The sequence below is a fragment of the Gobio gobio genome (genome assembly GCF_949357685.1).
Source record: "Gobio gobio genome assembly, chromosome: 10".
Taxonomy (NCBI): Eukaryota; Metazoa; Chordata; class Actinopteri; order Cypriniformes; family Gobionidae; genus Gobio; species Gobio gobio.
Window position 1 is genome coordinate 37,266,140 of NC_137116.1, and position 842,500 is coordinate 38,108,639.

General features: G+C 38.3%; 13 protein-coding genes and 1 long non-coding RNA gene across 20 annotated transcripts in view; 2 read left to right on the forward strand and 12 right to left on the reverse strand.

The window, feature by feature from the left end:
• Positions 1–10,533: 10,533 nt before the first annotated feature.
• atoh1a (atonal bHLH transcription factor 1a) lies at positions 10,534–11,412 on the reverse strand (the record flags this gene model as incomplete). The annotated part of the gene is made up of 1 exon (XM_079827224.1): positions 10,534–11,412. The coding sequence occupies one exon, from the start codon at positions 11,410–11,412 to the stop codon at positions 10,534–10,536; it is 879 nt and encodes a 292-aa protein (XP_079683350.1).
• A 5,295-nt stretch (positions 11,413–16,707) lies between these two features.
• grid2 (glutamate receptor, ionotropic, delta 2) lies at positions 16,708–540,983 on the reverse strand (the record flags this gene model as incomplete). The annotated part of the gene is made up of 16 exons (XM_079827346.1): positions 16,708–17,136; positions 25,981–26,221; positions 45,401–45,567; positions 76,405–76,600; positions 82,298–82,436; positions 121,102–121,414; positions 133,426–133,623; positions 146,391–146,492; positions 187,810–187,929; positions 191,707–191,868; positions 201,367–201,540; positions 204,842–204,895; positions 245,608–245,813; positions 260,105–260,389; positions 482,262–482,417; positions 540,896–540,983. The coding sequence occupies 16 exons, from the start codon at positions 540,981–540,983 to the stop codon at positions 16,708–16,710; spliced, it is 3,030 nt and encodes a 1,009-aa protein (XP_079683472.1).
• LOC307132649 lies at positions 169,458–170,934 on the forward strand. Its single transcript, XR_013817316.1, has 3 exons — positions 169,458–169,578; positions 169,693–169,752; positions 170,824–170,934. It is a non-coding gene; the product is annotated as an uncharacterized lncRNA (long non-coding RNA).
• Positions 540,984–556,760: 15,777 nt separating the features above from the next.
• On the reverse strand, positions 556,761–656,287 carry ccser1 (coiled-coil serine-rich protein 1). 4 transcript variants are annotated; one of them, XM_079827221.1, is made up of 12 exons: positions 656,097–656,287; positions 651,477–652,646; positions 646,968–647,152; positions 634,591–634,681; positions 633,983–634,051; positions 633,739–633,853; positions 617,109–617,250; positions 608,974–609,051; positions 602,141–602,224; positions 598,394–598,471; positions 584,900–584,935; positions 556,761–560,312 (listed from the first exon to the last, which is right to left on the reverse strand). In XM_079827221.1, the coding sequence occupies exons 2-11, from the start codon at positions 652,618–652,620 to the stop codon at positions 584,933–584,935; spliced, it is 1,989 nt and encodes a 662-aa protein (XP_079683347.1). In that variant the 5' UTR covers positions 652,621–652,646; positions 656,097–656,287; the 3' UTR covers positions 556,761–560,312; positions 584,900–584,932. The 4 variants fall into 4 exon arrangements, with proteins under 4 accessions (XP_079683347.1, XP_079683348.1, XP_079683345.1 ...); XM_079827222.1 differs by lacking the exon at positions 633,983–634,051 and having other exon boundaries at positions 656,097–656,282; XM_079827219.1 differs by lacking the exon at positions 584,900–584,935 and having other exon boundaries at positions 656,097–656,282.
• A 9,571-nt stretch (positions 656,288–665,858) lies between these two features.
• Positions 665,859–670,872, reverse strand: ocstamp (osteoclast stimulatory transmembrane protein). Its single transcript, XM_079826629.1, has 3 exons — positions 670,641–670,872; positions 668,983–669,982; positions 665,859–666,413 (listed from the first exon to the last, which is right to left on the reverse strand). Exons 1-3 carry the CDS (start codon positions 670,682–670,684, stop codon positions 666,033–666,035), a joined length of 1,425 nt encoding a protein of 474 aa, XP_079682755.1. The 5' UTR covers positions 670,685–670,872; the 3' UTR covers positions 665,859–666,032.
• A 317-nt stretch (positions 670,873–671,189) lies between these two features.
• On the reverse strand, positions 671,190–691,353 carry slc13a3 (solute carrier family 13 member 3). Of its 2 annotated transcripts, none has more exons than XM_079826628.1 (13): positions 691,133–691,353; positions 687,363–687,628; positions 685,891–686,054; positions 685,476–685,539; positions 683,324–683,503; positions 679,406–679,531; positions 678,715–678,807; positions 678,511–678,615; positions 676,806–676,903; positions 675,151–675,263; positions 674,767–674,928; positions 673,610–673,747; positions 671,190–673,523 (listed from the first exon to the last, which is right to left on the reverse strand). In XM_079826628.1, exons 1-13 carry the CDS (start codon positions 691,238–691,240, stop codon positions 673,347–673,349), a joined length of 1,794 nt encoding a protein of 597 aa, XP_079682754.1. In that variant the 5' UTR covers positions 691,241–691,353; the 3' UTR covers positions 671,190–673,346. The 2 variants fall into 2 exon arrangements, with proteins under 2 accessions (XP_079682754.1, XP_079682753.1); XM_079826627.1 differs by having other exon boundaries at positions 671,193–673,523; positions 685,476–685,551; positions 691,133–691,283.
• Positions 691,354–703,312: 11,959 nt separating this feature from the next.
• On the forward strand, positions 703,313–704,481 carry mc3r (melanocortin 3 receptor; the record flags this gene model as incomplete). Its single annotated transcript, XM_079826637.1, has 1 exon — positions 703,313–704,481. The coding sequence occupies exon 1, from the start codon at positions 703,498–703,500 to the stop codon at positions 704,479–704,481; it is 984 nt and encodes a 327-aa protein (XP_079682763.1). The 5' UTR covers positions 703,313–703,497.
• Positions 704,482–715,203: 10,722 nt separating this feature from the next.
• On the reverse strand, positions 715,204–734,195 carry LOC307133142 (uncharacterized protein). Of its 2 annotated transcripts, XM_079827972.1 has the most exons (9): positions 734,106–734,195; positions 733,778–733,887; positions 733,461–733,686; positions 726,961–726,986; positions 717,981–718,122; positions 717,603–717,733; positions 716,860–717,079; positions 716,391–716,572; positions 715,204–716,159 (listed from the first exon to the last, which is right to left on the reverse strand). In XM_079827972.1, the coding sequence occupies exons 5-9, from the start codon at positions 718,003–718,005 to the stop codon at positions 716,109–716,111; spliced, it is 609 nt and encodes a 202-aa protein (XP_079684098.1). In that variant the 5' UTR covers positions 718,006–718,122; positions 726,961–726,986; positions 733,461–733,686; positions 733,778–733,887; positions 734,106–734,195; the 3' UTR covers positions 715,204–716,108. The 2 variants fall into 2 exon arrangements, 1 of the variants encoding a protein (XP_079684098.1); XR_013817369.1 differs by lacking the exons at positions 715,204–716,159; positions 716,391–716,572; positions 716,860–717,079; positions 717,603–717,733; positions 717,981–718,122 and adding an exon at positions 724,619–725,108 and having other exon boundaries at positions 725,404–726,986; positions 734,106–734,189.
• A 16-nt stretch (positions 734,196–734,211) lies between these two features.
• Positions 734,212–742,189, reverse strand: LOC307133143 (uncharacterized protein). The gene is made up of 5 exons (XM_079827973.1): positions 742,039–742,189; positions 737,995–738,146; positions 736,836–737,025; positions 736,573–736,733; positions 734,212–735,257 (listed from the first exon to the last, which is right to left on the reverse strand). The coding sequence occupies exons 1-5, from the start codon at positions 742,058–742,060 to the stop codon at positions 735,168–735,170; spliced, it is 615 nt and encodes a 204-aa protein (XP_079684099.1). The 5' UTR covers positions 742,061–742,189; the 3' UTR covers positions 734,212–735,167.
• Positions 742,190–757,602: 15,413 nt separating this feature from the next.
• tcf15 (transcription factor 15) lies at positions 757,603–759,431 on the reverse strand. Its single transcript, XM_079828265.1, has 2 exons — positions 758,724–759,431; positions 757,603–757,953 (listed from the first exon to the last, which is right to left on the reverse strand). Exons 1-2 carry the CDS (start codon positions 759,204–759,206, stop codon positions 757,888–757,890), a joined length of 549 nt encoding a protein of 182 aa, XP_079684391.1. The 5' UTR covers positions 759,207–759,431; the 3' UTR covers positions 757,603–757,887.
• Positions 759,432–773,420: 13,989 nt separating this feature from the next.
• Positions 773,421–775,394, reverse strand: srxn1 (sulfiredoxin 1 homolog). The gene is made up of 2 exons (XM_079826575.1): positions 775,133–775,394; positions 773,421–775,030 (listed from the first exon to the last, which is right to left on the reverse strand). Exons 1-2 carry the CDS (start codon positions 775,361–775,363, stop codon positions 774,821–774,823), a joined length of 441 nt encoding a protein of 146 aa, XP_079682701.1. The 5' UTR covers positions 775,364–775,394; the 3' UTR covers positions 773,421–774,820.
• Positions 775,395–792,094: 16,700 nt separating this feature from the next.
• On the reverse strand, positions 792,095–798,159 carry scrt2 (scratch family zinc finger 2). The gene is made up of 2 exons (XM_079826415.1): positions 797,426–798,159; positions 792,095–794,208 (listed from the first exon to the last, which is right to left on the reverse strand). Exons 1-2 carry the CDS (start codon positions 797,574–797,576, stop codon positions 793,424–793,426), a joined length of 936 nt encoding a protein of 311 aa, XP_079682541.1. The 5' UTR covers positions 797,577–798,159; the 3' UTR covers positions 792,095–793,423.
• Positions 798,160–819,544: 21,385 nt separating this feature from the next.
• Positions 819,545–827,333, reverse strand: slc52a3-1 (solute carrier family 52 member 3-1). The gene is made up of 4 exons (XM_079826559.1): positions 827,184–827,333; positions 823,877–825,057; positions 821,451–821,574; positions 819,545–820,919 (listed from the first exon to the last, which is right to left on the reverse strand). The coding sequence occupies exons 2-4, from the start codon at positions 824,890–824,892 to the stop codon at positions 820,707–820,709; spliced, it is 1,353 nt and encodes a 450-aa protein (XP_079682685.1). The 5' UTR covers positions 824,893–825,057; positions 827,184–827,333; the 3' UTR covers positions 819,545–820,706.
• A 4,023-nt stretch (positions 827,334–831,356) lies between these two features.
• The window catches only part of peds1 (plasmanylethanolamine desaturase 1), a 12,085-nt gene continuing 941 nt past the window's right edge, over positions 831,357–842,500 (reverse strand). The window contains exons 2-6 of one of the 2 annotated variants that reach the window (XM_079826780.1): positions 837,966–838,085; positions 837,619–837,710; positions 836,998–837,142; positions 836,696–836,908; positions 831,357–834,311 (exon numbers count right to left, since the gene is read on the reverse strand). In XM_079826780.1, the coding sequence (XP_079682906.1) occupies positions 834,190–834,311; positions 836,696–836,908; positions 836,998–837,142; positions 837,619–837,710; positions 837,966–838,085 (692 nt within the window). In that variant the 3' untranslated portion in view covers positions 831,357–834,189. Of the gene's footprint in view, positions 834,312–835,712; positions 836,909–836,997; positions 837,143–837,618; positions 837,711–837,965; positions 838,086–842,500 lie in introns of those variants that run through there. The other variant, XM_079826779.1, reaches the window with a different exon arrangement.

Consider the following 842,500-nt stretch of genomic DNA (forward strand, 5'->3'; position numbering starts at 1 on the left):
AGTCAAAGCATTCGCCACTAGTTTTAAAGAAAGAATTGCCCCTCGTGTTCTGAGGTGTGACTGGAAAATGGCCTCCAGCACTGCGAGAGCCAATTTTTTTACCTCAACCATTTACTACCACAGCCTCTCGTTCATCGGAAGGGGAACGGCACGCTGGACGTAACCCAACCCACGAGGAAGTCGACAAAAAGGATAAATGCCCCTACAGTTTAGGTGTTTCCTATACATATGCACACACATCCATATCCTCACAATGAATGTAACTGATGCTCAAAGGGCATTGAACGTCAATATCATTGGCCTCACCATTGTGTACCTTTGAATGGGACGGTTACCCAAGAAGCCTCATGTTGGTGTAGGTCCGTCCACTTTGAACATTTTGCAGACACAAAAGGGCAGCCACAGGAGAAACAAAGATGTGAAGACTCACCACTGCCCTTTCAGTTTCTTTTTACGGCATGCTGAAAGACATTGAGAGGAGGTAGACAAGGTTAGCTAACAAATGGCTAATCCATAGTTTTTTTTCTGCAGATTATTTGTAATTAAAATGATAAAGCATCAAAGGGATAGTTCACCCAAAAATAAAAATGCTGTCATCATTTGTTCACCCTCAAGTTGTTCCAAACTTGTATGAATTTCTTTGTTCTGCTGAACACAGAAGAAAATATTTGGAAGAATATGGGGAGCTAAACAGTTGATGGACCCCTTTGACTTCCATAGTAGGGGAAAACAATACTATGGAAGTCAATGGGGTCCATCAACTGTTAGGTTACTGACATTCTTCAAAATATCTTCTTTTGTGTTCAGCAGAACAAAGAAATTCATGCAAGTTTGGAAAAACTTGAGTGTGAGTAAATGATGAGGGGGAACCATTCCTTTAAATATGTTTCAAAAATCAATATTCCAGGTTCAATAAAAGTTAGATCAATCAACAGCACTTGTGACAATGTTGATTACCACAAAAATTCATTTTTAGATAACCATACTTAAAACTTTATAAAGTAAAGTTTCGGCCGATCGCCTTCCGTATTCAATTTATTGAAAAAGTGTTGAAAGTGCTTCTGCCGTTCAAAAGGCTGGCTGGCGTATTCAATAGTTTTCAATGGAAGCGCCACGTTTTTAGAACGCCGTGAGCGTAACGAGGCGCTGAGCAAGTATTTCACGCTCAAACGCTAAGCGTTCAGCGTTTTTTACTGGTCGCCGAGAGTTGAAGAATGTTCAACTTTGAGTATAACGCAACGCTCATCACTGTCACTTTTCACCAAGCCGTCCAATCAGAGTGGAGGAGGGGCGGGACAAATAGAACACCGACCAACCGCCAAATTCTTCTTGTACTGTACAACGTCAACAGATGACAACAAGCAGTATAATAATGGAACAAAATAGTTAAAAACAAGAGCCAGAGCAATTACTTTACATTGTATCAGCATTTTTATATAGAATCAATACAATGTGAAATGAGATACTAGTAACACTTACGCGGATATGCCGTATCATAACAAACAAAGAGTCTCAGCTGAAAAAAACGCTGCGCTGCCAAAACGCTCTCAAGCGCCCACAGGGAGATGTTTTCAGCAGAGCGCCTAGCGTTTTCAGCCGGCTAAAAACGCTTTGGTGGACGCACGGCCTTACACTTCCAGGCTCGTCAGACGTTGCGTACGCATCTTGAAGTGCGAAGGACTTTCAACACTTTTCCACGGAAGGCGATCGGCTGGAACTTTACTTTATAAAGTTTTAAATATGCATATTTTTCTTACACAAACGCATCGATTCACTTCAGAAGGCCTTTATTAACACCCCAGAGCCATGTGGAGCACGTTATTTGACGGACAGATGCATCTTTTATGGACTTCAAAAACAGAGCAACAGTCACTGCCATTGTAAAGCTTGGATTAGCCAGGACTTTTTAAATATAACTCCGATTTTATTCGTCTGAAAGAAGAATGTCATATACACCTAAGATGACTTAAGGGTGAGTAAATCATGGGCGAACTATCCCTTTAATTAATATTACTCAGTACTTAAATATATAATTACACTGTAACAATGACACCTTAAAATAAAGTGTAACTGTACTTTCTTAGGTCAGTACAGTACACAGTAAGTACACATACTGCAAAGTAAGTGCAACCCACTGTTTTATACACAATGTTTCAATAGTATAGATACAAAACATAAACAATAAGTGTGTTAACATAATTTTAGTGCAAAAAAAGATGCTGTGTAAAAATTATATCCAATTTCACAACTTTGTTGCCTTAAAATGGCCATAAAGATGAAAACAACTACAGCTTTAAGGGTTAGTCCACCCAAAAAATTACTTACCCTCATGTCATTTGACACCCGTAAGACCTCCGTTCATCTTTAGAACACAAATGAAGATATTTTAGTTGAAATCCAATGGCTCAGAAAGGCCTCCATTGACACAATGCACTGTACACTCTCAAGACCCATAAAAGGTACTAAAGACATTGTTACAAAGTCCATCTCACTACAGTGGTTCTAAAATAACTTTATGAAGTGACGAGAATAGTTTTTGTGTGCAAAAAAACCTAAATAAAGACTTATATAGTGATGACCGATTTCAAAACACAACATCATGAAGCTTAGAAGATTTATGAATCAGTGAGTCGATTCAGCGGTTTGATACACAACCCGAATCATGATTCGACTCGCTGATTCATAATGCTTCGAAGCTTCATGATGCAGTGTTTTGAAATCAGTCATCACTATATAAGTTGTCATTTAGGTTTTTTTTTGTGTACAAAAACTATTCTCGTCGCTTCATAAAGTTATTGTACAACCCCAAATCAGAAAAAGTTGGGACAGTATGGAAAACGCAAATAAAAAAAAGAAAGAAGTGATTTCTAAATTTACTTTGACTTGTATTTCATTGCAGACAATATGAACAAAAAATATTTCATGTTTTGTCTGGTCAACTTCATGTCATTTGTAAATATGCATCCTTTCCTGTCATTCAGACCTGCAACACATTTCAAAAAAAGTTGGGACAGTAAAGCATTTACCACTTTGTAATGCTGCCATTCCTTTTCACAACACATAAAAGACGTTTAGGGACTGAAGACACCAAGTGATGAAGTGTTTCAGGTGTAATTTTGTCCCATTCTTCCTGCAAACAAGTCTTGAGGTGGGCAACAGTACGGGGTCTTCGTTGTCGCATTTTGCGCTTCAAAATGCGCCACACATTCTCTATTGAAGACAGGTCGGGACTGCAGGCAGGCCAGTCAAGTACCCGTACCCTCTTCCTCCGCAGCCAGGACTTTGTAATGTGTGCAGAATGTGGTTTTGCATTGTCTGGTTGAAATATGCATGGACGTCCCTGGAAAAGATGTCTTCTTGAAGGCAGCATATTATGCTCCGAAATCTCTATGTACTTTTCAGCATTAATGGTGCCTTCACAGAAGTGCAAGTTACCTTTGCCAAGGGCACTGACACAACCCCATACCATGACAGACCCTGGCTTTTGGACTTGTTGCTGGTAACAGTCTGGATGATCCTTTTCTTCTTTGGTCCGGAGCACACAGCGTCCATTCCTCCCAAAAAATACCTGAAATACTGATTCATCTGACCACAGTACACGTTTCCACTGTGTGATGGTCCATCCCAGATGCCTCCGAGCCCAGAGAAGTCGACGGCGCTTCTGGACACTGTTAACATAGGGCTTCCTTTTGGCACAGGACAGTTTTAACTAGCATTTGTGAATGTAACTACGTATTGTGGTGTCTTGACAAAGGTTTGCCAAAGTAGTCCTGAGCCCATGTGGTGATATCGCTTATAGATGAATGACGATTCTTGATGCAGTGCTGCCTGAGGGATCGGAGATCACGGTTATTCAGCTTAGGCGTGCGCCCTTGTCCTTTACGCACTGAAATTCCTCCAGATTCCTTGAATCTTTTAATTATATTATGCACTGTTGAATGTGAGATATCCAAATCTCTTCCTATCTTTCTTTGAGGAACATTGTTTTTAAACATTTCAATAATTTTCTCACGTATTAGCAAACTGAACGTTGGCAAACTGGCGATCCTTGGCCCATCTTTGCTCCTAAAGGATTAGACCTTTCTGCTGCTTTTGTACCAAATCATAATTACAATCACCTGTTGACATCACCTGTTTCAAATCACATCATTATTTAACCCTTTTACCTCATTACTAGCCCTAAATTGCTCCTGTCCAAACTTTTTTTGAAATGTGTTGCAGGTCTGAATGACAGGAAAGGATGCATATTTACAAATGACATGAAAGTTAATATAGAAATCACTTCTTTTTTTTTTATTTGCGTTTTCCATACTGTCCCAACTTTTTCTGATTTGGGGTTGTAGAACCACTGTAGTGAGATGGACTTTGTAATGACGTCTTTAGTACCTTTTATGGGTCTTGAGAGTGTACAGTGCATTGTGCCAATGGAGGCCTTTCTGAGCCATCGGATTTCAACTAAAATATCTTCATTTGTGTTCTGAAGATGAACGGAGGTCTTACGGGTGTCGAACGTCATGAGGGTAAGTAATTAATGACATAATTTTAATTTTTGGGTGAACTAACCCTTTAAATAATTTAACAAATTTTAACAGAATAATTAATCAGGGTGATTTTATAAAATTATATGCGTCCCATTTTTTAATGGGCCGCATTCACTTCCATTGTAAGTGCTTCACCTTAACTTTAAGTCTATTATCAACATTATGCAGCAAATGCTGTTGATTGAGTTTAACCTGGAATATTCCGTTAAGTGCATTAATATCTGTTGTTCAGCATACTTCTATCAATGTTCCCAAAAACTTTTTCCAAACTGTGTGAGCAGTTAGTACTTTTGCAAGTTAAGAGCATTCATGAATAACATTATCTATGATTCCACAAGAATAATCCTGGCTATCTAGGTTACATTGATACGCATCATCAGAGACTGCAGACTAGTGTTCACAGGAAGCCTATGCATTATTCATACCTCTTATTCAGCGGCTCATGTGACGTTTTCTATTATTTTCTCCCCTTGCTTAGATAACAATCTTTTTTAAAAAGGCCACAAAGCTTTTTTAACCATGTAGTTGTGGTACATGCACAGGTGTATGTGTATCTGTCAACAAAGGCCTCTAATACATTACTTGACATTAATATTTTATAGAGTTGCTTCCATAAGCTGACATCCAAATGCTAACAGTTACCTGGCACAAGTCGGTCAGATCAGTGCTTAGTCGAGAATGATTCTCTCTCTGCACTATAACATGTTAGTCAATGTTTTCTCCATTTCTCATTCACGTTCTGCACTTGCATCAAAAGTTGTCTTTTTCCTCTCTTTTGAATGCCTTGTTCACCTCACCCCCACATGCCCTCTTCTCTCTTTTTCTGTCTTGCTCTATGGTTGTTGCTACAGTCTCGAAGCAGATGGAGAGTACGGCCCAGTTTTAGCTTTTGTTCCAATGTCCCCAGAGAGTCCGAGCCCTTTCCTTGGCTCCTCCTACTCCTCTTATCTCCAATGAACTTTAGGAGCCCGCACTTCAAGTTGAATAATACGCATAGGAATGAGCATGTTCTCTGCTTCCAGTTTACATTGTTGTACTCACTTTTTATCACTCTAACTTACCTGTTCAGTGTGCATGCCTGGTGTTCTGAAATATGTAAGTACGTCTAGCCCTGAATAGATTGGAGGTTGATCTTCATGGGGGAGGTTCCTTATAACCTGCCCATCATTTAGAAGAATGGTTGAGGAACTAGGAGAGTAAAAGCAAACAATTCCCCAGCACCTCACACACAAACACACTAGGGAAAATACGTTAGAGTACATAAAGCTGAAAAAGTCACTTCACTATAATCCTCCTACATTTTTTCTCATTGCCAAACAAAAACAGTCAAATGTGTAGTATGTGTTTAGAGCCTATAGTGTGAAGTTGAGAAAGATCCAGCCTTTTCTGTTTACATAACATATTAACGTATAAAATAAGAAACATTATGTTGCCATAGTTACCATAACTTTCTTAGAATCCCCATAGCATAGATATGTACGTATACATATCTATGCCCCATAGCACATAGCCTATATGTTGTAGGTTACTATGAAGGTTTAAAGGAAGTTGAAAAGCAACACGACAGAACCATTGTGCACGAGCCTCAGAATCTATGCGCCCGCGCATTGCTTAAGAAAAGGAGGGGGTATTTGTTTATGTTTTTCCTTCAACGCTCTACCTCAATATTTAATGAGATGTGAAACCTCAACTCAGGCAGTCTCCCAGCTGTTGTCAGGAATACTCCATGAGTAAAACGAAAAAAGACGTTGGTGTCACCGATGCGGTGATATAGGGCACGCGAGGGTCAACTGACAGTTATACAGTAAGTATCCACGAAAAATGTAATGATAATTTCAAATGAGAAATAAGTTTAAAAAAAACAACAACTCTCCTTTCGTCTCTGTAGCACAACAGTGTTTTCCCTTTTATCTATTATTTCTGAATTAAAACAAGCTAAAGTTTTAGACCATGCTTGGCACCATAACATTACTGCATAATAATCAGCTTTCTCTTTTAAACCACAAAAGGGTTTTGATTGCTGATGATAGGCTAATTCGAATCAGTATATAGGCCTATAAAAAACAACATTAAAACATTTAACTTAGGCTATTGTCTATCACAGTCTTCTAGTTGAGAAAGAAATGATCCAGAAGTAGCCTAACACGCGGATATATAGGTAGTAGGCTATATATATATATATATATATATATATATATATATATATATATATATATATATATATATATATATATATATATATATATATATATATATATATATATATATATATATATATATATATATGCATATATATATATATATAGGCCTGCACAGTAACGGAATAAAATAGTTTTATAGATTTTAATGAGATAACATGGTTTTCCGCACAACGCAAGTCGCACATAAATCTACGTCATTAATTTCCACCAAAGAGGGGAAAACAATAATGAGAGCACTGGACCATAGTTTTTCAGAAACAGAAATTAAATCAGTGGATTTTGATCGTTGTAACGTAAAAACAAGAAAAGAAGAAAAAAAAAAAAAAAAACTTGTGGTAGGCCTACAAGTGTAAAATTGCCTTGGAGGTCTGGTATAAGGTAACTTGAGCCAAATTTGATAACCAACTAACTGGCCTATATATTGGAGATATATAAATTAGATAGAATATTGATAGTGCTCTCTTCCTCATTTTCCAGTGGCTCGTTTAAATCTTCTCTAATTGTCTGCGGCATAGCAGTCATATTTAATGTTGCATGCAAGTGCACAGTGCACCTGTCAAGTTTCTTAAAGGAGCACAACTTGACAATTAAAACTAACAACATAACTGCAGAGCCCTTTAAAAGCAGAAATGTTTTATAGGCTAACTCTTAAGCGTATCGACAAAATTAGTCTACTAAGAACATTTTCCATGTTAGCATTTTCCAAGTTTGTTTGTGTTGAGGAGACAAACTGGACATCGGCGAAAGCTTTGGCATTAGTTCAGCACGACTGACAGGTCCTGTAACGACCTACTTAAATAGGCTACTTAACTTGTATAATATATCTAAGTGATATTTTAAGAAACAGACAGTCCCCGTCGTCTATAGGCTACCACGTTATGTAAGGCGAGGAATACAAACATGTAAACAGCCAATTTTATGCTTAGGATAATAACACGCACCTAAATGCAGGTGATCAACTTTTCACCTATTGGTAAGCGTCAGCTAGGCTTCTCCTAATTTACAGGTGCGTGGTCTCGAAATTTGAGCGCGTCTGTCGTTTAAGGGACGCATGTAACAGGGCGGCACAGATGGTCGCGCGGTTCACTAGAAGATAAAGGTATTATGGATAAGGTTGTGAATAATTTAGCGTTCTGAGCGTGTGCATGATATTCCCTATTATTCTCGATGTTAATCTGGATAGGGATCGCAGACACACGGCTCAAGTTATTGGTTAAACGCAGGGGTGGAGACATAAAAAAGCAGGTACACAGCGCCCACTTTCATTAATAATTCCTGAGCAATTCCAGTGAAGTCTTTCAAGGGAACCGACAAAAAAAAAAAAAGTTTTGGAAAATTACTTATCCCTTCTATTCCTATAGGAACTCTGTCTCTGTCAATAGCGTAGGCTATATATAGGCCTAGCTAATTGACAATGTGCGTGAAATAATGTTGAAAGAATAAACAAACATAATGTGGCATAATAAATGAGCTTTTGTAATAATAGCTTAATTAACTTATAGTATAAATTAGGTTTTAAAATGATAACGCTCTTTGGGGGGAGAAGTTATGAAAAAGAAAAGTTGTTCATATAAATAATGTGGAAAAGGGCGTTTTTGTTAGCACATTTTAGAGGTCTGTAGCAATTTTTGTTTTATTTAAGAACAACAACAACAACAACAACAACAACAAAAGAAGGATACTTTTAAGTCCCTATTTAGTTTTAAGATAATTAGGAGTTCGCGTGTTTGTGTGTGTAGCCTACGTCAGCATGTGTACTTTGGTGCGTGCTGGCGGGCGTGTGAGCGCGTGTGTGGCAGACTCACCGAGCGAGTGTATAGTCTCTCGAGTCAGGTCCTATGGGACTCCACTCATTGCGCTCACCAGCTGACAGCGCGTGCTTCCAGGAGGACACCCAACACCACTTGCCACGGGTCGGCCAGCAGTTTTGTAAAAAATAATAAATGCTTCAATTACAGTTAAAACACTTTCCTTGATAAACATGAGGTTACTCATAGATAAGAAGACTATTAAACACCCTTTCATACGCAAAATCAAATTATTAATGATGTTTGTCATTGCTCGAGGGTAGAGAAGCTGACAGTTGGCACAGGGGCAGTTGGCAACATACCAGCACAACCGCATTAAGAAACCCTTAACGTTTATGCTATACGTCTTTAGAGAAGTGCTTCCACACTCTGACCAAATAGAAAGAAAATAGAAATTAGAATAGAAATTCAAATTGTTGGTAGTTTTAGAGTGACAGCACAAAAGCAGCTCATGTGACTAAAAAAGTTAGGCTTTTTCATGAGAGCAGGTTGTTCATGCTTGCATTTCCCCTAATAATTGTACGTTTTGTACGAATTAAATCATACTAATTTAAGAAATCGCTTTTTCTCATAAGTTCGGGTTGGCTGTCAGTAAACAGACTGAAACGCACACAATAGTAAGGTTATTCATGTAAACATTTTGTTTGTCATATTTTGAGTAAAATTCCAAAAGAAAAAGATTTTAAAAATCAGAATGCTATCTGACATTACGAGTTAAATGCATTATCAGTTAAATTCGTTTTTTCTTTATAGGTGTCACTCCAGTGAGTTCTAGAAATGGTAATGATTTCGTGCAAATAACACTTTATTCCAATTATAACAAAAATGGTTTCACAGCCTGATGCAATAGAACCTTTTTAAGTTCCATTAACAACTTTATTCTCTATGCGATAGAAAAATCATGTTGCGCTTAAAAGAACACAGAAACCAATGCACTGATCTGATAAACATGTCAATTAAAGAACTTTCTCTAGAGAAACAAATAACCAACTTGAGAAAGAGCGTAATATTTCTTGATAAGAAAAGGGTTCTTTCATGAAGATGCAAAGCTGCAAAGAACCACTGAACTTGCCAAAATATATAGGCTACACTTAAAATAAAGGTTTATTTTTATCACCATGTTTTGATAGTTGTAATGATTAAATGTTATCATGTCAATCATCACTTCCAACTATTCCAAACCTCAGTGCTAAACTTAATCAACATTAAATTAGACAAAGCTGTGACCTTTTGTTGTAACATCAATGGAATGGAAATTATTTAAACAATAAGATTTTGTTGAGGCATAATTAAAAACTGCTATAACGAATATAACACAGATATAAATATTAGAGATCACTCAAAGAGACATGAGACATAATCATGTTAATTTTGCCTTTTTATTTCTAGAATAAAACAAAACGAGTAGCAAAATTCCAGTGTAAAGCAAAAATTGACAAGGCAAACGAAAATAAATAGCTTACTTCAGCTACAGAAGCAGAACACAACTTTGCATTGAAAACAAATATTAAAAATGAACGGATGTACAAAATCTAATGGCTATATTAAATATATTCATCAAATTGGCATTACTTCTACATAAACACAACATTTCTTGTTCCATGACAAAAGAATGTTTCTCAAGCCTATGGCCCGTTTTTAAAGTGCACGTAAACTTTAGAAGTTGCAATTTCTTACAGGGTTCAAACTCAATCGTATCTATGAAATAGGCCCATGACAATCACGTCTGAATAAACAGTGTCAAAACTTTCACGGAAGACAGTTTTTATGCATGACATTCGAGCCCATGGCACTGCTGCACGCGGCAGTTCACATGGCGTAGGGGTCTGGTCAATGTCACGAGAAGGCAACTAAATCTATTGGCGTCAGACACAACAACATCATTGTCAAAAGATCATACAACAAATGGATAAATAAAGCAACCCATTACAAAGCCCAGATATGCGATTGACACGATTGATGGACAGTCCAGGAGTGTGTTTTCTAAAAAGCGCGGTGCTTGGGCAGTTTCAGTTCCGAGAGCTCGTCCTCGCTCTGCAACTCCAAGTGCGCTTCGTCAGAGTCACTGAAGTGCGAGTGAGGGGAGAACTCTCCGTCGCTCCGGTTCGACCGAGGCGAGTCCTTGCTGGCCTCCGAACCGGACTTGCTCGTTCCGGAGGGCGACTGGAGCTCTTGCTCCATGAAAGAGGCAAATGTTCCATCATCGTACTGGTACGGGTAACCCGCGCCCGTGCCTCTCCGACAGACGCTCGGCGATCCTCTGGGAGACCGGTCCTCCTCGAACACCTTGGCAGGCAGCAAGTCGCAGTTTGGCTGGTCGGCTTTAGCACCGGGGCCCTGAAGCAGGTCGGACAGGGCGTTGATGTAGATTTGGGCCATCTGTAGGGTTTCGTATTTGGAGAGCTTCTTGTCGTCGTCGAAGGCTGGGATGACACTGCGCAGCTCATCAAACGCGTGGTTCAATCCGTGCATCCTTCGCCTCTCCCGGGCATTGGCAGCCATTCGCCTCTGTTTCTGCACGCCGTTGGTCGTTTTGCTGGATGGGGCCCGCTGTCTGCCCTCGTCTGCCCCCACAACTCCTTTAAGCCGGCAGAGCTCGCGTACTTTGACAGGACTCTTGCTGCTCTTCCTGAAGTTGGAAGCAGAGGACACGCCTTCCGCGCTCGAGCCGGGCGAGTGCAGCAGGTATTCGGCGTGTGCCGCGCAGGTGCCAGCCTGCACGGGAGCCAGCCAGGCGCGTGGGTCACTGCTGGCCATGAGTGCCAAAGCTGGTGGGTACTCGCGCTGCTCCCCCCGCGCCAAGCTCGGATGCTGGACGTCGAGTTCAACCACCTCCCTTGTGTCCGTGCTCATTCCATCCATTCTGTTGTTTTGTGCTTTTTGGAGGAAAGCGGGCGGCTATGGATATGGGAACGGGATTTTTGCCGTGGAGGATCTCTCTTCTTACACCTGTTGTGAAGAGGATTTCTTTACTGATGTCTCAGGGCGACTCGTCGGTTTTAAAAGCGGCACGCGCCGGGGAGCCCCCCTTCTCAAGCTGGTCGCGTGGCGCTTTGACCAATAAGAGCACGCGGGGCAGGCGCGTGTAGACGACCAATGAGAAGTCGTAGTAAACCCGAGAGAGGTTATTATGGCCAAACTTTCTTTCTTTTTTCTTTTTTTAATAATGTCGCGCTTCAAGCCTGTTTAACTACAGAATTATTATCACAATGGATCGTCCCACAGGACGTACTAAGTAGCCTAAGAAACTTATAGGGACTGAATAAAGTTATGTGGCGAGCCTCCTCACACGCTATGTTTAGGAAATTAGATAGTAGGCCTTTAATAAAAACAAAACAACAAGAAAAAAGTGGTTTCGGCAGTCTGAAATTCTGAAGAGAAAGCGTTCATTAAATGGTCGTGAAATTGGTCAACTGAATTTATGGCCCGTCTTCTTAAGCCTTCTGTAGCTTTCAATAAGAAAACAAACAAACAAAAAAATCTCGATGACCTACATTGCTTTGACATAGGCATTTGTCTGTCTGTCTGTCATGCATTGTCGCATGGAATTAAAGATACACGCATCATTTTTGAATCTTTTTGTCAACGAAATGTAACAGAGAAAGTAATTTAAGTAGAGAAATTAATTTACAAATGTTTTTCTAATTTCTTTAATAATTTCTAAGGAATAGTTTAGCGTAGGCTATAATCGATAATCATTAGGCCTATATAAAAGTAATAAATAATAAGTATGCCTACTAGCTAGCCTATATCGAAAAAAAATATATAATAATAATAACTGCGCAACATTAGCATTAGGCCTAATTAATTTGCAATAATTCGTTCTTCTATTGGTGCACAGTTAAACATTCAAACAATGAGTGTTATACCAGATTGAGTTTCTTTTCCTTTTTGAACAAGTTCAAAACCTTTTGATCCGATTTAAGGAACGCCCTTTCAGCAAAAGAGCTTCCCAAAGATCGGAAACTTGATCTGGAGGCGCGACAGTACTGTCACGAGCTTTAGAAAGAGAGCAAACGCAGAAGGGGCAGTAAGATAATAATAATATCTCATAATTATTAGGAAAATAATTATGTAATTTTCGTCGGATTATTGATGACAGACACATTAATTATTGTAGGCTAGGCTACTTGCCAACAAAAGCCAATAATACAATAATTAAATTATGACTATATAAATATCGAGAAATTAAAAAAAGCATTAGCCTAATAGGAGTGAAACCATGCAGTTAACGTGCATTGTTAAACTTTGTGACATAGGCCTATAGGCTACAGCTGCATTCCCTGGTTAGTCACCGAAACAAGTATGTAACGCAGTGATGCACAGGACCTTAATTCCTGTTTTCTGGCATTAAAAACTTCACATTCATCTTTTTACATTTATTCATGAATTCATAGAGTGCAGAGGCTTGCGGACTGGCGCCTGAGCTCGCCCCAACTGGAGCCTCATCCAGGCGGCTTGTGTGTCTTGGAATAGGTCCTAAAGCAAACAACAGGTTGGGATTGCTGCCGTCGATTATTAAAGTGTCCCAGGGACAATAGCGACTCAATGTTCCATTCGACACGCCTGAAGAACTCTTTGGAAAAAGGGCACAAAATGTGTCTCGATGGGGGCTTCCACCGCGATCGAGTCTGCGTGCTGCTTTCTTCATTCCTGTCTCCCGGGAAACCCAGAGATATCGCGTGCTTGATAAAAGTCGATAAAAGACATCAAAGGGTTCCAACACGTATAATAATAATTAATAATAATAATAATTATTATAAAATAAATTTTAGCCACAGCTACTAAAGTAATTGTTTAAAACATGCAACAAATAAAATATTTATTTACATGTAACAAATAATGTTACTTAGATAAAATGTAATCATTTGGATTAAATTCAGACTTAAGGGACTGTCATTGTTCAGTAGGCCTAATTAATCCCCCTGTTGCAACATTTCAAAGTGAGATACTGTATCCAAAAGCGTTTAATTTGATGTCTTTTCTATGCATGAATCCCGAAACAAATAAGAATTCTGATTTTCTAAATATCAGAACAGGTGCACTGCACACTTTATGCATCTCTTTTATACTGTGGTAAATCAAATCTACTGAAAAGGCCTCAAAGGCGACATCTAGTGGACATACAATGCACTTACCATAGATCGGGTGGTCATTTTTGAGATGGGATTTCACCTCAATTATCAAAATACAAACAGCCGTTTTATTACAGTTCGTCACACAAAAACACATTCGACATCTTGAATTTGAGTGAAAGTTTAATGTAATTTCTAATTTGATTAACCACAAATGATTCTCTTTTAGGCATACTCTTAAACATATAGGTTATAAATGGGCGTTAAAAGAACAATTTCTGGTTCCCCAAAGAAACTTTCAGTTATTCCAAAAGAACCTTTTGTGTAATGGAAATATTCCATGGATGTTAAAGGTTCTTCATTGAACTATTAATGCCAATCAAAATGCTTTATTTTTAAGAGTGTAGCCTACATGCAGCAGAAAATGTCTTCCATGAAAAATGGAACTGCGCATAACTCAGCTACAGATCTCAACTACATGTCAGCCTTCACAGGTGCTATGTGCTGTAAGTGTAAAACTTTTTTTTTTTATCATAATAAGATGATGCTATAGCCTTGAAACCAATGTCTAAACAACATACAAATAAATCACATGGCCTACTATATCTGGAACATGACAGGTTCAGGGTCAGACTTGTGGCGACAGACTCTTCAAGCACTAGAGCATGACTTGAAATGCTGTTGTGCCTTTCACTTTGACCTGCAGTGCATGAATCTGGTTCAAAAGCCAAATGTGGCTAACCTTTGACCACAACTTTCATTGTGTTCAAAGCACTTCACCTCATGTTCACGAGCGGAGGTGGAAGGGAAAAAGCAGAACAGCGTTAGTCTTCACATGATGATACAGACAACACAACAAAAACCACTGTAGAAAACATGTTTATTAGACAAATTATACACAGAAAGCTTTGCCACTTGTAACAGAGGCCTCAGTTTGTTCCATTTGAATAATATGCAACACATACAACAAAATAGGCCTATATTAAATACTGTACATTATAATCAGTTGAAAATGATGTAATCCTGTACAATTCTATGTATGAAATTAAAAATGTTACAGGCATAGCAGGTTTTGCATGCTTCTTTTACGGGAAAAAAAACCTTGCCTCCTTTTTGACTGATTCGGAAATCAAAATGAAATGAAGTCGAATGAGAATGTCTTACCGTCCGTGGAGAACTCCTTGTAATGTGACAGTGGCTAACTGAGCTTTACAGACTCAGATATTATACTCTATATCTTCTTTAAATCCAACAAAAAAAATTATCTGCATGTAAAATATACACTTTAATGTCTCTTCATTTACTCTAAATAAAAATCTTTAAACTGATACTAAATAAAATTGCTCCTATAGTCTTTCATTAATCATATCTTAAGAAAAGTACATCTAGAACGCTTGCGTCAAAACACTGTTGCTGTTCTCTACACACAACATTTGCGAATTAGTCAGAGGATAACAAACTGAAAGCTCATTCTAAACAACTAACATTAGTAAATATTAATACAGTTTATGTTAGTGAAAAGGATCGGTTTGTTTTTTGTCCTCAAAATGTGTCTTTTTTTAAAACTCTTACCACACCTCAATGGCCTTGTTTAAACAATTAGCACTTTAAAAAAAAAAAAAAAAAAGTTAGATAAATATTACCCCTTAACATTTACGGAATGAAATAGAAAGATATTTCAAATAACCCCTCAAAAGTCGCCACCGTATCAGCGTCTTCAAATGGCGTAGTAATAGGTTGAGGACCGACACTTGAGAAGTAAAAAAAGCCCCGTCTCCTAAGGCTCGTGTTAAGAATTCCTCTTAAAAACTCTCTCGCTCTTTGATTTCCAAAATCTATGACGCACAGCCGCGAGATTGTGGCATATACAATGAAGCTATTCTACAGAATGTTTTTTGCCAAATCCTGGAGTACGGCTACAGAAGTGAATACAAACTGTTGATGGTCTAATGGTGCAAATCAATGAAATATGATGGCACTGAAGCAATCTCAAAACTAATCATTTAAAAAAAAAAAAAAAAAAGAGAGAAAACTAAAACTACAGACAGCTCTGAACATTTATTTTGTTGTTAAAACTCTCTGACCAGACACATTCCACGCATTAAAGGGGCTATATGCAACTTTTTCCCCAAAATAAACGTAACAATAGCCTTTTTATTTTACCATTTATGACTCAAACATCTCCTGATGAGCATACTGACACCTTGTCCGCTCACAGTGGGTGCACCTATAAGCCTGTATCCTATTTTTCCTATTTTCTGGCGGGTCGTCTTTTCCCGCGCTGTCTGCGGATGTGACGTCACCACCGCTGCGAGAGCGAGCAGAAAATGAGAGCAGTTCTGTTTTTTGGCCACAGGTGTCAGTCGCGAGTTTAAATTTCAGAAAAACGCATATAGCCCCTTTAAAGATTTGTTATACTTAAAGTCAGTAAGAGACATTTAGTAGCATTTGTTTCATCCCTCCCTACGGTATAATAACGTTTATTATTTTTTTTGATTTAAAGTTCGATTGAGTCTTTTCCACAGAGTGTCCGTTTAAAGACTCAAAAGTAGATCTCAACTTCAGGGAGAAGGCAGAGAGGATGAGAGGTCCTTAGAAACACAGTCACTCACTGTGAGGCTTCCGAGAAAAGCAGGTTATTTTCTCTCAGTTTAGCAGCGTCTTGTCGGATGCTTCAGCTAGAGGGAGCACTGAACCTTAACACAGCGCTGAGATGAAGCACAATTCAGTCGATGAGTTGACAAGATTCTTCTAAACTGAGTTATTGCAGATCTGGGAAACACTTGGCAGAGTCTTTTTTTCCAAAAAACCAAAAATAACAAACCCATCTTTGCAACATTTGATAGTCTTTTTTTATCGAATGTGTCAAACAAAAGGCAAATTCATTTAGTTCACAGAGAAAATCTCCCGACAAACCACAATGACAATAATGATCATTTTATTCCATCCTCGTCCTGTCGACGAGTTCGGTCGGGACAAGCAAGCTCCATTGCGAAGAGAAAACGACAACCGAAAAGGAACATTTGTATTTACATATATCTCTTTTTTGTTTCCAACTCGCAGGCCAAGTAACCCCTGCAGTCTATATGGAGGTGCCCCTGTCCGGGTCGTTGCCGTAGCTAAAGTTGGGGGCCGGGGTGGGCTGATACGGGATGCTGGACATTGTCTTGACGGGGCTGCGAAAGAAGCCGCCGTTGGGGGCTCGCTGCCGGAAGGGCCCCCCAGTCCGGTGGTCCTGCACGGCCCCAAAGGCGAAGCCGGCTGCCGCTTTGGCCGACAGGCTGCGGCTGAGAGTCTGGATCTGCTCGGGGATGAAGGTTGTGGTGGTGATGTGCGTGTTGCGGAAGTCGCTGATCTGCTCCAGGGCCTGCCGGGCGGCCGGGAGGGAGTCCATGTCCAGGGGCGTCAGGTCGATGGAGGAGGTGGAGAACTGTTTGTGGGGGCTCTCGTCATCCGTGCACAAGCTGTTAACCCGGTGATGAAGGTGCTCCAGGTCGATCTCCTTATCGTCCTAGAGGAGGGGAAAACGGGAGGAGGAAAGTGGAGTGGGGAAAATAAGGAAGGAGAGAAGAACAGGAGGAGGAGCGAAGGTTGTTACAGGATCAGAGGAGAAAAGAGGTGTAAAGTGAAGAGAAGGGGTGTGTAATCATAAGAGCAGATACAGAGCGGGATGGTTTAGTGAAGCGGCACGGGGTGGTTAACAGGGAAACAGATGGGTGGTGAAGGAGGCAACGAAAAGGAGGGATTTGGTGAGCAAATAAGATGGGAAGGAAGTGTTCGGATGCAGTTGGGAATGGAGGGTGAGAAAAAGATCGTTTGGAAGAGGGTTGAGGGTGGGTATTGATGAAAAATTAGCAGCCCCAATGAGGTTTTAGTGTTTGCATGGTTAGCAAGACAGAGAAAGAGGGGGGAAGGTACAAAAAGGGAAACATACTGAGCTATGGTAATGAAAACACAGTCCTAACTAGTACTCTCCTTGGACTATCAACAACATTAATGTGGCGTGACACATGGATCTTTGTATATGTAGATACAGTCTACTAAACCTTTCCACTTTCAAGCCATCTGAAACCACAGTTGTGACAAAACTGTAGCTTATCTAGAATACAATACGTTTAACTGACATAACTACTTTAAAATATGTGGATTGCTTAAAACAAACAAAAAAACTCACGAGGTGACGTGGGTTGGCATTGTGGCTGCCGGGAGCTCAGAGGTAAAATGGCCTCTGGTTTGGACCAGCATAAAGCACTTTGTTGATTCCAGCCACCAGCGGCAGGCAGCGTGGCCCTGAGTAAAGAGGGGCGGTGGGGAAACCTGGTCGGGCTGAGGGGGGGGCGGGAGGTCAAGGGGGCAGTTCGTAGGTACCTGTCCTACCACCACGGTGGAGGAAGGCGGTATAATAGGGGTGTCAGAGTGAAGGGAAGAGGGATTGTGGGAAGGCTGTTACATGACATCTGTGGTGTTTTGTGGACCTAAACAGGGACCTTGTGCTTCTCAAAATACTTTGGTGTGTTTTTAAGATAATAAATACCACTCACACTTTTCTTTTTGGGGCATGGTGAGATTGCATTATGAGTCTAAACCTATGCATTTTATTTTAAGATTATGCAAATTGGTATCTTTAGGGATACAACAGCTTGTCACTGCAGTCACTAAAGGGACAACTTGGTATTTTATCCCTAAAAGGTGCAGTTTAGTACCTTAGCTTAGAGTATAAGGCCAATCTATAGCCTATAAAATGTCAGCTGGTGCACTTTCTTCCCCATCACATATTTTAGTATTCATCATAAATTAGGTATCATTTGAAAGCTTAAACAATTAAAATTCATCCGGGGAAACCCGTTTTGAAATTGGATTACATTACCACTACACTGTAAACAAATTCAGGTCTCCAATTGAACATTTTCTAGTGACCGATCACATCTAAATTTTTCAGTTGGCCAAATTGAATTTCTGTGAATTGATGGAATTTAATTCAATTAAAATTCAAGAAATTCAATTTGGCCTACTAAAAAATGTAGATGTGATCGGTCACTAGAAAATTTTCAATTGGAGACCTGATTATTATTATTTTTTTTACAGTGTACTACTGTTAACTTTCATAGGTAAATAAACTATTGCCCAAGTGACAAGCTGTCATACCCCTATAGGTTTTGCAATTTTTTTCTGAGAGTGCAGATATTGATGTAACACTAGTGTGCAATCTTTAAACCAGTGGTTCTTAACTATTATAATAGAGCGACAGCAGCTAGTCGGCATCTGTCCAAGTATACATGACACAATGTGTAATCTAATCTCAATCTGAAGGATTAATTACACATGCACGTCATCTTTGTCTCTCGGAGCATGCATGTGCACAATGCAAAGGCAAATAGTTATCTATAACATGTAGCCGAGCTACAATCACATTATCTAGGTCTGCTGGTCCGACTTCACAAAAGCCTGACTAGTAAAGTGTTTACAGTACATTTAAAAAGACAAATTTTGCTCTAATCTGACTGAAATCAAACTTTTACAGTACAAATTTAAACAGGATGTTCATTTTGAACATCCTTTAAAATAACAAAAGTGCTTGTTTTTTAATTTTTTTTTAAATTAACAGAAACTAGGTGTCAATACATTAATTATTTATGATGAAGTTTTTGTCGTAGTTAATGCATTAATATATATGGTTCACAGCAACCAATTAATGCATCAACTACAACAAAATCTTTATTTATGAATATGATAAATTTCATGAAAAAATATACATTTTTATTATTCTTTTTCATTATTATTATTTATTAATTATAAAGATTAAATTATTAATCAAGAGTTTAAAACACAATATTACATGCTTATTATTACAATATTATATGCTATTTGGAAGTTTGCTGAGGCCCCCTAGTGGGCCCCATGCCGCCTGATTAAGAACCACTGCTTAAAAACATTCTACTTGATGCAATGCAACTATTACATTATATTATATTATTATATTATATTAATATTTTTTTTCTGCTTCGGGACCCCTGATTGAGAACAACTGCTTTAAACAACATTCTACGTGTTGCAATAATTGTATTGGGAATAAATACTGAATTAGGCACTTGGTCTCCATGTGTAGCCCCAATCTAAATATTGTACACGTTTTGCAAATGCCAGCTTACTGGGCTGTGTCCCTCCAAAGCTACACAGCTCAAATAAGTTCCTGTCATGTTTGCACCGCAACCGTTTTTGTATTCTTTTAGCCAATTTTGTCTAGTCTCTACATTGGCACTAATGGATTGATCTCTGCGGTATTGAAAATAGCCTGTATTATTGCATTTCGGGAAATAAATGGTAATGACCTTCCTTGTAGCACCCGAGTGGATTCTCTCTCAGCAGCAAATGTGCGATTGCTGAAGCCTGTACAAAACGTATCTTTGCGCATTTCATAACCTACGTGGGCTCGAGGCTTGGAGAAGTGTGGAAAGAGTGTAGCTCAGTGCTGGCAGAAGACAGTTCGCGACGGGATGGCGAACGTGTGCCTCAGCTTGGAGTCGAGGGGTGTGGCGCAGCATGCAGGTGACAAATGATTGGAGGAAGGCCTGAGCGTGAGCATGATGTCAGTCTGCGGCTCATGACACGGCTCGTCTTGCCTCACAGACGGTCCGTCTGCTTGTGTCTGTGTGCGTGTGTGAGAGCGCGTGTGAAAGGACAGAGGTATGACCGGACAGATGAAGCAGGCAGATGAGAGGATGGGGAAGAGGTTGTTTTTCAGAGAGGTGGGGGAATGAGTAGAAAAAGACAACAAACAAACAGTCAGCACACAGACGTTGCTTTTTTTTCTCTTTTTTTATGTCCAAGGAGCCAGATACCTGGAAGTGTGAGATGGTAAAAATGGCATTTTGCATTTCTCTCCCACGCCCGCTTTAACCCCTCAACACAGAGTACTTATCTATAAAACAAAATCAACAAAATAAAAGTTGTTTCAGGCTTTGACAACAGAATAACATGATTTTTTGGGTCTTTTCTGACAAATAATCAGACATTTTCAGAGTAATGACCGACACATAGTGCTGTTTGGCGTTCGGCGGCCTCTGTTAATTATGCGGCCACATGAGGTCTGGCTTTCAAATGCCCACTACTACTATAGCCACTGCGAATATAATAGGAATAAAAGATGGCAAAATATATTTTTTCCTTTTTTCCTTTCTTCTAAGACTGAAAAACAGTTGGTTATTTGAATGCAGACCTCATACTGTGGCCTAGAAATGTAGAGGCACCGCAGGACTCCAGACAGCCACAATATCAATGACACAGCAGACATCTGAGGTGAAGAACTTTTCATCATTTGGTTTTTCAGGAATGATTAGGACACAAAGCTTTGTATGCGAGATGGCTTATTCACAAAGCAAAACCTCCAGTTCTCTGGACCGCCTGCTCGTCCTCTCTGGATTGGCAGGTGGTGCGCTATAAAAACATTTGATTTGGGTGGCAAACCGTAATTCATCACTACGAGGTGGAACTCGTTTTGACGACTTGTCATATCGAATCATTTCAGACCAATTGCGACACCACAGAAGGAGCCGTGACGGCGAGATCACAGAGAAACAGAGAGAGGAAACAGGGACAAACTAACACCATGGCATATGCAACGTGTGTGTTTGCGTGTGTATGCACGTGTGTGTGTGTGTGTGTCAGACACAGACACAAAGCCACTCAATTGTTCTAAAGTGCAATGAACTCAGTGCAAGCCAGCCAGGTGTCAAGAAATATCACAAAGTAAAGAGGAAGCAGTTAGGAAGAATTACAGATGTACCAAGACACTGGGACACACAAAACAGAAAGTTGCATCATGCTGAAAGATGGAAGAATGGTTTTTAGGATGTGCAAAAATGACATTTTGGAAAGACAAAATGACAATAAATACTGCAAAAATCTTATTCAGTATTTTTGCCTTGTTCTAAAATTATCCAAATATCCTTAAAGCTACACTGTGTAACTTTTTTAGTTTATTCTTAGCTAAAAACACTTAGTTCTTTCAAAAATATATGTGCTCATTAATGTATATTTACTTCTTTCAAGTAATAAAGTATTCTCGTAAGTTTATAATATGCCATTGAAAATACATACAGGTAAGGGGTTCGAATGCGGGTCGCCATGCTGCCCCTCCATCTTGAAAGTACATTAGCCAAAAAGGGACATACCCGTAAATTCAAGCTTCGCCTTTCGCGTTTTAACACTCGATGGCACCGTGTCGAATGTGGACGAGGTCGAACTGGAAGCCATGTTAATCTTGGACTAAATCGGCCACAGTAGGAGTTAAAACGAAATCGGAATTGAGAGGAACAGAAACTAAAATTCACAGGATGGTCATATACATTTTCACCACTAGATGGGGGAAAATATCACAGTGTAGCTTTAAAACAAGATAATTTTTAAAGATTTAAGAGTAAAAAAAAATAGATAAAAGTTATTTTTATTACCACAAATAGTTTTTATTTTGTTATAATTCTCTCTAAATTTAGTTAAAGTTATGTATAAAACATAAAATTTCTCTGAAAGCATAAATAATTTTACTGGAAAACGAGTCAAAAATACAGTAATTTTGCAGTAAAGGAATGTAAATTAAACTCAGCTATAAACTAAAGAGCTATAATTGTAGGACTAAAAACATCTGTGACATGAGTGTGATATGTGCTCATTTTTAGCGCTCGTCTTGTCTTGGCCGCTTTTGGCATTAACACTTCTCGCTCACTGAACCATGTGTGTTAAGATGTGTGCTTATCAGCATGTCTGTGTGAATATTTGTGCAAAGCTCTGCCAAGCTTCTACTCTGATGGAACCGTCTGGAAGAGTGCTTCGAGGAATGAGCCCAACTCAGCATGATCCAACCACTGGGGCAGAAAGGAGCGGGGTTCAAGTGTGACTGCCAAAGCGTTCCACCCTATTTGAAAAATCATCTTCAACTACACCACTACATCAGCTAGAATTAATGACTTAGCATGCTTATATACAGCAGAAGGTCCAATGTTAACATTCTGGCCAATGGTAGGTGAATTTATCAGATAAAATGAGATATATATATATTTGTAATATTACTGCATATTTGTGACAAAGTCCAATGTATTGTTCAGCATCATACAAAAATAAAATTATATAATATATAGTACCGTTCAAACATTTGAGGTCAGTAAGATTTTTTTTTGAAAGAAATGAATACCTAGCTAAGACGCATGAAATTGTTCAAAAGTGACTCAAGACATTTATTATGTAACAAAAGATTTCTATTTCAAATGAATTCTGGAAGAAAAAAAAAGTATTACGGTTTCCAGAAAAGTATTAAGCAGAACAACAGTTTTTAATATTGATCATAATAAGAAATGTTTGTTTAGCTCCAAATCAGCATATTAGAATGATTTCTGAAGGATCATGTGACACTGAAGACTGGAGTAATGATGCTGAAAATTCAGCTTTGCCATCACAGGAATAGATTACATTTTTCGAATATATTCAAATAGGAAAGTTATTAAAAATGTTATACAATATTACTGTTTTTACTGTGATGAAACATGCAGCATTGGTGAGCATGAGAGACTTCTTTCAAAAACATTTGAAAAATCTTACGACCCCAAACTCTGTATATTATTTAATAAGAGGAAGAACACTTATAAATTTTAAGGCATCTTAAAATTTTCATGTGCGAAAAGACAGATGATTTCTTTAGTAGGCAGTTTGCCTTTGCTTTAAATTCCTCACATAGTGAGGTCAGGCTATTGTTATTACAATCCCATTAAAAGCATGTAATGTCACAGTTCCCAAAAAAGATCCCGGCCATTTTAATGCATTGTTAATTTGGACCTTGCTTATAAACAAGTTCAAATGAGCCATTCAACTTATCATGACTTAAGTCTGCTATTTGTGGCATGCTAACAGGTTGAAAAAGCTAATCTGCCCTTTCTGTAAGGAACAGATGCACTACACTCATTTTCTACATATAAATGTCTGAACATTTATGGTGACCGGTGAAGTGGACGACGGCCTTCAGAGGAGCAGGGATGAAGGAGAGCCGCTCTCTCTGTGGGGTCATGAGCGGCCTGCTGCTGCCCCGACAGATAAAAGCTGCTTCATGGCGGGAGGACAGAAGACGAGAAAAAGCCCCTGACCGCTGATCAAAAGCACTAGTTTGCTTTTCAGGTGGAACGCTGGAGATGAAATGCTGTGTTTTTTGGCCCGTGAAGAGTCTGATGACTCAGACCGGAGGGGTGTGAGGAGAGGTCAGGTGTGTATGTTGGGAGGTGGGTGATGGGACTCGATAGGAGTAATGCGGGAGATGGGGATGTAATATCAGGAAAGGAAACACCCACAATATGACAGCTGCAGAAGATAACAAGGAGCTATAAACTCATCAAATCAAAGAAATGCGTCAAGAGCAACATCACAAAGGTTCATTCACAGCCATACGAATGTGCTGTCACTGCTACGTCTGTGTTTCATGTGAAATGCAAGCAATGGGCTCATTTGTTAATATTAACTGGATTCCAAGAACAATAGGCAAACAGTTGTAAGAACAAGAAAACAATATGTGCAAACACATTCATCTAAAGCGATCTTCACGAAATGAAACATGGGATATTAAAGAAAAATTAGAGCCTTGTCTTAAAGTAATTATCTAGATATATGCAGCTTTTATCAGCACATATATTTTCTAGCACCTGTTTACTTATTTTTTCTCAACAGAGCTTTATTACAGTTAATGAGCTTGGCAGGCAACTGAACAACATTGTGTTCTTTTTGGAGAGGTGCGCTATCCAAAAAAAATTATAATTCTTGTAATGCTGACTATTTCTCATTTTAAGCTCTTGTCTTTTTTGTTAATATTACTAATATCCTTCAATGGCTGGGCGGTATGATGGCATACGACTGGTAGAGATTCTGCTTCACTGTTTTTTCCATAGCAGATCAGTCCACAGGATTTATGCTATTTACAGTTGAACAAACAAAATGCAGAGTGCGACGTGTCCCAAACAAGTCTAGAAGGACAGTGTGATATTAAGGGGTGTATATTGGGTACAATGTGAAACAGAGTTTAAAATTGGTTATGGTTGCTGAGCAACATTGCAACTATTTCAGATTAATTTGAGGTCACAGAGTGTATAATGGCTTAACAACTTAAAATGTGACAATTATCTTATTAATTTGCGACCTTTAAGTTGCAAACAAAAGAAAAAATAAGCAAATGAAATGAAGTACCTTTCATTTGTGAAGCATAAAATCCACTGCATTATCCAAAAATCGGTATAACCACATGGTTATTTAATATATATATTTTAATTAAAATTTATATTAATATTCTATATTAATTAAATTTAAACAATTGAATTTTCATTAATAGGTCTATTTCGTATAACTTTTCATCGAATTTTCATTAATAGGTCTATTTCGTATAACTTTCCATCGAATTAAATATCTGGTAAAATATGATATAAACTCATACCGTCATAAGACTTTCGTACCGCCCAGTTTTACATTCTTTCAGTTTTTGCTGTCTTGCATTAAAGGGTTAGTTCACCCTAAAATGAAAATATGAAGTTCTTATTTACTCATCCTGGTGTTATTCCGACCACAAAAGGAGAATTTAAAAAAATGTCCCGCTCGCGCTCATCCATATAATGGCAGTGAATAGCGACCATATTTAGCATCAATATTTTTTAAAAAGATTTTAAAGTATCACAGAATGAACCCATGTGACATGTGTTGTATATATTCCAAGTCTTCTGAGGGTATACGATAGGGTTTGGTGAAAAACAAATCAAAAATCAAAATGTATTATTTAATGTGAAATCCTGAGCTTGGCCGTTGGTCTTCTGTGCATTCAATGCGACTATGTTAGCGCTGCAGTTCACTCCTACTCACCCAGAAAGTTGAGAAATCAAGATTAATAAAAACACAAAAAGAAATACAATCCATGTACTTTCTTCTCTCATGTGAATATATTTGCTGTTATCGCATTCACATCTGTCAACTCATTCCGGCTGTCAACAACAGAAATGTTCAACTGAGTGAAGAAAGTACATCGATACTTTTTGGGGATTTCTAGGTGTTGTATTTCATGTCACGATTTTTTTGGCCGAGTCGGGTCAAGCACAGAAGACTGGCATACTGAATTAGAACAACACCAGGGTGGGTAAATGATGACTTCATTTGGATTTTTGGATAAACTACCCTTTTAAGGGGAAATTTAGGAGCGATGTTGCTGAACTTGAAGTTCTGTAACTATTAGATCCCATTTGGTCATAGTTATTGCATTTAAACATGTTTCACACTCTTCTGTTTATGATAAAAGTTAAGGATCAACCTCATCCCTACATTCAACCCTTATGACTCTTACCTCCTTCGATGGCACTCTGGACCCTTTCCTTCGCGTCCACCAGGTTTCCACCGTGGCAATAAGGCAGGAGAGCACCACGCCGGCTGCTAGTACAAAGAAGACCCCAGCAAAGCTGTGGATGTCCAAGGCGCTGCCATTCTTCCGAGTGCCCACTGGAGAGTACAGGTCACACGGACTGTCCCGCGGCCACCACTTCAGCTTCAAGATGTCCATGTCCCCATTCTGCTGAAGCTCCAAGATCCTGGACACAGCAAGAAAACAGACACACATATGGAGGCACTTTTCAGATTACTTCAAACTATGTCTGTTACAACATTTATCCTGGAATAAATGGCATGAAGAATCCATACCATCACATATTAGGCTAAAATGTATTTGAAGAGGATTTTGGCTGGAAGTGTGATGGTGTGGATGTCTAATATTGAGTGTGATGGACAATTAGACTAGCAAGTTACCTAGCAGTTAATTAACTTTGAACGTATGAAAAGTTTTGTTTCTGAATTATAATTTATAAATCCCTCAGTCAATGACTTATATATTGTTCTTATTTGTAATCACGAAATTAATCATGGTTAATTAATTTAATATATCAAAACTCCCAGTTTCAGTTAATAAAAATAAGCAACTTTGTCAGAATGACATCAGAAATACCGAAAATATAAAAAATATTGAAAATATTGTATACGGTCTTGGACAACAGGGGACCTACAGGCCAAGAAGGTTGAGAACCACTGATATATATATGTATGTATGCATGTATGTATGTATGTATGTATGTATGTATGTATGTATGTATGTATGTATATATGAAATTATATTTTAATTCCAAATGCTTGATGACAGTAGTATTAAGGATAGTAATTTATTAAAAACAAAAAACTTTGACAATGCATATTTTAATATAAACATTGGCTGAAAATATGATTTTCTTGAATATGTGCAAAGCTGAATTTGAACTTATAGAGTTTGAAGTTAAAAAGTCTGGAGTGACAAGCTCAAAATATCATAATTCAGGCAATTTCTGCACTTTTTAAAAGAGGAAAAAGTAAGAGACGCCATAAAATCCCCTATAATCAATCATCTAAAAGTAGTGTATTTTTATTCAAAATTACAGGATACAAAAGAATTATCCATTTGTTTAGAAATAACTTCACTGCTTCAAGTCGGCTAAAGTAAGACAAATATGAAGCCTTTTTAGATAACTGAAGTGCTACACTCCATGCCTGGACATTTACTACTGGCCTAAATATACGGACGATTATGCACAATTTTATTGTGCGTCGCATTACAGAAATGGACTGTGTTATGGATTGAAATTTAATGTCAGATTGCTTCATTCCTACACATTAATTGAGCCACTGAGATCTGTGTAACGCACTATAAATAACTCGGAATGGTCCCAGTCTGTTCGATGGCATCTGTTGCTGCAGTGATTCACTTTTTTTCCGCAACACCAGGGGGCAGTGTCTCCTCAGCAATAATTGCTGGCTAAAGCATCTTTCTCACCATAAAGAATGAGCGTGTTCTGATGTAGTGATGGCAGTTTGTACTAATGCCAGTCCAGCGGCTGCAAATGAATGATAATGAATACAGGACACAAAGGTTTAGGTGAATTTGCCTCATTGATTGGCTGATCTGTATTGCGTGTCGGTCTCTCTCTAGCCTGATTGTCTGCAGTCAGGAGTCAGTGCACATTTAGCCTCAGAGGAGGAGACCAGCGAGCTTCCCATATTCACATCCAAACTGCAGCTGCTGCAAACACTTATCCAAACAGCCACACACGCAATGAAAATGTTCAGTATTCACAGTAACACACAATGCTGTCTAAAATCCCGTTCAACATTTATTCAAAAAGCTACCCCTTCATTTTTTATATCCATATCCCTGCTGTCTCATAACAATATAATACAGGAGTAAGAAAATGTCCTATTGCACACAACAGATGGAAAATGACCCATCCACATTGCGCTATGGACACAGCTAACAGGACTCACAACAAGGTGGGCCCATGTTGAAAGATTTGCTTTATAGATCACTTTTTAAACGTGCCAACAACATTTAGCTATGCAACACCGCCCACATATGTTGCATCAGAGGATTCGGAGTGTGAAAGCAGAGACCAGAAACCACAATGAGGACAATTCAAGAGAACAGCACAACATACCTGGGGAGCTGTGATCCAGTGCCATTACAATGCCAAGTACTGTGAGTGAGTAAGCAAAGATGTAATCAATGTCCCACTGATGGAATTGTTGAATGTGAAGGAATTAGTTCACTCAAAATAAAAAATTAACATTGTTATTATACTCTCCCTCAAGTCATAGTTCTATAAAAAAGCACTATGACTAATGCAGTATAAGGTCTTGAGAAGCCATAAACATGTCTTTGTGTTGCCAATATTCACAAAAAAACATGTTTTGCAAATACTTGGGCTGTCAAACGATTAGTCGCATCCACAATAAAAGTTTGTTTACATAATATATGAGTGCACTGTGTATAATTATTATGTATATTTGGTAACACTTTACAATAAGGTTGTATTAGTTAACATTTGTTAATGCTTTAGTTATCATGAACAACACCTCTGTTCAGCATTAGTTAATCTTTCTTAACGTTAGTTAATAAAAATCCAGCTGTTCCTGTTAGTTCACAGTGCATTAACTAATGTTAACAAGATTTTAATAATGCATTAGTAAATGTTGAAATTACCATTAACAAAGATAAATAAATGCTTTATAAGTGCAGTTCAATATTAGTTCATGTTAACTAATGTAGTATAGGTGTAGTACTAATATATATATTTGTATAATTTATATTATATAAAAATATGAATATTTTACATATAAATATGTAATAAAAATATATATAAAAACTTAAATATATACATGCATGCATGTGTGTGTATTTATATATACATAATAATTATACCCAGGACACACACACACTTTTATTTTGGATGCGATTAATCATTTGACTGCACTAAAATGTATAATTTAACATACAACCCCAAATCAGAAAAAGTTGGGACAGTATGGAAAATGCAAAAAAAAAAAAAAAGAAGTGATTTCTAAATTTACTTTGACTTGTATTTCATTGCAGACAATATGAACACAAAATATTTCATGTTTTGTCTGGTCAACTTCATGTCATTTGTAAATATGCATCCTTTCCTGACATTCAGACCTGCAACACATTTAAAAAAAAGTTGGGACAGTAAAGCATTTACCACTTTGTAATGTTGCCATTCCTTTTCACAACACTTAAAAGACGTTTAGGGACTGAAGACACCAAGTGATGAAGTGTTTCAGGTGTAATTTTGTCCCATTCTTCCTGCAAACAAGTCTTAAGGTGGGCAACAGTACGGGGTCTTCGTTGTCGCATTTTGCGCTTCAAAATGCGCCACACATTCTCTATTGGAGACAGGTCGGGACGGCAGGCAGGCCAGTCAAGTACCCATACCCTCTTCCTCCGCAGCCAGGACTTTGTAATGTGTGCAGAATGTGGTTTTGCATTGTCTTGTTGAAATATGCATGGACGTCCCTGGAAAAGATGTCTTCTTGAAGGCAGCATATTATACTCCAAAATCACTATGTACTTTTCAGCATTAATGGTGCCTTCACAGAAGTGCAAGCTACCTTTGCCAAGGGCACTGACACAACCCCATACCATGACAGACCCTGGCTTTTGGACTTGTTGCTGGTAACAGTCTGGATGATCCTTTTCTTCTTTGGTCCGGAGCACACGGCGTCCATTCCTCCCAAAAAATACCTGAAATACTGATTCATCTGACCACAGTACACGTTTTCACTGTGTGATGGTCCATCCCAGATGCCTCCGAGCCCAGAGAAGTTGACGGCTTCTGGACACTGTTAACATAGGGCTTCCTTTTGGCACAGTACAGTTTTAACTGGCATTTGTGGATGTAACTACATATTGTGGTACTTGACAAAGGTTTGCCAAAGTAGTCCTGAGCCCATGTGGTGATATCGCTTATAGATGAATGACGATTCTTGATGCAGTGCCGCCTGAGATCACGGTTGTTCAGCTTAGGCTTGCGCCCTTGCCCTTTACGCACTGAAATTCCTCCAGATTCCTTGAATCTTTTAATTATGCTATGCACTGTTGAATGTGAAATATCCAAATCTCTTCCTATCTTTCTTTGAGGAACATTGTTTTTAAACATTTCAAAAATTTCAAAATATTTGTTGGCAAACTGGCAATCCTCGGCCAATCTTTGCTCCTAAAGGATTAGACCTTTCTTGGATGTTGCTTTTGTACCAAATCATAATTACAATCACCTGTTGACATCACCTGTTTCAAATCACATCATTATTTAACCATTTTACCTCATTACTAGCCCTAAATTAGTCCTGTCCCAACTTTTTTTGAAATGTGTTGCAGGTTTGAATGACAGGAAAGGATGCATATTTACAAATGATATGAAGTTGACCAGACAAAACATGAAATATTTTGTGTTCATATTGTCTGCAATGAAATACAAGTCAAAGTAAATTTAGAAATCACTTCTTTTTTTATTTTATTTGCGTTTTCCATACTGTCCCAACTTTTTCTGATTTGGGGTTGTACATTATGAATGAACCTCAAGGAACATTAAAAGATAAAAAAAAGTATATCATGACTGCTTTAATGTAATAGGAAGGATGCAGAATGCAAGTGTATTTTAGTATTATTTAAATAATATTATCAGTATTTATTAATATTTTTAATTATCTTTTATTTAATATTATTTTTTAAGTTTTTGTAACTTTACTTAAACTTGCCAAAGTCAATTTTTTTTTGTCTACAGTTGATTTTATTTTAGCATTTTTTTCAATTACCCAAAATTATTTTTAAGAGCTTTAGTTAACAATAACACCAAACTGTTTTCGAGCGAGGTTAGATAAATGATCCCCCATCGCGGTGGCAGATGCTGTGTGTACATTTAGCTATTTTAACATTGGTGCATATTCCAATTTATGTTTTCATTTTCCATGGTATTAAACTACCATGATGAATGAGTTCTGAGATGAGATGGCTTGGTCTTCGGTAACACAGCTATTCCTTTAAGACCTCATTCCCACTGGAGGTCAGCACAGAACAATTCCTATCACAGGCATATGGAACGGCCTACCCTTGAAAAATTAGTCTGTGACATTTATGAGCGTTGCCATGATGGATGTGTCAACACTTGGTGGGTCAACATGCTGTGCGCTGCTTTAGGGCTGAGATAATAGGTTACATCCGGCCACACTGGTGGGATGGCGAGGAGGCGGCAAGCATGAATTTGAAAGAATGCCTTGTGTAACTATTCTTAAGGGTCTATTCTATTCTATTTTATTCTATTCTATTCTAGCGTCACTTTTCAACCGAAGTCTACAACAAGTATCAACCTTCAAGGACTTGTTAGAAAGACCATTTCTGACCTTGTGGTTTCCCAGCAGCTGGTACTGGGAAAATTAACAGACTCGCTGCCTAATGAATTAACACCCTGGCGTTTTTAACAAATGAGGAGTGGTGTGAGCCACATGAATTAACACCAGGCACTTTTCCTGTGAGAATCAACTGTCCAGTTTTGCCCTTGAGGAAACACCACATGTTTGTCTTCAGAAGTCTCAGAAGAGACATGACAGTAGACATCTCAGAGGGGACCAGATTTTACCTTGTTTGTTGAGAAGACACTGATGGCCATATGCTGAAAGTCTTTTTTTAGCCTGCTCACTTTTACTAAACTTCTCTAAAAAAGTTTTGGAGACTTGGATTTATTTTCCTCAAACACATTAACTGTCCTTTTTTATTCTTTAAAGAAAAACTCATGGAAATAAATCACTTGATGAGCATGGGATTCTTTCTCACATTGACATGTTACCTATTGAATCAGGATGTTTGGGCATAGCCAGAAAAATTGCATTGAAACAATATTCCCTTTGAAAAGCATTTTACAAATACATTTGAATTACTAATAAATACCCATGCATTAGCATAGAGGTAATCTATATGCTATGTAGAAGTTAACAAACATATGCTTTTAAATTTTATGAGGACTTCAAAAATGTGCTTTTTTTACTGCTAAAAATGGACTCAAACTTGCTGCTTTCCCTTCAGGCACTTACAGAGAAACAGCGGCTTCATAACAGCAGACATTTTATTTGTTTTTTATTCCCTCCCCTCCCAAAATGGAGTGATAAATGGAGAGAAAGGTGAGTGAGGACGAAGAGAGGGAGATAAGCGGTGTGCGTGAGGAACAAGTTGTGCTCGATTGAAAGACCAGGGCAAAACACAAGCAACAAATTCAGCCACTCCGCTCTGTTTTGTCTTTGAATTGCACACAGTCAAGGGAGTTCAGCTGGCTGTGTCCATGTTCAATATCGGGGGCTAAACACAAACATTTGGCCCTGTTAACAGCACAAGTCCAGATCAACCTGATTCTCCATGACAACTGGGTGATCTGGTAACTGCAACCAGCTTTCATTTAAGACCCCAGTTTGACACTGAGCTCGAATCTCGGTCTTTCAGTGCACCTGGTTGCGGTAGCACTTCAAACTCATTTTTCTGTTCTTTGGGGATAATGCGGGTGGGGATTTGCGGTTCTCTCCTCAGGTCTGTCTGTCATGTAGTCTCCTCACTTGCCTCTCGGGCCCTGTGCGCTGAATCGAGTGTGGACTGCTGGAGCTGTTGCTATGGCAACCAGCTGCGGCAGAAATGATCACGTTATTAGATGTCTCTGTCTGCGGGGAGACAAAATACTTGATAAGAGCTGGGAAAACACGATGAGAAAAGGAAAGAAAAGACAAAGGCAAGCAGTTTTTTTGCCTCGGAAATACAGATGGAATTTCTTCTCAGCTTATCAATATGAATCAGAACATCTGAAGGATGTTAGACATCTCAAAAGATTGTGAAAGACACTTATATCAGTATAATAGCCACTATGATAGCCATATATTTCAATCTCTCTATACAGACCCCATCTATACAAATGAAATATTCTGTAATATTTCCAGGTCACCAATTGATCTTGTGAGCTCTTTTGTATAGCTGGTCAGATGTTCTTGCAGAAAGAATATTCTGGGTTCAGTACAAGTTAAACTCAGATGAACTACCACAACAATTCAATTACACTTTTCCTTTATTTTCTTTAAAATAATGCAGCAAAAATCTTGGTTACAATAATAGTACAGCCATAAGACATAACAATATGCACCCACTCCTGTGCCTCATATTCATGTGCTTTGTATAGTCACGGAAACAGTAGGTTTCAGCATTTGAGGGGAAAAACTTAACAATTGGAGTAAAGAAGACACCATTTCATTCTTACCTTTATAGCCCGAAAAGTCCATTAAAAATAAACTTGACAGTACAGTCAGCAAAATATAATATGAGAATGCGAAATGCTAGGACAGGGATAATCTCAGCCTTAGATATCACACCCATGCACCGCTGGCTGAACGTCGGATGTATCGGATGGAACGTCATTATCTGATTGGTTGAATTCTACAGGATGTCCAGGTCTGCCTGGAAACAAAGATGTTGTGATGGCAAACCCCCTCATGGAAAAATAACGTTGTTGTGTTTACAACTGTGACAATGAGCGCTTATCAGGATCAACAAAACGCTGGATTTTCAAAAGTATGTGAAGTATGTAAAGTTCACTGCATAGACTAATGTACTATAAAACATCCATGAACTTTACACACAGTCTGTTATTGTAAGGAATCGATGATACATTTTTCAAATAATTATTAAATAGCAAGTGGAAACTATGCAAAAGCGGCAGCCCTTCTGGCGTACTCAGTGTCTGAATTCACTCACTAGTTTTCATTCATTTACATTTATTCATTTAGCAGACGCTTTTATCCAAAGCGACTAACAACTGAGGAATACAGGAAGCATTCCAGGCGAAAAATCACAAAAAGTGCTTGAAAGCTTTGGACATTGCATAGAGTAGCATAAGCTAGAATAGGGAGGGAGTAGAGGAAAAAAAATATATATTTTTAAGATGGGGTTAAGTGCTCATGGAAGAGATGAATTTTCAGCTGTCTTTTGAATGTTGTCAGCAATTCTGCATTCCGGATGAAGGCAGAGAGATCGTTCCACCAGCAAGGAACAGTGAACGAAAATGTTCTGGAAAATGATTTCATGCCTCACTGTGATGGTGAGAGATGCCTCTCCTTAGCTGAGCAAAGGCTTCTGGTGGGGGTGTAGACTCGTAGGAGCCAGTGGCAGTATGCGGATGCTGAGCCTGTGGTAGATCTGTAAGCAAGCATCAACGCCTTGAACTTGATGCGAGCAGCGAGTGGTAGCCAGTGCAGAGAGATGAAGAGAGGTGTGACATGGGCCCTTTTGGGCTCATTGAAGACAAGACGTGCCGCTGAGTTCTGGATCATTTGAAGCATCTTGATCCCACACGATGGAAGTCCAGCCAGAAGGCACATTGCAGTAGTGAAGCCTAGAAATGACCAGGGCCTGGACAAGAAGCTGTGTTGCATGCTCTGTTGGTAATGGTCTGATCTTCCTGATGTTGTGCAGCGAAAACCTGCATGCAAGTCTTTGAAATGTGGTCTTTGAAGGACAGCTGGTCATCAAAGGATACTCCAAGATTTCTGACCGACCTTGAAGGGGTAATTCAAGGATGAACCAAGCTGGATGGTGAAATCATGTTGTAGAGTCGGATTGGCAGGGAAGACGAGAAGCTCCGTCTTTGCCAGGTTGAGCTGCAGGTGATGTTCTTTCATCCATGCCGAGATGTCCGCCAGACAGCTAGAGATTCATGCAGCTACTGTGGGATCATCTGGTTGAAATGAAAGGTGTGTGTCATCAGCATAGCAATGGTATGAGAAGCCATGTGCCTGTATGATGGGTCCCAGTGATGTAGTGTAAATGGAGAAGAGGAGAGAGCCCTGAGGAACCCCCGTGGTCAGTAGATATGCTTTGGATACCTCCCCTCTCCAGGCAACCTTGAAAGACCTACCTGTGAGATAGGACTCAAACCAGTGGAGTGGAATTCCTGTGATGCCCAGTGATGAGAGGGTGGACAGAAGAATTTGATGATTCACAGTGTCAAAGGTAGCAGATAGATCGAGGAGGATGAGGACCGATGATTTGGAATCAGCTTTCGCAATCCGCAGGGCTTCAGTGACCAACAGTAATGCAGTCTCTGTTGAGTGGCCCCTTTTGAAAACTGATTGGTTGACGTCTAGCTGGTTATACTGTGAGAGGAATGATGAAACCTGGTTGAAAACAACTTGTTCAAGAGTTTTCGCTATGAATGGTAGGAGAGAAACAGGTCTGTAGCTATCTACAAGTGATGTGTTTAACATGGGTTTTTTAAGAAGTGGGGTTACCCGAGCCTGCTTGAATGTGGTAGGGAAAATGTCAGTGCGGAGAGACGTGTTGATGATGTGTGTGAATGCTGGTAGGAGTGTAGGAGAGATGGCTTGTAGGAGGTGTGAGGGGATGGGATCTAGAGGGCCGGTGGTAGGATGGCTGGAGAGAAGTTTAGATACTTCTGCCTCAGTGAGTGTAGAGAAGGAGGAGAGAAGATTTCCGGCTGTGGATGTGGCTGATCTAAAATCCTGGTGTGTGGAGGAGTAGTGCGTGCTGGCCATTAACTCCTTCAAGTGAAATTGAGCATCAGCGTCAGTTCTGGCAGGCCAAGTAGTCAAGACGCTGCTAACGCTATTGGTAACAACACTGTCTCATCAGCTGATTTGCATCAGCTGTTTCAACTCCCCTCGTTACTAATGGCTACGCTAAAAGCAGGGCGCCTATTTAAAGCAGATCAAGTTCGCTCTTACTACTAGCTGCTCGCTGCTTTGCAACCCGCCACCTCCCCACCTCCTCCTGTCGTGTATAACGTGGCATTTGTTTATGTCATCGTTGCTGCTCTGTTCATAGGGGGAATAGTTAAGCTCTCCCAGTCCTAAACTGGTAAGCGTTCCCTGATGCTGCTGCTGTCCTCTGACTCTCTGCTATTTCATGGTGCTCATGAAAGGTCAGAGGACTCCCTGAACAGAGCCATACCGCCAAAAACAAATTTAATTCAGAATTCATCAACTGATTGCAATTCAATAAAAATTTCTAAATCATTTTTATTGTCATGTGTGTTCTTGACTTAATGGACCTGACAGAACTATATTAGTGGAGTAATATAGGGAATATTGAACGAGTGTATAGGTGGCGATTTCACAGCATAGGACAGGGGTGTTCAAACTCGGCCACTGTCCTGCAGAGTTTAGCTTCAACTTGGCTCACATCTGCATGGATGTTTCAAGGGCTGTAAAATTGCCCCCCACATTACCCCTACATAGGGCACTATTTGCGGGGACAGCCTTTTGTAGTGGGGTCCGAAACCATAGTGGACATTATTGAGTGCATTCATTCAATTCCATAATGTAATTGATGTACACTGAACAGCTAGAGAATACCCATAATGCACTGTGAGGGTCGTGCCAAATTAATTCCTGTGTCTCACCAGAAGATGGCGCCCACAGCTGAATCATCCATCAATTTGTTTTTCAAACTGCTGGTCCAACGTGGGTACAGAATAATACCATGCAGGTATAAATTAATTTTAATTTTATAATTAAATTGTTTAATTAAGGTTTATCCATGATGGTTTCCATGACAGAGTTCAAGATACATTGTTTCATTTCTACTGGAGCTGCCAGTTTGCTAAGTTTCAAATGATTATTTAACGGCAAGCACAATATGCAAAAGCGGCAGCCATTCCGGTGCATTCAGTGTCCGATTTTACTCACTCTTTTTTCATTCACTCCTTCAAGTAGAATATATTAGTGTATTAATAGGGAATAGTGAATGAGTGTATAGGGGACGATTTCTAACACATCTTATGCCTAGTAAGACCTTGATTAGCTGATTCAGGTGTGTCTAATTGGGGATGATGCTAAAGTCTTCAGGACATTGGCCCTCCAGAAGCAGGATTGGACACCCCTGAGCTAAAGCCTGAGAATGAGGGTTAACTATTTCAATGTATCAAAGTTGTATCAAAATACTAAGGCAGTACTTCTATAAAATGATAAGCTTCACATTGCTTCTAAATCCGCCAAATACCAGCCCCATTCACTTCCATTGTAAACATCTCATTTTAACCTCTTTTTTCCTTTAAAAAAAAGAAAAAGAAAACGAGGGGCGAGTTGAAATTATTTTTGTGGCAATCAACAATTATGCCACAAACACTGTCAATTGAGCATAACTGGTATAGAACCAAGAATATTCCTTTAAGCTTAGATAATTAGGATAATTAGGGTTTTTAAAGAGTATAGGATATGGGTTATTTAATTCTCCTGGCTCTGTTTATGTTGAATCGCTCATGAGTGTAACATGTAAAGTTGTAGCAATCCAGAAGATCAAGCAGGGAGATGACTAAACTGACTTTTAATGAACAGAGGGAAACCAAGCACTACACACTCTAACACTACATTAAATACACAAGGGAAGCTAATCAACAAATCAGGAAACAGGTGTAAACTAATTTAGAAACCATGGAAACTAGTGGCAGGAAAATGAGAACAAAGAAAACAGGAACTTGTACTAAACCAAATAAAACACAAATAAAACCAACATACAGGTGCTGGTCGTATAATTAGAATATCATCAAAAAGTTGATTTATTTCACTAATTCCATTCAAAAAGTGAAACTTTTACATTATATTCATTCATTACACACAGACTGATATATTTCAAATGTGTGCAGGTGCCAAGTCCAGTTGGAAAATGAAATCTGCATCTCCATAAAGTTGGTCAACAGCAGCAGGAAGCATGAAGTGCTCTAAAACCTCCCGGTATACGACTGCGTTGACCTTGGACCTAAAAAAAAACAGTGGACCAACACCAGCAGATGACATGGCACCCCAAACCATCACTGACTGTAGAAACTTTACACTGGACCTCAAGCAACGTGGATTGTGTGCCTCTCCTCTCTTCCTCCAGACTCTGGGATCCTGATTTCCAAAGGAAATGCAAAATGTACTTTCATCAGAGAACATAACTTAGGACCACTCTGCAGCAGTCCATTCCTTTTTGTCTTTAGCCCAGGCGAGACGCTTCTGATACTGTCTGTTGTTCAAGAGTGGCTTGACACAAGGAATGAGACAGCTGAAACCCATCTACGTCTGTGCGTAGTGGTTCTTGAAGCACTGACTCCAGCTGCAGTCCACTCTTTGTGAATCGCCCCAACATTTTTGAATGGGTTTTGTTTCACAATCCTCTCCAGGGTGCAGTTATCCCTATTGCTTGTACACTTTTTTTCTACCACATCTTTTCCTTCCCTACGCCTCTCTATTAATGTGCTTGGGCACAGAGCTCTGTAAACAGCCAGCCTCTTTTGCAATGACCTTTTGTGTCTTGCCCTCCTTGTGCAAGGTGTCAATGGTCATCTTTTGGACAACTGTCAAGTCAGCAGTCTTCCCCATGATTGTGTAGCCTACAGAACTAGACTGAGATACCATTTAAAGGCATTTGCAGGTGTTTTGAGTTAATTAGCTGATTAGAGTGTGGCACCAGGTGTCTTCAATATTGAACCTTTTCATAATATTCAAATTTTCTGAGATACTGAATTTGGGATTTTCCTTAGTTGTCAGTTATAGTCATCAAAATTAAAAGAAATAAACATTTGAAATATATCAGTCTGTGTGTAATGAATGAATATAATATACAAGTTTCCCTTTTGAATGGAATTAGTGAAATAAATCAACTTTTTGATAATATTCTAATTATATGACCAGCACCTGTACATGTGACAATGAGGTAGAAATCTGCAGTGTTAACACTGTACACATTTACCAAGCTCAGTGTTTTCAATGGCAGAAGTGTAGTGCAGCTCTGTTCTAACAATTTATATCAGCTGGACAATGAGTCCAAAATGTCATGTGTTCCCAGCACCATTTGCTAAGGGACTGACTTTGTGTAAACAGGCGACATGTGGCCATAACCAGGCAGACATGGGTATCTGCCCTGAGGAGTATAAGCAAGCTCACATCTGTCCTAGAAATTGACTGGCACTGTGGGCTGCAAAATGTCAGGTATAAGTGGCGATCGCTCTAGAGTGTGCCATTTTAATAGGGTAATTGGTCTTCACTCTTGTCTTCACTCCTCTAATAACCCTGCTGATGAAAACAACAAGATGCAACTAGATTTTTACAGTTTATGAAGGAAATGCGAGTGGTGGTTGCCTGCACAAAATGCACAGCCATGATGCTAGGGTGCAGGGCACTGATGCCAGGCTGTTGCTAAGATATTCTGGGACTAGTTGCATAAACATAGCCGCTAAAATAAGACTATGGGTACTTCTCAATTCTTATTTGTGCCTCCTCGTTTCTTTTCCTCGCCTCCTTTCCACGCGTCTCAGCTCCACCCCTTCAGGATGCGAGGGAAGGATGCAAGGAAAAGACGCGAGGACGGAAGAATTGAATCAAGTGAAATGATATATCCTCCCTCCCTTTAGCGTCACTTCAAAGCGTCGTCAATTAATGACGACTCTACCCCGCAGGATTTAGCTTTCACATTGGATTCTTGAACAATAGAGAACTATTTAAATTGTAATAGTTTCAACCTCCACAAAATACCACATTTTTAATACCACAATCCATATTTTTAACTACACGCGACGCCGCGACATGCGATAAAAGGTATCTTTTCCATGTTCATTAGAGTTTTTGTCCTAACCAGCCGGGACGGCGACACGCGATGAATCCATTTTAGAAACGTTTTTTATTTGTCTACGACATCGCGGCTGGAATAACAACACAAAACATGGCAATGATAATCTCAGGTAATGTTTATGTGCTTTATTTAATGTTAAAAAGTGTGTAATGTGACTTTGAATGTCATTTAGTACTCCCAGCTTTGTTAGTCGTACTAAAAGCAACAAAGGATAATTCACCTCAGATCTTGAAATTAAACAAATTGAAACAAGAATGTTCAAACTGTGAACAAACAAGTATATCCTATGACAAAGATTGTTTTAGCAACTCGGTTTGTATTTTAGTAATGTTTATATGGTGTAATATTTGTGAATTTGATTATGTACTTATCCATTTCCTTGCGAGTGCCGTCAAGATTAATCTCTGGTGCTGTGCACTTGCCGCGAGAGCCCGCCCACACGCCATTGATTTGTTGCATCTCGCAGTCGCGTCACGTCTGATGTGGGCAGACATGTTGCTTGTCGCTGGAATCTTATCGTGTCGCGTGTAGTTAGGACACGGTGTTACCAGTTATTATTAACAATGAATTATTCAGTTAACTGCTTTTTTGTTGATGTATAGTATTACAGTTTGATTTATTTCCTTTAATTTTCTTGTGCTTTGATATAATTCTGCAACTGTCCTACAGTTGTTGTTATTTGACATACATTTGTGTATTGTACATTTAAACATAATAATATAATTAATAAACTGTGGCAAGATGACGTGAAGGGGGAGGAGAATTAATACGTGCGTCACGTTTAGTCAATAAAACACTTCCGCAAAGGATACACCTGTGTATCCTCGCTCATGACTCCTCAGAAAGCCTCCTCACTCCTCGATCCTCGCGGTGCAATTAGAGTTGAGATGTCCTACAAGATGGCTGAGCTCGGTCGGTTTCTGGTTCATTGGATGGAGGACGGAGGAGCGAGGAAACGAGGAGGGATATTGAGATTGAGAAGCACCCTGTCTTAAGAACTAGTACGACCAACTAGCAGTTAATTAGACTAATCTAAAGACTAACTTGTAAGCAGTTTATGCAACCGGCCACTCAACGTTAGTACGTTGCTATGTCATTGCACATTGCAAACTGGCCAAAATCAAAACAGCCTCTCTCTCTCTTTGATATTCTGGTTCTCAGAAATGGTTCAGGTTTATTTAATAATATAAACTGTCAAATCATGTGTAAACATGCCTAGGCCTACTTATTTCACTACCAAATGGGCTCATAAACAAAATATACTATAATTTAAAGCTCAATAGCATTTTGCAAACATTGAACATCCAAGGTAAAGCCAAATTTATGCCAGTATTGGATGGAGCACAAAGACACACTTGTACCCTGTTTCACAAGTATATGTTTCGATAACATGCCATCTGTTTAACCATCTAAAGATACAATCACATACAACCTGAAAGACTCACAATGCCAAGCACCTAAAATACCTCTCTCTGTTGCTCTTTATTTCACACTCTTTACCTCTCTTTCTTTCACATGCCTCCAGTGTGAACCAGCACACCAATCAATAATGTGTAATTTAGATCTCAACCTTAGAAATAATGATTTTGAAATTGCCTATATGCTAGATTATAAACCACATGTACTCAATAAGAAATAAACCCCCTGATATTTTCAGATTGGTAGCAGACTACATCAATCTAGACACTTACACACCTGAGAATACTTACACACAGAAAATAGCAGCGACTGGTGCTTTTCAAGCAAATATCTCTAAATAAATTACTTAAAAAGAAAGAAACAAGGTCAGAAATGTGTTTCAACATTTTTTTACAAATACAATTATGCAAAACAAAAACAAAAAACAAACAAACAAAAAAACATGAACGCTGAACTAAATGTGTTAATAGCCTACTTCAGCCGTATAAGCACTAAGCTTACCCCAAATTACATGATTTGAAATATTAGGGCTGCACGATATTGGAAAAATGACTGACTATGTTTACATGTGCACCAATAATGTGATTATTATGAGCAACTCTTCACTCCAGTTTACAAGCAAATTTTCATTATTCTGATTATTCGCTAATAAGTACCACACTAATAGGCATACAGTATACCATTGTTTTAACTACTCACATCAAATTCAAAATATATTTTTATGGATGTACTGGATATTATTCGGCGCACTGAAGAACATCGCAATTCCGGGTTTGCCTGCTTTCGTCATGTTCATCGTGCCTGGATGAAGATACAGAACAGAGACTGCGCAGCAAGTTTAACGATTGGAGAAGAGAAAACTTCAGAATAAAGTCACGGAGTTCATTCATGAAGTTATGTGAACAACACACGGCATCTGTGTAGAACCGAGCACATGCGCACTTTGGTCAGAGCAGTAATAATGCGATTAATGTGTTTACATGCCTGTGTATTTGGATTAAAATCGCTGTATGCCACATAGTTTAATGTGATTATGGTTACTACGATTATGAGCTTAATCGCATTAGTTTGATAGAAGTATTGAGTTTACATGAGGTAAAGTTAAATCGTAATATTGCCAAAATCACATTATGAGGGAGCATGTAAACGTATTAATTGTGATATTTTAGTTTTTCATCAATATATTGCGAAATGTTCACTAGAATGATTTATTTATTTTTTGAATGTGAACTGTCCATTTAGAGCTAAAGGATTTGGGAAAAACTTTCCACCTTTCAGTAACCATGACGTGAACAGGTATGAGGACTCCTCATTTTAAAACATCACTGCACACCACCTATATATACATGTCAGTGGTGTGCAGTAGTGTTTTAAAATGAGGAGGCTAAGTCCTCACATTTATATTCATTCTCAATTATCCCCCATCAAACCTGCCGCACACTTTAGAGGTCTGTTAAAAGTCAATGGGCTCAGAGGAGGCACGAGAGACGTGGACTCCCACTGTAACTTTACCTGTGGGTGTTGCTGTTGGACAGTGTTATTTTATATTTTATATAATATTATTTTATATAAATGTTATTTTCAAACATTAAACCAACAAGCTTTTATTTCTCTTTTCTTTTTAAGTTCTCCAGTTTTCAATGTGAAGCACCACACTGATACACAGTATATGAGCGTATATGAACCGAGCTGCTATGAGATGCTGAACACTGTATCATGAGCACTAAACCATATTGCGATATTGATTTTATTTTGATATTTCGTGCAGCCCTAATACAAATTGTACTTAATCCAATACTCTCAGACTTCCACTGAATCACAGCAAAAGGCCGAACCCAAAATACTGTGTTTGCCTCATGGTTAGTTAAATAATTTAGTCAATTAATTTTGCTGAATTAATTAATAACTTGCTAAAATATTGAAACTGGTTATACTTTATTTCGAGAGTCCACTTTAGACATTCCACTAACTATAAGTAACTCTGTAACTACATGTCAACTAACCCTCATTAGAGAATTAGTAGACTGTTAGGTTAGGGTTAGTAGAATAAATTGACATGTACTTGCAAAGTATACAGATTATTTGTATAAAGATATTTAACATATTGTAACAGTTTTTATTACATTTCAGGTGAATCTGTGCTTCCTGTTCACTTTCCAGACAAAAACGCATGCATTTAGTCCCATGGCAACAGATGGAAGATGGTGATTTGTGGCTTGGAACGGTAAGAGCTCCAAGCACTGTGCCTATAGAACAATGTAAGTGATAATTGGTGCACTTTCACTATGCATAATCTTTTTGGTACCTTACTTATAATTTTAGAGTTAAGTCAAGTTTTCCACTCTTTCTCTTCTCTCTGTGGGGCACTTTACTCATGCACTATGGCAGCTGTGTTCAGCTACTGCACTTGCATGTTCTCTCTTTAGACTCCCGGTGAGTAAACGCAGAGCATGTATCGACTTTTACGTCAACAATGGGGCCATCACTCAATGCTATCATATTTTTCTCAGTCTGTCACTATACTGGTATTTCAATATAGCAATTTCACTCAAAGTGACCGATTTAACACCACGTGGATCTCTATTCAGCTCCCCGTATTGAAGCAGCGGAGCAGAAAAACATGTTCCTGCCATTAAGAACGTATATGTTGATACGTTTGATCTTCATTGGTGCTGTATCTACTGCGTAGAAGCACTTCCTCTTAGGTGAGGCAAGAGAGTTAATCTTTTCACTTGAAGAATTGAGCTCTACGACTGGCTAAATCTGAAAGTCTTTTGTAAAACTCTCTCATATAATTTTGCTGTGAAATTTCCTCGCCATTGTTTCAGGAACCACAGGAAAACTTAAAATGGCTCTATTAAAATTAGAGTGGATGGTTGTCCAAGACCACAACAATGAAAAATGAAATACGCATGTCAATGAATAGCCTGTTAAACACACATTGTGAGGCCAATTTTCCAGCATCAGAGAAGAGAGAGCAGTGATGTTTTATATTTATAATAATAATAATAATATTTCAATAATAACAAATCTCAGAATAGTTTTAGCATGTTATTGAATATGGCAATGTTAATGTATTTGGTCTTGGCAGAGTAGGGGTATGTTTACACCACAAAATGAAAATGACTATAAAAGCTGTATTATGCGTGCCAGACCAGTAGTTGGTGATGTAACTTTGTCAAGAAACGCCCGTGAACACGTAATACGCATGTGTGAACATGTAATACGCATGTGTAACGGAGGCCAGCTAGTAGTCGCTGTGTGAGTAAACCTCACTCATTACACATGCACATGACGTCGCCGTTTTCAAAAATGCATGTTTTTGTTCTTTACATGGAGACAAGGCATAATTTTAAAAACCTTGCACTTTTTAAATGAACGGCCAAAACGCATAAAAAGTTTCCCGTTTTCAGTTGAAAACAGTGTTGTAAGATAGGATGATGCATAAATAGACACTTAAATCCTGTAGCAGATCTAGGCAGGTGGAGCTGGGGGAGGTGGAGGGTTTCAGAGGAACTCTGATAGCATGCTTCAGGACTAGCTTACAGCAAACACTGAACCAGACAATTTAAATGTTGAGCAAGCAATCTCATTGGCTGCAAGATCAGCAGAGGCCAATCAGCCTGTGCCAACACTTTGTGTAATGATTTTATTGCTGGCAGATTGCATGTAAAGGACCAATCTGTCTGTGCCCTCTATAGTTTAATGACAACTGCAGAAAACTGCAGATGGTTGTAACACTTTTTGCATAGACATTTGTTTTTTGAGCTGATAGTTAGTTATTTTAAAATCTCCAACTATCCCTAAAGGAAATACTGTACATGGGTTAACAATTACAAAAATCTTACAGTGTTGCATGGCAGTCACTCTCACACATTCCTATTTTGTTCTTTCTTGTTCAGACATATTTCTAGTTTTGTTTTTACATTTATGTGAACGTTTTATAAATCAAATATGAGAATGAGATCTGTGATTTAATATCTATCACCCTGACCAAATTCTACCTCATAAAATTTTTTGTACTGTAATTTTTACTCAGAGACTTGCAACTTGTACTGTTACTGAGGGTGGCACTCGTGTATAATAGTGATTTCATCCCTGGACCTACTTTCTAAGTGGTTAAACTGACTGTGTTACAACTCAGGCTGTGTTACAACCATTCCTGCTCTCCATTCTTTGAGAAATTGATTTTAAATCACAAACTCAGACTTTAAATGCCAAATTTAAATTGAATTTCCTTTAAACAAATCACTTCTTGTATAACAGCAGGGCTCCAGAGACGTAACAGCTACATATGGATAATAAGAATCTTATCATACAGTACCTCTGAGAGAAAACGTCCCTGTAGGGACTGCCATGCTGCATCGCGATGCCGTAGCCCCTGTCAGCCACATTGTTGCTCACGGTGTAGAGCGAGCAGTCCTCATCATTAATGGCCACATACTCCAGGACAGCTGCATCCCACACAAATGCAAAACGTCCGTACTTCACCTAAGAGGGTGAGAAAAAAGACACACATATGTACACAAAAGAATAGGAGAGTTAAGAGAGACGCAATGGAAATCACGTTCAAAGAAAAACAGAGAGGCACATGAGGACGAATTCAAAACCAAATCAGGTGGGAACCGACTATCCATAAATAACGCAACCAGGTGCTGAACATTGATCAAAAGTGGCTAGTCCACATAAAGCACCATTGCTGAAAAACAATCAAGCCTTAATTAAATCCCAGCAGGACCTCGCTACTCTTTTACCATTAATTGTTTATTAAGTAAGAGGTTTTACATCTTCAGTTTCAGGGTTTTACATCTTCAGTATGCAGGGTCGCTATTTCTAAATTTTACTTCTACCAAAACAAGTTCAGCAGAAAAGAAACCCTAACGCTCAAAATAATTAATTGGTTTGAGTAGAGCCAACTCAAATTAAAGAAATTAGTTCAATCAAATGAACTTTTATGAGTATTTAGAACTTTCTTTTTCTTTTGAGTTCACAAAACTGACACAGTTAAAGTTTACAGTTTAAGTGATCTGAATTGTTTCATTGTTTTGAGTTTTATGAACTTGTTTATTTTCATTTAGACAAACTTAAATTTAACTGAAACTGGGATGGGATTTCTATTTCCCAGCATGCTTTGCCATGACACTAAAAAGGGAGAGTAAATGCTAAAATTAAGTGTTATATGTTGTATTGTGCAAGATTAATGTTGAGGTGGAGATTTAGTATTGTTTAATGTTTTGTTATGCTAGTCAGCGTAGTTTCTGTTACATTGGGTATTTTGGGGTTACCTTTATGGGACTAAAAATATTTAAGTTGATAATTTTATTTTAAATGCATGTATGAATTAGCTTACTCACATATTTGAAGTTAAGAGCAATTCAAATGTATGAGTACAAAATAAAAATCTGCAATTCTGCTTACTTAAACGTTACATTTCTTAACTTGAAAAATTTGATACAACCGAGTTTTGTTCCGGTTTACAGTGTAATATAGATCTCTAAATACAATCTCTGCTCTTTGAGTAAAAATACACTGTTCAAAGTTAATCTTCAGCTCTACGAAAGTATTACATTCAAAAAAAGGCCTGTTTATTCAACAGACAAAAGAGGTATTCATTTTCGATACTGAAGATGCTATCCTTGAACAAGTCAAGAGAAAGATGGCCTCTATCCTCTGAGAGAACATTTCAAGGTTACGGAAGTCTTGCGAAAAAAAAAAAAAAAAAAAAAAAAAAAAAATCAATGTGCTTTTAATGAAAACCAGAGAGCTTTCTTTTTCAATTCCAGTCTATCTGCAGTTCAACATCCAAGGATATATTTTGAAGCGACCTCATGCTAAGATACGGTTAACTGATGATGTAAAATATGTACACACATTTGCATGTTTTTTTTTTAGTGCTAGACAAGGCTGACTTTTTAGGCAGAAACATTTTAATAGCCTTCTGATGATTTTTTCAGGCATTTCAAAACAGCCTGCAACAGGACAGAGCTAGATCAGAGAGACTGCCTTCAGAGAAAATCGTTATTAAATGAGAAAACATCTTATTTACCCCAAACGGCTTACCAGACGTAGCGTGTAACTACAGGTCAGTCTGCTAAGAACTAAAATGGGCTGCAAGTGGCTCCTGGCTTCAGAAAACACTGAGAATATTCTCACATCGAGAGCTTATTTAGATAAGAGCAGTAGTCATTTCACTGCAACGAATGCAGATGCAACTTCTCTGCTTACAGATATGAAGCTACTCCACAGGCTTCAACTGATAACTCTCCCCCTCATTCGGAGTCCCTTCAAAAGTGTTCAATATGCTTGGGTGCTTGTTTAAAAGATTGCATAGAGCTTTAGAAATGGGCCTATTGCAATTGTATTAGAAATATTCATTATATACGTATTAAGACATTTATTTTGCTTGGTTACAGAAATAAGCTGGGCGATATGGCAAAAAAAATTATCACAATAAAATGTTCATATCAGTCAACATTGATAATTGATACGATAAACGTTGAATCATTATTTCTTTCAAGTTTAAAGAAGATTTTTGCTCCTGAGTGAAATTTGTAGAAACCAGACCGCTAGTTGTGGTTTTGTCACCAACATGACAAACACCTGCAAAAACAGGTACACAAATTAATATTGCATGTTTTGTCTCTTAGAAATTCATATTTGACAGTAGCTTGAGTTGAGTGAAAGTAGCAGTAGCTTGAGTAGGGATGCAGATGTAAATGTATGTTCATTGACAAAAACAGTAACATCTGTAAAAACTGTAACAACATTTTTATAGGGTAAAATTTGGTCTTCCATGGTATTTGGATCATGTTAACCACAGATAACACTAGCTCACATGACCACAGAGGAGTGAAGGAGTAGGGGTGCTAAGGGTGCTGCAGCAACCCCTGGCATGGAGCCCAAGAAAAAAGGGAGATCTTTACAGTGTTGCCAGACTGGGCGGGTTTGAATTTGATTGTTCGGGTAAAAAATGGTTTGGGCGGGTAGACAAAGTTTGAGCTGGTTTTGAACATCTACATTTTATTTGGTTAACAAACAAAAACCATGTGTGCATCTAATCAGTCATCACGACGTTACTAAACACACAGGCCGAGCGCAGAGTCGGCTGGTGTTGGTGTTGGCGTCATTCAGCCAATCACAAGCGACAGCAGACATACCCGATGATTCGCGAGTGATGGGTTTTTAGTGCAATAAGGGATCAGATTTTGAACTTGTATATTCAAGTGATTGCTATGCCAAAGTGGCCTAAATAGCTACATTAAAGAGCGGGAGAATGAGCCAACTCTCAAAACATGGATTACACCTGTGTAATTTTAATATGATATGGTATACCTCCTAAATAAAAGATATTTGGATATTCCTCTAACTTAAAATGAATGCTTAGTTTGTGGTTCATTATTATTTTTTAATGAAAACACAAAAACAGTAAAACAAAGAAAAGTAAAACTCACTTATTATTAAATGAAGAAATACTATTTTTTATTAATAAATGCTCTCTTGCACTTTTGCCTCTGCCATCGTCTTGTCAGTCAGTGCGCTTCACTCTCGTCACATGACTCGTGCGGTTCTGCACTGCTTAAAAAGCTAAACAACGGTGTGGGCGGTGGGCAAGTAATCTGTGTATGGCTGAACACCACGTAACTCCAAGCAAATAAAATTGTATTTAATAACATGAAAATAAGTATAAAAAAATTGGTTAAATATCGTACTGACTTGTACAAGTTGACTGATAATAATATTTTTTTAATACAAATGTGTGTACTCCGCATCCCTGTAGGAGCATATATTCATCTTACACACACACAAACCTCACAAAAGATCTCACCACAACATAAGAACATTAAATTGAGAAGCAGAATAGAGATTGTTTTGTAATACCGGAGGCCTTTTCTATTGATTCTAATTCAATTGAACTCAGGCAGCAGAGAAAAAATGGCCTGTGGTACAATTGCAGGTGATAAAATTGCCAAAGCCGCATTATAATGGGCATGTGACAGAGACAAGGCCTGCAAACAACGAAGAAATATACCACAGGCTGGAAGTGGCAAAAAAGGTGAGAGAAAGAGAAACTTTTTGACCTGGAGCACATTACAGAGAGAAAAGTGAAGCATGTCCTACAGCCCTCCAGCAATGGCAATCATAGGGGCTGTGATTTTAATTGTGCCAAGGTAATTATTTCAAGCCATTTTCCCTAAAGGAAACAATGCTCAGTGAATCCTAATCAGTACATTGTTTTTAAAGGAGGCATCAAGCACATGCCCTCATTAGATTTATATTCACCAATACATATTCAACGTTTTCTCCTAACAACAGGGCACTGAGTTAAAGTAAATGCACACATTGGATGCGACTGTACTGGAAATGTTGTGTTCGCAACACGCTCATGGTTTCAAAGGCTTGGGAAAATGACAACACTCTAAAAAAACAGCAGGATTCCTCTGATATTTGGTGAGAAGTCAGCCCAATAATATGAAACGAATCAAAGCTTTTATGAAATCAATAACTTCCAAAAGGACACAGCTGCATAATTTTCAAAAGGTGCAGAGGTTGTTTTTACTTTCTTTTTTTAAAAACCTAGTTCATTCAAAGTTACCCAAGTGAATTATGTATAAAGGCCACACCTTTATTACGGACACATATTTAATTTGGAAAGAACAGCCCAGAGAAATATTATATAAATCTTCCTCAGAACAGCAGTAAATGAAAGTGCTTAAAAGGATATATAGATATTGCTTCAACATTATCTAAGCCACAACATATATTTTCCCAAAAAGAAGCATCATTTGACTTCTTTCGCCCACATTTGTTAAGGTGTAAAAGCATAGTAGGCGTAATTTCCATGAGTTTGCCTGCTGGTCATCATATGCTGGGTTTTCAGCCACATATTTTAGTGCAAATTTTGAGATATGATATTAAAATAATTCTGGCTAGAAACAGCAAGATGAGAATAAAATTCTCAAATGTGCATAGAAAAAGAGCTGTGCATAAGATGTGCATAAACTATGAGCCACATGCACATCAAAAAAAGTAATGTGACTGAAAAAAATACATTGCTCAAACATAAAACATCTTCTGGCGATAGCTAACAGACACAAAGTCATTTATTACATCACTAAAAGAACCATAATGGATTCCTTGGAGGCTAAACCTTTTTCATTTTGCGCAAATTTCCCCAAAAGTGACGATCATGTTTTCTTGAACACATGGGATAGAAATGCTGCCTTTCACAAATAGTTTATGCGAAATTCATAATTAAATTCACAACTTGGATGGAAACATAGCTAAAGATTGAAGTCATTGGAGGGTTTAATGCTAACAGTTTTCATTTGTAGCATTCATCCGACTGGTTTTGAGTTGCAGGGCATAATATATTGGATTTATTTTACTCTACATGAAAAGTACCTGGTCAAGTTTCTATTCGGAACCTTAAATCAACCTTAAAAGTCTCAGAAAAGTCTAATTTTTCCTTAGATTAAAAAAATCTCTTTTTTAGGTTCCAACTCTAAAAGAACAAAAGCACAAGACGCTTCAGAAACCATGCTGCAGAGAACCCGAGGAAGTGTGGAGAGAGGCCTGCTTCATTTGATGAAGGAGGACATTCCTGCTGAGTGATCTTCTCCCAGGACAGCATTACTGAGAGCCAATCAGCTTTGTCCTCGGCTGTCCTGCTGAGACTTCTTCAAAAGGCCTGGGCTCAAGGTCCCAGAGGCCATTGTGCCAGCCGCAAGATTTTGTACATGGAACAGACTGACCTCTATTAAGGTCGGCTTCGTTCTGTTTCGAGAATTGGTCCCCAGCGACAAAGTGGGCTCACTTTCATTTCTATCCAAAGCACTTTATAATTTAACCCATGATTGCACCTTTACCGAAACGGCTCCATATCCAAGCAAATCTAAAATAAAATCCAAATGCCGAGTGTTTGTATAATTACTACTTGTCTCAACTGATGTTGCTTGTATAAAAGGTTAAAAAAAAAAAAAAAAAAAAAAAAAAACTGAGCTGAACTCCTTATGACAAGCAAAACTCAAGAGAAAAAAAGAGAAAATTATACATTACATTTTTCCTTCATTTAGGAATGCAAAGTTGGGGTCTACTTTAACAATGTGCTGCTTAAAAGAATAGTTCATAGTTAAAATATATATACCCCGTGAAGTGACTAACACCGATTCCCTTTCAGTCGGTCACTACGACGTACGTCGGTATTACCGACGAATTGGGATCACTTTAGAGAGCCCCTATCAGCTTCGAGATTTAGAGAACAGGCCAATGGGCCATTGGCGTGCGAGATTTGCATCTCGCGCTCCGCCCCGCGCCGCGGGTATAAACAGGAAGCGAGAGCATCGCACTGACGTCATTCACTTCGGAGCCGAACGGCGTTGATGAAGCAAGCCTGCTTTTCTAAAAGAAAGCCTATCTGCAAGAGAGATGCTCCAGAGAACGAGAAGGACGCTCTGTGTTGGCGAAAAGGCACAATCAGTGCGACCGCATGTTCACCGCTGCATCAGCATAACAAACTGCTGTTCTCACAGCAACTGTCGGTCTGGTGAGGGCGTTTGTTTCAGTGAGTGCACCACAGGACTGCACTTACCACCTGTGTGTTGCCACGGTCTTCCCCTGGGTGCTTCAGCACTGTTTAAAGAGCGTTTCCTCACAAAAGAGCAACACGGGTGTGACACTGCGTCTTTTTCAAGACGTCATTCCACTCGTGCGTTTCTGGATGCGGTTGTTTCCTGTCCTGACGGCCACGATCCCTCTCGCATAAACATGTTGAGACTGTGTTCGTGGGTGATCCGTGTTCTCTCAGGGGAACGGGATCACGTCGACGCGCTGGTCATCTCGCCTTCCGCGTGAGGGTTTGAGTGTTCAGCGCGCCGTGTGCCGTCTAGCTGCCGAGTGACAGCGCGGGTTGCCACGGCAGCTCAGCGCGCGTCACTCGCCGGCTACGCATTTTGAGACTGTGTTTGTGGGTGGTCTGTGCTCTCTAATGAGAGCATAGCCACGTCGGCGCGCTGTTCGTCTTGCCTTTTTCATAAGGGCTTGAGTGTTCAGCGCGCCGTGTGCCGTCTCACGGCCACGCCCACTGTCTCACATGTCTGCTGGTAGCTTACAGATGGGATTGCTGGTCCTAAAAAATAAATAAATAAATAAATAATAAAAAAGGACCTAGCGTTTCGTTTGGGGCTCTAGCAGAGGACAGATGTCAATCGCTGCATCGGAGAGAGGGCTGTTATGTGTTGAAAATGAAGATGATGCTGAGATTCCCACTATAATAGTGGGCGCTCGTGCTGAATCCTATTCATACTCGACAGCCATGCTTTCTCGGATGGCTGAGGCATAGTGTAACGCATAAATCGCCTTGCCTGCCCCTTGCCTTTCCCGGATGTGCGTTGGAAGGCTTTTGCATTATGGAACTATTGGTGCCAATATATGGAACACCAATAGGGTCATAATCTGTATAAAGTTTTCCTCTCTCACTACCCTCATCGGTGGGGTGGCAGTGCCACTGGCAGGCCACCTCCGCCCTGCTTAGGGCATGAGGGTAGTTCTCAGCCGAGGTTGAGCTGCGCACAGCGCTGGCCCTCGGCTAGACGATGTCCAGAAACACCATTGACCCGGATTTGGTTCGGGACTGTTCTTCCCCCGGAGGAGGTCCAGGTAAAAACCATTAGTAATTCTGTTCCGCCACTGGGGTTAAAAACAGCCAGTGGTACCCAAAAATACATATATATATATATAAAAAAAAAAAAAAAAAAAAAAAAAGAGAAGAACAGTTCCAATATCTCTAGGTCTCGGGAGTTCAGGAATGGCAGCGTGTGACGCTACAAGCCTCGCCGCCCTCATTCCCCTCCCCACAAGAGGGCGAGAATGGCAGTGTGTGACGCTACAAGCCTCGCCACTCTCATTCCCCTCTTCTCAGCGGTGTGTGGACGACAGTGCGCGACGCTATGCCTCGCCGCTCTTGTTCCCCGCTGAGGAAGGAGGTGAGGCAAACCTGTGCAACGCCACAAAGCCTTGCCACGCTCAGCCCCTCCATTTGGAGAGCGCGCTGGCCGGTGTACAATGCTCCCATGCCTTGTCAGCCTCTGGTGCCTCTCCAAATCACCAGCAGGGGGTGCCGGCTGTGGGAACGCACTCAAGCGGCCTTCCCACACTCGCACACCCCCTCAGCGGATGCAGGTCGTGTGTCAGACCCAGACCCCTACACGGACCACTCCCATGTCGTCCTGGGGTCCCTGCATTCCGCCTCGCTGCCCTGCTGCGGGTACGTCTGTGGTACCGATGACCGTGCTTGTTCGGTCTGGGGGCCTGGCTAGCGCTCCCCGGCCCGTCTCGCTGGGTCATCTGTACCATCAGACTCGGCTTGCGATTCAGTTCGCCCAGCGTCCACCCAAGTTCGGGGGCATTCACTTCACGTCTATTGTGTGGGTGGATGCCCCCGTGCTTCAGGCGGAGATCGCTGTCCTACTGGCGAAGGACGCGATAAAGCCGGTCCCTCCAGCCGATATGAAGTCCGGGTTCTACAGCCCGTACTTCATTGTACCCAAGAAAGGCGGCGGGTTACGGCCAATCTTGGACCTGCCTTACTTGAACCGTTCCCTCCACAGGATGCCGTTCAGAATGTTAACGCAGAAACGCATCTTCAGGTGCGTCCGTCCCCAGGATTGGTTTGCAGCGATCGACCTGAAGGACGCGTACTTTCATGTCTCGATTCTCCCTCGACACAGACCGTTTCTACGCTTTGCTTTCGACGGACGGGCATGTCAGTACAAAGTCCTGCCCTTCGAGCTGTCCCGAGCTGAGGCTATTGCTCCCATGAGAGAGCGTGGTGTTCGTCTTCTTAACTATCTCGACGACTGGCTGATTCTTGCCCAGTCGCGGGAACAGTTGTGCGAACACGGGGACATGGTGCTTCGGTCGCCATGACAGCGCGCCTCACCGAGGAGCGTGTCCAGTCGGTGTTGAGCTGCTTGAATACGTTCAAACGCAGTACAGCGGTTCCACTGAAATAATTTCAGAGGCTCCTGGGGCATATGGCAGCAGCAGCCGCAGTAACGCCGCTAGGGCTGCTCCATATGAGACCGCTTCAACACTGGCTACACGACCGAGTCCCGAGATGGGCGTGGCACAGCGGGTCCCTCCGTGTCCAAGTGACGCCGAGATGCCGCCAAACCTTCAGCCCGTGGTCGGACCCTTCATTTCTACGGGCAGGAGTGCCTCTAGAACAAGTGTCCAGGCATTCTGTTGTCTCCACGGATGCCTCATCCACGGGCTGGGGTGCCACGTACAACGGGCTTGCAGTATCGGGTCTGTGGACGGGGCCCCAACTGCAATGGCATATCAATTGCCTGGAGTTGCTGGCGGTTCGTCTTGCTCTCAGCCACCTCAAAGGGTCGCTCAAAGACAAGCACGTTCTGATCCGGACGGACAGCACTGCGGCCGTTGCGTACATCATCAAACAGGGTGGTCTACGCTCCCGCCGCATGTCCCAACTCGCCCGCCATCTCCTTCTGTGGAGTCCGAAGCATCTGAGGTCCCTTCGTGCCATCCACATTCCGGGCCCGCTCAATCATGCGGCCGACGAGCTGTCACGGTTGCCCGTGCGGCCCGGGGAGTGGAGACTCCACCCCCAGGTGGTCCAGCTGATTTGGAGTCGCTTGGGGCCGCACGGATCGATCTGTTTGCCGCCCCGACACGACCCACTGCCAGTGGTACTATTCCCTGCCCGGGGGAACCCTCGGCACAGATGCCCTGGCACACAGCTGGCCCCGGGGCCTATGCAAATATGCGTTCCCCCCCAGTGAGCCTTCTTGCACAGACACGGTGCAAGGTCAGGGAGGACGAGGAGCAGCTCCTCTTGGTAGCTCCGTACTGGCCCAACAGGACTTGGTTCCTGGAACTAGTTCTCCTCGCGACAGCACGTCCATGGCCCATTCCTCTGAGGAAGGACCTCCTGACTCAGAGACGCAGCACCCTGTGGCACCCGCGTCCGGACCTCTGGAAACTCCATGTCTGGTCCCTGGACGGGATGCGGAGGTTCTAGGTGACCTACCACAAGCGGTAGTTGACACCATCACTTCCGCCAGAGCCCCCTCTACGAGACGGCTATATGCGTTGAAGTGGAACCTGCTCGTCGACTGGTGCTCTTCTCACCGAGAAGACCCCCGAAAGTGTTCGGTCAGATCTGTGCTCTCTTTTCTTCAAGACGGTTTGGAGCGAAAGCTGTCTCCCTCCACCCTCAAGGTGTATGTTGCCGCTATAGCACAATCATGACCTGGTTAATAGTTAATTCATTAGGCAAGCACGATCTGATCGTCAGGTTCCTGGGGGGGCGAGGAGATTAAATCCGCCTCGTCCTCCCTTTATACCCTCTTGGGACTTGACTCTGGTGCTGACGCACTTCAGAGGGCGCCCTTTGAGCCTTAACAGTCAGCGGAGCTTAAGATCTTGTCTCTAAAGACAATACTCCTGATTGCATTGGCCTCAGTTAAGAGGGTAGGGGACCTGCAGGCATTTTCGGTCAACTAATCGTGCCTGGGATTCGGGCCAGGTGACTCTCAGGTAACCCTGAGACCCCGGCCTGGATATGTGCCAAGGTTCCCACTACTTCCTTCCGGGACCAAGTGGTGAGCCTGCAAGCGCTGCCTTCGGAGGAGGCAGACCCAGCCCTGGCTTTTCTCTGTCCAGTTCCCGCCTGCGCGTCTATGTTGACAGAACGCAAAGCTTAGGACCTCAGAGCAGCTCTTCATCTGTTACGGAGGACAGCAGAAGGGAAAGGCTGTCTCCAAGCTGAGGATGGCCCACTGGATAGTGGACGCCATCGTCTTGGCTTATGAAGCCCAAGACGTGCCCTGCCCGCTCGGGTTAAGAGCCCACTCCACTAGGGGTGTTGCTTCTTCTTGGGCGCTGGCTCGTGGCGCCTCGCTGACAGATATTTGTAGAGCTGCGGGCTGGGCGACACCTAACACGTTCGCTAGGTTTTATAGCCTATGTGTAGAACCGGTGGCTTCTCGTGTGCTCGCTTCCCATAGTCAGCAGCTGAAGTGCCCGTTCTAAGTGTCGGCTTGCTGCGCCATTCCCTTCCCCATGGAACGGATACGTGCGCTTATTTTCTCCAGTCAAGTTCCCCAGGATTGGCGAACCCTGTTGAGTCCTCCGCACCCCTCGGCAGTCGGATGTGGCGGAGCGTCTGACGCCAGGTCTGGCACTTGTATGCATTGGTGGAACTTGTGTCGGACTGGGGTCCGTATGTCGTGACCCCTACGGCGATCCCATACGTGTATTCTCACCGGTACAGCTCCCTGCGGTGAGCTTGTGTCTTTCCCTTGGCAGAGTTCCTCTGCCGTCTCAGTTCGGTGTCGTCCCCCGCCTGTATAGGCCGGGGCCACCTCTGGGACTTCCGTATGTTGTGCTGCCCACGGCCAGCCCATACGTGTTCTCTCCACACGGTAACTCCCTCCGGGCATGATGTGGCTCCCGCAGCGTCCTTCGGGCACGCTTTCCCAGCGTTATCCAATAAGTCTGCTGAATGGGTCTTGCGGAACAGCAGTGTGACTCTCCCTGCGTGAATTTCCCCGCCCGCATCAGAACGGGGTCTGAGGGGCTCTCGCTGGGCGCTGGAAGTGGTAGTAACTGTGGCGTTTTCCATAGGGATCCCAATTCGTCGGTAATACCGACGTACGTCGTAGTGACCGACTGAAAGGGAACGTCTCGGTTACGTATGGTAACCCTCGTTCCCTGAAGGAGGGAACGGAGACGTACGTCCCGTCGCCACAGTTCCTTACCATCACTGAATGGCCGAGTCACTAGTTCGGCTCCTCAGTGAAAAACATCAGTGCGATGCTCTCGCTTCCTGTTTATACCCGCGGCGCGGGGCGGAGCGCGAGATGCAAATCTCGCACGCCAATGGCCCATTGGCCTGTTCTCTAAATCTCGAAGCTGATAGGGGCTCTCTAAAGTGATCCCAATTCGTCGGTAATACCGACGTATGTCTCCGTTCCCTCCTTCAGGGAACGAGGGTTACCATACGTAACCGAGACGTTATCTCCATCACGGCACCTGCTAGTGGGTGGGATATATTAGGCAGCAAGTGAACATTTTGTCCTCAAAGTTGATGTGTTAAAAGCAGGAAAAATGGACAAGTGTAAGGATTTGAGCGAGTTTTACAGGGACCAAATTGTGATGGCTAGATGACTGGGTCAGAACATCTCCAAAACTGCAGCTCTTGCGGGGTGTTCCTGGTCTGCAGTGGTCAGTATCTATCAAAAGTGGTCCAAGGAAGTAACAGTGGTGAATCGGCAACAGGGTCATGGGCAGCCAAGGCTCATTGATGCACGTGGGGATCGAAGGCTGGCCCATGTGGTCCGATCAGACAGATGAGCTACTGTAGCTCAAATTGCTCAAGAAGTTAATACTGGTTCTGATAGAAAAGTATCAGAATACACAGTGCATCGCAGTTTGTTGCGTATGGGGCTGCATAGCCGTAGACCTGTCAGGGTGCCCATGCTGACCCCTGTCCACCGCCAAAAGCAGCAACAGTGGGCAGGTGAGCATCAGAACTGGACCACGGAGCAATAGAAGAAGACGGCCTGGTCTGATGAATCACGTAGATGGCCAGGCGTGTGTGCGTCGCTTACCTGGGGAACACATGGCACCAGGATGCACTATGGGAAGAAGCCAAGCCGGTGGAGGCAGTGTGATGCTTTGGGCAATGTTCTGCTGGGAAACCTTGGGTCCTGCCATCCATGTGGATGTTACTTTGACACGTACCACCTACCTAAGCATTGTTGCAGACCATGTACACCCTTTTTAATGGAAACGGTATTCCCTGGTGGCTGTGGCCTCTTTCAGCAGGATAATGCGCCCTGCCACAGAGCAAAAATGGTTCAGGAATGGTTTGAGGAGGACAACAACGAGTTTGAAGTGTTGACTTGGCCTCCAAATTCCCCTGATCTCAATCCAATCGAGCATCTGTGGGATGTGCTGAACAAACACGTCCGATCTATGAAGGCCCCACCTTGCAACTTACAGGACTTAAAGGATTTGCTGCTAAAATCTTGGTGCCAGATACCATAGCACACCTTCAGGGGTCTAGTGGAGTCCATGCCTTGACGGGTCAGGGCTGTTTTGGCAGCAAAAGGAGGACCAACACAATATTAGGATCGGTGTATATATATTGTCATGGTTGTTCTGTTAGTGTCATTATTCTGGGACTTTTTAGTTTGTATTCATTAGTTCATGTGTTCCTTTGTTCAGTTTTTCCCACTTTGCCTTGGTTACCATGGTTACAAGTATGATTAGTTCTTTGCTTCAGCTGTGTGTCATTAATTACCTAATTTTCTTTACCATTTAAGTTCTTGTGTTTTAGTGTTAAGTTGTCCAGTCTTGTTTAAGTTATGCGTGTAGGTTATGTTTTCTTTTTCTCTGTTTACCTGTCCTCATCTTATTAAAGACTATTTACATTTATCTTCATCTTCGTGTGTTTGCCACAACCCCATGCTAACAGATATATACACACACATTAGTGCTGTCAATCACTTAAAAAAATTTACTAATTAATTACACATTTTTCTACATTACACAAACTATTAGTCTAAATTCAGTTGCTATTTATTTTAAGATATAATAAACACTCAAATAACACATTGTATACAAACATGTAAACTTTACATAAGGCAGTTTTTGCATTAACTTCTAAATCTAATTATACAATTATGTTTTAACTCCAATTCGTTGTTGAAATATAATCATTTATTCACAGTGGCTGTCATTTTCATGACTGATTTATTTAAACATACATTAAATAATCAAGACATCACTAACAGGTTAAGTAGAATATAATGAATATATAGGCTAATATAAAATATAGTGCAATTCACACACTAAAAATCCCACACTGCACCTTTAAAGAGCGTCAAAATGGCATTTAACGTTTGAATTTAGTGATAAAATGGAATGAATGTGTGGAAACTCGGATTTGAAGTATGTTCCGTGCGTAAAACAAGCCTACTGTTAACTGTCAAAGATTGCATTCAGTACACATGTGCACTGTACCGGAAGTCCTGTACCGAAACTGTTCGGTACTAATACATGTACCGTTACACCCCTAATATACGAACCAATATATAGCTATTGGAAACTATCCCTTTGAAACTTTCAATGGATGGATATTATGGAAATTCTTTACATGCATGCATCTTTTTTTGTGCAAAATACCTAATGGAAACTATCCCTTTAAGACAAAATAAATGTTTTTCAAAATCTGAAAAATATACAGTCTTTTGGCAATTTTTGTGGATATCATTAATTAGCCATTTTTAGAGAGGTACAGTTGAGCAACGGTCTTTATAAGCTTTCACGCAGGGTACGCTGAAATCACACATCCAGGTGGCCTGTGCTCGAATCTGTACTCGATGGAGACAACATGGAGAGACACCAATATGAGACAACTTCCTCTCCCATGTTTCCTCTCCTCTCTAATTGGCTTTGAGCTGTCATTAGTACTCTCTATCCTACAGAAAATGAAGGAAAAGCAATTAATAGTCCATCACAGACCATATGCAAAAGGACGTACCTCTTTCCCAAAGACAGGATCTATAAGGGAGTGAGGAATAATTAGGCACAGATGTTTGAGAAACAGTCCAGGACAGCTCACTGAGCTAGAACTGAAATACGGTTGCTAATGGGATATGGCATGAATCTTAATTTTTTTCACTCCTCTTTTTCAATCTGTTGTTTTGCAATATTACAAATATTACTCCTTACAGACTGTTCATATGTGAAGAATAATGGAGGAAAATTCTCAATATCTAAAAAAAAAAATACAGTTTACAGTTGAGTCTCTGTAGCATGAAGAGTTACCTCTTTGAAAACCAAAACAAGCTTGTACGATCACCCGTCTTACATACCACTTATTATTTCTTAAAGGGATAGTTCACCCAAAAATAAAACTTCCAGCATCATTTACTCAACCCAATGTATGGACAAAAAACGTCATATCATCTTCTGTGTTCTCCAGAAGAAAGAAACAACACGAGTGTAAGTGTTTGTCAGATGAACTATCCCTTTTAAAAACTATGATATAATGGATAATTCCAAAAACTACAAAGTACAATTCAATAAATATAATAGCTTCTCATAATTCCTTATCCAACATGAAAAAAAAAAAAAATCATTATGTCAAAGTCACTGTTGTAACATTTTGCAGTCATACTTGTCAATTTTCCATAAGGCTCCAACATGAAAATGGCAAACAGCAGTGCGTTCAGCAGGGAGTGAACATTTGAGGGAGAATATGACATGCAGGCTATTGATTGCTAAAACGGATGAATTATGCCTCTGACATTTAGAGGGAATGGTGAACCACAAAAAAAAGTGTAATTCTCGTTTTCTGTTTTCATTTCTTAAAAGAAAAGCATCAACTCATGTAGAAAATTTCTGCCTATTTTGGAAAAATAATAATAAAAAGATGCATGAATGCCTACAGGTGCTGGTCATATAATTAGAATATCATCAAAAAGTTGATTTATTTCACTAATTCCATTCAAAAAGTGAAACTTGTATATTATATTCATTCATTACACACAGACTGATATATTTCAAATGTTTATTTCTTTTTCTTTCTTTGATGATTATAACTGACAAATAAGGAAAATCCCAAATTCAGTATCTCAGAAAATTAGAATATTGTGAAAAGGTTCAATATTGAAGACACCTGGTGCCACACTAACTCAAAACACATGCAAATGCCTTTAAATGGTATCTCAGTCTAGTTCTGTAGGCTACACAATCATGGGGAAGACTGCTGACTTGACAGTTGTTCAAAAGACGACCATTGACACCTCGCACAAGGAGGGCAAGATACAAAAGGTCATTGCAAAAGAGAGCTCAGAGATCACAGAGCTCTGTGTCCAAGCACATTAATAGAGAGGCGAAGGAAAAGATGTGGTAGAAAAAAAGTGTACAAGCAATAGGGATAACTGCACCCTGGAGAGGATCCACTACGCACAGACGTATGCAAGACATGGGTTTCAGCTGTCGCATTCCTTGTGTCAAGCCACTCTTGAACAACAGACAGCGTCAGAAGCATCTCGCTGGGCTAAAGACAAAAAGGACTGGACTGCTGCTGAGTGGTCCAAAGTTATGTTCTCTGATGAAAGTAAATTTTGCATTTCCTTTGGAAATCAGGGTCCCAGAGTCTGGAGGAAGAGAGGAGAGGCACACAATCCACGTTGCTTGAGGTCCAGTGTAAAGTTTCCACTGTCAGTGATGGTTTGGGGTGCCATGTCATCTGCTGGTGTTGGTACACTGTGTTTTCTGAGGTCCAAGGTCAACGCAGCCGTATACCAGGAAGTTTTAGAGCACTTCATGCTTCCTGCTGCTGACCAACTTTATGGAGAAGCAGATTTCATTTTCCAACAGGACTTGGCACCTGCACACATTGCCAAAGCAACCAGTACCTGGTTTAAGGACCATGGCTTAATTGGCCAGCAAACTCGCCTGACCTTAACCCCATAGAAAATCTATGGGCTATTGTGAAGAGGAAGATGCGATTATGCCAGACCCAGCAATGCAGAAGAGCTGAAGGCCACTATCAGAGCAACCTGGGTTCTCATAACACATGAGCAGTGCCACAGACTGATCGACTCCATGCCACGCCGCATTGCTGCAGTAATTCAGGCAAAAGGAGCCCCAACTAAGTATTGAGTGCTGTACATGCTCATACTTTTCATGTTCATACTTTTCAGTAAGCCAAGATTTCTAAAAATCCTTTCTTTGTATTGGTCTTAAGTAATATTCTAATTTTCTGAGATACTGAATTTGGGATTTTACTTATTTGTCAGTTATAATCATCAAAATTAAAATAAATAAACATTTGAAATATATCAGTCTGTGTGTAATGAATGAATATAATATACACGTTTCACTTTATGAATGGAATTAGTGAAATAAATCAACTTTTTGATGATATTCTAATTATATGACCAGCACCTGTATATCATTTCGTTCCTGAATTAATCAGTTTTTAAACAAATAGTTTGAGTGAATAAGTCAATGACTCATTCATAAAGAACATAACTTGTTTCATTGCTGAATTGTCACCACCTACTCAGGTTACAATATAATCTGTAGAAAGAAACGCTAAAAATATCCTCACCACTAAGGGTGTGTTCACACTTGGCATGTTTGGTTCAATTAAAACGAACTGTGGTGCGATTGCTCTGTTAGTGTGGTTCATTTGAATAAGTGTGAATGCTGGTGTGCACCAAACAAGCGTATACTGAGACAGCTGAAAACATGGGTTTCGGTCCGCTTCCAAACAAACCCTGGTGTGGTTCGAATTATATATGAATGCAACACGGACCAAAGACATGTTAACGAACCAAAAACAGGAAAATGCGACCCTAAAAAAGGACAGAATGCTCACGCATACCTGTTTTTTCACTTCATAGTCGTAATGTTGCCTTCACAGTTTGGTACAGGCATCAGGATCTCCAGGATCTTCGCTTGTGTGTGTGACGGAGGAATTCTTGCCACTGTTTTGACTACTTTATACATTTTATAAACTCTTCACAAGTTCTCAGCTGGTCAAAATACCATCATATTTAGCCCAGCACACAGAATTGTTTTGGATGTTCCGTCACAAAATAGACAATATGTTATAAAAGCCAACAAATCAGGTTGTGAACGTATCCCTTTGCCTTTAGGTCCGGAATCTTTAGGTTCTGTGATAAAAATGCCAATCTGAGCGCTAAGTGGACCAGGACTAAATGTTTTTTTTTTTTTTTTTTATGGCGGAACCGAACCACAAGTGTGAACACACCTTAAAATACTGAGTGATAGTTTGTGAAAGTCCCATTTCTTTTGAATTTTCAGCATTGTTTGAACACTGTTTGACCAAACAGATTCAAGGACAAGGACAAAGCTTCCACCTCTCCAAGTGCTATGAATGTTTGCACATACAAAGCTAAAATACAATGGTTAATTTAACACTGAATTTGAGGCTATGTATAAGCTGAACTGTTCTTTTGATCATTTACTCAAACACACCAGGGTTAGACATAGCCTTCAAAAGAAAAGAGAAGAGGGTCTGTGCATATCCTTTTGAGCTTCCCACACAAAGGGCGAAAGATAAAGCAGCTAAGACAGCCATGAGACGGAAAGTTTAGCCTCAGAGAATATAGAGATTGATTGCAAAGAAAGTCATCTAACCTCTGCAACAACACTTCTCTTCCACTTGAAAAACAAATATTTAACAGATTATTTTAGCGATAAGGAAGGGACTTTTACACCCTTATGTCAGTTCAAACCCATAAGACTGGTTAAATTTTGAAACACAAATTAAGATATTTTCAATGAAATATAAGAGGTTTCTGTCCCTCCATTGAAAGTCTATAACCAAAACTTAGATGATCCAAAAAGGTCATAAAGGCCTCAGAAAATTAATCTTTATGAATTAAAGTTTAATCCAATTCTTGTGAAGAGATACAATTGCTTTATATGGGTTTGGAACGACATGAGTGTGAGTAACTGATGACAGAATTTAAATTTTTGGGTTATCTATCCCTTTAACTCCTTTCAAAAAACAGTCAAAGACAAGTGGGAGAAGGTCAGGTCACCCACCACTTCGTCACACACCGAATCACAGTCTCTACCAAGCCTTGGAACACAATTTTTTTGGTGTGATATTGAAATAGTCTAGAAAGTAATGGTTCTTCTGTTTTCCCTCAGATTCTCTCAATCTATTTGTGATGACAGCATGGATCAGTGGATGCATCTTGTCCATGGAGCAGGAAAATACAGGCTTCACTAAATCCTTGCAGAGATGGAAAGAAAAAGCTGTCAAAGTCCCTAGGACACAGACATCCTGACATTCTTAGCACTCACGGATATGAGTGCACACATGCACGTCTTTGAACGCATGCATGCTCACACACCCTGCTGTATAATCAGAGTGCTCCCCATCGCTCATGTGGCTGTCATTCGTAGTGCTCCATCTCTGGTCATCCTCACAGTTGCGACATACACACTTCATGAAGCCCCCTGTCCTCTGCATCAGGAGCGGCTGTGATGTGACATTTTATGCTTTTTACTCATGCTGAGATGACAAAGATATAGAGTTCCAGCAAGCCTGTCCTTTCACAACTGACAGCACACTTTCTTCTGACTTCAGAATAATTTAAGGTCGCACACTCTGGCTCCGTTCCAAAACCTAGCGAGCTTCCTCCGGGCAGTTTCTTAAGGCGTAACAGGCACACTCCAGATGGCTGATAGCATGTCGCTAAGCTAAAGGTCAATTAGCAAAATTTTTGAGGCAAAAATGTTTCATTGTACATTGTCAAAATTGTACCGATGCATGAAGCACAGCTCACAAAGAAGTCACTTTCAAGGTCAACCTGGTGAATCCATGACAAGCTATTCACGACAAGGACATTAACTATAACAATATCAAGTTTTAGTAAGTGGTCTAATTCTAAAGCGTCACAGCTATAACTAAACGAATCGGAGGAATGATAAAAACATTGGTAGCCAATCAGAATCCACCTGGATTTATAAGCTGGGGCATTTTAAGTGGCAGACGACATAACTGCAGTGTACTTATAATAATCATATATTGATGTGTAGATTAGTGTTGACAACTTGACTCTTTTGCTGTTTTCTTAGTAAGATGCTGTCAGAGCTCCTGAGATTTTCAAAGAAATTCCTCCTGTGTGAGGCATCTGATCTTATAAAAACTTAATTAAACTCTAAATCGAAAAAAATCATGAAGTGCATAAGTGTGCTGTGCAGATAAGCCAAGTCATGAATTTTGGATTTGGAAAAATGAAATCTGACCGGCATTTACAATGTCAGAAAAAAGCAATAATGTGTGTAACACACCAGCATTCACAATATGAGACAGTGGGAAAAGGTTTCACAGTGTCATTTGTGATTTGCTACTGTCATTTTTTCATAACTGCTAATACACACATGAATGCTCATGTTTTTTAGGTAATAACAAAAGGTTTATTCATGTGCATGGGATTCTGGGTGAGGCCCAGGTAGTATTTCTATGACTGGCCGTGTTCATTTTCACAAATATGTGCTGGAAAGAAAGAAATATTTAGGACCACTACCCCTTTTCTACCTCTCCTTCCTCGACCTGTGATGTATTATTTTCTTTGCTTTCCAAAAGTCCATTAAGGCCTGGCGGTGGGCCATCTTGTCTCCCGCAGACAAAGATAAAGATGTGGTGGAGGGATGCAGGGACAAACAGAATGAGAATGAGTAGGGCATCGCTGGAGTTTACCTCAAGAAAATACACGCACACACTCACCTCTTGCTCTGCAAACACACAGTCGCCACAAAATGTATTCGGCTGCTGACACTGCCGCCCCGTCCTTTTAATTCATTTACAATTCAATAATTGAACTTTGTCTCCTAAAAACAAACTGAAAAGAATGGTGGGTGGAGGGGCCATTCTCCTTCTCACGTCTCCGCAGGAATACAGAAGTGAAATTTAATGATCCAATTTGGGTCATCTTGCTGGCAGACCGGAGGGTTGTTGAGCTGGAGATTAAACTCATCCTTTAAAGGCTGTTTGTCTTTTGCTTTTTCTCACACTGATGTTTCTCCCTGCAAATTTATGCCCTCTGCATTAGTAATGCTCCCCCCATTTTTTTCCCCACGTGGAAGTGCTGCTGTGTGGGCTTTTCATTTCCCTGGTAATATAGCACATTTGTCATTAAGATTCACCGGAGTGACTCGTTAAGAATCTGATTGAGAATGTTTATCTGCATGAAGGAGAAACATCGCTCAGAGAACTGGCAATGTGAGCTGCAGAATTTACTTTTAAGTCAGCCGCTTCTACTTTAAAAAAGGAATTTCAGCCTTCGCAACAATTTAACCCTGTCATAATCCTTTTTTAAGTGTCACACCAGAAATAAGCCTCAGATAAAACACTGCCTTCCAAGTCCTCCTGGGAAGTTGCTACTAACAGGTTCGTAGTTCTGATGTGCGTAGAAAGTGATTTTGGATGTAATAAATGTTGTTGGGCAATGTATTTCTTTCTCACAAAAAGTAGTGTACGTTTTTGACTGTACTAAAACATCAAAAAATACCATATGTTATGCAGATAAATATGCAGATATTTAGAAAAGTTCACATACTCGTTTCTCCAAAAAACAATGCTACAGACAGTTATTTTACTTTGAAATATGCGTTCCGTGTCTGTTTTTGTTGTGGTCTGTGCGATAACGCACGTTGCCAATTCACCCACTAGTATTTCGACACCACAAGTTGCCAGTCGGCAGAAAACACAGCGTATTGCAGTCATGAAGTCACTTTATGGGGCGGCAGTGGCTCAGTGGTTCATGTAGGTTGTCTACAAACCGGAAGGTTGGTGGTTCAATCCACGGTTCCACCTGACCAAGTGTCGAGGTGTCCATGAGCAAGACACCTAACCTAATCTAAGCTGCTCCCGACGAGCTGGATGGTGCCTTGCATAGCTGACACTGCCATCGGTGTATGAATGTGAGGCAAGATGTAAAGCGCTTTGGATGGCCATGGGTCAGTTGAAAGCACTATATAAATGCAGTCCATTTACCATAACAACTGGGTCAGAGAGCGCAGATTCTACACGACCTAAAAAGCCTCTGCATTCATCTAAAAATCTCTATGAACATTAAAACGCAGATAAAACAACTCATAACCGCATACACACTGTGTGATTTATAATAGTCCTTCACGATTGTTCCTTGTCAGACTGTACGAACATGATCCCTGCTGTAAGCCATGTCACACTGTAAAGGTGATGATACATGGGGCAACTTTTTTGAGCAATGTTGCTGGGCAATGTTACAAAGCAATGTTGCTTGGCCCCTTTCCCATTGGGAATAGCCAACAAATTTCTATCTGGATACTTTAGATCGGTCATTGGTCCTGTGTCTTACCTGGTTGACAGGTGACAGCAACATTGCCTAGTAACATTGCTCAAAAAGTTGCCCTGTGTATCATCACCATAAGATCTAAGTTGTCATTCATGTCAGACTGTACGATAGTCAAGGTGCACTAAAAATGGACGCACGCAAGAACACTCGTCCAGGGTTTTAAAAATCAATCAATCACGCATTCGGTGACTGTGAGCTACATGCAGGGTTGAAATGGTGGCTACAAAGAAATCTCTAGCGCTCTCTATTTCGGTCATAGTTTGTCTTGAAAAAACGAAGATAATTTGATGGTCGTCGTAGGAGAAGTCACACTGCAGGACTGTGTGCCAAATCTTCTGACACTGCCAGAATTTCGTCTGAGGTCAAATTTGATCGCAGCGGTCATTAATCGGCTGTCGGTGAACATGTCAAACTAATGATCAAAGACTTCAGATTTTAGCCTAGGATCAGAGGAATCTTTTAGGATTTTCAAAATTTGTCTCAGATGGACAAATCGTGGCCAAAATCTAAAAAACTTTAACCCTCTGGAGTCTGAGCTAAGACTCCTCAACTTCCATTGTCAATTGCGCTCGTTCCTGTTGCCTGTCCTCAAACTGGAAACCTGCATGAGCGTCCAGTCTGAGCAGGAGGGGGCGGGACAAACAATATTTTGAATTTGGACTGCAGTACCCATTTCAACCACTAGCTGTCAATTTTACATACAGCCCCTTTAAGGCCCTGATATACTCACGACGAAGTTCTTATTCGTTCTTCGCTTAGGGGTAAAACGAAGTTCAAAAAACGTGACCTGCAATACACTGTTAGCAAACATCCAATGCCACCCACTCTGTTGAGAGTGAAGTTTAGAAGTTCAGAATATGTAAATATCTGCTGCACGCTTTCCTCTTAATAACAACATAAACACACAACAAAATTGTGAAAACTGTAAGCATTTTACTAAAGCATAATAAAAGTATCTGATCATAGCAATGTGGATGTTTGCACAAGCTCTGCAATTTGGCACTCTAGTAAAGTCACGTTTATTTATATAGGACTTAAAATCAAACGCTTAAAATCAAGCAGCTTTACCGTATTAAACATGAAAAACAGTGTGATGTAGCGTTCACACCGGACGCGAATGACGCAAATAATTTGCGCTATTCGCGTGAAGTTGGACGCTTGAACATTATGAGTTTACTCGCTTCATTCGCGCGTGACATTCACTTCACAACAGACGCGAATTCGCGTCATGGCAGGGGCTTCTGCCAGCCGGCTCGCCTCGTTGAGAAATGGCTGACATGGACTGTGTTTACACTTTTTTGTTAAAATCTACTGTTAATGTGTGACAAAACGTAGTTTTAAGACTTTTTCAGGCGATAATGTAGTTGTTTAAAGCTCAAATCTATGGTTTATTTATAAAAAGAGTGCCTATTTGAACATTTTATATGCCGTTTTCGGAGTTGTGAGCTCCAGTGGATCAGCGGCGCTCCACGCTCGTTAACCCCGGTGAGAGTAGCCTTTCCTTGGCTAGTCCTTCTGCTGTCTGCCGCTGGCTTTGATGTCTCTGTGGTGTGTCTCGAGCTATAATTCGTCTTGTGTATATGTAACGGGCAATCTTTGGTCTCATGGATCTATAATTTGTTCCCTGGCAAATCGTTTAGACTGAGGGCAAAGTGAAGTTCCATTACTTTTTTATTTTTAGGCTATAACTTTACGTTACCGTTGTAGCCGACTAGCACTGACTTTGAATGTGTGACTGAATTGTTTGCTTTATTTCATGTATAGCTTATTATACCTTTTACTTATACTTTTGTATTAATGATCATACATAAACTTGCATTTAACAAAAAGAGACTGGGTTGTGTTTCATGTCATTTAATGTTATCACAATGATAATCATATTGTCTGAACCAGATATTAATATACAGATTTTGTCCTCATTGTTGTCACTACTAGAGCAAGCTCCTGATTGGTAAACACGGCACGAATATCCGGCAAAGTTCAGATTTTTCAACTCGGGCGATACCCGTCGCCTCATTCGCGTGAATCGCACCGCAGAATGTCTATTTGTGTCTTTGCATTGACTTAACATGTAAATCAATCGCGTCATTCGCGTCCGGTGTGAACGCACCATTAGTGTCTCATTTCATCAGAAGTACAACTTCATTTTCTACTATAAAAGCAGCTCTCCAGCGTGTTTTTGTTTTCACTCGACAGACTGAACAGGCCAAGTAAACAGGAAAAGATTTCCATGTGAAAGAAGGCAGAGCCTCAGAGCACACCCACCTATTACGTAAAAGCCACGGACTGTAGTACAAATGTGTTTACCAGACGTAGCAAACTTTTTTCCGGAAAGTTTGCTTTGGAAAACGGTTTCGAACTCCCAAAACGACCTCGAAACGAACTTCATTTAGGCTTGATTTTGTAAGAAATGACATCACATCAGTTCATTCTTCAATTTCGCTTGAAGTATATCGGGGCCTTTATATGCTTTGTGGTCAAATATGGATGCAAAAACCCCTCAGTTTCTATCAAGGTTCCAAACAATCTGATCAGAAACCAGCTGATAATCACTTCCATTGCTTCGATACGCTGCCTCGAAACTTGCCAATCACACTGTAATGATACAGAAGATGTGCGCATATATGGAGGGGTGCGGTTAAAATGAAAAGCTCAGCAGCGGTGTCTCAGTCACCACAGAGCTAGAGTAAAATAATAATGCGGTTAGGTGAGGTGTGTAATTCAAAGCACTTTAATGAATAACTTGCAACACGGAACATGTAGGGACATGCAAAAGCACTTGACTGCATGACATCACTGTATGCCCATAAGGTTCCAGTTTTATTACTGCTAACAGATTCTCTATTTAGCAAGTTTTCCTCGCAGGATGGGAGTCAAGAGAGACTGATATAGGAAGTGAGCAGTAAAAAGAGTTTCGTAAAAAATATATACTCTCCATGCAGTCAGATGTCCTGCCAAGTAGATTCAGCACTCTGAGCTTAGCATTTCCCGAAGTTCAGACAGATAATGGGGCCTAATTTCCTTTTAGATCAACCCTCCTCAACTTATTTTAATTTCTGTTTTGCTCAATAAATTGCTGTATATGAATACAGGTGCATTTAATGGCATATACATATCAGACCCATCAAATACAGCTTCACAATTAGTGCCACTTTCTATCTCTCTCTTTTTGTTGCAATCCTCTTATCTTATCTGAACACGTATCCTCTCTCTCTGGGTCTTTCTCTGGTCCACCCCTTCTCTTGAAGCTCTAACACCAGCTCATTTCATCAGATGCCTATAGCAACAATGCTCCACTAAATCTATCAGGAGGAAGAAGATAAGTCTCGGCTAATTCCAGTTAAAGCAGCATTTCCATTCTACCTCTCCTCCTCTTTTATTTGCATCTTACCTGTGATGTCCAGTCTCAATTATCTTCCCCTTCCACATTTCCTACACACACTCTCTCTCTCTTCTCCTTTTGGCGTACAAAGTTCTTTTATTTTGCTCTTTTTATTTTTTTTCCTGCTCTCTCTCTCTCTCTCTCTCTCTCTCTCTCTATGAGTGTTGTGAGTGGAGTAGGGTTGATGCAGTATAAGGACTAATATAAAGAATATTTAATTTATTTATATATTTAATTTAAGTGTGAAAGTCTATGATAGCTAGGCATTCCATTTCTGAGGAATTCTGCAGAATTGTCTTATGGAGTTCTGTGTGGGCCTGAATATAACCTTTTTTGCCCTACAAAACAACAAATTAATGATAAACACAGCAAGTGTTCTGGGACTGACCTGTTCACAGGCTGTAAAAATACACAGATTGTGCATGCAATTAACTCTTTCCCGCCATTGGCGGAATTTTCCGGCTTTCTGTGTTACGCTGTTATATGGTAGGGGGCGCTATGATGTTCTGAAAGAGTACAGAATCTCCTGATCAAAAGACATGTGAAGAAGAAGCAGAAACAAGCAAAAGCATATGTAAGCAGATGCATATCTAAAATAATGCGATCACCAACATTAAACAACATATAAATCAAAAAGGACTAATGTTACTGAATTAAATGCCAGCTCATGACGAGGTATAGAATTGTGTAAGCTTTGGGGGTGTTAATGGACTCGATCCACTCCACCTATTATTGGATCATCGTTGTGAATCCTATCTGGATGTAGTATTTGATAAAAGCATGACTCTCTCAGCTTTTTGCTCAAAATGTTGATTTTTTTAATGAAACACTCACAGAATGCATTAAGCTAGAATAAAGCAGTTTTTTCAGATATTCATACAACAAAATATTCTGGGGGACATGAAAATTTTGTGAAATGGATCAAAAATGCTTGACAAAAGCATTTGTGTCATTTTAAAAAGACAAATTGTTTTAGTCCAAATGAAACACCTGATAGTTGGAAACAGTTGTTGAGCTGGAAACACTACAAAACGCACAGAGATTCGGTGGCCTTTTTAATCACTGTTAATTAATTTGCATTAATTTAATGCAACCACTGTATGTAATGTATAATGTAATCACTGTCAGTTTGAACAAATAACCCCCTTTAACAAATAACCACTAAACATTCTCCACAGTACTGTCTCTTGGATTCAAATCAGAGTTTAATGCCGCTATTAAAACACTCTGTTTCTTATAAAGATGAGATTAACACAAAGTAATTCACACCTCTATTAACAAAGGTCTAAATATCTGCAAATCAACAACAGCAATTTCTCGTGATAAGTGGTGAGCAGGTGCACACGATGAGCGTTGTGACTCTAAACACTGTTCTACGCAAACACAGCGGCTCTCTTTGATCTTCGTGGAAATTTCTCAAACGCACCAAGCAGGTGTTAAAGAGTTTTAATCTTTCCCAAAGAGCATGCCTCCTCATGCGTTCACGTTGCCTCAGCTGGTGATGACTCAAATCTCATCATTACGCTTTCTAAACAATCACCGTCCGACTTCCCACATACACTGCACTGTTTTGTGCTGTTCGGTGTGACAACGCGCTAATGAGCAAGCTGAGAATGAAATGATAAATAAGTGTTTGTGTAATGAGAAGAGCGCAGCTCTTTGTATTGGGTGTTTGTGTGAATCTGGGGAATGAAGAATGAACGAAGGAAAGATCATTAGATGCCCTCTATAATGAGAATTCACTTGAATATTTTGTCATCAATGACTCACACTCTGATCGTTTCAAATCCATATGGCTTTCTTTATTCTGTGGAAAAACAAGTTGTGGTTGCTGTTTTCCATTCAATTATTTTACAATGAAAAGAAACCAAAGCTTTAAAACTTCAAAAAGGACACAAAATCATCATAAAAGCGCCATAAAAGGGGTCCTCATGCTAAATATTTAAAATCATCTGAAGCTATACGATCTGAATGATTCGTTCATGAATCACTGGGCAGTTCAACTCACTGATTCAATAATAAACTACAATAGTAGTGAATAGTTAAACATACTATAAACCTTCACGTGGATTCAGAATATATAAGCCATATGAAAAAAACCCCCAACCTTTTATTCAGCAAGGATGCACTATATTTTTCAAAAGTGACAGTAAAGATATTTATAATGTTAAATAAAATAAAAAAAGCTATTTGAAAATAAATGCTGAAGAATAAAATTACATTTTAAAATGTATTTAAATAAAACAAACTGCTATTTTAAATTGTAATATTTCACAATTATACACAATTATATTTTGAGTTTTTTTAAATAAAAAGCTTACCAACCCCAAACTTTTGAATGGCATTATATTGAGCCATATGTGAGATTTTAAGACACTTTTATGGTTATTTTGTGTCCTTTTTAGCACTTCAAATCTTCAGTAGCAATTCATTGTCAATGCATAGAAAAGTCATACAGGCTTGGAACGGTGAAAGAACTTTCACTTTTGGGCAAACTCCTTCTTACATCTGTCTTTCTTCCCATCTACCTCCATCTTCCTCCCACCTCCCTCTGTGCTTGAGTCTTCTTCTCTCTTTCAGGCGATGGCCATGCTGGCCATATAAGCCTTAGATAATGAAGTCTGTGTATGGTGAAATATGATTGAAATCCTTTTAGTGCTGGCTTATATCGACTGTCTTGTTTGCAGTCAAAGGCACCTCTCTCTCTCTCTCTCTCTCTCTCTCTCTCTCTCTCTCTCTCTCTCTCTCTCTCGCCTTCTCGACACCCCCTCCCGCTCCCCTCTTTCCATCATGTTTTGATGTCAACTAATGGTCTATGTACAAAATTCTCCTCCAGTGGGTACTGAGCTAGACATAATGGGGATATCTCATCTTATGACCTGAAAAATGTCTTCCTAGGACGCAGACCTTCTCATGTCCTTCTCCGAGTGCTACAGTTTCCAGGCCAAAGCCAATTTGATTTCCTAGTCATGGACAGGAAAACACAGACCATTGTTGTAATATGAAGTAGTTTAAGATTAATTTAAAGGGATAGTTCACCCAAAAATGAAAATTATCCCATAATTTACTCACCCTCAAGCCATCCTAGGTGAATATGACATTCTTCTTTCAGACGAATACAATCGGAATTATATTAAAAATGTCCTGGCTCTTCCAAGCTTTATAAAGCTTTCCAAAATTTAAAGACCAAAAAAGTGTACCCATCCATTAGAAAAGTAATCCATACGGCTTCGGGCGGTTAATAAAGGCCTTCTGAAGCGAATTTATGTTTTTTTGTAAGAAAAATATCCATATTTAACACGTTATAAAGTAAAATATCTAGCTTACGGCAGACCGCCTTCCATATTCAACTTACGAAGAAAGTCTAATGCCTCTCGCAGTTCAAAACGCTTACGCTACGTCCGACGTCATCGTCGCGCCAGTTACGCTTTTTTTGGTACGATGAATATGGAAGGCGGTCCGTGTATTACTTTTATAATGGATGGATGCACTTTTTTGGGCTTCAAATTTTGGGCTGCCATTCACTGCCATTATAATGCTTGGTGAAGCCATGACATATTTTAATATAACTCCGGTTGTATTTGTCAGAAAGAAGAATGTCATATGCACCTAGGAAGGCTTGAGGGTGAGTAAACCATAGGGTAATTTTCATTTTTGGGTGACCTATCCCTTTAAGGATGCAATGTCTCTGGAAAATATTCTGAAAGTTTACAACCATATTCTTTTTTATAGCAGTTTTGTAGTTCAGTCAAATTTGCTAATATTGAACAAATTAAAACAATAAATGAAAAGTGAACAATTAGCATAAGAGCCATTTTTAAGTTATAACTTGATAAAAGTTACAGTAGTCACTCAATATAAAAAGATAATTGTTACCATGACAGATTTTGAGTCATAGCAACTACATATTCTAAGTTTAGTCAAGTAATTTACTTAAAACAATTAAGCAAACAAATTCAATTAAAAAAAACATGCAAACTGTGGCCTTCGTTTTTTCATTTTTAGTTCCAGGGACACCTAATTTTTTACACTTTATAAAACCTATGAAAATTCATGAAACACATTCATCTTGAGTGTAAGTATTAATGTTTTGCAATGTGGGCGAAAATGTGCCATAAAAATAGAAATCTTGTATGCTCCGCTCATGAATTATGAAAGCATCTTCCTTAGCACAGAAATGAAATTCCCAGTCTGCTCCTATTATTGAAAAATGAGACAAACAGGGCCTTTCAGCATTAGCACATGACTAGCTCAGAGAAGAGATGAATACAATTGAGAATAAACATTGTAAATATTTGCTGGGGAAATCAGAGCAGATGTTTGTCCAGTGTACAGACACTCCTTTATTATCAATCTCACAAGCTGCGACAAGTCCTGCTGTTACACAACGAATTCTACGGCTGTTCTTTGAATCTTTAAAGGGATAGTTCACCCCCCCAAAAAATGAAAATTCATCATCAATTACTCTGTGTCACATTGTTCCAAACATTTATTTTATTTTATCTTTAATTTTAGCTATTTTTCTACATGTTATTTACTGTTCCCCACAAAAAAAGTTCTTATATGGTTCTAGAAGACAAATAAATATGGGCTACTTTTTTTGGAGCTTGACAGCCCCTGTTCCTCATTCACTTTATGCAGAAGCTCTGACATTTTGCTAAATTTCTTTGTTGTTTCATGGAAGAAAGTCAATAACTAAATGATGACAACTTTAATTTTTGTCTGAAAATTCTATCAAGAACATTTGCTTGTGCCTGTGAAAAGTCTGCGAGGCTATTTATGAAATAAATGAGAAGAGGAAATGTCAGAGAGGCAGAGAGAATTCTGTTACCAAGAATCCGCCACGTTTCCTTTAGAAATGGAAAATAAATATTTTGTCCTTTGTTGAGTATTCTTAAACCCTTTATTGTCGCAGAGTACAATATGTGCCTCTATTTGTCGAAAGCCAGTTCATGATTTATATTAAGATCACTGTTTTTGCACATCAAAATAGTATGTGCCAAAAAGTCAACATTGTCTCAGTTGGGAATAGTTGTTTTAAGGCAATTTTGCATACTTGTACACCTACACACTATTTTAAATGCTGTTGGAGCATTAATATTATTGCGTTGATGACAATTGACAGATTACCCAATGTATTTACAAATTAACGGCAGTTCAACATTAGCATTTCAAATTTAAAATGCAAAATGTATTTCTCTGTCTGCACAGTATGTCCAGAATTGTCGGTTTTAACAATTATACATTTCCGTGCATCATTGCTTGCAAAAATTTAAGTATACTTGGGGAAAAAAATGAAATCACGTTGGCTTGTTTATTAGTTGTTGTATGGCAACAATGATCTAAACGGCATCATATGTAAAGCTGAAGCACTTTTTGATTAAATGGTCGAAATGTAAATCATGTCATGGCCATAAATAATGAGAGAAACTCCAGAAGCAGGTCACTAGGGGGCGCTCTGAAGCCTACACGCTACTGAGGGAGACAGGCAGGCGAAACAGAAGAGGCAAAGGAAAGAGAGGCTGAAGGAGGGTGATGCCTCTGGCAAGACTGACAGAGGTGTCACCTTGTCATACAATATTTAACCGAACACCTGTGAGATGATATCGTATTAACAAAACACTCTAGTCAGCCATTTACTCTTTAGTATTCTCTCAAGATCTGAAGGCGGCGCAGCTTCTCTGCCTTCATATTCACTTGCCCACCAGCCTTTTTAATTGCAGTGCTCGAGCTCGTTTAAAATTCCAAATGAAAACACGCTTGGAAGAGAGGAATAAAAAAAAAAAATTTGCGGGTTAACAAATAAGGCATTAACCCGCACCTAATTAGTATGGGAATTCAGTAGGGGAATTCTCAGAGTTAAATCACTCATAACTCAAGCACCATTAAGTCACATTAGCGCATTTTTGCTTTGATATCTCTATTCAGAGAACATTAGCGCTATCTTCACAAACCGTTGCTTAGTTAAGCACTGTAATTAGATAAACGGTGGCGGTAGTCACAGCGCCCGGAGCGTCCTACCTTCCGAATGCCTTCTTTTGATTCCTCCACGTTGTTTTCAGCTCCTCCTGTCCGGTTGATCATCCTCCACATCTGTGAGTACATCGGGTCCCTCTCGAAAGGGTTCATGCCTTTACTGCGGACCTGGTCGTAGACGGAGGAGTCCAGAACCGTGCCGTATGGCAAGTCTGTCTGCTTAGCCAAGTCCTGCAGTGACCTGTAGGGGAACAATAAACATTTTCAAATCAAAACTATTTAGAAACAACATTATTAGGTTGATGCCTGGGGGCATGATAATTTAACGATTAAAACATTATTTGCTAAATCTACAAAGTGAATGCATGAATACCCACACGTTTGAGCTTAATTGTGCCAATGTAAGTGAGTATAAATCTATCCAGCAGCTCCGCTGCACAGACGCTCACCCACTTATGTTATGTCGAATACTGTTTATTCAGCAATGTGTGTTAATATCTTACATCTAATTAAAAGTTAGCCAACCAAGGGACATTAATTCCCTGCAGTAATATTTATATTAAGCAAATAATTGGAAAACACAATAAAGATGAAGCCTTCTCAGTTTCCCAGCATCAAAATAGTGCAGCTCATCAAAGCGTTTCAAAAGTCTCACTTCATTTAGAAAACTGATAAGGATACAAATGAGTGCTTTTGCATTGTATCAATATTCAACACGATCAACTATATAATACTGTTTCTATACATTCGAGCAGTTCGTCACTGACAGCTGGGCCCATGGGTTGGTGTCGTTGAGATTCACACAGATAGTCAGACTGACCTCTAATTTATCAAATATTATTACATCAGACAGCTGTCATCGTCTTCTAGTACTTAACTCTGCTAGCACCCTTTGAAGCTTTAATGAACTTGCCTACAAACGTTAATCTTTTATTGCTCCCAATTAATCTCGGCACTTAATCCCCGCCCCTCCCTAAGAATTATAGTTATGTATTGGGTGTCATTTGCATGGAGAATAGCCATAAAAATGACCGTGAGTCTGCAGTACTATAAAACACCACCGCGGGCTACTGAACAATGCAGGTCCGGTCTGTGACATTACACTTTCAATGCGAATGCAAGTCCTTTATCTCTGTGGTCTATTCTGTGGGTCACTTAGTAAAACAGCACTAAAAGCAGTTTTCGCCCATGTGTTGATGTATTTCTTATTAAAACCTTCTTATTAAAGCTTATGCAATTCTTATGCTTCTTGTGCAATGCTTACAGTCATTTGTTAAATAATTTACATGTATTTATAATATAATATATACACTATGGTTCAAAGTTTCGTCCGGGGTCTTAGAACACTAAAACTTTTATTAAGCAAGGATGTATTAAATTGATCAAAAGTGAAGTATTGATCAAAAGTAAAGACAATGTTACAAACATTTCAAATGAATGATTTTCTTTTTAACTTCATCAAAAACTGTTTTTAACATTTACAATAATAAGAAATGTTTAATGAGCACATTTACATAGTTTAACAGCATATTAGAATGATTTCTAAAGGATCATTTGACACTGAAGACTGGAGAAATTATGCTGGGAATTCAACCATCACAGGAATGAATTACATTTTAAAATATATTAAAATAGAAAACAGTTATTTTAAATTGTAATTATATTACACAATATTAATGTTTTACTGTATTTTGAGCTGTATTTTAATGCAGCTTTGGTGAGCATAAAATACTTCTTTCAAAAGCATAAAAAAAGCTTACATACCCCAAACTTTTTAATAGCTATCATATTTGTTAAAACTTTAGTTTAGGGTCCAATTCTCACTATTAACTAGTTGCTTATTAGCATGCATATTACTAGTATATTGGCTGTTATTTGTACTTATAAAACACATATTACTGCCTTATTCAACATCCCTTAATCCTACCCAATTGCTACCCAATACATTCTCATTCTAGAGAGTATCGGATTAGAGAAAATTCATAATTATTTTAGGGTTATTTTCTTGAAAGAGAACATTTTGGCAAATTTTGAAAGCATCCATCAACTTTTAGGAGTACACTAGCATACAGAATACCTCAAAGCTTAATATCATGCACTAAAAGTCTTTCAGTGTTGAACGAGTAGACTGAATGTGGTTTAGCAGATCTACAATATTTATAGATTCAGTTTGACTGTATTTTAATCTATCTCTTTAATTTTTAATACTAGTGAAACATTTGCAAAGCAGCAATGTGTTCTTGTTACTGCAAATGTCAATTAGCCTTAAGAATAGCAATCTATCTGTGTATACGCTTTTTCACACCCTTTATAGGTGACCATCTGGCGGCATTCAAATGCATAGCTGATCTCTTTGCTTTGCCCAGGAAAACTGTCATCTGTGGCACCAAGTGACTGTGACTAGCCAGACCGCAGGCAAACTGTGAGTGCAGAAAAAAAAAACAAATCTCGAGAAGCCTGTAGCCTGGCCCTCCTTCACCTTCACAGATGGACGAATCTCACAGCCATGTTTAAAAAACCGACACATACGGAGCCGCATTGTACAATCTGTTTCCTAAACCATTTTTATATTTCACAATATGCATGAATATTCAAATGCACTTCCTTACAAGGGCACATTGTATGCAGATTTAAACATTAAGGCTGCAGTAGAGTCTTTATTACTTTTCTCTGTTAAAAAAGCAAATTGAATGGCATTTTCATGCTGTTTTGTGATAAAAGTGAACATCAGTGATGGGTTTCGTTTTTTGCTAAGCTGTATTACATCCAGAAAATCAGTGGCACAGTCTTGCAAATCACTCAAAACAATAGCAATCAGCACAAACAAGACACAACTGAAGTGTTTTCCACACTCACAAGATAATAAATCCTCTCTCTAAACATCTACAGCTGAATCTGAGCCATCACAGCATGTACATAATGCAAGACAAAAATAAAAAATATTACACTTCCACGGTTAAATTTTACTCTGCAGGCAATGATTTGCGCTTTTGATACGTACCTCAGAATTCAGCCTTGCCGCAAAAGTTTCACATAAACGCACTCAATATCAAATAAGTACAAAAGTGTTCGTCTGAATTCCTTGAGGAACAGCCTGATGAATGAAACGAGTGAATGTATAGATTTTGTGTTAACTGGTTAAGAGCTATGTGGGGTAAGTGAGAGTTGTCGATAAGTTGATGTTGCTCTGATTTAATTAACACTGGGTTAGGATCAGTAAAGTCGATAAAAAGAGACTGATGAACTCTTTTTGTCCCGTATCCATCGGGCTTAAAATTCTCACAGCAACAGAAGAATATGATACTAAACAGACTGTAGCGACTTTAAATCTATTAGGTAATGAAACTCCTCTCAAGACAAAACTATCTAATTGTGAACTCCCCCCACCACCTAGTTGGTCTCATAAATCTTTCAGCTCTTCCTGACTGAATTGTGTATTTTAAATACAACAGACCCCTGGGTGCGGAGTTTAGGCTGTAATTATTTCTGTAATGACCCTGCCATCGTCTACACATTAAAAGATAATACATTTAAATTTATGGAAATCCTAATTAGGTGCATAGAGCTAGAATCAAGCGATCTAAGCACAGGCTCATTAATGATAATCGAATGCAAAGAAAAATAAACAAACTGTGATCTTGAAAAAATAAATACTAAATACTATCATTTTCCCTAGTAACACCCCCTCCCCAAATCGCCTACATGGATATTTGACGAGGATTGTTACAAGCGCAATTAACTCTATCACTGCTAGTCATCGCTGAATTTGATTAACCGCATGTGAGTTCAACTATATGACTGCTGGGAACCGGTGAATCTGATTAGTCTGATAAGTGCATTTGATTAGTGACATCTCATAGTGGGCGGAGTCAGGACAGTGACTTGCAATGGAGTTGTGCGTTTCATTTGCACTGTTCAAGTGCACTAAACCAAAATCTGGTATTAACTGTTTTGCAAAGTTTAAACAAGGTAAAAAATGTAAATATATATTTACATTAAATATATATATAAAATAATGGAGAGTCCTCATAAGCCACATATACAAGCATGTGTGTGTGTGGGTGTAGAAGATCTCCTGCAGGCATGCAAACTCCTTGTATTAATTTCCTGTGGCACAAATTAGATCTATCATTCCAGTGAGAATGACGTCAGACATCTTTGCACCGGTAATTCATTCTGCCTGATTGAGAGCAAAGAGACAGACAGAAAACGGGTCCTTCTTATGTTTTAAGGTGATTTTTGAAGTGTTTATAATGAGTAAATTGAATTTATGACGGAACATTTCAAACATTCTCCAAATTGTGGCTGCCGCTCATCCTGTTATGAAAATTATGGCCTTCTGTTATTAGCATTCAAGAGTCAAAGAATATGACATTTCTATGAACAGTAGTTAAAAAAACAAACAAGCAAAACAAACAAAAATGTGAAGGGCTTATATGGAATTTGTGATTAGTCTTGTCAAGCATTAAAAAAACCCAACAAATTAAGAATGTTATAAAGGAATCGAATGACTTTGTTATTTAAATGGCAGTACACTATTAGTTTGAGGTGGTGCAATGGTACTGATCAGAATGAATTTTCTGTATATTCTATCCCCCTATACTAACCCTATCCCTAAACCTACCCATCAAAGAACACTTTCAGCATTTGTTGAAAAAAGAGAGAGAAAAAAAACACTGTTTAGTATGTTTTTTTGGTTTACGAGGACACAGGAAGTGATACCTATGTCATTATACACATTTATGCCCTCTATAAATATAAAGCTATATATATAAAGCTATAAATACTAAAACATGACCCTATAATAACCCACACTTTAACCTTAACTCTAACAGAAAATTTGTTGCATTTTTATGATTTAAATTTTTTTTGCCTATTTATTTGGTCAGTTTTGCTGTTTTGTCAGGTTTAGCTCCGTTCTGAGCACGCTCACTCACACGCACACGCACACGCGCACGCACACACACACACACACACACACACACACACACACACACACACACACACACACACACACACACACACACACACACACACACACACACACACACACACACACACACACACACACACACACACACACACACACACACACACACACACACACACACACACACACACACACACACACGCACACACACACACACACACACACACACACACACACACAGGGGTGTTTTTGTGAAATGTGAGGACATTCCATAGGCGTAATGGTTTTTATACCATACAAACCGTATTTTCTATCCCCCTACACTGCCCCTGCCCCTAAACCTAACCCTCACAGGAGACTGTGCAGTTCACTTTCTGTGAAAAAAAACTCATTCTGTGTGAAATATAAGCATTTTGAAAAGTGAGGACATGGGGAACGTCCTCATATTTCACCCTCTTTTTGTAATACCTATGTCATACCCATGTCATTATACACATTTGTGTCCTGATATTTCACAAAAACATGCCCACACACACACACACACACACACACACACACACACACACACACACACACACACACACACACACACACACACACACACACACACACACACACACACACACACACACACACACACACAGAAGTCTGAGCACCATGAAACCGTGTTGAGGTCCATTTACACACAGCTTGGAATTGTGTGTTTATGTGACTATATTAGACACAATCTGATTTGTTCTTTTCGAGTTTATTTTTGTGTAGCTTATGAATAGGACAGATGTTTTCACTTGAAGAATGCTGTCAATTAAAACCGTTCCTATCCAAATCTAATCAACGCTCCCTCCCATTATTGTCTTTGTAAGTAATGCTTAAACTACACAGAACATTCAAGTCAGACAGAAGTCTGAAAGCTGCAACTTGTTTGTTGTTTTGTTATTGTGAGGGTGATTATTACAGTGTTTGATGCTAGCTGCAAGAGTGACACTTCGTATAAATGCGTGTACTCACTGAATGGAGTTCTCGATGCGGGAGATGGTGAGGAAGGCAGCCAGATTTGCTGTGTAGGAGGAGATGACTATCAGAGCAAAAAGCCACCAAACCCCCATCATCATCCTTGTAGCCAAAGTCGTGTAGGGCACCTCACCACCTGTAGAGGGAACGGGAGAAAAGAGCAAACAGAAAAGGCTGATGACTGTGCTGTCTCTGAAACTAGACGCGTAAGCTTTTAAAATGACTATCTTTTTTAGAAAAGATCAATCTGGCACCAAAATCTCGCTTAGTTCATCACATGATGGATTAACAGAGTCAGTCAGGCATATTTTACTCTTCAGAAATGACACAACCTTTGTTATGCTTTCTAATTTTGTTGGTATTAGGCTTAAATTAGATCTGTGTCTCTGTTTGTTAAACAGTGATTCTTCATTTTATTTACTGACTTTAATGCTTCCAAAGCTGAGACCTCTGGTTCAAACCAAAGAATTGTGTGTGTAAATAGTTGTTTCTTGTTTAAAAGATGCATCTAAAAAAATAAAAAATAAATAAACACTTGTTCAAGTTAAGCTTAAAACTTAATTTTAAGACATATTCTCTAATTATACATGTCTGGATATTTAATAAGATAATATATTCAATATTATCCCCTTTTGACCTGTGGACCAATAAACACCAACATGAAACATAAAATTCATCATATTTTAATCATACTTATGAACCATACTTTAAATATATACAGTATGTGAACTAATCTTGGAGATTTTGAAGGGAAACCACATACTGTAACAATGAGCAATGCAGTAATAATGTAGAAAAAAAGGTAAGATGATAGGATGGAGTCTTCAAAAACTTATTTGATTCTTTTTGTTGGTTGCAGTGGTTGTATCTGAGTATGTGTATATATGTCTGAGTGTATTTGCTGGTTTTGATAAATATATGACCGTGTGCATATCGCATCAAGCCATAAGAGTGTGTGTGTGTGTGTGTGTGTTGCCGTGTATTCACTCATTTCACATTCACTGTTGCTGTTTTTCACTTAAACTAATGAAAAACTAAAATGACAGTGTATGGTCACAACATTGAAGACATCAAAACATATTAATACTATTAATAATTAATAAACTTTAATGTTCATAATAATGCCCATCGCTCTGTATTTTATCTTTGAAAACGCTTGCACACATTTCACAACCTATCACACTAATTAATGAGGTTCTTGCTGATATTTTTTAAACACCTAGGGCCCTATTTTAACGATCTGAAACGCAAGTGTCAAAGCGCGAAGCGCAAGTAACTTTGTGGGCGGGTCTCGGCGCTGTTGCTATTTTCCCGGCGGGATAAATGGCTCTTGCGCCCGGCGCAAATCTAAAATGGGTTGGTCTGAAGTAGCTTCATTATTCATAGGTGTGGTTTGGGCGTAACGTGAATAAATCAATCAGAGCGTCATCCAACATTCCCTTTAAAAGCAGGTGCGCAAGTTCCATTATGGATTGCTATTATTATGGCGTATTTACCAGGCGCACGCCAGGAGCGGTTCACAGCCGAGGAGACTGATGTGCTTGTAAGTGCAGTGAAAGACAGAGAAGTTGTGTTGTATGGGGATGGGAGAAACCCACCCAAAATAGCGTCGGTTAAACAGGCGTGGGAGGAAATAGCCACAATTGTTTCATAAGCTGGCATCCGCAGGACGTCGCACCAGTGCCGCAAGCACTACAATGAGATTATTAGTTATGGGTCATATTTTCATTGTGTTTGGTTTATCAGGGACCAACCAAGCAGTATTATAAAAACTCATATTATAAAAACATGACATTTTATTGGCTGAAAAAAAAAAAAAAAAAGTTTAATATATTGTGTAAATATATTTAATCTTATTTGTAGAAGTAGACTTCTACATTGTTATTTAGGTGTATGTTTAGATATATATTTATATGTCATTGCTTTTACTGTAAACCCTAACGCTCAAAATAATTAACTGGTTTGAGTAGGGCAAACTCAAAGTAAACAAATTAGATCAATCAAATTAACTTATATGAGTATTTAGGACTGTCTTTTTTTTTTAGTTCACGAAACTGACCCATTTTATATAATCCAAATTGTTTTGAGTTCTATGAACTTGTTTCTTTTAATTTAGACAGACTTAAAAAATCTCCCAGCATGCTAAAATGAAGAGTTATTTAATGTTTTTTTGTGTGCAAGATTAATGTTAATTGGGAGATTTAGTAGTGTTTAATGCTTTGCTATGCTAATTTAGAAGAGTTTGTGTACATGTTTTTTTGACAAGTGGAGCATGAGCTTGTTTTGAGAACAGGTATATGAAAAATGTTTGAAAATTGCGTACTCTTTCAGCAATTGCTATGCTACGTTATCAAAGCATTGTGTTGCCATCATTGTGTAGCATTTGCTGAATTAGCTAGTTATAGCTAGCTAAATTTCCACCACTAAAAATATTTCAATTCAGATTACAAAATAATTTTAAGTTAAATCTATGAATGAGGAAATGTTTAAGTTAAGAACAAATAATATGTAAGCTAAGCTCAAATTTATGAGGCAGTTTTACAGTATTTATTTATATGAGAATGTTATGACCTGCCCCAATGTCATGTTTGCCCCAACTCATTTGTAATGTAAAATGTGTTTCTTATATTCTTGTATATGATTTGAATAAAGGGGCTTCATCTTTTGTAGTGCTGTACTCTGACAGACTGGAATTCGGTGTGTGTGTGCAAGATTCAAACAACTGACTTTACTGATGAAAAAAAAACAAACTCACTTTCAGACAGACAAAAAAGGCCATCAATTGTAATGTCAAATCTACATTTCCCCAGTCACCACAGTCACAGCAAAAACAAGTCTGTTTATTCTGCATTTCAGATCCCTGCTAATTCAACAGCCACAGATGACAGCGGTTCCTCTAGAAGTACCGCACACCACAATAATGATGGATCTGCACAATCCAAGGCTCGCAGCTACAGTGAAAACCGTTAAAAATTAGTCCCATCTATCCTCGTGGCTTCCCGTATTATTCCAGCCTTATGTGGTAAGTGCCAAGCATTTCAGCACTCAATAAGGTATCTGACAACTCTATTTCTGTAGGGGGTCCGCTGAGATGAGCTGTCTTATTAAAGAAAGTTTTTAGATGACTCACATACATATGTCCCGCAGGCTGTGTACTCTCTGCTCCACACAAACTTTGTGCAATTTTTATTTCAGCAAACAAGTCCATGAAAGAAAAGTTGGCCCACACATTTTCTTATAATCATCTTCCTTAGGTTATCAGACTTTAAGGTTAGGGAGTGTCCTATTTAAATGACACTACTTCCTTCATCTGCAATGTAATCCTCTGAGATTTTGGACCTCAGTTTAAGCAAATGTCAGAGAATATTCAAAAAGCACCTTCAGCTGACTGAATTGCTGGCAGAAATTAGCTAAGAATGAATTAGCGCAGACTATTGTTTATTTGCTAAAGGAATTATGCAAATGACGTAAAACACAAACACTCCAAAACCATACATACATACATACATACATACATATATACATATACATACATATATATATATATATATATATATATATATATATATATATATATATATACACACTTTTTTTTATTTAACTTTTACATTCCTAAATCTGTGCATATTTAAATTCAACATTGTCCAAGCGTACAAAAATGTATATGTTAACCACAGTATGAATACCTATGAATAATATTAGTGAAATACAATTTACTTATCAGCCCTTTCAAATAACTCTCGTGGCAAAAATAAACAAAAAGAAAAAATAATTACAGGTGACAAGAGTTTACCATTTTTCAGTTTTTACATAAGAAGTAAATGCATCCTTCAGGCAGAAGATTATTTTTTTTAACAATAATAAAACTTTCCGTTTTCTGTTCGGTTTCTAAATGAAACAAGGCTGAAATTTCAACTAATTATCTTTATACCCAAGAACATATGTGAAATGAAAAATAATCACACCAACAAAACCAACATCTGTAAGAGTTCTCGGTGAGAACATTTGTTCAAAATCGAGGCAATCGACTAAAAAGCTAATTTCCATATTCAACAGTGCTTCAAAAAGAGGAGGATAGTTTTGTACACAAAGAAATTGGATGGTAGTATAATTAAATATAAATTGTAGTGAAGACAGAAGGTATGACAACCTCCGATCCTCTCATCCTTTGTAGCCTACAGTACTTCTGACATCCTGAAGCAAATACAAGAAGCAGGATAAATGACAGAAAACTATTTTTACACTACAGTTTTGGGGGTGAAAAAAAACCCAGAGTGCTCAAGACTAATGCAGAAACTCTGGCCTGGAGCCTGCTAAAGCAAATGAATGTGAAAAATAATGAGTCTGAGACTGAACTTAGACTGACTTAGACTGAAGGAGGCCAGATGAATTTGAAGTTTGGAGTCACCGCTTAGGGAAATACTACTGTAATGATAAATATAAAAATAAGGATCTAAGGTTATAAGTCCAATCTCACACTTGCATGGATATGTGAGCAATGTTAAGCTGCAGAAAGGGAAATGCAAAAGTGTCAAAATACAGTGCTGTTAAGGATTAATCAGAATGTTCTATGCTAAAATAATTCTATGAGCTGAAGCAAGCTGGGAAAGTCGACTACCACCAACCTCCTGAAAGATTATGAGCTGGTGTGTGGAGATACAACTACAAAAAAAATGTGTTTCTGTGCACAATGCAGAATATGAGAGGTTGAGTATAAGACTATTTTATATGCAATACACACACACACACACACACACAATATATTCATATATACAAAATAGATTCTCTTTCTTGGATTCTGAGGGCTGCACAATTATGAAAAAAACAGAAAACAAACGTATGCCGTATTCTCTGTCCATATCGAAAACAGGCTGAAAACTAAAACTAATAAATAAATAAATAAATAAAACTAATAGATTACACACCAAAATCAATGATATATGGCATAATCACTGAGGCTGTTGATGCAAGTTCACACAGAAAATTCTGTCATTAATTGCTCACCCTCATGTCATTACAAACCCGTAAGACCTTTGTTCATCTTCGGAACACAAATGAAGATATTTTTGATGAAATCCGAGAGCTTTCTGACCCCACATAGACTGCAACTTAATCACCACTTTTAAGGCAACAACATCGTTAAAATAGTCGTTAATGTTATGAAGCGATGAGAATACTTTTTGTGCGCAAAAAACAAAACAAAAAAAACAACTTTATTCAACAATTTCTTCTCTACCATGTCAGTCTCTGAGGTTGATCACATGAGCACCACGATGCATGTGTGTGATGCTGACGCAGGAGCCAGCCAATAATGAGACAGCATTCTGAAGAGGAAGAAATTGTTGAACAAAGTCGTTATTTTTGCGAATTTTTTTGCGCACAGAAAGTATTCTTGTCACCTCACATTAAGGTTGAACCATTGGAGTCACATAGACTATTTAATGATGTCTTTACTACCTTTCTGGGCCTTGAAAGTTGCAATGATGTTGTTGCCGATGGACGGTTGAGAGAGCTCTCGGATTTCATCAAAATATCTTAATTTGTGTTCCAAAGATGAACGAAGGTCTTACAGGTTTGGAACGATATGAGGGTGAGTAATTAATGACAGAAATTTTAATTTGGGCAATTTATGTAGTAGAAATGTGAAATAATTTTTGAAGTTGGTGTCTCCTAGACTGAGAAAAGCCAGAAAATTTATTTTTGGGTCATATGGATGAAAGACAACAACTCCCAGAATGCACTTGCTTCGCTGCCCTACGAGGCCAGGCCACTCCCAAGCCACGCTTACCGGTTACATCTCTTGCCCACCGCGGCACCACCCCACCGTCGTTTTCATTTTTTTGGTAATAAAATCATTTAGTTATGTTAGAGAACAGACACTGCAATTAAAAACTGAACGTGTCTGCTCAATACAGCACGAGCCGAATGAGTGTTGCAGCACAAATGCAGCAGGAGTCAGATTTCATTCATCAGAGAGTGAGGAGCTGACAGCCCAGATGATCGCGGAAGATTTGGTTTCAAAGCGAAATGCGCCTATTTAAGTGAGTTTGTCATGTACCGTTTTGTTGTGTTGTTGGCGCTAATTTTAAACGGAAACTAAAATGAGCATGGATGACCGGCATTCATTCACGGCCGTATTGTCAGTTATTCATGGCCTCACAGTGCGTGTCCAGTCTGGCGCGTTTTCAGTTTATGCCTATGGAATATTAACTTTCATAGGAATGAGTTGAGAACACTCGCTTTGCTCTCCACTGCTCCGTTATGAATGTCTTACATTCTGTGAGTGAGATCCCACCCCTGTGGGCGGGTTGAAAACATACGGAACTAGCTACTACTACAGGCTGTTGTCTCTAGCCTCTGGCCAAAAAAGCCTCCGATGACGCAAAATGAAGATATTTGCGTCATCTGAGGCTTTTTTCCAGACTTAAAATGCATAAATCTCTTGTCTCAGGGGAATATGGGGGGGGGGAGAGCACGATCATTCGAATATACTCAAATATAAATCGCCGAAGTAACCCTTTAAGTAAACAGTTAAGGTCAAAGGGGTTTGGCTGACAACAGTTTGGGAATCCCTGGCATTGGCCATGTTGATGAAAAATGTTGCCCCTCACCCAGAGCTCAGTCCTGGTAATGATCTGTGATAAAAAGTGACTGGCAGTAAGCAGAACATTGATAGGAGGTATGGCTGCTATTATCAGATATGACGCGCAGTGAGTATAGAATCGTGGCATGTGAGTGCTTTAGCGCGTGCTGATTGCAGTGCCATTCTCTGTGGCTGCAGGATGTTGATCTTTAGAAAATGTGCAGGACGGTAATGTAGCTTTTATCAGCACACCCAGCAACTGGGGTTCAAAGCCGCCCTGCCACGCACATCAAATCAGCAAGCCTCATTTCCAGCAGGTTTCTCACTGCTTGCTTTTTGATTCAGCAGCAGGCCAGGGGCTACACACTCCTCGCAACCCCTCGCTGTGAGCTAGCACATGCTGAGAGACAGAAACAGAGAGAATGCGTGTATGAGGGAGACAAAAGCTTTTAAATCGGTGTTTCTCGTTTGTGTCTGAGATGTTTGTGCATGAAAGAAAGGAATACTTTCACTGTTCTCATGTTATGTTCAAGAAATTACAGCACAATGTTATTCAATAGCTATTTGCAAGAAAAAGTTATGCTCAAGGTAGATGGTCAAAGTGTCGAATCACTTTTGTGTTTGCTTGGACTCCAATTCCCAGTAGCTGGATCTGAGCAACCAGGACTCTCCGAATTAAGTGGATTCCCAAGTGGTACAAGCTGCCATGAAACAGTGAAGAGCCCTTCATGGCTGTTAGGAGCCTTGTAAATATAGCCGAGGATGAGTGCATACACATCTCGTCAACACACTTTACTAGAGAGGCTGAAGAAGGGCAAGAATGTCAGAAGGTTTCTTTCCAAACATCTTGACTGATGGGATAAGAAACACTTGCCTGCTGGCTATTACACCTTAACACTAAATGATAATATCAAGAAATTAATATTAAATCACTGCATGGATTAATTACGCATTAATTATTCCATGTAAAAAAAGCACCCAGACTGATTAAAGAACTGATTGTAAAAGTATTAAAAATAATTTTCAGTCATCAAAATAAGATTCATGTAAACTAATGTAGTTAACTTACTGTATGTTAACAAAAGAAAGTGTTTAAGGAAAAAAAATGTTTTTGGTAACACTTTAGTTTAGGGTCTCACTATTAACTAGTTGCATATTAACATGCATATTAATAGGATATTAGCTGTTTATTAGTACTTGTAAATGTCACATGTCTGTCCTGTCTCGTGTAGCACATGTGGTGTTTTGTTATTTTTGGGCCATGTGCGCTGTCTTTGTCTGGATCCCACCCCTCTTGTTATCTAATTATTGGTTAAATTACCCCACCTGTTCCCTCCTGATTATTTACCCTTTATAAGTCTCCTCGTGTTGCAGTCTGATGACGGATTGTTGTCTTTCGTCTCCTTTTTCCCCGTGTTCCTGGCTGTTATTTTCCAAGTTGTTTTTTGTTATTTCAAGTTAGATTTTCCCCCCTCGTGGGTTTTTGTTTTGTAATTATGTTTATTTGTCTAATAAATCATCCTTCACTGCATCTGAGTCCTCATTCCAGTTTTTCCTTGGTTTAACGTAACAGTAAAGCGCATATTAATGCATTATTCTGCATAAACATATTCTACATCCCTTAATCCTACCCAATACCTAAACTTAACTACCTTACTACTATTAATAAGCAGTAATTAGGAGTTTAGTGAGACAAAAGTAATAGTTAATAGTTAAACTAAAGTGTGACCAAATGTGAGGAAAGATTTATTTTGTTGTTGATAAGATGTACATCTCCAGTCATTTCATGGTTCATACACAACAACAACAACAAATAGTTCAAAGACAACTTTTCTTTGGTCTGAAATAAAATAGGCTGAAATAAGGTTGTTAATTTTTCTGTTTTGATAACTCTGGCTTTTTCAGAGCCAACTGAAAATTTACCTCTCCAATTCGTCGTTTCTCAGCAGTTAAAGCAACTTCAAATAAGCCCTTTGAAACCACTGGTGCTGAACATTCAAAGGTTTATACATTGCTACCTTGTAAAGCCTTAAATCTCTGCAGCACCTTGAGAGCTGGAGATTGTAGCTTCTGATGAGTGCTGTTAGTTTTATTTATTTATTTCCATTCTTTCCAAAAGCACTCTGGCGATAAATAACTTAAGGAAAAACATGTTAGTCGTTTCGCTGGAACGCGGCTCCGTGCAGAATGTCACGTTTATTTCTCTTTCACTACAGCAGGCCTGCCAGGTTTGGGGGTGCGTATATATATATATATGTGTGTGTGTGTACAGTATATGACTGCTATTTATTTAAGCCATCAACTATCCCATTATGAGGCTCGCAGGCAAATATTGCCATCAATTTGCATACAGTTTAACGCTCTGAAGTGCGCCCCCGATTGCTGAACCGCTATCGCAGCAAGCAGCCACTCTGGAACTTTCAACGCTGTAAATCATCAAAATAAAAGTAAATAAACCACGAGGTGCACCTCAGAACACATCTCTTTAGTCACAGCTTGCGAGATAGCAAAGCTAGCATGCTGGGTTCAGACATATGGTGCAAGAAACATACGCACAGGGGCAGAACATAAAAGAGCAAAGAGGGAGCGAAGCACTTAGGCAGACAAGTACGCCCACCAATGTGACAAAATTGAACTTGCCAACTTTAAAGTATTTTATTAATTAAATGAAAGGGGTAGTTTACATGAAATTGTCATTAATTACTCACCCTGATGTCGTTCGAAACCCGCAAGACTTTCATTCATCTTCAAAACTTAAATTAAGATATTTTTAATGATATCTGAGAGATTTCGGTCCTTCCATTGACAGTCCACGCAACTACCACTTAAAAAGAGAAATCATAAAAAGTCAAAATTTTCAGAAGAGACTGGATCGCTTTATATGATGACGTATAACATATAAACGCTGATCAGCGAACATAAACAGAAGCTCAACCGTACTTACTTGATGCAAGAGAACAAATCTCATTGGTTCTTGTGAAAGCTTTACCATACTCTGATGTTTGCATTGATGAAAGTTTATGTGAATAAAAGCCTATATTCAATCTGTTTTTAAATAAAGTGATCATGTCTCTTCATACAATTTGGACTAAACATTCATATGGATTAGTTTTACAATCTCTTTATGAACCGTCAAAGTGGTAGTTGCATGGACTGTCAATGAAGGGACAGAAATCTCTCAGATTTAATTAAAAATATCTTCATTTGTGTTTCAAAGATGAAAGAAAGTCTTATGGGTTTGTAACGACGTGAGGTGAGTAAATGACAACATAATTTTTGGGTAAACTAACCCTTTAAAGGGGAAAACCAAGTTTTTCCAAGTAGGTAGGAAAACTTCAACACCCATAATGCACTGGGCATATTGTCGTCCAAGGCCATTCCCACCAGACTGCTATGGATATACTTACCACAGTCAAATACCGCCTTGCTTTAGTAGGAAATACTTCCTAGCAAACTTCTAGTATGTCCTGGGGTGCAAGAATTCAAAGAGTAAACAGAATTTAGCGGGAGTGAGTAACTTCCGGTTTTCAGTGAAGGATCCAGAGCATTGTAGGCAGTGACTAAAGGCTGCAAAGAATCGTAAATACAGAGAGAATGCCACAGTGGAACATTAAAAATTCTAAATGGATGACCACAAACACAGTGTTTTATATCAAATGAAGCAAAATGCTGTCACCTACAGACACGATTTCCATAGTGTTCCATTTTTACCATAATGCTGTTTAAAGAGTATACAAAGTACGATACAATTTTCTGTTAATAACCCTCTGTCAATCCGACAGTCCGTGGGAGGGGATGCAAAAATGTCGAAGTATAATCCGTAGTTTTCACAGAGCTGTCAAAATGCGTCATTTGGCGGACATTTGCTGACAAATAAACGTGAATATCTTGGTCTGGTAACAGAGAATGAGTAAACATTGTTCATTTACATATCCTACCAACATTGTAACAATACAAAGTGGGTTGAAAATCAGCACAGTTACGCTTTAAGAATTCTCTCAAAAATTTTTTTTTTTTACCCCATTCCCCTTTTTTGACTGAAAAAACAAAAACACAATCTAAATGTAGGGTAAAGCCTAAATATAAAATAAATAAATAAATAATGTACAACATATCAATTATATTTTGAGAAATGTTTTCACTGGAAAAAAAATACTGTTTAAGAAAGGATTACTCTATAGTAGATGTCCATATGAATTAAGACCACTCCGCATCTGTGATACAATACACAACACTAAACAAGTTTTCCAATTCAATATACATGTGCATTACTGTAGCTTACTGAGTGATAACATCTGATGCTTCATTTTTTTCTTTTATATGAATAAATGGCTTTGTGCTAAGTGAAGCATGAGGAACCCTGAAAGGACAGAGGTGTTCAAGATGCATGTCAGAATGAGAGAAAGTGCTTTAGAAATGCTGTTGTCTGATAAATGTGTCAGAGGAGCCAAACTGCTGCACATAAACTGCTTTCCGTGTTCCCCCATCCATCTCAAGAAGTGGCCCAGTAAAATGTATCTTGTCATATGTTATATCTGCCTGTCGCATTATGAAAAACAAAAATATTTACAAAAAAAAAAAAACTCTCTCAACTATCATATCTACTTTTATATCTACTTTCCCTAGATCATGTAAAATTCTGATAACATCAAGCGAGCAAGCTTTTTGCTTGTTTTCGAAAGGGTATGACCTTCAACTTTGCTTCAAGTTAAATGCTGCCCTGAGGTCATATATGTACGCACACAGATGTACACACACACACACACACACACACACACACACACACACACACACACACACACACACACACACACACACACACACACACACACACACACACACACACACACACACACACACACACACACACACACACACACACACACACACACACACACACACACACACACACACGTGATCATGAAATATGCATGAACACCCACAAATTTTGTGAATTTGCATGTGTTGCAAAGAGGTATTGTAATTATGCTGGTACCATATGGAATGCAAAAGGCAGCATGTGACAAGTTCAGCAAACAAACTTGGCCCAAAGATGTTGCCAGTTTTTTTCTCTCTCCATTGTTTTGAACAGAACTGCGCAAACCGAAAGCATATTAGTTTAGTTTTTTTTTTAATGAGCTAAATCGTTGTTTTACCAGCCGAGTATGCCAAAAACTAGGGCTGAATCCGAAATCGCCCCCCTTAAACCCTCAATCACTATTCCCTATGTTAGCCCACTAATAGAGTTCACTTGAAGGAGTGAATGAAAACGAGTGAGCGAATGCGGACCGCAGTTGAGTGTACATTGGCTGTACACTCGTTATAGCGGTGCAATGTGGGATTGAATGAGTGCGTTCGATAACGTCCACTATGGTTTCAGACACCACTACTAATGGCTGTCCCCTCAAATAATTCCCTATTTCAGATTTCAGATAAATATTATGCTGAAGTGCATTAAATTTACACGCCTCAATAAATCATCCGGGATATTGGAAGATATTGAAATGAGCCAGACACATAGTGTTCTTCTTACATGCAGACACACACAAAATAATAAAATCACCTCCCTTCCTCTTTATGTTATGTCTTTAAAGTTATGTGGTATAATGGAATATGAAGCTTAAAAGCATGACACTGCCGCAGCCTGGAACTATGCTAATAAAACATCCCACAGAGACACCAGTCCATAAATTGACAACTTGAATCCACTGCACATATTCGAGTAATCCATATGTAATCCCTATACGAGCGCTCATAATGTGATTTAATTCCATTAGATATTGTAGGAGTGTATCATGACGTACTTCACACAGTAGAACGTGGGTTGTTTGCCTTCTGTTGCCCCCATGATAGATAAAACGAACAGCAAGTGTCCAAACATAACCTTTATACAGTACGTGATTTGGTTCCTTTAAGAGTTTGCATAATTACTGAGTCATCAGTGTGTGGCTACATGTGCTGTTACAGACCTTTTTTCATTTGTAATGAGCTTAGACTATAATTAAATATGTTCTAGGCTGTCATTTTAATATGATGAGATGACAAGTCCAAATCTGACCTTATTCAAGTAAAAATCTCTTTACGACTGGTTAGGTTACAGCATTTACATCTAGACATGGCTGTTTACTAAACACATAGCAGACCTGCTAACCCATGCAAGCTGTCAGGAGTGATATAGTCATCTAGCTCAGTTACAATTGTAGACGAGCGCCTCATGAATTTCATATTTAAGCATATTAAACAGTGGTTTCTAATTCTGTACCAAAGACATTTATGTCAAGGAACATCATTATTATTAATGCGCCTCAGAATATGTAGAACATGCCCACATTATTCACTAACTTGTGCAGTTAAGTAAGGTGCATGTGTTTTCATTAAAAACATGGCATGAGCTGAGAGTGTGATCTGTTCACATTATTCTTATGCAAAAAAAATTTAAACCATAAACATTGGGATGGGACCCCTCTAGAACACCACTTCATGCATGTTTTACTGATTGGATCTGATTTGTTCCATTTACACTTGGTCTCTGCAAAACGACTATAAATCCGATCTTTAATTCCCACGCTATATGCAAATTTAACAGAGTTTGCGTCAACGAAAGCAACAGATATGCACTGCATTTTATTTATCATCAGCTAATGTCAAGATCAAAGACCGCATTAGGAGTACTGGTAAGATCACTAAGTCTCACTACTTTTAATGAAGATGATTGTGTGAGGATGATAAATATTTCATATTTAACATATCATATTCCTGTTGCTTAGATATCAAAGCTAAAAGAACAAATGCATACAAATCACATTTAAATGGTAGCTCTCATGTGCTGAAAAAAATAAGACAAACGATCAAGAGATGTGTTTTGTTTCCAAATGAAGTCATATTTATCACATTAAATAAAATATGGTACTGCGCATTTATATGTGCATGCGATATCAGAATTTCTGTCTTTGCTTTGAATTATGCGATTGTGAAAATAAAGGGATGCTGCGATTTAAAGGGATATGCACTTGACAGAAGTGGATATTGAAATGCATGGAAAATAAGTGAGCTTTCACAGAGAGAGAGATCTCTTTCAATCCGAGTTGAGGGTGCTCAGGAAAAAAGATGAAATACATTATGCATGTCTACAACACACCAGATAATCTAGTGTGATACAATGCCCATTTCTGACGTGACGATGTGAGATGTGTCATCTGGAGCTTTGTCTTAAAAAAAGCACGGTTGAGAGCTTTGAGTTTGGATTACATTACGGACAAATGCTCTCACTCTTGCTTTTCCTCAACAGTCATTACGATTCTTTGCAAAGGAAGTAGAGGACTTCAGTTTACTCAGAAACTGCATACAAATATCTGAAATTTTGAGGGGAAAAAAACACTAATTTACTTTTACATTTTGATGACTTCAGTGAAATGAAAAAACCTTTTAGGGAAAGAATTACTGATTCAGCAGATACTCTACTTCCACTGGTTTGTTTCTCATTTTCAGAATCAATAAACTTGATATAATTTGAGACAAGAAAAATTACTTTATTTTCCCTCTTGAGGAGAACCACTGGTTATTGTGCTTAATACAGTTGGGAGAGGTGTTAATGTATGCCGAAAAGGCCACAAAACCCATCAGCCGGGCTGTTTGTTTATTTTCTTTATCATTTCTGTTTTTAAGGGCATTTTCTCTACAACCGTCCACAGGGACCTATATACAATCCCAGTGTTAATTCTATCCCATGCTGTGATTTAGTATATATGCTCTAAATAAACACATTTTGGGATTTTGGGCTTGCCTATGCCCCTCTCACCAGCCTTTGCTGTCATTGCACAATTCTATGCTTGAATGTATCTTTGGCAAATGAAGCGGTTCTTTTCCCCAGCTCGAAACGGCATAAAAAACGACCACCTGTCAATGTCACATAAAAAACCTGGTGCAAGAGTAGGACATAAATATAAACTAGGTATAAACTAGGAATAACTCTGCAAAGTTGCTTTAAAACTGCTCTTTTATTATATATTCTTTTCCATGCTAAAATACGTCCTCCTACCGGAGTCCAATGTGCAAAGACATTAAGTAAGCCATTAGTAGGTTGATTTCTCTGAAAAGTGTAAACACAGCGGCTCTGCGGTGATTTCAATGAGCATTTCGATCAGCTCTGGCAGCAACGTGGGAAAACAGGAGGCAGTAGACATGCAGTCCACTAGAAAAGGAAATCCGATGCCAATAGAAGCTGATAGTCTCATGCATTGCTGTCATGCTGGATTTCACAGTTTCTCATGCAGCATAAGCAATCTTTTACATATATAACAAGCTGACCAATACGTTTTAAAAGCTTTGGTGTGATAAAATACTTTCTCTTGTTCTAGCTAAATGTGCAAAGGCAACTATAAGTAGGGCAGGACTATGGGCCCTATTTGATCTATTTAAGCGCATGGTCTAAAGCGCAAGGGCGTGTGTCCGAATTCACTTTGCTAGTTTAACAACGGGAAAAACGCTCGGTCCGCCCGGCACATGGCCTAAAAGGGTTTTCCATATTCTCTTAATGAGTCATGTGTGTGCTTTGGGCGTCTCATCTCCCATTCCCGTTAAAAGCCAGTTGCGCTTGCACCATGGCGGATTCGCTATTTACATGGCGGAATTTGTGAGCGGAAAGTCTGATTGGTTCTCCAGAGAGGAAACGGATTTGCTCGTCCAATGACGCCTACTTGCTTGTCATTACCGCAAATAGGTAGGCTAATTCTGATCCATGCATTGACTATCCATTATGATGTAAAACTCCATCCATTAGCCCAAAAACCGAAAACTAATGACGTGGTCAAAAGGAATTCTGCGTGTAAGCCTTTTCAGCCTTTCGGTGAAGTTCTTTTAATTTATTGATATCTCATTTTAAATCTGACTCCATTAATAATTTTATCTGACTCCAATTCTAAGTGACTCCATAAAGTGTGCTACATTTAGAGTTTATCAGCTGATTTTACGATTAGTCGCGATTTAATTTAGATCGTTGATTTTCTTTATATCTTCCTAGTTTTTATATTCGTTCATCGAGAGACCCTAAATCGCACAGAGACATGACGCGTCCGGTTCGCGCGCTCACGGACACAAAACGGTTACTTCTGTGATTAGTCAGAGGATGTAGGGTGAATATTTTACCTTTAAGTGGTTGCACATGCTCACTCAACAAAAAGTGTAATTTTAGTAATATCTACGGACTACAACTTGCTAACCCAGCGATAGTCAGAAATCGGAATATCGCGCACGCTGCGCTCCATGCTTCAGTCGTGGCGTCATCGGTGTGATCTATCATAACCCTAGATTTTGCGGTAATAAAGGACTCTACATCGATCCATACTAGAATAACGATTTCGGAACCATACAAGAGAAATCAAGGTTAACATTTATTTGGCCAGACAGGAAAAGTAAATACGTAAGCAAGAATCCATGGTACACAACTGATCAGCATAAAAACATAAAACACAATTGCAAAGCAATATGAAAATAATTTAAAGGAGTCATCATGTCTGGCACATCTACATGCAGTTTGCACGGGGGGTCTGATTGCAGAATATTCCCCCAGAGAGTTAGAACATCCAGCCTTAAATACTCCAACTAGAACAAAAGGGCTGTAAATATTTGCATCACCCCCACCTGGTTTTGGGGGAGTGGATCAGATATCTTTGAAGAGACTACTCAAAGGAGAACTGAATTCTCATTAGTTTTCCAATCTTTCTAATACTACCAGTGACTGCAGTGAAACTGAGACCATTTTACCATTCGCACTGAGACCTTTAAAAAGACATCAAACATGAAAAGGATAAAACAATAAATTTACAAATAACATCATCACTGATATATCTGCATTTGGTGACTTGAAACCAGGACAAGGAGAGGGCAAAATGGGGAGGGGGGAGAAATGTTTGTCAGGGTGTTGTCACAGTTTCTGTGAGATCTTTTCCTCAAGATTAGTGACTTTTATTGTTCAATTACTGAGGTGTGTAGCTCAGCTTTTGTCTTAGCACCAAAACCGACTCTTACAGACGGCCCCTGGCCAATTGGGACAAATTCAGATTAGTTCCCAAGGGGACATACTTGGACATTCCTTGTTTCCATATTTTGGATGTAATTTCCGAAGTTTTCATGGTGCTGATCCTGGAGTTAACAGCACAAATCAATGGGTGCCGGATTCAAGCAGTCACCTGAAATAACAACATTAAGACAGGCTGAACATGAAGATGAAAACACTGCTGAAATACACCTCAGTGGCACAGTCCCTTTAGGTGTAGGCGTACTGTGCTGATTGGATGCTGAAGCAATTAGGCAGGATATCTGTTATCCCGTTGGTCAGGTTTGTTTCCACCTGCCTATGATTGTGATGATTTTCAGTCTGTAGAATGACTTGTTGTCCCAAGTCAGTTGTGTTAGCCAGCATGAGCAGAAAGTGTCAGTGGAAAGTGTCTTTACACTTTGAGGAAACATCTGTGTCCTCCCCAGGATTCTTATCAATAGCTGACCCTTAGAGAAATCCTCGGTCACCTTCAAGCAGAAGGTTTGGTTTGCCGGGCAGGTCAGATCTCCATGGGTGAAGGAATCATTTCACTGATGATGCTCCATCGTGTGCGAGACACCTGAACAAATTCTGAATAACCATGCAATAATTGAACACCGATGACTTTGTGGTTATTGTGAGATGGAAAAAGAGAGTTGTTGGATAATCACAAGAACATCAAAATAACAACACATGATAAACTCCTGTCAGAAGTGCGAGTGGTAAAAACGGTCTCATTTCTCAGTGTCATATATTTAGTGAGCAAGTCTCATTTGATCGCCAGATTCTTCAATACCACTAGAGATATTGAAGTGGAATTTAAACATGGTCTGGATGAATTGAAGGAAGGGTATCAAAACCATCAATAGAACAGTAGGTTTACCAGCAGTATGCATAATTAAAATATATCACATAATTAAACATGGAAATACACAATTGAATAATTGCCATTATAAAATTGTTTGTATCAGTTGTTTTGAATGCAAATCATTATTGAATTCTTATGTTTCAATCAAATTACTTAGAGAATGAGATTTACAGAAAAAGAGATTTAAAATCTTTAGTTAAACTTTGGCACTCATCTTCTGCGCATTTGATGTACAGGCGGAGTCACACTCAATGATGCAGGTCTGACTGAGAATTGTTTACTTAATTTATGGAAATGCCTGCATCCCAGATCTAAGTCTTTAGATATATTTTATTGTCATTAGTCATATGTTGTAAACCAGGGGCCCTTCCAGTTTTCAACAATGCTAAGGACTGGACATATTAAACATTTTGTCCATCAGTTTACTGATCAATTAATTGTCCATTAATTAATGTGTGACAAAGCCATGCACATGTTTTATGCATCTTGCAGTGTTTACATACAGGAAGTTGACATGGCTGTAAGCCGTAAAATTATTCAAACCAAATAAAAGGTCATTATGAAAATAAAATTGTTCAAACCAAATAAAAAGGGAATTATGAAAAATAATTCATTTTGTCCTGTATGTATGAAGATTAATAGTGTATGATAAATTTGCATTATGTGTATGATTTTGGCCTGGATAGTCCCATGATCTATGCCAGGAAAAATGTGTTGTGCGGTGATAGAATTAAGGATGTGTGTTGTGTATGGATGTGTATAGGAGATGGGTGGTGTCTATCCTACCATAATCTGTGTTGTATAATTTTATTCCAGTTTTTATACTGGGAAGCCATTTAACTATGTGTGCTGTGAGGTGTGAATGGCTTCATGAAGTCTCTTCCCTCCCATCTCCTAGATGTTAAGTTGTGTGTGTGTCTTGACTTCAGACCCAGTGGAATCTGGATCTGAAGGGTGGCAGCCATTCACCTGAAAGGAAAACAAGCACAGAGCGAAATACAGTTTATCTTGAACCTTTACACAAATTTACTTAAGATAGATGAGGCTATCTTATTTTTCTTTCCTGGTCTTTAGCCAGATAGATTGTTGTAGATGGCTTTAACCTGTTACGGTTTTATGCCATTAGGAGAAAATTTGTTGTAGTTTACAAATACATGTATCATAATCATGATCATGTTTCTGTAAAGAAAAAGGTTAGATAAACTGATTTATAATGGTCAGATCTGACTGTGTGTAAATGCAGTCAGACCAGTTGCACCTTAAGTTGCTGTTGCAGTTGTGTTTACACAATCTGCTGGATTGTGATTTTATCACACCCAGGTCCCCTGGGGCAATCTCTTTAAATGATGCTGTTTATACAAGTCAGATCTGTTGTTTAGAGCATCCGGTCACCAGGTGTTTATGGTGTCATTTGAACTCTTGACCCTTTGGATCTCTGTGATGTGTGACCCCTGTAGAGTGAATGCCTCAAGTTAACATAACACACAACTTTACATTCCCAGTAAAATGACTTCCCCAATCAGGTTCCATGTAATCTGCTGCTCCCAGAGAGGAATTTTCTAACACTTGCGAGTTTCTTTGCAATGGAAAACTTGTACCTCCCCTTTCTCATTGGGTTGAGATCAATGAAATGTAAATTTTTAGGCCTTGCCTGAATTCAACTTATTCAAGTTACCACAATCAGGTTACTCATTTAACTGGGCATTGTAATTTTTCTCATTTAAATTATTGCACAAATAGAGGGTACAGAAGTTCTTTCTCTTTAGGTTTTCCTCTTCAGTTTCTTCCTTCACAATTCTTTCCTTAACCATTTATATTCTCCTTCCCATCATTTCAACACTAATAATGCTCTTGCTTCTCTACTTGCACATCCCATCTTTCTACATTCTAATCCTTCTCATACTTTCCCAACCTTCTTTCCTCTTCTAAATAATGCTGAATTTATCCTGAGATTAAAACCATTTCTGGCATTTATAATATAATTTACATTATAATCATAATATAATCATATTATATTAAAATAGTATGCATTAAATAATCATTTTATTTGCTGGTCTCAAGAGGAGTCATTTGCTGAGTCATTTGTCCAGAATAATCTGTTATCATCTCACTGATCTTTAGATTGGCCCTGCAGCTGCTGCTGTGCTGGCCTGATCATTGGGTGCACAGCAATAAGACCAAACTGGACGCCAGTTATAAACTTAGTTGCTGTGAACGCTCAATAAACTGCAAACACTGAGAGCATAGACCAAATAATTGCTCAATTCAAAGATTTTTGTGACCACACAATATAGAATTGGGCACAATTTTCTTGTTTTGGGCTGAGAAGTTATCAATTGCATTCTTTGGGGAATCTATTTGCATATGAAAAGGAAGGTTTGACAAACACAGGTCTGATGGAGAAAGCCAAAGATTATCTTTGGTCTGTTAATTTTCTCAGTCTCTTCTGAGACATTAATAAACACACAAAAGTGCAGTGATTGCAAAGTCTGAAGTAAGACCATAGTAAAACGCTATATTTTATAAGACATTTATAATTGTGACATCAGTCCTGAACCAGTTTTGTCCACCTTCACATTTTACACACAAAGGATTCCAGTGAGATCGTTTCAATGTTATTTTAGCTCATCGACTCACAAGATTTCATTCACAAGTTAACGTGACCATTTGTTCTTTTTCTTTGTCGCGTTGTTGGCAGCAAAGCAAATTAACAAATGTAACTGGACATTTTCCTCAGAATTCAAGGTTTTAATTTACAGAGCTCTCTTGAGTACAGAAATAAAATTTCCTCTCTTGCTGCGTGTGCAAACAAGGAGAATTTTAAAGCAAGGGATATCATTTCTACTCTACGCTGTTGCTTTCATGTCCCTGATAAGCAATATGGTTGTCTTCTTTTCACGCCCCATCAGATTTATACAGTATTCAGTACTTTACACTCCCAACATTTATAAAAGGCAAATAAGAATGGACTTACCATAACAGCTGAAGAAAGAGAAGAAGATCAAACCTCTCGCTTGTGGCATCCCAATATTTAGCTGAAAAAACACTCGCCGCCACCGGGAGATCACGTCGAGGTCACCAACTGTAAAACTCCATCCATTAGCCCAAAAACCGAAAACTAATGACGTGGTCAAAAGGAATTCTGCGTGTAAGCCTTTTCAGCCTTTCGGTGAAGTTCTTTTAATTTATTGATATCTCATTTTAAATCTGACTCCATTAATAATTTTATCTGACTCCAATTCTAAGTGACTCCATAAAGTGTGCTACATTTAGAGTTTATCAGCTGATTTTACGATTAGTCGCGATTTAATTTAGATCGTTGATTTTCTTTATATCTTCCTAGTTTTTATATTCGTTCATCGAGAGACCCTAAATCGCACAGAGACATGACGCGTCCGGTTCGCGCGCTCACGGACACAAAACGGTTACTTCTGTGATTAGTCAGAGGATGTAGGGTGAATATTTTACCTTTAAGTGGTTGCACATGCTCACTCAACAAAAAGTGTAATTTTAGTAATATCTACGGACTACAACTTGCTAACCCAGCGATAGTCAGAAATCGGAATATCGCGCACGCTGCGCTCCATGCTTCAGTCGTGGCGTCATCGGTGTGATCTATCATAACCCTAGATTTTGCGGTAATAAAGGACTCTACATCGATCCATACTAGAATAACGATTTCGGAACCATACAAGAGAAATCAAGGTTAACATTTATTTGGCCAGACAGGAAAAGTAAATACGTAAGCAAGAATCCATGGTACACAACTGATCAGCATAAAAACATAAAACACAATTGCAAAGCAATATGAAAATAATTTAAAGGAGTCATCATGTCTGGCACATCTACATGCAGTTTGCACGGGGGGTCTGATTGCAGAATATTCCCCCAGAGAGTTAGAACATCCAGCCTTAAATACTCCAACTAGAACAAAAGGGCTGTAAATATTTGCATCACCCCCACCTGGTTTTGGGGGAGTGGATCAGATATCTTTGAAGAGACTACTCAAAGGAGAACTGAATTCTCATTAGTTTTCCAATCTTTCTAATACTACCAGTGACTGCAGTGAAACTGAGACCATTTTACCATTCGCACTGAGACCTTTAAAAAGACATCAAACATGAAAAGGATAAAACAATAAATTTACAAATAACATCATCACTGATATATCTGCATTTGGTGACTTGAAACCAGGACAAGGAGAGGGCAAAATGGGGAGGGGGGAGAAATGTTTGTCAGGGTGTTGTCACAGTTTCTGTGAGATCTTTTCCTCAAGATTAGTGACTTTTATTGTTCAATTACTGAGGTGTGTAGCTCAGCTTTTGTCTTAGCACCAAAACCGACTCTTACAATGACATGTAGGCATTTTTATATTTATGTACACAATAATAATCTTTCATTTTTAAAAATGTTTGTGTGCTGCTGCGTGTCCCTGTGTGTGTAATAAGCAAAATGCACATATTACTCACATGCTTTTAAAATAATTAAAAAAATATTTCACCTGCCTCAAAATAGCAACACGCCAACAATGCACCTGAACATCTCGTTTTCAGACCAGCACGCCCATGGGCACAAATGCATTTGCTATTTAAACAAGGTGGCGGAGGACATGTAAATGATAGTCAGGCTGAAACTAGCAAAAAACACTTGTGTCGCATCATTGGACCCCACTAACTTTACCTGTATGCCAAAAAAAGTTTTTAAATGGGTGTACCTACAATGGTACATAAAACACTGCAATAAAAACCTGCTAGAAGTTAGCTTCAACTGACTGACCCATAAAAGATAAAAGATTTGTACTGGGTGCATTTTAGGCCATTATTTGAGATTTAGAGGCCTTAAAGTATCTGTTGAAGAGAATAAAATATTCCAGCAATATTTTGCAAATCAGCGTCTTTAAGTTCAAGGGGTTTGCGCTGTCAGTCAGTGCGCAGTTAATATTTAATCCCCTCATTGTCACTGTCAATTTTTCTCATTTGATTTAATCAGCAACTGGTGGACAGGGGATGCAAGGGCCTTATGAATTAATTCCAAAAGGGTTTTCATTTAGAGTGTCTGATTATTTCATCATGATGAGTCATTTGTGTCATTCATGTTCTGGTTGGGCAGAATGAATTATGAACTCAAAAGGCCAAGGTTACAGCAAATACGCCCAGCTCCTCATGCAAGTGCCAGGCCTGGGAAAAACTGTGTGAAGTGTAGCGTGAATGAAACAAAAGCTCCTGTCCTCCCTCGGTGGAGGTGGGCTTACAATCTTTTCAGAAGGAGGCGCAGAGGCAGCGATGAGTTTGTCTGACTCTGCACTCCCCCATCTGAGTGAATGCTGGTATAATTGCAGAGATGATTGACAGATAAATTATCTATCAAGAAAGGCCAGCTGTCACTGACCATTTTCAATCTTCCTGGATGGTGTTTGGATCTAATTCACTTAGTCACACAGTGCTGATGTGACAGAATTCATCAAGAGCCAGTTTTTGCCAATGGCGTACACTTTCAACTAAAATAAAGTACAGTGAATAATTCATGGTTTGTGACAGTAACACTTACCCACAGTACACTTACACATCTGAGGTCTGAACTTTCAAAGAGTCAGGCAGATTAAATATTTGGCATACACATTTATACACTATGGAACTATAAACTATGGAAACTTGTTTCTGCCACAATATAAAATATTTTTTTAAAGGTAATTGCGACCGACTTTTTCTTCTCCGAATTGCATGATATAAAGTTAGAATTGTGAGATCTAAACTCACAATTCTCAGAAAAAAGTCAGCCTTTATTTCCCTTCAGAATTGGAATTAATGATTGGTAATTGCAAGGTTATATCGCACAATTCAGAGAAAATAATTAAAGTTAATTGCAAGTTATAGTCAGAATTGCGAGACAAAGTCAGAATTGCGTGATATAAAGTCAGAATTGCGAGATATAAGCACGCATGACTTTAGATCACACAATTCTGACTTTATATCACGCAATTCTGACATTATATCACGCAATTCTGACTTTATATCACACAATTCTGACTTTAGATCTCGCAATTCTGATGTTATATCACACAATCATGATGTTATATCATGTGAGTTTATATCAGAATTGTGAGATGTAAACTCCCTTTTATGCGTAAAAACAAAACAAAAAAACAAGCTTCCATAATAACCAGATGAACTATATGCATGTTTGGGGTCTGTAACATTTTATTTTTAAAGAAATTAACACTTTTATTCAGCAAAGGCTGCATTAAATTTATCCCAAGTGACAGCGAAGACCTTTATAACATCACAAAAAACGGAAACAAACGCTGTTATATTGAACTTTCAATTCATCAAAGAATCCTGACAAAAAAGTAGGCCTATAATTGTTTCCACAAAAAGCTCAGCTGTTTTCAACATTAACAATGATAAGAAATGTTTCTTCAGCACCAAATCAGCATATTAGATTTATTTATGAAGGATCATGTGACACTGAAGACTGGAAATTCAGCTGTGCCATCAGAATAACCTTGGTGAGCATAAGAGACTTCTTTCATATCTTACCAATCCCAAACTTCTGACCGGTGGTGTGTGTGTAACATGACTTAAGAGTTTTCACTAATTCAGACAAAATTTAACCTCAAAAGACCTCTGCTAACATTACAGAACTTGCAGCACTGACTAACTATGCTGCATTTTGCACACTGCCTCACACAAGCATGTGGGGATGGCACATACTGCCTGCTCCTCAAAGACATGCAGTTCGATTTCAGATTGGAGTCAGGTAAGTCTAGTAAATTGACTAGGTGGGTGTTACCCACTAGCATAATATAATGTAAAGTGACTCCTGACTGTATTATTGTGTCTATGCCCTAGTCTATGTAGCCTTATATGGAGCATGGCTTGTTACTAAATGCAAGGGCATAGAGCAAACATGGCACAAGTGTAATGGATATTTCAAACTGCAGTAAAAATAAATCAATGTTACAGAGCTTTATGTAGATATCAGCATACTTTAAGAAAAATCAATTATATTAAAGGGAGAGGTTACCCTAAAGAGAGCCTGGGTTTCAAATATTACATTAAGGAGAACTGCATAATTGTACATATAGTATGGCAAATTAAATTAAGATTGCGTGGACCTCTTAGTATTCATGTTAAACGCTCTGAGGCAGGCTGGATAAAATGCAGAACACATGAACAGGCTGGATTTACAATGGTACACTGGTTTAAAAAAAAAGTTGACAATTTAGTTGATGGGTTTTCATGTGCAAAATAACAACAACAATAACAATACTAACAAATTTACTTATTTACTCTTAGGGGACTGAAGAATATTAGGGGAATGTTCTTCAAAACATTGGATGTCTATTCTGGGAACACTTTGAGAACTGAACACTAACATTCACACTGGGAACCAAAAAATGTTAGCAGTGTAGGCTTTTTAAAGCCAGAAAACAAAAAGATTTGAACCTACAACATTATATTCATGTTTGTTTGGATAAGATATAATATGAAGCGCTCAGATGCAATAACCTCTAGGTCCCTCTAACATTCTTTTAAATTAGCTTTTTTTTTCTTCTATGTTTAGGTTCAGTAATTTCACTTTTATGGCAATGAAAAGGTTATTGGTCAGTTATAGAAATGCCTTACTTTCAAAAATGTCACTTTGCTCAATTCATTGGTATTTAACAAATGTCACTGTCCCCCTCTTTGGACAAAAAGACATAGTCCGTTTCTGATAGAGTTTTACAGCAGCATAAGGAACACTGTGTTTACTTGCTACTCACGAAATCCTGTTATTGCCACTGTAATGATGGTCAAAGCATGATAAAAACTTGCAGCTCTGCAACTGAAAGCTGGCTCATACGCACACTGGCATTCATCTTGAAATCAAATGATTATATTTGCGTCTTCTGATTGGTATCTGTTGATTTAGAGGCTTTTGCTGGCAAAGGTAAGTGGCGTTTAGCAGTTTCTGCCAACGAACTGGTATTTCTCAATGGGCTGACACTGGAATTTAGTGGATTTGAAGCACACCACAGAACTATGAGACTACATGAATCGCCATGATGTTCATACAACAAAACAAGTGTTCTTGTCGTCTGTCGTCATCTTGTCTTAACAGCGCTCCTACTACACAACACAGATAGGCTGCCCAAACTATAAGACCTTTGGCCAAGTGGCAACCCTGACCAACAACGGAAAAACATTTTCTCACACAAATTGACACAAGACATGCTCCCTTTTCAAGTCATATGTGCAGAAAAAAGATGAGACAAAAAATGAAAATTGGGCAGAAATACATAAAGCAAAAAAGTATGGTAAATAAAATATGTGTTAAAGTAGCCCAATTCCGTGGGGAAAAGAACATGGCAACACTGATGGTGCATGAAATCATTAGAGCAGTTTCCCATGTTGTTTCATCGCTCACACTACAAGATCACCTGGCAATAATATCAAACAGGTTTGAAAATATCGTAGCGTCTGTGACTACTAGAGACAGGCTCGGATCACGTCGATGACATGCTCATATTTGACGAGCATCAGCGACCGCAACAAGCATCGATTTGGCTGCGATCCAGGGGTTTTGTCGCAGACCTTGGAAATCTGTCTGCAACAGTAAAATCCAGCCTAAAGTCATGTAGTGAGAGCATTTTAGGAGAACTTTCTCCAAACCTGAAAGGAACATTACATTTGCGTAAAGAAAAGAGAGAACTTAAGAATTTTGATTTTGGGAACGTTCTGAGAACCAAACACGAACATTCCCAGAACATTCTGGGAAACAAAATATTGCTAACTGAGCAGGCCAGAACACAACAAAACTGAGTTTTGAACCTAAAACAATGGTGAAATGGTAGTGACAATTCCACCTGACAACTAATTATGCCCCCTTGCTTCTGTTTGCCATCTTTTGTGAAGTGCCACCCACAGTCTGATTATGTGAAACAAATAAGATGTCAACTCTGAGATCGGCTTATGGTCATACAGTGTGACGGGTGGAGTCGACCCTCCCCATCACACTCCTCTAGTTTAGGTCAGCGGGGAGGCGGGGCAGGCTGAGCATGTCAGTAATAATTATGACTCCACGCAGCCGAGGGCCTCGGCACCTCTCTGGCTGTCTAAACGGGCCAGACTAATGAAAGGAGAAAAGTGAGGTGAGGCTGGAAATGAGTAATCTTTCGCATGGGCTGTGTGGGGCTCCCTGGGAGAGGGGAGAGTGAGTGAGGATGAGTCTTTGCATCCCTCAAATAGATTCACTCAACTGCTCTCCACATTTCATCTTTGTTCTCACCGCTGTATTCTCTCATAACTGTGTAACAGTATCCACTTGAAATAGATCTGCCCCAATTATACAAGAAACAGCCTTGACAAGAGACTCTACTGGGAGCAAAGAGAACCACGGGTTTGTGTGTGTGGTGTTACTGTATATGCAACGAGCTTGTTTCCAAACCAATGCTGAGTAGAAATGAACAAAAAGTAGCCATGCTTACTTTAATCAGTATTAATCAGTTCAGCTGTTTTCAAAGTAATGTAGCTTTTCCAGTAACAAGCAGTGCGGTGTGGCATGACCATTTTAATCTGAACTCATAATATTCAAACAAAGACAACTTGACATTCCTTGCTCTCTCATATGTATCGTTGTAAAGTCTGATTCATTCCAGTGAATCAATTTGTTTGGATGGTTCAAATAAAAATTGATTAAAAAAAATTCAAGTCCCTCTACCACATTTTATAGACTCATTTATATGATAGTGTTTTCCACACGGATGACAGTCCGGGCATTCTGTGGATTCTTCAGTGACTCTTTCTGCAGGTTACATCATTATACCAGTAGGGGCAAAGTGACGGTCTTTGAGTAAGTCAATGAATCATTAGCTCAACCGATTCTTTTAAATACACTATCTATTCATTCAAGAAAACCACTATTGCATGCTGCTCGGAGACTATTTCTATTTCAAATAAACGCTGCTCTTTTGAACTTTCAGAGAACCCTGCAAAAATAATCATAATAGTATCTATAAAAAAATACTAAGCAAAGCAACTGTTTTCAACATTGATAATAAGAATGATTGTCTATATCAGAGAGTGTGCGTGCGTGCAAACTGTTTGTGTGAAAGCATATTTATACTTATAGCATGTCGAGCTGTGTACTGTGGGAGTACTGCTGTGAGGTGGCTTACATCTCAGTTCCCAGTGGCGATTCACAGCAAGGTCTGAAATTATACACTAATCTCCCTTAAACATTCATGATGAATCATATAGTGCTGAGTTATATTCCAATATTGCATGCATTACATATCCTCTCTATGCACAGTAGGGTTGGAGGATGATGAAATCAGTTCCATGTGCAGGAAAGAGGAAGGCCAGCGGAGGCAATGGGTTGCTTAAAGGGTTAGTTCACCCAAAAATGAAAATTCTGTCAGTAATTACTCACCCTCATGTTGTTCCAACCATGTAAGACCTTCGTTCATCTTCGGAACATAATTTAGTATATTTTTGATGAAATCTGAGAGCTGTCTCACTCCTCCATAGGCTTTCAGAGGGACTGAAACTTGATGGCCCAGAATAGTAAGTAAAAACGTCATTTAAGGAGTCCAAATGACTACAGTGGCTCTGTATTAAGTCTATCATGCGACGAAAATACTTTTTGAGCGGAAAAACAACAAAAATAACGACTATCACACTAATATTGTTGTTCAATTTGAGCCTCTGACGAGAGTTCGCGGGAGTGCCACGACGCATGCGCGAGAACTGAGATTACGGCGTTCTTCTTCTACTACTACTTGACTGGCTGCTCACTCTTTCGGAGTAGGGTTAATCTCAGTTCTCGCGCATGCGTCGTGGCACTCCCGCGGACTCTCGTCAGAGGCTCAAATTGAACAACAATAATAGTGTGATAAAGTCGTTATTTTTGTTGTTTTTCCGCTCAAAAAGTATTTTCGTCGCATGATAGACTTAATACAGAGCCACTGTAGTCATTTGGACTCCTTAAATGAAGTTTTTACTTACTATTCTGGGCCATCAAGTTTCAGTCCCTCTGAAAGCCTATGGAGGAGTGAGACAGCTCTCAGATTTCATCAAAAATATACTTAATTATGTTCCGAAGATGAACGAAGGTCTTACATGGTTGGAACAACATGAGGGTGAGTAATTACTGACAGAATTTTCATTTTTGGGTGAACTAACCCTTTAATAACCGGGTTCTCCAAAATATAAGTTTCAACCAAATATATTAGATATAACAAATATAATAAATATTTTAACGTATTATAATAAGGACTAGTTTATAACACTTTAGAATACTGTTCTGTCATTAATGAATAACTACAACAGAAGTAATGAGTAACACAATATTAACGTTTCTCTAATTAATGAATTAGTAAGTAATATTGCTCAGTTTAATGTGGTTGTCTATTATCTAATCAGTAACTACTATTTTTTCATACCTCCCAGAGGACTATTAAGAAGTACTATAAACAGGTTCATAATTAATATGAATAATGCATAATGTATAATTAATTCTAAAGAGAAAACAATAGTTAGTAATGACACAAGTGTTACCAAATCCATTGGAAGGAATTACTATCCAAAACCTTACAAAAACCACAAGCTTACAATGACTTCGGTCATTAGGGAGTTATCATGCTTTCCACTTTAGAATACTGATCCAAACAGTAATTAGTAGTTCCTTCTGAAAGATGTAGAAACACATGCGACATTACTATCAAATACTTAAAAACCTCAAAAGCTTACATTTCTTTCATTACTAGAGAGTTATCAGGTTTTTTCACTTTAGAATACTGATTCAAATAATTTGGTAATACTTGAGTCATTACTAGTGGGTTACCATCTTCACTTTAGAATTAATTATACATTATGTATTATTCATATTAATTATGAACCTGCATATAGTAGTTCTTAGTAGTCCTCTGGGAGGTATGAAAAAATAGTAGTCATTGATTAGATAATAGAATGAACTACATTCGACTATGGACTATTACTTACTAATTCATTAATCAGTTAGTAGTTACTAGATTGTCAATATTGTGTTACTCATTTGTTCCTGTGCAGAACCGTATTCTAAAGTGTTACTTTGTATGTTACTAAACACGTCACTATAGGCTACGCTTAAAATGCAACATCCCATTTTAAACAATACTCAACAGGGTGTCCTTGGCCTTAAATGTCAAAGAACCCTGGCCTTTAAAAAAATAATTTCCCTCTGAAACCTTTCAAAGCTTGCAGGCCCTCTAGGGTGATATTTGCGACAAGATTTGACGCAGTTCCCTCAAAGAACATCATCTCGGTTTGTCTAATTTTTGGCCGGAGGGTCATCTGGGGCTTTCTGTCCATGTCTTTGAGCGGCCGTCAGTGAGCTCAAACTCTGGGAAGGCAAAGACCCGCAAGCCACCAAGGGTGTTTGTGTGCTGGTTTGCCCGTGGTTGTACAGATTAAAGCAAATGGTAGTCAGAGCAAATCCTGTGCCATGCTGAGGAACCCAGTGCTGGGTCTCTGTGTGTCAGCGATAAGGTAAAGGACATGTGGTATGAGGAAAAAAGAATGAAAAAAAGAAAAAAAAAATAGCTCGTTCTGTTCTCCTCTCTAAGTGTCAGACAAAAACAGGGTTCTTCAAAGCCATTATAATGTCTCTCTTCAGACTGACGCATGATGCGGCTGAAAAAAGAGAGTGAAATCTACAACATTCGAGAATGCACTTTTCATATTTCAGATTTGATGTCGGAGCGAGGGGGAGCTCAGTCAGAATGAAGATGAAAGGAATAAGAGAGAAGAGCCGAGATGAAAGCGCTGATAGGGGCCTGCGGCCCTCATATTCATTGTGACACCACACATTTTAGTGTGTGTATGCATGTAAGGGTTGGTTTGAGGAGTGGGGGTCGAGTTAAACAGATGTGTGAACACAACCTGGGGGCAACAGAAGAGAATGCTGCACATATTAAAGGTAAGATAGGCAATTTCGGAGTGGCTAGCAATAGCAAGATAGCTTTGAAAGCAAAAGATCCCCCCCTCCCTTCATAGCGTTCTTTTCAAAGCCACGCCTCCTCCAAAAGACATGACGAGAGACGAAGTTTAAATTAATAATGAAAGTAAACAACTTACAGATCTCTTACTTGTACCACGTGACTGCTGCAGATTCAACATTGATAGTGTTGACAGAAATCAAGCGTATAGCGTCAGTTCTGGCAGGTCACATTATTCAAGCTCGCATCAGCTGACTATCAGCTGATCACGTCTACCTATAGGAATACGACGTCTATCACAGCATACATATGTAAGCTCCTTCAGTACTATCAGCAGCTATCGCGTTTCTCCAGAGCTCATTTACCCTCCTCCATACCCAGCTCCTCTTGTCCAGTCAGGACTTGGTATTCTGATTCCCCTTGAATCAGACTAAATTCCCGATTTATTTTGTACATTTAAAAATCAACATTAATCATATCTGCAATAAATTATGCTGGTTCTGTTTACCCCAAGGGGGGTTATTGCTGCTCTCCCTGCTCTTATCCATGCTAGGCTGCATGGATGCGCAGGGAGTTCTTGCCCAGAATAGAACCATCCCGCCAATCCAAACTGTATGCTAACTGTCAATCATCTTTGACGATAGTGGTCCTGACAGAAATGCATAAATACGAGTCTGAGGACAGTTTGGTGCACAATGAACAGCTCTGGGTAGAAATTTCGTAATTACGGTTATGACATGGTGTGAATGCAGCATAAGCTCGTTGTTTTGGTTCAGGAGGAACTGTAAAAAGTGTTGTTTGTTTGTGGCACTCAGTGACTCTGCATAGCCTTACGGAACGCGCTGATGGCATGCAATGTCTGTGCGAGTAGGGTGCGTGGAGGTATGAAAGTTGACAGGCAGGTAGGACATCGTATCATTGCATTCGGAACAAATACAATGGTGTTTAACAAATTTTTTGGTCCTGAGACTTCCACAGAAGATATTAGCACGTTGTAATATTTAAATCACTTCTACTGTTATTGATTGCTATCAGGATGAGAATTGAGTTTCAACCAATATGACAAAAAAAGTAAAACAAATTGCCTCCCTACCTTTAACTGAATGTCTATGTGTCTGACAACCTACAGTTTGAATTGAATTATGCATCTGTGTGCAACAGAAACTCATCTAAACGTAAGACAATCAAAAGGTAGGGTTACTGAATCTGTCATTTCTCCCTCTTTCTATTTTTTCCACCTTCCTGTAGAATATTTTACCTCAATCTCTTCAGATGCCATATCACTCTGAATTAGAGACCTGCTCGGGACAGATTTTTCAGTCCCGTTCCCCACAGGATTCTGTCCCGCTGCCGCAAAAACATGTTACCTTCTCCCGCCCGCATCATTCATGTTTTGTCCCGCTCCTGCCCACAAAAGCCTGCATAAAAGTATAAATAGTTTTTTTTCTGTTCGTCCATGAAACAGTTTCAAGTAATTTAATATAAAAGCAAGCGCGTGCATGGTTTGGCGAGGCAGAATGCACACAAAGTGAGCTCCCTTAATAATTCCTAAAAAGCTATCATCTCAGTTCATTGCGATCTCACAAAGCTATGTTATCAATGAAGCTTACTGCACAATGAATCTTCCATAATGTCTACACTTTCTTTGTTATAATCTGAGGATTTGCCAGCATGCAGAATTCAGCACTGAACAAAAACTCAGATGTTTTGAGCGGTGAGTGGATTCTATCTTAAATGCATCTTATTGACTATTGTGTTCTAGAAATCAACACATATGGCCGTGATTGGCTACATTGCCCAATGCAGCAAAAACATGTTATAAATAGAAAGTCTACCTATGCTCGCCTGTAAATCGTTTTTGTTGTTCTTGTTGCTTTTGTGCAACAGATGAATAACAATTTATTTGTTTTTAGATGTTTTATTTTTAGATATCTATTTAGATATTCTATTTCGCATGAGTCCCACGAATAGTTTTATTCTCCCGCAACCCGCATACACACGAGTACCTTGCCGCCCGCGCCAGAACCCGCACTCGGCCATCAAATCTAGTCCCGCCCGAACTTGATTGCGTTGGGTCCCACGGTAGTCCCGCAGGAGTGCAGGTCTCTACTCTGAATTAACCAATCTCAGTGATGACTTATGAACCGCAAGACACAGAAAACACACTTGAGATCTACTATCAAACATAACCATGACTTTCCTATTTCAGTGGATACAAAGAATGTATGTGAAAGAAAAAACATTTTCCAAAGAAAATGTGAGTGCCTAAACACAAGTATGCCATAGAAACCAAATCAAAATCAAATGCAAATGCAAATCAAATAGCAGTGTTGCTGTTGCCCTCCTGAAGCCATCCATGTATAATATATATGAATTTAATATAAAAAAAAAACATACTAATTACAGTACTTGCATTTTGCAAAGTTAAACATCTGTATGGTGTGGCAGTGTCTATAGTGAAACAGTACAAAAGTGTTATTTATGAAAGCGCTTATCAGGATTACTGGCCATTATAATGGGAAAAATGTGAATTACAGTGCTTGCTACAGTACATGCAAGAAAGGTTATGGAGCGATCAGCGGGTGGCTTCAAAGATCTTATAGCACAAATGCTTTTTCTCAGTTAATTAAAGTGGTTCCTTTAGTAAGCTTGAGACATCAGGGAGCCTGGCATTAATTACGAATCTACACGTTTTACTTACAAATGCACACAGATAAAGAAACATTTCCACAAATTCTTCTGGGGTTTGAAAGATGTGAAAAAAAGCTCCTTTAATTCAAAATCATTCAAAACCAACTGGGGCTTAGTTTACTCAGCATGTGTTATCTGTGTCATGAGCTTTACAAATTTAAAGACTGAAAAAAATGAAATACTGTTAACTTAACTCAGCTGGTTTTGCTTCAGGTTCTTAAAAAAAAAAGAAAAAAAAAAGATCAATACAAATTAAGCTCAATCAACAAAATGATGTTGATTACTACAAAAAATTATTTTTATTCATCCATAGTTTTCTTTATAAGCAGAAAAAAAGGTTACGGTATTTATTATCATTCTTACTATTTAAAGGGGTGGTAAACCACTATTTCACTATTCTAACTTTAGCTAGCGTGTAATGTTGCTGCTTGAGCATAAACAACATCTGCAAAGTTACAACGTTCAAAGTTTAAAGCAAAGGGAGATATTTGCTTTTAAAGAAATCAATTTCTAAGGACTACAGCAAACAGCCGGTAGGCGACTACAGACATTCCTCCAAGGTTGCTGACATCACCAGCCCCAATATTTACATAAACCCCTCCTACGAGAATAAGGGGGGCGAGGCCATTTTGTATCGCTGCGTTGTTGTGGTTAGTAGGCTGGAGTGTTGTTGCCGCAATGCCGACGACAAGCTGTTATTTTCATCCGGATTGCAGGTCCACTTTGTTCAGCCTTCCTAGGGACAGGGGTGTGTTGCAGTGCGTTTAACATACAACATGTTATATGCATGTGTGTATGAGACAGAGGGGAACAGGTCGCATTTGCAGCAGATATATGCTGCCCATCATTAATCAAAGCACTCGACAGACAGGGGTCGGAGGAGAAGACCGGAAAATGTGACATAATGGACAATATTCGTCAGTATTTGCAATACACGAGCCAGTGCCACTGCGCGAGACAAACGCTGCCAGTGTGAATGCACAACGGGCGCGCGCGGCTCCCGCTGCACATTTCACGGAGGAAAGCTTCCACAATCTTCGCGAGTTCAATGAAGGATTCGCACAACGGCTTGTCCTGAAAGATGGATTTAAAAACAGAAGCTGTTTACGGGCCACAACCTGTAAGAATGATTTATTTTTCATCGATGTGTTTTCCTGTAATAGTTCGTATTGTTAATTGTACGTTGTAGCAAGTAAGTACACACATGACAACGCTGTTCTGCAAACCAGTCTGTTAAATGCTCATTCATACTTAACGTTATCCGACGAACACCTAACGTTACAAACACTAACGTTAAAATCTCAACAGCAAACTTGGCATTAGTGTAAATTATTCTTTGATTAGAGCTTTTATGTATTGTTTATCTACAGGCATGCTAAACATGGTTCTGTGTTTGATTTGGCTACTAGTAAAGCCAATGTTTAGTGTTAGTTTTGGGTTAATAGTTCTTGCGACAGATATTTGGCTATAATCGTTCTAAAAATACAAAAGTAACAGTGCCATTCAGTAACGATCACTATAGATCTGCAGTCTTTACTCTTGAGGACTGAACAGGTTCTGCTCGATCATCTTCACTAAAATGTTCTGGGTCTGATTCGGGCTCAAATTGGTATGGTTTTATTGACGGCATTGTTTCTAATCCTACCCAAAGCACAGTCTACCTGTAAAGGTAGGGGGCGTGACGTTTCCGACAAACGTGCACTAGGCGGTTAGCGAATCACAACACACTGGGCCAGCTAACCAATCTGAGCCCATTGCGTATTTTTGAGGGACTGGCTTCATACAACCCGGAAACCATCAGACCGTTTTTACAAGGAGGGACAGAGCAGTGTAGAATAAAGGTCAAATATATGAAAAATAATGATTTTTAAAAAAAACGAAGCATGAACACGTTACAGTGCACCCCACAAACACAATCAAGTCTTCGAAAGAATGTGTTTTACCACCCCTTTAATTATTTAAGTGAAAGAATAATTAATTTGAGGTGTGAAGTTGTTTAAATTTTTTATGTTTTTAGGCTTTACACATTGTCATATGTGTAACACATTTTACATGTTGTGGCTATACTTTTGAAAACAGTAAGTATTTTAACATGTACTGCAATCAGTTACCATGAACTGCAAAGGTCCAACAATATGCAAAAATACTGATATGAAACAACACATGTAGTTCACAACATTTAATTGATCTCTGTATAAGATACAGGAGCAAAGAAAGGAATGTGAAAATTACATTTGTTTAAGGGGGATATATGAAACAAAAAGTCAAGAAGCATCAGAGGAGAGAGGCAGAGGTCTTTGTGAGGCAGATGAAAGTGACTCATCAAAGAGACTGACTCTAGCTATGCCATTCCAGCTACGTCCCTCCTCGCCCCACTCTTGTTTTAGAGATCGGGTGTATTTGTACAACCAGCTCTCCACAAAACATCAAACAGGACTGCAAGACAAAAGGATGATAGTGATGTTTTAAGTGGTTGGGGGAATGCATGTAAGCACACAGCGCAATCGTGTGTATGCGTTTCCGTCTTTGTTTGCTTCTGGTGCCGTAGCCTATTCCACAGTATGTAATCAGCTCCATTTAAACAATTTCATCCTAAAAAAACACGGAACTCGGTTCACTGGTCTGATGAAAGCACATTAATAAACTGAATTCTCACCATAATGAGCGTGTTTCAAAAAGAAGCATAGATTGCAATTAGAAAAGAAATGGACCCAGATACAAGGGAGCAATTAGGCTGTCTTATTATAATCATCATCATTTTAACCTGCTCATGTAAATTCACTGATTTTTGGTTAAGTGCAATTCATGATAAATGTCAACCTTTCCATGGGATAATGAAGTGTTTACCCAAGGAACGCAACCTCATTTAGGTCTCAATTTTAACGTATTAATGCTTTCTAATATAATTTTTAAACAAAATTGTATTGTTTATCCACCGCACGAGGTACGCACTTTCGATCTTTCGAAGTGAGCATTTGTAGCCTGCATTATTGTGTTTCTGTGCGTGACGGTCGCTCCATGTGAAGTGAATTCGCCCACACTGTAAAACATTTTTTTGGGGAAAAATAGTGAAAATTGATCATTACATATTGGCCCAATAAATTACTTCCAAATAATTATCCCCGTGCAAAAAGATGCATTGTACTAATTATAGCTTAAGGTCTTCACTCAAAATTAAAATTGTATATTCACCGAACATATTTAATTGTGCTCAGTCAATCTATGAAGTCGAAGTGAAAAATCCTACGTCCTACGTCCAAAAAACGGTATACGCATGCGCAAAATGCGCTTGAAGAAAACCGTTCATGTGGAGATTTCAAATGTGGAGCGCGGGAGTGGCAGATATTCATCTCACAAAGACGTTGGTGAGTATTTAGCACTGAAATTATTCTCCAGAGTTTTGCTTTATGACCCGGTATGAAGTTAAAAAGACATTTAGAATCACGAGTTCATGCATTCATTGGTTTCATGCATGTGTTCTCGTTTACCTCGTTTACTCTAATGGTAGCCAATAGTTTTATTTTCCTCATGTCTTATATGTCTAAAACAATAGGTAATAAGTAAATTAAGTAATTTGTGTGATATGTGTCCCATGCGACCCGGAGCCGTTAGATTGCATTTGGAGTCGGCCTCTTTCAGGGCTTGAGTTATTGCCTTTTATTATCAAACACGTCAAGCTCGTGATTTTCTTATTCATCCATTCATTCGTCTCATCCTCATTATATAATGAAGTAACTTCTGTTCTGTCATTTGCCAGATGTGATGCAGGGGAACTATGTCATTAATGTTAGTTTTTATTTTTATTTGCAGGTTTTTATCCTATGCAGTGCTGCGTTTTCTTCACCACATTAAGACATCCTGTTATGCAGAAGTCTTATTGAATGTATTCAGAGTTTTTCCTTTATGAAAATAAGGTATTTTCACCAAATATCCTGTGTTGGAATTTACTTGTTAATAAAGTAATGTGATAAAATGTCAACCCTGTTGTCTGTGTTCTGTATTTTGCTTAATATATTTAGGCCATGTTTTTAGTCATTTTTGTCTCTTGGGCAGTGAGAAAAACAATTGTGACTACAATTTAAAACATTTAATTGGACCTTGGATCTCACAGTTTCACTGTAAAACATTTATCCAATAAAAATTCTTCTAGTGACCGATCACATCTAAATTTTTTAGTTGGCCAAATTGAATTTCTGTGAATTAAATTTTATCAATTCAAAAATTTAGATGTGATTGGTCACTAGAAAATTTTAAATTGGAGAGGCCTGACATTTTTTACAGTGTTGGTAAATTACATTTTTCCATTGGCTCAACATATTATTTCTAATTGAGCCCATGTTAACAGACTGTTGCCACAATGGATAAAATTTGATTCACAGAAATTCAATTTGGCCAATTGAAAAATTTTGATGTGATCGCTCACTAGAAAATTTTGAATTGGAGAGGCCTTACATTTTTTACAGTGCACCTGCAGAAACTAAAATCGCCGCCTATTACTGGAGATGTGACAAACTTTAAATCCTTGATTTTAAAATGTGCTGCGCTATACTCAGTTGACAACTATGTCATATTAATGTATTTTACACAGTGCTGTATGTAAAAATAAGTGCTACCTTGTCTGTATTTGAAATAATTACCAGTGCGCACACACTTACCAGAGTGCCCTGTTAGCCTACAGTTTACTTCCTTTTTATTCATATATTTTTAAACACTTATTTTATTTGTGAAAAAATACTGTAATATGATTGCAGAATCAAGAAGTTGCCATCTAAAGTATAAGCAAGTTTATTTTCATGTTTCTAATTTATTAAATATGAATTAAAATACATATAAATGATCTATAATATATATCGGTTTTATATCGGCCATTGGTCACCCTGCTCTGTAAGATATCGGCATTGGCCATTTTAAAAAACAATATCGGTCAACCACTAAAAGTTTCGTTCATACTCCAAATTAATTTCCCTAAAATGGGAAAGGAACAGATCTACAGTGAGATCTGCAGGGGTTTAGAAAAGGGCATACAAATGGTTTGTTATAATTAGTACTTTCTCTCAGAAGCTACATTTCACATTGTGACTGCAAATGTCACAGCCATAAAACTGGAATTGGCCTTCACAAGCCTTCTGTAGCAAAACATGCCAAAATATTGCTGGTAATGAATGATATCAATTGATGTTCACTCAGCATGTTGAGGATACAAAACCCTCATAGTGACTGATGCAGGTTTCCTCTTTCCCTCCTCCTCTTACACACTAAATGTTTTTTACTCATTCTCTTCTTTGTTTTGCTTGTTTGCCTTTTGTGAAGATTACCCCTCCTTTTTCCTGCTCATAGATTTAGATTTTTCCCATCTTTTTTCCAAAAAACAGCTTTTGGACCTTTAAGAATTTGAAGGAAAACCAGAAAGTGCAGATATGATTTGCATATAATTTTTCACTTTCCTCTGACTCTCTCTATATTTGTCATTTTCTCCCTTTGTCACATATAATCTTTGGAGCACAAAACACACATCTAGCATTACACACAGACACACTTGAAACAGAAAGTGAGCACTTAAAATTATCTTTCTGCCCTGCTGTTCTCGATATCTCTACTTTTTTCTCGCTCTTGAATCTCCTTTCTTCTTCCAGCACAAAGCATAACACACGCTCACGCACATACTCACCCTGCTGAACGAAGGAGCCGTAGACAAACCACATGGAGTTGTAGAGGGTTGTGGAGGAGACCGAGCCCATCGGCAGTCTGGGAGGGTTCAACCAGTTGAGAAGATACACCAGAGTGCCCACCAGCAGCACCGTGCCGGCTATACATGCCCACAGAGACAGGTCGAAAGGGGCCAGGCATGCAAACATATCCACTGTCCTCTCTGCCTTCCTCAACAACACACCGACGGAGTAGTCCATGTAGCGTGTGGTGAAGTCAACCACGCTCTCCCGCTCAGGGGTGATGGTCAAGGCTGACAGACCAACATCTGCTCTCTGCCCAACAAAAAGACACAGAAAACCGGCATATTTACAACCAGATTATGCAAAGAACAAATTAATTTGTGTATCACACTTTTAAGACAAAATATTGGACATTCACAGAAAACACACATTAACAATCAAGTTCAAGCTCAATTTTATTTGTATTAGGGATGGCGAAAACTAAACATTTTCTTGACCGACCACCGAGCCTCATTAGCCGGTTGAAACCGGTTAACCGATTAGTTTAAAATATGCGGCGCTATTTGAAATAACAGCTGCGAGCCGCACCTGCAATTTCGCAACTCTGTCGCATCTCTCTGCCGCTCTGCCTCCCGCTCTCACACACACACTGTCCCGCAAACGCGGCGCCGAGGAGCTTGTTTGTAATCGGAGGACAAATGGCTCCTTAGTTTCGAAATGGTTTGGGTACAAGGTGATCGCGTTGAAAATAAAGGCATTTGTCTAGCGTTAGAAGCTCATTTGAAACATTGCCGCAGCTCATTTAAAGGTCCCATGGCATGGCATTTTTCAATTATTTTATAATGTTTCCTGAGGTGTACTTATATTGTTAGTCTGATTTTTACATCTTAAAATCTCATAATTTAGTTTTTCAATACTGATGTTTGTATTGGAGAGTGGAGAGGGCGTGGTTTAACGAGGTCTACGAGGCACGAGCAGGCACAAGCTGCTGCCAGAGGGATGGACCGGAGTTCACTTCACATCAGTTCTGTCAGTCTCAGTTCAGTGAACTGTTGTAGTTACAGCATATACTTCAGGTTATTAGTCATTTCTAGTCGGAGGGACTGTCACTCATGTCAGAAAGTTAGTAACTTTAGTAAATTATGGATCAGCGCTGACTGGAGACGCGAACCATTTAGAACGATTCAGTCCGATTTGGTGAACTGATTCGGTTCACTAAAAAGAACTGGTTCAAAAGAAAGATCGTTCGCGAACCAGACATCACTAATGTACCAGAGACGGAGCTCAGTGATTGCTAACAAAGTTATTTATAGTAACTACTGAGTTATGAGAGCGCTGTCTGTCAGCGCGAGTTTATTGTGTTTGTATCTGAGAGTTCTGAATAAACACGAGTCCCAGTCACACCGAGTCCGTCTTCATCATTATTACCAACTTTGTAACACATGCAAAGTACCATTACAGCTGTCGAGATGAACGAGTTACGAGTAAGTGTTGATAATAGCATTATTTTTAGATATGTTCCTATCATATGAAAAGCGTCAGTAACGCGAATTGAGTACACAGCGCAAACAAAGACACAACAGCAGTAATCAAATGTAATCCAGTTTATTGTGGGGAAAGCTGCCTAGCCCGGATATGCTCACGCTTACCCCCCTTCTGCTTAATCTCACGCCGCGTAAGGCGCCTCCGCTGTGGGCCAGATGCAGTACTGGGGGTCGGTGATGTTGAAGGCCGACCGGCCAGTGCAGCCCGAGCTTAGGCGTGTGTGAGGTTTATCTCTAAAGATGTTACTCTGCTGATGTTGAGCAGAAACTCACGACTGTATGCACATTTTAGAACAGATAGACGCGACGAGGACGTACAAAAACACTGACTCACAAGATAGAAAACACGAAAACACCGTTCTGTCTAGAGAGAGAGAAGCCGCTGAGTGTGCACGAATAATAAATAATTAGCTACACATCAGAAATCACTGATCACAGATCAGAAGGAACTGAAAAAAGACTTCTGTTTTCATTTGAACATCCAAACACTGAGAAACTGCCAGCGTTCACTCGTTCACAAGCCTTGATCTCTCGAGCGCTTGCATGGGCGTGCCAGATTCTCTGGGTGGAGGAAAGGGAGGTAACCGTTCCTGCTTGGACGTCAAACCAGGAGACTTCAGGATTGGCTAGTCTGGCCTGTCATTTTCTCAAAGGCAGAGAAAGACAGCCAGAACTCGGGTTTACACCGATCAACATTTCTATCCACTTGGGGACAAAGTTCAGGCTAGGGGAACTCATATTAATGTTGAAATACCTCATAAAATGAAAATTTCATGCCATGGGACCTTTAAAATGACAGCTCCGAAGAGACGCCGCTTTAGTCTGAGGTAGTGCTAACAATAATAAAAAAACATGATGATCAACACCTTATGTGTTACCACTGAAATGTAGATGTAATATATTTCCAAATGTAAGCCCATCTTATGCGGAATGTTGTCTAATAGACTGCAACACGATAAAACCAATGGATAAAACAGGCACCTTCAGAATGCGTAAAAGACGCACCGGCCAAGGCAGGTCTAACTCACTGTGTGCCTTCTAATTAAGCACTGTATCACACAAGTTGCAACTTACATGTGTGTCGTTCTTTTTGGTGAAATGGTCCCACACACTACTTTTCTTTGCACACTTCATACTGTCGTCTGCCCTGGCTCTAACCGCAAACCTTGTGAGCGCGCAAACCCAAACGCTGTGACCTCGCGCCAAATTTTTTTGTTGGTTTATTAAGTACAACCAGTTATGAAAGATTGAGTGTGAGGGATTTGTTCACTTCACACAAAAAGATTTTGGAATGAGATGGCTAACTGTAGTGGCGTTTAGTCCACTGTCTATAATAGCCTAATTTAGAGATCACTTTCTTTTTTTTTAACCGACAACCGACAACTTTGATCGGTTAACGTTGATACGGTCAACCATCGGTCAAACGGTCATCGGTTAACATCCCTCATTTGTATAGCACATTTCCAACAGCCCCCAGGCTGACCAAAGTGCTTTACAGAAGAGCAAGAATATCACACATACATATAAATAAACCAGATAAAAATATAAAACCACCTATATAAATGTTTAACATATCACGGTAATCAGTACACTAAGGAAAATAAAAAAGTTTTTAGCAGGGACTTAAAAATAGACAAGGAAGGGGCCAGCCTAATCTCTAAAGGCAGGGTATTCCAAAGTCGTGGCCCTGCCACCGCAAATGCACGCTCACCTCTACGCTTTAGTCTAACGCGTGGAACGACCAACAAAGCCTGATCACAAGAACGGAGGCTTCTGGGTGGAGTATAGGAGTGAAGGAGTTCAGATAAATAGACAGGAGCTTTGTTATGTAGGGATTTATAAACGAAGAGGAGAATTTTAAAGTCTATTCTCTGACAAATCGGCAACCAGTGAAGGGATCTAAGAATCGGAGTGATGTGTTCATGTTTACGACACTTTAAAAGAAGTCTGGCAGCAGCATTTTGAACAAGCTGAAGTCGCGCAATTTGAGATTTAGATATACCGCAATATAAGGAATTACAGTAATCTAGACGCGACGTAACAAACGCATGAACAGCCATTTCGAGAGTTTTTGGGGAGAGAACGTTTTTAATTTTTGACAGTAGACGAAGCTGATAAAAACTGGATCCAACAACAGAGGAGATATGTCTGTCAAATTTTAAAAGCTGGTCAAAAATAATACCTAGGTTCTTCACCCGTGTCGATCGAAAAGCGGATAAACTTTCTAGCTCAGGGCTTATACACATTTTGGGCTAGCCATAATTGAACCTCCTCTAAACATTAACAATCATATATTAATATGATTAAACAATTTTAAATTCCTTTTAAAGTTTTAAACATTTGGTAACACTTTACAGTAAGGCTTTTGTTACCATTGGTTAAAAGCACAAAATGCATGATTTTTTTATTAAAATATCCAAAAAACAATGAAACAATGTTAAATATTTTGTTGACTTGTGTACTTACATTATCCCACATGTTTAAATGTTTAAATCCAGAGAAATAAGCACTTTTAACCAGGACACGGACCGTGTCCGTGCGTCACCTATCAATGACATCATACCTGCATTACTCTTGATTTCTGGTTTTATTTTGTAGAAACCATCAAAGCCGCTTTAATATATTATGTGTTTTATTAGACAGGTGAGCAACTGTTTGGATGCATTAATCGACAGAAAACAAATTATTGTTATATAGCTCCACACATTTTGTCTTATTAAAGACTGGGGGGTAGCCTGACTCTGCCCTCCTACATTCTTCCGCTCAATTTTCATTTTCTTTCTGTACTCCGTCTGGGATTGCAGTATATTCTCTGGTTTTCTCCGGTCAAATTTTAACCGGTCCAATCAGCGAACAGAGGGGGTGGCTGAGGACGATGACGTTGATATTGTGCGCTAGTTTGATGACATACGTCACGACCAAATGTTAGCGATGGGTTATGGCAGATCCAGAGTGGCTCTGGGCAGATCCAATAGTTTTAAACTTCAACGGAGTACCCGCCTTCAAGGAAGTTAACGCTTGTCAATGGAGAGTGGCCAGACTCTCTGCACAAATGAAATGTACGAGCTAGGGGAGGGGGTCATTAATTGAGAAATCAAATTTTCCTTGAGCTTTTGACATTTAAGAAGTCATCATAAAATAAGAATATCCTGTTATTTTTAGGACTGAAAACTTCCTTGTTAGTCCAAAAACAGCTTTTATTGAAACCAAGCCCAGAGAACGACTCATTATGGAATGTGCCTATTAGATAGGTGAAAGACTGCCTCTGCAGGAGATCAACGCACACTTCTACATTGTTACCACTGTAGCCCCGCCCACCGATTCCCACATGACAAATAGTAGGTTAATATAACATACCTGACGCTAACACTGGATCGAGCAACTAAGCAATAAAAATGCCTCTGTAAGTCGGAAAATAAAGTGGCTGCATAAATGTTCCTTCTGACTCTGGATTTGCAGAGAGACTTTGTTGCTATGCTTTGTTACAGTGCGAGTTTATCAGTGACTGAGTTCTGAGAGACTTGAGAGCATAAAGTGACATTTTCATGTCATGGGACCTTTAAAAGCTCTTGATTCTAGTAATGTAGTTCTTGTAGCATTTGTTTCAATAAGGATATAATTACAGGTGAGACCATTGATGGCTCCTCATTACAGTGCTCAGGACAATGTTAACTTTTTCTCTATTAATCTATATTATTTGTTATGAAAAATACAGCTACAAAATGCCAAAGTTGTAACGGTTGTAACAGTTTGGGCCCCTGAAATACTTTAACAAATGTATTGCTCATTGTTTGTTATTGTTAGTTAATGTTAGTTAATGCAATAGCTAATAAGAGCTTATTGTAAAGTGATACCAAATATGTTTAGATTTTAATCAAAATATATATATAAAAAAAAAACATTATTTATTCAAATGAATATATGAAAAAAAAAACAGTTGTTGTGATGCAACAAGTTTGAATGTGAAATAACTTATTAAATATTATATTATACATGTATCCTTCTGTCTGATGTCAGAAAGTCTGAAAGATGTTTTCGCAGCTTAGTTTAATATATCTCCCTAGGAAGAACATTTTGAGATGTGAAAGCTACAGTTTTAATAGTACATAGTACTAACACTTTTATCAAATAATCAAGGAAAATTTAATTCCTTATGATATGAACACTTTAATATTGCCTCTGATTTAAACTTCAGTGGCAACAATTGTGTTAGTTTGATTCACTAAATCAGTTAAAACTTCCTTAACACTGATATTCAACGAGGTCTCTTTTTTAAAATAAAATGGTTCAGTAATATATGTGTATATGTATATGTATGAATATATATATATATATATATATATATATATATATATATATATATATATATATATATGTATGAATATATATATATATATATATATATATATGTATGAATATATATATATATATATATATACAGGTATATATATATATACACAGGTATATATATATGTATATATATATATATATATATATATATATATATATATATATATATATATATATATATATATATATATATATATATATATATATATATATATATATACATATACATATATATATATATATATATACCTGTATATATATATATATATATATATATATATATATATATATATATATATATATATATATATATATATATATATATATATATATATATATATATATATATATATATATATATATATATATATATGTTTTTTAATTATTATAATCACATAATTAGGTCACAATTGTTATCATAATATATTACACTTTTTTATTATATTATATGAATTATTTTGTCATTTTTAATTGGTACATACAGCTCCTGCAGCTTAAACAGATAATGCTTGCAACATGAAGGCCATGAGTTAAATTGCTGGGTTCAGGGAATGGATGAACTGAAAAAAATGTAAACCTTGAAAGCAACGCAAGTTGCTTTGGATAAAAGCATCTTCCAAATGCATAAACATACACTATATTGCCAAAAGTTTTGAGACGCCTGCCTTTACAGGCACATTAACTTTCATGACATCCCATTCTTAATCTGTAGGGTTTAATATGGAGTTGGCCCACCCTTTGCAGCTATAACAGCTTGAACTCTTCTGGGAAGGTTTTCCACAAGGTTTAGGAGTGTGTTTATGGGAATATTGACCATTCTTCTAGAAGTGCATTTGTGAGTTCAGGCACTGATGTTGGACGAGAAGGCCTGGCTCGCAGTCTCCACTCTAATTCATCTCAAAGGTGTTCTATCGGGTTGAGGTCAGGACTGTGCAGGCCAGTCAAGTTCCTCCACACCAAACTCGCTCATCCATGTCTTTATTGACATTGCTTTGAGCACTGGTGCACAGTCATCCCCAAACTGTTCCCACAAAGTTGGGAGCATAAAATTGTCCAAAATGACTTGGTATGCTGAAGCATTAAGAGTTCCTTTCACTGGAACTAAGGGGCCAAGCCCAACCCCTGAAAAACAACCCCACACCATAATCCCTCCTCCACCAAACTCTACTCTTGACACAATGAAATCAGGGAAGTATCATTCTCTTGGCAAACACCAAAAACACATACTCGTCAATCAGATTGCCAGACAGAGAAGCGTGATTCGTCACTCCAGAGAACATGTCTCCACTGCGCTAGAGTCCAGTGGTGGTGTGCTTTACACCACTGCACCCGATGCTTGGAAACCCATTTCATGAAGCTTCTATGCACTGTTCTTGAGCTAATCTGAAGGCCACATGACGTTTGGAGGTCTGTAGCTATTGACGGTACCGCGCTTGAATTCACTGAGCTCCTGAGAGCGACCCATTCTTTCACAAATGTTTGTAGAAGCAGTCTGTAACTGCTAGGTGCTTGATTTTATACACCAGTGGCCATGGAAGTGATTGGAACACCTGAATTCAATGATTTGGAGGGGTGTCCCAATACTTTTGGCAATATAGTGTATATGTATAAAGCAGAATGAAAAAAAATATTATTTCTTGTGTTTGTATGGTGAAAAACAATATGAAAATCATCCACCTTCAATATACTTGGACACAAAGATCCGTGTACCTGCTGCGATTTTTAAAAATGTTGCGCTGTAAGCGCAGGACTCACGTGAACAAGCTTGATACGCCTGCTGTGTCTCTTCCATTGAAAATAAATTGTGAGCTTGCAGTTGCCCCGTACTGTGTTGCAGTACAGAATTGACTAATCAGACAAAAGGGGTGTTTCAGGGCAGCCCACACATGCAAAAGAAATATTAAAGCGTAATCTCATTTTTCATTTTTTTTCCGTTTCTTAAATGTTTTTCCATTTCCGTTTCTCCATTTCATTTCTTTTTCAGTAGAACATAAAATGACCAGAAGGTACACAGACCTACAGGCATAATGAAAAATCTATTTCCATTTACTATCCTATATAAACATCAGCTTAATGACAGACGATAATTCCCATTATTTTGAATCAGTAAATGTGCAAATACACAGCACTTCTCATTGTCACCTATCACAATATAAATAAATAAAAAAATATACACATCTTAGTCTAGTCTAGTGAATCATGAGGTAACACTGTCTGCTGCCAAAACTAAAAGGCTTTTAAATGCTAAACATCAAATTTGTGTTTTTTTTTTGTGGCAGTTTTGGACTAGGTGTGCACAGCAACCCTGAGATTAGATGAGACCTTTGCAGCCTTAGAGAGTTCCTGTCAAGAGACATTACCATCGGCAGAACAAAGGCATGTCATTATCATAGGGCGAGAGCCAGAGACACCTGTCTGACTCCCATTAACCTGCCTGGCCACCTTCAGAGATCAGGGACCCCACAGGACCTCTCTGTTTGAGCAGGGTTAGAGAAGCATCCGGCGCCCGGATCACTTCTCAAATGTTAATCCACACAACAAGTGCTCCTCTGATTGTCTCGACCTAGAAACTTGGTAGTACCAGACTGCCTGCTTTATAACAAGAGCCTGACAAACGACACATTCACAATAGAGAATACCTAAAATGAGGAGAATAGATGCAGCATTAGTATGCTAAAGACACACCTATAGAAAGCAAATTAAATAACTTTTTGATGAATTATGGACAAAATGTAAGGGTCATATAAAGAATTTAAATTTCTATGAATTTTTAAGATGAGAGGTTGATGTAAGATTAAACTTTCTGTTACCTCAAAACTCAATAAAGAGAATTTATTGCATTGAGTTTAGTTCTTTTTCTTTCAGTTTAGTAATTCAACAGCCAACAATACAAGATACATGTTTTAAACTTCAATTAGAGGTGCTGAATGAAACAACAAGGTTACGGTTTTGTAAGGAGTCATAATTTGAATCACACAAGAATTAAACAAAATAAAAATAGACAAAAAGTGCAATAAACCACCCACTTACCTGTCATCCCTATTTTTGAGCATATGGAAATTGACATGCTTAAATTTAAATGATTGTAATTTCAGAACACAGTCCTAGTTATAGTTTCTTTTAAAATAATACACTTGTAAAAGCAGGCAGAAATATAACTGAAAAAAAGAAGATACACTGCACTTTACAGCACAGTGGTTAATGCTGCAAGTAAAGAGGTTCTAAAAAAGCTATTTCTGAATTGTACAACAACATCATGTCTGCCATGAAGAGTCGTTAACTTATGATTTCACTCATTTTTTCCAAAGCATAGTTTAAGTGGCGAATGCTAATGGCAAAACTAATACCTACGGTAACTGCACTGTCATGCATAAATAACGCGTTATGGTGATGTATTATAATCACTTCATGATGCAGGCATTGTTTAAATTAGTCCAACACTATTAAATACATATGAAAAGCAGCCTCCTGCAGTCACTTACTTATGACTCTAGCTTTCAGCCAGGAGCAGATATCATCAGGTGGCATCCAACTTTCTTCAGATGTTGTAGACCCTAAACCACAACATCCTCTAGTTGGTGGGTCGCCAGTCACTGCCCATCTTCTCCTGGCTTCCAGCTCAACTCCTCCCGCCTATTACAAAGCCAACAAGATGCTCTTTCTGCAACCCCTCCAACCTGCGTGCAGCTGTTTTCATCTCCCTTCCTGTTATTCCCAAAGCTTTGAGCATCTTCCAAACAGATTGGAAACCCCTGCAACCAACCTCAATTGGAAATAGACAGGCTTCCCACCCTTTATCCCTGCATTACTGGACCAGGTCCTGGTACTTGGTGGCTTTTCTCTCTGAGGTCTCCTCACATCCATCTTCCCATGGGACTGTCAGCTCAATCATTATGATCCTTCTTCCCCCCTCAGACCAGATGACCACATCTGCCCTTAGGGATGATTGAACAACCTGGGGAAAACATAGTTTCCGTCCCAGGTCCAGTCTATTTTCCCATGATTGTGCTTCCAGCAGGACGCTCTTCTTGGTCTTTTTGGAGGAGTGTGGCTTCTCTCCCTCCCTGATAAACTGGATAGATGACACTGGGCTCTTATAGGACTGACACTTTTTCCGTCTCTCCTGTTCCAAGATGTCAGTCAGTGCTCGGAGGACATTATCATGAACCATCTGTATCTTCCCTGGCAGTATTATGTCCTGCCAGTATTTGTGCCTCTCCCTCCACACAACTTACACACTGCGTCCTCCTTCATTCCCCACCTGTACACATTTGTGGGGATATGAAGGGTATCATAGACTGATCGGAGCAGAAAAGAAATGTGAAAGGGCTCCAGTCTCCAAAGTTCAGGCCATGTGATTTTTCACGTTGGCAAGTCCCACTTTGTCCAGGCTCCATGTACTCCCAGTTCCACAGCCCTAGCCCTTTGCAATTCCTCCTCCAGGTGACGAACCTCGGCCTGGATCATTTCTCTCCTCTGCGTTAGGTTGCTGGAAATGGGTAGTCTTTGTCAAGTCCTTGTCTCCCCATGCACTGGCTCCCAATGATGTCCTTCAACTTCAGCCTGCTCTCTGCCTGTGCCACTGTTACATCAGCTGCCCATTTGCATCCTGATCTTGTGGTGACACCTGCGCCTATGATCTTCTCATTGCTGGAATCTCTGTACAACATCACAGCCCTGCACTTTGCTGCTTTGAACTCTTCAACCAATGACGATAGGGGTAACAGTAACTGTCCAGACATGATGTATAGCCCTATTGATGTAAAACTTGGAGGAATTCCGAGCCACCTGCGAAGGTGTTTATTTTTTTGCCTCTCAAGTCCTTCCACTAATGTCATGGGCACTTCATAAATTGTCAGTAGCCACATAAGTCTTGGTAGCAGACCATACTGGAAGAGCCAGGCCTTGAACTTGCCTGGTAAGTCTGAACGCTCGTTTTCTTCTGCTTTTCTCTGTCCTGAATACGTTGCTTCTGTTATTAAGAGAGGCATCATATCACTTCCCTAAGCTTTTTACTGGGAATTCCTCAATTGATGGTATAACCCCCCCCCCCCAACGTGAACTTGAACCCCCCTAAACATAACATGTTGCCAACTATTACGTTTTTTTTTCTCAGTTGATGTCATTTTTTCCGTCTGTTATCGTAAACATATTGTAATCTAAAGTATCTAAATTATACTCGAGAACTCATGCCATCCCTATTATTTATTTGAAATACAATGTTTTTGTTACAATGTAAAGTCTTCACTGTCACTTCAGTCATCAATTTAATGCATTATTCCTGAATAATATTAATCATTAGAAAAAAAAAAAATTCTTCAACAAAAAAAAATTACTGCCCCCAAACTTTTGAACGACAGTGTAAAGTGATGGCTGTTTCCCTGTAATGCCTTGGCCTGTTGTATCATGTCAAAAGCCTTTTTTACATGATTTGAACACAAAAAGAAAACGAAATATCAAAGAACTCTTTTGCTGAAATACTGAATTGCAACCAAACATCAAAGATCTGGTGTATCATGAAAGCACACAGATGTGAAGTTGCTGGAAAACAATGTGTCAACAGAGACCGTAACAATGCGATTAGAGCTCCTTAATATTTTCCTTGCGTTTTGGTCTATCTCTCTGGAAATGAAGATAAGCGGCAGTACACTGTGGCTTATGTTTCCGTTTCCCTGATGGTACAGTGGTGAGGAATATTCTCAGCACAGGAAGCAGTAGGGATGGAGGTGTGTCGCAGAACTGAAAAAGCTGTGGAATGGAAAGCAGCGGGGAGTTTGGAGTAATGGCCCTGAAAATGTGTATCTGACCTCTTACTGCTGTGAGATTTGCCTTTTGTTTATCTGCCAGCGGACAACATTTCAGTATGAGGTTTTTCCCTCATTCACATGTAAGAAATCTGCGCTCTTCTTTATCAAAGCAGTGCAGACTGTTTGGGAATACTAGGAAAATTGAAAAACCCAAGACAGTTTGAGAAAGCCAAAGGAAAGCACATAAATCTGTGGCATTCAGCCAGACTGTATTATGTTAGTCAAATCAAAGGCAGTGCTGACCGCGCTAAAATAATTCTGCATCATTAATAAAATGGTTTGAAATGGTCCTTTGAGCTCTAAATATATTAACACTTGAAATATTGTCTTTTGTATATAATATGTGTAGACTAAAAAGTCTACTAATTTACTACTACTAAATAGACTGTATAAGCTAGATTTTTTGCACTTGTTACTCAATTATGGATGAGTCTAAAATAGCTTGTTATTATAAGGAGTGTCCACATAGTGTTGGCCATGTAACACATTAAAGTTGGGCAGCATTTATAAATGAATTTCAAACATGTCAGTCATATAGTAGACAAGCAGACAGACATATAGATAGATACATAGTAGACAGACCGACAGATTTTGCACAATATAGATTAGTATTAAGTCTTACCTTAAAAACCAGTTCTCCAATAAGACCATTCCAGGTCCCATCAGGCTGCTGGCTGCCATATTTGTGATCAGGGGCCACGTAGATCTCATATTTGAAACCAAGGTAGTTTGCCAGAGCGTCCAGTACATCGATTGAGAACCCCTGGTACTTCTTAGGTTTCCCAAGCACATTTTCTGAGACCATCACAAATGGTTCTTCCTGGAATGAGCAATAGCACAGAAATCATTATTTCAGCGTATAAAGGGACTAAATCATCTAGCTAAAAGCAACAAAAACAGTCGCAGAGGGTTAAAACGAACACACAAATAGTTCGACGGCAATGCCTACAGACATTGAGGTAAGTGAGGGCACCGGTTTTACAGTCAACAGGGTATCATAAATAGTCTACTGAGAACACAGCTTGACGTTCATGATTCTGAGGGTGGCAGATCCATTCCTGGAGCTGACACAAGTGTTTACCTGAAGCAGACGCATAAGCTCCTACAGCGGCTTAGCTAATGCTCATAATTTGATTTTATTTTCTGCAGGAGGCAATGTCAGTTGGCTTTAACCTCCCCTTATGAGCTGTGGCATAATTCAGAGAAAAAAAAGTCAAGAAGGAATTAGTGCCATGTCATATCCAATCAAGAGTAATGTGAAGAAAGTACACTTTAAGTACTATACGCTTTGTTTTTAAGGTAGTTGAGTGAATCTTTTCTGAGAATATTGGAGATGCTGACAGGTGCTTATTGGTTTGACAATCTGGTCTCGCCTCACAAAGGCTACAGGTTTAAACTTCAGCCAGAGCAGAACTGAAAGGAACCATGGGAAAGGATATAGAGAATATCACACAGTAGGTCTTTATTTTAGTTTGGCCATACATATATATACTGTATATTTCTGCAAGTTTTATGAAGGAAAATTTAAGACAATTAAAGAAAATGTAAGGAATAAATTGAAGGGAACATACCACGCCAATATGTTCTCTAAATGTAATTTTCTAGGAAGCACAAAATGAGTTGGATTAGCAACACTTTAAAAAAATACTAATTCCAACAGATATCCATTACTTTTTAATTAATTTCACAAAAAAATAGCTTAAAGTTTGAACAGCTCTGCTCCCAAAAACTATAATATGGAAATAACTTTTACTGAACCTTCTGATCACACTACAAAAAAGTAAGTTTCCAGCCTGAGCTGCAGGGCGAAATCAAATCGCTGGCAGATCAGGCTGGGTTTACCCAGTCTAGTTTTACTCCGTTTTAATGGTTAAATTAAACTGTATTAGTCAAAAAGCATGTCTAATTAATTGAAATCATGAAACATTTACAATTTAACAGCAATTTATTAAAAGTTTAACAAAAATAAATAAATAGGGCCCTATGATATGTTTTAAAATGTCATGTTTTGGTGAACAATTTATTCACATGAGGGTGAGTAAATGATGACAATTTTCATTTTTGGGTGAACTATCCCTTTAAGTGTACTGACCCTTTCGATTTATTCATCCAAAAGTTGACAAATTCTGTGACATTCTGCATTATACAGTAAATTCTGTGAGTCCATACATGTTTTCCACATCACAGAAATCATAGGGCCCTAATTTAATGCCATGATATTGAATTTAAAACTTTACCCTAAACCCTGTATATATATGAGTGTGAATGGTTTTGAAATGTGAACTATGCATGTGAACACATTTCAAATCAGTTCTAAATTTATTTGAAAGAAAATGTAGGCAATATACTCTGAGATGTACAGCACATTTATACTTTTCTTAAATACTTATATCTTAATAATTCTCTGATTCATTTCAAAGTGGAAATGTTGCAATTTTCAAAGCAAGTATAAGGTCAATTCTGAATTTAGTCTACTGTAAGCTGATCATGTCTCACTGTCACACCAGGACAAGATCAGCCTTAACAGTACTTCCTCAATAGACACCTGGTAATTTAATAGTATTCCGTCACAATGTAATCATACAATGAGTAATGAAAGTTTCTCCAGAGATTTGCATAGTTTATATTTCAAATCAGCTCTGAATTTCTTGAAATGAAAATGTAGGCAGTATAATCTGAAATAATAATAATAATAAAAAAGTCATATTCAATAGAAAAGGGGCTTTAAACCCGTTCTATCTCATTGCTAAGTAAAGATTCACATTTATCAAAACATTTCTTAACTTGATGGTGCTTGTCAGTCATACATTATTCATAGTGGGTTCTGACTGACTCATAAGATCCCTAATGCTCAATTAGGGATTTAAGGTTTTACTGTGCTCACATCAAAGAAATTAAGTCTTTACGAGAAGGATTTTAAATTAAAAATATATACCCGGATTCACACTCATCATACAAGCATTAGCTCTGCCTATGGCTGAGGAAACCATTCTTCTGAAGCAGCGAGACCGGACGCCATTTGAATTGATTAGTCGTTCTCTACTGATAAAGACAAGTCTCCAAGGACCTCCAAAACCAGCTTGGCAGACTATTGTGGAGGTGGATATGATGCGATTTGGATTTAGTCTGAGCTTGGGGCCTACTGGTGTTTCATAAAAGGTCTACAAACATTGTCATACACTGCCAAACTGGCTCTGGAGAGTTTCTGAAGGTCACACAGAGAAAATGCTATTTTTTTTATAAGGAGGAAGTTTAGAGAGCGACTCTAATGTGAGCAGTAAAAATTTCCTCAGTAATGCTGACAGCTTGCATCGAATTGTTAAAAAGTCTCAAGAACAAGCAAGTTCCCACAATTATAGAAACATGGCAGAGATACATTTGCAGTATACATTTCACAACCCTATCAGTTGAACTGACTCGAAGAAGGGGTAACATAAGTTTTTATGGTAGGGTAGAATGAGTCTATGTTGAGGGATTTTCTGAAAAAAGGAAGCTCTTAAAATGACTCTTCAATACTAACTTGAGGGCCACAAAAATAGGTTCTGAAGAGTAATACGAGAAATTCAAAACTCAAAATTGCAAAGGTGGGAAGTCTTCTCTCTCTCCAGGGCCGGATTAGAATATCACTGTGGGTACAGATGGTTCATCTAGACCTCTTGATCAAAACCAAAAAGACCAAAGTCTTTTCTTATGTTTCTTAACATACACAGTGTGAAAACACAATGAATAACAATCATTAATTCAATATTATTCCAGATGCAAAATTTCACTCTCATATTCACTTTTGAACAGCCACAAAGAATCAGCCTATTCTGGATTGTACATTCCAAACAGAACCAGAAGATGGTGAAGATGGTAAATGCTCCTTTTTTCTATAAAACTACTGTTCATGAAGTCACACGTTTTGTGTGAGGAACAGACTAAAATGTACCGTAGGTCCTTTTTTGCTGGAAAACCTCCCTCCCTTCAGTGAATAAAGGCTTATATTTCAGTCTAAAAAAACTAATTTGATAATAATAATAATAGCAGACCGGGTTGGAACAGAAATGGAGGAAAAGCTAAATTTTTAATCCCTTTCCCTTTAACTCTTTCTCCGCCAGCGTTTTTGAAAAAAGTTGCCAGCCACTGCCAGCATTTTCGATCATTTTCACAACATTTTCATGGCCCCCAGGATATCTGAACATGCAATATATCAAAAGTTTTGCTTTAAAAAAATAATAATAAATAATAATAAATACAATTATTCTAGCTAAATAAATTATTTTTTTATCAACACTTGAATGTGGATAAGTTTCATTAAAAAAGCTACATTTTTATCTAAAGTAAGAAAATATATATTTTTTATCAAAGACTGCATCCAGATCGGATTCACAACGATGATCAAAACATATGCTGCGTCACAATTCGTCTACCTATACTACGTCCTAAAAGTATGTACTCTTTTTGTGAAGAAAAAATACATACTTTAAAGTATGCACTTAATCACAGGATGAGACCGAAAGGGAGAGCTGGATGAAGAGCGCCAGAACCGGCAAGGGTTTAAACGCACAACCACCTGACAAATATTCTGGCTGAAACTCTTCTGGCTGAAACTCTCTGTGCCTTTATTGTTATTTTTATTTCTTATCCATTCCAATTTTATTCTTATGTATTTGTTTCCTTTTCATGTAAAGCACTTTGAATTACCATTGTGTATGAAATGTGCTATATAAATAAACTTGCTTTGCCTAAGTGTGTAGCAAAAGAGTAGACAAGCTTTGGGACATACTATCACATCATAAAATTGCGTCTTTAAAGGGATCCCATGGTGTCAAGACTTGTATGGCTTAATATTACATAAATTATGTCTCTTACTGAAATTTGTAGTAGAAAACCCATGAAAGATCCACGTTATTTAAAAAATCCATTATATATTTGGACAATGGGCACCGCCATTTTGTTTGAGTTCTAGGTTGATGACGTAGAATGGTTGCACTCGGCAATCAACTGGCGCTACCTGTAGCTATTTTTACCACAACACACCTCCAATTTTTTTTCAGAGTTAAACAAAACCAATCAATTGCTTTGTAATTGCATTTAACACACACGTGCACACAAACACTCTCTCTCTCTCTCTCTCTCTCTCTCTCTCTCTCTCTCTCTCTCTCACACACACACACACAGACAGACAGACAGACACACCAATAGATCGGCGCGCTCACACACACACATCCATGCACTGTGCGTGCACACACGCTCAATCAGCTGTAATGTTATACATGAGGTTGACTTGCCTAGTTTGTCACCTGGTTCCGATTCGGCAGGCCAGCACTCTCCCTGGCTGAATCCGAAATCGCCCCCTATACCCTCAAATAGGGCACTATTGAGGGGACAGCCATTTGTAGTGGTGTCCAAAACCATAGTGGACGTTATGAGTGCACTCATTCAATCCCACATTGAACCGCAAAAATGAGTGTACAGCTGATGTACACTGTAGCGTCTGTAGGAATTGTGGGCGCAGACACATAGTTTAATGAATCTTCCAAATGATTTGATCAGAAATGACCACTTTACAAAGCCCAATTCAGCTCCAGACCCCAGGAAATCGACCATCTATCACCAGAGAGACGGAGGCTCCATTCTGCCCGGAGCTACTACTTTAATATAATAATTACTTGATTGCCTATGAACTTTTGACCAAAACTTAGACAAAGAGGACAAAAGACTCGGTGTGATTACAAGACAAAGAAACAAACCAGATCTCTGTCTTTTCAATGAGCGGTAAATGAACTCCACGTGACAGTTAAAACTCCTAGCAAACTCACAGAAACTGTTACATATGAAGTGCATCAAATCACTGATTATTGGACTTGCATTCAAATAGCCTTCGACATAGCTTGTTAGTGTGTCTACAACTGATACACGTGACTATTATGCATGTATATCACTCCCAATTCATGCAATTATGTAACTATTGAATGAGTGGATGAAAAGGCACCGTGTTTGATATCTTTTTGTTCGTATGGGTATAATCCAACAGATGAGCTGAACGAAATCTTTATAGAATTGATCATGTCCTTATAGTAAGAAATTAGGTCTAAATTTACTCTCTGCTTAAGAGCAGGATAACCATAGATAACCCAATTGTATGGGAGGGGTGGAGACACAGTCACCCCTGAACCCTAATTGGCCAGAACCCATCCAGGGGATGGGCAAATATTTGAGTTTTAACCTCAGAACACGGACGAAGAGAGCCAGTTCGCAGTTGTTCAGTTGGGTTGAGTCCTAGCAGTTGACCAGAGTTGAGTTCTGAACGGAGAGCTCCCAGGAGACGATCTGACGATTGTGGCAGACCAAGATCAGAGAAAATGGGTTAAACAACGATTTCATTCAGGCCATCTGCTCTTCTCTCACTTTCCTTTCTTTTACTTAAAGTTTATTTTCTTTACAGTCTAGTGTTTCACTATTGTTCGGATATTAATATCCGCTGCAGAGTTGATATTTACGGCCCGTTCAAATGAACGCTGGAAGAGTCATTTGCTCGGCTGTAAAATAGACTCTCAAAATTCCTTATGAATTCATTAATTCATTCATTTGAGCTAAATAGACCTGTTTCCCTTTAACAGAGTCCCCTTTAAGTTTTTACATATCGGTGGACGAATAAGTTAAGGTGTAAACATTAATTCTGAATTATTTATAAATTATAATGTAATTCGAGTCTCTTTCCTTTTAATTCAATTCCCCGTTGAGTTATTATTTTATCTGACTCATAGTCACTACACACACAACATCTGTCCCAATTCACTCACTCATTTTTATTCACTCATCAAGTGAACTGAATTAGTGGATAACGTAGGGAATAGTGAATGAGGTTTTAGGGGGCGATTTCAGATTCAGCCCCTGTCGTGGAGACTGACGAGGGCAGCCCATTACACATCTCGATTGAGAACAGAGCAGTCTGTCAGATGTGTGTGTGTGTGTGTGTGTGTGTGTGTGTGTGTCATAGACCGCAAAAAAAGGTGTGTGTGTGTGTGTGTGTTTGTGGGCGCGTGCGATCTTGATTGAGACCCTGTCAGATGTATGTGTGTGTGTGAGCGTGCACACACGCGCCGATTTGTTGGTGTGTATGTGAGTGTGAGAGTGTTTCTGTGCACGTGTATTTGAGTGTATTTTAAATGCAGTTACAAAGCAATTGATTGGTTTTGTTTAACTCTGAAACATTTTTCAAGTTGTGTTGTGGTAAAAATAGCTACGGGTAGCACTAGTTGATTGCAGAGTGCAACCATTCTATGTCATCAACCTAGAACGTAAACAAAATGGCGCTGCCCATTGTCCAAATATATAATGGATTTTTTAAATAACGTTGATCTTTTATGGGTTTTCAACTACATATTTCAGTAAGAGACATAATTTATGTTATATTAAGCCATACAAGTCTCAACACCATGGGATCCCTTTAACAGTTGCTCTCTGTCGCATCCTGACACGCATCCTGTCACCGTAAACTGGCCTGTCAATCATCTTGTCACAGTTGAAATCCTCCACATTTCATTTCATTTCCTACTGTATTGGAGAGAAAAACACGTTGATCTGCAGTCACGGTCTTTCATGCGGAGAACTCTCCTCATATTAATGCATGATGATGCATTTAAAAGGTAATGGCCAAACGGATCTTTATAAAAGTCCACTTTGTAATTGCAGATGAAATATAACATGGATAACATAAAATATATATATTTTTTTTTATCAGGTTAAACTTTGATTATTAGTCACTCAACCCTTTATCTAAACCTCTCACCATTGGTCCTGCATATTCGCCATATTTTGTTTTAATTTTACTTGTGTTTGTACTTCTGAACCAAATCCTTCTCCAAAGCACAATGGGTTGTGTGCAATATTAGCCTTTATAGTGTGCACGGATACACACTTTGAAAATCTACTGGAAATAGTAGAACATCTGGGGACTTTTGACATACTCTTTTCAACATACTATGCTTTGGGACAATAGACCGTAAAAAAATATGGACGACGCGACTTCATTCTCTTCCGCTGAAGTAATTGAAGCCTCCGGAGGTCCGAATATGGCTCTGACATCTTGCGCAGTTTTGGGACAGAGTCTGCGCAGTAGTGGTCTCGGGACCGGAATCTGCGCGTAGATAGCAGGAAGTAGAGGTGCGATATCAAAAGCCCGCCCACACTCTTGCAGATGCAGAACAATTCATTATGTTTGTGTGAAATAAACAGTTATGGGAATGTAGAAACTAAAGCTAAAGCTCCAATTTCCTCCCAGAAAAAAGTCTGTTAGTGCCTCAGTGACAACTTCACTCAGAGAAGCCGTCAATCTCAGCTGTCAATCATGACGTCCCTCATTTTTATAGCATCAAATAACTAACTAAAACTAAACTGAAACTTAACAATGACAGAAACCAACTTTGGGAAAACATTTTTTGAAGTGTAATTTGATTGTTTAGTTTGTCTCGCATCCATTAGAAAACACGAAGGGTTATGACCTATACTGGGACCAACCACCTGGGGGTGATCGAGGGGCGGAGGTTTCAGTTTCTGAGAGGAGTGCTACAGGCTTGGTTGGGACACACTTATTCTAATCTCACATACTAGTATGGACATTGGGACGCAGGGATAGATGAAGCAGGTTGCACAGTCCTATAGCTCATCCTTGGTTGACATTTAATTTATACGCATTTGATTTATATGCTGTTTAATGTTGATGATCGTGTTATTTTACATATGCATCTGTTTATATATATTCTAACGCTTGTTTCTGCTTTTTCACCTGTGTTTTGATCTGGAGGCGGGGAAAGATCATCAAGTCTAAATAGTTGAATCCATAGTTTACTGTAAATCACAAACCAGAAGATTTTTCACTAAAGTTCATAGAAATCACACTAGCATAATATCCAATCACTTGACCACTAAGTTGTTCCTCCTGGCTTTTTTATATGAAAGTCAGCAAAATAATATTGATAAAACATACATTTATAAAGAAACAAATTAGATTCCCTTGTTCATCTGGACTAACAGATTTCTAAACTTTTGCTGAACACAATCTTGCAAAGTCGTAAGTTGTTGAAAGGAGCTCCATTTAGCAAGGAGCTTTCACAGGCCTGAATGGCTGTATTCAACACAAGGCCGATGACCAACCATCATGTGAAAAGCAAACTTCTTCCTCCAGAGTCTTCAGCAGCTCTGCGATTCCTATACCACGGTAGCGTCTAATTCCAATACCATAGCGATTTCAATACCACGGTGGCACCAGAGGCCCAGTGAAAATAATAGCCTGCTGTTTATTTTTCATATTCTCTTAAACAAATCCCTATTGATGTCTGAAGTGTTTCTGGGAATATGTCAGGCAGATTTATCATGGAAGGAGCGTTATTGACTGCATGCAGCCTGCACATTAAGCCAGCGCTTTCTAATCCTCACCAGACCACCCTCGCTCAATAAGCTATTAGAGGAAGTGAGGATATGCATGCCAACTCGCACTATAGCCAAGAGGTGCCATCTATCAGACCGCCCTCTGAGGGGCTTGTGCAAGACCCCTGCCAGATTCTCCCAGACCAATCGGTCATCAGCACCATCTGAAGAATATCTGTAGCACTTAGACTAGGGGTAAAAGCACAGCGACAATGACCCTTTTAACAGGATTCTTCCAGTATCGTTTTTTATCTACATTGAGATGTAGCCCTGCTCTTATTGAGCCGGCCTAGAAGGGGTACGGCTCCCCACACGTGTTCAACCCATGTCGCATTGATTCCCTCCCTCATTATACGGCCATTCCTTCCACCCAACTACACATGCAGTGGTTCAAATTCACACCGATCTTGTGGACAATCTCTACTATAGAAATCGATAGAAGACATGGAGCAAAGGTGAGACATGTCACTAACATTAGCATCATCCTGTGTTGTTCAAGTGTTATTGCTGCGGGCATGCATGTGGGTCGATGATGTGACAATCTATTTTTTTTTTCAGTTCTACATTAAAAACACAATCAGGGATGTCAGGGCGGTGCAACCAGTGCGACCGATGCTTGAGGGGGACCCATGGCGAACAGACCAAGGGCACCATGGAGCATTTCCAATAGGGTCGCTAACAAGGATGACTTCTAAAGAATCATATGACAATGACAATTGGAGTAACGGCTTATTCAGCTTTGCCATTACAGGAATACATTAAATTAAATATATTCAAATAAAAAAACATTTCATTAAAAAATGCAGCCTTGGTGAGAATAAGAGACTTCTTTCGAAAACATAAAAAATGTGTATGTATACAGTATATTTACATGAATAATTCATTAATATTTCACATGATTTTATATTAAAAATGCATATATATATATATATATATATATATATATATATATATATATATATATATATATATATATATATATATATATATATATATATATATATATATATATATATATATTACTTGATTTTTAATTTATATGAATACACTATACAGTATGACTTCAGTCTTCGTCCATCTTCTACAGACGTTCTGAAGATTCTCTCATGCATGCAGCTATGATCCACTGGTGAGTGAATAAAAAAACCTGTGTCATGGTGCATCGAGACGGCAAGGTTTCATGACAGCTGTGTGTGTGTTCTCAGTCAGTTTCTGTGTTTGGAACAGCACCAGCGTTTCTCAGACTGGTGAAGAGCTGTCAGAGCTGGCACGTCACGTATCCTGACACGCCTGCCACTGGGGCAGCTGGGAGCAGTGGGGAGTTTAAGTTGCAAGGAGCCAGTGGGCCGCTACCAGTTAGCAGTAAGACCGAAGGGAGCGCTCCATCAGCAACCAGCAGGGAGCATGCGCCTCCCTCATCCACCTGAAGGTTTACTTTACAAATGACAACATATCCCATGGTTCCAAGCTCCCTGCTTCCCTAACCATATGTTTCACCACAAGGGTCTATGGAACTACTCTGGAACACTTTGCTTTTTCTTCATTTTTGGAGGAATGATTCATCCTGATTTTAATACAATGTTTGAACTAGAAATTGCTATTCTGCATGCAAAGACATTGTGTAAAAAGATCTTTAAATATTTTAAGGCAGTGAAGTCAAGGACAAGGCAATGTAGTCAAATAATTAATTAGTCTTTTTTCATTCATTCATTCTAAGCCATTTATTTATTGTAACATTTTAGTTGATAACAATGTGGAAAATAACAAACGTGTTACAGACCAAACTCTACACTTAAAAGTTTAGTCATCAATTACTCACCCGCATGTCGTTCCAAACCTGTAAGACTTATTCATCTTCGGATCACAAATGAAGATATTATAAAAGCCTAAATTAAATCTGTTCGTTCTGTTCGCTATTACAATTAAATAATACTTAAATCGATATGTCATCCTCAATAAACCCGTCTCCGGCGTGTTGCCTCCGATCATTCGAATATTGCACTTTAATAATTATTTAATCAACATCATCCTCAATAAACCCGTCTCCAGCATGTTGCCCCCGGTCCCTCGAATATTCTGATCTATTATGACCTCTGAGCTGTAAAGCTGCCAGAATAATAATAATAATAATAATAATACGCTGTTTGTTAATTGGCCAGAGGAGAACTGGCACCCCGACTGAGCCTGGTTTCTCCCAAGGTTTATTTTTCTCCATTAGGTCACCTAATGGGGTTTTGGTTTCCTTGCCACTGTTGCCTCTGGCTTGGCGTGCTCAGTTGGGGACACTAAATTTTTCAACTAAACATCGAAATAAATCGAAATAATAAACTAAATTAACCATTTAAACTAAATTACTGATCGAATTATTGATCTAAAGCCCACACTGTCACTGTATGATAATTGAAATGAACTGATGACATCAGCGTTTTTTTCCAGAATGGCTATACAGCTGAATAAAATTATGCTGCATTATTTTCCTGTTTAACACTGTAAAGCTGCTTTGAAACAATCTACATTGTTAAAAGCGCTATATAAATAAAGTTGACTTGACTTCGTCAGAAAATTGGGACTAAACCGCTCAATTCATATGGATTAGTTTTACGATCTCTTTATAAACTTTTCGAAGATTCAAAGTGGTAGTTGCGTAGACTGTCAGTGGAGGGACAGAAATCTCTCAGATTTCATTAAAAATATCTTCATTTGTGTTCTGAAGATACATAATTACATAATTTTCCATTTTGAGCAAATTAACAATTTTAAAATTCTCATGCTAAACATGGCCAAAATTTCAAAAAAAGAGCCACATGACAGTTTTTCTGTGCCAAATACACTCCTGTCATTTTGTTTTTAGTCCACGAAATCAACAATGTCACTAAAACAGTGTGTTTTTGGTTGTGAGGGAAAGATAACCTTGTTCAGCTTCCCAAATAACCCAGCGTTATGGAAACAGTGGATGCAGTTTCTTTTTACGGAGCAGCAACAGAGTTCTGAAATGTGTGTTTGTTTGTTCCCGGTCATGAATCAAACGTTTGTGTTTTGTTAGCAATCGGTGTGTAAGTGCATATAATTTAAACAACAAGAACATATATAGTGAATTGAAAGTTATCCAGGGATAATGCCATGACGTATTGTGTGTGTGTCTCTCTTTAGCCCCGCCCCGAAATAATCGGTCCAGCGTATCTGTCTTTTATAAATATGATAAAACTAAAGACTCTTCTGAGATATGAAGGATGCAATACTACTCTATAGGTACTCAAGATTAACATGAGATTGGCCGAAACTGTGTGTGTTATGTAAGTTTAAATATTTGATCTAATTTGATTATACGGCCACTGACCAATAAGACCAGTTTTACAGAGGTCTGCAGATTCCTTCTGGACCACACAATCTTTCAGCTCTCAAATTAAACTGTGAGACCATCTTATTGTCCACCAGTGTCCACAGTTTGTCAATATGTGCATTCAGTTCTGGCCTCATAGGCCACAAGGGGGAGTGCCTTAACATGACAGCCTCCGCTTACTGCTTATTGTTAGCGATTGTGGATGCAAGTTATTCACAGAGCATTCTGTCAGGGCGAGAAATCACTGAAGAAAGGAAAAAGAGGAGTAAAGAGAGAGAGATAGATAGAGAGAGAGAGAGAGAGAGAGAGAGAGAGAGAGAGAGAGAGAGAGAGAGAGAGAGAGAGAGAGAGAGAGAGAGAGAGAGAGAGAGAGAGAGAGAGAGAAAAGAGAGTAGCAGCATCACCGCTTTCTTCTCTGACTGACTTCAAAGCAGGGATATGAACAATTTAAACCTCTGAATCTTTAAAGAACTCCAGGGATTCACTCAAATCGGTGCTGGAGGGAAGATAGCAAAACTCAAATCTCAATATAACCCAGCTCTCCTGGTCTACGTTCATCGCACCCCGAAATTCACTCATGATGAACTTAGAGACCGGTGACTTGATGTGAACAGACCTCTGGAGCTCACTGGAATGAATATGGATTACTCTGGGGTTGCTTCAACCTTATGAGGTCCATTTATATTAGAGGTAAAAGGAGAGACCATCGCTGAGCAACAGTAAATATTAGAACACTGACATCTTGTAAAACTTTGTAGTTATGAAGACTATTGTAGCTGTAAGATGACGTATAAAGCCCTTGATTTGACTGGTAATGCTGTAACGGTACCTACCAGTACAGTGACAACCCGCAGGACGACCCCACGCATGTTGTTTTCCAGCTTTCGATCTGTCAGTGTCCCGTTTAATCCGTGGATTGGGTCCCAAGTGGCAAGCTAAAAAAAATGCAGAAAGTTCACTGTAAGTTCAAGACATGCACAGAAAGAAGTATTGATTACACTAACAGCCTATAGATTTTTACAGTAATGTAAATTAGTTCATTTCAGAACACAAGCAGGGAGTTTCTTTCTTCTTTCTTTTCCTTTTTCGCTTTCATCTACTCATAAGAAACAAACATCATAAATGAGAACTTGTTAATACATCACTTGCTTCTCTTAGAGATCAATAAAGAGATCAATAGAAGATTGAATGGACATTACTTGGACTTGCTCCCCATATGCTTCTCCTGAAAAATGTACCCATTATCTCCCATGTATCTCCTATAGAATTTCATAAGAGACCTAAACAATGTCTCAAACTGTGCTCAGTTCTGTAAAGAGAAAGTTTCAATATTAAATACTTTCTTATAGCCTATTTCTGGAATCAGTAATATTTTTTGTTTGTTTTAGTTTTGAAAAGAAATTAACACTTTTATTTAGCACATTTAATTGCTCAAAAGTGACAGTAAAGACAATTATATTACACACACAAAAGAAATGCTGTTCTTTTCAATTTATTAAAAAATCCTGAAAAAAATGTATCACATATTCATAAAAGTATTAAGTAAAACCAGTTTGAACATTGATAATAAGTTTCTTAAGCACCAAAACAGCCTATTAGAATGATCACATAAAGTCTGGAGTAATGATGCTGAAAATTCAGCTTTGCCATTACAGGAATAAATTACATTGTATAATATGTGACCGGTGCAGGCAAAATGAGTCGCAATGAGCTAATTTTCAAAAATGAGTTCTCGATTAAAAAACCTTGAAAATGATGTAGGATTTGTTTGAATCGGAAATTGATATAGTCGACATAGTCAGCAAATTTTGAAAAGTTTTCTGAAGGTTCCAAAACAAATAACCTAGCAACCAAACCTTAACATCCCTGGTAATAATACCAAATTTGGCACACACAAAGTCAAAACTAAATATCTATAGGAAAAATATATATTAAACTTTTTTTCTCCATGATACCACAATTGTTTGATTAACATTAATGAAATAGACAGCCTAGATATTAACCCTTAATCGTCCCTTGGGGTCCAGCTGACCCCACTGGACTTTTCCTCCATTTTTTAAAAGTGTTCCCTTCATCTCAGGGCCATGAGACTCGGTGACTTTTCCTAAATAATCTATCTAAACATGCACAAAAAATCTGGGCTTGATTTGGTTGTTCTAAAGGTGTGTAAAAAAAATTTACCGTTTAAGTCCCTCGGGGTCAGATTGACCCCACATTGAAAATGAATGGGAAAGTGTAAAAAATCAATTTTTTTCACTTTTTTTGTCAATTTTTTTTTACTAAATCCAGTATAAATCTGAAAGATTTTCATACATAAATGAAGTACTAATACTAGAGCACAAATGCAATATGGAACAAGCATGTTCACTCACACGCACACACACACAAACACAAACACAGGTGTCTGGAGCATTTTTTTGGATTTTTGCAATGAATGGGAAAATGTAAAAAATGCTTTTTTTCACTTTGTTTGTAAAAAAAAAAAAACTAAATCCAGTATAAATCTGAAAATGTCTACATTTATATCAAGATCTGGTCCTAGAGCATAAACACAAAGTAGAACAAACATTCTGTCTCATACACACACGCACACACACACACAAACACACACATGTGTGTGACTGCAACAGAGAGCATTTTTATAGAAACTGGCAAATAAAATCAACAAAACTGGCATAAATCTGAAAAAATTCCATACATAAATGAAGGACAAATACTAGAGCACAAATGCAACATGGAACAATCATGAGAAAGAGAGGGAAAAGGGCAAATAAAAGAAAGATGAAAGGCAGCTTAACTTTTGCATAACTTCCCTATGGACCTCTATTGGATAATGTGGTCATTGCACTCTCTTTCTCTTTAACTATTATTCCTAAAGTTTTTCCACAAACCTACAGATGGCGGTATTCTATCCCTAACACATAGAGCAATGTCCAAAAACTATTTATATTTATTTAAGATCATCATTCAAGTGATTTTTTCATTAAAAAATTATTTTTAATGAGCCAATTTATGACATAGTTAATTATTTGTGCAGTAAATAGGTAAAAAACTACCAAATACCCACAAAAACACAGCATAAATGTATAGTTGAGAAGTAAATAAAAAAAATGATATATAGTTTTCCATGTAAAAAAATTATATTTGCTTATGCTATCGCTCTGTAAAAGTTTGGGTCTATCTGACCCCAAGGGACTCAAACGTAAACCCTACTTGAGGGGCGATTAAGGGTTAAGACCTACTGTACCACACTGATCTAATAATGTTACACATCAGATGTTTTTTGCCTACAGCTAAACAAACGTTCACTTAAGACATAACGGATAATGTGTGCGTGAATACTCGCCAAGACAGATATTTTGAAATACTACAATTCTGTATATGTGTATATCAGTATTGTGCGTTGTGAGAGGCGTCTTTGTGCGCACGCATCGGACTTGTCAGTCAGTAAGATCGTTTTTCATAGACAAAGGAAAGGTACTCCTTCCAGAAAACTTACAAATAAAGATACTTTTAGATTTTTAATTGTTATCTGTATACATCTGAGCAATTAAATATTCATTTGGGTATTACTAAATTGATCCTTGGTGTATCAAAAAAGGGGTTTCACCGTCTTGCATTAAAAAAAGAAATTTGATTTTAACAGATTTTTCCTTTCATGAGGCAAAGATCTCTGATGTGTTTGGTTGGTGGTGCCTGACAGCTGGTTAAAGGGATAGTTCACCCAAAAATGAAAAATCTGTCGCCATTTAGTCACGCTCAAGTTGTCCCAAACCTGTATAAATTTCCATGTTCTTCTGAACACAAAGGAAGATATTTCATTATATGAATAACAGTTGAAAGATCACACCTGATTCTAATATAGAAACAAGAAATATACTTTATTCTTATGAAAATACCTAGAGAAACTAGAGATAAACACAGAGAAACTAGAGAAACACAGATAAACCATATACTGTCTTCATGTTTCATCAGTCAAAACGTCTGTATTTGCGTCTTATTTTGCAAGGGCGCCCTCCGGCTTTAAGTATTAAAGAAACAGACATTACATGTGTGTACTCACTAGGGATGCCACAATTCTCAATATAATATTGAACCGTTCGGTACGGCATTCACGGTTCAATACGCGCTTGTGAATTGCGGTTTTCTCGGTTTTGCATTTAATTAATTATATTTCTACAAATTCTATAATTTGCCTCCTCCATCCCAATATACTGAATAACGCGACATACATTCACATCACACGTTAGTGGTGGAGTTATACTCACGGAACACTATAGTAATTCACAATCACGAAAGTTCTCAAATTATTTGCATGTGTTTTAAAGCCTTGCCGGCTCATTCGCGTGTGCGGTTTTAATATGCGCTTTTCAGAACTCGCGCACTAAAAGCCTGTCAGACACGTGATTACAGGACTAAATAGACGTTTTACTGCACTAATACTGTCAAATACACACAAGGTTAACATAAACACAGTCGGTTATGTCTAAAGTGAAAGTAAAATCGCTGTGTGTCTGTATATTAGATGCGCAGGTCTTAAACTGACAACAGCGCAGTAGTGAACATGCGATCCTTAAAAGGGACAGTTATTCACCCTTAAAATTATGTCATTATTTACTCACTCTAATATTGTTTCAAACCTGTATTCATTTCTCGATGACAGAATTTTCATTTTTGAACGAACTATCCCTTTAATGTTAATACAACAACAAAAGACAAAGAGAAAATCACTCACTGCTCTTGACTGAAAACTAATACAGCAAAGAATCAATGCATATTTTATAGTGAAGTCTATGTAGCATTTTATTTTTACATTTATTCATTCAATTTCATACTTTAATGCTGCTGTACAGCTCTGAGCTGCCAGTGTAAATCTTTATTTTTATATATATTTATTTTATATTATACAATACACTAGGAATACAAGGGTTTTTTTAAAAGTAAAGTTTTAAGTTTAAGGTTTTTCAATTATTTTAAGTAAAATAAAGAAAGAGTATTGCAATAAAAAATAGTCTTTTTTCTCCTTAACCTCTTGCTGTTCCTGTCGCCTAAGAATAGAATAACAAAAATGTGACAAGCCATCAGAACCGAACCGAACCGAACCGAACCGAAAACCGTGGTTAAAAACCGATGTATGTATTGAACCGTGGACTAACTGTATTGTTGCATCCCTAGTACTCACTAATGCTCACAACACCTTATTTTGGGTAAAAATAGAAATAAATAATACTTCTCTCAAAAGAAATCGCTTCTCGAGATCCCTGCCTTTATTAGAGAGAAGAATATGTTCAGCCCCCTCCCTCCGAAGCTCAAAAAATGGTATTCGGACCAGACCTAAAGATTTCTTTACAAAAATAAAGAAATTACAATCACAGATTTGTATCATTATAATTTAATATTTTATAATAATATTTTTTATATATATTTCTAATGATTTATAAGAAAATTAAGAGGTATTTTCAAGTGCTCAACCAAAATGTATGGATGTTTTTTGGATTGTGATTTGTGATATTGGGCTATTTAAACAAAACTGACTTAATGTTCAGCAAGAGCTGTTATGTTCTTCAAACATTTCTGGTTTGAAGGTTTGTATTTTGTGTGCCTTGTATGCAACACTGATGTCCTTTGCCAGTCACATGTCTGTTTAAGTGATGAACTGCACTACTTGTGGTTTTCAGAGATGGTAACACGTTGGACGTTTTATACTTGTGCTACAACTGTCTGGCCAGTGCTACAACACTTTCAACTTCTGTAGCACCAGTGCTATGTGCAAAAAAAAGTAATTCAGCCCTGCCCTTAGAACACAATTCACTCTGGATTCAATGCAAATATATAACCGTTTACTCATCCAATTGCATTTGAATTAAACAAGACAAGCCACCCCGAATGGAATACGGTTAGTGAGTCAATAGATTAATCCATTGGCCTTTCCATGTGGTGTTATTGTTAATATGTATTGTGAAAAGCCACAACACCTTATGGTCTAACAATGCTTGGCTTTTGCAACACAGCTCATGCTGTCCAACACACACACACACACACACACACACACACACACACACACACACACACACGCACGCACGCACACACACCCCACCAACCTATGGTTCAGGCTATTTTTAAACCACAGTAAATTACAATCAGAATATGACTCCCCAAATTTGCTGAATACCTCATATTTTAATGTTAAGTAAACATAAGTTAGTCCCGATTAAGTAGAACATTGTGAAAATCAATTACTAATACAATGCAACAGGAACACGCACAAACAAGCGACAAAAAAAACAAGCTTTCACATAGAAACACAGCAAGGAGCAAACAATCATGATTTAGACGAGTAATTTAGGGCTATGCTCTAATACCCAAGCACAAATCTGTTCACCAAACTCTAATTACACTTAGCTAATGTGTGCCGCATAAACAAACAATTCGTTGCCCTACTGTGCTCATTTTTCCTCTCGAGTTGGATAACAACAGAAAACAAGTATTGATTTATTTGCCCAATAAAACAACAGCATAGAGACAAAAGCAATACTTCCTAAAGTACGTTGAGCTACCTGTGAAAAAAATCCTCTCTATAGAAATCAAAAAATTCCAGATCCCCTGAAAGACAGTGTTGGGAAAAGATATTCCTGCTCAAACAAAACATGGTATGAAAGGGATCGGAGGGCAGGAATGTAAAAGACTTTGATGCTTTTGACATTAACAAAGAAAGTACTCATATGACAGAATACAAACTGCACCAAATATACAGTATATGTGGAATAATAAACTGGCATATTTGCTTCTATGTCTGGCTTTGTACCAGTACAAATGTCACGCTTTGTCCGTGCTATACAAATGTCAACCTTTATGCATTCATAAACATTGCACCAAAACAACCTTGCTAAAAAAAAAAAAACACAATGGATCTGAGAGGTAATGCAGATCACCTTCATACACGAGAGGTTTGAAACACGTCAACTCGACATAACACTGCTCACTATGAGTCGTATTATCGTGGGCTCTGGCTAGTTATTAGCATAATATTTAGACTGGGATTAGACAGGGTACACGCCATCCCATGGAGGCTAGGATGACAGAGCCTTTACGTAACTATCCACTTCAGAGGCGCTGGGGGCTTTTTTTTTTTTACAATGGGCAGCCATTTTAAGTTCATTCTTATCAAATCTGTCTGAAGCACCAGCCTACTAACTATAATTATGTAATCAAATCATCATGAAATATTAATGGCTGGAAGGGGTACAAGCGTGTGAATGTGTGTGTATTTTCTTTGATAAGAATTGATATTGTTGAATATCAAGCTGCATCAAAGATCTGGCAAAAAGCTGTGTAGAAAACGGTTTGTGTGCTAACCATTGAGACTGTTTATTCATTCTTATCATAGGTACTCTGCCCTTAGTGGCTTATCCTCAATTTAGCCAGGTAGTCAAGGGGCTGGGCAATCCAGAATATAAACATGGAAATTCAATACACCCAGATCCAAATGCACTGTTCTAAAACCTAGTGAGAAGTCTATATAGAGAGCTGACATCTAAAACCTACAGATCCTACACTATATACTGTAGAGAACACAGATGACTCGACAATTGATACAATATTTACTGTATATTACAGTCATGTCTTAACTCTTTCCCCGCCAAACATGGAATTTTCCGTTATTTGTGAGAAAACGCTTCCCCGAAAAAACACAGAATTTTCCAGGTTGTCCGTGTTTTCACTATTATACGATAGGGGGTGCTATTACGCATCTTCTGAATGAGTACAGATTCTCCTAATCAAAACACAGGCGAAGATGATGCAAAAAAAAAACAAGCGATCGTATGCAAGCATTTGCATATGTAAAATAACGTGATCATCAACATTAAACATCATACAAATCAAAACTGCCTAATGTTACTGAATGAAATGTCGACCCAGACCGAGCTATTGGACTGTGCAAGCATTAGGGTGTTGATGGACTTGATCTAGTCCATCTGTTTTTGATTATCATTCTGAATCTGATCTGGATGTAGTCTTTGACAAAAAACGTGATTTTCTCAGCTTTTTGTAAAAAAAAAAAAAAAATGATATTTAAGTGATGCATGAAGCTGTTTAAAAGGATTTGCTCTTTCTTTTGATATATTGCATGCTCAGATATTCATACAACAAAATATTCTATGGGCTATTACATTTTTGTGAAAATTATGAAAAAACTCTGCCGGTGGCTGGCAACTTTTTTTTTTTAAACGCTGGCGGGGAAAGAGTTAACATATATATACAGTATACACTCACCTAAAGGATTATTAGGAACACCATACTAATACTGTGTTTGACCCACTTTTGCCTTCAGAACTGCCTTAATTCTACGTGGCATTGATTCAACAAGGTGCTGAAAGCATTCTTTAGAAATGTTGGCCCATATTGATTGGATAGCATCTTGCAGTTGATGGAGATTTGTGGGATGCACATCCAGGGCACGAAGCTCCCGTTCCACCACATCCCAAAGATGCTCTATTGGGTTGAGATCTGGTGACTGTGGGGGCCATTTTAGTACAGTGAACTCATTGTCATGTTCAAGAAACCAATTTGAAATGATTCAAGCTTTGACATGGTGCATTATCCTGCTGGAAGTAGCCATCAGAAGATGGGTACATGGTGGTCATAAAGGGATGGACATGGTCAGAAACAATGCTCAGCTGGGCCGTGGCATTTAAACGATGCCCAATTGGCACTAAGGAGCCTAAAGTGTGCCAAGAAAACATTCCCCACACCATTACACCACCACCACCAGCCTGCACAGTGGTAACAAGGCATGATGAATCAATGTTCTCATTCTGTTTACGCCAAATTCTGACTCTACCATCTGAATGTCTCAACAGAAATCGAGACTCATCAGACCAGGCAACATTTTTCCAGTCTTCAACTGTCCAATTTTGGTGAGCTTGTGCAAATTGTAGTGGAGATGAGTGGTACCCGGTGGGGTCTTCTGCTGTTGTAGCCAATCCGCCTCAAGGTTGTGCGTGTTGTGGCTTCACAAATGCTTTGCTGCCTACCTCGGTTGTAACGAGTGGTTATTTCAGTCAAAGTTGCTCTTCTATCAGCTTGAACCAGTCGGCCCATTCTCCTCTGACCTCTAGCATCAACAAGGCATTTTCGCCCACAGGACTGCCGCATACTGGATGTTTTTCCCTTTTCACACCATTCTTTGTAAACCCTAGAAATGGTTGTGCGTGAAAATCCCAGTAACTGAGCAGATTGTGAAATACTCAGACCGGCCCGTCTGGCACCAACAACCAAACCACGCTCAAAATTGCTTAAATCACCTTTCTTTCCCATTCTGACATTCAGTTTGGAGCTCAGGAGATTGTCTTGACCAGGACCACACCCCTAAATGCATTGAAGCAACTGCCATGTGATTGGTTGATTAGATCATTGCATTAATGAGAAATTGAACAGGTGTTCCTAATAATCCTATAGGTAAGTGTATATAGAGATTTTGGACCATCGTCTCTATCATGGTTATGCTCATGTGACGTTGCTGTGCTGCGCGATCACGAAAGTTTATCATTTGCATGCATTTTTAAGCAATGCGGTTTAAAAACAGCTGGCTTAAAACCGTTAAAGAGCAATTATCAGCGAAAGAGAACTCATTTCACTATATGAGCGTGCTCTTTGAGTGACTGTTTCTCAGCGCTGTTTGAGAGAGATGCGTGACATGAAGCCGCTGCACATTGAGCACATGAGAACCAAACTGAGTGCTTTTTGTGAACGTAAACAGTTAAGAGAGAAAACAAACAAGTATATTGGATCCGTGCAGTCTGTCTTAAAGTGACAGCATCAAAATGTACCAGCTTAAAGCTGCAGTCTGTAAGTTTTGCCTCTGTTTGAAAACTGCAATTGCAGTTATTTGCGAAGTTATCATCTTGGAGTATTATTAACCTAAATAAGAATTTTCACCGGAAAAAGTCATCTGAACAAGTAAGTAACATGCCTGCCACTTTTGAGAACAAAACATTACAATAAATCACGTTACCAACGGTGATTAAATCTAACGTTCGCTCATATCACATCAAACAGTGCAAATTGTTATTATTGTTACATTTTGTTTTCAAATTGTTAATGTTAACAGCATTAGCATTGCGTGACTAGGTGTATTTAGTGTGTTTTAGCGTTAGATGTAGATTTCAATTTCCGTACAGTCTATTCTTTTGCTTTTGACTACGGGTGACCCAAAGACATGCTTAAATTATCCCGTGGAAATCCACCATACCACTCTAATTATAACACATTATTACAAGCTTACCGTTGTGAATGGGGCTAAGGTAAGGAGTGAGTTTTGAATACTGGCTTGTTGTGTACTTGCTCAATTTGATTTTGGATCATTTTTAACCAAAAAAAGTTACGGACTGTAGCGTTAAATAACTACAACTTTTTAAAATACAATATCTTAGGAGGAGCGTTATGATGTTGATTTGAAAGGCTGTTTATACAGACATAGCTCAGCAACAGAGGTTTGCAACAGAGCTAGTGTTTTGTTTTCAAGCTAGCTGAGCAGACAGACACTTTGCTTTCAACAGGTGGTAAATATTAATGTGAACTTCTAACACAATTCAAACAGATCTGTGCACGTAATTGAAGGTGAGTAAGGACACGCCTGACTCATGGTCATAAATTCAAGCTGAAGCCTTAGATACATTGATTCACTGGATTTCTATGTAGCTATAACATGACACTCTTGATCAAACAGAATGGCCGTTCATCATCATAGTCTGGTGAAAATAAAAAGGAGAAAGAATGTTGGTCCTGTCTCTTTAACTCTGATGCATTTATAAAACAGCATAATTCAATAGACAATCAACCTTCAATTTCAGCCATTTATTATCAGCACATTTCCTGCAGGAGCAGGTGGAACGTTTTTATGATGTATGATTGATTGATTCACAAAGCTCCATTAATTAAAACGAATGTTTTTGTGGTTAAGGACACTGCTATGCTTTTAAGTGCATCCGCATTGATCTCAAGGAATAGACTTTTGAAGAGGGGCCTTGGAAAGCAGATCCAAAGCAAATGTGAGTCTAAAATCGGTAATTATGGTTTGATTGCGAAACAATGTAATATAAAACCCAGAGACTGTCCATGGAAGCCGTATCTGCAATATCCGATAAAGGTCTTCTTGAGCACGTCTACATAAACTCATAACAGCTATATTTACAGCAAGCGAGGCATGCTAAATGCCTATGAGAAATTTCAAGCCTTGTCTAATCAATAAAATATTATCCACCGTGGGAATACATGTAGCCATATTGCTGAATCGCTGCTGCTGAATGCGTCAGCCTGAATCGACACATCCATCGACCTTTGGACTCGTCGCTCATCATGTTGACTTCTGGGAATGGTGAGAAACACAACAGGCCGACCTGGCGATGTTCAAATCAGAGCATTCTAGGAGGTAGATGACTGTTTACCAATCCTGTTTTAAAGTAGTTTTTTATACATTTTACCCAAAAACATAAATTCTGTGAAAATGTACTAACCCTCATGTTGTTATAAACCTGTGTGACTTGCTTTGTGAAATACAAAAGAAGGAATTGAAAGAATATGAGGGTTAGTAAGTGATGAATAGCATGAAATAGGCACATTATGCTGCCAAATAAAAGCAAGATACCCCAAATATAAAAATTAAATATGACTAGAAATAAACAAAAAAATATAAACCTCTCTATTTTTACTTTTATGATTGCAAATTAAAAACTTACACTAGCATTCAAAAGTTTGGGGTCTTTTTTAACCTCTTAAACTCTGCAGACCTCAGGGTCCGGAATGACATCATCAAGTATATACTTTAAATGTTAAATGTCTGTGGAGGAGCTCTGACCTCATTTGTGGTACCATTTGAAAGCTTAGTGTCTACTTTCTGCATCACTTTGGCATTTGTTTTACACAAAGTAACTTATTTACACTAAACTACTCTGGTACCATTTCCACCTGGATTTGGCCTACCCAAATTGAAAAGCTTCCCATATCCACATACAGTGGTGATTTTACAGGAAATACATGGTACACATAAAACACTGCTAAAAGTGATAAACATGTAAGTATATGTTGTCTGAGTTGTAATAAACCCCCCCAAAAAAGAGGTGCTTTTTGATTTTTTGTGATTTTTGAAAGTGTATAACTCATGCCCTGTGTGCTCTAGCACCCTGTTTTGGCTGTTTCCATTAGATTGCAGCAAATTCTGGAAAAAAAATTATTTTGTCTGTATCATGTATGCAAGATTTATTCAAAAGGACCTTTTTTTGTGTAATTCCCCCAACCCCCCTGGGAGTGGTGAGAATCACAACAGGCCGACATGGTGTCATTCAAATAAAAGTATTCTAGAAGGAACCATTGTCCTAATCGCTGAAGCAGAACAATCATTCTTTGGTGGTTTAGTGTATAGTTTCAACAGTTTCAGCAGAGGTATTTCCGAGGCCATGGCGTGACAAGTACCACCTCTGTCATCTAAAATTTGTTTTGCCTGCTGAATCTCAAATCAGAAGCAGAATGTTTGTCATCCTCTAACAGTTGGGGCGAGCTGCCTCGTCCCGAAAGACAGTACTGTAAATTTCAGGTCTGAAAAAAGAGAAGCAGAAAAGGGGGCGAGAGAGAGGTCTGCCTCTTATCTACAGAGGGACAGATAAGAGCTCATTTCTCACAGCGGAATCGAAACAAGCGGGCCTCTCCGGGCTCTCTGGCAAGAGAATGACACCATTAGCATTCCATAATGCCTCACTGTATTCTGCACATTCACATTTTGTGTGCGGGCGTAACGCTGTCTGCTCTCGCCGTTTCTGCACTTTACGCATGGATCAGTTCATCTTCATAACATGCGAATGCCGCCACTCTGCCGCAGAGCTGGAGTTAGCAGATAGTTTCAAAGGTGATGCGTGGATATGAGCGACCTCATGGCTGGTAATGCCAGGGTTTTGATAACCTCTCAGGATGATGATGTGACAGGATTGCTGTAGTGCAAGGTAGAGGAATGTCAAAGCAAAGATCATCACAAGCAAGGTGACTCGATAAGCTTGCCATTAACCACCTTCTCCAGTCTTAAAGCGGTGTCTTATAGCAAATATTTTAGTATATTTTAGTCCATATTTTACTAGTGACATACATTATTTGTTTTTTAAAAAGCTCTTAAAGGGAAAGTTTGAAAATGATGTCATCATTTAAAGGAAGTCACACAAGTTTGGAAAACATGAGGATGAGTAATTGATGAAAATTATCAAAATCAAAATACCCTAATACAATGTAAAAAAAATATAATATCATAATATATGCAAATTGTTTTTATTATTGAAACTTAAAAACCTACAGTTAAAACAAAAATTGGGGTCAGTATAGCTTGTTTGCAGTCACGTGGTTCTGATGACACGCGAAATTCAGGTGGAGGGCAGGAAGTGAAAAACAGAATGGACGAGATGGAGTAAAGTCCGTACTGTGCTGGTTAAAACAGAAAATCACAACATATGTTGGACATGATCCTTATGTTATCAAAAGGAGCATTTTTCTACCGTATTTGAAGACTTGCCTGCCATCTAGACGGTAGATATAGAGAATGTGAAGCTGCCGTCACGCCGTGTAGAGTTCTGCTCTGGTTTGTTTATATCGCGCTGCATTTCTGTTAATGAGTTTATGGTAGTATTTAGATTTTCTGTCGTAATTGTCAAAAAATTCACCATTGTAGGTCATTCATGCTGCATCGAGAATTGCCATAGTAACTTATGTCGTTCGTGTATTACACTTTTACGCCTTTTCTATGTGTAAAACCACAGGTTGAGGTGGTGATGGTAAGGCGCCGGATAGCAAATCTAGTAATAATGTCACTGATTAAACCTACTGCCTATCATCCAATAAGGGATAAGGGAAAGTGAATATTTACAATGACAACAATAAGCTTCAGTTACATTTACACCTTTCCAACAAAGATATAGATTGATTTCTATCAGCTTGTTGAACACATTTTTATTTTGACACATTTCTTATGATGGCTGAAGCAGCAGCGCGTGACAGTGTTTTCACGGTAACTAGATATGAACCGAATTATTCAAAACTTCAGTGAAAACATCAAATGAACATGCAATGAAATAAATATCTTCTCTTCCCTGCAAACGATACCAAGAAAAATATGAATATTTAACAAAGTCAGAAACAAAGTTAAGCCAATATCCGTATTAAGGTCAGTATCAGCAGACGCAAAACGCCATTAAAGGCGACAACTTTTAAGTTAAAAAGTGATAGAAGTTACGTAAATGATAAAGGCTCTTCGTGGTTTCTCGGTTTGATCGATTTGAGATGCAAAACATAAGCATTTTGAGTTTGTGTTAGCGATTACTATAGTGATTCCTATGTGGAAAATAGCTTCCTGCCCTCCATCTGCATTTCACGCCACAGCAGTGACGTCACGTGCAAACAACCTATTCTTTCTTTGAAAGGTTTTAATAATTTATTTAGCAATGAAGCATTACATTGATCGAAAGAGAAAATAAAAGACATTTATAATGTTACAATTGATTTCTATTTTAAATAAATGCTTTTCTTCTGACCTTTCTATTCATCGAGGAATCATAGTTTGAAAAAAAAATATAAAGCATAAAAATAACAAGCAGCACGACTGTTTTCAACGTTGACAATTGTAAGAAATGATTTCTGAAGGATCGTGTGACTGGAGTAATGGCTGCTGAAAATACAGCTTTGCCTTCAAAGGAATAAGTTACATTTAAAAATGTATTAAAATAGAAAACCATTATTTTAAATTGTAATAACATTTCACTTACAAAATAAATACAGCCTGGGTGAGCTTAACAGACGTTTCCAAAACATTATAAGATTTTACCGAGCTCAAAATTTTTTTTGTAAATATAAATATCTGTATTTCTGATACATATAAAATACGTTACTAAAATACATGTATATATTTTGTAGTGGGGCCAATAAAAATACTGACAGTGCAAGTACACAATCTGAACAACCAGTCTTATAGGGCTAGTAAGAAAAAAAGGCCTTTTTGAGGCCTGTTTTCACTTAAATACACAGCATCCAAGCAATTAGCATACTGTCAATGCTGACCTGCACTTCTATTGAGTTCTCCACCTCACTGAATCCATATTCACAGAATTAGCAAATGTGTCTAGCAATTAATTTTAGCAGTTATGCCCTTCCTCGCTCCACTAGGACCTTATGGGATGTATCACTATACTAACATATTGTAGACAGGGTCATATCAATAGAGCCCTGCCTGAGGCAATTTGTAAACAGTACCTCAAGTAGTTTGTGGTTCAATCGACAGAAACGAAATGCTGATGATGCAAAGCAGCACCTGTCATGCAAAGGGCCAAGGCATGACTGCCCCTACAGGCTTATTTAACCACAAAAACAACATCATCACGATAGTTGCCTTAAGTCAAAGTCATCCCGAGTCATCATCATGCATATTTCAAAAACACCTCAATGGCTGACGCGTGGCTTTGCCGTCAAATATAGATGAGTGGACTTTAATTTTGCAGCAAACATACACTTATGTTCAAAGTCCTCTAAGAGTCAAAAGAGGCGATATTATAGTAACATGCCATCCTCAACAAACACTGACATATAAATGTACCATCTGAGGCTTACCAAGGATTCCTATTTTTTCTTATAATAAGAAATTTGCTGAAAAAAGCAGTTGAAAGTGGGAGGACATTTCTTTTTTTGCTGAATATCGCTACTTATATTATAATATTATAACATTTCTTTAAAATGTTCTTATACATTATAAATTATATTCATAGATTGAATATTTTACAACACCAAACTAATGTATTAAGAACAAAATTACAACAACAACAAAAAAATCCCAAGAAATTTGCTGGGGAAAAAATTCAGTTAAAAGTGGGAAGATGTTTTTTGAGAGGGGCAATACCGTGACCACCTTTGACAGCATCAGCCAATCAAAACACTGGATCTGAAAGGTGCCAATTTGCAATTCCTTCCTACTCAGGAGAGATTAAAAGGTTATCTCTGAGACAGAGAGTTGTTCTAGTTCTAGTTTTCTGTATTGTTCCAGGATTCTGGTTCCAGGGTTCCAGTGTCTGGGTTGTTCCAGCTTCAGTTCCTAGTTCCAGTCCCAAGAGTTTCCAGTTTGAAGATGCACTAAGCTGAAGGAACAAGCTGTTTCTCTCTCCCTCTTGAAAGAGAGAAACAAAGAAGTTTTGCAAGATGTGAATTTGGGGAGTTTGGAAATGGCAACAGGATTCAAGATCTTCTGCACTAACTTCTCCTCCAGATCTGCGTGTTCCAGATTGCTCGGAACTCCTGTACGGACTTCAGAATCTTCTTATCAGAGATCCTCCAGATCTGCTTGTTCCAGACTGCCCGGATTTGCACTGACTTCAGATTCTAAAGATCCTTTCGTCTGCACAGACGTTAGAACCTTCAACTTCAAGGCTCCTCATCTGTGAGTTCCAGAATAAGGACCTTCTCTGTTTTCCAGGAGTTCAACTTTCAAGTACTTCCTGTTCAAGGCTGTGAAACGGAATCCAACTCCTTTCATCCCACTGCAACCCGGCCCAGCTCAGCAAGTGGAAGACTTTGCCGCTCTGACTCGTAAACGTAAATATCACTTCACCAAACCTCTTTCTAGAGACCTTGGCATTAGTGTATATTGTCAGTATATGACAATCTAATTTGCATTAGATTTTGCATAGCTGATGTAGGTTGATAACAAATAATCTCTCGATTTATTTGTTGAATTCAGAATAAGGTTTACCTTATTACTGTTTATCTTTCCATAAGATAACTTGTAACTGCCATAGTAACATCCAACTCAGTCACTTGCATTCATCAATCCCTTTGCACTTTATCCATTCAGTAGTTGTTAGTTACTCTCGTCTATCCTTTTGTTAATAAAATCATTTTATTACACTAGTGTCTTCCTTGTGTTGATAATGCAGTAACAGGCTCTACAAGTTACGATATCTCACAAATCCTTCAGATTGGTCAGATGACAAACTTCCTACAATTTATCATTCTAATTCAGTCAACGATCTTTCATGATTGTTATTTATTTTCAAGGTGAAATTCCTTGGCTGGTGCCCCATAACATAGATAGGAGTCATCTAACACTCTCACACTCACCTTAGACGACGTGTGACCCAAAAACTCAATATTAATATTAATACTAAATATTAACATTTAAGACCACAAATCACTATGTGTGTGTGTGTGTGTGTGTGTGTGTGTGTGTGTGTGTGTGTGTGTGTGTGTGTGTGTGTGTGTGTGTGTGTGTGTGTGTGTGTGTGTGTGTATGTGTGTGTTAGGCTAAAGCAGATGCACTCTAGCTCTGACACAGCTGACATCTGAACTACCAGGTCTGTTGGTTCCTTTCAATTGTATTCAATTGATTTTACTCACGAACACACATCAATGTCTGATAATGAAGCTGTCTTATAAGAGAAAAAGTTTCTGCTAAGGCATACTCCCTTCAGGGTTTCCAGTCTATTCTGTTTTGTTAAGAAAAACCACACTGAGATGTACCACAACCGCCCCAATGGAAATAAAGTACAAGACACGTACAAATGTTCAATAAAGTAACATTTTCTCTCTGTATGTGTTAAACTAAAGCAGAATTAAGGCTGGGAGACTGCAAGGTTGTGACACAGCACACTGGGGATTGCTGAAAGGAGTGAGGAGCTCCAGGCTGTACATCAAAGATCAGTCTGTACTCTTAGCTGGGCAGATCCTTTGTGAATGGAATAAAATCACACCTAAATGGATCGAAACCATTGAGCTCAGTCCCTCTGTACACACTTGCACATATTCTGCACCCTTATGTAGAACAACAATACAATGCAAAAAGTGTTCCCCAGTAAAAATATTTAAAGACCATTAAAATAAGATACTTGAGAAGCAAAATTGTGTAAGATAATATCAATTGATATTATAGCTCTAGTTGGAAACAATTTGTGTATTACTAGGTCACCATACAGGTCTCCTGAACAACTCCCCTCTGTAAATTTTCTGATTTATTTACCAACAACTCATATGAATACCTCCCACTTTAAATTACAACAAATCATTTCCTGTGGGAAAGCAGAAATCTAAATCTAAATGTGTGTGTATAATTTGGGTAAAACAAATGATTATATCTGTCTGTAGCAGCACAGACGAACAGACTTCCTTTTGTTAATTGAAGTAGGGTATGGTTATGTCAGAGTTTATTCTGCTTTACCTGAGATAAGTATAATTAATCCATAAAGAGTAAACGTAAACTCACAATTGACAGTTATTGATGCATGCAAAAACATTTGTCAAATAATTACAAAGTGAAAAAAGTTAATGAAAATATGTTAATGATTAAAAGAGTTTTGTAAACATAATTATCAATGAAATATTCATTTGAACTAATGATTGGATAAACAATAATGAATTTGACTGTAACGCTGGACTAATGCCAATCTATTTAAAATGTAATCTTCAGACAGAGCACAGGGCTTCATAGAGGTGAATGTGTGCTATTTTAATAAAGCTTTGTGAACATAGTCAATTAGTTTATTAAAAAAAAGATTAAAAACCATTATAAATTGAGATTGAAAAAATGTGAGTATAACCGCAGCAAAGTAAAATATTCATCACTTAAAACTATTCACTGTGTTCACTGATTCATTTTTAAACTTCCCAGAAAGACAATGTTTGAGCTTACAGCAAGCATTACCACTATTCATAAAAATAATCTGGGGGGGGGGGGGGGTTATTATTATTATTATTTATATAGAATAAAGGTTCACTGCCTTGCTGTTTGTAATAGGTCAGATCCAAATCATGTTGTATAATGTTTATGAGATTCAAAAAACTGTAACTTTACTTTATTTGTACTATTTAATAATAATAATAATAATAATAATAATAATAAAAAAAGCTAAATTTGTATTATTAAAATAAATGAGTGTATTATTTAACATTTTGGTTTATTTGAATGTTTTTGCCTGAAGCAAGTAATGAATGTTTGATGCAGAAAAATAAAGATATCAAAAAAGTAATACCAATTAATAATTTAGAAAAATCGTATTCAAAAACAAAATTAATTAATTATGGTTATAAAAGATTATAAAGAGATTCTGCCTGTTCACACACATTTGCGTTTGTACTGAAAAAAAGTGCATCCATATGATGTTTAAATCAGTAACGATCTGAAATGACACTTAATGGAGTGTACTTCCTTCCTTACTAGCGCGTTAAAATTAGAGCTCGGTACAGACTATCATCCCCTTCAGCAATATCTAGGGCAACTGTGAAATACTTCCTCCTCATCCTATTAAGACATTGACAGAGTGTGGACTGACTCAACCTTCTCCAAAAACATGCCTCCCAGGGAGAGTGAGGGAGCGAGCGAGTGAGACCAACAAGAAGAGGAGGAGACAGAAATGACTGCGAATGCCTCGCTCCTTTATATTTAAAGCAGTTCTCCTTTATATTTAAAGCAGTTTTGAAGTTGATGCAGCCCTTAAGTCTTGCTCCAAAACAGAATTATGAGCCGGGAAAGTCCAAAAGACTTGCGGGATCCTGACCCCGGATCCCAGGAGGCTCTCTTTATCTGCTGCATGATACCGGAGGCAGTGGGCTTATAGGGACACACTGATTCAGTCACGAGGAAACATTCTGTATATGGGATTAGCCCACATCATAAAGCCTGTATGATGTAGCTCTCACTTCCTGCCAGCAGATAATGATGTGGCCCTGTTGAATATTTTAGGGCTGTGGTTTGCTAAGTGCTTTTTCTCAGGGGAACTCTGTCGTGCACTTTTGCTGTCTAACTGTGGCGTCCTGCTCCATCTCTCCCTGGAGGGAGCACCTGGAAAGAACACTGACCCTGATGCCAAGATGCACTTTAATTACCCTTACTGCACGGATGGACATGAGAGGGTCAGTAATGGTACAACATATGATTGTGAACGTTTTCTCTTTTTTTCTTATTCCTCTCATGAATAACCGATCACAAGTACGTTGAGTATTGAGAATGTAATGATTAAAGATGTATGTGGTTTGAAGGGATAGTTCAGCAAAATCTCTTCCAAAGACTTTTATGGTGAATTTCCTTCCTTTTTTTAAGATTTACAGGCCCAGTTCTTATAGACTCGTTGTATTCGGGGGGGTTTTGTAAAACATACAAAATCTCTGATGTTTCCAGCACCTCGTTGAATCTATGCCACAAAGCCAGTTTTGAAGGCAAAAGGAGGTCAAACCGGCTACTAGCAAAGCAGGGGTGCAACCATCATTTCAGAAGTGAGGGGGGCAGAAATGTCAGGTGTTATACCAGTTTTTATCTGACCTTTGTCTAACTGAAATCAAATACACTGCTGAACAATAACCACTAATATATTTTCCCTCCCCCTTTTATGACAATTTTATGATTGGTTTTTATATACTAAAACACCTACATTAAGTCCTCATGTATTTTATACAATGTAAAAAAAGGTTTTGTTATGCTCACCAAGGCTGCATTTATTTAATCAAAAATGCAGTAAAAACAGTAAAACAGTGGACTATTGTTACAATTTAAAATAGCTGTTTTTTTATGTGAATATATAGTAAAATGTAATGTATTCCTGTGATCAAAGCTGAATTTTCAGCATCATTACTCCAGTCTTCAGTGTCACATGATCCTTCAGAAATCATTCTAATATGCTGATTTGCATTTGAGGAATTAATACTTTTAGATGTATTCATCAAGCATGCATTAAACTGGTCAAAAGTGATAGTGAAGACATTTATGATATTGCAAAAGATGTATATGTAATACATGTTTTAATCAAAGTAATAAATGCAAATAAATGCAAGTGGGTACAGCTGCGGCCAGAGATCTCCGAAATGGGGCGGGAACTCCAAACATGGACAGAACCTCCAAAAGGGGACCACGCTCAAAGACTTTCGCCATTAGCTTTGGCTTTCACTGCATGAAAACACTGAAATCCGGCACTATCCGGGCATGGTATACTCCTGTGTAATTTGATGTTTACCGGATGTATGTGGGAAAAAGCGGATCAGACTAACACGGAACAGTATATTTCCAGAAAAACCCGGAAACCTCACGTATGCGGACGTATACAGGAATCCGTGAAATTTCACGGACATATACAGCTGAAACACTGCTGGGTGTGCTAGGACTGAAGACTGTTAGGTGTGAAGAAGACCTTTCATATGTTAATGACTGACACTTGTGCTGGCTGTTCTCAGAGGGAGGACTTCAGGATTGAGAATTATCTCTGGTCTACTGTAGGCTACAGCAAACAAGCTTTTTGCACAGAAAAAAGAATTCTTAAGGCCCTGAAACACTAAACTGAACTAGCAATGACTAAAGCCGACTGTGGGGTTGGTTCACGTTGCCTGGGTCTGGGTCAAACCATCAGAATGGTGTGTCAGGGCCTTAAAACCACTGCATGAAAAGAGTCTCTTAATCAAATATTTTTTATAAAAACAGTACAAAATAAAAACCCTGTCTGAACATATACGTTCACAAAAAAATCTGAATATGTAATGAAATAAACAAAGAAATGTAATGGAATTAACAAAGGATAATTAACCAAACATTTTAGACTATCCCCAAACAATTTTTGCAAAGTTTTACAAATTGTAGGCAATAATAGAATTAAATAAAGAGGAGATGAAATGTGGAAAATGAAAAAGTTTGTTTTAAAAACACCAAAAACTGATATGCTCAAAATAAAAATATGGAATAAAAAAGAGCAGGGATTCACTTGCTCAAGAAACACAGAAACACAAGCAGATCTTTCAGCTCTGCAACTGTTCACAAAAAGTGTCACTCCAAGATTCTTAACTTTAACACGCTGCAAAAGAGGGGCGTTTTGAGGTTTGAAATCCACCACTCACAATAGATGTAGGTGCAACCAATAAGGTTACCAATAAAAATAAGGCAACCAATAAAAATAATCCTAATTTTACAGAAAAAAACTTCAGTTTATTTACAGTATTTTCTTGTAATTTTGAATTATGTTTAAAACGATGTAAAATTACAAACAATATCTAAATAAACAACTTGACTGTTATTTTAAGGATTATATCATTAATGACAAACTACAGTAATTCTCATTTTTTTATACAGGAACATAACTGTATTATTTTTCTGTTTTCATAAATAACAAATTCATGCAAAATTACAAACAATATCTGTAAATTAACAACTGTAATACAATATTTAGCTCATTATATTAAAGATTTATGTTTATGTCCATACTAACAATTTAACATTATTCTTTGTCATTTTGAAGTAAATCTTATTAGTTTTATATTTACACTGTAAAAATAAAAACCTAAAAAAACAGCAGCTACAGCTGCAAAACAAAAAACGTAAAATTAAAGTCAAATATCTTAAGTCAAATAAAGTTAAAAAACTTCACAGAAATTTACATTAAACGTTTTAGAGAAAACACTATTAGTTTACAGATTTTTCCTTATTTAAATTAAGATATTTTAATTTAATTTTCTGTTTTACAGTGAAGGTGTATTTTTACATTCAATTCTGGATACAAATATAACAAAATATATAGCAAACTAAATATCAAAAAATAATTGTTTTTAAAGAGTACAAATCTGCACTGCTCTCCAGGTTGAAACTTCTGCCCACACCACAAAACACCATTTGACCAATTAATTAAATATAACAGCAAATAAAAATAAATATACACATTTTCTAACTGTTGTTTAAAACAAGTTTTTTCTATATTTGCAAGGCTATTTGCTGTCTTTCCGTGTTCTTTTGAGCGTGATTGGTCAATCTGAACGTCATCCAGAAATCTGGCCAATGACAGTGCGCGCCTTCAGTTTGAATTATACACCCGTTGCCGTTGTCGTTGGAGTTGATCGTGGCTCGCGGGGACGCGACGCGATCGCGGCTTCTAATCTTCACGTCGGTCTATTAATGGCATTGCATGGACCATTTAAACCTGTTAAAATCTTATTTTGGACGAATTTTGATGGTGGGATGTCGACTGAGAACGAAAAAACATGAATACGAACAGACTAAGTTTCCAATGGCGGACAGCAGACGGCAGAAGGTAACGTAAATCCCTTTATATTGTTTCTACTGCTCATCAAGGTATAACGTTAGTGCATTAAAGTCATATGCTAATCGTGATTAACTTACATATTCTGTTTCTGTGTTTTTGTTGTTGTAATATTGTTAAGCTAGGGCTGGGTGTTATGGCGATCTGATGATACTGACTATTGTTAGCGATTTTGCTGTAAACGTTAACATTACCTTTTTATATTGCGGAATGGGAATATAGCGTATATAACGCAGCACTGACTGTACTAAAACTTTTTGACATTTTGACAAGGAAACATGCATGAATGTAGATTGTAGAATAATGAACGGGACATGCATGTGTTTAAATAAGCCTCTCTCAGACAGCATGCGATCCCGAAATCAATTATCTTTCTGTAAAATGCACACAGTTATCTCAGTAAGCCTGTCATGTGAGGTATTCACTTGATTTAAACAGTCAGTTATGTCTTAAGTAAAGTCAAACAGTTCAAGTTAACGTGGGGAAACCCGGATGTGTGTCATTCTGTGCATCCATTCTTAAAGGGGCTGCAGCTTTGTCATCATTTTAATAAAACAAAAGAATAGAGAAGACCTTCTGCTTCTTTAAGAATCAAGTGATATTAATTAATTGAATATCATACAGTGAAGACTTTTAAAGCAGTATTATTCTGTAGCATTTTAATAAAATATCCATCAAAATAAATATATTGTGATATCGTTATTGTAAAATATAATTTCTCATGTATGTATAATTATATGGTCATAATGCCCATCCCTACTGTCAGCTAGTTTTAAGATCAAGCTTGTCATAAAATGTAACAGAGTTTTGGAATGAGTAATCCGAAAACACTGTCATGTACACTTGTTCAACAGAGAGGACAGGAAACCACCATACTTGGACTCTGAAAAATTATAGGCAAACCAGGATTTTGGATCTACTGTGAAGTTTTTGTATGGGCCTGGTGAGTATGTTTTGCAAGTCCTTGTCCGTAAGTTGATAATTAATATTAATGTTTTATCAAACAAATTAATATTCATTTGTGTGTGTGCATGTTTCTTCCCCCCTCATGATCCAGAAGTTTTGGATCCATGATCCTGAAGAACTTTTACAGATGTTGACCCTGAATGTGTAAAAGGTAATCTTAAAAATTATTTTAATGTTCTCTGTTTTTTTCTGTAATGTAGACGCATGCATTTTCTGTGAAGTTGCTTTGAAACAATATCAGGGTTTTTCCTACATTGAACATTTTTTGCCGGCCGCCAAAACAAATTTTTGCGCCAAAGCCTTATTTGATCAGTTATTGTGATTTATGAGTGATGTAGAACAGATGACTGCTGCGCTTGCGTTAACTGAGTGACAGAGAGAACGATCAGAGCTCCTACCCCGCTCGCACACTCTCTGTCTTCAAAATAAGCATTCTTAGCTTTCTAATGTTTCACATATTACGTTAATCAAAATCAAAAGGTCGGAAGACCGAATCCATGTTGCACGTGGCGCTATCAGACGTCTTCCTTTAATTACCGCTGGGTGTGAAATGCGCTCAAAAAACATTGACTGATTCTCTGACCAGCTGCATAAAGCATACTTTAAATAAACAGGAAACAAATCCTATCCGGTTATGTAGTGTTTTCTGTGTGTTGACAAATCTTTCGCGATGTTCTAAAGACGGGATTCACACACAACGCGTCTGCTAATGTCCGATTCGCCACCTAATGACTCCTTTGAACTGAATCATTTTAACGACTGGTTCCCAGAACAAAGTTGTTGTTAGCTAGCTGATTGTATATGGCAGAAAATTAGGCTATTTGTTCATTTTTTTAATATTGATATGATTACCAAAACAAACAATTATCAGTAAATAGTGTAAAAATGAGGAAAAAAAACAAACATCAAGGTATCAAAATAAGATAAGCAAAAGTTACAAACTTTCTTTGAATTTATTTCAAATTTATTGTCAGTTTTGCGCTTGCAGATCAAGTGGGTAGGGTATTTTTTTTTTTACCGTGTGTGTGTGTGTGTGTGTGTGTGTGTGTGTGTGTGTATGTATGGATGACCATGTCTGTCAGCCACCACCGAAGACCATTTTTGACCCAGGAAAAACCCTGAATATGTATTGTGAAAAGCGCTATACAAATACATTTTAATTGAATTGTTTTACTTACTTTTATTGGCATTAACTATATATTATTAATGTATTATTTGGCAGGTCGCAAGATGTATTTTATTTTGTGAGACTTTGCTGAGGAAGTATTCTTTGGCTCAGTCTGAAAAGGCCCAGAAAAGAAACACTATGAAGAACATCACACAGAACCGTCAGAGAAAGAGACGGGTAAGTTAAGAAACCGGTTAAGCTTTTTCCCTCCAGAATGTTACTATACTCCTCTCTGAGTTTTAGTGGTTAATTTACTGTCATGTTTTGCAGTTGCTGGAGACCAGGTCCAGGGTTGCAGAAACCAAGACATAACCTGTGGAAGACCGCAACTATAGACCTGATGAAGATGAAGATGATGCTGTTGTTGATGGAAGGCCAGTGTGGATGGTTTGGCTAGCTCAAACAACATTGTGTTAGAGTTGGTCACAATTATTTTATAATTATAATTTTAATATTCAATTGTTCCATTTTATATTTTCTTTATTTTTATGTTTATATACTTATACTTTTATTGGTTCCCATATATAGAACATTTACATATATTTTATATGCACTTTTTAATTTATAGATTTCTTTGTCTCGTTTTATATTGTATACTTTGTATGTTTGTTCCTTTTTAGATGTCCATGTTGCTTTTGATCTCCATGTTTTGTATTGTTGTTCCTCTTACGTCGCCTTCCTTTAGAAACATTTTGTTCACTTATCTTTTCCCCCATTCATTTGAATGTATGTTTATAATGCTCTTTGTTCTTTTTATTTGGTTATATTGTTTACTTGGAATATTTATGTGTATTTTATATACACTTTTTTTTGTCTTATAAATTTATTGTTCTCATTTTATATTGTTTAATTTGTATATTTATTCTTTTCCTTTTTATGTTCACTGTGTATTTTATTCCTTTACATCTGTCTTTTAAATGCATTTTGTTAATTTTTTTTCCCTTTTTGTTTCTTTACCAATTCAATTTAACGTATATTTATGTTCTTTGGACTGTTTATATTTTTACATTTGTTCCTTTACATTTTCATCCCTTTTAAATACATTTAGTTCACTTGTTTTTGTTTCACCATTGTTTTAATGTTCGTTTATAATGCTGTTAAGAATGTTTTTTTTTTTTTTTTTTAATACCTTTTTAATAAATATTTCAGACTTTCTCAAATTGTTTTGTGTGTATTTTTCTTTTGGGAGGGAGAGGGGATTATTTTTTATATATGTATATTATATATTAATTAGCAAAATCTGCATAGCTGGCCTATAACCAATCAAGTCCCTATGCTACAAAACCTAGCCCACCCTTAGCCTTAGAAGTAACCAATAAAGTCACTTGACTGGGTTTTCAATGCGTCCTGTCCTCCAATAGCAGTCTGGGTTTTGGGAGTGGTTTTAAAAAAAACAACCAATCCAGTTTGAGATGAAGGACCAATAGGGGATGGAAGGCAAAGCTGTTTAGAGGTGTGAAAATGTCTCCTGGGAAAAACTTGATGGGATTATTTGCCATGGCAACAAATGGCTGTAGCATGGGAGTATACGGCCACAACATACATCCGATTTGGTACCATTTCGGATGAATACGGACATATACGGATCCATGGAATTTGACCTATCCGGCCAGTATACTCCTGGATTCTTCCGAATTTCAGCAGTGTATACAGGAGTATACTGGTCCGGATACACCTTTTTTCATGCAGTGTTTAGCCAATTGTCATTGACTTACATTTAAAAATAAACGTTTTAGATTCTCTGATCTAATAAAAAGTTATAAAATATGCTATAAAAATAAATATGTCTATATAAATAAGTATGTTCTGTGAGAGAGGAGCCCAGAGCTTGTGGCCAGTGGAGTTAGGACCGGAGTTTGAACCTCCGGTCAACGATATAAGTGGGAATACCTAACAAGCTCTCCCACATAACGTCCCAGCGTGGCTTTTACTGTATCGCTTTGTTCTAAGCGACGGCGGAGAGTAGGAGGGGGCAGTGACGCTTGGTGCAACTAAAAATGTCCCATTGTCCAGTGAGTTCCAGTTGGGGAGTTACGGACAGGCCGGCACTTATGAACTTATTGGATCCACTTTATATTAGGTGGCCTTAACTACTATGTACTAATATTTAAATTAATAATTTGATACAATGCACTTATTGTGTACATACGTGTTTTTACATTGTACTTACATTTTTAAAAATACCTGCATGTAATTACATCTGTAATTAATTTCTGTAATTACATTTTTAATTACACTGTTGACACTTTCCTTACACCTAACCCTACCTTTAAACTTACCCATACCACCACCCATGTCCCTTACTTTACCCGTATCCCACCTCAATATCAGCAACAGTGTTTTACAATACAATATAAACACAATTACAGTACATTATACTTATTTTTTATTTAAGTACATAGTAGTTAAGGCCACCTATATAAAGTGGTACCAACTTATTAACTGCTTATCTCCCGAACTGCCATTTTCTTTAGCACGCTATTCAACACAAATCTTGCCCTGCAGTCCATTTTTTGATTGAGATGACCAATGAAATGTTTTGAATTGTCTGCAGGGCAGAGTTTGCGCTGAACTGGTTGAAAAAACAAACAAACAAACAAAACAAAAAATTCACACATGCGTGTCATGTGTCTGTCTGTTAATGGGAGGGGGCCATGCCCTATTTTGGAGTTCCCACCCCCATTTGGAGAATTCCCACACCCCATCCAGTCTGCAGCTATACCCTTCTCAAATTTACTGTTTTTACTGTATCATTTATTTAATTGGTGAGCATAAGAGACTTTGTTCAAAAAAATTAAAAAGACTACCAATTAGCACTGCATTATTCATATAATTTTTGGTCAATAAATATCTTAAGATGGCTTGAAAAACGCACATAACTGATTGGATCGAACTGTTGTATAAACACAATATCACACTTGTAGCCTATGGCACTCGGCCTAGAGCGATATCGCATGGCTACTTGTGTCATATTGCTTGTGTGTATATATATATATACATACATACATATATATGTATATATATCTACAGACATATATATATATATATATATATATATATATATATATATATATATATATATATATATATATATATATATATATATATATATATATATATATGTCTGTAGATATATATACATATATATGTATGTATGTATGCGTGTATGTGTATGTATGTATGTATGTGTGTGTGTGTGTGTGTGTGTGTGTGTGTGTGTGTGTGTGTGTGTGTGTGTGTGTGTGTGTGTGTGTGTGTGTGTGTGTGTGTGTGTGTGTGTGTGTGTGTATGTATGTATGTATGTATGTATGTATGTATGTATGTATGTATGTATGTATGTATGTATGTATGTATGTATGTATGTATGTATATATATATATATATATATATATATATATATATATATATATATATATATATATATATATATATTTCCAAATTCAGTATCTCAGAAAATTAGAATATTACTTAAGACCAATACAAAGAAAGGATTTTTAGAAATCTTGGCTTACTGAAAAGTATGAACATGAAAAGTATGAGCATGTCCAGCACTCAATTATGAGCATGTCCAGCACTCCTTTTGCCTGAATTACTGCAGCAATGCGGCGTGGCATGGAGTCGATCAGTCTGTGGCACTGCTCATGTGTTATGAGAGCCCAGGTTGCTCTGATAGTGGCCTTCAGCTCTTCTGCATTGTTGGGTCTGGCATAATCGCATCTTCCTCTTCACAATACCCCATAGATTTTCTATGGGGTTAAGGTCAGGCGAGTTTGCTGGCCAATTAAGAACAGGGATACCATGGTCCTTAAACCAGGTACTGGTTGCTTTGGCACTGTGTGTAGGTGCCAAGTCCTATTGGAAAATGAAATCTGCATCTCCATAAAGTTGGTCAGCAGCAGGAAGCATGAAGTGCTCTAAAACTTCCTGGTATACGGCTGCGTTGACCTTGAACCTCAGAAAACACAGTGGACCAACACCAGCAGATGGCATGGCACCCCAAACTATCACTGACTGTGGAAACTTTAAACTGGACCTCAAGCAACGTGGATTGTGTGCCTCTCCTTTCTTCCTCCAGACTCTGGGACCCTGATTTCCAGAGGAAATGCTAAATTTACTTTCATCAGAGCACATAACTTTGGACCACTCAGCAGCAGTCCTGTCATTTTTGTCTTCTGACGCTGTCTGTTGTTCAAGAGTGGCTTGACACAAGGAATGCGACAGCTGAAACCAATGTCTTGCATACGTCGGTACGTAGTGGTTCTTGAAGCACTGACTCCAGCTGCAGTCCACTCTTTGTGAATCTCCCCCACATTTTTGAATGGGTTTTGTTTCACAATCCTCTCCAGGGTGTGGTTATCCCTATTGCTTGTACACTTTTTTCTACCACATCTTTTCCTTCCCTTCGCCTCTCTATTAATGTGCTTGGACACTGAGCTCTGTGAAAAGCCAGGCTCTTTTGCAATGACCTTTTGTGTCTTGCCCTCATTGTGCAAAGTGTCAATGGTAGTCTTTTGGACAACTATCAAGTCAGCAGTCTTCCCCATGATTGTGCAGCCTTCATAACTAGACTGAGAGACCATTTAAAGGCATTTGCAGGTGTTTTGAGTTAATTGGCTGATTAGAGTGTGGCACCAGGTGTCTTCAATATTGAACCTTTTCACAATATTCTAATTTTCTGAGATACTGAATTTGGGATTTTCCTTTGTTGTCAGTTATAATAATCAAAATTAAAAGAAATAAACATTTTAAATATATCAGTCTGTGTGTAATGAATTAATATAATATACAAGTTTCCCTTTTTGAATAGAATTAGTGAAATAAATCAACTTTTTGATGATATTCTAATTATATGACCAGCACCTGTATATATATACACGTGTGTGTGTGTGTGTGTGTGTGTGTGTGTGTGTGTGTGTGTGTGTGCATCAATGGCAGAAGCTGCGTTTGTATGAAACAAGAAAGAGCGAGTCTACGATACCGGATGACTATTAAATAACTGCATACAAAATATTGTTTTGAGTTTTAATATTGTATTAGCTCACCAAACGCAGAACTTACATAAGGAAAAAAACTTTCCTAGCAAGCGTAAAGCGCCAACTTCAGTCACAGTTACCTGGATGAGCCTGTGTTATCAGTTTTTACCGGTTGTTATCGGGGGATAACATGCCACCGGATGGTACGATTGACCAATCAGAATCAAGTATTCCACAGAGGGGAACATCCTGCTGTAGTAGCTGCTGCTGCTCCTGTTCAATTTCAGCCTCCGGATCAGATTCTGGATCATATACGTGTGGTTGCATCTGATTGATAGTCATGGTTTATTTAGGATAACGTTTTCTTTTTCACGTTTAAGGATGTCAGAGCTTTCAGACGCTCTCAACGCAATAGCTGTGCATGCTCGTGGCTGTTTAGCTGTTTAGATAGACCATACTAATTTTTTTTTTACTTTGTCCATGTTTAGCATGGGAATCTAAGTTTTTAACAGTGTAAAAAAAACCTCAGTATGCATGAAACAGCATTTCACCCCCCCTTTAAGGACGCATGATTCCTGCCTTTTTGTCCTGCACAGACAATAGCCTTGGAAATTACATTGAAGAATGGGGAAGCGAACAGTTTCTCAGTTATGAATCTTTCTGACATATGAGACCTTTCACGTCTGAGTTTCAAAGTCGGCATTGAATCAACAGTATTCTTAGCTTTTTTTGATGAAAACACTTGTCGCTTTCACACCTTTGCTTGACCTTTAGAAAAGTAGACACAGCACTTGTGGCACACACTAGCTTTTTTCTGACGGCTTCATCAGCACCTGGTAATTACCAGCAGGCAGCAGAGGAGCCTGCAGTGATCAAAGCCTCAGACACAGAAGAAAGGGGAGAAAAAAGGAGAGCGAGCGAGAGAAAAAGAGTGAGAGAAACAACTGGCAAGTCCAGGCGCTGAGGTATGGAGATGTGAGAACACTATGGACTGGTTGTGTTAATCCGGCTGGAGCAGGAACATGGGAATGCGCTGATCCGCAGAGGCATGGAGAGTCTAAACGGCACTGTCTGCAGTAATCCTCTGGTTTACATGCTGTAATTCTACTAGAAGACTGGAGGAGGGCACACTGGGGGTTTGACCTAGAACCTGCGACCACAGCCTTCAATACACCCTCACTAATATGCATATCTACATTTTTAATTGCATTATGTGAGAGATGCAACATTACTGTAACAATCAGACTAATGAAGATCTTTTAACATGAAATCCACATGCTGGTGCTTAAGAAGCATTTTTTGTTATTATCAAAGTTCAAAACAGTTGTGTTGCCTATGGCCCTAATTACAGTCATGATTATATAGAGCCATATCGCACTGATAATTCGGAAAGAAAACAGAATGGAAGCCTACATGTTACTATAGCAATGAATGAAACATTAATTGCATGGAAAGGGGCAATTAAATGCCACACAGGGTGTGTTTTCTAATTCCATTGCGCTACTTTTATATCGTTTTTTTAAATGTAAACATCACCCTAGAACGTTAGACTTTTGCACTCGCATCTCTTCCATACTTTTGCAGAGTATCGTGCATGGCGCTGCTTTATAAACGCGGCACTCAAGTTAAAAGAACTTGTGTCTAGAACTGCATCTAGACCTGCAAAAACGCATTCCTGTATGAATGGCCCTAAACTGATTAAAAGATAGTAAACAGCACATTTTTATTTCAGTGCTGTTATTTAAACAGTCAGTTTGCCTCGTACATTCAGTTTACAGCATCAACAGCAAGCCAAAGAGGGCAAGGTTTCAACTGAACTATGCATTTGCATTTTAAACACTTAGCTACATTATGTTCTAACTCTCTCCAGGCAATAAATGCACATTCTTAAATGAGCAACTTTTTTATAGCTAATTTCAACTTGCAATGAATCAAAAATCAAATCAAATCAGAGCTGTATCTAAATATCCGCAATTGCCTTAATAGCACGCAAATATTTCAGCCCGTTTTCGCTCGTGTGACTGCAGCCTCAGCTATTCTGCTACAGACTGAAGAGCGTCACTTTCAGTTAATAAAGGAAACAATACTGCAAATGTCTGGTGTTATTTGTGTGATTGTTTGGGGCTTTCTACAGCCCTTCAACAAAACTTGCAACACAGCCCACCTCAGATTGTTCTAATCAATGCACAAATCGTAAAAACAAATAAACACTATCAGTTCCTAAATTCTGATTGGGTGGGCAAGGCAGACGTTTTGGTGGGCTCAGCCCACCCCTGCCCATGCCAAGAACCGGCCCCAGTGATATTGCTCATATATACACACGAGTGTTTCTATCATCCCTCTGTAGATCAAAAAATGATGTTTATCCCTGTATTTTCTATCAAAGTCTCTTGTTCTTGGAAAAACAGCATCATAAATAAATAACTATCACAGGGGTTCTCTGTACTTCGTAAATCCTTTTCAAAATCACCCCAAATGGATGTTTTGCTCAGTACAGGTTTAAGATGTTTCCCTGTGCCACAACAGATATTTGTTTCAGTGAAGTCGAGGCAGTGACAGGAAGCTCTGCTTTGAGGACTACACTTCTCTATACTGAGGGACATTCATCCTGTGGGAGAGCAAGAGATGTTTATCTCTACAACTATTCACAGCGTGCATCCACAATACAAACACTAAATACACAGCCATAAATAAATAATAAACTAAGAGGAATTTATCCTTTAAACACTGCAGAAGAATATGCAAAGAGTATGAGATCACATTACAGAGAAACGTGTTTTCAGAGAAGACAGCGCAATCACAGTCTGGAGAAATGTGTTATGGAAAACTTGCTCATTTGGATTTCCGTGCACATCTAAGTTACATTTTGTACTTTATGTATTTGAAAATTATGCAAAATATAAATGTTGAAAACATTAGTTCGTATTGTGGTGGTATTCGCAAAAAAGAACCACGAAGCCTTACGATGCGGACACATTCGCTACATTTTTTGTAAATGTATCCCGCATGGATTCAAATTTAAATTACTTTTTTCATCAGCAGGAATTTTCCCAACAACCGTAAATGTGACAACTCCCTTAGATACAAGAACAATCCATTAAATAACATTCAAAAATGGGTAAAAGACATTTTTCTGATGTAAGTAAACCATTAGATGCAATAACCGAAAGCTTCACAAAAGAAGATTATGCTGGCAGCGCAAGTAAAAGTGTCTTTTTTTTCCCTTTTTCTTTTCACCTCAAAATAGATTTAAACTTACATTGTATTCGTATCATAACACACTCAGTAATACAACTATGGGGACTGTGATCTAAAAGTTCAAAAACTCTTCAAGCCAAATTCTACATCTGGGCAAGAGAAACTATTTTAATAGAATAAGTACATATTCGCCTTTGGACAAAAAGTAATAGATCTCTGTACAAGTCTACAGTGGAAGTGAAGACTGGTGTCTTCACTTAAATAAATATGGGACTTCCGCGAACAAAAGCACTGCTATGCCCAGCTCTTTTCCCATATCTATTCAATCACTTCATCCTTTAACAATATGATAATACAATCCATGTCACACATGCGGAGGAAAATATATTTTCTACTCTTGGAAAATTGAAGAGGGGCTGAGGTTGAAAAGAGAAAACCAGGGCATTTAACACATTGGCAATCTACAGGGAGATGTCTAGACAAAATGTGCCAAAAAAAAAGCATTACTCTAAAGCAGCACAAATCAATGATAGCCTTGCTTGTTCGCTCTCTCTCTACCTCCAGTTCTACGGGCCGAGACAGCTCCTCTCAAAGAACATCTGAATCTACCTAATGGAATGGAAAATTGGGGGAAATGGGGAGTCAGACCTGAAGGGATTTCTTTCCCCACTGTACAGTTTTCACATATTTAACACAGGCGCTTCTACAACTGTTCCTTTCGCGTCGACGAACACATTAATGCACATCACCCAGTCGAAAAAGGTGCCAGGGTCATTTCCGAATATTAATATAACACACTCAAAGTCATGCTGTACAACTCGGGCCCTACCCTGAGGGCTGCCTTTACCTAGTCACATAACAGATCGTTCTCAACAGTGAGCTAAAAAGCATCTGAAGTGAACTCTAAGTATGTGAATGCGTGCGCTTCTAGCTACGCAAGCTCGGTTTTATGACTGTGAAATGTGTCAATCCACAATTTATACGCAAGTATGTGTTGCTGTCTTCATCTATGGTTTGTTTTCTCTTTCAGGGAATGAAGGAAAATAATCATATTAAATGAAAAAACTGATTTAGATCAGGGGTCCTGAAGGACCCCGAGCACTGCACATTTAGTATGCCTCCTTCTTCTAACACAACTGATTCTGCAAGACAAGAAATGGGTGTGTTGAATAAGGGAGACAGTATTTTTTATACAGTATATATATTTTTATCAAATAAATGCAGCCTTGGTGAGAGCTTCTTTCAAAAATATTAACAAAAATCTTACTGACCCCAGACTTCTAGTAACGTATGTTTCTATGCTAATGATGTTGGAAACCACATATGTAAGCTTTAACTACCTTGGTGCTTGCTGATGGTCATACATAGTTGATGAGTGGCTGATGCTGATGGGATTTTAAGCTGGCTAGTAATAGACTTTCCTACCTCTTTAATCCCAGTGACGTCTATTTAGCCTCTGCTTTTTTTCTGCACATTTTCCCACCTCTTCCGGCTCAGTGGACTCTCACATTAGCGCAAACGGCGTCGCATATTCCCTACTGACTGCCCGACCTGTGCTCTAATATGTTTTTTAAAAACAAAAGAATATTTTGTATCCCATCAGGGATGATTAGCCAAAATGGCTAATCGAGCAATTACGCCACAGAAGCTTTTAGATGTTTTGATAGATAGAGAGGTGAGCCGAATGTAGCCAATGGATTTAATGATGTGGAAAACTAATTCTTGCATGGTGGTAAAACTTGTTATGACAGATTGCTTTGAACCATTATAATGGAGATCTAGAGAACATCTACAGTGGTGGCCAAAACTATTAGAACTGAAGGCTAAGATTGTATTATTTAATATAATTTTCTGTATTATTATTTACACATTTTCATTATCATTTGTATTATCATTATTATTTAGTCTGAGCACAGGAGTGTGAGAGACATGGAGAGGAGATCATTTTGAACACAGGAATATGTGGCATAAGTTTTCCAATTATGCACATGTGACTGGAATTCTCTGTAAGGAAGAATTGTGTAGCTTGATGTGGTTTTCCTACTAATGTATATGACAAGTCACAAGTTCTCTTTAAGACATCTATTTTGAACAACGAACAACAAGTTTCTCTATGCATATGTTCAAGGGTATATTGTGCCGCGTGAAAGCACAAGGTATAGCATTAACAACTTGTTTTTCTGGTAATGTAAGCAACCTGTTTACTGTTTAAGCAACCTATAAAATCCAAACTGGGTGTCCAGGAAGACAGAGAAAGCCGGAATGAAGACCATCTCTCCAGAAAATTGTCTCTCTCTCCTATGTCTGATATAAAATAATAAAAGATAAAATCTCTTGGCAAAATAACTGGTGTCCAGTCCTGTGAATTAAACTACCACGGGGTAAAAACTTAATTTTTAAGTCTACAGAACGCCTGAAAGATCTAAAAAATAATGACCTTTTTTGCCTCAAAAAATGTTGATGTAACGTTTCATAATGTTCATGAAATATGCAGTTGGTTGCTCTGAGCACAACAAATATCAGATGAAGTGAGTCATACTGTTTTTATCCACTTTAATATTTGTTATGTCCACCTTTTGCAGAAATTACAGCAGCACATCTCTCTGGCATAGTGTCTATATATTTCATGATAATTTCAACACTAATGTTATCCCATGCCTTCTGTAACTGAAGCCAAAGGCTTTCCTTTGAATGTACAATAGATCTGTTCAATTTATTTTCCAACTCGCCCCAATGTGCTCGATGGAGTTGAGGTCCGTACTTTGAGGGGGCCAGTCTATCATTTTCAATGTTCCAGCAGATTCCTATCTCTAGATATTTCATTAGTTTTATGGGTATTGTAATGGCCAAATCAACAAAAACAACTGAAACCTCTTAAATATGCCAAGTGTTCAAATCATTTTGGCCACCACTGTACATATTGGTGTATACATTGTAGGGCTAAAATAATTGTGAGAACATATTGAACATATTATATTCAAAATCTAATTTTAGAATTTTGAAGAATAATTTAATTTGTATAAATCAACAGCATTTTCACTATCCGCCATGTGAATCTCTGAAAAGAAGACTCTGTCACTGGAAGGATATAAAACAGGATGTTGAAATAAAGACATCACTCATTACCCTGGAGTCACCTTCATACCAATTACCCCGGCAACAAGTCTACGTTAGGAACAAAAGCCATTAAAAGCCTGTTCTAAAGGGACTGGTAATGTTCTGGACAACTGACCATATGAAAAGAAAGCAAGGGTTGTGACACTGTAAAACTCTGGAATAAAAAACTACAAAGTTATTTCAGAAGGACGCTCAAGTGTGTTTGCTGAGATTTTCAGCAGGCTGGAAGAGCATCCCCCTCACAGGAGGTAGCTGAGATAACTACTGCTAATGTGTTAGCAGGAGGTCACATTAAGCAGGTTTTGTTTTTTGGTCAATTTCAACAAGTAAGCACATATTGAGTGTGTCTGGAAACACACCAGTTAATTGGAGAGATGTTTAAAACACAAGTGGCTTAAACATATGTATAGTACAGTACTTGTGAAGAACTGGCCTTCTGTTTATCTATACTATTTGTTTGAAATAAATATTATCAAGCCAGTGTAAACACAGATTGTTCACTGCAGAAGAAATGCACAAGAGTCTTTATAAAGAGGGACTAACATGGCACAGATCAGTTCTTAAAAAGTACATTAAATATTTTAACATTTTTAAAACAAGATAACTTTACTTAAGCTAAATTGAGTTTTTCAGAGTTCATACATTTTGAATTAGGCTATTCCAGTGGTGTAGTCGGGGCCATACACACGTACATGCCGTATACTTACTTTTTGCCCAGGGCTGTATGCGTATTAGGACTTCTAAGGATTGATATTTGAGTATACCAACTTGTTTTGTTGCTTCGAAAGTCCATAATCTACGGTCATGTTAGCTTCCCCTTTAACTGTGTGTCCAATGCTGTTGCATAAACTCGTGATTCTTTGTTGTAATTGGTGGATCAGCACGTCTTTCATTCATCCTTTTCCCGCCAATCATCAACGGTGCGTGTTCGCGCTGCAGCAAGAGAACACCGCTCAATGCTGCTCTGTGTTTTGAATGGTGTATTGAGCGCCGTTCTCTCACTGCAGCGGACACAGCGTAAGAAATAATGGTGGTGTGTGAATTAGGCTATTAATTAATTATATGCATCATGCGTTCGGAGCTTTTATAAGTGCTAAATTCCCATACAAACTGCAAAGGCCGATTATCAGCGCAACATGACTGAAGCCCAGTTTATTTAACTGTGCATGAGTGTCGCGCAAATCCCCGTACTCTGTGCACATTCATCATTGCGTTCCTAAAGTGTGATACGATTTCCACGGGCCATTCCTATCGTGACCGATGATAACGTGCAACCCACTTAAATTCTTTTGAGAATTTACCACTTTAAAACGCTATGGAGAAAGTCAAAGTCAAACATGATCAAGAACAGCCACATGAACTAAAAAGACATTATCTTGCACCATTTGCATTTACATTTCTGTCATGAAGAGGCAAAAACAACACAAAAAGTGCCTGAAATACAAAGTTTTGGTGGGAAGATCATTCCACCAGCAAGGAAAGGTGAATGAAAATGTTCTGGAAAGGGATTTCATCTGTGATGGTACCACGAGCCGTCGCTCCTCAGCTGAGCGAAGGCTTCTGGTGGGTGTGTAGACTCGTAGGAGCGAGTCGAAGTATGCTGGTGCTGAGTTTGTGATGGATCTGTAAGCAAGCGTCAATGCCTTGAACTTAATGCAAGCAGCGAGTGGTAGCCAGTGCAGAGAGATGAAGAGAGGTGAGACATGGGCCCTTTTGGGCTCATTGAAGACAAGATGTGCCGCTGAGTTCTGGATCATTTGAAGCGTCTTGATCGCACACGATGGAAGTCCAGCCAGAAGCGCATTGCAGTAGTCAAGCCTAGAAATGACCAGGGCCTGGACGAGAAGCTGTGTTGCATGTTTTGTTAGGAATGGTCTGATCTTTCTGATGTTGTGCAGCGCAAACCAGCATGCAAGTCTTTGAAATGTGGTCTTTGAAGGACAGCTGCTCACCAAAGGTTACGCCAAGATTTCTGACTGACCTTAAAGGGGAAAATCAAGGATGAACCTAGCTGGATGGTGAAGTCGTGCTGTAGAGTCGGATTGGCAGGGAAGAAGAGAACCTCCGTCTTTGCCAGGTTGAGCTGCAGGTGATGTTTTTTCATCCACGTCAAGATGTCCACCAGACAGCTAGAGATTCATGCAGCTACTGTGGGATCATCTGGTTGAATTGAAAGGTAGAGCTGTGTGTCATCAGCATAGAAGTGGTATGAGAAGCAATGTGCCTGTATGATGGGTCCCAGTGATGCAGTGTAAATGGAGAAGAGGAGAGGTCCAAGTACTGAGCCCTGAGGAACCCCTGTGGTCAGTAGATGTGCTTTGGATACCTCCCCTCTCCAGGCAAACTTGAAAGACATACCTGTGAGAAAGGACTCAAACCAGTGGAGCGGAATCCCTGTGATGCCCAGTGATGAGAGGGTGGAAAGGAGAATCTGGTGATTCACCATGTCAAAGGCAGCTGATTGATCGAGGAGGACGAGGACTGATGATTTGGAATCAGCTTTCGCCATCCACAGCTCTTCATGACTGACAGTAATGCAGTCAACATTTGTTAGAAAGCTTTTTTAACTTCGTGACCCCCTTACTAGAATTTCAGGATGGGTGCTACTGGGTAATAGTACACCACTTCTTTTTTTAGGACTACACCACTGGGTTATTCTTCTCAGACTAGTCAGCGTTTTTTAGTTTTGTTGATTTAATATATATATATATATATATATATATATATATATATATATATATATATATATATATATATATATATATATATATATATATATATATATATATATATATATATATATATATATATATATATATATATATATATATATATATATATATATATATATATATATATATATATATATATATATATATATATATATATATACACATATATATATACACATATATATATACACATATATATATATATATATATATATATATATATATATATATATATATACACACATATTAGTGCTGGGAATCGATAAAATAAAATGTACTAATTAAATCGCATTGTTTTCTGTAATTAATCACGATTCATTTTTAATATTTTTATATTGTAATAATTTGAGTTACCCTCCAAATTAATGTAGAAACAATTTAAAGACAGCATATTTTAAATATGTGTTGTAATGGCATATTTTTATGAATGAAGGCCAGTATCACTGATACCAATGTCTCTATGAAAAATCAATGACATTACATTACAGTATAACTGAAAGCTACCAATTTCAACATTTATTAGGCTTTAAAAAAACAACTTTTAATTTAAGTGAACTTAAAAGAATCTTTAAATAAACCCATTATAATAAATGTTATATTTACCTGTGGCCTTCCCTGTTAGACATATACAGAAATGTAATAGTTATCAAACACCGTTCTTAACTGCATAAAAAATAAATTAAATATAGATGATTAATCATATTTTCTCTGTTACCTTAGTTCTTTGATGAACATTAATAACGGACATCATCAGTGCTGCTGTCACTTTAAGATCGGCCGCTGCCAAACATGACGCGGATCTGACGCGCTGTCACGCGCATCTCATTTTCTCACGTTCATTTAAGACTCCTAATATGAGAATACTCAACAAAACTGGCATTTTGGCAACATTCTCTGTGTTGCTGTTATTGTTTATTGAAGAGCGAAAGAGAACTCGATGTGTGCACAAGACTGGCGCAAGCAAGATCAGTTAGGGATCTGATTGAGACACAGCCACACAGACAGGAACCTGACATACAGCGCGCTCTCTTCTGTCTTGTCGCGCTTAGATGGTTTAAAAGCATTTATATGAATAAGAGCGTGATCATATAATGTAACGCTAGGCAAAAATTTATATAAAAACGAACGCTGCGTTAATTGCGTTCATTTTTAATACGTTAAAATAAAAAAAATGAATCGCCCGCGTTAACGTGTTAATTTGCCCAGCACTAATATATATATATAAATATATATATATATATATATATACGGTATAAATATAACAGACAGAGACGGATGGATGGATACTTATATTTATCATTCTTCATGTGCTTTTCCCTGCAGTAGTGTGCATAACCTAGTATAAAAAGCATTGCTTCTGAAGCAATTATCCACTCTGATAAAAGAAACTTGCTTAATGTAATTACTCATTTCATCTTTTGGAAGTGCAGCACAGATCTTGTTTGTGTCAGAGACCATTATCTTTAATGAAATCTGACAATTTAATTTGTGCTTGATGGCAGTAAGGCTGCAGTGAGGTTCCAGTGGTTAAGAGGAAGTGGCATCATTAAAGGACTCTAGCCTGTTGTCTGATGGTTGTCTGTGGACTTTGGCACACTGGAGTCCTCAAGGACAATCACCGACCCTCTGATTAACATCTCACTCTATCAGATCCAAGTCACTTCAGACACACGATCTACACTATGACAACAAGTTTTGCTGTCTTATCTATATAAATATGTACTGCACGTTAAAAACTTGTGATTTCAAAAGCATCAACTGGAAAGAGACAAATACATCAGCCAACAACATTCACTTACTGTAGTTTAAACCAAAATAAAACCAAAAAGGGTCCAAAATAAAACAGTGCTACACAAAAATGGATAAACTGAGAAAATATTTCAATGTAAATATTTATTACTAGTCATAAGACTGTATTTTGGTGCTTTTTTTTGTTCCATTTGAAACACTCAGCTATTCTTCCCTTGCCATATGCAAACATACAAACTTCTGATGAGAAATGTTCCACTTCATCAGAAGAGGCTCGAGTTGGAAGTTGTCTTTAGTAGATGGTGTGCACATCACCTATTATGGCATGGGTTAAGATCATTCAATTAATTTTATAATAACGTGTAAAGTGAATAAATAATAAAGTGACTGACTAATGTGCAAAAAAACCCCCAAAAAACATTATTTACTAACCAAACATGCAATTTTTTTTTTAGATTGCTACTTTTGGGCCTTGTTTACACCAATTGCAGTGGCCATGTTCATACTGGTTGCTGTTCTGATGCTCTTGCAAATTATAAATGCACTCTAAAACAATAGTGCACCAGAAAGTGGCTTTCAATTAAATTTGTTTTTCATTTACTCCATAATAATAAATAACAACATTTTAGAAAAGAAAGCGAAATCTCAGATGTTTGCACCCTAAATACTAAAAAGTGCTTATTTGCCACAGAGTGCTTTTGTGTAACCATGAGGAATGTATAAATGACTTGCTGATCAGCAACTGACACAAATCAATTATTTCATTTATTCCAGCTAAATAAACAAGTCCAACTTATTTCTCCAGACAGGAGGAGATTGGGGTATCCCCATCCGGGAGCGTAGCCTGATCTGCACATTATTCAGCTCTAAAGCTGCCGTTCTGTCATGAGCAATTGATCTACATTCCGTGGGGAAGACAGAGACAGATTAGGACCAATATTTGAATGAGCAAATACACATAAATATGACTAAAGTAATTAACGACAAACGAATGGAAAGAACAGATTAATTATCTTGCGGATCACTGGGGGACGACTCTTATGTTACTGCTGCTTAACTACCTCCTCATTCCACCAAAGCCGAAATGAACAGACGAGCAAACAACAGAAAAACTGATAAACAAAGTGTGCTGATGCACTGCTCCTCTCTGAGGGAGGCTGATGGAATTCATTAGGCTTCTGTGATTATCAATTAAAATCCAAAAGCTCTTCGAATTAAGACAATTGTGTTTCTGGAAGCGATATTGTGGGTCTGAGCGTGATGTCTCTTACCCGGCTGACTCCACGGCCGCGGTCCTCTCCGTAGTTGGTGCCCAGGATCTCAAAGTGGATGTTGGGGTTGCTGCCATTGTCATTAAACTCCAGCAAGCTGGTCAGACCACTTACACCTCCCTGTAAAAAAACAAAAAACAAAGTGATATATTATATAAATGCTTCAGTTTGACATGGCTTTGTCATCTAATGAAAAGTGGATAAAATGTCTTGTAAAATGCTATCACAAGCGCTGTGCATAATTTCCACACCACTACTGGTACTACAAAGAACTATAGAAATACCATCAGCCAGGAACTGCCGCTCCATAGCCGCACCATTGGTTGAGTCAATGTTGTCGTGTCTGACCCAATTAGACCCCTCAAAGACCACCATGGAGGTCTTTAATACATGGAGAATGTATTTATGCTTTGTTTTATTTAAAACATTGCTGAACTTCCAATAATAACTACTCAAAAGTGTTTTCATGAAATAAATTAACACTACTAGTATTCATGTAGGATGCATTAAATTGATTAAAAGTGATAATAAAAACATTTATAATGTTATAAAATATTCCTAAAATGCATTTTTCAGTTTCCACAAAACAAACAAAAAAATATTAAGCTTTCAACATTGATAATAATAGGATTTTTTCCTAAAGGATTAGTTCACCCCAAAATTAAAATTTCCTGATAATTTACTTACCCCAATGCCATCCAAGATGTTCATGACTTTCTTTCTTCAGTCAAAAAGAAATTAAGTATTTTGAAGAAAACGTTCCAGGGTTGTTCATCATATAATGCTTTTCAATTGCAACCAAAATGCTGAAGGTCCAAACCAATGCAGTTTCAAAGCACTTCGATGGGCTCCAGAAGCACTGCGTGATCCCAGATGAGGAATAGGCTCTTATCTAGCGAAACTTTTAAAAAAATGAATATAATTTTTAACCTAAATTGTTCATCTTGTGCAGCTCTGCCCTTTACCACAGCTCTGCCCTTTACCAAAAACACAATTTTCAACTTCAAAATTAGGGATATATTGTTGTTTTACCTTTTTTTTGGTAAAGGGCGTTTGTATTAGTCTTCACACGAGCGCTTTGTAAACACGGGGGCGGTACTTCTGTCTACGTCTAGCGTGACCGTTTCGACATGATTACGTCATCCTTAGCGCCTCACAGAGCTTTACAAGATGAACAATTTAGGTTAAAAAGTATATTCATTTAAAAAAAAAATTTAAATGACCGATCGTTTCGCTAGATAAGACCCTATTCCTCATCTGGGATCACGCAGTGCCTCTGGAGCCCATCATAGTGCTTTGAAACTGCATTGATTTGGACTTCAGCATTTTGGTTGCCATTGAAAAGCATTATATGATGAACAACCCTGAAAAGCATTATATGATGAACAACCCTGAACGTTTTCTTCAAAATACTTAATTTCTTTTCGACTGAAGAAAGAAAGACATGAACATCTTGGATGGCATTGGGGTGAGTAAATTATCAGGAAATGTTCATTTTGGGGTGAACTAATCCTTTAAGCACCAAAGCAGCATATTAGAATGATTTATGAAGAATCAATTGAAACTAAAGACTTGAGTAATGGCTACAGAAAATTCAATTTGAAAATATTTTTAAAAAGGAAACTGTTGCAATACTTTTGAAACTGCATTTGAATAATATTTCACAATATTTGCTTTTTCTCTGTATTTTTCAAAAATTAATATTCAAATAAATAAATACATATTTTTTTATATAAATAAGGTTAATGTTAATCTTGAGTGAATTTGTATACTTCATCTTTAAGTCATCATCATTATATAAACACATCATTAGCACATTTTGTCATAAATGGCAAAATAATCTCTTAAATGGCTGAGAGAATGACAGTAGTATCACAATGTAAGTCCAATTTGATGCGTGATATTTGCTGATCATGCAATTTCCTCCCGTTTAAACCATCTCTGAATAAAAATGGAAAAAGGGCCATTCATTTGAACTCCACAGCAACATTCCAGCAAAAATCCTCAGCCCTTCCTAAACTGCATCCACAACATATCCTGCCCAGCGAAAACCCACATGAACAGACAGATAATAGTTGTAAATTCACTCTACCAATACCAGTGCTGACAGAAAGAATTAGACAGCCAATTAAAAAAGCTGATGAGCGCTTTCCAAATGAGTTCACCAACTGCTGCTTTGTAAAGCAGATACACACAAACTTCCCCTAATTAAGCTGTAAAGCAATGTTCCAGTCCAAACAGTCTCCCAGGAATTGAATACAAGGCCATTATGCAGCTGATGTACAGTAAAATAAGTGTGTAATACTCCGTACCATTTCAATATATATATATATATATATATATATATTTATTTATATATGTTGGAAATTAGGTCATTAAAATCTAGGCAGATTTGAAGACGGCACCAGCCAGTGCGTTTTAGCGGTCACCCAGTCTGAATAAATCACCCTATCTGCTTTAATACGACTGTCAAACAAGCAGTGGTGTGAGGTGAGAGCTGGTCGAGAGGTGATATCTCTACTGTGGTATGGCAGGGAGGATCAGATACATGTGGATACAGGAGGAACAGTACATCCCTCAGGGGGTAAAGCCGTTCCCCACCAAGCACGGTGTTAAACCAGCACTCAGTCACTATCCCTGTAACGTAGACTGTCATCTCACCCAAGGCAGTTTGCCATTTCTGTAGCCCTGCAGAAGGCAGGGAGGAGAGTTTCACTGTATCACAACATTCACCCCTCTCCCCAATCGGAACAAAGACAGAGACTCATTACGGTCCTCAAAACCAAATAGTCTTTGGTTTCCAATGCAAATGCATCCAAGGTCAAACTCCCACTCGATCACATCTCTTTAATCAAAGCAGGGCTCACAGTAGGACCTTTTCTGTTGGCCTGGTCAGGTTTTACTTTGTACTGCCAGCATTTTCACAGGTCTTTTGAGTTTTAACAATGCATTCATGTGCTTGAATGCCATACCATTAAATGTTAAAAAGATAGTTCACACAAAAATTCACGTCATTCCAAATGACATGACATGCTTTCTTCTGTGGGACACAAGGTGATGCATTTTAAAGAATATTCTCGGAACTCAATGGGTCTCATTCACTAAGCATGCGTCCACACAAATTTGTACTCCAAATTCACTAACATCAGAACGAGGTTAAAAACAAATTCATGTGCATACGATTTTTTTTTTAATCAGGCGGAGATTTTTTGTGAGAAAATTAATAGTTTAGCAATTATTAGTGAATGAGACCCAATGAAACTGATTGGGAGTGGGACTGTAAAGCTATAAAATGACATATCGTGTAAGGCCAATCTAATAAATGTGTGTGACAAACAGACCAAAATTTAAGTTATTCACTAAAAATCTTGACATGCCCTTGATCTGGCTGGAGTACATGAGAGAAGTGGTGATATTTGATCCATCAACGAATCATTCTTTTGAGTTAAATCTAAAAAATTGATTGATCCACTTCATCAAAATGGCTGAATGATTAATTAAAAAGCGAAAGGATGTTCATGCTGTGCCACCAAAAAAAGAAGGTTAAACGGGTTGGGAATATGGACATTTAAAGGGAATGTAAGGATTTTTTTTCTTGTTACAAACATAAAGCTATAAATTCACTGTATTGCAATTTATGTTCAGTAATACTACAACTAATAATAATATTGTAATAATTTTAATAAATAATTATTTTAAAAGTCTCATGCTTTCAAGACTATGAATAAAAATTTATCAAAATCTAATCTATGTTGGCTATCTGGATAACTCCACCTTGGTGATATATGTAAAACAGAATTTACAACAGATATATATTTAGTACATCACAGAACCAAAAGTTTAAGTCTGCAATACCAGCAGGTCATCTTTATCGGTAAGCCCTTTAGAGTACTGTACCTTCTTCACAGTATCCAGCATAGACTTGCCACCCTGCCAGGGTTTGGTGCCCTTGCGGATGCACGAAAGACTCGCCATGCTGTGCCATTTCCTGTCCTCCAGCTTCCTGTGGAAGGTGTTGGCCAGCAGCAGCACTGTGTCGTAGATGTAGCGGTTGGTGATCTGACAAGATGACAAAAAAACAGCAGGGAAACAAAGAAGAACAACAAAAAAAAGAGAGAGAAAGAAAAAGACAACGTGAGCACAGAGAGCCAGAGACACCAGATTAATATTCTCTTACAAGAAAAAGATTTATGTCTGAGTGGATACAGCTGGGATGAAAGGTCTCTACAGTGGAAATGACAACAGGCTGCTCGCATTGAATGAGCCCTGGAAGACAGTGGAGTTTAATAAGCAATAGAAAAGACACACTTAACACCTGCTAACTGTAGCATTATTTCTGTCCGTACATATAGGCTTCAGTGTTCATGAATGACAATAAATGTAAAGGTACAATGGAACCAAGTAAAACAAAAGATGGGGAGTGCAATGTTTTAATATGAACTGACCGTTTTGTCCCAAGCTGTTTGTTCCAAGTTGGACCAAAAATGTACTTGTGTCATAATATTATATATATATATATATATATATATATATATATATATATATATATATATATATATATATATATATATATATATATATATATATATATATATATATATATATATATATATATATATATATATATATATATATATATATATATATATATATAATTAGTGCTGGAAATCATCAAAAAAAATTAACTAATTAATCAAATTTTTTCTGTAATTAATCGCGATTTTTTTAATAAGTTTTTAATATTTTAAGTTTTTAATATTTTGATATTGTAATAATTTCAGTTACTCTCCAAATTAATGTAGAAACAATTTAAAGACAGTATATTTTAAATATGTGTTGTAATGGCATCTTTTTATGAATGAAGGCCAGTATCACTGATACTAATGTCTCTATGAAACATCAATGACGTTACATTACAGTATAACTGAAAGCTCCCAATTTCAACATTTATTAGGCTTTAAAAAACAACAACTTTTAATTTAAATGAACTTAAAACAATCTTTACATAAACCCATTATAATAAAAGTTTTTTTTACCTGTGGCCTTCCCTGTTAGACATATACAGAAAAGTAATAGTTATCAAAAACCTTTCTCAACTGCATAAATAACATATGAAATATAGATTAATCATCATTAAAGCTACAATTTTCTCTGTTCCTGTTGTTCTTTGATGTACATTAATAACAGGCATCATCAGTGCTCCTGTCACTTTAAGAACGGCCGCTGGCGGATCTGACGCGCTGTCCCGTGCATCTCATTTCCTCACAACTCTTTAAGTTCATTTAAGACGTTATTTAACACATTTTAGACTCCTAATAGACTCCTTGAGAATACTCAAAATTCTCTGTGTTGTTGTTATTGTTTGTTCAAGAGCAAAAGAGAACTCGATGTGAGCAGGAGACTGATGCGAGTCTGTCTGTGCGTCGAGTGTGTGTGTGTGTGTGTTAAGAGTGTCCCTCGATTAGCTAAATAACCCAAAGTCACTTCACAAAGTAGCACAATAGTACAATCAATAGACAAACATAGCAACAGTCAGCCTGCTTATTATTACAAATAAACAAGCAGAAGGAGACAACAAAAAACTACAGATAATTTACATAAGAAGTTATAGAGTCAAAGAGAACATTAAATACAATAAAGTAATCATATAACATAAAAATGAGAAAGTGAGAGATCACTTAACGGCAGAGAATTAGAGAGTAAGATAATTATTTACTGAGCATAGAGAAAAGATGAGTTTTAAGTTGGGATTTAAAGGTCTGGAGAGTCGGGGTGGCACGAAGATTAGGGGGCAGCTTAGTCCATAGCTTAGGGCCTATAACACCAAAAGCCCTACCACCCACAGTAGAGAGATACTTGGGTATGACAAGCAAATTATCATTGCTAGATCTGAGGGTCCGGGCAGGGACATATGGTTGCACTAACTCAGCAAGGTATTGGGGTGCGGGGCCATGACTGGCTTTATAAACTAAAACTAACAGTTTAAACTGGATACGACTGGCCACAGGAAGCCAGTGATGTTGGTAAAGGATGGGAGTGATATGTGCAGATTTTTTATTAAATGTAAGGGCTCGAGCAGCAGAGTTTTGCACCATTTGAAGACGATATAGCTTCGGTAGGTAAGCCGCTATATAAGGCATTACAGTAGTCCAATCTGGAGGTTATAAAAGCGTGGATAACAGTTTCAGCATCTCCGAAGTTAAGGTAGCGGAACAATCTGACCAATATGTGAGTCAAAACATAATGTGGAGTCGATCAATACTCCCAGTTTTTGAAGGCCTAATCTGGACACCATCAATATCAACGAAAATGTAATGTCGGGGTATGTCATGTTTTAGGGCAAATCAACAGGATTTCAGTTTTATCAGTATTAAGTTGTAAGAAGTTATCAGTCATCCAGGTTTTAAGTTCCTGCAGGCAAGAGTTAACAGAAGCAGGTAGACAAGTGGAGTTGGGTTTAACCATGAAATAAGTTTGAATATCATTAGCGTAACTATGAAAGTTGAGACCATGCCGTCTGATTATCTGACCTAGTGGCAACACATAAATGAGAAATAAAAGAGGACCAAGTAGAGAACCTTGAGGTACACCATGAGAGATAGTAACGGTATGGGATCGATCCTTACCTATCCTAACAAATTGCTGTATATCTGATACATATGAAGTAAACCACTGAAGAGCAGTACCAGTGATGCCTAATGCAGATAGTCAAGAAAGAAGCGTAGAGTGGCACACAGTGTCAAATGTTGCACTGAGATCGAGAAGAACCAGGATACTGTGTGCACCAGAATCAGAAACCAGAAGGAAATAATTTAGCACTTTTAAAAATGCTGTTTCTGTGCTGTGATAGGGACGAAAACCAGATTGAAGTGGTTTAATAAGATTATTTTTCTCTAGATGTGACTGCAGTTGTGCTACAACTACCTTCTCGAGTAATTTGGCAACGAACGGGAGTTTGATATTGGTCTATAATTGTTCTGGATAGTGTTATCAAGGCCAGACTTCTTTAGTATTGGAGTGACAGCTGCTACTTTTAGATCATGCGGAACATAACCAGTGGCAAGAGATCTATTTATAATATGAGTAATGGGTTGAATAAGTAAAGGCAGAAGGGTTTTTAGAAGGTATGTTGGAATAGGATCAAGAGTGCAGGTGGTGGAATTAGATTTGACAATCAGTTGTTCAACCACAGATAAGTAGTAGTCAAGGAGTAGTCAAACAATCCTAATGGATGTAGCCGACCTTTCTCCCCTTTCTCTCGTCTTCGCTTCTTGTCTACTCACCGTCCTATCATAACAAAAAGGCAAAAATAAAAATATTATTTATATAATACTTTTATATAATTATATAATATATATAATATAATTAATATATATAATTCCGTATTACACAAGACAATTGGCAACTTCTCTCTTACAAACTTTAACACAACACCGTGTGGTGTCGGCACAAATTAGGGAGTTAATTCCACTCTGATCGATTGCATGGCTCTGATCTAGCCATTGTGTTGTCTCCATTTTAATGAGAAGGTAATAAATAGAGTGAAACGGTCATTAGGTTTCCAGTGTTGTTTATTAACCTGCACTGCACTGCATACTTGACACCGTATCGAGTGTCTGAGTAATTCCAAACCATGATGAAAAATAGCGGAGAAAAACCTCTCACCATCAGCTTTGCTTTGCCATAATTCTAAAGAATGCAATCCGTCAGGTAAGATATTCACATACTCGCTTTGAAAAAATAAGTTCACCAGTAATCAGAGAAGCACAAAGAAAAGGCTATTCTAATTATGTTGGGAGTCACGCTCTGTTGGCTCCATCAACAGGCATTTGCAGGTATGCTCCACTGTGAGGCTGTAATGGCTTTGAGAGCCAACAAACTAACTGCCAATTACGAAGTATATTTGTACATCGGCTTCAAAGCAGACTGGAGAATAAAACGACGGTGTTGACAGGGATGCTCTCATCTAATGTTTCTCAAGCACACAGCGGAGTTAAGACAAGATCATTCTCCATTTTTCAGAATCACTAGTGGTGCTTGTATTTACACTTCCTGACTCCCACAAACATGGCGAATGGGCGAATAAAAGGACCAATGACCTAAAGAAGCAGACTTGACAGGGAATCCACAAGACTACCAAGGAACAGCATATTATTTGTTGAGCATTGTGGCTCTTCCCTGTTAACTGTATTTTTTTCAGCTCCAAGAGAAAAAGCACAAAGGGCTTCCTTATTGATTTATGTTTCATGTTTTGGACACAAAGTGAAATGGCATAAGATGCTGCAGTTTTTGGGTGGGATGTTTTCTGGGAAGGCCATTTCATGATATAGCATTTGCAGAAGGAGTTGAAATCACTGGAGCAACAAAGCTGCCATTGCCAAGGGGGTAAACAGACAAAGACAGGGTTAAATTCAGGAGGGAGAAGATCGGCTGACCAGGGAAATCTATTAAGTCTTTTTGAAGTGCAGGAGTTAGTGGGTCTCTCCAGGGAAGGGGATTGGTGGTTTAAAGGGAATGGGAGGTACAAAGGGGTTTCAAAGGGAAGGTGGGATATATGTCAAGAAAGAGGGATGTGATACACTTCAGAGAAGGGCAAAATTGGGCTCTTCCGGGTTGGACTCCTGACCACTGAGCAGAACTGAATTCTTAATGTCAAACAAGACCTGCTTATACAGTAGGCATTCAACAGTACACAGAGAAGAATCCCTGTCCCCCCCATATCAAACATTCTGAATAAGTGCTGAATTATATTATATCTCAACATATTTCTGCCTTTTGATTAGTGATCGACCGATACACGGCTGCTGCGTTCACCGATAGTTTTTTCCCCGTATTATTTATAGACAGGCGTCCACAGGCAGCTGGAGATGCTGCAGTTCATGTGCAGACCATGCACTGCCCCTCCCCCACTAGCAGAGTGCTGGAATCTGCTCTTCAATACAACGGCAAGTTTTAAACTTTCAAAGCATATTTTAACTGTTTGACTTAGCTGAAATATTGCCATACTGGAAACTAGTGTTGTCAAAAAATATCGATATTTCGATATGTAGGCTATCGATACTGAAATATCGATTCCAGAAAAACCTGATTCCAATAGGCCTACTCCTTTATGCAGTATCAATACACTCATACCAGCTGCGCTTTCTTGCTCTCCTGTCTGACAGCGATACGTAAAGCCTCCTCTCATTCACTCCAGTTAGATAGTGCTTATGTCACAGGGTCTGAATTTCGGGGTTGCGCATAATTCCGAAGACTTTGTGCTCACATCCGACGCGCACACACATAATAAAGCCGCCGCTGGAAATACAAGCGCCACATTTAGCTGTTTTTCGCTGCTTATTTATGGTCAAATACACTCAAAAATAATGTCACAATGGTTGAGTATTAATGAAGAATGTGTAACAGGAACAGTATTTTGGATCAATGTGTGCGTCAGGTCTTAAAGGGACAGGCAGCCTAATAAACGTGCCGCTCTCTATTACCCATTTTCCACCAAGGCAGTGCTGGTGCTAGTTCGGAGCCAGAGCCTAGTTTCAAATTGGTTATTTGTGTTTCCACACCCAAAGCACCAGCTCCGAGCCAGGAAAAGTGGTTCTTAAGTAGCACCAAAACATTGCTAGGCTAGAAGTAAGAACCGATTACGTCAGGCGCTGTGGACGGGGTCAACAAGACGAACACAAACTTGAGATCCGCCATTTTTGAAATAGCAGCTAATGGAGCTAACAGCTGCTGCTCGTTTTTAATCTCTGTCTATACAAATTACGGCGAACTGCATGAATGCGTTGGATTCGCTGTGTTTTCGTTGTGTTTTGATGCCGATGTAGGATTGTAAAACCATGTGAATCAATAGTAACACAACGTTTGCATTGTTGATGGAAGGCTTGTTCGCAGCGGTGCTGTGCAGACCGATCGGCGTATGACAATGAGTCCAGCGAGAGCATATGACTCCTTATGCTTTTGATTCACTCATGCGTTTTTCTTATATCATACGAGGACCGGTCTGCGCAGCGCCGATGCATCTCGAACAAGCCTGGTTTGTTTGTGTTTCCTGCTGCCTCGCTAGCGTTGCGGAGAAAGATGAGACGTATACAGTGACGTAAGACCTGGCTCTGTTGTGGCTCTCAGCATGTGGAAAAGCAAACGGTTCTTAGAAAGCTCCTCAGTCTAACCAACTATGAACTGGGACTAGCACTGGCTCTGAACTAGCACCCGGTTCATTCTGGTGGAAAAGGGGTATATGTTGTTAATGTAACTCAAATAACAAAAGACAAGGAGAAAATCACTTACTGCTCTTGACTGATTAACTTATTAATTAATCTGCATTTAATTTTTACAATGAAGATTATCCAATGCTATTTTAAATTTGATTACTTTGTTTCTTTATTCAGTTTCTAACCTCAATACCTGAAAAAATAAAAGCAGTCTATTGCTAGACATTTGTTTATTTGTTCTTATTTTATTACAGTTTACTTTTTAAATTCAATTTATCATTTGAAATCAGTATAGCACAGTCAGTGTGCACTTTATTATGCTGCTTGCTTGTTGCTACTGTGTGCAATAGAGAAATTTTATTTATGCTTAAATATTTATTTTCAGTATTTTCAGCACTGAACTCTTTTGTTTTTACTTGTTCTACCTCACCTTTTTTTACTATTTGTAAACAATTTATAAAAATAGTTTCTTTTTAGTTAAATAAATGTTCCTTTTTTAAATTGAGACTTGTAACATTTGTTATCATCATGATCATGGTGTCATTTTTATGATGTAAATTGAGGGAGCAAAAGCAGTATCGGCTCCAAATATCGGCTCAATTAAATCGGCAGCCTGTATCGGTCATTGGCTGAGGCTGATGAAAAAAAAAATCGGTATCGGCACTAAAAAAAATCCATATCGGCCGATCCCTATTTTTGATGAAATTCAATAAATATAGCTGCCCCAAAATGTATGTGGACACTAAGAATTAGGGGTGCTCCGATCGATCGGCAACCGATCTCGACCGGTCGATAATCGCTTTTGGATGATTGATCGGCGGTCTCCAAATAGGCCGATCTCATGAACCGATCACATGCTGACGACACATAAAACCCGCACCTGCCGTGAGAGCTAGGGCATGATATGCAGCGACACCGTCTCATTCTCTTTCCAGCGCGGGTAAAATAATTATAATGCTGAAGGTGAGGTACAATTCATATTTCTATATTAAATAACTTACGCAGTCATTTGAAAACGTTCTGTGGGACGTAACTTAAGTTTGCACAATCGAGGCAGTGTCGCATCGTCACTAAAGTTTATCATTTGCATTTATTTTTAAGTCTTGCCAGTGTTCAAACCGCACTCGCGCGCACGGTCTGGAGAGACACACACACACACACACACACAGGCCATCTCACAAAAAGCTTGTGAGTACAAATTGCGCTGAAATGGTCAGATACACACAAATGTATGTACTAAATGACCATCTTGATGAGTATGCATGTAAACCCCGTCGTGACTACACTGCATGTAACCGTATCCGTGTTCGCTCTTAAAGTGACAGCTGTCGAATAAACTGCTGCTGTCTCTGAGTTTCTCTTTGTTTTGTGTTGTTTGATGAATCTTTATGACACTCACTGCTCTTGAATGACTAACTTTTGCAACCTTAAGTGTAAGGATTAATCTAATTTAATTTATTCAGGGAAGACCAATATTAATTTACATTTGATTTCTTATTAAATGTCTTTAGTATTTCTTACCTCAATACTCATGTTAGACCTACCTGAAAAATTGTTTTTAAAAACAAAAATGCACTGCATGATCAAATATTTAGGTAAGATAATTATATACATTTATTATATACATTTATTTGGGAAAGATGGCCTACAGTAGCCTTAAGTCATCTCATTTTCTAAAATAAACACTTGGTGGTTCTTCAAGATCTTGACTAATTTAGAGTTAGTTTCATTTCTACAAATGGTGCAAACTCTGCAAGATTGTAGATAAAATATTGCCATTCCCCTGCCATTCTGTGATCGGCAGTGATCGGCAATCGGCAGATCATGATCTTGGTGATCGGTAATCGGTGATCGGCCCCAAAAATGCTGATCGGAGCATCTCTACTAAGAATCAAACAAACAAACAAACAAACAAATAAATAAATAAATACACCAAACTATCCTTTTCAAATGACCAGGTTCAAAATAATAACTTTTCTTCACTTACAAAGAAAAGTGAAATTTATTTTAAGTCTAGTATAATTTGTTTCCAATTTGGCTTGTCACTTGGATTCATAATTTTATGAAATATCAATAATTATATGTTTTTTTCCTGTAAAAATGATTAACAAATACAATTTAAACCAAACAGCCATTGTAGCCAAGATTGTTTTATACTAAAAATAGTAAAAAATACTGTAAAACATTATACAGACTATTTAATCATTTTCAATGAATGTACACCAATATACAAAGCAATATGATGACCTCTAATATATATATATAACTTACGAGAAACAGAGAGAAATGTTGACACATCCTCTCCAGCAACTTGAATGTTCCCCGTTGCCATGGCAACTCTCAACGGCCACCAGGACTTATACAGTTTTAAGCTATTTATTGTTTGTTGTAAAGTATAAGAATCATCTCAGAAAAATTCATTATTCTGTCAGGCGCAGTTGAAGCCTAGGACAAACACTGTCAAGATATGGTGGAGCCAGGCTATGTCTGTGTCATTATTCCAACATTATGTTCATAACTTGTTACGAAATAAAAAAAAATATAAAGAAAAATTAACTTTCCTCTCTTGTCAACATTAGCCTGGTGTGAGCGTGGCGCACGCTCTTCAGTTGTGGAGGCGTGTGCGCTGTATATCACATCACAGAAAGACGTAAACTCAAAGTAATCGGATCAGGTTGTTTACATGGTGGAATTTTTCGTTTGATCGGTTCATGAAAAGGTTTATCCCACCCCCCTTAAACCGATGACAATTTCATTCGGTTTGGGCATTTTTATTCCGATTGAGGTGTTTATATGGGGCATTTTCCTTCAGATTGGACTTTTAAACCGATTTCAGTGCTCCATGTAAACGCACCTAGTGTGATACATCATGAATATCTTAAATATTGCCTGGCTTTGCTGAAAATATTTCTCATATATTTTTGCCTTGTTGATACCAACACACACCCACGCAACTATGATCAAATAATGAGTAGGGGCTTTGAAAATGTGTATTGATATACTGTGCAATGTTTACCAGTATTTAATGTGGCTCAATACACATCACATCTGTTAATTTCTGTTGTCATTTGTGTAAATTTACATGCATTAAATGCATTCAGTTGGATAAATAGTAGAAAACAGGAATGGCACCCACAGGCACAATGAAAAGAACTAAAAACCCAGCAAAACAAGATTGCTAATTTTCACACTGTCATTTTCTAGTTTTCTAAGGAAGTTAGCTCAAAGGCTAATGATGACAGTTAATGGACACAATCAAAAAAGGAAATGAAGGCATTCAAGGCAAATAAATTATGATTAACTTGAATGAATATGAAAAATGTGAGTATGGGGGAATGAATCGCACCTCTAACATCTGTGCCTTTGGGTCTTTGGGGTCGCAGAGGGACGTGTTGATGCGGTGGTTGTGCCTGACGCAGCGTTGGCTGGTGTTCTGTGAGAAAGGAAAGGTCTGTCTCACCAGGGTCAGGCGACCTATAGACTTCATCACCAACTCCTGCACATCCATGTCTGAAATCTCCTACAGAACGTGAGAGGGAAAAAAATTATGTCAAAAGAAAAGAGATTTTCCATGTGCAGTGTAAATAGGCTACAAAGATAAAAAGTATCTTGCTGAGAAGAGCTTCTGTTTCACTATTGAATGGAAAATAAAGAGCAGAAGTAGGTCCTGGGAGGAAAATATTACAATCACGATTTTCACTTCAGTAAATAACAAACTTGTTTTAGAGAAAGAAAAAGGGGTAGAGATTAAATATGAAACAACAATGTAGCAACCAAAACATTACAACCAGTTCTCTTAAACTTTATTGTCTTACTGTACAGGTAACTGTAGATATCCTCAATGTTATTATAACAGATAATATTTAATTTATTTAAATTATTAAGCCCCAATATCATTGCATATCCTTTGCTTTGTAATAACTTTTACAGCTACATTTGGATTATTAGACAATGTCGACATAAAGTGAACCTGCAGAGTTTTGCGTTCAAAGGCATGTAAAGGTAACCACTGGCACGGTGAAGAAATGTGCTCACGCTCATGACTGCTACTGAACATCAACACTGGTCTTGTGTTGGAAAATTACAAAAATGCTATATAGGGGGGATTTTAACTGCATGTCAAAAGGTTAGCTGCCTTGGGAAAGACTCCATTAACAATTAATGATATGTTTACTAATAAGAAAATAATAATAAACAGCTTAACGACAAAGTATACAATGGATTAACTTTCTTGAATTTTATATCTCAAAATATTAAAAATTAACTCTACCAAACAGGGTCCGAGAATAATCCTGCTATCAGGGGCAAAATTCCACCAAAAGCAAGAAAAATGACACCCATATTAAAATTGTGAATGTAATGATCTAGTAGTGGGTTTAACATATATTAGATTATACAGTACTTTTTTTCCAATTAATTAGAGCAGAGTGTTTGCTCAGATTCTGAATCAATTTCAATGAAATGACTGAAATTAAGTTAAATTGACAACACTGTTTTTATATGGTTAAAAAAAAGCCCAAACCAAGAGGAAAATTAGTTTCAGTTAAACAAATCTTGCCCCTTCATTAAAAACGTTAATTCCTGACACTGGTACTGACACACAAACTAAACTTTCTTCACACATGGTTAAGTTGTCCTCTCTCATCAAGTCAAGGTCACATTCTCCGGTCCCCAGTTAGCTAAAAAGTGGGTCCAATTTAAATACAAGAAACATAACTACATAAAAATCATCATTAGTATTACAATTATTCTCATGAATGGGTATTCAGGGTGCTGCCAAAAGCCAGAAAGACTTGACCGTGTGCGCTGGCGTGTCCTTGCGCAGCCTTGGGAGGAATGATTGCTAATTTTAGCCCGAAGCCATCTTTTCCACAGACGGGCAGAGTGAAGTGAGCGAGCTGGGAATGATGAGATGAGAATGGACAGGGAACGTCCCCCAGTGAAGGTAGACTTCAGAGCGGCCAAGCTGTTCCCTCTGACAGCCTTCACTTTTGAGTTTCATTCTCACCTGCAAAGCTGTGATTGCTGGTGACTGGCTCTCATGAAGTACGTCATTAAATCTGAACTTGTGGCATACCGGCGAGGAACTTACTTGGAATGTCGAAGCCGTTCAGCCTTCAATAAGATTAAAATGAATGTTGTCTACAATGCAACCTGTTATCTGAAAGGTAATTTTAAGGTTTCTGATCGGACAAATCAAAATCTCGCCTGAAGCACAGTTGAGCGCTGTCAAGCGATGTTCGTGCTGCTGTTAATTAATGTCGTAAGAATGACGGCAGATAATGTAGGAGGCATCACGGGAGGGCATGTGAGGCCTTTACAGTCTGCTGCCCAACTTTCAAGAGCACAAGGACATCACGCTTTTGCAGACCTGAAAATACCGACACTGAGTGGCTTATTCTACCCCCGGATGACAAACGCAAAGGCCCTTGATGCTTAATTAGGAGCGCTAAATTAGAATGACACAAATATGAGCCTACAGGGTTATGGCCCAATTTTAGGGTTCAGGTTTTGGCAGCTGCTTGTTTTGTCCCCTATGAGCGCTGTCAAGTAAGGCCAACCATGAGCAATGCATGTCCATACAGTGACATGTCAAGGTAACATCATGTGCCTTTGTGTTTTATTTACGAGGACATAACATTTTCCTCAGATGTACTAAACTCTCCACCTGTCTAAGCTGGTGAGCTCTAGTAAGTTGACAGCATTAAAAGGTTATCCAAAAGGTTACTGTAACAAGGCTGAAATATTCTATCAAATGTATATGATCAGAAGAAAAAGAGTTACACTTTGACCAGCTGAAAGATCATTTGATCTTGTACTAATTTTCTTAAAGGGGCCAAATCTGACTTTTACGGTGTCATTTATTTTTTTAATCTTTCATGCCCATCTCTCTGTCTCTTGGAATGAAATTAGTCGTTTTCTTTTCCTTTTTTTTGGCTGTGCCTTTAAGACTAAAGTAACAGCTGTCAAAGCCCTGTTTGCATGTTAAATTAGACACAGTGCTCTTCTGCGTTGACTGTCGGGTCCAGTATAGCTGGGATTTCTCCATACTGAAACAGCTGCTTTGCATTGCGGACCTTGAAAACATATCTAAAAAAAAAAATTAAGCCACATTTTCCTAACTTCGTTAAAATGTGTAGAGCGGCTGGTGCTAACCCTAACCCTAACATCCAGGAACAACCACTGTTTGGTAGACTTTCCTTTATTTTACACTATTTCTTCTGGTCTCAGGAATAACAGAATCAATACAAATGTGTCCTTACTACCACAACATTACTGGTTGAGATTAGTTTCTGAACAATCTAGCCGGCTTCAAATTGTTATAATTCAGAACAAGGTGTTTTTGGCCTGGGGAGTGAATTTGTCTTAGTACTGTTTCATAGTGCACTGAAGTCTATTATTTAAAAAGACCAATAAAAAAACTGATTTATATGGCCTTTTTAAATAAAACCAGAGAGATTAATAGAGGTTACCATAGAGAGTGACTTTTAAGTTATTGAAATAGCTATAATTCAGGCAGATGAGCTAAAGGTCTGTATATTCATTGTCTTCTCCTTGTCACAGGATCATTTTGGGAAAAAATGCTTTATTCGTTGAGGAAAGCGCTGAATTATTTTGGAGCACTACTAACTGCTTGCCAAATCTAATTTAAATCATTGAGCTGTAATTTGTCCTTATCTGGCCACCTTCATCAGGCTCCGAATGCGCCCTTGTCCGCCTCTCACTTAGACAAATCGGTATGTAAAGATGTAAATATATTCAAATGTGCTTACGAAAAGGAATGAACTGGATTTATCACAAAATTGTTAGGAGGAACCCACCTCATTTATGATGATCCAGTGACAGTCGAAAGCCACGAGATTGGTTTCCACCACCTAGAGAGAAAGAAAGAAAGAAACATGTAGCCAATTAGAAACTGAATTATTTGGAAGGGAGTGATCTGTCCCCTCCAATCATGTGATTCATTTCTTATAAAAAGCATTGACAGCTACAGTGTTTCTGTTGAAATTTTAATGATTCCTCTTCAAAGGTTTAATAGTGGAAAGATAAAGGTTCATGAAATTAATAAACAGAATAAAATTGACACAGTACTACAGCCTGTAAATATATCATTTTTAGGTCAAACTTTAGATTAGGGTCCAATTCTCACTATTAATGGACAACTTTTTCCTCTATAAACGCCTAATGACTACTTATTAATAGTTAGTAGGTAGTTATGTTTAGGTATTGGGTAGGATTAGGAATGTAGAATAAGGTCATGCAGAATACGGCATTAATATGTGCTTTATAAATACTAATCAACAGCCAATATCCTAGAAATATGCATGCATGCATGCTAATAAGCAACTATTTAATAGTGAGAATTGGACCCTAAACTAAAGTGTTGCCCAGTGTTATATTCTCTCTCTGCAGCTATATGTATCTTAAACTTCACAACAACGAGGTACCCTTCACCAATGTTTCTCCTGCCCACTGTACCAGCACCGCATTTCATTAACCATAATTGTTTAGGTGACTAAATGTGGATGTCATAAAACATTTTGGTCATAAACAAAAGGAACAGCTGGAGACTCTGACAACTGGAGCAGCGCTAATAGTGTTTTAATCTTCCACAAACACCTAATAAAACTTTATAATTACAAAAGAGACAAGAGGCATAACACATTTTCATCAATTGTAACAAGATGGCTGTACTTGACAGACAGAGCTCTGTGGGATTTATGCTTCATCATTGATCGTTAGAAAGGAGAGACTGGGGAGTGTTGGAACACATTTGGCTTGTAACTCAGGGTTTTTAAACCATGTGACTCAAACTGATATAAAATTCCCATATTTATCAGCAACAAATTAATTCAGAATGAAACTGTTTATCACTAAACCATGTTAATTAGTGTCAAGTGCAACAAAGGTGGGTGGTAACACTTATAAAAAAATCATGCCATTCCTCGCCACCACACTTCACCCTACTTAATTTCATTAACATTTTCATAAAAAAAATAAAAAAATAAAAAATAAAATATATATATATATATATATACAGATTTTAATTAAAAAACACAATAACTGGAAACACAAATAGATAAATATATGTTTTATGCAAAGTTTATGCAAAGACTTTTTTAAAGCTTCAGACAAAAAAAAGCTAATTTCTAGTTGATTAAACGGAAAGTACAACACCCCCAGTCTTATTAATACACTTACATTAGACACTAATACTAAGTGTCATGTGTAATCATTATTCATTAGCTCAGTAAGTGATGTTTAAATTACCTATGAAAATGCTAAGATCAGCCTAATATGTTAACAAGAAGCCTTCATCGAGAAAACAGTACATCACCACTTATTGACATGGCCCAATCATTTTGATGTCTATGGAGGCCCTAAAGGGAAAAAATTTAAGAAAGGAGGAAAACATTTTTTTTTCAAATCTTTTGCGTTCCTTTTTGCAAAACTTGTGCGTTCCCTCTTAAAGATATTTGCGTTCCCCCGTAAAGATATTTATGTTCCCTCGTAAAGATATTTGTGTTCCTTTGCAAAGATATTTGCTTTCCCCGTAAAGATATTTGCGTTCCCACGTAAAGATATTTGCGTTCCCTCGCAAAGAATTGCGCTCTCTCGCAAAAACTGCTGTGAGTTCAGAGTGTAAACACTTCCTGTTTGATGTCCCGCTGGCAGGGTTTCAAACAGCTCAGTACATTAACAATGGAGCGGTTCATAGAGTTTTATTTTGAACTTGGACTTAAGTTTAAAGGTCCCACGGCATGGATTTTTAAATTATTTTATAATGTTTCCTGAGGTGTACTTATATTGTTAGTATCAAAAAATGTCATAATTTAGAAATAAAAAGCATTTTTTCTATACTGATATTAGCCCTCTGGCTTGAATGCTCTGTTTCAAGGGGCGTGTCTGGTGTGAGACTTCAGTGAAAACGCCCACTGTTGTGACTGGCTGACACCTTTGCATTTGAAATGAGAATTAGATTATGTGGTGGAGGGGACGTGGTTTAGCGAGGCACCGTCTGACTCTGCAAGCACTGCCAGTCCAGAGAGAGACAGACTGGGCACACAAGATAGCTGAGAAAGTTTTATTGTACTGAGTTGTTGAGAGCGCTGAGAGAGCGAGTTTATTTTGTTTGTATCTGAGAATTCTCAGATTCTCTGAGAGTCCCAGTCACGCGACCCTGTCTTCTTCCTCCTTATTCTACAAACTTTGTAACATGTGGAACCTAGGGCTGCTCGATTATGGAAAAAATCATAATCACGATTATTTTGGTCAATATTGAAATCACGATTATGTAACACGATTATTTCACATGACTTTGGGAATGTGTTGCATTTGTTAAAAAAGACACCTTTCAACAATTCAATTGAAATTGTAACATTTGTTGTAATTTTTGAACTATTAAAATAAATAATATAACATATATTCAAATCAAAGTATAAAAGTATTCAAGTAAAAATGATAACCACAAATAAATAAGATCAACAATATGGTTCGGCTAGATATGGTTTTCAGGTTTTTCAGGTACATCTAACATTAGTTTTCAGGTACAGAAATGTATCAAATGTAAAATAACATTATATATTTGAGTGCATAAATTAAAGATTAATCCTATTAAACTTACAAAAGCTATTCAATCAAGAGCAGTGTGATGTCCTTGTCTTTTGTTGTTTGACATTAAACAGACAGCAGTAAAGGCTACTGCCCCTTTAAGACCTAACGCTCGGAGATTATATATATATATATATATATATATATATATATATATATATATATATATATATATATATATATATATATATATATATATATATATATTGTCTTTCTCGACTGTAAAAAGTTTACTTCAGGCATATACAGACTATGTCTGCTAGAATACTAATCAAGATGGACGTTGACATACGTTTTGTGTGAGTTTGTCCGTTCAAGAGCAAGACTGTTAGACGTGTGCCCGCTCTCGGATGAGTGCACAGAGACACATTTTCTCACAGCGCGCGCAACTTCTCATTCGCGTCTTCTGGCACAACACCCGGGTGATGACGGCGAAAAATGGTCATATTCAAACATACGGCAGCACTCGCATGCATTGAACAACGTTTACAAAGAGAGAATTATTTGAAAAATATGAAGGAAAAAAAGGACGCTTACACAGCACCCCTGATCTCGTCAGTTTTTGTTTCTTTATTAGATTGTCATAGGTCACTCTGTGTTTAATTTTCAAGTGGTTAAACAAATTCGTGGTGTTCCCTTGCGTTGCAGCCACTACCATGTAGCAAATCTTACACGTAGCATGTTTCTGCTCCTCGTCTGATTCCTTGAAGCCAAACTGTTCCCAGACAACGGAGTTGGTTTTGCCTTTTTTGCTCACCAAACACTGCTGTAACTGCCCTCCTTCTGCCATCTTTACTCGCGCCGAGTTTTTAAATTCCAGCGGATGATATGAACACGAGTCACGAGACTCACGACCTGAGAGAGATTTGTGGCTTCAGGAGGGCCGGATGTGCGCGTTTCATTCAGAACGCAAGACAAAATAAGAGTGTTCTTGCAAAACTGAACATGGCAAAATAATCGTTTTTTCTCGATTGTACTATTTTGGTGATCGTTGGGAGCCGAAATCGAAATCGAAATTCAATTAATTGCACAGCCCTAGTGGAACCCCTCTCGAATACTTTAACTATGTTTTTTTACCATCACAGCCGTCGAGATGTACGAATCATGAAAGTGTTGATTATATTAGCATTATATTTCGATATTTCCACATTAAAGGCTTGAGCATTGAATACACAGGCAGTCTGTTGATCACGTGCATGCAGTGATCTCGTCATTGCAGTGCTATTTCTCTCAAAAAATGCTTTGACCACAACTAACAGCAAACAAGACATCGACATGAATACAGTAAGCGCTTTGTTGTGCAGCATAACAGCGTCATTCATTATAACGGCAGTTTGGGCAAGTGTGCAGATACACTCTTCAGCGTTACTACAATGTCATTACCTTCAATGTTACACACTGTAGTGTCTCCAAATTCAGTTTACACTTCAATGGTCTCCCACTGGTCATACCACAACACTTAGTTTGATAAAATGTGCTTTTGCATAATTTTTATGATTTTTCTTTTTATTAGGCCTATGAAAAATATACAACTAACTTCACTGTAATGCACTGTAGCCTACTGTCATCAAATTCATTCCACACATCACTGCTCTCCTGCAATTGATGTTTAAACTGGATTAGGTTAGCCTGGTTAAAACCAGACCATTCTCAGTAGTGACTGAGTTATGGTCTGGCAAAGCTTCATAGACAAATCATTTCCAAAGGGGCGTCACCAATGGGCGTCGCTCAAATGTCTCTGGGCGCAATTGGATAGACCTAAAACCAATCAGAGCGATGAGGGAGACGACGTATGCAGAGCGACGGAGAAACATCTGAGACTCTGGCCATTTCTCAATATGCGTTCTTGTCTGTACCACTGTCTATGGTCTGTGCTTGTGTTCTCAAATAGGAAATGTCCCCGGTTTACATTTCAGAAAACTGGTCACCTTACCTAAACCACATATTAATGTTTAATTATTTTTAAAATGTAAACGAAAAGAGGCAGGGTGTTTTATACTTCGTTTTATTATAAATATATAAGATAATGAATGTAGGCCTAACTACGCGTTGCCTGAACCACATGTGTGTGGCTAATATGTGTAAGTTTTTGTTTAGTTTTTTTATGAAATGAGGCAGTGGTGTTTTATGACATATTTTGATTGATCACTGTATTATCAATGATTATCACTGTAATACAATGAGATATGACATAAAACAAAATCCAGTCTCTTTTTGTTAAATGTTAGTTTAATGCGTGATCAATATCCATTTTAAAAGTATAAGTAAAGGGTTTAAGAAGCTATACAATACATAAAGCAATTCAGTCAAAGAAAGTCAGCGCTAGGAGACTACAATGATAAAGTTTAATAGCTTACAAATATAAAGTTATGAAACTTCACTTTGCCCTCAGACAAAATGATCTGTCAGGGAACAAATTATAGATTAATGAGAGCAAAGATCAGCCATTAGATCTACACAAGACGAATCATATCTTCACATCAGAGCCAGCGGCAGATGGCAGAAGGACTGGCCGAGGAAAGGCGCCTCTCGGTGGGGTTTATGAGCAATTGAGCGCCGCTGGTTCACTGGAGCTCACAACTCCAAAAACGGCAGATCAAATTTTCAAAAAGGCGCTCTCTTTATAAATAAACCACAGATTTGAGCTTTAAAAACAACTACATTCTCGCCTGAAAAGGACTTAAAACTATATTTTGTGAAACATTAACACTACCAGAGGGCTCTCGCTAAGACAAGCAAGCTGGTAACTTATTTCAGACTTTTGCCGAATCCAATCGGTAAGACAACGATAACATCTTTTTTTAGATATGAAGGCTTCTAGTGTTGTTCTTTGCTCTGGTTTTAACGGAAAAGGAAAGTTTAAATCGCTTAAAACAGCCGCGATAGCTGATAGTGATGTTCCACTGCTGCATCCATCTTTAGTTTGTAGTCAGTGTACAGAATCTGCTTCACTGTCGCTGCGCTGTCGTCATCGTGTAAAGCCCGCCTCAACGTTTCTGATTGGTGCCTCGATTTCTGGGGTTTAGAAATGGGTTTGAATGGGCTCTTTGCCAGACTACTTGCAGAGCAAATCTAAATTTGCCGGAAGTTGTCTGGGTTTTCCCAGGCTAGGATTAGGTGGCACTACAGTGTATAATATTGAAGTTGACTATTTGTGTAGTAACGCTTTTCGGGTTTTGCACTTTGCAGACGGTCCCTTCGGACTTGTCTCTCAGCTGTCTGCTCATAGAGATCTATTCATATTATAAGGCTCGTTTTGAGGAAAATTAGGTTGTAGCTCGTTGTCTACGTTAAAGATGTATCATTTGTGTTTTAACAACATTTAACTCACACAATTTATGCCAACTATACTGAACTCCTTGTACTAAGCAATGACCATATTTATTTATACTTTAGTCCAAGTTCAAAATAAAACTATACGAACAGCTCCATTGTTAACGTACTGAGCTGTTTGAAACACTGCCAACTGGACATTAAACAGGAAGTGTAGCCAACTTACAGCCGGTTTTGCGAGAGAACGTAATTCTTTGTGACGGAACGTAAATGTTTTTAGAGGGAAAGCAAATATCTTTGCGAGGGAACGCGAAAGTTTTGAGAGGGAAGGCAAAGTTTCTCGGGAAACGCAAAAGTTTTGCGAGGGAACGCAAAAGATTTGAAAAAGATTTTTTCCTCCCATCCTAAATTTTACCACCACCATGTCCCTTTAGGGGCTCCGTAGATGTCTGAGGCTTTGTGAGGTCATTATAGTGGCTCATAAAAAGCGTATGAGACTGTGTATATACAGTGAAATGTTTGACTCTGAGGCAGATGGTTCAGCTTAATTAAAGCATTTGGCTTAACTTCTACTAGACCAAGATAAGACCTAAGGCCTGTCCTAATGTTTTTTTTTTTTTTTTTGAATATGCAATTAAAGTTGATGGTGAGAGTTGTGCCATACATTTCCAAGGAGGAAGGTATTGATTCTGGCAGCAAGCTGAGAGTTTGCACAGACGAGATTGAGATGCTCACACAGAAATCTAGGAAAATCCTCAAGCAAAAGATCTGTCCAAGTTAAACAGAGTCGTCCCCTGGGCAGAATCAGGCTCAGGAAATTAGCAAATAGACCTACATCTCTGAGGTCCCTAAAGTGATAGTTCACTGGCCCAAAGTTCAGTCTTTATTCAAACCAAATATGGCAGCATAAGACTATTGATGTCACAGACTTAACGAAATAAAATGAGAACCAATGGTGTTTGGTGTCAGTGGGATCAAATTATGTTTTGTGCCTATAAAACTTCTACAGCTTTAAATGAGCAGATTATCACTGAATAACAACTTACATTTCCATCTGTTTCTCAAGGTGCGTGACTTTGTTCTGTGAAAATTTCTTGGGCGGAATCCAGTCACTTCAATAGTAAGCCAAGTGTTTAGGAATTGTGCGTGAGGGTGAAAAAGTTCCCCATGCAGATTTCACTTATTGTATGTTCAATTTGGTCACCCAAATTTACCGTATTGACCAGCAGAAAGCTGCTTGGCTTAAAAGTTCATTCATATATACTTCATATATCGCTACACTTTATACATTGATACACTATTGACAATAAAGGACCGATAATGGTCCTTTTTGCCACAGAAATTTTACTAATGTGACCGTACCTTCACACAAAGCTGTCGTATGGCTTCAGAAGACTTGGAATATAGCACTTATATGATAATTATTTTTAAAGTTTGGCAGACACTTTCACAGAAACGATAAATGATAAAATAAGAACAAAACTGGGGCTGTGCGATTAATTGTATTTCAATATTCATTTTGCCTTCCAACAATTATGAAAACAAGATAATCGAGGTAAAACAATCCGTGTATCATTCGTTCAGTCGATTTTTTATTTAATATTGAACGTTTTTGACTGAACTATCCTAAGAACCACAGAGGAGGATAATCAATCATAGCATGTCAATGATCAAAACTTGAACTTGCAAAATTACAGTCTGAATATAAATATCTGGGAATGTGGTCTGACTTGCTGTCGAGCTGCAACAACAGCCTTGAATGACAGTGGGTTGAAGTAAAGCCTTGCACCTGCGAGATAAAATCCCGTAATCACTTGGTGACTCCCACTCTTTGGCTTTGCTGTCACCTGTAAATCTACCCTGAGAATTACGGGGAGGCCATTCGGTTTCACATCCAGATTGTGGTCCCTGAGTTCCTCAAACAAAGAGATGTCACCTCAGGACTCCACCTGTACTAATGTGAAAACCCACTGAACAATTAGCAGCTACTGTTAACCTCAATCACACGTCTCTTTAATTTCCTTCCTATTATTCATTTTCCTTGCTTTCGAATGAGACTGAGTGGTTGAGGCCTTCCTTTAACAATTCACACATTAGAAGAAAAAGAAAAAAACATCTCTTCAAGGAGAAACATTCCAGCTCTATCCACTTTCAAATACAAGCAGTTGTTTAAATTATACAGTGAAAGCAATGTCCTTCAACCAGGTGCTTTCACAGAATGATGATTATTGTTATTATCTCATATTTTCTACCTGCCTGAGCTCTGGAAGTGGAAGGTGAGATTGTGTGTATTCATTGAAGAGAGCCAGAGGGAGAGATGGCCAGAATTAGACATGAACTTTGACATCTACGAAACGCACAGAGATGCCTCTGCACCACCTCTTTTTACAAAGCTGATCCAAATAAGAACGTAAAACTTTGCCAAGAAGTTTAAGTTTCTATGTTGAGACATAGTTTAATATTTCATAGTTCATCTTGTGAATGTATTTGCTGGTGAAATGGATCAAGTGAACAGTCAGAACTGTTCCAAATGTAAACGTTATAGGATGAAAATGACCTCTAATATGATGCTCTTATATGAAGCCATTTCCTGTATGGAACAAATTATGCTTAAAACAATTTATAGTTTGAATATGCCTTAGGAAAATAAAATTTAATTCAAGGTTAGACTACCATTCAAAGAAGGGTCATGTGACACTGAAGACTGGAGTAATGGCTGCTGAAAATTCAGCTTTACCATCACTGGAATAAATTACATTGTAAAACATAATAGAAAACAGTTCTTATAATTATAATATTATTTCACAATTTTGCTGTTTTAGTGCATTTTTGCAACCTTGATGAGTAAAAGGAGACTTCTTTCAAAAACATTAATCTTACCGAACTTAACGCTTTTGAAGGGTATTCTCAAAAAACTGCGTGTTTTCTGCGTGAGTTGTGATTTCCTACACAATTTTGCTTCTTAAACTAATTTATAATTTAGGTTAAGAATATTTCATAGTTTTTTTACTGAGCAACAAGACACAAATAAAAAAAAAATCCCCATTTAAATTACCATTTTAAACTTCCTCATTGTAGTGACCGTAAACAAATATTTTATTTCTGTGCATTTATTATTTAGCATACTATTTTTGATAATGAGATTACAGTAAAAAAGTCATTTTTGCTCCTGGCAAAGTTGACAACACAAAATATCATAGAAAAACAGTCTGTGCCACTAACCACGAATGCCATATGTGACAGGAAAAAAAAAACTCTGGTAGTTTTCTGTGCTGATTAATTTCTCAAATGGCACATTATTCTTCAGAGTGAATTCCAGCATGTTATGTATTTAGCTCACACTTGCTCGAGCATGAGCGCTTTAAATACATCAAAACTGTTATGTGTCACAATTGCCATTTTGCTTTAATGTCAGCCAGCCTCGCTGTGAGCTGCGGCTTTAGTCATGTATAATTCATCCACTGTGTGGAGTCTGTCAGGAGGGTGGCCCATCTCACTGCTGTAGTGTGACTTTCCACAGCACACACTGCCACTGACACACACTTATCATGCCATCATCTCTGAGGGTGCAGCACAGTGTCTCCTGGAACAGAGGTTCGGATGATGAATGCACACAGCAACACACAAATAGACACATACAGAAACACTCAAACTTGTTTTCGCTTCATAATTATGCCACTTGTGTCTCTGATAACACAGGGACAGTTTAATTGAATGCGGGTCTGCTGTGAAATCATAATCATATAATCATGGGAAAAATTTCAAATAATAAAAAACGAAATACAAAGCAAACCAAGCTTTCAACGGCTAGTCATGACAAGAGGTTTCAAAACTCACTCTGTGGAATCTCATTGGACATCTTCAGGATCACATTAAAGTCCTATTATAGTCAACACAAAATCAAAATGGACTGTGTTTACTTTCTTAATGCACATCAAGGCCTTAATGTGAACTATATCCCAGCAGCCACCGGACGTCAATATGACGTCAGATTGACATTGGACCCCAACGTCGGACAGACGTTGCATTTTGGTTGAAAATTTAAATCGGGTTGACGTCAGAACACAACATCAGATTGACGTTGGGTTCTGACGTCAACCCGATTTTCATTTTCAACCAAAATGCAACGTCCGTCCAACGTAGGATGTTGACGTCAATCTGACGTTGGGTTCTGACGTCAATCTAACGTTGGGTTCTGACGTCAACCCGATTTTCATTTTCAACCAAAATGCAACGTCCGTCCAACGTAGGATGTTGACGTCAATCTGACGTTGGGTTCTGACGTCAATCTAACGTTGGGTTCTGACGTCAACCCGATTTTCATTTTCAACCAAAATGCAACGTCCGTCCAACATTGGATGTTGACGTCAATCTGACGTTGGATTCTGACGTCAATCTAACGTTGGATTCTGACGTCAATCTAACGTTGGGTTCTGACGTCAACCCGATTTTCATTTTCAACCAAAATGCAACGTCCGTCCAACGTTGGATGTTGACGTCAATCTGACGTTGGATTCTGACATCAATCTAACGTTGGGTTCTGATGTCAAACTGACGTTGGGTCCTGATGTCAACCCGATTTTCATTTTCAACCAAATTGCAACGTCCGTCCAACGTTGGATGTTGACGTCAATCTGACGTCAATCTGACGTTGGGTTCTGACGTCAAACTGACGTTGGATTCTGACGTCAACCCGATTTTAATTTTCAACCAAATTGCAACGTCCGTCCAACGTTGGATGTTGATATCAATCTGACGTTGGGTTCTGATGTCAATCTAACGTTGGGTTCTGACGTCAATCTGATGTTGGGTTCTGACGTCAACCCGATTTTCATTTTAAACCAAATTGCAACGTCCGTCCAACGTTGGATGTTGACGTCAATCTGACGTCAATCTGACGTTGGGTTCTGACGTCAATCTGACGTTGGATTCTGACGTCAACCCGATTTTAATTTTCAACCAAATTGCAACGTCCGTCCAACGTTGGATGTTGATATCAATCTGACGTTGGGTTCTGATGTCAATCTAACGTTGGGTTCTGACGTCAATCTGATGTTGGGTTCTGACGTCAACCCGATTTTCATTTTAAACCAAATTGCAACGTCCGTCCAACGTTGGATGTTGACGTCAATCTGACGTTGGGTTCTGATGTCAATCTTATGTTGGGTTCTGACGTCAACCCGATTTTCATTTTCAACCAAAATGCAACGTACGTCCAACATTGGAGGTTGACGTCAATCTGACATTGGGTTCTAAACTCAACACCAGATTGACATCAACCTCCAACGTGGGACAGACGTTGCATTACATTCATATTGAAACTGTCCATTATCTCATTTGTCATCAGCCTGTGGATATAAAAAGAAAATAATTTAAATGTCCAAATAATTAATAATACGTAACACTGGTTGTTATAGTTTTTGTCAGGTTAATCATATCTAATGCAGATGTCACACTGGTTCTACTCTGGTGCTAGATGGAAGGTCATGGGCTCACCCAGATTGCCAGGTTTTTATCTTCTGGCAACACAAGTGATAACATGCAATTCCAAAATCTAAAACCTAAAAATCTCTAAACATTTACTTAGGTCTGTTGTGAATATGTACACAAAAAAGAGAAGAAACAACAAACAACTGACTGAGCAATTATTAGATGGAACCAAAAGCAATGGTTTAGGATATTTATGCAGTGATATACAATTTAATGCAGACTATGCAGTAATATTTTACATTTGATTACTATTCATGTACCTGAAAATCAAGTTTAGATCTATATTAGCCTACATCATTTATATGTTTGTTCTGCTGTATTGATTTGTGCTGTTGCTCGTAATTGGATTATTTGTTCTTATTTTATTACTGATTGTCTTTAACAATATTTCAAATATATATTAGTTAGGCTAGTAGTGTTTGGAGTCATAACCTTATTTATTAAGGTTACATGGATCAAAAACAACAAAAACAATACTGGGCTTATTTTATTTTATTTATTACTTTTTTCTGTGGTGGGGCCAGTGAAAATTTTGGCAGGGCAAGTAGAAAAAAATCCTTATATAAAAAATGAGTCCTTATAAAAAAACAAACAAAAAAAACAACAACGGACATGTGAGCTCCATGTAGAATGGAAAAGGTGACAATACTAAACAGACAAAAATTTGTTTTTTTTTCTTCTTAAAAACAGCACAATCCGGAGAAACAACTCAAGCAAAGCCTCCTTGGATGTGTTGTAAAAAGTTGTGTGATGAATAAATGTTGTTTTATATTAATTTACCAAATGTGCACTCTTGTCATTTCAGCTCACTGTAGAAATGCACCAAAACAAACATCCGCCAAACATCCGCGTGCCGCGTCTGACAACACCACGTATCCGTAACACGCCCGCTCTTCGACACTAGTAGTTTCGGGAGGTCTACTCTACAAATGTGTTAAAACCAACAAAATATCAGCGTCTAATGATGTTAGAGTTTCCTGTTTCATGTTAGAGTTTCACAACCTAAAACTAATAAAATATCAACGTCTAATGATGTTAGAATCTGACATCAATATGATGTTCGCTTGAGACGTTGGTTCAACGTTAGATTTTGGTTAGTTAATACCACAACCTAAAACCAACAAAGGATCAACGTCTAATGATGTTAGAAACTGAAGTCAATATGATGTTGGGTTACTTTACAACACAACCTAAAAACAACTAAATATCAACATCAGCTGACGTTGGTAATGGACGTCAAATTAACGTTGGCATTAGACGTTGAGCTGACATTGAATTTTGGTCACCTGACGTCGCAACCAAAATGTAACCAAATATCAACGTCTTATGACGTTGTGTGCCTGCTGGGTACATTGGTGCATGCTATTATAAAGACAAAAATGATTTTCAGAATATGTAACTTGCTCTTCTTCTTCAAAATAAAGTTAACCAATAGCCAAATAGACACATGTTGCAGAACAATAACTTGCATTGCAATAAAATAAATAAATAAATATATTATATATATATATATATATGTTTGCTAATGCAAGAATTCACACTGCATATTTTCATATCAGGATAATTTTTTCAAATACTAAACATGGAGCACAGCATGTTCCTATAAGGAAACAGGTCAGAAGCCTCTAGTTTCTGAGGACAATAGCTTTATCCTTCTCACACCCCCCTTTAGCTTAATTACCCTGAACTGCTTGTATAATTTGGTCCTGATCTCACCGTAAACATGCTTCTGATTTACTGTGGCTATAAACTAGGGCTCTGGCCTCAAGGACAAGCTAGAGCAAACACGACAAACTTCAGGGTGTCATGACAAAAAGCAACTATCAGAGCTATTGATCACTTGTGTTTTAATAGATTATATGTATAATCAAGCTTCTGCACTCTTGACAGATCAGCTGAAACAGCAAGCCTGTCTTTGCTGAGTCTTGCTTAGCTGAAGTGACAGGATTTCCCATGTCTCTTTGCTCAACCAGTTATCTTTGCAGCTCCTAACATAAAATAATTATAATGTAGTCAAATAATTGCCTCGCAGGCTCATGTGTTGACAGCAGAGGCAAGAAGCTGTAACGGGCAACATGGAAGTAATTTCTCTCCATTACCATGTTTGATCCACACTGAGCAACGTGTGAAACAAGTGCAAAGGCAGTAGATAAATATAATCTATATTATTATAATGTTTCATTTTATTTTTACCCTGCACACCCACATGGAATTTACAAAAAGGTCAGAGCTGGTTACATTTTATATAAAAAAAATTATTATACCAAAATAATTAATTAAAAAAAGAATAGTACCAAACAAGTTTTGTGTCATGTCATATATATATTAGGGCTCAAAAGATTCCCTGAGTAACTCGAATTCAAAAAATCATTGAGGCAAAAATCTGATTTTGCATTCCCATATTATATTCAAAATGCAAATACAAATATATAAATAATAAAAAAATCGTAAATAAAAACATAAAAATCAATTTGAAATTACTTTAAAAATTACTTAAAAAAGGTAAACAAAGTACAACCTAAAACTAAACCTAAAACGTTTAAAGTATACTTAGATATATAAATATAAATAAATACAAAACACAACAAATGTACTTAAATTCACAGTAAAACCTAAGCCACACAACAGGCCTAATTTAACACTAAATAACAGTTACAGTACTAATAATAGCAAAGTATTCTGTATTCTTGGTATCCTACAAACCAGCTTCAAGGTTCAGCATTATTTTGCAGAAATGTGACCATATTATCTGGCTAAATATTTTAAGACGTGCCGTGCTTCTCACATGACACACACACATAGCCACATTAGCGCTGTATCACAGATGTAGGCTATCGGTTTTATTTTGTTTTTTCTTTTGTATGAAAAATAAACACAAACTTGTTAACTATGTCATGAACTGTCTGATATTCTGATTTTCAAATATGTGTAAGTGAATGTGTATTAGTTGATCTATAATGCGCAAAGTACGCCGCCATTTTAGTTTGCCCCTCAGAGAATCGTATCTGTCGGATTTACATCACGTAAATTCATCCTCGTCTCACGAAATACATGAAAGTAAGTGACCGGTGAACTGGGAGAAGAATAGAGGTAACTGTATAATGTGTATTTGATGTAAATAAGACACATAGTCAAATTATAACTGTCTGAAAGGATTGTTATTGCCGCTTCCATAGACATCAGTGTAGAGTAGACATAGACATCAGTCATCATGTGCATTTAAATGTCTGAAACTTAAAATAAACATTATGTGTTTGAAACACTGAATAATTGTGATATGTGATATGTGATGAGCGCTGAGCGTGTCTGTCTCTGGCTCAGCGCCAGCCAAAGCGCGAAAGCACGTTTGAACTTAAATGGCACTGAAATGAGGCACTGAAATCTTCGGTCCGGTTATATACCGGTTATATTGGCACCGGGTTTCGGTACCCAACCCTACTTGGAAGGCTTTGCGGCTTTTGTAAGAAGCAAAAAATATTGGACCGGAAGGTAACTTGGAACAAGAAACAAGAGTAGAGATGGGCATACTAGACATGCGTGGATCAGCTCTTAAGTCACCGAATCCGCTGTCAAAAACAAACCATCCACCCGCACATGATTTTCTCTGATTTAGATATCCGCACCCGATCGTCACATAATTTCAATTATATACAAATACTTCAGTGTTAAGCTCGATGCTATCATAAAATATTAGCTACACTGAAGTAGGTTGCTTTAAAATATCTTCTTTGGCGAAATTACATTTTTTAAATAACCTAAACCAGGGTCGACAACCTATACAGCACATGGAGGAGTAATTGCTGGAACGTGAGCAAAAGCGAAAGATGTGTTTGTATTTCATTCAGATAAAGTACATCGCACATACAGATCTACATGTTGAGCTAATCATTCATCATAGTAACACAGCTTGTTTTATTAAGTTAGGAGTTTATTAAGTTAAGTTTAATCATAAATGTGATTAAAGTGTGAGATTTAAATTATGCAAATCAATAAAAGCACGCACCTCTGAAAGCAGGAGCACCACGCACCTCGCACAACAGTTACAGCTTGTTCTACTATTTGTTGCACTTAGCTTTGAGAACATTTTGTGTATTCCGGAGATATCATGTATATATAAAGTCCCATTAAATATTTCACATACACATCACACTGACGGTGATGCATGTGCAAACTCCATTCATGCTGGTTGCTTCATGTGTTTCGAGTTGCTCGTATCTCTTAAAGGTGGGGTAAGTGTTATTTCAAAACTGCTTTAGAAATGTGACTCGGGCCGAGTATCATAAACTGATAGCCAATCAGCAGTAAGGGGCGTGTCTACTAATGACGGGGAGAAGAGATCGCTCAGTGCACGTCATTATTCAAAAGTTACGACACAGGACAGATATTAGCTGAGCGATGACAGAAAGAGAGATGGCAGATAAAAAACAAATGTGGAAGATGTCTGTGGAACAAAAGAAGGCTTACGATCAGGCAAGAAGTCTTAGCTTTCCAGCACGGGAGTAGGAGTGAAGGCCGAGGTTGCTTTATTTCTTCTCGATAGGCGAGTAACATTGGTTCCCTTTCGAGGGAACTCGCACTGCATCGGGACGACGCTTTGGGGATGCTCCCTTAGCATCAGCGAATCTGAAACCAGAATGCCAACTAGGCCAATCCGATTGGCGTGCGTGATGACGTCATTGTGACGGCATACCCGGAAGTATAAAAGGGGAGCTGGAACGTAATGGCGGCAGTTATTGCTCTTCAGCAAGCGCTATCTGTCAAACTGTCTGTCTATTTACTGTTGTATGTCAGTGAAAGTGTGTGATTGAAATGAAGTGTGAAAAAGTGAGAGAGTTCAAGCAGTGTGTGCATCCTTGCCCTCGCTACATGTCGGGCTCGGATACACACCTGCTGTGTGTGCACTGCCTGGGCGTTCAGCATGCTCGAGCGGCTCTCGAGGGAGCCGCTTGTGAGCATTATGAAAGCTGACGCTCAGAGTGCTCCGCTCTCGGCGTGAGCCCCGTGGATCGGTCCCGCATCCGCCGAGGCGGTGCGGCGAGGCTGGTCATGGGGCTCACGGAGGGACTGTCAGCGGGACTGGGACTGCTGAGGCATTTTCCCAGTCTTTATCTGACAGTTCAGATGTTCTCCTTCCCCGTGTGGAAGCCCGCGCTGCGGCTTCTTCCCCCGGGGCGGAGGACGCGATGTGTGAGAGGTCTGATTCTGAGGAATTAGACGTACTCAGCATCGAGGCAGTCAAAGTCATAAGCACTTCTTAAATATGCAAGATTCCATCCACGCGATTGCGGGAAAAAAAAAAGGAAAAAAAGGCAGCGCGCAGGTTATGGGTCTGCAATTAATGTGAACACACGCGATCGGTGTGCATGAGATACTGGTTGGCTTAACGGACGAGTCCGTATAGTAAAATAAATCAGTATTTGTCTGATATGGCTGCATTTAAGTCTGAGGATTTAAATGAGATATTATCTGACTCTGAGGAGTTAGATATTCAGTCATTTCAGACCATGTTTCACTGTATTGTGTGACACTGTTTGGCTTTTTTCTCGAGGGATGAAAGCCAATTGTATTATGACGGCTTGAACCACGTTGCTGAGGCAACGCGGGGTCTATGAGTCCGTATAAATACAAATAAAACAGTGTCGTCTGATTAATTACGGCTACATTTAATTCTAAGGAATTAAAATTAAATATAATCTAACTTTGAGGAGTTAGATATTCAGCCTATCATTCAGACTATGTTTCACCTTATTGTGGCTGCATTTAATTCTGAGGAATTAAATTAAAATATTATCTGACTTTGAGGAGTTAGATATATTTTTTATTCAGCCTATTATTCAGATCAGGTTGCACGGGTTTGGTGATTATGATGGCATTTAATTCCGAGGAATTGAGTGTCATGTTATCCGACTTTGATAAGTTGGATACTTTAATTCTGTCACCCAAGCGTGTTTAACTTGTGAACTGGATATTCATCTAAGATGGAGCCCTCCTGAAGTTGATGTCGTTCTCGCCGCCTTGTGGCCTGCGGGACACATCAGTTTCAGGCAATAGCTAATCGCAGTGTCCGCTCTAGGGTTGTGGCCCTGTTGAGCTGCTCCCTTAGATGAGGCCCCCTGCTGGCCAGCCCCCTCTCCCGGGTAGGAGCGATCGAGGTCGCCTCCCCTGTGGAGTTTTCGGGAATCGATGCTGTGTTCCCGCCGTCTAGTACGCTTCGGGCCACATCGTTTCCCCGTGCACGCGTGCTGCACCAGCCGCCTCTAGCAAGACTTGCGGTGGTCCAGCAAACGCGTACGCACACCGAAAATCTTCCTCGATTTCGCCCTGCCGGTAAGCCGCTTCAGGGGGTCGGGGAGGAGGCTCGGTTGACACCCGAGACCGGCCTCGAGAGGCTGGTTCCCTTAGCAGATTATCTCGGCGCATGGTTATGCCTCCGAATATATCAGCTTGGGGCCTGCGACTGTAGGAAGGGGCATACAGACTGCAGTCCGGTTACCTTCCCCTGAAGTTCAGTGGGGTGGTCTGGACGGCAGTGGTCCCTGGGCAAGGTTCGGGTAATGGAACAGGAAGTTCACTCCCTGTTGGTAAGGAGGCCACAGAATGTGCTCCTCCGCCAGACAGGGAGTCCGGGTTCTACAGCCAGTACTTCATAGTTCCTAAGAGGGATGGCGAGTTGCATCCAACTTTAGACCGGAGGTACTTGAATCGTTCTCTGAGGAGATTCAGATTCAAGATGCTTAGCATTTCCTCCATTGTGATTCAGATCCAGTCTGAGGACTGGTCTGTCACGATGGGTCTGAAGAGGACGCATACTTCCCTGTATCCATCCTTCTGTGTCACAGGAAGTTCCTGAGGTTCGCTTTTTGGGGCAAAGCGTACCAATATCGGGTTCTTCCAGGCGGCCTGGTCTCTAAAATGAAGCTAGGCCACAGCATCACTGTGAAGCAGTTTAAGGCTGCTGGGGCTCATTGCGGCTGCGTCCAACAGAATATCTCTTGGCCTGCTGCATGAGACCCTTACAGTGGTAGCTGGGAATCAAGGGGTTTTCCTCGGGGGGGAAAACCATTCTGTATGATCAGGGTAACGCGCAGATGCCTTCGTTCCCTAGTCATATGGAAGAAACCTTGGTTTCTGTCCCAGGGGCCAGTGTTGGGAGCGTTCTGTTGCCGGTAATCCGTTTCAACAGGCGCCTCCCTCACTGGCTGGGACGTGGTTATGGGAAGTAAACCAGGTGGCTTTCCTTGAGGGGAAATCCATTCTGTATGATCAGGGTAACGCGCAGATGCCTTCGTTCCCTAGTCATATGGAAGAAACCTTGGTTTCTGTCCCAAGGGCCAGTGTTGGGAGCGTTCTGTTGCCGGGAATCCGTTTCAACAGATGCCTCCCTCACTGGCTGTGACGTGGTCATGGCGGCCGCTTTGCGAGAGGTCTGTGGGAGACCAGGCATTTCTCCTGGCACATCTACTGCCTGGAAATGCTGGCGGTCTACAAAGCTCTGAGGAGCTTTTTCCCGGACCTCCGCGGCCACCATGTACTGATACGGAGGTAAACCAGGTGGCTTTCCTTGAGGGGAAATCCATTCTGTATGATCAGGGTAACGCGCAGTGGCCTTCGTTCCCTAGTCATATGGAAGAAACCTTGGTTTCTGTCCCAAGGGCCAGTGTTGGGAGCGTCCTGTTGCCGGAAATCCGTTTCAACAGACGCCTCCCTCACTGGTTGGGGCACGGCAGGGGGGTTTGAGGTTGCGCCCTCTTTGCAGACTGGCGCATCACATCCTCCTGTGGTCCCAAGGGAAACTGTTGTCCATCAGGGCAATGTATGTCCCGGGGGTCCAAAATCAGGGAGCAGACATCCTGTCGAGGCAGGGGCTGAGGCCCGGGGAGTGGCGACTCCACCCAGAGGTGGTGGAGGCCATATGCAAGAGGTTCGGCCCAGTGGAAGTGGATCTGTTTGTGTCTCGAGAGACGTCCCACTGTCCACTGTGGTTTTCCCTCACGCATCCAGCTCCGCTGGGGCTGGATGCCATGGTGCAGACGTGGCCGAGGCTGCGTCTGTACGCATTTCCCCCGATTGCTCTGCTCCCGGGAGTCCTGGAAAGGGTCCGTCGACAGGGGGTCAGTCTACTTCTGGTAGCACCCCGTTGGCCGACTCGAGTTTGGTTCTCGGATATCATAGCTCTGCTAGCAGGTCAGCCGTGGGAGATTCCTCTGAGGAGGGATCTCCTATCTCAGACGGCGGGTACGATATTTTACCCCCGCCCGGAGATTTGGAACCTGTGGGTCTGGCCCCTGAGGGGACCAGGTTCATAGAGGCTGGCCTATCGGCAGACGTGATAGAGACCTTACTCAGCTCCAGGGCTCCGTCTACGAGGAGACTGTACAGCTTCAAGTGGAATGTATTTTCCACTTGGTGCAGAGAACGTGAGGTGGACCCAGTTAACTGCCCAGTGGCTTCAGTGCTGGAGTTCCTCCAAGATCGTTTCTCTGCAGGGCTTACCCCGTCCACACTCAAGGTGTACGTGGCTGCCATTGCGGCTTTCCACACTCCTTTGGGTGATGGGCCTCTGGGTAGGCACCAGCTGGTTGTACAATTCCTCCGTGGGGCTCGGAGGATGAGGCCTGCGGCTCGGTCCAGAGTTCCAACCTGGGACCTGGCAGTGGTTCTCGAAGGATTGGCTGAGGCCCCCTTCGAACCATTGGAGTCGGCTGGACCAAAGGATCTGACCCTTAAGGTGGCTTTTCTCCTTGCCATTACCTCTCTCAGGAGAGTGGGAGATCTCCAGGCCTTGGCGGTAACGCCGACCTGCCTGGAGTTTGCCCCGGGAGGAGTAAAAGCCATCTTACACCCTAGGCCGGGCTACGTGCCTAAGGTGCCATCAAGGGTGGTCAGGTCATTGGTCCTGCAGGCATTTCATCCTCCGCCTCATGTGACGGCGGAAGAGGGGAGACTTCACCTACTCTGCCCGGTTAGGGCGCTCAGAGTTTATTTGGCGAAGTCTGCACAGTGGAGGAGATCACAACAACTGTTGGTGTGTTTTGGCTCACCTAAGAAGGGATTGCCTGCGTCTACTCAGACAATCAGTAATTGGATTGTCCAGGCGATTACCATGGCCTATCAGGTGCGCAGTTTGCCTTCACCTGTGGCCGTGAGGGCTCATTCCACCAGAGGCATGGCCTCTTCGGTGGCCCTTCTTTCTGGGGTCCCCTTGCAGGATATCTGCGAGGCGGCCGGGTGGGCTACCCCACACACTTTTATCAGGTTTTATAGCCTGGATCTCCCTACGACGCCTGGTGCTAGGGTGCTCCAGTCCTAGCTGTGCCCGGTTTCCGGCTTCACACTAGGGCAGGCGCTACCCTTCGGTGTGGCCTAGTGGGTACTCGTTCCCCAAAGCGTCGTCCCGATGCAGTGCGAGTTCCCTCGAAAGGGAACTGCTCGGGTTATGTATATAACCCTTGTTCCCTGAGAAGGGGAACGAGCACTGCATCCCGACGCCACACCTCGGCGCGCCTGGAGCGCATGCTTCAGAGCAATTACTACCGCCATTACGTTCCAGCTCCCCTTTTATACTTCCGGGTATGCCGTCACAATGACGTCATCACGCACGCCAATCGGATTGGCCTAGTTGGCATTCTGGTTTCAGATTCGCTGATGCTAAGGGAGCATCCCCAAAGCGTCGTCCCGATGCAGTGCTCGTTCCCCTTCTCAGGGAACAAGGGTTATATACATAACCCGAGCAGTTTTGTTTTGTTTCACAGAACTAATATATGCTGGCTTTTGCTTGAATATGCTCGTGTGTCATGTTCGCTTGTTTGTCCATTTGCGATCGTATTGTTGTTCACTTCAGCTATAACAATTACCCATTCATTTCTACACTGTCTAAGCCTGGAGCGTCCAAACCTCCTTGCTGTCTGTTTCAAGCATCAGCTCCCAAAATGTATCCGACAAGTAAGATAATATACTCCTAATGTGTGTTTGTTTCCTCTTTTCGTGATCGATATCTCTCTAATCTTGTCATAATTGTAATATGTTCGTTAGTTGGAATGTCGTGCTCTTGCTATCTAGTTGTTAATGAGAACTGTTTGTGTTTTTGGCATGACTTTTTCATTGAACATTCGACCTGGATTACCATAGTAACACAGAGATTCTGCCATAGTCGTTGCCCCGGTTACGTATGTGTGGGGCGGAGCTATCAAAATAGGGGTGCGTTTGTTTTGGTGATTTGAAATATCAACATCGGTTACAAGAAAGCACTTACCCCACCTTTAAGCTGACGCGCGAACTGCCGCAAATGAAACTTAAATGTTCAGTGTCACATCCTGAAGAAATCCTATGCTAAATTATATTACCATTGCTGATGCCGCTCTCTCTCGCATTGCGGTCGTTGATCTTGAAATTAGCTGAAAACGAAAGTTAAAGAATGACACATTAATTGCGTTTTACTGTGAAATTAGAGTTTCGCTTCTTTATTAAAATCAACACATTAATGATTTATCTCTCACCCACCTGACCCGCGGATATAACTGCAATCTGCGCATACTCCGAGTCCTTACACAAAAATTGTCTTTCTGCAACATGACTAAATTAAGCCTCAATGATTTTTTGAATTTGAGTTCCTCAAGAAATCGTTTCAGTCCTACATTTATTACATTATTTTTATTTTAACATGGCACAAGATGCTGTTGTAACAAAAAAACGTTGTTGACTTACAAGTAACCTTTTCTGTTCCTCTACACTATGGTCCTGGGCCCTGATAGAGGTGCTAAGGTTGTAATTTCAATCTTGGTGGGAAGAGAACAAACAGAGGAAGTTTAGTGAAATATCTAAACATTGTCTAAACTCCCTCTATCAGCACCCTTGTCAGTATTGTGCTAATAATCCAGTACTTCAAGTTTTATGAGCCTGAATGTTGTTGCTATCATGGATGTTAGTTCTCAAAGAACAGGCATTTATGAGGAAAAAAAATAAAAATCTGCAACGCTGCAATATGTGTGGAAATGTTCAAAACCCCATCCATTCAAGGCTCGGTTTCTCATTAGGTGCTCAAAAGTGGTTGACTCTCAGCTATCCCACATCCCAAGATGCCAACACGTTTTCAACTCCATAAAATCAGATGCTGGTTCAGTCTCATTATTCCCTGTGTAACATCTAAGCACACTTGCACCGCTCAAAAAACAGCGCTTCGAATAATCAAGAGCTCCCTTTATAAGTGCAATAGTTCAGTCCGATCCCTGCGGGCTCACACCAGAGCACTTGCTGCCAGCATGTCGTCTCTCTCCTCCCGACAAAACCGCATTAATCTAACATCCAGCAATCTGCCACAAGAGGGAGGTCCCCAGATATCATCTAACACTCCAACAAAGTGCTATTTGCACCTGACCGATGGTGACAGAAGCAAAGTATGATGGGTGGTGACAATGCAATCGTGACCTGGTGTGTGACCCCTGCATGAGTCTTTGTGCAGTGGGTAATGGGACCACGAGCCGGAAGAGGATTATGGGAGTAATCCAGCCACTGTAAGCTTATCAGCACATGCCATGTTTGTGTCACTATTCATCAAATTCCTCTTTGGTAGACTTGCAGCATTAATAGCTAAATAAATGAAAATACATGGCATTGAAATAAGAAGGTCCCAAGGCAACAGGCACAAAACTACAAGTAAATCCAATGCAAATTCCAAAACGAGGCAGGACATTTTTCGGTTTGAAGGAGCACAGGCTCTCCGTCTGTGAAGTGAAATTTGCTGATGGCAGTAATAATCGTTAGAATTCCATTAATCCATAACATCCCTGTGAATCAATAACAATCAATGGCATACTAGATGCTGTTGCCCATGCAAAAATAAATATGTACACAAATAAATGTAAATACATCTTTCGTCATTCTGTCGAAAAAAGGTCTGCAGCGGTTTCATCTAAGTCAAAGGAAAATTTATGAATTTACAATGCACTTCTCCTTTCGCCACTGCAGACGTCTTAGTAGCGAGCTTCCCATTTAAGTAAAGTGCATGAATTAAGGAGAAATACTAGTGCGAGTAATTTCATTCTTCATCCTTCATTCCACTTTAATCGAAAAAGCCAGCACTAGCTGTGTTATCTATTTTCCAAAGACTGCTTTATGGCAGCCTGTTTGCCCATTCAACAGGACTCCCAGGGTGATATATTGTTTCCACAGACCCATGTTAAAACGGCTGAGCTCTTTGCGACTGAAATTAAACACAATGTAGAGATAATTTGATAGAGATGAGAAAATGGCCAGTGTGGCGTAATTGGCCATGTAATGTACAGGAGCGGCTCGGAGGATGTGGTGAGCGACAGCAGTGCAACAGTTGTAAATAATCCATCATGCGAGCTGAAATGCTCGCCAGCTGACAGCCGTGGCCATCCACCCTGGTAAAAAAGCTGACACGTCAATCAGTGCCTCCCTCCACCCCATCTCCAAGAATCATCTCCGCTCGTAACGTCCCGATCAGCCACCACCGTGGCCCGGTGACCACGTGAGGATGGCCCTTGCGCTATAAATACAAGCCTTTGCTCACACAGTACTGGAAGGTTTACTGATGTTTCAGCATTATGCAAAGGAAGTCCTTTTTCTGCAACAACAACAACGTTTTGAGTTAAATAATCATAGGCTATGATAGACATTTATCACATGATGATGATGAAAATTTTAGTACTCGTTGATTGCTCTTTCAAGGCTTAGGAGATTTAATGGAGTTCTAAATTATGTTTCAATTAGGCTAAAGTGTGCCATTTTTCTCAAAGTTGAAAAAAAATCTTTCTCCTCTCCTCTACTACTACTATAGGGTGATTTCACTGCAACGTGTGCACACTATACTATCAAACATTGCTCTTTTTGAGCATCCAGACCAGTAAAATCAACTTTGTTTTGGATGTTTCTCCTACAATTCATTAGGAAATACAAAAGCCAATTGTTGATATATGAATATAAAGCCTTTAAATGACTGAAGAAAAGTTCATATTAAAATGGAATGAAGAATCGCAAATAACAGGAAGAAGAATTTACTGAATTCCAATAGAGTGCTGCTGGAATGAGTCCTAAAACCAAGAAATTAGATAGCATGTTTGCACATCCGGTTTCATCAAACTGAACCCATACTAGGGTTTTTTTTAATGGGTTTTTGGTTAAATGCCTGAAATAAGGTCTGGTTTTCACACTTAATTCCTATATTCCTCGTTTTTTTCCTCCTTTTGTTGTTAAGATTTTTAAGCTTGTGTTTTGAAAAAGGCGGTTTCTAACAAGTGGCTAAAATGTTTGGAGAGGTTGTCAGAGATATTAAAATCTAAAAATCCTATCGGCTTTTTGTCGAGGGAACCAGGGTGGCCTAGCCTGGATGTAAGGGTGTGCGATACTGACAAAAAAAGGATATCTCGATACTTTCTGGGATTTTCTCGATAACGATAATTAGACAATATTTTGCTGAGTGTGTTATTGTGCTGTATCTTGGCAGCTTTAGGACTGCCATGGTTGGCTGACTCCAAAACTTTTTGATATTATTCATATTCTGTGTGGTGGTTTAATTTTGTAATGCATTGAAGATAATCAAGATATGCGTTGCCTGTAGGGCTGGACCAGAATATTCGAATATTAGTTCAATGGGTTGGTATTCGATTTTCAAATATGTGATTGGAATATTCGTTGTTGTTTTTTTCCACGGACACCTGGCATCCCGCTCGAAAAGGCTCTCATTTGCGCTTGCATATGTTTACACTATAAAATCAATATAAAACTTTTTTTTTTCAATTATCTTATTGCCAAGCCATTTTTAATAGCCTCGTTATACTTAATAAATATATTTGCTTCTTCTTAGTGTTCCCTGCAGCAGAGAGCACAACTGCATGAGCTTATATGGCAGAAGCCATGTATGAGCTTGCATTTTGGGTTAAACTGCGTTCGTTTGACATTGTGGAAAATAGAATAATAGAATCAAAATGTATTATCCTTTTTACACGTGAGGGATGAGAGGGTGAAAACATGTTCCCTCACCGTTTCCCTCATTGTTGTGCTTGTGCACGGAGCGGCTGAACGCATGCAGCCGTGCGCAGTTTACTTTCGGTTTGCCAATTCAGGGGCGGCTTGCTTGAATTGTGGGTTCATTAGCTATTATTATTAATGAAAAACATAGCAACAAAACAGTACAATGACAAACTCCCTTAAATAGGCGCTTTTACATCGCTTTGAAACCAAATATTCCGTGATCATCTTGTAATTCAGCTCCTCGCTCTCGTGAAGAATATGATCTGACTGCTGCTGCTGATGTGCTGAGACTCCCGTTAGTTTGGCTCAAGTGGCACGTTCAGTTTTTAAATTGTAGTTAGTCTTAGAACCCTGCACGGGCCTCAAATCTAGGCCCTAGCCCGGCCGTGGACAGCTTACCAAAACTATCGGCCCGAGTCCCGATTTTATTATTTTTTATACCTATTAGGTCTACACATCGTTGCAGCCATTAAAATAGTTCAGTTTTGTTTTTAATGTCAAAGTAGTTATATTTCGTTTCGTTTCTTTATTAAGTTAATTTAAAAAAATGTTTAAAGCATTTTTTTGTTTGTTAAATTAAAGTTTTTTTTAAAAGTAACGACCAAGCGGCCAGCGGCCGACAGTGAGTTAACCGCATGTTTGATCAATTTAGCCTCTCAAATCAACACTGGACTTGTCTTACTTATAATACAATCGTCTCGGTTACGTATGTAACCCTCGTTCCCTGAAGGAGGGAACGGAGACGTACGTCGGAACTGACCGACGAATTGGGATCTGATCTCAGAGACCAATCTACTTCGAGTGTATTAAAAACGAGCCAATGGAGATTGGCATGCGATCCACGCATTCCACGCACCGCCCCGCAGCGCGGGTATAAATAAGGAAGTGGAATGCTTGATCATTGCCTTTTTCTGCTGAGGAGCCGAACTAGTGACTCGGCCCCCTAGCGGAAGCACAGCACCTGGCGACGGGACGTACGTCTCCGTTCCCTCCTTCAGGGAACGAGGGTTACATACGTAACCGAGACGTTCCCTTTCAGTCGGTCACGTTCGACGTACGTCGGAACTGACCGACGAATTGGGATCCCTACCAAAACGCCAGGGCGCTGGCCCTTCCAGCGTCCTGCTTGAGCGCACTGGACCGTCTTAGATGGTACGGAAGTCAGGGCTCCAAGCAGGGAGGTCAGTCACTGCTGTTTCTGCAAGACCCACTCAGTGTGACTATTGGATAACGCTGGGAAAGCGTGCCCGTCTCGGGAGATGGTACGCTGCGGAGCCACGTCCTTCGTAGAAGGCTAGGTGGCAGAATACACATAAGGACTAACCTGGCAGGGTAGTGCAACATATGGCAGTCTCTGGGGTGGTTCCAGCCTGGTCCCAGGGGGGAAAGAACACGCCCAGAGACGACAGAGCGGGCTCTGTCAAGGGAAAGACACGGGCTAGCCGAGTAGGGCAGCTGGTACCGTGGAAGAATACACATATGGGGTAGCCGTGAGGGGACCGCTACATATGGAACCCAGCCTACACACACGTTTCACAAGCATACGGGTGCAGGCCTGGCGTCAGACGGCCGCAACGTCTGGCACCGCAGGGGTGACGGAGGAGCTCGACAGGGTTAGCCGTTTCCGGGGAACACAACTGGAGAAAATAGACGCACGTATCCGGCCCAGAGGGCGGGAGTGGCGTTGCAAGCCGACACTTAGAACGGGCACTTAGCGCTACTGGCCACTGGGGGCGAGGATGCGGGAAGATACCGGCTCTACACGGAGGCTATAGAATCTAGCGAACGTGTTAGGTGTCGCCCAGCCCGCAGCTCTACATATATCTGTCAGCGAGGCGCCTTGAGCCAGCGCCCAGGAAGAAGCAACACTCCTTGTTGAGTGTGCTCGCAACCCGAACGGGCAAGGCACGTCTTGGGACTGGTAAGCCAAGACGATAGCATCCACTATCCAGTGGGCTAACCTCTGCTTGGAGACAGCCTTTCCCTTCTGCTGGCCTCCGTAACAGACAAAGAGTTGCTCTGAGGTCCGAAAGCTTTGAGTCCGGTCGACGTAAGCGCGAAGAGCGCGGACGGGACATAAAGCCTGGGCTGGGTCTGCCTCCTCCGAGGGCAGCGCTTGCAGGTTCACTACCTGGTCCCGGAAGGGAGTGGTAGGAACCTTGGGCACGTATCCAGGCCGGGGTCTCAGGACAACGTGAGAGTTGGCCAGCCCGAATTCTAGGCACGATTCGTTGACCGAAAGTGCATGCAGGTCCCCTACCCTCTTGATGGAGGCCAATGCCGTCAGAAGCACTGTCTTCATTGACAGGATTTTAAGCTCCACAGACTGCAAAGGCTCAAAGGGAGGGCTCTGAAGTGCTCTGAGCACTAGAGCTAAGTCCCAAGAGGGTAACGAGTTTGGACGAGGAGGATTTAGCCTCCTCGCACCTCTGAGGAACCTGACGATTAAGTCGTGCTTTCCTATGTACTTACCTTCGACTGCGTCGTGATACGCCGCTATTGCTGCGACGTACACTTTGAGGGTGGAGGGAGACAGCCTTCGCTCCAGCCCATCTTGCAGGAAAGAAAGCACGACACTAACCGAACACCTTCGGGGGTCTTCCCGGTGGGAAGAGCACCATTCAACGAACAGGTTCCACTTCAAAGCGTAGAGGCGCCTCGTAGAGGGGGCTCTAGCAGAAGAGATGGTGTCCACCACTGCCTGTGGTAGACCACCTAGAACCTCCGCGTCCCGTCCAGGGACCAGACATGGAGTTTCCAGAGGTCTGGACGCGGGTGCCATAGAGTGCCCCGTCCCTGAGAAAGAAGGTCCCTCCTCAGGGGGATCGGCCAAGGAGGGGCTGTCGCGAGGAGAGTTAGTTCTGGGAACCAGGTCCGGTTGGGCCAGTAGGGCGCAACTAACAAGACCTGCTCCTCGTCCTCCCTGACCTTGCACAGGGTCTGTGCAAGAAGGCTCACTGGGGGAAACGCATATTTGCGCAGGTCCCGGGGCCAGCTGTGCGCCAGTGCATCCGTGCCGAGGGTGCCCCCGGTCAGGGAATAGTACCACTGGCAATGGGTCGAGTCCGGAGAGGCAAACAGGTCTACCTGTGCGGCTCCGAAGAGGTCCCATATCAGCTGGACCGCCTGGGGATGGAGTCGCCACTCCCCCGGAGGTGTCGACTGGCGAGAGAGCTCGTCGGCTGTCTGGTTCAGCGCACCTGGGATGTGAATGGCACGAAGCGACCTCAGATGCTTCTGACTCCAAAGGAGGAGGTGGCGGGCGAGTTGGAACATGCAACGGGAGCGTAGACCACCCTGACGGTTGATGTACGCAACGGCCGCAGTGCTGTCCGTACGGACCAGTACATGCTTGCCACGTAGCGGCCCCTTGAGGCGGCGCAGTGCCAAGTGTACCGCTAACAACTCGAGGCAATTGATATGCCAATGCAATTGAGGTCCCGTCCACAGACCTGAAACTGCATGCCCGTTGTACGTGGCCCCCCAGCCCGTGGAGGAGGCATCCGTGAAGAGCACAGCATGCCTGGACACTTGTTCTAAGGGCACTCCGGCCCGGAGAAACGAAGCGTCGGACCATGGGCTGAAAGTTTGGCGGCAGTAAGGAGTCACTGGGACCCGGTACTGGCCGCTCTGCCACGCCCACCTCGGGACTCGGCCATGGAGCCAGTGTTGAAGCGGTCTCATATGAAGCAATCCGAGCGGCGTTACCGCGGCTGCAGATGCCATATGCCCCAGGAGCCTCTGAAAAAATTTCAGTGGGACCGCCGTCCTGTTCTTGAACGAATTCAAGCAGTTCAACACCGACCGGACCCGCTTTTCCGTGAGGCGCGCAGTCTGGCTGACCGAATCCAGCTCCATACCGAGATAAGAGATCCTCTGCGTGGGACAGAGTTTGCTCTTCTCTCGGTTGACCCGAAGGCCCAACAGGCTGAGGTGACTGAGCACCATGTCCCTGTGTTCGCACAACTGCTCCCGAGACTGGGCGAGTATGAGCCAGTCGTCGAGATAGTTGAGGATACGAACGCCGCGTTCTCTGAGCGGAACAATGGCTGCCTCTGCGACTTTCGTGAAGACGCGAGGCGACAGGGACAGCCTGAAGGGCAGGACTTTGTACTGATATGCCTTCCCCTCGAACGCAAAACGTAGGAACGTCTGTGTCGAGGAAGGATAGAGACATGAAAGTACGCATCCTTCAGGTCGATCGCTGCGAACCAATCTTGGGGACGGATGCATTCGAAGATGCGTTTCTGCGTTAGCATCCGGAACGGGAGCTTGTGCAGGGCCCGATTCAGGATACGCAGGTCCAAGATTGGCCGTAACCCACCCCCTTTCTTGGGTACAATGAAGTAGGGGCTATAGAACCCCGCCTTCATATCGGCTGGAGGAACCGGCTCGACCGCGTCCTTCGCCAGTAGGACATCGATCTCTGACCGCAAGACCTGAGCATCGCTGCTTCGCACGGAGGTGAAGAGGATGCCCTTGTACTTGTGAGGCCGGTGAGCGAACTGAATCGCGTAGCCGAGTCTGTTGGTACGGATGAGCCAGCGAGACGGCCTGGGGGCCGAAGCCCAGAGACCGCACAAGCGGGACCAACGGCACCACAGACGTACCCGGGGTGGGGCAGCGAGGCGGAATAGACAGACCCGACTCGGGAGGCCCGGAGGCGGCCCTGAGTGTTGTCTGAGTATTCCAGGGTGGGGCAGAGTGTGGGTGAGAAGGCCCGGGGGCGTTCTCGGTGCCCACACTGCTGCCCCCTGGCGAAGGGAGGGGAGGAAAGAAGTGACAAGGCCCGGGGGCGTCGCACACTGCCAACCTGGCCCTCTTGGGGCCCAGGGAGAGAGGAAACTGCTCTGAAAATGTGGGTACCGCTGGACTCCGGAGAGCCAGCGGCAGAGTATTGACACCAGTCAGGGCCCCCGGTCCTCCTCCGGGGGGTTGAGGGAGGGGTGCGGACACCAACTCCCTCGGAGCAGCTCCTGTTCTCCCTGGGCTGCCCATCTCAGGGCCGCTTGCCCTTACGCTTGCTTGTAGACTAGCAAGCCCTGAGTGGGTTGGGCGCCTCCCTTACGTCCGACACCCTGCCTCCCAGATGGAGGCTGCTGCCTGGGTTTCGCAGGGGCAGAGGTGGACGCAGGGGGGGCACCCTCGGCGACAAGCAGGCAGAGGTGCTGCGAATTAGGATTTTTTTTTTTTTTTTTTAAACCACCTCTGTCTGCTTCTAGGCCATCGAGAACTGCTGGGCAAAGTACTCGACGGCGTCGCCGAAGAGGCCAGCCTGACAGACAGGGGCGTTAAGGAACCGAACTTAGTCGGACTCGCGCATATCTGCCAGGTTTAGCCCCAGGTTCCTGGACCACTAGTGTGGACATCGCCTGACCCAGGGAGCGTGCAGTGACTTCCGTCGCCCAGAGAGCGAGGTCCACCACCGCACGCAGTTCCTGCATAACCCCTGGGTCGGGACTACCCTCGTACATGCAGGACAGAGGGTAGTGAGAGAGGGAAAAATGTATACAGATTTTGGCCCTTTTGGTGTTCCATATTTTGACACCAAATAGTTCCATACTGCTCATTTTTCCAATGCCCATCCGGGAAAAAAGGCACGGGGGTAGGCAAGGCGATTTAAGCGTTGCACTACGCCTCAGCCACCCGGGAAAGCATGGCTGCCAACTCTGAATCTGATTCAGCAAAAGCACACACCATTATAGTGGGAAACTCAGCATCATCATTTCCAGTGCATAACAGCCCTCTCTCCGATGCAGCAATTGACATCTGTCCTCTGCCAGAGCCACAAATGAAACATTAGGTCTCCTTGTTTTAAAAGGACCAGCAATCCCATCTGTAAGCTACCAGCAGGCATGTGAAACAGTGAACGTGGCCGTCAAACTCGACGGCACACGGTGCGCTGAACGCTCAAGCCCTATGAAAAGGCAAGACGAACACCGCACCGACGTGGTCATGTTCTCATGAGAGAACATGAACCACCCACGAACAAAGTCTCGGCATGCTCATGATGCGATAGAGGAGTGGGGGCCCGAAGAGATGTACCCGGCGGGGATGCCCCACTGTAATCCTCAGGTCCACCAAAGCTTATTAACTAAAGTAGTCCTTTTCTGATGCACCAGAAAAGAAACTAGATCAGGGAATAAGGAAAGGGACTCAAACCCATTTGAGGTTTCATAGTCTGGACCGCGCATCTAGAGAGTGCCGAGTGACGCGCTGGGTTGCCGTGGCAACCCCCGCTGTCAGCCGGCGCTCGACGGCACACGGCGCGCTGAACGCTCAAGCCCTTACGAGAAAGGTGAGACGAACAACGCGCCGACGTGACCATGCTCTCCTGAGAGAGCATGGATCACCCACGAACGCAATCACACATGTTTATATGTGAGAGAGATCGTGGCCGTCAAATGAGGACAGGAAACAACCGCATCCAGAAACACACGGTTTGAATGACATCTTGAAAAAGACGCAGGGTCAAACCGTGTTGCTCTTTTAGAAAAGGAAAACCGCTCTTTCAGTGCTGAAGCACTCAGGGAGATGACCGCGGCTCACGCAGTTCAGATAGTGCAAGCCTGCGTGAGCACTCAGAAATGGAAACGCCCAGCCAACCAACAAAACCAGCTCTTTATCTCCTCTGAAGCGGCCACCCGCTGAAAAGCGCCGTCACACCCGCACTGGAACAGCAATCCTTCTCACGAGACTCGAATAACACTCTTCGTAGACACAGCAATGACGCTGTTCGGCTCCGAAAAAAAAGGCAATGATCAAGCATTCCACTTCCTTATTTATACCCGCGCTGCGGGGCGGTGCGTGGAATGCGTGGATCGCATGCCAATCTCCATTGGCTCGTTTTTAATACACTCGAAGTAGATTGGTCTCTGAGATCAGATCCCAATTCGTCGGTCAGTTCCGACGTACGTCGAACGTGACCGACTGAAAGGGAACCATAGATATAAAACACTTCAAAGATTACAATTTTAGTTTAAACGTTTAGCCTATCACCACCAACACAGTAAAAAGGCATTGTTGACAAGATGAGGCAGGCTGATAAGCTGCTCGCAATGGCGCAAACGAAACAAAGTGAAGTGACGTGTTTTTTTTTATTTATTTTTTTATTTTATTTTAGTGCCATATAGAACCTTTTTTTGTAAACATTCCTCCCTATTACACACTGTTGCAGCCATTCAAATGGTTCAGTTTTGTTTTTAATGTCAAAGTAGTTATATTTCATTCCGTTTCTTTATTAAGTTAATTTAGAAAAATGTTTAAAGAATTTTTTTGTTTGTTAAATTAAAGTTTTTAATTGAATTTGCCGACCAAGCGGCCGACAGTGAGTTAACAACACATGTTTGATCAATTTATCTTCTTCAATCAACACTTGACTTGTCTTGCTTATAATAAAATCCATAGATATAAAACACTTCAAGCATCACAATGTTGGTTTAAACGTTTAGCCTACACTATCAATTTTTAGAACCATTTTTTGTGCCATATAGAACCTTTTTTTTTTTGGAGTGTTCAAAAATAAATAAATAAAAAACAGGCAGGTTGTCTTAACTTCCACCTCTCCGCAAAATTAATATAAATCCGATCTTCAATTCTTGCGCTAGCCTGTGTACATTTAACGGAGTTCACGTCAACGCAATATCAGAACGAGTGACCTAAGCACTGTAAGAGCATTTAGTCTCATTGGTTTTAATGAAGATGATTGTGTTTTTGAGCATCTAAGACATTCGGCAGTTTGCGTGTTGGCTTGCTTTACTCATTCGCGGCGATACTCTAAACACTGTGCGAGCCGTCTTGACAGTCGTGGTGTCATGGTCTCATGTTGTTTCCACCAGCGCAGCACACCTCATTGTTTCTTTTATTTAATTAATGTCTAAAATATGAAATTAAGGAAAAAGCCTGCATTTGAGGTATGACGTGAAAATTGGCCCAAAGCACGGCCCCAGGCGCAGAAATGCAGGGGTCTAGTTAGTCTGTTCTATAAATGAACAGAATTCTTTTTACTAGCTACTATAACATATCAAAACTGGGACGTAACAGATCTGTGTGTTCTGTATCACTAGTTCATTGCCCGTTCGCAGAGCATATAAGCCTGCCCGCGTGAGGCGCGCCGCTTCTCCAGATTCCAGCCTTTATTAGAGAGAAGGATATGTTCAGCTCCTTCCCTCCAAAGCTTCGAATATTCGATGTTATTTACTACCAAAGCTTCGAAGCTCAAAAAATGGTATTCCCACCAGCCCTAGTTGCCTGAACCACATTTGTGTGGCTATTAATATGTTTAAGTTTTTTAATGAAAAAAAAAAGAGCCAGAGACTGGTGTTTTAAGACACATTTCGTTTTATTGTAGCCTAAAATAAAGCTACATATAGAGAGTGAGAGCGAGCTGAGTGACGCTATCAAGAACTCCGTGAATGACAGCTCTTCTGTAAATGTGCGCTCTGTGAGGCTAAGTGTGCGTCTCAATCGATCAGCTCCCTAGTTTAGTAGTTAGGGCACTGATCAGGCATTGATCAGTCTATGATTGAGACGCACGCATGCCATGAATGAATGACAGTTCGTCCGTTAAAGGGTCACTTCAGTGATTTAGCATTAGGCTTTGTATCAGTAGAAACCCGGTATATTCAAATTATGGTACTTTCCCCCCTCATATCCCCCTGAGACGAGAGAATTAGGCATTTTATTTCTGGAAAAATTCCTCCGATGACGCAAATATCGTCATTTTGCATCATCGGAGGATTTTTTGGCCAGAGGCTAAAACTACAGCAACTAGATGGAGCTGTTCCACGTTATCAACCCGCCCATAGGAAAGTAAGACACAGACGGCCGCACGGACAATCATAATAACGGAGCGTGGTGCAGAGTAAAGTGAGTGTTTCAACTTTTCAATTAATTCCTGAGATAGTTTAGCTTCCATATGCGATCTGAAAACGTGCCAGACTGGAGCTTAACGTTACATCAGTTCTGCTCTTCGTGATAAAGGAAATCTGACACTGCTGCATCTGTGACGTGACTTTCGTTCGGCTCACTCACACTTTATTGAAAAGACACGTTCAGTTTTTAATTGTAGTGTTTATTCTCTAACTAAACGAAAAGATTGTATTACTATGAAGGTCAAAGCGACGGTGTACGGAGTGGCCTCGTAGGACAGCGAAGCAAGTGCATTCTGGGAGTTGTTGTCTTCCATCCACATGAGACAAAAATACATTTTCTGTCTTTTCTCAGTCTAGAAGGCACCAAATTCAAAAATAATTCCACATTTCTACTGCATAAATGACCCAGTTTAAATAAAAAGCTTAATGCTAAATCACTGAAGTTACTGAAGCAGACGAGGCGCGCGCGCTGTCAGCGGAGCGATGGCTCGCGCTGCCTGCGGAACCAGACAAAAGTAAGCATTATGCACGCTCAATGCGGCCGTGCACACTTTACTTTCTGTTTTGAATTTGCGCCAGTTCGGTGGCGGGTTACTTGAATAAAGCTTTGTGCACGCTCTGTGCGGCCGTGCACATTTTACTTTCGGTTTTGAATTAGCGCCAATTTGGTGGCGGGTTGCTTGAATTGTCATCTCAGTCAGCTCCTGTCACTCTCGTGATGAATGAAATCTGTTGAATGACTCCTGCCGAGACTCACGGTGGGTCACAAGCCTAATATAGAGTAAATCACGCAGTGAAAGTGTGGACTGTAAATGCGCATCCGCACTAGTCTAATCTAGACTTCATGAGGTAGTGTATACATGCACTCTCTGGGTGTGTGTGAGGGATATATCGATAATGTCAGATCGCACATCGTTAAAACACCAATTACGATATATATCGTAGACGATATATATCGCACACTCCTACCTGGATACCAGCTGAATTTAGCCCCGCCCACAACATTTGAGTTCGGGAAATTCGGTCTGGACCAATCAAATTGTCAGGGCGGGCTTTATACGATGATGGACAGATGATAAACTATAACGTAAGCATAGACGTCACCAAAGAGCAATTGGGTTGAATTCGTTCTAATCCTAAACGGAGAACTTGTTCGTATATGCATTCACCTTTACTATTTCTCTCAAAAATGATGATCGTGTTGGTAAATAATCTGTGTATCCTTATATTATTTTTACAACACCGGCAAAGATCGTTTACACTCATCTTCTTCTTCTACTTCTTCCGGCATGCGTGCAGTTGAGTTCTGTTGACAACTATGCGTCGCTCCGTTACTCTGATTGGATGTACGTCTATCCAATTGACCTATCGGTAAACCCCGACCCTCGAACGCAGATGAGCCAATGGCAGTTGAGTATCAGTTGCGCTGGGACCGGAACTCGAACATCTTTAGGTTTCAGCGCCATTGAGATGCATTGGAAAATCCGAAGCTCTCAGTGGTTTGATGGTGTTTATGCTACAAAAATGGCAAAATTATGTTCCTGGGGTACTGCAACACTGATTCCAGGTATCCTGAGAGGATTTTCTGGTGGTCACACTCTCATTAAGTTACGATTAAGTTAGTGATTCCCTGTTAACATAATAACTAACTGTTCTCATGTCATGTAACGTTAACAGTGTAGGTCAAAAACACATAAACGAAGGTCTGCATTTCAGTAACTCTTCATATTAAACTGGTTAAATGTACATTAATTTAATCTTACCCTGTGGTACATGAACAGTGTTGATGTACATTGTAGCGATCGTGACGACCGTAACACGAGGCTTCTCCCGTTTGCATTGTGATCTGTAAATCCTAGCTTCCAAATTAATCTCCCACATTTATTTTAAAATCTTTTATATATTTAAGTCCCACTTGAATGCTCCTCGACTAGAGGTGGTCCTTCTGTGCCACAGAATTTTTGTATATATTTTTTATATGTCTGTGAGTTTAGATATGTTTAAAAGTCTACATTATCTGTCTTACTAAGGAGGACTCCTATTTTGATGGGTATTATAGTCTACGGGTGGTGAAAGGGAGAGCTCGCACTCGCAGTTTCTCTGAGTTGTTTTCAGATACAAAGTTTACAGTTTATTAGCACCCCTGAAAAGGCATACGGTCTGTATATGTTTGTTTACTGTTAGTAGTTGTATGAGTGTTTTTGTATAATTTGCTGTGTATGTTAATGATAATGCAACGGAGAGAGAGAGTTTGTGAATGAGACGTTAATGCAAACTTCTGCTTTGTTTGTGTAACTCTTACGGTGATTTTTTTTTTTTTTGAGTGAAAAACGATGTAATAAACTTCTAAACCATCAGTAAAGTTTGGCCATCATTCAGACAGGGTCCGCTACATTCTGTGTCCAAAAACAACTTGGGATAAGGTGTTTACACTGACAGCTGTCATTGTAAGACTGTTAGCAACACCGTTTGTTTGTCCGAGTTAGCAACAGTATCTAAGGGGGGCGGGGCTTACCGATAGGTCAATTGAGGGCTTTCCTGGTTCGGTTGAAATACGCCCCATAATCACAGCCCAATGGAGCAGTATCAGACTCATATTCTGACTAGAATTGAGTATGAAAATGTCAGGCTAAGGATGGCCTACAAAAATATATCATTCTCAATTCAAGTCTGCATGGCACACAACCCTGATTACTTACTGAGAACGAGAAAAAAACTTCAAAATTATCAACAACTAAGACATTAAAGAGATGTTCCTGTCCTATGGGGATTCTCATAATTATATTGTCACATATGAATTTATGGATTTAGAAAACCATGCTGTCATACGCATTAAATCTTCGTTAATTTCTATGGCAAAAGGTCAGCACTGCTCATTACGATTCATCACAAAGGCTCTTTGTACCTGGTAAGACTCCCCTTGTCTGTCACCACAGCACAGGCATCAATGATGTCAGGTCGGCTATAAAACATACAATGAATCTGAGCAGTCATCATCTCCTGTCCTCCATTTTAAATAATGTATTTGAAAAGGGCTCTCCGTTTCCTGCTGCTGTGGAAAGGATTTGTCTGAGCAGCAGAAAAGTTTCTCATACGTCAATCAGCATAAGAGCTCAGCGGAGTGTCTACATCCAAATTGTCACCTTGAATGAACACCTCAAATATAAACTCTCATGTAAATGAAAAAAGAAGCTTGCCGACTCTATCAGGAGGCATTTTAATGACATAACTTTATCATAAGCGACTCTGTTGAAGAGGAAGCAATCATTGCCTCTTGTCTGTTTAACCTTCAAAGATATGAACGTCACCCTTTTAGTCATGTGTTATCTTGCGTTTCTGTAATGTCTTTCTTCATTTTGTGACTTTTTTCTGGTGCGGCTCATGCAGATGCTCCAGTTTCCCATTTGTCGGTGTTTACCTCTTATCCAATCAGAGCTCTTAAGGTCACAGCAAGTGCCGACGGAGTTCACCCGCTGTGTTTGTCTGCCTCTGTGAGCGTGACCTTGGGTGGTGGTTAGAGAGACTTTTCTAAACACGCCTGCATGTGTGTTTGCATGTGCCCATGCATGTGTGTGTGTGTGTGTGTGTGTGTGTGTGTGTGTGTGTGTGAGAGGACAGGGCCATCACTCACCACTGTAACCTTGAGCCGAAGTGACCACAGACGTTAACGAGTTACTGAGGCCTGTGAATCATGCATAGACCAAGGGGGTGATGGGAAACAGCAGCTGCCTCGTCCTGACAGCTTCGAATATAAATAAATGAATAAATATTTTGCTGTAGTAGCGAAAGGAAGGATTCTGGAACTAATGTGCTGATTTTTGTCAGAGCTACACGGCACAACAGGACTGCAATATTCATTTATAAAAAAATGAAATGATCTGGCAAAGCTGGTTATGCTGAAATCTTGCACACGTCAGACTAGTGTCTGTATGCAAGACCATTTTATGGAGGCTGATTATGACCATATATGCAAATGACGATGAAGTAGCATTTCTTTGCTATGGAATTGACAGTAAGATTTTGAAAAACTGCATTATCAAACTTGACTTAAAGAGGGTTTTACCATGAAATATAAAAGAAATGATGAAATGGATAGACAAGACAATCATGTTTCATCAAAACAGTATACCTTAATTGTCTATTGGAGTGGACAGTTTCCTTCCGTACTCTGACAGCTTGTCAGCACAAGTGTGATGGACATCTGTCTCTGACTGTTCACCATACACATATCACACAGACAGGCGGCTGGTCGAGCCATGTCCTCACCTCTCGCCTAACTGACATCCTCCATCATGTCTTCTGTCTGTCCACCGTGAGGCTGATCTCTTCCTGTTAAATGCCTGGCCTGGGACCCTTCACCCAAGAAACACCATTTGCAATCTGACTTCTTCACTTCGCTCCCAGACTTCCTCTGACAGGCAGTACACACGCTATTGGACACATTTGAGCCTTCTCTTGGTCAGCGTTGGACAGGATCCAGAAATTATTTACAAGCAAGTTAAGAGTGGCATTGCCAAATTGTTGAATATTTGCAATGTTGAAGGTATAGGCAGACACTTGCAAAAGTACATTATTACCAGTACAATTATTACCCAATGTCAAATAAACAATCGTTTTTTCCCCACCAAAATGCAAATAGAGCTCATAATGCTCTCATAGAGTGTCTGGGCAGGACCCAAAATTGCATGTTTAGAGTCTCTTGTTCAATGAACATCAATCTTGGCAAATGTATCTGCCACGGACTATTTAATGGGGCTCTGTGGGCAGCACACAGAATTCATCCAGTGCAAAGATTCACACAAATTAAAATCTCTGCGTGTAAAAGACTTCTGCAATAAGAATAGGAGGGCATCATTTATTTCAATAATGTGACTTATCAAACTACAGTTTTCACTAAAGACTTACACAAAGACAACATTTTTGAGAAACTTCTGAGGGTTGTTTCAAATGAACTGTGTGGCAGAGCACATTCCCGCTGCTCCGCAACTATCGCAATTCTTTATTTTGTCATTATTAAAAACCAGCCCTAGTAAAATATGTTCACAATTGACCATAAAACACCTGAGAAGCAGCTGCATGCTGAAACATGACTTCTAATAGGAGCAATTTGTCTCTAACTATACACAGAATGTCTCTTGAACAATGAACTGGCATTTAAATCAGCTTTATAGGGCAGACAAAAGGCTTAGATAAGCCAGATACGCTGCCTTTATGTGACAGTTCCTGAACAAAACAGAACACTGCAGCCTCAGTTTCAAGACCTGGTAATGAACGCTCACAACAGATGTTTAATAGTCTTCCCTGCTGTGGTGCTTGAAGACCTGAACACACTCACCGTATGCAATCAAAGCCCAAATTAAATACTGACAATGGTAAACTACATTTAACAGTAACGTAAAAAAAAAAATCAAAAAACATACTTTTTTTCAATATATTATAAGCATATGCAATAAGGTGCATACCAATGTATTCCTGCAAAATACTTTGTCCCATCAAGGTAGCCAAGCGCACTCTGTGAGAATAACGTTTTTCCAGTCCAATCCAAAAGCAAAAACAATAAGCCGTTTTAAATTTCCTGCGATGATTCCCTGGCTGAAGTGCGTATCTTTAAGACTCTGATCAACTTATCATCCCCAGACCCAAGAGTCATTACATCTGCCTGCAGTCTCAACCACTACTGATGGTTCCTGTCCTATTCCACGTTCAACCAAAATTGGATTTTGATTGCTTTTCACAGGATATTTTTAATTAAAGGCGAATGAGAATAGCATGTGAGATTAAGCAATACTTCATGGTTTAATTCCCAGAGAGAGTTATCAGAGAGAGAGCAAAGCCATTTAATGGCTTCCTTACAAATATTGCCAATTTAAACAAGTGACATTTTTCAATCAGAATGAATTACTATGACCCATAGGAAGAAATGGACTCATAAAATGGAAAACGATAAAGCTTTGCATAATAGTAAAAAATAAAATAAATGTGCCACAGTGAATATACTAACACATACTGTATTTTATCTGCCGTAAAAGCACTGAAAATATTCTATTTTCTATGACATCATATCCTGCCTGGAGCTGTGAGCCTCACAGATCAACATAATGTGAACTAGTTAAATTCCAGTTGGACTGAAAGATTAAAGGTCTTGCGTTAAATGCCCGCTGGCTGGATTTTAGGGCCACTACTTGCATCTGTGCAGTGCAAAGAAATCTATTAGTGTAAAGGGAACCATTTGTATGAAATATAAGTGTGAACATTTTTGGTGCTGGTGTGCGATATGTATTCATACTTGACTTACGTGTGTGCGTGTGAATGTGTGTGTGTGTGTGTGTGAGTGAGTGTGAATGTACCTCAGTAATGAAGGCCTTGGCAGTGGCGGGGCTCATGAACAGCACAGCACGCCTCAGTGTGTCCCTGTAGCGATGCAGCTCTTCCACCCTCATGGTGCGGAACATTCCAGTGATCATCATGTTAATATTGGATTCCACCTTCTGTAGAGACACATCCATCCCCTGCTGAGACGTCTGGTCCAGGAAGTTCTCTATGCCCCGGATATCTAAACAACAACAGACAATATCATTCAAACTACATACATTTTCTATGAGTCCCTGATGCAGTCTGTTTCAGAGCCAGTCTGCATTCAAACAAATATGTGCTTCCTTAAAGGTGCAGGAAGACATGTTGTAATTGTTTTGGATTTATACTCACACCTAGAAAATGTTTTAGTTACTGATGCAATTATAGAAATGCAATCAATCATCTGCAGTTCACGCAATGTAGCGACTGAGACACATTTAACAAATATGTTTGAAATGCTTTTTGCTTAGTAACAGACCTTCCCACAACACAACAGAGAAAGGCCTCTGTTACCCGAGTTACCATCAGATAAGACTCGGCTTACGACCAAAAGGGAATTTGCAGAGAGCTGAGACTCTCAAAGTCTTACTGAAAAGGACAAATAAACCATCTTCAACTCATATAGCCTATAACCACTTGAGAAATATATAAACATATATCCATCTCATGATTTGTTTTAATAGGGTTTGGTCTATGTGTTAATTCAATCTCCGTTGGATTTATGTTTCAGAATTGCATACTATGGTTAACGAAAATCATGTGTATGGCATGTTTGGTGTCTACGAAGTTGAAATGTAAAGCTTGGAATGATTGTGTATATGATATGTCGATCCTTGTGCAACATATGCCAGCAGGCCCAACTCACGGGGTGTGCAACTTCCTCAACCTCGATGGAGTCAAAGCATCCATGCAAGTTCACCGTCGTTCCTTCGCTCAACACGGAAGGAAACGTTCGCAACTGCAAAACCATCGGATGGAACCATCAAGACTTTCTCCTGCGACCGTATATCTGGACGCCTTCCCGGGCAAATGCGAGTAATGTACTCAGAAATACAAGTCGCTGTGTAGTTAGTAAAACTGTAAACTCCTTTGCCCGGTTCTTCTAAACACCTTAACTTTACCTCTTGCCATGTATGTTTTGTGTATGTATGTTTTATGTCTGTTTAATCTTGTCTGTGATTTAGTTATTAAAGTTTGTGCACAATAGGGCTGTCAACGAATAATCTAAATTCGAATACATATTCAGCGTGGCTGTCTGCTTTGCGAGTGGGCGCGCTAGCGCGCCTGAAGCCTTGTGTACTTTGGCCTGTCTCCGCAGCATGAGCCTCCGCTGACTGCACGCGCTCCTCCCCAAACGGACGAGGTGTTTATATTTGACGCGCTCGCCGTTGTGCTTTTCTTTGAAACGACAGATGGCGACTCGGAGTAATTGTTCTATAAACTATCAGGAAAAAGCGTCGAGAATAAGTGGGCTAATGTACACAGGTGACGATATTTATTTTAGTAGCCTATACTTCACCGAAAACCACACTACAAAAGAATCATGTAAAACGGATCAAAATAAACCTTGATATTACTTGTGACATGAGAACAAAATGTTTGTAGAAATGTAACGTTAACTTATACAACTCAATATCTAAATGTTTCCTAATTTCACTAAACACTTTAGTGAGTTTTCAATTAGTTTCGTGAACTTTTCTTTATTAAACAGGCTTTTTTATGCTTTTGTAGGCTCGTTTAGTAAATATAAGCAACTAATTTGTATGTGCAAACTGGACCACCCTTACTTTGCATCGCCCGCCACAACCTGCTTGTCTGCAAAACGACAAGAGGCCATAACGGAGAAATTAATTTTGTTCATTTGTAAGGACATGAGAGCGATCAGTGTCGTGGATGGGGCAGGCTTCATGGAGTTCTGTCAAGCAATGGAACCGAGGTACTGACTGAATAGATATTGCATGAATGAAGGATAAATGCACTGCTTCCACTGGTTTGATTATTTACCGTTTCATGTCAAGGAAAAGTTCCATGTTTACCACAGCACAGCTCGCTCGGAGCGTTCAATAATATGCTGTAAAACTTATATTAATATTTGTTTCAATCACTGAATGAAGTCTGCTATATTTGGGACAAGAGTCGCGACCTTAAATTGCCTGCACAAAACTCTTGATCAGCTCTCAAAATGTGTGTGTTCATTTAAACCGTTATGCGCAGAGAGCGTGAGGGCGAGAGAGAGTGAGGTCTGTGGTCTTTGCCATTAGTTGATTTACTTGTTTTTGTGTAGGTAATACGTTGTCAAATATGTTTAAACTTAAATAGACTACCTATATAAGTAGTTATGTCTCTTTGTATTCATTTGTCCTGTTATTGACGTAATGCGTGTCATTGATAAAATGCGCAACCAGATGTTCGAATAGTTCGAATATTCGTGCTTTTTTTAGAGGGAATATTCGAACGTCATTTTTGAGCAATTTTGACAGCCCTAGTGCAAAATATATGTTTGGTTCTGACTCCCCGCTGCAAACAAATTGTCCCTTAAATGATTGATCTTGTTATGCGTTCTAGGCGCCAATGTAAATACAAAGGAAGAATAATTTTTCTGTGGCCATAAGAATTAATTAATAACCAATACTGAACATTCATAGGATGCAGTGTTTCCCACACATAGACTAATTTGTGGTGGTGCGCCACAGAATCAACACCTGCCGGCACATATTCATTAACTTTTTTTAAATGTCACGCCAAACTGCCAAACCTGCTTTTGATATGAAAGTCTAATCTTTTAAAATTGAATACGAAATTCAAACAATAAATCGCGTTTTGGCACTAATGCGGCATAACATTTAAAGCTAGAGGCGTTGAAAAACAGAGTTGCGACATGCTCTCATCTCCCGGCGGCGTGCGCGGTCACGTAGTTCATGGAGCTTCTAAACAAACCAGCGCTCTGTCAAATGCATATTGGCTTAAGCGGATACACAACAGTTTTACTATACAGGTATTTGCAGCAATTTGTTATTACGTCAACCATATTTACAGGATCATTTTATTATGTTTTTATACCATTTACACCATTTATATTGTATTTAGCCCTCATTACTTACTAATTGTTCACACTCATACTCATTGATGTGACCATACATCTTAACTATTTTTCAATTAAATAAATGTTCTATATTTTAGTTAAATAATATTTATTGAATATTTTGAGGATATCTTTTGGTACTAAATAGGCCTACTATTTGTCCAATAATTATGGTCCATTAATGACCACTTAAAATATTGTTTTATTATTTATAATTACAATTAGTGTATTAATCAATGTTAAAATAGAGAATTCCAATGCAAAGAGGCAAATTAGAGTCATTTTGTGGCTGGAAAAATAATAATTTTCATTTGTAAAGCCATGGTTTACCTACTCCTTGTATGGCGCGTTAATACACATGTATCTAGTTTGGTTGCTCAAAAAAGTATTGAAGATCATAATTTCTTACTTATTTTTAGGTTTTGCTTTTGAATAAATATTTAGACATGATCAAACACTAGATTTCTTTAAATGTGAAATTTTAAAAAGTTAATAACTTATATCCTAATATTTTTAATGATACTTATATAAGCACACACACAAGTGAATATTAATGAATGCAATCTAATATAATTTAACCCAAGAAAAGTTTATAATAGTGCTAAAAAGACAAACTTATTTTTCCTTTTATGTACAGTAGGATATCGAAATCGATTGAAATCGATATTTGTGCCAATCCTGCTCCATGTGAACATTTTTGGCTACTAATACTAGAGTTGACTGAAGATAACTTTCTATTCAACAAATCTTTATATTAATTGGCTTTCTATTAATGCAAGCTTACATTATTGTCAGTTTAGTGATAGTGATACATTTACAGCAAAACAAAAGAAAACATCTATGCTTTCATGTCCGAAAACATAATTTTTGTCTTATATTTCATAATAAAAATCAGACAAGCTCAGTACCGTCTCGTTTCCATCAGTTTATTTTAGTGAATTTAAATGTGTGCAAAGGATTGTGGGTGATTTACGAAGAAGAAGAGAGAAACGAAGGCTACCTTTCAAGGATCCTTGAAATTGAGATGGCCTTCAGCGACTTTTGATGACATGGCAGCCGAGATATTCAGCCTTCCATTTGAGAAACACCTAATGACTTCTGAAGGATCATGACACTAAGAAATAATTGACATTTTAAATATATTAAAATATAAAACAGTTATTTTAAATTGTAATAATATTTCACAATATTACTGTTTTAGTGTATTTTTGCAACCTTGATAAATAAATGCAGCCTTAGTGAGCAAAATATACATCTCTCAAAGACAATTTACTAATTGTATTTACTAATTTAATTACTGAATGCAAATGTGAGAAACATAAAACATGTCCCCATTTACGTAGCATAATTCGTTTAATGTATATTAAAATGTAAAATAAAAAAGTGCCAATCAATAAAAAGTGATTTTATTTATTTATCACAAAAATGCAAATACATAACCTCTGTAGTGAACAAATTTTGTTAGGATATAGTAATGTAGGTTATTAACTATTTCTCCTTCAGCTCAACTGAACGTGAGGAGAAACGCTGAATGGACACAGACGGAGCGCTCATTCAAACAGAGAGTGGTACTTGCCAGAGGTCATGACACAATAAACAATGATCAAGCTAACTGATATTTAGTAAAATGATATGTTTGACACTTGTTATACATGTTCCATAATTGTTGTTATTATGAAAAAAAAAGTTATCATTTGAAGGTCTATTAAATTGTTGTCTTAAAAAATATGGCTTTCAAATATTATTGCTACCTAAACAATATTTCCCTATATTTCCCTTTAGAAATCACAAAATCTCTTTATTTATTAAAAAATATCAGAATTGATATCAGTGATATAGTCCTTGGTATCAGACTCAAAATAAACTCCCTAACCCCTAGCGATATCAACCATTTTGTTTTCACCTTCTACATTACTGTGATGACCGTGTACTAGCACAGGAATGCATTAGCATGTGTGCTAACAGAGCTCAGGAGTGGGTGGCAGCAGAAACCTGTGTAGAACATTTATCACTGCGGTGTGGCGAGGCAGAAGTGCTGTCTCAGGGCTGTGCTAAATAAAAGATGTATTTCACAGAGGAAGAGTTGCTGCACACTCATGCCTCTGCGCAGGCGGCCTTTCCCTACATCAAACCATTTCCACCGGAGCGGGGAGGCGTTGAGAACGCAGGATCAAAGCGTCCCTGAAAGATGGGACTGAGGCTAGGGAACCGGGAGGAATTAAGGTGGGGGGTTTTGAAGGTGATACTCTCTGTGTGACAGAGATTTGAGAAAAAAAGAAAGAAAAAAACATTCTGGAAAAGCATCACATGAAAGAGTCTTTACTGTAGGTAGCCCTTCAGTCACAAGGCGCTAAAAGAAGACTTAATTTCATGCTTAAGTTTTAGATACGTAACTGCATTTGCATGCCACAGCCATATCACCCTGTATCCCAAGCCTGGTTGCCCACTCAAGCTAAGCAGGTTTGAGCCTCCTCAGTACCTGGATGGGAGACCTCCTGGGAAAACTAGGTTGCTGCTGGAAGAGGCGTTAGTGAGGCAAGCAGGAGATGCTCACCCTGTGGTCTGTGAGGGTCCTAACACCCCAGTATAGTGATGGGGACACTATACTGTAACAAGCAAACCGAGGTCCTGACTCTCTGTGGTCATTAAAAATTCCATAGCACTTCTCATAAAAGAGTAGGGGTGTAACCCCGGTGTCATGGCCAAATTCCCTCCATTGGCTCTTATCAACCATGGCATCCAAATAATCCTCATCCACTCAATTGGCTCTATCACTCTCTCTCCTCTCCACCTATACTGCGCCGTTGTAATGTGGCTGTGTGCACATTATCCAAGTGGATGCTGCACATGGTGGGGGTTGAGGAGACCCCCTGATATGATTATAAAGCACTTTGGGTGAGCAGTAGTACATATTAAAGAACTATATAAATGTTTGCATTCATTCATTCATTCATTCATTCAACTGAAACATAAAAAGAAAACCTTGAAATGACTGGAAAATTTATTTTAAGCTAATGGCATTGCCTAGTCCAAGTTAGTCATTAGCCATAATAGACAATATTACAACAACAAGAAACAGATACCAGCTGGTCAATAAGGTGGTCAAGCATATTTTTGCAACATGGTCACAGGTCAATAACCAGCTTGGATCAGCTAACTAGCTAGAAAACAACTAAAATGTTAGCTATCAGCTTAACTTAAACTGGATTTTCCAGAAGGGTATTGACTCCTATTTCCCCAAGTAAGTCTCTAAAAACAAAATGACATATTTGTTGATTTAACGGTCACACCGTGCTCTAACTACACGCAATGCGACGCTACAACACGCGATAAAAAGCATCTTTTCCATGTTACTGTGCATTCACACCGCCGCCGACGAGAGCGTCATACTTCGCTCTGGCCGCCCCGCCAATGACACTGTAGAAAGACTCGTGGACACGCTGACGCTTTGACGTAGATCGAATGCTTGGTCTTTTTTAAACTTTATTTAAAGGGGCCAAAGCAAACAATCATATTGATTGGCATTTGTGCAGACTGACCACAAGTAGGGTATAACCGTATAAGTTAACCTCATGAAATCATTTAAATGTGAAAGTAAAAAAAAAAAAAAAATAGATAGATGGAAAGAACTTGACAATTATAGTTACATGTCTGCTAACGAAATAAACCAATTAAAAGCCATTTGTGTGGTGTGGCTTTTGTGCTCATGGTTAATTGGTAGTATAATTTCAACATGCAGTTTAACATTAACATTAATTTGTGTGCAGCCTACATTACAATAACTGTCCTGGTTGAAGTGCAGAATTAATGCAATTGGTCAAATCGATGTTGTTTTGAGCAAATTAATTGCATTCCTGCTGTAAAACAAGCGTTCTAGAGCAAAAATGTTGCCTATAAATAGTGTTGCGCGCCTTCTTATCAAACCCGCCACAGCAATGATCAACCTCTCCTCCATTTTACTTGGGAACTAATGTGGTTGGAACCAAAGTTTACAGCACTGCGCTCTCTGGAATCCTCTCAAGCTGAGTACTTCTACATTCCGATCGGTTGCCGCCGAACTGCGTCATAGCTCATTACCATAGAGCAGCCCAGACAAAACGTTGCAAAACATTTTTTAAACGGAAACGGTGCTGCGTTGAACACCCTGTTCTGATGACGCAAGAGTTGCAACTATGGCAGCTGAGAAGGCCATTCTTTGTGTTCTTTTCAAATAATTTTCGGATGAAATCAATATAAATCCGTGTTTAATACTACAAAATATGCTCAATGTTACAGTCACTGCCCTTGCCGTCCAGAATAAAAGAGAACATTCCAATCGAGTCAAGGGATTTGTGGAAATTTGTGGTCCCTAATTATTGTGATCCAACATTTGCCTCGCATTTACATCCGAAATACAACCACCCACCGCTCACCCCTCTCTTTCGAAGCACATAGAGAAGCCGACACAGGACAAAGATGTCATCGTCTGAGACAGCAGAGAGTATCTAGCGCTCTGTAGAGCAGCTTGTCCGTTTAGGGCTACTGTAGAATCATGGCGGCGCAAAATGGTGACTTCACTGTTATGTAGATAGAAATGGCTCATTCTAAGGTATTAAAAACATAACGGTTCATTATGTAAGGTCTTTATATACCACTGAAAACAAAATTATGTATATTGTATTGCATTTCTGTCAATAGATCCTCAAAAATACTACACACTGCACCTTTAAATTTATACTAAATATATCACCTAATTTACATAACTGAAAACATAAAACAGTCTCTATACTATGTATTATTATTTCCTCAGCTTGGACATTAAAAACAGCAATGTACAATGCTACTCGTTGGACAAAACACCTTGTTACTAGAAAAGCTATTGAAAAACACTATTAAGAAAATAACTGAACTGCTGTCACACAGCTGAAAAATGTGGTCAAGTTAACTATTCCTCAACACTGCTGTAAAGTTCTCTTTTGAAGTACCATTTAAAAAATAGATCCATTGTTTTTAACTTTTAAAACACCAGAAAACCTGAATCGAGTCGTTTGGCTCTTGGCTTAATTAGCAGGGTCATTGCCGCCTGCACCTCCACTGAAACACTGTCACCCAATGCAGCTAAAAAGGGAAGACGAGGACAACATCCACAGCATTCCGGAGGAGGGTCAAAAGCACCAGTGCCTCCATCTGTGCACTGGATCCAATTTAAAGCAAATCTACGGCTGCAGTTCTGCTGGAAATCTCTTATTGGGTTCCCCTGCTTGTGCGGAGGGCAGGGCTCCAGCAGATAGCAGCTTGTGTTTATAGTGGAGGACACATAGGGGGACGCGATACAGTCCCTGTGCTAGAGTGGCATCTGGGTAGGAGCTGTTTACGAATACGTTGCACAGCTACGTTATTGCAGGACGGGGTTGTGGAAGGCAATGGTCTGTTAATGTACACTGCTTGTTATTTCTCACTTACAACTCTATGAAGTCGGGACATTACAGAGTCCTCATTCAAAGATAAGGAGCCTGCTTGGATTTATTAGTTCTGTCTTAACAGGAGAGGTTATATCGAAGGAGATTAATACAAACAGACACAGAGCACGGCGGTAACAAGCAATTGAGACCATTTTCATCTGTCAAAAAATACACATGTAATTATAATCAGCATTAGTGTCTCCATTATTATTACATACTCTGCCCTCACTTCCCCTGTCAGAGAATCCCAGCTGTAACTCTGAGCATCACATTACTGAGCTAAACTTCACACAAAACACTCTGATTAATAGCTCTGAATCACCTTGTTTTGAAAATGACATAACTAAACTTAATTCATATGGTAGATGCTTTTATCTAACTTGCAATGCATTCAAGGTTCCCTGGGAACTGAACCCATGCTAACCAGTCAAACCTTGAAAGTCGAACTGGAAGATTGTTCTGGGTTTCATTCTGCTTTCTAAAGACTGGTTAGTCAGAAATAATGAAATTAATAATGATTATTGTACTGAAAAGCCTAGTTTTTAACAGTGAAAAATAACATGTTTGTGTAAATCTGCATATACCCTGGTTTAAAAGGTTGTGGTTGGTAAGGGTTTTTTTTTTTTTTTGTAAAATGTAATTTATTTCTGTGATGGCAAAGCTGTATTTTCAGCAGTCATTACTCTAGTCTCCAGTGTCACATGATCCTTATAAAATCCTTATAAATTATAAATTTGCTGATTTAGACTCAAATATGCTGACGATTCTTTTTATCATTAATGTGGAAAACAGTAGTGCTGATTAATATTTTGTGGAAACCACAATATATATATTTTTGACTTTTGTAGCATTAGTCTTTACTGCCACATTTTATCAATGTAATGCATCCTTGCTGAATAAAGGAATAAAAAATCCCACACTTTTAAACGGTAGGCTAGTGTAATTTTGTAAGAGGAATATTTAAGTATTTGTCTGTCCTTCCTTGCAAAATAAAAATGTTCAAAAAAATATATGAGCATGTTACAAATTGCTTTAAAATGAACTGAAAAAAAGTGTATTCATTTAACAGTATTAAGAAGATTTTCCAAGAAGATTCGTTTTTGGCTTTGGCTTTGGCTTTGACATAAATACAAATATTAAATATTTTTGCACAATGTATGTTGTCTTTATAATAAACCTAAATGTCTATCGTGCACAGCATTAATGATTCTAATACATACATGGATGGATGAAAACAAAACAAAAAACAATGATCAAAGCATTATACTGTATTTAATCCAAAGTTAATACAAAGTTTCTGTTTTTAAAAAATCCCAAACTACTCCTATAAAGTCTTCAGTTTACTTCTACCTCCATCTGTCTAAAAGAGAAATCAATGGTGCTGGGCTTGATTAGCGTACATCCACCCCTGCCTGAGACTTAAGTCACTCAAAAGCTTGACATGAGTCAATACATGCCAGTTTCCGGTCCAGTCTACTGATTACTGATTAGAGGGAACTGGAACTATTTTTGGCTGATGGGAGTTCTTTGAATCAAATTCCAGAGCTAGATAGATGCTCTGAGTGACACAGTCATATGTGCCCTGGTAGGAACTGTGAGCAGAATCCAAAGGACCGGATCTGAGGCCCGCAGCTGAGCACTGATTGAGTGAGCTCTCACGCTGTGAAACTCCCACTAGCTGCATCCTCTCTACTGTGTTTAATGTTTCCACTAGGCTTTACGGAACTAGCGAGCGACAATGGGGGCTAAAAACAAATCTTCATGTCACAGTTCATCTTGCTAAGAGAGAAACAGACAGACCGAGTCAGAGAGATAGAGGATTGTCCCTGATGAAAAGACCAGCTTAGACCAACACGAATTTCTATGCTGGTCCAAGAAGGATGTACTGTTTATTTTGAGAACTATATTCAGGAACATGTGACGACCTGTACCACAAGGAAAAGAGAAATTGTACAATTAAATATATACTCATTCCTGACCCGCCCAACAATACAGAGGACGACTGGTTATCACGAGAGGATAATAGGGTCATTGGCCTAGATCGTTATTAATTATCTCCTCAAAAGAGGGACTCAATTTCCTTTATCTTTTTCATCCACTTGTCTGTTAACCATGAAATCATCTCATTTGGACTTGCTGCACATTAAATTAACCTTATCCTGGTCAGGCAAAGCCCCGGACAGGTTATTCTAATATTATAAGTGCTACGCCACGGCTATTCAAACTGAATTTATGGAAGGTGGTAATCGTATTAGAGGTCACTGACTTCACCTTAAGCAGTGAGACAACACATTATGTTGAACACATGTCTCTATTACCAAAGGAATTAGAAATTGGCTTTTAGAAACTGTGCACGTCAGGAGACTGTACACATCATATATATGAATCATTTACATTTTCTTCAAGCTTAATCACTACTTTGTATCTTAGCAATTAACAACGGCTTCTCTTTTCTCTCCATACATTTACTTGTCTTCAGCTGTGCACCTACAGATAAGCCAACAAGGGGACCAACATCACTCTGTAGATAAATGTAATTTCAGGTGAAATAGAAGTATCCATTTTGAAACAGTATAATACCTACACTCTAAAAAAAAAAAGGTTCTATATGGCACCAAAAATGGTTCTTGGCTCGTAATCATAGGGGAACCTTTTTTAGTGCTATATAGCACCAATTTTGGTGCTTCAGTGGTTCTTCAGAGGTTCTTCACCGGTTCTTTGACTAAGGTGCTATATAGCACCTCTGAAGAACCGCTGAAGAACCACTGAAGCACCAAAATTGGTGCTATATAGCACTAAAAAAGGTTCCCCTATGATTACAAGAACCATTTTTGGTGCCATATAGAATCTTTTTTTTTTAGAGTGTACTATGTCATGTGTGATTGCATTTTTCTGCTATCCATAATTATGTGAAATCTCAATTGGACTCATTTCAATTTGTATTTTCTACATTCAAGAATTTGCATACATTATATAGTTTATTTTGTTACATATCTAAACATTTAAATTTTGGGGTGAGTATGTTTTGTTTGTTTGTAAAAGAAAATTATGTTCACCAAGTATGGATTTATCTGATCAAAACCACAGTAAAAACAGTAACATAGTAAAATATTATGACAATTTAAAATAAAATGTTATTTATTCCTGTGATGGCAAAGCATAATTTCTAGCAGCCAATACTTCAGTCTTCAATATCACATAATTCTTCAAAATAAATGTTAATATGCTGATTTGATATTCAAGATACACTTATTATTATCACTGAAAATAATTGTTCCATTTAATTTTGTGTTTTTTTTTCAGGATTCTATCAGAGACAGGTAAAAAGAACAGCATTTATTTGAGCATTAAAATGTATTTAGAATAATTGGTAACACTTTACAATAAGGTTTGTTAGTTAACATTAGTTAACAACATTAGTTAACATGAACTAATAATGAACTGTACTTATAAAGCATTTCTTTATCTTTGTTAATCTTAATTTCGACATTTGCTAATGCATCATTAAAATCTTGCTAACATTAGTTAATGCACTGAACTAACATGAACAAACCATGAACATATGTATTTTTATTAACTTACGTTAACAAAGATTAACTAATGCTGAACAGAGGTGTTGTGCATGGTTAGTTCATGTTAACTAATACATGAACTAATGTTAACTAATACAACCTTATTGTAAAGTGTTACAGAATAATAAATAAAAAAAATCATGATGACCCTAAACATTTGAATGGTAGTATATTATATATTTAGCAATAAAAAAGTCCCTCCATTTAATTGTCAATGAAATCGTTATTTGTGAAGCTGCAGTCAAAATCCACTTAGCTAAAAAAAACCTCTTCAATTGATTTCAAAAACCCTTTTAAGAAGTCGCCTATAACAACTTCATTTATGGCAAAGTATACTTAACATAGAGGGAAACTTCAGACTACAAACACAAATTGATTTTTCAATTTTTTGAGGCTTCTGCCAGTACCACTAATCCTAAAAAAAAAAATAGGGGACACCAAGGAGGCAAAATCAATTTATCAATGAACTCTCTATTGTAAAAGTCATCTTAAAAAGCCAAAGCAATTTGGGAACACTTTGTTCTCTCTGAAAGATCTCTTGCTCAGAGGCCAGCTAATCAAATGTCCGAGGAGTCTATCTTCAGAGCCACTGGTCAAGCTCTCCGCACACTTAAGGCAGGAGGAGGGGAGTGGATCTCTAAGGCTTCATTACTATATAGCTGCCCAAGGCACATGGGCCTTTGGACATGGCTGAAATCATATCCGTTTGTCTTCGGGGACAGGTACTTATTCATTCACACCTTAACCTGCTGCAGCAGAGCATGCCCTCCAGAGAGACCATCAACCATGGAGTTTTTTTTCACACACAACTACACTCTATTTCTCCATCTTATATCTCGCTCTCTCTCTTTAACCCGCTCACACAAATGCTCTATTCCAAACATATTGAGCTGCCTACTAAAATATGCTGCCTGCTAAAATACTTTGTTTTAGCCGTGCATGTATCATTCATAAAGATGTCAATCCCAGAATTCATTATGAAAATCACAGGTAAAAAATGTGCAGGTTTATTAGGCTGCTGTCACTTTAAAACCTCATGCACGGGTATATCCAATATACTTACACATCCGAATGTGTCCCAACTGTTTACATTCACTTAAGACATAACTGACTGTGCTTATGTAAACCTTGTGTATTTGACAGTTTAACTGCAATAAGACATGAAAGACATCCTAGTTCAGTACTTTCGTTGTGTTACCGCCTGCTTTCTGTGCCTATACTTCGGGTGTGTATGCGCATAAAAGCGTATGTCAGCATGCAAGTAAAATCATTTAAAAGGCATGCAAAGAATAAACTTTTGTGATGAAGAAGAACAGATGAAAGTAAGACACTACCCGCACCCGAAAAAAGTGAGCTCGCCAGTGTGGGGATTTTTTTGTATTCCGTAAAAACACAATGTTAGACATCCCAGACTATAGGAAGTGCAACAACAAGTTTTTTTTTTTTATATGAAATTTTGATATTGTGACAGCCCAAGCAACATGCTAACATCAATCTTCATTAGAATCAATCAGTGAGTCACCCATTCAAAGCATCTGTGTATGATTCAGAGTTGTAGAGCATCCTAAATCAGTCAATTTGTATTATCTTACATTTTTCTTTTATTTTCCATTATACTCTTTTCACACATTTAGTGTTTTTCTCTTTTCTATCACTTTTCTTACACCAACATAGACCCCAAATGGTTAGAACCTTTTTTTTTTCATTGTATGACCACTTAAATGCAAAAAATACAATTCTTAATATATCATTATTCTTTCTTATTGGTAGAATACTGTAGTTGTGACTAAAACATCCATCTTAAAGCATGCTTTGTTTTACCTCCCATCAATCTTTCCCTGGCTGACGTGGGTAATTAGCTTTATGATTGTGGAAAATATCCGGTGCCTCGATCAATGAAAATGGCTCTAATCTGGTGGCTGGGTAACTGCCTGACTAACCGCGGGCAAATTCTCACACTCATCTACTCTGTTCCTGTCAAAACCTACCATATCACGAAACATGTTTGACATTAACCAGTTTGCTCGGCCAGTAAAATGCATTGCAAGACAGAGAGAAATGCAAGGAAATGCAATGGTAAAGGCTCAAGGGAAGATGTATGTAAAAAAAAAAAAAAAAAAGAATAACAGCTTGAGGCCTTTTGGACTGAAAGGCCTGTGGGCAACGGCCCAGTCAGCTCTGTGGTTAATCCTTTTCCCTCATGCTCTTTTCTCTTAAACATAAATAGGCAAAATTCTTTAAAACACATGAGCGATGGAGGTAATAATGCTGTAAATTTCCTCTCTGTGGTGGTAATAAGGGAGTGTTAATGTGGGGTCACTGATTGGACACACTCTGAGGAAGCTCCTAACGGAAGCCCCTTTACTACTGCCATCAGTAAAGTAAAACTACTCACCATAGTCAGTGTCATAGAAGATAATGAACTTCTGCCAGGTGTACTCCATCACCACATGGAAGATGACGTCATTTAGGTAGACGGGAGGTCGCACGAAGAGAGTGTAGTCATCTGACTGCGCACGACTGGTGGGCCGGCAGCTAGAGCGAGGTGTGCCTGCGGGCGCCCTCTGGATGAAGAGGTGAGGGATGTGCATGGCATCAGCTAAAGACTGCAGCGACCCCGCTGACATACAGCCGATAGAGCTGACCAGAGCTAGGATACCTCTGTTCATCAACTCACAAGCTGTGGGCGACAGAAAGAGAGAGAAGTTTTATAATGACTGACTTAATCGTCCATTCATTTGATTCGGCTTGTCATATCTTCAGTGCAAACATAATAAGTGACACTCTAAATGACAAAAACATTTGACAGTACAAATATTTTGTTTAACAGTCTCTGACAAATAATATGAAATGGTAAGGTATGTGAGAAACTTCTGTCTGTACACAACAAGAAGATAACTATAACTACATTAGCATCCGCACTAATGAACGATAACATTCTGTTAATTATCTGTTAGACACCGCACAGTCTCTGCCGCTTTAAATGCTTGAGCTCTTTAAAGTCGGGTGGATTCTAATTGGCAATGTTTTTAACATTCATCAGATGGGGGAAAAAAATCATTCTGAAAGCAATTTCAACAGTATTGTTCGTCTGTGTCATAGTTGTCGTGTGAACTTCCCTATTCTTTCTTATATAATTAGAATGATTATTAAAACTTCATAGTTATAGTTATCTATGTTGTTATTGCCCATGGTGTGAATGGCCCTTAGCTGTTTTCCCAGGCTGGTCAGATTGGACTGTTAGTTGGTTTTCAGTTGGTCATGCTGAGAGACCAGCTCCCTGCCAGCAAAATTGTCAGCATTTTAGGGTACGTCTCAGTATTTTTTGTCCATACAATGGAAGTCAATGGTAACTAAAGATAACCATAAAGATTTTTTTGCGTGAGCTATCCAATTAAGAGCAGCTTGACCAGTCTGACTCTGAGAGACCATATTAAACCAATTAAGAGCAGCAAAGCAGCTTAGGCTAGTACAAACAGGTTTCTACAAGAGGTAGATTAAATAAAGGAGATTAAATAAAAGATGCAACTTTTCTGAAAGGTTTTAATCGTTCAACAGCTAAAGCACAAAACACCGTTAGCACCCTAATTAAGCTACCAGCACTAAAACTAAATAAATAAATAATAATTAAAAAAAACATAAATGTAGATAGGTTGTATTTTAATCGACTATTGTGACCTATCTATAAATAAGGTAAGAACATAGCTCTCTAGTTCTAAAAGTATTCTACAACAAGCAAGTTCCCTTTTGTTCAGTCAACTAACCATGTGTCTTGCCATCTTGAAGAAATGTATATTTTATGGCTCAATCCCTGAGCGTAATCATAGGCTGGCAGTCAAAGGTGGTGGTGATCAATATGTTTTTACCAATGGCTTTAATTACAACTGTGCAAATATGATTATTTCCTCTCCACTTAGAGCTTCATTAACAATTCAGCACTTTTAGAGACTCCCATCTGAATACTGTCAGACAAAAAACATTTAGGACTCTATCACACAGGCTATGGGATGTTTATGGAAAAACATACGAGGAACTCAGCGTTCTTCAGTATAAATGCATAGTTATGAAATTTTCAGTTGATAAACATTCCATTCATAAGCACTGACTCACAGGGTTTGCATAAACAGATGCTCATCAGCATTGATGCTGCTTTAAGAGCTCTGATTGGTTCCTTCGTTTTTGTTCGCTAAATAAATGCCTTAGCGCTTGAGTGTTTTGACTGAGTTGCTGCAAAGATATATCTAATTACATCTCACAACCTACTGGAGAACATTTTATAATGAAGCATAAGTCTTTTCCCAAAGAACTGAAAGTCCCTCCTACGAATAAACTCAACCTTTTTGCCCTTGTTCAGTTTGTGGCTCCCGGATGTGCAGTAAAGCTGATGTCAGACATGAACATTCATCTCACTTGACTTATTTTATTTAGCGTAACTGAAGTTGGGGAAGGTAAAATGCAATATGTTGAAGTGGGCCATGGAGCAGTGTAATTTGCCAACCCTGGCAAAAAAAAAAAAAAAAAAAAATGGAAGTGTCAACCAGGGCCAGAACGAAAAGAAGGGAAGGCACAAACAATAGTGCTGAAAAAGCAAACTGCAAGATAAAATGGACAACCCAGGCTCATTGGAAAAATGTGCCTCAACCTTAGAGCTGCATGATTCTGGACACATTGGATTTTGAAATATACATTTTTTTATTTCTTTTTATTTAAAGGAACTGTTGTGAACTGAGAAATATTTTTTTTTCTTCAGTTTTTGACATAAGAGGTCGTCATATAAGATTCAGAACAGAAAACTTGTTAATCTAAAAAACGTTTTTATTGTAACCAAGCCCAGAGAACGACTCGTTGTGGAATGTGCCTATCTGAAAGACCACCTCTGTAGAAGAAAATCTATGCCTACTTCTCCATTGTAACATTGGCCCCGCCCACTGGCGTGTTAGTGAGATGACAAGGAGAGAAGAGTAGGATCACGCGACTAAAAACAACATTACCTTCCATACTATCCTAATCCTAATTTTATTTTCAACAATGGGAATGTCTCAGTTGAGCATTATTTATTTGTACTTGGTACATTTCACTGTGGATTCTTTGGTAAATCAGTCAAAATTACGGCTTTGCAAACAGACGTTTACGATATGGACTCGACAGTATTGCCATAACATGTAACTTACTGTTAATTCTAATGCCTGATCTGTGACCAGTGATTTCTGATATGTAATGATTAATTTACAGTCAGATGTTCTTTGCCTGTGTGTCAGTAAATCAAACCAGTGACTAAACAGTCAACTTTACATTTTTTCTCTTAGTAGGATTTGTAAAGCCATGTTAGCACCGAGATGTCAATATCACAATCCATAAAATATAAAATTATATAAAACATTTCAACTTGACATAAGATAGATCTAAAATACATTCAGGTGACATTCCAAAATATTCCACTTAAACATGTTTCTGAATAAAACCGTTTTCTAGCAATATCCTAAAAATACAGTCCAACAGAATATGATTAACTGTCAAAGGAACTTGACACGAGAGACATAAAGGAGGAACTTCGCCCATCAATAGAAACCCATGTGTGAGTCTTGAGTGACCCAGTCAGTACCTAGTGAAGACGACTTGGTCATGTCTTGATTTGAAGTTATGGAAGACACTTCTTTTTATTGTTAGTTATGATTAAAGCATTCGTCGTGTGCAGATATCGAGTTGCGAGTGCTGAGGAACACGAATCACGACACTCAAAGACTGGTAGAAGCAAACTAAACTGGCATGGTTGATTCAGCAAATGCATTTCTATCCAAGCTTTTGTTTACACTATCGGTTGGGTAGCAGACTATAATTTTGCTGAAATGTTGCCACTGGCACGTTTTTCTAATGAGCCTGGGTTGGAAATGGAGGCCATGTGCAAACTACGCCGTTTTATTTTACTGTGTTGAGTTTTGTTGTAAACAGACACAAGGGATTTAGTTTTCTGATCATAATATGGGACTCATTCAGCATGTTGAGTTGAAGAGGTTTTTGAAGCTTTGATGATGGGCAACTTTGGTATCAAAGCAGAGTAGGGATGGGCGATATGGACTTAAAAATGTATCCCGATATTTTCTAGTATTTATTGCGATAACGATATCAATGACGATAAATGTAATATCATTCCCCATGTTTTATTTATATATATATATATATATATATATATATATATATATATATATATATATATATATATATATATATATATATATATATATATATAAATAAATAATATAATATTTTTTTTTATGTCAAATTCCACACCAGCCTTTTCAGAAATGGAAAAGTTGCAGATATAATTGTCTTCTGTAAAAGTGCAGGAAATGTTTAAATAGTGCAACTGTGCTAAAAAACGTCACACAATACAAACAAAAATAATTTTTAAATCAATGAAAAGTTTTACATGTAAACCGATTCTGTATTTATTCATACATGGTGCAAACAGTGGTAAAAATAGCAGAAACAGCAAAAGTAATAATCCCAAAAATGTCTTCAGATTACAAAAAAGTTGAAAATAATGATTTAATGATAGAACTTCAGTAATTTGAGTTGATAACATAATACCACGAATTATTCTACTAATAAAAATAAACTGCACTAAGGAATAATGAGCTTCTGGGTTCATGAATATTAATCACGTTGTCAGCGTTCATTCCAACTGATTGGCTGAAATCAAAACAGGCACAGTAATAGATGCACGCCAGCCAATGAGATTCCCGTTTGTGCATTCCTTTCTTCCTGTTCACGAAAGGCTGAATAATTCCAAATAAACGCCATTACTTTACAGGAAAATGCAACAAAGGATATTGTTTACATGTAGCACGTCAATTCTGTTTGGTATAAGACTCTCTCGCTCTCTCTTTGAGTGTGTGTGAAACACTGAGCGCTCTCAGTCGCGCGCCTCACACTAGTGTTTAATGTGCGTCATATACACTGCGCATTCATTGAGATTAACTGAAATAGTGTGCTTTACCGATCGATTGAGAAAGAGCAAATCTCTTAAGCGCTCAGTCCAAGTGCTCAGCGAGTGAAAATACATCTGTATGGTTCAGATTGCCCTCAGGTAGCCCCTCGTTTAGCTATGAACTCTTCCGCAGCTTCCACCATAGTTGTTTTCGTTCTGCACGTGAGATGCGGATTCAGTGCCGCAGCTCCTATCAAGCACTGCGCGTAGAGCACCAAGTGCTGCGTGGGGCACCACAAGAAATTCTCTCTCCAACCCCCGTTCAGCTATACAGAGTGACGAACGCAGCCACCGCGGCCATCATAAAGTAATAACGTTTAGGGCATCAAGAGACGGCCAGCGGTGGCACGGTGCGGATGGGTCGCACCATCAACTAGGCTTTATCGTTATTATCGCGGGAAGGCAAATTCTTATCGTAGGGAGAATTTTTACCGGTATATCGCAAACGATAAGATATCGCCCATCCCTAAAGCAGAGGTGGCGAACTCTGGTCCTGGAGAGCCACAGTCCTGCAGAGTTTTTCTTCAACCCTAATAAAACACACATGAACAAGTTAATTAAGGTCTGAAGGGTTACTAGGAAGCTATAGGCAGGTGAGTTTTATCAGGGTTGGAGCTGAACTCTGCAGGACTGAGGCTCTCCAGGACCGGAGTTAGCCACCCCTGTATCAAAGCAATCTTTGTGTAAATGTTGAATATTTAAAAGCATTTTATTTATTTATATATATATATATATATATATATATATATATATATATATATATATATATATATATAAAGCTACTTTACTAACGGAATATTCCACCCCAAAAAACACGTCTTCCTTCTGCTGAACACAAAAGAAGATATTTTGAAGAATATTGATAGCCAAACTGTTTCAGCTCCCACTGACCTCCATTGTATTTTATGTCAATACAATTGAAGTCAATGGAAACCAAAACTATTTGATTACCAATATTCCTCGAAATATCTTCATTTGTGTTCCACAGAAGCCAGTCAGTCATACAGGTTTTGAACAATATGAGGGTGAATAAATGTTGGCAAAATTTTCAAAACTACACTGTAAAAAAATGTTTTTTTAAAAACACAAACATCACTGTTTGAGTGACAGAAAAAAGGTGTTTATGAGAAAGAAAGAAAGAAAGAAAGAAAGAAAGAAAGAAAGAAAGAAAGAAAGAAAGAAAGAAAGAAAGAAAGAACGAACAAACAAACGAACGAACGAACGAAAGAAAGAACGAAAGAAAGAAAGGTTTTCCTTGAACAGCTTCAACTACTAAAGCACTTACTGGGTTCATTCTCAGCAGTCTTCAACAATAACAGCTTAAGGCAGTTTAAAGTCATTTAATTGAAACATGCTTTTAAAACAGTTAATTTAAACTGCAAGAAAAAAAGGAACTGCCAATCCTAAAAATAAACCATAATGAAACCTTGACATTTGATCCCAAAAAAATGGTGGAATTATGATTAACTTAACGCATGCAACTTAATTGATTAAATGCACATGTTTTAAGCTGAATAAGCCAAGCTCCAGTTAATAAGATCTTGTTTAATGAGGTAGAGCGTTTTGTGCTGCCCCCCGTTATGGATTGGACTGACTGAAAATGGAAAGGCAGGCTAATCCTTACGTATTAAAGCACTTCTGTGAATTAGTACTATGATCTGTCAGTGATCCACATTCCTCTTAGATATTGCTAACTATGTTAGTGAAAGACAGCATTGATCAGTCATTACAAATGAAGTCTTATAATTTAGCCATTTGTTTGATTACATATGATCCCAAGTCTTACCATGGCTCATTAAGTATTGAATATTAAACCATCGCCTGAAGTTACAAACACAAACACTCATATTTGTAGGCTAGTAGTTCACACCAGGGACTGCATAATGCCATGGCACTTTCAAAGAATGATGTTACAAAGAAATAAAATAATGGCTTATTCTTACTTTGAAAGTAAACAGTGATATTCCATATAAGGGCAATGACTCATTCGCTCAGTAGTAGCATAAGGAAGCCTGATTCATAGCGTGACCAGACTTTTTTTTTTTCAGTACAGTCCCGTATTTCAGCTCTATTTTTAGTTTTAATTATGAAAACAAAAACATGCTTTGTCCCGTATTTCATCTTTCTTAAAATGTCTTTTATACTGAGCGATAGAGCGAGTCTTCTGTCATGCGAGAATAGCCTAGTCAGTAGCTAATCATGTCACAGTATATTTTGAAGAACAAAATTACCATCCAATCACAATTCTCTATCGAGAGTGAAGACGGGATAAAGTCAGTGTCAGTGATAGAGAGCACGGAGGAGATCAAGTCCGACACGAAGATGTCAAAAAGAAGCGTGTGTGTACATTTAAAGAGGATCTTCAAAAAGAGTTTACATGATTAATTATTAAAAAGGGAGTCACTGTCTGAGCCAAGTAAATTAAGACGTGACATTTGTAAAGCTCGCTTTTCCATTGCTCATGGAGGCAGCGCTGACATTACACCACATATGCACACAAAAAAGGAAATGGACGCTGTACCAAGTGTCATCAAATTTTTTGTGAAGCAAAAAAAAAGTTGCGAATCTGAGTGCATGCAAGGGAAAGACTTTTTTGGTCAGCTGTTTTCTGCTCGCACCAAATCTGAGGCTTTTATAACGCACACACACACACATAGATAGATAGATTCATTTCAGAGAATTGCTCATCTAGTATGTTGGATTGGTTGAAAAAACTATTTTATTTTTATATTAAAAGAGTAAAAAGAATGTCCTTGAGTGCTATTTGTCACTGTGTTTTTGATTATGACTCAATTAGGGCATTTACTGTTAACTAGTGTAATTTAGCTTAAATAATTCCTGTTCAATGTTACTTCCCAACCTAATTGTGATTGTGTTTATTATAAATGTGTGACACTGTTCATTAGCAGAATTTAATTTAAAATACAAAGCAGTCTCTGGTATTACCTACATTGCAATTCTGCACCAACTGTACCCTGCACAGACAACTGATGCACAAACATGACAGTTTGCCTTTAACGGCCACAAAAACTATTTCATATTTGTGTCTCTAATCAAATCATCTCTGATACTCTTACACACCAACATTTTCCTATTTACATGTTGTGCTGTGTATAGTTACATCATGTACTAAGACCGATGGAAAATGAAAAGTTGCGGTTTTCTAGACCGATATGGCTAGGAACTATTCTCTCATTCCTGCGTTATATTCAAGTAACTTTGTGCCATACCATGGGTGCAGAGGCACAATGATTTTACACAGCGCCTGAAAATAGTCCCCAGCACGCTCTCTGTGCAAGCAGGTTGTCACGTTGGTTATGTTGACAGAAGTTAGCCTATTTTCAGGTGTTGTGTAATATCATTGCGGCTCTGCACCCATGATACGGCACAAAGTTCCTTGATTATTACGCAGGAATGAGAGAAGTTCCTAGCCATATCGATCAAACAATTTCTAATGAACATAGACTGGATCCATTTAACATTCAGCAGGCCAACATAAATACAACAGAACAAAGATGAGATAAAGGTACAACATGTCATGTACATCTACTGTACAACATTAATATCTTTCTGTCACAATTACTTTGTTAAACTAACTTTTATTTTGACGGGTTGCCATGAAGATCTTCGAGTTTCTGTGTGTGTGTTTATGATATGTCAAAAGATTTTGTCGAATGAAACGGTAAAATGCTCATGAAGTGACTGGAGATGAGGTTCATGCATTCATGTCCTCATATATTGAGGCGGCAGAGGCTGAAAAACACTGCAAATTTCAGTGTGTGTGTGTGTGTGTGTGTGTGTGACAGGCACGTGCACAGGTAGGGCTCAACCTGTGCAGAGCACATGCCCTTTTTGCCCTTACACTCCGAAGTGCCCTTTTTTTTGGTGGTAGTGTTTTTTGTTCCTGCTTCAATAAATCAATAGTTTTGGTAAGTGCATTTGAGTTTGACTTTTGTAAAATGTTAATAATATATTGATAAGTAATACAACCACATTTCATTTGTTTTTGCCACCGAAAAATCATAAATAAGCAAAGGTGCGCCCATAGACCGCCAAGAGCGCCCGCGCTGTTTCCTACTGGAACTTACACAAAGTGACTGAGTGATCCTCGTCATCTAGGTCAAATATATTTCGTAGAAATTTGTTCTTGGATTTATGATTGCTAATACAATTAATTTGTTAACATGTAATAATATCATGGTCGCATGTTTAATTCATTTACGTTGTTGATATATGCACATATTCTCTAATTTTTGAATCTCTATACTCTCTCGTTTTCACATGTGTAGTAAAAGATGGTTACAGTAATGTTGTCGTTACATTAAGTGCAAATAGGCCGTCTTTTTCACAGAAGGTCTGGTTGGGTCAGTCAGAATTGCAGAAGACACCATGTAAATAATATCCGTGATAGTGCAGGGGTAAAGCGCATGGCTTGAAGTTTTGACGCAAATTGATCACGGTTCGAATCCGCGTTTTGCCGAACTTGCTCTACTTCATTTTCCCATCACACAGAAATTCAAAAAGGCATTTTTCCCCCCAATAAATCAATAATTAAAATCTTTAAAAAATGTAAATAAAGCATGTCATGTGTGTTTGATAATAAAGTGTTAAGGCCTTTGCACACTGAGTCCGAAATTCCCATGCGAAATTTTCGCACGTCAAAAAATAAATTCGACCTCACGTTATGTCAATCACGCTTGCACACTGCCTCCGAAACTTTCGTCCGTCAAAAAATAAATTCGACCTCACGTTATGTCAATCACGCTTGCACACTGCCTCCGAAACTTTCGTCCGTCAAAAAAAAAAATCGGAACAGGTTCGATTTTCTGCGTTTTTCGCATCCGTTTTCCCATCTACAGTGCTGATGCCCAACCTAAAACTGCTGGCAATGCTGGTGAATGAATCGCCAGTGCTCCTCAGATACCTACAATTAAATATACAAATATTATTGTATCAAAAATACTACAATATCACAGCTATAATTATAGCACACCAACTCCCTGTAAACCGCGCGCGCGCGTGTGTGTGTGTGTGTGCGCACGGATCCTAGACATACTGCCAGTCTCTGTTCAGGATTGGTAATTGGTGGTCTTCTTTTTAAAATGTGGCTCCAGTATCGCTAGCAAAGCATCAAACGGAGCCACTGACATCCAACTTTGAATCGGTCTGGATAATCCGCAGCTCCTTGATAAGCAGGTGGAAGACGGCATTTTGTGTTGTTTTGCGTTTTTTTCTGTAACGCATTCATTAATACGCATCGGACTCCGTGTGCAAGGTCTCTGTGCGTGACAAATTTTTCGGATCACGAATACGAAAAAACGCATGCGAAAATTTCGGACTCAGTGTGCAAAGGCCTTTAGGGGCGGCTGAACAGAGGGGGTGCCCTTTTTCAGTTTCAGCACATGCCCCTCAAAAGGTCTGTGCGCGGCCCTGGTGTGTGAGGTAAAAGAAACCGCACGTCTGCACCATTCATTCACACAGAGACACACAGTAACATACAGGACTCATATTTAATTAGTCTTTTTGCTATTCACAGACACTAGTATATATCGCGATTTGATTTAAGTGTACTGACCCTTGTTTTATTTATTCATGAAAACTTTGACAAATTCCTTGACATTCCGCGTTATACAATAAATTCCGTTTTTATGACTGGATTCCGTCTGTGTTTTCCGCATCGTGGAAATTAATCCTTATGAAAGTTATTCAGTCAAGAGTAGTTAGCAATTTTTTTTTTTTTGGTCTTTTGTTGTTTGATTAACATTCAAACGCAGACAGCAGCGCAGCAGGAATATTACATTATAATCTTGGATTTTGCAACATACATTATAAGTAGTTAATTAATAAACCATCGGTTTGTTATATCAGCCTTTTTCATGCTATAGCCGATATGCCGATGGTTGTAAATGTATAAAAAATTGGCCGATAAATCGGTGCATCTCTAATCCCATCCCCTCACACCTTCTACAAGCCATCTTCCCTACACTTTTACCAGAACTCACAATGAACACATCTTTCTGCACTAGCATTTTCCCTACCGCATTCAAGCAGGCACGGGTAACGCCACTGCTTAAAAAACCCACATTGAACACGCCACACGTTACAGACCTGTCTCTCTCCTACCATTCATAGCGAATACACTTGAATAAGTTGTTTTCAACCAGGTATCATCTTTCCTCTCCAGCTGGACGTCAACCAATCTCGCTTCAAGCACTGCAGAGATTGCATTACTGTCGGTCACTGAAGCCCTACAAATAACAAAAGCTGATTCCCAAACCATCAGTTCTCATTCTCCTGGATATATCTGCTGCCTTTGACACTGTGAATCATCAGATCTACCCTCTCATCACTGGGCATCACAGGAACTCCACTTCACTGGTTTGAAACCTATCTCACAGGTAGGTCTTTCAAGGTTGCCTGGAGAGGGGAGGTATCCAAAGCACATCTACAGAACACTGGGGTTCCTCAGGGTTCAGTTCTTGGACCCCTCCTCTTCTCCATATACACTAAATCACTGGGACCCATCATACAGGCACATGGTTTTTCCTATCATTGTAATGCACACAGCTCTACCATTCATTTCAACCAGATGATCCCACAGTAGCAGCACAAATCTCTAGCTGTCTGGCGGACATCTCAGCAAGGATGAAAGAACTGAGCTTCAAAGACCACATTGCAAAGACAGCTACACAACACCAGGAAGATCAGGCCTTTCCTAACTGAGCATGCAACACAACTTCTGGTCATTTCTAGGCTTGATTACTGCAGTGCTCTTCTGGCTGGGCTTCCATCATGTGCAATCAAACGTCTACAAATGATTCCGAACGCAACAGCACGCCTTGTCTTCAATGAGCGCAAAAGTGCCCACGTCACACCTCTCTTCATCTCTCTGCACTGGCTACCACTCGCTGTTTGGATCAAGTTCAAGACATTGACGCTACTTCCACTTCTACATCCCAACCAGAAGCCTACGATTGGTAAATGAGCGATGGCTCGTGGTAACATCACAGAGAGGCATACAATCTCTCTAGAACAGTTTTGTTCACTGTTCCTTGCTGATGGAACGATCTCCCCACCTTCATCCAGAATGCAGAATCCCTGACAACATTCAAAAGACAGCTGAAAACTCATCTCTTCCGTGGATAGTTCACCCAAAAATGAAAATTCTGTCATCATTTACTCACCCTCAAGTTGTTCCAAACCTGTATGAATTTCTTTGTTCTGCTGAACACAAAGGAAAATATCTTCTTTTGTGTTCAGCAGAACAAAGAAATTGATCCAGGTTTGGAACAACTTGAGGGTGAGTAAATTATGACAGAATTTTCATTTTTGGGTGAACTATCCCTTTAACCTCATTTTTATAAGGAAATCTCTTTCCTTATTCTAGCTTATGCTACTCTAAGCAATGTCTGAAACTTTGTACTTTGAGCACTTGTGTTTATTTGCCTCTTCACGATGAATCGCTCTCTGTATTCCTCATTTGTAATTATGCAAATATATATAAGTAATGATGCTGAAAATTTAGCTTTGTCATTGAGGAATATAAATTACATTTTTAAATATATTAAAATAGAAAAGTTTTTTTTTATCTAATAATATTTTACAATATAACTTATTACTATACAATATTTTTAATGTATTTTGGATCAAATAAATGCAGCCTTGGGGAGCATAAAAGACTTATTTTAAAAACATGAACTCATACCGACCCCTAACTTTTGAACTGTAATGTATGTCCGAAAATCCTTTTATTTGTTATTGTTTGCTGATATAACATTTATTTTTGCCCTATACCAATGATCAAATCCATGCCAACACTTGTAAGAACTCATTCATTGTTCAAACCATTAAAATAACTTATGATTCATTTGAGAATTCCGACAACAGCACTGCATCCAAATCTTTCTTTCTGGACCTGACATTTAGTCCCAAGTTCTCAACACCATAGGGATGTGCAAGTCTCAGCAAGTCCCGACTACGACACACAAACCCCAGCTGAGCGACAGTGTCGAGAGTACAGAGTGGTTCTTTAGAAAGGACCCACTGACTCCTCACAGATCAACATGAGCGAAAACTAATGTACATCTCAGCTGCTGCTGTCATAGTCACACTCCTTTTTTCTCCCAACATGCTCACCTCCTCCCTCGCCCATACCTGTGGGTGTATTTGTTCACTTCTAGTTTGAATAAATAGACCTTTTTGGATTGATGAATACATGCAAAAGCAGGAGATTAAGCTAAAGACAAAGAAACCCAGGGGGGGAAAAAATCAACACTCAAGTATTGAGTGATCTGGTTTAGCGCTTAGCTTGTGGCCTCTCACACCGGTCTATTTCAGGAGTCCTTAACGTTTCCCATCACCACTTAGACACACACACACAAACACAAAGCCCCCTCTCTCCCCTGAAAATCTAACACTGTTGAGCACTCCAGATAAATTTGTCCCAGGAGAGCACTGGCTTTTCTTTTTATAGTGGAGGCTTTTGCTGCTGTCATTTTTATGAGGAAGATTCACAACTCATCCTTCCACCTCCCCCCCTCTAGGCCTTGCCACTGAAAGGTGTTTCATTCTTATCATCGGAAAGAATTGGGCACAGTGCTGGATTAGAGCAAAAAAGATATTAGATATCTTTAGATTGGTCTTCAGCTCATATTGTAATCTTTTCAATTGCTTCTTTGGGAATTAGATACTTATCAGTTGTTTAATTAGAGATAGAAGTGCTGGACATTGTTCTCTAATTACCCAGAGAGCGTGAAACCATTCTGGAAGGAATTGAACATTTGTTGCCGATATCTCCCTCCTAGTGTAATATTGAGTAATATTTTAAATATTGCAGCATGTTCTCTTAAAGCGAACATGGAATCAAAATCAAAATGTTTTGGTCTTGTGAGTGACTAACTGGCGCATGTTACGTTAAAGTTGTGATGAAATGGAAGGAGCAACAGATCTTTTCTTCTGTATTGAGCCATAAAGCCAAGTGAAATGGATTATTGAAAAATAAATAAAGACAAAACATAGGGCGGAGACTTGGTTGTAACCATCGGTTGATAAAGGGAGATCAGCAGAATGCGAGCTTGCAGTCGACAATAAAACAGGGGCAGGTTTAAAGTGACCATGAAATCAAAATTGACAATTCTTTCTTTTATTTTTTTCTTAATGGAATATTGCCGTATTTACAATACATTATTTATCCACGCATCACTGGGTTTTTTTGTTAGTTAATGTGCCTTTAAACAAAGTCTTTATACAAAATGATTTCCTCTCCCTCTCAAAAGATTGCATAATGTTTACAAGACTACACTTTAATTAATAGAATTTCTGTAATTGTTTAACCATTGTTTATCATATAATATTTAGTATTTTCTTTGGGACACAAAAGGCATTTTCTCAGTTTAGTCCTATACTGTGACTGACAATAGAACCATAAAATACACCAAAAACACAACATAAATTCACAAAAGTAATCAATTGTATTTGTGCGCTGTCTTTTGAATCCATAAGTTCACGAGGAACAGACCCAAATTCAAGACTTCATTCTGCGATCTTCATCTCCATTCTCAGCAGTGACGGCAAGCGTCAAATCCTGATCTCATTACAATTTAAAAAATTGCTGCCCCAAGCTTTACAAATTGTTTTACGGCAGTGATATCAAACACTCACTGGCTCTCACCTGTAAAAATGTATTTGATATATATCACTGATTCGAGAGACTCGTCCTTCATTCATTCATTTCAAACGATTGCTAATGAATTCATATTCACATTGAAATATTTCTAATAGACTCTTTTATAACATTTTAGACATTTATAAATACACTCATTTTTAACATTAAAGGCACAATATGTAAAATTGTTGGATTCAAATAGCCAAAAACCACTAGAACAAGGTTAGATAGTTTGTTGACTTGTGTACTTAACATTATCCCAAATGTTTCCAAGAATGTTTAAATACAGAGAAATAATCAATTTTAACCAGGACACGGGCCGTGTCCGTGCGTCGCCTATCAATGACATCATACCTGCGTTACCCTCGATTTCCGGTTTTATTGTGTAGAATCCATGGAAACACCAAATACTCTTTAATACTGCATATTGTGTGTTTTATTAGCTAGGTGAGCAACTGTTTGGATACATTCGTCGATAGAAACTAATGATTGTTATATAGCTCTACACAGTTAGTCTTATTGTTTAAATCTTGTTTTCCCGTGAGTACGATGTTTTACCATGCCTAATAGGGATGTGACGGTGAGGAAATTTTCCCACCGGTTAATCGACGTGTGACAACACTGGTAATACCGGTATCACCCACTCGGCTTTTAAATCACTAATTCTATCTAAGCAAAAGTGGCATGCACACGACCGCTCGGGCTTTCATAACGCAACTGACAACTGAACTGGCGCACACACCGTGAATGACAGCTCGTCTGTAAATGTGCGCTCTGTGAGGCCATGAATTAATAACAGCTCGTCCGTAAATATGTGCTCTGTGCGGCCATGCACATTTTACTTTCGGTTTTGAATTAGCGCCAATTCGGCTGCAGATTGCTTGAATTGTGGGTTCATTAGCCTACTATTTTTAATGAAAAGCACAACAACAAAACAAAATGACAAACTCCCTTAAAGGGTAACTTCAGTGATTTAGCATTAGGCTTTGTATCAGTAGAAACCCGGTAGTATATTCAAATTATCGTACTTTCCCCCCTCATATCCCCCTGAGACAAGAGAATTATGCATTTTATTTCTGGAAAAATTCCTCCGATGACGCAAATATCATCATTTTGCGTCATCGGAGGATTTTTTGGCCAGAGGCTAAAGACTACAGCCACTAGATGGAGCTGTTCCGCATGTTATCAACCCGCCCATAGGGGAGAGATCTCTCGCACATTAGAATGTAAGACACAGACAGCCGCACGGACAATCATAATAACGGAGCGTGGTGCAGAGTAAAGTGAGTGTTTCAACTTTTCAATGAATTCCTGTGATAGTTTAGCTTCCATATGCGATCTGAAAATGTGCCAGACTGGCGCTTAACGTTACCTCAATTCTTCGTGAGGAATGAAATCTGACACTGCTGCGTCTGTGTCGTGACTTTCGTTCGGCTCACTCACACTTTATTGAAAAGACACGTTCAGTTTTTAATTGTAGTGTTTATTCTCTAACTGAACGAAATGATTGTATTACTATGAAGATCAAAACGACGCTGTACGGAGTGGCCTCGTAGGGCAACGAAGCAAGTGCATTCTGGGAGTTGTTGTCTTTCATCCACATGAGACAAAAATAAAATTTCTGTCTTTTCTCAGTCTAGAAGGCACCAAATTCAAAAATAATTTCACATTTCTACTGCATAAATGACCCAGTTTAAAAAGACAAAGCTTAATGCTAAATCACTGAAGTTACCCTTTAAATAGGCGCTTTTTCGTTTCGCTTGTGTCTGTAAATTACTCAAATAAATTACACATTATTTTGTTTAGTTGTCTAATGTTTTGCTTTCAGAATCGTAGAGATCCGTGATCTCCATTAAAAAACACAACCAGATTCATAAATTAAGCTTAAAAGAATATATAATATCTGGAATATATATTATACCTCCGATTAGCACTATTTCTAATATTAAATTGTAAAATCTTAGACTATTGTATAACGTCTAGGTCTAGCATGAAGTCTTTATTTATAACAAATATTTGGGACAATTATAATGCAGGGTTTATTTTGAAGACATGGCGTTTCTCATTCGGTGTGCAAATTTCTGCAAAACACTTTTGGTATTTTTTCTCTCTCTGGCTCTCCCTAAATGTCGTTTATGACTCTTGTTTTCGTTGTGTGGACGTGAACCGACCATCTTTCCTCTACTTGTTTTCAGAATGAAATGATGTATGATGAAATACATAAGAGTTATGACGGCTCCGTATGCTTTCGGATGTTCTCGCGGTAACGTTCGATCGGTCTGCAGCGCCTTCAAGTCGAACATATAAAAAAGCTGTCACCTGACAATAGACGTTACATTTTACCTCATGAAAGTAATTCCATGTCAGTAGTTCATTAATTAAGAGGAGAGAGGACCATATCTCTAAAATTATGAATATATTTAATAAGCAGTATCACACAAAAAAAGAGTGCTGTTTACAATCAGGCCGCAGCATGTGATCAAAAACGAGTTGATAAACAGCTCTACTGTTTTTGTGACATTACTTTTAAACATAATTTCAATAAAAAAATAACTTAATATTGAGTAACTTACATTTTTGACAAGTTAGCTACTTTGGTTTTGCTCCTCCGAGTCAGACGAAAATAGTTCCAAACAAAGCTATAGAGTGTCTCAGAGCACATGTTTCATTCCTGAATGAATCAGTGTTTTGAACGAATCAGTTGAGCAAATGATTCGATGCATCACTCATTAAAACAGACACTTGCCGCCACCTTCTGGTGGAACTATGTAACCTGCAGAAACAGTCACTGAAATGTATTTATTATATTATATTAATTATATTATATTATATTATATTATATTATATTATATTATATTATATTATATTATATTATATTATATTATATTATATTATATTATATTATATTATATTATATTATATTATATTATATTATATTAATTATATTATATTATATTATATTATATTATATTATATTATATTATATTATATTATATTATATTATATTATAAATAATTTAGGAGTAAAATAGCATTGGATATTCCCTTAGAGGATTCTTATAACCTTAAAAATCTATTTTAAGTAGTAGTCGGTATCAGTTATCAGTAGATATAGTAGCCTAGGTAAATTAAGGTCAGTTTCTTTTTAACAGGTTGTATCACAACCATATTTTTACATTCAAAGAAAACAGAAACGAATGCCAATAACCATCTCTGATATTAACTCAGCACGCTTCCTGCGTGGCAGATGTTTTCAGTGTGCTCCGCAGGAGCTGTTTAGAAATGTGCTACGCATTAAGGGAAAACGAGTCAAACAGTCCCAGGTGGGAGAGTCTCCAAATGTCAAGATGTAAGTGTTTGATGAAGGGACGGCCTTGACAGGATCTGTTTCAGTATGCCTGTTTGTGTAATGAAGACGCATGCGCAGGTAAGCATGCCAGCTGGCTGCATACGAGAGGACTGAATACGGTGCTGCAGGCACACCTGGTGCTGTACTTTAAAAAGATAGGTATAAGAAGAACACCCACAGCTAAAGAAAAAGTCAAGGAGAGATGGAGTGAGAAAAGAGCTGGGGGAAACTACTCTGAACTCCCAAATCCCTGCAGTTAAACCGAGTGGGTTCCTATTTTGTTACCTATTATGGTGTTTGTGTGTGTTCGCCCTGCTGAAATTAACAGCATGAGCTAGTGTAGGCTGGTCTAGTTGGTGTTTAGCTGGTTTACCAGCTGGTCTGCCAGTTTGACACGATGACAAGTTGCTAAAACCTCATAAAAAAGTATGAATTTTGCTCTCATCTCAATTAGGAAGGGAATGAAAAGTCGACTACTTTCTATCATGAACAACGTTTTTCATGGATTTTATTTTCATTCAATTTTTCTTTTATTCTAGGTAAAAGGATAGTAGAAGCTTTCAAGTATAAAATATATTTCATAAATTTGGTCCAATCAAGATCAGATCAGTTTTATTTGTGACTGGTTATGTGAATCAAAAGATTCATTGAAAAGATTTGATGCAAAATTCATGAATCTAACATTTCTGCTTTTTCCAGGAACTCTTTATTATACTGAAGAGAGCAGTTTTATAATTTATTCCTAATCCTAACAACAGTTTAAAATAATGGTCAGACTCTTCGTTGGTACAGCATCACATAAAAAAAAAGGCAATTAAATCTCATCACTCTGTATAAATAACCCCTCCTGTTCGAGCCGCCCGCTCCAAGTGGGACTCAAACCCAGGTCCGCCGACATGAGAGTCGGACACTCTAACAAGAAGGCTAAAGGCTGCAACCTCTAGTGTCAGTCACTAGAGCGTCTCTTGAGATCAGAGGAGTGAGGTTTACTCGCACAGCGACAACTAGCTGGCCTCCGTTACATTACACTGAAAGTCACATTGAATCTGTGTTTTTAAAGGATTTGGTTAATTGACTGATTCAATGACTCATTCATAAAGACAGCAGCTGCATTCAAAATTGCATACTTCCCTAATATATAGGTGAAAAACAGTATGTGACAAGGGTAGTATGTCCAAATTCACTGTACTAATAAAAGAGTAGGGAAAAAAGTACCCAGATGACTTACTACTACTAATTCTGAAGTGTTTATACGATGGACACTTTACTATCCCATGAGGCCACAGGAGAGGATTTGAGAACGGCAGTGAAGTGACGCAACTGGCACTGGTATGTCACATGATAATGACAACTTAGCAAATACATCTGGATGACATTCATACTAGTACACAAATTCATACTATATAGAGCGTATTTTTTAGCAGTTGTGAAGAAATTACTTTTTCAAAATAAGTACTTACTAAGAAAGCATGCAATTTCAGACACAGCCACTTGTTTCTTTCCTGAATGAATCAATAGCCACTTTTCCACCATCGGGCTGAACAGCAGTTTCAGTGTTTCCACTTGAGCCTGAGATGGCACGGCACGATTACAAACCGTTGTCGCCCGAAATTGTCAGCATGGCCGGCTAACCGTACCGAACCGTGATGGTAGAATGCGTGTAGTGACATCGCAACTCAGGATTGGTCACTTGTCTGTTGCCTCGCTACCAGTTTCTCTGTATTTGGGTGACGTAAACAGAAATTAATAATACAATTCAAATAAATATTTGATCATCCTCAAGAACACGGAATGGAGCGGTTAACCCTTAAATGCATACCTTGGGTCTTTAGCGACCCGGGACATCATTCACTTCCCTCCTGCTCATTCATTTTTTAAAGTTAGACATCAACCTTCTTAGTATTCCTAGATCAATTCATTATAAACAATATAAAAAGAAAAAAGGTGTGAAAGAGTGTACCATGTACGTATATTTTCTTCTGCACATCAACGCAATCTTTAACTGAATGCAATCAAATATTACCATCACTGTCACTGTGGATCAGGTGAAGAAGCTGTCAGCGATCAAAATATTGATTTTGAAGATGTTGAAAATAATAGTTTTTAGAATATGTTTGAGATTGCGGATGGGCTCATATTTGCCATCTCAAACATTCTCAAAACTCTCATTTGCTGAATGTACTGGGAACTGAGCTCTGACGAGGAGAGTGATGATGGTACAAAACATCTGCTCAAACTGAACCCTTCCAAGCTCCAAAAGGTAACAAAATATGCTTTATTTTATTCTTCTGTAATTGTTCACTATTATCAGGAGAGTTTTATATTATCGCAACAGGTAGAGATCCATCCATGTTATATATAGATCCGGGTCGCTAAAGACCGGAATATGTAAGAAGGATTCGCAAAACAATCATGCATTTAAAGGTTAAGCAAAGGGTTTGGCCCAGCTAATGTTTTGATAGAATCAGTTTAATAAATGATTAAATGACCTACTCGCAAACACATGAATCAATAGGTGTGTTCGACTTGAAGTGGCGCTGCGCAAGACCAATCCGTGTAGGACATCAAAGTACTGTGAGAGCAATTCGAAAACATACAAAGCCGTCTGCTCTGATATTTGTGCTCTCTAGTTGCTCTATCATACATAGATCGGTCTGCGCAGCGCCACTTTAAGTCAAACACGCCTAATGCTTATAAATGAACCGATTGAGCAAATGATTCAATGAATCACTCAGACACTTGCAGACACTTGCCACCGCCTAGTAACCTGCAGAAAACTCAATGAAAACTCCTCTGAAACCAGCAAATGAGATTGGGCTTGTTTAGGCTTTTTTCCTTTTCTTTTTTCCAGCAGGGTGAGCATGTACCTGTGTGTTCTCCAGTATCACTGACCATATCTGCAAAGTTTCCCCCCTAATTGAAGCACTGAAGGAGTCATTCATTACAAGTGATTCTCCACATACTAACACGGATGGAATCAACCTGTGACTCATTAGAAATCTCCTCGGCATCCATCCTCCCTCTCCTCCTTCTCTTTCATCTAATTCTATTCATCTTCTTTAGCTCTCACTCTCTCTCTCTCTCTATCTCCAGCAACTCTCTACACTTACCTGCGTCCTCTTATCTCCTCTAAGGGCTGGTCTCTGAACAAAGCCCCTCTGCGGTGATTGAAGGAGAGATATAAAACAAAGAAAGGGAAGAAATGTGGGATTTCTAAATTAAAGCAAAGCACCAGATGTCACAGATCTGGTCCCTAACATCTTTATGTGAAGAAAATATGCAAATCCCTCCTCCTTTGAGATTTATCAAATAGGCAGTTGACATGATGCAATTTTACTGTGTGTTCAAAGAAAAAAGGCCATCATTTTCTCAGGTTTTTATCATCAGGTTTTTATGGGCAGCATAGATAAATTATATTTTCCAGTTGGGTCTTAATTCCTAGAATAAAATTTCTAAGGGGCTGTTCTCGGGTCACTGGATAAAGCTTAGTCCCGCATATTAATTATTTCATGAAATATTGTGTCTTTTTTTTTTTTTGTGAATCCTATACCGGAGCTAAAATTAAAAAGGTCCCACTAATCTTAGACATGTCCAAAGATCAGATGTTGTGGGTTTACTTCAAAATGTAGTATTTAAAAGAACACTGAGCCTTCATGGATTTCAGCTAAGCAAAATCAGAATTTTGAAATTTAGCCAAGAAAATAGAGTTAAGAGAGATGATTATCCATAAGAAGTGAGACCAAAGATCAGAATGCAGGGATTAAAGATACATGGGTAGTAGCATCTCTATAATAAATTACAGATATAATCTTTCAGGTGAGTCCAAAATAGTTTTTAAAACAACTATTATTGATATATAAATGTAATTTGCTGTCATTTGGGTTTAATTTTTAATAAATTAAATATTTAAAAATAAATTATTAAATTATTAACTTTTCATGAAAAAATACAGTCATGGGGCCTAGAATTCCTAGAATAATTATTAAAATTGTAATTTTTTTTGGGTAAACTGCTTCTTTGTACATTTTCTTCAATGTGACAATTAAAAAAGAGTGGTTTTCAGCATAACATTAGATTTCATCATTTTGTAGATGCAGCATATGGCAACAATATGTTTCTTAATCATTCAATAGCTTGAAACATCCCACACATGCTGTATTACATCTAAAACTTTTTTCTATTTATTCATAATCATAATGCACGCTTTTCTTATGACCTCATAGTAATTGAGGGCACTGCAGATTATTAAAATGAAAATGAGTAACAAGTATTTAAGTGTGTAACCAACAAAGAGCCTGACCAGCCATTTTAAACAGCTGTTAAGAAAAAGTATATTTTGAATCAAAGTATATTTTTGTTCAAAAACTTCTCTTTTCAGTAGATGTCTAATTTACAGTTTCCTGGAAAAAGAAGAAATGTCAGATTCATAAATGAATAATTTTTTTGCATCTGATCTTTTCACATAACACGCTCTTAAAAAAAAGTTCAATGGGTTCTTGACTCAACTTTAAAAAAGAGAAATGTCTTAAATGATTGCATAATACTTTAATGTTTAACAGGTTATTTCAATTTTATCTAGTGATGAAGTATGTTTATAAGCTGTTTAATTCATAAAATTGAATAAAACATTTCTAAATGAAGTGCCTGACAAAACCCTATACAGAACATTTTCTTCACAATTCAAACTGATCTAATCTTGATTGGACCATGTTTAGGATTTTTATATTTTTTATGATGCTTTTGTACAGGGCTGGACATGGTGTTTTGGGTACACTAACACACCAACTATAAGAACCGAACCCCCCTTTTTTTAAGAGTTTACCCCAAATAAATATGTACGGAACACATTTGTAAATAAACTGTAAATCTTAATGTAATGTAATTAGTATAGCCATCACATTATGATACATTAAATAATCACACAAAACATGTTGGACTCTAAAACTGCAAGAAAATCAAAGATCAAAAATCTGAAGTTGTGTTCCAAATTTTAGGTTGATATCTCAAAAAATGAGCTTTCAGTGAGATTTTGTTTGGGCCCAGTACCAAACTTTTTCACTAGATAACTTCCAAGCTCCATTACTAACCATATAAGGGTGCCCCCCATTTATGGATTGAGTGATCTGAACCATATATTTCCATATTTTTCATAACATTTATGAAGTAGACATCCTATTCAGAAGTATTAATATATAAAATATATATTATGAATTCAAAATCTAATAAACACATAAAAAGAACATGAATGTGCGTTATAGCTCGCCGCCACATCACAAATGCATGGAGAATCTATAATTTTTTCTTTATATTTAAAACATTTTCAGACCTTTTTTTCTAATAAATGTAATGGATGTTAATCTTTTGAACTCTTGGCATGAAAACAAACCAATCTTTTTACCAATCTTTCATGATTTTTTCTGTACATCACTATTTCAAAATAAAGGTCTGAACATGCCTTATGAGTATGAAAATATTCTTGTTGCAAATTGATAAATTACTACTCCTCAGTAATATATTTTGAAAAACACAAATATGACAAAATATGACAACTATAGATTGTAAGCTTTCAAATGATATATAGTTTGTCAAGATTAGTTTAGGTTAAGTATAGGATATTAATGTTTTAAAATTGTAATGGCTGTGGGCCCACCGGTGGGCCGTTGACAATTAACAGGTTAACACAATAGAGAAAAATCTACTGAAAAACAATTGTTCATGATAGAAAGTAGTCGATTCCTCATTCGGCCTGATGGTGTTGAAATACTTACCCCTCCTGAATGAGATGAGAGTAAACTCTTTTATTTTTTTGACTGAGATCATGTAGTGTTTCATCATACTTTGCTTATAGGTATTCAATACCAACACTGATGTCGAAGAGTCAGTGTGGGAGGATAATTTATGGGGCCAAAAGACTTTGACTTTACCAGAATGAGGTTACAAGAAGTGCACCTTTGCTGGAGAAGAGAGAAAAGAGATGCTTTGAACAGATTTGGCTGAAGGCTAAATTCATATACAGGAAAAAAAGAAACCTCTCTTCAAACAAAGCAGTGGTTCCAAGGGACATATTTGCTCACTGATTTTAAGCATAGAAAGGGCAGAGCGTGTGTGTGTGTGTGTGTGTGTGTGTGTTTAATCAAAAACCGCAGGTGTGAGTGTGTGTATGTGTGTGTAGGGACATCTTTTGTCATAAATATGGATGTGGTGTTGTGTCTTCTCTCTGGCAGCATGCCTGCCTGCAGCTCAGTGCTGATTCGTCTGAAACCTCAACAGCATGTCCATCGCCGGCATAAAACAGGAGGTGACATCACCACTCTGTCCACCACAGCACGCATCAAAGCACCATCTGATCTAAGTCTATTAGTCCATTACCCTCACACATGGGTCTCAACCCCACAAGGTGAGAGCTACTCGCTGCAAGCAGCTCTAAAGCTATCTCTCTGCACTCCTAAATATAGGAGTAAATAAAGGAGAGAGTGTTGTAGCAAAAGAACATACATTTTGTCAAATGAGGTACATGGTCTTTACACAAAATAGATAATTACATTTTGTCTCACAATGTAACAAAACATGATATAATATGATTATATTACAACACAATGAAATAATAATATAATACTAACAAATAATTATATACTATACAATCATATGTCATAATGTTATGAATAACACCGATTATCTCTTCATCACGGCACCTGTTAGTAGATGGGATATATTAGGCAGCAAGTGAACATTTTGTCCTCAAAGTTGATGTTTTAGAAGCAGGAAAAATCGTCAAGTGTAAGGATTTGAGCGAGTTTGACAAGGACCAAATCGTGACGGCTAGACGACTGGGTCAGAGCATCTACAAAACTGCAGCTCTTGTGGGGTGTTCCAGGTCTGCAGTGGTCAGTATCTATCAAAAGTGGTCCAAAGAAGGAACAGTGGTGAACCGGCGACAGGGTCATGGGCCGCCAATGCTCATTGATGCATAGGGAGCGAAGTCTGACCCGTGTGTTCCCGATTAAACAGACAAGCTGTAAAACAGACAGTAGCTCAAATTGCTCAAGAAGTTAAAGCTGGTTCTAGTAGAAAGGTGTCAAAATACACAGTGCATCACAGTTTGTTGCGGGGCTGCATAGCCGCAGACCTGTCAGGGTCCTCATGCTGACCCCTGTCCACTGCCGAAAGCGCCAACCGTGCTGGACCACAGAGCAATGGAAGAAGGTGGCCGAGTCTGATGAATCACATTTTCTTTTACATCACGTGGATGGCCGGGTGCGTGTGCGTCGCTTACCTGGCACACATGACACCAGGATGCACTATGGGAAGAAGGCAAGACGGTGGAGGCAGTGTGATGCTTTGGGCAATGTTCTGCTGGGAAACCTTGGGTGCTGCCATCCATGTGGATGTTACTTTGACACGTACCACCTACCTAAGCATTATTGCAGACCATGTACACCCTTTCATGAAAAGATGGTATTCCCTGGTGGCTGTGGCTCTTTCAGCAGGATAATGCGCCCTGCCACAAAGCAAAAATGGTTCAGGAATGGTTTGAGGAGCACAACAATGAGTTTGAGGTGTTGACTTGGCCTCCAAATTCCCCAGATCTCAATCCAATCGAGCATCTGTGGGATGTGCTAAACAAACAACTCCGATCCATGGAGGCCCCACCTCGCAACTTACAGGATTTGAAGGATCTGCTGCTAACATCTTGGTGCCAAATACCACAGCACACCTTCAGGGGTCTAGTGGAGTCCATGCTTACGGGTCAGGGCTGTTTTGGCAGCAAAAGGGGGACCAACACATAATGTTATGCCTGATCGGTGTACATACATACTATATAATATTAAAATTCAAATACAAATATACAATATATACTATATAATACAATATATATTTGTGCATGAATGGGTTTTCTTAATCACTCTTTATGGCAACAACTGGCTGTTTTTATGAGTGAGGTTTTGAGTCATTAATAAGTGATTCGTTCAAGTGATTCATTCAGGAATTCAGTCACTGATTCATTCACTCAAACAAATAATTCACTGATTCCCTCAACTAAACTCCAATAATGTGTCTGGCTTGAATATGCGTCGATTAATTTTGCTTTGGCTTTGTTTGCAATTATTTTTGTTGGTAGGACAAAAATAGACAAAGTAAATGGCAATGTAGTGTCTAAAATTTAGGTTTTTCTCAATATTAATTTTTTGTTTACAGAACTATTGTTTTATAAAAGTAATATCTTCTGTTTATATGATATACAGAACAACAGCACTATTGCTCATGGGATATAATATATACAGTTGTTTATTAATAATTGCTATTATAACAGTATGATAGTAAATATAGTGTTTGCATTTTTTGGTTTATTTTTGTATTTTTTAACTTTTGTTTTAACTGAGATATTGAGAGCGGAGACAGGAAACAATGGAGTAAAGAGTCTCTGTTTAGAAAATGTCACACCTGCATTCGAACAGCAGGTCTTCCGCGCAAAAACACCAATATATGCTGTATCCTCCAGGCCACTTCTCTGAAATCTAAATAGCATTTTTCCATAATTTTGTCTGGTTCCACCAGGCTATTGAGGTGCAAATAGCCATGCTGTGTGGCCAGTGCTATTTACACCCAGTGCAAATAATCACTTCGCATTTTCCCCATATACTGGCCGAGAGCTTATTTGACATCGCAAAGGTGCATGTGAGCTGAGAGTGCAGCTCTGCAGCCAGACTCAGTTGGAAAGATGTGAATGTGTGTGTGTAAATACTGCGAGTGTTTGTGTGTGTGTGTGCATGTGTTTGAAGGACAAATCAAAAAATGAGAATGCTTGAAAGGAGGATGTGACTGAAAAAAGAGAGGAATGAGCAGAAGGAAAGGAGAAAGGTGAAGAAAGAAATGCTGATAGATGATTGAAAAAGAGAGCGATTGCTCCACGGCGTGTCTATGACAGATGGTCGGACGCTGAGGAATGAAAGTAAAGGAAGTGGTTGGGAATGATGTGTCCTCTCATCGTTTCAAGTTTAAAGCAACTATCAAAACTCTATTTCATCTTTTGGAGAAAGCAACCATTGTCCTGTTTACTCCCTAATAAACACAGCAGCGCTGTGATCATGCACTATCAAACCATGTTTCCATTACATTCACTGTAGTTACTATGATCACTGGAACAGGGTAACTGTGAGGTCGGGGTGTTGTGAGGACAGTGGCACTCTCATTTTCTGCTTTGGCTCACTCTCTCTCTCTATTTCTCAGAATGCAATGTTCTTTGGAGGAGAATGAGCTGCAGCTTATTGTGCACCTCAATGCCGCTGAGCATTCAGCTCACTCCTCCAACACATCGGAGTGTTCTTGAGACACACAAGGAGCATGTGTGCAGATGTGACACTGTTTCTGGGTTGTGTGTGAGTAGGACCAAAAGGAAGATAATCCTGAGTGTTTGCATCAGAGGAAAGAGAGACAGTCTAAGATATTTCCAAAGAGGTCAACAGGTCATAGTGGGCTGAATGAGAACTCAAACATCCAACCAAAAACTCAGAGCCTTGACCCATGGGCTTTCTGCTGTCATCAGCTCTTCTCTTCCATTCATCAAACTGTCTGTTTTTTTTCTCTCATAACCTCCTAACTTCCCATGATTTTCCTCTCAAATTCAACAGTGTTACTGTTTTTTACACTCAGCCCACAGACCACCCTAAATGGCTTCAATCTGATTGCTTCGCTTCCAGAAGTAGTGTGCAGTTGTTGCTTTAAAAATGTATTTCTACCTGATTCTACCTATAAATTCTAATTTTGTTGTTGGAACCTAATTCAATCAGGTTTATAACATAAAACAAGGGAATGCTGTTTTAACTTAATTGAGTTAAGTTCAAAAGTTTCTTTGTGAACCCTCCATTATACGCTGTGCCTCATTTGCAAAACAAAATGCTCCGAACAAACAAATCATTCTCAGACGCGATCCGGGAAGCCATTAAAATAAACCAACCACTTGTTTCTGATGCTGGGATCCTTCTGAAGTCTGTACAGGGAGGCAAACGAGTTGCTTAAACTAAACGCATCAAAGCAAACGTTCTTTCACTCTTCCATTTGTCGTCATACTCAAGTGCATCTGTATCCGCTTGTTAAGTCGTGACGTACAGAACAGCGTTTCTGGGTTCAAGCCACAACTCGTTTCACCTGAGAATGCAATCGACGGCTGTTTATGAGCGATATTTATTCATATTAAACATCAAACATTTTAAAAAGTTAAACATTTTAAATACTTACAGTCTACATAACAGTCTCTGTGCTCACAGCGTCACAGACATTAATATTTTAAAGATTTATAAAAGATGAATCACTGTCTGGCCATCTGGAATTTAGGTATGGAGATAAAGATTATGAATATATATTTTTTTAAAATGTGTATTACACCACATTGTGTGTGTATATTAGCACTGTTGGTTGTTTTTCTTGTGGTATGAGATGGGACCAGGAAGCGTTGCTGCGTGACGTCAGACTTAACAACCGGATACTGTAGTGAAGACAGCATCAGTGATAATAATGGGTTCTATTTGATTTTGAAGTGACACTCTCATCCAGTGTAGGCAAATATAAGCCGTTAAGCAACTATTCGTCGATGTCTTGCTCTGGGGGCAATCATATGCAAATGGCGTCTGTTGCCGTGCTGTATTAACTTAATTAAGTTACATTGACCCAATATATAATTCCCAATAAAGCTCAGGATGCTCACATTCGACACATGCACACCACGACTGCACCAGACATATAGAGGGCAGTATAGTCACGACTCGTGTCTGCTACAGGACATCTGCTCTGAAGGACAAAGAAAAAGAAAAGGTTTGTGTTTATCTGCTTCTTGCTGATCGGCGAATTTTGCTTCCATGAGAATTGTGATTTGAGGTTGTTAAATGTGACATTTATAAGGATTTATATTTGCAATATATGCTTCTTTTGAACTTTCTATTCATCAAGAAATCCTGATAAAGGAAGTGTATTACCGTTTTCAGGGATGTAGTGGTGGCTAAACGCACGTAAACGCCGTTTGCGCACCTCCCAAAATTCGGAAATTGCATTTACCCACCTCCAAAGTGCGTTTATCCACCGCTAAATTGAGTTTATCCACCTCTAAATAGCCTACAGTTCCTAAGCCATTTTAAATTAAGCTTATGTCGTTTTAGTTTCATATTGTTCATTTTCATTGGTTGTTTGTTGTACGGTTAGACGAAGTCTTTCATATTGCGCTGCAACTGTCAGTGTGAGTAGTGGGAAGTTCGGATCATTTTACTGACTCGGATCTTTGAGTCTCGTTCAGCAAAATGAACTAATCTTTTCTCTTTCCGTCTCTATGGGACTGACAGGAAGAACAAAAGACTCGGATCTCACCTGTCGATTCAGAATCAGAACCCATATGTTGCGTAATGTGCATGCGCGGTCAACACAAAATGAACGAATCACTCTCTGAGACAACTCGGTAGTCCCGAGTCATATTAAAGATTCGTTCAAAATGTACGAATCATTCATGAACGACACGCAACCAAGATTCAAACATGGATATCCGGCAATTTTTTAAGCGCCGTCAAGACAGCAGCCCTCCTCCTAATGCCAGCAAACGGGCTCGGCTACAAGCCCAAAGTGAGTGAGCTCGGAAAACAGTAACGTTACTAAACTTTATGTTTTTAGGGTTAATTTGGTTCACGGTTAGATTCATGCCACTGACTCAACAAGTCACCTCTTCTTTTTCCCATTAGCCAATGTAGGCCTACAAGTAAAATTCAGGATACATTATTATCAGATCAATAACTGGATGTAATCATATGCATTCTCTGGTATTTAAACCACTGAAAGTTTGTGACAACAAGCTCCCTTTGCTAGTCAGCTAGCTAGTTATTGTTATCGCTACAGCCGTTCGAGGGTACGGTAAACGTTTCTATGGTAATAACAGCGAGTTGGACCAATCAGGCGTCGCTGTTAAGCTTAGGACTGTGGGTAGTGTAGTTTTTCTTACAGACCTCTAGCTACAGAAGCAGAAACTTTCGTTTCACAACTCGTGGTCAGTCTACCTCAGATGTTTTAGACATTATGGCTGATAATCTAAATCCTTATGGAGAAAAATCAATGGGAGTTTTACTTCCTGTTTGCGTCTGTAGATTTCTCATAAATTCATCAAAATTTTTCATTCTAAATGCAATCGCAAGCGATCGCTGTCTGCACCCTGTCATCATCAACACAAAGCTCTCACTCTTCTTCACCAAATTCATCCTTCTGTCGTTAATCTGCACCTGCCTCATTAGCAGTTGGCAAAAACTGTAATCGACAACTATTTTGATAATTGATTAGTCGGCTTGAGTAATTTTTTAAGACAAAGGTAAAATTATTTGATTCCAGCTTGTTTAATGTGAATATGTTCTAGTGTGTTCTCTCATATGTGACAGTAAACTGAGTTATGGACAAAACGAGACATTTGAGGACGTCATCCTGGGCTTTTGGCAAACACTGATCCACATTTTTCGGACATATTATAGACCAAACAACTAATCGATTACTTGAGAAAATATTCAACAGACAACTATGAAAATAATCCCAAATCTAATCATTATGAACAAGTGCATTGCATTGGAACCCCTGGATATAAGCCTCCCCTCTCTATCTCTTAAATATTTTTGTTCTCTCTGAGAACAATAGCTATCATCAGGATACACTATACACCGGTAGGCAGTGGCCCACCTTACCGTGACCACGATGCGGTCACCCAGAATTTATAGTTTACCCACCTCTTTTTTTACCACTACACCTCTGACCGTTTTGGAAAAAATATTAAGCAGCACAACTGTTTTCAACAACAATAATAATAATAATAAAAAATGTTTCTTGAGCAGCAAAGCATATTAGAATGATTCATGAAGGATCATGTGACACTGATATCTGGAGTAATGATGCTGAAAATTTAGCTTTGCCATCACAGGATTAAATTACATTTTAAAATAAATTAATAAATAGATATTTTGTATAATTGTAATAATATTTAATAATATTACTGTTTTACTGTATTCTTGAACAAGACTTAAAAAAAACCCTATAACAATCTTACCAACCCCACATTTTTGAACCATTGTGTGTATTTTAAACAAAAACAAATTGTATCTATTACTCTGAATTTCTTTTTAAGATTTTTTCTTTATATTTGAGCATGATGAGCATTTTCTTTAGCCCTGAAGTCTTTCATTCTCTTCCTGAAAAGAGCTTTTTATAACTCATGTGTGATACCTAAATTTAGGAGAGCCTCAAGGGACAACTCAATAGAAACTGATACATCTCAATATTCAGTATGTTTTCAGACCACCACTAAAATAAAACACTGGCATATCTTCAGTAGATTAGAAATGTGAAAGTTCCTACCAACTGACAAAATCATCCACCCCTAGTTATTAAATCAAAAGCAGCAATAATTGTGTTGTTCAGTCACCAAACATGTCAGTCACATGATCTCCTCATGTTAACTGAGCAGTTCTTGCACAGAATAAGCTGCAACGTGGACTTGTTGCAATGTTGTTAGTCAAAAGTGTGGCTAAGCAAGACTAATGCTCTCCCAACTCCAGGAAACACACATAGGCATTCATAAGCAACCAATATAATATTTAGAGAAATAGATTATCTTATTGGCTGTATCCTACCGAATGGGGAATCATACACACAGTATAAGATGTCCTGAAGGCCATGTGTTGAGCTGTAATGCACACCTCTTCCTCGCACACGCACTTAAGCACGTGGACACACACAAACACACACGCTTCAATACATGCTCATGCGTGCACGAAAATATTGCCCTCGGGAAGGCACTGACATCACTAGCCACTGGGGTTGAGAATAAACACAAGCACAATGTGAAAATTGGGATTTGAAATGAAAAAATAATGGCAAAGGAACAACAAAATTGACAGCCAGTGTTCATCATGCTTTCATCAAGCGACATCAGCTATAAGATATAAAATCATAGAAAGCCTCATAGTGAAATATTTAGTCACAATTTTTTTAAATTGTCATGACTTGGATTTTGTGTTATTATCTAAATACGTTCCTTGAGGTTCAAGTTTTTGCACAATATATATATATATATATATATATATATATATATATATATATATATATATATATATATATATGTGTGTGTGTGTGTGTGTGTGTGTGTGTGTGTGTGTGTGTGTGTGTGTGTGTGTGTGTGTGTGTGTGTGTGTGTGTGTGGTTTTTTTTTTGGTGTTAACTGTCATTTTACAGGAGATGCATCTGCTGTCAGTTGGCTGCTTCATTTTTCAACAAAAGTTGCTTTATGAAATTTCACAGTGCCTCGTTTGGGATCCTTCTGAAGATCCTAACCCTAACCCATACAAGATGCTTGAACTGGACACGTCAAAACAAACGTTCTTTCACTCTTCCATTTGTCCTGTTGTCGTCAGACTCAAGACTCACTTTGATAGAAAGTGAATATCCCAATAGGGCACTGACATCCCAGGAGTGAACTCGGAACCTGAATTTGCACAGTATTGAGCTTGAACTGAAGCTGCGGTATCAAGACCCTGCCCACACTGCAGAATCGGTTAGTTTTAAAGTTCCAATCTCCTTCCGAAAAGCCTCAGTGTTTACTTTGCACAGAGAAGTTGTCAATCTCAGCTGTCAATCATGACATCCCACCCCTGTTTTTATAGCATCAAATAATAACTTAAACCAAACTTATCTAAAAAACAAACATTTTAATTACATCAGCGGGATGAAAACTACCTAAAATGACAGTAACGTAGTACTAACGACTAACGTAGTAATTTAATATTTGTTTAGTTCTCACCAAAGCGCTCTCTATTTTGCTGTAGATCATTAAACGGTTACACTGCCTAAGAATTAGTTTCGTGAGGTGCACAAACGCTGCCTTACAAGCCATTGTCTGATAAGGCAGCGAGGCAACGAGTCAGCTGTCTAGGTTTTCGGATGCAGCCTTGATTTGTCGATGACTTGCTCTGGAGGCAATCATTTGCAAATATATTTTCCCTTGTGACGTCAAAGATTTGCAATTTCAAAGCAAGGTGTTTTCTGAGATTTATTGAGGAAATGCTTTGTTTATTACAAGGAGGACGTTTTAAGCTATGTAACTTTGGATGGATAGCCTAGAAATCTAGACGCACCCTAACGGCAGAAAATGTATTTTGCCGCGAGTGTAGTCTAGCAACTCTCAGTTGTAATGATCTAATCACGGTGCACAGCCGAGACACCTGTTATCAGAGAATATTTTAAAGTAAAAATAATTACTTTAAATATTTATAATTTTTGCATTTTTCTTCAATTCAATATATTTGTTACATGTGTAGTAATTTTTAGCTTCTTTGTGTTTCCCCTGTGACCTAGTTTTGCTTTGTTCTGATTAGTTCATTATTCCCACCTGTTGTCTTGTTAATTATCCAGTCCCAGGCTGAATCCGAAATCACTCCCTAAACTCTCATTCACTGTTCCCTACGTTAGTCCACTAATATAGATCACTTGAAGGAGTGAATGAAAACGAGTGAGTGAATTCGGACAGCTGTTGTGTGTGCATACACTGTTATCCCTGAAATTGTTTTAATTCAAATTATTTAGGTACAATAAACATAAACTCCAACAGATTTGTTCAATTACTCCATGTTTTTCGTTTGTTGTACGATTTGCATGATTTTTTTCATTCTATTTAATTGTTTAAATTAAATGTACTTAACAGAGCCTATTTTAGTCGGTTGTCAATGCAACGCAATATAAGGAAGATGCTGATTGGCTCTTTGAACTGAAGTCAGGCTGCAGCTGTGCGCATTTTTATCAACGTTTGCTGGTGAGTATAGGCCTTGTAACTTTACATTTTGGTCTCAAACAGCTAATACATTAATAATCCCTAATAAATTAGATGTATAACAGTTAGCCAGTAAAACAAAATGTAAGTTTAGGCTGTGTTTACACTCAAAAAAATATTTTACGATACTGTTGACTTTATTTAAACAATTTATTTTGTTTTAGGTTTTCATTTTGAAATAACTAAATAAATCAACTGAAGATAAAATAAGACATTAAATCTCTGAAGATGTCAGCAGAGGAGGATTAAACAACTCCACAAACAGCATTACCAGTTTCATGCATTACTAATCAAATTGACTTTATTTTTGTTTCACCATGATGGAGATAAGTGTTTGTTTTAGTTGGACTCTTGACCCTTGGCTCGATAACATTAGTTTTTTTTCTTCTTTGGCTGCTTTAACTGTGTGTTTAAAAAATACAGTTTAGTTAGGCCAAGACCTTGCCAAAGAGAAAATGTGATATGGTGACTTTGGCTTATTGATGATGATGTCATCATCATGTAGTGGCTGAATCACTAATCTCATTCAGACTCAAATGTTCTGGTTATAGAGGTAATGTGTTATCAATTTTGTATTTACATGATGTTATTTATGTTATTCTACAGCATGTGATCCAGCACGTTATGGTAATTGAATCATATTCAAGATTTTAAAATCATGTAGTGCTCAAAAGGTTTAAATCTACGGCAATACTTATACACATGCAGACATCAAGAATCAACGTATTAATCTCAACAATGGTGACAATGAAAAGCTTCATGCTGCAGTGCATGCTGGGTCCCACCAATCAAAACTCCCCCATGCATTGCGGCATGAATAAATTATGCATCTGAATTGTGACTAATTCTCTTTTATTCTTACAATTTGCTTTTCCTTGCCATAACAAATGGGCTTTATGAACACACAATTAAAGCAGTCAGCAAAAAATCTAAGTTAAAGAGTCAAGGGCCAAGAGCCCAACTAAAACTAACACTTATCTCCATCATGGTGACCTAAAATTTCAATACCACTGAATTAAAAACTGTTAGTTCAATTAACTAAAAGTTTTTAATTAAATGCTGTTGAAATCTTAAGTACATTAAACTGGAAATGTGTTGTTTTTTCAACAAGACAAAATTAACTTTTTTAGGGCAACGAGTTTCCATAAATTTTTTAGGTTCAATCAACCTGTATAGGCTTACAGAGTAGGCTGTACTCTCGTTATTGCAGTGAAATTGAATGAGTGCACTCAATAACGTCCACTATGGTTTAGGACACCACTACAAATGGCTGCCCCCTCAAATAATGGCCTATTTGAGGGTATAGGGGGCGATTTCGGATTTAGCCCCAGTGTTTAAATACCCTTGGTTTCCTTCTAGTCACTGTCGGTTGTCTTGTGTTCATGGATGTTTGGTTGCTTTCTATGTGTTCCCTAAGAAGAATTCTATTAAACTGTGTTCCTGTGTAGCCTATATTCATCATGTAAGTCTTTTACTACAACCAGACAATATTTTAATATAATTTATTAATATAAAAAATAAAGTATCTTCCAGATCATATTTTAATATTTTGTTTATACAATCACAGTAATAAAAGCCAATAAGACAAAAACACTTTTTGGAAGATGGATTCATGATGTACTTGCTCATTATATAACTTTTGTAAATTTTGAACAAAAAAGTTATAGTGTACATTTAAATCATAACTGTGAGCTATACCCATTGTGAGATATAAAGTCTCTTTGAGAGACAAGGTCAAAATCCTGAGATTTAAAGTCACATTGTGAAATACAGTAGTCATTTCTTTTTTACTTTGAACTGAAAACAGTCATCCATATTTATTTATTTGAAGCCGCATTCAACCCTTATGGCATTCTGCATGACATTCTAACTAACTGTACCTGTTCCAGCATTGATTTGCACTATAGTTCACGCTACAGATGTTTTACCCTCATTTCACCACAGAATGTCAAAGATGCATCAATAGTTCAGCCTTAACAACTCAATTCAGAGAGTTTTATTCAGAGAAACACCTGTGTGTGGAAAACACTGTCTACACTGGAACAGTATTTTCCCCTCTCCGTTCCACCACTTTAAGGTTGTTAAAGGTGGGTTTGGCACATCTCCTGTAGTCGGATCGATGCGTTAGATTGCTTTGTCTTCTTTTTTTCCAAACCGCAGGCACTGATTCAGGTACAGTGAGCAGAGATTGTTTCCTATTGCCATTTATTGCTGCTCACTAATTGTTTCAGCCATAGGTAATTACCTACAAAAAACAACACTGCATTCCAGACAATTCCTTTCATTATGAATGAGAATCGGGCCCAGAATCCTCTGCGCTCAATTGTCTTTTCTCTCTTTTACTACACATTTCTCTTAAAGAAAGTTTTAGTTTTAATGATCTTTTCTGCTTCTCCTTTGAGCTATTTGATCGCGCCTTGTGATCATGAAGTGTCTAAGGATGGCGCAGACAGGGTTAACTAACTCCCAGTTGAGGATGGGAAGGGTTATCCAGCTCGAGACTGACAACTAATCTGAGTTTCAGAAAAACACTCAAGCCTCAAACCTCAAGCAACACCGTACATTCTAATCATAACACACACATCCAGCACTGTCTCAATAAACCGCTAAATCGATGTGAAGAGTGAACAAGAGATGCAATGTGTGAGTAATGCTGTCAGAATAAAAAATACAGGCCTCTTCTATTTGGATATACTTGGATTCCAACCCCTAAATAACAAGTATTACCACCATAAACCAACAGAAAATTTCGATGTGCACAGAAAAACTCTCTGAACAGATGAATATTTGCACAAGCCACCTTCATATACAACTCTGTTCAAACACTCAATATCGTTGGAGCAGCAAAAAGACTAACAAGGCAGTGTGAAGTCTGTTTCTTAAAAATAAGCCTCTCTATAAAAGCACAAAATGGTCCCTTAACCATACTTAGAGTTAACATGACATCAAAATTGGCTCTATTAGTTGTTCCTGGACAGGTGCGTTTAAATCGCCATGAACGGAGAAAGATGCTTCAGCAGCCAAACCACCCTTTCTTTCTTTTGCAGAACACAAAATTACACCTTAAAAAAATGTTGTACTCCACAGAAAAAGAAAGTCCTTCAGGTTTGGAACAACATGAGTGTGCGTAAATTATGACATAATTTCCATTTGTGGGTGAACTTTCCTTTAATTTTATTTCAAATTTCTGTACTATACATTTTAGACCTTCTTTACTAAAATATATTTGGTAAGACTGGATATTAGAAGCTTAATGTTTCTATTACCTTTAGAAAAGGCCATGGATGGCCTTCCAGGCACTATAAAAGTCCTACATGGTATAATAGAAGATAAAAGTCCACATTGTTTAATCTCTATCCCATATTCCTCCTCACAACCACCATATCATCCCCCTAAAGCTCCTCTAATCTCCCGCAGGGGCTGATCAGGGACAGGTCTTTACCCCACAACATTTCTTAACCTATCAAGTGCACATGAAAGATGTTCTTAATGATTATGTAAGACAGAAATAATCAGTTTTTGTGAGTGTGGGATGTATCTGGCTGGTTTTAGACTCTGTGAGTCATAATGATGGATTCCAGCGGATTCCTACACTGCTGTTATGTGCTGTTGATTGCATTATTATCTAAGGTTATTTTTATCATTTTATTTGAATGCAGAGAAGAAAGAAAAATGAAACATTGGCAGTATGATGTAATCAGATATGATACAAAACAATACATAGGGGACTGAGTCAGGGGGGAGGGGGGATTTGAAAATTCCAGTTCAAAATGTATGTTTCGTTCTTTTATTCACATAATTCCCTCAAAACACAATTAAAATTTCATACATAAATATAGTAGGATTTTCTGCGTCTATGATTAAAAAATCTGTCCCCCGAGTGACTCTCAGCCATTTTCACATACAGTATCTAGTATCGTATAGATTGTAATGTTTTTATTTATTTATATAAAATGATCAAATTTTCTGCAGATAATATTTTAATATTTAGTTAATACAATGAAAGCCAAAAAAATGTGTCTTTACACTATTAAAATACATAAGTGCCTTCATATTTTAAAATATGAGATTAGGGATATGGCTAGGTTATAATGATAGTAACGGTGACCAGATATTACATAATGTAAGGGATTAAAGTCTTGACTTGTGCCTCATTCATATAACACGAGCAGAACAAATTTGGATTTAAATCATTTGTGAAAGCCTTCTTTTGTAAATTGTCACATTGAATTGAATGAGTCAATTTATGTAAGAATGGTATTTTGATTTGCACAGAAATTCATTCTGCTCATGTAGCATGAACGAAGTGAATTGGTCTCTTAATTCTTCAAACCTGCAGATATATTTAGAATTGCTATGGTGGTCTGCATGAACCAGTCACCCAAAATATGCACAAAACTTGCTGGAGGACATGCATTAACACAACAAAGAGAGCTCAGACCCTGAAGAAACATGCCACTTAGCCCTTTCTCACACTTCCTACTTCGGGGACAGCCCTCTCAATGTCCGCCGTGTCCTGTCCGGAACCTGGACAGATGCTATGTTTAATGCCTTAATTCTGTCCGCTGTCAGCAATCCAATCTCTCTGATACTTCAACACAGATTCCAATTTAAAAAGAGCCTCTGATCCAATTTGGAGACTGGCAGCTTCCCAGTGCTCATGCTTGGAGAGCCGTTTGTACGAGCTAGGCTTCCGCTAAGGGCTCCCGGGCACACGAGTGCTAGTATTTAATTAAGTAGCAATTAGGAAGAAAAAGAGACTACAGTGCTCCGATTTACGTTCATAGCAGAAGAGTACAGCTCAAGACCAAACACACACACACACACACACACACATATATACATATATATATATATGTATAAGTCTCTGCAGTTTCTAATGTTTTCTCTTCATTATTCGGCCCTGGTTGCCTTCTTTCCTCCAAGCTCCCTAAAGATGTCCATGTCAGCCAAGCCAGCGTGCAGCCAAACGAGAAAAGAAAGAAAAACACTTAAGGCAAAAAATTACACATCTGTGTTAACTGCAAGATGAAGCAGAGGGTATTTCTTGGAAGGCGAAGGATCATTATCGTAGTACAATTTAAGCATTTAGGAACATAAAATGCATGCTTTCTCACAACCCAAACGGGAGAAAAACAAGAGACAACGTGATTTTAATGGGAAAAGACTGAATTATTGATGACAAAATGGGTGTCCCACTGTTACCAAAATGGAATCTCCACCATGACAAAAAGCAGAACAACAACGCAATCAGAGCAGACAGCAAAACAAAGCCCGGACACATTAATGTGGATTTATACGCACAGCCTCGTGCATTATGTTAAACTGACATGGAATGAGACTACAGTAGCTTCGGTGATGGGTTGTAATCAAGAATGGAAAAACTGTCAGTGTTGCTCATTTCTGGCACCGCCAGGCAAAATTTCAGCCAGTATAATCGTCCGTATCTGTCCCGGCTTCTCTGCGTCAGCTGGGGCGGTTTGGGCTGCTCTCAGAGGCGCTTACATTATTGCTAAAATGAAGAGCAGATCGCTCCCTCACGATATTCTGATGAAACTCGCTGCTAGACCCGATTTACATGCTTGTCTGAAGGAGCGAGACGGCGAGAGAGTGAGACTTCTTTTCTTCTAGAAATAATTTAACTCAACAGCAACACTAAAAGGATCCTAGCCAAGAAAATAGACATCAGACATCAGCTACGGCTTATACTCGGACAACAGCATGCAAATTTTTTTCATAGAGATAGAGAAGCGGATGTTGATTTTGCCTTTTGCTTTTATCAATAATGAAATGTCCAGGACTATATGACAGAACCTCAGGGCAGCGCCGGGGACATTGTGGTCACAGGGAATGTGTCTTTTTCCACATCATAAAGAATGTCACCCTCTGCACTCTGTGATGACAAATGGCAACCTGATTCTGTGCTTGCAATCGCTGTTCACCCTTTTTGCCTTTTCATTGACGGCCGCCTCTCGTCCTGCCTGCCTGCTAAAGCATTAGAAGCGACTTTGTAGATCAAAAAGAGCGTCCAAACAAATAGGCGGTAAAAGGAGAGGGGAAAATTCAAGGAATTTACACTGGAGAGAGAAATGATGAGAGCATGAGGGAGGGAGGGGGGCAGGGAGAAAGAGAGAGAGAGAGAGACTGCCATGGTTGCCATGGAAATGTTAATTCAATTCCAAGGCTAGAGGTTGGGAAAAAAGACAACTCCTTATCACTTTGACTTCTGTTTCTGACAGCCACGAACCAAATGGCTTGCTTGCTTGATGCTGTTGTGCTGATGGCACTCACGTATAAAGGTTCCTGACTCTGACGGTCCCTCACTTTACTTGTTCTCGTTAAATTAAGAATCCTTCGTGATATTTGCTCATAGAAGAACAGTCCTTGCTGTGCAGACAGGAAACATTTTGAGGTGCCCTCAATGGTTCATTAAATAGGCTGATAAAGTTTTAAGAGAAGAAAATACACTTACAAAATAATTCTTAACATTATTGATTTGGAGAAGAGCATGCAGGGTGCGAATTGGACCAAATGACCTTTGGAGGCTCAGCTTGCGGATTTTAATTTGCTGTTATTCATTTAAAGAAGATATGCTTTAATAAACAGTACATTTTAGCAGAGAGCTTTGATACTTATTTTCGGTTCAACAGCAATCAGTTCAAGAGGGTAAACTTCAATTATGCAATGCATGTATTCATTGGAGAGTTTACAACTTCCTTTAAATAATGAAAAATATCTCATGTCCATGTTTTTTTTTTCTCTATTTGTGACAAAAAGCTGCACAAAAAGTATTTTAAATACTTTTAAAATAGCAGCTTGCGCCAGCACAAATCATCTTTTGGTGTTAAAAAACTATTGTCAAGATTTACTAAAGACATGCAGTCTGACCTAATTGCATGTGCATTGAGTTTCCCTTTCAGATGTAAAATGTATGGGAGGAGAGTATTTAAATGAATAATGCAATTTACAAAGCGATTTACAATTGTCCGATTTACAAAAGATTGAGCTATAGTCAATTTACGGGGAAAAAAACATGTCTTAAGGCTTGTCCACACCGGGACGCTTATCGCGCACACACTTATCGCAGACATTTAACGCCTCATTACTAAACAAAGGGCACTAATGTGAGTGTGCACACCGACGCGCAAAACAGCAGGTGTATTTAAAAAAAAAAAGCCTCTGTCCGTTTTTTTGGTTTGACGCGTCACGTTAAAAACTGGCTGACCAATGAGATTGGCGCTTTTGTTCACATGCCTGGAGCTGCTGAAGTTATATATTTATTATTACCATAAAGTTGTAAATACGTCATAAAATATGACGTAGAGCCGGCGTTCTAACACATGACCCGGAAGCGAGGAACTTTGTTTACAAGCAGAAGAAGACGCGCCGTATCTAAGCTGTTGAATTCTACATTGATTGTGCTTTAGGTCTTGGCGTAGTGCTCTAAATGGTGCTAAAGTGTGCATTTCCAGAATGCCAAACGCCGGCTCTACGTCATTTTCTCACACATGCGTCGTGGTTCTTCGTGAGTTCACGTCAGAGGCCCAGGCGGAAGACAAGAACTTGTTGAATAAATTGATTTTGATTTTTGTTATTTTGATTTTTTTTTTGCGCACAAAAACTATTCTCGCCGCTTCATAAAATTATTGTATAACCGCTGTAGTGAGATGGACTTTTTAACAATGTCTTTAGTACCTTTTATGGGTCTTGAGAGAGGAAATGTCATTGCCACCAATGGAGGCCTTTCTGAGCCATTAAAAATATCTTAATTTGTGTTCCGAAGATGAACAAATGTCTTACGGATGTCGAACGACATGAAAGTAAGTAATTAATGACAGAATTTTCATTTTTGGGTGAACTAACCCTTTAATATTTTTGTGGAAAACATACTTTTTTTCAGGATTCTAGTGGCCGTAATAGGATGGCCATTACCTCAGGCATAACTGTAAACCTCAGAAAAATGCAGGTAAAACTCAAATCCTTCACTCTAATTCTCCTATTCTCTCTCTTATTCTTGCACTGTTATTCAATTCCTATATTCTTTCTGATGGATCTTTTCACCAAGCCAATGGTAATACGAAGAATGAGTCTCTCCTGTCTTTTCATCTGGAACAAAAAACCATCTGTTCTCTGTGGAGGCAAATATTAAGACAAGGAAAATGAGAAATAATAGACATCAGAGACAGAGAGGAGAGAAAAACAGGAGTAAATGGGATGTAATGAGTGAAGCAGAAAGAGGGTTGTTGAGAGACCTGTGGAGAAAAAGAAAAAAATGTTTATGGTGACACTTCTTTCTATGCATCTCTTGCTATGAATGTGAGCGTTTTTTGTTGCCTTTGAAGTGACTAGAACTTGTGGACAGACAGTTATTGATGAGACAGACCATTGGCCTATTGTAATGTGCTGGAGAAAGCAGGCGAAGGCGAGGATCTAAATGCAGGGTTTTTAATAAAATAACACATTGAACAAAATAACTCCAGGAATAAAGAAACAAAGGAACAAAGGCCACTAGGACACATGAACTAGAAGCAACCATTACATGTACAACAACCCACAAACACCAGTAAGACACAAGCACTATATATACAAAGGGAAGACTAGCTTAACAAGATAACACGAGGGATTGACTAAATTGGAAACACCTGGGAGAACTAATCAACTTGAAAAACTACAAAGAACAACAAAACATGACACAAGACAGGAAATACTTCAATAAAAGTCCAAGGACAGACACAGGGCACATGTGACACCTAATATAACTTGATCTAGCACAACATAAAAGGTCAGGTGAGGGTTTATCTAAGGTCACACACATGTCCAAACATTGAATCATGTGAGTCATTCAAAGATTCTTTTGTGATATTGCTTTTATATGAAAAAGCATATTCAGTAAACAGGAAGTTAACATTGAATAACTTGCGATTTAGATGCAATATTGGCAGTTACTTTGTTTATTGTTGCTCTTTCAACGAAAATAGTTTTCAACAAATCAGTAGAGTGAATGATTCAAAGACTTATAAAGACAGCCATATTGGTTTCTGAATGAATTTATGTGTTTGAATGAATCAGTTGAATGAATGACTCGATTCACTCATGAAGTCACTTGAACCACTTGAATGATTCAAAGACTCACTCACTCACAAGACAACAATGTGTTTAGTTTATGAATGTATCAGTTTGTATCAGTAACTAACAAGTTAAATTAATAATTTAATGGCTCAATCTCTATTTCTGGTAAAAAAAAATAAAAAATAATAATAATAGTGGTAGTATGCAGTTCCGAATTCATTGAATCACTTACTAATTCATGAATTAAATCAGTGTTTTCAACAAAGCAGTTGAATGAATGATTCAATGACTCACTCATAAAGACACTGGAGTCATTTCACTCAGAAAGAAAAATCCATAATAGAATATAATAATATAAATCACTAAAACACAAACAAGTGAAATTATGCCAAGTGATGTTGGATTGTATATCACTGCTCTTGGAACTAATCAGATTAGATGAAAACATAATGACCAACTGATGAATGAGCAGGAAGGATCATTTCCCCATCTAATCATTAATCTCAAGATCAGACAGATCCCACCTTCCACTGGCCATTTCTAACAGCAAAGCAGAACATAAATTGGCCTAGCAAAATTACTTCTCCCAGCCGAACACATGCTGCCATCAACAGATGCCCTCCAGGCTGTTTAGCGAGGTGTGCTGAAATTCGCTATTACAATGAAGCATTGACCTTGATCCTTTTATTCAACTTGATGAAAATCAAAGTCCTCTCCCAGCGGTTGAAGAACAGAGGAGAGCCAGGCAGGTGTGGGCGAATGTATCAGATTAGGTGGGAGCTTTAGAAAGGGTGCTAGCTTTCTATTAGCCTTTACTGTGTGTGTGTGTGTGTCAATGTGTGTTTTTAAAACCTGTACTCACAAACTAAAGTACTAATGAAAGCAAATGAGTAATGATGACTGTAAATATCTAGGGAAAGTCGAAAGATGTGTTACAGGAGGACCACTAACACACACAGTGCCCAAATTGTGCCGGGCCGGGTTTTAATCCAGGATTAATTACAGTCCTCAAAGGCTTCAGATCGATAAAGGGTACGTGAGGGAAGCAAGGGCTTGGGAATGTTTCTTGTCGTGGAAAAGACCTAATTTGTCAAATGAAATCACACAGCTTTCTCAACCTGCTAAACCAGCTCCACAGCCAAAATCCTCCTCTGCTGGTTTAGCAGCTCTCTTTTCCATATCATGTCCAATTTGTTTGATCCATGTAAATTTCCCGCAAACTACATTTGACACTTGCTTTTCAAGCCAGAAGTTGGTGAAAAAGGGCAAAGGAGATGGTTATGTAAGCAGGTTTTTACATACATACGCGAGCAACGATATCTCGCACCGCAGCTGTGCGCCGTCACATCGGCAAACCTGTGGCAGAGCGATTTACCAATGGTGCTTTCTCCGCCCGCCAGGAGGAAATATTTATTTTTTCTTATTTCTATCTGCAAGATGATCGATCAAAGCTGCTTGTTTGAAGATAAGGCTAGTGATGGCAAATCCGCTTGAGTAATTGTGCAGTTAAAGATTGCCACAGCGCAACCTCTCCATCACTCTCCACAATCAAGCTGATAAATCCTTCTGTACCCCCCCCCCCTCCCCATACCCCCCATCCGCCCGCATCTGACTGCGCACCCATACTTCATTTTGGCTGAGGGGATGTGATGTGGAAAACTCCGGAACCGAACCCCGCCTGCATAGGGAGGGAGCGGCCTTCTACTGCACAATTTCATATGCTTCTGCTCTGTTTATCACAGGACATCATTACTTTCTAACAACGGAAACGTCACGCAGAGGGAATAAAACAGGAGAAAGAAAATTACTCTGCACGTTTTTTCTGTTCTTTTTTCCATCCACTTTACAAGTGACCCTTCTTGGCACTGTCTTTTCCCCCCGCTAGTTTCATATGATGTGCAATTCTTTTTTTCTCTCGTTTTCTCTCTATTTTTCCTTGTCAAGCAGCAGTGCTGCAGTGTTAAAGCAGTACATCATCAACAGGTCTCTCTAAATACGTAAAGCAAAAACTGAAAATATAACACAAATGGCTACTGAGCATAATGAGAGTCTAATTTTGTATCCCAAGTAAATGAGAAAAACAGCACTAGTCCAGCACTCTTCCAGTCTGTTTCTTATTATGGCCCTAGCTCAGTGAATACAGTACACTTTAATGCATTAGTGGTACACAGATACCATGTTTGTTGTTGTTGTTGTTGTTGTTGTTGTTGTTGTTGTGAGATTACTTATATCTATTACTAATACTATCTATTATCTAATAAAATTAACTTAGATTAAAGTGCTTGTGCAACCGATTTCGCTCGAACTGATGGCTGCCGGCAAAGTAAAAAATGTAAAAATGATTACATAAAAATACGATTATAAGATAAAAGTCAAAATTATGAGATACAATGAGATACAAAATTATGACAAAAAAAGTCGAAATGATAGTCAAATTCCTTTTAAAGTCTTTTTGTCATAATTTATTTCTCATAATTTCAACTTTTAATGACTCTTCTCAAAAATTTTATTTTGTTGTCTCATAATTTTGACTTTTTATCTCATCATTTCAACACTTTTTCATAATTATGACCTTTTCTTGGTCTAAGCATTTTCTTGGCACAAGAGGCTGCACATTTCTGCCCCATTAGAATTCGATGGTCCACTTCAGACATACTAACTATAAGTAACTTTGCAACTACATGTTAACTACTAGCCATTAGTCTGTCTGCTTAATATCTACTAATACTTTATTTTGATGGTTCCCCAACAGACATTCTACTGACTATAGGTTACTTTGTAACTACATGTCAGTGTAGCAAGTAGTCCAATGGGAATTCGAAAGTTTATTCATGACAACATGAAATAAGAAACATGAAGGATGAAGGAATGGCTTGTGGTGATTTTTACACTGATATGTACATTTGTAGTGAAAATATGAATGAGACAATGCTTGGGGCGATGTGGCGGCATACAGTATATATTTCAACTTCTTTACTTCCAACACATTACATTAAAGAAAAATGAGCTGTACAGCAATGGCAGAAAAAAATGAAAAGAAATCTACTGAACAATTCTCAGATTCTATGTATCAAAGAGATGTTTGACAGGTTTAGTAAAATGAATGCTTGATTCTGTAACTGAGAAAAAATAAAGTATAATTACACAAGCAATTTTGCTAATGTGACTTTTTACGCCTATAATTAGGTTTGTCCTTGAGTCTTGTCAAAACTTTCATGAAACTCAGCATTCAACGCTTAAAATATGAGATTTACATGGCAGGTGCAAGGGATTTGTTTTATTCTGAGATTAGTAATGGACAGAGTGTGTCGGAGGCTAATGAGTTCTGATGATGCACACTCATTCTAAGTTTATCCTCATTATTGAAAATGAGAGCTTTATATAGTATATATATATAGCTGCCTCTAGCCGTTTAGAAAATGCTATAATTAAGGCCTTCGACAGCTGTTTTATCATATTCCATTATTACCCTGGCATTGGACACTGACAGAGGTGTACAACTGGGAATGCTACACAGGACTAACGTTTCATCTTTTGTTCTGCTCCTTCATATACTGTACATACAACGGGTCTCATTCCCCTTAAGAATGCACACAAATTCAAGCATAAAATCTGTGTGGAATGGTAATCAATTGGATTAATGTTATGTTATAATTTTAGTTCTAATGTTCAAATGGCAGGTCAACAGCTTTACTAGTTTTGCCGTCATTATCGAGGCAAGATTATCTAGTCAAGATTATCTAGTCACTATCGGAAACACAGATTTTCATTTTTTCTTGTGTGTTACATATTTTATTGTCAGCGTTGCAAGCAGCCTAGTAAAACGTGTGACACTATGACTTATCCTGGACTAAGATGGAATGAATATAATACAACTTTGTTGGGATAGATTAAATGTGTTCAAATTGTTTGATATCTTATCCAGAGTTCTGTAGGTTGCGAGGTGGAGCCACCTTGGATCAAACTGGTTGGTCTAGCACATCCCATTATGCATAATTAGATTGATATCTGGGGAACTTGGAGGCAGGAGCAAAACCTTGAACCCTTCATCATGTTCCTCAGACAATTCCTGGACAATGTGTGTGGCAGGGTGCATATCATACTGAAAGAGGCCACTTCCACCAGGGAACACCATTGTCAAGAAGGGGTGTACCTGGTCTGCAACAATGTTTAGTCAAATTTATGTCCACATGAATGGCCGGACACAAGTTTTCCCAGCAGAACCCTACATACTATGTGCTACTCATTTTCATAAATTTATAGTGCATTAGCCGCTACTTATAACATGCTGGAACGGTCAGTTGAACAACAAGATCGCGGCACATCTCAATTCTCACAAAGATGCGTCTCGCATCTTTCCAGGTTCGTTCTTTTGTCACCTGGCAAGACCGGTCTCCACGAGAACGCAAGTACGTTCTCTGGATTCTTGGAAATAAGAAACAGCCATAGATTAGGGTGACCACCTGTCCCACATTTTGTGGCACAGTCCTGGAGTTGGGAGCTTTGTCCTGTATCCCACAAGACGTAAACAGAGTCACACATTTCAATGATGTCTGTATTATTGTATTTCTTCCCTGAAATGACAATAACACAATAGGAAATATAATCCTAAAACATGTAATTGCAGTTTAAAAATCCATTTGCACAGCCTCCATGTTGTAACTAGAGCAGGGAAAATAACCAATGCCTTTAGATTTTCAGCTGATGACGACTGCGTGGACGAAGCAAAGGAACCAATGTGTACCTCATCAAAACTCAAGCCAGGACTGTTTCTAGACACATACTCCATATCGTACAGGTTTAATCCTGATTAAACCTGCCGGATCCAACAAAAACATACAGGTTCAAGATGCACTGAATCTAATGCCCTGTCCACACGGAGACGTGTTTAGCTGTATACGTAAAAATTTTGTATCGTTTCAGCGTTTCGTCCAGACGGATCTGCCGTTTTAGGAGCCTGAAACTGGTATTTTTTTAAACCGGGTCCCAGAGTGGATAAATCTGAAACCGACACCCTTGCGTTTCGTGTGTACAGCCAATCCATATATTGTCATCACACCACATCCCGCACGGTAAAGACTAGAAGGGATACAGCTACGGCCACTGGGCATGCGCACATCAATAGTGCGTCATTTAATTACTGTATTTGCATTATTGTAAAATTTAGGGTAGCACAATCTGGTAAGTAGCAAATGTATTTATTGTTATTTTATTGTGAGATTTTGCCTCACTTCCGACCGTTGCTGTACCCCTTCTAGCCACAACTCTTCTTCTCCATTTTTTGTGTATTTCTGTGGCAGAATTACAGCGCCACATACTGGTCTGGCATGTATATTACATAGTTTTGAGTCGGTTTCAGTGGTTTTGTGTGTACGCAGATATTTCTTGAGACGAGGGGAAAAAAGATTGGATAGGGAAAGCTTTGGCTTTGTGTGGATGTGGCCTAATAAAGGGAAATAAAGTGGCTACTTAAGGACATTTATTTTAGTATTAAATATGATTTATACCTATACCAGCCTGTTATTCAGTTCATTATAGTAGACTGAATAGGTCCGGTAGAGTAAATTACATTGTAGCTATCACTCAAACCTGGGCAAATTGAGTGTCAGTCACAGATCCGGTCACAATTAACAATTCGCTTACTGACAATTTAAAATCATCCAACGTGATGGCAAATAGGCATTCTAGCTAATGTAAATCAATATTTACATAGTGTAATAGTAGTAGCTACATTTATGTCTCACACACGTGTCCCTGTAGTGTACCTTTGCAGAAAAAGGTAATGATGATCAAGTTTCAGCTGGTTTTGAGAATGCATACTTGACTTGGCCTTAAATATCTCGGTCGAGAACTTGGGGACACATTTGACAAATGGCTGTACAGGAGCGGTTGAGCAGAAAGTCCTTGCAGGCATATGGTTTGGGCGTGTATTATTGTACTAAGTACCTGTGGGCATGTGCGCCCTCATTTAGAATAATCTGGATTCATTAGAATGAAGGTGGGACATTTGTATTAGATGCATTTCTGTGCAGAAAAATACACAACATGTATGCCATTATTAATGAACGAGACCAAATTCATTAATATCTGAGCAAAATGTCCTGTCCAGTGGTTTGTGCTGGGGTTTTTCAATAGCACTATCCCCTCATCTCTCATCCCACTCTAGTCCTAGGAGGTGATTTCAACTGCAAACATATCCAAGAGAGCATTTCCAGCAGTCAGGACCTGATACATTTGTTTTTGTCCCCTCTCTCAAAATACCTTTGTTTGACTTCAATGTCACACTCATCAGATCTGCAGACCTTGAATTTAGCTTCTCTCCTCTTCTTTATATAGAGATTTTTTCCCGTCAGACAAAAACAGGGTGCAATACTTCACTGGTGTTTTTTTAATTTTTTTAAATGTATCATCACTGAATTGTTGGATACAGCCCACAAGAATGGGTCCTTTTTCTGAGAAGGGGAAAGATGATGAGGCTCTGTACTTTCGCTATGCCTCAGAATTACCACTTTTCACATTCCTATATTTCCAAGGTGTTCTCTTAGCCTTGTCCTTTCAAAAAGGACAATCAAGAGATTTTAAACAAATAAATAGACTAAATAGCCATGACCCACTTTACAAAGTCATCACAAAAACGAGGACCTTCAGATTGCTTAACAAGACACTGAGTTAACTGGATTATCCAACTTCTGCATACCGTATTGTTATGGTATAGTTTTATTCCACATTATTTTTGTTATACATTTTTTTAATTTTATGTAGTCGAAGTTTTGGGTCAGGAAGATTTTGAACAAAACAATTAAGCAGCACTGTTTTCAACATTGATAATAATCAGAAATGTTTCTTAAGCACCATATTAGAACATATTAGAATGATTTCTGAAGGATCATGTGACACTGAAGACTGGAGTAATGATGCTGAAAATTCAGATTTACCATAACAGGAATAAATTACATCGTAAAATATAATAAAAAAGAAATCATTTTATGTATTTGTAATAACAAAAATATTTCACAATATTACTCGGTGAGCAGAAGAGACATTAAAAATTCTTAGTGTATAATAAGAGGAGCATTACTAAATGCATCCATTTTAAAGGACTGCTGATAAAAGTATATTAAATTACATATTAATATATGCCAAACTGTCTACTATTGTGGTATAATCTATCTCAGATAGCCCCTGAACAACACACGAACAATGCAAACTGTGATTGATCACTTTACATGCCATTCAGACGGCTCTTCCTGGGTGGTTCCCGACCAGAATAATCTACAACATGGATTAGTCAAAGGTCTAGCTACTTTTATGCTCCACAGGGACCATTTTCTACTTCAAGTAGCCTTAGCTTCTATCCTCGATCGATTATGGCACAGCTGCAGATACCTGGCTGGCCTTCAATAATAATGCTTGATGTACACACACAAAAAGTGAAGAAACGGGTCCTCTCATGCTGGGCCTATTCACTTTAAATGCATTTAACAGTTCCAACAAGACAGGAGTCGATTCTCTGCTCAATATAATCTCCATCCAAACCAGTTTAAACTGAACTCAAAGCTGTTTTAAGGCAGTTCCTCCTTTCAACAGCAGACAAAAACGTTCTCCATGGCTGAAAATGGCTGGCGGAGGGCGGTACACAGATGGGTCTAATGCCATTAGAAAGATGTTGAAAGTTGGCAGAAACGGCTATGGAATGAGATGTAGCGAGCGAACGGTGGAATGAATCCACTAAACTCTTCATCTCCGTCCGTCTCCATTCCTCAGTGATTTATATTCATCCCTCAGATCATCTGCAACCGCTGCCACGCTCAACGCGCCCACAAAAGGAATAATGTGATATTTTTAATGGACTTCCAAGACGAATGTGAGAGTGATGGTACGGATACAACAGAAGCGTTGCTGTTTTTTTTTGTTTTTTTTTGCATGAATGTTTTATGGTTATTTAAACAAGTCAATTTCATGCAAATGTGACCACTGCTTGCCATGGCAGAATTTACAAACAGCAGGCGGTAGAAGGGCCACACAAATACAGTGAAGCGCTATAGTGCTGATTATTACAGTTGCAAATGCCTCTACATTACGAACTGCACTGCACTTGCATGTGACACGTTCACCTCGCAATCTGGCTGCACTACAGTGTTTCTTTTTCAAAGAGCTTCATTTTATACTTCTCAATCATTTCTGTTCAACCTCTCAAAAAAGGATTCTCTCTAAACAAAATTGCTGTTTTTCTTGGCCGTCCTCAAAGCAATCTGAAGTACACTTTGTCCCCACACACAGAAACACAATTTTGCACACCCCCTTTGTCTCTCGTTCTCTTTTGTGTGGATTACGGAGTGGAGGTGGTCAGAGCAAGAGGAATTTCATTAAATTATTATCATTTTCACATACACAACATAATGACATAATTAACCCTTTAATGAGCCTCTTGGCCATTTGGTTGAGCATATGTCATGATATCTTGTTGGTTGTTTTTTTTGGTTGTTGTTGCACTTTTTGTTTTTTTGCAACATCACTAAAGCATCTCTACCACTTGTGTGCCATACGTTAAAGTGTACATAACACACAGGGTTTCTGCCAATCTCATGTTGATCTTGAGTATACCTATAGAGTAGTATTGCATCCAGGGCTCTGAACCGGTTCAAGGAACGAAAACCAGACGAACGAACGAAATTTTAAGAGGAACAAAAACGAAAACGAAATCAAAATCAATTTGAATCGTTCTGAACAGAAACGTTAATTTGAAATGACCATTAACCGGTTAATAACGTTATTTTATCGTTCTCTTTAATATTTTAATTTGGCAGTGACCAATAATGAATAGAGTAGGCTAGTAGCTACAGCATGTGACGTTGACGGATCAAGCGTGAGTGAAATGCCCGCGCACCAGTCATCTATGAATCTACCGCGCAAGTCAGTGTAGTACATTTCTTTCCCCACTGAGGTCTACAATGAAAGCGCAGGTATTGGAGGACATTCTTTTCGTATGTTTAAATAAGCAGTACGGACTTTAAGCGCAAATAGTCTGATTTAGGCTAGTTTGTGGATTTCGTTTAAGCCTATCCAAGTAGGTTACTAGCATCTATCAAACATTTTTCCTATAGTCTTTCAGATTGCCAATACAGGACAGGTCAATGTTTTCTATATAGACGGTTGATGCTTCGTATTAAATGGTATGTTACATTGCATTAAATTATCAAGCTTTATCTGAATTTGATTATGTGATGCAAGGACGTGTTGTGCAGTGTTTGCTTTGAAATTACCAGTTGACGGTGCATTAAAAGAGCAATGGTTATCCAGTTTATTTATTCTTTATTCATGCAATTTTTAAAACAAGTCGTGTTGAAAAAAAAGTTATGTACAAAGAATTTTATCACTCTTCTGAAAAGAATTAAAACAGGTCAATATTTGTCCCGCTGTTTATGCTTTGTAATTAATGCATGTATTTCTGTTGTGGTTTTAAAAATGTTATGAATTAAAATATTCAAGTTTAATTATCATGCGTTATATTATTATTGAGTGAAAATAAGTCTTTATTTATACATATTTGTTTAATATAGGCTAAATTAAAATAACATTATTAACCGTTATTTTTTCAAATCAAACCGTTTTCGGAACAGTAATGTTTAATGAGGAACGCAAAAACGGAAACGTTAAAATATCGATTCTGCTTGGAGTGAACCGATTTATATATTTTTCCGTTTTTAAGCCCTGATTGCATCCTTCATATCTTTAGTTTTACCATATTTATGAAAGACAGATCCGCTGTACAGATTCTTTCCGAAAACACCTGAGCTCGTGCAGGCGTGCAGTGGGCGGAGCTAAAGAGTCATGAGCACGCACACACAAACATACACACACGGTACTTGATCATCGCATTATCCCTGGATTACTTTCGATTCACTATACATTAGTGTTGTTTACATTATATGCACTTATGCGCCGATTGCTAACAAAACACAGACATTTGATGCAGTTTCACTCACTGCCTGCCGTTTCGACTCATGACTGGGAACAAACACAGATTTCAGAACTCCGTTGCTGCTCCGGAAAAACGAACTGCATCCACTGTTTCCTTAACGCTGGGTTATTTGGGAAGCTGAAAAAGGTTAGCTTTCCCTCACAACCAAAAACACACTTCATTAGTGACATTGTTGATTTTGTGGTCTAAAAACAAAATGACAGCGCTGTCGACGGCTTCTGTAACCCGAATGACGCTCATTGATGGGTGAGCACTTGCTCTCGCTCTGGTTGATGTGATCACCTGCTCATCCGGCAGAAGTGCCCATACAAGCAATTCCGACCTTGATGACGTCATAAAGGGCATTTAAAATGCCTAAAAAAATGTGTCTGATATAAGAGAAATATCACAAGGCCAAGTCCTGACTGAACAAGAGGAGGAGATGGGGATGGAGGAGGGTAATTATCTCCTGAGCAATGCGATAAAGCTGCTTATAATACTGATGGAACTGCAAATAATTCATATTCGTCTCAAATGACTTTCAAACAGCAGTTATGCCGAAAGTCTTCAAAATTCACCAACACACTCTCCCCTTTTCTACTGCTGTCACCCACCCTTCTAAAGCCCTTAAATCCAAACTACATGTATTTTGCCCTTATCATTGTTTTTTTTTATTATTCTACAAAAATCAAATGGAGGATTTCAGTGTCATAATCAACCAGGCACATTCTGTTTTATGGGCTACTAAGGAGAGAGAAGATGCAGTAGACAAATCTGAGATGGGTGGCATATTTATGGTGCCAGAGGTGAAAGATTACAGGTCTAAGGCCTTTGCAATCCGATTTCCTGAACCATTAAATGGCAGTGTACCAGTCAGGACCCTGAGCCAGAAGAACAGATGAGGATGGGGAGAGATTTAAAGATATTGAAGGATGAAATGAAAGATGGATGGAGGTGAAATGAGTTCAGTCCTCCACTGACCCAACCGCATTCCTATATACATTTGCATAAACTATAGGACAATTATTGCCTATTTGATCCGTCTAAATCAGATAATCTGCTGGTGTCAGTTTTTTTTTTCATATGCCAGATTTACAACATCTTTAGGATTTTTCTATCTGTCAGTCATGTGGTAAAAATATCATACATGACCAAGAAAAACTAAAAAATATTCATAGATATTAAAGCTACTTCACTGACAAGAAAATAATAATAATTTGTTATAAATCAAATTGGAATTATCACTCTACAAATAGTTTTGTCTCTCCTTATAGCAATGTCTAATAATAAACCTAAGACATTACATTCTCTATGATTGTTTATCTATGTGCAGCCAGGAACTGGGCAAAAGCCCTGTAAAATTAAAGGGGCAAATTTTCTATAGAATATCATTTAGAAAATATATCTGACATAGTAGACCTATGTGTCTCTATAGGTTGTGCCAACAGCAAAAAAAACAATCGGTGGCTAAATCAGGCAGAAGTTAGCAAAATATTGCTTACAGCACCTTTAATATCCATAATGGCACAGCAAACATGTTTAGATGTGACAGAAATGAAAATTTGTCATATTACATGATAGTTTTTTTTTCAATCCCTTGAGGGAACTCATGTTATATATCACTAGTACTAGTGATACATTAGCTTTGCTGATGCTTAACATGAAAACATCACAGAAATGAACATCACAATTTGAACCTTAAAGGGACAGTTCACACAAAAATCTAAATTCTGTCATTATTTACTTTTACACTATTTTCACAGTAAAAGTCCAAAATAACAGTGACTGAACAACACTGACTACCATTGTATGAACAATAAATAAATACATAAATAAAAAATAAACATTGCTGTTTTCCACAGCAGAAAGTCATACATTAGTTTGGAATGACATGAAGGTCAATAAAGATGAAACAGAAGTGTTCATTTAACTTGATAGTAGACTGTCACTTTATTCTTATATTGGCATGTAAGAATTTTTGATTAAGAGGAGAGAGCAACCGTATTCCAGAATTGGATATTCATAATAGACCCTTTCTTGCCTTGTGCGCCTCAGTTCTACGTGCCAGAAACAAAATGCTCCTTAATTGCATCAAAAACTTTAAAAAGTTTATAAACACTTGATATGCTGTAATGAACAACAGCATGTGAATGCAAATGTCTTTTGTTCACATTTTATGTCTTGTCTTAATAGTCACAGTCACATCCACCAGCTGGAGTGCCCATGACCGCCACCAGAGGGCATTCCTTCCGTCTCATCATGAACTAAATTTCCCAGTATCCATTGCCAGGAAAAATCATGTAATGATTACTTCCACCTGTGTGTTATTATCTTGTTTACTCTTGCCTATTTAAAGGATTAGATCACTTGAAAATGAAAATGTCCTGATATTTTACTCACCCCCATCTCATCCAAGATGTTCATGTCTTTCTTTCTTCAGTCGAAAAGAAAATACGTTTTTTGAGGAAAACATTTCCAGGATTTTTCTCCACATTATAGACTTCCATTGCAACCGAAATGTTGAAGGTCCAAATCAATGCAGGGTTAAAACGAGGAAGACGAGGAATAGGGTCTTATCTAGCGAAACGATTGGTCATTTTCAAAATGTTTTTTAAATTAATATACTTTTGAACCTAAAATGCTCATCTTGCTCTGCGCTCACCAGTGATTGTGCAATCACGTCGAAAACGTCAAAACTAGACGTAGGTGGAAGAGGCGCCCCAAGCAAACGTGCGAGGACTAATACAAACGCCCTTTACCAAAAAACACTCCATCTTCAACTTTAAAATCATCCGACATCGTTGTTTTACCTTTTTTTGCTACAGGGCATTTGTATTAGTCTTCACATGAGCACTTAGTAAACACGGGGGTGGTGCTTCTGCCTACGTCTAGTGCAGTGGTTCTCAAAGTGCGGTACGAGTACCACTAGTGCACAAACTGCCTCTAGTGGTACTCAGAGGAATCACTAAATAAATTTATGTTAAAACACATACATTTTAATTTAATGTAAAGTTGTTGTTTTTTTACATTTAAGTACAGTACAGTTTTAATTTAACTTTACAACTCATTTTAATTTAATCATTATAATAATAATTTGTTACATTTATATAGCGCTTTTTTTAGGCACTCAAAGCGCTTTACATAGAAGGGGGGAATCTCCTCAACCACCACCAATGTGCAGCATCCACCTGGATGATGCGACGGCAGCCATATTGCTCCAGTACGCCCACCACACACCAGCTGATTGGTGGAGAGGAGACAGAGTGATGATACCAATCGTGTATATATATATGGGGATGATTAGGAGGCCATGATGGACAGGGGCCAATGGGCAAATTTGGCCAGGATGCCGGGGTTACACCCCTACTCTTTATCGATGGGCATTTTTGGGATTTTTAATGACCACAGAGAGTCAGGACCTCGGTTTAACGTCTCATCCGAAGGACGGTGCTTGTTACAGTATAGTGTCCCCATCACTACTCTGGGGTGTTAGGACCCACACAGACCACAGGGTGAGCTCCCCCTGCTGGCCTCACTAACACCTCTACCAGCAGCAACCTAGTTTTCCCAGTTGGTCTCCCATCCAGGTACTAACCAGGCTCAGCCCTGCTTAGCTTCTGTGGGAAACCAGTCTTGGGCTACAGGGTGATATGGCTGCTTTATTTACTTGTATGTAAGCACGATGCAGTGTTAATGTACAAACTGTGTATTTACACTGTTAAAGTGGCTGACAACAATACATATTCCTATTAGGAATAAACTGCCTCGTTTTTTAACTGTGCAGAGGGGTTACTGAATAGTTAGGCCTACTATGCTACTGTATTTTAAAGTTGGTCATTATGGTGGTACTTGGAGAGCCAAATATTTTCTGAGGTGGTACTTGGTATAAAAAGTTTGAGAACCATGGTCTAGTGAGAAGATTTTGATGTGATTGCGCAATCACTGGCTCAATGGTTTATATATATATTTTAAAATAATTTATTTATTTATCTACATTGTAAAAAAGTCAGTAAAAATAGGGCACAATGTACTGTATAAATATGAAGGAATTTTGCTTATTGTTTTTTTACAGGTGTTTTACCTGTACTTTGAATTACACATTGCATTAGTTTGTGTTTTAAGGGTTAACAGACATTTCCGTAAAATTACTGGATAATGTCCTGCAGAAAATTACAAGTACATTTTCCATTTTTATTTTTTACAGTGTAGTGGTGTTACATGTCGGTCTGTTTCTGTTGTGTTCCTTTTCATGCATCACATGTTCCTTTGTTCAGATTCCCGCCTCTTGTCTGTCTCCCCGTTTAAGATCATTATTAGTTAATCTATGTCAGCTGTGTTTAGTTATCATCTTCTGTGTCACCTGTGCCCCTCGTTAGTCAGTCATCAGGGTTTGTATTTAGTTCCCTCTTGTTCACCCTTGCTTTGTTCGGTCTACGTTATATTAGTGCTGTTTGGTGTTCTGTTCTGTTCAACGTTTATTTGAATAAAGCCTGTCTTTGTGAAAGTCCCGAATCTCCTCTTCTAAGCTGCACCATACACCCGTAACAAGTGGCACCAAATGGAACCATAAATATTGTTTCCAATTCCTTTTTGTCAAAAAAGTGTTAATGTGTAAATAAAAAAAATAAAAATAAAATTATGACAGAATATGAATTTTGTGACAACTACTCCTTTAAAAAAATAAAATAAAAAATCACTTCACCTTCAAGGATCCAAGCACAAAGGTTGCATCTTCAAATCTTAGAATGCTCTTACCATTGTGCCCTCCAGTAAAGCACTTAATTCCAGGTTGCTCAAGGGGAACTGTCCTTTTAGAAAAATGTACCTTAAGAAGCTTCAGCTACAAGATAAACAACAAACCCCTCAGACGCTTGAGAAAACAACCAGTTCAGCCTAAGTGAACTTCTCTGAACAAAATGTACATTTGAAACGGCTCTCTCTGGAATATCAAGACTAATTCCCATGTGAAATGTCCAGGAATGTAATTGATAATTCATCTGTTGTTGAATGCCGACTAGTGTCACTGTAAAGTGTTTGCAGGGCTATCGAAGCATTCTTAATGGAATCCAGCCATATAAATCTCTCTGTTTCAGGATGCATCACTCAGAGACGCTGTCAGCAAGACTCTCACAGGCCTCCCACAGTGGGGTTTGAGATTTATTCCCATATTGCGCTCGATCAGTCAAGCCAAATCAAATAGGTTCTATTTGCACTCAGGCACGTCAGGCCGCTTATTGTGCTTTATGGAAATTGCAGGTGCTAAAGCGCGCTGGTGATTACTACCTAAAACAATAAGTTTTATAGCTGGATTGGGAGCTAGAAAGATACATTCCCATTTTTCCTGTCTCATGCACACTGTCAATACAGAACTGGAAAAGGAAAAGACTGTTTCAATGAGACTCGCACCTTTAGCGACCATTACTGTGAACAGTGATTTCTTCTTTATTGGATCATCTGTTGGCAAATACTGATCACCTCCCTGTAGGTAATTACATGGTACCATCTCTCATTTGTCTGTGAACAGTAATTTCCATAAATTAGTCCTGTGACTTCATGAATTTATTTGATTACATATTCTGTCTCTGTTCCTGGCGGTCCATGAATTTGGAAGTCTAATTAAAAAGGTTTTTAGCATAAATATAGTCACATATCGTATCACGATCGCAAAGTTTACACCTGGTATTAACATCAATGTCGGGTAAGGCGAGCATGTGGTCAATGCTAAATCCAAGTGTAAATTGTCCGAAAACGTGAAACCCTATCATTTTCATAAGAACCGCCAATTCACCTGTCAATCAACCACCCTGCCAAAATGATAGGCATGTTCGACTTTGTTGCGCAGCCTGATCACGCCGGTTAGAAATGGTCCGACTGGAGACGGTGCCAATGCCATATCACTATGACCATAATATGCCATTAAAGTACAGTGAGAGCAATTTGAGAGCAGTCAGCTGGCACTGTTTCGCCAGAACGGATGCACAAGCTCTGATGACGACACAGCTGTTTCACGATTATCTGTTCAACAGATGACAATGAACACGTGTGTTTCGTGTTTATTGCCTGTATGTATGTAGGTGTGTTAAGCAGTACATAAAGTGTTGAATGAAGTGTTTTTGTTGCTATATGAAAACGTCTGAAACGTGTAAATGTTTACAAATATTCTTATATTTCTTAGTACTACCTGTGGGGGAATTGCGAAGTAAGTAGCTGTAATACAATTCAACAGTACTTGAAATCTCACAAATAGCACTAAATGGCTAACCATCGCCTGTGCATATAGAGGATCATTAACCTTGAGAAAGTGAATAAAAGCTTTAATTTAAAGGAACTGTATGTAAGAAATGTATCTCAATTAATCATAAAATGGCCCTGATATGTCACTAGACATTAAGAAATAATGTTAATTTCAAATACTTATATCACTGACAACAGTTGTCCGGCCAGGATATTCTCATTTTAAAAGTGAAGTTGCAGCCCTCAACTGATGTTGATGTTGACATGTTGACATCTACCAATCACGAAGTCAGTAGTGTTTCGGCATCGGGGTTTGCCAGCTCTAGTTACCACAGCTGCAGCTATAAACTTTTTGGATAAAAAATGTCTAACTTTACGAAACCTAAAAGACCTCATTATGAATCAGAAAAACGTTGTGACAATGTCCGAAATAAAACAAGTATTTGTATAGGAGATGCCTTTGAAAGATGGAGACGGCTGAAAACGGAGAAGTATTTGAAGACAGACGCCAACGTTGCTAATTTCCTCCTGGACAGCTAAGGTTCATCTGGCTAACTATGTTTTTGAAATGGACATTTCAAATATTCATGACAGTCGAACAAAGTTATGCATGTTCGTGCAAAGTAACGTTAGGTTAGCGCATATGGAGGAGGTGGGTCATTGAATTGTCATTATGCTGAGACGCTGAGGAAAACAACATTAGCACGCCCATTATGGCAATGTGTAAACGTATTTGAGACAGTAGCCTAACGTTACCTCTGTAAAAATTATTCATTATTCGTTCTTCGCATATATAGTGGACAACACATGCTGCAAGTTGACCTGTATGACACATAGTGACTTAGGCTTGTGCTTGTAACTTACTTACGGTAATGACAGATACCTACCGTTACAAGTTAGACTAACAGCTAACTAACTGTTCTAACAATGTACTGTCACATACGAGCGTTCATATTTACGATTATATTTGGCTAATCGCCATTAGTACATTTTTGCAATACATAATTACTTCACAAAACATCTCTCATGAAGCATAAACATAATTAACAGAAGAAAAAAATCTGGCTGTGTAGGACTCATCACTTGCCATTGGAAGCTCCTTGTAGCACCCTACGTTCCTGCTGGATCCTGCAGCCCAGAGCCATATAATAATATAATATAATAATTTTCAACGGCTCTCCTGCAGCCTATATCTGGCAACCTCGAGTCAGGGGGGAGGGAGAGAGGGGATACACCGCTCTACACTAATTTGAAAGTGACTGCAGTACCAGTTTTGCCCACAATCCTACATACAGTTCCTTTAACTTCTTTTGTGCAAGTGTCATGCAGGGTTTTGAGGTTGGGTTCTCTACAAGTAAAATTTAACACAGCCACATAAAAAACAGTTGAAGACAAGTATTTAAGGCATTTACTCCAAATCTATCTATCTATCTATCTATCTATCTATCTATCTATCTATCTATCTATCTATCTATCTATCTATCTATCTATCTATCTATCTATCTATCTATCTATCTATCTATCTATCTATCTATCTATCTATCTATCTATCTATCTATCTATCTATCTATCTATCATCTATCTATCTATCTATCTATCTATCTATCTATCTATCTATCTATCTATCTATCTATCTATCTATCTATCTATCTATCTATCTATCTATCTTCACTATTTTTTTTTAGTTTTTCTCAGTCGCTTTGGTACATTTCTCCAATCATCCTCAACATTTGCAAAACAATAAGTGCATTTCTCAAAACAATTTGTACAAACAGCAAAACACCATGGATTACCTGCCAAAGCCTGTCTCCTGCTCAAAATCCTTAGTTTTTTCCATTGTGTACGGATAAGACAGTCAAATTGCTCAGTCATGTTGTCAATATAACAGTGTACTCTGGAGGAATGTTCTGATGTAAACTATGGCGAAAGTTTTGATGACAATTATTGTAAATTGTAGGTTACACCTTAGTGTATGTGGGAGTTTGATTGCAAGAGACTGGACAAGATTCACATTTACGCTTTTACTGTTTGTACTGTAATTTGTTGACAGACCATGTCATTGTGATACAGAAAGGAAAAGACAGCACTGCATAGCATAGCACAAATAAAAAAATAAAAAAATAAAAAGTAGAAATGTGAACATAGGACAATCTCCTTAGGGAAAACTGTACATGCAGTGCTGTAGGAATTACAGTGCAGTCTTGCTACACCTCCTGACGTTCCTGTCTGTTGGGCCACAAATTCTCATCCACATCACAACCGATATCTTTAGAAAAAAAGTCTACTGGAAATGTATAGAAATATGCTTGACATATTATGACAATTTGTTCAACCATTTTGCATGTAAAGACTTATGCTATGAACTAATGCCTAAATGTTGTGGGGTGTGAGACTATTCAACAGAGACCCATTATAATACATTTTGATCAACATGACATAAGCGACTGATATTGTAGGAAAACGCAGAGAATTGTATATAATCATTTGCATGAATGTACCAAAGCATTTGTAACTTGTTCAAAGAAATGAGAAACTGATTTTTTAATGTGCACAAGTGACACGATGGTGTGAAGATTGAACAGGTAGTTTTGAGAATTTCAAGTCTGATCTGAGAAATGTACCAAAGCGACTGAGAAAAACTGTAAACTAAACAATATATATTTTTTTTTCTGCACTGGGGTCTTCAATCTTCAGCAAGTTGCTGATGTGTGAGGCTTTCAAAACAAGAGAGGAAGGAAAAGGATCCGAGAGTGAAAGCTTCAGTTAGGACCTGGTCACGGGGCCCCGTTTCTGTCCCTCCAGAGAGAGCCAGGGAGCAGAGGAGCAGAAAATCGATGGCTAAAAGACATCCATGTTTGACTGAATCCAGCTTGCCTGTTCCTCTCACGCCGGGGGGTCTCTGCTTCATCGTGTTGTAGTTATCACGGTTTGCAAGATTTAAAAAAAGGACATCGATAAGATCTTCTCACGGTCGAATGAATGGCGGCGGCATGGATGCTGAGTCCGGAGATTATCAGAATGTCCCTGTTGAGCGTGCAAACCTACAGCCCCGATGGATCCTGCCTCTGTTTACACCTTGGAGAGTCATTATATAAAACCTCAATATAGTTGCCGTAAAAAACATGCTTGGTGTGGAAAGCAGCTCAGACTTTAGAGGTACTGTAAAGGGAACAGTATCTCAGCGTGGAGGAAGATCCCTTGGAAGGCATCCAAAGACACTGCATCAGAGAGATAAAGCAGACAGAAGTCTGCTGTGGTTGATAGGGTAATGAACACAGCCTTATTCAAGGAAGGGCTTGAAATTGAGGTGAGCTTTCAGACACCTTGACAGCAAAAAGCATGTTGTTAATTGTGGATTTCGAGCAGCCTGGATCCAGTTCCTCTGAGGGTTTCTGCGCGGAACAAAGGGCAAATACTGATCTGACGCGCTGCTGCACCGCACAAACATCAAAATTCACTTTGTGTCACACCTACCAAGGCGAGTGAATTGAGAAAATTATAAAAACTATAAAACTCTGTATTATTAATAATACAAATTAAAGGGGGGTTAACACACACAGTTTCAAGTTAATCTTGAGTACCTATAGAGTAGTATTGCATCCTTCATATGTCAGAAGAGTCTTTAGTTTTATCATATTTATAAAAAAACAGATACGCTGTACCGATTTTTTCCGAACAGTCGAACACATGGAGGAGTGCAGTGGGCAGAGCTAAAGAGAGCACACACATGCACAATACATTCATGGCATTATCCCTCCCCAGATAGCTTTCTATTCAATATACGTTTGTGTTATTTACATTATACGCACTTACGCACCGACTGCCATCAAAACAGACATTTGATGCAGTTTCACTCACCGGTTTCGACTCATGACCGGGAACAAACAAAAACACTTGCAGAACGCCGTTGTTGCTCCAGAAAAACAAACTGCATCCACTGTTCCTTTAAAGGAACACTTCACTATTTTGGAAAATAGGCTCATTTTCCAACTCCCCTTGAATTAAACAGTTGAGTTTTACCGTTTTCGAATCCATTCAGCCGATATCCGGGTCTGGCGGTAGCCCTTTTAGCATAGCTTAGCATAGATCATTGAATCTGATTAGACCGTTAGCATCTCACTCAAAAAATGACCATAGAGTTTCAATTTTTTTCCTATTCAAAACTTGACACTTCTGTAGTTACATCATTTACTAAGACCGACGGAAAATGAATGCAGCAGGCGCAATGATATTACACAGAGCCTGAAAATAGTCCTCAGCATTTTTTTGAGCAAGATGTTAACGGTCTAATAAGATTCAATGATCTATGCTAAGCTATGCTAAAAGTGTTATCACTAGACCTGGAGATCGGTGGAATGTATTCGAAAACGGTAAAACTCAACTGTTTAACTCTAAGGGAGTTGGAAAATGAGCCTATTTTCAAAAATAGTGGAGTGTTCCTTTAACACTGGGTTATTTGGGAAGCTGAACAATGTTATCTTTCCCTCACATCCATAAACACACTTCTTTAGTGACATTGTTGATTTCTAAAACAAAATGCCAGTCAACGGTTTCCGTAACCTGAATGAAGCTTGTTGATGGACACGCTCCGCATGCGCTAATCCAGGAGAAGTGCCCATACAAGCAATTCCGCCTATTAAGACCACACAAAGGCCATTCCGAAACGTATTAGAATCCGGAAGGAGTGTGTTTGTTACAGAAATACTCTGCCATACATCCAACTCAAATTTTGACCATGTTTAGCATGAGAATCCAACTCTTTAACAGTCTGAATGCATTACATTTGAATAGCATTAGAATAGCACCCCCCTTTAAACATTTTGTAAATGTTTTTCAATTTTCACAATTCAAATTGAAATAAATATACAGAAGTTTGTACATATGGAATTATTTCGCTGTTTTTCCTTGCCACCTGAAATTTATTTTGTTATTTTGTTCATCATATTTTCATTTTGGTTGCTTAATGCATGCAATATTCTATCTTTACTATTGCTATTATAATTTGATTGTGCATATTTTAATAAAGTGTTTTATTTGCCAAAACTACTTTTTACTTTTTGGCAATTGGCAAATGTTCATTTTGGTCCTTCTTTTTGGCTCATTTCTCCTTCTCCCTTACTCTCTCTGATCCATCCATCCACGCATCCATCCTGAATTTTCTTTTAGATCATAGATCATGAATGCAAGTCTATTTAGAGGCACATGTGACCAGCCAAATTAAAATTGTGTAAGGTGGGGAACTCTGCTCATTTAATAATTAATTAGTGACATAATCACAATGAGGAATTGTCCGAAGTTTGCTAACACCAAATTCTGTAACCAGGCCAATTAGGGCACATGCCAAAGCCTGCCATATTAGTTCCTCGCTCAAAGTCACAGGAAGTACATTTGCATCTGTTTAAGGCAATCAATATGCAGGGTCAGGATAATGTGAAATGCAAGGCTAATGTAAAGCAAGCCAATACACACTGCAGATGATAGCCATGACCCTAATGGATTTCATCTCCACACTGCTTGTTGTAATCACTTAAACAAACAACATCTGTAATTACTGTCTGATCTTATTTGAACATGAGCTAAATTACTCTTCAATTACAAATTCGATGAGCTCCTTGTGTCATTTGGGAGCAGTACCTCAGTTTGTTGGCCTAATCTCCACGGTTGGCGTTTTCGGAGGAAGGCAGATTTGTAAAAGGTTCAACAAATGTCAAGATAGATATTTATCAAGAGAAGAGGATTGAAAGGTACCGCAGCACATATTAAAGCGGGAATAAACCATCAGCTCCCTTCCTGAAATGAGGATGGAAATAAACAGCCATCGATCATAACATTCGCTTCATTTCAAACCCTGCCAACAGGTGCCCCAGAGGGGGAACTCTTTGCTTATTATGAGGATGTGTCAGACCAGATCGTCCAACGGGACTCAGTTATATCAGGTGATGTGGCAGACAGAAACGCACCATCTTACCGCTTTGCATGGAACACGTCTCTCAATAAACTCAAGAGCTTTCCATTTGTTTAGAACAGCGATTCTAATGCGGCATTGCTAATTATATTGTTGACTCAATCTTTAGGGTAATTTGATAAAGAAAACAAGAATAACAACATAAAAAGGTATGGAAATAAATATCAATTTAGTCGACATTAAGCAGTATGACTGGGGGAAATGATTTAGGAAACAGGAAATGGATCAATGCCATATAAAAGTGTCTTGTCAAGAAAAGGTCAAATTATCTGACATTTTAAGACTTATTGACCATGACAAAAAATCATGAAGGTCTGCAGGGTCCTCTCTATGATATAATTTCATGTTTTATGAGGGTTTTTTTTTCTTCTGCTTGAAATTACTTTGATTTTGCAGACAAATGTTTTCCGATATTAATAAGCACTGGTTTGTTAAAAAATAAATACTGATGAAAATATGGCAAACTAATATGTTTTTTTCCAGAATTTACATTTTTAAGAAATTGCATATACAACGATCAGTGAAGTGAATAACACTGAAGTGAATAACACTGATTATCTCTTCATCAGGGCACCTGTTAGTGTGTGGGATATATTAGGGAGCAAGTGGACATTTTGTCCTCAAATTTAGTGTTAGAAGCAGGAAAAATGGGTTTCCTGCTTCTAAATGAGTTTAACAAGGGCCAAATCGACTGGGTCAGAGCGTCTCCAAAACTGCAGCTGGGTTTTCCCGGTCTGCAGAGGTCAGTATCAATCAAAATGGTCAAAAGTGGGTCGCTTACCTGGGGAACACATGGTACCAGGATGCACTATGGGAAGAAGGCAAGCCAGCGGAGGCAATGTAATGATTTGGGCAATGTTACTTTGACACGTACCACCTACCTAAGCATTGTTGAGGACCATGTACACCTTTTCATAGAAACGGTATACCCTGGTGGCTGTGGCCTCTTTCAGCAGGATAATTAACAGGACATACAGGATTTAAATCATCTGCTGCTAACATCTTGGTGCCAGATACCACATTCAGGGGTCAAGTGGAGTTCATGCCTCGACGGGTCAGGGCTGTTTTGGCAGCAAAAGGGGGACCAACACAATATTAGGTCATAATGTTATGCCTGATCGGTGTATATATATTAAGCATTTGGATGTGTCTAATTGCACATTAGAAAGGACAATAACCATTTAACAAACAGTTAAATTAGCAACATTCAATAAAACACTGCACATTACAGTACATTCCATTGAAAAGGCCAAAACTCAGTTTTAGCACAGATTAATCATGTAAAACCAACTCTGCAAACATGCAATGTAAAGATTAGAGAGATTTTCACAGATTAAACAGCGCAAAACAAACTGAAAACAGATGGTGAAGGCGGGAAGTTCGGCAGGGTGCTCCGCATTACAGTGTGAAAAATCCTGTTGTTCAGAATCACGTTTACAAACATTTAACAGACGCCAACAGAGAATAAGCACCATAAAACTCAAGGTATCCGCACACAATGATGAACTCAGTTGCCAGTTCACATTCACGAGGCAAAGCTCGCTGGAATAATGCAGTTAGTCGTGTGGTGGCAGGAAAATGGAGGATTTTTTCAACAGCTGGCAATGCTGGTGGACCAGGTGTTTTCAGCTAGTTCGAATTTGCTCAGACATACTTCCATGGCCAAGAGGCTTGCTACCTGCAGGTGACTAATTAAATACATAGCCAACAGTGTAGACAAGGCCAGCACATTTGGAAGGTGTCTGGGAAATTGGAGGTGGGATGCCCATGATCAGACAAAACATCTGACACATGCTATAGAAATCTGGAGAAGAATATATAACCACGTGGTTCTCCATTGTTTTTCTCTACCTCTACAGTCACTGTGAGAATAACTGCACCCCTGAGTCAGATACATATCAGTGTTATTGATTAATCATTATCTTTCTATTACAGCAATTTGATCCATATTAGACGGTCAAGATCACCTTCTAATTGGGTTTAATTTATTCTGACCTTTGCCGAACAATAATTAAATGCCTAAACATATCCATTACCTTAATGTGCCTGGGATTTTAATGATTTGCTATGAGATAATATCAGTGGTGGGTTGATAGTCTGGTCATTTATTTTGGTGACAAGTTGGAAAATCAATTTGTAAACAGGAAATAGATGAACAATTCCATATTTAATTATTGGTAATTTATATAGAGTACACATCCTGTTTCTTTCATCAAATGGATGAATTACATTTGGTAAAATATAGACATTTGCTACATACACTATATGACATGATAGATCGCTTTCTAAGTAGGATCAAATGGTCCTGATTAGATTATTCACCAGAGAAAGGGGAGAAATGATCTGTGAGGGTATTTTTGCATGTAAGTCATAATTATCTTCATCAATATAATTACTCTATGCTTTCTCGACATTGGTGGCCTGCTGTACCCCAGCATTACATCTACTCTCTCCAAGCTGGGCAGAAAATAGCCGTGTGGGCAGAAAAAGTATTGTTAAAAGAGATAACAAAGGATGTGTACAGAAAGGGACTATTCTTTCCACAGTGCTAATACAGCACTGGCTGAGGGAGAGGATGGTGGTACCCTTGTGTATTGTTGGACAAAAGCAAATGATATGGGGACGAGTGACTTTCATGGGTTTTCCATCAATAACTGGGATTGAGATGCAGCAGAGGTGAGCGAGGTAAAGTGTGAGGAAAACACAAAACAGGAAATATTGACACCTGAACGGATAACAGCAATGGTCAGATAATAGCAATACCGCTGTTTGACTTGGTAACACAATGGTCACACAGTTGTCTTGAACTCCTCTTCTAACATGCTAAAAAAATATTTTGTGAATGCTTTATCTGCTGACAATAAGAAGCTATAAAATATCTGGAGGACCTCCTTAAGTAAGGGATTTTAAACCCATCTTTCTCTCATGGAACCACACATTTTTTGCAATTATGAAAAACAAAGGGCCAGATGTTCTAAACAGAGCAAATTATCGTGCCCCGCAATCTAATAAAAGCGCAGATGGGAGTGGAAAGTTGTGCGGGTGATCTGTCGATAATGTGCAAATACCATTATTTGTCATGTCAAATTTGAAATTTCATGTCAGGCACTAAATTGGTTAAGACATGCTTTTTTGGGGGGCGGTATAATGGCACAAATCTTTGTAACTCCCATTGCATGATTCAAAATGAAAATTACCCCATGATTTGCTCACCCTCAAGCCATCCTAGATGTGTATATGACTTTCTTCTTTCAGACGAATACAATCGGAGATATATTAAAAAATTTCCTGGCTCTTCCGAGCTTTGTAATGGCAGTGAATGGAGGACGGAATTTTGAAGCCCAAAAAAGTGCATCCATCCAGCAAACATGTACTCCACAATACAGATGGCCATACGCATCAATTTACAGCGAAAGTTTTAAATATGGATATTTTTCTTAGTCAAACGCATCGCTTTGCTTCTGAAGGCCTTTATTAACATTTTGACCACTGATAGGTGAAGTGAATAACATTGATTATCCCTTCATTACGGCAACTGTTAGTAGATGGGATATATTAGGCAGCAAGTGAACATTTTGTCCCCAAAGTTGATGTGTTAGAAGCAGGAAAAATGGGCAAGGGCCAAATCGTGACGGCTAGACGACTGGGTCAGAGCATCTCCAAAACTGCAGCTCTTGTGGGGTGTTCCCGGCCTGCAGTGGTCAGTCTCTATCAAAAGTGGTCCAAGGAAGGAACAGTGGTGAACCGGCAACAGGGTCATGGGTGGCCAAGTCTCATTGATGCACATGGGGAGCGGAGGCTGGCCCATGTGGTCCGATCAAATAGACAAACTACTGTAGCTCAAATTGATCAAGAAGTTAATGCTAGTTCTGATAGAAAGGTGTCAGAATACACAGTGCACCGCAGTTTGTTGCGTATGTGGCTGCATAGCCGCAGACCTGTCAGGGTGCCCATGCTGACCCCTGTCCACCACCGAAAGTTCCAACATGGGCACCTGAGCATCAGAACTGGACCACGGAGCAATGGAAGAAGACAGCCTGTTCTTATAAATAAAATGGCATCAAGTGGATGGCTGGGTGCGTGTGCTTCGCTTACCTGGGGCACACATGACACCAGGATGCACTATGGGAAGAAGGCAAGCCGACGGAGGCAGTGTGATGCTTTGGGCAATGTTCTGCTGGGAAACCTTGGGTCCTGCAATCCAGGTGGATGGTATATTGACACGTACCACCTACCTAAGCATTGTTGCAGACCATGTACACTTTTTCACGGAAATGGTATTCCCTGGTGGCTGTGGCCTCTTTCAGCAGGATTTTTGGGTGAACTAAATACTCTTCGCCAATAAATGTAGTTGTTTGACAGGGAAACTGCATATGCAATAAGGTCAGTCGCACAAATAACTGTGTCCACGCCTTTTCATCGCTAATTTATCACTGTGGGTGTGTTGTAAATCCTGACAGTAGTTTTTTGAACACCAAAAGAGGGTTTCTTAAATGTGAGCTAAAGTTAAATTGACCCTTTGGTGTGTGGGAATTAAAGACACTTAATGAAGCAATACAAAAACTCGAAAGTGTTGAATATTCAAAATGTTTGACTCTTAATGGGTTTGTCCTGTACATGCAGAAATATGAGTTCTGTCAGTAAAAAGAGTGAAATGCTGCAGCTATTATTGTTATTATAAAATCTGTCATTACGGGCTTTTTGAATGGTCCATAGAACAGATTCTCTTTTGTACTTGTTTCATAAAACAAAGATTTGGTATTGCGATAATAACTTACTTATGGCAGGTTGAGTTTAATATTCAAATTCTTGTAAATGTTTATTTGAAGAAGCACCAGGCCATGACTGCTCACAAGCAATGAATTTCAATGTGTGTGTATGTGTGCATCTCTATATGAAACATGCAGGCACTTTTTCTCCTTCCTCCTGTGCTCTAGGATTCATAAATCAGTGCAGTGACATGAAACTGCACTTTTATTTTTCTTCTTACTGCTGTCATCATTACCATTCTAAGCTAAGGCACACTGCTCCCACTCCTACATCGTTTATCACCCGTCTGCTTTTCTCTCTATTGCTTTTTGTCTCTTTCTATCTCCTCTTCTGTCTCCTTTTCCTTGCACAGGAAGTTGCCACACTAAAAATGTGCCTATGAAAAGCCTTAACTGTTTTAGTAGCATTAAATATATCTTTAAAGGAACTCCAGCCTCATGTTTTTTTTTTGTTTTTTTTTTCAAACCTGTACGCATTTCTTTCTGGAAAATTGAAGGGAAATTCTGAAGAGTTGGTTGCTCTTTTCCATGCAATTACTATACAATGAAGGATGACTGAATCGTTCAAGCTTGAACGAATTCCTCAAACTGCACACAAAAGCTCCAAAAAATATCATTGTCCGTATGTCTTGCGAGCTATAATACAAGTCTTTCAATATCTTGGCATAATAAAAAGACTCATTAATTTCTCCTCAGCGCATTCATGAGAGAAGTAGTCATGTCTGATTTATAAAGGAATTGTTCTTTTGATTTGGATCTTTTTAATTAATTGGTTGATTCAGTTCACACAACCACTCTGAACGATTCGAATCAGACTGATCTGAAATATCATGAAGATTTGGAAGATGAGTCATATGGACCACTTTTCTGATTGCATTTTTATATAATTTTATTTTACGTTATATGAGTCGTTTTTGTTTTGTTTTTTTGAAGCTCGAAAGCTTCATTCCCCATTTATTACATTTCTATGGAAAGTCATATGCTTTTGAAACGACATGAACGTGAGTAAAAATTCTCCTTTGGTTTAACTCTCCCTTTAACCACCCACTTTATCTTTCCACAGTGAAATCTATGTTCACTTAAAAAGAACACTTTATAAGTAACAGCAATTCAAATCTGTAAAGCCATATATTGGAGTGCCATGAAAACATCTGCATCCATTTTAAGCTGCAGTAGATCAGAAAATAATAGTCTTTAATAGTAGTACACAGTCGATAATAGTAGGCAAGATGTGACTTTGCGTTGATAGTACACTCAAAGAGTTCATCCTCTTACTCATAATTACACAACTAATAGCAGACCAGAATCTTTGCAGCATCTTCTAAGCTTTCACGAGGCCTTTCATCCACAAGAGACGTTAAGTTGAGGAAGTCCTGCTTTAGGTATGACTCATTCCAGCTCCAAAGCAATGGCTCCTTTAATCTACAAGATCTGACTACCGGTTTTGTAGCGTCGTAGATGCCAGGCCCAAGACTTGGAATAACACAATAATCATTCCTCTGAGAATTCGCCAGCTAGCCCACCACCTCAGTCGTTAATTACTTAATTAAACTAATGAGTTGGCGAGAAGCGCAAGAGCTTCAAAACAGAGTGCCATTCTCGACACAGTGAGTCGACGTCTCCTTACTATTCCTAATCTCTGTGGACCATCCAATCATTAGAACAACAAAAAAGAACGGGACTCATCAGTAAGACGCCTCGTGCTCTGAATGATCTTGCGTTTGCCAAAACAAAAAGAGAGACGAGAAATTATTTGTGCTGAAAATTGTTGAATTCATTTATTATTACATGTCTTTTGTGAGGCAGGCATTTCTCTTTGGGTTCAATTTATTCTTACTGTGACTAATCCCCAGTTGTTGTCTTGCCGGAAAAGGATCTAAGCTTTACTCCGACATCATAGACACAAAGGGAATACATGTTCAATGACAGCTGCCTTCTGATGTGAACGTCTACATTTATGGAATTATGCTCTTGAAGACGGATTCGGATGCTGTCTTACAAAGGAAAACTAGATTGCTACATATAGTGGACTCTGTACTCTGCCACTCCATAAATAAACATAACGTACAGTAATTAGCCGGTAAATAACACAGGTACTATCAAGCGACTTTGATGTCTACCTAAAGCTGCAACAGTGTGGAATACCGTCAAAATATTATACAGAGGATTAAGTACAAGGTAGCATTTTGAGACTACAAAGAAAACACTATTATTTGTCAAACAGCGGGTTTACACAAATACCATACACCAGGGCAGAATAAAGCTTTAGAAAGCTAAGTGCTATCAGATGGAGCCTGCGGTTTCTCTAGATATCTCAAGCTATGGCCACGAAAAGGGCATTTTTAAAAAAAAGTTTACATTAAAAAAGAAAAGTTCATCATTATTTACTTAACTTCAGGTCATTTCAAACCCCCTTTCTTTCTTCTGTGGAACTGTCTGAGATGTCTGAGCTGCTCTTTTCATGAAAGGAAAGCATATTTAGCTGCCAAACCAGCATTATAAATATAGTCCAAACAACTTATGCACTATAATTGTTTTCTACTTTAATATATTTTAAAATACAATTTATTCCTGTGATGGCAAAGCTGATTTTTCAGCATCCCTTATTCCAGATTTGAATTTGGATTTGAATTTGGAATCTATCAGCAAACATTTGACCGTGACGTGGAGGGAAGCGATTCTGCAGCAAAAATTCCAAAATGGAGCTCAATTCTTTCTTTTTGGATCACAGGAAAGATGTTTTCCTGGCAAACATGCCCCTAAGCGTCTTTACACTGACGAATTACAGCAGCTCTGTCATGACAATCAGCGCATGTCTTAGTTTTTGTCCGCTGTCTGTGAACCCACAAACAACATTTGCATGTTATCACATCTGTCTCCCGTAACTGTGAATCACTGTAAAGATGTTTACACCTCATTTGTATCGCACACAAAGCAAATGATACGCAGTGTAAATTGAACGAGGACGTCCGATTGTACGGAGGTGAAAGAGCAGCATGGAAAAGATATTGCAAATGATTTGCATATTAACCAGACTGATCCAAAACCTGAATTCAACTCACTGACTCAATGATTCAGTCATGATTTGGAAGACTTTTCTGATGGAAGACTCTTTTATTTTATTTTATTTTATTTTATTTTATTTTATTTTATTTTATTTTATTTTATTTTATTTTATTTTATTTTATTTTATTTTATTTTATTATTTATTTATTTATTTATTTATTTATTTATTTATTTATTTATTTATTTTTTAATTTTTTTTTTATTTATTTTTTTTTTTTTTTATTTTATTTTATTTTATTTTATTTTATTTTATTTTATTTTATTTTATTTTATTTTATTTTATTTTATTTTATTTTATTTTATTTTATTTTATTTTATTTTATTTTATTTTATTTTATTTTATTTTATTTTATTTTATTTATTTATTTTATTTATAAAAAAAAAATTGATGTCAGAATTATATTTTTTGTGGGCACAATTCCTTTTAGGATTCCTCCCTCAGTTTTGTCTATACTTTTATTTTTGATTAGTTTGTCTGATGCCAGCGTTGTGCAACGTAAAACATGTCTCACAGAAGGCACGCAAGCAGAATAAAACAACATCTCACTCTCATCCCAGTTTCCGCCCCCTGGCCTAGCAGTCCATGTCATTAATAATGGGAATGATTATACATCTCCCGGGGGTCTTAGCCCACACACACACGCACACGTATGCAGACGCGCAAGGACCCCCCTGCGGGCTCTTTAACGAGCACCTCACTCTCTGCCTCATCACCCCACCATTAGTCGGCCCCTGGCCAACATGCAAAGCAGGATTACAAAAAAATAAAAGAAAGGAATGAAAGCGAACATTTCTGAGCTCAAAAAAAAGGAACCTTCACATTTTCTCTCTATTTATAGATGTTATATTCCAAACTGCCAGAGTCTCTGGCGAACAAACAAGCGAACCAACTAACAAATACATTGAAAGAGTCTAGATGTCACAGTCGGTTGAGAGCCTTCCGCCTGTAAGGCTCATCTAGATCACAAAATAAGTCTTACATTGTGACACGCTGTTAATGAGATGAGGTCAAAGTAAATGACTGGCTCATTTTGTAAGCTATTCAACTACAAAATCATTTATTCCATCCGGCAGAAAGTTAATCTGATTTCCATCTGGAAAGATGGAATGAATGTATTTTTAATGGAATTTTAAGCATGACCCTCGATCTTTCAACTACTGTACTGTTAACAAAAGGAAGAAAAAAAAGTTATCCATGATAATCAACAGTCATATTTAAATGTTATCAGTATCAGCCTGTTAAGTTTACACTGAGATCTAACACCAATATAGTTATCAGTTTTAACCCCCCCGAGTCGGCGGTCGCGCCGGCGCGATCGGCTCTCTTTTTTTCTTATCAGTGCCAAAGAGACTCAAATAACTATATCGTTTTTTATCATTCATGCAAGTGTTATACATCATTTTAATCTGTTAAATTTCTATTTTTTTGTGCACAGTCACAATAAAAACAAATTGTTGTGCTTTTTGCAAAATAAGGGAAACAAACATGATTCGCGATCTTCAGCCTCTCTCTCAATGATGTCTAATCTGATTCTCTTCAGAAAATGACCTCTAGCTTAGTGAGAACTTGACACATAAACATGAGATATATGTCTAAAGAAACGTTGAAATGTCAGGTTTTAAATAATGTAAATAAAAAAACGAAAACAAATATTCTGTGTTTATGTAATCTGTGTGAAAAGTGGGAGATTTCAGTCAACTCATTACTGCCTCATTACCCGCTAATGCGGCCACGCCCATGGACCACGCGCTCATTCAGATTCAAATACAGGCAATCCATGCGTCAACGCCCACACACACATCAACTCATGCAAACAACTAGTGAAGGGTCAGATATATCGCTTTTGCTCATAAGCTCATAAATTACTCAAAGTTACTTTGAGTAATAATCCTGGACTAATTCTCCACATGGAAAGCTGATTCAGAGTTCATTGTAAGGTAGGCTACGTTTAAAAGGCTCATAGCATCTGTGAATATTAAATGCAAAAAGACTGTTTAAATATAAATCCTGATGTAGAAGTCAATATAACAGACAATAGCCTTAGCGCTGCATTGCACGCGTCTCTATAAAGAATTATGGTATCAACATTAGTGCATCCCTATAAAAAATTAAAAAACCCCAGACCATAACAATTTTCCTTGACAGTCACAGACAACCTTAGATACAGATGAACTGAAACAAGATACATAAATCGATACATGAAACCAGCTTTACAGCTGGTTTCAGACCACAGAGGTTTTAGGCCGATTTATCCCTGATTTACCCCTTCAGACAATTTAATAAATGTTTTGATAAGCCAGAGTTAGCCCAGCAGGCAAATTTTGATCCTTGCCAGAAAAAAAATCTAGTCCAGGACCTTGATTGGATACGATATTTCGGCATAGATTATCTGGTAATGCGAGGTGTTTACAGAACAAATCTTAAACCTCTCGATCTGCTTGCACACCAGGGCCACCACGATAATATCAAACCAAATCCTGGAAACTGAAGCCGACGCGTCTCGATCGCCCCCAGGTGACTGGAAGCAATATAGGTCATAAAGCCCGCCCCCTCCATGAAATAGAATGGGACATAGACAAACAAAACAATCAAATTACACTTTCCAAAGATGGTTTCTGTCCTTTTAGACTGTTTTTAACATGCTGATGTTAGTTCAAATGTTCGTTCTTTAATTAAATACATTTTTTTTTTTTTTGGTATAAAACGTTATGATTGACAGCTGAAATTGACAGGCCTTCTCTGAGCCAGGTCATCACTGAGACACTAACGGACATTTTTCGGTATCTTCTGGAGGAGATTGGAGCTTTAATCTTTAATGAAAAACTTTAATCTCTACATTTCCATAACTGTTTGTTTCACAAATGGTGGGAGTGTGGGCGAGACCTTGATATCACGGCTCCACTTCGCTCTTACTACTGCGCAGACTCGAGACTCAAGATGTCAGCGCCATATTTGAACACTGGCGGCTTCACTTACGTCAACGGAAGAGTGAAGGCTCATCGTCCATCTTTTTTTTACAGTCTATGTATCAAACATGTTTGATATTTAGGATTTTAAATCAGGATGATTATGACGTCAGCACTTTCATAATAGCCAATGAGAGTCTAAGGAGACGGAGGTGAAATAGCAACCACGAAACAAGCTGCTGTACAGCGGAGATGAAGGAATGGCTTGTGAACGTGTGGCAACAACACGAATGCCTGTAGCTATAACATGTCTTCGAAAACGTACTACAGACAAAAAGAAGAGCTGGGGAGAAATTGCCTCTTTTTTTGCTAGCGCAACTTGTTGCCAAGCAACGGTAAACATTTTAGCCCTTGAGAAGACAATAGTGTCATTAATCAGCTCAATTGAGGTCAATGACAAGAGTCAATGTGGCCAAGTTCATCAATTATGATTTCAAAAGCTGCTTTGCAGAAGACAATGGGGTAATTATCCAGCTTAATTCAGTTCAAGTTTTTGTGTTTTACGATAATGTCAGATCAGTAATATTGTCTGAATATTATATTATTTTCAAAAGTGATATGAAGCAAATCACAGACATCACTTACAATCCATGCAGCCTTCTTTTTTTCAGTGGTTTATCTGTGGCAAATTCTGTCTGGGGAAATCTTTTGCAAAACTACAGTAAATGTAATGTTATGGTACCATGTCAAGCCAAAAAAAGTTAAATGAAGGTTGTTTAATAGATGTATTAAAACTGTCAATCACCCAGAGACGCAAAATGGGGGTATGCAACATGTGCACTATAGAGTGGTGTTTTTTGGTTTGCTTATCCCCTAAAAACATGGGCTCTTGTGCACATCTTATTGACAAGAATGCAGGCAGATGTTTATTTACTTAAAAAGGTCTATTAAAATTATGTATTTATTAAAAATATATATTTTGACTGATAATTATTACATTTATGAGGCAAACATGATAATTTACAGGATACGATATTACCCAATAATATACTGTATATTATTTTACATTTGGACCATAAAAATGAGGAATTGGTATTTGGATGCCATAACCTCATGACCCACAGCAGAATCAGTAAAATAGCTTTGGCACACACACCAAATAAAAACTGGTAGAAAACAGCCAGACACTAAACAAAACTAGAGCAGAGGAGGAATAGAACTCAGCAGTGCTTTACATTTCATCTCACTTTTGCCCCTCCATCTTCCTGACCCGAGGCATTGTTGAAAATCACACTTGAAAACGCTGCAGGCTTTTACACCCCTGCACCCGGAGCCACCAGAGAGATTCAGAGAAGGGGGCGGTTGGTGAATGCGGCTATAATACCGAGGGAGACCCACTAATGCATCATATAAATAATATGAATAATGAAATATGATAAAAGCCACAGTCATGCGGGCGGTACAGCGGTAGTCTCTCAGTGCCTGCTGCATATTTATTCCGTCCTCATCCTGAGCGCGTGCACAGCGCCCAAGGACTAAAAAGATGTTTCATTTGGATGAACGTTCATCATCTAACACTCACTTTCTGTCTCTGCAGACAGCCATGAGGGTGTGGTTTTTCCAGAGGAAATGGAAAAAAAGGGAAAGGAAAAAGAAAAAATTAGTGTCTATTTGTTCCTTTCTTTAACACCACGACTATGACCCATGATGGATTACGCTTAGCTATTTTCCGTCTGCTTCGGTGGGTAGCTTCTGTACTTAAGCACAGTACATTTTAAATCAACCTAATTACCGTGTACAATATGGAGATTTTATTGCACTTTCAACCATTAAATCATATTTCACAAAGCATAAAACAGTTGGGTGGGCAGAGTGCTGGAGTCACCATTTAATGCGCCTGGAAATAACAGTGTGCCTTTGCCTCAGGCAATAAACCCTTGTGCAAAACCCCCTGGGGGTTCATTGCTTATATATATATATATAGAGAGAGAGTTGTACCACATGGGGCTATTCTCAACCTGCATCCATTTGTACTCTGTGGACACAGGTAGCAAATGCCTAAAATACCCAAACCACACCTGCTGAATATATAGGATCACATTCCAGGCATGGATTGCCTTGAAAATAGATCCTATCAGAATATGTTTTGCGCTATAATAGTGTATACATGCTCGAAGATGTTGGCCAGTTTAACTCTTGTTTCCACCATCTGTTACAATCTGAACTCAACAACTGCATCAGAAAAGCTACATCCACTCCAGTTTGCCTAACCGTAAGTGCTTCCAGCTGGTTTCATCTCATCATCTGGGAAGACAAGGTCCTATATTACTAATACGTCTTATGTGCTATATAAGAAATGTGTAATTGGTGCAATAGAGGGGTAATATCCAAAGAATAGAGGATAGACATACTGTATAGCCACAGACATTCCTTGAAGAGATAGGAGCTTTATTTTGTATTCTTCAAACAGAAAAGCAGAATGTCTGAAGAATCATTACACAGCTCTCACAGACAGTATATACAAAATACATACAAAAACATCATAAAAGTACATAATAGCACTTTATCAAACTGTTTTTTTATGGCAATGTTCTTTAAATATGATGATAGCCTTGTGTGGGATCTGAATACAATGTGACATTTGGCTCATTTAATTTTCAGAATTAAAGGGGCTATATGCAACTTTTTCCCCAAAATAAACGTAACAATAGCCTTTTTATTTTACCATTTATGACTCAAACATCTCCTGATGAGCATACTGACACCTTGTCCGCTCACAGTGGGTGCACCTATAAGCCTGTATCCTATTTTTCCTATTTTCTGGTGGGTCGTCTTTTCCCGCGCTGTCTGCGGATGTGACGTCACCACCACTGCGAGAGCGAGCAGAAAATGAGAGCAGTTCTGTTTTTTGGCCACAGGTGTCAGTCGCGAGTTTAAATTTCAGAAAAATGCATATAGCCCCTTTAAATGATTCACTGTTATACTGACAATGGACTAAAGCCAAATCAAATTATTATAATTTTATGCAGAAAATATCTACTTAAGTCGACAGTGATCCTTTCCCTCACTAATTTACAAAAATGTTTAAGAAATAACAATACAAACAAAAAATAACTACATGTACAGTACATGTACAGTATATTAAATAGGTTTTTATTTCCAACTGAAAAAACTAGGGTTGTCAACAGTTGTCTGACTAGAAAAATATTAAAACATACAGTGGCCGAGAGAGCTCAATGGACTGCAACTGAAGAAAACACATGCAAATAGAAAAAAAAAAAACACCAGCAAATAAAGAAAACATCTTCATCAGTTTGGCAACACATGTGCTGCAAAAGTTCACAACACAACCAAATACAGAAACTCCCTGCAAATACTCACAACACAACCAAATACAGAAACGCCCTGCAAATACTCACAACACAACCAAATACAGAAACGTCTGCAAAAGTTCACAACACAACCAAATACAGAAACTCCATGCAAATACTCACAAAACAACCAAATACAGAAACGTCTGCAAAAGTTCACAACACAACCAAATACAGAAACTCCATGCAAATACTCACAACACAACCAAATACAGAAACGTCTGCAAATACTCACAACACAACCAAATACAGAAACGTCTGCAAAAGTTCACAACACAACCAAATACATAAACTCCATGCAAATACTCACAACACAACCAAATACAGAAACGCGCTGCAAATACTCACAACACAACCAAATACAGAAATGTCTGCAAATACTCACAACACAACCAAATACAGAAATGCCCTGCAAATACTCACAACACAACCAAATACGGAAACGTCTGCAAAAGTTCACAACACAACCAAATACAGAAACGTCTGCAAAAGTTCACAACACAAACAAATACAGAAACTCCCTGCAAATACTCACAACACAACGAAATACAGAAACGCGCTGCAAATACTCACAACACAACCAAATACAGAAACGTCTGCAAATACTCACAACACAACCAAATACAGAAATACCCTGCTAATACTCACAACACAATCAAATACAGAAACTCCCTGCAAATACTCACAACACAATCAAATACAGAAACGCGCTGCAAAAACTCACAACCCAACCAAATACAGAAACGCGCTGCAAATACTCACAACACAAGCAAATACAGAAACGTCTGCAAATACTCCCAACACAACCAAATACAGAAATGCCCTGCTAATACTTTCAAAACAATCAAATACAGAAACTCTCTGCAAATACTCACAACACAACCAAATACAGAAAAGTGCTGCAAATACTCCCAACACAATCACTATACATTTGCAAATACTCACAACACACTATGCACATACTATACAAGTACCATGCAAATACTCACAACACACTCACAACACAAGTTTCTTAATTTGCTGGTGTTTTTTCTATTTGAATGTGTTTTCCTTCAGTTGCAGAGCATTGAGCTCTCTCGGATATCTGTGGTTTCAAAATTACATTACATGAGACATGAACTTCAGCAAAAACAAATTCAGTAATATATTTTATTTCTCACTTACATATTATGTTTCTTATTCATGATTTCAGATGTCTTCAAAAAAAATAATAGTGCGAGTTGTACTAGACTACTTTTAAAGTCCCCATGAAATCAAGTTTTTTGGATTTTAGTATGAATATGTTAGTCTTACTGTTATCTATAAGCTAGTATGCTCCAAAACAATGACAAAATCCAATTTAGAAGATATAACCATACAAAACGTCTCGGTTACGTATGTAACCCTCGTTCCCTGAAGGAGGGAATGGAGACGTACGTCGGAACTGACCGACGAATTGGGATCTGTTTCCAATTCGTCGGTCAGTTCCGACGTACGTCGAACGTGACCGACTGAAAGGGAACGTCTCGGTTACGTATGTAACCCTCGTTCCCTGAAGGAGGGAACGGAGACGTACGTCGGAACTGACCGACGAATTGGAAACAGATCCCAATTCGTCGGTCAGTTCCGATGTACGTCGAACGTGACCGACTGAAAGGGAACTCACAGTCTCTACTTCCTCCAATATGGATCAATGATTTTTCAATGACATCACTCTGCACTTTAGCTTCTCATCAGATTTTCTGTTCAATCAAATACTCTAAAGAATCTGAAGCCCCACCCCCTACATTATAAATAGATGCTGAAGCTGTGGCTAAAATCGCTCATTTGTTCACACATGGTGCATAGTGCACTATATAGGGGATAGGGGAAGATTCAGACTCAACGGCTCTGGCCGAGCTGTGATTTTAAATCACAGCTTTTCGATATGTCCCGTCCTGTCTTCCTGTTTCAGTGGAAATTACGCCAACACATTGAATAATGCTGCATGTGTAAAGGCACTTCAGTGGACCTTTAAGGTTGTTGTTTTTTTTGCTCCTTTGGAGTTTGACTGCTTCGACAGAAAAATAAATAACAGTATACAGGTTTGGACTGACATCAGGGTGAGTACATTTCCTTTTTGAGTGAATTATGCCTTTAAAAATCAAACTTCAGATAAATGACAGCAAGCATCACATCAGTTATGAAATAACATCTGTGAAGGCGCAAGGAGACGCTCACAAGCTGGGTAGGAGACAAGACTCCCCATAAGAAGAACATCCCACTGACTCCCAAGAAACAATGGACAGATGTACATTGACAGAGACTGGCACTCCTATATCAGTCACTGTCAAACTACAGACCACCTAGAACACACAACGTAGATTGACAATCGCCCTCAGGAGACTAAGTGTGCATATTCCTGCATGGTTACCCAAGAGCATGATGGGAAATGCCAGCCTTGGTGTTTAGTATGCATATGATGTGTGAGTGGTCACATGCCAGTAGAGGGCTGTATGTCTCCTGTTACAGTACATTGAGTCCAGACTGACTTACTTTGAACAGCTCTCCTCCAATGGGAAAAGAGCCACAGGTCATGGCTCTACTATGTGCATGCACAGAGAATAGAAATTGCAGTCTGCAATCTGTCTTGAAATACTACAGAGCGAACGCTGCGAGGTTGAATGTGTGGAAAGTGTTAAAAAGAAAAGGCTACCCATATGTTGCAGGTGCAGATGTGAGTGCCTTCTTCTGTTCGATACTTGTAATTTGCAGGTGTGCGTTTGTAGAGTTGCGTGGGCCCTTGTGGATGAAGATGAGCAACGTGTGCACATGTTGATCTGACAGTAGTATGGTTGTGATAGCATGTGTTTGTGAGGGGCAGAGCAAACCGTCTTCCCCACCAGCTCCTCTCCTCTGAGTTCCCAGCTCTTCCATTATCAAATGCAGAAGAAAATTGTCTTATTAATTATTTCATGGTCAATTAATTATTTATGTAAGCTCTTTTAAAAGCTGGAGGAACTGCAGAAACGGCTGTTGATATTGAGCCGGGTAAAAGTACAGTGGGGAGTACAGAAAATAAATAAATAAGTGAAAACAAAAAAACGAAGGTCGAGATTGACACCAATACTGAGGCCTTCAGGAAGCCAGCACTTACTAAAACTGAGGCAGACTGCTCCATACACACTCCCTCACACACATTTTGAACTCGTACTTGGAAACGAGGGAGACCTTGAACAGTCTGTGAATGAAAGTCATTTCAAAGCCTCAATAATGTAAATTAACACGGATATTGGTAACTTGTTAAAGCATACATACATTTTTTACTCGTCCAATATTTCCCAACCTTTTCTTGTCACCAGTTACCGCTCTTTGCCTTTGTTTTGGAATGCTCAAATTGAGTTAGGGTACTCTGCTATTGTTTACTCTGCTATTGGTACTCGGCTTGGAGTTACGATATTCTCCCTTTGTTTTACTGTCCATTAAAGTTTGCTGCATTTAAATTGTCATCTGTCACTGAAGCACTTCTGACACACACGATACCTGAATAAAAGTGTAGGTAAAACAAATAGTTGAGTGGTTGTTTTTACTAATAGCATTTGCTCTTGAAGTAAAATGATGGTTGAGATGTTTTGAAACGCAGACATCAAGGACAAGGTAAGAAATTGTGTAACAAAAAATGCATTAGACTAACAAATTAGATAGATCGCAATCTACTTCATTTAACTATAGCTAGCAGCCTATATAGCATAAATAGGCTAGTCAGCTATCCAATGAATAGGATACAAACTGCTCCATTTAAAAAAAACTATTGTAAATCATCCAAAATAAATGGCATGATCTCAATATTTTATACAGGTGTTACTATAATGATTTTGAAAATGGTGATCAGCAAACAAATATTGATTTTTGTGTTGTGACACTTTTTGCAGACAATACAAAGGTACAGTCACTTCAAAGTAGGTGTCAAAAGCCAATTTTGAGCATCTTTTTGAGCAATTTTGTAGATCATTTTCATTACTACAACATCTAATTGCCAAATTTCCAGTGTCCTACCTATAATTCACTTGGCTGGACAACTAAAAATCTTTAAAGTAATTTTCCTCAGTTCCACACTCCTTTCCACAGTTCCTCAGTTCCACAGTTGCCTTTGTAGGGCAGCATGTGTCATTTAAAATAGATATTAAAATATTATATTTAATACATATAAATATTAATGTAATAATATAAATATTATAAATATTAGTTAATTATTAAAAAAAAAGTATTCATATATACAAATATGCACACTTTCTAGTTATTCATGTACTAGAAACGTTGGAGTTAGTCAGATTTACACAAAAAAAAGATTCCTGAACCAATCCATAAAAATATTATGCAGCATGTCACGGTTATGGAATCTTTTTTTGATATTCTGTTTTGTTTCCTTTAATTCCTGTTTTCGTGCTCTGTTTAGTTTTGGTTTCCTTGGTTACTGATTATGTCCATGTTTGTATCTGTGGTTACTTATATGTTTTGCACCTGTCTGTCATTATGTTCGTTATGTTATGATTTATACTTCCCTACTATGTTCAGTTCTGTTGTTGGTTCCCTTTTATCAGTTAAGTAGTTAGTGTTTGTTTGATAAAATAAAGACTGTGCAATTGTATCTCCATTTTTGTGCATTTTGTGCATTTGCACACACATTACACAGCACAACAGTTTTCAACATTTATAAAAATAAGAAATGTTTCTTGAGCACCAAATCAGCATATTAGAATGATTTATGAAGGATCATGCGACACTGAAGACTGGAGTAATGATGCTGAAAATTTAGCTTTGATATCACATAGTAAATTACATTTTAAAATATATTAAAATCATTATTTTAATATCCAATGCCCTGTTTTTACTGTATTTTTTGATAATAAATGCAGTATTGGTGAGCATTTTCAAAAAGGTTTGAACATTTCCATTATTGAAAAAAAAAATCAGTAATGTAAAATTTACATTTGTTCTGTCAAATAGGTTAAACAACTAGGCAAGAGGTGGCAAACTCTGGTCTGGACTATGAACTCAGCAGTGCTGAAATGTCTCGCAACATCATAACGACAACAGACGGCTTAACAAGCACAGTCACAATGTTGCGAACAGAATGATGGAGTGCCATTTTTACACTGTAGGGCTTTTCATCTTTTTTGCTCAAATCAACACTCATCACCAGCAACAAAGTCCAAACAGGAGGTCTCTCAGTGTGCTCTCACCTCATGTCCTATCTTCTCACCTACCGCTTCATCTCTACTTCCTGCCTGTTGTCAATGATGATTTATCAAGCAAGTGGAGGGCTATTATGGTCTGGCCCCCGTGGGCCCCCTCCTCTCTGTGCACATCACTGCTAAATGGCAGACTCCAGCCCACCGCCCACATTGATTGGTCCTGACAGATGCTGAGGGATCTTTGCCAGCCCCTGCCCCTCCAAGTCCCTGGGCAGGTGTGTGGCATTGTCTGTCATTTTCTCTAGTTCTCATTCCCTGTCTATGGCCAGGGGCGTGAGTAGACTCTGCCAACATTAAAGTCCATAGGCCATTTTAGACATCAGAAATGTCTCAACTGTGGTGGTTCAACTGAAACCTTTTTATTTGTTTGTTTGAGCTTCCTGGCCAGATCGACATTGCAACACTGACTCAATTAATGTTGTGAGTTTCGGGTGGGGCTACATTTTGTCTAACCAGTAGAAGTTGGAGGAAGTAAGGAATCCGTTTGAAAACAGCCATTTTTGCCGTAGAAATGACATGCTTCACCTTTAACATTTTGCATGTTTTTGCTTATTCTTCTGATAGAAAATGTAAACAGATAAACAATTACACAAAATACTCATATTTGCATTAATGTTGTCAAAGCTCACATGTCTCTCACATCTTTCTATTAATCATACTGTAGCTAGTATTCTTGTCAATTTTCAGACAAACTGCACGTGTCCAAATTCATAACTAAGAGGGATTGTTTTATTCTGTTTTCCAATGTTTTATATTTAACTAGTTTCCTTTATTTGATCTAATTAAAATGTCTGAGGTGCAGAAATAGGACAAAATTACAAGAATCCTAAAACGCAGAAGATATGAGGGTGTAAAAACACATGCTGTATAGTTAGGGCCCTATAATATTATTTATAATGTTATGTAGAAAATGCACACTGAATTGCAGAATACAGTCATTAGAACAGAATGTACTGTATAACACATAATGCTTGTTATCACTGTACAAGGGCATGAAACTATACTCTATTTGAAGTAAGATAACAAGGAACTGCTGTATCCAGGTCAGGTAAGAAATATTCAGAAAGGCACCAGATCAGAACAGTATGACCTTGACATCAGTCCCACCCTAATCTTCATGCAGAATGCTAAATATTAGAGGGGAAAAGGCAGATGAATCAACGTGCCTCTCAGATCCAACACAGAATATTTGCACTGATTGCAGAGAAGTATGTGGAATTCATTTAAATATGGAAAGATGTGTTAAATGCTAGCTGCAAGCAATATTAATTCAGCTAACATTTTTTTTATATTATTAAATGCTATATTTATCGAGACATTTAAAACTATTAATTATAAATGTATTATATATGAGCACATATATGAATATATAATATATATATATATATATATATATATATATATATATATATATATATATATATATATATATATATATATATATATATATATATATACACACCGATCAGGCATAACATTATGACCACCGACAGGGGAAGTGTATAACACTGATTATCTCTTCATCACGGCACCTGTTAGTGGGTGGGATATATTAGGAGGCAAGTGAACATTTTGTGCTCAAATTTAATGTGTTAGAAGCAGGAAAAATGGGCAAGTGTAAGGATTTGAGCAAGTTTGACAAGGGCGCAAATTGTGACGGCTAGACGATTGGGTCAGGGCATTTGTGTGCGCCGTCGCTTCCCCGGGGCACACATGACACCAGGATGCACTATGGGAAGAAGGCAAGCCGACGGAGGCAGTGTGATGCTTTGGGCAATGTTCTTCTGGGAAACCTTGGGTCCTGCCATCCATGTGGATGTTGCTTTGACACGTACCCCCTACCTAAGCATTGTTGCAGACAATGTACACCCTTTTTAATGGAAACGGTATTCCCTGGTGGCTGTGGCCTCTTTCAGCAGGATAATGCGCCCTGCCACAAAGCAAAAATGGTTCAGGAATGGTTTGAGGAGCACGAGTTTGAGGTGTTGACTTGGCCTCCAAATTCCCCAGATCTCAATCCAATCGAGCATCTGTGGGATCTGTGGCAAACAAGTCCGATTCATGGAGGCCCCACCTCGCAACTACAGGACTAAAAGGATCTGATGCTAACATCTTGGTGCCAGATACCACAACACACCTTCAGGGGTCTATTGGAGTGGAGTCCATGCCTCGAAGGGTCAGGGCAGTTTTGGCAGGAAAAGGGGGACAAACACAATATTAGGATTGTTATGCCTGATCAGTATATATATATACTGCCCTACAAAGGCTAAGTGCAGTAACTACGCAAACACTGAAACTGAGAAAAATGGCTTTAAAGTTTTTACACCAGCCAGTCAAACATGTTGTGGGTAGATTAGTGGTAATGGATTCATGTATTGCCTTCTTAGGAAGAAATGTTTTATAGATAAAAACCATGACCACCGATGTGATCTTTGACCTCCAAAATGCAGATACTGCACTCTGCCTTTGAATGACCTTAAACAACTTAAACACTATTGCAAAGGCAAAGTGCAGTATCTACAAACTAAATGTGTTCATCCAACTTTTTTTCATGCTTCTTAATACATGTTTATAGTAATAATAAACTTTATATAATACAGAATTTTCATTTTCGGTTGAACTATCGCTTTAATATGGCCATACATAATTTCCTAGAATTAGAGGTTAGAGAGTAAGTTAACTTACGTATGCTTCTTCTCCCTTTAGCCTAACTTCTAAGCTTTACTCAAACATGTACATTTCCTGTTTATGCTATCTACACCCTTAAAGCTATAATTAATCATTAAAATATAATTATTATGTATTCTTAGCTAGCCTATCTGTGAAATCCAAAAAACTGATTGGCACTTTTTTTGTTTTGTTTATTAAGTAGCCTACGAAATTAGTGCGTGAAAATAGAGTACTTTCAGTACATTATGCAAGTGTACTTTTTCACCTAGTGTGCTTGCTGTCGCCCGGCTGGCGTCGCTAACTTTTAGAGTAACTTTGTCTAACTAGATAACTTTACCAGACCCAGCTAACTTTTGAAGAAGTAACCCCTGTCAATACAATTGGATTAGCTGCCTGAAACGGAGAGATGTCCGAATCAACAAACACCAACGTGATTCAATGGGATTATCATTACGTTGTCAGAGGATATTGCCTTTAATAGAGCAGCACAGGTAAATCAAAATTTGCTAGCGGCTGGCTAGTCAATGTTAACTGATTATAAAGCTGTTAGTTGCCTTACTATGAGTTTATATTTTGCTATCTTTCTTACCAGTCTTTGAATATTTGCGTTTTAACGCGAGTTCAACCATCATTTGGCTGCGGGATTGTGCCATGGTTGGCTTGTTGTTTCTGTGTGTTACGATCGGGGCAAACCGCATACAATCCCCATCGTGACGAGGCTGAAACCGCAGTATCTGCGGTGTCAAAAGCGGGGAAACAAAGCTAGAACACAGTAACATCACTTACTGCGGTTTGCCTTGGTATTGGCTTGGATTTTGTAGTTACTGCAATTTTGACACGCTCGTTTCTCTAAAACTGGACAAAATTGAACCAGCAAACTTTGTCACAAGACAGAACAGATGTCACAAAGCCCATTTCAAGTCTTAACTCAATTTTGACCAAATTTGTAGTTACTGCGCTTTGCCTTTGGACGGCAGTATAGATATATATATATGCAGGGTTTTCTGTGAAACTCCACAGACAAAAATTCCAAGGAGGCCGACCCATAAGTGCAGGTTATAGAGCAAAATATCCATCCTCTCCACTTCATCTTGCATCATTGCTGCTTGAAGGGCAAATACAATTCCTTTGCTCATCTTGTCAAAGTACAGGGAGTGAAGTCCTCTCTATTCATGTCAGCGGACACAAGAGATCTGAATTTGAATGTGCACATCAAACATGCCCAGGAGAGCCATACAGTGCCCCCTCATTTCAGCTTCGCTCATGCAAAATCCGTAAGTAGACAGATCAGTCTTTATCCCCTGTAGAGCCAAGGATGAGTCTCCTAAAAAGGCCACCATGAGCAGTGTGTAAGGTCTGTTTATGTAGAGCATGTGCTAAAGGTATATATATATATTTATACAACAGTTCTTTCTGGTTCTCAAATCTGATTTGCTGAGAGCCTTATCCAGCTGTGCGATATTCTGCCAGTATCAGCACTGGTACCATATCACTCTGCAAATACTACTGTTATTCTGTCACGGAATTTAGTTATAGGCAAGAATGAAGTTATTTAGACCTCAAATATGTGACTCATTTAAACACATTTAAACATAGCGCCTGTTTTATAATTTGTTTAAACGCTTTTGCAGATGCAAGCTCCAGGCCGTCAGCGGCCATTCAGTGCTCATGTACCTGCAGAGAACAGCTTCATCTCAGCCAGTCCTTCAGGAATTTGCCGCTGACTTATATGTAGATAATGGTTAAATATGAGATATCATTCATTTGGGGTATATCAAATGGCCAATCTTTCGTCTTTTGGTAACACTTTATTTTGTGGTCCAATTCGCACTATTTACTAGTTGCTTATTAGCATGAATATTACAAGGAAATTGGCTTTTTATTATCACTTATAAAGCACATATTAATGCCTTATTCTGCATGACCTTATTCTACATTCCTAATCCAATTTATTATCTAAACATAACAACTACGTTACTAACAATTAATAAGCAGTAATTAGGAGTTTATTGAGGCAAAAGTCATAGTTAATAGTTAGTTAATAGTGATAATTGGACCCTTATCTAAAGTGTTACTGGTCTTTTTAATCTATTACTTGTTCCGGAGAAAATTTATTTGGTTAAGGGCATATTTTCAAACTATTTTTACTTTTAAATCTGTAGGCTACTATAAAGCTACTTTTGTACTTTTCACTGAACTGTTTGCTTGCGTTTATTTCCTATTGTACAAACTTCTTATAATTTTATAATGGCTAATATTGTTTATTTAAATATTATTATAGTAATATTTTAGATAATTAACATGCCGTATTTGGTATTGAAAAAGGGTCCATTTGTGATTGTAATTTCAACTTCTGAACCAGCTCAAAACCTCTAAAACCAGCCAACAGACCAGTCTGTCTAGTCCAGCTCTTGCCCAACTAAGATTAGTTGCCCAACTATTTAGCAGGATTGAAAAGCAGAAAAGGAAAGGTTTTTTTTTAACTTGCAATTCATAATGTGCACTGGTGAATCATGCATAATAAGACCAGGACTGCACAGTAAGAAAGTAAAGAGGGCCAATTTAGACGTCACGTTGACTCTAAATAAACTGGAGCTTTATCTAACTATCATAACAACACAGCAAACCTCCCTCTCACTGCCCTTTCTTCTTACTTCAAAGCTAGTTCACATGACTGCTGCTGTTTGGTGTGCAGCGCACATCTCTGGTCTGTCTTTAAAATGATCGCATTAGCCAGTTCACCACGCAATTGTCAGCCATGTGCCTCAGTGATACAGGACACAAAAAGCTCTGCTCATGTTCCCGTTCCAGACATTTCATGTTTGCTCCACTGCCTTTCATCTCTTTCACATGTAGAACTACTTTCCACTAAGTCTGACGCTGGTCCAGGGGTGTCTTCCTGGAAAATGCCAGGCGAGGATGAGCTCGAACCACAGGAGGGTGAGCCAGGCTAAATGTGGAGTGGCAGAGAGCCCTCTCCTCAGCTTAGATAGCTTGCTCCATTAACATCACATGAGAGAACTGGAAAGGCCCCTCGTGCTTACTGTCTCTTGCCACGGACCAAGGAAAGCTCTCAGAAATGTGTTGCCAGGAAACCACATCTTACAGACTGCATGGCACCCAGCTGGGGGAATGGGCACACGTAGCTGAAACACATCTGGATGCACCTGACAGGCAGCGGCAGAGCTGGGGACAGCTAGTCTGCGCCTGTTGGGAGGTAGTGTGTTATGTTGTTTTCGCAAACAGATGAACCATGCATGGGTGAGCGAAGGCACCAACACGGGTACAACATGAATAAAGTGAAAATAAAGAAAAAAGGCAATTTTTGTCATTATATTCTCTCTCTCTCCTGTTTTTTTTTCCTCCTCTGTATATTTTCTGATATTCTTCACGTCAATCTCTTGGACTTACATGTACTTACAGTGTACTTACCTAAGAAAGTAATATAAGGAAACCACATTGGTTAAGGTTAGGTTCAGCGGTAGGTTCAGGGTAAGACCCAGTTATTACCAAGTTATTGAGATTACTATAATAAGTACATAATGAATATGGTGAACAGGACTGAAAAATAAAGTGCAACCAAATAAAGTGCTGCTGAAAACCCTTCTATCATGACCATGTTTTCAATTCCTGAATTAAAAAATAAATACATCGATTTTTTGTTGTTGTTGGTTAGTTCAGGTTGTAAAAAGTCATGTGGTGCAACTCCCCAGAATATGTAATGATATTAATTAATAGTTCATGATATGTGATCATTTTATTTATTGTGATCCCCATTCAACTTGGGTGTATATTCCAACTATTGCAAGGCTTCGGAAGCCATTGGATAGCTTTGTGATAACCAGTCCAACATTATTTATAAATTCATATAATGTTCACCGTTGCTGCAACGGTTCAAATCAAATATGGTGCCCATGGCGTAGTTTGAATGTCAGCAACATCAAAAGTCATTGGTGAGTCACTCAGTCAGTTCATCAGACAAATATTGCTTCTGGAGACTTGGGATTTAATTCACAAGTCATATGGACAATGTTCATGGTGGTTTTATAATTATTTTGAACTGTTGTTATATAGAAAATATCTATGTGGATATCCTAAAGGTCCCATGGCATGAAATTTTCATTTTATGATTTTTTTAACATTAATATGAGTTCCCCTAGCCTGTATATGGTCCCTAAGTGGCTAGAAATTTTGATAGGTGTAAACCGAGTTCTGGGTGTCCTGCTCTGCCTTTGAGAAAATGAGAGCTCAGACGAGCCGATCTGGAATCTTCCCTGTATACCGTCATATGGGGAACGGTTACCTCCCCTTCCTCTGCTTTGCCCGCCCAGAGAATTTGGAGAAAATGGATTCCGTTTATCAGTCGCGATGTCAGCACAAGCTTTACAAACGGACTTTTACCATATGGATTCGACAGCACCACCACAAACAGTGAGTAACAGTGTTCATTAATGCCTGATCTGTGATCAGTGATTTCTGATGTGTAGCTAATCATTCAAGTTCACACAGACTTTCTTTCTAAATCGTTTAATACTGTCAGTCCCGCCACTGGCCGTCTTGATGCCCTAAGCGTAATGCATCAGTGAATCAAGCCAGTGACTAAAATGATAAACTTCACATGGTTTCTGTTAGTAGCATGAAACAAATCCGTTATTTAAATGATTACAGAGAGCGATCAAAGAACACTCTCTTTATAATGTTCAGAGCTGTCAATCACACGTCGTGAGTGTATCTGCACACTTGCCCAAACTGCCGTTATAATGAATGACGTTGTTATGCTGCACAGCAAAGCGCTTACTGTATTCATGGCAATGTCGTGTTTGCTGCTAGTTGTGGTCAAAGCATTTTGTGAGAGAAATAGCACTGCAATGACGAGATCACTGCATTCACACGATCAACAGACTGTCTGTGTACTCAATGCTCAAGCCTTTCATGTGATGGGAAAAGATCGAAAAATAATGCTATAATCAACACTTTGACGATTCCTTCATCTCGACGGCTGTGATGGTAAAAAAAAAAAACGTAGTAAAAGTATTCGAGAGGGGTTCCACATGTTACAAAGTTCGTAGAATAAGGAGGAAGAAGACAGGGTCGCGTGACTTGGGCTCGTGTTTATTAAGAATTCTCAGATACAAACAAAATAAACTCGCGCTCACAGCGCTCTCAACAACTCGGTACAATAAAACTTTCTCAGCTATCTTGTGTGCCCAGTCCGTCTCTCTCTGGACTGGCAGTGCTTGCAGAGTCAGACGGTGCCTCGCTAAACCACGCCCCCTCCACCACATAATCTAATACTCATTTAAAATGCAAAGATGTCAGCCAATCACAACAGTGGGCATTTTCACTGAAGTCTCACACCAGACACGCCCCTTGAAACAGAGCATTCAAGCCAGAGGGCGAAAATCAGTATAGAAAAAATGCTTTTTATTTTTAAATTATATATATTATAATAAGTACACCTCAGGAAACATTATAAAATAACAAAAAAAATCCATGCCATGGGACCTTTAAAATGGTCCAAACAAAAAATAAATAACACTATAGATTTGTGAAGAACTATTATCGTTCTTCACTTCATGTAGCATTGCTAGCAATGTGTTACTCTAGTTTACAGTCTCCGCTGAGAACACAAACACTTTAAAAATATCCTGATTGACAGCTATCAAGAGCTCAACAGAGCAATCCCCCTGTACCGTCGCTATGCTCTATAGGCATGTAGCTTTTAACAGTTCTAAGAGAGGTGGACTTCATGTTGGTCAGAGAATAACAGAAATTAACACGCTGAAATCCCATTTGGTGCAGGAAATGAAAAGAGCTATACTCTAATGTCTCACTTACTCACTATCTGCCTTTCAAAGTCTTTCTCTCTCCATGTCCTTGGCTGTGAGTTCTGTTAGTGGGGTGGGATTTCAACTTGAGACTATGCTCTTGATTAGTAACATCATTCTTGGCTCTCAAAACTTCATAAGCATTTCATCACAGAGGAGTCTGGGGGAAAAAAGGTTTGTTAAGGGAAACAAATGGCGGTGTGTATTCAAAGTGTGCATTGTTCATTCAGGCAACAAAAAAAGGGACATGCTATGCTAGCCATCCTTCAGAATGCAGCATTAGGTTTATGGATCCAACTGGGAGGAGCTGCTAAACAATTAGCATTGTTGCCGCTAGCAAGAGCTGGTGCCATGAGGCACACACCAGTCAGTGATTATGCAGATCACACGAAAAAAAAAACACAATATTGTTAGTCACTTAAAGCTGTAGGCTACTCTTACAAGGACACCCGAATGTAGGAATAGAGATATTTTTGTCTGACACTAAACAGCTTTTAGCATTGAGAATTTTACATGTCCAGGTGTAATGTCATGAAACGTGTTCAGGGAAGCTCCACAGTTTGTGTGTGTGTTTGTGTGTGTGTGTGTGTGTGTGTGTGTGTGTGTGTGTGTGTGTGTGTGTGTGTGTGTGTGTGTGTGTGTGTGTGTCACACCAATGAAGAAGAGGTATTAATAGAGATACTAAGATGCATATTGAGCTGCCTCAACTGCAAATATGTAAGTGATACAACCACCAGCACTTATTGATATAAAACTGGAAAGTATTTTTTTACTCCCAACTCTCTGCTGATGAGTTCTGATCTTCTCATCCGGCTGATGACTCGCTCTCCACACCATCCTGTACTTATCCATCTGTTTATACTTCATGACTTCATCCCTGCATTCTACCAGACACCACAGCAGAACGCTCCGCTGAACCCGGCAGGAGTTTTTTCCACTTCTACTCACATTTGGTGGAAGCTATAATATGTAGCAACAGCAAGTTAACCTTGTGAGTGTTTATAAAGAGCTGCTCCTGCAGTGCCAATGGTCAAAATAACAGTAACCCATAAAGTTCCCCAGCGATTTCATTGACATAAATGAAATGTGCAAATCGTATAACTGCTCAGGGGTGGAAAGAGTACTAATGAAATATACTCTTGTAAAAGTACCATTGCTTTCCAAAAACGAATTGAGTCAGAGTAAAAGAGTAGTTTATATATGAGTAGTTAGTACTGAGCTGTGGATTCTACCGCCTTACATACTGTACATATGTAATTCACATTCTCTTTTCCTGTTTTTCAGAAAGAATTAAGAATATCTATATCCTCCAACAGTTTTAATTTTGTCAGACAACTTCCAAAATTAAAGGAAAAATGAAATGCTGAAAAGCATGTAACGACCACAAATGAAGGGAAAATAGCAGAGTAAAAGTAATCACTTAAAATGTACTCGAGTACAATTTCTGATAAAAATGACTTAATTACAGTAATGTATTTGTAATTTGTTACTTCCCACCCCTGTAAATTCTGCACGTCTTGGCGAGCTGACAAGGCGAATTTGGGCGTCCAGAATGAATCAGCAGTCTGGAGCTCACCAACAAGCCAACATTTTTGTCCTCCAGCATAGAAAAGTATCTGCTTAAACATCATTCAGTATCAGGGCCGTAACCACCATTGACATTGAGGGGGACAAGCCTCAATTTAATTTAATAATTAAATTCCTTTAAATAAACCAATAAGACCAAATGCAAAAACACAAAACAAAAACATGGTTACGGCCTTGTACAGAATGTTGCTTTTATATGAAACACAGATTTCATCTGAACTAGGTGTGGGATGAGCAGCAAGTAAGTAAATTGCTCTCTTACCTGTTTTCAGAAGTTGGCAGCACAGCAACAACCCGAGAAAGCAAGAGAGAGAGAGAGACAAAGAAACAGAGAAAGAAACAGTTAGGATATAAACTTAAAAAATCCACAACAATCCATCAGAAAAAAGCACAAGTTATTCTACAAAGTAGATGCCACGGAATTCTCATGTGGTAATTTGAGCAAATATGCACATTTTAATGAAAACAAAATCTATAAAATAAAAGCTTTTTTGTCTTCATTCTTTCTTTTTAACTAAAAAAAATTGAAGCCAAGATTGGGTTACCATTGTATTTTTCCTCTTATATAGGAATAACTTACTCCATTAACAACAACAATAATAATGTTGTCATCCCTTCAAAAAGTGAACTTCAAGGACCTTATGTATTGATATGTCAGTTCTATCAACCCTATTACCTTCTAATTAATATGTTTGGTGTCTGTAGTATTTTTGAAGATGTTTTTGAAAGAACTGTATTTATTTAAATGTATTCATGTGATGGCAAAGCTGAATTTCCAGCAGCCATTTCTCCAGTCTTCAGTGTCACATGATCCTTCAGAAATCCTTCTAATATACTGAATTGGTGCTCAAGAAACATTTCTTATTATTATCAATGTTGAAAAGAAAATTCAAAAGAATAGCATTTCTTTTAAATAGACATGTCATTTTTGGAGCCCGATCACACGAAAATGCGTATAAATAATACGAGTGTGCAATGTCGTGGAATGTATACTTCAAATGAGTATTGGCATGCATATGGTACGCAGTTTTTCGCGTGCATATGATACGCACTTTATGGCGTATTGACCCCCCACCCCCATCCTACCCAAGATCGTGTCATATACACGCTATTTTGGCATATACATTCCACGACATGCATTCTCATGTGATCGTGTTGCATTTTGGATCAATTAATTCAACCTTTATGGGTTTCCATGTTTTACGAGGACGTTCCACGGACATGATTGTTATACCAACTGTATATTCCATCCCCTAACCCAGCACAATTACAAAGCATGTTATTGAAAGTCCTTCAGTTAAAAAAAGTGTTTTCTTCAAAGAAAGCGTACATTGATTGACTACGTAAAAGGGAAGTGTGTCTTTGCAGGCGTTTTGAAAGAATCAAAAGAATTGCAGTCCGTCTTTGATCAGATTCAAAAACAGCTTAAACTAGGTGGTTTTAGCTGGTCCAACCTGGTCTCCTTACCAAGGTCAGTCAGCTGGTTCCTCAGTCAGACCAGATGAAAAGGTTTAGTATGGTTTCGGGTGTTGTTAAGTCGGGAGTTCATATGAATGTTTTTAAAGCACCTTGTTTGTGCATGATGTGCTTCAGAATGCACCTATTATTGAAATACTGATTTAAAGAAAATGCCACAGTCTGATGATTTTCCCATTTGGAGGAGCGAATAAAACCTAGATTATTTCCATAATTTGCAATATCCAAAAGAATGCTGCATGAAATTAATTTCTGTGCAGATTTCTCCTACAGCAGAGGAAAGAGACATATAAACTTTAGTTCCCTTTGATATACAGGAAAGCTGCTTCGTTTAATCTGTGGGTTAATGCTGTACAATATTCTATAAAGTCAAAAACAGCACCACGGCTGTGTTAAAATAATTCTTTAAAGATCTTCTATAAAATTGTGTGCTCAAATAGCAGACAGTCAGGTATTTTCCTTGTTTGGATGGGGAAAAAAAGACCCAAATCTCATTTTTGCTGCAGTGCAACATGCAATTTTCGTGGAAGGATATACGCATGTTAGAATCATTGACATTTATTTAATTATGCTGGGTAATTGAAAGCTGAATCCCATGCAAATAAGTAAAGTGCTAACCAATCAGTACATGCTCAGATTGTGAATGCCTCAAAAGTGAGGAGCCATTCGAATTGTCTCGTCTCCAAATAGGACAATCTGAAGTTCATTAGTCTCAAAGAAACAAGCAATTGTTAATCTTAATCTTCTTTTCAGAGCATAAATGCCAATATTGTAGCTACTGCCACAGCAACAAAACAGCACTTTATTTTTTATTTTTTGCAGTATTTTGTCTGTAAGCAGAGCTTTTAGAAATTGTCAGAAGAATCATATATTTGTCAAACCGCATTTGACACACTGTCTCTCACCTCCATTAAAAAAAGATGGCAATATCAACCAGCTATCTTTGAGTGTGTGAGATAAGCTTTGAGGAATCAATATCCTTGGGGGTAATTGCAGTGACCCCAGATCTTACTATGTTAAATGACAGACGCAATGAAACGTTCAGTGAGAGAGAGAGAAAAAAGGAACGATAGACAACCCTATTTCGAATGGGAGTTTCAAGCATGCAAGTGATCAACAATGCTTTATGTTACACAATATGCACTTATTCCAGTTTTAGAGGGTGGGAAAAGGATGAGGTCATGAATATTAATTAGTTATGAATATTAAAAGTACCAAGAAGGTATAGGCAGTACCATGTAGTCATGTTAGATGAATAAATATCCTTGAGCCACTATCAAGAAAGTGTTTGCTCAGATTTATTTTTACATTAATTTTTAATATTATACATTTTTTTATATGAATTATTGGCTCCTGAAAACCAAGCTTTGCCATCACAGGGCTAAATTATATTTTAAAATATATTAAAACATAAATCAGTTACATGGGTGAGCATGCTTCAGATTAATTTTCATATTTGAAAAATCTTACTTACCCCAAACTTTTAAAAGGTAATGTATAAAATAATTTCTTGATCTGTTAATAGCACATCATTTTGCTATTTCTCAACAAAAATGTAAGTTAGATCTCCTGATACCAATGATTAATGTAGCTTTTGTACTTTTGTGCTCAGTTCACAATTCAAACAGGCATTTTTTTGGACTCCTTGATTATACCAAGCGGCAACCTCCCGCAGTTTCTCTTGAAGCCAATACGGAAGTGACAAATGGCCAACTTTACAGCAGATTAAAACATGTTTACAGCGTGGTACAAATTGTGGTTTTGGTCTATACGGCTAATTTTGCCCGTCATGACAACTGTGAGGGGGTGAATTTTTTTATAACTCATTCGTTTACATTATATAAAGCATTCAAGTTCTGCATAATTAAGGGCGTGACCACTTTGAACGACAGGTGGATAGCCATTTATCTGCTGTCTGTTAGTCCTTGCGTCACTTCAGCTCTGCCCACGTCCCGCCTTTTTGCCCATTTTCTGTTATCCGGGAGTGACGCGCGATGACGCGCTGCCAAGATGGCAACGGCCATCTCGTCCATACAAAACTGCTCATCAGAATCCTATGGGTGACGTCACGGACACTACGTCCATATTTTTTTACAGTCTATGGATTATACATGCCAGGACACATAAACTCAAATATAAAGTCAATGTTGATCGCTGAACTATTCACTTTTAAATGCTTAAATGCTTATGATCCATCCCGGCATAAAGGGACTGCAAGAAAAAGAACACGAAAAAAAAGTTACAGATGTATAAGTTGAATCAAACAGTATTTGACCATACATTTTTCTATCTTGCAAATGCATACAGATGGTAATATAGATGAAGGAAAACTGTCAAGAGTTTTCAGATTGTGTGGCTGTACGGTAAGATTGTGAATAATATGATCTAGTTAGATAAACAGTAGGTCTTCAGTCAGACATTGACATATTGTTTCACATTTGTTCAGTGTAAGGCAATCATTGTGAAGTTAATGCATTTGAATGACAATGATTAATACAGCTAAAGGGTTAACCTACCATGTGCCACTCAAATAATAAAAAGAGGCTGTGGTGTAATCAATCTTCAAACTGTCACTCAGATAATAGTGGATGGCTTCCAGCCAAATGCCAGTAAAACTGAGGTACGTGTATTTTGTTCCTGGCAAAGCGAAATATTTAATTGACAGGGTAAATGTTGCCTGTAACCATGAAAAAACAAAACTGAATAACACTCAGAAGAGGTTATCAAAAACAAGTGCTGGGTTGAATTAATAAACCATGATGAAAGGTAAAATTCACTTAAAAATCATTTGTAATGTTTAAAAAAAGGAGGAGGAAGAGGAGAAGAAGTCTCTTTGTTAAAAGTTTATTGCAGGTCTTTGGCTTTTAGTCTTTTTTTTTGTGTGTGTCTGAATTGCTACATTTTAATGTTTACATGGCCCCATTATTATGTTTTTCTTTGTTCCTTTAATGAATTGGTCTAAAAGTCACACCATGAAATCGTTGAGCAAACTCAAAACAAAGAAGTCATTTGTTGAATGCAATCAGAGCTTCTTTCCTCTTGCTTAGCTTAATCAGACATAAAGGTGAAGGATGTCATTTGTATTTTAATATATTTTATTCTGTCCATGCTTAAAGCAATTGAAACATTTTTCTTTTAACATCCCGATCAGCCAGACACAGTAACATTTGCTCAACCAACATTGTACTGTTTGTCTGACCAATGGAAGACATGGGGAGTATTCTGGAAACATGTCTGGATACATTGGAATCATTATTTTTGCATAATTCTGCCAGATAAACAGAAATTACTTGATATTATGGTGCTCAAGGGAAGTGGTACTGAGCTCTTGACGCGCATCCTCGCACTCTTTCTTTCTCTCTATCAAACCACTCCTCACATTCTGCTAAATTGCAGTTGACGGAATCTAGACATGTTCCTCCAAAGCACAGCAATGTGGTAAATGTTTAATTAAGCCTATAAGGTCAGGGTTTGCAAGCTGTTAGTAAATCTGGCCCAGAGTGTTCAGAATAAGTACATGATTTCCACACCTCTAGTGGCAGCAAATGGAACTGCAAGAATAATAATGCTTACCAAACAACCCCCAAAAATGTGTCCACCTATCCATGCTTAGCAAACAGGTAGTCACACTTCAATATCATGCTATTGGTTAAGCCAGAATTTGACTTGTGTTACCAATCAGCATTGTTCAGCATGACAGGGTGCTAAAATACTACAGCTGAGATTAATGGGAATGCTATTTGGAGGTAGTACTGTACACTAGATACATATTAACATTTAACATACAATTATCTGTGCCTGATTCAGTGGGCAAGTGCAGACGTTTGGGTGGGCATAGAACAGGCCAAGGTTAATATGAATTGTAATATTACTATTTGTACTCTATTTCTAAATACAGCCCTGGTGAGCATAAAATGCTTGTTTCAAAAACATAACAGTAGTGTACGTTTACACTTCTCTTGGGAAGTCAGCCTAAAATGTTTTCCTTACAGTTCTCTCTCAATATAAAAGTTATTTTGTATTGAAAAAGTGACACACTTTACCTTTAAATTACTACTTTTATGATGATCAGATATTGGAAATGCCACACAAGGAATATCTTATCTGCTGTCAATAGTGGGACCGCAAGTTGGCAACCATGTACTTGTATATAAATCTTCATAATTAGAGCTAAATGAGAATCAGAGCAAAGCTCGGTAACACAGCCGGGTTCTAATTCTGCATGCACAAGCAAAACAAATTGCATCTACACGCATTCAACGCCCTCCTTCAATCAAAATTATATCTCTCCACGGCTTTGCTAAGGGAGACATTGACTAGAACAAGGTGCGTGAGGGTGGGATGCTATTGGTAATATTTGAGTCAGGGTCTATTTATGCTGTTGTTTTGTTTATCCATTTAATTAAGTAATTATCCCATTTTTGATTATTGGAGAAAGGTAAAGTGAAGCACTCCATTAGCAACCCTCCGGAATGTGTCTTCTGTTGTAGCTCATGAGGTCGGCTCACCTTTAGACCCCGCAGCATTTCCCACCATCCCAATAGTGTGCAAGCAGCGTCTCCCCATTCGTAACGCTCATTAGGCCAATCCAAACAGCCTTAAGCTGGAACGAAAGCGTTTGGAGTCTAGGCCATTACTCTGTTCACTGTCAGCCTCTCTCAAGGGTTCATTACAGGAAGTACAAATGCCTTTTGTGGCGCTAATAAACACCATTGATCTTCGAGGTTTCAGCATAAGGCGCTGACATACAAACAAAAAAAATCACTTAATGGGACTTCTTAGAGAACATTCTTATGTGTGCTGGGTCAAAATGCAGCTCACAGCATAATTTCTTCTCTTTAAATTTGAAGTCATTTTGTTTGAATGGAAGGAATGACTTAGTATTTACATACAATGAGGTTTAAACGTCTACATTCACACTCAAAATATGGAATTCAAAACCTAATTTAACTTTTGAATAGGATTTTTAAAAAATGTTGTAAATAATATGCCTATTCTGCACTCTTTCTAGGTCACTAATCAAATAAGCAAATACTATGTGTTATCGACTGTAAAAAAGGTTAGATTTTCAGTTCATCTTTTCAATTCTTGTGCTCATATTAAAAATTTGTATCTATTAAAATTTTTTAAAAGTCACACATCCCTGTATATGTGCATTTGTTTAAAAAAATAATGCCTGTGTGGTTAAAGGTGGTTATAATAGCACTTTCATTCACTCCCCTTGTATCTGCTTGTGTTGCAACTGCATTAATACCATGGTACCAGCACCACGCTAAGGCTTTTACAGCCCTTAAGCCAAAGATATAGGGCTATAAGTTGACAGAGAGCACATCAAAGAAAATTACCCACACTCTCTCTCCCTCTCTGTTTGTACATTTAGTGGCTGGTACGCATTGGCGAATCCATTTTTAGTCGACATTCATGACCTGTCTCTTCATAATGTCTTTTCTCACACAGTCCTGTCGTAAAGTCATCAGCAAGCTATAAAGTATGGACACTGAGTAAATAGGAAACTCATGCATGGCAGGGAAGCGACAGAATCCCAGTCCAAGAATAATGAATTAAAATTAGAATTAGAATGGTGAAATGCATTTCAATGATATTGACAAAAGCATTAAATTCAGGAATTCACTTTTAAGTAATAATATAACCACAACTAGACATAAAGTTAACGCTGAAAATTGGTGTGAAGAAGAATATTGCTCATGTAAGGGATAATCCACGGCTGTGCCGATTTTAATGCATGGTTTCGAGACAAAGAACTACCCGACGAGAAGCGGACTACATTCAAATCGTTTAGGGCACAGCTAGTCATAGATTATTCCGCTTATACCATGGTCATTTGCCAGCATTGACAACTTTGACAGCTGTTATTGATGTTTGCAGCGCAATATTTGAGCGGAAGGGTAAAAATGATAGTTATTTTCATCAGTTACGGCTCATTAGATCTAGCATTCTGTCCACTTTAAATCAGACACTGAGATAAAGATTACATTTATTTCAAATGAATGAATTATCGCATTTAAAGAGAGAGAGATGAGAGATGCATGAGTGAATTACCTGACTCTTTTCAGCATCTCTCTCTATCAACAACAAAGCTGTGAGTTGAATTACTTCAAAACCAGCGATGTTACCCCCTTGTTGCTGAGGAATATAATGTAGCGATTCAGTAGCAAAGCTATTTTATTTATAAAAGTCGCAGGGCAATGTTGATAACAAGTTTCTGTGTGCGCAGTGTGATCTCCGAGTGACGCATGCGTGTGTGTGCTTCAATGAAAACGGTGATTAATCTGACTTGGAACTACCATTAAACGGTTTTATTGCACTTAATAAATATGCCATGTGATGCATGAAAAGACGTTAAATGCTGCGTAAAGGTCACCAGTGTGAAACTATAAGCTTATTCATAATTAACAGTGCTAAGCACATTAAAGTCCAATTAATCTATTAGGGTCAGATTTACTAAACAGGGTAAATTAGCGTGGGCACAATTCCAAAAAAGTGCTGAAGGTAGTGGAAAGTTCTGCACATGATCTACTGAAAACATGCAAATAAAAGATCACAGACACAGCCGTATCACCAAGAGCAGCAGTAAATCTGGCCCTTTGTTGTTAAATTGATTTATTTTTTTATTTTTTTTATCATGATAATTTTCTGCTCATTTTAACTCCCATCCATTAATAAATAAAAAAATACTTCTACTGATTTTTTATATAATGCTGTACTTTATGCTGCTTACAATTTTTCAATATAAACTTTTAAACGTTTTTTAAATTATTGTTCCACTATTTTAGATCACGAGATGAACTATTTCTTATGGCACACCTTAGGATGGTTGACAGGGTTAGCGGAAGAGCACTTTCCCACAGGTGCATCTTTGTCGTATGTACGGTCCTTACAATAGCAAAAGGAAAAACAGTCTCTGTTATCATTCCGTCTTCCCATGGGAACTCCTGTACAACCTTAATAGCCAAGAAAACTATTGTTTTCAGCCACAATAAATGCTACATAAAACGATTTTCAAGGCTGGATGCGTTTGTCATTTTCAAAACAATGTTATCTGATCAAAAATATGTGGCCTCACTCCGATAAAAAAGCAAAGGGAAGAAACCAACCCAGAGATAAAGGAAATTGTTTTGAGCTTTGGTTTTTCTCCAGGCCTTCAGCTAACCGATTGGGTGTGGTGAAGAGTTGTGGCAGTGCCAGGTCTCTTTGAGATGACCTGCGCTAAACGCATGCTTAATGTGGAGGTGGATGCTTCTGGCAAATCATCAGATAGAAACTGCCAAAACAGACTAAGACTTAGAGTCCAGACATAGGGGTGGGGTGGGGCGACAGACTCTCATTTGGTCCTGTTTCAGTGGTGATATTATCCATGTGTCAAAGCAGATCTGTGGGTATTAGGAGAGCTGAGATGTGATGAGGGATAGATAATCCTTTCAGTGGTAAGGGAGAACTCTGGCCCAGATTTCACACAATAGCTTCCCCCCACTGGAATTATTTTGAGCAGAGAACAAATTCCATCATGCTGGGGAAAAACTATGTTATTGTAGTGTCACATCGATTTATTCCCAATACGAAATGCCCATTAAACACATTTGATGTCTTAAGACTCCAAAAGGCACCATTAAATTCACTCGAGAAGCTTCTAATCAGTCACAGCCTGTTTATAAACCACTGTAGGCTGTGAGGGTGTTTGACTTTTAAAAGAAAATTACACACAATGTGCTGTTATTATGTAGTGGGAGTAAAAGTTACACAATTATTTTAACTGTGTTTAGCACCTGCTACAATGATGCCCTAAGGGATAAATATAAAACTTCCTGGGCCACACATATATTGCTATGTTCAGCACTGGATATTGAACCTTGGAAGTTAATTTCACCATGAAAATATGTAGCCAGAGGCAGAAACTTTGAAAAGTGCTGTTTGGAGTCTTATGTTTCACTGAAAATATAACAGGAGATCAGTCAGTGTTTTTGAACATAGGTTCCACCAACATCCCTCAAACTTTCCATCTTCTGCCAAACACTATTCAACGAAATCACATTTGACATCTCAGTCCAAATGATTTGCACAGTCAGTCCAAATTCTATTTATGGACATCGCCATGGCCCTATATTTTAATATTCATGAGGGGCTGTCTTCACAAAAGGCAGTCACTCATATCTTGACTTAATTTTCAAAATGTTGAAGTAACCAAATAAGCATTTGACCAATCATCAAATAAGCAGTCGAATTCCCATGTTCTTCTTATGAAATATTTATATTTAAAGTGAATTATATATAATATTTTATGTATAATGTTACAAAAGATTTCTATTTAAAATAAATGCTGTTCTATTTGAAATCCAAAAACAAATATATCATGGTTTCCGTAAAAAATATTAAGCTGCAAAACTGTTTTCAACACTGATAATAATAATACATGTTCCTTGAGCACCAAATCATGTGACACTGAAGACTGGAGTAATGATGCTTTACCATCACATGGATGCTTAAGACTTTAAAATATATCAAAACAGAAAACGGTTAACAATAATTCCCAACATTACAGTTTTTACTGCTTTTTACTGCTTTTCGATTAAAAAAATGCAGCCTTGGTGAGCATAAGACTTCTTTACCAACCCCAAAGTTTCAAACAAACTTTTGCGTACATACACGCACATCCAAAAATCTATAAGTTTACCAGTTTATAGACTTCAAAATCAAAAATTGAGATCAGCATGAAGAATAACAGGGTGTGCTATATTTGCCACCTAACAGAAAAGACTGTAAAAATATGACATTCAAAAAGAATAACTTGTGTATGGAGCCTCTGGGAGCAGAAAGTACAGCATATTTTTAGGAGACATAATAAAACTATTCTAAGGGTTATCATTGTTTTGTAGCTGAACAATATTTACAGGAAAAATGATGAGAGAGAATATCTTGCGTATTTTTCTTTGTTGGAAGTTCACAATGCACACCCAGAGCACTGCGTACATAAAAACCACCAGGAAAGCAGAAAGCAGTGTGCTTCTGAGTAAACAAATATACTATATTTACACATTTGAAACAGTTTCCACCCACCATACACAAGACAAACACAAATAAACACTCATTATGTATAATTATCTTGTATATAAGAAAAGTCCCCAGGCGAAAGATGACCAATCGTGGCGATTTCTGTGACTGTGGCTGCTAAACGGTGGTCCTACGTCGTACAGGTAGAGAGGATTAAAGACTGCCGTTGTAATGATCTTGTGACCAAAGAAGATAGCCAGTGATAATTGACATAAATTTAGCATGATCATCTCACAGTGTGTTTGCTGCTACAACCTACGTCTACTGACTAGTCAATAAAACTGCAACATGAAATGACGCATTGATCAAAGCAACATGGCACTATAACTACTTACCTCAAGCTCCATTTGCAAAATTGTCATGCCAAGTTGACCCCTTTTCCCTACCCATAACCACATCCATATTCTCTTTCGCTTCCTCCTCTTTTTTCAACGCACATTAAAAAACACAATTGCCAAAGTGCGATTCATCTTGCTGTTTACCACTGTAGTACAGACTGTGCGATTTTGCACATTACAAATGTAGCAGGCATTAAAAAGATAACCCCTCATGAACTGTAACAGGGCTGAACAACATCCACATTTCAAATGTGGCCGTGTCTGTGGTTGTCTATGCAAGTAATATCAAACAATATCAAAATATATAACTTTTGATGTTGACATGAAGTTCAGTCTACTTTTCAACAAAAATATTTCCAAATGAAGCCATAGCAAAATCTACCCAAAATCAACACACACTAGCACCATTGCAGTCCTGAATTTTGAATGAATCTATTTAGTGAGAGATTCAATGATTCACTCACTCTTTCTGAATAATTATGTTTTTTAATCATATCCTGAGCCGATTTGTTGAATGACTCACTCATAAAGGCAGTCACTTGTTACCACGTACTTGTAGAACGGCTCGGGTTATGTATATAACCCTTGTTCCCTGAGAAAGGGAACGAGCACTGCATCGGAAGTCGAATTTGGGGACACTCCCTAAGCAACAGCGCGTCTGAAGTATGAATGAAATCAGGCCAATCCTGATTGGTGTTGCGTCATGACGTAACTATGACGGCGTACCCGGAAGGTACATAAGGGGAGCCTGGGCATAGTAATGGCAGTTATCACGATGAAGCATGCGCTCCAGGCGTGCCGAGGTGTGGCGACGGGATGCAGTGCTCGTTCCCTTTGTCAGGGAACAAGGGTTATATACATAACCCGAGCCGTTCCCTTTCGAGGGAACTCGCACTGCATCGGAACGACGAATTTGGGGAACGAGTACCCACTAGGCCACACCGAGGATAGCTCCAGTCCTAGTGTGAAGCCGGAGACCGGGCACAGCTAGGACTGGAGCACCCTAGCACCAGGCGTCGCAGGGAGGTGCAAGCTATAGACAGCTGTACAGATCTCCTGTGCAGACTTCACAAAATATACATTATAAGAGCTCTGACCGGCAGAGCAGGTGAAGCCTCCCTTCTTCCGCCGTCACGTGAGGCGGAGGATGAAATGCCTGAAGAACCAAAGGCCTGACCATGCTTGATGGCACCTTGGGCACATAACCGGCCCTAGGGTGTAAGATGGCCTTCACTTCGCCAGGGGCAAACTCCAGGCAAGTCGGCGTAAGCGCCAAGGCCTGAAGGTCCCCCACTCTCCTCAGAGAAGTGATGGCTAAGAGAAAGGCCATCTTAAGGGTCAAGCTCTTTGGGTCTGCTGACTCTAGTGGCTCGAAGGGGGCCTCAGCCAATCCCTCGAGAACCACTGCCAGGTCCCAGGTTGGGACTCTGGAACGAGCCGCCGGCCTCATCCTCCGAGCCCCACGGAGGAACCGTACAACCAACTGGTGCCTACCCAAAGGCCCATCACCCAACGGTGTGTGGAAAGCCCCAATGGCAGCCACGTACACCTTGAGTGTGGACGGGGTAAGCCCTGCAGAGAAATGATCTTGGAGGAACTCCAGCACTGAAGCCACTGGGCAGTTAACTGGGTCCACCTCACGCTCTCTACACCAAGTGGAAGATACATTCCACTTGAGGCTGTACAGTCTCCTTGTAGACGGAGCCCTGGAACTGAGCATGGTCTCAACCACATCCGCCGGCAGGCCAGCCTTTAGGTATCTGGCCCCCTCAGGGGCCAGACCCAAAGGTTCCATATCTCTGGCCGGGGGTGAAATATTGTGCCCCCTGCTTGAGACAGGAGATCCCTCCTCAGAGGAATCTCCCACGGCTGACCCGCTAGCAGAGCTATGATGTCTGAGAACCAAACTCGAGTCGGCCAACGTGGCGCCACCAGAAGCAGACTGGCGCCTTGTCGACGGACCCGCTCCAGGACTCCCGGGAGCAGAGCGATCGGGGGAAAAGCGTGCAGACGCAGCCTCGGCCACGTCTGCACCATGGCATCCAGCCCCAGTGGGGCCGGATGCGTGAGAGAAAACCACAGTGGACAGTGGGTCGTCTCTCGAGATGCGAATAAATCCACTTCCACTGGGCCGAACCTCTTGCACATGGCCTCCACCACCTCAGGGTGGAGTCGCCACTCCCCGGGCCTCAGCCCCTACCTCGACAGGATGTCTGCTCCCTGATTTTGGACCCCCGGGACATACATTGCCCTGATGGACAACAGTTTCCCTTGGGACCACAGGAGGATGTGATGCGCCAGTCTGCATAGAGGGCGCAACCTCAACCCCCCTGATGCCGTGCCCCAACCAGTGAGGGAAGGCCACTGCGCGTTACCCTGATCATACAGAATGGATTTCCCCTCAATGAAAGCCACCTGGTTTACTTCCGTATTAGGGCATGGTTGCCGCGGAGGTCCGGGAAAAAGCTCCTCAGAGCCTTGTAGGCCGCCAGCATTTCCAGGCAAAAGATGTGCCAGGAAAAATGCCGGGTCTCCCACAGACCTCTCGCAAGGCGGCCGCCATGACCACGTCCCAGCCAGTGAGGGAGGCGTCTGTTGAAACGGATTCCCGGCAACAGGACGCTCCCAACACTGGCCCCTGGGACAGAAACCAAGGCTACTTCCATATGAATAGGGAACGAAGGCACTGCGCGTTACCCTGATCATACAGAATGGATTTCCCCTTAAGGAAAGCCACCTGGTTTACTTCTGTATCAGGACATGGTGGCCGCAGAGGTCCGGGAAAAAGCTCCTCAGAGCTTTGTAGACCACCAGCATTTCCAGGCAGTAGATGTGCCAGGAGAAATGCCGGGTCTCCCACATACCTCTCGCAAGCGGCTGCCATGACCACGTCCCAGCCAGTGAGGGAGGCGTCTGTTGAAACGGAATCCCGGCAACAGGACGCTCCTAACACTGGCCCTTGGGACAGAAACCAAGGTTCTTCCATATGACTAGGGAACGAAGGCATCTGCACGTTACCCTGATCATACAGAATGGTTTTCCCCTCGAGGAAAACCCCTTGATTCCCAGCCATCACTGTAAGGATCTCATGCAGCAGGCCAAGAGATATTCTGTTGGACACAGCCGCAATGAGCCCCAGCAGTCCTTAAACTGCTTCACAGTGATGCTGTGGCCTAGCTTCCTTCTAGAGACCACCGCCCGTATGGACTCGATACGTGCGGGAGACAATTGTGCCCCCAACGTAGAGAATCCCATACGACTCCCAGGAACACAGTTCTCTGAGAAGGCGTCAACACACTTCTGCGTGTAGAGTCTCAAAGGGCTAGGCCGCCTGGAAAAACCCGATATTGGTACGCTTTGCCCCCACAAAGCGAACCTCAGGAACTTCCTGTGACACAGAAGGATGGATACAGGGAAGTATGCGTCCTCTTCAGACCCATCGTGACAGACCAGTCCTCAGACTGGATCTGAATCACAATGGAGGAATTGCTAAGCATCTTGAATCTGAATCTCCTCAGAGAACGATTCAAGTACCTCAGGTCTAAAGTTGGACGCAACTCGCCATCCCTCTTAGGAACTATGAAGTACCGGCTGTAGAATCCGGACTTCCTGTTTGCCAGAGGGACCCGTTCTATGGCCTCCTTGGCTAACAGGGCTGTACTTCCTGTTCCATAACCCGAACCTGCCCTGGGCCGACCACAGTCCGGACCACCCCGTTGAACTTCGGGGGAGGAGAACCGAACTGAAGCCTGTAACCCAGCTCTACAGTCTGCAGGACCCACGTAGACACACTCGGAAGGCATGACCATGCGCCGAGATAATCAACTAAGGGATCCAGCCTCTTGAGGCTGGCCTCGGGTGAAAACCGAAACTCATTCCCGACCCCCTGAAGCGGCTAACCGGCAGGGAGCAGTCGAGAACGTTTTTCGGTTGGCGCACACGTTCGCTGCCCAGTCGCAAGTCCTACTGGAGGCGACGACGGCGCGCGTGCGCGGGAAATCAGTGAGGCCCGAAGCGTCTTTGACGGCGGGAACACAGCACTGATTTCCCGAGAGCTCCTGGGGGAAAACGACCTCGGTCGCTCCTACCCGGGAGAGGGGGCTGGCCAGCAGGGGCCGCATCTAAGGGAGCAGCTCGACAGGGCCGCAACACTAGGGCGGACACTGCGATTAGCCCTTGCCTAAACCTGATGTGTCCCGCAGGCCACAAGGCGGCGAGAACGACATCACTTCAGGAGGGCTCCATCTTAGATGAATATCCAGTTCACAAGTTAAACACGCTTGGGTGACAGAATTAAAGTATCCAATTTATCAAAGTCGGATAACACGACACTCAATTCCTCGGAATTAAATGCCATCATAATCACCAACCCCGTGCCAACTGATCTGAATGACAGGCTGAATAAAAATACATCTAACTCCTCAAAGTCAGATAATATTTTAATTTAATTCCTCAGAATTAAATGCAGCCACAATAAGGTGAAACAAAGTCTGAATGATAGGCTGAATATCTAACTCCTCAAAGTCAGATTATATTTTATTTAATTCCTCAGAATTAAATGTGGCCGTAATCATCAGACGAACTGTTTATTTGTATTTATATGGACTCATAAACCCCGCGTTGCCTCAGCAACGTGGTTCAAGCCATCATAATACAATTGGCTTTCATCCCTCGAGAAAAAAGCCAAACAGTTTCAAACAATACGGTGAAACATGGTCTGAATGACAGGCTGAATATCTAACTCCTCAGAGTCAGCTATATTTCATTTAAATCCTCAGATTTAAATGCAGCCATCATCAGACGATACTGTTTTATTGAACTATTCGGACTCGTAACCCACACGTTGCCTCAGCAACGTGGCTCAAGCCGTTAAGCCAACCAGTATCTCATGCACACCGATCGCGTGTGTTCACTTTAATTGTATATATAAGGAGTGCTTATGACTTTGACTGCCTCGATGCTGAGCACGTCTAATTCCTCAGAATCAGACCGCTGAAGCATCGGGTCCTCCACCCCGGGGGAAGAAGCCGCAGCGCGGGCTTCCACACGGGGAAGGAGAACATCTGAACTGTCAGACAAAGACTGGGAAGATGCCTCAGCAGTCCCAAGTCCCGCTGACAGTCCATCCGTAAGCCCCATGACCGGCCTCGCCGCACCGCCTCGGCGGATGCGGGACCGATCCACAGGGCTCACGAGGCTGGCCGGTCTCACTGAACACGGCCAGCCGAGAGCGGAGCAGCCTGAGTGTCAGCTTTCATATAATGCTCGTAAGCGGCTCCCTCGAGAGCCGCCCGAGTATGCTGAACACCCAGACACTGCACACACAGCAGGTGTGCATCCGAGCCCGAATGTAACGGGGACACGGATGCACGCACTGCTTAAACTCTCTCACTTTCCAGTCGCCATTTCACACACACTTTGACTTTTTGACAAACAACAATAAATAGACAGACAGATTTCACACAGAGCGCTATGCTGAAGAGCGATAACTGCCATTACTATGCCCAGGCTCCCCTTATGTACCTTCCGGGTACGCCGTCATAGTTACGTCATGACGCAACACCAATCAGGATTGGCCTGATTTCATTCATACTTCAGACGCGCTGTTGCTTAGGGAGTGTCCCCAAAAACGTCGTTCCGATGCAGTGCGAGTTCCCTCGAAAGGGAACTAACACTAATACACAAATTGGCAGTCTGTAGTGCACTCTTGGAACAATGCTTTACCAATCAGATTAGACAAACTATGTATACAATATGTATATGTATATACACTATATTGCCAAAAGTATTGGGACACCCCTCCAAATCATTGAATTTAGATGTTCCAATCACTTCCATAGCCAAGGGTGTATAAAATCAAGCACCTAGGCATACAGACTGCTTCTACAAACATTTGTGAAAGAATGGGTCGCTCTCAGGAGCTCAGTGAATTCAAGCGTGGTACTGTGATAGGTTGCCACCTGTGCAATAAGTCCATTTGGGACATTTCCTCACTACTAAATATTCAATGGTCAACTGTTAGTGGTTTTATAACAAAGTGGAAGCAATTGAGAACAACAGCAACTCAGCCACGAAGTGGTAAAATCAGTTTTATCATTATAAAACATATTATGCAATACAATGATGATTGAGAAATGTACAAATAAACATTCCTCAATCACAATTCCCTACGTTAGTCCACTAATGGCGTGGCCCAAAAAAAAAAGAGCGGGGTCAGTGCATGCTGAGGCACATAGTGCGCAGAAGTCACCAACTTTCTGCATTTAATAGCTACAGACCTCCAAACCTCGTGTGGACTTCAGATTAGCTCCTGAACAGTGCGTAAAGAGCTTGGCGAGCAGCTGCATCCAAGCCTTACATCACCAAGTCCAGTGCAAAGTGTCTGATGCAGTGGTGTAAAATGCCACCACTGGACTCTAGAGCAGTGGAGACGTGTTGTCTGGAGTGACGAATCACACTTCTCTGTCTGGCAATCTGATGGACGAGTCTGGATTTGGCAGTTGTCAGGAGAACGGTACTTGTCTGACTGCATTGTGCTAAGTGTAAAGTTTGGTGGAGGGGGGATTCTGGTGTGGGGGTTGTTTTTCAGGAGTTGGGCTTGGCCCCTTAGTTCCAGTGAACTTTGTGGAAACAGTTTGGCGATGGGCCCTTCCTGTTCCAACATGACTGTGCACTAGTGCACAAAGCAAGGTCAATAAAGACATGGATGAGCGAGTTTGGTGTGGAGGAACTTGACTGGCCTGCACAGAGTCCTGACCTCAAACCGATAGAACACCTTTGGGATGAATTAGAGCGGAGACTGCAAGCCAAGGCTTCTCGTCCAACATCAGTGCATGACCTCACAAATGAGCTTCTAGAAGATTAGTCAAAAATTCCCATAAACACACTCCTAAACCTTGTGGAAAGCATTCCCAGAAGAGTTGAAGCTGCAAAGGGTGGGCCAACTCCATATTAAACCCTACGGGTGAAGAATGGGATGTCATTAAAGTTCATGTGCATGTCAAGGCAGACTTTTGCCAATATAGTGTATATGCATATGATTAAGCACCAAGAATATCAAGAATAGCACTTCATCTTACATACTGATTAAAAAAGCGCAAATGAATAGTCAAAATGTGTCACACAATCAAAGTAATTCAACACTTCATACAAGTGACTGCCACTGTACATCTAAAGGTGTTACTGCACCAAGGTGTTATGCTGTTCAGAGGGCTTTGGTTGCCACAGTGTCCTTGCACAGAATCAATTTCTCTGTAATGGCTTATAAGAGAGGTCAGGAATGGTCTGCTGGTTGAAGCATGTTTTACTGGGTGTGATATCACAGCATTTAGATTCATTTGTGACCCGAGCTGGCAAAATGAGTCAGAATGCGTATGGGCTAATTACCAGCTACAGGCAAAATAAAGAAAAAAAAGAGTAGATTTTGAACGAATTAGAGGTTTTCACAAAATGTGTTCATTAAGCCCTCGTCTAGCGATCCCAATACTCCAAACAGCAATCAAGAATCTAAAAGTATCTTTACTTGTAGATTTTCTGAGAGGAGTACCTTCCTTTTGTCTCTCTGATCATACTTGCGCTGACTGACAGATCCGAAGCGCGCGACTTATGTCTTAAGTGAACGTATGGTTAACTGTAGGCGAAAAACATCTGATGAGTAACATTATTAGATCAGTGTGGTACCGCAGGTCTTAATATATAGATAGTCTGTTTCATTAATGTTAATCAAACAAATGTGGTATGAAAAAAAAAAAATAATAATAATATAATATAATATATAAATAATATATAAATAATAATATAATAATAATAATAATAAAAAAATATATAAGGGATTTTATATATATATATAGATATTTGATTTTGCCTTGGTGTGTGCCAATGTTTGTGTTATTTCCAGGGATTTTAAGGTATGGTTGCTAGGTGATTTTGTTTTGGGAACCTTCAGAAAACTCAATTTTTCTTAAAACTGACTTCTCTGACTATATCGACTTCAAACAGGAGTAGCTCAATCTGATTCCAACAAATCATATATCATTTTGAAGGTTTTTTTATTAGAGAACGTGAAAATAACAATAACTTGAAAATGTGCTCATTGCTACTCATTTTGCCAGCATGGGTCACATTTTTTGTTAGCCTGGATGCCAGACGAACTTAGCCCACCCACAACATTTTAACTCGGGCAGTTCGGTCTGGACTTGATCCATAGAGAAGGAATTATGCCCGAACAGAAACTGTTCGGACCAATGAAATTGTCAGGACGGGCTTTAGACGATGATGGACAGGTGATAAACAGTAACATAATCATCCACGTTCTCCGGAAAAAAATGGCATTTGGGGGGTAAAATATGTGTCATTTTGGCAGGGATGCCTGCTAAAATTTGCATTCTTGGGTCTGTATATCACATAATTGGGGTCGCTTCGACCCGCGGACTTGGCAACACAGTGCAGTTGAGTTCTGTTGACACTTGACAACTAACGTTATGCGTCGCTCCATTGCTCTGATTGGTTGTAGGTCTATCCAATTGAGGTCTTTCCTGGTTCGGTTGAAACACGCCCCATAATCACAGTTCAACGGAGCAGTATCAGACTCAAATTCTGACTAGAATTGAGTATGACGACGTCAGGCTCATTTTTTGTGCCCTAGTTTTAAAAATTAAGACACATTATAGAAAGTCTCAATCTTAAAATATAGCTTGAAATAGCCGGAGAGTACAACTCTAATGAAGAAAATAAATAAATAAATAACCCGAGGTTGTAGCCTAAAGCTTTCAGCAGCAATGTGGATAGATGTTCAGTAATTGACAGACACGGTGAGCTGTAAATTCAAACAAGAAAGCCAATAAAAAGCATCAGAATAGCATCACTTTACTAATCAAAAACAGGCAAGGCAACACATTTATATTCTTCAATATACCCTATCTTTGTACAGAAAATATTCAAATGTAACCCCCATTGTAATCCTTATAATAAACATATTCATAAGTAACTGTAACTGAATTACACATTTTTTTCTCAGTACCTACAGTTACATTTATTTTGTAATTAAATTCCGTAATTCCGTTACATGTAACTAGTTACTCCCCAACACTGGTTACAGAGAGGCTCAACACAATTAAAACACATAAGTGCATTACAGAAGTCCAAACTTTTCCATTGCCTTGAAAAGCTTTTAAAAGCACAAACATTTTGTATTTTTTTTTATTTTTTTTATGTATATATATGTATAAAACATTTCTAATAAATAAAGATATATATATAAAATGCATGTGCTTTAGTCATTTGGTAAATGTCATCTAAAAGTGCCATTTTCACACCTGTATTTGTCAAATTTTGTGTCAGACAAAATGCATCGACCAATCACAAAATCAATACTCGTAGACGTGCCTCTCCACAGACGTCAAGATCCTAGCAACAGGCAGTCCTTGCTTTAAACAAAAGACACTCTATTTCTTTCTTGACTGGCCAAATCATAAAACATGGCAGTGTGAAAACCTGGAGGTCTTGAGTAGGAAACAAGGTCTTATGTATATAGACAGTGCCAGATGAAGTTGTTTACCGGCTCTGTACTGATATGTTCGTTCTGATGAATGTTTCTCAACCTCAAATCTCTACGTGCCCATGCAATTTAAAAAGGTTAAAAAAAAGCACAAAAAAAATAAACAACAACACACATCTGTGTCTTTAGCCAAGCTTGGCAAGTTGATCCCCATGGTAACATCACATCTGCAGGCAAGGAAGCTTTCCATTGAGACAGCTCATCAGTAATGTTATTCACACAGTATTAAACCATCAGTAGTGGTTTCAATCCTTCTGACCAGGCGGGTCTCAAACAGCGTGTGTTTGGTGAGAAATAAATCATGTTTTCCTCATAAACAGACCACGCTGAGGTATAGCGGTGTACAAATATTGAGATGAGACACGGCCAGGGGCATCAACGCTGGTTCAATCTGGTCGACCAATAAAAACGGTATATTCCCACACCTTCCCAACAATTATTTTTCATTGCTAGTTTCTATATCTTTGTGATGGCTGCCTTCATGCCAGCTGATGACAACTTCTAGCATTTGTGCTGTGACACATATGCAAGCTGTCTTTGTGTTGTTTTCTGCACGAAGTGTCTACAAGGCAATTGGCCCCTTGACAGCAGACTGGGAAGCTGAGAAGAAATGTTGAGCGTACAGTTTTAAAACGAATGAGTAATGCTCTATGTGGACGTACGTTGCTTCGTGCTTTAGTAGTGCGGTTGCTGCCAGGACATAGAGGCACTTTATTTTGCTCATTTTGTAATAATGACACATAACATTTGAATGTGAGGTTTAAATACATTTTATACGCATTTCAAGGATTTGCACATGCCTGGTCTACAATTAAAGTTAAAGTCGGCAAGAAACAGAAGTTGTGAGTGAAATGGCTTCTCATACAAGAAAAAATTTAGGCCAGGACTTGATTTTGTCCATCGGGAATTGATTGGATTGTTTGATCGTGGTCTGCTATTGCTGTGATCGCATGTGAGTCAAGGTGCGAATTCCCAACGCTATCTCACAACCAATTTGTACGTATTTTACGGCCTCACTTGTACGAATTTGTACGATTTGTTGAAACCCTTTAGGGGCGGTTAGGGGGAGGAATTGGGAAATTCGTAAAATACGTACGATTTAGCAAAAATCGTACAATGCCGTACAAGTGAGGTCTTACAAATTTGTACGAATTAGCCACCTCGTAAAATACGTACAAATTGCCGTGAGATTGGGTTGGAATTACACAATGACCTTCAGAGGGGGTCAAATAGTTTTAGGTGAAAAATTGAGAATCACATTTTTTTGTTTTTGAACAGACAAAATTAATTTTAATAGAGCTTCTAAAAAAGTATTAATTGCTGCAGCCTATTTACAAATGTTTAAACTATTTAATAATAATAATAATTAATACTAATAATAATAAACTTTATTTTATATGGTGCCTTTAAATGCCATTTCTTTCATTTGAATTATTTAAAAAATTGTTTTTGAATCAATGGTTCATAAATACTTCAATTGTGTAATCCTGGATGAATCGTTTTTGAATGAATCTCTTGAATGAATGATTCCATATGCATGTTTTAATACTTGTCGCCAATACTTGTGGCGTAACAATGATTCAATCTTTATTTGAAGTGTCAAGTTACTTCCAAAAAGTTATTTGCTCTATAGCTTCATACCTAAACATGACAACTGCTCTCTCTCTCTCTCTCTCTCTCTCTCTCTCTCTCTCTCTCTCTCTCTCTCTCTCGCAGGGTACGATTTTGTCAAAGGTTTAATAGACATAGGTGAATCATTGTCATTTAGGAATAAGATCACATGTATGTTTGAATCGAGATTTGTGATTTTTCAACGACTAATTGTGCAGCTCTAATATAGGCCTACACATGCATAATATTATAGTAATGAACGCAACTTTCACACACAATTGACAGATCAACTGCACACTCCTATTTCAGTGTTAAATTGGGGAAATTTTCAGCAAACAGTTTGCTAGTTCATTTTAACAGCATTAAAGATGGCAAATCTATATTGATCAAAACTAGTTGTTGCATAAAGCATAATATGTTGTTTTGCTTGTGAATATTTAGTGAAGTTGCTTCAAACAAAACTCTCTCAAATATTTGATGGGTCCCCTGACAAATCCGGTGATTATTTCATCCTAAAAAGAGCTCATTGTTTCAACCCAGTACTCTGTAAACAAAACTTTGTTACCAGACGGATTAAAAAAAAAGCCACCCAAAAGCCAGCCAATCAGATTAGAGCTTGGCAGTTCAAGCGAGTGCTTTCTAGTTTTTGTGAAATATGCATTAGGCAGTCAGTGAACAGACTGCGGGAGTGCTGTCTGAGGCTGAAACTAGGATTTACATAGGCCGATTGGGCCTTTAGAACGAGCCATAATCGAGTATATCCCTAAGAGACACAGAACCAAAATAGATCAGATCGAGCTGGAGTGAGTGATTCTATCTTTGGCTCACAGCTTGATGTGAGGTCAGTCTGTTTGGCCAGAATGACCACAGTGCGAGAGTCACAATGATATAAAGAGGTAGTGGGAGAACTTCGCTGGCTCGCAAATTACTCCGACAAACTCTCTGGAGAGAGCCAGCAGTCTCTTACCCATCACCTGTCCAAACAAAGTTGCACAGAGAGCTCGCATCCTTCATTCTAGCGGATTTCTGTGGGGAGGAACTGATGGAACGATAGCAGAAAGAGGGGAATAAAGAAAATATCCTTTCAAAATGCTGAAAGCTTTATAGCATTGTGATGTCCCTCGGCACAAATGGTTTACACAGCTTTCGGTGAGGGGATTACCTATCACCTCATGCTTATCTGTACCTTCCTTGCAGTAAAGTTAATCCTTCAAAATCTATATGCTCAACCCATAACCAGCAATTACAGTCGGCTGAGATAAACTTCAGAGGTGTTTTCAACATCATATAAAATAGTGAGTTAAATACGTCCAAAATAGCTTGACGGTATTATACTGTAACAGAAGGGGGATGGGGAGAGTGTTAGGCCTTACATCTTGAGGAAAAAAGCTGCATAGCAATGGCTTTGTGTTTTTAAACAGAAGAGAGAGCTCTGTAAGCAGACAGGTCCCCATTGCAGCAAGATTTCAGCAGACTCCTCTGGCTGTTTTATTTATTGGATTTTATTTCTTGTCTGGCTGTTTGTGCCACTATTTGTTTTCCACGTCAAATTCGGCTAAGATATTCACAAAGATGCGCCCAGCGCAAACGCACAACAAGCACACACTGACTTATGGGCACTACATCACACGTAATGTAATTTTCTTTCAGTAATCCATAGCTATGTGCCTACAAAATCATATTTCTAAACAACCGCATCTGATTCCCGGCCGATGACCTCACTTCCTGGCAGGCAGCGAACCTCGAGCCCATCAGGTCGCATTAAAGAAGAAGAAGTCTTTTGATCTCTGGCAAAAATGGCATTCTGGCTTGGGCACTAAGTGAGACGGAGGAGGAAATCGAGGCAGAATACTCATTTCGAGCTTTCTTTTTAATTAGAGACTGACATTGCTGTTTATTAGCTACACAGTACATTACACCCATGGCAATGCATTACTCTCCCGTTGCATGTTGCAGGATGTTCAGCGTGCCGTCTTGAATGATGCTGTTCCATTAAGAGCATATATCCGCAGAGTAATGTCTTAAGAGGCCGTGCTCCATTCTTCATTTATGCATCCTCAGGCCAGCCTTCACCCAGGCCATCTCTGGCGAGGAAGACGATAAAGAAGGTCGTGCGAGGCAATCGCAGGTCTGATGTTTAACAGGATGAATGCTACAAAATAATCCATTATTCATGGGGTAAGACTGAAATGAATATTGCATAAGTGGGGCTTGAAAAAATAAAGTGAGAGACATGACGGTCTGTCTTAAACATGAATAGTGAATCAGGATGCGTGCCTCGAAGACTGAGAGTGACGGTGCCTGGAGGACAGTGAAAAAATGTTGAGGAACTTTATTATAAACATTAAGCATGTGCATGTAGAATGTAGTCATCAAGTAAATTATACATATATTCACAACCGTTCAAAAGATTTTTTATTGTTGTTGAAATAAGCATAATGGTAAACAAGACTGCATTTATTTGATAAAAAATACAGCATAAACAGTAATATTGTGACATATTATTTTGAAATATTTTACAATTTATAGTAAGTGTTTCCTATTTTAATATTTTTATTATATTATTTGATTTTTTAGCATTATTATTGCAGTCTTCAGTGTCACATGATCCTCCAGAAATCATTTTAATGTAATGATTTGCTGCTCAAGAAACATTTTTTTAAATTATTATTATTGAAAATATGTTGAAAACAGTTGTGCTGCTTAATATTTTTTTGTGAAAACTGTGATGCATTTGTTTAGGATTTTAAATATTTAGTAACCCTATTTTAACAATTTAATGCATCTTTGCTGAATAAAAGTATTGATTTCTTTTACTGACCACAAACTTTTCAACAGTATAGTGTACAATATATACAGCATATAGACCTACCACATGCTTACAAAAATATAACCCCACATCTATTACTGTGTCTGTAAACAAAGACGAACTATCATCCCCCACTATTGTACATAGAAAACAACTTTGAGAAATGTCACAAGCTATACGCTACCTCTGAGACGATGTGATTAGTTTTCTACCGCTCTCCTTTCTCACCTGAGAGAGTAACATCTAGTCTCTTTTGTAAGAGTGAATACTGAAATGGGTAATTACATGAGCTAGTAAACAAATACATGAGCAGTCTTTGTGCTAAAGAACCAGTATAATGGTTTTTATAAAAATACAGCTTTCAAAAAGAAAAAGGTAGAGTGGGAGACATAGACTGAGGGATGAAAAACATGCATTAACAGAAACGGAACAAATAGGCTACTTTAATGAAGACATGACACAGAGATGTTCTGACCCAAACAGAAATCTGATTTAAATTCACGTCACACTTAAAGACCAAAATGGCTCAAAGTTTAAGCTGAAGATGCTGTCTAGCAGCCAGCAGTAATTAGAAAAGCTGTTAGGAGGTGAACCGTGCTATTTTATAAACTGTCCTAATAATATAACAGATTTCCCAGTTTCCCGCTGAGAGTCTGAATGATACAAGGACCAGATTTAGAACAGGTGAGATGATCTGCAAGTATCTTTTACAAGTTACATGAAGTGCTGCAGTAGGTGGAGAATGACACATGAAGAGCTGTTGTGCTAATAGGATTGGAGTATGATGTAAGGGAAAAATAAATAAAATAAATATTATTTTAATAAATAATAATGTATTTTGTATTTTTCAATATGTTGAAAATAAAATAAATACTTTCTTTATTTCTTTTTATGTTCTTAAAATGTACTGGATGGATGGATGGATGGATGGATGGATGTATGGATGGATGGATGGATGGATGGATGGATGGATGGATGGATGGATGGATGGATGGATGGATAGATAGTGTGAAGAGCAGGACGAGCGAGAGCCGTGAGAAAACGACGTGGGAAGATGTTTTAGGTTGGGTGGGCTATGTTGTTGTTGTTGTTTTTTTTGGGGGGGGGGCATATTTGAATAAGAAACAATATTGAGTCTATAAAATACGAAGCACAACAAGCATATCGGTGAGAACACTTGTTTAAACAACACCGAGATTTGACTTTTTCTTTCAATTGGAACGCAATGGACTACTATGGCCTACAATAAACGTTTAAATAAAAGGGTTATTTAGCTGTTTACACTGTCATATAGCCTACAGTAAAAGAGCCTGCACAGCGACAGGAAATAAAAAATTAACGCAAAAAAAAACTGCCTACCTTACCAGAGCATGCGAGCGAAGCGGAGCTCCATCATGAACAGCTCACCAGTAAAACAACGTTCGCTCAAATCCCACTCAGACACACAATTTCTCTGTACTGTAGCCTACTAAACTTGTTGTAGCCATTAAAACACGTATTTCGTTTCATATGTTTAAATATTATAATGTATTTTTTAAATTTCTCATTTAAGACATGGGGGTTATAAATGATTTTGACTGCGTCATTAAGTTTTGTTTTGTTGAAAGCCTTTCTTTAAAGTGAATTTCGTTTTTTTATAAATTGTATCTTAATTTTAATCAATGTTTTATCAACCAATTACCTGGATTTAATAAATAATAAGCAAATATAGCAGACAATGACATGGAGACGCCAGCGCCACGTGAACAACGGCTTAAATGCGTGAACAACGGCTAAACTAGAAAAAAAAACTTTAGTTGGGGCAGCCCTACTTATTTCAGATCGGCCTATATTAGAACCAGCCAGTCACAAAAGGTGTTCTGGGTTGAGCGCACGCCGCTTATGAACGGAATCTTCAGAAGAAAGGCGCTCTCCACTCTGGAGGAGTGCCTATTACCACTCTACTATTCTTTCTACACACACCGCAACGGTCACAGTATGACCTTGTGTATGTTTTAAGAACATAATTCAACATATAAATAATACTTTTTAAAGGGCCACTTAAAGTGTTTATTACAAATAAGTTACTAAATGCTAAAAATGAAGAAATGTAAATGAACACAAATTTGCAATGCATTTGCAATCCTGTGAAACCAGGGGGTACTTCCCACGCCCCTGGCGGAAGAGCTCGGACACATAAAAGGAGGAGCGACGAGAGAGGACCAGGCCTGGACTTTACGTTGTTTTGTTATTTTGTTATGTGTGTACGCGGCAGTCGTCTGTGAGAGGCTAGATAAATAGATAGGTCTGTGATAGACAGACAGATAGACAGACAGATGATAGATAGATAGATAGATAGATAGATAGATAGATAGATAGATAGATAGATAGATAGATAGATAGATAGATAGATAGATAGATAGATAGATAGATAGATAGATAGATAGATAGATAGATAGATAGATAGATAGATAGATAGATAGATAGATAGATAGATAGATAGATAGATAGATAGATGATGGATGGATGGATGGATGGATGGATGGATGGATGGATGGATGGATGGATGGATGGATGGATGGATGGATGGATGGATGGATGGATGGATGGATGGATGGATGGATGGATGGATGGATGGATAGATAGATAGATAGATAGATAGATAGATAGATAGATAGATAGATAGATAGATAGATAGATAGATAGATAGATAGATAGATAGATAGATAGATAGATAGATAGATAGATAGATAGATAGTCATGACAGACCAATTTTCTAGCATTTAAGAAGACAGCCAGAAACCTGATGACTCAAAGCTCATGGTTTAATTCATGGTTTAAACTTCTTTGAAATCCATGCTATTGACAAATTTAGCAGCCCATGACTTATGCTCATGGATAAGTATTGGCAAGTAAATTTAATGGTCAATAGCTACAGCAAGTATCAGAGCCAAATCTTTCAATTCCAAACCATGCCTGAAGTTCCTTAAATATACAAACCATGAACTTAATTTGATATGAGACAGTTTCATATGTCTGTCTAATCTATCTATCTTTACATATTTCTTTAAAATAAAAGTTGTCTACCAGCAAACCCTTCTATAGCTGCCAAGAACCATCACAGTTATATCTATAGTGACTCACCAGCTAGGCAGACGCATCTGTGGTGAATAACAAGAAAATGCTGAATAATGAAGCAGACAGGGAAGGAGTTTGAGGTTTAGGTCTGGAACACAAAGTTGCCTGAAGTTACAAGGGTAAAGACAACTTCAGGATGCTAGGATGGCTTACGGGACCAGACCATGATGGATGAGTCTCATGAAAAAATAAAGTCAGAGGGACAACAACACATATCCTCAATGCTTCACATATGCATATACAGACAGGCAGCTACAGGATTCTCATCCATGGTGTGCAAACAACAACAAAACAGCTATCTGTTTACAGTACATTTAGCCACCTGAATTAAAACCTTATCCCATTTTGACTGGGCAAAAAGGAATACATATGGAGAGAGAGTTTTATTATTACCTCACTAGGGGGTGTATTTACAAAACATTTTATTTTACCACTGAGGCCTAGTCAACACGTACATCTGTATTTTTATAACCAGAGTTTTTCCTCCTCCGTTTTAAAAAACAATCGCGTCCACACAAGCACGGTTTAAAAAAAATCTCTGTCCACATGAAAACGCAAAACCGCGCTATGATTGGCTGCCTGATTTCCACGTGGGTCCCATCCATGGCACCGATGCATTGAGGGAGGCCATGGGCTCAGTGAAACCCTTCTGCAAGTTTACTTTGCAGTTCACACTGCAGGGCTTAATGCTCAATTCCGATTTTTTGAAAAAATTTGATTTTTTTGCAAGGCCGTTCACATTTCCAATTAAATGCGACCTTTTGTGATCTCCTGTGTGAACGTGAAATGATCCAGAAGTGACCCGCATGCGCAGAAGAGTACTCAACGGTCAACGACGTCACTTGTTTCGCCATTCGCTGGAAATGTTTTCAAAAACCGCCCGGTTCCGATAAGAGCCCTCGAGTTTGGCCTGAATAGAGCTGTCCCCCCAAATATTAATTAACTCCGAAATATCGCTTCCCTTCCACTGACTGGTCTCAGCATCATCCGCCCTTACCCTTAATTACTTACCCTCATGTCGTTCGACACCCGTAAGACCTCCGTTCATCTTCAGAACACAAATTAAAGCGTTATGAATCAGTGAGTCGAATCATGATTCGGATCGCGTGTCAAACAGCCAAACTGCTGAAATTTGGCGATCCAAACTGCTGAATCGACTCACTGATTCAGTACGTTTCGAAGCTTCATGATGCCGTTTTTTGAAATCGTCATCACTATATAAGTCGTTATTTAGGTTTTTTTTGCGCACAAAAACTATTCTCGTCACTCCATAAAGTTATTGTAGAACCACTGTAGTGAGATGGACTTTGTAATGACGTCTTTATACCTTTTATGGGTCTTGAGAGTGTACAGTGCATTGTGCCAATGGAGGCCTTTCAGAGCCATCAGATTTCAACTAAAATATCTTCATTTGTGTTCCGAAGATGAATGGAGGTCTTACGGGTGTCGAACGACATGAGGGTAAGTAATTAATAACAGAATTTTCATTTTTGGGTGAACTAACCCTTTAAGGCCTGTACACACCGGGATGAATATCGCGCGTGCTTATCCGCAGCGTTTTTCGTGACGTTTTTCATCGATTTTCACTGGCGATGCGCCGAGTGAACGTGCATATTCAGTAGATGCCGCTCCCGGTACACAAGATGGTGCTGCGTCACTTTACGCTTCTGACACTCGCTTGTCACACAAAAGAAGAAGAGAGACAGTATTTATGTGCTTGCCAAAACCACAGATATATTATGTCTATGGCCAAACCATTCACACACTTTTTGCTAACTGGCAGGCAGCATTATCAGCTCATTTTCTTCTTTGTCTACTTACTACTTCTTCGTCATATCAATGTGTGCTCGGCAAGACCGTTTTGTGCTTGAGCGCCACCAAGTCGTGTTTTACTGTCACTTCAGCAGCTTCAGTCCAGGCACGTGAACAAAAGCGCTGATCTCATTGATCAGCCAGTTTTTAACGCGCCACGTCAAAATAAAAAAAATTAGGTGTTTTTTTTAAAAATTAGGTTTTTACGCCTGGTGTTTTATGCGTCGGTGTGCACACTCACATTGGCGCCCATTGTTTAGTCACGAGGCGTTAAATGTCGGCGATAAACGCACGCGAAAATCGTCCCGGTGTGAACAGGCCTTTAAGCTAAGAGTAAGGACAGATTTGACCTTGTTGCTATGGATGATGTCATCATGCTTAAACTATGCCCACATGGATTGGCTGATAGGGGAGGGGTCTCTCTCAGTTATTTAATTATAGAAATATTTAATGTTGCCAACGTTTTTAAAATAAGAATGTTGCCCTATTCAAATAAAGATTTTTATATATTTTTAATATAGGCTAAGTGTCACTAATTAAACTAGCATATGTTCAACTAATTGTCAGCATCTTACATGTCTGCATCTCGAGAGATTGCAGAATTCAAGCAAAAATTATGTTTTATAAACAAAGTTTGAGGAGCATGTTCAGACTGTCTATCAAAAGCGCGAGAGGAGGTATATACAGCCGAGAGCCAACTCACCCCTAGTTACCTCGACAGTTTTCTGCATCCCTTCCACCACCCCGACTCTTCACTCTCAGTCGGCGATACGAGCCCTCAATCCCCTCTGACTCTTTTAAATAATTTGTAAGTGTGAACTCGTGAAAACAACTGCCATGCACAGGTAATCGGACATTGTTTATTTATTTATTAAATATTCCTTTTATCATGATATCATGATTAAAATCAAAATATGTATTGCATGTATGAAGAAAAGGTTCAGTACCCATCATCTCCTCAATGGTGTACAGTGTCTTTTAGCAGATTGCTGAGGCGGATTGCGGCAAAATCCATTGGATTGTTTGTGATTTGGTCTTAGTGTCTTAGGAATCATTATGACTATTAACGTTTCACAGATTTAGGAGCTAGTTTTAGTGCTAAAATGCTTTGTGAAATACTCTTAGAGTCCTAAAATTAAGACTGACACGCCCATTATTTTTAAGAGTTTCTCCTAAATCCGCAAGTTAGGAGCTACTTTTAGCCTTAAGATGTTTTGTGAATACGGCCCCAGCTCTTTAAATCAATTACAGTTTCTTGAATCTTGCAGACTGACAGGCACCTATACTGGCCGGAAAAGGTACTGTTCAACAGCAGGCTATATATAAAGTTTTTACCTTTTGATTTTGTGTTGCATTGCTGCTTTTAAATTGTTTTTCTACATTAACTAGGCTGTCGTCTGTGGCCATTGCACCGTGTTTTCAGCCCCACTTTATTTTAAAAACACGAGATGCAGTGCAATGTAGTTTTGAAATGCACTTTTAAAAGTTGAACTTTTTTGAACTTTGTCAAAAAAGTTCAACTTTTAAAAGCGCATTTCAAAACTACACTGCACTGCATCTTGTATTTTTTTGGAGCATAAGCGTTCTGTGTGAACTGCATTCATTCAGCTCACTGCCTTTCCTTCTGTTTGAATACCTGACCTGAAAACTCTAAATCTACCACAGCCAGCGCAGTGCCTACTACTTTCACGAAACATTAATTCTCATCGAATCGCATTGCAAGGGAAAAGTCACCCACAGTTTTAAACAAAATAATCAACATACATTACAAGATTATGGACATTCAAGATTTATAAACGATGTTACACAATACTTATTGAAATGCTGATAAAGTCAGGGAACGCAGTGTATACTTTGCATACAAGCAGGGGCGCCACTACATACAGACACACAGGGTCTGCGTGAACACATCGCTCACCCTTCTATTGACTGTTTATGTTGTTGCAGGGTACATTATTGATTCGTCTAATCAGACTTAAATGAACAATTATTACACTGAGCTCTAGACAACAAGTAAATGTCACGGTCTGAAGCATGCAGTTCCGTATTAATGATTGCATTTATTTATGGCACTACCTAGAGGGCATACCATAAACACTTGGCCTTTCCCTATCGTTTCTTTCCTTGTTAGGTAGGCTATACTGTCTAACTCAACTGAGGCGTCTATTTTCTATAACACCCCATACCGGTGAGCCACTCTCTGTAGGAGATCATCATGCTGACAGTGACTTAATTACCTATTAATTTTCCATGTACACAATTATTAATTTATATCTTAACTGAACCCCTGGTACCAGCCAACAATAAACAGCTAGTGCATGAGGGGGTGGAGGGGGGCATTTTCAGTGATGTTGAAACCTAAAAATAAGTTTTTTTTTTTTTTGTTGCAACCCACAGGACATTTCTATTTCAGTATCACGGAGAGCTTCAATTTCCAATCAGGCCTCAGCAGACCAAGTTGGGGAAGATTGAGTGTGAATGGGCCTTGTTTTTCCTGTTTCACTGCATTACAGTTACACAGCAAAGCACACATAACCTGACATATAAACCTCTATGGGGAACCAAGCTGGAATCGGCTGAGAAGAACTGCCATGAGACAGAAACAGATAGTAAAGGATATGTAATTCACAACACTGTTGAGCCAAGGGGTTTGTATATGGTCGGAGGATGTCATTATGATGTGGGGAGATACTAAGTCATATGTGTGGGAAGAATATAGTATCTTGTTACACAGCAGTCTGGAATTCTTGATTCTGATTGGTCAATCACAGCATTCGCTGCATGGTCAGTGTAAGTACAGGCAATCATAATCCTGATGCAAAGTGTCAAATTAAATTTTTTTATTTAACGTGCAGTTTGTAATATTTATGAGGATATATTGAAAGAAATGCAATATAATATACATATCTATATTTTCAGTGGTGTATAAAAACCTTACATAATGAACTGTTATGTTTTTATTACCTTAGAATTAGGCATTTCGATCTACAAACAACGCAGGTCCCCTTACAGTGAAGTCACCATTTTGCCCCACCATGTTTCTACAGTAGCCCTAAACGGACAAACTTCTCTACAGAGCGCTAACTACTCTCTGCTGTCTCAGACGATGACATCTTTGTCCTGTGTCGGCCACCGTTGCTTTGAATGGGAGGGGTGAGCGGTGGACGGTTGAAATTCGCAACCTCACCACTAGATGCCGCTAAAATGTACACAGTGCACCTTTAAAAATATTTAAATAGTCCATTACAATGTACACAACAATCGAATTAGCAACAAGACTATAATGAAATTAGAGTAATTAAAAAAAATGTAGGGGCTCTGAGGTAATTTTCACGACAATGGATAACAGATGAAAAGTGGCATAAACTATTGATTCAAAGATGTTATATATAAAGAAACAGCTCAGGTTACTTGACTGTAACCCTGATAAAGCGGAACGAGATGCTGCGCTAGTGCTAAAAGCTAGCGCAGCATTGAGTGAAGCTTTTGAAAGGGAACAACACATTTCATGTTTTTTTTTTAAATATGCATACATAAGCATATACATTTAGAGCATTGGGAAACTGACTTAATGTCATTCGCAGTGTTTCATTGCAGTGGATGGGCACTACGTGTTCTTTTGGAGCATTTTGCTTGTTTCGATTATCCAAGAAAGGTCTAATCCTTTAGAAGCAAAGATGGGCAGAGGATCGCCAGTTTGCCAACAAATACGTGAGAAAATTATTGAAATGTTTAAAAACAATGTTCCTCAAAGAAAGATAGGAAGAGATTTGGATATTTCACATTCAACAGTGCATAACATAATTAAAAGATTCAAGGAATCTGGAGGAATTTCAGTGCGTAAAGGACAAGGGCGCAAGCCTAAGCTGAACAACCGTGATCTCCGATCCCTTAGGCGGCACTGCATCAAGAATCGTCATTCATCTATAAGCGATATCACCACATGGGCTCAGGACTACTTTGGCAAACCTTTTTCAAGTACCACAATACGTAGTTACATCCAAAAAGGCCAGTTAAAACTGTACTGTGCCAAAAGGAAGCCCTATGTTAACAGTGTCCAGAAGTGCCGTCAACTTCTCTGGGCTCGGAGGCATCTGGGATGGACCATCACACAGTGGAAACGTGTACTGTGGTCAGATGAATCAGTATTTGAGGTATTTTTTGGGAGGAATGGACGCTGTGTGATCCGGACCAAAGAAGAAAAGGATCATCCAGACTGTTACCAGCAACAAGTCCAAAAGCCAGGGTCTGTCATGGTATGGGGTTGTGTCAGTGCCCTTGGCAAAGGTAACTTGCACTTCTGTGAAGGCACCATTAATGCCGAAAAGTACATAGAGATTTTGGAGCATAATATGCTGCCTTCAAGAAGACATCTTTTCCAGGGACGTCCATGCATATTTCAACAAGACAATGCAAAACCACATTCTGCACACATTACAAAGTCCTGGCTGCGGAGGAAGAGGGTACTTGACTGGCCTGCCTGCAGTCCCGACCTGTCTCCAATAGAGAATGTGTGGTGCATTTTGAAGCGCAAAATGCGACAACGAAGACCCCATACTGTTACCCACCTTAAGACTTGTTTGCAGGAAGAATGGGAAAAATATTACACCTGAAACACTTCATCACTTGGTGTCTTCAGTCCCTAAACATATTTTAAGTGTTGTGAAAAGGAATGGCAGCATTACAAAGTGGTAAATGCTTTACTGTCCCAACTTTTTTTGAAATATGTTGCAGGTCTGAATGACAGGAAAGGATGCATATTTACAAATGACATGAAGTTGACCAGACAAAACATGAAATATTTTTTGTTCATATTGTCTGCAATGAAATACAAGTCAAAGTAAATTTAGAAATCACTTCTTTTTTTTTTTATTTGCGTTTTCCATACTGTCCCAACCTTTTCTGATTTGGGGTTGTAGTTTTTCACCAGGCATTTCACTGTTAAACATGATTATTTAAAAAAAATAATAATAATAATAAAGTAAAGTGGACTGAGGGAAAAAAATAAAATAAAGCATTTACTTTCAATTAACCTCGTAGCTCACAGCTGGTCTGTCTTTAAATGTTTATAAAAATAAATTCCCCTATGGAGAAAATGAAAGGGGTTTTAAATTCCGGAACCGACTGCTGCACACTATTACGAAACCACTGAATGGAATGATTGACCAAGAAACCGGTTTCCTACATAGCTGTGCTCGTCTCTTCGTGGTCTCAGGTGAGGTAATAAAATAAGTGAGCAAAATAAACCCCTTCAGTCCCTTAAGTACTTAATCTCTTACATAAAGATAGAATATATAGAAAAGGTCAAAAACTATAAAATGCAATCATATGAATATAAATATATTAAAATTAAATTCACTGTATCAATGGACCTTCAGTATCTGATAAATCTCTTCCATTGTACCGCAGTAAGGGTAATTTAAATACTTTTATACACATCTAATGATCTGTTTCCCTGCTGATATTGGTCTGGGAACATTTCGGTATTGTGAATATTTCACTTAATGGGGTAATTTTTCTCTGTTGCTAATGTTCATATTCATGTATATTATCATGTACTGTAGCTATTAGCCTGTATGAGTAATGCTGACCCCCTTTTGCACAGGAGCAGAAGCCCATTAATTGCACATAAATGTCTGGCAACACATGCGATGCTCCAGTCACTGCAGTGCCTGCCAATGAAAAACAGTAGTACAGTCTCAGAGAGGTTATTAAAGCCATTTGTAATTCATGCCATCAGAGAAAAGGATATTGAAAAGATCTTTGTAACTATTTTTCATGCCCAAGGAGAATAAAAAGAACACTCATTCATGGTTTACATCTGTGGATGACATTATGGACAGTTGGCTTGATATAAAAAAGTAATTTTTCACCATTAAAGTAATCCTTATGATTGTGACATCTTGCATATGACGGCGTTAATTAAATGCATTATGCTAATTACTTTACAAGACATCTCAAATTAGGACGAGAGTATTATGAAGCATGGCTCCGGATAAAATCCTAATCTGCTGCAAATCTAATCTCAAAATAACTGCTGTTTAATTATCCTGGTTAAGGAAGGCAAAATTAGCACTGTAGCAACCGAACACCAGCAATCTGCTGCTGTTGTAAGTTGAGTCATCTGTGTGTAGGCGACCGCTACATGTAGGTGGTCCCTTTGAAGTTAAGTTACCCTGAGACAATATGAAGCGCCCATGGATTCCTCAATGAAAAGTTCAATAGACAGTAAGTGCAATCCATCACCATTAGAAGCTTCACAGAAAGGCTCAGGGCAAAGTGGTTGCATTATTGTTTTCTAAGCAGCCATCATTCCTGAAGCCCAGTGTGCTCTGACAAACACTACTATCCATTAGAGGTACCAGCCTTTTCTTGGGATTCAACTCCTTAGGAGACTTCATGCGTCTAATTGTGGCTGGTGAAGCCAGGCTGTACTGGACTGAACTTGTCATTTGAGCCGAACAAGAAACGTAACCAAGCACAACTTTTTGTTCAACTTGGAAACTTGAAATAAGACTCAGGCCATTTGTGGAGGATTCTTCAGCTATGGACACCAATCTTGTTAGTTTGTTTAAATGTCTACAATGAATCAAAGACATGAATAATATAATAAATAGTGTGTCAGTTTTTCTTAAAGGTGCGGTATGTAAGATTGACAGCTAGTAGTCGAAATAGGTACTGCAGTCCAAATTCAAAATATTGGAAATCTTTGTTTCCCCCGCCCCTGCCCCCTCCTCTTCAAACTCGACGCTCATGCAGGTTGCCAGCTTGAGGACACGCAACATAGATTTTTAGATGGATGCTGAGGCTTTTTAGGTCGGGAATCTGCGATCTCTGACCCAGTTTGTTTGATGGCTTCCATGGATGTTGCAATAAGCAGTATAAACTGGCAACCTGGGGTGGCAAAATACTATTGGGTAAACTGGCAGCATGCGGTTTCGCACAGACCAAAACAAAACCAGACAATCCGACATGGAACACTAGGGGTGTAATTCGTACCGAACCATTTCGGTACAGGGCTTCCGGTTCGGTGCACGCGTGTACCGAGCGGTTTAAGAATGCAATCTTTAACAGTTAACAGTAGGCTTGTTATAAGCGTGGAACACACTTCAATCCTAGTTCCCAATTTCTCACACGAACATATTAAGTATTCAGTCCATTTTATCACGAAATTCAAACGATAAACGCTGTTTTGACGCTCTTTAATGTGGCGTGACAGATCAATGGCAGAGGTGGAAAGTAACAAATTACATTTACTTGCGTTACTGTGATTGAGTAGTTTTTCTGCGTACTTCTACTTTTTTAAGTAGATTTAAAAATCTGTAATTTTACTTTTACTTAAGTATGTTTTGTTTTTAGTATTGTACTTCGTTACATTTTAAACCACATCCGTTACTGAGTAAAAATAAATAATACAGGGGGGGGACGCGATCCGGAAACGACTGCATTGAATTGAAGGCGGGAGAACGAACGCAAAAATCACAAAAAGATGGAGACAGACGGACAAGACAGACATCAGACCCAGCTGAAAGTGAAGCGCCGTCGTGAACCCCTGGATAGTATGGAAAAACTTTGGATATAGACAAAATATAGCCGGGTGTTGTCCTGGAGGATATCAAATTAGCAAAAAAATGTTGATGCAAAGGAGGAAACACATAGAACATGTTCGGGAACACCGTCCCTCAGTGTGTTTTCTGTGATGCAGAGGGAATCCCGGAATTACCTACCTACAGTATAACGCAGATGTCACGTAAAACACGCAAACTGATGGATGAATGAATACATCGACAGTAGAGCTGTACAATAAATCAAATTGCGACATGATCTGTGAATATTAAAGCTAAAAAAACACTGCTATACTATATGATCTGCTTGTTCTGTCTCTGTGTGAATGAGCAGCGCCGTTTAGTCTACTAGCCTACATACTTAAGTAGCCTACGTGATGCTAGTGGTGTTTAACGTCTAAAAAAACATATTTGGGCATGAACATACAGTATGAACATTTCAAGAGCTGATCTGAGACACCCTAATGAACATTTTCATAATTTTATTTGATTAAAAGCCATTATCAAATACACTCTGAAACAGATCTTCCCTGAAAAGGTCCTCACTAAAACCCGTCAAAATAAACGGTTTAACTAGATGAAATTGTGACAGAAATATATTACTATTGTAGGCCTATAGAATACTTGTCAAAATAATAATAATAATAATAATAATAATAAAAACAATAATAATATTACATAATTTAAACATGATTTAAGAATATATTTTTAAATCCATGGTTTAATTTAGTAAAACAGCAGCACTCTGCCCCAAAAAATGAAAGGATAAGTATTTGATTACCACCGTTTTGGTAATGTATTTGTATTAAATCATAAAAAGAAAAATTTCTTAGGACTCTATTATTCTTAAAGTTGTTAATCTAATTCATAATAATTTATTTAGTTCACTAGACATGTTTTATTGAAATTTTAATTTAAAAAAATGGTTTCAAGTTTGTTATAATAAAGCATTTGTTCATTAGTTTTCATTAATTTAATGCCATTTTAACTGGTGATAAAAATAACCATAATTTAATAATACAGTTTATTTATTAAATAATTAATACCGTGATGCTGTGAAACTGATGTTTTCATATTGTGAAAATATCATTCTATTACAACCCAACACGAGAGAGTCCCCCAGCCCGCTGTTAAAAAAGTAACTCAGTAACTTTTACTCTGAGTACATTTTAAATGAACTACTTTTTACTTTTACTTGAGTACATTTTTAGACAAGTACTTTTACTTCTACTTAAGTAAAATTTCATTGAAGTAATAGTACTTTTACTTGAGTAGAATATTTTGTTACTCTTTCCACCTCTGATCAATGGATAGGCGCGTCAGTTCAAGCGACCGCGCGACGGACACGTGCGCGTGAACGCGATCATATGTGAGCGCGATCGATCATCTCTTCCTGAAGAATAAACATGAATGAACATCTGAAGGTATGTTGAGGATACATTACAATTTACTGTCACGTATCATATGTGGTGTAATCGCTCAATCAGTGTTTCAACGGTGGAAAGACCTCAATATAACTGCTTGTAAACAATGTCATGTAGCATCACATTTACCTCAGGCAGTCATTCAGTGTCCACAGAATTTTATTCACTAGAGAAATCAACTCTTTCACTAAACATATGCACTATATTAGCCTATATATTCATTATATTCTACTTAACCTGTTAGGGATGTCTTGATTTCATGTATGTTTAATAAACCTGTCTTGAAAATGACAAACACTGTGTAGCCGAAAAATGATTATATTTCAACAACGAATTGGAGAAAAAACTATTTTATAATTAGATTTAGAAGTTATTGCAAAAACTGCCGTATGTGAGGTTTACATGTTTGCATACTATGTTATTTGAGTGTTGATGATTATACCTAAAAATAAATATCAACTGAATTTAGGCTTATAGTTTGTGCTCTGTTGTTAACCTTCAATATTAATGTGCAAGTAAGGCCTCCCTATATATTTTACAGCAATATCTTCAATTAACTTTTAGTTATAATTTAATTCATTTAAGGACAGACACTTTTTTTTTTTTTACAAAACAGTAAACCAATTCTGTAAAACTGCTGTACCAAACCGTGACTTCAAAACCGAAGTATGTACCAAACCGTCAGTTTTGTGTACCATTACACATACAGAACACATTTCAAAGTATTAATAACTGGCTGTTGCATTGTTTTTTCTGAGAAACAAGTAGGTGGATTTAGCATGTTTCCTAAATATCTGCAATGGATGGAATTTTTATGCTATAGTAAAGCGAAAAACTTACATACAGCACCTTTAAAGTCAACATTTCAATCACAAAACACACTTTCTTTGTCCATACAATAAAAGTGGACCAGTGTTGTAATTTTTAACTAAAGCACAAACTAAAACTATTCTTAACTGAAAATAAATTCTTAATTGAAATAAAGCTGAAATAAAATCTAAAGCAAAGATGATAAAACGTTAAAAAAATAACTTGCATAAAATAAGTTGAGGTATTAAAATGAAAATAAATAAATAAATGCTAAAAATATTTTTTTTCATTTATTTTATTTAATTTTATTTTATGACAAAAGCAACTAAAATGTTATATTAAAATGAAAAATTTAAATATAAAAATAACAGTTAATTAAAAAAATGCATAAATACTATAATAGTATAAAAATAATACTAAAAATGACACTAAAAACATATTCCGCTGACTTTCATTGCATGGACAAATATATTATTTCCTTCAAAATATCCTATTTTGTGTTCCACAGAAGAAAGAAAATCAGGGTTTGGAACGAGATAAGGTTGAGTAAATGCTAGGAGAATTTTCATTTTTCGGAGGAACTATCCCTTTAACATTTGCACAAACAACCTCATATGGCCTTGCAACACTCTCAAACAAAACTTTCACTTTTTATATAAAGGATATAAACACTCCTAGAGCTAAAGAACTATGAAGAATTACTTGGCACTGTGGGGTTCACTTTGACTGCTAAAATTATCCCCTAATTTGAATAATCTGTCTGTATCTTTCTTATAGATTTATGATGTTGTCTTTTTTGCCGTCTTGACAAAGAATGTTCTTCAAATAAAAGCAACAAACATTTTCAGAATATCTAAAAAAGGACCATGGATCATGTGAGCATGATCGTAGTGAAAATAGAGCTAAAATCTGTCATTGTCGACGTGTTGACCTTACCTGAGAAAAACGTGTTGAGAAATAAAGAATAAATGTTAAACGTAACCAGCCAAATGAGATGGTAGGTGATAAAACAAGAGTGGGGGGTAATAAGAATAAAACAAATCCAGGAAGAAATGATGAGTCGAGGATTACGGGGAGAATAAAGAAAAGAAGCCAGCAATGAGGGAACGCAGGGCCATTCAGTTGTCAGCCAGGATTGTGGAGCATTTGATGGAGAATCTGCATTGTGCATTAATGGATCTCTGTGGAGCCATGGAACAAAAATACCCCTCAGAAAACAGACAGAGGAAATGAAAAAGTCTAATTTGCCATTGAAATGAAGAGCGAGGAGGTTCAGCTCCTGTCTTACCTTTGAATATTAGCAATCACATTTCAAACCAATGCTTTTAGCACCCAATGTGTGCTGGATGAGTAATGCAAAACCTCTATAAATATTTGCTACATTGCGAGCATTTCCAAATGAATAAATGCATTTCCCCTAAAACTGATGGTTTTAAAATGGATGCAAATCCTCCTTCATACTTGTAGAATAATTCCATCCCTTTCTTTTTCACAGCTGTTGTTTTCTCACATTCGGTCGCTTCAAAAACTCAAATCTGCATTTAGTTGCCATATTTTCTTCAAGCAATTATTTTGTGTATTGCTTGTAAATATTAGTACACACTTGAGTATGCGAAACCCTGATGACCTATTGTATCTCTTTGATTTGCTCGATGTTGATCTTGCAGCATTTTAATTGCTTTTCATATTTACTATTTTCATTCAATTAAATGCCTTTATCAGATATATCCTGTACAAAAGCTAATTTTTTCCTGTCATCTAATATCGCAGCTAGTGCACTGCTTTCACTCTGCTTTCACTCTGCTATGGAAACCAGAATGTATTTGAATTCTGTGCATTAGTATTTCTGACGCGCTCATTTTCTTGTTCTTTTTTTCATGTCATATCGTGACCATCAGAAATAGCCCTCTCATTTTATGCCTTATTGGTTTAACATTTCAGAGTGCAATGAGGCATTCACAGTAGCTGGAAGGGAACTGGTGACCTGGTAAAGACATGCTTTCATAAGCCAATCAGTCACTCGGACGAGGCCCTAAACCTATGAACCCACAGGAGTACCACAGCACTAGCGTAACGGGGCCCTGTGGGGCTAGAGCTAATATCTGGCTGCCTAGCAGACCTTTCCACATTGGGCCCTCATTTGCCTTGCACCCCCTCTTACCGCCTACTGCTAAACATAAACAATCCCGGAGAAACTCTGCAAATTATTCCTCACAATGCCTCTGTGCGTACTATGATTTCGGTGCTCGCTTGCGCACCACTGATTCATCTGCATAAGCAATATTATAACCCTCCTGCTCCCTTTATTTTCTGCTTTCATTTAGAGGGCATGCGAAGTGATTCATGCCATTGCAGGCTGCTTCCGTATTTTTGCTCTTACTGTTCAGATCACTGGAGACTCCAGAGACTACACAGGCAATTCCTCCTCCTAAAGAGAATTTATGAGTTTAGAAAAGACAGTCGCTATCCTGCTGACCATATAACCTTTCAGAAGACAAAACACACAAACAAAATAGTCTTTAATGACTGATTTACTATAAGTGATAAATCCTCTTAAGATGATGTTGAGTGTGCATAAGGGATGTGGCCTCAGGTATGTTCATTAGATGTGATTAGGGTTGAGATTCGAGAGCAAGTTCCAGAAAAAGACTCCTATGAGCTGGTTCTTCTTAGTGCTAAAAACATACAGCAGAACTAATGAAGTATGATTCTCGACTACAGAGCTAATAGTTTTTAATGAGCTAATTAGTTTTAGTAAAGCAAAACCAGCACAACTTTTGGAGTCCAGTTCCCAAGCTAATAGACTCTTATGAGCCGGTTCTTTTTAGTGAATCAAAACCATACAAAACACGAGCCAGTTCTTTTTAGTGAATCAGAACGCTACAGGACAACTGTTGGAGTCAGTTAAATACCAAAAAATATGGATGACTGGTAATGACTGGTAATTGTAGTAATTGAAGCCTCCGGAGGTCCGAATATGGCGCTGACATCTTGCGCAGATTTGGGACAGAGTCTGCGCAGTAGTGACCTCGGGACCGGGATCTGCGCGGAAGTAGAGGTACGATATCAAAAGCCCGCCCACACTCTTGCATATACAGAACAATTAATTATGTCGGTGTGAAATAAACAGTTATGGAAATGTAGAAATTAAAGCTCCAATCTTCTCCCAAAAATCTAGAAAAAAGTCAGTTAGTGCCTCAGTGACAACTTCACTTAGAGAAGCCGTCAATCTCAATCATGACGTCACACGTCCCGTTTTTATAGCATTGAATAACTAACTAAAACTAAACTTATTTAAAAAACGAACACTTGAAATGAAATCATCGTGATAAAAACTGCCTACAATGACAGAAACCAACTTTGGGGAAAAATTATTTGAAGTGTAATTAGATTGTTTAGTTTGTCTTGCATCCATAAGAAAACACGGAGGGGCGGGGGACATGACCTATACTGGGACCAACCACCTGGGGGCGATCGAGGCACGGAGGCTTCAGTTTCTGAGAGGAGTGCTACATGCTTGGTTGGAGTCCAATTCCCAAGCTAATAGACTCTTATGAGCCAGTTCTTTTTAGTGAATCAGAACCCTACAGGACAACTGTTGGAGTCCAATTCCAAAGCTAATAGACTCTTATGAGCCAGTTCTTTTTAGTGAATCGAAACCATACAGCACAACTTTTGGAGTCCAATTCCCATGCTAATTGACTCTTATGAGCCGGTTCTTTTTAGTGAATCAAAACCATACAGCACAACTGTTGTAGTCCAATCCCCATGCTAATAGACTCTTAAGAGCCGGTTCTTTTTAGTGAATCAAAACCATACAGCACAACTGTTGTAGTCCAATTCTCAAGCTAATAGACTCTTATGAGCTGTTTCTTTTAGTGCATCAAAACCCTACAGCACAACTGTTGGAGTCCAATTCCCATGCTAAAAGACTCTCATGAGCCGGTTCTTTTTAGTGAATCAAAACCATACAGCACATCTGCTGTAGTCCAATTCACGCTAATAGACTCTTAAGAGCCGGTTCTTTTTAGTGAATCAAAACCATACAGCACAACTGTTGTAGTCCAATTCCCATGCTAATAGACTCTTATGAGCCGGTTCTTTTTAGTGAATCAAAACCATACAGCACAACTGTTGTAGTCCAATTCTCAAGCTAATAGACTCTTATGAGCTGGTTCTTTTAGTGCATCAAAACCCTACAGCACAACTGTTGCAGTCCAATTCCCATGCTAAAAAACGCTCATGAGCCGGTTCTTTTTAGTCAATCAAAACCATACAGCACATCTGTTGTAGTCCAATTCATGCTAATAGACTCTTAAGAGCCGGTTCTTTTTAGTAAATCAAAACCATACAGCACAACTGTTGGAGTCCAATTCCCATGCTAAAAGACTCTTAAGAGCTGGTTCTTTTAGTGAATCAAAACTATACAGAACAACTTTTGGAGTCCAGTTCCCAAGCTAATAGACTATTATTTTTATTTTTTATTTATTGTTTTAATCAGGGACAATACACATTAATAATACATAAAAATATGTAAAATGCACCAGATTTAGCCAACACTGACTGATTTTCATCCGTAGCCATATTTTGTGTTCTTTGGTTTACATTTATTATTGAAATGATTATCTTTTGTCAACAGAATTGCATTTCTTTTCCATAATATTTCGTATTCAAAAGAATCATTAATAGAGCTGTAAAGAGACCCGGAATCATTAAATTCTTTATAATTCCCAACTGATAGGTTTGTCAGTCAGGTTTACGTTGAACAATGGCGATAAGTCAGAAAGGTTCAATTTGGGTGTCTTGAATTCTTTATTGACCACAGACATAACACCCTTAAATGGCACAACAAGCCTTAAGAGGATTTATCTCTGAAATCAGTCATTAAAGAGCCCATATCTAATAGCCCCTCAAAAGTTGACATAAGGATGGAAGGATTAGGCCATCAGCAGCTGTTGTGTGTATGTAGCTTCAGCCAACACTTCGCATTGACTTTATATGTGTCATTTAAATGTCAGGAGATAAAGCAGGAATTTAGGAAGTCAATAAAGGTTAATTAACAGTGAGAGAGAAATACATGTCGAAGGTTCATAATAAAAGGGCAGGTGAAGGTTTGGCCTTCATATGAAAATATCCATGTCATAACAGAATCTGCAGACGTTTTTTTTGCAATTTCTTCACTGATTTGAAGAGAAAGCCTGTGAAATTCTGTGGAATGGATTTAAAAATGGTCAAATGTGTTAAACAGAGATGAGATTACTACGCTCTCTGATAGCTGAAAGCCTCATCAAAGCATCAACTATTTAAAAAAAATCTACAGTCAAGAGGCGGGGGACATGTAGAATTGTGTGAATACTGGATATTCTAATTCTACAGAATTCTGTAGAGATTTATGTTCTGTGAGCACAGATTCCATGTGGGCCTAATAACTGGCAGTGCGTTGTTAAAAAAAAAATGTGCCACTTGATAAAAATGACGAATTAATGAGCAAATGCAAAATATCTGACCAGCTCCAAATTATACAACAATCCAATAATAGTAATAATAATAATAATAATAATAATAATATATATATATATATATATATATATATATATATATATATATATATATATATATATATATATATATATATATATATATATATATATATATATATATATATATATATATATATATATATATATATATATCAAATGCGAGCTTCAAATGTGAGTCTGTGAGCTTCAAGGTCACAGCACAAATGAATAACTGTTGAAGAATGTTATGCTTTCAATCAATGGAATAATCTTACAATAAGGATGACTTAAAACCCTCACCATGTCCCTTCCACCCATCTTGCCTTACCGACTTGATTGCATTATTCCGAACATTTCACATCACACAGAGGTATGGATTCACAGTGGGATCTTAACTCTGTACCACAGGAAGCAGGTGTCCATCCGTCTCACTGAATAGCACTATGATAGAGATTGACATGAGCACTACAGCAGGGGTGAGATTTTGATTTGGCATTATTTTTAGTCACCTAATGTTACCATATCAAATACAATTAGAATACTATTAGATTAGAATACTATTGGAAATTAGTGTTGTCTAATTTCTTTGCTAAATTGTACTTTTTGTTTACTGTAAGATAACAGATCTGCCACTAGAGCTGGCGAGGCCTCAAAAGACACATTACACCGTGTCTACACCGAATCACATCACGCCTCGACAGCTAGAAGCTGTCTACACTGGACAAACTCGACAAAGCCACCGTTGAAAATCCATTTGTCCTTCCTATGAGTGCTTGGAGTATGTCATAAATAGAATGAGACATCAGTTTACTATTGGGAATTTGATGTGTTGTGTCGCGTCAAACTGCGCCGCTTCTGGTGTAGAAAACATCACTAATTATAATGGGTTCTATTGTCTTTTGTCACATTACACCGCTCGCGTCCAGTGTAGACACGGTGTAACTATTCAAAAGCTTGGTCCGATTTTTTAAATTATTTTATTTAATTGTATTATTTTGAAAGAAGTTCATTTTACTTATTTTTACATATATTTTTCCTTTTTAATTACTTGAATTCAGTAAGAACACATTTATGGAAGCTTGTTTCTGCCACGGAATAAAACAATTTAAAGGATAATTGTTACTTTTTAAAGTCAGAATTGCGAGATATAAACTTGCAATTGCGAGTTATAAAGTTAGAATTGTGTGATATAAAGTCAGAATTGCGCGATATATAGTCAGAATATCTCGCAATTCTGACTTTATATCTCGCAAATTCTGACTTTATATCTTGCAATTCCAACTTTATATATCGCAATTCTGACTTTATATCACGCAAATACTGACTTTATATCTCGCAATTCTTTATTTCACGCATATTCGGACTTTATATCTCACATTGTGATATATCTTTATATCCCTTGCAATTGTGAGATAAAAAGTCGCAATTACCTTTTTAATTTTTTAATCCGTGGCTTCCATTGACATTAACTAAATGCTGTTTTTAAATTTCAGGTTTCATTAAGTTTTAGTTAACATGAACTAAGAATGTACAACTTGTTTAGCATTTGTTAATAGTTAATGTTAATTAACTAACCTTTAACATTAGCTGAATTAACATGAACAAACAATGAACTCATTTTTTCAACATTGGTAATAACAAATAAATATGTATTGAGCACCAAAACAGATTATAATGATTTCTGTAAGATCATGTGACGCTGAAGACTAATCTTAGAATAATCTTACAGACACCAAACTTTTGAATGGTAGTGTATGTTCCCTGGGGCCTTGAGGGACTTCGGTTCATGGTTAGTGTGAAAAATTATCAGTCTACACATGGCCATTTTTAATCAATTCAGAACATGAGAGCATGTGCTTGCTAATAAAAAGATGTAGTCATGTGATATCCCCGTCATGTGGAGTGTTTTAGAGTTTTGCTTCAGTAAAGCATTTGCAGTTCTGTCCAGTTACTAAGATCTTCTCCATGTGTTACAGCCTCATTAGGAGGACTGTGGTGGAGTACAGGTTTGAAAATGCCTTTCATGTCACTATGGGAAAAGACGCAAAAAGTTGAAGTTAATTGGATGCTATTTGGGTGCTGAAGCAGGTAACTATGGTGTTCTATGAAAGTGAGATCTGAAAGTGTTCTGTGTATAATGAGCCAAAAGGATGTATCGGCAAACAGCAAAAAATCCAGAAAAATAAAACAAAACAAAACAAAAAAAGAGTACTGCAAAAAACATGGCAAACATCTAACCATGACAGTGCAACATCCTGCCACTGCAAACCATTATTAATATTCATTCACGGTTTGAGTCGTAGTCAGACTATGAGGAAACCAACCCTGCTACATTTGTCCTTGAGCACAGACATGTGCTCAAATGCAGAGCAGAAATAAATAAATAATAGAAAAGCAGACTATAGAGACTTTAACAAAAGCAGACAAGTGACCCTAGGCCTACATTGAATCTGAACCTGAGGTTTGTAGACTTCTATCTCAGGTCCAGTGTTTTTCATTTGGCATGATATGAATGTATTTTGCCATGCATTGAAGGTAGGGGAGAGCGGGGAACAACCTAATACTTTTTGACTTTGTTTGTGTAAATCCACTTGGGGTTCAGAGTATTTTTTTTTTTTTTTACACCTTAACATATTACACATGTTACACATTACACATTCATTTCTCACATGTCTAGTACAATTATGTGGGGTTTTTTTTCCATTTATACAGTGTATACTTTTTTCTAGATTTTCTTGATTTACCTCGCAAGAATGGAAGTGAAATGTGACAACATGCCCCATAGGTGGACAATGTGCCCTGTAAGGCACATGACCAAATGAGAGCTCAAAATCTTATCTAATCTAATTAAAAAAATATACAAACTACAATATTTTGTCAATAAAATACAATTAACTTTTTCAAATGAAATAATGCCATTTTTTAATCATTAAAAATAATTGACAACAAACACTGCAAAACACAGCTATACAGCATAGTTAAAACATAAAAATAATTAATAACTTCTGAACATCGACTCATTTTAAATAAACACAAAAAACAGATATGAAAAATAAATGTTCAGTGATATCTTCCAAATAATTTTTTAATATCATTTTTTCCCCCTCAAAATAACGTTGATATGGCAACTAGTAAATACACAAAGTTTTGTCATCCTAGCGTGTGTGGAAAGTTTTAAACCATGTGTGTTACATCTAACTTGCGCCCCGCTCTCCCCTATATGAAAAAAGAAAAAGAAAATGTCCCTGGACATATGCCAATCCTTGGGTTGTCTGACCCAAATCTTAAAATGATTCATATTCCTCAGGAGAATCTTCCCACCATGTTAACATGGGCGTTTCATCACTATGCAATAGTTACCACCCTGTATGTGCGAGGCTGCACGCTCCATTGCACGCTTGCGATTGGATTAAGTATGCACACTGCGTCTCCAGAAAGAGGACAAGGATCAATACCCCTGCTATCTTTCCTCTCTCTATTTCCTACGACCCGCCGTTCCCTCCCTTTAAACACACCTGAATCACGCCTCATGGCACGGAGCTGTCATATCAAGAAAGCTTTGTTCATGTTAAAAGCATGGCGATGTGTTCAAAAGCATGGAACTGATAAAACAGGGTCTGATTGTTGGTTCCAGTTGACTTTTAGCGCAGGCTGCCATAATAGTAGATGACTCATCGCAGTTTCCGTACCCTGATAATCATGGGTAGCCCATTAGAGCAGACAAGATGAGAGCAGCCTCCGGACTGAGAAAACATCATTAGTGCTCAGCAGCATCACACAGATGTGCTGGCCCACTGATCTCCTTGACTGGATCCTCTGATAGCTCAACTCTTTTTGCCCTTTAATGTTTCCAAGGGTCGCAAGGTTGCCCACAATAAGCTCACAGGAGAATAACGATATGTATTTTTCTCTGCACGCTAATGTCTTTATTAGAAATACCTCATTGGCCTGTTTATTGGCTTGTTTAGGGTTAGGGATGGATGCGATGGTCAAAGACAAGATGTAAGTTTTAGCTCAAAATACCCAACAGATCATTGTTTTATATAATGTTAAAATGGACACTTTGGGGTGAGGGAAAACATGCAGTTTTTGTGTTTGGCCCTTTAAATGCAAATGAGCTGCTGCTCCCAACCCCCTTTCAAGAAGAGAGTGGAGCTTCAAGAGCTAATGTCGGCAACAAAACAGGACAATCTCACATACTAAAATGTCAGAAACTGTCAGTAGCGGTGTTCAGCCTTTCATGTTCAAAACTGAGTCGGACAATGGAGCCAGAGAATATATGCTGCATGGAGATAGAACAGGTATAGTTTAGTTTAATTATGGTTATAACTTATGTTGTCATCTTGCTTTTATCCAAGCATGAATAATGCGCAAAACTTTACTGAGTTTTATGAAGTTTATTGTACATCACACAAAAGATGAAGCGTCCGTTTTCTCTCCAGAAAATCACTGTAAGAGCTCAATACACAGTACAAGAAGTGTGCATTAAAGTCTTATCCCTAAACTCTCTCTCCCCTTGTATTATTATCATCAACATACACAGCAAATTACTCAAAAACGATCGTTACAACTAACAGCAAACAAATATATACAGACCTTATACCTTTTCGGGGGGTGCTTAATAAACTGGTAAACTTTTTATCCGTAAAACAACTCAGATGAACTGTAATAAAGTGTGTGCTCTCCCTTTCATTACTGCCATGACCAGTTACTCTCCGGAGACTATAAGCTGGATCACGAACAGTTGGTACTGATCAATCCTTGAGTAACTACTTTTTTAGCAAAACCTTTTTTTTTTTATAGTCCCTTTGTATTGTCTGGAGTAAAATGATTCATGCAGGCAAAAACAAAGCTAGGTATATGGGTGCATTCCCTTCCAAAATAAAACATGTTATGTTCACTCTTATATCCAACAACTAAACATTTGAGTTGCGTACGAGACATTCTTGTTGCTACAGCTGCAGGCCTGGAGAAAATGGCGGACAGTGTACAACTCGCTCAGGGTGAGGTCTATGCTTATACAGCAGAGTCTGTCAAAGGTGTTCTAATTCAAATATATATATCTACGTAGAAACCGACTGCAAATTGAAGCAGCTTGCTGGATGACAGTTTCAGATTCAGAATGAATGAATGAATGAATGAATGAATGAATGAATGAATGAATGAATGAATGAATGAATGAATGAATGAATGAATATGCACCATATTTAATATATAATGGTTTCATTATTCACTCTTAAAGAAAATGAAATCATGAGATTAATCTCCAATATCAGCCAATAACCACACTCTAAAAAAAAAGGTTCTATATGGCACCAAAAAGGGTTCTTCGTCGTAATCATAGAGGAACCACTTTTGGTGCAATATAGCACCATATCTTAACATGTTTTGTATATGGTAGGGGTGCTATATAGCACCTTAGTCAAAGAACCGGTGAAGAACCTCTGAAGAACCGCTGAAGCACCAAAAGGTGCTATATAGCACTTAAAAAGGTTCCCCTATGATTACGAGCCAAGAACCATTTTTGGTGCCAAATAGAACCTTTTATTTTAAAGAGTGCAATATGGTACCATACACAGTGCATCCCAACATGTTTTGTTCCATTCAATGTTTTTGAATTCAAGATTACAACCTATGTGAACGCCCCCCAAGAAACGTTTGTATGGTGGTCATGATCCAAACACATCTTCCTTCATACATACTAGTTGATTATGCAAATGTATAGTCCCTTCTGACTGACAGACTAACTGACTTATCCGCACACACCCCTCATCTCCTCTTTTCCCACCTCCATTAAATGTTTGTAAATATTCCCTGATCTGCCTGAGACTCGTTGTATAAGAGCAGATAGTTACTCATTAATGTGGGGCAGATTGGCTTTTTTGAGTTTGGAAGGAGGAGATCAAAAGATCCTTTGAAAACGAGACAGCACTTTAAAAAAAGCGAAGAAAAAGGCGGCTACGCAGCCGTCTACCTTTGTGTTATTAAAGCTGATAATGAAATGACACGGCATTGTGGCTCCAGAGCAGAGGCATTTAAAGAGCACTGCTACTTGACATGCTGTAGCACCCTTATTTGGGCTTAAAAAAGGCGGTAATGATTGACGCGCGAGAGGAGGGGTTGATCGCAGTGCTAGAACAGCTCCCTTTCACAGACAGATAATTAGGATTTAGACTCCGTCAGGCCTCTGCCATGGATGATAATGGCTTGAACTGTGCAGAGCCATGAATGTTTGCCACATTCATCACTGCTGCCTCGCAGTTGCCAGATCAGCCTGATATATTAAACAGTGACACCTATAGACTCAGATAAAGAACTGCACGACTGAAAAATAATGGGTATACAGGGTTTCCTCGGCACAGACAGCCGAAAAGCCCTTAACATATGGGCTCCCCCGGCTTATATGGGCTGATAACCTTCGTCCACCGCCAAGCATTGCGGTTGGGGTGCAGTTGAGGTGTTTTTACGATGACTGTGGGTGTTTTTTAATGAGTTGCTCTCAGCTGTCGGTCCCTTAAATGCAGTATATGTAGCATCTGACGCTTGAGCACAGCCATGTCCGCAGACGGCATTAGGAGGAGAGCTATTTGAAGCGCGGCCAGAAATCACAGGCATCCATGTGCACAAAGCATTTTCGAGAGAGTCCCAGGACAATTGCAGTTGCTTCAGCTGCCTGTATTTGAGAGCAGGCCAAGTCAGAGGAATTGTGTCTGTGTGTTAAGACAACGTAAAGGCTTTAAAAAAGTCAGCTCTTTTGTTCGAGACATCATTTTCTGCATTACATACGCTTAATCTTAAATGGTCAGTGCGTATGAAGATTATTCATTCTGTCGGTCACAGGGAATCCTTTTTGTTGGTGAGTTGTGGAATATACAACTGAAAGACAAACTTTCAGTTTTTCATGAAACTACTGTACAAGTTTAAATGCTAGAGAGACAAAAAGGCTTTTTTTTTCTTTGTAAGGGATAAGAAAAACAAATAAAGTATGAATAAAAGAAGGTTTTACATGGAACTTTGCACGTATAATTGTTTGCAGTCAATGGAGGCCTACACATTCAATCAACCTGCTCCTTATCTGCCCACAAGCAACACATACATTTGAACCTCTGCAAAAGAGTGATACCATTATGCTGAACTTCTGCGTGCTAAACACCTCGCTTTGCTGGCTATAGTGGGATCATTTTTGGTTGTGTACTTCCCCTAAAGAAGAAATGATAGATTACTATTGAAATAGCTGAGAAAATTTGAGGATGTGGTGGAAGAAACATTGAACATAATTTACATTACATTTGCATTAATGCATTTGGTAGACGCTTTTATCCAAAGCGACTTAGGGCCCGTCCACACGGAGACGCGTTTCACTGTATACGTATACATTTTTTATCGTATTGGCGTTTCGTCCACACGGATCCGGCGTTTTGGGAGACTGAAACCGCTATTTTTTGAAACCGGGTCCTAAAGTGGATAAATCTGAAAACGACACCTTTGCGGTTTCGTGAATACGGCCAATCCGTATATTTTGTGAAACGATGATGTCATCACACCACGTCCTGCGCAGGGAAGACTTGAAAGAATACAACTACGGGCACTGGGCATGCGCACATCAATACTGCGTTGTTTAATTACTGTATTTGCATTATTGTAAGGGTATGTTTAGGGTTGGGATAGGTGTATGTGTTAATAAAACACATCTGGTAAGAAGCAAATTTATTTATTGTTATTTTATTGTGAGATTTTACCTCACCTCCGACTGTTGCCGTACCCCTTCTAGCCACAACTCTTCTTCTCCGTTTTTAGTGTATTTCTGTGGCAGAATTACAGTGCCACATACTGGCCTGGCATGTATACTACATCGTTTTGAGCCGTTTTCATGCTCTCGTGTGTACGCTGATATTTCTTGAAACGAGAAAAAAAACAAGATCGGATAGGGAAAGTTCTGGCTTCGTGTGGACATGGCCTTACAGTGCCCTTATTACAGGGACAATCCCCTTGGAGCAACATGCCTTGCTCAAGGACACACTGGTGGTGACTGCTGGGATTGAACCAGCAACTTTCTGCATATCAGTTCCATGGTTTAACCCACTGGACCACCATCTTACTTTATTGTCTTGCTGTAAGCTCAGGAGACTTCATTGAGATTCTCAAATATTTCTTGTTTTAGTATTAACAGTGTTTCAGATATTTCTCCTAAAATTCCTAAGGAGAAATAAAAGTAGAGACAGGTGAGACGAGAAATACACTATATTGCCAAAAGTTTAGTTTTTTTTCCCCACCAAACTTGACACTTTTTTCCCCCTCCAATGCAGTCAGGCAAGTACCGTTCTCCTGGCAACCATTAAACCCAGACCCTTCCATCGGATTGCCAGACAGAGAAGAATGATTCATCACTCCAGGGAACATGTCTCCAGTGCTCTAGAGTCCAGTGGTGGCGTGCTACACCACTGCTTCCGACGCTTTGCATTGCACTTGGTGATGTAAGGCTTGGATGCAGCTGCTTGGCCATGGAAACCCATTCCATGAAGCTCTCTATGCACTGTTCTTGCACTAATCTGAAGGCCACACAACGTTTGGAGGTCAGTAGCTATTGACTCAGAAAGTTGGCTCCTTCTGCGCACTGTGCGCCTCAGCATGCACTGACCCCGCTCTGTGATTTTACGTGGCCTGCCACTTTATGGCTGAGTTGCTGTTGTTCCCAATTGTTTCCACTTTGTTATAATACCACTAACAGTTGACTGTGGAATATTTAGTGAGGAAATTTCACCAATGGACTTATTGCACAGCTGGCAACTTATCACGTTACCATGCTTAAATTCACTGAGCTCCTAAGAACGACCCATTCTTTCACAAATGATTGTAGAAGCAGTCTGTATGCCTAGGTGCTTGATTTTATACACCTGTGTCCATGGAAGGGATTGGAACACCTGAATTCAATGATTTTGATGGGTGTCCCAATACTTTTGACAATATAGTGTATTTGACAGAAACCTAATCAAAACAAACATAGAACATTTCTTTATTGTCTTGATGTAATCTCTTTCAAAACTCTATTATAAGAATATTTTATTAAGCTCAGAATACTAAAGGGTGATTTATATGTCTGATTTAGGTATCAACTGTCTTCATTTTTTAGATGTCCTCAATTTTATTTCAGGAGAAAAATGTAAATATTTATTTATTTTTTTCAGTTTTGCAAATACTATCATTTATTGCATTTATATAATACTGAAACTATCATTTATTAAATTTATATATTTATTAAACTATGCTTTCTTTGCTGAAATGAATGAATTTATTATATAGAAATATATTATATAGGCACAATGAATACTTATTATAAAGAAATGTTTGAGTTCATATTGGGATCTCTTCTAAACTTTATAGGAGACAAATGTGAGAGCTTCAGAGTCTCTAGCGAAGGAGCCAAATCCGAACACAGTGTGTCATGTAGAGATCTCTGATTTTTCTTTCCTCCGAGTAGCATCCATGAGATTAATCATATTGATTTTATCCTATTTAACTGCAACAAATAAAAGCTACAATACAATACGATATGATACGCTTTGCTACAATATAATATAATATAATATAATATAATATAATATAATATAATATAATATAATATAATATAATATAATTAATATAATATAATATAACATAATATAATATAATATAATATAATATAATATAATATAATATAATATAATTAATATAATATAATATAATATAATTATAATATAATATAATATAATATAATATAATATAATATAATATAATATAATATAATATAATATAATATAATATAATATAATATAATATAATATAATATATTTGGGTTTTGAAAGGCATTATTCTCAGTGAAAAGTGCAATACAAATAAAGTTAAATTGAATTTATAAAAGTTTCTCAGGTTTATCAAACATTATATTACTACAACAGAGAATAGCATAACTCGATAAAGCTCAATAAAAAGTAAAGATTTTCTAGATAGTATATAAAAAAAGTTGCTTTGGCTTTGGAATGATAATCTAAAATTCAATTATATTCTGAAACTTGTTTTGTCTGATACAGTCTAACAGACTGTGTACATGAAAATATAGAGTTGCCTTGATATATTTCAGGAAGGGGGTACCATCATATTGGGGGGTCCTTGGTATCGAAACATTTGAAAACCCCTGATAGAGTACAAAACATACACACATATTCATTTCAGAAACTATAACAACTATATCTAAAATAGACAGCTGCATGTTAAGCCTAGCAGGTAAACCATGTATGCCCTCATGACCACACAATGAGATTCAAAATTAATCACATTCAAAGCTCACACAATATTCTATCTTTAACTTAGCACACACTATATTCCACATATTAACGATGTTAACGCTCACCCTCTGGCATATTTTCAGCTCCTGGATGAATTCCTTCGCTTGCTTTACTGAGCTCTCTGCACAGGCTTACAGCTGTTGCCACTCACCTCTGGCACATGGATATTTATAATCACAAACCTTCGTAATGAAATCAAATGGACACATGGCCTAGTTCTTACAGCTCAAGCACATCATCCTTCATGACTTTCGGAACAGATGACTGCTATAGCTGCCAAGATCTGCAGGCCCTGACATATCTCTGAGGATTATGGAAATTCTCTGTACAAACATTGCGTTTGACACCACATGTCTTTCGATTCACGAAACACTTACTGTTTCATTGAAGAATCAATGAGAGTTGTGTATCTAAAGTCCCTTCTAAGTTAGAAGAGCGCAGGCTAGCGTTAGGTAGACAAAGTGGTCTTGACACTGGTTACACTCTAAGCGCTAACCTTTTAGGCTGCGAAGCCTGAGGCGATAAGCCGTCCGTAACATCTGGATGTGAGGGGTATTGCACCTTTGGAGACCCCTGGAGCGGTTGAACCAATCTTTCTATTCTGAATTCAAACATTTCTTGAAGAGCCAAGATGCTTAGTTCAGACCACTGAGCATTGCATGAGTGCTTGCTGGGGATGCTAGTCCATAAATCATAAATGAAGACTCAGCATTAGCTTCCTCCAAAAATAGATGGATTCCTCCAAAAACAGACACACCTTTCTCGCCCACAGCGAAAGGAAGGCGCTAACCTAGAAGACCTGTATTACAACGGGCCTGTCTCTGTTGACAGCTGGCTATAATGTTTATATTTAGAGCTGCACCGCGGGCTCACGTTTAGACTCTGAATGCATGTCAGATGCGATGAGAAAGTTGAGCTATGATTCCTGGTGATTGATTCATTCTTATCCATGCCCCACATAGACAGGTGATGGTGTGTGTGGGTGCGCAGGGGCATCCCTTGAGAAAAAGGAAGTACACTCTTGCATACTTTTAAGTACTTACTACAGAAATAATACACTTTAAACAAATAGTACTGTAAACTGAATGTAATGCTTTTGAACACTGAAATGCATGTTAGTTGCAAATAAATTAAAATATTATATTATAGTTGAAATTTAAATGAAATGCAATTAGTTGAAAAGAAAGAGTGCATTTTCGAGTGCATTTTTGACCCACTTGAGCAGGATTTAAGTGCATCTTAATGTGTAATTTCATTATTACTTCAATTGTCTTTTAAATAAAGTTAAAGTAAACTGCTAAATGTTCTGACAAGCACTTATGGTAAACTAAAATATACTTTAATGCATTTTTTATTTAAACTTGAATTTCATTTAAGTTGCAATTTAGTACATATTATGTAATATTGAATAACACACTACAGTTAAAATTATAATCAAGTACTTGACATGTTCTTTAGTGTGTTAGTCAGCACATAAAAAAGTAAACTTAATTAAAGCGTGATTAAAGATTATTAAAACATAATGATTTAAAATGCACTTTAAGGTAAAACCTTTAGGTCACACTTTAGTTTAGGGTCCAATTCTCACTATTAACTAACTATTAACTATGCCTTTTGCCTAAATAAACCCCTAATTACTGCTTATTAATAGTTAGTTAGTTGTAGTTGTTAAGGTATTGGGTAGGATTAGAGATGTAGAATAAGTTCATGCAGAATAATGCATTAATATGTGTATATATATATATATACTTGTTAAGATTTTGCATTCAATTCCACAAGGGATTTCCAACCATCTAGCGTTGCAGTAGGTGCTGGTGCTGGTTATACATGTATAAATAAATCAGACCAATTAGCAGGCTTAATGTGCGTGAGGCTTTGCAGAGGGGTTAAAAAGTAAGATTAGGCAGGAATTATATCTATTCCAGAGCCCCTTGTTGCGTTGCCACGTGTGGTCATGGCCATCAGCTGATGCTATTTTTCAACAAGATGACATGATGTATTAATCTTTAAGCGGATATAAAGGTGTTATGTTGGTGTGAACCACAGCAGGGTGCCAGACGTGGAAAGTGTTGCTAAGCTGACATGATTTCCTAACAAATCTTTGGCCGCACAGAGTGTACAATAATGTAAATGACATGAAATAAGATCTATGGCGTATGCGGCGCAGGGAGCCCATTAGTCTCCAGTTAACTGTAGAAGTAATGTTGTTCAACACTGCTACATTGAAAGAACGAGCAGCACTTTAATGCAACTGCTGCCATTGTTAGTCTTTGCACTGTCAGTTCGGGTTTACATATCATCAAACTAAAGCGACTGACTATGCGCAAGGGTGCCGAAATCGTGGTCAGGCCCTAACCTAAGGCGGTACTCAATGTCAGAACACTTACCTGAGGAATAAAGTGAGTTGGACTTGTCCCACTGGTTCCTGGTTTTGCCATCGCTGCAGCAAAATAAATAGCATTCAGTGCTGGAGAGGTGTGAGCTCTCAACCCAGCAGGCTCAAGAGATCAGCAGAGATCCGCAGATGTGATACTCTATCATTACTCCACAGAGTATCTTCTGCCTCACAGACAAGATTTTTGAGACTTGGCATCCTTGTGTGTGGGCTGACAACACATGGAGCTCCAGGAACACTGGAACAATCTTTCCATACAGATACAAGTATTACGTTAGGCTTCCTCCTTGAAGGTTTTGTAACTGTGTGTTTTACAGCTATGGACACTTTTGGCCTGGTGGAATCTTTTCAGTAAAATTATTTGCATATTTGATTCACTGTCATTTAGATTTTCATAGTTTTTAGTCGTTTTAAACTAGAGCTGTAAATCGATAAAAAAAAATTATCACACATTTTTCTGTAATTAATCACGATTAATCGCACCTAACATTAAAGTTTTTAATATATATTATTAATAATTTCACAAAACAACATAAAGACCGTATATTTTAAAGATGTAATCTAACGGGTGGGAAATATACAGAAATTGAATAAAGTTATGAAACACTTCACAGTCTTCACTGCATAAATTATAAACTAAATTAATCCTTATTAAACTACAAAAGTTCAGTCAAGAGCAGTGAGGGATTTTCTCTTTGTCTTTTGTTTATTGATTAACATTAATGACAGACATCACAGCAGCGAGTTTATTAGGCTGTTGTCACTTTAAGACCTGCCGCTCTTGACGCGGATCTGACATCCAATGTCTTCACAACGCTTTATGGTCATTTAAGGCTTTATTTAACTAATTTAAGACTCATAAAGCGGACATTTTGGCATACTTTTGTGTGTTTTTGTCCGTTCAAACGCGAAAGAGAACTCAATGCGGCCGTGGGCTGTCTGATTCAAGCGACATTCTGTGCGCATGAGTCCTGTGTGTCTTGCCCAGAAAGCGTGCCATTACAGATTTAAGTTCTTATTTTTGTCTTATCATGCATGATCATATACTGTAGCGCAGCCAAAGGATGACAGAAACAATTATTGCGTTAAATATTTGTAACGCGTAAAACTGGAGAATTTTTTTTTGCATGTGTTAATGTGCTGAGCCTTATTTTAAACATAATATTTATCATTTTTAACATAAAATTTGTATGAAAGACTTTCATACTTTAAGATTGAACGTTTAAGTTTGGGACAGAGGTATTTTAAAATATAAATATAAAATTCATTTGAAAATTTGCAAAAAATTGTTTCCAATACCATTCAAAAATCACATCCTTGTGACACATTTAAAAAATATATATATATATGTTCACTCTAATAAAAATGAACCCCAGGGACATAAACCGTCAAAAGTGGAAGAAACACCCAACTGACCTTTTTTTTTTTTTTTTTTTTAATAGGCTTTTAAATGTGTGAAATTGACTTTTCCCCCCCACCTGCTGCCTCAGGATAGTCACTAGTGAAACTAGCTAATTTTCCTGTGGCTCAGGTGATTGGCTCAAAATGGAAATGGGAATAGATAACAGATCATTTGGGCGAACAGATAGCTTTCAGGTATCATAGACCTCCTTGGTTAAAAGTAAGCATTTGAATCATGTCGGAATGGTGTATAATAAAACACGTGCCTTGAACTTCGTTTTGAAGAACATAAGCCGACAGAAAGGAGAACCAGCAGCTGTGGCACTGGGCCCCCAGAGCTGGTGGCTCCTTTTAATGGACATTAATTGTCCCTGCCTGCCAAGGGAGAGGGCAGTCTGGGCGAGACCCATCACACGGTTGTACTAATGAGGACAAGGAGTAAATCACAGCTATTGTCCTTACAGGGGTGCCCTCCCTCTTTTCATATTTCTCTCACATAGGCCTCACTCCTTTTCACACAGACCTGAAGGGCCACACACACAGATACCATCAAGATAATTAATATGTTTATTAATTATTGTCGCCGACAATATAAACGCCACTTCTGACAAGCTGTTTAAAGGTCGCTCTGTGTGTGCGTGTGTGTGTTTCTGTGTGAAAGAAAGGACGAGGGGCAGCGATAAAGAGAAAAGGGTCTCGTCTGTTAATGAGGAGAAAGTGAATCAGTGTCCAGGTGCAATGTTTGTCTAGCCCCATTTCTCTTTTATGGCTTTTATTACACACATTGTCTTCTTCAGTCACACAACAGCTCCTTTGATCACATGATTGTATTTTTTTCCTTTTGGAGAAAGATTTGAAGCTTTGTTTTGTTGAATTATGAGCCAGCTTTATACCTTTTGAAAGGATTATCCAGATTTCTCAGGTCAAGGATTAGTATTTCAGCAAACTGCTCTAAAAATAATTCTCTGTCTGCAAACAGTACTTGACATTGACAACTAACTAACAGAAACAAACAAGAGCTAGTTGTTTTAATTGGTTTGCCGGTAACCATTGAATTTCAATGTAAATAGTACGCTTTTAAATGTAAATACATATATAAAAAATCGTATTAATACACACACACACACACACACACACACACACAATATTACAAAGCTGAAATTCAGCTTTAAATCTTTCCCCAAAAAGGAAGGAGCTGATTCGAGAACACAATGTGTGTAATGAAATCCAAATATATATGTACATATATTTATTTCTTTTATAATTTTTATATTCAAATTCAAATGTAAACATTTAATTTTTATATAAATATAAAGTAAATAAATATAAAAATATGTATATTTTATATACAAATAAATAACAATACTTCTCTGGGGGCCTTTGCACAACCTGACCTTTAATTTACCCACCTATGGACATGTTATTTTGGCCCTTTTATATGTATTAAGCCTCTGGGGCATGACACCATGTTTCCAGCTGTGATGAGTGGACAAAGCACAGCTGGGAATGTCTAATGCAGACTCTTTACCCACCAAGGAACCTAGAGGAGAGACGGACCACACACCGGAAAAGTTTGGGACAGCCTCCTGGCTGCCGTGAGTAAATCATGACAGGTTCACATCTAAACACCAGGACACCATGTGAATCACTACCCACACAACCTGTCCTCTATAGGCAAATGCACACAGGAAACAACCCCTCCGGTAGGGTAAATGAAAGAGTAAGGTGAATAATTGGACAGACTGTCCTAAACAAGTCCAAATGATCATAACCAGATCATGATTTGTTATTGGTACAGCAAGTACCCCTAAATAAGTTGTCTTAGCCAATGGAAGGGCTTTGGGGATTCAAGGTGATATGATGTGTGCCAGCAATTAATTGCAGATCCACCAAAGTATATAAAAAATAATGCCTATACTCTCTGTTCACTATTATTCCGGTGTTTGAATCCAGACTGATGCCTTATTTTTTCCAGCTATGTGGGTCATCACTTTTGTGTGCTTGCTTTTTCTGTTTTGGCCAAATACTAAATAATTTAGTCGAGCAGAGGAGACATTACAATAGTTATCTGATACCTGATCTAAGTATTCCCCTCTGGTAAAGTATATGAAGATGAGTCAGCTTTTTCCTGACAGGTAATTAAGTTCTCTTATCTCAGAAACTAGAACAAATTCCCCACAATAAATCCAAAGGCTCTTTAAATTTCACATTAAGTCAAACTCTCATTTTCACTTTATGGTCTAAAATATAATCTTTTCTTTTTTTTACCTCACTGTACTAGATGTTTTGTCAAGGCCTAATGTGTAGGGCTAAATCATCTCAAACTGATTTTAATAACGCACACAGTCTATGTTCACATAGCAACAGACTATGGTTGTCAGTCCTGATTTAAAGTGCTAAATACTGTGCACATCTAAACTGCAACAGCAAAAGAATAATATATTACTCAAGTTGCACATAAAAATGCTTCTAATGAGCTGGTTCTTTTAGTGAATCAAACCCTGCAGCACCAACAGTGCAGTCCAAATTACCAACAAATGACTCATGAACTGTACTAATGAGTCCGAAACCAATGATTGAAACCAAAATACTGCTTTGAATCGGCCTATCTATCCCTGAAATATATATCACTTACTGACCTGCAACTTAGAAATATCTCGACATACATATCAAGGATAGGGTTATTATGAACAATCCAGTTCCTAAATTCCTTAATTTTCTACCCTCCTTTTTAATATTAAACATATATAATCAACGTTATTAGATCAGTCAGACATAATATAATGTAGTTCAGTTGACGTTATAATATTTTAACACAATAAATGGAAAAAATCTTTCAAAATGAACAGAAACCTTCATCTGTCAGTGTTAAATACTGAGGGAGTTGACCAAAACTGACGGAATTGACACAAAGTGAGGACACAACTTTGATAACCATTTTTTTAATGGAAAATATTATTCAAGATTTAATTTTTGTATTGTTTAAAATATTTCAGATCTCTGCCTTTTAATTCAAATGTATATTTTTGAATTCATTGCATTTTAAACACTTTGTTTGGTAGTTTTACATTGTGAACTCATGTTGAAGATATGTATTTTCCAAGTATATATTTAAAATAATATGAAAAAATTATTTAAACATAAAAGCAATGTCCCGAGTATCCAGATTTTTTTTAGATGAAGTATTTTATTAAGAGGGCTTTTGTGTGTAGGACATGTTTTGTCCCTTGTCTCAGGAATCATGAAGGGCTGGAGAAGGGAATGACCAGGGTGATGCTGGCAGGACAGGAGCGGACTCAATTGCAGACTCATGAGCTAGGGCGGGCTCGTGACTGAACTTTGGGGCTGGAGTGGGCCTTGTGACTAAGCTCTGGGGCTTGAGAGGACTCTGGAGTGGGCTCATGGGCTAGAGTGGATGTGGGTGTAGCCACACATGACACACATAGCAGCAGCAATGTGTAGAAAAAGGACCACCTCTTTGATCACACCCTAACTGACAGGAAGAGCTGGCTCTAGAATTTCACTCTCTAGAATGGACTCTGGAATTTTGCTCTCTGGAACTGGCTCAGGAATTTCACTCCCTGGAATGGACTCTGGAATTTCTCTCTCTGGACCTGGCTCAGGAATTTCACACTCAAACACATCTTTAATAATCAATACAATAGACAGGAGAATAACTAGGAGAAAACACAGCCACTTTACTATAAACGTTAAACAGACTCAGACTCTGACAATATGTTTATATATATATAGTACATACATACATAAATATTGTACATACATGCTTGTGTATCATACATATTGTATTATCGACAAAAGGAAGACAGGGAAGGGTTTTTTGGTCCTTGTGTGACCCAAATGCAGCACACTAGACTCAGTTAAAAATAAATAAGCATTCAAGCCACTGTCAAAATAATTTGACGGATGAACTCATGTCTTGAAAGAGTCCTTTATGAAATTACGTAGTGTCAATTGTGATAAGACTTTCCAGTGTTATGGAAGTTGCCAACTTTATTTACAGCTACATTATACTGCTATATGTGGTAAATTCCCCCCAGAGATTTTTAAGGTAACAAGGGTACTCTGCTTTTTAAGCAATCTCCATTGGAGCTATGCTTGGGCATCATATGGCGTTGTGTTTTTTCTGCATGACTAAGCCCATCAGTGACTAAACCAGCTGCTGTTTGACGGGAGTTCTCTGGAGCTGAGCTGCTCTACTCTGGCCTCAGTCCTGACCAACCGTATAGCTACCTGTCAACACACACAGACAGACATGTGTGCACACACAAGTGCTCAGACACTCAGAACTTGTCACACATGAAGTGATCCACTTCACCTGCAATACAATTTCAACTCTTGAACTCGCACACCGGTTACATACACAAACAGTACACATGCTTGTTTTTGTATCACAATGAAAACTTTGCACTGAGGACTTCCACTGCATCCTATTTGTAGATTTATCAGTCTGAATAAGATGTCTTAAATATCTAAAGTGTGTATTGTGTGTGTTCGTGATATACTTATGCTCATCAAGGCTGCATTTATTTGATCAAAAATACATTTAAAAATACATTTTTATTTATTTATATTTGAATACATTTTAAAATATAATTTATTCCTGTGATGGTAAATCTGAATTTTCAGCATCATTACTCCAGTCTTCAGTGTCACATGATCCTTCAGAAATCATTATAATATGCTGATTTGGTGCTCAAGAAGCATTTCTTATTATTATCAATGTTGAATTGATGTTGCTGCTTAATATTTTGGTAGAAATGTAATACATTTTTTTCAGGATGCTTTGATGAACAATAAAGTAAATAAACACACGTCTTTACTGTCATGTTTGATTAATTTATTGCATCCTTTGTGAATTTTTTTTATGGTTTTCAAATACATGAATGAAATAAATGCATTTTATTATAATGCTAGTTTTTAATTATTTACTGTATATATTTTCCCCAAAAATATTAGGTCCAGAGCACAGATCTGTATAGATGGTTCACTACATTTTGAGCCTCTTAACTTTTTCCCCGCATTTTTTTTTTTAAGTTGCCAGCCACCGCCAGGGTTTTTGATCATTTTCATAAAAATGTAATAACCCATATAATATTTCAACCCATTCTTACTCCAAAGGCGTCAAAATCCGAAGCATGGTCAAGTGCCTTCCGCATCACATCGAAGATGCTAAAGTCACCCCTAGGTGTCACTATATTGACGCGCTGGCTGCTCCATTCATGTCAGTTGTTTACCCAATGCGTCAGATCAAGACCCATGTTATTCTTTGCATTTGTAAAAGCAGACATGATTTTATTCATATTTTATTCATATTTAAAGGTTACTTTTATATTTTGGAGCAGCTAACCCAACTCCTACACTAAACCTACCCACTCCTAAACAATATAAAACACATAACTGGCAAATACAAATACAGTCACGTCTATTTATTGCAAAAACTGACCAAAAACAGTATAAAAGTATTAACTCATGTTGCATTCCAAGTCTTCTGAAGTCACACGATGTCTTTATGTAAAGAACAGAGTTGATCTTAATGTTTTAATCGCTGAGATGATGATCCCGCCACTCCGTTAACGCACTCAAATTATTCAAATAGCGCATTCAAATAATACACACGACTCTTTAGCATGACGCATTTGGTCATAAGACACACGAGAACCAATGACATTTTACAATCAAAGTTGACGTAATGACGCAATTGGTCACGAGACATATGAGAGCCAAAGCAATTTCACTATGAAAACTGACGTAACGGGCGGCAATATTTGAAATTTAGTGAGTTCGTGATCTTCTGCGGATGGAGAAGCTGATCGCTTTTGGGGATTCCTTCACACAAATCAATAGCTTGGCTTCGGAATATTGGTGCTTTTTTTAAAAATTGTGCATGCAGTCGACTCTGCCTATTATATCTGCGTTTTATATACACCACACAGATGGGTAGGTTTAGGGATGGAATGGGGTTGGGTTACATGTTGAAACGTGTCTAGATAGCGTAAATAAAATTATGCTGGATGATTAAATCGAGAATCACAGTCCAACATGTCATAATGCCAAAATCATAACCCAATATATGATCATCATGACGATAACATTCCCATGCCCAACGCGTGTCTAAATATGTCTAGATAGCGTCTGTGTATGACGCCAAAGGCTTCTGATTGAAAAGAATGGAGCACTCAGCGTGTCGATATAGTGACGCCTAGGGGTACCTTTGGCATTTTTGGCATCTTTATTGTGACGCGGAAAGCACTTGACCATGCTTCGGACTTTGACGCCTTGGGAGTGAGAACGGGTTGAATATTTTGTTGCATGAATTACTGAGCATGCAATATATCGAAAGAAAGAGCAAACCCTCTGCTTTTAAACATTTTATTCTAGCTTCATGCAGTCCTTTTTTATCAACACATAAATATGGGTAAGTTTCATAAAAAAGCAACATTTTAAACAAAATGCTGAGAAAATCAAGTTTTTGTCAAAGACTACAACCAGATCAGATTCAGAGTGATGATCAAACACAGATGGACTAGATCGAGTTCATAAACACCCCTAATGCTTGCACAGTCCTATAGCTCGTTCTGGGTCAACATTTCATTCAGTAACATTAGTCTAGTTTTGATTTATATGATATTTAATGTTAATGATCACGTTATTTTACATATGCATCTGCTTACATTCGATCGCTTGTTTTTTTGCATCTTCTTCGTCTGTGTTTTGATCAGGAGATTCTGTACTCATTCAGAAGATGCGTAATAGTGCCCCTAGTGTCTAACAGTGAAAACACGGAAAATTCTGTGTTTGGCTGGGAAACGTTTTCTCACAAATAACGGAAAATTCTGTGTGTAGCAGAGAAAGAGTTAAGTATAGACACACAAGTGCTCACAAACTGTTGTGTTCTGACAATGTCAAGTTAATGGAATGGAAGTGAAGTGTAAACAAGATGGATAAAATTTGTTACTCCTGTCTTTGTTTTTTATTCTAACTCCTGACACACACACACACACACACACACACACACAACACACACACACACACACACACACACACACACACACACACACACACACACACACACACACACACACACACACACACACACACACACACACACACACACACACACACACACACACACACACACACACACACACACACACACACACACACACACACACACAGCAGTATGCAAGAATGCATTCACACAAACCTTGACCTTTAACAGGCCAAAGCCAACAGCATTATAGGCCTGTTGACTGAGCCCTGTAAATACAAAGCATTTATATATGTCAAAAGTCAATCTCTGCTTAATTAAATTTATTGCAAGGTCAATTTCTTGGCAGAGTTAACAGTTCTTACTGTACTGTGAAATAGCAGGGAGGGGGATTTATGACAACAATTTACTGTCTGCGTAATTTGCATAGAATTCCATTTCCTGATCTGCACAGAATGCTAATGTCAAGCCGTTTCTCTTACTTACTAGAAGCTTTCGCAGTTGAGCGAGGCTGTACGGGGTCGGTTCAAGGCATGATCAGTATTCATGCAGACCTCTGGGTTATGATGTGCTCCTGCTCAACAGCAATAGCGGGAGAAAGGAAGGAGGAAACTCTACCTTTGTGATGCTAATAGAAAGAAGATTACAGAGGCGATGACCAAAGTTCACTGGTAAGAATGAAAGCATTTCACTCAGGGTCAAGAGAGCAGGACAGACAGAAAGGAAGGCGAATATAGCAAAGGGAAGACTGACCTGGCGAAGCTGTAAGGTCATGAAAGTCTTTCTGGTTTACATATACTAATGACTTGTTATGCTAGTCTATTCAGCAGAGGTGTTTCGGGATTCTAAAAAGTATTTTTCAGCAGCGAATTATCGTGAATTATGTTATACACACCCACATGTTAGATATGATGAAAAGCAGGAGGACAGCCGGATCACATAAATGCCAGGACAAAATCAAAACAGACTGATCTTTAGAATCTGTAATTTGCTCAGCTAAACACGGATATTAAAGACCGCTTTAAGTGGGTGCCAGATAGCTGTGGTATTCTCCTGTGGTATGCTCAAAAAATAGCAATAACAGCAAAATGTGTACATATAGATTACATTTGAGGTACATCTCCCATGACACTTTCCACTCTGCCTCCCACTCGCCGCTTTCAGAGAGGAGATGCTCGCCATGTGATTTTCACATGTCCCAGCCAACAAAGTTTAATCAGTCAACACCAGGGCATGAGCCTCAATCATGTCTTGTTTATAATAAACTAGCTGCAGCCCCTGGGGACTGTAAAAAAATAACTTATTTTGATGTTATGACCTTGTAGCAAGCCAGTGGCCAGATGTTAAGAAAAGCAACATGGATGTGAAATATCTCGTATTCCAGCATTATGAGAATTAATTTTCAAACGGTAAATCATCTACACTACTTCAAAAACATGGCAGTTTTAATAATTGTCAGATACAGCACATGTGCAAGACATCCGCACAAAACACAATGTTTCTATCAATAAAGCATGTTTTAATGGGATGTTAAATAAGTCTCTGATGCCCCCAGATTGTGTATGTGAAGTTCTAGCTTAAAATACCCCACATATCATGTTTTATAGCCTGTTAAAATTGCCACTTTTCTGTGGGGGGAGCAAAAACACACAGTTTTTGTGTATGTCACTTTAAATGCAAATGAGCTGGTGCCCCCTGCCTGTTCTTTCAAGAAGAGGTCAGAGCTTTAATAGCTTGTGCAACAACAAAATAACATGTCAGAAACTAACGGTGTTCAGTTTGAACAGGACTCAGACAATAATGCCTACAGAGCCAGAGAATATATGCTGCATGGAGATAGAACAGGTAGTTTAGTTTAATTCCGTTTTAAATTATGTTGCCATCTTGCTTTTATTCACTATTAGTACAAGCATGTTGTAGCGGAACCTGTCCGAATAATGGCCAAAACTTTACTGACGAAAAGTTTATTGTTCATCACAAAAGATGTAGCGTCTGTATTCACTCCAGAAAATCACTGTAAGGGCTGAATAAAACACATTACAAGAAGTGTGCATTAAAGTCTTATCCATTATTCTTATCCTTACAGCAGCCATATCACCCTGTAGCCCAATACTGGTTTCCCACTGAAGCTAAGCAGGGCTGAGCCTACTCAGTACCTGGATGGGAGACCGACTGGGAAATCTAGGTTGCTGCTGGTGGAGGTGTTAGTGAGGCCAGCAGGGGGTGCTCATCTTGTGGTCTGTGTGGGTCCTAACACCCCAGTACTATACTGTAATATACTTTCATAGTAAACTGGCTTGGTAGCTCATCTACCAGAAGCAAAGTGATGTATATTTGCAGGAATGTCGCCACAGGCACATTTAACCATTGAGCCTTGGTTGTCTAGATATTCATGCTCATATCATGAGTTAATATACTGAAAATAGAATATTTATTGATTTTTCCAGGTGTTTTGTCATTTTTCCTTTGCCTTATCCAAACATCTCAAATGTTCTTGGAAACGTTTTTTTCCCCCTGTGTCCTCAATATCACTTTCCATACTTTTTATTTTTGCAATATTCCTTGAATATTAATCTTTGTAATATTCCATGTTAACTAACTCTCATTCCCTCGCTGTGCAGTAGTTAAAGGTGCACTATGTACAAAACAAAGGCGTAGCTTGATGACGCCAAGTTTGAGCGCAGAATCTTGGGACATGTGGTGTTCACCTCACAGCAGGACCCGGGCAGAAAATCATGTTCATGGATACGATTATTAACGTTACTGTAGTGTGAAGCAGAGCAGGACCGAGTGTTGTGGGAGCTGAGCAAGGCCGCTGGAGCGATTGTTAAGATGAATGCAACACACGCCTCGCGAGCAGCGAGACTTTTATTATACCACAGTCACCGGTGCCATTTCCGCTTTTCCGGCCATGAGTATGAGGTAACTCAGCTCTGTTTATCATATTAGATACATTTAAGTGTGTTGAAAATTATATTATGACGTTTCTCTGTGCGTTCGCTCGGCGACATCTGGGATATTGTAAGTACTCAACTGAACAAAATATATAACACCGGCCTAGTGGTTTTTGGATTATTTTACTGCAAAAATGTTACATATTGCAGCTTTAACTTTAGATCTTTATTTACATCCTGTTAGATTCCATCCTGTTAATTTACTTACCATTGTATAAATAATCAATTTATAATTAATAAAGTGTCTGAGCTTCAGTCTGGTAAACCTTTTTATAGAAAGCCTTTCTTGAATTACCACACAAGCGTATTTATTTTTTAAAGCTACAGCGCTCAGAAGGTACTGCCTGACAGGAATGACCCAGTCCCGCTTTAAAAGCACGATTCAATCAACTTTAGAGATTAAATAATAAACACTTTTGCAATTAATAATTCAATGTGCTTTAACAAAAAAAAAAAAAAAAACACGAGAAAAAAAATATGAGTAGAAACGCACAGACTACTTATGATTCTGCATCACGATTTCAACACAATTTTTTCTTCTTCTTAAATCTACATATTACAGCCATACACCTACAGGGCTCATCATCTCCAATGACAAATTTGAGACACTGACAAAAAATTGGCGATTTGGGGAAGCTGAGCATTCAGACATATCTAATGCTTGGCATGAGAAATCCATTTAGGAAACATGAATAAGAAAATGTCTGCTATGGAATTTGAGGCCACTCTTTAGAATATAACCTGACAAGAGAGAAATGATGCTTTCTGAGTCAGACATTAAAAGGCTGTGCTGGGAATTTCAACCCCGCTTGGTGACCACCTATGACTGCGCATTAGGATAATGTAGCTACAGGGAGAATGTCCCATCTTTACCTCTATGCCCCAATAGAAAGGATTGTGACTCAGCGGTTAATAAAAGGCTGGTGACATTTATTAGAGAAAGTTATTTCAAAGCATATAATCTTGAGTGACATGTAGATGACACGCATACCAACATAGCAAGTATGCTGCCGGATATGTAAACAACCCAAATTTGCAGTCTCCCAAAGTCTTGTGGTGTCATCTCAACATCCCTGCAACTCAATGACCAGAAAAATATACCCAATATATTCAGTCAGAGCCCGTTCAGAGCAATAAACGAAAAAATCCATCATTTACCAAATAAAAAAGAAACACTGACAGATCATCCAAGATGCTTTAAAAAAAATCAAGCATTTGGTCTGTTGCTTTTGCCTACTTTAGAAACATTCCCAACAGTAAAGGATTCTAATAAGAATTAGAAGTGAAGAAAAGGGGAGAAAATAAAGTTTTAAAACGCCACCTTGGAAATAGAGAGAGATATGAGTTTATAAAGGATTTGGGAAGAGAAAAGAGAAATTTTAAGTGTAGTCCACTGGAATAATTCATGAGATATTGTTCAATAAATCGGGTGACCAGATCGCATGACTGCAGCAGCTGTTGCCTTTTCCACATTGCCAGAACAGAATAAAAAGAAAAAAAGGCAAGAATATGCAACACAGCGCTTGGTGAGAGTAAAACAGTCCTGCCCACAGAAGTTCATGTGATATCAATGTCACATTCAAAATACCAAGTGTTACAATAACTTACTGGAGCATAAAAGCAGAAATTTCTCCAATGTCTATGCAAACTAGTGCACCTTTGTTTTACATATTAAATATTTAAATATATAAATATAAGATTTTTATTTTATTTTTATCCCCATTAAGTAAATCACCACTTTATAACCTCTCTCTTGATGGTGCACTTTTTAAATCAATTTTTTTTTTAATATAATATAATATAATATAATATAATTAATATAATATAATATAATATAATATAATATAATATAATATAATATAATATAATATAATATAATATAATATAATATAATATAATATAATATAATTAATAATATAATATAACATAATATAATATGACATAATATAATATGACATAATATAATATAATATAATTATAATTTGATGAATTAAAAAAAAAGTTATTACTAGGTGTAAAAGAGGCCTGTGCGTCACCTGAATAGACTAAAAGTGGTTCAAAATGTATATGAGTTATTCAGGGATGATGTTCTTCTCAGTCTTTATTAAAAGGGAGAAGAACTAATTCAGTAGAGATTTAGCGATTTATCACATCCTGTCAGAACAGATCCTATTAAAACTGCAGTTTATATTCATACAATACAAATGTCACTACAAACCAATCTGTGTAATCGCATATGTGCTAAAAGATTTGTCTATAAGTAATCCTGTGTTATGTCAATAAAGCCACTGTATCTGTCAATGCCATCTATCTCTACCAGATGAATGACAACTGTGTCTCATCCAGCAAGCCCTCAAATTAGAGCACTTTCAAGGATGTGAAGGGGTCTTGTGTGTGATTGATGTCTTTAATTATCTTGTGATGTAAAAGTGAGAAGATTACACTCACATTTCAGCTCCTTAAGCGTTGCCTCTGTCACACTGACATAACTTCCAGCACTGCATTGAACTCATAATAAACGGTGTATTCGGACCCAACATATGTAGAGATCTACGCATGAGAGGATAGTACGCATTGCTAAAGTTAGTTAGTTAGCTAGAACTGCCGCAGCTAAGAAAGCCTGTGCTAATGTCCCATGCTGAGAAACAAGATGGCAATTAGTGTCCCGTGGAAGCTGGCGGCATCAACACAAGCATTAAATACTATAGTCTCACCATATATTTACCTATTGTGACAGTTGTAATTATATTATGCTAGCTGCAATGGGACATTTATTCTGTAGAGTTTGTCTTTGGAGTCAAACCGTTCATTATGATCAGACAGCTCTGTGAATCATTCGTTGAGTTTCCCATTTGTCATTCCTAAAGGCCTGAGTTTGAACCCCTGCAAGAACAAAACTAGGGGAAAGTATTAAATAGCCTCAACTACAGTACAGTAGGGAACAGTTTGACCATTCAGCTGGGAAATTTTAGCTTCAAAGCTCCGGGTTTTAACAAATAGCATTAACTAATAAAGCTGAAATGGCATCTTTACAATGTCATATACAGGGGTTATAAAGGCTTGCCATGCAGTCCCAAGCCAATAAATCTATAGGATATGTGACCATAAAGAGCTTGCTGCACTATTCTCAGAGACATTAGTATTTCTAGAAACCAGCTGAACATGGTTAAAAAATAAAAGCTATATTTACTTTGTGAGTAATGAAAGCTTAAATGCTTGTTTAAAAATGCCATTTTATGATGTGCAATACACAGTGATTTGAGGAATTCAACTAATAATGAATTTGAATTTGAATTGCTGTACTAATCCATACAGTTTTATAGCACAAATACAAAACGTAGCTGACACAGCTGATTGATATGTTCATTTGTATGCAAATATATGAAATCAATATGGGTTGGACATTGAAACTGAAACACTGGCCAATATAGTGTTGGTGGTATATGTGCGGCCTGGTGGCCAATCTTCACTGATTTTACATTCCATCAGTAAGAGCAGAGTATGAAGGTTTCCACCAAAACTGTTCGTCTGGAGCTCCACAGAGTCAATATTCATGGTCGGGCTGCTATAACCAAAGCTTTGATCACTCATGCCAATGCCAAATGTTGGTTTCATTGGTGCCAACAGTGCAAATATTGGGCTGTGGACAATTTGAAACATGTATTGTTCTCTGATGAGTCCACCTTCACTGTCTTTCCCACTTCTATGAGAGTTACAGTGTAGAGACGTCCCAAAGAGGCTTAACACCAGAACTGAAGCACAGGGTTGGATCAGTGATGCTTTGTCCTGCAATATCATGGCATTCCCTACTGTGCTTGATAGGCCAAGGACTACCTAAACATTCTGGAGGACCATGTGCACCTAATGACTCAAACATTGTACCCTGAAGGTGGGGTCGTGTATCAGCATGTAAATGCAACAATACACACCACAAGACTTGGACTGCACAGTCACCAGATCTAAATATTTTTCAAATACCATGAATAACTTATTTTTATTTTATATTAAAACATCCATCATTCACATATGTGGGCATTGGGCCGTATGACATTTCTTCATATGTGCATAATTTAAAATCATATGGATTATGTATGCTTTTGTACACAGGGCCAATTTGAGGGTGACTGGCTGAATGTTTATTTATGGCCTGTAAAAATCAATGGTTGCATGCAAACATTGGCTTGCTAGACAAGTACAAATTGATCTTCATTTATCAAAAAGTGTTTTTATGTCTAAACATTGGTGTATAAATTGACAGCTCCTCTTTGCACAGCTGAACCTGAGCGATTTATCAACCTCATGCATCTGTTTGCACCATGAGAGTAGCTTCACATCTGGACATGGGGACGGGGTTGGGGGGCAGCTTTCTATAGTAAACCTACATATTCACACTCTATATAACTGTAAAAATGCAGATTCATCACATGACAACTTCTCAGGCAAATGAGATTGGGGAGACGTTAGTAAATTTTAATGGATGTATTAATTTACTTACAAAATAATAAAACAATTGACAAAAAAAAAACACCAACATTAAATGCATATTCACTTTTGATTTGAAAATATAATGTATTTGTAAAACTAGTAGCATCTTTCAGTTGCTAGAGGGGGGTAGGGGGCTACACCTATGGTTTGCACGCAGTGTTGTGGTGTGATTAACTAAAAGTGACGTTGAAAATTTCACAACATTTTTTAAATAAGAGTGACAAAAGCTCAACTGTTTTCAGAGCCCCTAAAGCAGGAGTGTCCAATCCTGCTCTTCAGGCCATTGTCCCAAAGAGTGGCAGTGGCGCTCTAGGACCAAGTTTGGACACCCCTGCCCTAAAGCGACATGGTGAGTGTATATATATATATATATATATATATATATATATATATATATATATATATATATATATATATATATATATATATATATATATATATATATATATATATATATATATAAAGGATGGGAGGTTTGCATTTGTTCACAAAAGTTTTTCTCCTAAGAATGCAATATTTCTGCGTGAAATCACAAATGTTTTGCAAAAGCATTGCATTTGTTTCATGTCCCCCTTCTAAAAAAGGAGCAGTATATCACTAAAAATATTTAATTGCTTTTTTTTTGGGGGGGGGGGGGGGGGGGTCATATTGTATTGTGCAAATAGCTTTACAACTGAGTGATCAAAGGAAATATGAAACACTTCTATGAAGTTATCATTGAAAAAAAGGGCTCTAGTGAATCAGTTCGAAAAGAAGCAATTCATGTACGAGTCTCTGCACGGACATCCTTGTACAGTTTTTCGCATTTTTTTATTTTAAATTTGATAAATTTTAATTTTTACCAACAGACTGTGGTTTGGCACATATATTTATTTGTATAAATGTATCTGTCCAAATTGAGTCGATACTGTATCATTTTCTCTGATTAAAACACAGATTAAAAAGTCTGAAAGTTACGCATTTTCAAAGATATGGCCACCTTAAAGAGTTTTCATTTCATCAACTTTTTCAAACAACTTTTTGGGTGAATTTAGAGCTTGATATTGTATAAACTATAAGTATATTGTATAAAAAATAAGACTGCATATACAAAAAAATATAAAATACTGTAATAAATATAAAACACACAAACATAAAAAAGATAATAATGCAAGGGAATTACAAAATTATAGAGGATCCTCATGCTGTATAACAAAAATAAAAACATTTCTATTTTTGAGTGACTTGTGTGCTATTAATGTTGAGGGCCGTTAATGTTGACTGATGGGAAACATTTACAAAACTATGACACAGCAAAATAATTGAGGCCGCATTTGTCACTATCTTTGATTAATGATTGCCATTTTATGTAGATAATCTTCAATTTGCATTGCCCCAATGTGCACCAAAACAGCCAGTTCTGAATAAAACATGTTCAATTTACAAGCTCCAGAAATCTGAATGAATATTAAACAGCACCTCCATCTTCATGAGCCATTATGCATCTGAAAAATATAGATTCCTATTCTTAAAAGAAGAAGGTGATGTCACAACCCTCTGCCCTCTGCTACCCCCCACACGCCGACAGATCCAACACATCTAAACAGGCAAACACGGATGCTAAATTGAGTCATTGATTAAAGCAGTCATCGGCTTTGGCCTGAGTCACCAACACTAATGTCACGTTGTCACATGGATGTGAATAAACTATTGTTATGATGATTCACGAGTAGCTGCGCTACAGTTGAGCCTTCAGGGCAGAGTACAGTAAAGTTCACTGTAATATACAAATTGCTATACGGCTTATATTTAGACTGATGATTATTTACATGTTACAACATAATGCAGATATTTGAGTGACCCAGTGTCACAGTTATGTTCCGTTTGTTTTAGTTTTCATGGACTATCAGTTGTTTTCATTGGACTTCCTTTGTTCTATTTTCCCGCCACAATCTGTCACTATGGACACTGATCACATTCATCACAGTTGTTTTTTAGTCATTTTAGTAAATCATCTGCGTATTTAAGTTCTTGCTTGTTTTCTGTTCAGTTGTCAGGTATTATGTGCTATGTGCACACTGTTTTGCACGTTGGCTAATTCTTTATATATAAAACTTGTATTTACCTTATCCTTATCTTCATCTTCCTCGGACCCCAGCGTTACAGAATACCAGACACAGAAATGAAAAGACTGGATATCGCATCCATCAACGTTGCCCCCCGATGAGGGGCAAAAAACTACTAGTAAATGGAGGAACTGTATTCTTGTTTCAGGATGGCAGAGACCTGGAGCCATACGTGGAGGAGTATCCATACCTGGATATCTGCCATCATGCCACCTGCAATGACGTCTGTCTGATGGAGGGATTCCAGTGTGGTCTGGACAAGGTCCTCCGCTTCGTCATGCCCCGCGACGATCCCAGCTGGATGCTGGAAGGCTACATAAACTTCGCGCTGTGGACGTATGGACAACAACTTCATCCAGCCACACCTCACAGACATCTCGCAGTCCGACCCAGAGCACAGCCCACCAACAACCTGCACCACGTAGACGACAACTCCTGAGCCCCCTGCAGACGGAGAGCTTCCGCCCACCGCTGGTACGGAGCCTGTGACGACAGCGCCCACTAAAGCCTTGGAGCCGAAGTTCCCATGTGAGTCTGACCAGGGGTGTGAGCCAACAACAGACATCCGGGAGGGAATTTTGGTGAAGTTGGACACTAGTGAGGACTGGCTTATTCATTGGGACACTGTATTACTGCCTCCCACCCTGTTTTGTGAGTTTTCCGCATCACTGGACTTAACAAGCATAGAGACTGATTCATCCTTTATAATCTGTGAACTGTTATCTGTGATCCCTCTCCCATCTACATGATTTAATACCGCCAGTCCTCCAGCCCTGCCTCAGCTGTCTTCGTGCTGCCCTGTGGCTTCTCTTGTGTTTCCCTACAGTGCGGATGAGCCTCAGGACCAGCACTCACCAACCTTGCCTAGTCGAGTGGATCCGTTGGCTCTGCCTCCGGCCTTTGATCCTCTCGCTTCACCTCAGCACTGCGACCTGTCGGCTACACTGTGGCTCCTCCCACCTTCGGCACCACCAGAATCCCTTGACCTTGCGGCTTCACCGGGTTCCCTCATCCCTCCGGCTCCGACTTGGTCAGTCGTCACCCCTGCGCCACGGACTTACGATCCTCCCGCTGTGCTTCGGATCTCCACCCCTAGAGCTGCAGTGGGATCCTTCTTCCTCTCAGACTCACCTTGGTCTTCAGTCACACTGGCTCATGTCACATGTCTTCCTTTTTCCTTTCTGCAACAATCTGTCACCATGGACACTGATCACATTCATCACAGCTGTTCGTCATTTTAGTTAATCATCGGCGTATTTAAGTTCCTGCTTGTTCTGTTTCTGTTCAGTTATCTGGTATTGTCTGTGCTATGTGCACAGTTTCGCACGTTGACTAATTCTTTATAAATAAAACTTGTATTTACCTTATCCTTATCCTCGTCTACATCTTCCTCGGACCCCAGCGTTACACCCAGAGATTTATGCCATATATATTTATTAATTTCAGAAACCTTGCACTTGAAACCCCTTGAAATGTTTCATTTATAAAAATTCACCTTCGCTAACAGGAAAACTAGCAACATTTACTGTCGACTCAATGTATAATGATAAATGTAACCAGATTGCATGATGTTATGGTAAAATAATTTAATGCAATTAAATTACAATGTTCCTCTCTACAGTAATATAGAAAAAATAATGGGAAATGGAAAATAATGCTCAAGATGCCCTCACATGTAATAGAAATAAGTTATTGATAATTGCTCAATTGTTTTACTCAATGGTACGGAGCCCTTGAATTGGACATGGTAATGGAAAGAAAATATGAGATGGGAGGAAAAAATATATTTCAATGCTATCCCAAGAATTTGCGTTCGCTTGCAAAGAACCCGAAAGGTTTGCGGTGGAAGACAAGGTTTTTGCGAGCAAATGCAAAGTTTCTCAGGGGAAAGCAAAACTTTTGCTAGAGAAAGCAAAAGCATTGAAATGTATATTTTTCTATTGCCATGTCCCTTTAGGAGCTCCCTACAATGGACATTACTCAATAGACATTAAATAGAAACCTTTCTTTAAGACGGTTTAAAAGTGTTTGAAAACCATAAACCCAAATGAATACACAGAGAACTTCACTGATGTGTTAAATTATATTTTTCCTTTTCTTTATCTAGAACAATCTTTTATGTAACTGACCCATGTATGAGCTGCTGGCAGGGGACTCATATTCAATTCTGACCTGGGTCATGTCCTGAGTCCATTGTTCCTCTCTCACCCCTACTTTTCTTTCTACACCATACAGTACTTTGACTATAATAAAGGCAAAAAGTAAAAAAGGGCAAAAAACCTGCTACACAGGAACTTGTTTAGCATCATAATAGGGTTTAAGTGCAGGCTGCAGAATAAAAATGAGCATGCACAAGTTCCCATTGGAAGGCTTTATCACACTTTGAAAATCTTTATGTTGATTTATCTGCAAGTGCTGAGACTGGGAGACAGAGAGTCTGACACCCTGCCTTCAGCCAAAAAACCGGGGAGCGCATGAGGGTGCCTGCTAATGAAGAAATTACCTCTGGGATACACTCAGGTCAGCACTGCACAATCACAGGCAGCTCCGGCAATAATAATCACTCAGTAAAAGCAATGGCTCTCTTGCAACGTGCCATTTGCCTTCCCGACAATTATTTGGATTAATATATTAGCCGCACCGTTGTGTAGAAACTCGCCGCTGCTTTAACAACCCTAACAGAGTATCTCCACAAATCACCTGAATAACAAAAGATCCCTTCCACAGATCTGCACTATTAACAGCTTTAATCTTAACCAGTCAGCTGAATTAGCTGAGCAAAGCCACAGCCTGTCAGGTTAGTGCTAGCTTTATAAATGCTGGTTCAAATGCTGGAGCTGACTCCTGTGCAAAGTTCAATGAGGAGATGTTGACTGTGCCAGAATATGGCTATAGGCAAGTCACCCTGTCTCTTGGGATCTCTTCTTTCGAAAAAGCTTGAATAAACAAGCGCCACAAAGCAGAAAAGTACAAACAGCAATAAGGAAAAAGTAGTAAGTGGTGGAAAAATGCTGATATAGACTTTGGGAGAGGAGAAAGAGAAACGTCAGACTCTGATGGGGAAGTGGAAAACTTTTACGTGCATAGGCAGCTGGAGTTGCTTTTTTACTCTTTTGACTGACAAAGTCAATTTCGGTTCTGCTGTTCATTTCTGGAGTTTGGAGATGTTCTTCATGATAGTCTGACAAATTGACCTTTCCCCATCACAACAGCTATGGCCTTCTTCACTCACAACTCTGAAACCATAAATCATACAAGAAGAGCAGAGAGGGGCAGTTTTGGATATGTTTGCCTTACTGAGATTGGGACGAAAAAATCCCACTGAGGGTTTAGCAAATAGTGTTATTTTTGTACTTATTTTGGTTGCATCATTTGTTAATGGATAGATTAAACCTCTTTTACAGTGGACAAAATTGCAGTAAATAAGTAAGAACTGTTACAACATAATCTTGAAGGGATAGTTAATCCCCCCCAAAAAAAGAAATTATGTAAGTATTTACGTTTTATACATATATGACTGTCTTCTGCAAAACACAGAAAATATTTGAAGGAATGTTTTTTTTGTCTATAAACTGGTGTTTTAAACCCCACTGACTTTAACTGTATGGTCAAAAACAGTTGAAACACCCTTTCATTTGACTTATATAATGTCAACAGTAATATATATATATATAAAAATATCACTGCTTATATACACAGAAAATATAATAAATAATCATAAAAAAATATGCATATAATATTTAAATGTGTAAATTATAAACTTTCAGGAACTGTATCTAAAATGTATCAGGACAATAAAAATATTAAAATAAAATAATGTATACTGTCAAACCAAATATAATTTTTTTTACTAGTGGGTGCAGGACATTCATTTAAGTAAGTGGTGATAGGTGATAGTTCATTTAAGTAAGTGAGGATAGCAAAATAAAGTGAACAGTGACATAATATACCCAAAAATTCTTCATACAGTGGACTACCAGAAAAAATTATAAAAATTTGGGACCAAAATTATTCTTGACACTTTGACCTCTGACCATGTTTTGCTTAAGTGTTTTTTTATTATTATTATTATTGCTAATGCAACCTTTTACACCACAGACTGAACAAAATGAAGCATTGCTTGGTAATTGGTTGACCTAAATTGGTATTATCTAATTGTGTACATAAATTTAACTGCTGAATGGTTGATGTAATCAATTACATACTTTTCTATCAAAGTTATCTGACACTATCAAGATGAATTTGTTCTGAACTCTGGGTTCTTGTTATATTTTATTACCATTTTCTAAACTATAGCGAATAAACTGTGATGTGAGAAAATGTTGAAGGTGTCAATACATTTTGGTTTGACTGTGTGTGTATATATATATATATATATATATATATATATATATATATATATATAACCACTAACATTGGTGTAAGTTTTTTCAAATCTATGGTCTCAAATATTTAGTAGAGCTTATAACTTATCACTACACTTTCCTGTCTATACTCAATTTTTCAATATATATTTACATATAAAAAAATACATTTCAGTAATATGAGTGGTTATAACTTATGCAATAGTAGCTCCAACCAGCACTCTTATAGCAATCATGCCGAAGAGCCCAGTCCCTTCAACATTCTTTTCTAGTATAATATCAGCTCATTTGGTTTCTCTTTCATGACCTTCACCGGGCGAATCTCTTGACCCAGCTGAGGGAGCACACCAGCAGGCCTTTTCACTTCCCTTTAGTTAGAACTTCAAACTTAGAGAATGCAAGCACCTGGAATGTGAGTCTGTGTTTGCAGTGGAAAGGGAGAGTCAAGCGCTGGGAGGGGTAGGCGGCGTATTATCCCATGAGAGCTTACACGGTATCTTTTATTCAGCGAAAGTGAGTGAACACGGCTCACTCCATTCACCAGAAAGCAACACAGAGGAAAGGCTCAATTCAGCAGGGATTCCTCCCTATAGGTCCATAACCCCACAACAAAAACGCACCATTGTGGAGCCACGCCGGCGGACTGGCCCTAATATGAGGGAGGTTAAAGTAGTGATTAGTTGATGCTGTGGCTCTGAGGGCCTAATGAGCTGTTGGACTCTAAATGGATCGTACACTTGAAGCAAATCAATATCTCTTCCACCAGACAAGCCGAGGAAGGGGTTTCCTCAGGGAAGCTGAGGTGGCTATGTTTACCACATACAATTCAAAATCATTGCTATCAGCTCGGTTACATGGATCACAAAAACGTCATCCACGATTGCCACACGTGCAGATCAATATCATAGAATAACATTCAAATCAGCAGGAATTTCTGCTCATTGAAATGGCGGAGAGCCAGCCAGCTTGTCTCCAAGCTGGCTATTTTCGTTTGTTTGTTGTATTTCCCAAAGCTGCTTGGACAGGAAATTGAATAGGGGAGAGGGGAGGAAACAAAGTAGAATGGATGTTCTTGTTGGCGGCAGTGACCCTACCGCACAGTAACACGTTCATGCGGCTGTCATTGGCAAGCGCTTTTCTTTTCTCTCAATTTTTATTTTCCGGCTAATCTGCTAAGTATCTGTGACTCGCTCACTCAAAACATTTATTAGGGCATTGAAAGCGCCTTGCTGACAGAAAATCTGCTCTCCTGTCTTTTGGGGTTAAATGACGGATGAAAAGGGATTTCTATGTCTGAATTTTGGCTCAGAGGAACGATTTGTTTCAGAGACAAAATTTGTTTCATTGTCCATTGGTGATCTAAGCATGTTTCTTTTTAGGCTTAGTTTTTTTTAGGTATTGCTTTTTGTTTTTTTAGTTGTTTGTGTCATGTCATTGGTTGAGCAAGGAAGTAGAGACAGAGTCCTAAAGCAGACCTCCTTTTGAGACCTCTTTTTGACCTCTTCCTTGAAAGCAGGTCTGAAATCTTCCCTAAAACCTACAGAGACTTCCTTTAAAGTTCCCCTATTATTCTTTTTTGAATATTACCATGTATTAGGCATTATTAAACGAGTAAACAAGTCGTCAGAAATTCCAATCTCACTTCCATGACCTGCATACGTAACATGGTAACACATTTGCATAATGCCCACCTATGGTCTTCATTGGCTACCCGTAAACAACTTCTACTCTGACCCGCCCTCAAACACTGCAGCTGGTTCGTGTTGTGTACATGCCGAGAAGACACTGTTTTCTGCTCTGCAAAAGCAAATTCTCTTTGTAAACACAAAATGTGAAAAGTCAGTGGTTAAATTCACCACAGCGATACAACAGGAGATTGTCTGTTGATCTTACTACTTGGAGTATTGAAAAAGGATGGAGCAAGGATTCGTTTTACAAACGTTTATGTGACATCAGTCATTCACGTTAGTTCTGGGCTAACGTATGCGCTGTTATTGATACAGTTCCCACATGTTCACCTCAATAAATTATAACACACATTGTTGGTGGACATACAGTTGTTAATGCTGATGGTGAGGAATGGTACACAACGTCTCATAATGTACCTCAAAATGAGGAGTGTATCACTGAGAAATGTCCTGCTCAATTTATTTTTGCGATGAAGGTTCAGGTTGAATAACTAGTTCTTCCAATATTTAATCATTGAACTCGCGCATGGATTGATATGGTAAAACCTACACCATCAGTACTGTCTTTACAGTGTGTACAATCGTTGAGCTTTAGGAAGCCTCTGAAGCTTTTGTTTCCGACACGCACTGTATGCGGTAGACCAATCACAACAGACTAGGCCATCTGACCAATCAGAGCAGAGTAGGCTTGCGCGAAGTAGGGAGAGAATGAATCTTTGGACGATTTGTTTGAGAATCATTGAAAAGTTTAGTGATGTGCAATGTATATTATGAGAAAATGAAAGCGTTTTTTAAACTTTGATGCATGTACACCTGTAGAAGACATCCAAAACAAAATTAGGAACCTTTAAAATAGCATAATAGGGGCACTTTAAATATGAAAATGCTTCAGATCATTCCAAAACAATGCTAGAAGGACTTATAATCAAACATCATTCAACTGCATAATCCTAAATCATGTCTGCAACCTATAGACCTACATGTTGACTATTATGCTTTGATCACACATAATTCATGCAATTGTTAATAAATATAGAAAACTTTATTGGAAGTGTATCGCATTCACTGTTGGTGTAAATGATTAGGCCTACTCATTTCTCAAATGATGATATGAATCAAATATGTGTAAAATGTATTTTATTCTCATTATAGAAATCATGTCTAAATTATACCCTGCAAGAGCAGTAAAGTTAGGGACCATGTGACTAATAAGATAACATGTTGATTTAGGTGAGGGGAGGAGAATATGGTTGCACCTTTTCTGAGGGATCATGTGACGCTGAAGACTGGAGAAATGGAGAATACTGCTTTGCCATCACAATTTTAAATTGTAATAATATATCAGACTATAACTGTTTTACTGTATCTTTAATCAAATAAATGCAATGTTGGTGAGCACAAGAGAAATCATAAAAAAATATTACTGACCTTTACTGAACACCAGTATTTAATGACAGCACCTACTTACAAATGAACAGAATAAATAATTTAAATAAATAATTGTTTCATTAATTCATACACTGTTAATTATCATTTTATAGTGCCTTGCCATTTAAAAAAAAAAATATATATATATATATATATATATATATATATATATATATATATATATATATATATATATAAAATAATATATATATTAAGTAATGAATTTATGCCAAATGCATACATGTAAAATCTTCATCTGATCATGATGATCGGGTCACTGCCCCCTTAAAACAAACAAAGACTGCATCTCTGATCTGCTTTGCTCTGATGTGCACGTTTTGTCTTCTGTGTGATGTTTTAATCAGTCATCCGTATATAATAGCTGACTTGTCTGGTTAATGCAAACAATGAGTCTATGTCAGGGAATGATCCAGCAAAACGTGCCACCACATATAAGGACAGGCCAATCCATCAAATTCCTTCCCAGCATGCATCTGTACATCTCTTTAAAATGCATAAGGTAGCTTCGGTGGAACTCAGTATAATGTATATAAAAAAACATATGATGTGAAGCTCAGGCAAAGTAGAAAAATCAACTGTTTGTTTCAACAAACTGGATCTATTTGTGATGGTTCGTACCTGAGAAGGATAGTGAAGTGAACTGGACAAGGATTACAAGAGTTGGAGGCTGTAGATCCGTAATCACCTCCATGAAAAAGCCTTTCTCTAAAGAAAAACTTCATTCCTCTGTCTTCCTCCCATGAATCATTTCAGCCCAATGTCAATGTCAGTTTGTCGAACGCTTTGAAACACAGAACATGACTTTTCTTACACAGAGCTCAAAGTAAACCCTGGTTGCAGGACTGGTCTTCTGGAATACAAATTTCAGATGTCTGTTTGCAGAGAAGTGGAAATGTCCACAGTTCTTTCAGCTCTCCTGAGAATCTTATTATGAGTCACAAATCATAGAGAATGCCGTACAGCAAACAAAATCTGAAAATACTGACAAAATACTGTTTCTTGGAGAAAGAATGCGACTCTACTGATATAAAACTAGCCAAACATGGTAAAAACACAAAGGCATTTAGTTGTGAATGTCATGTGACTAATCACTCTGAAGTCCAAAAATTACTATTCTGAGATGGCAGCACACTGGACAAACATTCATACTTTTAAAAATATGTCAAATATGAACATAAGCAATGTCCATTTGGGAAAAAATATTAAATTAAACTATTTCTGTATATTTGGCTAGAATAAATGGCTACGTTTTAATGGTCTTCAGAATGGTTTTCAGAACAAGATGGTGTAGTTCCAACATCTACCAGCTAACTGGGCTATGCTTATTAGCCAAACCTTGATCCCTTTATTCTTCCTAAGCGCATTACCCAATTTTGAACATTACACTATCAATGAAATCTTATTTAAAAAGTACTCAAGCTTTATTCACTGCTTCTGCTGTCATTCTTTGGTACAAAAGACAGCCATCTAGTGAGTCTTACTATCGGCTTAAGTGTTTCATTTTGTAATTCCAGTAGAAACTTCAGGTATTTCTTGTCCTCTTACACTAATTACTACAATAAAAGAGTCATGGACAGTTTGGCACAGTAAATCTATGGAAATGTGCCATGTATAATTGTTGAAAAAATTGCTGTTAGAAAAATGTGACTTTTAGAATAATGTTAGTCATTACTGAAAAAAGGTTGCTTTGTCTTGAGACATAAAATGTAAGAAAACAATAAAACACCAGAGAAAATAACAGTTTCAGTCAGTGCATGTACTGAATTAGACATTGTATTGTTAAATTTTGTTCCCACCTTCATTATATTTGTCCTGCGCCTTTTCATGCTGCTGAAAAGACAGTAATTACTAAATAATAACAGAATCTAAATACATACTGTGTAGCTGGAATTGTTTTCTTACTTTGCACAACACTGTATAATCATCAGAAGGTAATTTCAAAGTCAACAACAGAAAAACAGTGTTGAACAGGACCCATCACAACACTATGAAATATAAATGTACAAAATCAATTCAATATTGTTGTTAATGATTATAGATGTCGAGTTTGACATGTTAAAGTCATGTTTCAGATGATTCCCCATATGGTGAGCATGTGGGCAGAAATTTAAGCATGAATCTGATTCTCTAACACTACACAATATTACATAAATACAGTGCCCTCAACTAATATTGGCACCCTTGGTAAATATAAGCAATGGTGGCTGTAAAAATAAATCTGCATATATATATATATATATATATATATATATATATATATATATATATATATATATATATATATATATATATATATATATATATATATATATATATATATATATATATATATATATATATATATATATATATATATATATGTGGGGGGGAAATCTCATTATGAAATAAATGTTTTTCTCTAGTTCACGATGACCACAATTATTGGCACCCAAATATTGCAACGCCCTTTTCCCAAGATAACAGCTCTGAGTCTTCTTCTATAACGCCTGAAGAATTTGAAGAACACCTGACAAGAGATTAGAGACCATTGCTTCATACAGAAGCTTCAGATTCACATCTCCATGTTGGTGCTTCTCTTCAGTTCACCCCACTCATTTTCTATAGGGTTCAGGTCAGGGAACTGGGATGGTCATGGCGGAAGTTTCATTTTGTGCTCAGTGACACATTTTTGTGTTGATTTTGGTGTGTGTTTTGGATCATTGTCCTGATGGAAGATCCAACCATGGCCCATTAAATATTTATAGCAGAAGAAGTCTGGTTTTGATTTTTTATCTGTTTATTTTATCTGGTATTTGCTAGAATCCATGATACCACGTATCTGAACAAAATGCCCAGGACCTCCAGTAAAAAAATAGGCCCACAACATTAAAAATTCGGCAGTAGCCTATATTTAACCGTGGGCATTGGGTAGGGGAGAGCGGGGCACAACCTAACGCTTTTTGACTTTCTCAGTTTGTGTAAATCCACTTGGGGTTGAGAGTATTTATTTTTTCCCACATTAATTGTACACACGTCTAGTACAATTATGTATTTTTTTTTCATTAATACATACTTTGATTTACCCCGAAAGAATGGAAGTGAAATGTGACAACATGCCCCATAGGTGGGGTACATTGTAACATGTGGTGGGGCACAATGTAACATGACCAAATAACAGCTTAAAATGTTACCTGATATATTCAAAAAAATATACAAGACAAACTAAAATATTTTGTCAACAAAATACAATTATTAACTTTTTTAAATAAAATAATGGCATTTTTTAATAATTAAAAATATTCACATTTTTGAGTTTGACTACAAACACATCGCTAAATACAGCTATACAGCATAGTTCAAAACATAATAATAATTAATCATTTCTGAACATTAATTCTCTGTCATTATTCACCCTTTTCTCATGGTTTGGCAAAAGAATTCATAAAAGTATAGAATATAATAGCACATTTCTAATAGGGGCTCATTGTAACGCAGTGTTACAACGCACCCCATCTGCGCAACTGGGATTTAAATCACGGCTCGTATCTTCTGCTGGTTAGATCAGCATTAAAGAACAATCTCAACTGTTAAATAACAAATATAAGATTAAAATAATATCAGATTTGTCTTATTTTAAATAAACACAAAAAACAGAGATGAAAACTAAACTTAAGTAAGAAATTTACTTTTGCTATGGTTAAATACATGTTTAGAAATATCTTCCAGAGATTTTTTAATTTTGAAAATTAAATAATGTTGATATGGCATCTTGTAAATACAGTAAGTTTCGTCATTCTGGCATGTGTGAAAAGGGTTAAAACATGTGTGTTACAACTAACCCCGCGTTAGGTGGTGGCCCTCACTCCCCTACTTTTTTTTAATCCCTGTTTGTACCAAACCCATCTGGTGGGTTTGCTTCCAAAAAGTTATTTTTATAAGTTTCATCTGACCATAGAACCAGGTCCCTTTTGAAGTTCCAGTCGTGTCTGACAACTGAATCTGCAGGAGTTCGCTTTTTGATGAGCGAGGAGGATTTTTCTTGAAATTCTCCCAAACAACTTGTGGTGATGTAGGTGCTATTTGATCATTTTTTCAGGCTTTCTGAACCCAAGACTCAACTAATCTCTGCTATTTACCAGCTGTGATCATTGGAATGTCTTTTGTCACTCAACCTCTCCTCTTCAACGTGCATTAGGATGATACAGACACGTCCTCTTCCAGGCAGATTCGTAACATTTTTAGTTGATTGGAACTTCTAAATTATTGCCCTGGTGGTGGAAATGGGGATTTCCAAGGCTTTAGCTCTTTTCTTACAGCCACTTTCTATTTTGTGAAGCTCAACAATCTTTTGCTGCCCAACAGAACTATATTCTTTGGTTTGACTCAATGTATACGTTTATATACATTTATGCAATTAGCAGACGCTTTTATCCAAAGCGACTTACAGGAGTACAAGAAGCGATCCGTCATGAAGAGGCAATCGAAACATAAAAAGTGCCAGAAGTACTAAGTTTTGGACATTACCCAGAGGAACACACGCTAGGGCAGGGAAAGAGAAGAGGAAAAGGAGTTTTTTTTCTTTTTTCAAGATGAGGTTAAGTGCTCACGGAAGAGGTGAGTTATTGGTGAGTCATTGTGGTGAATGATTAAGGGAATTTGATTCCCTTTGATTTGATTGGAGAAGAGGTGAGTCATTGTGATGAATGATTAAGGGAATTTGATATTTGTGTTTCTTCATATTTATACTCCCCCTTATCAATTGTTTTACTTCAATAAAAGGGATTTTTTTTAATGAAAGATCAAAGGGTGAACAATGAAATTGATCTGAATCTTAAACCTATTGAGAAGTGTTTTTTTTTTTTGCATTAGGTCAAGCTGAGAAAATAGTAATTTTAGCTCTTATTTATCTCTGGCCTTACATCGACTATATTAATTTCACAGCATGATTTCCATCCGACTGAGGAATCACTGCCTCATTGGATTTTACAACTTCATAAAAATTACACAGCTATTTCTTTTATAAAATTTACTAACCCCCGTAACTCTAAATGGCACTTTGTTCGCTCAACTGTGCTGGGTCGCCTGCTGATCCAGAAGCCAAACGATCTTCAATTCTTTAATTTCTCAGTTGGGTATGGGCAAAGTTAGAATGAAAGAAGGATGATGGAATTGAATCAAAGAGAGAGCTTGAGTTTGAGGGGGAGAGCGAGACGAGAGACGAGAGTCGAGAGACGAGAGATGTCATGTCAGTCAGAAACGCCTCCACACTTCTCTATTACACACTGGAAGGGGTCACTACAAATCAATAGCACACAAAAGAAAGGCAAATTATAAATGATATGATCACATAACACAGAGGACTTCTTTTATTGATTTTACCTCAAGTAAACCTTGTAAATCTACTTTAGCTGCACCAATGGCATAGGAAATTGTACAGGAATTGTACAGGCCCTTTTCCATAACAATTGACTTAAATTGGTCTTAATTCTTACACAAACCTATTGTATTGCTTCAAAATACAGAATATAGTGCGCAATTCATGTGGACCATTTTTATGCTGTTTTGAGTTTTTGACTTTTATAATGAAAGCCTTTTATAAAGAAAGATTAATTGCATGGAAAAGAACGATTTTTCTTTTGTGCATGGTAAAAAAATCTTGTATGAATTCGGAACGATATTGGGGTGAGTATGAAGTGAGCGTTTTTGGACGAAATATTCCCTTTAAGCAGTCCCCAGGTTCCCAGCTCAGTAAAAGGTCTCCTGTGTGAAACCAGAAAGCTTTAAAGCTTTCTGGTTTAAATGATGAATATGAAATGCCCCCAAAAAACCACCTTTCATCGGGAACATAATCAAATCTGCATATGCCTGCAGTATGTCTCAGTGACCTTACAAATATTCACTGACAGCCAATCATTATCTAACAATTCATCATAGCTTAAAAATACACACACATATATATATATATATATATATATATATATATATATATATATATATATATATATATATATATATATATATATAAGCCCCTAGTTACCTTGGATACCACATCATTTAAGGCCAGTGAGAAGAAATTACAGAAGATTGACAAAAGTAAAGAAAAGCAAGCATACTGACCACCACTGTGAGAATGTCAGAAATTTGAGCAGAAATCCAGGTAGGTTTAACGGTAAGACGTCTGGCTCAAGAAGCAATTCTTGTCCTTGACTTTGGCTGACTCTCACTGTATGAATTAGTTTGGCCATTCGCCTCAGAAAAGAACGTGTACTTGATCCTTAGGCACATAAAAACATGAGACAAATTTATATGCTGCAGTCCACATATGCTGTACTTGGAAAGTGCATTGCTTTACAACACTATATAATATATATAAAATGATTCAGTAACAAATTATATTAGAAAAAAATAATCCGTTCTTTATATAAAAGGAGTGGCTATGCAGAAACATCTATAAACATATTCAAAGACTCGTTAAAAATGTCATAAAAACAAAATGAATCATAGGGAGGAAAGGAGCTGGTGTTATTAATGTACCTATAGGCTTCCCCACTGGTGTTCTAAATGTTCTTAAACGCTGAGATTCTGGGAGAAAAGCCAGCGAAGCTAGTCTGATACTATGACAAAGGATTCACACAGGAAAACTTGTGCGGACAACGGTATCCTGAACTGTAAGCCCTCAAAGGCACAATGATACATATGACCTGGCCATGGACAATTACTTTGGATCCCTGGAGACGTTTTCCATCTGTGTGTCTGCAATTTACAGCTATAGATCTGTAGCACAATGAAAAGAGTATTACACACACCTAAAGGATTATTAGGAACACCATACTAATACTGTGTTTGACCCCCTTTCGCCTTCAGAACTGCCTTAATTCTACGTGGCATTGATTCAACAAGGTGCTGAAAGCATTCTTTAGAAATGTTGGCCCATATTGATAGGATAGCATCTTGCAGTTGATGGAGATTTGTGGGATGCACATCCAGGGCACGAAGCTCCCGTTCCACCACATCCCAAAGATGCTCTATTGGGTTGAGATCTGGTGACTGTGGAGGCCATTTTAGTACAGTGAACTCATTGTCATGTTCAAGAAACCAATTTGAAATGATTCGAGCTTTGTGACATGGTGCATTATCCTGCTGGAAGTAGCCATCAGATGATGGGTACATGGTGGTCATAAAGGGAAGGACATGATCAGAAACACTGCTCAGGTAGGCCGTGGCATTTAAACGAATCCCAATTGGCACTAAGGGGCCTAAAGTGTGCCAAGAAAACATCCCCCACACCATTACACCACCACCACCAGCCTGCACAGTGGTAACAAGGCATGATGGATCCATGTTCTCATTCTGTTTACGCCAAATTCTGACTCTACCCTCTGAATGTCTCAACAGAAATCGAGACTCATCAGACCAGGCACATTTTTCAACTGTCCAATTATGGTGAGCTCGTGCAAATTGTAGCCTCTTTTTCCTATTTGTAGTGGAGATGAGTGGTACCCGGTGGGGTCTTCTGCTGTTGAAGCCCATCCGCCTCAAGGTTGTGCGTGTTCTGGCTTCACAAATGCTTTGCTGCATCCCTCGGTTGTAACGAGTGATTATTTCAGTCAAAGTTGCTCTTCTATCAGCTTGTAATAGTTTAATCAGTCGGCACATTCTCCTCTGACCTCTAGCATCAACAAGGCATTTTCGCCCACAGGACTGCCGCATACTGGATGTTTTTCCCTTTTCACACCATTCTTTGTAAACCCAAGAAATGGTTGTGCGCGAAAATCCCAGTAACTGAGCAGAAATACTCAGACCGGCCCGTCTGGCACCAACAACCATGCCATGCTCCAAATTGCTTAAATCACCTTTCTTTCCCATTCTGACATTCAGTTTGGAGTTCAGGAGATTGTCTTGACCAGGACCACACCCCTAAATGCATTGAAGCAACCTCCATGTGATGTGTTGATTAGATAATTGCATTAATGAGAAATTGAACAGGTGTTCCTAATAATCCTTTAGGTGAGTGTATGTGTAGAATGTGGCACCATTACATTAATTAGTCCAGGTTGATTTTAATTTACAGATATACTATTATTCAATGCTAAAGCATGTATAAAATGTAACATGTAGTAGTATATTACAGAAACTCATTAACCTAGAATAATAAATGCTGCAAAACTATTGTTAGTTCATGATACCCTTAAAGATAATGAGTTGAAATTTATTGTAAAGTCAACGAGAATACATTGGAAAACTAGCTAATATAGACAGCAGATCATTTGGTAACATAACCTTCATGTTCTATTTGAAATTTCAGAGACCGCATGAATATATCAATACAGCAAAAAAAAAAACTTAACATTGACATATCAGGTTGATACTTCATGACATTTCCTTATGGGAACTGATAATAAACAAAATATCATTCCATAAAATTTCACCACATATATGTGATGAGTCAGAAACTCGCTTCAATGGAAATCACTTCAATAATGTCTGTTACTGGCTTTGATTAGGTGAGGAAGTTATTTAAAAAAAAAAAAAAAAAATTAACAGAAAGCTAAATGCTGTATTTTTTGTCTATTATTTTTTATCTACTATTTTTATTTATTCTCTGGGACCCAAAGTATAAAAATACATAAGTCAATATGAATAGAACATAAGGGTTAAAAGTCAGCTCTGTATTTCTCTGATGAAATACACTTACACATCTACTTGTAGAATTTATACTACAGCCATAAACATTCCTTTTCTTAAAATAAAAAAGACTTTTATTCTCTCTCTCTCTCTCTCTCTCTCTCTCTCTCTCTCTCTCTCTCTCTCTCTCTCTCTCTCTCTCTCTCTAGCTCTCTCTCATATTTGGCACATTATTATGTGGGAGAGAAAATTTTGCTTAAATTCCTCCATTTATATAACATTAAAAATCATATGTGTGGGTTACAAAAGTAAATTTGCTATAAACACACACACACACTGTCAGTATTCGGAAGTCTACTACACAGACTTAAGTGACCGGTCACTTGAGAACACATCTAGTGAAGAGTCCAATCCAATAAAAGAACTAAGTATTACAGTCCCTATCCTCCCCACCCAGCCCTCGAGCGTATCCACGCCGGAAGGAGAAATCAAATAAAGGAATTTGTGTCAGAGCGAGTGGACTTTAAAGCTGCCAAACAATCATTTGCAGTCGCCTTGGCAGACAGCAGGCCAATATACTGAGCTCATATGCTGGCTGTCTCTCTCCAACCCATGGCTGTGTTCCGCTATTGAGATGCATGGCTGCCTGACTTAATAGCCTACATAAGCACTGATGCCTCCATGCCTGCTGGACGTTTACTGAGATGCAGGTCTGACAGTGCGGGCCTGTTCATCATTCTGACACTTCATAAACACAATGTTGCCTTTAATTGACAAACGAATGGATTCTGGGTGTGTCAGCCGTCGGACTGCTCCGATAGAAGGGGGTGAGACGCGCGGGAATCGTGTGGATGTTTGTGCATGTTGCCAAAGCAATTTAGGACAAACAACCAAAGCCATCATTCATTTAAGGGTCATTTATGGATACTTCCCTTTAGATAATGAATTAGCCTCATTCTTTCATAGTGAGTACTGCCCATCACAGGAGCCATCATGAACCTACCACTGCATTATGACTTTTTATTAAAATAACAGTTTTCTAATTTAATACATTTTAAAATATAATGTCTTCCAGTGATGTCAAAGCTGAATTTTTAGCATCATTACTCCAGTCTTAAGTGTCACATTTCCTTCAGAAATCATTCTAACATGCTGGTTTTGTTTTCTAACATCTCTTCTCATTATCAATGCTTACAACAATTGTGATGCTCAATGTTTTTGTGGAAAACCATGATACATTTTTAATACATTCTTGATTAATAGAAAGTTTAAAAAAGTAAAATATCTTTACTTCCTTTGATCATCTTTGCTGAATAAAATTGTTAATTTATTTAAAAAAATAAAATACTCAAAATTTTTGAACTGCAGCATATATTTTATATTTGTACTTTTAATTTGTATTTTTCTAAGACCTTGTGATGGCTCTACACACCTGGGAAATGTAATTACTGGAGGGAAAAAAAGAAAAGAATACACTTTAGTAAATGAATAGAAAAGGTCAAAACAAGTGCAGTCATTTTTGGTCCGCTTATTTTTCAAAATGCTTCCCAAAGTGATTTCTGTCTCTTCCTTTCTGTTTTTGAGTGAAAGGAGAGAAGAAGCAGGAATAAAAGACACGATGAATGGTGTGAGTCATGAGGCATTTGTTCTTGGTTTCCCTTTTGCTCAACTCCTATCTGACTGCATGGAGCTGAGCCACCGTGACAAAGGCCCGCTGAATGCAGAGACTGAGAGAGGAAGCTAGGGCACAGTGGATGAAACAGGCTTGTATTGCTGGGCCTGAATGAGTCTGCATGTCTCTGCTGGACGCTGCTCTACAGGATCTGTTCCCTTGGAAACCTGTGTGTCACAATCATTGGCTGGAGTGAGGGCTGAAGAGCACCACAATGCTCTCGTCTCCATGCCCAAGAGGGTTGCTAGATTAAGTCACCTATGACATTATCATCACGCTTTATCAGGCGCTAAGGCCCCAGAGCTAGTAAAGCCATCCTACAAATGTGCAACATGAATTCACCGAATGTAGTAAATAACCCTGTTAATGAAAATCTACACTGAATATATTCATTGATCAGTATTAGCATCTCTATGACTGTTACCTGATTGATAGAAAGACAGAGAGAGAGAGAGAGAGAGAGAGAGAGAGAGAGAGAGAGATGCTTTAGAAAAGAGAAGAGAGAAAGAGCAAAGAAGCCCCAGTGAAAAGAAGAGCCAGAGAATAACAGAGCAGAGCCAAAGAGCAGGCCCCAAGAAAAGAGAGAGCATAATAGACCCAGAGCAACAGTTGCAATATTATTTTATCCCTTCCTTGACCATGTGACCAAAACCCAAATGTGAGACGTTTAAACTGACCAATCGGATCATTTCAACTTCCCCCACAGTGCTAAAGGTGTGACAAACATTTTGGCCTACAGGCCTTGAGGACTATCAACACCTCTGTCTTTAGAAATGGCCTTAGTGGTAAGAAAGATGGGAGTTGAAACAGTAAAGCAAATGTCTTTGTTCATTTTCAAATATCTTTGATTATTTTCAATCCTACAGGTCCTACTGTGAAGCTTTGGGGGTGTTGATGGACTCTATCTACTCCATCTGTGTTTTGATCATCGTTCTGAATCCGATCTGGATGTAGCCTTTGACAAAAACATGATTTTGTTGCTCAAAATGTAGCTTTTTTTTATGAAACTTACCCACATTCAAATATTGCTAAAAAGAAAAATGCACAAAGCTAGAATAAAACAGGGTTTTGTTTAGTTTTTCTCAGTCACTTTGGTACATTTCTCAGATCAGAATTGAAATTCTCAAAACTACCTGTTCAATCTTCACATCATCGTGTCACTTGTGCATATCAAAAAATCAGTTTCTAATTTCTTTGAACAAGTTGCAGATGCTTTGGTACATCCATGCAAATGATTATGTACAATTCTCTGCTGTTTCCTACATTATCAGTTGCTTATGTCATGTTGATCAAAATGTATTATAATGGGTCTCTGTTGAATAGTCTCACACCCCACAACATTTAGGCATTAGTTCATAGCATAAGTCTTTACATGCAAAATGGATGAACAAGTTGTCATAATATGTCTAGCATATATCTATACATTTCCATTAGATGTTCACATTTCTACTTTAGTTTTTTTTCTTCTTTGTTCTATGCAGTGCTGTCTTTTCCTTTCTGCATCGCAATGGCATGGTCTGCCAACAAATTACAGTACAAACAGTAAAAGTGTAAATGTGAATCTTGTCCACTTGCAATCAAACTCCCACATATACTAAGGTGAAACCTTACAATTTACAATAATTGTCATCAAAACTTTCGCCATAGTTTACATCAGAACTTCCCTCCAGAGTACACTGTTATATTGACAACATGACTAAGCAATTTGACTCTCTTATCTGTACACAATGACACAAGGACTTTTCATTCTGATGGCACTGACATGTTCATTGACACAGATATTTACTTTTGAGAGGTGAACTAAGGATTTTGAGCATGAGACAGGCTTTTGCAGGTAATCCATGGTGTTTTGCTATTGTACGAATTGTTTTGAGAAATGCACTTATTGTTTTCCAAATGTCAAGGATGATTCGAGAAATGTACCAAAGCGACTGAGAAAAGCTGTAAAAACAGAGGGTCTGTTGTTGCTTTTGATATATTGCATGAGATATTCATACAACAAAATATTCTGGGGGCCATTAATTTTTTTTTTTTAAATGATCAAAAATGTTGGTCGTTTTATTTTTTTTACACTGGCAGGGAAAGAGTTAAAGACACTGTGCTTGTCACTTTTCTGTGAATAATATACAAAAAGGGCCCTTAATAAAAAAAATAATTAAAAAAAAAGATTTAAAAAAATGGTCAGTGAAAGGATGTGCTTAAAGGTCCTGTTCTTCGTGATCCCATTTTTCAAACTTTAGTTAGTATAATGTTGGTGTTAGAGCATAAATAATACCTGTACAATTATAAAGCTCAAAGTTCAATGCCAAGCGAGATATTTTATTTAACAGAAGTTCCCTTTCAAAGCCTACAGCGAACGGCCGGTTTGGACTACATCCCTGTACTCCCTGCTTTAATGACCTCAGTATAACAGTTTGTCTACTAACCTCCGCCCACAAGAATACGCAAAAAAGGGGCCGTTGTCTTGTTGCTCTCCCACTTGGAGAAGAGGAAGTGTTGCGTTCGTAGAGTGTGTTTGTCGCCATGTATTTGAGCGCATGCATCTCCCCGTTATGGTAAGAGGCGTGACCTTTCCGGGCAACGTGCGCTAAGCTGCTGTCGAATCACAACACGGGAACCACTGGCACAATCAGAACTCTTTACGTATTTCTAAAGGAGGGACTTCATAGAACAGGGAAATCCTCAAGCCGTTTTTAGGACAGTGAAAACAGCGGTATACAGATAAGTAAATTGTGTGAAAAATACTGTGTTTTTTTACACGCGAAACATGAACACATGTTATATTGCACACTGTAAACACAATCAAAGCTTAAAAAAAACAGGAAAAACGGGACCTTTAAGCCAGGGGTGTCCTGGAGGATTGTCCTGCAGAGTTTAGCTCAAACTTCCCTCAACACACCTGCCTGGAAGTTTCTAGTGTCCTTAGTAAGACCTTGATTAGCTGGTTCAGTTGTGTTTAAGACAGACAGACAGACAGACAGACAGACAGACAGACAGACAGACAGACAGACAGACAGACAGACAGACAGACAGACAGACAGACAGACAGACAGACAGACAGACAGACAGACAGACAGACAGACAGACAGACAGACAGACAGACAGACAGACAGACAGATAGATAGATAGATAGATAGATAGATAGATAGATAGATAGATAGATAGATAGATAGATAGATAGATAGATAGATAGATAGATAGATAGATAGATAGATAGATAGATAGATAGATAGATAGATAGATAGATAGATAGATAGATAGATAGATAAACATGCATGAAAAATGTGGGACAGAGATACATTTGAAGTTTTTGGTATAATTTAAATAAATAAATAAGAACTGATTATACTATTTTAAAATGATAACAATATTAACATTCTGTCTACTAACCTCCGCCCATTCTGTCTACTAACCTCCCCCTGCGATATCAGCTAGTTCTCGGAAGCAAAATTAGGGCATTTGTGCCCGTTTCCCCCCTACCCCCTGCTTCATGCATACACTGTACTGAAACCCTTCACAGAAACTCACCTTCAGAGGCTGATCTGCATATATTCTGAGGGCCCTTAGAGTGTAGCTCAGGGCTTTGCTCTCTACAAATGTGCCGGAGGCTCTGGTTCGGTGCGTAGCTAATGGTCAGTGAGCCTCACTGCTTTCTTTAACTGCACTAAATGAGATCAAATGTTTTGTTTCTCTGAAAGGCATAATCCAAGACTGCGCCAGTGACTCCAACTAATTAAGCCTCTGTTTAAAAAGGGAATTAAACACAGGAGGAATATGCAAATGGAGGTGGGGGGAGGAATGACAAATCAACCCGCAGGGACTCCAGATGCCAGCCGTTCCTTGAAATACGATGATCAATATTCAGATTCATATCCAAAAATCTTTACAAACCAAATCCAGTGGGTGAAGCGCCTTGTAGCCATCGATTTGGGAATTACTTAATAGCTGTCATAAGTCTGCAAGATCTCATGTGGGAGACCACACAGCCATCCCGCATGCACATCTATCAACCAAAATGAAAAAAGGCAGCTAATTGAGCTAAACAACAAAGCAGCGTGACCCATGACGGATGAGGAGAGACAGAAAAGAAGATAATACCTACGGACCTCCTCATTGACTGAATTTATATTGTACTGTTTAGTTTATAAAGCTGCTCCTTTGGGAAGAAAAAAAAGTCTTTTCTGAGGCCACTTTATCCTTATTGGCAATCAATGTAAATGTGTCATCCACGATAAATGCTTTTGTTATCTCCCCAATGGTTGATAGCAACTCAGAAAAAACTCTATTTAATATCTAATGATCGTTTATATATGTATAGAGCGGTTGGATGAGAGAGACCACCAACTATAATGATACGCATGTCACAAATAAGCCTAGGGCCAGATGGGTTGTGCAGCAATTCACTCCTCAGAGAGACCAAACACAGAGCATGAGTGGAAATTTATTTGGGTTATTGACATTTTTAATTTGTCAGGTACTGCAACTGCAGTTCTACTGCCAGACCACAAGTAAGGCAACATATCGTGTTTTAGGATGGGTATTACTCACACTGTTTTGGTTTTAGATCATAAAATGCAACACAACATTACAGTATGTCATCTGATCCTACCATTTAGACAGGAGGGCAGCAGGTGAATCATCATGCTCTAAACAGGAAGGAAAGCTATGCTATTTGTTTCCCTCCTCCTCATTGTTTTTCTGCTCTTTACTACAGGTGAAGGTTAACATGTTTCGCTGGGAGAGTTTTTAGAGGACATTCGGGTCTAGTGAAACTTTGTATTCTTGGTTCACTTCCTTGTCTAATTTTGCTCTAGGCAGTGAGCGATCCAATTCAACGAGCCATAATGGAAAACAAACAAGCTACATAAATTTATAAAATTCTTAAAAAAACATCTTGTCAAAGCTCATCTCCCTCCTGTGACTCAGATATGAAATCCCATCATTTCTGCATCCTAAAAGTCCTTCAGGCACATAATTCTCCTTTAAGTGCACAATATGTTCAAAACTCTATGCAAGATCTCACACAGTATCACACTGCAAGATGTCACAATTGTGTTATTTCCGTCTGTCCAAATGTCAACCAATCAACATTATTCACTTTTTAAAAATGTCAAGATTGTGTTATCATTTGTATCCCAACCATATAAAAAATACATTGAAATATTTGATCATTTAGAATAATTTGTTATTATTTAAGCAAAAGGGGTGTCCCTCTTTCACAAACTAGATAGATTCTTGCAAATAATGATATTCTTCAAGTGTTTGATTTTGAATTGGAGATGTTTGAGGATTCTTGCATAAATACAGGATATGTAAGACTGTTTTTGGCAACTGTTTGATAAGAAATGAGAGAGAGGCTGTTCTAATACAAGTGTGGCATCCCAACCTCATAAACTTTAATTTGATATTGACTGTATGAATGAATTTTTGTGAGAAATATTAACTTCTCTTTTGGATAAAGGACGTCTTAGAAAATGCTTCACAAGTCTTTTAAAAGGGTTATAACACACACAGTTTCCGCCAATCTTATGTTAAACTTGAGTACCAATAGAATGGTATTGCATCATTCATATCTCCAAAGAGTCTTTAATTTGATCAGATTAATAAAAATATCACTGAACCGATTCTTTCCAAAAACAGCCGAGCTCATGGAGGCGTGCAGTGGGTGGGGCTAAAGAGTCACAAGCACACGCACACACACAATAGAGTACATCAATGCATAATTCCTGGATAACTTTCGATTCACTATACTTCTGTCTTGTTTACATTATGCACTTACATGCCAGTTGCCAACAAAACACTGACATTTGATGCAGTTTTACTTACAGCCTGCGGTTTCGACTCATGACTGGGATATTATATTGCTCGAACCGCTCCATCTTTTAGTTTCAAACGATCTGCAAATCCAGCATCAAACTGGGCCTTGTTTATAAAACATTCATCACCGAAACGCCAGGAACAAACAAACACACTTGCACAACTCCTTTGCTACTCTGGAAAAACAAACTGCATCCACTGTTCCCTTAATGCTGAATTCTTTGGGAAGCTGAACAAGGTTATCTTTCCCTCACAACCAAAAACACAGTTCTTTGGTGACATTGTTGATTTCGTGGTCTAAAAACAAAATGACAGCGCTGCCGATGGCTTCTGTAATCCGAATGAAGCTAATTGATGGGTGCACTCTTGCTCTCGCTCTGATAGATGTGTGCACACACTCATCCCAATTTCACCCTCTATGATGTCATACAGGGCCATACTTGCATACTCAAGAAAAAAAAACTTTCCAAAATGTATACCAATCCTGGAGGAGTGTATTTGGCACAGAAAAACTCAGTCAAACGTCCAACTTCTGTTTTTTTATTTATTTACATTTTGGCCATGTTTAGCAGGATAATCCAACTCTTTAACAGTGTAAATAAGTCAGAATACATGAAATAGCATTAGAGTAAAAAATTGAAATATGAAAAACATATGTTTTTTTAAGTAAAAAATTCAAATATGATAAAAATATGTTTGTTTTTTTAAAGTAAAAAATAACTATTTCTTTGTCTCACTGAAATATGTGTTTGTGATTGGTGAAAATGATACTAAACTCCTGTGTGGTGGCTCTTGCATCCATCCATCCATTGGCTAGAGCTCAGGGCAGGTAACTGTAACCATAAATCTTACATCACCATTGTGTCCTTGAGCAAAGCACTTAATCACAGGTTGTTCAATGTGTTGTTTTTTTTGTGTGTGTTTTTTTTTTTTGGATAAAAGCATCTACTGAATGACTACTTACTTGCTAAGAGATTTTTTCTCATTACTCGGAACAGATTTGGTATAACACCAAAATACAGGGTTATGGCTGGCTGCTTTTCTAAAGAACACAGCTAAATGTCTAATAAAAGTTTTTAACAATAATGAAGTGGTTGATCTCAACCATTTTTCATTTGATTTGACTTAGTGGGCTGTATGTATTATTAATGTGCTAGACACAGAGGAATAATGTATAAAGACTCAAAAGTAATGAGAATATTCAAGGTGCTTTGGCAAATATAGTGCAAATCTTTTGACATTCAAGCAGTGGATCAAGCAATTTTTAGCTTTTAATAACCTGAGCGACCAGTCCCACTGTGAATAATAAAGTGGAAGATGTTGTGCTGCATTAATCTATGGGTTATGACCTTAAAATGTGAATGATGCTTTGCACTCTTACAATACATCTGGATATTTTCTATTGGCAGCGGCTATTTACACCAAGTGTTAATAGCAACTAGATTCTATTTACACTAAGTGAAAATAACATATTTTCTTAGCGATAGATGATATTTACACTAAGTGCAAAAAGCTGTAGATGCTATTTACTAAGTGAAATATTCTATTTACACCATATAAAAGTAGTAGTTCTTTGCAATATGTGTAAATAGTAATTACATGTAATTTATACTTTATATTGACAGATACATACTATACTATTTGCACCTCAGTATTGTTATACATTAACAGGATGCAATAATAACATGGAGTGTAAATATTATATTTATTAAAATTATTAAATGGATGCCGCCTTAATGGGACAATAAAGTCCCATTCCCTACCCAATAAATGCTTTTATTATTATTAAACATTTCATTAGGCACTTTATTTCCACATTTAGAACATTTTCTTAATTTTTATTGAAAGTAAATGCATTTCTGGTGTGATTTGTGATGAGAAAAGAGATAAGAAAAAAACTCTGCAAAAGGCGGATTCGAACCCATGTCAATCGTGTCAAAATCAAGATCCATTAGCCACACTTTACTGATTGCACACCGAAGACATTGAAAGCCAAGCGCTTTTTTAAATCTTGTTTGGCCCAACTAGGCATTGTTAGGCGGAGCTAGTGCGAATAGCACATGCCAACAAGGCACGCTATTTGCACTTGGTGTAAATAGACACTCCGTCTTCTCTATTTGTCTACTACAGTGTGTACAGCATATGATCTTTCCTCCCTCATCAACATGCATCCAAGCACCTATTACACACAGACACACACACAATCTAACAACCACTTGACATCATTCACCACAGGGGTGCCAGGAATGAGACAGGAACACCCTCTCCTCTTTCTGACTGGGTGACAGACAAGGCAGCATTGGGTGAAGGCTAATTGATGAAGATCTGCAGCTATTCTAGTGCAAATGTAAATAATTAGAGCCAAAAAGGTAGCAGGGTTGATGGAAGACGCCTGTTCATGTCAAACTAATTTCACACTGCTGATTGATTTAACCCTGGTCAAGCAGAGGCTTGTTTCCTATTGCAGTCTGGGAGTGTTTGAAAGCAATATGGGGGGTGAATGGGGATGAATATTTTTTGTATCTCTTGGCTCACCTCTCCATCCTATGGTGTCTCTACTGTCCCTGGGGCTGAGACAGTGACTATGGGGAAAGCAGGTGCATCTCCATCTGCTGAGGAGCCACAGAATCACATTTTGTCATGAATTCATCCTACCAGAGCTCCATCTGGTGAGATCTCTAGCTTTTTATCTTTCATTTCAACCCTAGGAGTTCCGACCAGGTGCATTTGCCTACCCGTCTACATTGCCCTGGCAACAATACGCCGAACAGTGTTGCCTAGTTGTCAAACTCTAGAGAACAATTTCAGTAATTAATTAGCACAAAGTTCATTAGCATACATCTCTTTAATACTGATATAATTGCATCTGTTTTAGACTCTCTGGTAATTGCAAACCATTTATTAGATACAAATTAATACTAAATGTGCACCATCAACAAGTGGCGGTAATGTGTGAAGTCAGTGACAGACAATCTGTGGACAACTGTCTATAAGACCAGTTTTTCCCCGACCGAATACACAAACCAAATTCTATTCTATTCTATTCTATTCTATTCTATTCTATTCTATTCTATTCTATTCTATTCTATTCTTTTCTATTCTATTCTATTCTATTCCATTCTAGTCTATTTAGGGCTGTCACACATGCTATTAATTTTTCATTCATTAATTCAGTTAAACTTGTTAAAAATATTTAAAGGTTTAGTTCCCCCAAAAATGAAATGTCTTCATGTCGGTCCAAACCTGTAAGACCTTTGTTCATCTTCGGAACACAAATTAAGATATTTTTGATGAATTCGGAGAGGTTTCTGAACCACCCATAGGCAGCAGCGTCCTTGCAACTTTCAAGGCTCAGAAATGTAGTAAAGACATCATTATAATAGTCCATGTGACTACAGTGGTTCAACCTTAATGTTATAAAGTGACAAGAGTACTTTTTTTGTGCAAAAACTTTAGAATAAAAATAAAAAACTTTATTCTAAAATTTCTTCTCGTCTGTGTCATTCTCCTACGCTGTTGATGTAGTAAGTACAGTGCAGCGCTTCTGAGTTGTCAGAATGTCAGAATGGCGGCTTACCATTGGCCGACGCTGTTATAATTATTATTTATAATTTGTTACATTTATATAGCGCATTTCTGGGTACTCAAAGCGCTTTACATATAGAAGGGGGGAATCTCCTCAAACACCACCAATGTGCAGCATCCACCTGGATGATGTGACGGCAGCCATATTGCGCCAGAACATCCACCACACACCAGCTTATTGGTGGAGAGGAGACAGAGTAATGAAGCCAATCAGTATTTGCGATTACTAGGAGGCCATGATGGACAGAGGCCAATGTGAAAATTTGGCCAGGATGCCAGGATTACACCCAAGTCGTTATTTTTCGTAGTTTTTTAGCCCACAAAAAGTATTCTCGCCGTTTCAGAAAAATTAACATTGAACCAACTGGTCCTATTGCAGAAACAGCACTATTTTATGAATTTTAAAAGAGTGGGTGCAAATTAACATATCAAACAATGTAAGACACAACAAAGTAGCAAAACACCACCATATTTTTTTCTATTTTTGAGGGGGTTTTTTCTTGTCCAATTTCCACAGAAGTACAAGGGACACAGGAAATGATTGGAAAGAAAGGACTAAAATCAGGGCAAAACACAGGCCAGAATCTCCCAGATAAGCTCTACAACTCAAAGAGCATGTGCACTAACCGGTACACCACAGCTTTTTCAGCTTTTTTTGTCCTGAGAACACAACATTAATCCCACAGCGACAATACTCACTTCCAGAAAAGCTAAGACCGAATAAGGCCTTTAAAAGCCTAATCTTTTTGGAACCATTAGTAATGTTGAACTTCTGCTGATGAGCCATTTGAGCATTCCCAGAATTTATTACGGTCGCTAACAGGTCCCATGAGAAAAGTGCACAGCACAGTTTTCTTATAGAATATGTCTTCAACCTCTTAAAAGCTATACGCTGCACATATTGCCTTTCCTCGGATAACCTCCGCTTCAGTTTTCTGCTTTGAGGTTAAGACCAAACGGCCATTAGCAGCTACTGATGTTGTCAGCATGTGTTGGATGCTTGATGACTCAGGGGTGGTTGATAATGAGCTCAATTGTGGTGTTTTCGCCTCAGGTGGGGCAAAGGTGAGAAAAGTGACGGTTATGCTAATTCAACAGCCATGATCCCGAGTCTAGTATTCAGTTAGGATTAAGGGGCCATGCCCCCTCAGGGACTTCTATCTCCACCTCTGATTGCAAAACTGATGGGATTGTCAGTGTGTGCCCAGACAGAGACAAGATGGAGTATCTGGGTCAAGGATGGGCATGGGTGGAAATCAACATCCTCAGAACGACTACACCAAGATCAGTAGAGCATGCTCCGTTCAGTCAGTTTGACAGAAATCATGTTGATCTCAAGTGTCGTTAGGGACCTCGCTTAAATAAATGGAGTCAATAGTCATTCTGGAGGCAGCAAAATCAATATGCTCAATACCGGCATGGAGGGATGTGCACCAACTGTGCCTTCAACATTAATCTGCCATCTGAAGCATACAAAGCATCACTGCAAAGTGATTTAAAGGAGACAAAGATTGAAAACAACTATATAGAACGTTTAATCCACACTTTTTTCACTTCATCTCCTATTAAGTCCAGCTTAAAGCACATAAAGCGCACACCTGCATGCCTCGCTAGTAATTAAGGCTAGCATACTTGCTGTTACACTTCTTGAGTCACATTCATTTCAACTAACAATATCCTATTGGCTTAATTTTCTGGCTTAGCAGAAGTAGCATGGTTTTAATTACCAAATAAAGGTCACACTTATTACCGCAGTGTTGAGTGCATCTCTAGAATATTGTTTATATAGTGTTCCCAGTGGGAGCTGAAGGTCAGGTGTCTGCCTTCCAGTCAGGATGTCACCCAGCTCACATCGACCTACTACTGCTGCTACTATTACTTGTGCAACGCCATCAGATCTGCCCGAGGAGGGAAATACTCTGGCATCCCATTTTTGCTAACATTTGCTTATTTCTACTTGAAATTGTTGCTACATGAAGTTGACCACCCAAGGCATGATGCGGCATAGTTTCTTAAAGTCGGCATGAAATGAAAATGCAACCCATCTATTTTCTGATTTAATATGATAGATCTTATTTTGAACAATTCATCAAGGTATTTGTTTTATTTGTAAAAAAAGACCTAAATTATTAAATAAAATGTGATCATTTGATCTTTCAGTTCAAATTACAGACTTCTCTCCGGTAATGTATGCAGGACTTCTACAATCATCAAACTACTTAAACCACTGCAAGTTTGCGGCACCTGCCTCTATTTTGAAGTGCAAATTCCACATTTCAAAATCCAGTCAATAAGCGATGCATAGAACCATAGTCCCCACTCTACATGTTTTCTTATAAAATAATAAGTTACACTCGAACACAAAAAAAAAAGAAAAGATCTGTCGCTACTTCTGTTTCATCACGACTTCAACAGTTCCATTTATTCCATTAAGGAATACATATTTGCAGACTTGCTTCTGGTGGCATAAATGTAATCCCATAATTGTCCCTAACAACAATACAAATCAAAATAAATGAATTACTGACAAAACTCATAGGGCCTTATCATAACCCTAGTGTAATGCGACGGCGCGCAAGTGTTTTTTGCTAGGTTCAGCCCGACACAGTTATAATTTTCACGTCCAACGTCAAGTTGTTTAAATAGTAAATGCACTCACGCCCATCTGTTCGCCCATGGGCGTGCTGGTCTGAAAACGACTGCACCACTGGCCAACAAAAACCTGGTCTAAAGTCAACAGTATTTTGTGTTATTTAAAGGGCTCGTGTACACAATGCATGTACACTCTGCTTCTTACACACACAGGGACGCACAGCAGCACACAAACATTTTTAAATATTAAAAATATAAGGATTCCTCTCTGGAGAAGCGCACAGTGTTTCCACTCGCCAATTCCGCCATGTAAACAGCGAATCCACCATGGTGCAAGCGCAACTGGCTTTTAAAGGAAATAGGACATGAGACTCTGATTGGTTTATTGCACGATATGCCCAAAACACATGCGCAATGCGCTTCAGATCATGTGTTCAGATCGTTAAAATAGGGCCAATAATGTGCAAGTCTTACAGTTATTTGCTAGGTGTGTTTGATCCACTCATCGTCTCAAGAATCTGACTGCACTTGTTGTGTTGTATTCCTATAAGTTTGATTCACCAAAAAGAATTGGTTCATAAGAATCATTCTTCAGTTAATCACACTACACTGGACTGTATTTGATTCACTACAAAGAACCAAATCGTTAGAATCATTTGTTTGTGAATCGGACTGCATTGGTCGAGCTGTATGTGTTTGATTCACTAAAAAAAGTCATATAAGTCCTTCATTATGGAATCAGACTGGCACTGTATTGTTTTGGGAATCATATTTCACTGGTTGCTCTGTCTGTTTCATGCCATCGTTTCAGTATTGGTGTTGCAGCGACACTGAGAAGTACTGCGTGAAACTCTGTCAGAGTATTTTAGGATTGTGTTCCATTCGCGTCAGTGCATGCGAGGGTTTCTTTGATGAATCTGATGCACATTCTCTTTCAATTATAAATATGAATGCAGAACTGTATTGCTTTTGTCATAGAGGTTGTAGTTGTTTTACAGGACCCATCAGATTCCTTTTTTTAGATAAAAGGCATATATACACAGACTCCCATTTTGAGGAGGACCAGGCGGGCACTTATATTAGCCAAAACTCTAAAAGAAGACAGACATTTTAGAATAATTTTGTTCTTTAATGCACTTTATAGGCTGCATTTGTGCCGTGCCTGAGAGAGAAAAAGAGAGGAAACCCTTTCATTACAATGTAGAGTAGCAAATCCGAGGTGAGCAGGACTCCATCAGCAAGATGTGGAAAAAAGAGCATGGAGAGAGAAGACAGAGAGGGAGATATGGGGAGATTGATGAGAGCGTGGCATTGGTACGTAATGCAATCAGAAACAGTTCTTTTATAACCTCTCGTCACTTACATTTCATCAAACTCCTTTCTTTTATTTTATTTTGCTTTTATTACTTGTCTGCAGAGACTGTTTTCGCCCTCTCTACGGATGGATGTAATATTTATACCTGTCACACACACAAGGGCCAGAAAAATGAGAATATCTCCCCAGCAGAAGGGACGCAATGGGGCTACAATGGTTGGTGGCTGCTGTCAGCAAAACCTCAGCGCAATGTGATTCCTGACCCTCTCTAAATCTCCTCATATCTTCAAACCGGCACAAGAATGAATGCTGGCAGATAGCAATCTCATTACTGACCTCTGTGCAGTGTGGAAAAGCACACACACACAAAGTCTGGTTTTCATGCTTAATAGCCCTCCATGAAAACACACACACGCACATTCACCCACACACAATCGCCACATGCAGAAATCGATTAGCTCGCAGGAAGTCTGCCCACGTAATCACTGCAAACCACGCCAAAGTCAGCGCCTAGCGACAGCGACACAATGATGATGACATTGCCATGGCAACATCCTCCTCAGGTCTCCTGCAGCAGTGGAGTGAGAGCTTTGAATGCCCTGGACAGTATTTTTAAGTGATGGAGACCTTTTGGAAAACAAAGTATCAGCTGGGTCACACTCTACTTCCTGCTGCTCTGCCAAGTCGAATGGAAGACTGACAGATAACTCTCCAAAAAATTCAGTCTAACAAAATGCAATTAGAGCAATATTTCTGGTTCAATACAAATTTAATCAACAGCATTTGTGGCATAATGTTGATTACTCCACAAATTCCTTTAATTAAAAAGGAAAATGGGAAGTAAATGGGGTACATTTCTGGAAGGTTTAAAGGCAGAATATTTATGTTGTTTTATCATGAAAAGAAAGCTGTAAAATTAGATCTAAAGGTTAAAAATCACAACATAGGCTCATTGGGAAAACGTACCTTAAACACATGTTTTTTCCAAAACTCCAAAAGCATACATATACATACAGTTCATTGCAACTTTTCACACAAATTATGATAACAGGAGTAGATTATCGATTAATAAAGATGTTATGACCTCAAAACACTTTTATAATAGTGGGTGATTTGTAAACTATTACATGTTGATGTTTCACCAAATGTGTTTTTATGTCACGTTTGCTTTTGCTAACACTAGCATTTAGGTTTAGGGTAGGGTTTAGTCTATGGTTTTATTTAATGGACATTTCAATTCCCAGTAAGGACAATAAACAAACGTTGCCAGATTCACATTCATCTGTTAAATAAAACCAAACATGCTTTTAGCACCACTCACAGACATTTCACTTTGAAAGTACCACAAAATTAGCAAAAGTAATGTAATATAGGGACTATGGATTGGTAAATTAGCAATATTGGCTTGTTTACATTTTGTATTTTATACTAATGTTCATTAACATGCATTGTCCTTATCAAATAAATAAACAACTTAATATAATTTTTCAGAAATGTCATCACAGGCACTTTCTTTTCCTAATGTGCCTCTGTTGTAAAATTATGTTAAACGGGTCCTTGATTATGATTTCACATTTTTAGCTTTAGTTAGAGTGAAATTTTCTTGCCTGAGTATAAACAACATCTGCATAAACAAGTTACGACGCTCAAAGTTCAATGCAAAGGGAGATATTTTCTTATACAGTAATCGCTTTTTAAGGACTACAACAAACAGCTTGGACTACAACAAGCTTCTTTTTCCTGGGTTTGTGACATCACAAACCCTAAAATATACCCTGCCCCGGGAACACACAACAAAGAAGAAGAGGAAGAGTTGTTGTAGCAGAGCACATTTAGGAGTCTGCTCAAGCTGTCGCATCCATCTTTTCACCTGTTCTATTTTCATGCAGCATATAATCTCTGGCTCTGAAGGCATCTTACAACAGTTCCCAAACGAGCGATTTATAGATTATCATGACAAAATATGCTAATTGATGACTTGAAGATAGTAAGCCCCATATCAGCTACATAAATTCATCAAATAACCATTCAGAAATACCCTGTTGCATTCTACATGTTGTCACTTCTTCTTGAGTCTCTCCATCATTGTCAGACTCCGGTTTGAACATAAAAGGCTGAACAGTTTCTGACATTTTCAATGCGTGAGCTACTCGGAGCTGCTAAGACGAGCTCTTGAAGCTCCGCCCTCTTCTAGAAATTCTCATTTGCATTTAAAGGGACAGCCTGAAAAAGTGGCAATTTTAAGTGGGGTATTTTGAGCTTAAACTTCACATAAACACTCTGGGGACATCATAGGCTTATTTTACACCTTGTAAAAAGGGGCATAATAGGACCCCTTTAACATATTGTTTACATCTTTGTTTGCTGAAACAGTCGGGATATTACTGATTACATACTGACCCAATTGTAAGCGCAACACTGCACTCCAGATTTTTGCTTTTTTTAAAAAGAAAAAGTAGGAACATGTAAATTTTTTGAGTAATAATAATGATGTCATAAATGCAACTGATTGAGTTTACCTCATATTGGACCTGGAATATATCACACATACATTTCTCTGAATCAACATTTTATCCATCTTGACAAAATACCGCGCAAGATGTCATCTGTTTTCTTTTTCACGCCGTGCTCCGTCACAGGCACTTCATAGTGCCACTATCCCCACTACTGGCTGTCACATGGAGAGAAGTTAATTCAATTAAGTGATGTGAAAGAGTTTTTTTATGGTTCAAGCCCAGGGAGCTGTTTATCGCATCTAACAAAAGCCAAGGAAGCCTCAGGACTGCATCTCCTATAATATATAAAAAAAAAACATCCTGACATTAAAACTCAACAAAGCAATCATCTCTCTCCAGAGACACTCTCCTGAGAAGCAGAGAGCCAGTAACATGGGCCCTGGCATTTAGAGTCCTCCACCACTGCTGTGGCGTGAGCAGTGCTGGAGCATTTTTAATTAAATAAACTCAGGCTGGGTTGATATGCTGCGTTTTGAAAAGTCACCTCATTAGTTTCAGCAGGAAGAGGCAGGATTGAGGTAGAGCCTGATTATAAACACTTTACGCAGCCTGGAATCAATTGAGATAAGATGGAAGAGCAGACGGTAGCAGTTAGGAGTATTTTTAATGGTTGCTATACCTGTGTTCATTCCCTATTCACATGTGAAGGCTATGAGTGCTAAATATAGAGTCAATTTTGAGTAGTAAGAGAACTGACGTGTTTCTAGGAATGAACAGTGCCTGACGTGGATGGTGCCAGAAGGTTTCGAGGGAAGAGAGAAATGGTCAGAGGTCACTGGCTTTGTGTCATAGTAGAATGATATGCCAAAAGGAAGCGTAATAAAAAAAAAATACACACATGCAGTCATGGAACCAGGTCATCAAGTGACAGGCCAAAGGAATGAATGGCATTACTTCAGCACATTTCTGAGTCAAATATTGGATTACAGAGCACCTGAAGCCCCAATGCAAATTAAAATGTTATGTCAAATTGTTTGAATACAGTTTCAGTACTGATCTTCATGTGGTGAGTTCATAAACTGTGACAAACGCCGGTTAACTTTTGTGTATACAGCCATAATACAAACCTTATGTCCTAAACTGTGGTAAAAACTGCCTTTTGCAGAGTTTTTTTAGGATGGTACATGTGGCCAGGGGCGATTCTAGGATTTTAGCCTTAGGGGCTTGAGCCCCTTACAAGACTTTTGAGTCGCATTGGTCAAGAACTACAGGATGTTTCTAGCCTTCAGTGTGAGAAACTGTGGGTTCAACTATATATATATATTTTTTAAATACATTGTTAATGGATGTATTCAAGTGGAATGGAGAGCTGGCTGCCGATGAGTGATGGATAAGGGCAGGGTTTGTCCCGCCTCTGCTCCCCTAGACAACATTGCTGCCCTTGGTCTGCCACTGAGAGGTGGATAATACAAAATATAATTATCTTAACAACTTTACAATGACTGTTAGGGGAAGGATTCAGAGTGATAAAATCCCAGAAGCTGTTTTTTTCTTTAAACATGGGTTGAGAGATTGCATAGTCACAGATAGACCATTGAGAATAACCTACTGTGTGACACTACACTCCATTTTCTAGCATCATCACATACTGGATTCACAAAATCAAACAAAGAAAATGAATACCTCAGGCTGTACACACAGTATAAATGCTATTTCTCATAAAAGGACATTTCAATAATGTCCTTAACCTCATCATTTAATGCCTCAGCCCCCTATCTAACCTCCAATTTCACATCTCTTAACCTTCAACTGTGAGCTAAGAGCTTATCAGAGGACAGTGACATAAGTTGCCTTCACTGCCATTAAGCAATGATGAATATTAAAGTTCACGATCTGAGGTTCAGCATCCTACATAGCCTTTAAATATCGGTGGGGTGTAATAGATGTGTGTTAATTTATGTTCTCTAAAAGGAAACATTTCTGTTAAACAATATTAACATTAGAGATGCACCGATTGATCGGCCAGGGATCGGAATTGGCCGATTTTTTGCATGATCGGCCCTGATCGGTGATCGGCCGATCAATTTCACGTGTCTCCGATTTTGAGCCGATCTGTCTAAATGCGGCTGTGAACGCGAGCGTGGCTGCGACGTTGACGTCATAGTCAAGCTTGCGCTCACAGCCGCATGCAAACATGTTGTTGGCATGGAAGTTTTTACTGTGAGTGAAGAAGACACTAATTATGCCATTTGTAAAACTTGTAAGGTTAAAATGAACCGTGGGGGAACCACCAGGAAAGCGCACAACACGACAAACCTAATTAGACACTTAAAACTCCATCACCCCGCGGAACATGCCCAGTTTGAAGAAGGTAGTAAAGGTAAAATGGAAATTATGGACTTCATGGCACTGGATGACCAGCCGAACGCATAAACCGTCACTTCATGAGAATTTGCTGTTTCATTTGCCGTCATATCATGAACATCATATCACAGACACTCAAAGGTCTTCACGGCAACCCGTCAAAATAAAAGTTTGGTTTAAAAAAAAAATTATTGGCAGAATATATTGGGCTACTGTTGTAGCCTACAGTAGATTTAGCGCCGTCTCTATGTAATAATACGTCTCTACTAATAAAAATAATTATGCCTAGATGGTTGATTATTTTTCACTTGATCTTTTTTTATAAACAATGTTTACTTTTAAACAGCATACAGCCTTTAAATGTTTATGTATTATTTACTTATAATGAATATCATCATAAATAATAAACTTAATACATTTAATAAAAAAAATTTAAATGGTTAAAGAAAAAGAAAAAGAAAAAATATATATATATAAAAACATTTAGCTGTAGTACCGAAATTGGTACAGAGTACCGTAAAATTGTATTGTATTTGTACCGACTACTGGAATTTTGTTACCGTGACATCCCTAGCTGGCAACATTTATTACCCAATTACTGAACTATTATTTGGAGGAGTATTGTACACTTCAGGTTTGTTCATTCATAGGATCTTTTGACTTTTGTAAGACAAGTAAAAAAGAGAAAAAGGTCAATTTTTAATGTATCGTTTCATAAAGCAACTGATTTTCAGTTATTTGTTATTTCTACTTCTTTCCAGGCACAGAACAATTATTTTTTGAGAGTTGTTTAAGTGAGCGAAGATCCTGTTGTAATGTTTAATAATTTATTTTATAATACAAATAAAATTTAGCTTTGAAGAAAAAGTGGATTTTTGTTTGTATATGATGTCAATTATAGTTCTTAGAAAGAAAATCGGAATCTGCAAAAATCGGTATCGGCCGATCTCATTAACAAAAAAAATTCGGAAATCGGAATCGGCCAGGAAAATTGCAATCGGTGCATCTCTAATTAACATCATACTAGGTTTTATTCAGTGGCCTCAAAAAATATGTGGACACTTGCAATGCTTATAAAAATGTCTAAAAGGATAACACAAGGGGCCCTATTTTAACGATCTGAAACGCAAGTGTCAAAGCGCAAAGCGCAAGTAACTTTGTGGGCGGGTCTCGGCGCTGTTGCTATTTTCCCGGCGGGATAAATGGCTCTTGCGCCCGGCGCAAATCTAAAATGGGTTGGTCTGAAGTAGCTTCATTATTCATAGGTGTGGTTTGGGCGTAACGTGAATAAACCAATCAGAGCGTCATCCAACATTCCCTTTAAAAGCAGGTGCGCAAGTTCCATTATGGATTGCTATTATTATGGCGTATTTACCAGGCGCACGCCAGGAGCGGTTCACAGCCGAGGAGACTGATGTTCTTGTAAGAGCAGTGAAAGACAGAGAAGTTGTGTTGTATGGGGATGGGAGAAACCCACCCAAAATAGCGTCGGTTAAACAGGCGTGGGAGGAAATAGCCACAATTGTTTCATCAGCTGGCATCCCCAGGACGTCGCACCAGTGCCGCAAGCGCTACAATGACATCAGAAGACAGGGAAAGTCCAAGCTTGCCAGCATCAATCGGGCACGCCGTGTAACGGGAGGTGGATCTGCCTCTACTCAGGACCTGACGCCAGCAGAGGACATCGCTGCGTCCACCCTCACCGATTTTTTTTCCTGGTTCTTGACGGACAAACCAATTTTTTAGATGTCCTTATATACATATATGTCTTGCCAGAAGTTGCCACTATTGGGCAAACAGGTCTCCTTAATTATTAGACTACAATTAGCCTGAATAATTTGTAAGCTAGATTTATGCCTATTTTTTCACATCTTCGTGGCACACCACAATGATTTCCGTCATCTCATGTGTTAATATTTTTTAGTGTAACAATTTATGATTTGCAAAAATAACTGTTGCATCTGTGTAGATTACATGAGCAAAGTGTATGCGCGTTGTGCACGCTATACATTATGGTCAAGCATGCGCCCTTAAAATAGCATAATGAACAACGCGCAACGCGCCACTGACTTTAGACTAGGTTTTTTCTGGTCAGTGGCGCAATTGTTTAATGGAACAGCAAAATAGCACCAGTGATTGTTTGCGCCGGAACACGCCTCCTTTTTTGCGCTGAACCGCCCAGGTAGCGCAAGTTCATTCACTAGTTTAGCGACGTGCTTCTGTGGAGGGAAAAGCGGGCTTTGCGCGGGTACAAAATAGGAATGACACATGCGTCGGTGTACAAAGTCAATTGCGCTGTGTGCAAGATAGGGCCCAAGATCTATTCAAGCAAACATTTTAAATGCTAAAAAAATTATCAAAATCGAAAAGATTATGTCGTCCAATAATAATTATAATGATAATTAGTATTATCGCACAGTCACAGATAGACAGTCAAGAATCACCAACCTAGCATTACCATTTCCTTAAACATAGCTGATTATCTGACGGACATGTCCTTATTCACAATCAGATCTCCTTTAATTATTTCCTGCAGCTTGAAGACTTCTGGCTAATGCTTTTACCTTGAGGCCTGGTGGGCAGTAATTATAAATATAAAGACTGAAACTATGCAGAATTCATTCTCTGATTAATTATTGAGGTCCTGATTTATACCACCTCTGTCTGAGAAGATCACTAACTCAGTCAGCTGACTGACAGCCTATCCCAGATGCCAACAGCTGGGGATTCTAATCACTGGCAGAGTGATGAACGACACTTGTGTGTTGGCAAACAGGGCTTTACAGCTGCCAATTGAGGGGGGGGGGGGGGACGTGAAGATTACATGAGGGACGGTGTAGGGATAAGAGTGTGTCTGTCTCCTGGATCTACACTGAATAGCTGTTGCTAACAACACATGGTTTCAAATTTCTGCACAAAACCCAGATCATCCCAGGATCATCCACTGACATCCAACTGCTCAAATAAGACTTAAATCTAGGGCCTTTTAAAAAAAGAGCTGTAAATTCTTGAGTATGCTGCTTGCTGTGCATGGTTGTGAGAGGATCAAGGCCTACAGAACCTTTGCAAACATTCTTTCCTTGTCTGAGGAACTCTTGACAGTGGAGATCAATAGAAAAACAGTAAAGTAAACGAGCTAAGGTCAGCCATGACTCCTGAAGACAATGTTTGACCTCCAGAGGTGGATAAATCAATGGATGATTCATTGAGTGATGCTTAACCTTATAACAATGCGGTACAATCGGATGAGAACTTTGTGGTGGAGGAACATTTGGCCAGTTCAGTAGAATGGTTAACATCTGGTTAGTTTGGATAACCCAGGGGTTTTCAAACTGGTACCACAGGGGACCACAAGAAAGTATATATATATATATATATATATATATATATATATATATATATATATATATATATATATATATATATATATATATATATATATATATATATATATATATATATATATATATATATATATATATATTACATTTATGTATATTATATTTACAGAATGTGATAACATAACTTTGTTTCATTCTGCTTTGTAATGACTGCCTACATTTGGAAATCATGAGAAATCATTTATTGTGGAATATGTTACACAAATACATTTAAATTTAATTGAAAATCCAAGTTTATACATCAAAAATTACTGCAATACAATATAATAAAGATATTCTGCAAATAAGTTTATATTAAGTAAATAGTTTACAAGGCAAGTATACGGTATGGGGGGGTGTAGTATAGTTTAGAGTCACATTTACAATAATATCTTTCTCAAACGGATTGTTTCATGTTCATGTTTCATGTTCTTATTTTGGCATGTTCACTGTCATGTTTCCTGGTTTGTCATGTGATTTCCATGCCCTCATGTGATCATGTCATGTGCTTCCCCAGTCTCTTGTGTTCTATGTTCTCATTGGTTCATTGTTTTGTTCATTGTTCATTTGTTTAGTCATTAGTCCTGGTGTATTTAAGGTGTGTTTGTGTAACCCGCTGTTTGGTGAGTGTTAAGTCAAGTCCAGGTTTATGTTCATGTTGATTTCATGTTTCAAGTTTAGTTCAGGTCAAGTTTTTTTCATGTTTGTATTTAAATAAACTGCACTTGGGTTCATCTACACTTGCCTCCAGTGGATCATATCATTACAAAATATAAGTAATGTAGTATATTTCTGTGGACAATCAGTCGGTTGTGTTGCCACCTTAATAGGTCAGCATTTCTTAGCAATCACTCCTTTTTACTAAAAGATACTCAACAAGTCCCTTTGCAAAGGAATATGAATGTGTGCCTGAAATCCAAGACATGAGCAGTGATGGTGGACAGACGCATGACTTGCACTAATGAATCAATACTACCTTTCATAAGCCCCAGGTCATTATAATTCTCAGAGTCATTCAAATCACTATGAAGGGAACTGCAGGCTTATTTGTATTCCGTTTCTGTGCTGGAGGGGGAAGGAAGGCCAGTCGGCAGTTTGCGCAATCAGGCTCCCAGCAGAGTGGAGGCGGTCTGGTCAGGAGAACCTAATTCTCTCTCACACAACGGCTCAGGGGGATCAGGCATGAGAAGTGTCATTACGGTGACAGGATCCAATGGAATGATTTGAAAAGAGTGCGATTGAGGTTGAGAAGGAAATCTGTGAAATAAATGAGAGTTATTATTTCTGCTGTAGCTGTGTATGGAGAGAAAGACAGAGCGGGGGAAAAAAGAGATGGAAGGAGGCAGGCTGCTTAGTGAGAGCAAGAGGCAACCGCTTTAGCCCCAGGGTGATTGGACCTCTCTTTTCAGACAACTGAAAGCTGTGTCTATGCTTTAGACAATCACAGCATGGGAGAGTTAGCTCTCACACACACACGCATAGAGATTCAAGTCAGGATGATGTCAACAGCATGAATAACATTACTGCTCGAAATGTGCTATAAAATCACGTCTCACAGAAATATTGAATGCACTTTCTGCCATGTCGTTTGTTGTATTGAATTAGTTATTGTATTAGTTATTGCTGAGAACTCCATGTGGAGTCTATGAAATCATTATATTGGAAAGAAACTTTCACTTTATTATATTCCGCCAAATGCTTTTCTCTCCACTTTTTTTTCTCTTTGACATTTTTTTTTCTTCTGTGAAAAACAAAAGAAGATATTCTGAAGAACTGTTTTTGTCCATACAATGACACTCATTCAGTTCTAAAAGTGCTAAATATCTTCTTTTGTGTTCCACAGAAGAATGTCATGCAGGTTTGGAACAGCACGATTGTGGCTAAATTATTACAGAATTTTCATTTTTGGGTGAACTGTCCCTTTAAACCCTAGTATATGCACATTTATTGGCTTGGTCTTAAAGTATAATATCTTCAAATATATTTTGAGTTTGTTCATCTGAATGTCCTTTTTTATCCCCCAATTAAATCCAAAAACCAATTAACTTGCATAACACTGGTGTCTGAGACCATCAAGTGCTTGACTCCTCTTACAATAATCTGTGTTATAATCATTTCCACCATTCGAGCCAAATTCACACTCACGGCTCAGACGGACGACTCTCAGCTGGAGTAGGAAGCCGGTTACCCCTCCTGCGATGTCCAATAGAGACATTCCGCCAGCTGCTGTTTTCCTATTTTCCGAAATGTCCGTCCATCCTTCACTGGAAACTTTGAAAGTGCCAGTTTCCCCATTGAAGAAGTGCCAAACTTCACATTTGGAAGGCCAAGTTCCTCTGAGATGTCACCAAAACACAGCGGCTGGGTTTTACCCAGCTGTCAGCTGTAGAATGCCATCATATCATCGCTTTATTACAAATGTCAGACTCACTGCTGGAAACACCCCCCATTGATTAGAGGCTGGATAATTGGATTGTGGCTCTACCTCAGAAACACTGGCTAGGGGCAATTAGAGGGTGAAGACCATGAAAGGCAATATGAGGATGTGCATATAGTAGAAGAACCGGACGAGAGGAACAAGAATAAAAAGTGTGGACATGTCCTTGAAGAAAGCTCTGGTTGAGAACACTTCATTCTAATGTAAATAAATAGCATATCATTATAAAATACATCTTTGAATATAATATCATTATATAAAAAGGTAAGAAGTTGTAAAACTATATATCTAATGTTTCTGCTGACATGAGTGCAATAATAATCTGGCCTATGTTTAAGTCACCTAGAATCATTGTATAGCATTTGGAGGTGGTATTCATTTCAGTTTCAGTTGTCTGGCATGCGGTAATAACTTAAGATGCTTGAGGCTTTCTGTGAGAAACCTGCCAAAGCCCGATTCCCTCTCTTTGAGGTATTAGTAGTCTTTTAAAACTAGATGCTTTTTTTGCAAAAGTCATTTGAAATAGCCGAAGGCAAAGTTTAACAGCTGTTACTCCCATAAGTGTTATCGACTTACTTGATTTATGGGTTAAGTGATTAAAAAAAGCTAGACTGTTCTTAAATATCAACATATTTGAAGCATAGAGTCAGCCTGAAAGTACGCTTACCTTGCTATTATGTCATCAATAATGAAAAGCCTCAATTTAACAGAGATTGTAATAAATCTATGAAATTAATAATTGATAGGCTGTTCTTGAAATGTGACTCAGTTTAAGGAGCCAATGAAAACAAAAACAGTGATGATGGGGCAGACAAGCCTGTATCCTCAGGAACAACTTTATCAACCTCTAAAAAAACGTATAATAACCTTTTCACCTTTTCAGATTGTTAAATTCCAATATAAATGTCCATTTTTCCTATTCTGCTTCAAAACTGTCCTCAAGAAAAGTTTGAAGTGATGCAATAATCATACATTTTCAAAAGCAAAATGCCTGAAATGCATTATTATTAATCATTACAATCAGTCCCTTTATCTTTCTCTTGGGAGTATATATTACTATGTATAAACTGACCCTACATTATAGGTGTCATTGTCACCATTGTTCATAAAGAAGTAAAACCTCCCACAATGCACCACATTTCATCACAGTGTCAAACGCTTGACAAACTGCATATGTGCTATAATAAATGTCAAGCAGAAATATTTAAAAGAAACACCAGTTTTATCACAAAGTACCAGACTGCATTTTAACAGCAATGTCATGATGCCAGGAAGCTTCAGTACATAGTTCTGGCAAAAAACATTATATGGGGGTCTTCTAACTGACACATTGCAATGTTTCTCTGAAAAGTGTTTTCACAAATCCAGTGTCCATAGTGATAAGCTGTTTTAAGCTCATGGTACTAGCACATACATCAAAGACTTCTGGGGACACTGTATAAAAAATAAAATAATAAAATCAGGCAGTGCTGTAAGAGAAAACTTGTATTAAAGATATATTTTTGTGAAAACAAATCTTATGCAACGCTTCTTCTAAGGAAAATTCATAAAAAAAATAAAAAAAAACATTAAGTCTTTGCTATGGCATATTAAACAAATTATGAATCAATGATGTAAACAAATATTTAAGACTGGGGAGGACCAAAGGTAAAAGTTTAAGAATATTTCACTAAAACACAGTGTTGAGTAAGCTAATCTAAAAAAGTAATTAATTACTATCAACTACTAACATTTTCAACAGAGTAATAAGATTACTGCATGAATTAATCTCTCTAAAATGTATTGCATTACGTATTACTAATTACTTTCTAAACCCCATATCAACCTCAACCAGTTGAACAATGCAAGGATTGACATGAAACTGCTCTTTTAATTAATTCAAATAAATAATATAAAATTGCAAAAATCATTCTTGAACTGACCAAAGTATTTAAATGGAGAAGATTACATTAAAAACGCTACATTTTGATGTTAAATACACTATTGTTATGGAATTGCTCTATAGTCTATACATTATTTAATGCAATTACACCATAAGTAGCCATAATTAAATTACAGAAAAATTAAGATGAATCCCTTACTTAGTAATGAATGAATTACACCAGTAATGGGTAACTTCAGTCCTGGAGGGTTTAGCTCCAACCCTGATAAAATCTCAACTGCCCATAGCCTTCTACTAATCCTGAAGACATTGATTAGCTTGTTCAGGTGTGTTTTATTAGGGTTGGAGCTAAACTCAGCAGGACAGCGGCCCTCCAGGACCGAAGCAGCCCATCCCTAAGTTCTACCCAACATTGCTGAAAAACCCATACTGATCGACTACTAAATGTGGACGTTTCTGTTTCAATGTCTATAATGGTTACAGCCCTGGTTTGTGTGTGTTCTTCACAATAAGAGGACCTGGTGTTCACAATGCATATTAGCAGTGATTTATGTTGATTAGCCTTCAAAATAAATAAATAAAAATAAATCTATACTGCATTGAGCACATGGCTTTCCTTCTCAGAATCCAAATGTATGTGAATGGCCTGTCAATTCACCAGTCATCCTTCAGTGCTTATGACCTTTCATTCAGACACACACCCCGGTGAGCCAGATGATGCTTCAAGAAAAGGACAAAACAAGATACATCTATGTAAGAGCATACTGTAATTACTGATGTAGGTTCAAAGAGAATCTGTCAGTCTTATTTGGCAGATCAGACAAGCCTCTGTTGGTTAAGAAACCTGCTGAACCCAGGAAACAAGACAAACAAAGCACTTTATGCGCACACATACACGCATACATACAAATGCAAACAGACATTGTAAGCAGTTAAGATTCTGAAGATTAGAAGACAAATTTCTCACTCTGCTACACAGGTTAAAAAACGCTGAGAAAATCACGGTTTTGTCAAATACTATGTCTGGATGGGATTTATCCAGATGGAGTAGATCAAGTCCATCAACACCCCCAAAACTTGCACAGTCCTCATCCTGGGCTGACATTTCAAACAGTAATGTAAGGCAACTTTGATTTATAAGCTGTTTAATTTGAAGTTCATGTTATTTTATATATGCATCTGCTTACATATGTCATTGCTAGTTTCTGCTTCTTCTTTTCCTATGTTTTGATCAGGAGTTTTAGTACTCTTTCAGAAGATGCATAATAGCGCCCCCTACCGTATAACAGTGAAAACACAGGAAGACGGAAAATTCCAACACCAACAATGACCAACAGTAGATCGATTTGGTGACCACAAACTGTCTAACCAACTTTTGCCCCGCCATTGATGGAATTTTCCGTCATTTATTCTTTGCCATTCTATATAGAATTCTATGGTTCTTGACTCTTATATATATATAAAAAAAAAAGTTTCTAAATAAGAAGAAACGTCTTAAATGATTGCATAATACTTCGTAACATGCATGGTAAATGCTGATCTCCATTCATGTGAAATCTTGGGATTCTGCCTCATTTACATTTAATAAAAAAAGAGCTATGGGAAACAGATACAATATGAGACTGATCTATTAATTAGAGTATCTATTAAATCTGTCAAATCTTGTGCTTATTCTACGACAAAAGCTGTTTTTTATCTGTTGGCCTGTTGAAAAGTTCCAAGCTAGAACAGATTGTACATGAGAGACAAGCTTTTCTGGATGCGTTTCATCTAATCACTTCGAAGGAAGTAGAGTTTGAGGAGATAAACAGATGTTTAAACAAATGAGGTATACATAACTAGGTCCAGAATCATACATCCATAAGAAGCAGAATAATCTGCGCTCATGCTGAACCATAACACATGTGCACCTGTAATTAGACTCCCTCACTGAGAATCTTCAAACAAACAAAAGAAAGGATGGCAAAGCATACAAACCGAGCAGAGGAGTGCTGTATGTGAGCGAGAAGACCCATCAAAAGCAGAGGGTGTAGTTAGCTAATGCATGCCTCTCCATTAGAAAACAGGGCTCAACTACAACATGTCCCACTCTACCCTTCACCTCTAAGACTCCATGTGGCTAAAAGGATGGCAGCGCCGCTGAATTCATCCACACTCAGATGAAAAGGAGAACAATAGGCTGAGATGCTTGCCAATCGGCGTAACAGTAACACAGACAATTAACTGAGAAGAACGAGAGTCAGAAAAATGTCAGCCATGTTTACATTAACATATCTTAACAAAGTTAACAGAGGATGTTACCTACTGAGTCAAACAGCCATGTTATTTTGTTATTCTGGGTTGTTTTTATGTACTATTTTGTATGCATTCAAATCAAAGCCACGTATGATACAGATACTTTGCCTAATGAAAAAAAAAAATTAATCCAGAATAAAGCTGACAAAATGTAGTAGATAACATAAATCACAATACATGAAAATGTACTCTAAACAGTAGCGCGGCATTTTAGCTCATATACAGTACATCTAATTCACTAACCACCTGCAGTCCAACTTAACTAGCCTCTATTTATAATGCTATTGTCATTCCTCTCCAGCCAGTGCTATTTGCTTAGTGCGATTATTGTTGCGCAATTACCGCCCATGCTAAACAGACAGTAAATAGACTTTTATTGAAAAGAGAGGTGTTTGTGCACATTTTCTGTTAATTGTGGCAGCAGTAATTCATCAAAATGATGATCAAATAATAGAGAAGAACATCATGACTGAATCTATATCCCTGCACGGTGTAGTCAAGTACATTTTAATGATCCTATTTAGATCCTACACAACTTGGCACTTAGAAGCAACTCGTAAGTTGGAAAATTGTTTAAACAATTAGTATGAGCACTAATTTTGGTAACGCTTTCGATTACAGCCCGGAAAGTACTGCGTAAGTAAAACGAATTTACACCGTAACTTTCGGTAAGTATAGTGTATATATAAAGTACGTGTAGGTATAAGGGAACAATATGTAATATATGGGGAATAAAGGGGTAAATATTAGGAAAATTTACAAATGAATTATACTGTAAGTATTTTTTAATTAAGGGGTAATTATCTGTGTAGTTACAGTATGAATCTGCAGGCATTAAATTAAAGTGGTGCTTGTTCCACTCTTGTTTCATGTAGTTACAGGGTAAGTACAATAAAAACACGTACACAATCTGATATCACTCGCAAACCTTTATTTGAAAAACAACTTTCATAACTTTTATGACACTTCTTATTTGTTTCTCTTGCTTGGCTTCATCCTCTTCTTTTTTCTCTTCTTTTTCGTTCTTGCCACAGATGAATCTTAAGAAGGAATCCTATGTCTATGGCTATTCTGTATTATGTATTAAAAGAAAATACAGTACACCCAGAAATGTTCTCACCATTTACTCGTCTTTTACCCTCATGCCATCCGAGATGTATACGACTTTCTTTCTTCAGATGAACACAGAAAAATAAATAATCTCTGCTAATGAAAACTCATTTGGGTTCCTAAAAATGTAAGCATCAAACAGCACACACAGCAATAAATACAGTAATCCATAAGATCCCAATGGATGAATCAATATCTTCGTGAAACGATCGTAACGATAAGTGTTTGTAAGAAAAATACCAATATTTAAAAAATGTTAAACTGTCATCTGTCCGTGCAAGAGAGGGTTAAGTTCATGCTTGATGTAACTTCAGATGACACTCGCGCGAGAACTGGCGTGCGTCTCTGTCTTCCTGTCTTGTTTGTTTCTCATTGCAATTATCATATATTATGTTATTGTTTGTATACTGTTGTGAGCAATAATTAAAAAAAAATTAATAAAATACCAAATGATGGCATCAGAGTTTCTCGGCATGCTCACGTCACGCTTCAAGTTACGTCAAGCGTGAACTTGAACTTGACATAGGATTCCTTCAATGCGAAAAGATTTGTAAATAATGAGAGCATTTCTGGGTGTACTTTTTCTTTTAATAAATATTAATACAAAATAGCAAAAGACATGGCAATCCTTCAGTGGAAATAATGAAAAACAAGAAGAGGAACAAGAGGAGGAGAAGCCAAGCCAGAGAAGCAAAAAAGGGACAAAACTTGCTTTTTTCTGTCAGGACGTTAGTATTTGAAATAAAACGTTTATTTAAAAAAAATAATAAATGAATTAGATGTTTCATAAATCTGTCGGAAAGAAATCTTTCAGAGTGATATCAGATTGTGTACGTGTTTTTATTATATTTACCCTGTAACTACATGAAACAAGAGGGGAACAAACATTCATACTTACCCTGTAACTACACGGATAATTACCCCTTGATTAAAAACACTTAAAGTATAAATAATTTGTTACATTTTCCTGGTAGTTACCCCTTTATTCCCCAAATATTACATATTGTTCCCTTATACCTACACATACATACTTTATCATTACACTATAATTACAAAAAGCTACGCTGTAAATTTGCAGTACTTTCCGGACTGTAATCTAAAGCGATACCCAAATTTTGTAGCCTTTTGCACTATTATCTATCCTTCAGAGAATCTTGTGCCCAAAAAAATGGAGACAGTGCATGTAAATAAACAACATACTAACATAATCCCTACTTAATTCCCCCCTGTGTAATGTATTACATTGTCTGAGTTTAGTTATTGGTCTGTTTGAAACTATTCAGATCAATCCAATATTCAAAATACCTTGGAACAAAGAACACGCATATAAAACGTTCTATTAGGAGAGAGTGAGAAACAGTGGAAGATGACAAAGTTAGATTAAATGCTAGTTAACTGAACTCTGCAATTGTATAGAACACAGTGAACTTGCTGATGCACGAATGGCAACATTCCAAGGGCCTTGTACCTGTCCTTTTTTCTCGAAAGATAACAGAAAATGGCCCTGCTCCAAGAACTAACAGCACTAATTTAAAGGAACCACAGCATCATGGTATTATTAGATCATTCCACTGATCTTAAATCAAATATTAGAGGCTGAGATAATGCTGGCCTTTGAATGCAATGAAAGTGTTGGATTCAGACAATTGCATAACATCAGGCCGAGTGAGCATATAAAGAGGAGGACTGAGGCAAGACTTTATTCTAATGATTAAAAGAGGCACATAATTTAGCCATACTTACCCTTTAAGTCAAGGAATTTTAAGTTAAATTCATGAACTGGGGACCTGACTACAAATAAAGGCTTCATAGGTTCAGCCAAGTTATTTACATCATAATACATATATTTTTAACAGCAAGTAAACAAATGCAGGCTATTCATGTTTTTTGTCTTATGCAAACATTATTTGACTCTCTGGAGGTAGTGGCTCAGAGCAGAATGGTGTCCGACTTAATGAACGTCATGAACAATGTCTCCCACCCTCTCCAAGGCATGTTTGCTGAAATGAAGAGTGCATTCAGCAACAGAGTGATCCATCCACGGTGTAAGAGAGGGTGCCACTGAAGGTCATTCCTGCCTACTGCCATAAGACTCTATGATTCTTCCGCTGTGTGCATGAAACATTGACTTGTTTTGACTCCTCTGCCTACAACTGTTTATTTCAACAAACTGCTTTACATTTGCTCTGTTTACAACATTTATTACCCTCCAGTTCATGTGCATGGTGTAGTTTTGTATAAGTTACACTGCAATACATCAATCCACCAATTTATCTATCCTATAGGTCTTACTAACATAAAGTACATAGCTACCTACTCACCCACTGATCTATCGTACCTCTCTACCATCCACTGCTTTATCTAACCTATCTAGATACCCAGCCACCAACCTATCTGCTCACGACATACTGATCGAACTAACCTACAGTACATTTCTACTCACCCACTGATTTATCTAACCTATCTATCCATCTACCAATTTATTGAACATATCTAGATAGCCACCCACCAATCTATATAACCTACTTACCCACGACCCACCAATCTATCTAACTTACATTACATATCTATCTGCTCACCCATTTAACCTATCTACCCATCCACTAATTTATCTAACTTATCAAGATACCAACCACCAATCTTTCTAACCTATCTAGATACCACCCCACCAATCTATCTAACCTATCTAGATGACAATCTATCTAACATATCTAGATACCAACCCACCAATCTTTCTAACCTATCTAGATACCAATCTACCAATCTATCTAACCTATCTAGATACCAACACACTAGTCTATCTAACCTATCTAGATACCAACACACCAGTCTAACTAACCTATCTAGATACCAACCTATAAATCTATCTAACCTATCTAGATACCAACCTACCAATCTATCTAACCTATCTAGATACCAACACACCAGTCTATCTAACCTATCTAGATACCAACACACCAGTCTATCTAACCTATCTAGATACCAACCTACCAATCTATCTGACCTATCTAGATACCAACACACCAATCTATCTAACTTATCTAGATACCAACCTACCAATCTATCTAACCTATCTAGATACCAACACACCAGTCTATCTAACCTATCTAGATACCAACACACCAATCTATCTAACCTATCTAAATACCAACACACCAATCTATCTAACCTATCTAGATACCAACACACCAATCTATCTAACCTATCTAGATACCAGCACACCAGTCTATCTAACCTATCTAAATACCAACACACCAATCTATCTAACATATCTAGATACCAACCTACCAATCTATCTAACCTATCTAGATACCAACACACCAGTCTATCTAACCTATCTAGAACCAATCTATCTAACCTATTTAGATACCAACACACCAATCTATCTAACATATCTAGATACCAACCTACCAATCTATCTAACCTATCTAGATACCAACACACCAGTCTATCTAACCTATCTAGAACCAATCTATCTAACCTATTTAGATACCAACACACCTAATCTATCTAACCTATCTAGATACCAACCAACCAATCTATCTAACCTATCTAGTCACCAACCTACAAATCTATCTAACCTATCTAGACACCAACCTACCAATCTATCTAACCTATCTAGATACCAACACATCAATCTATCTAACCTATCTAGATACCAACACACCAATCTATCTAACCTATCTAGATACCAACACACCAGTCTATCTAACATATCTAGATACCAACACACCAATCTATCTAACCTATTTAGATACCAACACACCAATCTATCTAACATATCTAGATACCAACCTACCAATCTATCTAACCTATCTAGATACCAACACACCAGTCTATCTAACCTATCTAGAACCAATCTATCTAACCTATTTAGATACCAACACACCAATCTATCTAACCTATCTAGATACCAACCTACCAATCTATCTGACCTATCTAGATACCAACACACCAATCTATCTAACTTATCTAGATACCAACCTACCAATCTATCTAACCTATCTAGATACCAACACACCAGTCTATCTAACCTATCTATATACCAACCTACCAATCTATCTAACCTTTAGATACCAACACACCAGTCTATCTAACCTATCTAGATACCAACACACCAATCTATCTAACCTATCTAGATACCAACACACCAGTCTATCTAACCTATCTAGATACCAGCACACCAGTCTATCTAACCTATCTAAATACCAACACACCAATCTATCTAACATATCTAGATACCAACCTACCAATCTATCTAACCTATCTAGAACCAATCTATCTAACCTATTTAGATACCAACACACCAATCTATCTAACATATCTAGATACCAACCTACCAATCTATCTAACCTATCTAGATACCAACACACCAGTCTATCTAACCTATCTAGAACCAATCTATCTAACCTATTTAGATCCCAACACACCAATCTATCTAACATATCTAGATACCAACCTACCAATCTATCTAACCTATCTAGATACCAACACACCAGTCTATCTAACCTATCTAGAACCAATCTATCTAACATATCTAGATACCAACCAACCAATCTATCTAACCTATCTAGACACCAACCTACAAATCTATCTAACCTATCTAGACACCAACCTACCAATCTATCTAACCTATCTAGATACCAACACATCAGTCTATCTAACCTATCTAGATACCAACACACCAGTCTATCTAACCTATCTAGATACCAACACACCAGTCTATCTAACCTATCTAGATACCAACACACCAATCTATCTAACCTATCTAAATACCAACACACCAATCTATCTAACTTACCTAGATACCAACCTACCAATCTATCTAACCTATCTAGATACCAACACACCAGTCTATCTAACCTATCGAGATACCAACCTCCCAATCTATCTAACCTATCTAGATACCAACACACCAATCTATCTAACCTACAGTATCTAGATACCAACCAACCAATCTATCTAACCAATCTAGATACCAACACACACGTCTATCTAACCTATCTAGATACCAACCTACCAATCTATCTAAACTATCTAGATACCAACACACCAGTCTATCTAACCTATCTAGATACCAACGCACCAGTTTATCTACTTACCTACCTACATCCATATATCTGTCCATCTATCCAGCCACTCACTTTTGAATTAAGGATGCACATATTGGATTATCTGCATTTGTGGAATTGCTTTTCATTGCAATTCCATAGAGGCTCACATTAAAGGGGATAAGTCCAGAAATGTTCACAAGTATGTACTCAAGAGAGATTTAAATAATCAGATGACGTACCTTCCTGCACTGCCTGGAAAGGGTTGTTTCCATCTACAAACTCCACGGACACAGTGATCTTCTCTGTCTCCAGGATCTCATTGTTGAGGTTGAGATCTGCCACCGCCATGCGGAACACCTCATCATCCTTTTTGGCAGACTCATCAAAAATGGCCCCTAAAACAAGACAATGTATTAAGATTTTTCAAATTGTTGACAACTGGACACAGAAATAGACACTAGAAATTAATAGAATCCAAATTGCTCCATAATATTTTATCCCATTCCTGACAAATACAAACTCTCATGTGAGAGACACTCTAAAGGTGTTATAGTAATATTTGACATAACAGTAATCTCTAACAGCAAATGTATCGAGTTAATTAGCTGAGGTAATAACATAATGCAAACAACAGGATACATAAAGAAATGTGTTATCAAAATGTCTTTGAAACAAAAAATCATAAATGACTATGTGCATACTGTACAAAAAGTTAGAAAACAGCCAAGCACAGCACAAACATCATCATTATATACAACATAAAATGATTTCTGGACAGCAGCACTGTTCCAAATGCCAAATGCTTTATTATTGTTACTCTGCTGGCTTAATTAGCGCCTTAGTTTATTAATTTAATAAATTAATCCTAGATGAGGTAAAGGAAAATATACCAGCTCTTAAATAAAAAAGTATTTGTAGACTGCACATTTTTTTGCTCTTCAGACAAAGTCTTCAAACATGCATATAAATAAACACGCAATGATCTCTACATATGTGCACGTCAGGTTTCTAAAAGTGCAGGCAGCGTGAAAATGTTTCTCTAAGCAATTTCATCTACACTTGTTGGTCTCTACAGGTCCGGCTGCAATGGAAAACAGTATTTCAGGGCCTAAAATTGAATCTTGTATATCTTTGTACAAGGAAATTGAATCTTGTCGACCTGTATACATGAGAGCTACGTCAAAAAATTGTCAACCCTCTGCGGTACGTAGGAAGTAAGCTGAAGCAGAATATTTTCAAATTGGTGCTCTTTCAATGAGTGGCACACAGGAGACAGACAATGTGCCCATATCACATTAGAGGCTGTGGTCAGTTGTGAACAGGCCAAGTCAAGACACTACCTGCAGGGCACTGTGAAAACTGTCAAGCCTTTAACAAGACACATCTCAGAAGAAAAAAAAACTCACTTTGTCCTCTGCAAAGCATCATAATGGGTCTTTTATCTGAGGACAGAATAGAGTTGCCATAGAAACAAAACTCAAGGTGGAAGCTTCTTTAAGGCTGCATATCTCATCGATCACAATGGGGAATGCTGTAAAAACCATATGGTTATGGAAAAACCATATCATTCAGAATTCTATTAGGTTGGACAGGGAATCGGTTGTAACTCAGTTTCTTAATCAGTATTTTTTTTTGTCTTGTTTTCAAGTAATAACACTAAAACATTTTTAAAAGTCTGGTATCGTATCTAAGTCATAATTTTGGTATCGTGACAATACTTTAAAACAAATGTAGTGAGTTTTATGGAGGGAAAAACGTTTTGCAATTCAAAAACAAGCCTTTATATGCACTTGTTTTTCAAGTAATTTTACCTTTTAAGGATGTTTACATATTTGAATTGAAAACAAGAAAAAAACACATTTTGCATGTCAAAAACAAGTGGCTTGCTACCTTGTTTCATTATGTAAAAAAAAAAAAAAAAAAGAGATACGGCTCAGGGTGCTCAATTCTTTTTTTTTAAATGTTTAAAGGACACAGATGCTTGTTCAAACTGCGGCAAAGACTTCCTCAAGTACTTAGGTAGTGTGACTGAGAACAAAACATAATTCCACAATAAACCGCTCAAGAGCCTGTGGCAAGTCCTCATAAGCAACACTGGCCAGATTAATATCCTGCAGTCACTCTCAAGAGGAATAAAGGAACAGGAATCAAATTCTTGCCTGTCTTAATCAGTCCCACTCACTATCCCATGGGGGCTTCTCTTCTTCGGATGAGCGAGAGAGTGTAAGTGTGCACGAGTACGAGATGGCAGTTTCGAATCCTGATTTACAAGCTGCTGGCTCTAAACAGGCAGAGAGGCTGCAGCTCTTGGGCAATTGAGTTGCGAGGCAAAAGACAAATTCATCAAATAAATCAAAGAGCAAAGAAATAGCACTCAACTGGACATACCAAGGGCAATTGGATTCAGTCATTGAGTTCTGTGTCACTTTAAAGGGGTCCTATTATGCCCTTTTACGAAGTCTTGATTTTGTTTTTGGGCTGTACTAGAATGCTTTCATGCTTGATTGTTCGAAAAACATAATTTTTCACATACAGCTCCTCTCTCCCCAGTCGTTTTCGATGAAGCCCCTCCATCCGAAATACGAAATGTGCTGTGATTGGTTAGCTGGCCCAGTGTGTTGTGATTGGCAATGCTTATAGCGTGTTTGGGAAATGTCCCGCCCCTTCATAACCACAAGCTCTACTCAGAAGTAAATATTAACAATGGCATCAATTTCAAACCAATTCAAGCCCGAATCAGACTGACAATGTTAGCGAACAAGAGGATCGTGCAGAACAGATTTTATTTTGATTGTCCTTTAACATATTCTATCAACTATAGGTAACGTTGCACCAACAGTACATGTCGACTAATTCTCATTAGAGTGTTAGTAGAGTATTAGTAGACTGGTAGGGTTAGGGTTAGAATATGTTGACATATAGTTGCAAAGTTACTTATAGTCAGTAGAATGTCTGTTGGCCGACCATCACAATAAAGAGTAAGCAGATATTAAGCAGACAGTCTACTAATACTCTAATGAGAGTTAGTTTACATGTAGGTGCAAAGTTACTTATAGTCAACAGAATGTTCAATGGGCACCATCACAGTAAAGTGTTGCCCAGATTTCAGACTTTGCACACACCTATTTCACAGGGCGTTTCAGAGCTGTGTGTTATACTTGTAATTTTCTTATAGATATGATGTTATCCACCATTTAATCATATTTGTTGGAAAACTATGGTAATACAAACAGTAATCGATAACAAAATCATTAATACTTTTCCTAACAGTCTTACAAAAGCAATAGCTTACAAAAGCTACAGTAAACCTTACATTAATACTTTAATGTTAGTTATAGCAGGCAAGCGGATACAAAGCTTTGCCCTTCGTTTACATCATAGCTATCATAGCAACTACATAAAACATATTTTGGAACTGTTAATAGAGAACACAACTACAAATAATAAGTCATACTTACAAGTTGTGATCCATAAACAACATATTGCCCCGGCTTTGGAAACGGTTACGTCTTAGCCTGCATTGTATTCTTGTTCTCCAAGTTCATCAGCCTTCGGACAAACACTTTTAATCTTCTCTAATGCAGCTCAACCAGGCCTCGACAACTTTTTTTGTGTATTCTGTGGGCAGGGACTATTTAAATGAGAAACATTATCACTTCATAAGTTCCAGAAAAATCGTGTTGTAATCCAAACGAGCTGTTCGTTGTAGTTCTTGAAAAGTGGACTCTGTTAAATAAAACATCTCCCTTTAGAGTGGACTTTGAGCTTTGTAACCTTGCAGATCTTTTTTTTATACTCAAACAGCAATACTACACACTAACAAAGGTTGAAAAATTGAAAAAGTATAATAGGACCCCTTTAACAACAACGGATCACAATAACATGGACGTGTCCAGATGGGTGGTCCTACCCAGGTGCTCCAACATTTATTAACTCTGTCCCAAGAGACAAGACCTTTAATAAAATCTGTTAAACCATCTTGTATTAAATTGGAAGCAGCATAAAGAAATGCCAGCTAATTAAGTGATCTTTACTCAGCTTTGGCTATCCAAAATAAAATATAAGAACACAAACCGATTACCCAACAAATAGCTGTCCCTGGTGCAACTTGTTGCCATCGACGCAAATTATATATATAGTTAGCTGCTAGTAACCAACTTTGGTTTGATAACATTATTATTGAAGCTAATTAATACCAGCCACCTCCATGCTATAGATTGATTAGCCTACAAATAGGGATTTATTTTACCTGGTGTGATACAATCAGCTTATTGTAATAACTAACGTAAACTGACCTTAATGTTGCTATCCGTCAGGGGAACATTGTATAATTAGCTCCAAGGAAGTAAGCCATTTCCTATGAATGTGCAAGACTCACAATAACTAGAGGAATAAGATTGCAGTAAACGGTAAAACTATTTGAGCTATTAAAAACCAATGTGTTTATGATTACGATAATAAATAAATATCAGTGTGTAACATCAAGCAACATAACAGATTATTTTTGTACAGCTAACTGGAAGCTGCTGACACTAGAAGCCTTTCACATTTAAAGTAAAAATGGCTGTGTTCGCTCTTGAGTTAAACATAAGGTGGATATTATCTGTGTAAATTATCTGCATGTTGGGTGTAAGAAAAGCACATTATTAAGTATGATTTTTGGCATCTCTGGCATCCCTGTTCAAGTAATTGATCAATAGTAATTTGTTTCTTTAATTAATAATTTTCAATTAAGGGCACAGGACAATGACAATACAAAAAGTCTTTGAGAATCAATTGAAGTTGTAAAAAAAGATTATGAACATGGAACAATGTCACAATAACTCTGTGTCACGCTGATGACAATAACACACTGATCTTCTCAAACAATGTCAAACTCATTGGAGGAAGAGCTTGGATAATTGGCCTTAAGCGGGTATTACAATGTGTTCTCTCTCAGTGAACTGCCATGACCTAAGGAAAACGAATGACGACTTCTTCCCTCCTACACTTCAGTCAAAGCAGCTAGAGGCTCTATATTGGTGCACACTGTCAAGCCTGTCACTCTTAGACAGTTTGAGAGGACAGCAGCTGGGTGAAAAGTCTCTGTGGTTCACAATTTCAAACCCTAGTAAGTAGGGTGGCAGTGTAATGGAGCTAAGACACATGTTGCATTTGCAGGCAAATTGCTATTTGGAAACTCTCTTTGGTCTGTCCTGGGAGGTCTATAATACCTGGAGAGAGCTAAGCGTTTGCATTCATCTCAAATGCACTGCTTGCATAGCTTGGGACCCCCTGGAAGTATGCAATTTGACCTTTTTCTCATGGGCACTGAATCCCAAACCCTAGTGACTATCCTTAGGTGTGATGTCAAAAGCAGCCAACTGGGAAAAGTACATTTCAGAATACTAAAACATCTACTCGAACAAAATAACGATACTTATGTTCAACAGAGTATGATCAGAGGGGATGAAATATACTGACCAGCCAAAGCTTGACCTCTTGGGTCAATCAGATCAATAATATTCAGTACGGCAGTTAGTATAAAGTACACAAGGATAAAGTACTTGCAACCCCAATCCCCTTGTGGCCATTGGTGATGATGAAGGCAACTCAGTCATTGGCGTGGCCTGATGATGATGATGTATTAGTTAGCGATGCCATGAGGATTTCTGCATCTTAGGCGCAGATTTACGGTCACAGGGGTGCGCCTCTAAAAAGGACGGCCGGTTTGCGGTGACACCTCTGAGACAAGGCGGATTAATGAGCTTTGCAGACCACTGAGTGCAGTAATGGCTTGATATAATATGTGATATAAAAACAGCAACACCGAGCACTGTTTATCATACTGGCAGTGGCCCGCCATGCACTGTCAGCCATTAATAACTCTCAATTTTTGCTTTGCAGTCGTGCGGACCTCTTGTCGTCTGCCAGCATGCAAACAAACGGTGCTGTTCTGGCTTTTGTTTGAGAATGTATGGTGGTCTACCCTCAAGCTTGTGCCTGCATTTACTGGGCCGTGGGTGAAATTTAATTAAACTGTCATGAACGACTGGCAACCCACTGTGGTTATTTGCAGTTGTTTTTAACAAAGCTCATCATGATAATATTAAAACAATGATGACACCCCAGCTGGAAAGACCTGCATAAACATGCTGTGGTTTGGACGCTGATGCCCAGCATGGGACGTCGGTGTGTTGGTGTCTCGACCGCGTTGCTTAAATAGCTTAACCAGAGAGACTGTGTCAAGGCATAAAGTACATGTTCTAAGTTAGAAAAAGATTTTTACAGACTTTTATGAGGCCATTTTCTTAATTTATTTGTCATGTAGGTTTAAGGTCTCAGAAATATGTTTGATTACACAATGGCCATAACAATTTGCAATTTGCTTTGCAAAAAAAAGAAATAAAAAAAAAGAAGAAGAAGCATTGATCAGATCGGAGCTTGACAATGTCTTGCCAGTTCTTTAGTGTGAGAAGCTCATTTGTTACTGCCAAGCCTGAGTGATAACGTTCCTTTAGGGCAAATCAGCCAAATCAGTCCATTCTGCAGCTATATTTGCAACGCCCCTGGGACATGTTATCTCCTTTTAACTTGAACGGGGAAAGACTGAAATCTCTGCAGCAAAACTGCACTTCAATAATAGATTTTAAATCAGGAATAAAATCTGAAAATGGTATCATATAGCCTACTGTATTGTGCTTCTTAAACTTAAATTGTGCCAAAAAGAAATGGGAAAAATGCAAGTTTTAAGCTTTTTTTTTTTTTTTTTTTACATTTTCCAGAAAAAATATCTGAAATCCCACAAACAACATTTATTTCAAAAGCAACGCTACATAAAATATTATGACTTATTGTATCTAGAATATAAGCATATTTTGTATTTTTTCACTTGTTCTAACTTAGAAGTCCTGCCACCTGTTTCACAGACAAGGCTTAAGCTAGTCCTGGACTAAAATGTATGTTTGAACAGTTTTAACTGAAAAGCAAATTGCTCTGACATATGTGACCCTGGACCACAAACCAGTCACAAGTCGCATGGGTATATTTGTGGCAATAGCCAACAATACATTGTATGTGTCAAAATTATAGATTTTTCTTTTATGCCAAAAATCCTTAGGATATATCATATTCCAATCATACAGTGGGCCTACAGCTGCCATCTGGCTCATCTCTTACTCTTACCGTCTCAAAAGTGTTTAAACCCCACCTAAAACCATCAAAGCTAACCAGATTACCTTAGACTGGTCTAATCTATTTTAATGAATTTGAGTACCCTCAATGCTCAATAAAACAAAAACCCCTCCTGAATATAAACATCTTTAACTAGTCTAAGGAAATTTGGTGGTCTAAAATGGTCAACCAGTTTATTAAGCTGGTTTCAACCTTGACAACCATGGTATATACTGTATATTTATATAATTTAGCTGGAATCGCACTAAAAACTGTAAGCAGGTGGACCAGCTTTCAAATGTGTATTCTAAAGTAAAAAAACTATAACAAAATACCAATTGCATGAAAATCCTCTTGTGCCATATGAAAGTAGAAATCAAGGAGTTTCCATGCAAAAGAAGTGGATGTGGGTTAACTGAGTGTAATGTAAGTACAAACAAGACTAGAGTCACTGTTCATTTGTGTTTGTTAGAGTCTTACAATCCAGCTGTTACAAAATAAGTGGTGGTTAAAACTGTTACACCAGGGCCCATTCTCATTTAGGCGAGTACATGACGGCCATATTAAAGGACTTTGGCAGAAAAAAAAACACCAGTGAAAGCTTTCCCTATTGACGGCTTGACACGACCTGTGTGTGCGATAAGACACCTGCTGCGCATTATCCTTTTTGAGAGTGATTTAACAAATATTCCCAAAGATGCCATTTCTTCTGCAAAAGACACTGCATGCTTCCCTCCCTCTGGCTTCGACGCACTTTCATTATTACAACGTAAATTAATTTCCCTTCATCATTAATGCATTGAGCTGCCAGCTTCCCCTGCCCCTCAAAAGCAATTTCCATCCTGCATTGCTGTCCTTCACCTTTTCCTTTTGCACACATCTTTGCTTCTGACATTTAATCAAACCTGGCTTAAATGGGGCTGCTGAGTCCTCAGACAGATGGGCACGTGAAGGCATGACTCCTGTTAGAGAAGGACCCTTTGACATCATTAAGAGTGTGACAGTCCAACAATGAGTCACGCTGTCCACCAGACGGAAAGGCGCAGAAGAAATGAGAGGAGAAGCTGCGGAAAGTGGGGCAAGCCAAGAGTTATTTTCACCTCGGCGTACGGCTTGACAATTGTTTCTCCAGCTCCTTGCCGTTTGTGTTTCCCGATGCGAGAACCTGGGCTCACATAAAAAAAGTCCCGAGGGGCTGGAAAGCTCCCTCACCTGAATCAGGAAAGCGAGTTTACGGCTCTGAGAACCGAGACCTAATACTATCTATAAGTCAATAACCACCAGTGCTTTTACATGCCTTCCCTAAGGAAATTGGTGTCAGACAGGCTTTAAGGCACCGTAATGCATGCCTAATGATCTAGAACAAATTCAAGAGAGCTTTAGACAACCAACCAAATGTTTAATGACTATAATCCCTATTTCTCAGCTGAAATGCAGTTATAAGTTGAAAATAAACTGTACATTTAAATTTAATTTAGGCTACTTAACCACTTCATCAGATACAGATTGTGGATTTACATCTAGTTTGTGTATTCACATACTGAATCTAGTGTAGCTTTTCCTATTTTACAATGAAAACTGATCTTGAATCTTTGCTGGGATGCTGATTCCACATTAATTAAAATGTACATATTTGGCCCATAAGTCAATATTCAGTATGCAATGTGACAAGGCTAAATTCAGTGACATATTGACGCTTTTCTTTTCACCTAGTTCACCCAAAAATGAAAATTCTGCCATCATTTACTCACCCTCAAGTTGTTTCAAACCTGTGTACATTTCTTTGTTCTGTTGAACAAAAAGAAAGATATTTGGAATAAAGTTTGTAACCCAGCCTCTTTGGGGCACCATTGACTTCCAAATACTATGGAAGTCAATGGTGCCCCAGAACTGTTCAGTTTCCCACATTCAGAACAGAACATAGAAATGTATACAGGTTTGGAACAACATAAGGGTAAGTAAATGATGATTTTGGGTGAACTATCCCTTTAAATGAAAAGGATGCCATGCTTCATTAACCCATCCATATCTATATCTTAGTTCCCATAAAGGAATTTGAAGTGCTGTTTGTCGGTCATATTCAACGGTGCGTTTAATATAACATTGAGTATTCATACACAGTATAATGGGCTATAAAAATGCTAAATGTGAACATCTTTACCATACCATTCTTTTTTTTATGGACACTTTAACATGACATATGCGACAATGCAGATAAATGAGCCAGATTGAGTCACAGTGCACCTTCTGCCCATTTCTAGGAGGCCTTTCTTGGCCATTTTCAAGTAGGGGTGGGAGAAAAGGTTGATGCATCGATGTATCGCGATACGTTATCCAATGATTCAGAATCGATTCTCAAACATTCAGAATCGATTCTGTCTTCAATTCAAACGGCCACTTAAGATAAGATAAAATGGACAAACTACGACCTGCACAGGGGCGTCGCACATGTGGGGACACTTTTCCCGGTGAGAGGGTTCAATACCCGCGCATTTATGCAGTTTTTCCGCAGTTTTGCACAAATGCCTTACAGCAGTCGCTCCTCGTTTCTCTGGCCGCTCTGTGTCTGTGCTCGCTGCGGCTGCCTCCCCATTTCAGAAATGTATTTTGCTTATTAAATGCAGAGTTTTTAATTTCAAAAGCATTTCTAAATTAAGTTCATATTTCCAACAAACGAAATTCTGAGCCAAAAGAACGAAGTGGTGCTCAAGTAGGCTATGAGGCACTTTCCTTGCCATTAATGCTTAATAGCACTCCTATGTCTCCGATGCGGTGGCCGGGACATAAACCTACCAACATCCATGGCATGACTTATCCATGGAATGACTTATCGAATATTGCTGAACTACTGCACAATGTTTCAAACGAATGGAAAATTCTGAACAAAGACTTTGTTTTGGTGAGTGATTCGTTAAATGTCTCTTACATGACTATTGCAGCTCGGCAAGTTCTCTCATGTGAGATGTTATGCGCACACACTGAATTTGGCTTCTCATCGAGCGCTAAAGTTGTTTTTCTTCTGCATTAGCCTATGTTTTTAAGATTTTTTTGTGGCTCTAAAGCAAAAAAAAAAAGTTTACTTTGGTTAAAGACATTTTTTGTTAAAATGTTTTAAAGAAACTGAAAAATTGCCACACTTGTAAATTGAGAACTGTTTATTCTTAATGATTGGTATTTGCACAGCAGGATAATTAGTTACCAAAAAAATATGTTAAGAATTGTTTTGGGAATCGGATCGTTACTCCCAGAATCAGAATCGGATCGATTCGTTAAGTGCCTTAAGATTCACACCCCTATTTTCAAGGTTGCGTTAAATATCACTACAGGGGTTTGATATATATATATCAAACCCCTATATATATATATATATATATATATATATATATATATATATATATATATATATATATATATATATATATATATATATATATATATATATATATATATATATATATATATATATATATATATATATATATATAGCCTATATAGAAACAAACCCGCTACTGTTCCATAATCTGCGCCAGTAAATAAATTACAGTAAAGATATTTATAGTGCTACAAAAAAATCTCTTTGAAATAAATGTGACCTGTGCTGGCAAAATGAGTCGCAATGGGCAGGTTTTCAAAAATGAGTTATTATTTTTAACATTCTCTATTAAAAAAAACTTCAAAATGCTGTATGATTTGTTGGAATCAGACAAAACTAAAAAAAAATAGCTCCACCTGTTTGAAGTCAATATAGTCAGCCAAGTCAATGTTGAGAAAATTCATTTTCTGAAGGTTCCAAAACAAAATCACCTAGCAACCAAACCTTAAAATCCCTGTTAATGACACCAAATTTGGCACACATATTTATAGTACAAAAAATATATATTCAACTTTTTGTCCACAACTGTTTGATTACCATTAATAGTAATAAAAATAACATTTAATAACATATTAAGACCTAATGTTTGAACTTTCTATTCATCAAAGGAATGCTGAAAAATTGTATCAGGTTTCTGCAAAAACATTAAGCTATTTTCAACATTGATAATAATGAGAAATGTTTCTTGAGGAGCAAATCGGCATATTAGAATGATTTCTATTAGAAGTTTCCTGTGACACTGAAGAGTAAAGATGCTGAAATTCAGCTTTGTCATCACATAAATTAATTACATTTTAAAGTATATTAAAATAGAAAACAGTTGTTTTAAATTGTAATAATTGTGGAATATCATAGGCAGGAAAGGATATACTATACGTATGCTACCTTAAGCCAGATGAAGCTATTTTAGTACACAGGCTATGGCGAATTTGGATGCACATTTTTCCTCTCCTACTTCTAAGAAGGCACTGATTTTCAGCATTCAGACACAGCCAGTTAGTGAGCCAAATGCACAGGTGGTCTCTGTAATGAGGTAGAAATGCTGATTTTAAACTGTGGCGCTAAGTACTGATTCCCTCAAGGGAATCCCAACAAGAGCCCTGAATCCCATCACTGAAAAGGCCAATCTATTATGATATATAATGTGTATGTGGGTGAAAAATGTGTGTGTCTACTGCAGGTCTGTGTGAAAATCAACTAAAATTACAGGTCAGAAGACTCTGACATCCTGTGTAAACCAAGACAACTCTCTCAGTGATTTTTAAAACGGAGCTGCTAAGCACAAGCTTTCGCCGTTGAAAGTGCATTTGGCTTGTTGTGGCATTTTTAAGCAGATAGCCACACTCACTGAATCTTAGGCAGATGATGATAAACAAGGATTGTGACACTTTAAGTAGGTTTCTGCGCCCAGTTAGGCATCTTTAACAGTTCTAAAGGCTATTTTGAATAAGGCAGCACCACAAACTGGCAATATTCCCTTATTTATAATGCAAATCCATCTCAGCTGAGAGGTAAATTATCTAGAAGCGTTCGCCTGCTTGACACTGATGTAATTCGGGGGGAAATTCTGCATGATAAGGCACAGACTTGCCCCACTCTTTCTGAGGTGTCAAAGATTGGAGGGCGACGAGGAAGAGAGAGAGAGCGAGAGAAAGAGAGAGAGCGATGGGATGGATTAATTTAAAAGTAGGTTGGTCAGCTCTTGACAAGCTTGGCTGAAGATATGCAAGATCTAACACAATGCACCCAGGCCCATCATCCATCATCACTGAGCACATCAGGCATGAGCAGAAATGAAGCAGGGAATGGGTTCAAACTTAAAAGCTCCACCGACAGCATCCAACCCACCCATGGGGGCTTCTCTCTCTCTCCCTCAGACCATGACCTCAGTGATCAAGGGCCATATCTACTGAGGGTCCATTTAAAGCATGGAATCTTTATAATGGAGCAAAGTATTCAAAAGCCGTCTGACCTTCCCCTGGTGACCTACGCACAAGTATGTGTTTTACGAAGCAAGGCGCTACTTGTAAGCGTAGCCGTGCTTGTCTGCTGCTTCATTTAAAACACAGAGAGTCAGCACAAACGTAACAAACCCACGTCTGTTGTTTTATTCATCACTGCAGTAGAAGTGGGTGGCCTGGAGGACAAGAGAGTGGGGGAGCAGAGGAGATGAAAAAGGCAAGTTCTCCCAGCAAGCAGGCTATACACAGCCCAGACTTCTCCACTCATCCACAGTCTAACAGCTTTGCAGCTCCGCATTTAATATTCAGAGCGATCCGCTGGAATTGAGGTCAAATTTATAGTGGACAATCATGGGGGAGGTGTAAAACCACAATTTCGAGACAAATCCTTACACATAATAGTAATTGCAAGATGTATTAAAAATTTCACAATGCAAAAATTATATTTATTATATTATATTATATATAATCTTATATTGTTTTAATCACAATATTGTTAATTTATACTTAAAATATGTACAAATATCGAAGAAATATATTGCAATAAGTAATATACAAATATATATTTAATTTGCCAAGTAAGAAAGATAAAAAAATATGCTACTTGTGCTCAAAGTTGGATTTATTTGCTCAAAAATACAGTAAAAACTGCAATATTGTTCAATATATTAAAGGGGTCATGAAATGAGAAATTAACTTTCCCTTGAGCTTTTGATATATAAAAGGTCATGGTAATATAAGAATATCCTGTAAATTTCAGAGCTGAAAACTTCCTTGTTAGTCAAAGAAAAGCTTTTATTGACACCTGGCCCAACAAACCCTCGATCTCAGAATGTGCCAGGCTATGATGTCAGAGTGTAGTGAAACACCGCGTCAACAGAAGAAGAACAACGCCTAATTCTGTAGCCTCGCCCACCGACTCGTGCCACTGACATGGCATATGCCTACATAGAGCTAAACCGCATCGAATTTCTAAGCAGTAAACATAGCTTAATTCGGAATATGGGCATCTTTGATGAATAAAGAGTTTAGAAGAACAGCATTTATTTGAAAAATGAATCTTTTGTAACATTATACATGTCTTTACTGTCACTTTTGAACTATGTATTGCATCCTTGCTGAATAAAAAGTATTCAAAAATGTACTGTCCTCAAAATTTTGAATGGCAATGTTAGACTTGCTATGATATCATAATCAAACCAATATATTGGACATATAGGGTGAATAGCCTACACCAGGGGTGTCCTGCAGAGTTTAGCTCTAACTTGCCTCAAAACACCTGCCTGGAAGTTTCTAATAGTAAAACCTTGATTAGCTGGTTCAGGTGTGTTTAATTGGGGTTGGAGCTAAACTTTGCAGGACAGTGGCCCTCCAGGAGCAAGGTTGGACACCCCTTGCCTACACAATATCATAAGTAGTTTCCTTTCAATCTTTGAATTAATAAAATTGTATTTATTTTAAACAAAAATTAAAATTAAACTGAGAAAATATCACACTTTTGTGACACTTTTGGGGGGAATCGAGCATTCTTTGCAATATTTTTCTTGGAAATGTATATTGTTTTAATGACGTTTAAACACATTTTTACTGAAAAACGCAAAAACACTGATGGAGAATGTTTTTTTAAAAAAGATGATTGAGACTCTCCACCCTCTCAAATCACTACTAAATGGACACGACACCCATCTACAGCATTTGCTGACACACTGAAGAAGCCTATTCTGAAAGAAGAGCACTTCATTTGACAATTTATTTAACAGAAAGCTAAATCAAATCAACAGCTCTTAGTCACATCTAAAGTGGGAATGATTTCACGTTTACCCAATTGAGGGTGTGATCTCAGTTTCCTCAGCTTTCCTCAACAAAACATCCTTGGAAAAAATAAACGGTTCACCCTATTTCAGATTGCATATTTCACAAGCAATCATCATGTATTAGTGGTTCAAATTGCATGTGAAATTGTAATCTGGAACGTTAATGACTTGTTCGTCCACAGATTTTTCCTAAATTAAGCTATTTTTTGACCTATATATCTCAGCTAAATTATGACGTGAATGAGGTAAACAGGGTTTGGAGGGGGTTTTAGGGCTCAGGGGGTGTCAAATCCTAAGAGATTCTGCATGCATTTGGTTCCTGCGGTTAGCCCAAATCAAAATTAAATTATAGCCACGGAAATGATATTTGGAAATTTACTAAGTTCTACCGGTTATCTATTTCCATCAAGATAACAAAGAACAATACAATGTCTCAATACTGGCATTTATAAAGCATACAATGAATTTGCTACAACCATTGGATAAGGATCTTCTGATAAACATGTCTGCACCTAAATTAATTACTCGCCTTATTATGAGAAACAAAATCAAGGGGGAAAAATCAAACATTTAATTAAAGGACCAAAAAAAGTGCAGTATTTTTGTTCAGCCTAATGTATTTTGTATAGGTCAGCATACTCTTTAAATGTCCTTTTCCCCATCTGTTTAAAGGTTCATTTACATACTTTTCTTTTATCCATGAGAAATTGTATTCGTGCCTGTGCAGCCAGCAACAATATTCTTGCTAAACACACAGGCAAAATTCAAGTCACACTGAACATATACTATCTTGTTAACAATGAACGTAAACATTCAGGTGAAGTTGCTTTAGCAGCCAGCCAAGAGCTGGAAAAAAATGATGAAAGGGACGGAGAGCTTAGCATAACAAAAGTCAAGCATTTACATAAGCACACGGTGCATCTGTACGGGGCTATTTTCTGTGTAAACAAGGAACAAAAACATCAGTGTGATGAGGAATGACATTGTCGGCTTGAAGAAAAAAAGATGGATCCCTGCCAATGAAACTGTAGTTTTGAGTGAGTCATGCTGAAAGAATAATTCTTGGACTGATATGCCGACAACAAAGAAGTTTGGAAACTTCTGGACAACATTTTGATCTGGAAAATGCTACTGTATAAGCATTTAAAGTGACAGAATTTGTCAAATCTATGTCCTTTATAATATGTACTTTTTATTTACATACATTTACATTTACTCAAAATGCAACTAATAAATATTTCTGTGCTTACAGACTCCGTGATGTTGTACTTATAGTTCATTCTTTCAGTCCACATTCGATCCACAATCTAACTAACAAATTATCAGTGTATAATCAGTGCAAAGTTACAAGTGTCAAATTTGTTTATTGTTTAATCCAGTCTCAAATTCACCTTCCTGCTGCTAACTTTCTGATTGGGCGGTGCATGTGACAACAGATGATGCTGAGAAAATCTCTTGTGTATGCACTGGATGCCTTCCGAGCAAAACTTGTGCAAACGTATGCATGCTGGTTTTCCCTTTGAAGAATATGTAATCCTTGAATGATTAAAATATACGGTTGTGAGCTTCAATAACAAAGACGTTAATGGGGGGAGAGGCTTTTGTAAGAGGAGGGATAAGCATGCTCTCATCTTGAGTACTGATGTATCCATACAGTGTGTTGTACTATTGTACCGTTTTCCCCGAGCTGTCAGGAAACCTCAATCCAGGCTTTTCTGCGAGGTCCCACAGTTTTCCAATGCTGCTATATTTATTTTTAAAAAAAGTAATTGTTTGTTGTTTTTCTTTGGCACACCACCCAATGTGAAATTAGTTTATTAATTAATCTGCATGGCACAATGAAAGACAAAATAAACAAAACATCCATGAACAACATCGATCCACAGAATTAAAACTAAAAGCTACAGTAAGCTACATTACGAGCTACTAACAAAAACTGTTTGTGAATGTATACACAATTAGGCATAACATTATGACCAGGTGAAGTGAATATAACACTGATTATCTCTTCATCAGGCACCTGTTAGTCTGTGGGATTTATTAGGCAGCAAGTGAACATTTTGTCCTCAAACTGGGCAAGCGTAAGGATTTGAGCGAGTTTGACAAGGGCCAAATTGTGATGGCTAGACGACTGGGTCAGAGCATCTCCAAAACTGCAGCTCTTGTGGTGTGTTCCCGGTCTGCAGTGGTCAGTATCTAACAACCACAAAGAACCACAAGGAAGGAACCGTGGTGAACCGGCGACAGGGTCATGGGCGGCCAAGGCTCATTGATGCACAAGGGTGAGCGAAGGCGTGTGGTCTGATCAAAGAGATGAGAAACTGTAGCTCAAATTGCTCAAGAAGTTAATGCTGTTTCTGATAGAAAGGTGTCAGAATACACAGTGCATCGCAGTTTGTTGCATATGGGGCTGCATATTGTTACTGAATAATTTGTATCTGCTGTCGTCTATTTGCATGTTTGCATGACAAATAATTAACTGCACTTGAAGCTTTCGTAAAATGTAAAAATGAAACATCCAAAACTGTATATAGTCCCATAACGAAGAGAAATTCTGGAGGGAGCGTAGGACTGTGTGGCATGAGGACATAATGACGAGTGCCATTAATCGATCTATGTTCTATAATAGCATGTAAAACTGGAACATGACCTGAATATTCTAAAAGCAACTCATGTAAACACCTTAATCAGAATATCGTCTTAATCAGATTAAGGTCAATAATTAGATTACTGCTGTCCATGTAAACGTACTGTTTTTACCTGTAAGATACCATTCACACCATAAAAGAATGGCATCTACACTAATGTTAGTCTCTCTGTTTATCCCGAGGTTTACTGTAGTCAGCCGGATCCGGGCCGTTTCCAGATCACATGGTGGACCTGCGCTAGACACGACTAACACAGCCCTGAAGTGTCTGCAGAGACCATGTCAACTAGACTCTCCTCTGTGACGACCTCATCGACACAACATCTTCAACAAACCCGTCTCCTGCATGATGACTCCGATCTTCAATCAGATGGAACTGGACAAATATTCTGAAAGTTCCGATCTAATATGACTTCTGACCTGTAAGGTGGCCTGAATCATAATCATACACTGTTTGTTTGTTGGCCAGAGGAGAACTGGCACCCCGACTGAGCCTGGTTTCTCCCAAGGCTCTCCATTCTCCATTCTGTCACCTGATGGAGTTTGGTTCCTTGCCACCATCGCCTCTGTTGCCATTGGCTTTTTGTTTGCTTAGTTGGGGACACTAAATATTCAACTATATTACTGATCTGCCTGCATTGACTATATGATAATTTAACTGACATCACTGTTTTCTCCAGAGAGGCTGTACAGCCGAATCAAATTCTGCTGCATTATTTTCCTGTTAACACTCTGAAGCTGCTTTGAAACAATCGGCATTGTAAAAAGCGCTATATAAAATATAAAGGTGACTTGACTTGACTTGACACAAATCAGTACCAAAGTACTCTGTTATGTCAATCATTTGACTGTCCAAACTTTTTTTACTTCTGAGTGCCAGGACTAAGGGGATGGACCACACAAAACATGGTTTTGCTCTTAAAAACACAAAATGAATGAAAAAGAACTTGAGTGGCACAACTGTCCACCATCTGTCTAGCTCATGTTTACATACTCAGAGCTTTATGATTGTCCCAAAGCAGACTTCTTACAATCCTATTCTTTGTTCACACATAGCATCATACCTGTTATTTACTGGTTATGTTACAAGTTTTCATACCAAATAATTGCCAGTACTTATTTACTGGTATTTTTGAAAAAGCCCTGTTTGAAAAAGTCCATGTGTGAAAGGGGCTATTGATAGACAAATTACGCTCCTCATGTATAGCAAACCAGACAATAGGTTATTGACTTGTTAGTTTGTTTCCTCACTCTTTTTTTTAGACTGAACAAGATCAGATGTGAAAAAGTGTCCACAAGAGAAAAATTACAGCACCAGAAGCATAAAAAACAAAACAAAAAACACACACATTGCAGTTTAAGGCTTCAAGTGTCAGATACTGAACATACAGAAAAAGCTTAAAGCTCTGACTTTGCCCAAGGCACCTGAGGCTGTTTGTGCTGAAGTGAGCTATCAGGGCAGAGTTCATCCTTCCACGGAAATGCCTGAAAGCCGTGTGCCAGAAGTGTTCGATAATGAACACATTGCGGGTTGTAGCACCATGTTTTAGTCTCTAGTCTCTCTATTTCAGTCTCCGCCAAATGTCAGTCAGGCTGCTCGCAGATGGGGTTATTTCTTGATGTGCACCTAAGAATAAACAAATAAAAGTGCGATAATCAAATCGCCGAGCTTCCACCCACATTTAAACACTCTTTTCCGACTTTCAAAAACAAGTTGACGTGTTTTGCTGCGAAGCACATATCTGTGGCGCAATACATCCGTGATATATGGGAAATGTCATGTTGTTCTGAAAACACGAGGGAGGATAAAAGGAAGTCTGAGAGTTTTGTGCTCCTCGAAAAGCAGAACCCTCCGGAGCAGGTTCGCTCTCGACTCAGGTGGGAGTGAATTGCCAAACCTCGGAATAAAGGCTCTATCTGCCATTGACAGGCGTGATAGAATACTGCTGAGTGTCTCACCTCCAAATGGTTGTCGGCTCACGCCTTTTATCCGATACTGTTAGCATGGTGAGATTTACACATACTGTGCAGCACTCCTCAAAGATTCTCTATGAAACAAATGGAGCCAGATTGCCCTTGGTCTCCCAGCCTTCCACTTTGAGGTCTCCCATTTCGCTTTAATCATAGCCAGCTCGAGATCAAATGGTGCACATGGATAGCAACAACTAAGTCGCACTGTAAAGCACTGGCAGAGCGTCAGGACCAGACATGATCCTCATTAGAGTAACTAATACTCAGAATTTATTCCTATTTCCCTCCATGGCCCTGATTTGCACTGAGCAAACATTCATAAGCCTGGCAAACAGCACATGTGATTATAGCATGTGTAATGTCAGACTCGAAAAATGGGCATGCTAGTGCTTATGCTTATGCTTATGCATTCATCACTACTACAAGGAATCACACATGCTTTGGCCCGGAGGAGAAAACTCAGAGGGAGAGACATGGAGAAGAATCTTGCAACTTAATATTCCGTGTGAGAAATGCACACATTGCGCCCACAGAGGATTTTTACAACCAAGCCTACTTTCCCGCATCCTAAACAGTGCTAAGGATCTGTTAATGCATCTATCAACATAATATGAGGTTAATGAGGTTTCTGTATCACAAAGACATTATAAATATCTGCCTCATCATTCAAAGGAAGCCAGCGTGGAGAGTTGCATTCTGATTTCCACACAAGCCTATGTGCGCTAGCGACTTTAAATTCGGTTGTGCCGGATGCCCAGGGGACCTGAAGTCTTTGGAGAAGTGAGCGAGATCCTGCAGTGTTAAAATGTAACGATATAAAGAAGCCGATTCATTTCATTCCATCATGCTATAGAGACTGTGACCCAGTTTTGGAAATTTAAATGGGGATTTGATATGAAGGGACACATTAATTGGAACAGATGCCTTCTCAATTATTAACATCTCGCACAGTATGCTTGTATGAGCTAAATCCACTCATTGTACGTCTTTTTCAATGCACAAGATGAGGTCTTAATCATGGTGCAAGCAGATCACATCCTATTAATTGGTAATGTGAACAGGGCAATATTTTCCATTGAACATTCTATTGAAGGTCCCTCTGGCTGCAGACAATCAAGAGAAGCCTTCAGCAATGCAGTATTAAATAAACATCACTACATGGAGAACAATTCCAACAGAGGGAGCTCGGCAGATTGTATAAACTGAGTGAGCTGTCGGACTGCACAATATCAAAGTATTCTCCAGAATTCTTCTATAAAGATAAAGTGAGATATGGTCAAAGCAAAACTTTTTTTTGCCAGCAACTCAATAATACATGACAGAAAGTAGGCAGAGTGAACTTTTTTTGTGAGTGAACATCCCAAATTTAAAAAAGCAGAAAAATACTGCCGCCCAGTAATGGAATAGTACATAGTACACAACTTTTAACCCTTTAATGCATACCTCGGGTCTTTAGCGACCCGAGACGTCATTCACTACCCTCCTCCTCATTAATTTTTTTAAGTTAGACATCAACCTTCTTAGTATTCCTAAATCAATCCATTTTAAACAATATAACAAGAAAAAAAATTATAATTGATTGCCTGTTTTTCCACTAGTTTTTTGTCAAAATTGTATAGGGTCGCTAACGACCCGAGGTGTGTAAGATTGTACTTTTTTTTTTCTGCACAATAATAAATGAATCTATAATGACGAAATAACTGCAATTCACCTTTATTCCACAAGGTGGCAATGGCTGATACACAATGATGAAGTGAAGTTTCACACTTCATACTTACTGCAGACTGAAAACGAAACAATAATAATTATAATCTGCAAAACTTGAAATGGCTCAGCGATTTACTGCAGAGCAAGTACTGAACACAATCAAATATTATTGTTACTGTCACTTGATGATGGATCTGGTGAAGGAAGCTGTCAGTGATCAAAATATTTATTTTCAAGATGTTGAAAAATAGTTTTGAGAATATGCTTGAGATCGCGAATTTGAGCCAGATGCTGCATGTACTGGGAAATGAGCTCTGACGAGGACAGTGGTGATGGTATAAAACATCTGCTCAAACTGAACGATTCCAAGCTCCAAAGGGTAACGAAATATGTTTTATTTTATTCTTCGTTAATTGTTGCTCTAATATCAGGAGTTTTATATATTATCGCGACAGGTATAGATCTATCCATGTTAGATATAGATCTGGGTCGCTAAAGACCCGAATATGTAAAAATGTTTGGCGAAACAGTCATGCATTTAAGGGTTAATTCCATATGATATCAAATCCTTGTCAAATGCACAGACTGAACACTGACCTGCATTCTAATAAATTAATAAACAAACAAACAAACAAACAGATACATTAAAAGATTATGTATCAGGCATTAATAGTAAATGGACACATTAATTTCAGTTTTACGTTTTGATACATGGCAACAAAGTTAAAAAAGGAAATATACACAGTACACTGATTAGGGTGAATGACCATGATGTACAAAGTACTTTACAGTTATTGTGGAAAGCTGCATAAATTAAAGGGTCCATGAACTGGCTTTTTTAATTTTACTATACTGTTGTCTGGGGTCAACTTATGACAATTGCGTGGATTTTACATTCAAAAACATCATAATGAAAAAGTTATAGGCTATTTTTTACCCTGGTTTTGAGCCTTTCTCATGGATCACTCGGTTTTTATGGGTTTTTATGATTGGATAAGCTTTGCATATTATAATGAGGTTCTGCTCCCCTGTGAGTACACGTGAGGGATTGTTTTAAAAGCGTGTGGGTAACAGCAACCAGAATTATTCGTCCCACAGGGCTCGCAAAATGTCTTTATCAAAGAAACATCATGATTTATCTCTCATCCACCCGCAATTAATTGGAATGTTATTTTTTTATTACTTGGCCCGACCGATCTGTGGATATAACCGTGAACCGTGCATCACTAACACACACACACACACGCATGCACGCACACGCACAAGCCTCACTGCAGAGTCAGACAAATAAAAGCATGATCAAAACTTCCGCGATTGTATTTTTCCTTCAAATATCAAGTCAAGAGAGTGAACAAAGCACATCAAGAAAGGAATGCTATTTCACTATTTAAGCACGTCGCCAGGCCGGTGATACGTTTTGGTAGCCTGTCTGGAAAACACATAGTCCCGGGACGTTGGGCTTTGCGAGCTCTGTGACAGCATGGTAAGTTATGTTCAGTTAGACTTGTACATATAATCAATAGATATCAAACGATCTGTAACAATGCAATACTGTCACATATATATATATTAAAAAAAAATTGTTTTACTCACATTAGTGTGTTGCTTCATTCCTTCATGTAATATGTCTGCAAATTCAGTCTCTTGTTTACAAACAAATCCGTAGTGAAATAAAGGAACAAACTCGCAATGTCTTACCCATATGAGCTGGATATTCATTAAAAATAAAGTTCATCCATGCATTCATAATATTGGAATCCGAATTAAGCTTATGCAGCATGTTTATTGCTTGGAAGTTCGATCCGGTTTAGCTCCACGTAGGCCTATAATCGGTGGGCGGGGCTACAGAATCAGGCGTACTTCTTCTGTTGAGGCGGTGTTTCACCACACTCAGACCCATTCTGAGATCGAGCGTTTGCTGGGCCTGGTGTCTATAAAAGCTTTTCTTTACTAACCAGGAAGTTTTCAGCTCCGAAACGTACAGGATATTCTTATATATCGAATCGATTAACTTTTATAAATCAAAGGCTGAATGAAAAGTTGATTTCTCAATTCATGACCCCTTTAAAATGTAGAGGGAATGCTATATTGACTGGAAAATCATCTGATCTGCTTTGCAGGTAGAAAAAAAACTATCAGTATCTGCTGTGAATGAAAATTCACAATAAATAAATCATCAAGTCATCAAGGTGTCTTCTCATTCCATTTTCTACAATCCAAAGCATCACAATGTGCACAGCTGTCACTGTTATCACAGTGGGTAGCATAAAGAAGGCCACTTGACTGGTGAATGGTGGAGGCCTGAGCGGGTAACTGCTGTCTTTATGTCTCCATTCACACACAAACAACTTCTTGAAAAGGAACATTGCAAAGTTTGCAACCTTACAGGTCAAAAATCCATCAGAAAATGAATACTTTGCCCTTCAGCCACATACTGGATGTGCTTGTGGTAGCAATGCAAAACAACATATGGACATGTCCACAAAATCTAAACCCAACACAATGCTTCCCCTTGACCTCTGAGCCCAAGCCCGCTGATTCTTCCCCAAATCAAACTGCTCCTCCTTTCCGAGCCCTTACGCTCCCACTGTTTCTTTGTGATTCACAAGCTCTCGCGTTTGGACGGGCTAGTGTCGGGGTGTTGTCCGTATATCAGAGCCCTACTCCAGGGCTGAGTGGCAGGGTGGTAAATTTTCTTTATGTTGTCATTACTTATGGCGAAGAGCTTCTCGTATCAACCACACCAGCTGTGTATGAGTTACTGCCATAGATCAAACTCCATGACTTCTTCTTGGGAGTGAAATAGCCGGCATAATAACATGTTAAAGCAAGGCGAGACCGCTCAACAAAGTACTCCACGCAGATGCTATTACTTATTGTCTGGAGTCTGGATGTCCTTGAGACAGAGAGTTTATCACCTAGCCTTGGGTAGCTCTCCATAAAAACATATGGCAGAACACATTAAAGTGTCACAGAAAATGTACCTAAAGTGGCCCTGTCTCTAAAGAGGGTCATTGGCAAATCAACAAACATCCACAAGTGCTTTTTCTGGTAACAACCAAGACCAAGACTTGGTAGATCTTAAGAGATGGTTCAACCAAAAAAAAAAAAACATATTTCATAATTTCATCATGTCATTTTAAAACTTTCATAAAAGGAAATTTAATGGGAATGTTTGGATCAACATGAAGGTGAGTAAATTACCATTTTCATTTTTGTTTAACCCTCAAAGACCCACATATAGAAGAAGAAGAAAAAAATTCCACCTTTTACATGTTGTTCTAGGAGACCTCTAATGAAGAATTAAATGTTTATTTTTTATTTTTAACATTTTAGTTTCAAGTGAAATGTTGTAATATTACCACAGTGGGCCTTACATGGTTAAGGGAACTCTCCCTTTAAGAATTATAGGAAATTATGAAAAGTACATTTGAAGGCTGTTCATTTCCAATATTGTGACAAAACACCTGCCGTGAATTCCCTCTCCCAACACTCAACCTTCCTCTAGCCTCTCATACCCCCCGTCCACGTCCGATTTCCCACTGTGTGCTCCCTTCATTCTTCCCTCTCACTCCTTCCATTTCCTTTCCTTGTTCTTACAATGAGGACTCTTATCATTTGCAGTTTGGCTCCCACTGAGAGTGTGAAGGTCAGGTAGATATACCGTAAACGTCTCTCATTTTCCCCACACAACCCTGCAGGAATCAGGATGGTTTCTCTCCCCCAATAATGGGTTATTCTAGATATGGTCAAACTGAACAAACTGAGCCAAATGTGAAATCCTATATACATTTCAAAATGGAATAGGTAAAGAGACATTTTTGTTTCTTAAATGTATTTATCACATCTTGTGAGTGCATAATATTGTGAGTGCAGAATTTTACCTGATTTGAGAAGTGTTCTGAACTTGATTTGAACTGCTAAAAAGGTATGAATGCATTCAATTGTTGCATTGGAATATTAAGAGGTTTCAAATCACACGTAAAGAAGTTTATTGGGAATTAGTTAATGTCACTTTTTACTCCATGCAGTGAATACTTCAGCGATTTTTGAAAGGCAACTATAATAGTAGAGCATGTTGTCACACTACATGGGTTAAAGGGATTGTTCACCCAAAAACAGACACCCTGTCATACTCACCCTTATGTCATTTTGTATGGCTTTCTTCTGTAGAACACAAAGGAAGATATTTTGATGAATGTTGGTAGCCAACCAACACTTTCTCATTTCTCAAAATATCATCTTTTGTGTTTCACAGAAGAAAGTAAGTCACACAGAGGGTGAGAAAATCATGTCAGAATTTCGGTCCCTGTAAGTTGTCACCCTACATTTGTTTACCAGAGCCTGCCATTAAACAGCTACTAACATATTAAACAATCATGAAAGAAAACCATTCAGCAGAACAAAATGTAACACACAAACAAAAATCGTTCTTAATAAATTCATAATATTTAAAAGATGTGAGAACTTATGCTGTGATCACATCTCTTTTTATGTAAACCACATTCCCAAGAAAAGGTCAGCGATGCCGTCTCTCTAATATCTGTTTTGATCTGCTGTATTCTTTGATTCATAGAGAAGAGGAGATTTTCCAAGTAATCCAAATTCAAAAGGGATCTGAGCGATTGGTATTGCTGGGTAATACAAATATAAGTTGGGATTTAGTCTGTGTGTTTGTGTGTTTTCTTAAGGCTCAGACTTTCTGTGTGACAACTCATGAAAAACAGAGTTTGAGTATAATAGAGATATTCCACAAATATCAGCAGTTTGCAGAGATCCGATCTCCCTTGATACCGATGCTTAATCTTCCCCCTATCTGGACGCTTGTCAATAAAAAAGAATTTTGCCATTAGACAGCAAGCACAAAACCCCTTTTTCAATTATGCAGCAACTTCTGGAGCTTCAGGGCCCACAACACGAGCTAATCCTTAAAACTCTTTAGCCACTTGACCATCGTTTGTTCCTTCAGAAAGACAGAGGCTGGTCCGACTGGTCTGTGATAAAAAATTCACTACCTGTTTACCCGAAAAATCTCTCGTCATGCATTATGTAGGACAGTGAGATTTCCACGCCTGGAGCCTCCCACCATGTTGCCAAGGCTGAGAAGAGAGCATCTGCTGCTGGGAAACGGCTGGCTACAGCCGCTGGAAAACTCTTCGCCCCAGCGCTCCTCATTAACCTTCAACAGCTCTTATACACTCTGAGGAGTGAGATCAGACAAACACTGAGGAAATCTCCCAAAATTGACTGATTGGGTTTTTGAAGCAGCTATAAAAGAATCGGGCAAAGACCAAGGTCTTAATACAACATGGCCATCAGAAGTCAAGATGTTCATGATAAATAAATAAGCGTTTCAACGTTTCAAGCGGGACATAAATATCCTTTTCCTGAGGTTAAAAGAAAAGACCAATGAGATTCAGCAAGGTCACCACCGAGGCACTCGAACGCGAATTTCCATCAGAGGGAGCATGTCTTGAGGGCGGGAACGTGTTTTCAACGTGGCTGACTTTAAGTCCTCTCAAGAGTTCGACCTAGGTGTCTTCCACCCCCTCTTGTTTGTCATTTCAGAATCCCACGCTGTAACCTCTATCGGAGGGCTCCATTTGGCCTAACAGCGAAATAAGAAAAATGAAAAACTCTTGGCCAAAGCGCATATATGAAACCACCACCGCTGATGTGGAGGTATTACATGTTTTCTCATTTTTCATTTATGAAAGTCTTGGCTTCCACACCAATGAGATATGAGGTGGGCATGGGGGAGGACAACAGGAAATCATTCCTCGGGGAAGAGAAAATATGAGCCGGGACTAGTTACAGCCGTTTGTAACATTATGAAATATGTTAATGCAAGAGAAGATGAGAACACACATCCATATAGAGCATTTCAGGGTTGTGCACCATTCAAAATTGAATTGAAAATGCATTTTACATTCCAAATGAACTCTTGAATTTGAAATGAGGGATGCAGAATTATAACTTGAATTTGAATAAGATGACATTCAATTCATTGTTAACTAGAGCTATGCGATCAATCGTATTTCGATTTCAATTTTGTCTTCCAACTATTATTAAAACAAGATAATCGAGGTAAAATAATTATTGTGCCGCTGCCGCATTCTGTCCAGCGCACTTTCCTTTCCCTCACAGCAGTGAGCTTTCGTTCTTCCCTAAGCCAAACTTTACCTCCAAATCAGACAAATATGTGAATGATATAAAATGCAGTCTACTATTGCTAAACTGCATGACATGATTGATATTAAACAGTGTTATTAAAAGCGCATTAAGCCACGAAAGAGATGCAGTTCCCTATGCGGCCTCTTGTGAAGGGGCATAAGCGAAATACTGCTCAAACGGTCAAATAGCCTACACACAGTCGGTTATGGCTTAAGTGAATGTAAACATTTGAGAAAGCGTGTGTAACAGTATATTGGATCCGTGCAGCTCTTAAAGTGACAGCAGCCAAAGTTAATCAAACAACAAAAGATAAAATCACTCACTGCTCTTGAATCAATAACTTTTGTAGTTTTAAATTTAGAGGATTAGTCTATATTTAATGTATACAGCAGTGTTATTTTATAACTGTTTTGAGGATGTTTTACTTACTGTACATTAATTAACCTAGTATTAGTTTTTGCTGAAGTTTCGTTGTGAAATCTCACTGACAATTAAAATTACTCATATCATGAAATAAGACTTATCATATCACCCACTAATAATCGTGTTAAATAATCATGATTTCAATATTGACCAAAATAATCGTGATTATGATTTTTGACATAATCAAGCAGCCCGATTTTTAACTAGAAAAACAAAGTTTGTCAAAACAACGTGTGAATGTCGGATTGATAAAAAGTATTTTTTGAAAGCTTTTAAAAACAGGTTTAAGGTTTAAAGGGGGTCGCACCCCGGACGCGAAGCTCAGCGCCACCCCACGTCTTTAAAATTCGAACATATTGTTTTCAATGAGTGTACGCACACCGGCGGTGACATTCAGCGCCTGTCTGCGGCGCCCAGCTACGACTCAGGAAGTTGTTCAAAATCCTGCCACGCCACAGAGCGCCATTTCAAGGTTTTATATTAAATTTATATTATATTTCCCTCAAATCGCCAATGTACGTACTGATTTCATCGTGCTACAATATTCATTTGTTTTACGAGTTCCGAGTTCTCACCCATCATGCAGCTCTTCTGTCAGAAGTCGATTCAAAATTAAGCTTGCGTGTATAGAATGTGCACGTCCGGTGTGAGATACCTGAGGCGCTGAGCTTCGCGTCCGGTGTGCGACCCCCTTAAGGGTTATGCATAGATTGAATGTACAGAGAGAACTACATATAGACAAAACAACACTTCCTTTCCCATTATCTGTGTTGAATTTCAATTCTGTTCAATTTCTCTTCTCTTCTTGTCATCCCAGTTCAGAGTAATACATTGCTCTACACACTCACATGCATATACATATACATTACACTTTACATCATGAAAAAATAATAAATTAACATGTGAAGCAAAACTGCAAAACATATGCTTGAAAAAGCAGGGAACGTACAAATGGAACAAGATGAAGTGCATCTTGTTTCATTTTTCCATGTTTCAAGCATAATCCTCACTAAATTTGGTAAGGCTTAGCAAAAATGTTTAGATGTTGTCCTGGAAAACAAGACAAAGAATATGATTGTTTTTGCACAAGAATGCGATGCAATTTATGTGAAGGACCCAGACTCACAATATTAATAGGTAACAGTTTTCATGGCTTTAAAATAGAATTTACAGCTCTACTTTATATAAGGTGGCCTTGACTACTATATACTTACATCAAAAAATAAGTACAATGTACTTATTGTGTTCATATTGTATTGCAAAACACTTTTGCAGATATTGAGGTGGAATACGGGTAAAGTTAGGGACAGGTGGGGTGGTATGGGTAAGTTTAAGGGTAGGGTTAGGTGTAAGGGAAGTGTCAACAGTGTAATCATAAATGTAATTACAAAAATTAATAAAAGATGTAATTACATGCAGGTATTTTTTGAAATGTAAGTACAATGTAAAAACATGTATGTACACAATAAGTGCATTGTATCAAATTATTAATTAAAATGTTGTTACAAAGCAGTTAAGGCCACCTAATATAAAGTGGGTCCGAATTTACTGCTCTCTTCTGTTATTGTTCAATATAGCGAAATCTCGAATACAGTTGGCCTCTCTGCTTGGATTATATAACGTATATCAATATGCACTGCCTCTAGCATACCTAAAAATAAAACACTGTGCAACAATCGCATGCCTCTTTATATCGCAACCAATAAAATATCAACATAAACATTCTGTCTGTGCATATATGCACAGACTTCTTGGGAGGAAGTCAAGAATATCCACTTCGGTTCAGCTACTCGGCTGAAATTGCTTTTTATGATGGTGTGGCAGGCAGTGAATCTCCTTTATATGTTTTCTATAAGATATGTAAATGAAGTCAGAGGACAGTAGGATGGCACTACTGTGTCTTAAAAGAAGTGTGGGGGGATGTCCTCAGCCACGGCACAGCAATTTCACACCTGTCATTTACAACACGGCCACTCCACAGAACCGCAAGGCCCTGGGAACTCTTCAAAGGGACTTCCTGTTCCTCCACTTCTCTACTAGCAGGTAGATTCCACACATGGCACTTTAATTTCACCCTTCGAGTGATTTTCAATCAGCGTTGCGGAGCGAAATGCGATGAGGAGATATTCATAACAGCGAGTGAAGGAAACAAACATGCAAAGATCTTTGGAAATATATTTCACATCATCACTCTCTCTCCATTTCCTCTACTAGTTTTCAACAGGAATATTCTAATTAACCCTGAAAACATGTTAAACCTATGGTCACTTGACCTTCAGCGGGTCTCCAGGATGATTTAAAGTGATTAAAATCAAACCGAATATGATGACTAGTCGTGCCAGTCGGACAAGTGCACTGAAACATGAGGGCAATTAAAGAACTACGCCCTGCAAATTAACATTCCACTGTGACAAACCAATAATGGACAGTTGTAAAGTCAACCGTTTATGTTATTGGATTTACAGCAGCGCTGTAGATAACTGCCATTTTACAGCAGCAGTAAATAAAGAACTAAATGCAAAAATATACAAGCATAAATGTCATTAACTACAGTCCCGGGCCTCCGACAATGAAGTCCCTAATTATACATCAACAGCGTGATGACTTTTCTCTCACAAAAACAAATAAAGGATGGTGGCTGCACCAAAAAAAAAGAAGAAAATGTGTTATGAAGAGCATTCTAATGCATCTGTGCGTGCACCTGAATCGTTTAATAGATGACGGCATTTAGGAGTTGCGATTTTCATTAATATCAAGGTCGTGCTCCAAAGCGATTCCGTCACATAAGACCTTCCATAGCTGGGGAGCCGCACTCAAGGACACAATAAGTGGCATATTTTTCAGACAAAACTGCATTTGCATCACAAAAGGAGAGGATGTGAGCACCGTTCTCCTTCTGAAGAGTTAAAGAAAGCACACAGGAATAATTCCCTGCGGCTGGAGCGCACAGTCGATGCACCGCCACCTACACGCCAACACTCAATCCACATCAGCATCTCTCATGCTGCAACAATGTCCTTGCGTTCCTCGGACCAGAATAGAATTCAATACAATTCCACCAAGCTTTCAGGACCCACAGAGGGCGGCAAGGAAAAATAGACCGAAAAATGTGGGAGGGTTAAAATGAGCACACATGTAGGCAGACGTGATATTAAGCGCTACATATCATCCTTCAGTTACTCTTCACATAATACAAATCCATTACACGTGAATACAAAGTATATAGTTTTGTATTTGAACTAAGCTATTCCTCGCAGAGCAGTTGAGCTTCGCTGGATCAATAGAGTAATCTGCTCCCCTTTTGTTCGTATGCCAAGACTTTAATCAAATGAAGCAGAGCTAGACTGGCACAGCGCTGGTGTAAATCTGCGGTCCTCGTGCAGCTTTGCTGTAGGGCAGCAGTGAGCGACAGAGTGCACGCCAGAGGTCACGTCTCGCCGCTGTCTCGGGTGAATCAAAGTACACGAGGCCAAGAGAGCGGAACCTGAGATTCACGCAGGCGTCCGGGGGCTGAGGTGAGCCCTCTGGGTGACAGCTGCGGGATAATCGCCAGAGTTTTGTTTCTCTCTGAATCAGCTCCACACACATCTTATGGTGGAAATCTCTTCTGATGATGCGGCAGCGGTCCTTGCCAAGGCTTGTATATTTTCGTTTACCATCAGTCTGTGAAGGATACCTTTTGATTTCCGCAGGTTCAACAATGTTGCTTCCATAATTGTATTATTATTAATATTATTTAACCCATAACAATATCTTTTTTTTCTCTCTTCTTATATAAATCTATATATTGCTTTTTGTTTTTGTTTTGTTGTTTTAAATATTGTATTTTCCAGAGTAGTTTACAAGTTCTGGTTCTACTATTCTTGTTCGCTCTTATTTCTTTTCTCTAGTTTTAGGCATAATAACATCTGGCAAAGGGACTACCAATGAAAACTAGCCTTTGGGCTAATTTGGGAACATTTACATTCATGAATGTTGATTAATGCAGGGGCTTTCAAACTTTATGCTGCTAAGGACCCCCAAATATGATGAATCTTTTATGAGGGACCCCCTTCCTAAAATCCATCTATATATTTGTATGTATATATATATAAAAAAAAACATTTAAACATTATAAATACAACATATTGTTTCCAAACTTAAATTGGCTTTTGTTTGATGCTTAATGTTTGATGTGTAGACCTGAAGAAGATAATTTTCAATTAATTTATATAAGCAACTTTCACAATAAATGTATGTAAGCAGCTTACGTACTGCGTAAAGAATACTGCCTTACAACCCCAGTGAGTGAGCAAGATAAAGGGGACTATAGTGAGAAAAACTCACAACACTAAAAAAAAAAGGTTCAATATGGCACTAAAAGTGGTTCTTGGCTCGTAATCATAGGGGAACCTTTTTAAGTGCTGTAAGGCACCAATTTTGGTGCTTCAGTGGTTCTTCAGCGGTTCTTTTGCTAAGGTGCTATATAGCACCACTGACTAAGGTGCTATATAGCACCGCTACCATATACAGAACATGTTAAGATATGGTGCTATATAGCACCAAAAGTGGTTCCTCTATGATTACGACGAAGAACCACTTTTAGTGCCATATAGAACTTTTTTTTTTTAGAGTGTAGAAAGATACAAAGCAAACAAATACGATTCTGGAAAATATGTATACGGCATATACATTTAGAAATGAAACAGTTAGAATGTTCGGTAGACTTTATCCATTTTTGCTTTGTCTTTTTACTCTCTGAAATTTTCTGGGGACCCCATAGAACCTTCTGGAGGACCTCGAAAAATCCCCAGTTTGAAAACCCCTGGTTTAATGTACACTGTCCTTTTTTGAAATAAATGTATAAATAAAAATAAGGTTCCAGGTGGTTTTATGTTGTGTGAAAGAAAGAAATAATGCTTTTATTCAGTAAAGATGCATTAAATTGATCAAAAGTGCAGTCAAGGCATTTATAATGTTACAAAAATCACATTTCAAACGAATCTTGCTCTTTTGAACATTCATTTCATCAAAGAATCTTGTAAAAATGTATCACAGTCACCACAAAATTATTAAGCAGCACAACTATTTTCACGATTTATAATCATAGGAAAACATTTATTGAGCAGCAAGTCAGCATATTAGAATGATTTATGAAGGATCATGTGACAATGAAGACTGAAGGAGTAATGAGGCTGAAAATTGCATTTCAAAATGTATTAAAATGGAAAACAATTGTAATAGTTGTAATAATTTTACAATATTATTGTTTTTACTGCATTTTTTTAATCAAATAAATGCATCCTTACAGAGTATGAAACTTTAAACTTTTACGGACACTAAACTTTTGATCAGAATGTTGAGGATATTTTGATTTGATTTTGAATGGATTTGTAGGTCTTACATTTAGATTGCAGAAACTTTGTCTATCTCTTTTTTTTTCTTTCTTTTTGAACAACAACAAAAAAAGCTCCCCCTTCATTGAAATCAAAAGCACTCTCTCTTTCTTACAAACAAAATTAGTCATTCAAGCATTCAGTGCTAGATCATTTAGATGAAAAGAAATTCCCTTTAATTGTAAACAAATAAACTCAGATGGAAAAGACAAGCATTTCAAGCTGGTTACTTGAAATATGATGTCACTGATCTGTCATTGAGAATGGTGTGCTTTCATCTCTGCTTTTTTCTTTCTCTCTTGACAGCAAAGAGACTCAAAACTCATGTCTAACTTTCATTAACTTCATATCATATATTAAGGTTTTGACAGGTTGCATCACACCCACTCATTGGGTGTCATGAAATGTATTAGTATGTTGTTAATTGTATCGTTATGACAATATCGGTGATAAGTTGCAAGAAAGAAAAAAAAAGATGTAAAAATGTAAGCTTCAATGTAAGCCTCTGCTCTTGGCACATTTTATTATGTATAATTAACTTACACTTATTATTTATGGCTCAATGTGACAGAACACTTTCTTGTGACAATAGCAACAATTATTAAATTGAATTTGGTGCTAGTTAGTGTGAAAAATTATCAAGCAAATATGTTTAAATGCATTAAATCACTTGATGAAAATATAAACAGCTAAAGATATAAATTGTATTTAAGCCATAATTTGAGTTAATGTATATGCTATTATTACTGTAAATATGGCAGGCATATAAATCACAGATACTTGAGGTCCTTTTACTAAAGCATCAATCGTTTCATGCATGGCAAACACTTTAAATACAAAAAAACACTTTTGAGTACTGCTGTATTTTATGTACTGAAGCTTGTGAATAAATACGGTATATTGTTGTTCTTTTAGCCATATAAATGTGTTCGGTTCTTTATATAACGGTCAACAATCACTACACGAAACAAGACCTCACACCATGATCCTGTCATGGTCCCTAAAGCAGTCAAAATTCAAGGCACAGAAGCTCAATCACAGCAAATACTGACTCAACGCATGCACTCTACTGTAGATCCAGATCTCTCCGGTGGTTTCTCGTGGCAATCTCATCAAATGACATCTCATTAATCTGTGCTCTGCTTACTGTAGATCGTCACCTCAGTAGGGAAAAAAGATAAACAAACAAGTCCCAGATTACACGTCGTGCGAGCCCGGGCTCAGCCATTAGTGCTCATCATCCCTCAGATACCACAGGCGATGTCATAATTAAATCAGTCTGTTTGCTTTTCTCGGTGCTCCATCTGAATGTATTGTTTTCATATTTCTTTTGAGATGCGTCTCAGAGCTGAGGCCTCCCAAAGCTGCCCATTTGGCATTTCTGAAATTGATTTGGGGAGAAAAACAAATGGCTCGACTTGTGTTTACGTTCTAGCTCTCTCCATTTATCAAACCCAGTCTTTGTCCTCCTGAATCATTCTGTTGTTTGAAGGAAGAATCAAGCATTTCTTCATACTCAGGTAGGAGCCCACCAAGACTCAGTTTTGATTGACTGTATACACAGTTACTGATGGAGGGACAGACTTTTTCTAAGTTGCGCTATTCATCTCACCCTCATACCGAGCATGTTGTTCTGCATGCTTAGAGGAGTAATGACGCCTGAGATTGTTTTCCTTGAGAGCTGCTAAAGGTATTAAGAGACAGAAAACATCACAAACTATAAGGAATAAAAATACTTAATTCACACACTAAGATTACAGTTCCACTTATTGCAATAGGATTAGGAGTAATCTAATTTTTCTATCACTTGGATGTATAATAATATATACCGATCAGACATAACACTTAATATATCCTAATATTGTGTTGGTCCACCTTTTGCTGCCAAAATAGCCCTGACCCATCGAGGCATAGACTCCACTAGACCCCTGAAGGTATGCTAGCACCAAGATGTTAGCAGCAGATCATTTAAGTCCTGTAAGTTACAAGGTGGGGTCTCTATGGATCAGACTTTTTTGTTCAGCACATCCCACAGAGGCTCAATTGGATTGAGATCTGGGGAATTTGGGAGGCCAAGTCAACACCTCAGCCATTCTCAAACCATTCCTGAACCATATTTGCTTTGTGGCAGGGTGCATTATCCTGCTGAAAGAGGCCTTAGGTAGGTGATACGTGTCAAAGTAACATCCACAAGGATGGCAGGACCCAAGGTTTCCCAGCAGAACATTGACCAAAGCATCACACTGCCTCCACCCCATAGTGCATCCTGTGTTCCCCATAAGCGACGCACACGCACCCGGCCATCCACATGATGTAAAAGAAAACGTGATTCATCGTTTTTTTTTCTGGACACTTGCCAAAACTTGTATTATAGTGATGCTCTTACACTACAAAATGAATCTCTTACTGTATTTACAACAGTGAAAGCATTTCGTGAGAGTGCGAAGTGTTAACAGTCTGCCATCTGCTCAATGCTCATCACTGCAACCTTCCATGTGATGGGAACAGGGGCGTTTCTAGGATCTTCATTTTAGGGGGGCTCAGCCCCCAGTGAGGGTATGAAAAAAAATGGTAACACTTTAGTTTAGGGTCCAATTCTTACTATTAACTAGTAGCTTATTAGGATGCATATTAGGGTATTGGCTGTTTATTTTTACTTTTAAAGCAAATATTAACGCCCTATTCTGCATGACCATATTGGACATCCCTTAATCATGTAGGCATGTACACATCAATGTAGGCAGGTTTATAATCACTGAGATCCCAAATGTGAGGTAGTTAGGGGGGTTCGGGGGCTTGCCCCCACGAGAACATTTTTGATTTCCATGATCTATGTGCATTTTAAGATGTTCTGAAGGCCAAAAAATTTGATAACAATAGCTTGAAAACCATGTCAGTGGGCAGATTTAACTGATAAAGTTTGTACATTTTCATCAGTGAAAACAGTAAAACATTTGTTTTACTGATATTTATATGTTTTATGAATCATTTTTGTAGACATGTTAATTTACTGAAGGCTAACAGGAAAGCTAACTAAATTTATTAAATTAATTCACAATATGCACACATTCATTACTAATCTTATGTCCAATACAGGCTGAAAAAAGCTGAGCTTTTTTATTTACCGAAATCTACAAACGGAATTATATTAATTTACAATATGCACACATTCATTACTATTAATCTTATGCCTAATCTGAAGAAAACGGCTTTGTTAATATTTATTGTTTGTTAATTATATTATATTATAAATTACATTACATAGGCCTATTTCAAATCAAAATGGCAAAATTAGACAAAAGTTTATTAATTTGCATGAATATTTTTGTCATTTGTTTAACATTTCTGACTTAAGGAAGCAGCTGTCAAATATGAAACGTTTAGTTTAGCTACATATCTCGCACTTGACGTTGAGTCGCGCTGCTAAGATTCGCACTCAGCCTCAGCTGTGTGAACATAAAGCCCGCCTACTCTGATTTGATTGGTTTTCTCAAATATTTTGACATTGATGAGCTATGACAGACCAATGAGGCTCAGATCAACGCTCAAACCTCTGCTTCTGACGTGCGCTCTGCTCGACGCCGCTGTGGATTGAAGAACACGCTGATTAAAAAAATGGGACGAACCGAAGCCTCCCGCCAGTTTCATTTGTTATAAAGGTTAATCACAAATTTTTTAGGGGGGCTGGGCAGAAGTTTAGGGGGGGCTGAAGCACCCCTAAAAAGGGCCTAGTGACGCCCATGGATGGGAATATAATGCAATAATCAATACTTTTCACCATTCATTAATTTCCACATCTTTAAAAGTAAAACATTAGCAAAAGTATTCAAGAGGGTTCAACATGTAATACTTATTTCATATGCAAAGATGTCAGCCAATCACAGCAGTGGGTGTTAACACTGAAGTCTTACCGCAGACACGCCCTTTTCATCAGAGCGTTCACATCAGAGGGCTAAAATCAGGGTAGAAAATAGCCATTTATTTTTTAATTATGACCATTTTTGATGTAAAAATCATATTAACATTATAAGTGCACCTCAGGAAACAATATAAAATTTAAAAAAAATCCAATTAATGAGCCCTTTAAATCGTAGCACTTTATTTTACAGTACTGTTCCCCATGTACATACTATGTACTTACAATAACTATAACCAGGTAATAACTAGGTACTAACCTATCCCTAAACCTAACCTTAGCCCATGTAGTTACCTTAAAGTATTTTCATAGGCAAGTACATTGACTGTATTTATTTACATGTAAGTGCACATTCTGTAAAATAAAGTATACCACCATTTAATCGATCCAGTGCGACAGTAAAGGCTTTTACATTCTTTGAACAGTTGAACACAATTTTTTTTATCATGGTTTCCATTAAAAAAAATTGTTCGAATTGTTTGAAAAATTCGAATGTTTTCAACAGTTATAATAATAAGAAATGTTTATTGAGTACCAAATCAGCATATTTCTGAAGGATTGTGTAAGTAAGTAAGTAAACTTTACTCTTTAAACTATTTATATACACCTATCACAGAAAAATTTAACACTGAAGACTGGAGTAACGGCTTGTGAAAAATTACATTTTAAAATATATTAATGATATTTAAAATTATTAAAATATTCAGCTTGGCCATATATAGGGAACTGTGACAGAGTGATTTAGGCTCCTGCTGTACAGAGAGCTGAATGTTTTCTTGGTTTAATACTTATTTACTTTATCTTAATTTTAAAAGGACAAAACACAAATCAAAGTAATTTATTGTTACTGTAATATACCACCGTTAAGCTCAGGTGATTTGCAAAAGCATCATTGTGTTCCCTTTATGAACATAACACCTGAGATAATGAAGACTTGTTACAGCCCCAAAGGTTAATGACTATTCGACTAGACACTCAATCATCTTTGAAGGTAGCTATAAAAAAAAAAAAGAAGGTCTATGACTGGGCCATATTTACTTGGTCAACAAGCACAATTTCAATGCTGGAATAAGAAAGATGAGCTCTGCAGCAGACATGCTTGCAAACAGAGCACATGCACAATCATTTTTACTGCTGCTCCGTTATAAAATACACCCCATATTGTGCTCTCATTTTATTGCTCATACAGACCAACACACACCTTATATGAAAATCAAATGGTGTATCGTAAGCTCAACATCAACATCGAAATGCACAGCAGCACATCACAGCCACAGAGATGATAACCCACTGAGTGTCTCTCGTGACACATTTCCTTTGGAAATCAGTACATTTGACAACATCAAAATCACTGTGTGACAATCTTTTTAATTGAATTTTGATTGCTGTGAAATTCTCACCCTGTGTGGAGACTAGGAGATGAGCACTATGAAGTAGGCAGGCAAAGCTCATTATTTCTTAGCAATGTAAGGGAAGCTACTTTAAAACCGCATCTTGCCAAGCTACAAGCATCTCACAATTGAAAGAAGTTGAGCTAGAGTTAAACTACTGCTTTGGAATATTAGCCAGCTAAACTAGAATCTACTTACAAAACCTAAGGGGTTGTACCTTTAAAAATATGACTACAACAAATTACATATACATACAATTCACTGCCTTTCCAGCTGAAATGAACAGTAGATGCAGTAAAACATCAAAAACGTTCATTCCTTTTCACACTAATTATGATTACAGGGGCAGATTATTGATTAATAAAAACTTGTTGCTGGGTTCTTGTACAATACTATGTTATGATCTCAAAACGAATACATTTCAACATTTACATCACATAACCAGCTCCAAATGTATGGCTTTACTGACATAGTAAACTTGCTTGATAGCGCGTTGCACTCGGGTACGAGTTCTGTGAAACGGTAAAAGAGACTTGTAACTAAAATGGCATAGTTGATTTAGCTAATGTGTTTTTGTATCTCACATTTGCTTTTGTTAACACTATCGGCTAGGTTTAGGTTTTTAGTGTAGGTGATACGTTAATTTTCAAATCCAATAGAGCAGGGGTCCTCCAGAAGTTTCTAAGGGGTCCCCAGAAAATTTCAGAGAATAAAAAGACAAAGCAAAAATGGATAAAGTCTACCAAACATTCTAACTGTTTAATTTCTAAATGTTTCTCTCCTTTCTTGCCGTATACATACTTTCCAGAATTGTTTGCTTTGTATCTTTCTAGTGAGATTTTCTCACTATAGTCCCCTTTATCTTGCTCAATGGGGTTGTAAGGCAGTATTCTTAACGCAGTACGTAAGCTGCTTACATATATTTATTGTGAAAGTTGCTTATACACATTTTTTTTAATTGAAAATGTTCTTCTTCAGGTTAATACCAACATTAATTATAGTCAATTTGAGTTTGGAAACAATATGTTACTCTACAATATGTTAATCTTACTATTTATCTAACAGTTTAAATGTTTTTTCATACATAAAAATATAGATGGATTTTAGGAAGGAAGGGGATCCCTCATATGTCTCCCAGTAGTCAATAACTGTATCCCTTAAATCACCAAAATGACATATTTAAGCGTCTTTTCCTGTGAGAATTTTTGTTCTTAAAATAGCTTAAATGTAACACTACACCCTTATCCCTGCCTCCACTCAAACCAGCTCAGAGATCCACTCGGTCAACTTTTGCGTCAAGTTACTGTAGTAAACGCTGCACAAAGGTATCACTCTTTATAACGTCGGACACATAACTGTAATTAATATGATTAAAGGGTTAGTTCACCCAAAAATGAAAATTCTGTCATGAATTACTTACCCTCATGTCATTCGACATCCGTAAGACCTCCGTTCATCTTCGGAACACAGATGAATATATTTTTAGTTGAAATCCGATGGCTCAGAAAGGCCTCCATTGGCACAATGCATGCAATTTTATGGGTCTTGAGAGTGTAAAGTGCATTGTGCCAATGGAGGCCTTTCTGAGCCATCGGATTTCAACTAAAATATATTCATTTGTGTTCCGAAGATGAACGGAGGTCTCACGGGTATCGAACGACATGAGGGTAAGTAATTAATGACAGAATTTTCATTTTTGGGTGAACTAACCCTTTAACCTTTTGCTTGACTATGTTATCAAACAGCTAATAATGTTTTGCTAATGTTACACAAACCATGTTCCTGTTCGCCATCTTAGTCTGCCTTCTAAAAACCAGTATCCTTAAAAAAAGCTTTGAATATCATAAAACGTCAATGGAGAAAGGCATATAGTTCATAATAACATTGTAATATACATCATATACATAATTCAGCCGCTATATTGCTAAATGTACACAACTTTTCATATCAACAGAAAAATATACTGGGATAATCTGGCTTCTCTTGAGACCCCCCTGCTTCAGATAATAGTTAATGATATGCTAAAGCCCGCCCACACGTTGACGTGATTGGTTACAAGGTTTGTAACATCAGAAACACAGGCGATTTCAAACAGTGTCTTTGCACTGCAGTTTTAAGGAGAAAATACTCAGCAATGGTGTTGACTGATGAATTTGCACGTTTTGTCTGAAAGCATATATTTAAAAAAATTCAACAAAGGGGGATTTTTTTTTAAAGCCAGATTAAACTTTGGGGGAAATTAAACGCACTCCACAAACATGCCAGAAGCAAAATTAATCTAATGAACCTGAGTTACAAATTGGACTTCAAACTCGAGCTACAGTATTGTATGAGATAGAGAGGGTTTTGTGTCTCAGTTGACTCAACAAGGCTGCAATATACCATGTTGTCACGCTACAGTGCTACTTGTTGGATAAAGTATCTTGTTATTGGAAAAGCTGAGCAACTGTCACGCTAATGAAAATGTAGTTAAGGTAGTAGTGCTTCTGCTTTTTGTTAGCTACGCCCCAACACTGTAGCTTAGTTTGATTTGCTAATAAGCAGCTCTACTGCAAGTGTCCTGATATATTTCAGCTACAGTATTCATTTAGCAGAATTTGGATAGCGCAGAACTGGAACGACTCAATCTTTTGATCTTAGAACTACTAGAAAATTCCAAGTTTCCATTTCCACTACTAAGGGATTACGAGGCATTAACCATGCAACTGCTACAGTCCTGACAAAGCTAGCTTCTAATCTTATTAGCATCCTGTTCTTTTACTCTCCACACAGCTTGAACTAGTGGATGTTTTTCATGTTTGATTAAAAGACAGATATAAATATAGTTGAAAAAAACGATAAAAATGTTTGAACTATTAAACCACAGATCTAAACTGAGCATATGTCAGATTTAGCTCAGATGAACAGATACATTGACACCATTACATATTAAATGAATGCCAACAGATCAGGTCAAATTCTACTCCCACACTTCTAGAAATATTCCCATATTAAAGTCACTTTTGAGGTATGAATATTTCATCCACTCACGCAGTGTTGAAATGCAATATTGAAGCGAACTGGAATCCCATGTTCTGGTTTAGAAAGCTATGTAAAGTAGTTTCTCACTGAGCTTTTCCCGGGATCCAATTATCAGTGGAAAGATGGGTGGTCAGAAAGCATGGCAAGGTGGTGGAGAATTTCTGCGATGAAGACGGAAAATAAAAAGTGTATTTCGAGGATTTGCATCAGCCTGTGGGTTTCCCTGTTTAAAGTGTAGGACAAAAACTCTGAATTCAGCAATCAATACAAATTAACTTCTATTCAAATTCGATTAGCTAGTGACTCAACGAGTCCTTGTGGGAAAAAAAGAGACCGCAAACTTTGACTATCCAATAAATGTGAAGCAGGCGGTGCATTTTGCTATAAGGAAGCAGCCTTATTTGTTTCCTTCAAAGCAATTTTAAGGCCTGTGATCAGACTCTCTCTAGGGAGTTCAAACCACATCAGTGTCCTCCCAGCTGGACAGAAAAACACAAGTAGCACAATTTGAACTGACCAGAGGAAACAAGGGACAAACTGACCGACGAAAATGCCACCGTTTTGGAAAGGGCAACAACCGCTAACAGCGACAGTCTCCAATCTGTTGTTTTCCCCCTGCGATTCCATATGGAAATTACATTATGCCCACATCCTCCTGCAGGCCACCGGCGTACATGCAGCAGTTGTTAAAGCCAATATTTAACATTTATGTTGTCAAAATGTATATTTGTAGCTATAAAACAAAGAGGTCTACAAAACCTTGAAAAAGCTGCCCGTTAGCATTCCCTTTTTTTCTCAATGGCACTTGCTTTGCTGGTGCAGGACCCCTCAGAAGTAGGCATTCTGAAAAAATCTGCCATCTTTAATCATGGGACAACAGAATTACCAATTACCTGAGCCATAAATGCCATGTGATAAATTACTCTGGAGCTGCAGAAAAAATGATCACTGATTGGCAGAAGTAGAATACTTAGACAGTCCCAAACCCTTCATTAATGACTATCATGAGCTATGATGTAAAAATATGTCTATTTAATAGCTCCCCAAAAATAAAATAAACAGACAGTAATAAAACATCTGCTACACTATAATGATACACAGATGACCACCTTCCTAATATTGTGTTGATCCCCCTTCTGCTGCCCAAACAGCCCTAACCCGTCGAGGCATGGACTCCACTAGACCCCTGAAGGTATGCTGTGGTATCTGGCGCCAAGATGTTAGCATCAGATCCTTTAAGTCCTGTAAGTTGTGAGGTGGGGCCACCATGAATCTGACTTGTTTGTTCAGCACATCCCACAGATGCTCGATTGGATTGAGATGTGGGGAATTTGGAGGCCAAGTCAACACCTCAAACTCGTTGTGCTCCTCAAACCATTCCTGAACCATTGCACGTTTTGTCTGAAAGCACACCGTTTCATGAAAGGGTGTACATGATCTGCAACAATGCTTAGGTAGGTGGTACGTGTGAAAGTAACATCCACATGGATGGCAGGACCCGAGGTTTCCCAGCAGAACATTGCCCAAAGCATCACACTGCCTCCTTTGGCTTGCCTTCTTCCCATAGTGCATCCTGGTGCCATGTGTGCCCCAGGTAAGTGATGCACACACACCTGTCCATCCACGTGATGTAAAAGAAAACGCGATTCATCAGACCAGGCCGTCTTCTTCCATTGCTCCTTGGTCCAGTTCTGATGCTCATGTGCCCACAGTTGGTGCTTTCGGCGGCGGACAGGGGTCAGCATGGGCACCCTTACTGGTCTGCGGCTATGCAGCCCCATACTCAACAAACTGCGATACACCATGTATTTTGACACCTTTCAATCAAAACCAGCATTAACTTGATTAACATTAATTTGAGCTACAGTTTCTCATCTGTTTGATTGGACCACACGGGCCAGCCTTCGCTCCCCACGTGCATCAGTGAGCCTTGGCCGCCGATGACCCTGTCGCGGTTCACCACTGTTACTTCCTTGGACCACTTTTGATAAATACTGACCACTGCAGACCGGAAACACCCCACAAGATCTGGAGTTTTGGAGATGCTCTGACCCAGTCGTCTAGCCGTCACAATTTGGCCCCTGTCAAACTCGCTCAAATCCTTACGCTTGCCCATTTTTCCTGCTTCTAACGCAAAGGACAAAATGCTCACTTGCTGCCTAATATACCCCACCCACTATCAGGTGCCGTGATGAAAAGATGATCAGTTTTATTCACTTCACCTATATATATATTGTTTTTATCAAAATAAAACAAAACATTGAACATTGTTGCCTTTAAATGGCTGTGAATGAACAACGCTTTTGACCCAGATAGTTTAATTACAGCATCAGGAGCTAATGGGGCCATGCTAACCAACAAAACCTTGACCTCCAGGTATATAAACAGCATGAGTCCTATCAAGAGAATAGCTTTGAAAATATTTCAGGAGCAGCTTTTACATAATAATCTGTATGCATGTCTAATATCAGTGATGGAGAATCATGAAAGAATGCTACAATCTCAATTGATGCCAAAAATCCTTTATGCTTTACAATATTTTTTTTTTTGCCTCTGGTCACTATAATTGTAACATACAGGCATAATAATAACCCCAGAGAATTCCTAAAGCCATTATGATAAATACACTGGACTATTTTCTTTAAGCGTGAGCGCCTATGCTGAGCTTTGTGTGAAGAGCGATATCCGATAACAAGAAAAGCAATTTCCCTGTCAGATGACATGAATGTGAGCAGAATGGGGAAACTCTAAATGAGAGCTGAGTAGATGGTGGCTCAACATGTTGGCAAATTGCACAGCGGACTGGCTGTGTGACAGACTGACAGGCCATTGCAAGCAGATCAAACAATCCACAAAACACAGCTAATTTCACTCCAAGAGAAAAGCAATGCGTCATTCCATCCCCATTTGCCCATTTTCGGCCCCTATCTACTAACACTTCCTCTTCAGTTAGATTGGTCGACCCAGCTCTCAAATTGCCCCTATAATAACACAGGTTTGGTGGTGCAAGCCAATTATCAGACTGCAACACGATGGGAAAAAGGTTGAGAGACCTGAACTCTGTAGGGACGTTAGATTGTTCCTTTTCACCAGCGCAATTACTAGGAGACATTTTTAGCTTGGGTGAAAAAGTATGGTGTTGTGAAGATATTCAATATGGACACAAATTAATATCGCAAGTGTATTTATTTAGGTCTTTACGCTTCATTGACCATATGGCGTTGCCGAAGCCACGTCATCCAAGCTTCACAAGCAACGCATTGCATGTGTGAATTACATAAACACAGCAACACTCAGCCACAACACAACTGTTTGTAGGTTGCCAGTCAAGGAAAACAAATAAGGACACTGCATTTTCACACAGAGCAAAGGCCATAGGAGCTAAAGATGCACAGAGATGAAGTGACATGCACTGAGTTATGGGAAATCAACACAAGATCCAAACTAGCCAGCCAAAGCGCTGGTGACCTGACTGGGTGGTCACACGGCATTAAACAGTGCAAATGAGGGTGATGCTCAAGGCTCCAGGAGGATGAGAAGGGATGATGGAGTAGGTCAGAGGGGCTGTTTTAAGCTGTGAAACTGGGGTAGAAGCAGAGGTTCAAGAGGCGATCTCCCATACTGAAGGGGTCATTTGGAAATGGCTAAGACTTATGAAGTAATCAAGCCGAGAGCAGCAGAAGAGTTGGTCGAGCTTGAGTGCAAGGGTGAGTGTGAGAAAACTGGTAAAGGTAAAGATTCAAAAAGGTAATTGCACCTGACAGAAGCTGAGCAGGTTTGCCCTGTTTAAAAGTGAAGCATGCCATTTTTTTCCAGTTGAATATGCAGGGACAAAAGTAAAAGAAAGAATTTAATACTTTTATTCAGCAAGGATGCATTAAATCGATAAAAACGTTGATAAAAGACATTTATAATGTTACAAAAATCATATTTATCAACGAGTTCTAAAAAATGCATCACTGTTTACATCATTGATAATAATACGAAATGTTTCTTGAGTAGCAAATCAGAAAATTAGAATGATTTCTGAAGGATCGTGTGACACTGAAGAATGGATTTTAAAATATATTAAAGGCACAATATGTAATTTTTGCCACTGGAGGTCGTTTAAAAAATAAAAAAAAAACGCGTAGCTTGATGGCGGCTTGATTTCTCTGAATTATGGGAGTTGTTGTCTTCACTTCTACAGCCAGTGGAAAAGAATCTGATGGTATTTGGGGCAGAAATCATATTAATGGAGGAGCTAATATATTAAAGATTTATTAATGTTACTGCAGTATGAAGCAGGGTGGGGCTGAAAGCCATTAGAGTGGAATGAGGCCGTTGGAGCGATTGCTAATGAGAGACGAGTGCAACACATGGCACGAGAGCAGTGGAGCTTTTATTATGCCGCAGACGCCGTTTTATCATATTTGATGCATTTGAGTGTGTTGAAAATTGTTATAATGCTACCCTGTGCGTTCGCTCGGTGGCTACTATGAGACACTTATTGCACACTGCAGTAAACTAGATCGATATAAGGCATGGTAAAACATGGTACTCATGGTAAATCAAGAAAGCGAGTTTCAAACTAAGACTGACAATTATTAATTTTCTGTCGATGAATGTATCCAAACAGTTGCTCAAATAAAACGTAATATATTAAAGCATCTTTGGTGTTTCCATGGTTTCTACAAAATAAAAACGGAAATTGAGGGTAACGCGGGTATGATGTCATTGAGGCGACGAACGGACATGGTCAGTGTCCTGGTTAAAATGGCTTATTTCTCTGGATTTAAACATTCTTGGAAACATTTGGGATAATGTAAGTACACAAGTCAACAAAATATTTAACCTTGTTCTAGTGGTTTTTGGACATTTTAATCCAAAAATCTTACATATTGTGCCTTTAAAAGAGTTGCTTTAAATTATAATAATATTTTAAAATATAAACTTTTTAATTAGGCATAAGAGACTTCTTTCAAATATGATATATTGATACTTTTGCCCAGTTCACCCTTCACCGCAAGTTTGATTGACAGGCGATCAGACCAATCACATCGCCAAATCTGCCGTTTTGTCCGACAAAGCCGTCAGGAGAGTTTTTAGATTAACATCGGTGGACTTGAACTTGGAAAAACGGTGTGTTCTGACGTCTTTCTGCGGTTGAAACAACATTTCTTTTAGTGTTCACTCATGTTTATTTCATGCTTAACAATGGTTAACGAGCAGCTTTAACTGAGGTGCTACAGCGATCACGACACATTAAAAAGCCACAAAACGGTATTTATTGTTTAATTTTTTTTTTTAAATGACAATTTCAAAGTTGAGACTTTGTTTCATATCAAAAGTAACTTGCTCTGGCCTGCCTGTCGGCGTGTCGTGAGTGTCCTCTTTGCTCTGCGATGTGTTTTCTCTATGTGAGAACAAGCACCATGGCTTGTCGGACGTAGCAACAGTAACTAAAGGGGGCGGGTCTTTGCAAACGGTCAATTCAGGAACATCTGCCCCTAGTGGTCGGGACCATTTCTGTTATGTTTTGAACTTTGAACACATACTGTATGGTACATTCCGTTTGGTGATGCTAATGATACAGAAATTACACGCTTCACCTGTATGGACAGAAGAGGTTGTATAACCTCTACACACATAATATAATAATTTTGACAAAAAAACACAAGTAATCGACAAGTAGGCTACCACATTGAAATAAACATGACATTTTTAAGATGACAGACTGAAAAAGTATTTTCTTGTAATAATGTACTCAACTATTCTGTTTTATTAACAACTGAGCTTTTTGTTCAGTGTAGAATAGTAGTTCTCAATCAGCAAACTTCCAAGGGGGGCTCAGCATGACTTAAAAAAATCATTTAAAATGAGACAAAACAAATATTAAAATAAACCAAACCAAAACCTGATGTGCCTTGCAACAAAAAGGTCAAGAATCACTGGTTTAGAAATTTCTAGTGATTATATTTCTACAGAATCTAGTGTACTCCCATGACTCCTGAGTATATCACACATACATATGATTATTACAATATTCTACAATGCATCACAGAGTGGGTTGAGCTGGTGATTGCTTTTGCGAGATTAGCATGAAATACATTTCGTTTTGTCTTATTTTCCTGCGTCATCTAATTCAACACTGAAATAAAGCCTTATTCTTGCCTCACACTATAATCATCAAATAAAATGTGCAACCATAAGTTTGGTGTTATTTGAAAATCATGGAAAAAGGCTTTTACTGTGTAGAAGCTGAGAGGGAAAAAGAAGATGCTTCTGTATTCTTGCAACAAATAATCAAACCAGTAGTACTTTATTACAGTCAACTTCTGGCATAAACAAGAACTGATTGGTTGCTGTGAGCGTTTGAGTGTCAGTCCTAAATCGTATCCAGTTTTAAGCGCTCACAGACGGTTGTCCCCTTCAACACGCCCTATTAGCCAGAATATGATGAGGAACCCTGTTTGACACAAGTTACAGGAAGCTAAACTTGCCAATAAGTACATTAAAGCAGATGCAGCTAGGGACAGAGTCTGAGTCTGAATCATGTTACCGCACGGTCGCCTCAAAGTAAACAACACAACAGACTTTTCCTCCTCTCTCGTACCCTAAAGGGAAGGGTTTATCCTCTTTTCATGGTGCATTAAATCCAAATGGAGGTTGTCCCAAGAGCAACATTACATAGCAACAAAAATGCAGAATCTCTAGCAAGAGCCTGAGATCAGTGTTTTAGCCTTGCACTTGCCTGGCTGGGAGCCGAGCCTTGAAGCTGATGCAGTCTTGCCTATTGGAACAAAGCCGTATTATCCAGCAGCAGTGTCTAGAAGTAACGTCCCACTGACTTCCATTTTCTCAGCATGAATGTACGGCGGTTTCACTGCTTTCGCTACTATAGAAACACACAGGTTATCGCTGCAGAAAACAACTACACTTTTAAACAACTCCTTTCTCTGTTATTGTTGTTGGTCTACAATACATCCTGATTTTCATTTCCTGTTTGCTTCAGATAAACACACCTGATTTAATACCAGAAAGACACAAATCACATCCTCGTAACTAAATTGCATCTCTCGGTGTTATTCGGCCCGCTATATACGCAGTTACCTTGGAGCTGCTGTTGTTTCCAATCATTAAAACGGCATTATGTGTGTGCTGTCATTTTGTTACCTTTATTGACCGAAGCAGAGGTCTCAAAAATAATGAGGCAAGGATCTACAGTGGCATAAGTGGGGGAATTGACTTTTACAGAGAACAAAGGCAGATGCCTTATTTCAGGGTCAGGAAAAATCAGAGGAATTAGTGAGACCAAACAACAATATCCACACGATTTAGAGCAGGCTTTTTCCAAAGAGGATTTAAAGCTTAACTTTTTAAGATTTACAAGACTTATGCTTAGAACAGATTAATTGAATAAGGTATTTGCATAAGTATTGCTGCACAATTCACAACTTGTTATTTAGCATGCACAAACATATTAATATCAACCATCAGAACACTAGGAAGCCTGTTTTTCCACCTTCAAGAAATAAAATCAATTGCAAATGTATTTCTCATACTTTATATATCTCACAATTGAGACTTCATAACTACATTTTAATATGATCTTATAATTGCAACGGTATATCTCACAATTAAGACTTTATACTTCAGAACTTCTTTTTTTTATCATCTTAAAATTGTGACTATTTCTCATACAGTAATTGCAACTTTATTTCTCATAATTGCGACGTTATTCCTGACAATAAAATTTTTATATCTCACAATTGGACTATTTCACATAATTGCAACTTTTTTCCCCGCATGATTGTGACATTATATCTCAAACTTGAGACTATATCTCACAATAGCATTTTGATTTTTTCTCACAACTGTGACCGTTTCTCATAAATGCATCTTTATTTCTAATAATTTGGACTTTATTTTTCACAATGTGACTATTTCTTTAAAAAAAAACAGAACAATTACTTGCAAAAACAGACGTCCACCACCGACTCGCAGAGTAAAAAAAAACTGTCTATGCAAATGAGAAGACAGATTTTGTTCTTTTTTTTTTTTAAACAAGGAAAAGTGCACCAGTTTAATCCAATAGTGTCTGCAGCAGACTTGCTCTTGCACTCTCAGACTTGCACTCTCAGACGCCTGCGCTTCCTCTGCAAGTGACCTTACTTGCAATCGCCACGTGCATTCTCCGCTGCCTGCAACGCCACTTGTGGATCATATCCGATTCTGAATTACTTCCAGCTGAGTTCAAAAATCATTGCCGTATGTATAAATATATTTTGTCAATATATAATTATATGCTATGTTTAGACTTTAAATCGCTGATATGTAATAATTAAAAATTATATTGATTTACAAACTGCTGCTCTTTTTGTGCTGACGCTAATTATCATGGTTGTGGTAGCCAACAATGATACCACTCCGTTACTATCTTGCATACATACAGTAAAGTATTTTGATGGAATGGTGTTAGGTGTTAGGTGATGGAATTGGTGTTATTGTATTAGGTTTATTACATCGCTTAAACACTGAAACCACAGTAGGATAGCTTATCGCTAGCCTGGCTCCGGCCTCCTACGTACTTCCGCTCAATTTTCATTTTCCTCCAGTACTCCGTCTGGGACTGCGGTATATTCTTAGGTTTTCTCCGAACATGTCGTGCGCTAGTTTGAGTTGTAGTTCAGTAATGGCGGCGGAGAAAGATGCGAGCGAAGCCATTCATTCCGTTGTGGCACCGCTGCCAAATATCCAGAAGTTAAAGCCAGAGCAAGAACAATCTTAGCTGAGTTTTGTTGGTGGCCATGATGTTGTGTACCGGGAAAAGTTTGATTTTCCAGCTCGCTCCGTTAGTGGTGAAGGAGTTGGCTGAAGCCCCGGTAAGTTAATTGTTTCTCGTGCGGTCGGAAGGTATTGTCATCATTTACAGGGGCTAGTCAGTGATTTTATTGCCGTCCGTCTCCCACCACCCGCGTAAAAATCCCCGGCCGAATTACCTTCTGTTTTAGACAAACACCAAGATGTGGTAATTTAATTGCTGTCCGAATCCACATCTCTGAGTTTCCAAGAATATATCACTTCAAAATTCACTGTTTATATCCTTTTTGACCCCTGCAGAGCACCGTGCGGTTGCGCTGTAATTTGGATGCATTTCTAGACTTGTATTTCTTTAAATGCTGGCAAGTATTTTCAAGAGCAATATATTTAATCAGCGCTCAAAAAATAAAAAGAAGAAAAGCACGTAAACATTTGTATTGGGCCATTATTTACGGCAGCATTTATTCTCATCATACCAAGCATATGATATTTTATTTACAGCATACAATCATGTTATGGACCACGTGAGCAGCGCGTTCCCGATCACAAAACTCTCCCCTCCACCGTGAATAAATAACAATCCGGTTTTATCACTGAGGTGGCTGCACATTTATTTTTACGGATTTCCGTGTGAGAAATAAAGGCGAACGGCGCATGACATACGTTAGCGATTGGTTATGGCAGATCCAGAATAGCTCTGGGCAGATCCAATAGTTTTAAACTTCAACAGAGTACCCGCCTTCGAGGAAGTAAACGCTTGTCAATGGAGAGTGGCCAGACTCTCTGTACAAATGAAATGTACGAGAGTCTGGTAGGACCAGGCTAGCTTATCGCCCACGTTTTGCCAAAATACTGAAGGAACAAGACCAAGGAGATGGACAAGTTATTGAAGGCTGAATTTTCAGAGTAAAGGAATGATGTTCTGGAACCCTCCGACTTTGTATCACTCAGATATAGGACATGCATATGTTCCTTGAACAAGTTGTTGATACAATGACTTACAGTTTTCTACTGTACATCGCAAAAACAATTACAAAAAGGGATCATCAATATTGATTTATTATATATATTATATATATATATATATATATATACACACACACTCACCTAAAGGATTATTAGGAACACCATACACCATAAATACTGTGTTTGACCCCCTTTCGCCTTCAGAACTGCCTTAATTCTACGTGGCATTGATTCAACAAGGTGCTGAAAGCATTCTTTAGAAATGTTGGCCAATATTGATAGGATAGCATCTTGCAGTTGATGGAGATTTGTGGGATGCACATCCAGGGCACGAAGCTCCCGTTCCACCACATCCCAAAGATGCTCTATTGGGTTGAGATCTGGTGACTGTGGGGGCCATTTTAGTACAGTGAACTCATTGTCATGTTAAAGAAAACAATTTGAAATGATTCAAGCTTTGTGACATGGTGCATTATCCTGCTGGAAGTAGCCATCAGATGATGGGTACATGGTGGTCATAAAAGGATGGACATGGTCAGAAACAATGCTCAGGTAGGCCGTGGCATTTAAACGATGCCCAATTGGCACTAAGGGGCCTAAAGTGTGCCAAGAAAACATCCCCCACACCATTACACCACCACCACCAGCCTGCACAGTGGTAACAAGGCATGATGGATCCATGTTCCAATTCTGTTTAAACATAATTCTGACTCTACCATCTGAATGTCTCAACAGAAATCGAGACTCATCAGACCAGGCAACATTTTTCCAGTCTTCAACTGTCCAATTTTGGTGAGCTAGTGCAAATTGTAGCCTCTTTTTCCTATTTGTAGTGGAGATGAGTGGTACCCGGTGGGGTCTTCTGCTGTTGTAGCCCATCCTCCTCAAGGTTGTGTGTGTTGTGGCTTCACAAATGCTTTGCTGCATACCTCGGTTGTAACGAGTGGTTATTTCAGTCAAAGTTGCTTTTCTATCAGCTTGAATCAGTCGGCCCATTCTCCTCTGACCTCTAACATCAACAAGGCATTTTCGCCCACAGGACTGCCGGATACTGGATGTTTTTCCCTTTTCACACCATTCTTTGTAAACCCTGGAAATGGTTGTGCGTGAAAATCCCAGTAACTGAGCAGATTGTGAAACACTCAGACCGGTCCGTCTGGCCCCAACAACCATGCCACGCTCAAAATGGCTTAAATCACCTTTCTTTCCCATTCTGACATTCAGTTTGGAGTTCAGGAGATTGTCTTGACCAGGACCACCCCCCTAAATGCATTGAAGCAACTGCCATGTGATTGGTTGATTAGATAATTGCATTAATGAGAAATTGAACAGGTGTTCCTAATAATCCTTTAGGTGATTGTATATATATTTATTGTTTTAATTGGACAGCAATACATTCAGTCATGTCTGGCAACTTGACAAATAGGTTTTCAATATCATTAGGATGTATAAAAATTAAGTTAACAATCTATTTTGGGGAGGAAGCGCAGGTGACTGAGAATGCAAGTCTGAGAGGGCAAGTGCAAGTCTGCAGCCAGACCCTTCTTGTTTAATCAGGGGAGCGTGTGCAAGAGAGAGAGAGAGACAGATGGTGAAAGAGAAAGTGACAAAGCTTATCACGAGAAGGCAATAAAATCAAAAGTGTATGAAAGGAAAAACATGTTCTCTGCAGTACAGACTGAGCGCTTTCTTTCTCAGCAAACGGCTACCTGCAAATGACTGTGATTCACAATTCAATGACAGTAAACAAGCATATGACAGCACTGCATTTCACACATCCAGCCTCACTTACTGCCACCTACAGGGGAGTGACTGCATAAGAAAATGTAAGAAACACCTAAAACTTAACTTGTGTGCTTTCGAAGCAGATCAAAGCAGAAAGCTATTGAATGGGACCAGGTGGGAAGAAAGAGAGAAAGATACAGACAGACAGAGAAAAGAGAGAAAGCCACAGAAAGAGAGAAAAGTCAAAGGAGGAGGCCCAAGGCTTCAGGTGAAAGAGCTTGCAATGATCAGAGATAAGTTCTCAAAGGGGACTCGCTCCCTTTAGAGCGGAGCTTGAAAGGTGGCTACACCGTATTTCAGCATGCTTGTTTACAGCAAGACGTCTCGCACACATTCTAGGAGTTTTAGAAATCTTACAACGGATTAAACATCTTTCCTAGAGTAACAGCATTTGTTGGTCAGGAACCACCCATACTTTTGTGTTCAGCCAACATTTTTACAACACAAGCGTCACATTTGCATGGGGATATTATGGACAATCGAATAGCGGTTATTGAGGCGAAACACTCTTTTCAAGCCCATGTATTGTAATTGTAACACTGCAACAAACCATAACGCCCACAGCAAGCCTTGATTGACGTGTTCAGCGTAGCGCTGCATTGCAATCAACTGGGAGCCTGTGTAGTACTAAACAAACTGGAAATCACTCAGTGTCTTAGTGTCATGAATTCAACGAGACAATAGAGGAAAAACAACGTCTCTCACGTTCTCAAAATTTCATGACAGTGGGTAGATCCTCCCGAAACTTCAAAAGTAGAGCACAGAAAGACGGACGCATTCAGGCAAACTTTCTCCTCTTGTGTTCTGATAACATAATCTGAGAGATTTACCGACGATTTCACAGACAAGGCTTAAACCTATCCTGGACTAACATGCATGTTTGAGCCGTTTTAACTGAAAGCAACTTACACTGACATATCTTAAAAAAATATAATCGCTCTCGTTGTTTCACGATGCACACCAGTAATGTTTTTATTTCTAAGGAATGTTTATAAAAGCTAATTTAAAAAAATTCTTAATTAAACTAAGGCCTAATCCTTGCTTAATCTAAGACCTGTCTGTGAAACCAGGCCAAAATCAAAACAAAAAAAAGAAGAAGAAGAAAAAAAATGCTGAACATGAGAACTGATAAGCAGAAAATCAATTGTAAATTAAATCCATCACACATCCTCAAAAAACAAATACTCTGTAACACAGATCAGGCATAACATTATAACCTAATATATGTTGGTCCGCCATTTTACTGCCAAAACCACCCTGACCCGTCGAGGCATGGACTCCACTAGACCCCTGAAGGTGTACTGTGGTATCTGGCATCAAGATGTTAACAGCAGATACTTTAAGTCCTGTAAGCTGTAAGTGCACATCCCACAGATGCTTGACTGGATTGAGATTTGGGGAATTTGGAGGCCAAGTCAACACCTCAAACTCATTGTCCTCCTCAAACCATTCCTGAACCATTTTTGCTTTGTGGCAGGGCACATTCTCCTGCTGAAAGAGGCCACAGCCACCAGAGAATACCGTTTCTATGAAAGGGTGTACATGGTCTGCAACAATGCTTAGGTAGGTGGTACGTGTCAAAGTAACATCCACATGGATAGCATTGCCCAAAGCATCACACTGCCTCCGCCGGCTTGCCTTCTTCCCATAGTGCATCCTGGTGCCATGTGTTCCCCAGGTAAGCGACGCACCAAGCCATCCACATGATGTAAAAGAAAATATAATTCATCAGACCAGGCCACCATCTTCCATTGCTCCGTGGTCCAGTTCTGATGCTCACATGCCCACTGTTGGTGCTTTCACCCGGTTCACCACTGTTCCTTGCTAGGACCACTTTTGATAGATACTGACCACTGCAGACCTGGAACACCCCACAAGAGCTGCATTTTTGGAGATGCTCTGACCCAGTCGTCTAGCCATCACAATTTGGCCCTTGTCAAACTCGCTCAACTCCTTACGCTTGCCCATTTTTCCTGCTTCTAACACATCAACTTTGAGCATTTGTTGATGGTAAATGCAATTTTCTTTACATTTTTGAATTACAGATCATTGTGCGTTGTTGATGCACATGACATTACATGATAGTTAATCCACAATTATCCGTTCAAAAATATGTGAGGGAAACCGAAGAAGTGCCAGAGAACCATTAACCAGAATTTATCTAAAAATCCAAATGATATTTGAAGGGTTCTCTAAACCACAGATTAGTGATTTAGAAGCATAAAAGATCAATAGTTCCCTAATGGTTCTGGGAAAAATTCCAGAGTAAGAAATGCAAATGTTACAAGCGGCACCCCTAGAGGACAACCTTTATTTTGTCACACCTTTGCTGGCTTTTCAATACAATTACTCCTTTCATAAACTGAAAGAAACAAAAGTGTTCATGTGAGCTTAAAGGGATAGTTCACCCAAAAATGAAAATTAGCCCATAATTTACTCACCCTCAAGTCATCCTAGGTGTATATGACATTCTTCTTTCAGACGAATAAAATCGGAGTTATATTACAAAAGTGCAGGCTAATCCAATTCCAAGAATTAGAATTGGATTTATAGTTGCTCTGTTTTTGAAGTCCATAAAAAGTGCATCTGCCCATCAAATATCATGCACCACGCGGCTCTGGGGTGTTAATAAAGGCCTTCTGAAGCAAATCGATGCGTTTGTGTAAGAAAAATATCCATATTTAAAACTTTATAAAGTAAAATTTCGGCTGACCCGACCCGACCTAATCCAAGGATTAGCCTGGACTTTTGTAATATAGCTCCGATTTTATTCGTCTGAAAGAAGAATGTCGTATACACCTAGGATGACTTGAGTGTGAGTAAATTATGGGCTAATTTTCATTTTTGGGTGAACTATCCCTTTAATACTAAAGCTCTTTTATTTACTCATGCCCTTACATAAAATAATAAAACTTCTTTCAGAATAAAAGATGCATTTCTGTCCATGCATAAATGTACGTATCAGGCATTCTGACATTTTAAGGAGACACCAGTTGTAGTAATTATTCTTCTGACTTCAACCAAAACTCAGAATGTTGCACAATGTGCCAGATAATTGAGAACATTTCCACTATAACAGAAGGAAAGCTTCTGCTAATGCAACAATAATTCCTAGCCTAAAACTAAATCACCCAATCATCTATGGAAAAGCCTTCTATATCTAGCGTTTCAACTTTTCATTATCTGTTACAACACCTGAGCAGGCACAATGCAGCCATCCATTCCAAAACAAACACATCTTCACGCACTGCTTGTAATTACAAGACCTTTACTAGCATCGCTCCTCATTACCTCAACTTTATATTGCAGGACTACAAAGAAGGACGGAGAGAGAGAGAGAGAGAGAGAGAGAGAGAGAGAGAGAGAGAGAGAGAGAGAGAGAGAGAGAGAGAGAGAGAGAGAGAGAGAGAGAGAGAGAGATTAAGCAACACAACATGAAGGATAGTCTCCAGGCTAGCACATCTCATTATCACCATGTTCTTGGGATGGAGGCCACAGCAGTTCGGTCCAGAAATAGACCAACAAAATGGCACTACCCATCTGTCCTACCTACAATGCAATGCTCAGGATTATATTTTACAATTTCCTCTGGCTTTAGAGTTTAACATGTAACTAACCATGACTGTGCAGAGGAAAGGGATAATGATTTGATTCCCCCACCAGCTTTGATATTGTTCCCCCCCTCCATCCACTCTCTTCAGTTGCGCAATAAAAGTCATACCCGCAACCTACATTACAAGGAAAACTTCAGCCAGAACGAAACACATACTGTCAGTGGAGAGTATTGTGATATCCCCTAAGAGCCCTAGACGTGCTCTCAATATGTCAAATCTTCCTGAGAATGAGGGCGATCCATACCATTAAAACTGTCACAGACAAAATAGTCCACGCTCAAAATCAACTGTGAACACAGACAGCGGTGAGTAGACTTCATCCGAATTAAACTGGTACTACAGGATTCATACTGTGCTCCCAACCAATTAAGCATCTGAATTATGCATCTGAGAACAAAAAAAATATTGATATCATGTATATTTAAATGCTATATAGCTGAAACACAAAATGAAGAATGCAAATATCCTTCAAAAAGCATTCTTAGATGAGCAAAGAGCAACCTAGAACAGGGGTCTACAACAGGGGGTCTGGCGTTGGTGCGGCAGGGGGTCTGCCAATTATTGTTTGATCTCAGAATAACTTAAGTTATTATGTTAGAGATCAAACAATAATTGGTATGTAATTTATTTATGAATCATATTTAACAATGTGTGTGACAATTGGTCTCTAAAGGACCTGCAAAAGTGTAATACCCTAAGGATTTTTAAGTTTGGGAAGCGCATTGACGCCATTAGGTGGCGATAGAGGAAGCTTGATCAAAAATGCCAAACGTTTCTACTAGTGTTGTGATAATTGCCTAATCATCAGTCTCCGAGGCTGGAACCAACTTCAAAGCTGGCCTATGCCGTCTACTGGCACTTCTTGGTCGGTACTAAAGGGCGCATTTGAAGATACACCCGCACACTGCTGGACACTCTGAGCTCTCTACACACATAAATCACTGTGACTTTCTCAATGGGCTCCTAAAGGAGCTGCAGCATTGCGATGCAGCGCACGGCGGGCGAGATACTTCTCTTGGTGTGCACATCATTAGAAGGCTCCTCTGCAATCAAGTAAAGCGCGTGTGTGATAAAAATGCCTTCATCAGTCGTCTCGCCGAAAAGAAACGGTGTCTTTTTCGCATTCAAACGACGTCACGTTTTCACTGAGGTATTGCAGAGAACAGATTAGGAGGGAATTGCTAATGACGAGCAAAACTGTCTAAGCTATCCTCAGTGCAATAGAGTCCCTGTGAAACACGCAAAAGCATTGCACGGTGTAAAAAAGAAGGCATACTCGTTTGTTTCTATGTGCGATTAATCTTATTTATTGTTTCATATTAAGGTAGCCTGCTGTGCAAAGAACCGTATGTGGCAAAAAGCAATTCTGGATTGGGATGAAATATATTGAATGTCTTGTAGACCACCTGTTTGCTATGGTAGATTGCACCACTCGTTTTTTCCCCATTAAATGATCTCAACTTGCACCAATCAAATGAGTAAAATACGAACACAGAAGGCACTGGCAGCTGTATTTGGCAGATCTTCTATATGATGATAATACTAGATAAATAAATGAGTTATGATACGCGCATTACGAGATGACTTTTTAGGAGCCTATTGAGTTTACAGCCTATAGGCTACTGTAGCTATATCATTAAATTGTATAATGTTTGTTGCGAGTGGCCACAGGTGGTACAAATGGAGGGTCACATGGTGACAGATAATCACTGGCCCCTCCACCAGCAACTGTGACCAATCATAACAAATACAAAGCACAGTGCAATAATATTAAAAACAACGACGCAGCATTAACATAGAATACAAGGAGAAACTTTTTTTTAAACAAACGTGTTCAATTTTCAAATTATAAGGCATTCAAACTTTTAACAATTTTAACAATGTTATTGTAAAACGACGTTCTGCCTTAAATAGTGTATATAACTGCTACTAAAAATATATATTTTTACATTTTGCAGTACTATATATATATATATATATATATATATATATATATATATATATATATATATATATATATATATATATATATATATATATATATATATAGTATAGCTACTCTCAAGAATCATGTGTAGGCTAAATGGGTCATTTAGGGATGATTTATTAATGTCATTGATAAGGCGTGACTTATTTATCCAACTTTCCATGCACCACGTCATCTCGCCAACACATGCGCTACAATATTTTTTTTTTTTTTAGTGCATCAAGCTTTAATTAAATTAAACACGCGCATGCTCCCACGCCAAATTCCCTCCTGCCAAGTCGCCAGCACCCTGGCCTCCACCTCCACACAGTGGCCCCTCGGAGGAACCCTCTCTTTTACAGCTTTGATTTAAGACCTCTTGGACCCTATCCGATCTCGCGCGCAGTGCCAATCCTCGTGCCCATCGCTAAAACATGCACGCGCACTTGCGCGTTCGCTCTATCCCTTTACAAAGAGTATAACCAACACTCCTGATCTTTGCAAATACAAGTTTTTTTTTTTCATAATGTGGCGTGCATACAATGCGGCGTCGCGAGAAATCGCTTCCAGTGAAACCACCTGTTCTTCACCCGCCGTATAGGCTACATAATGGACGCATTGATGAGGACAGATGAAGATGTTCATCTCTCCAACCTGATATTGCAGCCACAGCCTTATTCATCGCGAAGCTCGGTTACAACTCGCTAAATGGACGGTGATCTGGTCTCAGCATCTCAACGAATTGCACGACAATGCATAGCTTTTTTCAACGTGGACTGACAGTCATTGATGGTGTATCAGAGATCTGAACTTACCAATGTGAATAATTGAATCGGGAAGCACGGGTTCCCACTCCAGACTCCAAAATGTGATCAGAAACAATACTGCCGGAAAAACTTTCATCTCTCCCTCTGTCAAAATCTATCCTCTTTAGGTTCGGAAAGACGTCGAAGCGAGTGTAGTTTTAAATCCTGTGCAGAAAGGCGGCTTGTCCCCCTTTCAAACTGTCAGCCGATGCTTTTTTTTCTTCTTCTTCTCTCTGTTGAAGGCGAAATCTTCAGTAACCCGGTTTGGAGAACACCCGTCAAAACATCCTGGGGCTCAAGATCTCCAAGCAAATCCGAATCAATATCAGGCAAAGTTAGAACGTGCTTCATACACTGTTGGGGTTTCTATTCTCCCGTCTAGGCGAATAAATCGGGGTTCCGTGCGCTAAAGACGACGCATCTCACAGCATCACCCACCGCACGACTGAACAGAACTTCCTTTGCGTTGGTGCAGAAAAGCGCCACAACCACGAATACAGTTGAAGATTTTTTGTTGTTGTTGCACTGAGCCCTTATTCCGATGCAGTACTGCGGAGACTTTTCTGCGACAGAGACCGAACGGCTCTACGTGCGGATTCTCGAGCAGTGATGAGTGGGAGGAGGCCCCCAGGATACATGCGACTACACGCACAGCAGCATCAGTACCCGGCGCTGTCCAGAACTGAATTAACTGAGGAAAGAGAGACGAGGGGAGAGAGAGAGCGAGAGAGAGAGAGATCCACAGTGGGGTGGGCGGTGGTAGTTTATGATAATAGGGAGGACTCATCTGTGAGACTGTGGCTCCTCCCTTGTCCAGCAACTGCCAATCATCTCGTCTGCAACTAAAACAAAATTTTACTGAAAACGGTAGTTAGTTGTGCCTGAAAGATTAAAATATATTAGTAAGAGCATGCAATGTTTTTTTTAAATAGTTTTGATTAGATTTACAGACCTCCGTTTCATCAGTCCTCTTAAAAAAATGCAATTCATCTGTAAGCCACCCTAAAAATATGCGATTATGCAACAGGACTCCAGACAAAAGGGAAAAATGTATATGGAGCTCCTAAAATGGAACATAGAAGGGAGATTTAATATACAAAAAAATGTCAAATTAATTTTTTTTATATACTCAGTGATACTGATTGTATTTGTGTTGTATACATTTCACTTAATAAAAAAAAGATACGATTCAACATGTCACCTAAACAACCTTATAAGTATACATATCACAATAACAGTGTTTCATTTCGAATCAGACATACTGTAACTTAAAGAATTTGCGGTTCATTGAGGGAGTCAGACGGTAACGGCTCTAAATGATTCACTTACTGAGGTTGATTTGTGAACTTTTTGTTTTTGACTAACTAATTCTTTCAAGAATCAGACAACATCTGTGCTGTTTTCATTGATGCGTAAAGGAAGCAATGGCGAAATGCCATTGATGAAACGGCACATGAAAAAAACAAGAATGCTTTCCTAACTAGATTTTAAATAGGTTTTTAGTCTCCACACAATGGCAGTAACAAAAAAAACCTTTGTTACGTTCATCAAAATCTCAGTCAGGCAAGATTCAAACGTACAATTGCTACCTCATGCAGCAAGAAACATTCCTTTGAGCCACAGTAGCTCATATTTGGATACGGGGTTGAGCCCCCCAAAGGCTGAAATCCTAGAATCACCGCTGATGACAGTCACAAACTGGATTTGCACTGCTCATTGAACACAGAAGTATAAAGACTACCCTCCATATCCATCAAACGCTCCCTGCTTAAATAGCACTGTGTCATGGGCCGTCTCAGTTCAGAGTTCAATTTGTATCGGTAGTCGCCACATTAAACCCTCTTGTTTATTTATCCGTGACCTTCAGGTGACGTGCCGCATGTTCTACCCTCAAAGAGACTTCCCTGAGCTTGCGGTCCTGAAGACAAGGTAAAGCTCAGACAGGCAAACAACACTAAGTCAACATCCTGAAAGATTGTTTTATCAAGTAACGTTCAACATTTTGTCAGACTGTAGTTTGACTTCAATGACCTGTTTATCGATTCAATGACACTGTTGATTTTGGCATGGCCCAGGGAAGCCAGAGGATTATGGGAGACAGGAACACATAGCTATTGTCTGTACACTTCAGAATCTAGAGAGTGAGCGCAATGGCTCATTAAACACGGAGATTGGATCAGGCGTGTGACAAAAGGGGAGGAGCGGAATATCAATGTACCCCAGTAGAACAGTACAGAGGTCAATCATAGCAAGGCTTGAGTTTAAAACTGCACAACAGATACAAGCAGTCAGCCACTTGATATGCCATTTACTTAATACTAAGGCAACAAAGCTTTCCATTAGAGATGCATGTAATGGCATGAGGGATTCGACTTGATGGGTGTCGATTCACCTTTGACTCCCCATCCTCTCTCTTTTTTTAGCTCCAGACATGTATAAATATTGATAGGCCACTTAATAGATGCCACATAAACTGCATGGGAAGGAAAATGGCTATGTGAAGGCTACCATGTCAACCCTACAGTAAACAGGTGCAGCATTCGGTCAAATCTTTCTTCACCAACTACAAAATGTCCACCCTGAGTAACTCATTTCCATTCTTTTAGACTTTCCACCTGGGTTCATTTCTAAAACACAGCTCTTGCAGCCATTTCTCAGCTCACCAACAGTGTTTTCTGAAAATGAATTATGTATAAGCAAGCAAACAGAATGGGCATGAGGTTATCTGCACACAATGTCAAGGCCTGAGTAAAGTGACTGAACAAAGTTCGGGTTAAGAGTCAGATGTGGGGCGCTTTAGAAGATGTTGTGTAGCTTGTTTTGGCAACAGTGGCTGTCCTGATATCCTCACCAAAATATTTATAGGTCTCCCGGCATCAGAGGATTCACTTTTAGATTTGTGCTTAAGAGAAGAGACCACAAATTTCCAAAGTTTCATTAATAATAAAACGCCTTTTAACTCAAAAATATCGCAAAGCTCCAGGGAACTTCCGAAATAGATTCAAACAACAGCACGGGCGAATAAGGAGAAATTGCGAAGATTATTAAATATGATAGTTCCTTCAAACACTAGCGCAATGGCAACAGCTAGTCCGTAGATTTACTTTGCCAGTCATAGTAAGTGCAACAGACTTTAATATTTGAACTGGAACCCAGACAGAGCTGGCTAGCATGCACCATGAATACTAATTTAGAAACGGATTATTGTAACATTATGTTGAGACCTTCAAGTTTGACAGACTGCATAAAAATCAGTTTCAAAAGCCACTGTGTCAGAAAAAAAAAGAAAGCACTTCAACTTCTATATGTTACAGTCTATGCATTATTTATAGCATCACCTGTGCGCGAAACTCTCCGAGCCGCCAGCCCGCCTAATAGCTGATCACTGGCTCAAATGAAGGCCAAGAAATAAAACACACAATTGCAACTTTTGTTCTGCACACTTGGCTGAAATTCACTGCCATTACTAAATAGCATTAACTGCTCATAAATGGATCGAAATGGCTTTGTGATTTGTGGCTGTTATGTGTAATTTGCTGCCTGGGCATAAAAGTTGGTGGATCAATTTTTAGCTAGCCGCTCCCTCCAGAAAATGTGATTCCATTGACAAAACCTGCAAGCCAGAGCCTGATCTTTGCTGGACTACGATGACGAGTGTTTCAAAAGACATCATAAAGAAAGCTGTGCTCTATAAATAAGAGCCCATTCACTCACAGTGGTAAAGGAGCTGTCTGCTGGACTAGGGGAGGGCTGCTGATCTGCTGCACACAACTCAGGGAGCTGTTCCTCAGCAAAGCAGTACCTCTTGACAAACAGCAGAGGGCTCCCTTCTATTTGAGCAGCCTGACGTTTCACTCGAATAAAAGGCTTTGAAGTGAAGATTTGCAGGGGGAAAGGAAAGTAATGAGACTTTCAGGAGGCAACGCTTAGATTTGCTGATTTGAAAAAAAAATCGGATTGCTCTAAACATAAATGCATGCCATCCAAACAGATATGACTCCCTGGTAATTGACTTGCCCCATGGGAGGAGAGGTCACGTTTTAAATAATAATGTCATTACTAAAATATTGACAGGTGTGCTCGTACAGGGACTCAGCATGTCCATAAAGGGACCGTGTTGTAGTGCTCGGTTTTGTGCTGCGCATGGGTCAATACATAGGTGGAGAGGACTGAATAAAGATGAGTTTCAGGTTATTTACAGTTGCTGCACCAGGACTCAGACAGTCTTTAGATCAATCGCTTTCTGTCCCCAGAGAACGAGAGAGAAAGACCCCAATCACACAATGTCACGGTAGCTTCGGTGTCCGTCTATTCTTCTCCCGTACAGGCGCACATCCCCAGGTCAAAAAAAAAAAAATCTGTTCAAGCCAATGATAAGTTATGGCCTGTGACACGAGAGCAAATACTTTTGTTTCACTGGAAACAACAGCATTGGTTTAGTCTCCTCAAGCGCATGATCAATCTAAGCTCTGATATTTACCCTTCCCGCCATATATTTAACAAAAATTCTCCCGTCACAAAGTCGGCTTGCATTTTTCAAGGGCACCAAGAAGTGCGTTTAAATGCTGAGCTAGGACACAACGCAGCCTCTTTGTGACAGGCTCGTCTCCCCCATGGGGTTCGCCAACGGCCGGGCCAAAGGGGGCCAACAGACGCAATCCACCTCCTTGGCACTGCCTTTCAGTGGAGTTTGTGTTGCATGATTAATGGAACACCTTGCACATGGTCGACTCCGGTCCTGCGAGCTGCCTGTAGTTAGGCTCCGACTAGGTGCGGAAGAACCAAATAATCACGCATGTTTGTTTCAGAAGCCCGGCATAATGGAGCTGGCAAGACTCAAAACCAAAAAGAAAGTACACTATCAAACTAGCAACAAGCAAAAATGTTCTTTAATGTCAAAGATGCGGGAGGGAAAGTCACAATGTCCAATTTCCATTTCACCCCTGAGTATAATTGACTATTCTGCCTCTGAGTGTATAAATCCATCAATCCCCTCGTGATCTTGGAGCTGAGGCAGGCGTTTTCGCTGAACTGTTTTCTCCGAATTTGTTCGTGAATTGTGTCTTGCCACTGTCTCTCACAGTCAAAACGGTTCACCCTCCCCTTCAGCAGGGTGACAGAGAACTTGGAGAAATTGGGTCACACATTCACATATCCCGAAATTGCAGCATTTTTTGAGGGATATAGACGCAAATGCCACCGTAATTCATTTTGGCTCTTCAACAAGATGAAGACAGCAACCGATACAGTGATTCTACGTTTACAGGTCATTGCAGGTCTGATGCGGTGTTTCCAAAAAAAAAAAAAAAGGCTCTAAGGTTGCTGGAGTGAGACTATAGTATCACTGCAGGCCTTAACCCCTCTCCCTTTCATTCAGGTGATAAAGGGAGGCTGAATAATTGGTTTTCTGGCTGACTGACCCTGAAAACAGAAAAAAGTGAGTTGAGTTGAAATGAAGTGAACTGTCTGGGGGTGGATGGATTGAAATGCTGAGTACTCGAGAGTTGATAAGAACCATTTGCATGGACAAAATGTCCATGGAGGATTGAAGTGACACAGCTAAGCAAGAAAGAGAGAAAAGGGCCTGAAACGGGAAGAAAGAGCTTGGAGGCTTCAGGCTTCCAGTAGGCCTCTGGTACTGTGAGGGTGGCAGAGAAGAAAGAGGACGGATTCACCACAATCACGGAAGTTCTGTGCTGCCGTTAGGCTGGAATGAGTTCGATGTGTTTGTTACTAGAGGAAACAAGTTTAAGAGGAGATGCTGAGGGACCTTCTCAGGGAAATGATTAGCGGTAGGGATTTAATTGAAGCAGGTGGGCGCCAGCGTGATGTCATTTACTTCGTTATATCACAGCGATGCAGATTTCAAGTAAACTCAAGAGTCCACGGGTCATCACTATCACTAAAGGCACAGGTGCTCTCTGCCGTAATGTCTCTCTGGACGTACTGCAACTGCTTGGCACCTGAGGCACTGTGCTGCACAAATAGCTCTGACAAAATATTATATCATGCTCAAAAGTTTACATACACCTTGCAGAATCTGCTAAATATTCATTATTTTAAGAAAATAAGAGGGTTCATACAAAATGCGTGTTATTTTTTTATTTAGTACTGTCCTGACTAAGATATTTGACATAAAAGATGTTTACATAGTCCACAAGGCAACAAAATAGTTGAATTGATAAAAATGACCCTGTTCAAAAGTTTAAATACCCTTGATTCTTAAAGGGATAGTTCAACCAAAAATGAAAATTAGCCCATGATTTACTCACCCTCAAGTCATCTGAGGCCATATATGACATTCTTCTTTCAGACAAATAAAATCTGAGTTATTTTAAAAATGTTCTGGCTAATCCAAGCATTATAATGGCAGTAATAGTCACTCTGTTTTTGAAAAATGCATCTGTCCGTCAAATAAAGTGCTCCACGCGGCTCCGGGGTGTTAATAAAGGCCTTTCGAATCGAATCGATGCGTTTGTGTAAGAAAAATATCCATATTTAAAAATGTATTTCATTTTTTTCTATGGCTCTGCATCATCCGTCCCGCGCCATCACTTCCGGCGAATAAGGTCAAAATACATGCAAAATACCGGCGCGATCATAGATATATACATAGATTCCTCATTAGTGCCTGCACGGATCGGTCGAATGAGGCATCTGCGTATATATATATCTTTGATTGCGCTAGTATTTTGACCTTATTCGCCGGAAGCTATGGCGCTGGAAAAACTAGATGACATTCGTCTGATAAGAGGTAAAAAAAAATAACATAAATACTGTTCGGTTTGTCAAAGAAACCGATCCTTTCGTGTCTTAAGACATCAATGTGTCGCCACGAGCCACATGGTTTAATAAGGATTCGTTTGTCTATGTGTTTTTACTCTCATTGCTCTCATACTCTAAAATCCCCATTGACATGCATTATTCGACTATCACACTGCAACGGTTGGAGTTAAAAATCTTCACTTGTGTTCTACTGAAGAAACAAAGACACCTTCATCTTGGATGCCCTGGGGGTAAAAAGTAGCCTGACAAGCCAGACCCACATCAAGATGTTGGGTCTGGAAACTCACCATTGACAGGGCTCAATCCGAGGGGCGGGATAAACAGTTGTCTTTCAAATTCCCTCTGCACGCAATTGGATAGCACCATGAGCGCCACAACCAACCAGAGCAAAGAAAAAGATGAAGCCGAGCTAACGTTAGTTGATAGACTTTCACCGTATCCGGTAGACAAAACTTCCAACATATCTTCTTTTCTTAAGAATGACTTCAGTGCTGTTCTTCGTTCTTTTCTCAAAGAAAAGCTTAACTCCAAGTCTTCCAGAGTCGCAGCCAAAGCCGATTCAAAAGACCGCTGTTCGTCAGATTCTTTGTTTACGAGTAGCACGCAGAACCTCCGCAACCCTGCTGTGACGTGCCGTCATTATGTTAAGCCCGCCCACCGACTCTACACACGCTGTGATTGGCCAGAAGATTTACAAATGAAGTACAATTTACCTTGATCTTCAAATTAAAAAAGTTTTAACCCCCGGCTTTTAATGCATTGTGTTTCTTTTTGGCGCATCATTGAATGATATATTTTTCTGAAGGACATTGGGCCGTTTAACTGCTCAGGACAAACAAGGGACTTGAGAACAACCATCATAAAACAAAAACAGCCGTGAATCATCCAAGTAACGACACACAGTATTAAGAGTCAAGGGTATGTAAACTTTTGAACGGGGTCATTTTTATGAATTCAGGTTTTATTTATTTTTTTGTCTTGTGGAATATTTGTAATCATATTTTATGTCAAATATCTTATTCAGGACAGTACTAAATAAAAAATAACATGCATTTTGTATGAACCCTCTTATTTTGTTAAAATAATTCACTTTTTGCTGATTCTGCAAGGTGTATGTAAACATTTGAGCATGACCATGTATGGCTTGGCACTTTTGCTCACCACTGTGGCTAGTGGTTTTCCAAAGTAGCCACTCAGCATTTTCACTGGCCAAAATTTTGTCGCCTGGAAATTTGTTGCTGGCTATATGTAAAATGACTAGCCTAGAAATCTAGAAGTTTAATCTATCAACTAGCTCCGCTTCACCTTCTTGGTTGCTCTGGTTGGTTGTAGCACTATCCTATTGCGTGCAGAGGGAATTTTGAAAGACAACCGCTTATCCCGCCCCTCGGATTGAGCCCTGCCAATGGTGAGTTCCCAGACCCAACATCTTAATGTGGGTCTAGTTTGTCAGTCTATAAGATGACCACTGTACACACCAAATTACATCAAATGTATAACATGACTGGTCATCAAAAAGGCCTATTTAGCTCTGATAAGGTGTGTAAACCTCCTTAATCTAGACAGAGAAACACTAACAGTTGCTTGTCTGAAATTTGGTGTAAATATAATTGGTAACACTTTACAATAAGGTTGTATTAGTTAACATTTGTTAATGCATTAGTTAACATTAACCATGAACACCTCTGTTCAACATTAGTTCATCTTTGTTAACATTAGTTAATAAAAATACAGCTGTTCATGGTTTGTTCATGTTAGTTCACAGTGCAATAACTAATGTTAACAAGATTTGAATAATGCATTAGTAAATGTTGAAATTCACATTAACAAAGATAAATAAATGCTTTAAAAGTGCAGTTCATTATCAGTTCATGTTAACTAATGAACCTTATTGTAAATTGATATGACATTTAAATCTAGCATATTTTGTGGATGAGCCCATACAGTAGACTAGTGAAATACATAACCATATTTTCATGTGATTTAACAGTTTATTTTATTAAATATAAAAAACCCTAAATGGTGTGCATCATAACTGACACCTAGATGAACACTTTACATTTGGTTTTATGACTAAGTCATAACCTGCAAATGCTATTGCAACGTCAAGCCAACTTTATGCCAGTCACATCAGATGTGCTATGGTTCTGTGATCTTTAATTGAAATAATTTTAACAATTTTACAATTTATATGTGCAAAATAAAACTTAATTTAAATGAAAGAATCAATTAAAAAAATTAAAGTACTGACTCTAACCGGTGAACGGTAGTGTACATCTGTAGCCTGACGTCTTCATAGTCAATTCTAGTCAGAATACAAGTCTGATACTGCTCCATTGGGCTGTGATTATGGGGCGTGTTTCAACCGAACCAGGAATGACCTCAATTGGATAGACCTACAACCAATCAGAGCAACGGAGCAACGCATACCGTTATTTGTCAACGGAACTCAACTGCAGTGCACGCACGCTGGAAGTAGTAGAAGAAGAAGATGAGTGTAAACAATCTTTGCCGGTGTTGTAAAAAAGAATCGGATCAAAACAGGGCAAATATATAAAAGATAATTAGCAAATATGACTATTATGTCCAGGTGGAAACTGTCAAAACGGCAATTCCTAAGAAAAACACATGCATCATTTTCAATGTCAACAGTAAGAATAAGCCAATTTAAGAGCAAAAAGTGCCCAATATAAGAGATTGGAAGAAGCAATGTAAATAACAGGCATTCACACACGGAGTGCTTACCAACACGATCATCATTTCTGAGAGAAATAGTAAAGGTGAATGCATATACGAACAAGTTCTCCGTTTAGTATTAGAACTAATTCAACCCAAGCGCTCTTTGGTAACGTAAATGCTTACGTTACTGTTTATCATCTGTCCATCATCGTATAAAGCCCGCCCTGACAATTTCATTGGTCCAAACAGCTTTTGTTCAGGCTTAGTTGCTCCACAACGGACCGAATTTCCCGAACTCAAATGTTGTGGGCAGGGCTAAAATGGTCGGGGCGGGGCTAGTACATATGCACAAAATGGCACAAATGAACAAGTGAACCAAGTTATGTGCTAGCCAGAATATCATGTTCTGTATAGGATATTATTAGCCTGGATGCCAGCCGAATTTAGCCCCGCCCACAAAATGTTTTGCTCGGGCAATTCGGTCTGGACTCGCTCCATAGAGGAGGAATTATGCCCGAACAGAAACTGTTCGGACCAATGAAATTGTCAGGGCGGGCTTTAGACGATGATGGACAGATGATCAACAGTAACGTAATCATCCACGTCATGATCGAAGGCTCTTGGGTTGAATTTGCTCTTATCCTAAACGGAGAACTTGTTCGTATATGCGTTCACCTTCACTATTTCTCTCAGAAACGATGATCGTGTTGGTAAGTACTCTGTGTATCCTTAAATAATTGTATTACTGATCGTTTACACTCATGTTTTTCTTGTAACGTTACTTAATCATGCGTGCGTGCAGACAGGGTTTCCAAGTGTTTTTGCAATGTCGCGCACAATTGCTACTCAAAACGTTTGGTTGGCAAAATATGTTATTTTGGCAAGGTTGCCTGCTAAAATTCGCATTCCTGGGTTTATATAATCACATAATTGGGGTCGCTTCAACCCGCGGACATGGAGAAAAACACGGACTTGGTAACACAGTGCAGTTGAGTTCTGTTGACATTTGACAACTAACGTTACGCGTCGCTCCGTTGCTCTGATTGGTTGTGGGTCTATCCAATTGAGGTCTTTCCTGGCTCGGTTGAAACACGCCCCATAATCAAAGCTCAATGGAGCGGTACCAGACTCAAATTCTGACTAGAATTGAGTATGGCCACGCCAGGCTAGGATATTATGTAACAACACACTAAAACACGAACAATGAATGCATTTAAAAGGTACAATATTGTAATATAAAAGTGTACTTATTGTAATGTAATTTCAAGAGATACATTTTTCACAAGTACAGGGGCCCGTAACTTGATAGTTGAAGAAACTGAGGGTTACAGGATTAGTTTCGAATTGACAGGCTTTGTTGGTACCATGACACTGATCATCAACTTTCTCTGTCAACTCAGGCTTTGATCCTGAGTTGTGACATCAGTAGCGAATAGCCAATCACATGCTGTGGAAAAGGGAAACTGTGATCCACTTCTAGCAATAGAAGCAGCATGATTCACTTCTCTAATCTGCAGACTATTGAAACTGAAAAATATTAAGAATTTAAACAAATTTACACCAAAAAAGCCGTCTATGAAGATGACAACTAAAAGAAAAAATTATTGCGACATCAATGCAAGAAAAAGTTCTGAAGTTAGTTGATATAGGTATAGAGAATTGAGCATTAAGCTCACAAAAAAGTGCTAAGTTGACATAGTTGTTTTTATAGCTTTATCTATTGATTCTAAATATTGATATTCATTTAAACTAAGTGCTTGATAATAATTGATAATAATTGATCTAAATCATTCAAAATGATTATTATAATTAGACATTGCTAAAAAGCCAATCGATTTTGTCTTTAAAAATCATTTGCTATGTAGTGACCTTTAATTTAATTGGAGTAGAAACAAGGGGGAGGGACTCTATTGCATCAGACATGCATCACTTTGCTCACAGCTGATTGGTTCAATTTCAGTTTGAGATCTCTTAGCTGGAACATAACCTGACCTGAAGCAGGTTAGCATATGGCGATTAACACTGCTTAAAGCCAAACCACTTTCATGGTGCCTAAAACCCAGGGTTGGCGCAAACTAAACTGAAACATAACCACCTAAACCGCTGTTACGACCTGCGTTTCTTGTACCAGTATTGCTCGGTGTTCTCTCTTTCTCTCTCTCTGTTCCTTCTTGTTCTGATAGGTTGTCCAGTGATGGTGTGGATGATCGTCATTTATCGTCTAGTTGAGGCGTGTACTATATAAGGACGCTGCCGCCATTTGGTTCGGTTGCGAACGGGTTAAGAGCTCCTGGATCCCTCAAATTTAAATTGTTCTAGTAACATCTGGGCATGTTATAATATCACAGAGCGTAGGGGTGTCCTGCTCTTTATTTTGAAACTAGTTTGGGTTCTGTTTTTGTTAGGTAGGTAGGTCAGTTAAATGTATTTATTTTTGCTATTTGATTAGGTCATTTAATGCATTTCTTTTTACACTCGTTTTGTTTGTTATTTTGGCCTTTGGACACCCTGACAAGATGTTCATTATTCCCTTTGTGATTCCTTAAAAAATTATCCCTTTTTTTCTGCTTAGCTTAGGTGTGTATGTTTGATTATCAACCGGAGTGATTCGTTGGGCTTCCAATACCACAACCCATTTTTTTTTATTTTATTATGCACATTTTTGTTCTCTAGTCCCCTTGACTTGGGCCGTAATAATCGGCTACAAGGTATAAGCCCCAGATTTCACATTTTTATAAAATAAAAAATATTTAATATAATTTTTTATATAATTTTTTTTTTAATATTAAAATCGGATGTCAAATTGCCTAAAATGATCCATTCATCTGAATCTCTCGCAACAACACCACAGTGGCCTGCAGTTTTGGGTAATATGTAATGCAGCTTTGCAGGTGTTAAGAAAGTTGCCGACTCCGTAGGCACTGGCTTTATGAGTCCTCAATGTGAGCAAAACTAAGAAAGGCATATTCACAGCTGAAGCATGTTGCTGATGGAAGATGCAAATGAATGGGGCGCCATGGGTGGGAAAACAACTCACGAATGTATCCCAACATGCACCTCTACGCATAAGTACGCTCACACTTTCAGAGTTATTGAAATCACCGCTCAATATGCTTCTCCTATGCCGTTCTCTGGTATGAGAATGCTTTAGCACTCAGTCTGACAAGGCCCTGGACCGCAAAATTGATAAACACAAAGTAAATTAATGGGGGCGAATGGGGGGAAAATGGCAGCTGCTCATCGGGAGGGAAAGACAGAAGAGAGAATAAGAGTCATTTGACTCTCTTGCTCTCTATGAGAAATCTGCTGATAATCGCTGAGAGCAAATGAGCCCCAAGTCCCCGCTGTCCTCCCATGACGGAACAGTGGCGGCTGCGCCGGTGCAACAAGTCTGATTATTCCTTATATCCCTGGGTCATTTCCAATTTAAGAAGCACGCTATCAAAGCAAGTCGATATTACACGCCGTACCCCCATGAAAATCACTGAATTCCTGTTAGAGGAAGAAGCTGACGATAACAAGAATCTGTATGCTCTCTTTACCTCATCCGGGAAGGAAAGGAATAATAACCCCATTTATCCATCATTACCGGCACCCTCCATTTGTTTTAGATGAGTTTGTGCAAAGAGCTGTTGGAACATGGATCGAATGAGGGATTGTAAACCCGCAGAGGTGACTGAGAAAAGGAAAGAAAAAGAACAGTTGATCAACAAACCACATGATGTGTCAGAGCAGATGAAGCTAATAATGATTGAGAAGCTGCTCGCCAACCATGGAAACATACCGTAGAAAGAAACAGCACTGCCTTTACCACCCAGGAGCTGTGTGGGCTGCTCTCGCGCATCTCCCACTGCTTTGTTTCATTCTACAGTTGTTGGAGAGAATGCAACACCCTGTGGGAAAAGTAAGCTGGCAAGCCTGTCTCTTCTTGCTTCCAAGAATGGCTCAGCATGCCAGTGTGTCTGGGAAGGGTGAGAGTAGAGGGCATCGCTCCGGGCACCACAGGGAGATGGGCATGCCAGTGGGGTGCAGTGGGCAGCAGTCACAGTTGTTGGCCCACTACGACCTTCTGTGAGTTTGGGGGGCATCAACTCAGCATGGGTACTCTTATTGGCAGGCCACAGGCCTCAAGCGTTTTGGACATAGACGAGCACAATGATATCAAAAGTAGCATCTGGTCATTCCCAATCCAACGCATATGATGTCCTTTCTTCCGTGGAATACAAAAGGAGAAATTGTAAGGAATGTAGGTCACTTCCACACAATGAATGTAAACAGAAACGTAAAATCTCATCTTTTAATGAATCCTCTGGGAAAACATGCTCATCAATCCTAAATAAATTACATATACAGCAAGTGAAAAAGAAAGGACACCCTATTGAATTTTATGGTCTTCGGTATCAGGACATCATAAAAATCATCTGGTCCTTGGCAGGTCTTAAAATGAGCTAAATACAACCTCAGATGAACGACAACACATGGCATATTACACTGTGTCAGTGTTTATTTAGCAAAATCTAGGCTAAAATGGAGAAGCTATGGATGACAAATTAAGTACACCCTTACTGCTTCTATAAGAATTAAAAGGGGAAAGTAGCAGTCAGGCGCTGCAAATCAGAAAGCGTGATCACCTCTATAAAAGCAGAAGTTCTGGAGCATTCAGGTGTGTTTTAACACAATGCCAAGGACGGAAGTCAGCAATGATCTTAGATGCATCAATCTAGGAAGGGTTATGCGGACATTTTCAAACAAGTCCATCATTCTACAGTGAGGAGATTAGGGTTGATGATTTGGACTTGTTTTGCAGCAGGACCTGGGCATCTTGCAGTCTTTGAGTCGACCATGAACTCCTTTGTATACCGAATTATTCTAGATTCAAACGTGATGCCATCTGTCCAACAGCTAAAGCTTGGCTGAAAATTGGGTCATGCAACAGGACAATGATCCCAATAACATCAGCAAACCTACACCAGAATGGCTGAAAAAGAAAAGAATCAAGGTTTTGCACTGACCCAGTCAAAGTCCAGACCTCAACACGACAGAAATGTTGCGGCGGGACCTTAAGAGACCTGTGCATAAACAAATGCCTGCAAACTTCAGTGAACTTAAGCAACGTTGTAAAGAAGAACGGGCCAAAATTCCTCCAGAACGATGCGAGAGACTGATAAAGTCATACCAAAAACGATTACTTCAAGTAATTGCTGCTAAAAGTGGCATATATACGTGTGTGTGTGTGTGTGTATGTATTTATAGTACTGACAACCACCTTTTTTCTCAGAAGACTCAATAACTGAGGATGGCACACTTGCTCCAAAGATAAATTATGCTCAATGTTGTCAGCATACAGAATATATGACTTGTCAACTCACCTTATTAATTGATTCTATAGTCAGATCTCCAGTTCATACGATCTTTCTGGTGCTGATCCAAGTGTGACTGCCATGTTCATACTGTATATGCCTACATGAAAACACACCAGGTTCCGAATCAATTGCTCCAAGGTATGAAAACACTCTAAATGATGACATGTATTTTCAATTATTGGGTGAACTATCCCTACCATTTCACACCATATAGAAATGAAGATTGATTAACCAAAAAAATATATATGAAAAAAAAAACATTTAAAAAAAAGCCCGTGGAAAATCAGCCCTGGCAACAGTGGAAACAAACAATCCTGGAGAATATTTTTGAGAATTTCACACACAGATGTCATACATAACCACATCAAATTTATGAAGACATAGATGAGCAGCGACAGAAAAAATACACCTCTGTGCATCAAAGTCTGCCCACTCCCACATCAAGACAACAAAAACTTGTCATTCCCAGAGTTCTACGGTACCGGTTTTCCTCCCCGTGGAGCAGTGCAATTACTTTTGCCCAGAAGTTGACGGTCTCCCTCCTTTTAGCTGGAGAAAACTTGTTATGGATGACTAAGAGGAGCAACGGTACGTGATGTGAAACCTGGACAGTTGAAGTAGACTGTGAAGCCTGAACAGAAATCAGACAAAGGGAGTGATTTAGACAGGGACCATGTGAAGTTCACACAGCCTTTTGAGCCATATAGTCTGATGCAATACACTAAAGCAAACACAATAAGCAATTTCCAGAGGACGTTTTGAGAAGGATGACATCCATTTTACCTTTTCACCAAGAGGCAAGGACAGGCCAGAGAAAGTGCTCGCTTTAGACCACTGCAGGCCATCAAAGCAATAGCATTTTCCTGCCTAGTTTCCGGAGATGATGATGGTAAACAATAATATTGCTTACAGTGTACTCTCCTCTTCCATTAAAAATGATGTCAAACATCAAGGAGCAGGTGTACTGATGGTGCAGTGCTGGGAAAACATCCAACCAAATAACAAAAACTAGGTCTTACATGTATCGAACCTTTTTTTTTTTTTTTAAACATCTGTCTTTAATGAATTAATATATTACATTCAGTGAAAATCAGAACTTTATCATGAAAACCACCAGCGAGAGAAAAGATACAGATAAAGGTCATTTCAAATCTTATTATCGTTTAAATCTCTTAAAAGTGCCATTGTTATGCGAACCCTGTACATACTGAGGAAAACAAAATGATGCAAGAGATGATTTCGCATATCATCAGAATCCGTAACAAAGACAATTGTATACGCATCGATACCAGACAGACAAAAAAAAAAGCCTAAAGGTGATAGTCGTTTCACAATATCACTTAATAAATAAGGCCAAATAAATATCTATTCAACGTTGAAGTATTCAGTTCAGAAATGTGATGGCACATATAGTCATGTTAATGACTGAGTCACTTGAGATCCATGAGCTCCCGTTCTTGCACCGACCCTACCCATGATCTTGCATATTCAAGTCCGTTTAAACGTCCGTCCTTCAAGCATCATGGCTCAAACGTGTGGTTTAAAGTCATGTGTCAAAGACACAAGGGAGGCTCTGGAAGGAACAAGGACAATTCCTGCCTCTGGGAACACGCATTTAACATTCACCAGTCACAAACTGGCACCCACACAGAATTTAAACAGTATTGCTGACCGCAGTTATCGAGAGCTGAATTGTCTCAAATTGGCTGTCTAACAAAAGTCTGCACTCCTTAGGTCACTCTGAAATACAGGGTCCAGAATTAACCCAAGGATGAATCAATTAAGATGATTTACTGGCAATAAATATATCTTATGGACCTTTTTTTTGTTGCAATTTTTATTATTATTTATTAATGATTCATTATTAATGTCTTTTTTCCATCAGTATTTTCATTTTGGGTGCTCATCCCTAATAATTATTTCCCAATTAAATTACCACTGTCACCAACACCAACTTTTATGTCAAAGCCAATTTTAACTCACATTTAACACTTGAATTTACACATCGAATGTTAATTCTGGACCCTGAACACGAACACATTTCAGTTTTTGGAGTGCATTTTCAGGATCGGAGCGTATAGTGGTGAGACCACACTAAAGCATCACTCTCCCTGAGCCTGATCACACAGAGAGCTGGAAGTAGGTCTGGGAAGAAGAAGGAGATAGAGAGAGAGCGAGGAAGTGATGATGTTCCCAACAGATTGCTGAAATTGGAGCAGTGGACCTCAGGGAGCAGACCTGCTGGATGGATGGGACTGCGTTTCTTCAGGGTTTCCTTCTCCTCCATGCGTCCTTGCTTGAGCTCATGATCCGCAAAGCCGGGTCAACACTGTCCCAATGTTACCTTAACGTTGTCCCAACGCTGCTAAAAAGAGGCCATTCCTCGTTTCAACCTCCTAAGACTGCTCCGTATGAGGCTGTCTATGGCAGTTTTAAATGTATTGAAGTTATCAAAGTTTAATTAAATGTATCTGCCTTTTTTATAAAGGAAATCCAAAGTCTCATCTATGTCAAATGTAATAATGTAGTTAATTTCTCTAAAAGGAGATCTCTACTTCTTTTTGACAAATGAAGGTTATTTCTTTCTTGAAGTCCAGCTGCCTTTAGATCCGTCCAAGTGTTTACTATTCCAGCTGAATCTTTCCACCAAGGCTGTCAAATCTATTTCATCTTAGATTCAGCGCAGAAATCTTTTTTAGCTTTCATTTTTTTGTTCGCAGCAAAATAGTCGAAAAAAAGAGAAAGATTAGCTTGCAATTAGAAGAGGCTAATGAGTGTTACACTCCCTAAAAGGGGTCTGACAACACGTGAGTAATTCTCAACCGGCAGCAAGTGTTTCAATGCCCTCTCTTCAACTGAGGATTGATTTGGCAATATATGCATGGGTCTTCAGTGTCATGTTTGCTGGTGCAAAACAACGTGCTGGGCTATTTGTGCGAACTAATATTATAAACATCACTACTAATTGGGTGTAATCTAACAAGCCAGTCTATAATTTGGAGTCTAAGAATTGGAGTAAAAATGGGTTTGTTTAAACTTAAAATGTTTAATGAGGATTCTACAGGGTCCAAAATTAACTTTTTAGTGGGTGAACTGAGAAAACCTACCAGCCATAAATTATTTGTATTCTCATGAAGTTGTATTTTTTCCACAAAAACACAAATTTATTCGTCATATTTAAATTATGTTGGCTTATGACTGGTTTAATGAGTAATATTGAGCGAAATAAACCGCACACACCGTTCAAAAGTTTGGGGTCACTAAAATTATTTATTTATTCATTTTTATAATTTATTCTTGTGTGACAAAACAATTATTTTAAATTGTAATATTTTTTCACAATATTACTATCACATATTCTACCAAATAAACGCAGTCTTGATGAGCATTAGAGACATCTTTCAAACATCTTTTAAAAAAATCTTTCCAACCCCAAACTTTTGAAAGGTAGTGTGTGACCAAATGGAGTTCTTGCAATAAATGAGAAAAACTTTAGGTTTTAATAGACTGTTCGTATGTCGGTCACTTAAATTGATCATTTAAAGCAGCGAAGGTCAGATTAGCATTCTTACAATATAATTTAAACCATGTAATGTTATAGTTCCCGATAGAATTTCCGGCCAACTGGTTAAATTAACTTGCCAAAACCTTTTTTACTTGAATATAGGGCTTGTCGAGTGTTAATGTTGGACCCTGAATATCTTTCAGAGATATAATGGAATGCAAAACCGCAGACATCCTCTCTAGCATATTAGCAGAACTGTACAATGTGATAGTGTTGCGAGTAAAACTCGCATTAGTGGACCGTTAATCTAAAGTACTTATCGGAGCAGCATATACTATTTCTTCAGAAGGTTTAAGTAGTGCAGACAACGGACTGGATTTGACACTTAATATAGATGATGAGTTTAACCCCACAAAGGATAATAAGAGTCTCGGTGTGCGGTCCAAGTTCGTTTGAGGTTTTAGAGGAAAAATAGCCTTGAATGTAACTGAGTGCACGTGGGTCTGAAGGTACTCGCGGTCACTGAGGAACTGCACCAAGAGTTCATATCCATCTGAGGCATGTGTCACTGTGCGTGTGACACGTGTGTGTGTTTTCAACCGTCCTGCTGAGCAAGGGCCTGCAGTTCAGCTGTATGGATCGAGTGCTGTAGGAAGACGTTCTTTCGGCTGTACATGTGTAAAGACAGAGGGCCACGGGGCGGCTGACCCAGGCGGCCGGTAAAGTTGGACTGAAGCCTGGGAATAGGCCCTCGCTCGCTTCGCAGTCCACGCTCACTGTCCGAGGACAGGCTGCGCGAGGGACTGGCCTTGCTGGGGAGGCTCACGCTGCTGCCGGCCACCACACGAGGGATCTGAGACGGCCCCGGGTGCTCGGTCTTCCGTGGCCCGGGTGCCTCAGACATGGACTGCCCACCTTCAGCTCTTCGTACCAGCTCCCGCACTCCTCCTCCGCCATTGCTGCAAGGCCTCTCTTCACATGGTCGACTGTGCTGGTCTGCAGCGAGCGATCGCGCCACCCTTCGCTCCCTTGTGAGGCTGCTGCTGCTGGGAATGTTGCTGTTTTGGCCTGTAGGTCGACTTGGAAGGATTGCCTGTCGAAACAAAAGATGGGAAAGTGAGAGAAAATTAAGCCACTTAATTTGCTGACATTTTGACAAAGCTTCCTTGGCAGTCTAGAACCTTTTCTAATTGTTTCCAGACCAACTGGAACTTTGCCTTTTTTAGGAAGAGGAGGCCAAAGGCACACATTGTGGGGAGGTGGCACGAGAAAAAGCCTGTGCTGAGGAGTTTGAGCCACCTGTTCATTTCGCACACAACACTGCCTCTTCCTTACATAACTGGCCCTTCTATTACTCACAATGCTGAATGAGTACAGGGGAAATATTGCGCATGAAAAAGAAATTAGCTGCAAACTCGAGAGTGATTGTTTGATTCATGCTGTAACTCAACTTGTAAGTCAGACTGAGCTGGCAGCCAGAAAGTAATACTTGATGCTAATCGGCATTTCGCAAAGTGAGAAAACCTAATTAAGTGTGATGTGGCTAATGTGGGAACTTCAGCTGTGACGTGAAATTGAATTTAAAATAGAGTCTGTAATTGAATTCGTACATTATGGGGCAGAATCCATGCAAGGCGTTGAGAGACTCACATGCCAATGCAGGTGAGAAAGGGGACATGCATCCCGCAGGTCCTAATCTTATTTTATCATTTACTCTGTGAAATGACATTGTTTACCTTCATACTACATTTACACTTCCAAGTAATGCCAGGATGCAACCTTATTTCCTTAAAACAAGCTCACAAACAATCAATTCTGCAGTTTCGGTTCACAAACAGCACAACCAAAGCCAACATCGGATTTAAATAGGTTTTTAAAGCAACAAGCTTTGCATTCTTCCATATGTAATGTTAGATGGTGGGATTTTAATAGGACATTTTAATGTTAACTGGTAAGTATTCTTTCAGTTATATATCACATTGTCTGTCTGAATTATTTTTGTCTTGAGCTGTACATTTCATTTAATATTTAAAAATTTTATTAAACTTTTGAACTATTCTTTAAGTACTTTTCTTTGAACTACGAACTCTTATTTTCTTTTTAAATTGTGCCCTTTTAACATTTATGCTGTAATGTTTACTATTATTATTACTTAAAATTTTAAAATAAATACAAAAATGTTGTGCCTTTCTATTTTTGGCCTTGTCCTTGTTATTCTAATGTTTATTGCGACTCTATATTACATAAATGAATGAGAATGGAAAAGATGATGCACTAACATTTTATTTATTTGTTTCTTTCAATATTTATTTTATTTACTGTTCTTTAGTTCAATATTTCTTTCTGTACAAATAAGATTTACAAATAATTTACTATTTTGTACAATTTTTATTTATACTACCAGCCTATTTTGCACTTTTTCATATTCTGATCCACTTTTTTGTATCTGCAAAAAACACACTTTTGCATCTGTCATTTTATGCATCCATCCATTGGGCAAGTTTACAGACACCATGCTAAGCAGCGGGTGTTTGGGAACCGCAGCTTGGATTTACAATGTCTGTGTCCTCTCAAGTACGCGCTCTGCGGCATTCACAGTACAAATTCAGGCCCTAGCAGACATAAATGCATCAGATGGTGACAGAGAGAGGGAGAAGTTTGGTACCTGCACTGGAAAAAGGCCAGGAATGCACACACATACACAACTACAGTGTCATCTGGTGGAAAAACAGCAACCGGAGTAAATCAGACTGATTTAACGGTCGTAATCCATTTGGGTCTTTATTAGCCTGTGAAGAAGCTGGTCCTGTGCTAATGGCACGCTTCTGTTAAAAGCCCTTCGGCTGATTATATGCAGTAGGCTGGAAGTATCAGGATTCAGCCTACTCATTTTCCACACTTCAGCACACCTACAAACACACACATACACACTCACGCACGCGTGCGCAACAAGCAACTGTTGCGAAGAGCCACGCTGTCTAAGCCGCAGGCAACGGACAGTAATCCTTGTGTATTATGTATAGTACTGGACTGATAACTGAGCGCAGAGTACAAATATCTAGTTATGTATTACATAAAAAAAATCCACTCAAGCAAGCATGGCTCACTCTCATATTCTCCGAAAAAATAATATGTTTGGGGAGAGAAAACAATTTCACGGCACTTCTCGTCAGTCTCGATAGACAAGAATGCACTTCTTTGTTGTTTATTTTTTTTCTTGGAATCATGTAAAATAAATAGACACTATGAATCTCAGAGGTTTTCTCAAATAAACATGATGAAAAAGGAACACCGCAGTTTCAACTCTGAAACGGTGTGGTGAGATTGCATTTAGAAGAGTAGGCTTGTCTTATTCATCTTTACGAAGGTAACTTGCGTTAAATACACCGAAACGCACCTTTGTAATCACTCTCAATCAGACAACAACAAAGCGATGGGAAACAATTAAGCGCATTTTGGAGCAAAGCATGCTGCTATCTTTTGTCATTGTCTTCCAGGCTCTATATTCAGCCATTGAGGGGCAGAGGTGCATGTTGTCTGCTCGCACTTCTTGAAACTCCATCCGTCTGAGCCTAAGTTAAGATGATGAAGAGTGGCTTTCAGAAAGAGAGAGAGAGGGAAAGAAAGAGAAAGCGAGAGTAGATGAAGTGCCACAGTCGGAGGGTGCTTAAAGACAAATGGCTGTCCTCCTCGGCAGCGGCTGATTACGAACCGCCCCTGAATGCATTTAATGAGCTCATGGGCTACAACGACTGCCACTCTTCCTCAGCACCTTGTGCCATGCTTTGACACATGAGCTCTGTAAGGATGTGAAAAAATACAGATTTTCATTATTTAAAACAAATCAATTATTAAAGTCAATGGAGCTGTCGACATGATCTAGTTCGTAGTAAAGAGTATATATATATATATTAAAAAAAAAAGTTATAGTGTTACTATATTGGCTGCTAGTTACCAGGGTAAGGCTGTGTGTGTCCACCTAGCATATTTTCCAAATTGTTTTCAACGGGAGCGCCGCGTTTTTAAAACAGCAGCAGCATGACGAGGCACTGAGAGCTAAGCGCTCTGCATTTTTTACCGGTCACCGAGAGTTGAAGAATGTTCCACTTTGGATAAAATGCAAGCGGCAACCTCTGCCAGTTTCACTTGAAGCCAATATGGAAATGACTTAAACTGCAATTCATCGACTGGCCGCTAGAGACAGGCTCCAAAAGGGACCAGAATCTCATTGAGCTCCATGTTAAAATGCCCAACTTTACAGCAGCAAAAAAACATGTTTACAGCCTTGAGTGACAGGTGGATAGCCGTTTTCTGCTGTTTGTTATTCATAACATCAACTCAGCTCTGCCCACATCCCGTCTCTTTGCCCAATTTCAGTTATGCGGGAGTGACGCACTGCCAAGATGGCAATGGCCGACTTTACGCTTCAAAATTGCTCTTCAGAACCCTATGGGTGACATCACGGACACTACGTCCATATTTTTGCACTGTCTATGGTAAAATGCAGCGCTCATCACACAGCCATCCAATCACAGTTGAGGAGGGGCGGGACAAATACAACACCAACCAACCACCACATTCTGCTTGTACAACGTCAACAGATGACAAAGTTAACAGAACAAATTATTTAAAACAAGAGCCAGAAAAAATACTTTACATTGTACTCATTTTTTTTGTATAGAAACAATACAGAAGCAAACTACCTGTGAAATGAGATGCTAGTAACACAACCGTGGACATTCCGTATCATAGCAAGCAAAGCATCTTAACTGAAAAAACGTTGTGCCGCCAAAGCGCTCTCAAGCGTCCACAGCTAGGCGTTTTCAGTGGAGTGCCTGGCGTTTTCAGATGGCTACACACGTTTTGGTGGACATACGATTTGTAAATAAGATTGTCTGATATCAGAATCGTTCAAAAGAAGACTGCAACGTTGTACACACCATCCATAAAAATCCATCTGCATATGTACACTGCTGATCAAAAGTTTGCAGTCATTAAGATTTTTAAAATGTTTTTTAAAAAAAAGTCTCTTATGCTAACCAGGACAGAATTTACTTAAAATCAAAAATACAGTAAAAATAGTAGTATTCTTCTTCATCATGATTAACAATATTTTTGTGGAAACCGTGAGACTTTTTTTTCAGGATTCTTTGATAAATAATAATTTCAATAGAACTGTATGAAATCGAAATCTTTTGTAACATTGTAAATGTCTTTCGTCACTCTTGATCAATTTAATAAAATATGAACTCCTTTAAAACAAAACAAAAATCTTTTGATCAAAAACTTTTGAATGGAAGTCGTTTATATAAACTAATAGTTGAATGTAAATTAAAAATGTAAAAGAAGAATTAATTAATATGGTCACTCACAATATACGGTGTATCTCCATAAAAAAAAAAGAGAAGGTTGAATCTAAAAATGGCAAGAACGGACTGATATTCAACAAAACCTCAAACACGCTTAACCACAACCTTGTATTGTAAAAAATAATAAAAAGTTAATTAAAAAAAGCCCTGTGACTTATGCATAATAGCACAAATATTGCAAACAGCTAATGATCTGAATTCTGATAGTAGTTGCCCAGAAAGTTCTTGTTCAAGTTGATAGATTTGTTACAGACGCGTTTTTGACAGGCCTTTTGACAGCACATTAAAGCATAAGGTGCTCTCAGCACGCTAAAAATTCCTTCTGAGAAGTTGCAACTCCTTGCTTATCCCCTTGCCAAAAACAAACAGACAAAAAAAAAGAAATCTAGATAACCTAGTTGAACTCACAAACTGACTTATCGTTTAGCATCCTGACCCATACATAGATCACTGCTCCTCTGCAATGGAATTAAGAGAAAGAAATGTCAGCTACAAAAAAAAAAAAGACACCACAGATTCATGTGTGCTGAAACCGTGATCGGTTGAGAAAGACTGATCGATATTTGAGGGCTGAAAAAGAGGCTCCCAAAAATATAAAAACAAAATGGATGGTGGCACAGAGAGAAAAAAAAAAGCTGAGACAGTGAAGATGTGAAAGAGAAACAAAAGGAGTTGAAAGAATGTAAGAGCGGGCGTGCGGGGTGGGGAGCTCCGTTCAGCGAGTTTCGTGTGAGCCTTGTTCCTAGATGATGAGGCATGATGGAGGCTGGATTTGATGTGTGGAGTAACTGAGCACACTTCAAAGACTTTCCCCCCTATTGAGGCCCTCCAACAGCTGTCAGCTTTAGGGAAGATAAGATTCTTTACAGTCCTTGTCTTGTTCTCTCTGACAGCACAGGACCTGGATAAACAATAACGGGAAATATATATCAAGATGCGGATGGAAAAAAAAATCCAAGTGAGAGCAAAAGAGATGAAAAAAAAAAAAAATCATAAATTGAGTTTCTATCAGATAAGGTGGCAGATGTCTTCAAAAGCTGATGAGATTGTTGCAACTGCCTGGGTGTATCGTAAAGCCGCAGCTGCCTGTTTAAGGACCGTCAGCTCCATGAAGTAAGTTTATGTGTGGCTTCCCACAACAACATATGTCACATAAGTGTCATGAGCTGACTTTGAATCAACATGACGAAACGCACAAAGCAATTGAGGAAACCTACCAGCTCCTTACGTTCCAGCTGGATCAATTCAACCAGCCTCTCCAGACCAAAACTTTCGCAGAGATTTGCTGTCCCACAGTGCAACGGACAAAAATAACAGTCTTTTGTAAGACTTTCTGAGCCGAGCAGGCCATAAGCAACCTGGCATGATGCAGTTTCACTCCATCTGGGGTGATGGTGGTGTGGAGGCTGAACATGATTCATGGTGCCAAAGGTCTGAGAGCCCTCGGGCTGTATTGCTTTCTGTATCTTGTCCGCTGGCATCCATTTGGTCCGGTGTCACTCTGTGGAGAGGTAAAGTGTCATCCACTCATGGCTGCAAATGTCGAGCCGGGCTGAGGACTCGAGCTAAAATCGATGTGATGACCTGTTCTGCATGGCCCAGTCCCAGACTTTTATGTCAGGTGTGAAAGTATATGAGGATACACATCCTCGAGCCAAATAAGTCACCTGTGATGACACAACAGAGGAAGTCCTATCACACTAACCGGACTTAATGTGTGTAGGGCCTAGGTGAGAAGATTCCAAACGTACATGTTCAATTAAAAGACGCAGAAACAACATTTACATGGTTAAACTGCAAATTACAGAACTGTTACAGTTCCTCTAATCAGATTGGCTGAACAGCATTCCAAGAGTGCTGATGTTTAGTCCAACAGCACTGGGACATTTCACTGTTTAACCCTTTGGGGTCTGAGGTGTTTTCTGGGCCATGATGGTGTTTTGACATGTCCTGACATTTGTGTCACAATTGTGGCAATCACCCCATTCCTAATCACAGCATCCTGGACCAGAGGGTGTGAGTGGTACTGTATGGAAGCAGAGCGGAGTACATCAACTGATTGGCCAGTTTTGCAAGTTGTTCAATATGAACTGCATAAAAGTATCACATTTGCAGTTGCACACACACACCATGCAGTATTCTGCACCATTCAGAATTGAGAATGCCTTAAATAAAGTCTTGATAAAGCTTTGGCATTTGAAACTTATTTTCATACATTTTAAACACTTATAGAAAAGTGTATTTAGCTCCTACATTTCATCAAATGTAATTAAATACCTTTTGTGAACCAGGGAGGACGAACACTGCATTTCTCAGAATAAAATACTCTTTGAAATACGGGTTCCAGAAGCAAAGATCCCATTCATTCTCTTCATAAGGGATTTTTTTTTTTTACTTTTACAATAATTTTTTGGGTCAGATTTACTAAACAGGGCAAATTGGCTTCAGAGCGCAATCCCATAAAAGCACCAAAAGGAGCGGAAAGTTCTGCGAATGATCTACTGACATTGCGAACATTAAAGAACAGATGCAGTCGGGTCTTTTCCATAATGACCAATAAATAAAGGCCTATTGAAGCAAATCGATGGGTTTGTGTAAGAAAACTATCCATATTTAAAACTTTTTAAAGTAAAATATCTAGCTTATGCCAGACCGCCTTCCGTATTCAGCCGCAAAAATAACTGCCCATGCCTTTTCATCACTTGCCTTTAGTAAATCCTGACAGTAGTCTAACACCAAAAGAGGGCTTGCACTGACAAGCGGTTAGTAAATCTGGGGGCGTATTACAGAAACTTTCTATCTTAGGTCTTATCTTATTTTTCATAATTTCGTATTACAGAAGCAAATCTTAACTTGATTTAAGATTCTTATCCTATCTTACAAAATCTCATTTTATTTGTAGTTAGGAAATCTTAAACCGTTCCATCGAGTTCGGTAATCAACTGTCAGGTCTGTTACCAAGCAACCAACAACGCGGAAACTGCTTCGAAGGTAAACCTGAAATCAAAATGGAGAAACAATGGCTTGCTTTTAATTCAGAACTTGAAATTTTATGCAGAAAATGACATTTTGATAAGCTCCGTTGAAAAGTTAAAGCCTGTTTTATACATCGCCTTTTGCAAAAAAAAATAAAACGCGTTAGTCACTTCAAGAATGAACTGGCATAAAGTTGGTTTGACGTTATTAGACGTTCGATATGCAAATTTAGGGACTGTCTCTAAAGATACATACCACATTGGTACCAAGATATTTCTAACTTCAATAGCATTTGAACAGAATGACTTACAGTATCAAAACCAACTGTAAAGTGTTCGTCTAGGTGTCCACTATGATGCACACATTTTACATATTCGGTTCAAATGCTAGTGAAGTTTAAAATTACATACGACATTGGTACCAACATATTTCTGAGATGGTCCTTAAATTTGCGAATATCGAACGTCCAGCGTCAAACCAACTTTACACCAGATGAAGAACGACCGGTAATGCTCTGTGACGGCTCGTTGGCCTCTGTATGTTGGTCGCACCAGTGGGGTTGTCCTAAAGTTAAGACAGCTTTTAGGATTTTTTTGTCGAGTTAGGATGCTTCTGTAATGCCGTTTCCTATCCATAGTTAAGATAATATTATTCATTTAAGAAATGTCATTCTGTAATAGCCTTTGTCCTAAATGCGGTCCTAACTGAAATTGCCATGGTTACCAAACAGATAAGATAGGATTCTAAAGTTAAGATGTTTCTGTAATACGCCCCCTGGCCCCTAAACTGTTAAAGAAAGACCTACTGTGAACTACAAGGTTGTTAGTTGAGGCTATATGCTTTTATTAAAGCCCTCAGCCCACATTATTTCAACTTATTTCTTAAATAATTGTATTTAACAGTGGAACTCCTGGTGAAAAACATTACCCGTGATTCCGCAAAGAAATCTGCACTAATTAGAGAATCGAAAACAAACAAATCTTTAGCGCACTCCCACTTTTATAAAACATTGAAAACTGACATTATAAAGTAATTCTCCCTACAACTACTTAAATGTTTTTATATATGCATATTTTGCAATAAACATGAAGTATACTGTTTTTTATATACATCATCATTTTTAAATTTCTCCATTTATGTAATTTGTCATTCATGCTACTTCATAGGATTGTTGCTCTTTCCCTCATTAAATTATGCACACAGCAGTCTTTCACTGTTGTGTTTTTGTCAGATTTGAATACCCTTTGTTGCATCAAATTAAAGTTTGTAATGCTGTGATTCACCTCATAGGTGGTTGGTTTGGTTCATGGATTATAACTTTAACAAAGGCTTTTTTTTAAATCCCTATGGGACAAATCAATGAAAAATATTCTTCTAGAACCAAGGCCACAGAAAAACTAGATGGGAACTCTCGCTCTTTACTCATTTAAATTTCAACAGTAGGTCAATTAAAATTCCAAGGCAATTACTTGATTCTGAATTTTGCCCAAACCTGACCAGATTTCATCTATATATTTAGTATTGAATATGAAAGTATATTGAGGTAGTGAATGCAACAGCTTGCTGGTGTGACACTGCTTAATCGAAAGTTTCACATCATCATCGCCAGCCTTTACTATTTAAATCGTCTTCCTCAAAGTGGAAGTTTTTCAAGTTTGCCAAAGCAGACAACCGTAATTATTTTTTAATGAGGCAATTCAAGTTTGAATATTTCATGAAGAAAGATAAATGTTCTCAGTACCATCTGTATTTACCAATGTTTTTTGAATGAGTGCAGTGTTTGTATATAGGATTGAATAAAAGCCATTTCATGGCAAGCATTATTGGAGTGTGGGCTTATGCTTTCCTCCCTAACACACCTGTGAAAACTGTTGTCTGACCCACTACATTTCCCCGAGGCCCTCATCTCTTATCAGTAGTACACGGACTGCTGGAGGGCTTGCCTACTTCACAGCACCTCATTTCTCACACCAGTACACCCTACATCCGCGTCAGACACACACACACTCATTCGTTCTTCTCTCTTTAAGGGCCGTAGGGCCATCACAAAGCCTACACTGTCTGGACGAAAATGCATCTTTAAAATCCACCATAAATTCAGGCTGTCTTGTATTGTTTACTCTTCCTGTGGCAATTCTGAAGAAAGCTCTCCTTCCTGTTCAGCTGCAATGGAGGGGGGTGGTTGGGGGCACGCTACAAGAAACATTTTCAAAAAGTTTCCAGATATCATTGTTCAGTCATCATTATAGTACTCTGTGAGCTTGAACAACTTTAGCCAAATTTGTTTTTGTTAGATTATTTTCACTAGAAATGACTAAAAATACAAAACAGCTGATATAAAGATTACACAATTTCAAAATATGAAGAGTTAATAATGACTTCAGACCAAATCTGGCAATTTATTTTTTTCTCTCTGCCAATAAAACCGTTCCAAAATAAGCCCAAGCATCAAGCTTTTGCATGGTGCCAAGCACTCAATATAGGAAAGCAGAGAACACTCTGTCCTTCCCGGCTCTCCTGAGCAGAGCTGTCAAATGTCACTCGCCGTGACTCTGTGAGTGAAGGGAAGAATGGCCCTGTGGACGCCCGTCTCATATCTAACTCACCTTGAGGGCTCTACAGTCAGGGCCCCTGCCACCGGCTACTCACAAACACGTCAGTCCGGTTTAACACACGGCCCTTATTAATTACCACTAGTGTACCTACTGACAGACCATTGAGTGGTGCAGGAGAGAGAAAAAGACATGAGGACAGGTGTTCCTCGTGCATGCACATCACCTCACGTCTGTTTAGTTTAAACTGCATTAAAGGATTAGTTCATTATAAAATGAAACCATGAAAATTACCTCATGATTTCCTCACCCTCAAGCCATATCCTGATGCTAAATATCCTGACCAAAGCTTTATAAATGGCAGTGCCACACGGCTACAGGGGGGTTAATAAAGGCCTTCTGAAGCGAATCGATGGGGGTTTGTAAAAAAATATCCATATTTAAAACTTTATTAAGTAAAATATCTATCTTCCACCAGACTGCCTTCCATATTCAACTTGCGCAGAAAGTGTAATACCACTTGCAGTTCAAAACGCTTACAAGTGATACATTGCGCCAGTTACATTTTTTGATATAAATTTGAATAAAATTAACATCTACAACATATTTTTTCACTTTGATATTTTTTTTATTTTTTTTATCAAAGTGAAAAAATTTGGTGTAGATGTTAATTTAATTCAAATTTATACAAGTTATAAATATAGTAAACACTTTCTAATGTTTAATAAAAGGGCAAATATAAAACCATTGTTACACTAGTTTAAAATTAAAAACCAAATGTAACAAAAGCAAGAATGCAATGTTGCTTATGAATTTATTCTTACATCATATCATAAGCAACAAAAACCTATACATTACCGTTCAATGGTCTGGGGTTAGTAAAATATGTTGTTTCTTTTTGGAAAAAATTCAGAAAGGATGCATTTGCCAATAGGTTACATTTTAGAATACATTCAAATAGAAAACAGTTACTTTAAAGGGATAGTTCAGCCAAAAATGAAAATGACCCCATGATTTACTCACCCTCAACAGTGATGGGGAGTAACGAAATACATGTACCGGCGTTACGTATTCAGAATACAAATTATGAGTAACTGTATTCCATTAGAGTTACAATATAAATAGTTGGTATATAAACTTGACGCACTTTAAGTCTAATAAAGCACAAACTATGTTAAATAGAATTTGAAGTAAAATTGATCTGTCCTACACCATTTTCTACTTTACCACAGTAAATGATGCAAATATACTCCTAATTAAAAGCAAACAAAAGGAAGAAACATTTAATCCCCTGTGAGACGTAAATGAAGATTTGGGGAAAAAAATAAGAGATTCCATGTCCAGAATAAAATGGAGTAAGCCTATTGTTAAATTCGTGGAAAATTGGGTGACCAGATCGCAAAACGCAAGCAAAGCTTAAATTTGGCTCACCTCACAAAGCCTCCCTCTCTCGTTCGGCATGAATCCATTTGTTTCCATGGCTGCGATTAACATTTACTTGCAAACCTATTATTTATTTTGTAAATAAAGCTTTGTGCTTAACTCGTGTCATAATATTCACGTAAAACAGCATTCACATACGCTGCTACTCACCGCCGGTGCTACCCATGTTAGCTGAATATTTTATAATATAATATATGTTTAGTAAGCAGGATTTGATGGCCGCATTCCCACACTTATAAAATCCAATTCAATGTGGAAGTAATCCAAGTATTCAGAATACGTTATTCAGATTGAGTAATGTAACGGAATACGTTACAAATTACATTTTTGGGCATGTATTCTGTAACAAAATACGTTTTGAAAGCATCCTTCCCAACACTGACCCTCAATACATGCTAGGTGTATGTGACTTTCTTCTTTCAGACGAATACAATCAGAGTTATATAAAAAAAATTCCTGGCTAATCTTTATTTATAAGGTTATATTTTATACTTTTTAGTTATAGGTTATACTTTATACATCACTGACAACATAGTTATGTATATTATATTGAATTTCTGTCAATAGATCCTCATAAATACTACACACTGCACCTTTAAATTGTAACTGTGTTTCACAACATTACTGTTTTTGCTTTACTTCTGATTAAAGAGACTTATTTAAAATAAAAATAAAAACTTACCGACCACAAATGTTTAAATGGTCGTGAACAGGAACAGGAAAATGTCAACGTGAATGTAATTGATTTTATAGAATGATACTAATTTTTCAATGAAAGCTTATGAATGCATTTAAAATTGTGACTGAATCAAATTGCTGTTAACATTTTGAATCTAATAGAAAACATGAAACGAATATAATTTTTTTTACCATTCTATAAAATCCATTAAAGCTTATAAATGTATTTAAAAATGTGACTGAATCAAATTAAAAAGAATGCTTTTGAATTCAATTGAAGACCAAAAAATCTAAAAATCGCTGTCAATCCAAAGATTCACAACAACAGATTACTCAGTGTATAGTACGAGTGTATTTTAATGTGAAAGTGTGTGGGTGGCTTGTCTCATTGAAGACGCTTCACATTAAAAACAAAGACAATTTATTCTTATCAGATTTTCCTGTTCTGCATATTAATTATCTGTATTTGTCGGCAAAACATTGCAACCATGCACCTCGAGGCATTTGTGAATGTGCAGATTGCAAAGGACTTGTTCATTAATATTTATGCTGTAGCTATTTCCATTAACGCATCAGTAAATTGTTATATCAGATTCAGAGGGCTTTGGCCCTCAGTATCTAAGAGCTGATATAGTCACAGAACACGACAGAAGAACCCAAACGCTTATCTGCCGGTGTCCCATCGCATTAAGCTAGAGAGCAGGAAAGACCCTGGCCTATACAGAAGTGGTGCTTGTGGTGTTTGAGTGTGTCACGCCTCACCCCGAGCCTCTGATAGATCTAGGAGAGGCAACTCACACTGCACCTGCCCTACTTTGGTGTGACTAATGAACCTGAGGTGTCCTGAATCTGTCCACTGACAGGGGGAGGGGAGGAGAGGTGCAGATCTGGTCTCTCAGCTGGCCATAGTCGCTCACTATAGAGTGGTGATGGATATGCAGTCTCATCTCTGGGCACAGAGCCAGGCCGAGCCTGGACACATGAGAGTGCACACACACAGATAACAGTCAGCAAGATGCTGCATCAATTAGCAATGCTGAGTGGGGAATGACCACGGATAGGGTGCCACATCTAACTATAGGTAGGGGGCACAGAGACATCCTTCTCAACATGAAAGTGGTGTTCCTGGAAGCAAGCCGACAGCTTCATTTCCCGTGACGGGGATATGCAAAGTTGATCAAATCATGCTGTATCAAAGGAGGACGTTCTTTTCAAATTTCTAATGATTGCCTTCATTTCCCTCACTCCCTCAGAGACCCTCGACTGGTTCTCAAGGACAGATTATGGACTGGGCCGATGGGACCTCTAGCTGCCAGTGGGCTTCGAGCTGAGATAAATGCTGAAACAAGCCACTACAGATGTAAAATTGAGACATATAGATGAATGGCGCTCGAACATTTGCCAGTGAAGGTTAGCAGAATGTGAAAAAAATGAAGAATGAAAAATGATCCTCACTCCACCACCAGCATTAACACCTCTTTAACGGTCTCTTTATTTTTCAAATTGGTAATACAATTACTCATTATGTGGTCATTACAGAGAGCTTAAATTAAGGCAAATATGATTAAAAATGCCAAATAAAATTGTTTTAACAAATTAACATTGTATTCTGAACAAAATGTTCAAACAAAAACTTATTGTGTAGCATAGTGAAGTCCAAATGTAATGTTGAATTGAATATAAGGAAAACTTTGTTTGGAGTAAAAAGGTGAGACAAAATAAATATTTGACTTCAGGCAGAAATATTCTTGCAAAATAAGACTGGCGATATACCAGTAGACATGATTAACGGTAGAATTTTGTCACGTGGTAGAGATTTTGGACTACAATCTCTATCGCGGTTACGCTCATGTGACGTTGCTGTGCTGCGCCGTCACAAAAGCTTATCGTTTGCATGCATTTTTAAGCAATGCGGTTTAAAAACAGGTGATTTTATACCGCTGAAGGGCAATTATCAGCGAAAGATAACTAATTTCATTATATGCACAGCACACGCTTTTCTCAGCGTTGTCTGAGAGATGTGCAACATGAAGAGCACATGAGAACTGAACGAGTGCTTTCTGCCGCCTAATTGGGTGTGATCGGTTAAATATACATACCTGTGTGTCAAAGTGACCATGTATAAGCAAGTAAACAGTCATTTATGTCTTAAGTTAACGTAAACAGTTGAGAGAGAAAACGCACAATTATATTGAATCAGTGCAGTCTTCAAATGACAGCATCAGGTAGTTTTTCAGGTAGGTCTTATAAAGGCCTTCTGAAGTGAAGCGCGTTTGTGTAAGAAAAATATCCATATTTAAAACTTTATAGACTAAAATAACTAACTTCCGGCGGATTGCCGCATGCATCGATTTACAGCGAAAAAGTAACCCCTGAGCATGTGTATTGACGAACGCAGGAACGCAGAGAATAGAGCAAAACAAAACACTGATCATGAATTAGAGTCTAAAACAAGAATTTTTAAAGAGAAATGGCGGATGATTTCAATATAAGAGGAGAGGGGCTTGAGTTTGTTGCCCAGCCCTATCCACGAGAGGCGTCAAAGCTTGAGAGATGCTACTATACATATACATGTCAGGGGTTACTCTTTTGCTGTAAGTCGAACTGCATACGGCAATCCGCCGGACGTTAGTTATTTTAGTCTATAAAGTTTTAAATATGGATATTTTTCTTACACAAACGCGCCACTTCGCTTCTGAAGGCCTTTATTAACCCCCCGGAGCCGTGTGGAGCAGTTATATGATGGATAGATGCAGTTTTATGGATTTTAAAAAACTAAAACAACAATTCACTGCCATTGTAAAGCTTGGAAGAGCCAGGACTTTTTTGACATAACTCTAATTTTCATTTTTGTTTAAATCAGGGTCACAAAAACAAGTATCAATAAGGACAACAATAATGACAACATTAAATGGGAACTAAACTGCTTCAAAAATTATATGATTTCTTGATACAGTTTTTTTCGGAACCAAAAAGCTGGAGTGCTGATATCTTGCAATTGCAAAAACAGGGCCTCCAGTGAGGCATGTTCTCCAGACACTCACAGGACCTTGCATTATCCGGCCTTGCTTGTTCAAAACTGTAAATGTTCTGTCATTTCCTACTGTAAGAGGCAGAGGCATCCTGGGGTAAATAACGTCCTCAGCAGCTCTGCCCACTTCAACAAACAGTGTTCTGCAGTGATATATTGGGCTAATGATGTGCTCGAGGACAATAAATAAAATACTGACGCAATAAAACCTCACACATTCATTTACCTTCTTTGAGTGTCTATAATGTGAACTTAATAAGCATCTCTCCATGAAGAAATAACTCCAAATCTCTGTAATTTGTTTTTATTTTTTACTAGAAACATAATTAGAGGGAGAGTGTATCTAATATAGTCCAGATGAAAATTGGCCCTGAGCAGTTGGAGAACGATGCTGAGAGGAAATGCACAAACATTTTCTGTTTCAATGAGCATTGAGATCTTCTACTTGCGTCTGGTGATTAAACATGGTGTAGGATTGTAGATATAAACCATTTATCATTCTGTATCCCCTGACATAATCTCCCATAAACATACCCACCATTAAATGACGATCAAGAATCTGATTTTCCATCGTTCGTACTACTTATGCATATACTGTGATGCTCCTTAAACTGTTCTTATTACACATCTAACATAACTACGAGAATGTCTCCAAGAGAAAAGGTATCTGCTTTATTTCAATAGGTGTCGGCGTAATTAGTCAATTTGTGTGGAATGCATAGATTTATGTTCCCCAATGATGGCGGCTCACGGGCATGCTGAAAAAATCAGCCGTTATTACAAAAATATTGAGCTCGATCTAAAGTGGAAATTTCTTAAACAGAGACCGAACAAAATGGTGCTCTGCCACTCTGTAAAAACGAAATGACAAACCACAGCAGCACAACTTCTATGCAGGAGCATCTGAAAATAAATAAAACATCCCGGGGCTCTCTTACCTCAAAAACGACAAGTATTTGGACTATTACAATGAAATTTTACACAGCACTAGAATACGGTTGTCAGTCTCATATTTTTCACGCGGCTCAAACATACTCTCTGCAACCGGTTACAGAGCATTTAACACTGTTGTTGGTTATTTAAAATATTTAAATGGATGAACTTGCGCCTCGATTGGACTCATTTAATTGTACACTGTCAATCGTGGTAAACGTTCACGGTTTTCTGAACACCGCCATGTTTGACACTGTTGCTATGTTACCACTATGGTTAGTTAGAATGCAGTTGTGGCTTCAGCGATTTGATCATACAGCTGAATGAACATTTCAAGCAGCTACTTTAATCTCCTGACTGAACAAAACATTTCATGGTTCACACTGGATTCACAAGTTTCTGCTGTAAATCCACAAAAGTGACTGTGAACGCAGCCATAGTAACGTTAAACGCCTTTCCTTATTACAGTACTGCAAACTCTTTTTTGGGATTTTAACATTTAAACGAAGCATGTTGCTGCACTCTGACAAGAAAATAAAGGGAAAAGACAACATTTGCTGATAAAAATAAAAAAACAATGTGATGATACCTGCATTTCTGTAGTACTGGTAGAACCGAATATATTCAGTACCCAAAAATAGACAGCTGCTTACAGTCGCTTCCGCGTTTATCTAAGCGCAGGGATCCAGACTAACTAAGTGCAAAAAGATTATTTAAATATCAATCCTGGATGATTTGCGCATCTCTGTGTGAATGTATGGCGCAGATGCGCGGTTTCATTAACCACACACACACACACACTGAAGCACACGTGACACTCAGTGTTCATACATACATACATACATACATACCATACATACATACATATACATATATACACACACATACATACATGCATATATATTTTGCAGGTATGTAATTAGGCCTACACTGATCTTTTGTGATAAATAATATAATTAGGTAAAAGTGAATTCACAGATTAGTTAGGGTTAATTATTTATTGGTAAATTACTGCTTATTATCTATTGGTAAATTAACCAAAGGATTAATCAACTATTCAGGGGAAAGAAAAAAAATTAAACGGAAAAAATAATTCTCAGATTTGATTAATCGAAAAAATGAATCGATAGATTAAACTATTGAAAAAATAACTTGTTCCAGCCCTAGATACTGTACATCAATGGCTTGGTTTCAAAACCTAGTGAGCTATCTTGCTGACTACATAGGGAGCTGCCTTCTAAAACAGCATCTTAAGTTACTGATATAAAGTGTCTATATCTATATAGGTTGTAACTATAGGGTGTCACTATAGATTTAAAATGAACGCAATGCAATATTAATATTGTGATGCTCCAAGAAACATTCAGCTTTGCCATCACAGAATATTTTAACATTCTAAATATTTTGAAAACAAATAATATTTTACAGTATTACCTTTTTTAAAGTATTTTAAATAGTCCAAATAAATTAAAATAGTTTTTATATATTTCAGTTATACCTTGTAATATAGAATGATTTGCAAGTATATTTGTAATTTGCATTACGGGATTGTTTTCACCACAAAGGATACCTGTAATGCTGCTTTAAAATTTCGACAAAATAAGGTATCTTTGTAGGGAGCATGATTAAGTTGCCTGCCTGGAACTGCCTTTGATGCCTATGGAGACAAGTCCCTGGATTTGAAACAGAAGTTATAATATACTGTATATTGCCAGTAAATGTCTATTTTCAGCTACAAACAGATTTGGACAGGGTTGGTCCCAAAGTAAATTTAACGAAACAACTCTTACCTAATTTAATTTCCAACTAAAGTATAACTTTTGGCAAAATTGTTTTTTAATTCAATAGTCATGTTTACCGTAAAGAAAAATGAGGTCATACTAACTATATTAAATGACTAAGAAAATTAAGTTACTAACATTGATTATTCTGAACAGCTGCTTTTGATAAAACACAACAATTAATTAACTAAGACATATTTTGTCCAGAACAACCATCTGAATGGATTTAAAAGTTAAATTTATAGTTCAGTTCTCTGCACAGTTTTTACAATATAATCTAAGCCAACTCAAAAGTAACTAGGCCAAGCAAAAAGCCAAAGCAGAAAATGCTCCAGGTGTTATCCACAGCTGCAAATCTTTTTCTCCAGCCCAAAGTGTTCAGAGCGCCTACAGATAAAGCATACTGCAATGCCCTGGACAGGTCAGTAAAAGCAGAGTTCTCACAGACACACACACACAATTCGGCCACAATTACAGCCCACTTCAAGCATTTGACTGCTCCAGTCTCTCTCTCGCTCTCACTCTCATTTCACCACAGTTCTTTTCTTTGTTCTAGTCTCACTGCAGTCTGCAGTCCAGAAAATAATAGAGTGCTAATTAATTTCTAAATCCAGCCTATTCTCAGAGATGAACAAACCTAAAATCTTGCTTTTGATGAATGTGCCGATTGCAGTGATTTTCAATTACGACCCTCAAAAAAAAAGAAAAAAAACATCAACGCATTGTCGTCAGTTAATCGGCACACAACTACTGTACGGCAACTTTGTTTCACATTTCTGATTTAAAGTAATGAGTTCATGATTTCCTGAGTTATAAATAATGATTAACTGATTATTTCATAGGAAACAACAACAAAAAATCAGTGTTTTCATATTTTGTTCCAACATTTCAAATGGTGCAAATGAGCAGAAAAACTTTAGCCAACAAGTTTCTGAAGAAACAAACTGGATTTTGAGAACATCAAGCAAAATCATAACTAACAGAGATTTGTTTAAAAGGCTTATGCAAATCTGCACTATTATAACAGGAGAATGGCAGTGTACGTTTTACCATTATAAATACCAAATTATAAATAAATGTACACTGTAAAAAAAAGTCTGTATAAATAGGGCACAATGTACTGTATAAATATGAAGGAATTTTGCGTAATAGTTTTTTACAGGTGTTTTACCTGTATTTTGAATTACACATTGCATTAGTTTGTGTTTTAAGGGTTAATGGAAATTACTACAGAAATAATGTCCTGCAGAAAATCACCAGTACATTTTTCCGTTTTTATGTTTTACAGTGTATACATTTCAAAATGTATGTTAAATGTTATATAAACTAAAAAAAAAAAAAATCTTGAACTTTCTATTCAAAGAATCCTTAAAAAATGTATCATGGTTTCCAAAAGAATATTAAAGGCCCACTGACGTTCTTTGAAATGTGCAGAATTATTCAATGTGTTGACGTCATTTCCCCTGAAATGGCTCCAGCTGTTAACAGTTCCTCCCCTTTTTTGAAACAGCCAATAGCGTTTCTTTAATACCACAGTTTGACTAGAGCCTTTCTGTTTGCTAAAGCCAATTTCCTCCTAATCTCTAACCGTTTATCATCATATTCTCCTCCATATCGCTTTGAAATACAGCATTCTGTGCAGAATTTAAATGGGTCCGATAAGTTGTTGTCTGCAACGACTCTGTGCTCTCGAGTATCTAACGTTACTCTAACTTTAGACTAGAGCCGTTGGTGTGTGTGTGTGTGTGTGTGTGTGTGTGTGTGTGTGTGTGTGTGTGTGTGTGTGTGTGTGAAGTGCGCGTGAAACTAACGTGAAACCAGACTTTATTCACCTCAACTGAAAGCATTACATGTCTGAATAGTTTCCTATCGCATATATATAGTGCGCTATGTACCATTCAACATGTAGAGATTAGTAAATGTGTGAACAACTGAACAATTTCAGATGCACCTTCAGAGTCTATTTATAGTGTAGTGGGCGGGACGCTTCAGATTCTAGAGAGCATTTGATTGGACAGAAGATGTGATGAGAAGATGAAGTCTGTGATGATGTCATCAAAATCTGTGATTCATTTTAACGGAAGTGAGAGACTCTAAGTTTTGAATGCTTATATCTCCTAATTGCGAATTTTGCCATTGTTTTGGAAAACACCAGCTTATTCATAACCTTAAAGGATTAGTTCACTTTTAAATAAACTTTTGCTGATAATTTACTCACCCCCATGTCATCCAATATGTCCATGTCTTTCTTTCTGCAGTCGAAAAAAAAATTAAGGTTTTGGATGAAAACAGTCCAGGGTTTGTTCCGGCAAGTGAGGTCAAATTAGATCGTGGTCATAGATGTATACGTAGATGCCTCATTAGCGGCTGCACGGATCAGTAGAATGAGGCATCTACTATCGATATATCTATGACTACGATCTAATTTGACCTCACTTGCCGGAAGTTATGGCGGAGCTCAGAGACGATCGCGGTCGTCTGTTAAGAGATAAAATAATAGCATAAATACTGCTCGGTTTCTCGCAGAAACTGATCGTTTCACTAGATAAGACCCTTTTTCATCGTCTGGTATCGTTGAAAGCCCTTTGAAGCTGCACTGAAACTGTCATTTGGACCTTGAACCGTTTGGAGCCCACTGAAGTCCATTATCTGGAGAAAAACCCTGGACTGTTTTCATCCAAAACCTTAATTTCTTTTCGACTGCAGAAAGAAAGACATGGACATCTTGGATGACATGGGGGTGAGTAAATTATCAGCAAAAGTTTATTTAAAAGTGAACTAATCCTTTAAGGCTAAAATAGTATTACTAAAAGCTAAAAAACTTAAATTTTGATTTCAGGGGGCCTTTAAGCAGCATGACTGTTTTCAATAATTAGAATAAATGTTTCTAGAGCACCAAATGAGCATATTAGAATGATTTCTGAAGGATTATGTGACACTGAAGACTAATGGCTGACTAGAAATAAAGACTAATGAAGACTAGTAAAGGCAGCTGAAAATTTTACTTTGCAATAAATTATTTTTGAAAATACATTAAAAAAAACAAAAACATATTACATATTGTAATGGTATTTCACAATAGTACTGTTTTACTGTACTTTGATCAAATAAATAAATGCAGCCTTGGTGAGACTATAGGCCAGATTTACAAAACAGGGAAAATTAGCACAATCCCATAAAAGCGCTGATGGGAGTGGAAAGTTCTGTGCATGATCTACTGACAACACGCAAATGAAAGAACACCGACGCAGCCGGATCGTTTCCATAATGACCAACGCAATCTACCAGTTAGCTTCTGGTTTAAGACATGCTTTTTTTTGGCGCAAACATCAGTAAATTAACAAGTGCAAACCTTAGTAAATCACCTTGCATGATTCATTTAAATACTCTCCTCCCATAAATGTTGCATCTGAAACAGAAACTCATACAAATACATATGCAATAAGGTCAGCCACAAAAATAATCCTGTCCATGGCTTTTCAGCGCAAATTTTTCACTGCGTGTCTTAAGTAAACCCTGACAGTAGTTTTTTTAACAACAAAAGAGGGGTTGCGCTGGTGCAAGCTGTTAGTAAATCTGGCTCTATGAGGCACACAGATGTTGAAACAAAACGTGTTACAACCTCAGTCTTTAAATTTTTCAAAAGCACATCTGTACTACAGACTACGCAAATACTCCACCATCAGGGGGCACTCTATCTTGAACCGCAATCTTCAATACACATTGACATGTATGGGACGGTAGGCTTGAAAAAAAATTTAATAAACGTGCACAGAGAGAAAAAGGCGTTTCCGTATCAGCAGTGCTTCATACATGACTGCTCTCGGAAGATACTGGCAAGCATTAAGAGCAGTATGGAGTGAGCAGCAGGTCGTGTTCTATAAATGGCAAGCCTAGATTATGGTTGAAGGCAGGAACCAAACGCCCGCCATAATCCTTTAAACCTGACATGTAAATGTACAGTTCCTTCACAAGCTAATCAAAATTCATACAGGACACAGAAGTGTTGCGATAGTAACAAGCAGCACCTCTCTGCATACAATCTAAACAGCAAAAGCATCACGGTTGAGCTTGGCTGCCAAACTAGAGCAGAGCTGAAGGAAGCGGTTTGGAGATATCACAGCATGGTTAGGCTACAGATGGCTGCGTGAGGTTTTAATAGGATCCATATGGAGACAGGTATCCAGCACAGCAGTTTGTTTAAAACTCGGAGATGCACACTACAACTCTGGGCGAGAATGCACTTGGGTTTTTTGATGGACTGGCGAGGGAAAGAGAAAGATGGTGCTGGTGGAAAGGCTCATTTTTTTCTTGAGGCAGTGTTAATATGCTCCAGAAAGTTAGAAAGATGCAAGGGGATTAAGAACAAAAACATGGCTGCATGGTTTCAAGCATAACCTCACTGATAAATAAATGAGCTACACGAGGGACATACAAGGCGGTCTTGGCAATTTAGAAATAATGATAAAACAGTGCACAAAATGCTGAAGTCATAAATAAGAAGCATTAAAAAGTTTTGCGCAAGGATTGCACAAACACTAATAACTCAATGTTCCTGATTCGTTCCACATGCATGTGATTGCAAAAGCAATTTCAGGGATCATCAGTGAGGAATTATTCCACTTCATACGTCTTGTTAAGTTAAAGAGATAGTTCAGCCAAATATTAAACTTCTGTCAGTATTTACTCGTCTCATGTTGCTCAAAACTCCTATGCTTTTATTTTTCTATGAAAATAATGGTGTCATTTTCCTTTTGGGGTGAACTTTTCCTTTAAGCTCACCTTTCAGCCAAAAGAGAATCTACAATAAGATATATATATATATATATGGCAAATTTCCAGGGCAAAATGGCTCATTTCACATTGCCCATCTCATGAGACTGTTATGGACTTCATTTAAAACAACCAATATGAAATCAATTACATCTATGGCCATCCTTTGATTGATTTATGCAGGGCATTTCATTTCTTTCCCTTGTAAAAGAAACTACTGAGAACCACTTTGTATTAAAAGAAACATCCAGTTTTACTCTAGCAATGCAGGCCCTTGATGCTTCAATTGAGGGTTATTAAAAGTAATATCCCTGGTAATACACAATATGTACAATGTTGGTACGGAGAGTATAGAAACCCATCTGTCACTTGCTTAGTTAAAATTTAATGATAATATTCACTTTAATTCCTCCAACAGCAGCTGCCCAATAAACAGAGGTGCTGGTGGGAAAGATAAATTATTATGATCATTATAACAGATTTTTTTTATACACTACTACCAATCTGTTTGGTGTTACCTGTTTATTCTTTATTATTACTCTTTTCACTGATTTTAAATTAAAACTATGAAATAAAACATGCTTGGACAGTACCCAAATGTCCAAACATTTGACTGGTGTTTAAACTCTATATCATTACTGGTAACATATTTCTATTCAGTGTGTAGCTGACACTAATATTTCATTGTACACCATCACACACACACAAAAAGAAGCTATTATCCGAGATGACTGACATATTGACTGACATATTGACTGATATTTGATATAATATATATATCTGAAAGCATTAGACTCACCAAACAGGCATTCATACTACACTTCTGTCCAAACGCTTTTAAATATTCATTATGCAAGACTGCAAGTCACTTTTCTCCCTTTAAGTCAGCTATTACATCAATGCCACAACCATATTTGTCATGCTTTCACTTGGGTTGACAAAATCTGTCAGTCATCTTCACCAGGGCAACCCCTTTGAAACATGGTACAGCATAACTGCAAGATCATACCTCATCTGTTGGCTTCTCTTAGTACAGTACACAAGCCGTTCTACCCAATATGTATATACCAAATGCCAAGTTTTTGAAATCATAAATGTGCCCTTGAGCTTTGACAGCGGAAGTATCGTAAAAGTCTAAAGATCGTAAAGTATTTTAAACAGCACTAATTTCACCAGTTTGGGATTTTACCTGTGGGGAAGGGGACATGCAGTGGATCAATACAGGCAAAATCTTGGCATCTCTTCTTAAAAGACTTCCTGAATTTATGGAACAGTCCTCACATACCTTCAAGCTAACTTTACAATACATATTTCCATCCAGTGGCACTTCATTCCTCCCCAAAACAACACTGACAGCAGATGTATGCACTTTACTGGTACCACAGAGCACATTACGCCATTAGCTCGATTGTATTACGGGTACAAAATGTTCAAATTTTCTCAGACTACCATTAACAGCTAAAACCACACATTAGAGAAAATGCAAAAGCAAAGCCGACAGGTCTGACTTTTTCCAGCACCTACTGTGCACCCACTACATGATGCAAATATACCAGACAGAAATAAATATAGGTGTGATTTGCAGCTTATTGACATTTTTCCTGTAACCGCGTCGGAGGTTTGCTCTATAAATATGTATATGCAGGTCTTCCTCGATTTCACCCATATCGCATACAAATCTGGGGTTTAAATGACTGTCCGACGTCTCCTTCGGCGGATATTCGCATCCGCCGTTTTTCTATCTGTCATGTTTTACTGCAATGCTCAATGTCAAGCTTACGCTGCAGGTTTGTGATTTGCATTTTTTGTGACAATCTTAACAAAAGCAAAAGCAGTTCCCACAAAAACGCCACCTGATTTGGGGGGAAAAGACCGCAGAATCTGCAAGCGTGGGTTAAAATAAAGCAAGCAATCAACATGTCCCCAACAGAGACGATTAGGACAGAGCTGATAAGATTAGCACGCAACAATCACCGTAATTTCATATACAGCTCCACGGCAATTAAGACATTTGCGCGTGATTATTTGTTGATGCAATTTAAAAGCTCTGTGGTTTCCCTCAATTAGCCAAGGTGAGGATTGGCGGATAAAGCTGCCTGCCTTTGATTAGAGACAGAGCAGCTCTACACAGAAATGCACCCTACCTGCATTGTGCTGCCGGCGCGGGCTGCTTCTGTTTACTGCACCCATGGGAAGAGAAAGGGGAGAGGGGAGAACAAAACAACATGGAGACAGATGAACATGATGTGAACAAATGACAGAAAGGAAATTCAGTGAAGTGGAGAGAAAAATCAAAAGCTTTACATGCTAACAAAAAAACGATGGCTTGTGGCGGTTTGCAGATACGATGCATTAGCGCTTATGTGGGTATAAACAGAAGATGAAAACATTATTTGGATAAAAATTAGACCGTGATGGTGGGCAAAGGCGGGATGGGGATGGGGGGGGGATGGGGGGTTTGAGAGCAAAAAGGCTGGAATGGATATAATTCGGTCACGCTGTTTCTCAGTGCATTTCATTTAAACTGAACAAAATGTCAGGTGCAAGGGGTCAAGAAAAACAGGCTTGAGCAATTTTCAACAGCCATGCAGTAATTCGCGATAAGATATCGGCCACACTAAAAGGTATTGAGTTTTGGAATTGAATTATGATAATTTGAAATGGCAAATATTTTAAAAGGGGACTCCAAGAGCCCTAATCTCCACTAAACAAAGGCAAATGCAATTTACCAATTTTCATAGACCTAATTACATGCTACAGGGAGCAAAATATATTTAAATATATATATATATATATGAGAGTGCGAAGAGAGAGAGAGAGAGAAATAAAATTGATAATTCCTACATTTGTTCATCTTGTTATCTAAATTGTTTTCCAGGTTAATAAAATAGTAATGAGCAAAGCAGGAGTTTGGGAACGTGTTTGAAAACGTGTTACAGGAGAACAGGAGTCTGACAGCGAGATGGAGAGGCTGGGAAGTGAGGCAGGAGATGCAAGAGGAGGCCGTGGGTGGGTGACTGTCACATTGTGGCATGGATGGAGAGAGAGAGAAACTTGAGAGAAAAATATCACTGCCAAGAATAACAAGGGAACTTGAAACAACTGCAAAAATGGTAATCTGTCCCGAGCCTTAATAAAAGAATGCAGAGGTGAGGCTGGTCCATAAATTATTTGCCGTACTATCGCATGAAATCCAGATGAAGACGGTGTGAACCTTGCTACTCCAGTAAATTAATATATTCATTGATTTCTGGAGTCTGTTGGCAATGGTAAGGCCTGTATTGCAGCATTACATCGCAGGACTGAGTGTCCTTCAACCAATAACATATGCTGAACTCGACATGCGTGCAGAAGAATTAATTGAGGGTGTAACTGGATCAGTCGATCTAGTCTGAAACACTTCAATTGGTAATAATAAACAATGAGAATAACTGCACTTAGATTTTATCATTATATTCTTAAAACACCATCACTTACGTTGCGTATGGAAAGTGAGTAATCAAGAAACCCAAAAATGAACATTCTGTCATCATTTACTCACCCTCCTGTCGCTCCAAACCTGTATGATTTCTTTGTTCTTTGGAACACAAAAGCAGATAAATTAATGAATATCCCATTTGTTGAATTCGTTGGCAGTACATTGTGACTCGCTTTAATGTTTAAAAGACCTGAGTGTGCCAGCAAACAAAGTGCATGCGGTTTACTGATAATCTTCCAAGTGCTCCAGTTGGTTTTATTTCTATACAACTCACAATATTAATCCTCAAAGGGTAATTTTAGTGTTAACAACCCGATATTGAAGCACTTCTATAGTGGGCTTCATGGTTATCCTATGCAGAATCCAGCACATCAGACTCCAGGCCAATAGGTGGCAGAAATGAGTCTTCTACATTGGTTTAGCATCTACCATTAAAACAAGAGAATATACAAATCAATGTCAATTGCATTATTTTTCCTTTGTGTTCCAAAGAAAGAAAGTAAGTTTGGAACGACATGAGAGTGAGTAAATGGTTTTCATTCCGGGGTGAACTATCTATAATAGAAAGAAAGACAAAGAAAGAGATCATAAATCAAATATATAGTCATAAAATTAAACCCCCCAGTGGTTGAGGGTTGGTGACTTTGGCTACTTAAAAGGTTCTGCTGCTTTCAAACTGGGAATCATTTTTTAATTGATCAAAATAGTTGTTAGCTGCAGCCCCAACTATATCCTCAAATCAGCACACAATGGAGAGACTGCAAACCAGCCATGTCATATTCATATTGCAAAGGACATATAACCAGAGAGACTCATAAATATTCTGAAGGGGATTCGTGCAAAATCAAGTTTCCTGGGCAGCCTGAGAGCCGAGGAATGTGACTTTACTTCCTCTGACAGATGAAACAACGCCCTGGTTGGAGAGCAACTTCGATAAAGATAAATGCGCGTTTCTAATCCCCATTACCGCTGAATGTCACAGTTTCTGTAATTATTTATTAACTTCTTTATTGTGGCGCAACGTTCCTGTCTCTCCTGGCCATCTGTCCATAGTGAGGTTTTGCATGTGCATTCTATTATAGCAGCCCTGAGGGGGGCCGAATAGGCTGGGCCTGCGCTCACCTTCTGCTAATGGCGGAGCACCCTGCGGGCAGTCTCCAGTCAGCCCTGTCCACAGGGACTCAGATCTTCTGTCAGGGTTTAGGATCACAGTTTTTACCTTGACAAAGTTATCATGGACATGTTTATACAGGCCAGCGGAGCAAAAAACAACAAACTAAGAGGTCTGTGCTTTAAAAAAAAGAAGCAGGAAGGACGGGAAAGGTGGCCTCCTTTCCACAGAAAGCGAATGTTGCTGGTGACAGCTAGTGTTTTTTGGTAGTTTCAGCCCGACGCAGTTATTATTTTTCATGTCCAACGCCACGTAGTTGTTTTCTGTCCGCAGATGGGCGTGCTGGTCTGAAAACTAGGTGTGTTCAGGCTCATTGTTGGCGCGTTGCTATTTTGAGGCACCACCATGGAGCAAGCGCAACTGGCTTTTAAAGGGAATGGGAGATGAGACTCTGATTGGTTTGTTGCACGTTACGTACAAAACACACCCATGACTCATTAAGAGACTACGTACAACCCTTTTGGACCATGCGCCTGGCACGCTGACCGCTTTTTCCATCGTTAAACTAGCAAAAGTGGATTCGGACCCGTAATAAGAAGTGCACCTGCGGCATGCGCTTCAGACCAAGCACTCAGATCGTTAAAATGGGGCCCATAAAGACTTCACTTGTTTCATGACTTGTTTCATTGAATCTCTTGAATGATTCAATGACAAATACATTTCTTAATAGTCACTTGTCACCACCTACTGGTGTAATGATGTAATCGATACAATCATTATTTGAAGTGCCAGATTACCTTCAAAAGTTTAGATCACTATTGTAGATGTAAGTGTTTATATACAAACTATAAACTTGTATCCCAGTAGTTTTACTTCTGAGATCATTTGAATATTTATAACAGAAATAATGATACTGTGTGGTTGAAAAGACTGTTTAATACCTATACATGACAATTGCTCTCTTTGGCTCAGTGGCAGCTCCAACGCAGATCTGAATGTTCCGGTGGGATATTGTCAAAGGTTTATTAGACGCGACAATTGTTGTCCATTAGGAATAATATAGCCCGACTGTTTGAAATAAGATCACAATCTTTTAATGATTAATCGTGCAGCTCTAACATTACACAATTCGGACTTGCCTAGATGCCCTTTTACAAATTTCTAACATTTCGGACACATCCACAGCGTTCGTGAGCTTCACTACTTCTGTGAATGTTCTCACGCCACAGCAGCACCCACACACTCTCACTCCACCTGATGCTTCTTCAACAGAAAGCCCAGATGGAGTCATTCTAATGACTGGCATGTGTTGCTATCTCTCTATTAACCTCAGAAGAACTCTAGATCTATATATCCCTTTTGTGTTACACCTAATCTATTCTCTTTTTGGCTGACTTTCAAGCGCACGTCTCTTGCTCTCCCACCTTCCCTTCCCCCATCTCTTTCTTTTCACACGATCCCTCTGTGACTATGGGTTCTCTAGAGTTGAGATTCAAGTAGTAGTTTTTATTCGGTGCAACTTTATAAAAAGTAAATGCCAGAAGTAAAATTTTTTGCATTAAATGACTCGAATCCATCTTTTTTAAAGTATTTTTTGCAGTCGGTGCAGTTACTGAATTAACATTTGACTCAACCACTGAACTGCAAATGATTACTTTTATATTCAACCCTTAATAAACCAAGACAATGTAACTGCCTTATGTTGTACTTGTGTTTATGAGATGCAATTTGGTTATTTACTAACCTTCATGATATTTTAAGGCTGTATGATGTTTTTCTGTAGAAAGCAAAATGAGATGTTAGGCAGGTGTCAAATCATTCTGCCTAACATCTCATTTAAACCTCCATGGAAGAAATAAACTCATACAGGTTTAAAATATCATGAGGGAGAAAAAAGATAACGCTCTCTTTAAATCATTGAAATTACAGACTGGTTGTTCATATGGCATTGTGTTATCTATACAGAACATTAAATATGCATATTAGCAACATAATTATGTTGTAATACATGGTACTTTAAAACGTCACCAAGAGTAATATTGTTTCAGTTTAGTACATTAGTATTGATGAGTGAAAGTCATAATTTAATAAATGAAAAATTTTGAAAGAAATAATAAACTACAGAAAATCAACTACCTAAATGTAAGGGGTGTACTATTTTTTTCTCAAACAATACATGGCCATTTTAGTATAAGCTACAAATAATTGTAAAAGTGTGACCCTGGACCAGAAAGCACGGTATATTTGTGCGTTGCTAAGGACTTAATTTGGACAACATTAAAGGCGATTTTCTCAATATTTCGATTTTTTTGCACCCTCTGATTCCAGATTTTCAAATTGTTGCATCTCGGCCAAATATTGCCCTATCCTAACAAACCAATTAAAACAAATTGACCCTTATGACTGGTTTTGTGGTCCAGGGTCACAATTATTGTTCAATAATATTACCTTTTGAATTATATGACCTTTTATTTATCTATCTATCACATTATATGTTTGTCATTATTTATAATATAGTGTAGTAAATAAAAAAAAAGGAATCTGAATCTGAAACAAAACCATTAAATCCCTTACCATTCCCATCCCTAATCTTCTCTTCCCTGCTGAATTCACATCGCTCTACTTTTCCCCCGCAGGTGAGTTGAGTCTGGATACAGGATGTGACTAGCAACAAAGCTTTTCTGAGACTGTGCATCCTTCTGAAGGATGAGATCTCATTAGTCTGCACGAGAACCAGCAGAGAACGAGATATGGGACCTCGGCCCACCTGACTACATCCTGGCCTCTGTCCAGCTCACTTATCTCAATCTCATCCTGCGTGTAACGCCACAGAGCGGCACTTAATTACGAGTCAAAACGCGCTTCAAATGCTCGCCCGCCATCGCATGCACGCAAACTCCCAGGGGTGTTTTTCACTGAAAGGAAACTGCAGCGCATCGGTCTAGACGCCACACACTTCAGATGATGATCGGGGTAATGGCTAGCACAAAAGAAAGCATGCTCTACTCGTAAATAAAAGAAACTAACAAACAAGGGAGGGGTTCTGGCAAAAACATAAAAGACCAAACTGGTAAGGGACAGTGTTCTGCTAATTAAACACTAACGCCAGAACAAAAGCATGAAACAACTCATTCCATGGCCTGCGGATCTCACACAGCCTGCGATCGCTGGAACAGCGTCAGTCGTATCCCAGGAGTTTCTATTCCCGTTAACAAATAGGTCAATATTGCCTGGTAATTCAGAACAGATACTCTCTTCATGCCATATTTTTTCAGCTCTGTACGACTGACACAATTGTACACATCCATATAAACAGACAAAGAGGATCAAAGCATCAGAGGCTCGTTGCTTCTCTGCAGAAAGCTTCTCCACCTGAGTAAACACAGAGCTTTCATCTTCCTATTCCGGTCGCCCTGGGCACATGGAGTGCCGGGTACCATTCTTTCGACCGTCTAGGTGGATTACAATGCTGCACACACAGTCCACGTATGCTCTGTGTGCTTCCTCAACTGTTACTTTAAAGCTTTGCCTGTTCGATATCCATAACTTATTAAATCGCAGACACAATAGGTTGAATTTGAAGTGCTGGCACCGGCTGAGAGCGGAGATGAGTAATGTGTGATGGACAGTTAGAGAAGTCCAACTAAAAAACACAAAGAGATAATATGCAAAACAAGTGTCAGTCGTACAGATGGTGTTTCAAAGCAATCTTCAAGTGGCATTTGTGAGCGTGGCCATCCAAAAGGGACGGTTGGTGCACTTCCAAGAGAAGAGAATCCAGTCGTGCACAGTGATAACCTGTGTTGATTTTTTTGGAAGAAAAGGAGCTCGGATAAAACAGACAATAAATGGATAACAAAGGGGGAGTGTGGTTGGTTGCAGAGTTACAGAGAGAAGGACCAGTTGCCTAAACCCTGGGTGGCAGAACAGCATGCCATGCTTCGGTGGAAACACCACGAAACAACCACAACACGCAGTGAGAAAACTCACATGGTCTCCTGCAAGAGGAAGCGGCGGAGGCGCGTACTCGAGCATGGCCCTGAAAGCAAAGCATATATCTTTGAAATCATGCACAGGGACAACAGGCAAATTCTATCTGGGATCATTAATTCAGCTCACCTACTTACCGTGTCTCAATGCACTGGCATGGAGTTTATCTGTTTATCTAACTCCTCACCAGGTCACTAAATACACTGAAGATGCTTTACACCGCTGACAAAATCAGAGATAGATAAGGCAGTAAAAGTTGACGGGTCAAGGTAAAACCATGATGAGGGATGACTTCCACTTTTCGGAAGTCTAATCACCCCTGACCGTTTCTGCTCAGAGAGATGAAGGCAGGCTCAGACTGCAGGGTTCCCACAGTTCACGTTAGCCTCAGCCATCACTGTACCGTTCCCGTCCGGTGGCACTACTTTGGACAGAGTTATGGGAGCTGCATTGGAAGTGGAAGATATTTCATGCAACTAAGCATGGATTCAAATGTCCTTCACAAAATGGACAGAGAGAGGTAAAAAACACCCAAAAATGACCATGAGAACCAAAGTGTGCTCTGCATCAAAATATGAAATGAAGCCAGAATGGTTTACTGCATTACAGGGTAATGCAGCAGGGTTGTCACTCATGGTCTAAAATAAGGATGTAGATTATGGCTGTCAATAAAAAATATAATTAAATCAAATGATATAGTCAGTAGGGTTGGATATCAATAAAAATTGAATTTGATTCAAATTCATACATTTTAATTTTATTAATTATGGTATGTTTCACTTAAAATGTCCATTTTGCTTATGATATGATATTCTTTCTCAGCTATTGCTATACAATATTAACGTATTAATATGAATATTATTAATATACATTTTAATAATATTAATATTATCAATTATAACATTAATAATAATAATAATAATAATGTTAATAATAATAATTATAATGCTAATATTAATTATGATGTTAATAATAATAACAATAATTATAATGTTAATAACTAGTTACAATATAATTTTACATTATCTAAAAAATTAACAACAGGGTCCAAACTATGCAGTTAAATTGATCATCATTTGTTATAATAATTCAGAGAAAACTCATTTGAACACGGACTACAGAGTTTGTGAGTCTTTTCAAAAGATTCATTAAACAGACTGGCTCAGTCAGTACAGTTCCAATTATTGGAAAATGTCCTTATAAATTGAATTTACTTAGCAGTTAGGCGACATGATTAACTGTGTTAATTGTTTTATTGCAAAAAATGTCAGCAACAAATGGCAAACAAAATCTATTAAAACTTCTTTGTTCACGTACAAAATAAAGGAAACGATTACCGCTCAGCAGGCGTGTCATTCTGTGAGGCTCAGTGCTCACACTCTGACCCATGCAGAGAGAAAAGCAAGCAGGCTTGAGCAATGAAGTTGGGAGTTTAGCATAACAGGTCCCCCACACGGAGTGATCAGATGGGCCGCAGCGTGACAGGGCGACCCCCTCATGCTCAAATTAATCTAAATAAATAAATAAACATACCAAAATGAATTGGAAAAATAAAAGATGCCTGAAACGCTTTTGGGGCTCATGAAATGGCCTTGAAACACAAAAAGCCTCTCAGCAGGGTTGGCTGGAGAGCTGAATAACAGAGCAGAGGGAGATGTCCGGTGTGTTCCATTAACAGGTGTCCTCCAGCTATACGGAGCTGACCACTGATCAATCTCCCTCGCTGTTATAGATCCAACTGTTTGGGTAAGCATCAAAAACGACTTTTTCTGGCTGCAAGGGGTTTCCATTTGGCTAAATATTCAAGCATTTTAATAAGAACTGTCACATCTATAAAAAAGATTAATGACTGGAAGGGAAATAACACAAAACAGAAGCTAATCCATAAAACTTCATATCTCGGCTACGGAAGGGAGGAATGCCAGAGTAAATGAGCTCTTAAGTGCTTTTTCATTTAAATGGCTGAACGGCAGTGTGGAGGGCAGAGCTTAATATTAACAGGCTTAGACTGGCATAATAAAGCAAAGTAAACAGACATAACGGCGCAGTCAGGCTTTGTACAGACGGGAAAAGAAGGGGCCTTTCATCAGGTTTCAATGTGACAATGACACAGGCTTATGAACAACACAACAAAAACATTCAGAAGTGTTGCATTCAAACCTACACTGAAAAATGTTTGAAATCATAATGGGGGGGAAAAACATAAAAGTAAAAAATACTGTAACCATCATCATAAGAACTTTTAAAGGGGTCATTTAAAAAAAAAAAAAAAATGTTATATTGTTTCCTGAGGTGCACTTACAATGTTAAGCCGCTTTCGACCGCAGGGACCAGGGTCTAAATGAAGTTCTGGGTAAAAATTTTCCCCTAAACCAGCCCTGCTCACGAGGTAGTACTTTTTCAAAGTTCAGGAACTTTCGGGGGTGGGACTTGGGCGCTGAACATGCTGATTGGTTGAGTTCACGCAGCATTTTGATTGGTCGATTCAACGCAGCATTTTATTTCAACCACTATTTTTAAAAGTCTGTTGCGGTGCGTGCAGTAAGAGTTGCTATTTGAATCAACAATGCTGAGTTTAAAAATGCTGGGACAAATTGTTCTGGGTAATTTCGGTGGAAATGGGGCTTTAGTATAATTTTTACAATTTAGAAATAAAAGGCCATTTTCTACCATGATTTTTGAATGCTCCGTTTTAAGTCTGCTGTGACGCTTCAATTTAAACGCCCACTGCTGTGATTGGCTAGCATCTTGCATTTGAAATAAGTATTACATGTGTAACTCTCAAGAAATGTTTTACTACATTTTTACTAATTCAGCTCTCAAGGTTAACTAATCGTGAAAAGTGTTGATTATACACTCATCTAAAGGATTATTAGAAACACCATACTAATACTGTGTTTGACCCCCTTTCGCCTTCAGAACTGCCTTAATTCTACGTGGCATTGATTCAACAAGGTACTGAAAGCATTCTTTAGAAATGTTGGCCCATATTGATAGGATAGCATCTTGCAGTTGATGGAGATTTGTGGGATGCACATCCAGGGCACGAAGCTCCCGTTCCACCACATCCCAAAGATGCTCTATTGGGTTGAGATCTGGTGATTATGGGGGCCATTTTAGTACAGTGAACTCATTGTCATGTTCAAGAAACCAATTTTAAATGATTCAAGCTTTGTGACATGGTGCATTATCCTGCTGGAAGTAGCCATCAGAGGATGGGTACATGGTGGTCATAAAGGGATGGACATGGTCTGAAACAATGCTCAGGTAGGCTGTGGCATTTAAACCATGCCCAATTGGCACTAAGGGGCCTAAAGTGTGCCAAGAAAACATCCCCCACATCATTACACCACCACCACCAGCATGCACAGTGTTAACAAGGCATGATGGATCCATGTTCTCATTCTGTTTACGCCAAATTCTGACTCTACCATCTGAATGTCTCAACAGAAATCGAGCCTCACCAGACCAGGCAACATTTTTCAGTCTTCAACTGTCCAATTTTGGTGAGCTTGTGCAAATTGTAGCCTCTTTTTCCTATTTGTAGTGGAGATGAGTGGTACCCGGTGGGGTCTTCTGCAGTTGTAGCCCATTCCGCCTCAAGGTTGTGCATGTTGTGGCTTCACAAATGCTTTGCTGCATACCTCGGTTGTAACGAGTGGTTATTTCAGTCAAAGATGCTCTTCTATCAGCTTGAATCAGTCGGCCCATTCTCCTCTGACCTCTAGCATCAACAAGGCATTTTCGCCCACAGGACTGCCGCATACTGGATGTTTTTCCCTTTTCACACCATTCTTTGTAAACCCTAGAAATGGTTGTGCGTGAAAATCCCAGTAACTGAGCAGATTGTGAAATACTCAGACCGGCCCGTCTGGCACCAACAACCATGCCACGCTCAAAATTGCTTAAAATCACCTTTCTTTCCCATTCTGACATTCAGTTTGGAGTTCAGGAGTTCAGGACACCCCTAAATGCATTGAAGCAACTGCCAGTGATTGGTTGATTAGATAATTGCATTAATGAGAAATTGAACAGGTGTTCTTAATTCCCGTGGAATGAAAGGTTGCAGAGATGAGCATTGTAGCCGATGACAGACATGTCTGTTGAGCGCATGAATGCTGTGATTCATCATAACTAACAGTTCAAACATGATGTAAAGAGAAGAGTGTAGACATCATTGATTATAATTGATTCCAGAACTCAGTCACTGATAAACTGACGCTGTGCAAATGACAGCTTTATCGATTATAAAGGGAGTGTTCTTTGATCGCTTTCTGTATCTAATTTAGTCACAATTTAAATAATATGTTTATGCTACTAAGAGGAACAATGTGAAGTTGATCGTTTAGTCACTGGCTTGATTTACTGATGCATAAACAGCAATATTTGAAACAAATAACATCTGACTGTGCATGAATAATATCAGAAATCACTGATCACAGAATTACTGGCAGGTCCATATCTTACAATTAAAGATTACCGAAATGTGACTGATTTACCAAAGAATCCACAGTGAAATGTACCGAATAAACAAATAATGCTGTACTGCGACATTCAATAAATAAATAAAGAATCACTTTCCTAGCACTGGGTCTTTGGAAAGTAATGTTATTTTTAGTCCAGTGATCTTGTATGTCTCTTCTCTTCAAACTAGCATGCCAGTAGGCAGGGCCAAAGACACAATGATGAAGTAGGCGTTGATTTGATTCTTTAGGAGGCGGTCTTTCGTCATACTATCATGGTATAATGGGAGTCGGTTTCTGAGCTAGGATTCGATAAAAGCTGCTTTTGGACTAACAAGGAAATTTTGAGTTCTGAAACTTACAGGATGTTTTACAGTACAATGACATCTTACAAGTCAAAAGTTCAAGGAAATGTAAAATATGGAGCAGCTAAGAGCGACAAAGTAGCTGTCAAACCTCACGAAGACCAAAAAAAAGCTGTTTACAATTTTCATGACTGTAAAGGGTGTATGGGCTACAAAAATTGACAATTTGATATCAATGGTGTTTGGTTATGCAAAAGGATTAAAAGAAATTTAAAAGTGTTTAGAATAAAAAAAAAAATCAAAAAAAAATCACTTCTACCGTAATGATGTTTATTCTAAGTACTTTCTAATTTTTATTAGCTATATACTTTAGTGCGTTTTATGTAACATTTTATGTTGTTTTTATAATGTTTATGCCATTAAATTAGCGTAATGTTTAGACAAAAGTGCTCAGTCTTTACATGACTACTAGCCAAGGATCATGGAATATGTGCGTCACATGAGCATTATACATCACACTGCCATTCTGCACATAATTTCTCATGCTCTTTGGACAGGTGAGCAAGCCGGCCCCTGTCCATCTATCCGTGTCTCTTTGGTCTGACAGGAGTCCCTCCGCACGAGCCTGCCCCTTCCTGTTGCGCATCAGGCCAACAGAGATGGAGAGGACTTTGAGAAGTTGGTAGCCACAAGAACCACATATGAATGTGTCCGGCGCTTCCGAAAGAGGCCAGTCTGGCCCCCTTGGTGCACTGTGACTCAACAGAGGGCACCAAAGCCTCTCTTCCTCTCACTTTCAGCTAATTAGCTCAGCTGGAGAGAGAAGCAGGGTGCTCCAGAAAGAAAAAAAATAGAGAAAGAACGAGGGTAAAAAAAGGAAACAGATGACCTCCTCCAGTTGAAGCAGCCTTCGAAATAGCTGACCCACTTGTAGACACACTTTCGGATATTTGCGTGTCCTCAATGCAGTAACCCATATAGCGGTGTACTCTACATAGGGCAGGGTGGAAATGCAGAACTCATCTCTTGCGGAGCGGGTGGAAAGAATGATGGCGCGTGTTGCATTCAGAAAGCCTGAGGGTCTTGTGCTTGTGCATGTGCAGTTCCTCTCTGTGCTCATCCATTGCCGGCACATCTGAGGTAGACAGGAAGAAGATTCTCCCACATCCTCCCACGCGACCATTTCCACGCTGGGTGTTTTTGGCACCGCAGCAAAAAGACGCAGGCTTACCATGAAAATGCCGTTTATCTAATGCAACAGCTCCATAATGAGCACTCTTTTTAATATTTCAGCTTTTTTACAGCACTTTTCATCAACGTCGAGGTCTGATGGAGCTGCGACGCATTAGCGGAGCGATAGCCGTGGAATGGATTGTCAAGCAATTTGAAAAAGCCATCTGAATTCACATCACATATGCATATTAACGGTAATACAAAGCACAAAGTCTGGAGAGATGTTAAATGCCAGGGGGAAAATGGACCATGTCTCCACAGGAGACCAACTGAAAGCTATTTCAGTGTAAAGGGAGTAAAGGAATACTGATGCGGGCACTGCGAGGGCACAGAATATATGACAGAAATCTGTAAAGAAAATCTCTGTCATACTTCTTAGCCATCATTCACCGATAACATGCTCATCACAAATGCTAAAAAAACAAACAGATTTGTAACTAGAAGGGCATCTCTTAAGAATGTGCCAAAAGCTTTTAAATCAAACTATCAAACGTCATTTGCTCTTCGTTTGATTTAGTGTTGCAAACGAAAGGGAGAAGACGATTTAAAGGCTGGGTTTTGTCTCCATTGCTTTAATATCTCTGGTGCATTAATCTCTGTTAATGAGTCATTTAAAGTTTGCAGCACTTGAACACAGTTTGCTGACTCACTGCAATATAGCATCATCACTTGTTTTGTGTGAGCCATTAAAATGTGCCTGTGGGAACAAGAAAACACCTAGATTTCATCTAAAATTAATAACAAAAACAAATAAAAAGGAGGATGGCAATTTTTGGATGGGTGGGCTGAAAGGAGGGCAGTCAAACTATCGAAAGGGCAGCGGACAACCTGATTAAGCAAAAGTGTTGTTGAAATCCAAAAACCACAATCTCACTATAAGGGTTCCACCTCGAATTGAAAATCAACTTTCAGTGCCCTTTACCATTAAAAGTCAGTGAAATAAAAAAGACAGATGTGGGGACCTGTATTCAATTAGAAAAACCAGACACAGCTCAATGACCTCAGAACATTAGCAGTGTCGTCAGGAGCTTTCGTACGGTACTTTAATGGGTACTCACCTCTGAGAGTAAGAAATCTGTCTGAGTGCTTTTGTCAGCTTTTTGGCAAAAAGATTTCTGAGCAGCACGGGTGGTTTCCTGTTAAAAAGATGCATATATCAGGAAAGCGTGTAATAGCATTAAAGTTATGACATAAAACAGTTCTCTGTAATACTTGATCCTGATTGGTCAATCTCAGCATTCTATACAGTGCATCTGGAAAGTATTCACAGCGGAAAGTATTCACAGCACTTCACTTTTTCCACATTTTGTTACTGCCTTATTCCAAAATAGATTAAATTCATTATTTGCTTTAAAATTCTTCAAAACAATACCCCATAATGACAACGTGAAATAAGTTTGCTTGAAATCTTTGCAAATTTATTTAAAAAAATGTATTAATTAATTAAAAGAAAAACAGCCTTTGCTCAATACTTTGTTGAAGCACCTTTGGCACCAACTAGAGCCTAAAGTCTTTTTGAGTATGATGCTACAAGCGTGGCACATCTATTTTTGGGCAGTTTCTCCCATTATTCTTTGCAGGACCTCTCAAGCTCCATCAGGTTGGATGGGGAGCATCAGTGCACAGCCATTTTCAGATCTCTCCAGAGATGTTCAATCGGGTTCAAGTCTGGACTCTGACTGGGCCACTCAAGGACATTGACAGAGTTGTCCCGTAACCCCTCCTTTGTTATCTTGGATGTGTGCTTAGAGTCATTGTCCTGTTGGAAGATGAACCTTCACCCCAGTCTGGGGTCCAGAGAGCTCTGGAGAAGGTTTTCATCAAGGATGTCTCTGTACATTGCTGCATTCATTCATCTTTCCCTCGATCCTGACTAGTCTCCCAATGAAAAACATCCCCACAGCATGATGCTGCCAGCACCATTCTTCACTGTAGGGATGGTATTGGCCAGGCGATGAGCGGTGCCTGGTGTCCTTCCAGACACGACGCTTGCCATTCAGGCCAAAGAATTCAATCTTTGTTTCAACAGACCAGATCATTTTGTTTCTCATAGTCTGATAATCCTTCAGGTGCCTTTTGGCAAACTCCAGGCGGGCTGTCATGTGCCTTTTACTGAGGAGTGGCTTCCGTCTGGCCACTCTACCATACAGGCCTGATTGGTGGAGTGCTGCAAAGATGATTGTTCATCTGGAAGGTTCTCCTCTCTACACAGAGAAATGCTGGAGCTCTGTCAGAGTAACCATCGTGTTCTTGGTCACCTCCCTCACCAAGGCCCTTCTCCCCCGATTGCGCAGTTTGGCCGGGCGGCCAGCTCTAGGAAGAGTCCTGGTGGTTCCAAACTTCTTCCATTTACGGATGATGGAGGCCACTGTGCTCATTGGGACCTTCAATGCCTTCCCCAGATCTGTGCCTCGGTACAATCTACAGACAATTCCTTGAACTTCAAGGCTTGGTTTGTGCTCTGACATGCACTACTAACTGTGGGACCTTATATAGACAGGTGTGTGCCTTTCCAAATCATGTCCAAACAACTGAATTTACCACAGGTGGGACCAATCAAGTTGTAGAACATCTCAAGGATGATCAGTGGAAACAGGATGCACCTGAGCTCAATTTTGAGTGGCATGGCAAAGGATGTGCATACTTATGTACATTTTTTATTTTTAATAAATTTACAAAGATTTTAAACAAACTTCTTACACTTTGTCATTATGGGGCATTGTTTGTAGAATTTTGAGGAAAATCATAAATGTAATCCATTTTGGAATAAGGCTGTAACATTAAATGTGGAAAAAGTGAAGTGCTGTGAATACTTTCCGGATGCACTGTAGTGCCATTTAAAATAAAATGAAGGAATTAAAAAATGAAAAATGTAAAGGAATAAAATAAATAAGTAGACATTACAAATGTAATTTTATTTTAAAATTTTTGTTTAATACAATACACAGACGTTTTATTAATCAATGTTAATAAATTATCAATTTGTAACCAAAAATACTATGAATTATTATAAAAATATATATATTTACAATCAATAATTGAGTAATTCAAAAAAGTGATTTATTTATATAAGTGTATTTTTTTATTAATACACTGATTTTATTTTTAAATGGAACAAAAACTTTGGATGAAATATACATATTAAAAAGTTATTTTATGCCCTTTACACATTTCTTCAGCAGCCATGTAATACGTGGAATATTGTACAGTCAGTCGGTCATTATTATTCAATATTATTAATAAAAATTGGCTTATTGTATAATAATGACCCTCTGATTGTGCATTCATATCGTCTATACCATCAGCCTTGACTGGGAATATCAAACAGCCTTAATCCCCCTCCTGAACGTGGCAGAATGGCAGACTAATAAAATAAGAAATATGGTGCAGCAAAATTTAGGGCAGCCATACTTCATTAATGACATTCAATAAAGACAGTAAAAATTGACAAAGACAAGCCTAGCCAGCAGGCTGCCAGTTTCACCAGTGAGTATTATTTTACGAGCTTTTGCCTTGATTTATTAAGCCATTGTGGCCGCAGGTTCTTTTCCCACTAAAAATAGAGCGGTGGTCTCTGAGCGGCAAAATCTGTAAAGTGATGATGTCAATGGCCAAGAATCTAGTTTATTCCGATTTCGTCATCTGGATGCCACATTATACATACGTTTACATATGTTCAGTAAACATGCTTTACAGGAGATAAAATAACCACTGCAGTTCTCAAGTTGAAACTCGCATCACAGAGTTTGAGTCATTGGGCTCTTATGGAGCAGAAAACACTGCAGTGAGCACTGTGGTATTTACCAACAGACTGTTTTCTCTGAGAAAAAGACTGTGACCTTCAGAGACGTGCTTAACACTATTGGGAGAACATTTTCTGAATTCAGTTCTCGAAGAGAAGACAGATAAGGACAACATCAATTCAAACCTCACAGACTCAGCGAAAGTCGAACGCCATCTTTTCATTGAACATCTAGACAGCGATCAGTAAGTATGGAGAACGTTTAAACTAGTAATGCAGTGCTGCAGCTGAAAGAATAAAGGTGCATTCACTTCACACAATCTCACACTGAGATTAGCAGCACCAAAGCGTCCTGAAGTCATTAGTTTTCAATGAGCTGGCGATTTCCTGAGCTCGACGTATTGCGATGCGGTGACTACAAATGGTACTGCGGAGAGGGTTTAGGAAGGCCATTGAGATCAGTGTTATTTTACGATCGCTAATATGGTCAGTTTTTGTGATATTTTGAATTAGAAAAGACAACAAAAAAAAAGTAATGGATCGTTTGAAACATCATGTGCTTTGTTTGTCCTTTTGCTTTTACAGCCTCTTTACTGCCCTCTATTGTTTTTATTTGTCCTACCCCCTCCTCCGTGCTTATCACACCATCCCATCCCTCTTCTCAGGCCCACTAGTCTATAAATCTGAGATGGACCTGTCATATTTCTCCTTCACTCGTCTCTGCTCTAGCTGCTGGGACAGGGAACGTTATGCGTCTCACAGTGCATGTAAAGCATGCGACGAGCTGTTTACTGCACGTTAAGTGAGTCTATCAAATATCGTCCCAGTTCAAAGGAAACTGCCGAGCGGCATCTCCATAACTTCTTAACTCGAGCCTTGGGAGAGGGAAAGGACATGAAACCAACAGGATGTTAACGCAAACTGTCAAATAAACAGAGAAAATTAGGGTATTCCAAAGACAATGGAGCAATAGAACTTGTTTTTGCAATCGTGACACTTCTTGAAGGTGGTTATGAAACTTGCAGTTATGAAATGTTACATTGAACTCGTCGAGTTTTCTCACCAATTCAGCCTGCAGTCGTACAATGAGCTCGTCTTTCTCCTTCAGCTGCTGTAGCAAGAACTGGTTCTCTTCTCTCCCAGGATCCTGCACACAAAGCACACACAAACACGGTTAAAAAAAGAAAGAAAAAAAGTCAGTCTGTGTTATTCAAGCCATCGCCCCCAGTTTGAATCTGCTGCCTCGTGTGTGGGCGTGTAACTGCTGCAGAGGTGGAGGTGTGTTTTCTATGCCGTGGTTTCACTCTCCTCCATAAACTTCACCTGAACTAGCAGGCACTTTCCCACGACCTTGTGCTGTCAGCATCCATTATGTGAGGCTGGGGGAGGGGAGGGACTAAAGCTTCAAGGGCAGCAGAGGAGGACCGAAAGGCCCAGGAGCAGAGCATGGCCTCCACGAATGACCGAAAAGCCGCCTCCAAAAAAAACGTCAGCTCTACTCTAAAAGAAGCACTCGGTGGAGATTAGACGGCGCTGGCATGAGGAAGCCGGACACAATATGCACGAGTCTGAGCTCTTCGTGAAAGATCAGGGAAGGGGATTATGAGCTTCAATGTCACGTACTTGGAGACATCGTTGTTCAAAGCTCTTTGGCTTTGGCTTGAATGCACTCCTTTTGTTGACATTACATAAACATCTCAAGAGAGCTGTTGTCAATCTTTGATGCCCCTCTGTAAAGGAAGCTAATTTCTGCCTGGAGATGATGATGACATACACAGCGACTAACTAGATTTGCTCGCTTTGTACCTACAAGACTTTTTTTGTCTTATGAACTACTACAACCCCATCAGTAAAGCTCAAGTATCTCTTCATCGCTACCAAATCAGAATGAGTTCCTCTGAAATCAAATTATACTGGATTTCATTTAGCTTTGTAGTAATGGCTATTAATTATCATTCATATGATTGCAATATAATTAAAATGGCCATTATTACAACGAGTCACTTTTGAAATAAAAACATTACTGTGCCTCGCCAGCTAGGCTAGGCATTCAAAGGTTTGCAATCACTATGAACCTTTTTCATTTGAATTTTATGCATTTACTCCTTAAAGACGCATTAAATAGATGATAAAGACTTTCGTAAAATTCTAAATGCCTATAATATTTGAAGAAAGAAGTTAGAACAATTCTTAAGATCAATTCTAATAAGTTTGTAGCAATGTTCATTTCTTGTCAAGTTCACAAATATTTGAGTCTTTTGGCAGTTCTTGCCAAAGAATGAAAAACACTTCAAAGCCAATCTTTTTCTGTTGCCTGCAGATTATCATGATAACCGTAATAAAGTTCACACATTATTTTCATCACGACTGACAGCACTCACAGTCAGGTTTTAGAATGTGCTGCTTATGTCTATTTCTTCAAACAAAGTTTTGTCTTTAGAACAACCTTAAAGTGCCCCTATTGTGCTATTTTAAAGTTTCCTAATTTAGTTTTGGATGTCTTCTACAACAGGTTTACATGCATCAAAGCTAAAAAACGTAAAATATACATTGCACATTACCACAATGTTCAATGATTCTCAGATGACTCGATGGATGAATCAGTCTCTCTAAATCCCTCCATTCCGTGAGCCTACTCTGCTCTGATTGGTCAGATGGTCTGTTGTGATTGGTCTACCGCATTCCGTATTTCGGAAACAAACACCCAGTACCATAACTGAACTCCATCTCCGTCCGGATGCTTCCTAATGCTCAGCGATAGAACACACGGTAAAGACAGTAACGATGACGTCGGTTTTAAACCAATTCCGGCGTGAGCCCAAATCGATGACGAAACATTGGAAGAACTAGTTATTCAACCCGAACCTTGAGCAGGATGTTTCTCAGTGATGCTACTCAGTTTGAGGTACATTATGAGAAGTTTCAACTGTAATTCCTCACCGTCAGCATTAACAATTATATGTCCATTAACAAAATGTGTATTCGCATTTCTAATTTAAAGCGGTGCACATTTGGGAACTGTAACAATAACAGCACATACGTTCGCCTAGAACTAACGTGAATGACTGATGGAATATTAAAGTTTGCAAAACAAATCTTGCGGCATCCTTTATCATTACTCAAAGTACTAAGAATTACAGACAATCTTCATTAATAGACACAGTTTTAGGTAATACTGCAGCCCACAGCTGATTTACAGTAGTATTTCAGTAAGACCGTGAGTTAGCCAGATACCTACACAACATGAAACACAATAAACACACTGTAGAGGATTGTCTTATCGACATGATACTATACAGTATCCACTGAGGTGGTTCGAGTTTTCTCTAGTGTCTGCGAGTGTATTAAGTGGATGGGCAATATGCAAATGTTTCGTCTTGACGTCACAACGAAACGGCTTGCGATTCACTTGAACTTTTCATCTGACTTTTGAAAAACGGTGCACTTACAGATTTAAAACCTGCAGGATGTTTTCATTCACTTTGGTACACTATGTGAACTATGGTACACACTACATGAAAATGTCATTTTCAAAAATCCATAATAGGGCACTTTAAGAAAAAGACAAACAAAAGACAGAGTATTCTTAAGAATAAAGTTACAAATACATTGTTCTCCCAAAAAGAAGAAGAAAATAGCAGTTAAGGCCAATTTTATTCTTGAGAATGTTTCATGAATCAAAGAATCTTCCATTTGTTGCAATGGCAGACCTTCTGCCTACTAACAGTCGTTTTGAAAAGACTTTGAGATGACGTTTCATACTCTTCTTTCATCCCACAGAACTTAACATTCATTCCTAACGGTTTACCATTGAATCTTTATGTTCTTTTGCCCATTCTACTTTTTGCCAGTTTCAGATGCATCTTTTTCTTTGAAACTCTGCCTAAAGGCCAGCAGCATCTAAGAGTCTTGCCTTCACTGTTACAATTGAAGCTGGTGTTTAGTGAGCACTGTTCAATGAAGCATCCAGCTGAGCACCAGTGAGGGGTTTGTTTCCCAAACTAGAGTCTCTGATGTACTTGTCCTCTTGTTGTTGTGGAGCAGGGCTATTCACTTCTATCTCTGTCCTGGTTAGATACTGTCTGCTTTCTTCCGTCGAGACTGTTGTGCATGAAACAGCCTTCATCGATCAAATTAAGGAGATATTCTTTGTTTTTGTTTAGACATTTAAAAACCAACATCTGACACTTTCGAGTTGGTGTACACTTGCAAAAAAAAAAAAAGAGAGACTACTAAAGTCATTGCATTGCAATTTCCAATGTGTACTTTTGACTGCTTTTATGATCAATTAAATGCTACACTGGCTAAACAGAAGCATCGGTTTCTTTCATTAAAATAAAAATATCTATATGATTCCAAACTTCTGAATGGCAGTCTACGAATATACACTTCCATTCAAAACTTTGAGGTCAGTTTTTTGATCAAAAATGCAGTAAAATCCAGCAATATTGAGAATTATTATTACAATTTAAAACAACTGTTTAACTATGTTAAAATGGAATTTATTTCTGTGATGGCAAAGCTGAATTTTCAGCATCATTACTCCAGTCTTCAGTGTCACATGATCCTTCAGAAATCCTTCTAATATGCTGATTTGGTGCCATAGACTGTAAAAAATATGGACGTAGTGTCCGTGATGTCACCCATAGGATTCTGATGAGCCGTTCTGAAGCGCAAAGTATGGACAAGATGGCCATTGCCATCTTGGCAGCGCGTCACTCCTGGATAACAGAAAACGGGCAAAAAGGCGGGACGTGGGCAGAGCTGAAGTGACGCGATGACTAACAGACAGCAGATAAATGGCTATCCACCTGTCACTCAAAGTGGCCACGCCCTTAATTATGCAGAACTTTAATGCTTTATATAATGTAAACGAATGAGTTATAAAAAAAATTCACCACTCTCACAGTTGTCATGAAGGGCAAAATTAGCCGTATAGACCAAAACCACAATTTGTACCACGCTGTAAACATGTTTTATTCTGCTGTTAAGTTGGCCATTTTAACATGGGGCTCAATGAGATTCTGCTCCCTTCTGGAGCCTGTCCCTAGCGGCCAGCCGATGAATTGCAGTATATGTCACTTCCGTATTGGCTTCAAGAGAAACTGCGGGAGGTTGCCGCGTCTTTGGTGCTCAAGAAACATTATTACCAATGTTAAAAATAGCTGTGCTGCTTAATATTTTTGAGGAAACCATGATAACATTTTTCAGGATTCTTTGATCAATAGAACGTTTAAAAAACACCATTTATTTAATTTTGATCAATTTAATGCATCTTTGCTGGATAACATTTCTTACTGACCCCAAACTTTTGAATAGTAGTGTACATAAAATAATAAAGTATTAAAAAAATTAATTAATTAAAAAAAAGAAAAAAGTCAAATACAAAAAAGGTCATGTACTCAGCCACGTATGCAGCAAACAGGCAGAATGTAACATCCTCTAAATCCCTGCCTGTGGGGAATATTTAATTATATCTTAATTATAGAGGTTTAACAAGAGGCACTTTATCTGTGCAGTTCCATGGAGGACCTCTAGAGAGACGTTTGGTCACAGTTGCATACACACACACACACACACACACACACACACACACATATATACACAATACACAGGACAGAGCTGGGTCTGTACCCTGTTCTGTAAAGCTGCATTTGAGTGGCTCCTCCATCTGTCTGTCCTAGATAAAATACTTGAGGCAAGAAGGGGACGAAGGACCTAATAAAGGCAACACTTAACATCGCTGCAAATGATGCAGTCGAAAGTATCCTGGTGGTAGGTCTGGGCAAAAAAAATAAATAATAACATTTGCTTTCCTAAAGACCATGTAATTAGATTAGTTTTGCTATCCTTCCTATGACAGAGATGTTGTTTCAATACTGTCTAATTTGAACTCATTCACTCATATTGAAGCAATTAATTAAATGCTGTAGTTAAAACTTTAGTTTATATATTATATATATATAAATATTGTGCTTGTAACAATTCATCCATCTTTGCTGGGATCTTGAAGCCTTATATATTGTATACTGGTTCTAAATAAAATAGAAAAGTTCCTCAGTGTAATTTAAAAAATGAGGAAAATGTTAGCTTATTTTACCTTATTCTGAATCGTATTGGATACTATGACTGTGTGGTCAAACAATATGGTTTGACTAAATGAGAAGGAAAGAATAAATAAATGTAAAAACATTTTTTTTTTTTTTTAAATCACCCACTAAAGACGAAAACAGAAGATAACACAGACACACACACACACACTACCGTTCAAAGGTTTGTGGTTAGTAAGATGTCCCCCCCTCCCCCTTTTTGGAAAGAAAATAATACTTTTATTCAGCAAGGATGTAATAAATTGAACAAATACAAAAGATTCCCATTTCTAAAAAATGCTGTTCTTTTGAACTTTATATTAATCAAATTATCCTGGATGGGGGGGGGTAACTTTTCGCCATCACAGGAATACTTTACATTCAAATAGAAAACAAATATTTTAAATGCTAATATTACTGTTTGTATTGTATTTCTGATCAAATAAAAACAGCCTTGGTGAGCATAATAGACTAAAATATACATATATTAGTAACCGCACACATTTGAATGGTAGTGTGCTGCATGTCATTATGTTATTAAAAGGCTGAAGAGAAAAAAAAAAATATAATAAAAAAGATATTTTTTTGCTATATTGCCCAGACCTACCAGGCAGTTTCATTACCAAGAATGGTATAATATTAGAGAAGCACAGAGCATTTCACTCATGTACTTTGAACGGAGGCATAAAAAGGAGTAAATGTGATAGATGTCCTCAATTATTTCTGTCTAAGGAGGTTTGTGATGTTATAAACTTCAAACAGGACACCCTCAGAGTGGTGGGCACACCTACACTCACTTAAGGAGTTATTAATGCGCAGCTGACAGGGACACCAGGACGAATGAGTTTGGTACTCCAGTCCGAGCTAATTTTACCAAGATGCAGAGCAAGAGGCTCCATTATTCCCTTAACCGATGCCATGCTCTCGCCGCAGGAGAACTCGTTCCGCAGGCTCTAATTATTAAGAAGGTGGGGATAACAAATGTTTGGTGAGAGAAGTTCTCTGATAAAAGTAGGACGAAAAGTGACACGGTTCAGTCTCAGGTGGGTTCTAGGGCTTTATTTTTAAAATCGGGAATTTTTTCCTTTTTTTAATGGAATGAATCAGGACAAGTCCCACCCCTCTCCTGTCAGTTGAACACAATGTCAGAATGCATGGCGTCCTATTCTAAGCATCTCCCTCTCCCGCTGTGTGGCGCTAGGCTACGGATGAGCCGGAATGTCACGTGATTCGCTGCCGCAACCGTCGCTTCTGTTAGCACTCCATGTAGGTCAGTAAGGAGGACAGAGAAAGACGCAGACCTCATTTCCACGTCGTAAAAAAAAAAAAAAAAAAAAAAGTCCTGATGAAAAACAAAATCCTCTTCTTCCAAGCAAAATCTCCTCATGCAAAATCATAAACCTCTCCCAATGACAGTCCTAGCCCATCTCCACAAGATCAGGACACGTAATCAAATAATCTCATCAAGATAGTGGGGAAATTCTATTGATGGTGGAGAAAAATCTAACTCAAATTGTATCAAAGAGAGAGGCCAGAATGAAAAGAGTAGAGTGTGTTTAGGAGAAGCACAACGGAGTAGGAAAATTAACTACATAAAACAGAGAGACCTCTGTCTCAATGCAGTCATTTAGCACCGTCATTAGGTTTTATCTATGGGCTTTGAAATCTTCAGGGAAGAAAAATTGAAAGTGAGCCTTTTAAATCAAAGTAGTGGGATCCACCAGTGACACCGCATCAGCAAAGAATGCGTTCATCCACATTGTTAATAGAAAAGAAACAAGGCACAACACCGAATGAGGACGATTACCTTAAAGGGGAGGGATTTCTCACTGCAGGGGCTTATGGGTAGCGAGTGAAGGCTGCTGGCAGGACTGATCTCAGTGCTCTGAAAGGCAAAAGAGAATACATCTTAATATTTAATGAGACATGAAAAGAAAATAACTATTAAAAACAAACTGTAAATAATATTCAGCTTATCTCACTAAATGAGGTTGCAACACAGTATTATTAAGTTTGTTTTTAAATTTCTGATCAAGACAGCCTTCAAAATATAATTTGCACTCATAAAATATTGCTTTATTTATTCCATGTACTCCCATAACCCCATGCATTAGCTTTTTAATATATTACTGTTCATTTTTTATTCATATTTGTTCATGTTCATTCATAATGTATTTAATAATGTTAATCTATACAACTTTAAATGTTAAAGTGTATATGCAGAAATTAATATTAATCAAGATCAATAAATGCCGAAAAGTGTTTTTCATTGTTAGCTCTTGATACCCAATACACAACATGGTTCACATGGGCCGTGAGCACCTGAGCTCTGCACGTGCATAGAGCGCAATATTGAGCGGAGCATCACACCGCGTAGTGATAACGGCTACAGCGAGAGTGAAACCTGAGCACTGAACACTGAGGCGGCATGTATTTTCCGGAAGATAAAAAAATGTTGGCTGAAATTTCGGTGCATCCCTACTGGTTAGATACAAAAAAAACATACACACACACACACACACACACACACACAAAATAGAGTGGTGCAGGTATGAAAATCACCTCATAGGCCAAAACGCAGAAGCGAGTTAGCATTTTAGCACTTCCGGTTCCCTCGTCCCGAAGTCAATGTTCTTTTTTAAATGGGATTTTGGTTAAAAGGCTGAAATAAGGTTTATGGTGAACACAAGCTCAAGGCCCTTTCACGTTTTATTCTACGACATAAAAATACATCAGTATTACCGCAATCGTGATTTTTTTAAAGCTGTTACGTGTCTTGAAAAAGGCGGTTGCTAACAAGTGGCTAAATGGGACTACAGAGGCTGTCGAGGAGATTAAACATCATTACGCAGAAAAGGTATGCTCAGTCTGCTTTTACACCCTCATTAGGCTCATAATGGTGCTCTTATAAACTAGTCTAACTCAAACGTTATGGGAAAATGTTTTGAGATAAAAACTGAAAAGAGTTGCAAAAAGCTTAGTGATAGTGACGTTGAAATCGCGGGACCGTGGTGTAGTTCGTTCAAAGCCTACCTTTAGCTTTTTACTTCTGGCGACTGCATTTAGGCTTCAAAATGAATAAAAGTTGTGTTCATCTGTGACAATTATCTTGATGGACAAAACGTGTAAGAATAATAAACTTTTGCTGATCACAGTGCTTGCTTTTTGCGATAATCCAAAAGAAAATCCTATTTTTCGCGAGAGAACCAGTGCGATGCAAACTACAAAGTGACGTCATAGCTACACCACTCTATACTGCACTGCTAAAGAGGATGACTTTTTTTTCCTTTCTTATTTTGGCCAAAATAAAGAGCAATTTTTTTTATAAATAAGCAAAATCAAACAAAATTCACTTTAAAAAAAAATCTAAATAAACAAAAACAAAAAATAGCAGTTCTCTGTAAGGTGCATCTCCGTATCAATGCTTTTATAAAGAAGCAACATTTGTGAGTGGGTTTGGAGAAGGCCCATGACATGCAGCTCCACTTGCAGGAAAAATACAAAAAAAAAAGAAAATGAGGAGACTAAAATCAAGTACTAGTTTAAACAGGTCTATAGATTTCAAACAAGGTGCAATGTAACAACCATTACAATGTCATTTTGGTAAATGTTTCACAGCAAACGTGAATGAATTTTAAGCAGCATTTCAGACCCCATAATTACTACGAATTCAAGACTGATCCTGCATGTGCTGCTTTTGATTAATGTGTTTTCTATGCCTGCATTTTGAGTGCAAGGAGAGGACAAGAAAACTGTAATGAAAAGTGCAAACATATTGAGGTAATCAGGAAGGTATAAAAGCAAAAGCAAGACAAACGTTTCACTATCCCAGTACATTCAAACAAAAACAGCTAAACAACAAAACAAGTAGAGCCAAAGTGATTTTCTGAAAAATACAAAACTGTAATTTAAGAATTTAACCTGCTCAATATAAAAATCTCTGCTCTGAATATGAAGTAATTATCAAAATGGTTATATATGCACACGGACTGAACTGTTTTTGCTGGTGGGAAATGCAATAGTTATGTAAATGAACCAGGCAGGACGCAAAAAACAACAACAAAAAGCCAGTTTAATCCACGAAGGAAGTATTGCCAGGTTCTGAATGCCAATAGGCAATACAGTACAAAATGTTCAAAGGTATAAGAGCTATTTGATTCAAGCCTAGGTAACATTCAAAAATGTCTGAGAGGTTAGATGGTCTTGACTCGAGAGCTTTTCTGTGCGAGCAGACAATCTATGGTAATTTCACATTTACTATTTTACATTTGACAATCAAAACCTCTGAACTTTTTGAACACACTCCTCTGAATTAGTCAAAAACGAGGTATCATCAAATGACCAAAAGACACAGAAAAAAACAGAAAGAACAGGCTATGCTTAAACTCTGTGGCCAAGCAAATAAAACCAAATGCAAAAGTGCATAAGTCGTTTTGATTTTTATTACAGTGTAGTTTACAAAAGCTGAAGGAAGATGGCTAATTTACATGTTAATGAGAAGAGTCAGTAAAGAGGCCAAAGAACTTCCTCTTCAATATTCATGTTCCTCTGTTGTGCACGGTTCTCTGGACCTTCACTGAGGAAAGTGATTGTTATTGTGAGGGAATATAAAACTGAGTTCATGCAGCTACGAGTTGGATGAATGTGGAATGGAAATGCGGGTGTTCTGGTCAATAAATAAAGTCGGGTGAGCATTACTAATATTAACAGTAAGGGATGACACCAAGATTTTTTTTTATTTATTTTTTTTATCATGGTTACTCAAAAAGCATTCAATAAATTTGTATATTACTACCACAACAGAACTAAAACTCTTCATCCCTGTTCTGAAAGAGTAGGGACACAGTTGTAAAGTTCCATCCATCCATCCATCTTCTTCCGCTTATCCGGGGCCGGGTCGCGGGGGCAGCAGTCTAAGCAGAGATGCCCAGACTTCCCTCTCCCTACACACTTCCTCTAGCTCTTCCGGGGGGACACCGAGGCGTTCCAAGGCCAGCCGGGAGACATAGTCCCTCCAGCGTGTCCTCGGTCTTCCCCGGGGCCTCCTCCCGGTTGGACATGCCCGAAACACCTTCCCGGGAAGGCGTTCAGGAGGCATCCGGAACAGATGCCCGAGCCACCTCAGCTGTCCCCTCTCGATGTGGAGGAGCAGCGGCTCTACTCCGAGTTCCTCCCGAGTGACTGAGCTTCTCACCCTATCTCTAAGGGAGCGCCCAGCCACCCTGCGGAGAAAGCTCATTTCGGCCGCCTGTATCCGGGATCTTGTCCTTTCGGTCATGACCCAAAGCTCATGACCATAGGTGAGAGTAGGAACCTAGATTGACCGGTAAATCGAGAGCTTCGCCTTACGGCTTAGCTCTTTCTTCACCACGACAGACCGGTACATCGACCGCATTACTGCAGAAGCTGCACCGATCCGTCTGTCAATCTCCCGTTCCATCCTCCCCTCACTCGTGAACAAGACCCCTAGATACTTAAACTCCTCCACTTGGGGCAGGAACTCTCCACCAACCTGGAGTGGGCAAGCCACCCTTTTCCGACTGAGGACCATGGCCTCGGATTTGGAGGTGCTGATCCCCATCCCAGCCGCTTCACACTCGGCTGCAAACCGTCCCAATGCATGCCGAAGGTCCTGGTTAGAAGGGGCCAACACGACAACGTCATCCGCAAAGAGCAGAGACGAAACCGTGTGGTCCCCAAACCTGACACCCTCCGGCCCTTGGCTGCGCCTAGAAATTCTGTCCATAAAAATTATGAACAGAACCGGCGACAAAGGGCAGCCCTGCCGGAGTCCAACATGCACCGGGAACAAGTCTGACTTACTGCCGGCAATGCGGACCAAACTCCTGCTTCGGTCATACAGGGACCGGACAGCCCTCAGCAAAGGACCCCGGACCCCATATTCCCCCAGCACCCTCCACAGGACGTCGCGAGGGACACAGTCGAATGCCTTCTCCAAATCCACAAAACAAATGTGGACTGGTTGGGCAAACTCCCATGAACCCTCCAGCACCCTGTAGAGGGTATAGAGCTGGTCCAGTGTTCCGCGACCAGGACGAAAACCACACTGTTCCTCCTGAATCCGAGGTTCCACTATCGGCCGGATTCTCCTCTCCAGTACCCTGGCATAGACTTTCCCGGGGAGGCTGAGAAGTGTGATCCCCCTATAGTTGGAACACACCCTCCGGTCCCCCTTCTTAAAAAGAGGGACCACCACCCCGGTCTGCCATCCCAGAGGCACTGTCCCCGACCGCCACGCGATGCTGCAGAGGCGTGTCAGCCAAGACAGCCCCACAACATCCAGAGACTTGAGGTACTCAGGGCGGATCTCATCCACCCCCGGTGCCTTGCCACCGAGGAGTTTCTTGACCACCTCGGTGACTTCAGCCCGGGTGATGGACGAGTCCTCCTCTGAGCCCCCAGCCTCTGCTTCCTCAATGGAAGACGTGACGGCGGGATTGAGGAGATCCTCGAAGTATTCCTTCCACCGTCCGACAACATCCCCAGTCGAGGTCAACAGCCGCCCATCGCCACTGTAAACAGCGTTGGTAGGGCACTGCTTCCCCCTCCTGAGGCGCCGGACGGTTTGCCAGAATCTCTTCGAGGCCAGCCGATAGTCTTTTTCCATGGCCTCACCGAACTCCTCCCAGGCCCGAGTTTTTGCCTCCACGACCACCTGGGCTGCAGTCCTTTTAGCCTGTCGGTACCTGTCAGCTGCCTCAGGAGTCCCACAAGCCAGCCAGGCCCGATAGGACTCCTTCTTCAGCTTGACGGCATCCCTTACTTCCGGTGTCCACCACCGGGTTCGGGGATTGCCGCCTCGACAGGCACCGGAGACCTTGCGTCCACAGCTCCGAGCAGCCGCTTTGACAATGGAGGTGGAGAACATGGTCCACTCGGACTCAATATCTCCAGCCTCCCTCGGGATCCGGTCGAAGCTCTGCCGGAGGCAGGAGTTGAAGATCTCTCTGACAGGAGACTCGGCCAAACGTTCCCAGCAGACCCTCACAGTACGTTTGGGTCTACCGAGTCTATACAGCTTCCTCCCCCGCCATCGGATCCAACTCACCACCAGGTGGTGATCAGTTGACAGCTCCGCCCCTCTCTTCACCCGAGTGTCCAAGACATACGGCCGCAGATCAGATGAAACGACCACAAAGTCGATCATTGACCTACTACCTACGACAGTTGTAAAGTTCTATACTATATTTTGTCTAAATAAATGATAATTAAAGGATAGGTACACTATGTAAACTGTATATTATTTGTACATTATATCATACCTCAAACTTTTCGAATAATTGCTAATAGAGTCTGAGTGTGATGACGTTGCGCAAATCTGCAAATTAGTAGGGAGTAGTGAACACTGCTAGGGACCCTAGCTGTGCCCGAAAACTGAAAAATGTTAAAAGTGTGCAAATGCTAACACTGTGCCAAGTCATTGCCTGATAAGGCAGCGAGGTAGCAAGTCAGCTGCCTAAGCTTTCAGACACAGCCTGTCAATAGTAATGCAGTTCATGGTGCTCTCTCCTAAGCTGATGATCTAAATCTAAATTCACAGCAGGTGAATAGGGTAAAAAAATTTTACTGATATAACAATACCTCCACAGTTGATTGATTACATTAAGAATCGAAAACGGTTTTCTGAAATGTTAAGTTTAAAAATGCAAATGAGGCATTATCTAATTAAATATGCACTAATTTGCATACAGAACATAAGTCTAAACATTGGATAAAGTCAGGTTCAAAATTCTTGTTTTATTTTTTTATTTTTTTTTGACATATTAGACTCAAAGATTTTTACAGAGGGGATTTTGGATCTCTTTCTATCACTCCACAAATCGGAAAATAGTCAACAGCCAAAAAAAAATATTTTTAATTAGGCAATTATATATAAGAACAAACCCCTGTAAAAGCCTTCAGAATATAGATCTATAGATCAGAATATAGCATATAAATCTGTAAAGTTTTGTTTATGTAAGTGCTGCTGAAGTGGAGATTTCTGAATCATTTTGCGAAAACGGCCTTTAAAGATATGTACTGTAATTGAAATCTACACACGCAAATATAAAGTGCTATAAAAAGATACTCTTAAAAGTGTATATTGGATGTTTTCTTTTCACTAGTTTGAAAAAAACACTAAGAAAAGCCAAAAAGCCCAAAATCTCAAAATTGACAGATGCATGAAAAAAAGTGTGTTATGCCTGTAGTGTCTCTGCGACTTATACGTTTATTTAGTTAAAGCTGTGAACCCCTTTGTTCCAAAGGAGCTTGCAGTCATAACTATGGTTCTCCCAGGTGTTAGACTCTTTTTCCATAGCTTCACTCCTCTGTATCCTCTCCGTTTTTTTTCAGTCACTTTCACTTTCCATTCTACCCCATGTATATGTGTGCTTTTGTGTATGTTTTTGTTAGATTAGTTATGCGTTTGTGATTTAGTTAATAAAACTTGTGCACAAAACATATTTGGTTCTGACTCCCAGTCTGCAAATAAATTGTCACTTAAATGATCGATTTGTTACACGCTCTAAGAGCTGTAAATGCTAAGGATTTTTTTTTTCTGTGGCAATGAAAAATACCCTACTCATAGAATTAATTAATAATCAATACTGAGTGTTCACAGGATGAACTGATTGATTGTAATGTTAATGTAGCTACATCAAGTTAATCCCATTAACTGATTCAAATGTTCATAATTAATCATAATGAGTCATGTATAAATTATTAACATTTCCCCTTTGAGCTAACTCCATCTCCGTGTCGCTTTTACAACATTTCAAATCTCCGAAAAAGCTAGGCCAATGTTGATTCTTGTTTTATTACAAGCGCTGTCGCATTCTTTTTTTGCCAGCAGACTCTCCTCTGTTCAGCATTTGTTTAAAATGGGTGATTCCCGGAGGTTTGAGATTTAACATTTTCCCTGTCAACCTGTCTTACTTGTTGTGACAACTAACTTATGCGACTCCCACACCATACACGTAGTTCCTGTGAAAACCATCCTGTCAGGTCTAAAATATAAACACTTATAATAGACTTCCATAGTAAATCAGGGTAAGACAAACACGTTTCAGAAGGATTGATTATGTATTTAGTCATTATTTAAATGTTAATTTTGAACACAAAAAAAAAGGTTACAGTGTACCTTTAAAACAATAAATAAATAAATAAATAAATAAATAAATATATAAATATATAAATATATAAATATATAAATATATAAATATATAAATATATAAATAAATATATAAATAAATATATAAATATATATATATATATATATATAAATATAAATATTATATATATATATATAAAGAGAATTCAGGCATCAAAAGAAATATGAATATTCATTTTAAGATTTGCTAAAGATTACATTGAAGAGTGTCATATTAGTGTTTTGTCATGAAAAATAATAATAATTAAATTAAAGTAAATGTAAAAATATTGGAAATGTACAATTAAATACACAAACCGATACCTATCAAAAATATAAATATAAATAAAATATAGGCCAGTAACCAATATGACACAAATACATTTCTATGAAAAGCATATTAATTTTACAAAAATATAAAAAGTGCATTCAAAACGTATTTGGATAGTTAAGTCAAACACAAAAAAATGAATCTGCAAACAAATGATACTAGGCCTGTACAGAAGTACTTACTGTAATGTTTCACTGGCTGAACAAATCAACACTCTGGTATGCTTTTCTACCTCTCACAGCCTTGTTTTCATTGGTGTCAAATCAAGTATGGTGTTAACTCTACTACAAGGTCTACTTACTGACTGAATGTGGCCCTTTTGAGTGTGATATCCTGGTGTTAGCCCTGAACGATGAGGCATGAAACTGGCAGGGCACCGAGAGCTCTTCTACCTGTTCTAATGTACCCATGATGAAGGCCATAGCAGCTTCATATATCAACTGTCAGTGTGGAACATTACCTCCTGCAGGGTCCTGCGTAACCGCAGCAGAAGAGTCTTTACCGCTGTGCAGTCCTGCTGCATTAGCCTGAACGGCAACGCTTCCAGCCCAGCCAAAGGTTCGTCATCACGAGACAGACAGAGAGACATCGGCCGCTGCTCTCTGGAAGGATCATAAGAAAATACTTTCTGTGAGCAAGAATCAGTCTGAGTTTTAGGGGAAGTGATACAAGAAAATCCACAGAAAAATGGATATCCAACATAAATTGGCAAATGAATGTGCATACAAAACAACATATCAGCATTTAATGCAATAATATCAACTTCAAATGTGATTCAAACTAGAATCAAATGTAAATAACAAAAAAAAAAAAAAATGTGTCTATTGATTGCATCCAGATTTTGACCAGAAAATGAACAGATCAATCATTTATGTAGAGAATGGGGTCAACTTAAACTTTATTAGAAGTGCTTTTTGAAAAAAGACAAAAAGGCAAAGGTTCAAAGTGGAGAAAAGACCCTCAAGAGATAATGGAGATGATAGTCATACCCTCTTCATCATGATTTTCATTCAGTCCAAGTGGATACTAATCTATACATTCATTTAGACAATTAGACTGTTAAGAGGTTTAAAAACATTATTTTCTTCAACTTTCTAAGACCTTGACTGAACAACATATAGTTCATATACGGGACCAATAAAAGGGGAATTATATGAGGAACCATCCGAAGGATGAGGTACACAATATCAAAGACTTGCCATCCAAGGGTAATGCAATATCTTTTTCGAGACAAAATCTCTTTCGCTCTTCGTTTTTGAAAGAATAAAAGCCCACTGTTCATCAATACCGTATATCAAAGATATCTTCAAAGGAAGCACAGGGTATTAGGGCCGATAGAAATCTCTTATTGAGAGTTCTACACAAAACACACAGACCTCTTGTTAATTAAGACACTTTGATTCTGCTCAACAGACTCAAACACTGCAGCTCCTGACTTGTCTTTATACATTTATGGGCTTAGGATTGAACTTCATTCAAGTGCATCAGAAATAATTAAGTATTTATGCTTTTTAAAAGTACAGTGATAACAGAAGATCAAAAAGAACCTCAGAATGTGCGATTAGAATTAAGCATCGATTCCCTAGAACCCCTCCAACGGGAGAGTCGCAGAGTCCGTAAACACACAAACAAACAACTGACACTTTTATTGTCGTTTTTTCATTACCACTCTGTTTATTTCAGAGCCTTTGTGGTAAGTGTCCTTAGAGTAGTAAAGTGCAATTTCACTTTCTTCTTGCAGCTCAATAGAAGGTTACAAGCTTTCCATCTCACACTTGTCAATTAACACCACTGTCTGAAACATCCTCTCAGAAAAATGGGAATATGCTTTTTCCTCAATTCATAGCATTGACTGGTAAAAACATTATCTTTGCTGAAGTACATATTCAATTGTGTCTGCTTGCTGAATTTACGAAATATTTCATAAATGGAGTGTGTTGCTAAACGCCTCAGAAAGCATAGAAAGAATCCTGACTTATTCATGATCCTCGCGCTGAGACATAGCATGGAGAGGACGTGCTCATTCAACATACTCATTAAAATATTAGAGCCTGTATAACTCAGTGTCTGCACATAAAGCCAGCAGCAAAAGCAAGCTTCATTCTTTGTTTTTGCCTGTGAGAACTGACTACGCCACCTAACAGATTCCTCTAATATTGTCTTTTACCGTGACATGAGTCAATGGATGTATTTGTCAAAACACGGTATGGAAAATCGATCGCTGCACAGCACACGCATGAATTTACAAAAGCAGAAGTATGGAAACACTATGTTTATTACTTTAAAAAAAGGAAATCAGAGTGAGCGCTGCAGGAGTAATTGTATATTGTGCCTTAACAACTCTAGAATTCCTTTAGCTTGGACGCCTGAGGCATTCAACACCATTCTGAAATGTTTTCCAGAAAAAGGACTCAATTTCACCACTTTCAAGCAATTTTCAGACACATTACACACAGACCTGGTGTTAAATGCTGCCTCTTATAAGCAGAAGTGTCAGTGTTATTGTTCAGTCTGAAAGGGGATGTTATTTACTTGACAGAAGTTCTATGTATAAGATAATTATCTAGATTTAATCAATAATCGCAATTTTAGATGTCAAGGCCTCTATGATTCAGTTTAACAGGCTTTGTGTTCGGCAACAATAACTAGAGAACCCCTTAAATGTCACCCCCCCCCCCCCCTTTTTTTTTTGAGAATGTGAAAATATTGCTTTAAAGAAGACACTCAGAAGATTATTGCTGAAGTGAAAGATGATTACTTTATCATACTTTTTCTTTTTTTAAATGTATGAAAGTTCAAATTTACTGTACTAAATATGTATTTATTTTATATAAAAATATATGGTAACACTTTACAATAAGGTTGTATTAGTTAACATTGGTTAATGCATTAGTTAATATGAATTGACCATGAACAACACCCCTGTTCAGCATTAGTTAATTTTTGTCAACGTTAGTTAATAAAAATACAGACGTTCATGGTTTGTTCATGTTAGTTCACAGTGCATTAACTAATGTTAACAAGATTTTAATAATGCATTAGTAAATGTTGAAATTCACATTAACAAAGATAAATAAATGCTTTGTAAGTGCACTTCATTATTAGTTCATGTTAACTAATGTAGTTAACTAATGTTAACTAACGAACCTTATTGTAAAGTGTTTTATAAAATACTTTTTTTACTATAAAATTGAGATCAAAATATCAAAGCCATATGTCTAACCAAGTTGTGTTCCAAATTTGAAGTTGATATCACAACAATAGCCAATAGCTATTCTAAAAATAGCCACCGGGTGTCAAAGATTCTATTTAATGTTTTTATGCATTCTCCTGTAACAAATAAATACATTTCTGTCCAAATATCACTTCTATCACAAAACAGTCACCAAATATGGAACCTTGAAACTCAGACCTTACCGACGATATGCATTTTGTCAAGATTAGAAAAGGTTTTGATGATAAAGTAGTTATCTGAAACCTGACACCACCCACTAGGGGAGGAGCCCGCTAAAAGAATTTAGAGTACCATTTTCATAGTAACAACATCCAATTTCAAAACGGTTTTCACAGGATGAATTTTGAGTTTGTACGCATTCGAATGATACCTAATATGATATGAAAAAAGCAGATAAAAACAGAAATTGAGCTTTGTTACTGATTTGAAGCAGTTCATCTTTCAAATATGCTCAGACTCGACTCGCTTGTCTTCAACAGAGTTTGGCATTAGCATGTTGCCAAGGTAAAAACGCGATAGTCAAGTAAACATAAAATTACATAGCATACGCAAATGTAAATTAAAACAGTCCAGTAACTACATTGAACGGTTTGTTATGTGTAAAACTGATTACAAGTGCACTATTGGTCAAGTTTGGGGTCGGTCGGTTGGTCGTGAAGTTATTTTGAATTGTAATAATATATGTCACAATATTGCGGTTTTTACAGCATTTTTATCAAATAAATGCGGACTTGGTTAGCATAAGACTCCTTTCAAAAACATTTTAGAGGGGTGGTAAACCGCGATTTCACTATTCTAACTTTAGCTAGTGTGTAATGTTGCTGCTTGAGCATAAACAACATCTGCAAAGTTAAAACGTTCAAAGTTTAAAGCAAAGGGAGATATTTGCTTTTAAAGAAATCAGTTTCTAAGGACTACAACAAACGGCCAGCAGGCGACTACAGACATTCCTCCAGGGTTGGTGACATCAACAGGCTCAATATTTACATAAACCCCTCCTCCGAGAATATTAAATAAGGGGGGGTGAGGCCATTTTGTATCGCGGCGCTGTTGTGGTATAGTTAGGCTGGAGTGGTGTTGCCGCGATGCCAAGGAAATGCTGTTATTTTCATCCGGATTTCAGGTCTGGGGTACTTGCTCTGTTCAGCCTTCCTTGTGGGACGGGGGTGCATTGCAGAGCGTTTAACATACAGCATGTTATATGCACGTGTGTTTGAGACGGAGGGAAACAGGCGCGTGCGGGGCTCCCGCAGCACATCTCACGGCGGAAAACTTCCACCATCTTCGCGAGTTCAATGCCGGATTTGAACAACGTCAGCTGCGTAAGACAAACACTGCCAGTGCGTGGATGCACGACGCGCGCGCTGCACATTTCACGGAGGAAAACTTCCACCATCTTTGCGAGTTCAATGCAGGATATGCACCACGGCTTGTCCTGAAAGCTGGATTTACAAACAGAAGCTGTTTACGGGCCACAACCTGTAAGTCTGATTTATATTTCATCGATGTGTTTTCCTGTAATAGGTTGTAGCAAGGAAGTAAACAGATGACAGCGCTATTCTGCAAACCAGTCTGTTAAATGCTCATTCATACTTAACGTTATCCGACGAACACCTAACGTTACAAACACTAACGTTAAAATCTCAACAGCGAACTTGGCATTAGTGTAAATGATTCTTTGATTAGAGCTTTTATGAATTGTTTATCTACAGGCATGCTAAACATGGTTCTGTGTGTGATTTGGCTAACGTACTAGTAAAGCCAGTGTTTAGTGTTCGTTTTGGGTTAGTTCTTGCGACAGATATTTGTCTATAATCGTTCTAAAAATACAAAAGTAAAAGTGCCATTCAGTAGCGATCACTATAGATCCGCAGTCTTTACTCTTGAGGAATGAACAGGTTCTGCTCAATCATCTTCACTAAAATGTTCTGGGTCTGATTCGGGCTCAGATTGGTATGGTTTTATTGACGCCACTGTTTCTAATACTGACCAAAGCACAGCCTCCGGTAAGGGGCGTGACGTTTCCGACAAACGTGCACTAGGCGGTTAGCGAATCACAACACACTGGGCCAGCTAAACAATCTGAGCCCACTGCGTATTTTTGAGGGACTGGCTTCATACAACCCGGAAAGCATCAGACCGTTTTACAAGGAGGGACAGAGCAGTGTAGAATAAAGGTCAAATATATGAAAAATAATAATTTTTTTTTTTAAACGAAGCATGAACACGTTACAGTGCACCCCACAAACACAATCAAGCCTTCAAAAGAATGTGTTTTACCAACCCTTTAAAAAATCTGACCGACCCCAAAGTTTTATACTGTAATACAGATTTATTTATTTCTCAAAATTTCCTTCGAAAAGTCAGTCCTCTCGGCAGCTGAATTCATAACACTTCCAGGTATGCTATTTTTATTCACAAGTTCAGCCCAATTTGTACATGCCTGTATGTTTATGTTAGTTCAAATCATGTTACAATAACACATTTAAAATGAGGAATAAAATCTGACAACAATGATATCATAAACAATGTTTCTTTTGACCTTAAGTCTGTAATTCCAATCCTACAGCCCCCCTAGTGAGTGTTGCCACATCTATGAAAATATAATTAACTCGGAAGGCAGGTACTGCTGCCATATTCAGTTATGATTTCTTCCATTCATCTATTTACAAGCTATTTTAAGGCATTTTCACAGGGAAAAAAAACTTTATACGTGTCATTTTAGTGATCAAAGATGAGTTTTAAGGGATAAAATGATTGAATACAGGGGGGTTTTAAAAGTGCTGCTTGCGTAGGTAGCTCACTAAGTTTTGGAATAAAGCCTAAAGATAATTTATGAGAGCACACAGTCCATTTACATTTAGTAGAGGCAATACTGTTATTAATCAAGTCTTAAGAAACACTTTGTCCCGAGATATACCTTAAAGCTGCTGACCTCAGGATGTTTTCATTATGCTAAACATTTACACTAAGAGTAACACCAACATATTCCACTTTAGTCACCTGCTACATAATATCCATTATCACCTCATTTCTGGCCATGATCTGATTATGCCACTGAAACACTGTCACCTAGTTTGTTCTTTTATGCATATGACCTCTGCTTAGCAGGTTGACATCCCCCCCTGCGTGAGCTCTCATTTAGAAGCTGTATGTTATTTAAAGCTGTTGAGAGGCAGAGCACTGGCGTTGTGTACTGGCATCTGTCAGATGTAAAAGACTCCCTCAGGTGAGTCGACGTTCTGTATTACACCTATTAGCGCCGTTTTCTCATAGGCCATTAGCATCTTCATTAGCATTAGGCAAGACTGGCCCTTTGTTCTTTTAATCACATATTAACTTTGCACTAGAGGAGCAGAATCCCGCCCATGTTCACGGTTGCATACACGTGTTGAAAATTTAACAAGTGATCTGAATGCCCGGCTGTAGGAGCAGTGTTCAGATCAGATAAATGCTTGCTAAACAGTTATGTATAGTAATGAGATCGATCCAAAAACTGTTGCCCTTTTTCAGCAGTGGAAACAAGGAAGATAAAGAGAGGGACTGCTGTAAAAATTGAGTCTACAAGATGCATTCATCTTTGATTGAGAGCATGAATGAGAGAGAAACAGAGTGAAAAGTGGTATTAAATGAATTTGCATGATCTTCCCTGCCAGCCAAAGACAAATTTTCACACTAGGGGTGGGCGGTATGACCAAATCTTATATCACAGTATGAGTAATTTTATATCATGGTAACAGTATCATTTACAATATAATTATTTTTACTGGAATTTCAACTAGAGAGTTGTGCAAATACGTCCCGTATTTGTCCCGCAAAAATATATGGTACCTTCTGTCTGCCTATGCATGCGCCTATAAATCGTTTTCATTTTGTTTTAGTTGTTCTTGCTGCTTTTGTGCAATAGATGAATAACAATTTATTCGTTTTATGTTTATATATTTTACGGGAGTCCAGCAAATTGTTTTATTGTCCCCTTAAAATGCTTAGAAACTATCATTCAAAAGTTTGGGGCTGGTAAGATTTTTCTCTTCTGTTCACCAAGGCTGCATTTATTTAAACAAAAATACAGAAAAAAAAACGTAATATTGTGAAATATTACCATTTAAAATAACATTCGAATTTTTTTATATTTTAAAATGTAATTTATGGAAACATCTATTTTTATTATTATTATTATCATCATCATCATCATCATCATCGAAAACAGTTGTTGCTAAATATTTTTTTAAAGAAATATTTTGTGAAAACCATACTTTTATAGGATTCTTTGATGAATAAAGTTCAAAAGAACAGCATTTATTTGAAAATTTATATTTTTGTACTGTCAATTTTGATATTATTTGAATTTTGATTTTGAAAGCATCCTTAAAAAGCTGAATAAAACTATTAATTTCTTTAAAAAGTACTCACTCACTGACCCCAATATGCGAACCACTTTTTAAAGATTATTCATAAACAAACAAATAAAGCAAACCATTTTGTTTATCCAAGCAATACGATTTGACAAACACAACAGACTGCAACAAATTGCTCAAGTCCTATGAATGCAAGGATTTCTGGCAGCAATGGTAAAAGTCAACAGTTTTTACACTGCCATCAACCATCTCCCTCAAATGCATTTTTGCACTTTGACTCATTTTTATTGCAACGACTAGCTTCAGGACAGGATCAGCAACCTCGGCGATGACATCATCTCTGTTTGTTTGTTTGTTTATACTGAACTTTTCAACCCCAAACATCTGAAAAGCTTAAATGTGTTGATTCTGCTCATTACGTGACGTCCCTTGTGGCTTAATTGTGGTTTATTTATTTCTAGCAGGGAATTAAGCGATGATGTCAGAGAGGATGCAGTAGTGGTTGTAGGCGGTTTGTTGACATTAAAGCAATGTTTCTGGTTGATCAAATATGTGTGTGTTTGGAGGGGTCATTTGTCACAACACATACACATACAGGGTTCATTCAAAATTGACAAATACCACGGAAATGTAATGTTAAATCTTTCTTTCTCTTCTGAAAAAAAAAATTAATAGCTCAAGTTAAAGGGATAGTTCACCCAAAACTGAAAATAAGCCCATGATTTACTCACCCTTCAAGTCATCCTAGGTGTATATGACATTCTTCTTTCAGACGAGAGTTTTATTAAAAAAGTCCTGGCTCTTCCAAAGCATTATAATGGCAGTGACTTCTTGTTTCGTTTTTCCTTAAAAGTGCATCTATCAATCATATAACTGCTCCACACAGCTCCGGGGGGTGAATAAAGGCCTTCTGAAGCGAAGTGGCACGTTTGTATTAGTGTATACTAGTTATCGCGAGAACCAAGTCTGTTGACATCGAAGGACATCCATGTGAAGAACTAAATTGTTTGAGCTGTACTCTACATTTTATTAGTCTGATAATGGCACCTTTGTGTTTATGTCCGGGTCGCTTCAACAAAGCAAAAGTCTCTATATTTCGTACTTCGACATCAAAGGGAGATGCCATTAACCAGTGCCATTAACATTTCACCAGTTCCCTGTAAATGATGCGGAGCGATTGAAGCTATTCAGTAGTTTGTGTCGCAGCCTTCTCCATCTCCCGGAGCTCCTGGTCGGTATACTCTGGTATACTTCAAACAAATATGGCCGGTTTTCACCCTCGTTTTAGACTTCTAATTTGCAACTGGTGTTTTGATTTGCTCTATCCTCTCCGCTTCCGCGTTCGTCACCGGAACTTACTGCGTCCTACATCATATGCTGGAATGCCAGTCTCTCGTGAAAATTTTTGGGTGAATTAACCCTTTCTAACTAACAGCTTTCTCCTTCGGGTAATGACTTGGAGTAGAGACCAATTACAGACAACATGTCACAAAGAACTCAAAAGAATCCATTCGCCATTCATGTCTAAGAACCACATTGCATGGCTTGTGGATGCACATTAGTCGAGGAGGTGGTCGGCCTCACAAAGACTGTGTCCAATCAGTGATGTCACAGGCTTCCTTGCTACGTGTGACAACAATGGATTCTGCCGCTGTGACTCAGCCAGATACCCAGGAGACTTTCCCCGAGCCAGATCTCACACACACATGCTGACTGCGGAGAAATCAACATGACGCCACAAACGAGAGTGTGATCAAAGGTTAGGAATAATCACACCCCCAACTTCACGCTTCAGGAAAAAAAATCCCCACATCGGACTGGATCGCAGTAATTACTTATGCTCAAACTCAAAGTCTAATGCCACCTTTTGTCACACCTGAGTATTCTTGAATGTCCCCTCTCGCTCTCTTTCTTTGAATCACCTTGACAGACTTGGGTAAGGAGACAGGGGAAAGTAGCACAAGGCCAGACACGCTGCCTTCTGTTGTGGAGGACCACAGCTTGCGGAGAGCTGAGGATTCTGCCCCCTGCTGAAGCAAACCTGCTCCTGAAGGACAGAAGGAAGAGAGAGGGAGCGAGAGCCCAGCTGGACGTGAGTTTTGAGTCTCAGTGTTTGTGCGTTATCTCTCTGGGCTAAAGGTGCACTCAGTAGTTGTTGTTTTTTTTTGTCTTGTTTTGTTACATTTTGCAGGCTCTTCATCTCCGTGTTCTTTTATATTCCTGCTTTTGACTATTGAATAACTCTTTATAAAATGTAAACAATTATTACTATTAATATTAGTATATTAATATGTACAAATATGCACATACTGTATATTAAAGGGTTAGTTCACCCAAAAATGAAAATTCTGTCATTAATTACTTACCCTCATGTCGTTCGACACCCGTAAGACCTCCGTTCATCTTCGGAACACAAATTAAGATATTTTAGTTGAAATCTGATGGCTCTGAAAGGCCTCCATTGGCACAATGGCCTTTACACTCTCAAGACCCTTAAAAGGTACTAAAGACGTCGTTACAAAGTCCATCTCACTACAGTGGTTCTAAAATAACTTTATGAATCGGCGAGAATAGTTTTTGTGCGCAAAAAAACCCTAAATAACGACTTACATAGTGATGAAGATTTCAAAACAAGGCATCATGAAGCTTCGAAGCGTTATGAATCAGCGAGTCGAATCAGCGGTTTGAATCGCCAAATTTCAGCAGTTTGGCGGTTTGACACGCGATCCGAATCATGATTCGGCTCACTGATTCATAACGCTTCGAAGCTTCATGATGTTCACAACTTCACAACTATGGAAGACTTGGAGTTGAGCTTTTCTTTGAGAAAAGAACGGCACTGAAGTTATTCGTAAGAAAGGAAGATGTGTTCAGAGTTTTGCCGACCGGATATGGCGAAAGTTTAATCTATCAACTAGCTCCGCTTCACCTTCTTGGTTGCTCTGGTTGGTTGTAGCGCTATCCTATTGCGTGCAGAGGGAATTTGAAAGACAACCGTTAATCCCGCCCCTCGGATTGAGCCCTGCCAATGGTGAGTTCCCAGACCCAACACCTTGATGTGGGTCTGGCTTGTCAGGCTAACTTTCTAGGTCAAATGTATCAAAAAGAAAGTTATTAATTTCTTTACATATGAAACTTTTAATGAGAAAAAAACAATAGACTGAGAGCACCTCTAAAAGTAACGACAACCGAAATATGAATTAGAATTTTAGAGAAAGTGTACAAGGAAACTGAATAGGTCTTATGAACAATTAGATTTCTTTCTTCCTCAGACGACCTTGCTGATAGTTTAACTAAATCAGATCAAACTGCAATAAAGACTAGGTCATTTTGTTCCTCACAAAATGGAGGGGGGAAAAATTGAGTTTGATTTGGGTTTCCTTTAATTTAAACTGTGACTCTCACTGTGTGAAAGCTATATAAGAGAAAACTAATCATAAACCTTTACACGGTCTTTGGCAGCACTATTAAAATGAACTGAGCTCTTTCTTCAGCTCTTCCTATAGCTTCATTTTTCTGCCTCTCTTCACAGAGCAAAACACTTCCTTCTGCCTCTCTTCAGAGCTGTAAAATGGGCTAGCGCTGCGTCGCTGAGCGAGAAAAACATAACACGAGCTGCCGTGCATCAGTCTAGCTGACGGTTGATGCGTTTTCCACACCAACAGCCCAGATTTCGCCTTGGGATAATATATCTTGTCACTTAGTCAGGGTGTAGGATTATAGCCCATCAAACAGTGCATCCTCGACTCTAGCTGAGCTGACTCACAGCAGAAAACAGGCCTCCCAGCCACTGTCCATTAAAGACATCTATACTAGCTGACACCTCCCCACCATAATGACACTATACCGCAATCCAATGAATCTTTCAAGCCCTCTGAATGATGAATTGACAAATATGAGAAAAAGCCAACTACTTTACTTCTGTTGAGTTTCATTATTTTCAACATAGGATGAATTATTAGATTCTAAGTGCAAGAGAAAAAAAAAGGGATTGTTCACCCAAAAATGAAAGTTTTGTGATTATTTACTCACCCTCATGTTGTTCCAAAGCAGTATGCTGCCTTTTTATAGAATACATTATTTTTTTCCATACAACAATAGTTCATGGTGATTATGGCTGGCAGAGCTCCACTAGATAAAAGAAAAATCCATGACTGGTGCGCTATATTCTTCAAAAGCCATATCATAGCTTTGTGTGAGGAACAGATTGAAATTTAAGTCATTATTCACACGTTCAGTTGTGTGTCATGCCCAAATATGAAATCCAAATGCACTACCGTTTAAAGTTTGGGATTTTTTTTTTTTATGTTTTTGAAAGAAGTCTCTGCATTTATCTGATCAAAGCTTCAGTAAAAATAGTAATTTTGTGAAATATTACAACAATTTAAAATAGTCCCTGGTGCATTTTATAACTCTGATGGCAAAGCTGATTTTTCAGCATCATTACTCCATTCTTCAGTGTCACATGATCCTTCAGAAATCATTCAAATATTCTGATTTGGTGCTCAAGAAACATTATGATGAATGTTGAAAACAGTTGTACTGCCTAATATTTTTGTGCTGCCTAATATTTTTGCGGAAACTTTTTTTTTCAGGATTCTTTGATGAATAAATGTATAATAAATTGAGAGAATTGTCTCTTTTGATCAATAAAATGTATCCTTGCTTAATAAAAGTATTAGTTCCTTTCAAAAAGTCTAACTTTTAAACTGTATTGTGTGTGGAATGCAAAGTGAGAGAAAGTGGAGCTAAATTTATACCAAAATTTTAGTCCATTTCTCACAAAGTTATCATACAGCTTCAGAAAACTCAAAATATTGTGTAAGTCATATGGACTATTTTTATCATTGTTTTATGGGGGTTTATGGTATTTTTTTTTTAAAACACCTCAAACTGTTTTTATGGGGAAGAAAGCCTGTTCAAAAAGAGTTTCTATTAAATATTCCACACAAAAGTAATAACATATGGGTTATACATTTAAAACGGCATGAGGGTAAGTAAATATACACAGAATATTTAAATTTTTGGTATCATTTTAAATGCATTTAATACACCATGTCAAGTCACAAATAATTACTACTGATATTAGTTAGCACAGCATAAAAAGCATTAGCCTGGCTGACGATGAAAAAGCATAAACCCTAGGTCGGACAATCATGGCACAAATTGTGAGATCTTTAACATGATGAGAACAGAACAGTCCTGGGGTGCCATAAATTCGGAAAATAAATACAGAACTTGCTCAGATGCAACATAAACCAAAATAAAACTGGCTTGCAGGGCTACTCAGTAAGAAATCTCATTCAAAACTGTGTCAAAGATATCAAGACAAGGTCATTCAATCACCACCTGGTGACAAGGCGAAAATACGTTTTCTAGAAGCAGCATGCCTTTTATGAGGCATACAGTAGCTCAAATACACTATAAAATGTCATATAATAGTGTAGCTTTGGAAAAGTACTTCTTATAACATTTCAGCCATATAAGACAATACTTGGCACTGCATTTCAAAATTAAATCTACTTATTTAGAAAACATATACAGCACTTATTACAAGTAGTTGGCATGTAGGAGTTTGGGTACATTCTGTAATGATTTCAAAATAAACCCCACTCTATTTTGGGACATGCTCTAAAAACTGTACAAATAATTATAAGGTCAGGAAATGTATTCAATTTTCTAGGCTAATTTCCATGCTAATATAATTTGCTCTGTGTCCACATGGGATTCATCCAGTTTTGAAATGACTCTGCTGTCATTACGCACAAGGATGAAACTGCCAGTCAGAGTAGAATGAGAGTTTGAGAGAACGTTATCAAATCAAACAAACTGTCGGTGCAGTCAATGCCCTTGTCAATGGATCAGAGAAAGTTTGATAGTTTAGGGAACAAGATGCAGAGGAGGAAGTAGGACTCACATCCGCTGAGAACATAACTGTATAAATTAGTTTAATCTCACGTCAACATGATAATGATTTTATTGCTTGGCATGCTAGTTAGCGATCGCTGTATTTTACTTGGTACACTATGAATTAATTTAATCACAATGCATCAAATCTGGCTAAAGCTATGCTTTTGTTTGACATGGCAGGACAATTCCTCAAACCAGTAGTGATGCTCTATAAAATGAAAATACTAGGAATTGCGCAATAGACTTTCCATCAATACATATACACATACAATATTATATGGTCATATAGATGTCAAAGATTCTGTTATTAAATGTTTAAGTTTCTGTTCACACTTTCAGGCAAGATTTCCGGCTTTCTCTTCGTTGGGTGAAATATCAGTTATTTAGAAACATTTAATTGCATTTCCTCGCATATATCTGTAACGTTTCTCATAAATCGAAGCACAGATGACTTGTACGACTGACTTTCTTCTGTCAAACATCTTTTGTTTTTCACAGAAAAAAACAGTTTGGAACGACATGAAGATGAGTAAAGAATGACAATGTTCATATTTGGTTGAACTGCACTAAACATAAAAAGTACTAAATGTTTTCTTTGAAAGAGCTGACTTAGAAAATAGGAATTTAATAATGTCTCTACACTGCAGTGCTGACTAATTGTTTTCTGTAATTTTATGACCACATCAAGGCTTGTATTAATTTGAGGGATTAACAATAAGAACATCCCAACAGTTCAGGCCAAAGCTGAGAGATATTTGGATTTGTCACTTGCCCTTTTGTGCCAGTGCATATTTTTTTCAGCTTACTGCAAATGAAAAAAAATAACAATGTAATTAAATTGTAATATTTGTTAAATATTAAAATGTAAAATAACACTAAATAAGAGGGAAAATAAGTAGATGTGTTTGTTTACTGGCACATAATATAAAAAAATGGGGGGGAGGGTATTCAGGAAGATATTAAACTGATCAAAATAAATAAATGCTATTCTATGCTTGAAACCAGTGTTACGACCTGTATTTGTGTTGTTGAGCTGTGTTCTTTCACTGCCCTTTCTGTCTTGTTTTGTCTTTCTGATAGGTTGTCTGATGATGGGGTGTACAACAGTCATTGGCTGTTCAGTTGAGGCATGGTTTTTATAAGGATGCCGCTGGCACTTGACGGAGAGCTCATTTGTGGTTGTGATCGTGATCGGGTTGAGAGCTCCTCGATCCCACCTCCGGTCGATGGTTCAAACTTTTCGTTCAAACGAAAGTTGTTCTGATGGTTAATCACGTGGATCATGTTCAATTATGTTAAAAATATGTTAAAAGTTCTTGGAACATAGGGTTGTCCTGCCTCTTTCATTTGTTGAACTTGTTTGTGCTTTGTTTTTGATTTTTGATTGATTCGTTTTTGCCAACTGTATTTTATTTCGCTATTTGATTAGGTTATATATTGTATATTCATTTTGTTTGTTATTTTGGCCTTTGGTCACCCTGAAGACATGCTCCTCACAGTACTTAAAAGAATAGGCAACAAGTACCCAGATAAAAAAACTGTACAAAAGCTGTCACTTGGGTGGTACCCTTTCAAAGGGTACACCTTTGTACCTAAAGAGTGCATATTAGCAGCTCAAAGGTACACATTGTTACCTAAATGGTATGGTACAAGTACAACGGGGCTAAATGCGCCATTGATTTTATTTTCCTCTAAACCACAGGCAAACTTGCCTCAGCACTTTCCAAAACATCCGCTTTTCAAGATGCACATGGACATTTGTCTGATCTTTGACACGATCGCGGGCAGCAGCTCAAAGTTGACTATTCTGCACTCTTTTGATCTAATATTTGATGTTTTTAAAAACGTTATAGATTTATGTAGCAAATGAGAATCGCTAAAATGATTGAATATATTTGGAGACAAAGGTCTTCTTAATGATTTTCAGAAGATCTCCATTTTGTTCAAGGTAATTAAAACAACAGTTTTTCAATAACGAAAGAATATGTAAAAGTATGGTATTTGGGGTAAAAAGCGTCCCTGCTGTCAGGGCTAAAGGCACCATATTTAACATGTTCAATTTATTGACACGACATGGTTAGATTCAGAATGCAAATGTCTTTTTTTTTATTTTATTTTTATCTGTAGCACTTTGAGATTTTGTTTAATGTAAAGTGCGTTACAAATAAAATGTATTATTATTATTATTTATATATTAAATGAGCACTGTGTACATTTTAGCGGCATCTAGAGGTGAGGTTGCGAATTGCAACCGCTCACCCCTCCCATTCGAAGCACGTAGAGAAGCTACGGTGGCCGACACAGGACAAAGATGTCGTCGTCTGAGACAGCAGAGAGTAGCTAGCGCTCTGTAGAGCAGTTTTTCCATTTAGGGCTACTGTAGAAACATGACGGTGCAAAATGGCGATTTCACTGTAAGGGGACCCATGGTGCATGTAGATAGAAATGGCTCATTCTAAGGTAATAAAAACATAGTTCATTATGTAAGGTCTTTATACACCACTGAAAACATAGTTATGTATATTATATTGCATTTCTGTCAATAGATCCATATAAAGATAAATAACGATATTTATAAAGAAACCATATTTAAAAATGTGATATTAATCATACCACAATTAAATGTAATTTATTGTTAGTTATAAATCTATATTAAATTATTATGGGGTCTCCTTCAATGCTTTCAGAATCTTTACTTTTTAAAATGATTTTGTTTCTATATTTTTAATATACATTTCTATATTAACATTTTAATGAAAGCATATTTTTTTAACAAAAATGAATTTTATCTATCAAAATAAACAGAATATAGTTCAAACTTTTCTTAAGTGATTATTTTGAAGTATTAACTTAGACATTATTAAAAACGTGTTATTTTAGCTAAAGAATTTGCATCAATAATGTGTGCCTTTAATAAAAGGCCCCCCTCACCACCCCATACATTTATAAGATTTTTAAACAAAATAAACCACTTTTATGATTTATTTTCACATAAAATCTGTTGCTCCATAAATGTTCAATACAATCTGCAATCATACATAATGGGATTAATGAACATTTTATTTTAAGGTGCGCCTTTAGCCCCATTGTACCCTACATATTAGAACCTTTTTAAAGGGTACCGTCCTAGTGACAGCTTGTAGAGAGCGTATTACTTCCGGTGAGATTCTGAAGTGTGCATTCGATGGTTTGATGATTTACTATCCCATGAAGCCAAAGGAGAGAATATGTGAATGGCAGTGAAGTGACGCAACTGATGCTGGTAGGTCACATGATAATGACAACATGACGAATGTAGAACGTCCGAATTACCTTCTTAATACACACATTCATACTACAACTACTGAACTACAAATCTGACTGGGCCAGCAGAAAAAATATCTTATTGTTAAGTCCTTATTGTTGCAATTCTATTCAGTTCATGAAGCAGTTGGATGATCATTGTGTGGTTTGCAACAATGTAAACACCATTACTGAGTCATTAAAGCGGGCATGTTACATTATCCCCCCTGTCGAGAAAATTCAGGTTCACAGTGTGTCTGTGAAATTGAAAGGTTCGCAGAGAAGTTCCAGTGAGGAAAAGATACCTGAGGGGGGGCTCCCTGGGCTCTCGTCCAGGGGTCCGGTCAGTGGAGGCCTCCAGGGGTGAGGGCAGCAGGTTGAGGCATGATGCAAGGGATTGACTGGAATCTTCCCGTGATGCTGTAATAGCAAATCAAGGTGAAAAAAAATGTCTGGATAAAAACAACCTTCAACTTTCTTTATTTCCTTGGAATAGAGGATTTAATTTGATTTTTAAGACATTATTGTACAACAAACAAAATGTAGTACTTTGTCGGGTCGCCACTTGTCCAATGTGTAATCTGGGTCCTGAAGCAAAGCCAGCTGAGAACCACTGATCTAGGGGAAGTTCATGTCAAAATGACTTCATGTGCAGACGCTGCAATATTTACTTCTCTTGCAAAAAAAAAACTGCTTTGGCAAATATCAGCTATGACATCCGCAGTGTTTATCAGTCTAGAGGCTTTGCCTGTGGTGCATGTTAACTTGTAGCGTCGTATGTGCTGATGCAACTCCTCCCGAAAAATATCAGAACATTTGGAAAATTAAGATGACTACATGACTAATCCACAATTGCATGCAAGCACAACTTTATGGTGTAATATTTTACAAGGTATTAAAATCTGTAGACTTGCCCAAGTCTTTTTCGGTTAAAATTGGGGGCGCGGGGAGGGGTTGGAAAATAAGGTCTCGTCTTTTTTTATCTATGGCAAAAATCATTTCTTCAAGCGATGCAGCTATTATAAGAATGTGTAATTACTATAACAAGATATTCAGAGATTTAACAGCATGAATATGAATGAGAAATAAATGCCATAATACATGTTGCAGAGTCTGAAGTAAAAGGAGAAAGCAACTGGAGTCAGATAAAAACATACCATGGTGAAGTCGCTGGTCATCAGAGAGGTCAAGATCCAGCATCAGGTCATCCTCATCCAACTCAGACGAGCCAAGGTTATTCAAAACATCCTGGAAAAGGAGGGGGGGGGGGGGGGCGGATGATACAAGGGTCAAAATAAAACATTTTGTTTAAAGGGATAGTTCACCCAAAAATGAAAATTACCCCATGATTTACACCCTCAAGTCATCCTAGGTGTTTATGACATCCTTCTTTCAAACGAATACAATCGGAATTATATATAAAAAAATATCCTGGCTCTTCCAAGCATTATTATGGCAGTAAATGGCACCCCAAAATTCGACCGCCTTCCATATTCAACTTACAGAAAAAACGTAACTGGCGCAACGATGACGTCAGACATAGTGTAATGCCTCTCGTAATTCAAAACTCTTGAGCTTTCTTCTTAAGAAGGTGTAATGCCTCCATTTTACTTTACTATAATATATATATTTTTCTTACACAAATGATTCACATCAGAAGGCCTTTATTAATCCCCATTATTATGAATGGATGCACGTCTGAAAGAAGAATGTCATATACACCTAGGATGGCTTGAGGGTGAGTAAATTATGGAGTAATTTTCATTTTTGGGTGAATATCCCTCTAAGAGGTCTCAATGAGGAGGGTCCAGTGTCCATTTTACATTGTGTACCATCATTTTTCCAACATATTTAAGTAATCATATAAGTAATTCATTATACAGAACATAGTATATGTACATTTAGAATGCATTATTTCCAGCTCTTATTGCAAATTAAAAATATATTTTTATATACTTAGATCAAAATAAATGTAAAAAAAATATATATATATTATAATAAATATTTTATCAAATTATATATCTTTTAAATATAATTTAGCGGTGACATTTTTTTTTAACATACATGTACTGTTTACTGTATACATTTTTTGTGGTGAGGCCAATGAAAATATTGATAAGAGCCTAGGTCAATACAAATCGAATGACTGGCAAATAGGAAAAAATAAAATTCTTAATGTTGAAACCTAGTGCCCATACAAGATTGTGATTTTACTAGTTATGACATATTTAATGAATCCAGTTTACTGTAAGTAGTGACTAATGACTTTCTTAAATTCAGCCCAAACCTCCAGCTGCGTGTCAAGGTCTGTTTGTTAAAGCAGGATGACAAAAGAGGCTTTAATCTGATTCAAAGACGCCTCCACAGAAACCCTTCCTCACATCTGACTAAACGGCAGAACAACAAAAAAATCCACCATGTACTCAAGAAGCAGAAAACCTGGAAATCGCTCAATCCAAAGTAGGACTTTGAGTGCTGCTTTTCAAAGTGTCACACTGCCATCTTGTGTCCAATATGAAAAAAAACATATTTCGATTGAAAGCTAAAGGTAAAAAAAAAACAAGAAAGAAATTAATAAAACAAGGCCATTTATTCTAGCAAACAAGCAGGACTCAGCAAAGCTCTAATATGGAGTATTTGAGGCTAATCTTATTTAAAAGTGCATGTAAAAGACAAAAAGGCAAAAGAGCAGCCATTATGTCCTATTAAAGCGGAGAAGCGCAGCTCTTTGGCTAATTAAGCAGGACAGAGCAAAGGACTGGATAGTGCATCAGAACAGAAAAGTGCCTTAACTTTGACTTTGCTAGAAATTAAAGGGTCGCTGGGCACCTAATTAAAACTCTCAGGATTTGAAATGGCATGGCCTTTACTTCTATGAAATATTACGATGCCAAATGACAAAATGAACATAATACATCACTACTGTAACAATCTCAGTAAGAGTGTAATACTGATGAAGTGGTCGGCTTTAATCGGCGACCTGTTCAGACACCTTATTTAGATTGAAGAAGAATAGTGTCATGGTTCATAAATGTCCTTGTGAACATAAATGGCCATTGTACATAATCATGTAGTCTCCATCAATGAGATCACTACCCATAAACACAGATATTGACAACAGGAGCACAAAGGACAAAAACTGCCAGTGCTCGAAAAAGATGTCTGCGTGAAAAAGAAAAAAAAAAGATGAGATGGTCTTTTTTTTTCTTCAAGCGTTTATTTCTGAGGGATTGAGTAGGTGACAGAGAGCTGACATATCTCCCGATGTTCAGATAGATTTTTTTATCTTTTCATGTCAGTGTCAGGAGAAAACATGCTCTACTCATTAATGAAATATCCTGCGGCCCTTGACAAAAATATCAAAACAGTTCAATGCCAATGTAAACAACCTTTCCCTCCCTTGGTATTTCAGAAATCGCTTTTTAAAAAAAACACACGCACACAGGAGACAATCTCAGGTTACACATTAGCACGTTATGCAAGGATACTCCCTCTCAGACACATTTAGAATCAATCTGTGCTGCTACTAGAATTTTTTATATCAAATATATTAAAATATAACAAATATAACCTATGCATTAGAAAATGACCTGAGCAGACCTCGGGTCACCCGCATGCAAGATCTTGATACAAACCCATTTCTTCAACATGAGCACCAAGGCTCGACTCCAACGAGGGTTATTTGTTGTAAGATACAGCATGTTTATCAAATGGTTAAAAAAAAATTATCAAATGGTTTAAAAAAAAAACCTACATGACAGATTGGTACCATATTTGAGGGGGATTTTATTCATAAGTATAGCCAAAACAGGATATTTAAAAGTTAATGCTCATTTCCGCTGTTAATTTCTTAACACTGTTGAGTGTAATCTTAAGCAAATCTCAAAATTAATATCCATTTTACTGCACATTAATAAATTAAATTTAAATTATTATTATTTTTTAAATCTATTTAGTAGGGCTGTCTGATTGGGTTTTCTTTTTTTTTCAGTTTAACGCGTTAAGAAAATTTAAAGCATTTACATTATATGATCACGCTCTTATTCATGTATATTGCTTTTAAACCATCAAGCATGAAAAGACGCAAAAGAGAACTGGTACTGGTGCACATCTGTGAATCTCCTGTCTGTGTGACAAACACACACATACATACACACACACACACACACACACACACACACACAACTCGTGCGCACAGAAAGCCGCTTTAGACAGTGCCCCAGTACCGCATTGATTTCTCTTTTGTGCTTGAACGGACAAAAACACACAAAATTATGCCAACATGCCAGTTTTGTTGAGTATCCGCATAAACACAGTCTTAAGCCCTATTCTCGTGGGGTCATAAGGTATTTTCATAATTGACAGGGGCTAGTCTGTGATTTTATTGCCGTCCGAATCCAGAATGTCAGTGTTTTTCTCCCACCACCAGCGTAAAAATCCCTGACCGAATTACCTACTGTTTTTTGACAAACACCAAGGTCATGTGGTCATTTAATTGCCGTCCGAATGCAAATCTCTGAGTTTTCAAGAATATAATCACTTCAAATTCACTGTTTATATCCTTTTTGACCACTGCGGATGACCGTACGGTTGTGCTTCGCTGTGATTTGGATGCATTTTAAAGATCTAGACTTTTATTACTAAAATGCTGGCAAGTATTTACAAGAGCAATTTTTTCATCACCACTCAAAATAAAAAATAAAAGCACGTAAACATTTGAAATGGGCCGTTATTACGGCAGCCATTATATATGTTAAAATCACCAAGCAGCATGTTTACCTCATGTAAATAAGAGGCTGTATTAACTTATTTCCACTAATTTCCATGTGGAATAAAATGGCATCCTTTATTTTGAAATACAAGACAGAAAACCATTTTAACTATGTGCATCTACATATCTTCCTATTTTTAAACAGATTTAAATAATAATTAGGATATTATTTTCCTATTATTAAATTAAATATGCATTTATTCCTTATTATACCAAGCATATGACATTTTATTTACAGCATACAATTGACCACGTGAGCAGTGCGTTCCCAGGTGCGCAGGATCACAAAACTCACTCCTACTCACTCTGGCAGGGCAAATACAAATCTAAACCGGTCTGACTGGGCCAATAGAAAAAATCCTTAGGGTTGAGCCCTGATATCTTAAACCCATTATTATAAATGCCACATTTAGCTGTGAATTTATGTGAAGATTGTTTTAAATTCATTCAATTGTTTTAAAGCCTAATAAAAAGTTAAAATTGGTAGCTTTCTATTATATATAATTAATGGCTATAATAGATTTCTTTCTAACTTTCATAGAGACATCAGTAGCAGTATTGGTATCTGTGATATGGCCTTCATTCATAAAAAGATGCCATTAGGCAAATATTTAAAATATACTGTCTTTATGTTGTTTCCACATTAATTTGGAGATTAAATGTGAAATTATTACAATATAAAAATATGATTAAAAACTTTAAATGTTCATGAAAAATGTGCAATTAGTTAGTAATTTTTTTAGACAAAAAATAAATAAATAACTGACAGCTTTCCCATATTGGCCAGAATTTTGATCATTTAAAAAAAAAAAAACCTGTTGGCATCAGTTGTACAGCTGGACTTTGTACATGCATATTTCAAAGAGACAACTAAACAATGAAACAAATAATGGCTTATTTCAAGTCTAGGCCACAATGTATCGGAGCAAAATAAAACCTGATTCAATAAGGCAGCTTTGTCATAAGTGAAACCCATACAACGACATAACTCGCTGCTTAGTCACCATAGTACGATGCATCGTTGGAAAAAACGAACTAGCTAGTCAAGAATGTTTCCCGAAAGCATAGTAACTTTTTCCAACCACACAACTTTGCAATGCTTATTTGCCAATGTTCGTCTGAACTATGGTTTCAGTTAACAACACCAAATCTTTGAACTATGCTGGTAACGATGGAACTTGTGACTATAGTTGGCGAACGATGCTTTTGGGAAACACTCCAGCATGGTTTCATTCATCAGTCAGACCAAATTCTCCTGCTATACCTATGAAGGTTGAAAGCAAGCTAAATCAATAAGACTGTATCAAACAAGCACCATCTTTATGCAAATGAAGCTGTAGAAGAAAGAACAAAATTACTGAACAAAGCTTGCTTGCCAAAGATTTCATAAATTGGAAACTACTGTAGTTCCTCAAATGTTAATGTTTGAAGAACATTAGAAGAGCAGTAAATGGCATGCTTCCCTTGAGAGCAGTGAGCATGACCACAAATTCTCACTGTGACAATGGAATACTTCCCTTTTCCTGCAAGTCTTTGTGTTTACACAAAAAAAGTTATGCGTGTCTGCCTCGTAAAAAGTATGTTGATGAGCATTTACATTCTTTCGGGATTACAGAGTTAGCTTAGAAATTCTGCAAAAAAAAAAAAAAAATTCAGTGATTCAGGCATGAATTATTTCTAAAATAAATAAATAAAAACTGTTATTCATGCTTAAGTTAATTTTTAAAATGACTCACGGGTCAGTGAGAGTGTCGAGAGTGTCAGTTATTAGACCAATTCATACAAATAACTTGAGTTTAGGACATGATTCGAGACTGATTCATTAAAAAGGACTCACACATTCAATCGCAAATCGGACATCAAGGATTACAATATTCATTCTTCCATGCAGCGAGCACAACGCAAAATGCTGCCCTTTCTCTGAACTTTGACTGGAGCCGTCGATTGCAGAACGACTGCACCGTAGGAGGGGATTTTCCTTCAACAAATCTGTTTCATCCTACTATTAAAATGTGGGCTTGTATATCTCTCTTTATCTTTATCTGGCACAGCATCGAAAATAAAAGAAACAGGATCCTCAAAGTGAACCAAAACATGCAGCATGTTCCCTAAGATTTCCTACGTCTGTTGGCAAACCCTTGATCAGACACGCTGCCTTCAGGACGCATCTTCGTCCAAGAACAACTGGAAAACAGGATCATGTAAATGAAAAGGTCAGGTCAGCCCACAGCCACAGTGAAGGTGAACTTCACTCACAATTTTTGCACAGCACATGATTTGATGACAAATTAGCAGTGGCACCTTAGCAAGCATTAAAGAACAATAACACAGGATGTGGCGTTTTCCTCCACTGCGCTGGAAAACAAGAGCAATTAGTTTGGCCTCAAGCGGTGCAGGTGCAGACTACATTATTCAGAAACAAAGGGTTTATGACTTTATAGGAACTAGCCAAAATTATGAGCAATTGTTTTATGTTACTGACAGAAACAATATTTTCCTGTAAGGGTTTTGTTCATACAACATAAAAATCTATCTGAAGCTTAATTGTTCTGATTTATCTGCTTAACACCAATGACCGGCACCAACTAAAAATAGTCATATAGTCATATAAATAGTCTAACTTAACTACACTACCATTCAAAAGTATGGGGTCAGCAAGTTCTTTGTTTGTTAGTTTTTTTTAAAGGGTAAATAAACCCTTAGCTCATCGCTTAACTCCACCCACTGGCAATATTTGAAAAATGCTGGAAAAGTGGGCAGAGCCCAGCGGAGACAGAGGGGATGAACCGAGGGCGGGACTGAGCAGAGGGAGTGCACCTTAGACCCGCAGGGACGGATTGATTTACAGCTGTCTGACTCGCGAGTCGCAAAGATGGAGAATGACTGGAGTGACGCCAGTAGCTTTGCAACAGAGCGGTCATTCTCCCCCACCTTCACATGAAGTTGAGGAGGGGGAATTGTCTGTAGACACAGACCCGGAGCCTTATCAATGCGAGCCGCTGGCTCAAACGGTGTTAACTCCCGATGCCGACGATGCTAGCGAAGCAGCAGCACAAGAGAACTGACCTAATCTATGAACAGTCAAATCCTTATACTGAATGCCACTAAAAATGGATCAGATACATTCGATGTATTTTCATTCAAATTAACTGAATCAATAAGCAGCGCAGGACCAATAAGTTCAAACCTAATAGCCTATTCTAAACAGATTTCCTCAAATAAAAGTTAAGACTATATACGCCAGCACTTTACGGTATTTTTGTTCGTTACCTGATTGATTGATTGTTACCACGGTAACCACTTGCGCGTCAGGGTTTGAAAGTGCGTCTCATGTATGAAAATGATCTTCTGTACACATGACGGGCGGCAATAATGTCGCAAGAAATGTCTGACGTGTACTGACTACTGCATTATTTAACCGTATTTTCTTCATTACAATGTTAAAGCAAGTGTCAAGTAAGTTTAATTCAAAATGTTTCTACTTCATGTCACATGAGAGTTCATACTGGAGTGAAGCCGTTCTCATCATGTGATTGGGGGAAAAAAATCTGAGGGCGTGGTGAGCTCGTGCCAGGGGCGTGGGTAGTGAGCTTTTACAGTCTATGGTAGTGAGCCGTTGGAAGTGCCATCCTAGGTTACAATGACCTACAACGTCCAATAGGAAAATTCAACTGCAGTAGCCACCGTTCAACCTTAAGAGGGCAGCACTTAGACGGTTTTACACCATATTTTATAGAATTGAACAGCATTAATAAAGCCCCAGTCTTGCAGATCATTAACTAAAAAAAATTGGTTTAGGGTTTAGTTACCCTTTAAAGAAATGAACACTTTTATTAAGCAAGGACACATTCAACTATCAAAAGTGGCAGCAAAGACATTTATGTTACAAAAGATTTAAAATCAATGCTGTTCTTTTGAACTTTCTATTCATCAAATAATCCTTAAAACAACATTTATATCACCGTTTCTACAACAATATTAAACAGTACAACTGTTTTCAACAAAATCAGGATATGATTTTTGAAGGATCATGTGACACTGAAGACTGGAGTAATGATGCTGAAAATTCAGCTTTGCCATCACAAGAATAAATTACATTTCCAAAAAAAATTACATCGAAAAAAAAATTTGATTGGGACGTCCCTATTTTAAAGTAGCAAGCTACTTTTTTCAAGTGAATAGGCATGAGCCAGTATGGTCGACTATCCCAAACATCTAATAACCATCAAGTTAAAGGGATAGTTCACCCAAAAATGAAAATTCTGTCATCATTTATTCACCCTCAGGTTATTCCAAAGCCAGTGCTTGAAATAGGCCGGTATGCACCGGTGCACAGTACCGTAACTTCTCTATTTTAATCAGTAGTGACCTTCACTTTTTCTTGCATACCGGCACTTCTCACATGTTGCCGGTACTCTGAGTGCCCACATCGAAACATAGAGGCAGACTATCAATCAATTATATGAATGGATCAATTGTCTGGGCAAAATGACTGCGACTGAAGCCCAATTGTTTAATTTTGCACGAGTGGCATGCGAACCACCGTAGGCTAGGCGCGTTCACTAGCGCGCTCCAAAACTGTTAAGACTTGCCAAGCTGTTCTTATGCAACGCTGATGATAAAATGTGATCTAAAACAGCCACTAAAATGACAGATAAAAAACATCATCCTCCAAGCTTTTTAAATTCATGATGACCACATTTACTATAATGCATCACATTCTATTGTATTTAGTGTGGTCAATTTTGACTAGTTGTAGAATTTGTAATAGATAATCTGTTAAGTGAATAGATTTTTCACTAAAGATTTATATTACAACTGTGGCATGTTGTAACTATAGTTTCAAACTGTGTTGCTATTTTTCATAACAAATGCTATACATAAAATAAAAAAAAAGAAAGTTAACATTGGCCTAAGCATGGTAATGAGGAGCCGTCAATGGTCTCCCTTGTAATTAAATCCTTATGTTCAAACCAAAACTACGCCATTGCGAGGGACCGAGAGAGCCAATCAATCCCCCCCATAACCCCGCTCCGCAAACAACCCTGCCCCCTTTGGTGAGTACCAGTACTTTATTTTTTCCATTTCAAACACTGTCCAAACCTGTATACAGTTCTTTGTTCTGTTGAACACAAAGGAAGATATTTTGAAAAATGTGAGAAACTGAACAGTTCTGGGGCACCATTGACTTCAATAGTATTTTTTTCTTACCAATGAAAGTCAATGGTGCCCCAAAGCGGCCGGGTTAAAAACAAAAATATCTGCTTTTTAGTTCAACAGAAGAAAGAAATTCATACAGGTTTGGAACAACTTGAGGGTGAGTAAATGATGATAGAATTTTCCTTTTTTTTGGGTGAACTATCCCTTTAAGATAACTAATGAATGTTTTCGGAATTGATTTTTAAATATTTACAAGACAAAAATTGGAAAAAGTGGTTTAGCATGTTAAAGCATTAACTGTTAGCATGCTGAAGTACAGCACAGAGGATTTGTTCTTATTGTACCCCACCATTACAGGCTTGTACTCAACCGCATTCAACTTCAACACAATCTCTGTTGGACTTCAAATGGCCTGCTGTGAGTAATGCTCATGTTATGCTGCATAATCCACAGGTTTATTGTGAGGTCTTGTGGAGAGATTAAAGGACAGGAGTCTGCTTTTAATAAACAGAGATGGTGGTTTTAAAAAACTTGCAATAGAAAAAAAAAAGGTTCAAACCGTTGGGACACTGTGAACTATATGTTTTACAACCACAACATAACTATTCAAACTCTGGAATGAGGAATGAGAATCCATGAGACCAAGTGATTAGGTTACAATGAAGGATCACACAAGACTTTTCGCATCAGCGCTCAGTTTGAGGACAGTCTGTTCTAGGTAGATTCGCAGCAGTGCCATACTTTTCCATTTCATAATTATTGATTTAACTGTACTTCACAGCATATTCAGTGATTTGGAAAGTTCTTATATCTATCTCCTGCTTTTAGCTTTTTAATTACTTCTCAGAGTTGATTCAACTGTTCTTTTTTCTTCAGGTCCAAGTTCTGCCACAATACTGCCATGCGGGAAGATGATTGATGAGATATTTTGCAAGGGTTGGCCGATTTACCGGTAGACACGATTAGCTGGTAGAAATGTCAACCGGAATAGATTTTGGACTATCGTCTTTATCGAGGTTATGCTCATGTGACGTTGCTGTGCTACTTGGTCATGAAAGCTGAACACAAAAGATGATATTTTGAAGAATGTTTGTAACCAAGCAGATAGAGCAACCTTGACTACCATAGTAGGGAAAAAATACATAATCTGTTTTATTACAAACATTCTTCAAAATATCTTCTTTTGTGTTCAGCAGAACAAAGAAACAAATACAGGTTTGGAACAACTTGAGGGTGAATAAAAGATGACAGAATTTTCATTTTTGGGTGAACTTTCCCTTTAAGTGAACGTAACAGTTGCGAGAGAAAACGCACAAGTATATTGAATCCGTTCAGTCAGTCTTAAAGTGACAGCATACAAATGTACCAGCTCTCTTTATTAATGCTATTCAAACAACATAAAGAGAAAATCTCTCACTGATTTTGACTGAATCACTTTTGTAACTTTAATAAGAATAAGGCCCTGTCCACACAGATACGCGTTTAGCTCTATACGTAACAATTTTGTACCGTATCAATGTTTCGTCCACACGGATCCGGTATTTTGGGAGCATGAAACCAATATTTTTTGAAACCGGGTGACCCTTGCGTTTTCGTGTGTACAGCCAATCCGTATATATTTTGTGAAACGGTGAGGTCCTCACACCACGTCCCACACGGGAAAGACTAGAAAGGGATGCAGCTACGGGCACTGGGCATTTGCACATCAATATTGCGTCATTTAATTACTGTATTTGCATTATTTCAAGTTTAGGGTTGGGGTAGGCGTTAATAAAACACATCTGGTAAGTAGCAAATATATTTATTGTTATTTTATTGTGAGATTTTGCCTCACTTCCTACCATTGCTGTACCCCTTCTAGCCACAACTCTTCTTCTCCGTTTTTAGTGTATTTCTGTGGCAGAATTACAGCGCCACATACTGGCCTGGCATGTATACTACATCGTTTTGAGTCGGTTTCAGTGCTCTCGTGTGTACGCAGATATTTCTTGAAATGAGGAAAAAAAGAAGATTGGATAGGGAAAGCTCTGGCTTCGTGTGGACGGGGCCTAAATGCACCAGTATATTTCATTTACACAGTAAAGACTATGCATTGTTTTTAATACATTTGATTACATTTTATGCAGTATTGATGTGCTTGAAGTGTTTTCTTTGCCCTTTTTTTAAATCACAGATGATTTGTCTTCAGTAAGATTGAGAGGTTCTTAGGCTAGTATTAGTTTTTCAAATGATAAGAATTATGAAATTTCAATACTATCAAATTTTGATATAAAAACCTTATTTAAAGCTAAAATAACTAAATTGTTATATATACCATTATAGTGAAATCAAATTACTCATATCGTGATATAAGATTTTGGTCACCCATCCCTATATTTTGCAAATATTTTTTTTCAAAATTTGTGTTTATCATGCATAAATGTGACCCTGGACCACAAGACCAGTCATAAGGGTAAAACATTTTTTTTAATTGAGATTTATACATCATCTGAAAGCTATAAAATAAATAAGCTTTCCATTGATGTATGGTTTGTTAGAATAGGACAATATCTGGCCCAGATACAACTATGAAAATCTGGAATCTAAAGGTGCAAAAAAAAATATATATATATTATATATATATATATATATTGAGAAAATAATCTTTAAAGTTCTCCAAATGAGGTCCTTAGCAATGCATATTACTACTAATAATACATTTTTGATACATTTATGATAGGAAATTTACAAAATATCTTCATGGAACATGATCTTTACTTAATATCCTAATGATTTTTGGCATAAAAGAAAAATCCATAATTTTGACCCATACAATGTATAGCTAGCTATTGCCACAAACATACCCGTGCGACTTGTGACTGGTTTTGTGGTCCAGGGTCACAAATGCCTTTTTTTTGTGTGTGTGTGTGTGCGTGTATGACTGAACAGATATGATAATAGTTAGATGCCTGGCTGTCATGCCTGGCTAGCAATCTGTTTAGTCACAGAATGCAGTCTATAAGGAAATAGCAATGTTAGCTAAATGTTTTGACAATACAGACAATAAAGTCCCGTCCTCAGCTGTGCAGCGCATCTTTATTGGCTGAGGGGGACACACTCACTGGCCAAAGGCTGCAGCCCAGAAATGTCCCGAGCACAGCAACTTAAGAAAATAAGAAAACACAGGCACAGGGCAGTGTCACTGTAGACAGAAAAAACACCACACACTTCTAGTGGATCAAATGTAATAACTGAGAGGGTTTATTTTTGCTTAAATTCTTCATAGCACACCTTTAAAGATTAAATTCTGCAAAACAACATAACACGAACATCCAGATGGTTGAATACATATTAGAGGCACTCTACAGGGTCAGATGAAAGTTCAGGGAAAGTGGCCAATGGATGCTGGCCCTGCTGACCTGCTGGCTAAAATGGTGTGAGAGGATTTGTCTGTTTAATTAAGCACTGCGATTATATCGCTGGGTGGGAATTTAATCCCTCGGAAGATGCAGTGAGAGTCTACATCATTGGTTTTCAAAGACACACATTTAGATCAAATAGACCAAATCAACTACTAATTTCTGAAAATATGAGTTTGAGCAATGGAATCACATTCATACATACCAGGCTGCCCAGTTTAGAAGATGAGGAACTGGTTCTCTGCTTGGATAAAGTGTTGCCCTCCATGCAGTGAGGATCCCTGAGGCTGAGGTGAAGTCTGGGTCCTCCTGCACCCTCAGAAGCAGACCGTAGACGTCTCTCCATGCGCATCACCTCATGGTATGGGCTCACGCTGCTGCACATGGACACTGTGAAGGATAAAACACATATGGAATCATATCCATCAAAACAAAGAGCTACTTGGCCAACAGTTTTGAGTTATATAGCAGTTCTGGAAAGTGTACAATACATCATCATTTACTATAATTCTCATTAGTAAGCATTAGAGGTGCAGCGATTCACTTGCTTTCTCAATGCATCGATTACAAATCCTGAAAATGCATATGGCACAGATTTTTGAATCGTGAATCGTTTATTTCAGTCAATAATCGATTTTAGCTAAGAATCAAATGAATCATGATTCAATAGTGATTCAAAAATATAAATTAATAAAATATATATATATATATATATATATATATATATATATAATTACTGCATAATATATAATTACTACATAGCGTGAATTACAGGGATAGTTCACCCAAAAATTAAAATTCTGTCATCATTTCCTCATCCTGAAGTTGTTCCAAACCTGTATGAGTATCTTTGTTCTGCTGAACACAAAAGAAAATATTTTGAAGAATGTTTGTAACCAAGCAGCAACCATTGACTACCATAGTAGGGGAAAAAATACTCTGGTAGTCAATGGTTGCTCGATCTGCTTGGCTACAAACATTCTTCAAAATATCTTCTTTTGTGTTCAGCAGAACAAAGAAACTCATACAGGTTTGAAAAACTTGAGGGTGAGTAAATTATGACAGAATTTTCATTGTTGGGTGAACTATCCCTTTAATGAAGATGTTGTGCAATGAATTTAATAATCCTTAATCAAATCACATCGAATTTTATCGTGAATCATCTTGAATCTAATAGCTAATGAATTGAAAACCTATGAATTGTTCATCAATTCGCTATCTACCCAAAGATTCATAGCCCTTGTAGGGCACATAACCAACATTATATAAGGTTTAATAAATAGTTAACATAGCTTTAAATTGATGGCCTGGCATATTTAATATTAAAAGTATATAACCAAGATCCATATCTATATAATAAAATATTAAAAGATATAATATAAATGTTTAACATTAGTATCTATTATAAGCAAATATCAGTAAAAGATTTATTAATAAATCCTACCATTCAAGTTTGTTTTTAATACTTTTACTGAGCTTTTATTCAGCAAGAATACATTAAATGATCAAAATGTGACAGTAAAGGCATTTATAATGTTACAAAAGTTTCTTGAGCACCAAATCAGCATATTAGAAAGATTTCTGAAGGATCAAGTAATGACTAATGAATATTTCGTAATTGTAATAATATTTCACAATATTACAGTTTTTACTGTATATTTAATCCAATAAATGCAGCTTTGGTCAGCATTACAAACTTCTGGGGTGGGATAGGAAAACCACTTTGATACCAAGTTTCCGCCAACTGATTAAAATGTCTACAGAATCTTGTTGTATGTACAGAGACAGACCTCAATTAGGCTGTAGGTCATAATCTGAAGAACACGCAATGCATCTAGCAAAGATATTTATTATATACACAAAAAAAGAAGTGTTAAGCATGAGGCAAACTACAACTCACCCACTGCACCAGATTTGAGTAAAAAGTAATATTTAGTTTATCTCTTAAACGAGGTATTGAAAGCTAAACAACACGGAGAGGTGAAAGAGTCCAGCCAAGCATCGATAGTTTTGTTTTAGTACAGTACAGTACAGTACAGTACAGTATCATCATAAACACTTAAAATTCAGTGAAAGCCTAAAACCTACACAGTCACAAGAAAAATTGCAGAAAAGACCCAATAATACTGATAATGTATTCACAAGGAAACAAGCAACACAAACTAAAATTTCTAGCAAATCTAAATTAAAAAAAAAAAAAAAAAAAAATTTGCTATGAACACTGTCTCTAGACATCTTTCCTCCTATATAAAGATAAGCGAGTATGACTAAAAGATCTTAATAACCTTAAAAATAACTTAATCATTGACATGAATATTAATGAATCACCCTAAGCCTATAATTGTAAATGAACCCACTGAGTGTAGAGTTCACTCTCTCCTGCAAGAGGATCTGTAGTAAAGCCAATATCAAGTCACCACTAGAGGAAATTCAATACAGTGGAGCTGGTTAGTTTCCCATAAACCTTCTTAGCCACAGGCACTCTGGAGTGAAAGCACTCGCAACGTAAAAGTATAATTTACGAAAGAGAAATCATGGGTCATAAGAAAAATGCAGGCAAACTGAAGCACAATATATTATTTCTATGGGTGGGGTGTTTCCAGGTTTCGTGTGCGTGTATAAAAATAATAGTTTAAGCTGTCAGTAGTTCTCAAAACTGTAAAGATCAGTTACACATTCAGTGTAAGGCTATATGTTTTGCAGTGCCTTTATAGCTCAATACATGAGGGATTAAATGTCATTTTTTAAATCAAAAATATGATAATATAATAAATAATGAGCCATTAATTGTATCTGATGTTTAATATGTCTCCAGCAGATTTCACAATTAGCATATTACACAGCTCTCTGGAATACTTCATGCTGATTGGCCAAGCGTGGTATTTTGTGATTTTTTTATACACACTGAAACAATGTATATTTCTAAATATAGCTATGCTAGAATCATGCATCTCATCTCTCTCTGCGATCCCTTCTCTTATAAAAAATACATTTCAAGTCACAACAATATTTCAGGCCCATTTTTTATTTATTTGGAAAGAAGCCGTGTATAAACAGGGAAATGTGCTGTAGCTGATCATGTCTTTTTGTCCTACGATGCACTACCAACAATCATGAAGACAATTTATTTGGTTGTTGTTTTTGAAGCTGACAGCTCTTCAACACCCATGGGATCATGGGATATTAAAGTGTCCATCAGATGAGCACTTCATAATCGGTGTAGAAGCAGAAAATCATCTAGGAAGCTCCGAGGACATAAAAGCTAGGTATGAAATTGTATAGATTAATGGAACCGGTTTTAAAGATCAAAGATTACCTTGTTTTTGTCATGGAACAAGCATGTGAATAATTTCCATCAGAACTTCTTTGTTAAAGGAACACGCCACTATTTTTGACTGATTTTCCAACTCCCCTAGAGTTAAACAGTTGAGTTTCACCGTTTTCAAACCCATTCAGCCGATCTCCGGGTCTGGCGGTAGCACTTAGCATAGCTTAGCATAGATCATTGAATCCGATTAGACCGTTAGCATCGCGCTCAAAAAAATTACCAAAGAGTATCGATATTTTTCCTATTTAAAACTTGACTCTTCTGTAGTTACATCGTGTACTAAGGCCAACGGAAAATGAAAAGTTGCAATTTTCTAGGCCGATATGGCTAGGAACTATACTCTCATTCCTGTGTAATAATCAAGGAACTTTGCTGCCGTACCATGGAAGCAGTGGCGCAATGATATTACAGCGCCTGAAAATAGGCTAACTTCCGTCAACATAACCAACGTGACAACCTGCTTGCACAGGGAGCGTGCTGGGGACTATTTTCAGGCGCTGCGTAATATCTGTATGTGTGTATATTTATACACTTAAAGGGTTAGTTCACCCAAAAATGAAAATTCTGTCAGTAATTACTCACCCTCATGTTGTTCCAACCATGTAAGACCTTCGTTCATCTTCGGAACATAATTTAGTATATTTTTGATGAAATCTGAGAGCTGTCTCACTCCTCCATAGGCTTTCAGAGGGACTGAAACTTGATGGCCCAGAATAGTAAGTAAAAACTTCATTTAAGGAGTCCAAATGACTACAGTGGCTCAGTATTAAGTCTATCATGCGACGAAAATACTTTTTGAGCGGAAAAACAACAAAAATAACGACTTTATCACACTATTATTGTTGTTCAATTTGAGCCTCTGACGAGAGTTCGCGGCAGTGCCACGACGCAGGCGCGAGAACTGAGATTAACCCTACTCCGAAAGAGTGAGCAGCCAGTCAAGTAGTAGTAGAAGAAGAACGCCGTAATCTCAGTTCTCACGCATGCGTCGTGGCACTCCCGCGAACTCTCGTCAGAGGCTCAAATTGAACAACAATAATAGTGTGATAAAGTCGTTATTTTTGTTGTTTTTCCGCTCAAAAAGTATTTTCGTCGCATGATAGACTTAATACAGAGCCACTGTAGTCATTTGGACTCCTTAAATGACGTTTATACTTACTATTCTGGGCCATCAAGTTTCAGTCCCTCTGAAAGCCTATGGAGGAGTGAGACAGCTCTCAGATTTCATCAAAAATATACTAAATTATGTTCCGAAGATGAACGAAGGTCTTACATGGTTGGAACAACATGAGGGTGAGTAATTACTGACAGAATTTTCATTTTTGGGTGAACTAACCCTTTAAAACACTATGAACACAAAACAGCAAGCGAGTTCGCTGACATTACCTGTGTGTGGCTTTCTCAGGTGACTTGGCCTGGTCTCCAGTTTGCTCAGGCCCGATGACCTTCCTGCCTGCTGGATGAGAAAAGCGTTCCTGGACCTCCTCTCACGGGTGTCTGGATTGGAGCTGCTGCCCTCACTTAATTCTGGAGCTTGTTCAATCTCACTGGCCTCTGACTGGTCAGGGTTAACGTTTGCATTAGGATCAGTGTCAAGGTTCAGCTCTTTCACCGTCTGCAGCGTTACTGGTTCTGTATGGGCAGTTGTGCTCTCGCACTGTGTGTTGGCTGTGTGGCTGGTATCTGGCAGTAAGGGCTTTTCCGTGACAGTCTGGGCTGGGGTGATGGACACCTGTGAGGTAGAAACAGCTTGGCTAAAGGTTTCAGGTGGAGCAGCTGGGCTGGGGGCAGGCAAAGCGTCCACTTCCGAGACAGAGTCTTCGGTGACGTGAACGAAATCGGATGGTGTGATTGCTGTGGTGCGGTCTTCTGAGATCATGGGTGACTGTAGAGAACTCTCAGCCAATTCTCCAGGCCAGGAACCTGGGGTACCAGTTTTAGGAGGCTCTTCTGCGCTATCCTGACCATTAGCCTGATCCAGGACATTGGACAAGTTTTTGGAAACCCGCTGGTGAGCTGAGAAGGACTTGGGCAGCATCTTCTTGTGCTTAGAAGATCTCTTGCTGCTCACGTCATCGAGGAACCCCGAATCATCTCCCTCATTCGTCCGTGAGCTGATGCAGTTAATGAACACATTGCGGTTGGCTGACACTTTCTCAAGGTTTTCTGTCTGAGATCGTGGGATCTTCTTCTTGTGTCCGCCGAATCCGAACGAATGCCGCGTCTTTGAGATGCAACTGTCTCGAAAGACGTCTTCAGAATCCTGGCTGTGATTGTCCAGGCTGAGCTGGGTCGGGTCGCTGTTCCTCTTGCTGTGGAAGCTGAGTGACGGAGCGCGGAACAGGCTGCGGCGTTTGCCCGTGCTGCTGGAGCTGGAGTTCGTGCTGGATGGAGAGGAAGTGTGGACGCCATTGCCGATACCACCGGAAGAGGGTGAGGAGGGGAGCGAGTCCTGTCTCTTTCGTACACTACGTCTGAAGATGGGAAGCCTGGAGACCAGGGTGGAGCGCCGTGACCCTGATTCGCCCATGAAGATCGAGCACCAAATCAGACACTCTGCAGACAAGAAAAAAAGGCCAAAATTAGCATGATGGTCTGAATAAACAGACACAATCAGGATTGGAAGTTACCACCAGCCAAATAATTTAAAGCTACACTGTGTGATATTTTCCCCCATCTAGTGGTGAAAAGGTATATGACCATCCAGTGAACTTTAGTTTCTGTTCCTCTCAATTCCGATTTCGTTTCAACTCCTACGGTGGCCGATTTAGTCCAAGATTAACATGGCTTCCAGTTCGACCTCGTCCACATTCGACACGGTGCCTGTGGGATATTCTGTGCGCAGTGGGATGGTTGGAACTCAACTGGCCTAATTATTCGGCTAGAAAGAACTGCAGCTAATCCAGAGTGAACTTTGATGCTAGTAATGTTTATTCAGTCATCCAATTGCAAGGCATAAACAGGTTTGCGTGGATATGTACATAAATGTGGTTTCTGTGAGAGAACAAATAAGGATGGTAAATATACATACACAGTTAAGAACTGTATAACTATACTTATAAGTTACATTTGTATAATGTAACCGTAAACCAGAGCTTATTGTACCATATATAGGCGCTAAAGGCAGCTGCATTAAAAGGAGCGGAGCTGCCGCTGCTAACAAGCGGTGTCGGGTTACAAAAGTGTGTGCGGCGCTTTAACGTTAGCACTGCAGTGCGCTCTGTATAACAATTGTTAATATGCCGATCAGACCTGATACATATTTCCATCAACATACATTACAAGCAAATATTTTCTATAAACGAATAAACATTGTTGATAACAAAATAACTGAATGATTATTCAAATAGGTGAGCATTACGCTATTGTATGTTGACACAAAAATACTTCTGAGGTGACATCAACTGATTTACGCGATGACACACTCTGAAACACATCTACAATGACAATAACTATTATTACTTACGGAGTTATTAACGCACAGAAATACCACACAAGGAAAAACAGACTTTTGAGGAATAAACAAGCCAGGAAAACTCCGTATAACTCTGTTACTGGAGCTGCTGAGATGAAAACTCTCTGCGCATGCACCAGACAAGTCTGAACAAGTTGACGCGCACATGCGCGAGGCAGAGAATTTTGTACAGTGCCATCGAGTATTAAAACCGGTTAAAACGCGAAAAGCGAAGCTTGAATTTACGGGTATGTCCCTCTTTGGCTAATGTACTTTCAAGATGGAGGGGCAACATGGCGACCACCGTTAGATCCCATTACCTAATGTATTTTCAATGGCATATTATAAACTTACGAGAATACTTTATTACTTGAAAGAAGTAAATATACATTAATGAGCACATATATTTTTGAAAGAACTAAGTGTTTTTAGCTAAGAATAGACTAAAAAAGTTACACAGTGTAGCTTTAAGTCAGTTTGGATTCTTTACCAGACAGCCACTATGGCAAGCAACACGTCTCATTTGACAAGAATTGTTGTTGTTTAGAAACAAAAACTAGTCCTTGATGAACAAACCAATTTGTTTATAGATTGAGGAACAGGCGCAGGCAAAGTTGACTAGGGACATGATATTTAGAGCCGCTGGTTTCAGGGCAGAATTTTGTCTTAACAGTAAACAAATAGTGTGTTATATCGGCCACCCTGCATTTTAAGATATCAGCTCAGCCATTAAAAAAAAAACCTATATCGAATGACCACTATTTCAAATACAAAAGCACCCCAGGTTCACTTGATTTTGACATTTGCACAATTCCAGATCATTTTAAATATCATCTAAAATGTCTAAAACAAATAAAGAAAAAATAAAATAATCCCCCCCAAAAAAGGTATACTGTATTTAATAAGAAAACAATGTTTCGTTAATCCCTGTTCTTGTATTATTCTTGGATTTATGAGGGATCACTTTTTGATCCTCAAATGTGGAAATAAATCTGAATTAAAAACCTGTATATCAGTTCAATAATTAGTTTAATCAAAACGGCTGGTAAAAAAAAATTGAGTGGCTGGTAAAGCTCTGCATTCACTGCATCTTGTAGGCAAAAAAATGTCCCACCCTAGACAAAAAGATTTAGATTCACAGGGGAAAAATCCAGGAGGGCTGCATTACTGTTTGCTGAGCACAATTACAGCACATTAAGCAGACTGTGCTGACCTACTGCCAATAGTGTCCTGAAAATCACAGTGAATCAGTAAAGGTAATGTGAAGGTGTTTCCTCTGAAAAAAATGTACAAAACATGCACACACCCCATAACACAGTAGTGACAGTTGAATACACCCTTGACAGCGTTACTTAGCTTGATTGACCTGATGTGTTTTAATTAGTGCTTGAGAAAAATAAATCGTGATTAATCCCATCCAAAATAAACGTTTGTGTTTACATAATATATGTGTGTGTACTGTGTATAATTATTATGTGTGTATAATATATATATATATATATATATATATATATATATATATATATATATATATATATATATATATATATATATATATATATATATATAAATAAAAATAAATAAATAAATAAATAAATATATAAATAAATAAATATATATATATATTTAAGAAATATTTGCATATATATAAATAAATAAATATATATATATATTTAAGAAATATTTGCATATATAAATAAATAAATATATATATATTTAAGAAATATTTGCATATATATATATATAAATAAATATATATATATTTAAGAAATATTTGCATATATATATATATATATATATATATATATATATATAAATAAGAATTTATGAAAATATAAAAATGCATGCCTGTGTATTAATATATACATAATAATTATACAAAAGTACACACATATATACTATGTAAACACAAACTTTTATTTTGGATGTGATTAATCTATTTTTCTCTAGCACTAATTTTAATAGGTAATGACAAATACTACAGCACACTTTTATTTTAGATAACATAATAATCATGGCAATGCCAATGTAATAAACAAAAGATCAATTTGTGAACTATGTAAATAAATAATGTAATTGTGTGGAGACAGGTGCATCTCACTTGACATAAGGGACATTTAGAGACGTTATACGCTAGCAAAAAAAAATTAATAAGTAGTTTATCTATCATAAAATCTGAAAAATTATGCCAAGAGAAGGGAGCAAGAATATCCATAATGCCACGATCAGTGAATCAAAGTAAAAAGGGCCCATAACCTACAACAAGCTGATGTGAGCTGCCTCTCTAAACAGCATTTTTGGACATCATACGCGCGTTCTTCATATTTGGGAATCTTAGTACTTCTATGGAGCACAAAAATGCTTCCTGTTTAGGTAACTCGCTTTGTTTTAGACTCAGCAATAGCGAAATACAGACCTATTATAATTATATATAGCCATCATATCATCTGCACTGATGGACACACGGCGTCAGGAAACACTGACTAACCAATAAAACGGCGACATTCAGCAGCCGCCTCTGACCGCAGTACAGACCCGCACACAAACATTACCTTGAGACGAATTCTCCGTTTACAACCCGCAAATATTCCGTTCGCTGTCCGTTTGAGCGTAAAGCCAAAATGTTCGTGGCATCACATCCGGCGAGTTTCACGTCAAGGAAGCGCTAAATTCTCCTGTCAGAATCCAGGCTGGCTCGCGCTAAATCCACCTCAAGTGACGTGGAATGTTGCTTCCGCGTTTCAGCCTCTGCGCATGACGCAAGGTACCTGCGTGAGCGTCATTTAAAGACGGCACAGGTGCAGTAGCCCTGGGATAATAAAAGAACCCAAGCGTAGAGTATAATACAGAATTATCATTAGTATCGTTATGTTATTTCCATGTATATAGATATTAAAAAAAAAAAATCGATTTATAAATAGCATTACAAAATATTGTTACATTTTGTGAATGCTATTGGCTAAATGTTATTGATTTATAAGTGAAGGAATAAGTTATATATTATTTATGTTGGTATTTTTTATGTTAATAATGCATTTATAATCAACGTGGTTCTCTTTTAAGGACACCGCAGATTTTGTTTTACTGATGCGTTTATGATGTTGTGCAGTGTAGGCTACAGGATGTAACGCGAAGATTAAATGTCGATTAGTTGTTTCTTAATTGTTTGAGCAGATGCAAAAGGACATCTTGAATCGATCAAAATTGATGAAGCATATTTAATCATATCACGTTTTTCCCGTTCTCTTGTCACGTGAATTGTATCCTGTAAGGAATCAGTAAAACTGTAGGCCTATTATCATATAGCCTTAATAAAACATCAAAATAGTCCGCTCAATAGGTCTAGACTATATACGTATAAAGGCAAAATATCCAAGTCATAAGCTGGTCGAGTCCAGAAATACAAATGCATGTTAAATCACGCCTTGTACAACGTGGCCTACAACAACACATGTTTCTCCTCTCAAACCCAAAACATCACTGAGCTCAAATTCCTAGACGTAATTCTTCTGAATTCCACGCGGTGTCCCTGTTGCCACAAAATTGAGCTTCTTGGAGGGCATGTTAATGAAACAGTAAACCAGTTATATTTAAGAAGCAGCTAATGTTTATAATTGGAGACTTCACTGGTTATTCATTTATCATAACAGTGAGTCTTAAAAGAATACTTCAGCCAAAGTTCACTAATAATTTGTTTATGCTTAGTCACTAAACAGTGAAAAAAAACGAATGCGAATGAGAAACTAATCATTGTTTGTTCAGTATAAGCTGCTTAAACCTATGCACAATGTGTAAGTGTCTAATGAGTGCAAAGGCTTGTGCATAGCCAGGAAAGTCTATGTAAATAGCCTATAGTCTAGACTTAATAACTGAAGAGTCGAAAACGCCATCCATATAAATAAATATGGTATATATACATCTTGAAATGCTATGAAAAAAGCTGCTCATTAAGTGAATTTCAAAGTTATCTGAATGGAGTCTCTAAATAATGAATATATTTTCTGAAAGCAATCTATAATGGTGTCATCATCAGTCTGCGTCACTGTCTGTGTCACTCACTAGCACTAACAAACCCCATCTGAATCAAGACAACTTGTGTGTGTCTGAGGGCTGATTCATTAAATTATACACTGGTGCATTATAACAAACTCTTCCCTCTCTGTATCCATTTTCCATTTTGTCATCACATAAAAGAAATACAATAATGTTCTTGATTAATGCATTTCTGATGATGTGTCTGTCCATTTTGTCAATTATTTTTATTTTTAAAAGACAATATATGTACTCACCTTAATGTTGCCAAACCATCGCGTTATTTTCTCTATAGAACGTAAAATGAGAAATTTATGAGAACATATAGTTTTTTATAAAAAAAAAAAAAAAGAGAAACCACATGATGGATCAAAGTTCATTACAAGTAGCTTTTCCACAAGCCAATATAAAAACTAGTTTCACAAACTGAACATCATCATGGTTACACACATGGCAGTAAAATAATGAAATAAACATTAATTTAACAGCATGAGATGTAAACCCCTAATCCAGTATAACTGATAATAAACATAATTATTAAAATGGGAAAACAAATCAAATGTGAAGTGTAAGTGTAACCCCTCTTGTTTGAACCAGCCCGCTCCAAGCGGGATTTGAACCCAGGTCTGCCGACATGAGAGTCAGATGCTCTAACAAGGAGGCTAAAGGCTGCAGCCCTTAGTGTCATTCGCTAGAGAGTGAGGTTTACTCGCACAGCAACTAGGCTACTAGCTGGCCTCCGTTACACTCACCCCCCTAAACCCAACACGATCTCATGACAATGCGTATCAATAGTATGAGTGTGCAATCTCGTGGAATGTATACGCCAAAATGAGTTTTGGAGTGCATATGGTACGCAGTTTTTCGCGTGCATGATATGCACTTTATGGCGTATACATGACACGCTTTTGGGTAGGGTGAGGGTAGGGGGTGGGGGGTTTGTACGTATAATACGCCATAAAGTGCGTATCATATGCACGGGAAAAACGGCGTACCATATGCACTCCAAAACTCATTTTGCCGTATACATTCCACGAGATTGCACACTCGTATTATTTATACGTATTTTCATGAGATCGGGCTCCCTAAACCTCACTCCCATCCGGGTCACGGCACCAATGCAACCCCTACCGTTTGAACCTGCCCAATCAGGACTCGAACCCCGGTCCGCCATGCAGCATTAGAGTCGGACGCTAGCGTCTTTTGAGATCAGAGGAGTGGGGTGTACTCGCACAGTGAGTCTACTAGCTGGCCTCTGTTATTTATGGGAACTCATTTTTAACCAATTAACAGTTTCATTGTAACATTTTTAGTCTTTTACAGTTAAAAATACAATACTTTTTTACAGTGAAGTCTTCAGAAGCAATGGAGCAGGAACAGTCTGAAACTTGCTATCTCCTTGGAACTTAAATCTCCTTTAATACTTCTTTCACGAACATACCAGCACATGTCAAGACAATTTCAGTTAATAAAAACTTCAATTACAAAATTTTATCTAAAACCTGGAATATAGCACACGTCGTATGGACGACTTTTATCACAGTATTATGGTAGTTTTGCATCATTTTTGATGCTTGAAAGTCCCCATTTACTGCAATTGCATATAAAAGAGGAACTTTAATATTTCTCCTTTTGTGTTGCACAGATGAAAGAAAATATGGGTTAGGAGTGACATGAGGGTGAGGAAATAATGACAGAATTTTCATTATTTGGTGAACTATCCCTTTAATCAGAGACTTTTGTTTATGCTTTACATTGGTAATAAATGTTTTCTATTGTCCTGAAAATGTAGTTTTCAGAATAAGCTTCATTCATCTCTTGAACTGATCTCACTCTAACTGACCTCAACCTTATTATCACAATCTTCTGTGGAAGACCTTTTTTCTGCCTCTCATTTCTTGTGTTTGGTCTTCTCTGTGACTCTACACATGTCCATTATCATACATTATGCTTTCGATATCTGACCTCATTAAAGGGCTCCCACTGGATAAAATGTTCTCCTAAACATTTGAATGCTAATAATTAACTTCTTTAGATCTGCCTTTGCATTTATTTATGTAATTTCTTTGACTAATGCTTGCACTTTCTTTCCCTGATAATGGTTTCATCGGTGTATTATCTTTGAAATGTCATGGTGATGTGGACAGCACAAAGAGGCAGTTGCTATGAGACAGGTGATAGTGCTACTGCAGCAGAGCTTTAAGTGTGCTGTGATAGAGGTATGAATAATGCTGGACATGTAGTTGGACAAAGGTACAAAGTAACAGTTTTATTCCTAGCTCTCCCAAATGCACTCTTTGATGGACTTGGGTAAACTGTTCATAAAAGTTGAGTTAAAGTGGCAGCCAGTGTAGCCATAAATATTTATGGCAATTATTCTACCTCGTCAGATGCACAGGGGCAAGAATATCTCCATTTCACCCAAAATTTCACTTATGTCCCTCTGGTTCTCACCCCTCGATGTGATCACCTTTTGAGGCTTTGAAGTCTCCATCAGGCATTTAAACAAAAAGAGATATTGAGTGTGAAATTGTATCATACTCCAGAAACAATGAAAGAGAAAATCAATAGATTTGTGATGTTGAGCGAATCATTATGACCACCAAATAGAGAAATGCGCTCACAACGCAACTAAACAGTCTGCAAATAGCACAGACCACAAGTGACGAACTTGCTGGGACTGCTTATTGTTCACTGTGTCTACTCGTCAATGCTGTCGATGACCTGAAAGGTGAGTTTTTTGTTTATTTTAACATCCTGATCTGCGTTTCTGTATTTGGTTGTGTTGTGAGTATTTGCAGATGTTTCTGTATTTGGTTGTGTTGTGAGTATTTGCAGGCCGTTTTTGTATTTGGTTATGTTGTGAGTATTTGCAGGGCGTTTCTGTATTTGGTTGTGTTGTGAGTATTTGCAGGGCGTTTTTGTATTTGGTTATGTTGTGAGTATTTGCATGGCGTTTCTGTATTTGGTTGTGTTGTGAGTATTTGCAGACGTTTTTGTATGAGGTTGTGTTGTGAGTATTTGCAGCACGTTTCTGTATTTGGTTGTGTTGTGAGTATTTGCAGGGCTTTTTGTATTTGGTTGTGTTGTGAGTATTTGCAGGGCATTTCTGTATTTGGTTGTGTTGTGAGTATTTGCAGACATTTTTGTATTTGGTTGGGTTGTGAGTATTTGCAGCATGTTTCTGTATTTGGTTGTGTTGTGAGTATTTGCAGGCCGTTTTTGTATGTGGTTGTGTTGTGAGTATTTGCAGGGCATTTCTGTATTTGGTTGTGTTGTGAGTATTTGCAGACGTTTTTGTATGTGGTTGTGTTGTGAGTATTTGCAGCATGTTTCTGTATTTGGTTGTGTTGTGAGTATTTGCAGACGTTTCTGTGTGTGGTTGTGTTGTGAGTATTTGCAGGGCATTTCTGTATTTGGTTATGTTGTTAGTATTTGCAGGGAGTTTCTGTATTTGGTTGTGTTGTGAGTATTTGCAGACGTTTCTGTATTTGGTTGTGTTGTGAGTATTTGCAGGGCATTTTTGTATTTGGTTGTGTTGTGAGTATTTGCAGGGCATTTCTGTATTTGGTTGTGTTGTTAGTATTTGCAGGGAGTTTCTGTATTTGGTTGTGTTGTGAGTATTTGCAGACGTTTCTGTATTTGGTTGTGTTGTGAGTATTTGCAGGGCATTTCTGTATTTGGTTGTGTTGTTAGTATTTGCAGGGAGTTTCTGTATTTGGTTGTGTTGTGAGTATTTGCAGGGCGTTTTTGTATTTGGTTATGTTGTGAGTATTTGCAGGGCGTTTCTGTATTTGGTTGTGTTGTGAGTATATGCAGACGTTTTTGTATTTGGTTGTGTTGTGAGTATTTGCAGACGTTTTTGTATTTGGTTGTGTTGTGAGAATTTGCAGCACGTTTCTGTATTTGGTTGTGTTGTGAGTATTAGCAGCGCGTTTCTGTATTTGGTTGTGTTGTGAGTATTTGCAGGCGTTTCTGTATTTGGTTGTGTTTTGAGTATTTCCATATGTTTCTGTATATGGTTGTGTTGTTGCATAAGTTTCTGTATTTGGCTGTGTTGTGTAGTAAGTCCACAAAGTCATGGTGGCGCGCCCCCTACTCAACATGCGTCACCGTCACCTCAGTCACCGTCACCTCACCTCGGTTGAAAAAGCTTCCCCCACTGTAAGGGGCCGTCATCGTGCATTTCTGCCTGCCCACGGCCCTCGACTGGGAGAGCTGCCCATCCCTCTAAGCCATGCAAAACAACATTTACCCTCGTGTCCAGAGCGTATGCCGCAAATGGTCAAGCTGGATCCGCCCTTCATACAATGGCGGTCTTTCAAGTCTACCAGACCAAGCTTCTGCATGCCATGGATGAAACTGGTCCAGACACTGGGCCTTCAAATTGCGTTGCACAACAGACCTCACCCTGTGCACCACTAAAGGCTGATTTATACTTCTGCGTCGGACCTACGCCGTATCCTCTACGCCGCAAGTAACGCGTTGGTTTTATACTTTTGCGTTGTTGTCCGCGTCAATGTGCAATTACATATGCAGACGCTAGTAGGCAGTGTCCTCGGGCATGATGGTGTAATCAAGACAACAGCCGAAGAAGAAACAGCTTGTTGTGTAGAATGTGTACATTCATTTTTGGAGTATTAGCAGTGAGATAGCGGCTTTTCTTGCAGCTTGAGTTGTTGGATCTAATACAAATTAAGCATCTCTAGTTGATTAGTAGAGTTAAATAAGAGGCGATCTGGCGCTGGAATGCGTTTGTGAAATCATGCAGAGCTCGTGGCGCTGTTTTCAGTAGTGGTAATCTCTGGACTACAAAATATTGTGTTATAGCAGACATAAGGAAGAAACTATCATCCCATTTCTGGTCACACACACACACACACACACACACACACTCCTATCGCAGATTTTTTATTTATTTATTGACCTGAGGGAGGGGTTCTGGCAGACCAATCACAGCGCTTGTGGTCCGCGTAGAATTAACGCGTTGTTACATTTTTGGAGAGGTGCGCGTCAGGGTACGGCGTAGGGTACGGCGTAGGGTTCGCGCGCATCACACAGCCTACGGCGTAGCTACGGCGTACACTCGACACAGAAGTATAAATTGGCCTTAAGTCTACAGCCCAAGCGATAGGTTGTGCTATGGCCAATTTGGTGGTCCTTGAGCGCCACCTTTGGAGGAACTTGATAGAGATCAAGGATGCCTACAAGACTCCTGTCTGATCGGTTCCACAATGGATGGCTTCGCTGAGCATTTTACAGTGGCCCAGAAGTCGTCGCAGGCGATGAGCCACTTCCTGCCGAAGCGGGCCAGTTCTTCCGCTGCCTCAAGTCACTCTAAGTCATCTTACCTTCTGTAGCTCTGCTACCCTGAGTCATCAACCGAGTCAGGGAAGACAGATGCTCAGTTTTACTCGTGGCACCACTCTGGCAAAACCAACCGTGGTTCCTGAGGATGGTTAAGCTGTTATCAGCAGCCCCATGGCCAATTTCATTGAGGTGGGACCTTCTTTCTCAGACGGGAGTAGCACTGACACTGTATGTGTGTCTGTACTGTATGTGTGTGGATGTAGGAGAGAGTAATTTTGTGGCAAAAAAAACATGGAAATAATTTGTTTTTTCTTTTATTCTTTTTTCAGGTCAAGACCTGCCTGGAACTACTTGAACATGAAAATAATTGCACACCTTAGAACGTTTGTCAACAAGTCAGATTCAAGCATTCAACAGCCCCGTAGTATAAAAGTCATTTAATCAGCATACTGTGAATTATAAAATTATAAAACACTGACATGTGCTTTTAAGTGGTTATATTTAAAATAATTTCCCCTGTTAGTTCCACTTTTAATGTTAATAAAGAATTTTGTGCCAAAAGCAATTATAATTTACCTTTTTCACAATCATTTTTGCCCTCTTTGTCTTATAATTTGCACCACACAAACTGCAAAAAGCTGACTGAAATAGATCAAAGATCTTATTAAAAACAAACCTCATTGTGGGATTGCATATTCAGATGTACCTGTTCATCTGTTTGATGTCAGTAAGATGTGAGATCTTTCTCACAAAAGAGAAGAAAAACATGATTCCTTCTGATTTAAACCCTTATTATCTACAAGTTATTTAATATAGGCTACCAGGCAGTCATATGATAAACCACTGATACTGATGCACACACTGCAGGCACCTAAATATTTATAGTTGCTTTTTTTGTGCTGTAAGACTTTTTTGATTTCCTGTCCATTGTCATGTTTCCATCATCCAGTCCCTCCAGACCGAGCACTGTGCTGTATGTCAAATGTAACATGGTGCCCTAATGGATTGTGAACAGTAAGGTAAAAGCAGAAAGCAGTTTTCACTCTGTTAAACACTGAGGTCTTTTTATCCTTTTAAAGTGTCAGATGACATGCCACTTACAGTACAGTACTATAAATTAAAAACATCAAAAGACAAAATTATAATAATTTAAAGTCGCCATAAAACGGAAGTTACAATGGTGTTTTTTCCTCTATTGTGACAAGTGAAATGGCTGATATGGAAAAATATAGGGCAGGACTTGATTTTGGATGTGTCTCAATCAGCTTGTATGAGATATGATGTTAAATCTCTCTTGTCGAATGTTGTCTATTCACTGCGTGTTTCTTCATCAACAGGAAAGTGAACTCAGAGTTGAACTTTGAGGAGGTCTCACATAACGGGCCAAACTGTCTTCCTGCCGTTGTTATTTTAACTTTCTGGAAGCCATTACTATAATGCTTAACTATATATATATAATACTTAAATAATCATTTGAGATTATTGTTAAATTAATCGTATTAAGAGTTGCAGTTGATGTAAAGAGCTAAAGGTAGGTTATAAACGGACTACACCACAACTTCAACATCACCACCACTAAGCTTCCAACAACTCTTTCAGTTTTTATCTGAGAGAGTTGTTGTAACATTTTCCCAGAACGTCGAGTTTGAGTTAGACTAGTTTATAAGAACACAATTATAAGCATAACGAGGCTGTAAAAGCGGACTGAGGTTACCTGTTCAGTGTGATGACGTTTAAAGGTCCCGTTCTTCGTGTTTTTTTGAAGCTTTGATTGTGTTTACAGTGTGCAATATAACATGTGTTCATGTTTCGCGTGTAAAAAAACACAGTATTTTTCACACTATTTACTTATCTGTATCCCGCTGTTTCCACTGTCCTAAAAACGGCTGGTGATTTCCTTGTTCTATAAAGTCCCTCCTTCAGAAATTCGTAACGAGTTCTGATTGTGCAAGCGGTTCCTGTGCTGTGATTCGACCACAGCTTAGCGCACGTGAAAGCGGTTCCTGTGTTGTAATTTGACAGCAGCTTAGTGCACGTTGGAAAGGTCACGCCTCTTAACGGAGAGATGTATGCGTTCAATAATCTCTACAGCGTCCCTGGGAAAGCCAAACAAAGGTGATTTGACTCCTGGATGAAAATAACAGCGTCTCGATGACATGGCGATAAACACACTCAACGCAACAGTTCCTTTTCTCCACGCGACCGTCCGCTTCTCCACGTGGGACAGCAACAAGACCGTGCCCCCTTTTTCGCGTTTCTTTGTGGGTGGAGGTTAGTCTGTTCTACTGCTCTATTGACGTAATTAAAGCAGGAAATACCAGGATGTAGTCCAAGCCAGCCGTTCGCTGTAGGCTTTGAAAGGGAACTTCTGTTAAATAAAATATCTCGCTTGGTATTGAACTTTGAGCTTTATAATTTTACAGGTATTATTTATGCTCTAACAGCAACATTACACACTAACTAAAGTTTGAACAATGGAATCGCGAAGAAGGGGACCTTTAATGTCCTATGTAGCCTCTGTAGTCCCATTGAGCCACTTGTTAGCAACTGCCTTTTGTAAAGACACGTAACATCTTAAAAAAGTGATGTATTTTATGTTGTAGAATAAAACATGAAAGTGTCTTGAGCTTGTGTTCACCACAGACCTTTTTTCAGCCACATAAACAAAAACCCATTCAAAAAACCAATTGATTTTCTGGAAGAGGGAACCGGAAGAGATCAAATGTTAACTCGCTTCCACATTTTGGCCTACAAATTTATGTCATACCTGCACCACTCTATTGGATGGTCGTGGTGCTGCGTTCTGATATGAGTGACTGTTTAACCCTCAAGAGGAAAACATATTGTTTCAAGAGGGAGCGGAAGTTATTTTGATTAAAAATGATGAGGGCACATCTATTTAAATAATAATGTTGATGTGCATGGATAAATAATTGGTCAGAAAATAATTGTACATTTTGGTTTACTTTTTTGCTTTAATACTTTTGTACATGGAATTGAGAAGTTTGTTAATTAGGAAAAATCAATGTTGAACAAAATATTTGATTCTGTAAATGTATTATTTTAATATGATATTTACAGTATGTACAGTAGGAGTCAGTAAAAATGTAGGCTATAAGATATAGCCTAAAGAGTAGATCTATTATTTAATGTAACTGATCTGTCATCCCAGAGACATATTCATCTTGATGTTTGGTTTCTATAAAGAAAACATTTTGTTTTCCTTTTTGTTTAGTTTGAATCTTCTTAATAAGGAATTCAACCCTTCTCTCCTCCTGCTGCTGGAAAAAAGAAGCTGCTACTTTCCTCCGAAGGCGTCGAGCGTAAACCTCCAGCGGCAGCAGTGTGTAGCTGAACAGATAGAGGAACACCAGCGCCATCACTACACTAGGGTTCAGTTTACTGAATTGGGTCTCACACACGTTTGGATCCGAGTGAATGAGGGCTGCATAAGTTCTGTTGAAGTTGAACAATTCAAGCTGACAGTCTGAACCAAAGATCTTACAAAGGAACACTTCTGTTCCAACCTGAGATGATTAGAAAGATAAAGGGGAAGAGAAGAGAGAAGCGTTATTCTTCACAATAGAGGACAGTAACTAGCCTGCTTATTTTCTTTATTTTCATTTAGGGAAACATTTAGGCCTACTTTCACTTGACAACATTTCAGATTGAAGTGAAAAAAATCTAGACCTGCTCCGATATACACGATGTAAACATGACAATACGATTCTCAGAGCTTGTAGGAGAATTTGACTGATGAGGTAAAAAGGTAAGTTGAGGCATATACAATTTTATCTCATTAGAAAACGTAACTTTATGTAATTTTATGAACACGATGTGATTCTTACGGGAACCTGATTTTTTTAATGAAATAAAATAGAGAGCATAGGTCCACCCCTGAAACTAACCGTAGTTTAGATAAGTATCATACAATAGCGCAGCCTAAGGATTTCATTGTTTATTAGCCGCCAATTCTTCAAAATGTAAAATAGGCTTGTATTGGCCTATTTTTTTTAGATTTTTAATTGTAAATGTAACCCACGTTTAGCTTATAAATTACATGTCAGTGAGTTGTTTATGCTAAATCAGTTAACGTCTCATTGTAAATAATAAACATAACAGACTAAAGGCCCGTTCACACCAAGAACGATAACTATAAAGATAACTATATTAGTGTCCACACCAAGCGGTAACCTCCCGCAGTTTCTCTTGAAGCCAATACGGAAGTGACATATACTGCAATTCATCGACTGGCCACTAGGGACAGGCTCCATAAGGGAGCAGAATCTCATTGAGCCCCATGTTAAAATGCCAAACTTTACAGCAGAATAAAACAGGTTTACAGCCTGGTACAAATTGTGGTTTTGGTCTATACGGGTAATTTTGCCCTTCATGACAACTGTGAGGGGGGTAACTCATTCGTTTACATTATATAAAGCATTAAAGTTCTGCATAATTAAGGGCGTGGCCACTTCGAGTGACGGGTGGATAGCCATTTATTTGCTGTCTGTTACGCATCCCACCCATAGACTGTAAAAAAATATGGACGACGCGACTCCATTGACTTCCGCTGACCAAAGTTGAAGCTTTCATAGGCCCGCTCACGGCGCTGACATCTTGGGACCGAGTCTGCGCAGTAGCGATCTCGGGACCGGAGTTGCGCAGTAGAGAACAGGAAGTAGAGGCGCGATTATCAAAAGCCCGCCCACACTCTCACAGATGCAGAATAATTAATTATGTTGGTGTGAAATAAACAGTTATGGAAGTGTAGAAATGAAAGCTAAAGCTCCAATCTCCTCACAAAAATCCAGAAAAAAGTCCGTTAGTGCCTCAGTGACAACTTCACTCAGAGAAGCCGTCAATCTCAGCTGTCAATCATGACGTCACACCCCCGTTTTTATAGCATCAAATAACTCACTAAAACTAAACTTATTTAAAAAACGAACACTTGAAATGAAATTATTGTAATAAAAACTGCCTAAAATGACAGAAACCATCTTTAGGAAACAATTATTTGAAGTGTAATTAAATAGTTTAGTGTGTCTCGCGCCCATTGAAATACATGGAGAGGCGGGGTTTAGGAGCTATACTGGGACCGGCCACCGGGGGGCGATCGAGGCGCGAAAGCTTCAATTTCTGACTGGAGCACTACAGGCTTGATCCCACCTTTTTGCTCATTTTCTGTTATCCGGGATTGACGCGCGATGACGCGCTGCCAAGATGGCAACGGCCAGCTCGTCCCTACACTGTAAAAAAAATTCAGGTCTCCAATTGAAAATGTTCTAGTGACTGATCACATCAAAAATTTTCAGTTGGCCAAATTGAATTTCTGTGAATTGATGCAATTTAATTCACAGAAATTTATTTTGGCCAACTAAAAAATTTAGATGTGATCAGTCACTAGAAAATTTTCAATTGGAGACCTGATTTTTTTTTTTACAGTGTAGGCCTACTTTACGCTTCAAAACTGCTTATCAGAATCCTATGGGTGACGTCACAGACACTACGTCCATATTTTTTTACATTCAGTGGTCCACACCAGCGGACGATAACGTTTTATTCTAAGCACGTGCTTGTCTGTCACTTTAAATGCTCGAGCTCTTAAAAGCAGGATGGATTCTGATTGGCTGTCAATGTTTTTATCGATCATCAGCTGGATAAAATTGTTCTGAAAGTGATTCCAACAATATTGTTTCTCTGTGCCATTAACATTTTAGATTTGGTGTGAACTCTGCTATTCTTTAATATTGAAAACGATTTTTAGAACTATATTTTTATCTTTATCTTTATAGTTATCGTCCTTGGTGTGAATGGGCCTTTAGCTCAAATCTTTGAAAGCTCTATACTATATGTGAGAGATTCTAAAATAAGTATTTTGAGCAGGAGCCTGCACATCAAAATGCAATAAATTAATTAATTATATATTAATTATTAATGATATTTTCAATATTGAGCTTTTGAACAATATTGTCTTTATAGCACTTCATTACTTTTTGTACATTTTCATTAGTAGAAATGTAAAAGGAATGCATGTTATTGGAGTTATATTTCATCAGTATATCTGTATTTTAATGAGAAACTGGTGGAGTGGGTTACCTTGAAGTTGACGTTGATGCTGATGTTGGTGGATGGTATGTTTGAAATCCAAGGACCACCTGATTTCACCAAGTAATACAAGAAATGGTCCAGCACTATCAAAAATATTGTCATTAACAGATACAGAGTGATCACCAGAGCAGGAGACAGGCATTTGAAAAGTTCCCTTTTAGTTATTCTGAAACTGGTGGAGTTTACTCCATTTTTCACATCCTTTGCTTCAACCGCGATCCCTTTTTCGACTGCTTTCCTCCTGAGCCCTCCTGTGATATACGTGTTGTCAAATCTTACAGACGTCAAATAAGAGCGAAGGTACATGACAGACTCTGTAAACAAATACAGAACAAAAACAGCTGCAAAGATCCTGCTGAATAGCAGCTTCAGGTCCTGTACTTGACTTTTAACTTCAGAGAAATCCTCCTGCACTCGCTGACTCAAAAAATGCAACCGTCCCTTCACTTCTGAGACATTAATATTTGTGGTGTGATCAAAATCACGTAGTGTTTGCATTAAACTGCTTTCCACGCGCTCCTCTGCGCTTCTGACTATATTGTCCTTGATGGTGTTGATGAGCTCTGAGCTGCTTAAAAGACTTTGAGAGAGTTTTTCTGATGCACATTTCACAACATGCGTTAGAGTTGCAATGTTGGCAGCCATGTTGGGTAGAATGTAGAGGACTACAATCATCACAGATGTGGACAAGAGCAGTTTGCGGCCCTGTTGGGTAAATAGTGTCGGGAAGATTAATGTGAAGGCACATCGGAACGGATGGATGAGAGATGACAGGATAAACACAGCTGTGGCATAGATACCAACTGCAACCAATGCCGTCTGAACGTCATATTTCAATAGGTCTATGAGCCAGTGGAAAAGTAGTGAGGCAGTTACAGCAGCCATTAGGAGACAGAGAACAAGTAGCGCGAGCAGATGACCTGCACTCTGAGCTGTCGGAAAAGAGTAACACAACCAGAGCATTTCCATAATGTTCCTCACTGAGGCTCTAATACACACAAAACATAAGTAGGAAAGAGATTTAGAAATTAGACAAAGGGAAAATATTTATCTCTATATGAGAACTGAATGTGTCAGTATAATAACCTAGCCTGAAGGTGAGGTATATGAATTTAATGGAATGGTATGCAGAAAAAATAAAAATTTTGTGAAATATCTGATTAAAGCTAAATAATAATACATACATACACTGTAAAAAAAAAATCAGGTCTCCAATTGAACATTTTCTAGTGACCGATTACATCTACATTTTTTAGTTGGCCAAATTGAATTTCTTGAATTTGAATTGAATTAAATTGCATCAATTCACAGAAATTCAATTTGGCCAACTGAAAAATTTAGATGTGATCGGTCACTAGAAAATCTTCAATTGGAGACCTGCATTTTTTTTACAGTGTAAAGACAAACAAATAGCAAGTTTCATTATGAAACATTTGATAACTAATTGTGTTACATGGTATTGTAATGAATTGCTATAGCAAAATCAACAACTACACACTTTATGTAGTGCAATAATACTGTAATAAACCAATATAGTCTACTTCCACATTGTCATTTTCACAATATATGCTAATCATAATCAAAATCATTATAAATGTCTTTATCTGGAGCCATATCTTTTATAATTGCAGAAAATATTTACATACCTGAGGGAAAACAAAGAGATATGGTAGTTTCTTAAGGGCATCATTACTGTCGGTTAGGAGCCTAGAAGATCATGGATTTATCTCAACATTAAAAGGTCGGTCATCATCAAAGAAAAGCTGGTCATCTCATAGTGAGCTGGGCACCAAATACACCCATATATACAGTACACCCAATCATATGACTCTGAGCTGGATGCTGAACACACATGTACACTGACTCATTCAGTTGCTCAGATTCACATGAGAACCAAACACAAATCACAACCTCTAACATCACATGACATGCAGAAAAAGCAAAACTGATCTTTATATGAACCTTAAAAGGAAGATATACAAAAACAACATTTTAAAAGGGAAGTCTGTAGTGCTGTGCTTGCTGGTTTTAAATGGTGTTCATGTAACATGTATAAAGTATTCTAAAAAAAAGGCCATTTGGTTGGTTTTGGTCCTCATTTACATTTTCCCACAACCCCAAATTTTTTATTTACTGGCAGTTGTCATATTTTCTTTTGTCAATTTTTTGTGTGTGTCAACAACTCGCATAATTTTGTTGGATTCAAGCTTTAATTAAGATTTATGGATAATGAACATATAAACATTTAACATAGAAATATACATAATTCTTAATTACTGCATAGATTCCATAAATACAATAAAAATGTACATTAATACAATTGACATTCATACAACAAACTTACAATCTAAAAAATATGCAGATGATTATTTATTTTTAGTGAGAACATGTTGATTTTCAAACATGTTTAGTTTAAAACTACATATATAAATATGATATATTAAAACATTTTTTTTAAATTTCCTGCCCCAAATTGGTGAAGTGGTATCAAGGCACAAAAGAGCAGTGCTGAGCAGGAAGTGAGGTCATGATAGTGTTGATCCATCCACAGCGGGAATCCCTCAGTTAAGCAATTTTTCCATTCTCTTTAGTCTTATTATATCTATAGTATATACAGAATATGGACTGAATATGTATGCATGGATGCCCTTACAAAAAATACGTTTATTCAGTACTTCTTTTAAACTAAAAATAAGAAAATATACTTTCAGCCTTTTTATGTATACTTCTCAGAAATATTCTTACAATTACACTTTTGACAAAAACTTTTGACCAAGCATTATAATGGCAGTGAATGGCAGCCCAAAATTTTAAGCCAAAAAAGTGTATCCACCTATTATAAAAATGTTCCACACCGCTCTGGGGGGGTTAATAAAGGCCTTCTGAAGCAAAGCGATACATAGAAAAATATCCATATTTAAAACTTTATAAAGTAAAATACTGTATCTAGCTTCCGGGCAGATCGCATTCCGTATTCAACTAACGAAGAAAGTTAAATATGGAAGGCGGTCCGCCGGAAGCTAGATATTTTACTTTATAACGTATTACATATGGATATTTTTCTAACAAAAACCCATCAATTCGCTTCAGAAGGCCTTTATTAACCCCCCAGAGCCATGTGGATTACTTTTATAATGGTTGGATACACTTTTTGGGCTTCAAATTTTGTGCTGCCATATAACTCTGATTGTATTTGTCTGAAAGAAGAATGTCATATACACTAGGATGGTATATTTGGCCTATACTTGTATTCAATCTTTTGAGATATACTTAAAGTATTCTAATACTTGGCTTTTAGTTCTATTTACTCTTTTGAGTAGTAAGGACTATAATACTTTTATCACATAGTTTTACACACTGTCTTATAAACTTACATTTGTTTCTTTATACATTTATAAGTTTGTCTGAGTTTGTAAATGTTTGTGTAGTCCATTGGTAGTGTATATAGGAATTTACTTCAAAACTACTTAAAGAACAGTTAAAGGTATATTTCAAGTATAAAAGTTATAACTAAATAGGAACATTGTAGTACACTTAAAGTGCAAAAATAATATATAAATAGTAAACTATACGTATGATGTTAAACCCGACGCTACGTCATATTCTCGCGCATGCGTCGTGGAGACACACACGGAAGACAAGAACAAGTTGGATAAAGGTGTTATTTCGATTTTTTTTTGCGCACAAAAACTATTGTCGTCGCATCGTAAAAATATTGTAGAGCCACTGTGGTGAGATGGACTTTGTAACGACGTTTTAAGTGCCTTTTATGGGTCTTGGGAGTGTAAATGTACTGAATGCCAATGGAGGCCTATCTGAAGCCTTTCTCAGCCATCAGCTTTCAACAAAAATATCTTCATTTGTGTTCCGAATATGAACGGAGGTCTTACGGGTGTCAGACGACATGAGGGTGAGTAATTAATGACAGAATTTTCATTTTTGGGTGAACTAACCCTTCACTTAAAGAAAACTTACAAGTATACTTGCAGTACAAAACAACTAAACTAGTAGGCCTAGGTTACTGAGAGTATACTTCAAAGTGTACTTTCATAAACAAAAAAATGTGCTAAAAGTATTTAACTAGTAAACTATATAGTTTACTAGTAGTACAGTTGCAGTACAAACAAAAAATATAGTTGTGAATTAGTTGTGTACTCAAAGTTTACTACTGATACACTTTATACACTAAAAAGTGGGCCTATTTAGTCCCAAGTAGTATTGAAATTGTTCACTTACAAGTATACTACTAGTACATTGATATTAGTATACTTCCTACATAAAGTATACTTAAAATGAACTTGAAGTATACTTATTTTTGTAAGGGTGTCCATATCCATCTCTGTAGTTGTTCTCTAGCCTGTCATATTCATAGCTGATACAGTATGTGTAGCCACAGTTGCTAAGGAAGCATTTAAAGGTCTTGCCCAATCAGGGTACACGTGTAGATTGAACATATGAAGACCCCATGTGTTCATGGCAAGAGACACGCACAGAATTCCCAGGATGTTCATCACAAACCCTGTCTTCACCTGTAAACATCACACACACATCTTATTTTGCCACTGAAAACAACATCTGTATGCTCTGATTACATGATTCTAATGTGTTTTCTTACCATATCCTTGACCATAAGGTGTCCAGAGGCAAATGCAATTGAGTTAGGAGGTGTGGACACCGGAAGCATAAAAGCGTAAGAGCAACCAGTAGTTGCTGGAATCATGAAGTACAGTGGGTTGACTTTCACACGGATGGCCTGAAAATAAAGTATTTGGTGGATGTAATGTTACAGTGTAATACTATAATATACCGCAGTACAGTATCTAATGCATCACAATTTGGCAGCATATATGTTTGGGTCAATAAGATTTTTTTTTTTTTTATGCTAGGGGTATAACGATACTCTCATGTCACAATTCGATACATATCACGATACTGAACTCATGATGCAATAATATTGCGATACTCCAAGACGTGGTAAAAAATTTACAAAAATGTCCTGTTGATTAAAATGCGAAACTGGTATTATTGAATAGGCTTGGACTTGGTGCTTGTAAACCAATGCACCAGAATAAAAATATTCATGATTCTGAAGCTGAAAATACTGAATTATTTTAGATGAATATGCTTGAACTCTGTCACTAACCAGATATATTTAAAATAATCCAGGCCACCTTTTACTGGAAACATAAGTAATTTGGATCAAGATTATCAGGACCCACAAATATCCCCCATTGCATTATTACATTATGTTCAACATTATGTATAGTAGTTTAATCTAGTACTGACACTAAAACTCTGTTTACATAGAGTATGAACTATGAAGTTTACATAGTTTTGGGTAAACTTTACACAATACGGATTGTCACTATATATCCACGATGCATATTGTTGCAGTTTTGTATTGTGATATACAGGTATTGTGACAAGATATATTGGGACACCCCTAATTAATACATTTATTTATATTGATCAAAAGTGACAGTAAAGACATTTAGAAAGTGTCTGTTCATCAAAACAAAAACATCAGTTTCCACAAAAAAATGTTATTGTTTTGAACAGTGATAATAATAAAAAATAAATTCTTGAGCACCAAATCAGTATTAGAATGATTCCTAAGGATCATGTGACACTGAAGACTGGAGTAATGGCTGCTGAAAATTCAGCTTTGCCATCACATGAATCAATTACATTCTAAAGTATATTAAAATAGAAAATACATTTAATAAATTATAAAAAATATAATAATATATAAAAAATATTGTTTGTCTGTACCAGTTCAGCGATGACAGGAAGGAAGATGATGATGGTGGCCGTGTTACTGGCAAATTCAGTGAAGCAGGCGATGAAGGCAGTGATGAGCATGACTGCGACAGCTGGAGGGACCTGGGCGAGAGGTTGCAAATGGTTTCCTATCCATACTGCTAACCCTGACTCCTATTGCCAAAAAACAAGTTAAGGTTAGGGTTTACACTGACACACCAGTGTACACTCTCATAAGACGCAATGTTTTGTTCAGATATTTCAATTTATTCTAAATTTCAACATTGCCTTCCAGTGAATTATCAACAGATCGAATGCATTAGAACCTTTTATGAATTGGTGACAATTGGTGACAAGTAATTCAATCCAAAGAGTGAAAAGCAGATAATGAGATACCTCACAGCCTTTGGCCATTGCAAATCCACCACCCAGCAGCAAGATAATATTCCATGGCACACACTCTTGAGCTTTTCTCCATGACAACAGGGGCACATATGGCGTATTTGAAGCTGGAGACAAAAATGGAAATTAAAATGACCTCAAGCCGACTGACCATTTCTGACACTAAAGTGCAAATCACACATGAAAGAAAGAGATAATAGTATGATAGTATATGTCTAGGAGATTTGTTCATTGACAGATCTATGTCAATCGACCATTGTTCTGAAACACATATAACATATTGAAACATGTTGATTTTAAGACGGTTACATTCTACAACTTGCTTAACATTCAAAACCTCTACAGGAACTGCTGTGTGCTTGACTTCTGAATTTGATTACATCTTTTGAACTGCGCAAGGAAAGCAAATTGAGAGCAGCACCTGACAGCAAATTTGATACTAAAAATGGTAATGTGGACTCCAGAATGTCTGATGCTGCCAGATTTCACAGCCTTTAATGTAAAATACAGCCTATGAGCAACTGAGTGATTTATACAAGTATGATTTAGACAGCATATTTAGCCCTTATAGAATATTACTATCACAAAATCCATGTGGTGTAAACTTAAATTGAAGTACACTGTAAAAAAGAAAAGAAAAAATGTGTTGACAATACAACGCATTGATTTTATCGATTAATATTCACTTTATAATTATTACTGTGCTGATTCAACCTCAAAAGGTCAGCACAACAAAAATCTTATTAGGCAAACAACAGGGAACATGTTGAATGTACTGAGCTTAAAATACGATGTACAAAACACTTTACAAATTCACTTTTCAGACACCAAACGAACAGAAAGCCATGTAGGAGGCATCTCAGCAAAGCTGACAATAATAGTACTACAGTTTCTTATCTGTTGCTCAACTGGCCAAACAATGGCAAGGTCATGGGTTCAGTTCTGTTTCCAAGAAAACTACAATGATAAGATGTAAACATTGAATGTAACTTGCTCTGGATAACAGCCTCTGCCAAATGTATAATGTACACTTTACACTGCTGTTCCACTTCCAGAAATGAAAACATGTATTTTTATTTCAGCACACAATTTTTCACCAATACTCAAATGTATTATTTTACAGAAATTTTAATAAGCCAACTAGAAATTTTAGATGCATATTTAGAAAATGTTTAACTAGAGATGGATTATTAAAAATTAGGACACTGATTTTCCAAATTTAGACTAGTGTAAAAGAAACAGGTGATAAGTGGGGAGATTTGTTTGAGATTAATATAATCTCTCTGCACACAGTTTCTCTGCTGAATCTCTCTAGACACACTAATCCGAATCATTAACATTCCTCGTCTTATTCAACATTAACCACATGTGTTCTAGAAATCTTTTTGACTGGTAGAATAAACTGTGCTAGGAAAGTTACTGAGGTGTATGACTGAATGTAACGGCAATGTTTGTGTCTGCCAAAAATCAGAAAAATGTCCCACTTTACAAAATTCCAGCCTAAAATCTCTTAGGGGCTTGATTTATTATATAAATATTAACAATATTGATTGATTGTTGAGTTTCTTCAGTTTCAAGTTTATAAATTTACAGTCCATAGTTAATTCTCGCAGCTGACAAAACAGAAAATCAATAAACCACCCACTAACCTCTTGAATCGAACCACCAGCGGAGAGATGGACGCTGGGATGGAAAGAAAAAGAGGATGGAGATGATGATGACTCCAATAACAGCGTCAGATACATAGCTGAAGGGAAATAAACACATAGACATTCAGGGAGAAGCAGTTATATCATTCAGTGTTTCTTATTTCAAGCTCCAGTTAGCAACAGTTAGGAAAAGTGGAATTATTCAGTGTGACTTATAAATGAGCTGTTTTTGTTTTTAATTGTTCTACTGAGAATATAGTGAGGCTAAAGGGTAAATACTGAGTGCACCTTTAATACTACTTGACATTGGTTGCAACCATAATGGGGATAATAATGGATTTTAAAAAGACATGGCAGAAAACATGAAGTTTTCATTTTACATATATATAATAAACCCTCAAATGTCTTATAGTTGTAAGTACTTTAAATAGATTTAAATCATTTACATCTGGAAATAAGATATGCTGTGTGAATGAAAATGTCAAAGCAATTTTACAGACAAGACATTAATGCCAGCAGCAATCCTGATTTCACATCTCAGCACATTAATATGATCCACTGCATCAATTTAATTGTCATAACCCAGCTAACCAATTCATCATCTCATGTTCAGAAACAGCGTGTTTTCAATCATGTTCCTCTCATCTATAGGTGTTGAATCACCCATGCACACATTATTATGTTTCTATTTCTCTTGTTGAGGGTTTATCTTAGGAGCTCAGGTATGACTCAGATGAACCGACATCCTGCAGATAGAAAAAGGTTAACTCAGTGGAGGGAGCAGATCAAATGGTCCATATTTTTGAACCTCTGTCTAAGTGCATTAGTGTGATGGACCACAAAAAAAGGAAGGAGGAAGTCTTTATTGCTGGATTGTCTTATTTAAATATGTATTGACTTTTTTCCCCCCATCTAAGTGGAAACACTTGAACTTTTGCTCAAAATGCTTAACATTAGCATAGAATATATTTTAAGACTTTAACCTTTAATTTCAATGATTGATTATAAACAGCACTATTTTTATATTTTATGAATTTTTATTTTTCAAAATAAATCAATTAAGCATTAATCATGAAGAATAGTCAAAATCCTAATGGCAGATGTTTGTTTTAGCACACATTAAATGCATTTGACCTTAACATAATGGAGGAATACATATAGTGCTATTGTATAGTAGTGAAATGTATTAGATAATAAATTATGACCACTAGCATTCAAACATTGTCTCAGTTTAGGTGACGGTAGACACATTATAATGATCATTAGTTAGGCAATTTATGTTGTTAAAAGAAGGACATTTTATGAAGCTGTTTGTATTTATAGAGTTAAACATGGAAGGGGAAAATAGTACCTCAGGCATTTTTGATAGAATTCTAAAAAGGTCAACCTATTCAAAACCTATGAATAGACACCCTAAAACTTGAAAATCATTATTCTAAAAGGCAGCGGCTATTTGCGATAGATGCTATAGATTGCGATAGATTTCTATTTACACTACGTAACAAATAGCAGTATTTTCTAAGTGTAAGTAGTAGTTAGATGCTATTTATACTTATAAATAGTGGCAGATACTATTTGCACCTATGTCTTGTACATAAAACAGTATGCTATAGTGACAGAGTGTAAATGATTATATTTATTAAAATTATTAAATGGATGCCGCCTTATTGGGACACCAAATCTGTCACTGAGATGTATGTCTTACCCTTTGGGGAAGAAAACTGACCATCCTGTTACAAACTTCGGATCTCGCGTGAACAGAAGAATGGCAAAAATAACGAAAAAGAAAGCGATAGATCCTTCTGCAAACCTAGGAGAGGAGAAGATATTTTAAAAGAATTCATGTCGGAAAGCACAACAGACTATTAGTACAAGTGTTTATGATATGTTAAAATGCTCCACAACTTACTTTATTGGGCCCAGTTTCTTATAGTCTTCATCAATAACAGCTAGTGCTTTTGCTTCTGCGGCTGCCCGTTCATCTTGTTTGCTAATACAAAGTCTGTGTAAAAAAATAGTTCATGTATGGGTTTTCAAACTGGGGTCCAGAGAATAACATCTTACAATGAAAAGGTAAACATGTATTTTAAAAAAATAAAAAAATAAAATATACATTCAACTGAATATTTTGCCTAAAATAAAATAATTAAGTACATCTAACAGTACAGTACTATACACTGTCAGAAAAAAAGAACAGCGCTGTCACTGGGGCAGTACCCTAAAGTGAAAAGGTACGTCTTTGTACTTTACTTACCCCTAAATGGTACATATTAGTACTTTAAAATTACGTGTTAGTACCTTTTTACTTTTGTACCGTAGGATACTTTCCCAGTGACAGAGCTGCACCTTTTTTCTGACAGTGTATTGAATAGGAAAAAACATAATAAATGTAAAGTAACATAATAATAATATTTTACACATTTATTTATTTTCATGGTATAAATTGGGTCTTTTTTATATACAAATATATAGCTGCCTCATAATTTTAAGATGGGCTCCCTTGCATGATCATATTTGTGGGTCTGCGGCATGTAAAAGATTGAAAAGCCCTGATATGGTTTGCGTGTGTCATTTTCTGCATTTAGGCTGCGTATATTTACCGTGTATTGATCCCGCCATAGAGGAAAGCAATCCAGATCCAGCCCAGAAAGAGGAAGAGGAGCATGAGCGGGAAGGCGAAGACAAACCATGAGCCGAAGTTTATGAGGTCACATTCAGGGAAGTAGCTACAGACACAAACATACAAGACGCTGCAATTAGTTTGACTGTTGATAGTTTTTTGCTCCGCCCATGAAAATAGTTTTAACCATTTTCCACAGACCTCCAATAGTACTGCCTTGGGGCCCTCTGGGGGTCCCAGGATGCCACAGCAGAATCGCCAGTATCCAAGCAACATGCAAGGGTTTCATTCCTGAATTAATCACTTTTGTTTTCAATTGACTCAATTAAGTAAATTATTCAATGACTCACTCATAAAGGTGGCAATGCCGCCTACTGGCATGTCAAAGTAACCAGCATAAAGAGTAGCTGAAAAAAAAACATCACTAATGCGCTATTCTTAGCATTTATAAGTATGCCTTTGTACATAAATCTTTTGTCCTTATCATAACTTTAAGATAAGGCTGTCTGGAGGACATGAAAACAGGAGTTTTAATTAGCTTGATAGGCCTATACACAGTCATTTTTAAACTAAGGAGGAAAAATTGAGTGTCAGCTGTTTTGTATATCTATTAAGTCATCTTTTCTTACAGAGCCAGATTAATAATTATTTTTAATTCTAATTCATTCTAATACATTTTTCATTTAAAGTAAAAATTTTTACTGGTGGTCAAATCAGCTGCAAAGCGATATTTTGTGTCACCTCAGCTCTTCTTTTGTCTCTCCTTTTTGTCTAGTCATTATGAGACAACGTTCTTAGCCGATTAAACATCAGTGATGAAATATGGTAAATGATTGGAGGCTGTCACCAAATGAGTTACTACATTATATTCACAAAACCTAATCACATCTGAAGTATGCAAGAAACAAATATACACTGCATTTATTTCTCAGTAAGTTTCAATTTGAGATATATGCAGCTCACCTTTTTCACAGAGAATTTATCTATCTATAAAATCAAAGGTTGAACCACAACACTGCATTGTTAATATTTCCACAAAACAGCATATACCTTTGATCTCTTATTTTATGACATTTATGAATTATATGTATGCCAAGCTTAAGGACAGTCAGTTCAATCTGAGGTCTTCATGCTTATCCAGCTTTTAAGTTAAAGCAAGAAATGTTAAATGTCTATTTCGTATATCTGATTCTAGACTCACAAATTTGGCCTACAATGCATCATTTACATGCAAGTCATGAACAAACTAGCTCAATAGCTGCAATAAACTACATCCACTAAACTATCTCTCCAGTCTTTCCCCACAGCAGGTGCTACACTTTCAGATTCATATGTGCTCAATCTTTATGTCCTTATGCATTTAGACTCTTTAGCTATGTTTTATGTAGATGCCACAAAAACTGGATTTTTCCCCATTAAACCTATTTGAATAAACAGAATGATTTTGAAAAAAAAAATGATGACGATGACTGGAAGAAGAACTGGACGTTTCTGTACTTCTTAGGTTACTTAGGTAAATCTGTGACATTGATCATGTGAATGCCTTTGCAGAAAAGGTCAAACCAAAGCACAAGATGTTCTTTGACCATTCTCAAACCATGACAGGTCAGATGGATAGGTTTTTCAATTTCAATCAAATTAGAAGATTTCTACATATAAAGCACCTTCACTTAAAGAGCACCTATCATGGCATTTAAAATGTTCCAAATATTGTTTTAGAAGTCCCCAACAACAGTTTTGCATGCATGCAATGATAAAAAAGACTTTAGTTTTCTTATAATATGCATTTATTTTTACCTGTTTTGACAGCGATTCTCAAATGATTCCTTTAGTGATTCACTTTTCAAAACCCCGCCTTTACGTGACGCTAATCTGCGGTGATTGGTCCGATGACCCAGTCAGTTGTGATTGGTATAGTCTGTGCAGATATTCTCGGAAACGGAACGCCCATCAAAGTCTTATAATGACAGTAATTTGTTAATATGTGTCAGGAGTTATGAATATGAAAACCGCGTCGGTACTGTTTGATTGTAATATGAGCCTCAGCTGATCTCATTCATAAAAAAACTCCTCACGAAGACTCGCGACAAATCAACATCCCTCAGGGCTTTTAGTTCAAAAGTGTGCAGATGAGGAGAAATATTGGTAGATTCTCAGATGTCTGTCAAATTTCTAAACAGAGGAGTATTTTTTATTCAATACTTCCTCAAAATGGGCAGAAATAGCCTAATCATGAGCGATTGAGTCTCTTATGTGTTGTTTTCAATTCATACTGGCAGCCGGAGGGCGCTCTGTGCACATGTAATCCATATATGGTACAGACAGACGAAGAAGATACCATGTGCCATAATAAAAGTCCATAATAAAAGCTTCCTGAGATCGCGAAACATACATTTGACGACTAATAATAAACACTCAATCGCGACGATGTATGGTTTGTCTTCAAGCCACTTAGTCTTCAAATGCTCATCCTTGGGCAGATGAAAAAAGTTTGCTTTTGAGTCGCACTTCAGAACACAGCGTCTCGTCGCCATGATGTTTTCTAGTTTTCACTGGCGTCTTGGAGCGCAATAAGTGGGCGTATCGTATTCAAATAACTTGACAAGTTGACGTCATCTAGTCAGAGAAAAAGCTTCGGTCTTCTAACGATTCTTAAAAATGACTCAGAGTCGACTCTTACTTTTGAAAGAAAATAACTATATATACGGTGCACTGTCATATTTCAAGCTATCACAGGATGTTTTTGTTCACTTAGATCTATGTTACACATGAAAGGTAAATTTCAAAATTCCATGATAGGTGCTCTTTAAGTTGTGGTCTCTGAATTCTTGAATCCATCTAGTTTCCTTCATGAACATTGCAGATTTGATCCTAGAATTGAATTGAATTGAATTTAATAATTCAGTGAAAAGACCACAAATATGCCCATTCAAATGTTCTCAATTTGATCTACAAAGATAGTATCACATCTCATGCAATGTCTTTTCTTTGCTAAAGGACAATTATTCTGGAAACTCAAATCCTTTGTCTTGCCTAGGATAACTGAAGCTGGGATTTCGGCCATCTGAAACTGTGGTAATCCTGAGTGGAAACCAAACTATGTTCCATTCTGCCTTATTGTTGGTGACCTAATTTCTTGACTAAACAGCTTTTTCAAAGGTATGTGGCACCCAAAATTCTTGTTAGTTCATTCATTGAAACATTGCATTACATAAATGGCACATTCACTGCCAGATGACTGTTCAAACGTGTAAGATTGTGTGTCACACAGCAGTCCACATATACTGTATGAAGTATAGACTACAAGAGTAAAACAGTAAAAGTGAGCCAAGAAAGTGAACAGGACAAATAAAGCCCATAGTGGTTCTGAGAAATGAAATGTTATTCATGTTAGTATTTAATTAAAGCTAATGATCTCATTTGGATAGCACTGATTTAATTCTGCATACTAAAGCCTGGCCTGAATAAAGATTCTTATCTTTGACATTGTTTGATTGAGAGAGTGAATGGAGATGACTGCAGATAATAACATATCATCTAGCACTGATATTGTCAAAATACTCATTTAATTTCTGCCAATTAAACATTTCAGAGCTGACAATATTCATTATAAATATTTCCATAACTACACAAAATAATCACAACGCTTCCATCAGCACTTGTAGTAGTTTTTCTTGTTAATAGTATACTGTTCTTTCACTGTGCCTCTATGTCTATCTAGCCTGTTATGTCTATCATTCCTGAGCACTTTTCACTGTTCAGTTGCTTATGTTGGATTCCTGTTATACAAGTCACCTTGGATAAAAGCATCTGCTAAATGAATGTAGATGAATAAAAGAATGAATGCAAAACTATTACTAGGGTAATTTACCATGGCAACCATGGGAAAATTATATACCTCTTGAGCTGACCAACCAGGATCAGGTTGGGGGCTGTGCCAGTGAGGGTTGCAGTTCCTCCAATGCTTGCGGCATAAGGTATGCAAATCAGAAATCCTTTCCACACTTTCATCTGGTATTGCGCCTCTCTTCTGACCACTTCCATATTTGTTTGCTCTGATCTGTCGGTCCAGTCAGGTCTGTGAGGTTACAGAGGGGACAGAATCTCAAAGTAATGAGTCAGACTTTAATATTTAAGAGTATGAAAGGATGATCTAATACGTTTTCATATTCACATGAGAACATTTATAAAAAACTTTAAATTTAACAATGGACTCCAGATTATAATTACACTAGATTCGAGTGGAAAGACTGAACACTTCTCCAGAGAGGAATCCTTTTATTTTTCATATTTAAAAATGTTTGTGTGCTGCTGCGCATCCTTGTGTGTGTAATAAGCAGAGTGTACGCATGTTGTGCACCCGCCTATAGGCGCATATTACTAATGCGGCCTTTAAATAACACAACAAATACTGCGCTATTGATTTTAGACCAGCTTTTTGTTCGTCAAATGCGCAGTTGATTTCAGTTGGATGAAATTATGAAATGATGCACGGAGCGTGCATCAAACACTGATCTAAATAAATTATAGATCAGTGGCATCTAACTGCCAAAGTCACGTAATTTCAATAGTTTGCTGTGATCTCTTTGAACCCATGAACTAGTGTCTATATATGATTTTTACCTGATCTCGGATCAGTTTTATACATTTGTAGACATTTCATGACAAATTGGAATAATAAGTATTAAAGGGTTAGTTCACCCAAAAATGAAAATTCTGTCATTAATTACTTACCCTCATGTCGTTCGACACCCGTAAGACCTCCGTTCATCTTCAGAACAGAAATGAAGATATTTTAGTTGAAATCTGATGGCTCTGAAAGGCCTCCATTGGCACAATGCACGGTTCACTCTCAAGACCCTTAAAAGGTACTAAAGACGTCGTTACGAAGTCCATCTCACTACAGTGGTTCTAAAATAACTTTATGAATCGGCGAGAATAGTTTTTGTGCGCAAAAAAACCCTAAATAACGACTTATATAGTGATGACGATTTCAAAACAAGGCATCATGAAGCTTCGAAGCGTTATGAATCAGTGAGTCGAATCAGCAGTTTGGATCGCCAAATTTCAGCAGTTTGGCGGTTTGACACGCGATCCGAATCATGATTCGACTTATTTTAGAACCACTGTAGTGAGATGGACTTCGTAACGACGTCTTTAGTACCTTTTAAGGTTCTTGAGAGTGAACCGTGCATTGTGCCAATGGAGGCCTTTCAGAGCCATCAGATTTCAACTAAAATATCTTAATTTCTGTTCCGAAGATGAACGGAGGTCTTACGGGTGTCGAGCGACATGAGGGTAAGTAATTAATGACAGAATTTTCATTTTTGGGTGAACTAACCCTTTAAGAGTTTGTAGTTAGCACTCCATAAAACAAGCCCTTCAATTTAATAATTAAAAAAAACATATTATAGAGCCATATTTAGTGGTATTAGTTGATTTGTTCATTGCATTTCGTAGTTTACACCCACAATAAAACATTTGCAGTTGGTCTGTAAAAGGTGCTTTTATGGATATTTGGGCTGTGTTTTCACTGCATTTACACCAGCAGGCCAGCAGGGTTCACCAGCGTGTGGCGTTTTGAGCTTGAATCGTTTTGCAAAGCAACTAGTTCAATTAATTCAAAGTTTTGAAAAACTTAGTTTCTCCCATCACTATTGCTAATAGACACAGACATGAAAGATATGCTGCTGCTGCTGCTGCATAAATAGGCACATAAAACCTGTAGCAGATCTAGGCAGGTGGAGCTGGGGGAGGTGGAGGGTTTCAGAGGAACTCTGATAGCACATTGCAGGACTAACCTAGAGCAAACACTGAACCAGACTATTTAAATGTTAAGCACGCAATCTCATTGGCTGCAGGATCAGCAGAGGCCAATCAGCTTGTGCCACGCAGTAATGATGCAATTGCTTGCAGATTGCATATAAAGGACCAATCAGCCTGTGCCCTCTAGAGTTTAATGACTGAATTAGATATATCAAATTGTCAAGTTCTTGTGTTTGATATTTAGGTTGGTTGCTCAAAAAAAGTAACAAATGAATTCTTCTTACCTGTCATCTGTGGTCAGTGTCTGTTTTTCAAAAGGAAGCACATGCATCTTCACCTGAGAATCACCTGCAATGGAATCTTTATTTTTTTTTTAAATATATAATTAGAAATACCTCTCTAATATAAATAACCTGCATTTTAAATAAAAGAAGGCTTCTCAGTATCTTTATACGTTAAAGGAAGCTTGACTGACAACAAAAAAAGCTTTCTCAAAGTTCTCCATTCAGGTTGTAGGGCCTATATCATTTTGTCATGTGTGCAGGTTGATTCCACACACAAATAATTAAACAAATATTCTCAGACCAAATGAATCATTAATAGTATGCTGATGTCATGATTACATTCAATAAAAATGTTACAAATGTCCTAATTAGCTTGCAATACACAGAATATGAATTTCTCCCCACTAATACCAACCCTCTGGGTCCCGCTTGTCCTTGCAGTTCTCTTTTAGAGTCTCCAGATTTCCAAACAAGCTTTCCAGTATGGCATTAGCAATGGGCAGCATCATGGCTGTTGTGGCTGTATTACTCAACCACATTGACAGGAAAGAGGAAGTGATCATCATGCCTAAAATCAGCCTGGAAAGGAAAGAAAGACAAGTAGAATCTCAGCTGCCAAACCTTATAAACTAAATTACGCAACCATTTCTACACTAACTAGTGCAATAAAATGTGACCCAGTAGACAGTACACACTGTGTCCATAGTAAAGCAGAGGATATTTTACACAATAACTAGTGCAATAAAATGTGACCATATACACACTGTGTCCATAGTAAAGCAGAGGGAATTTTATTGCCTATATGAAACTGACACTGGACACTTTTCTGTCTGCACATACTGTCCAATAAATACAGATAAACAACTCCACAAACAATACAGTATAAAATTATTAAGCTCTTATGTATAAAAAGAATATCACGCTGTGAAATATTACCATTTATCCACAGAAATACATTCAGTATTAAATTACACGTAAAACAAAGCACTGCAGTTATGTTAAACGAATTAAATAATAATACTTTCAAAGTAATATTACAAATAAAAGTTGTTGTTTTTTTTTTCAGTTTTTGTGTATGAGAAAACTTAAGACAAATATTTGGGATGAGACAAGTTATAAAAAATAAGCAGAAATAATTTTCCTATTTATCAAATGTTGAACCGATTATAATAGAATTTATTTCTATTTGAGAAAATTACCAGATTTTATATTTGAGTAAACAATCAAATTTCCATGTTTACCATTTACAATTGCTAAAACTTAACCTATTATGTGTTTTTACAAAGCCTTGATTTTGTTAAGGGTTTTCATGCTTAAATGTAAAAAAAAAAAAAAAAAAAAAAAACCTTATTTTTCACATATTTGAAATTGTTCAACACTCAGAGCTGTGTTTCTCAAAAGCGTCATAACTTAAGCCTAAGCTGATTGTAGAATTATTGGCCCCAATGGTCTCTACGATCAACTTAGCTCACAGAGAAACGCTTTGGAGAAACGCAGTTTAGTTCCTTTTTCTATGAAGCTCCTCCTTTTAAAAAAGCGCAGTGTGCTCTGATTGCTCGGCTGGACCAGTGCGATTGGTCAACCCACCTCGAATTTCAACACAATACTAATGCAACTCAACCAGGCCTTGCCCCTTTTTTTTCATATACCTTAGGATTATTTAAATGAGGGACATTGTGACGTTTACGTTCCTGGAAGAAAACCGAAGACTACAATGAAGGCCTTTCACGGAGTTCAGAATCAGTGTTTACTAATATAAAGAATAACTCCCTTTGGAGTGGACTTTGTGCTTTGTAACTTTATAGACAATTTTCATGCTCAAACAGCAACATTACACACTAAAGAAAGTTAAAAATGTAAAAAGCATATTTGGTCCTCTTTTCTCACCAGGCAGGTTTCACTCCTACTATCTTCAGCACCTTGAGGGCTATACGGCGATGGAGACCCCACTCCTCTATAGCAGATGCCATCACTAAACCACTTAGGAACAGGAAGTTAGTCTCCAGGAAGTACTGCGGACAGACTTTTTTAGAAGGCAGAATTCCCATGGTGGGGAAGAGGCACACGGGAAGCATGGAAGTCACCGCCAGCGGGAGTGCTTCGGTACACCAGAAAACCGCCATCAGAAGCACCACATACAAACATTTGCCCTCCTGACAAAGAAACAGATGGATGTGTAGATCCAGGGATGAGTTAATAAGGATTACTGTAACTAAATGGAAATTCATTTTCTGTAGGGAAGCAGGTGTAAATGTTCATCAGCAAAAATTTCACTAACCACATTCCCAGAGCAGAGGGCAGCACTTTCATTTTAGTGTAAACCTGCCTGAGCGTTAAAGTCCTTAGGCATTGTTTTAAAGTCCCCCTGTAGTCAATCATTGTATCCCTTAAAACTCATGTTTGATCACCAAAATTACATATTTAAACGTTTTTTTCCTGTGAATTTTTTTTTATTCATGACTTAAAATAGCTTGAATGTAACTCTATACCCTTGATTCATTTAGTATATGTGGAACCATGAATATGCAAATTATCCCCGTCTTAGGTCTTTAAATATGATTGTGACGAGCAGGACGAGCGAGAGCCGTGAGAGAGCGATGCGAGGCCGGTGAGTGATTGATGATGAGCGCCAGCTGCGCGTCACCGTCTTGGATCTCTCACGGAGGAGCTCGGACGCATAAAAGGAGGAGCGACAACAGTGAAGGACGAGAGAGGACCAGGCCTGGACTTTATGTTGTGTTTTGTTTACGTTTTGGTATGTGTGTCCGGCAGTCGTCCGTGAGGGCCTGCCGCTTTTACTTTCATTTTGTTTATTATTTATCAAAGTCTTTTAACGTTCGCCGGTTCCCGACTCCTTCTTCCCATAACAACAAACCTTATTACATTGGTGCCGAAGCCCGGGAGGAAGGAGAGACATGCTGTCGGAGAGCCCTCACTGCTGAGGGGGATCGCGGTGCTGAGGAGGTCGGGCAGCGCAGAAGAATAAAGATCATGAGTGGCTGCCCGAGGCAGTGGTGCTGGAGCGAGTGAAGATCGGTTGGGACGGAGAACTCGCTGCCGTGCCCCTAGGTTGAGGTGGGGTGGCTGCCGTCTTAGAGGGATTGGAGGAGTCGCCGGCGATCGCCGTGGGCTGGAGCCTGTTACCATCCACCATTATGGGGAGGAGCAGGGAGCACGCTGCCGGCTGCCCTCAACAGGAGGAGCCACCGCCGGCCGCCAGGGGGCGGAGGAGGATTAAGCCGTCAACCGAGCATCCAGTGCCATTGCATGGCACCACGAGGAAGAGCCTCTCGGCTGGCTGAGGACCGAGCGGCAGTGTGTCAGGGAACCGTACCAGGATTATTATTTTTTATTCCCTCTCTCCCCTCTCTCGTCTCTGTCGCTCCTCATGCTTCCGGCTCCTTTTCTCTCGTCTGTCCTTACCCCCAAGGGGCGATGGGGGTATGTGACGAGCATGATGAGCGAAAGCCGCGAGAGAGCGACGCGAGGCCGGTGAGTGAGTGATGATGAGCGCCAGTTGTGCGTCACACCGGTCTCGGATCTCTCACGGAGGAGCTCGGACGCATAAAAGGAGCGACGACAGTGAAGGACGAGAGAGGACCAGGCCTGGACTTTATGTAGTGTTTTACCTTTAGGGGTACAACAGCTTGTGACTGGGGCAGTACCTTTAAAAGGACACTTTGGACAGTTGACTGTAGCCATTGATTTCTATAGTATTCTTCAAAATATCATCTTTTTGTTCAACAGAAGAAAGAAACTCATACAGGTTTGGAACAACTTGAGGGTGAGTAAATGATATCAAAATTAGAATTTTTGGGTGAATGATACCTTTAAGGTTCGTATTGCTACTCTAAGGGCGCTTTCACACCTACCTTGTTTGGTCCGGATTTTCTGACTTTTCAGTTTGGTCCAAATCAAAATTACCGGTGTGAAACCTCCCCCGTACCACGGTCCGGACCAAACAGACGAAATTTGGTCCGGATCAAAATGAACAAAGGTTCGGTTCGTTTCTAGTGTGAAAGCATTTTCTGTATGGTTCGTACTTTCAGACCATTTACAGGAAGTTCCTGTTTATGTTATGTTATTATAATGTTATTTTTAAATTTCATCTAGGCTACATTGATTATGAAAATTGAAAAGATGCGCAATATGTCTGAAGACAGAAGGTCAGAAATGATTTTGAAAGAAATTTTGTATGATTTTGCTTAGAAAGCCTTTCTTTATTGTGAATTTCGTTTTGTAATTGTATCTTAATTTTAAAGAACATTTATTCAGATAATTGCCTGGATTTAATAAATAAGAAGCAAATAGTCTATAGCAGACAATAATCACGGGAGTGATCACATGCTTTGCACATGAACTGGATCGCGTCTCAAATAAACCAAAACTCAGCAGGATACTTGTCTCACAAACATGAGAAATATGTGTATATAAAGCTTGAAATGTCCACTTTTAAACGTAACGATATGCGTCCGTCCGTTCATTCATTCTTGTCAAAGACGCTGACGTCAGACGCACGTCCGTTTACAAACCAATCAATGTCCAGATGCAGCCCACATAGGGGATGACGAGTGGACGCAAGTATCTCATGTAAAGTTCTTTAGTCCGCTCGCATAATTGCAATGTGAAACCAAACCAAAACTAACTGAATGTATAAAATGTATCAAAACATGAACTTCGTTTCGGGCCTTGGTGACTTTCAGGTGTGAAAACGGCCTTAGGCACTAATAGGCACCTTTTATATACAAAGATGTCCTTTTAAAGGCCCACTGGTGCCTTGAAACGCGCAGCAAGTCTATGGGATTGACTCCATTTTTGAGTGGCCAGTCGATGAATTGCAATTTAAGTCACTTCCATGTTGGGTTCAAGAGAGAGAACGGAAGGTTGCTGTTTGGTGGCGACTTGCGCACATGATCCGCTCTGTGCTATCGTGTCTCTGAACCGGAGCAGACTGTGTGCGCGCTGCGATGGTTCACGTGACACTAACATGAAATCAGACTTCATTCGCCCCAATGGAAAGCATATTAACACTGTCTCAATTGTTCCCTGTCTCCTATATAGTGCATTATGTGCCATTCACCATGAAGAAAATAGTAAATGTGATTAATTTTAGCCACAGCTTCAGCGTCTATTTGGGGGTGGGATGCTATATAGATTGCATTTGATTGGACAGAAAATCTGATGACGGAAGTGTACATTTTGAATGCTTATATCTTCTAAACGCAAATTTTGTCATTGTTTTGGAGCACACTCGCTTATGATAACAGTAAGGCTAACATATTCATACTAAAAGCCAAAAAACTGATTTAATGGCGACTTTAAGGGTACTGCCCAGGTGACATACTGTTGTACTTTTACCCCTAAAGGTAGCCCTACCATTTTTGCACAATTTTTCTGAGAGTGAAAGTCATACCGGGTTGGAACGACACAAGCGTTAGAATTTGTATTTTGGGGTGAACTATCCCTTTAAGAAACAGGTACCCATGCTTTTATTCAACTGGAAAAAGTAATATCAATATCAGCATATATTTACATTATTTTAATCAACTGTGTGACATAATTCTGGTGCTGTAACGCATAGTAGTTACATAGGATATAACTATCCTCTCTGTTCAAAAGGCCATTGCAGAAGGTGACTGATTTTATCAACTCTTTACCTTTGGTGGCACAACGAAGAGCAGCGGGAGCAGCAGTAGCGGGGCGAGTATCAGGATGAGCTGTTTGCGCGCGCACCAGAGCTTCCTGGAAAATGTTGCAGGGTCCATTGCGGTATAAAACTTGTCTCCTTTCCTTGTCTTTGCACTGGGACAGGCTGAGGCTCTGGCGCTTAGTCTCCAACTTTATTACTTTTGCTTTATTATTTTTTAGCACAGCGGGAGAAGATTAACTAATGGCTTACTCGTTAACTCCCTTAAAGACCCCTAGACTTTAGCCTTCAACGTGAGTCGGTCTACAGTCAGTGCCAAGAAAGATGAAGAGCAAAGTGTTCTGCTTCACACAGACTACAAAGAGAGAGTAAGCATTAAATGTGTACTCCGTGAACTAAAGAAGTGTTTGTAAAGCTTTGCTATTGGCAGTGTGAGTGTTACGGTTAGTATGTCCAGCGTGCTGATGATGCTGTTGACCCTTAACATTACATGTTTCTTGAGATGTTTGTTGTGGTGCAGGGTCATTATAGTTATCAGTATTATTAATTTGTATATTGGTTTCCACTTGCATAGTTTTAAATCAGAGCTTAAATTATTACTTTTAGTTAGCCTATAGCAGGCTATTCGTTTTGGTAATAGTCAAAACAATCATATTTGGCCTCTTTTATTTCTGGTTTGGACTGTAATGTATCATACACTGTGCCATGAATTTAAAATATGCCAACAACGTTTCAGATGTTATGCAATGGCATTTTAGTGCCTGTTTCACTGATTAAAAAATTAGTCTGTGGTGAAGTAAATAATACAGAAATAAAAAACAAATGTAGCTAAGTTCTACGTGAAAAAGTTGGTTCAGGCAAGAATTCATAAATCAAAGTAAATTCTATATTAGTACTCATTTCAAGCTTGTAGAAATTGAAACTTAAATATCAATGTTATAAAATTAAGTAAAACTACTCAACCTTTCCGATACTGGTGTTCCCCTCATGCACTGTGGCTTGAATAAATAATAAGGTTGATTTGTCGCTGTTTTCCAGCTGCATTTACACTTTTATCATTGTTTTTGTTGTTAGGTTTAGTAACTTGCCGTTTTGTGACGTGGAGTTCATTTTCAACTCAAAATGACACATTCATAATAAAAAAAATTACCCATTGAATGTTGTCGTCACTGTGTATTGTGTACCAAATATTGAGGTCTCTGTGTTCAGGTGTTGTGTAACTTCTATTATGCAGTTATGTACACCCTACATAACTAAATATATAACCATTTAAATATAATTATTAGTCACCAAAATGAACAATTCTGATTTTTTTTTATGAAATATAGCTGTGTTTGTTATTAATTAATTATCTGTGCACATCATTATTTTTATTTTTAATAATTTTTTATTCATGTGCCCTCATAATCTTTCATCAAAATAACTTCCCCTCCCTTTTGCAACAATATCTCTTATCTTCTTCTCTGATGAAGTGGATGATCCTGTCACTTACATGATATCACAGAAATCGACTCACTGATCCAACAATCCTATCAATTCCCAATGGACAAAAATCAAATCCCATCCTTAATTTTTTCTTGTTAAAAAAAAAAATCGTAACTTCCATTTCATGCCAACTTAAAAGCAATAACTATTTGAATATAAATAAAATGTGATAAAAACACAGGGACTTCTGGGAAATATTTTCTTTTCTTATTATGCAGCATATTAAGTGCAGTTGGATTTCAGTCATTTATTTTCCTCCACAACCTCACATTTTGTTTTTATTTCATTTAGCTAAAAGATTTTTTGACTGCTCAAGGTTTTCATTTTCGTCAGTTTATTTCCATTAATGATAAAAGCCTTAATGTTCTCCAATAGCATGTAGAAAGAACGTTTTGTAGACAAACTATTTTTTTATTTATTCATCATGAATGAAACGGGTGTAAAACTCTTAAATTAATACTCTTTCCTTGGAAACACACTGGCCTAGACATCTGCTGTACCGGGAATCTCACGTCATTCTGATAATACACAGTTAACTTTTAATGCTGTGTTCACTTATGGTATTTTCATGGTAAAAAAGTATGCAACCATGGCATCCTGACACCAGCAATACAAGGACAAATACACTGTCTGATCCTGCAGTTTAGATTATTACTCATTGTGGTTGACGCCGATCCTGTTAGCAGCAGCAGTATTGCAAAGAAAAGATTCTGAAAGGTTTTTTTTTTTTTTGGAGCGTGTCAGTCTGTACAGCTATTGTCTATTTAATGGGGCTGTAGTAGCATGTGTTTTCAACTCAGGTGGGTTACAATTAACTAAACTAATAATTGATTACTGACTTTCTCTGTTGCTACATTGATTATTGACTATAAAGTATTTATTAGCTAAAAAGGTTGTCTTCCCCGGAATATATCATTAACTGCTGTCCGGTGCATATTTTCTTTTAAACCCTCAATTATTTCTGTTATATAAATACTTTCTATTCATCAAAGAATCCTGTAAAAAGGTTTCCACAAAAATATTAAGCAGCACAATCTGTGTTCAACATTGAAAATAAGAAATGTTTCTCTCCAAATCAGAATATTAGAATTGAAGACAGGAGAAATGATGCTGAAAATTCAGCTTTGCCACCACAGGAATAAATGACACTTTAAAATGTATACAATAGATAACAGTTCCTTTAAATTGCAATAATATTTCACAATAATACAGTTAATATTCATTTTTAATCAAATAAATGCAGCCTTGCTGAGCAAAAATGACGACATATTCATACTAATCCATTCATACATTTGTGCATGTGTTCAAGAATTCTCTTGTATTCCATTAGTCACCAAAAAGATAGTCCCGCCTCAAACTCCATTGGTTAAACCGTGTTGAGATGTTCAAACAAGCATATTTCAAAAGTGCCACAACAGTGTTTTCACTTTTAGGGGAATAAACTACAAATAGCTGACTTACAGTTACAGTCCCCTCCCATATTCGTAAACCAAAATCTCTTAAACTGACCCATCAATGCAGAGTGAGTTCTTAAGCAGGATGTCTGCTGAGCCTCAAGGCTCTGTCAGTCTATTTAATGGTATTGTATTTTCTTTGGGTATAACATTACTAAGTGAATGATAAATGTTGTTTGGAATTACGAGAAATGTTTACTTGCCAGATAACAAAATCGTATTGCTTTAATCTAATATTGCATCTCACAACCTTATTTTTGCCTATAGGCAGCAACAACAAGCATACAGTTAAACAATACAGAGCAAAATATTACAGATAAGGTACAGATAACACATATGAGTTATGCAACTTGTGAATGAGAAAAACCTATGTGCTGTGTTTAGACTTGAATGGACAGAGTAAGAGTAAATGGGTGCTGAGTGAGAAGGAAACAGATAACCTGCTTCTTGGAACATAAAAGATTGAGTAAAGGTGCTCCAAGAAAGACCTCGGTGAAGAGGATGTGACAAATTTTTGATGATGGAGATGGACCAATTTTACCATCATTATATTCTCTTATGATACAAAGACCCTTTTAGCCAGTATCATTTGTTTAAGAATATAAATCCTTCTACTGATTGAATCTGCTGGGGGAAAAAATTCATAAAAGCCCAGTACGAAGAAAAATTGATCAGAAGGGGAGGCGAAGCATGGCTTAATTTCATGTTCGGTTTGCTTTCTTTGAAAAACAATTACATTTTCTTTGAATTTCACTCATGGCTCTCTTCATATATTTTCTTCATATAAAGGGCACATTTGAGAATGACTCTCCTACTCATGATATATGAAAATAGGTCATATTTAAGGTCAGATTATGCGTGTCCTCAAGTGTCAATATGAAGTTATCTGGAACATTTATGTGGTATTTTATTATTTGAAATAAAATAAACATTAAAATAGAACACCAGGGCCCGTATTCTTAAAGATTCTAAGAGTCCTCTCAGAAAACTCCTAATTTAGTTTAAAAACTTTTACGTAGGAGTCTTAGCTTAAAGGGTTAGTTCACCCAAAAATGAAAATTCTGTCATTAATTACTCACCCTCATGTCGTTGGACACCCGTAAGACCTCCGTTCATATTCGGAACACAAATGAAGATATTTTAGTTGAAAGCTGATGGCTGAGAAAGGCTTCAGACAGGCCTCCGTTGGCATTCAGTACATTGACACTTCCAAGATCCATGAAAGGCACTTAAAACGTTGTTACAAAGTCTATCTCACCACAGTGACTCTACAATAATTTTACGATGCGACGACAATAGTTTTTGTGCGAAAAAAAAAATCAAAATAACACCTTTATCCAACTTGTTCTCGACTTCCGTGTGTGCCTCCACGATGCATGCGCGAGAATATGACGCAGATCCGGCGTTCGGACATATGACCCAGAAGCGATTTGTTTACAAGCAGAGGAAGACGCGCGTGTCTAAGCTGTTGGATTCTACATTGATCGTGCTTTAGGTCTCGGCGTAGTGCTCAAAATGGGGCTTAAGTGTGTATTTCATGGATTCCCGAACACCGGCGCTACGTCATATTCTCGCGCATGCGTCGTGGAGGCACACACGGAAGTCGAGAACAAGTTGGAAAAAGGTGTTATTTTGATTTTTTTTTGCACACAAAAACTATTGTCGTCGCATTGTAAGATTATTGTAGAGCCACTGTGGTGAGATAGACTTTGTAACGACGTTTTAAGTGCCTTTCATGGATCTTGGAAGTGTCAATGTACTGAATGCCAATGGAGGCCTGTCTGAAGCCATCAGCTTTCAACTAAAATATCTTCATTTGTGTTCCGAATATGAACGGAGGTCTTATGGGTGTCCAACGACATGAGGGTGAGTAATTAATGACAGAATTTTCATTTTTGGGTGAACTAACCCTTTAAGAGCTATTCGGGACCGATCTGAGAGCAACTCTGAGCAAGGAAAATACAAAAACTTTTATCTTAGTGAAGAGGCGGGGCTGACCCCGTTGCTACGTATGACACAGTCTTTTGAAGACTGTGATTGGTTGGTTGTCCAAAAAGGGGAAAAAGGAGTGCTTTTTAGTATAGGGTCTATTCTAAGCCTTCACTTTGAATTTACAAGCGCAAATTGTCCTATTTTACCGTTCTCTCTCACTCACACACACATACACACACACATTATATATATGTACACTGAAAAATTAAATTAAGCATAATTAATTTGTGCTCGTTTAAATAATTTAAATTTAGTTTTTTGATTTTAATTTTAAAAAATGAATTGGTTCTATGGGAATTGCATGTGTTTTTGTTTAAATTGAGATCAAATAAACTGATTGCGACCACTTACGATAACATTTTTTAGTAAATTCAACAAATCATTTTTTTCAGTGTATATAAATCCTTTTATTATTTACCATGCTGTTAATTTCCTATAAGGTATTTGATTGGCTTAGAATTATAAACATTGTTCCGCTCTTTCCAATTACACTGATTGCTGGCATGTCTATTTAATTGGTGGTTTGAAAGTTGGATTTAATGCAACAAACATGATCCCTGCACGATATAATCTATAGCGTCTTATTAAGTTACTGTTATCCATTGTCTGCAACACATTTCTTCTCCCTCTTCGTCTTTCTGCCATTTTCTCCGCTGCTAAAGAAACTCTTAAGCCTCTTAAAAGTCCTTGTCCGTGCTCCTAACAAATTTGACCTTAAGACCTCCTTTTAAGGGTTAAGATGCTTTCTGAATTACTTTTTTCTTTACTAGGATTTTTTTGTTAATTTTAAGAGTAAACGCCCACATTTCTAAGAATTTTCTTAGAATTTTTTCACTAGGAGCTACTCTTTGCATTAAGATTCTTTATGAATACGGGCCCAGACCATTTTTTTTATATAGGTTTTAGTTTTAGTTGTATTACAACACAAACTAAGTGAAAATAAAACATGTAATAGCTGAAATAAACGTTAAAGCTTTTTTTTTATACATTTATTTTGTTTCAGTTAAAGTGAGAGTTCAGCCAAAAATGGAAATTCTGTCATCATTTACTTGTCCTCGGGCTGTTCCAAACCTGTATGAAATTCTTTGTTCTGCTGAACAAAAACAAAGATATTTTGAAGAATGTCAGTAACCAAAGTTGATGGACCACCAGTATTTTTTTTTACCCCTATTCTCCTATATTCTTCAAAATATCTAATTTTGTGTTCAGCAGAAGAAATAAATTCATACAAGTTTGGAACAACTTGAAGGTGTGTAAATGATGACAGAATTTAAATTTTTGGGTGAACCATCCCTTTAATCGCAAATTCTCATTTTGCCCCATGTACTGCACTTACACCCTCTAGTGGACAAATGATCTACTCTGTCTGATCTCCTAAAAGTTATACAGTGTGTGATCATTAAAATGAAACTGGATCAGATGTAAGGTTGTGTAAGTATGAGAGCAAGCATGAAAATGATTGTAGATTTTATTGTTGAATAGTTCAACCATAATCATTTGAAAATACTGAATGGCAAATCAGTTGTACCATCTTTAAAGGCTTGGTGAAATAAAGTACATGCACTGCTGTTTAAACTACTTAAAGTCTTTTAAAGAAAAGGCGATTTGAGTGAGAACAAGTGAGGTCTCAAGCGGCTTTAATTCACTAAGAACATTTAACAAAGTCTTTCTGGATCAGTTTTTTTTTGCAGGTTTGTGTGTGGATACTGGGCAAGGGTCATGGAACTTACTAATAATGTTAAATACACCCACATAAATTGATTAAAAAAAAACCTTTGTAAAGTCATTCTTTAGGGGTTTGAAAACTGACGCTCTTTTAGCAAACACACTTTAACTATAATTTTATTCATTCACAGGCTCATATACATACACAAAGGCTATAAACAAAATATTTTGCACATTTAGCCAAAATAGAGTAAATGTGATTAAATTGCCGAATAATGCAGAAATTGCAGGTGAACAGCCTTAGCTAATCTTTTTATAAAATTATGCGACAGCTGTCAGAGCTCTTTAATATCGTGAAATTGTGTATTATGGGTGATAGGGGTCAGAAGGGTCTTAGTTAAACCTATCCTTTATGAAATAGTGCCTCTGGCTGCACAGTGATTCTCAATATCTTGCACAGTGCTGCTCTCACATGACGAAGCCATTCAGTTTCAAGAACAAAAACACTCAATGATAGAACAAAAATGGGCCACACTCTTGTAAAAAGTGATTTTGCAAGAGACCTTAACTCAGAAATCTAGCTGTAATTCCAAAGTAGCAGTTACAAAAACATGCACCTCTGTAGAGATTGGGTTTTAATGATCTAAGCGCATGGTCTAAAGCGCATGGCGCAAGTGCACTTAGGGCGTGTCCGAATCTTCTTTTGCTAGTTTAACGATGGGAAAAATGGTCGGCTGCACAGCGCATGGTCTAAAAGGGTTGTCCCTATTCTCTTCATGAGTAATGGGTGTGTTTTGGGAATAAAGTGCGTAACTAGAGTCTCATCTTCCATTCCCATTCCGCCATGGTGGATTCGCTATTTACATGGCGGAATTTGCAAGTGGAAAAACTGATTGAAACGGATCTGCTGCATTTGCCATTTAAACAACGTGCCGCAGGGCATGAAAATTAGGGATTGATCGATATGGATTTTTTTTTAGTGCTGATACCGTTTTTTTTTTTTTTTTATTTATTTTATTATTATTTTATTTTTTTTATCAGCCTTAGCCGATGACCGATGCGGGCTGCCGATTTTCTTGAGCCGATATTTGGAGCCGATACTGCTTTTGCTCCCTCAATTTACATCATAAAAATGAAACAATTATCATGATGATAATTTAAAAAAGGAACATTTATTGAACAAAAAAACCCAATATTTAACAAATTGTAAAAACAAGTGAGGTAGAACGAGGAAAAAAAAGAGTTCAGTGGTGAAAATAAATTGTGAAAATAAATATTTAAGCATAAATTAAATAATTACACTATTGCACACAGTAGCAACAAGCAAGCAGCATAAAAAGTGCACAATGACAGTACTATACTTAATTTTAAAACTATTTACAACCTAGTCATTTAATGCTTAGGTGCACTTAACTGGTTCTCAAACCTGTACTGGGGACCCCTCACCAGTGCACATTTTGTATGTCTCTCTCATTTAACACACCCAATTCAAGTCTTGCAGTCTCTACTAATGAGCTGATGATTTGAATCAGGTGTGTTAAATGAGGGAGTCATGCAAAATGTGCACTGGTGAGGGGTCCCCAGGACAGGTTTGAGAACCTCTGTCTTATAGAGCAACACCAGCGGTAATTCAGGAAAAAATCTCCCAATACTCCACGTGAAACTTCGGGATTCCGACCTTTTACCATCGTGTCAATTCGGTCAATTCTCAGTTGATTTTGATTAATATGCGCGAGGGAGGGAGAGCAAGACAGTTTGAAAACTGTGAGAGTGGGCGTGCTCTCTGCTCGTTCTCTCAGCAACACATGCGACCTATTAGAAGCGCAACAGTTAGTCTCATCACTTCCCGATCAAATAAGGCTTTAGCAGGATAAAAATTTGCTTTGGCAGCCGCCAAAAAAAGCAGTATGTGACGGCCGGTGTTGATTAGTCTTTGTGTGGGAAACACTGGAGAGACACACACACACCACACACGTCTAAACCTCAGCCAGGTGCATGGTCACTGAATAAAACTCCCACAAATACCACGAAACAACGCCAGCATTACTTAATCCTAAGACCAGTGTTCGTAACAGCTACCGTATGCATACAAATAGCCTACAACTTAGCTATTTGCAGCTCCCGAAATACAATCAGTTTTATAGACGAGGCATTCAGCATTTGCGCTTTCCATTTGGACGCACAAACTTGCTTAGCTATAGTTGCAAGCACATAATAGAGCAACGTGTTTCCACTTTCAAAGTGTATGGCAATATTTCAACTAAGTCAAACAATTAAAAGATGCTTTGAAATTTTAAAACTTATCATTGTCTTGAAGACAAGATTCCAGCTCTCTGCTAGTGGGGGGAGGGGCAGTGCATGAACTGCAGCATCTGCAGCAAACACAGAGCTGCCTGTGGACGCCTGTCTGTAAATAATGCCAGGAAAAAAATATCGGCGAACGCAGCAGCCTTGTATCGGCCGATACACGTCTAACACTAGTGAAAATGATAACTGCATCAGGCTGAAACTAGCAAAAAACACTAATATATCACACCATGGTAATATCTACAGTAAAACCTAAAAGATGTCCTGGCCATGAACTATTCCATGTCCCCATGAGACGAAAGCTTTACTGTGTGCTCCATGAGTCAGAGAGAGGTGCAAGGGGATTTGATCGAGACACGAGTGGACTCCTGAGCAAAGGTTATATTCCTCCCCACAGCTACACATTCTGACAGGTGTGCAATGACGAACAACAATTTACATGGCTGAGAATTAGAGTAGGATTGTAAGACATAAAGAATGCCCAGGCCATTGTGATGTTAAAGATGGTTAAAGGGTTAGTTCACCCAAAAATGAAATTCTGTCATTTACTCACCCTCGTGTTGTTCCAAACCCGCAAGACTTTCACAAGATCTTCGGAACACAATTGAAGATCTTTTGGCTGAAATCTGAGAGTTTTCTGTCCCTCCATAGACCGCTATGCAACTGAAACTTTGATGCTTCAAAAGGTTCATAAAGAGATCGTAAAATGAATTGAGCGATTTAGTCCACATTTTCTGATTAGACACAATCGCTTTATATGATGAACAGATTGAATTTAGGCTTTTATTCACAAATAAACATTGATCAGCAAACCTAAGCAGAAGCTCAACTGAACCTACTTTATGTGCGAGAACAAACTTCTTGCGGAATCTCAACGTTATTCGTAACACGAGAATGATCCTCATTGGTTCTCGCACATCAAGCGAACATGCTTAAGCTTCCGTTGGTGCCACAACTGATGTGTGACTGTGAGTTGATGAATGTTTATGTGAATAAAAGCCTAAATTCAAACTGTTCATCATATCATATAAAGCGATATAAAGTGCCTCTTCAGAAGATTTTGGACTAAACTGCTCAATTCATAGGGATTAGTTTTACTCTCTCTTTATGAGCTTTTGTTTTGTCAACGAAAGCACGGGCAAAAACTGTATTTTGAATCTGGATTTGTATTCCATAGGCAACGCTCAAACTGAGTTTAAACATCATCATTTATCAGTATTCTTTAACCCTGGCTTTGTTATACTCTTGGTTAGACCTCTAGTTAGTTACATATGCAGTTTAAATATTCAAATGTTGCTGAGGCTGGTTTGTCCTTGATGGATTTATCCAGTGGAGAGGTATACAGATAATAAAAATGTCTAAAAAATGTAATGAACTTCTCAACTCAAAGCTCTATTCATTCTGACTGAATCACTGCATCGTTTGATGGCCAGGTTCATTTATTCACTTAGATTTTAACATTCTACATCTCTCCTACTAATAATATGGTACTCTTGAATTAACTGATAAATTTAGCTGATGTTTTCTTCCTGCTCTTTTTCCTGAGAAGGCACCAATCATAGTCGGATGTATTGATAAATTATCATCTGCTGGAGTGTGAACTGTGCACCATGTGAAACAGTCTGGTCGAGAACTTGTCATGAAGTCATTGAAGCAGATGATGAGGTGTGAAAAAAAATCAATCAATATCGTGAATGGACTCATCACATGGACCCACACTAAAACCACTCTCACATTCACATACAGACAAATATTTTCTCAAACTCAATTTATTCACTTCAAGTAGGCTCCTTTTTCTTGTACAGCGTTTCATGCATTGTAACGTGTCTCTCCTCAAGGTTTCACTGGATACTGCTGCATGGTTTGAGAGAAAACGACTACAGTTCTACAAGGACATTCTATCACAATTGTGCACAAACAAGTGCAAAATCAAGCACTTGCATCACAAATTAAATATTACTAATCACTTCCATGCAAGAGCTCAAACTGAATTTGTTTTATTATAATTAGTTCTGTCATATCGATTAATCGCATCCACAATAAAAGTTTAAAATATGTGTACTGTGAATACACACACATACATGTATATATTTAAGAAATATTTGCATGTATATACTGTATATTTTAGGGCTGTCACCGTTAACGCGCTTACGCATGCAATTAATTTAAATTCCTTAATGCGTAAAAATAATTTATGCAGTTTTTCGACGTCTCTATCCTATTCGGTATTGCAGCTTTACTTGTCTAAAACGAAAACAATCTCGGTGTTGTTGCTTCATACACATACTATACACTGAATTCTTTAACAATTTATTTCTGTAATGTTTTTTTTTTATGGGTACTTCGGCGTGTATAAATTTATTATACAGTATAATTATATAGACTCCTTATATTTGGTTATTTGGTGTCCTTTTGGAGTCTCCAATGATCCTTGAAGCTGGCAGAAAATATACATTTATCTCATTAAACGCATATATATATATATATTCGCAAGAAATATTTAGTTTCCAGTGCACTGCTTTGTAATTGTTTTCTGTGTAAAAATGCACTGCGTTTTTAGAGTTAAAGTCGGCATGAAACAGATGTTGTGATAATCCTTTCTTCCCTATTGTGACATATCCGAGTGAAATGGCTTCTATACAAAATAAAAAATGCAGGGCCGAACTTGATTTTGTCCATCGGGAATTGATAGGGTCATTGTAGTTTGCTTTGATCTCATGCGAGTGACAGGTTGTCTTGCCCTCATGCTAAAAACACATCATGAGAGAAGAGACTTTCAGTTACAAGAATTGCAACTTTTAAAAATGCCTCTCTTTCCATCAAGTAGTGTGTTAGTTAGACGGACGCATTCCTAAAGGTGCTTCAGGAATCTGGCGCTTCACAGCTTTCATTAGCCATTTGCAATGCATGTAGTCATACATAACACACACAATGACATATAAAGGACACATTTATCCACTGAAGTGTATGTAGAGGGTTAATATAAACATTAATAAACGAGAACGTGTGTTTGTCCTGAAAGATAGCTTTGGTAAATAAATGAATGATTTAATCATTTGGATACAGAAAGCACCTGTTGCCATGCACTATGAATGTGTGTGTCTGTACCCACATCTTTCATTTAAAATCTTAAGCAATCACACAAAGAGCAGGCGGAGGCTGCATCTGCTGACGTACAGCCAGTGGCTGTGAGAGAGTGTGTTTGCTCCGAGCCTCTGAATCACAGAGCATCTCCACAGAAGCATCTCCAACAAACAAGAAACGGAGGGTTTTCAAAGACATCTGGAGATCTGCGACATCTGATTCTTCAACTACATCTGCAGCTCTCGGCTTCCTTTATTATTATTTATCTCATCATCTGAACCAGTTTTGTTACTCTTTATTAGCCTGTTCTTTTACTGCTTTAACTCCCTAATTTCCATCTTTCATCTGTTCTCTGTTCTTCCCCATCTCTATATCTTCACAAATCCTGATGAACGACTCATACCCGCAGTTTCTTAAAGGGCAGAAACCTGCAAACAGCACGTTTTTGCCTCCTAATGGCAGTGCTGTGGATCCTCCTGCAGGGGCGCTGTGCGAGCAGGTCCAGATCCAGGCGGAGGTTTTTCTCACCTTGGGTATTGTGAGTCTCCTGGAGAACATCCTCGTCATCTCGGCGGTGGTCAAAAACAAAAACCTTCACTCTCCAATGTACTTTTTCCTGTGCAGCCTGGCTGCTGCAGACATGTTGGTAAGTGTATCGAACTCTCTGGAGACCATTGTCATTGCAATACTAAACAGTCGCCTTTTGGTGGCCAGTGACTATTTTGTGCGTTTGATGGACAATGTGTTTGACTCAATGATCTGCATTTCTCTCGTGGCATCCATCTGTAACCTTCTGGCCATTGCCGTCGACCGCTACGTCACGATTTTCTACGCCTTACGCTACCACAGCATAGTGACTGTACGCAGAGCGCTGGTCGCCATCGCCACGATCTGGCTGGTGTGTGTGGTTTGTGGGATCGTCTTTATAGTGTACTCAGAAAGCAAGACTGTGATCGTGTGTCTAATCACAATGTTTTTTGCCATGCTGTTTCTCATGGCAACTCTCTACGTACACATGTTTCTTCTCGCCAGACTTCATGTCCAGAGAATCGCAGCATTACCCCCAGCAGTAGCTGGCGCCGGCAACCCGGCTCCACGTCAACACAGCTGCATGAAGGGAGCCGTGACCATCTCCATCCTCCTCGGCGTGTTTGTGTGTTGCTGGGCGCCCTTTTTCCTCCACCTCATTCTGCTGGTGTCCTGTCCGCACCATCCGCTCTGCCTCTGCTACATGTCTCACTTCACCACGTACCTGGTCCTCATTATGTGCAACTCTGTGATTGACCCCCTCATCTACGCCTGCCGCAGCCTGGAAATGAGGAAGACCTTTAAGGAGATACTCTGCTGTTTTGGCTGCCAGCCTCCACTTTAGACATAAGTAAGGAAGGTCTGATTTGAAACAAGACTGGATGTGTAAAGAAATCGTTTACCTTGATGCAAGATGCCAGAGCCTGGTGGTCATTATAATGTTGCACATCCTAAGAGGAACGCTTTAAACCTGGAAAGATCAGGTGCAGAAAAACAAAGAGCTGGAGGGTATATTGAATGTGACCTATTGCTTGCTGGAAAGGGCAGATCAATTATTTGTTACACTCTTAGAAAGAAAAAAAAAGATTACTATACTATATAGAATCTTAAAGGGTTCTGTCAGGCGCTTCATATATAAGGATTCCCATCATGGGATATTTTTACAGATTTCGTTTTAATTAATTTTGTTATAATTAATTTTTAATTTTATATATACTATACCTAATATGTACATAAATATAAATACATATTTAAAACTGCATTGTGACAAATCAAATAAGTAAATTATGACATTGATCAGGTGACTCTTTGTACAGACGGTTAGATGTTCTTCTAAATAATGCTGGGTTGAAAATGGACTAATCCAGCAATTGGGTTGTTTTAACCCAGTGAATGGGTCGTTTTAACCCAGCGGTTGGGTTAAATGTTTGCTTAAAACAACCCAATTGCTGGGTTAGTCCATTTTCAACCCAACTTGGGTTGTTTTTAACCCAGCATTTTTTAGAGGAAAGGCACTCATGGCGATACATTAATATTTTACAGTTTGTTAGTTGATGGTGAATTTGTATGATCTGCTTAATTTTTCCTAAAAATCATATGTTTTTATACAAATCAAATCGCCAAGAAGAGTTATGTGTTCTCATGAGGGTTGTTGAAGCACAAGATGCTCTTTGATGGTCTCAATATATGCTGGATCACATGATCATTGAGTTTAAAGCTTCCATGCAGCTTGAGTGCAAAAGGAAGACAAACCAAATAATAAGAATTATACCTAATAAAGATTTAGAATAAAACTTTTAGACCCCACAGTACAGTATGTTTAAAATGTGTACATAATATGTTTTAGGTATCTGTGACAGTGTTCGGACCATTCTGTCTGATAACGGTGTGTAAATGCTAGTGTTCAAATTTGCTGAAGTGAAATCTTACTTGCAGTCCTGTAGTGAAACTTGCTTTTGGGACATTAACCCCTGGTTTCACAGACAAGGCGTAAACCAAGTCTCAGACTAAAATACATGTTTGAGCTGTTTTACTGAAAGCAACTTACACTGGCATATCTTAAAATATGTAAGTGCCATTGTTCTGTCCCAAGATGCACACCAGTAATGTTTTTTTTATATATATATATATAAAGCACGTTTATAAAAGCTACTTCAAAGGCCTAATTGAACTAAGGCCTAATCCAGGCTTAATGTAATGTCTGTCCGTGAAACCGGGCCTAAATAAATCAGGGTACTTCTCAAACATATAAGTGCATCTGTCCATCTTTGAGGTGTCTCTAACTTTGTTTCTTATCATAGTTTTCAGACAATGTGTGACAGAGTGCTGCCCACACAGGCTCTGACCAAATATTCCTTTCCTCTAAAAAATGCTGGGTTAAAAACAACCCAAGTTGGGTTGAAATATTCTGACCAAATTATTCCACTAAACAGGATTATACTTTTTATGGGTACAAAGTGGTTTAAGTTTTATATTCTGCTTATAGCTGACCTTTTTGTATTGAGTCTCACTGCAATGTTGTTTAGACTGTGCTTGCCACTCTATTAACACATTTGGCGCATGAGCTTTAGCACTCTACTTGTATCTGTGGCCACAAGCTTCAGCAAATCTGCAAAAAAAAAAAAAAAAAAAAAAAAAAAAAGGAAAATAAAAAGGGTTTAGCATAAGCATATAATAGCATGTGTTCTCTGTTCCTTCATGTGGGAAATCTGAAGCTGTATGTGTGTGGTTCAGGTATTCCCGTATATTGTGTGGACAAAATGTCCCCACAAAGATATTAATACCAGACATTTTTGATGTTGTGGGGAAATTTTTGGTCCCATGATGAAAACAGCTTAAAAATCATACTAAATGAGCCTATGTTTTTTGAAAATATAAAAATGCAGAATGTTTTAGGGGTAGGTTAAGGAGAATGTACAGTTACAGTGTGCACTCTTAAGAAAAGTGGTTCCAAATTAGGGTTGTAACAATATCAGAACCCTTTTTATAATTTTCCATAAAGGACCATTCTTTAAAAGTGATTTATAAAATGGTTAGTTCCAGTCCTTGATTCTGATTGGTCAATAGCTGTGTTTTATTCACGATAAAAGATGACCGTTTCATCCAAAGGTTCTGTGCATCACTGCACAACACCCTTATCAACCACTAGCAACATAAACATATGTTTGTTCTTAATTGATATTGCTTAATTTATGTTTGCTGTGTTACCGGTGTGTAGAAGAGTTGTGTGAGAGAGAGAGAAAGAGAGCAAGCAACCGAGTGTATTACCTGCAGATTTAGCATTTTCCTTCAGGTCAGTCCTATATAAATCTGTTTAATGTCTGCTGCGATATCTTATCCTTTTAGCAGGGGTTTTCCCGTGCCCAGACACTAACACTAAGTGCTAGTCAACGCATTTGTCACTTGCATCTTGTTCCGTGTTCACTTCACATAACAGTCTTTGCCGCCATCTAATGCTGCATTCGCTTCGCGTCGTGCCTAAAACAAAACCTTTCAGCCGTAAATTAGTATTCACGATACACAGCCTCGTCTTGGACCTTATTGCTTACATAAAGGACCTATCACTTTGTATTATGAATATCCTTTTTCATTAATATTAGTATTATTATACTACTATTATTAATATATTTTTTTCTATATTGTTTCTGCCTGCTTTTATAGTAGCCTATCTTATGACCTCTATTTGGGTTTTACATAAAAAAAACAGCATGTTATGTCAATTACGTAGGCCTGCTGTTTTTATTGACATGGAAAATTTGTGGCAAAAACCACAGTGCTCTAACAGTTATAAGCTGAATACATTAATAAATAACAATTGACATTGAACATGATATATGTCCAAGTTCCAGTGAAATATCTTAATCCACTGTGTTCACATCCATCATTATGTTCTGAGTGGCAGTTTCTCTCTGCAGATGATGAGGTTATGGTACATGACAGCATTTGAAATTCATTAAGATAAGAGTACAGTGTGCTTTTTTTTCCATTTATGTAAAAACAATCGTTTTAGGAAGGCCAAAATTAGCAAAAAATGGACAATATGTGAGCCCTTTACAATATTAAAAGGAAAAAGTGAGAAAGTTATGGGACAGCTTTAATGTTTTTGTGACTGGGGGTGTTTATGCATAAAGTAAATTTTTTTAAAAAGTGATATCTTTGTTACTTACTTAGTAGAGAAGATAAGTATACAAGGTCACATGTTCTGTTAAACTAAAAAGAGAAGAAGACAGGACTGGTAGGAAACCAGATATAATTTGAAAGTTACATTTTATAGACATTTTTAAGAAAGAAATTATTTACCTGTTGAGAGTGTGTTGACAGTCTGTGTAATTGGATGGCTGAGCTCCAGAAAATCAATAATGAAGTGGCTTTGACAGTTACAGATCTTAAAAACAAAAAGGCAGGGATAAAGGACTAAACTCTATCACAAAGAACCAGTGCAGCATATAAAGGGTTCTTCAAGACCATAAGGTTCTAAATAAAACTTTGTAAAGAACCTTTAAAGAACAATCCTTTAAAAAAAAAAAAACATTGTTTATAGAAAGAACCAATAAAACATGAACATTTCCCATCACAATCCACTGTGTGTGTGTGTCTGTAGGTTTGGCTATACTTGTGAGGGCAAAACCAAAAGTCCTCACTAGTTGGTTGTCAATATTTCACCATAAAGTGAGGACACTTACTGTATATAGTGAAATATTATAACAACCGACTAGTGAGGAAATTTTACCGGTCCTACCTAGTTAAAAGGCATATAGATCAGCCAAAACATGTTTTAGCACACCTTTCGGTTTAGGGGTAGGGGTTGGGGTTACACTCTGACCCAAATTTGGGTTGAAACAACCCAGCATTTTTTTTAAATATGGACAAACCCAGCCAACAGGTTAAATTTTTGTATTTCATTTTTAACCCAACATTTGGGTTTGTCCATATTTAACCCAAAGTGTAGGCCATAGAAAATATAATGAACCTGATATAAAATCAATAGAAGTCTGCAATGTCCTCACTAATATAGTAAAACAAACGTGTGTGTGTGTGTGTGTGTGTGTGTGTGTGTGTGTGTGTGTGTGTGTGTGTGTGTGTGTGTGTGTGTGTGTGTGTGTGTGTGTGTGTGTGTGTGTGTGTGTGTGTGTGTGTGTGTGTGTGTGTGTGTGTGTGTGTGTGTGTGTGTGTCATGTGTGTGTGTGTGTGTGTGTGTGTGTGTGTGTGTGTGTGTGTGTGTGTGTGTCGTGTGTGTGTGTGTGTGGTAAACCCTACGTTATGGGGACAAAATGTCCCCACAAAGATGGCAATATCCGAAATCCTCGTCCTTGTGGGGACATTTTTTGGTCCCCATGAGGAAAACATCTTATAAATCAGACTAAGTGATGTTTTTTGAAAATGTAAAAATGCAGAATGTCTCCTGTAACGGGTAGGTCATTGGGTAGGTTTAGGGGCAGGGGCAGTGTAGGGGGATAGAAAATACGGTTTGTACGGTATAAAAACCATTTCGCCTATGGAATGTCCCCATAAAACATGAAAACCCAACGTGTGTGTGTGTGTGTGTGTGTGTGTGTGTGTGTGTGTGTGTGTGTGTGTGTGTGTGTGTGTGTGTGTGTGTGTGTGTGTGTGTGTGTGTGTGTGTGTGTGTGTGTGTGTGTGTGTGTGTGTGTGTGTGTGTGTGATTTTTATTCAGTTCGAAAACCCTCTTCCTTCTCATTCTTCACCACAAATCCTCTGCTTTTAATGCAACATGCTGTTATCATATCACCATCTAACTTAAACTCTAAAGTCATTCTCAGTCACTGCAGAAACTATTCTAGTCTTTTTTATTTGCTTATAAGCTTCAAATTGCAATATATGTATATTATTCTTTCAGAATAGTTATTTCTATCACATAAAAACACTTTTAGTAAAACAAGATTTTCGTACAGCAAGTCAGAACTCTGTGTACTATAGTCCTGAATAAACACTCAAAGATGAACTATAAAGTGAGAAAAGTGCTTTCATAATGAATGATCAGTTAATGGTTACCTGTATGAATACAGCATAGAATTTATAAAACACTGGAACATATGAAAAACTGAGCAGTGTGACTAAAGTGCTGTGGCCTTCCCTGATGCACTTTTGAAAGTTTTCTTAAGAAATTTCTGAATGGTACACCATAATTTGTTGGACATTAAAGGTGGGGTAAGTGCTTTCTGATGAACTGATGTTGATTCAAATCACCAAAACAAACACTGCCCTATTTTGATAGCTCCACCCCACACATATGTAACCCAGGCAAGAGGCTTGTTTGAGATGCGCCTCGCCTCGCCTGAAATTCAGCCGAGACTAGGCGGCTGCAGTGAGGGGAGGAGTGAAAAAAGTGCAGGCAAGCCGGACAGTTCTCTCTTCTCGTAGTGGATCCGACACCTGCGAGATCAAAGGCGGATATCGCGGGATTCACACTCGTGCGCTTGTTGCTGATAAACTGGATGTAATTTAAGTTCTGTTACTTTTATATGAAAATAAATATTATGAACAAGACACCCAAAGTTTTTGTTATTTAGGCTATTTCCATTCGAAAGACGTGTTTATCAATAATTTTTTACTTTAATTAGGCCTACATACATGTTTGTATATATATATATATATATATTTATAAATATGACAACAATCACATAACCCACAGAGAGATCGCCTTTTTTAGAGAGTTTGGGAATATTCACACCTAAAAACATGATATCAGAGTTTTAAAATCAAACATTTTTAAAAAGAACCATACATCACGGTTGTTTAAACCAATAAGCATTAAGCTGTGTCGTCAGCAAGTCGTTTCCCATCATGCTTTTGCTCAGCGCAGTCTGTGGAGAGCAGCTGCGCTCGACTGCAGAATCCGAAACATCCGCCTTTCGCTCGCAAGAGTTTTTTGACATACGTCGGCATGACATCAGAGCAAGGCGGACCGCCCTCGGACACTTTTCTAACCAGAATGCATCTCGCGCTGATCACCGGTGATCGGTTCTGCGCAGATTTCGCTCATCTCAAACAAGCCTAATGACTATGGCAGAATCTGGCTGAGGGTATGATGTCATCAATAAGTGAAAGCAATAGGCTTGTTTGAGATGAGCGAAATCTGCGCAGAACCGATCACCGGTGATCAGCGCGAGATGCATTCCGGTTAGAAAAGTGTCCGAGGGTGGTCCGCCTTGCTCTGATGTCATGCTGACGTATGTCAAAAAACTCTCGCGAGCGAAAGGCGGATGTGTCGGATTTTGCAGTCGAGCGCAGTTGCTCTCCACCGACTGCGCTGAGCAAAAGCATGATGGGAAACGACTTGCTGACGACACAGCTTAATGCTTATTGGTTTAAACAACCGTGATGTATGGTTCTTTTTTTAAATGTTTGATTTTAAAACTCTGATATCATGTTTTTATGTGTGAATATTCCCAAACTCTCTAACAAAGGCGATCTCTCTGTGGGTTATGTGATTGTTGTCATATTTATAACAAAATATATATATATATAAACATGTATGTAGGCCTAATTAAAGTAAAAATGATTGATAAACACGTCTTTTGAATGGAAATAAATAACAAAAACTTTGGGTGTCTTGTTCATAATATTTATTTTCATATAAAAGTAACAGAACTTAAATTACATCCAGTTTATCAGCAACAAAGCGCACGAGTGTGAATCCCGCGATATCCGCCTTTGATCTCGCAGGTGTCGGATCCACTACGAGAAGAGAGAACTGTCCGGCTTGCCTGCAATTTTTTCACTCCTCCCCTCACTGCAGCCGCCTAGTCTCGGCTGAACTGCAGGCGAGGCGAGGCGCATCTCAAACAAGCCTAATGTGTTACTATGGTAATTCAGGTCGAATGTTCAGTGAAAAAGTCATCCCGTAGCCTACATCCCAAAAACATAAACACAGTTCTCATGAACAACTCGATAGCATGAGCACGACAGTCCAACTAAGGAACATATTACAATTATGACAAGATTAGAGGGTTATATCGATCACGAAAAAAGGAACCAAAGGAAACAAACATATATTAGGATTATATATTATTTTATTTTTCGGACACACTTTGGGAGCTGACGCTTGAAACAGACAGTGAGGAGGTTTAACGTTAGACGCTCCAGGCTTATACGGTGTGGAAATGAATGGGTAATTGTCATAGCTGAAGTGAACGACAATACGATCGCAAATGGACAAGCAAGCGAACATGACACACGAGCATATTCAAGCAAAAGCCAGCATATATTAGTTCTGTGAAACAAAACAAAATCAATGTTACTCCTATCGAGAAGAAATAAAGCAACCTTGGCGGCATCCGATTGCAGCGCTCCTCGAGTTCTCTCCAGTGCTGGAAAGCTGCTACACAACTCTATTACTTGAGTAAAAGTAAAAGAACTACTGGTCATATATTACTCCGTTACAGATGAAAGTTCTAAAAACAGATTTTTACTTAAGTAAAATTACAGAAGTATTCGTTTTTAAAAGTACTTAAGTATAAAAAGTTAATTTCCTTTTTTATGTCAATGCATTATTTTATTATTGTTGTATAAATGCACTCTAGGCCATCATGGTGGTTTAAGCCGGCAGTGATGCTCCATCCGACATGCTAGCATACGACCTTAAACTCATTTCAATACTTGTATAAAAGTTACAAAGTTGCTGTCACTTTAAGGCTGAATGCATGGACCCTTTATTCTGATACACATCCAATATTCTCCCTCCCAACTGTTTACTCTTCTCTTTCTCCTAGACATTTACATTTTTGAACATTTTATGAGACATGCGTCAAGTGTATGCTAAACTCATTTTTAATCTTTTGAGAAAACTGAAACACACTTTCTAAGTATGGCCATTGGTGCACACACTGTGCCGAGGAGCCGTCTTCTTCCATTTGGCTATATAAAGTGATCAATGTTCCAAAAATGTTGGGAAACTTCACATGACCCTACAAGAGTGATTACTGATAGGCTGTCTGAAAAAAAGAAACTTTTAAAGAAGAAATAAAATCATCCACTGACTTTCAAAGCTGCTACAGAAACGACCTTCGACTTTGAGGACCTTGATAGAAATGTAGTGGAGTAAAAAGTACGATATTTGTCTTTCAAACGTAGTGAAGTTAAAGCAATACGTTTCCAGAAAAAATAATACTCAAGTAAAGTACAGAGACTCAAAAAGTACAGTACTCAAGTAAATGTACTTAGTTACTGTCCACCTCTGGTTTTTTATCTGTCATCTCTTTCTTTCTGTCGTCGCTCAGCTAATGTCTGTTCTCCCCGTCATTAGTAGACACGCCCCTTACTGCTGATTGGCTATACGTTTGTTTTGGTACTCGGTCTGAGACACTTTTATAAAGCAGTTTTGAAATACCACTTACCCCACCTTTAAAGCATATGTATTTATATACCAAATAAATAGAATTAAATGTGAACTTAAATTAAAATATCTAGCTTCCGCTAGACCGCCTTCCACATTCAACTTACAAAGAAAGTGTAACGCCTCTCGCAGTTAAAAACACTTACACTATGTCCTGCTATATCACACATGGCATCAGTTAAGCTTTTTTGAATACAGAAGGCGGTCTGGCGTAAGCTAGATATTTAACTTTTATAATGTGTTAAATATGGATATTTTTCTTACACAAACGCAGCGCTTTGCTTCAGAAAGCCGTGTGGAGTATGTTTATGATGGATGGATGCACCTTTTTGAGCTTCAAACTTGTGAGCCCTGTTCACTGCTGTTATAAAGCTTGGAAACATCAGGATATTTATTTATATAACTCTGTGTTCATCAGAAAGAAGTCATATTATACACCTTGGATGTCTTGAGGGTGAGCAAATCATGAGGTCATTTTAATTTTAAAGTGAACTAATCCTTTAAGGCTGCACATATGCTATACAGAGACTCAAAAACAATCCATCAGTAATAATACTGGAAGGAAAAAGAAGAACATAATAAAGCACAGGAATGTTTATCACTTATCAATGAGGGCCAATAGCTAATGATGAACTAAATTGACGGTGCTGGAGGGAGAGCAGGCTGTATGATTCAGATGATGTCTTGGAGTTTAGCATGTGTAGGCCTAATTGGCTTATTTTATGCTCTGATGCAAACCCCAAAGCAAATGTATGACTTAAAACCACAGAGGTCAATAACGGCACAAAATCCAGAACTTATTGTTCTACATATTCTGTGCCTTGAACACACAACACCACCTCCATGGCAGTGGGAAGGTCATTGTGTTTCTACACTCATCAGTCACTTTACTTGAGTGTACATAAGAAATATCTTTAAAATATATTCTGTGTTCAGCAGAAATTCATACAAGTTTGGAACAACTTGAGGGTGAAAATGACCATTTTCATTTTTGGGTGAACTATCCCTTTAACAAGTCATTGCGTTGCCAAACATAAGCTGTGTTTCTATTTAGTGGTGCATGTAGTGGGAAACAACTGGATTGTGAAAAAATTACATACCTGAATGGAGCCTAAACGAATGTGGGTTTTGCTAACAACAATAACTGAATAGCTTTATCGCTAATAGCCACCAACATGAGTGATGTCAAAGGAAAAGGAAAGCTGTTTCAGATGACGTTCTTTCATACTGAAGATTACAAATAAAAAATATTTTCCCCCTTTGGAGTATCCACCGATGAATCGTTCACAATAAAAGAACAGCAACGCACATTAAGAAAGTCAATTTTAATGTGTCCACACAAGAGGGAGCTATATTTCACAATCACGTGATTATTCGAATGAATTTAAGAAGGCATTGAATTTGCAGCCATCTACTGGCCAAGAACTTCTCTCTTGTTGAAAAATATTGTCAGATGGGTAACACTTTACAATAAGGTTTATAGTTAACTGCATTAGTTAACATGAACTAATAATGAACTGCACTTATAAAGCATTTATTTATCTTTGTTAATGTTAATTTCAACATTTACTAATGTATTATTAAAATCTTGTTAACATTAGTTAATGCACTGTGAACTAACATGAACAAAAGATTAACTAATGCTGAACAGAGGTGTTGTTCATGGTTAGTTCATGTTAACTAATGCATTAACTAATGTTAACTAATACAACCTTATTGTAAAGTGTTACTGTCAGATGATACTGATATATAGTTTAGATTTTGCTAAGTATGAGATTTACAAGAACTGGCGCAAAACACAGAGACCTAAACACAAATAAAAGTAACAATAAAAGCAAATGCTGTCAGTAGAGTGTATGGATCCTGGGCACCTGCAGATGACATTTGTCTCAGAGAGTTATGGCAGTTAAAACCTTGTTTCTGATATTGATAGATATGGCCTAGGGTAAGAAATTGAGCAGGTGGATTTAGATGGATTGGTCCTGGGTTTAATGCCCTCAATTGAAAGGCAAGATGCTGGAACAGAAAGTTTTCAGGTGTGTGTTTTTTGTTGTAGTTTTTTTCTGGAGCAGAATGCTATAGAGGGTAAGAGGGTCACATAAAGCGTCTTGGTGTGCAGTGATATCCTGCTGGAACAGATAAACTAATTTAATTATAGGCTACCAGAAGTGCTTTAGGCTCTGCAAAATTTTTCTTTTTTTTTTTTGCTTTAGTAAACCAACACACCCACACAAACAGAATCAAACACAAATGCTTAATCTAGGTCATTAACTCTGGTCTATTAAATACGGACACAAATGTGTGAACATAATTTATTTAAATACTGTAAGAAGCAGTGTTGTTATTTTTAACTAAATCAATTACAAATTATTTTCGTAAATTAAAATAAAATTACTAAAACTGAAATAAAATAAATCAAAATTGAAATATATACAATTTTTTTGACAAAATATATAAAAATAATACAAATGAAATTACTAAAACTTAAACTAAAATGAAAATGGAATATATAAAAATAAGAGCTAATTCAAAATATTAATAAATACTATAATAGTATACACATAATTCTAAAATAACGGTTTAGAGGGGGTTTCTCCATTTACAGTGTTTAAATGTAGATCAATTATGTGTGACAACACTTTTCACTCTTAGTTCACCCAGAAATGTTAAAAAGTTCTTCAATTATTTACTCACCCTCCCTTTTCATTTTAAATAAATAAATATATTCGTATTAATGATTTAATTAAAGAGTGAATAATGACTTTCAGCCATTCAGAAGTCTTAGGAAAACTGACCACTATGGTGCTTTTCGCTTTTTGGAGTCTGATAGAACTCTGTTCTTTCATACCTAAACACTGTACCGGTTTATGGTTAAGTAAATAATTGTCATTTCTGGTAATGAGTATAATGGATATAAAAGCACAGATCAGTTAGAGCAACAGTACGGTTTCAGCATGACTGTCGTATTAAGTGTATTATTCACAGGAAAATTCACAGAATAATTATCAAAATTATAAGTGACTAAATCATCCAATGTTCTTTTCACAGGTTTGCAGAACATAAGGAAAGTCTTTATAGATGATATGGAAACAAACAGAAGGTGATGGTGGTTGATCTTAAGTATGTCTTCTTCTTCTTCTTCTAAGTTCTGTGAACTCATTGAAAATCTGAAAATAGAAACACCTAATTACTTTTATAGATTAGAAATCATTTTTCACATTAACAGTTAAAGGATCAGGCTTCCTAAGTCAATTTCTTTCTGATTCAGCACAGTACTTAGACCCTTAATGCTCTGTCTGTTTGGATAAATCTGCTGCAGTGCTGAATTACTTCATTACTTAACTCAAATAAAATGCAAAAAGAGATGAGGTAAATCAGCTACATTTAGAAATACTTACCCATATGCACACAGCACTGAGGAAAAGTTTACTCACAGCTAGTCCTACACAACCCCAAAAGACAAAGATCTCTGAATCATTATTCACATGAGTCAATGGGATGCTATTGTTTGCCCACGACGCATTAACAAACTTAGTGGTGGAGAAATCAAAGATAACGGATGAAGGTGTTGACACACAATCTGGGGAGACAAATAGATCTATATTATCTCAACAGAAATTATCTGTACACAAATGACTGAAAAAACAACATAGTTAAACAATATTGTTTGTCTGCATTTGAAACCGAAAAGCCGTAGATACTGGAAACTTGCCGAAACTGTATGTTTTGTGTATTTTTGTGTAGTTGGCCAAAACTGTGTCACCATTTCATAAGAGAAATACATCATCCAAAATACAGTATGTATGACATTATGCAAAAATATGAATTTGTTCATTTGTTCACAATTGTTTATTAATAGTGAAATACCTGAGATATTCAGTCTAAACTGCGTTTGACAGTTCATTCCTCCTGCCTTGGCTCTAATTAAACACTTGTAGATCCCAGAATCTGAAGGTGCGACTTTCCTTAAGACTAAAGATGTGTTTTCAACCAGTGACACAGTTTCATTTTGCTTATCAGTTCGGATTACATTTTCTAACTTTTTGAGGATTATCATTGTAGATTTGCCACTGTTGTTATTGTAGACCTTTAAAAGAGAGAAAAAGAACATAGTGAGTGTATATCATTTTTAGAATAGATTGTATTTTATTAATAGCCTAATACTTAGTGTGTAAAGAATGTAGTGGGGGAATGTTATTTCACTGCAATAGGCCTACATGTTATTGTCTGAAGAAATTCAAAACACACACAATAATTATTATATTTTTTTTTATATCTGTCACATGTAGCCTACAAGTAAAAATGTCAATATACAATAAAGAGGGATGGTGTAAAGGAAATGTGTGTCAGTAGCATGTTTCCTGCTTAAAGCCGCAGAAAATGTTTGAACAGAACACATTTCACTAAACTGCTTTTCCATTCACATTGTCGTGTGTGCAAAATTAGAAGATACACAAGTTTAATTATAAAATCAAATAGGCATATACTAGCTTTTTGGTTCAATGCAGTCAGACACGTGAACTACATGCAAGGTGTTCATCAAATCAACGTCACCAGATATTTGAGAAAGTATTCTTGTAAATTTGACATGATATATGGACATGACTCACCTTGTACCATGTAACAGAGGTGTAGTTCTTGCAGTTTTGAAGGGAAGTACAAGGCAAAATTATGTCACCTCTGCAATCTGCAGTGATGATTGTGAATTCATCGTTGCCGACTACTATACTAAGGCTCAACGCTATAACAGACATTACAGATCAAAATCACTACCGGAAAATAGTCAACAGTTTGGTTTTTGGTTTAACCTATAGATAGGATACAGAATGTAACACACACCTGTTGTTGCATGATGGAGTTATTGCGTAAACTTATTGTTGCCATTTATAGTAAATATTAGAATTTAAAGGCATTTTATACCTTTTACAATTAACTAAAAGCTGTGAGTAAAATAAAGAGTAGATTAAAGAAAGTGAAATCTTACTCACCCAACACTATCAAGCGAATCATCATCGTATGATGAAATGGGTGGTCCACAGTTCCTCTGAAATTGCCTGCTTCCCACAGTTCTTAAGAATCACATTAGCAGAAAACTGGGTTTGGCAATGCTGTCTTGCGGTTTTGTCACCCCTTCAGGATCATTTTAACCACGTTGTTTCATTGCAAAGTATGTAAAAAAAAAAAAAAAAAAAAAAAACTTAACATGCTACTGTACAGTAACAGTAAACACAGGACAACATTTGTAGTTGTGGAATTCAGATTTACAGAATATGAAAAGTCCCCAAGTAACCCCAGTCGCTAACGTATATTTTGCCTTTGAGCAGTGCGGGGCGATCTCGATCACGTGACCATTATTAACCCTCTGGTATCCTACGCAATACATCAATGAGGAAAAAAATATTTTATGTATATTTTTCCTGCTTAAAATTGGACACTATAACAATATCAATACATTTGTTTTTATTTTTTTAAGTTTATTGTCTCAAGGCAACATTGTACCACAACGGACAAATTGAAACATTTGACATTTTCATGTAGAAAAATTCAGTTTCTTTAACCAGACACTTGAACAAACACATTTATCAATGTATATTACAAATTTCATATTTAATAAAAAAGTAACCTTTCAAATTCAGCTGTTGCTCTCAGGCAACATTGTACCATCGTGGAAGTTTGAACACAAGTATTACCAAACCATCATATCAAGTTATCATAGGCCTATCCATCTTTGATCTCACCCTCACTCTCTCCCTGCCGGTGTCATGAGAAATCCTGTCCCCCTGTGAAATAGTGTCCGCTTAGGACACAACATGGTTGTAGCTGTTTTAAATACCTGATCAAAAGCTGTTATAGTAATAACATGCCTAACATATTGTAAATTACTTCAATTGATAAACTAAGTAATAATACCAATACAAAATCATAACATAGTAATGTACCTATAATGTATAAAGATACAATAATAAATACACATATAAAAACACAATAATATACAGAACAGGTGCACAAAATAAATACAACAGGATTTTTTTTATTATTGTATAAACATTAAAGCGGGGCTAGGGCTTTTAAGATGTAGGGTAAGTGCAACCATGGTGTATAAACTAAGCTAATCGGGTAGCTGTATGCTATGCTAGAACATATGCTAACTAAAAAAAATTAAGAACGAGATATGCTTGATTTCACAACTTATAGCTTCGGTTATATAAGAAACATATGATTTTCAAGCCGTTAAAGACTATTTTAACACAATTTAAACGACAAAAAATTTGATATTGTAAGAATTGCAATCAGGCTCTGAACAGATTACCCATTAAAAGTTCTTTCAGCCAATAGAATCTTTCTGGGGTCCTAAGCGCACACTATTTCACAGGGGGACAGGATCTTTCATGACACCGGATTGTCACGACCTCATCTTCCTCATCACAGTATGACACCTCAGCCTCACCCTCATCATCTGGCAGTAGTGTTTTATACCTTTTTAAGTGAAGGTGTCAGAATAAACACGAAACACGCGTGCTCGTTGTCATGCGGTGAATGCCAATCGTGGAACTGCTGTGTCGTCATCAGAGCTCGTGCAGCTGCTCTGGAGAAGCTACGCAAAATGCAACAGCCGGCTGCTCTCGATTTGCTCTCACGTTGTTTTGATGGCACACGCCACAGTCATGGCGTCGGCGCTGTCTCAAGTCGGGGTGCTTCTCAAATGGAAGGCTGCATCCTACCGAGATTACATCCTTCCTAGTCCAGTCCTTCTGAGGCTTAATTAGGAAAAATTAATCATTTGAACACGACGCAACTATCCAATAAAAGTAGAGCACATGGAGACGGAGGGAAGTCTCTCGCCGGCCCTTTGTTTTTCAGTCCCCGCTGGCTCAAATGCACACCCATAGCGGTAAACTTGAGGAACGCCCATCAACATACACATGAGGGGAAGCGTCACAACACCACGCTTCCGTCGTGCCGCAAAAGTGGATCTGTACTGTTAACCTGTTAACATGGGATCCAAAATTAAAACGGACACGCCATGCAGCTGAGACGCTCACGCCAGGCTTGCAGTGTGTAGCCGGCCTAAGTGGTAATGACTACGTCACGCACGTTTCTGCCCCAGCGGTCACAAAGCAAAAATACTTTTAAAACTTAATTTTGGAAAAATGCTTTATTACACACGCCCATCAACATACACATGAGGGGAAGCGTCACAACACCACGCTTCGGTCGTGCTGCGATAGTGGATCTGTATCGTTAGAGCATGCACACTGTTTATGCACGACGAACTGCGGCCTACCCCAGAAGCCCGGGACTCGGTTTCCTCCGAGCGGTCAAGAGAGACAAGTTTCCCAGTCGTATGATGAACTGAAAGAAATTGTCACTCGCGCTGTAGACAAACTGGGCCTGGATTGGGACAGCGAGCCCGCGCTAGATCGAACCCAATCGAAGCTGGACGATCGGTTTTTCACTAGCCGTGCGCCAACTCAGCCCCGTCGGCCACTGCCGTTCTTCCAAGACCTCCACCACGAGGTCTCGAAGTCTTGGAAGCAACCATTTTCAGCTCGTATTACCAACCCCGCGGCCGCGGATTTTGCCACGGTTTCTAAAATGGTGGACTTTGGCTACGTGAGCTTGCCAACTGTTGAAGAGACCCTCGCGGCCCATCTCGCGCCTACTTCGGTTCCGTCGTGGAAGTCTCGCCCCTTATTGCCCTCCAAACCACGCAGAGTGACCTCCTCACTGGTCAATAAGTCATATATGGCAGCTGGACAGGCAGCAGCCACCCTTCATTCCATTCCTGGTTTTCAGGCTTATCAAGACGATTTATTAAAAGAGCTTGATGAAGGACAGGGCATGACACCGGAGGCAGTCAAAGAACTCAGACGGGATACTGACTTGGCGCTGAGAGCCACCAAGCATACTGCCTATGCCGTAGGCAGGTCTATGGCTGGTTTAGTGTCAGTAGAGCCCCACCTTTGGCTTACTCTCACTGACATTAAAGAGAAGGAGAAATCCTTTTTGTTGGACGCCCCCATTTCCAACGACGGCCTTTTCGGGGAGGCTGTAACTACGTTGGTGGAGAAATTTCGAGCAGGAAAACAACAATCTGCCGTGTTTTGCCAGCTTATTCCACGTCGGTCTAGGGAATCCGCAACCGGCTCGTTCACACTCGTCTTCCCTTCAACGCTGTGAAGTTCAACGAAGCGAACCCTCTCCTATGGATCCCCCTCGCAAGGACTGGGGACCTAGGACCCACCCACTTATGCGTCAGCGCAACTACCAACGCAAACGAGTAGACCTGATGTCGACAGCTAAAACCTCTCATCCTCAGGCCCCCAAGAATAACTCCAGAACGCTTCGCTCGTCTTCGGAGGCCAGGCCCTCCATTGGAGAGTTTGGACGAACCACGCAAGTGTATTCGCATCTCTCACTATGGCCTCCCAGCACCGGCCTTAACCGTCCCGCCGCTAAATGCGCCTCGGGTGGTTTCGGACCGACCCCTATCAACGAGCGCTGTTCTTGCTAGTGTCCAAGAAGAAATCATGAGGTTACACACATGTGGCCCGTTTATGACGGCATTCAACCCTCCCAGCGCCAGGATGGCGGGGCAGCCGAACAGGTAGTTGGACAGTATCTTGAGCAAGAGGTCTCCGCCACCTATGTGCCTCGGAGCGTCATGCAGTCAGGCATGTCTATGAGAGAAAACATGTCTGTTTCACATGTATTTCCTGGTTCCGCAGACTTTCTGCAATCAAGAACTACATCGACACCTATGGGACGACACGTATCCCAAACCGTCTAATTCCATTAACGGAACACTGGGCCGCGTTGCAGCGCCTGCCTGAGGTTTCGCAATGGGTGCTGCGCACCATCCGTCACAGATACACCATCCAGTTCCGCAAAGGCCCACCTCTTTCAGGCGGGGTTCTCCCCACGTCAATGCATCCATGGGAGGCCCCAGCTATGAGACAGGAAGTTATGTCTCTCTTGGAAAAAGGGGCTATAGAAGAAATACCCCCCTCCCAAGCAGAAGCGGGCTTTTACAGCCGTTACTTTGTGGTGCCCAAAAAGGGTGGCGGATTGTGTTCGATTCTGGACTTGCGTCGTTTAAATCTTGCACTCAGAGTAAGCAAGTTCAAAATGTTGACGTTAAAGTCCATCCTGACCCAGATTGGTTTGTAACCATCGATCTAAAGGATGCGTATTTCCAAATACAGATTGTCAAGAGACACAGGAAGTTCCTCAGGTTTGCTTTCAAGGGCAAAGCTTACCAGTATCGTGTCCTTCCCTTTGGGCTAGCCCTAGCCCCTCTGACTTTTACGAAATGTGTGGATGCTGCTCTGGCCTCATTGCGGCTGTAAAATTTTTAATTTTAGAGTTTTGCACCCGTCCCAGCAGACGACTTTTCTGGGCGTGGATTTGGATTCTAATGTAATGCGGGCACGGCTGTCTCCTGCACGCGCTCAGTCTCTGCAGAACTGCCTGAGCCACTTCAAGATAGGGCATCTCGTTTGTGTCGGTCTTTGGGGAGCAGTTTATCAAGGACGCCCGACGTTTGGAGTTTGGAGTGGAGAGCATTGTGGTTGGCACATAAATCATCTGGAGCTGTTAGCAGTGTTTCTAGTGCTCAAACGATTCCTGCCCCATCTGAGAGGGTGTCATGTACTGGTCAGGACGGACATCATGACGTGATATCTTACTTAAATTGCCAAGGGGGGTTTCGCTCTCGCCCTTTTTACAATCTGGCGAAGCGTTTGCTTCTTTGGGCGCAGAACAAGTTTCTGTCGGTCAGAGCGGTTCACATTCCAGGCCATCTGAACCTGGGGGCGGACCTACTCTCAATACAGGGTCTGGATCCCAGAGCGTGGCGGTTACATCCTCAGACGGTAGACCTCATATGGCAGAGGTTCGGTCGAGCGGACGTGGACTTGTTTGCGTGAAGCACAACTACGCACTGCCCGCTTTGGTTCTCCCTTTCACCTCCGTCTCCTCTGGGGATAGACGCATTGGCCAATTCATGGCCCAAGACCACTCTCTTTGCTTTCCCTCCGGTTCGTTTACTCCCAGCAGTACTGCTCAGGGTGCGAACAGACAGAGTGGAACATCTGTTACTGATAGCTCCTCACTGGACCACTCAAGTTTGGTTTTCGGAACTGATCAGTCTGCTAGTCGGCCCTCCATGGGAGGTTCCCCTCAGACCGGATTTGCTGATGCAAGCTCAAGGCATGATTCAACACCTCCATCCGGAATTATGGAAGTTATGGGTGTGGCCTCTGAGCGGGGCGCACTAGATTGTTATGGTATATCGGCAGAGACCTCGGAGACCATTCTCAACTCCAGAGCACCGTCTACGAGACGCCTTTATGCTTTTAAGTGGAAGCTTTTTGCATCATGGTGTCTGTCACGAAATGAGGACCCAGTATGCTGCCCTATTGGTTCAGTACTGGAGTTTCTACAAAGCCGTTTTTCAGCAGGAGCTGCTCCGGCCACAAAGTTTATGTGGCGGCCATTTCTGCCCAACATGTAAAGGTACAGGGTGCTTTGGGAGGACGACACCCTTTGGTTTCTCGCTTTCTGCAAGGGACGAGACGGCTTAGGCCTTTCCGCCCTGCACGAATTCCGTCTTGGGATCTTTCTATAGTCCTAGAAGGACTAATGGGCGGCCCCTTTGAGCCTTTGGAGTAAGTGGCAGAGAAGTTTCTGACTTTCAAAACTGTTCTCTTGCTGGCTTTATCCTCTCTGAAGAGGATTGGAGACTTACAGTCTACCAGTCCCTCCTGTATGGACTTTGTACCTGGATTAGTTAAGGTTTTGCTGTGACCTAGGCCAGGTTATGTTCCTTAGGTTGCTTCGACCTCTTTTCGATCCCTGCAGATAGTTCTGGAAGCTTTTTCTCCTTCTGAATCAGACGGTGGAGAGTACGCGACCTCTTGGTCTCTGCCCAGTCAGGGCGCTAGAAGTTTACGTCGACCGTTCTGCCCAGTGGCGTAAATCAGATCAGTTGTTTGTATGCTTTGGCGGCAAGAATAAAGGAGCAGCTGTCACTAAGCAGAGAATGTCTCATTGGGTTATTGAGGCTATTTCAACAGCCTACGAGGCGCGTGGTCTCACCTCGCCTTTAGGAGTACGTGCGCATTCGACCAGAGGAATGGCGTCTTCTCAAGCTCTCTTTGGAAGATATCTGTGTTGCTGCAGGATGGTCCTCTCCTATCACCTTTATCAAGTTCTACGATCTGGACGTGACGTATTTCAGGGTGGCGCTAAGCGCCACTAGCCAATGAATTGGCGTGATGGTATAAGGCAGGGGTCTCCACACTCTGTCATGGAGGGCAGCTGTCCTGCAGAGTTTAGCTCCAACCTCAAATAAACACACCTGAACCTGCTAATCAGTGTCTTACAAGGCCCTAGTTAGACATTGATTAGCTGGTTCAGGTGTGTTTAATTGGGGTTGGAGCTAAACTCTGCAGGACAGCAGCCCTCCAGGACCGAGTGTGGAGACCCCTGGTATAAGGGCTTCAGACATTCGTCACACCGGAAGTATTCCCATGGCAACGGTTTGCAGCGCCTATTCAGGGAACCAAGGTTACATACGTAACCGAGATGTTTTTAATTATTTAATACTAAGTTGCCCCCTTTTCATGCATTTTTGTTCTTTATTGTATCAATTACACAAACCACAATAAAACAGAAATAATGTTCTAATAAAACAAGTCATCATCATGAAACAAACTGTCTGACATTACTGAAGTAAATCAATGTATTTAGAATTTAACAGTAGAATTTTATCATAGTACATTCGGAGATATGTTAGCAAAGGTGATGTTTTTGCGTCGCACCGCTGCAACCCAGGCCATCCGACACCTCGTTACGTCCGCTACATGATGTCCATGTCCTTTCTTCAAAGTGGGAAAGCTAAAAAACCTTTCCCCGTAGTTTAGTTTTGTACCTTTTCTGTCATGAGACTTACTATTGCAGCCTATCGCACAACAAGAACCATTTTATCACTGAAAAGAACTGAATCCCAACTCTCTAACAACAGAACCCCTCAGCATTAATACCTTACAAATGGCGGCTCCACCCATAATGCACTTCGGCTCCCACGAGTGTGACATTACCTGACAAAGGCCCTGTCCCAAATGGCACACTTCATGTGCACTTTCGGTCTTGTGGACTTACAATGGACGCTGCATGCGTTTGTCCGTTAAATCCACGAGACCTCATTTTAGGTCTCAGAATGGTGCTCGCGAGCGCCCCCATTGCGGTCGATATGTGCCCTCGATTCGCACTTATGCCGAGCCCTCACTGGTGCGGGTTACACAGCGGACTTCTTCCCGGCAGTCAAAGCGGCATTACGTCGTGAAAGTGCGGACTCAGAGGAGGACCGTGAGGGTTTAGGATGCCATTTGGGACAGGGCCAAAGACCGATTGAATCCACGCTGAGTGAGATACACACAAAAATTTTATGATTGGCTCATTTCCCTGTCTTCGCAATTATGCCCACTTCTGATTGGCTGTTAACCCTGTGAATCGACAATACCTGCCTTACATGCGAGTCGCAACCTGTCCACAATGCAAATCTTACCTAGCCACCTCAATTTAGTCAAACTAGTGATAAACGAAATGATCCGAAGATCTCGATTATTAAACAGATCTGCGCGATCCACTGAGGAGAGTTTGAATTCACCACAGAATTCTCTATCTCTACTATGACTCTGTGATTTAAACTAATTCAAAGCCAGATAAAACAGCGCTGACATTCTCAACATATTGACGCGAAAAACATTATTCGTTATAGTTAGAAGACATTTCACTCCACAACTCATGAATTTACTGTATAAACCAACTGTTTTGGCAGAAAAGTTGTATATATTAATATCAAATTGTTATATTAATACAGTAATGTATTAAATGTGTTAAGAGTAATAATGGAAAATAATTACAGTAGGCCTATATGTTTTTGTTTAGAAGCTATGGCGTTTTTTTTATTTATACTAAATGTTTGGGCTACTGTTTTTCATAACAAATAGTACCATAGGTTTATAGAGAACATATAGTTATTTATGTTTACTGTGGTAGTGAAGAGCAATGCATGGTTTTACCTGGGTTACCATGATCTACAAATGTATGAGACTAAGAAAGAACAAATGGTAAATTGTAATGAGCCAATAAAAAACAGAAGCAAGGGCTGTCCAGTCCCAACTCAGTATTTAAATATTTCAAAATTACAGATTTAGCCAATTTAAACAAATTTACATTTGCATCATAACTCAAACTTAGTGCTTTACTGTCCCTTCCATGAGACAAAATCAAACACTTATTGTTGCCACTGTGGCAAATGACTCTTAAAATGGTGTGGCAGTTAAATATTCATGAAAAGTGTGTGATTATGTGTGTGTATGTGAGTTTTCATAGAGACTATTATAAATGTACATATTTCAATATATATGTTCATATTTTTTTAGGAATGGTTGTTAAACAAAAATATAATTTAAAATGCTTGTAAGGCTGAATAATGGCAGGATATCAAGATGTTTTATTATTTTGCATATGATGGTGATTAAAAGTAAAGTAAAAGTAAAAAAGCACCACCATGTCACATATATAATAAATTAAATATTGTTGAGTATAACAAACAAGTAGCCCTCTAGATTATTGTATCCCTTGAGGTAGCCCTCACTCACAAAAAGGTTGGAGACCCCTGTGCTGCTCCATTAAACCAGCAAATGTTTTGACAAATGCAAAATTAATTTTTAATTTTGAAAAAAACAACAACAAAAAAACAGTTAGGCATTCATCTTAATTGTATGTCATCAGTTATATGCTTTCATCAGTTTGCACAAGTTTTTTCATAATATTATCTTTCTTAATCATTTTGAGAATCAGAAACATGATAACAGCACCAGCCATCAGACTCAGCACACATACGGCGACTATGATGAGTTGATGATTGGCAAACAGTGTGTCTTGCTTGCTGCTTACCACTTGCAGTTGAGGCTTTATGCAGTCTAAGCAAAAACACAAACACACACAACATTTTTAATTTTGAGTTAACATCACATCTATCAATTAAAGGGATAGTTCACCCAAAAAGGGACATTCTGTCATAAATTACTCACCATCATGTCATTCCAAACCCATAAGACCCAAACCTGCTTGATCCACAAGAACAAACCACATTGATTCTTGCAGAAGCTCAAACGTGCTGCATAACCATAGACTGTAAAAAATATGGACGTAGTGTCCGTGACGTCACTCATAGGTTTCTGAAGAGCGTTTCTGAAGCCTAAAGTGCGGCCATTGCCATCTTGTCAGCGCGTCACCTCGCATCACTCCGGGATAACTGAAAATGAGCAAAGAGGAGCTAACAGGTGGAGTGGGTGGAGCAAACAGACAGCAGACAAACGGCTAGTGGTGACAGCATCGGCAATCTACCTGTCACTCAAGTGGCCACGCCCTTAATTATGCAGAACTTTAAGGCTTAATATAATTTAAACAAATGAGTTATAAAAAAAAATCACCCCCCTCACAGTATGCTGTATAGACCAAAAACACAATTTGTACCAGGCTGTAAACGTTTTTTTCTGCTGTAAATTTGGGCATTTTAACATGGGGCTCAATGAGATTCTCCTCCCTTCTGGAGCCCGTCTCTAGCGGCCAGTCGATGAATTGCAGTTTAAGTCACTTCCGTATTGGCTTCAAGAGAAACTGCGGGAGGTTACCCGTGTGCGTAACACACGAGAATGAACCTCATTGCATGGTTCTCACCAAGCGGCAACCTCACAGTCTGGTACAAATTGTGGTTTTGGTCTATATGGCTAATTTTGCCCTTCATGACAACTGTAAGGGGTTGATTTTTTTATAACTCATTTGTTTACATTATATAAAGCCTTAAAGTTCTGCATAATTAAGGGCGTGGCCACTTTGAGTGTCTGTTAGTCATCACGTCACCTCAGCTTCAGCCACGTCCGGCCTCTTTGCCCATTTTTTGTTATCCGGGAGTGACGCGCGGATGGCAACCGCCAACTTTGAGGCTTCAAAACTGCTCTTCAGAACCCTATGGGTGACGTCACAGACACTACGTCCATCATTTTTTACAGTCTATGGTTCTAACACGTTAAGCGAACATGCTTGAGCCTCCGTTTACCACAACTGGGCTACATTCAGCCCCGACCAAAAATTGTTTTAAACGGAAACGGTCGTGCGTTGAACACCCTGTTCTGATGACGCAAGAGCTGCAACTATGGCAGCTGAGAAGGCCATTCTTTGTTCTAGTTCTTACTTTTTTAATACCTTGTATTTTCTTTCTCATTTTTATGGAAAGCACTTGATTAATTTGCCATTGTGTATGAATTTTGGAATATAAATAAACTTGCCTTGCAATGAAGCTAAAAATATAAACAACCACATCATCGTGTTGATATGCAATATTTTTACTAAAATACTCTTACGACAAACATGTTTTCTAATATCTTCAATTGTTGCGTACTGAGCTGTAGCGGATACATTTGTAAATGGCTTTACTTGGATCCATTGTGCAAGCTGTATCTTTAATACCGCATGGTATATATACATGTTGCCGCTGATTGGGCTGACATTTTTGACACCCACCAAAGAAGAGAAAATGTATCTCAAACCCCGTTGCACACCGTTTCCAAAAAACATGTCATTCAACCAGAGACGTAGCAAGCTTTTCAATGGATGTGGTTTGTTTGTTAACAATAAAAACGATGAATACAATGACAGAAGGGTACAAAAGGTATAACATACAAGATATATAATATATATATTATACATACCTCGGTTTTTTTTAACCACTGTGTTTGGTTGGGTTCTGATGGCTAGTCACATCAGTTTTTTGCTATTCTATTCTTAGGCGACGGGAACAGAAAGAGGTTAAGGAGAAGGAAAAAAAAGCAAATTTTTTATTTTACTTAAAAGACTTGAAAAACCTATCCTTAAACGTAAAACTTTACTTAAAAAACCTTGTACACATTCCTAGTGTATAGTATAATATAAAATAAATATATATAAAGATTTACACTGGCAGCTCAGAGCTGTACAGCAGCATTTAAGTATGAAATTTGCTGAATAAATGTAAAAATAAAACACTACATAGACTTCACTATAAAATAAATTGATTCTTATTAAAGCTACTGTATTAATGTTTTTCAGTCAAGAACAGAGAGTGCTTTTCTATGTCTTTTGTAGTTTTATTAACATTAAAGTCCCCATAGTAGGAAATAATATGGAAGTCAATGGCTACCATCAGCTGTCTGTGTTCAACAGAAGAAATGAATATAATATTAGAGTGAGTAAATAATGACATAATTTTAGAGGTGAACTGTCCCTTTAAGGACAGCATGTTCTATAGCAGGGGTTTTCAAACTTTTTGTGTGTGTGGACCACTATTTGTAATCAAAAAAATTTGCGGACCACCTCATAACACACATAATAAAATATGTCTACACACAGACCTACCTGAATGAATCCGCACCTCTAAATAGACTTACTAGCACTAAAACTATAACTAGTCATCACATCAGTACAACAGGCTTGTTAAAAGAAAGTTTACTGCACACAACGGCTGCCACATATTTAATTTATTTATTCTGGCTCATAGATGCTCATAGAATCTGGCTCATAGATGCATCCGACTCACTGTCAATCTCTTCATTTTGTAGCTTCTGCCTCTGTCTCTTTTCTCTTCAGAGAACCTGTTGCTATCCACCGATCCATAACAGCATTGAACTTGAACGTCGCGGCTGAGCGCCACTAGCCTATTTTAGTAATCACACAATAACTTGACAATTTAATATAAATGTTATATCAATATAGGCCTACATATTCTTTTTTATGGGAATTTCCTGGTAAAATGAAGGTTAAAAAATATTATTTTATTATATTTTGCCTTTCCACGGACCACCTGCAGTACCCTCACGGACCACTAGTGGTCCGCGGACCACAGTTTGGGAATGACTGTTCTATAGGCTGCGCTGCTGTCAATTTAAGACGTGCATCTAATATACAGACACACACCGATTTTACTTTCACTTTAGACATAACCGACTGTGTTTATGTTAACCTTGTGTTTATTTGTGTTTATTCAGGCGTTTAGTGCGCGCGCTCTGCGCGTTAAAGCGGTGCATTAGCACGCGAATAACCGGCAAGGCTTTAAAACGCATGCAAATAATGAACTTTCATGATTGTGAATAACTATAGTGTTCTGTGAGTATAACTCTCTGACACCAGCATTGCAAGCGTGTCTAGCACTGTGTATAGTGATTGGATATTTGCTTATATCAGCGCATAGACTCACAGGCACACTGCAAAAACAAAACAATACAAAAAAAACAATACAAAATTCACAAGTGCGTATTGAACCGTGAATGCCGTACCAAACGGTTTAATATTATAATGAGAATTGTGGCATCCCTAAAGCATTTGTGCAAAACTGCAGAAAAAGTGTGGGTGTTGAACCCTCTCACTGGGAAAAGTGTGGGTGCAACGCCCCTGCATTCAACCCAGAAACCGTAGCAAAACATTGCACACCAGTTTGAGCTTGTAAGTGCCCCGGATGTGTGCGTTGATGAATAAAAGCCTAAATTAAATCTGTTCATCATATAAAGCGATCTAGTCTCTGCAGAAAATTTGGACTAAACCGAAACCACTCAATAGAGCTCCGGAGGTCACGTGACCCATTCTGTTTACGACGCCATTTTGGCAGGCAAGAACAGCCGGCGCCAGCATGATTTTCAAGGTAACGGAGTTCACTGCGCACTTTAATTCAAAAGACATTTACGTAGCAAAACTTAATATATTAAACATAACAGATCCCTATAATGCCCTCGGGTGCTTTTCACGTGTATCGATAAAGGAACGGATAGCTTTACAGTCAGGACACCTGTTGCACTAGCTGTGCGCAAGTTACAACTAGCCTAATTTTGACGTAAATGGGCACTAAGTTACTTAATATGCACTCCTAAATATTTTTGCAGTACACCATTAAAGAGCACCTATCATGGAATTTTGAAATTTACCTTTCATGTAGTGTGTAACATAGATCTAAGTGAACAAAAACATCCTTCAAAATTTTGAAATATGACAGTACACCGTATATATAGTTATTTTCTTTCAAGAGTCGACTCTGAGTCATTTTTAAGAATCGTTAGAAGACCGAAGCTTTTTCTCTGACTAGATGACGTCAACTTGTCAAGTTATTTGAATACGATACGCCCACTTATTGCTCAAAGACGCCAGTGAAAACTAGAAAACATCATGGCGACGAGACGCGGTGTTCTGAAGTGCCACTCAAAAGCAAACTTTTTTCATCTGCCCAAGGATGAGCATTTGAAGACTAAGTGGCTTGAAGACAAACCATACATTGTCGCGATTGTGTGTTTATTTAATCGTCAAATGTCTCTATTTGCATGTTTCGCGATCTCAGGAAGCTTTTATTATGGACTTCTATTATGGCACATGGTATCTTCTTCGTCTGTCTGTACCATATGTGGACTACATGTGCACAGAGCGCCCTCCGGCTGCCAGTATGAATTGAAAACAACACATAAGAGACTCGATCGCTCATGATTAAGATACATCTGCGCATTTTGAGGAAGTATTGAATAAAAAATACTCCTCTGTTTAGAAATTTGACACAGACATGAGAATCTATCAATATGTCTCCTCATCTGCACACTTTTGAACTAAAAGCCCTGAGGGATGTTGATTTGTCGCGAGTCTTCGTGAGGAGAATAGGAGTTTTTTTTATGAATGAGATCAGCTGAGGCTCATATTACAATCAAACGGTTCCGACGCGGTTTTCATATTCATAACTCCTGACACATATTAACAAATTACTGTCACTATAAGACTTTGATGGGCGTTCCGTTTCCGAAAATATCTGCACAGACTATACCAATCACAAATGACTGGGTCATCGGACCAATCACCGTAGATTAGCGTCACGTAAAGGCGGGGTTTTGAAAAGTGAATCACTAAAGGAATCATTTGAGAATCGCTGTCAAAACAGGTAAAAATAAATACATATTATAAGAAAACTAAAGTCTTTTTTGTCATTGCATGCATGCAAAACTGTTGTTGGGGACTTCTAAAACAATATTTGGAACATTTTAAATGCCATGATAGGTGCTCTTTAAATTAGTTGAAGCATAAATCTACGTATAAACTAAATATTTACAGAAGCCTCGAATCAGGAGTAACATTAACAGATAAAATAGCAGGCAGAACTGCATCAATAAGCTCTTGTTTTACATTACAGACTTCGGGTGCGTCTCAGCTCCCTAGTTCATTAGTCAGGCCACTGATCAGGAATCAGCCCATTGCCTTATATCCTGATCAGTGCACTGACTACTGAACCAGGGAGCTGATTGAGACGCACCCTTCAATTCTTTACACGTATGATAATGCTGTCATATAGGCCTCCAATGCGCTTATATTTTAAGAGAGAAAACATGTGAATGGATTAACGTTATATGCGGTTAACACGAACCCGTCCAAAGCCGCACGCACTGTGTGCATCTGTTCCTGCATCTGCAGTCATAATCAATAGATATAATTTCTTCTTTTTTGTTTCAGTATTTATTTATTTATCCTTAATTTCGTTTCAAATAGCCTTTCTTGATGTTATTTATATATAAAAGCACTTATGTTATTCACGATTAAGTATCGTATTTAATGGGAACTTATTTTTATCATTAGTTACGTGAGGCAAAAGTAGTAAAGAATACGGAATAAACTGAAATTCACGGCATTTCAACAACTTACTGTGATAAAACGAGTTCCCATTTTCTTTCCCCCGCCTGTTCTGGCATTCTGGCGCACATCAGCTGTCCATCATGTTGAAATAGTAAGGTTTAAACAGTCCGGTTTTGAATTATTTTATAGATACCAATAAAACAGCCGCTCTTGCGCCCTCCTGGTTGCCTGCCAAAATGGCGGAGTTTAGGCTGCGTGACGTCAACCTCCAGAGCTCTATTCACATGGATTAGTTTTACGATCTCTTTATGACCTTTTTGAAGCGTCTAAGTGGTAGTTGTGTAGCTGCCAATGGAGCAAACAGAAATCTTGTATCAAAGATCTTCATTTGTGTTCCAAAAGTTTGGAACGACATGAGGGTGAATAAATAATGACAGAATTTTAATTTTGGGGTGAACTATCCCTTTAAGTGGGTTTTTCGTTCCAAACACAAACTGTGAAAATGAAACAAAATTAATGTATCATGCATGTCAGTTTATAAAGGGAAATGTTTTTATGGTTGGCCTACTTCTCCTATAATACTTCTCCTAAAACAATGTTACAGGCGGAGTCTTTAAGTCACCATGAACTCAAAATTAAAGTTTTTTTCTTTTTTATGGAATATTGCAGTAGGCTATGTGTCACTGATTTATCCATGCACATAACTATTTGTTTTGTGTGCCCTCGTAATCTTTAATCAAAATAACTTCCCCACCCCTTCTCACCTGCTGTATAATACTCTGTATTTCCTTCCTGAATGTAATGACCCAGTGGAGGCCACAATGTGCATCTGTAAACACCACAGTCTTCTTCAGCAGTACCAGGGACCAGGAGAGAGTTGTCATCCCCCACCTCATAGGAATGATTTGCAAATTTAAAGAGTGTTGTAGTGTTTTTTAGCAGATCCTTCAAAACAAGTCCAGTCAGCACATCAGAAGAACCCTTTTCAACCTGTTAAACAAGTTTGCTTTTATAACGCATTGCCCCATGAAACCAGGAAAGATATTAAAAGGAGATAAAATAAATGTATTAAGACACAAACCTTGTACCAGGTGATTCTCCTGTACTTTACACCTTGTTCAATGTTAGCTCGACATGGTATTTTAATCCAGCGATGCTCATCAATTGACATTGAGAAGTAAACCAGATGGACTGAAGGATTGAAATTATAACATCATTTGATATATGTATATTATTGCCTGCACTCGGTGTATTGTAGGAAAACACTATATCTGCAGACGAACGCGGAAACTGCACTCATGTAAACAGACAGGTTACTTTCACTTTAGAATTTACTTGTTATTTTACGTGTTTCTCTTTTTGCAATACATTACGGTGTGCATGTAAGAATAAATGTATTTTCTACTTACACATTAAAAAATATATGAGCAGCATGATCCTTGTTTTGTTTCGATTCCTCCTTTCTGCAGAACTGCAGATTATCTCCCACAAACGGAAATGACGCGATCGAGTATTGGTCGATTCAAATAACAACAACAGCATTTTCAAATTTTATTGTTTGCACAATTTAATCCAGTTATATTTGTAGAATGTTGTTCAGTACATAGTGTGAATGAACATTTCCTGTAGCCTAAGCATAATTGTCAGTAAACAACATAGGTCTACAAACAGAAAGCTGCCATACAGAAAAAGGGCTAAATACGTAGGCTAACACTATTTTTTTTACTTTTTAATTAAACCAAACCATAGCTCATAGCCTAGTTATGTTCTTACTTTCATTTTCATTTCTGTGTCTCTCAATCTCAGTTCGACTTTTCACTACCATGGTATAATTGTGAAAGTTTAAAACTGGTATGGCCATAAGACTTGACAAAGAATTCCAGTTAAAGTGAGTTAGATTAGAACTTAACTGAAACATTTTGTCAGCAATTTAGATACTGATGAACCTCATAATACAGAGAAATAAACTGAATTCAAACCCTTTTAAGCTCTGTTGAATATTAATCCGTCCATAACATGATGGATATGAATATTTATACAAATAAATATTTTATTGCCTACTCCTGTATCCATAAGAAAATATATTAACCCTTGAGATCCATAAAGTAGGCTACATAATTCTGCAACTGACAGTATAAATATTTCAGAGGAAGTACAATTTTAAAAAATGTATGGGAAAAAATGTAAAAACAAACAAAATGCAAGTGTGCCACTGTCAGGTGGCTCAGGCCTAATGAATTGCAACCAGCCATGACTCTCCTTTCCCTCAACAGCCATAAAACAGCCCCCATTATAGGCCATCCCTCGTCCCCTAGGAATAAACCATCTATAAAAAGTAATTAAGAATAGCAAAACCACACAGAAATGAACCCCATCAACCCAACCTAATAGTGCCAACAACCTTGTAAATGTTTACGCTTGGCTAATAAATGCGTAAAACTAAATAGACCCCATCGGCTTTTTTATGAATCTCAGTCTTTCCAGCTTGAACTTGTTCCAGTCTTGCTTCCCCTTACTTCCTGTTTTCTTCTTGCCGTGCTAAATATGACTCGATCACACACCTGTGAAAGGAAATTTGATATCAGCAAGGCTTCAGAAGCACACACAGAAAAACACTCTCCCACAAAGCCTACTCTTAGCAATCAGCCATGTGGTGTGTAACTTCAATAACCGCTGAAATCATAAGGTTTGTCAGTTTTTTACAGCAAAACAATCAGGTGGTAAAAAAATTGAAAATGCATCTGAAGTGCGCACACACAGAGCTGATGTCTACAATCCTGCTTGCTATAACACCATCATAGGGTTCTGTAGAAAAAAAGAACATTACTTCCTGTGTTAGATAAACCGCGCAAAGTAAAGTAAGTAAGTGAGGGGGATACGTGTGAAGCGAGGGGTTACTGACTTATGGGCCTCACCATCTTGGTTTCCTGTTGTGCAACAGTTTCTGAAGAAGTTAAATGCAAAAAAATGTGTAAAACAATTAGGTCTGTGGGCGGTACAATAATTGAGAATCAGACCAGAAACACAATGGAGGGTTGTGGCATTACCATGAAATGCCTAAAAGATTTAAATGACAATTTAGTCAGCATTTAGAAGTTGACTACAGCTTATAGATGGCCTCAAAAACAAAGCTACATTTTTTTTACTTCATGGTCTTTAACACGGTTAATGGCGTTATACTTGTTTCACTTCCATGCCACAGATAATACAATGAAAATAGATCTATTGGCTTTATATAAAAATGTTTTTAATGGAAATGCTACTTCATTTTGTAATGTGACTTTATTTTTCACAAGTATATTTTGAAATGTGACGTATACATTACCTTTCAAAAGATTGGGGATGGTAAGATTTAAAAAATATTTTTGAAAGAAATCTCCCATGCTCACCAAGTCTGCATTTAATTGATTAAAATACAACAAAACAGTAATATTGTGAAATATTACAATAAAAAAGCTTTTCTATTTATTTTTGTGATGGCAAAGATTTTCAGCAGCCATTACTCCAGTCTTCAGTGTCACATAATCCTTCTTTTTGATATTATTATTATCAACGTAAATAATAATAATTATTAAATAATTCTGGAAACTGAAATTGTTTTTCATGAATCTGTGATGAATAGAAAATTCAAAAGAACAGCAATTATTTGAAATATAAATCTTTTGTAACATTATAAATGTCCTTACTGTCACTTTAGTTCATTTTAATGCATACTTTCTAAATAAAAGTATTAATTTCTTTACAAAAAAAAAAACTTAATGACCCCATTGTTTGAATGTGACGTGCAGTGCTGTTTGTGTGTTTCCTGGAAATCTTTGTGGGGAATTCGAAATAAAGGTCATTTGATTGACTGATTGAAGCTGATATTATACTCACCCCCACAGTTACAATGCAAAGGATGATTTTGCCTATGCTGAAGAGAGAAAGGCCGAGCACAGCCCAGGAAACAGTTAATTCTTCAACAGCAGGACAAGCATCGGTAGGGATTGTGGCGGAGGGATAATCTGTGGGATAAACTGTGCTCACATACAAACATTCTGAAAATGAAGAGAAAAGTTATTTGTTTAATACTTAGTTTTATACTTAGTACTGTCAAATAGATTGGAAAACTAACTAGATTGAATGGGGGTCTAAATTACCTGTGATATTCAGACTAATGAAAGATTCATCATTTTGACCCCCAACATCTGCAGCCAGGTAGCATTTATATACTCCAGAGTCTGAAGGCTGCACGTTACGTAACTCCAAGGCCTCTTTCTCTCCCAGAGAAACAGATGTAAAGTTATAGTGTGTATACTCTCCTTTTTTTTTCTTGATGATGGGCACACGCTAGGAAAGAAAGAAGCGGCTGTGTTAGGGGATCTTGTTGTGGTGTGGTGTTTTCTGCCAGATGCAGAGGCTGCCACTTTATATGCATCTTTCTTTTTTTTACTTAATTCTTTCCCGCCATTGACGAGTCATCTCATCATTTATGAGAAGAAGCTTCCCTGCCATTGACGAGTTTTTACGGCTTTCCATGTTTTCACTGTTATACGGTAGGGTGCGCTATTACGCTTCTCCTGAACGAGTACATTATCTCCCGATCAAAACACAGGAAAAGAAGAAGCAGAAACAAGCAATCTCATATGTAAGCAGATGCATATGAACAATTATGTGATCATCAACAATAAACAGCATATGAATCAAAACTGCCTAATGTTACTGAATGAAATGTCGACCCAGAAAGTGCTATAGGACTGTGAATGCTTTGGAGGTGTTGATGGACTCAATCTACTCCATCTGTGTTTTGATCAACAATCTGTATCTGATCCAGTCTTTAGGACATCATAGGCCATCCCTCCTCCCCTTGGAATAAACCATCTATAAAAAGTAAATAAGTATAGCAAATCCACACAGAAATGGAATGAATCAACCCAACCTAATGGTGTCAACAACCTTGTAAATGTTTACAGGCTTGGTCATCGATCTAAATCCGATCCAGATGTAGTATTTGGGTGTGTTCACACTTGGCATGTTTGGTTCGAACGAACCCTGGTGCGAATTGCTCTGTTAGTGCGGTTAATTTGAATAAGTGCGAACGCTGCCATCCAAACCCTGGTGTGCACCAAGCAAGTGAAGCGAGACCGCTGAAAACATGGGTCTCGGTCCGCTTCCAAGCAAAATAACGCTGGTGGTGGCTGGAAACTTTTTTTTTTAAACGCTGGCGGGGAAAGAGTCCTTGGTAGAAAAAAACAAACTGACAAAAGTACACAAGCATTTTAATAATTTCAAGCAAAGTAAGTCATGAAGGTAACTCACCTCTGTTTTGTACCACATGACGTAACGGTACTTTTTTGTTCGATCAGTAGCTTTACAAGGTAGTCTGATGACATCGTTACAGTTTCCCTGAATGGAGTCCATGCTTTCTGATATCCCACAGTGCAATGCTACCATTGCAAACAACAGCAATGCTGCAAAGAGTGAGGAATACATAATGGAGAGTAGCTAAACATCAAACTAGATGTTAGTATTTCTAAAGATGTACTTATAATTCACATCAGCATAAAAAAAGTTCCATTTTGGTAGTAATGGGGTCCTTGTCTGAACTTATAAAACAACTTACTATTACGCTATGCATTCAGTGCTTAGATATTTCCTAAAAGCCATCTTTATAATTTTGTCTTTGAACTTCTGTTTTTGCGGTAGCTCTGTATATTTCTATAGCATTGCTTTCGAAGTGTAAGTGAAGTGAATTTACTTATAGTTAACGAAAGTTACCAAGAGCATTGTAAGGTTTGAAGCGGATGTCATAACAAATGTCAGTAGATTTTAAAGCAGCACTAGGTAACTTTTCAACCTTTATAATATATTTTCAAGACTCTTGTGATGATACATCAAATTACAATAGGTTGAATGACACGTCTGCCATAGCCTGACGGGGTCTGTATCGTTTTTAATCGTACTTTTAAACTTCGGGTTTCGGGTAGTAACCCGAGAAAAAAAAGAACTACAAAATTCGACTGCTTTACGGCATATACGTCACTTCCACCACCACCCCCACTTCCTTAAATTTGGACGTGCAAGCCCAATTATCATTTGTTTGCCGAATGTTATAGTCATGGCCGAAGCAGCACAGAAAAATAAGAAAGCAAAGGTTTTGTCGGAGGAAAGCAAAAAGAGGAAAACAAGAAAGTGATCGGATTAAAGGCAGGACGAGGATCAACATTGGGCCAGCGTTTGCTCGTTGGCGTGAGCTGAAGGAGGAGGGGCTACATTCTTGCAAGTAAATACGTAAGACGTACAAAATCATATTTTGGGATACCTAACATGTCTGTGATATTTGTTTATTTGTCTTGCCTCAAGCTATAATGCAAATCGATTTTTCAAATTTGCAGATTCATCTATGGTAGCTTGATATTATAATATTGACGATATATGGTTATTACCTACCACTCAAACATTGAATTGAAGTATCATATAGATTCTGTAAAACGGGAACCAATAGACTAGGCTACTATAATGGCGCTGGCTTGTAAACGTGAGCATCGTGATCATTTGGCGTTTGAAAAAAAACAAAACCCATTAAATTATATTCATATGACATGCTGAAACATATGCCACTGTACCTGGGATGAAGACATTTCACACGCAACGCAAGCAGAACACCTGCATGTGAACTCCTGCAGTGTTCAGGGCTATCATGGTTGTCATGTCAATAAATGCACGTGCGATGCATCCCCTGATGTAGAATGACAGTTTACGACAGTAGTAGAGGACAATACTGTTTCCAAACTGTAGGGGGACCCCGAGAGCAAAACCTACCTAGTGCTGCTTTAAGATGAGCGGTTCATTCATAAATCCGTAAGATATTACCTTTATGCTGTGGAAATACAAACCGGATGACAGAACACAACGAGCGGAGTGCTGAAAAGGGGCGGGGCTACATATTTTTTTCTCTTCATGAGGTCTTTAAAAGTGCACTGTGTACATTTTAGCGGCATCTAGCAGTGAGGTTGCTCACCCCTCCCTTTCGAAGCACATAGAGAAGCTACGGTGGCCGACACACAAGATGTCGTCGCATGAGAGCACAGAGAGTAGCTAGTGCTCTGTAGAGCAGTTTGTCCGTTTAAGGTTACTGTAGAAACATGGCGGTGCAAAAGGGTGACTTCACTGTAAGGGGACCTGCGGCATATGTAAATAGAGATGGCACATTCTAAGGTAATAAAAACATAACGGTTCATTATGTAAGGTCTTTATACACAACTGAAAATATAGTTATGTATATTATATTTAGGGTTGGGAATCGTGAGAAATTTTCCGGTTCCAGTTCTGGTTCCGGTTCCGCCTAACGATTCCGGTTCCGATTCCGGTTCCATTAAAATTATTAAACAAATAGTGGTAAAGGAAAAAGGCACAATACGCAACTCAAACAATCCATTTTGTGTTTATTACTTGCTCTAAAATTAATTTACAGGTTGGCAATGTCAAAAAAGTCCTGTACTGTACATATATTACAGTATTAATTAAGCCATTCTTGCAACACATTTTTTTTCAAATGAACACCTCTGAAATTCTTATTACATTTTATCTCTCTGTCTCTGAATAAAAACAAGTTATAAATTATATTTATTAGTTATATTTATGAATTAGTTGTATATTAATTTAATAGTAATTAAGTTATTCAGTGAACTTGTAAATAATAAATTGCAATTCAGCATTACAAAGGTAATTGTGCCTAAACGCTTACCTAAACCATGGTGACTCAACGGTTGACAAATATATATATATATATATATATATATATATATATATATATATATATAATGTGGCACTCTGTGCTGTAGCAAATGTTTTGTCAAATTGCTAGTGCAGCCTCATTTGCATGTTATTAACTTTTCACATGTTACATTTTGCTTCATTATCATTCATTCTTTGGAAATGAATCCATACTTGTGACTTTCTCTTCGCCATGCTGGTGGTCTACGAGAAAATATCTGACGCAAAACCGTAAATGTGTAGCGCGAGGGCTTTCAGTGCTGAACTGCATTGCACTCCTGGAAGCGGCAGGCAACGTAATTAATATTCATGATGAGATGAGCCAGGGTTGCCAGGTTTTCACAACAAAACCCGCACAATTGCTCCTCAAACCTAGTCCAAAACAAGCCCAATCGCGTTTCAGGGGGGCTTCTCCTGTAAAATTCGCATTTCCGGGGCTTATCACATAATTGGGGTCGCTTCAACCCGCGGACATGAAACACAGCCCGCGGCAACCGTGTTTAAGTAGCCCAATTCCGCGGGAAAACCACGGACTTGGCAACACTGGATACGCTTCCAGCGTTTCGCACACACATTGCACCAGAACCGTTTTCAGAACCGAAACTTAGGAATTTCGCGCGGTTCTGGTATTTTTCAAAAATCAGTTTCGGTTCTGCATAAGAAACGGTTCTCGGTTCCCAACCCTAATTATATTGCATTTCTGTCAATAGAGCCTCATACATATTACACACTGCACCTTTAACATGGTTAAATGTTTAAACATTTCAGACTTCATGCTTGTTCCACGAAATAGATCTACTGGCTTTATAATCTTTTTATGTAATAACCAATGGTACCTCATTTTCTCATAATTCATTTTTCTCACAAATGTGGCTTTATATATTAAAATGTGACTTCCATATGCACACCCATTCAAAAGATTAGGGATTTCTAAATGTTTTTGAAAGAAGTCTTTAATTCTCAACAAGGCTGATTTTTTGTATTCAAATTACAATAAAAAATGGTTAACTGAAACCGGCAATGAAATGGCTGACTAGATTATTCCTTACATATCTATATAATATGGATGTTGGTCTATCATTATGTTGACTGTATGTCCACACACTCTAATTTAAAATACTTGGCCACTCATGACAAAAAAACATTTCACAGCTTTACAGTGCTAAAATAATTCAACCATATGCTATCTAGCTGTTATACCTCTAAAATAGCCTAACTAAAATAAAGAAAATTGACTTCCATCCAAGTATATACATCTAATATTTTTGTAAAACTAGGTACTTTAATATCAAGAACAAATGTATTTCCTTAACTCATAAACCTCAAACGAATTTCTTTAACATAAAAGAGAACACGAATATAAAGGGAAAATCCCTTAGCCTATGTGTGACTTTAAGCATCCACGAAGTAGCCTACTTAAACACCACACAAATACATTTCTGTATAATATTAATCATAAATAATATAGTATTATTAGCTATTTTAATGTATTTTTACGAAGTTATGTTTCAAAATGAGGGAGTGAGAGAAGCGTTATGAGCTAAAGCAATATATTCTGAAATAGGCTAATGTCAGATTTTGACTTACCTGACATCTTTAGTTTTGCCATTCTGAGTTCTTTAGGCTACTGTGGGTAAAATGCAGTCATCAGTGATGATGGAGAAACAGCTGTTTCTTATCTACAAACAGAAGGGAAAAAAAATGTCGTCAGTCTGAAATTACTTCTGCTTGATCAGTCAAACGCTTGGTTTCATGCGTGTCGCAATTCTGCCCTCTAGTGCGACTATAATGACCCAGCATGAGGAAAAGGTTTTATGTGAAACACAATATAAAATAAATCAGTTTTAAACTTAATAAATGACTTTCATGCTAAAATTGAAATTGACCATTTCATCACTGACTTTGAACCACAGTCTGTAAGAATCATAGGGTAGGCCAATATATTTAAGGCAGAATTTAAAACAATGCTGGTAGGCTATTTAGATCAAAAATAAGCTTGAATCTGCTTGATGAAGATATTTTTGTGAAAAGTTTCTGAGCAGCGCTTTTATAATAACAATTTAAATCTGAGAAATTTTAATTTTAAGGATCTGGCATGAAAAGGTCTTAGGTCAAAAACAAATTGTATATTGTAATGATCCTAATGAAAATAATATGCTTTTAAGTCATCAAAATTATACAATATTTGTAATTATTAACTATTAATTATTAACTGAATAAACCTACACAGATATAGAAGAACATCTCACTACATACATATGCAATTTATTTCTCTCTCATTGATTCACTTCTCATTCACAACAGTAGCACAGTAACAGAAATGATCATTCTTAAAATGCCACTAAATGTTGTGTTATAGTATCTATGTGTATCTTTTAAGTATAATCAACTTGGACGTTTAAGTAATTTCAACTGAAATTACAATAAAAATGGGTTGAATCTTGTATTACTTATAAAAAAAGGTAAAAAATGGCTTAACTTATTTTGCTTAGTTAAAGCAATGTAAAAGCATATGTTATATTGATCATATATTTTTTACCGTGTACAAAAAATCTTTTATACTTTTATTTACTAGCATTACAGTCAAAAGTTGTTGTTATTACAGCAAAGCTGTTGTTCAAACCTACAACAATTGGTCAAAAATAATAATAATTAAAGGCTATTAAACACAGAAAAATTCATAAATATGTTGTCACTAGTGAGAATTGAATTTATCACATCATGACAGATCTGACATGTTTGTCAAGTCTAATTCTAAATATAATGTGATGGTATAATGGAAATACTGACAGCTTAGAAACTGCTGCGCACATAAAGAGCATGATGATTGTTTTTCATATTTTTACAGTTTCAGGTGAGTGGGTGACTGGAAAAAAATATTTTGTGTTAGTCAGTAGTCAGTGGTGCACTTTGCGGAGTCTGCACTTGTATCAAAACGGAATGTTACAGTCATCATTATGTTGAACTAATTTTAGTTTTTGTAATTTGAAAATATTATTTAATAAACGCATTCTTAATGTAATTAAATTTTTGCTCATACAGACTGACATTAGAGAGTCGTTCGCTCCGGCCCCACTTTATATTAGGTGGCCTTGACTACTATGTACTTGTATCAAAAAAATTGTACAATGTACTTATTGTGTTCATATTGTATTGCAAAACACTGTTGCTGATATTGAGGTGGGATATGGGTAAAGTTAGCGACAGGTGTGGTGGTATGGGTAAGCTTAAGGGTAGGGTTAGGTGTAAGGGAAGTGTCAACAAGTCAAGTCAAGTCAAGTCAACTTTATTTATATAGCGCTTTTAACAATGTAGATTGTTTCAAAGCAGCTTTACAGTGTTAAACAGGAAAATAATGCAGCATAATTTTATTCAGCTGTATAGCCATTCTGGAGAAAACGCTGATGTCATCAGTTAATTTCAATTATCATACAGTGACAGTGGGGGCTTTAGATCAATAATTAGATCAGTAATTTAGTTTATATGGTTAATTTAGTTTATTAATTAGATTTATTTCGATGTTTAGTTGAAAAATGTAGTGTCCCCAACTGAGCACGCCAAGCCAGAGGCAACAGTGTAATTTTAAATGTAACTACAGAAATTAATTACAGATGTAATTACACGCAGGTCATTTTTCAAATGTAAGTTCAATGTAAAACCATGTACAGTATGTACACAATAAGTGCATTGTATCGAATGATTAATTTAAGTGTTAGTACATAGTAGTTAAGGCCACCTAATATAAAGTGGGTCCCCTGCTCCTGTTGTGGAAGTTACATATATTTCACAAAGGTTTTCACCACTATCTTCTCCTGTTTCTCTCCTTCATTCACTCTGTCCTGCTCTTTTGAAGTCTTTGTTTTCCTTTGAGTCCCATTTGCAGCCACAAATGGCTGAATCACAGAGCCGTAAAGCTGCTCTTCCCCAGCAGTAAATAAGTTATCTGTGAAAGTGGTTGACGGTGGACTTGCTTTTCCTCAGTCCGGAACTCAGCCCTCTCCTCTTTCTGGACGCAGAGATCATTCTGACCGTAACTGACCGTACGACATGCTCTCTTCCATCCTGTTGTTCTTCATGTTGGGGATTCCCTATACTTTTCTCCTTTTCCTCCCTCCTTCTCTCGCTCTCTCTCCATCTCCTTATTTGTCCTATAGTGTTTGCTCGAGCCTTTCTTGCTGACAGGATAGTGAGGGATCAGGATATTAATAGGAGGCTGTATGAAAGGGAAGAGGAAGACAGCGAGAGAGGGTTGTGATTACGCCATCTGGATTAAACAATGCCTACCTCGAGACGGACACAATGAATGAGAGGACAGCAGGGGGAAGTGAGAAAGGAGGAGAACCTCGGCTTCAATTGCCACCTATACAAAGATTTATGCACATTATATATAAAGTGTGTGCTCTCTACCCCAACGCTCTGTTCATCTTTTTGGTTATATATCATCTGCTTGTAAAATTTTGTGTGAACTTTCAGTTTGTAGTTACCATAACTATAGCTTTCACAACAATATTTACAGTAGTAGTTCTAAAATTACATGACAACTGCAGTGAATATGCATTTTCAATGTTTTAGATTGGACCCTCAAATATGATCATTCTCATTGACCCCAAACTTTTTTACCAATACTAAACAACGAATTTTATACAGTATGGAAGTAGGCATATTCGGTCACTTTCTGTTGTGTTTTAATTTTTTTTACATGCTGCTTTTTCACACTTTCCCGCCACTTTCCTGTCTGTTTCCTTGGTTACCTTCGTTAGTTAGTTTAGTTCAGCTGTGTCCAGTTAAGTATCTCATTTGTGTTTGAGTGTTTTCCTTTCCTTGTTTCTTAGAGTTCACATTAAAGTTTATGTTCAATTCAGATCTTCTCATTCTTCAGTTTGTTCCTGTGCTACACACTGTGATATGTTGAGGACTTCCTTGACCTAGCCCACCTGGTGCCATGAGGTGATGGGACTCTGAAGGACATTTCTTTCGCCAGGTACCAGCAGCAGCAACCACATGCTCCCTGGCCCTTGATTATGTGCTGTGGCTGAGTGGTTCTTCCCTTACAGTTGATGAGGTTGATAAGTACACCACCACCTCTCAGCCACAGTCTTCTTGTTCCACTTCAGCCAAGATAAACCTTAGCCGCCATGGCTCCCTGAACTCCCTGAGCCGCTATGGCCACCTGAACTGCCTGAGCCTCCTGCTGTCCTGAGCTTTCGCCGCCTCCATGGTCCCCTGAACTGCCGGAGCCGCAGTGGTCACCTCTAGCACTGGCACCACCCTGAAATCATCTGCCCCTGCCAGCATCGTCCTGCTCACCTACCTGTCACCTCCAGGACTCTAGGGTTCTTCAGTTTGTTCCTGTGCTACACACTATCTTTGAATAGGGCCAGAAAGGGACTATGAATTTAAATGTGCAGTTAATCAAGAAGGTTTTTGTTTTGTCGATCAACAGTCTTCATCTCTCCATCAAAGTATGCAACACACTCTCAGGCAGTCATGGGGAAATTTACTTTTAAAAGTAAAGCATTACAATATTGTGTTACTCCATAAAATGTAACTAATTTCATTACTTAGTTACTTTTTATGGAAAGTATTGAACATTTTCTATGTTGCCTGGGCTGGGCTTGCTTGTTTTAATAACTATTTTTGGCAAATGTAAAGGCTCTTTTTGCACAAAAAAAAGTTAAATGAATAAGCCACAGGCTGAAGTTCACGCCTGTACAGTAGAGGCCGCAGTTAAAAAAGAAAAAAACCTTTCAGTTGTTCTCCCATTCTGGATTGAAGAAGAATAGGATGTGGGAGACGAAAGTTAAACATGCTTCCTTTATATATATATATATATATATATATATATATATATATATATATATATATATATATATATATATATATATATATATATATATATATATATATATATATATATATATATATATATATATATATATATTTATTTTTTATTTTTTTTTATTTTTTTTTTTTTTTATTTTTTTTTTTTTTTTATAAAACACAAATGTGATGTTTATCTAAAATATTTTTTGCTTAGTATGGTTGAAGTGGATCATCGAAGGTCAGCAGCAAAGACATTGGTTAATAAAGTGAAATTAAATACATAAATTATATTTGTGTAATTTAATTTCATTATAGCAGGTTTTCGTAATATTCTGAGATTGCATTTTTCTGTATTTCCACCTATCACATAACTTATCAAACAAAAAAATCATGCATCAACCAATGGTTTGCTTACACTCAACACAGTTAAAATAATAATAATAATTCAGACAAAATTCAAACTTGCAAACAACCAACAGAAAAAGTATTATTTATGGAATTTAACATCTGGACACTAGTGAGATGTTCACTCACTCAAGTGTATTAGTCTGTATCAAATGTACATGTATATCCAGAAAGAAGACTGATATAATTAAATAAGGATTAATTTAAAAAAATAAACCGCAAAAAGCTCTAAATGAGTTATGTGGTTGTAGTCATGGAAATATTGGTTTATTATTTAGTTAGACTATTGGTGTATCTGTGTGGGTGTATGTGTTTTTGTGCGGCAGCAGCTCCCTGAGGTTGTTAGCAGCCACAGCTGTGTGTGTGTGTGTGGGGGGGGTGTGTGTGTGTGTGTGTGTGTGTGTGTGTGTGTGTGTGTGAAGGCCTATGTTTCTGTCAGTGAGCTTGTTCAGAGCACTCTTTCTGGCGTCTGATTGAGGATTTCCTCTAGATGATCGTTACCTCTGCACACACAGAAACACACACATAGAGGAACGCCCCAAATGTTCCATCAATACACAGCAGACTCTCAAAGCCTCTACAGCTGGGAGATTTTCCCATGTGAAAACACAGTACAAAAATGCATTTGTATACACCGAGACACACATCAGTGACATAATAAACAATAACAATACTTTGTTGCAATTGCAAATTGTATTATAAAATTTTACTTTCAACTGATTTTGAACTGCATGACTGTGCGCGGTACGGTATAAAAACCATTACGTCTATGGAATGTCCCCACATTTCACAAAACCCCCCTGTGTGTGTGTGTGTGTGTGTGTGTGTGTGTGTGTGTGTGTGTGTGTGTGTGTGTGTGTGTGTGTGTGTGTGTGTGTGTGTGTGTGTGTGTGTGTGTGTGTGTGTGTGTGTGTGTGTGTGTGTGTGTGTGTGTGTGTGTGTGTGTGTGTGTGTGTGTGTGTGTGTGTGTGTGTGTGTGAGTGTGTGTGAGTGTGTGTGTGTGTGTGTGTGTGTGTGTGTGTGTGTGTGTGTGTGTGTGTGTTTGTGTGTGTTTGTGTGTGTGTGTGTGTGTGTGTGTGTGTGTTGAGAGGTGCCTCCACTGACCCAGTTTTGTCATGGTCCTTATTAAAAATATTTGGATGATGTTTGATGATGATGATGATGATGATTATGGCCTGTCTCCCTCTGCTCCCCTCCTGCTGTGTGGGTGTCTTATTGTTTGATTGTTTTCTTTCGGAAGCATCGCTAGCACGATACCGAAAGTGACCCCTGCACGGTTAATGTCTGGGAGGGTCACATCTTCAGCTCGACGGCATTCCACGCTGATAGCTGTGGAGCGTTTACATTGTCCAGCAATTCCCAACTCAGGGAATTCCGCTTCCAGACTCCTGAACACTGAAGAAAGAAAAGAAAAAAACAATAAGTGTGTGTGAGAGAGAGACTGAGATTTGAGTCAGTGTGCATTACTGATGCTTCCTCCTTCTTCCTTCTTGAAGTTTGAGAGGTAAAATGTTGTAAATATTTGAGCTGAGTTTATAATTTTAATTTAAAAGTAATAGAAACACACAGAGAGAGAGAGAGAGAGAGAGAGAGAGAGAGAGAGAGAGAGAGAGAGAGAGAGAGAGAGAGAGAGAGAGAGAGAGAGAGAGAGAGAGAGAGAGAGAGAGAGAGAGAGAGAGATTCAAGTTTAAGTCATTAGCATACCATACAAGTTGATCGAAATGCCCAAATATATTTTTGGGTCAATTATGTGATGCTATTTTTTTCGGTTGCCTATGCAGTGATTTTATAATATATTCAGCTATAGACACACAAATACACTAATGAAAATAAGTTTATCATAAAGTTCTTCAGTGAGGAGTACATACAGCAAATGATTACTGTTGTACAGTACTGCAACCACTGAACTTTGTTGGTCATGCCTCTAATTTACATCTGGCTCAAAATAATGAATTGGTTTGAGTAGAGCCAACTCAAATTAAACAAATTAGTTCAAACAAATGAACTTTTGTGAGTATTTAGAACTTACTTTTTCTTTTGAGTTCTCAAAACTGACACATTTTAAGTAATCTTAATTGTTTCATTGTTTTGAGTTTTATGAACTTGTTTCTACTAACTTAAATTTAACCGAAACTGGGCTGGGATTTCTATTTCCCACCATGCTTTACCATATACTCAAAAGGGACAGTAAATGCCAAAATTAAGTGTTATATTATGTGTTTTTGTGAAAGAGTAACGTTAAGTGGGAGATTTAGTAGTGTTTAATGTTGTAGAAGAGTTTCTGTAATGTTGGGTTTTTGTAGGTTTACCATCACAGTGACAAGTGGAGCTAGCCTAGAAATCTAGACGCACCCTAGCGGCAGCAAATCTAATTTGCAGCCAGCTTAGTCTAGCAACTCTCTGTTGGCTTGCTAGCTGGAAAAACCAAACTCTGGTCAGGCCAATCACATTGTGTATAGGGTCGGTGGGCGGGCTTAACATAATGACGGTAGAGTTGACACGGTTCCGCGTGCTACTCGTAAACAAAGAAGCTGGCGAACAGCTGTCTTTTCGGCTTTGGCCACGACTCTGGAAGACTTGGAGTTGAGAAAAGAACAAAGAACGGCACTGAAGTCATTCTTAACAAAGGAAGATGTGTTCAGAGTTTTGCCGACCAGATATGGCGAACGTTTAATCTATCAACTAGCTCCGCTTCACCTTCTTCGTTGCTCTAGTTGGTTGTAGCGCTATCCTATTGTGTGCAGAGCGAATTTGAAAGACAACCGTTTATCCCGCCCCTCGGATTGAGCCCTGCCAATGGTGTGTTCCCAGACCCAACATCTTGATGTGGGTCTGGCTTGTCAGGCTAAAGTGGAGCATGAGCTTAGATGAGACCAGATATATGTCAATTGTATTATATTGCCTCATTCAGCAAGTGTTATGCTAATGCTACCAAAGCATTGTGTAACCATTTAGCAAGGTGGCATTTATTTAATTAGCTAGTTAAAAATGTGAGATTACATGATATTTTTAAGTTAAAGGTGTCATGAACTGGCTTTTTTATTTTGGTATACTGTTGTCTGAGGTCAACTTATGGTGTTCGCGTGGTTTTTACATTCAGAAACATCATAATGAATAAGTAATAGGCTATTTTCTGCCTTAGTTTTGAGGCTCTCTGAAAAACGCTTGGTTTTGATGGGCCTGCCGCACTGAAGACTTGGAAGTAAACGCCCACGGCTAGGATTGGATAAGATTTGCATATTTAATGAGCTTCAATACATGTGGGAATCATCTGGGGAAACGCTCACTGGGCTCATCAAACAAACAAAATGATTCATCTCTCATCCACCCGAGGTTGATTGGAATGTTATTTTTGTATTGGCTGGCCCGATGTGAATATAACCGAGAACCGTACACACACACACACACACACTTGGTCGGCCCGATCAGTGAATAACCGCAACCCATACTTGAATACTACATAAAAATCTGCAAGTTCAGCTTACTTAAAGGTCCCATGGCATGGCATTTTTCTATTATTTTATGTTTCCTGAGGTGTACTTATATTGTTAATATGGTTTTTACATTAAAAAAAATTCATAATTTAGAAATAAAAGGCATTTTTTCTATACTGATGTTTGCCCTGTGGCTGAATGCCCTGTTTCAAGGGGCGTGTCTGCTGTGAGACTTCAGTGAAAACGCCCACTGTTGTGATTGGCTGACATCTTTGCATTTGAAATGTTGCGGAGGGGGCGTGGTTTAGCGAGGCACTGCACAAACTGCATGCATGAGAGAGAGCACGCACTGCATGCATGACACTTGTGAACCATGGAGAGCTGGAGGAAGTTTTATTGTAACAGACTTCTTTGTAATGTATCTTATAATTTGTTTTTGTGTACATTTTTGACATTTCTGTGAATTTAAATAGGTTTTAGGTCTGTATTATCTGTGTAAATAAGTAGGGACTTTTATTTTGACGGGTGTTGCAGTCTACGGAGCAATATGAAAAAAGAGGTTCATCATTCAGTGGGTTTAAGCAGATTTAAAGTTTAAAGTTTGTTTAGCACCCCCCGAAAAGACAATAGGTGTGTATGTGCTTGTTTACTGTCCTTTGTAATGAGTATGTTTGTGTATTTCGCTGTATTGTTATTGATAATGCTTTGGAGAGAGAGTTTAAGAGGTGTTTATTCCCACTTCTTTGTTTTTTGTTCAGCTCTTACGGTGATTTTGGGAGATAAACGGTTTCAATAAACTCCTGAAACATCAGTAAAGTCTAGCCATCATTCGGACGGGGTCCGCTACATTTATTGAACTGAGTTGTTGCTGTTAGCGCAAGCTTATTTGTAGCTGAGAGTTCTGAATAAATAGTCCCAGTCACGTCGACTCTGTCATTGCAATGCGTTTTCTCTCACAAAATGCTTTCACCACAACTAACAGCAAACACGACGTCGACATGAATACAGTAAGAGCTTCGCTGTGCTGCATAACCGTGTCATTCATTATAACCGCAGTTTGGGCAAGTGTGCAGATACACTCGCGATAAGTGATTGACAGCTCCAGACATTATAAAGAGTGTTATTTGATCGCTCTCTGTAATTTAATCACTTAAAAAACGGATTTGCTTCATGCTACTAACAGAAACCATAGTTTTAGTCACTGGCTTGATTCACTGATGCACTACGTTTAGGGCATCAAGACGGCGATCATTAAATTATCTAGAAAGAAAGTCTGAGTGAACTTGAATGATTAGCTACACATGAGAAATCACTGATCACAGATCAGGAATTAATGAACACTGTTACTCACTGTTTGTGGCGGTGCTGTCAAATCCATATAGTAAAGTCTGTTTGTAAAGCCTGTGCTGACATAAACTGAATCTATTTTCTCCGAGTGCTCTGGGCGGGTAGAGCAGAGGAAGGGGGAGGTAACCTTTCCTGTTATGACGTCATAACAGGAAAATTCCAGATCAGCTCGTCTGAGCTGTCATTTTCTCAAAGGCAGAGAAAGACGGCCAGAACTCGGTTTACACCCATTAAAATTTCTAGCCACTTGGGGACCATATACAGGCTAGGGGAACTCATATTAATGTTAAAAAACCTCCTAAAATGAAATTTTCATGCCATGGGACCTTTAAACTTAAAATTTCTTAACTTAAAAAAATTGAGGCAACTGAACTCATTCAGGTTTACAGTGAGCTAAAGACACAAATACACTAATGAAAAAAACACGTTTATCATAAGGTTCTTCACTGAGGAGTACGTATAGCAAATGTTTACTGTTGTACTGCAACCACTGAACTTTGTTGTTCATGCCTCTAGTTTACATCTGGCCAGAGAATTTCATCACACATATATTCTTATCATGCATTACAAAAAACATTGTAATATCCATGAATCCATGGTTCTTCTGCCTCAACATCTCCACAATCCTCTTCCATTGGTTATTGGCATAACAATGACATGCTCTTATTTCACTGAAAACAAACTTGGTCATCCACCTGTCTGGAACCCAGAGTAGGAGGACTCAAATTCTGTGATGAACGTGAGAAGTTTTTAGCTGGTTCAGGTGTGTTTGATTCGGGTTGGAGCTAAAATATGCAGGGTGGTAGCCAGCATAACAAAGCATTGTGTTACCAACTAGCAAGGTAGCATTTATTGAATTAGCTAGTTAAAGCTAGCCATGTTTTCACTACTAAAAATATTTAAGTTGATCATTTTTATTTAAATGATGAATAAAATTGAACTAGCTTACTCAAATATTTGAAGTTAAGAGCAATTAAAATGTATGAGCACAAAATAAAAATCTGCAAGTTCTGCTCACTTAAACTTTACATTTCTAAACTTAAATTTTTTTTGTAACCAATTGCCTCAGTTCGTTTTGAGTATTGACAACTTATTTGTGTTTACAGTGCAGTTTATTGTATTGTACTAATACTACTTGGGACTAAATTGGTGTTTAAAACAATACTTTTACTTTAAGTGTAACAGTATTTTTCTCTATATATCATTATTTTCAAACAGTTTAGTATATGTAGAACTATGTGTGAAAAAGTATTTAATACTCAATCAAAAGAGTAAATACAACAAGCCAAGAATACTTCAATTATTCTTAAGTATATCTCCACTCCCCTCATTCCTTTCTATCTGTTCCCCTCTTCCTCTCCCTCTCATTACACTCATTGCTCAACTCTCTCCACCACCTGCCACATCTTTCTTTTCCCCTTCTCGTGCTTATTCTTATCAATTTTCCGTATAACGTTGTTTGTTATTTTTGAAAATAGTTTTTATAGTTAACGCTATTAACGCTAAAATATACCTTTTAATAAATTACATTTCTTGTGATGTGCGTATTATTAGCAGATACCAGTTTGGGGCCAACTGAAATCATCCTATGTTGAGAATATGACAAATTACAGATTTGTATTTGTTGTGTTTGGAAAAATATGAAATGATTGTAATGTTTGTAAAATAAAACAAGTTGCGATTTTAATAAATAAAAGAAACAAATAAATGAAAACAATCTCTTTAGAACATTACAGATTACCATGTTAATTGTTTTGAGAGCAGTGATCTGAGTTTGGAGAAATGTGTCAAATCGATTGAGAAAAACTTATACAAAAATTAGGCTACCTGAGGTAACGTTTTTAATTTAGCAATTTTCATTTTGATATGTTTTATATAGCTTCATATAGCTTTTTTTAAAGTTTGATTAAATGCTTAAATTCATGACAACGAAAAAACATTTGCCTTCATAGTTTGGCATGTTTTATTATTATTTATCAAAAAATAGCAGTTAAGCAGTTGTGTTTTAAAATGAAAATTGAAAAACTTTTGTCTGCCAAATAAATGTCCTGAAAAAAAAATGAACGTATTAAAAATAAAGTCTTAAAGCATATTTTGACATTTTATATTATCAAAATATTCATGATTCAAACTTGTTTTTATTTGATCTTTTACTTATTTTTTACCCTGATTTTGTCATATGTGTGTGTGGTTCTTTATTTCCCTTGTGAACTCAAATCCATGAATCGATTTTTCTAAAGCAACTGTATTTTACTACACTTGTTGCAGTTAGAAGGGTCCCCAAGCAGAATTTGAAACACATCATGTTTTTTATTTCAGTATTGATATAATCACCATAGAGGTCAGAGTTCTCTTTGTTGGCCGGATAGAGTCCTGTCAGTGAATTATGGTGTCTGGGAATCATCCATCTGCTTGGCTGGTGGGGCTGAGCAGTATTGAGGTGTGTGTGTGTGTGTGTGTGTGTGTGTGTGTGTGTGTGTGTGTGTGTGTGTGTGTGTGTGTGTGTGTGTGTGTGTGTGTGTGTGTGTGTGTGTGTGTGTGTGTGTGTGTGTGTGTGTGTGTGTGTGTGTGTGTGTGTGTGTGTGTGTGTGTGTGTGTGTGTATGTGTGAGGCACGGTGAGACAGTCACGGTGGGGTCGGACATGCATGTTTTGCTTTCCTGTGTGCCCGTGACAACTTCCTGCAAAACAGAAACCTTGGGGAGCCATCTCACATCGGACATATGAGCCAAAAATGCACACACCGGAAAAAGACAGTTCTTCTCTATTTGTGAATGGTAATGGAGTTTCCATGAACACACAAGCACCGGGGAGTCTTCCTCAAGTCTTCCTCAACCATTTACTGACCTGTCTGCTCTAAGTCTGTCAAACCTTGTGTGTGTGTGCGTGTCTGTGTGTGTGTGCCTGGATCCATATACTGGCTGTAGACTCGGTGTTCCTGCCAAAATGCAGAAGAGAGAGTTTCCTTCAGGGACAAGTGTCGCTAGGCAACCACTCAGTCATTAGTAAACGAGTGTCAAGTATTGGGGTCTGACAGGAAAGAGGTTGTTGGGTTTTGTTATGAAATGCTTCTAATAACCCAAATGAAAGACCCAAAGAGACCAAATCAAACTCGATTTATGAAGCTCCAAATATCAAAGTTAATCCTATAGAATCTGCTGTGAAATGATGAAATCACAGCAGAGAGAGAAAGATTAGACTGCAGTACATGCGGCTGGGAGACATCAGTCACAGATTTGACACTGCGGATCTGCATCTTATGAGGGGAATTCAGACTGAACCAGCTGCCAAAACACTGAAGTACCATCACTGCACATGCTGAACCAATTCATTATCATAAAACATATACAGTGGGGTTCAAAAGTCTGAGTGCACTTGTGAAAATGGGTCTCTAATTTAATATAAATCTTTTCATTACATTAATTTAGACTTTCAGAATTTATTAGCATTGGGGGATAGTTGTCACATTTTGGCTCCATGTAATAGTACATTTTTGTATAGGCACAAACCTTAACGTCTTGTCTACAAAAAAAGTTATGAAAGATTGATTCACTAGTATTGCCCATAAAAAAAAGTGTTCATTAAACAGACGTTTTATGATAATGGGGCAATGATTCTTACAATTATAGGTAAAACAATTATAAATTGACATGACGTGCAATGTGTATAGATGTGTTTAGTGCTGAGTAGTCACTGATTACATGTCAGCTTAATTATGTAATCAGATTCTGACATTTTTGTATATATAGATTATATTAAGTAAAATGTAATAAGATTTATTTTGAATGGATTACATGATCACATATTATTCACAAAATGGCAGTCATTTATTCATCATTTATTTATTCTCCCTAATTCTTCTTTTTACTCTTTTAAATGTTCCTTTCAACAACAAAAAAACAAAAAAATCATATTGTGTGTCCTATACCGTTTAGCTTTGACTATATTCACAATATAGAATGGCCATGCAAATGTCATGTAAATAAATGTTTGATGTTTACATGAGATGAATAATCAAGTTACTAAACACTGCTCATAGCTGCTGTTACGTCCAGAGACGTATTCTTTTATTATTGTTCTGGTGAGTTATTGATTTTGCAACAAGTATGTATCATTGTATTTAAAGAACTGTTTTGGAGTGATGCGGTGTGTTTTTCCCTGTTTTTCTCCTGCTTACAACCAGGAGCGGGGCATATGGAACACATTTAAGTTGAATTTAAGTTGAAAACTTGCATGCAACTGTGATGTCATGTTTATGCATATTACATGTTCAGTCTATAGGCGCGTAGTATTTCTTTACAAAGTGACATAATCACCAACTACTCATACAAAGCCCTTTGACATAAAATATTTACTTGGAGACCCCTGAGATTATAAATTAATTTGTCAATAATTTAACAACACATTTGCATGTTCACAGTTCTCTGATGTCGAATAATGGTCACATTGAAATGCAGGTAAACAAATAAAATATGAATATTTTTGGCGTTCAATCATTTTAGTTTGTTTGATTTTAATTTCAAAATATGTATCCGTTTAAATGTTATGCTTTCATGATTTAATTAAACATTAGCTTTTCATCAACTCACAATCCCCTTGCAGTTCATTCATTACCCGGAAACCCTGGCATAATGTAATGATTAATGCATTTCATGTTGTTGATAATAAAGAATGGAAAATATTTTCTTACTCTTTGTTTTTTATCCATATAAAATCCCATAATCCCATTTAAATCTACATTATAAATTAGGTATTAAAAAAGTAATCAGAATACATTACCTACAATAAAATCTGTTTCTAACTACAATTTTCGTCCATTTTATTAATATATATTTTTAGAGTAATTCAATCATCATGATTTCTCAGATAAATTTGAGGCTGTGATTAGACAAAATAATAATTTTAGAATTATATATTCAGATAACCTTTTTATATATTATTATACATACTTTATAATACACATATTTTAATATTATCTCAATCATTAATTAATTTTTCTGAGCAGATCCAAAATCTAATCTCGGTTGTTAGGAGACCTTCGGGGGAAAAAACAACAACAACAACACACAATCGTGGACTGTTTCATATGAGAAACATGCGTAGTTCTGGTGGAATGAATGTCTCTGTCTTCGGTCTGATCGCAGCATGTGGGATAGAACAACAGCTTTAAAACTAGAGCAGTAGAGGAGAGATCAGACACAACATATTTGCTGTCTCTTGGGTTATTTAAGGCTTTCTTTTCTCAAGCAGTTCACCCAAGGTTAGTCTTTTTTTTATTAGCTACATAAAGTTCACCGAATCAGGACATTAACAATTGTAGCAGATCTATATTTGACTGTGATTTTAAAACACCCACTCAACTTATGTACAGTAACCTATGACCTTCATCCAAGAGCTTGGATGCTTAATCTTCACCCACCTTCGACCCTGCTTTCTCTTTATCAACCCTTTCTCTTGCTCTATATTACCCCCACCCCACCTTCCATGTTGACCCTCATGGTGATTTATGCAGCTCACAGATGCACAGCTGCAGCAGGTCCCCATGCTGACCGAAGGGTAGTATTTACCGTGACTAATACATCCCAGATCCCAAAAACACATGGAGACAGAATGAGAGATATGTATAAAAGAATAAAAAAAATCAAGGCAAAGCATTTTGTTTCTGTAAACAATGATAAAGGGACCATATAGGGAATGAGAGGAGTTAAGTTATGTAAAGAGATGATTAATGAGTTTTATCTGAATTTGAATTAATGTTTAGTTTCAGATGACTGGTTGATCTTAAGCCCTGCCTAAATCCCCTGAGCCCATGACTATTCTTCCATCTTTTGGTTGTATTTTGTCTGGATTATTAACCACATTTTTAAAGGGATGCATAGCACCAGCCAACAAAAGTCACTATAAATGCTCTATAACCACACATAAAGCTGAACCGTATAATATATATCATGTTAAATCCCACTGAGCTGAATTTTGTGCTATAAATAGGAATTAATGAAAAATTTATTAAAGTTATTTCTAAGGACCATTTTCTATTGGTCAGCATATTTATTGGATAAATGAAAATACTTTCAACCCAAAACATTTACAAAAGAGCTTCTTTTTTTCATGTGCCATCCACGCATAACTGACAGAGGACATTTGAAATTTGAAAAAATATATTTTATTTCACCATGGTGTTCTCACAATTTGTGTATAAAATGTATAAATTCTCTTTTTAAAAATGAAAAGGAAAAAGAAAGAAACAAATATTTTATGCACTGCATTTTAAATGTTCATATCTCTATACAAAACACACAGAAAAGTACAACATTTCAAATCAACGCTTGTTTGAATGGCGAGTCTTCCGAAAATCTGCGTGGCGAGGAGTCTCGCTCACCTCTCGCGCTCCCTGAGTGGCGGTTTCATCTCACGCGCTGCTTCTGCTGCTACCGGCGTGTCACGCGCAATGAAGCGATTCCCCGCATGCGGACGCATTCAGTCCCGTCCTTTATCTGCAAAAGCATACATAGACAAAACAAAAGGTTAGACTATATTGATGTCAGGACAAACAAATATATTATCTAGGCTATCTTTCTGATATATTTTATTTATTTGTAAATTGTTTTATTATTTATTTTTTTTCTTTCCAGATTTTAGTTTTATTCGTCGCTTAGATGAACTTGGGTTTCTGAATGTTGGAAAACAACTCACTTTAGTTTACATTTAAGGTGTGTATTGCAGGGAAAATAAGTTTAGGCCTACTTTAAGCTTAAGTAATATGTAATACTTTAACATGATTTTATAGTTTAATTTTTTTTTCAAAGTATACTTTGGTCACATTTTTGGTACGAGAAAATAATTAAAAAAAAAATACTGATAATATATTATCAGTATTAGATGGGACCACATGTAGCCTAAATGGAAAAACAACAACAACAACAACAACAACAACAACAAAAAAAAAAAAACTGACATTGAATATTTGATGGGCATAACAACTAGGGTTGCCATTATTGTTTAGCTACCTGTTCTCCTTTTTTTAAGCACTTAAAGTTAATTCATGCATGTGTTCATTCTTAAAATTTCTCTTTTTAACAGCCCGTATCACATTTCAAGGGTCCTTCACACTGCCTGAAGTGCCACATCCGCCCATCCTGCCCATTTGCCATCCATAAATGTTAACTATTATAAAGATAAATGTTTATTATCACTATTCCCTCCAGACAGTACCAATAACTAAATGCATTTGCTCGCATGTTCATCCATTTGAATGGTCTCTTACCCCTTTCCTCTGGCTGCTGAGGCAGAAAGTACATATGGTGCGCGGCTGCTTTCCTCCGCTGTCCCCCTGCGCGCTGTACACCGCGCTCACGCACGGCTGCGCGTCCTCTCCTCCATCCCCTATCAGGAGCACATTGGCCAGATGTGAGATGTAACTGGAGGCTAAGCGCAGAGTCTCAATCTTTGACAGCTTTCTGTCCACCGGCTCGGTGGGAATAAGAGTCCGTAACGCCGTGAAAGCCGTGTTGACGCTCTGCGTCCTATCGCGTTCCCGCGCGTTCGCTGCGTTCCGTTGCTTTACTATAACCACACTGCTCACCGTGGACTTGCGTGACATCCGCCGCTTCTCCGCACTGGGACAGCAACCGTAGCTCTGCTCCGAGCTGCCGTCGCTCTCGCTGCGGTTTTCCTCATCCTCGGACATCATGGCAACATCCGAGTACGCCAGATGAGTCGATATGGGCCGCAGCATGGCAAATGCCATTACTAAAAATTGTTTGGACAAGTGCTCGATGAAACGAAGAGGGAAGTATCCAAAGTATCCAAAAGGAAATAGTGGCTTGTTGTCAAGCACTAGCCACGCAAACACTGCATTGTCAAACCCTGATGTGTGTTTCTCTGATGTACTTTCAGGAGTTGATCGGTCTCATAACATGTTAAAAGATCCTCCTGGTGTGCGTCCTTACGGTCATTCCATGCGCGAGCAGCTAAAGCAAGAGCAGCGCGCGCGGTCTTTTATAGGGAGGAGCGGTCAGTCTTATGCAAATAACCAAAGCTACAGTTTTTCACAGACTCGCTAAATCATATTTGAGCACACAATACCTATTTTTAATAGTTAATCTGTTTACAAACAAAATAAACCCAGGGGACAGACATTGTGGTTAAAAACATAAAATAGCCTATAATGCATTCACATGAAAGTAGCCTACCAAAAGGTATATTTTTGGACAGGTAGGCTACAGTACCAGGACAGTACCTTGGTATTTTAGGAAGTATTGAACACCGTGTAAATCCCATGAGATGAATTGCATGGTAGCTACCATGGTATTTTCTTCTGTACCATCACTGCATGGTATAGGCTATTGTCACAATAAAAGGCTAAGGGTTTTGTGCTTCGATACTATGTGTACATGTATTTATAATTTCCTATAGTATTAACTTTAATTTATTCATTTAATAAAATAGTTTATTCCTCGTCTTACATGGTTGTTGATAAAATATTGCAGTTTGGTTGTCAGTGTTTCTTGCTGCTAGATTGTTTCCCTTTTATAGGTTTTAACAACACTTATAATCTTACAAACTTATTTTATTTCTGTTTTGTGTCTATAGAGCTACTGTAAAATAAATAAACCCAATAAAATTGAAATCTTCGTTTAAGTGCTGCCTTGAATGTTTAAATAATTAGATGGCAGTTTTTTAACACTTTTAGCACAATTGCACTTTTCAGACTTTGGATTTAATGACATTAAAATTATTATTATCAGTGTTATTATTAGTAGTATTATTATTGTGGAAAGAGGTCAAGAAAACGGACTTTTCTCAATAAAAGAGCTCGTGAAGTAATATGAACCTTCACTAGGAAAAAACAGAAGCTGCACCTGCAAGTAGGCTAACTCATGGTCGGTGATTATCCTCTGAATTTACTGCTTTTATTGCGCGACCATTTGACAGCGAGGCGTTTAAAACAACAGTGCTGCTAATGAACGTGCAACAAACAGGCTGGCAAACGCACTGCTAATGCTGCAAAAATCAACATGTTTATTTACACGAACACTTTTCGTCAAAACAAACCTAATAAGAACCTAAGCAATTTTTTTTAAAGTCATGTTTATCCGCGAATCGAGTTTTTCAGGTCAACCATAACTGGAGCGTACTTTTTTTTCACATTGGTCTATTACTAATTTCGCTAAGTGAGAGTTTTAGACCCGCTGCAGTTTGTTTTCATTCAGTGGCTCAAAGAGCACGCGGCCATGATAAAGAACAGTAGGGGTCGGTCTCTCTCTCTCTCTCTCTCTCTCTCTCTCTCTCTCTCTCTCTCTCTCTCTCTCTCTCACGTACACACACACATTTCACATTTATACACTACATTGCCAAAACTTTTGGGATGCCTTTACATGCCTATGAACTTTAATGACATCCCATTCATATTCCGTAGGGTTTAAAATGGAGTTGGCCCACATTTTGCAGCGATAACAGCTTAAACTCTTCTGGGAATTCTTTCCACAAGGTTTAGGAGTGTGTTTATGGGAATTTTCGACCGTTCTTCTAAAAGCGCATGAGGTCAGGCACTGATGTTGGACGAGAAGGCCTGGCTCGAAATCTCTGCTCTAATTCATACCAAAGGTGTTCTATCGGGTTGAGGTCAGGACTCTGTGCAGGCCAGTCAAGTTCCTCCACACCAAACTTTCTCATCCATGCATACTCTTGTGCCTTGCTTTGTGCACTTGTGTGTCATGTTGGAACAGGAAGAATGAAAATGTCTTGGTATGCTAAATTAAGAGTTCCTTTCACTGGAATTAACCCCTGAAAAAAAAAAACACACCATGATCCCCCCTCCACCAAACTTTACACTTGGCACAATGCAGTCAGGCAAGTACCGTTCTCCATGGCAGCCACCAAACCCAGACTTGTCCATCGGATGGCCAGACAGAGAAGCATGATTTGTCACTCTAGAGTCCAGTGGTGGCGTGCTACACCACTGCATCCGACACTTTGCATTGCACTTGGTGATGTAAGGCTTGGATGCAGCTGCTCGGCCATGGAAAACCCATTCCATGAAGCTCTCTATGCACTGTTCTTGCACTAATCTGAAGGCCACACAAAGTTTGGAGGTCTGTAGCCATTGACTCTGCAGAAAGTTGGCGACTTCTGCGCACTGTGTTCCTCAGCATGCACTGACCCTGCTCTGTGATTTTACGTGGCCTACCACTTCATGGCTGAGTTACTGTTGTTCCCAATTGCTTCCATTTTGTTACAGTTGACTGTGGAATATTTAGTAGTGAGGAAATTTCACAAATGGACTTATTCCACAGGTGGCAACCTATCATGGTACCAAGCTTGAATTCAATGAACTCCTGAGAGCGACCCATTCTGTCACAAATGTTTGTAGAAGCAGCCTGTATACCTAGGGCTTGATTTTATACACCTGTGTCCATGGAAGTGATTGGATAACCTGTGCTGCGTCTGAAACCTGGAAAATGCTGCCTTTGGAGGACACATTTCAAGGCAGGAAGGCACCAAGGCACGTCCGAATCTAATGTTAGCTTCACTACCTGTCTCCTGAGAGACCATCTGATCGATTTTTGAAGGCAGCATATTTGTATCCTTCGCTGCCTTTGATATCACACAATCCTGTGCGTTCCATTCTGTGACAGTTGAGCTGGGGAAAAAAAGGTGACGTCCGAAAGTTGCGTTTGCTGGTCAGTTAGTGTGTAAATGTACGTTTTTACCAACATTTTCTACTTCTGATGTAATTTCTAGCGAGAAATTACTAATGTAGTAATTCAATATTTGTCTAGTTCTCACCAAAGCTCTCTCTATTTTGCTGTAGATCATTAAACGGTTACACTGCCTAAGAAGTCTGTCCGAAATTAGTTTCGTGAGGTGCCTTAATGCAAGCCATTGTCTGATAAGGCAGTGAGGCAACAAGTCAGCTGCCTAGGTTTTCGGACACAGCCCTGAATTCAATGATTTGGAGGGGTGTCCCAATACTTTTGGCAATATAGTGTATAGTGTAGGTATATATATTTCCAATTTGTTCACTTTCATTCTTGTCTTTGGGTTCACACATCACATTTATTTCCTCTGCTTCACACTCATTTAAGTTTTCACTTTCCTTCCTGTCATAATTCATGACTGGCCTTGTCATATAAGAATAACATGTCTCACTGCTTCACAATCATGCGCTGACTACGTTTCTGTTTCAGTGCAAAGGAATGCAAGACCTTAAATCATCCATATGGGCTTATGTGACCAAACTCACTAACCTGTGACCTCTCATCTTTGACCTGAGCTTATGTGCCCATGTAAGCAATGTGATCATCCTCATTTGGTCCAATAATCGCTGTTGCAATATGCATAAATAGTGCTTTATTGGAACAAAGACATTTTTATGTAAAAATTAATATTCTTTATTTGGGTCATTTGACCTGGATTTTGAACTGGATCCTGGTCAGAAACAATGTCGCGTAACAACAGTTGAAAGCACAGTTTCCAGCTATGTCATCAGCAAGATAAAAAGTAACTGTAAAATGAAATTCACATAATTATGTTTGTTGGTCTCTCAACTGTTTGGTTTGTGGCCGAGGGGCAGAAGTTCTGCTGGAGGCTGAGCTTCTGCAGGGGCTGAGCTCATGCAGAGATGGTTTGTTTATAGCCAGAAGCGGGTGTTGGGTAAATAAACATGAGGCAGATGTTAAGAATGATCTAAGAAAGAGAGAGTGAGACAGTGGCAAATGGTTTCCAGACCCTTTTTCTCTGTCTCATTTATTTTCTCTGTGCTGCATGGCCCGTAATATGTCACTTGGAGCAGCTTTCACAAACATGCCAGTGTCACTTAAACCCCGGACTTTCTGTCCCCTCAGCTGCACCAACAACCCCCTCCCACCATCTACGACACCTACGACATTTTCAAAACACCTGCACGCTGTTTTTACAAGCCCAGGGGGCAATAATCAATAAAGCTGCCGATCCATCACTGAAAAAAAAAAATTGGTGAAGAAACAATATTCATTCAGAAAGTACATTTCACAAACAATTACAAAGAAACAGCAAGTGACACATTTAATTAAACATGACATTTTGAAGTAGAAAAACTGAAAGTGTACTTTCTAAAACATACTCCAGTAATATTTTGCTTTATTTACAACTTAAATAAAAAAACGAATTTAAATGTTCCAAACAATCACCAATTTAAGAATTACATTTTTTTTTTTTTTTTAGAAATAAATAGTATACATTTTTTTCTTTTTTTTTTTTCTTTTTTAGGTTTGTATAACTGCATTAACCTATGTTAATGGATTTAAAATGTTTGCTAGTTGTGTCTTTATCATGAAATGGCAGATTCAGTGTTCTCATATGAGTTGGATGGGATGAATCAGTGAGGTAAGACTGCAGCTGAACACACAGATTTACAGGGCCAATAACATGTCAGAGAGAAGCCAACAGTTTTGTTTAGGAAGGAGAGAGAGACTGGTTAGGCTGTATAGGAGTCCTGCATTTGATTGAGAATAGCAGGTGTGTGTGTGTGTGTGTGTGTGTGTGTGTGTGTGTGTGTGTGTGTGTGTGTGTGTGTGTGTGTGTGTGTGTGTGTGTGTGTGTGTGTGTGTGTGTGTGTGTGTGTGTGTGTGTGTGTGTGTGTGTGTGTGTGTGTGTGTGTGTGTGTGTGTGTGTGTGTGTGTGTTATGGGAAGTGGGGATAGACTAGAACTCTAGAAGAACTCCTCCTCCATAATGCAACCCATAATCTGTGGCATTATATTAAAGAAATATTGGTAACACTTTACAATACAGTGGTTCAACCTTAATTTTATGAAGCGAGAGAATACTCTTTGTGCGCAAAAAGACAAACAAAAATAATGACTTTATTCTAGTCATTCTGCCGTAGAACATAGAGTCTGACACAGACTAGAATAAATTGTTGAATAAAGGCTTTATTTTTGTTAGTTTTTTGCGCACAAAAAGTATTCTCTTCGCTTCATAAAATTAAGGTTGAACCACTGTATACACATGGACTATTTGAACAATGTCTTTACCTTTCTGGATCTTGAAAGTGATAATTCAATTGCTGTCTATGGAGGGGTCAGTGAGCTTTCGGATTTCATCAAAAATATCTTCAATTGTATTCTGAAGATGAACGAAGGTCTTACGGGTTTGGAGCGACATGAGGGTGAGTAATTAATGACATAATTTCCATTTTTGGGTGAATTAACCCTTTAATGTATGACTCATGAGGAACTAAACTATTTATTTATGATTACTGCATCAGCAACTAATGACATTGATTAATACACTGAAATTTTTTTTTCAAATTGCTTGATTGAAATGAGCTAAAGCAACACAATTGCTAAACATTTTGTCCTAACTTAATTTGATTGCGTTCAATCCTCTTAAATATAAATCAAATTGAAGTTTACTTAATCCGTTTGTGTTGAGATTACTTAAATGATTTTTGTTGTATTAACTGGAACTGGGCGGGGCTTGTTAGTTCCCAGCATGCCTTGCATATGGCTAAATCAAGAAAGAGTAAATGTTGTTAATTTATATGTAAAAGTGTTATTTTATGTATTTTGGAGCAAGATGAGAAAGGGGGAGACTTGATTGTGTTTAATAGTATTTAATATTCAATTATGTTGGAATTATAAGAACAATTTAAATTACAGAGAAGAGGGGAGCATTTGCTTATACAACCACAAATCAGAAAAAGTTGGGACAGTATGGAAAACGCAAAAAAAAAAAAAAAGTGATTTCTAAATTTACTTTGACTTGTATTTCATTGCAGACAATATGAACACAAAATATTTCATGTTTTGTCTGGTCAACTTCATGTCATTTGTAAATATGCATCCTTTCCTGTCATTCAGACCTGCAACACATTTAAAAAAAAATTTGGGACAGGAGCAATTTAGGGCTAGTAATGAGGTAAAATGGTTAAATAATGATGTGATTTGAAACAGGTGATGTCAACAGGTGATTGTAATTATGATTTGGTACAAAAGAAGCATCCAAGAAAGGTCTAATACTTTAGGAGCAAAGATGGGCAGAGGATCGCCAGTTTGCCAACAAATACGTGAGAGAATTATTGAAATGTTTAAAAACAATGTTCCTCAAAGAAAGATAGGAAGAGATTTGGATATTTCACATTCAACAGTGCAAAAGTGCAAGATGCGAAGTGCAAAATGCGACAACGAAGACTCCGTACTGTTGCCCACCTTAAGACCTGTTTGCAGGAAGAATGGGACAAAATTACACCTGAAACACTTCATCACTTGGTGTCTTCAGTCCCTAAACGTCTTTTAAGTGTTGTGAAAAGGAATGGCAACATTACAAAGTGGTAAATGCTTTACTGTCCCAACTTTTTTTGAAATGTGTTGCAGGTCCGAATGACAGGAAAGGATACATATTTACAAATGACATGAAGTTGACCAGACAAAACATGAAATATTTTGTGTTCATATTGTCTGCAATGAAATACAAGCCAAAGTAAATTTAGAAATCACTTCTTTTTTTTTATTTGCGTTTTCCAAACTGTCCCAACGTTTTCTGATTTGGGGTTGTAGACTAATACAACTAATGTCATAACGGTTTTGCTGAAAGAGCTTTTAAAGCTTAACATTTAAGATGTTAATGTTTGCTATTGCTAGCTGAAAGTTTGTCAGCTAGTGCAATATTATAATTCAGTTGTGTAACATTAAAATATATGAAATTGAATGCCTGAATCATGTCAGGGAGCCATATACAATTCACTTTGAGACTACTTAACTGGGTCACTTAAAATGTATTCATTCTGAAGTTGAAGTTACATGAACAAATTATGTTTGTTTAACTAAATTAATTCATGTGGAACCGATGTACTCGTCCTTTGGATGAGACTTTAAACCGAGATCCTGACTCTCTGTGGTTATTAAAAATCCCATGGCACTTCTCGTAAAAGAGCTAGGGGTGTAACCCCGGTGTCCTGGCCAAATACCCTCTATTGGCCCTTACCAATCATGGCCTCCTAATAATCCCCATCCATTGAATTGTCTCTATCACCCTCTCTCCTCTCCATCTATATAGCTGGTGTGTGGTGAGCGCACTGGCGCCGTTACTGTGGCTGCCGTCGCATCATCCAAGTGGATGCTGCACACTGGTGGAGAGACCCCTAACATAGTTGTAAAGCGCTTTGGGTGAGCAGAAGTATGAAAGCGCTATATAAATGCCTCATTCATTCGTTCAATTAAATCATGTAAATCCAACACACTTTTTTTCAGTATAGATTAAGTAAGCAATAAATTGTTATTAGTTAAATGTGTCCTAATGTATTAATTCCCTATAGCATATTATATTTACTAATAGTGTAAATTAATGTGTTAATTACCACAATGGGTCGAAGCCATATATAATTTCTAGTTGTCTGCTTTAATTAATTATGATTTGCAAAGGTATCATTATGTTATGACTTTACTTGTTGAGGCTGTTGACTGTTAACTAATTCAAAATTAATTAAAAACCCATAACCACAATGACATATTTCTCAAAAATTAGTTAATATTCATGTGCATCAGCAAGTAAAGTCATGACATAATTATACCTTTGCAAATTATTAGCTAATGATTAATTAAAGTAGCTTTGACCATTGTGGTCATTAACACATTCATTTAATTTATTAGTTAATATAATATGTTATTAGGGAATTAGCTACTTGATGACACATTAAATTAATAGCAATTCATATCTTACTTAATATAGAATGTTCATTAGTTGCTGATGCAGTAATCATTAATAAATGGTTTAGTTCTTCATGAGTCATACATTAACTTTATCATTAACTGATTATCTGTGCATTTAGTTAAGCATTTTTTAATGCATATTAGCATACCGAAATATTCCATGTTTAATAACAGCATTTGGATAGTGTTGATTACAAATATATATTTAGACACATACATTGTTTCCTTTAAAATAAATTGCAAAAATCGAGGTTACAATGAGCCACTTACAATGAGGCCGATTTTTAGAGGATTTAAAAGCAGACATTTGTGTTTTATAATTTTATTATATTAATGAATCTGTCAAAACGTAGGTATTGAGCTATAAAGCTGTTCTTGTCATGTTTTTAGGGTAACATTGTCATGGCAAAACAAATTGCAGAATTTAATATAACTTTACTCAGAATAGTAAGCTTTTTTTAAAATTAAAACCATGTTAATATGAATATTGTTTTGGTCTTTTGGCTATATTGAAACAATGAGGATTTAACGTTTATAGATTGGCCCAATTCTCTTCCATTGTAAGTGTCTCACTGTAACCCAGATGTTTGTATTTTTTAAAGAAGAAAATAATTTTTGTGGTTGTCAGCATTATGCCGCAAATGCTGTCGATTGAGCTCAACTTGTATTAACCTCTGTAATAATATTCCTTTAATAAGCTGCTGTCATAGAGAAATACGCATTTGGACTTTTTCAAAGCCATAAATATTGTTTAAGCACGTGTACTGAGGATGTAGAAAGCATGGTATATAATGTTGTATTGTGGTGCAGCTGAATGACTAGGTCAGTGTCTGATAACTCATATTGTGGCCACATGTGATGGAGGTGTGTGTGTGTGTGTGTGTGTGTGTGTGTGTGTGTGAGAGAGAGAGAGAAAGAGGGGGGGGGGGAGACGTGTTTTCAGGACAGCTAATTCGTCCCAACATTTGCAAGGCTAATGTAAGTGCATCCAGAGGGGATGAGAAGTCCATTATTCATTTGCATGTAACTCCACAAATATGCTGAAATGGTTTGGTACGTTTCCCTGTGTGAGTGTGCAAGTATATGTCATTATTTTGTCATCACATAACCCCCCTGGACTGCAGCGTCAGCAGGGGATTCGTACAGCGCACAGAACCACAGTGTGAAATCAGACGCTATTCAGGGAAATGTTGACTGACCCCTGCAGGTAAGGGTCAATGGTAGGATCCTGCCAAAAGCTGTACAGGAAAAGGAAGTCTATTCATGTCCTATTGCTCCATAACTCTTGGACTCTGACATACAAAACAAGACCATACAGCAGGAGCACCAACACACACTTAATGGACACTTAAAATTAAGTTTTAAAGTTATATGTGAAGGCCATGTATGGTAACCCATACTCAGAATTTGTCCTCAGCATTTAACCCATCCAAGGTAGTGCGCACACATTAGAAGTAATGAGTAGTGAATACATACATACCTGGAGGAGCTGTGATCAGTGATTTCATGCCGGTATTGGGAATCGAACCCACAACCTTCAGGTTACCAGTCTGACACTCTAACCATCATGTCAAATAGCCCCAGCCCCTTAGGGAATGAAGCAAGTCTACGTCAATGTCCCGTCGTCAGATACAGCATTCAAAATGTTTTTCTTTTAAATTTGACAAAATGCACTTCTGTGAATGCTGAATCCAAATGGTTGACCTCTGAATAGGGGCGAACACAGTAAGTTTCATCAGTGTTGTCAAAGGTTTTACTATCATAATTTATCATACATAATTTGTTTGTAAATTATTCCTGCAGAAATTGTTGAATTCAATTCAACAAGAAATGTACATAAGAAGACGTTTATGAAGAAATCAAACTGCATGTTTTTTATGAATAAAATCCTTGGTGTGAAAAATTTTGATGTAATAAATTAATCTTTCACACCTAGCTTGTCATTTCAATGTTAAACTAAAGAGTTAACAATGATTAATTACAAGTTCGTTTTAAATTGGTGTGAAATGCAAATCTATTTTCTAAATGCATGTTATTGATCTTACTGTGGACGATTCAACCATGCATGTGTTTAAATTAAAAAAAATGTTTTTATCAAAATGTCCATTTTTAATCAAAACTCAATCTTCCAGAGAAATAACACTTCCCTACAATCAACTGCAAGTTTTCATTCACATCTGCCTCCATCCAATCAACACCCGTTGGATTGAACCAGTTCCCGCCCTGCATTGTTTTATTTTTAACAATCTGTTTCACTCGAATGTACATCACAATAATCAAAAAATAATAAACAAAAATAAAATAAAAACTGTTGCTACTTCATACCACAAAAAATTAGCAAATTATTAGATTAATATGGAAGTAAAATTATGAAAACGTACAGCACAACGGGGTCTGAAGTACGGAGGATTACATTATCAGCAAAAGATCGTCATTTGTGCATAAATATAACAAGTTCTACAAAAAATAATTCAGAATCTCACACTCATAATCTTACGGGCAATAACAAGAGGAATGAAGATCGACTTCCAGGTCAAAGCCTGTGTCTTGCGCCCTTCTGATCCTCAGAAAGGATTTGTCTGAGAGAGATGATTTCTCACGCCTGTCAAAAGCAGAGCAGTAGAATTACATCAGTACAATGACAGGTGTCTGTGAGGTTGAAGTACTCATGAGACTTTGAAAAAACATAAGTATACTCACATTGATGTTACAAATGATGTAAGTGAAACCTTACCTTAAGTACCTGGAACCATTTCTTCTCCCTCCATCTGTCATTCTTTGTCTTTCTCCCCCTAGTTAGGATGAAAAATCTCTGGGAAGTAGGAGACAATCTTACAGCTTCCTTTATTTCCCCAAAAAGCAGCAGGTGCAGCCCACACTTCCCAAATTGGGTGTGTGTCGTCTCTTTTTCTTTGTGTCTCCTCAATCAGGGGTTGTGCGTGTCAGAAGACTTCTAAGGATACATTTTTTTCCAGGCCGTGAGGAAGCCACAGGAAGTCTTCTCACACGCGACCATTCTTTTGCCAGAAATTTACAGTCGGGCAGGTTTGTTCCGCCGAGGCCCGGGGCCCCCTCTTCACTTCCTGAGGGGCCCCAAAGGGAGGCCAAGATCAGGGTCGGCACCCCAGGGACTCGTATATCGCCAATGGAGAAACTCTGTTATCTACCAGCAGAGATCTACAAGGTAGTAATCGCCAATCACAGGCCTGCACCTTCCTCCACGATCAAAGGATGCGACCGTAAAGACATGATTCTTGCAATCAGCAGATGTTGGTGTTCAGCTAAACACTGTTGCTATAAAGATCCTAAGGTAAGACAATATCTCTTAAAGGGATAGTTCACCCAAAAATGAAATGTTATCATGTACTAACCCTCATGTCATTCTGAACCTCAATGACCTTTTTTTTTATACATCAGAATACAAAATATAAACAATATATTTTGAAGATATTTTGTCTGTTCTTCAGGGATGATGTATTTATGTAGGCCAAACCCCGGAAACGAGTTAGCATTTTTGCATAACTTCATCCTGCCAGAAATAAGGTCTGTGGTTAACACAAGGTCATGATATTTTCATGTTTTAGTCTATGACATAAAATATATAAGAAAAACCCTCTTTTGCTTTTTAAAGCTTTTACTTGTCTTGAAAAAGGTGGTTGCTAACTAGTGGCTAAATGGGGCTATGAAGGCTGTCGGTGACATTAAACATCATCAGCCAAACAGGAAAACTCATACTTGCTAGTCCATTTTTACAGCCTTGTTGTGTTTGTAATCGCACTCTTGCAAGCTATTATAACTCAAATTTACAGGGAAAGTGTTTTTAAATGAAGACTGAAAGAGTTGTTTCAAAATTCATAAAAGTTGTGTTCATTTGTGGAGGTTATCATGTACAAAATGTGTAAGAATCATAAACTTTTGGGTAACACTTTACAATAAGGTTGTATTAGATAACATTAGTTAAAGAGCACCTATCATGGAATTTTGAAATTTACCTTTCATGTAGTGTGTAACATAGATCTAAGTGAACAAAAACATCCTGTGATAGCTTGAAATATGACAGTGCACCGTATATATTGTTATTTTCTTTCAAAAGTAAGAGTCGACTCGGAGTCATTTTTAAGAATCGTTAGAAGACCGAAGCTTTTTCTCTGACTAGATGACGTCAACTTGTCAAGTTATTTGAATACGATACGCCCACTTATTGCGCTCCAAGACGCCAGTGAAAACTAGAAAACATCATGGCCACGAGACGCTGTGTTCTGAAGTGCGACTCAAAAGCAAACTTTTTTCATCTGCCCAAGGATGAGCATTTGAAGACTAAGTGGCTTGAAGACAAACCATACATCGTCGCGATTGTGTGTTTATTAGTCGTCAAATGTATGTTTCGCGATCTCAGGAAGCTTTTATTATGGACTTTTATTATGGCACATGGTATCTTCTTCGTCTGTCTGTACCATATATGGATTACATGTGCACAGAGCGCCCTCCGGCTGCCAGTATGAATTGAAAACAACATATAAGAGACTCAATCGCTCATGATTAGGCTATTTCTGCCCATTTTGAGGAAGTATTGAATAAAAAATACTCCTCTGTTTAGAAATTTGACAGACATCTGAGAATCTACCAATATTTCTCCTCATCTGCACACTTTTGAACTAAAAGCCCTGAGGGATGTTGATTTGTCACGAGTCTTCGTGAGGAGTTTTTTTATGAATGAGATCAGCTGAGGCTCATATTACAATCAAACAGTACCGACGCGGTTTTCATATTCATAACTCCTGACACATATTAACAATTACTGTCATTATAAGACTTTGATGGGCGTTCCGTTTCCGAGAATATCTGCACAGACTATACCAATCACAACTGACTGGGTCATCGGACCAATCACCGCAGATTAGCGTCACGTAAAGGCGGGGTTTTGAAAAGTGAATCACTAAAGGAATCATTTGAGAATCGCTGTCAAAACAGGTAAAAATAAATGCATATTATAAGAAAACTAAAGTCTTTTTTGTCATTGCATGCATGCAAAACTGTTGTTGGGGACTTCTAAAACAATATTTGGAACATTTTAAATGCCATGATAGGTGCTCTTTAATGCATTAGTTAACATGAGCTAACCATGAACAACACTTCTGTTTAGCATTAGTTAATCTTTGTTAACGTTAATTCATAAAAATACAGCTGTTTATGGTTTGTTCATGTTAGTTCACAGTGCATTAACTAATGTTAACAAGATCAATATTAGTTCATGTTAACTAATGTAGTTTACTAATGTTAACTAATGAACCTTATTGTAAAGTTTAACCAACTTTTGTTTATGAGCTTATATTCTGCATCCAAAAGCCAATGGAAAATTCCTATATTGCTGAGGGAACCAGGGTGATGCTAACTGCCTGGTTGGCCTACAGAAATACGTCATCACTGCAACACTCTATGGCAATGTTGTTTTGGACCCCATTGACTATCATGGTGGACTTTTTTTTTTTTGAAATATAGGTAGGTTAGACAATTTCGGAGTGGCTAGCAATAGCAAGATAGCTTTGAAGCATTAGATCCCACCCTCCCTTTAGAGCGTCTCCAAAGCCACACCTCCTCCAAAACACATGAACGCGCATCCAGAGCAGATGCAGCAAAGCGTCATGGGAGAAGCCATTAAATTACCTCAATGTCTAAAAGCACATGACATTACAACAATAATGAACGTAAACAACATAGCCCTTACTTGTACCACGTGACCTGACTGTTGCAGATTAATTTCGCTGTTGATAGTGTTGAAGCAGAAACACATTAATCCGAGTCTGAGGACGTGAGCAGCTTCGGGTAGAACCAACGTCAAAGGGAAATGGCATGAACGCAGCATAAGCTAGCTGTTTTGGTTCAGGAGGAACTGTAAAAGGCAGCTTCTGGCTTTTTTGGGTGCTCAGTGACTATTTTTACTGTTTTTGCATAGCCTTACGGAACAGACTGATGACGTGATGTCTGCGCGTGCAGGGTGCGTGAAGGTATGGAAATACATATGTTGACAGGCAGGTAGGACACCAAAAAATGTTTGTCCAATCATTGCATTCGGCCTGGACGAACATTTTCCGGTCCTGAGACTTCCACAGACAATATAAATATAGGCTACATTTTTTTAATATTTAGACCACTTCAATCATTGATTGCTATCAGGATGTGAAGAGAGTTTCAACAAAAAGTGTTGATAAAAAAAATAGCCTATACCTTTAGGGAGATTTAAATATGCAAAACTTTGAAGCTGCTGACATTTGTAACGTTTTTTTATTAATGCCATTCCATACAAACTGTTGCAACGTTCAGAAATACATAATCAAATGTGTTGTTGTTTTTATTATATTATTGACTGAGCCACCTGCAATTTTTGCAGTCAGAGATTCTGGGTTTCAAAAGCTTCAGTCATTGTTGTTGTAAAGTCAGAGAGGCCTTTCGCCATGGATATTAGGCCAGGGTCAAGGGTCAAATGGAAATGAAATGCCATTAAAAGGAAAAAATCTTGAGGTGCCTCTGATCTCCCCCAGACAACAGCTGAAAGGAGAAATTACTATAAGAGCAGTTTTCATGTCAGATTAGCGGTTCCAATGTATTTCCTCTACATCAGTCTGACTGAGCTTCAATCCATCTATATATAGCAGTGTAATAAAACAGAGCTGCTGCATTCATTCTTTTCCTTCACTCCAGCCTGCAGAGGAGAAGAATGCTGGCCAGTTCTCATGACACATGACCCCCAACATGTCCTGCCGTTATGGATGAACTTCAGAGAACGTTTTACAATTCTCATGCCCCTCCACTGGCACATAAAAAAAAAAAATTTAATTTTCAAAATGCTGTAAAGAAATGTAGTATATCAAAATACACTAAGTACATAGTTTGCAGTGATTATATTAAAATGTGCTGATTAAGATGTGCAGAAACAGCTAGTACTATCCAAAGTAAAAAGGTAAATAGTAAAATCCTTATGACTCTGACTGTGCCAGACAATCATCTGACATCAGAGATTGAGGTCCAGAGCAAAGAACATAATCAAGTCCAATGGTCACCAGACAGGCACATGCCTGTGGTCATCTTGCGGATGCTCGCATTGTGGTTAGGCATAGGAGTTTAAATGGAACAAAATGAAAAATGGACACTTAACTAAAAAAGTAGAAATATTTTATTTGTTTACCTTCATGTTATATTAATCAATAACAGAGAACCATGAAAATGTCAAATAACTGAGATATTTTAGGTCAAAATAAAGAGTTTCGTCTTTCAAAAAAGTTTGGGAAGCCCTGCTCTAAACAATCAGTGTCATAATGCTGTCATCTGTTGGTCTGGCTAAGAACTGACAGATAAAGTGAGCTCTGTTTAGTCATCGTGACTAGAATCACACAGTGACCAAGCAAAAGGATGTTGGGCAAAAGGAATATAAATATGGCAGGTTAAGTAGATTGATTTTTTTTTTACAGTTTTGCTTAATTCAAAACACATAGCTCAATCATAAGAATTAAACATCTTTAAATATAACTAGAGAACCGGAACTGACACATCAATGTGCAATTTTCATCATAATCCATATTTCAGTGTTATAGAAAACACAATCATACAGGATAAATGTGCCTGATCATCATCCAGATGGCTGTCAGTGCATGTTTGCGTCTCTGTGTGTCGTGTCACAGTAGATTCGGAGTGGATGCTCCCAGGTAGGTGCGCAGGTCTGAGATGTTAGATTTGATAATCTTGGCTGGTATAGATGACATCTTTAACCTCTGATAGGCAGCAAATCGATGACAGCCTCCAAAAGAATAGTAATAATTGCCTCCGTTTTCTCCAGTGATCCAAAGCACGTCTATGGGAGGCACAACGGAGCTATCTGAGCCCCCCTTGATAGAAAATCATACAGTTTAGAAATGTAATTATCTGCGGCGACCTTATAAACACATTATAACACGCTAAATGTAGTCAATACTTATAGTTTTTCTAACCTTTATGCTGGTCATGAGGCTTTGGACCTTCTGCTCGTCTAAAACAGGTGGAATGGGTCGTATTATTACGTCCATTGGGACGTTATGAACGTCCTGGATGTTGTCTGAATGGATAGAGCGGTTTTCGCTGCGTAAACTGCCCATGTTTCGCCTGAAAATCGTAAGTGTATTCACACTTGTGGTGCCGATGTGCTTTCGGAGAACACCGCTCAGCCTCAGAGTTTGAAACATCACCAGGAAAAGTTTGACCAGACAGAAGGGAAGTACTGTGTCTGCGCATGCGCGAGTAAACGTTCCTTCTGAGCTGTGCAGACTCGGAGCCTGCTGCATCTACAGTCCCGCACCCAGAGTCCCGCATTCTCAGGCCCCTCGTTTTTCGAGACAGCGCCTTCTATCAAATTGGACCGTGTAAACAATGCAATTGCAATGTGAAGGATTTAGGCCGAAACGTGAGTATCATTAATTTTATTTAACACATTTCTTTTTTAATCAAACCACTTTATAGCTCATCGACACCAACATGAATAGCTCATTTAATATTTGTAAAGATAGTTTTTTCCCGAAAATACTTTTTATAGCTTAGCAGACTTTTTGTAGACTAGCCATTGTAAAATCCGATTAAAATTAAGGTAGACCAATTAAATACATTGAGTGTGAGTGTATTAATATCAAAGAATGTCATCATTCATTATTTAATCAGATTTACAGTTTGACCTTTTTTATTACCTTTTATCTTAAAACTATAAAATGGATTAATTAATGTCAAATGGAGTAATTTTTTACTTTATATAATTTATGTAGCCTACTTAAATGAGTAGCCTATACTTATAAAACTTACATATTAAAATTAATCCATGTTAATTAAACTGTGATATGAAGTTGTTGATATGAAGGATCCTGCAAATGGTGAAATAACTGTATCTGAATATATAAATATGTGAATATATATATATATATATATATATATATATATATATATATATATATATATATATATATATATATATATATACATACATACATACATACATACATACATACATACATACATACATACATACATACATACATATATATATAATGAATATAAATATAAATGTATATAATATGAATATGAAATAATGTATATAAAATAACACTTTTTGTTTGCCCCACAGGATGTTCTCAATGGGAAACCAAAGTGGTTCCCCCCAAACCCACCTGTGCCAGTCTACAAGGACAATAAGCAACAGCAGACATTCTTTCTGAACCCCTCAAAGCTCTGCTGGATAAGTCTAAAACTCAACTGAACTTCACAGATGAAGTGGAGTTAATTTGTAGTTTTCTTTTCCTGAGGTGGGCCCAAACATGTTTGTCAATTGGATTGTTTCTATTATTGCCATATATGCAATGTTTTATATGTTAATTAATTAATTAATTTATATGGACATTCATGGCCTATGTGAGATGCAGGCATTGTCCTGGCAGGAGCTGAGGAGGTGTTCCTCAGTGGCCTTACTTATAACCCTAGGTATGCTTGTAATTTGCATTTGCAAAAAATATATAATTTATTATTACACAATATTTTTGACAATGGCAATTATTTTAGTGAAGTCGAGGAATTTGACAGAGCGATTGCCAAACGAATGAAAAAACAGTCACCTACCAGAAAGTAAAGTTATTATTTTACCTTATGCAATTGAAGATGAAAAGTAAAGTCACTAACACAATTCTTTCTTACTTTTTTCTTTTCTTTGTCCTTTTTACAGCAACATGATGTTTAGGTGATCATAAAATAAAGTACAGAATTGTTTATCATTGGTGTTTTGTCTATTCGTATTTGAGTTTTGAGCTTTGCATTGCATTCAAAATATCAAAAAAACGTTTGTAATGGCATGGTATGTTAATTAGACCATTAGGTTGAACTGAAAGAAACATTGGAATTTGAAAAACATTGAGGCAATATAATAATCACACAATATTAATATTGATAATAAGATAGTTCAATCTGTAATTGTATCTCTTCCATCAGTAATTTTCTTTCGATTAGGCTAGCCTACCACCCACACTCAAAAAATAACTACTGGGTAATTTGTTAGTCAGAGAACACAGTGTGTTTTTTGGAACATGCACTGAGCAGGGAACGCAAATATGTTATTTTGTTATTATTTTGTGTTAATTTATGTGAAAAACTTTAACCCTTTAAAACCGCACGTATCATATTTGATACACGAGTTTCTAAGACATATATTGAATCAGTGAGAGCAATACTTTCTTTGAAAACCTATTGTATCTATTTTGGTACGTGTATTCTGCCATCTTGTGGAATTTCACTGTACTGCAGGCAGTAGAGGCGGGGTGTTTTTTTAGCTTTTCTAAATGGCGACTGCGATTGGATCAAGACAGACCAAGCCTGTAGTGCTTCAGTCAGAAATTGAAGCTTTCGGGCCTCGATCGCCCCCCGGTGGCCGGTCCCAGTATAGCTCCTAAACCCCGCCTCTCCATGTATTAGAATGGGCGCGAGACACACTAAACAATTTAATTACACTTCAAATAATTGTTTCCTAAAGATGGTTTCTGTCATTTTAGGCAGTTTTTATTACAATAATTTCATTTCAAGTGTTCGTTTTTTAAATAAGTTTAGTTTTAGTGAGTTATTTGATGCTATAAAAACGAGGGGTGTGACGTCATGATTGACAGCTGAGATTGACGGCTTCTCTGAGTGAAGTCGTCACTGAGGCACTAACGGACTTTTTTCTGGATTTTTGGGAGGAGATTGGAGCTTTAGCTTTAATTTATACACTTCCATAACTGTTTATTTCACACCAACATAATGAATTGTTCTGCATCTGCGAGAGTGTGGGCGGCCTTTTGATAATCGCGCCTCTACTTCCTGTTCTCTACTGCGCAACTCCGGTCCCGAGATCGCTACTGCGCAGACTCGGTCCCAAGATGTCAGCGCCGTGAGCGGGCCTATGAAAGCTTCAACTTTGGTCAGCGGAAGTCAATGAAGTCGCGTCGTCCATATTTTTTTACGGTCTACGAGACAGACGCTTTCGGCAGGAAAATAAAGGCTAATTTCAAGTTGTTAAGGTAAAAAATAATATTGGATTGCGCCTGATATAATTAATTTAACACTTTCTGAATTGAAATAATGCATAATTACTTAATAATTGAATCGTTAAATTACAAGTAAATCGTGTTGGAAATTGTGTATCAAATTTGATACTGCAGGTATTAATGGTGCTACCAAAATGCAAACACACACAATATTGGGATGATTCAATTAATGGTAATAATGACTGAAATGCCATATTAAAATATATATTGTGTTAAAAATGCACATATTAAATTTAAAACTGCAGGAATAAGGTTCTTTATCCCTGAATAGTAATAGATTTTTTGTATATAAGGTCTACACTGTTGTAAGCAAAACGTTCCCCAAAAGCCTGATGTATCAAATGTGATACAAAAAAATATATCATAAACAAATTTTTTTTTTTGATTTTGATTCAAGGCTTAATAAACATCTAATTTCCAAAAATGTGTTTTAATGTGTCAGGCTTTAAAGGGTTAAAAGAAGCGAGACCGTTATATTGCATCCGGAGTCTGAGAATGCGGGACTCTGTGTGCAGGTGTTATACGATCTTCCGAACAGCAGGAGGCGCTGTCTCGAAAAACGAGGGGCCTGAGAATGCGGGACTCTGGGTGCGGGACTGTAGATGCAGCAGGCTCCGAGTCTGCAGCTTCATAATGTTGGCTTCCTGGCTGTTTTATCAGCAGACCAAAATAATAGTGTGCATTATAATTAAAATATAATTTATTTAAATCTTGTATCTATCTCTATTAGTCATTAAACATGTATTAAATCATATTAATTATGAATATTGATTAAAAAAGTTTGATTTAAAGTTGTATTTGATTTAATTTTACTTCGGAACAAAAATGAAGATATTTTAGTTGAAATCTGATGGCTCTGAAAGGCCTCCATTGGCACAATGGCATGGTTCACTCTCAAGACCCTTAAAAGGCACTAAAGACGTCATTACAAAGTCCATCTCACTAAAGTGATTCTAAAATAACTTTATGAATGGGCGAGAATAGTTTTTGTGCGGAAAAAACCCTAAATAACGACTTACATAGTGATGACGATTTCAAAACAAGGCATCATGAAGCTTCGAAGGGTTGGAAGCGTTGGAGACGGACTTTGTAACGACGTCTTTAGTGCCTTTTAAGGATCTTGAGAGTGAACCGTGCCATTGTGCCAATGGAGGCCTTTCAGAGCCATCAGATTTCAACTAAATATCTTCATTTCTGTTCCGAAGATGAAAGGAGGTCTTACGGGTGTCGAACGACATGAGGGTAAGTAATTAATGACAGAATTTTTATTTTTGGGGGAACTAACCCTTTAAGGCATATACAGACTATGTCTGCTAGAATACTCATCAAGATGGACATGTTGACATACTTTTTGTGTGAGTTTGTCCATTCAAGAGCAAGACTTGAAAGAGAACTCAATATCTGCGTGCTGTGAGACGTGTGCTCTTTCGGATGAGTGCACAGAGACACATTTTCTCACAGCGCTGCGCGCGACTTCTCATTCGCGTCTTCTGGGAGTTCTGGCACTACACCCTGGTGGTGATGAACTTTTCAGCAGGGGCCTGTTTCAGAAAGCAGGTGAAGATTCTGGGTTTTCTGTTTCAGAATGGGAGGTATGTCAAACCCGAGAAAGCAGGGTAAGTCAACTAAGATTTCACGTTTTAACTTAGATCTGGTTGAACCTCCCGCCCCAGCCCTGAGACCTCCAAATCCTTTTCAGGCTGTCAATCATAATAGACTGTTTCTGCAGGTTACGTTCTTACACCAGTAGGTGGCAACAAGTGACTGTCATTAAATTAATTCAAAACACCGATTTAAACACAGGCTGCGTCTAAAACGGAAAAATACACTGCCCTCGGACTCGGAAAAAACTGCCTTCGGACTCCGAGGACGCATTCCAAGGTAGGAAGGTAGCGTTAACGTTAATCGAGCCACGTTCAAATCCAATGTTAGCTTACCTTCATCTGATCGAGTTTTTTTGAAGGCGTAGCATAGATCTGCCGTTGATATCCCATAATCCTGTGCATTCCATTCCGTGACAGTTGAGCTAAAAAAAATTAAATAAAGATGGCTCTGAATGTTGCGGTTGGTGGTCAGTTTGTGTATAAATGTACGTTTTTGACCAACGTTTTTCACTTCTGTAGTAATTAAATAATAGTGTTATTATCACCAAAGCTCTCTCTATTTTTCTGTAGATCATTAAACCGTTACGCTGCTGTTGGGAATCAGTTTTTTTTGGTGCCTTCGTGCGCAAACGCAGCCTGCAAAGCAACGAGGCAACAAGTCTCGGACGTTTTTGTCACTGATTCATAGTGAGTAGCTGAATCATTCACTCAAACGATTCATTTAGAACTACTAAACTTATGAATCGGTACCGCATTCTACTCTTACTATTTCTGCCGTAGAAAGATAAAAGTAGTAAAGTTACGAGTAGTACGCAAAAATGGGGTTCCGATTTCAGCATTACTGATTCAAAACTAAAACAAACGACTGTGTGATTCAACGGTTTACCAGCTTTGGCCTGGCTTGAACTATTTTCGTTGGCGGAGCAAAAATCGGGGGAAAAGGCAATATTGTGTCTTAAATGTAAGTTTTAATTTCTTGTTTATTGAACTTGTTGTATAAAATCAATTTCAGTCGAATGTCAGCACAGCTGTGATTTGCTCACCTAGTATTGCTTCCGATATACGTTAGATACAGATATAGAAAAATACTCAAATAGCTCTTTTCCTCCTCAGCCAGAGATGGGGAAACTTATGTTTAGTTATAACAAAATGTTAATTGCTGTATATAAACACTAAAAGCACAGTGCCATAGCCATTTGGCAATGCACAGTACATACGTGTTTTATGGACATTTATGAGAACTGATATTGGTTGATTTTTTTTGCAAAATCTCCACATTTCTCCTCACTTTTATAAGATATGAGGTCATTAAAATAAATGACATACTTCTCACTTAGTGTCAGATGTCTGAAGCTGGTTCTGCCATTTCTGATTTTATTTCTAAGCTGGCCAAAAAAGGTCTTCCCAGAAATGATCAATCATTTGTGTAAAAGTTGGCCTGACAACTTTACCGTTGCCACATGCCAAGACAATTTACAGCAAATTTGTCCCTGCAGTACACTGGACATTTGGCATGAGGAGGAATGAGATCTGTCTACAGTACTGTTAGGTTTTTTGGAGCTCGGCTCACTGTCTCTCACTGTGGATCATTAATGGAAAGGAAAATGAACATTTGGATCTCTAAATGCTGTGAACTGATTCTTCTGACAGGAGCAGAAGGGACGTTTGGACCTACTGCCAGGAGGCTGTAACAGACAGATGGGTTTTCACACAAACAACAGAAAACATCAAGAGCAGTCAGGCTGGCACACACAGAAGAATCAGCAAAGGCAAGAAAGTCTGGATAATGAGGCACTGCTAGCAGGAGATGATAATTCACTCTGTTCTGCGAGAAGACAAACTGTCCACTCCATTTAGAGTTCGACTTCATAGTTGCAAAGCCATATGGTGAGTTCACTTATATGATTTAGTGACTTGTCTTATCTTAATATTATTATGTGCACCATCAGGTTTTATAAAGTACTGTGCATTCGGAAAGTATTCACAGCGCTTCACTTTTCCCCCATTTTTTAATGTTACAGCCTCATTCCAAAATTAATTTAATAATTTATTTTCCCTCTCAATTCAACAAACAATACCCCATAATGAAAACGTGAAAGAAGTTTATTTGAAATCTTTGCACATGTATTAAAAATAAAAAACGAACAAATCACGTACATAAGTATTCACAACCTTTGCCATGACACTCAAAATTGAGCTATGGTGCATCCTGTTTCCACTGATCATCCTAGATATTTTTCTACAACTTGACTGAGTCCACCTGTGATAAAAAGGCACACACCTGTCTATATACGGTCCCACAGTTAACAATGCATGTCAGACCACAAATCAAGCCATGAAGTCCAAAGAATTGTCTTTAGACTTCCGAGACATGATTGTATCGAGCCACAGATCTGGAGAAGGGTACAGAAAAAATTCTGCAGCATTGAAGGTCCCAATGAGCACTGTGGCCTCCATCATCCGTAAATGGAAGAAGTTTGGAACCACCAGGACTTTTCCTAGAGCTGGCCGCCCGGCCAAACTGAGCAATCGGAGGATAAGGGCCTTAGTCAGGGAGGTGACCAAGAACACGATGGTCACTCTGACAGAGCCCCAGCGTTTCTCTGTGGAGAGAGGAGAACCTTTCAGATGAACAACCATCTCTGCAGCACTCCACCAATCAGGCCTGTATGGTAGAGTGGCCAGACGGCACATGAGTTTGTCAAAATCTGAAGGACTTTCAGACCATGAGAAACAAAATTCTCTGGTCTGATGAAACAAAGATTGAACACTTTAGCCTGAATGGCAAGCCTCATGTCTGAAGGAGGCACCGCTTATCATCTACAGTGAAGCATGGTGGTGGCAGCATTATGCTGTGGGGATGTTTTTCAACGGCAGGAACTGGGAGACTAGTCAGGATCGAGGGAAAGATGAATGCAGTAATGTACAGAGACATCCTTGATGAAAACCTTCTCCAGAGCGCTCCGGACCTCAGACTGGAGGGAAGGTTCATCTTCCAACAGGACAACGACCCTAAGCACGCAACCAAGATAACAAAGGAGTGACTATGGGACAACTCTGTCAATGTCCTTGAGTGAGTCCTCTGGAGAGATCTGAAAATGGCTGTGCACTGACGCTCCCCATCCAAGCTGATGGAGCTTGAGAGGTCCTGCAAAAGATAATGGAAGAAACTGCCCAAAAATAGGTGTGCCAAGCTTGTGTAGCATCATACTCAAAAAGACTTGGGACTGTAGTTGGTGCCAAAGGTGCTTCAACAAAGGATTGAGCAAATGCTGTGAATACTTATGGACATGTGATTTTTTTTTTTTTCGTTTTATTTTTAATACATTTGCAAAGATTTGAAATAAACTTCTTTCACGTTGTCATTATGGGGTATTGTTTGTCGAATTGAGGAAAAAAAAACATTAATTTAATCAATTTTGGAATAACGCTGTAACATAACAAAATGTGGAAAAAGTGAAGCACTGTGAATACTTTCCGGATGCACTGTATATAGTGTTTTGAAAGAAATAACCGTTTCATATAAAACATTTTAAGTCGCAATTAAATAGTAACTGATCTTTTTTTTTTCGTATTCGTGTACGTCCAAGTACACTGGATTATCAGAAAAGAAAAATATGTAAGGCAAGGACTTGGTTTTATTCATCGGTTTTTGATTGGATGAAGTCGGATCTGAATGAGAACTTGCAGTCAATTGTAAAAAAAGGGCAGAGTTTAGGCAGACTAAATGATTGGAGAAGCCCAGCATATGTCACCAGAGAGAAGTCTGTTGTTTCACTGGAAGAAGTTATAATATTTTGATACAAAATTGTCACAATAAAATCAAAAACAGAGAATATTTAATTAATTTTGTTGATTATATTGTTAAAGCATAATATTATATATATATATATATATATATATATATATATATATATATATATATATATATATATATATATATATATATATATATATATATATATATATATATATATATATATATATATATTAGTATAATTACATAATATTAGCATTGACTAATATTGTTATTCTAAATCTGACTGCAGTTAAATATAATCACCAGCAGATGGCGGGCAAACGTCATGGCGGGCAAATGAGTCCTGTTGATGTCAAGGTATCAAAACCACACACACCATTGAAGTTTTGAATGCAAAGGACAATACTAAGTAAGTACTGACATCCAAATATGCAGCACAATTATCAGTCCCTTAAAAAATGACTATGTGATCCCATTGTATAGTGATAACATCAGATAGTGATGCTGTGTCACATACCATTTTTGTATGCATGTATGCATTTAACAGATGCTTTCACCCAAAGCGGCTTACAAAAGTCATGTATGGCATGTGTCTAGAAAATTGTGGTGTTACCATGACATCATGTCCAAAAACACATGGCAGTATTACAGTAGAAATGTGCTATTTTTTTCTTACGGGCAAAGGGCTGTCAATGAAGAAAGATGCTATTTGGCAACATACTGGCGTGGTTACAATATCTAACCACCAAACTCTAACCCCCTGATGGAGCATTTTTACTAATGAGTTGTTTCAAAAACACTTCTTAAGATGGGAGCAGGATTGAGAAGCACTGAGCATTATCATTGTGTTGGTCAATTTCCCTTTGCCACATCTACAAGTGAGGGAGAGTCAGGGGAGAATTAGGTGCTCTTATCTCTTAAAGTGTAATCAGTAACTACTGTAGCCTACTAAATGCATCCAAGCCCAGAGCACACACACACACACACACACACACACACACTGCCTTTACACTGTACGTGTTGACTCCACATGGCTTTTATCTTATGAATGCGCTGAAACACTGCGATTCTCTTTTGACCTTGTTCTTGTTTCTTGTATTAGGATCAATGATAGCAAGTTAAACCTCAACGTCATGTGCCAGTAAAGGGTAAAGCTCAGTAGGACAGCATGTTATCAGGGCTCTTCACTGAGAGTTGAGTGGTTTAGGGTTGCATGTTCAATATTGCAGACGATGGTGTTTAATAATTGATTCTTATGAAATCTAATGGCAGCATCACCACACTGCGACTTCAGTTACAGTGACCTCTTTATTCCTGGTGATATTCGCTACTAAACCTGGAAAAATATGATATACTTTCAGAAGGAAAATTAAGGTAAATATGTGCGCTAAAATGTACATTTTATATATGAATGTACTGTAACCACTAAGACCTTTTGATTATGTTTACTGAATTAGAATATATAATGTGATGTGAAATAAAATAAAATAATTCTCTTTGACATGTATAACATATTAACCGATCAGGCATAACATTATGACAGGTGAAGTGAGTAACACTGATTATCTCTTCATCACGACACCTGTTAGTTGGTGGGAAATATTAGGCACTAGGCAGCAAGTGAACATTTTGTCCTCAAAGTTGATGTGTTAGAAGCAGGAAAAATTGGCAAGCGTAAGGATTTGAGTGAGTTTGACAAGGGCCAAATTGTGATGGCTAGACGACTGGGTCAGAGCATCTCCAAAATTGTAGCTTTTGTGGTGTGTTCCCGGTCTGTAGTGGTCAGTATCAAAAGTGGCCCAAGGAAGGAACAGTGGTGAACCATCGACAGGGTCAAGGGCGGGCAAGGCTCAGCGAAGGCTGGCCTGTGTGGTCCGATCAAATAGACAAGCTACTGTAGCTCAAATTGTTGCAGACCATTGTAGCAGATCATGTACACCTTTTCATGGTATTCCCTGGTGGCTGTGACCTCTTTCGGCAGGATAATGCGCCCTGCTACAAAGCAAAAATGGTTTGAGTAGCACAACAATGAGTTGAGGTGTTGACTTGGTCTCCAAATTCCCCAGATCTCAATCCAATCGAGCATCTGTGGGATGTGCTGAACAAACATGTCTGATCCATGGAGGCCCCACCTCGCAACTTACAGGACTTAAAGGATCTGCTGCTAACATCTTGGTGCCAGATACCACAGCACACCTTCAGGGGTCTAGTGTAGTCCATGCCTCGAGGGCTATTTTAGCAGCAAAATGGGGACCAACACAATATGCCTGATCGGTGTATTATAATAAATCTAATATAAATATACATATCAACTATACAGATTTACTCACAAAATATAACTATCCCTTAGGGGACTTCTATGGAATACTCTAGACTTTAAGATGAATTCAATTAAATTCAAGATGATTCAATTACATCAGATTGTTTTAAACAAGGCTTTATTAATCCAATAAAATGTCAGCTATACATTAGGAATACAACCGTAACCATAATCAGTCCTGGTCTGGGCAGCGGCTCAACGTTTGAGTTGACAATGACATTAAGCTGTAACAATTTGTAACCAAATACTTGAGATTGTCAAGGACAGGGACCAAACAGGTCATTGAAAAAACAAATTGATCTATGGCTATTCTGATTGAGGTGCTTGTCTCCATCAATGCCTATGGTAGTTTCGGATTAAAATTAGGAATTCAAGAGGCGGATTTATCCTGTAATTACTTTTTTAAATACAGCAGTTAATTAATATTGAGCAGTGTAATCCATTAAATCAGTCAAACAGACAGAAAACGAAGCCGAACGAAAACACTGTAGGACAGTGAAGGACATAATGGTTGAGCCTGACGCGTGTTTCCGGTTTCTTGGACATCAGTCCTCCTCTATCCTGATGACAGTGTCTCTCCCTCAGCATCAGTAATCAGTCTCATTCCGCTCTGAGTGCTGCATCTTGGTAAGGCCAGAGTGTAACATAAAATCAATGTTTCATTAACATTTAATGACTTGGACTGGCTTAACAGCACCAGGACAGATGCTTGTGCGTCAGGTTTCCGAGTGACTTTAGCTGCTGACTTGATTACAGTTTAATGTTTTTCCGGTGGTAGCTATAGCACTGATGCATGCAGGGAAGGCTGATCCCAGTTCAGCAGCGCCATTGCTGAGATAGGTGGGCGTTGTCAGGGAGGAGCACAGGAAGAAGTCGCTCAGTCATTCTGATCTGTGACTCTGTAGGCTTGTGTTGTGATCAGAATTGATGTCTGCCTTATAGTAAGAAGTACAGACTACAAGTCGGAATTTGCAGTTTTGGGGTTGTATACAAGGGCCAGGGGTCTGTCAGGGAGATCTAAAAGCACTTTCGGTGTATATTTTATTTTCTGTGTTTGAGAGAAATGCAAGTAAAACTTTAACCCTCTAGTGCTCTTCAGTCATTTCTGACCAAAAATTTTGAAATTGTAAAAATCACTGCTTCATCGGAATGATATGAAACTTGGTGACTTTTCTAGCATTAGGTATGTAAACACACAAAAAAAAATTGGGGTCATGATTCGAGCATGCTAATTGTTCGTAAAAAAAATACATGACCGACCATAGGAAATGAATGGGAAATCGGCAAAAACACAAAAATTCTCGTAATATTTGTGTGTACAATCTACAAATCGGCCACGATGCTGAAAAAAAGTACCCAGCAGTAAATGGATTACACTCTAAAACATCAAGAGTGTGATATTGACACTCACACACACGCACACCTATGAAAAACTGAACCTATGAACCACATTTTGAATTTTTTAAAATCACAGCTTCATCAGAATGATATGAAACTTGGTGACTTTTCTAGCATTAGGTATGTAAACACAATAGGGCATGATTTGAGCATGCTAAGTGGTCGTAAAAAAAATACTACTACTTGTGCTCTTCGGTCAAAAATGACCACTATAGGAAATGAATGGGAAATCTGCAAAAACACAAATTCACAGAATAAATCTATATTTCTAACCAAAAAAAATATCTAAAACGTTATAATAAATAGTCTTTGAGATTTTTTAAATATATATTCAAATCCAAAAAACAAACAAAAAAAATCATTAAATGTGTTCAAAAGAGAACTAGGGAATTCTCAAGCCTCTCCATAGAGACCTCTAGTGATTACACCCATGGTTGCATGATTTCTTAAATAATTCCAAAAGAGGGCGCTAATCTGCCTTCAAAAAAAATAATTTTGAAGGCCTAGTCTCTATTTTAACCTGAAATACTGCAATAATAAAAAAAAAATAATAATTTTTGTATAATTTTCAATGGCAAAAATAGACCATAATTATTGCATAAATATTAAAAAATACAATCAAATCATCTCAAAATACAAAATTAAAAAGAAAAAATATTATTGAAGAAAAATAAATTCCGTTGGTTTTACTGGGGTGGAGGAAGTTTAATTTTTAGGTGTCCGGTCAGTTTTTGACTGAGAAGACAACCAATGCAACCCCTAAACGAAGAGCACCAGAGGGTTAAAGGGTTAGTTCATCCAAAAATGAAAATTAGCCCATGATTTACTCACCTTCAAGTCATCTTAGGTGTATATGACATTCTTCTTTCAGACAAATAAAATCTGAGTTCTATTACAAAAGTCCTGGCTCTTCCAAGCTTTATAATGGCTGTGAATGAATTCGTTTGTGAAAAGTGCATCTATCCATCATATAACTACTCCACACGTAAGTCGTTTGCCGCAAGTACTTGCGTACGGCTGTCCGCCGGAACTTAGTTATTTTAGTCTATAAAGTTTTAAATATGGATATTTTTCTTACTCAAACCCACCACTTCGCTTCAGAAGGCTTTTATTAACCCCTCGGAGCCGCGTGGAGCAGTGATATGATGGATAGATGCAATTTTATGGACTTCAAAAACAAATCAGCCATTCATTGCCATTATAAAGCTTGGAAGAGCCAGGATTTTTTTTATATATATATATATATATATATATATATATATATATATATATATATATATATATATATATATATATATATATATATATATATATAACTCCGATTTTATTCGTCTGAAAGAAGAATGTCATATACACCTAAGATGACTTGAGGGTGAGTAAACCATGGGCTAATTTTCATTTTTGGGTGAACTATCCCTTTAAGTCAATAAAAAAAGAGGCAACAGACTGCTTGTGCTATTGATTTTATTGTTCATAAACATCACTATTGGCTTTACCCTTCATAACAGGCCAAATGTAATATCAGAAGTGGAAAAATCTTTAAGTTTTTACACAGGGAGGAAGGAAGATAGATAGATAGAGAGAGAAGGCAAGGGGAAAGAAGAGAGACATTCTGAAATCTCTCAAGGACCATATGGAGGGCTGTGAGTTGCCTACCATATGCTGAAGGCTTTTGTCATGGAAATAACTCTTTAATTTTTTGGCACTTCATATTATTGTTCAGCCAGGCTGGGCACTTTCACAAAAGAAAAAAAAACAGGAGAGAGAAAGAGAGAGAGAGAGAGAGAGAGAGAGAGAGAGAGAAATATTGGTAGATCCTGGTGAACAGAGAGAAAATGATTAGCATTGTTAATATTGCTGGTAGTTAGTACAGCAGGTAATGAGCTAATGAAGTCCCTGATCCTGTTCAGCCTGTCCAGGGTTAAACAGTTCAGAAAAGGTAAAAGCAAAAGGGATCGGCTCACATGCGGTGTCTCATTATTGCTGAGAGATCTATATACACACATATTTACAGTTGTTTCAGGAAAAACGCGTTCACTTTCTCAGTCTCTTCAGTTATCTCACATTTCTGAACATTTGTGGAAAATTATTTTTCTCAAAACAAAGAGATGATGGTAGTCCTTTGGAATAGCATTTAAGCTCATCTACATTACATCAAGCTTTGCATAATTAGAACTGACTCTGAATTCAAGCCTTATTATAATGGAAAATATCCAGATGGATATTCATAACAGATTCTACTCAGCTGTGGGTGTGTCAGAAATATGAGGGGGTGATTTAGGAATAAAAGCAGGATGAATGTCCATCAGGGTCAGAAACAAATTAGGACAAAAAGGCCACCAAATGTGCTCCAAATATTTAAAACGATTTCTACATAGTATATCATATTCTATTTCATATACACTACCATTCAAAAGTCCATCCATCCATCATCTTCCGCTTTTCCGGGGCCGGATTGCGTTTTAAAAAATTTTTTTTTAATGTTTTTAATAGAGGTCTTTTATGTGCACCAAGGCTGCATTTATTTGATCAAAACAAAAATATTGTGAAATATTATTACAATTTAACTGTTTTCTATTTTAATATATTTAAAAATGTCATTTATTCCTGTGATTTTCAGCAGCCATTACAGTCTTTGAAATATCGCAAATGTACATATCGCAATATGCATATCGCAAGGGCACGCAATATCTGAATGATTTTAATTGGCTATTTCAACATAGTCAAAAGTGTATGTTTTAGGTTGATGCATATAGCAGAGAATAGACTGAGCACATGACTGTTACTTATGTGACTTGGTTGACGTTAAAAAGAGTTATTAAATGCAATAACTTGCGAAAAACAACTCCTTGCAGTCTCGTGCTGTCTGCTGTCTGACACACACACACCGAAACAAGCCGTTCTTTTTTTCATGTCTTGTTACACACTCAAACTGTTAAATACACATACAGTTATGTCAAAATGGCTGTCTTGACGAGTATTCATGTAAACACAGTCGGTTATGCTTTAAGTGAAAGATATCAGTTGGGGAAAGAAATAGATTTCACACACTTAAAGCAATATCGTATCGCATATCGAATATCGCATTATTTAACAAGGATATCGCATATCGCATTTTTCTTCAATATCGCACAGCCCTAGTCTTCAGTGTCACATGATCCTTCAGAAATCATTCTAATACGCTGACTTGGTGCTCGAGAAACATTTCTTATTATTATGAATGTTGAAAACAGATTGCGCTGCTTAATATTTTTGTGTAACGCATGATTTAGTTGTTCAGTTCTTTAGAGAATATGAAGTTTTAAAGAGCTGCATATATTTGAAATAGAAATATTTAGGAACATTGTACAGAACTCCCAAACTTTTGAATGGTAGTGTGTATATTACATAATATTTTATTATATTGGCCTACCTAATAATGAAATATATCAAGAGTTAACACTTAAAATTTGATATGAACATTTTAAATAGTGGTCATTGTATCAGTGATCAAGTATTCATTTTAAAATTGTATAATAGTTACTATATTTCTGACACTGATGTCCATCAGCAATGAGAGTGAAAATGCCATGCAGAAATCGGCTAGGACACAGCGTGCCAATGTACGAGGTCAGGAATGGGTGGATAAGAGGCGAAGAGCAGAAGAAAAGTGGGAGGAGAAACTCATTATCTATTCCCCGCAGGTTTTGGCCCATTACTGAGATTGTGCCGTCCTTTTTACAATATGCAAAATGCTGACAGAGCCTCTGGCTGCTGCTGCTCGACCTTCCTCACAAGGTCAAACTCAGACTCAATTATGCACTCAGACTACTGTCTGTCCACCAACACCTGTTAACCCTTTAGAGGAATGGACACTGCCTCTATTCCTTTTGACATGAGCTGCATCATATGTGCTGATGCGTATTGTCATATGCAGGGTTTCATTCCTTGTGATAGTGCTAAGTGTATTTTTTATTATGAAACAAGTTTTGTTTCCTCTCTTTCTGCTTCATTGGACAGAGAGCAAAGAAATAGCTGATTTACACCGTTGCATTTTCTGATTGCACTTCTCATCCTTTCATCTCCAAACGTCTTTCAGATCTTTATTATACAGGCAGTGGCACATTGGCGCCATATGCTCAGCTATTTCCATCAATGCTTCCATTAAGCCTCTATTTTGTTTCATCTCTGTCCTGAACCCAGCACTCCTTTCACTCCAACACTGAATAATCCATCCTGATTGGCCATTCAGGGGGATGGGAGGGGGGGTCATTATTTCTGGGTCTAGGATTTGGGACTTCTATTTCACATGTCACTGAAACTCTGTCATATTCATGTCATCGTCTGGCGGCCACGGCTTATGATGGGATTTATTTGGACAGCTAAAGCCAAATGCTTGAAATATGTCATGCTGTGGGTTAGTCTTTTTATAATTACATTCAAAACTGCTGAGATGCAAGGCGGCTATATTAAATTTGCGATAATAGCAATAGTAAAAAATATTGTTAGAAAAAGGCTTATTGCTGCTGATTTGCTTATTAAAATTTCATTTAAATTTGTGAGAGAAAAATTTGATTTGCACCTTCCGGGATTAATATAATTTGAATTTGCTTTGTTTTTATTGGTGTTTAGATGTAAAAGACGTTTCTGGAATACTAAATTGTTTGGCATTTGAGCAATGAGATGAATTGTGATGTCACAAATGTGGGTGGAGTCACACAAACACACCATAGACATAGACACTCTGAATGGTCTCAGCAGGAAATGGTGTTCTAGAAACGACGAAATGAGATATGACCTTTGAGATATTAAGGAGATTTCTGTTTATTGCCCTATATTGACTGCTAACAGGACAGCTGTGATTATACAAGTTGCTGTACCTAAGAAGAATTATTGCCCATTAAACAAAGCATCATCACCTGAATTCATCTGCTTTTAAACACTGCATACCGTCCCTTTCGAAAAAAAATTAAAATCCCTCTACAGCTGAATCATGCATATAAAGATTTTCATTAAAGAGCAGCATCTTAAAAGGTCAACGGCAGTTCAGTATCCAATAACACAGAGAATAATCAACCAAATAAATAAATAAATAGATAGATACATAAATAAATAAATACACATTAAATAAATAGGGAAATGAAAATAGTGCATAAATAAATACATAAGTACTCAACAATAATACTGGAATGGTAGAAATGAGGTTTGTATGATGGATGCTGAGAGCTTGGACAGAGCAGAGGTTAGAGGTCATACCTGCCTCTGGGTGAGGTAATCATGGAGCAGGAAGACAAGGGGCGAAGCCCCAGGCATCTGGAGCACATGCAGTCTGTTTAGAGTGAGGAAGCCCAGCAGAGCGAGCAGAGATCTGCAAAAGTAGTCGTTGAAAGTCCCTGTCGTCCGTATTATGGGTGTTTTGAATGTTTGGTGAGCATTGAAATGTTTAGTCTTGAGTGCTGTTTCCTCCATATGGTAAAACACGTAGTGATGGTCGCTCTGCTCGAACCGTTACAGGACATGATTGGCACAAATAAATAAATAAATAAACAAATAAATAATGAAACCATGTAACTGCAGGAAACGTTGAATATAAAAATAACAATTATAAATAAAATACCAAAAGTGTAACAAAAGTTTTCACCTTTTCAGAGGTCTACAATCTTTTTTTTTCTTTTTTGCAAATACTGTCATTATTCACATTTTCATAAAAAGTTTATGTTGGCAGTTGCAAAAGAATTCAAAATAAAAGAGCAGCATAAAAATACAAATTGATTTTCATTTCTCAAAAAGCACAAACCTGTTGCTGTCCTTTTTTTATGTCTTTTTTTAGGATTTGCTATAAAACATCAGTAATCTAAATATTATTACTATCGTTATTAATAGTATTATGTTCATAAAAATTTGCATGCCAGGCCTCATAATTGTAGGTGTCTATACGAGAGGGTCTTTTTTTTTTTTTACCAAAGAAAAAAAATCCAGCATCTATTCATTATTGTCTTCTTATTATTGGGTTGGTTTGGTTTTTTTCTTGGTGAAAATATTGCTTTCTAAAAAAGGGATAGTGGGTCTGTGAAGGGGAGTCTGTGAGGGGTTTTCGAGTGCGTTAACTCATCTTCATCTTTTCTCTTTTGTTAATTCTCGGAGCCAGACTCGTCCTCGTCTCCGGAGCCTCTGAAGCAGGCGGACTCGTAGTGCTTGTTCAGGTAGGACTTCAGCGCGAAGGTCTTATTGCAGCGCTTGCAGCTGTAGTGTTTGAAGGCCGAATGTGTCTGCATGTGCGCTCGTAGGTTGGATCGGTCGGCGAAGGCTTTCCCGCAGTGGGCGCAGGCGAAGGGTTTTTCTCCCGTATGCGATCGCATGTGCCCCTGCAGCAGCCAGGGCCGGCTGAAGGCTTTACTACACACGTGACATTTGTGCTTGAGGTCATGAGTGAGGATGTGCATGGCCAGGGCCGGCATGGACACGTAAACCTTGTCGCAGGTGGGGCACTTGCGCGCCATCTTGCTGTCGAGGCTGCGGTGGGTCTGCTTGTGTCTGCTCAGGTTGGATGAAGTGGCGTAGGTCTTTCCACACTCGTTGCAGGTGTGTCGCGGACCTCCGTTGTTCGTCCCGGCCACTTCTTTCTCCTCTGTGTCATCTTTTCTTGTTTCCACGACTTCGCCCTTCCTCCTCGAACGGCCGTCAGATATGAAGAACGCATCCATGGTGTAGCCCTCGCTGAGAGATTCGCTCTCGCTGCTGAAGTATCCGCGGGCCGTGAGGCCAGACTGAGGGCTGTCCGGGTGCTCCAGGTCCGGTTGGCAGTACTCCCCACCTCCGCTGCTGACGGGGGAGTACAGCGGATCCGAGCTCAGTTTCATGTCGGCCTGCTTCTCCTCTGTGTACTCAGAAGAGCTGATGTAATCTTGGATGTAGCCTGCAGCAGGACAGAGAACATGAACTGATTATTAACTCATTGACCTTTCACTTCTTCTCTGAACTCCAGCAATTAAAGACACGAGAATGTGACTATACACTACAGACACAATGTAAAGTGTGCTGTCAGACACAACAGAGTAGAAGTAAAACAAGTGCAATGACAATACCCTCTTAAAAAATAACGGTTCTTTATTGGCATCAGTGGTTTAACATCTATAAACCATTTCCATTCCACAAAATGTCCTTTATAGAGGAACAAAGTTCCTTTATATTATTAATATGTTCTTCACGTGAAGAAAAAATGGCTATTTGGGGATTGCAGAAAACGCCCTTTTGGAACCTTTATTTCTAAGAATGTAAACACCTGTTTAAATGAGAATTTCTTAAAACACCCCACATCATATCTTTTTGCACACAAATAACAAATACATTAAGCTGCAAGTCTTTAGTTTATATGGTAAAATAATACTGGAAACCAATTGGACTATATTTTCTGCTATGCTATATGGAAGTCTGTTTTTGCCTAAGATAAAAGAAAAAAAGGTAATTACTTTTTAATTGATTTATCTATTCATATTTTTTTTATAGCTTTTTTTATTTCTTCATATCTCGCAGTATGACTTTATATCACACGATTGAAACAGGCTTCCATAGTTCCTGTTAGAGGGCTTCTTCATACCTCATTCATGTAAGTGTGTGTGTATATGTGAGCGAGACCCAGAGGGTTTTAACATGGTTAATAGCTAATTAAGCAGGTTAACTGTGGTGGAAGCATAAGTGTCTCTCATTCTCTCCTTGAGATGAAGAAGCCACTCAGACTCTCTTTTTCTTTGATAAGATTAGCCGAGGGCTCCTGTAGAGTTTGGTGTTTATTTGTCTATTATGCACAACATAATCTTTTAAAAGTGGAAGTAAGTGGAGGTTGATGTTATGAATGGTCCTTAAAAACCATTTTAAGGAAATCGGGACTTTACAAAGCTCTTTCGCTTCTGTTAGAAGAGAACCAAAACTCTTTCTCAGATTTCAAAACCCCCTTCAAAACATTGAAGTATGTAACAAATATGAAAATATATTCCTTAATACAGGACATCTTATTACCTCTTTATCTTCTGAAACAAATAAACTCCCTCCTAACTTCTCTAAACTGATTATGGAGCCCTCTGACCGCGAGGAGCGAGTCTTAATGCATCGTGAGGGTCATTCAGGAGCCGCTAAAAGGATTTCTGGCAGCCGTGGGGCTCAGACGCGTTTATTGCCATTGGAATTTCACCGACATAATACACCTTCCAAGGTGCCATGTCTTCGACAAAATGTTTCTAATTCAATTTGCTTGCTAAAAGGGAAACCCAAAAGGCATTTAATGCAGTGCAGTATCGGTTCAGGCTAGTTATACAGTGAGATTAAAGAAAGCGATGCAATAATGATGGAACTAGCCAGTAAAAAAAACCCAACAGGATCAGTAGAGAGAGGATGTTATTGGGGATATAACTGTATTGTCCACAAAAGATGGCTCAGAGGTTATCAGGCTATATATATATATATGAGCATATTGTTCCCCAACCAAACTAAAACCGTGGTATTACCCATGAAATAAAGAAAGAAAAAGATTCTGAAAACTTACACGGTTGAATAAATAGCATGAATATAACTGTAATATAAAAATACGATCAATAAAATGAATTAAATAATATAAGATTGCTATTAAAAAATTTTTTTAATGATTTTTCTGAAGCAAGTTTGAATTTAAAAATAATAAAACTACTAGATAGAATTAATGAATAGTGTGATTGATAATTGTAATTGTAATTGATAATGTAAGAAACTATCCATTATTTAGTATTATTGTTAATAATATAATTATAATTAATTTCATTATGATTTTGCAGAAGCAACAATGCTTGTAGTTACAAACATTTTAATGTGGAATATTTTTTAGGGTTAGTCCTCTGACTGACAGAAAGGCTGGAGTTGTTTGCCCTTTGTTTTAGAAGTCTTGATGCTCGACCTTCAAGATGAAGAACGAAGAAAAATGTCTTCTACAATAATTACAGCGACTGTTTGTGAATTATTATACAAAACGGGAAGGGAAAAGGGAAAAATTATTATTGTTCATAAAATGATGAATACAATGCCATACAATGCCATACAAAACAATATTATAAAATCATAAATCTAATTTTAAGTGGAGCAGCACAGTGTAAAAGTTCAAATAATCGTACAATGACCCAAAAACAGATAAACAGTCTGTTGTGTTTTGTTTTTTATAACAGGTGGGAAGATATCCCCCATGTCTTATCTTGCTTATCTGCGAGAAACACCACAGCAGGGCAGAGAGAGCCACACATCTGCTACCGAAATCTGTCTGTGAGGACACAGAGTTCTCTGGACTCCCTTAGTCTCTGTAGAATAGCTCAGTTTAGCTCAGCCTGTCCCATCATGTCCGCTCAGGGATGCTGGGCTTACTCGGTGCGTGATGCTATTTGCCCTATTGTGCGTGTGCGTGCTGCTGCATCATGTGACAAAAGTCTGCACTGCCTCAAGCTTCTCTTTCTTTTCATCTTCCTCGTTGTCCTTCGAGCTGTACAGTACAGTACTCGGATGTCTCCAGTGGCGTCAATGATGGCTGAAACCCTACCTCCCCCTCCACCACTTAGATTCCGGAAGCAGGAGAGTGAAAGAGAGAAATAGTGAGATGAAGCAGAAAAGAAGGATGGGGGAGGAGAGCGAGAAAGAGAGAGTGCTGTTGGTAGGGGGGAGGGTTTGGACCGAAACTCAAGGGCAGAATCAGGACAAACACATCAGCCCCACAAAGCAGTGTGTTAGCGTTAGCATGAGCTAAACACAACAAACTGGTATCAAGCGCCTGTCCGTACACTTTCGTACGGCTTTATTCGCATAAGCTGATCGCGCTGCGTGACCTGATTTGTGTCGGCATGAGTCAAAAAAACAAAAACAAAGTCTGGGGGGGCACAATGGAGGACGGGGTTGGGGGTGAAAGGATGGAGGGTTTTACGGATTAGTTCGCGTCAGAATGGGAAGATTTATGTAACATCTGTTGGACTACGTACAATGTTCAAAACACAGCGTCAAATCTGAATTATGCCTTGCTGATATTTTTTGTAGGCTAACCATTTGGGAACATGGTGGAACATCAAGCACATAAAGTAAAGCTACTGTATCTGTATGTAAACAATATATTTAGGCACCATACTCACCATTTTCACAGAGCCGGACGCCCAGGTTTGAGCGAGAGCGTGTAAAGGAGTCATCGAGATGATGGTGGTGGTGATGATGATTAGACGTTGACACGGGAGATGAGGAAAAATCATCCAGTTTAATTTTCTTCACAAGAAATGAGCGAGGCATGGTTCACACACGGTCGCACGCGCACAGACGCACCAGAAATCCTTCACATCGGCCGCAGACGGACTCGCACACAAAAAAGAACCCTGGAGAAAATCGTCCCAAATTAAATCCGTCCCATAAAAAAAGAAGATCCACGTCCCAGAAACTAAAAAAAAAAAAACGGTGACTGTAGATAAAGGAAAAATGAAGAGCACGCAGGAGGAGAAAGATGTCTGAGGGTACAATACTGTGTGTGTGTGTGTGTGTGCCTGCTACTGTACACACACACACCCGCTTACGCTGCTGAAAAAAAAAGAAAAAATTCACTTGTTCAGCACTGGATAGCTCCTGGCCTGCAGCGGAGGCGGCTGAGAGGAGGAAGAGACAGAGGAGAGAGAGAGAAAGAGAGAGAGAGAGGAAGAAAGAGAGACAGACAGACAGAGAGAGGAGAGACTGTGAGACTAGCTGAGATCAGCAGTCAGGCAGGTTTTATAGAGGCAGACGGTGGGAGTGAGATCAGGTGGTACATCGCAATGGAGCTGCTCAGCATTAATCCATCAAACATCCCTCGGGACACACATCACATTACTACTGAACCGTCTGTGCCTTCACACACGCAGACAGACAGACCCCCCTCTGATATGCTCCCGCCCCTCCTTGCACACCCCCATTCTGTGGGAGCGAGAGAGAGAGAAAAAGAGAAGGAAAGGCCTGAAATGTCTCACAATCTGAAAGTGAGTTGATACAACAACCAGCGTACATTCTGTTCGGTTCCGTTCTGCGTCTCGTGTCCCGTCTGTTCCACTGACAGTTACATCAAATGCTGGCAAGCTGTATTCGCTTCGCTTTCCTCTATAAATCTGCAATGTCAACTAGAATCCATACACTTCCTGTGCATTTACATTTATGCATCTGGCAGCGTATCAGTACATTTGTGTGTTTTCTAGGATTCAAACCCATGAGCATCATCGTTGCGAGCATCATTATGATGCAATAAATTCAGTGTTATTTTAGTATTATTTATATACTATTATAGTATTTATTTCTTTTTTTCAATTTTAGTTTAGGATTTAGTAATTTTATGTGCTTTTATCATTTTTGTTTTGTAATATTTCTATATAGCTTTAGTTATCTTTTTCAGTATTAGTTTTGGTAATTTTCGTTTTAACTAGTTATCAAGGCGACATTTTAAATCTTTGTTTAAGTTTTTAATATCTAATATTTATATTTTATTTCAGCTTCAATTACCAAAAACAATAACAACACTGATTTAACATATTCTGGAACAGCCAATAACAATGTTAATTGTTATGTGGAGAAACACAAAATTTCATGAATCAGTGCAATTTTGAAGCAATTCTCCAGTACAGGTTGTCACACACACACACACACACACACACACACACACACACACACACACACACACACACACACACACACACACACACACACACACACACACACACACACACACACACACACACACACACACACACACACACACACACACACACACACACATTATCAGTTTGCACAATGATAACAAGTGCAGGCCACAGTTACTATAAATGGAGCTTCATGGGACAGGATGATGTCGGCATCTGCCTGCATGCTGAACCCTTTATTCTTTATGTCTTTGTGCTTGCATGTAAAGCAAGTGGGAGTCTCTCAAACCGGCCCCCCATTCACTTAATGAAGTGTCTGAATACACCACACGCCACACTCGCTCTCCCTTTATCTCTCTCTGAGCAGTTGTCTAAAATAAGTATTATACACACATATGTTCGATATAGCTTTACGATCGTTTTAGGATATTGTTTCAGTATATTATTTATAAAAAAAAATGTTTGTATATGCATGTGCATTATGCATGTATAAATATGGATTGTATTGTAGCTGTTGACATTAATAGTTCAAGAAAAAAACATTTAAAATATAAATATGAAATAATAATATAAGATTTAAAAATAATGTAAACTATTTTGAAATGGAACAGTATAATTGTTAATTATTTTATTATAATAATATAATTAATGTTGATCTATAAACATAAATTGTTAATTTAATTTTTATGTGTGTGTAAAATATATATATATATATATATATATATATATATATATATATATATATATATATATATATATATATATATATATATATATATATATATATATATATATATATATATATATATATATATATATATATATATATATATATATATATATATATATATATATGATATTATTGACTAGTTTATTTGTATATATTTACTTTTACTGTTTCATTCTGTATAAACGTTATGTATTTAAATGTATTGCAGCTGTTCATTACATTAATAGGTCAATAAATAAAAAATAAATAAAATATTAATATTAAATAATATAATATTAATATTAATATAATATTAAAAAATAATTTAAACAGTTTTGAAAATAAAAAAGTATAACTGTTAATTAATTTTTCCATTTTATCTTTATATGTATTATCAGTATTATTATAATATTATTTATAGTATTTTAATTATTAATTTACTTTTTATGTATATATATATCTATATATATATATATTATTAATATTTAATATTAATATTATCTGATTTATTTACATATTTTTGGATTTATCTGTATACTTTCAAAATATTTAAATTTGCATTATCATTCATTTGCATTAATCTTAATAATCTGGCAAAATCACTGAAATTATCAACAAGTGAAATGTTACAGGTTGTGCTTATGACCCCCCAACCCCATTCACACAATGAGAAAAAAACCCAATCTTTCATTTGAGCATCTGGTCAATGCCCCAGGACAGGCGGTTCCCCCACCCCCCCACGTCCAGCGCCTGCGGGCCAGAGGGCCAGATCAGGTCTGCCTGCTGCGTGCTATGAAAGGCTTTGGGTTTCATCCAGTGATTATTGTTTGGGGGGGATTTACTCAGTATCTCCATCTATCTCATCCTCAGATGAGGCTACTTTCTCTCTCTCTCTCTCTCTCTCTCTCTCTCTCTCTCTCTCTCTCTCTCTCTCTCTCTCTCTCTCTCTCTCTCTCTCTCTCTCTCTCTCACTCCATCACTCTCTTTATCTCGCTCTATCCCTGTTTCTTTCTCCATCACTCTTTCTGGAATGCTTCCTGTTTCTCTGATCGCAGGTGTCTGATTCTCGTTTGCCTCCGCTGTGGTTTCATTTATCCGGAAGGTTCTTCTTGCCTTGCTCAAAGGAGAAACACAAAACCCACGGTGGGAGATGCTCTCCTTCTCTTTCCTCCTCCTCATTACTGCATCTCTCCCTCTCATGTTCATTCTTTACATCCTGCCTTCTCTCATCGTTTTGTGACTTTGTAATTCGTAAAACAGCATGGTTCCTTTGAATGCTTCTCAATGATAAACTGGATCGGAATTTCTAGATTTCCTTTCCGCTCATACTGTTGCAATCATTTTTCCCGTTGAGCAGTAAGAGATCAGGACTCTCTGAAAGCTCTTTCGTTGGTCTTTCATCATCTTAAACATAAAATGTAAAGCGTAGACGCAAAACTATGATGGCTGATTTTGCTTTTAATGCTTTCTCTGCTGTTTTATCGCCATCCATATTGTAACCTCTCAATCTTTATCATCTTAGTATTGACTAAATATATAACCAGAGACAGTTCACTCTTTACTATTGTCATGTTAACTTGCTTCAGGTGTCAGGTTAGACACCACATTTAATTTGAGATGAATTAACATTCAGTCTTCAAAACAGTGAAAACATTTTTAATGGAAAGACGTAATGCAAGAGCCTCTTATTTTTATTTGTGTCAATAAGAATGGCTTCTTCTACCGTGACTAATTGCTGAAAAACAGTATGCTTGCTGTTACTGAACATTGAAGTCAAATATTCTGAAATACCGAACATGAAAGTGTTGGCAGAAATAATTTGTCTTTGTATGAAGGAGAGGTCACTGGTGAAGTAGAAATGACACCTGTGGAAGCCCTCTCCCTCTAATCACATCACATCCTCTCTGTTGCACTCAGTCGTGTGGATAGTAGAGCCTCTCTGGGGCCGAGAGATACGAAGATAAAGAGAAAGAGTATATAAGTCCAGGACTGTCAGGGTATTAGAGAAAGTACGAGTCCCTCAATCCCTCAGTCTCTAAAACAGGCTCCAGAGATGCCATTTTGGGCCAGATGACAAATGGCTCCTGTCTGCATCGCTGAGGGAGAGAAGCATGCTGGGAGAATGCTCATTTCCACATAATTACCCTCCTTCTTTCTCTCTCAAGATTCAAGTTCCCTCTTTCTACCTCTATTGCTCTTTTTTTCCCTCTCTCTACCTTGCCCTTTATCTCTCGTTCTTTATTCTCTGTCAGTACTAACACAGTTTAGAAAGTTTCTGCTCTTGGCTGCATCTGGTCAACAAAGGCATGTAATATTGATTTTCATTTTTATTTATTTTTTGATTTGTAGAGCACTTAAAGCCTGAGTCCTTGGACAGCATCAAATGTCCATCATCTTGCTCGGACTGGTTGAAACTGACCGACTCTTGGGTTTCAGTGCAAAGCAACAGGTTTCATAAATTTAAATAATTCTGATTTACTTTCTATACACCTTTTTTCTACAAGTATTACGTTTTTGATAATTCAGAGTGGGGTTTTTTTTACTGGTTAGAATATGTGAAAGATTTTACCAAAAAAAAAAGAATGTGGTTTATTTAGATTTTATTTTAAAACAACAGAAGTGTAGGGAAACTTATCAAGATAATCTCATCACAAAATGTCAAAATAATCTCTAAAGGATAACTGAGGAGTTTCAACAGATATCCCATCTGTTGAAACTCACTAGAATCTTTTTTTGTTTTCTTTTTTTTTAATAAAAATTATGATATTCCCTGCATTACAGGAGCCAAAGATATACATTTATTATTGTAGCTGTAATATTATGTAAAATATACACTATTCAAAAGGTATTTTTAAAATGCAAGAAAAACTGCTTGCAAATTCTTAGATATTATTTATTGTAATATCAGGGAATTTTATAATGGATATAAAATGTCATTCACAAAGTAAGCTAACAACTTAACACTTTTTTTTTTTTTTTTTTTATCCAGCTGATAAACAACAGAAATGCAGCTGAATCGGCTCTTTTTCGTGTTTGGTCTGAGATGTCGAATAAAAGCATACATAATTGATGGCGTTAGTTCCGTCTCCTCAAAACGTCTTCAGAGAATGAAGGACCCTTCAGCAATGCCTGCACTCAGCCAAATTACACTTAAGTACCTGCTCAATATTTTAACAGGACTCTGGAGTTGGGTGGGAGGGAGTTAAATGATGGGGTGTTGGACGCAGGTGCCTTTATGTATTACAGAAGCATCAGGCAGAAGCTCTTTATGGCACGTCTAATGGGCCTCTTAGTTAAATACAATCTATTCAGATCCTAAACCCTGAACAACCCGTTTAGGCGACACTGGCACTTTGCACACACTAGGCTCTCCATTTCATCACATTTCCTTCCGCTTTCATAGCTGGACACTTACACAATATTTGGTTTGTCAGTTACTGTCAACTTTGGCACCTAAAGGATTGTATTTTTCTATGTAACTTTAAACAATCAATAGCAGTCGATTAAGTGTCTTGTTCTCAAATATAACCTGGAGTCTGTCAGTGGTGGGTCAGGAGATTCCTCTCCTCTCCTCTCCTCTCCTCTCCTCTCCTCTCCTCTCCTCTCCTCTCCTCTCCTCTCCTCTCCTCTCCTCTCCTCTCCTCTCCTCTCCTCTCCTCTCCTCTCCTCTCCTCTCCTCTCCTCTCCTCTCCTCTCCTCTCCTCTCCTCTCCTCTCCTCTCCTCTCCTCTCCTCTCCTCTCCTCTCCTCTCCTCTCCTCTCCTCTCCTCTCCTCTCCTCTCCTCTCCTCTCCTCTCCTCTCCTCTCCTCTCCTCTCCTCTCCTCTCCTCTCCTCTCCTCTCCTCTCCTCTCCTCTCCTCTCCTCTCCTCTCCTCTCCTCTCCTCTCCCCCAGCCAGAAAAGAGAGCATCTGTCCATTATTACAGACCCAGAATGACTGTCCCCATTCTTGAACTCCCTCAGGGTCTGGAAGGTTATTTACTTCTTTGTCTTAAAAAATATATTTTATGACTCCTGAGAAAATAAAAATGTCAATACATCTCAGCCCATAAAAGCCAAATTAGCCAAACAAAAGTTCTGGTGAGAATGACTTGGGTCCCCAGATTTTGACATAATTTCACTTCAAATTATATATGTATATAATTTGAACATAAATGCAATGCAATTAATTAATTATATATACCGATCAGGCATAACATTATGAAGGTGATCTCTTCATCACGGCACCTGTTAGTGGGTGGGATATATTAGGCAGCAAGTGAACATTTTGTCCCCAAAGTTGATGTTTTAGAAGCAGGAAAAATGGGCAAGTGTAAGGATTTGAGTGAGTTTGACAAGGGCCGAATTGTGATGGCTAGATGACTGGGTCAGAGCATCTCCAAAACTGCAGCTCTTGCGGGGTGTTCCCGGTCTGCAGTGGTCAAAATCTATCAAAAGTGGTCCAAGGAAGGAACAGTGGTGAACCGGTGACTGGGTCATGGGCGGCCAAGGCTCATTGATGCACGTGGGGAGTAACGGATGGCCTGTGTGGTCCGATCAAACAGACAAGCTACTGTAGCTCAAATTGCTCAAGAAGTTAAAGGGATAGTTCACCCAAAAATTTAAATTACCCCATAATTTACTCAACCTCAAGTCATCCTAGGTGCATGACATTCTTCTTTCAGACAATTTTTTCCATAGTTTGAACAGGGAAGGCGGTCGGCCGAAAGTTTACTTGATAAAGTTTTAAATATGGATATTTTTCTTACACAAACGCATCGATTCGCTTCAGAAGGCCTTTATTAACACCCCAGAGCCGCAGTTTGTCGTGTATGGGGCTGCATAGCTTATAATAGAAATATATTAGGATATATATATATATATATATATATATATATATATATATATTAATTGCATTCATGTTTTAAATCAGGGGTTGAGACCATGCAGAGTCAACCAATAACAATTACTATAATAGTTAGTAAAACTATAATAAATAAATTAAAAAAGTAATACAATGTGGAATATTAAACTGAGCCCAAAATACACTGCAAAAATAATTATGTAATCAATCGCAGGACACAAGAGACAACAGTATGTTTTGATTTCAGCATTGAGTTCCAGATAAGATGACAAACACTGAGATCAGACTAGAGCCCTGGTGGGCTGGTTCTGATCCTCTCCGTTTTGTTCTGGTGTTGATTTGCAGCTTGTCAATGAGCAAATTGACTTCAATCTTCTTGATTTTATTGGAGCCTGACCCACTGAACCCAGAGATCTATACACCTGCTACCCAAAACACATACACACACACACACACACACACGCACACACACTTAAAGAGCTAAATAGTGAGAAGAGAGAGCGTGAAAGATGGTGTAGGAGTGCAGACGAGAGTGGTGCTGTTATCTAGTAAATCGGTCTGAATTGAAGCATCCTGCAGAATATGTGATGAGTGTGTGTTGTGTTTGAGTGTGTGATGGGGGTAGGGTGGTAAAGGAGGTGGGGTGGGGGGGCTCTTTGTTTCCAAATCCATCTGCTGGAGCCTAACAAAGGGTAGTAAGGGAGGAGGAAAGAGAGGGAGACGGGGGTTTAGGGGATGAGAACCACCACACAGATTGCCTGATGTTGAACGCTTAGTGCGTCTGTGTGTGTGAGAGAGAGTTAAAACAATTTAATCCAGAGCTTGAGTGATGGGCACACATGATGGAAAGGTAAAAACCTCAGCTGCCTGCTGTATTGTTGCCGTGGCTGTAAATAATCTTGAACATTAATTTGGCTTTTGAGCACTTGTGAAAGAGAAAGAAAATTATATTGTCTTTGAAGGACACTTCCTATTGAGCCTGAAGCTCTGTCCCTCACTGCAGTAAATACTAACCATGTCCATTAGCTGCCGTGGGGAATTTATGAATGTTCCTTTGTCGTTTTATGGGTTATAACAGGTGCTTTTATGCTTTTTCGTCTGCATTCTCTTCACCAAATGCTGACATGTGTGACTGAGGGACTGGAACATGTGTGGAGGCTCAAATGAACCCGATTATGACCCTGGAAACATCACTGATTTGGCCAGGCATGGGATTAATTACTGCAACACCCGGGAGTGCTTTATTAGTCATATTTCCATTAGAATTCATTAACAGAAGAAAAATAACAGCCCGTATTGAGCCATTATTTCAAAATTGTCTTAAAAAAGTATTCAAAGGCTTTCCAGACTGGGGAGAGAAAGGTCAGTGCCTCATTTCTGTCCCAAACAGAAATCTCTCAGCCTCTCAGCTTCTGTTGAAACATTAAGGTCAACCTTTGTATATGTTTTCATATGTGTGATTTCTTTATATAGGGAGGCATTTAGGCTTTAGGCAGTTACATTAAAGCACAGCAGTCTATAAAAAGTAGGCAATCGCTTAAGATCAACTGGCCCGTAACCATGTCCCAGCATGAATAGATATCAAAATAAAAATGCAACCAGTAGTATATAAATAGATAGATAGATAGATAGATAGATAGATAGATAGATAGATAGATAGATAGATAGATAGATAGATAGATAGATAGATAGATAGATAGATAGATAGATAGATAGATAGATAGATAGATAGATAGATAGATAGATAGATAGATAGATAGATAGATAGATAGATAGATAGATAGATAGATAGATAGATAGATCTCAGTAAATTGAAGATTTTCAAAATTATTTGAATGACATTTATGTTAAATGATTTGGACCTTGAAAGCACTGTACCGATGCTACAATTACATCATTACTACATCAGACAGACACAGGTCAGTCTCTCTCTCACACACATTCTTAGTCAGTACAAGTTTATTGTATTCTGCTCAGTTTTCCTCTTTATCTTGTTAAGGTCACTCTTTTTCTTTCTCTGAAATTAAAATGGAAATGTAGCTTTATAAATATGTATGAGCATGATTGCCTTCCAGCACTCAGAGTAAAAATATTTAGCATCTTTAATCATGTTTATTCAAAGGTTCGTCTTTCTGTTCAACTCGGATTGTTTTCCAGCGCATAAGCTGAAATATCGGATGTTTGGGCTCAGGGTGACCTTGCTGAGCACGACAGCTGTTGTCAGACCTGACTGTGTTGCACAACTCCACTGGACTTGTGCAACATGTGAAAGCTGCAGTCCACGCAGCAGAAACATGACCGACTCCAAAGTTTAGACTCACTATTGGCACAGGCCCATGGGGGAGCATGATGTGCTGTCAGCCTTCAGCTCCAGGTGAGGCGTTTAAGTGTTGTGGCATGAGAATATAAAGGAGCAGTGAGGTAGAATAAACAGCAGCGGTTCAGTGAGAGAGAGATGGAGAGATCGAGCCGGGAGGCAAATGTTGGCCTTAATGTGATAATTCTCTCTATTGTCAGTGTCCTGGAATGTACTGTATGCATTGTCTTCTGTTCTTTATTGACCTTAAAAATATGGAAGAAAGTCAAAAAATATTATTGTGCGAGGAAAATGAAGTAGTTAGGATGGATTCTGTGGTTTTTCCTACTTTTGCTTAATTAATGATACTGATGAACTAATCAGGGTCTTAAAAAAGTCTTAAATTCAATATCATGGCATTAAATTAGGACCCTGTGATTTCTACAATGCAGAAAACATGGACGGATTTGCAGAATCCATTCATATAAATGGAATTTACTGTATAATGCAGATTGTCTCAGAATTTTTACAATTTTTGATGAATAAATCAAAAGTAGGCCAGTACACTTAAAGGAACAGTTCACCCAAAAATGAAAATTCTGTCACCATTTACTCACCCTATTGTCGTTCCAAATCCGTAAGACTTTAGTTCATCATATAAAGTGATCGAGTCTCTTCAGAAAATATGAAAAAAAAACGCTTGATTCATATGGATTAGTTTTACGGTCTCTTTATTAACTTTTTGAAGTGTCAAAGTGGAAGTTGCTTACACTGTCAATGGAGGGACAGAAATCTTTCCGATTTCATAAAAAATATTGTGTTCTGAAGATGAATGAAAGTCAGTCCAGAAAAATTAACAGAATAAGCTATAAAGTAAAAAAAAGGGTTTCATAGGGCCCTACATTTAATTGTAAAATTAACTTGCATGCACTGCAAAACATGATGTACCTCCTCAGGATTTTTGATTCATATTTGATTCATTGATTCAGTTCAAATTCTAAACATTCTTAAGTCAAGATACTGTACATTTACTTGACATGCAAAATAAAGAAATTAAGTCTTGTTTTCTGTGAAATTGAACAAAATTAAGTGAGTTTATGCTTAAAACAAGAACAAATATCTCATTGGGTATTAAAATTGCTTTACATTTGAATTTTATGAACCCATTGGCAGATATTTGTTCTTGTTTTAGTCATAAAATCCCTTTCACAAGATCACAAGATTTCTTATCTCAAACTTTAAGCTATTTTTTTGTAAAATGAATTAAAAAGTTATGGACATCTGTTGGAAATTGTATTTTCAAACGTTGAAGTGTCACTAATACAACCGTTCCCGCTCCCTTCAATTTATTCCTTAAAGGGATAGTTCACACAAAAATGAAAATTGTCATCATTTACTCACGCTCATGTTGTTCCAAACCTGTATACATTTCTTTGTTCTGCTGAACACAAAGGATGATATTTGGAAGAATGTTTGTAACTTGAGGTTGAGTAAATGATGACAGAATTTTTGTTTTTGGGTGAACTATCCCTTTAAATTTTCCATAATTGGTCTTAAAAATGTATTAAATTTCATAAAACCTGCAGAACCCCCGACTAATGGATGAACTAAACTATGCTAGCAGATGAGTGTTGTCATGTTTTACATAAAATTAAATTATTTATACACCTAGTATTGAAATTGGGTGATACTGAATATGAAAGATTTTATCAAAATTGTTTTAACTACTTTTGTGTGCAAGTTTGTATGCTTAGATCATCATTAATATCATTCATTATTGATCAATCGAATTCAAACTTCAATTAAATCTTCAATTCAATATTTATTTGATTTATAAACTCTTAAAATCCATAATATAAAGGTAACACTTAACAATAACATTTCATTAGTTAACATTAGTTAACTATTTTAGATACATGAATTAAGAATTAACAATATTTCTACAGCATTTATTAATATTAGTTCATGTTAATTTCAACATTTACTCACATGGATTATTACCTGGAAAATTGAGAGACAGAACAGCATAAACAAATACAATTATTTTTTTTAGCTACACTGTAAAAAATAAATCCATAAAATAACAGAAAAAGTACTGGCAGGTTATTACCCAGACATTATCCAGTAATTTTACGGACATCTCCGTTTATATAAATACCTAAAATTCCAGTGCATTGTGACCTTTTCTTCTGAAATTGTCTAATTAATTGAAAAATAAAACTTTTACACTTATACAATTGAAACATTTTTATTTAAAGTATAAAAAGTTTAAGAAAAAAATACTTTTTAGGGCCCTATGAATTTTTTTTCTTAATAAAGCTTTATTTTTATTTATTTTATGAGTTTTCCATTTTAATTCTTCTGGATTCGATACTGGACACCTGTTTGAAATGTTTGTTTAAGGGGCTCAGAAATGACACCCTTCACCTTAAATGAAGTGAAATAAAGTTTTCCACTCCAGTCACTTGTTATGGTTCAGGGGTCAGGGCTCTCATGGTAGCTTGTTGATTTTGTGCAAATTAACCTCTGCTGTGAAAATGCAGATTTAGAGAGCAAAGAGAGAATGAGAGAGATGAACATCATAAAACAGCAGAAGTGACTCGGGAAAGGTGAGGATCTCTCTGAAGGTTACCATGGTGATGAGCTCATAGTGTTCGGCTGGCTCTGGTCCAAATGGACACTCTCTCCATCCTTTCATTATGTGAAAGCTGCTAGTGTCCTTTCCAGACGTGGGTAAAAATCATAAATCAGCAGGATGAGATGGAAGGAGAGGGAAAATGGAGGAAGAGATGAAGGAGAGAGATAAAGAGTTGGAGAAAAAGATGGAGGAAGACATATTGAGAGGAGAGATGTTAAAGTTTCCCTCAGAGGGACAACAGAGAGATAGCAAGGTGGCAAAATATCATTGAAAACTGCAGCCAAGTGTTCAGTGCAGGTGTGTGTGTGTCATGTGATGTTGACTTGCCCTTCTGTTTAGATACACTATCATGATCCTCATGATTTAAATAAAAAATAATAACGTCAGTATTGCAATTAAGTTCTGTTAATTGTCAGTGCACTTTAGCCACTAAGTTCCCTGTCATTGGATGATTTTTACATACATTTCAGCAGCAAAAACAGTGTTAAAGACTACCTGTGGTAAAAATAAGTAATGTTGTTTATATGAATATGTGGTGTTTTTAATATGCTTTATGACAAACCATGTGCAAATTCATCAGTCAACTCCATTGTTAAGTATTTTCTCCTAAAACTGCAGTGAAAAAAAACTAGGTTTGAAATTGTCTGTGTTTCTGACATCACAAACTATTTTGTAACCAATCACGTCAACATGTGGGCGGGCTTTAGCATATCATCATTATTATACGTACTACCGGCACATCCGGGAACTTAACTGTCAATTTCGTCACCGCCTCTTTTTAGGGGAAAATAAACTAGACTTCCCATAGACTTCAATACAAAATGGCGGCACAAAACAACGTCCGTACTAGGGCTGTAACGATTTGACCAAAAATAAAAACCTCGATTAATTGAACATTTGACCTCGATTACGATTAATGAACGATTATTTTGCGTCTTTTTTTTTTGCCCTCATAAGGTTTTTGAGTAAGTTCACTGATAAGGTTTGTACTGTAAATATTTTCTACTATTAAATGTGGAATTTTTTTTTCTAATGAAAAGGTGCATTTCTTTGTGATTTTAAAATACTTAAAGGAAACGGTTCACTTTCAGCAGTTATTGTCTATGGGGCAGATTTCTGTTTGTTTTACATCAGATACAGATACATTAGCACAGTAGGCCTACATTACATTTATCTGAATGCATCAATGAGAGAATGATTGTGTGTGAATTACTCATACCGTCTCTATTCATTATTAAGCTGTGGTTTGTACTTACTGCAAAGGTATTAAAATGTATGCCTATAACGGTTGAGTTTCTGAGCTACTTTAGTGACTTTACTTTAGTCACAGGACAGCTTTGACACTGCGTTTCTGTGCTCCTCTGCGCGCAATCTTCACGGGATGTGCGAGCTTCTGTCTGAGTGTTCGTTTATCAGGCATTAGTTCAACATAATACACATCTGATGGTCGAAACTCGCTTTAATGTTCAAACTGGCAGGGCTTAAACCACATAGAAATGACAAGCTTTGTGAGGACGCAGGTGAAAGAGGTCTGCCTTCAGGGCGCGCGCGCACGTTATCAGAGACGCGACACGGCTCGGCTCTCTGTGTCACAGAAAGAAGCTGAGCACTGAATGGAGAAGTTTTCCGTATTGTTGTTTTTGAATAGTGCACAATCGCTTTAAATGTTGAAACTGGCAAGCCTTTAAACGCACACTTGACAAACTTTATGAGCACGAAAGTGAAAGCGGCTTCGGGGCTTGCGCGCGCCGTCTGTGTGTGTGTGTGTGTGTGTGTGTGTCAGCGTGTAGGCTATAAGAACAGCAATTAACTGACCTGTATAAACTGTGTAAAACATGCAGTTACTATAGTGATTCTGGGCATCTATAAACACTAGGGGTGTAACGATTCATCTACTACATCGATGTATCGATTTATTTTCCTATGATCTAACTACATCGATCTGTGCTCTGCAAGATGGCCTTCCGGACGACATATATCGATCTAACATCGTTTTAAAAGGTAATCAATCGATTGTATCGATCATGGGAAATAACGCATTGGATTTAAGCACGTCAGACTTTATATGGATATTTTTTCTTTGCACTTTTAATGATAAAGCCGTTAAACGTTACTCGATTAAGTCTGCCTATCTGTGACATCATCGCAACGCACGTACCAGCAGCAGCGCTAACAAAACAAAACATAGCATGGCGGATGACAGAGAAGCCAACGTGCGAGAAATTATCAAGCCACCAGGAGAAAGAGCTAAGTTAGTAACGTTTTACCTGTACTTTCAACCCTTGCTAAATGTTACCTGTGAATTCCTGACACCAGTGTGCCTGCAGAGCGAGTTTTTGTACTGCTGGCGACATAGTGAACGCACAGAGAAGTGTTCTACGGTCAGATCATGTTGATATTTTTGAAAAAGAAATCTGTAGAGTCATTGAAGAGTACTTGGTTACATTTTATCTTTGTTAAATATTGTTTGTTTATTAAACTGAGAGTAATAGCAGGTTCAGCCAGTTTATTCAACCTGAAGAAATGTTGGTTGCACTTTATTTTTGATATTAATATTGTATTTGTATTATTTTAATGTTGTAAAACAACAGCAAAAGTAGCAGGTAAACCTACTATTAATTAAACCTGAATAGTAGTTAGTTGCACTTTATTTTTTATACTAATATTGTAATATTTTTATGTTGGAAAGCAAAAGCAGAAGTAGCAGGTTAACCTACTGTTGAAATGTTGGTTGCACTTACTGTGCTTTTATTGAAAATGTATTGAAAATTGAAAATGAGAGCAGAAAAGGTTAACTTCCTTTTAATTCAACCTAAACTGTTGGTTGCACTTTATTCAAATAAAATTTGAATGCATTTGCCATTAATTGTTGTTTACTTGTTTGTTTATATCCATAATTAATTGATACCTGATTCCCTTACAAGAAACAACAGGAATCTAGGAAACTTCACCTGCATTGAGCAGTATCCAGATATTTATTTCAGTCACACAAGTTTTGGCTAAAAAGTTACTGAATCGATTTCAAGTCACTGAATCGTTTCGGATCGTATCGTTCTAAATGAACCAATATCGTCCTTGAATCGTATCGACAACCTCAAATCGTGATACGAATCGAATCGTTGTTAAAACGAATCGTTACACCCCTAATAAACACAGATAACTGCTCCTGCATCTCTCTGTGTGCCTGCAAACTGCACTTGATGTGACTGACGGGACGGAGGCACGTGAAAATGGAGATAACCGACATGGGAAAAATACGTCGGTTAGAGGTTCTGAATGTCGGTTTCGGTTATTTTTTGATTAATCGTACAGCCCTAGTCCGTACACAGCCGGCAGGCATGAATAACTGAAGAAATCACTAAGATTAAACATGTCAATTAATAACATGTCCACCCTGCCTGCCAAGATACATCCACAAACTTAATTTGGTCAATTTAAAAACATGTCTCTTAATTCTCCCAGCCTCAAATTGGTGAGACATGTTTAATCTTAGTGATTTCTTAAGGGGTAACTTCAGAGATTTAGCATTAAGCTTTGTATCAGTAGAAGCCTGGTAGTATATTCAAATTATGATACTTTCCCCCCTCATATCCCCCTGAGACGAGAGAATTATGCATTTTATTTTTGGCCAGAGGCTAAAGACTACAGCCACTAGATGGAGCTGTTCCGCATGTTATCAACCCGCCCATAGGGGAGAGATCTCACGCAGACACAGGACGAAGACACAGACGGCCGCACGGACAATCATAACGGAGCGCTGTGCAGAGCAAAGTGAGTGTTTCAACTTTTCAATGAATTCCTGTGATAGTTTAGCTTCCATATGCTATCTGAAAACGTGCCAGACTGGCGCTTAACGTTACCTCAGTTCTGCACAGCTCTTCGCGATGAATGAAATCTGACACTGCTGCGTCTGTGCCGTGACTTTCGTTCGGCTCACTCACACTTTATTGAAAAGACACGTTCAGTTTTTAATTGTAGTGTTTATTCTCTAACTGAATGAAATTATTGTATTACTATGAAGATCAAAACGACGGTGTACGGAGTGGCCTCGTAGGGCAGCGAAGCAAGTGCATTCTGGGAGTTGTTGTCTTTCATCCACATGAAACAAAAATACATTTTCTGTCTTTTCTCAGTCTAGACGGCACCAAATTCAAAAATAATTTCACATTTCTACTGCATAAATGACCCAGTTTAAATACAAAACTAAATCACTAAATCAGTGCTAAATCACTGAAGGAACCCTTTAAGTTATTCACTGTGTACGGACGTTGTTTTGTGCCACTATTTTGTATTGAAGCCTATGGGAAGTTTAGTTTATTTTCCCCTAAAAAGGGGCGGTGACGAAATTGACAGTAGAGTTCCCGGATGTGCCGGTAGTCTGTATGCTGGGAATCAGGGGAGTCTCAAGAGAAGCCAGGTTATCCCGGTATATTTTTCTGTTGATATGAAAAATCGGATACATTTAGCAGTCCCCACAATTTTGGGGGGCAGTCGTGGCCTAATGGTTAGAGAGTTGGACTTGTAACCGGAAGGTTGCAGGTTCGAGTCTCTGGTCTGGCAGGAATTGTCGGTGGGGCGGCGAGTGAATAACCCGCGCTCTCCTCCACCCTCAATACCACGACTGAGGTGAGACCCTTGAGCAAGGCACCGAACCCCCAACTGCTCCGCGGGCGCCGCAGCAATATGGCTGCCCACTGCTCCGGGTGTGTGTTCACGTTGTGTGTGTGTTCACTACTGTGTGTGTACACTTGGATGGGTTAAATGCAGAGCACAAATTCCAAGTATGGGTCACCATACTTGGCCACACGTCACTTCACTTCAATATAGTGGGTGAATTATGTATATTACAATGTTATGATGAACTATATGCCTTTCTCCACTGACATTCTAAGTTGTTCTGAGCATTTATAAGGATAATGTTTTTTAGAAGGCAGCTGTCTGATTCTGAGATGGCGAACGGTACAATGGTTTGTGTAACATTGGCAACACATTATTATCTGTTTGATAAGGTAATCAAGCCAAAGGCTTACCATTATGTGTCCAACGTTGTAGAGAGCGAGACATAAAACGCATTACCATTCTGATACATCGACTTGTACACAAGCCTGTACAATTCACTCTTTCACTTCTTCTGTATCATTTTCTGGTTCAAACATATATGGCTGAATTAAACCAGTATTCCCACTGGCCATTGTGCAGCATTTACTACAGTAAAGTTGACAGAGTGTATCAGCTATTCTGAGCTCGAGTGAGTGGAAGTGGGGCTCATTTGCATATTCATGGCTCCACGTATACTAAATGAAGTATGGGTGTAGAGTTAGATTCAAGCTGTTTTAAGGCATGAATACATTTTATTTACACAGGAAGTGTTTAAATATGTCATTTTGGTGATCAAAGATGAGATTTAAGGGATACAATTACTGACTACTGGGGGAGTTTAAAGTTGGATAATTTATATACTGTTTCACACTACATTTTCATACCCCACCATACACTGTGCCATTCAAGTGTGATGTTTTGAAAGAAGGCTGCATTCATTTAATCAAAATACAGTCAAAAATGTAATATTGTAAAATATTATTACAATTTAACTGTTTTCTATTTTAATATATTTTAAAATGTAATGTATTTCTGTGATGGCAAAGCATCATTACTCCAGTCTTCAGTGTCACATTATCCTTCAGAAATCTGATTTCTGCTGATTTGGTGCAAAAGCAACATTTCTATATAGTTAACATAGTTATTTTGAAAAATTTTAAGTGATTTTTGTTGTTGTTTTGTTTTGGGTACATGTTGACATTTTTGCCGTGATTAATGGTTAATCATTTAAAGAGAGAGTTCACCCAAAAATGAAAATTCTGTCATCATTTACTCACCCTCAAGTTGTTCCAAACCTGTATGAGTTTCTTTGTTCTGCTGAACACAAAAGAAGATGTTTAGAAGAATGTTTGTAACAAGCAGATAGAGCAACCATTGACTACCAAAGTATTTTTCCCCCTGCTATGGTAGTCAGTGGTTGGTCTCTCTGAATTGTTACAAACATTCTTCTAAATATATTCTTTTGTGTTCAGCAGAACAAAGAAACTCATACAGGTTTGGAGCAACAAGGGTGAGTAAATGATGAATTTTCATTTTTGGGTGAACTATCCCTTTAATACGATTTTCCCACGTCCTCATTTTCATGTGTTCTGTTACTCTTTTTTTTTTTTATTCCTTTATCTACAGCCAGTTCCATAATTACATCATCCCCCAGGAAGTGACATCATCAACAACACACACACATGTGCAATGGATATGATAAATTCTGACATGTTCTGTCATATTAGTTGGTTTGTCTCACTTCATTGTGTTAGATGAAACTACAGAAATTGGTTATTTAATTTTTTTTTTACAGAGATCAAAAGATGCTGCAGGACAGGAATGGACCCTGTTAAACTCCCTTTTAAGACATCTTTAGTATATAAGCATCACAATATATGTTTAATATGGTCAAAAGAGTTGAAAAATATCAAGATTTGTATCTGTATCACCCAGATCTAACCATCTGTTGTTGAGAAAAATCTGTTGTTTTACCTCTAGAATGGCCTCGTAGCACATTTGCATGAGCGATGATGGCCAACTACAGATAGAGTGACTGAAGTTCTGTTGCATTAATGTGTTCATGCGCTATTTTCCAGATGTGCCTGCCATCAAGGTCATCCACACCCACTAACAGTTTTAATTAGCATTCAGGCATCCTGGAGGGGAATTTCTTAGATCTAATCCTCCGTTGAGACGCGTGGGGCCGAATGACGCTACTGATGAGGAATATAAACCGTGAACTGACAAAAACTGCAAGCAACATTATTTATCTCTTGAAACCCCTCAGAGAAGTCTTTTGATGACATCCTCAAACAATGCACGTCAAACAAAGATTTACTGACCTCAAAAATTCACTGACCGCAACAGACCTCAGATACATTCAACCATAAGTGAGCAATAATGAAGTCACTATAACAGACTAACAGCCTCTCACTTCCTCACAGTGTTTCACATCCTAAACGGTGCCCATATGTCCCAACACACACCCTCAGCAACTAAAGGTTCCCAAGGGTCTTGGTTGACCCTCGCTGAACCCCTCCGGTACGATAAAGGGGAGGAAACATTTACATCTGCCAGACAGTGTGAATGACATAGAGCGCAGTTTATTAAAATGTCATCAATGACGCTATGATGCTTAAACAGCTGAGCGCAGAAGACCAAACAGTTGATTCGGCTGCAGAGGAAGATGCAGAAGCACTAAAAAGTCATCATGCTACAATTCCAGTGTTTCATAATGATGGATTTTGTAACTTTTAATGATGAGCTCAAATTATTGGACTGCCAGGGAAAGTATAGTTTTACACAATTACATTTACTTTTGACAGGAACTGAAAGGACACTCTAAATTAGTGTTTCTCAACTAATGGGTCGCCACCCAAACTTTGCAGGTCTGAACTGATTTTCAACTCTTTCTGATTATTAACTAAATATTTTAGGGCAAATTCATCTGTCACTTAGTTTACTATAGTTTAGCGATATTAATAGAACTAAAATTGGAATTTTATAATGTGGATAAGTGTTTGTCACAATCACAGTTTTCACGAAAATATTGAGCACCAAAACTTTTTTCAACATTAATAATAAAGAAATGTTTCTTGAGCATCAAATCAGCATATTAGAATGATTTCTGAAGGATCATGTGACACTGATGCTGAAAAAGTATTGATAGCGTTGCTATCACAGGAAAAAATTGGATAAACGGTTGTCTTTCAAATTCCCTCTGCACGCAATAGGATAGCGCTACAACCAACCAGAGCAACGAAGAAGGTGAAGGGGAGCTAGTTGATAGATGAAACTTTCGCCGTATCCGGTCGGCAAAACTCTGAACACATCTTCCTTTCTTAAGAATGACTTCAGTGCTGTCTTTGTTCTTTTCTCAAGTCTTCCAGACTCGTGGCCAAAGCCGATTCGAAAGAACGCTGTTCGCAACTTCTTTGTTTACAAGTAGGACGCGGAACCGCCGCAAATACTGTCATTATGTTAAGCCCGCCCACTGACTCTATACACGATGTGATTGGCCTGACCAGAATTAGTTTTTTCCAGCTCGCAAGCCAACGGAGAGTTGCTAGACGACCCTGGCTGCAAATTAGATTTGCTGCCGCTAGGGTGGGTCTAGATTTCTAGGCTAATTTTTCACTTCAATGAATTACTTCAAATTCAACAAATAACAAAACCCATCAAGGGCAGTGTGAGTGATGAAGAAAGCCGAAAATAGCATGGTGCAGAAAGCCTCGTCATTGTCTTCCCCTCCTTCCATCCCATGCTCTCTCATTCACTGAGCTGGAGAACATCAGCGTATCACTTTTCTGTTCAGACGCAGCATGTTTTCGGCGAGCGGAGTCTCGGCTGATCGGCTAGGAGACTTAAGGGCATGTTGATGTTGTTAAAGTTTGGTCCAGAGCAGATGGAACTCGCAGCAGTGATTTTTAAAGAGCCCTCAACCCTCTGCAGGTCTCACGTGACCGAGAAGAAGGAAACCAGGTGGCTACACGCTCTTGGACCAGCTGGAAGAGTGAAAGACCATCTGACACTCAGCCAGAGAATCATACACTCTCCTCAGCAAACACTTTGCATGTCAATACCATAGTAGCACAAAGGGACAGCGAGAGAGACAGAAAGACATAGATCCGAGAAATTGAACTAATTATCCTGGCACTCCGCTATTTCTAACCCATTTTTCACAGCTGAACAATTGGGCCCTTAAGTGGATAAACCAGCACAGAAAAGTGGTTTATGACCGTCTTCAGCTCGTCAAGTGAGTTAGTGAGTGTTTGAACAGTATGAATCGGTGGTTTTCCTTCATACTCGCAGGAACCGGATGAAAAACAATCCAGTTTTTTTCTTAAATAAAAGTGATTTATAAATACTGATATTAATATTTTGTATTGTCAGTATTTAAACTATCTCACTCACAGACAGACCCATATGATCCTCAGATGTTTCTTTGTGGAGATCAAGATGCTGACTACAGTGAGGAGGCGGCATCTGCATGATCTCCTGACCTCTGACCCCCAGGCTTTGCGTAGGGGGTCATTTAGGCTTTTTATGCCCCGTTAGGATCAGTCAAGCATTCCTGAGTGCCCAAGAATCAGGGTCAGCAGCTGACACAAATCTCTCCTTTACTCTCCATGTTTCTCTTTGTCTGTCTTTCGAATCCCTCAGGACAAGTGCTATAATACTGCTCATTTTTTTTGTCTCTCCTCATCAGTTAACCATTTCTGGCAGTTTGAGCACCTCTCCAGCATAGCAGGAGATTTAACTGTATAACCGCAGCTAAAGGTCAGGCTTTGGTAGATAAGGGTACGTGTGTGTTCATTGTTGGATTTTGTCTTTAGTCTCTGAGGATGTTAAATCAAATGTTGTCAGTGACAAAAGCGGTTTTAGGTTGGCACAAATGGTACAGCGCCCTTATTGGTATTAATAAAATAGCAGTCGGTTGACTCAGAAATTGATGTGGGTGGTTGAAGTCTACTGAATCAAAATCTAGACCGCTAGCTCAGGGGTTGCCAGATTGATTCCAAAATGTGAAACTCAAGAACTGGGGATTTATTGAGATCATATTCACAATTTGTGCCCTTGAGCAAGACATTGAATCCCAGGTTATTACAGGGAAGACGTCTCTCCAAGTTGCTCGGGATGAAACTCAATAAAAGTTTCCACTAAGTGCCAAGCATTTGGTAGTGAAGGATAAACAAAGCTTTGCAAAGACCCAAGGCTTTTCTCTCAACTTTATCGTAAAAAGATTCATTACTCAAAGCTTTTCAACATGGTTTGGCCATCTGGTGTTCAAAATGAATAACACCTACCAAACTGACATGTCCCATTACAGCTGCTGGTTTCACAGTTGTTTTTATTTTATTTTATTTTATCAAATCCACTGTTGAAGTGATAAATTTGTGTCTGTGCATTAGCACACAAATATTGTAAATCAATGAAACAAATTCATAAATAAAATCTGTGATCTGTCTATTTTAACCATGCTTCACTCCTGGCTTCAACTGTTATTTCATGGTTAAATAAACATTGGGCTTCATACATAAATTACAGTATTTATTGCAAAAAAAAATAGTTTTAGAGTTCGTAAAACTTGCTCCTTGTGAACCAGATAAGCAGTCATGTGATTCTCAGATTAACAAAGCTTCATAGACATCATAGATGTTTTTGCTGAATCAAGCTTCAATATCGAACACAACATCACTAGTATTGGGCTTTATTTATTCATTTATTTAAAATAATTAATTTTTTGGGCTGCTGTCAGTAACACTGTCATTCAGAACTTAGAAGTTTACTCTGAAACCTCAGGCTGTCTTGCAAAAGAGCAGTAGCATCAGCAAAATCTCCAGCAAATGAGCGCCATCTAGCGATGGCATAGGTGTCACAACATGATGTTTAAACTTTCCAGGTTCTATTTATCACAGAACATTATTTAGACATATCATTCACTTTGACTTATCCCTCAAGCTGTGTGTACAGCAACACACTTACAGTAGTAGTCTATGGGGAAAGACATTGTATTTATAAATGTTAAAATGCATAGTTTTGACAGTGCAGACTTAAGATTTACATATAAGACTGAGATAAAAATGCTTTGCAAGTTTTTAGAAAACTCTTGCCATAACCATGTATAGCCATTGAACCCTGGAGCTTTGACATATGTACAAGGAACAGAAAGGGAGTGTTTACAGAGAACAATCCACCTATATGGGTCTATAGACTTCCATCGTGAGCGCTTTACATTGTTTTTACAGATTAAGGGACGACTCAAAATTATTGTATGTGGTGTTTGACAGAGCTTTTAGCTGATAGAGCATAAATTAAAGACATTAATTTAACCTTAATTTAAAACCTTAATTTAAAACATTCAACTAATACCAGCTTGAGACAGCATTTATAATACAAAATTATAAACGCAATCATTATATTTGGCCATAATATTGAAACAACATATACCAGAAATCCACAAATGATTCAGAAACACTTGTGAATGTTTCCAGATATCAAATACTCGCAACATCATAAATAATAATCCACAATAATATAAAAATGTGCAAATGTTAAATTAATGTGAAAACAAAAGAGATGAGCAAGGAAGTGCCAAATGTTAGTTCATTATGTCACCATCATTAGCTCAGCTATGACGTGAAAGTGAGTTGAAGGAGCAGTTCCTCTTTTAGTTTTAAAACTTCAACTTTAAACTCTTATTATAATGGGCATTTGGTGTTGCAAATGTCCCCTGACTGGAAGAGATGATAGATGTTAACCAGGGGAAACATAGTGACAGAGCCCAACAAAGATCCGGCCTGCACTGCTGCTCCACACCACACGAGCGCGCTGTGACTCCGGTCCCTCAGAATCACACCTACCATCACCTTCACATAGGAAAGCAGACCAGTAAAGAAAACCCATGACAAAACCTGAAACACACACAAAAAAAAGTGACAAATAGGTCATCAGATGCTTTTCAGATTAATATAAGTTCATTAATATATACAACCTGTCATGTCTGTGACAGTAGATTCGAAGTGGTCAGTTATCAGGGTTATTATGAAAGCACGAATAGCCTATATCTCACCTCAGCCAGTGTTAAATAAGCCCAGAATTACACAACGCAGCCTTACTAGTGACGCAAACACTTGACTTTGAAACTAGGGCACATGGGTCTGGATTTTTCCATCCTGGACGTTTCAGAAAATCAAGCTCTAATCATTTGTAATGTTCCCTAGGTTTCATTATAATTCAGAATGTTACTTTTTTTGAGAGGTAATAAATGTTTTCCTTCATTTATCCTGTATTAGCCACGACTGTTTTACATATGTTTTATTTGTAGCCTGAGGAACAAAAGCATGTTTCTGAACCTGATCTTTTAACATTTCATTCTGAATAGAATCCACAATAGCTTCTATAATATTCTAGAAATGGGCTGATTACATTAAAAGGTAACCTACTATAATAGCGTCCCCTAGAGGTGTATCTTGGAGTAATGGGCAGGGACTCATGGCAGCCATGGCCATGTTGTAGCCTCCAAATACAGACCCCAGCAGACACAGGACGCCCAGAAACACTAATGAACTGGAAGAGAATAATATACTCACTGTTAGTCAAACTGCTATTAGGGACCTTTCTTAAAATGTGCTTTAATATAAATATTGTGACTGAGTTAAATATGGGAAATTAGGTAGGCCCGTCCCTCAGTTGAAAATGAAACATTTTATAGGCCTATATATTATAAAATAATATATAAAATATATATAACTTATAACTAGTATATAAAAAAATATTGCATTTTTTAATGGAAAAAAATTAAATAATTTTAAAAGGATATATTTTTTTTAATTTATAGATATGTTTAAAATATATATATATATATATATATATAATTTTTTTTTTGTTTTTTTTTTTGTTTTTTGTAATATATACAAAAATATATACAAAATGGTCAAACTTTAGAATAGTGGTCCATCATTAATAGGTAACTATGCGGGAATTAATGCAGGACAAATTAGTAGTATTACATTAACAATTCAGCTACTACCATTAACTGACATGGAAAACAAGCTTAATTATTCAATAAGTAATATCAAATTTAGGACTCATACTGCATTCCAGGCAGGTTTTTGAGCCCGTAAATTACAACTAGTTACAGGCAAAGTCACGCCAAACTGAGCCCAAGGAATTGTGGTAGCTAGATGTAAACAAAGCATGGCGGACCATACGGGGCTTATGCTCATTTACAATCATTTCTATCGCCAAAGGTGCTTACTCCTTGCTTATTTGAGGGAAAACGGAGGAGAAAAAACAGCCCATACAGCAAAATAAGCTGTTATACCTTTTATTTAACGTTATTTGTATATTTGTTTCATAAACACAAAGGGGCTGCCATTGTTGTTTCGCGGGCTATGTGACGTCAGAGCTCGTAAATGGGAGTACATCGATCTAGTACGAGTTCACAGGTGGGAAGTCACGGGTTTGACTGCCGTTCCAGTGCACTTTCACGGGTAGAAGCTAGAAGGTTGGAAAAACACGGGTTACGGGTTGCCTGGAACGTGGTATAAGATAGTGACCTCGTTTTACCTAGTCTGTCTAATTAGTTGTGTCATTCACCTGTGTCTTGTTAATCATCTAATTTGCTGTGTATCTAGCCTTCAGTTCTCCTCAGTGTTTGTCCATCTTCGTTGATGTTAACATGGTTAATGTGCCTTCTATGATCGTTTCCTGAGTTGTTATTCAAGTTCCTGTTTCCAGTTCTTCCTCATCTTCGTCAGCTTTCATCACCACTTTACGTAACAATTGTCATGAGCAATTGTCTTTTTTTACTTTTAACATGGTCATTAAAAATGCATCTCTAATTATTCAAGTGTTAACCTAGTCACTCTGCAGGAACTACTAGTGATCTGGACCATTATTTTAAAGTGAAACATTTTTTTTCACTTTAAAATAATGGTCCAGATCACTAGTAGTTCCTGCAGAGTGACTAAAAACGGAAACGTTTTTTCTTTGTACTGATGACAACGTTATCAAAACGATCCCCGTTCACACCGATCCGTGAAAATGACTAAAAACGCTGTAAAAAAAATAGAAGTAAAGCATATTCCAGAAACATTGCCATTCTAGTGTACCTTTACTAGCGATATAACACCAAATATAGAAGAACATTTATTCACAAGACCAACGCGCTAATAATCCACAAGAAACTGATTAACGTAAACTGTAATTGACTGTCATAAAACTTTGAACGGCGGGCACTGACGTCACTGCCATTACACGATAAGCTGAGGTGCCTTACGTGATCCAAGTTAGCCATCACGCTCCAATGGTAAGAAATACAGACCCTTTCATCTCCCTATATTAAGACAATCTCTGCTTTTGTGGTCTGTGCCAACTCGCGCATATGATCCGCTCTGTGCCGTCGTGTCTCTGGACTGGAGCAGGCCGTGTGACATTGCATTCTTTTACAGAACAGACTCGCGGCAAACGTGTAGGGTGAATTCAGGGTGATTGGGACATTTTTCCCAAGTCATCAAAACGCATAATACGCATGCACATGATGTCACCGTTTTCACATATTTGTGATTACATTGTTTTTGTTGTTTACACAGAGACGATAACGGTCTCGTTTTCATAAACTTGAACTTTAAAAAAGTTTTCAAAAAGTTTAAAAGCGTAAAAAGTTTTCAGTTTTTAGTTGAAAACGGTGTTGTGTAAACAGCCCCTTAATGTAGTACTACTCTTTTGTCCTGCATTACACTGCATAGTTACCTATTAATGACGGACCATTTTTCTGACGTATTACCCACAAAATATATGCAAATCAGCAATAAAATGGTAATAAATGAAATATGATTCGATTGTAATTAAAAGTATAGATATATACCGTTTGGGGAAAAACATGGCAATGATGCACGCCACTGGATTAGCTACCGCCGACAGAGCGGCTGACAGGTGATACGCCATATTTCCATAAGGCATACAGGAGAACGTCTGCACTGAGGGCAGCAGTCCGTTCGTTGCACCATTCACCCACACCACCATAAAATAGATGAACGCCAGCTGATAGCTGGAGTGCAGCGGTTTTGGAAGCAGCACTCTGATCTGCTTCTTTTCCTCTTCCTCTTGACTGCTTGTCTTTGGATTAAGGTCCACGGGGCCCTCCAAACCACTGCAGATTGTTGCCACTGCATCTGTGTCTGGGACGAGATTTTCAGTGGATAGTTCAAAAGTGCGAGGTAGACGGTTTAATATAAGGAAGGCACCCAGGCTTATTGCTGTCATTACGGCCAGGAAAGAGAAGAAGATCTCAGTTGAGAAATTGGGAGGGAGGTACTGTGTCTCAATGATGAAGGTTGGAGATTCAGAGTCTGTGAGGTTATCCGACACGTGCGACACATTGACACATTTTGACATTCCAACCCCTTGCGCCAGCGCCACCAGGCCAGGAACCAGACCACTCAGACCTTCTCCAATGAAGTATGTAGTGATGTATTTGGCTGGAAGTTGCATCATGAATGGCAGAAAGGTGACAGATGAGGTGCAATCGACTAGAGCGAGAAAAAATGTGAGGATGAAAAATGCTGTGCTACGCTGTTGCCCAAGGAACATGGTGGTGTTATTCCAAAACACAGCCAGTAGGACACAGGCTACAACACCGATTGACAGGACCGCATATATTACTAGATTTTCACGTAGTCTTCCGGGACAGAATTTGTGCGCCAGGGTCACCAGCAAAGGCCCGAAGTTGGCAAGCTGAATGATGACTGTGAGGTACGATGGCAAGTCCCAACCCTCTGGCAGAACATTGACAATCAGAGGAAGTTCCACCCACAAGCCATTAATGGACACCCAGGAGCCCAGACCGAAAGCACACGCCAAGGCATGGATGTACAGAGGCATGGTGAATGTCTTTATCAGAGAGCAAATGGGTAGTTGAAGAAATATCTGATGTCAAATAACTCCGTTCAACTGTGTGACTCTTCGGTATTGTATATTGTGTAACCACTTCAGTTAGGCTGTGGTTTAATGTCTTCTCTTCTTGCCTTTGCCAAAACATCAGATTACCTTTTAGAGAGAAACAGAAAAGAAGAAATCCTCCAGTATTAACAATTGATGTGACAACATGATGTGACATCCCTGACAGAGGAATAATTGCAGGTCCCTGGGAATTATTTAGACTATAGGCTGTATATTCAACTGTTCACAATTTTGGGGTCAGTATAAGATATGTTTAATGTTTTGAAAGAAGTCTTTTATGCGCACCAAGGCATTTATATAAACAATACAGTAAATACAATATTTTAAAGGGGACATCGGATGCCCCATTTACAATATTTGAAAAAAAAAAATCCCCAGAGTGTGTGGTTCTAGCTCAAAATATCCCACAGATCATTTTTATAGCATGTTAAAATTGCCACTTTTAGGGGGTGAGCAAAAACGTGCCGTTTTTGTGTGTGTCCCTTTAAATGCAAATGAGCTGGTGCTCCCGGCACAGAGGGCGGAGCTTCAAGAACTCATGCTCCGGCAACAAAGCAGAACAATCTCACGCTCTAAAAATGTCAGAAACTGTCAGTACCAGAATATATGCTGCATGGAGGTGGTTATAGTTTCGCAGGTATAGTTTAGTTTAATTACGGTTATAAATTATGTTTTCATCTTGCTTTTATCCACTATTAGTACAAGCCTGTTGTAGCGGATCCCGTACAAATGATAGCCAAAACTTAACAGATGAGTTTTATGAAGTTTATTGTACATCACACTAAAGATGACACGTCTGTTTTCAGAAAATCAGCGTAAGAGCTGAATACACAGTATAAGAAGTGCGCATTAAAGTCTTATCCATAAATTCTCTCTCTCCCTTGCATTATCATCAACATACACAGCAAATTACTCAAAAACACTCCTTAACACTCAAAAACAAATATACAAACCTTATGCCTTATCGGAGGGTTGTTGCTACAGCTGCTCCGGCCTGGAGAAAATGGCGGACAGTGTACATTATACAACTAAGTTCTATGCTAATACGGCAAAGTCTGTCTGCATTCGTGGGTGGTCTTATTCAAATAACTAGCTACCTGCATACACACCGGCTGCAAATTGAAACAGTTTGCTGGATGGCACAGTTTCAGATTCAGACAGCCCATAACAAACTGGCTGCGTGTTTTCTTTTCAGCTTTTCTGAGCTGGCAGACAAGTGCAAAAACTAAATGCAAAAAACAAGCTTAAAAAGTGAAAATGTCATCCGATGTCCCCTTTTAATTGTAACATATCCAGGTGGTGGTAAAGCTGAATTTTCAGCATCATTACTCCAGTCTTTAGTGTCACATGATCCTTCAGAAATCATTTTAATATGCTGATTTGGCGCTCAAGAAACATTTCTACTATTATCAATGTTGAAAATAGTTGTGCTGCATAATACCTTTGTGAAAACTATAATGCTTTTTACATTTCAGGATTATTTGATGAACAAAGTCTAAAAGAACAGCATTTATTTGAAATCGTTTTTTTTTGTAACACTGTAAAGGGCTTTACTGTAAACTTTTGATCAATTTAATGATGATTAAAAATATTAATTTAATTTAATTTGATAAAAACATACTAATTCCAAACTTTTAAACAACTTTAAAACAATATAAATATAAGGTGAATTCAAGTTGATTGGGACACTTTTTTCCAGTCATCTCAATGGCAAAAAGTGTCCCAATCAACCTAAATTCAGCCTATATAACATCAAGCTTTAAGCATACAACACGTTGCATGCAATACAAAGTACAACAGCCATAAAATTATTATAAACAGGCAATACAACAATCAACAATAAAATGTGAATTGCTGTATTAATGTGGCTTGTTAATCATAAAAAGTTAAAAATAAAAACTATTTATTCTAAATTCAAATATGATTTGTTCATTTTTGTTAATTCTGTTTACTGGATCCAGGTGATCTTTTTAGGTGGTTTTTATGCAACCAAAGACTTAATGTTAAAACTTAATGAACTTGTCAATCTTTAGTTAAAAAGACAGTCAGATTTGCATAAAAGTAACATCCAACATAATAACAAAAGTGACACGTTAAAAATATTCAGTCAGCATGTTTCAACTTAAGCAAACATATGATACCTGTAACTCGGGACAAAATACAGATTCATGTGTTCTCTCACAGGAGGAGCATTAAACAAATTCAGTACTCACATTACTGCTGAGCCAATGAGCCAAACTGATCATGCTCTTCCTTCTGGCACAGACTTTAGTTTGCTTTATGAACAGGTCAAGTCATAGAAATGTCATTCATTCAGCAATCCGGTGTCTCGTTGTTGCCGGTTTAACCTTTCAACTCCGTCTAAAGATGTCTACAGTGTGGTTTTTAACCTCGCTGTATGAATGTGGGTGGGTCTGCCTCCCTCATGAAGGTCATCCTGCTCTTATGAAGTGATTTACTCTCTTGACACATGACACTGCAAGAATATGCCATGTTAGCTGGTCCAGTTTTTCTGCATAACTCTTGTTGTACTATAGCTTTGGCATCAAAGTGTGCATCTACAGGAGCACAGAGTTCAGCGAGCAGTAAAATTTTGACTCATGGGCCTGTTGTGCCTCTGAGATGTCATGATCATTTAATTGTGAACACAATATTCTGAACTCTTTTGCGGCATGCAATTTGACCCTATTCAACAATCATATCTTTCATCAAGAAAACAAATGTAGAGACTTCAATAGACATAATATTTGAGCCATAGTCATTGTATCACAATCTGAAGTTCTCTATGTGGAACTTTGAACCACATTAACATTTAATTAATGTCTTTACAAAACATTAAATTTGCCTTAGATGTTGTTTATTTTTATACTGTCTTTGATACTAGGTATAAAATCAAGTTAAAAAATTACAAAACATCACTACTCAAAGCTCATTCTGGCACAGCACAGTAAGTGCCGCTTTATATGGTGTGACCTACATAAACAACCCCCATTATTCATTAACAGCTTCTTTCAGGTTTTGAACTTGTACCTAAAAAAAGAAAGATGTATTATAGCTATTAACACATTAAATAAAGGCATCAGGCCTTTTATTTATGTATAGATGGGACCCATGAGAGACTTTACCAGAAAAGGTTCACAGATCATAATGGTGTGTGTGTGTGTGTGTGTGTGTGTGTGTGTGTGTGTGTGTGTGTGTGTTAGGTACACCTGTTCAACTGTTCGTTAATGCAAATATCTAATCAGACAATCTCATGGCAGCAACTCAACTTGTCAAGGCGATCTGCTGAAGTTCAAACTGAGAATCAGAATGGGGAAGAAAGGTGATTTTGAACGTGGCATTGTTGTTGGTGCCAGACGGGCTGGTCTGAGTAATTCAGAAACTGCTGATCTACTGGGATTTTCATGCCCAACCATCTCTAGGGGGTTTGCAGAGAATGGTCTGGAAAAAAGAAATAATCCAGTAAGCGGCAGTTCTGTGGGCGAAAATGCCTTGTTGATGCCAGAGGTCAGAGGAGAATGACCAGACTGGTTTGAGCTGCTAGAAAGCCAACAGTAACTCTCAAATAACCACTCGTTACAACTGAGGTCTGCAGAAGAGCATCTCTGAACGCACAACACATCGGACTTTGAAGCAAAGAACAGGAAACTGAGGGTACAATTTGCACGGGCTCACCAATCTTTTGGGCTCATCTTTTTAAAACTATACTTTTATTCAGCAAGGACACATTCAATATCAAATTCTTTTGAACTTTCATGATTCTATTCAGCTAAGAATCCTGAACAAATGCATCATGGTTTCCACAAAGATAATAAGCAACAGAAACTGTTTTCAACAATGATAATAACAAGATCATTTTCTTGAGCAGAAAATGAGCTGATTAGAATAATTTCTGAAGAATCATGTGTCACTGAAGACTGGGGTAATGACTGCTGAAAAGAAATTACATTTTAAAATATATTCAAATAGAAAAGTTATTTTAAAATGGTAATGTATTATAATATCACTGCTATTACTGTATTTTTTTATTAAATTAATTAATTAATTTATAAATTATAAATATTTTTTTAGGAATTTTAGTTCCTGAGAAATAGTTAATTTCCTTTTATCCATTTTTTCAGTATTGTCCAAATCTTTACAGTTTAAAGTTATGAAAGGGAAGAACTACAACTTTTGTTATTGAACACACAAAAAAACTGTCATTTGTGAAACTTTGCGGGGAGTGATTCTGCACAATACAATTATTTCTATAATCGAATGCAGGAATCGCGGAACATACCAAAAGAAAAACATTATAATTGTCCCGAGTCCTTGTTAATGTACATAAAGACATTTTAATATTAGAAACAGTGCTAATAGTATATGTTAGATGCCAGATATATTATATATTATTTTAAGCTTAATTTATGATTCTGGATATTCTGGATTTTTATTTTAAATAGAAATCACGGTTCTTCCACGATTCTGAAACAAACCATTAGACAACTAAATCAAATATTAAATAACATGTAATTTACTTGAGGTTTGACTAAATGTTATTTTTAATGTTATAAATGTCCCAATACTTTCGTTATTATTTGATGTTTGCAACACAGAAATAGCAATACTGTGTAGTTGAGAAGCTGTTTCAAACATATAGCTTACATCAGGGGTTTTCAAACTTTATAATGCCAAGGACCCCCAAACATGAGGGACTCCTTCCTAAATCCATCTATATATTTTATGTATATGAAAAAAAAAAAATTAAACCATTAGATAAATAGTAAGTGTGACATTATAAATGCAACATATTGTTTCCAAACTTAAATTGGCTATACTTAAAGGGTTAGTTCACCCAAAAATGAAAATAATGTCATTTATTAAATTATTACTCACCCTCATGCCATTCTACACCCGTAAGACCTTCGAACCTTCGGTTCATCTTCGGAACACAAATGAAGATATTTTTGTTGAAATCCAATGGCTCAGGGAGGCCTGCATAGCCAGCAATGACATTTCCTCTCTCAAGATCCATTAATGTACTACAAACATATTTAAATCAGTTCATGTGAGTACAGTGGTTCAATATTAATATTATAAAGCGACAAAAAACTAAATAACGACTAATAACTTATATAGTGATGGCCGATTTCAAAACACTGCTTCATGAAGCTTCAGAGAGTTATGAATCAGTGAGTTGAATCATGATTTGGATCACGTGTCAAACCGCCAAATTGCTGAAATCACGTGACTTTGGCGCTCCGAACCGCTGATTCAATATGCTGATTCATAATGCTCCAAAGCTTCATGAAGCAGTGTTTTGAAATTGGCCATCACTATATAGGTTTTGCCGCACCAAAAATATTCTCGTCGCTTTATAATATTAATATTGATGACACATGAACTTCAAAATTATTTGTATGAGCAACTTTCACAATAAATATATGTAAGCAGCTTACGTACGGCGTTAAGAATACTGCCTTACAACCCACCATTGAGCAAGATAAAGGGGACTATAGTGAGAAAAACTCCCTAGAAAGATACAAAGCAAACGTATACAATTCTGGAAAGTATGTAAACGGCAAGAAAGGAGAGAAACATTTAGAAATTAAACAGTTAGAATGTTTAGTAGACTTTATCCATTTTTGCTTTGTCTTTTTATTCTCTGAAATTTCCTGGGGACCGCTTAGAACCTTCTGGAGGACCCTCCTGGGGGTCCCCAGACCCCAATTTGAAAACCTCTCTCTGGATCATCGGTAGCGCAAAATTCAAAGGTTTAATAGACATAGTGGAATCATTGTCATTTAGGAATAAGATCGCATGTGTGTTTGAATTGAGATTGCAATCTTTTAATGATTAATCTTGCATACGTATGTATTTTTGTATGTCATATTTCTACCAAACCTCAAAAGTAACCCGGGCCTAGGCCTGGGCGGCACCCTGCTTCTGCGATCCATGATCTAAATATAAATGTATTATTTAAATGTATATAAATCATTATAAGTAATCTAATAACAATGTTTCATGTATCATTATGAAGTGTTGCAATCTGTTCTGGTGTTAACCACCTCTATTTATTTCTCTTTTGGTTCAGTCACAATGTGAAGCCATAACAAGCATTGCAACGTGTGTGTGTGTATGAGAGAGAGAGAGAGCATGGGTGATTGAACTTTGGAATGGAGGTGAAATGTAAAAGAAAAAGAACAAAAAGGAATGCGTCACATGTTCTGTTTCCAAATAAATGGCATCATTCTAATAAGTCAACTTGGGATGATTATTACCCAAAATGTGTGTGGCTAGCATTGAGTTAATGGTTGTTAAACCCCCGAACCTCAACTTTGTACTGCACTCAAGAATAAACGTCTTCAATGACCTAACATAAGCAAAAAAATTAAAAACACACAAATCAGGCCACAGGTCTTCCCAGTTCTTTATTAATTTCATTATAAATATGAACTTAATGACATGTTTTCAAAACAAGAAACAACAAAAAGGCATTAAGGCGTTATTTTCAGTTTTCAACAAGTAGCCGTCCTAAAAAAACGTACTGAATGTGAGACTTCGAGGTGAATTGCAAAATCAGCCGAGATAGCGTTTTAAAAGGCTTCTTCCAATAAATCGGTAAGAGTAAACATTCAGTAACAAGTGTGAATGCCAAAGGTCATCAATCAAATGACCCCAGTGAATAAGGGATCATCTTTGTTATCTAAAGGAAAATACAATATTTTTGAGCAAGTACAATGTGATTAGTTTAATCTCCTCACAGCCACATACTTGTGCATGGAAAGCAACGAGCCTCAAAAGAGAAATGGTCTTTAACACTCTTGCATGTTCGATAATACAATCGCCATATTACCACAGTAGCAATCTCCTTTACACATTGCACACCAATCTAGTAACATTTCTTAAGCAAATTCCTACATTTCTATGGGTTTATACCTGCAGAACACTAAGCTTGACCAGACCAAAGCACAGAAGTCTTGACTTCACTGCATCAACACATCACGATCACAGGCTGCTCCGCCTCACCCCTTCCACCATTTGAAATCAATAGGAAATAAGCTCAGAAATGTTACAGTTGGTGAAATCCTTCAGTACATTACCAAAAAAAAAGAGAGAAAACAGTTGAGATATGTTATATGATATGAATGTAGGATACATGTCATTATAAAAACTCATTGGAAAACAAAAATACAAAATCAAGTGAAATCTAATGACAAACGTAACATTTTACAAAATCAAAATAATTGGTTTAAGCTTCAGTTCCCTGTACAGTGAACATCACCACTGGAGTGTCTTCTTCAAATTAACACCGACCAAACACACCAAAACAGATCTATTAGCTGAGCAAAAATAATTTTGGCATCTCGTGTAAGCATAGAAATATATAAGATATTGGTTGACTGTCAAAAATACTACAATATTACACTAATAAATCTTCCTGAATTCATAAAAAGAAGGAAAATAAGATGTAACAACACATGACACATTATGAATCAGCTCAAAACACTCAATATATGTTTTACAGTTCTGGCTGACACCTTTGTAACAGTTTTACATATTGGACAAATGAATTTGTTCTCTAAAACATGTTGTCTGACCTTCTATAAAGCTGACCTATCTTAAACGTACTATCAACATACTGACCTTCTGAGACACAACAACTGCCACATTCCTGCTGACAGTAACAAGGTTTTGGCATGAAAAGCATAAAACTTCTAAGCTATAACTCATTTAGGTTGACCTTTTTAGTTTTGAAGGGCTGAAGATCAGAAATATTTATCATTTGTGCAAACAGGGTGTAACAGTTAATATTCTGCTAGAAAAATAATTAAACGAATACCCCCAAAAATGGCACAACAACAAAAAAAATACCAGTTATGTTAGATGTGATATCAAATATTAAATTGCTCATAACTTCTTCAAGTTCTTTACTCTTATAAGACATGATAAACACTATCTAAACTACATGGCTTTTGGCATGGCAATTTTCTCATTAGTGAATGATTAACTTTAATATTTCTAATTAAAAATATGCTGTATTTAAATATAAAGTCAAGTAAATAAATCTTTTTCTAGTCCATTGTCATTGCAGCTTTATAATAAAAAATGTATATAACGCTCATTAAATTAGCATTTAGTAGTAGTTTTAAGTCACAAGACAGCTAGATGTTGATTATGTCCTTTTCCTCATGCTGTAACCACCTTTAACATTTCATAGTATTAATAAATAAGAACTGTGATTTAACATGCTAGTGTTGAGTTGAACATTAAACTGTTAAGTAACAATGAATACAGACCTAGAACCCAAGCAATGGAGTGCAACTTTAAGTTTGTGTCAGTTAGCTGGTCAAGCTCGCACCAACCTACCCTACCCAGCAAGTTAATACAAAATAAAAATGGATACACATGAGGCTTATTCTGAGTGTCTCATGGGTTTTGATATCTGCGAGGACACCATTACTTATTCGCACGGAGACATTATTAACCTAAATATTGACCTATGTGGAAATACTTCTAATATACTCCTCTTGGTCAAGAGCCGACTGCTTCCAGCACCGCTGAATTTGCAAATGTGCTTCAAAAGAAAGTATTAATAAGGAAAAGATGAATGTAAGGACTTAGGATGAGGCCAAGCGAAGCAAGTTTCTTGCGATTCATCTTTTAAGGCGTACTGAAGTAAGACTGCATATGATGCTGCTCCGTCCATTCAGACACAAGCAACAGATGAAGACACAGGTTTTCAGCCCTCTGTGGTGAAAGAGCCAAAATGCCTTGAGTTTACTGCACTTTAACCCCAAACAAGAGATATCAGTCCCAAAGGCTAAACCCAAAAGTGCAGAGGCCAGTCCCTCAGAAACAAGCTAGTCAGCAAAGCTTTGAGCAGCTGAAAGATGAGAGGGTGTCCAGAAAAGAGCCCACTTTGTTCAAGTATTGACATTTTAGATTCGCTTTTTTTGCACTTTGAATAGTTTTAAACATTTCACAGAAGTCTCAAGTTTTCAACAAGGATTTGGATGTTTGGGTCTTTAGAGTGAGCGTGCCGGGATATTGCTTTCAATTGCTTTGTGAACCCCATTTCTCTCAACTTTTGCTTAGAATTGATGGCTTTCTAATTTGGGTTTTGATATCTTGCCATTCCTCCTGTCCTGTCTGAGGGAGGACAAGTAGACGGAGAAAAAGACTGTTCTCCTCTAAGCAGGTCTGAGGTAGGGGAGGTGGGTCGGTGGCAGAGGAAGATTACTTGGTTTTCTGGGCCCACCTGAGGTCATCTGATCTGGGTTTCTCTCCTGTCAGGCTCTGGATCAGATCTTCCAGGCTTCTCCAGAATCCCAGTTTCTCTAGAGGATAGTTCAACCAGCCTGCACATCCAAACACATTTAGGTCAATGACATGTAACTCTATAAGTCTCTACCTGTAACTTTATACATAATTTAGTTTACAACGCTAAAATCTAGTTTAAAAATGAAAACATTCTTTCATGTTAGGAAAATCTTTTATACCTTTTTCAAAAAAAAGTTTAAATTGAATCGCTTTAGTTATGTCATGGTGTAACCTTCAAGTAAAAAATAAACCTTGAATACAAGTGAGTGTAAAAATCTTAATAATTATTTAAAAATTAATATTATAATTTATTTATTGATAAATATCTTTGGGTAGTATCACACTCATGAGGGTCTGTAACGGCTCATTTCCACCGAGCGGTACGGTTCATGTGTTGTTGTGCATGGTACTAGGGCTGCAACAACGAATCGATACAATTCGATAATTAAAAGAGTTGGCAACGAATTTCAATATCGATTCGCTGTGTGGCGCGACTATTATGCCCCTCAATAAGACGCGGAGATGTTTGAGTATAAAAAAAAGCACGGTTGAGCGCAAAGCAGAGTGGAAGCGGGCGAGCCGTGCTGTACCCGTCATGCCACGCAGCGGAAAAGCAAACCGAGCCGAGCCGTAAGGCTACCAGTCGAAAAGCCCCATTAGTACATCGAAAAAGTGTGTTAATTGCAGCGAAAGCGACACGACATGGCATGGCACGGGAGCACCACGGTGGTGATTCAGCACCTAAAACGAAAACATCTTTGAGTCCTTGATGAGGAGGAAGGGAGTTCAACAGCAGGGTAACATTAAGTCACTACAAAATCCCACTTTTGATCCGTTTCGAAGTGAGGAGCGTGACGTCCCTCCAGTAGCTCTTCTGGTGCTTGTTTACTCGTTTTCCAGCTTGACAAGCATGACAAGTTAGCGTTAGCTTTTTAATAACAGTAGTAAAGCAGGGGTGGTATAGTTTGCAAGACTAAAGACACGTTTTTATTCACGTGCCTTTTTTGGCCCATTCATTTTTCAATCTGTTGCTATGTTAATTTCGTTGACAAATAATTTGTCAATATTTTAATCAACAACATTTTTCACAGACAAAAACGAGACGAAAATCAAAACCAGCTTTGAATGACAAAAACTATGACTAATATCTATTGTCATTTTCGGTCAGCATTCGATCTTAAAGTGACAGCAGTCCATTAACCTGCTTCCATTTGTGCTCTTAATATTAATCAAACAACAAAAGACTGAGAAAATCACCTCTTTAGTTTTAATAAGGATTCATTATATTTATAATACATTAATTTATTTAATCCATATTAATCTATAAGGAATGTTGTATGCAAGTTGTTATAAAGAATGCATATCATTCAATGAAAATACGACATTATTTTCTTCTTTAGGAGGAGTAGTTTTATTTATTTATTTAGTTTTATTTTTTTATATGTCACAGCAGTTAAATCTGTGTCTGTATTGCATGTTTAAACTTTAGTATCATTCATATTAATAGATTAATACAGTGGATGTTTTCTCCAGGAGTATATAATGGGTTTGGACATTTTAGAGAAATTCTTAATGCATTACAATTTAACTAAACCCATAAAATTGTGTTTGTGAGTGTGTGCGTCTGAGTGTAGTGTAGAGAACAAGTTCTAACATCCTGTTAAGTTTTCTGATTAGTATTTTTCTTTATAAAAAAACAAAACAAAACATTTATAGATTTATTGTAGCAACCTGTGCACTTTCTGAAGATTTTTTGCACTGTGAATTTGCACTGTCAGTTCTGTTTTTGAATAAAGGATTGGAAATGAATGCTTTTTTTTAATCCGATTCATCGATTAACCAAAAACATTAATCGACAGATTAATCGATTATTAAAATAATCGTTAGTTGCAGCCCTATGGTACCCTAATTCCGAACTATACCACTTTTTTGGCACCCTTCCATTCGGGTACCTAGCACAGTCGTCCGGTACTAAAGGGTGGAGCTAGAGCTTTTTTCGGCTGTGTTTTTCCTCGCAGCCTGCGGCCTTGGCTCAAACAAAGCGTGTCTTCTTCTTGTGACAACAGCCACATGCCGCGAAACAAGAACAAGATCTGCTTTATGTCATCCATTGTTGTGTCGCTTTCTTCTTCGCACGAGAATGATGTCGATCGCTACACCATGCCTGTCATAAGGGTAGTACTGTTGGAGGTGGAAACGCCGGATCAGCGCTTACGTACTGAACCGTACTGCACTGCCTGTTTCTGATTTAATTTCCTGTTAGATTTTTTTTCTGCATATTAGTTGCACCATATGCCTTTGTTATTATATGTATGCATTGCATTGTGAACATTGTGAACATCTTTTTGAATGAATGAATACACATTACAAAACATTTCTATTGCAAACTTTCTATACAAACGTGTAATGTGTGCAAGTGTACCTGTGGTAATGCAGAAGTAGGTTTCATGAGGTGAAACATGGTGAACTCTGTGGTGTTTCCGTGGTAAAATGATGTAACAGTCCTGAAGAAACGTCACCCAGCGTGGGAGCCCGAAATATGTGTGCGACCATTTGTGAATCTGATTGGTCAGTGTAACAAAAATGGCTAAAGCATAGACGTAACAGTACCATGGGTAGTTTCGATAGATCTCCGCTGAAGAGAGAACAGCACAATACAAGTCAGAAATTAATGTGGTTCATTATTTTGTCTCTGTGTTGGACAGAAAATGTCAGATGTCTTACCTGGTGAGAGCATCAAGAAGTTTGCGGCCATGTTAGCGAGAGGGATGATAGTCAACATACAGTTATCACCATTCGTCTCAATGAAATCATGGCGCGTTATAGCTGTGGGATCAATGTGGTGCTCTCGAAATGGACGAATGAAGGCCTGAGAGTGAAAAAACACAGGAAAGGTTTTTTTAGGATAAGTAATTATGCTAGAACAATTTAGAAGTTGAAAATATTTTCCTGAGATTCAAATGTTCTTTAAAAGATCTATAGAGTGTTTGAAGATGCTTAAAGGCCAATTCATACTGTGTCGACCAACGGATACCAACAGCAACAGAAACGTTCATCGGGTTTTGATCAGTGTGTTAACCCTTTCAGTGTCTGTTGCCATTGGTCGGCGCTTGTTTTTCCCAAATTAACATGTTGAATCTGTGTTTACAGAGGGTGACTGTCGCCGTTGGTCAGTGTCTGTCAGTGCAGTGTGAATTGGCCTTAAAAGATGTCCTAAATGTCCTAAAAATCTACTTGTGAGATCAAGTGGTTTAATATCCATTTGTTCTCAAAGTATTTTATTATATTTATTACCTTAAATAACACTTAATAACAGGGAAAAAAAAGTGTGTTTCACTCCTGTACCTTCCCAACGATGGGCAGATCCACTGAACCCCATGTGTCAGCACCCCAGTGGACCAGACCAGAGGCAAAGTCTGCTGTGAGGATCCCTGCCACTTCACACACACAAACATACAGCAGAATATCAGCATAAAATCAATCTCTAAATCCTATTATTAACCAAAATGGCTTTCAGTTCCCATAAAAAGCTGTTTTTGGTAGTTGCTAGTTGAGACACAGATTTTAAAAAATTCTGGCAGCTACTGAATACTGGGAATTTCAGAGTTGTACTTTGCAACTCCTTGGTTGTGTCTACCACTACTTTATTAAACATTGATGTGTGTGTGTGGGGGTTAGTTTGTTGTACCAACCGATGCCCAGGAGGATGTGCCAGCTGTGTCCCAGGTGGAAGTATGTTACCAGGTAACAGAAGTTGAAGGCCATGAGGGTAAAGCAAAGAAGCACACTGATCCATTCCTGACATCTTTTTCCTGGGAGAAAGCAACAGAGTTGAGATATTTTAAATAGCAGTCTTTAGTCAGCAAGGTCCAAAAATAACAGCAAAGCACCACATTTGAGTAAAAAAAGGCTTTGGTGAATAAATAAAACTTTAATAGGAACCGCAACATAATGCATTATTTAAAAAGAGACTGTAAGAACGATAAGCATGTGATGAGTACAATTCAAATCAAAGACATGTAAATCAGCTAAAACTGAAAACATGTCAACTAGCATACTTGACATTTTCAAAGGCTACAGAAAGTGGTGACACACATTCATATTTTGTGCATTAAGCCACCAAACAAAATATGAGAAATAATAATGGTTCCTTGTGACGCACTGGCTCATTTCAAATATAATATTGCAACACAATGGCATGCACTTTTTGTAACAAAATATGGGAGAAAAACAACAAATTAGTACTTTGCTGCCAAAAATAAATGTATGAAAATAAAAATGATCTTAATTCACCTGCCATTCACCCACCAAAATGGCAATATTGGAATCTGTTTGTAAATAGTTATGGAAGGTACAAATTGCTAATACATACATATATAGAGAGAGAGATTTATTATTATTTAAAATAAGTTTCCACAGTGTCTCAGTGATGTAACGTCACTGAAGTACCAACTTGTTTACTGTACATAAAAGTAAAATCAAATCAACAATACAGCAAAAATTAAAAAGTAACTATCTACAATACTATACGCTAATACAGCATCATTATCATAGAAACGGTTGAGAAAACATATTTGAATTGATGTTTATAACAGATCGAGACAGATGGTTATGGCTGTGAGCATTTACTAAAGCAATGCTCACAACAAAGTCGCATTGTTTCTTTGCACAGCAACAATTGTGTGCCGAGGGCAAATTCACCTTTGCCCTGAATTCAGTGCAGAACCACTTTGCAGAAAATATGTGACCAGAGAACATGATTCACATCACAGTTGACAGAATCTAGAAATACTGCCATGTTTGTTCCAGGATGACTGATTCATTCCGAGTTCATCTGATACCGAAATACTGAGAACCTCAACACTCCTTGAATCACCAAAGTGACTGTAAACAGGACAATGCTGTCAGAGGACACTGATGTGAAGTTAGAGAAGCACTAAATCTCAAACTACCCAGAAACCCACATCTGTCCTGCTTGATTTGACATTGAACCGCAGCACCCCACCCACATCAACTTCAACAAACTCATACCTTTCACACCTACCACACCCTCACACTGGTCTGCTTAGTGCTTACTGTGCTGTTTTGTTTCCGCTCCTGTTCTGTTCTTGTGTTTATATGCAGCATTTATCGTCCACACAATGTCCTCTGTTCCCTGCTGGTACTGATGGAGATCCACCATTCAGATTTACTGCACCCATCTAATCAACTATTGTGGGCTTCTGGTTTTGTGTGACCCTGTTGTGCTAATTCTAGAAATTACTTTTTTTGTTGTTATTCATCTTTAACAGTGTGATCAGCCAAGAGTCAACCCGAAACTGTCCTTAAAGGTGCACTCAGTAAGTTGTTTACATTGTCTCTTATTCGATATTCAATAGTACCAGTGGTTTTGGACTTTGTACTGATACTTTTTGGCTTGAATGCATGAAGCTTCTTTATTAAAGGTCCCATGGCATGGCATTTTTCTATTATTTTATAATGTTTCCTGAGGTGTACTTATATTGTTAGTATGATTTTTACATCATAAAATGTCATAATTTAGAAATAAAAGGCATTTTTTCTATACTGCTGTTTGCCCTGTGGCTGAAGGCCCTGTTACAAGAGGCGTGTCTGCTGTGAGACTTCAGTAAAAACGCCCACTGTTGTGATTGGCTGACATCTTTGCATTTTAAATGAGCAGAGGGGGCGTGGTTTAACGAGGTCTACGAGGCACGAGCAGGCACAAGCTGCTGCCAGAGAGATGGATGGACCGGAGTTCACTTCACATCGGTTCTGTCAGTCTCAGTTCAGTGAACTGTTTTAGTTACAGCATATACTTCAGGTTATTAGTCTATTTCTAGTCGGAGGGGCTGTCACTCATGTCAGAAGGTTAGTAACTTTAGTAAATTATGGATCAGCGCTGACTGGAGACGCAAACCGTTTAGAACGATTCAGTCCGATTTGGTGAACTGATTCGGTTCACTAAAAAGAACCGGTTCAAAAGAAAGATCGTTCGCGAACCGGACATCACTAATGTACCAGAGACGGAGCTCAGCGATTGCTAACAAAGTTATTTATAGTAACTACTGAGTTATGAGAGCGCTGTCAGTCAGCGCGAGTTTATTGTGTTTGTATTTGAGAGTTCTGAATAAACACGAGTCCCAGTCACGCCGAGTCAGTCTTCATCATTATTACCAACTTTGTAACACATGCAAAGTACCATTACAGCTGTCGAGATGAACGAGTTATGAGTAAGTGTTGATAATACCATTATTTTTAGATATGTTCCTATCATATGGAAAGCGTCAGTGCATTGAGTACACATCGCAAACAAAGACACAACAGCAGTAATCGAATGTAATCCAGTTTATTGTGGGGATAGCTGGCTAGCCTAGCCGGATACCCTCACGCTTACCCCCCTTCTGCTTAATCTCACGCCGCGTTTGGTGCCTCCGCTGTGGGCCAGATGCAGTACTGGGGGTCGGGGATGTTGAAGGCCGACCGGCCAGTGCAGCCCGAGCTTCGGCGTGTGTAAGGTTTATCTCTAAAGATGTTACTCTGCTGATGTTGAGCAGAAACGACTGTATGCACATTGTAGAACAGATAGACGTGACGAGGACGTACAGAAACACTGACTCACAAGATAGAAAACACCGTTCTGTCGGGAGAGAGAGAAGCCGCAGCGTGTGCACGAATAATAAATAATTAGCTACACATAAGAAATCACTGATCACAGATCAGAAGGAACTGAAAAAAGACTTCCGTTTTCATTTGTACATCCAAACACTGAGAAACTGCCAGCGTTCACTCGTTCACAAGCAATGATGCAATGATCTCTCGAGCGTTTGCATGGGCGATTCTCTGGGTGGAGGAAAGGGAGGTAACCGTTCCTGCTTGGACGTCAAACCAGGAGACTTCAGGATTGGCTCGTCTGGCCTGTCATTTTCTCAAAGGCAGAGAAAGACAGCCAGAACTCGGGTTTATACCGATCAACATTTCTATCCACTTGGGGACAATATTCAGGCTAGGGGAACTCATATTAATGTTGAAAACCTCATAAAATGAAAATTTCATGCCATGGGACCTTTAACTGCTGTTGGTTCACATCAAAGATGTTTGTTTAGCTTTTTGTGTAACTTTGCTGTTATGGTGCGGTCACATTTAACGTTGTTCTGCGAATATTTGCGGGAGAAATGCAGCCTTTTCAATATGAATCACTGTGATGGGAATAATTTCCCTATGCAGATTTCACAAAGGGTTTAAAGGGTTAGTTCACCCAAAGATGAAAATTATGTCATTAATTACTCATGTCACCTTCGTTCATCTTCGGAACACAAATCATAATATTTTTGATGAAATCCAAGAGCTCTCTGACCCCTCCATAGACAGCAATTGAATTACCACTTTCAAGGCCCAGAAAGGTAGGAAAGACATTGTTAAAATAGTCCATGTGACTACAGTGGTTCAACCTTAAATTTAACCGTTGAAAATACTTTTTGTGCGCAAAAAACAAACAGAAATAATGTCTTTATTCAACAATTTCTTCACGTCTGTGTCAGTCTCCCACGCTGTTGACGTTGTAAATACAGTGCAGCACCAGAACGCCAGCTTACCATTGGCCAATGCTGTAGGAGACTGACACAGACGAGAAGAAATTGTTGAATAAAGTCATTATTTTTGTTTGTATTTTGTGCACAAAAAGTATTCTCGTCGCTTCATAAAATTAAGTCACATGGACTATTTTAACAATGTTTTTACTGCCCTTGAAAGTGGTAATTAAATTGCTGTCTATGGAGAGGTCAGAAAGCTCTTGGATTTCATCAAACATATCTTCATTTGTGTTCCGAAGATGAACGAAGGTCTTATAGTTTTGGAATGACATGAGGGTGAGTAAATGACAGAATAAAAATTTTTGGGTAAACTATACTATTGAATAGACTCTTCAGTGGGTTGCACTATCATTTCATATGTTTTTGGATTGTTCTGCTGACGAAACACTACACAAATATCAGTAGACAGAAAACATGAGCTGTGGAAAATTATAAGTGATCTAGGATCTTTATACAGCTGTTTGTTGCTTTCATACCCATCATGTCGCTGCACTGAATAAGGTCTTTAGGCATTTTTGCCAGAAATTTTAAAATTGGCTCTGTTGTTATGTGTTATATTATTGTGTTTGACATTATATGAGCTTTACTAGTTTTATCCTCATTAGCTTTTATGATTATTCTTTGTAAATCATAGTAAA

Coding starts and splice junctions, on each gene's coding strand:
- srxn1 (XM_079826575.1), bottom strand. CDS start 775,363: ATGTTTCAAACTCTGAGGCTGAGCGGTGTTCTCCGAAAGCACATCGGC. Junction 775,031..775,132: donor GCCTCATGACCAGCATAAAG/GTTAGAAAAACT, acceptor TTTTCTATCAAG/GGGGGCTCAGATAGCTCCGT.
- LOC307133143 (XM_079827973.1), bottom strand. CDS start 742,060: ATGGCAAAACTAAAGATGTCAG. Junction 736,734..736,835: donor CATTAGTCTGAATATCACAG/GTAATTTAGACC, acceptor CTTCATTTTCAG/AATGTTTGTATGTGAGCACA. Junction 735,258..736,572: donor TTTGCATTGTAACTGTGGGG/GTGAGTATAATA, acceptor TTCCTTTCACAG/GTGTGTGATCGAGTCATATT.
- slc52a3-1 (XM_079826559.1), bottom strand. CDS start 824,892: ATGCCTCTGTACATCCATGCCTTGGCGTGTGCTTTCGGTCTGGGCTCC. Junction 821,575..823,876: donor GCCATGTTTTTCCCCAAACG/GTATATATCTAT, acceptor ATTCTCTTCCAG/TTCATTAGTGTTTCTGGGCG. Junction 820,920..821,450: donor CTCTAGGGGACGCTATTATA/GTAGGTTACCTT, acceptor TGTGTGTTTCAG/GTTTTGTCATGGGTTTTCTT.
- scrt2 (XM_079826415.1), bottom strand. CDS start 797,576: ATGCCTCGCTCATTTCTTGTGAAGAAAATTAAACTGGATGATTTTTCC. Junction 794,209..797,425: donor CGTCCGGCTCTGTGAAAATG/GTGAGTATGGTG, acceptor GTCCTGCTGCAG/GCTACATCCAAGATTACATC.
- ccser1 (XM_079827219.1), bottom strand. CDS start 652,620: ATGGGCGAATCAGGGTCACGGCGCTCCACCCTGGTCTCCAGGCTTCCC. Junction 647,153..651,476: donor CCTGAGAAAGCCACACACAG/GTAATGTCAGCG, acceptor TATCCTTCACAG/TGTCCATGTGCAGCAGCGTG. Junction 609,052..617,108: donor TACGCAGGACCCTGCAGGAG/GTAATGTTCCAC, acceptor TTTGCCTTTCAG/AGCACTGAGATCAGTCCTGC.
- tcf15 (XM_079828265.1), bottom strand. CDS start 759,206: ATGGCATTTGCCATGCTGCGGCCCATATCGACTCATCTGGCGTACTCG. Junction 757,954..758,723: donor TCAGCAGCCAGAGGAAAGGG/GTAAGAGACCAT, acceptor ATGCTTTTGCAG/ATAAAGGACGGGACTGAATG.
- slc13a3 (XM_079826627.1), bottom strand. CDS start 691,240: ATGGACCCTGCAACATTTTCCAGGAAGCTCTGGTGCGCGCGCAAACAG. Junction 687,629..691,132: donor TCTTCGTTGTGCCACCAAAG/GTAAAGAGTTGA, acceptor TTTCTTTGTCAG/GAGGGCAAATGTTTGTATGT. Junction 685,552..685,890: donor GGACAAGCGGGACCCAGAGG/GTTGGTATTAGT, acceptor AAAAAAATAAAG/ATTCCATTGCAGGTGATTCT.
- LOC307133142 (XM_079827972.1), bottom strand. CDS start 718,005: ATGATGATTCGCTTGATAGTGTTGG. Junction 717,080..717,602: donor CCTCTGTTACATGGTACAAG/GTGAGTCATGTC, acceptor TCTCTTTTAAAG/GTCTACAATAACAACAGTGG. Junction 716,160..716,390: donor TCAGTGCTGTGTGCATATGG/GTAAGTATTTCT, acceptor TTCTATTTTCAG/ATTTTCAATGAGTTCACAGA.
- ocstamp (XM_079826629.1), bottom strand. CDS start 670,684: ATGATGCCCTTAAGAAACTACCATATCTCTTTGTTTTCCCTCAG. Junction 669,983..670,640: donor ATCTCTTTGTTTTCCCTCAG/GTATGTAAATAT, acceptor TGTGTGTATTAG/AGCCTCAGTGAGGAACATTA. Junction 666,414..668,982: donor GCATCAACGTCAACTTCAAG/GTAACCCACTCC, acceptor TAATCATCTCAG/GTTGGAACAGAAGTGTTCCT.